The following is a 1,093,237-nucleotide window of genomic DNA, read 5'->3' on the forward strand; positions in this document are numbered from 1 at the left end:
CATTACCTCTCTTGACACCAAGTCCCTTAAAAAGAATGTTTGAGGGCTTTCTGCCAGTATGTGGAGGTTCTTCTCAAGCTTAGTGGCAAGGTTCAGAAAATTACATGCATTGGAGAAGCCACTGCCCGCAATAAAAAATGGTTCCACAAGAACCAAGAGAACATGGAGTTACTTTGCAGAGAGGTAGTAAGCACTCAAGCAATTTGGGAGGGAGGGAAGACCAAAGGATCTGTGTCATAGGATTATTTGGATTATTTAATATATTAACACATGATATGTGCTTAAAACGCTGTACAGACGAACACACAATATTAGCTATTAATACTATTGTGTTCTCACAAGGATCCACTTGACCAATGAGGAAACTCAGACATTAAGAAGACAAACAAATGAAATTTTATCTCTTAGATTTTGTCTCCTTTATGAACTTCTTGAGAACTCAGACCTTCAGCTCTGAGTCCCGATGGCTAGCACAATCCCTCTGTCTTCGAGCAGCTACTAAGAGAATAAAGAACAGAACCACAACTGTTCTCAGCACTTCCACTTATATTGACTAATATGTAGCTGTAGGTTCTCTGGTCTTTTAGGATTTATAAAATTGTTTTCCTGAAATCTATCTCAGAGGTTATAAAGAAAAATCTAACCAGTAAATTCGAGATCTGATGCTCTACTCAAGTCTTGAGCCTTGTTTTGATATTTGAAATCATATTGTAGGTTGAAAATTAACTAGAAAAAGGAATTTATGGGATATATAGAAAAATTCTATAGCTATATATTTTTTTTTCATATAAAAGTTAAGTAAAAACAGTTCATAGGAAAGGTTTGTAAAGTACTTGAATGGTGCTTTTCTTTTCCTTTTTAAAAATAAAAGACAGGAGTAGAATACCAAAATAAGATTTGATCTCTGAGAAATTCCTAACTAATCAGTATCCACAAAACCGGAACAACCCTGGCTTAACAGGCAATGACTGTGATTTTTCCAAAATTTGAAAAAACAGTCCCACTCTGACACAATGTAGAAGCCTGCAGGTCCCAGGCTTCTTTGGGGAATCCTGTGGAAATGTCACCAAATAATGCAAAGGCTGCCTTTGGCAGAATATTAACATTCCATTTATATCACAAAAAGCCACAACATAATCCCAATCCTACAAGCAAACTACTTTCAACCCCAGGAAAGCCAGAAAACAAAAGCATTTGAAAAAGCCAATGAATGTCTAGGCATCATTTCCTAGGAAAACTGCAAAGATTAAAAGCTTTCAATACTTTGAAAGCTAGCCTGTTCCCAGATTTCATCTCTTTGGCTACATTTTTTTTTATTGTCAGCCTTTTAAAGCAATACATGAAACCCAAAATATGCAAAAGAAAATATTAAATAATCCAACTCTATGAAAATTTAAATTTATTGGAAGTTAAAGAGCAAAAGTCAAAAGCAAAAGTCAAATTATACAGAAATATTCGCAGTGCAAATTACAAGCAAAAACCCTCTTAGCAAAAAAAGATAACCTGTTATAAAAATGGACAAAGAACACAATTGGAAGTTCATCAAGGAAAAATTTAGATGATTAATAAGCATATGAAAATATTTATAACCTGAACCACAATTAAATATCTACAGATTAAATAAATAGTAAATTTATTTTTCATATTCTAAAATTGGCAAGTGTAAAAAAGGATAATATCCAGTATGCTGTAAAAAAATAACAATAGAAACACATACACTGCTAATGTGACAAAACTGGCATAAATTTTTCACAGATCAACTTGGAATTGTTTCTCAAACTTCAAATTAGAATATTATTTGGCCATCTAAAAATGTGTCTTACTAAAATGGAGCGTGCACAAAATTTGTCCGTATGAAGACATTTATTGCAATACTGTTTACAAAGCAAATCTGGAAAAGATGAAATGTTCATCACCAGGGGAATTGTTGAATAAAATTTAATCAATTTAAGACACAGATTAGTACATCATTACTAAAAAGAATGAAGCACACAAATATGTTTCTTCAAAGAAATATTTTTAAATTAAAAGGCATGATGCAGAAGAATAAATGTAGCATGGTTCCATTTATATTAAAATACATGTATGTGTATGTGCTATGGATTGAACTATATCTCCCCAGAAGTCCTATGTGGAAGTCCCTAACCCCAGTGTGTCGTATTTAGAGCTGGAGCCTTGGGGAGGTAATTAGGGTTAGATAAGTTTATAAGGGTCAAGCTCTCATGATGGGATTAGTGCCTCATGAGAAGAGACACCAGAGAGCTTGCTCAAAATAGAGAAATCTAGAGTATTTCATCTTTGTTTAGAGTTAAATAACATAATAAACCTCAACAGGTTTCTGAAGACATTACTACATTACAGCAAAATATAATCTATGTTGCTTATATAATAATGATCCAGAGTCATAAAGGAAAGGTGAAATGAAGATCAGTATTTTTATTTAAGGGTATACATACATTTATCAGAAATGTACATCAAATTTAGTAAAATTATATTTTTTCATTTGATGGTGATATAAGCTTTGGTTATCTGGAAAATTCATTTTTGTAGAATAGTACATATCCTGACTACCAGATTAAAAAAGCATTACTAAGGGATCCTGGGTAGCTCAGTTTGTTAAGCAACCAGCTCTTGATTTCAGCTCTATCATGATCTTACTGTTCATGAGTTCCAGTCCTGCGTGGGGTTCTGTGTTATGAGTAAAGAACCTGGTTGGGATTCTCTCCCTCCCTCTCTCTCTGCCCCTCCCCCATGTGCATTCTCTCTCTATTCTCTCTCTCTCTCTCTCTCTCTCTCTCACACACACACACACACACACACACATAAAATAAACTTTTAAAATTTTTTAAAAAATTTAAAAGTATTACTGTATTAAAATTAGAACATTTTCAAGAAAGCTACATGTCAACTTCTGGTTTGAAGCTACTTTTTAAATCATTATAAATAAATAAGTAAATAGCACTCACACATAATTGCTGTTATATGATCTCTTCAATCCTCATAAAAATCCAGATCACAGGACACTACCTCAGAACCTGTCCCAACCACTCCAGTCTGAAGGTAACAGAGTAAAAACCCGTTTCTCCATATTGCCTTGGCCATGTTACATAAAAGCTGAATTGGATAGAAAGTTCTTTCCTCTATTACTTTTCACTCCTCTGATCTACCTTTTACTTCTCTCTCTATACCTTTCTGTGATTCTTTTCTCTCCCTGCTTAACTTTCCATTTATTTATTTATTTATTTATAGTTTGATCTTTGGCTACATTTTTTATTTATTTTTTTTTTTAAATTTTTTTTTCAACGTTTTTTATTTATTTTTGGGACAGAGAGAGACAGAGCATGAACGGGGGAGGGGCAGAGAGAGAGGGAGACACAGAATCGGAAACAGGCTCCAGGCTCCGAGCCATCAGCCCAGAGCCTGACGCGGGGCTCGAACTCACGGACCGCGAGATCGTGACCTGGCTGAAGTCGGACGCTTAACCGACTGCGCCACCCAGGCGCCCCCTGGCTACATTTTTTAAATTACCATGTATGTATCCTTCTTCAGGTCAGGAGTTTGCTTTAATTTTCTGCAGTCTTGAACTTGATTTGGTGAGAAAAAGCGATTAATTAGGATTTTTAAAATAAGAATATTTTTATCTTTCCTCTAGGAATATGGTCCTTAGGGCCCTTGGGACAGTCTCATCTTTCTAGCTCAAGGAACATGAACCCCTACTACCATTAAAAATAAATAAATACCGGCACTCAGATTGGCCACAGCAGGAAAATTACAGAGTTTAAAGACCATTTTTGGATGAAAGAGGTTTTCTAGGTGGGAAATGAATCCACTGGTGATTTATACCCAAATAAGGCAAAGAGGTGCTAATCTAGAAATTCTGTTCTGTCATTAGTAACTGTCCACAGTTATTTGCTCTGCTGCTTGCCAATGTGGTGTAGGCAGAAACTGTGCCATGATGTTAAAGACCCTCCAGTGATACCAGGTTAAAATCGAGGCTCATCCAAGTGGCAGCTTATTCCTCTTTTTACTACTCCTGTACTTAGGTACAGTTCATTTCCTTCCATGGGCCAGAGTGCCAAAGTCAATTTTCCCAGCTCATCTCCACCAGACCACAAGCTGTCCTTTGTCTCTTTTCTGGCTCCACTGAGTTCAGTAAGAGAAATCGATTCTCAAATTACTCCAATGATAAAATCTTTTTGCTGCTAGTAATTCTGGTGAGGTCTCACATTTATTTTCAGTGTTTTTGCACGTGTTGTTTTTAGTAACCCATTCCTGTATTTCTTTCTTAGAATATTAATTTTTCTCTGTTTTTCATTTCTCCTTCAAACGGCAACCCCCCTTCTTTATATCTTTATTTCTGTGGTTGTCCTTATGTCACATATTTCAAACAAGGGCAATGTAACAAAAGAAACTGGTTTATTCAGTGATGGAATAGTTTAAAAGCCAACTAGAGATGGGTGAGGCAACCCAGAGATTAGTAACACAGAAAACCACTACCACCACAAGTAGATACGGAAAAGCTTAGAAATCAGTAAAGCTGGAACCACAGCAGGCTTTCCAGTAGGATAGGGGGGCATGGAGGAGACAGAGCCACAGCTAAGAACATTAGCCAAAGCAGAGCCAGGGCAAAATATTGTGGTTCTTTTCTCCCATTCTCCAATCCCTCATTGACCTCTCCTTGGCTGAACTTAGCTGGAAGCCTGGGAAACACAATCTACTGGGTCAGCCTCCTGATCATTCACAGACGACAAGGAATGAATGTGAGGGCAGAAGCCAATGACTGACTGTCACCATTCCTAAGCTACCACCTACTTACTCCACATAACATATAATGCTGCAAATCCCTGCTCACATGTTCACTCTGAACAGTTAACTCAAGTCAGAAATGGGCCCTGGAGTTTGACTAGGCTCCTCCCAGCTCTAAAATTCTATGGTTGTTTGTTTCTAAGACAAAGAAGTAGCCCCTTTTGGCATGTTTACTGCCCTGTGCTAATAAAATATCTTTCCAAAATATATTTTATATTTTATATATTTTATATATATCCTTCGAGAATATAAATATATTTTATATTACTAACCACAATACTAGGTACTGTGGGAAATAGATAAGATGACAAGGCCCTTAAAATGTTACTGGTGAAATTAGATAATGCAACTATATTACTAGTGCGGGATAATGGTTCACAAGGTATCAAAAGTAGTAGATGAAAAAAAGCCAAATGAGCAGTGGGCAAACCTGAAGGAGAAATTCTGGAGAAGTAGGGTTTATACTGCTTGTGAAGGAAGGGTAGGATCTCCTGGAGAACTGAAGCTCAGGAAAAAAATGTGGGGGCAGATGACACTGACTGACATTTTAGAAAATTCTGCCTGAAATTTTGACAGAAATTTATTTTGTCTGCTTTGATTTTATTTTCTCCTTTCTTTAGAAATCAGTAAGCTACCAGATATTAACATCTCTACCATACCTAGAGTTGTGCTAGGCTGTTGACTGGTGACAAATACCTGACAATATAACCACAATTTAAGTTCAAATTTTAGAAAAGCATGGCTGGAGTAACATCCTATGAGTTTTGTGTCACTTCTTTCCTTACACATTCTCTTTATCCCTGCTGTTCAACACATAGTCACTCAAGGATATTTACTGACCAGCTTAAACCAATGTGGAATACTGCCAAATCCAATGGACACTATCCCATAAGTATTTTATTTGATAATTCTGCAACATTTGACACTGTTGACCTTTCTTCCCTAAAGATACTTTCCTTTTGGTTTCCTTGACACCATATTGTCAGGATTTCTCCCCCACTCTCTAGCATTCATTCTCAGGCTCCTTCAAGAGCTCCTTTCTCTACCTGTATTTAAAAATAATAGGGGCGCCTGGGTGGCTCAGTCGGTTGAGTGCCGACTTCGGCTCAGGTCACGATCTCGCGGTCCATGAGTTCGAGCCCCGCATCGGGCCCCTGTGCTGACAGCTCAGAGCCCGGAGCCTGTTTCAATTCTGTGTCTCCCTCTCTCTGACCCTCCCCCATTCATGCTCTGTCTCTCTCTGTCTCAAAAATAAATAAACGTTAAAAATAATAATAAGAATGTTTATTTAATTTTGAGAAAGAGAAAGAGAGAGAGAGTGCAAGTGTGAGTGGGGGAAGGGAAGGGAAGGGAAGGGAAGGGAAGGGAAGGGAAGGGAAGAGAGAGAGAGAGGAAGACACAAAAACCAAAGCAGCTTCAGGCTCTGAGTTGTCAGCACAGAGCCCAACACAGGGCTCGGACTCACAAACCATGAGATCATGACCTAAGCTGAAGCGGGTCACTTAACGAATTGAGCCATCCAAGTGCCCCTCTCTACCTGTATTTTAAATGCTGCTCCCTGGGCATTTAGTGTCAGGACTCTTTTCACATATTGCTACTTACCTCTCAAGTGACCTCATCCCCCACCATGACTTCAGCTACCCCTATACACAACTACAACCTCCAAATTCATAGAGAGCCCCAACTTCTTTCTTGAGATCCTGGCCCAAATATGAAACTGGTTAATTGCATGTCTTCCTTAATGTATCTGAATGTCACAAATAAGCCCAGGGGATTGTACATTTTAAATGTTTCTCTAACCCACCCTTCCTTTTATTCCCACTGATAATCAATTATCATTGAATTATCAATGACTTTGCATTTCTTATCTGGATTCCCTGCTGTTGCTTCCCTTCCTACAACCTTACCCTTTGATAATCTCACTGCTATCTGATCCTCAAGCCCTTAACCTTTCCATCCAAACAATATCAGGACCTGTAGGAGTAGAAAACTACATACTGGGGGGCCTGGGTGACTCAGTAGGTTAAGCATCCAATTTCAGCTCAGGTCATAATCTCATGGTCCGTGAGTTCAAGCCCTCCATCAGGCTCTGTGCTGAGAACTCAGAGCCTGAAGTTACTTCAGATTCTGTGTCTCTTTCTCTCTTTGCCCTGCCCCTGTTTGCGCTCTGTCTCTCTCTCTCTTTCTCAAAAATAAACATTAAAAATTTTTAAACAAAGAAAACTGTATACTTAACTATTTGAAATCTATAAATCAAGCTAACAAATTATTAAATATATTCTATTTTCTTCTTGACAAACATACTTTCATAATTTGGAATGCCTGGTTCAGATTTGTACTTCTCTGCCAGCACTTAACCTGCACAGGAAGATCCTTCCCCCTACCCAGTTTCCTCCTCCCTTCTTGTCTCATCCCTAGCTCCTGCTAGCATAGCAGGTGTCTCATAGACACTCCACCCCACAATCTCAACTTCTGCCCACATTTCTCTTACATAGCTACCCCTCACCGACCCCTCAGGCCTAGCAGATGCACACAAGTGTCCTCAGGGTATCAAACCCAGGGAAGAGGCTGTGCAGCCCTGGATTTCTAAATCCCAGTGATCCTGAAAGGTCATGTGGTCTACTGGGAGAGGGCCATATGCTTTGGATGAATATACCCCCTTGGCCTTGCAAACTTCTCACCCCACATCAAAGGAAACTGACTGGGCTCTACACCATGATTTACACCATATTCTAGTTTTCTACTTTCTTATCTATCTTCTCTCATTACACTGTGGGTCACTTAAAGGGACTAGTGTTATTATTCTGTTTAATACTGTATCTTTCCATTCGTGCTCTTCAAATTAGATTATACATACCACTGAGAGTACACAAAGATTGTCCAAGAAAAATATAGGCATCTGGACCATAATTTCATGGGAATCAATTTCCAGGTCTTCAGCTTCCATTTATGTTTTCTCTAAAATTGATTTGCCTGAGGGCTCACCTGTGTTTTTCTTTTCCATTTTCCCTTTCACAGATGCCTTTTTCTCTCTTTACCACATAACGGTAAACCTCTCTCTCCATCCCAAGCTTTACTATTATGCATCACCTCCAAGGAAAGGTGGTAAACTACTCCAGAAAACCGAACAATGTTTGGTAATTTCTGAAATATAAATACTCTCACAATTTCAAGCCATCAACATGGTGGCTTGACTCAGAGTTGGGAACAGATGATCAAAATTAACCCTGCAACTTAGCACACTATAGTGCTATGAATATGAACAATTTTAATAGTCCTCTCAAGTATCCCATAATACATGAGGAGGCAGATTCTGTGCAACCCCAGATCCAGTACTTGAGTGCCCTTAGCAACCTACTTAAACTTTCAAGATTTCCACAACAGTATTTTCTGTTTAATAGTATTTACACTGCAGTATTATTTTGTAGAATAAAAAAAAGGTTAAGTATATGAAAATATGTATCACAGTATCTGACACAGGAAATTAGTAAATATCGGTGACCTTTTCCTTCTGTTTTTTCCCCTTCAAATGACTGTCATCAATGCCAGACCAAGCTAATCATGAAAGAAAATGTAAATGTTCCCTTTTCTCCTGTCCTTCCTCCTTCACTCCCTACTGTCCCACCTTTCGGCAGGGCATCCTTTCCATGATATTCCCCAACAGGCCCAGGCTTTGCATATTCCTATCTCCCTTCTCTCATTCAAAAGTCTGAAATTTTGTTACCATTTCTTCACTAAGCTCTGTGCTTAAGAGATATTGTGAAAGATGAAACCATTCCTTGATATTCGCCAACGCATGAAGGCATGGGTTCATGCAAGAGAATTTGGACACCCATACACCACAATTTCCTTTCTGGCCTTGGTAGTCTCGCTGCACGAGAGGAAAGTACAAGAAAGAGCAGACATTGGACTTCCCTTAAATAATGAACATGATCATGGCAAAATGTTACAATATAATCTGTCCTACTGATTTACTATTGAGCCACAGATTGGCAAAATTAGAGAGCTATGTGTAAAAAGAGCTGATAACAAAGTTGGAAATGGGTTATACATTCCATAAATCATAAGAGTTTAAATTATAAGGGTATATCAGTGTCCAGAGATTTTTAACTTTTCTTCCAGATTAGGTAACAGTTGGCCCTCTCAAATTGGAGATAAAATTTTTCCCCAGAGTACTGTAACTGGAGAAAGACAACTCCTTTCATCACTGCTTACTAGGCTTATAAACTTATGCAAGCTTTTGAATATCTCAAAAGCCTCAATTCTATTTCAAGTAGTAGCACTTATATAAAATTAAGATAATAATGGCAGTTACAATAAAAGTTAATATTTATGAGGTATCAGGCATGGTTCAAAAGAATTTATATGAATTGAGTAATTTATCCTCATAATAATTCAGTGAGGTAGATGACTATTATTAGCCCAATTATTTTTATTTTTTATCTTATTTTTATTTTAATTTTTTTCAATGTTTATTTATTTTTGAGAGACAGATGAGTATGGAAGGGGCAGAGAGAGAGGGAAACACAAAATCCAAAGCAGGCTTTAGGCTTCAAGCTGGTCAGCATAGAGCCCAATGCGGGGCTCAAACCCACGAACCATGAGATCATGACCTGAGCCAAAGTCGGACACTTAACCTACAGAACCAACCAGGCACCCCGAGCCCAATTTTTTTTTAGATGAAGAAACTGAGGCACTTAGAGTTTAAGCAACTTTATAAAGATTACACTATTGGTTAAGTAACAGAGCCAAGATTTTGACACAAACTTTACACCTCCAAAATTAACTTTATTATTCAGCCCTACTACATCTCCTAAACCTACTGCAGGTTTACTAAAGGATTTAATGAGACAATCCACATGAAGTATTTAGCAATGTCTGTAACCTTATTACCCAGGGTCTCTACTTTGAAAACTCAAAGGGACATCATTCACACATTGTGTTCTCAGGAGTGCCATACATACAAAATAGGAATTCAGAATGGTGTTGTGTAAAGCAGCCACCAGCTGTTCTCCCAGAGATAATTCTAAGTGATGATGATTTAACAGATAACATACTCCTGTTATTGTGTTTACTCAAGTGTCATCCTCCCCAGCAAGGCCTGTTATATGTGTAAACCAACCAGAAGAGCTTTTTAGGACACATGCAACCAAGGTAGGAAAGCTGTCAAATGGTGTCCTGCTTCAGGGCACCACAGCAAACTCAGAGGAGCTGGGGGGTAGGGGAGGACGTATTTTGCAGTATGAGGGAAACCATGATACTCTCCATGTATAGAATACCACAAGACCTACTAAATCGAAGTGGTTCATACTCTCAACAAGAAATCACAATATATTCCTTTCAGTAGCATTAAATCTTTGTGAAGCTGGGTTTTCTGTAAGCACTGTGATAAAAACAAGTACCACAGGAAAAACAAAGTAGAACAGGAAATGAAAGTGCAGTGTCTAATCTGATTTCAAAGTGTGTGAAGTTGAGCAGTTCCCAACAGGAACATACATCCTGGTAGGATCCTTGGTAGGAAACTCTGGTTAAGAATGAAAACACTGGGGGCGCCTGGGTGGCGCAGTCGGTTAAGCGTCCGACTTCAGCCAGGTCACGATCTCGCAGTCCGTGAGTTCGAGCCCCGCGTCAGGCTCTGGGCTGATGGCTCGGAGCCTGGAGCCTGTTTCCGATTCTGTGTCTCCCTCTCTCTCTGCCCCTCCCCCGTTCATGCTCTGTCTCTCTCTGTCCCAAAAATAAATTAAAAACGTTGAAAAAAAAAAAAAATTTAAAAAAAAAAAAGAATGAAAACACTTTTTATTTCAATGTATGTGTATTACCTTTTCAAGCAGCCACTAAGTTGTTGGGACAGAAACATGTATTATGGTATTTGGACCTAACTACTTAATAAATGGAAGGTTCTCGTCATGTACTTCCATAATGAGACATACCTGAGATACCCTTGTGTATCCTTACTGTGCCACTGGGTATTTCTTTTGGCTGTGGATAACATGAAAAATTACTGAGACTCTGAGGACCCTATAAACTGAGAAAGTTTGGGAACATCTAGTATTATCCCTTTACATATTTTGTCTTTTATAATCTTTACAGTAACCTAAGGAGTCAAACGCTATTAATGTTCCCAATTTACAAATATGGAACTGAGGACTTGAGCAATAACAGGACTACACTGAGATTATAAAATGTCTAAATGCTAGATCCAGGGTTTAAACCCAGTCTTGTGCTCTGAAGCTACCACACTTAATCACTATATCAAACCTAAGGCCAAATACACAGATAATTTTGTCCAGACAGACCTTTGGGCAAAGATGGCTACTTCCTAAGAGAGCTGAATCCCAACAAACAACAACCAGCATTTTTTCCTCAGATCTTGTCATAGGACATTAGCTCAGGTTCTCAAAGTTATTTGCTGAAATACCATTTTGCTAAAATTGGAGTCTCTTAAGCTCCTGAAAACCGTGTGTGTGCTCTAGATGAAAGTGACCGTGTATCCAAACAAAGAAAATCAAAGACTGTCTGAAGTGGCAGCTTGAGTTCATCAGCTCCATCAACTTGCTCAACAGACATTACCAAGTACACAGGCCCCTCTCTGAAGGAATTTCTATGGAAATCCCAGATAAAATAGCAGAACTTGGTAAACTGTTCCAAAAGAAACATGACCCATACTTTTTTGACAAGCTTTTAAAATCTGAAATATAGTCAACTCATTGCAAGCTAATGCAGAATAGGAGCTACAGCCATAAAAAGTCTCTAGAAAGCTAACAAATGAAGCAGGGGTCAGCAACCTGCAGAGCATATGATTTAGAATTAGACCTCTGCCAGTCTTGGAGAGCTCTAGAGGGACAGACCCAGATTTGAGGTCCTCTAGTGGTCTTAGGTTGGAAGGGGTCCTTGTTAATCTATCTGAGTCACTACAGTCACTATCTGAGTCACTACGGTTATAACTTATTCTAGAGGTGAGCAAAAGTAGTCAAAGCACTAAGGAACTGACCAATGATGAACTAGTGCCATCCATATCTTTCTACCTTCATCACCCCTGTCTGACATCAGTTCTGATCTCAGCCCATCATGCCGAAGTCCTTCTTGGACAGTCTTTAATTGCAGATATGTGCAAAAGCCAAGTGCACAATGCAAGTATGGCAAATTATTCTCCAAGTAAAACTGCAAAGCTTTTATTTTTTTTTTCAATATATGAAATTTATTGGCAAATTGGTTTCCATACAACACCCAGTGCTCATCCCAAAAGGTGCCCTCCTCAATACCCATCACCCACCCTCTCCTCCCTCCCACCCCCCATCAACCCTCAGTTCTCAGTTGTTTTTTTTTATTTTAAATTTTTTTTTTCAACGTTTTTTATTTATTTTTGGGACAGAGAGAGACAGAGCATGAACGGGGGAGGGGCAGAGAGAGAGGGAGACACAGAATCGGAAACAGGCTCCAGGCTCCGAGCCATCAGCCCAGAGCCTGACGCGGGGCTCGAACTCACGGACCGCGAGATCGTGACCTGGCTGAAGTCGGACGCTTAACCGACTGCGCCACCCAGGCGCCCCTCAGTTCTCAGTTTTTAAGAGAAAACTGCAAAGCTTTTAAAAGACAAGTTGGATGAAGCCATTGAACATGATCTTGGGGAAACATTCAAATATTACACAAGACTTTGACAAATGAGGATCTGGCAATTAAACTGGTTAGCAATTGAAGCACAGGAAATCAGTAAGGGTTAAAACAATGTAAGTTTTCAAAAGAAAATGGTTTGAATGTCAAAAGACTGAAAAGCTCTTTGAGAAAATTGATGACAGTGTCAAAGTTTTTTTGTTGATTGTGTTGTTGTTGTTTTTGCCAAAATGTCTATACTAATCTTTATGCTGCCAAAATCAACATAAAGTCTGTCATATTTCTGTTACAAGTTTAGTCAGATGTATTATGCAAAAAATTCAACACAATATGTCCTTTGTCCTAATAGTGCACAGTTGCAATTATATTTCATTTTTATTTCATATAATTAAAATTGATTTTTCATAATTTTAGATGAGTTCTCTTTAGGATAAATGTCAATCAAACTTTTTTTTTTTTTAACCTCTTCTATGAAGCTCCGGTTCTGTATGAAATAGATCAGTTTAAGTGGCATTTTACCACAAATAATTATGAGGTACTAACAAAGACCTCTAGGCAACAGGCTATCCAGTCACTTTGAGATCCCCCTACCCACCAGGTTCTCCAGAGATACAGAACCAATAGGATGTGTATCTATAGAGGAAGAAATGTATTTTAAGAAATTGGCTCATTGCAACTGTGGAGGCTTGGCAACTCCAATATCTGACGCGGGAGCCTGGAGGGCTGAGTCCAAAAGCAGTCTGCTATAGAACCAGGAAGAGCAGATGTCACAGATGAAGTCTGTAAACAATCTGCTGGAAAGTTTCCTCTTGCTCATTAAAGAGGTTAGCCTTTTGTTCTACTCAGATGTTCAGATGATTAGATGAGGCACACCCACATTATGGGGGGCAATCTGATTTACTCAAAGTTCACTGATTTAAATGTAAATCTCTTCCAAAACACCCTCATAGACACATCCAAAATGATATTTGACTAAATATCTGGGTACCATGGCCCACACAAGTTGACACATAAAATTAATCATCACAGCTATTATAGACTGGAAGTGACAAGACCAAATTAATAACCTTAAGTAGATTCTGGGAATCCCAGGGAAGGGCCTGCAAAGAAGTTCTGAGAACCTGATCCAGGCATAACCCCTCCCTCAGACTATGCTTCCTGGCAAATACACCAACTGTAGGTGAAAGAGTGAGGGAGATTGCTAACGATGTCAGGAGGCAGGTTGTTGGCTTTATGTTAATTCATTAGAAAAATGTACAGTAGTAGACAGCCGGTATGCCACACACTCTTGAGCACCACTTCAAAGTCTTCCTGATCCACCTTACTTCCTACTCCAGCTGCTGCTATAAAGAACAAGGCAGCACAGCCTTTGGACAGCTTCGACCAGGACAACTGCACAGAGACTCTTCCTGCGCCCATAGACTACACCTCTCCTTCTTGCCTGCAGTTTCTAAAAGTGGACATCTAAGATTGGGCTTAGATCGAAAACCAACTGAGAACTCATGCATGTCCACGTCAAAAGTGAGAGAAAATTATGGGGCGCCTGGGTGGTTCAGTGGGTTAAGTGTCCAACTTCAGTCAGGTTATATTCGAGCCCTGTGTCGGGCTCTATGCTGTGCTCAGTGTCTGGGGCCTACTTTGAATTGTGTCTCCTTCTCTCTGCCTCTCTCTCTCTCTCTCTCTCTCAAAAATAAACAAACATTAAAATTCTTTTTTTTTAAGTGACAGAAAATTAATGTCCCTGGGGCCAGCCTTGGTCAGTGGGAAATGGGCTTCCAGACATATTTCATGAGGGTCCCTAGAAGGGAGAGCCACTCGTAGCAGTGGCCAACCTCATAAAAAAATTGCCTCATTTGCTATTTCACTTATCCTTCCCCACACTCCTGTTCCCCAGGATTGCATTCCCAAATGAACCACCTGCTCTGCAATTCTTAATCTCAGTCTCTATTCTTGTATTTAAATCAGGGTGAACATCTTTCCTCTGCATTTGTAAGGGAGGAATTCAGTAAAGTATTATAGTCTATTGATTACTAAATAAAAGTTTGAACACTATTTTATCCCATGCCACAAAAAATATATTTGAACAAGAAGTACATAGAGAAACTGGCAGAACTGAAACATGAACAATTTCAAAAGTCCATGAAAAACAATAAACACATTCCATTTTATAAGTCTCTTAGTCCTCCTAGTCTGAGTAACTGTTTTAATAGTCTCCACTTAATTACTAATGCTTATACTGCTACACTCTTTCCATTATTCCTAAATTACATTGGCTTCTCCTGGCTTTTTATCTGGCCAAATTGCTCCCTGATTTAGGAGATTTCCAGGAACCCAATGATGCTCCTAATTATTAATCATTTACTACAAGCCATATGAGAAACAGCTTGTTGTGTTTTTTTCTACAAATGCCCCCAAAGATATAATTATGATCATTTATTAAGGACCCAGAAAAACAGAATTTAAAACACATTTAAAAATTTTTTAATGTTTATTTATTTTTGAGAGAGAGAGAGAGAAACAGTGCAAGTGGGAGAGGGGCAGAGAGAGGGAAACACAATCCAAAGCAGGTTTCAGGCTGTCAGCACAGAGCCTGACGCAGGGCTTGAACCCACAAACCTTAAGATCATGACCTGGAATTTCTGAGGAGGAGCCAAGATGGCGGAACAGCATGGAAGCTTTTTGTGGGGCTCGCGTCCATGAAATACAGCCAGACCAACACTAAACCATCCTACACACCTAGAAAACCGATTGGAAGATTAACACAACAATCTGCACAACCTGAACCACAGAAGATCATGACCTGAGCCAAAGTCATATCTTTAACCAACTGAGCCACCCAGGTGTCCCTTAAAACACATTTTAAAGGCTAGCCTAAAATATCAAAACTACTGGGAAAGTCACAGATGGCCCAATTCAATCATTCATTCATTCATTCATTCATCATTCATTCATTTATTCATTCAACATTGTGCCAGCCGCTATGCAAGCAAATGAGAGAACCTAGGATCCTCCTAGGAACTCAGGAAAAAGATAAGGGACCTCCATGACATGGAGCTGCCTATCATAAAGCCCTATATCTAACCACAGGGGACAGTAGGTGACACAGCCTGACCATTCCTCCGGCCAAAGAACTGGTTGGGAGGTAGGCATGTGACAAGATGACCAATCAGAGCATCTCCTCATGGTGTTTAGTTGAAAGGTAAAAGAGAGGGGGTTGGGACATCACAGTATGAAGCAAGGCCTGCTTGTGGCTTTTTTTGCCACATGGAGAGAATTTGTGGGCAGTAGAAGAATCTGAATCAGAACAGAATCAATCAGGGATGAGAAACAGAGGCAGATAATTGTTGTTTTAAAAATATCTACACCTTTCACACCTGAGGACTGCTCCATTCAATTCATTTCAGTTATAGGAGTTTGAGATTCTGTTTTATATTTATGCTAACATTGGATGTCACTGTCAATTGGAGAACCCTCACAGTGTCCTATGAGAAAGTCAATTGTGAAGAACACCTCTATAGTCCTTGTTTTCTACGAGGGAGGGTTTTCCCTAAATACTCCTGGCTCCTCGCTCTGCCTTTTATTCACTTCATCTCAGAGGATGTAAATCAACTCATCGCATTTGTAAATCTGATAAGAGTGAATAGGGCAAGCTGAGCTTAGCTACCTTTTTTTGTCTTCTTTGAGGCAAGCTACCTGCAGTGAGGAAATTCTCCTCCAAGCCTCTCTACTGCCTGTGTTACTTGAATAGGCCTCTACTGGTAAGACCTACCTGATCCAGGCCTACCATGACTCATGGGGGAAAGTGTAAAATATCCTTAATTCTAGGGTTCAGTAACAGTAGGCCCACTCCTCTACCAAGGTAACCATGTCCTCCAATCGGCACTTTGAAATAATAAGAATAACAATGATAATAGCTAATACTTAGACAATGATTACTATGTCTCAGGTACTTTTTTTTTTACCTCAGTACTTTCTTAAATCATATACATTTAAGAATAAGAAACAGAGATAGTATAAACAACTTTCCCTAGGTTATACCACCAGGAAGTGGCAGACTTGGAACTCAAATGCAGTCCATGTGTCTGGAGTCCTTGATATAAACACTATCCCATATATCATATGTACTAAAGGAGATACATTTGTCACACTCTTTTGTCTTCTATTTGCCTTCCTTTTTTGTCTTAACTCTCAATTTGTTCAAAGTATACTCTTTACAGGGTCTCTTAAAATTTCCAACACCGGGGTGCCTAGGTGGCTCAGTTGGTTAAGCTTTTGACTCTTGATTTGGGTTCAGGTCATGATCTCATAATTTGTGGGTTTGAGTCCTGCATCAGGCTCTGCACTGACAGCACAGAGCTTGCTTGAGATTTTTCCTCTCCCTCTCCCTCAAAAATAAATAAACAAACTTTAAATAAACAAACTTTAAAAATTCTCAACACTGATTTGGATGGTCCCTACATTGAAGCCATACATAAAAAAAGAACTACGCCTCAAATTAAAATTCAACAAATACTGGTCAGCTTCCATTTAATGTATGCCATAATTATAGTATAGTATACCTACACTAGCTAGAAAAATTAAACTTCACAGGGCACAAATTCTTTTCTCTTGATCAACAAAAAAGGAAACTCTGCAATTTTCTTTAGTGGGCTTTAAAATTTTCACTACTGGGCACCTGGTGGCTCAGTCGGTTAAGCATCCAGCTCTTGGTTTTGGCTCAGGTCATGATCTCACATTTTGTGAGTTCGAACCCCACATCAGGCTCCATGCTGACAGTGGGGAGCCTGCTTGAGATTCTCTCTTTCCCTCGCTCTCTAACCCTCCCCCGCTCATTCTCTCTCTTCTTCTCTCTCCCTCTCTCTTCCTCTCTCTCTCTCCCTCTCTCAAAAATAAATAAACTTAAAAAAAATTAAAAAAAATTTTTTTTCACTGCTGGCTTTTATGATGCCTGCCATGAAGTGTCAAAAACTTCAACATATACAATATGATACTATTCATGTACCAGTTAATTGAGCTTCATTCTGAAGCAGTCAGCTGCCTTGAAGGAGAACAAACAGTCTAGAAATGGTGAGCTAGGAATATATGGAAAGGCTAGACTTCAGAGGTAGTTACTACAAGGGTTTCAGCCAATCCAACCTTCAGCAATACCTCTGTCATTGATAATTAACATAGTGAATATAAGAAACAAATTTCTCCTGAGGGAAAAGGGCCTTTTTGGGGGGGGGGGGTAGCATAATAAATGTTGGAAATAGTTTTTCCTTGATGAAATTAAAGTTATTCAAGATATGTCAATTGACTAAAACAATTTAAAGCAAGATATAAGAACCTAGCACCAGTTTATGGTCTCCACCCTTCAGAATGAACCCTGGGGCTTGATATTTTAACAGGCTCGCTGACTGATAAGAATTTTGCCTCTAGAATGCTGCTATAGCCACCTTAAGCGAACGGTCCTTACACTGTGTTTCACTTAGAAGAACACAGGCCTACCATTTTATCATGTTAGCTTATTAATGAATGCTGACATAGTAAATATCCATTATACAAAATATAATTTATACATGGATATTTTTAATTGATATTTATACATAATAAATATCCATTATAACAAAACTTAGGGTCTTGTTTTGATTATAACCTGGTAGCAAGGTTTTAGAAAACCTGTCACTGGCTACTATAACCTATCCAAAAAAGGTTAAGAACTGAACATAACCAAATCAGTTTAGGTCAGCCATAATACAGATAATGGGAGAAAATGGACATTTTATTTGGTCCTCAAATGAACAAAACACTAATATGATTTCCCTCCCTCACTGAGAAAGAGACGCATGACCCACTACATAGGTTGGTCTTCTTTTTACTGAAACACCTATTGAAAAGAATTGTCTTACGTGATTTTTTTCTCAAGGCCAGAACCTGAGACATCCTGAAACATCACAAGGAGTTCCAATGAGGGAACAGTTGATAAATTTGAATTCAAAACTGTGTTCAAATGGAATCCTTGTATATCTGTGACAATTTATACACTACTAGTGATATCTTCATGATTTATTCAGTAACAAATACCAAGAGAGGGAATGCACGAGAATCCTATAAGTATAGTTAGTTGGACTTTTGGTCATTATTTCATCCCCTATACTCTGAGGCAAAACAAGAGTCATAATATTCCTAAGAAATTTCTTTGAACTAACTAATATGTGATAGATAGAATAATGGTTCCCCAAAGACGTCCACAACTTAACCCCAGGAATCCGTGACTGTGTTAGGCTACATGGCAAATGGGAATTAAAGCTGTTAATCCAGTGACATTCCAATGGGAAAATCATCCTGGACTATCTGGGTGGATCCCATGTAATCTCAAGAGTCCTTATAAGTAGAAGAGGTAGACAAAAGAGTGAGAACCAGGGATATGGTCATGTAAGAAGGACTTAGTCTGATATTGCTGGCTTTGAAGATGGGGGGGAAGAGGTCATGAGTCAGGGAATGCAGACAGCCTCCAGAAGTTGGAAAAGAGATGGAAATGGCTTCTCCCCTTGAGCCTGCAGAAGGAAAGCAGACTCATCATGAATTTAGTCCTGTGAAACTCATTTCAGATTTTTGAACTCAAGAACTGTAATAAAGTTATGTTGCTCTAAGCCACCAAGTTTATAGTAATTTGCTACAGCACCTGTGTTTTAGTTTACCGAAACTAAATAAGAAAAGAAATAAGGTGAAAAGAAATAAGGAAATATGCCCACCTACCCCCAAGAGCCATATACCACATTCTCTACACTGTTATGTACTATGAGGAGCTGACCACCATGACTAAATCAGGCAGGTTCCCATGTCTTCTGGCTTCTGGGATATCAGACAGTGAGTGAAAAAAGATGTTAGGATATTTCTTCCCCTACTTTCTTTCTACTTCAGTACCATGATCTTTGCAGTGGCTGTACCCCATGAAGACAATAGTTCCTAAGAGCAGTGCTCATCCACAGTGAAATGTGAATTAATTAATAATATGATTAAAAGTCAAATAAAACATTCGAATGATAAACTGGAAAACCTTAGACACAGGGCTATTTGTTTTCTATCTATGATAGCAGAACATTTGGAAGCAGTAGCCATGTATATAAATGGCCTAACTATATGCAGAATCAAGTACCACAAATGAATGAATAATGGAAGTAGCAGAAGGCATGGGTCACAGCCACTTCTGCTCTACTGGTGTTCGCACTGAGCAGTAATATGAATAATACTAAAGACAATTCTATGATGAAAGGACCTTTTATTTGTACAACCTCTTGTTGGGTTCTGGAAGGAACCTACAAATTTATTCATATGGTCACCCGTGTCCTGTAATTCACAAAAGTAAGATATCTTAACTGCAGCCAGTTAAGACCATTGTCTTATTTTAACTGTAGCCCAGTGTGGAGTGCCAAAACCCAAGCAAGGGCTCCCCAGAGCAGGAACAGCCTGGTAAGGGTGTCAGAGCACAATCAGGGTAGAAGGGCATCTATGTACATGGGGTGCCTGAGTGGCTCAGTCGGTGGAGTGTCCAACTCTTGATTTCAGCTCAGGTCATGATCTCACAGTTTCGAGAGAGTAAGTCCCATGTTAGCACAACGTCTGCTTGGGATCCCCCCCGTGCCCCTCTCCCATTCACTCACTGTCTCTGAAAAATAAACATTTAAAAAAATATTTTAAAAAAGAAGAGCATCTATGTAAGAGGTGTCTAGGCAGAAAGTCAGAGCCTGAGCAAGGTGAAGTGGATCTTATACAGGAGGACTGCCAATTATGAGGTGTTAGAGCGCCAGCAGGGAGAGGAGGGTGACACAGAGGGCAGGAGGCAGCATTAACAATGGGAGATAGGTTACATACAAAGAAATGAATTACTTACCAAATAATTCATTGTTTTAAGGATAATGGGAGCCAGTTTCCTACTGTCAGTGACTCATGAAGAATGCCAGAGCATCTTCACTCATCACAGATGCAATAGATTGTATATTCCATAAATGGCTATGACAGGATTTCTGGACTCACATGCTTGCCAGAACCTCGCCACTTCCACCAAAAAATAAAATATTTCCCCTTTCATGACCCTAGGCAGCACTTTGTGACTGAAATATTCTAGGAAGTGCTGCTATTTGATTTTCAAGGATAGATCACAAAAGGCAAAGTGATTTGTCCCTGGCTTTATTTCTTGGGACACCAGCACTTGAAATCCAGTCACCAGGTTGAAAGGATCCCAAGCTACATGAGGCTCTATAGGTTGTCTGGTTGACAACGATAGCTAAGGACTCAGCCGACAGACAGTGTCAGGGCCCAGGCACATGAGTGCATAAGCATTCAGATGACTTTAGGTGCCAGGGTGAGCCATTCCAGCCGATGCTGAGTAGAGCCAGATGGGCCATCCCCACTGAGTCCTGCCCAAATTGCAGATTTACGAGCAAAACAAATGCTGTTATTTCAAACCATTAAGTTGTGTGTCCAGCCACACACAGTACCTATAACAACACTCCAAACTAGAAACAACCCAAATCTCTGTCAGCAGGAAAACAAATAAACAAATGGTGCTATATTGATGCAATGGAATAATACACGACAATAAAAGGAAATGAATTACTGCTGCTCACAGTAATATGGACAAAATCTCTAAATATTCTGCTGAGTAAAAGAATTCAGACACATCAGAATATATACCCTATGATTCCACTTACAGGAATTTCTAGAACAGGTAAAAATAGTCTGTGGTGAAAGACATCAAATAATGGTGACTTTTACTTTTGTGGGAGGAGTGAGGAGGGTCTTATGATTGACTGAGAAAGAGCACAAGGAACTTTCTGGAATGTTGGAAATGTTCTATATCTTGATGATATATTGATTTGATTAGTTTACACATTTCTCAACATTAATATAAATATATATATAATATGCATGTTTCACTGTACATAAACTATTTAATTTAAAAATATTTACATGACATTACCAGTGACAATTTGTAAGGCAGAACAAAATTTCCTAAACTATAAATAGTAAAAACAGATTTCACGTAACCATGTTAGAACCTGAGATAGCTTTCTCTTTTGTATATACAAAATTTTGTCATATGAAAATGTGATCAAAGTGTATACAGTTAAAAAAATGTAGATTAAAAAATTCTCATACAAGTATAATAGGCAGTTAACTTAAATATGTTATTTTTCTTTTTTCTTTTTTTAATTTTTTTGACATCTATTTATTATTGAGAGACAGAGAGAGACAGAGCATGAGCATGGGGGGTGGGGGGGGGCCAGAGAGAGGGGGAGACACAGAATCCGAAGCAAGCTACAGCACAGAACCCGATGCGGGGCTCTAACTCACAGACAGTGAGATCATGACCTGGGCCGAAGTCAGACGCCCAACCCACTGAGCCACCCAGGCGCCCCAAATGTTACTTTTCTAGATTGGATCTGATGTTTGGTTTCTTCTCAGCTTTTTAAAATTTGCCTTTTGTTATTTCTCATTGTAAATGAATATTAATTTTCTTATCTAATTTTGAATTTATAATTTTGAATTGTTTTTTCTTAAAGATGTGTTCCACATTATAAAAGCTTTAGATTCCAAAAACCAGAATCTACTTCTGCTTCTGTTAAATATGTCTCTTGTCAACAGTGTCCTAGATTTGACTATTTAATTGCTTGTGGAAACAATTTTCCATCTCAAAGAAGGCTGCTGTTCTAGGAATCTCAGATTCAGGTCATGAAGTAGCAGGCAATTGCAGATCAAACTTTAAATAAAGACAAGGTTTACTTTCTGACTTCACTGTCGTTCTCCAAGCAGAATACTTATATTCCATTCCTTTTTCTTTTCTACAGTTAGAGACCAAGAGACTTAGCTCAGGAAATGGTTTTGAGAGATAGAAATGTCTTAAAGTTTGCATCAAATATGAAAAATAAAGTGAAAAGGTGCAGATGGAGGTGAAAGAAGGGAGGGAGGAATGGAAGGGGAGAGATAGATTGAGAGAGAGGAGGAATGGGGAAGAAAGGAGAGAAAAAGAAGGGAAGGATGGAAGAGAGGGAGGGAAAGAGGAAAGGGATAAATTTTACCTAGGAACAATAATTGAAACTTATTTCAGTGACAAATCTGACCATGCAGGCGATCTGAAATTCTGAACTCCTGACTTACTTCTATCATCACATGAAATCCTCTCCCAAACAAAAAAAAAAAAAAAAAAAAAAATTAAGCCTTTCCTGGAAAATGCTACAACTTTATATAAATTTGAGACAATCCCCATCTGTCTGATTAGCCTTAAGGCAGAGTGATTAGTTAATACTAAATCTTTTCTCCTGTTTCTCTTTTAAAAAATTAGCTTAACACCCCCACTAGTAAAACTCCACATGCTGCAGAAATAAAAACAGCGAGGGATTATGCCTTCTTTATTGCCAACACAATGCCAGGGCAGATTCTATTTAAGAGCAACTAATGTGATTGTGAGAATTATTATCAAAGAAAGCCCTACTGCTTTAAAATTTTTCTCTTCTTTTAATTATTTTCTAGCTGTTCTGCTTTGGTTAAACTTCACCACATAAGTGTTCACAATGTAACTAATAGAAAAGGGCACCCAGATTGTTGTGTATTTTAGTAAACCAATTAGAGAATTTATGGAGAGAAGAAATCAAGTTAACTACCATAGGAAAGAAGAAAGAAAACAAAGTCTTTTGTACTTGAGCCAACTTCTGCATAGTTTTACAGGTGCCCCACAAATGTGATGTCATTTTGATTGGGGCAACCTCTCTCCCACAAAGACAAATGAAAGAGCTCCTTTTAAAATAACCCTCACACCTCACACAGGTGGTCACATCTAAAATAAACCTACAGACTGTGCCTCAGAAACAGTTTTCTAAAGAAACATTCTTTTAGGGCTGCCCAAAGGGCAAAAAAATGATGCCGAATGTGCTGACTGCTCTATTGAAGAAAAATGAAGAACACGGTTTTTCTGCTCTGATCAGAGTGAAAGGCATGTTCCTCAACTAGTAGTTTTATAGTCTACCAAACATGGAGAAACCTTTTCTTGCCTTTTTCAAAATTAATTTCCAATGGGTTTTGAGTACAAAAATTGGCTCATGTCCAGAAGCTGGGCAACAGATCATGATTTTTTTTTTGGGTGACTGACATCAGACTCCTGACTGTCCATCCTTAGTTTCCTTTGATGGTACAGATTCAGTAATGTCCTTTTGGTTGCCCTTTGATTTAGCCTTTAGGGACACCATGTTCTATTAACCATGAGAGTCTAAAGGACTCTCTGTAGGTCTTTTATGGGTCTCCTGTAGCTGCCTCTCTAACTGTGCCACTCATTACAATATGAGCCCACAAAAATATATACTATCACCCTGCCTCTGTTGTTTTGAGGTCCTGTCATAGGAAATCAGCTTCAGCAGTGCACTTAACCCACTTTGGCGTGCTACCACTTTTGTGGCTGTGTTGTGCTTTCCCTGCTCCTCCATTATAAGAGGTGAGCTTTGTTTCATAGGCTACCAAGGACATCCTCTGGCTTTCACATTTAGCTTTTAATTGTCAGTTAAATGTTTATAGCTTCTCATGTTTTTCCAGAGCATCACTTGAGGTTAACAATGGCCATCCAATTCCATTGTTCTCACACTTACTATTTTTTCCATAGTTTTCAAATGCTGGAAATAGCACACAGACTAATACATTTCCTTCCAGTGGTATCATTCCAATTCACCTCCAGGGAAAGTTCTAGCAATTGCACTGCTTGCTATCGCATGCCAAGGACTATCTTTGTTTCGCCTACCATCAGGTTTGAAATCTCCAGGACAAACTGAGGGTGGGTGAGACTGCTCCCAAATCTCACCCCCGAACTTGCTTTTCTTGGGTCTTTCTGGTACCATTTGTTGCAGTCTCGGTTTTCCAGGAACCAATGCTGAGACAGAAATGAGTATGTAGGAGATTCATTAGGAAGTGCTTTTGCCTTCAACACCTGTGGAAGGGAAGGAAACAGGACTGGCCAGAGAGAGGAGTCAAAATGTGATGTGGTCTCAATGGAATGTCTAAGCTGACCATGTGAGGAGTTCCAAAGATGGACTGACCCTTCAGGGTGTCCCCTGTTGGTCTATCATTTGTTTTGAGGTGCTGGGGGAAAAGAGTGTGAACTTGGTTAAGGAGGTTCCAATCTTCCTTGTGGACTGATGGCTGAGAGTTACATGCAGATGACATTCTCAGCAGATGAAGTGATAAATCCTTAAATCCTGAAACGGACTCTATGTAGCACATCACAATCTTCCTCCCAGTGATTTAAAACTTCCATCATTATGTAATGACCCTATAACTCTAGTAATGTTTTTCCCTTAAATTTAAGTCTATTTTATCTACTATAAAAATACCAACTTTCTTTTGGTTTATATTTGGTTGGTATATCATCTCTATTGTTTTACTTAAAACATTTCTGGTCCTTATATTTTAGATGTGATCTTGTAAACAGCACATGGTTGGATTTTTTTAATCCCGTCTTAATGACATATACTTTTTACTGGAGAGATGAGTAATTCACTATTATTGTTGTTGTTGTTGTTGATATATTCAGAGTTATTTCTACCAATTTAGTTGTTTTTTGTTCCATTCTTGTGATGTTTCTACATTCATTTTTCTCTCCTCTCTTGGCTTTCTGTCTTGGTTTCTTGCCTTTTAAAAAAAAATATTTCAGGGCGCCTGGGTGGCGCAGTCGGTTAAGCGTCCGACTTCAGCCAGGTCACGATCTCGCGGTCCGTGAGTTCGAGCCCCGCGTCAGGCTCTGGGCTGATGGCTCGGAGCCTGGAGCCTGTTTCCGATTCTGTGTCTCCCTCTCTCTCTGGCCCTCCCCCGTTCATGCTCTGTCTCTCTCTGTCCCAAAAATAAATTAAAAAAAAATAAATAAAAATTAAAAAAAATAATAAAAATAAAAATAAAAATAAAAAAAATATTTCTTCCTATCGTTTAGAAAATATATATCATTTATATTCATTTAGTTGACATTCATGCAAATTTTAATATACATACTTAATACAATCTAAATGCAGTAAATTACTTTTCCTTTCTCCCAAATAATACAAGAAATTTAGTATGTTTTAAACCTACTCCCTCCTCCTAGTTTACATGATTTATTTTCTTTACTATTTTATCTCTCATTTGTTGTAGGGATGTTGACAATACTGACTGTATCTCTGGCACTCCACTTTATTCATTTTATTTCTATGACGTCTCTTGGATCTATGTCTTCTGGGCCCCTTGGAGATTAATATATTTACCTTAGAAATGCCTTCCAAGGCTGGGATGCAGGAGACTTGTTTTGGCCTCCCATGTTATCTGTTAAAGATAACCTAGCCTTACCCTTTCCTGATGTACAGGTCGTACCACAAGACCTAATTCAAGGTTAGCTGCCAATTAGCTGCATGGAACCCTTCGACCTTAGTACAGAACCCTCCTACACGTCCCCTCACTCAGTAAAATCTGGAACAAGGTCGAGACTTTAAAGAGAATATTGTGCAGCTGTATCATTATTGCCTGATTCCTCTATCAGTAAGTTACCCCGAATAAACCTTCGTGGAAACTTTATGGAGTGGTCTGCTTCATTCTCTGGTCTCAAATTACCTTCTCATTTTGAGGGACATTTGCCTGTCCCTCCCTCCAGCTTCTAGTATTTTTTAATTACACAAATTAAATCTTAAAATTACTGTTTTATATACTCAATGTAGGTCATTTGTCTTTCATATTTTTTGAGATCTTTGTCTATTATTCAGCTTTACTAAATAATGTCTAGATGAATATGACATTTTACATTTCTTGAATTAGTAGGCTCACATCTTTCATCAATTTTAAAAAGATTACCAGGTGCATTTCTGCATATTTTCTCTTAGTAGTTTTCTCTGTCTTCCTTTTGAAGTGCCACTTAGGTATATGGCAGCCATCTCTTTTTTTTTAACATTTATTCATATTTTTGAGAGACAGAGAGAGAGCACAAGCAGAGGAGGCGCAGAGAGAAGAGGAGACACAAAATCCAAAGCAGGCCCCAGGCTCTGAGCTGTCAGCACAGAGCCCAGGGCGGACATATCCATGGGGCTTCTGAGTGGCTCAGTCAGTTCAGCATCCAAGTCTTGGTTTTGGCTCAGGTCATGATCTCATGTTTTATGTGTTCGCCCCCCACATCGGGCTCTGCACTGAAAGCACAGAGCCTGCTTGGGATTTTCTCCCTCTCTCTCTCTCTCTCTCTCTCTCAAAATTAATAATATATATATATATGTATACACACACACACACACACACACACACACACACATATATATATATATATATATATATATATATATATATATACACACACATATCTCCAGGCTTCATCATCTGACCTGCAAGGCCTTGAGTGATCAGCCTCTAGCCTTGCCTTATAGCACTTTCTGTCTCAGTTACTTGCTCCAAACTCTCTTTCAGTTCCTCAAGGACACAAAATTTTCCTGCATCAGATTCTCTGTTCAGACTGTCCTTCTTTAGGATCCATGCCCCCAGTTCTTTCCCTTTGTAATAGTTACCACAATTTATAATTATGAATTTGTCTCTCTGTTTACCTGTTTGTTGTGTGTTAGCCCAGAATCTCAGTGAAAGTGGAAAAAAGTTTGCTTCCCATTATATATATCTAGTCCTTAGATTTTGATCCTCAGAGGAAATATTTTTGGTTGAATGAACAAGGCAGAGAAAAGATTTTAAGAGATGTCGAGTTTGGAAAAACAAAAGAAGAAGGTACAGGAAATGGTGACATAGAAAGGTAGAGTGTTAACCAGGACAGCCTCAATAAAATACCCTGAGAAGAGACTGGGGGGGGGGGCAGAGAGGGGAAGGCAGGGGAAAGAATCTGGGTTGAAATGATCTGAGGAAAGTGAAATTGTTTTGGGAATTCCACAGATAGTAGAAGCAATAGATTTTTACATTGCTAATGAAGATATCATTTACCTGATTTAAAAAAAAAAATGAAGGCAGAGAGAATATGTAGTACTCAGATACAAACTGAAATTTGAAAACTTTGAAGGGGCGCCTGGTAGCTCAGTCAGTCGAGCATCAGACTTCGGCTCAGGTCATGATCTCGCAGTTTGTGAGTTCAAGCCCCGCATCCAGCTCTGTGGAGCCTGGAGCCTGCTTCAGATTCTGTGTCTCCCCCTTCCTGTCCCTCCCCAGCTTGCACTCTGTCTTTATCTCTCTCAGATATAAATAAACTTTAAAAAATTAGAAAAAATGAAAACTATCCAAAGTTCACTATTCCTCCACAAACAAGTCTAGAATGAGACATCAAGATAATGACAAATTTCCACCAGCCTAGCCTGCTGACAACCTAGCAGACCAGACTGGGTGCCATTATCCTGACTTGAGCACCTAACATACTTGGCAGAGGCAGCTGGAATCCTTAATGCTGATGCATTCCTCACTTCCACAGCAGACCACCTCCAGCTGACTCAAGCTGGCCAGGCTTATCTAAGCCCAGGTAGCTCCAACCAGTCACCAAAACTCTCAGGCCTTGCTGTCCTACTGTGGGAGAGAAAGGGTGGTCTTTTGGCTTTGAAGGGCCTGTTGCCATTTCCCTACGTCAGCCTTATCCCAGGGGTCAGCCTGTACTTGGGCTGCATCAGGCTCCCCAGCCTCCTCCCAGGGGCCATCCTCTAACTGGGCTGCATCAGGCTCCCCATTTGGCAGAAGAATATCCTATTTAGAGCTCCAACTCTGGTCTCTACTCTTCATTTTTTTCTTTGACAATAATATTCTTTAAAAGGAAGTGAAATGCAGCTCTTATTCTTACTTTGCCTTCTCGTTCCTATACCCTTTCCCAGTCTCCTTTGAAGCTGAGGGTTTCTTTTAGCCTCTATGAAAATAATTAAGAAGTTTGAACATTATAAATACTTCAGAAAGTGATTCAACTCATTGGCTAATAATAAAAGTGGTGTAAAATCTACTAAACTAGTGTTTGGGAGTTTAAATGCTTTTATTAGCATCTTTGTTTAAATTTAATGTAGTTTAGGTGTTGGGTTTTGATTTTGGTTTAGTTTTGATTATCTGCAATTAGCCATGAGGTTTATTATTTAAAACCAAATTAGTTTGGTAAGATTTGCCTTGCTTTAGTCTATGGCAATAAGGAATGTAACACTAGTCACAACAACTTATTTTTTCTTTTCTTTTTTCATGTGCAAAGTTTCTGCAAATCCATACACAGCAAAATGAGGTACAAACCACAGAAGTATTCATTTCTCCATTAAAATTTATTTTTCTTTTGGAGTGCCAGGCTGGCTCAGTCGGTTAAGCGCCTGACTTCAGCTCGGTCATGATCTCGCAGTTTGTGAGTTCGAGCCCTGTGTTGGGCTCTGCGCTGACAGCTGGGAGCCGGGAGCCTGGAGCCTGCTTCGGATTCTAGGTTGCCCTCTCTCTCTCTGTCCCTCCCATACTCATGCTCTGTCTCTGTCTCTCAATAATAAGTAAACGCTAAAAAAATTTTTTAATGTATTTTTCTTTCATTCAAATAGTAAATAGTAGAATATCTGAACCAATAAAAGGCCCTAAATACTCTAAGGATCTAAAAATACTTTAAAGATATTTCAGGAAAAAAAAGATATTTCAGTAATCAAATTTTCATTTTTTAATGACTCATACTCCATGAAATAAATTTTTTTTAGAATTTAGTACTGTCAATTTTTAGTAATATTTTAATATTTAGTACCGTTTCATTAATTAGTTTTCCTTTTTGTAGTATCAACTAGATTCTAGTATGTTAAAAGAAGATTTTTTAAAGACACTTTAAATAAAGTCCAGTTTGAAAGAAATCTTGTTTGAAACAAAACGCTTAATCAATGAAGAGGCATTTGCTAAGTAGACAACATGACATTAGTCCAGTGCTAAGTAATATCAGGCACAAAAGGACAGGTGTCTGACAGGCCATCCCCACTGGCCATCCCCACTGCCACTGCCTGTCTCACCCTTTACCCCTTTACCTCTGCAGGACTGACATAGTCTGATCCTTCTTCCTCCCAGCTCCCGCTGTCACCTTCCAGCTACATCGCATGTGGCAATCTGCATATACTGCCAAACCAATCTTCCTGAAATATTTTTTTTCATTACCTTTTCTTCTCCCTAAAAATGTTTAAGCCAAACTCCCAACTCCTCAGCCTTACATAGAGGGGGAAAGCATTGGTTTTAGAATCAGACCCAGGTTGATACATCTGTTTGGATACGTATGTGAATGACTTGAGTAAGTTGCTTGATGTCATGTGTAAAATGGCTATGATTATGATTACCTCACCAGGGTGGGAAAAGGAATCAGTAAATACAGGATGCAAAGCCCTGAGCAAATACCAAACGCTTCTCTAAATTGACTGGCTTCAGACTGGCTTTGCTATGTGACCCTATCTTCTTAATTTATCTCTTTCCATTTGTCTGCACCAACACTCTTTGCCATATTATGTCACCGACACACAGTCTCTTCAAGTGCTTTTTGTTTTCCAATTTTCATGCTTTGGTTCATGACTTGAAAAAAAAACTAACATTTATTTATGTGCTAGTACTGTATTAAGCTGATATATTAGCTCCTTTAATCTTGATAAATAATGTATCATTATACATGAGGAAAAAGTTTCAAAAGGTTGAGAAACTTGAACTTATTTTTAAATTCAGCCCTTTATTTTTATTTGAGAGAGTGAGAGAGGGTGCATGCACGCAGGTGAGAGGCAGAGAGAGAGGGAGAAAGAGAATCTCAAACAGGATCCATGCTTAGTGCAGAGCCCTACATGGGGCTTGATCCCATGACTCTGGGATGGGTCATGGGATCACGACCCAAGCGGAAATCAAAGAGTCAGAGGCTCAACAGAGTGAGCCACCCAGGGGCTCCAAGAAACTTTAACTGCATTGGTATCCATCATATGGGATGGTACTTTTACTTTTCCCATTTACAGATAAGAAATTTTAAAGAGGTCAGTAAAAAGAGAGAGAGAGAGAGAGAGAGACAGAGAGAGAGAGAGAGAGAGAGAGAGAAAGAAAGAAAGAAAGAAAGAAAGAAAGAAAGAAAGAAAGAAAGAATAAAGAGGTTAAAAAAAAGTGATGAGTAGTAGTTTCAAACAATTTTAGTCAGCTTGCTTCAATAACGACAGGATGATTAACCTTTAATTTACATGAAAAAACTAGAAGATATAATTTATAAATGAAACAGACAACACAATTTTGAAGACAAAGAACAAAATGAGGGTCTTATCCTGCCAAATAACAAGATAGTATAAAACTATAATAATTTGGATGAAGTAGAATTGACAGAGTGATGGGAAATGAGTCAGTGGAACAGAATACAGAGCTCAGAAAATGGGTCCATGCATTCAGAAGAATGTAGTATATGGTTGACATATCTGAATCACTGGGGAAAATGATGGACCCTATAATAAATGGTGTCAGGAGAAAAGTGAAATTAAACTTCTACGTGATACTACATGTAAAATAAAAAAAAATTCAAGTGTTTTGAAAATCTAAATGTGAAAAACAATACTGTAAAAATGTGTGTAAGAATATCTCTTTGATTTTGGAGTAGAAAATGATTTCTGAACACCAAAAAGCACAAACGATTTAGGAAAAAAATGTGTTATAAATTTGTCTGAATCAGTATCCAAGTCTGCAAAATTACCTACTTAAAATAAAATATCCAACCCAATTTTTTACCTATCTTAAAATCTTTCAAGCAAATAATTCATCATGTTTTGTGATAGGTATATTAGGAGACTATCATTGTTTCCTCTCAAATGAAGGAATATATAGAGCAAGAAAAACAGTAAGATGATTCTTGGATGTCTTATGACTTGGAAACTTTACTCTTCTTTCTGTGAAGTGAACATGTGAAAGGGCATTTCTTTCCAAAAGAGAGCATCTCCTTTCACAAAAATCTTCTGAACTCAGAAAGGAGTTTGCAGCCAAGGAATCAACTCAACACCAGGCCTAAGGCTGGGAAAATAATAATTCAAATCTCTAGAATTTGTAATGGCTGCTCTTGAATTCCCTCCCTTTGGCTCCTTTTAATCCCTCTTCAGAAACACCTGTTTTCTTACCCACACCAAGTAAGATCCAGGCCCATTCGCTGGCTCCCAGTTCTGGCCACCACTGTTAACAGTTAGCAGTGGCTTGCTATGAGTCCTCCTCTGTGCCACCTTGGGTTCTAAAACTATTTTTAATAATATAAAATATTTAATTAAATTAAATGTGATATTTATCAATAGGAAAAAAAAGATACAAATAGCATGATCCATGAAATATCAGGCTTTCAATCCTCAGAGTCAGCTTGGAGTTAGTTCTTCTCCACATCTCCAAAGAAGGGCTGATCTTAGTCTCACTTCACTTCAGTCCATAGTACCAATACTGTTAATTATCAATTTCACGTCTAACCAAATGAGTAATCAAAACTTTAAAAAAAAATTTTTTTCTGGCATCCAGGATCAAGAAAAGGATCAAGAAAACATCTTCGTCCTAGAACTAAAGGCTGTGCATAATACTATTTGTCTCTATCAACTTTATTCCTTTCCTTATTCATAACCTGCCCTCTTGAGTTCCATATTTTCCCTGATGCTTCACCTGCTATCCAACACGCACTAGTCTTCCAACTTTTCCAAATGCTTTTTGTGTATACCACAATCTTCATTCTTCACCATTCGTAATTATTTTCTAATACATCCTTAACATTGTGGCCTCCACCACAGGTAAAAATTAGCTGGTAACTATTACCATGGTTATCACAAGCTGGAATGCTTAACATGATATGAATTTAAGTCAAATCAGATCAGAGGATTCTCAAAAAATGGCATCCTAAATACAACTCATTTATTCCCACTGCCCAGTGTGATCTATCTCTTCTGAGTCAGAGGATTGTTTGGTGGCTCCACAAGCAACAAGAGCCAGTCAGAATGGATGGAACTCCCATTCATGGAAGTGGCTAAAGTACAGCAAAGGAAAACAGCAATTGAGAGAGCTCCTTATGGGGACTTAAACAAGCTTACATACAGCACAAACATTTTCTGGAAATAAAGAAAATTATCATGAAAATTACTCAGCGGATGAATTGAAAGAGAAGTTAGTCACTTTTGAGACCCATATTAGTGATCTGGAAGAGCATATGGAAGACAGATTTTAAAGCATGGCACAAAAATACAAAAAGATGAAACTGGAAAGAATAAGAGGAAACAAAGCATAACTCCTGGAAATCTGTACTCTTTTTCTAATTTCTTATGGTATACATTATGGGTTTTTAAAATTTTTTATCTCTTTAAAAATGAAAGCATATAAAAGCTTAAAATGTTTCTCAAGTCCATTTATCACTGTGTCCCACAGATTTTTTTGTGTAAAGTGCTTTCCTTTTCTTTCCTTTTTTTTTTTATAGAGAAAGAGAGAACGTGTGAGCTGGGGAGAGGGGCAGCTTGAGAATGAGAGAGAGAATGAATCTTAAGCAGGCTCTACGCTCAGCACAGAGCCTTGGCATGGATCACCAACTAAGGATCATGACCTGAGCTGAAATCAAGGGTCGGACACTCAACCCAGGCACCGCTCCTTTTCTTTGCGTCACAGAAAGTTTTGATTTGACAATTCAATCAAGGGTTGTCTGGGAGTGTGACTCTTATCTTCCAAATAGATAACTTTTTATCATGCTTAATTATTTATTTTAATTTCATTATCTAATGAAGTAAAACAGTTGCCTATAAAGTGTAAACTTCTGGAATTTGTAGCCAGATTTTCAATCAGTTTTTATAAATGTTCAAATGTTGTATTTATGAAAATTTGTATTATGTTTGAGGGTTGTAAGTTTCTTTCTACATACAGCTTATAGGATATATTCAAAATTTTTAAATATAAAAGTTCTTTATGTACTTATTAATTTTTAATTTCCATATATGCCTTTATGTATATTTGTCCCATCTGCCTTGTCCTACTACATATAAATGCTTAATACAGTATTAGCAAGTAGCATTCAGCAATATATTGAAAATTAATAAACTGCAACTAAGAAATTCTGATTTTAGGAAAGCAAGATGTTTTATCAACATAATCTATATTATCAACATAATCAGAAATGTTATCAACATAATCTATTATACCAACAAAACAAAAAATGTCATATCAATAAATGTTGAAACTATATTTGATAAAATTCAACAACCATTCTTGATAAAAAAATACTCAGTAAAATAAAATTTATGAGAATCAAGATATTTATTGAAAATCAAGAATATTATCCATAATGGTAAGCCACTAAAATAACCTTCATTAAAATAACCAAATTATTATTTAAAATTATTTCATGGGGCGCCTGGGTGGCGCAGTCGGTTAGGCGTCCGACTTCAGCCAGGTCACGATCTCGCAGTCCGTGAGTTCAAGCCCCGCGTCAGGCTCTGGGCTGATGGCTTGGAGCCTGTTTCCGATTCTGTGTCTCCCTCTCTCTCTGCCCCTCCCCCGTTCATGCTCTGTCTCTCTCTGTCCCAAAAATAAATAAAAAAAATAAATAAATAAAAAAAATAAAATAAATAAATAAAATAAAATAAAATTATTTCATAACCTCTATTAATATAAGAAAAGTAAATAAATATATAAGCATTAGAACAGAAGAAATAAAAATGTCTCTTGTTGAAATAATTGAATGACTAGAAAATCTAAGATGCTCTTGGAAAAATATAATCGCATTAATAAGAGAATTTAGTAGGGTGTAGAATACAATATAAACACAAATAAAGCACTAGTTTTTCCCTACTTTAGCTATAAGTCACCTAAAGAAAGAAAATGGTATTCAGAAAGACACTTAAAATAGCATCAAATAATAAAAGTACTTAACAATAAATTTAACAAGAAAAGCTCAAGACCTATATGAAATTATAAAATTTTATGAACATATGGAAAGTTACACCATATTCATGAATTGGAAGACAACATATTAAAAAGATTAAATTTTCCACAATTAATAAAATAACTTCACTGTCACTCTAATTGAATTTTCAATGGAGGTTGCCATTTCATGTTGTTGGGCAGGGAGCAAGAGGTAGTTGGATGAAATGATCTTAAAGTTTATAGGAAGAATAAAACAGCTGACAATAGTCAATAAATTTAAAATTTTTTAAGTTTATTTACTTATTTTTGAGAGAGACAGAGACAGCATGACTGGAGAGGGACAGAGAGAGGGAGAAAGAGAGAATCCCAAGCAGGCTCTATGCTGACAGTGCAGGGCTAGGTGCAGGACTTCAACTCATGAACCACGAGATCATGACCTAAGCCAAACCCAAGAGTCAGATGCTTAACCGAGTGAGCTACCCAGGTGTCCCTTAAATTATTTTTAAAATAATTGATAAGGAACAATTCTAAAAATGAAAGTTCACGATGTTTAAAAATGTTCAACTTTAAGGCAGGATATGGAGAATATCTTCAGTAAAAACAAACAAAAAACATAAACCCATATTTCCACTTCCTTCCTCCTCTTTCCCTCAACCTACTCACTTTGACTTCTGCAGCTTAAAGATACTACCGGCCACCCAAACATAACCCAGTTGAACCCAAATCCATGACCTTTCAGACTTCAGTGGCACTACCCTAGTCTAATTCATTCTCATCTCCCCACTAGACTATTACAATAATCTTCTACATGTCCTCTAGCTTCTGCTTTTGCTCCCTGCAAACCATTCTCCATAGAGCAAACAAAATGGTATTTCAAAATCTTCGAGAGATTTCCCACAGCACTTACATCAGAGCTGAACTCTTCACTTCTCCAAAGTCCTAAAAAATCTTATTCCAGCTATACCGCTTAACTTCTCATTTTAGACCACTCTCTCTTCCACCCTCTGTGCTCCAGCAATAAAGGCCTTCTTTCAGTTCTTACAGCACACTAAGCTTGTTGTTCAGCTGTGGAAACTTTTGACCTGCTGGCCTCTTTGTTTGCCATGGCTTTGCTCTGGTGGGTGCGTGGCTGGCACCTTAAGCATTTCCTCATTGAATAGACATCCCTTTGCCACCTTTCACATTACCCTATTTTGATTATCTGCATAGCACTGTTATTGGACCTTTCTTTTGTCTATTTGTTTGTTCAATGTTTATTCCTACATGAGAATGTAAGCTCCAAGTGTAAGCAATTTATCTAATTCTCAAAAGCACAGTGCCTGACAAAGAGCAAGCACTCAATAAATATTTGTTAAATCAAAGAATGAATTCTTAACCAAAATTTTATTTCAAATAGTGTTTTTCTTAAAAAAAAAAAAAAGTTGAATCTCCAGAATTAGGTTTGCTTCAAAAGGCCATTGAAGGAATATGCTGTATATATCATATACACAGGGCTTTATTATTTCAAAAGGAGGCAATTTTACAGCCTAATTTCAGGAATATTTTAAAAATCTAAATGAAAACACAAAAGCCCTGCCTTAAACCTGAAGTAATCATCATCAAATATAAATTGACTGCCTTCATCTCTCAAATGTCAAAAGAATGATTAGCACCATCTAACATCTTGACTGTAGGAGACCTTGACGTATATGCTCAGTGGGCTATAATGATTCAAATAAATTAGCTGCCACAAATTGTAAAGACGACATTAATTTCCCACCACCTATTTTAAAATGAACTACTGAATCCTAAATTCATCCTCAATGAGGTGATCAGTCACCCACAAAACTTGATGTCAATGAAAGACTTCATTTGATATTAACATATGTCCTGGCTGAGGACAAACAGGAGAGAAGCCATGATGAACTGGAGGAATGGTTTATCACACTGTGGAATGCTCACCTCCACCAAGATGGCTACTTGGTAAGGTTCCCTGTCTTCCTTCTGACTTACAGGTATCAGGAAATGAGTAAGGATTTCTAATTCAAACAGGATTTCTTCAGCCCTAAAGATTTCCCTGAACCTTCCAGGGGCTGACTGACCTCAGTCCCCCAGATAAGTAAGATTATATTCCAAGGCTTGGTTTTTCAACACAATAAGAAAGTCTAGTTGTTACTCCTGAATCAGGTTACAATTGATTGACAAAGTCATGACAACTGTGAAGAAAGGTTGCCTGTGTAGATCTCCGTTAGGGACTGAACTATGCCCCACCCCCAAATCCATATGATGGAAACCCTAATCCACAGAATGACTCTATTTGGAGACAGACCCTATAAGGAGGTAATTAAAGTTAAATGACGTCATAAAGGTGGGGCTCCAATCCAATATGATTAATGTCCATATATGAAGAGAGAGACATACCAGGAATGTGTATATACAGAGAAAAGGCCACCTGAGGACACAGCAAGTAGGCATCTGTCTGCAAGCCAGGAATAAAGGCCTCACCAGAAACCACTATGCCAGGACCATGATCTTGGACTTCCAGTCTGCAGAACTTCGAGAAAATCAATGTCTCTTGTTTAAGCCATACGCATCCATTCTGGGCCTGGGACTCTAACATTTACCCCCATCATCTCCCCATATCTCTCTTGCCCAAGGCATATCTGACTTTATTTGGACTGCCACTGCTAGGAAATAGATGCCAGCTTCGGAAAGGGAGGCACAAATAGCTTAAATGGAATTCTTTTTAATGCCATCCTAGAAGTGAAACTGAAATGACAGAATGTACTCAAAAGCTGTGCAAAGCTGTTTTCTTCCAATAACATCTGCTTTAGAGCAATGTTGCAGTTTCTACATACATAACTTCAAATCAAAATTATAGAATACCTTTCCAGTGCCTTTCTTAGACTAAAAACAAAACCTGTTCTAATTAAGTGCTAACAATATGCCTGAAAACACTCTTCTTTCTCCAACTATCAGTTATTTAAGTTCTAGCAATATGAAATGTATAAACCAGGGGGCTATGACACCAAGTTTGTCTGTCTGCTAAACTACACCTGGAGAAAGGAAGAAGCCAAAACAACAAAAGACATTAGCTGTGGGAAAAACAATGAGAGAAAAATACAAATGCACAGTTAAAAAAATAACTTGTTCTTCCCTTAAATTTAGCTTTAAAATTTACTTTTGAGGATAATGTAAAATCCTAATCATAACCCTGGGGAATAGGAAAACATGTTCAACTTATATTTCTACCTCTATCATGTAACTCAACGATTAAACTAAAAAAGAAAATGTATTTACTTTTTTGGGATATAAGGGTAAAAAGACAACGACAACTTCTACTATTTGGAATCTTACGGACTAAGAAATTGAGATATCAGAGAAAGCCATTCTCCAAAGAACCAATGGGATCAGAATATCCTCCTTCCCAGGAAGGCCCAGGAAATGTGGATGCCAGCTATTCACAGGTTACTATACTCCAGGACTCAGAATCACAGCATCCGGATGTTTGGGGTCTAGACCCTGCCTACATGTCTTCCTGGAATGAGCTGGGTCTTTCAATGAGTCAGAGAACCCTGGAATGTCAGTATTGTTGCCCTATTTAATTGATGAGAAACTAGTACAAGGTTAGGCAGTAAGCAGAATGAGAAACTGTGCCCAGTCTACTACTCCCTTCCTAGTAATGTCAGACCACCTCAATCACTAACTGATACCCAGAAAGAGAGGCTGAAAGCCATTAATAAATCTATTAAAAAGAAGTTCTTTTGTTCTTCATGAATTAAATTTCAATTGAAAAAAATGAAAATCCCCAGCATTGGCATTGGAAACTAAATAGAGAAAATAATATATATACAGCGACTACATCTGACTGAAAAGTCTCTCAAAGAGCCAAACACTGTCATATTTTTTTGGTTTCTTCTACTGGGTTCATCCAGAATTTACCTGATTAATCTATATTCTGAAATGTATTTTCAAAGCTAAGAGGAAGCCAATTCCATAGAAAGATGAAAAGGCCTGTCATCAAGTTCTGAAAAAGAAAACCCAGTAACTCAGGCTAAATGACAATCATTCGCTTCAACTTCTACACCCCTATGGAATAAAATGACTATTCTCTAAAGGTTCACCCAGTTGTACCTGAGTGCTCTCCAGCTTGTAAAAAGCTAGCAATTCACTGTTTACAATTAAAGTTTATTGAAGATTCACTTTATAATTAAGGTAATAAATTATTAAGCAATCGTGCATGGCCGCTGTATTTACAAACCATTAGTATCAGCTTTATCTGCCCCATGAGGTACAATGATGAAGGTCAAGTGACCCTAGGGACCCTCAACACACAGTAATAATTTGGTCTGATAAATGGCCTTGAGGTCTTCCTGGCACTCATAGCTGGAACATTATTAACAAAGAGATATTAATGGATCTCAAATTGTTTTCCATTAACTATACATTCCTTCTTGTAAAATAAGAATTTGTTTAAAAAATTAAAAACAGTAAAATGTAGTGTTAAAAATAAAAACACTTACATGGAAGTCAGTACCCTTTTATTCCATGTTATTTCTGCTCTTCTCACTAATTCTATGATCTATGTCAAGGCACTTCTCTGGGTGTCAGACTCCTCAACTGTTAAATGACAGGGCTAGACCAGAGGACCTCAGGTTTTACTAACCTAAAAATCTTCCACTTGAGTCTCATAATTTGACTTTTTCCCTTTGCTAAAATGCTCCAGGAAAGATCTTTGTATGTTTTCTCCTCTGTGCTCTTTGTAAGAGAACTATAAATGGCATGCTATGCTATAAATGATAGGATGTACTGGGAGAAAGGAGGCTTTTACATGAATAAAGTTGATGTCGGTCACTTTCAGGCAATTTTTATTTTTTAAGATGCACCTAGTCATTTTTTATAGATTGGTTTTTGAAATTCAAAAGTCAGGGGCACCTGGGTGGCTCAGTCGGTTGAGTGTCCGGCTTCGGCTCAGGTCATGATCTCACAGCTCATGAGTTCGAGGCCCGTGTCGGGCTCTGTGCTGACAGCTTAGGGCCTGGAGCCTGCTTCGGATCCTGTGTCTCCCTCCCTCTCTCTCTGCCCCTAGCCCACTTGCATTCTGTCTCTGTCTCTCTCAAAAATAAACATTAAAAAAAATTGAAATTCAAAAGTCAAAGGTTATGTTTAAAATGTTTCATTTTCATTCACTTGACTTTCTCCTCAATTCCATTCTAACTCTCCTTCCTTTCTTGTTCTACTCTTGGGAAAACAAGGACCATGCTTTTTCAGGTTACCACATACATGGGGGGAGCAACATGCCATCTTAGGTCACACCTTTCAGAACAGTTTCTTAAAGATCTCCCACCAGCTTCAAAGGAATTAGCAAGTGATCAGGATGTATTTACCAAGCACCTTATATGTGCTCAACCCTGTGGACAATAGGAAGGAGGATGTGAGAAACATCATCACTGTTTTAATATCATCAAAGTGCCTGTAATCCAATGTGTGAGATACAAGTAACACATGAGACCAACATGTCAACATTGGCTCCCATAAGATCCTAGTGAAATATATTCATTTTCCAGAGAAGAAAATTTTCTTTTGTCTATTAGAAATATAGTTACTACATTAAATACGCTATATAAATTGTGAAAGACAGATGACAAACCTATTTGTTCTCTCATAGTGGGTGTATAACACTTGCCATAAAGATAACAATATAAAACAACAAAACCTAAACACACTACTGCATAGATCACATTTGACCTGTCACCCCCTCCACACACTCTTACCCATTTTAGTTAACCCAAGGCTCTGGGAGAGAAGTTATGAGTGAGCCAACATTAGAGTGTTAAAGTGGAAAGTGGGAATGTTATCAATTAAGAATATTCATCTCTTTTTTAGAGATCCTAAGTCCCAAATCTAACATTTTATCACTGGAAGTGCTATCTTGCTCCAGGTGATTGCAAGAGAAGAGAGAAGTCAGGAGAGTGAAATCAGGGTAGTCATCATTATCTAGGACTTTATGGATATAAAAGGAATTGGAAAAGAAAGGAAGGAATTTACTTCACTTAAATCAAGTGAAACAAGGAGTGCCTGGATGGCTTAGTCAGTTGTCTGACTCTTGATTTGGGCTCAGGTCATGATCTCACAGTTGGTGGGACTGAGCCCCTCTTTGGACTCTGTGATGACAGTGTGGAACCTGCTTGGGCTTGTCTCTCTCCCTCTTTCTCTGTCTGCTCCTACCCCCAATTCGTGCTCTCTTTTTCTCTCTCTTTGTCAAAAATAAATAAACTTTAAAAAAATTAACTGAAATAAGACTGCAGGGGTGCCTGGGTGGCTTAGTCAGTTAAGCATTCGACTTAGGCACAGGTCATGATCTCACGTCTTGTGAGTTCCATCCCTTTGTCAGGCTCTGTGCTGACAGCTCAGAGCGTGGAGCCTGCTTTAGACTCTGTGTCTCCATCTCTCTCTTCCCTTCCTCCATTCATGCTCTGTTTCTCTCTCTCTCTCTCACTCTCTCTAAACAAACAAACATTAAATTTTTTTAAAAAAAGAAACAAGATTGCAAAAGTCACAGCAGTATGAATAAACATCAACCTGTCCATCACATCACCTGATAAAAGTGAGTCAACAAAGCTGAGCTGATGAGTGGTTTGGGGGCACAATGGGGGAAAGACAGAAGCAGACAAATATGGCAAAAACTGAGTTCAAGAAGGGGTTAATATAAATATAAACACCAAGACCTTTATTAATAAATAGACAAAAGGTGTGAACACTGAATTCACACAAGGGAAAATACAAATAAGAAGCAAATATATGGAAACACATTAAACCTTATAACTTGCAATAAGATATAAAACTTCAAATGAAAACAATAAGAAAACAGTTAAATTAATGAAAAATTTACAAAGGAAGAAACCTAATCCATGCAAATTTCAGAAAAAATAATATTTACACATGGCTTATGGCACTGAAAATTTGTACAAGCTTTTTAGAGGAGAATTTAGGACTTAGTAACACACATAGACACACACACACACACACACACACACACACACACACACACACACTGATCATAACCTTTGGCCCATTAATTCTATTATTTGAAATTTCTCCAAAAGAAATAACTGAAAAAAGTCATTTTTGCAATAATATTAGTGGCTGTTACATTAACAAAAAACTGGAACTAGTCCAGCCACTCTTCTGTTATTAGACAGTTAATTACAACACATAATCAATGGAACATTATGTGACCATTAGAAACAAAATAGGAAAACTATGGAATAACATGAAACTGTTTATGAAATATGAAATAAAAATGCATAACACAGAGAAGTGTACACACTTATTATGGCCATGTAAGAATATTCCATGTGTGACTAGATTGGAACATGAATGTTGAGAAAGGAAAAACAATCCCTATTAGGATCCTGGTTAAGTGTGATTTCTTTTCTTAGTTCTTTTAAAATGTTGTTTTAACATTTTTAATAGTATTTTAATAAATTCCCTTTTCTTAAAGACTTGGGAAATGTTAAAAGTTTTTTACATAGGGAATACATATAATGAAAGCAAGGTTGATTGAAGGATTAAGAGTTTAATGTCATATAGTCCAAGCAGGAGGCTGGTGACATGCCTTAGACTGGAAGGGGCAAGGGGGTGGATCAGAGTACAGAGTGAGAACAGAAAATAAAGGATGATAATGGAGTTTTATTTTGTCTTGTTTTGTTTTAAGCAATAACAGGGTTGTGTGGTTCTGGCAGAAAAATGAGGAAACTCGTCTTTTCTAGCCTTGATGACTAATAACTAGCCTAGATGCTATAAGTTTATTCATTTATTCAACAAACATTTCTTGAGCACATACTGTGTGCCAAGCTCATAGTACTAGGCACTAAAACTTAAAGACAGATTCATGATTTCATGGAGCTTACAATCCATTCCAGTGGAGGAAGAAAGACAAAAAGTAGATTCCTGATAGAGAGAGAGAATAAAATGGTATTAACTGCTACTCAAAAGATTAGTATAGAATGATTTGTCTGAGAGTGACCTGATGGTTACTTTAGATTGGATGGTCAGAGAGAAAGACATTTGAGGATGTATCATTTGACACAGATCTGAATGGCAAGAAGGGGCTAGCTATGCAATATCTGGTGGGGAGTGGGGTGGAAGTAAAGGGATATTCCTTGGCACAGAGAAAGCCGAGTACACAGGTCTAGACTTAAGTTTAGTGCTTTTGAGGAGTCAAAAACAAAAACAAAAACAAAAACAAAAAACCAGAGTGCCTACAGCACAGTGGTCTAGGAGGAAAGGGGCACAGGTTGATATAAGATGTAAATCATGAAGGATTAAGAAATTTGAATTTTAAGCTTAGTGGGATGGGAAAAAAAAAGAGAGCCATAATTTGATGTACACTCTTTAAAAAGTTGACTACTGCCAAATGAAGAAAAGATTGCAAAGGATAAGAATGGAAGCAGAAATTCCAGTGAGGAAGCTTAGCAATGATTCAGGGGAGGGAAAATCGTGGCCTGAACAAGGCTGATGATAATGGAAACAGAGATAATTAACCAGTCAGGATCCATACTGTAGATAGAGTCTATAGAACTTCAGATGGATCGGATAGCAGGGCCACTGGAGGGAGATGAGTCCTTGAGAGTGGGAGAAGTAGAGAAAATAGACTCAAGGATGAATCTAATTGGATGGAACGCTGCCATAAAGGAAACCCTGCCACAATTGAAGCTGTGAGCAAGCATTGGTAGCAGCACATGAAGGACAGACCAGATTGGGGAGAGTTATTGTTCAGTGTATCTACCCAAGTTAATAATTCCTGAATGCTTTCTCACTAAAAAAAGGAAGAGCTCAATTTTCCACCAGAAAGACTGTTGGGTCATGAATTAATTACAGAGACCTTGAATTGTAACCAGACTACAGCTCCTGGGGAAGAATATGGTCTAGTTTACATAATGCTTAAAGCAACAAGGTCTAGGAATTCATCAGCTTTTTACGCATGACCTCATTGATCCCCACAAAAATCAATCAAGCTTCAGATATCCATATTGACAAGCCATAGAAAATAAGTCTTCCTGTGTTTGTTTTTTCTTTATTCCTATGGGAAATGCTCAGACCAAAGGGTAAATGCTTAAAGACCACCATCATACTATTTTTCCCTTATTTCAATTTTTAAAGGACATTGAGATTTCACAGTGGCCTGAAATTCTCAGTAAATTTTATTGTTTAGAGCTACTCCATGCTGCATTTGGGAACCTTAGTTCCCTGCAAAATAAACTTGTGATTGTTTATGGAGAACAGCACTTGGATAAAATATCTAGACCAAAAGAATCTATCCCTCCTACCAAATAAAAGGCACTTTACATAACATTTGGAAAGTTATACTTGCCAATTTCTTGACTCCTACCCTAAAACTTGCTTTTAAAAAAATGTCCTAAAACATGAAGGGTAAAAAGACACTTTCAAGCAGAATTGTTTTATAAATTAATTTTGTATTTGGACATACCAATGCGATGATCAAGACAACCCACAGAATTATTTTTAAGACATTTTTTCAACTTTGAGATTGTAACCAGGCAAATGGATAGATCAAGAGACTGAAAAAAGAGCTTTTTACCACATAAGTCATTGGTTCAAACCCAACCCAACTCACCCAGAAAGCAATTACAATCTGCAGATCTTTATGAAATATACTGGTGGGCTAAATTCAATTTCTAACAGGAAAAATAAACAACTACAATTGTTGGGAGCCTTAGACAGGGCCAGGGATTAATTTAGTTGTTTCATGTCAGAATTGGTACATAACAGAAATTGCAGGACTGAGATTTTTCATCAACAATACACAAGAGTACAAAAAAAAAATCAAGGAAATTCACATGCATTTATTTATGTGTATATATGTATATCCATGTGTGTTTGTATATATACATATATACGTTAAGTATATACATATATAATGTATGCATGGATATATACATGCATACTTCAAAATATCATAGATCTTGATATTTGTAAGCAACCTTAAAAATTCATGACAGGGTTCTATAGACCCTTACCATTCACAAGGAATATATCCCTGAACATTCAAGAATCCCATATTTACCAATGCACCTCTTGCATAGAATTTCTCCCCTAAAAGCACTATGATACAAATGAAAAAACTGGAGCTAACTCCATTAGCCCTTCAAAGAAATATCTGTACGCACTCCTGGATTTTTCCACATCCCATTTCCATTTATGTTTCCTATGCATATCCTTGCACCACAAGTTAACTGTCTTTTCCACTTTCACTGAAGTTTAATCCTTCCCTTGTTGACCAGTTCGTATGCTGGCTGGAGTGCCGGCTGGAGTACTGGCTGGAGTCATTTCATGAAATGTTTTTGTCTTGCTGGCCTACCAAAATTAATAAATTTCATGGACCTTCAGGGCCATAGTACTTAGCCAAGCCCAGAAAGTTAAATCTGTAAGGGTTCCCTGTAATGTACCATCTTGCTAAGTTGGTAACTTAACACATGCACATTTTGTTGGAAGGAGTAGTTTAGCCAGTGAGTGAGACCAGCTGACTGCCCATGTTTTCCCCTCTGATGCAGCTTTTTATTTTCTCATCTTTAGTAGCATAAAGTTAAATTTGTCTATATTTTATGGGACAATAATATTTGTAGTTGAAGAGTATTTGAAAACTTACAGGTTATGGAAGTCTAAGGAATCTATCCCAAACAGGTCAATTATCTGCAGATGCAGTACATCATACTCTCCTAACAACTGGCTGAAAGTTGGACAAAAAGGAGATGGCTGGGTGAATGCCTAGATTTCCAAACTGAGCTATTGGAATAATTAAGATGCTATTACCAATAAGACGTAAACTTGTAGGTGGAAATTGAAATTTCAGTTTTAGACATCTTGACCTTTTTTTTAACAATATGAAGTTACAAAACTTTATTTTTTTATTTTTTATATTAAATAGAATTTATTGTCAAGTTGGTTTCCATACAACACCCAGTGCTCATCCCAACAGGTGCCCTCCTCAATGCCCATCACCCACTTTCCCCTCTCCCCCACCCCCCCCCACCAACCCTCAGTTTGTTCTCAGTATTTAAGAGTCTCTTATGGTTTGCCTCCTTCCCTCTCTGTAACTTCCCCCACTTCCCCTCCCCCATGGTCTTCTGTTAAGTTTCTCAGCATCCACATTAGTGAAAACATCTGTCTTTCTCTGCCTGACTTATTTCACTTAGCATAGTACCCTCTAGTTCCATCCACATTGCTACAAATGGCCAGATTTCATTCTTTCTCATTGCCAAGTACTACTCCGTTATATATATAAACCACATCTTTATCCATTCGTCAGTTGATGGACATTTAGGCTCTTTCCATAATTTGGCTATTGTTGAAAGTGCTGCTATAAACACCGGGGTATAAGTGCCCCTATGCATCAGCACTCTTGTATCCCTTGGGTAAATTCCTAGCAGTGCTATTGCTGGGTCATAGGATAGATCTATTTTTAATTTTTTGAGGAAACTCCACACTGTTTTCCAGAGCAGCTGCCCCAGTTTGCATTCCCACCAACAGTGCATTTCTCCACATCCTCTCCAGCATCTATAGTCTCCTGATTTGTTCATTTTAGCCACTCTGACCGGTGTGAGATCGTATCTCAGTGTGGTTTTGATTTGTATTTCCCTGATGAGGAGCGACGTTGAGCATCTTTTCATGTGCCTGCTGGCCATCTGGATGTCTTCTTTAGAGAAGTGTCTATTCATGTTTTCTGCCCATTTCTTCACTGGATTATTTGTTTTTTGGGTGTGGAGTTTGGTGACTACTTTATAGATTTTGTGTACTAGCCCTTTATCTGATATAGACATCTTGATTTTAAAGTCTGTTGTGACACCTAGATAAAAGACATGCACTAGGAAGATGAATCTTGAGAAAAAGACTAAAAGATGACTATAACTATAAAAAAGACTAAAAAATGACTGTAACTATAAATCTGGATGTCTTCAGGACAGTGACAAAGGTTGAAATTGGGGTGAAGAGTGTTGAAAATGGCTTTCCCTAAGACAGTGCATGTGAACTCAGCTCTTCATGACTGTCATGTGCATTGACGGTCAGAATTCACAGGCTTAGTCACACACAGTTCAAGATATCAATTTTGCATTCACTGTTTGTCTTTGTGTTACGCATTTTTTTTTTTGAGGATATGTGAACTGCATTTTCACACACTAAAGTGACCATTCAATTCAGTAATTTTTTTTTAAAAGGCAAAAAAGAGGGGCGCCTGGGTGGTGCAGTCGGTTAAGCGTCCGACTTCAGCCAGGTCACGATCTCGCGGTCCGTGAGTTCAAGCCCCGCGTCAGGCTCTGGGCTGATGGCTCGGAGCCTGGAGCCTGTTTCCGATTCTGTGTCTCCCTCTCTCTCTGCCCCTCCCCCGTTCATGCTCTGTCTCTCTCTGTCCCAAAAATAAATTAAAAATGTTGAAAAAAAAATTTTTTTTAAATAAAAAAAATAAAATAAAAAAAATAAAAGGCAAAAAAGAGGAAAACACCTTTAGGTGACCATCTAGCCATCTGAAAGCTAAGGCTGAAAGAGAACCCTCTACGAAGGTGCCACAGTCAGTGTCTCTCATCAGTTATGTGTCCACACCTCCATTTAGCTGCCATAGCTGCCATTAAATGGACCTTCATTTTGTTCCAGAGTTGAGGAGAATTTGATTTAACTGCCAAAATACACAAACCAGTTTCTGAAAGCAAAATGTTAATTCATCAAGTCGCGTCCTGTTTCCTTTTCTTTATGGGAAGGTTTTTCATTACAAATTCAATTTCTTTAATAGACATAGGGCTATTTAGATTTTCTATTCTGTTTTCTTTTTATTAAGGGTGGTAGTACAATGATACCAACTTGAGGAAAAGCTTATATTTTTACAATATTTAACAATAAAGGAGAAAAAGGCTCTCCTTACAAGAAATCTTTTGTTTAAATCTTCCCTTTCTGTTGAAAATTAAGCCACCATGAATGTGAAGCCAAAAAATGTTGGTCTTTCCTTCTAATACAACACAGATGGACAATGTGCCACTCTGAGGCCATGCAGGGGAGCAGCATTTCAGCACTGGAAAGGTCACATTAGAATTACGTTGGTTTCAGTAAAATGAAACCAAATGAAAACTTTGTGTCCACCTCCAAAACTCAGTTTTTTAAGTTCTTCCATAAAGGCACAGGGAAGTATAGAGTTGCTATAGTGTTACTTACCACAGGCTCCTTATTCATAATCTGGAAGGATGCAACTGGTTAACTGCCCAGAAAATTTCATCACTAAGCACCTTTAGTTCTTTCATTAGACACTCTGTGTCTCACCCTCAAGAAAGTGCTGAGTGTTGATGAAGCAAACTAATGAATTAAACTACTATTATGCTTTTCCTTCTTGCTGAACCTCCCAAAAAGATGTAAAGAAGCTTAGTTTCAAAGTTTTAGTAATTAATATGAGCTCTTTGGTCTGTATCTAATTTAACAAAAGACACCTCATGATCCTTCACACTTGTGTAAGGGTTAGGAGAAACAACTTTTGCGGTAAGAAATTATTATGGATCTAACCTCATGATATGGCTGTCAAACAAAAGATTTTAAGAGAATTAATTTTGCTCTCAAAGTTTTTGATGTCATTTGTGGTATTTACTCCAGAATTTATCCTTTGAGGAAATTATTTATAAATTCAGCACCTTCCACTTTTATAGGTAAGCAAATAGTAAAACTCCCTATTATTTATCCTAAAATTACCTCTCCCTTTTATTCAATTATTCCAGAATTTGTATAAATCCACTCATATTCAGCTTACCTAGACTCTGATTCTGTATTGTAATCAACTGTTATAAATTTTTTTTAATGTTTATTTATTTTTGAGAGAGAGAGAGAGAGAGAGAGAGAGAGAGAGAGCGACTGAGCGTGAGCAGGGAAGGGGCAGAGAGAGGAGGAGACACAGAATCTGATGCAGGCTCCAGGCTCCGAGCTGTCAGCACAGAGCCCGATGCGGGGCTCAAACTCGTGAACTGTGAGATCATGACCTGAGCCGAAGTCAGATACTTAATCGACTGAGCCACCCAGGCACCCTTGTAATCAACTGTTATAATAAAAAAAGAAGACTTAAGTCAAGACCTAGCTCTTCCACTTAGTGACTATGGATTCTTGTTCAGCCACTTCCTAACTCTAAGCCTCAGTTTTCTTATCTATCAGATAGAACTAACATGACCTATGCCTCACAGACATAATGTGTGGCAGTGGGAAGGGGTTGAGTACCAATATCAAGGACTTTGTAAACTGTGAAGCCCTTCACAAATACAAAATATTATGATTCTGTCTCCATCAGTCTATCCCCATATCTTGTTATTTGAGAGGTTTCCCTCTGCACTTCCCATGGCTCTAGTAGTCCTTTCCTGGATTTATCTATCAGAACCAGGCACTCTGAGAAATTCACAACTTGTTTACAGTTCCCATTTGATGTTATTAATAACAGTAATGGCTAATATTTATATAGTGTTTACTATGTGTCAGACGACATTCTAAGCACATTACAGAAATTAGCTCATTTAAACGTCATAATAATTTTACAAGCATTTCACAGATAAGGAAACGGAGGGACATGGAGGTTAGTAACTTACTCAAAGTTACACAGAGAGGGATGGAGCCAGGAAGAGGACACAGGCAGCCTGGCTTCAGCACTATTCAACATGTTTTAACATAGGCTCATATTGGGCAAATGTAAAGGAATGAATCACATTCTGTTTTCCAAGTTTCATTTCTTGGATCATAATGTTCTATGCTTTAAGCCAGTAATTCACATCTCGGAAGCCACACTAAAGACATAATCCAAAACATAAAAACTTCTTTATAGCCTAAGATGTTTATTATAATATTAATAATAATGGTGGATACTTTATAAAAACTAAATGTTTTAATAAAAAAAATGTTTAATGTAATTAAAAAAAAGTGCCACTCACAAAATCTCAATGGCCAGTTATATATTCATTTAAAATTATGTTTAGGGATGCCTGGGTGGCTCAGTCAGTTAAGTGTCTGACTCTCGGTTTCAACTTGGATCAAGATCTTGGGGTTTCATGGATTTGAGCCCCACATCAGGCTGTGCACTGACAGCACGGAGCCTGCTTGGGATTCTCTCTCTCCTTCTCTCTCTGCCTCTGCCCCACTTGCACTGTCTCTCTCTCTCTCAAAATAAACTTTAAAAAAAATTTAATAACAATAAAAAAATAAAATTATGCTTAATACATAAAAACATAAACAATTCTGTTGTCATGTTAAGTGAAAACAGCAATATACAAAGTTTATTATCATAATTATATAAAATACACATGTATACAAAACCATAAAAAATAATGAGAAATGTGAAATATTTGCTGTCTTTAAGTGATTTTTAAAAATTCCTCTACATTTCCTGTCTATAGGAGACAGGATATATATATATATATACACACATACACACTTTCATAATGGAAGTGTGATAAACTTTATTTTTTAATTTTCTGGTGATTTTTTTCCCTAAAATTATTTATGTTTTCTGTCCCACTTGGGAACTTAATCTGCTATTCTGTACCTACCCTATCAGTGATTAGGAAGGGCAGACTAAGGTATACTTAGTCCTCTGGTCCAAGCTGACACATGGAATCAGGTAAAATGCCTGAAAATTCTTTATTCTAAGTAAAGCATGCAAGCATATGAGACATAACAATGACACAAGTATTAGGAATCTATGAAGAAGAGGAAGGAAGGAAGCAAGGAAAGGAGGGAGGAAAAAAGAGAGAAAAATAAAAGAGAAAAGAGGGGCACTTGGGTGGCTCAGTCAGTTGAGCATCTGACTCTATTTCTGCTCAGGTCAGGATCCCAGGGTCATGGGATCAAGTCCCATGTCAGGCTCCATGCTGAGCGTGGAGGCTGCTTGGAATTCTCTCTCTCTGCCCCCACCCGACTCTCTCTCTCTCTTTCTGTCTCTCTCTAAAATAAAATTTAAAAAAAGAAAAGAAAAAACAACATAGGAGAATTCTTAGCCGAACTATGTAACAAACGTCTCTCCAAGCTAGGGTCCCATAAGCAGCAAAATGTTACCACTAACAGCAAGGTTCAGAGGACAGGGTCCAAGGATAGACAAGCAAATGACTTGAAAAGACTTGGGTGGGAAATTCCAATAAGTGAAAGCAAAAGGTGCTGGGCGGGGCGGGGGCGGGGGGGGTGGAGAGGAGTATAAACTTCATTATTGTGGGTCTGAAGATCTGTTTTAGTTCAAAGTACAGTCAGAAAATGGAAGCCACTATGGATGTCAAGCCAAAGAAATTTACTGCAGGAATTAAACTGTGAGTTTATTACATGCTTTGTTTTGTTTATTAAACAATAAATGGAAGGGAGTAGTTTAGATTGGCCTCAATATTTCTAATGTCTACTATGGTGATAAATGTTTTAAGAATGCTATCATGATGCAATTATAGATATATAAACAAATGGTTTAGTTTTAAAATCAGTTTTTGGGATGAGATAATGAGAATTTGAGGCAAATAATTACTGAGCCAATTTTACAGGTGAAAAAAGCTGTAACACACACACACACACACACACACACACACACAATTATAACAAAAATAGCTTAAAGTCCAACTCTGCATCCCCAGAGGATCTGCTTCAAGACACTTGGAGAGGCATTTCCCCTAGGCCCTTCAGAACAACCTTCAGAATCCCAAGAGTCACTATACCTGGAGACAAGGAGTGATTTTACGATGTTTTCATATACTGGTCAGGCTGGAAGTGCCCTCTGGAGATCAAGTTGCTCAGTACTTCCCAGCTGTTTTCTTTGTGGGACTCACTGGAGAACTCTCCTGAATATATTTATGGAAGAAACACTCCATCCCCCAACCCTCACCCAATACAGACCTATAGCAGCCAGCCACTGTCCTTCTGAGTCTTCAGCAGGTCTCAAACTCATGAGGAAACACGAGCTAATATAATAAAACATACTAATAGCCATGGAATCTGCTCAACTTTAACTCCAATGCCTCAAGTTTTCTCAACCTATAGATTGGGATAATTGAGAAAAACCCAATACTCTGTATTTCCCTAGTATTTCAGTGTTCTTTTACACATCTGTATCCCTCCCCTCACACATGCACACCTAAAAACTCCAAGCCATGAGCTCTTAGAGGGTCATGTCAGTGTCCCAAATACCATGCACAGTCCCTGGTACATGACCATCTCCCAGTAGATATTTGTTGAATAAATAAATGAGAGAAAATAAAACATGTCAGGTATGGGAGAACACTTTGAGAAATGTAATTCCTTAAATGGGACTTTACAGTATCTAAAGTAGATAGAGAGATAAATAGATATGTAATGTCTATATATCTATAAAGTAATATGTATATATTGATTCTCAAAACATAAGCTGGGTAGATATTATTATTCTCATTTTATCAAATGGAAAATAAAGTTCAAAGGAATTGAGTAATTTGCCTAAGCCCCCACTGAGTAACCTATGCTTCACAAACGTAAGGTGTTTTCATTTTTCACATGTGAACATTTTCCTTTCTGGACATTCTCATTGTTTTCCAAAGCAAAGTGAGGAAATGGGAAGATCCCCTACCTCACATTTTCAAAAATGCACTTTACCCAGTGTTATCTACTACATTAACTCCTTTGCAGCCCAGGTTTTCCTTCTGAAGAACTAGAATTTCTAGAATCTGTCTGGAAGAGAGGGAGGCACAGTCTATCACCCTTCCTTGGTAAAATGGTCCATTATACTTCTGGGTGGTTTTGACTCTAGGAAGAAAGGCTCCGTTGCCTCTCACTAACCGCCTAAGTAATTCTTAATACACTAAAGTCAATGCGCCCAAAGGAATACAGTGTTTTAAGAAGTAACAGTTAAAAGTGCCAAAATACATGGTTGGCACTTAAGGACCACTAATCAGTCACAATCAGTGAGTGGAGGATTTTATCTGCCAGCCTAACTCTAATTGTGCTATAGGAAATAATCTTTGTCTTTTACCTACAAAATAGAGCTCTGGAAATACTGGCAGGGCTGCCTTCTGAACTCATTTATTAGGCTGGGGCATTGTAAAAATGGTAAGAGGACAAAAAGGGAGAGGAGGGGGAAGGACAGGATGGGGAGGAATACAAGTCAACAATGTGTGGCTTCATAGGTGAATGGAGTTTATTGCCTATAAGCTTAGAGGTGGGACACTGAAAGGACAATTGCTCTATGATCCTGGAAAGGAAGGCAGAGACCACTGCCAATCATCTGCAGGAGGGAATGAGGTCATTCAAACACAAGATGCAGTGATCTGGAGCAAAGAACGGGGAAAATCCATGACTGAACTGGTGGAAATTCTGAGCAAAAGGAAGCCTTTGTGAAATGTCCATTGTGACCCGAATGAGAAAAAAGAGTTACCCAACATATCTGCCTACAAATAATTCTAGTAGCTATCCTGTATTGAACACTCCTATGTGAAAATCATTTTAATAACAATCCCATCTTACGATGAGTCAGTTTTCTAAGTACTCTGCTTCTATTATCTCATTTATTCCTAACAAGTCTGTGCAGTAGGAACTATTGTCAGCACTTTACAGATGCAAAGGGGAGACAGGAAAGGAATAGGTGATTTGGCCGAGGTTCCCCAGCTTGCAGGTAATAGGGTCAGGACACAGTCCCTGTCCCCAACCCTTTACTATCCAGTCTCTCTCTTGCTCTCATTATCTTATTTAATCCTCACAATGACATGGCTAAGAGGGTATCATAACCTTTATTTTACAGATGAGCAAGCTGAGGCTGAGAGGCACTCAAGTGGGCTCCTCAGACCACGATTCAGATGAGGCCTATGGTAATCCACAGCCCACAAACTTGCTTTCCTCCACATCACCTGCCGGGGAAGAAGTGTCCTTTCCAGAACTAGCGATCTCATAAAGGAAATGGGATCATTCTTAGGTTTTTATGTCTCGGGCTTTTCAGAGCCAGGTTTGATGTGATCCTTTGGCTGAAAAAAGGTGTCTACGTTCCCAAATCCCTGCTCAAAAATTACACTTTTTCCATGTGGAATGTCTATCAGGATTCCCAGGACTAATCAGGAATCAAAGACAAATTGACAAACTCCCCCCTCTTAAAAGGGCTAAGAAAGGGAAGTTAAGGGCTTCTAAGCAGCTGGGGAGAAAAATCTGTTGAAGAAAAGATTCTGTTTTCCATAAAGGCAAACATGGTTGGATTTATTTCAACAGAACAACATTCCCAGAAGTCCCCTTTTTAATATGTTGCAAAACTACTGTTCCCCAAGCTCACTCTTGGATATTTCCTACCTCATCTTTCCTTATATCTCAACTCAGAAGAATTTAGTTGGAGAATGACAAGAGTAAAATACAGAAATGAATAAAGGCCCACTTGGGAAAAAATGTCTTTAACAATACAGGCTTATTTGCCTTGGGACTTTACTTTCTCATTCAGGAAGCTCTGACCCCCAATGGTCAGAGCTAGCCCAGACAAAACTATAAATTAGAAAAACTCTTTCTGCCCTTATATCGTACCCTTCCCTTCCCTACCTCCCATTTCCAATACCCACAGCCTCCTTCTATTATCCTCAGATACTGGGTATCTTCATGCTGCTTGCAACTCCTACAGGCTCTTCATAGACTGGTAACCCAGATACCCCTATAAGCGTGCGCATGTGCACACACACACATCAACAAAGCAGCACCAGACAGATGAGTGGGGAATGTACTTTTAATTATATGAGATCATATGATATACACTGCCTAGCTGATGGACTCCTGATCACTGAGTTACCCATTTACACCCTGCAAAGATCAGCCCTGCAAAGACCACATCTCACAGGAAGCCAATAACTATCTCAGCCTCTAGCCATCTACAGTGGTGAGTTCAGCTTACCTATCAAAGAAGCTGCAAATCTATAGCCAAAATATATAAGGAATCTGACAGTAACTGTGACCCAGTCCCCCATCATCCCATCCTCCCAGCGACCTTTTCTTCCTCCAAGTTTACTTCCTCCTGTACCCTCCTATCTTCAAGCATGTTCCTTTTGTCCAGGAACATGATTCTCTGGACTTTGGAGATAAATGAGCAGCAAACTCTCCCCATGGCCTGTGATCATGCCCCAAATACTATCAATAGTAGCCTTTGCTCTCCTCTCTCAGAAGAGGGCCCTGCGTTATGCTCCTCTTCTACTGCCTATCTTTCTTCTCAGAGTGGCCCATGAGATCCTTTGTGTGTGTGAGCCAGCCAATGGACAGTGAGGGAAGTCCTGGAGTGATTAATGTTTCCCGACACTCTGCATGGACTCATTCACATACAGCAAATCTCCCTGACCGAAGTGCTAAGTTGTCATCTTGGAAAGCTTAGAATATAGCAGACACAGAAAGCCAAGGGTAAGTTCATGAGAAGCCAATGCTTATTTGACATGGAAACTCCTCAAGCATTGTTCCAGAGCATCAAATTCACTGGGTTTAAAGCCAAAACTGTTCCAATTAACTGTGTCTTGTACAAAACTACTGACTACAAGGAAGATATTTTTTACCTATTTAATTCAAGGGGCTCTGCCTTCATGGAAGGGGGGGTGGGGTGTGTGATTATTTTAATGATTTTGGCTTGTATATATATAAATTCGAGAAAATTGCCATTCTTCAATTCCTAATATGTGTTTAATCTATACCAAACCATGGTCTCAAGGAACATCAGTAAATCCTGAGGACCCCCTTGGTGCAAGTCTCTAGACTTGCAGGAAGATGGGAAGGTGTTTATTTAATGTAAATAGTCAAGGAAAGAATTCAGACAAGTGTTGATAATTCTGATCCAAAACTAAAACTTCCAGACAATTGGAGGAAGAGTGAGGAACTGCTTAATGTTAAAAAAAATATTCAGATAAAAACGCCAGTTCTATATCTACAAAGCCAAAACTAAAGTGTTAGTTATTCAATTGTTTTGGCTCATGCAGATAATAAATCCAGGCTCCAGGAAACCATACAAGTAGAATGGACCAAAATAAGTAGAAGTGAATGGAAAAGCTGAAAAAATCAGCCTCACCCTACCCACACCCTACCTCCCAAGTACATGCAGTCATCAGTCTATTCTTTCCCCTAGAAAACCTCTCTCCTTTACCCCAACAGTAATATCTTAGTGCGATTACCTAAATAATTATTTCTATAAGTCATTTTTACATTGGTTTTATCTACCCACGCTAAATGAAGAGGAAAAATAATTAAACTTCAAAGCCATCTGGCTAGGGAACTACATGAAGGTGACATTCTGTGCCTGCCTGTATTTGCTATGAAGACCTTGTTTTTGTACTGCAGCCCATCTGGGTAAGGAAACCCCTGTCAGAAAAAGGGGGGGGGGGGTCTGCCATCATGGCTGGAGAAAATCTCTATTGGAAAGCATGCAACACAGAGAATCAAGAATGTCAACATGCCAACTCTATAACCCCCAAGGACTTTTGGTGTGAGCTCCTTTTCTATCTACACTCACTCCTAGATGACCTCATCTAGTTTCATGACTTTTAATAACAAACTATTTCCAAAATTGTGTCTCTAGCAAGGGCCACCCCTAGGGCATTTGGGACCTGCGCAAATGTTTTTTGCCAATCTCTGTCTCTATAAACAATTTGAGTCACCCAAAGTCATGCTGTCAGCACCAATCTGGTGGCCCAGTTACACACAATCTGGAAAAGGAAAGAGGCAATAGAGTGATCCTCTTGGGATGATCCCATCCTTGGTGCACTGACATTTCTAGCTGTTCCAAGCACCACAGAGGCACTCAGAAAAGCTGGAGAAAGTCCATGCAAAGTCTAGGGCCACTGAGGCACAGGGCTTGACTAGCCCCAACCTTGTTCCAAATCTCCAACTTGTCATAAGTCACTCACTTTCCAGCGTACATCCATCCACCAGTTCAACCATTGGCACATTTATATGTTTTCATTATTCAATGATATATATTCATACATATTTGCATATTGTATGTCTGTCTATCTCTATCCTTTCTCCAATCAGTTACCACTACAAAACTCTACGACAAAGCCCTCATGATGGCAAGACCATCATTATCATGATGGGGACAAGGAGAGTAGTGGTGATGGGGTGGCCACCAAGTACCATTTGATCAATAATCCCTTCCAAAAATAAAAATTTCACAAATCTACTTTTACCCAAAATCATTGCTTGGAGGAGGGACATTAGCCATGAGCTCTAGGTGGTAGGAGGAAAATTTCCTTTCCTCTGTGCCCTGAATGAGGACACAGCTAATGTTCTCCTGAAACAAATGAGCAAATCAACCTTCTCTTTCAAGATGGTCATACAGAAGTATTAAAAAAAACATAAACCTGAAGAAAGGCTGTTTTCTTTCTCTCCCCCCTCCTGCTCTCCCAACTCTACACCATTTACCAGGAAAATTACTGATAGGAAGGACTCACAGCTAAAAGTTATACCTAAGACATCTGGGGGCCACATCTATTGGAACCCAGCAGGTTAAAGAGGGTTGGCACAGTGCTAAATGAAGCATCTGGGGTTGCACTTCCCCATAAATTAGCATGGAGCTCTTCCAGGAATATTTGATGACTTGGAAGCCCCCCAAAAGAGAAAAACAGTTGTCACAAGTTGTAATCAATGGAACTACATAGCATGTATTCAGTTAAAACCTCAACTAAAAAAAAAGGACCCCTAATATTTTACTCTCTTGAACAAATATTGTGACCCTTCTGCAGTCTTCAATTCTGCATTCACCTCTTCTGTTTGATGGAGCACAAATAGGCTCCTTTTATTTTACTCAATAAATACTATGACATTTTGCAAATATATGTTATCACTTTCCCCCTTCTTTTTTTTTTTATTTGAGATGGGGGACACTAGAAGGGGAGAGGAGCAGAGGGAGAGAGAGAGGGAGAGAGAGAGAGGGAGAGAAGGGAGGCAGAGGGAGACAGAATCTTAAGCAGGCTCCATGTTCAGTGCAGAGCCTAATGCAGGGCTCAATCCAATGACTCTGAAATAATGACCTGAGCCAAAATCAAGAGTGAGATGCTTAACTGACTGAGCCACCCAGGTACCCTCACTTTTCCCTTTTTAAAAAAATTTTTTTAATGTTTATTTATTTTTGAGAGAGTGAGAGACAGAGTGCAAGTGGGGGAGGGGAATAGAGAGAGGGAGACACAGAATCTGAAGCAGGTTCCAGGCTCCAAGCTGCCAGCACAGAGCCCGACATGGGGCTTCAACTCACAAACTGTGAGATCATGAAGTCAGGCACTTAACTGACTGAGCCACCCAGATGCCCCCACTTTCCCCTTTCTAATGGCCTTTAAAATTGCCAATTTGTGACTCTAGGCCTAGCTTACACACCCCTGTTGAATGCCCTAAGTTTGCCATACCTAAATCCCTAAGTTATAAGGTCCCTCCTCATCTGCTGACTACAGAATAATACTGGGGTGGGAGTAAGCATTCTTAGGTTGTCCATGTGTATAAAAACAGTCTGTGACTTGCTATGTGAAAAACAGAGGCGTGATCATTCAACTCAACTTTCTCCTGAGTGCAGATGTTCAGAAAACAACCAAAGCCATGCTAAAAATTGAGTCTAGGGACTTCCTTTTCTGAAAAAAAAAAAAAAATCCAATTGTGTTCCCTTACTAATGACAGCTAATATGCACCAAAAATGTTGTTGACTCACCTTGTACTCCTACCACAGACATATCACAAAAAGAGTTTTACCTGAATATACTCTCAACAGACTTGCATGACCAGTGACCAGACTTGCAGACTTGCATGACCACTGGACACATTTCTGTTGCTTAATGCTGCACATCCTACATTCCTGTTCATTGATTTTCATATTAACTGTAGAGAGCAATTTGGCAACAGGCCCAGGTTATATCTGTCTAACAGAGTTCTCGGCTCCCTTATAAAATTCTGACATTCAATAAATAAGAGTAATATCACTGCTCATGAAACACCAACTAATATTCTAAAAAGTGTCCACCTTTCACACCCTCAAAGTCTTTCTTATTTAAAGAAAACATATTCAGCAAATTATCACACTATGTGCAGACCGTGACTTCATTTATTTTCAAACCAAAGTAAGATAACTGACCTATCCTTGGAGGAATAGGGGACAATCTTGTTCATACTTGTATTATAGACCTTATCACACTATAATCATCTACTTATGGAAAATGAAAATTATACAGAACTTCTTTCACATAGAATTATATAAAAGAAAATCCGATCTAAAGCATATAAAAATATTTAAAAGTATAAAACAAAAGACTGTAAAGCCCTTTTCTTTCTCCAATAGCCCATGAGTCTTTCTTCTTTTTCCCTGTGGTTTCTTGCAAGACCTTTGGGTAACCTTTGGCTGATCAGATTTATGAAACAGAGACCAACGTGGCTGTCTAGCCCCTATTCCCACCCCAAGATCCTGAACCAGAAGGTACCTGCATCACCGTTGCTCACATCCCATTAGCCACACCTAGCTGCAGAGGGGAGAAATGGAGTCTCCAGTTCTATGGCCACAGGCCAAGGTAAACTCAGGGGTTCTCATTCCAAAAGAAGAAGATGAAGATTAAAAAGGATGAAGATAAAGAAGAAGAAGAAGAGCAAGAATAAGGGGAGAAAGAGTAGGGAGGAGGGGAGGAAGAAAAAATATATGCTGGAGGATATCTAGTGAGTAACTTAAATAGTGAGAAAAACTAAGGGAACAAATACAGAAGTTTACAAACACTTAATTCCAGAAATATTTTGAGCAAAGTTTCCCATCACCTATTACAGGAAGAAGTGACTGTAGAATTCATGGAGAAATGGAGGAAGAAAATAGAATCAGAACTTGACTATGTTGAATACACTCCTATTTTATAGGAACTGATAACTTATCTCTCAAATGTAAAACATGAGCTTTAGACATAACAGTCTCTGAACTTTTTAACCTCTGGGCTATAATTTAGTAGATATGCATCTACCCTGCTTGTGAAACTTTTCTGTTGGCAGACAGAAGAAGAGCTCAGCATATACAAAGTAGTTTCCTGAGGTTTAACTTAGTAAAAGTAAAGATCGTAACAAGACTACATATGCTGCCAAAACTTAGGGAATTCACTAATTTCCCCAATGGCTTCTGTACTTGCTCAGTTTCTGACCAGCATGATCCTAAAAGAAACAACTTACTACCTAAAAATAAACCTTGAGTTTCACAGATAAATACATTTTGCAATAACTACCCTAAACTTTGATTTCTAAAGTACATACGCAGTTTTTTTCTTTTACTGTTGAATATCACAACCATGTCAGAAAGCATTTCCTTTGTACCCTATGTGCTGTTTACTGACCTGGCTCCAAATTGGGCGCAGTCACTATCCTCTAGGAATTAGAGGCAGATCATTACTAGGGACTATACTTGACTTACCTTTAGGAATCACAGAAAAGACTAAGAACAGGAGAAAGGCTGCTATGGCAGAAATCAACTTTAAGATCTACTAGGAGACTCTGATATCCTGGTTGAAATCCCTGTATTAACTTTTTGAGGTGGAAAAAATACATAAATAATAAGTTAAAAAAAATAAATGGCCTGGACAAGATGAGAAAGAAAGTCAGCCACTTACTGGAGAATACAATGACTTATTGAAAACAACAAGAAAGAGAGAGAAAAGCAGAAAGAAAAAGACACGCAGATAGGCATCTTTGTGGGAAGCTTAGATACAAGAAAAGGTAAACCTCCAGAGCATGGGCATAATCTTGCTCTGTTGGCCAATAAAAAGTCTTTTTTTAGAAAAAAAAAATTTAATGTTTATTTATTTTTAAGAGACAGAGAGGGAGAGAGAGAAAGAGAGAGACAGGGCTGACACAGTTTTAAGAGACAGAGAGGGAGACACAGAATCCAAAGCAGGCTCCAGGCTCTGAGCTGTCAGCACTGAGCCAGGCACGGGGCTCGAACCCACGGACTGTGAGATCATGACCTGAGCCGAAGTTGGATGCTTAAATGGCTGACCCACCCAGGCGCCTCCCAATAAAAATTCTTGGTAGTAGCTTTACAAAATAATTTATAATTTTGTTTCTAGCAATATCATGAACTAAATACCCACAGAAACTTCCTGCTTTAGAACACACACACACATTCCCCTTTTAAATGTGTATCTGATTTCACAGACATGTAACAGAAATCTCTAGGGGCCAAAAGTGAAGGAGAAAGTAAAAAATCAGAGTGGTAATCCTTGGGATGATTTGCTGGCCTCAGGAACCCAAAGGGCTTATGTTCTGACAGCTATGCAGGAACAGGAGGGAGACAGAATTAAGACCTTCACATAAAGTTAGAATCTTTAAAGATCTACACCTGCATTGCAAGAGAAAAAAAAAAAAAAACCCTTCTACTAGCTAGGGAAATGACAAGCAAGCTTGTCTGTTTGGGCCTAGGATCTGGGTGGTTGAAACAGTCTTCCCTGAAATGCATAACCATAGGCATGCCACACATGGATTTGGGGTTCAAATTTATACTTTCTGTTGGGTTCAGAATCCCCTAAGTCAGAAACAACCTAGACCCAAGGTTAATGATACCCCTGAGGTAATTGGCTAGAAACAGACACAAAACCATTCCTGAGGGACATACTTCCAACACAGAGAAGACAAAAGTCTTTAAGTGAAGCCCCGCTTAAGATTTACTACAATCCAAAATTACGACACACTCAAGAAACTATTCAGAATGAACTACAGAAGCAGATACAAGAAATATCACTACTAAACATGAAAAACTCCAGATCACAGAACTATTAGAAAGAAACTACAGAATCAGTGTGTTTTTAAATATTTTTTTAATGTTTTTAATTTTTTTTTGAAAGAGAGAGAGAGAGCACATCAGCACGCACAAGCAGAGGATGGTCAGAGAGAGAGAGGGGGACAAAGGATCCAAAGAGGGCTCTGTGCTAACCGCAGAGAGCCCAATGCGGGGTTGAACTCACAAACTGTGAGATCGTGACCTGAGCTGAAATCAGACAATCAACCAACTGAGCCACCCAGGTGACCCCAGAATCAGTATGCCTTTGAAAGGATATATAAAAATAGAGATATAAAAGAAAAATTAAAATCAAGAAAAACATATAAAACAATATCTAAAAGGAATGGGTAGGTTTGAAAAAAAAATTAAAATGTACAGAATTTAAAAGTAAAGGCATTGAAATTAAAAGCCCAATTGTTGGTTCAAACTGTATCCAGAAAAAGAATTTGTGAACTAAAATAAGATGTGAGGACTTAATCCCAATTGCAGCACAGAAGGATAGAGAGATAAAAAACATGAAAGAGAGGCTAAGAATCATGAAGGGAAGAGAGAGAAGTTTCAACATAACCAATAATCACATCAGAAGAGAATCAGCGGAAAGACAGCAATTGAAATAACATATGAAAGTTTTCGGAATTTTTGAGAATTGATTAAAAAAATATAATCCTTGGATACAGCAAGTATAATGAGTTTAAAACACTGATAAATGAAATGTCCCTATGTAGATTTATTATAATGAAACTGTAGAACACCAAAACACATATTTTTTTTTTAATTTTTTTAAGTTTATTTATTTTGAGAGAGAGAGCAAGAGGGAGAGGGGCAGGGACAGAGGGAGAGAAAGAATCCCAAGCAGGCTCCAAACTGTCAGCACAGAGCCCTACATGGGGCCTGAACTCATGAACCATGAGATCACGACATGAGCTGAAACCAAGAGTCGGACGCTTAACTGGCGCCCCACAAATGTAGTGATTTTAAGTAACAATCTGAGACTAGAATCACCTGAAGTCTCAACTGGACTACACATCCAAGATGATGTTTTCAATCACATGTATGACAACTTAATTCAAATGGCTGGAACAGGTGAGACTGGGAGAACATCTCTTTCTCTCTACATGGCTAGCTTGAGCTTCCTGTAGCATGGATGTTTTAGGACAGTTAGACTTTTTCACTGGTGGCCTTCTTTCCCAGAACACATAGTCCAAGAAACCGAAATGGCACGTGAGGGGCTTCTTACAACCTTAACCTTGGAAATCATACAGTATCACTTTTTCCACATTGTCTTAGTCAGAAATGAGTCTCAGTCCACCTAGCTTCAAAGGCAGGAAACCACACAGAAGCCTGTATACACTCACAAGACATGGTATTTTTTGGGTGAGATTAAGGTATTTTTTGGATGTGATTAATACTTAAATCAGTACACTGTGAGTAAAGCAAACTGCCCTCCATAATGTGAATGGGACTTATCCAATCAGTTAAAGGCCTTACAGGAAGAAAGTGACCCCCCCCTCTACAGAAGAGGGAATCCTGCCAATAGTCCACCTGCAGATTCCATATGTATATTCATGTATATATTCATTTATATACATACATACACACACACACACACACACACACACACACACACACACACACAGTCGGCTCTATATCTCTGGAGAACCCTAACTAATACTATAGCAAGTAATATGAAAACTATAGTACACTACTAAAAAATAATAACTTACAATAAGGAAGGGCCAGACTGGGGGTAAATTGTTATACAGTGGCGTAACATTCATCAGAAATGTAGATACACTGAACAACTTTTGATTTTATTGCATGAATGCAGGTTAGATTTTTTTTCAACCATTAAAAAGAATAGGACTATAATGTGTAACTTCTAAGCTAAGAGAAATAATAAGTTGATCAGTATAAAGGATGACAGGAAGAAAAAACACAGAAAATACAGGAAAAAGCAAAAACAAAAATGACAAAAATAAATACATAAATATATCTGTAATAAGTGGACTAAACTTGCCAATTAAAAAGGATTTCTAGGCTAGATTTAAAAATGAAAAAGAGTGAAATTGTTCCTTATACTCTTTAGAATAGACACATGTAAAACATTAGAAGAAAGAAATGTTGAAATTAAAGGCTAAAGAAAAATGTACTGGGCAAATACAAATCAAAAGAAAACTGATATAGCTATAGTAATATTGAACTAATCGGAGTTTGAGTTAAAAAAAAAATTACTGTTCACGGTAAAGATGGTTCTTACATTATGACAAAAGAAACATACACCAAACAGATATAACAATTCTAAGCATACATGCACAGTGACATAGTCTCAGACTATAGAAAGCAGTGAGACTCATACAGATGTCATAGCCACACAGCTAATAATAGAGTTTGAAACATTCTAACATTGAGATTCTTGAGGGAAAGTGGCTAGTCTAACCACAAGAAGACTGAATACAAATGTGTAGAACCAAACAGTTTAACATGGGAATCATGTAGATCCATCTGTATCGACCCAAGAACCACACGAAGACAAGCTTCCACTGGCTCTGTGAAAAAGCAAACCTTCCTTTTTATTAGCGTTCTGAGGCAGGAGTAAGAAACTTGGAACACAAAGGTCTCCCATCTCCCCAGTCTCACACTTCCTCCCTGGCAATAAATCAGACACAAATGTAGGTATTACATTCCTTCAGCAGCTCAAGATAGTCCCATGAGGCACCTGATTCATTTATGGGATGTAGTCTCCACTCAGGGGGACTCTGCTTCAATACTTCTTTCTTTCCTTTTTTTAGTTTTAACTTTTATCTATCTATCTATCTATCTATCTATCTATCTATCTATCTATCTATCTATCTATTTTAGAAAGAGAAAGTGTGCATGATGGGGGAGGGGCGCAGAGAGAGCGAGACAGAGACAAAGAGACAGAGAGAGAATCTTTTTTTTTCAATATATGAAATTTATTGTCAAATTGGTTTTCATACAACACCCAGTGCTCATCCCAAAAGGTGCCCTCCTCAATACCCATCACCCACCCTCCCCTCCTTCCCACCCCCCATCAACCCTCAGTTTGTTCTCAGTTTTTAAGAGTCTCTTGTGCTTTGGCTCTCTCCCACTCTTACCTCTGAGACAGAGAGAGAATCTTAAGTAGGCTCCACGCTCAGTGCAGAGTTTGACATAGGACTCAATCTCATGACCCTGGGACCATGACCTGACCCAAAATCAAGAGTCAGATGCTTAACCGACTGAGCCACTCAGGTATCCCTTAAGTTTTTGTTTTAATTCCAGTTAGTTAACATATAGTATGCAATATATGTGGTATGCAATATAGTGGATTCCACAATTCCATACATTACCTGGTGCTCATCGTGACAAATGCCCTCCTTAATCCCCATCACCTATTTTACCCATCAGCCCACCCACCTCCCCTCTGGTAACCACAAATTTGTTCTCTATAGTTAAGAGTCTGTTTCTTAGTTTGTCTCTCTCTCTTTTTTCCCCTCTGCAATGAAAGAAAATCATCGCAGAAACTGAAAGACATTCCATGCTCATGGATTGGAAGAACAATTATTGTTAAAATGTCTATACTACCCAAAGCAATCTACACATTCAGTGCAATCCCTATCAAAATTTCAACATCATTTTCCAAAGAACCAGAATAAACAATCCTAAACTTTGTATGGAACCACAAAAGACCTCACATAGCCAAAGAAAGCAATTTTGAAAATGAAAAGCAAAGTTGGAGGCATCACAATTCCAAACTTCAAGTTATGTTACAAAGCTGTAGTGATCAAAACAGTATGGTATAGGCCCAGAAGTAGACACATAGATCAATGGAACAGAATAGAAAATCCAGAAATAAACCCACAATTACATGGTCAATTACTCTTCGACAAAGTAGGAAAGAATATCCAATGGGCAAAAGACAGTCTCTTCAACAAATGATGTTGGGAAAAACTGGAAAGCTACATGCAAAAGAATGAAACTGTACCACTTCCTTACACCATACACAAAAATAAATTCAAAATGGATTAAAAACCTAAATGTGAGACTTGAAACCATAAAAATCCTAGGAGAGAACAGAGTCAGTAACTTCTCTAACATCGGCCATAGCAAATTTTTTCTAGATAGGTCCCCCCGAGGCAAGGAAAACAAAAGCAAGAATAAACAATTAGGACTACATCAAAAGCAAAAGCTTCTGCACAGTGAAGGAAACAACCAACAAAACTAAAAACCAACCTACAGAATGGGAGAAGATATTTGCAAATGAAATATCCAATAAAGGGTTAGTATCCAAACGATAGAACTAAAAAACACTTCAGTACTTCTTAAGATAAAATATAATCAAATGATTTGAAAAAGGCCAAGATCCATTCCAAAGGAAGCTTCTTGGTTCCTTCCTTCAGTTAAGATTATACAATCTGGCTTTTGAGGTAGAATATCATGGTGGCGAAAAGCCCAGGCCTGGCCATCAAGTGGTCATGGGTTCAAATTCTAACTGCAACAAATGAGCTATATAACTATAACTTTGTACTGGAATTTTCCATGCCTCAGTTTCTACATTTTTCAAAAGTAAAGTAATACTTATAAAATACTTAGGACAGTATTTGTCACAGAACATAGAGAGCTATTTTTGCAAAGATTGATTGTAATGATGATGACAATGCTAATGATGATAATTTGACAAGTAGTCTCAGTCTCACTAACATACTCCTTTCCAATTATTCGGATCCAGATGGAATTCTGTAGTCTTACACAAGCTGGGAATATACTTTCTAACGACACCATCCTCCTTTACATACAACTAGTGTGAGTGTTTTATACCAAATCCACTCGTTCTCCCGTTCTCATGCTTTCTCCGTTCAGCACTTGGCACTGCCTTCTGCCCCTGACTGAAGAGAAGGAAGGTCATATTATGATAGCAGAAGTTGCCACTGTGCCCCTTTGCCAGCTAACAGCTTCTGCCCTACAGAAACCAAGCAGTCCTGAGTACTATGCTGTCCCTTTGCCAATAGCAGTGCCTGAAACTTCTCTGCTTTTATCCCTATATTTAGGTCATTCTATAAGAAGAAAAAAATGATCTTCCATTTATCTCTCTTTTGCAGGAAGATCTAGGAAGAACAAGCTGTCCTTGGGAAATGCTCCTGGTTCTGGTCAGCTTTTCCTGTGTCTATCTCTTGTCAGCAGAGAAAAGTTGGCTCTTTGAGTCACAACTGCATGGACACCAACTCTTATTCTGATTCACAGCCTTCTGTGAAGGAAACACAGTCAATACAAGAAGATAGGGACATGCCATAAAGTCTGCAGATACTTCTCAGTATCTAAATCCCTTGCCACTCCCTTTCTGTGCTCCAAGAATAGCCCTCTAGTAGGGATGGAGGAAATCAGTTTTCCTCTACAGTACCCCAGGGCCTGTGATTACAGCTCCCCGTGACATATGCAGTCTGTTGACAGAGGCAATAAGTCAAGCTTCCCCATGCCTTGAGTACCCTCAAACTTAAATTCCCTCTGAAGAGTCTCTAGTGCAGGGAGGCCAAGGGGAAGAACAAAGACCAAGTCTCCTGCTAAAAGAGAAGATCAAATAAATTTCTTCAACAGAATCATTTCTAAATGTATCAAGAAAGAACATTCATTCCGTAGGAGGAAGAAGAATCTATCTTGGTGTGACTACCTCAAGTTCCTTTGTGGATTTGCAATAAACCTGAAATTTTTTAGCTCCTGCTTCCTGCCTTTCTTCCCATTACTTTTTGTTGTTTGTTTGTTTTCTTCATTTATTATTCAAGGTATTTACTTAGTTGACTAGAGAGCAAATCATACCAGAGACATAACCAACTGCAGGCAATTGATCGGCTTCCTGTAAACACTATTCATTCTGGCTGCACAATTCATAGCACAGTCTGTAAGCACAAAAGCCAATTCAGTCTCAATCATTCTGATATTTTTTATCCCAGCCTTCACTATGATATGAGAACAAGAGAACCTACTTTCATTTTTCTCCTATTTGAAATCATATAAATGCATTCTATTCCCATCTATCTTTGGGAAATGTCCATTTCTGCTTCTGCATTTCTGACTTTCTTTTACTTGGGCATGGCCCATGAATCAATTAATATGATGACTAGCTTATGAACAGTTGTCTTGAGGCCCTGCAATGGGAATATCTCCCCTGAAACTGCTGCAGCTTCTCAGATTTCAACATGTAGACAAATAATGGTTTGGTTTTTTAACTGGCTGGAGCTGCGCCCTCTGGGAATTCTATGGGGCTAAACAGATGGAAAGATGGAACAGGCAGTTTTCTTGCAGCACTTTGCCTCTCATATCTGAAAGCAAGGTTATCCATTTGCAGCCCTAACAAGCTAGAACTGCTATTCGGCATACTTCAAATCCCAAAACAGCCAAGACAGGTGAAAGGGAAAATCAGCAAGAGCAGCAATCTTGAGCTTTCTGCCCAGCTCACTGACAATATCAATAGTGAAGCCTCGGGTGATTCTGGGAAGAAGAGGCATGGACCAGAGGAACAAGAAGATCCTGCTCAGTGCTTCACTGCTCATGCAGGCCTCAGTGTCTTCTCAGGGCACACACAGAACTCCCAAGTTAAGTGTTCCACAGGGGTGATGGAAAAACATGGAAGCCCACACGTATGCAACTTTCTGAGGTTTCTCCAGACATTTTGAATCTGATTCTCTATTTTGTGTCCATCCAGATATCAGGCAAGGTCCAAAGGGCTTTGGCCAATTACTCTGGCAGAAGAGCTTCAACCCAAGCAGTTGATGCCAAATATCACATTGTTTCTAACTGTCAGCTGGGCAACCCTCTCAGAACCCAACTCCAAACCTCTGGTTGTACAAGTTGCTGAAATGGGGCAGTTCTGGAATATGCTGGCCTACCCAGCTCTGATACAGAGAGCCGAAGAGCAGACGGGACTTGCAGGGGTGTCCCACCTGCTTTCTCCTCTGCCCAATGTGGATTAAAAATGCTAGAGGTGAGTCTTGAGAGTCTAATGTCCTATAAATATGAGATTTATCAGGACGATAACAACCACACTTTTTAATTAACAAAAACTAAACCAGTTAATCAGCTTGAGAATAGCAAGGCACCAGATGAATCACTATTTTAATTAACATTTGTATAGCACCGTATAGTGGATAACCTCATACAGTATCTCACCTAAACTGTTCAACACTTCTGAGGCTTTAACGGTCATTATGCACCCCTGAGGCATCAGATCCCCAGCTAGACTAAAGGCCCAAGATCGAACAGTTAGTAAGTGGCAAAGCATAGACTAAAACCCCAGTTTTTGAGCTCGTCAGTCATTATTTCTCTACTTGATCTCAGCTCCCTCACCCAGGAAGTTGCTAAATTTACTTCCAATGCTCCTCACACATTTTACCCCCTTTCATTCTCACACAACTCTGTAAGACATGCACTATTATTATGCTTACTTTTTATAGATGGGAAATTTATGCACAGAAGGATTAAGGGATTTTCCTGAAATCCTCCAACTAATTAATGGCCATGATCCAAGTCTCCTGAGGTGCCAATCCAATGTTCTTTGGGCATTCTGACAACAGCCATCAAATTATTACCCCTCCCCCCTGATAGAATGGGCAATAAAATCGAGCCCTGGCTGGAGCCAGTTAATCCAGAGAGACCACGATACCATCTTTGGCATCAACACATTTGACTTGGAGCAATGGTATTAATACAGTGCTGGATGCATTTTTCAATTCCCAATGGTTCTCGTGCTTCAGATTAAGCTTATTGGCCTGCAAGCTCCACTGCTGGAAACTGCCACCCTGCCAGGCCTGGCCTGTGGTTCATATTTCACACCACCTTGTCTCCTCTTCTGTAGATTCAAGAGCTCATAGTATTTCAAAGCTATGGTGATCGGAAGAAGGGGCTTTGAGATTCTACTTCTTGAACCTGGGAGCTGGGCAGAGTGACACATTAATTAGGAAGTACAGATTTCCAGGATCTGTTTCATGTATCATACACATCTAAAATAGTGACCATAACTTTAAAGAATGATAAAGGTTCATTATTTCTAACTAGAAAACTCCTTCTCCAGTGACATATTTAGCATTAGCCCCTCCATGATCAGGAAAAGGAAAATCTTCTTGGCATCAGGCAAGATCCAACCTCTAAGGTCCAAACAAAATGGCAACCAGTTGCTCCAAATCCCAGACAACCCCAGCTCTGGGTGGATGGAAGGTGCATATGCAGGCTGAAAAAGGAGCCTGTTCACTGGGGACTGGCTGAGAAGAAATCAGCCATGTAGCATCTCACTTCTTTCTCTAGCCTGAGTTATTTCCTTTTCAACAGAACACCTGTGTCACTTCAAGCCAGATGGCAAGTTCTCCAAGTCAGCATCCTGTAGTAGAGTGGTCTAAACACCAGGGACCTTGGCCTTGGGAAGGAAATGCATTTCTTTCTTCACTGGGCTTTTATTATATATTTTTTTCCTGCTGGATGATATCCCAGGTATTAACTATAACTAAAGAAATCTGGGTAGGTGACAGGATAATATGAGAAAGATTTGAGGCAGGGGATAGTTGAGAGTAGACAGTGAAAGTTAGCTTCTACTTTATGACCCTCATGGGCCCCAGGAACTTTCAACTCTGGAAACCACACCCAACCTACATAACAACAAATGTTTTAGAATTCAGCCATGTTTCACATTAATGTTTCACATTGTATGTAACTATTAAAGGAGGTCTTATTCAAGATTTATTTGAGAATGTATTATTCAATTCAAGATTTATTAATTTTAATTTTGAAGGTATTTATTTATGTTATATTTTATAAACAATAAAATTTTTTCAGGACTTAATTTCCTTGTAAGCCTGTGAAAATCTCCAGGTCCTTGATACTGTGCCCAAGGTGCCCAATGGGTTCACAGCCCTGGCTGGAAGAAGGTGGCATGAGATAGGCCATGAGGCAGAAGTGGGTGATGGGCTGGAGGGGCAGGGAGCAGCTGCAGTGGAGACGTGGCTGGTGGCAGCCATGAAGTCTGACAGTAGCCAAATTATGACACCCATGGAGAAAGAGTTCTGGAGTGGGTCTAAGAATCAGTGGAATCCTCAGTGATCATAACTCCACAGAGCTAGAAGACAGAGACTTCAGTGGAAGGCAAATAAGATATTAACGTGCTTTCTCCTCTGTGCATTCCCTCCGTTTTGAAATCTGTTATTTTTCTCCTGTCTATGCAGGTAGAGCCAAAAGAAGGGTTAGGCCAGGCCTCCTTCCACAAAAGAGAGCCCCTCATCCCTTGGAAGACCTAAGAAATCCAGGAGGAAACTCCAAATCGAGAGATAGATGCAACCTAATAACTGGTTACCAGCCCATGACTAGGAAATGAGATTGCACTGCCTTTTTATTCCCAAATCACTATGCTATAAGTTCCCATGATTCCAGTTCCTGGCACCTAGGCCTAGATCTACTTAACAGTGTCCAAGAATGCTCACTAATTTCTGACCTAGCAAAAGTCCTCAGCTTCCTGCACTGGAGACTCCTTGTCAGCTTGCAAAGTTGCTGCCTTTCCTAATCACCCTCAGAGGCTCCTCTACTGGATTCAGCTGTTCTTTGCCAGTGTCCTTAGCCAGAAGTCCCATTCTGGCCTTGTGGAGGAAACAGTGCTCTCCCTTTTGTTAGTCCTTTTGAAAAATGGATCAGGAATCCTCAGTCCCAGAAATTAGCTTGTAACTTTTAATAATACTTTACTGAAGGTTAGGAGATAACAGAAGAATAACAGAGGATGATTCACAATTCTTGCTCAAACTAGCTTCTCCAGGAGTATGGACCTCAGACACTCTTACTAAGCCAGTTCCCTATCTGGCTCCTGCCCTGTCTCCACACACATCAGTCTCCATGCCTCAGAGTTAGGGCCCAACCTGCCACTGGCCTTACAAAGAAAACAGCATCCTTTCCCACTCAATCTAAGGCTGTCTCATTTTTATTCCAGAAGTAACGTTTTCCTAGAGTGTTTGGCTTTGGGAGTAGACATTCCCTTGGGGTTGTATATCAATCCAAGTGTTTGGTCTGACACCAAAAACTAGGCCAGAAACTCAACAAGAATCTTTAAGTTGGAGAACATATTTTTTAAAGTGTGGCTTAATCAAACTAAGTTAAGACCATGTGGGACAATCTAGTGCAGTACATCTCATACCACTTAGTGAATCTCTTGATCTTACCTTTAATAGGAGGTAAGAAAATCAAGTTTCTATGTAACCTTTGTAATAATCAGTTTCCTACTTCCAATTTCTTTTAAGCAAGTGGCTGAATAATGTATATATACAATGTAACACAAACTCACACACACACACACAATACAAATTATAATTTCAAATATAGGGTAGTCTTCATCCAAATATAGGAGGAAAAATATCTAATTTTACAGAAGTGAAATTCTTCCAAATGATAAACATAGCATATAAGGGCTGAAGTATCTGTTTTCGGTTATAGGAAGGCATTTGGGTTTTGCACCAAAAATTAGGAAAAAAGGTATTTGCCTGAATAAAAGGCTAACTCAAGTTGCTTTGCCCAAACCAAAAGGTCAGGTTGCTTTGAAAATAAATTATAGTCTGTACTTGAAGAGACATACATGTTCATAAATTTTTAGATGATATTTTTCTATCTTGAGAGGGTAAAAATTTTGATGTCAATTTTTCATTAAAATTTTTATTATAAAAAGAGAAAGACAAATCAAGAAACAGACTCTTACCTATCAAGAACAAACTGATGGTTATCAGAGGGGAGGTGGGTGGACCAATGGGTAAAATAGGTGATGGAGATTAAGGAGGGCACTTACCTCATGATGAGCACCAGGTAATGTATGGAATTGCTGAATCACTGTGCTGTACTCCTGAAACTATATAACACTGTATGCTAACAATACTGGAATTAAAATTAAAAACTTAAAAAAAAAACCCTCCATTATCATATAGTAGAGCACTTAATCCACCTCTATTTTAGGCCTTATGGGGAAATTTTCTATGTGAACTCACTTTTCTACACTTCCTCTTCCTGAAAAAGGTAAGGTCCACAGGGCTAAGATAAGTAGTGAACCTAGATGAGATGGACCAAGGAGAGACCTTAGTCAAGAGAGGCAAAAAGAGGGACACCTGGGTGGCTCAGTAGGTTGAGCGTCTGACTTCAGCTCAGGTCATGATCTCACTGTTCCTGAGTTCCTGAGTTCAGGCCCCACATCGGGCTCTGTGCTGACAGCTCAGAGCTTGGAGCCTGCTTCGGAATCTGTGTCTCCCTCTCTCTCTGCCCCTCCCCCACTCGTGCTCTGTCTCTCTCTGCCTCTCAAAAATAAAAGAAAACTAATAAAATTTTTTTTAAACAGAGGCAAAAAGAATCCTCTCAACCCACATGTGGTCCTGCCTAGAACCCCAGTGTAACAGGTCCTAGAATTTTCTGGGAACAAAGCTCTCTTGGAACAAAACTCACTGTATAGAAATTGCACCTGGAAAGCATTTTGTGTACATGCCTCCTAGGAAAAAGAAACAATGACTGGTGATGGAATGGTGATTTAGAATCTTGGTCAAATATCTTCCTTCAGAGACTCAGTTAACAGGTGGGTAGCATTAAAGCAGGGAATGGTGGTAAGCACACATTCAACAACCAGCTCTTTATTGAGGTGGTCGGGACTGCTTCCCACTTTAAGTCAGTCTTGTGGCCAATCACAACAACTGAGAAGTCACATCATTCCTTTCAATCCAATAGCATGGATAACACTCCTACCACTGCCTCCTTAGTTAAGCTACGCAGTAGTTGGTCAGCTATAGGAAGTTGTTTCCCTGTATCAGTTGGCCCAGACAAAGCTGTTAACACCAGTATAACACTTCTACTAATTAGTGCAGTCTATTTCTGTTATCTTATACATCTGGTTAATGTTCAGGCAGTAAAACCACAGAATCAGAGTCAGAAGATTTCTCTCATCAAATGTACCTTCAAGGAAATGATTCTTTGTGTATCTACAGTAACATCCTGAAAGGCATGCTACAGATAAGTTGTAAATAAGGTCTTATAAGATGCTTTTCCCTGCAAGAACAGTAAGTAGCTGATGGCTAATGGGAGACACTCTTTAAGCAGTCCCTTTCAGGTCTCACCTTGCTATCAGAATACAAGGTTGATATTGTGAGCGGTAGACTAGCGTGCAAAAAAACCCACTGTGAGGCAGTAAAGGACCTAAGTGAATCTTTCTTTCAGTTCTTGAATGTGGAGGCTGTTAGCTTAGGATTAGCTTTCTTTATATGCTTTGGAATTTTGGTTTCTAGACTCACCTTCAGTGAAAGGTAAAAACTCTCTCTTGGAGTTCCTGGGTGGCTTCGGTTAAGCCGAAGTCTAACCTGGGATCAGGTCATGATCTCGCGGTTCATGGGTTCGACTCCTGCATTGGGCTCCATGCTGACAGCTCAGAGCCTGGAGCCTGCTTCAGACTCTGTGTGTGTCTCTCTCTACTCCTTCCCCACTCACGCTGTCTCTGTCTCTCAAAAATAAAGAAAATGTTTTAAAAAATAAAAACTCTCTCTCTGTCTCTCTCTCTCTCCCCCCTCTCTTCCTCCTCTAGAGCAGTTTTGCATTGGCCTCCACCCAGCTCCTCAGACCTCCTAGTCTACAACTAGGAAACTTGAGGACTTAAGGCTTTGAATGAAGTTCTTGTCCCTCAAAGACATTAGAGATCTCATAGATTTAATCAGAACATTTTGGCTTAATTGCTAATCACAAGGTGGTGTCCACATCCTTACATCGCCCACTCATTGCACATGCAGTAATTAGCACAAATCAATACCTGGGAACAGCTTCCATTACCGGTCTCCATTCACGAGTGGGTGAATGACTTTCACCCTGGTTTCAAGCACTGAGGTGGCTCTGGTCCTGCCTGGGCAAGTTGTAAGAGGCACTTTTATTCTGTTACCACTTTAAATATATTCATGGCTTGCCTGCTACCCAACTTGACGTTCAGCAGACACGTGGCTTTAGTCCCTCAGACTATTTTGCAAATCTCATCCACTGGGATGTTAAAGAGATGGCTAATTTTAAGACATGGCTAAATATTTTCAGTTTATCCCCGTTCTTTTTTTATTTATCATTTTATGTGTTTGGATATATATATATGTGAATGGGGGATGTATTAGTCAGCTAGTGCTGCTATAACAAAGTACCACAGAATGAATGGCTTCAACAACAAAAATTTATTTTCTCACAATATTAGGGGCTAGAAATTCAAGATCAAGGTGTTAGCAGGACACTCTTCCTCTTTTTTTAAAAATTATTTATTTATTTATTTATTTATTTATTTATTTATTTATTTATTAAAAGGTAGAAATGAAAGGGTGAGAAGATGCTGAGAAGGGTATGTGGGGGTTACAATTTTATTTTTTTTTAATTTTTTTGTAATGTTTGTTTATTCTTGAGAGAGAAAGAGCGTGACTGGGGAGGGGCACAGAGTGAGGGAAACACAGAATCTGAAGCAGGCTCCAGGCTCCAAGCTGTCAGCAGAGCCCAATACGGGGCTCAAACCCACAAATTGAGATTCTGACCTGAGACATAGTCGGATGTTTAACCGACTCAGCCACTCAAGCACCCCTAACAGGGTGTTCTTCTGAGGCCTCTCTCTTTGGCTTGTACATGCTATCTTTTCCCTGTGTCTTCGTGTGGTCTTCCCTCTGTACCTGTCTGTGTTCATATTTCTTCTTCTTAAAAGAACACAAATCATATGGAATTAGAGCTTACCCCAGTGACTTTATTTTAACATAATGACCTCTTTGAAGACCCTGTCTCTAAATTCAGTTACATTCTGAGGTACTGGGAGTTAGGAATTCAACACACAACACTAAGTAGGGATGCAATTCAGCCCTTAAGAGGGGGTGAGGGACAGGATTAAATTGTAAGCTCAGAATGCCTTCTCTACAAGCCTTCCTGGCAAAAGGTTTTACACCACCCCCTAACTATGAAGAGCAGAGGTCTCTCCGCAAAGTAGTTCCATCTAGCTCACAACCCAGATGTCCTCCAGGAGTAGCCATGCATGCCCTTGGAGATACATAGTCACCTTAGTGATGCTGACATAGGACCTTGTAAGAAAATGTTGCCAACATCTGCTTAGGCAGCCTCTGTCACAGCAAGAGCCAACCTTCCTTTGACATGAAGGGCCCACAGAGGACTGACTGATGACAAATACTGCATTCATCTAATACTCAGAACAGGGCACCTGGACTAGGTTATGAATTCTAAGTTTGCTTGTCATTTCAGATCGTTACTGTGACTGTATTTGAAGATAAGATCTTTAAAGAGATAAGTAAATTAAACTGAGGCCCATGGGTTGTTGGTGAGCTAATCTGACTAGAGCCTTTAGAGAAGAAAAGGAGATTGGGACACAGATACGCATGCTTTTGGACACAGGGAACACGATGTGAAGATACCAGGAAAAGATGGCCATCTACAAGCCAAAAAGAGAGGCTTCTAAGGAGAACAACCCTTCTGAAAGCTGGATCTTGAACTTCTAGCTTCCAGGACTGTGATAAAATAAATTTCTGTTTAACCCATCCAGGCTGTGGTACCTTGTTGTGGCAGCCCTAGAAAATGAAGACAAACACTAAGGAGGAATCCACTACTTACAGCATGCCTACTATTCGCCCCAGAGGGAGACATTGCCTCTTCTCTTCAAGTTGCTCTCTGCAAATATAACCTTGAGAAATAGCCCAGGTAGAAAGCACTCAGGGGCTTGAAGTAGGTTCAGAGTGGAGGGGCTCATATAGGACTCCCAACAAGGTGGTGAGCATGCACCTTCCAACATCTCATCTGAAAAATCTCAAAGACTACATTGTTGAGCTAGAAAATTGAATTATATAAATATCCTCATTAGCCTATGGAACCCAACTATAAAATTTAGATCTCTCAATCATAAAGGACTGCCATAGGTGAGCAGTTGTATGTCTTCAAAAATGTTACATCAAAAGTTGTGGTCCTTGGGGAAATAGGAGTTGAGAAATACTGGTGGCAGTGCCATAGTGAGGTATGTGCATGTGTCTGGCAGATTGTCAGAAAAATAACAAGGCTAGGTTTATAGCCTTCTATCTTGTTTCAATACATAATGATAGCTCTTTGGGAAAAAAGTACAGGAAGTAGGCAGAGTAAATGGTGCAGTGGACTTGTAATATATCTCCTTGGCTAGGCTAAACTACACTCCCCAGAACTGCCTTTCCTGTAAGCAGGACAAGCTTGATGAACATGCAAACAGTGCAAATACACAGAGACATGTGTTTAGAAGGAGAATTGATGTTGGGGTTTAAGGCTTCATGTTGAAATTCTCACTAGTTTTATCTTTGAATTTGTGTTTTATAAGTGAAATCCACTGGGATAGTGAAACATATTCTAGAGCCTTGGAGCCTTGGTTCACATGTGTTATCACCTCTTACTGCCTCCCTGCCTCCCTGGGAATACCTTCCCATATAGACTATTGCTACCCCTGGTGGGGTCCAGGGCATGGGACAAGGAGGCTTGGAAGCAGGCATACACTCTCTGAAGGCCAAGTCATGGGACAGGGCCCAGGGTGCCTGTGAAGTCTGTATACACCCAGTGAGCATCCCATAAGTTAGGGAATGCAGCATTAAATTGCAAATAATGAACACCATGACATAACCAAAAAAAGACTTTGAAAGAAAGGAAAAATCAGTTTTCTTGCTCTTTTGAACAGGGGGCTGCACATTTTCAGTTTGTACTGCCCCACAAATGTTATAGCTGACCCTGCCTGTATATTTCATGTACATGATAAAAAGGATGTACCATGAGAGACATATCGTCCCCCACCCCCATGAGAGACATAGCGGCACACGATTCAGAGCATGGAACAGAAGCAGCAGCCACAATGATTTTCACTTTTGAAAGATAGAAGCAGATGCTTTTGTAGCTCTTGTACATTATCTTCGACCAGCTGGCATCAACGCATTAGCATGTGGCAGCAGGTGGGCTTCCAACTGCTCCACCTCCCCCTAAATTATCATTCATCGTATCCACTTTCTGGACTCCATGATGAGAGACGGCACTTTTCCTACATGACATACACATCATAGCTGGAGACATGAAGAACTGACATGAGCCCCAGTATACGCTTAAAGCTTCCTGTTTGTCCTTGCTTTTCTCCACTCTATATCCATCTTCCCTCCTAGACTGCCCACCTTGGAGACTTTGGGCTCCAGCATCCAACACAAAGACTACTACTTAACCAGCTACTATAACCATAAAAAGTTAAATGCCTGTAATGACAAGTCTCACATATTATATCTCCTAGTGGTCCTGCTTGTCTAACTGAACTGTGACTAGTAAGTACAGCAAATTTAAAAAAAAAAAATTCATGTTTATTTATTTTTGACAGAGAGAGGGGGAGAGAGACAGAGTGCTAGTGGGAGAGGAGCAGAGAGAGAGGGAGACATAGAATCTGAGGCAGGCTCCAGGCTCTGAACTGTCAGCACAGAGCCCAACATGGGGCTCAAACCCACGAACTGTGAGATCATGCCTGAGCTGAAGTCGGTCACTTAACCAACTGAGCCACTCAGATGCCCCTAGTATAGCAAATTTTTTAAACCTTAGAATAGGTTGGGGAAATAGGACTACATATGTAAAAATGAAAACAGAAAACAACATGATGTCATGAAATTATATCTTACATTTGTACAATCCGTTGCAATTGACCTACATTATCTTATTTGGTCATCACCATAAGCCCTATGAGGTAGGTTAGGACAGCTATTACAATTTCCATTTTACAGATGGAAGTGAGACATCAGGGATTAAATGTCTTGGCCAGTGTCACATAATTAGGAAGTGGCAGAGTAGCAAATGGTCCTTTTTTTTTTTTTAATATTTATTTATTTTGGAGAGAGTGCAAGTGGGGGAGGGGATAGTGAGAGCAGGGCAGAGGATCTGAAGCAGGCTCTGTGCTGACAGGCTGACAACAGCAAGCCTGATGCAGGGTCCGAACTCAGGAACCATAGGATTATGAACTGAGCCGAAGTCAGATACTCAAGTGACTGAGCCACCCAGGTGCCCCTGGAACTGGTCTTCTAATGCCTTTCCCAGTGCATTTCCATTGACCTAGAGGGCCTCTTCTAAATATGAAGCAGTAAGATTGACTATGAAGCTCACATCTTTGGTGGAATGAGATCCAATTCAAACAGGAGATAAGGTCTCTAGTTCTCAGTTATGTAATTATATTTTTGCTCCCTGCATATTAGATAAGCAGACTGTGCACCATTCAGTTCACATCTTTACAAACTGTCACTCAACACTCAACAGTCTAGCTTCCAATCTCAGAAAATGGAAAGGACATTCCAAATAATTGCAAGTGTTTCTAAAACTCACTGGTACCTTTTAATGCTCACAGACAGAAGTTTTGTAGATAACAGATGTAAGCAGTTCTCATCATTGTAATTCATGTATCTGATACATCATAGTGAGGTTTGGCAAATGTTTTATGGTTGTGAAAAAAAATGAGCTTTATTTCAAACAAATCATCAAAATTCCACAATAGACTACAAAACTAAGTGAGACTTTGTTTTTCTATTTTTACTAACCACCAAAATGAGAACTAAGTCATTCTATTAAAGGCTTTGAGCTACATCCATACAATGAATACACCAGCACTGTGCAAAATCCAGAGAAAATGCAAATTTGTATTATTTGTCAACAATTGCAAAACCCAGCCCTAATAAGGCTTTTGTTATTATAGTCTTCCCCTGTGAGAGAAAGCAACAGTTGAAATTATAAGGGAAAGAACCAAATTGCCTCTAATGAATTCTGTTCCCCTAGAAGGATCTTATAAACCCATAGATCATGACTCTGTTCTCCATAACCACCAGCAAGCACCTCCTATAGAGAACCAGCCCCAGTGCACCCCACCACCCATGCTACACCTGTCCATATCAAATGTTCCCAAGATGGACAGGCATAGGAGCCACCCGGGCCAGAGCTCTGACACTGCTTAGACTCATCCTCTGAATTACTCCAGTTCATGTTCACCTCCTGGTCTCATGAGAAGGTGAAAAGATGGCTTTATTCTTTGGATATCAAGCAGAGGAAGCACAGTAGGCTTCAAGTGGCCCTCATTTATTCATTAGTTAACTCTTCATATTTATCAAGAGTTTACTTCAGGCTAGACATCGTACTTGGCCTGAGGACACAATGGTGAGAAAGACAGATGCAAATTCCCTCGAGCAGTTTGCAGTGCAGCATAGGATGCAGATGTTAGTCAACATTCTTTCAAATAAATGGACCACTGCCAACTGAGGTAAGCGCTGGGAAGTATAGGTTTATACTGCCAGGAGATATGAATACATAAGCCTAACCACATTCAAGGGCTGAGACAGGCCTCCCTTGTGAGAGACATTTGTGTTGATGCTGAAGGAGAAATAGATGAAGGGGTGAAGATGTGCTAAGCATTTCTAGAAGAGGGAACATATGCCTGATGTGGGGTATCAGTGGAAGCCCTGACCTTGGCCAGTTAAAGAATAAGCAATAGATTCTGGACTGAGGAGATTATAGGCCTGGGCAAGAAATAGGGGTGAAGGATAAAATATGAGGCTTGAGGAGGGCAACGTTCATCTATCTTAGTGCTGTAACTCAGGCTAGCTCTGCATGCATAACTAAGTATTGTGTGTGTTGAAAGGAGGGCTGAGGCAGGGAATGGAGAAACTCTGTCCCCATTTCGGCAACAACAAGAGCCCAGAATGATACTTGATGCAGCATAAGTCTAGCCTGCTGTTCCTTTTTTAATACTCCCTTCCAGTTCTCAGGGCTCTTTCTCTTTCCCCACAGCCTTCTATAGTCTCTAGCATCTTCCTGCTGCTCAGGCCTGCCCTTCCTACCTCAAGTACCTGAGTTCACACACCACATACCTCCTGCTTAGTATCAGGAGGAGAAATGTGATTACCAATAAGCTTAGAGGTGTCAGTGGGTAAGAGGTATTTTTCCCTTACAGCTTACTAACTCTAATGGATTTCCTGAAGGAGGACTAATTTTCTGAGTAGAGGAAGCTTCCATGTATGTTTGAAGAACCGGGACCAGCAAGCTTTTATTGCCCTTTGGAAAATGACCTCCTTCAATTTCACATTAATAAACTGGAGACTTCAGGAAACAAGGGGCAAGAAAGAAAAAAAAAAGGGACCAAGTGTCAGTCCCCAGGAGTGGTCCCTGCCTCTCCCTGCAGTGATGGAGTCCAGATGGAGAGCAGTGGAAAGGCTTGTATCTTTTTGAAGGATCAGAAGCTCTCTCTTGAAAGCAAGCCATTCAGAATGCTAACAAGGAATGAAAAATATACCACCACTTCTGAGAGTAGGTACTCATATCTTGAAAGATTTCCTTTTGCCCTGGTACTGACACTAATATATAAGAAAAAAGTATGCATGTGTGAGTGTGTGTGTGTGTCGGGGGGGGGGGTATTTGTGTACATTTTTTGTGAGTTGCTAAATGTTTAGAAAATCAATAATTTTCTCAAAAAATTTTATCAAATAAAACTCATGTGTAAAGATTATTGTAAGTAATGGGGCACCTGGGTGGCTCAGTCGGTTGAACGTCCGACTTCGGCTCAGGTCATGATCTCACAGTCCGTGAGTTTGAGCCCCATGTCAGGTTCTGTGCTGACAGCTCAGAGCCTGGAGCCTGCTTCAGATTCTGTGTCTCCCTCTCTCTGCTAAATATCTAAAGGAAGACATTTTTCCTTTCATTCTAAAAGTTCAACAATATATATATTTGATACATTTTATATGATAGCCTATTTTGGAGAAAATCAGGTAGGAGCACCTGGGTGGCTCACTTGGTTAAGCATCTGACCTCAGCTTAGTCCTAATCTCACAGTTTATGGGTTTGAACCCCATAGTGAGCCGTCTGCTGTCAGCACAGAGCCTCCCTTGGATCCTCTGTCCCCCTCTCTTTCTGCCCCTCCCTCCCTCACTCACTCTCAAAAATAAATAAACATTAAAAATCAAAAAATCAGGGGCGCCTGGGTGGCGCAGTCGGTTAAGCGTCCGACTTCAGCCAGGTCACAATCTCGCGGTCCGTGAGTTTGAGCCCCGCGTCAGGCTCTGGGCTGATGGCTCGGAGCCTGGAGCCTGTTTCCAATTCTGTGTCTCCCTCTCTCTCTGCCCCTCCCCCGTTCATGCTCTGTCTCTCTCTGTCCCAAAAATAAATAAAAAACGTTGAAAAAAAAATTTTTTTTTAAAGTCAGGTTTAAAAAAAAAAAAAAAAATCAAAAAATCAGGTAGAATTCAGGAGATATATATTAGTTCAAATTTATGTCATATTTTAAAGCTATCAAATAAACTACAATTATTTTATTCAAAAAATACTAAATAAGATAAAAAAGAGAAGTGACTGTTATAACTGTTCTGAGCCTTTGAGTAATATATGTGCTACCATTTAGCCCAGTCTCTGCCACAACCTAATAAACTTAATATTTACAGTGCTGGAGTGATGATCCATTAAAGGCTTGATTTTGTTGGTTAGGGCTGCCATAACAAAGAACCACAGATGGAATGGCTTAAACAACAGAAATGTATTTCCTCACAGTCCTGGTAGCTACAAGTTTGAGATCAAGGTGTTAGCAGAGTTGGTGTCATCTTAGGCCTCTCTCTTTGGCTTATATGTGACATCTTCTCCTTGTGTCTTCACATAGTTCTCTCTCTCTCTCTGCACCTATCTGTGTTCAAAACTCCTCTTCTAGTAAGAACTCCAGTTATGAGGGCCCACCTTAATGATCTCATTTTAACTTAATTACTTCTTGAAAAACCCTATTTCCAAGGACAGTCACATTCTGAGGTGCAAGCGGTTAGGGTTCAACAAATGAATTCTGAGGTGATATAGCTCAGTCCAGACAAGAAGCAATGATGCATGAATTAAGAAGAAGCCACTCAAATACATACAGGAATATGGCTAAGAAGCTGTGAGACCAACCTGGGCAGAAACCCACCATTATGTGCCCTGTCCCTGAAGAGACTAAACCCAAAGGATGGAAGAGAAAGCTCAGAATAGCTGTCCAACTTTACTACTTTCTGAATGGGAAAAAAAATACTTTATGGTTACAGGTAGTTTATACTTGAGAGGATAAAACTGGCTGAAACTCCTGTTTCCCTCCCCTAATTGTGGCCTTAAGTTATTTGATCCTCTTGAATTAGCTGAGAATTCAGACAGGAAGGTCTATCCAGCCGTGCTGATGGTGGATATTAACAAGCCCAGTTCTACTTCTCAGGCTTTTAAAGGATATTGTTTGGCTATATAGGTAGGAGCCAATTCTAGTGATATCTCTGGCATTGTTAACACATTTCTCTTCAGAAACAAATACAGCATGGCTTGTCTAACTAAAGTAAAATAGGCATTAATCCTAAAAGTCAGAAACCTGTGGGGTTTTTTATTTGCTTTTTAAATTAACTATCCATTTTAACTTTCAGTGCTCTTTATAATATTTGCCAACTTACTTTTCATGAAATGTGTTTTACTTTTAAAATTAAAAAGAAAACTTTTAAACAATTACATCATTCTAAAAGTTCCTTTCTGAGGAAAAAAATAGTCTTCAGTTTTTGTTGTTTTAATTTGCTCAGTAATTTTTACTTCCCCTAATTAAATAAGTATGATCCTAAACCGGGTAAAATAAATTTTTGGTGAGTGAATCACATGTTCCAATTATAACTTCAGAGGAGTGTCTATAAGAGGAATAATTTGGGGGCCACAAGCAATGTAAACTTCATTCTGTAAATGTCCCTCCTCTTGTCAATTGCAAACATAGCCATTTTTGAAAGAGGAAGACATTACAACAAATACTATAATTAGCACGAGGCAGATACCAGAACTCCTCTCCTGAGGAAATTTTACTTTTAATGAACTGACTTTGTAGTTTTCCACACAGTGGGGAAAAAAATATTTGCTATACATGCTATACATCTGAGAAAGAAGATACTTGTGTCTCAACACAGATAGTTCCCAATTTATGATGGTTTGACGTAAAGATTTTTCTGACCTTTACGGTCAAAAGCAATATCCATTCAGTAGAAACCATACTCCTAATTTTGAATTTTGATCTTTTCCCAGGCTAGCAATATGTGATACGATACTCTTTCATGATGCTGGACAGCAGCAACAAGCCACAACTCTGGTCAGCCATTCCATCACGAGGGTAAACAACTCATCTGCTTACAACCATTCTGTACCCATACAACCATTCTGTTTTTTACTTTCAGTACAATATTCAATAAATCACATAAGATAGCCAATACTCTATTATAAAATAGGCTTGTGTTAGATGATTTTGCCCAACTGTAGGCTAAGTAAGTGTTCTGAGCACACTTAAAGCAGGCTGGGCTAAACTATGATGTTCAGTAAGTCAGGTGTATTAAATGCATTTTCAATGGTTTATTGGTACGTAACCTCCTTGTAAGTTGAGCAAGATTCACATATGAAGAACTTCTACAATCAATAATAAACAACCCAATTTAAAAAAATTAACAAAACTTTCAACAGTCAGTTTACAAAAGAAAATATGCTAATGCCAATAAGCCCATACTAATATACCTAACACCAGTAATTTTCAAATAAGTACAAATTAAAACCACAGCCATCTACCAATTCACACCCACTGGAATAGCTAAAACCAGCAGCTGATGGCAAGGATGTGGAACAACTAGAACTCTCAGATATTCACGATGTGAAATATATACAATTTTAAAAAACTATTTGGCAGTTTCTTTTTAAACTAAACATAGCTCATGACTTAGCAATTCCAATCCTAGGTATTTACTTGAGAGACATGAAAAAATTTGTCCACAAAAGACTTGTGCAATAACGTTTAGAGCAGCTCTATTCAATAACTCCAAACTGGAAGCATCCCCAAAGTCCAACAATAAAGGAATGGAATAATAAATTGTGGTGCATTCTGATAATATAATACTACACAGAATAATAAAGAATGAATTACTAATAAACGTAACAGCGAGAATACATCTCAAAAACAGTGCACTGTACAAAAAAAGCCAGACAAAGGACAGTGCATCCTGTTTGATTCCATTTTTATGACACTCAAGAACCAGCAAAACTAAATAATCTATGGAGAGAGAACTGAGAAAAATGGTGCCTATGGGATGAGGTTTGACAGGAAGGTGGTAAGGGTGGTAAGTACGTAGTGCATAATTCTTGTCAAAATTCATTGAATCAGGCATTTAAGATCTTTGATTTTTATTGTATACAAATTTTATTTCTATTTAAATATTACAAAGAGCTTTTAAGGGCCCCTGGGTTGCTCAGTAGGTTAGGCATCTGACTGTCCATTTCGGCTCAGGTCATGATCTCAAGGTTCTCGGATTCAAGCCCAACATCAGGCTCTATGCTGATAGCACAAAGCCTGCTTGGGATTCTATCTCTCCCTCTCTCTCTGCCCCTTCCCAGGTTATGCTCCCCTGCTCTCTCAAAAATAAATAAGCATTAAAAAAATGTTAAAAAAGATTTTTTAAACAAAAGTCACTTTGCACTTTTCCAACATTTCATGTACACCCCATTGCACTAATTTCATTTGCAACTTATAGGACTTGCCCAATGGCTGCTCATATGTCTGCTGCACACAGTGATACAACCAACCCTTCTAGGGAGGTAAAAGGGAACGGCACCAGTGAGCCCACTCCAGGGCAGGGCCTTTCCTGTTTGCAAGGCCAATACAACACAGGGCCTGTGACAAACAGATTAAAATCTAAAGACCCTCTTTAAGAGCCATTAGGCCCCACAATGAGAACAGAGGCCCTGGAGCCATTCAGACCAGGGTTTAAGTCCCAGCTCAAGCATTCTGCAGATTTGAGCAGGTTAGTTAGCATCTCTGAATCTCCATTCCTTCATTTATAAGAACTGACTATTCTGCAAAATAAAACACCATGTTAGTAACATGCCTAGATTGGGACTTTGCACATAGTAGGCCATTGATAAGGCACAACTGCCACTGGCCAATCAGCTCCTGAAAGGAAGGAACCATGACTGTGTGACACATAGTAGGTATTCAATAAATATTTAATAAATGAGTGAGTAGCCTGAGAAATTTCTATTTTAATTCCTACAAGAAAATGCCAAGAGATAAAACCAAGAAGCAGGAGGACAGATCAAACAGCAGTATTTTTGCCAATATACTGTCTTATCTCAGCATACATCCAGTACTTTATCTGAAATCCTTGGGATGAGATGTGTTTCAGAATTCAAAATTTTCTGATTTTGTAAATGTAATGGTGCCTACACCATATGTATGTAACCTATCCTATAGACTGGGCAGCACTCCACATCAAACATGTTAATACTTCCACAGCAAAACTTACAAATATTCACATTAAATGGCATAAATGAAGATAAAACTAGTCTCATATCAGTTTAGGTTCAGTGTTGTTTTTTTTTTTAAATGTTTATTTTCTTTTTTTTTTTTTTTCAACGTTTTTTATTTATTTTTTGGGGGACAGAGAGAGACAGAGCATGAACGGGGGAGGGGCAGAGAGAGAGGGAGACACAGAATCGGAAACAGGCTCCAGGCTCCGAGCCATCAGCCCAGAGCCTGACGCGGGGCTCGAACTCACGGACCGCGAGATCGTGACCTGGCTGAAGTCGGACGCTTAACCGACTGCGCCACCCAGGCGCCCCTTAAATGTTTATTTTCGAGAGAGAGAGAGACAGAGAGAGAGAATCAGAGTATGAGTAGGGGAGGGACAGAGAAAGACAGAGACGCAGAATCCAAAGCAGGCTCTAGGCTCTGAGCTGTCAGCTCAGAGCCCACCGCGAGGCTAGAACTCACGAATCATGAGATCATGACCTGAGTCGAAGTCAGATGCTTAACTGACTGAGCCACCCAGGCGCCCCAGCTTAGGTTCAGTTCTGACATCAAATAAATTTGTTTAAAAATAAAAAATTTTAAAAAGCTGTTAGGACTGTATAATTGTTGGGAACCCTCTAACAGCTAACATTCAGGTAGCACCAACAAAGTACCTTGCACTCCAGCCTAAGCACTTTGTGTGTATCAACCCATTTACTCTTCACAACAACGTTACAAAGTAAGTGTTAGTATTATTTCCATTTTAATGGCAAGAAAACTGAGGCACAAATGGGGTAGGTAATTTGCCCAAGGTCATATACTTCATCCTGGAATCTTTACTCTTCATCACTCTCCTAGAATACCCTCAACCTCTCCCTTTGTCAGTATGTGCAATATGGGCTTTGAGGAAGTATCCATCCTCACTCCACTGTCATGCCCCCAAATCAAAAAATACTAAAGAAAATCGGTACTCAGCTTTCCATCTTTTCCATCTTTTCCATCCTCCACTTGGAAAACTGAAGGTTACTGAAAGTAGTGACTTTAAAAGATCTGTTCTCCCTGAGAACATCTGTATCTCCCTGAGATAATCAAACTAAAGCAGAAGCAAGAAATCCAGCTTTTAAAAAAAATTATTTCAAGCAGATTACAAATAAAAGGACACATTCACAAAAGGTGAACTTTTTCAGCAATGTAAGCTGTAGAAGAAAAGCCAAAAAGCCTACAAAGCAGAATAACACTCTTTCAGCAGCCACCAGGTCATTAAAAAATACAAATTTATGGGTAGCCCAGCCACCTTATCAAGGGAAAACAATATAAAAACCTCACAGCTCTAAGGGGTAAAAAGTAGAGCCCACTTGCAGAAGAGAGGAAAGTTCCTGCATCAATCATGCAGCCCGCCCAGTGTTAACAACTTCTAAACAGTGAAGGTGAAAGAACATTTGTTTGCCAAAAGGTCACTTTCCCAATTCAAGGGGGGAAGGTTTAGGAGCACATGTTGGAAACTTTGCCTCAGCATGCCTGTTATTTTACCCTGGGGCACAGTTTGCCTATGAAACAAGGTTGGTGGTAGAGAGCAATTAGTCTGGCGGCTAATCAGTGTCATTTGGCTGTAACTTTTCAGTAAACCATCCCAACCTAAAGGAACTATGCTTCAACACTGGTTTTGTTTCTATGGAAAATCTCAACCACTGAGGATGCAGCCCCCGGAGTATACACATCCCCTCAGTCAGTCAATATTTACTGAGTCTTTAAGGTACTTAGACTATAATATGTGCTTGGGAACACTTGTTAAACCCAGTCTCCTCCCTACAAATGGTTTAAAATCTTATTTAGGGGAAATTAAAAAGGTACAGAAAATATACATGGATGCAAGAGTTGGCAAAATATTTTGAGTTGTATTTCTGTTTCATATTCTAACCTCACTGAACTCTCAGAAAATAGCCAAACATACTTAGGTCAAGTAGGTTCAATTTCCAAACAGTGATGTTTGTCAAAAACAATTTCTTTACTCCTCACACTACCTCAACACATAATAAAGAGCAATTCCTACATACAGGACAGGGCAAACAGAAATGCAGGTCTTACTCAACAAGTGGTTGTTGAATTAAATTGAAATCCTGCTACACTCAACGTACAGGGTTTTGTTCATGCATCTTGGAATGATTCACTAACAACCAGTGGCATGTGCTTTTATGATTTAGAAAAACATTCTCCTCGGGGCTCCTGGGTGGCTCAGTCGGTTGAGCGTCCGACTTCGGCTCAGGTCACGATCTCACGGTTTGTGAGTTCGAGCCCCGCGTCAGGCTCTGGGCTGATGGCTCAGAGCCTGGAGCCTGCTTCTGATTCTGTGTCTCCCTCTCTCTCTGACCCTCCCCCATTCATGCTCTGTCTCTCTCTGTCTCAAAAATAAATAAAAAAACATTTAAAAAAAATTTTAGAAAAACATTCTCCTCAATACAACCTACATTCATTCCAGTGGGAAAGCTTCTGAGTTCACAGCCATGACTTCTAAGTTAACCTTTCACGTCCACAAAATGCAAAGTTGCTACTGCTAAAGGTAACTTGTTTTTCAGTATTGGCCTGGCCTGATTTTTTAGTATTGTTTTCAGAATGCCACCCCAAGATTTTCTGTTGACTCGGGCATGTTTTGAAGTGGAGAGTGGAAAGACAGTGAGAGATGATGAGAAGAAAACCAGTTAAGGGATTAAGGTGACTTGGGCAGAGGAGAAAGAACCTGCCAGCCCCCTACCCCCAGTCCCACCTCATGCAGGGTGGGGGACAACTTTCACCCTAAGAAGTTCAGCTCCTTAACAGCTCAGGCTGACTGAAGCAAAGAAAGTTCCTTACCTTTTCTGAGGTGACCCAGCCTTTCTTAAAGCGAGCCAGGTATGAATATATTGATGTGAAATATCAGGCCATGAATTTCATGTTCTCACAATGTGGTAGAGTACTTCTTCAGTAATAACAAATTAATTAAGAAGAAAATTTTAAGCCAGATATGAGCTGAAGTCAGCCAAACTTTTAAGGGGTAAGTAAAAAGGACCTCAAATCTATCCTATGACCAGCAAAAATAAACAAACAAACAAACAAACAAACAAACAAATTCCTCTCATCCCCCTGCTTACCCTTTATGGAGTCTTTTCCCCTTAGGTTCCTCCTCTTTCCCAAATCAATTACTATCATAACAAATACTTACAAAGAGCCTAGTAGATGCCTCTTGGGCATTGGGGGATGTTATGTGAACAAAACAGGTGTAGTGTTCCCACTTTACAGTCTGGTGAGGACCACAGGCTTCAAACAGGGACATTCACAGCCTGTGGGGCTCACAGAACAAAAATGAAGTGACAGAGGCTTATATTCAGCCCCTGTAGGAAGAAAGAAAGCTACAGTAGATGATTTTTCCATGGAAAGGAATGATGCCATGCAGCTGAGAGTGCTAAAGTGGTTTCCAACAACAAAGACCAATGGACCACATCAAAGGCAGTTTGCCAAAAGCACTGCTATGGCCATGACAGCAACCAACGAAATTGTCACCAATATGGAAAGTACTTCAAATATGAATAACTGTATTTGAGAAGAGCTGCTAAATTATGGCCCTGTATCGCAAACCTTTTACAAACAGACCACTTACTCATGATAGATTGATACTGTTTTATACAGTATTCTAGGAAGTATGGTTATCTAGCACTGTTTTCTAACTTTTTTCACCACATGGACATAGTGATAATGACCATATTTATATACCACTCACTTAGGTCAGCTGACAAAACTGCCAATAAAAGCAATGCCTGAAGGCTCTGACTACCCAGCCCCTCCTATGTGCCCTGAGGAGCAGCTCCAACCTATAATTTACATGCCTCCCACCACACCCTGGTTGCCTGCTTCCTTCTGTTTCCCTCACTGTAACCAGAAAGTCTTGCAAAGGTGGCCATTTTCCGCACTCAACAACAACAACAAGTTGTTCCGTTTGTGTTAAATTTGCATATACCCTAGTCCCATTGGCATCTAGATGGTAGAGACCAAGGATGCTGCTAAAATAAACATCTTGCAAGGCATAGGACAGTCCTTGCTTCTTGTTATGACCTCTGGTTTATATCCCTTCCCCTCACTAAAGGAATTTTTGGCAGGTTATTACTATGCTCTTGTTTTAATTGTAATTAATCCAGATCATGCTCAGTTTAATATGAGAAGATCACCAACCAGTTGAGGAGGAGGCTACTACAGAGAAATTTACCTGGATATTCAGTGTATGAGTTCAGAATGACCAAGCATTAGGTGACTGACCTGGCTTAGGTGACAAAAAGCCTAGTAGCTTCTACAAAACCTGGGGGGGGGGGGGGGGGGGGGGGGCAGTGCGCAGAAGGAATACGGGAGTAGGAAAGAAAGAAGAGAAGGAAGATGAGGGCAGAGACTAAGTATAGATACAACTAGTAGGAAACAAAACTATTTTTAAACTAGTCCAGGGATGACTGACTTCGTTATGGGAGACTACAAACTATTCTAACATTATGCCTGTCTCCCCAGTAATTCACTAGCAATCTATCAATTCTTTCAGAATGCTTCCCTCCCTCCTTCCCATCTTGAGGCCTTGCACATACCATTCCTTTTTCACCTTCACCAGTGGTTCTAACGCAGGTGATTTTGCCCCCCCCCCCCGGGAACATTTAGCAATGTCTGAAGACAGTGATGGTTGTCACAGCTAGAGAAGGTACCATTGGCACTTAGCTGGTAGAAATCTCAGAACGGTACTAAATATCCTCTAATGCACAGGACAGCTCCAAACCAAAGAATTACCCGGTTCAAATGTCAGTAGTGCAGAGGCTGAGAAATCCTGCTCTACCTTCATGCTCTCTTCACCTACCACTTGGCAATTTACTCAGGAAAGACTTCTGATTCCTCTAAGACACAGCACTTATCCCAGCCTGGATGCCTCCTACACACTACTGCATGTCTCACAAATGTAATAAAAACCCAGTTTGTTCTATCTGTGTTCACTGCAAGGTTGAGAGTTCCATAAGAACCAGACTCATGCCTGTCTTTTTGGTCACCATACATTCAGTGATTGACACATGTCCTAACATTTGTTGGATGAAACAAAAGTGTCTAGGGATGCCACCTGGAGAGCAGTCTTCAGAACAGTTAACAGAGCAGACTGCTTCAGAGCAGTCTTCAGAACAGCAGACTTCAGTACCAGTCTCAACACTTACACTCATATCTCATTTTTCATTGACAATGGCCCTTGGTAACATGATTATCCATCTTCTTAACTGAATTGGCCTACAAATGCCTTTGGCTGCTTTAAAGTCAAATACTTTCTCCAAAAACAAAAAAGTTTCTGCATTACAGGCATTCAAGAGAATGGGACTCAGCCCTGTAGACAATGTGCTGAGTAATAGAAAGCACATCTTTACAAGACCAACACTTTGAAAGGGACAACACTAGTGTAGACGTGCAAGCTTGAACATGCTTGTTTAGATGTCAGTTTCATTACTTAATAACCATAACATCATTCTTTGTATCACTCTAGGGGAAATGCACAAAAATAGGATGCCTGACTATTTTGTGAATGAAAAGAACAAGAAACAAAAGTGTTGCAGGATTTTTTACCACAATACCCAAGATTCGTTGTCTCACCACTTCAAAGAATGAAGGGGTGGACACTAAATAAGCAGCAGGCAAAAGTTGTTAAGAGTATAAGATTAGAAAGAATAGTAGGAAATCTCTCTTTACAGAGGGGGGACACTTGAAAGTAAATGCCAGAGGACTACAGCCAAGGGGTCCTTGTTTTATAAGGTTCTGATCATCCCCCCTCTTCCCTTCCTCCTTGTTCCTTCTCAGGTTCTACCCTTAATGGCTGGACAACTTTAGGTGCTGGATTGTCCATTCCTGATTGGCTCCTTTCCATTGTATGAGGGGTGGCCTATGGCCAAACTGTTCCTTGTGGGTCATAGGTTTTATGGTCTACTACTTATTTTTAGTTAGGCCTTTTGTCCAATTCTTCGGGGATACCTGAGGGGGAGTAGGTGGTGTCTGTTACATTTTTAAGAGGAATCTTACACCTGGGGGGGGGGGGGTTGGTGTGGTCAGACACTCCCAGCATCGTTCCAAAATATGTCTTCTCTATTTTATTCTATCCTTTCCTATCGAAAAGGGTATGAAATACAGGCGATATTTTAGAGGTTTCCAAAGTCTACTGAAAAATACATCCTTTGAAAATCAGGTAGAGCTGGGTTCAAATACTGGCTCTGTCTCTTACTAAGTGTGTGACCTTAGGCAGTTTTCCTAAATTCTCTGACAGTTTACTAATCTAAAATGCAAATGAAAATCACTGTAAGGATTAGTTGAACAATACTCTTAAAGTACTAGCATAACACTTAACTCTATACTCTGAAGAAGCTGTCTATAAAGGTCTACTTCCCATAAAAGAATTAAAACACCATTGTAACTCCAAAATGATGTAAACAGAGAAGGCAGGCTGAGAATACTCTGCCATTAATTTGGCAAATGTTTATAGAGCCTGGGGTCTTCTACTACGTTACAGTAGTGAAGAAGAGTGAGGATCTTACCACAATGGAAGTTCTCTAAATAGTTGCTGCTCACTGATCCTGCTAGTAGGTAGGACAGCAGGTCCAAAAAATAATGCATACCACACCCCACCACAGTTTTCTAGCCTTGAAAAATTGGTCCTAATCATATTTATATTATTCATATATATATATTCATATATATATATTCATATTATTTTGCATTATTTGATTGTAAAAAAAAAAAAAACCCTACTCTGAGTAATTTTAACAAATGATAATTCAATGCAAAAATGTGTTGTGCCTCAGAGAACCAAAGGCCCTAAAGAACCAGGCTCAAGACTGGTAGAGAACAGAGCCTGAGTTTTCCCACCTCATCAAAGCTGCCACAGAATGAATCTGTTACAGGCATTGGTTAGTTTAATCTCTGTTCCTGAATCTTCAGGCATCAAGGTTTCAGAAGAGAGAGAGTAAACGATTTTAGGACACACACTAACCTCTTAGCTAGGGAAGGTTAAATTACCTTAAATTACAATCCCAGCAAGATTGCCCACAATAGCAGACAGGTCTTTCATCAAATGGAAATTGGGGTAGTGTTACCAAAAGAGAAAGAATGGATGCTGATGTCTAAAATGCAACAAATATCGCCATCAATGACAAAAATAGGAGCTAGCTTTTTATGAGTGCTTACCACGTACTAGATGCTCTATTAAACACCTTTATCTCCTATCTGATTGAATTATTACCACAATTCTATGAGATAGAAAGTATTATTACCGCCACTTTAAAGATTAACAAATTGAGCTCATATATGTTAAATAATGTGGCCTGGGTTACACAGCCAGAAACTGAAATATGATCTGATACCAAAAATGCACTTGACCACTATGGTTTCTACTTTTCCTTATCTCTGGGCAGTAGATGAGTGCTCAACACTCCAAATTTCAGTATTAAAAAGAAAACCCTAAAAACTTGTATGCTATGCTATGGTAAGTATATTTGGTGTTGGCCACAGTGAACAGTAATCTAGTTATAGGATAGCAGGCAACAGCACCCACAGAGCTAATAAGTGAAATGTAGAAAGCCAGAATATGGTATTCAAAATGGGGAGAATAGTAATTTATTGGCTACATATTCTTTCCTTATCTCTCAGTAGCTTAGAAACTGTTAACCTTGGCAATAAACAAACAACTTACTGCAAATTGGATTCCAACCACCAGCATGAGCAGGTTTTCAATGAAATGTCTATGGATTAGTCAAACTCAATAAAGAACTAAGAATACACAAATATCATCTATCATGATGTTAGTTTTACCTTTAAATCGAACTCTCTGATGCTGAATTGATGCACAGAAGTTGAGGTTTCCTGCAAAATGTGGAATAAAATAATAAGTATTTCTAATTATGTTATACTTTTCAAAATTTTAAATAATCTTATACAACTTCAACAATACTAATAAATAACAGTCAGTGTGCAGAATTGGACACCAGCCACCCCTCCCTAAGTGTCCATTCATGAAGGTCATGCTCACTGTCCTGTCAGCCAGATGCAGACCTGACCCTGGATGCAGTATGTGTGGTGGGGCAGAGCCTTGGCACAGATCAGACTGCCTCCATGTAAATCTCAGCACACAATGAGTTCTTGCATGTGCCAGGGGCCCCTCCTTTAAAATTATGCTGCCCAGCCCTGCTCCCCTCCCCAGCCCCAATCCCTTGTCTTTGCACTCTGGGCCTGTGATGGGAGTGGCAGTCCTGATTATCTCCCAAGGACTTCAGGGTCATTTTTCCACTGACTTGGAGAACAGCTCCTGGCTTCTGCTGAGATGGCTGATCCATACTAACTTCCTTATCAGGGGCACCTGGGTGACTCAGTCAGTTAAGTGTCCGACTTCACCTCAGGTCATGATCTCGCGGTCCGTGAGTTCAAGCCCCGCGTTGGGCACTGTGCTGACAGCTCAGAGCCTGGAGCCTGTTTCAGATTCTGTGTCTCCCTCTCTCTCTGACCCTCCCCCCCGTTAATGCTCTGTCCCTCTCTGTCTCAAAAATAAATAAACATTAAAAAAAAATAACTTCCTTATCAAATGGTCACTTGGTCACACCCTTAGTGTTCTCATTTTTTGCAATATGGATAAGCTGATAATTTTCAAATCTTTTAAGTTCTGTTTTCTTCTTGCTTAATTTTTTCATCTTTAAGTGATTTCTCTCTTCTAGAATTTTATTAGAAGAAGTCAGGAGTCAAGCCTCCCTTCAACACTTTGCTTAGAAATTATCCACTTTCACCACTTGCAAATTCTACCTTACACAAAACACCAGAAGATTAACATAATTCAACCAAATTCTTTGCCACGCAATAATAAGGATGGCCTTTCTTTGACTGTCTAATACCCTGTTCCTCACTTCCATCTAACACCTCAGCAGAAGATCTTTACTGTCCACATTCCTGCCACCATGCCAGTCAGGATTACTTAGGGATTGTCTAAGAAGACTGAGGCCTTTCTCTACAGCTCTCCCCTTTCTTTTTGAACCCTCAGCAGAATCATTTTTAAAGGTCAGTCTGTGTCCATGTTAGCCCTTTTCAGCATGTGCCTCAAACTCCACCCAGTATCCAGCTCCAAAGCTGCTTCCACATCTTTAGATATTTGTTACAGCAGTGCCCCAACTTCTTGGTACCAATTTTTGTCTTTTTTATAAGCCTCTTAGTCTGTGATACTCTGTTTTGGCAGCCTAAACTAAGACAATATCTAAGGAACAAAAGGAAGAAGACAATTTGGGGTGACCTAAAGGAAAACAATGTTAATATGCTGTAGGAAAATCTCAGATTTGAATAATGTTTACTTACACTGCACTTCTCTTTAATAACTTTTATTGAGGTATTTATATACAACAAGTTTCACCAGATTTTAGGTGTACAATGTGATGAGTTTTGATGAATGCATATAGTAGAGTAACCAACAACACAATCAATATAAAGTACACATTCCCCCTATAAACCAGCAATGAAGCAACAGAAACAGAAATCAAGGAATAAATCCCATTTACAGTTGCACAAAAAAACATAAAATACCTAGAATAAATCTAACCAAAGAGGTAAAAAATCTATATGCTGAAAACTATAGAAAGCTTATGAAAGAAATTGAAGAAGACACAAAAAAATGGAAAAAGATTCCATGCTCCTAGATAGGAAGAACAATTATTGTTAAAATGTCAATACTACCCAAAGCAATCTACATAGTCAATGCAATCCCTATCAAAATAGCACCAGCATTGTTCACAGAGCTAGAACAAATAATCTTAAAATTTGTATGGAACCAGAAAAGACCCCGAATAGCCAAAGCAATCTTGAAAAAGAAAACCAAAGCAGGAGGCATTACAATCCCAGACTTCAAGCTATACTACAAAGTTGTAACCACCAAGACAGTACGGTACTGCCACAAGAACAGACACTCAGATCAATGGAACAGAATAGAGAACCCAGAAATGGGCCCACAAACGCATGGCCAACTAATCTTTCACAAAGCAGGAAAGAATATCCAATGGAATAAAGACAGTCTCTTCAGCAAGTGGTGCTGGGAAAACTGGACAGCGACATGCAGAAGAATGAACCTGGACCACTTTCTTACACCATACACAATAAGAAACTCAAAATGGATGAAAGACCTCAACATAAGATAGGAAACCATCAAAATCCTCGAGGAGAAAGCAGGCAAAACCCTCTTTGATCTTGGTCGCAGATACTTCTTATTCAACATGTCTCCAGAGGCAAGGGAAACAAAAGCAAAAATGAACTACTGGGACCTCATCAAAATAAAAAGCCTCTGCACAGCAAAGGAAACAATCAGCAAAACTAAAAGGCAACCAACAGAATGGGAGAAGATATTTGCAAATGACATGTCAGATAAAGGGTTAGTATCCAAAATCTATAAAGAATTTATCAAACTCAACACCCAAAAAACAAATAATCCAGTGAAGAAATGGGCAAAAGATATGAATAGACACTTCTCCAAAGAAGACATCCAGATGGCCAACCAACACATGAAAAAAGGCTCAACATCACTCATCATCAGGGAAATACAAATCAAAACTACCATGAGATACCACCCTACACCTCTCAGAATGACTAACATTAACAACTCAGGCAACAACAGATGTTGGCGAGGATGCGGAGAAAGAGGATCTCTTTTGCATTGTTGGTGGCAATGAAAGCTGGTGCAGCCACTCTGGAAAACAGTATGGAGGTTCCTCAAAAAACTAAAAAGAGAACTACCCTACGACCCAGCAATTGCACTACTAGTCATTTATCCACGGGATACAGGTGTGCTGTTTCGAAGGGACGCATGCACATCCATGTTTATAGCAGCACTATCAACAATAGCCAAAGTATGGAAAGAGCCCAAATGTCCATCGACTGATGAATGGATGAAGGAGATGTGGTATAGATATATACAATGGAGTATTACTTGACAATCAAAAAGAATGAAATCTTGCCATTTGCAACTACGTAGATGGAACTGGAGGGTATTATGCTAAGTGAAATTAGTCAGTCAGAGAAAGACAAAAAACATATGACTTCACTCATAGGAGGACTTTAAGAGACAAAACAGATGAACAGAAGGGAAATAAAAATAATATAAAAACAGGGAGAGAGACAAAAGAGAAGAGACTCATAAATATGGAGAACAAACTGAGGGTTAACGGGAGGGGTTGTGGAAGGGGGGATGGGCTAAATGGGTAAGGGGCACTAAGGAATCTACTCCTGAAATCATTGTTGCACTATATGCTAACTAATTTGGATGTAAATTTTAAAAAATTAAAAATAAAATTAAAGAAAAAAACACCAGAAAATCAAAAAAATAAAGTACACATTCCCCACATCACAAAGTTCCACAAGTCCCTTTTATTTACCATTATGTTTTAAAGCAAGTATTGATGTTGATAGCATTAAGACTGATCAATTTAGCCACTGGTATTAAAACCAAGTAAGCTAAAGGCAAATGCTGTTACCTGGAATTGTGATCTCTTAAATTAATCTTTCAGTAAATGTACCCAAGATGAATGATAAAAAAATCAAGAGGTGATGCTTAACAACAAAATCACAGATTCAAAACGATAAACTTTCTCCAGAGAAGTAATAGAACAGTTCACTTATATAATACATCTTAATTTTATCCGTATCAGTTTGATCAGAATGCCTACACAGTGATATTCTCTTTGGAGACAGAGCTTTTTTTGAGGTGGGGGAGTGTTCTAATGACAAACTCTGTTCCCTGAGTAACTTCTTCTTTGAACCGGTACCAACCAGAGAGACCAAAGAAGAAAATGACCTGAACATCCTCGCAGCATCTACAAGTCACAGAAACTTGTATATAAGTTTCTATATAAGTAGTTCCATATAAGTAGTTATCACAGACTCCAGTTCCACACAAGAAGAGAAACCTTACTCTAAAAAACCAACTGGTCATGAGGATGACTATATAAGTTTCAGACAGATGTTTTAAAAAGACAGAGAGAAAGAAAGAAGCCAGATGGGAGTATTAAAGGCAGGAACCAAATTAAGCCCAAGATTACCCAGGAAGATCAAAAGATGACTAGGAGAATAACAGATAGTGCTGACCAGAGTCGGAGCACAGCCGGCCAGCCCATGCAGACAGACGTGGCTCAGACTTGGCTGGGACCCAAAGCAAGCACAATGCACCCATATCGAGAGCAGTCAGGGAATGAACTGTGTCCTAAGCAACTGAATCATCGCATGTTACAATAACGTCTACATTCTGAGGAAGAATCCTTCAAGAATAAGAAGAAATCTCATACTGTTGGGTAGATGAACCCCATATACGCTTGCCCAGAGGCAAGAGACAAGACAACAATGAATACAGCTTTGACACACACACCCCAGACTGTTTTCAATAAAATTTCAAAGGAAGTAAAATATGTAGAGAAAACACAATTTTAAATTTTCACACCCCTCCCCAAAATAACTAGATCAAAGGGTTTCTATTGTATAGTTTTAAAAATGTTACTCCCACTTAAACATTTTCTGGCCTGAATGAACCTATTCCATAATAATCAAAGTCCTAGAGGTCAAGCCTCTGATGTCTCAGGGTATATCAGCTATCAAAAATCCCTCAGCTGTGAATTTGAATGGTGTTTGTTTCCAGGTTGTTTTCTCATGGGACTGAGACTTAAAAATAAGTGCTAATTTACCTAGTTGGTTTGCTTGCTGTATGCAACGCATAGAAACACCACAAAATGCCACAGATCTTGCTAAACACTCACAAATCTGACTATGACCAGTATCTAATGTATTCCTCAGCAATGAACTAGGGAGGACCCAGCTAGAAAGGATCCCTCAGGTCCCTGCCAGCTGCTCTCCCCGTGAATATCCATCTTCACTCCTCCCAGCTTACCCATCATCCTGCAAGACGTCCTTCCTTTGATTCTATTTTTTTTTAATTTTTTAACATTCATTTATTTTTGAGAGATGGAGGGATACAGAGCACGAGTGAGGAAGGAGCAGAGAGAGAGAGAGACAGACAGACAGACAGACAGAATCCAAAGTCGGCTCCAGACTCAGCTGTCAGCACAGAGCCTGATGCTGGACTCAAACTCACAGACTGCGAGATCATGACCTGAGCCAAAGTCAGAAGTTTAACCAACTGAGCCACCCAGGCACCCCTCTCCTTCCTTTGATTCTAACTCAAGTTAAACTTGAAAAAGTGGTGAACACCCTCCTGAATGTCAGTGAAAATATTAAAGCCCCAAGGAGGAAGAGAAGAAAGGACAAGAGATGGTAGTGGAAGCTACCGCCACTGGCTCTGAGTGGATTGTTGTAATTAAGAGCAGCTAGATGGTGTTTTACCAAAAAAAATGGTCCCAGAAACAATTATAAGATCACCTAACCCAGTGATTCTTGAATCACCTGGAGATCTCATCTCTATGTGTATTGAGACTCAGGAGGTCTGAGGTGGGCCCGAGAGTCTTCATTTCTAGTAAGCTCTCAGGTGGTGTCTATGTTGCTGGTCCATGGGCTACACTGTAGTAGCAAGTTCTTAGAGTCCTTGTTTAAAAATTCAGATCTCTAGGCTCCACTCTGAACAATGGAGGCTATGGAAATCAGTACTTTTTGAACACCTCTGATGATACTTGTACTCTAAATTTTGAGAAGTGGTTCACTCTCACCCCCTGCCTGCTCTCTGCCACCACTGGGAAAATAACACCTGAGTCTACACCAGTCAGTTAACTCTGGTGACAGCCGCCTGCCAAAGCCAGAGTAGCAACGGTGGGATGGAGGAGGTATATTCCACATCCAGGAAGTTTGGATGGTGGCTCAGGAATACCATCAGCAAGCTAAGTTAATCTGCTTTACCCCTCTTGACTACCAATCTTTATCCAGCTGCTAGTAAGTGACTTTTACCTGGTGGTGGTAGTGAAGATGGGAGTTTATTTTATTTGGTACCTTAAGGAAGGAAGTAAAATTAGTGGGGGTGGTAAGGTGCCACATACTAATTAGGTTGGAGTTTCTTTATACTTTTCTATAATTTTCTAATTTTCTACAAGAACATCTATTACTTTTATAATCAGAAAAGGAAAAGAGAATTAAAGTCTTTAAACGGGGACCTACAACATTCTTAAGAAACTACCACAGATTTTAATACTTCCCAAATCAGGAAACTACCTGAAAATGTCCTTCCCTTGAAGTTTAGTTTTTATATACATTCTAACTCGATTTTCTGATTCTTGAAATTTACCTCAGGATTTTATTTACTAGAAATTTTTGTGCACTATGTTTTTCTTCACTCCTTGCCTACTAACCAGGCAGATTTCAGTCTTATAAAATAAATGTACCAATTTTTTTTTCATAAGAAATTTTTCAGACTTAGCTACCAGGGGATATTCCTGGTATTTTCTCTTTTGATTTTTAGGCGTTTAGTTTTACTAAACTATACATATTTTAACTAAACTGTCCCACATCATCTCTTCCCCAGAGGTAAGCACTTCTGACCAGTCTGATTCCCTCTGTTGTTTACCTCATTTTTTAACTCATCAAAGATAAGCTTATGAAAAATGAGCATTGAACTCACTTCTTTCATCCGTTCCCTCATCCTCCCTACATGTTGTTGCTGTTATTACCATTTATTAATTACTCTACTGGTCACATTTGAAATGTTAAAGAGTTTTAAATCTGTTTCTTATTCTGCCAACTTCTGACATGGTCTAGTAACTTCTCACTGTAGCAAGTGGTGAAGATATCAGCCCCCTACTATTTACTTCACTTTTCCCTCCTCCTGCTCTCTTCTAAATCCTGTTATCTAAACCTTTAATTTTGTCATTTATATTCCGTATGACCATCCTTGTCTTTAATGTTTTGGGTATAGATGCTAAAAATTAAAATCCATATTTATTTCATTGTAACTATCTAAATATTATTTACTGCAAAGCCAAGAAACATGCTAGCTTGTCTTTAGTTCTCAACAAGTCCTCTGTCACTTATGTTGGGTGACTCCAAAGACAGCATCACTGTCAAATGGACTCCTTTATCATGTGGCCTTGACTGCCCCAAATCCTGTCACATTTCTGTTTGCTTCATATTTGGAACATGACTCTCTTGTACTTTTTTTGCATTTGATTTGGTTTGGAGGGCAGAGAGGAGGAGATTTTTAATTGTCTTATTTTCACCTTGTAAATAGAAGATATATATGTCTCTACCATATCCTGAAATTTACTCTCAACCGTATAACAAAATCTGCTTTTCCCAAGGGACACTTCTATAGACCTGATGACTTGGAGGCCTCTCACCCTTCGCTCTCCTTTACTAAACGTGTGGCTGAGAACATCTCCTCTTTCTTGGTTCTCTCCCTCATTTTGCTTTCACTGAGAAAAATGCCTTCAAAAAGGATATACCTCGTAGGCAAATTTTCTGAATCCTTACATGTCTAAAAATGTCTTTATTCTACCTTAATACTTGATTCATAGATTGGCTATGAAACTTTGGTGTCATAGCCAATAACTTTTCCTCAGAATTTTGAAAGCATCACTCTATTATATTCAAACACCCTGTGTGACTGAGCAGATGTCTGATACCAGTGTGATTTGCCATTCTTTTTAGGGGAGCTTTTTTTTCTTTTTTAAAACTTCTTAGGATCTTGTCTGAATCCCAAATGTTCTGAAATTTCATAAGAATGTACCTATGTGGATATTTTTAGTCATCTTTTGAAGCACTTGATGAATTCTCTTAATCTGATATTCAGCTCTGGGAATTTTTCTTTGACTCCTCTTAATTTCTTCCTCTGTCTTTCCTCTGCGTTCCATTTCTGGTATTCCTACTAACCTGATTTTGGATCTTTCAGATTCATCATATCTTTTCTTTCATACTTTGGTGGCTCTGTCTGATTTTTTCTGATGTTCTTGGAGTTTTACTTTTCAGCAATCATTTGTAATTTGTAAGACTCATTTCTCATTTTGCTTATTCTTTTTTTCATGGAATTCTGCTTGTTTTATGGATGTAATATCTACATTACATCCATAATATAAAATATAATATAGTATAATATAATATAATATAATGTAATATCTAATTAGATATATGTAATATACATACATAATATGTAATATCTAATATTAAAGCTTTTAAGTTCTAATTTTTAAGTTTTAATTTTTAAGTTGTTTTCTATTGTCATAAGATCAAGGCCCGCATTGGGCTCTGCGCTGAGCAGGGAGCCTGCGTAGGATTCTCTTTCTCCCTCTCTCTTTGCCCCTCCCTCAAAATAAGTAAATAAACATTAAAAAAAAAGGTGTACACTTCCATTTATAAAATAAATAAGACAGGAATGCAAAGTACAGCATAGGGAATGTAGTTAATGTTGTAACAATCATGTATGGTGACAGATACTAACTAGATTATGATGATCACTTTGTAATTCACATAAATGTTGAATCAGTATGTTGCACACATGAAACTCATATAATATTGTGTGTTAAATAGACTTCAATTTTTTTAAAAAAAGCTTTCTTCTGTTCCCTAAATGACCTTTATTTCCTCCAGGGCCAATATATATTGTTATATATTTTATATATATTTAACATGTATTTTTATAAATATTTGCTATCTTGATTTTTTTTTCAAAACCACTCCTTTTCCTCTACTGCCTGGTATCTTGGATGTCCATTCATATTTAAGAATGAAGACCTGGGTATATTATTCTAGATAAGTGACTGAGGTTGCCTCTGCACCATTTCCACATATGGCTCTTCCCCTGAGTGGGAAGAATGATCACAAACTGTGTGTTCAGGGGCTGTGAGGGTTTTGAATGTTGAGTAGACAGGAAGGGAACCAGAGTGAGGACAGTGGTAGAAGCCTTAGTTATCTCCAGACAGTTTCAGTTCTGCAGAGCACTACTTGCTAAACTCTCACATCATCAAATATATGAGGAAAAAATTTTATTGGGGTATTTGGACTGCTCTCAGCTGGAGAGAACCAGCCTGTCTAGCTGCTCTGTACCCCTTGGGCCTCCTAGCTGCTTTACATGTGGAGGCAGGGGAGGTTGGACCTTTGGCATTGCATTGACCAACGTTCAAACCATCACTTCAGTTTTCTGCAGTCCATTAAGGCCAGCCTGAGCCCAGACTTCTTCCTTTTCATGTCTCACATGGCTACCAGTCAGCTATTTCCTCCATTCCATCTCCTTCTTCCCACTTCTCTGTGTTCTATCTTCCAGAAATTTGTTAAACTCTTATCTTTTTATGACCTCTGCATCCCTTTCTCCTGGTTGTTATGTATTTCTAGCCCAAATGCTTTGCTGTGATCTCGGTGGAATTAGAGATAGGGGGCAGGTAAGTAAACATGTATGGTTTGCTCTCTTGAAATCTCAGACCCAAATATACTAGACTTCAAGCAACCAGAATAACTCTTCCTATTTTGCTTTCTCCATGTTTTGCTTTGTTTTAAGAAAGATCTTATCCTTTAGTTAACAAAGACTTATATCATGAAATTATCCTTACTTCCTCCTGAACTTTGATCCCCATATCTGGTTAGTTCTTGAACTGACTATCCTTACACTTGGTGAGAAGTCTAAAACCTATCTCCTATTAAACATTCCCATTGCCCATGCAAGAATTGTAGACTGATAAGAGGCTAATTAAGAACTTAGTAGGAACTATGCAAGGTAAGGATGTGGTAACTAATCTTATTGTAACAATCATTTTGCAATATGTACATATATCAAATCATCTTAAACTTACACAATGCAATCTTCAATTATATCTCAATAAAGCTGAGGGGAGAAAAGAACTTACTAGTTCTGACCCTCATAGACCGCCCCCTTACACTACCATGACAGTTCCTAAGTGTTCTTCTCTTCTGTAACTTCCTCTTTCTAATTCACCCACCCAATCTTCTCCTGCCCTAGTAATTCCCCAGGGTACAGTTCTTTTTCTCTCTTCCTCATTTAAAAGTTTACTCATTTATTTTTGAAAGAGATAGATAGACAGAAACAGAGACAGACAGAGAGAGAGAATCCCAAGCAGGCTCTGCACAGTCAGCACAGAGCCCAAGGCGGGGCTCGATCCCAGGAACCGTGAGATCATGACCTGAGCAGAAATCAAGAGTCAGATGCTTAAGTAACTGAGCCACCCAGGCATGCCCCCCTACCCCCAAGGTTCAGTTCTTATCATTCACCATATGTATCAACTACCAGGACATGAACCCCTGGAGGTGCTTCTGAAAACTTAACTGGGGGGTGAGGTCTTTTTTAAGCTCCACCCTCTCCCCAACCATTCCTGGTGGAGAAGTAAGAGGCTATTAACGAAGTTGCTGCATATGTAAATGGTATGGAAGTATGAAAAAAAAACGAAGCAACATAGGGAATCCCTGGAAAGAATAAAGAGCAAGCTTCTTAACTTTGCATTAAAGCCCTTCCGTGTCCAGGCCTCATTCCACATTTCTGCCCTTACCTCTCACTCCTCCTCCTTATGCTCTTTGGATTCTAGCCAAGTTAAACTACTTTTTAGGCTTTAATTTGTTCTGCAATTTCCTACTCCTATGCCCTTGGTTTTCCTATTTAAAAAGCATTTTCCCCTCATGGAGGGAAGGTGTTGTCAAAATTTCCTCCATCTTTCAAGGACCAATTGAAATATTGGTCTCTCTCCTGAAATATTCCTTAATCCTCCCAGCTGGAAATAATTTCTCTTCCCCTGTTTTATCTTTATACTCGGTATACACTTCTCTTACTTGTAACTTCTGTCATATTCTGACTTAGTCAATGGCCATTTGTGTACATGTATTTTCTCCTCTATAATAGACTATAAACTGCTTGAGGGCAGAATTCATAATTGTTCATTTCTTACTTTCTTAAAAACACTTAGCACAGCACCTCTTACAAATAGCTGATGCTCAATAAATGCACTTTGTAATAAACCTTCTGATGAGAAATGGCCATTGTTACCCTTGATAAATTTTCACTGTTCAAGTTCATTACTCTAATATTCAAAGTTCTCCACAGTGTATCTCCAACTTAGCTTCCTGCTCTCCTCCTACAGGAATCTTGATTCAAGCCAAAAGATTCTTTTATTTCATTTTATTTTTTAATGTTTATTTATTTTTGAGAGAGAGACAGAGTGTGAGTGGGGGAGGAGCATAATGAGAGGGAGATACAGAATCCGAACCAGGCTCCAGGCTCCGAGCTGTCATCACAACGCCCAAAGCAGGGCTCGAACTCACGAACTGCGAGATCATGACCTGAGTCAAAGTCGGATGCTTACTGACTGAGCCTCCCAGGCACCCCTCAAGCCAAAAGATTCTATTCACAGACTGCCAAGCTGGTAAGCATGCTGTGACCCTCCCCTCTACCACACTGATCTTTATGAATCAGTTCAAGTGTTTCCCTATAAACCCAATTGACACCATTCAACCTACAATGCTCTTTCCATCTGCTGATTTTGGCAATGTTCCCATCAACTGTAATTTTTTTCTTGTGACTTAAATTTAATAATTATTAAATACCTCCCCTTTTTATTTGCACATGACAAAGCTTAAGAAATATTTGATTTATTGAAAACTTATCATTCATTCAAAATGATCAGTAATACTAGCATTCTAATATATCCAACAATGTTAATTCCATAATTTTAAAGTATGATTTAGTATTTTCAGCTATATTAGCATAAGCTATATTAATGAAAAATATACTAGTATATATGCTGATTATTTTAATGTATTTAAATAAGTCTTTTAAATAGGTTAAATTATATGTCATCATTTTGATACTATGTATGTGTTTTGCATATATGCCATAATTAATTCTAGATCCATGTAAGTTATTATCAGCCTCCAATCACTAGTCTATCATATAATTAAAGCTTGTTTGTAAAATAAATCATAGAGAAATCTCTTCTCAATATATTTCTATAATTTTTTCTGGAAATAATTTTATAGCTGATTTGAATTCACTCTAACAGAAAGATTTCATACATAGGAACAAAACTCACAACAAAATCAAGATATGTTGCTATATGATTTTCAGTATACTCAAGAATCTTGTCATCTCATCAAAAACAAGCTACTTATTCTTGCTTATTTATTTTCCAGAATTTTACTTCTATTTTACAAATGTATTTCTACCCTATCTTAATTATCTTTCTTTTATATCATCCTATCATATTGTGTAAGTCAGAAATCCTTTTTAAAATTACTTGAACTATCTTATAATAAAATAGTAGGGAGACAGCTTTGTAGAAAATAAATGTACTAGAGAACCTACAGTAAGGATGTTACTATTAGACCCCAGAGGAAGCTCTCAATGGCCAGAAAGGAAAATTGTGGGTCATGTAGTTTTTATCACATGATACAAGTTTTTCACAGAAGTATTAGTTTTTCACAGAGTGAGTCCTAAGAGAAAGATGGCATCATGTAAGAAAAAAAGTCCCAAAAAGAATTTGGTTTTGAAGGTTAACAACAAGGTCATTTCAAACAAGTCAAGTGTAAATGAATGGCGGGCAGAAGTGCACAGTATGGGAAATCTCTGGACTTTATGAGATTTACGATATCTTACTTTCACTTCTTTTTTACTCTGGAGTGTATATAACTCTTTGACTTATCTCCACAGGGAGAATGTGAGAGACCATTCCCTGAAGACAAGATGCTTGATGTCTCTGAATTTGGGATTCCTATTAGAAAAAACTAAGAGCTAGGGATGTGTGGGTGGCTCAGTCGGTTGAGCGTGGGACTCCTGATTTCCACCCAGGCCATGCATGATCTCATGGTCATGAGCTTGAGATGAGCCCCACATCACTCCATGCTCAGCTTGGAGCCTGCTTAGGACTCACTCACTCTCTCTTTCTCTCTCCCTCTCTCTCTCTTCTCCCTCTGTCCCCTCTCCCCAACTTGCATGCTCTCTCTAAAATAAAAAAAAAGTATGAGCTAAAATTAAAATGCACTATTTTTTTTACAAACACATGTTGTCTAATTATGCTACAGAAATAGAGGTTTTCTTAACAGGTAACAGCCCCTTCACAGTCTATATTCACTATTACATCAAGCACCAAGAAACAAGACAGAGAATGATCAGAGCCCATGTATATGAAGCTGACCACCAACCCAGCAACACTGAGAGGTGAACAGCTACCCATAGCCCCTCTGGTCAATAGGGGGGTTCTGCTCCCCAACCACAATCCACCCTTCTCCTTTCCTCCTATGCTTTCCACGCCCAGGCAGGAGAGCTTCAGCCAACTATAAACCCAAAATCTAATCCATAGGTCAGATAGTTTGGCCACATTTTTCCTTTGGGAATAAAAAAATAAATAAAGGAGGCAAAAGAAAAAATGATAGCTGTGTTACTGTCCCAGACAATGTTCTCAGGCAAAGAAATTGACTCACAGCTGAACAACTTCCTGAAAGAAATTTTTCCATAAGATAGCAGTGATGCCACAGAATCAAAAAATGAACAAGCAAAAAGTAATAAGAAAAAGTTGTGCCTTGGGGTTCCATAACTCCATCTTTTCTGCCTACCATCTCTATGAACCTGATGACTCATCATTTTACCGTCAGATCTAGTGTTTTAAGCACTTTGTTGAAGGAGCACATGAAGGGCAGAGCCTTGCCTGAAATTATGATTTCCCAAATAGCTTCACCAGAACATAACCAATATTTTCAATGCAAACAGATGAGCTTGTCCACACTGCCCTGGGATGAGAAGGATGATCTACAGAAGGCTACTATGTTGGGTCCTCAGATCTGGTGCAGGCAGCATCTCGTAAATATGTTAATGCTGAAGTCATAATGCAGGCTGAGAAAAAGCAAGAAAAACAGCCAAAATGATCCCAAAACATGACTGATAAAAGGAGGAGATAATAAGAAAACACCCAATAGGCATGCAAGTACATTAGATGGCATCAGTTAGGTTGAAAGGCTCCAACTGGAAAATGTCAGAGGTTAAGAGCTCTCGATTTGGTAACACGGGGTGTGTGGGAGCAAAGTGATCTTCTAAGAGAAGGGGGTCGGTACTCAGCTTGGTAGACCACAGGAGCTTTGAAGAAACTCTCAGGGAGACCGAGAAGGAGATCAGGGAAGGAGGCTGGCTTGGGGGTGACCACACACTCAGAGCCAGGAGGAGGTAATAAGACCTGGCACAGAAGTCTTGTATGAAGCCAAAGTGAGTCAAGGTCTGGAATATCACGTGGATGAGGTAAAGAGAGAGATACCATTGAATGAGAAAAGAATTTGAAAGATAAATGTGGTCAGAGAAGCAGATAACTTTCATAAGAGCATTCCAGAATGAGCAGATGAGAAAAGCAGTTTGAATAAGTAGGGAAATAATCTATTTATTTTCATGGGAAATTGTAGGCTTAAAAGGAAATGTTGGAGATTTTTAGCCTTAAATAGACAAACAGTATACTAGTTTCTACTCAACCACCAAATATAACCTGGTATCTGGAATACAATTCGACATGCAATTCCCAGAATAAATTATGTTGACCTAGCTATATTTTTGCAGCCTTAGGAAAGGCTATATGTATTTGTCGCTCCAGAAGTACACCAAATTTTTTACTAACTTTCAGCCTCCTGCTTCTCCCTTGCTATCCAGTGTTAGATGGGCAGTCCCCAAAATGAATCCCAAAGCTCCAGCATAGGGGCTCATCACTCTGCCTCCCACTGCAAGTGTGCCTTCCCACAGATAGGATTCTTTCCAGTCTGGCACTCTTCCTGGGAAGCCAAAGTTGCATGACCAGCTTTCTTGGCATGACCTAATGGCAACTAAACCATCCCAAAAGACAAATACAAATGGGTAGGACTCACATGTGCAGGATTTACACACTTGATACCATATCAAACATAGAAAATATCTCCCAGTTTCATAATTTTTGTTGAGTTTCATGCTATCACATACCTCAATTCTATTTGCAGGAAACATATTAATAAAAAATGTCCTACTTCAAAAACCAACAAATTACTTTGATGCTATTTCAAATTCTATTTTTTCGGTTCTCCCACATTTTTGCCTTGATCCTCGGATAAGAAACCAATATATCAGGGTGAATACCTTGTTGTGTTTATCATTGTTATCTTTATGAGAAGACATTAACCTTTGCCCTTTGAGATAGCAGAATCAGTCATCCTCAGATCAAACAAACTGAACTAAGAAACATCTGAGACACTGAAGATTCATCTCTCTGATGTTGGTTTTCGGTGGCCCTATCCAGCTTTGCAAAACTAACCCCCCCCACCCCCCAAGGCATTCAGAAATTATTTTATTTGCTCTCATTCACCAGCAAAGGAAAAGTAGCAAACTCCAGAGCCAATGACTGTTCATCCCAGCCTGTGATAACCCTGACCCTAGTAAAGCCAACATCTGTCTTGTGTTTGGGGTGGATGACGGCCAACTGGGGATCAGAAAACAACAATTTCCCTGGTCAGATGTAAACCTTGCCCAGCATGTTGACTTTATAAACCACCCTGTAAGCTCAGTAAATTTAATTGGTAGATAGGGTTGTCTTTCCTTGGCTCACTTCCCACTGATTAATATTACTGCTATGAGTACACGTATGATCAGACATACACTAACAAGACTCTGTCTAGACAGGCAGAGAAGGTTTTTCCTCTTCCCCGCCTCCTAGAATTAGGCATTAAAATATGCTACTTGTGAATGGGACAAATGTTTACATAAATCATACTGGCAAAATAAATACTGTTCTCAATTACTTCTAGTGGAGATACTGTAGACAGAATCAGTTAGGTATAGGAACTACCATGTCAGAGTGTTCCCTGTGTACCTCAAAGTTGTATGAGCCAACAAGAGGGAAAGCAGCAGTGTGTTAAGAAATCTGAGTATCAAGACTATAAATCAGTGCTTGTAACAGGTGGATTCCATCTAGCTTTGCTTCAACCAACATTCAACCTCAATTTATGGTTGTGAGGAGGTCTCAAGCATGGCTAATCGTGTTGAAAATGACACTGGCCATTCTTACAATGTGATATGAAAAATTATAAAGAATTACTTTGAAAATTACTTGGAAAAGCTCAAGTGAGGTATATCATGTAGGAAAATATGTTATTCCAAATCTAAGATTCTTATTTCCTTAAGAGAATTTTTTCAAAGCACCACCTCAAATAAACAAAAACAAAACAGACAAACCGTTAAATAACTCCTAACATATAAATAAAACTGCAAACTAACTTTCCCCTAACCACAAAGCCCGCTCACAACCTTACCCCACGCTTGTTTAACATTTTCTTATACAGAGCACATTATGAAACTAAATCTGCTAGAGAAGACCAAACCCATAAGGTTTCCTGTAAGTAACCCCAACATTATCCTTAATTATTATATTATGAATCCATCATCACAACTTATCAAACCAAGTCAATAGCACATTTTTAAAACTCTCCTTGCAAGAACAGAGGATACAGAAGTCTTATAAAATGTAATCCCTACCTTCAAGGAGTTTCTAATCAAATTATTCCAATTTAATTCTTAAAATTACTATTCTAGAAAACTGAAGTGTACCAGATCACTTTGCATTGAAAAGGAAGATTTTCATTAGTTGGATGGACAGTAGCAAAATACATTCTTATTTTGAAGGCAGGAACTTCTGCCTGGCTCTAAAATAAGGTTCAACTGGAGCTGCCACTCATAATATCCATTCCTTCCAGACCCAAACCGGGCCAATGGTAGTCCTGTCCTTGGATGTTGTTTACATGAAACTAAAGGGATCAGCCATACTCCTGCCCTTCCCATACTTGGATTATATTTGCCAGTAAATTCTCTTCTTGGTAAGCTAGTTGGAGTTGGCCTTCTGTCATTTGGAACAAAAACAAATCTTAGTTATGTTATCAATTGTTCTCTATCTCCAGAGCACCTAACAACAGAAGTGGTTTTGGACTTCAGCAAGAGTTACACTGATGAATATGACTACTATTTTATGTATAAATTTTGACTCTAAAGAAGCTCAAACACTAAACTTGCTATAAAGTATGTATGTGGAACCCATCCTGATCTTAAATTATCTGGAACAACTGTCTTATATAACCTAACACCCAAACACAGAATGTTACCTGTGTCACCTACAGGAGATGAGTGATTTTCAACCCACTTGTTCTACAAATTTTGGAACTGCTGTAATGATACAAAGGCCACGTATCCCCTTCAGCAATGAAAATTCCTCTTCCTACTTTCTCATCCCAAATGCCTTTCACTTATTGTCATCCTGCTACTTCTACACCTTCACACATAAAACACATTCTAGTGTCAACCACAAATATACATGATAATCATACCACGTTTAGCTTTTTCTTTTTTTTTTAATTTTTTTTTTTTACATGTATGTATTTATTTTTGAGAGACAGAGAGAGACAGCGTGAGCAGGGGAGGGGCAGAGAGAGAGGGAGACACAGAATCCGAAGCAGGCTCCAGGCTCTGAGCTGTCAGCACAGAGCCCGACACGGGGCTCGAACCCACGAACCGTGAGATCATGACCTGAGCCGAAGTCGGACGCTTAACCAACTGAGCCTCCCAGGCGCGCCCACATTTAACTTTTTCAAAGCAACCTAGTCAAACCCCTCTTCCCTCCTGGCCCAGCGGGGCATCCACATAGCTGGCCCTCCATCCATTCCTTCATAGGTTCCTCCCAACTCAGAATACCTGGTGTCACAATAAGGACCACATTTTGAGAACCATTAGACACTAAAACTTCTAATATTCCTAGAAACAGTATCATCTCTACAAAATAGGACAGGTTTTTGTGTGTGTGTGTGTTTTTTCCATGACATTTTGGGCATTTATAGGGTCAGATTTTGGAAGTTCTCTCCCTTTCCTATCCTAAAGTTACAGAAAACAAAAAATGGGCATTAACATGAACATCAACCAAGAATACTGTTTTTTCAGCTGCTTTTCCTTAACCTTGAGATTCCTGGATTGAAATGGGGAGAGGGAGAATAATTAGATATGATGCTGAGAAATTGATTCCTAATAGTTTGTGAGGTCGAGGGTATTCGTCACTTCACCCACTAGTCAAGTATTTCTTCATGGTTTGCTCCACAAAGAAAAGGGTTCTTGGGAGGGAAATCTGTTTGAAATTATTCAGCTCAAGACTGACACGTGAAATTAAAAGAAAGAGGTCAAATAACCTTACGGCGAAAGTATCAGTGGATTTCCAGAATAAAGTATGCTCTAGGATCATGTAGAGGTTTTAAGATGGCCACAGATGCTAAAGAGACAAAAAGAATTTAAAAAAATAGAGGGATATTCCTTACAGTAGAAGATATCCAAGTCCCACCCGCACCATTTTCTTTTCTTTTTTTTTTTTTTGCCTTGACCTTCAGCTGCTAACACGGCATCAAAATTAGTGCACACACAGAAGAGTTTGGAATCTCCCTTAGTATTTACATAATTTGCCACCCAGGCTATGACCCACCCTCCTGCTACGGAATGATAAATTCATCTGTCTCCACTGAGGACTGAGAAGTCTTATTTCACTGGGGAATAAGCATAATTTCTGCTCTACATGTGATATGATTACCGTGTCTAGTTTATTAGTCTGCCTATCTCTTGAGGCTACTTCATGGTAAAAATGTATTTAATAAAACTTTGGAATGACCAAGATTATGTAGCTTTCTCCAAAAGTCTTATTTCCTTAGTAACTGTTAATATCACTAAAATTCAAGTAGGCACAAGGCCAATAGGAAACAAGAAGTAACCATTCTACAACACAGGGCCCCCTCTAAATGAGGAATGCACTCAATAGCAGCTAGATGCAGAAATGCATTTCCTCCCAGTAGCTCGCCATTCCAACGATAGGTTATTTTGTCCTTCGTTGAAAAGAAAAATTGAAAACATTTGCTGTTTTGATCATTTTGTTTAAAAATAAACAAATTAGAATCCCTTAGTTTTAAGAACCAAAATCTGTAAGGAAGCTAAACCACATTATTTCTAAGGTCTCTTCCAGATATCAAATTCAAAATAACATGCAGTGAAATGATAAATCTCTATTCGGTATTGATGGGTGCAATGGGAATTCAGGAAAGGGAAGAAAAGTATGGCAAAGTGTTGCCAAATGTGGTAGATGTTGGGGCTGCCCACATATATTTTGTTTTTCCTTCTGGCAGAAGAGAGGCTTGCATATTCCCTCTTCCTGAAGTTAGGTGTAGCCAGGTGGCCAGTTTTAAGCAAAATGTCTTAAGCAAATGTGACTTATGTTACTTCTGGGCTACAGCACGTCATTGCCAGTGTTTGCTGTCCTTGTGCCCTCTTCCTCCGACACCATGACCAGCCATATTCCAGAGAGATGAACAGCTGCCAACCTAGATCCTGGAGTGAAGAAGCCAGAGAGCGGGTCCCCTGCATACTGTGGGATGACACACAGTGCCAAAAGAAATAAACCTTTGTTCTTTTCAGCCACTGAGACTTGGGAGCTGTAGAACTCCAGCTCTCCTAACTGAGAAATCAGGGATAGTTTGGTAGGACAGGTAAGAATTGATTAATTGGTTATGGAGTAGAAACAAGAGAGAACAAAAGGGTTGAGGTTTCTAGAATTGAGATTTAGTCCAGAGATTCTCAACAAATCAAATAAATATGAATATCCAGGGGGTAGGGCTCAGGTATCACAGGTTTTATTATTTTAGAATGTTTATTATTTTACTTCTATTTTTTTAATGTTTATTTTTTGAGAGAGAGAGAGACAGTGTGAGTGGGGGAGGGGCGGAGAGGGGAGACACAGAATCTGAAGCAGGTTCCAGGCTCTGACCTGTCAGCACAGAGTCCAACACGGGGCTCAAACTCATGAACGGTGAGATCATGATCTGAGCCGAAGTCGGACGCACAACCAACTGAGCCACCCAGGCACCCCTTTATTATTTTATGTTTAAATTGAAGTACAGTTGATGTATAACATTACATTAGTTTCAGGTGTACACCTTAATGATTCAATATCTATATATATTGGGAAATGATTGCTGCAAGTCTGGTTAACATCTGTCACCATACAAAGTTATAGAGTTTTTTTCTTGTAATAAGAACTTTTAAGATTTACTCTCTTAGCAATATTCAAATATGCAATACTATAATATTAACTTTAGTCACCATGCTGTACATGATATCCCCATGACTTATTTATTTTATAATTGGAAGTTTGTATCTTTTGACTCCCTTTACCCATTTCACCCCACTCCCCCTCACTTCTGGCAACCACAAATCTGTTCTCTGTTATCTATAAGCATGTTTTGTTATGGTTGTGGGAGTTGTCTCCTGTTTTTCGTATTCCACATATAAGTATGATCATATATTTGTCTTTCTCTGACTTATTTCACTTAGCATAATGCCTTCAAGGTCCATCTGTGCTGTCACAAATGATAAATTTTATCCTTTTTATGGATGAATAATATTCCACTATATATATATACCACATCTTCTTTATTCATGCATCCATTGATGGACATTTAGGCTTTTTCCATATCTTGGCTGTTGTACATAATGTTGCTATGAACATGTGGGTGCATATATCTTTTCAAGTTAGTGCTTTTGTTTTCTTCAGATATATACCCAAAACTGAAATTGCTGGATTATATCATAGTTCTATTTTTAATTTTTTGAGGATCCTCCATACTGTTTTCTATAGTGGCTGCACCAATTTACATTCTCACCAATAGTGCACAAGAGTTCCCATTTCTCTACATCTTCACCAATACTTGTTATTTATTGTCTTTTTGATAACAACCATTCTAAAAGGTGTGAAATGATATCTCATTGTGGTTTTGAGTTGCATTTCCCCAATGATTAGTAATGATGAGAATGTTTTCATGTACCTATTGGCCATCTGTATGTCTTTTTTGGAAAAATGTCTACTCAGCTCTTCCATTTTTAATCAGATTTCTTTTGCTACTGAGTTGTATGAATTCCTCATATAGTTTGGATATTAACCCCTTATCATACATGTGATTTGCAAATATTTTCTCCCAGGTGATACTAAAGTGCATCCAGAGTTGAAAACTGCTGGTCTAAATGGTAGGGATAAGAATAGAAGAAGGAAAGGACATAAATATGCAATTTCTATATGCTTAATAAGTCCCAGATTGGGTTTCCCAATAACTTCAACAAAGAAAGAAAATGTACTTGTTAAAATTTTGTACAACCAAAAGAAAAAAAAAATATTGCATGATGTTCAATAGGTTATAACTGTCATTTCTCTTTTATCACTTATATTATACATTATACAAATCAAGTGTAAGCTTTTCAAAAACAACCTTTTTTTTATTCAAAGAAAAAGGAAGATTTAAAACCCCACCAAAAGCTCCCCTCTAAGTGATTCAAATGTCAGTTTATCAGGTTCACATATCCATGGCACCAATAACACTATTACTAATAACATTAGCAGCTAACATTTATTGAGCATGTACTATGAGCAAGGCATTGTACTAATTTGTGATTATAACCTCACTTAATACAAACAATAACCTTGTCAGAGAGTTACTACTATTACCAACATTTTGCAGAAGGGGAAACTGACAAGATGAAGTAATTTACCCAGAATACACAATATCAGAAGAGTAGACTGTAACAGACAGACAAGATCACAAGACTGACAAACAGGTTAATGACACTACTACTAATTCACTTCAAACCCTTCACAGGTCTGCCACCAAATTTTAATGAATATATATGTAATCCATAAAAATCCAGAAGTCCTATGTGGTCCAAGCTTAGAGTAACATTATATTCAAGGAAATAAAACCCAATACCAAAAGTAATTTTAAAAGTAACTCAAATAATTTATTTGCATTTCCATTCATACTATGCAATGATACATTTTATTTTATTTTAAAGGTTATTTATTTATTTTTGAGAGAGATAGAGAGCATGAGCAGGGCAGGGGTAGAGAGAAAGAGGAAGAGAGAGAATCCCAAGCAGGCTCCGCACTGCGAGTGTACAGCCCTAGGCAGGGCTCAATCCCCCAAACCGTGAGATCATGACCTGAGCCAAAATCAAGAGTTGGACTCTCAACTGACTGAGCCATCCAGGCACACGGCACCAACAAATTTTACATTTTATTTCTCCTCTTTTCCAATTCTCTAGGGCCCAGGACTACTCCCAGAGTAGGCATCACTAAATTTTTGAAAGCTCTCTACTGAAACACAGCCATGAATGCTAGGTTGCATTCTTCATCCACTTTCTCCTTTCTGACTCTTACTCTGTGGGAAGAGTATACTTCCCCATCCCACTCACATTGGGCCTTGGCCCTATGATTTGCTTTGACTAATGGAATGAGAGCAGATACAATGTATCCTACATGCCACAACCAAGCAGCAGCTTTGAATGTACTTGTAAGGGGGGTGACTGTGCAGCTCAGTCCGTTAGGCTTCTCCCTTCAGCTCAGGTCATGCTCTCGGGTTCGTGAGTTTGAGCCCCATGTCAGGCTCTGTGCTGACAGCTGAGAGCCTGGAGACTGTTTCCGATTCTGTGTCTCCTCTCTCTGTCCTTCCCCTGCTGGCGTTCTGTCTCTCTCTCAAAAACAAACATTAAAAAAAAATTTTAATGTACTTGTATGGTTTGACTTGGTCTCTTGTGCTTACTTCTGTTTTCCTTCTGCCATGAGAAGAGAAAGCCCCAAGTAGCCTCAAAATGAGAGACACATGGAACAGACAGGAATTTGACCCGAAAGCTAGAACACAGCCATCAGAGCTGACCACAAACCTGTGTGTGAGAAATTAATGTTTGATTTTGTAGAACCCTGAGGTTTGGTATTGTTTGTTATACAACATATTACAGCAAAAGCTAATACATAATGTGGCTTTTCTACTTTCCTTGCTTCTTCTCCATGCCCAGTAAGCAAGCACCCTGTGTTTTGTTTTGTTTTGTTTTGTTTTTTCAGGAGGAAATAGGAGAGAGAAATTGGAATGGGCAATACAAGGTTAGTTTGGGATAAGGAAAAAGTATTACCTAGGTAAAGGCTGGAAAATGACATCACACAACATCTAAAAGGGCACTCTCTAAGACTGAGAGATACAACAAATATGGTCACCAGTGAGACCTGCAGTCAACAAAAACTTGGCACAGCCAATATCATCTAATGTCTAGATGGAGTACCATAATCATCTCAAGTAAAAATATAAGCCACCTTAGCTTACTTTCTTTTCAGGAAGAAGGGGCATTTAGGGCCTGGTATGAGGAATTACATGGCAGGAACATAAACAAGAGGTGTCTCTGACTACTGTCCATACCTACCTGATTGTAGTCTGTGTTAGCCTGAGAACCCTGTGTGGCCCACGGTCATGGCCTTAAAATGAAACGTTGATGTTATCTCTCATATGAAACTCATATGCAGCTAAATACATAATTAAGAAATTGTTGTCTATTAACTAGGCCAATGCATTTGTCACATCAATTGCCTTTGTGCTTCCATTCTGCTGTGTGGCCAAGGACTAGTATAGGTTTTGTCCCATAAGTAGTCTAGTTCTCAACACGTGAGATCCTTTCGTAACTAGTATGGGATGTTGGTGATTATTATTTAACTGAATTACCAATTAGAATGTTCTTAGAAATGACTGGAAGCTGGGAGCATCTCTGCCTCCACACAGACGGAGGATCATAAACCTTGACGAGCAAAGTAGCCACCTAAAGGTCCACAGCATCCTCACTGATCAGGAGTCACGGTGAGTTCTGAGAACAGACTGTCCCTTTGATCAGATCCAATGTTGATAAGCCGGAATTTCTTTCAGGTTCCGAAAGGTCAGAATCAATATGGGCCTGGGGTAAAGAACTTTCACTGTTGTTGCTTACACTGACCTGTCTTAGGAAAGTACAAAATCCTTTTGAGGCTTTTCTTTGCTAGTGTTCACCATGTTAATGCCACCACAGAACTCAAAGCAATAAAAAAATTAAACCATGTGCCATTGTTCAAGCACCATGTCCCCCTGCTGCTGTCTCAAGGAGGCCTGTGTAAATGCTTTTGCTTTGTTTTTTCTTAGTCCTTTCCTATTCAAAATACCACGCCTTTCTAACAAATTAATATAGCAAGTCATTTTCACCAATTTAAAATTACCAATATAGGACAACTCTTTGCAAGCAGCTGATGAGGCAATTGTAAGGAATGAGGGATGAATTCTAACATTTATACCCTCTCTGGATTGATTAAGATTTATAACTGTAAACCTGCAAGTCTGTGGCTTATGTATGCAAATGTGGGGCCAATTAGTGATTCACCTGCAAGTGCTAATTAAAGGGCCTGGGGTGATGGATTGCCACAAAGCCTGCAGACTGGGCCTGGCTGTCCAGCAACATCTATTCCCACACAAAGGACAGCCCAAGGAGAGAATATCTGAAGATTAGCTCCCTAAAGAGCCATCAGAATTTTATATCTACTAATTTGGAAGGAAAAAAAATAAGTTGTGTGGGAAAATGTAATTATAATGCAGCTAGAAAATAAAAACAGGCAAAGCAAACCAAGCATTGTTGCATCATTAAAGGAGAAAATAACCCTTCTGGGTAATTTTCCCATGGAATTCAGAACAGAAAAAAAAAAAAAATTGGAAAAAGGTTTGGAAGAAACCACATGTGATTCTTTCCCCTCCAATTACAACAAATTTCCACAGTTTTCAACTCAGCAAAATGCCTGAACCAAAGCTTGGCAAATAGCAGAGAATAAAGTTGTTAATAAAATAAAAAATTTGAGACCAAGTCTTCTAGACAGCTCTGTTGAATAGGTTCTCATATTACTTAAAATAAGTTAGGAGATATTTATTCAATTTCTGACTTCCAGTTCCAGCTGAAATGATCTAAGTAAAATTCAGATTCAAATAAACCAACAAATAAAAATGCCCTGCTTCTCAGAGTCCACAGGGTGCATGGACCTCCAGTTCCCTCTGATATCAAGTGCTAGGCTATCCCTTCCTTTTGTCACCCCTTTGGCTCCATCACAGACACACATTACCAAATCACTGCTGTGGCCACAGTGCTTTATGATCTACTGCCCCTCAAACCCACATCTCTTCATGATTCTCATGCCTCAGCCCAAAGCACAACCACAGGATCAGCTACTTGGACCAAGGACCAGGCCTGTGGCCACACAGACCTCACCTTCAAAGGGATGCTAAATGCAGGGTCTTATTTGGTCAGAAGCATTTATTCCAGGCAGCCCTAGAGGGTTTGGGATGTACCAGGGTTCCTGCTGAATGGCTTTCTGCATATGGCATCCCAGAGGTATCAAGAGCCTAATGAGGTGTCATATAAAAAATACACCTTAATGAGGTGACCTCAGAGGAGAAACAGCAGGTGGGCAATGTCAGTGCGCTCCTGGCAGAAAAATCTAGTAGATGCTCATTAGGTTTACCTCATCAGTAAATATCACTACCTTGGAGAAAGAAGAATAACACTTAGCCAAGGTATGTTGAAATTCTTGACTGTTAGCCTCACAGCTACATCACCCGGTCTCCTATTTGCTCAGCCTTATTTACGGTCCCTTATGTCCAACTTGTATACTATCGAGTCTTATTCTCATTAAGTACTTTTTATAGTAAAAGCATATCTTTACAGCAAAAATATATCTTCCCAGATTAAATGTATTTAAATATTTGCTGAGTGCCTACTCTGTGTCAGGTGTTTCTTGCTGCATTATTGCTCCATGAATCTTTCCAACAACAAGATAGGATTGTGCCTTGCTTTCAGTCATTAAATTTTCAAGTAGGAGAGCAGGCATTCAAGCTCCAAATCCAGTTCTTTCCATTCCATTGCAGTTGCCACCCACTATTTGGAGACCCATTTTCTCCCCTTGCTTTGTCTTCTATTACTTTTCATTTGAATGTGCTTCCGATGCGTTTTGAGATCATCGTTTTGTGGCTTGCTTCGTGCCTCTGTTTTTGCTCTTTTTCTCAGTTTTCTACACTTCTTTCTTTGTACTCTTGATTCTTTACCCACCCCCTTCCAATCACTTTCCCTTTGACACTAGGAACCCCAAATCCTCACATCAAGTGAAGATACACAGGCTTCCCGTACTGTCTATCATCCTCACCTATATTTAAAGAAACTGGGCAGCGGAGAAGTTACGCAACAAATCCAAAGACCTGCTAAGTCGAAAGTTGGACTCAGTCAAGAAACTAATGTGAATTATTACCTTGATATTATTTCTATCTCCGAATTTTTCTCACATGCTCCTTAATCATAATCACTCAGTTCAAGTCCACTGTTCATCACTGAAGTTTTCCTGCATATCTCTAACCCCACCTGTGCTGTATTGTCCAACACTTTTCAACACAGATGCTCCAGACTTGAGTCCTTGAGGCCAGGACCCTCAGTTTTTTGTCTTAGTTATCTCCAGTACTTGGCACTGAGCTGGAGTTCCATATATGATAATTAAACAAATGAATGGATACTGTTTGTTCTAGATGTCTTCACAGGTCCCAGCATACGCTTCCCTATTCCTACCTATTTTATCTTAAAGTCCTCCCTTACTGGAATACTTGCCCCCAAACCCACCATTCTCATGGTTTATTTTACCTGACTTTAAATAACAAGCTCAAAACTGTTCTCTTTCACAGAGCAGTCAGTTAACACTTCATTTCACCTGGATTTTTCTCATCCCTGGGCCCCTACATGAATGACATCTACATAACCCAATTTAGAATTCAATTACATGCCATTTTGCTTCATTCATGTTAGTTTTGTCATTAGATCTTCTGGAACAAGTGCCAATTGTTATGTTACGCTAACTAGAATTCTGTAGCTTTCAAAGTACTTTTCTCACCTGATAATACCCCTTTAATCCTCTCAGCAACCCCAGGAGATGGGTGAGTCTGCACCTACCTAGTTTTGTGTACCTGAGAACCAGTGCTCTTCCTTCATCTGCCCTTTGGTGGTCAGTACTAATACTCATGTCAAGGATGAAGAACTGATATATACATTCAGTAGCAGCTTACCTTTTCTCTTTAAGCATATGTTTTTGAAGGGTAGCAGAATATGCCACCCCGAAATATGCGTCTTTGGCATAAGGATTATTGTGAGTTACAGACAGAAGCTCTAAAACAGAATAAAATTTACCACTTTATAAGGGAAGTTTACCTTAGAAAGAGGACATGTACCAGAAAGAGAGCTATTACCAGAAATCACTTTTTCACCTGAGAGATTTATCTGCATGGCAAGGCAACATTTGTTTTTGTTTTTTTTGTTTATTTATACTGAGATATAATTGATTTATAATATGACACTAGTTGCACATGTACCACATAATAATTCAATATTTGTCTATATTGTGAAATGGTCACAGCGATTTATGTAGTTAACACCCATCACCTTACATAGTTACAATTTTTTTTTCTTCTGATAAGAACTTTTAAAATCTATTCAGGGAACCCTTTGTTTACCAAACATTTCTTCTTCTCACCACGATTTTCCTTGCCTTGCCAGGAATTGCCTTCCCCACTCTGAAGCTCAGACTCCTATCCCTTTCCTTGGCTCAAGATGGTATATGAGCCTCAATCTTCTGGCCGTCTTTCAAATATCATATCTTTTGGGGTTCCTTTATGTATGTAATTAACTTTTTTTCCTCCTGCTAATCTATTTTTACAAGGGGCAGAATAGTCTCAAGCAAGAACAATGAAGAGTAGAGATAAAATTATTTTTCCTCCCCTTCACTTGTGGCATTTATTGTCCTACCACTTTCCTAATCATTATTTTTCTATCCTTCATTTAATCTGAATCCTCTATTTCCCCTTTATCTCTGTCACAACAAATTAAATACATAAGGGGTCTAGATTTCCCAAATCTGGCCTTTAGGTCATCAATTCATTACACAGCTGGAATCTTAGGGTAACTAAGATGACTAACATGTATCCACTGTCAAGTAGACTTTTAGCATTTGGTCAATTAGGCTGCCTAAGATTATCCTAGCACCACTTGGAGAAATTAAAGGTACTGGTGCTTGTTCCACCATAAACTAAGATGAATCAGATTGACTAGAACTCATTCCAACGTGAGTATGTTTTGAAAGAGCCTGGGCGACAAAAGTTCAAAAGGAGCTCTTAAGAAATTCTTGTAAAAGCATTTCTGAAGCTGTTGCCTGGTGGCCTCTATTCAGATCAATAACCAATAATGGTCTTGAATTTAAGGAGCCCTCTACTTTGACTGAGCGCACACCAATATCCTCATTCTGTCAGTGGATTTTATTGTTTGGGAAAACAGCTTTACATTTCAAACTTCTTTTCCTCCTTATTCACTAAGCATATGCTCTAACAAAAATTTTTAGTCTAACTGCACTTTTTATAAAATGCACTTCTGTACATATTGTAACATGCAATCACCACGAACACTGCTTGGTTTGAAGACAAATCGGGGTAGCCTAAGAGAATAAAACTGATGCAAGAATTTAGGTTTTTAAAAATGAAATCCTGCAACTATCCTGTATGATACTATAATTGTAAATACATGTCATTACACATTTGTCAAAACCCACGGAATATACAATGCCAAAAATGAACCCTAATGTAAATTATAGACTTTGGGTGATAATGATGTATCAGTGTAGGTTCACTGATTGTAACAAATGTACCACTCTGATGCAGGATGTTGACAGTAGGGGAGTCTGTTCATATAGGGGGGTAAGGGCTATATGAGAAATCTTTGTGCCTTCCAATCAATATTTCTGTGCATCTAAAACTGCTCTAAAAAGTAAACTCCATTTAAAAATTAAATCAAACTTCTCTTAATATATATACACATAGGAACATGTTCTAGAAAACTTGTGTTTTTTAATAACATGTCAGAAATACTCACGCACATTGATTGCAGATTGTTTTTACATTGACATCATAACATTTCAATGAAAAAACAATGAAAATTCTGCTCCAATACAAAAAAAAAAAAAAAAAGCCAAGAAATCCACTGAAAGAATTAAGTCTGATTCCCAATAACAGTGGGGAAACCTAAATAAATTCAGCCAGCATATGGTCAATTTTAAATTTAACAAATACATCTTCAAGATTTACTGGCTTGAAGAGATGAGTTGTAGGAATTGATACTTGCACAGCCTTTTTCGATCTTCGGCTATAACCATCCTTTAGCAAAGAACACTTTCTTTTATTTTCTGCCTTTGATCCACATGGACCCAGGCTTACTACCTGTCAACAACCTCTTCCATGCAACCAGCAAGTGAAAACCCTCTGTTGATAAACAGCTCACAACCCTTGTCTACAGCCTCAGAGCAGCTCCTTTCTCAGGCTCTCCACAGGCATAAAGGACCAGGCTTTATCATGGGCAGTTCCAATAAAGTAGCTGCAACCAATTTATTATAAAACAGCTAGACAATAACCCAGACAGAGTTGTTTCTCTTCTGTTATTATATCTACTCCTCCCTCAGCACTGACTTTCTGAAGCTCCCAATGGTCTAATTTTTCAAGTTATTTGTCTACTTCCAACTAACCCTGGTAGAAGTTTCTAGTGATAAATATATAATGACTGAACTGAGTCTTTCCTAGCTTATTCATTCATCCTGAATTATTAATTTTCCAAACATGGTCTTCCTGGGGCTGCATTACTTATTCTTTCAGCTCCAGGTGGTCAAGACCTCACATCTGTATTATCTTTGGAATTACAACAGTAAGAAGGAACACACAATGGCTAGAAAGTAGAGAGAAGGAAACCTGCTATTCTCAGAAAAAGGTCAGAGGCCATCACTTATCCCAAATACCTAAAGACAGTAAAAGGGGGAAAAAAAGGAGAAAGAAAAAAAGTACATAGGCCATTAATCCATCACTGTAAACACAGTAAAACTATCAGAAGAAGGCCTAAGCTTATTTAAGGAAGTTTCTTTGCCCATCAAATAAGAGTCAAGACTGATTTTATTGGAGTAGTGACAAGCCTTTCTCTTAGTCTGGAAGATAATTTAGAATCTGTACCCACAATCATTCCTGTACCTCTGAACAGAAAGAAAAAGCCCAGGGGATAAGAAGTATTTAGGCAGCAAAGAATATTAAGCTCCTTTGATAGGAAACCTGTAACACTTCTCATCTTCTTGTTCCATCACCAGCTCTTCATTTTAGTAGTTGGAGATAAAAAGATCTTGGGATTAATTAGAATATAGATCCCATGTAATGCATTTCATGTGTCTTCAAATGACTCCTACTATTTCCTAACATGTTAGGGAAAGTGGTCACAGCTGCTGTGCCTTTTGTATGTCAGAAACCTTTTCCCCAGTCCCTGGTGAATTTGTTTGTTTGTTTGTTTCCTAGGCCACATTCAACATTTACCCAATTAGCTAAGTCTTTAAAACTTCCCCTACCTCTAGGGGGAAGGGAATGGGGATGCAAATGAAACAAGGTTGGCCATAATTTAATAATTGTTGACTCTGAGTGACGAGTACAAGAGTTTATTATACTACTCTCTCAACTTATATATATGTATATATACATATACATATATATTTGAAATTTTACCTAATAAGTTTTCCATAATAAAAGTTTAACCCTCCATCATCTTAGTGAAGTGCTATATTTTAAATAAGTTCTAAAAAGTATCTCCCAGAAAACATTATAGAATCATAGTTTTTCTAAGCAATACAGCAGAGTCCTTCTTTGTCCCTTACTGCAGGTAGTTCCGTTTACATGCTCTTTCCTCACCTCTGCTCTGACCTTCTTTTGCACTTAAAAAACATAACCAGCTGTTTTGACTGTTGGGTTGTGAATTATTAGTTCTCTGCCTCCCAATATTGTGCATTTTAAAAGAGGCTAGGAAAAGCAAACCCTACTTGCCAAGTGACAAGTTAGTTTGGGAGATCATCTGTGGGTAGGTCTTCTATAGCCCCAAAGTAGTAGATGCCATTGGTGCCCTGCCCAGATCTCCTTCACCAGCCAGGGCATCACCCCTTAGTTGCCACAAGTGTTATCCCAGAGGGATGCTGGTCAGTGTTTAACAACTGGCTCTTGGTGGGGGTATAAGAGCCCCCAGTTTGAGGCTTTTGTTGATTTTCCAGGTGCAAATGCTCTCATCAAAGCTATCAGGGTGAAGTCACTTAGTGGGGAGTTGGGACACAATGCACACAGTCCGCTCTTGTGAACTGTAGGAGCTGTGACTCCAGCACATCACTTGATGCACACAATTCACAACTGTTTTTTCCTCTGGAGAACTGTCCCCCTCTTTCCTTCCCACTCCCACTAAAGAGAGTCACCTCCCAGACTTTGTGCAGGAAGAGCCTACAGACGATGACTAACTGATATAGAGGTACAAACTCCCAGCCACCTTACCCCAAGGAGGAGGGTCAACTACATAATGTCATTTATTCATCTTATTTCTTGAGACCACATCATTCCCTTTCCTACCCAGTTCCCCTCACTTATTAGCAACATTTTTGTTTTCCTTAAAGAGCATGCCCTCAGTAAATTGCATGCAGCTGAATGCTTGTCTCCAATTCTGCTTCTAGGGAATTTAACCTAATACACATTCAAAACATACCTCAAGGGTTAAATTTCCCCAAACTTTCCTTCCAAAGGAGTCTTCCATTAGGGGTCTAGTGCAATGAAGAAATACTGTGAATCCCAGAAAATCTAGAAGTATAACTTAGAGCATCCAACTATAAACCCCACATTTTTGAAATATTATTTCACAATAAAAAAATGCATGCGAAAATTTAAATTATGTACCATAATATCTGTGTTTAACATAAAAATGTCTTTGTTTCCCCCTAAATTCTTAAGTAGAATCAATGCTCCAAAACAGTGGGCTATACTGGTCCCATGGTTGTTCCATCTCTGGGAGTAGGCATGGCCCAGTCTGGAAATCCTATACAAAGAAGTAGGGGAGGTCTACGCTCAAACCACAGGCACTCAGCTTCCCACTCTACAATGTGTAGTGTGCTTTGCACACTGTCTCTTCAGCACTACAAGCTCTTAACAGACCTACCCCAAACACAGTATTGGTAAAATCCTCATTTCTCCTTTAGTTTAATCAAAAAAGGAAAGGAGAGATGGAGATAGGTCAAAGGAAGGAATTCAATCACTTACTGGTAAAACTTAATCTGTCTAGTCTTCTGTTTTACAGATGACAAAAACTAAGATTGAGGACATGAAGTTTAGTTTGCTGAAACTCCAGAAATCAGTTAAAGCTGGAGCCAAATTCCACTTGTCTCTGGGTTTCCAGGCCAGGGGTCTTTCTGCCTGCCCAGCTTTTGAGAACAACATTGGTATCAGTACAGGAACAGAAAGATCTGAAGACATGGCCACTCAGTAAAATGTCTCTGCTGATTCCTCAAGGTTGGGTAGTGGTTTATTTAGCAAGGCAGTCTTCAGACTCCAAGTGTTTCCAAGTGAGTTAGAAACTGCCTCTTCATCCAAAAGGAGACCTAAATGAGAAGGGTCTGGTTCTTCCCAGCTGTAGTCCCTTGATAATAAATGGTCAGAGTATGCCCTCTAGTGACTGTCTGCTGCCTGTTCAGGCAATTTAGAGACAGGAGGTGGTTGTGGAAGAGGAGGAAGAGAAGCTGGACTCCTGGAAATGGTTTTCTCTTGCAACAAATGTGGTGTGGGTGTTCTGTCAGCAAACTGTGGCGGAAGTCGGGTGAAAACGAAATACAGGGCTACGCCTCTGTTGCATTTGTCTTTTGTTCTGTAACAGTGACTATAATTCTCTTTAATTGCACAATCATTTCAATACTTACTCAACTCCTATTATATTAATACAAGGCATAGAAACAAACAAATTGGTAGGCATAAAAATCTCTAACACAATTTTAATTTAGGCATATCCTTTCCTGGTTTACTGTATAATATGATTGCCATTTCCCAAGCAAATGGGCAAAAGCCCACCCAGAGGTCCTCAGAAAGGAAGCCCATCTTCTCAAGGCCACTGCCACTTTTTGGTGACACATATTTGAGAAAAAGAAAACCAACACTTGGGCTCCAGGATATACCCCTTAAAGAAACTGAAAGGAGCACTGAGTAGGAGAAATGGGAAGAAGAGAGACTCAAATGCAATTAAAGGTTTTCTAGGACTAGGGTCCAGATACGTTTGTCCCTTTTAAGCCGCATACAGATCAGAACTATAAAATGCTGGGTTTGGAAAGCAGAGCATCTCTTTCAACAGTCCCTCACACCAGGACTAGTAAGAGCAGTAACTGTCACTTGTTGAGTATTTGCTAGGTACTCGGTAACCTAGAGTGTACAGAACTTTACATGGATTATTTAACAAGTAAACATAGGAGAAAGGAACTACTATTCTACAGATGAGAAATCTGAGACATGGAGATATTAAAGAAATTGCCCAAGTTTCACACAGCCACTAGCAAAACCAGAACCACATATCAACCAGTTTGTCAACCCCCAAGCCCATATTTTTAGCCATCCTGACATACGGCCTGTACAACCTTCCTAGGCAGCCATCCTGTCCCTTCTTCTTGAATTTCTCCAATAATGAGCAAATCGTTCTATTCTCTAACAGCTCTCATTGCTTAAAGAAGTCCTCTTGTCCCATGTCTTGCACCGTTTGGTCCTATTCCACTTTTCTACTGGAACTATGCAGAAGGCCAATTCCTGTTCTGCTTGATATTCCTTTAAATACTTGAAACCAGGTGTCAGGTCACTAGCCCCATCTCCCTCCCAGCCCTCTTTTCTCCAAACAGCCCCAGATCCTCCAACTGTTTCTAGTTTCCCAGACTTTTCACTATCGGGGTTTGCTCTAGCTTGTCATCATCTCTCCCGACAAAATGAAAACACACTGTCTAGTGCTGAACCACACTCTCAGTGGTCTTACTATAGCAGAGCAGAGTGAGACTATTATTTACTTGCTTTCAAACCACATTTCTAATTAAAGGCGGCCGAAGATCACTTTAATTCACACAGCAGCTATGTCACATTGACAATCAGACAGAGCTCAGAGTCAACAAGAATCTTCACACAAAGTGAGATCTCCCCCAGACTATAAATGCATGCTGCATGTTTCACTGAAATGAGGATTTTAAACTTCATATTCTTATTTGTTCTCATTTCCAAATTTTCCTCTCTATTGAGATCATCCAAACCTCACATCAAGATGTGGAAAAGGCAGGGTAAAAAAATGGAGCCTGAAGACTCCTTCCTGAGTGCCCTTTCCATATCACCATCAACTAGCCATGAATCCTACTAGCTTAACTATCACTCAGCTCACATATCTTCATCTTTCCCACAAGGACGTCACAGAGACTCTGTCAAATGTCTTCCTGAAATCCAGACACATTTTGTCTGTGGCATTTCCCCTCCCCACCAGTCTCTCCTCTCTATCAAAAAAGGAAATGAGGTTAGTTGGGCATATCTTGTTTTTAAGCAAATCCACATTTAGTGAATCCATATTTATATGTACCAATAGGCTCAAGTGGGATATTTATTTCAGAAAATATGAAGTTCCTCCAAGAAACTGAATTTTAAACAGATTATAAAGAAACAGTATTTTAACTACATTTTTCATTTCATTTTTTAAAAAAGCACTTGATAAAAATGTATTTTCAGGACCATCAATATCATCATGGAACTTGGCACTGGTGAGAGTGAAAACACCACTTAAATACTACATTTCCAAACCACACTCACACTTTGACTACAACTGCCTTAACAGGGTTAGAGCATTTTCTGCATCATACCTCCACCAGAGAGAGAAATCTCACCAAAGCAATTTGCTACTTGGGTTGAAATCTGCATTTAGCACACTTAGTACTAAAAGTACATTTAGTACTTTTAGAACTGTCATTCTGGACACAGTGAAAGTTGACCTGGCACTGAAAAATTTCTGTATCATAGACAAAGATTCCATTGTGTAAGCATGCCATACACACCTTAAACCAAAAAACTGGATGAAGATGGTTTAAAAAGTATATTACTTATTAAAATAATATAGCACTTGGAATATATTAGGCATGTTCTGAGACCTTGACAAATGTTAACTCATTTAATCCCCATAACACCAACAACCCTTTATGATGGTTACTTTTATTTTCTTCATTTCAACAGAAGGGAGAACAAAGGCACAGAGAGGTTAAGTGACTTGACCAATGACACACAGCTAGGAAGTGGCCAGGAGCACCCATAGGCTGCCAAACTCAGACAAACAAAAAATCACAGACATTTCATTACCTCTCTGAGCATTGCCAAAAATGTCCTAATCACTTTTATATTTCTCTTTAAATCAAGTGGCAAGGTTATACTCATCTTCATAAAATAATAGGATTAAAAGGTAGAGAATAAAAAAATTAAGCAACTCATGGCTAGTTTTAGTTTTAAATTCTTGTATCATTTAGTTTCAATTCATTGACTTTATTTCAACTCGTGATCCCAATGTCTGCTACACTGCCTGGTCCTTGGTACGTACTAAATAAACCTTTACTGAATTCAACTGATTTCTTTTTGAGACATTTTCAAGCTGCCATACGTAAAGGTAGTAATAACAGCCAACATCAATCTCAAAATACTTCACAAGTCCTATTAGCTTGCCCTCTTGCTTACAAAATATTTAGACTTGTATTTCTGTAAGCAGGAGTTAGGATATTTGGCCTCACAAATTAGATTACACATTAAAAAATTAAAAGGGGTGCCAGACATAAACCCCAATAGAATACCTCAGTGTGGTTACATTTTACACAAATTTGAAATGGTGTAATACTAAAAAAAAATTAATAAAATCTCTTCATGGTCAAAATCTGAAGTAAGGTAAATCCCCCAAATGTAAGTTCTTTTCACGATAACATCATTTCAAAGCCAGCAGGCCAAATGAATTATAAAACTGAATTGAGGCTATTGCCTAAATATTGCAGGTTTTGAATTAGGTGAAGTTTTCAGGGCCATATCCTTTTCATTAAAGGCCACGGGCCTCTACCCATTACCAAGGGGCAACACAAATGAAGCACTACTTTACAGCTTGATGGTTGCAGTCTTGGAGGCGAAACAGACTCAGAAGCCTCAAGCCACAAAGCTGCCCTCCACTTCTCAAAAATCTATGGGGCTACAGAGAAGAATGCTGGAACCCATAATGTACAAGGAAAATTAAGCTGAAGAGCCTCATTACTGATTTGCACCTACGTGTCCAAATGTCAGTGGTGACGGCCCTGAGATGACAGGTCTCCGGGAACTCAGAGGACCAGTGATCCACCAAAATATCCAACATCCATAAAATCATAAGCTCTCATACTTCACATGGATGAGAAACCATGGCTCTTTCAGAAGACACACTGTCTGAGGGCAAGAACTGCCAACAGATAAACCAAGTACTAAATGACCAAGTGCACCAAGCCTGTTGTGCTCCACAGCAACGTCTGGAGATGCCCCCGACCAGCCCCACACCGCCAGGCAAACACACTCAGAGCCAGCTAGGGAATGGGGAGAACAACAGTCTGTCATGTCCCCTCCTTCATCATATGCTCACTGGAATTGTTCCTGGTCCCTATTTCATGGAGTCATGAGAAAGCAAGAACAGGAAAAGAAGCCTAAGAAAGGAACTGGGGTAAAGATTAGGGGTGGCAATGAAACTAATAGGGCTGGAAGTCTTTTACATGTATGTACAAATCTGAAATAACACATTGCTCCTTTTCTTTGGTTTTATCCTTCCAGTAGCCTTCCTAATTAGGAAAAAACTAAATCCAGTCACTTTTGGTGCCTGTATCAACCTTGTAAGACACACTAAATTTTCCCTGTAATGCATAACTGTCAGCCTTCCTCACTCATCTGAAGTGATTTTTCCAATTAACCATGACAGGCATTTCACTCAAGCCCCCTATTCTAACTCAGAGGCCTGGTCCTGAAGAATGAGACTTCAGGCAGCTGCTGACACTTCTTTTGTCATACAAGCTGCTCTAGACAAACAATATTGACTACAAATTTGTCAGGACTTTCTATGACCATCAATCATTCCTGCCCTTTTGCCTTCTTGTGTGCCCCTGAATTTCCTCTCAGTCCTACCCTTAAAACAAAACAAAATACAGCCAAAAAACTAAAATCCCTCAAAGTTTGAGTCAGTACACATCCCAGAATATCTGGAATTTGAAGATTCATTTGCTACAAGTAAATGTACCCCTTACTAGGAAAATCCAAAGTTTAAAATGTTATACTGACTCAGAGATGAACACTCTAAGGTCCACATCAGAATGCTTGGGGTGTTTTTCATTCTCATACAAGATCTCAGAAAGTACAAGAGAAGCAAAGGTTTAATTCACAGATCCCCAAACTGAACATCTTCAATGATCAGAATTATAGATTATAGGAAAATAAGGATCTATGGGAAACCAGAGTGTGCGTCCCCACTCAGTTTTTCTCCAAAAAATTCTGAAACACTGTACTGACCAAAGTTACAATGCATTAACCAAACAAAGTGCCCTGAGGGACCAAATCACTGACCGTCAGTTTGCAACCCCTGGCTTGGTATACACACACACACACACACACACATACACACACACATCACACACATCTAGTACTAAAACTCCTCTTTTCTCCCCTATGGACACGTGTAGATATTTTTTTCAAAGTTAGAATAAAGGAGAAAGAAGAGAAAAAATAATAGACTCTCAGTTTATATTTTGCTCATGCAGGCACGATTCAGAAACCTCAGTTTCTGCTAAAACAAAAACAAAACAAACAACAACAACAACAAAAAACCCCAAGCTCCTACACCTATATTCCTTAATATTAATCAGGATTCCCACAGCAGCAAAAACTTTAAACTCTGCCCCCATCTCTACTCTATGAGCAGTGAAGCAATGCCAGCGGCCAGAACCACAGCTCTTCCTACTTAATCCTTAAGCAGCCAGGGGTATAGTCACTCCTTCTTAGCAAAGGCAATGACCATTTCCCAGAGCTCCTCTGCAGGGCTCAGATTAAGACAAGGGCCTCCCCACGGCGGGCTCTTCGGAGGTCTGATTTGTGTCTACTGACAAAATGGCTAATACTAGCACTAGAACTTCCAAAGTTACAACTTCTCTCTTTTGATTCTTGAATGAGAAGCAATTTGGTTGTTTTTTTGTTTGTTTGTAATTAAAGTTTAACACTTTCTTCTTTCTCCAAGGTTTTCTCAGTTCACATGCTGGTTGTCTAGTGGCTCAGTTGACAGGTTAACAGGGATGGAACACAGATACCCTTTTACTTACTGCCCCCCTCCTGCACCTCTTCCACTTGTAGACACAAACCGCCTTTTTTTAAAAAATTTTTTAATGTTTATTTATTTTTGAGAGAGAGAGAAAGAGAGAGTACAAGTGGGGAGGGGCAGAGAGAGAGGGAGACACAGATCCGAAGCAGGCTCCAGGCTCTGAGCTGTCAGCACAGAGCCCAACATGGGGCTTGAACACATGAACCAGGAGATCATGACCTGAGCCAAGGTCGGACACTCAACCAACTGAGCCATCCAGGCGCCACAAACTGTTTTGATATGGTGAAATATCAGCTGCTTCCTCAGCACATTTGGCGGTATAAGCGCAACATCTGTTTCACAATAAAAGTTAAAATCAAAATATTTAAAGATAAAGCAGAAATTTCAAAGCACATCTAGTTAACATAGAAGCTAATTTCATCTTTTCCCCCCCTTATTTATGAAAACAACTTGTCTCAAACTGATGTAGATTCAAAGCAGGGGGTAGGTGTGGGGGTAATGGGTCTCAGGATTTGGCCCTTTGGGAGCTGGTGCCTGAACCACAAAGAAAAAGGATCTGGCCTGAAGCCAGTGGTAGAATTGTCATAAAAGACAATACAACCAATTTGTATAATGGGGGAGAAGTTAGGCAACCTACTAAAAACCACAGACCTAATCTACATTTTTAAAACTTATGACCATGCCTAGAAAAGGCATGCTGTGCTGTGTTCTTTTAAGTCTCAGAGGTCAATCTCTGCCCCTTGTCTACTTGAGATATAAGTGATGGTGCCCAAACTGACGCAACTATCAGAATAACACAGAAAGAAAAACTTTTTTAAAAAATGAAGATTCCCAGGTCTCACCCTTGGCCTACTAAGTCAGAAATCTGTAGCATGAGAAAATTTTACCAAGTTATCCCTATGAATCTGAAGAACAACCAGACTTACGAATCACTAGGCAAACATATGGCACAGAAGTCAATTCTCTTACTCCTCTATCCAAGGCAGACATTAATAATCAATACCAGTGCTCCTTACCACTGGGCCTAGCCAGAGACACAGAATCATTCTCCGTGTGGAGCTCCAGGTAGCCACCACCAGTCAGTGAAAGTTGGCTCACAAACTGAAATCTGTCTGCCATCCCCCAGTGAGAGTCAAGCACCCCACCCACATTTTGTGCTCAGTTGTACCTTTTAGCCCAGCATCTAGAACAGCTCATCGGAAAATTCTTTTAGGTTTACAAAATCTTTTGCAAATACCTGATTTCCTTTGAACCTCCCAAATACCATATGAGGTGAGATGGGCATGTACTATTACAGATTTGAGAGGTGATGAAACTGGATGTCACAAAGCTTTCTCTTACCCAGGATCAGAGCTGATGAAGAATAAAGACAAAAAAAAAAAAAAAAAAAAAAAATCAATCCTGATCTCTTGCCTCCCAAGCCAGCAATCTTCCTTCTAGATCAAGCTGGGCATGGGGTGTTAAGGGCAATATTACTACCTGAGCCTAGCAAGAAACAGACAATAGGGTGAATGGTGAAGAAAAAGATACATAAGGCCCAAGAGATTTAATCAATTGGCCAAGGTCACAAAGCTGGAGAGGCAGAACTCTAACCAGGTCTTACTCTAAATTCTGTGCTTTTTCTGCTTATAGTGTAGGGATCTCACACCAGCACATACTAGAGAAGGCCTCTCCTCTTCTCTCCCCTCCCCTCCCCCAAACTCCCTCATTCCTGTTCCTCCTGCCATCCTCTCAGTCTATTTCCCTCTCTTCCACTCTGACATGCTCTCAGCCACAAATACCTCTCCACAGCCTGCCCCTCCTGCCCCCGAAACTCCCTTCCAAATGCAGAAAGGAAACCGCCCAGCTTACTCAGAGCAGCCTCAGCCAACTGACTTAAGATAAGACAAGCACCTTGGCAGTGAGATGCAAATATAAAACTGCAAACAGCTTTTGAAGTTGCAGCTCCATAATCTTCTAAGCCAAAGAAGAGGGCTTTGTGTCCTCTCCCTCTCATCTAAATCAACACACCAAAGGACTGAAAGGAGTCCAGCCAGCATTCGGATGTGATCTCACAAGCCTGCCTGCCACACACATGCATTTCCAGCCTGTCGCCTGAGCAAAACTCACATGTGGCTTGTCACCACTTGATACAGGGGACATGTTTCTGTGGAAATCAAAGGGAAGGGATGTGATTTGCTGCTCTTTCATGTGTTCAAAATGCCCTACTGATATGGCTAGGACCTTATCTCTTTAAGAAACTAAGCACTGTCAAGTTTAGAAAAAGGTTGCTGAGGGTTTCAGAACACAGGTGCTGCTCAGAATCCCACCTACCACTTACTAGTGTGTAACCTTGGTCAAATTACTTAATACAATAGCGACCGCCCCCCTTTACCTGCAGGGGATGGTCCGAGACCTCCGGGGGATGCCTGAAACGGCAGATAGTACTGAACCCTGTATATACTGTGTTTTTTTTTTCCTATACATATCTATGACAAAGTTTATTTTATAAACTAGGCACAGTAAGAGATTAACAAAAATAAATAATAAAATAGAAAAATTGGGGCACCTGGGTGGCTCAGTCAGTTAAGCATCCAGTTCTTCATTTCAGCTCAGGTCATGATCTCAGGGCTCCTCAGTTCATGCCCTGTGTCGGGCTTCACTGACAGCACGCAGCCTGCTTGAGATTCTCTCTCCCGGTCTCCCTGCCCCTCCCCCCACGTGTGCTAGCTCGTTCTCTCTCAAATAAACTGAAAACAAAATAAAATAGAACAGCTGTAACAATTCATGTAATAAGAGTGACGTGAACGAGTTCTCTCTCTTTCTCAAAGTATCTTACACTGTCTTTCTCCTTGATGAGGATGTGAGATGACAAAAAGCCTATGCGGTGAGACGAGGCGGGGTAAATGACTTAGGCAACATAAGGTAGAGTTAGGATACTATTGACCTTCCAAAGATTCGACACGAGAATCACCCGCTTCCAGACTACTGTTGACGCAAGGCCGGCACCGAAACTGCGGAAAGCGAAACTGCCGATGAGGGGACTGCTGTATCTCTCAACTCTACTTTTCCACCTGTAGAATAGAAATCTACCAATAGTACTTTCATTATAAGGTTGTCGTAAGTATTAAAGTACTTAATCCACGTAAAGAATTTAGTACAGTGGCTGGTACAGAGTAAGGAATAAGTATTAACTATCACTTTTCAATTTTAAAGAAAAGGGGAAGATTCAGGACATATCACATAACCTTTGGACTTTATTTTTGAGAGAGAGAGGAGAGAGAAAATGAGAGAGTGCAAGCAGGGGGAGGGGCAGAGAGAGAGGGAGAAAAAGAATTCAATTCTTAGCAGGCTGCATACTGTCACGGCAGAGCCCATGGTGGAGCTCCGTCATGACCTGAGCCGAATTCAAGAGTCTGACGCTTAATCAACTGATCCACCCAGGTGCCCCATGGACTTTAGATGGTATCTCAACAGGTCCCTTTAGTATTTTAGGGTCATAAAAAATAGGTTTAGATGGTCAACCATAAAACTCATAAAAATGTGTGTGTTAGCATTTTCACTGAAATGATTGCACTGTGAAAATTAATAAAACTTATTTCAGAATTAAGTCAGCTTAAAATAACAGTGCTGAGATTGTGCATGATTTTTTAGCTTCTTTATACATTTCTATACTTTCCAAGTTTTCTACAAAAAGCATGTATTATTATTTTATAACCAGAAAAATTAAAACAAAAATGCATATATAGTGAAGTGAAGCAAAATATGTCTTACAGTATATAAACACAGGTATCTACAGGAAACAGCAATTAAAGAATAAATAAGAATAGGATGATTGCATCAGACTTCCCCTACTGGCCCAATTTCTTTTGGAAATTTTTAGAAACCTCAATCTCCAAATCCAAATGGAAATGGGACTCAGACATTGCTCAGATAATACCGGCAGTACTTTCAGCCCAGAGAAAGGCAAAACAAAAAATTTGTTGTAATTGGAGGCTACCACTTGAGCTAGTTCCGTTTGAGGATCAATAAAGCCTCAGCCACACAACTGTTGCACAAAGATACACAGACCAGCACACAGACAGATGCACATACACACACATACTCCTTCTCACACACAGACCAAACACTGTTTCATTTTCATTGCTTTGTTCATATGGAGTACTAGATGGATATTGGCAGAACTTATTTCACTTTTGTGCACTCTGGGAATTTCATCCCTCCCTTCCTCCTGCCACTTTCAGTAGTTAGAAATGTCCCCAACTGAGGCACTGTTTCAATGGGTAAAATATTAATTCTCATAAGTGAAAAAGGTGCTAGTGTCCTATAAGCATGCAGAGCAAAGTTTAAAAGCTGATGTAAAATAAAACATTTTGAAATACTCAAATAAGAAAGATCAAGGGGAGCCTGGATGACTCTGTGGATTAAGCACGCAGCTCTTGATTTCAGCTCAGGTCATGATCTCATGGTTGGTTCGTGAGTTCAAGCCCCACATTAGGTTCTGCACTGTCAGTGCTTAGGATTCTCTGTCCCCCCCTCTCTCTGCCCTTCCCCTACTTGGGTTCTCTTTCTCTCAAAAATAAATAAATAAACAATTTTTAAAAAAGAAAGAAAGATCAAGATGTGTAGTGAATTTAATCTGCTCTTTGGATCTATTAACAGAGGGACAAGCTGGGTCATTTGGCCCAGAACAAAAGTCCAGGGAACCTCAAATGTTGGTTGCTGTTTGGTGGTAAACTCAGAACCTCTGGTAAATTCAGAATCTCAGCCAATTCCAAAATTGGAAACTTAACATATTTTTAAAAATGAATAAATGCCAAAACACTGTTAACAAAAATTAGGATATGTTTCATATACTTACATTTAGCAAGTAAATGTTTTTGACCCAAGATTAATTTTAATAACCATATGTACACCTTCTTTTAGAGCTTCAGAAGTCAAATTTTGAGGCCCATCATTAATGTGAGGCTAAAGCCCAATGATCCCCTCTTCCCAACCCTGTGACAAAGCTGAGCAAATCTGAGCAAAGAATAGGGTGAGGGCTGTCCTTTAAACATTGATCTGCACTCAACTCCATTACTCTGGGTCCTGGATACATCAGAGGTATGGGAAACTGACAGGCAGGATAAGAGACCTTGAATCAAGGGCTGTGCAGACCTTATTTGGCCCCTGAGCCCGTCTTTCTAAAACTTGGACTGACATGACATTCAATATAAGAAAAACCTATCCTGAAAGAACTTTCTCTGCTCTTTGGTTACCAAGCTCCCAGTGGCCTCATTCTCTTCTCCCACCTCCCTCTAGATTTTCTAATTTCCATACACAACAGATTTGTTCTAAGGCCCCAGCATCTAAACACATCAAAGAGGGGAATTAGTTCCTCCAAGATGATGACGAGTGGTCTTAGAACCAGTGTCTCTCAAGTTGCACTGGGGTAGGAAAAACTAAAATGATCAGAGCAGCTTATGTAAATGTATGTCCACAGGATGCAGATATAATTACATACTCAGAGCTTTACTGGACATCAATGTGATGATTACCTGACACAAGGTACCCTGAAGCACAGAAGCAGAAAGACAAAGAAAAGGCCTCTGGAATTTCTAACTTGTGCTAGTAATGAAAGCGAGATAGGGAAGATGATGCACGGGCCTTCTGTGAATGGTCTCATGACAAACTCATCCCTTCCTCTGTTCAGCACATAAAAACAATAGCTCGGCAACTATTAATCTCAGATTCCCACATTCTCCGTAATATGGTCTCAAAATGCCTGGTGCATAGTACATGTGGTAAATGTTAGCTGACCTACAGTTGAAAATGAGTTCAAGCTTAGATTCAGAAATCCTTTTTAATTCTTGGTTGGTGAGTTACCCACTCAGGTCTCCATATGCATTCAGTTGTTTAATAGGCTGGTCTACATGTCATCAGAACATGAGGGTTATATTTATCCACTGCTCACCTCTCCCCTCACCCATGGCGCACGCTCGCACACACACACACACACACACACACACACACACACACACACACAATCTTCCCAGTTGTAAGAACGCTGTTTCCTGTTGTTTCACTTTGTGGTTTGGAGGTTTGGAAATATATTTTTTCCAGGAAAAGAATCGCAGGAAAGAAAATAGAGAATGATGGATCTATTTAATTTTAAAAGGAACAAAAGTGATTCTCCAAGGAAAAAGGGCGGTCTGGGATTAATAAAAGTCCATGCCCACCTAAAAGTAAAAAGTCAAAAGGACTACTTCATTGTAATCTACGTGTTTTTACAAAAATCAAAAAGAAGACATGAAATTTGCTCTCACATGAAGAGAGCTGAACACAATGCTATTTAGTTCAGAAATAAAACAAGTCCACACCACATCTCAGTAAATGATTTTAGCAGCAGAGACGGCCTACTGAGAAGACTGGTCCCAGAGTGGTGATAAGCATCCACCCCATCTCTCTGCTCAAAGGACAGGGTTTATTCTCTCCCCTTCTGTAGATTCACACTTCCAAATCTCAGACACTCACCTAATTGTCTGTTTTGTAAGCAAGTCTCCAAAAGGATAGGCTACTGAGAGATGGCCACATTCCTTGAAAAATTGCAGAACATAGGCACTTTATAACATTCCCTTCAGTAAGGAATTGTCTGTGTTCCAGCAATACTGACCCAGGATTTGCAGGATATCTATTGTGAAAGCCTGGGCAGCCCCACTGGTCGCTGGTCCCCCTCAAAATAGATGAGAGGTCACTGCTGCTCAATGAGTTACACCAGCAGGACTTGGCTAGATTGCTTCTCATATGCTCTCCCCTATCATGCTGTGATCACTGCCTTTTAAAGCAGCTTGGAGCAATTTAAAAATGTATCAAAGGCATCAAGTTTATCATTAGACTAGTGTTCTCTGATAAAAAAAAAATAGTAACAACAACAATAACAGATGGTTGCTTTCAAACAAGCTGAGAAAAAGAACTTTACTTTTTTAAAAGTTCTTTTTTCTTGGTCCCAAAGCACTTTGTACTTCTCTATTCATCATGCATTTTCTAACTGCCTTTCCGCATCTGTCTCTTCTACTGGTTGATAGACTTCATAAGAGCCCTGTCCCATGCTTATTCATCTTTATATCCATAGAGCTTTCAGGGTAGGTAGAAAGTAAAAGACTCTCAATAAATGTTTAATAGTTGGAAAAATGTATGAGAAATTAGTGTGCACCAGAGGACATACATCAGGAAACATCCAAAATTTTGAGATAAAAATGAGACGGCATCAAAATAAAATTTCCCACAGCATATAATCCAAAGATGATGAGAAAGGACTCCATTATTCCCTAGATTTCGGCACTGATTCATTCCAAATAATTATAGGAGTATTTAAAAGAATGTTAAAATGCATACCTGTCATCACCAACACTATCAAAAATGCCGGTCATGTCCAAAATAGCTACAGTCTGTGTGACCAGGAAGAGTCATACTAAGGACTCTGGAGGTGATATTGTCAATGTCCCTGGAAAGTCTGGAAATCATCCTCTCAAACAGGAGGGCTTAAGGAAACTGAGGGCAATTTGCTCTCTTGACCCCAGGGTTAGTATTTTCCTACGGGCAGGAAGTTGGAAGAGGACCCTGAGGGGGCCAGGCTTCTGCAATGGTGTGAAGTGAATGAAATTTGTCTTCACCTCTTAACTGTCCCCAGCTGACTCTGATCTGTCCTTAATAAGCACCCTGGGAAATTCCAATGAAAGAATAAGTCGTACTAAGTTATAAATAACTTATAATGATTGTATAAATTAGTGCTCCATGGTATTTGCCTTTGTGATAGGAAGCAGTATTGTTACTCCAAGAAATAATAGTGAAATCGTACAATTTCTACCCTCAATACAGCAAATATACTTGATCATCAATATATTTGAGGGATGACAGTGCCAGCTTGGAATTCAGTAAGTAGCTACCCACTGAAATAGCTACATACAGTTTTTTAACTTCAGGAATATACAATTCATGCATTGGATCTCCTGTGGCTAATCCTGTTGGAAAAACAAAACACCTCTACCTCTTCCAGGAACTGATAACCAAAAGGTTATCAGGCTTCAGACACTGATCAGTGATTCTCTAGAGACCCCAAGTGGTCAGAACAGGTACTCATCTTTGTAATGAACGGAAAGATGGCAGGACAAAATTAAGACCTATAACTTGATTATCTTTATTAGAGAAACATTTGAAACTTTCAATATTGGTAAATTTGAGTCATTTACTTTCATACTTTTGTTTCTTTCTCCTTTTTCTTCTTTTTCTATGCTATAATCCCATTTGGCCTAAATGCTTTAGAGGGCACTAGTCCTTGTTGGGCCCTCGTCCATTTTCCTCACTTTACCTGGGTGGTCCACACAACAAAAATCACCTTGCCCTTCAAGGGATCCAATCAAACCTGAATTTCTGCCATGCATTACAAGGTCTCCTACATCTTGTTTCATTCTGATAGTCACCTGGTTTTTTGTTAGCTGATTCTCATACCAGCATACACTTTCAGGTAAGTACAAGAATATGCTACTGCTGCTTGAGATTTCCACCCTTATTCTGAAATGGACTATCCCAGGAGATTAAGTTTTAAGGGCTGGATTCAAATTACTCTAGTTTGTTTGTTCATTGTGGAGCTCAGGAAATACAGTCATATATATATGGAAGATTCTAAAAGAGTAGAATAAACAATGCCAAAATTCACAGGAAATTTAGAGATGACCCTTCCCAACAAATAAAAAATCATTTCCACAGGGGTGCCTGGGTGGCTGAGTTGGTTAAGCATCTGACTTCAGCTCGGGTCATGATCTCACAGTTCGTGAGTTTGAGCCCCACATCGGGTTCTGTGCTGACAGCTTGGAGCCTGGGGCCTGCTTCAGATTCTGTGTCTCCCTCTCTCTCTCTCTGCCCATCCCCTGCTCATACTCTGTCTCTCAATGTCCCAAAAATAATAATTAAAAAATCATTTCCGCATATTTATAGTAAAAGCAATATAAGTACAGTACCTGTTTTAACATGTACCTTTATTATTTATACATTTTAGTTGGCAATTGTTTTCCTCTTGCAAATTTTCTTATGCAACTACTAAAGTACTAGGACATTTCTTTGGCATTATATTATAATTCCTCCCGGCTTTGAACTAATCACACTTCAGTCACAGAAAGAGGTGAATCACATCAATAGGAATAGGTGAGGGCTGCAAGCACATCATGTATAAATCTTATCTAAGCTCCCACTTCACCTTGAAGTTCTAGTCCAGGATCACAAACAGGTTTCTTTAATTCATCTTTAAAAATCTCCACTTCAGATGAAGCCCTTTCCATTTAATTCTGAGTGACCTAGATGTGAAACTGAGAGTCAGGCCAGTGATAGAAGCAGCAGGTCCAGAAGGAACTATTTAATTCGGACCCCCATTTGGGCAATCTGCTCTTAATCATAGAAGTATATGACGTCTCAGAAGACCTATCAAATTAATGGCTGGTCCATAAAAGAAATACATACATAGTTACAAGTGGCTAGTTAATGGATAGTTGTGTCCTAGATATGTATGGTATCAGAGAGCTTTTTAATCAAAGGCTCAAGGAAAGGGGGTAAAAAAGCATATTGCCTTTTGCTTTGGTTTGCTTCCTCAGATCAGTCCAACTTGGAAATAGCAGAGAGAACTGAATAATACTTAGTAATATCTTTGTGTAGTTCAAATCCAAGACGATAATCTTAGTGTAAAAGCAAGCTAGTTTTTCAGCCATTGTTATGGACTGTATTTTATTCCTCCACTTCATGCATTGAAGTTCTGCCCTCCAAGATGATGGTATTTAAAGATGGAGCTCTTAGGAGATAACGAAGCTTAGATGAGGTCATGAGCATGGAATCCTCATAAAGGGATTAGTGCCCATATAAGAAAAGACACCAGACAGTTTGCACTCTCTCCCCTCCATGTAAGGGCACAGCAAGGAGGTGATCATCAGAAAGATGGTTTTCACCAAAAACTGGCCGTATTGGCATCCTATCTCAGACTTCCAGAACTGTGATAAAGTTAATTTCTGTTTTTTAAGACAGCCATTCTATGGCATTTTGTCATGGTAGTCCAAGCAGACTAGATAGCCAATTGCATATACAATGCACATACCACCAGTCTAGAAGTTAATCCCACCAAGACCTGATTGACACTGACCAGAGACACTGATCTAGATCCCTCTCCATGTAGGCATTTTCTCACTATTAGGTATTTTGTCTTTGCTCTCAAAACCTAAGTGAATCCTTCAAATCCTATTATTTATATTTATATATAAATAATATATATAAATTATACATATCACAAGATAATTTTAAATCTGCAAGATAAGCCCTGATATCTAATATTCTCATCTTCTGTCCAAAGAACTTATAGCCTGGTGCCCCCCCAGTCCCAATTGCCACACTTGAGGATTTTGAGAAGTCAGGGAAGCCCAGACAAAAATCCTTATTTCCTAACAAGAGCTTCTGTGTCAGTCCCCTAATCTTATCTCCCAATCTGCTGGGCTCAGTTTTCTCCTCCTCTCCTAAGAGCTAGGGTAAAGCCAAGGTTAAGCAGTCTGCTATGACTTTAGAAGGAAGAGGGTAGAGAACTATCACATTATTTCATTACAAAACACAACCCCTTGTTAATTACTAAAATATTTGAGTGCTTCATATATGAAGGCTATCACATTGGATTTGCAAAAATTTGAAAGAAAAAATTTTTCCCCAAATTGTAAGAGTGTGCTTATGTGTAGAAAATTTATAATTATTATTACCTGAAGAATGGGTACCATAATTGCTGTTAGGGAAGGAACAATTTTTCCTTTGGATAGTCTTTTGTGGTAGAAGGTAGACTGAAAGTACAAGGATCATCAGAAACAAAAGCAATAAAAGAGACAGCTAAAGAGACTATTCTGCTAGTGCTCCGCAGGAGAAAATGAGAGAGATCTGGTGTTTCTCCAAAATGAGAGGGGAAAAGAGATGAAGAACCAAACAAATGACATGGTAGGAGGACAGGAACTGTGTTAGGTCAAGGTAGCCAGTGTAGAATACACCTTGGTGAGCCTTTAAACACAAGAATGGGAAAACGTAAGAAGTGGCTTAAAAACAAGAGTTGAATAGTCAGAACTGCTCTGCATTTCAGCAGTGAATGCTTGAGTAATTCCCCACCCATTTATCTAATGCACATCATAGTCTCGCCAGGGGCGCCCCCTAGAGGCTCCTGTGTGCTACCTGCAGGCCTGTTTCCGGGGACCATTGCCCTGGACTCCCCAGAGCTTTTTCAGGCCCAGCAGACCCAGCCTGTGCCAATTGTTCAAGTCTTTAGAACACATAAACACAATTTGATAAATTAGTACATTTGGTAAACTGAGCAAATTGGGTGTTCAACAATTGGCAAATTGGTTTTTGGCAAGTTGGACCAATCATCCTAGTACTAGGAGAAGGAAATCATCTCAGGCTTCAGCAAGTCAGACCACCAACGCATTCAGTACAGCACTTTGATGTTTACTCCTTCCATTCTCCTATTCTCCTCCGAAGTGTCTGAAACTGAAGAACCAGTCCTCATTCTCTGAGAGATGGTCAATGGTTTAGACTTAGGCCTGGAGAGATCACCTCTGACAAAAGATCATACCTACAGGTCTCCTTTAAGCAAAAAGTTAAGAGGAAATGATTAACTAGGATTTACCTATAAGAAGAAATATCCATACAAGAGAGTGGCTACTATCAACCTCGGTAAGAAGATCACATTCAGAAGTAGGGCACAGATCAGTGGTTAGAATTCACAAAACTTTGAGATTACAAGTGTGGCCCAGGGCATGATTGCAAAGTGGATATGTATACACGCCAAAGGAGGATAAAAATGGTGTGGTGTGCAGTGAGGGCTAGATGCTCAGCTCCACCTGTCGTCTCAAGCGCATCGTCTGGGGAATGAAGAAGAAGACATACTACAGAAGAATCAAGCTCATATATGTCTCCTTTTTTCCCCCATCATTCTCCCATTGCATCATTTAGGAATTCAGCTGCAGATGCCCTGAAGGAGGCAGGGTTCAAAATCATTTTTGGTGAAGGCATTCTTTGCCCTTCAGAGAGACTATCCCCTACTCTGTTCTCAATGGGAGACCACAATGCTCCTATGGGGGATTCTCTGCCCATGTATCCAGAGCTGAGCTCCAAAACAGAGCCCGGATGTGGCCAGCCATTTCCCAGGCTTGGACTGCTCAGAACAGAGCTGGTTCCTGCCAGGAAAAACACAGCAGAAGGCATGTTGGTTGGTGGGGGAAGGAGGTGAGAGAGTATCTGCTCTTCTTTCTTTCCTTATTCAGTTCTCTTATAACAATTATTTCCTTCATCAAGACAGAAAAAAGCTAAACATATACTGAAGAGACTCCTTATTGCAATCAGCATGAAAACTCCAGCTGGGAACATTAAAATCACACACACACACACACACACACACACACACACACACACACACACACACAATACACAGAACACATGACACCCCTGTTGGCAGCCCCCAGCACTGGACCAGCCAACACTCTGCATCTTGAGAGCCAAAGACACATCTGCAGAAATGCATGCTCTACAGCAGCCACAGTCGAGTCTGATGCTGGAGAAGAGGGCAGAGGTAAGTGTGTGTCTCCTCCAGCACTCCATCCACAGGTCCCAAAGGCTTTCCCAGCACCAAGCCAAGGAGGGGGCTGTCAGCCTGTATCCATCCAGGTAGGGGGCAGTGGAATGACCAATGGACACATCATCAAACCTGGGATCTTCCTGCTACAGGACACCTGAGAGGTAGGAATTTATCTTAAGGCTGGCTTCCAAATACAGAGTGGGGCTACATGAATGAGGGCTTGCAACTCTATTCTCAAGTTTAAAAAAAAAAAGCAGTGCTATCATAAAGAAACAAAGACTCTCTTGGGCCCTCTTACCAGATATAGGTAGGGGGTAGATTTGCATAACTAAACAAATATGGAATTTAAAACAAAGGCCAAAAGACTGGCTCATGACTAGCTCTCTCCAGCAACCCTTGGAGAGAAACAACCTAATATTAATAATACTCCTTAACCTGCTTGAGGGTATGGCCAGCACACCGGCTATAGAATCGAGTGCTCAGCACATAGCTATGATAGATACCCCTGGCATCATCTGCAGCTGTATGAGCACTTTTCAGAAACCACCCAATTCAATATCCCAAACAACTAAGGCTGAATCCTCAGGAAGAGGCTGATTCAGCCTGTGGTCATGTTTGATGAGTTGCTCTAATTTGGAAAAGAGGTTGACATTTCTGACACTGAACAGATTGGAGTGAGCCTGACAGTGGTCAGCAGAAAAAGTCCCATGGCCCTGTGGGGACCTTCCAGAAACAGCTTGCTCTACTATCTCCCAGACTTCAGCTCAATCCACTTCTTGGCTTTGGCAAGAACAAGGCAAGAAAACAGAAGTGGTTCATATTTCATCTTCTGGCCCTGGAGCTACAAATGCCCTCAGTCACACATCTTCCTCCTGGATTGGCGAAGAGTAGTGGCCCTGGATGGGCCTGAATCACCCCTCTGTCACCCCTGGCTAGGCCCTGGTATGGTGTGCAGTAAGGCCCTTCCCATGCAGACAGCTTCTGCCTAGAGTGCTCCCACCCTGATGGCACACTCAGTTTCAATGGTTTCAAATCAAGTCATAAAAGCTGAATGCATCCTCTTCCCCAGGAAACAAGAGTGTGAGTTTGAGAGGTTATCTGGCTTTCTAGGGGGGCCTTATCTCTCTGTACTGGGAGAGACTTCTAAGTATGAGAGATCATAAGCAAAACCTTTCTCAGGGATTCCTTCTTTGACCATCATACCCCCAAACCTCCTTGCTCTTCATCTGGGGATCTGCTGAGTTCCTGTCCCCAAGCACTAAGGACACTCCTGGGAGTAATGCTAGAGTGTGTCAGGGAAAGGAGAGTAAGAGCAGGATTCAGTTTTGGAATGCCCTTGGCTCTTCATGAGGCACCCTCTCACAGAACCTCAAAGACCAAAACCATAACAAGGACACACAGCAAGCTTGCAGATAAACTGGCTATCATTCTCCCCATGGCTGTGCAGGCAGCAGAAAGGGCAGGAGAGTGGGAGGCTTGAGATAGAAAAGAGTTCATCTTGAACCACCTTTTTCCTCTGGCCAAACAATGTCAGGTGGAGGCTAAGACTGAGAAGCTGGTCTCCTTCCACGGGAAGGTAAGTGCCATCCATTAGTGCCAACTCATATTTGTTGATCACCTCTGATGGCCCTCACTGAGGTCAGCCCTGGAAAGAAGACAGGACCACAAGGCATGGTCCTCAAAGGGATGGCATCCACAAGCGACCCAGCACAGGTAAGGCAAGATGGTGTAGGGGTGAGTGCATGGGCTCCAAATCTAGTTGGCTTGGGTTTAAATCCAGATTCCAGCACTTCAGCCAGAACTTAGGGCAGGTTTTTTAGGTTGCCATTTTCTCATTTGTAAAATAAAAATGGCATTGGGGGGTCAACCTTATGTACACAAGGGCACTAACTTATATAAATGTCAGCTATTCATGAGATAAGAAAAAAATATCAAATATAAAACAACAACAAAAAGATAATATGACAGCCATGGAACAGTCTACAAACGTAGGTGGGTAAGAGGGGACACTTCTCCCATTTTCTTTTATTCTATTATTTTTTAAATTTTTAAAAATGTTTTTATTTATTTTTGAGACAGAGAGAGACAGAGCATGAGCAGGGGAGGGGCAGAGAGAGAGGAAGACACAGAATCCAAAGCAGGGTCCAGGCTCTGAGCTGTCAGCACACAGCCTGACCCGGGGCTTGAACTCATGGACTGTGAGATCATGACCTGAGCTGAAGTCAGATGCTTAACCGACTGAGCCACCCAGGTACCCCTCTCCCATTTTCTATCAATCAATTTAAGTACAGCTCAAGCTCCCAGTAAATGTAACACAGTTGCTTTTGGACTCCCTACCACTCAGGGCTGAGCCTTACATAGCTTCAGGACACTGGGAGACCTTCTTCATCCACACTTGCCCTGCTCTGGCACTCTGGATTCTGCTCAGATGTTTCATTTATCAGCCCAAATGATTCCATCAGGCCAGAAGCTCTGCCACCTCCTGGCCTCTCTTGGGGATCATCAGACTTTGCCATGGTTGGAGACCTTGTGATAAACAACACACCATGCAGCCTCCTCTGAGGTGTTTCTGCTGGTCCAGGGCCTGCCCATATTTACCAGCCCCCTCCCCATATCCCCTTGTGAGAGTCTCTCTTTTCCCTTTCTACTTGTCCACAAAGGAGCCTCCACAACTTTCATTTTTATTACATCAGGATTTCCAGTTAAAAAGAAAAAATGAAGTGCATTTTTCAAAGTCATCCAGTAATACACACACACATTTCCAACAAAAGATTTGCATCACTTACCCTCTCTATGGGAGAATCATTGTTTTCTAGTCTATTCTATCCTAATGTATCCTATTTAACTTTCTTTAAAGCTCTGATCACAAATGACTAAATAGATTTCATAACCCACTGATGGGTTCCCACCCATGGTATGAACATTGCTGCCATAATTGGGGTAGAGCCAATGAAGAGACATCACAAAAAATTAGCCTGGTTGTATTTGTGTTTGTAATAAATCTCCTCTGGGCTATGTGGAGTTTGACTTTGAGAATGATAAATGGAAGGATGCAGATCAGACAGGTGGTTCTTTTATTACTCAAGGTGGTCTACAATAAAGGCATGGCACTAAAACAGAAATAATAGGGATAAAGAAGAGGTAATGATCACAAGTTAGGAATCAGAATCAGTAGAATTTAATACTGGATTGGACATGGACCTGAAAAAACTGGAAAAAGACTGGAATGGCTCCCAAGTTTCTGCCTCAGGACTGGGTCTACCATTAACTGAGGCACACACATCTAGATGGGCAACACCTTGGTTCACCTTAAATTTGAGGTTCTTGAGCCATACCTACATGGAGGGCCCAGAAGGCATTTTCATGCACAAGTCTGAAAAAAGAGAACTATAGACTAATATTTTGGAACCATCAGCATAAGGGTAGCATTTAAAGCTTTAAAAGTGTGTGTGCAATCCCCCAGGGAGACTTCTACGTGTGCCTGGCACATAGAAGATTGTTTCATTCTGTCTTTGTATATGTGATTACATGTACACAGTATTTTACACACAGAATTAATTGCTGTCATATTTCCCCCCGCTCCCACACATAACACTTGTTGAAAACAAAATTAGCAAGATAACCTCTGACCTCACAATGGAACTCAGAGTGGGCCAGTGTCATCTGGCCCATTAAACCAATGTACATCTCTCCTTTGGTACTTGGCTGTAGCCCCAGGAGACTAAGGGCACATCTGTTGGCTTATTGCTACATTCACACATCCAATCCTGTGCTCGGCATAGAAAACGGGTACATAGTCGGCACTCAGAAGGAATTACAGAGGAATGAGGCAGGTCATCCTGCCTCCACATTTAACCATCACATTATACATCTATCTAATATGAGGTCAGGATATGTGCATGGCTGACAAAGGGGAGATCTTTTTATAATAGAAAAAAAATGCTCAGAGTATGAATAATAATGCGATTGCTTAGAAATGTGGCCAATTTTTTTTGGCAAGATATGACAGAAATTAGTTTTGTATCTAAAAATCACATAATGACAGAATAAAAGAATCTTCTACTATGAAAATAGAATTACCATACTCTTAACAAATGTAACAGTCATGCTTGAATGAGTTAGATGAAATTTCCCTGCTGTGACTAAAACACATTGCCTTATACAAATACATGGTTTCACAAAGATGGCATTTTATATCATTTTAAAAACCATCAAAATAACTTTTCAAAAATATTTCATTTTAAGACTTTGAAAGTATCTAGGGTGCCTACGTGGCTCGGTTGGTTAAGCATCCAACTCTTGATTTCTGCTCAGGTCATGATTTCATGGTTTGTGGGATCAAACCCTGCATGTGGAATGTGGAGCCTGCTTGGGATTCTCTCTCTCCCTCTCTCTCTGCCCCTCTCCTGCTTGCGCATACTTTCCCTCTCTTACAAAATAAATGAATAAACTTCAAAAATTAAATCAAAATAAAATAAAATAAACACATAACAAACAGCACATGCCTGAGATCAGTGTGATATTGTTGGATTTTTTTTAATGTTTATTTTATTTTTGAGAGAGAGAGAGACAGAGTGTGAGCAGGAGAGGAGCAGAGAGAGAGGGAAATATGGAATCCAAAGCAGGTTCCAGGCTCTGAGCTGTCAGCACAGAGCCCGATGTGGGGCTCGAACCCACGACTGTGAGATCATGATCTGAGCCAAAGTTGGACACTTAACTGACTGAGCCACCAAGGTGCCCCAGATATTATTGGATGTTAAGTTAAGGAACTATGAAAAATCTTCTAGCCAGGGTTCAAAACTGTTGTAATTTATCATTTTAGTCTTTTACATATGTATAGAAGGAGCCTAATCACATCTTTATTGATAGGATCTTAAAAATTATCAGTTTGCAATGCTATGTTATAATGTCTAATTTATTCTAAACCCCTTGCACAAAATCAGGGCAATAGATTTGTATGAGAACTTTAACGTGAACTCCTCAAAGGGTGTTCATTTAATCAGGCATTCTCTGAGAAGCCTACTGTAAGCACCTTTCAATGTGGCTTTCCAAATCTGCACTAGAAGATATAGCCCATGTAAACATGTTAAATAATATTTTCATTGGTGAAATAACAGGTGTTCTAGATAATGGTCAGATGGAAATTGTATGCAGGCACCTTAAACTTTGCATGAACAAAGTATGAAAATTTGTCACATTCCCCCTCAATGTGAGACCCTAGACCTGGTCCAGTGTTCCACCACTTGAGGAAGGACATTTTTGTCTGTTCAAACTAGGCGGCTTTTTTTCCCTTTCAAGAATACTGTTTCATCTGCCTTGAAATGAATATTTATCCAAAGTGTTTGGCATGAGTGCCTAGAAAGACAAAGACCACCTCAAGCCAATTACATAACTGCTTGCTAATAAATGTTAAATTATGGTAGAATTCTGCCTGAGACTTGCTTTCACTATTCCTAACACCTGGTAACTAGGGTGAGGGAAAGAGCTATCCAGTTCCCAATTACCTATAACTGTTGGAAGTGACCAGTAATCACCAAAAAAGTCTGACATTGTCATTGGCTAACCTGACTTACATGAATTCCCAAAAATATAGTAGACACACAAGTAGGGATAGCCAGAAAAAGACTGTATCCCTCTCCCAAATAACCTGAAGCTGAATAATTTCTGAGGCCTGACTATCCTCAGAAAACGTGACATAAAATGAAAGGTGTAGATATAATGACTGAACTAGTCTAAATTTCCCATTACAGAGGTGAGAACTTCAACCCACGGATAAAAGACCAGAACCACACAGGAAACAAGTGGGGCCATACACACTGCTTCAGCACAAAGGCAAGCCAATCAGCAAAGAAAGGTCAGCCTCATTCTGTCCCAAGTGTAGGACATTTCCTACATTTCCCATACTCCCTGGGTGACTGGAGGGTAGTTGAAAGACTTCCACTCAAAAACAATAAAAGAGACATTTGTCATCTGTCACCTCATGTTGTCACCTGGCCTAGGGAAGTGGCATGTTCTCAGTAGGAACTTCATAGGATTTAATTTATCTCAAGTTTTTCTAGACCTGGCCTAGACATGGGCCAGTTTCTGAGCAGAGGGAAAGAGTTAAAGGTAAATGCCAAAGGGCAACAAGAAGGAGAAAGATACTAAAAGATGTTCCTTTTGGTGGCAGCCTTCCCTGCATCACTACATTACCCTAGAGCCAGCACTAACCCCCAATGAGGAAACCCCCAATGAGTGGCAGGTTAGCCCTTGTCTTGGAAACAACAGAAGCATAGTACTTCTCTGAACATTCATGCTCTTTAATGTGTTTATCCCAAATCCTTACAATGAAGAGAGGCTTCTTCCTTTCCATTTCCTTGACCAGATGAACTCACAGTCGTCCGGGGTTTGCATCACACAATGTCTCCAATGAAGCAGAGGTAGATGAAAGTAAAACACATCCTGTATCTCCTGCCAACTTAGAAAACAGGCCCAGATTGGGGCCAGATGTATAAATCATGCCAAATCATATTTTACCCTTCCAGAGATCCACTCCCCTGAGACACTTAGAAACAGGAGCAGGTAGATGCTGACTGCTAAAAAAAAAAAAAAAAAAAAAAAAAAAAAAAATCCCTGAGATGTAAGCAAGTGTTTTAGACTCAAGAAAAAAACCTGAATTTTCTGGTGCTGGGCATTAGATTTGCCCTTGGCAAAGCATTTAGGATGATTTGGAAAAAATCAAAAGACTTGTGAGACATCAAAAACTGTGAACAATGCTTTAATGATTTAAGTGTAAATGAATCTTAAACACATCTGGATTAAATTTCCCATACAAGGCACATGCTAAAACACTGAGGAAAAATGTTTCTGACAAGCCAAATGTTCCAAATGAGTCCAAACTATGTGATAGATCATCTGTGAAGACCAATGGTGTACCATCCTACAGGATATGAGCTGCCCATAGGTGGATGCATCTCAGGCCCTTACCCAATAAATGGTGGTGGGAAAAATGGATATCTATATGGAAAAGAATGAAACCTGGACCTTTACTTCACACCATACACAAATACACAAAAATCGAGTCAAATGGATTAGAAATTCAAACATAAGACCTAAAACTAAATACTAAATGCTATATAGAGAAAGCCCTAAAGACTCCACCAAAAAACTACTAGGATTGATAAATGAATTCAGTAAGGCAGCAGGATACAAAATCAATATTCAGAAATCTGTTGCAATTCTATATACTACTAATGAAGCAATGGAAAGAGAAATTAAGAAAACAATCCCATTTACAACTGCACCAAAAATAATAAAATACCTACTAATAAACTTAACCGGAGGTGAAAGACTTTGTACTCTAAACACTATAAAACACTGATGAAAGAAATTAAGGATGTCACAAACAAATGGAAAGATATTCCATGTTCATGGATTGGAAGAACAAATATTATTAAAATGTCTACACTAGCCAAAGCAATCTACATATTCAATGCAACAAAATACCAATAGCATTTTTCACAAAACTAGAATAAAAATTCTAAAATTTGTATGGAACCACAAAAGACTCTGAATAGCCAAAGCAATCTTGAAAAAGAAAAAAACAAAAGTGGAGGCATCACAATTCCAGATTAATTCAAGTTATATTACAAGGCTATAGTAATCAAGACAGCATGGAAACTTGCACAAAAATAGCCATATAGATCAATGGAACAGAATAGAAGGCCCAGAAATAAACCCACAATTATATGGTCAATTAATCTTCAACAAAGGAGACAAGAATATGCAATGGGAAAGAGGCAGGTCTCTTCAATAAACGGTGCTGAGAAAATTGGACAGCTACATGCAAAAAATGAAACTGGATCACTATCTTACACCAAACACAAAAACAAACTCAAAATGAATTAAGGATCTAAATATGAGACCTGAAACCATAAAAGTTTTGTAAGAGATCACAGGCAGTAATTTCTCTGACATCGGCCATAACATCTTTCTAGATATGTCTCCTGAGGAAAGGGAACCAAAAGCAAAAATAAACTACTGGGACTTCATCAAAATAAAAATCTCTGCACAGCAAAGGAAACAAGCAACAAAACCAAAGACAACCTACTGAATGGGAGAATAGATTTGCAAATGATATATCCAATAAAGGTTTAGAATCCAAAATATATTTTAAAAAAGTGATATGGCTCAAGACCAAAAAACAAATAACCCAATTTAAAAAATGAGCAAAATACATGAACTGACATTTCTCCAAAAAAGACATACACATGGCCAACAGACACATGAAAAGATGCTCAACATCACTCATCATTGGGGAAATGCAAACCAAAACCACAATGAGATACCGTCTCATACCTATCAGGATGACTGAAATAAAAAAACACAAGAAACAACAAGTGTTTGTGGGGATATGGAGAAATAGGAATTCTTGTGCACTGCTGGTGGGAATGCAAACTGGTACAGCCACTGTGGAAGACAGTATGGAGGTTCCTCAAAAAATTAAAAATAGAACTACCCTATGAACCAGTAATCACATTACTTGGTATTTACCCAAAGAATACAAAGACACTACTTCAAAAGGATATATGCACCCTTATGCTTATCACAACATTGTTTACAATAGCTAAATTATGGAAGCAACCAAGTGTCCATTGATAGATAAATAGATGAAGAAGATGTGATACACACACACACACACACACACACACACACACGCACATTCACACACACTGGGATATTATTCAGCCATAAAAAAGAATGGAATCTTGACATTTGCAACAACATGTATGGATCCAAGAGTATAATGCTGAAAGAAATAAGCCAGTCAGAGAAAAACAAATATCATATGATTTCACTCATATGTGGAATTTATGAACAAATGAACAATGGAAACAAATGAACAAATGAACAAAGGAAAAAAGAGATAAACCAAAAAAATAGATTCTTAACTATAGAGAACAGACTGATGGTTGCCAAAGGGGAGGTGGGAGTAGTGGATAGGGGAAACAGGTGGAGGGGATTACAAATACACTTATCTTGAAGAAAACTGAGCAATATAAGGAACTTTTGAATGACTATATAGTACACCCGAAACAAATATAATGCTGTATGTTAATGACAATGGAATTAAAATTTTAAAAATGGGTTAAAAATTTAAACATAAGACATAAAACCATAAAACTCTTAGAAAAAAGCATAGGGAAAAAGCTGATCAACATCAGTTTTGGTGATGATTTTCTGGATTTCAGATGAAAAGCACAAGCAACAAAAGCAAAAATAAACAATTGGAATTACATCAAACTAAAAAGCTTCTGCATAGCAAAAGAAACAATCAATAAAATGAAAAGGCAACCTATGCAATGGAAGAAAGTATTTACAAACCATATACCCATCAAGAGATTAGTATACAAAATATATAAAGAACTCATATAACTCAACAGCAAACATAAACAAAAAACAATAGCAACAACAAATAGCCAGAGTAAAAAGTGGGCAAAAAACCTAAATAGATATTTTTCCAAATAAGATATACAAATGGCCAAGAGGTATATGATAAAGTGCTCAACATCACTAATCATCAGGTAAATGCAAATCAAAACCATAATGAAATATCTCCTCACACTTAGTAGGATGATTATTATCAAAAAGTCAAAATATAACAAGTTTTGGCAAAGATGTGGTGGTGAAAAGGGAACACTTTCACACTTTAGTAGGAGTGTATTTCGGCATAGCCTTCATGGAAAGCAGTAAGGAGGTTCCTCAAAAAATTAAAAATAGAACTACCATATAATCTAGCAATTCCATTTCTGGGTATAAATCCAAAGGAAATAAAATCACTACTTCAAAGAGCTATCTGCACTCCCAGGACACAGGAATTGTTTACAATAGATAAGATATGAAAACAATCTAAGTGTCTGTCAACAGATGAATGAATAAATAAAATGTAACACACACACACACACACACACACACACACACACACACACACACACAGAGTGGAATATTATTAAACCTTAAAAAAGAAAGAAATGTTGTCATTTGCAACAACATGGTTGAACTGAGGACATTATGCTAAGTGAAATAAACCAGAGAGAGAAGGACAAATACTGCCTAGTACCACTTATAAGTTGAACAGAACTTTTTACAGAAGCAGAGAGAATGGTAATTATTCTAGGCTGGGGGGTGGAGAAACGGGGAAATGTTGGTTAAAGGGTACAAAGGCTCAGTTATGAGTACATGTGGAGACCTACTGTACAGCATGATGACTGTAGTTAATGGTAATGTAATGTATACTTGAAATTTGCTAAAAGAATAAATCTTAAGTATCTTGCCACACACACTTTGTGGTAATCATTTCACAGTATATAAAATTAACACATTCTACTTTAAATATATACTTTTTATTTGTCAATGATACCTGAATAAAGTTGAAAACAATAGGGGTCCAATAGGGCAAAACATGAAATAAAAAGTAAGGAAAGGAAAGAAAAGGAAATAGACCAAAAACCCCACCAAAAAAACTCCCCAAAAATATTAGCTATGAACCACAAACTTGTGAATCTTCCCTTTGGTTCAGTGGGTCCTACCATGGTCTCCTTGGCAAGGGAACACTCAACATTTTGAAAACTGATCAGTCTAGGTTCAGCCTGGAATGGAAGCTAAGACTGCCTTATTGAAAAAAATACAGAAACAGCCCAAGGGCTGCCATATTAAAAATCCATAATTTTGTGACATAATTTGTGCACATAAGAGAAAGTATGCCAGAAATAAGAGTCTCAAAGACCAAGAGAGAACAAAATTATTCTGGGTAAAAAATAATTAAATTTTGGGGCTTTTTAAAAATGTTTTATTTATTTTTGAGAAAGAGAGAGTGAGAGAGCAAGCAATGGAGGGGCAGAGACAGAGAGAGACACAGAATCCAAAGCAGCTCCAGGCTCTGAGCTGTCAGCACAGAGCCCAACATGGGGCTGGAACTCATAGGCCATGGGATCATGACCTCAGCCGAAGTGGGACACTTAACAAAGTGAGCCACCCAGGTGCCCCATTAAATTTTAAGTCTGTAAAAATCCACAATAATTCACAGTAGACTAAGATAGTCAACTTTAAAATAAAGAAACCATGGGTATTGAGGAGGGCACCTTTTGGGATGAGCACTGGGTGTTGTATGGAAACCAATTTGACAGTAAATTTCATATATTAAAAAATAAAAAAAATAATAAAATAAAAAAAAAGAACACAAATGACTACAAAAATAAAAAATAAAAAAATAAAATAAAATAAAATAAAATAAAGAAACCAAGGTCTCTTTTAAAGTACCAATAAGGCTGACACATTCCGAACCTGGCTGAGTGACTAAATCCATTAATCTAAATCTAAATCTGAGTCAGGGCAGGAAATGTGGTATCATGAGGTCTACAGACTATTGAAGAGCAAGAACAGCTGCAGAACTGCCCGCCTGTTCTCCAGATTGAGGTCCATAACACTCTTCAAACCACATATAAAAACTGTGAAAACAAGAAAATGCATTAAGAAAAAAAGTCAGCAATCATTATATATTAAATGGGTTTAGTGTATCATCTTTGGATTCAGCCTGACTTCTATTTCTACATCTTCTAGAAAAGGTAACAGTAACTATCACTAATCCCAAACAGCCTGCCCTAAGAATTTCTATGTTAGTTTGTGCACAAAAAGGAAGGAAGAAAGACAGGGAAGGAGGGAGGGAGGGAAGATAGGAGGGAGGGAGGGAGGGCGAGTATCACACCAGATTTGGAGCATTTGAAGAATTACAAATGATTGGACTGGCTATACAGGGCTTTATCATTAGACTGTGTACTTGAAAATCAGAAGATGAAAAACGTAGAGGAAAGCTGAGTAAAGACATAAAAGGCAACTAAGAATGGTTTATTTTAGGATATAATCATTCTTATGGAATGAACTGGAAGGAAGGCGGGGTTAGATGGAAGAAAGGGTGAAGAAATCCCAGCTAATTGATTTTGATATTTTAAAAAAATTTTTACAGTTTCACCACTAAATGTCAAAGAAATTTTAAACTGCCCACACTATTCCCAAACTATTTTATTCATGTTTCATCATTTGGTGAATTTAATCAGTTCCATAAAGGAAGCAGAAATGATGGTGAAATGAAAATATAAACTTCAAGAGCTTGGGAATCATCATTGAGGAGCCCTGCTTCTTCCCAGTAAGCCTGATCAGCTGTGGGCTTGGATAGAATGAGAATCTCTTCTGAACTTACATAACCTTAAGTCAGAAGATGAGAAGTGGCTAATAGGAGACAGATCGAAAAGGATGAGCTCTCAGTAATTACTCAGCCAAAGTTTTTATAGAAAGTAGCAAGAAAGGTTTCATGTATTTCACACTTTTCCCTAGAATAGGTTTTACCAAATTTTAGTAAAGACACATGGAAAGATTTCTTTCTGGGCATTAACTTAAATCTCATTTTCAATTCTTATTTTTAGACGTCAAGTCCTGCGGTTGGCATTACAGAAGTGTTTCTGGAGGGTGGCCATGTTGCTGATGATTTTTAATGGATGCCAAAGAAGAAAAAACATTCCAACTTGGAAGGAATAATTTAGGCCAGAGAAGAAAGCACAGGCAGTCTAAACACAAACCATCTATGTTAAACAAATGCAGCCATCCTGAAACAATAGTTTGTACTTCAGACAAAAGAAAAAAATATATATATATAGTGATACTCTCATGGGTTACATTGAATCATATAAGAAATATTATAGAAATGATCCTTTTTGGTACTAGGAAAAATTAGAACATTTGCCTCAAATATTGTGCTGTGGTTAGAGACCCATTCCTAGCCCCAAGGCCCTTTTCTCTTGCCAAACTAAAATGGATAGACACATGAGCAGGAGGAGGAGGGGGACCAGCCCTTGGACACTTAGGTATGTGGGAAAAAATTGGATTAAATAATGGGAATATCACACAAGGAATTCCAAAGACCTGGGGTCTAGTTCAAAATCTGCTATTTACTAAATACGAAGCATGAATAGGTATCTTATCTGAGCCTCCATTTCTCATTAATAGAAATGGGATGATAATTCTTTCTCTTTCAAAGTCCTTGGGAAGATCAAACGCTATATCAGGTGCAAGGTTATAATAAATTTGGGGACTAATCATAAGTCCTTGTAAACTGAAATTCCTAAGAAGAAAACATGCTTTTCTGGCTTAAAGAAGCAAGATGGAGCTTTAACTTTTCAACAAACTGTAGCAGAACAAGTAGGAGAGGTATCAGAGGACCAACTAATGTTTAAGAAATGCAAGATAGGGGCATGTGATGGCTCCATCAGTTGAGCGTCTAACTCTTGATTTTGGCTCAGGTCATGATTCCAGGGTTGTGGGATCAAGTCCCTCCACACTAAGCATGGAGCCTGCTTAAGATTCATATTCTCTCTCTCTCTCTCTCTCTCTCTCTCTCTCCCTTCCTCTGCCCCTCTCCCCCACTCATGTGCGCTCTCTTTATCTCCCTTTCTCTCTCTCTCAAATAAAAAAAAAAAAGTAAAAAAAAAAAGAAAAAGAAAGAAAAAAGACAAAAAAGAAATGCAAGATAGTAAAAATGAAACTTTAATTTGATTTTTGGACAGCTCATTAAAGTTGCTTTCATGCCCAAGGCACTGACAGGTAGTGAATTCAGCATTTAGGCATGCCCACAGTCACTTCTGGTCTCATATAGCATCACTCAATGCCATGTCACAGACTCCCAGTCAACCTGAGTCTTTCTCAGACTCCAACCTTCTCAGTGTCACTTGGACAAAGCTCTCAAAAAAAATGTCAGCTTATCTGACTCCAATAGGGTGTTAAGTTCCTCATGTCAGAGCTCTACAAGTAAGACACTATTCTTAGCAGGGCTTACTTGGGAAATATTTAGCAGTGGTTGTTAGCTATTCTAGGAATGACACTGAATTTGGATGGGATCAGGTTGGCATCTCCACTAGAAGAATGTCTATTCTGGTAAGGAATGGAGCATGGGGATTGTAATTTCAATTAGAATATTTTAAACCATCTTGTGGGTAAACAGAAGTTCTTGCAGCCCAATTCCTCAACATAATTCACCCATGGCTCTGAATTTTCTCATGAAAGGTGAGGGGTACTTCTAGTCAGTATTATCACCTTAACCATCATGGTAATTGGTTACATTCATATCTTCCATTGATAAAGACAGAAACTAGATGCAAGGAGAGTCAGTAGACCCCTTCTCAAAACACATCCAAGGTATCTCCCTGAATAGTTCACCATAATTTTTGGCACCCAATACTGGCATCATTGCATGGTCTAAGCTGGTGTTTCAGGTAGAAAAACTCAATCAGGAAACCAGAATGAGGCACTTGAGAAGGCAAAAAACAAACTTAGGCTAGTTGATATCTGAGGGCTGAATAACATGTGAACAAATGTTGCTTACCTGACAAATTTTCATAGAGTGGGCTCTGGACATGAAAAACAGTGTATCACAGTCCATTTCTAGGCTTTCGTGTGTTCACAGTATATATCCAACCTTTTGTATTCCCTCTGTTCAAGAAGGCTTATCTACAAAAGTTCTTCCTAAATGCACTTCCAGGGGCGCCTGGTGGCTCAGTTGGTAGAGCATCTGACTTCAGCTAAGGTTATGATCTTGCCTTTTGGGTTCAAGCCCTGCATCAGGCTCTGTGCTGACAGCTCAGAGCCTGGAGGCTGCTTTAGATTCTGTGTTTCTCTCTCTCTCTGCCCCTCTCCTACTCGTACTTTGTCTCTGTCTCTCAAAAAATAAAACGTTTAAAAAAATTAAACAAATAAGTAAATAAATGTACTTCCAATCACTGGGTCATTTAATCTAGATGAATATAGGAGCTAGTATCTATAAAGCACTTAGAAAAATCCCTGGCACATAGTATTATCTATATAAATGTTTGTTAAATAAAAAATTTAAGCGTTTAGTACGTCCATTTTTAAACAAGTCAACAAAATTATAAACTCCTTGGAAATTAAAAAAAAATTCCTTACAGTTCTATCAGAGTTTTGGGAACATACCAGACATGTAATAAACTGTCTCCTTTCTAATATTTATTATCTGTCAGGTTATCCAATAGGAATTGAACACTTTTAGAGACCTATTGTTCAGTATCTTGTATGTGAACATGCAGAGAAACCAATTTGTAAAGAAACCACTGCAGTTTCTTTACTCTTACAGATGCTCATTATGCATCCTGCATGTCACTTGGCAGGCCTCAAACCTGCATCTAATTCATTTCAGAAGCTGTGTAGCAGCACACCATCATTGGCAGCCTTGATGCAGTCCTTCATTGCCATCTGATTTGAGAGGATGAAGGGGTCAGAAGACAAGGTTCTTGACTTGCCCCCAAAAGAAGTCACATGGTGTGTGATCTAGGAGGTCAGGAGGCCACTGTTCCTGAGATGTGTACGGGGAAAGCTCTATATGTGGGACCACATGGTGGATTCCTTGATCCCTGATAGTGTTACCTATCATATGAGCTATAATAGCCCTCCTCTTGAAGGAACTTTACTCTGAGTCTTAAATGCTATTACTCTTTCTCCTTCTTCACATACTTACCCTATTTAAGGTACCCTATTCCTCCTGGGGGTAAAAAAAAAAAAAAAAAAAAAAAATATATATATATATATATATATATATATATATATATATATATATATATGTTTTTTTTCATAATTCACCCATGGCTCTGAATTTTCTCATGAAAGGTGAGGGGTACTTCTAGTCAGTATTATCACCTTAACCATCATGGTAATTGGTTACATTCATATCTTCCATTGATAAAGACAGAAACTAGATGCAAGGAGAGTCAGTAGACCCCTTCTCAAAACACATCCAAGGTATCTCCCTGAATATATATGTGTGTATATATATATATTATATATTATCCCCATATTATATATATATATATACACTAGATTGAGGCAGATAATGAATTCTTTATGCTCCTATTTTCACCTTTAATTCTTCCATTTACTTGTTTCTTTGAAACACTTCTCACTTTCCCCATTTGAATTGCTTCCTTCTGAAACTTCTCTCTGTCCATTTGCTCTTCTTGAGAATCAAGGTTCAGGTTAAAAGAGTCATTTTCCCAGTACATATAGTTTGCAATTCATCAGTGTCCACATAAGGAACAGCTTTGTTGTCCAATTAATTCATCAAATCTTATCCTGCCTTCCCTCTTCTTCAGATGAACTACATTTTCCAAAAATTATTTCCCAAGCTTCAGACTTTGTTGTCTCCCTGTGCTCACTGACACTAAAAGGCTTTCCTAATGTGACTCTTTACCCAGTATCAGTTATGTGTTATTGACTTCTTTCACCAAATATTTCCAAAGATGTTCAATAAGCCTGCACGTCAGAACCTCTTTAATGACTGAGACATCTCTCTACAATGGAGTGGACATCTATGTAGTCTCAGAACTCAATTCTCATGGTCTGTTTCCACCCATGGATCAGAAAGTCCATACAACTTAACATATCTGTAACTCACTTCATAGGTGATAGTTCATCAAATCCCAAAAAGAATGCTGCACTAAAATCTAATCAAATAATCTATCATTACTCTCTTTAGTCCTGTAACCTATCTTCTGTACCAAGGACGGTTCTCAGCATGTCCAAATAAGTTGCTCACTTAGAAACACAACTATGTGCAAGACTGTTACTCATTCCTTTAGTGGCAAGCCCAAGGAATTCCAGAGATGAGAGAGGGGTTACCACATGAATTCCCTTCAGAAAACTGACTTCCTTTATTTCATTGCCCTCAAGGAATCTCCTTTACTCCTCATTCCATGCAATAAAGAGATCTCAGAGGAAACACATTTTTTAGGCAAGGAAAGAAATGCAAAGATCTCAAAACAAAAAGACCTCAGAAGTGTTTTTCTGGAGTTGTTATTTTCCAAGCTGGTGCTGACTTTGCTTCAGTCACTGAAAGACAAGGATATTTGAGCTTTGCTTTTCATTAATCTAAATATGACCAGCACCTTCATAGTACCCCTCACACATATATAGCTACCTTCACCCTTCAACAAAAATAAACCCATTCCTACCACCAGCAGCTACCTACTCTTCCACTAACATTGTCATCATGTTCCCTTTCACAGCCCTCTGCTCTCCAGGTGAAAGGGTGTGGGCAAGAAATAGGAAGACTTTCATCACTCTGACTACCACCAGTATTACAGATTCCACATTATAACTGAATAGCTGTTAGATTCATGGATTAGCAAAATTCTCAAGGTAACTGGAGATTAGATGCTTAATAAATGTTACTTACTATTCCACCAGACTCTAGGCAAGGCCTGTATCTACATTTTCTCATTAATGTGTCTCAGCATCTACCAGAGTATTTGATGTATAATAAGTGCTTAATATCTATTTGTTGAATATATAAACAAATAAATGAGTAAATGAATGAATGAGTAAATGAGAGATCACTTATTACAAATAAGTAGTTTAAGGATGACAAATGCTATGTCGCATTAATAAGAGACATTTCATATTTACTTTGTCTTATAGCATTTGCAGTCTTAAATAATATAAAACTAATTTAAATGACTTGCTCAGTTTCTCATACTTCTAACACCAACTTTTTAGTGCTCTTAAGCTCAAAAAAATGTTCTATCTGGGAAATCAGGTCCAGCAACAAATTATTAAATATAATAAAAGGGCCATGTGAATCTATATGAGCTTATAAGCACAGATACTGAAATCAAAAATGTGTGTGATGTTAATAAAATATATGAATATTAATAAAATATGAGTATAATTTATGATATGAACTATAATTTAGATGCTATTTTCCTACTCAGGCATTTGATAATCCCTGACTGCATAATCAATATCACTTTGACATTAATAAGAGAATGCCAAGCTGATGACAATTTTGATGGTTGATCAATGTTTGCTGATGAAAATTTTGCTAGTTGTTCAATATTGATAGTTTCTTTCAAATTAGCTATAAAAGCAAGATGTCCTATGGGAAAAACACAAATTATGGGGAGACTAAAAAAACAGAAATAAGATATTTTTATATCAGAAAGTGAAACAGTTATATCTATTTCAAAATTGCAGGGTTAGGTTCTATATCCACTAAAGAAAAAAGTAGAGAATTTCACCAATTATCCAGGTATTTCAAAGGAGGAACTGTGTTTTGCTTAGTCTACTAAATATCTCATTTTAACTGAGGGCCGGTTTCGTTTCACATGATCTCAGAAATAGCCCCAGTTTTCTCCCAAAAAGCCAGTAGTTAGGTGTCATGGGCAATCTTTATGCCACGGGAAAACTTAGTTTTAGCATGATTCACTGGTCTCCTGTGCGTTGCATTTATTACAAATGGGTTGTATTTTATTATATTACTAATTAGAAATTAAGAAGCACATATAATGAATATGTTGATCTAGAGACAGGAAGGAAATAGCACTGCTTATTTACCCAAATATCACATAAGTATCATTTCCTTGACTCTAAATACAAATGAATCTGCCTTATTCTAGTCTTTGTTAATTGTCATGTGGACTTTAAGAAATCCACCATCCACACGATGGAGATAAGGTCTGCTTCATCCTGCTCTGAATCAAGTACTAGCTGATGGAAAAGCAATGCATCATTAACTTAGTTTTCTCTGAGTAAGGAAGAAACAGATTGTGTGTGTTAATCCATTTATTTAAAAGGGAAATATTCTGAAATTTTTTAAAACAAGGCTTGGATCCCAAAAACAAATAAATGCAAATTTGGGGGAATCATTTATAGGAAAAGACTGGGTGTGTCTACATTTTCTGTACTGATGACAACCACTTAAATGATTTAATTGGCAAAACTTGTTAGTAGGACAAAACTGGAAACAAATTTACTTATTCTGACAAGTTTTCTATTAGAAATATCAGGAAATAACTGATGTCTCTTGGAAAAGACTAAAGACACACGCCCTCTTTGGCAATCAATTGTGTCACCTTTTGTTTGATTTTCCCTGGTTTTTCCATGGCAAACAAAATTTGCTTAAAGACACCTCTCCCTAATCTGCCTCATAATCTCCATGGGAATCAGAGCTCCTTATTTGGTGATGGGTCTGGTTTCCCACAGCAAATTTGAATGACATCCTGAGACCTACTAGGCCTGTTCCTCCAGGGCAATGGGCACTTGAGTATAGGAACCATAGAAACAAGGTCTTCTATTCCCGAAAGCAAATACAGAAAACCAGAAGAAAGGAGAAACCCTTAGTTCTGTGGTTGTAGAGGTTTGTTGCAATAATATCTGCCTTGTAAAGAGCATATAATGGAGGACACGATCTTTTTGTCTCAATGGCCATCTCACAAGGCCTACACTGTAAGGTCCCAAAGAAACTGTGAGTATGAGAACACAGGGCAGAAACCTAATTCAGTTTCAGTTTTGACATTCAAACAAAGAAATGGGGCTGTCTGGGAGAACTTTCCTGACTACAAAGGAATCATCTGGGACTAATTATGACATCCAACCTTATTTAAAACCATCATTTCATTTTGATTTTGAATTCCTCTAATGTAGTAGGTTAAGGTTTCCCCTATCCCTACCATAATCATATACATATATTTCATAATCATATATATTTCATAATCACATATATATTATCTCTATCTATCTATATCTCCAAAGCATTTGTAGACCTGTGTCAAGATTCCCGCTATGAGTGGCAGAGAGTTGCAAAATTCTCTGTGATTTTTTAAAACTGTAAGTCATTTTCTAAGTCTTGTTTAACAGATAACAATAATAGTTCCAGAACAAATGAATGGGTTACATCATTGGAGCATCACATCTGGACACCACGAGTGCAATGCACTCTTATCCTGGCAAGCATGTGAGTTCTTTACATTCAGGAAATACTGCAGATCCAGATTAAGTGAGGCCCTGCCCCCCTCTCCCCCCGTCTACTGAAAACCTGTGCGGAAGCCAAGAGTCACTCCATAAAGAGCATGTTTATCATCTCCTCTCCCAAAGGGTCAGGGACTGAACCAGGTAAAATAAAAACCTTCTTCTTGCAGGCTACTAGCTAGAAGTAGATGGTTCTGTGGTGGCATTCTTCCCATTCAGCTATATTTCAAATCTTCCATTCTTTAGAGAATAGCTTTAAAAGGCTTCAGAATTATCTGAAAACTGTCTACTTCTTTTTTCAGTTATTAACTGAAAACTGAATTTGGAAAGAAGTTAACATGAATTTCGGTGGATGTTCATCTATTAAATCATAAGGTAGGACAAGACGCCTTACCAAAGGAGTAGAAAGCTCCCACATATGAGCTGTAGTCAACATGTTGAGAAAATCGAATGACCTTTAGATTTGTGAATAAGTCTTTTGATTCTACTCTTCTTTTCTGCTGGCCGTTTCTCCACCCCAGACTCTGGCTGAGCAAGCAGGGGAGAGAAGAACAACTGGACTACTTGTGGATCTCTGGCAGGTTTTGTGAAGAACAAGGTTCAACTTAACTTCTAAAATAACTTTTTCAAATATTATTTGGTACAAACTCAGTCTGTTCCCCATTACCACAGATACCAGGAATTAACTGTAATTTTGCTTCTATGTGATTCCCCGTAGGGACAAAACCACACTTTTAATGCCAACACATGCACATTCTAACATTACAGTAAACGTTTTTCTGACGCATTTGCAGATTCACAAAAAAAGAAAGATAAACTGAAACATTTGGCTGACGCTTAGTTACTTCAGAGAGAATCACTAATATTTCAGAAAATGGTGCAATGTAGAAATTACTAATTCTATTCTTTAAAAACCCTCAGGTTAGAGTTTGAATTACTAGAAAAAGAAAGAAATGCAAATTGTTTATTGTTTTCACATGTACAGTAAATTCAGAAACTCATACTTCTTTACAGAACCATATGGGAGAGAGACTTTCTTTTCATCAGGAGTGGTTTTGCTTGTTGTGCCAAGAGCTAAAAAGATGTTTTTAATAGCCAAAGGTAGTTTGTTATACAATCTGTCTGGACCTTGCTTATAAGAGACATGAAGATCCCTTGGGTAGGAAATAGAGGGTGATGAGGGAGTTGTCAGAGATGACAGAAAAGTTGTGCAAAAAAAAAAAAACAACAATAATCCAAAGGGAAGAATCTTTACCACAGAGTTGATAGAAAAATTGGTTTGCATATTTCATTGAGGAGCCATGGGAGGTTACGGAAACTCCTTTTGTAAATGTGACCATTTACTCTAAGAGGGGGAATGTGGCAATGAGCTCAGTGTTGCAAACATGTCTCCCAAATTCCCAAGGTTGGGATCCCAAGTGAAGGATTCACCCAACAGCCTGAGAAGATCTCAGAGAACATGACTGCTTCTTTGAGCATGACCTTGAAGCACGGGTAGGTCAGAACCCTACCTCAGAGTCTAGGAAAAAAGCATTCTGAGGAATGAAAGTGATGCAAGGGGATCACACAGACATATTTGACTAGACCAGGGTTTTAAAAACAGACATGGTGTTAACTAAGTGGACTTTAAATAAAAACTTATAATGAAATGAAATGAAATGAAATGAAATGAAATGAAATAAAAATTGTTTAAAGACACATCAAAAACTAGCACCATATATGAAGAAGTTTTCATGGTCCATCATGAAACAAGAAAATTAAGGAAAGTATAGTACATTCTTCATAAAGCTAAATAAATTCATTGTAAAGTCTAATCCTTTTTTCTAAGATTATATCCTTTGAATAGTTTTCAAGTTAAAATATGATTTCCTATATCACACTGAACCACAGGAAACTGCCAATATTCAACCATTTTTGACCTACAAAAATAGCAATTTCCTATGTTTCAATCCAACATTAAATGATGATGAGTGAATATGGGAGCTTGTAATGACCTTATGTGGCAAAATATAGACCTGGTAACCATATGTCAACACCCAGATTTATTTTTGAAAAATTTCTAGTCCATAAAATCTATGTAACTATAAACTGCCACTAGAGAGTATGTCAATCAGCAGCCTTTTAGATTTTGACTGTTATAAAACAAAACAAAACAAAAATAGAATAGAATAGAATAGAATAGAATAGAATAGAATAGAATAGAATAGAATAGAATAGAATAGAATAAAAAAAGAAAGAAAGAAAGACGCAGGTGCTGAATAGAACATTATAGGCACTAGAAGCTAGTTTTATACGAAGGAGAGGCTATAACTGCTGAATCTTGGGAGCACCAATAAATGCATATGAGGCAGGGTGCTGGGCTAATAAAAGTGTTCTAATCCCTGCCCCAGCCTGATTAAGAAAGGAAATTGTGGATCATTAGCATTCATATTCCACAAAGGAAGGATACAGAAGTTGATCTTCTACTCAAAGACAAAGGTAAAAATCTATTGGTGACTTGCAGAAAAGGAGTTCCAGAAACTCAGGGTGGTGACTCCTGCCAGCTGTAGACATTAAGTAAAGAAATCCAATCCTCTGGTTCTAACAAAAGATGCTTGCCTGCCCAGTGTCCAAAGAAGGGTATTGTTATTGGCCCTGCCAATTACTGTTTAAGCATATCTAACTGGACCACAGAGAACCAACTGGATTCTCTCTGATTGGGAATTTGAATTTATGGAAAGTGAGCTAAAAGGTCATGAAGACTTGAGGCTGAGGCTGCTATTTCAGAATAGGCATGTCAAAGCTACGTGCAAGCAGAGAACTGAAAAGAGAAAAAGTGAAACAAATGGGCAGAAGTGATGCAATATCTTCTACCAAAGAGAAAGAGATGGAAACACTGCAAAGCAGAGGAAGCAGCTTCCTTGATTCCAGACTATATGCCAGTCCCAGGTTTAGTCATTCAAGACAGCCTGGCTAGGTCTTGGGATCCAGACCCTTGAGATCCATGAGATACCCCTGAAACTAAGGTACTTAAGGCAGGGTGGGAGTTTCTGAGTCTTGTAAACAAAAGATTTCTCCTGCATTGTAAGGATTTAGTGGAAGAAGAAACTGAATTATAACCAGAACGGGCTGAGAGTAATAGCAGCATGACTATATGTTCTTTCTTTTATCTCTCTTCTCCTCCATATATGCTTCATCCTCTGTTCTTTCTTTCCTTTTATGTGGTAGGTATGATCATTCAGACATGGATTTAACTTCTAATTTGAGAGCACTTCTAGCCTTGATGACAAATTAGGAAGTTTTGGCTGCATAACAAACCACTCCAAGACATAGTGACTAAAACAACCATTTTCCAGCTCACAATTCCCCAGGTGGGCAATTAGACAGACTTCATTCAGCTTGGCACTTCTTCAAGTCTCAGTTAGTCTCACTTAGACATCTATGGTCAGCTTCTGGGTCAGCTGGAGGCTGGTTAGTCTAGCATGGCCTCAGCTCAGATGGCTCACCTCTCTTCCAGGTGGTCTCTCATTCTCTAGCAGGCTCTGCCCCATAATTGTTTACATGGACACTGAACAGGATTCCAGCAGAACAAGTGGGTGCTTAGGCTCAGAATCAGCCTGTATCACTTCTGCTGCTTTCTATTGGCCTAGGTAAATCATCAGGCCAGGCCAGATTCAAATGATGGGGAAATAAATATATTCCACTTTTTAAGGGAAGAGATATCACAAGGGATAGAGATGAAAAGAGGGGAATAAGAGTGGCAATTTTGCAAACAATCTACTACAGATAGCCTCCCCAGCCCAGGGTAGGGTCTATTAACAAAAGAGATGGGGAACAGCAGCTTAGTACATCTCTGCTCTAAGACCTAAGGATAAGATCTATTTTCCATTTCCCTACTGGCTTCCTGCTGTCACATACTGAGTCACAGGACACAGAGGACCAAAATCAGGGCATAGACTCACAAGGCTGACCTGTGTACTGGGAGGTTGTGAGACTGGAGGCTAAAAGCTGGAAAAATAGACACAGCTGGTTTTAATAGTCTAAGAGAAGACTTCACTCAAAGAGCGTGGGGACCTAATGTACATGTTTATTATAGCTAATAATACTATATTATATACTTGAAAGTTGCTAAGTGTTTTTATTCTATTTGTTCTCACCACAAAAAACAAATGGTAATTATGTGACGTGATGGAGGTGTTAGCTAACACTATGGTGATAATCATTCCGTAGTATGAAAGAGTACCAAATCAACACACTGTATACTTTAAACTCACAAAATGCTATATGTCAATTATATTTCAATAAAACTGAAATAAAAAAGAGAGTAAGTACAAAAAAAAAGTATCTCCTTTGTGTACTATTTCTCTTAAAATCCCTTGGCTATAAAGATGGAAGTTCATCTTCTTTAAGTACCTCTCCCATTCCTGCATAAACTCACAGTCCTTCTAGAGACATGATCACAAACTCTATTTATCCAGGATATCCAGTCTTGAGACCAGCAACACTGCTTTGAGAGATATAGAGCATGGAGCAGCTGAAAATGTCTCACTGTCATGTCTCCATATCTTCAGAGTCAAACAAACTACACAAGAAAACTTAGTCATTTCAATGGGTGGTGGATCCTAAATCATATCCCTAACACAAGTTTGTACTTGAATGACACAAACCTTTGAAGATTTTGTAATCTGCCAGACCCAACAGGAAACATTGGTGGGCATCAGGGATAAGCAATAAAGGTCAGATATTGTCCTGCACATAGACTAGCATCTACCTGATGTAATTTGATATCTTCAAAATTCCTAAGATTGGCCTGCCACAACACTGACATTTCTCCCATTAGAGTAATTCTTTATAAGGCTAAGACAATATGCAAAAGACAAACACTACAAAAACATAAATATGTTTTAAATATATTTTAAAATGTAAGTCACTGCTTCATTAATTAACAATCATTTTTTCATTAGAGTTCAAATCCTAAGCAATAAAAAAAATCAAAAAGGAAGCTTGATGAAAGAAGTTGATGGGACAAAGGGACCACTTAGTAAGGGACCTCAAGTAGCCAGGGGTTTATGTAAGGACACAGGGCACAGAAGAAGGGGTAGAAGGAAAAGACTTGCAATGAAGACCCACTCGCCATCCTTCATTAGTTTTCCTAGAGCCAATCTTACGGAGAATGATGGAGACTGGGGAGGGAAGGAAGCATTCACGGTGAGAGATTGAGAGAGAGAGAGAGAGAGAGGACTCTGCTTAGGCACTTCATTTTCTTTTGGGTCCAGTTTCACATCAGAGTTTCCTACTGACACTGTGACATAGTGCCACAAACTCAGTGGCTATAAGCAATACAAAGTTATTATCTGATCGTTCTGGAGGTCAGAAGTGCTAGAATCAAATGCATTTCTTCTGGAGGCTCTAGGGGAGAATTTGTTCCTTTGCATTTTCCTACTTCTAGAGTCCATCTACATTCTTGGTTTATAGTGCCTTTCTTGTATCACTCTAACTTCTACTTCTGTTGTCACGTCCATCTCTTCCCCTCTCTTTCCTGTCTCCCTTTTCCTCTTAAAAGAACTTTTATGGTTACATTAGGTCCACCTGGGATAATCCCCCCATCTTAAATCCCTTAATTACATCTGCAAAGCCCCTTTTGCCATGAAAGCTAACATACTCACAGGTTCTAGGAGTTAGAATTTGGACAGCCATGAGGGAGAGGCATTATTCTTCTTACCCCAGGGTCTACATCAAACATACACACACCGAGTGTTTAGGGATATGTACTCTTCCCCTAGAACTAAATATAATTAACAGTAACAAGGAGCAAAAGCGGCAGTTTTGTGATGTTGTGCATAAAGAATCTGCTCAAAGTGTCAGTGGTGGAGAGGCATGTTGTATGGAGCCTGTGACAGGCCCCTATTAGTGAATCACAATGAGGACCCTTAGAATTTTGCAGCAGAGCCATGCCATCCTATGAAGATAACTACTCTCCTTTTCAGAAACAGCTTTTGGCTTTTTTACTTTCTACTTGACCTTAGTACAGATTGAACATCTGACCATGGGCCACCAAGTTACTAAGTGGCCTGAGGTGCCTATCATGAAATAAATATCATCTGACTCACCAAGCCCACACAGCTAGACATTCACAACAGCAGCAATCCATCATCAAATGAAAGTTGTATATGGAAGGCAGGCTCAACCAAGTCTTTGAGGTACAAGTCAGCTGCATGAGGAAGCAGCCTAGATGCCCATGCCCCCACTCTTACTAACTGTTGTCTCTCTCTGTCAACTCATACCTATGGTCTAATGGGCATTCCTCTCTGAGAAGCTGCTAAGGAAGAAAAAAACTCAAGCTTGGGTTACAGATGGTTATACTTAATATATGCAGGCAAAACCTGAAAGTGGGAGGCTATAACACTAACAACCCATGCCAGGTTAGCCTTGATGGACAGGGTAAAAGGAAATGCTCCCTCTGGACAAGACTTTTAGCAAGGTACCTGCCTGCTCATTTTGCCTGGAAGGAAAATATAGCTAAGCTAAACTATGTTTCCCAGAATTAATTTCCCTGTGTGTTTCTGGTTAAGGTGGGCCACATTAGGAAGACCTATTTGCATGATTTAGAAGGTTGAAGTGAAGCAGCAGCCATATTGTTTTTAACCTTCAAATGGTGGAGTCAAGGTACGTTTGTAGCTCAAGCAAATTATCATTTACCTGCTGGCCCACCTTGGTGGCACACGTCAACACCCAGGCTGGCAGGTGCTCCAGCTTCTCGTGGATCTTTCTTCAACATCTTCAATCCCTGGGCTATTCATTCAGCTCTGGGCCATTTGTTTTGACAAAGGACACTACTTTATCAACACTGGAGGCAGTGAAAATGGACACAGGTTCCAGTTCATTCCTACAGTTCTAGCTCCTCTTCATGGATTCTAGCTTGTCCCTGCTCTCCACCACTTTATATCCATTTTCCCTTTCCAAGTGTCTGCTATGCAAGTTTTAGCATCCAAGTTGGTGACAACAAGCTCACACAGACTGGTTAGCCAGGGTCCACCATTGTGTATGAGGTCAAATCTCTGTAAAAATACACACACACACACACACACACACACACACACACACACACACTCATTTATATAGGTCTCTTCCATGGCCCTGGAAGGGTTCTTGGCATTACATTCTAATAACTATGCTTTTTTTTTTAAAGCTGTAAAAATAAGCTATTTTTCAAATGCAGTCAACTTTCCCTGTTTGCCTGTTACTGCTTGTCTTAGTTTGGATTTTCTGAGAAGCGGATCCTGAGACAAGGTTTTAAACACAAGTAGCTTATTCTGGAGGTAATGCCAACATCATTAGGAAATATCACTATGGGAGCAAGGAAGTAAGGCAAGGAAGAGAAGGGAGTTAATCAAGTGAACATTATCAAGCACGATATCACAATGGACAAAAGAGCTAAGTCCTGCTGTGGCGCTCTAGGAAATGGTGTAAAACACACCCTAGAATTATTCTAGTCAAGGGACAAATGAGCTGGGGTGTTTATTCACAATTCCTGAGAGTCAGTCCATAAGGGCTGCCCCAGGGAGAAATTAATTCTTCAGCACTTCCAGCCTGCCATGAACACAGGGAGAGTAGCCTCAGAGGGCGGTAACTAACAATGGAGATGGGTCAGGATGCAATACAGGAATATGGGTAGGACACTGAAAGCAACTGCTACATTTCCAAATTTCTAGTCCAGACCTCTTTATTTTGCCCCAGATTCATATGCCAAACTGCCTGCTTGGACCTCTATTGTAGGACCTTGCTTACAAGCATCTCCCATCTCAAACTCCTACCCTCTGCTCTTTCTCCCTGATTGCAGAAATTGGTATTACCATCCACTCAGCACCCAAATAAGATACCTAACGTCATTTGTGACTTTCCAATTGGTTCCCAAGCTTTATTGAACTAACTTCCTAAATACCTCTTCTTGTTCTTTCCTCTCACCCCATTGTCTTAGTTTAGGTTCTATTATTTTTCATCTGAATGATTCCATGATTCCAATTATCTCCTAAATGGTGTATGTGTCTCTATTCTACCCACATTTATATGCCACACAACCCTCTTGCTTCATATCTTCCGAAATCCCCTCAAGGGCCTCTCCATCGCCTCAAGATTGTAAGGCTTTAGTTGAGCACAATGACCTGTTCCCCCTCTTCATTTCCAGCTCCATCTCTCTTTCACTCCTTTAAATACATTCTATGTGCCTGCCCACAGAAATTTAGTCATAGTTCTCCACACATGATAAAGTCCAGTCTTTGCATATATGTTTCCTTCTGCCACATCTGTCCTTCCCACATTACCTTCCCAGTCAACTCCTACTCAGGTCAAACATTGCCATATTGTTCCAGACTTCCCAGAAAAACCAACATCTCTTAGGCTTACTCCTGCAGCACTAACAATTACATGGCAATAATCACATACCTGATGGGTTAATAATAAAGATATCTATGGAAACAGCATAAGTTCTTTACCTGAAGTGATACCAAAAAAAAAAAAAGGCACCTAATGGACAAGCATAAAATTATTCATGATAATGCTCAACATTAGATATGAAACCAAAAACCCTTTTTAAGGAGGTCTCTTCAGTTAAGAGCTGTCTAATTGAGTCATTACCAGACTCAACTTTGGGAATCCACCATGATGGGTGAAATAAGGCATTTTTATATGAGGATCGATTTTATTATGATTATACAGGTGAATGAGTACTGTATGGGCTGCCCTGCCACAGGTATTATAGATCACTTTACTATTAACAAACATGATCTAACCTGAGTAACATTCCTGCCCTACAGTCCCTTAAGGTTGCTATGTTGCTATCTGACCTCTGCCACTCCAGGATCTTAGCATCCCCACTGAGACTAAGGAATCACAAATAGTAAGTATCTCTTACCTTCATCCACAACCTGCAGAGGACAGCCACTAGAGCACTTTTCAAAAATGCTAGTGCTATGTTCCCAATGTATTTTTCAGTTCACTGCTATGACAACAGAAGTGTCCTCTGGGCCTTCACAGAAACTAGTTTTGGGGATGGAGAGAAGGACATGCATGATAAATCCATTCCCACATCCCAATTCTCTAAATTGCTAAATTTATTTTCTTCCTCTATATTATACTGATGAATTTCTGGTCTATTTCACGTAGTGCATGTCACTGTTGAGTCCAGATTTTAATCAACCAGATGAGTAAAATGTCAGAAATACTCCCAGCTGCTCAAACCAGAATATTTAACCCAAAATTCGGTAAGAGAACCTATTTAAAAAGTTCAGCCCAAACTAAAATTATACACTTCCCTCTCTGAGCTAGCACCTGCAGAATCCATTCCCCTCATGTATTCCTCCAACTCTTTCGTTGAATAAATTAGAAAAACCTTGTGATTTTTATTCTCCCATATTTGACTTTGCGATTGGTTCCCTGGGATATGCTAGAGTGTGACTCCTATTGCCTACAGACACTGAGGAAAACTGACATCCCCTGGCAAGGTAACTATCTTTGGTGAGGTCAGAATAGCTTCATTTCACATGATTGTTTCTGCTAGCAAGAAAAACTTAGTGGAATTTGGAATTCAATATCCTTAAAGATGTTTAAGTTCTCCCAAAGTTAGCATTCTTATTTCAATTTTCTTCTATTTTGTAATCGATGTGCTCATATTCATTAAGAGACCCAGCAAGGTGGCTGTGAATTCCACCCACAAGGCAGTTTACCAATGTGCAGAATCAGACCTGTGTGTCTGATCTGCAATATGTCAGTTCTTTGGTAAGAGGTAAGAGATCCTTGTAGATCAGTCACAGAAACTCTCTGGCTTTTTTTTTTTAACTATGCCTTGAGCTGTGAATGTTTTGTTTGTTTGTTTATTAGTAGGCTCCACACACAGCATGGAGCCCAACACAGGGCTTGCACTCACAACCCTAAGATCAAGACCTGAGGAGAGATCAAAAGACAGACACTGAATCAACTGAGCCACCCAAGTGCCCTGAGCCGTGAATTTTAAATCTTAAGCTATTATTTTCTTTCTGTAAGCCCTCCAGTACAGTTAGAAAGAGACAGCTTGGGTGCCGGGGTGACTCAGTAGGTTAAGCATCTGACTTCAACTCAGGTCATGATCTTGCAGTTTGTGAGTTCAAGCCCCACATGGGACTCTGTGCTGACGGTTCAGAGCCTGGAGCCTGCTTCCGATTCTGTGTCTCCTTTCTCTGCCCTTCCCCTGCTCATGCTCTCTCTCTCTCTCTCTCTCTCTCTCTCTCTCTCTCAAAATCAAATAAACATTAAAAAAATTTTAAAAAGAAAAAAAAAATAAAAGAAAGAGCCACCTTACCTTACAGGGTATCGCCCTGTATGGTATTATTATATCTAGGGTGACTATTTATCCCAGTTTGTCTAGCACCATCCTGCTTATATCTGTTACACTGGAATTGCTAATGACACTTTCACTTTTAAAAGTGTCTCAGTTGAACCATAAGTTATGTTTACCCTTCAAGTACTTTTGGCCTACCACAGCAATCATTTCTACTACCAATGGACACTCAAAGCGACCACAATGAAAATTTCATTACAGAATGACATGATCTTTCCTTTTCCCACTCTCTAATGCTAACAGAGTCCCCAATGGTTTTAGACTAAACAGATAAAATACAATCCTAGATTCCTATGTTCTTGAGGGTGTGTTCCCTATGATCAACTTTGGTATAAATAAGTACATGAATCAAGATTCTTAGTTATAGACCACAGAATTGACTGTAAACTCATTACCACAGCTGCCCAAAAGATTCAATTTCTCTGTGCATGACCTCTATCCCACATAGTTCCCATCAGCTTTCTAAGTTTTGCGCAGATCACGTATGGAACCCTATTTAGGGAAATGCAATTTACTCTTTACACATGATATCTCTTTAATATACAAGGCATGTTAGAGAAGCTTTGGGGAAAATCCAGAGCAAGTCAATCTTTAGTATCTGTCAAGAACTGGAAAAGACTATAGAGAAATCCATACAGAAAAAGGTGGTTGTAAGAAGAGTAGTGGTAACTGCAGAATTTCTATTAAAGAAGAGTTGGAGGAACACTATTTCATTGGAAGGGAGTTTATGGGGTTTGCCTTGAAGCTGTTTGCATAGCAAGCACCCTGTTCTTAGTTCAGTTGTTTATTTCAGGTGGTACCTAGGAGGGTTAATGCAGGTCTGCACCAGACAAACGAGACAAGCCTGGCCACCACAGCCAGAAGGAAAACGTAAGAAACTCCAAGACTATTACCCCTTCTTCACAAATTGAACCGGACTGCCTCTGAACAGCAAAGTAAAATGACAAGACAGCCTTTGAATAAAGCGTTCTACCATATTGACAATACTCTTCCCTAAACATCTCTGTAAAAGAGACTAATTTTTAAAACAAAATTGCGATATAATTTCTAAAAATACAAACTGTGATGGGGCACCTGGGTGACTCAGTCAGTTGAACATCTGACTTCGGCTCAGGTCATGATCTCACAGCTCATGGGTTTGAGCCCCGGTGGGACTCTGTGCTGACAGCTGGGAGCCTGGCGCCTGCTTCGGATTCTGTGTCTCCCTCTCTCTCTGTCCCTAACCCACTCGCATTCTGTCTCAAAAATAAACAGTAAAAAAATTAAAAATACAAACTGTTACAAAATACTTAAAATTCAGAACTTCCAGATAACCTTTGTTTTTATTATTTCTGTACTTAGCACATCCAAACTGGCACAGACAAGGAGGACCAAATTTGTTTTCCCTGCTCTAAATGGCATCATTGGTTTTGGGTTTTGTTGCTGTTGTTGTTGTTGTTGTTGTTGTTTGGGTTTTGGCATTTTTTTTTTGGTCTTAATTTGAAATACCCCTTTGCTTTCAAAGTACGTTTGGGGCAACAATCATATTTATTTCTGTGGGGTTCCTGGGATAACTTTTTCATTGCCTCAAGTAGTAGGCCAGCGGATGCTCCAAAATGTATTTTTTTTGCATGTATTTCCTTTTTTTTAAAATCAAGCCATAAGGTAAAAATTTTATATCATAAGTCTAAGAGGACACAACAGAAATCACTCCTTTCATTGGCCATTGTGGACTTCGTGAGGAAGAGGGGTCTGTGCTGTTACACATAAATTTTGCAGATCTGCTGGCTTCTCAGTTCATAGCACTCGACTCCCTGGCTCCTCAGCAGCTCCTTCTCTTCTGCGGCATCTCGAGGTTTCAAGTGGGGGAAGTGGGCCGGAGAGGTGATAAAATCATAGTGCCGCTCCAGATATCGCAGGTAGATGAGCATGTGCAGAGCGTAGGCTAGCACCAGCAGCAGGATCAGGGACATGGCCAGGCCAATCAGAATTGCTGGTGAGAAGGAAGAGGCACAATCTCGGGCCTTGGCAAACTGCTTCCCCTTGATGGTAAAGCCTTGGATCTGTCAAGGAGAAAAAGCTGAAGTGACATACTCTTTCTCTCCTAAGATCTACCTGTCAGTTGGGCTGAGGCTTCTGGGCTCCTAATTAATCAAATTTAAGGCAATGGAGCCATACTTCACTGAATGCTTTGAGCACATGATCCAACAAATGTGAGTGTGTTTATGGGCACAGTGAAACAATTTTTAATCAAAACTGACCCAGATACTCTGCGATGTATGTTTACCATAATTAAGAGGCTCAAGAAGTTCAAGGCTCTTAAATAAAACCTCTTGTCATCTGATCCTCATAAATACTCTAGTTCATCTAAAAACATAACTTAGTGGTGTCACTAAAATTTAAAGTGCACTCAAAATTTTATAAACATTAGTTATAATTTCACAAAGAATAATATGTCTCAGTTCCTCTGCCATTGATTCTGTTGACAGGATGTGGACAGGAAGAATCTCTTAAGAGTAGATATTGTGATTCCCAATGAGGCAAAATATAGCTAATAGTAAAGGCTAACAGTTACTGAAGATTTTTTATGCATTAGATATTGCCCTAACTCATTTAAAAACCACAAAAGCCTATGAATAAGTTACTGTTTCATGGATGAAGAAACTAAGGCACAGAAAATTTAAGTAACTTGCCCAGAGTCACTCGGCATTAAGTGAAGTTATTTTTTATTTATTTTATTTATGTATTGATTCTTTTAAGTGCAATGAAGTTATAATTCGAACCCAGGAAGTTTGACTTCAGAGTCACTTCTCAGTTTACAATTCCACAGCTCCTGGTATGTTCTGTCTCTTCTTCCTCCAGACGCTACCTCCCCCTCTTTATCAGTTGTACCATACAGACTTGGTATTGTTTTTGGAAGCGCTGTATACCAGCCCTTGTTTTACATCCTGCCCAGAGCATGGGAAGAAGAGCTTTCTCATATGTGCAGATGAAGTGGCTCAAATAGTTGGAACTACAAGAGGTTCAAATCGACAACTGGCTCTGTATCTAAATACTGTTGCAGTGAAACAAACTGGGCCACAGACTACTCTAAATAAGACTGATCTTTCGTGGAAGGCAGCTCCCACACTTAGCTGGCTTTTGAAAAAGAATCCTACATAGCATCACCTCGGTCACCTAGTTGGTTTTAAAGGGATACATCAAAAAACTGAATTATCCATGAAGGCTTTAAGTGACAACTCATTTTTATGACTTAAGTAGGTGCTCTTGCATATTTTCATGCTGAAATGACTGTAGCCGTAGACTTTAGAGGCCTTGCTTGCCCAGTTATCTGTGCACTGGACTGAATCTAAAACAGCTGCTGAAGGAGACTTTTGGCCTGGTTTCTGGGATCCCTGGCCCGCCTTTCTATGACGAGGCAAAGTGAGGGGCACCTGGGTGGCTCAGTAGGTTTAGGGTCTGACTTTGGCTCAGGTCATGGCCTCACAGTTTATGGGTTTAAGCCCCACATCTGGCTGTCTGCTGTCAGCATGGAGCCCACTCTGGATCCTCTGTCTCTCTCTCGCCCCAGGTGCGTGTTCCCTCTCTCTTCTCTCTCTCTCAAAAATTAATTAATTAATTAATTAACTTAAAAAAAAAGGAAAGAAAAGAAAGAGGCAAAGGGTCCTCAAAGGGCTAGTGCCTGAAGAGTCAAGCTCCTGACAAAATGACAAAAGATGGCAACACTGAGCCTGCATTCCAAAGAAGCAAAAATTAGCCCGTGTTGAATAAATACACTCCTTGTGATGCCGGCTACACTTTAGCAGTCCTTCAGTGTGCCATGCACGTGACATCACTCTGTACTTCTTAGAATAAGTCAGACGGGCAAAGCCATGTCTGTGGAATGCAGCCTTTTGTGTATGTACTTTAACCACTATGGACACCGCCACCTCTCGCCTACACTGAGCTCGCATTCCGCCATCTGCTTACATTCAGGATGGCCTAGAAAGGCCCACCTCTGACATCCACTGCTGTGTTCACCACAGGCTGCTGAAGACACTGGCACATGCGGCCCCAGACCAGGGATGAAAGTGCTCCTCGCAAGCACGTTTTCAGTAGTCTTACGGACCTCAAGAACATGTAACTGAGCGATTCTTTCATATACTAGATGCTCCAAAGCTTTAGAGCCAAGTCACTGTGCTGCTTCTAGCCAGGTCAAACAGACGGCCTCGCGGATTTGCGTAATGGCCTCACTGGTGGCTGTAACTAATCTTTTCTTCCTTTTTCTTAAGCCCCATGTCTTTAACCCCCTTTTTGTTTGTAAAATATAAAAAACATAAAATCTACCATCTTAACCATTTTTAGGTGTACAGTTCAGTGGTATTAAGTCCATTCAGATTATTGTGCAACTATCACCACCACCCATCTCCAGAACACTTTTTCATCTTGCAAAACTCAGCCATTAAACACTAATTCCCCATTCCCCTCTTCCCTCAGGCCCCTGCAAACACCATTTTATTTTTTTGTTTCCAAATATGACTACTGTAGATACTTCACTGAAGTGAAATCATACAAATATTTGTCCTTTTGTGTCTGCTTTATTTCACATAGCGTAATGTCAAGGTTCATTCATGCTGTTGCCCGTATCTGAATTTCCTCCCTTTGTAAGGTTAATATTCCATCGCACATATACACTAGGCTTTGTTTTTCATTCATCCATTGATGGACATTTGGGTTGTTTCCACCCATCTTTTGGCTTTTGTCAATGATGCTACTGTGAATACACAAATACCTGTCCAAGCTCCTGCTTCCAATTCTTTTAGTAAATACCCAGAAGTAGAATTGCTGAGTTACACGGTAATTCTGTTTATTTTCTGAGGGAATACCATACCATTTTCCAGAGAGGCTACACCATTTTCAATTCTTACTAGCAATGTACAAGTTTCTAATTTCTCCATATCCTTGCCAACATGTGTTATTTTCTGTTTGGGGTTTGCTTGTTTTTGTTTGCTTGTTTGTTTGTTTGTTTTTAAATAATAAGCATCCTAATAGGTATGAAGTGGTTTGTACATTTTTCAAAGTTAATTTCCGTACAGTGTTTCTGTAAGTCACCTTAAAAGTCACTTCTGAAACAAGGTAGAGGTATAAATCAGGCAATTCCTCTGTTCCAATCAGGCAGCATAATGTGTGAATTATTCCATGTGTTCATTATTACTTCCTGCCCTTTGTGCCTGCTTATCTTTCTAAAGGGCAAGTGAGAGAAATCTATATAATATATACTTTATAAACATTGATAAATACATCTGCATTATGTATGCTATAATGTGCCCTTGAAGTCAAATAGTCCAGAATTCAAACTCTGCCTCTAACGCTTACCAATTATATCACTTTGAGAAATTATGCAACCATCAGAGCTTCAGGCATCTCGTTTGTAAAACAGGGATAATGACAACAATCTTGTGACATTATGATGAGGTTTGAAATTAAAGTATGTAAAATAACCACAACAGTGCTGGCAGACACAGAGGACTCAAGAGTAGTAGTTACTGTTAATCCAGGCCTGACACAGTCCTGGGTGTTGTCACATATCTTAGGCCATGATTTCTTTACATCCGTAAAAGAGAGGTCAGAAATTAAGAGGGTGAAGTAGCTGACCCAGGTAGGTGACAAGCAATTTGAAACCAAGACTTTCTTTCAAATGTTAAAATGCAAGGTCCTTCCCTATCCCAAACTGCCTCTCAACACCACCAGTCTCCAAGCTGGGAGGAGAGGAAGTAAATCTATTTACTTTTGGAAAAGATTGGAAAGTGTCCACAAAAGGGCAAGCAAAACCCTGCCTATTTCAGTGAGTTGGAAGAACAAGGGAAGTTTTTTTTAAACAGGTAAACAGGACAGAGGAAGTTGACAGATGTCTCTAAGCCTTTCCCCAAGCCTTTCCCCAAGTACTTTCAAGAGGATCTTCTGGGATAGCTGTGACTCCCTGGCTGACAGTTCCATTCCTATGCTAACTGCCAAAGCTGTCACTCAGGCTACAAATGTACTTCTTATCTGTCTGGATAGGATCACTGTTCCACCCCCAGAAGGAAATAAAATCATTGTCCAGCAGCTCCTCTCCCCAGAAGGGCCTCTCCCTCCAGGAAGTGTCAGTCACGGGACTTCACACCACAGCTTCACTCCACTTTCAACTGCTGGTGTTCCTCATTGGTAGTTATTAGTGACTGCATGACTGCATAAATGTGAATGTAAAGGCAAATGGGGAGGAGGCATACGCGGTGGGTAGTGCACAGGGAGAGGAAACATTCTATCCGATTCCATTTCAAAACTTAGAAGATAAAGAAAAAAATACCAACATTATTTTAAAGGTATCCATTCCTCTCTTTTCCCTAAACATGTATATTACAGGTGTTTTCAAACACTGAGGTTTTTTGGCACCAAATATACAGGTGCACTGAGCACCTGTTTTAGTTTATTACCTGGAAATCAACAAAAGTGACCTCCCACAGGCTTGAAGTATCATCCACATAGCTGGGCAACAAGAGGGCATCATAACGCTGCAGGCTGCTGACATGCTGGCAGTGGTAGGAATAACTCGATGGAGCATATATGCCAGTGGCATTAAAAGTTGCTTGGATCGAATTATTGAAAATAATCTCAACTCTGTGCAAACTAAACCAGCTCTGGATGTACGACTTTTTGTAATTGGTAAGGGTGAATCTGAAAAAGATTACAACAGTATCACTCCTAAAGCACTTGATTTTTGCTACACAGGAAATCATCTATTAACAGAGCAATTGCACCCTCTTTTGTCAGGTAGCAGAACTGGCTCAGTGAGAGTTTACTTCTAGTTCTAGAGAAGAGTTTCCTGATGGGTAGGAATAAAAGTGAATGGTACAAACTCCTTCAAAAAGAAAAACACAAAGAAACTTGTTTTATTTTCTTTTGTAATCAAAACTTGATTTTACTTTGCAAAAGGTTGAGGAAAACTAAATGGACAATAACACAGAATTAGTTAAATAACTAAGGGTCAAAACTAATAATAAAAGCTTTTACTGTGTCAAGCACCCTTCTATTATTTAACATGAGATACACAATATTATTACCCTCATGTCATAGGTGATGAATCAAGGCACAGTGGAGTTAAGGAAAGAACCTGTGCAAATTTACTCAGAGATTAGGTATGGGAGCAGAGCTTTGAATCCAATTTGAGACCAGAGCCCTTACTCTTAGCCATTTTGGAATGGAATACTCTCTAGCAATAAAAAAGTTATAATATGTCATGATCATTTCTTCATTAAAAAAATGTATGACTACATAGAAAAAATTCTGGAAAGACAGAGATCAAAATATTAATGATTACAAATGGGAGGTTAAATTATGAATAATTTTCATGTTCTTTTCATAGATTAACATTTTCTGATTTTTCTGTTTTCTGGACATGTATTGGGCCCCTACAGAAGCAGACCCTGAGACAATGATGTGAATAGAAGTATTTGGGGAGGTGGTCCCAAACTTATTTGGCAATTTAGTCACTCAAAATATGTCAAACGGGAAAAAGAGAAATGACAGAGTAGAAGGCACCCCAAAAGGACACATTGTTAAGCAAGTTTCCACTATGGGCAAGTGGGGTTTGATGCCCATGGGGTACCCTGGGAGACAGGGTAGTTCACATGCCTGTTATCTGATCTGAGGGCGAGGGAGCTGGGCTGTTTATACACTTCTTTCAGTCACTGACTGAGAGTTGCTGAGGTAGGGATAAGAGGCAGTGGACCTCTCTGACTAAAGAAAGCTTTCAGGTAAGGAAGGGCTGACAATTCAAAGTTGAGCTGGTGGACTACAGTCCACCCAAATGGAAATGCCCAAAGTGACACAGCTAGGGTACTGACAGTGTCTGCCACATACCCTTATCATCAGAAAAAATAAGAATCATAAAGCTAATTTCCTTTTGGGGAAAAAAGGTGCTATTCGAATAAAAACTATTCCTCATTCCTATATGAAACAGATATGTGTATTTGGGTTTGTATATATGTTTACTCACCTTGTGGGATTCTATTTTCCTCATAAAGTTTCTCTGAAATATGATGATATGTATTTTTTAAATTATGATCAGTGAAACACTAGTGTTCCATGACATGTAGACAAATATTCTGAGGAAAGAGCTTTCCGAGATAAACACAGGAAACATGAGGTTAATCAAAGTTACCAAGTGCAGGAATCTTCCTTAAGAGCATGTCTTCATAGTAACTTTAATTTTATACATTAAATTTAATAAATTTAAGTTTAATACAAATTTATAGTGTCAATCTCCAAGAGGAGGACGTGGAGTGCAGTCTTTCTCAAACACATCTGGCCACAGAACCCCTTTCCTAGGAATCTTGTAAATATTTTTACAGAGCAGAAGTGTTCCATGGAACACAGCTTAGGAAAGACTACCCTACCACATCCTGCTGGTGTTTCAACTAATGTTAAAGACACGGCTATTTGTCTCCATGAAAAGGTTGGTCCTATAGAAATGGAAACATTTCATTATTATAAGAAAAAGTATATAATGCCTTCAAATTGTGCCCCACTCCTGGAGCAGTTCCTAACTGCTTGGCAGATATATTCTTCCATACATAAGCAGAGCAAAATGTAGGCCTGTGTTGTCTGCTGGGAAATTCAGCTAACAGAGACCTTTTTGCTATTATTAGATGACGTGTGATTCACTGTAAGGTATTATATAGAAAATAACTTCAAACCAGAGTCACAGCTTCGGAGCTTTACATATATTTTAGTCTTTGCTCAGAAGAAAAAGACTATTACATTCTCAGGTTCATGTGATTTCTAGGTCTTAACTGAGGAGGGAAAAACTACACAGATGCTTTGGTAGAAACTGAAGAAAGCATTATGATAGGATCCTACCATAAAATCACTGACTTTGTACAGTTAGTTAAGTGTGGCATTTCACGTGTCACAGTGCTTGGCACATAGGAGGTCCTTGATACTTACTACATGTTGAATGAGTAAATTATATGGAACTAAACTGGAGTGCTGAATTTATGACCTTTTAAAGTAGTATCCATACTTACCTTATATCAAGACCTTTGGGACTTTCAGCATCACCAAACTTCATAGATAAACTAAGAAAACAGAAAGAACATAATCCATCAAAATACAAATAACCTTTACATAACACTCTACTACAAACTTACCTCAAAATGGAACAACTAAAGCTATAAAACTTATAGAATAAACATATAGCAGTTTTGGAATCTTGGGGTAGCCAATGGTTTCTTGAAAAAAAAATAGAAGTATGAAATATAAAGAAAAATTGATAAATGTACTTTATTAAATTCAAAATTTTACTCTTCAGAAATACTCTTAACAGTGTTAAGAAACAAAAAAAGGCAAGCCACAGAACAAGAGAAAATATTCACAATACATATACACAAAGAACTAGTATCCAGAATATAATAAATAACACTAACAATTCAATAATAAGAAGGCAACCAACCTAACTTAAAAATGGGGAAAAGACAGGCACTTCACAAAGGAAAATACACAAATAGCTAATAGCACATGAAAAGATGCTCAGCACATCATTAGCTATCAGCAAAATATAAAATAAGACCACAATAAGATAAAAGCACCATGATACAGTAATTGAAATGGCTAAATTTTTTTTTAAGAACCTACTCTTAAGCTTTTAAAATCCATATTTATTCACACTTTTGTAAAAGTTAACAGGAGATTTCTGGGAGCAGAGACAGATTATTACTAACTCACAGCAATAACCATATTGGTTCCCCTTTTTTCTTAAAGAGTTTTTAAAAAATATTTACTTATTTTTGAGAGGGGAGGAGCAGAGAGAGGGAGACACAGAATCAGAAACAGTCTCCAGGCTCTGAGCTATCAGCACAGAGCCTGATGCGGGGCTTGAACTCTAGAGCTGTGAGATCATGACCTGAGCCAAAGTCGGACACTGAGCCACCCAGGTGCCCTGATTCCCCTTTTAACTGAATTCTTCTGCCTTAGAAACATGATGAGAGCCAGATATCATCCTGTACATACTGAGATTTTTAATACAGATGAGGAACACCAAAATTATGAATCTGGGAGTTTATATAAGAGGGAGACTGTGGTACCCCTTCACCTCCTGAGAGAGGAAGAAACCTTTTGCTTCCATAGTGTCAAAAACTGTCCTGGAAACATGAAAAGAGAAGGGTACTAGTTACCTACCTCACAATGTAAGCAGATGAGTTTTATTAGCCTTTGAATGGGAGAAATAGCTCATCTTAAAGGAGACAAACGGCTGCGTGTCTAATACCCATGAATGTAAATAATTATTTCTAAGAGGAAGACAAAGAAGTCTCTCTGGGTTTCCAAACCCTGCAATATGTCCATGGTCCTGAGGTTCAGTACTCCTGACAGGTAAACACTTTCTTCTAAGGAGATGAATCTAACTAAATTACTAACTAACTCCAAGGCTTATTTTTTAACCCAAGTCCCAGTAAAATTTGTCCAGAAATTGCTAACCATGCAGAAACAATAAAAATATTTTCTTTACAGTCTTACATTGACCATTCCAAGTGTTGGTGAGGATGTAAAGCAACCAGAACCTCCTCACACAAAGCTGGTGGGAAGGTAAATGGTACAAAAAACAATCCGGTGGTTTCTTAAAAAGCCAAACATACATATACCATATGATCTGACCATTCCCCTCCTAGATACTTATTTAAGAGAAATGAAAATATATGTTCGTATACAGACTTACACATGAACGTTTAACACGACTTTATTTGGAAAGCTATCTAAAAACTGGGGCAAAAACCAAATTTCCATCAAGAGGTGGATGGACAAATAAGTAGTGGTATATCCATACTATGGAGTACTTACTACTAAGCGGTAAAAAGGAACATAACTTTGACACATGCAACAAAGCAGAAGAATATCAAAATAATTAGGCTAAGTGAAAGAAGCCAGACTAAAAAAGAATATACACTGTATGAGTATATTTATATAAAATTCTAGAAAATTCAAACTCATCTATAATGATAGAGAGCAGATCAGTGGTTACCTGGAGGGGTGGGAGTGGCAGGAGAGAAAGATCACAAAAGGGCACGAAGAAGCTTTTCAGGGTGATGAAAATGTTTGCTGTTTTGATTATAGTAATGGTTTCATGCGTGTACAAACACATCAAAATTGATCAAAGTGTGTACTTTAAACATGTGCAGTTTAGTGTATTTTATTATATTTCAATAAGGTTGAAAAATAAAAATGAGAAAAAGCTAAATAACTGAAATGAGAAAATGTGAAAAATGTAAATACAGAAAGGATGGTGCTGCATCCTTTTATATATTATATATTATAAATATATGTTATATAAATATATATAAATATTATAATATATTATGTATTATATATTATCTATATAATAGACATTATAATGTCTAGAAGTTATAACACCTCAACATATGCCATAAAACCAAAAAAGCAAAAGTGGGTAGCCATAAAATGTAAAATTACAAACTTGAAAAAAAAACCCACAAATATAATCTCATTAATTTGGTCCTACTTATCAAGAAATAGAAATGTCAGTGATTGAGCTAAAGTTTATCTTCATACTATCTATGGGGTAAGGGATATTTATAAAATAAACCTGGTATATAAAGTCACTAAGAGAATTATCTTTATTTCCTAACATAATAAGCTCAGGCACCTTAAAAGCACTCATTTATAAATACTTTATAAGGTAATTTACTCAGTTAAGCAAGTCTCCAAAAGGCCTTTCTCTAATAATATTCTAATAGTTAACAAATTACTTAAAACTTCTAAGAAATAAATTGTACTCCTTGAATAGTATTTTATGAATTTGATTGGTCACTTACTCTAACAGACATTTCTCTACTTCTTCCTTCTATTCAAGGAATCAGAATAGCTTAGTTATCTATAAACTGGCTCTGTAGCTGATGAACTAAAATTCAAAGCAAGGCCACACTGAGCCCACCCTAACGGCTCCCCCCTTCTGATGGAGCAGCTCAATGGCCTCTATGCTTCTGACCCTGCAAGAGTTCTCTCCAGCAGTCCTGGTTTTGGTGAAAGCTGTTAACATGCTCTGCTGCAGAGTAAAGAACATACTTGATTTCAAGAAAGCAAATTCGACAATCATTCAGTGAGGCTCTTAACTGCCAGCCACGGCACCATTACCTGAGAACACGAAGGAGAAATACAATCTAGTAAGTCACTCAAAAAAGAGCTGCTTTTACTCTTCCAAGCGCCCTAACCTCCCACGTTTCAAACAGACTCTGAATTCTTCAGACTATAATTGCCTAAACTCAAAATACACACAGATGCTCAGATTATGCTCTATTTGTAGGGCTTTCACTATTTAAAAAGACTTCCGTAGCAAATCTGTCTGCCAACAATTCGCCTTTCCCTGAACATTTTGTTTCCAGGCACTAAAACAAGGTCATATTTTTTTAATCTGTGCTTTTGACCCTACATGGTTATGTCTTTACTTGGGTTTGTTCTTTCCATCACTCCCTTTCTGGTTCTTGAGAATAGAAGATTTCCTTGCCAGCACAGCAAATGTCCACTAATGTCCACAATTCACAGGAATGAGGGACGGACTCAATATCTGGTCCCTGCATGCTTAGTGTACTGGGAAGCCTCCCACTCATGCCCTTGGGTCGGCTGTCCTGGATGTGGGCACACTTGCCTGAGCAGTACTCCAGGAGGTGGGGGCTATTCACTCAGAACTTGTCCCAGTAGAATTATTACATTGGTGGCTAAGAAGAAAAGTCAGGTTCCACCCAATTATTCCTTTGTGCATTATGAAAACCAAAGCTTCCCTAGGTCCTTCCACCAGCAAACTAGGCACTATTTTACTCTAGTTTATCATTAGCATGTTAGGAAGGTAATACTACCACTTTGAGTAGCCCCTGACAAGTTCTCATGCATACAATTCCCCATTTGATTTTAATGGTTATTTTTTTTTGAGAGAGAGAGAGAAAGAAAGAGAACTCACATGCAATCAGGGTAGGAGGAGGAGGAGAGGGAGAGGGACAGAGAGAGAGAGAGAGGATCTGAAGCAGGCTCTGCACTGACAGCTCAGAGCTAAAAGCAGAGCTCGAACTCACAAACTGAGATCGTGACCTGAGCTGAAGTTGGACATTTAGCTGAATGAGCCGGTAACTGAGTCACCCAGGTGCCCCTCCCCATTTGATTTTCATGATGCTATGAAATAGTGCCAAGAGAGAGGAGGTAAAATGCCACTATTAAAAACATTGTAGACCTCAACTCTACTAGCAAACAAGCTGTATGGTCTTATCAAATTTCCTAACCTCTACGAAGTTTGATTTCAGATGGTAATGGTCTGTGACTCAGGGACTTTTTCACAATAGTATTGTAAGGAATAATAAATATTGTGCCCGTGAAGTCCTTGCTCTGTGCCTGATCCATGGCAAATGCTCCAGGCCTGTTACAATTAATAGATGCCATCACCTCCATTCACAGATATGATCCTATGGCAGCTCCTATTTGTAAAGTCACAAAGCTCACTGGCAGAACTGGGCCTAGAAGCCAAGTTGTCATTTTTTCTGTTTCTGGGTTCCCAGTGATCATTAAGATTTCTAAAGCCCAGCAAAAAAACTGTGGTGCTCTGATCTCCCCCACAAATATCCTGTGGTCAGAATAAATGGAATCAAGAAGGGCCAGTCAGCCACAGACAGGCAAGATGATCCCTAGGCAATCAGCCTCTCTCCAGGCAGCTGACCACAAATAAAGAGCCCTGGAGGGAATTAATTAGAGCCCAAGGAACAAGTCCTGAGCTCTCAGCAGTGCTGGAGTCTCTTTGGTAGTCTGTGCTGTAACAGAATAAACAAATCTGGGAGGACTCTGGATGCTTATACTTAGAATCCTCTAATTCTCTAATAAGAGACAATCATTCTGAATAGCAAGATGCTTACTAAAACTTGTAATATAACTTGTAATACTAATACAATCCATTTTCACCCATCATCAATAATTTTTAAATGAAATGTCAAGTTCTGGAGTAAAAATGCCACACACACACACACACACACACACACACACACACACACACACACACACAAATACACAGTATACATTAGCATTCTGCCCAACTCAACCAGGCCAGAACAAATGCAGACAATCTTCCAAAAGCCTTCATTATACCAGCAAATGTTGAAAGCAAGGAGATTTACCGAAAGCAAGTGGGACATGCCAGACTTACTCCTTCTTGACCAAAACAAATACAAGAAAAAATTTTTGCTCAGATGACTAAAAGCAGAGAAAGGTACTGGACATTGATTTCCTCCTTAAAAGGGATATTTGTTTAATCTGCTTATCTCAAATCAAAACCAATTATTATAATCATTTTGAAGAACTGTTCTAAAGAATTCTCTGAAATTTGGCCATTCAAAGATACCCCTGCAAACTGGCAACATTCCACAACTTCAGAACACTCTCTAGAATTGGGACTCTTCCTTGGCTAGAGTCAGCCTTCATGGTTTCCCCCAGTAGAAGACATAGGACTCGGCTTGCTGATACACGATTTCCTCCCTGCTGGCACAAAAGTAGGTGGACACCTCACATTTGGAGTTAATACCAAGCCTGGGGTCCTCTTCAGTTTTCAGAATGAGTTTGGAAAACCTCCTCATTCACAACTCTGATTTTCCTTGAGGTATTATAACAAGAAAATAGCTAGGAAAAATAGTTTTTAAATTAATTTCTGATTTTTCTTTCATTGTAGATGTTAAACATTTCCTCAGAGATGTGTTTCAAGTTAACTACAAACGAACCTACTTCCATCTTCTGAAATGTCAGAAAACTCGAACACCCAGTTAACAGACCACAATACCCTAATGGCAACTTACGTGGCACTTTCTTCACTGCAATTTGAGTTGCTAGTATCCACTGCTGCCTTCTGTCCAAAAGCTTCATCTGTAAAATCCAGCCAGGTCTGATTCTTAAATTTTATTGTTATTCTTTTGGCCCAGAAAAGAATGCAAGGAATTCCATCCATAGAGACATTAACTGGGCTATGATGGCTGAATGCATTCCAAGCTTCTTTTTCCAAATGTCCTTGTCTGCTCAGAGTGTAGTTGAGAGTCTAGTTAACCAAATAAACAAAATTTAAGAGATGGATTTGTTTCCATGGTACAAAAGGCTTCTCAGAAGTAAAAGGATTAATTCACAACCTATTGAGTCTCTGATCTCTCCAGCTCCAGAGTCCATACTACTGTGGGACAAAGGAGACAAGTAGACCCATCTTAATCATAACAAGCTAAAATGACAGGTATGTCTGAAAAGTATATGAAACTAGTTCCACAAAGCACCCAAACTGGAAAGGACCAAATTGTTAAAAAAAAAAAAAAAAGATCCAATTTTGCAAATGATAATATTAGCAATATAGACTTTAAAAAGTCACCAGGCTGGGAGAGAAAGTGGGGATGAATAGGTAGAGCATAGATTTTTAGAGCCATGAAATAATTATTCTGTAAAACACTATTAACAGTAATAGATAACATTATACATATGTCAAAACTCATAAAATGTACAACACAGAGAGTGAATCCTAGTGTAAACTATGGACTTTAGTTAATAATAATCTATCAATATTAGTTCATCAACTTTAACAAACATACCAAACTAACACAAAATGTTAAATAAAGGGGAAACTGGAGTGGGGAGTGATTGAGAAAGCAAGCATATAGGAAACTTATATTTTGTTCAGTTTTTTTCTGTAAACCTAAAGCTGCTCAAAAAAAAAAAGTCTAGTAATTAAAAACAAAAATTCAACATGCCATGAAAATCAGAACCTAAATAAAACAGGACTTTAAAATAAAGAAATTAACATGTTAAACAAAAAAACAAACCAACAAACAAGAGGCTTCTAGATACCAAGCATAATTCTCCAGACCATTAGTGCCCAATAGAACATTCTGCAATACTGGATATGTTTAATATCTGCAGTGTCCAGCGCAGCAGGCTCTAGCTATATGTAGCTCTTATGGCACCAAATGTGGCCAGTGCAACTGAGGACATTAATTCTTAATTTTACTTAACATTATTTCATTTGAGTTTAAATTTAAATAGCCACATATGGCTACTGGCTACTGCTTAGGACACTGCAGCTCCAGATCATTTAATATACATAAACTAACAGGGTATTCTAATATCATTCTTCATTTTATGAAACCCTTGCTGATTTCTAGGAAGCTCAAGACAACGCACTTTGGTACTTGACCCTGGAAGTCACAAAGGCAGGTCTATATCTGAAAGAAGATCTACTTATCTACATCAACCATTTCATACCAATTACTCCAGGATAAGTACAGATAAAAGAGAAATTAAAGAAGCAGCAGCAATCCAAGCTTACTAGTAACCAAAGATAAACCGTTACTATAGTGATCCTGCCTAGAAAGTAACAAAAGTAAAGCTGAATATTGTAATGAAAATATACAAGAGCAAGTAAAACTTTAGTTTTTTTCTTTACCATAAGACTATTGTAATGTATTCCCCCACCCAAAGCTTAAGCAAGAATGTTAGTTATTAACAGAATTATTATTTATGTTTTCACAGTGGCTCCGACCTGATTGAAACGTGTTTAATTTTTTTTTTTAAGATACAATCTAGTTTCCTAACATATCCATACCTGTGTGATTGGTACTGTTGTACAATTCTGGGTTTCTTTCATATCTCCATTACTCTGCTGATCTGTCAAATAAATGATACGAATACAAAGGCTAAATGTAACTTATTTATTAATATAACCGAATGACAATAAAATGCTAAGCAATGTGAAATATACCAGGCTTGAGCCTCTTCTGACTGATAATTTAGAATATACTAATTCAAGAGATTTTACATAAGAGACTGCTGTTCCAATCACCAGTGTTCAGGGAAGCCCATGACAGACAATAACCTTCTCCTCAACCCTTCAAGGAATCATAAGGACAAATACAGATCTTACCGTTTACAACCACTTCTTTATTTGAAGATGTCTGAGAGATGAAACTAGAAAAAAACAAAAAGATGCTGAATAGCTAAATTTCGGATTTTATAAGAAGTTTTAAGGAGGATATCTCAGTTTATGATACATCAAAGTAGAAGGCAAAGTACCTGTCAAAACTGTTTACTTTTCCATAGCAAATTTCTGATTTTAAAAAGTAATACATGTTCTTCAAAGAAAACATGAAAAATTCAGATTTTTTAAAATTTGTAAATATCAACCCTAATCCTTATCCAGTGAATATTATTATTGAAGGCCTACTATGTGCCAAGCAGTGCGCTAAACACTGAGGTTTAACCAAAGATAACCAAATAATAAACCAAATAGTCAAACAATAAAACATAATAAAATATTTTACCATGAAATTTTATACTCACTGTACTCTTAGTATATGAAAGCAAAAATATTCAATCATTTTTATTAAAAAAAAAAAAAAAAAAGATGGACTTGGAATGCCTGAGTGGGGTTTGGGCGTCAGACTCCTGATTTTGGCTCACATTATGATCTCACCATTCGTGAAACTGACCTCCATGTCAGGATCCACGCTGAGTGTGGAGCTCATTTGAGGTTCTCTCTCCCTCTCCCTCTCTCCCTCTTCCCCACTTGCGCATTCACTAGCTCTCTCAAATGAAATAAGCACTTCAAATAAATAAAAATTTAAAAAAGACCCCATTGCCAAAAAGCTATTTCTGAAAATTATGAGGATGTAAATTTTTTTAAGTTTATTTTATTTATTTTGAGAGACAGAGAGAGAGCGTGTGCATGCAAGAGAGGGGCAGAGAGAGAGGGAGAGAAGGAATCCCAAGCAGGCTCCACGCTATCAGCACAGAAGATCCAGATGTGGGCTGGATCCCACCAACCATGAGATCATGACTTGAGTCAAAATCAAGAGTAGAATGCTTAACTGACCGAGCCACCCAGGCACCCCTAGGATATAAATTATAATATATATCCTTCTGTTGTTTCACTGTACACACACACAAACACAGAGATGCACACACACACAACACATATAAGTTACTTTTTATAATACTTAAAAATAGTGCAAATTTTTTTCCACTTAAACGTATATCACAAATATTTTCTCATGTAATTATATATTTTTCTTATGTAATTTTTAAGTTTTTATTTTACTTCCCATTAGCTAACATATAGGGTCATATTAGTTTCAGATGTACTATATAGTGATTGAATAATTCTATATCACCCAGTGCTCATCATGATTTTCTGATATAATTTTGAATTCCATGTTAGTATTTATATCATACAAATGTATCAATTTATTTGACCAAATTCCTTTAAGTATTTAGATTGTTTCCAATTAATAAACAGTACTACACTGAGCATTATTGTAGATTGTTTGTTCATATCCCCAAGAAGTTCCTTAAGATAAATTCCTAGAAGTGAAATTGCTAACTTAGAAAATCTACACATCTTTCTAACATGGAATATTATAAACACACATAAATATAATCATGGAATATTGAGAGCACACACATACAAACAGAAAAACAGAAGTCCTCTTCCCACCTGCATGTACTTGTACCCAACATCCAGCTTTAGTAATTATCAAGTCATAAGCAATCTTTTTTCACTTAGGACTTCACCTACTTCTCCTCTGTGGTATTATTTTGAAGAAAATACCAGAAATTATTTGACTTAAGTATGGATGTCTAAAAGATAAGGACTTTTAAAAATAATAGGCCAGTTATATCTAGAAAATATCAATAATTCTTTAACATTAAATATGTCAATTGCTTAGATCTCTAATTGTGTCATAAATGTTATAAAAAATTTTAGTTTATTGTATATTTTAAATTTTTCATAACTTGAACCTATAGTATAGGAGAGTGCAGATTAAACTCTATACTTAAGAGACTGCTAAGACCTATATGTATATATGATATTACATAAACTTAATATATTTACAATTAGGGATATATTACATATAATTATCCATATGTAAAACATAATTTTAGCTAAAGAGTTACTAAATCTGTATCACAGTAAAGTGCTTTAAAATGAATTACACGGAACCAATTACAAACTGAATGTAACATTCTCTTGGTAATACAGTCTCTATTAACTAATGAGAATTTCTAAAGAGGACAAATAACTGACCATGATATGTACTCATAGCTATTAATAAATTCATGCATATATACAACTTTTTCTCACTTTATCAAGTTTACTGAGGTATAATTTAAGTACAATAAACTACATTCACTCAGTGTGTACAATCCGATAAGTTTGAGCATATGCATACCACCATAATAAAGGTACAGAATATTTACATCACACAAAAGTTTCCCTATGCACTTTTGCAGGAGAGAGATGTTCCCTCCATTCTCAGCCACAGGAAAACTAAAGACTTGGTGTCACTTTAGATTAGTTTGCATTTTCTAGAATTATAAATAGAATACTACATATTCTTTAGTGTTTGGCTTTTTTCGATCTTAACACAATGATAGGGATTCATTGATGTTACATATGTCAATATTTCCTTCCCTTTTATTACTGAGAAATATTTCATTGTATGGATATACCACATTTTGTTTGTCTAAACATCCACCAATGGACAGATTTAAATGAAAGTAATAATGTAAATAATAATATATTGGAGGGCTGGAGGGGATAAAGAAAGAAAGATGAGGGAAGTGTTGGAGACTAAAACTTTGTCAATAGTAATTGGAAGTTGTTAGATAATGTCTAAAATGTATTATTTGAGAAATCCGCTATGCATATTTTAATACTGTGGTAGTATGGTGGAGTGTATGATTGTTCCCAACTCCCTGGAAACAATCCCAGAGATGGATATATCCCTGCCCTTGGCCATATACCTTGCAGCACCTCCCTGTAGGTGGAGAAGATTCCCTGCCCCAGAGTTAAGTCTTGGCTATGCATCTTGGTTGAGACAATGGCATATGAATGGAAGCAATAGTGTGCCAGTTCTCTAGAAATTTTCAGAGGTATTGCATGTGTCTGCCACCTCTTGCCCTTTTCCCTCTGCCAAGACAATGGCATGCCCAAATAGGGGTGCTCTTTCAATCTAGGTCTTGGAATGACAAGACATGGGAAACAGCTAGAGCAGGGCTATGACAGCCCACCTGTAGCTATCAACATGTAATATGAGTGAGAAATAAATGTTTGAGATCATGAGATTCTGGAAAGCTGGAGTTGTTTGTTACTAAAGATAAACTGACTAAATTTGTCTAATTTAGTCTTTTTAAAAAGACGCCTTCCTTTAAAAATTTATAAACTTGTATTCTGATTTATAGTAACTCTCATTTGAGTAGGGTTAGCATGAATCAGTCCTCTGAGCCCAATTACACCTAGGACCATTAAGAAATTTAATTTCCTGTAAATTTACTTTAATTTTCCAATCAGTAATCATGTAACCACAATAGAGATGTGCTTTAGCTAAAAGATCTCTATCTTACCTAAACTCCAAACTCTGTAGTGAAAGTTACAAAGTAACTGAATATGTGAAAGAAACACTAATACCCAGGCAATACTGCTTAAAGAGCTTCAAGCTTTCCAATAACATCATCATACACAAACAGACTTTAAAATTTAACTTGAATCTCATTGATCAAAAAATCATATATCATGATACAGGGTTAAGTACTCAATCTTAAAATGTCTTAACGAACAAAAACTGAAAATTCTGAGATATAGTTTACCTAAATGAGATAAAAATGTATTAAGTCATTGTTACCAGGTCACTCGGTTCTCGTCCCAGATGCATCAAAGAACTGGAGACCCAAGACCAGACTGGGGAGATAGAGTTTACTGAGTAGATCCGTATAGTACACTTTCAAGAGTGAAAGCGGACCAGAGCTGGAGCAAGGCTGGCAATGGCACCAAGAAGCTCTAGCTGCATCCTTTTAAGCCTGCTTTCTGCACATGTAAGTTTGGCTTTGATTGACACTTTTTAAAAAATGTTTATTTTTGAGATAGAGAATGGGAGAGAGCAGGGGACGGGCAGAGAGCAGGGGGACAGAAGATCCCAAGCAGACCCCATGCTGACAGCAGTGAGCTGACGTGGGCTTCGAACTCACAAACCATGAGATCAGGACCTGAGCCGAAGTCCAAGGCTCAACAAACTGAGCCACTCAGGTACCCCTGATTGACATTTTTGATTGACAGCTGGTGGTTATATCGTATTTTGGCTTCTGCGCATGCACCTACCCATGATGCATTCTGTGATAATTGTACTTATTTATGTATTGTATATTTACGATTGTGTAACGAGTTTTTGTTCTGACCTTAAAGGTTCTAAGGGTCAAGTTACACCTTTTGTGCTCATTCTCAGCGCTTCAAAGTCCCCTTATGGCTTTTGAGCCAGCACTGTGGCTAGGCCTTTGCTGTTGTGTTTAGCCCTCAGACTTGGCTCTGAATTTGGTGTTAACCCTCAGGGGTGGCTCGGAAGGTGTGGCCAGCATCTGCTTTACCTCTCCTAGCTCATGCCTAACTAACTGCCTGACAATTTGTAAATACAGTATCTGGTTTGCAAAACAGTTTAATATTCCTGAATAAAAGTACATGAATGAAGGAAGGAAGGAATGCATGAATGGATGGATAGATGAATGGATAAGCTACCATACTGATAATATGCTTGGCTTGACACTTTGCTCTACTCATTAAGAATTTCCATGTGTTCGCAAATGAAAAACTTTTAGAAGACAACACAGGCTTATTTTCATTTCAATGAATCTATGGTCGTGAATATACAATAACACTGCTATGCTTCTTTTTTAAAATGACTGTAATTTAGATATGCCTTTCCCATACCCATAAGACTAAATTAATCAGGATTTATGGGATACCATAATCTCAACTAAAGATAAAATCTATATGCATTTTCACATCACTACATAATCTCTTAACTAAAATAAGAGCTAAAGAACTACTGGTTAAAGTTACCTATGTGAATAAATTGAGAAATGCTGGTTAAAAAGAAATTTAAAAAATAAAAAAAATAAAAAACCTACACTGTCTCTAAAATATTCAGATCCTTGTCCAGTAAAAGAGATCTCTGCAATACCTTTGAAAAGTAATCAAGAGCCCTAAGTTTGTGGTGAGTGGCTTGTGCCATATTTTTGATACAGCAGGTAGTCCATCATGAGGCTACCAAGAATGCCTTCATGAAAGTGAAGGTGAAGCAGCCCCATCATGGTTCTGTTCAGGATGAAGACCACATTCCCACCATGACCTCTAAGGCCCTGAAAGACCTGCTAACTGTGCTCCCCTCATTTGACCTATTCCCCTGACTGTTCTAGCCAGACTAGCTTTCTTTTGTTGAGTTCCTTGAATGCTTCATCTTCCTTTCTTCTCTCATAAAAGTTTTAGCCTTGTTATTCCCTCTACCTGAAATGTTCTCTATCCTCCCCTTCCCCCTACCTCCTGGTAGTATCCTCCAAATACTGCAGATCACAGCTTAAATGTCACTTCCTTAAGAACACCATTCTTACCATCTCAGAGCAGTTCAGATCCCCCTATTTATATGTGCTCATAGCCTCCCATACTTTTCTTTCACAATGTGACTCACATTTGATTAGTGAGAGAACCTCCCCCACTAGACTTAAAGCTCCATGAAGGCAGGGGCTCTATCTGTTTTAACCACCACTGTAGACCCAGAACCTGGCACAGTGCCTAGCTATTTAAAAGCACCAAGTGTTAAAAATATATGTGTTACATATATGAATAAACTAACAGATTGATGAATGAACAAAGTCTGACAGGGAAGGGGAAAATAGGAGATCACACAGGAAGCTGTGTGAAAAGAAAAATATTTCCTTTTTGTTCAAGGAATTGCTTAAACCCAATTTGAGGAAGCGATATGTAAGGGAAGAGTGGTGACTCCTAGTCTCTCTTAAGCCCAGGAAACAAGTACTAAGCTTAAAATACAATCAACCTTCCTAGAGATGTAAGAACCTTGAATTGACCCATAGGACTGAAAGGTATTTTAAATTTCAGATCCATGATTTGAAAGACATTCATAAAACAGCAAGTGTTGTTTCTTTCATAATGAATTAATATGCTATATTTTTAGATTCAAATGATCATTGATTAATGTGATTTCTAGGATCCCTTCTGAAGCTAAGATTATTATCTTCAGAAACAGAATTGGGACTTTATAGTACTTGCTGTACATTTTACCAGTGTAATATAGAAATCAGTAATTTCTGTATAAACAAGGTAAGGAAACATTACTAAGCTTTAACAATCTAAGGAGTACAGGTCACCTATTATTTGAAAATGAACTTAAAGCACTGATTTACAAACAATGGGGAAAACAAACAGAAAATGCCTGTACTTCTAGTTTTTATTAGCTGGTGACAAAGATTCTTTAACACAAGTTCTGGCAGACCACCCTGCGTGGCAGTTCACACTAAATTCCCTGATGTATTTGTTGGGATGGCACATAATAAGTAATTAGGAGATATGACATAAGTTAACTGCTATTCAGATTCTGAATATTCTCCCTTATATATAAATCTCTATAGTTTCCCTTATATGGTATGGAAAGAGCCAAAGGGACAAAGGAAACAGAAATAGAAATTTTGCTTGTTAATTTTAAACGGTATGTAATCTAAACAATTACCATCTCCTACCAGCTAAAATGATTCAACACCTTTTCTTTGAAGGACAGGTTATATATTTCTGAGGTTTTTAAATTCTTCCTTGTTCTATTCTCTCATAATAATGGCAGGAGAAAACCACAAAATCAACATTTACTTGTAAGTGTAAAAGAAACCTGAACACTGATTTGAGTCATTTTCTCATAGATACATACTTTGATACACAATACAAATATTTCTTGTGCATTTTGAATAACTCTTGCCTCTTATAATAAAGATTATATTTTCATCTCTTATTTATAAACTCTGGTTCAATGATTTTATTAGCTACTGAATGATCTAATCTAATATATCCAATTTGAATTATAAACAAATATAGCTATGCAACAATAAAAAGAAATTACAGAACCATCTAGTTCCACACTTGCATTGAAGTTAACAGATGCACTGAATTTAAAAATGTGCAATTACTCACCTTACATTCTTCCTGGCAAGTATCTGGTCAAAAGTTAGAGAAAATCCCATACAAAAAAAAATGAGTGAAAAACTAAACAAGATTTTTCTTCCCATCAAGAAATTAATCAGTTTCTTCTAACCAAGCACATCTCCTAATTCATAAATGCAAACAGGGCAGAGGCAGTACTTTCCCTGCCTTGTGACTGACAACATATTCAACCAATAAAAAAACCACGTTCCCAGGATGTATTATGTGGGGGAGAGGGTGGAGGGAGGGTCCTGATACTGCTTAATTTAGAGTATAGAGTGAAATCAGTGGGTCTATTTAAGATGTTTGCTTTTTCATGAAAAATTATTGGGGAGCAGATTTTCAATTAACCTCTTTTCAGAAACTGGCATTGTTGATACTCTAACTCTTAATAAGAATCTCATACTGCTTTTCAGGTAGCTATTAAATTGCCCTCAAAAATCTATAAGATCTACATTACTACATGTATTTTTCAGGTGTATAAGTGAGTAAAAATCTCTGAAACTTATCTAATTTTACACGTGTCCTAGTTCACAGTGTAGTGTTAAATTCATGATTCTCCATGTGCTGAGAGATATGGAAGGTAATGGTAAAGAGCACTGACTTTGGAGTCAGACAGCCCTCAAGTGCATTCCCAGCTCCAGTTTCCTCATCTGCTGAGTGGGGACAAAAGTACTTAACTCAAAGAATTGTTGTGAAGATATATTGAGGTCCTAAATAGCCAAATCTATCTTGGGAAAGAACAAAGCTGGATGTATCACACTTCCTATTTAAAAACACATTGCAAAGCTACAGTAATTAAAATGGTACAGTACTGCCATTAGAAACTGACATAAAGACCAACAGAACAGAATACAGCACCTAGAAACAGATTCACACATACAGTTAACTGCTCTTCAGCAAGGGTGCCAAGAACGCACAATGGGAAAAGGACAAATGGTGCTGGGAAAACTGGATATCCACATGCAAAAAATGAAATCAGAGCCTGATTTCACACCAGACAGAAAAATCAACTCAAAACAGATTAAAGACTTAAAACCTAGATGAAACCACAGGGCAAATCTTCATGACACTGGTCTTGGCAATGATTTCATGGATATGATACCAAAGCACAGACAATAAAAGCAAAAATAGACAAGCAGAACTACATCAGAATAAAAATCTTCTGTACAGCAAAGGAAACCATCAACAGAGTGAAAGGCAACCCACAGAATGGGAGAAGATATTTGCAAAACATATATCTGATAAATCATTACTTTCCAAAATATTTGAGGTACTCTTACAACTCAATAGAGGAAACAACACAAATAACCCAACCTAAAAATGGGCTTGAATAGACAGTTCTCCAAAGATGACATACAGATGGCCAACATCATATAAAAAGGTGCTCAATGTCACTAATCATCAGGGAAATGCAAATCAAAACCACAAAGAGATATGACTTAATGCCTGTCAGGATGTGGAAACAACCAAAGTATCTGCTGATGGCTGAATGGATAAAGAATATGGAGTATATACAAACAACAGAATATTATGCAGCCTTCAAAAAAAGGAAATTCTGTAATATGTGACAACATGGATGAACTTTGAGGACATTATTATAAGTGAAAGAAGCCAGTCACAAATACTACATGATTCCATTTTCATGAGGGTTCTAGAACAGGCAAATTCATAGAAAGCAAAGACTGAATGGTGGTTACCAGGGGCTGGAGGTTGAGGAGGAGGAAATAGGTAGTTGCTAATCAACAGGCATAAAGTTTCAGTTAAGCAAGATTAATAAATTCTAGAGATCTGCTGTATAAGATTATACCTATAGTTAACAATACTGTATTATACACTTTAAAAATTTGTTAAGAGGGTGGATCTCATGTTAAATGTTCTTACTACAATAAAATAAAATTTTAAATAAATAATACAATAGATGAAAGCCTTTTCTTACTTCAATGCCTGGCTAAATAGAGAATATCTAGAGGTGCCTGGGTGGCTCAGTCAGTTGAGCACCTAACTCTTGATTTCAGCTCAGGTCATGATCCCAGATTCATGGGATTGAGCCCCACCTAGGAGCTTGAGATTCTCTCTCTCTCTCTCTCTCTCTCTCTCTCTCTCTGTCCCTCTTCCCAACTTGCCCACTCTCTCCCTCTCTCTCTCTTTCTCTAAAATTAAAAAAAAAAAGAATATCTATAGTTATTCTTTCCTTGCCAGCCTCCACTTCCACTCCCTTGCCACCTAAAAAACATGCAAAAACACAAACCAAAGAACAAAATCCCTAAGAGTCGTTTTACATTTTAAAAAATACAATTAAAATCCCACAATAAAGAAAATCTTCCAAAATGAACATGTCAGCATTTTCGGCACTTAAGAACCGTGATCACTTTAATGGCAAAGTACTGGTAGCTGAAAGGCATCATATTTTAAGTGACACTTCAGGGATGATGGATTATAGGAAGGCTGGGGACTTGACCCTGAGGACATGTACTTTGTACACACACCATACTCTAACATGGCTCTAGGAAGCCCTATAGAGAAGTGAAGAGGAGATGAACACACAACTAGGGATGGGGGAGGGGGATGGAGAAATAAGGAAGATGCTAAGAAATACTATAAAACAGAAGAGGTCATCACCATCAATGTGTCCTTTCCATGCTCATCTTATTTCTACTTCCCATATTTCCTTTTCTTCTCTGTTCTTCCACTCTGCCCAACTTCCACTCCCTACCTCTCCTTTCACCTTCCTGTCTTTTTCCTGATTTTGTGGAATTTCTGGTAGTAAGATGGGCCTGGACAGGAGGAGTTTAGTCGTAGGCAGGCTGGCCAAATAATACATAGGACACCCGGTAACAGGTGAATTTCAAATAAACAATAAATAATTTTAATAAGTATGTTCCATGCAATATTTGGATATGCTGTATTAAAAAATCATTTGTTGTTTATATGAAATTAAATTTAACTGGACACCTTGTATTTTTATTTGCTAAATCAGGCAATCCTAGTCTTAGGGCTCTGCTACTCAACTCTGAACATGCATACAAATCACATGAGATTTTGTTAAAATGCAAATTCTGATCCAGTCTGGGGTGGGGCATGAGCTTCTTTGTTTCTAACAAGTTTCCACATGATGCTGATGCTGCTTGTCTGTGAGGAGCAAGGACCTAGAATAGCTGTTCAACAGAAATATAATGAGAGCTATGTATATAATTTAAAATTTTCTAGTAGCCACACTGAAAGAAGCACAAACAGGTGAGATTCATTTTAATAATATATTTTCTTTAGCCTAATATATCTATAATACTATTCCAAACATAAAAATTAATAAGATATTTTACCTTCCTTTTCTGCTCTAAGTCTGAAACCTGGTATACAATTTACATTTATACACATCTCAATTCGAACTAACCAAAATTACCAGTGGTTAGTAACCACATGTGGCTAACGGTGATCGTACTGGCCAGTGCAAATGTAGTACATCGCCTCCAGCTGCCAGAGCAATAGCTCATAGTCTCCCATGACAGCAGCAGTAGGGTCTTATCCCAGTGCTCCTCAAATCCCTGGTCAGGGGAAGGTAAGAGGCCAAGCCCATGAAGACCCCTGTACTGTGATAATAATGGTTCAGTTAACACTCAGAGACCATAGTGTTACCTCCTTGGTGCTTACCATGTAAGTTATATTTCCAGTTATATTTTCAGGTGCACAAATGTATACACAATTTTTATTTTTAAATCAAGTTTCATTTCAATATATTTTATGTCTTGATTCCTAAATTTTTAACACAGCATTCCTTCTGTTGTTGAAATTTTCCTCCACTTGGTGAAGACTATTTAAGGTAGAATAATTAGTAGCTAGTAGGTTTCACACATGTATTTTAAAATAGAAGTCACACTTAAGATGTGATTGTCAGAGAATAGCTCATCTGTAACTTTAGAAAAGCAATGATAAAAATGTTAATGTGATAATTTGCAGGCTGCAAGGCACTAAGATATCACCTGCTTGGCATTGTACCTCCCCGCTGATATGGCTGAAGGGTCCTTGTCCAGAACTGTGAAGGGTCTGACATTTTACCCAACTGATAAGCTAACAAGTCAGCTTGTTAGTTTCATGGATTCTGGCAGAAGACACAAGACTCCAGGGCCAGAGACAAAGAAGTTTATTACTCACCACATAGCAAGGAGCATAAGTATCAGTATATTGTGACAATACCCCTTGCCCATAGAGCAATACATCTAGGCCCACATGGACGTTTGTACACACAATGGGTTTCATTTCATGAGACAAATCCTGAGTTTCCAAGGCTGTAAGTAAACCTGCCCTTTGTAAGAGGAAGACACTATTTCTACCTTTCAAGGCTGTTCACTATACATACATCCTAAAGATAATCCAAAACAAAACGCAGTTAGTGACTCACACACAAGATATGCAAAAAATGCACAGGTGCATGGAAAATATCCCAACAGTTTTCATGAAAGAACAGGAAATTGTACACCCATGCTGCCTTCTTCTCAACTGAAAATACCTTGTCTTTGCTACATTTTCTGATTTACTATATATTACCAAATGTTACGTGAAAAATTGAATACCCTAATAACCATACAGAATTGTATTCCCATAAGAAAAAAAAATGGCTCTACCTTAATTCTAATATTTGCCTGAAGGAACATCGAGCATTTGCCAGACCACAGTTTCTATTCATCCAAATGCTCTTAAACCAAAAATCACTTTAGTCAAATGTTCAAATCAATTATAGTAGTCTTTGCTAAGTTTGCAAACTGATACAAAATCTAAATCCATCCACCTCCTACAGTCTTGCATGGCCTGGCCCTTGCTGGTCTCTCTTGCTTCATTTTATGCTAACCTTTCTCCCGACCATGCTCCAGGACACTGGCTTAGATTCAGCTTTTCTCAACACCCTCCACATGCCAACATTTTTACACCTCAGTGACTGTACATATTGTTCCTTCTGTGGAGATTACCTCATCCCCTCCTAACCCTCCCTGCATTCTGTTCACCCTCATCATAACATATATCACATTTGTACTGAGATATTTACTTACTTGCTACCTATTTATGGTGTGTTTCTTCACCAGAAGGCCTGCTCCATGGCAGCAGGGACTGCATCTAATTAACTGATACACCTAGAGTCTACGGTGCTGCTGGTCCAAGATGATGCTCAATAAGATGTATAGAGTAATGAGTAAGCCCAGCAAAATGTCACATAATTAATTCTCACTTTGTGCACATGGTTGTGACTCCCAGAGCCTGACTATCTAGGCAACCATAACTAGAAAATCAACTAATTCAAGTATTTCATCAAATTCAGTAGCTTGAAATGCAAATATACAAAACCCAAGTTACATCAGTTCATTAGCAAACTACCAGAGTAGTACTTCTTGCTCTGTATAGGGGAGTGTGACTCTCTAATGGTTAATACATGTCAACTTGACTGGGATACAACACACACACATATATATACACAAACATACACATATATATGAATTTCATATATGTACATACATATATATACATTCTATTCACATACATATATATGTACATATATATATGAAATTCATATATATATATGTGTGTGTTTGTGTGTGTGTGTGTATATATATGTACATATATACATATACATATACATATATATATGTACATATACATATACATATGTACATGTATACATATACATATACATATGTGTGTGTATATATATATATATAAAATTTTTCTGGAAAATCCAGACTAATGCATACTCTTTATTAAATTCAGAGTCCAACTGTTGCCATGATTTCTACTAATTTTCATCAAATCAACTTCTGAGTTGATTAGAATCAGATTAGTGAATGAAATACTTATAAGTGCTTTTGATTTAAAATGTTAATTTGTCTTACTTTTGATTCCCCATTGACTTCTTGGAACATAAGTGATATACCAAATTAGTGGCATATATTTCTGTTCTTGGATCTCAAGATTCACTGAAACAATAGTCCTGCTCTTTCATAAATTTGTCCATTAGACAAATATTGATTGCCATATGCTACCTGCCAGGAATACAAGATGAACAGGACACTGTCCTGATCCCCATGAGACTAGTAGCTCAGTGATGTGCAGAAATGTAAACAAATAATTGCTGGAGTAAACACCTTAGGGATGCTTCACGTAGCAAACCAATGACCTCCACTGATATTGGCCACAACTCCACTCCAGGCAATGGCTGATAAGGACTGGAGGAAGGCAGTTATTTAATAGACTAGAGACAAGAGATGAGACATAACTCTTTTGAAAAGCTGAAGCAGCTTTCCAGTTCTTGACTCTACTTTCTTATGAGGTCAGTGTGTATCTCTTGGTGCTGAAGTGTGTGAGTTATCCCAGTGTCCTCCCAATAACTTGGCTTTTGGTCTTAACACAGCTTGAAATGGGTTTCCGTTACTTATAGTGCAAAGTAAACTTTATTGGAAGGGTTTGCTAAGTACCAAATATACTGTGATAATTAGAGGCATGGACTAGGAAGGGAGGTCTAAGTGTTAAGAAGGACCTAACAGACCTGGGTTCTAAGGAGGAGAAGGCCTCCACCACTTGAAAAATGCTCTCACCAGGAAGACCCAGGATCCACCTCGACAGAGATAGGGTTTTAATTCACTAAGTAAAACTCATATTGAAAATATGTGCCATTTTGATGTTGCCATATACTTCAGGCCATCATTTATAATAGGCACAAAATAGATTCTTTGGACAAAAATTAACCAGCACACTTAGTTTCTAAGAGAGTATAGTATACAACCACCTGGTACAAATCCAAAATGTTGTCTGCTAAATTAGTTAATATAAATTTGGAAATTTTAACTGAAAACCTATCTGAGTAAATTTTAGATATTCACTGGTACACAAGCGCATTATTCCATACTATGAAAAATGATACCCATGGTGGGGTTCTCGTTTAAGATGGTGATATTCTAAGATCTTGAACTTCTTTCCTCCCACAGACATGCTGAGTGTACCACTACATATGAAACAATTTCCTATTAAAAAACCTAAAGCCTGGCTGAGTCATGGTTACACATCAGGCAAATGAAAAGAAAACCAAATCAAAGTGGGTAGGAAAAGCTGGGACACAATTTCACCATAAACCCTACCACAGGTGTGGCAACCCACAATCAGGAGGGAATTCAAACCCAGAGCTTCCTCCTGAGTGGTAAAGAGTTCAAAGTCCACATCAGACACCTCAACTTTTAAGATATGTACCTTAGAGATGAGCCCCCAAAACATCTAATTTTGAAAATCAACGGGGTTCCTGTTTGAGACCCACAAGACAGCAGCGATCTAAGAAATGTCTCTTAAACGGCCCTCTCACTTGGACTGACTCACTTCAGGGCCCCCAGCTCAGAGGCAGCTGATCACCTCCAAACTTAAAATGAAGGAGGCTCACCTGCTTATATTAAAACCTTGACGTGAGGGGCAGGCATCTGCCTTAATACACACATCTCTCTATGTTTATATATATTTGTTGATGGAAGGTTTTTAACTATGATGGATAAATGGATAAAGAAAATATGGTATATTTATATGGAATATTATATAGCCATAAAAAATAGTGAAATCTTTACATTTGCAGAAACAGGGATAGACCTCAAGGGCATTAAGCTAAGTGAAATAAGTCATAGAAAGACAAATGTATATGGAATCTAAAACACAAAACAACCAAGTTCATAGATACAGAGAACAGATTAGTGATTGCAAGGGGCAATGGGTAGTGGAGGATGGGGAAAATGGGTAAACTGTGTTGTTTGGGTTTTTTAGTTCCAATAAATTTAATAAAAAATCCTTTAAAAATGATAAAGACCATATCTATGAACTGGTTTCAGATTCATTCATTTGGGTTATCTTAATAATCAGTAATGGCTGTGGCACCCGGGTGGCTCAGTCAGTTAAGCATCTGACTTCTTGATTTCGGCTCAGGTCATGATCTCATGGTTTGTGAGATGGAGCTTCGAGGTGGGCTCCTTACTGTCAGCTTGAGATTCTCTCTCTCTATCTCTCTGCCTCTCCCCTGCTTGTGCTCGCTCTCTCTCTCTCTCTCTCTCTCTCTCTCAAAATAAATAAATAAATAATTGTCGTAGACTCTAAGTCTAAAGTTCTTTTTTGTCTAGCAAAAGAGTGGGACGCAGGATTTAAAGCAAGAGATGGCTAATGTCCGGGAAAAGACAAGAGCGCCGAATAAGGGTCCTTTGCCCGTTTTTATTAGGATCAGAAGGCTTACAAACATGGCGATGGACGTGCACAGAGGGACAATGAATCTGTGATCATTAATTTGCGGACATGAGGGAAAGGGAGTCTTGAGGATATTTGTGGTTAGGGGTTTGGGTTAATAGCAAACAAACTCCGGGAGCTGGGCAGTCAGGAGGAAGGTTGTTTACAGCAGACATGAGGCAGCAGCTCTGTTTATCTTAGCTAGCCTAGAGGATGAGACAGATAGGGGAGTAACCTCAGGGTTGACAAGGCACCTTTTCTTTTGTTAACCATCTCCACTCTGGGCTGCTTTGCCTGCAGCATAGTGGTCCATAGTCCAATTCACCAATTTACCTAACCTGGCCCTACCGTCCTGTGAAAGCAGCTTTTCTGCTATAGTACTAAATTGGGAGTGCTTCCACCCTGAATATCTAATCTTGTTTATTTCATATACCTATGTATTGGGCACCTTTGCATGGTTTCTGTTTCAGGCCTTTGCCTCTCCCTCTTTATTTTGGGGGCTCTGCACCCCCTCTCTATTTTGGGGTGCCTTTGCACCTCCCTATTCCTAGAACCTTTATGCCTCCCTATTCTCGGGGTGTCTTTACACCCCCCTATTCTTGGGGTGCCAACCTGATTTTCCCAAACTCGGGTGTGAGCATTTTATGGCTTTGTATTTCTTTATGTCTTGTTAAACCATTGGTGTAAGCCCTGGGGATTCCTAAGCTTATTCCCCACATAATACATACATACATACATACATACATACATACATACATACATATGAACAAACAAGCTCTTAACAATCAGTACAGACTGCTAGAACCAACAAAAAGTAGTATCAGTGGAAAAATTACTCTTCTCCTTTTCTTTTCTTCCCTCATTTCTTTTCTTCCTCCCTTCCTCTAGCTCCTCACTCCTTTTTCTCTCTTGTTATTTGTTCTTTCAGTTTAAGGGGTGGTGGGGGGGGGGGAATCCTGTTTTATCTTACTTAAAGTCCTTTAAGCAATAAAGTCTTAGTGATATAAAATGCACATTTACTTTTATAGGAGTTTTTATATTTATATTATAATAACTTATATATTACACTTAAGTAATCTAGAAATAGTCCTAATGAAATTTCATTTTACTGGGGAATGAGAAGCTGAAGAGTAATCTCTAATGACTCCCCATCACCAAAGATCAACTGGTCTTTACTGAACTCACAGAGAACACAGATCTGGCCCACCTGCCAGACTCTTTAAACCTCTCCAGGGAATGAGATTCTAAAACTTAATATTCTAATGAGTGAAAGAAATTATCTTTCTTTTCCTAGTGAGAGAAATGATCCTTTAACATTTCTTACAACTCAAAGGTCTCTGCTGAAATAAAAGTCTATTTTATTTTGTTTTGTTCTCAGCCAAGTTAGAGAATACCTGGGGAATAACTTCCAATATGCATAGTAAAATAACTCCCTTCCAGGAACTTCACAAAGGACATCAAAGAGCAGTGTTGTCAATTCCCCCTAGATCTTACCCAGAGGTTTAATTATAGTAACAAGATTTTAAAGACCAGTCCTGATTACTGTTAAGATTATATGATAACACACACATCTTTCTTTAGTTCCACCTTAAAAATAGATAGGAGAAGAAATATTCACTATTCACTATTCACAGAAATATTCAAAAGTAGTTAGAATGAGAGGATAAGAAATCTCATTCATTTTGGATAAGAGAAAAATTGCATTTAATAATTTAATCAGGAAAAATGAAGCACTCAACATTCATCACTAGTAGTTACACAGAGCAAGTAATCATTGGTCTTATTCTTACTGCTTCTTCTTTCTCACTTAAAGCTGTTATTTCAACTTGTCACATTTCCATAGCAACTAATACCTCAATTTTTATAGTTAAAACACTTGGAATCATTTCTAACTATTCTAAATGCTCCAATATATTGTTAAAACCCTCGGCTGCTCTTCCTAAAAAGCCAACTTCTCTCTCATATGGTACAAAGAATCAGCATCGCCCTTGACCTAAATAAACCTCATCAACTGATCTAATTTTTGAAGACCAATCTTTTTTCTTAGTTGGGAGGGTGGAGGGACTCTGAGATAAGTCAAATAATGATATCTTTCTGCCCCACCTGACTGCTACACCAGCTGAGAAATAAAACAAGGGGTAAGACAAATGGAGTCCAAAATGCCACCTTCATTACTGTGAAAGGCCAAGATGCCAAAATTTAGTGCAGGAGCAAAATTAACTGAAACTGAACCCCTCCCCACAGAAGCCAGATATGACTGCCTGTCACGTCAGCAGTGGGTTCTCAACAGGGAAGAGAGGGCTGGTGCAGAAGAAATGGGAAAGGTCTATTCCAAGGGGAGGCTAGGTCTCAAAAAGGAAAGAAGGGCTGAACATACCCAGACTATTTTTCCTAATTAACCACAGATGTCATCTTTAGCTGGCATGGAATGAGTAAACTGGCAGAGAAATAAGGAGTTACATTAACTTAACTCCTTCTACTTGGAAGGGAATACTAGAAAAGGGAAATACTTACTCTTTTTCTTGCCCTACTCCCCCAACATTTCAAGAACTACTAAACACCATTCTTTCACAACAAAGTGCCTATCAGTTTGCACATACCTCTGGTAACCTACAGATAGCAGGTTGCAATTTATAAGAATACTGTAATCTTAAGAATTGCACCTCTTATTTTTCCTGATATTTTGCTGGCTAGAAAATTGTTTTTCACCATTGTGTGTCTTATTTACTTAACATGCATTAAATTTTTTTCTGAACTACTTAAAAGTCAAAATTTTACTTTATAACTAATCTGAAAACCAACAAACATGCTATAGTTAACTTAAGTCTTAATTTCCTCTTTGTAAAATGATGTTAATTATAACACTTACCACACAGGTGTTGTTTTGAAGATTAAAACAAATTAGGCATGTGAAGTCCTATGCCTGGCACCTAAATAGTGCTCAATACCTATTAGAGATGGTGGTGGTGGTGATGTCATGATTTCACTCTTCCATCACGGTTTAAGTCCAAATTATATTCAGAATTTTATGAAATCTTCTCATCTCCAATGCTATTTCCTACAATCTCTTATCTGTGCTATTTCATCAGCCCCCTCCTTGGATAAACCGACTCCTCTCTTGCCCCTTCATAGTGCCCTTCCATAGCAAGCACAGTGATTTTTTAAAAATGTAGATCAGATCTTCTAACTCTCTTACTTGAAGCCCTCCAATGGCTTCTCACTGTACCCAGAATAAAGTCCAAACTCCTTATCAGGGCCTACAAGTTGGACTTGAGCTGGCCCTGTCCAACTCTCTAACCTCATCTTCCTCTGTTATCCTGCTGACTGTCTATGCTTCAGCCATGGTAGCCTTCTTTCTTTCGCTCTAATTCCTCAAGCTGATTCTTATTCAGGGGGCCTTTTTAAGAAATTTAGGCCCAAGGTTGAGGAAAATTCTTTCCATTTCCAGGCTTCAAATTAAGTAATAAGCTCTTTCTTTATCAGAAAATGAAAAACTCAAAGCTCCAAAAACAAAAATTAAATCATTTTTTTCTTCTCTTAGCTATAGTAATCAAAAGCTTTCATTCATAACACACTCTGACCATTGGTTCATGCCTTGTTATTTGCTTTTCATAATAATATAATAATTAAACACAATACCTAAAATAAACCATAACCCAACATCCAACTATGACCTTCCCACATCCGCCCTCACCTCTCATCACTATTATCACCCTGAATACAGAACACAGAAGACCTGAACAGCACTATCAACCACTTTGGGCCAATGAACATTTATAAAACATTTTTCCCAACATCAGCAGAAAATACTTTTTTTTCAAGGGTTTATGAAAAATTCACCAAGAGTGATTATATTCTGGGCTATAAAGCAAACTACAACAAAAATTTTGTTAAAGTTCTTAGACCATAATGGAATTAAACTGGAAATGAGCAATAAAGATATTTGGAAAATCTCCACATATCTGGAAATTAAGAAACATAATTCTAAATAATCCATTGTTCAAAATTAGTAAATGTTTTGAATTGAATTAAAACTAGAACGTAACCTATCAAAACTCAAGGCATGCATCAAGCAGTGCTTAGATATTTATACCATTAAATATATAGAAAAGAACAAAAGTCTCAAATCAATGACCTAAGCTTTCACTTTGAAAAAACTGGAAAAAGAAGAGCAAATTTAAATCCAAAGCAAGCAGAAGAAAGTAAACAATACAGACAAGACCAGAAATCAATGAAATTAAAAACAGAGAAACAGAAAATCAGTTAAAGCAAAAGCTGGTTCTTTGAACAGATTAACAAGATTAAAAAACTTTTAGCTGACCAAAAATGGAGCTGGAAGACACAGCTACCAGTGTCAGGAATGGAAGATGAGACATCACTACGCATCTACAGATATTAAAAGAATTATAAAGGAATATTACTAACAACTTTATGGCCATACATTAGACAACTAAGACAAAATGAACACTTTCCTTGAAAGGTACACAACCAAAACTCACTCAAAAAGAAATAAATAACCTGTATAGTATTATATTTCCTAATGAAAACCTCCCAACAACATATATTTTTATAACGTTCTTATGTTAATGCGTAATAGAAAGTCTGAACAGCTTTACGTAGTAATTATTAAAACTGAGATGAAATAGACAAACTCTTAGAAAACTGACTTACCAGATATGAATCAAGAAGAAAGTGCAGTTCTATGAATGTTTCATTAATTATTAAAGCAATTTAGTCTGTTTTTAATATCTTCCCACAAACGAAACACCACATCCAGATGACTTTGCAGCATGTTTTACTAAGCCTTCAGGTACAGAGCATCCCAACTTTAGATGAACACTTCCTGTAAATATCAATTCAATTTGTAACTTCTTTTTGCTTTCTTTCAGGTGTTTTTGTGGAGCACAGTTTCTTAATATGGTCAAATTAGCCATTCATTTCTTCTTATCCTGTGTAGTTCATGAAGATATTCACCTTTGTTACCTATTAAGAAATTTAAAAATTTGTTGTTGACATGTAGGCCCTCAATCTGTCTGGGGGTGATTTTTGTTTTCAGCCTGACATGGTGATCTAATTTCATGTAAATAACCAGTTTTTGTGCAAATCCACCAGTCCTTCCTTTATACATTGATCTGACATCTAGTTCTGTTATTTAATAATATTCTATATATAGGAGTCTCTTGCTGGCCTCTCTATTCTGTTCATTGGTCAATTTATCTACTTCTGTACTAAAACTGCACTATCTTATGTAACTTCATAGAAATTTCTCGTATCTGGTAGGGCCAGGTCTTCAGAAGTGTTCTCACTATTCCTAGCTCTTAACTCTTCCAGCTTCAATCTCATGGTTCACTATGATCCTTGCCTTGCAACCACTCTGAACTCCTTTGCCCTTCCTCTGTCACATTCACCTGACTAGACCACACTCCCAGTCCTATTACCCAGCTCTCAACCTACTAAGTCACCATATTGAGTGTGAAGAAAACACAAAACCTAATCCCCAGTGTGATGTTATTAGTAGATGGGTCGTTTGGGAGCTGATTAGGTCATAAGGGTGGAGTCTTCATGAATGAGATTAAGGCCCTTATAAAAGGACCCCAATATGTCAATTATATCTCAATAAAACTGGAAAAAATTATGCAAATAAATAAAACAGACCTCCCCGCCCCGAGAGCTACATTCGCCCTTCTGCTATTTGAGGTTATATTAAAAAGGGATGGATCAAGAAATGAGCTCTCACTAGATACCAAATCTGCCAGCACCTTGATCTTGGATTTCCCAATCTCCAAAACTGTAAGAAATAAATTTCTGTCATTTATAAATCACCCAGTCTATAGTATTTCTTTAGATACCAAATCTGCCAGCACCTTTATATTGAACTTCCCAATCTCCAGAACTGTAAGAAATAAATTTCTGTTATTTTATAAGTCACTCAGCCTATAGTATTTCATTATAGTAGCCTGAAACGACTAAGGCACTATCCCTCAGTATAACAGGTATAATAAAAGTGTTTACATTTTAGTGTTATTAGAATTAAGTAAGTTAATAAATATAAGTCACCTAAAACAGTATGTGGCACATAGTATTATTTAACACTAGTAGTGTTATTCTAGATGATGATTTCATACTCTATCCTCTCTCCTCTAATGTCTTTTCCCTACTCTTTCTCTGTACTGATGACCTTACTGGTTTCAGTAAGGAAACAGCAATCAAAAGAGAAGTTCCACATTTTCCCACCAACAAATCTTCCAATTTACTTGTAGTGGTACCCCTATAGTCTGCCTTCTCTATTTCTATAGATAAATTGTTATTATTCCTAAGGTCAATTCCTCAACTTGGGGACCCTTCTAGTTTCCCCAAGGACTTGTTCACGCAATTATCCCCTTTCTCTAATGAACTATCCATTTTTCTTCTCTATTGGAACAATCCCCTATAAAAATGTCATACAGTCTGCCATCTTAAAAAAACTCATCCTCACTCCACATCCTCCTCCAGACAGAACCCCTTTTCTCTGCACATTATAGAAATACGCTCTCCAAAAATATGTCAATAACTTCTGTCTACACTATTTTATTTCCCGTATTGTCTTGGCCCCAATCCAGATCAGGCTTACATCTTTGCAACTCCATGGGAACCCCACTTAACAAAATCACTAAAATCCTCCACATTGCAAAATGCATGATAATTCTCAGTGCTCATCTTACTTTCCTTTCACACTTGCTCACTTCTACTTAACTTGGCTTTGATGAGAGTACAGAATCGGCCACTCTTCAGGCTATTTTGCTTCACCTCCCTTTTGTATCCTAAGTTTTAGTGTGCCCAAGGCTCAGGTCTCCAACCTTTCTCTGTTCTAACTACAGTCATTCCCTAAGTGACATTACTTACGGCTATGGCTTTCAATATTTTCTATTCACTCACTGATAATTCCCTTGACCTCCCCCACATATATCCAACTACCTACCTCCCATACCTACCTAGAGGTCCAAAAGGCATCTCAAACTGACACATTGATAACTGAACTCGTAATTTCCCCTTCTAAATCTGTTCCTCTCCCAAAATATCCCACTTAATAAAGAACACCACAAATCACCCAGTTGCTCAGGTTGAAAATCATAATTCCTCTCTGATATCCTACAGTCTTCAGCAAATCTCGCCGGCTCAACCATCAGTGTATCTAATCCAACACTTTTTACCACCTTCACTGACAGTCCAAGCTATCATTACATGTCTCAACTGGACTATTATAACACCCTCCCAAATGGTCTCACAGATTCATCTCTTACAGTTTTTTTATAAGTGATCCTATATTTTTATAGGATCAAACCTGTAATATCCTATCATTACTCCCCTGCTCAAAACTTTTCAATGGCATTCAGTCACACAAAGAGTAAACAAAGCCTTTACCAGGACCTACAGGCTTCACAATTTCCTGTGCACCTTAGACCTCATCCAGTGCCGCACTAGTCCTCACTCACTGAGTTCCCCCTCCTTGATTCTTCAGTTCTGAAAAAGTGCCCCCTCTCATTCTCCTCATTGACAGCCCCTTTTCCTGAATACTCCACCCCATATACTTTGTCTAACTGGTTCCTTTTCTTTAGGATCTCATTTCACATGTAATATCCACAGAGATGGCTTCTTAAACCCCTTCCAGAGTAGCCACCCCCATCCCCAAGTCACCACCACCTGACGAACTTTATATCCTCTAGAACACTTACCAGTATTTAAAACTTTCCCACTTAGGAGTGCCTGGGTGGCTTAGTCGTTTAAGCACCTGACTATTTGGGCTCAGGCAATGATCTAAGGATTCCTAATATCATGATGGTGGTGGGGGCTTCCGGCTCACAGCACGGAGCCTGGTTGGGATTCACTCTCCCTCTGCTCCTCTCCCGCATCTCTCCCTCTCTCTCTCAAAAACTCTCTCAAAAAAATAATAAACTGCAAAAAAAAACTTTCCCATTTATCTTTAAATACTTATATATTATTTCTGCTTTCTTGCACCTAGAAAATAGTTTTTTTAAGAACAGGTAACTCTCCTGTACTAATGCCTAGCACGAAGAAAACAACTTTAAGAATAATTGTGTAATGAACCAACATCCCAGAGATCTCTCAAATCTATTTCATTCTACAGGAGAACCTTAAGTTTAAAAAGTTAAATATATCACCTAAAATGGCATCAGTTAAGTGACAGGTTTTGTTTTAAGGCTTGGTCTACTTCCAAATGTCGGTTTTACAATACATGGCTTCACTGATTTTTTTTTTTTTTTTTCCAATTTACGATGCTGCTTGAGTAGGGTTTAAAGCTCAGAGATCTAACTTTCCAAACTACAAGCGTTAAGGCCTCCACTCTACCACAAACAGCCACAAACCAGGTACCTCCCTTTAGTCCGACTCAACTCCACTAAATCCCGCCCCTTCCTGGGTTTGCCAAGAGCACCGGCGCCTCCAGGGAGTCTCAATGCAAAGAGTTCTGGGATTGGTAGTCCACTTTCCTTCTGTCTCCAGCCTTGACATAAAACGAAATAAACAGCAATGCAAGTTAGGTGGTTCAGAATTTCACACAAACTGAATAAAACTCAGATTCTGGAAAGTGGTGCAAACTTGTCATTTTCAAAGGGTGCCAGCTTCGGATCAGGCACTGCGCAGACAGTTGCTTGGGTCCTTGGCTGGGCGGAGCTTGTTCGCAGTGGCTTGTGGCTCCTTCCTGTACGCCTTCCCTCTTTTGCTCGGGCCCGTGGTGCTGCCAGGATGGGTGAGCTGTCCGGGTTTGGGCTGAGGGGCCTGCAAGCCGGACTCGGGGGCTCGGGGACGGGAGGGAGAGTAGAGACAGAACGGTGAGGACGCTACCGGAAGGCCCGCTGGGGAAGGCCGGGGAAGCGCTGCTGTGGGACGCACATGGCCGGGTGCGGAAGGAGCCCATGCGGCGCGGAGGCCGCGGAGCTCGCCTTACCGAACGGCGTTGGGTAGCCGGTGCCGCTCTGGAACTTGACAAGGGGCTCATTCCTTTGGGAAAACGCACCAATCGGAGTACTTGTGTTCACCCCTTTGTTGGTCCGAGAGATCCTTTGAGGTTGAGGTTTAGACCATGTGCTACATTGTAATGAAAGAGCCTGTTGGCTTGTAGTCCAGGTGAGGCTAGGGTTTTAGAAGATGTAAAATGACTGGATTGCTTGCGGAAGAACTCATAGGATTTTGAATTTTAGGCAAGTGTCGTGGTCTTCGTACTGCCAGGAAGCTCCGTAGCCACCGACGAGATCAGAAGTGGCATGATAAACAGTACAAGAAAGCCCATTTGGGCACAGCCCTGAAGGCCAACCCTTTTGGAGGCGCTTCCCATGCGAAAGGAATTGTGCTGGAAAAAGTGTAAGTGAAGGTCCACACTTTTTCTTCAAGGTTTCTTTTACTATGGTAACGCGAAACAAATACATCTGAAGTTGTTAATTTTAGATACAAATTCTAAAGTGTTTGGGTAGAATATTTGTCTGGAAGTTGGTAACGTGAGGGCTTAGGGGTTAGGTAACTAAGGGTTTTGAATCTCTTAGGGATGGCATTGGAGGGGGGTGGGTAGTAAAAATGAAGGGACGAGCTGTCTTAATTGCCACTCAACCATTTTATTCTTAGCAATCACATCTTTCTAGTTGGGACAATTAGGGTAAAGAGAAGTTTCTTGCCTGAGGTTGCAAATCTGAGGTTGAGTTGCATGAAGGTTGACTTTACAAAATGATAACTTTTAAGGCACTAATCAATGCACTGCCAGTCAGTAGTCTTTGTACCTCTTATTTTTGATTCATATTTTTTACAACTGGTAAGGGCCCAGAGATTTTCCCTGAGGAAAAGCTTGGTTGAAATCACAGGAGTTAACCAATTTAGGATTAGACCGACTAGGTGGAAAGAGCATAATGTCTAATGAATTCTCTGCCTAACAAACTAAAATGTATGCCTTCTCAGAAAGGTACCTCACTGTTGTGCTCTTTACGTTTTAGAGGGGTTGAAGCCAAACAGCCAAATTCTGCCATCAGGAAGTGTGTCAGGGTCCAGCTGATCAAGAATGGCAAGAAAATCACCGCCTTTGTACCCAATGATGGTTGTTTGAATTTTATTGAGGTAAGTGTGTTAGTCTGCTGTTGCTTCTGTTTCTGAGATGGTTTTGCCCGTTTTTTTATATGAAGAATGGGTATTTTTAGTGATTGCCACTCACACTGGAAGTAAACTGTTGATTTTATTCTAGGAAAACGATGAGGTTCTGGTTGCTGGATTTGGTCGCAAAGGTCATGCTGTTGGTGACATTCCTGGAGTTCGCTTTAAGGTCGTCAAAGTAGCCAATGTCTCTCTTTTGGCCTTATACAAAGGCAAGAAGGAAAGACCAAGATCTTAAGTTTTGATGATGAAAACGTGACAATAAATTTTCATATACCAAAAATATGTTTTGTGTCTTATTTTCCTTAGTATAGAGATGCAGTGTATACCTTTCCATTTAAGGAGAATGGGAATACCATTAATTCAGGATTCTCTACAGTAAATGGGATTCATAGTTTTTTCTACTCTCTATGGAATAAATGTTCAGTTCCTGTATAGAGAGAGGGCTTCAAAAACTAACTGCACTTAAAGCAGGAATCATGTCGGGAAACCCTAGCAGTGTACTTTCTGAGATCCATCTCCCTGGGGACCCAGTATGATAAATGCCCTCAAGTTGCTCCTTGCTCTGGTGTTTGAGTATCTAAAGGTTCGCAATCCATGTTGTAATTCTGTTTATGACAGCAAGAAAGGCACTAGATGATTGAGTGGAAGAGTATGCCTGGCAAATTGAGACAGAAGAAAAACTTGTTTGGGGCTCCTGGGTGGCTCAGTTGAGCATCTGACTCTTGATTTCAGCTCAGGTCATGGGATCGAGCCCCACATTGCATCAACCTCCACACTGAGCATGGAGCCTGCTTAAGATTTTCTCTCTCTAAAAATGATTGTAAAAATCAAAAGAAAAATAGTTAAAAGCAAGAATGTTGAACTATAGAATGATTAACCTAAATGTTCTTTGTACTGACTGTCAGTAACTGATAGTTTGACCTTGAGGTTTATTTCATGGTACAAAGTAGAAGTGCTCAGTTAGAAATGATCTAGAAGGAACGTAGCTTGATAATTGAGATTGGGTATTGGGTACGTGGGATTTTTTTGTCCATTCTTTCAGATTTTTATTCCGGTATAGTTAACATACAGTGTTCTCTTAATTTCAGGTGTACAGTCTAATGATTCAACACTTCCATACATTACCTGGTGCTCCTCACAAATGGACTCCTTAATCCCTATCACTTCACCTATTCTACCCCCTACTGCCTGTGGTAACCATTAATTTGTTTTCAGTAGTTAAGAGTTTTTTTGAGTTTTTTTCTTGCAGCATGGCGCAGTCTGTTAAGCAGCCAACTTCAGCTCAGGTCATGGATCTCACAGTTTATGGTTTGAGCCCCGGGTCAGACTCTGCTGACAGCTCAGCCTGGAGCCTGATTTGGATTCTGTATCTCCCTCTCTGTCCCTTCTCGTGCGCTCGCTCTTTTCTCTCAAAAGTTTGTTTCTTGGTAGTGTCCTTAACTCTTGTTTCAAAATTTCCACAGGAGAAAAATAATAAAATCTCCTGTCTAAAATGAAGCTTATTAGCTTTCTCAAATTTTATCGGAGGAACTGCTGTTGGCAGCATTAGTAAATGTGAATTAATTTGCTCTTTGAATATAGCCTAGTGTTAGGTTATGTTTAGGATCTTGGAAAATGAAAATTCTTTGGCTTTCAATTTCCCATAAGACCAAAACCATGGTCCTTTCCACAGTGTAGCAGATCGGTGTTTTGTCTGGTCCTTTCCTCCTCCAGCAGCAATGAACTCTGCCTTGCTCAAACTTGAATTTCCCAGGCAGTTTCAGGAGACCCCTCACATTCCACCTGCTGCTTCTCCCACCTCAGACCTCATTGATTCCCAAATACATCACACATCACACTTGTGTTTATGCTTGTCACAAATGATTGTGTGATTTGTCTTTCCACAAGAATGGGGAGTGGCTTTTTTTTTTTTTACTGAAACACAAAGTCTGACATTTAAATTGTGTAAATTGAATAAGTACACATATTAATTTGATACATTTATATGTGGTAATAAGACAAGATGGGCTATCCTTGATTTCTATTTCAGGGTTTACTAATGTGTGTAGTTGCATAGGTACCCACTAAGTCATTCTCAAAGGCTGACCAGATGCTTTCCAGTTGACATACCCAACCAGGGAGATCTCTGGGTCTTGTCTACCCGGCCTGAACCACAAGAAGCCACCAAGGGCCACAAGATCTCATCCCTGTGGTCAGGTGCAGTGTAGGGAGCTGGGAGGTGCTGCCTGGCAGTGCAGGAGGGAGGAGGCTTGGGGAAGGTGAGAAGGCGGGTGGCACTGACACCTACCCACCCCTCTGCAGTGTGTCCTTTTTTCTGCCATGTTGAGACCTCGGCCAAGTCTATAGAGAAGACACCTGGGAGTTAAGACATTCTGTGACAGTGGCTCACTCTTGTCTGTTGGGTGCACCAGGGATGCCTGTTCAATAGCTAAATGACTGACAGACACAAATCCACCTCATATACCTCAAACCCCAAGTGTTTGATCTGCTTCCTTCTTAACGGCTCCTTCTGCCTCCTGTGTATTTCTCTCACCCATCCCTCACCACCTTATGACCCACACTGCCCCTTCTTCAATCCAGCATGAAGTGTGTGCCTGGTCTGTGCCGCATGTGTAAGCTGTAGGGTGAGAGAAACAAAGCACTCACCTTGGGTGCAAAACTTAAGCAAAATCCCAGCAGATTTTTTTCCTGTAGAAATAGAAAAGCTAATTCTAAAATTTATATGAAAAGGTAAAGGAACTAGAATAGCTAAAACAATACTGAAATACTGAAATAAAGGGTGGAGGAATCACAAAACTTAGTTTTAAGATTTAGTTTATAGCTGCAGTAATGAAGAGGGTGTGGTATTACAGAAGAGGTAGACACAGATCACTAAAATAGAATCCATTAAAAGACACAGGTAAGACAAACATTTTTGACACAGATACAAAAGCAATTCAATGGAGGAAGGCTAGTTTTTACAGTATACAATATAGACTTTAATTTGCAAAAAAGAACAGACCTCAACTTAAATTGCACACCTTATACAGAAATTAATTCAAAATGGGTCATATATATGAGTGCAAAATATGAATGTAAAATATAAAACTAAAACTTGTAGAAGAAAAGCCTTAATGACTTACAGTTAGGTGAAGAGCTCTTAGACAATACATCAAAAGTACATTCCACCAAAAAAAAAAAATAATACACTGGCCTTTTTCAAAATTAAAAATTTTATTCTGCGAAAGATCTTGTTAAGAGGGTGGAAATATGGAAACACAGGGGCGCCTTGGTGGCTTAGTTAAATGTCCAACTCTTGATTTTGGCTTAGGTCATGATCTTGCGGTCATGAGATCGAGCCCTGTGTTGGACTCTGCATTGGGCATGGAGCCTACCTTAGATTTTCTCTCTCCTTCTCCATTGTCTGTCCCTCCCCCACTCCCCCTCTCCCTCCCTCTCCAAAAAAAGAGAAGAAAAGAAAAGGATGAAAATACATATCAGAGACAAGCCAAAAATATTTGCAAATCATATACCCAACAAAAGACTTGTATCTAAAGTATATAAAGAACTTTCTAATCTCAAAAGTGATGAAACAAGCAGTCCTATTACAAAATGTATGAATTCCTTTTGTTTCATTCTAGGAACATGTCTGGTGGCAGGATTTGGTCATAACAGTCATGCTGTACATAACGCTCCTGCAGTCTGTTTCAAGGTTGTCCCAGTAGCTAACGTTTCTTTATTAGCTTTGCACAGTCAAGAAAAGAGACTGACATCATAAATTACATATTATGATAAAATTTTCACTAACGGCAGCTTGTATAATCTTTATTTTAACCGATAAAATCTGTTTCAATGGATCATTCAAGTTTCAACTCACATTTCTTATGATATTACAGTTGAGGGATTGTCTTAGCAGGTTGTACTAAGCATTCTTACTTTCTAGCACTGTCCATATTATTTGGTTAAGTGATGTTATGTTTGTTAGTATGTAAGAAAGATGAGTGGATTTCTAAAGCTTATTGTCATGATAATATGACCACAGGAGTTCTAGACCAAAGCATTAAAACATTAAAGCCGCATGATTTTATGTCTCATTAGGAGAAAGTCATTTTTAGAGTGACACATTTGAAGGGACACATGACCACAGATAACCAACATTTCCAAATATGCACACACCCAGTGGCCACCTCATTCAGGTTGTCATTCAAGCCTTTCATGTGTGGTGTGTAACTTCAAAAATGAGGGGACCCCTCGCACACAGAACCTTGAAACTTTAGCCACACATGATGAGCACCATCAGAATCCCTTCCTTTTAACACATTCGGCTTCCCAGACAACCTGAAGCTTTGAACAGTAATTCTAGTGCTGAGTGCTGCTCCCTCAGAAGGGAGGAGGAAATGATGGCCCCATACCACTCTTTCAGATCTTCCAGTCAGAAAAGTACTTTCCACATGTCTACCAAGGATCTGCTTGGTTCCTTGTGATAATATTGACATGAATTCTGTTCTCTACTGATAGTGACGAGGTTTTTTGTTGTTTTGTTTTGTTTTTTAAAGTCTGGTTTTCTAAAATCTCTTTTGCTGTGGTTAATTAGAAACAAAACAAGGGGTCAAGTTACGTGTCTGGATTAAAAGTGTAGGACATATTGAGCATACCCAAATTTTCAAGTAAGTTTAGATGCTATGAATATATTATGCTTCCTTACCACTTTTAATCAGTCAGCTAATGTTTAAATCTGTACAATAGTGGGCAAAGTAAGCCACATGTTAAGTAATATTGCATTTTAATCACAGCTGAGAACAGTTGAGAGAAACACTACTTGCTGAAACATGTTTTGTCTATTAACACTTGCTTTGGAAACAGTGATAGGAAATAGGTGGTTTTGTCATCACTTTTTTCCCCATCAGTTTTGTGAATTTATCCAATCTTAATTATGTCTTTATATTTTTTCTATATAGTTTGATGCTCTGTTTTGTGTGTATTTGCAGGTAGTAAGACCCTTTCCTCTTCTTTAGGTTCTCCGTAAGTTCCATTTTTTTACCCAAAACTCTTAATTCCATATATAATAGTTGATCTTGTTCCTTCTGTATTTTATACATTTTCTTATTTATAATTAAGTAGGTTTTTTTTTTTTTCTGTCACTATACTCCTCTTTTTCTTGATCAGGACATAATACGGAAGCCATTGTGAATGCAATTTATTGATCAAGTTTCTTGATCTAGGATTTGTCTCATAGATTTTAGAGAGTCTAGGAATCTCCTGCAACTGTGTGCAGAATTTTCTGATATATATTAGGGGTGGGTGTGATTTATGTGGGTGTGTATATGCAAACACACACATACACACACACACACACACACATTTTTCTGAAAATGGGTTCTGCACATTCTTCAGACTTTTAAAGGGGTTCCTTCACAAGAAACCAGCTATTAAATCTGTATAATAATGAATAGATTTTGTCACATATTACAAAATTGTCCATTTTAATCACAGTTGAGAACAGTCACAAGAAGTTGTCTATGGTTTGATATCATTGATGAAATGTCTCCAATGTGGTGAGGATCTGTGGATGGATTGTCCAGTCTGCAGAAATTACAAAATGTACATTTCACCTTCTGCCTTGATGGTACCAGCTGACCTCATGGAACAATGGGCCATTTTAGAGAAAAGTTCTCCAATATCACTGGCAAAGGCATAATCAGAAAAAGGGTGCAAAGCCTCACCTCAGGAGTAAAAGCAGAGGATAAGAACCCAAAGGTGTTATAACATGTAAGACTGCAGTAAAACTTGATAGAATAGATCAAATAAAAAATGTTCAGTATGCACCTGTAAAAACAAATGACATAATATCTATAATTTTATTTAAACTATTTGAGCAAATATAAAGTTTAAAAAGGGTTAAATGAAGCAAATATGGCAAAAATATTGGTAATTACTGATTCTGCTCTATAAGTATGTGAGGGTTTATTATATATATATTTTTTGCAGCTTCTGCACAGCAAAGGAAACAATCAACAAAACTAAAAGGCAACCAACGGAATGGGAAAAGATATTTGCAAACAACATATCAGACAAAGGGCTAGTATCCAAAATCTATAAAGAGCTCACCAAACTCCACACCTGAAAAACAAATAATCCAATGAAGAAATGGGCAGAAAACATGAATAGACACTTCTCTAAAGAAGACATCCGGATGGCCAACAGGCACATGAAAAGATGCTCAATGTCGCTCCTCATCAGGGAAATACAAATCAAAACCACACTCAGATATCACCTCATGCCAGTCAGAGTGGCTAAAATGAACAAATCAGGAGACTATAGATGCTGGTGAGGATGTGGAGAAATGGGAACCCTCTTGCACTGTTGGTGGGAATGCAAACTGGTGCAGCTGCTCTGGAAAACAGTGTGGAGGTTCCTCAAAAAATTAAACATAGACCTGCCCTATGACCCAGCAGTAGCACTGCTTGGAATTTACCCAAGGGATACAGGAATGCTGATGCATAGGGGCACTTGTACCCCAATGTTTATAGCAGCACTCTCAACAATAGCCAAATTATGGAAAGAGCCTAAATGTCCATCAACTGATGAATGGATAAAGAAATTGTGGTTTATATACACAATGGAGTACTACGTGGCAATGAGAAAGAACGAAATATGGCCCTTTGTAGCAACGTGGATGGAACTGGAGAGTGTGATGCTAAGTGAAATAAGCCATACAGAGAAAGACAGACACCATATGTTTTCACTCTTATGTGGATCCTGAGAAACTTAACAGAAACCCATGGGGGCGGAGAAGGAAAAAAAAAAAGAGGTTAGAGTGGGAGAGAGTCAAAGCATAAGAGACTCTTAAAAACTGAGAACAAACTGAGGGTTGATGGGGGGTGGGAGGGAGGGGAGGGTGGGTGATGGGTATTGAAGAGGGCATCTTTTGGGATGAGCACTGGGTGTTATATGGAAACCAATTTGACAATAAATTTCATATATAAAATATATATATATATATATATATATATATATCCTAATTGTTTTTTTTTTTTTTAATTTATTTTTGGGACAGAGAGAGACAGAGCATGAACGGGGGAGGGGCAGAGAGAGAGGGAGACACAGAATCGGAAACAGGCTCCAGGCTCCGAGCCATCAGCCCAGAGCCTGACGCGGGGCTCGAACTCACGGACCGCGAGATCGTGACCTGGCTGAAGTCGGACGCTTAACCGACTGTGCCACCCAGGCGCCCCAATATCCTAATTGTTTAACTCCAGCTTTCTGGTTTTATTAGAACCAGTATATGGACAGTCAGCTCTGATGGAAGCAAAACAGAGATTTGGGGCAATTAAATGGACAATAAAAAAGCTGGAAAACTAACTCTAGCAACACTGAGAAATGCATAGCCTACTAGGACGAAGTAAGCGGAGAATCTATGCAAAATTTAGCAAGACATAAAGAAAAAAAGGGTCAGCTCAGTAATAAAAGCAAAGTAAAATAAAATTATTTTCAAAGATTTTAGGGAAAGTAAAGCACAGACTGCTGCTGGGAATGTAAATCATATAGCCTTAGTAGTGAACAATTTAGGGACATGAATCAAAAGTCTTAAGACATTTCATATCCTTTGATCTGTTCATTCCCTTAGTAACAGTATAACCTAAAGCAACTGCTTCTGCACACATTTCTTACTGCATTAGATCTCCGAGGGAGGGGCTTTGTCTACCTTACTGACCACTATATCCCTAGCACAGGTCCACGCAGGAAGTATGTGCTTAATGGATGTATGTTAAATAAACAGAGAAGAATTAGAAACAACCTAAACGTCCAATAGAATTATTTGGTACATTTTGATACAGAAGATATACTAGTCATTGTAAGTTGATTTTTCAAAGAATATCAAATGACATGGGATAATGCTGTCAATATAATGTTATATGGGAAAAATAAGAATGTAAAATTATATATGGAATGATCCTAATTAAATATGTCCAAACTAGTATGAGGAAATGCAGCAAAATTTTAATTGCAGTTATCCATGGGTGATTCCCACTTAAGCACATTTGAAATGTTCTCCTTCAAATGTTTCTGTGGCTTCCAAGTTATTTATTAGGACAAAAATCTTTTCCAAAAATGAATTTTAGGGGTGCCTGGGTGGTTCAGTCGGTTAAGTGCCTGACTTTGGCTCAGGTCATGATCCTGTGGTCTGTGAGTTCAAGCCCCATGTTGGGCTCTGTGCTGACAGCTCAGAGCCTGGAGCCTGCTTCAGATTCTGTGTCTCCCTTTCTTTCTGCTCCTCCCCCACTTGCATTCTGTCTCTATCTCTGTCTCTCTCTCTCTCAAAAATAAATAAACATTAAAAAAATTAAAAATAAATAAATAAAAATGGATTTTAGTCTTCTAGGCTAAGGCTAGATAAGTATAGCATTACAAAAAGAGCCAGTCTTTGATTTCTTCCAATCCAAGTTCCCACTCTCCAGTTTGAGGTAACCATTCTTACAGGTTTGGTGTGTGTCCTAGATCATTTTTAATGGTTTTACATACATATACTGTATATGTACTATAAAGAATATGTGGTATTGGTATATATTTTTTATAAGTTGTGTTAAGTTGCTTGCATATTTATCATCTAGTTTTTTTTTGTTTTTTTTTTTAATTTTTTTTTTCAACGTTTTTTATTTATTTTTGGGACAGAGAGAGACAGAGCATGAACAGGGGAGGGGCAGAGAGAGAGGGAGACACAGAATTGGAAACAGGCTCCAGGCTCCGAGCCATCAGCCCAGAGCCTGACGCGGGGCTCGAACTCACAGACCGCGAGATCGTGACCTGGCTGAAGTCGGACGCTTAACCGACTGCACCACCCAGGCGCCCCTATCATCTAGTTTTTGCTTTCTGTTTTAACTCAACAATCTATTTATGAGAACTGCCTATTTTGAGATTGGATGGAGATTCAATTCATTCCCCTTAACTGCTATCCAGCATCACATTCGATTTAGCCATTTCCCTATTAGTAAGTAGGTAAGGGCCTGGATATTCTCTCTCTTTGAATCTACTGAAGAAAGGGATGGAGGAGACCACATCCTACTCTGCTGCTGGTGTCAGGGGAAGAAGTCTTCTCAAGGCAAAGAGTGGGATGCAGTTCCCAAAAGAGGAAAGCAGGTCCAGGTCCTCGTGCCTGCAGAAAGACCATGGGAGCCTTCCCCCCTCAGTATTCGGCCACATATACAAATATTCCACAAAGATTTATTGAGTAATTATCATGTGTCAGGCACCATGCTAAACCCCAATCTGGCATGCATGTGTAAATAATAATGCACCAAAGGCTGTGGATATACTGAACTATGAATTCCCATTAACCTATCAGAGTATGCTTAGATTTCTGCCTTAGTTGTAACTGACTTCTGGGTACTGAAAAGCTTCAGGGGCACCTGGGTGGCTCAGGTGGTTAACCGTATGACTCTTGGTTTCAGCTGAGGTCATGATCTTGTGGTTTCCTGAGTCCAAGCCCTGCATCAGGGTCTGTACTGGCAGTGTAGAGCCTGCTTAGGAGTCTCTCTCTCTCTGCCCCTCCCCCACTTGTGCTGTCTCTCTCTCTCAAAATAAATAAATAAACTTAAAAAAAACAAAAAAAAGCATTGGGGCACCTGGGTGGCTCAGTCGGTTGAGCATCCGACTTTGGCTCAGGTCATGATCTCACAGTTTGTGAGTTCCAGCCCCGCGTCAGGCTCTGTGCTGACAGCTCAGAGCCTGGAGCCTGCTTCAGATTCTGTGTCTCCCTCTCTCTCGGCCCCTAACCCACTTGCATTCTGTCTCGATCTCTCTCAAAAATAAATAAACATTAAAAAAATTTTTTTTTAAAGCATCAAAGTAACGCAAGAAATCATAAGTCAGACATAGGATTTATTTATTCTCATGTAAAGTATATTTCAGGGTAGGAAAAAAATGTGAGTTTCCAGTTTGTTTTTTATAATTTATAAAATGGGACTTGGTGATCTGTAAAATCACTTTCAGTTTTAACAGCTTAGAATACAGGATACTTGCAATAGGGCTCTTTTACCACTAGGTGCCGCTATTGACAACACAAAAGTTAAAAGCAAGGGCTTTATACACTGCAGTACTGCTTGAAAGAACACTACAGCATTTAAGAATAAAAATGTGAAAGCACTTTTACAGACAAGCCCTATAAAAGGACGTATGTGCATATTTAAATAGCTCAGTTCCATGGGCACAATAGTAGTTAAGTACTGCCTATATCCTTCTGGAACAACCTTTAGCAACTTATTGGTCAGCAGTATAAGGGGGGAATCAGAGGGTCTTAGAATTGGAAGGGAGCTTCTTTGTCCATTAGTTTTCAAATCTCTGTTTCCTGGAGTTAGAAATATATTTCCATGCAGGCGCAGAAATACACACCCATATAAACAGATTATATGTATATATAGCTGAAGCCAAAGTTTCACCAAACAGTAATATCCTTACCATGTGCAACCTATTTTTTCCATATATTTGTAAAATAATAGAATATATAAATATTTAAATATATATATTTACTTATATATCTGCCCCCAGTTCTGGCACAGAGCTCCTAAACCCTTGTGATTTCTTAAGCGATGAGAACATGAGGAGCATTTCTTCTAATACTTGGTCTTTGATTCTGGCTCCCGACACTGACTTCCTAAATCCCTTGGAATTTCCTGGGTGATAGGAGTGTCTTTTTTTTTTTTTTTTTAATTTTTTTTTTAACGTTTTTATTTATTTTTGAGACAGAGAGAGACAGAGCATGAATGGGGGAGGGGCAGAGAGAGAGGGAGACACAGGATCAGAAGCAGGCTCCAGGCTCTGAGGCATCAGCCCAGAGCCCGACGCGGGGCTCGAACTCACAGACTGTGAGATCGTGACCTGAGCCAAAGTCGGACGCTTAACCGACTGAGCCACCCAGGCGCCCCAGATAGGAGTGTCTTTTGATATAAGGAGCTGACTCTTGGTGGGCTCTTGAACAGCTTCAGGATGGGGGCTGGTCACCAAAAAGACCAAGGTCTGATTCGAAGCTTGGGGCTTTCAGACCTGTTCTCCATCCTCTGGGAAGAGGGGAAGGGCTAGAAGTAGAGTTAGTGATCATTCATGCCTTCATGATGACATTTCCATCAAATCCCAAAAGTACGAGTTTGAGAGAGCTTCCAGGTGGACAGAAGCTCCTGCACCTGGGACTCTCCAGGCCTTGCCCTACGTAGCTCTTCATCTGGCTGTTCATCTGTATTCTGTATCATATCCTTTGTTACATAATCAACCAGTACACGTAAGTGTTTCCCTAAATGTTATGAGCCATTCTAGCAAATTACTGAACCCAAGGAGGAGGTCATGGCAACCTTGGTTTATAGTTGGTCAGTCAGAAATACAGGTGACAACCTGGGACTTGTGATAACCTGGGGTCTTACATGGGGAGGTCTTGTGGTGCTAATTCCAGGCAGATGGTATCAGAACTGAACTGAATTGCAGGACACCAGTTGCTACTGCAGGATCATTTGATGTGTGAAAAACTTACACATCTAGAATCCGAAGTGTGGTGAGTGTAGTAGTATGAGAGTAAAGAAGATAACACAGGGAATGTTTCCCAGACATATTCTATTTCATAAAAAATATACATATATACTAGTCATAAACTAATAACTAGTGATCTAATACACGTCCTTCCATTTAATACATTAGGAAAGAGAGGCTCAGAGAGGTGCAGTGACTTGCCCCAGGTAACACAGCCAGGAAACAGGCATTCCAGGCACTGGCAGGTTTGGTTTTGGAAGGTCCTGGGTAAAAACTGAAAAATATCCTTGGCATACCCCCAGTCCTTTATGCACTCCTACCTTCTAGAGCCTGTGGGCCAGTACCTGCTTGTGATAAAAACTGACAAAGTAGATGTGTGACTAGTTATACACAATCATCATTTAAAAAATACAGGATCTTTGCAAAATGCAAGAGTGATCATTTCAACTCTCCTACTTGCATTCCCTCAGTGGTTCTTTCTGTTTTTTAGGCCAGATACAAATTCTCAGTGTGGCAATAAATCTCCTCCAGACCTGGCCCCAGTCCTTTGAGCCAGCCTCACTCTTTGCCAGTTCCCCATGCATCTTCAAGGTCTTTCCTCCATTCTTGACCTGGCTAAATCTTAGATTTTTCGCAGCTCCACTCACATTCCTCTTCTGCAAACCTTCCCGGGCGCTGGCTTTCCACACCTTTGCCACAGCACACGTCCTACTGTCCCTGAGTCTTTTTCTTGTCTGTGTTTTTCACTGGACTGTGGCATTGTTATGAGCCAGGGTCATGTCTTTCTGTTTGTCATCCCTGGCCACTAACACGGGGCTAAGTACACAAGAGAAACTCAGTTGGTATCTGCTGGACTGAATAGTTGCATATTCTTATTCTCACATTTTAATCCTTAAAAAACCCAACTCACTGGAATATCAGCTGTTTGAATTATGTAAGAGCTGGTTCTGACAATGCAGATCTCCATTTTCTAATATCTTGAGAGTATGAATAAAAACTATACGTATCTCAGGAAAAATGGATGCAAAAACCCAGTTTTAAATTCCTTTACTTTAATACATCTTTATTTTAATACATCTGTGTTAGAAAGATGGTTAGTTTGGGTTTTTTATCCCCCAGTCTGTAGGCCATAGTATCAAATGATCAACACAGCTGCTGGCCCAATCCCCAGACTGAGAGCCTTCCCTGGATCACTTACAAAAGGCAGACAACAACTCTCATGTGCATGCTACCTTATAACATACCAAAGAAAGTGGGTAAGTTATTTTATTATCCATCATTAAGGAGGCGATCAGAGTGAAAGGGAGAAAATTAAATGCTACTATGACTAAGTGCAGTGAGTAATGAAGTGAGAGGTTGACCAGTGGGAGCTACGGTGGTCAGAGATGGCTTTGTAAGAGTGAATTATATAGACTAGGTTGAGAATTGAGTAGAGAGATGGAGAAGGAAGCATTTCCAGGTGGGAACCAGCAAGAACAACACTCAGATAAGGATGTGGGTGGAGACGACTTGCCTGATGGGGGGGTGGGGCCCATTTGTGTTGGGAAACAAGGTGGGAGGGAGGGAGGGAGGGAGAATGTATGCTGACACTGGATAGGAGCTGGGGCTAATTATCCCAGATCACCCTTACTCTTGTGGCACCCTTACTCTTGTGTTGGTTATGAAGCACATTCAGGTTGACTTAGCATTTTGATCTCCTTCCTGCTCTTGGTAGGTGAGTAGGATGGATGTTAATGGGCTTTTTAAAAATAGAAATGGCAAAAGCCTAAAGGAGATTAGGAAATTTAGCCCAAGTCACACAGCTGGCAGCTCACCAACCTCACAGTCTAGAATTCAACACTTCTATTTCACAGACCAAGAATTACAGTCGGTCTCACAAATCACATAGCTGAGGACCAAGGAGGTGAAGTAACTGTTCCAAGGCTACACAAAAGCAGTTTAGGATACTGTTTGGTAGCTTTAACCAGCACTATTTCTGATTGAAGGGGTTTTGCATTATATTAACTGGAGAAGAAACCCGGAGGAAAAATCCTCATATTGCAGAGAAAGAGCTGTTACTTTGACAAAACAAAATATTTTCTAATGTTTTATAACTGTTGGGATAACAGTCTGTTATGTAGCTGCATTCTTAAAAACGGAAATTTTTATCAATCAAAAATTAAGTTTTTTTAAAGCAAAAACTATTCTGAAAAGAAATGGAGCTGCCTGAGCAGAGATATCTTTCTGGGGGGAGTGGTCTCTACAACCTACAAGAGCTTTTCAGAATTATTTTCTGCCACTGATGAATTTTAAGGTCTTCATCAAGCAGACCAAAAAAAATTAACTTGAAAACAACACTGACACCAACAAAAACATTGTCCCTATGTGATTGATACTATCCCTCAGAATCTGATAGCAAAGGATAACTAATATTTCCAAACGAGTACATCATCCAGATGACACATTATTATAATTTATTTAGTTTTTTTACCCCAGAAATGACATGGTCTGAGAAATGACTTGCTGAGAAATCTGTGTTTACATTAGGGAGAGTGGATGGGGGGGGGGGGGGTGGGGGGTGGTGGGTGATGAAAATCCCTGCAGAAGTTGAAAAGATGTTAAGTGGTAAATACCAAAATGCCCAGCAAGCATGTAAGCAGGCTCTCATCCCAGCATGAATATGTGCAGCTCAGCATTTTAAAATTTACTTTTAGCTTTTCTAGCAGTTTGAATTAACCCATTCTCTACTTCCACTCCTGGTGTGAGAGCTCAGCCTTGAACCTACAGACTAAAAGTGCAGGCACAGTCTACTGTGATCGGCCAGTAGATAACCCCCTCACCCGATGGCTTCCTCCAAGTGGGCTGTCTCATGAACAAATGTCTCCTAGACGTTCTTAACAACCAGGAGGCCTGGAGCAAAGTCCAGACAAATGGTAGGAAGTAAGTCAGGCTTGCTGGAGCTCATACAGAACTGGAAAAGGCCTATTGGGAGACCAACACAATACAAATAAATGCCACACTAAAGGTACGTCCAGATCAGAGGTTCTCCAGAAGCAGGTGGGTCAGAACCACCCCAGTGAGGCTGTTTCAGAAGATAGCCCCAAGCATTCATAGTCATAAAAGATCCACAGGTGATTCTAAAGTACATTCCTCATTGATAGACACCGATCTAGACTGTCTAAAGAGACAATTACATTTTGTCTTAATTTCAACCCCTGGGCAAGTTAAAATGAAAAACAAAACGAGCAAATCCAAACCAAAAATTCTTCCAGATTAGGTATACAGTATATCAGTTACTACAGACATTTGCTTCCAATAGAAAAAATAATCCATGTCAAAGTCTTGGTGAGTCGAAATATTGCATGGTATTTGTCCTATTAAAACCGGGGCTGGCCAAGTATACTTTTGGTGTCCCTCATGCTACAATTTCCTAAGTTCTTTGGCCCAACAGAAGAAAGTTAAGAACAAAAACAAAACAAAATTCAAGAGAATAAAAGAAAGTTAACTGAGCAACAAAGAATTATTACAATTCTGAAATAAAGCCATCCACTCCTGTGTTTGGGTGAGTGTTATTGTAGCAAAGTCCAATGCTTCCTAAACGATGGGGCCCTGCCTGACTGAAAACCTAAACAAACAGTCCATGTTCAGCCTATTAAAGATGAAAGAAGACTTAACATTTGATGGGGCCAGTGAAGACCCTAAGTGTAACAGAGATAACAGGGTCTTTGTCATAGCAAACCATTCAATGCGGGCTTTCCTTTTTACCTTGTTGATGGACATTTCATTCATCCTCAGAAGCTGCTCTGGCATAACTCAGAGGTAGATTTAGCCCAACAACTGGCCCTACAACGCTCAGCCAAGATGTGATGTAGTTGACACTCCTAGGAAACAAGTGAAAAAACAGGAAACTCTCATGTTTCCATTGTAGTTGGGTGAGAGGTAGAAAATCAGTTACCAACAGAAGAGATGAGCTGTCTTCAAAGATATGTGCCCACCATGTGGAATTCTAGCATTTCCAAATATCAGCTCCATTACTTGACAGGAACTTGAGGTCCAAAGGGACTGAGGATCCCCAGTAAGGTAGTTAAAAGGGGAGTCAAGGCACTGGGACTCCTGACTCCCCTTGATGATTCCAATTTTACACTCAAAATTTACAGCATTTGCTAAGGTAGCATAGTGCAGTGGTTAAGAGCATGGCTCTGAGGCACAAATGCATGGGTTCAAATCCCAATTCTACCATCTAACTAGCAGTGTGAACTTGGCCAAGTCATTTAATTCCTCTGTGCTTTAGCTTCCTCTTCTGTAAACTGGGTAAAATAATGGAAATTAGCTCATGGGGTGTTATAAAAATCCAATGTCTTAATATATCTAAAATACTTAGAACAGTGCCTAGCACACAGTAAAAATCAATAAACATTAGCCATTATTATTATTACAAAAAATATTTCTTTTTTAGCTTGGCTTTTAGAGTCACATAAAAAGATTTACACTTTTAAAATAAGAGTAAAAGCCAATGTATCTTGATGGTGTTTCTTACCTATTGATTTTTTGAGAATTCTTTAACACAGGAGTCATGAATTCATCTGTCTTGCAGGGATGAAGTACAAAAAAAGGCTGCCCAAGTATTGGATGCTCCTGTAGGAATCAGAGTTGGTCCAGGATTGCCAGTGTGAGTTACTTTGAAAAAGTTAAAACGCACAATCTGGTTTGTTAAAATAAAAGTTTGCTTTAAATTCCAAGTTACTAAATTAAGATACAGATCAATTTCAGTTTTTGAAATATAATTCATAATCCACACATGAGAAGAAGTTATGAATTGATAAAGTATAGAAGGGTACACAGTTTTGTTTACACAATACCAACTGTAGACAAATTTTATCAGTTTCCTCTCTTTGTCAACTAATGTTACTCTATGGCCTGTAATTATTCTCCGGTTTTTCCTCAAGGCTGTCTGTGAAGCCCAGTAGCCTGACCACGTGAACAATGTATTTCATTCGCCTCATTGTAAGGGAACCAAAATCTTTCACACTTTTTTTTTTTTTTTTTTTACATAAACTTTGCCAATGTGTTGATTGTTTCAAGCATCACTGCGGTGCCAACAGGCACATGTTCAGTGGGTAGAATGGTAGGGGAGGGGAGAGGAAGCAGGAGAATGGCTTGCATTATTTAAATTGTTGTACTTCTGTCTGTCTCTTTCTGAGTTTCCTCTGTTTATCTGTTTCTATCCTTCTGTCTCTCCCAAGCTTATTGGGCCGTTTCTGTAAATCAAAACTCACTTGATGCAACGCCACTGCCTTCATAGGAGAATGACTGGATCCAAGATACGGGTCAGACCGCTGCCAGTGTAGCGATGTGGACATAATTTGGCCAACAATGGGGAGCCCTAGGAGATTTCTATGTAGTGAGTGATCCACGCACAAATTGTGCCAATGCAAAAACAATTATTAACAATAAATTTATTGATCGTTTACATTGTAGATTCACAACTACGCCAAAGACTGCAAACTCAAATACTGCTATGGTCTGAATGTTTGCATCTCCCCATATTCATATGTTGAAATCCTAAAGCCCGGTGTGAAGGTATTACAGGAGGTTGGGCCTTTAGGAAGTGATTAGGTCATGAGGGTAGAGCCCTCAGGAATGAGAATTTGGACTTTATAAAAGAGATCCTGCCCCCTGATTGCTAGTTCACCCCCTTCTGCCATGTGAGGACACAAGAAGTGTGTGACCCGAAAGAGCGTCCTTATGAGAACAGGCTGGTATACTGATCTCAGACTTCAGAATTGTAAAAAATAAATTTCCGTTGTGTGTAAACTACCCAATCTGTGGTATTTTGTTATAGCTGGCCAAGCAAACTGGGACAGATACCTACAAAGATCACACAGGTAGCGTGAAGGAGCGAGGTCAGTTAAATACACAAGCAGGTGACAGGGACTGTGGGGAAATGGAGAGTGTGCCCAGCCAAGGCTAGGCTTGCTACTCTGCTCCAGCCAATTGTGCCATGTGGGAATGTAGGTTCAGTGTGCCAGGTCTTCCCATTTGTCAAAATAACCTAGCAATCCAGATTTTTATGTAAAATCTCCTAAATTTAAATTTTGGCACTTTTTTTTTTTTTTTTAAACATAGAGTGGGCCAAATACAACAAGCCTGTTGGCTGGATTTGGACTAGGGGTCTAGCTTCTTCTCCTGGCTTCTTCTCCTCTTGTCAGCCAGTCCAAGGAGAAGCTGAACTCAGAGCATCCATGGAAAGAATTACGTGTGGTTGTTGCTGCTAACTCTACCCTCCAACCCCAAAACACTCATGTTGGTGTGCATGTGCACACACCTGCTCACAGGAAACAGAGGCACCATTCCACTGTGTATTGGAGACGCTGGGTATGGATATTTGGGGATGTATGTGTGTGCTGAGGGCTGGGGTATCCGCTGGGTATGGGGCAGTGTATGTCTCCTGAGCGCCACCTCCAGAGTCTGCCTAGTGGCCTGACTCTTACAGCAGAGCCTGGGCTCCCTCTTTCCTGCTCTCTTCCCACCCCTCCTTCCCATTCGAATCTAAGCAGAGCCTAGGGTCAGAGCCCCAATGTGTTATGCCTATAGCAAGTCTTCCCGTCCAGCTTGATTCATTCTGGCTCTCCTTATATGCCTTAAACTAGTATTTATTAATTCAACACATATCTACTGATCATGTCTTATGTGTCTGCCAGGAACAGTTCTGGATATAGTAATAGAGATCACTGTATTGCAAAGATAAACAAAGTCCCTGATCCCAGGGAACTTTCATGCCAGTGCAGGAGACAGCCAATAAATTTATAGAACAAATAAATAGACAAAATAATCCAGAAAATAATAAGCGTTATGAATAAAATAAAACAGGGTCCCTTGATTTTGAGAGCATTTAGAACCGAAAAGCTCCTTTTTGTTGTTAAATAAATCCCTTAAATATGTTGCTAATCATGGCCACTCTTCTAGCAGTGTGTCAAAAGCATCCATAATCACTTCCATGGTTAAACTGTATATGGCCAACACCCAATGCTTTCTCAAGTGTGTCAGCTTCTCTTAGTTGTGGCAAACTAACCAAACCATTAATTACTTTTCAGATACAGATGGAAAATTAATTTTTAAAATACTCAAAAATCCTGGTTTCTAAATATATAAGACTACTGAATATAGGCCTTAAGTCATTATGAGTATAATAATGATTATACAATATAGAAAAATAAAAAGTTTCCCCGATGTGATTAGAATTCATATCTTCCCTCATCGTTCACTTAGCAAATATTAAGTCTTCTTGTCTGACAATTTTATAATGATTTAACCCTAACTAACGGCAAATCTATAGTTTAAAAATGTGGCTAATCTTAGGGATATGTTAATGCTGCAGAAGTGACAGAATTCAAAGTGAGCCTTATGACCTGAGCTGATACTATTTTTTCAGTAACATTCAATCAGCTAATCCTGCAAGCCAAACAATTTATATTCAAAGTTACGGTAGAGAATTTACAAATAATTTGAGGTGTCTTATCAGTGTAGACAATCAATCTGGATAATATTCTCCAAAAGCCATTTTTCTGCACTGGAGATTTTTTAAGGTTCATGCCATCAGGAAACATTATCTGCATTTTCTACTTTCTCCTTCAGACAGCCAGAATCAGAGATGAAAGCCGTCTTTCATTTTTAGTTTAGGAATTATGAGCTAGAGTCAAAAAAATCTAAAACCCTACACCTTATTTGTTTAACATACCATTTTCAGAAATGGAAGAACATCAAAACTGTCAGGATCTTTTTAGTGACATTTCTTAGATCAATTCAGAAGGTAAATTTGTGTGAAAGTACTACCATCTGCTGTCAGTACTAATGAACTGATGCAAATCTGCACTGAGAAAAATGTCAGTGTGGAAATACATGCAGCCAGTGAACTGTGTTAGGCTTACAACTCAATAAACACTTCTACTGGAACAAAGTTCTGCTAAATGGTTTTCCGTGAAAATAGAAATGATGGGTCAGATTTCTATCTCTGTAACTCCAGAGGAGTTATATAGGCACATTCTCCTATGAAATTTAATTTAGCAATGGTTAAATGTCTCATAAAATAAGTCTGACATGAATACTGTGAATTGGTTTCAGAACTATTAGATATGACTATCACAAGGAAATGATAATACTGCACCTTCATTCTTCCATCTAATAAAGGAGATGAATTTCTTGGTTCATTTCTTAATTTTCTTGGCTCTCCAGGAGGGCACAAATATAATTTCACATATGAAGCTTTCATCCAGTTGCATATTCCAGACTGATCGAATTTGCCTTCCACTCAGGGTACATTCCTTAGAAATGGAGAGGGATATTTCCCTAAGCCTGCTTCCTCAAGCAGGGAAAGGAAAACGGCTATTGAACATCTGCAGTATGAGACACTGTACTAAGTGCTTTGCACGGGGTCACCTATCTGAGTAATTCTTTGAGGAAGGCTTTATTGTTGCCACTTGGAGAACGGGTTCAAAGGGATTACACTTAAAGTCATCCATGTAGTAGGGAGCGAAGCACCTCCGAAGTGTGGTCTTACATTGCACCTTTCCACCCCACTGACCAGAGGTGTTGTCAGGGACATTTAATCCTCTCTCTAGTCCATCTCTGGAAAAATCTACTTACTTTTATTTCAAAATAATGTGTTTTCATAAAATTGTAAGGGAAATACATACAGAGAGCTCAGAAAATACAGAAAAGAACAAAGAAAAAAAGCAGGATAACCTAAGACTGACCAACTCAGATTTAATCACTATTTGGTGAATTTCAAACCTTTTCATGTACACACGTTTATAGTCTTCTATTGCTTTTTATTCAATGAACAGAAAGATATGTACCAAGTACCCACTATATGCCAGTCCTGCCATATGTGTTTTTTGTTGGTGTTCTTGAAGTTTCTTTGTCTTTTGTTTTGCAGATTTCTATACTTATTTTTATTTTTTCCCTGTATATATTTTGTTCGGATTTATTTTGTTGTTCTTAATTTTTTAATTTTGCATGGGTACTTAAAAATATGCATAAAGAATATGTAATCTTGAGTTGTTGGCTAGAGCGCTCCCCATGTGCCACTAGATCTAGCCAGGTAATTGTGCTGTCCATGTTTTCTAGATTCTTATCTGTTTGATCTACGAATTTCTAAAAGAAGTTTAAATCTCTCATTAAAATAGTTGATTTGTCCATTTCTGCTTGAAGTCTGTCAATTTTCATTTTCTATGTCCTGAAGCTATGTTATTTGAAGGCATATATCCAGAGAATGAGGCTTTAATACAGTGATCATACTTATCTCTGATTATGCTTTCTTCCCCCAAAAGAACTTTTATCTGCTATAAATATAGCCACACCAACTTTCTACTTACCTAATGCATTTTAAAAATTATTTGCTTTTCAATCTGTGTCCTTATGTTGGATGTATTTCCTATAAAAATAACATAGATTCTTTAAGAAATCCACCTTAATAATCTATCTCTTACATGGAGTGTTTAGTTCACTTGCAGGCTTTGTGATTACTGATATAATTTAATTTTATTTTTTCTATTTTAGGCTTTTTTTACTTATTCTATTTTTAATGTTTCTTTTCCTTTTCATTTTTATTCCTCTGTTGCTTTCCTTTAGATTCAGTATAGGTTCAAATGTTTTTTCTCATTGTTTTTTTTTTTTTTTCTCTTTTTATTAACTTGAAAGTACAGGCTGTATTTCTAAACTTCTAATAGTTATCCCACAATCTTTAAGTAAATGTTTTACTTAATAAAATATAATTACTCAATCTATTTGCCTTTTCCCCAAATAATTCAAGTAACTTGGAATGTTTAACTCTGATCACTCCTTTCTGATTCCTGTACTACTGTTGTATTTCAGTTGTATCTTTGGCTTTTTTAATCCCATAAATTTTATATTATTAATTTTTGAACTCAGTGTTTGTTGAAATTTACTCACATTTGACTATTCTTTTTGCTTCCTATTTTTTTCCTAGATCTTCAGATATTCATTCTGGGATCATTTTCACTATCATTGAACTACATCCTTCAGAGCACCTCTTAGTGAAGATCTGTAGGTAGTAAATGTGCCACATTGTGAATGCTTTATCTTGTCTCCATTTTTGAAAAAATGAGCGTTTGTGGGTATAAAATTTTAGGTTACAATTATATGCTCTCAACACTTTGAATATATAATCCCATTTCCTTCTGGCTTCCATTTTCTTTTTTCTTTTCTGTTTGGAAGTGAACTATCAATTCTAATTGTCACTTCTTTTAAGATATTCTCTTTCCCTTTAGTGTTTTACGATAATGTGTCTATGTGTCGGTTCCTTTTCATTGATCCTGCTCAGATTCACTGAACCTTCTGAATCTGAATATCAGAGTCCTTGCAACAGTCCTGGAAAATTCTCACCAACAGCTTTGTGAATATTCACTCTTCATTCTCTCTAGGCCCTCTTTCTGGAACTACTATCAGACATGTGTTTCTCCTCCTCTCTCCCTAGTATCTCTTAACCTGTTATATTTACCATCTTCCTTTTAGTTTTTGCAACAATGTGTATAATTTCTTCAGAGTCTTCTCACACATTAATGCTTTCTTTAACTATATTTATCTGCTTTCTAGTTAGGCCTTCTAATTAGATGCTTTCCTTTCTGAAGTTTCTATTTGATTGTTTATTACATTTACCTGATTATTTTTGATAGTCTCTTCTTCCTACATTATACTGTCAGTATTTCCTTCCTTTTGAAGAATCATATTCAACATATTTATTTTATATTTTGCACCAAAATTTTTTAACATACGAATTTGAGCATCTGATACTACAGTTTGTGGTTTTTGCTACCTCTCACTTTTAATGGCTTCTTATGAATTCTGTACTTTTTAAACTGTGACTGGGGTGCCTGGGTGGCTCAGTTGGTTAAGCATCTGACTCTTGATATCGGCTTAAGTCATGATCCCAGGGTCATGGGATCGAGCCCCACATTGGGTTCCATGCTGAGCATACACCCTGCTTGAGATTCTCTCTCTCTCTCTCTCTCTCTCTCTCTCTCTCTCTCTCTCTCTCTCTCTCTCCCTTGCCATCTGCCCCCTCTCCCCTGCTCAGGCATGTACACTCCCTCTCTCTCTCTCCAATAAAACATTTTTTTTTAATAAAAAAAATAAATTGTGACCTGGTAGTAGAACTATAAATCTAGTATTTCTTTGATGCCTAGGATTAAAAACGCATCCTTCCAGAGAAGTTTACATATGCTTCTCTCTGGTGCCTAGGGATGGAAAGGGAATAAAAGGGATCCTAATTCCATACTCACATGTTTAGGAATTTTCTGGGTCTACATCTTTCACTCTTTTTATATGTTCTATACAGAGTAAAGCAGAAAGGGTCAAATGGTTAAGAGAAAAAAAAAAACTAATATATAGAGAATAATGGGGAGGCATGCTATTTTATGTAAGTTGGTGAGGGAAGGCTTCTTTGCAAAGGTAACGTTTCAGCAGAGAGCTGACCAAGTAAAGAGCAAAGCCATGTAATTCTTTGGGAAATGAGTATTTTTGGCTTGGGAAGAACAAATGCAAAGACACTAAGATTCTAGTGAGGGAGAGTGCTCGGAGTGTTCCAGAAACAGCATGAAGACCAGTGTGGCCAGATGAAATGTAGAGTAATATTGGCAGAAGTAAGACTGGAAAGGTAACCAAAAGGTAAGATCATGTAGGGCCTTGCAAAGCATATAAAAGATTTGGACTTTTATTCTGAGTATGATGGGGAGACATTGGGGGATTTTGGAAAAAGAAGCGACATATTCTGATTTACAGTTTAAAATATCAGTCTGGATATTGTAGAAGGAGAAGGAGAAGCAGAAGACCAGCTAGGAGGGGTTGTAGTAACTCAGATATGGTGGTGGCCTATACTAGGTGATGGTAGTGTGGATGGGGGAGAATGGTCAGGTTTGGGATTTACTTTGAATAGAGAGCCAACAAGATTTGCTAAAGGATTCAATACGCTGTGTAAGAAATAGGAAAGAACAAGGATGACTCCCAACTTGAAGTGTCTATTCATGTTTTCTTGACTATTTGTCTAGTGAGGTTTTGCAGGGGTTTATTATTAATATGTTTTAGCTCTTTTGTACCTTTTGAGGACACTGATCCTTTTCATTCACTCAACCATCACCATGAGTCATGCAATGGTTCAAATGTTAGAAATATAGTGGTCCATAAACAGGTAATACCTGCTCCCATAAAAGATGCTGAATTACTAAAAATAATTTAAATTTCCAGATTTCTCATTATCTTTAAATTTTATTCATGATGATTTATATGGGGAATATAACATTAGATAATTTAACATATAATTTTTCTTTCATTTCTTTTATCATTTTTGTGTTTAAAAATCCTATTCAGAATTAGAAAACTAGATATTTACTTATATTTATGTACAGTTTACCATTAAATTACTTGCTGTTCCCCAAACACTATTTTTCTTACCTCCAAACCTTTGTACATGAGGTTCTCTCTGTTAGGAATACCCTCCCACCCTTTCCTACCTACTAATGTCCATTTTTCTCCTACAGATCTCAGCTTTCTTTTAAAAAAATTTTTTTTATTTCTTTATTTTGAGAGAGAGAGAGAGAGAGCATGAGCAAGGGAATGGCAGAGAGAGAAGTGAGAGAGAATCCCAAGTAGACTCCATGCTATCAGTGCAGAGCCTGATTGGGGGCTCAAACTGATGAACTGTAGATCTCAGCTTTCTTTTACCCCAATCGTGCATCAGTTGCCCTCCCTCTGTGTCCCCACTGCACCCCATCCTTAAGCCTACTGCTCAATTCCACACCATTCTGCACAGGTAATCGACCATTTACAGGAGCCTTCTGTTACTATACTGTAATTTCTTGAGGACAGAGAAAGTACTCTCATTACTATTTCAATCTCAGCATCCATAGCAGTGCCTTTCACCTAGTAGACACTCAATAAATATTAATGGAATGAATGCATAGACAAATACATGCTACTGTACCAAGATAAATTATTGGCATATGCAACCTATTCTGTAAAGGGGAATGTTTGTGTGGAATGCACCAGTGGCCTCCAATGCCACTGTAGGGATGTTAAAGGAAAAGAAACATTCTTTCTCTTTGTCACAAAACCAGGGGCAGAATCTTCTGTACATTTATAGGAGTCTCCAGATAAGATAAAATCTTCACTATCTGTGTTCCCAAATATTTCTTCCAAAGTACATCTAAGAACAAAGGAGAGGGTCTGAAGGCATAGTCAGGAATAACTCTCCATAGAAACTTATGTAAACTATGCACTATATTCTAAAATCTATCTATTGGCTTCCACACAAAAGATAATATCCTATATTACTACTGAAAAGAACTGATGCACCAAGAGGCATATTTTAATTCTCCGAGTTAGCCTATGCCCTGCCACACAGTATCCCCCTAAGGTGTGTTATCCAGACACCTTAAGAAACTAAGAAACACTACTAAAATGTATAATAAACTCATCACTTTCTACTTAACTCAATCCCATATTAGTTCATGTGTTTTTCTTTTCTTTTCTTTTTTGCTTTACTAATGCATTCAATAAACATCACTGAATACCTCCTGTGGGTAAAACTTTTGCTAAGTATTCATCCATCTATCCATCTATTCACCATTCATTTATTCAACCAATATTTGAGGAGCATCATTCCATACGCCAAGCACTGTTCTAGGCACTAGAGATATCAGCAGACTCAAGACAGAAGCACAATCTACTCTCATGGGGTTAATAGTCTAGCTTTAGGTACTACAAAGATATCAAACAGCATCCCATTATCTCAACTCCTGGGGTTTACAGTCCAGCTGCACCCCTAGCACTAAAGTCCTGAGTTGCATCTCTAGGGGAGAGAATACCAAAGGTAAGTTTTTCACCACTCACTCCCCTCTACTTAGGATTTCTAAAGAGAATGGAAAGGCAGATCCCTAGGGAGAACAGAAATGTCATTTGGCCTGATGGTGGGGGGTGAATCATAGGACTTGTGAGCAGAAACCAGAAAAGCTGGCAGAGAGAGATGCGCTCTGTGGGATGGGTTTTGTTTCATTTCATTTTATTTATTTATTTTCATCATTTGGAGAAGAGGCATCACGAGGCTTCCCACCTCAGAGAAGATTGTGTGGGGTTCTCAATGACACTAGCAGAAAATGAGATGTTCCCCACTGTGAGATTGAGGGTATCCTGAGGAAGGCCTGCAAGTGCTGGAGGCCAGAGAGGAGGTCGCCAATAAATAAGAATGAAACCACGCTGCAGAGGCAGCCCAGGTGCGAGAACCCATGGATGGAAAGACTGTTTGTTCCCTGGAGTGATACTCATGGTGAGATCCCGATGCCTCCTCAACTCCTCTTGTCATCCTGCAGATCTAATGCTTGCTGTATTGTGAGGGGTTTCCATGACACTGTGTTGGGTGCTATGCAGTTGGAAACACCAGACTGTGCATGGGGTATGTATTTTCATGAGCTAAGAGGGGCCTTGAGTCAAACTGAATAGGACATCTTCTCTTCACTCCTCATCTCTCCCCATGCTCATTAGGGTATCCGCAATTCAAGGGTTACAGAAATCACTCTCATACACAACAGATTATGTACCACTCAAAAGGTACAAACCCAGGAATATGGGAACTCAGACAAAGGAGAGTTCAGTTCAGACTGGTGGAGGAGGGGCAGCGAAGATTTCCTGGCGATATGGCACTTATCTGTTCCAGGCCTTAAACAGTGAGCAGGACTTGGAGAAGCCTGTGGCGGTAGGCTCTAAGACAGAAAGAGATCACCCCAGGTTTAGCGGAAAGGAAGTTAAGTAAGGGACACACAGACTTCCATCTTTTAAGAAAGACTGACAAGTGTGGTTAGTTAGAGAATAAAAAAATATTTATTTTTGTTTGTTGTGTTGGTGACATTGTTAAATAAGTGAAGCGATCCCTATAAGATCCAAAGAATGCTCTGGAAGTAATCAACACCTAGACAAGGCAAAGAAGCAAGGTTTGAAGTACAAACAATCCCCTCTTATAGTTTTGAAAAGAGATAAAAAAAAAAAGGTGGCAGGGCAGGGGGGAAGAGGTGGGAAATATCCCAGGACAGACTTCTCCCCCCTGAGTGTGTGAGGATAAAGATACAAAGACAGTGAGAGAATATTTAAAAATAGATATACGTGGGAAAGAAATGAAAGTCTTGCCCAAGTACCCTAAAAGTCTCCTCAGTTCTTGGAGAGGCAGAGGGAGCCCAGAGAAGCTATGCTTTGTTCAAGTTGCACCTGTTGATATTTGTTGGCCAGTTAATTAGGAATAAAATTCTAATGATGTTTGGAAAGTCAGATTTAAAAAAAAATAGGAGGGTTCTTCAAATTCATATGCTGCACAGAAGCCACCAGGCTTCCCAGAATTTTTATTAAAAATTACAAACATCACAGCAATAGTTCTTAGACACCACCTCCTCCGCTAACAAAAAACTTTCCTTTCATGGCTCCAGAGGGAGTCCAGAAACTAATTCTCCCACTCCTGCCTACATCTACAAAGGGCTCCCTCCCTAAGCTGCTGACAGTCCCAACTCCAACTCCTGGATTAGAAAGCAGAGTTTGAATATATTTATAGACTCTATACGGGTTGTTGCTTTAAGCAACACTGTTAATATGCCAGAATTCTGAGCTCCCAAACTTATTCAGTTATCAATTTGTTGTACATTATTTAATCTCTCAGTATTTTGATATGCAAAATAGAAATAGCACTGCTGGTACTTCACAGGGTGAAAGGAGATAACCAACAAGACCATTATGAAGCTTGCTGGGGGAAAAAGAGCTTATGTAAATGTCTATTAATTAAATAGGAACGGCTGCACAACTAGGTCAGGCATGATGATAAGACTGAACAACCCATCCCAGCCACCAGCATCAAAAAGAAGAAATGAACATTTAATCTGGAAAGCACTTGTTGGTTGCATTTTATAAAGAATATTAAATTGTAATATTCTGTATCATAACACAGAGTAGAGTATTTCAGACCATCCTCAAAGAATTCTTTGATAGAACAGAAACTTATTAGAGACAACAGCCAAAAACAAAAACAAAAAAGCAAGCCAATTACTAATGAAGAACTTGTAAAAAGCTAATCAAAGCTCTCATCCAGAGAAAATGAGAAAATCTGAGGCTCAGAATGATTTTGTATATTGATGAGATTTTTATATAGCGTCACAGAAAGAAAAATAAAGCAGATTTGAATGAAGACAAAAAGGACTCTAAGTCTCTGTTTAAAAGCCTTGTTGTGTTCCCTATCAACGTTTTTATTAAAATGTCCTGTTCCGGTAGAAACATCCATTTTTTAAGAATACCTGATCGGTGATGGTGTCAGTAGAGGACACTGTCAGTGTGTCTCTCTCTAGTCAAACCCCTAAGTGTTGGAAGAATGTTTATTTGGCCTCCACCCATTTTTGTAGAAAATTACTCAGAGGGGTGGCTTATCCAAGGTCATGACACTCAGAAATGATGGAGCTGAGACTCATGTCCAGATTCCAGAATAGAACGTAGTCTCTTCCTGCCATTGCCAAGCCTGCTAAGGACTAAATGTAGCACTTCAGCATGAAACAACTTGCAGGCATTACATTTATTCTATTTTTGTCTTAAAGGAAAACAATTGGGAGCTTGTTCTTTCCAAGCATTAATTCTTTTTTTCCCACTTCCACTACATTACATAATGGTGACCATTTTTGGCTTACCGAGTCTATTTCTGAGATACTCACTAAAACAGTGACCATATTTTAGAGGTAGGTATGTTGGGGCATAATAGAGAGGTGAATCAGCAATCACAAAATTCAAGGATTTTCAAGAACAAACTTAAAAACAACCTAATTCATTGATAATCAGATATTAATGTATGGCAACTACCATCCAGGAAGATGTTTTATGAGCAATACAAAAGAAACTAGCAGTCTGTTAGTACAATCACTTTTTAGAATGGTGCCAAATAGAATTTTAAAGCAATGAAAAGGCATACAGATGAATCTTTAAGATGATTTCTTAATATCACAATGCTCTCTTCAGATAAATATAATCAATATAAATTCCTAATGAAAGCACCCTAGTTTACAGCTAACATTTATGTATTTCCTTCCTGCTTCTTACACAACTTTGGTAATAAAAAGATTCCCTTTACTCTCAGAAGCAGATTTCCCAGTGATTTAAGTTAAAATTAGTTTTTCTTTTTAGAAGATCTCTCAAAAGAGACTACCTGAAGAAAATTCCTAAGGAGGTGATAAACCCATTATAAATCTGTTATTACTTATCTAATAATGAAACATGTTAGGGGAAGATATGACCTACAAAAATTTAGCTACTACTGGGGTACCTGAATGGCTCAGTCAGTTGAGTGTCTGACTTCAGCTTAGGTCATGATCTTGCAGTCTGTGAGTTGGAGACCCATGTGGGGCTTGCTGCCGTCAGCACAAAGCCTGATCCGGATCTTCCATCCCTCCCTCTCTCCACCCCTTCCCTGCTTGCATGCACATTCTCAAAAATAATAAATAAATCTTTTTAAAAATTATAAAAAAAATTAGCTACTATGAGATATTTTTCCCACTTTTTAGACTACTAATAATTTGAAACTAGGTAACAAAAACAATGCTACTAACAGGCTATAGTATTAAGAAATTATACTCCTCTATATAAAACTGTAATCACAGATTTTCTTCAGACAATAATTGCATCCTGGTATTTGCAAACATATATTAAAGAGAGAAATAAACTGGTACATATGGGCAAGAATGGCAGTTTCTTATTTTTAAAGATATTTTATTAAAAATGTAAGCAATGTCAGGATAAAAAAATGTATATTTTAATCCAATTTCCCAACCAAATCCATTTTTTTACATTTCTCCATAGTAACTTCTGTTGGAATTTTAAGAACTGATTTTTATAGCTTGGATATAGTTCAGTATTTTCTAGACAAGAAAGTACAGGACACAAAAAAGAGAGTCTAAAACTGAAAAAGAAAACTGGTACTGGGAAATTCACAGGCTTTCCACAAGGACTTAAGGCAGAGCTCAGAAGTCACTGTTATTTTCCCACATGTCCTCTCACACCAGCAGTCAATGAATCTCATGATTGCTTCAGACTCAGTCATCCTTAAGTTTTTGTTCTTCCTTTTTCTTAAAGGCTGATTGCTTCCCAAATTTATTGATATCTATCCTTCTACCTATCTTTCATAGTTATGTACACCGTGTATATATAATTTTGTGATTCATTTTTTCTTCTTACCTTGTAACATTATTTCATATATACTTTCCCATATTTTGCATACTCCTTTTAACTTTCTTTTTAGGTATATAATATTCCATCTGGTTGATATAATAGACTTTACAATTATTCCACTGTTAAATATTTAGACCGTTTTCCAGTTTTATACTACAATACATTGTGCATGCATGCATGTGTATTATGGACTACAGATTATTTCCTTATAATAAAATTTTAGGAATGAGTAAAAACAGTGGGGATATCAATATAGCTGTTGATCTATATTATCACATTTCCCTCCAAAATTATAAAACTAATATAACTGCCACCAATACAAACTACTTGACTAATCCCTCAATGTTTTAAACAGCAATGTCTTAATGTTAGAATTAAATCCTCCTTGGGAATATTTCACAAAAACATCACACAGACTTTACAAAAACTCTAGGCAACTAGCTTAGGATTTATGCCATTTTGGACTTGGCCATAGGATGCAGCCCTTGGGAATTAGTGACTTGGTGAAGGACAGTAAATATATGGAGAAGGGTTAGGGCTCAGGGTGGGGTTTGGTGACTCTCTCAAATGCCTGTAAACACATTATGTTCCTGGATGCTGCTTTTCCAGATTGGCTGGGGCAGGGTCAGCAACTTTTCACAAGCGGCATGCCAAAGCTTCGATGTCTCAGACGAGGCCTGCATTATCTGACCTGAGTCTCCAACAATTGATACCTGGGTCTCAAATGGCCATTAAAATAGGCCATAACAAATTACATTAAGTAAAGTTCGTGCTCTCCTCGGATTTGGTGGCAGTTGGTATAAATATGACTACAGTATTATCAGATCACTCCTCTAAAAGCTCTGGGCTTTCCTTGGCAAGGGTCTGGAAAATAATGTTAAGTGTAAAAACCCAGCACACAGCATTGTATATTCATCATGATTACAACCATGGATATGCAGACACAAAACTTGCACACTAAGAAATTGGCATCCAAACTTCCATCTTGAGGCATGGCACGAAATAAGAATGTCAAACTGATGTAAATATAATCGTCAATAAACACACCTGAGGGAATGTGAATTTTCTTCAACACCTTTTTTTTTTTTTTACATTGAAAACACTCTATTTTTAGCATGTTCCTCATGAGGCCCATTCTTTTTTTTTTTTTTTTTGGTCTTAGCTGGTGGTCTTCCAGTAGTAGTAACAGCTGCTTTTCCAGCATGATGTAAAAGTCTCAAAGCATTCATCCAGCAGAAGAGTCTCCCCATTTTGGCCTCAGGACAAGATCCACTCTGAAAGGGCCCATTCTACAACTACAAACAGATCAAAGGACAAATCCAGCTCCCCCTTCAAAGGAAGAGCCCTCTCCCATGTGTCACATACTAATCAATTTGGGAGTGCATGTGTTGTCCATACACTGACCTTCTGTGTGAAGCACTGGAGATATTCAGCAGCGTTAGTCCACATAGAGTCAATTTGACTTTCTGCCAGGAAAGCCTCAGAATTCTAGAATTTTACTTAGTTTTCTAACTTGATAAAGGAGATGGTATTCTTTTTTTTTTTTTTTTTTTTGATGTTTTAGTATTTATTTTTGAGAGAGAGCATGAACAAGGGAGGGGCAGAGACAGAAGGAGACACAGAATCCAGAGCAGGCTTCAGGCTCTGACCTATCAGCACAGAGCCTGTCATGGGGCTCAAAGATATTATTCTTAATACCTATGTTCTTAATACCTAGTGTTCATAAAACAGAAATTAAAAAGATAATTTTATAACACTACTTTCACTTACATCTTTACTCCTACAAGTCAGTGTCTTATCCCAATGTCTGTGAACACTTTTGCTTATACACACCTACTCTTAAAAAATATATATATTGTAGGGGTGCCCGGGTGGCTCAGTTGGTTAAGTGTCCAACTCTTGATTTGGGCTCAGGTCATGGTCTTGCAGTTTGTGAGATTGAGCCAGGCATCAGGCTCCATGCTGATAGCACAGAGCCTGCTTAGGATTCTCTCTTTCCCTCTCTCTCTGCCCCTTCCTTGCTCGTGCTCTCGCTCTCGCTCTCTCTCTCAATGTAAAATAAATTGACTTCCAAAATTTTTCATTAAAAAGTTGCAAATGGTATAATTTCCAGTATATTGTAAATATTCACCATTTTAAATATATGCTATTATACATATACACAATTGTAAGGATTATCATGTCATTCTCTTAAATGTAATCAAACATAATTTTCCAAAATTTCCCATGACCATTCTCCTCTAAGTGCTAAATTAACTAAGATGTCTGAGTTTTAATTGTAATTATTAATATTATTTAGTTAATCAAAACTAAACATTTAAAATTTGGCAAAAAATAAAAAGTGAAATATTTTTGGAAATCATAATAGCACCACTTAGTATAAACTACAGGTCATACTTTTTTCATGCATGTATGAACCCACTTAATCCTCACAACACTCTACTATTGTTATCTCCATTTTATAGATGCCAAAACTAAGGTTGAGATAGCTTAGATGACTCTTCCAGGTCGCAGAGCCTGGATCCACACACAGACTTTCTGGCTCCATAGTCCAGTCACTTATACACTGTCCTATACTTCTTGGCTCATAAAAATAGAGATTGAGGGCAGAAGAGGGGGGCTAAAATAAAGGCATGGTCCAGTTGCTCCTTTTAGTGCCCCGGCTGAGCCATATGCCATGGTAAGGGATGCAATGGGTATGAGGCATGCCTTTGTTTTGTACAGTGGCAGAAAGGCAAAAAGGGAAAGTGGGAAAGGAAAATCTTGGCCACAAGTGCCTTTTCAGACAGATGGATTTTATGAGAGGGTGCATATGGAAGTAGAAGATCTGGAAATTAATTCCTTTAAAACTCTCCATAACCCTCCCCCACTACACACACACGCACGCACACACACACACCCGCTTTGGGAGGTCTTCGTATACACCCAGGGGTACATACGCTCCAGTGTGAATGCAACTGGTCTACTCAGTCTCTGATACAATAAAAATAAATTAGAGGTGGTGTTTTGTGAAACATTTTTAATGCTTTAGAAACAAAATTTAATTAAAATTTAAATTATTTTAACCCTTGAATTTTATTTTAAAATGGCAGTTAATTTTAATAATTTGGAAGGACACAAATGTTAAAATGTAACAGGATAGTAATAAGCATAACTATAATCTACATGGTAGTTTTATAATGATTAGATGTAATGCATGAAAAGATAGCAGGTCAGTAATAGAGCCATGCATAAAACCCTCCTCTCAAAATCTTTATTTGCATTTCTATTACTGAAATCATTTCCTAATAATGAAGTTGCCATGAGAGAAGCTCCATTACTGAGGAATCACTGTTACAGAAACAACATTATTAAAGCATTGCTAGGTACAGGAACTTTTATTAGAATGATACAAGTTGTATATCACTGTAATAAAGCTTCCATTATAATCCTAATTGCATAAAGCTGTGTTTGAGTATACCAATGCTAGAGCTATAGGACTTTTAATAAAGTATCAAAATAATGCTGTGGTAATAGGATTGTTTAGCATACTAATACTTCAGGGAAGGCTGAACTGACTAATGGATGATGTTTACGTCACTGATTACACACACTATACCAAGAATTAAAAAGAACCCTCGTGTACTTTAGTAACATGCACCACAGAAATGTATGTGTTGAGGTATACATACCAGCTCTCTTTGATATAACAACTCAGTATGTCTAATTCACCTTCTGGTACAAAAGCAAATTGCTAAAATGGACATTTGTAACTGTGATACTTAAGAGGTTTAATGTTCAGATCTACAGAGAGCTGCTTATCAAAAAGTTAATAATAAATTATATACACCCACAGACAGCCAAACAGGCATATCTTGAGAACTGCCTGTTAAAAGAACTATTGGAGAATTTGAGTTTTTGTTGGTGGAAGACGGAAGGCGGAAGGGGAGAGGGAGGGAGGGAGGGAAGAAGAGAGAGAGATTAAATATTATATGGATAATTCACTCTAAAATGCTACTCTATATCATACATAAATGATACTATGATCCTTCAGAGTTACAACTAGAAGTTACCATCAGACTTAGGTTCATACCAGAGAATTTTAGTTTATTTGTACAAATGTTTGTTTTTGTGTTTGCTGTAATGGAGTCAAGTATTCGGCGGTTCCCTCTAGAAGCATATATAATATTCACCACCAGAGACCACCAGAGAGCCATCCAATCACTCAGTACGCAGGGAGATGCTCCTTTATATACCTGCTGTGTGGATACCAGCAAGGAAGACACCAGGCCATCTGAAAAGGGCCTCAGTATAGGCTACAGCAGCAGAGGCCTGAAGGTGGCTCTGACAGTCGTATTCAGATAATGGGGCCAAAGCCATTTTGGTTTTGAGATCAATTTTGGCAGACAGATTGACCTGGAGTCTGCTTGGACAGCAAAGTACTTAAACTTTTGAACAGTGTCTCCTTTCCATAGTTGCCCCTTGACCTCTGCCTTACAGATGTGATAAACTGCAAACAGTTGGGTGAGGTTGACTCAAGGGCCCAGAAAGTTAATTTTCCCTACTGACTCAGGTGATGAAGCAAAATGTGAACATTCCCATAGTGTGATGCTTCCCATATCTTTGTACCACCTGAGAGGAAGGTACATGATTTTATTTTTTACTGTATGGTCAGCTGGGATATGTTATTTTTTAGGATTCTAATACTTTCTGATTAAATATGATCAACCCAAACTAATTTGCACTGAAACAATGAGACACTGTTTCTAAACATTTTTTTTTCAAAAAAAATTAAAATCTCTTGAGGCAGGAGTGTGTGACACAGACATAAAAGGGCTTAATTATCCAACTGGTCAACTAAACACTTGCAAAAACAGAAGTAACCTAAATATTTGAAGGTATTTCAACTTCCATGAATCTAACCAGAAATTTGAAATCAGATAACTTTGAACCAAAAAAAAAAAAAACCCAAAAACAAAAACAAACAAACAAACAAACAAAACCCCACAAACTTTGAATGTTGGCATTCATGCGAGTTTGCAGCTTTCAATTCACTGATGTCCTTATTTTTAACACATGGGGGGGCATCCCAATCTTTCCAATCAGGCCTTGCAAGGAAGAGCTAAACTCTCACTGAGAAAAGAATAGAACCTTACACAAAAGCCTTACATCAATGTGGTGAAGACTCAAGAGGCTTGAATAAATAAATACTGATTGATTGATTTCTTTGGAAACTGATTCTAACTTCACCACCTCCCATTTCCCAATCTTCTCCACAAACGTTTTGTTAGTATACCCCAGAGCATAGCTTTCCTTAAGCCAACCCCTCTCCCTGCCATTTCCTCTAACTCCTTGAAGACAATCCAGTCCCACATACCACCTGTCTCCCTCTAGCCTGCCGCAGCCTCCTATCTGGTTTCCTTTGCTCCAGTCTCTCCACTCTCTCACCTTGCACAGACACTTGATTCATCACTCCAATTACCAATTTTACGTCACTCTCTTGCTCAAAATTATTCCTCATTACTCACTGCCTATTAAGCAAAGTTAATCCTTTTGGGGGCATGAATCCCTTTCAATATCCTAAAAGGGCTGTGGACCTTAGAATAATGCATAATGCACACAGCTTTTTGTCTACAATTGAAGGGGTTCTCATACACTGGAAGCCTGGGGGGGTTGTGATCCTTAGATAAGAAATCCAAAACTATGAAGCTTGAACTATGTGGCCTTCTATTCGGTTTCCCTGCAAGCTGGCATCAAACTATCTTTAAAGCCTTCTATTTTATCAGAGAACCCCTAATCACAGACAAGTAGAGTGAGGTCTGCACTGAGCCCCCACCACATGCCAGGAACTCCTCTTAAGCCCCAAAGACATACAGCAAATGAAACAACAAAAGTTCTTCTGTTGCTCATACTCTAGAAACCCAGTTATCCTGATGTGTCTTGTCACACCTTGCTACTACTGCATATCCTCAAAGGTACAGAATTTCTAGTTTTAAAACCTGGCTCTTCATGTATCTTATACTCCTTTCAATCAGGTTTGTTCTCAACTCTCAGTATACCTTGTGTTTCCTTATCTCTGTGCTGATGCCCCTAGAATAATCCTTCATCTTCCTCCCCATCTACCAAATAATCACTGACAATTTCAGGCCCTTCTCTCTCTCTCTCTCTCTCTCTTTTTAGGAAGTTTTTCTAGAACCATTTCAGCTCACAATAAATCTGTCTTCTAATAATCTCTATCAGTAATCTTGTACTTTTTCATACACTGCCTATAGCACCTCTTTAGAGCTGTCTTATTATAGAACTTATTATTGATTAATTCTGCTGTGTAATCTGTGAATTATCACCCCATCTTTGGAAAGGGAGACCATGCTATAGATTTCTATTTCCTGGCCACTGCTGTCTATCACAGTGCTTCTCACACACACCACCACGAACTCTCTATTTGTTGGTTATTGCTGATTGATGGCAAGAGAAGACACCTCTGAGATGATAAAACTTCTAACTTTCAGGGGTGATCCAGAGAAATCTCAGAGAACCTTTATCTGCTTGGGGATGGATAATATAACCAGAGTGATGCACAACTTAGCAAACCAACCCAACCACTGTTATTCATCATTCTGACTGTGAGCCACCTATGTGCAGTCATCAGCATGCAGACAATATGTAATAAGGTTGTTTATATTCTAAATAATAATTTGCTTTTGCCATCTACATATGGCAGAGATTGGATGCATTCTTATCTGACCTAACCTTCATGTTAATACCTTAATCACAATCTTTGAAGGCAACAAAAGGGCATCTTCAAACAAACAAACAAACAAACAAACAAACAAAAAACCAGATAGCAGATGATAATGGTGTACTGAATGCAGCCTTGTTTGGTGCTATTAGTCACTGTAAATGCATTTGCTATCTCTGTCTGCATCTATAACTCTCACCATCATTTCCTCGCAGAGTAAACAAATGTTGCTTATAAACTTCACCGTACAGCCTGTCTTTGTAGGATTTTTAGCCTACCAATGTGCTTAACAGAATCAAATGCCTTGTTAAAACCAAGTATATGGCATACAAATTACAATGCTATTCTTAGGACTGTATCAGAGATGGTGTGACTAAATTTCTTAAGCATGATACTTGTTTTCTTTGAAACCTGAGAGAACAATATGTCTTGATTGTTATCCTGGGATGTACAGTTCTACTCATGCCCATGCAACTGCATGGCTGATGTGCCTCTGAAATCCTAAAGAGTATCTTCTACCTTCCAGAGCCCAGGGCTATCTCCATGTGGGGTGCTATTTACCCCAGTGGCAGATATCCACAAAGCTACAATCACCAAATGCTCCACCAAATGATGGCAAAAAAATATGAGTGTATCTCTCTATAAGTATAATGTTATTTGTGATTTGATCTTATGTCCTATACTAACCACATAGTAGTATTAATTTTGAATTTGCTAAAATTGTTAATGGAGACTGTTTATCATCAACTTGAGATAGGATAATTAACAACACTAACAACTAATATTTATTGTGTGGTTACATACTGTGTGCAAGGACCTATTCTTTTTTTTTTTTAATGTTTATTTATGTGTTTTGAGAGAGAGAAAGCACACAAGTGAGTGGGGTAGAGGGCAAAAGGGAGAGGGAGAAAGAGAATCCCAAACAGGCTCCACGTTTAGTGCAGAGCCCGATGTGAGGCTCAATCTCACAACCATGAGATCATGTCCTGAGCCTAAATCAAGGGTCGGACACTTAACTGACTGAGTCACCCAGGCACCCACTGGGACCTATTCTAAATATTTTATATTTATTATTTTATTTAATCCATGCAACAACTCCATGAAGTATTGTCACTATTTTCCAGATGAGGAAACTGAGGCCTACAGAGGATCTGTCCCTTGCTTCACGACTAGTTTGGAAAAGCCAGCATTTGAATACAAGCAGTTTGGCACTAAATCAATGTTCTTAGCCACTATGTTTGTTATACTATGTTAGTGCACTTGACATCTGGCCTCTCATTTCCTTGGTTACACAATTGGTTCCAAATTGGGAAGCAGAGGTAACACTAACTCTACCTGTTTTTGCCATGTCAAAGGAAAAATGGTGCTAGATATTTATCATGATTCCAAACATATTGTGTTCAATGGGCTGGTCTATAGATGGGTGTCTAGTACTAATAATTCTGATTTTTCCTCCAAGAAACCTTTACCTTGACAACAAAACATGTTCCATGCAAGTGTTTTTATTATTGACTTTATGATGACCAATACTTTGACTAGATGATTCCAGCTAAAAGAAGCACAAAATCACCATGAATGTTTCTGTTCCTTCTGTAACACTGGGGAGAGGGTACTAGTCAAACCATCACAGACGTTTTCCCTGATAGCCTCTGCTTCTCTAGCACAGGAAGAGATACACTAATCAATACCACATTCTGGTCTACTTCAAGCATGACTTTTCATGCAACTCTGATACAAGCTTCTTTGTTAACACATTTACTAGAAGAGTAGCTAAACATTTATCTGGTGAATATTCTGATTGGAGTGCAAAATCAGGGTTTCGGGATAGGAAATAATGCTGAATTTGCTGACTACATACTCAAGGACTATTGGCCTTCTGTACTGCCTCTATATTCCTCTAGCATATATTAGTCTGAATCATTTATTTGACACTTAGTATTTACTTGCTGCTATTATTAATTTTACTCACTTGCATCTATATTTTTGCGTGCCTGCATCTTATATTGTCAGCATCAGGTCCATGAACCTTCTCCACAATGTGGATTCAGTCCAGTCAAATGGCCCAATCAATGTTGCCTTGGCTCTGGCTTCTTTGTTGGAAGAGCCTCAAAGTGAACAGACACTAAGACAAGTTGCCGGTGTTGCCCCATCCCTGTGATAATCAGACATCTGGGTGGTTTCTAAATTATTAGTGCACTTGGCATCTGATCTACAATCTGAAGGTAAAAAAATGTACGTACATAATTAAAAAAAAAAAAAACCTCTATCACATCATTTCATGTTAACGAACATTTATTAGCCCTCAGTTATACAAAAGTTACACGCTGCTTATGCATGCTACAAAATAAAGTAAAATATAGCCACTGCTGTGGAAGCGGTTGCACTTAAGTAGGGAGCGTATATCTTTGAACAGTCTCCAGTTGGTATTGTAAACAGAAATGCAGCAGCATCAGAGGGCTAGGCATGAAAACTCAGAAAGGATCGCTAGGCCAGGTGGGAAAGTGCTCCAACTAGAGGGGAACAAAGGCCCGGAGTTGCAAAAACAGCCTGGTGTAGAGCAGACCACAGAAAGATGGAGAACATGAGAGAAAGAAGTCACGTGTGTGGGGAAAAGCTGGATCATGTATCTCCTCAACCAGCACTCTCAGCCTCAGCCCCTTCACCGATTCTTACAAACTTTCCCTCCTAATATTTCCCTCTAACATTATTTCCCTCCTAATATTATTACTTCTCCATCCCTACGAATATTAGTCCCCTTGAGTAACCTTCTAATCAAAAACACAGGAATGCTAGCATTTCAAAATGAAGCTGGAGAATCACTGCATACATGTTGAAAGAACAAGCCTTCCATGATAGAGCGTCTGTTCACTTGTCCTGCCCCATCTCTGACTTTCTCCCCTGTCCTGCACACATTAAGGAATGATTAGAGCCTGTTCCTGGTCATGGCTTTGGGATTCTGCACACACTGCTTACTTCCTTTTACCCTGCCCCCCTTCCCCATGTGTGTGACTAGTGAACTCCTATTCAGCTCCATCTAGGAGGCCTTCGCTCATCCTCACAGACAGGAAAACTGCACTTGTTCCTTCCCCGTCTCTTTACACACTATCATGACGACTCTTAACCTACTGTTTTGCAACTGCTGTTTGCAAAGTCATCTCTCCACCAGAATAGAAGTTCTTCGAGGGCAAAGACTATGTGTTAACTGTGTCCTAACCTCAGCACTAACCATAGCTCCTTGCTCATAATAGGTGCTCATTTAGTATCTGTGAGTGAATGAAAGAAAGAGAAAAAATGAATTACTGCTACTCTCTCCTCAGATTCTAATATTAAGCCCAGAAGTAATAAAGCATGTAGATCAAATCATGTAATTTAAATCAGCTGTCTAGAAGTAATGTTCCCATGTGAATTAAGCCTTCTCTATGTGGCCAGGTAGACTCCAGCTAATAGGATGTTGGACTGTTTTAAGTGATTAGCTCCACAGTCCACATGGGATAGTGCACTGACTTGATATTAGACTGGTAGCCTGACCCCCGAGGAACATAAGGCTCAGTGAAGGTGACTGGTGAAAATCTCTTCACTATCTACAATGACACAGTTGATCAGAGAGAACTATTTGGATTATAAAACCATTACACATCAACAACTGTAGAATCTAGTAAACAGTCAGTGCCTATTAAATGTTGACTACTAGTACAGTCCTTTCACTAAAAAGTAAGAGAATCAGTGGAATCACGGTTCTACCATGCTAATTAATTCTCTGTGTGAAAAGAAATGCTAATCTCCATTTTAAAACATCAATCATGGAAAATAAACTGAAATGTGACCAGATTTTAAAATGCTACTTGTTCTAAAATCAGATGTAAATTAAAGCTTCCAGGATTCTGTAAGAGGCGATTATATGGTGCTAAGAAACTCCATTTAAACTCAATCTTCTAGGAAACTTTAAAATACTTTTTCCAGTTTGAAACTGTTCTCTAATATCACCCTTTATATGCTTTCCTTGTCTAAGAAGCTTTGCTCTATAAAAATTTCTCCCAATTTCTAAGTGAAATATTACAGGATTTCCCAGAAGCATTAGCGACGGTTTCTTAGCAACTGTTGATATGTCTCAAAACAACCTGAGACAATCTTCTCTGAGACATATAGTCTCTCCCTCTCTCTGCTAACAGAATTCTACAATATGGCACAAAAGATTCGTGTGGCTAAAAATAACTGCCGACACACATTTTTAAAGTTGACGGAGTTTTAATGATTTAAGTCTTCCATATCACAGCTTTGGATAGGTGTGCCTCAACAACAGTATATCAAAGGGTTCTGTGCAGAGATATTTTAGAATCTTTTTCTTTTTTAATCACACCATTAACACCCTTGACATTTCAGAAATAATGTTTATCGATTTTGGTGTTAGCACTCCCATAAATTAAGTGATGTAATGGACGGAATTATTGTGGTACTATAAAGAATGTGTCATTCAGATTGTTAACTACATATTAGAAAAAGCACACAGTCTAGATTCATGTAAAAATAGCCCCAGATCTGGGTAGTAAATAGGAGATGAAGGAAACTGACACATTCCAATGACTGATGGGTCTATCTTCACCATTCCCTCCTGGCTGTTGTACCAAAAACAACTGAATTTGTTTAATAAAAGCAAGCTATAATAGCAATGATCATTCTGCACACACATACACAAACACACACACACAGATAAAAATAAGACACATAAATTCAAGGTTATTCACCCCAAAGAAGTCACTATAATGAAAAGTATTAGGAATGGAGAAAAAAAGCATTTAGAACCAGTAGCAGAAAAGAACCACATGGTACAGAAAACAAAAATGCCCCCTAATAATCTGTGAGACTACAAGCTTTCACAAGGAATTTGTGTCTTTCACTAGAAGAAAGAGTCTAACCAAATTCTGTGATTATGGTTCTGAGGTAGAGGTAGGTAAAGTTGAAAATGGTAAAATCACCATGTAATGGGCATATTGAAAGAATTTCACTGTGAGTATGTGTATGTGAGTGTGTATGATATGACATATATAGGATATGAATTGCATTTACACCTCCTGGGATTATTATGTGGAGTAAACAAAGTAATGCACAGAAAAATAACATAGTGCAGTATATAACAAGTGTTTAACAAATGTTAGCTGTGATCATCATCATCATCATTACCACCACCAACACCATCATTTGTCCCATTTTATATAGGAGGACACTGAGTTTCCAAGGAAGTTAAGTAACTTACTCAAGGTCACACAATTATCAAGGAACTAGGAAGAGACTGATGTCTGCCTAATTGCAAAGCCCGTGATCTTTCCATCTTCACCACAGGTCTAAATATTTTGCTTCTATGAAATGGGTTGCAAATGAAAACAGACCATAAGTTGCTGCTATGATCTTTATTCTTATAGTTGTAAACTCAAATAAATCTAGTAAAAACTCTTAAAAGCATGAGTTTTATTGGCTAGGCATATTAGAATAATCTATTGCTAGGCTAAGACATTTCCTGGTCATAGGTTAAGTATCTAGAAGTGGCTTGGGCTGAAGTATTGCCAGGCTGTCATTGATCCCCCCATTCTATACATATCCAATTAGCATTCTTGAAGTCATACGAGCTGCTGAGGTGACTAATTTGATTGCGTTATTTCAAAACAATAACAGTACTGTGGATATAACGAATAATTTTATCAAAATCCATTCACTCAGGAGTCCATCAAATAAGTCTGGATATAAGTTAATAATATCTGTCTATGTTCTAGTTTGAATATAGAGAGTGAAAAGTATTTGAAAATAAAAGGGCAGAAGGTTTATTTTTAGCCCAGGATATACTGAAGAGTTAATAGTCCTAAACCAGTGTGGCTCAGGGCCAGAGCAAAATTCACTAATTTGAATCTCTTTTTGTTGCCCTTCCTCTCTGCTCTCAAACAGACAAGCTAATAAGCATTGAGGACATATCTAGGAACTACAGAATATTTCTGTAGTTTCTATTTTCTAAATCATCAAGCTGTTCTTTAGTTTTATGGAGCAGTTTTTCAATTGTTGAGGATCTTTCTGCAGAAAGGCGATTTGATTTCTATCCTTGGCTTTTCGATTTTACATTCCATCATCACTAAACATTGATTAAGCTTGCTGCAATACACTCCCTTGTATTTGGGTCTTCAAATACTCTGAAAGTCATTATTTATTACAATGTAACAATCTGGAATTATTTTTAAAGTATGCTTACTGCAGGTGCTGTATTTATCAGTGATAACCTTTGTTTTTTGTTGTTGTTGTTTTAGGAAAAAATGAACTGCTGTTTCTTAACAAATATGGCACATTTAACTCAAATGTTTTTAAAAAAGGATATATAAAAATTAAAATTCTTTTACTGGGAATATCATTTAAAAAAAATCTCAAGGTCTGGTAGGCAGCTTTCTAAAATGGCTCAATAATCCTTATCTCCTGGTATTCATTCTCTTGTGCAATCCCCTCTCCCCACATGTGGGCTGGACCCCATTACTTGCTTCTAATGAGCAGAATATGGCCAAAATGATGGGATGTCACTTCCACAATTAGGCTGCAAAAGGCTGTGGCTTCTGCAGCACTAGCACTCTCTCTCTTGATAACACTAACTCTTGTCCTCTCACTTCCTTACTCTGATGGAGCAAACTGCCATGTTGTGAGGTGCTCTGTGGAGACTCACGTGGCAAGGAACCAAGGGAGGCCTCAGTCCAATAGCCAACAACCACGTGAGTGAGCCAGAAAGTGGATCCTTCCCAGTTAAGCTTTGACATGACTGCGGCACAGTGAGAGACCCAGGGCTAGAGGACCCAGCTAAGCCATGCCTGTTTTCCTTACCCACAGAAAATGGAAGCAATAAATATTTTAAGACACTAATTTTGGGGGTAATTTGGTATACAGCAATAAATAACAAATAAAATCTCTAAAATGCATAATGACATCACTCATACTATTTATACATTTATACTTATACATTTATAAGAGCCCCTCATGTGCCAGGCACTTGACTAGGTTCTAGGAATGCTGTGGAGAATGAAATACATGTGGTCCTTGTCCTCTATGCCTGGGAGAAGACTGCCCCATTAGCCTTTCCTGACTGTCAGTTGCATTTGGCTCTCCATAGGTACTCTGATGAGTGTTCACCGCATGTGATGAGAGAGGCCCCCTGCCTCAGAGATGCACTCTCCTGCAAAAGGCTGCCTGGTCTGAACAACCACCCCCTGCACCGAGGGGCTGGCAGTCCTCTTCTCAGGTACAACAAGAGCCCTTAATAGGCACGTAGTGACACTTTCTTACTCAGATTCTTTTACACATGAAAGGTAAGAACAAGCCTTGAATAAATTTTTCTCACACTAAAAAAAAAAAACAAAAAACAAACAAAAAAAACTTAACCCATTAGTCTAATCATAATAGTAATTATAAAGAGAACCCAATTATAATTGTTGCAACAACAATGCGACTTCAAATCTTTTGTAAATGAATAGTCTTCATCTGCTTCTACTAAATTATTCCTATCAGGCTTATGGAATTTCATACACTTAGCTCATTATCATGTCTATTTTGTTGTTGTTGTTCTAGTTTTACCTATCAAAAAAGCCAACTATATTCACATTGCTTTCAGATTTTGTGGCACAGTTTTTTGGTGGTAAATCTGTATTCCTGAAGATCAATTACATTTTTAGAAACATCTGAAGTCATTCATATTTAAGTATGTGTGGATTATGAAGTAGTGTTCAAAGATTACCATATGGAAGTCCATAGGTATGAGCAGACATCTTACTCTTCTAGCTTTGGGAAGTACAATTAGGACAATGAGTAGGTTAGGAAGTACGTGGAAGTGACAGTGAGGCAGAGCCTCATAATCAAACTGTGAAATCAGCCCCAAATGTTTGGGATCAAACGTTTTCAAAAGTTACCTTAAAAGACAATATCTAAGGCCCAAAGTGGAGAGAACGCACTCTAGTGCGAATAATTCATAAGAACATGTCAACATAAAAGAGAGAATTAGCAGAGATCAGAGAAGAGGGGAGTCAGAGAGCAGACTTTGGCAGTGTTCATATAGTACTGTCCAGGACAGAAAATTCTGGGAGGATTAATCCATGAGCTAGGCACTAGCCCTAAAGGGGAGCACAAAAGATCTGGACTCTGCTATCACAAACTCTACATTTTAGAAGGGCAGATGACTAAGTGACTATTCTAACTGTTGGAGAAATGCATAAAGTACTGCGCCAAAGATGGCCAACGGGACTAAAACAAGCTCTGGTCTCTGGCTTAGAGACCTCACTTCTGGGTTCTTCTTGCCCTGTTTGCCATGCCCACGAATACACCCACAAACATGGAAGCCGACAACTATAAATTACCCTTCCCACTTGCATTTGGGGCTCAGATCTTTGGAGAAACAGTCTCCTCTGAGCCTGCCGGTGTTAAATAAATCTCCAATCCACCAAGATCTCCGAGTGCCACTTGGTTTTTCTGCCAGTGTTCCAGTGTGGTTCCGTAACATATTTGGTTCCCTGACCAGGAAATCCAACTGCACTGGCCCATTGTTGCCACCAGTTTGGGAAAACGGCAAGGCGGTGATGGAACGAGGGATTGTAAAGGAAAAGGCACGCCCTGCCTGAATTTTGGCAGTCTCCCGCTCGGTTGCCTCGGGCCGGCCCTGCTCCATCATTCCCGCCGGACTCCAAGAGACCTGGTAGGTGAGGACCTGGACTTGATGTTGGAACTGGTAAGGCCGGGGACCCAAAGTTGTCAGGCCCACCCAAGAGGGTGGAAGGGGGACCTGATCACTCCCCAGAGACTTTAATGGTCTCACAGGTAGAAAATTTTGCGGGAGGGAATGTAATAGACTCTGGTATGTGTGTGTTTGTGTGTGTGTGTGTGTGTGTGTGTGTGTGTGTGTGAATGTGCAGCTTGGCCAGGCTTGCTAGTCGAGTTTGAGTTTGTGGCTCCATAGACAGGCACCCTGTCCCCAAAAGTCTATGGAGTCTGAGTGGGCTCACCTGCGTCATGGTGACAGGCATATGGTCCAGAGCAGCATCAGATTAGACTCCGATTGCAAGTCACAAAGCTGAGGCCACTACTGCTAAACCTCACCTAAAGTTCCCCTCCAGAATGCAACCAGAGGAGTATCTGATTGATCCTCTCATCCGAGGGGATACCCTCCCTTTGTCTGTCTCTGCCACACTGAACATGAGAAAGTAATTAATAATGGGATCAAAACAGAGTAAGTCTATGATTTTAGAGGTCATGCTCAAAAATTTTAAAAAGGGATTTTCAGGTGATTATGGGGTGAAATGATACCCAGGAAGTTAAGGACCTTTTGCGAACCAGATGGCCCATATTCAATGTAGGATGGCCTCCAGAAGGGACATTAGATGCTCAAGTGGCACAGCAGGTTTGGCTGATAGTCACTGGGAACCCAGGTCACCCTGATCAATTTCCATACATCAACTCCTGGCTTGAAATTGCCCAAAATCCTTCACCTTGGGTGCGATTCATCCATAGCAAGCAGAGTCAGGCAAAGGTTTTAGCCGCCTTATTCAGAGCCTCACACAGGGAACCAAAGAAGCAACCCACTGCTCCCCTAGTGTTTACAGGAGACCCGGAGGAAGATCCTATCTTTCCGTCACCTTATGACTCACCGGGCTCCTTACCCCCTGCCCCTGAGCTTGAAACTCCTCCCCATCTGTCTCTCCTCCAGCCCCGGATGTCCTCCCCTCCCGGACCCGGAGAACCCTCCCCGACAAGGGCCAGCAGCCAGACTGCACCCGAGACTCAGACCTAATGCTTTCCAAATGCCTGTAAGGGAGATGAGAGAACCTGAAAGACAGAATGAGTATGGAACAGTCCAGCCCAGATGTTCCATGATGTATTATCAACCTTTCTCTACAATCAACCTCCTCAATTGGACACACAACATTCCATCATACTCTGAAAAGTCAAAAGCAATGGTCGACTTGATGGAGTCCGTCTTCCAGACCCACCAACCGACTTGGGAAGATTGTCAACAGTTACTCCGTACTCTGTTTAATACAGAAGAAAGAAGAAGAATGAGAGAAACACGACAGTATCTAGAAGATCACGCACCTCCAGGGATCAATGACGCTGCTGTCAGGGCTCAAGATGCCGTGCCTGAAGAATGCCCAACATAGGATTTCACCACAGAAGAAGGACAAGCCCACATCCGACAATACCAGGAAGCCCTCTCTCAGGGAATCCGAGCTGGAGCTAAAAGGCCCATGAACATGACTAAACTATCGTCAGTCACACAGCAGCCTGGGGAGTCTCCCGGAGACCATGAAAGACTATGTGAAGAATACCGTGTATACACCCCGTTTGACCCCGAGGCACCAGAAAGTCAACAAATGGTAAATACCTCCTTTGTGGCACAGGCTGCCCCAGGTATAAGAGGAAAACTCCAGAAATTGGAGGGCTTTGCCAGGATGAATATCACTCAGCTGATAGAGGTCGTCAATAAAGTTTTCATGAACAGAGAAGTCGCAGCCAAAAGAGAAGTGGAGAGAAGACTAAAAAAGAAAGCCACCCTTCTCGCAGCAGCACTAAAAGAAACAGACACTGCAAAGATGGGAAGACCCCAACTACCAAAAGGGGGGAAGCCCAGAGCTCCCTTAGCAAAGGACCAATGTGCATACTGCAAAGAGAAGGGACACTGGAAGAATGAATGTCCCAATCGGAAGGAGCCCTCAAAACCCAGCCGATATTGGGAGGAAGCTCGAGGCAAGAAACTTGTTGGTCTAGCTGAGATAGAATCGGACTGAGGGGGACCAGGCTCTTTCTCTCTTGGCCCCCATGAGCCCACGGTCGCAATGAAAGTAGGGGGCCAAACAATAGCTTTCATGGTTGACACTGGGGCTGAACACTCGGTTGTTACTGCTCCAGTGGCCCCTTTCAGCCAAAAGATGGCAACCCTACTTGGGGCTATTGGGACACAGGTGATGCAACAGCCCTTCTGTCAAGCTTGACAATGTTAACTTGGGGGTCACAAGGTCTGGTATGAGTTCCTCTACTTACCTGACTGCCCAATTCCTCTCCTGGGATGAGATCTGCTCTCCAAACTTGGGGCCCAGATAACTTTTGAACCCACTGGACACACAGGCCTCCAATTAAACCCAAGGCAGAACGAAACCCTGGTCTTGGTGACTACCCTGCCAAGGGAAGAAGAATGGGAACTATTCTGCACCCAGGCCTTACCCTGTAGCCCCTCAGAATTCAGGCTTACATTCCCCTCCTTTTAGGCTGAAGATAACCCACCTGGACTATCTTGGAGTCAGGCCCCCATCATTGTTGACCTGGTCCCTGCAGCCCAGCCTCAGAGACAAAGGGGTACTCGCCTTTCCACTCGAGGCTAGAATGGGTATACAAGAGCACCTGACCAAGCTCAGAGAAGCAGGTATTCTAATTGAGTGCCAATCGGCTTGGAATACCTCGCTCTTGCCAATCAAGAAGCCAGGAGGAGGATACCGACCATACAGGATTTGAAGGGCATTAACAAAGTGACTGTTTCTTTATACCCTGTGATTCTGAACCCGTATACCCTCCTCAGCCAAATTCTAGGGTCAGCCAGATGGTTCACATGCATTGACCTAAAGGATGCTTTCTTCTGCATTTGCCTGGTTCCTCAAAGTCAACCACTGTTTGCCTTTGAACGGACTGAGCCCATTACAGGGCGCCAGATGCATCTGACCTGGACACGACTTCCCCAAGGCTCCAAGAACTTGCACACTCTTTTTGGGGAAGCACTAGTTGCAGACCTTGCCAACTTTCCGAGGGAAACCACAGGGTGTGTCCTCCTCCAATACATAGACGACCTCCTCCTTGCCAGCGACACCGAAGAAGACTGCATGAAAGGTACCAAGGCCCTCCTGCAGCTCCTGTCCTACTCAGGGTACCAGGCCTCTTGGAAAAAGGCACAGATTTGTCAGCAGCAGGTCCAATACTTAGGTTTTCCTTACAAAAGGAAAAAGAGAACTAGGACCGGAAAGGAAGAAGGTTATCACTGCACTGCCACAGCCCCAAACAAAACGAGGCTTGCATGAATTTTTAGGGGCCATAGGGTTCTGTTGTATTTGGATTCTCAGATTCTCAGCCATACTGAGGCTGCTCTATGACCTGTTGGGAGGGCCAGACCGGGAGCGCCTCACATGGACTAAGGAGGCAAGGGCTGCTTTCACAGAAATAAAGTTGGCTCTGGGACAAGCCCCAGCCCTGGGTTTGCCTAACATAGATAGGCCCTTTAGCCTCTTTGTACATGAAAAGGACAAACTAGCCCTTGGAGTGCTCACTCAGAGCATGGAGCCTTGGCAACAGCCAGTAGCCTACCTGTCAAAAAAACTTGATCCTGTGGCTGCAGGATGGCCACCTTGCCTCAGAGCACTGGCAGCCACAGTGCTGCTCATCAAGGAGGCAGACAAACTCACACTGGGACAAACACTTAATGTTAAGGTCCCACACATGGTCATGTCCTTCATGAGCACCCAAGGATATCGTTTTCTCTCCATTTCTTGGTTGACACAATACCAATGCCTTCTCTATGAAAACCCAAGGGTCACTCTTGAAACAGTAAGGACACTAAACCTGGCCACCTTCCTTCCCATGGAGGAGGGAGAACCCGACCATGACTGTTCCGAAGTGGTGGATGAAATCTATGCCAGCTGCCCGGACATCCAAGATCAGGCTATAACAAGCCCGGAGATCACCCTGTGCAGCGATGGGAGCAGGTATTTACAAGAGGGTAGCTGAAGAGCAGGATATGCGGTAACCACAACCACCAAAGTTCTGGAAGCCAAGGCATTGCCAGAAGGATGGTCGGCACAACGAGCTGAACTGTACGCCTTAACCCGAGCCCTCATCCTTAGCAAAGGTAAACAAGTTAACATCTCTACTGAATCTTGGTATGCCTTCGCTACTGTGCATGTACATGGGGCCATCTATAAAGAAAGAGGCCTCCTTGCTGCTGCAGGGAAAACTACCAAAAACAAGGAAGAAATACTAAAGCTTCCTGAGGCCGTATGGCTGCCAGACAAGATAGCTATCCTACACTGTAAGGGACATCAGAAAGGAGACAACCCCATAACCCAAGGAAATCGCCTGGCCAACAAAACTGCCAGAGTGGCCACCTGTGGTGACCCAGGTGAAGCTCCTACCTACACTATGACTCTTGTGCCCCAGAGGGAACCCTCCCCACCCCTGTACACAAACAAGGGAAGAAGCTGGGCCTCAACAGAAGGAGGCACACTAAGCAAAGAGGGATGGTGGGTCATGCCAAATGGGTACATCTTTGTCCCGTCGTCTATGGGAAAGCACCCAGTGAAGGAATATCACTCACCAACTCACACACCTAGGGAAAACTGCACTAGGGGCCCTCCTCAAAAAGAACTACTATATCAGCCAGATGCTGGCATTACACTGAGCTGTCAGTGAACAATGTGTAACGTGTGACAAAAACAATGCTTGGTCTGCCCCGTGGCCCCCGCCTGGCACACAAAGGATGGGGGCCGCCCCTTTCGAAGACAGAGGTGGACTTTACCGACATACAACCAACTAAAGGATTCAGGTACCTTCTTGTAATTATCTGCACATATTCAGGAGGGGTCAAAGCATTCCCGACCAGAATGGAACGAAATCGCGAGGTGGCCAAAGCTCTTCTACAGGAAATTGTGCCTCAGTTTGGTCAACCCTTAACCATACATAGTGACAATGGACCTGTATTTGTGGCAGACATTATGTAAACCCTAACAAAGTCCCTCAACATTACCTGGAAACTGCACACTGCTTATTGACCCCAGAGCTCAGGGAAAGTAGAGCAGATGAATCGTACCCTCAAGGAAACCCTGGATCAGTTTCACCAAGAGACTAATCTCCCATGGCCAGATTTACCACCACTGGCCCTCGTGCATGCCCGATGCGTGCCTGGGGCACTAGGATTCTCCCCTTTTGAGGTATTATATGGGCAACCCTCCCCCTCCCCACCCCCCATGTTTAGGAAAACTCCCAGGAGACCTACAGCAGATTGGAGACAAGGGAATAAGAGAACAGCTCCAGACCTTGGGGGCAGTCCTAAACAAATTACAGGGATACACCATAGAGAGGGCTCCAATTTCCCTAGGGACCCCCATTCACCCCTTTCAGCCAGGAGACTCTGTGTGGGTCAAAGACTGGAAGAGGGAACCTCTTAGACCATGGTGGACTGGGCCTCATACTGTTATTCTAAAAACTCCTACAACCTTTAAAGTTTCAGGTATCACCCCATGGGTCCATCACTCCAGAGTTAAGAAGACCAACTCAGAAGAACCCGCAACCTGGCAAAGTGATCCAGATCCAGTCAACCCGCTTAAACTGACCCTCAAAAGGGACACTGGCGCCTGAGACCTCCAGCCCTGCTCCAGCCACACTCCGGAAGCTAGCTGGCCTGTGCAGGGCAGAAGCTTGAGGAACCAACGCATGGACCAAGCCCAAGGGTTCGGATGCAACTCTGCCAGCCCTTGCCCTTTACTGGTATCATAGCCCTGATCTTACTTCTTACTGTTGGGCTGATAGAGACTGTACCAACAAGCTGGACATGGGATAAAAGATACATGCTGGGTCTCACATACCTCCTCTGGATGGGAAGATTATTAAGTATTGCTTGTATATTATGATAACCTCTCTCACCTTCACAACTGCCACTTATCCACTTTGCCCCCAGGATTGTTATATGACAATAAGGGGGTCAAGGGCATTCAGCACCTTCTCCTCCCTCCACAAAGATTGCTACAAGGGAAAAACACCCACTCTCTGTCAGTCACCTGGTGCCCCAAGGACTAAGTATTAGACCGTAGAGATAACCCAAAATATTAGGAACCTATGTCACAACAAGGGCCTCCAGAAAGGGAAGTGGGCTTGCTATACTTACCTTCCTCAATGGGGGATCTCTGACGGGGGATGGATGCAAGACAGAGCCCTTCAAAAAGTTATAAAGGATACCCATAATAGGGTAATACAAGCCATAAAGGCGACTACTCCCCTGGCAGCCTAACAGGGTTTGAACCTTTCAGCCCTCAATCAGATACTTACCAATTCTCCACTCCAGCATTGGGCCAACACTACTCTACAAGTCCTCCATAAAATAGATAATCACACCCAAACCTGCTGGATGTGCTTTCCCCTCAGCCAAAGGCCTTACTTAGCCACTCCCATCCCTTTGACCTGGGAAGCTCCTGAAAATCTCAAAACCAAAACTTCTGTCTTAATTGGACCCCTGGCCACTGGGGTCTGTCTCACAAATGCTGACAATCTAATCTGTACAGTCCCTGAAGGTATGAATGGTACCTCTCTATGCGGAAGAAATATAACCTTAAAGAGGAGTACAACCCTATGTTCAACCCCTGGGGTGTTCCACCTGTGTTCTAGTTTGGCCTACCAATGCTTAGAGGCCAGCTGGATTCAAATATGTTATTCTGTCTTCCTAACCCCAGAGATATCCATATACACTGAAGATCAGTTCCTAACAGCCTCTAGCCCCAAGTCCCTGGCTAAACGGGCAATACTGCTACCTGTTCCAATAGGAGTAGGAATTGCAACAGGAATAGGAACTGGAATAGGGGGCATAGGTTCATCTGTAGGACTATACCATGGACTATCTCAAGAGCTAAATGAAGACATGGAACAGGTGGCAGATTCTCTGATAACCTTACAAAGCCAAATAAACTCTCTGGCAGCAGTGACCCTTCAAAATAGGCGAGCCCTCACCTCCTCACTTCAGAAAAAGGAGGGACTTGTATCTTTCTGGGGGAGGAATGTTGCTATTTTGTAAACAGTCAGGAATAGTTACAACTAAGGTTAAGGAACTCAAGGAAAGAATTGCAGGTAGACAACAGGAAAGTATCAATCAATGGAAAGGATGGGATCTCACAGATTGGGCATCCTAGATTCCTGCCCTGGTGGGGCCCCTCCTCTCCATAATTTTACTGGTATCCATTGGACCCTGTATACTGAATGCCGTAGTATGTTTTATTGAAAACACTGTTGCTTGCCAAACTACAGCACGTATCTTAGCCTTCTGAGGGTACCAACTTGTAAAACTAAAAAGTGATGCCTACTAAAAGTTTTTTTTAAGGGCATCAAAGGGGGGGAATGTTGGAGAAATGAATAAAGGACTGTGCCAAAGTTGGCCAACGGGACTAAAACAAACTCTGGTCTCTGGCTTAGAGACCCCTCTTCCGAGTTCTTCTTGCCCTGTTTGCCTCGCGTAAAAACCCGCCATGGATATGGAAGCTGACAACTATAAATTACCCTTCCCACTTGCATCTGGGGCTCAGATCTTTGTAGAAACAGTCTCCTCTGAGCCTGCTGGTGTTAAATAAATCTCTGATCCACCAAGATCTCCAAGTGCTGCTTGGTTTTTCCGCCAGCGTTCCAGCCTGGTTCCATAACATAACCAGCGGGAATGTGCATGGTGGAGTTGGCCACACCAGGTAGATGTGGCCTTTAAAATCATCAAACTCTGCTTGCTGTGCTTCTAGGCTCACTAGGTTATACACTCATTAAAAGATGGCTTCCAAGAATCTTCCTCAATGCTGATCAGCTAAGATGAGCTTTCTCATTCATCTACCACAGTTCTAACTTATTATATTGACATCCTAAGCTTTCCCTATCAGACACTTAAATGATTAGCATTCTCTGAGTTTTTCCCAAAGAACTTAAGGAAGGTGGTGGCCAGAGGTAAAAAGGTCACCAAGTAGGACTGGGAGAACCACTTAGAAGCAGCCAAGGTGGGGAGAGATGACAAGCCAAGACCATGGTCAGGAAGAACCAAACTCCTAGCCTGTAAGATGATAACTTGTTTCAAGTCCAAAGGAAAAGGTTGAAATAGAAATTGGAGAGTGAGAAGCAAATTCAATGTCTTTGAGTTAAGATAAGCTACAAATAGAAAAAAAAGCCAAAGAATAAATAAAGGCAAAAAGTTCAGATCTAAATGTAACAAAATATGTTACTAGTTATTTCTTTGTTTGTTTGTTTGTTTGCCTGAGAAACTGAGAGAATAGTGGAATCATTTACTGAAATGAAAAATGTTTGGTGAGGTGAGGAGTGGACTGGGGAGGAGGAAGGAACATCAATCCTATTTGGGCCGCTTCAAGTTTGAGATGTCATCAAACTATCACATAGACTGTTTAAATAAGTTAGTCTGGAATGAACAGGAATCTCTGGGCTAGACTTAACTTGAACCTCTGTCACATAAAAGATACTTAAAGACACAGAACTGGATAAAACTCACTTAGGAAGAGAATGCAGACACAGAATGTCTCCTAAGCCCTGGGGGGCACTCTAGCACTTATAGGTCTAATACAGGATTAACCCCACAAGAGGGAATGATGGGTCAAAGGGTATATAAATTTAGTAATTTTTCTAGATGTCATCAAATTGACCTCTAGTGCAGTTGTACTTATTTGCTCTCAATAGCACAGTATGAAAATACCCTTTTTTCATATTTGCAAATAACATATTGGACAAAGGGCTAGTATCTAAAATCTATAAAGAGCTCACCAAACTCCATGCCCAAAAAACAAATAATCCAGTGAAGAAATGGGCAGAAAACATGAATAGACACTTCTCTAAAGAAGACATCTGGATGGCCAACAGGCACATGAAAAGATGCTCAATGTCGCTCCTCATCAGGGAAATACAAATCAAAAACACACTCAGATATCACCTCATGCCAGTCAGAGTGGCCAAAATGAACAAATCGGGAGACTATAGATGCTGGAGAGGATGTGGAGAAACGGGAACCCTCTTGCACTGTTGGTGGGAATGCAAACTGGTGCAGCCACTCTGGAAAACAGTGTGGAGGTTCCTCAAAAAATTAAAAATAGACCTACCCTATGACCCAGCAATAGCACTGCTAGGAATTTACCCAAGGGATACAGGAGTACTGATGCACAGGGGCACTTGTACCCCAATGTTTATAGCAGCACTCTCAACAATAGCCAAATTGTGGAAAGAGCCTAAATGTCCATCAACTGATGAATGGATAAAGAAATTGTGGTTTATATACACAATGGAGTACTACGTGGCAATGAGAAAGAATGAAATATGGCCTTTTGTAGCAACGTGGATGGAACTGGAGAGTGTGATGCTAAGTGAAATAAGCCATACAGAGAAAGACAGATGTCATAGGTTTTCACTCTTATGTGGATCCTGAGAAACTTAACAGGAACCCATGGGGGAGGGGAAGGAAAAAAAAAAGAGAGAGAGGTTAGAGTGGGAGAGAGCCAAAGCATAAGAGACTCTTAAAAACAGAACCAACTGAGGGTTGATGGGGGATGGGAGGGAGGGGAAGGTAGGTGATGGGCATTGAAGAGGGCATCTTTTGGGATGAGCACTGGTGTTGTGTGGAAACTAATTTGACAATAAATTTCATATAATAATAAAAAAAAAGCTACCACTATCAACTTAAAAAAAAGAAAATACCCTTTTTTCCCTGTATTCTACTCAAAACCATGTGTTTTCAAACTTGTATATCTTTGCTAATATAGTAGGTTAAAAATGGCATTTCAGTATAGTTTTAATTTTCATTATTCTTTACATAAGTAGGCTTGAATATCTTTTCAAATATTTAAGATGCTTGTTTATACCTGTCTATGAACTTTCTGTTCATAATCCCCGTGGCAGGAAGACAGGATGATGTAAGAAAGGAAGGGCATTACTGTGGGAGCCACATCCCTGAGAAGGAAGAGGATCCAGGGCACAAGAAGGGGCTGGTGGTTAGAAAGGGGCAGGTCCACTTTTCCCACAGTAACAGTAGTAAAAGTGGAGTGTGTGGGTACAGATGTCAGTAGGCTGGAGCACAGGTGCTGAGAAAATGAGGTGGCTCTCTCCTGTTAAGTTTATTTTCACTACAAGGTAAGGGGGTGGTGTAGGGAAGAGGAGCTTGAGCCATGAGAGAAGAAGTTGTGAAATAGGGGAGTAGGAAGGTGAATTTAGTAGAGGAAGGGCATCATATGATGTGGTCACCTTGCATGCTGTGGTCATAAGTTTGAAGTGGGCTTCAACAACATGGCTGTGTGACTTTTTCTCCAGAGATGTTCAGATTACTTGGAGATGGGCACAACATGAGAGAAATACAGGATATTAAAGGGTTTGGAACAGATGATTGATGACTTGGGTCATAGACTGTACACCAGGTACGGAGAGGTGTAAGAACATTGAGGTAAGGGTGGTGAGTATAAAAAGTAAAGGGGTAAAAGGACTGAAGCACTCAGTGCAGCCAAGGTCTGCTGGAGTGCGAATACAGGAGTACATGAGAGGCAGTACATGAAAGCAATCAGGATAGTGGGCAGTGAGCCAGTCGTGGCCACAAGGTGCTGTAGATTTTACAAAAGGCTTAAGGGGTCATGAGCCTCACGTGGCCATTTGAGATGTTCGGGAAAGAGAAGCCTACAGGGAAAGAGAGAGCCAGATTCAGTTAAAGACAACAGTGGAAAGGCTTGGAATAAATGAAACTTTCTCCCCCATGGAAGAGGAATTCTGACAGCATGGTGGAAAGTATGGCATGGAGACAGAAGTGGGAAACAGAGTCGGGGCACAGAAGGGACAGAAGCGAATGAGTCTGAGGATCCAGGAGAAGTTAGATGAGTGGAGGCACTTACATCATGGGTGAGAATAATCCAGAATCTGTAAGTTACATATAAGAAATAATAAAATCATAACACATTGATAAGATATGAAGAAATGAGCCAGGTTCCATAAATGTACTCTATGTAATGATCCACAACAGATAATATTTCAACTGGTTCCCTTTAGACTTAAGATTTTAGAATCCCATTGTGCACTATGGAAAGAAGCCGGTTCAATGTTTTACAACTGGAAGCTATTGTGCTGAAATTAAAACCTGGAAGTTTTCTTTATGATGATATCCTTATCTCTACAGGAGAAATTTTAAATTCTAATTAAACTTATAAATTAACCTAAATGGAAGCCCAGCTCATTTAATAGAATCCTAGAATTTCAAATTATATGGAAACTTAGATGTCATCAAGTTCAACCAACTCATCCTACAGAAAAAACATTTATATTGACCCTCCCCCTCCTCCAAACTTTCCAACTTTCTCAGCCTCTTCTCAGCCTATATCCTTTAACTTTTGTCCTCACTAAAATCTGACAGCCCCTTAAGACTCTGTTTGCCTTGCAGCGCCTCTCAAATAGAAACTCAGTGCCAGGGCCGGGGCGGGAGTGGGGGGCTCTTTCCTGATGCCAGTTCCAAACAGCCCCCACCTAACCTTCTACAAAAAGTCCCAGTTCAAACAAATTCCCTGTCCAGCATGGTTCCCACTAGGAACTAGACAAGTTGGAAAAAATTTAACACCTGTTTGAAGGCATTTAAAAATTACAAAAACATGGGATTATAGGACAAAGAATCAGGAGAAGAAGGAAGCCCAGCAAAGTGAAGTTGGAATTTGGAACTGCCTTTTGCCTTTGTGACTCTTGATTCTGAAAGTTCAGAGTCTACCAATGAAGAGGGCTCCTGGTAAAAACATAGATTTTGGATGGGATTTAGAAGGACTACACTTCAAAAGTAAGGGTTCTGGAAACAGATCAGTCTTTACAGCAACTGAAACCCAGCTTCGATACATCTCAATCTTTAACTGTATCAATGTGGTCAGAAATTGCTAGTGCCCCTAAACTAGCTGCCTGCTTGAAGCAGAAATAAGTCCTCTCTGGAGATAAATAATATTTTAAAGAGCCTTACATTATCTCTGTAAGTTTTATACCTACAACATCTGGATCCTAATAAAAAGAAGCAATTAAATATATAGATATATGAAAAGACTTGACCAAAACCCAAGAGAAAAAACAGACAATAGAAACAACCCTATGATCTAGATAAGAATTTTGCAGACATGGACTTCAAACTTCTGTTAATATATTCAGGACAAGCTTGAGCATTTTGGTAGGAAACTGGACTTTTTTTTAATGAGCTAAATTAAAACGCTAGACCCGAAAATACTATAACTCAAATTTAGATCTCAATGAAAGGCTTTCATAGCATATTTACACAGATGAAACTGGAAGATAGGTCAGGAAAAAAAAAAAAAAAACTAGAATGAAGCATAGAGAAACAAAAATGGAAAGGAAAAGAGCATGAAAGATATATGATGTATGGTAAAGAGGTCTAAATACCTGTAACTGGAGTCACCAAAGAGAGCATAGAGAGCCTGGAGCAGAAACAAAATATTTAAAGAGAAAATGGCAACAATTTTCAAAAACCAGTGGAAAACAACAAGCCAAATATTCAAAAGGAACCAGAATTTCAAGAAGGATGGATATAAATATGATAGAGAAAAAGAGGATAAAATAGGCAGAGAGGGAAAGGTTAAGACCTGAGGTCCCTGGGTGGGGAAAAACACATATTTTGGAACAATGCTAGGAGTGTCTGACCACAGCAAATTCCCTCAGGCTTAAGGTTCCTCTTAAAATGTAACAGACACACCCACTACCCCTCAGGTTCCCCTCAGGAATTTGACAATCAAAATCCCTAACCAAAATAAGTAACCCATAAAACTTATGTTATATAAGGGACAGTATGACCATAGTCTGATTCCTCACACAATGGAATCCAGGCAATCGGGAATGGACAACCCAGCACCTAGAGTTATCAAGCCAATAACGATAGAACCTGAGAAGAAACAGGGGGAAGGGGAGGGGAGCGCCAACCAAAACCTTATAAAAGAAAGTCCCTTGCTTTTGTCATAGACATTTACTTTCAAATGCCCCCTCTATGGAAAGAGAGCTTTCACACAATTCTTACTTTCTAATCTTATACTCTAAATAAACTTTTGCCTGCTGCTTATTTTATTTTGTGTCCACCTCTTCATTCTTTGAAGCGGCAAAACAACAAATCCTGGGTACTGAGGTTAAAAAAAAAAAAAAAAAAAAAAAAGAAAAGAAATCCTGCAACATAAAGACTAGAAAACATACATAAAATGGCTAAAAAGCAGGAAGTTAATCCTGAAGACAGCCAAAGAAAAATGAAGGATTATATTCAAAGAAGCCATAATTAGACTGATAGCTAGATAGTACTATATCTAGAGAAGAAATCCTATCTTTTGTTAAAAACCTTCCCATGAAGGAAATTCCAGATCCACTTGGCTTCATTAATTCTCCCAGATATTTAAGGAAGAAATAATATGGGGCACCTGGGTGGCTCAGTCAGTTGGGTGTCTGACTTTGGCTCAGGTATTGATCTCACGGTTCATGTGTTTGAGCCCCAAGTTGGGCTCTGTGATGACACCTCAGAGCCTGGAGCCTGCTTTAGATTCGGTGCCTCCCTTTCTCTCTCTGTTCCTCCCCCACTTGCACTCTCTCTCTCTGTCTCTCTCTCAAAGGTAAATAAAGACTAAAAAAAATATTTTTTTTAATAAAGAAGAAATAACACAAACATAACATAAGCTCCTTCAGAGAATGGAAAAAAAAAGATCCATTCTCAACCCATTTTGTAAAGGTAACGTAGCCTTGATACCTAAAACTTACAAGAAAGAAAAGAAAGAAAAATTACAGGCCAATTTCTCTTATAAATATGAATGAAAATGTCCTATGAAAAATATCAGCAAACAAAATCCAGAAATATAGTGAAGGAGTAGTATATTTAAATCAAGTTGGATTTTTTCCCCAAGAATGTAAGGTTAATTTAACATTTGAAAATCAATGTAATTTACCATATTAAGAGAGCAAAAGAGAAAAATCATTGATTATCTTCAAAGATGCAGATAAAGCATTTAATTTAAAAAATCAACATCTCAAAAATACCAAGTAAACTAGGAATAGGAGGAAATTTCCTTAATGAGATAAAGGATATCTACAATAAAACCTAACATAAACCTCATACCTAAAGTATTGAAAGATTTCCCTTAAACTGGGAATGAGATGCCCACATCACCACTTCTATTCAATAGCGTACTAGAAGCCGTAGACAAAGCACGAAGCTAAGAAAATTCAACAAAAGATATGTGTGATCTATAAGTAGAATACTCTAAAATGATAATAAAGGAAAAACTTAACTAAATTAATGGAGGGATATACCATATTCAGATTGGAAGAGTCAATATTGTAAACATTTCCACTAACTCCAAGTTGATCTCTAGATCCAACTTAATACCCAAATCCCAGAATGATTTAGTGGAAATTGATAAGCTGCTTATAAAATTTAAGTGAAAATTATGAGACAAGACTAGCTAAGAAAAAGAAGAATGAAATTGTTCAGTTTTTTCTAATGGATATCAAGACTTACTATAAACCTATAGTAATAAAGACAGTATGGTGATGACACAAGGACAGACAAACTGAATAAACAGAGAATCCTGAAACAGACCTACTCACATGTGGAAATTTAACATGCAACAAAGGTGACAGAACAGTGTATAAAGGGCGATCTTCTTGATAAATGATGCTGTGCTGCCAATTGGCTATTCATATGGAAAAAAATGAAATTTGACCTATACCTCATACCATAAACAAACACCAGTTCCCAGTGGCTCACAGAAAATAATCTGAAAGGTAAATTAATAAAGCATCTAGGTAATACAGCTGCCCAACAGCACAATGAACAGGCACATGTGACTATTTAAATTTATTAAAGTTAAATAAAATTTAAAATCCAGTTCTTCAGTCATACTAACCACATTTCTAGGGCTCAAGAGCCACATATGTCTAATGACGATTGCATTGGACAGTACAGATATAAGCATCTGCATTTTGGATTACATTTCTATTGAACAGCACTGGACACAGACTACCTTCATGACCTTAGGGTACACAATTATCTCAAACAGTCTAAAAAAATCACAAAGCATGAAGAGTCATAGGTTAGACTACATTAAAACAAAAACCTCTGATTATCAAAAGACACCAGCAAGGAAATCAGAAATCAGACTACCACATAGGATAAGCTATGTGCTACACATACATCCACCAATGAACTCATATCCAAAATACACGAAAAATTCCTACAAGTCAGGAAGAGAAAGACAGGTGCCCAAAAGAAAAACAAAATGGCAAAAGATCTGAACAGACACTTCATAAAAGAACGTATCGTCCTCATTATCAGGGAAATAAAATTTAAACCACAATGAAATACTGAAACAACATCCACCAGAATGGTTAAATTTTAAAAGAATGATAATGTCAAACAGAGATCAGAAGATGGTGCAACCAAAACTCCTTTGCCACTTACAGGAGTGTTTATTGATACAATAGTTTCGAAAACTGGTATTACCTCCTAAAGTTGAACATATTCATACTCTATGACCCAGCAATTCTATTCTTGGTATATAACTCAGAGAAGTATATATGCATCAAAAGACATGATCATAGAATGATCATAGATAAAACTTGGTGGTGGGGGAGTCATATGTCTATTGACAGTACAAAGACAAATAAATTGTGGTGAAGTCATATAATGAAACACTGTACTACCTGGCCATAAAAGTCAATAAATTCCTGCTATATGCAACAACATGGATGAATCTCATGAACATAATATTGTGCCTAGGTAACCAGAATTAAAAGAATACAATACACAGTATATGATTCCATTTGTATTTCAAAAAACAGGCAAAACTAATAAAAGATTTTAGAAATCAGATAATGGTTTTATTTATAGAAAAGGGAAAGAAAACGATTGGGAACAGGTATGAGAAGGGGGTTTCTGAGATTTCAGAAATATATTTCTTGACTGAATCGTGGCTACATAAGTAGAAACACTATGTGACAATTAATATCTGTATATATCAGATTTGTATACTTTTGTTAATGTATGTGGTACTTCAATAAGAAAATGTTAAAAAAAAAATCAGCTCCTTTGATGTATATGCCATCAGATTCCAATACTTTCCACCTCCTCTTCATTGTTCTTATGTATTAATCTGGGCTCTAAAATTTTAGGATTTTATTCAGTCTTCCCTTCTGCCTCAAGTCCCACTCTCATCTTAGGTGACTCCACATCCATATAGATGCCCCAAGTAACACTCTGGCCTCTTTCTTGAATTCCACTTCAGCTAAGTACTCCAACAGCCTCACCGAGGAATGTATCCACACCAAGAGTCACTCCTCCTCTAAAACCATTGCCAGACCAACAAAATCCTATCTTTTCAGATCTCTTAGAAGATCCCCAAGACTTCAGTTCTTTAACTTAATGGGAACCTCTGGTCCACATTTTCCATGAACTCGCCTCCTCTCTTCCTACTTAAACTTAGATTCTATTCTTTAGTCATTTCAATCACTTTCTTACCAATAGTCTCAATTTCTTTGCCTACTGTCTCTCCATTTTAACACCTGGCAAAATCCCACTTTGGCCTGATTCTTTTGCACTTGCACCCAGGTTGCCGAGCACTGCTAGAGAAGATCATGTAACTTGGCTTGCCTCAAGTGGACCCTCCATGCCTTCTCCTTGTCCTGACATGTTTCTCTAGTCTACTCTTCCATCCCCCATGGAAGGAAGTCAAATCTTCTCCATTCTTTCTAAAGCTATGAAATCCCTCTCTGTCAGCAGAGGAGTTTGCTTCCAACTTCACAGAAAATATAGAAACCATAAAATATCCTTTTCTTGCCAAACTAAAAATACATCTGAATCCATAACCATATCTTGTTCTTTATAACTTCTGTTAAAAAGGAAGAGCCGTCTCTTATCCCTCCATCGCCCCCAGCTTTTCTGGGACTTTGTTCCTTCGATTCTCTTCTTCCTGTATCTTCTCTTTCCTTTGGCTCTTCCCTATAAGTTTCTAAAATATCCAAGTCCTTTCCATCTTAAAAAGAAATCAATTACAGTGAAAAATAAAATCCTCCTTCCCTTCCATTTCTCTCTCTAAGAATCATCCTATCTTCCTTTCCCAATTGACAAGATTATTAATTTTGTGTGTACTCCCTCAACCCCCTTTCAGGCATCACACAACACTCTGTTTACTCACCATAGCTACACAAATGGCCTGGCTGTTGCTGACCCAATGGGCACACTTCAGTGTTTCTTACATGGCTTCTCCGATCAATTTGTATGTTCACAGTGCTGAAACCCACCCCTCCCTAGGCTCCAGGGCCTCAGAGTTCCCTGAGTTTCCTCCTATACTTCTGGATCCCCTTTCTTAGTGCTTTCAATAGACAGTGTTCTTCTCCCCTCTTAAATGATGGAATGCTTCAAAATCCTCTTTTAGGCCATTTTCTCTTTTCTTTTTATATATGCTTGGATGACCTCATCTACTCCCATGGCTTCAGTTACTATTTACTGCTGATAACTTCCAAATCCATGTTTCTATTTCTGGCATGTCTCATGAGGTTCAGAGACATGACACTTGGATGTCTTGCATTCTCTGCTCTCTAAACTTAGGATCTTGAAAACTGAACTCAACCCATCCCTCCTTTGTGAGTGGTGTCATCCATCACCCATGTTCCCCAGCACTGTAAATCTACCTCCTAAAATATAGTTTCTCTCTCTCTCTCGTATCATCCTTTATTTCCACATGCCTCTACCCCAATCTAGGCCATCGTCACATTTTGCTGAGGTTACTTCTTCTTGCTCCTAATTGGCCTCGTTCCTCCAGTCCTGTCCCTTACAATCACCTCCTTATAAGAGCCAGAGTAGGTAACTGCTTGTTTAAACATTTGTCTTCTCATTAAATTGCAAGATTCATAAGAAGAGAGACCATGTCTATCTTGCTAACCTATCAATTACTGTAGTGTGTGGTGCAGTGTAAAAGTCAAGAAATATTTGTGAAAGAGATAAACAAATTGGTATCATGGACTTCAATAATATGGAAATAAGGTAGAAATAGCCCTAAAGACTTCATAGGGATGCCACACCTGTTTTTATTCTCCACTATACCCCAGAGTCTAAGGCAAGTCTGGCCCACATTTGTTGAATCAATGAATAAGAAAAAAAATATGAGAAATTAACTTGCTTTTCAAAATGATATATAAAGTGCTAAACAAATGAAACATACAAAGAATAAAGCCGTAGTAGTTCTCATGCAGAAAAAAACTCTCCAGTTTACAACTGCTACCTCTACCCTACGACTGTTCTACCTAGCCCATTCCCTGCTTTATTTTTCCCATAGCAGACTATGTAGTTTACTTATTTATTTAGCTTATTAGTATCTTGCCCAGTACAATGTAAACTCCATTAGAGCAGTAATTTACATCTGTTCTGTTATGGAACACATACTAGGTACTCAATGAATAGTATTAAATTAACTGTATCTGGGAATGTGCTAATTATGTTAAATATCTTATCTTATTAATCTTTATAGTAACACTCTAGTTAGATTCCTTTATCTCCATTTTAGAGATTTAAAGAAGAGTCTCATAGATGTTATATCATTCCTTAAGATGTACAAGAATACTACAGGAAGAAACAAAAAGGTAAGATAAACAGGCACAAAAACAATGTAGGAAAAAATGGAAATGTATCAGTCATCAAAATAAAAGTAAACAGATTAAACTCTCTGGTTGAAAGACAAAAATTATGGACTAGACTTTTAAAGTACAGTAATATTGGAAAACACACATAAGGTACTTAAACACACGAATGCTCTAGTTTTGGTGCCAGTCAACATGAAGTAAGCCCACTAAGGCTATGTCTCTCATCAATTAAAACTAAAAAAACAAAATTTAAAAAGCAACTATCCTAGGATTCTGAAAACTTAACAAATAGTAGCATATTAGAAAGAGTAGCAAACTTGAAGAAAAACTTCTGTGGGAGTAAGTTTCCTAGTTTCTCTTCTTCTATCTCCTAGCTTTGTCCCAAGGGTTGTCCCACTGTGGAATTGAGTAAGAAGCACAGACAACAAAAAACACTGGGGTCAGACCCTGTTTAGTCAGACAACCAGGAAAAGGGGTCTCTGTGAGTTAAAGAAGATGGGGAAAGATCCTCTGCTTTTTTTTTTCTCTTTCCTTCTTTTTTTTCTTCATAGTCCTGCCCCAAGGATGGTCCCAGTCATGGACCTGCACTGCAGTGGCAGCCTAAAACTTTGAGGAAAACAAACAATAAAATCCAAAACACACGTTTCTGGTCAGCGCAACTGGAAAAAGGACACACTGTGATTTGAAGCCTGTGGAGGAATATATGTTCATTTGTTTGTTTGTCTGTCTGTTTTTCTTCTCGCTTTTCTTCCACTGCTTTGTCTCAAGGGTAGTCCCAGTCACATGGAACTATGTGCACAGCAAGAGGTTAAAACTCCAAGAGAAGCCCTGTCTTTCTAGGAAGAAGACCAGGAAAAGGAGCCTCTGAGATCCAGAGAGCATGCGAGAACTCCTGGATCATAGAGAGTTGGAGAAATGGATCCCTTCCTTCTATATACAAACAGATACAAGTCCAGGCTAACCCCTAAGCTGTGAATGTCCAGACAGATCCAAACCAGCCTAGCAAAAACTCTGAGAACTGCAATTTAAAATATTGCCCAAATCTCAGAGTAACCCCTGAGAAGTGCAAGCAAAGGAAAGATGCAAAGCAACAAAGCAAATGCTTAGAAAATTAAACTGACATTGGAAACACCACATACAGAAGATGAGACAGAATGTGCAGTCTGAACCTCGTGAGTTGACAGCCTGCTAAGATACACAAACAACAAAATCAACGTTGTCTTCAGAATTTTAACAGGACCCAGAATTTCATGACTTAATAGTCAAATGACCAGGATATAATTTAAAATCATTTGGCAAACCAAGAGCCAGGAAAATTTGACCAATTCTCAAGGGAAAAGACAGATGCCAATCTCAGAATGTCCCAAATATTGGATTATTAGACAAAGATATTAAAGCAGTTATTATAAACATGCTATGTTTATGGAGGTAAAGTTAAGTACTCTTGAAATTAATGAAAAAATAGAAGTTCTCTACAGATACACATAAAAAAAAAAAAAGAACCAAGTAGAAACTCTAAAAAATACAATTATTTGAAATGAGAAATTCATTGGATGGGCTCTCTGAAAGAATGAATAAGACAAAGGAACACATTAGAAAACCTGAATATAGGGGCCCCTGGATGGCTCAGTCAGTTAAGCATCTAACTCTTGATTTCAAATCAGGTCAAATCAGCCCTGAATAAGGCTTTACCTGACAGTGTGGAGCCTGCTTGGGATTCTCTCTCTCCCTTTCTCTCTGCTTCTCCCCTGCTCTCTCTCTCTCAAGAAGTAAACAAAAAACTAAAGAAATTTCAATAAAGAAAACCTGAATATAGACCAATAAAAAATTACCCAATCTGAAGAAGGGAGGGAAAAAAGATATAAAAAAATTGAAGATCTATATAAAAAGGTCCAAGACTATTCATGTTCCCAGAAAAATATAAAGGAAAAAAACTGTAGATTAATACCCTTCATGAAAATGAATATAAAATTAAAGCAAAAATATATTAAAACGATAATATATCATGACCAAGTGCAATTTATCCCTGGATTGCAGACTTGGTCCACACTTGAAAATTAATCATTGGGGAAGAGAAGATGGTGGCTTAGGAGGACGCTGGGCTCACCGCGCATCCTGCTGATCACTTAGATTCCACCTACACCTGCCTAACTAACCCAGAAAACCACCAGAAACTAGCAGAATGGAGTCTCCGGAGCCAAGCGCAGACGAGAGGCCCACGGAAGAGGGTAGGAAGGGCGCACAGGCAGTGTGTGCTCCACGGACTGGCGGGAGGGAGCCGGGGTGGAGGGGCGGCCCGCCAGCCAGGCAGAGACCCTGAGTCTGGCTCGCAAAAGCGGAGGGGCCGGATGGAGTGTGTTCTTACAGCAAGTGGGACTTGCTTAGCATTTGAGAGGTCATAAGTTAACAGCTCTGCTCGGAAAGCGGGAAGCCTGGAGGACAAAGGGAGGGAGAGTTGCTGAGCCCCGGGACCACAGAGCTCAGTTTGGTGGGGAACAAAGGCACTCGCCAGCGCCACCTCCCTCGCCCATCCCCCAGCCAAAATCCCAAAGGGAACCAGTTCCTTCCAGGGAACTTGCTTGCTCCGCGCAAATACCCAATGCTGTGCTTCTGCGGAGCCACCCCTCCGGCAGCGGGTCTGACTCCCTCCCGCTGCCACAGGGCCCCTCCTGAAGTGGATCACCTAAGGAGAAGCGAGCTAAGCCTGCCCCTCCTGCCCCCAGGCACCTTGCCTACCCACCCCAGCTAATATGCCAGATCCCCAGCACCACAAGCCTGGCAGTGTGCAAGTAGCCCAGACGGGCCACGCCACCCCACAGCGAATCCCACCCCTAGGAGAGGGGAAGAGAAGGCACACACCAGTCTGACTGTGGCCCCAGCGGTGGGCCGGGAGCAGACAACAGGTCTGACTGCGACTCCGCCCACCAGCTCCAGTTATACACCATAGCACAGGGGAAGTGCCCTGCGGGTCCACACCACTCCAGGGACTATCCAAAATGACCAAATGCAAGAATTCCCCTCAGAAGAATCTCTAGGAAATAACAACAGCTAATGAACTGATCAAAAAGGATTTAAATAATATAAAAGAAAGTGAATTTAGGATAATAGTCATAAAATTAATCGCTGGGCTTGAAAACAGTATAGAGGACAGCAGAGAATCTCTTGCTACAGAGATCAAGGGACTAAGGAACAGTCAGGAGGAGCTGAAAAACGCTTTAAACGAAATGCAAAACAAAATGGAAACGACGACGGCTTGGATTGAAGAGGCAGAGGAGAGAATAGGTGAACTAGAATATAAAGTTATGGAAAAAGAGGAAGCTGAGAAAAAGAGAGATAAAAAAATCCAGGAGTATGAGGGGAAAATTAGAGAACTAAGTGACACACTAAAAAGAAATAATATACGCATAATTGGTATCCCAGAGGAAGAAGAGAGAGGGAAAGGTGCTGAAGGTGTACTTGAAGAAATAATAGCTGAGAACTTCCCTGAACTGGGGAAGGAAAAAGGCATTGAAATCCAAGAGGCACCGAGAACTCCCTTCAGACGTAACTTGAATCGATCTTCTGCACGACATATCATAGTCAAACTGGCAAAATACAAGGATAAAGAGAAAATTCTGAAAGCAGCAAGGGATAAACGCGCCCTAACTTATAAAGGGAGACCTATAAGACTCGTGACTGATCTCTCTTTTGAAACTTGGCAGGCCAGAAAGGATTGGCACGAGATCTTCAATGTATTGAACAGAAAAATATGCAGCCGAGAATCCTTTATCCAGCAAGTCTGTCATTTAGAATAGAAGGAGAGATAAAGGTCTTCCTAAACAAACAAAAACTGAAGGAATTTGTCACCACTAAACCGGCCCTACAAGAGATCCTAAGGGGGATCCTGTGAGACAAAGTACCAGAGACATAAAACATACAGACATCACAATGACTCTAAACCCATATCTTTCTATAATAACACTGAATGTAAATGGATTAAATGCGCCAACCAAAAGACATAGGGTATCAGAATGGATAAAAAACCAAGACCCATCTATTTGCTGTCTACAAGAGACTCATTTTAGATCTGAGGACACCTTTAGATTGAGAGTGAGGGAATGGAGAACTATTTATCATGCTACTGGAAGCCAAAAGAAAGCTGGAGTAGCCATACTTATATCAGACAAACTAGACTTTCAATTAAAGGCTGTAACAAGAGATGAAGAAGGGCATTATATAATAATTACAGGGTCTATCCATCAGGAAGAGCTAACAGTTATAAATGTCTATGCGCCGAATACCGGAGCCCCCAAATATATAAACAATTACTCACAAACATAAGCAACCTTATTGATAAGAATGTGGTAATTGCAGGGGACTTTAACACTCCACTTACAGAAATGGATAGATCATCTAGACACACGGTCAATAAAGAAACAAGGGCCCTGAATGACACATTGGATCAGATGGACTTGACAGATATATTTAGAACTCTGCATCCCAAAGCAACAGAATATACTTTCTTCTCGAGTGCACATGGAACATTCTCCAAGATAGACCATATACTGGGTCACAAAACAGCCCTTCATAAGTATACAAGAATTGAAATTATACCATGCATACTTTCAGACCACAATGCCATGAAGCTTGAAATCAACCACAGGAAAAAGGCTGGAAAACCTCCAAAAGCATGGAGGTTAAAGAACACCCTACTAATGAATGAGTGGGTCAACCAGGCAATTAGAGAAGAAATTAAAAAATAGATGGAAACAAACGAAAATGAAAATACAACAATCCAAACGCTTTGGGACGCAGCGAAGGCAGTCCTGAGAGGAAAATACATCGCAATCCAGGCCTATCTCAAGAAACAAGAAAAATATCAAATACAAAATCTAACAGCACATCTAAAGGAAATAGAAGCAGAGCAGCAAAGACCCCAAACCCAGCAGAAGAAGAGAAATAATAAAGATCAGAGCAGAAATGAACAATATAGAATCTAAAAAAACGGTAGAGCAGATCAACGAAACCAAGAGTTGGTTTTTTGAAAAAGTAAACAAAATTGACAAACCTCTAGCCAGGCTTCTCAAAAAGAAAAGGGAGATGACCCAAATAGATAAAATCATGAATGAAAATGGAATGATTACAACCAATCCCTCAGAGATACAAACAATTATCAGGGAATACTATGAAAAATTATATGCCAACAAATTGGACAACCTGGAAGAAATGGACAAATTCCTAAACACCCACACTCTTCCAAAACTCAATCAGGAGGAAATAGAAAGCTTGAACAGACCCATAACCAGCGAAGAAATTGAATCGGTTATCAAAAATCTCCCAACAAATAAGAGTCCAGGACCAGATGGCTTCCCAGGGGAGTTCTACCAGACGTTTAAAGCAGAGATAATACCTATCCTTCTCAAGCTATTCCAAGAAATAGAAAGGCAAGGAAAACTTCCAGACTCATTCTATGAAGCCAATATTACTTTAATTCCTAAACCAGACAGAGACCCAGTAAAAAAAGAGAACTACAGGCCAATATCCCTGATGAATATGGATGCAAAAATTCTCAATAAGATACTAGCAAATCGAATTCAACAGCATATTAAAAGAATTATTCACCATGATCAAGTGGGATTCATTCCTGGGATGCAGGGCTGGTTCAACATTTGCAAATCAATCAACGTGATACATCACATTAATAAAAGAAAAGATAAGGACCATATGATCCTGTCAATCGATGCAGAAAAGGCCTTTGACAAAATCCAGCACCCTTTCTTAATAAAAACCCTTGAGAAAGTCGGGATAGAAGGAACATACTTAAAGATCATAAAAGCCATTTATGAAAAGCCCACAGCTAACATCATCCTCAATGGGGAAAAACTGAGAGCTTTTTCCCTGAGATCAGGACTACGACAGGGATGCCCACTCTCACCGCTGTTGTTTAACATAGTGTTGGAAGTTCTAGCATCAGCAATCAGACAACAAAAGGAAATCAAAGGCATCCAAATTGGCAAAGATGAAGTCAAGCTTTCGCTTTTTGCAGATGCCATGATATTATACATGGAAAATCCGATAGACTCCACCAACAGTCTGCTAGAACTGATACATGAATTCAGCAAAGTTGCAGGATACAAAATCAATGTACAGAAATCAGTTGCATTCTTATACACTAACAATGAAGCAACAGAAAGACAAATAAAGAAACTGATCCCATTCACAATTGCACCAAGAAGCATAAAATACCTAGGAATAAATCTAACCAAAGATGTAAAAGATCTGTATGCTGAAAACTATAGAAAGCTTATGCAGCTAATTGAAGAGGATATAAAGAAATGGAAAGACATTCCCTGCTCATGGATTGGAAGAATAAATATTGTCAAAATGTCAATACTACCCAAAGCTATCTACACATTCAATGCAATCCCAATCAAAATTGCACCAGCATTCTTCTTGAAGCTAGAACAAGCAATTCTAAAATTCATATGGAAACACAGAAGGCCCCGAATAGCCAAAGTAATTTTGAAGAAGAAGACCAAAGCAGGAGGCATCACAATCCCAGACTTTAGCCTCTACTACAAAGCTGTCATCATCAAGACAGCATGGTATTGGCACAAAAACAGACACATAGACCAATGGAATAGAATAGAAACCCCAGAACTAGACCCACAAACGTATGCCCAACTCATCTTTGACAAAGCAGGAAAGAACATCCAATGGGAAAAAGACAGTCTCTTTAACAAATGGTGCTAGGAGAACTGGACAGCAACATGCAGAAGGTTGAAACTAGACCACTTTCTCACACCATTCACAAAAATAAACTCAAAATGGATAAAGGACCTGAATGTAAGACAGGAAACCATCAAAACCCTAGAGGAGAAAGCAGGAAAAGACCTCTCTGACCTCAGCCGTAGTAATCTCTTACTTGACACATCCCCAAAGGCAAGGGAATTAAAAGCAAAAATGAATTACTGGGACCTTATGAAGGTAAAAAGCTTCTGCACAGCAAAGGAAACAACCAACAAAACTAAAAGGCAACCAACGGAATGGGAAAAGATATTTGCAAATGACATATCAGACAAAGGGCTAGTATCCAAAATCTATAAAGAGCTCACCAAACTCCACACCCGAAAAACAAATAACCCAGTGAAGAAATGGGCAGAAAACATGAATAGACACTTCTCTAAAGAAGACATCTGGATGGCCAACAGGCACATGAAAAGATGCTCAACGTCGCTCCTCATCAGGGAAATACAAATCAAAACCACACTCAGATATCACCTCACGCCAGTCAGAGTGGCCAAAATGAACAAATCAGGAGACTATAGATGCTGGAGAGGATGTGGAGAAACGGGAACCCTCTTGCACTGTTGGTGGGAATGCAAACTGGTGCAGCCACTCTGGAAAACAGTGTGGAGGTTCCTCAGAAAATTAAAAATGGACCTACCCTACGACCCAGCAATAGCACTGCTAGGAATTTACCCAAGGGATACAGGAGTACTGATGCATAGGGGCACTTGTACCCCAATGTTTATAGCAGCACTCTCAACAATAGCCAAATTATGGAAAGAGCCTAAATGTCCATCAACTGATGAATGGATAAAGAAATTGTGGTTTATATACACAATGGAGTACTACGTGGCAATGAGAAAGAACGAAATATGGCCCTTTGTAGCAACGTGGATGGAACTGGAGAGTGTGATGCTAAGTGAAATAAGCCATACAGAGAAAGACAGATACCATATGTTTTCACTCTTATGTGGATCCTGAGAAACTTAACAGAAACCCATGGGGGCGGGGAAGGAAAAAAAAAAAAAGAGGTTAGAGTGGGAGAGAGTCAAAGCATAAGAGACACTTAAAAACTGAGAACAAACTGAGGGTTGATGGGGGGTGGGAGGGCAGGGAGGGTGGGTGATGGGTATTGAGGAGGGCACCTTTTGGGATGAGCACTGGGTGTTGTATGGAAACCAATTTGACAATAAATTTCATATATTGAAAAAAATAAATAAATAAAAATGAAAATTAATCAATGTAATTCACCATATTAATGGAGTAAAGAAGAACAATCCTATGACCATTTCCATAGATGCATAGAAAGCATTTGACAAAATTAAACATCCATTCATGATTTTTAAAAAATTCTCATCAAGCTAACAAAGGAGGGAATTTCCTTAAGAAGCATCTAGTAAAGGGCATGCACAGCTAACCTTTTATTGACTAGAAAATACAATTAGTTACATTTAATAGAAAAATATTGAATGATTTTCTTCTAAGATCAGGGAAAAGGCAAGGGTGTTGTCTGCTGTACTAATTAAGGTTCTCCAGAGAAACAAAACCAACAGGATGTGTGTGTGTGTGTGTGTGTGTGTGTGTGTGTGTGTGTGCATTGAGATAGAAAGACAGATAGATAGGTAGATAGATAGATAGATAGATAGATAGATAGATAGATAGAGAAAAATTTATTTTAAGGAATTGGCTTACATGATTGTAGCAGGTTTGGCAAGTCCAAAATATGCAGAGCACACTATCAGCTTAGAGACCCATGGAAGAGTTGCATTTAGAATTCACAAGCAGTCTGTTGGCAGAACTTCATCTTGCTTGGGAAAGTCAGTCTTATCCTATTAAGTCCTTCAACTGATTGAATGTGGCACATGCACATTATGGCCAGTAACCTGCTTTACTCAAAGTCTACTGATCTGTATGTGAAACTCATCTAAAAAGTATCATCACAGAAATATCTAGAATAATGTTTGACAAATACCCTGGTACCATGACCTAGTCAATTTCACATACAAAATTAGCCACCACAACTCTCATCATGCCTATTCAACGTTATTCTGGAAGTCTTAGCCAGTGTAATATGGCAAGAGAAAGAAGAAAAAAGCATACAGGTTAGAAAGGAAAAAATAAAACCGTCTTTTTTCACAGATGACACAATTGTCAACACAGAAAAGCCTCAAAATTACAACAAAGTTCTTAGAACTAATAAGTGAATTTAGCAAGGTCTCAGGATATATGGCCAATGTATAAAAATCAACCATATTTCTATTTCTCTATAATAGCCATGAAATTTTTAAAAATACTAATTATAATAGCATCAAAACCTGAAACATTTAGGTAAAAATTTAATAACTATATAGAAGATCTGTATGCTTAAAAGTATAAAAAACACTGATGAAAGAAAGCAAAAAAGACATACAAAAGTAGAGAGTTACACCTTTTCACATATTGGAAGATTCATTAAGATGCTACTTCTCCCCAAACTGAACTATATAGATCCAAAAGAATGCCAATTAAAATTCCAACTTTTGTGGGTATTGACAAGCTGGTTCTAAAATTTATATGGAAAGGCAGAGAAATGGCTGACACAGTTTTGAAAAAGAACAATGTTGAGAGACTTACACTCTGATTTTAAGACTTAATATAAAGCTACAATAAGCACGACAGTGTGGTATTGGTGAAAGGACAGAAAAATAGATCAATGGAAAAGAAAAGAAAGCCCAAAAATAGATCCACTCATATATGGCCAATTGATTTTTTACAAAGGTACAAGGTAACTCCATCAAAAAAAAATAACCTCTTAACAAATTTTGCTGGATGAACTGGACATCCACATGCAAAAAATAAAATAAAATAAAATAAACCTGAACCCATACTCATACCTTACACAAAAATTAACTGAAAATGTATCACAGATAAATGTGTAAAAATTAAAGCTTTAAAATATCTAGGAAGAATCTTTGTGATCTTGGGCTAGGCAGAGTTCTTTGATACAATACTAAAAGTACAGTACAAAAATATTTTTTGATAAACTGGATTTCTTATTATTTAAAAACTTTTGCTCTTTGCGAAACACTATTAAAAGAATAAAAAGAGAAGTCCCATACTGAGGAAAAGTGTCTGTACATCACATATCTGGTAAAGGACTTGTATCTAGAATATATAAAGAACTTTCAAAAACCAACAATGAGAATACAAAGCATCCACTTAAAAAACGGGCAAAGGTTTGAAAAGATATTTCACCAAAGAAAATACAGGAATGGCAAACAAGCACATCAAAAAGATATTCAAGGGGCACCTGGGTGGCTCAGTTGGTTAAGCATCTGACTCTGAATTTTGGCTCAGGTCATGATCTTATGGTTATCGAGCCCCACATCAAGCTCCAGGCTCTGCACTGACAGCATGGAGCCTGCTTGGGATTCTCTCTCTCCTTTTCTCTCTGCTCTTTCCCCACTCATGTTCTCTTTCTCCCTCAAAATAAGCTTTAACTTTTTTTTTAAATTAAAAACAAAACAAAAAGATACTCAATACCATTAGTCATTAAGTACATGCAAAATAAAACCACACTGCGATATTATTCTACACTAACTGATATAGCTAAAATCAATTTTAAAACCGACAATGCCAAATGCAAGTGAAGATGTGGAACAAGTGGAACATTCAGATTGCTAGTGAAATGCAAAATCGATCTGATACTTCAGAAAACAGCCTAGTGTTTTGTTTCTTTTTGTAAACACTCACCATATACACTAGTAATCCTACTCCTAAGTTTTATTCAAAAGAAATGAAAACTTATGTCAACAAACAAACCATGTTAATGAATGTTTACAGCAGGGTTATTCTTTTTAGAAAATTTATTATTGGAGTATAGTTGACATACAGTAGCGTTATTCTTAAATGATAAAAAGTAAAACAACCCACGACCCTTCAGCTGGTAAATTAATAAATAAAATGTTGTACTTTCATACAATGGAATACTATTCAGCAATAAAAAGTTAAAACGATCAATATATACATCAACATGAACGAATGTCAAAGTTGTGCTAAGTGAAAGAAACCAGACTCAAAACCCTGTACAGTATTCCCCCTCCCTTATCTGTGGGGGATACACTCCAAGACCCCCAGGGGATGCCTGAAACTACAGATAGTGTCAAACTGTATATGTCATATTTTTTCCTGTACATATATATCAATTATAAAGTTTAATTTATAAATTAGGCACGGTAAGAGATTAGCAACAATAATTAGTAATAAAATGGAATAATTATAATAATATTAAAAAGTATGATTGTGATCTCTCTCAAAGCAGAATTTTGTACTGTACTTACCTTTTTTTTTTTTTTTTTTTTTTTTTTAGTATAGTTGACACGCAACATTACATTAGTTTCAGGTGCACAACATAGTCATTTGCCAGGTTTATGCTGTATGCCATGCTAACCACAAGTATGCTATGCTACCATCTATCAACATACAAGCCTATTACAGTGTCATTGACTATATATCCTATGCTGTGCCTTTTATTCTCGTGATTTTTTCGTTCTGTAAGTGGAAACCTGTATCTCCCTCTTACCTTCACTCATTTTGCCCATCAGCTCTCTCCTTCTCCCTTCTGGAAACCAGCAATTTGTTCTTTCTATTTACATATCTGTCTGCTTTTTGTTTCTTTATTCAATTTTTTTTTTTTTTTTAGATTCCACATATGAGTGATATCATATGGTGCTGGGAAAACTGGACAGCTACATGTAAAAGAATGAAAGTGGACCACTTTCTAACTACCATACACAAAAACAAATTCAAAATGGATTAAAGACCTAAATGTTAGACCTGAAACTAAAAATTCTAGAAGGGAACACAGCCATAGCAACTTCTTTCTAGATAGGTCTCCTCAGGCAAGGGAAACAAAAGCAAAAACTATTGGGACTACATCAAAATAAAAAGCTTTTGCACAGCAAAGTAAACTATTAGCAAAACAAAAAGGTGACCTATTGAATCAAAGATGTTTGCAAATGATGTATCCTATAAGGGGTTAATATCTAAAATATACAAATAACTTGTACAACTCAATACCAACAAAATAAAAAATTTTAAAAAATTAAGAAAATAATAATATGATTAAAAGTGAGAAGAGGATCTGAATAGATTTTTTTTCCAAAGAAGACATACAGATGGTCAACAGACACATGAAAAGATGCTCAACACACTAATCATCAGGGAAATGCAAATTGAAACTACAATGAGATATCACCTCACACCTGTCAGAATGGCTAAAATCAAAAAGACAAGAAATAAGTGTTGGCAAAGATGTGGAGAAAAAGGAATCCTCGCACACTGGTGGTAGGAATGCAAATTAGTACAGCCATTATGAAAACATTAGGGAGGTTCCTCAGAAAATTAACAATAGAAATATCACACTTCTGATGATACAATGCTTATGTGATGAGATGAACTGAGGTGAAAGACATGGGCACTGTGATGTACTGTCAGGTTACTATGACCTTCTGAGGACCTGTCAGAAGGAAGATCATCTGCTTCCAGACAAAGTTGACCCGAGATAACTGAAACCTCAGAAAGCAAGACTATGGACAAAGAGGGACTACTGTATATTGTATAAATCTATAAATGACATTCTGGGAAAGGCAAAACATAGGCACAGAGAACAAGGGTTGGGAGGGTAAAAGGGTTGACTACACAGAGAGGTGCCTGGAAGTCTGGGGCAGGAGAAGGAACTGTCGAGTATTCTGATTGCAGCAAGAGATACACATCTCCAAGCATTTGTCAAAACTCACAAAACTGTACACCAAAAAAAGTCCATTTTACTATACATAAAATTTTAAAATAATTTTCCATTAGAAAAAAATAAACCAGAGAAAGATGAATAATTAAAAAGGTAGAAAAAGAGGGGCGCCTGGGTGACTCAATCGGTAAGCGTCCGATTTCGGCTCCGGTCACGATCTCACGGTCTGTGAGTTCGAGCCCCGCGTCTGGCTCTGTGCTGACAGCTCAGAGCCTGGAGCCTGCTTCCGATTCTGTGTCTCATTCTCTCTCTGCCCCTCCCCCACTTGTGCTCTGTCTCACTGTCTCTCAAAAATAAATAAAAATGTAAAAAAAAAAATTTTTTTTAAAAAGGTAGCAAAAGATTTATCAGACAAATACTGCCCAAAAGAAAGTTGGTGTAGGGATATTAATGCCAGGCAAAATAATTTTTGGGTGACTTTTACCTGAAGACATACAGCTTGTAAGGGGCATATCCAGTCTTCAGTCCAACTCTTTCTTGCTATAAAGCCTATGCTCTTTCAGTTTATCTTAATGTCTCAGATTCTTGAGTTATTAAGACTCAGTTATTAAGACTTAGGAAGTTTATTCATTAAAAAGAAAGTTGGAGATAATCCTTCACAAGCACAAAAATTTCACCATCAAATAAATGCAGTTTTCATATTTTGAGAAGAATCAGTAAATATTTTTCCAGAAAAATATTTATTTAACTAATATTGGTGATACTGTTTTTGTTTGACGTGGAAAAGTTTCACTTTGTTTTCTTTTAATGATAATAGAAACTATCTATCTCTCCCACCCAAAATTTCAAAAATTTTACCAAGTTCTTTCTTAAAATTTTTTTTTCCTGAAGTTGACTTTTTTAAAAGTTTATTTATATTATATTTATTTTGAGAGAGAGAGAGAGAGAGAGATTGAGAGAGAATGCCAAGCAGTCTCTGTACCATTAGTAGAGAGCCCAATGTAGGCTTAAACACCCAAACTGTGAAATCATGATCTGAGCTGAAATCAAGAGTCAGACGCATAGCTGACTGAGCCACCCAGGCAGCCCTCTGAAATTGACTTCTAAAAAATAAATCAATATTAGCATTTAGAATTGAAAAATCCCTGTGGCTGAGATAAATGATCAAACGAACCTGCCTGCTTTTAATTGAAACATATGCAAGAGGGGCGCCTGGGTGGCGCAGTCGGTTAAGCGTCCGACTTCAGCCAGGTCACGATCTCACGGTCCGTGAGTTCGAGCCCCGCGTCGGGCTCTGGGCTGATGGCTCGGAGCCTGGAGCCTGTTTCCGATTCTGTGTCTCCCTCTCTCTCTGCCCCTCCCCCGTTCATGCTCTGTCTCTCTCTGTCCCAAAAATAAATAAAAAATGTTAAAAAAAAAAAAAAAAAAAAAAAGAAACATATGCAAGAAAAACTAGGGGAAATTAGCTATGTAATATATCCATGTGAGAGCTGAATGGGCATATGTACCTGATAATGTTTGGGGCACATCATGCTCCTTACCAGAAACTAAGGTAAATTGCCATATTAAGTAAACACTTCCACTAACAAAATTAGGATGCTCAGTGTTTGGAACATTCAATATGAAAAGTCATGCAAAACAGCAATTAAATAAAGTTTCAAGCAAGTCCCCAAATCCCAGGAACCTATTCTAGTACTGTTCTCTTCTGGGATTTTTTTTTCAATTAAAATACAATAGCTGCCCATCCTTAGAATATTGCAAAGTGAGACCAATAACCTCTCAGACCACAGAATCAGGTTGTGGAATCTCTGCTTTTGAAAGAGAATTTAAAGTTGAGGTCAAAACTATGGAAAACATGTAGAAAATGTGCGTCCTAATCCTAGCCTTCTATTTTGGTTATTAAATGCAAACCTGGTTTATTTTGATCACCTATAAGTGGTCTAATTATACTTAGAATGTCTCTGAATAAAATCTAGAATTGGGCAGGTGAATTAAATGAAAACCCCAAGGGAAATACACTGTATTATCAGCTGAATCCCCTTAATCAACCTTTCCTAGGCCCATTCTTTCCCTGTCTCCCAATTTCCCTCATGTTTTCATTCTAAAAAGTGAAGTCTTCTCTTTTCCATGGGCAGGGCATGTAACATCACACAGTTATCAGGACCTGGACAAAACACTCATAGATCAGGAAACAGACCTTATTTCCTGCTAAACACCACCCCTTTGCAAGAGTTCACAGGGCACTCAGACTCAGCTGAGGTCAATCACCTGAGCCCCTGAATGTGAACTTGGTATGGGTGCAAAAATAATTTTATTTATAGAGACAGACAGATAGACATAAAATAAGGGGACTTTGGGGTGCCTGGGTGGCTCAGCTGGTTGAGTGTCCAACTGTTGATTTCAGCTCAAGTCATGATCCCAGGGTCGTGGGATCCAACCCCACATCTGGGTGTGGAGCCTGCTTAACATTCTCTCTCTCTCTCTCTCTCTCTCTCTCTCTCTCTCCCTCCCTCCCTCCCTCTCTGTCTCCCTCTCCCCTCCCCCCCTCTGCCCCTCTACCCCCTCGTTCTCTTTTTCTTTTTAAAAAGATAAAAATAAATCCATAAATAAATAAAATAAAGGGCCCTTAAAATTTCCAAACTATCAAACCATCACCTGGAAAGTTATCAGTGATTTTAGACAAACCTCCCATCTCAGAATGACTGGTTGGTTATGCTACACTTCAGATTTCTTTATTCTTCATCCAATCCTGGTTGAAAAGAGTTTGGGATGGTTAGGAAGATCCTGACACATTTGTTGTTTGTGGGCCAGAAGAAGAGAGAAATTTTCTTAAGTAGCATAGGGAGCCAAGCCCAAAGCCAATGATGGCAAGAGAGAGCTAAGGTTTGTACACCAGGAAGATCACTCTCAAATACCAAAGTCGTGGGACCAGAGGGTGTCATCATTACAGTTACACAACAAAATACTTGAAAACAGGCAGGAATGAGACAAAAGTAAAAGCAGACTTTGCACAAGACAAGAAGAAAGGGCATCCTGGGTGATTTTCCTGAGCTATGTTGGTCTGCAGATTGGCCATCGTATCTAAAGTACACGTGAGCTGAGTTAGCTGAAAGAAAAAAGGAGACACTACTGGCAGCTATAGAAACTGAAGATCCTCCATTTCCAAAGTTAACTGGATACATTTTTTTCCCATTATTCTAAGGGAGCTCCACACATACCCAAGGGGCCAAAAGTCTGTGCATTGTGAAGTGGCAGGATGGACAATTAATTCAAACACCCTGATCATCTTCCTTCTGAGTCATATCATTAGATGCTAGAAGTCATTTGTTTGATAGAATGAACTCTGTAACATCCAAGGCTATGGAATCTAAGAATGATTTTTATTCAATCACTCCACAAAATAACTTTAGCAGATGCAAAGGTAGGCCTGGCCACACTGATTTCAGTTAAGACGAAAAGGCTTTTATTTTCTGAGCAACCTGCTAGAAACAATATAGGCTTACATATTCCTGACTTGACTCTCTCAAAAGATAGACCTGGCATGTCTCAAAACTAAAATTCCCCTTGTCAAGGAACAGGGCAAGGTTAGTTGCCTAGCTTTAACTTGACAATTGTTTGAATTATATCTATGCAAAATATCCTCTAGCTCAGACGTTTTTGAAAATTTTAAAGCACCAGAACACTTTTTGGAAATAAAACCTGACAATGACCCAAAAAAACCCAGAAGGTGGCATACTTTGACTGAAGTCAGGTGGCAGGTTCCAAAGATCTATCTTGTTTACTTGGCCTCTTCCACATATGGCCTCTCTTCCCCCATGCATTCTCACAAATACTGTAATATACACAGAGAATAGCCCTGAGATAACCCCACTCACACAAGGGAATTTCCAGAAGCCAGTATGAAACACAAATTAGCTGACACAATAATTTCTGGAGATCAGAGTACACAAAATGATCATGATTTGATTAAAGCTTCATCAGTAGGAGAAAGATTTGTTTTGAGATTGTTCTATAAGGTTCACACCTGTAGGGACAGCTGCTTTGATCAATGGTCAAATTTGCGTCAAGTTATAGCTTAATTCTTCTAAATCGAAGTCCATGAGGAAACATCACCCACATATTCAAGAGACCAGCACTAATGATCATTTAGCCTTTCCTGGTGGCAACGTAGATGTCAAACATGCCTGTGAAGAATTTAAATAAAATGTGGAAAAGAAGTGCATTTTGTTGATCTTTTCTATGTAGGAGATGGACTTTGAAGGATCAAAAGTGATCATTTTACAGGACTCTTAAATATATTTTCTCCTTTATCAGCTGTTTGAAATTAATTTGATAGTGGGACAACCTGCAAATCAAGTTGGGGGGAGGAAGGCTTTAGGAACCTTTTAAATGGGTTATGTAAGCACACTTCTGTGATCTAAGGTGTATACTGTTCTGACTGCCCTTTCATGGACTTCCCCACAGGCTGCGTATTAACAAATCTAAATTTGAAAAACCTGCCTTACTGCCGTTTGAGGATTTGAGGGACAGGCCACTACATTCTTGGTTATTAACGACTAATTGAATAAGGCTGGAGATGAGCAAGTGGGTAGGGAGAAAGCCTGACAGAAAGGGTCATATTGATTAGAGGAAGCTACTTAGACATGTATTCAATTCACCTCCTTTTACCAGCAAGTGGTTTAAAAAATTGACGACAGTATCTATAGTATTCAATTTTAGATGTATTGCAGGGTATGCTAAGATATATCTATGTCTCAATAGGAAGCTGTAGGCTTAGCCACAGGTCCAATAACAACTACAGATTTTAGAATGAAGCTGCTCACGTCATGGCTCAGGGAGAAGCGCCGTGGAGATGAGTTCTCACAGGCCCAGATGGGCTACTTCTGCTCTCACAGCCTTGGGACACTGCTCCCATGATGTATCAATCCCATCACATAAAATACAGCACACTGAAATAGCTGAAGTTCTCTCCTGAGGAAGGAGAACTCTTTGAATGCTGTTTTGAATGAGAACTACAAAACTATTTAGTTGACTAAGTAAGTAAATACAACTCCTAAGTACTCTATGCAGCTCCTTCCTCAATAAACTATCAGTTTGTGCCTGTGAATATACTGCTGTGGGAAACTTGACAACAATTATCCTACTGACTATTGCAGTGCTATATTTTACACAAATCAGAAATTATGTCCACTACTTTTCTTTTTCACAGTATTAATGGATTAATGGTAATAAGAACTCACACCCTTAGTATCAACTATATGCCAAACATTATGCTAAACAGATCACATGCATGAATTCACATAATTCTCACAACAACCCAACAAGGTAGTCCTTATAATGGTCCCCATATACAAATAATCTCCCATTCTGAAAATGAGGAAGGGGAAAAGTCTAATAATTTGTTCTTGGTCCAATGTTAATAAGTAGAACTTAAATAAGAACCCAAGTATTTCTGACTTCAGAGCCAAACTTCCAACCTGTTGAAAAAAACTATCCTCGGGTCCAGCTATACATTACTGTAGCAATCAAGGTTCAGTTGCAACAAACATCTGACTAGCTGAAACCCCCATTGGGAGGGTTGAAAAAACAAATTCTAAAGGACTTTCCAAGAATAATTTCCAAATCCATACTGGAGAATTGGACACCACGGGACCTACTGCTTCTTTTCAGATCAGGAATCCATCATTCTAGAATCACACCTCCACTCCCATGATCAGAAACTTGCCTCTACTGTGGCCATTTCCAGGGCCACACCACACCTGTTGCAATTCACACCAGCAAAAAGATTGCCCATCCTCTCCCTCTTGACACACCCAAAGTTAGTGACCAACGCTGGAGGCATACAGAAAACCTCTGCAACCTGCAGTGTTTCCAGCAAAGTGCAGCCTCCAACACCTCTACCTTCCAAATCCTGCACAAATGCATCTAATATGATGAACCTAAATCAAATTCAGACACCTCTCCAAAATGGAGATGGAGAATCATGTTTCAGCTTTCCAATGTCTGCAGTACAGGAAGGGGAGAAGAGAAGCAGGATAGGGTGAATGTTGAATTCTAATCCACAATGGCCACTACAAGTTCCAAGGATTTGGATGTCTTGTTGAGCGGTTTGCTGATTAGGGTTGCAAAATACTATATGCCTAGGAAAAGCCTCCAGAGTTTTCATCAGATTCTCACAGAGGCCCATGACCCAGAAAGGGTTCAGATCTACTTTAACATATCTTCAATACGATAACATCTTGAGAACAAGATTAGCATTGTGGGAGAAACAAAATAGTGATTAACACATGACCTCTCTAGGTCATTAGCTCAAATTCTGATTCTGTCATTCAGTAGATGTTTGACCTTTAGCAGGTTATCTTATGACTTTGTGCCTCAGTTTTTCCTTCTCTAAAATTTGGAGAATAGATTCAGCCTGTTAGGAGAGTTCAGAAGATTAAGTAAAATAATATGTGTATTCAGAAGAATGCCTGGTACTTGAGAAACTCCCCTTAATGTTAGTTATTATTACTAGAATAATCTTTAGGCAAGATAAATTCTAATCTTAAAAGGTTGTATAATAGAGTTCCATTCATGCCCCACACATAAATTTATTTCCACTTTCATATGACTTTTAGAAGAATTGAATACTTGATTTCCTGTGGCAGGAAACAGAGACAAGCACCCGTATATGTGGTGATGACCTTGTTCTATTTAAAGAATACATTAATCTAGCAGCTAATTATTGCCAGGAGGAACAGTTTAAGCACAACTGTGCCAAAATCAAAATTTTCAGTTTGGAAGATGTTCTTTGGAACCTAAATGGATACTACTTTCAAAGTATTCAAAATGCTAACTTTTAATTGTTTGCAGGGCAGTGTATTGATAATTACATCACTTGGCAGGCCCCTTCAGATATAGTTTTACTCAATTACATACAATCTTGTTAAATGGGTACAGTGGGTAACTGATAATTCTTGCTGGCAAAAATCTTGCTCTCTAAGATCCTACCTTCCATACTTAAAGGAGCAAGACTTACAAGTTTCCATGAATTCTGTTCAATCATTTGTGCAAATCTAATAAGGCTTACATAAAAATAGAAGCCTCAGCCTTGCTGGCAGGTACTCCTGTGAGCTGCCTCTGGACAGCAGAAACAGTGATCAGTGTTGGCAAGAATGGAAGTCAGACCCTTTAGTTACGACCTTATGTCAACTTACCTACTGTCTAAAATGTATGTGCCAGTGAATTGCAAGAAAAATTCACATTTCAGCTATTCATCAGTAACTCAGGGTTCAAGTACAAGACTCCTGTCGGAAGCCTGGTTGACATCAGATTGTACCACTTTAAGAAGAACAATTGTGGCCAGTGTCAGTGAGTACTTAGGACAATTAGTTCTCTAATATACTACGGGTAGTAAGAATGAGTACACATGGGAATATTTAACAAAATCTTTAAATGTGAATACTTATTGACTCACCAATTTGACTTCTAAGGATTTATTCCAAAGGAATAATCTGACAACCACATAGATTATAAATACAAGGATGTTCACTTAGGAATTGTTTATAAGACAAACAATTGGAAAATAACTCAGTTCAAAATATAAAATAGGTTAAAATGATTATGGCATTGGCCTTAGAAAGGAATTCTACATAGTTATTAAAAGGAAAATTTAGGGGTACCTGGGTTGCTCAGTTGGTTATGAGTCTGACTCTTTTTTTTTTTTTAATTTTTTTTTTTTAACGTTTATTTATTTTTGAGACAGAGAGACAGAGCATGAACGGGGGAGGGTCAGAGAGAGGGAGACACAGAATCTGAAACAGGCTCCAGGCTCTGAGCTGTCAGCACAGAGCCCGACGCGGGGCTCGAACTCACTGACCGCGAGATCATGACCTGAGCTGAAGTCGGCCGCTCAACCGACTGAGCCACCCAGGCGCCCCATGAGTCTGACTCTTGATATTGGCTCTGGTCATGATCTCACAGTTTGTGAGATTGAGCCCCATTTCGGGCTCTGTGCTGACAGGGCAGAGCCTGCTTGGGGTTCTCTCTATCTTCCCCTCCCCTGCTCACACATGCATGTTCTATCTCAAAATAAACAAAATCAAGTTAAAAAAAGGGAAAACTTAGATGTATTTAAGTATTGACATAAAAAGATGTCTGTGATGTAAATTTCAAACACCAGGTGCATAGTATAATCTCATTTGTATTTGTGTATATTTACATATAATATATACATATATGTGAATATATGTATTACATATGTATATATTTAAATTTTTTAAAATGATTATTTATTTTTCAGAGAGAGAGAAACAGAGCGCAAGCAGCAGAGGGGCAGAGAGAGATGGAGACACAGAATCCGAAGTAGGCTCCAGGCTCTGAGCTGTCAGCACAGAGCCTGACGCAGGGCTCAAAGTCAAGAACTGCGAGATCATGACCTGAGGTGAAGTCAGTCACTTAACCAACTGAGCACCCAGGTGCCCCCATATATATATATTAGAAAGCTATGAACTGAAAGGTTAACAATGGTACCACTGAATGTTTGAGATTATAAGTAATTTTTCATTTCTTCTTGCTATTTTGTATTTTGTTAAACATTATCAGTATGTATCACTTTTGTTAATCAGACAAAAACAGCAATTATTAAAAATGCAAGCCCAGGTGATAGCACTTTATCTGAGGACAATCCAAAATACCTACCATGTTTCACAAACTCAGAATCATACAGAATCTCTAAGATCTTTCTTTGCATCTTGTATCAATGTAGGAATAGGCAAACACAAATGCCTTTAGAAAACAGGTAGGCAAAGTAAATAAGCATAGACAAGGTATGAAGCAATAGGGAGGGGAAGTGACCATGGTTAACTACAGAGCACATATCCAGTCCAAAGGCATTCAAATTCAAAGAAATTTCAAAGCACTCAAAAAAACATCTGCAGGCTGACTCTGAACAGTAAGCTGCTAATAATAAGGGCCTTGCCATATATATCCAAATGTGCAATATATATTACTGTAACTCTCAGAATACCTCAACTGGACTTCATTCTCTCCCCATCTCCTGAAGTTGGTTTATGTGGTATCTATAAAGGAGACTAGTTTTTCATATTTGTAAAATTATCTTACTAAAATTTAACACAAGAGAATTTTGTTTCTCCTGATAAACTTGTCTGCATCCTTCCATAACAGAATAAAAGCAATGGATTTAATTGGCTTTCCTTTTTGTTACTTGTTGTTCTAGAAAACTCGGAAATAACCCTTGGCTTAGATGTTTCTGTTCCAAGCGTCTTTCCCCCTCCATCAGTGAGTTCTTATTCACTTGCTTTGATGTCTATAGTATATGCATTATTATATTAGACTATATGTGTATATACCACTTGAAATACTTCTGAAATTCAGATTGGATAGAAGGAAGTAGAAATGAGTTAATATACTGAAAAGATAATATTGGCATACAATATAATAATTGTAATGATTTGTACACCTGCTTTATATACTTTGGTATTATCCCTATTTATTGGCCAAGTTTTAAACTATAAAATATACACTGCAAATAAAATATGGAGAATATAACAGCTCACATGGAAAAGAATCAGGAAAACAACAGGTGAAAAAAGAATCTGTAAAGGGTAGGAAGTGGAATAAAAAATGTGCAATTATTACATGGTAGAATATGTGTGTGCAGGCACCATGGTGTCAAAAATAAGATAAAACATGGGGCGCCTGAGTGGCTCAGTTGGTTGAGTGTCCAACTTCGTCTCATCATGATCTAACGGTTTGTGAGTTCAAGCCTCACGTCGGGCTCTCTGCTGACAGCTCAGAGCCTGGAGCCTGCTTCGGATTCTGTCTCCTCTCTCTGCCCCTCCCCACTTGTGCTCTGTCTCTCAAAAATAAATAAATGTAAAAAAAAAAATTTTTTTTTAAGATGAAACAAATAGCATGTTTCTTAGGAAGCTTATACCCTTACAGGGGACTCAAAACCTACCTGTGAATATGTGTGTCTGCACAGTCTACCTTCCGTCCCCCCTCCAGGTCTTGTGCCTGCCTTTCTGCTCCCCCAGGCTTCTCTACCTACCTCTAGCTGCTTCTTCCTGCCTACCCACCATTAACCTCTTTCTCAAAAACTGGAAATGAGAATACAAATGTTCCTCAAACATAAAGTTTTAGAACTAAGATGTTTATTAAAAATTAAAAATTGATGGTAATTATCAAAATGAAATGTGCTAAGATTAGTATTAAAATTAATTATAAATATTTTAAATGGCATTTTGTTTTTACATTTATGAGCTGCTCCTTTTTTAGAAAGAGAAATTTCAAGGATCAGTGAAATGCTGGCAAATTCCTTAAACAAAGTCTTATATAAAGTCAAGGCATGTGCTGAGTCAAAAGTGCAACTGTGATGGTAAAAAGCCAAGCAATATTCTGCTTAATCAGATATACATATGACAAAGTACGTTAACCAGTCTCTTGTTTTCATTGCCTAGCAAAATAAATTTCAACTTAAAGAAATAAAACCCAAATATACCAATATAAGCTGGTTATTTATATAAAAAAAAAAGCTTTCCTTGCTTATTTATGTGAACTCTCATTTAAATGGAATAAAACAAAACATCTTAGAAATTAATTTAGTAAGACAAGGGTCTTACATAATAAATCACACCTCCCCCAATTCTACTTAGACTATTCTGAACACTTAATTAGTGGTTAATGGCCAGAAAACTTTAAAAAGTAAAAGTTGGATGAGAAAATAATATTATACCAGTGCCTAAATAGCATCTAGGATAAAGTTAAGGCTTTCTAAAAACATTTCAGGGTGTAAAATCAAAGAAAATTGTGAGAGAAATTAATTATTTAGTAAAAGATAAAGAGAACAAGGTTTCATATACTTCTTAATATAAGGAACAAGCAAAACTTATGAAAATGTGTTTTTTACCCCACAAGAAGAAAAGCACAGTGGAGTGTAAGTGACAATGGATATTTCTGAATTGATTAAAAAAATGAATATGGAAAGTGAAGTACAGCATCAGCATTCAATAAATATTAAAAGTCACAATGCATGTGCAGACTGACAATCTAGAAATAATTACTAATAGAGACAGAGAAAAATAGCACTGTCATCATTATCTTAAGATACCAAAGAAAATGAGATACAGTGATGAAAGCATATTCTACTCTCGTAAGATAGTACAGTGTGGTAGAATCATTGAGTACTGTGAAAACACTGGAAAGTTTCTACAAAAAGTCTGCAAGCTAGATGCATTTACTACGGCACTATAAAACCTACCCGCTAAAGTTACTTATGAATGTCCAGAATGAATACCTAAAAACCCAGAATCAACAAATTAGCAGCAAATTACAGAGAAAACAATCACATGGTGTCTGCAGTGCCATTTAAATAAAACTGCACCATGAAAGAGTCTGCAATGGTGCTGGCAGTGATTTTGAAGCAGCAGCAACAATCCATAAAAGACTTCTTAATTTTCTTGTCATTTAAGAATTAAGCCACTTCCAGTGCACACAGATCCTACCAGGTGCACTAAATTGATGTCATTATGAGCCATCAGGAAATACCCACAGAGACCTGTACCAACATCGAGAAGTTTTGTTAAACAGCTGTGTGTTTTAATTGATTTGTATTATTTAAAATAGGAACAGTTAAAAGTCAGTTATCGGATGTTGTGTAAAAGAGATGCCTAAAGACTCCAGGGAGACTGAGTTCAGAAGAAAGCCAATCACTGGAACTTCACTTGAGCACTTAAGATTATTACTAGAGGAAGCACAATTAAATCATCAGTTTATCAGCCATCATTATAAATCACGAGGCAACACATCAAGCTTCATTATTTAAGACTCCTTAACCAGTGACTTCCTGCATCACCGAGAGTCAAAAGCAATCTCTTCACCAAAAGGTGTCTAAGGAGTTTTGTTTTTTGTTGTGTTTTCTTTTTTTTTTTTTTTTTTACCCTGAGAGATTATCATGGAAATACGATGAAAACTCACTGAAATTAATTACCATATTTTTGCATGTTTTAGACACGATGAAGTCTTCAAAATGAAATTAATGGTATTTGGGATATGTAAAATGTGCATTGCCCAGGTTCCTCTTAACTCTGTTTCCTGCCAATATTTAATCCAGTTCTCATATACTTATAAGGGATCACACAAGGAAACATAACGAGTTTCTTTCCAACTTTATCTACCCAATCCCATTCATTTATTTGTACTCAGCCTTCCCCAGACATGTGGGATCAAAAAACAAAATACCTCAAAAGTTTTGGTTTCCAAACTTAAAGTACACAGTTCAGATGTTAGAAAATATGTGCAAGGAGATATGGCACAGGATGAGTTTTGTATGCAACCCTCTTTCTTAGTCTTCCCAACAACTCTTGGTAGATGCTGTCATTATCTTTAATGGAAAAATAAGACACAGAGAGTTTCTGTAACTTGCCCAAATTCATACAGCTAGTAAGCAGTGGTGTTCACCCTGTCTGGCTCCAGCACCTTGATAAAGGCTCTACAAGAAAGCAAGCCTCCTTTGCAGATGGAGGGGTAAGTCTGGGCATGAACTGCACGACATGAATGGGCAACCAGCAACAACTTTTCAAACCAAAAAGCTACTTGGGTTATATCAAAATAACTCAGGGGCCAACTTAAAGAGACTTTCAGTGGCCAAACATGAGGCAAATCAAGCAACCATAAAGATGATTACTATAATGAATTAAAATGCATAAAACATTTACATCCACAAGTCCACAAAGATACATAAGAAAAGTTTCTTGGTCACCTTATGATGCTAGAGAACCAGCTCATTATCTTAAATGCTAGAACATTTACCCTGCATTTTCTATATGAAACATACCTCAAGTAACTAAGCTGGTGAAGGAAACTGCTGTTATAAAGCAGTCCAGCTCATAAATAATGGATGATAGAATTAGAACATCACTATTTTGCAACCCCTAATGAGTTAATGGATCTAGGCAATAATCATGAATGGCTTCTAACAACACAAAAAAGAAAGATAACCAAACATTATGTGCCTCTTGATAGAAGTATCCAGAATCATCTATTAAGTATTCATGCCCCCAAAAACAAACCTGAATCTGATCAAGCCGCCAGGTCTAAATACAAGTTTAAGGAAAACACAGGAAGGAACACACCAAACAACATCACAGAGATACAATCAGAAACAAAACCAAACCAAAACAAAACAAAACAAAACAAAACAAAACAATAACAAAACAACAGACTACAAATACTATAGGACCAAAAACCTTGTTTCTCCAACAAAAATTTGTGAGGAAAAAAAGAGAGAGAGGGGAATGAGAATCTTAGTTTCGAAAGTCTTAAGGGTTGTTAACCATTTTAATGTATAAGCCTTATTTGAATCCTGATTCAAAGAAACTATAAAAAAACAAATATGAAAATTTAAGCATCAATTGCTTACTTAATATTAAGAAATTATTAATTTATTTGTGATAATAGAAATGTGGTTATATTATTTTTAAGAGTTCTTACCTTTTTTTAAACTTTTTATTTTGAGATAACTGTAGAATCACATGTAGTCATAAGAAATGATACAAAAAGATCATTCATGGGGCACCTGGGTGGCTCAGTTGGTTAAGTGTCTGACTTCAGCTGAGGTCATGATCTCACAGTTCATGGGTTCAAGCCCCACGTTGGGCTCTGCACTGACAGTTCAGAGTCTGGAGCCTGCTTCAGATTCTGTCTTCCTCTCTCTCTGCACCTCCCTAACTTGTTCTCCCTCTCTCTCTCAAAAATAAATAAACATTAAAAAAAAAAAAAAAGATCATTCATACCCTTCACCCAGTTCCCCAGTGGTAACATCTTGCAAAACTATAGTACAATATCACAACCAAGATACTAACATTGATGCACTCAGTGACAGGACATTTCCATTGATACAAGGCTCCCTCGTGTTGCCTTTTATAGCCATACCCTCTTCTTTCCCAGGAACACCTTCTTCTCTAACACCCAACAACCACAGATTCATTCTCTAATCTATAATTTTGTCACTTAAAAAATGTTAGATTAAATGGAATCATATACTATGCAACCTTTTGAGGTTGGCTTTTTGTACTCAGAATAATTCTCTGGACACTCATCCAGGTTGGTCAGCATATCAGTAGTTGGTTCCTTTGTATTACCTAGTAGTATTCCTTAGTAAGGATGTACCACGTTGTTTAATCTCCATGCTCTGAAGGACATCAGAGTTGTTTCCATTTGGGCTACTATGGATATAGCTTCTATAAACACTGGTGTAAAGCCCTTATATTTTACAGATACATACTTAAATTTTTATGGATGAGATATCATATCTAGGATTTGCTTTAAAAAATTCCAGATTGGGTAAGACACTAAAATAAATAAGATTGACCATTAGTTTTTAAATGTATTATACTATTACCTCTACTTTTATATATGTTTATAATTTTCCATAATATAAAGTTGACAAACAAGAAAATAGTACAAACCAATTACTTATCTGACCACATACACACACACACATACATAAACACACACATCTTCAAGTAAAATTGAAAGTATACTTTCTTATATTATGACTTTTAGTCTGTACCAAGATCACAGGAGTTCTTTACCTAAAACAGCCCACACCTATGAGTGATCATTATTGTAACATTCATTGTACCAATTTGGGCAGATCCAACCTAGGCATCTGTTAACTTACTTTCAGAAGTTCTTTATTAAGCTACAGGGTTGAGATAATAGGTAATTCGTAATATTGGACAAAAGCAGGTAAGTAATCACCATAATCAAATGTATGAGATTCATTAGTGGCTTGTCGTCAAAAGAGAGCATTCATGTCTGACATGAACAGGTCCTTATCATCAAGACAAATGCTGAGAGAACAGAAATGTGATTACTAAAGATGAAGAGCAACAAACTATATGAGCACAATCAAGCCTTAAAATGAAGTGAAATGCATTTTATATTATGTGAGGGCTGCTTTTGTCTTTAAGCCACTCTGGAGGACAGGATATTATTATCACGTTCAGTCTGCAAGCTAATGGCTCTTTAGTATAATTCTGCAAAACGCTATCTACTGTTCAGTGTCGCCAATATTCTATCAGCTCATTCTCCCCTAGTGCTGCATCACACCATCCCCATTACCCCACTGAGGACACCCTACTTTTTCTCCCGATGGGCTTTACAAAAATGAAGACCCACTCTCTCAAAGATCTCAAGCAAAAAAGAGCATGCAAATACCAACTCATTAACGAATCTAGGATTAAAAGTCAAGACCTCCAAAGGAGATATTCATGATGAGTTTCACATGTCAGGAATGCAAAGGCAACAACAGAGTTTCCCTGGCAAGGTCTTTAAACACTGGACATGCACCGTGACAAGCAATTCTAAAGCTTAAACAAAGTTTGTTGTCAAAAGTGGGATACCTGTCCACAGATCAATCCCCATAAGACAAGTTCCAAAGGAACAACTAAATATTACAGTTGTGCCGTACTTTGGTGATACCAACCATCCCTCCCATTAAGTGAGCCCCACGCTTGGGTGCTAACAATCAGCGCTTACTGTGATTTCATCATTACTACTATACTATGACAGGTAGGAAAAAGATGGTCTGTTACTAAGCTGTCTATCTGCCACTTAAGTATCCACAAATGAAAAGATATTAGTCAATTTCTTTAAAAACAATCCATGTACAGATTGGTTCATTTGGCTGGTTTAGCAACTTAGGATTCTATCAATAGAAAGAAATCTGTTGGTAACATGGTATTAGGAAACTAAGAAAATACAGTTGAGTCCAAAGTCTTGTTCATAGGTCACAAGTCAGAACAGAGACACATAGAATTAAAACCCAAAATGACACAGATCACCAGGAATTGTGCTATGGTCTTGCACTGAGATTAATAACAGGGCTGCTAGTGGCAGAAAAAGGAAAAGGATAAGAATTGGGCTCAGGAACAAAATGCAAAATGGAAATTAAAAGGAACAGACAAAAAAGGCACTAAAGTGAAATACATGTGTGTTTCGGGATCTTTGTCATCTATCTTTTGCCTCTACTTTTTGCCATCTTCCTGGACTCTTGTAACCAAACATTTTCTGGGTCCTGTGGATTCTGACACTACAGTATACATTTGGAGACAGTCTGTGGTCACTAGCAGAACAATGGAAGTTGAAACTCGTAGCACTCAATACTTAAAGGCTAATCTAAAACGCTTTGCATAGGGGCATTTTGTGGATCAGTCAGTTAAGTGTCTGACTCTTGGTTTTGACTCAGGTCATGATCTCATGGTTCGTGAGATCAAGCCCCATGTCTGGCTCCAGGCTGGCAGTGTGGAGCCTGCTTAGGGGATTCTCTCTCTCTCTCTCTCTCTCTCTCTCTCTCAATCTCTCTCTCTCTCTCTCTCTCTCTCTCTCTCCCTCTCTCTCTCTGCCCCTCCCCCACTTGTCCACACACTCTCTCTCCCTCAAAATAACCTTTAAAAAATAAAAAAAAATCAGGGCGCCTGGGTGGTTCAGTCGGTTAAGCATTCTGACTTCAGCTCAGGACATGATCTCACAGTTCGTGGGTTCGAGCCTGGCATCAGGCTCTGTGTTGACAGCTCAGAGCCTGGAGCCTGCTTTGGATTCTGTGTCCCCCTCTTTCTCTGCCCCTCCCTTGCTCATGCTCTGTCTGTCTCTATCTCTCAACAATAAATAAATGGTAAAAGAAAAAAAAATTAAGTAAATAAATAAAATGCTTTGCATAAAATAAAACACTCTTGCCAAAAATCTTTATGATTGGATTTGCTTATATAACTCTTTATCCTTCTTCATAGCAACCACCCATGCCTGCTCTACACTGCTGGAATTTCAGAGGGGGTCACTTTTGTGAGCTGAAGTGGTTTCAAGAAAGAAACATGAGAGAACAAAAAGGAAATATAAAGATAGAACAAAGGCAATAGGGAAGTCTTTAAGTCTGGAAAGAATTCTAAGAACAAAGTGCACAGAATAGCTTCTGGAAAATGGAAAGCCTTGTTCAGAAGGAGCTGAGACTATATAGAGTGGAGTAGGAGTATAAGATCAGCTCAAAAGGGCAGGTTGGAGCCAGGGGATGGCAGCCATAGAGCCCCAGTCAGGCGTTTAGACCACATGGCATAGGCTTTTGGAAGCTACTGCAGGTTTACACATAGGCAAGATAAGTGCACCATGGTTAGGAGGATGTGACTAATGGTATGAGCAGGGAGTGAAGGAGCAGACCTGAGGTGCAAGGGCTTACTAATTGTTCCAGGTGAGGCCACAGGACTAGATCTATGTGTGAGTGCAATGATGGGAAGGGAAAGGAAAGGATTAATTTCAGGGGCTGTGTACTTAAACCTAGTTTTGTCCCTAATTAAAATCTACAAAATGGTCCTTTGGAGTCACTGTCAAAGAACTACTTATAAGATACTAAGGATTCTTATGCTGATTGGGAGGTAAACTGTCATTATTATGATCAAACACATAAGAGAGCATAAAAATTTTAATGGCTGATACGGTCATTTTTAAAGGAGGCTTTGATTAAGCTTAACAGAGGCTGGGAAAAAATAAGATTTTTGATATAAGTAAAAATTATTTTTAAGGAGACCATGATTGGTTGCAAGGTGATGAGTATTTTTAAATTTCTAAAATAATTAACTGCTGATTTTAGCAAGGCAGTAATAATGACTTATATGATTGACAGATCTATTTTTCTCTACTTTTACAAATCTACTTTTTATATCTACTTTTGCAGATGCATTTTCTCTATTTTTTTCAGATCACTTATTGCAAACCTATTATTAATCAAAAGTTAATTTTTTGGCAAACGTACCTATGAGTAAAACTCTGAAGCACTGTAGATGACACAGGCTAAATCATGTATTTCTTAGTGAATATGCCAACTTAGTTTCTATTCTCATTTCCTTCATACATTTTTATTGACCGCTCACTATATGATAAGTACCGTATCAGTGCTAGGTGTACCATAAAGAGAAAGAAAACAGGGTCTGCCCACATGGGAGCACACGGTATAATGACAAAGAAAGACGTTAATATGTTTTTTAAAAACTATCCAAATATATAATTTAAAGTTGTGATAAGCACTATAACGGAAAATTACAGGGTGCTTTGAGAGTTTATAACAGGAAGGCTAAACCAACTCTGGATCTGAGAAGGTGTTTTAAAGGAAACTGTTTCTGAACTGAAATTTGTAAGGATATAGGGAAATGAAATGGGCAAAAAGAGTAGGGGAGAGAATACGAGAAGAAAATACGAGCAGAGTGAAAGAATGACATATAATAAAATAAAAATATTCTCTAACCTGTTGGGTAATAGTGTCCCATGGCTCCTGCAGCAGCCTTGTCTTATAGCACTCGTGGATTCCTTCCCATATGTCCTTCAGAGCTAAAGGTCTTCCATCTGCAAAAGTGCATGGTAAAGACTGTCAGTAATCCATTTGACACAATGGTGCTTGGTGTCTACCTAAAACTACTAGAAGAATATTATATTTAAAAAAAAATCTTTGCTAGTACACATATTACTTATGTATCAAAAGAGTGCTATAGGAATTACTATTTTCTTCCTGAGGGAAATTTAAACAGTCAAGCTTCTCTCCTTTGTAAGCATCTAGCAGTTAAATTATCTGCTCATTCATTGCCTATAGGAATTCTGAAAAATAAATAAAATCCAAATGTATTTTAGAGATGACTAATAGATACAAGCATAGGAAAAAGACCAGGTAGACAGACTTCCATATTCACAAGGGTGCACTACAAATACCTCTGAAATCTTAATATTCCCTCTAGTTCTTAAATCAAAGACCGTACACATGCTTCATTCACTCTCTCATTGACTAAATATTCAGTCAATGAGTCAATTGACTCAGTCAATATCATTGACTGTAATGTTCAAATCACACTGCTGAGTACCATGGGGAATAGAGAAAAGGAAAGCACACAGTTTCTCCCAGTAAGAAGCGTACCATTTGCTAGTGAAACTATGACAAGTATATCGAGAGTATATTGATACTGAAACACTAGGTAGAAAGCGGTCACTGCCAAGATGAAAACTGCAATTCTCAGACAGTCCAGAGGAGGGAGCCATTAACACCCAGTGTTTGTGACAGGTGGAGAAGGAATAGTTAAGGCTGGAGGGACATGAGAAGGAATCAGTATGAAGAGATTAAGACAATGTCTAGTGAACAAGAGTTCTCTCTTCCTTTCTTTAAACAGCTTTGACAATTCACCTATATTCGTAACAATCCAAATAATTTATTTTATGAAGGCCACCATGGCATAAGGTTAGTAGAGAAATAGGTGTCTAAATTGGCAAAATAAAGTAGTAAGAGAAAATTACCTAAAGACCTTGAAAGCACAAACTGCCGGCAGAAGGTGGTCTTACTACTAGAATTTAATGCTACTGTCCCACTCAGAGCTATCAAGTTCTCAGAACTTATGAGTGTGCTCCCTTCTTTAGGCAAGTGGAAAATAACACTTAAAGAAAGCTCATCAGTACGTCAAATCATTAGACCCGAAGAAGTATTTGGTCATCAGGTTACAATAAAACTCAGAGAAATAATCTACTCAAACCACACCCCCAAAAGCAAAAGGTATTTCATTCAGACTTATGGAGTTTAAGTAGAGATGGCGAAGTGTAAGAGAAGATCTCTGGACTTGGTGGGAGTCCAGGCTGAGTTTGAATTCTGCTGTTGAATTCTGAGTTTGAATTCTGCTGTTTGAATTCAGCACTCTCTATGGACTGCAAGCTATCTGGCTTTCAACCTTACCTGTAAATGAGGATAATTATCCTTTTCAAATTCTGTTCACGTGAACAGGTGTGCATCAGTGAACACACCTGGGACTGGGTCAGGCACACAGTCAGAGCTTAATACATAGTAGGTATCTCCTCCTAGCTCCCACTGAACGGCTCCGGTAACTTTCACACTACAAAGCTAAGGGATTCACTTAAGGGCCATTATTTCTTAGAATTTTCTCATGTTCCTACACCATGCACATTGTGTTTGATGATATAATACATTAATACCACAGGCAGGGCATTTCTCATGTTTGACCTGAAAAGTTGAACTTTTCCTCAACCTTTATTTTCAATAAATAGCAATAGAATATTTTGATACATTTTCAATAAGTATCTTCATCTTGGCATTTATCTGGCGGCAGGAGACCATTATCTTGTGATAAATAGTTTTATTCCATTGACATTTCCATGTCTGTAAAATGAACAAGATTTATTCATCCAATTAACATTTGAATGTCATGTTTAGCTACAAGTTAAAAACAAGCTGCCTTCAGTATCTGTGTTATATTGTTTTCTGAACACATTTACAGAGCAGGGCCAAACTTTGCCCTTAAGATAAGCACTACACATCTTCAAAATATGTATGTGCACACGTGTGTGTGTGTGTGTGTGTGTGTGTGTGTGCACTGATGTTCAAAGAGGGGAATAGGATCTTAAGTACTTCAATGTTAAAAAGTAAACCAAATAATAAAATTATAAACAGAAGACATGCTTTTAAAATAATTTTCAGATGTCAAAGTTAGAAGAAATCAAGTCGTAGGAGAATAAAATGTTAGAGCTGGTATAATTACTTAATTTATCAATAAGGCAACCAAGGTCTTGGGAACCATACATCAGCCAAAATTATGCAGCCAGTTCATGACTGCACTGGAGGTGGAATTGCCCTTCCTGCTGGAAGTGCCCTTCCTGCTGTTCCCTCGGCCTGTGAGGGGTGTCTCAGTGCCCTTCCTGCTGTTCCCTCAGCCTCTGAGGGCGGAGACCATGTTTATCCTTTCCCCACTACAGTCCCACAGTGCAGTTCCAAGCCCCATCACTCACACATTGCAAATGCTTTATAAATATTTACTGAATAAATGATAAATGAAAGGACACCCTACTTAATCTTATTTCCTCTAAGACAGAGAAAGGCTTTGCAGACCTAGAGAAGAATGCTGGGTTTAATATCAATAATGATTTTAATTTTACTCCTTAAAATATTCCACCCAACAACCTAAGTATGGGGTAAGTGGTTCAGATATTACCACTGACAAAAACCCACATATTCTGCTGTAACCATTCATACAAAATGCAATAATCAGCAGCTAGCAACAATGTGGAAAGACCCAGAACAAATGGTATAAAATATTTTCATCAGATTTGATGCTAGAATTGAGGGTATGTGACATAAATTTTCAGACAACACCAAATTTACAGGGAAAAAAGCTAACATATTACAACAGAGGAATTAAAAAAATGATCTGCTCAACTTAGAATAACAGATAATTAGAGTTAAAAATAATAAGTTCAAAGCATAAAAGGATGCATGATAGTCCTACATGCATGTTTATAACAGTGCTACCTACCTGCTAGAAAGAAAACAGTGTTTTTTTAAGTGAATAGATGTGATTAAATTCTCTAACGCATTTACAGACTGTTTAAAAACACACGTATTAAGTCGCCTGGCTGGCTCAGTCATTTGAGCATCCGACTCTTGATTTCAGCTCAGCTCGTGATCGTGAGGGTATGAGCTGTGACTGGGCACATGGTAAAGGCTTAGAGAAAAGAACCCACATCATATTTCATTAACTCATTATTGTCTTATGTGTATGTGGGAGGCTTGTGGGATCAAGCTCTGTGTCAGGCTGCACGCTGAGCATGCAGCCTGCTTGAGATTCTCTCTGTGTGTATCTCTCTCTCTTTCTCCCTCTCTCTCTCCATGACTCATGCCATCTCTCTCTAAAATAAAAAATATATTAATAATATGCTTCAAAAAAAACATGGGTTGGGTGCCTGGGTGGCTCAGTCGGTTGAGCATAGGACTTTGGCTCAGGTCATGATCTCATGGCTCGTGAGTTCAAGGCCTATGTCGGGCTCTGTGCTGACAGCTCAGAGCCTGGAGCCTGCTTCAGATTTTGTGTCTCCCTCTCTCTCTGCCACTCCCTTGATCATGCTCTCTCTCTCTCTCAAAATAAATAAATATTAAAAAAAAAAAGGATTAATGATACTTAAATGAGTGCTTATACTAGCTACTCTGACAAGAGTGCCAATCTCTCCAGCTTCTGCTGACCATTTCCACTGCAGATGATTTGGGAAATATAGCTTTGCCTCCCACATACACATATGACAATAATAACTTAATGAATTATGATGTGGGTTCTTTTCCCTAACCCTTTATCATCAATGTGCCCAGTCACAGCTCTTACCCTCATGATCAAAGACATACAAAAGTTAGTTTTATGATCTTTTATGCAAAAACAAAAATTTTTGACATAATCATAAAATATATTCAAAATATTATTGTGACTCTACTTATTTCAAAACCAAATGGAAACTTCAGAAATTCCAGTGAAACCATTAAACTGAGATCATCGAATAGATTTCAAAAATCATGTCATAGAAGTAGAGCTTAAATGTTACAGTTAAAGAACTTTGTGATTTTTTTTTTTTTAATTTTAGACAGAGCATGCACAAGCTGGGGAGAGGGAGGGAGAGAGAGAGAGAGAGAGAGAGAGAGAGAGAGAGAGAGAGAGAGAATCCCAAGCAAGCTCCATGCTCAGTGCAGAGCCCAACGTGGGGCTCGATCCCATGACCCTGAGATCATGACCTGAGCTGAAATCAAGGGTAGGACGTTCAAATGACTGAGCCACCCAGGTACCCCTGGACTTTGTGATTTTGAATCTATCTATTTATGAAAACCAAAGACCTGGGGCGCCTGGGTGGCTCAGTCAGTTAAGCGTCGGACTTCAGCTCAGGTCATGATCTTGTGGTCCATGAGTTCGAGCCCCGCGTCGGGCTCTGGGCTGATGGCTCAGAGCCTAGAGCCTGCTTCCGGTTCTGTGTCTCCCTCTCTCTCTGCCCCTCCCCCGTTCATGCTCTGTCTCTCTCTGTCTCAAAAATAAATAAACGTTAAAAAAAAAATTAAAAAAAAAAAAAAAAAAAAGAAAACCAAAGACCTGAAACTTTAACTTAACATAAAATCGTGGGCATAAGTAAATATTTAGTTAAGCTCATGAAACACATTATAATGTGCCTTCATGTTCAGTTGAAGGTATCTTCAATCAGAAACTTTAAATCATGCTAAGAGGGTCTATTTTTTCTGTCTGGCCTCAGTCAGATATGACATAAGCATACTCAATCAACAACTCCCTAGTTTTAGACCTAAGATATTCGATAGCACCAATTTTAACATGCTTAGAAATCTCATTAATCACACTGAGGCTGAGAAGCTCAGTAAAATCCCTTGCATACTTGAAAAATTGAAGTAGAAGCTGGAATAATTTCAGCAGCAACCTACAAAGTAAGCATGGTAAATTAAGGTCATTTATTTAACAAGTGTTTATAGAGTGCCTACTGTGTGCCTCTATCTCCTGGAATGACAATACACATCTGAGCTAAAGGAATATTCTGTCCGCAACCTAGAATGTCAATGACAAAAGAAGAAGAGACATTGGATGAAAAATAGAATAATTAAAAAGTACAATCTTTAGCAACTGCCAGTAGCATTTAATTTAACAATTTTCATATAAAATCTCTCAATTGAATAATAACCTACATGTCAAGTAATCTATATATTACTCAAAATGTGCGGCTCTCTAAATTAAATTTCTCAGGGCTATTAGTTTTCATGAATCAAATAACAGCATGAGATATTTCATCGGCACCACCTAACTCTAGCACAAGCACGCAGAAGTCACCTTTATCCTATTGTGCATGGTTTCACTAAAATTTCATAACTCCTAAAATGAAGATTACAGAGAGTATACATTATTTACAGTAAGTTGAATAATAATGTTCTGAACGTGGTCACTAGAAATAAAAAGGAAAGGGTGTATTATTCACAATGAAATCTGTCATTATTCAATATACTGTCTTCAAGAGAGGTTTGAAGGATATAAAATTCATGTCATACTCCACAGTAAGGCAGAGATGATGCTCCACCAAAGGGGAAAATTCATTTTTGCTTCAGTGAGAAAATTATATTGTGATATGAAATGAGTGTTAATTGTTCATGTACATTCATACCAGAAACTATGCTGCCTAATTCTGTAATTTTTATTTATTCCTATGTACATTTCTATCATTTTGTGTCTTTACTAATCTCAGGAAATCTGAAAAAATATTCCAAAAATACAGATTATGGAAACTTCTCTTTACTTACATACGACATCAGTTAACCTACATGTTTCCTAAATTTTGGTTACTGCATCATACAGTAAAAAATGAGCTACAGAGTTTGAGTCTCAACCCCATAATTTTCTGTGTACCTTTGAATAAATCATTTAACCCCTCCGAGCACTCAGTTTTTATGAATGTGCACAAGGATAATACCAGCTCCTATTTTACAATGTTATTGTGAGGATCAAGATACACAACACACCTAGCATTTTTTTTTAATGTTTATATTTATTTATTTATTTATTTATTTATTTATTTATTGCCCAATGCAGGGCTCAATCTCACTAACCACCACGAGATCATGACCTGAGCGGAAATCAAGAGTCAGAAGCTTAACCAACTAAGCCACCCAGGTGCCCCAACACAGCTAGTGTTATTGAAAGGTACTACATGCCAAGCCCCATTTCATATATCAGCTTACAAACCTCAAAACTCTATGAAGTAGGTATTACTACTATGATTATTATTATCTCAAAAAAATTTTTTTTGGATGACAGAAAAAAAAAAAAGTTAGATAACTGCAGTTTTTTAGTAGCAGAGCTAGGAATCAGAACCAATGCTTTCTGGCTCCAGACCCTGCACTTTTACCACTACACTCTGTCGCTACCCAGGAGCTCTGTGCAAACCATAAAGCAATGCACACATGTTGGTTATGCTGTTGTAGTTGTCACTAGTGGTCTCCACTAACACTGCCTAACCTAGGAGTATCTAGAATTTTGCCTTTCCTGGGTTTCTTACTAGGCTGTCCTGCTCTTTCACTCATCACTGCATGGACAAATCCCAAGTCCAGCCAAGATCTCTCTTAATCACTCCAGCTCAAGATAATCTCTGCTCTCTGAGCCCTGGTAGCAGTTTTCCCCCAGCTTTACTGAGGTATAATGGACATATAAAATTGTGTGACTTTAAGGTATACAACATGACTTAATATATGTATATATTAGGAAATGTTTACCACAAAAGGTTAGTTATCACATCCATCACCTCGCATAGTTAACCATTTGTATGTGTGTGGTTAGAACATTTAGAATGTACTCTCTTGGTTAACTTTCAGGTGTACAATAAAATATTGTTAATGATAGACACCATGCTGTATATTAGATCCCCAGAAATACTTATCTTATAAATGAAAATCTGTACCCTTGAGCCAACATATCCTCATTTCCCCTACTGCCCAGCCCCCGGCAACCACCGATCTACTCTTCGTGGTGGCAACTTTTACCTCTATTATGGCTATTAACATATTGTCCTTGTTAGTGAATTTCAGACCTGTCTTGTTTCCCTCACTAGACCATATGCTCCTTGAGGGCATCATCCATCTCTGATTTCCTTTATTCATCTCTGTATTCCACAGACACCTTCATGCCTTGTGCACAAATATTTTTGAATGGTTGGATAGATGAACATTCAACATTATTTCTATAGCAATTAGCACAATTACTACTAAGAATAAAGACTGAACAATCATGATTAAAAATCACAATTATATTAAAAAAAAAACATGCTTGGGGGCACCTGGCCGGCTCAGTCAGTTCAGCGTCCAACTCATGATTTCCACTCAGGTCATGATCTCACGGTCATGAAATTGAGCCTTGCATGGGGCTCTGCACTGAGTATGGGGCCTGTTTGGGATTCTCTCTTTCTCTCTCTGCCCCTCCCCCATGTGCCTCTCTCTTTCTCTCTCAAATAAATAAATAAATAAATAAACAAATAAATTAAAAAAACATGATTATATAAATCTATAGTATTAAGTAGATGCAGATAGAGTGGATATTTTATTTTTCAGTATCCAAACATACTTCCAACTTGGGAGAGAAATTCCAAAATAAGTAGAAGGCAGAGCCCCACTTCTCACCACTAAAGCCAAAGGAAGGCAGACATTCCTGTCATTCTAATGCATTCAGATGACTCTAAGTTCTACCTTTCCAATAAATCCTTTTTTGTTTATCGTGGTCAGCTCCAATTATTTGCAACCAAGTATACCTAACAAATATAGCCCAAATGGTTTAAAAGACCTGCTTAATCATTATGTATTTTTAAAATTACCGGTGCAAATTTTTTAAATGTTATATATTTGTCTAGTAATTTGAGTAGAAAACAAATATAAGATATCTTTCAATTACATGAGAAAGTGTATGTATGTTGCAATCTATTTTTATGAGAAATATGGCCAACAGGACAAAAAGGAGTAATTTTTTTAATGTTTGTTTGTTTATTTATTTATTTATTTATTTATTTATTTATTTTTATGTAGTTTTTTTAATGTTTACTTTTGAGAGACAGAGAGAGAGACACACACACACAGGGCGAGCAAGGGAGGGGCAGAGAGAGAGGGAGACACAGAATCTGAAGCAGGCTCCAGGCTTCGAGCTGTCAGCTCAGAGCCTGACACGGCGCTCGAACCCACGAACCACAAGATCATGACCTGAGCTGAAGTTGGATGCTCAACCAAAGGAGCCACTGAGGCACCCCTAATGTTTATTTATTTTTGAGAGACAGAGAGAGAGAGGGAGAGGGAGAGAGAGAGAGAGGGAGACATAGAATCCGAAACAGGCACCAGGCTCTAAGCTGTCAGCACAGAGCTTCACACAGGGCTCGAACTCATTAACCGTTAAATGGTGCCCTGACCTGAAGTAGGACACTTACTGAGGTAGGACACTATTGAGCCACTCAGAAGCCCCCAAAAGTACTGATTTTGAGTCACCATAAACAGTCCACATATTGTGTTAAAAACTAGTAATAATGCAAGTGATGCTATAATCTCTCATTTAAATTAAGTTAAATACTTACCTAGTGGAAGTACATACAAAACCTTCTTGAGGAATCTCTTAATCAAAAAATGTCCCAAGGGAAGCAACGTTGGGTCCACAACATACCCAAGATACCAATTTTGAATTGATACCTACCTATTCATCAGCACTCCAAGGACCAAATCACCAGATGAATATCTACGAGGTTAGGTCTACTAGTTCTGAAACAGAAGGCACTCTACCCAAAGTGTTCTGAGGCTTTGATTCCAACCTCATGGTCCAGCATCCCAGTACTCAGCATTTTGGACTCCTGGCTCTCTTCAAACCTCGGTACCTCCAGCACTTGGACCTACTATGCCATATAGAAGTACCTTGAGTATCCATCTAACTTGATCCTCTCCCTACAGAAAAGGCAGTCTCCACCTTCTTAGCATAGCACCTAATATATGGATTTAAAGAACTCTGCTTTGATGACTTTAAAGAAGGAGGAAAGCAATAACCTAGCTTCAAATTGAACAGTGGTATTTTTTCACCAGATTTAGAAAATAGGCAAATGAGTTTTTGTGCTGTGCATACAGTATGCACTCATGTATGTTTTTAAAGGCTGTTTCACATAGGACCCATTTGCCAAGAGTAAGCAAAGAAATGTTTCTTCTTTATGGAGCACAACACAAGCATCCACCTGTCTAGGAAAGCTAAAACATAGTGTCTCACAGGTAAGAAAATAAACTTACCTTTTCATGTCTTCTTCTTCATCTCTGGATCCACTTAAAATCTGTTGCTTTTTGCGAATGTGGTGTTTTGTACTAACACAAGTTAGAATGAACCTTTTGGCTAATTAGCTCTCCCTGTAGTTTTGTTTCACATTTCTCTCACATTTTTTTCTTTAATACATTCTTAAACCAGGGCTTGATTTTTCAATGGGATTCTATTCCCATCATAGGTCCTAAGCCAGCATCTTAACTCCCCATATTGTTTCAAGCATTTACATGGTTCAACAAATAATTCTTGTTAAACATCCTCTATTGTTTGGATTTTTCAATTTGAATATCTTTGTATGAGTTAAATAGTTTTTCATTATTTCTTAATAACTTTCACTGTTTGCTCTTTAAATTTCATTTCATTCCCTAGAATCCCTTTTCAACTTACCAAAATTCATGTTCCATTCCATTATCATGGCTGTGGCTAGATTTACTAACTTATATAAATACATGAACTTCCTTAAAGATTCTCTGCAATCAAATAAGACTCTAAATTATCTGTCAAATCATTTTCTAGTTTCTGCTTATTGTAAATAATTAACTAGAATCATTTTTGCCTCTATCTTTAAATACCTCTCTAATCCAACTTTTCTTTACTGTTCAACAAGCTGCCTTAGCTCTCACTGTGCTGGCAACCCCTTCCAACTCATTATCTCTGTCATAATTTGACCTCAACATATCTTTAAAAACATTTCTTCCACAGCTCATCCTAAGGAAACCTGTACTTCAAACTGGCCTCTCACTGTTCCCCAAATATGCCATCCTCTCTCCAGCTCTATAGCTTGGCACTCACCCTCCTCATCTTCTCCAATGTTTTTCCCAGCCTCTTCAGAAAAACCAACCTGTTACCTTCCCTTCCAAGCTGTTGGATGGAGCTGTGGATATTTTACTTTTATTCCCCAACGTCCTCCAACTCCATCTTTCTGTTTTCCTGCTATTCTCTTCTATGGAATGCATAGAAGGCTATTCTCTTCTGTGGAATGCATTCCAAAGATGACTTCTTGTTCCAGACCATGAACAAGCCTCTTACTCTTCTTCTTTGATGATTTACACACTGCTCTAAGTCCAAACTTTCCATTATTCTCCCTTTATTCTGGCCTTTATCATGGTTTGGTTCATACTGCCTTTGAGAGTGAATCATTCTTTGGCTATTCCTTTCTCCCTGTTTCTCAATAAGCATCCTTTAGGCGTATAACAAGTAGACAAATCTTCCACATGAAATATCTGGGTTACATTTTTAATTCTATACACTTACTCCCTGGGCCAATAATAGAATGGATCTCCAGAAAGAACAGACATTCAGTTGCTGAATGGAAGAAATGTTTCCTTCGCTATTCAAAAGCAGCCCTACTGACTAATTAAAGAAATATGTCAAAACAGTTCCCAAGAAGAACCCATATGTCAGCCAAAGAATTAAATATTTTGAAAATGAGAAGAACCACTTGGTCTATTTTTCAATAGAGATTGAGAACAAAGGAAAAGAAGAAAGACAGAGCAGGAATAAATCAGAATTCAAGCTGAAATAAATATAGAAATCTCTAGTTGTAATGAAAAGGAAAACTATGTAAACTTAGGACTCTGGTGAAGCCCTAAGACATTATGTACATGCCTAAGGTTTTCACTATATTTCTAACACTTGCCATAAGCTTTTGACCAAAACCAAGCCCTCCAAAAGGAAAAATGGGACACAAAAAGGTCCTGAAATAATGGGCAATAGACAAAGCCTTCTGCATGATACAAATACTTCTCTACCACAACGTGCTTCAAAAATAGTGGTGGAGGGGGGAGGGGAGCGCCTGGGTGGCTCAGTCGGTTAAGCATCTGACATCATGGCTCAGGTCATGATCTCATGGTTTGTGAGTTTGAGCCCCACGTCGGGCTCTGTGCTGACAGCTTGGAGCCTGGAGCCTGCTTCAGATTCTGTGTCTCCTTCTCTCTCTGCCCCTCCCCAACTTGTGCTCTGTCTCTCTATGTCTCTCAAAAAATAAATAAACATTAAAAAAAATAGTGGTTGGGGGGCCATTAGTGAGCACTTGAAAATGTCAGTGTTTTTCTAAGAAGGGATTTCATAAACTGCCAAGCACTATTTGAATGTAGAGTATTTATTATTATTACACAGAAGGGCAGTTACCTCTCACCCACTGCTGGGTAACAAATGTATTAAGTGTGTTCCACTGCCCCCTCCAAACTTAAAATTGGAAAAGGAGTTAGAAAAAGAAGAATACTGGGAAGGACTTAGTTCTTCTCTTAAACCCATGTTACCCCCTAGGGAACTGGGATCCTAAATGCCCAAGTAGTAGGAATGAGAGGTGCTCACTCAGCAGCAGAATGTGTCATAATTTGGCTGTCTGCCTTCAAGGAGCAAATAAAAAATATGTGTTTAAAGAAGCAGGGCAGCTGCCCAGCGAGTTTGGATGCCCACCCCTTGAGTTCTCAGGACTCTTTTTTCCTTAGTCAACCACTCATGCAGTCTCTGAGAAGCATCAGACTAAAGAGTAACGATACGTAGTTGCTTTGGGTCCTGAAGTTCCTGGAGACAACAGCATCACTCTCTTCCTTATAACCCTCCAGAGCAGTTCAAATAAGACCCCATCACAAGGTTTCCATCTTTGGGTTGTATGCAGAAATGGTTAGAAATTCTTCATCATTGGTTCATTCAATAATACTTACTGATACTGTATCACAGTTGATACTGTGGGTATCAAAATGAGTAAGAGAAATAACAAATGTCATATATGTATTACACACATGCATACACACACACGCACACACACCACACTGCTATGAATAAAGCTTATCACTTTGTAGGTTGTAGATACTCACTATCAATTTCCTTCCTCCCTCTTTTTACCTTACAGCTCCACCTTCTAACTTATTATTTTATAGGGGACAAGCAAATAAATAGTTCTGTTACAGTGAAACCTGTGATACTATATATGATATGATGTGAAATGATATGACAATAAGTGACAAGAGCAAGTGCCATGTTAGCTGAGTCCTAGGCAATTGTTGGCATGGTGGTCATTGGCCAGTACAGAGGAATAAGAAGTATTCCCATTCACAATTCAATGTGTCTGCATTTCAAGAAACACAATAAATATTTCTTCTGGAATCTAAACCATAAAAGAAAAGGTCCTATCAATTTAAATGGGAACCATTACTACAAACTGCTTTACCTAAAAAACAAAACAAAACAAAACAAAAAACAAAAAGAAATATCAGAAGAAAATTCAGATCAGAGCAGAGAAACCAATTCTTACTAACAATCAAATGGAAAAGAAATTCTAAATATCTGTGAAAAACAAGGCTAAGTGAACTATTTCTGAAGCAACAAAAAGACCCCTGAGCAAGAAATTTTATAATCATCCTCTTTCTAGGTCGGAACTCTCTCAGAATGAGACAAAGAAAAATCTGGACCTGGAATATGAGGAATACGTTAGGAATCCATTCACCACACTAACAGACATTTGTTTAACAAACAGATGGAGGGCCAGAGTAATCAGATATAACAGGAAATGGGAATGGAATAAAGGGAATACATGAAAAATTATGACTCTAGAATAAAGGGCGCAACATTTTTAGAATGTCCATTAGGTTACGTTAGCAGAAAAGAGAAAAGAAATTCCTAGAATATGATAAAGGAAAGAACCATTTTTCATGTTTCTCTACAGGAAAAAATCCAGTATGCTTTGAAAAATTAAATTTGATACTTTAATGTACCTGAATAAACACTAAATAAATTCTGGAATTTAAAAATTCCTAGGGCTCATTCCACACAACACAGAATGGGGAGGAAGGAACAAGGAATCCTGCTGTATAAAACAGATGACTTGTTTTGGCTTTCTTTCATTAAGCATAAATAAAGGGTGTCTTAAAAGTAGATAGGTAGGATCCAAGAGAGTTAGTGGGGTTTTTGTTTGTCTGTTTGTTTGTTTTTGAAGAAAAAGCAAACCATCATAAAGAAAAGATCTTGGGAAGTACACAAATTTCATTAAAATATAATCGGACTTGCAGGAACAATTACTGTGCTGTACTGTAAGGGGAGCTGTTGGCACATAAGAGCAAAGTGCACATATGAGCTCATCCACCGGCCTCGGCAAGACCCACTTCCAGCTAGAAGCAGTCATGTTTCAACACCTCCGATTCCCTAATGCTGACAAGCTAAACAACTTGTTTTGTCTCTGGGAGCTCTTCTCTGGTGATTAACTGCTTATGGTGAATACTAATTATATGAAAGTACAGTATTGAAGAAGTGGTGTCCTATTTCCTCTACCTGCAGCCTTGATATGTCTTTGAATCTAGAAAGGTACTGGGTAGACACACTGCAAACCAAAAACAAGAAAAATATTTCCCTCCCCCGTGGTAAATAAATGTATCCCCTTCTACTTTTTAGTATAACAGAGTTCACTGGCAAGAACCCTACTTTAATGTTTGGACTCCAAACCAAATAGAATTACAACATAATAAAGTGGGTGTTTTCAAGGCCTTTAATAATCATATGGATAAACCTGCAGCAAGAGTTCACAAATTAGTAACTATCAGTGTCCTCAATTCCCCATGTCCCATGTTGAAAATTTACCCCAAATTGTCACTTCTTAGGAAGTGCACCTCAGATTAAAATCTTCTCACCAGGGAGTCTATGAGAATTTGTTCTTGTGTTTTAAATCCTAAGTGCTTGTTAAACCGCCAACACTGCAAAATTAGAGACCATTAAACAATATAAGGCAGCAAGTGATTAAATCTACCAAATACACATTCAAAGCAGCTTAAGCTACTTTTTAATTAAAAATAAAATATCACTGGCTAAATTCAGATGTCTTAGCTATCCAGAAAAAGTTAGAAGGCTGTTCAAAATGCAAAATGCTGCAGATAGGCCATATAGAAAAGGAGAAATAGGGGAAAGGGTAGGCTGGGGAGGCAGAGCCTTGCAATGCAGATCCGGTTTAGGCAGAAGACAAGAAGGGGGGAGTCCTCATGGCACTATGGGGTGAGGACTTCATGTGGCTGCTGATTAAATAAGCTTTATTAGCCAAGTCCTCAGAGGAGACAGGGTGTTTCACCTTCTTTGGCAAGGAGAACAAGTTGAGTAACAGCATCTCAGAAAGCTTAGGCACTGGAGATGTATAGATGGTCGAAGGAAATGTTAGTGCTATTTTTAAACATAGCTTGAACTAACTGATAAACAGTTCCTGAAATAATTATTAGCAATTGGGAAAGGAGGCGTGGGGGCTTTTGAGTTAATGGAATCGCTTACATTGAAAGAAATTTTTACTGTAAAGTTAGAAGTATATAAACATTGTAGCTTTAAGTTGTTCCTACTTGTTTAAAGAAAAGAAAAAGGGCCAGGGGGGCTTAGTCAACGTTGGGCAAGAGGCCAAGAATCTGAAGATCAGACTTAAGGCTGGGATGATATCATTCACTCTGAAGTCTTGATACTCCTTCTAAAGCATGAGAAAATTTACTGGTAAAACCTTACCTCACCCACACTTTCTTATTTTTAACTCTATTTTTTTTTCCTCTCAGGAATAATTTTCTAAATCTGCTTTCTGCCTTACATGTAAATGTTATGAATTTACATTTAGCTTCCGACATGGTCTTACCTAAAAAGCTTGCCCTAAAGTAAAGCACAGGCACTTGGTAGCTACAGGAGTATAAAACATGATATTCATATTTAATCACTTGGCTTCCCGTTGTGGTCTCAGTCACTTCAGAATCATCCAGGGGTAGTTCTAAAGCCTCCTGAAAAAAAGAGAGAGAGAGAGAGAGAGAGAAACAAAATGTGTTTGTCATTTAAAGAAAAAAAAAGTACATTGACATAGAAAGGGAAAAGAGGAGGTTTTCTTCTGGCAAAATAACAGTTAAACAAATATAGGACTATGAGGTAAGGAAAAGGGAGTTTCCAACATTAATGTTTAACATTTGAGTCGTGGGTAAATAGTAAAACCAGAAAACATTAGCATTAAGTAATTCCAGATTGTTTTTGAGAGACAAAGCACCTCTGGGTAAAGAAACAGGAAGGGGGGAAAAAAGGCAAAAAGATCTATTGCAACAGCAACTCTGAAAAATCTTTACTGTACAATTTTAGCAACAAGATGATGGCTATACAAGCTACCTTCTTCCCTACCTGTGAAAGCTAAAAACATCCTAACAATTGAACAAGAGGCTGTGAAATGTCCCTAAAGATTCTATTGTACTTGCCAAAAAATGATTCATTGTGTGCTGAACAATTCCCAGTTCCATTTTGAATAAGAAAGTTATTTTGCAAGAGGTTGAGTTTGTTAGGTACATTTCAAAACCTGAGATGAGTCTGTTTTCTTTATTATTGTGCTATCGGTGGTATATTTCTACAACAAATCTTGATATTTATAACAGAATAGATGGCAAATATTAATGTCAACTTAAATACAGTTTTTATAAGCATAGATGGCTCTAGCCAGCTCACTTCTCACTAATCATTCCTTACTGGTGGATTTTTTATTATTTGTGAGTGTTTCTGAGGAATTTATCTTAATGTTTGGAAGCAATTAATTGGACATGTTGAGTCAGAATCTGGTTCCATCCACACTCACTTATTTATTTGGACTGAAGAATTTCCTTTCAAATTAAATTAGTAAAAGGAAAGAAGCAGGTTGGTTTGGCTCATTTCTACCTCTCATTAAAACAGTAACAACAATGAACAATTGGAAAGAGTTACAGGAAAGATTTCAAACTTTATCAATAAGAAATAAGGTTTCCTGTGGAGATAAGTAAAGCCACAGACTGCTCTCCAGATCCGTATCTGCTTTACTAATTCCCCACTCACAGTCAATGCATTGGGGGAGATATTACACTGGATAAATCACAACCTAAGATACGTACAAAATAGTTTTCACTATACTCCAGTAAACACTATCAATTAAACACAATGAATTAAATAACCAGAGACAAATCACTGAAATATATATTCCAGATACAGAGAGTTAATCCAGTAGCAAGAAAGAGGTTTTTCTGTTTGTTTATTTGAACTGTCATTAGGCAATGTTACCTGTACCTCCTTTTAAAGCAGTTCTTCAAACCAAATTCTTTCTTTTTGGTCAAAGATTAGGTTGGTTAGCATTTATTTATAATTTCTTTTCTTTTTTAACATTATAAAGCATCATGTCTTTGTGACAAAAAAAATAATTGCAAACACTGCACAAGTACATAAAAAAAAAAAAAGGGGAAATCTCCGTCACCCTAGCACTTCTATACCCCAGGTATGTAATAATTTTTAACAGATTAGTGTATACTTTTAGAATTTTTTCGCCTACAAACACATTCACACACATACACCCACTCACCCACCCCTGATTTAATCACAACACATACACATATTCGTTGATTAAATCATGGGCATCCTAGCATGTCTGCCATGTCAGTACTATAGATTTTGCTCTTTCTTTTGATGGCTTCACTGTATTCCAATACATGACTGTGCCATAGTTTGTTCAGTCATTTTAGTATGTCCATATTGCTAGATATTTTAGGCTGATTATAATTTTCTGCTACTACAACTAATAATTCAATACATATCTTAGCACATATATCCTTTTATACCTCTTTTTTCTGTGGTACAGATTCCAAAAGGGGGCATTATTTTAAGAAAGGGTATGTGCATTTTAAGTTTCAATACATACTGCCAATCTAGCCCCAGAAAAAAAGGCTGTATCAATTTATATTCCCAACAAGAATGTAGGAGAATGTCTTTTCCATATCCCATAAGTACTTGAACATTATTTGTTATTAATTTTGCCTATGTGCAAAATTAATGAATTTTTTTTTATTTTTTCATTATTTTAATTTTTTTTCATTATTTTAATAAAAATAATGAATTTTTATTTTTTTTTATTTTGTGAGAGAGAGAGAACGTGTGAAAGCAAGCAGAGAGAATCTTAAGCAGGCTCTCCACACCCAGTGCAGAGCCTGACGTGGGGCTCGATCTCACAAACCATGAGATCATGACCTGAGCCGAAATCAAGAGTCAGACACTCCACTGACTTAGCCACCCAGGGGCCCCTGATGAATTTTTAAACATCATTTTTTGGTTGTAAATTCTAGTTTCTTGATTACTAGTGAAAGTGAACATCTATTCATATGGTTATTGGCAATTTGCATTCTTCTTTGATTGCCCTGCTCTTATCCTTTTGCCTATTTTTCTAATATCTGGTTTGCATCTGTCTTATAAAATTATATATACTCTTTGTATATTAGAAATAACATTACTGGATATAGATAGATCTCTCTGCATCATAGAAAAAACAAAGGTGTGCAAGGATACGTGTGATATGTATATGTACGTATATAAATATGTACATGTAACATTTTCATTCAGCTTTCTTTTTAACCTTGTTTCTTATATATTTTATCCTGAAGATTTTTTTTTTTTTTTACTTTTATGTAGTAGGATCTGTACATTTTCTCTTTGCAGCTTCTGAGTTATCTGTCTTCATTAAAAGGCCTCCTACTTAGGCAAACCATAAGAGCCTCTTAAATACAGAGAACAAATTGAGGGTTGATAAGGGTGGGGAGGAAGGTGGGTTAAACAGGTGATGGGCATTAAGGAGGGCACTCTTTAGGATGAGCACTGGGTATCATATGTAAGAGATGAATCACTGGGTTCTACTCCTAAAACCAAGGCTACACTGTTAACTAACTTGACAATTAAAAAAGAAAGGCCTCCTACTTCACCCCCACCTCACTCCCAAAAATTATAAAAATGTTAAATTTTATTCTGCATACAAATACATGTTTTTAAATTTCATTTAGATCATTAATCCATCTGAATTGTATTTTCGTGTATGGTGTGAGGTAAGGATTTTTTCCAGATGATTTCTAATAGTGCATTCTTTCCCCCATTGTTTTTTAATGCTACCTTTACTATAAATTAAAGTGTGTGTGTGTGTGTGTGTGTGTGTGTGTGTGTGTGTGTTTATTCCCTATTCTTCTGTATTGAACTATTTCTCATCTTAGACCATCATTGTCCAATTCTTAAACAAATACTGAATTGGGTTACTAATTTCTACATAAAACTTCAGATACAGACTGTCTGAGACTCAGTCCTGCTAGGGAGGATGAAATTCCTAGAAAGAAGTTTCCTTCACCTAAATTCAAATTCAACACTCAGGTATGTGCTGGGGCTGATGCCAGATACATGCCAGTAGTAATCAATTGGGCATAAATCCAGTTTCTCTAACAGGAACCCTCTTGCACTGTTGGTGGGAATGCAAATTGGTGCAGCCACTCTGGAAAGCAGTGTGGAGGTTCCTTAGAAAATTAAAAATAGACCTACCCTATGACCCAGCAATAGCACTGCTAGGAATTTATCCAAGGGATACAGGAGTACTGATGCATAGGGGCACTTGTACCCCAATGTTTATAGCAGCACTCTCAACAATAGTCAAAATATGGAAAGAGCCTAAATGTCCATCAACTGATGAATGGATAAAGAAATTGTGGTTTATATACACAATGGAATACTACGTGGCAATGAGAAAGAATGAAATATGGCCTTTTGTAGCAACGTGGATGGAACTGGAGAGTGTGATGCTAAGTGAAATAAGCCATACAGAGAAAGACAGATACCATATGGTTTCACTCTTATGTGGATCCTGAGAAACGTAACAGAAACCCATGGGGGAGGGGAAGGAAAAAAAAAAAAAGAGGTTAGAGTGGGAGAGAGCCAAAGCATAAGAGACTGTTAAAAACTGAGAACAAACTGAGGGTTGATGGGGGGTGGGAGGGAGGGGAGGGTGGGTGATGGGTATTGAGGAGGGCACCTTTTGGGATGAGCACTGGGTGTTGTATGGAAACCAATTTGACAGTAAATTTCATATATTAAAAAATAAAAAAAAAAAAAATAAAATAAATAAATAAATCCAGTTTCTCTGGAACAGTTAGGAGACCCAAGGAATAAGAGAGAGGGGACAGAACACACTTTCTGAAGAGCCATGAGAATTCTCACTGTAACCACTATTCTCATCAGCAGGATACCTCTGTGGGGATTGAAAGCTTGAGCACTCTCCTCATTGGGAGTGCTGCTATGTCTCCCAGTGCTGCTCTAGCTGCTCTGGGCAGCTAGCTATGGGCAAAGACATTTTTGCGTCCTTAACTCATATTAAATGAATTTCAATCCTTGACCTGTGTCTGCTAGGATCCTTACATCGTTCACAGTCACTGTTATGACGCCCATGCAAGTGTCATGCAATGTGGAAATCTCAGACTTCTACATCTTTTCTGCTTTCCCTTCCAAAAGTACCAAATGGTTGTAGACTATGGTTCTTGCCTTATTCATCTTTGTATTCCCAGAGACTCTAACACTGAGTTGAGAACCACAGTAAACAGTACTTTCTAATTCAGTAGCAGATCTGTTTCTTCCCATCTAAGTATTCTACAACACACTTCGTAGATAATTCACCAGCAACACTATCCCCACAACAAAGTCTGAAAAGAAGTAAATGGAGGAGTAAAAATGCAAAAGATCACCAAAAAAATAATAAACAAATGGCAAATAAAGATGTTTAACATCATTAGCCATCAGGGAAATGCAAATTAAAACTACAATGAGATATCACTGTGTATCTATCAGAATGCCTAAAATAACAAATAGTGATACCGTCTAATGATGGTGGAGATGCAGAGAAACTAGATCTTTCATACACTGCTGCTTAGAGCATAAAATCATATGGCAATTTCTTATAAAACTAAACATATAACTACCATACGACCCACCAATGTACTCATGAGCATTTATCTCAGAGCAATAAAAAACCTGTACACGAATGTTCATAGCAGTTTTACTCACAACCGCCCAAAAATTGAAATATTTCAAAGGTCTTTCAATAGGTGATGGTTAAACAAACTGTGATACATCACACTACTCAGCAATTAAAAGAGCAAACTATTTTGTTTTTGCTTTCACTTTTTTTAAGTTTTTAAATTTTAATTCCAGTATAGTTAACATACAGTATTATATCAGTTTCGTGTGTACAAAATAGTGATTCAACAATTCTATACATTACTCACTGCTCTACATAATAAGTGTATTCTTTAATCCCATCACCTATTTCCCCTACCTCCCTCCTGGTAACCATCAGTTTGTTCTCTACAGTTAAAAGTCTATTTCTTGGTTTGCCTCTCTTTCTCTTTTTTTCCCCCCACTTTGCTCATTTGTTTTGTTTCTTAAATTCCATATATGAATGAAACCATATGGTATTTGTCTTTCTCAAACAGCCTTATTTCACTTAGCATAGAACTCTCTAGCTCTATCCATGTTGGTACAAATGGCAAGATTTCATTCTTATGCAATCCCTATCAAACTACCAACAGCATTCTTCACAGAGCTAGAACAAACAATCCTAAAAATTTTATGCTATTACAAAAGATCCCAGAAAGCCAAGGCAACATTGAAAAAGAAAAGTAAAGATGGAGGCATCACAATTCTGGACTTCAAGTTATATTACAAAGCTGTAGGTTCAAAACAGTATGGCACCAGACAAAAATAGTAACACAGATCAATAGAACAAAAACCCAGAAATGAATACACAACTACATGACCAGTTAATCTTCAACAAAGCAAGAAATAATATCTAATGAAAAAAAGACAGTCTCTTCAACAAATGGTGCTGGGAAACGAGGACAGTCACATGCAAAATAATGAAATTGGACCACTTTCTGACATCACACACAAAAATAAACTCAAAATGGATTAAAGACCTAAATGTGAGACATGAAACCATAAAAATCCTAGAAGAAAATAGAGGTAGTAACCTTTTTGACATCAGCCATAGCAACTTCTTTCTAGGTATGTCTCCTGAGGTAAGGGTAACAAAAGTAAAAATAAACTAATGGACCTGCATCAAAATAAAAAGCTTCTGCAAAGTGATGGAAACAATCAGCAAAACCAAAAGGCAACCTACTGAATGGGAGAAGATATTTGCAAATGTTGTATCTCGTAAAGGGTTAGTATCCAAAATACATAAAATACTTATAAAATTCAACACCCAAAAACAATCTAATTAATAAATGGGCAAAAGACATGAGTAGATGTTTTTTTCAAAGAAGACATACAGATGGCAGACACATGAAAAGATGCTCAACATTACTCACCGTCATGGAAACACAAATCAAAATTACAATGAGATATCACCTCATACTTGTCAGAATGGCTAAAATCAACAACACAAGAAACAGCAGGTTTAGGGAGGAGGTGGAGAAAGTAGCATCCTCTTGTACTATTGGTGGGAATGCAGACTGGTGTAGCCATTCTGGAAAACAGTATGGAGGTTCCTCAAATAGTTAAAAATAGAACTACCCTACAAGCCAGTAATCACATTACTGGGTATTTACCCAAAGAATACAAAAACACGAATTCAAAGGGATCCATGCACCCGGATGCTTATAGCAGCCTTATTTACAATAGTCAAATTATGGAAGCAGACCAAGTGTCCATTGACTGATGAATGGATAAAGGAAGATGCAATGTGTGTGTAGTACACAATGGGTACTGCAAACATTTTAACAATATTTACTCTTCCAACCCATGAGCTGGAATGTTTTTCCATTTCTTTGTGTCCTCTTCAATTTCTTTCAACAATGTTTTATAATTTTCAGAGTACAGGTCTTTCACCTTTTTGGTAAAATTTATTCCTAGAAACTTTATTTTTGGTGCATTTGTAAATGGAATCATTTTCTTAATTTCTTTCTTCAACTTTGCTATTAATGTATAGAAATGCAACAGATTTCTGTACATTGATCTAATATCCTATGACTTTATTGAATTCATTTATCAGTTCTAATAGTTTTTTGGTGGAATCTTTAGGGTTTTCTACATATATATCACATCGTATAGAAATAGTGAAAGTTTTACTTCTTCCTTACCAATTTGGATCCCTTTTATTTCTCTTTGTTATGTAATTGCTGTGGCTAATATTTCCAATACTATGTTGAATAAAAGTGGAGAGAGTAGACATCCTTGCCTTGTTCCTGACCTTAGGGGAAAAGATCTCAGGTGTTCCCCACTGAGCATGATGTTAGCTATGGGTTTTCCATATAAGGCCTTTATTATATTGAGGTATGTTCCCTCTAGACGTATTTTCTTAAGGGTTTCTATCACGAATGGATGTTGTACTTTGTCAAGTGCTTTTTCTGCATCTATTGAAATAATCATATAGTTTTTATCCTTTCTCTTATTTTTTTTAAATTTTTTTTAACGTTTTTTTATTTATTTTTGAGACAGAGAGAGACAGAGCATGAACGGGGAAGGGGCAGAGAGAGAGGGAGACACAGAATCGGAAGCAGGCTCCAGGCTCTGAGCCATCAGCCCAGAGCCCGACACGGGGCTCGAACTCACGGACCGTGAGATCGTGACCTGAGCCAAAGTCGGACGCCCAACCGACTGAGCCACCCAGGCGCCCCATATCCTTTCTCTTATTGATGTGATGTATCATGTTGATTGATGTGCAAATACTGAACCATTCTTGCATCCTGGGGATAAATCCCACCCACTTGATCATGGTGAATGATTTTTCTATATACTGTTGGATCTGCTTTGTTAGTATTTTGTTGAGGATTTTTCCATCTGTGTTCATCAGAGATATTGGCCTGTAGTTCTTTTTTTTTTTTTTTTTTTGTGGTGTCTTTATCCAACTTTGGTATCAAGGTAATGCTGGCCTCATAAAATTCCTCTTCTGTTTTTTATAACAGTTTGGAATAATAGGTATTAAATCTTCTTTAAATGTTTGGTAGGATTCACTTGTGAAGCCATCTGGCTCTGGACTTTTGTTTGTTGGGAGTTTTTTGATTATTGACTCAATTTCATTGCTGGTAATTGGTCTGTTCAAATTTTCTATTTCTTCCTGCTTCTGCTTTGGTAGGCTATATGTTTCTTAGAATTTATCTATTTCTTCTAGGCTGTCCAATTTGTTGGCATAAAATTTTTCATAATATTCTTTTACAATTGTTTGTATTTCTGTGGTATTGGTGGTTACTTTTTCAAAAGAGCAAACTATTGATACACACAACTACCTGGGTGACTCTCCCTGGAATCATGCAAGTGATAAAGCCAATCCAGAAAGGTTACAGACTATTTAGTTCCATTTATAGAACATTTTTGAAATGGTAAAATTTTAGAAATGAACAGAGAACAGATTAGTGTTGGGGGGTGGGCGGAGGGAGGTGAGCTATTGTTACAAAAGGGCAACATGAGGAATCCTTATGGTGATGGAAGCGTTCTTGACTCTGGTAGTGGATACATGAACCTACATATGATAAATGTATAGGACCAAAAATATACACACACAAACACAAAAAAACAAGTAAAACTGGGAATTTCAAATAAGATTAATGGATTGTATCAATGCCAATATCCTGGTTGAGATATTATATAATAGATTCACAAGATATCACAAGATTACCCACAGGAAAGTGGGTATAATGTACACGGGATCATTCTGATTATTTCTGCATGTGTATCTATAATTAACTAAAATGTTTCTATTAAGAAATGAAAAGATAGTGAGGCAATTTGAGTCTTGCTAAAAATAACCCCAAATTTCTAAGACCTCAGGTGCTAACAGTACAGATGGCAGAGGGATCAGGTTAATAAAAACAGGCTAATGTCTGGGATTTGCTTTACAATAACACAGGAAAGGGGTCAGTGGACAAAGGTATGAAAAGGGTATCACTGGCCATAAGGTGGTAACCACTGAGGTTGCTTATTGAGTTCATTGGTATTTATTAGTATATCATTCTGTCTACTTTTGTTAATATTTTAAATTCTCCAAAATAAAAAACAAAATAACAAAGGTTTTTGATACCATGTCGCAATATAATGAATCACAGAACTCTAACAGTGAAAGAAACAAGAATCATTTCATATAGCCTAACACTCTTCTTGCAGATGGAAACAACAAATCCCAGAAAGGTTGGTAGTTTACCCAATGTCACCCCCAGTTAGAGGCACAGTTAGTTATAACCTATGTGGAAACACTGAAACCACTGCTCTTTGTACTGTAGTACGCCATTTCTTAACTATTAGCATACTTAAATTGGACTGATGTTCTGGGGAACATCAGAATAATATTAACATTTGAGTAAATTTGTTAAAATTTTATTATTTTCTTTTATTATGTTTTTAAAAAGGGATTTGGGTATATTTATTTTTTATTTTTTTTTAATTTTTTAACGTTTATTTATTTTTGAGACAAAGACAGAGCATGAACGGGGGAGGGGCAGAGAGAGAGGGAGACACAGAATCGGAAGCAGGCTCCAGGCTCTGAGCCATCAGCCCAGAGCCCGACGCGAGGCTCGAACCCACGGACCAGACCGTGAGATCGTGACCTGAGCTGAAGTCGGACGCCCAACCGACTGAGCCACCCAGGCGCCCCGATTTGGGTATATTTAATTTGATTTAAGAGTTACTAGAAAAAGAAGTCACATGCACTTTTATTTTCTTCAAAATGTTGCTATGTCATTATATTAGAAGATACCTGTGTTTAGAAAATTACATTCATTCAAGGAGCAAAAAGATTAAGTGGTTCACGTTAATTATAGAAACCTTGATTTTACTGAATTCAATTAACAGTAAGTTTACAGTGATCTCTCATTTAGAAAATCTGATATGAATTAAGCTTTACAACTAAATCCCATTAAAGAGGGATCATGGTGAAGACACTTCATAGATATTTTATTGAAAGCAAACCCAAATAGTGTGTTGGGCTTAAGAAATGAGATCCATATCTCTATTTAGCCTACAGGAAAAAGTAATTGAAGGAAGAAAAACTTTCTTCTATCACTAAAAATATCTATTACTATTACTGAGCAAACCTAAGTAACGAGCTTTATTCATAATGTCCCCTTGAGGAAAAGAGAGTCTATTTGTTTATCTTCTACCAGTCAAGTTTTTTATTCAAACCTAACATTAACAAGCCAGAATCATAGCCAAGAAGCCAAAGAGTGACAAGGGGGCAGTGCTGGTTCAGAGGCAGTCTGTAGCTGTATCCATCAGTGGACACATAAGCCATCTACAATGGCTATGTAACAAACTTCATTTAGTTTCCTTCCTTCTTCCTTCCTTCCCTCCTTCCCTCCCTCCCTCCCTCCTTCTTTCCTTCCTTCCTTCCTTCCTTCCTTCCTTCCTTCCTTCCTTCCTTCCTACCTTCCTTCCTTTCGGAGAAAGCACACATGCAAGCTAGCAGGGGAGAGGGGCAGAGGGAGAGGGAGAGAGAGCATCTTAAGCAGGTTCCACATGGAGCCGTGAGGCAGGGCTCCATCTCACAACCACAAGATCATGACCTGAGCCAAAATCAATAGTCAGACTCATAACTGACTGAACAACCCAGGCACCCCTCATTTGATTTTCTTGAGCCAACAGCTTTTAATGTCATCAGAAGTGATAAAAGCTAATGAAAGCTTTTTAACAAACCACTGAAAAGTCAATTCCTTAAAAAAGAAAGAATTTCAACTATTAAAACATTTAAAGTGAATTATAAAAATAATCTAGGTGGAACTCTAAGTAAAAGCAGGCCTTTTTTCCGTTTCACTTTAGATTGGGGTGATCTTTTCACTATCTTCACTCCTAGAATGACTTTTTTCATGATCTCTGTGGCTTTTGAGTGACTCACAACAACCCTTCCAAGTGATGGCATTTTTTCAACAATTGTAAATGTAGTTAAGTGGTGTGCAAGAGAGGGTTAAACACAAGGCAGACATCTATCTTACAGTACCCAGGGTGAACAACAAAGGGTGGTCACCAAGATGATCCCAAGAATAGCATCTCAGTGATGCTCCCCTTGTTTCTAGGTATATTATCACTGCTACTCCTGATTTTTTTTTAAATGAAAAAAAAATACATGACTCTTTGCTCTTCCAGCTTCCACATAGGGGAGAGAATTAGCATCAGCATGGCCAATGTGGGTTCCTACTGAGATAAAGAATCTGTCTCCTGTGTGGGATGAAATCCTCCTCTGCAGCCTGGCAAGCTAAAGGGCAAGGCAGGAGGGAGGGGACCCAGAAACCCACCAAAGCACATCTGGCAGCTTTCTGCATGCTTACAGTTGTCTCCATAGTGCTTCTTAGGCCCTATTTCCTTTAGGACTGTGCAGGAGATAGCAAGGCAGCTTGAGCCTGAAGCTGGACAGCTAGCAAATCGGATGAGTTCAAGGCTGTCTCTTAGACTCCATGCCAGAGAACAGAGCTCCCCTAGGGGGAGGGAAGAGTAATAATGTTTAATAGCACCTATCATATGCCAATGACAATTAGCCCTTACATCAGAACAATATATAAATAACATTGTTTTCTGAAGAAAAAAAATCAGAAGGGCTTACAAGGACTTCTTTAAAGAAAAGGATGGTTCTCCTCATCTACGTTTTAGGATTGCTGAGCAGCTACAAGCAAGAAGAGTTAGCAGGATAAGGGATTTTAAAATCAGAAATCCCTAATGGCAATCATGACTAAACGGAGAAAGGGAAAGACTTTCACCAGTATTCTAAGCTTTGGATCAGTCTAACATGTTCAGAGTTTCCCCTTTGCATGTTACATAAGAAAGACCAGCATAAGAGGCACCTGGGTGGCTCAGACAGTTGGTTAAGCGTCCGACTTCAGCTCAGGTCGTATCTCACGGTTTTTGAGTTGGAGCCCTGCATCGGTCTCTGTGCTGACCACTCAGAGCCTGGAGCCTGCTTCGGATTCTGTGTCTCCCTTTCTCTCTGTCCCTCGCCCGTTCTCTCTCTCTTTTTCTCTCTCTCAAAAGTAAATAAACATGACCAGCATCAGTTTTTCTGCTTCACTCTTCAAGGACCATCAGATCTGGGGCGTAGGGAATGTTATTAAACATTTGTGTTCTCAGGAGCCATCCCCACACTGTGCCTTTGAACTCAGCACTTCTGGGATGGTACTTAATAATCTACCTTGTTTACAACATTCCAGGTGATGCTAAAGCAAGTGGTCAGCAAACCACCCCAGTGGTTGCCTCACATATACATGAAGTGCCTACTTTGGGATTCTTTACTTTTAGAGTCTATGGGATTACAGTGCCAAGAAAGCCCAATCACCAAGACTCAAAACTGCAATAAACCAGCTTGGCTTCACTGGCTGCTCATCTATGTCTTAGGGAATATCACTAGCTCATTGGTCTCCTTTCAGTGGGATCCTATGCACCTCTGTTAAACTAAGACATCAGTTCATCACCCCCACTCAAGGTACAGAGTCTCTGGCCTTTTCCTTTATCTCCTCCTATCCAAAAAAAAATCCTTCAGTTTTTCCTTTTTCTTTGAATTAATTCTTGCTAAAAATATCAATGGCCATTAATGGCTTAGTATGGTACTCCTTTATTAATTATTACATTCAGTTGCAGATCTGTGGCTGATAGCCTTAATCACAAGGAATCTTTACTAGTGGAATTTGGGGTGCCAAAAGGAAGTAAGTTTTGCACCATGCATGTAACCACCAATGTGTAAGATGTGCCTTAAAAGCCACTCTATGTTTTAAATCCAGAGTCAGAAAATTCTTCCCTGTGCTACAGGGTAAATCAGTTTCAACTAGATTTACCCTTGCAGAGAATTAAGAAATAAGAATCATCTTTTATATAATATACTCTCAAAATTATGAACCAATGTATTGTCTTCAGAATTCTCTTTCCCATATTAAACAATCCTAGTTCTTTTCCTTTTTTTTTATATCCCTGATTCCAGAGGTCTGCAAAAGCTTTCTTAAAGAGTCACAGAGCAAATATTTTAGGTTTTGTGGGCCATAGGTCTCTGCCATTGTAGCGTAAAAGCAGCATGTAAACAAAAGGACTGCAGTGAAAACTTTATTTACAAAAACAAGGTATGGCCCATAGACCTTAGTTTGCCTACCCCTATGAGTCCCATCTTAAGGCCTTCTTTAACTTCATTTTATTATACTTTTATAAGTAGTAAGCAGAACCTTATTAAAGGAGGTATATCTCCATTTGGTGAACTTCCTCCCCCCTTTTCTACCTTCTTTTCCTATCTTAGGATGTTACATTAGATGTCCTGTGGGGATAAATTCTGAGCCTTAAAAGAATGATGATAATTGAATCCAATAGGCTGAAGTTTGGCTGAGGCCATTTTCTAAAGCAGAGATAGCACTACTCTAATTTAAAGAAGTGAGATTTTTAAATGTCTTGATGAATAAACTGCAAATTCCTTCAGCATAAGAATGAACTTCTATACTCAAATCCAGAAATGGGTAAATTTCACTGCCAAAGGGTGAAAATGATAAGGTCTTGATAAAGAGTCCCAAAGGCAAGCATTGTAGTAATTTCAGAGGGCTGTGCAGGCTCTCTCACCATGTGCACAAGCAACAGCACATGTAGGAACAAGCAAAGATCTAGTCTGCAGGACCTCCTAGTAAGCCAACAGCTCATTCCACTTCTTCAAGACCGTGTCTGGGTTATGTGGATGTGAATACGGCTCTATTTGTTTGCTTGTTATTTTTTGTTTTTGTTTTTGTTTTTGTTTAACCAGGACAATCCTTAAAAAGTTCTACAGGTATCTGCACCATGTGCCAAGTCCTGTGATTGTGCCAGGACAAGTCGTGGGGTCCCTTGTAAATAATATTATTTCAGTAGCAATGAGGGCACAATGAAAGTTCTCATCTTTCTACTGGGGTGTAAGAATACATTCAAAATCAAAGATAAAAACACCAGATATTATGGAAACATAGTATAGTCAAATGTGGAAAAGGGTACGGAATTTAAAATTAGATCTGGATTCAGCTCCTGGCCCTGCCACTCAAAGGATAGACAGGTCCCTTAATCCCTCTGAGCCCCAGGTTCCTTACTTGATAAATGAAGGCACTTTCCTCCCACTTGTCCCTTGTTTGAAGTACATTAAACAAGACAGAATGTAAAAATCTGACACATAGTAGGTGTAGGGATTAACTTATTCATTCATTCATCACCAAATGTTAGAGAGTATCTTCTGTGTTCTAGATCAAAAGTCAGGAAATATTTTCTTAAAGGGCCAGTTGGTAAATATTTTAAGCTTCGTGCGCCACATGTCTCTGTCAAAATCACTCAATTTCGCATTGTAGCATGAAAGCAGCCTAGACAATATGTAAATTAAGCGTGGCTTTGTTCCAATAAAACGTTATTTATGGCCACTAAAATTTAAATTTCATATAATTTTAATGTGTCATGAAACACTATTCTTTTTTCTTTTTCAACCATATAAAAATGTAGAAACCAATCTTAGCTTGTGAGCTGTACAAAAATAGGCAGCAGGCCATAGTTTGCCAACCCTTGTTCCCATACTGTCCTAGGATCCAGGAAGAGAGAGAAGAACAACAGATACTGTGCCCTAAAGGGAAGAAACATGTTAAACAGTCACACAAATAATAATAAAATTATCGTCATAATAAATACTACTAGAGAAAATGCTCATAGTCCCCAGAGTGCATATAATTTTACCACATCTATAAATTCAGTGTGTAAGATTTTAACCTTTTTTTGTTTCAGCTCTTTAAAGTATAAACCAATTTATGTAGCACAGACTTTTTAAAATTCCTAATCACTATTTCCCAAGGTTTACTTTTAGTTCAATGACCATACCATCCACCTAGATAGATTTTTTAACCTTTTTTAAATGTTTATTATTTATCTTTGAGAGAGAGACAGAGTGAGATCAGGGGAGGGATAGAGAGAGAGATAGAGACACAGAATCTGAAGCAGGCTCCAGGCTCTGAGCTATTAGCACAGCCCGATGTGGGGCTCAAACCCACAAACTGCGAGATCGTGACCTGAGCCAAAGTTGGATGCTCAACTGACTGAGCCATCCAGGCACCCCTAGAGAGTAGATTTTTGTCCCCACATTCACCAGATTGCCTTATCACCTAGAATGTGTCACCTCTAACCATCCAATCTTCTTCCTGACAAATTCTTCTTGGAGCCCACTAAAAAATCTCCTTTGCTCAGTCGGTTGAGCATCCAGCTCTTGATGTGGACACAGGTCATGTACTCAGGGTCATGGGATTGAGCCCCGAATCAGGCTCTGCACTGATAATGTGGAGCCTGCTTGGGATTCTCTCTCTCCCCCTCTATCTCTGCCCTGCTCACATACACACAAATGCTCTCTTTCTCAAAAAAAAAAAAAAAAATCTCCTTTCACACTTCATTCTGCACTTCCTCCTGCCCTCAGCAATAGTTTTGACAATGTCCTGCACATTTTTTTTCTCAGCTTTACATATACTCACATATATGTGCACACGTGCACAATGTGTGCGAACAGAGCACATACACATTCACTCACTAGTGATTACTAAGCAACTACTATGTGTTAGGCATGGTGCTGCCACTGGAAAGATGTTGGTGAACAAAACAGACAAGGTCTTTGCTCTCAAAAGAGTTTATAACTACAGGAATTATAATTATTTCATTAAAGTCTTGCAAATATTGTAAGAATGTAAGAAACCATCTTGGGGCCTTATCTGGTCTAGGGTCAGGGAAAGGTTTCTCCTGCCATGGCACGCACACATCCTTTGGAATGTGAGTGCTTCATTGAAGGCAGGGCTTATGCCTATCTTGTTCACTCAGGTATCCCAGGCATCCTGAACAACACCTGGCAAATAAGAGACTTCCAATAAATATCTGTTAAGTGAAACAAATGAATGAAATGAGTAAAAATGTTCTGTTGTCATTTCCATCGTATAAATCAGAGGGGTCTACACTTTTTTTGAATGTGACTCCAGCACTCAAAAAATGTAAGCACTCATCTTTAAGATGTGCATATTTACCTTGTGATCAATTATGAACATTTGTTTCTGTATAATATATTACATGTATTATAAAACACGTTAAAATTGAAAACCTCAGAAGACAAATATGAAGGAGAACTATTTTTCTAATAATTATTTTACTTAGGGGGTGATCTGGGCACTGGCAAAAGCAGCCTTCCCACTCTGTGCTTCACTCTGAGCATCAGAGAACTTTCACTGGCACCCTGGTCTCACCTCCTCTTTGGACTGCTTGACCATTTGGCACTCAGCTTTCTGGGCCAGTGGCTGCGGCTGAATGAAATTGCAGAAATGTTGATTTTAAGGTACCAGTTGCAAAAGTTAGCACCTCATAATGGTCACACACATAAACAGCAGGCAAATGAGCACACTGTTCCTTGCCTTTCATTGGGCTGCCAGCTCCAGAACCAGTGCTGTCAAAAAGCCAGGAACCAATCTTGACAGTCCTGGACAATCAGACAGCTGGACACCAAATGGCCAGATCTCACCTGCCCAGCAGTCCTGCCTCTCTCTCCAGCACTGGGGGCACTGCCTCAACTCAAAACTGACTCTGAAGGACCTTTCTCTTCATAAAGAATCCCATTCTAGTCTGCACATAAACAAAGAGCCCTGGGTTCCAAAAGTATAATCAATACAATAAATAAAATGTTCTAGAAAAATATAGTTATTTTATTTATTAATGGTGCAAACACCTTTTTTGCCAGTAATATTTTGATAAAACCAATTTGATTGAATTTGTTGCAGTTGTTTTATTTTGTTTTGTTTTAAATCTTAATTGTGATATGGCATTCTAAAGTTCTGGCTTCAGTTCTTTTTCCATTTTTTTTTGATAGGTGATTTTAATAACTGCAATAGCTGAGGAAGATGTACAAATCCATGTGTAAGAAGTTCAGTAGGCCCCCCTCATCCACAGGGGATATGTTCCAAGACCCCCAGTGGATGCCTGAAACCTAGATAGTACTTAAACCATATGCATACTACAGAGTTTTCTCCTATAAATACATAACTATGGTAAAGTCTGTTTTATAAATTAGGCACAGAGATTAACAATAATAACTAATAATAAGTAGAATAATTATAACAGTCTACTGTAATAAAAGTTATGTTAATGTGGTCTCTCTCTCTTAAAACATCATGTTGTACTGTTATCACCCTTCTTGTGATGACAGGAGATGAAGCGAGGTGAATGACATAGGAACTGTGACATAACATTAGGCTACTATTGACCTTCTGAGGATCTGTCAAGAGGATCATCTGCTTCTGGACTGTGGTTGAAGGAAACCAGACAAAGCAAACACCAGATAAGTGCAGCTTATCCTTAATGACTGGATGTACTTCATCCATGACACTGACATTTCAATCTCCTCTAGCTTTAAAAGGTTTGTCTTCATGTTGTAGATGTTTTTCCGTGAGTTGCTAATCAACACAAATAGCTTCATACTATTGGCAAGCACAGCATACAGATGGGTTGAGGGTCATCTTTTTTTTTTTTTTTTTTTTTTTTAATGTTTTTTATTTATTTTTGGGACAGAGAGAGACAGAGCATGAACGGGGGAGGGGCAGAGAGAGAGGGAGACACAGAATCGGAAACAGGCTCCAGGCTCCGAGCCATCAGCCCAGAGCCTGACGCGGGGCTCGAACTCACGGACCGCGAGATCGTGACCTGGCTGAAGTCGGACGCTTAACCGACTGCGCCACCCAGGCGCCCCGAGGGTCATCTTTAACAACAGTAAATATAAACCCTATCTCAAGTAATCTTAATTTCAAATTTGGACAGCTAATTTGGATCTGATATAAGATCTGATCATATATTTTTTTACATACTGCCGGGGTTTTTTTTGTATGTTTGTTTGTTTGTTCATTACAGTTTCTTTGCAGGAATCTGTAGAGCCCCTAGTCTAACAAGTAGGAGATGTGTTAACTGAAACTGGACAGCATCATCCTGGTAAATCCAGGGCACAGAAAACTGAAATGTATAACAGACACCTGAAGGAGTGAAGGCAACCACTATCAGCTCTTTCCTATCGTCTGGCTCCCACTATGCCTTTTAGTGTCTTGAGAAACATACAATATCGAGTCTTCTGACACATAAATTGTATGAAGACTCAGCATGAGGCCATGCTCAAGTATTATAAAGCTTCATTTAAAAAATAAGTAAGTAAAAGTAAATATAAATAGCAGTTCAAACGTTATTTCCTACATCTCAATGAACTGTTTTTGCACACTCTCTGGGGTGCATGCCTCCACTTAAAAAACTCTATGCTGGTGACCTAACCCAAAGTTAAAGAAAATATAAAGAAGACAAATTTTATCCTTGGCATCCTCTACATCTAGTTTTTCATGGCTTTGTTTTCCTCTTTCAGCACAAAGCTCCCAAATTCAGCCCTTCTGATTGGATCTTCAGAGCAAAAGAATCTACTAAATTTACCAGTAAATGTTTCAAGCAAGACTTGTTAATCCAACCAAGAGGCTTTGCCTTTGAAGAAAAGTTTCCCTCAACAGGGGAATCTTAATGAATCACCATTCACCATGCAGTTTCGGTAACAGAGAACATGACACGGGGTGGGGGGCAATGATGGCTTCCCTGGCACCTTTCAGAACACAGCCTGTGAATGACTGCCTACTGACTGAGAACACCAGCCCTGCCAAGGACCATGCAAAGGGGCATGTGGGCATCACTAGTGAGTGATCTGTCTCTCAGGCAACAGAAACTGCTCTGGGAAGGAACTATATACATTTGACTTCTAATTGCTGTATCCCCATTTCTCCCTGTTATCAAGCCTGGGCATTCAACCACTTTTTCCATTTGCAATGGTAATAATAAATCAACATTCAACAGAAGTTTCCAAAGAAGAAAATAAAAGAAGCTTAAGCTGGTAATACTGAATTAATGTATTTTCCTGGTTACTTACAATGGTAAAGCATTATTTGCATAGTAAGAAAAATGCTAATTTTATTAAAGTGCTATTCGATAAGGCTTTCAGACTAACTTGCAGAACCCTAAAAAATTATACAGGGTGACTTGATTTGTCAATTCTAACCTCTTTGGAATCATTTGCCTGCACAGTTGCCACACTTGGAAGAAAAACCAAATCCAGAACTGACTTGTTTCCTAAATGAATTGGGAAGTTGTCGTTAAAAAGCATCTGCTACTTTACTGCATTCATGTAAAAGCATTCTTGTGCGGCTATAACGGACTATTGAGCAGATGTTTTAGAGCACTCTACTCACAGCAATACGTGTATCATAAAAAAGATAAGGAGCTACAACGTAATTAATGATTTTGGTTCCTCTATAAATGCATTTCACTTTTTTAAAAAAAAATGGATTTAAAGTTGTGTCAAGAACCTCAACTTTTTACTCAAGCAATTCACTTGCAAGAAAGTGAACACAAAATCATTTACAACAATAAATAACGAATGGTCAGACTCGGCCTGATACCCAACGTGATGAAATCTGAGGTTATAAGAAAGGCTTCTCTAGACCAAATCACCCTACGACCTCCCTGGGGATCAGCCAGATAATTAGCCACTGGGTATCAACTTCTTTGTGTTTTAAATGTCTTCAAGTCAGGAGAATATGTTTCTTCAAGCCAGAAGAATATGCAACACTTAAAATCATTATGAGCTAATTTTTTAATCTTAGCCAAAACTTTCAAACTGGCTGTTGGCTCACAGCATGGCCTGTAGAAGCAGAAAACTACAGTATCAGGAAGGCCAGGGCTGTGTATAAACTTCAGCCATGGCAGTTATAAATTGGTAACCTGTTCCTCTTACTCCGATAAGATCCTCTAAGTTATGAAATTTAAAAACATGAGAAACAGTGGTTAACAACTACATCAAAGTCTGTAAGAATATTCTTCTTCAATCCAAGCTCCAGGCTCTATTTGGAGTCCATGTCTTAGAGTGGATTATTCCCAGAGTAGACCTTGAGAGGAAAATTTGAGTGCAAGTAATCTATTTGATGAATGATTTGAGGAGCACCAGTAAGGGAGTAAGGAAATGAGGCAGGATGGGAAAGAAAGCAATACAAATGTGGGCACTGGGGCTCATTCGAAATGGAAACATCTGGGGGGCTGTATGGAACACACTGCACACTTGTCCCACCTAAGAGGTTTCAGAAGTTGGGACGTGTATTCACCAATGCCTACCTGTTACTGATTGAGGACTGCTTTAGGGTGCTAACTGCTGGAGATGCAGGGCTACCTCACATTGGAGCCGAACATGCTCCTGCTGCCACAGAATGCCCTCAGGCAGAGTTACAGGTGCATTCAATTAGACAGTGAGCACACAGCAACAGTAAGTGGCATGGGGATATGGACAGGGCTGGTGGCCACCACTGTAGATCTGGGCAAAAGCCCAACAACAAGTGCCCAATCTCTTATCCACAATTCTGAAATTGAAAAAGTTCCAAAAGATTTTAAAATACATTTTTTTCATAAATTTGGCACCCAAACTCATTCGGTGGCAAATTCTTACCTGAGTGATATTCTTATATTGTTTATTCATTGCACTTTGTATGAATATTGTTTCACTAAAGGAATACTAATACCACTGCACATGGTGTGCTGCTCAGACACCAATGGGAATGTAACATAATACAGAACTTACTTTTATCAAATTATATTACTTTTCTAAAATTCCCAAAATCTGAATTCCAAAACACTTTGGAGCTCAAGGATTGTGGGAATATAGCTTTTTGGTTGCCTTCCACCTTACTGTTAGATTTGTCTAGAAGATTAACAAAACAGTACAGACAGAAGCATGTTGACCTCCTTAAAAGTCATTGAATAAATTCCTAGTCAATTACCACATTAAGAAATCTGAAAAACAGGGGCACCTGGGTGGCTCAGATGGTTGAGCGTCCAACTCTTGGTTTCAGCTTGGGTCGTGATCTCGCAGTTTCATTAAGTTCGAGCTCCACGTCAGACTCTGCGGTGATAGCATGGAGCCTTCTTAGGATCCTCTCTTTCTCCCTCTCCACCCCTCCCCAACTCATGCTACCTCTGTCTCTCTCAAAATAAATAAGTAAACTTTAAAAAAAGAAATCTGAAAAATAAAAAAAAAAGAGAAAAGGAAATGAAGGGGAAAAGCATAGGAAGAGGAAGGAGGATAGAGGAAAAGAAATAGAGAAGCATACTATGATAAAAAGCTAAAGGCAGCAATAAAAAGTGAGAGCTATACTAAGACTGAACATAACAACAACACAAGCAAGTTTCATGCTGTTATTCTCCACTTATGTTATTGCCAAAATATAGTCTCCAAAACTGTGATATAAAAAGATAAAGGAGAAATAGACAACAGAGAATATATACATGGATGAAATACAGAAGAACTGCTTGAGGGAGGAATTTGATTATAGACAGCTATCAATATTCAAAAGAAAATCACAACCCTCACATCCAGTAGAAATAACTCAACTCTCTGTTCCATAACCACCACTGCATTCATCAGCTGAAACTTTGCCTAACCCAGGTCTGCAAGAATGGTCTCCCTTCACCATGAGAACACAAGCTTCCTCCTTATGAAATTTTGTCTTAAAGTTCCTCTGTCCTAGAACATCTGCATTGATTAACTCTATCAGTCTAACGCTGACAAAATCTCCTTAACAGTGAAATTTTGCAATTATTATATTTGTATGTGCAAGTCTCTGTGACCTGGACTTATGGAATGGCAGTTATGGTTCCTAGCAAAGCTTTTCAGCTATATGAGTATTTTTATTCAGCAGGATTCTTGTAACTTTCTCTTTACCACGGTCCACTGTGTTGAATAGTCTTAAACTTCTCATTTCAAATATTAAAGCTTTACACCTTCAAAACCTATCCCAGGAAAATAAAAACCCAACACAAAGGTAAAGATTTCAAAATATGAATATCAATAAAGATCTCAGTATTTTTAAAAAGGTGATCTAAATGAAAAACTCCATGTAAAACATTTAGGACATTCCTTAGCAAGTAAGAAAATAATGTTAGATTATTGTTATCATTATTAGTTGGGTGGTGCAGTAATATGAAGCTTGGCTTTAAAAAGAATAATCTGGAAATGAACTAAAACATGGATAGAAACTTAGAGAAAACATGGTAAGATATGTTAGAACTAAATTTAAATTCTATTCAAATTCTATTCAAATAGAATGATCTTCAATAGAGGTCATATGAAACTTAAAAAAAAAAGTTGGTGGGGGCACCTAGATGGCTGAGTCCATTAAGTGTCCAACTTCAGCTCAGGTCATGATCTCACAATTCGTAAGTTCAAGCCCCGCATGGGGCTCTCTACTGTCAGCACAGAGCCTCTTCAGATCCTCTGTCCTCCTCTCTCTCTCTGTCCATCCCCCTCTTGCATGTGTTCTCTCTCTCAAAAATAAATTAAAATTTAAAAAAAATAGTTGGGAACCATATTGGGAAAGAGAGAACAAATGAGAAAGATGTTCCAAGAGAGTAGTATTTATTTGTGTAAGCAAATTACAGTTGAATGTAAAGGGCACAAAACAAGCCCATTCATTTAATACCAAGGTTTTGAGCCCGGATAACTGGGAAGATGATGGTGTCATTAACAGTAAAAGAGACATTAGCAGAAAATACTATTTTGGAAATGCCTATTTAACATATCTAGGTCCTATGGGCCACTGAGTTTGTAGGCAAAAGTCGAAAGAGAGATGGGGACTGCAGAAATGGCTTTCATAATAGTTATCACTATTTGATCATTAACTACATTATATGTATATGTTATATGCATACTATATGCATACTATAAGCATAGTTATGTGTATAGTTATATGTATACTATATGCATGCCAATGTGCTAAGCAACATTATGAAATAAGGCATTTTTATTTTATCCAAATTAACAAATCCAATTTAAAAATCTTAGCTATATAATATGATCAATTATTAAGAGGTAGAACTAGAATTCTGCCTATGTATACAATTTAAAGCTTGGTTATATTTTGAATTTGAGTCATCAGTGTAAAAACAATAGCTGGAACAATTGTAGTAGATGAAATTTCTAATGAAAACAACAACAACAAAAAAAAAATAAGGCCAAGGAAAGATCTTGAGGAATGCCATCTGTCAGAAAGAGGAAGAGCAGGGAAGCTAGCAATGCGAATAACTTTACAAAAAAGAAAAAGATAAAAATTACATGGAGATTATAGAAGGAAAAGCTTCCAGCAGATCATGGCCAATAATCTTGGATGTTGCAGAAAAATAAAGGATAGTCTGAATAGGCAATTTGAACTGATGTTACAGTTGTCACCGCAGTCTTTTAAGAGAGTAATTTCAAAAACATACTGGGAAAAAATGCAAAACTGGAAAGAATGGCACGAACCTGTGATGAGGAACTATAAGTATTGATAATACATAACCCTTATAAGAAAATACATAAAAAATAGAAAGATAACATATAGGTAGCTTGAGGGGATATCAATGTCAAAGTAAGAGCTTTAAAAAATATATATGCTTATCTAGGCTTATCTGTAGGCTAAATGGAATAAGTCATTGGAGAAGAAGAAAGTTAGGATGCTAAGAGAGCTGAAAACTTAGTGACAGAACCAGAAGATGCCTCAGCAATAAGTAAGGAGTAAGTGCCTAACAGAGTGATCATCCTACAAATAACATGCATACATTCTAGGTGGAAAAACCTATAGGAGACTCTGGAGAGTTAACAAAAGTAGATTTCGGACAGGAGTCAATATCTGGAGCAAGCAACTTGGTTTTTGCAGTGTTTTTCCTGGAGGCAACTTCATTGGCAGTGGTGGTGGCAGAAGAGATGAAGGAGGGCAGTTAGCTAAAGTTCTGCCACCTTTCTGACTGAAGAGATCCACTGCTGGTAGAGAATAAAGAGATGCCCCAGAAAAAAGGGAGCTAGAGAAGGAGAAACCCCAAATTCTATGTTTAAACTTAGGTTAAGTCTCTGGCTGACTCCAGAATCAGGCATGTGTGAAACAGACTGAAAGCAGCTTACAGTTAAAACTTAAAGAACTGAACTGAGATATAAGCCACTGCCCACTACACACATGACAGTTGGCATTTCAGATCTGACCAAGTTAACTAAATGATGAAAGGAAAACATCAACACTCTTTGGAAGAGTACCAGAAGTCAGTTGAGAGAGAGAATGGAGAAGAAAAATAATATATAAAGAAATAGTGGCAGAAAATGTCTCAAATTTGGTGAGAGAAATAAACTTACTGACTCAAGTTTAGAAAACCACAATCTAACACATGCAAATAAACCCACACACATAGGCACATTATAACTAAACTGATGAAAATCAAAAATAAAGAGAAAATATTAAAAGGAGCTAAAGAAAAACAACACGTTACATACAGTGAAATCATGATGACAATACAATACTACATATTTCTCATCAGAAACAATGTAAGCCAAAAGGCAATAAGACAATATTTTTAAAGAAACCTAGTCTGGTGAAAATACCCTTCAAGAATATGGATGAAATAAAGATATTTTCTGATAAAGAAACACTAAGGCAATTTATTATCACCAGAACCACACTACAGAAATGACAAAGAAGTTCTTCAAGATGAAGAGAAATGATACCATAGGGAAATTCAGATTTTGAGGAATGATTGAAAGCACTGGAAAAGGTAAATATTTGGGTACATATTAAACACTGTAATTTTATCTTAAATTTTAAAATAATACACATATTGGAGTGCCTAGCAGGCTCAGTTGGTGGAACCTGCAACTCTTGATCTCGAGGTTATGAGCTCACCACATTAGGTGGAGATTACTTTTAAAAAAATCTTTAAAAAAAATAATAATACATGTGACAGTTTAAAGCAAAAACTATAACAGTGTCACGTGAGGTTTATAAAGTAGATATAATATATATGACAACCATAAAATAAACATTGGTGAGAGGGAGCAGCCAAGATGGTGGAACAGCATGGAAGTTTTTTTTGCATCTCACATTCGTGAAATACAGCCAAATCAACATTAAACCATCCTGCACACCTAGAAAACTGATTTAAGGATTAACACAACAATCTGCACAACCTGAACCACAGAGCTCAGCAGGTATGAGGAACAGAAAGGTGAAATGGAGGAGAGAGAAGCCAAGTAGGGCAGAGAGCTGTTTTTGCTTACAGATAGAGGACAGAGACGGGGGGGGACTATGGGAAAAGCACCCCCCCCCCAAAAGCAGGTGGAGAGAAAGTGGAAAGTGGAAACAGCTGCAGAGACTGAACTAAAAAGGAGTAAAGGAGAGAGGAGAGGGTTTCCCACTAAGACTCTATAAATAGGGGGAGCGCAGAGCCTGAAGTTCTGCACCTCAGTACCCGGAGATGCTAAGGTGGGAAGGACAAATCCCCAGGAGCGGACCAAGAGGTCCTCAGGCCCCACGGGAGGAAACAGTTCCACTGCTGGAAGGACATTTGGTAGAGGCTGTGCGGCCACCTGGTCCCATCAGACACCAGAGAATAACCACATTCACTGGTGCTGGAACAAGGAAGTTAAGGGTAAAGCCTGGTGCCAGATGTGTGTTGTGATTTTCCATAATCCATGAAATGCTGCTGCTACAGGATCGTGTGAACTTTTTCTGGGGTGGGCTGGCACCAGACACAGTCTCTGGGCATTGGCAGCAGCACAGTCCCATGAACGTTGTTGGGTGCACTTGTCACCCAGGCTTTGCTCAGTGAGACCCTACCCCAGAGGATCTAAGCAGGTCAAAGCCGAAGTACCTCAGAAGTGAGGGGTCTGGAAACACAGCCGCATCTGAGATAAAACTCAGGAGGGAGGTGCCACCTGGCAACATGATGGCTTGGTCACAGACACTGTAAAAGCAGGGAGTGGACAGAAAGCACAGACAAAGAATGGGTGTGCAATTGCTGGTTGGAGAGAGCACAGTTCTTATACTAGAGAATGGGTAGATGGGAGACTCCATTTATACTCCTCCTGCGCATATGCATACACACCTACAAGTGCCACAACAATCCACCCCAGTAAGCAAGGCAGCACCATCTAGTGGAGAACAGAGCCGTTACACTAAGCCCCACCCAACTGGGCCAACCTCATTCTTCAGGAACACCACAAATCTTTCCGACTGCCTAGTGTGCGGACTATAAAGTGCTTCATAGTATCACTTCTAGGGGAAAATGATGTAATTTCAATTGTATTCCAGTCTGTTCACAGGTCCATCTATTCAATTTTCTTTTTTTTTAATCTTTTTTGTTTCTTTTCTTTTTCTTCAATACAGAAAGAGAAAACATTTTCATTTTCAGTTTTTATTAAAAATATTTTTATTTTTTTCTATTATATATTTATTTTTTGGTAAAATTTTCAAATTCTATTTTACTTCCATCATTTCATTTTATTCTATTTCATTGTATTCATTTTCTCAAATTTTCAAACATTTTCCTTTTTTTCTTGTTTTTCTTCCCCCCGCCCCTTTTTTTCTATAATCTGTCAAACTCCTTTCAATAACCAGACCAAAACACACCTAGGATCTAGCATCATTTATTTTATTTCTGTGTGTGTGCATTGTTTTTAATTTTTTAATTTTAATTTTTTTACCCTAATTCCTTTTCTTCTTTCACAATGATGAAACGAAGCAATTCACCCCACAGGAAAGAGCAGGAAGAAATGACAGCCAGGGGCTTATTCAACACAGATACAAGCAAGATGTCTGAATCAGAATTTAGAATCACGATAATAAGAATACTAGCTGGGATCGAAAATAGATTAGAATCCCTCTCTGCAGAGATAAAAGAAGTAAAAGCTAGTCAGGATGAAATAAAAAATGCTATAGCTGAGCTGCAATCTCAAATAGATGCCACGATGGCAAGGATGTATGAGGCAGAGCAGCGAATCAGCAATATAGATGACAAACTTATGGAGAATAACAAGGCAGAAAAAAAGAGGGAGACTAAGGCAAAAAAGCACGATTTAAGGATTAGAGAAATCAGTGACTCATTAAAAAGGAACAACATCAGAATCACAGGCGTCCCAGAAGATGAAGAGAGAGAAAAGGAGGTAGAAGGGTTATGTGAGCAAATCATAGAGGAAAACTTTCCTAACCTGGAGAAAGACACAGACATCAAAATCCAGGAAGCACAGAGGACTCCCATAAGATTCCACAAAACCCAACCATCAACAAGGCATACCATAGTCAAATTCACAAAATACTCAGGCAAGGAAAGAATCATGAAAGCAACAAGGGAAAAACAGTCCTTATCCTACAAGGGAAGACAGATCAGGTTTGCAGCAGACCTATCCACAGAAACTTGGCAGGCCAGGAAGGAGTGGCAGGATATAGTCAATGTGCTAAATCAGAAACATATGCAACCAAGAATTCTTTATCCAGAAAGGCTGTCATTCAAAATTGAAAGGAAGAATAAAGTTTCCCAGACATAAAAAAGGAAAGAAGTTTGTGACCACTAAACCAGCCCTCAAGAAATTCTAAGAGGGACTCTCTGAGGGGAGAAAAGGCAAAAAAAAAAAAAAAAAAAAAAAGACCAAAAGCAACAAAAACTAGAAAGGACCAGAAACTCCAACTCCCCAAGAAACATAATGGCAATAAACTCATATCTTTCAGTAGTCACTGTAAATGTCCATGGACTAAATGCTGCAATCAAAAGACATAGGGTAACAGAATGGATAAGAAAATAAGATCCATCTATATGCTGTTTACAAGAGACCAACTAGACCTAAAGACACCTTCAGATTGAAAGAAGGGTGGAAAAAAAGAAAGAAAAGAAAGGAAAAAAAGAAAAAGAAAAAAAGAAAGGGGATGGAAAACCAAGCTAATGGGCGACAAAAAAAGGCCCGAGTAGCCATAATTATGTCAGATAATCTAGACTTCAAAATAAAGACTGTAACAAGAGATGAAGAAGAACATTAGATCATAATTCAGGGGTCTATCCACCAAGAAGACCTGACAATTGTAAACATTTATGCTCCAAATGTGACAGCACACAAATATATAAATCAATAAATCACAATCATAAAGAAACTCATTGATAAAATACCATAATAGTAAGGGACTTCCACATCCCACTTACAACAGTGGACACATCATCCAAACGGAAAATCAACAAGGAAACAATGTCTTCGAATGACACACTGGACCAGATGGACTTAACAGATATATTCAAAACATTTCATCCCAGAGCAGTGGAATATATATTCTTCTCTAGTACACATGGAACGTTCTCCAGAATAGATCACAAACTAGGGCACAAACCAGCTCTCAACAAGTACAAAAAGATCGAGATCATACTGTGCATATTTTCAGACCACAACACTATGAAACTCAAAATCAACCACAAGAAAAAATTTGCAAAGATAACAAATACTTGGAGACTAAAGAACATCCTACTAGAGAATGAATGGGCTAACCAAGAAGTTAAAGAGGAAATTAAAAAGTTCATGGAAGCCAATGAAAATGATAACACCACAGCCCCAAACCTCTGGGATGCAGCAAAGGCGGTCCTAAGAGGGAAGTATATAGCAATCCAGGCCTTCCTAAAGAAGGAAGAAAGATCTCAGATACATAACCTAACCTTACACCTTAAAGAGCTGGAAAAAGAACAGCAAATAAAACCAAAAACCAGCAGAAGACAGGAAATAATGAAGATTAGAGCAGAAATCAATGCTATCAAAACCAAAAAAAGAGTAGAACAGATCAATGAAACCAGAAGCTGGTTCTTTGAAAGAATTAAGAAAATTGATAAACTACTAGCCAGTTTGATCAAAAAGAAAAGGGAAAGGAACCAAATAAATAAAATCAGGAATGAAAGAGGAGCGATCATAACCAACACAGCAGAAATAAAAACAATAATAAGAGAATATTATGAGCAATTATATGCCAATAAAATGGGCAATCTGGAAGAAATGGACAATTTCCTAGAAACATATATACTACCAAAACTGAAACAGGAAGAAATAGAAAATTTGAACAGACCCATAACCAGTAAGGAAATCGAATTAGTAATCAAAAATCTCCCAAAAAACAAGAGACCAGGGCCAGATGGCTTTCCAGGGGAAGTCTACCAAACATTTAAGGAAGAGTTAACACCTATTCTCTTGAAGCTGTTCCAAAAAATTGAAATGGAAGGAAAAATTCCAAACTCTTTCTATGAAGCCAGCATTACTTTGATTACAAAAGCAGACAGAGACCCCACTAAAAAGGAGAACCATAGACCAATTTCCCTGATGAACATGGACACAAAAATCCTCAACAAGATATTAGCCAACTGGATCCAACAATACGTTAAAAAAAATTATTCACCACGACCAAGTGGGATTTATACCTGGGATGTAGGGCTAGTTCAATATCCACAAAACAATCAATGTGATTCATCACATCAATAAAAGAAAGGACAAGAACCACATGATCCTCTCAATAGATGTAGAGAAAGTATTTGACAAAATACAGCATCCTTTCTTGATAAAAACCCTTAAGAAAGTAGGGATAGAAGGATCATACCTCAAGATCATAAAAGCCATATAGGAAAGACCCAATGCTGATATCATCCTCAATGAGGAAAAACTGGGAGCTTTCCCCCTAAGGTCAGGAACAAGACAGGGATGTCCACTCTTGCCACTAGTATTCAACATAGTATTGGAAGTCTTAGCCTCAGCAATCAGACAACACACAGAAATAAAAGGCAACCAAATCGTCCAGGAAGAAGTCAAACTTTCACTCTTCACAGATGACATGATACTCTATATGGAAAACCCAAAAGATTCCACCAAAAAAACCCAGCAAGAACTGATCCCTGTATTTAGCAAAGTGGCAGAATATAAAATCAACGCACAGAAATCGGTTGCATTCCTATATACCAACAATGAAGCAACAGAAAGAGAAGTCAAGGAATCAATCCCATTGACAATTGCACCAAAAACCATAAAATACCTAGGAATGAATCTAACCAAAGAGGTGAAAAATCTATACACTGAAAACTACAGAAAGCTTATGAATGAAATTGAAGAAGACACAAAAAAATGGAAAAAATATTCCATGCTCCTGGATGGGAAGAACAAATAGTGTTGAAATGTCAATACTACCCAAAGCAATCTACATATTCAATGCAATACCTACCAAAATAGCACCAGCAATCTTCACAGAGCTAGAACACACAATCCTAAAATTTGTATGGAACCAGAAAAGACCCCGAATAGCCAAAGCAATCCTGAAAAAGAAAACCAAAGCAGGAGGCATCACAATCCCAGACTTCAAGCTGTATTACAAAGCGGTAATCATCAAGATAATATGGTACTGGCACAAGAACAGACACTTGGCTCAATGGAACAGAATAGAGAACCCAGAAATGGACCCACAAATGTATGGCCAACTGATCTTTGACAAAGCAGGAAAGAATATCCAGCGGAATAAAGACAGTCACTTCAGCAAGTGGTGCTGGGAAAACTGGACAGCGACATGCAGAAAAAATGAACCTGGACCTCTTTCTTACACCATACACAAAAAGAAACTCAAAATGGATGAAAGATCTAAATGTAAGGTAGGAAGTCATCAAAATCCTTGAGGAGAAAGCAGACAAAAACCTCTTTGACCTTGGTCACAGCAACTTCTTATTCAACACATCTCTGAAGGCAAGGGAAACAAAAGCAAACATGAACTACTGGGACCTCATCAAAATAAAAAGCTTCTGCACAGCAACGGAAATAATCAGCAAAACTAAAAGGCAACTGAGGGAATGGGAGAAGATATTTGCAAATGACATATCAGATAAAGGGTTAGTATCCAAAATCTATAAAGAACTTATCAAACTCAACACCCAAAAAACAAATAATCCACTGAAGAAATGGGCAAAAGACATAAATAGACACTTCTCCAAAGAAGACATCCAGATGGCCAACCGACACATGAAAATATGCTCAACATCACTCATCATCAGGGAAATACAAATCAAAACCACAATGAGATACCACCTCACGCCCATCAGAACATTAACAACTCAGGCAACAACAGATGTTGGCAAGGATGCAGAGAAAGAGGATCTCTTTTGCACTATTGGTGGGAATGCAAACTGGTGCAGCCACTCTGCAAACAGTATGGAGGTTCTTCAAAAAATTAAAAATAGAACTCCCCTACAACCCAGCAATTGCAGTACTAGGTATTTATCCAAGGGATACAGGTATGCTGTTTCAAAGGGGCACATGCACCCCAATGTTTATAGCAACACCATCAGCAATAGCCAAACTATGGAAACGTCCAAATGTCCACTGACAGATGAATGGATAAAGAAGATGTGGTATATATATACAATGGGGTAATACCGGCAATCAAAAAAAAAAAAAAAAATGAATTCTTGCCATTTGCAACTATGTGTATAGAACTAGAGGGTATTATGCTAAGCGAAACTAGTCAATCAGACAAAGACAAATATCATATGACTTCACTCATATGAGGACTTTAAGAGACAAAACAGAGGAGCATAAGGGAAGGGAAGCAAAAATAAAATAAAAACAGGTAGGGGAACAAAAACATAAGAGACTTAAATATGGAGAACAGAGGGTTACTGGAGGGGTTGTAGAAGGGGGGATGGGCTAAATGGGTAAGGGGCATTAAGGAATCTACTCCTGAAATCATTGTTGTACTATATGCTAACTAACTTGGATGTAAATTAAAAAATAAATTAAATAAAAATAAAAATAAAAAGTTGGTGAGGGATGTGGTAAATAGATGTCTATATCCGCAAAGTTTCTACATTTTATGTGAAGTGGTATAACATTAACTTTAAATAGTTTGCAAAAAGTTAAGGATGTATACTGTAACATAATCTTTCATAAAATAATGCAAAGAGATATCAAAAAAGTCAATAGATAAAATGGGATTCTAAACATTCATCTAAAAGAAGGCAAGGAAGAAGAAACAGATGATCAACAACGACAACAAAAAAGGAGGGGGTAACAGAAAAAAGTTAGATTTAATCAATCATATTATCATGTTAAATATTAATGCACTAAACACTTCAATTTAAAAGCAGCGATTATCTGAATGGATTTTTTAAAAAAAGGTAGCTTTTGCCAACAAGAGAAAACTAAGTAGGTTGAAAAAGATCATATGAACAATAAACATGAAGTCTGCTGTAGATACATAGTACATATATTAATTCAGATAAAAGATACGCTAAGTTAAAGAGTATCACTGATGACAAAGAGGGATACTTTATATTGATGAATCTATTTTTCAGACAGACATCAGTCATAAATGTATATGTACCTAATAACAATCCTTTGACAGGATTAAAAGGAGAAATAGAGAAACAATCATAGTTAGAAACCTTAGCTCTTCTTTCTCAGCAACTGATAGAAAAACTAAACAAAAATTTAGTCAAGATATAAAAGTTTATTTAACTTACATTTATAGAATAATATACCCCCATAAGAGCAAAACATCAATTATTTTTAAGTACACACAGTACATTAACCATAATAGGCCATATGCTTGGCCATGGAAGAAATCTCAATAAATCTAAAAGGACTGAAATCATAGAGTAACTCTGACCACAATGAGATTAAATTAGAAATCACTGAGATGAGAGATTTAGGAAAACCCCAAATATTTTCAAATTAAACAACACATTTCTAAATAATCCATGGGTCAAATTAAAACATCAGAAAGGTTATTATAAAATATTTCATACTTAAAGATAAAAATACGACAAAATAATATCTGTGGAATGCAGCTAAATCAGTGCTTAGAGGAAAAACCGAAGCTTTTGTAGCTTAAAAAAGAAGAAAGGTCTAAAATCAGTGACCTAAGTTTCAACATTTAGAAGAGCAAAGTAAATCCCAAGCAAATAAAAGGAAGGAAATAACAAAGATCTGAGCAAAATCAGCAAAATAGCAAACAGAAAAACCGGAGAAAAAATAAGCCAAAAATTAATTCTTTGAAAAGACTGATAAAATTGATATACTTCTAGAGAGACTGATCCAGAGAAACACAATAAAAACAATCGAAACCACAAATTAAAAAGCAGTTATCATTAAAGATCCTAAAGACATTAAAAGGATAATAAGAAAATGTTATGAACAACTATATATCAAAAATTTTATAATCAGATAAAATGGATAATATCCATGAAAGAGCTGTTACCAAAGTTCACTTAAAAAATAATACTTTATCTAAAGAGCTCTACATCTTTATACAAACTGGCCATCATTTAAAATCTCACAAAGGAGAGGTGCCTGGGTGGGTCAGTCGGTTAAGCATCTGACTTCAGATCAGGTCATGATCTCGCGGTTTGTGAGTTTGAGCCCCGCCTCAGGCTCTGTGCTGACAGCTTGGAGCCTGGAGCCTGCTTCGGATTCTGTGTCTCCTCTCTCTGCCCCTCCCCTGCTCACACTCTGTCTCTCTGTCCCTCAATAATAAATAAATGTTAAAAAAATTAAAAATAAAATAAAATCTCACAAAAGAACTCTTTATATTTTCTTAAATATGTATATTGACTGTGTAATTACCCCATAATAAGAATTTTGGATTATAAAAATATATATGAGAATGATCCTTAAGAGAGAAGAGACTAGCCTGAGATAAGGAAGGAAATTCCTGACTCTTAGGCACAAATTTTATATAGTCATTATTATTCTCCTTTTTTTTTTTTTTTCTTTAGCCTCAAGTAAGCTACATTTGCTGGAATCTCTGGGCATTTTGCCCATTTTAGCTTTTTTTTTTCTCATCTGTTCAATATTTTTCTGCGTATATTGTGACTAATACTTTTAAATGAAAATTTAGCATTACTTCTTCATTTTTATGCCCCCTTACAAACTAGAATTATGACTGAGATTAAAAGAGGGCATTAAGAAAGAACCATTTTCTGCACAGTCCACATATATTTTATGTAAAGGACACATCAAAGTTGAACCCTCAAAAGCAATTTTCTTAATTAGCTTAATTAGTAATGATTGTGCTGAAATCAAGTGTATCAGTTCAAGAAACACTGTACAGCATAATAGGCTTCAATAACAAAAAAATTTTAATTACAGGTTATTAATTCCTATACCCTACTCTAATTTCAATCCTCATTAGATGGCTTCAACTTTTGTTCTCACCAAAATAAATCCCAAAATTCAAATAGTAGCATTCTTATTGATAATACTTTCTACAAACATGCCAAAAAATTTATCTGCTGGATATACTAAAAAGCATCCATGGGTATAAAGGGAATAAAACAAGAATTAGATAGTTTATTTTTAACCCAACCATTTCCTTTCATTTTAACAAGTGATTTGGGTTGGATTAGGTTCTACAAGCTCCACCTCCAACTCCTAAGTATAAAAAGCAGTCTCCATAAATCAAGCAAAGATATCCAAAGGAAACTTGGTGTAATTCACAGCTTTGCAAAAGGCCCACTCTATGCTTCAGGTTTAACTGTGTGCAGACAAATTAGAAAATGTGTGAAGAGGGCATTTGTGTTCTATGTCACTCTCTCAGTGGCTCCTGTTGGCAGGAACACAGTACTGAAGTAATCTACAACCACGTTAGGAATTTCCAAGATCTCTCCCCTGCCAAGTTACAATTCCTTTTACCAAGCTGAAGAATTATCTATTAAAGAACTGGGGGCATGACCTCTTCAGGAAAAGTCCTCAGGAAAAGGTATAACCCTTACTCTTAGGTCCACATTAGGGTTATTGAACTCTATTTTGCTGAATGCAATTTTATCATTTCACTCATTTAACAAATATTTTGAAGACTTGTGAGCATAGTTCATAAGATTTTCAAACAAATTCAGGGTAATAAATATGGATCTTCCTACCAGAAATATCGTAACCTTTTAAACCTAAATGGGCAGATAACACTTACACTCTCAAGCCTGGTTCAGGCCACTTGACCTCCACACAATCTTACTGACTCTTGTCCTAAATCTTGACTGAGTTTCAGTCATTTCTCTCAGCCAAGTACTTAGTTTTCTGTTCAGCCTTGGGAGATAAAAATGTTGCCTAGAAAAGAGTATACTATCAACAAAGAGTGAAATTTGTTAGAAGAAAGAGGTGGGACTAATAAAAACAAAACAAAGAGAAAACGTGAAAGCAAAGAGTCCCTTTCATCTCTTTTATCCACCACCAAAATCAACCTCCATCAAGAGACCCTGGTAAAGGTGATTAGATGAATTCCCCTTAATTGAGTCATTTCCATCATATTCAAGATTTGCCTAAATTGAAAACACAAATACTCTTTCTACACTTTTCCCAAACCTAAGTCCTAGATATGTATTTAGTGATTTTGTGACTATTTTGTGACTTTTTCCTCATGCCTCAGCTTTTTCCACAGGCTCCAAAAGTTCCTGCTGGGCTAATGCTCCCTGGGAAGACTGCGGCATTGAACACATTCCCACAACCTGGCCAAAAAACATCAGTGGATCCAACCTGACTACCAATTATCCAGGTTAGCTTCTACTATATAAAACAACGAATGGAGAATCACTAGGCTCTAGATTTTGTGTAAATTGCAATGAGTCAAACATTTCTGAAACATTAGGTAATTTCTAAGTCTTGTCAACAATCAATCTTTCCACCTAAACTTACTGATCATCTAGTGGGTGCACAGTACAATCCTGGTGGAGTCTATTTACAAGGAAATCTGTCATACTACAGGAGTAGCAGCCCCTCCAATCTATGAATTCAGAGCTATCAAACAGCTCTTCATGAGGACACACACACACACACACACACACACACACACACACACATAATAAGCAGTAAATTCCTGAAGCCAAATAATTCAAGTGTTTCTGTTTCCAAGGAATTTTTTTTTCTTTTTCTTTTTTGGTCTGTTAGTTCTCTCTGACTACTTGAATGTTAAGGAACTATTCTATTGTAAAATAATTGTTTTTCCAAAGAAAATCATGGGAATAAAATAGTGATCTTTATTGTTTAAAAAAGTCACAGTAACTCGGAAAGCCTTACAAATCAAAGAATCACAGCAACCCCATTCTACCACACACCGTAGTATATGCACAAACATTATAATAATATTCTTATGCATTAACAATAATTTATAATGGCTAAAAATTCATTTTTCTTTTAATTGTTTTAAAAGTATTATCATAATTGAAAAGTAAAATTTATTCAAGTGAAAGGAGCACTGGTCCATGAAAATCTGAAGAGAAAATTAGTTTAGGACATATATTTCATCTAAAATAGAAAGCTCCTTCCAAATTTTGGTCTTCTCTTCTTGCAGTTTATAGTCAGGTGACAATCTTAAGGCTTTATTAACTGAACAATACCAGTATTGAAGGAATTTTATTTGAATTTCATATGCATAAGGTAGCTCAAAGTCTCCACAGTTTAGAGTCAGTAATATGATTATCAATTAAAGAGTTCAGACCTGAATTCTAAGGCGAAACAAAAGATAGAATACTTTAGGAATCCATGGCCTTCCTAGAACTCTTCCAGGGATTCAAATTTCACTAATACTGCATCCCAAGACATATGCCTCCTTGAAACTCTCCCCTCTCTTCCCTTTTTTTTTAATTTTTTTTTTTAACGTTTATTTATTTTTGAGACAGAGAGAGACACAGCATGAACGGGGGAGGGGCAGAGAGAGAGGGAGACACAGAATCGGAAGCAGGCTCCAGGCTCTGAGCCATCAGCCCAGAGCCTGACGCGGGGCCCGAACTCGCGGACCGCGAGATCGTGACCTGAGCTGAAGTCGGACGCTTAACCGACTGAGCCACCCAGGCGCCCCTCCCCTCTCTTCCCTTTAATGACAACCCTACCCCCTGGCTTTTCTCCTAAAACTATGGACATCCTTCTCACTTGCTTTAGTTAACTCTTTTTTTCTCTACTTATATTTTAAATATTTCTTTCCCCCAGATTTCTGTCTCCAGACATTAGTATGCTTCACTTTACTTACTCTTTCTATTAATCTCAAACATTCCATGACTTCAGGTTTTTTTTATATCCAGATATGAATCTCCTACCAAGATCACTCTTTTGAAGTTTAGATAAATGCGCATCTCCAACTGGATGTCCCATGGCATCTCATTTCAGTGTGTCCAAAATATAACCCATTATCTTTTCACTGAAACTGCTCATCCTCATATCTTTCATGTCTTAGTTAAAGGTGTTAAAATTCATCTACAAGCATGTCTGGCATTCAGAAGAATTTAAATTTGAAAATAAAAATTTACTGAATTCATGAAACTGGTCAGCTGGTCAACAACTATTAATTGAGTCTATTACTATAACCAGACACTATGCCAGGTGCTGGGGAATATAGATATAAGCATGAAAGACAAAGTCCCTGCCCTCATGGAGATTAGTCTAATGGAGAAAACAGCCATTAAATAATTACAAGTATAATTATTTTTTTCCATTAATTATACTTGTAATTACAAGGAAAAAAATAACCTGCCCAATCACCCAAAGCAGAAAACTCAAAAATTTCTTCAATAGTTTTCTTTCCTTCAAACTCAATTTCTAATTAGCACCCAGATCTTATTAGTTCCCTCCCTGAAATCCATCTGATTTATGCCTTCCTCTCCATCATTACTATCTTGCTCAATTCAAGGCTTCATCATCTCTTTCCTTTAACTGGTCTTCCTGCCTGCAACCTCTCCCCTTTCTGTTCTAGTAATGACACTGTTATCTTTACACATTATAACTATGATGGTGTCACAATCCTCCTGAAAACCATTTATGGGTCCTATTTAGCATGAAGATTAAAGCCCCAGATCCGTGGTTTTCGTGATTCTCAATGTCCAGCCTTCACCTGCCTTTCCAAACTTATTACATCTTTCTCAATCCCTCATACCCTGGTCTCTAGCCATATCGCACCTGCATTCTCTCAGAACTTCTTTTTCAAATACTCGATCTTTGAAAAATGAAATCGGCTGGAAGACACTGGATTCCTGCCTTTAGAATCCTGGCAAAATCATGTGAGTAAAATTCCCTTTTCTTGATGCAAGAGGCCAAGGAGGGAGATAGTTACCAAAAGTCATGTACTTTGAGAGTACCAGGCCAGATTAAGAGTAGACAGCTCAATGGGGCACCTGGGTGGCTCAGTCAGTTGAGCACCTGACTCTTGACATCAGCTCAGGTCATGATCTCATGGTTTCATGATTTTGAGCCCTGCACCGGGCTCTGCGCTGACAGGGTGGAGCCTGCTTGGGATTCTCTATCTCCCTTACTCTTTACCCCTCTCCCACTCATGCTGACTCAGTCTGTCTCAAAATAAATAAATAAATAGCCTTAAAAAAAAGACTCAAAGCTCAAAGTCAGGTCAGTTATCTAAAATGAATATTATGTCAACCAGGATATGAACAATAAAACCAGACTGGACAGACATCAAACATTGTAGAAGAAAAAGTATCTAAGGCAGACAATGGGAAAATGAAACCAAAAGTAGTAAGTTCAAAGCCAAAGGTAGATTAATCAATGGATTTTGTAAAATGTGATTCACACAGTTGCCAATATTAGTATTGGCAATTTATTTTTTTAATGTTTATTTATTTTGAGAAGAGAGCACACACACACGTGAGCAGGGCGGGCGGTGGGGGTAGGCAGAGAGACAGGGACAGAGAGAATAGGCTCTGCAGTCACCAACTGCGAGACTGTGAGGCTCGACCTCACCAAACAAAAGATCATGACCTGAGCCGAAATCAAGAGTGGGACACTTAACCGACTGGACCCCCCAGGCACCACACTATTGGCAATTTGTTCTTCAAGATTCCTCTCCATGAAAACCATCTGCCACCCAACCACATTCTGTTCCCTAGCTAATCCTTTTCTCCACAAGGTTCCCAGATTCCTTTGTATTTGCTGCCATTATGACAATCAGCACACTCGATCACAATTACTTGCTTACAGGTCTGTTAACTCAGGTAAAATATTAGCAACATGAGGGAAGGGGCTATGTCTTATTCATCCTTTCATCCTCAATGGGAAGACACAGTAAGTTTGTTAAATTAATGAATATATATAATGAAGTTATTAGTAAACAAATAAATGAGTACAGTAGTCCTAATTTAATGGTACCTAATAAGTACAAATATCTATTAAACTTAGAAATTGACTTTAGAAGTTTGTTGCTCTTGATTATAGAATAGTGTGGATAGAGGAGAGAAAAAATACTTTCTCTTGGCTTTAACTAAAGAATTCAGAAGTGAGACTCAAAAAGAAATGTTCACATAACTCAAGAAAGGTGCAAGTAAATACAGTTAGAAAATTATCACAATGTCAATATGAAGCGCAAGAAAGGTGCAAGTAAATACAGTTAGAAAATTATCACAATGTCAATACGCTGCCGTTCAATAATGCCTTGTTTTGCTTTGCTTTTAAATAGTTATATCCTAGTGAGGCAATGATATAACACACATTCCACTCACTGGTTTATTCCTAAGCATTAATGGCTTAGTTGCTGAAGCCACCCTCCCCCTGAACATTCCTGGCATGAAATATAAAACACAAACACTTGCAATATACATATAAAATTTATACTATGTGGCTATTCATTTACTGATAAGAGAAATCCTTGCTTACCATTAGCCCTGAGACTAGAAGCATAAGTGTAAATACAATTCATAAATTATATTTCATAAAACAAATTTTATTTTATAAATGAATAAAATTATTCTTCTCTACTTTAACCAATAACCAATTTTAACCAAATATCCGCATCACTTGAATAATCATAACTACTATTTACTTATCTCAAAATCTTCTTGCAAACATACACAACTGAAATTTTATAATCCTTATGGCACATAATTCAATGCCAACTACCCTTTAGAAATGCAATATGAATTTGAAATAAATGGGTTGGATTAGATGACCTCAACAGTACCTTCTAGATAGATTCCATATTATTTTTTTTTTAATTTTTTTAATGTTTATTTATTTTAGAGACAGAGAGAGCACAAGCCGGGGAGGGAAGAGAGAGCCAGAGACAGAATCTGAAGCAGGCTGCAGGCTCTGAGCTGTCAGCACAGAGCCCGACGTGGGGCTCAAAACCACAAACCGTGAGATCATGACCTGAGCCAAAGTCGGACACTTAACAGACTGAGCCACCCAGGCACCGCTGATGGATTCCATACTAGTACAATTATTTTATATTAAATAAATAGAGACTATCAGGTAGAGTGGAACAGGCATTTTACAATGCAGAAGATCAATCTGGCTGTATGCCAAGTTAGCAAACCTGCCTTTAAACTACACAGCCGTGTACCAGCAAGAATTATCAGTCAGCACCCTTACTTTTTGTACATGTTATGCTCTCAGTCTTTTGCCTGGTCCCATCTTGTACCCATTCCAAGTCTCTTAGGGAGTCTGACCTTGCTTATTCCTCTCCTGGATCTGCAACTGCTACTGCTCCTCTGATTTCCCTCCCAAACTAGTGTCTATACTTGGCCTTCAGATCTGGATCCAGTAACATCCCAACCTGATCCAATTTGCCATGAAAGACTCTACCCTCTCCTGATCTATGTGACCAGCTCTATGACTAAATTTGGCCTTACCTACCCAAGAGGGAAATGTGCAATATAACTTGTCAAGGGTCACAGAGTAGGTGGGATGGAGAACCATGTATCTAAAATATGATGCAGTGTGATGTAATAGAAAAATCAATAGAACTCAGAGCTGAAGGACAGATTTGAATCCTTACTCTGCCTTTAATGGCTGAGGACATGAACCTGGACAAAATGTTGAACTATATGACATACAAAGAGTTCTCCCTATTCAATACAACTTACTATGAAAACTTTTTATCAGATACAAAAGTATAAAACCAGCAAAATGTCCTTGAGCCATCTGTAGAACTATGAACACTGGCCAATCTTGTCTCATCTACTCCCCCAACAATACTTTTTTCCCCTAAAGCAAACTCTACGTCTCATTGTTTATCTGAAAATTTCATTTTTGTATATTAATAACACAAATCAATTGTTATTATCACATCTAACAAAGTTAACACTAATTCCATAAAATCACCTAATGCCAAGCTACGTTTAAATTTCCTAAATTGACAACAAAACTAAAAGGCAGCCTATGGAATGGGAGAAGATATTTGTAAATGACATATCGGATAAAGGGTTAGTATCCAAAATCTATAAAGAACTTACCAAACTCAACAGCCTCCAAAAAACAAATAATCTAGTGAAGTAATAAGCAGAAGACATGAATAGACATTTTTGCAAAGAAGACATTCAGATGGCTAATAGACACATGAAAAGATGTTCAACATCACTTATCATCAGAGAAATGCAAATCAAAACTAGGATGAGATACCAGCTCACACCTGTCAGAATGGCTAAAAATTAACAACACAAGAACAAAGAGGTGTTGGCAAGGATGTGGAGAAAGGGGAATCCCCTTGTACTGTTGGTGAGAATGCAAACTGGTGCAGCCACTCTGGAAAACAGTGTGGAGCTTCCTCAAGAAACTAAAAATAGAACTACCCTACAACCCAGCAATTGCACTACTCGGTATTTACCCAAAGGATAAAAAATATACATTCAAAGGGATACATGCACCCCAATGTTTATAGCAGCATTATCAACAATAGCCAAACTATGGAAAGAGCCGAAGTGTCCACTGACTGATAAATGAATAAAGAAGATGTGTTATATATATATAATGGAGTATTACTCAGCGATCCAAAAGAATGAAATCTTGCCATTGCAATGATGTGGATGGAGCTAGAGTGTGTTATGCTAAGTGAAATAAGTCAGTCAGAGAAAGATAAATACCATATGATTTCACTAATATGTAGAATTTAGGAAACAAAACAGATAAACATTTGGGAGGGGGGAAGAAAAAAAGAGAGAGGGAAACAAACCATAAGAGACTTTTTAAATATTTTTTAATGTTTATTTATTTTTGGGAGAGAGAGAGAGAGAGAGAGACAGACAGAGAGACAGAGAGACACAAAGCACAAACGTGGGAGGGGCAGAGAGAAATGGAGACAGAATCCGGAGCAGACTTCAGGCTTGAACTGTCAGCACAGAGCCTGACGCAGGGCTCGAACCCATGAGCCATGAGATCATGACCTGAGCCAAAGTCGGACGCCAAACCAACTGAGCCACCCAGGAATCCCTAGAGACTCTTAAAGACAGAAGACAAACAGCATTGATGGAAGGAGGCGGGTAGGGGATGGGCTAGATAAGTGATGGGTATTAGGAAAGCACTTGTTATGATGAGCAATGGGTCTTGTTTGTAAGTGATGAATCACTGAATTCTACTCCTGAAACCAATATTGCACTGTTTGTTAACTAACTAGAACTTAAATAAAAATTTTTAAAAAAATTCCTAGATTGAACACCAAAAATTCAAACAATTCAATTAAAAAATGGTCAGAGGGCCTGAACAGACATTTTTCCAAAGATGGCCAACAGACACATGAAAAGGTATTCAACATCATTAATCATCAGGGAAATGCAAATCAAAACCACAATGAGATACCACTTTACACCTGTCAGAATGGCTAAAACAAAAAAGACAAGAAATAACAAGTGTTGGTGAGATGTGGAGAAAAAGGAGCCCTTGTACACTATTGGTGGGAATGTAAACTGGTACTGCCTCTGTGAAAATAGTATGGAGGTTCCTCAAAAAATTAAAAAATAGAAATACCACATGATATAATAATTACACTGCTGGGTATTTATCCCCCCAAAAATGAAAACACACATTTGAAAAGATAAATGCACTCCCATGTTTATTGCAGCATTATTTATGATAGCCAAGACAAGGAAATAACCCAAGTGTCCATCAATAGACAAATGGATAAGAAAGATGTTAGGCACACGTGCGTGCACGCATGTGCACGCGCGCACACACACACACACACACACACACACACACACACACACTGGCATATTAGACAGCCATACAAAAGGATGAGATCGTGCTAGGTACAATAACAAGGAAGAACCTAAAGGGTATTATGCTAAGTGAAATAAGTCAGCCTGAAGAAGACAAATACTGTATAATTTCATCCATATGTGGAATCTAATAAAACAAATGAACAAACAAACAAAAAGCAGAATTAGATTGATGGTTACCAGAGAGGAGGGGGTTAGTGGGCAAAATGGATGCAGGGGAGATGGAGATACAGATTTCCACTTTCCAAATGAATAAGTAACAGGAATAAAAGGTACAGCATAGGGTATACATCAATGACACTGTAATAGGCTTATATGGTGATAGATGGTAGCTACTACTGAGGCAGGCACAGCACAATGTATGAACTTGTCAAATTGCTATGTTGTACACCTAAAACTAATGCAATATTGTGTATCAACCATAGTCAATTTAAAAATGAAATCATGGATTGTCTGAAACTTTTCTTTTAAATTTTTTATAGTTTGTTTTTCCTAAATAGGATCCAACTAAGAGCTACACATTCTATAACATTTTCTATTAGACAGTAAGGGAGAAAGCCTCTAATAGGCATTAACTTGACTTGTTAAATCTGTGATTTGTCATGAAATTGAGGACTTCACTCATCAAAAATCTCTAGATCTATGCTGTTCAAAATAATAGCACTAACTACCCGTGGTTACTTAAATCAACTAAAATCATGTAATATTAAAAATTCAGTTTCTCAGTCATACTAGCCACATTTCAAATGCTCAATAGCCACATGTAGCTAGTAGCTACCATACTGAATGACCAAGCTACAGAATATTTCCCCCATTAGTAAGTGAATAGTCATATGATATCCATTTTACATCACTGCAGGAAATTCGATTGGGTTATGCTGCACTAGTATCTAAAGAGAAGACATACCTATGCACCAATCATACTTTCACTTCACAGAACTTAGAAAACAAGTCTCAATATAAACCTAATGTGCAGAATTATTGAGGGCTCATTAGAGTCATTTAAGACCAACTAGACCATTTCTGGTCCAGGGTCCTTAGATGTGACTTCTCAAAAAGACTGACCACCACAAAATAACCTACAATTGGGCTATGCCTCCAAAGTTTACTTGTAACTTCTTTTGAACTTTAAATTATTTTGTTCAGGTTCCAAGCTACTGTTAAAATCTCAATTAACTCAAAACATGGTTGGGACACCTGGGTGGTGCAGTCAGTTAAGTGTCTGATTCTTGATTACTAGTCAGGTCGTGATGTTGCAGTTCGTGGGATTGAGCCCCATGTGGGGCTATGCACTGACAGCACAAAGCCTGCTTGGAATTCTCTCTCTCTCTCTCTCTCTCTCTCTCTCTCTCTCTCTCTCTCTCCTCCTCCTCCTCCTCCTCCTCCTCCTCCTCCTCCTCCCCTGCTTGCTTCTGCACTCTGTCTCAAAATAAAAAAAATTAACTTTAAAAAATGGTTGAGGGGCACCTAGGTGGCTCAGTGGGTTGGGCATCCACCTTCAGCTGAGGTCATGATCTCACAGTCCGTGGGTTCAAGCCTCACGTCAGGCTCTGTGCTGATAGCTCAGAGCCTGGAGCCTGCTTCGGATTCTGTGTGTCCCTCTCTCTCTCTCTGTCCTTCCCCCACTCATGCTCTGTCACTCTCTGTCTCTCAAAAATTAATGTTAAATTTTTATTTTTAATGGCTTAAATTTTATACAATGAACAGGAGGAAAAAAACTACTATTGATTGCTATTGTGGACTAGCCTGGAAACCTAATAATTGTGTATAATGTAATTTCAGTTTGTAAAAGTGCCCTGCAAGGGGGAGAAAAGACAGTGTCATTGGAAACATGTATCCCTCTCCTTTTTCCCCTTCTTCCACAGTGAAAAAGTAGAAACAAGGAAAGCAGAATGTTGGAAGACGTTTTATTTGGGAAAAGCCCTCCCCAGGCTGAGGTAAAATGGCTTGTCATATACATGGGGTATATGTAAATTAGGCATTATAAATAAAAATCACAATTTCTAACAAAGGTAATCCCTTATAATTTATTTAAACTAAGGAATATAAAAGCTTTGCCTGATTATTCCCTCCTACATCACGGTCTCAAAAGAAAATTTCTTATTATGTAGGGTTAGTATAGGTCTTTCAAATCTTAAAAAAGATAGAAATCTTAGACTAAAAAGATTACTAGATTTGACTATACTTTTTCAATTATCTATGCCAGGGGTGCCTGGATGGCTGAGTCCGTTAAGCGTCTGACTTCAGCCCAGGTCAAGATCTCATGGTTCATGAGTTCGAGCCCCATGTCGGGCTCTGTGCTGACAGCTCAGAGCCTGGAGCCTGCTTCGGATTCTGTGTCTTCCTCTCTTTCTCTGCCCCTCCCCACTCACACTCTGTCTCTCTGCCTCTCTCAAAAATAAAGTAAACATCAAAATAAATTTTAAATTATCTATGCCAAAAAAACATTGCAAACCAAGTTAAAATACAAAACCCAGGCAAAATATTTGTAACGTACACAACAAAGTGCTAACTAACATCCTTAGCAAATAAAGAATCTCAAACCAGCCACAAGTGAGTACCTTCATAGCAAAATGGATGAAGAACAAGAATAAGCAATTTATAAAGCAAAAAATACAAATGGCTAAAAAAACAGAAAAATTGTCTAACTTCACTGATAAACCAAGAAATACAATGAAAAACAAAGAGATACTTCTTTTTCTTATTGAACACACAAAAAGAAAAACTTGATTTTAGTTGGTAATCTCTAGCACTCACTAGAAGAGAGAGAGCTGCTAGAGACAGCAGAACTACTGGCACCTCTAAGGTACAACTAGTGTCTTTCTCAGCCCCTAAGAGAGTATAATACACTTGGAAGTAAGTCTTCACCCCAGTAAAAATGCAAAATCCATCACATAAATGTAAGCATCATTCTCAATAGTTATGGTGGAGAATTTTATTAAGGGAAGGGGAATGAAAAACTTAAAAACTTTACTTTTTATGTAATATTACTTTATCTCTATTATATTTCACATTAAGGCACTTGAAAGCCCTTTTAGTCTGCTAGTCGGCATCTTCTCTGCAATGCTTCTTGGCACTGACTCATTAAGTATTCTTCATCTGGTTCAAGGCAAAATATGCTTCTGATCAAATATGCACTCACATGCTCTTTGGCAAGCTACAAACCAAATTAGAAAAATCATAAATCTGGTGCTAAATGTTCTGGAGGGATGGTATATGCTATACCTTCCTTATCAGAAAAGCACACATATGGATTGCAATATGTCAACAAACCCCGTCTGTGACTTTTCTCACTCCTAATTTTAAAAATCATAGATCGATAAAATAAACTATATTACTATATTTGGGTTAATAATTAACAAACCTAACTCCTTACTTCTCAAATGGAAATCATTCAAAATTACTTTGGAAGACACTTGAAATGTACTTGAAATGTACATTTCAATAACTAGATCTGCATAAAAGTTAAAAATAAATACATTTGATATCCCAATGCTGGTACCAATTTTAATATCACTAACCACTTATACATATGGTTCTCCAAAGAAAGTTTGCTGTTAAATAGTCTATAAAATCATTCTATCACTGTGAATATGCCCTTTCATTTAAGAAAACCTTCAGTTTCCCAATTTACATCAATAAAAGAACATAACAAAAATGAACATCACTAACCTTTAGCCATATATGCAAATGTGCATTTTCATGCCAGTTTTGTCATGCCAGTTTCATTTCACATGAAAATCATTTTAAAGGTTTTTCAATAATTAAAGCATTAGTGTCCAATAAACCATGTACATGGTAAACAAAATTCTTTGCAATTCATAAGGAATCAGGCAGGGTCTAAAAATACAATTCTGTAAATGATCATCTGGTAAAATGAACAAAGACTGAATTTTGCAAAATGAGACTTAGGTATATACTTATACTGCAAAAGAATGAATCTTTCAATTAAAGTAATAAAATGCATTAATCAAAATTCTGCAAATAAGACTATCAAAAATTACTTTAAAAATATATATAATAATCTATGATCATTAAAGTGTCTATACAAAAGATTCTAAAACCTCTCAAATATATTTCATAAAATAATGGTTATCATCAATTTTAGAAAACTCATTACAATTATCATTCAGTAAATATTCACTTCAGGACCTATACATGCAAAGTTCTGAGCTATGGACCATGAAGAGCAGAGAGATGTGTAAGACATCTTTCTGAGACTTGCCAAGGAGAAAACAATCTAACAGTAAGGATACGACATAAATATCCTAGACCCATGGAATTCACAGCTTAAGAGAGATGTTCAAGTTTATTTAACCCAATATATGTAACTACTCATGAAAAATCTTGTGTTCCAAACAGGAAAATTTCTTTCTGATTTGTTAAAAGTTCACTTTATGCCTACGTAAAATAATCAGAAGCCTTCTCTTCTCTTGAATCAATTATTCCACTTATAAAATATTCTACATACCCTTTACATGCTTACCTTTTATTATGTTGATTTTATCTTGAACAAAACACACATACACATACGGCAAATATTTATCATCCATTACTTGTTGTGAATATTTTACCTGCTACAATTTTTCCTTTAACATTATCCATATTTTGCTATTGTTTTTTGTTTTGTTTTGTTTTCTCTTTTTGATGCAGGAAAATCTACAGATCATTTCTTCATGGTTTCTATCTTGAGGCCATTCTTAGAAAAATTACAGTGTCACCAGTGTTTTCATCTACTAGTTATATGGGTTCATTTAAAAACTGTGTAACTATTCAGTCCATCTGGGGCTTTATTCTCAGGCATACTGTGATATAAAGGGTTCAATTTAATTATTTTCCACATGCTTATAACATTAACACTGAATAGAAGATAACAAAAATGTTTTTTAAGGGAAAGAGAAAAGAGAAGAAAAGAAACAATGAGAATCATGTCCAAAAAACAAGAACAATTAAGCTAGCATCAGATTTCTCCACAGCAACTTTCAACAACAGAGGACAAGTGACCAGTGTTCGCAGAGTTCTGAAGAAAAGAAATTATGTCCCAAGAGCAGTCTGCCTAACCAAGATGACTACACAGGATAAATACAACAAAAGACATTCTCAACATGAAACAGCCACCACTGAGACCTTCATAAAGAATTCTGCTTAAAGGGGTGGCTCAGTTGGTTGAACGTCCAAGTCTTGATTTTGGCTCAGGTCATGATCTCACAGTTCATGGGTTTGAGCCCCATGTCAGGATATGCCCTGACAGCATGGAGCCTGCTTGAGATTCTCTGTCTCCCTCTCTCTCTGCCCCTGCCCCACTCTCTCTCTTTCAAAAATAAATAAAATATTTAAACAATTTTAATATAATTTATTGTCAAGTTAGCTAACATACAATGTATACAGTGTGCTCTTGGCTTCAGGAGTAGATTCCCATGATTCCTCACTTACATACAACACCCAGTGCTCATCCCAAAAAGTGCCCTCCTCAATACCTATCACCCATTTTCCCCTCTCCCAGCCTCCCCATCAACACTCAGTTTGTTCTCTGTATTTAAGAGTCTCTAAATGGTTTGCCTCCCTCTCTGTTTGAAACTACTTTTCCCCCTTCCCTTCCCACATCGTCTTCTGTTAAGTTTCTCAACTTCCACATATGAGTGAAAACATGATATCTTTCTCTGACTTATTTCTCTTAGCATAATACCCTCCATTTCCATCCAAGTTGTTGCAAATGGCAAGATTTTATTCTTTCTCATTGCCAAGTAGTATTCCATTGTATATATAAACCACATCCTCTTTATCCATTCATGAGTTGGTGGACATTTGGGCTCTTTCCATAATTTGCCTATTGTTCATAGCACTGCTATAAACATCACGGTACATGTGTTCCTATGAATCAGCACTCACTCCTATATAACCTTGGGTAAATTTCTAGTAATGCTATTGCTGGTTCATAGGGTACTTTTATTTTTAATTTTCTGAGGAACCTCCACACTGTTTTCCAGAGTGGCTGCACCAGTTTGCATTCCCACCAACAGTGCAAGTGGGTGTCCATTTCTCCACATCCTTACCACATCTGTTGTTGCCTGAGTTGTAAATTTTAGCCATTCTGACCTGTGTGGTGTGGTATCTCACTGTAGTTTTGATTTATATTCCCCTGATGATGAGTCATGAGTATCTTTTCATGTATCTGTTGGCCACCTGGATGTCTTCTTTGGAAAAGTGTCGATTCATGTCTTCTGCCCATTTCTTCACTAGATTATTTTCTTTTTGGGTGTTGAGTTTGGTAAATTCTTTATAGATTTTGGATACTAACCCTTTATCTGATATGTCATTTGCAAATATCTTCTCCCATTCCATCAGTTGCCTTTTAGTTTTGTTGATTGTTTCCTTTGCAGTGCAGAAGCTTTTTATCTTGATGAGGTCCCAAAAGTTCATTTTTTGCTTTTATTTCCCTTGCCTTCAGAGACGTGTCAAGTAAGAAGTTGCTGTGGCTAAGGTTAAAGAGGTTGTGGCCTGTTTTCTCCTCTAGGGTTTTAATGGTTTCCTGTCTCACATTTAGGTCTTTCATCCATTTTGAGTTTAGTTTTGTGTATGGTGTAAGAAAGTGGTCTAGTTTCATTCTTCTGCATGTTGCTGTCCAGTTCTCCCAGCATCATTTGCTAGAGACTGTCTTTATTCCATTGGATACTCTTTCCTGCTTTCTCAAAGATTAGTAGATCATACATTTGTGGGTCTGATTCTGGGTTCTCTATTCTATTCCATTGGTCTATGTGTCTGGTTTTATGCCAATACCATACTGTCTTGATGATTACAGCTTGGTAGTAGAGGCTAAAGTCTGGACTAAAAAATGTTTTTTATTAAAAATTTTTTTAATAATTCTATTAACAGAAACTAAAATATAAATCAAATGTAAAATTCAAGGGTTAAAACGTCAAGGAAAAAAAATCATAGTGAGTACTGAATTCTAGTTAATTATATTCCAGTTAAATACAGAACTAGAATTAAACAACTATAAACCTTAATTACAAAACAGAATGTAAATGTTGTAAAGCTCAAATAAGTAAAAATAATGTATAACAACCAAAAATAGGGAGAAGACAGGAAGGTAGAATATATATGCACATCTTTCAAAACAGATCACATATAAAGTCTAAACAGAAATTTGCATCTTAAAATCATGGCTCTAACCTCATGTATCCATAATCTCTTTACAGATATTCCAAAATATATACTACCTCTTACAGTGAAGTACATATTTGGAAGTTCAACAATTGTTTAAGTACTTTTAGTATCCTTTCGTTTTTATAAATTAAAGTGAAAATACATTTAATCCTTTTTATTTACAGTAACAGACATAGTATGATCAACAGATCAATGGGTTACCCTTTTTTTTTTAAGATTTTAGTTTTAAATAATGCCTATACCCAACATGAAACTTGAATTCAACAGATCAACGGAAAGGAAAGAAAGAGGGAAGGACGAGGAAGCAGAGAGGGAGGAAACTGTATTTCTCGCTATCTAATGTATTATGGTGGGTATCTGAGGAGTGATTTTTGAATTTCTTCTTTGTATTTTAATTTTTTATAATGAACTTACATCATTATACAAGGATAACAGTGATTTTTTTCTCTGTTATAAAAAATCAAATTAAAAGTAGACATAAAATAAAGATAAATAATCAAGGTTACAAGGGTATTACAATCTTCTGGAAGCTACAAAATTGTGTTTGATACACAAACAACAAACCTGGATATCAAGATTATAGTTCATACATTTGAGCCAAGAACCTCTCAGATTTTTTAACTTCTTATATACAGAGTTGTGAGGTAGAAGTCCACTTTATGGGGTGCCTAGGTGGCTCAGTCAGTTAAGCCTCGGACTCTTGATTTGGGCTCAGGTCATGATCCCAGGGTCATGGGATCAAGCCCTGCCTGGGGCTCAGCACTGAACATGGAGCCTGCTTGGGATTTTCTCTCCCTCTCTCTCTCTCTCTCTCTCTCTAGGCCCCTCCCTAGCCTCAAATTAAAAAAAAAAAAAAAAGTTTTTTTAATCCTTTGTATTTTAGGACACTGCTAAAGCTCTGTGCATATTTAGGAAGTTTGATCGCCTGAGTAAACAAACCCAGTGACCTCTGCTCAGTCCCATCTTCAACCATCCTCTGCAACAGTGGACTCTGCAAAGACACCCTCCTTTACATTCTGGACAGTGCCTTGCACACAGCAGCCACACAAACATTGTTAAGTGACGAATGGGGCATTCTCCTGACTGCTCTGATCTCTGTCAGTGTCTCTGCAGGCTTCTGCCCACACTTCTTTCTCTCCTTGCCCGCCTACACAGAGGCGTCCCCCAAGGGTGGCTCTCACTTCACTCCTCTTCTCAGTCTAGTTTCCCTGAATTATCGCATCCACTCTCAAACTCTAGGTCTGGCTCCTCTTCTGAGCTCCAAAACTAAAATGGGAAGTTTGTGCTAGACATCTCGACAAAGATGCTGTCCAGCATCCTGAATTTGACACGCTGAGGTTGAATTACCTTTCACCTACCCGCCCCTCCCCCTGTCTATCTCTCATCCCATTGCCAACCAGCGTCTCCCCTTAAGTCTCAAATGGGGGCAGTGGCAACACATTCAGCTTCCTGGTCACAGAGAATGAGAACCTGGTGGCTGTCTTCAACCCATCCTTGTCCTGTGTCCACTCCTTTTATACCTCCATAATGTCTCTCACACACATTCCATCCTTCCTGCCCACACTGACATCATCTAACAAAAGCAGCACCCTATGATGAAAACACTACCAGGTCTGGACTCAAAAGACAAAGCGTTTGAGTACAAGCTTTGCCCTGAATTTGCTTTGAGACCTTGCATACACTGACTAACATATTTTTAGTACAAATCTTTAAATCACAGGATAACTCTGAAATATCAAGTTATCTCCAACCTTAGGAACAGTACTATTGTATATACTATATGTGTGTGAATACACACACACATATATACATAGATGGCTATAGAAACACATGTGCACACACACAAACATGTATGATATCTATACAAACACATGAAAAGCATTATTATTATCTAAGCTGGTATAATATCTCATCTGATCTTGCACAAAAATGTTAAATTTTAATCTCTCAGTTCTCCAGGCAACCTTTTACCCTGAATGAAGGATTATTTTATTAAAACATCATTTGCTTCCTTTTAATGGTCTGCAATTTGTTCTCCTATGCCAAAAGAATAAACCCAAAACTCTATATAGATTTCATAGTGCTCCTTTATCTGATCCCACCTTAGCTTTCTGACCTTATCTCCCAGTACACCCCCTCTTCACCCATGTTCTATCAAGACACAACACTATAACTTCCTTTCCCCAAATACACCCTGCGTTTATACTGTTCCCTCCAGTCTAGAATTTCCATTTTAGGAAACCTCTCCTTCAAGGTCCAATTCAGATATCACCTTCTCAATAATATCTCCACTGATCTTCATCAAGATAAGTGGCCCATATTTTTAACCTTGTAAATATAGAAAGATCTTTATAATTCTGTCTTCAACTAGGTTATAAATTCCTGAAGGACCGAGACTATGGCATATTCGCCTTTGACTCCGTTGCTTGTCGAGTCTAATACAGTTTATTATGCATTTAATGAACGTGTGTAGAATGGAAATGCACAAATAAGGCTCCTTTAAGTCTTTTAAATTCAAAGAATTAGAAGCATGGAGAAAGTTAAAACTATATTATATAGTGAAAATGTGTAATCAGTAAATGATTAGGTGTACATATCTTTTTTAATGAAAATGGCGAAAAAAATTTAAAAATACATCATTAAACCTTCAAGCTAAACAAAAAGATTGTTTGGTGCTCCCTCTGCTGGCTTTGCAGCAAGCTAAGAATGTTGAACAATAACACTACAAAGAAGTAAACACAGATTCAGCTCATCTGCTCCCAGTATATACCTCCTACAAATAACCACAGTTGAAATTTTTAATTGAGTTCATTTGGAAATAACCCTATCTGCCAAAAAGTTGGTCTAAGAAAATTGTTTAAAAAGAGACCAAACCGATTTTACGATTTGAGTGGTAATAATTACTGCCAGAATTCCTGTTCATACCTTTGTTTTTTAACTAAACAACCTACTTTATGTATAAACAATTTCCAAATTTAGCTGAAACTACTGAGAAACAAAGTAATTAATATATAGTTTTTAAGAACCGATGAGGAGCATAAAAGGTTAAATTCTCCCTGTGTTTCTAAACAGAGTTATTCTGAGTACCCTGAAGGCATTTAATTCCAAAACAGGAAGCCACATAGAGGAACACTTGGTTACACTAATGTTATGCAGATCTTTTGGAACATACTTTTCTAAACACTTGCTGAAAGAACCTTTTCTATACTGCACGCTATCACATGAAGTTGGAGAAGGGTCCCACGGATACTGTAGTGCACATACTGCTCAAATTGCCCTTTGTTACTTCTCTATTTTCCTCCACTTTTCTTACTTTAAATGGTCTTCTGCTTGCTCATAGAAAGAGTGGTAAGAAAATCAGGTTGGGGTCAAGGCATGTTTATTCACATATCACAGTTCAGTTGTTTTGGCATACACGTGGCATAAGAGCTGTGATACGGCTTATGGCGGTCAACCGTTTTAAAAAATGATTTAGAACTGGTGTCCCAGAAAGATTAACCTGAAACTAGCAGAGACATCTCTGCTAAAGGCTAGTGTCTTTTCTAATAAATTCGTGTTTCCTGTGCTTCAGGTTACTATAAAATCTCTTTAATCTAAAACATGTTAAATGAGACCTCATCCTTGTTGTTGAACAAAGGATAATAGTAAACCATAGGTGAGGGACACAGCAGTGGATTTATGTAATTGAGTCGCATCAATGCTGGAGCTACCTCTGTTACAAAGCAAGCCACTTAACATGGTAGGCTCCACTTCCCAACCTTTCAAGTAAGGGTTAGACTACTAGTGACCAGAAAGATACTACTGGTGATTCTGTGACTAAACAAATGAACTAGATCCTAGGTCCGCTTTAAGTTACAGGTATAAGGCAGAAAAAAAAAAAAAAAAAAAAAAGGTGAGTGCATTTTTCATATGCCATTTGATCTCACACACCATTTCAATGCCATCCATGTTTAAAAATAGCTCTTTTTCTTAGTTTGTATCCTAGTTTATATTCAGTTATGTTTTAAAGAAAGTAAATGATCACTGAGCAATTATCCTTCTGTGTTGGAAATTAAGGTTTCATGCACATTCTTGATTATCCATAAAAGTGAAATGAAGTTAATATTAAAAGCAGCAATATTAAAAGTCTAGTCAGAAGAAGCCCAATAGAAAAAAATAGTCAATATATTTCGATCTGCTTATACTTACTTTCAATGAATTTATGAAAATATTTATTCCATTCATAACATTTAGGCAGTAAGAATTTTGTTGAAATCAGCTATGAGAATGTCAAAATAGTATTTTTAAGCTATTTTACAGAGCTTGGAAATTATTTTTCCTTAAGAAATCTCCATGTGAACAAGAACAAGGGTTTTGGCCATGACAGTGTACTACTGACAGCATTCTTGTACTGGGATACACAACATTTACCCCCACCCTCACTGGGATTGCAGAGATAAGAGACTGGTTGGTGAGTGGGTACCATCCTGTTAGTGCCTCAGGACAACAGCAGCCAGGCCTAGAGGAAGAAGCAGAAGGTCAGAGCACAGAGGATATTCCCAGGCTCACTGTGACTCTGTCATCCAATGCATGGCAAGTTCTAAAATGCTGAGCTGCTGTCTTTTGAGCAGGGCTGTCAAATCATTAGATTTGTTTTTGGAAATTCAGCTCATGAATATGTCCTCTAATGTTCAGAGGGCATCCCTGCTAAAATGTACAATTACATATAAGGCTATAGCAAAGAAACCCTTACAACCCAAAAGATTTATCAGCAATTCATCATACGGTGATTTATTTCACTTTAAATTATTGAATGCTCTATTCAGAAATGATACAACAAGGTTTCAGAGCTGTAAATTAGCTGGCAGTTAGACAATATCTAAAAAAGCATTCTGAAGTGTAGAAGAAAAATATTCAGAATATGTGATTCATTTTCATTTAACATAATATATATTCAATGTTGAATGAACAGAGGAAACATGATGTGGTTTGTTGTAAACTGGAAACAGTAATATCCAATAAACATTACGCTTCTTTCATTCCTTATGGTAATCCATTTACCCTATTAGTCAATAGCAGTGCAGTAAACTACTGAACAACTTGTGAACATTTCTGTAGAGAAAATTTCATTCCTGAATGAAATTACTGACATTTTCTGCAGAGAAAATGTCAAGGAAGGCCATTTATCAGGCTCCAGCTGTGTTGATGTCATTATGTGCAAGTGTGTGACATCAAACACTGATATTATAAGGTGTTCATCATAATAATTCAGTCCCTTCTAGACTCCATGGACGCAGTATAAACTGTTAACAATCAACTCATGTTATGTCACATTTATTTCATAACACCTACATCAATAAATACTACATATTTTGAAATAAAAATACACATAAACAAATATAACTTTATATCCTAAATGTTTTTCCTATGGAAAATAATAACAAAAGATTTTATTAATGATGATTCACTATAATTTCACATAGAACTTCAGTGATAAAACTTAAGTTCTATCTCCCGTTTAAGACCAGCAGGCCTCTAAAAGTATACTTCCTTAGACTCTTGCTTAAAAGTGAATTTAAGAAAATAATGGTGTTTAAGAAAAAAACATCAGTTTTTTTTTTTAAGTAGGCTCCAAGCCCAATGTGGGGCTTGAACTCACAACCCTGGGATCAAAGAGTTGGATGCTCTACCAGCTGAGCCACCCAGGCATCCCAAAAACTATTAGTTTTAAATTGTAACTCTATTCTATTGCCTTTAGCTAATCTCAATATGGCAGCCAAAACTAGTATAGTAACTGGTCAATTTACATCACTATTTAGTTTGGCTGCAAAATCAAATGTTAAATCAGTTTCCTGAATATTATACAGCAAAACAGGTTACTTTTATTTAATTTTTTATATTGATATTTTGTAAATGTACAAAGTTAGATCCAAAACCAATAGAAAATATTTTAGTATTATCTAAAAACATGTTGTTGAACAAAATAAGACAGATACAATATGCACTATGTGATATATTTATATAATGGTAAGAAAAAAGAGACAAGGGCACCTGGCTGTCTCAGTCAGTGGAGCATGAGACTCATGACCTCAGAGTTGTAAGTTTAGGTCCCATGTTGGGTGTAGAGACTATGTAAAAATAAAATCCTTAGAAGAACAAACAAACAAAGAGGCAAAATGAGTCTAGTGTAGAAGTCAGATTAGTGTAACGATTAGACAGCAAGTAGTGAATGAAAGTGTCAAGAGGGGGGGTCCTGTGTTCTGTTTCTTTATCTGGGTATTGGATACATAGGTATGATCACTTTGTGATGAACACTCATTGAGCTTTAAACAAAACAAACCAAAACCTGTAGGCAGAAGCAACTGGGGAGTCATTGAAGCCCACCCAGGCATACATACATGCACTGTAGTTTAGTATGGATTTCTAAAAGAAAGATGAATCTTTTAGGAGGAAGCAGGACAAGAGAGACAAGCTGAGGAATGGACCTATTAACAAGCCACAGATATGTGGTAGAAAAAGAAAAAGAAAGGGGCAGGCACATTTATGTAAGACTCAATCCCAATCCCCTAAACACAGCATGCGATAGATAAACTGAGAGGTTCATGGGATAAGGGCTGGGACTATGGACTCAATGGGGTCCCTGTTATATTAGGACCTCATTTTAGAATGCAAAGGGAATCATACTTGTTGATCTCCATGTACCAGATACTGTGTAAAAGGTTTACAAAGAAATTATGTTAACATTTACTAGACCAAGGATACAGAAAGAGCTCAGAAGATGTTTACTAAATTTAATTGCCATAATCCTTACATAACAGATATTATTATCCTTGTCTGCAGATAAAGGACTTGAGGACTGATGAGTTAGTTATTTGTGCAAGCTTTTAGAAAAAACAAGTGGTGGAAAAGCTCCATCCTTTTTTCTTTGGGAGGAGTTGGGAAGAAACAAGGAAAGTGGCAAAAGTAATCAATCCCTCCATTTTAATTTAATCTTTCTCCCTGCAACACAAGTCATGATCTTTAGAAGGCATGGCGCAAGTCAGTTCAACACAGTGCCTATCATATGAGTTAAGGATTTCATCTAAGGATCAAATTAGGATCCCTCAAATGAAAAGTTTTCAAATTGAGCGTGAGATAAGGCCTAGAAGCCAAGAAATAGGAGGACCAAACAGCTGGGATCCAATAGTTGCTTTCCTGAAGCAGAGCTGAGCTGTACACCATCTAACACATATCATGAAAGGGCATCAGTTAGGCACTGTGGAGGACCGTCTCCCTAAGAGCTCCCCGCAACCCTGTCCTATGCCTTGAACCATATGAACTCTAGGTTGAAGCAAAATGCTTTCCAAAATTATTCACTATAACTAAAATGAATAGGTACAGATACAGACACAGATATAAATAATCAAAACTATGCCTTGAAAATATGTGTAGATAGGCCAAGTGTGGGCAGTGTGTTTATATTCCGGAAAATCCATTTAAGTCTCTAAAAGACCACAATCTAACAATGTCTACCAGAGTACTGTTAATAACATTTGATTAACCTGTTTGGAATCTTGGAAACAAAGTTTCTTTCTTTTTTTCTTTTCTTTTCTTTTCTTTTCTTTTCTTTTCTTTTCTTTTCTTTTCTTTCTTTCTTTTTTTTGCTAGGCAGAGAACTTTACTAACCTTGTTTCAAACTTTATTCTCAGGCTTCTTCAGTTTACTGCAAAGAATGATTTGTGTATAAGCAAAAACTGAAAAGAGCTGCAGTGTCCAAGAGACTTGGGCTTAAAAATATTAGAGATCTAGATTTTATCAGATCCATGAACAATAGTTTTAAAAAGCAGTCAAAATATAAAATAGCTCCCAGTAACTCCTTCAAGTTTTATCTTCTTCAGAAGGTGCCTCTATTCATTTGCTTCATTCTTGGAAGCTTCATCCAAGTTTTCCACAAGATCTGGAACATCATCATCACCCTCCTCTCCGGTAGCAAGCGGTACCTTTCCATCCACACACTGTGTGGGCAGAGCTTCAGCCAGTCTTAAACTAGTCAGACCGTCTGCACCAAGTTGGTTCAAGAAACTGGGTAGCATTTCTGTCAGCTGCTTTGTCTCAGCGTGACCTGTAATGGTGAAAGTTTTCGCTGCCAGGGATGCCTGAACTTTAGGGTTTTTAAAGCGGACCCCTGTTCCTTGGTTTGTGAACAGATTCACTTCTTCAATACCAGAGATATTGTTTACCCCCAACTTCTTTAAGGAGAACTGAATTTTTTTTTTTTTTTATCATCTGCTGTAGCTGTTCTAGGAGCCACCTTCTTCTTTGCGTGAGCAGTTCCCTTCCCACCAATGCGCACTTGTGCTTGCAGTTCAGTGAGTTTCTTCTACTTCATGACAGCTTCTTTCACCTTGTTGGAACAGAAATGGGACCGCGTGCAGGGGATGTTTGCACTCGGGGTGCAGGGGGGATTCTCAGGTGGACCAGCTGAGATTAGATACACACATATGGGGACAAAAGAGGATACTAGAGCCAGAGTTTCTTTTTTATATGACATTTTTCTAATCTGGCAAGCAATAGATTTTCTCCTTCTGTTTCTAATGGAGTAGGCATCCAATAACTATTGTGTCTAACTTCTCAATATTATCTGTGTCAGCGAGAATGAGCATGGGCCTAGACATACTAGTAGAGTGTTTTCAGTCTACCTCCCACAGACTTATGGTGCAGACAGGGTAGTATTGTTTAAAATTACAAAACTCATAACTTTAATATGTTAGATCTCTTAATTATACAATTGTGAATACAAATCCAAAACACCTACCACATTAATATCTTAATATTTTCTAAAGAAATTCAAATACCAAAGGAAAATAAAAATCCACCACAAAATGAAAGATACTATACATTTCATGTGTTACAAATCTTATATCTTGTATCTTGTGATACAAATGTATCTGTCCTATAGCTATATTGAATGAAGTCTGCTTTAATCAATTGATCAATACTTCCTATAGCAAACAAATCAGTAAGAAAATTCATAAGGCATAAAACTTCAAGCATCAGAAAGATTGCTAAGTGTGTGGGGTCATTATGTGTCCACAGAATACTATTTCACTAGTGCTTTCCATTAAAAGAAAATGCTGGCTTCTGAAAAACATGAAAACAAGACTTGTGTAGTATTTACTTTAAGGAATATTTGTCATTATTGAGATGTAGTAAGTAAAAATCTAATTTTATCAAAATCTCTCATAAGAAAAGTTAAACTAAAAGTCAGTATGGCCTGTGCACACATATATTGAAATAATCCTGGCACATCGTATCAGAAGGAACTGTACCTATCATGTGTCTCCCTAAAACATCCCTGATAGGCAATTTTCTAGTTTGTTTTTGAATGTTCAACAACAGTTACATTGGTATCTCTAAAAAAGCCCATTCAATTTGGGGCACACAAAACTATTAGGAAATTCTTCTCTATATTTAGTAAAATTTGTCCTTTTTAAGCCTCCTACTGCTACCTACTGCTTTTATTCTGCCTCCATGGCAGCCAGGTGTGGCCATAAGACTAAGTTGCCAAAAAAATGTCAGTGCAAATTCTGAGAGGGTTTCTTAAAAGAAAGAAGGTGTGGCTTTCCCCCACACCATACTCATCATCTTCTTGCTGTCTGGAATAGGGATGTGACTGCAGGAGTTCCCGTGATTTACCATAAGGTGATCCTGAAGATGGAAATAATCATTCAGTGAAGATATCAGAGTCATAGTCCTCAATGACTTTGTGGAAGGGTTGCTCTAGCCCTGGACTATCCATCCCCAGACTTCACTTACACAAGGGAATAACCCTGTGTGTGTATACTCATAACCCAGAACTTAGTTAGGAACTTAATTCCTACTCACATACTGAGTCTGCAGATATGTTTTCAGTATTTGAAGAGCAACATCACATTCTACCTACATTCTCCCTACTTTAAACTTTTAACACTTTCAGCTTCCTCATCATCTAAGTTACCCTCTTCTATAAAGGTTCAAGTTTTTCAGACTTATTCTTAAAAGTTTCAGAACAGAACTCAATGCATCCACCAGATGTGAGCTGACCAACAGAAAACAGATGGATTATTAACTTCCTTTGTTGTCTTTATAAGACATAAGATGCATTAGCTTCTTCAGCAGTCCTCAAGACTAAAGATTCATACCGTGGTTATAGGTAGTCAAAAAAAGATCTAGTTTTTACTTTGTTTTGTTTTTCTTTTTTTTTTTTTTTTTTAACGTTTTATTTATTTTTGAGAGAGGGAGAGACAGAGCATGAACAGGGGAGGGTCAGAGAGAGGGAGACACAGAATCTGAAACAGGCTCCAGGCTCTGAGCTGTCAGCACAGAGCCTGACGCGGGGCTCGAACTCACAGACCGTGAGATCATGACCTGAGCCGAAGTCGGCCGCTTAACCGACTGAGCCACCCAGGCACCCTTACTTTGTTTTGTTTTTCACTGCAAGTACTATTAACCAGACTTTCCCTACTTTGTATATGTTTAGTAATTTGTTTTTTCTCTTTAATCTAAGTGTAAAACTTCAGATTTCTCCTTATTACATTTCTTCTTACAGTCCATTACTCCATGCAATGCAAATAAACCTTGAACCCCAATTTTGAAATTCCACCCAATTAACTATCCTTCTCAGTTTCCATCTTCTGCTTATTTAGTTAGCAAGGTTTCTATGTCCCCACCAAGTCCTTGGCAAGAACTTGACATAATCAAGGTGAAAGAAAGAGCCCTGCAGTGATCCACTGAAGACTTCTCTGCCAGTGGACAAGCAGCAAATGATCAATACTCTAGGGAGGCTGGTCCAACCAGCTGAGTCCCAAAGGTCCATTCCTTCTTTCAAGAACTCAGACTCAAAGACAGGGCCATAGGAGGCCACAGGTGGCGCTCAGGAAGCCTGGAGCCTGACCACCACCACATAGAAAGAGACTGGCAGCATGGGCTGACTCACTGTGCTGGCAGGTAAGTATGAAGAGGTAGAGGCAGGAAAAGCTGTAGCACTTGTTTATATAACAAATAAAAGGAAGTCTCTTTCTTTAAAAAGAAAAAAAGTTTTCTCCTTAAAAAAGAAAAAAATCTATGAGTATATTGAGTGTAGGGGGGGACTTGACTAGTGATTGATTGACAAAGCAGTGTAAATTCCATAACTACCCCATTTGCATAGATATTGATTGCAGTGGGCTTCAAAAGACTGATTATGCGGCTTCTTAGATTTGAAATGAGTGTCTTATACCTTAGCCCTACAGAAAAACCAAGAAGCAAACATTAAAAAACTTAAATATGCACATGTGAAAAAGTATTTATGATTAATGATAATTTATTAAGTGCAATACTGTGCTAAATTAATATATGCAGAGTAAGACTGACTTGTGCTGATGGAATTATCTTGTTTATGATTACCGTTATTGACTTTAAAAGAGATACACCACTATTTTCTGAATAAGAGGTATAGTCCAACACACACAATGTAAAACATTACATATTTACTCTACTGTCACTAATCATTAATTTGATGTAGTCTCAGTCATTGTAAATTAAAGGTTCCTATATCTATAAATGTCATTCCACTTATAGAAAAAGAATATACATAAATGATATTTAAATATACACTTATTATTTCTGATTAAAAGAGAAACATACATAGTGAATTATAATACTTTATCAATTAATAATTACACCACTATCCCTTAAATACATTTCATCTTAACTGAAATTACTCAATATATGTAAGCACTTACTGTTTTTAAAGTAATTATTAAATATTGGTAGCAATTAAAATACTTTTTAAATTTATAACACTACCATGAAATAGAGGACAAACTGCATCCACTCTTTTCTCTGGGAAGTTATACTTTTTTTTCCAATTAAATAACATATTGAGGTTGGCTGATAAATCATTTCGATTTTTCTTGTTTTTATGGTGTTTTTCCAATGAGTAATCTAAGAAAATATAAATCTAGGTAGGTTGCAGTTTGAACCACTACTCAGATAGCTTTTTATTTTCCTTTTGGTGAGGGAAAGAAGATCTACAAATTAGTATTGTTTTGTCTAGTTTTTGGTCATGGTTCAGGTCAGTTTTAAGTCCCTACTTAAATCTAAATTAAATTAAATTCAAAATGTAATGCTGCTTTATTGCTCTTATAGATTCATTTTTCTGTTTTATTTCAATGCTGTCAACAAGTCTATGTGTTATGGGTAGGCTGAGCAAAGTTCCATGCAATTTGGTCAGGGTGGCTTATTGGGGACCATTTAAAAGAGAACTATCTATTCAGTTCTTGTTAACTCATATTGTTCTTGCAGCTGACTAGGACTGTTTCAATAAATCTTATTCAATTCTTAAAGGACCTGAAAACTTTTCATTGATCCCATTAGCTAACAGCTTTGTCTTTAGGTAATCAAGTATGGAAGTCTAGAAACAATGATCTCTTGATCTGCACAATGTTAAAACTAACATTAACAAATAATTAAAAAGAAAAGGCTGAGCTCAATAAAAATAAATTAAGTTCACTATTACCATATATTCTATTTAATATCTATTAAATAGATATTAAATAAATTAAATAAATAGAATAAATTCTATTCTATTTAATATCTATTAGATATTAAAATACTAAACCTAAGGAGAGACTAAATGTTTCATTCTTCTGTCTCAAAACTAATTAATTAACCTAAACTAAAAGTATTTAATGCCTTTACCTGATGAAGTTCTGGAGTGATGGGGTTCATGGGGTAAAGAGCTGATGGCCAAGAAAGAATTCTTGAAGATGTCTTTGGTGCAAAAAAGTGATTTTATTAAAGCAGGGGGATAGGACCTGTGGGCAGGAAGAGCTGCAGTGGGGTCATGATGGGTAACTCATTACAAACCTCAGGTTGGGAGGGGGTCAGGGATAGAGTTAAGTCTCTAAGGAATTTTGGAAGCAAGGTTTCCAGGACCTTGAGGGGCTAACTGTTGCTAGGGAAACACCATTTTTTACCATTTGATAAAACCTCAGTCGTGAAACCCTTTAGATGTATATGGGGGGGGGGGGGCATAAGCTTAGAGTATGATTGCTAGCATATATCCTGGGGCAGCTGAGATAAAGGAAGTAGACTTACAGGATCCTCAAGGTTGGGATAATGTTAAGCTAAGGTTCTCTTTTGCCCCTAGCAAACTGTCATCATTGAGGCAGCTGATCTCCTAGAGGGAGGTCACTCTGCTGGGTTTCAAGGACTTATCAGTGGGCTGTAGGCAGTAAGGGAATTTAATTTTTCATTTGTCTTTGTTTCTACATTACCATGGCAAGCACTTAAACCCCTTTCCTTTATTCTTGGGTAGCCAGGAGTGTTTGAGGAATATCACACATATTCCACCTGAGGGGGTGCTGGTGGCAGTGGCTGTGCCAGCCTGTATTTTGCCCCTCAGCCTGCCTCACGCTCCTTCATCATACCTGGACTTAGCTTCTGAGAGCCTGGGCTGAAAGACAACTTTCCTGAACATCTTGAATGAGACAATAAAACTACTGCAGAATCTACACTGAATGTCACAGTGGGAAACAAGATTTCTTTAGAGGAACAATTGATTCATTTCCATATGGTAACCTTATGGGTTTTTGTTTTGTTTTTTTAAACCAGTGTTAAAATGTCAATTCTCTTCCTTCTAGTTCTCCAGATCCATACACCAATTTTCTCCTAGGCCCACACTACTGTGAACAGGGTATAATAAACACCATCCCAATTTTACAAGATTGGTTTGTTTGGTTTTGTGAGCAACATGAATGATAGTTAAGGAAAAATAAATCTACTAGAGTAGAAATATGCCTATTATTTTACACCATATAAGTCTGGCATCTTCAACTATTAAAATAGAGCCACTATCATGGGAAATTATTTGAAATGTATTTTTAAATTAAATGAAGAAAATGATTCAAGTTTCTAGTTTGGGTTTAGGTTTTAAAGATGGCTACCTTGTTGCTGAGGTTAAAATTCTTGCAGAATGAATCTGTTGTAAGTTCTCTTGAGACTTCTTTGGGCAAATATTTTGTTGTAATTGGAGATGGTCCTAGATCTTTCGATAAATCTTTTCACCTAATTTAAGCAACTGTAAAAAAGACTTTCTAAATACTTTGATATTTTACTACTGAATCATCACAGCTCTGTGACCTTTGATCTTTTTTGAGGAATGTATGGGTTTGGCAAAAGGTGTTTTTAAATTTTAATACTAATATTTGGAGGGATAAAGGTCATTAGCACCCATAACAACAATAAAAATGTTTTCTATTTACATGATATTTTTTCCTCAAGAAAGAAAAGAAAATTCCTTCTTCAAAAAAAAAACAATGTTGGGGCGCCTGGGTGGCGCAGTCGGTTAAGCGTCCGACTTCAGCCAGATCACGATCTCGCGGTCCGTGAATTCGAGCCCCGCGTCAGGCTCTGGGCTGATGGCTCAGAGCCTAGAGCCTGTTTCCGATTCTGTGTCTCCCTCTCTCTCTGCCCCTCCCCCGTTCATGTTCTGTCTCTCTCTGTCCCAAAAATAAATAAAAAACGTTGAAAAAAAAATTAAAAAAAAAAAAACCACCAATGTTGACTGGAAATTCTGTTTTACAAATTTATAACAACTTTAAGATATTTTAAATATAACTGGCTGTAATTTTGCAGGGGATCTAATTTTGCTATATGCAAAAATAAAATATATTATTGCTTCAAAAACTGTACACAACTACCAAGCAAATGGAGAGAATTTACCTTAATCTTGAGGTAATGCATAAGATTTCTTTGTATGTAATTCATAGGTCTCTTTGTATGTATTTTCTAAGTATAGTTGAAGGCATATATATATATATATATATATATATATATATATATATATATAAATAAAATAGTATGAATATTAAAGACAGTAGTTAGAAGACAGAAGATATTATTTGATCTGATTATTTTACACCAAAAATTGGGGCAGTGGGGTGTGGCAGAGCACAGTTATAAAAGGATATGGAATTACTAATTGGTTATTTCTTTTGCTAAGGAAGTCCATTAGTCTATGTAATGTGTTCATAGAAACCTTCACTTTAGAATGAAATGCTAAATTACCAGGCCAGCTCACAATTCTCACTAGGATGCTAACATCAGCTAACAAACTTTGTCATATTTTAGATAGATGAGTCTCATTATGAGCTCTCAAGACTTCAGTAATAAAGTTGGCCTAGTGAGCCCACAACCTATAGACCCCTCCCTTCGATGCCTCAGAACCTGGCACAGGCACCCACCAAGGAAATACAATAATGGAAAGGAGAGCCAAAGGGCTAGAGGGCAGCAAAACAAATTGCAAAGCAGTGTCGATACCACGAACTGGAAAAGACTGTGAGGTATTAAAACAGCAATATTCCAACAGGGGAAGGGTTCCATTTTGAGCTAATTTTGGATTTAAGTTATTCCACAAAAAACATACCAGAGAGAAAATAGGCTACAAGGTTTAAGCTGTTCTAAAATAAATATGAAGTTAGACTTATAAGAGCTACCTTTTAAGCTCCTCTACTAATAGCAAAAATGGCTGAGATTGACATCTGCAGAAATTTAAACCCAAATCATATGACAAAATAGACAAATCTTAGAAATAAATGTGCAAGTGCACCTGCTTTTCTCACAGCAGAGCATAAAAATATTCCAAACCCAGACAGACTGTAGAAGTGAAGCTTTAGGAGTCTTTATTGGACTATAGAAATGATATCCATGTGAACGCTAATGTGCCAGTGTTTTCATTTGAAAGGTCAGTAATATCTTTGATAATAAACCCCGGTTCCTATTGTACAATATTAGTGGCAAGCCAACTACATGTAAGGCAAAGGAAAGAAGCTGACAGAATGCTTGTCTCTGCAAAGTTTCAAGAGTTGGTCTGTCATAAGGGTGCACAGAGATAAAGAAATGTAAGAGTTCAAGTTCATTAATGTCTGTTAATTTTCCCGCTAAAGTAATACACCTTATTGTAAGAAACACAAGATTTTTTCTTTAGAAGACAGGTTATATCTAGGAGTAAAGAAGTGGTTTAGAAACTGAGAGAAAGCTGAGAGACTCTTATGGGGAAAGGCACCAAAACACTGGCCCAACTTCTTCAGCAGTGATATAAACCTTGGCACTTCCTGTCTAATGCCATCCCTCCCCAGCCAAGAGGAGCCAAGCGGGAGCCACAGTGGGCTGTGACGTGCTGGGGGAAAAAGAAAATACTGGCTGCAAGTATATATACCACTCCTGGTTAAAATAAAACAAAATAATCTGCAATTCTTTATTTTTTCTTTTTTCTTTTTTCTTAACGTTTTTATTTATTTTTGAGACAGAGAGAGACAGAGCATGAACGGGGGAAGGTCAGAGAGAGAGGGAGACACAGAATCTGAAACAGGCTCCAGGCTCTGAGCTGTCAGCACACAGCCTGATGCGGGGCTCAAACTCACGAACCGCAAGATCATCACCTGAGCTGAAGTTGGACGCTCAACCAACTGAGCCAACCCAGGCACCCCTGCAATTCTTTTAATCAAAGATCACATTATAGACAAAAATGGAGTTAAAATGAAATCAAAGACGGCTCTCATACAGAGATAATTAGTATCTCCTAATTTTATCATAATAATAATAATAAACTCATCCCATTGTCCAAGTAAATTTGATGTCTGGTAAAAACTATTCTTAGTCTCTTATTTTACTTTTAAAAAATAATTTTAAAAATCAAACTACTCTTTGTTGATGTTTATTACCTGTGACATAAATATTGTTAGGTGATATGTTAAAAATAATGACTTTAAAAATTATTAAAGTCAAAGATGTTTGGGCACCTGGGTGGCTCAGTCAGTTAAGGAGACAATTCTGGATTCCAGCGCAGGTCATGATCTCACCATCTGTGAGATTAAGCCCCCCATCCCCACCCTGCCAGTCCACCAACAACATCAAGCTCTGCAGTGACAGCCTGAAGCCTGCTTGAGATTCTCTCTCCCTCTCTCTGCTCCTCTCCACCTCTCAAAATAAATAAATAAACATTTTATTATTTTTTTTAAGTTCACTTATTTATTTTGAGAGAGAGAGAGAGAGACAGAGAGAGAGCACACAATCAAGGAAGGGGCAAAGACAGAGAGAGGGAGAGAAAGAATCCCAAGCAAGCTCTACACTGTCATCATGGAGCCTGATGCAGAGCTTGATTTCATAAACCATGAGATCATGACCTGAGCTGAAATCAAGAGTTGGATGCTTAACCAACTGAGCCTCTCAGGAGCCCTCATTTTCATTTTATAAAACCTAGTGTCTCAGAACTTTATAAGGCTTCTCTGTGAGGGTTTCCTTTCTGGTTTATTTGTCTGTCTCTGACTGTAGAAGTTATACATGCTCATTATTTTTAAAATTTTTTAAATATGAGAAGAGAAACTAGAAAATAAAAATCAGGGGCACCTGGGTGGCTCATTCACATCTGACTTTGGCACAGGTCATGACCTCACAGTTTGTGGGTTCAAGACCCGCATAGGACTCTGTGCTGACAGCTTAAAGTCTGAAGCCTGCAGCCTACTTCAATTTCTGACCCCCTTGCTCTCTGCTCCTCCCCCAGTCACACTCTGTCTCTCTCTGTCTCTCAAAAATGAATAAACATTAAAAAAATGTTTTAAAAAGAAAAATCACCTGTAATTCTATCTTCCAGAGAACTACTGTATGTGTATGTATATGTGTGTATTTGTATGTATGTATATTTCCCATGGTATCATCTATACATAATAGTTTATAACTTGTCTTCCTCACTTAATATGTTGAAGACATTTTTTTGTGTTAATAAATATCTATCTACCTCATTGTTTTCAATAGACTAGTCATAATCTGAATGTATATACATACCTATATTTAACAACTGAGGAAAATAACTGTAAAAAATTATAAAAATAATTACTGTAGGATTTAAAATAAATAATTGCATATATAAAGATTAATCACTTGACTAATAACTAATACTCAAGTTATTTCCAGTTTTTATCAGTAATTCTACAATAAAATTTTTTGCTTATAAATTTATGGGATTATTCATTAGGACAAATTTCGAGAATTAGAATTGCTAAGAAAAGTAACTATTTTAATTTTCATACATATTACCAGATTGCATTCCAGAAAGGCTGTACCTGTTTTGTCACCAATGCGTATCACCATTTGTTTTCTTCCTTGGCAATATGATAGATGAAAGTGGCATTTCTGTGTCATTTCTGTTAGTATCTCTTTGATATTATTAGAACAGAAAATCTTTTCACATATTTACTGCTCATTTTAATTTGTTCTTTTGCCAACTGCTCACTAATAAAAGCAAATAAACAAATAAAAATATCTTTTTCATTTTTCTATTGGGATTGTTCATCTTTTTCTTATTGATTGACAAGGCCTGCTTATATATTAGAGCTATTAATCCTTAGCAGGGTATGATAATTGCAAATGCTTTTCCCAGTTTGTCATTTGTCTTTCAACTTTGTTTACAGCATGTTCTATAGCATTGTTATTTACTTTTAATGTAGTGAAACACAAATATCACTAGGCAAGAGGAAGTAACAGAGAAGAGATTTATCTTGCCACCTGAAACAACTAAAACACTTAACAAAATATATGAAAGAATGATTTTTCAAGACATTGGACATCAGGCAGCAAAGACATGGGATCCATGAGATGTGGGAAAACAAGAAAGTAAGTCCTAAGATTGTTCCAGCTTATTGCCTAGAGAGAGTTTTCAGGCCACAGTGCAGGGAGGCATAACTCAGGCCGAGCCAACCAGGCTTCCTGACTGTAGGAGATGGAACTGAGAAGCCAGGGAGGCCATGACTGGTAAGAGCTTTCAGGGCAAACAATCAGAGAGGAATCCCTCACATCTTCAGCTGAGTATGGATTAGCTCATATGTTTGAGGAAAAAACTCAGGTCAAGAAAAGAGCCATCCAAAAGAATTAGAGAAAACTGATACCTGCATAGGGCTGAGAGTAATTTGGGGTCCTCCTAGCCATCATTCATAGGGCACTGGATAAAGTCCTCTGAAGAGATTTATCTCATTAATGAGCAAAATCAACCCCACACAAAAGGCTGCTCTGGTCCCATCTAACAAAGCTTAACTTTCAGATTTGAAAAGGATCAAACTGTTTCCAGATAACCTAACTGTATCCCAGAACAAGGTTAAAAAATATTTAGAATAAAACAAAAATAGGGGTGCCTGGGTGGCTCAGTCAGTTAAGTTTCCAACTCTTGGTTTCGGTTCAAGTCATAATCTCACAGTTTTGTGAGTTCGAGCCCCATGTCAGGCTCTGTGCTGGCAGTGCAGAGCCTGTTTGGGATTCTCTCACCCTCTCTCTCTGCCCCTTCTCAGCTTGTGTTGTCTCTGTCTCTATCAAATAAATAAATGTAAAAAAAAAGAAAGAAAACAAAAATACCCAGCACATACTAAGTAAAATCCACCAAGTCTGCCATCTAATTAAAAAAAAAAAAAAGCATGTAAAAAAGCAGAAAACTACAAGTCAAATGAAGCAAAAAAAAAAAAAAAAAAAATCAATTGAAAGTAACCCAGAAATGATATCACTGATAGAATTAGTAAACATAGCAAAACAGTTATTATATGTATTCCACCATTATGTTCAAGAAGCCCAGGGGTCAGATTTTTTTTTTCTTTGTAAAGGGCAGGATAGTACATAATTTAGGTTTTGCAGGCCATACAGTCTCTGTAACAACTACTCAACTCAGCCACTGTAATGCAAAAAGCAGCCACAAACAATATGTTAATGAATGGACATGGCTGTGCTTCAATAAAACTTTATTTACAAAACAAATCTTGTGGGCCAGATTTAGTGTATGGATATCAATTGTCATCCCCTAAACCAGAGGAAACATTAAACATGTTTAGTAGATTTTCAAAAAAAGACCTTTGGAACATGAAACTCATAGAAGAAAGCATAGGAATAAAGCTCCTTGACATGGGTTTTGGTAATTATTTTTTGGATATGACATCTAAGCACAGGCAACAAAATTAAAAAAAAAAAAAAAAAAGAAACAACAGATAGGACTCCATCAAACTAAAAAGCTTCTGCACAACACAAGAAACCAACAACAAAGTGTTAAGACAACCTACAGAATAGGAAAACAGTATTTGCAAACCATATATCCAGTAAGGGGTTAATATCCAAAATATATAAAGAAGTGATACAATTCAACAGCAAAATATCAATAATAATAACAACCCAATTTAAAAATCGGCAAAAACCTAAAGAGACATTTTTCCAAAGAATATACACAAAACATGAGATGATACAAGAAAAGATGCTCAGAATATATTCATTAGGGCAATGCAAATTAAAACCATAATGACATATCACCTCACACCTGTTAGAATAGCCATCATCAAAAATACAAATGATAACAAATGCTGGTATTGATGTAAGGAAAGAGAACTCTTGTGCACTGTTGGTGGAACTGTAAATTGGTACTGTGGAAAAAAACATAGAGGATACTCAAAAAATTAAAAATATAACTATCATATGACCCAGCAATTCCAATTCTGGGAATATGTCTACAGGAAACAAAAACATTGAAACAAAAACTTTCTGCACCCGCATGTTCACAGCAGCATTATTTACAATAGCCAAGACATGGAAACAACTTAAGTGTCCATCAGTGGATCAATGAATAAAAGTTGTAGTATATATAATGGAATATTATTTAGCCATTAAAAATTAAATCCTGGGGTGCCTGGGTGGCTCAGTCAGTTAAACGTCCGATTTCGGCTCAGCTTATGATCTCACAAAGTATGGGTTTGAGCCCTGCGTCGGGCTCTGTGCTGACAACTCAGAGCCTGGAGCCTGCTTCGGATTCTGTGTCTCCCTCTTTCTCTGCCCCTGACCTGCTCACACTCTGTCTCTCTCTCTTAAAAATAAATAAATGTTGGTTGCCTTTTAGTTTTGTTGGTTGTTTCCTTTGCTGTGCAGAAGCTTTTTATCTTCATAAGGTCCCAGTAATTCACTTTTGCTTTTAATTCCCTTGCCTTTGGGGATGTGCCGATGGGTATTGAGGAGGGCACCTTTTGGGATGAGCACTGGGTGTTGTATGGAAACCAATTTGACAGTAAATTTCATATATTAAAAAATAAATAAAAAAAAATAAATAAAAAAAAAAATAAAATAAATAAATAAATAAATGTTAAAACAAAATGAGGAAATCCTACCACTTGCAACAACACAAACAGACTTTGATGGCATTATGTTAAGTGAAATAAGCCCAAGACAAATACTATATGATCTCACTTAAATGTGTCATTTTTTAAAACTCATAGAAAAAGATCAGACTTGTGATTACCAGAGGTGGAGGGTGGGAGAAGGAGGAATTAGAGGAAGGTGGCCAAGAGGTAAAACTCTAGTTATAAGGTAAATACGTACTGTGGGTGTAATGTACAACATGCTTACCAGAACTAACACTGCTATATGATATACAAGAAAGTTGTTAAGAAAGTAAATTCTGAGGTTCCGGAAGATGGCGGCGTAGGAGGACGCTGGGCTCACCGCGCATCCTGCTGATCACTTAGATTCCACCTACACCTGCCTAAAGAACCCAGAAAACCGCCAGAGGATTAGCAGAACGGAGTCTCCTGAGCCAAGCGCAGACGAGAGGCCCACGGAAGAGGATAGGAAGGGCGGCCAGGCGGTGCGCGCTCCACGGACTGGCGGGAGGGAGCCGGGGCGGAGGGGCGGCTCGCCGGCCAAGCAGAGCCCCAGAGTCGGGCTGGCAAAAGCTGAGGGGCCAGACGGACTGTGTTCCGACAGCAAGCACGACTTAGCGTCTGGGAGGTCATAAGTTAACAGCTCTGCTCAGAAAGCGGGAAGGCTGGAGGACAAAGGGAGGGAGAGCTGCTGAGCCCCCGGACGGCAGAGCTCAGCTTGGCGGGGAACAAAGGCGCTCGCCAGCGCCATCTCCCCCGCCCATCCCCCAGCCAAAATCCCAAAGAGAACCAGTTCCTGCCAGGGAACTTGCTCGCTCCGCTCAAACACCCAACTCTGTGCTTCTGTGGAGCCAAACCTCCGGCAGCGGATCTGACTCCCTCCCGCTGCCACAGGGCCCCTCCTGAAGTGGATCACCTAAGGAGAAGCGAGCCAAGCCTGCCCCTCCTGCCCCCGTGCACCTTGCCTACCCACCCCAGCTAATATGCCAGATCCCCAGCACCACAAGCCTGGCAGTGTGCAAGTAGCCCAGACCGGCCACGCCACCCCACAGTGAATCCCGCCCCTAGGAGAGGGGAAGAGAAGGCACACACCAGTCTGACTGTGGCCCCAGCAGTGGGCTGGGGGCAGACATCAGGTCGGACTGCGGCCCCGCCCACCAACTCCAGTTATACACCACAGCACGGGGGAAGTGCCCTGCGGGTCCTCACCACTCCAGGGACTATCCAAAATGACCAAACGGAAGAATTCCCCTCAGAAGAATCTCCAGGAAATAACAACAGCTAATGAACTGATCAAAAAGGATTTAAATAATATAACAGAAAGTGAATTTAGAATAATAGTCATAAAATTAATCGCTGGGCTTGAAAACAGTATACAGGACAGCAGAGAATCTCTTGCCACAGAGATCAAGGGACTAAGGAACAGTCACGAGGAGCTGAAAAACGCTTTAAACGAAATGCAAAACAAAATGGAAACCACGACGGCTCGGATTGAAGAGGCAGAGGAGAGAATAGGTGAACTAGAAGATAAAGTTATGGAGAAAGAGGAAGCTAAGAAAGAGAGATAAAAAAATCCAGGAGTATGAGGGGAAAATTAGAGAACTAAGTGATACACTAAAAAGAAATAATATACGCATAATTGGTATCCCAGAGGAGGAAGAGAGAGGGAAAGGTGCTGAAGGTGTACTTGAAGAAATAATAGCTGAGAACTTCCCTGAACTGGGGAAGGAAAAAGGCATTGAAATCCAAGAGGCACAGAGAACTCCCTTCAGACGTAACTTGAATCGGTCTTCTGCACGACATATCATAGTGAAACTGGCAAAATACAAGGATAAAGAGAAAATTCTGAAAGCAGCAAGGGATAAACATGCCCTCACATATAAAGGGAGACCTATAAGACTCGTGACTGATCTCTCCTTTGAAACTTGGCAGGCCAGAAAGGCTTGGCACGATAGCTTCAGTGTCCTAAACAGAAAAAATATGCAGCCGAGAATCCTTTATCCAGCAAGTCTGTCATTTAGAATAGAAGGAGAGATAAAGGTCTTCCCAAACAAACAAAAACTGAAGGAATTTGTCACCACGAAACCAGCCCTACAAGAGATCCTAAGGGGGATCCTGTGAGACAAAGTACCAGAGACATCACTACAAGCATAAAACATACAGACATCACAATGACTCTAAACCCGTATCTTTCTATAATAACACTGAATGTAAATGGATTAAATGCGCCAACCAAAAGACATAGGGTATCAGAATGGATAAAAAAACAAGACCCATCTATTTGCTGTCTACAAGAGACTCATTTTAGATCTGAGGACACCTTTAGATTGAGAGTGAGGGGATGGAGAACTATTTATCATGCTACTGGAAGCCAAAAGAAAGCTGGAGTAGCCATACTTATATCAGACAAACTAGACTTTAAATTAAAGGCTGTAACAAGAGATGCAGAAGGGCATTATATAATAATTACAGGGTCTATCCATCAGGAAGAGCTAACAATTATAAATGTCTATGCGCCAAATACCGGAGCCCCCAGATATATAAAACAGTTACTCATAAACATAAGCAACCTTATTGATAAGAATGTGGTCATTGCAGGGGACTTTAACACCCCACTTACAGAAATGGATAGATCATCTAGACACACAGTCAATAAAGAAACAAGGGCCCTGAATGATACATTGGATCAGATGGACTTGACAGATATATTTAGAACTCTGCATCCCAAAGCAACAGAATATACTTTCTTCTCGAGTGCACATGGAACATTCTCCAAGATAGATCATATACTGGGTCACAAAACAGCCCTTCATAAGTTTACAAGAATTGAAATTATACCATGCATACTTTCAGACCACAATGCTATGAAGCTTGAAATCAACCACAGGAAAAAGTCTGGAAAACCTCCAAAAGCATGGAGGTTAAAGAACACCCTACTAACGAATGAGTGGGTCAACCAGGCAATTAGAGAAGAAATTAAAAAATACATGGAAACAAACGAAAATGAAAATACAACAATCCAAACGCTTTGGGACGCAGCGAAGGCAGTCCTGAGAGGAAAATACATCGCAATCCAGGCCTATCTCAAGAAACAAGAAAAATCCCAAATACAAAATCTAACAGCACACCTAAAGGAAATAGAAGCAGAACAGCAAAGGCAGCCTAAACCCAGCAGAAGAAGAGAAATCATAAAGATCAGAGCAGAAATAAACAATATAGAATCTAAAAAAACTGTAGAGCAGATCAACGAAACCAAGAGTTGGTTTTTTGAAAAAATAAACAAAATTGACAAACCTCTAGCCAGGCTTCTCAAAAAGAAAAGGGAGATGACCCAAATGGATAAAATCATGAATGAAAATGGAATGATTACAACCAATCCCTCAGAGATACAAACAATTATCAGGGAATACTATGAAAAATTATATGCCAACAAATTGGACAACCTGGAGGAAATGGACAAATTCCTAAAGACCCACACTCTTCCAAAACTCAATCAGGAGGAAATAGAAAGCTTGAACAGACCCATAACCAGCGAAGAAATTGAATCGGTTATCAAAAATCTCCCAACAAATAAGAGTCCAGGACCAGATGGCTTCCCAGGGGAGTTCTACCAGACGTTTAAAGCAGAGATAATACCTATCCTTCTCAAGCTATTCCAAGAAATAGAAAGGCAAGGAAAACTTCCAGACTCATTCTATGAAGCCAGTATTACTTTGATTCCTAAACCAGACAGAGACCCAGTAAAAAAAGAGAACTACAGGCCAATATCTCTGATGAATATGGATGCAAAAATTCTCAATAAGATACTAGCAAATCGAATTCAACGGCATATAAAAAGAATTATTCACCATGATCAAGTGGGATTCATTCCTGGGATGCAGGGCTGGTTCAACATTCGCAAATCGATCAACGTGATACATCACGTTAACAAAAAAAAAGAGAAGAACCATATGATCCTGTCAATCGATGCAGAAAAGGCCTTTGACAAAATCCAGCACCCTTTCTTAATAAAAACCCTGGAGAAAGTCGGGATAGAAGGAACATACTTAAAGATCATAAAAGCCATTTATGAATAGCCCACAGCTAACATCATCCTCAACGGGGAAAAACTGAGAGCTTTTTCCCTGAGATCACGAACACGACAGGGATGCCCACTCTCACCGCTGTTGTTTAATATAGTGCTGGAAGTTCTAGCATCAGCAATCAGACAACAAAAGGAAATCAAAGGCATCCAAATTGGCAAAGATGAAGTCAAGCTTTCGCTTTTTGCAGATGACATGATATTATACATGGAAAATCCGATAGAATCCACCAAAAGTCTGCTAGAACTGATACATGAATTCAGCAAAGTTGCAGGATACAAAATCAATGTACAGAAATCAGTTGCATTCTTATACACTAACAATGAAGCAACAGAAAGACAAATAAAGAAACTGATCCCATTCACAATTGCACCAAGAAGCATAAAATACCTAGGAATAAATCTAACCAAAGATGTAAAAGATCTGTATGCTGAAAACTACAGAAAGCTTATGCAGCTAATTGAAGAAGATATAAAGAAATGGAAAGACATTCCCTGCTCATGGATTGGAAGAATAAATATTGTCAAAATGTCAATACTACCCAAAGCTATCTACACATTCAATGCAATCCCAATCAAAATTGCACCAGCATTCTTCTCAAAACTAGAACAAGCAATCCTGAAATTCATATGGAACCACAAAAGGCCCCGAATAGCCAAGTAATTTTGAAGAAGAAGACCAAAGCAGGAGGCATCACAATCCCAGACTTTAGCCTCTACTACAAAGCTGTCATCATCAAGACAGCATGGTATTGGCATAAAAACAGACACATAGACCAATGGAATAGAATAGAAACCCCAGAACTAGACCCACAAACGTATGGCCAACTCATCTTTGACAAAGCAGGAAAGAACATCCAGTGGAAAAAAGACAGTCTCTTTAACAAATGGTGCTGGGAGAACTGGACAGCAACATGCAGAAGGTTGAAACTAGACCACTTTCTCACACCATTCACCAAAATAAACTCAAAATGGATAAAGGACCTGAATGTGAGACAGGAAACCATCAAAACCTTAGAGGAGAAAGCAGGAAAAGACCTCTCTGACCTCAGCCGTAGCAATCTCTTACTCGGCACATCCCCAAAGGCAAGGGAATTAAAAGCAAAAGTGAATTACTGGGACCTTATGAAGATAAAAAGCTTCTGCACAGCAAAGGAAACAACCAACAAAACTAAAAGGCAACCAACGGAATGGGAAAAGATATTTGCAAATGACACATCGGACAAAGGGCTAGTATCCAAAATCTATAAAGAGCTCATCAAACTCCACACCTGAAAAACAAATAACCCAGTGAAGAAATGGGCAGAAAACATGAATAGACACTTCTCTAAAGAAGACATCCGGATGGCCAACAGGCACATGAAAAGATGTTCAACGTCGCTCCTTATCAGGGAAATACAAATCAAAACCACACTCAGATACCACCTCACGCCAGTCAGAGTGGCCAAAATGAAGAAATCAGGAGACTATAGATGCTGGAGAGGATGTGGAGAAACGGGAACCCTCTTGCACTGTTGGTGGGAATGCAAATTGGTGCAGCCGCTCTGGAAAGCAGTGTGGAGGTTCCTCAGAAAATTAAAAATAGACCTACCCTATGACCCAGCAATAGCACTGCTAGGAATTTATCCAAGGGATACAGGAGTACTGATGCATAGGGGCACCTGTACCCCAATGTTTATAGCAGCACTCTCAACAATAGCCAAATTATGGAAAGAGCCTAAATGTCCATCAACTGATGAATGGATAAAGAAATTGTGGTTTATATACACAATGGAATACTACGTGGCAATGAGAAAAAATGAAATATGGCCTTTTGTAGCAACGTGGATGGAACTGGAGAGTGTGATGCTAAGTGAAATAAGCCATACAGAGAAAGACAGATACCATATGTTTTCACTCTTATGTGGATCCTGAGAAACGTAACAGAAACCCATGGGGGAGGGGAAGGAAAAAAAAAAAAAGAGGTTAGAGTGGGAGAGAGCCAAAGCATAAGAGACTGTTAAAAACTGAGAACAAACTGAGGGTTGATGGGGGGTGGGAGGGAGGGGAGGGTGGGTGATGGGTATTGAGGAGGGCACCTTTTGGGATGAGCACTGGGTGTTGTATGGAAACCAATTTGACAGTAAATTTCATATATTAAAAAATAAAAAAAAAAAGAAAGTAAATTCTAAGAGTTCACATCAGAAGAACAATTTCTTTTTTTGTTTTTTCTTTCTTTTCTTTTTATTTTATCTATATGAGAAGATGGATGCTAGCTGAACCTATCATGGTAATCATTTCACAATATATGTAAACCAAACCATCATGCTATACACCTTAAACTTATACACTGATATATGTCAATTATATCTCAATAAAACTGGGGATGAGGGAAGGGAGCAGGAAGACCCAAACCAAATTTATCGAGATGAAAAACACATCTGAGAAAGATCAGTGCAGAAGAACAGATCGGTAAACATGAAGACAAAGCAATGAAACTACCCAAAATAAAACAGAAAAAAAAGACCAAATAAAGAAATGAACAGTGCACCAATGAGCTGGGGCAACTTCAAGTAATCCAATATGTGTGTAAATGAAGTCCCCAAAGGAAAAGAATGGGGTTGGGGGAGATAAGTAAATACTTAAAAAGCTATAAACGCACATGTATAAGAAGCCCAATGAATCCCAATCACAAGAAACATGAAGAAAACTATACCAAGGCACATCATAATCAAACTGCTTAAAGTCACTGAAAAAGTTATTTCAATTATGAATAAGGGTAGTACAGATATGGTTGGCAAGTTCAAAGAATAAGGCTACCAAATAATCCAAACCTATTTAGACCTTAAATTGTAGAAAGTAAGCAGTCAATGTTCAGAGGGTAAGGGATATATCTAAAATTTTACCCAAATCTACTTGGTTCCTGTTTTCAGGCAGTGTCTAGATAGCAAGAGATACACTGGGGGAGATCATTATAGTAATGGATGCCAAAAAATTATGCCTCATTATGGCCATGTTATTTTGTAATGAGATACTGCTACTCAGGAAATGGAATCTATTTACTTACCCCCTTATATCTGGTTGACCTTGCAACTTGTGACCAATACAATGTGGCAGAAGTGTGACTTCTGGAGCTTAGGCATCCTAGGCCACCTAGGATGGGTTCTGCCCCGTACCTTCTGATTTACTTCCTCAGGACCCAGCCACCATGTAAAGAAGCTTGGGCCAGACAACTGAATAAGACACAACAAAGAGGGAGATATTGCAGCCTCTTAGACCCTTCAGCTCCAGCCAATCCACCAGATAAAAGCAGCCTCATAAATGAGTCCAGGTGAGACCCTGGAGGAACAACCTAACCAATCTACAGATCTTAAGAGAGATACAATCACACCATTGTTTTCAGTCACTAAGTTTCAGCATGGTTTGTTACATACCAATAGAGATCAGTAACATATTTTTTTTTGTTATCAGGGTCATGTTTAGAAAGCCCCTGCCACTTCATATTATAAAAATATAAACCTATAGTTTCCCTTTAGCACTTTTATATTTGAATTTGTACATTTAGCATATGATGTTTTGGCATATGATATGAAGATGGAACACAATCTTGTTTTTCCAAGTAGTTATTTGGCTATTCTAATAACATTTAATACATAACCATTCTTTCCCTCCATTGGTTTGATAATTACTTTTACCATATACTACATTTAGAAGATAACTTAATGGGACAACCCAAAATAAAAATGTTCAAACTGATATTCAAATATAAAAGCTATTTAACCAAATTTGTAGCATTTCTATAAAAATTCCATATTTCCATTTTAAGTATGTAGATGCATCTATTATAAATACAATTATTTTTACATTCCAAGAAGAAAATCAGACACATGTGTTTCAAACATTTTGTTATGGAAATAGTCTTATTATTCAGAAAGCTTTTTAGTATTACATTCTCTATAATATGATTTCACTGGTACTAATTAACCCTGGCCTTATAATGTGGTTTCTACAGCTCCCTGACTATGTATTAACCAAATGACCTTAAGTCAGTATTAATACAACTGAAAACACTTCTTGAAAAGCCTTCACTGCAATCTATAAATAAGAGATATAATTCAAGTCAATTTTGTCCACATTACAAAAATATGGGAAAAATAGATCTTGTTAAATTTTAGGTAGAAGTTTGTCAACATGCAGGTATCCTGAGAATTTCTTAGTTCACACTAAGGTGTGAAATCTGTAAGAAGACATTTTATGGAAATTATTGTAATAGCAAGATTAAATCCTATCTCCCTACCAATAAAGCATGCTAATAATATTAAAGGAGAAATCCAATTCCTAACTTCAAGTGAAAAAGTATACATTCAAATGATCACTCCTGAGTTGCATCCTTCTAGTGCTACTCCACTGTCAAATTCTTCCTTGAATGTCATGGAAGGCAGAGAATTGAAGGAAGGAAAAAAAAAGCTTAAAAAGGCATGGAGCCCCTGGGTGGCTCAGTCGGTTCAGTGTCTGACCCTTGGTTTCAGCTCACGTCATAATCTCATGGTTCAAAGAATCGAGCCCCATGCTGGGCTCAGCACTGAGAGCAAGGAGCCTGCTTGGAATTCTCTCTCCCTCTCTCTGCCTCTCCACTGCTTGTTCTCTCTCTCTCTCTCTGTCTCTCTCTCTCTCTCTCTCTCTCAAAATGGATAAATAAGCTTTTTTTCTTTAAGCCTTAAAAAGGCAGTCTGCGAAAACAGTATGGAGGTTCCTCAAAAAACTAAAAACTAGAACTACCCTATGACCCAGCAATTGCACTACTAGGCATTTATCCAAGGGACACGGGTGTGCTGTTTCAAAGGGACACATGCACCCCCATGTTTATAGCAGCACTATCAGCAATAGCCAAAGTATGGAAAGAGCCCAAATGTCCATCAATGGATGGATGGATAAAGAAGATGTGGTATCTATATACAATGGAGTATTACTAGGCAATCAAAAAGAATGAAATCTTGGCATTTGCAACTACGTGGATGGAACTGGAGGGTATTATGCTAAGTGAAATTAGTCAGAGAAAGACAAAAATCATGACTCTACTCATTTGAGGACTTTAAGAGACAAAACAGATGAACATAAGGGAAGGGAAACAAAAATAATATAAAAACAGGGAGGGGGACAAAACAGAAGAGACTCATAAATATGGAGAACAAACTGAGGGTTACAGGAGGAGTTGTGGGAGGTGGAATGGGCTAAATGGGTAAGGGGCACTAAGGAGTCTACTCCTGAAATCATTCTTGCACGATATGTTAACTAATTTGGATGTAAATTTAAAAAAAATAAAAAATAAAACAAGTTAATTAAAAAAAAAAGGCAGTCATAGCAGAAAAGCTGATTTCTAAATGAGGTCCCTAGAAAGAACACCTGCCTATATATTACTCCCTCCCCAAAAAATGTCCTACATTACTAAGATTGCTCCACTTGACCTGGTCATGTTGCCTGAAATCACATCAATTAGAGATCCGTTTCAGTCAACAAGTTTTCTCTTACTACAATATAAAAAAATTCTAAGATGTTAAAGTGCCTATTAAACATCATCATATTTGTGTTAATTTATTTTCATTGGATTTTTCAAATAAGTTCTGGAAACCACCCACATTAAAGGAATGGGATTTTCCCAGTTATATTAAAAAGCACCTTCATTCTCCTTTTTATTAACTTTGAAACTAAAATCATTTTTTAACTAAACTTTTAATCTTAAAATGATTATAAAAACACATCAGATATACATGGATTATAAAAATTAATACAAAAAGTCTATCCTTTACTCAATTGCCATCAACTGTTACATCTTGCAAAAATAATGCAAAATTAAAACAAGGATATGAACACTGATACAGGGAGGATACAGAGCATTTCCATCATCACAAAGATCCCTTGTGTTGTACTTCCATAGCCACACTTCTCTCCTTGCCTTCTCTCTTGCCTTAACTGGCAATCTGTATTCCAATCTATAATTTTATCATTTTAAGAATGATATATAAATGGAATCATACATTACATAACCTTGGGGGACTGGTTTTATCTACTTGGCATATTTCTCTGGTGATTCATCTATGTTGTGCATATCAGTACTTTGTTCCTTTTTATGGCTGTATAGTGTTCCATAGTATGGCTGTGCCACGGTTGTTGTTGTTGTTGTTTTCTAACTATATACCCATCAAAGGGTTGTTTCCAGTTTTCCATTATTACCAATAAAACTGCTATAAAAATGTGTGTGCAGGTTTTTGGATGAACATATGTTTTCATTTCTCTAGTATAAATGCCTAGGAGGTAACTGCTGCATTAAATGACAGTTGAATGCTTAGTTTTTTAAGAAACCACATATCATTTTACATTTCAACCAGCAGTTGTATCAGTGATTCTCTTTCTCTGTATTCTTGTCAGCTTTGACGTTGAAACTGTTTTTCTATTTAAAATTTTGTTTTAGCCATTTTGATAGGTGTGTACTGATATCTCATCATGGTTTTAATTTGCATCGTTATATCCTCTCCGATGTCCCTTCATGTCTTTTGCCTATTTTCTATTGGACTGTTTAAGTTTTGAGAACTCTTTATATATTCTCAATAAAGGTCCTTTGCTGGATATGTGGTTTGTAAATAATTTCCCAGACTCTGTGACTTTTCTTTTCATCCTCTTTTAAAAAAAATTTTTTTAACATTATTCATTTTTGAGAGACAGAGACAGAGTGCAAGCACAGGAGGGGCACAGAGAGAGAGAGCAAGAGAGAGAGGCAGAATCCGAAGCAAGTCCAGGCTCTGAGCTGTCAGCACAGAGCCCAGTGCGGGGCTCGAATCCATGAACCATGAGATTATGGCCTGAGCCGAACTCAGATGCTTAACCGACTGAGCCACCCAGGCGTCCCTCTTTTTATTCTCTTAACTGGGTCATCTGCACAGCAAGAGCTTTTAAGTTTGAGAAAGTCCAAGTTACCAATTTTTCTTTTTATGGAGAATGCTTTTGGTCTCAAGTCAAAGAATTTTTTGCCTGGTCCTAGATCCCCCCAAAAATCTCTATTTTCTTCCTAAAAGCTTTACAGTTTTATATTGTAGTTTTAAGTCCATGATTTATTTTGGGTTAATTTCTGTATGAAGTGTAAGATGTAGGTCAGGGTTGGTTTCTTACCTCTGGGAGTCCAATTGCTCCAGCTACATTTGTTGCAATAGCTATCTTTCTTCAACTGAATTGTTTTTGTATTTTTGCCAAAAATCAGGTGAACATATTTATATGGGTCTATTTCTGGAGTCTCTATTCTATTTCACTGAGAACAATGTGTCTATCCTTCCACTAATACCACAAAATCTTTACTATTGTGGCTACATTAAGTCTTAAAATCGGGTAGGCTGATTCTTCCCATTCTAGTTCATTTGATTTTTCAAAAAAAACTATAGGACAATATTGTCTATATCTACAATAAATCTTACTGGAATTTTGATAGGAATTGTGTCAATCTATATGTCTAGTTATGGAGAATTGTTATCATCTCTGTCTCCAATCTTCCAATTTATGAATACTTTCTATCTCTCCATTTTATGTAATTTTCTGTTATTTCTTTTATCAGCATTTTATGGTTCTCAGCATATAAGTCCTATTAACATTTTATTAGATTTATACCTAAGTATTTTCCAATTCTTTAGAGCAATTATAAGGGATATTTTTAAAGTCATTTCCACACGTTCATTGCTAGTATACAGAAATACAATTGACTTCTGTATGTTTTCTTGTATCCAGTGAGCTTGATAAACTAACTTATTAATTCTAGGTTTGCTGCATTTTTAAAAATAAACTTCTTAGGGGGCACCTGGATGGCTCAGTCAATTGAGCATCCAGCTGCAGCTCAGGTCATGATCTCATGGCTCGTGAGTTTGAGCCCCATGTCAGGCTCTGCACTGAAATCTCAGAGCCTAGAGCCTGCTTTGGATTCTGGGTTTCCCTCTCTCTCTCTTTGTCCCTCCTCACCACCCCATCTCAAATATAAACATTAAAACATTTTTAATAGATTTCTTAGAATTTGCTACATAAAAAATAATGTCATGTCATCTGCAAATTGACACAGTTTTATTTCTTCCTTTCCAATCTGTATCTTTTATTTCCTCTTCTTGCCTTATTGCACAGGCTGGACTTCTATCACTATTTGAATAAGAATGGTGAGAAGAGATAATCTTGACTTGTTCCCAGACTGAAGACAATAGCATTCAGCCTTTCACCATTAAATAGAATACTAACTATACATTTTATCAAATAAAGGAAGTTTCCTTCTGTTTCTATTTTTCAGTTCGTATCAAGAACAGGTGCTGAAATTTATCAAATGCTTTTTCAGTGTTGATTAATTTGATATCATTTTTCTTCTTTAACCAGTTAACATAGTGGGTTGTATTAATTTATTTTTCAAATATACAAACTAGTCTTGCATCTCTAAGATGAACCACATGTGGTCATGCTGTATAATTTTTATATTGCTGAATTCTATTTGTTAATATTGGTTAAAGATTTTTCCATCTGTATTCAGAAGGGATATAGATCTATAGTTTTATTTTTTGTACTATCTTTGATTTTAGTATCAGTATAATAATGCTAACTTCATAAAATGAACTGAGAAGTGTCCCTCTTCTTACATTTTCTAAAAGAGCTTGTATACAACTGGCACTAATTCTTCTTCATATGTTTGGTAGAATTCTCATATTTAAATCCCTTTTTCTTACACTTCAGCTCTTTCCCTTATGACCTAGGTAACCTAGACACATTACTCAACAGTAAAATGAAGACAGTAAAATTTACCCTACACAGTATTTTTCAGTTAAAGGTAAAGAGCTTAGAACAATATCTGCACAGTGACAGGTGTAATTATGATTATGATTATTTCCCGTATCTAATCAGTCACTAAGCCCTTCAATTTTCCCTTTAAATATCATCTCCAGAGTGAAATCTAGGATGAGATAAGACAGGCACCTAGAGCACAAAATTTAAGGAGGTACTCATCCTAGGTGAGTATGCCTCTCTTGCCTCACCCTAGTACCAACCCTGCTCTTCTCCATCACTTCTTTCTACTCCTGCAATCAGTCTAATTTGCGCCTTTATTCACCTCTGTGCTTGGACATTTTAACAGCCTTCTAATGGTGAATCTAATTCAATCTCTCCTTGTTCTAATCTAATAAGACATCTCCAAATCTTCTTAAAAATAAAGCTCTCTGTTCAAAAATTGCCAAGAGTGCCTTACTGATTACACAATATAGTTCAAATCCTTTAGGAACCGACATAGGTATACAATACTGTCTTAAAGTTCACTGGCTGCAAGCAATAGAAACTGATTCTGGAGCTAAACTAAACAAAAAGCAATTTATTGAAAGGATAGGTGCTAGTTCCTAGAATTGAAGGAAAAATTTATCTCTGCCTGGGGAAAGACAGGAACCATGTTAGCTCTGGGGATGTAGATAAAAAGATCTAATAGACTCCTCAGGGCATCACATTCAGAATGAGTCTACTCCATCCATTTTCCATCCTTGGGCCTCTATTAGGTTAGTCATATGCTCACCCTAGGCCGGGGGAGGACAGGACACTTTGATTAACTGTCTTAACAAAACAATTCCCAGTTGGGGAACGTAGGGGAAGATACCTAAGGGCTAGGTTTTGACAGTGAGATTCACCACTATATCTCTAGCATATAGAACAGTGTCTGAAATACAGTATGAGCTCAGTAAATATTCGCCAAATGAATCAGTTGGGAGAAAATAAAAGTACCTAATCAGAGAAGTGAAAAATGAGTGGTGAACAGGGGAAAACAACAGATATCAATATAAAAGCTCTCTGCAATCTAGCCATACCTTACGTGGATGTCTTCCATTCATTTGGGAATGGATCTCCTAAGTCCCATTAATAACAATTGCTATTATTACATAGCACTTTTCAAGATATTGAGTGATTCTACATACTTGAGTTTACATCATCCTTGGACTGTTCATTTACCCAAAATTTCACCTAGTCTTCAGTCTTTAGCTTAGTTTCAATTCTGTAATGAAGCCTTTGTAAATAATTTCAGACCATATTTATCTCTCTCTTCCTTGAAAACTTATGTCACTGCTGTGGGTTACTATTTTACTCTTGATGTGTTGCCCTTGCCTCAAAAGCTAATATTTGTTTGAGTTCTGGGTCTTGTAAAGTAGGATCTTACAATTCCCTGTATTTTTCCCCTAATGAATTGGGTAATACTCTGCCCCCAGAATATATTCAATATATATTAAAATGAAAACATCTGGCAAATATTTTGGTATAAGATTTATTTTTCTCAATGCAATTAAAACCCTTACTAACCTACAGATGAATATATAATTCAGCCATAAAATATTGTTCTTTATAAAATTAGCATGAATTTTAATTTTGGAAGTACGCTGATATAAATTTTATCAAAGATATGATGATTATAAAGCACTTATGAATGAATACTACACATTGTAGTAGCTCCTCCTTCCTCTTTCTCCTCCTCCACCTCACAATAAGCCATGTCTTCTGAGTACATACAGGCTCCTGAGTGGTTTCCTGCCTTTGAAACTGGGAGATCTGAGACTCATTTCTGACTAAGACAATGTGAAAAAAGTGATGTTGCATGATATATAAGGTTAAGGTTGTAAGAAGTCCTTGAGGTGCCATGTGGGTTTCTTGGACTCTGTGTCCTAGGAGAGAAGGCCACCAGCTAAAAAGTCTACCTACTCTAAAACATCCATACTAGAGGAAGCCCAAGCTAGCCATGTAGAGAGAAAGAGATGTCTTGTCAGCTTCAACTATTCCAGCCATTTGAATTAAGTTGTCATACATGTGATTGAAAAAGGCATCTTGGGTGTGTAGTCCACTTGAGACTTCAAGTGACACTAGTCTCAGATTGTTACTTAAAATCGTTACATTTTGCAGGGCACATGGGTGGTTCAAGTAAGTGTCCCCTTCTTGGTTTCGGCTCAGGTCATGATCTCACAGTTCACGATACTGAGTTCCACATAGGGCTTCTCACTGACAGCATGGGGCCTACTTGGGATTCTCTCACTCCCTCTCTCTCTGCCCCTCCCCTGCTCACACTCATGTGTGTGCACTCTCTCTTTCAAAATAAAGAAACTTTAAATAAATAAATAAAATAAGTAAATAAAGTCACTATATTTTGTAGGTATTTTTAGGCAGAACATATAATCAAAATACATACTTAAAACATAATCACTCAGGCACATGCAAAACAGTATTATAATATACATATATTTTGTATTTCAGTTATATCCCTAAAGCTATTACTATTTTGTCTATTGTTGTTTTTCATGGTTTTATTTGTTAATTCTATTGCCACTTTTAGTTTTATTCCATTATTTAACATTATGAATTATAATTGGCTTATTAATAACAGTAACATAGTAACAGAAAATATTTTCTCTTTGTAGAATCCACTCAAATGTTTATTAAAATATGTAGCTTTTAAATAATTTTTGAAAGTAGGAATAACGTCTTGATTTTTCTTTATACTAAGTAGTACAAAGTAGTTATCCAATAAAAGTTGAGAACTGAATTGATGAGTAATGGGAATGGATCCTTTGGTGAAAAATTCCTTCAAACGCCTTGTAATGAATCCACCACTGACCCTGTTAATTTTTTTTAAAGACTTTTTATGTGACATCCATAGTCACATCTGTTTAAAATTCTTAAGTTTTTATTCTAATTCAGCAGTACCCATTCTAATTCATTATTACTCCAAAATGCATATTGTAATTAACCAACAATCAATTCACAAGTAAAAATAAAATATTTTGACATTTTAAATGCACTTGAGGGCCTAATATGAAATAATTAGAAATAAACACAATAGTCTTTTAACATAGCTTTTGAACAAAGCTAGAAAAACTTTTCTAAAAGCCTTTCTTAAACTTTTTACCAAAGTTTTGCAAATGTCCATTGTTATTTTATAAACTTAATAGAGCAATAGTTTCTTAGAAATTAAGTGAGTACCTATTGCGATTCTCTTTTCTATATGTACCATTAATAAGTTTGAATTTTCTGCTATAACTGTTTATATATCTACTTTACAAAATCAGTCTCTAAGAAAACCTTGATTTTGACTATCTGGAAATATTACAAATATATCTCTATTTACTAAAACCTCAGTCTTCCATACTTACTGATTTACTTTCTAGTTCATGAAAGTAAATAGATTTCTAACCATTTCAGTAGTTTAGTTAAGAAAAGAAAGAAAAATCACTAACAGTTGTATAAAAGGCTGAGAACTTATTTATCTCAATGCATTCACAGTGTACTTTTAAAAGAGAAAAATCTAGATGTCCATCAGCCGGAAAATATATTATATAAGGGACTGAGAATAAATTAAACATGTGCAAAGATTCTCAAGAGGGTCTTCAAAATGAAGCTGCCCATGAGACATGATGTTAATCAAGTAATTGAAGGAAAATTAAAAAAAAAAAAAACAGGCTGGCTAAGTACCTATTTACTGAGCTATTTCTGGGTTCAACAAATTGGGAAGATCTAAGAGATAAGTATTTAGGTATTCCTAAATTACACCTCTCATATTTTTACTACCGTCTTTAAAATTTCTCACACAGTCGCTTTACAGAATTCCTGGAGATATGGATTGCTACGGCCAAGGGGCCTGGGGGGCGGGAAAGTCTGTTCCACCCTTTCTTATCTTCATAAGACAGAAGTTTAATGATTAGGACTGGAAGTCCATCAAAAAACCTGACTGATTGGCTTAGTTCGGATAGAACCATACAGCATATCAAACTGCAAAACAAAGGAAGAAACACCAGGAATTTGAATCAAACTACAAGGGCAAGGTCAAAAATAAATGGAGATTCATACAGGACCAAGTGTAAGGAAAAGCAGAATGGTGGGCCAATCAAGATGCAAAATTCAGTGTCAGGTTAGGAGAAGTAGGTCAGGAATAGCAAATTCAGATCCCAAAGTGGGAAAGTGAGGCACTGAGGTTTGGAGTCCTGGGCTAAACCAGGCTCCCTGGTAGAGAGAAGGTTCCAAATTATCTCTTCAATACACCAGATTGTACTTGATATGAGTTACACCTCTACCTATCCGTAATGTTAATTCCTAAACACCTAGCCCCAAGGGTCCCAATATAGCCTTTACACACTTTCCACAGCCAAATGTTAAAGAATTTTCTCCTGGCGTTCCTACAGCAGTGGTCACAGCAGACAAATGAATGATTACACCTTTGCATGATCCTTACTTATAACTGCTTATGTAGGAGATGACCAAGTAACTCTGAAGAGGTAAAATAATCATTTTATCATCTAAGATTTCTAGTGTTCTCTTCTTAGGATATAAAAACGTATACTAAAAACCTACACTGGACATTAAGGTAAAAACTAAAAGGAGGGAAGCTATCAATCTAAGAAAGTACAGTGGATAGTGGCTAGACAGAAATATATATCCTTTGAATAATATAAATCATAAAACCTCAGTATTAAAGACCCTTCAGCCAACTGAGATGCATGGAAAGATTATGATGGAAGAAAAATTATTGTATTACACTCAAGGTAGAAAGTCAGTATTCTTCCATTCGTAAAAACTATGATCCCAATGCACCAAGACCTCACTCCCTAATAATAATTGATCAAAGGAGAGTGATTTCACTGCTTACTTGCACTGTAGTCAGTGAAAGATCAGAACCTATAAGAACCTGCCAACAAAATACTCCAGACAAGTGCAAAAATCTATGAAGTGTAAGGAGTATAGCCCCCACACTATAAAGAAAAGAAAATCTTACAGCTTTTTCTAAAGCATCAATCAAATCAGAACGAAGTGCCACAGAGAGGATTTTGCTTTATGAAGTGCTGGTTTCCTTCAAGGTCATTCATGACTGTGATGCAAAGATGTCTGCAATACTGTGCTTTCAGTCTCCGCACCAGAGGAGTGCCTAGGGTCCTTACTTAATGAGTTTACTAGCTGGGCTTCATCTTAATAGAAGCAGTTGAGTTCTAAAAAAAAAAATGTTTAATCTCAGCTCAGTGCAGTCTCTCTAACAGCTACAAAAAAAATAAACAATGCTCTTATTATAAAATAATGCAGAGTAAAATAAATGTGACATCCAAAGGGTCACTAAATATTGTCATTACTAACCTCCGTTTCTCTCATTGTGCTCTCTCATTATTCATCACTGTGCTCAAAATCTACAAAATATTTACCTTTTAACATCAAGCTTCATAACTGTTGCTCTCCTTTCTCCTGAAGACACTGTTCATTTACTAAACTTCAAATCTTTAAAAGATAATCCAAGTTGCAAAGGATATAAAATGTCTAAACCAATAGATTGTGAAGTAAGATTAGAATTAGGGAGCAGATAAATCTGAAAGTGTGTGGACCTAGCATGCAAATTTTTTTAACTATCAGAATGTACTCGTACCTCCACATTAAAAAGGAAGGAGGAGCGACTGGGTGACTTAGTCCATTAAGCAACCAATTCTTGATTTCAGCTTAACTTATTCTTGACCTCACAGTTGTGGCACTCAAGCCCTGAGTCCCACTCTACACTGACAGTGTAGAGCCTGCCTGGGATTCTCTCTCTCCCTCTCTCTCTCTCTGTTCCTCTACCACTCACACATGTGCAAATGTGTACTCTGTCTCAAAAAAATAAACCTAAAAAAAAAAAAAAAAAAAGGAAGGAGACCAGTGAGTACTCTCCATACATTTAATATATTATTCTATCCCTATCTTATTGAAGGTGTCCAATTTAGTCTATTATTCTATTAATGTGTTTTACTTGATAATGCCATCTGGCCTTGTAGTGTTAGAGTCATCACTGATTACCACCCATATATTTACTAAGTCCTCTGGTTATACTTAAGTAATTCCATGGTAAACTAGCTTCTCTGAGAATATTATTATAATCAGAGGCCTTCAAAAGGATCACCAAATTTTGCTTCTCCGCTGAGATCCTCCTATCACACTCAGCATATAAGAACTGAATGGCCAGGAAAACCAGGTAAATTCCAGACAGGTTATCAATGAGGACCCTATCCAGGGTCATAAGAGGAGCCACAAAATTCTAGCTGTATTTTTAAGTCTATGTCTATTAAAAACAATCCAAATAACAGTGCTGAAAAGAATTTTATAATTTAAAAGTGCCATAAAAACTAAAGACAACAAATAATACAGTGATCAGTACAACAAATAATAATATTCAATGCTAACAAAGAAGAAAACCTAGAAAATCTAACATAGACCATAAAATGCCAGCAAAACTATTTTCACTTTCCAAATTCTCCTAAGAAGTGCATCACTACCTCCTAGGAGTGCTTTATTTCTTTTGGTACCCTTTAACACAATGCCTGGTGCTCAACAGATATTCAAAAAAATATTTGTTGAACAAAGCAGTGAATGAAAAAAAAATGAAATTAAGTAAACTATAGGCACTAACTCCCTGAGGTTAGTCAAGTACCATTTAGTACGTGGAAATAATCTTTCACAAATTACTTAAAGATAACCAGAGAACTTAGCATACATGGATTAGTCAATATTCAAAGACATTTTTGTTTTGAAAGAAAAGTATTTCACTGGAAAAATTTTAATTTATTAACTTCAAAGTCACTTCTATTACACTAAACAATAAAACATCTAACATAAAGCAATATGTGTAACTAAACATTCTTTATTAAAATATAGATTAACAAATTCTAAATCTACCAAATTTCATATATAATAGAGAATAAAACCTTCCAAATGTAAAGTAAATACAAGCTAAATAACTTCTCTTAATAACCTCAACCATGTTGAAAACATGTAATCCTATTATTTGACATGGTTGTTGGATATCCATTCACAACGTCCTTTAATTTCTCTCACCTGCAATGTTTTCAGGGACTGAAAAAACCCTAGTCCAACCTCTCTATGTTCTCCCATGCAAGTTCTTTATATCTTGCCCTCATGGTATTTCCAACTGTCTGCCTTAAACAGAGTCCTTGCTGGCGTTGGCTTGTTGCTAGTCAGTATTTAGCTCTCTTTCTGTAGCTAAGAGAGAACAACCATCTGCTTCCCACAGCTTTTCATCCCTATGATAGCTTTCTGCTCTTTCCTCTTCCAACTCAGAAACAGAAAGCAAGAGATAAAACAAAGCTTCTTAGGTCCACAACAAGATGCAGAACACCCAGGAGAGTTCCCTCCCAATCAGGAAAATGCTTCCTTAGCAACCAAGTTACTAAGGCTAATTAACCTCCTTTCTCTATCAATATTCAATTTACATTAAAGCCCTTTTTGGGTAAGCCCTTCAGTTTTACAATGAGCTTTCTGGCTGAGAAAAAGGTGTTTCTGTCTTAAAGGAGCCGGGCCTTTTCTTCTGAATGCCTGTAAGGGTGATTTGAACTTAACACAAGCATTAGGGTATTTCTTAATGTGATGGAAGCGTCTGAAAACAGAAATGTCAGAGAAATTAAGTACAATCAACCAACATATGCCTAACGTGAGACTGAGACATTTCAGAGCAAGTAGAGACTGGACACCATGGAAAATAAGACATAAAGATGCTTTGTAGCTGCCATTGCTTCATACTTGCCTTGGCTGATTTATATCCCTTTCCATGACCAACAAAGCCCAGGTTACCACTAAATAATCACAATATCAGTACAACTTCAGAGAAAAAAATGCATGGAAGAGAGGAGTACAGACAGTATAGAGACCAAGAAATTTCATTTCAGGTGAGAAAGTTAAAAATTGGAACTAGCGAGGAAACAGCACTTCGAAGTCATGAACTATTTCAGAAGTAGTAAAAACTATAACACATTTAAACAAAAGGAGGTGGTTTTAGAACCATGTACAATTGTACAATGAAAATTCTCCCCTCTCCAAGATTTCATGCAGTGAGATGAAGGTTAATTTTTTTTTTTACCCTCACAATTACAGTAATATACTGTATTCCGGTTAAGGTAAAGAAAATTTCACAAATATTATACAAGAGGTAATTAGTTGTCTTCTGATATTCATTTTCCAGGTCTTGATGAAGTAAAATCTTTTGTTGACTAATTTTAAAGTTTCTTTAAATTCCACATATGATGTAATATGGAACAACTTGTATATAGCAATTTATAATGGGCTCTGTTATAAATCATCCTTTGGCAGCTTTGGTAGCAGCTCTCCAATATCAACACACGATACTACTGTATTTCAAAATAATCCTTGCTGCTAACAGTCACAACACAACACTGAAATTCAGCACCAGTTTTGTTTCCCAGTGTTGTCAATTAACCTTGTAGAAGTCTATCCACTTGCACACATTTACTCTGAAACAGTAAAACTGCCTTAAGTTGCATTAATAAAAATTAACATTTGTTAATCCTTGCACCCATTATCCTATTTGATCCTCATAAACCACCCCTTGAGGAAGGGACTGTTACAGTACCCTTCGACTGTTGATATGTTTGATGTTGAGAAAGAGTGGAGAAAGGAATATAAACTTTATGAAGCACTGTGTTTTATTTTCACAGCGCTGGCCAGTTGTTTCTTCCATATCATTTAATGCACACATCAACCCCACTTATGCTCAGCCCCCAATTCCCCACCTCCTGACTCCCTTAAGTATTTGGGGCCCAGGTTTACAGATGAGGGATTTGAGGCTCAAAAAGGTTCAGTAACATGTTCAAAGTACACAGCTAAAATGAGGGAAGGTCGGGATTTAAAACCAAATTTGCCCAACTCCAAAGCCCTTGCTCTCTCAACCATGCCATGCCACCTGCTACCCAAAGCCCACGGCGGCCCCATTACACTACTCTCAGAATCCTTTCAACTAACATTAGCAATCACCAAAAGTCTAGGCAGTACTTCCAAATAAGAGTCATAAGCCATTAGCAGGTTCTGAAATCAAGTGGTGGGCCTCAACGAGCATTTTTTAAAAAATTAAATAGAGCAGAATAACTAGTAAAACAGGCTATATTTTTAAAAAAATTGTTTCATAAGCCTTGGTTTCAGGTATGTGCATATGCAATATACTGGGTCCTACTATAAAATCCATTTCTTATTGTGGGTTTATATCAAAAAGTATGAAAGCCACTGGTCTCAAAGGATGCACTCACATAGACACAGGACAGGGAAAGACTTACCAAGGGACTGGAAACTATTCAATGCTCAGTTCTGTTCACTTAAATAACATCAGGAAACACAAGACAGGAAGCCCCTTCTCAGACAAGGCAGAAAAAGGATTACCTAGAATCAGCATAGGAGGAGGATGCTGATTGTATAATTACACACCTCCTTCACAGCAGCTCCAGTCCATCAAGTAGATAGTATGGTTTATTTTTTATAGCACTAATTATGCAATTATCCATAACATTAAATCAGTTCCACCTGATTCAGTCTAGCACAGGTTTCCTGAAACATTCATTTGTTTATTATTTTTAAAAAGAGCACTAAACTACCAATCATACGTACAAGTATGGAAGCTGTATAAACTTTTTTCAAAAAAGATCTTCTGTCGAATATGATATTTTTGGTCTTTTTGGAAAAATCGAAATTTCATGTTAATATACTTTGGAGCTTCTATAAACAACAGATTTCAGACAAGTATATTCTCACTTTTTTTTACCTTTTTATTTCACAAAATACCTATCATAGAGCAATAATGCCACATTGGATATTTTCACAAGAAAAGCCTTTCTATAGAATAAAACTTTCTATTGGTAGTTCTTTATAATATTTTTTCTGGTAGACCCCTCATTCAAAATGATTCTCTGAGAAAATGCTACAAGGTAAGTTTAAGCTATGAATCCTATGCTCAAGGATTTGAGCAGTTGAGTAGGGGGATAACACTAGAGACTACAGCTTCCACTAAGTTGCTTCCTATCACCTCTAAGCAAAGATATAAATAACCCCCAGCTACCAACCAATATCGGCAACAGCTGTAGAACATCCAGAAAGACTCACCAGATACCCTCAAACAAACAATAGACTAAAACAGGGAACACAGACAAGGACCAGAGCTAGGAGAAAGCACATTCAAATTATAGAACTCATTTGATTCTCCTACCCACATATTCACACTGCCTGTTGACTCCTCCTAACTCTTTAAACTTGTCTGACACACTCCAATACTATTCATTTGTGAAATGCAAAGAAGATCCAGCACACTCTAGAATGGCTGGGGCAATCACTCATGTCCTCTTTATTCCCCACCTAACCTTACTGCAGTTTCATATCTGCCTAACTTCAAACCTGTGACACCATCATTCCCTCTAATTTGGGGGGAAATGTTTGTACTACTCTTCTTGGTGTTTGAATCTCAGCTTTCATTAATAGATTCTGACTTGGTCTGTCTCTCTGTTTCTCAGTCCTCCTCATTAACTTGCATGGAGATCCCAGATTCAGGAACCTAACAACGTACCAACAATCTAGTCAAGGCCCTAACACAGACAGCCTATTGCTCCTCAGAAGGGGAGATTTAGTCAAACCATATTAAAAACTCTAACTACTTCTCAAATCAGTCTAAAGTCTCAACACTCACATGTGCAGCCCCAAATTACTTTTTTTTAATTTTTTTTTTCAACGTTTTTTATTTATTTTTGGGACAGAGAGAGACATAGCATGAACGGGGGAGGGGCAGAGAGAGAGGGAGACACAGAATCGGAAGCAGGCTCCAGGCTCCGAGCCATCAGCCCAGAGCCTGACGCGGGGCTCGAACTCACGGACCGCGAGATCGTGACCTGGCTGAAGTCGGACGCTTAACCGACTGCGCCACCCAGGCGCCCCTTCAAATTACTTTTAATGCAGAGCCACTCTTGCTTACCAACATTCCCTTCTACACTCACCACCATGTAGATCTCCGACAGCCATTCCCCAGAGCCTGAGATGTAATAAGTGGTTAAGAAAGAAAGAAAGAAAGAAAGAAAGAAAGAAAGAAAGAAAGAAAGAAAGAAAGAAAGAAAGAAAGAAAGAAAGAAAGAAAGACAAAACAATCAAAAACAAAAACAAAAAAAATCCCCAAGATACTAGACTTCCTGCCAGGTCAATTCCAACACCTTGTGTCACCAAATAAGTATGATTTGGAAAAACATTTTGGAAGTTAGAATCACATTTCAAGAATGTCCAGCATGTGCTACAGCCTCTTCCCTAAATATTGAAAGTCAGTGTAGAAACAAAGATTGGTCAATGGGTTCATAAGGCAGCCAAAGGGACAGAGGAACAGATGGAATCCCAGCCCTCAAGTTTCTTGTTGCCAGATTCCACCCATGTGTTTTTAAGTCAGTCTGATTTGTCAAAATGCCAGCTGTCAAACTGAAAAGCTATGGGCACTTCAGCTTTATTCGAGGTAGTTGCCCAAGATCCTCTGATTATTTCTGTAGTCATGACTCTTGACTTGGCTTCTCATTTTCACCTCCACCCTGCCCTCTGGATTCATCTTTGTTGGTATGAGTTGACCTTCAGCACTCCCCAAGGATTCTGACTTCGGGAAGATAATAGCCACAGAATAATAGTGATAATAAACTGTTAGAAAGAGAGAATAAAAAGAATACTTTGTCACCAGTGTCACAAAGTCAAAAAGGAGAGAGAATTTATGAAGAAAGGTCTTAGTCGATAGCGTCAAACGTTGCAGTGTGGTCAAGGAGGAAAAGAACACTAGATGTGATGATTACAAGGTAACTAGTAACTTAGAAGAAATCAATTTCCATAGCTTGATTTTGATAGAAGTCAATAGAAAAAGACTTGAAGTTGAAATGAGTGACAAGAGTGAAGGTATTACAGATTGCTTATTCAAGAAATCAGGTAGTGAAGGAAAGAGGTGAGACAGGATTATAGAACAGAGAAGTGGAAACATAAGTGTGGCATAAAAATGTGGGACCATGGAACTTAGGTGTTGTGGGCATTACTGAGACGGCAAGGTCAAGACTAAGTAAGAAAGCAAGAGAAATAAAAAAGGGACTGATATCATGGAGGGTCTTGAGATAAAAACACTGTACAGAGCACATTCAGAGGGAGAAAAGTAGAAATATAGTTAAAAATAAGTTTATAAACAGGAGAATTACATAGTTTGAGATCATCATTATATTTTTTCTCTTTTGTTTCACATCTAACAAACCCAAAGTGATGCTGACGGTGAACTACTTATTTCAAAAATAGTTACTGGAAAGAAAGCATTAATAATAGAACTTCAAGATTAGTCAATGGTCATTTTAACTCTCTCATCCAAGAGTCTTACAACTTTCAGATTACAACTTCTCTTCCTTCAAAATATGCTGGGGATGAGCAACAAGAGAAGAGAGACCACATTTAATTACCCAGGCTGCTGTACCCTCTGACCCACCAGCCAAAGAAGGCATTCTTTTAGGCATCCATCTAGACATTCTTTATGTAGTACTTCCAGCTTGATAGTCTTCCTACTCTTTCCAATCCATTCTAAACTACAGCTGAGACAAACCTGTACTCTGCAACTAAGACTCCTTTGAGGTCAGCTAGAACTAGATATAACTTCTCAATGCTTATCACAAATACAAAAGCAAACAATGTGCTAAGAGCAAAGAATACCTCTAAAATAGCAAATTTGCAAGCACCATATGGAAAAACATTATTGAAGTTCCCATGTCCCATTTATGCAATCAGAAGCAATATTGTTAAAAACACTTTGATGCCTTATTCTTAGTTTTTCCTCTTAGCTTTTCACTTTGAAAAACTGTAACAAAGTCCAATACTTCATTTTTTCCACAGTCTACTACCTTAGGCACATAAATCCAGAAATAAACTTTAATAAATATTCCCCAAAACTTTGTAAGTTAATAATGATAAAATATTTATTCTAACAGTGCGGACTTTTAGTTAAGTTAGCAGTATATTAGATGGGAAATTCTAGATAGTTCAATCTACAAAAATTAAAATACAGGCTATATTAGTTTCCAGCATTTATATGCCAGACACTGGGCTAGATTGTAAGGACACAATGGTGATCAGAGTAATCTAACCAGATCAGTGCTCAGACTTCAGCAGTAGGGTTTGGAACCACTAACCCAATTTGAAAATGTTTTGCTCTCTCCCTGCAAAAAAAAAAAAAATCTATCTGTGTTTTTAATAAAGCTCTTTAATAGTGGGCACTTCAGGTACTAGTGGGAGAAATATGGGGAGCTATAGAGTCCTACTATGTAAGTAGCCATCTATATGCATAACTGTCCCTAGTTCTGAGCAATGGTTCCACAGTAAAATAATATTCTGTACAACAGTTAATCTTTATCTGACAGTTAAAAAAAAATCCCAACAAGTAACTAATTTCACTCAAGCTACCAAGAAAACAACCCTCTAAACATCTAGAAGATTACAGTTCACCATGAGATCACACATTTCCATTGTAACATTCAATTTCTTTAGAGTATATGACAACATTGTTTTTGAGCCCTGCATAGAAAATTATGCTAATGGATATTTCTTTTCCTCCAGAAAATAATCTTTTAATTAAAATTTTCAATTTAACTAAGGGAAAAAAAGGATTTTAAATATAATTAATAATTCTGAAAACTCAAATATTTTAGATTCTATTTAATCTTTTGTAAGATCAAATCTCATTGTAATATATTCCAAGCAATGTATCCTATCCCCAACCATACACTGAGTTTCCACTGGCTTAAAAAAAAAAAATTCTGGGGTCCCTGAGTGGCTCAGTCAATTGAGCATCCAACATTTTTTTTTTTAATTTTTAATGTTTATTTATTTTTGAGAAAGAGAGAGAGAGAGACAGAGTCTGAATGTGGAAGGGGCAGAGAGAGAGGGAGACACAGAATTCAAAGCAGGCTCCAGGCTCCAAGCCATCGCAGACACTGATGCAGCAGGGCTCAAACTCACAAATTGTGAGATCATGACCTGAGCCAAAGTCCAGGTGTCCTGAGTGTCTGACTCTTGATTTCAGCTCAGGTCATGATCTCAAGGTCATGGGATCAAGCCCCTAAAGAGGCTCCAGGCTAGGCATGGAGCCTGCTGAAGATTCTCTCTCCCTCTCCCTCTCCCCCTCCCCTGCTTGCACTCATGTGCACTCTTTCTCTTGTTTAAAAAATGAAATTAAGTAAAAATTTTTTTAAATCAAAGGGGGAGAAAGAAGTGCAAAATAATGGTTTCACTTTCATTTATTTTAGATTTGATTGTAAAATCAAGATATCCTGCTCAGAAATTCTCCATGAGAAAGTACCCAAATAAAGTTTGAAACCCTCAATCAATCCATTAAGTATATTTCTTAAAGTATTTCGTGGAAAGCATCTCAAACTCATTATAAGAAACAGTAGGAACATACAATTAGAACAACTAAAGTAATACATTAAGTGTCCTTCTCAGAAACAATTGGTTCCTGTTAGACCTTTATAACTGGACATAAACATTCCACATTGAAAGCTTGTCAGATTTTGATACAGAAATACCAGTTCAGGGGTGCCTGGGTGGCTCAGTCAGTTAAGTGTCTGACTTTGGCTTAGGTCATGATCTCATGGTTTGTGAGACTGAGCCCCACGTGGGGCTTGCTGCTGTCAGCTGAGAGCTTGGGGCCTGCTTCGGATTCTCTCTCTCTCTCTCTCTCTCTCTCTCTCTCTCTCTCTGCCCAACCCACAACCCCCACCCCTGCTCGCACTCTATCTCTCTCTCTTAAAAACAAACATTAAAAAATTAAAAAAATATATATCAGTCCAGTATTCTCTCAAGTACACATCTATGGCTAGAAATAACCTTACTTTTGATTTTTAAAAAGCCTCAATATTAGAGCTATACATAAAGGAAACTTTCCAATATAACTTGCTGCTGAGATAAAATACAATGGCCATGCCAGGTACCTTTACAAAAGCTTTTCTACTGACTTGATAAATAGAAAAAAAATTAGTTATCTACCTGAATTGACTCATCTTGATTTCTCTCAAAAAATAGATTCTCTCTTTGCCAAGGAAAAAAGAGTACAGAGAATTTCCAGCGTAGAACTAACCTTAGGAAGCCATTTAGGGGAGCAGCTGGGTGGATCAGTTGGATGACCATCTAACTTCAGCACAGGTCATCATCTTATGGTTAATGGGTTCAAGCCCCACATGGGGCTCACTGCTGTCAGTGCAGAGCCTGCTTCAGATCCTCTGTCTCCCTGTCTCTCTCCCCCTCCCTCAGTCTCTCTCTCTTTCTCTCTCTCTCTCTCAAAAATAAATCATTTTTTTAAAAAGACATTAAGGCTATAGGTTCTCAATTAACCTAACACACTCTGAATTTTGCAAAGTAATATTCATTCAGGTACATAGGGCCTAGAGAAGAAGGAAGATTCAGGAAAGTGAAACATTTCCCTGTACGACTCCCTGGCTTCACAAGAAAACGCTAAGTTGCTTTAACACCCCTAAGATTTCATTAGATCAGGCAGTTCTAGTGCCACATCTTTATATGCACTTTCTGGCGAGTATTAAGAATAACTTAACAAACACTTCTGTCATAGAGTACAGAAATATAATTTTATAATAAATACTATATTTAGTGTAATAATCCACAGTTTAATTACAGCTGCAAATCCTAATCGGACCTGGTTGGTTTTGAGCATATCCTATACTCCCCACTTTCAAATACCACATCACTCTATGGCATATTTGCACTCTAAATAAAATAAAAATTTGCTTTGTCTTTTAATTTTATCAAAATACCTCAAGAAAAACACAAGAGTGCAATTGGATCTGCTGTATTAATAGTTATTTTCTTTAACAACCCATTTATCTATCAGTGTTAAATTCATCATATCAATAAATAAAAACTGACTACTACACATGTGTCCATTTGTATCAATGCACATTAAATATAAAAGGCTTTCTGGTATTCTAACATTGCTTTAATAATTACATCTTCAAATACTAGGGGTAATCATGCTTATTACTCATTAGTTACATTTACCAACAGGTCTATACTTTAGTCTAAAAATAGCAGTTGCTTTACAAAGAAATTGTTAACACTGAGAGCCGTTGCTTGTCACTTGTTCCATTATTAAACACACATACACACAACATTATGACATAGGAGTCTATTTTGGACATACAAAATGGAACTCATCCTAGAAGCCACTTAATAAAACCCTTAGGGCAAATGAGTATGTTTGAAGATCTGGTTACCTCAGAAGATCATCATTCTCTTGAATATGTTCTTTTGGCAATTGAGATCATCTCCAGTTACTGATTCTCGGCTTTATGCTTCAGGGAATTTATGATAGGTTGTTTTTGTTGAGGGCTTTCTATAATATTCTACCTGCCCTGGACTAAGGAAAGTCCCAGTTAGTGAACTACAAGGCCCTAGGACAAAAATCCTTTCTCCAGTAGCATGCTATTGCTATCTTTATGACTCTATCATTTTCATAGTTTTAAAAAATGTAATCTGAAGGTACAACCTGAGGCTCTAAAGTAATGAAGATAGTAAATGAATAAATAAAATATGCTCCACACCTATCTCTGACACCATTTCAAGAGGAAAAATTCATTTATATCAACGATTTTAAGTTGAGGCAATAGATTTCTTTTGGTGACTGCTAAGGAAAATACCTTGCTTAAAAATCTCCAAAGTCTTTGTTGTTATTTCACAAACTCAGAAATGTCACAAGCAAATCATATTAACTACTCTCAACAACAAATGTCCTTTTTTTTAAAAAAAGAGAGAGAGAGCACAAGGGATGTGCAGAGGAAGGAGAGAAATCTTAAGCAGGCTCCACACTCAGAGTGGAGCCAAAGCAGGGCTCGATCCCACAACCCTGAGATCATGACCTGAGCTGAAATCAAGAGTTGGACGCTCAACCAAATGAGCCACCCAGGCACCCACAACAATAACTGTCTTATCTAATATGACTAATCTATAAGAATTCCTATTCCTCAAAGCCAACACTAAACAGCACGCCATTATATTTCAGAGAATTGTGTATACCCTCTCATTCTCTTAACTACCATTTTGAATTACATTTTAAAAATTTCAAAAAGGATATAGATTGTGATTTTCTCAAATTACTTCACTTATACATTCCATTATATTTCACTTTGATTTTTAAAATCCTATGATTATATACATACCATTGGAGATAATTTTGTAGTCATAAAAATCATGAATCCAGCTATCTTTCTACAATCAAGAATGCTGGTTCTGGTTAGGACAAGGAAGTGAGTAGATTTCCCACATCATACATGGCCAAAATAAAAACAAAACAAAACAAAACAAAACAAAACTGAAGCAACTATTAGCAAAGCCATTCCTTTAAAAACTTTTAAGTCAGAAATGTACAGATTTGGAACTTTTGGGCTTTAAAATCTAAAGAGAACTTAGCAGTCCCCTAGCTTAGTCTTCTATACAATAAAGGACTTCTTTCTATAATAGAGGCTAGGTTACATGCTGGTGGCCTGAGGACCATGTGCAGCCCATAGGTATAGTCTGTGTGACCTGCACAATTTTGTTTTGTTTTGTTTTCTTTTGTTTTAATTAAGCCAACACACAAAAATCCAGATCTTTGCCTTGTCTTGAAAATCCACCTGGAGCTGTATGTCTGCTGCCCCTATTGGATGAGTCATGCCATGTCCACTTCTCCACAGTCCTGCCACTTTTGATACACCCACTTCACTCATTCATCATCTGCCTGGTGCTTTAAGCATCTCAACATTTCAGTCAATGACCACTCACTATTCCAGACAGAGGGTTATCCACTCTGTTGCTGAATATCTCCACAAAAGGAGAGGGAGTATACAACTCTGCAAGTTGACCGATTTCACTGTAGGCAACACTAAACATTAGAGAGAATTATCTAGAATATTTTACAAACACAAACTAGTTCTATCCTCAGAAGCAGAGTAAATTTACTCTTTCTTCCACAGAAGAGGCTTCTAGGTATCTGAAGACAACTAACTTGCTTAGGCCTTCATTTGCAGTTTAATGTCTCCAAAGCCCCAGATACTCCTCATAGTAATCTTTGCAAGCTCACCTGTGGCCCCTGAGATGCTTCTCTGCATGGATGAATTCTATTTATGATTCATTTGTTTTAACTCTTACTTGTGTATTCATTTATTATACATTTTAGTTATCAGTGTTCTTCACATGTAATAACGTAATAGTTCCTTGATCTAGATGAGTGGTTCTCAAGCTTTTTGGTCTCAGGATCCCTTTTCATGTTTAAAATTAATTGGAGATCCCAATGAGCTTTAAAGAAAGTTGTATCTATTGGCATTCACTGTATTAGCAACTAACACTAACATTATTAAAAAATATTATATGTATTAGTTCATTTCAAATATATGTTAACATAATGGCATATTTCTATGAAAAATAAACACATTTTCCAAAATAATATCATCTCCCTGCTTTCATCTAAATACAGAACTTATATAAATATTTCGCTGTAGATCCCATTTTGTTGGTTTCAGGTTACTCTGTGGCAGTGGACACTGCTGAGGCCCCACCCACCTCCCCTTAAGGCCAGTGTACCCATCCCCACTTAGCTGTTTTGATTGTTGGCTGATAACACAAAGCAGAATACCTAGTAACACCAGAGACACCCTGCTTGGGAAGCTATGTCTACCTCTATTTCATCCAATGAATGACCGACAAGCCAATAATTGTCACAGAGTACAAAAAGACCCATCCCAATGACACAAAGCAGAAGTAAATCTAGGCGTAGTTTGTGCTCCAGAGCTTCCCATGGGGTCAGACCCAAGCTAGTTTCTACCTGAGAGCACATTCTTCCTTAGCTTTTATCCCTTGTCCTATCCTGCTTCTGTCACTCACTCCCTTCTAAAAGTTATCCCTAACAAATTAGTGAATAAGCACCTCCATCTCAAGCTCTGCTTCTGGTGAACCCAACCTAAGATATCTCTCATCTCACCAAGATTACTGCAATATCGATGCTGTCATACATCAGTTCAACTAACCATCTCAGCTGCGCAGCATCTCAAATATGCTAGGCATTCTATTATAGAGCAGTGCAGTGGTTCTCAAAATGTGATTGCTGGCCCAGCAGCAGTAGCAGCATTCAGGAACTTTTTAGAACTGCAAACTCTCAGGCCCATTCCAGGCCTACTGAATCACAACTGCCATCACAGAGATGTGCCATAATTAACCAATCCATTATTGTTCTGTATTTCCGCAGTTTCCATTTTTTGCTAGTATAAATAATGGTGAAATGAATGTACTTGCAGTTAAATCTCTGTGTACATTTCCAATAATTCTATGAATATTTGTCTTCAATTTACTTTGAGGTAAAAGTATTAAATTAAAAAATAAAATGTACTGATAGATGAATAGAGGGACAGACATGTAATAAAGCAAGCACAGCAAATGTCAATGAAAGACTCTAGGTGAGGAATATATGGATGTTGACTGCTAAATTCTTGCAACCTTTTCATGTTTGAAATTTGTTAGAAAATGTTGAAAAGATTTCTATTTTATGAGGTTAATTCCTAGAATTGGAATAGATTTTTTGTAGTATGTGCCCGTCTTTAAACTCTGTGAAGTTAAAACATCAACCAGAAAGTGTCAGTTCCCTCACACTGTCAACACTGCTTTTTAGTTCTTTTCAAATCTCTGCCAACTTGTTAGGCATAAACTGGTAATTCATCTTTTAAATCACCATTTCTGTGTGCATTTTTTAAGTTAATATATAATGAATTGAAAAGCTTCCTAATGCGATGTTGGTTATTTGAACTACGAAGCAGTAATCAGGATTTGAGCGCCTACCCAGGGGCACTTAGCTTATTACCAAGCACAATACCCTCAAGAATAACTTGCAAACTGAATTATATTGGCAAGAGTTACTTCTAGGCCAGTGTCATACACAGGCAGTGGGGAAAGAGAGGTGGGAGTCTAATGCCAGATTGCCAAATGAGTCTGACTTAACAGGTCCTAGGAAATGGTTCTTTCTTCCTTCACAAGAAATTCGTAATCTCGCATTTTACCAGAATGCTCAGAATTCCAAGCATTAGTATTTTCTTCCTTTGTGTTGAGGCAATTAGATCCCCATCAATTCTATTTTAGAATTCAAGTACTTTACTTCAGAATGGGCTCTACAAAATTATGGTGTATCCAAAGGATGAAATGCAATGAAGCCATTTAAAGAAGTATGGAATTCTACATTTACTGACATGTAAAGAAGTCTATGATATATTACTTGTGCATTAAAAAAAAAAGTATGTACATGTCTGTACAACAGAAAATTTGTGGAAAGATATTTATTATAATAGTGGCTACATCCAGTTAAAGGACATATGGCAGTTTTTGTACTCTTTACATATTTCTTGTTTACTTTTGCCATAGATATATAAAAATTTCTTTATTAACAACAATATAAGAAGGCTATTTGCATTTTGATAAAAATAAAATTGAAAGTATCCCAGAAAACCACTAAGCCATCAGCACCTTATTAAAATTTAATTTAGGAAGATTTTTAAGTCAAGGTTAAAGTCCCCTAAGGAATGAGACCCAGATCCAGCATAGTTTAAAAGGCATAGAGTTTTAAAGGGAAAAGAGTTAAAGGCAGACTAGGCAAAGAAGTCTCCAGCTATGTATTAATCAGCTAAGGGACATGTCTGTGTTGTCCTGGGAGGATTTTACTGGAGAAAAATCAATAGGCAATGGAAATCATCTGTGGTCTTCAGATCCAAGAGAAACCAAAAGGGTGAAGGCTCAGAGTCTGTAAGGACTCAGTAGATCTTTACACTACCACAATTCCTGCTTTCGATATTATAGAAGAAAATACTTCCTGACCAATGATATTCAATTTTTGCCTTACAGCAGGCCCAGGATCCAATGCCAGTTAATGTTTTCAAATATATGTTTAAGATTTAAATTTTTTCCTTTATACTTCAAAAAGACTGAAAAGGAGAATAAGACATATTAAACCACTTACCTCAATGGGAAGACATGTCTGTACACAGGCAGATGTTCCCGAATGTGACATCAGAGTCTCGGGTTTAATTTGAAAGTGTGTTTTGCACATGTAGCCTTCAGAACAGTCCTGTGTTGCATCACCAAAGAATACATAAGAAAATGCCAATTATTTTAAGAATTCATCATTTTAAGTACTATAGTTTTCCATAAGTTTCAAACTGAGCAATAAAAAACTAAATACATTCAAAGAAATGAGATAATATGGATAAAGAAATTCATCCAATAAACCCTGGACATAGTAGCTACTCATTGAATAGAAGTTTTAATCCTCTACCATTCTCACTTATTAATGATGTTTCCCCATTCTCTTAGATCTCCCTGCTCCTTCCTAAGCAGTCCATAGCACATAAGTCATAGAGCAAAACTTCTCGTTGGCAGCTGTTAAAAAGCATTTAAACTTAAAGAAATATTTCATCACATATTAATATTGATTTCATGGCCTATATAAAAAGAGAAATTTAAGGAGAACTTGCAACAGATCTTGAAGTTAGAAGGGACCTTCCATTTTGACTTCTTGTTTAAGGCAAGATCTCCATTAAACGTCACAGGGAAATAATTATGCAGCACTTGCCTGAGCACTTCCAGGAACCCACGCTTTACTCCCTTATATGACTACCGCCTCCATTTTCATACATAGTACATTGTTCATTGAGAAAGTATTATACTGCATTGAAATGTTTATCTTTAACCTTAACTCAATGGTTTCAATTCTGCTCTCCAGAGTCTAAACTCTTTTCTACAAAGCCATTCATTCTTTAAAACCTTGATGACAATACCACCATTTTCAAATGTTCCATGGGGAACATGGGATTTCCAAGCCCTTTACCAATTTGTACTGCTAGCCTCTTTCTTATATTTGCTCTTAAATACAGTAATGGATAATGTTTATCTAATTGTGGTCAGTTCCATTTTTTTAAGCAAAATTTGGTTGAATTCAATAAGGTCCTGTATATGGGGCGCCTGGGTGGCTCAGTCGGTTGAGCATCTGACTTCGGCTCAGGTCATGATCTCGTGGTCTGTGAGTTCAAGCCCCGCCTCGGGCTCTGTGCTGACAGCTCAGAGCCTGGAGCCTGCTTCGGATTCTGTGTCTCCCTCTCTCTCTGCCCCTCCCCTGCTAATGCTCTGTCTCTCTCTGTCTCAAAAATAAATAAACATTTAAAAAAATTAAAAAAAAAAAAGGTCCTGTATAAAAATGTAATACCTCATGTACAAACATACCTACGTATCAATGAATATTATTAATTCTCCACCAAACTATCATACTAACATTCACATTTTAACAGAAATAGTTATAATTAATGAAGATGAGATTACTGACTCTGACGCAGCAGTTAAAATACAGAATAGCATTCCAACTAAAACAATTCATAATTCACTTAAATACTTTTACTAAGATTCAAAAATCCAGTTTTTATCTATAAAATAAGAAAAGAAAAATTTTATAGTACATTTTAACATTGCTTCTTTTTTTTTAAATTTTGTGTCATGCCAACAATGTAAGAGCATTGGATTTTAGGTACCTGAGCTAGTTTGAATAATGTCCCTTCTAAATTCATGTCCACCTGGAACCTGTAAATGTGACTTTATTTGGGAAACAGGGTCTATGCAAATGTAATAAAGTTAAGAGGAGGTCATACTGGAATAGGGTAGACCCTGAATCCAATGCAAATGGCATCCTTACAAGAAGAGGGAAATTTGGTTACAGAGACACAGATACATAGTGGAGAAGGCCACAGAAAAACAGAGGCACAAACTGAAGTGGTACATCTACAAACCAAAGAATGCCAACAGTTGCCACCAATCATCAGAAGCAAGAAGAGGCAAGGAAAGATTTTTCTCTAGAACTTTTAGAGGGAGTGCTGCCCTGCCGACATATTGCTTTTCAACTCCCAACCTCCAGAACTATAAGAGAATGTACTTGTTTTAAACCATTCTGTTCATAGTACTTTCTTATGGTAGCCCTAGGAAACTAATACAGGAACTATATTTTCTGAGAAATCTGGCAGCACCTTTACAATGCCTCCTGGTTGCCTGGGCTGACACTTTACCAGCACTCACAAAAGAATGCTGCCGTTTGGTCCTGATCAGCACCAGTTCTAATTGGCTGGATCCAACTTATTATGATTGGTTGATACCACTGCCACAGGTTGTTAAACATTTTGAATATCATTCTTCCCTGTAAAGTAAGCTATTAGGTATCCAATATAATCACCTTTTATTATTTCATTCAAGTTATACATTTTGTAGAATTAATCATTTTTTTAAATTCTAGTTCTGCATCATCTAAACACAAAGTACATCCCCGATGTCCTTCTACCACTGAAATCTCTGTATTTAGACAACATAAATGACATTTAATATTGGTTTAAATGGAGAAAGATATATGTAGTGAGTGTAGTTCTTGTTACTGCTTTTTACATCAGGTATTTATTGCCCCATCTTCTGGAAGAGTAGTCAATTATCTTCTATGGAAGCATTCCCTACTTCCCTGTCAGTGTGGACATGGCCTCCCCACTATGAGAATGATCAAAGAACTCTGATCTGGCCAATAAGGACATCAGTCCTGCTGACCTCAGAAACTCAGACGGGCAGTCTACTCAGGGCCAATGAAAACAGTTCAGGACTTCAGTTAGGGGACGGGGAACGGTATTCTCTTTTCGACTGGATTTCAACCAGGAAGACGGGCAGCCTTGGCAGTGTTGGCAGCCATCAAGTAATTAAATGGAGCCTGAGAACGAAGCCAATGCAGAGGAAAGCAAAGCCATGAGATGCAGAAAGACCAGATCCTGATTACACTATTTACACCACCCATACTTAAAGTTAGTTCTACCCTCAAATTTTGCGATTACCCAGCTTCAAAAAGCCCCTTCTTGGCTTCACCCAACTTGGATTGGGCTTTCTGTCACTTGCAACTAAAATAATCTTTCTATACAATGACCTATATTGTGTTTATTATGTTAAAACTAGATGAGTTTTCCTGCTGTTGAGAATGGGCCTCCTATAACCACAGAAAGAGGCTCCTAAATCATGAAATAGTTTGACTTGAATGACTAAACTAGATGGTTTTCTACTATATTGTATGATCACCCTCATTATACTAGATAATCAATAGTTGATTATATAAAAGATTTACCAAATACAGTAAAACCATAATGATACATGTTTGTGAGACAGAAAGTACTGGCAGTCTGCAATTTGAAAATAATCTAGCTATAGAGGGAACAAAAAAACCCGTTTAGACATTCAGAGAAGAGTTAGAACTGAACTGTGTGTACTGAATCTGATTCATCAAATGAAGGTAACTATTCTGTTTCATGAGGGCTGATCATACAACCTCTTCTTACGGCAAATTCTAATACAAGGCAAAATACATCTCCTTTGACACCAAGAGGTTAAGTCAAAAATTCCTATACACCTGTGTTATAAAATCTAAATGTATTATCTGATCTCTTATCCAATGAATTAAGATAGAGAGATGTGTCATTTTTAATATTACTTGTAATTTAAGGGATGTTGTTTCTATTGTGGGTACTTTCTGATACTACTTATTGGTGTGTCTGTAAGGAGATACATGGGATTTTTGACACAGCCTATATATACGGTAAATTTCTTTTCAGTATCAATCTCTTAACAGTCAACATTAGCCTTGAAAAATTAAATATAGAAAAAAAAGAGTTTATAGAATATTAGCTTCCTTTCAAACATTTACTTTCACAGAAGTAGGCCTTCTCCTATGCTGTTTTAAGGCAGAAAAATATGTTCTCCTCTTCACTGTTGAAGGTTGCTTTTGTAGAGACAAGCAAACATAAAAGCATTAGGAACTGCCCCCTGAGCTAGTACTACAGTCTGTCTGGCCCAATAAATGAAAATTAACTCAAATCTCAACTGACTTTCCTGGTAGACACTCAACTCTATCTTCCCTGCATTCGTTCTGTAGTTATGATAGCTTACAATTCAATGTCAAGTTTTCTTTAATTTTTTAACATGTGTTAGTTTTATTTTCCCCAAGCAATCCAAAGTTAAGACTAGTCCCCAGCCCCTGGGGAAGAAAGGGTCCTAACTACAGAGTCTGCTTGCACATAAAACACTCGTTCCTTGTCTCCACGGAGTCTGAAAACACTCTGGACCAGAACAGGAGAAGGCAGGAACAAAGGAAACCTTGCAGTTTATCCAACTCAACCCTATCGTGTTAGAGATTAGAGGGTGAAGGACTTAAGTACTTTTAAGAGATTTGTCTTACAACTAATTGGGGGAGCCAGTGGAACTGGAAAACAGGCCATATGACCCCAGTGCTCTCCATACCACACTAAGCAATTCTGCCAGAGATCAGCATCATGGTAGAAACATGCTTACTGACTGTTGTGGAGTGGTGAAAGCCCAAACTTTGCACACTGAGTAACAAGCTGAAGCATTCAAGGGTGATCTGGAAACCAGGAGCCTCCTTGTCATCTGGGAGCTTGTTAGACACACAGAATCTCAAGCTTTGCTCGGGAACCTCTGATTCAGAATCTGTATGTAACAGGATCCCAGATAATTTGTGTGCACTTTTGGAGGCACTGAGGCAACATGTACTGCAATCCCTGATTCAAAGGGATTGCAGACTGATTACATTAAACAATGGTTCTCAACCTTAGCTGGGGTTCCCAGTCACAACTTTCCTGTTGTCTGTAATGCAGCATCCAGGATTGAGAATTACTTCACTTAATTCATTCAAGTTCCCATTTGGAACTCTAAGAACAGAGTCAACCAAGTAATCTGTAGCTGTCTCAGGGGAAATGGCCACAAACAACTCCCAACCTTTAGGAATAGTATGCTCACTTGGAGCTCTCCATATACTAAACTGGCCTTTGTGAACACTCATCTTGAGCTGTGACAGTGCTGAGACTGCTTTTTAAGTGGTCTTTACTACTACCTCAAACCTTACTTTCTGGCAATTTGCCCAGCCTTAACCTAGGCCTCTGTAACTGCCATTAATCTCATAACTTAAAACTGTCACTGTCCTGTATCTAACTACACTTCAGCCATCAGAACTCCGTGCTGCCCATCTGCCACAAAGCAGGTTGCTTCATTCCATCACTGCAGAAGAGAAACTAATAGAATGTGTCCAGGTGCTGTAAGCCAAACACCAATTAAAAAGAGAACACTTCCTCCGCACAGTCAAAACTCAAGTTATCTCCACAGAATGTCCTTCACTTTATACCAAAATAAGGAATAAAGACTTAAATGAGAAAAAACAATGCCATAAATGTGCTAGATGAAAACACTAGAAAATATATGTAAATGATTTTATATTTGTATGTTTATATATATATGTATATATGTATATATAAAGATATTTTAAAAATAGATAAAAACTTCACAGTCATAATAAAATATTGATAATTTCCACTCCACAGGAAAAAAAAACCCTTAACACCATAAAGTCAAAAGACAAACATCAAAATATGAAAAATAGATTTGCAGCCATATCATAGAAAAGGACTAATTATGTCAATATATAAATAGCTTTAATTTCTACAATGTATTGACAGTTCCAATAAACCAATAAGAAAAAGACCAGCAACTCAATAGGAAAATGAGTAAAGGATATAAACAGTTCACTGCAGAGGAAGTACATAGGGATATTAACCATATAAAAATAGGTTTAATGTTTCCCATAAGATAAATGCAAATTAAAACTGTGTGATACCATTTTTTTACCTATCAGATTGGCAAAGATAAAAAAAAGCATGACAATATAGCGGGTAGATAAAGATATAAATAAAATGGTAGACACTGTCCTATGTTGCCAGGGCAGGATAAATTAGTATAATCTCCTCAGGAACAAGTTGGCAATACCTATACACATTAATAATGCACGTGTCTTCCCCCAGAAATGCATCTTACAAATACAGTTGCACATGTAGGAAACAGAATTCATGGAATGATATGTATAAAGTATTGCTTCAACAGCATAAAATTGGATATAACCTAAGTGCCTATCAGTGAAGTTAAATAACATTATGGTATATCTAAATTATGGAATGTTATGTAGCCATAAAAATTGAGTAAGTTCTACAAGTAGTGATATGGAGTAATAACTAAAATAGATCATTAAGGGAAAAAATGTGCAGAACAGTATGCGTGTGTGTATATTATGTCATCATTTGTTTAAATACAAATGCATACGCTTTTGTGTGTACTGAATATATCTGGAAGGACACCCAAGACACTGGTATCAGTGGTGACCTCTGAAAGTGTAGGTGAAGAGGGTAGTAGGGTTAGGAAGGAAACTTACTCTTTTAGTGTACAAAGCCTTCTGTGCCTATAAGTAACAAATACTTCATTGATTGTTAAACAAATCCTTCATTGATTGTCCTTTGAACATATGTCTCCAGGCTATCACACTGCTGTAATAAATTCCAATCTTGAACTTCTAGGGAGAAAATGTCTTGGAAGCTGTATAGAAAGCTATAGAGACAAGTTTTCTAGTGTGGTTCTGATTGTGTATTGGAAGGGGATCTAAAGATTTCTTAACAGAACATGTTTGTGTCTGCTTTCTCACAAGTTGCCATGGGCTATGCCACCCAGAGAGCTGTTATGCCTTTTGGAATCCAGCTATCCAAATAATTATAGGGCTTCTGTTGCTGAATTTTAATAAGGTTTTAATGGTCTCTAGAAAAACACTGCTATCTAAAAAAAAAAAAGAAAAAGAAAAAAAAAAGGTGGTTATCTAAGGACTTCAGCTCTGCTTTGTAGTAGTCTTGCACATAGGACTCAAACTCAAGTTAACAGCCCAGAATGGCAAGGTTGCTGGGGAGGAATTAAGGGATGCAGAAGTTTCTAGGTCACTGCCAACACTGATCAAACAGTCCCTTCAGGGTCAGTGGAACCCTGAGTAACAGGCCAAACCTAGGCCACAAATCTCAGGTGGTTATTCTTTCCTTCTGTAAGAGATCAAATCAATACTACCAGTAGCTGCCCATAGCTGATTAATCTAAGGGGTGAAAAAAGAAAGTAAAAACTGCCTCTGGAAAGCAAAGATTATACTGGGTAGATCAGATATTAAACTAGTATCTGTCCATTTTTTAAAAAGCCAAAGTTGGTGTAGGAAAGTAGTTAAGGATTTAGAGATCCTCCAGAACACAATTCTAAAAATGTTAATGTGTCCCCACTTCGTGCCCACCCCTCACACCCACCCAATCTGACTAACTTTGGTTCCAATTTCTGATATCATCATACCTTCCAAATGCATTTGGAATGCATTTCCAAAAATTTCAAAAGACCAAAAACTCAAGAAACCAAAACCCAAAAGTAAAAATGAGGATATAACATATTTCAGCTTTGAAAAAAAGCTTTGTACATCTCTAATTTTCCCTGGTCTTTTAGTATTTTGGAGTTTATTCAACATAACACAGTAATTTATTAAATAATCTACCCTTACCTCAAAACTTTCTAGGGCAGAGGATTGGAGATGTACCTCAGCTCCAGCTAAGGAAGCTGGGGCTGTCCTTGTGGGGGAAAAAAAAATTCTGGCTGGGTCCCATCCAATATAGGCTGATACCCCCTTGCTTCACCATTTTCACAACACAACCCATAATTATTGCTTTTTTCTGTTTGACCTAACGTGTGAATGCCTACTGAACATATTTGTTCATTCGCTGGAAATCAAACAACAAAACACATGTGACCACAGGCCCTTGACTGGAGACTCTCTGATTCTTCCCAATTAAAAGAGCCTTCTTAAGCAAGGCCAAGGTATGAAAAGAAAAGATAATCTGTAGGAGTTTGACTGAAATATTCTCTCCAAGGCAGCAGCATATCAGTGGGTTATACTGCCTTCTATCACAATACCTAGTTCAGCAGTGAATCTTGCCTACATTAGCACACTCACTATATACTTTTATTAGATTTAAATTCTAATCCATCTATAAACAAGACAAAGAGAAATAATTACATTATTATTAAATATAATAAACAAAATCTAAATATTATAAATCTTGATGATGTAAAAATAATAATATAATTTAAAAAACAGAAGTAGAACAGGAAGGAATGTGGGAGATAGTATAAGCACATTTAATTCCTCATCTATCACAACAGGAATCAATTTTTATTGTCCAAAGATGAGAAATCAGGAAGCAGACGTACATTATTTAAGGTTAAAGGGATAACTATGAAAATAACACAGATGTTCAATAACTCACAACAAAAGATGCCATGATGTAATATTAGGTGGAAAAAGTAAGTTACAGAACAATGATCCCACTTATATAAATATATTATTAGTGTGCATTCATATATTTATATTTACATAGAAAACAAATTACGTATCTGAAACAGAGGAAAGAAAATATTTTCTTCTGTATTTTATATATCTATGTATTATAAAAGTTTTTACAATGACCATGTACTGTTTTTCCTTGTAAAAATTAAAACAAAGTAAAATAAAGATCCAACCCATGTAAAAAAACACTATTCTAGGAAGACTAAATAAGGAAAGTTTTAAGCTTTCCTTCCACTCTGAAATCAAAATTATTCTAAAAACCACAAATGTTTTTACATATACTAATTTTTGTTTTTCTCTCCTTTTTAAACTAACCCTCTAGTTGGTAAACCAAAACAAGGTCAACACTTCTTTCCTAGAATTCTAGCATATCTTTGGCAAACATCTTTTTGGCTACTTAAAATTCCAATTTTAAGGGTCTTCAATTCTTTGTTTCATTCATTGAAGACATACCGAGAGGCCTGTCACTGTGCTCATTTGCCTAAGAAGTTGGTTTTCTAACAACAGCTCTGCTCCCTTTTCCTGGCAGGACTCTCAGACCTGCCAAGTCCCCCCTCTTTTCACCTCCAGCCCATTCCTGACTTCGTAGATGAGCAGGAGAACACACTACCCTCCCCTTCCCCAAATGCAGGTCAAACACAGAAAAGCACACTGGCCCCAAGAAAAAAAAGGCAAAAGAAAACCAGCTACTTGTCAGACCAGAAAAGGTTACTGAACCAATTTAGTGACCTTATCTGACGGAAGCATGCATTTCTGTGTTTACACAGACCTACACAGCCTGCTTATTTCACACACGTTTTTAGACAATGATTACAGTTTAAGGGATGCTAAATCCCTTCTCTTTCTTGGAGCCAAAGCACCAAAAAGTAACTTTAAATCACATCAGTTCCATTTTCCTTATTAACACTTTCAACAGGTATCTGTACAATGTTGTTTCACTATAAAGCATTTTGTGGGATTTCAGTCTCTTTTTCTTCTTTTGTTTTCTTAATAATGTTTGCAGGTTTTCCAACTTAGCCATTTGGAGTTTTCAATTTTCAGTTCATAGATATGGGACCTCCATCTGTGCCTCATACTTTTTTTATATTAAACAATTTGGTTTTGCCTCCTAGAGCATTCGGCTTATCTGTGCCCAAGGAATGGCCAACAGCTACTATAAGTGATTAGAGGGGATGTGGGAAACCTGGTGCAGAAAATTTTTTTTTTTCCCTTTGCTTCTACTTCCAATTTAACTTATAGAGATTTACCATATTTTGTTCGCTCTAGTTGAAATCTTCTTAAAGTTTTGTCATTGCTTTTCTAATATCATAGAATAAAAAACAAACATATAAATGACACAGGTTCTGACTTTCCCTGTCTTGATTTCTAGATTTAAAATTTACTCCAAATCTGATTTCTTTCATAAATAATTTCTGTTTTATAACATTATCTCTTCTAAGCAAACCATTCAAGAGAATTAAGAGTACTGAAGTTATTTTATACTGAAAAGTAAACTGAAAGAAATGTGATAGTCTGACAGTAGAAAATTATCAGGGTAGCAAGTTGTCACTTTGATTTCAAAGCATTATTCTTGCAAAGCAGTACAAACAATTTGTTAACTTTACTAGTTTCTCACAAAATAAAATGTGCCTGACCTTAAGCAGTTTAACTCAGAGAAGGCTCCTGCTGTGAGGGTGGGAGGAAGAGAAAGGGAAAGTGAGAAAGGTCTTCCTTTTGTATAGGTGCCATACAAAGTACCGCAAAATGGGTAGCTTAAAACTAGAGATATGTATTATTCTCTCACCATTCTGAAACTGGGGGCTTGACGTCCAAAATCAAGGTGTTGGCACAGCCATGCTCTCTCTTTAGGCTCTAGGGGGAGAATCCTCCCTTGCCTTTTCCTAGGTTTTGATTGTTGCCAACCTGCAGATGCATCATCCCAACCTCTGCTTCTGTTTTCATGAGGTCTTCTCCCTGGTGTGTCTGTATCTGTATGTCCAAATTTCCCTGTTCTTATAAGGACACCAGTCATAATGTACTTAGCACTCTAATCCAGTATAGCCTCATCTTAACTTGATTACAACTGCAAAGACCCTATTTCCAAATAAAGTCACATGCACAGGTTCTGGGTGGACATGAATTTGGGGGGACACTATTCAACTCAGTATAGATAGCAAAGCAGAAAGAGGTGAGTGAAAGGCAGTCACACAGCTGCTGCACAGAACACAGAGGCAGCTTGCCCAGAAGAACAGCCAAGGTAGGACAGAGTCAATGGTTAGTACTTCAGAAGCTGTTCCAGCCTGAGCACAAGAAGCCAGATTCTCACGGCTACTGCTGAAAACCAAAAGGGTTTTGACCAATCATAGGGAAGAAGATACTGACAGCTTTTAGAGAAGGCTGCACAGTACTAGTACAATCACTGCTTTTTATCCATGAGGCCTGAATACTGTGAGATTGAAGACTTTACTAAAATCATTCTACTTGCCAAAAAGAGCATTCAATATCCACTAATTGGATCAATATCAGGAATGTGGCAAACTCACACTGACAGAAAAGAGGGAAGAGGATGAAAAAGGGGGAAGATGTTATCCTCTCAGTCTTTTTTATTAATGTAACGAAAGTTTCCTGACATATTTCCCAGAATGAGTCACAATCTCTGCCCTCATAGTCATCTCCATTCCAAGCCTGTGCATGTTTAAAGCTTTTCTACTGAATGCCCTCTCCTTTGTATCTTCTATCAGAACTCCTGCTTCCCAGAGCATGACATGAGCAAATCTCAGAAGAAGAAGGAAGTCTGTTGCCTCTGTATCAAGGCAAGAGCTATGTGAAAGCTGGGCCAACACAATAGCCCACAATGCTACAAATCTTAGGGAGACATCCTTTAATACCTCTTCTTCATTTCCATGAGTTAATCATGTTCTCCCACTGCTCTGCTGCCAATCTTGGTTTGGAAACAGAACAGTTGAACTGATGATCATATATATCTGATAATATCTTAGGTTAAAATCTATATTTATTAAATTTAAATGTTTCATATAATGGCAATACACACTAGTATCCTTCAAGAAGTTTTGCATTCTTCTAAGTGTTTCTTTAGTAGTTCTATAGAATGGAGACTAGATTTACCCTCCCATCTTAAGCAACTAGAAAGCTAAACAAAAAAACATGAAACCAGAATTTTCAGATATGGGGACACAGGCAGTGCAGGACAGTAATCTCTAAGAGATTGGAAATATACAAGGTGAGGTCTACAAGTGTCCCATCTCATTGTCTGGAGAAAGTTCTTATAAAAGAAAAGATAAAATGGCAGATGGTTCCATGGTGTGCTTAAATAATCTAAAGAATCAACAGAAAAAGTAATAAAAATAAATAAGAGAGTTTCAGAGAGTGTCCAGGAAGAAGATCAACATATAAAAACAATAATTTTAGGGGCACCTGGGTGGCTCAGTTGGTTAAGTGTCCTGCTTAGGTCACTTGCACTGACAACAAGGAGCCTGCTTGGGATTCTCTCTTTCTCTTTCTCTCTCTGCCCCTCCTCACTTATTCTCTCCCTCTCTCACTCTCTGTCTCTCTCCCCCTCCCTCCCTCTCAAAATAACTAAACTTAAAAGAAAATTTTAAAAACCAATAATTTTACAAATATAGTAGTAATCAATTAAAATCATGAAGATAAAATACACCATTCCCAATATGAACAAAAATATGTCAAATATCCAGGAATATATGTATCATGTCAGGAAAACTCTACAACTTTACTGTAGACCATGAAAAAAATCCCGACAAGTTTTTTATGAAACTTGTAAAATGATTCTAAAATTTATGTTTAGGGGGGCGCCTGGGTGGCTCAGTCGGTTAAGCGGCCGACTTCAGCTCACGTCACGATCTCGCGGTCCATGAGTTTGAGCCCCACGTCAGGCTCTGGGCTGATGGCTCAGAGCCTGGAGCCTGCTTCTGATTCTGTGTCTCCCTCTCTCTCTGCCCCTCCCCCGTTCATGCTCTGTCTCTGTCTCAAAAATAAATAAAACGTTAAAAAAAATTTTTTTTTAATTTATGTTTAGGGGCGCCTGGGTGGCGCAGTCGGTTAAGCGTCCCACTTCAGCTCAGGTCACGATCTCGCGGTCCGTGAGTCCGAGCCCCGCTCGGGCTCTGGGCTGATGGCTCAGAGCCTGGAGCCTGCTTCCGATTCTGTGTCTCCTTCTCTCTCTGCCCCTCCCCCCTTCATGCTCTGTCTCTCTCTGTCTCAAAAATAAATAAAAACGTTAAAAAAAAAATTTTTTTTAAATAAAATTTATGTTTAAAAAATGCACAGGGTAGTTGATTTTTTTTTTAAAAGAACAATGAATGGTATATTTATCAGTTATCAAAATCAACTAAAGGACACTAGTAATAATTAAAATCTATGTTATTGTGACAGACAAGTAAAATAGATCAAGGATTAGAATATGGAGTGCAGAAGTAGACTCATATGTTGGAATTTAATATATAAGAAAAAAATTGGATCATAGATGGAAGAATGGATGAGTCAATAATAAACATGAAGTCATCTGGTTCACCATTAAATAAAGTAAACCACATTACTATCTCACACAATCTCCAAAATAAATTCCAGATGGATTAAAGCTCTAAATATAAAAATAATAATAATAATAAAGGTCTAGAGGAAAATATAAGAGAATATTTTCATAATTTGAAGTTAGGAAGGATTTCCTGAGCAAAACACCAACCCAGAAGCCATAAAGCAAAAGAAGGCAGATTTGTTAAAAATTTAAAACTCCTATATGACAAATGACACTATTAACAAAGTTAAAAGAGAAGTGGCAGTCTAGGAAAAAATATTTGCAATACATATAAGAAATGAAGGATTGATAGTCATAATATATAAGTTACTCCTACAAATCGATATTACAAAGATAAACAACTCTACAGTAAAACAGACAAAGGACATAAACAAAAAATTCCTGGAAGAAATACCAGTGACCAATAACCATATAAAAATATGCTCAACATCAGTGTAATAAGGAAAATGCAAATTAAAACAATATATCATTTTTTACTTTTTAGAATGAAAAACTTAAAAAGATCAGTAATATCTAATTTTATAGAGTATGAGATAATGGGGATACTGATATACTTTTTGATAGGAAAATTAATTGCTACAGTATATTTGGAGAGAAATTTTGTCCATGTTTTCGTTCATTCAACAAATACTATTAGCACCTACTTCATGCAATATATTGTACTAAGCCTCAGGGTTACAGTAGTGAACAGAAAGTGAACAGGTTCTTTTCCTCATGAAGCTTGCATTCTGGAAAACAGGGAGCAGGATAGAGGAGATAACAAATAACTAAATATGTAAAGTAGGTGGGATTAAGTGCAATAAAAGTAAATTAGAGTAGGGATGCCTGGGTGTCTCAGTTGGACCACTGACCATCTCTTGATTTCGGCTCAGGTCATGATCTGACAGTTGGGATGGAGCCCCCTGAGGAGTCCTATGTGGGATCAGGCCCCTGCTTGAGATTCTCTCTCCCTCTCTCTCTCTCTCTCTCTGCCCTTCTCCCTTCCTTGCTTTCTCTCTCTAAAAATAAGTACTAAGGGGGTGCCTGGGTGGCTCAGGCAGTTAAGTGTCTGACTCTTGATTTTGGCTCAGGTCATGATGTCACAATTTGTGAGTTTGAACCCCACGTTGGACTCTGCTCTGATTCATGGAATCTGCTTGGGATTCTCTCTCCCTCTCTCTCTGCCTCTCCCCTGCTCCAGTGCTCTCTCTAAATAAATAAATACACTAAAAAATTTTTTTCTGTTAAAAAATAAAAATAATTAAGTAAATAAATAAATTTTAAAAAGGGGTAAGGGGGATTGAGTACTAGGATTAGGAAGATGCTATTTTACATTAGGTAGGCAAGTAGTAGCTCCTCACTGATATGGTGAGCACTGATCTAACAAAATAAGGGAATAAGTCATAAAGCTATCTAAGAGAAGAACACAACAGACAGTAGGAATGGGAAGTGCCAAGGCCCCATGGTGTAAATGGCAGGGATATTAGTATGGCTGGAGCAGAATGAAAGAGTGGGGGAATGACAGAACTTGAGACTAGAGAGTAAAGGGTGTAAGAACTGATTAGACCTTAGAAGTCATGAACAAAGCTTTGGATTTTATTCTAAAACTGAAAGTCATTGGAGGGTTGTGAGCCACAGACTTATATGACCAGACTCACATTCTTACAAGACCACTCTAGCTGGTGTTTAACGACTAGATTCTAAATGGGCATTAATTAGGAAGCCACTGCAACAAGCCAGGTGAGAAATGATGCAGCCTGGGCTAACGTGGTGCAGTCAAGGTGGTGAGAAGTGGTAGATTATGGATATATTTTGAAGATGGAGTTAGGATTTACTAAAGGACTAAACATAGATGTAAGAGAAAGAGAGGAGTCAAAGGTAACTTCAGGCTCTTCTCCTGAACATTTGGAAGCTAATATTTATTGAGATAGGGAAGTATGTAGAAGAAGAAGGTTGGGGTGGAGAGGGAGAAGCTTTAATAAAAATGAATTAAATGTCCAATACCTTGTACACATTCAAATGGAATGTCAATTAGGTTGCTGGAAATAAAAGCCAGAAATTCAGGGACATGATAGGCACTAAAAATACAATTTTTAAGAGGTATCAGTGAATGTATAGTATTTACAGCCAAGGAGCTGGGTAAGATATCCTAGAGAGGGAGTCTAAATGGAGAAGAAAAGAAGTCCAAAGAATGAGCCCTGGGGCACTCCATTGTTCAGCTGTTGATAGATGAGAAGGAACCAGCAGAAGAAGCCAAGAAGAAACAGTCTCAAGGTAGAAGTTAACTGACAGGTTTATGTCCCAGATGCTAAGCAAAGAGTATTTCAAGAAGAAAGTGATAATTGTGCTAATTTTGCAGTATCTGTCAAAATGCAAAGTGAGCACACTCTCTCATTCAGCAATTCCATTTTGAACTATTAATTCTACAGATATGTAAGTATGTATAAAAGTTGTTCTGCATGGGTATTTATTAAAGTATCATTTGTTATAGCAAATTAAATGCTCATCAATAGGGGACTGTTTAAATTATGGTGTATTGGACCTAATGGTGCAATAGGGGACTGCTTAAATTATCTTGCATTGAACAGGAGAATGAAATGCAATAATTTGAAAAAATGGAAGAAGTAAGTTACTGAGATGGAATGACCTCTGAATATTAAGTTAAAAAACTACCTGAAGAATAATCATATGGAGTAATTGATTCTAGACACAGGGAAAAGAAAACATATATGTGTATGTTACCTGAAGAATAGGAAGAATAATGTGATGAGAGAAAACATGAGTTCCAAATCACACTTCCTGGGATATAAATTTGGCTTGTCACCTTGGACAAGTTTCTTAACTTTTCTTGGCCTTCCTTCCTCTTTCTATAAAATCCCTCAAGGGGAGGTTATCTAAAGGTTAAATGAATTAATATACAAAAAGGATCAGTGTCTGATACATGGCATTCAGTCAATAAGTGTTAGATATTAATAATATCTTAATAATGTACATTATTAAATATAATAACCACACATATAAATTCATAGAAAGAGATTTTATATTTAAGATTTATTTATTAAAAAAAGATTTTTTTAATTTTTTTTTAATGTTTATTTATTTTTGGGACAGAGAGAGACAGAGCATGAACGGGGGAGGGGCAGAGAGAGAGGGAGACACAGAATCAGAAGCAGGCTCCAGGCTCTGAGCCATCAGCCCAGAGCCCAACGCGGGGCTCGAACTCACGAACCGCGAGATCGTGACCTGAGCCAAAGTCGGACGCTCAACCGACTGAGCCACCCAGGCGCCCCAGAAAGAGATTTTAAAGTTTACTCTCCACACTGGTTTTCTCTGAAGTTTGGGACTGGGAGTTGGCAGAGAAGGTGAGAAGTGGCCAAAAACACTTTATCATATATATGTTATATTACTTGAACTGTTAATAATAGACTAATGCAAATTTTTACAAAAGTAGATATGCACTCCTTGTGAAAATTTTTAACTTTTTTTTATTTAAAGAGGAAAAAAATAGTAGGAATTTATGAATCTTAATGGCTATTTTTGGTGACTTTCATTCAATAATTTATGGTTCAGCTGACACTAATAAGATAAATCAAAGAATTAGGATAATGTGAAGCAGGCACCTTAACATTTTCTAGTCATTTCCAAGAAATATACACAAATAAAAGATAAACAACAGTGGCAATAAAAATAGAAAAGACAGAGAAAGAGCCTGAATAAAATGAAATAAAGGGAAGAGAATGAAATTGAGCACAAATTCATAGACTCTGAGTCTAACCATTCAGGCAAATCAAAAACCCTATCTATCACATTTGAGAGAGGCAGTCACGCAGCATCTCTGACACATTTCCAGTGGCATGTATTATTAGTCAGTTATACTCTATATTAACCAAATGTAGTCTTCTGTTGGTCCTACTTATCCCACCTGAAACAACACAGAATTAAGACTCTCTCTTCACCAAGACCGACTTTTGGCTACATATTCTGGCTCCACTACTTCGGATGGGACCAGTCCTGTCCAATGTGAGCAGAGAGGGCATTCCAAACAGCAGGTTGCTACAGTTGCTCCAAATCTAAGGCAAATACAACAAAGATTCTTTCCATTCATTGATACCAACAGATAGAACTGTTAAGACAATGTGGACGTACAACTGCATGACTTCTGATTTTGACTAAGTTCTGCTTGGAGAAAAGACAGGTATTTGCAGGAGGCAAATGTTAGAGTATGCTCTGTGCAGACTCAACCCTTTTATACATAGCTCAAAGTCTTTATTTCATTACCTCTTTCTTTGTCTTCAATACAAACCCTTCACCAGTTCTTCCCCAGACCTTCCCAAGGTGGAGCTCACCACTCCATGTATGGCTCTGCCTCTAATTACTATTTACTGCATTTGCATGTGTTTTTTTTCTCATTATAATGTCATTAGCATGCGAGGGAGCCTGGTTGCCAGGGCAACCAGGAGTGGTGAATGCACTGCACAGCCTTTAATGAAAACTTAACCCTACTTCATTTAATTCCCACTGTGTTTTTTGGCTCACTTCACTTTTGTGGTTGCAAGAATGAAAATACCCTGTAGTTACCCCTGCTTATGTAGAGCTGCCCCAAGGTCTGGGGAACTTCATGTGTTCCCCTGAACATACTAACAACACTTTATATTTATCGTAAGTAACCTTGATAGCCTCCTCTGATAACAATAAATTATCATTCTGATCAACACTGCTCACTCAACACAGTCCTTTGAATTTCTTGAACAGTCTATTTTTCTCAGATTAAATAGGTTTTTCAAATTTGATATGATTTTTGCAGTCCTTATTCACCAAACTGCCAGCCCCTGAAAACATTCTAAATGATTTGGTTGAGATCAAACTCACTACTTCCATAGCATCCTGCCCATCTGGTAACCGTCTCAAAAGAAAACAAGAGATTAGTTTGACATGACTTTTTTCAGCCAACCTACAAAGGTATGCTTATCAAAGCTGGGTATAATAATAATAATGATGGTTTCTCAGCTGATCAAATCCACATTTAATTTAAAAACAAAGCAAAACCTCCATTACAACAGGCAAAAATGAGATTATACTCAGTATGAATAATAATCAAATCCTAAAATTGGGTTCAAAAATCCAACTACACACCCATAAGAGCTCTTGCTTATTAACAGTAATGCACAATTTTAAGCCACAAGAGCTAAAATGCCTTCAAGTTCATCAGAAGCCAAAGTGTGACAGGCTGTCATGTACGGATTTCTTGGAACACAGTTTGTAATTGTTATACTTGCAAAGTAAGGTAAGAACAGCAAGGTCAAGGTCAGTATTGTAGCACTGTTTTAAGAAAGCATATCTTGTATGAACCAGCAACTAATGACCATAAAAATCTTTTATTTTCTGGTATCGCTGTCTTTTATAATATGAGGAAAGACAGTGGAGCCAATCACTGAAGTAAGGCAGACTGAGGAGTAAGAAGCCAATAGGAAATGAGCTCTCACTTCTTAGGTAGCTGACCTGGAGAAGAGGAATGCTACTGTCCAATGAAACCAGCTGTGATGACAGAAAACTTTCTTGTGCTGTGCAAAATGGTAGGCAGTAGCCACTTAAAGTGTGGCTTGTGCAACTTTAAGGGAACGAAGTTTTTGATCTGAGTTGATTTTACTTATTAATTAAAATTTCAATTTGAATTGCCACACGTAGCTAGTGGCCACCATATTCTAAAGGATAGCTACTTAATAAAATGATGGGGTACTGCAAAGTAAATGTTCTGATGACATCTTAATTTTGGACTATATTCATCAACTTTCCCCAAAACAAGCAACTGAGTCATAACGTTAAGAGGAAGTCCTAGTATAGCATCCGTTGTAGGCCACTTCCTCCACAGGAGAAGGTCCAGGACATGAGAACAGTCTGTGTTGAGATCAAAGGGGGAAATTTAGGAGGAGAAAGGTAGTTAGATATACTACAGATTTGAGAGGCAGTGTAGCATAGAGACAGGTACAGAGATTCTACAGCCAGACTGCCTGAGTTCATGTACCAGCTCTACCATGAACAGGAGTGACCTTAGTTTCCTCACCTCTAAAATGAGAATCATAATGGTACTATTACCAGCCAGTGTAAAATTAAACTGAATTAGTACATAGAAAACACTAAAAATAGAACCTGACACAAAGTAATTACTAGTATTTTTTTCCAAAAAGTAGGTTTCTCCTTCAAAAGTTGACTTGTTTTGATCAATCCCCATGAGTGAGTTATAGAAGGCTAAGAAACCTATTTCTCTACCCAAGCCTTTATTCTTCCACATAATTCAGAGACCACCAGAACAGCTATTTGGCTTTAGTTCAGATGAGTCTGGTTCATCATCTTCTTGCCACCTACTCATCCCACTACTGCTGGTCCTTATTCCCCACCTCAGTAAGACATAGGAGACAGCAGGCTCTCCCCCATCACACTTGCCCAGTTAGTAAATGTATTTCCTGAAATCTTACCCTCTCCCAGTCTTTGCTTTGTACTCTATTCTCTGAAATCATTTAATGACTGAATTTGAGACCTGTCACAGTTAACATTCTTGCCTCAGCTTTCCAGACTGTTACAGGTTTCAGTCCAGTGCTTCCTAACCCTTTCAAATCATGACACACATAAAAATTCATATTTGAACAGTATAATGGAGTAAACTTGATGGGATTTGGTGGTATCTATAAGGAACTCAGTGAAAAAAATCTTAAATACATTTTCTTTATATTACAAAATTATTAGTCAATCTCCACCCCTACCAGCAGCCCAAGCTACTTTCCACCTCTACACAGACAAATGATAGAAACTCCTTTCTCATCACTAACTAGAATTTGGATAATTCAAAGCTAAATTGTACTTCAAAATTGTCATCATTCAGTAAATCAAACAACTCTTCCTTTACTTTCATCAACAAGTGTAATGTGAAAATTTCTTAGGATAGCATAAATAAATTGTGAATACAACTGAAATCATACACTTAAATCCATGATGCAGCTTTTCCTTAAGTATGCAAGATGTTGCTCTACTCGTCTTAATGATCGTTCTTTACTATTGAAACCATGCAACAAACTAAACGCCACAAATGAATCGTTTTTAACCCCACGTTTCTGAGGCCAAATTTTTGCACTAACTCCATAAATTTTATCAGCATACATGGAGACATTATCATGAGATTCTGGCAATATTCTATTAGGTTTATTCACTCAGCTAATGAAGCTATTTTTTCAAGCCAATAACTACTTTTTAACAAACCTTCAAACGAGAACTGTTTATAGAGCAAGTCTGAATTCTCCTTCTAGCTCATAAACTTTTGACAGAACTCTTCTTTGGACATATACCACCCAGAGTATGAAACAGTGGAAAGCTTATTCCAATCCCATTTCTCCTCATGCAGCTAAAAACAGATGTGAATAAAGCAGTTTCAGGTATATTGTATTCTCCATTTAGAATACACCAGACTATGTGAAATTCATATGGAGGCAGACTTTTACAACAGAGCTTCTATGAAAAGAAAATATCGTATTATTTGAAGCTCAGTATTTTCCCAACTTTTGGTGTGCAGCCATTACATCTTCCTGTCCCTGCACTCACTCCATCAGTATACAAACCCAAGCATGTTTCCATAATACCTTATTTGTTTCAAAGTATGAATTCACAACCTTCAATATTTCACCCCCAGTAATTTCTTTTGGTATTTCTTTATAGAGAACTGATATTCTTCCCAGCATTTCTCTTCAGGAATTCTAACTGTTCCAGAATTTGGCAGTTTCTTAACAGGTGTTTATTTTAATAATAATCTGCATTAATAATTTCTTTGTACCATCTGACATATCATCAACATATTTACAAGTGTTACTTGAGAGTACCACTGTTTCCATCTCTTTTGCTTTCCTGGCCTCAATTTCTAGACTGATGGGTAAAATGAGGGCTTCTATCCATCCTACGTTGAGGCAGTTGGCTTAAGCTTCGAATGGTGTGATCTTGTAACTGGTTTATTTAGCTTTATCCTAATAAACTGTAAAAGCTTACTGTTCAAACCAATCTCAAAAAGTTTTGGTTTTTTGTATTACTTGTGCAACACTTAAAGATGGTCCAGTCTCTTCCTGCCCGGGATTTTCTGCAGTGAGGTGCCAGTGCAGTTTGCTGTGTACCTTGTCTTTGCAATCATTTTCCTGCCAGTAAGGCATTTAGGCTGAGGGGGGAAAGTTACTAAGCACACATATCCAAGTTTGAGATAATTTTCATTTCATTACCTAACTAGTAACTTCAATTTATTTTTTGTGTGAAACTGAAGGCTTTTTTGCTTTAATGAAAAGTTATCCATTAAACTGATACGTTTATATCAATAAATATATATTTATAGATATAGATATTGACAGTATCTGTGAAATTTAAATATTTTTCAAATATGAAAAACTAACGTGGCCTATGTAGACTTTTACGACTACATGAAATCTATTTACAGGAATCGGGAATTTTCTGTGTTCATTAAATTTTTTTTAAAACAAATTTAATAAAAGTTCAAACAATTCATCATTGATTTTTGTTTATTCCAAAAATTAAAACTTTGACATATTCACATAACATATATAATATGTAAACTGATGTGGGATTAAAAATATTTTCACAAGGTATTTTATTTTTGAAAGCTAGAAAGCTTTTTAATGAATAAACTTAATTAAATTACATTCAATCATTACTTGATTTTTTAAAAAAATATTTTTTAATTTCTAAAAACAAATAATAATTACTAAATTCTATCAAGAGTGTGACTTTGGCTAACTATTAACACCAAAAGCAAACACTAAGTAAGTAAATTAATAAATCAAGAAGTAATAAAATCAATGTTTTATTTAGCAACACTCACTATGAGAAAATGGTAATAAAAGTAATAAAAATAATCATATATAAATTCAAAGTCAGCAAAACTAAAATAATGCCAATGGTGATAAACTAAACTGAAATTAAAATACAAATATTTTACATAGAGTGAAAGACAAAATTTTTAACGATAAAAGCAATCCAAATATCCATCAACAGATGAATGGATAAATAAAACATCATATCATCATATATACATATATACACACACATACAATGAATTATTATTCAGCCTTAAAAAGAAAAAAAGAATTTGAAATGTACTATAATATGGATGGACCCTGAAGATGTTATGCTAAGTAAAATAAACCAGTTACAAAAGGACAAATACTATGTAATTCCATTTACATAAGGTACCTAGAGATATCAAAGTCACAGAACAAAGGAAAGGGGTGGTTGTCTAAAGATGGGTGGAAGGGGGAATGAAGAGTTGTTTCATGGGTACAGAGTTTCAGTTTACTAAGATAAAAAGTCCTGGAGAATGATGGTGGTAATGGCTGTATAACAATGTGAAGGTACTTAGTACTATTAAAATGTTTTACTGAATTGAACCACTTAAAGAGGAATTAAGATGGTAAATTTTGTCATGCGTTTTTTACCATAATTTTTAAAAAATTAATTTAAGTGGTTAAAATGGTACATTTTATGTTATATATACATACATATTTAGCATAATTTTAAAAACTAAAAAAAATACTGATGACAAGTATATCATAAATATGTAATCAGACATACTGGGATGATTCAAGGTCCAATGTCATGGGTATATGCTATATGACAAGGCTACTACAGAGAACTTGCTGGCCACAGGTGCCACACCTGAAGTTTTTTGGTCCAAAATAACTGCTTAATTTAGGGAGTTTACATATGGAGTCATTTAAATAGCACTCAAATATAATTTCAACTACTATAAATTTCTGAATGGTTATAAAAGACATTGTTAATGAATTATGACCATCAGTATCTTAAGCCCGCTTGTAGCTGTTCAAGTATTCAACTTCCAACTTTCTCCCTGATCAGCCTTTAGTCTCTCTCCCAAGCTCAACATATTATTGGATAATCCAATGGGTAAGTCTCATTTTAGCTCAAACAGGGCTTGGGATCTCTAATTCCTGAATGCTATCTCAGGATATCTCCCTCCCAGCATCATGGGCATGAACTCATACCTCGAGTGACTACAAAAAAGCTGCCTTACGAGAAGCAGTATCTGGAACAAGGTGAATTATACGACCTTCTACTCTAAACTTCTATTTCTATGACTTATGAACATTTTTATGACTCAAGGTTATATAATACATAAATCTCAACTTTATATTCTGATTGCTTGTCCAGGTATCAGCAATGGAGAAAATGCACACCAAAGAAGCATCCCTTATCATGATTTTCAGTAGCATTAAAATCAACTGGGTAAAACTGAAAAGTAAATGAAACTTGCTATGGATGCTTTCCCGTTTCTACCACCATTCTGTTGTCAAGGCCCACATATTATCCCATGGTGGTTCAAAGTTCCTAACCCTTCAAAAGTACCACAAAGTACATAACTCAGCTTTCTCTGTTTTTCCCTATCCTCCACCTAAAACTTTGCCCTAATTTTTTAAAATCTCAATTTGGCATTAGCCCACCTCCATTTGGACACAAATCCTGGTCAGGCTTTCTGATTTTCTTAAGAGAATGTCAACACCAATTCCCACTCAGTGGTCACTAGAGCATATGAACCTGTCCTTAATGGGGAACACAGAATATCTCCACTTCAGGTTCTACATCCAACCCTTGGCTCATTGACCATTCAATGTCATCAGGCGGTTTGGTTAGGGTACTGAAATTATAAATGATAGCCTTTGATTTTTATTCAAATTTTAATATGTAATGGTATGTAACGGGGCAAAGGAACATAAATCAACATTTGAAAATCTCATCCTAGACCAAATGCTTTTCAAACCATCTGTGGTAAAAGATCAGGAATTTTATTTCCAATCTGTCATAGACATGCTTTTGAGAAAAACACTAAAACGAATTACTAGGAAAAAAAATGAAATAAAAAAATCCAAAACATATAAAATAGAAGTCTCAATTTAGAAGAAGGAGGAGGAGGAGGAAGAGGAGGAGGAGGGTGGGGGAAGGAGAAGAAGGGGAATTATTTTATTCTTTTAGAGCAGTTTTAAGTCCACAGCAAATCTGAAAGAAAGGTACAGAGTTTCTCCCATATGCTCCCTGCCCCCACACATGCATAGTGCCCCCCACTACCAGTTTCAAATTTCAAAAATTAGGGGCGCCTGGGTGGCGCAGTCGGTTAAGCGTCCGACTTCAGCCAGGTCACGATCTCGCGGTCCGTGAGTTCGAGCCCCGCGTCAGGCTCTGGGCTGATGGCTCAGAGCCTGGAGCCTGTTTCCGATTCTGTGTCTCCCTCTCTCTCTGCCCCTCCCCCGTTCATGCTATGTCTCTCTCTGTCCCAAAAATAAATAAAAAACGTTGAAAAAAAAATTAAAAAAAAAATTATATTTCACAGATATAATATTACTCATTCACATTATTTACAAGTTTCTAAGCACTCATTTTCAATTTCTGCACTTACCTGCCTGCACTGGTACCAATCTAGGACCACACTTTGGAGTAGCATGGCCTCTCACATCCCAACCCAAATATCTACCTCTACCCTATCACCAGAGTCAAAAACAACCCTCTCCATAAAAGAACCGGGAAGACACAGAATGGCATATGCTATGGTTAGTGAAAAAGCCACTGGGGTACATACCCATCTGCCATCTATATATTTCCAATTCATGGAAGCTGATCCTTTTTCATAAGCTATGCACCAATCTAATGCATGTTCAGGTTTATGAGAGTTACAGTGTACAGGAGTCTCATACATGCCTTTCACTTGGAAACCTCTCATTTTTTTAGGGTAATTAAACCCCTATTCTGGTTCTTGAGTATTTACATAATAAAGATCTATTTGAATGCACACGCACTACACCCTCCTGAAGCCAGCAGGAGGTGGACATGAAGATCTGAGACCAAACTTCTCTGTATGTGTGCAAAGCATGTTTCCATTGTGCAATCACTTTACAAATAAGAAATAAATACTGGGTTTATAAGACTTGGAAGAAAAGGTTTATAGCTTTGACTGTTTTCCATTACTGGAAAATTTACATGCTGAAAAGTAGCAAAAACCAGTGCAAAAGAATAAACAGTGGGTGCACTTCAAGGGCTTGTTTCTTTCAAGGATCAGGAGTAAAACTGGGTTTTATTAGCTGTTTCATTAAGTTTTACTTTGAAGAAAAACAAACAGTGAAGGCATATGTGCAACATCTGATGAAAAAGGATTTTATTCTAAACAGTCTCTGTACAAAACTCATTAATGTAACATTAAATGTGAAGACTTGTCTAGCAATTTTAGGATAATTTTACTCATTTTAGTTTATTTATAATTTCTGACACAGTTTATTTAACATACTCTAATCTGTAAATCACCATGTGTACTAAACTAATATATTAAATCTGTCTTTTCAATGACATTTGCAATAAATATCTACAGCAGCTGTTAAAAGCAATTAGTATATGAAGTTTGTTTCAAATTTAACACCTAAAAGTAAGATAATACAGCTGGATATTGATAACTTGGAAAAGTAATGAAAACAGATCAGTTCTTCTTAATCAAACTCCTAATTATAAATACTTTCCTTATACGACAAGATGCTACAAGTATACTTTTTAAGAAACATCTAAATTTATGTGCTATTATAATCCAGTATCTGGAATCTAAGCATCTAATGTATCAATGTATTAAGTAAAAGTAAATGTTTTTTCCTCAGAGTAAATTTGGTGGTAATTTATTCCTCAGAGTAAACATGGTGGATATTCATCATATTCCCACTGGAAGAATTTACTCAATCGCTATTTTTCCTTCTCAAGACTAAATGTTAAGAAGCAACTAAAGTTTGTTAGTAGGAAAAAAATACATATATCCTAGTTCCATTGTGGGGGTTATATAATAGTGTGAGCCTCTGGTATGGAGAAGATTAAACTTCAGCTTCAAACTGAAGTGAATGAATTAAATATTAAACTACAGGTTAGGAGTTAAGATCATAATCTTTGGAAGCAGACACACCTTGGTTCCAATCGTGACCCTGCCTCTTACATAAAAGACTATGTTAACACTGGCTGGACAAGTCACTTAAATTCTCTAAGCCTACACATCTCATCTGAAGTAGAAACAATAATAGCTAACTCATAGGGATATTGTGGGGATTAAATGAAATCAAGTATATGTAAATAACAGGACGGTGACGATGCTATGAAAAAGAACTTTTCTTTTTAAAAAAATGATTACTCATTTTAATCAAAGTAATATAACACACTGTTTTAAAAGTCAAACAGCACTAAAATGCATCCATAACACAAAAATCAGCAGTGTCTTTCTTAGCCGCCCCCCCCCCCCCCCCCCCACACACACACACTGTGGTCAGTCGACCCAGAGGCAACCGCAACTTTCCTTGTTATATCTTCTGGCATCCAAATTCCATACATTTTATGTATACAGCTTTCTGCTGATAAATCAAATTTAGATATTATCTGTTGACTTATTATGTAGACTATATATATTCAAATCCAGGGTAACCCTCAGACTAAAAAACCATAATCATTAAAAAAAGATTTCTGTTAATTTATACATTGGAAAGAACATATAGAAGAAACAGTCTGTATCTTAGGAGCCTATGTAGTCCAAATCAATTGTATCCTGTGATTAAAAGGTCTCTACTCCTCAGAGTACAGATATGAAAAATTTTCCCCCATAACTGCTCATAACTCTCTTGTGTGGAATCTCCTCTCGCATCTGGTAAGTGTAGCAGACTGACTGCATTAATGACCCCAATTTTTCAAGGCTCCCTATATTCTAACCCCTTGGTAGTGCCTTCCCACAATGACTCTGAGCTTGGCTTCCCAAGGGAAGTTTAATTAGAGGTCTTAAAGAGAGCTTGAGTGTTTCTTTTTTCTGTGTTTGGACCCTTACCACCACCATGAGAACAAGAACAGGCTACTAGCCTGCTAGAACATAGAACCAAGTTGAATCATCCCAACTGAGGCCATCTTAGACAAGCCAGCTCCCAGCCAACCCTCAGCTGAGTGTAGATACATACACAAGCCCTGCAGACATCAACTAAGCCTGTCACAGAATCGCAGAATGGTCTAGGTAATTATAAGCTTCTCAGGGATAATAAATGGTTGTTTTAAACCACTAAGTTTTGTAATGATTTATTACGCATCAAATACCTAACGGATATATCAAGGATCCTTAAACAACTACTGGGTGCCACACCATAACTTCTTAGGTGCTTTCAGTTATTAGAACTGTATCTTTCAGATAATCAGAACTCAAACATTATTATTTTTATGATTTTGAAGACTTCAGACTCAAAATCTATTTGAAGCTCTTTTCTCTCTAGTTCGATTCACACTCTCTGCAGCTTGCAATGTAAAAGTGAAGCAGAGTCTTGCTTAGAGGAACCTGTTGTCCCTCACTACTTCTTCCAGGAGCCCATGGCTTAAGAACTGGAAGTAGGAAGGACTGTCATCCCCTGGCTTAAGTAGATGGAGTCACAGTACCCTCTTTGTTATTTGCTCTTGCTTCTCTAGCTGATACTGACCTTGTATATGACAGGCAAGCAGCTGCTAGCTCCCTCAGAGGGTGACTGTATGGGCTCTTCAGAAGACCCTGCAGAGAAACCACCTCCTGGACACTTACCTAATACGGGCAATGACCTTGTACCCTCTACCACTGCAAAGGTCCTTTTACTTCCTGGCTTGAGGAGGACAATAGGAAAACAGGCCAAACCTAGCTACTCTCTGAAGTGACTATATTAAATAGATTAAATAGTGTCCTCCACCTTTGTAGTATCATCCTCAACTCTATTTAGCACTGTTCTAACAGAAAACGGAAGACTAGCCAGTCCATAGCTAAGCAAATGCTCAATGAGACAATGAAATGACCTTCCTCTTGACTTGAAGGCATCCCGTACTCTTTATAAGCAGTTCCTTGGACAAGGAAACGAGGGGAGGGGATTGTTTCTCATTACAGACTCTGCATTTCTCCTCTGCTAAATCTTATTCTCATACTCGGATGGGGTTCTTCAGGAATGGTCTCTGAGAACAGTCTCTACAGGCAGCATTCTGGTCCCAGTGGCTAGTAGATTATTCATAACAATCCAAATACAGAAAATTAGTTACTCAGGGTATTTTGTCTTCAGCTTAGGGCCTTAGCTGCAATTCTGGAACAAGATAAAAAGGTCCCACTCAACACACTGTTACACGGTTATTTTTAAATCTAAAGTATGCATTAAATTCCACTATACTGCATATCATTATAGAAAAATTCCATTTTTACAGAAATGCCAGTTTTATTAAAAAGACTGCCCTGAAGAGGTTATTTGAATGATACTTATTAACTTTTTATGTAAATTTTATGGTGTTTTCATGGATCCTAATTCACCAATTAAGGGATAAAAGAACATCGGCATTTTTAAAAATTTCTCATAATTTTTCAAATAACTTTTCATCTAATTAAGTTCTTCAGAGAAATTGTGAATTTTTATTTTTTAAAGAAAACCAGATATTCAATCATTAATTTAACATTATTTGTTTGTGTACCTACTTTATATTTGGTGATATCCTAGTGGCATTGGGCATATTAGCAAACAAAACAAAGATCTCTGTCCTCATAGACTAAGCTGGGAAAGAGAGACTTTAAACAATAAACATAATAAAAAAGTAAATTACAGAGCATGTTAGAAGGTAAATAGTGTGAGAAAAAGAAAACAGCAGAATAAGGGAAGTCAAGAGTGAGGGTGGCAGGTAGGGGCCCAAGTGTCTCAACATGTTGAAAATGTGGTCAGAAAGGCTTTATTAAGAAGATGAAAAGTGAGCGAACACATGAAGGATGGGAGGGATGGCAAGAGGAGGGTGGTCAGCCATATCTGGAAGAGGAATGGTCTAGACAGAGGGGCCAGCCAATTTAGAGGCCCCAGGCAGGAGTGCCTGTCTAGTGTTTCTCTAGTGTGTCTGAGGAACAGCAAGGAAGTCAGTTTGCCTGGATAGTTGTGAATGAAAGGAAGGGAATTAGGAGGGGAAGCTAGAAGAGTAAGAAGTGAGGAAGGAGCATATCACACAGTTTACAGTCTATTATAAATGTTTTGGCTTTTACTTAGAGTTGAGAAGTGACACAATATGACTCGCATTTTAAAAGGGTTACACCACAGAAAGGCAACGGTGGAAGCAGGCAGATAGTTAGGAAGGTAACCCTAGCAAGAGTAAATGATTGTTTATAGCAGAGTGGTAGCAGAGGAGATGATGAGAAATGGTCTGATCCTAGATATTATGAAGGTGGAGGCAAGAGAATGATGTAATGGATTGGACACAGGGTATGAGAGAAATAGAGAAATTAATGTAAACTCCAGTAGCTTGAACAACTGGAAAAAATGGGGTTGCCATCAATTGAGAGAAGGTCAGTTTGGGTGGTACTAGGTAAGTTTGGGAGGAAGAAGACTCAGAGTTTAATTCTGGACATGTTGACTTTAGGATCTGAGAGGAGACATTCAAGCAGAAATGTCAAATAAGAAGTTGCCCTTATGGGGCGTCTGGGTGGCTCAGGAGGTTGAGCATCTGACTTTGGCTCAGGTCATGATCTCGCAGTCCATGAGTTCAAGCCCCGGGTCGGGGTCTGTGCTGACAGCTCAGAGCCTGGAGCCTGCTTCAGATTCTGGGTCTCCCTGTCTTTCTGCCCCTGCCCCCCATCTCTCTCTCTCAAAAATAAATAAACATTTAAAAAGTTAAAAAAAAGAAGTTGGCCTTATGAATCGAGAATTCAAGAGGGAAGTGTGGGCAGGGAATATACATCGGGGAGTAACTAGCATTTGATGCAATCTAAAATGATGACATCCAGGTTCATAGACAGCACAGTCACTAATATTATGAGGCTGTAAAAAAGGAGACTGAAAAAGAGTGAAGAGTAATATAGGAGGTAAAGCAAGAAAGTGAGAACACCAAATGAAGAAAGTATATCAAGAACACAATGATAAATCCTGTTAAAAGCTACTAAAAAATTAAATAATTTACCAATGAGCTTGGAAGTAATGAACTCAGAGTTCACTGATGTCATTACATAATAACATTGTATCCAATGGTTCACTCCACTAAAAAGGAGTTTTGCTATTTAATGAAAATTCTTCTCAAACAAATAGGTTTTTAAACACTACTCAATGACCCACTTATTTCAAATAATTCATTTTACAATGAAATGAAACACAATGACATATATATATATATATATATATATATATATATATATATCTGGCCAAACTCCTTGCAATTTATAACATTTTAACTCAATTAAACAAATGCATATGGAGTGTTTACTATGCTAATCACCAAGGATAGAGAAGCGAGGATATAAAAACAAACTCCTGGCAGTCAAGCTTTCAGACTACTTTTGGGGAATCAGGCAAGTAAGTACACAGATAATCACCACACAGAATTGTGCATCAATTATACGGAAATACAGAGAAGTGGGAATCTAAGTCAAACTTACGGGTGACAGGTGCCTATCTGAAGAAGGTGATGCTTAAATTTAATCGCAAAAAAATATGTAGCAACTATGTACAAAAGTCACAAAAAAGGTATCAACTAATAAACATATGAAAATATGTTCAAATAAACTAGCTTTTAGGAAAATGCAAATTAAAGTTACCACGTGGCCTCCAGAGGAAGGAATTCAAATACTCTTCCCCAAAAAAATGACTTTGAAACTGTTCAAAATTGCTAAAAACAACCATTTCAGGAATCTGGCAATTAACCAAACTTAAATAACATATTAAGAGGCACTTATTCATGAAACACTGTTGAAATTCGTTCACGAACGGTAGAAATCTGTGGCACTCCTGCTTGTGGCTACTGCCATCCCTTCCTAGTAGTGGTCAGGGTGAGCGTTCTCCCTGGACCACAGCTAGGATAGCTTTAAGGACAGAGAGGCTCAACTGATCCAGAGCCGAAGGTGAAAGAAAATATGCCATTCAGTGGTGTCTCCACTGAAAAAGCCCTCCCACCAGTAAGACTGAGGTAGCCATCCCATTTAGGACAAGCAACCAACCAGCAACATAATGAGAAAGGTAACAGAATGATCCTGGTAATAAGAGACCCACAGAGGGACCTGAACTCTGCAAACAACCTTCTGCCTTCCACCCACATGCCTTAAGGAAACCAAGCTGTCTTCGTGTCCTGAGCTGATGGTGAGGCTGCACACATGCACAGAGGACACAGGAGAAACAAGAAGGCAGGTCAGATTAGGAACCTGCCTGAACTATGAAAGAGTTCCTTAACTCTCATATAGATCCTTCAGACAGGTGGAAATCTTACTCCACCCTTTGTGGTCTGGGTGTTTGAGCATAACTCTGATCAATTATAGACCATGAAACTATGCATAATGTAATGTTGAGAGAAAGAAGCAAGACTCAAAAGAGTACATCTTTTTTAGGCATGAGCCATGTATGCTTAGCTAAGGAGCCTGAACTGTACCCTGAAATAATGAAGAATCACTAAATGATTTAACCAGGGAGTGGTGAACTGGAATTGCATTTTATAAGATCACTTTGGCAGGGTAGAAGGCAGTTTGGCAGAGGGCAAGATTAGACACAGAGAGCAAAAATAACAACTTGAATCAAGACAATGGCAAAGGAAAGGAGAGCAAACGACGCACAGGTAAGCCAGTATGAACGATTTTTAAAGGAGGACTAAACTGGTATAATGATACATTAGGTCTAGGTATTGAGGAGACAGAGGAAGGATGGTGAACTATCTACTGAAACAAAGCATTCGAATGATGAGGGGCTGAAAGATGATGAGCTCAGTTTTGATTACACAGAGCTCAAGGTTCACAGAACTCTCATATGTGAGACTGCTTATGTAATTAAACTTTGTGTAAAATCTATGCTTAGGAAAAGATAGCTACTATATGGAAGTATGGAACTGTAGTGGTCTAACACCTCAGGGTCTTGCTCCAGTTCTAGCTCAAACTTGGGCATATCAATTGCTTTCTTGGTTCTGAAGTCTATCATTTATTCAAGTTTGATACAAAATGAAGAAAATAAGACTGCCCCATATACTTACAAGAGTGCCAAGAGCATAAAAAGAATGCTGCAAAACAAGAATACATTTGATTGCTGCTATAACACACAATTTGTTCTGGAAATTGTAACTAATAATATGACCAAAATAAAGTCATAATAAATACTGGAAAAGAAACGATATTTTCACTATGTCAGATGACCTGAAAGCACCATGTAATTATTTTTAAAAGTACTAGAAGTAGGGGGCACCTGGATGGCTCAGTCGGTTGAGTGTCTGAATTCGGCTCAGGTCATAATCTCACAGTCATGAGTTCGAGCCCTGCATCAGGCTCACTGCTATCAGTGTAGAGCCCACTTCCTCTTCTATATCCCCCTCTCTCCCTGCCCCTCCCATGTGCTCACACACTCTCTCTCTCTCTCTCAAAAATAAACAAACATTTTTAAAAAAATAAAAGTACTAGAAGTAGAAGACAGTTCATTTAGGTAACCAATTCCAGAAGATACCTAGCAATATCAATCTTTAAAGTGAAAACTTACTGTTTTCCTAAAAGGTAAGACAATGTTACAGATATGTAAGTTCACTCCAAATTTATAAACTTAAAAGAACACTCATTAAAGTCTCAAATGGGAAATATACATATGAGGGAAATTCACCAAAACAATCACAACTGTACTAGGGTAGTATGATTTTTTATTATTTCTTTCACTATATTTTTACAAACATCCATTGATCATAATAATATTGTCTGTAGTTGAAGGCCTTTTCCAAGGCTTTGGAAATAAGCATTTTTCAAATTCAGACATGAAATTAACTCATAATAGGTCAGAGTACAGATATCTAAAAAGACAGAATGTCGGGGCGCCTGGGTGGCTCGGTCGGTTAAGTGGCCGACTTCGGCTCAGGTCACGATCTCGCGGTCCGTGAGTTCGAGCCCCGCGTCGGGCTCTGTGCTGACAGCTCGGAGCCTGGAGCCTGTTTCAGATTCTGTATCTCCCTCCCTCTGACCCTCCCCCGTTCATGCTCTGTCTCTCTCTTCTCAAAAAAAAAAAATAAACGTTAAAAAAAATTAAAAAAATAAATAAATAAAAAGACAGAATGTCTCCTCAGCCAGCAAGATTTGACTATAATCCTATGACAACCAAAAGAGAGTGGTCAATCATTACAACTTAAAAAAAAAAAAAAATGAAATCAGTGAAGGAAACGTCAGCAGTGTCATTACACTGTTCAAGAGAAAGATTCTTACTCTACAAACCTGAAATTACAACTTGTCCTCAATGCTCTTGCAGAGCAACATGTGTGCCACTCTTAGATTATGCCATTAAATATCTCACTTATACAACTACACATGAGAATTTGTACTCATTCTGTGCTCATACAATTGTGATTGGCCCACCCACAAAACAAAAATGAATCGTCATGATGACAGGAGCAGTCTAGTTCACTTGATAATTCTATTTATTATAAATTAATAAATTAAACTCTAATCTATATATGTTTTTGAACCTCAGGGTAAGATTCTGGGCTTTATAAACTGAATACTGTAAAGATAACTCCCCACAAGGATTTTTGAAATACAGCCTGACACCCTGCCCAGTGAATCCAAACATCACTGTTAGCTGAGAATGTACTTTAAATTGTTAAGTGTGCATAATTACTATCACAACTTAAATTTTAATTTATAAATTTGTAAAGTATTATAGTTTTCCTTTCTCTGACACTCTTGATAATCTTTAGAAATGATGTTCGAAAATATTTAATTCATAAGTGATACAACCTGTTCTTCTTGAAATGATTGCTTAAGATTTGCATATGCTTAAGTGAGAAATCATATCATAACACACAATAAATTATGAATGAAAAATCTAGTGTAACTGACTATGATTCAATGTTTATTACAAAAACACAGCATGCTGCTCCAAGTGCATTTTTCTCCTAATTGTCAAAGATAAACTTAAAAAAAAAAAAAATCTACTTTAGTCTAATCAAGAGACTGCACCAATACAATGTATTTAATCTTTATCTAGTGACATTCAGGCCCATAAATAATATTTCATTAATGTACACTGGATGGCTTAAGTAAATATAGCATTACACCAATTTAATAGAAGTAATATGCTCATAACTTCCCTAAAAAACAAGTATTAATACAGGGATATATATATATATTTTTTTTAAATAAGCTGGAGAAAAAGAAGAAAAGTTAAGCAAAAATTAAGTATTTCAAACCAACAAATGTATTTTTTACTGACATAAAGCAACATATCTAAGAAACTAGTGAAAAATGTCTTTTAGTAAACATTAAAATTGTCATTTAACTTTAGCAAAGAATCGATCGAAGCATATTCTGTACACAGAGATCAAAAAAGTAGGTATTTAATATTTTCCTTTTGAAATAAAAATAATTACTTCCAACAACTCAATGTATAAATATCACAAAAGTGAATGGGTAAGCAAAGTAACAGTAATTAAGATACTAATTCCATTATTTACTCTCTAATTTGATTATGTTTCTGATAGAAATATCTAGTTAAGCTTATATATTATCAGCAAATTTGAGACATAGTGAAGAACTAGTCTTGTCAAATATACATGGAAAGCATTTTTAACCTCTTTTTTTTTTTTAAGTTTATTTATTTATTTTGAGAGAGAGAGAGCACAAGTTGGGTAGGGGCTGAGAGAGAGAGGAGGGAGAATCCCAAGCAGGTTCTGCACTGTCAACACAGAGCCCAATCCAGGGCTTGAATTTACAAACCATGAGAGCATGACCTGAGCTGAAGCCAGATTCTTAACCGACTGAGCCACCCAGGTGCCCCTAATCCTCTTTAATAATGATGCACCTCAGAAATAATAGAAGTGAAATCTCTTTAACAGAATGAGGCTCTGCAATTCAAGATGTCATCATCTAATAGAAATTCACTCCCAATTGTCTGTTTAGTTCTCCACTTCATAAAACTCTAAATCAAAATTTGTAGAAATAATGGATAAACTTGGAAGACATTATGCTAAGTGAGAAAAGCCAGACACTAAAAGACAAATACTGTGTGATTCCAAATTCACAGTAGCCAAATTCACAGGGATATAAAGTAGAAGAGAAAGTATTCCAGAGGCTGAGGGAAGGGGGCAATAGGAAATTAGTATTTATTGGGTACAAAGTCTCAATTTTGCAATATGAAGAGTTCTGGAACTTAGTTGCAAAACAATATGAATGTACTTTACTGAGTTGTAGCCTTCAAAATGGTTAAGATGGTATATATTATATATATTATATACTTCATAATTTTAAAAATAAATTTAAAAATTGTAGAAATAGGAGCGCCTGGGTGGATGAGTTGTTTAAGCATCCAACTCTTAATTTTTCTCAGGTCGGGATCAGAACCTAAACCCCCTCACACCAGGCTCTTCTGTGCTGACAGTGTGGAGCCTGCTTGGGATTCGCTTTCTCCCCCTCTCTCTCTGCCCCTCCCCTGCTTGCTTGCTGTCTCTCTCTCTCTCAAAATAAATAAAATTAACTTTTAAAATATTATAGAAATAATATTTTATGTCTCTAGAATCTTTTCCTGAGTTCATTCATTAATTTTTAATATATAATGATAAATAAATTTAGAGTGGACTTGAAGTACTGATAATTTGAAGACAGATGGGGAAAAAAGAAAGCCAAGTTAATCATTTTTTTTTTTACTTTTTTTTTTTTTAAACCTACTGTTATATTTGATTCTCATTTAGTGAGCATAGGTTATGTTTCTTTTCTTTTTATGAAATTTATTGTCAAACTGGTTTCCATACAACACCCAGTGCTCATCCCAACAGGTGCCCTCCTCAATGCCCATCACCCACTTTCCCCTCCCCCCCACCCCTCATCAACCCTCAGTTTGTTCTCAGTATTTAAGAGTCTCTTATGGTTTGCCTCCTTCCCTCTCTGTAACTTTTTTCCCCCCTTCCCCTCCCCCCCTGGTCTTCTGTTGAGTTTCTCAGGATCCACATACGAGTGAAAACATATGGTATCTGTCTTTCTCTGCCTGACTTATATTACTTACCATTAACACCCTCCAGTTCCATCCACGTTGCTACAAATGGCCAGATTTCATTCTTTCTCATTGCCAAATAGTATTCCATTGTATATATAAACCACATCTTCTTTATCCATTGATCAGTCGATGGACATTTAGGCTCTTTCCATAATTTGGCTATTGTTGAAAGTGCTGCTATAAACATTGGGGTACAAGTGCCCCTATGAACCAGCACTCCTGTATCCCTTGGGTAAATTCCTAGCAGTGCTATTGCTGGGTCATAGGGTACATCTATTTTTAATTTTTTGAGGAACCTCCACCCTGTTTTCCAGAGCGGCTGCACCAGTTTGCATTCCCACCAACAGTGCAACAGGGTTCCCGTTTCTCTACATCCTCGCCAGCATTTATAGTCTCCTGATTTGTTCATTTTAGCCACTCTGACCAGCGTGGTATCTCAGTGTGGTTTTGATTTGTATTTCCCTGATGAGGAGTGACATTGAGCATCTTTTCATGTGCCTGTTGGCCATCTGGATGTCTTCTTTAGAAAAGTGTCTATTCATGTCTTCTGCCCATTTCTTCACTGGATTATTTGTTTTTCAGGGGTGGAGTTTGGTGAGTTGTTTATAGATTTTGGATACTAGCCCTTTATCCAATATGTCATTTGCAAGTATCTTCTCCCATTCCATCGGTTGCCTTTTAGTTTTGTTGATTGTTTCCTTTGCAGTGCAGAAGCTTTTTATCTTCATGAGGTCCCAATAGTTCATTTTTGCTTTTAATTCCCTTGCCTTTGGGGATGTGTCAAGTAAGAAATTGCTGTGGCTAAGGTCAGAGAGGTGTTTTCCTGCTTTCTCCTCTAGGGTTTTCATGGTTTCCTGTCCATTATCCATTTTGAGTTTATTTTTGTGAATTATGTAAGAAAGTGGTCTAGTTTCATCCTTCTGCATGTTGCTGTCCAGTTCTCCCAGCACCATTTGTTAAAGAGACTGTCTGTTTCCCATTGGATATTCTTTCCTCCTTTGTCAAAGATTAGCTTGCCATACTTTTGTGGGTCCAATTCTAGAGTCTCTACTCTATTCCATTGGTCTGTGTCTGTTTTTGTGCCAATACCATGCTGTCTTGATGGTTACAGCTTGGTAGAGGTTAAAGTCTGGGATTGTGATGCCTCCCGCTTTGGTTTTCTCCTTCAATATTACTTTAGCTATTTGGGGTCTTTTGGGGTTCCATACAAATTTTAGGACTGCTTGTTCTAGCTTCGAGAAGAATGCTAGTGAAATTTTGATTGGGATTGCATCGAATGTGTAGATTGCTTTGGGTAGTATTGACATTTTAACAATATTTATTCTTCTAGTCCGTGAGCACAGAATGTTTTTCCATTTCTTTGTATCTTCTTCAATTTCCTTCATAAGCTGTCTATAGTTTTAAGCATACAGATCTTTTACATCTTTGGCTAGTTTTATTCCTAAGTATTTTATGATTCTTGGTGCAACTGTGAATGGGATCAGTTTCTTTATTTGTCTTTTGGTTGCTTCATTATTAGTGCATAAGAATGCAACTGATTTCTGTACATTGATTTTGTATCCTACGACTTTGCTGAATTCATGTATCAGTTCTAGCAGACTTGTGGTGGAGTCTATCGGGTTATACATGTATAGTATCATGTCATCTGTAAAAAGTGAAAGCTTGACTTCATCTTTGCCAATTTGGATGCCTTTGATTTCCTTTTGTTGTCTGATTGCTGATGCTAGCACTTCCAACACTATGTTAAACAACAGCGGTGAGAGTGGACATCGCTGTCGTGTTCCTGATCTCAGGGGGAAAGCTCTGAGTTTTTCCCCATTGAGGATGGTATTAGCTTTTCATAAATGGAAAGCCAAGTTAATTAAATTGAGATATGTTACATCATTTTATATATGCTAGAGGTGCTTTAAAACAATCTGTACCTGGCTGTGACTTGTTAATTGTGGGAGCTAGGTGATAGGTACATGCAAATTCATTACACTATTCTCTTTACTTTTACACCTTGAAATTTTGTTATGATAAGACATTAAAAATAAAAACAGCTGTGCAAATAAGAAACGTGTAAAATTCAGGAGGGCAACAGGATTGATGGGAAGAGCAAGGTAGATTTTCTACCAAGATAGTGTTAAAGTATGGAATCAAGTAAAATGTAGAAATACTTTACAATCAATTTTTTAAAATACGAATTTTGTATAATTAGCCTAATGGTAAAGGATTTTTAAGAAAAGCAATGTGAATTAACCAGAAAGACGAGTAAAGAGAAAGAATTAAAAAATCAGTTTAGGGGAGCCTAGGTGGTTCAGTCTGTTAAATGTCCGACTTTTTATTTCAGCTCAGTTCGTGATCCCTTGGCTCAAAGGATCGAGCACCTCATCAGCTCTGGGCTGACAGCACAGAGCCTGCTTGGGATTCTCTTTCTCCCCCTCTCTCTGCCCCCCCCCCACTCTCTCTCTCTCTTTCTCTCTCTCTCTCTCAAAATAAGTAAATAAACTTTATTTTAAAAATCAGTTTAAAATTTTTAAAAATTTTTTAATGTTTATTTATTTATTTTTGAGAGATAGACAGAGCATGAGTGGGGGAGGGGCAGAGAGAGAGGGAGACACAGAATCCAAAGCAGGCTCCAGGCTCTGAGCTGTTAGCACAGAGCCTCATGAGGGGCTCAAACCCACAGAACTGCAAGATCATGACCTGAGCTGAAGTTCGACACTTCACCAACTGAGCCAACCAGGTGTCCCAAAAATCAGTTTAAATTTCTAAGAAGAAAATGAAATTGCAAACTTTTACTCTATCTAAATTAGGAAATAAGCTCTTTCAATCAACTATTCCTGAGCTGTAAAGAAAGTAATTAAAATATTTCTAGTGTGTTGCTATGTAAATTTCAAAATATAATCAAGCAGGTTTAACAAGAGATGGGAATTAATGTTGGTGGGGAGGCCCTTTAGTTCTTCTTGAACAATAACATATAAAATAGTATTAACTGTATAAAATCCAATCTCAAGATTAGGTAGAATGGTATTTTGTCTGCAGTATCTGAATATCTCTCTTGCTATTTTTGTTATACAAAAGTGAGAGAAGAAAGTTGGAAACCCACAGGAAATTATTTTATCAATAACCTGTGAAAGGTCAAATCACAGAACTGAGGTCCTAAACTAATGTATTTCTCTCTAGCAGGTAAAAACAGAAAAACAAAAAATTTAGAAGGTAAGTTGCTTTGAAGTTTTAAACTCTGCACAAATCCCCAAAGGGGGTCTAAATCTAAGATAAGGCTAAGAACATCAGTAATTACTAACAAAGTTTAGGGTAAAGAGTAAATTATGACAAGATAGAAGAAAAGGAAGCATATATGGAACGTACCTAAAAGTAGACAAAATAGTACCAAATTCAAAGCTATATATACATTACCCATACTCAATACATATTAAGATTTTGCCTCATTTGTTTCATCTATCCCTGGTTTGTTTTTTATTTTGCTAAGCTAAACTGGTATCATTTTATACTTTATTCCATAATCAAATATCCCTAACTATCTTTAAAAAGGCCCTTTTACAGTTGATTTGTCTGAGTCAGGATCACAAATTACATTAGGTTATGTGTCTTGAATTTTTGAATTCTAGAGTAGTGCTGCTCCAAGTGTGATCTGAACTGGTGTCTGTTCACGTACTGATTGTTGTTAGTCCAAAAACTATTATCAAAATCCTCACACTCTTTCCCATAGGTCAAAACGATAAATTCAGAAAAGAAAAGTAAAGACTTAGAAACTTTCATAGCAAGTTGACACTGTCAAAACATCCAAGTGCATGGTCATTGGACCTGTGACCCTGAACCAGGCTGGTGGTCATCACTGTCCCATAGTGACTCACATATGACCTAAGCTACATACTAGTCTTGCACATGGGGACCACTTACTGGTCACTGCCCAGAAAGGATATTTTAATAACAAACTTGCTAGATAGAGATGCAATCCTCTCTTCACTTCTTTATCCAACCATTAAATTTTTAAGGAAATTGGATCAGCTGTCCTTTAGATTTCTGTGTTTCCCTATTTGTTTCCTGTGATATCAATTAACTTGGTTCTCGATCAACTGACTTCTTTAATTGATTTCTATTCAGGCTCAACATTTTGAGCAAGAATATTTCATGGACTTTACTCTGTGATTCAAGTTATAAAACTTCAGCAAGTATGGGGCGCCTGGGTGGCTCAGTTGGTTGGGCAGCCAACTTCAGCTCAGGTCATGATCTCACAGCTCGAAGCCTCGTGAGTTCGAGCCCTGTGTCACGCTCTGTGCTGACAGCTGAGAGCCTGAAGTGTGCTTCCAATTCTGGTCTCCCCCTCTCTTTTTCCCTCCCCTGCTTGCTCTCTCTCTCTCTCAAAAATAAATAAACATTAAAAAAAAATAACTTCAGCAAGTATATCATATCTGGATGCACTATTTTTAGTAATGTCATAATTAATCACTAGGTTCACGTGATGATAGCTCAATCCCTCCTTTCTAAATTCCCCATCAACTTTTCACCTAATAGTTTCATCCAGTGATAACTATCACTTAATTCATTTCATTAGACATTGAAAAGTAATGATTTTCTAATTCTACCATCATTTCTATGTTTATTAGATGGAATTTTGAAAAAATAAAAGTTCCCTTATCACATTAGTCTATTTAGTTACCATGAAATATAGATCATACAGAAAAAGTAAGATAAATGTTTATCTCTTTCCTTTTGACTAATAATTTTCTAACAAAAATCTTGATGTCCTAGATTCTCCCAATAATGTTCAATGGAGACTCTTCTACTCTATTCTCTCCTGTGTCTGTTCATTCTATCATTTTCTCTCTCTGTCTCTCTTTCTCTTTTATGAACTCTTGGATTTTGAAAATACTTGTCTTTCAAGCGGTTGCATTCGTTGTTATTTGCCATCTTTTGCTCTTCCTTATCCTACAAGACTCAGAATAATATACCAAGACCAGTACAGTTGGTGCTAAATACACTTAAACAGAACTTTGTGAAAAGTTAACTGCAATTTCATTTATAGCATTATTTCTGTAATAAAAGACACTGAAAATTTCAAACAACTAGCTAAAAATTATAACCATAATTTGGCTTTCCATGTGCCAGAAACAGTGCTAAACTCTTTGAATGTAAATCTCATTTAATCTACACAACTACGAGGTTGTATGGTGGGTATTATTTTTATTCCTATCTTACAAAAAAAGAAAATAAAGGGTGCGTAGGTGGCTCAGTTGGTTAAGCATCTGACTTCGGCTCAGGTCATGATCTCACAGTTTGTGGGTTTGAGCCCTGCATCGGGCTCTGTGCTGACAGCTCAGAGCCTGGAGCCTACCTCAGATTCTGTGTCTCCCTCTCTCTCTGTTCCTCCCCCACTCACACTCTTTGTCTCTGAAAAATGAATAAACATTAAAAAAAATTTTTTTTTAAAGAAAAGAAGTTTGGAGACGTTAACTAACTTGGCCAAAATCCAGCTAGTAAAGGGTAAAGGAAGGATTTATAGCCATGTTAAAGTCTAAAGCTAATGCTCTTAAACTGTATCTTTAATATCTGACAAACCATTCTGTTAAACAATGGCTTTCAACAAGAGTGTACCACCTCCCTGACAGGTTTGTAAATGTTGGGGGTACGGAAACAAGAACAGTCCTGTCCAGATGCCAAGAGCATGCAGTCCACTGAAAAATAATGACTTAGAACTATTCTCCATATTCCACATACCTTTAAAATATAAAAATTGAAACTATTTTGATGACTTTAAGAAACTGTTTTATTTTTAAATTTTTAAATTATTTATATGTTTCATTAATTCACACTGCCCTTCTCATTAACTTTTCAGGGGAAGTAATGTTTTGCCTTATCTGTAAAGTTGAATTTAACCAATTCTCTAAATATTGTCATGATTCTTTTAAATTTAAGAAATAAAATGGATGGTGCCAAATCTATTTATAAACAGTCCTGAAGGTATGAGTGACAATATGGGTACTCCTTAAAGGAGGCACTCTATATAGGGATAAACAGGATTCTTCTTAAAAAAGATTTTTTTTTAATATTTTTTTTTTTTGAGAAGGAGAGACAGAGAGCATGAGCAGGGGAGGGGCAGAGAGAAGGAGAGACAGAATGAAGCAGGCTCCATACTCTCAGCTTTCAGCACAGGGCCCGACACAGGGCTCGAACTCACGAACCTCAAGATCATGACCTGAACTGAACGAAGTAGGACACTTATCCAACTGAGCCACTCAGGCACCCCACCAAGATTCTTCTTAAATATAACTTGCAGGAAAAAAAATAATGGTTTTTAGGGGTGGAGGGAAGCATTACGAAGGTATACAAGGATATACAAGGTGATGTATATGTTCACTCTCTTCAATGTATTGAGGGCTCATAGGTTTATATACACATCAAAACATCAAACTGTGTACTTTAAATATGTTCAGCTTGTTGTTTCCCACCTATACTTAAAGACAACTATGTTTTAACAAAATAAAAATAAACTTCTGGAGCCTATAAAGTAAAACAACAGTATAAGTATTCTCCTCAACAGTCCCACAAAAAAAATGAGATATAATACATATGTAAGGTTTGAAAGAAATAACCAAGTGACTGATTCATAATCTACTTCATAAAACTAACACAAAACTGCAGAAATTAAGTGGCAAAAATACTAACATCCCAAAATTCAGAAGAAAGGTATGTGCTTTGCCTAGAGCCCCCTTTACTAAGATCAACACCATGCACTGAGGCAGGGCGAGGTAAGAAACCACAGTCCTACCACACACACACCCAATCCCAGAAGTCATCAACTGGCCACACATATCCTACATACTATACATCACCGGCATGTTAGATTTGGTCCTGACTTTGAAAAATCTTTTTTAATTAGTTACCAATATTTGAAAATTTAGAGATTTCTCCCCCCTAGATCTTTTTCACTTTTCTTGGAAAATCTGGTAACCCCTGGGTCCATGTTCCCAACCTGGCAATAAGACAAGCACTCTGGTCAGCTACAGGCCATAGGATTCAGTGTCCATATTGTCTTGTACCTAGCAGCTTGACCCTTTTATGTTACCATGCCCAGATTCCAAGGTTTTTGAGTTTGCAGTTCTTGCCCTAAGGCTATAAAGATCTTCTCTAAACAGTGTTTTGTTTTCTTTTGGTACTATCTATGGGCTCACCCCCACATTAAAGAAAACTGCCCTTAATTAGAGGTGCAATTCTCATTCCAAGGGTAGGGAACTTTCCTAACTCAGCAGGCAGTGGCAACAAACAAGGAGCCAAACACAGCCATCCCTATCTATCCCTGAAGCAGAGGCGAGACAAGAATAAAAACAAATCCTGGAACCTAGTTTTTGATGCACTAGTTTCAACAAATTCAATGAGGAAATTTCGAACAGGTATTTAAGGATTATTTTAGGAATCTCCCTCCTAGAGACCTACCCCAGCACCCCCCAACATGTGCATGCATGCAAGCAAACACACACACACACACACACACACACACACACACACACACACATAAACACAGTCCCAGCTCCCTCCCTAACCCATTCAGGTCCTTGAAATGGTAACTGGAGTATCTATTATTCTACCTCCAGCTTAAGACAAAAGAAAATTTCTTTTTTTTTTTTTTTTTTAATTTTTTTTTAATGTTTATTTATTTTTGAGACAGAGAGAGACAGAGCATGAACAGGGGAGGGGCAGAGAGAGAGGGAGACACAGAATCTGAAACAGGCTCCAGGCTCTGAGCTGTCAGCACAGAGCCCAACGCGGGGCTCGAACTCACGGACCGTGAGATCATGACCTGAGCCGAAGTCGGACACTTAACCGACCGAGCCACCCAGGCGCCCCAAGAAAATTTCTTTTTTAAAAAATCTGGTGAGGGACACCTGGGTGCCTCAGTGGGTTAAGCATTGACCTCTTGATTTGGGCTCTGATCATGATCTTGCTGTTGGTGACTTCAGGCCCCACGTTAGGCTCTGAGCTGACAGTGTGGAGCCTGCTTGGGATGCTCTCTCTCCCTCTCTCTTTCTGCCCCTCTCCTGCTCATTCTCTCTCTCTCAAAATAAATAAATAAACTTTTTTAAAAAATCTGGTAAAAAGAAAAACTTTCAAAGAAATAACCATCAAATTATTACAGGTCAAAAGAGGTCAGAAAGCTATACTCATTCAATGAATAAACAACCAGCACTTTCTAAAATCATTATATATCAGAAACAATGATATTAAAGTTAATGAAGGAGATATGTTATTACTATTACTTATTTTTCTACTCAATTCATAAAATAAGAGAAATATTACAAAGAAGGCAACAAAAATTCCTCATTTGCAGATGACCTCACTCTACCTTAGAAGTCACAAGAGAAATCACTGAGACTAAAAGGAGAACTCAGGTGATGGTATGGTCACAAAGTTGACATACAAAACAGCAACTCTTTAATATGTCAATAATCACAGAAGAAATAAGATGAATAAACTCAAAAAGAATAGCAAACAAAATTATAAAATACTCAGGAAAAAGATTAATAATAGGTGCTAATAATAAGGTCATGTTATCCTGGAGCAGGAGATGCCACAGAGGCTTAAGAACTGTCCAATAGGGCTGGAGTCTCCCCTGACACTCCCCACCCCAACCCCCATGAAAGCTTAGCTGGCATATGACCCAAAGGAAATCATGGTTTCTCTCTCCAGTGGCACTCTAGACTGAATCAAGACCTGGATTTCCCTGGCCTAGTTCTGAATCATAGGAATCAGTTCAAAACTATTCACATTTCTCAGAATTCATACAGAAAACAGCCAATAAGCAAAAAAACAGGAATCACCACTTTTTTAGGAACGAGATTAAGACATCAAACAAAGGAAACATCCTCTCTGAAAATTATCTCAATGAACTCTTTAAAAGCTTGTGGCAGAGAATCTTAACTAAATGTCTGTGTGGAAATAGATAAGTACATAGACCTTTCACACTGTTATTACCAAATAGAATCAAAAGAAAGAATGTTTTGGAATGTGTTTACGATATTAAGAAATTCCCAATTAATTCAGTTCTCAGTATTTCAGAATTTGTGATTGTTTGACTATGATTTGGTTTCAGGATTATCTTTCCACTCTCTGGACAAAAGTACTTTCCTAAGAAAATTAATAGTGTAAATAAATGGTTTGAAGCACCACAGAAGCATCTGTTTACATTCAGATAGTTAATATGCTAAGCATTCTTATCTATTAAATTAAAGAAGGTCACCTAAGGACTTTTCTAGATAATACTTCATTAGCTTAATTATAATGAGTATATATCATTGAAGCAATAAAATGGACATCTGTTTTAAAACATCTTCAATTCAAGCCTTTTACTAAATCAAACTATCTTTCACATATTAGTTTCAATTACTGAGGTTTACATGGTCAAAAAAAAACAAACCTTCATTTATATAGAATATAAAAATTTCTGTTCTTACCTTCAAAGTTCTCCATTCCCAGCCATCACCTATCTGCTGTGAATGTCTAATGAACTCTGCACAACAATGCTGGAATGTTTTTTCTCCAAAGAACTCATCTTCTTCCATACTAAATGATAACTGCAATATAAAAACTAAGTATAAGCATCAGCTGTGGAATGAATGCTAAAAGTAATTCTGCTAAATCACTTATTTCTTCAAACCAAAATTTGGGACACTGAACGGAAAATATTCTCAGAGCCATTCCAAAAAAGTGTCACATTTCCATCTTTCTCAGTCTATCCCCATTTTTTAATCAGGAAGAAAATGTGATCAACATGAAAACTGAAAACCTAGATTTATGGGGCGCCTGGGTGGCTCAGTTGGTTATGCATCCAAAAGCGTCCAACTTCAGCTCAGTCATGATCTCTCAGGTTCATGAGTTCCAGCCCGGTATCAGGCTTTGTGCTGACACCTCAGAGCCTGGAGCCTGCTTTGGATTCTGTGTCTCCCTCTCTCTCTGCCACTCCCCCACTTGTGCTCTATTTCAAAAATAAACATTTAAAAAAAAATTTTTTTAACCTAAATTTATAACAAATGTGTATCTAGGGTTCAAAAAGTTAATCTGTCCATAAATTTAGTTTCCAGAGCTTAATTTTATCTCACTTCTTCTAAGCTAATGTTTCCAAACAATCTCTTCAGAGCTTCCTTCTCTACTTCCTACCTTACTTAGCCCTTACGTAGATAGCATGGCAGTGCTTAGTAGAGCTGAGCTGGTCTTCACACTTATTAGAGTTCACCTCTCTAACAAATGATGTTCTAAAGCCTGAAAGTATTAGTTCTTCAAGGTGTAAAGTTAGGATCACCTTAGTAATTACCTACTTTATAGAATCTACAAATGTGACAAATCAAGGAATAGCCACATATTTGTTACATAAGTATGTCCGAAACATAAAGTATTTATAAAAAGAGAATTTTAAAGATAGAAAGAAACTGATACATTATGTAATTTAAGTCCCTTAATGAGAAAAATTAGACCAAGTGAATTCCCATGGTCTCCTCTTTGGTGAAAAGCACCATCAAGAAAATTAGCACTTGTTGACTGCTTACTTTGTCAAGCACAATGCTAAATACTTTAGATTCCCATTTAACCCTCACACAACCCAAAGACTATTGTTATCCTCATTCCCCAAATGAAAAGGAGAAAGTAACCTGCTCAAGAAATGCAAATGAGAAAGGATTCAAACCCCAGGAGGGCTCCAGGGCCAATGATCTGTCTATACTAGCTGATTCTCAGTGCAGTATTCTTTCTGATTATTCAAATTTAGTATGACCTATACAAGCATTTGTTCACTCATACAACAAATATATACTTAATATCTATGGTAGGTACTGTGTGTGGTGAAGGTTAGATATACAAAATGAAAAATATGTATATATATACAGCCCCTGCCTTGTATGAGCTCACACTGTAATAAAGGGAGATAAGCAATAAAAATCGTTACAGTAGAAACTCCCTTAACCAACTTCCATTCAACCAACTTGCCAGGTTAATCAAAATAGTATCCATCCCCTCAGTAAAACACTGACTGGTGTCTACAACATTCTGATCATGAAGCACCTCCTTCCCATCAGTTGAGTTTATGTTAACAAACCACATGTGTATATTATAAATACTACTTTAATTAAATACTCCACAAACCAAACCAATAAAATATAAGTAAAAAAAAATAATAACTCTTATTTCTATGATTTAATGCCTCAGAAAGACTTTATAACAGTAAGTCTCCATAAGAAAAAGAAACTATCATTGAAGTAGGTATGGACAATGTAACCGAAAAAATCGGTGGGGGAAAAACCAAAAAAAATGGTGGGGGGAAAACCATACAAATCTAGGATTCCATGCTCAGACTGCTACATGAATGGCTTGAATTCTTTCTTTTAAACCAACATTGGAGGGGCTCCTGGGTGGCTCAGTCGGTTGAGCATCCAACTCTTGATTTCAGCTCAGGTCATGATCCCAGTGCTGCAGGATTGAGCCCTGCACTGGGCTCTGCACTGAGCTTGGAGCCTGCTTAAAATTCTCCCTCTCTCTCTCTCTCCCTCTCCCCTGCTTGTGCTGAAAAGAAAAAAATAAAATGGAAATATAGAGGATGCATTCTGGGTTCCAAATTAATGAAGGAAGAATGAATTCCAACCAATTACCCATACTCAAAGAAAATCCCTTAGTCATACATGAGACAACTGGCAAATGAATGTATTTCTGTTCTAAGTATTTTTCTTAAGTATTTTAACTCTAGCTTTAATCAACGTCTTCAATTAATTGCTCAACTCTTAATTCTCACAGCACTGGAAAACAGGACTTCTATTTAAAGTACACACAAATGATGGAGTCCCTTATAAAGAGGGGATAGTGTGGGAGGGTGTGTGGGTGGGCATGAAGATGAATCTTTAAGGTATATAAGAGTTTTTGTAGAGCAGATTGTCAGTGGGTGAAGCACAAGGGTTAGAACAGTAGTCTAAGCAGGAAAAATGGTATGAACAAAGGCAAGTTAGGGTGTAGAGAACACTAAGACTGATCTCAGAAACATGATGCAGGAAGTATAGAAGGTATAGGGAGATAGAGATAGTCTAGTCATATGCAAATTAAACTTGGCTGCCCTCTACTGGAGCTGAAAGACAGAGTGAAGGCCTCAAAGATACTAGATGGAAGAGTTCTAAACTTCTTGAAGGGAGGTTTGTGTGCCATGCAAGAGTTTGGACTACAAGGTAGTTGTGATTACCTTCAGCAATAATCAGTTCACCACATATGGGAACCAGCAGGGAGCTGCATTGGGCACACATGCAAAGCTAAGGTTTTGCTGGGTGGATTCAGTGTATGGATACATATAGAAGAAGGAATAGAATATGCTAGTGAGAATAGTTCAGAGTTTAGGTAGGAAACATACCAAAAGAAGACTGAAGGGGCTATGAAAATATGGTAGTATCAAAGAGTATTAAATACCAAAAGGGCTAACAACAACCATAGTGAAAGGAAGGAAAAGGAAGCCTAGGAAGACTATGAGACTTTAGAACTTCAGGAGAGCTTACCAAGTTTATAAAGTAACTTAGAGAAGAAGGTCACTGGAACTCAGTAAGTTTAGATAATTATGAGACTTGAAGTGCCTGGGTGGCTCAGTTGGTTATGCATCCGACTCTTGATTTTGGCTCAGGTCATGACTCTGTGAGGTCGGGCTCTATGCTGACAGCACAGAGCCTGCTTGGGATTCTCTCTCTCCTTCTCTCTCTCTGTCCCTCCCCTGCATGCTCACTCTCTCTCTCTCTTTCTCTCACTCTCTCAAAATAAATTAATAAACATTTAAAAAAAGAAAACTATGAGGCTTAAGTTTGCTGTTTTCCACATGGATACTGAAGTTACTTAGAATTATTTGGAGCGCCTGTGGGGGTGGAGAGCTCTTTAAATAAGGTGGAAGATCAAATGAAAAATTTGTAAATGACAAGGGACAAATGGTAGGAAATGGAAGAGCACAGAGATGATAAGTGATACATGGTGTATAATCCTGAGTTCATCAAGAATAAGCACTAATAAACATACATGTGATCCTGATGAGTTAGAACACAGCCTTGGATTCCTCCTCAAGATGGTGGTAAAAGTAGCCAGTAGGGACAGTATGTAAGGAAAAAAACAAAAACAAACAAACAAAAAACCTAGCTTGCTATGTCTGGTGGAGCTGAATTTCATAGGATACGAAAGTCCTCAAAAAGAGCTTCCAAGGAGCCGCAAAGGAGCAACGATATTGACAAGAGGCTAGAGAAGCAGTGACCTAAAATTGGCTCTGGGGTAGGTAGTGGAGGCTACCAGCAGTCTCCATACCCTGAAATTTATAGGGTGGAGGAAGCAGCAGCTTCCACTCAAAGAACTTCAGTTTTTGTTTGTTGTTCTTTGTTTCAAAGCCAAGTTTCCTTTAAAACTAGTTAGTGGAAGCAATGACCTGTGAAGATGTTAACGTCATGTGATATGTAAGTGTGAAAACTGATCCACACTACATCCACTCAGCACCCCCACCCTAGAAATTCACAATACACACTGTGGTGGGGAAACTACTAACTTGGGGTTTCCTGATGCTTTTAACCATAAAATTCTTTTTCTGGGAATACTTAATTTACTTCACAGAATGTAGTAAAGACAATAATGGGTTTAGGATTTATATGTTTGTTTATTGCAGATGTGTGCTCCTGAAATCACAACGGAAAATCTGAGAGGGTAAGAAAACAGTGGGAGAATAGGTTTGGGAAAAGAAAGCAGCAAGCACAGGAATGGAAGTACATAAGAGACAATAAAGTACCAGTACTCAGTACTTCTACTGAGGCAGTCATCAAATGTTTCAGGTATGGATGAGAGATCTCCGGGTTACATACCAAATCCCGGTTAAGCAGCTTCAGTGCATACACAAGTTGAGAAAGTGATACCTAAGAAAGAAGACACTAAAAGGAAGAACGGAAGCCAACTTAGCAAAGGAGGGAGGCAAAGGAACAGGATGCACAAAAATCTGAACGTAAGGGAAAGTCTGGTAATTGAAGAACTCTTGCTTAACTGAAATACAGAGGTAGAAGAGAGGTACTGAGAGAACTACTGCTGATGAAGACAAAAGAGCCTGGTACCCTGAGGGCTCAAAAGGGTGTTGAAAGTGGGGGGAATCTGATCATATTTGCATTCTGGCTTCCAGGAGGGACTACAGGCTTTGCCTGACTAAATGAAGACCAGTTGATAGTCTCTAGCAATAATCCAGGAAAGACAAAATGACGCTAAACAGAGCCAAACACTGGAGGTACGGTAGAAGAGGGAGGGATTCAAAAGACATTTTGCTGGTATACTCATTACAACTGGTGATCTTGATATGTGAGGGATAGATGAGAGAAAAGATTTAAGAGAGATTCCCAGCTCTTCACCCTAGGTAGTGGTGTACTGAGCAAGAGCAGGTTTGGGGACTGAGATGGGCTTAATTTAACCACACTGAGCTTGAGTTTAAAAAGCCTGTGGAATAACCACATGAAGGGAATCTAGCAGGCATTTGGAGATGAATCTGGAATTCAGAAGGAAAGAGAGCTGGGCCAGAAATATTGATTGTAAATCAACATTACGTAAACAAGAGAACACATATGATGACTCAGAGAGAGGATACAGAACTAGAATAGGGAGACCAAAAAGGAGCAGTCAGAAAATTAGGGGTTTTTTTAACTATATAATGACCCTGACATATATTGAGATACTAAATCAAACAAAAATTGAATGTAATTCATTTAAAAAAATACTAATATATTTTGGCATATTTTATAAATTCCAAACAAGCCCTTATTTAACAACAAAATTGAACTAAAGTAAAAACACTCCATTCCCTAAGCCCCCCCCAGTTACTTGAGGTTTACCTAACTATTCAAAATGTTAGTTGAAACATAAAATTTCACTCAATAGCCATAGTTTATCTAATTAACAGCTCTGTGCCAGTAGCAAGATGACAGCACATCAAAGCACCAATTAATATTTGGTTGAATACTTTTAAAATTATCTAAGGACTGGGCTTTGCTGAAGGATGTTACATATAATAATACATACACTTATGGCTTGATTACAAAATTAAGAACTATATTATATTAAAATGATATCCATCTCAATTTGAATCATTATATCATAATGAAATATCACTGAATAATTATTGTCTCTTTGCTCAAGTAAGAATATTTCAACTTTCTAAAAATGAAAACATAATACAATCAACTTTTTTTTTTAATTTTTTTTTTAACATTTATCTATTTTTGAGACAGAGAGAGACAGAGCATGAACGGGGGAGGGGCAGAGAGAGAGGGAGACACAGAATCTGAAACAGGGTCCAGGCTCTGAGCTGTCAGCACAGAGCCCGACGCGGGGCTGGAACTCACGGACCATGAGATCATGACCTGAGCCGAAGTCGGACGCTCAACCGACTGAGCCACCCAGGCACCCCTACAATCAACATTTTTATATACACTTTTCAAGCTGTAATACACTGGTCTCTACCAAGTTTATAGACTAGTAGAGGCAGAAATGGGAATATTAGAACTTCCTACTATGAGATGCCTCAAATTATGGCCAAAAATGGAAATAACCACAACTGCAGCTTAATAAGCAAAAATGGCAAGAATTTATTTTGCAAATATAAAACCTTAGACATGTGAACTTCCTCGGTTTCCAGACATAAGCTTAAAAATAAATTCAGACTTGGGGCGCTTGGGTGGCTCAGACGGTTAAGCATCCGAGTTCGGCTCAGGTCATGATCTCACAGTTTGTGGGTTCAGGCCACGCATCAGGCTCTGTGCTGACAGCTCAGAGCCTGGATCCTGCTTCAGATTCTGTGTCTCCCTCTCTCTCTGTCCCTCCCCCACTCACACTCTGTCTCTCTCTGTCTCTCAAGAATAAATGTTTTAAAAAAATTAAAAAGATAAATAAATAAATTCAGACTAGAGGTGACAACAGAACACAAGTGAACTCTCTCTCAGTAAAAAGACTAATTCCAATTCTCATCTCATCCTAAACAATGAACCTCTCATTTCTTACTATAAATAAAAGTTAGAAGGGAGTCAGAGCTCTTTCGTGCCATAAAATGTAGGTTGTTAATACATCTATTTTGCTGGAGTCTTACTCCTGCTGGAAAGCTATTTGATTTTTTTTTTTTAAGCTCAAATAATCAAAACCTTTTTTTTTAACTGCTTCAGCAGAGGCTAAAGATTGGGAAGGTAGAATAATTTTTCTCCCCATCAAGTGAAAGCAGTCTTTCTAAACTAGAGGTTAGCCCTAAGACTAGACAGTGTGAAGAAGCTTATTCTGCTGCTATTAAATATCTTTTCAGAAAAACAGCCCCTGTGAATTCTAATACTGTGTATAATCATTGCTCAAATGATCCTTTTTAGTTAGAAACAATTTTTTTCACTACCATTTTCCACTTTTTTCATGTGCTTTTTAATCTAATGTGCGGGGAACTGATTGGTTTTAATTTATTTTATTTTAGTTTTAGTTTATGTCAAAGACATTTCTTTTGATGAACCTATAAATCAATGTACATTAGAATCAAAGTGAGACTAAAACACTTAAAGAAATATAACTAAGTTTCCCCAGAACACAAGATCATTTACAAAAAACGTGATTATAACAGAATATACCATGAATACCTTTAAACATTAAAGGTAATTTTTAACTAATACTAGGAAACTTCCTCTGTATTTCTCCCTCCCTGCAGCAATACCACATTATTATAAATTTATATTTAGGGGCGCCTGGGTGGCGCAGTCGGTTAAGCGGCCCACTTCGGCTCAGGTCACGATCTCGCGGTCCGTGAGTTCGAGCCCCGCGTCGGGCTCTGTGCTGACAGCTCGGAGCCTGGAGCCTGTTTCCGATTCTGTCTCCCTCTCTCTCTGCCCCTCCCCTGTTCATGCTCTGTCTCTCTCTGTCCCAAAAAAAAAAAAAAAAAAAAAAAAAAGTTGAAAAAAAAAATTTATATTTAGACTCTTTCCAAAAACAAAACAAACAAAACAAACAAAAAATACATGTAATTACTAGATAGGGGTGTTAAACTGAACCCAATACCATTATAAGAATTTGGTTTGAATTCATTTAGCTAATCACTTACCTAGCAAGGCTCTTGGGCAGTGGTCCTCAAATTTCAGAGAGCAAAGAAGCAGTCAGGGTACAAATTTAAATGTGGAATCTAAGGCCCAGATCAGGGAGATTACCTGATTCTGAAGGCCTCCAAACACACATTTGTAGTTAGCACCAGAGATAGTTTCCAGGAAGAAGTATGTTAGGAAATTGAGACAAAAGACGGATTGTTTTGATATGGCTAGCGAATGACCTGGATTTCAAGGCATTTGACAGCCTGGCTGGAGCACAGCAGGGATAGCCCTGGTTATCCAATAAATAGCATGGGGAAGCAGCAAAAGGGAGAAAGTTTGGTTCAGTCTTGACAGCCACTGACCAGTGAGCCCAGCACTCCCTTCCTGCCATCCCACTAAAATATGTATCCCAAATGAAGTTCAAACGGGATACAACATTATACCTGGAATGTAACTGAAGGATGTTAATCGGTATCTGATGCTGGCTGTGGCCTCTAGCAGCAGGAAGTCCAGTTAGGAAGAATATAAAAAAGCATCTCACTCTACCTCATTCTGTATTTCCTCAAAAAAAAAAAAAAAAAAAAAAAAAGGGAGCGTGAGGTGCTTCTTCCACTACTGGCTTCCAAGCCCATTGGTGATTCTCTCTCAAGGCAGTTTTCTCTCAACAATATAATGCTCATGACCAGAGCTGGAAGGTAAAGCCAAGTGGAGCACTGCATGCTACAGTGTAAAGTCAGCCCTAGGTAGCTGTGGGGACAGGAGGAGCACTCAGAAGAGTGCGACCTTACCACTACCACTTCCTCTGCAAAAACTCAAAAAACAGTAAACCATTTCAAATCACACAAAATCACTCCCCTTGTTATACACACAGGACAGAAAAATGAAAGAGTAGGAAAGGAAGGCCTCTTCTGAGTACACAAAGATCTGTCATTCATTAATTTGACTGTATCTTTGAACACTCTCCTACCTCACACGTAGAGGAAGAGCACTGCCTTACCTAGATGTAGGGAGAGTAGTGCAGAGAGCTTGCTCACTCTGACCACAGTCAGACAGTCCCTACACAAGTCCCTCTTCTGTCAAGGTAAGAAAATCAAAAAAATCAGTAACAGTATGGGACCAAGGTGACGCTCTTGCACCGTAAGAAAAAAGAACACTGCCATAAAGAGAAAGAGAGAAGGGCACCTGAGTGGTTCAGTCAGTTGAGCATCTGACTTCAGCTCAGGTCATGATCTCATAATTTGTGGGTTCGAGCCCCACATCAAGCTCTGTGCTGACAGCTCAGAGCCTGGAGCCTGCTTCAGTCTGTGTCTCTCTGTCTCCGCCCCTGCCCCACTCATACTCTGTCTCTCTGTGTCTCAAAAATAAAATAAAAACATTTTAAATAATCAAGATGATTGTTAAAAAAAAAAGAGGAAGAGAGAAAGCTTGCTTCTGTGTTGGGCTTACACTGGGAATCAGGAGAAAACTTGGAAATTATCTACTTTACATTCCCAATTGAAAAAGAAAAAGGGAAAAGAAAAATACAGCCTCCAAAAGCAAGAGATGAGGGAGGGGAACCATAGCTGAGAGTGTAAAAGAAAGTGGATAAGAAAAAAACTGGGAGTTCAAATATATAATAATAGTAGAGATTTAAAATCTATATGAGAGGCAATACAGAGAAGTACAGAAGCTGGCAAAAATCTAATTAGTATTTTATTTTATTTTATTTTTTTTTTTTTCAACATTTTTTATTTATTTTTGGGACAGAGAGAGACAGAGCATGAACGGGGGAGGGGCAGAGAGAGAGGGAGACACAGAATCGGAAACAGGCTCCAGGCTCCGAGCCATCAGCCCAGAGCCTGACGCGGGGCTCGAACTCACGGACCGCGAGATCGTGACCTGGCTGAAGTCCGACGCTTAACCGACTGCGCCACCCAGGCGCCCCTAATTAGTATTTTAACATATACATGTGAGTTGATCTCCTAACACAGAAGGAAAAGGACCAAGATGTAAACAAAGCATATTGATAGATTAGAGGACAAAGACCACAAATCCAACCTACAATTAACTGGCATTTCTGAACTGAAATCATAGGCAAACATACCACTGAAAAATTACTCCTGAGCTAGAAAAAAAAAAAAAAAATCAAACATATTTACTTTTATAAATTGAGAGGATTCACTGTTTTTCTGAGAAAACTGTTGGGGGAAAATATCTATGCCTAGAGGTAGCAGAGTGGAATATCTTATTTTAAAAAAATAAAAAGGAGGGGAACCTAAGGGCCTCAGTCGGTTGAGGGTCCGACTTTGGCTAAGGTCATGATCTCACAACTTGTGGGTTCGAGCCCCGCGTCGGGTTCTGTGCTGACAGCTCAGAGCCTGGAGCCTGCTTTGGATTCTGTGTCTCCCTCTCTCTCTGCCCCTAACCCACTCGCATTCTGTCTCTGTCTCTCAAAAATAAATAAACATTAAAATAAATAAATAAATAAATAAATAAATAAATAAATAAATAAATAAAGGAAAAAAACAAAGATGCAGAAAAAAGAGTTTATCTACACGGGAACAAAAATTAAAGTAGCCTCAGCCATCTCCTCCACAGCAGGGAACACCAAAAGTCGATAGAGCAATGTCTAAACATCTGAAAATTTCTGACTTACAAGTTTGCATCTTAGCACCTATAACACAGTCAGGCACACTGTAAACAAATAAAAGTTGCAATGAAGAAAAGAAAATTAAAAATTTAAATGAATTTATTTTATATATCTCTACCTATTGTTTCCTTCTTCTACTTTCAAGTTTATTCACCAATTGGTCTTTTCCCATTCAAACAACAGATTTATATGACATCTAATCTTTCTGATACCAGTGTCATTATTTTTATAAGAAGATTATCATATTTTTATATAAAACAAGACTTTTCTGTAAGCACACAAGAGAAATTGATCCACCATTGGTGATGATTTGAGCTCTTTGTGCTTTTGAATACTGAGTGGGACTTGTAGAGACTAACTTGTCTGCATGTATGCTAATTAGGCCAGAACCAGGAACTAATGGTATATGAGTTTGACCAAAGTTATTCCACAAATAAGGAGATACAGAAAAAGTCGGTATCAGAAACTACAGACTCTGCTATTCTGAAAATAGATGATAAAGCCATATATTTTTAAAATATACTACCAAGTGCCATTAAAAAAATAATTGGTGGGGCACCTGTGTGGCTCAATTGGTTGAGCATCTGACTCTTGATTTCTTTCCATTCAGGTCATGATCCCAGTGTCACGGGATGGAGCTCCATGTGGGGCTCCACAGTGAGCATTGAGTCTATTTGGGATTCTCTCTCTCTTAAAAAGAAAAGAATTAGTGTTCAACATTTTTTAATGAAAGAAACATTCCCTTTTTCTTCACAAAGTCTTCATTAAAAACTAGATGGGGTAGCTGGGTGGCTCAGTCAATTAAATGCCCAACTCTTGATTTCGGCTCAGATCATGATCTCACACTTAGTGAGATGGAGCCCTGCATGGGCTACTAGACAGTGTGGAGCTTGCTTGAGATTCTCTCTCTACCTCTCTCTGTCTGCCCCGCCCCCGCTCACGCATGCTCATTCAAACGCTCTTTCTCTCAAAATAAATATTAAAAAAAAAAAAACAACTAGGGGGCACTATGTGGCTCAGTTGGTTAAGCATCTATCAATTTTGTCTTGGGTCATGATCTCACGGAAGGTTCATGAGTTTGACCCCATGTGAGGCTCTGTGTTAACACTGCAGAGCCTGCTTGAGATTCTCTTACTCCCTCTCTCTGCCTCTCCCCCACTTGCATGGGCTCTCTCTCTCCCAAAATAAACTTAAGACAAAAAACTAGATTAGCATACCTTCTTACTTCCACAAGCTTTCACTCATTCACCTGGCATCTGCAATATCCCAGCACTTTGCTGTGTGTGTCCTCATAGAAAGGAATGTCAAATGTTTCCTGGGAAAATCAAAGACTCTAAAAGAAGGAGTCTAGAAGACTTGAATCCAGTTCTTGAAGAATTGAATTTTGACACATGAATGAGGGCTTACCAAGTAGAGACAAAGTCATGTCAAAGAAATGGAAGAGCTCTTCAACAAAGGGCCTGAAAAGTTTGCTAAGTTTTAAAAATAAAGTGCCAATACATGTGCATAGATTGGGTAAAGCATAGGCTGACATGGTCCAATGGTTCCCAACATTGGGAGGGACCATTCTCAAAGAAGTTGTTTGGAAATGAGTGAGAACATAGTTGTCACAAATAGGAGGGTGTGTAGTTTGCTATTGCAATTTAATGCTCAGGGAACAGATACAAAGAGCATCTACAAGGTATGAGGCAGCTCCATAAAAATGCCAGATGAGCCCCCATTAAGAAACACTAGGAAGTGGGTTAAAAGTAAACAAAGCCTTGAGGTGCCTGGGTGGTTCAGTCAGTTAAGCGTCAAACTTCAGCTCAGGTCATGATCTCATAGCTGGTGAGTTTGAGCCCTGCAGTGGGCTCTTCACTGACAGTGCAGAGTCTGCTTGGGATTCTCTCTCTCTCTCTCTCTCTCTCTCTCTCTCTCTCTCTCTCTCCTTTAGCCTCTTCCCCTCCCCTACCTCTCAAAATACATAAATAAACTTGAAAAAAAAAATTTAACGAAGTCTAGAAAACTAACCATAGTGTTTCTTAGCATATTTTTGAAATCTGAGATCACAACCTGCATTTCTGTCAATAAATATTTACCTCTAAGAAAGCTGTGTTTTTCCTGAGAAGTGGTATGCTTCTTTCTTTCCTTTGACCACCATGAAGCTGAGAACTTAGTCTATAGGAAGGTCAGGCAGTAGGGGAGTGGGGGGGAGGGAGGAAGGGAAGGAAAGCAGTTTACAGATAACTCCAAAATTCTATGAAGAAATTCCATTTAAAACAGTGAGCAATAAGAAACCACTGTAAGTTCTTGAGCTAGCATAGAGATTATTTTAAAAGTTTTCTCTGAAGGCTATTACATGACAGTGATATGAGACAACCCTAATCTTAAAGATAAACTTGTATTAGTAAGTATGTTCCTGGGTTCTGCAAGCCTATAAGATCAGCACTTCAAGGACTGAAGTACCAAGCTCTTTAGAGGTACCTCTGGTTTTACAGTTTTCAGCAACCTTTCCCTATTCTGGATGCTTTTAGGTAGGATTTATTCTCATTCCCCTACTTTCCAATCCTTTTATACCCAGTCTGCTTGGCCCCTGAAGACATTTGTTTTCAACACATAATCACTAAATAATCTCAATGGCACTTTGTTGTTGTTATAGTTCCTGACTGTGTTTATGATTCAAACACTGCCTCTAGGGTCCCAAACATCTCTAGGCTTCAAAGATATTAAGAATCAAATCAAACTCATACTCGAACAATCTACTTATATAAAGCAGACATATTTTTCCTTAAAGAGTTGCTTATCTTTCTCAGAAATGTATAAGCATTAAGACATGCTATCAATTTAGAATTTGTCATAAAACGTTATGGCCATCTTGATTGTCTCATCATGTAGCAGTGTCTCATTTAATCCTAAATAAACAGGGAAAGGAACTGGCAAAGGGAGAAGAATGTAAGGAGAAACAATCTTGTAAGTCTACCTATATCCAAATGAAACCAGGGTAGAACCAGAAACTGTTTCCACTAACTTCCTCAATTAAAATATCAATAACAATGTTTAATTTTTGTAATTGCAATCCCTTAATTTGCATTTCTCAATATTCAACATTTCTTTTTAGATCAAATTTTCATTTTGTAAATGTTTCCTCTCATCCATATTCAACTCTTCAGAAGCAAGAAGTAAGGATTCTACTTGGGGTCCAATAATGTTGTTGAGGGACTATGTTTTTCAATTCTGAAAGTATAAACTTAAGCTTTTGTCACTAAAGAGTGAGGCCACTGTTGAGGTGCCTGGGTGGCTCAGTTGGTTAAGCCTCCACCTTTGGCTCAGGTCATCTCAAGGTTCACATTAGGGCCCCATCACAGGCTGGGTGCTGACCGCTCAGTCTGCAGCCTGCTTCAGATTCTGTGTCTCCTTCGCTCTTGCTCTCCCTCTCTGCCTCTCCCTCACTCGCACTGTCTCTCACAAAAATAAAAACATTAAAAAATAAAATTTAAATTTAAAAAATCGTGAGGCCACCATTAAATTGTAACTTTTTAAAGTTATAAACATGATTCACACAAAGTGAGCCTGTGGCAAAGATTTATTGAACTCCTGATGAAGGAGCAAGCTGAATGGGAAAAATTATAAAAATCTTGGAAATAGGGCAATAAAATCACAACTTTCAGGAGTACTTTTTCTACCAGTCAAAAATAATTTGCATCTCCATTAGACAAAAAAAAAAAAAAAAAAAGTAACTGCTGAGCCTGAGCCCTAATCAATAACGGTCAAACAACGGTATAGTCCGCTAGATAATTAATTCATCCTCAGGTGGGCTTCTTAGACAAGGTTTCATTCTGAGCTATCCTTTTGCTTTTGCTAGATGTTTATTATTTTTGCCATCATAAACGTGTATCTATAAACCAGTTAACTACCCCGTTCATGATTTGATATTATAAGCAGATAATTTGGGAAAAGAAAAATTGTTGGCTATAAATATTAACTTATTCCTCCTGATCCTCAATGAATATGAAACCCCTTCAAGTTAAGTGGAACTTGGACACTGAAATCACTGGTAATTTAAGACCCTTTGTTTCAAGGTCACACGGACAAAGACTTGCCATGCCTGCGTTAAGCCGCGCAGGCTTAAACACATGGTAGTAACCACCCACGTTGTCCGTGAAGGCTCTGTAGTGGCCAAAGAGAGCAGGTCACACTGGGTGCGCCCCCTCCTTCCTACTGCGACTCCCCACGCCCAAACAGAAGCTCGTTCCACCACCGCTGGGACGCGGCCTGCATTTCACTAGCAAGCGCCCCGCTTCCCAGTCTTTTGTTCAGGGCTGGGCTGTTAGCCGCCCACCCGCACCCGCCCTTCCACCCCATCCCAGAGTACGATGAGGACCCTACGGTAAGCAGAGCCGGGAAGAGGCGGCCAGCCAAATGCTGTGGGAATACTCACCCAGCTCCGCTCGGCCCCTGACCCCGTCGCCCAGCCCAGGGCGGGCGGGGCAACGGGCATGGGGGAGGGGAGCCGGGGTGAGGTGCCCATCGCTCTGCCCGCTGCCGCCCAACCGGCGGCCTCAAGGAAGAGAATAATGGGCTCCCGAGGGCTACGGAGACCGTAGCAGACGAGCAGAGCCCACGCGCACAGAGGAACACCAAAAGAAAGGCCCAACCCTCCCTCGGCCACCGCTACCGAGGCAACCGAGTCAGAGCATGCGCACCAGCACCTCCCGCGCACCATGGGGCCAAGCTCGCGCCCGTGCCTGACGTCGCCAGCCGCGCGCGCAGGGCCCGGGCCAGGGGGCGTGACCTCCCGGTTGCCCACTGCCACTGGAACCGAGGCCCCGCCCCTCATCTCACCGGCCGGGGGAACCGAACGGCTGCTTTGCGCTCCGCGTCCACAGAGGCTGCCCACTGGGGAGGTGCGGCAGGCAAACCCAAACCTGAGAGACGGGTGCCACATGTTTTAAGGGTCGTTCCACCCGTTCTTCCAACAAATAGTCAAATATCTGGAAAATAAAAGGGTAACGGAGAAAGGGTCGAGCAAGAACCTTCACGGAGGTTGGGGAATCAAACCGGCTAACACCCTAACATACATACACACACTGTAAAACTACTGTAAGCGCCACAATTAAGCACAGGCAGGACTACCTCCTTTAAAACGGAAGACCAAAGTAGAAGTTAGCAATTCGAAAATTGACAATAGTACCATCTGTGATACATATCTCAGGGAAAAAAAAAAAAATCTAGCAGCAGAATTAAATTGGGGGTTGGGGACGGTGGGATAAAGAAAAGACCACAGAAAGATGTAGGAGTAACAGGGGTGATCGAACTGAAATACTGAAAATGCAACAGAAGACATCTGAGGGAAAACTAGCATCTGCTCCTTTTAACACAACAGTATTAAATTTGTGTGAAAAGAAGAGAGTAAACACAAGAAGTGAAAGGAAAATCTGCCTTCAAACGTACAGGGAATGGTTATGATCTTGTACCACAGTTATGTAATATATCACCATTGGAGAAAGCTAGGTGATAGGTACATGAGATTCTGTACTATTTTTGCAGTTTCTTGTTACTCTATAATCATTTCAAAATAAAAAGTTCTTAAAAAGGGACAGAACACCCATCAATAGCGATCAGGAAAAGGAGTTGACTAAAAAGGACCTTGAGGAAATTTTGGGGGGTAATGGAACTGTTCTATACCTTAATTGTGTTGGTGATTACACCTGTCGTTTTGTTTGCCAAAACGCATAAATGGGATAGATTTTACTATATGTAAAATAAAACTCAATGTAAAAAAAGATACTGCCAAAAAAAAAAAAAAGATACTGCTCGTAAATGAATTTCCTAACATACTTGAGCAACTGTGGGTATAAATGAATAAGATAGCTGCCAATTAAAAGTATTCACTGGCTTTTTTTTTTTTTTTAAGTATAGGGCAGTGAGTTCTGAGTGAGAACTTTAGTGGATGGGTGTCTCCTTCAGCTTTAAGCAGTTATTTGAAAAACATAAAACTTTCACATACAAAAATAAGAATGCATTGCTTGGCACTGTATTCAATAATCTAGAAACACTTTCATGCATCAACAATACCATGTTAAAAATTATGCATTTGAGATTTTTTAGACTACTTTTAAGTGTTTATTTATTTTGAGAGAGAGTGGGTGCACAAGAGTGGGGAAAGGCAGAGGGAGAAAGAAAGAGAGAATCTTAATCAAGTTCCATGCTCAGATGGGAGCCCCACTTGGTGCTTGATCCCCTGCCCATGAGATCACAACCTGAGCCAAAATCACAAGATGGACACATAACCAACTGAGCCACCCATGCGCCCCTGCATTTGACATGTTTTTAAGTTTCATAGTTCATCTGCCAAAAACAAAAACACAAAGCAAAGTAAATCAGCTAACTTTGATATACTTCCTTTCATCTTGTCACTCTTGGTAAGGAATAGTACTGGCCTGTTTGTGTTTACCCTACAACACTACAGAGTGCTTTAGGGTGGAGTGTGTCATTGCATAGCCAGCCTCTAACAGGGTTCCTCACTAGTAATAAGTATTTGCTGAATAAAACAATGAATTAATCACAAAGAGAAGGAAACTAAAATTCATAAACCAGAAACATAGTTAACTGTATGATAACTACACGAAGATACCCATTTTATAGACATGAAAACTGAGACTAATGATCAAATCCCTTTCATTCCTTGTTTCATTGGATTTCTCCACTTCATTTGGACATGTTGATCACATCTAGAAAGTCTTGTTTCCCTTAGCTTCCATAAAACTACAATCCCCTGAATCTCCTCCGGCTCCCTTGACCTTCCTTTACTTACCTTCACAGGCTTCTGGTTGTCCACTACATTTTAAACCCATGTTTCCCACAGGGCCTCATAGAAGTTAAGCCTTCTGGCTTTTTATTTGTTTTGTTTTATTGAGACACTGTAAAGTAAAAAAAAAAAAAGAATTCAAAATAAGTTTATCGAAGCTTTGCATTTAGCGTTTTCCTTTAACCAATGAATATTTTTATTACCAAAAATTACAATGCAGTATAATTGTGCCTTTCACATTATGGGAATTATCTTGTAATATTAATTCACAATATCCTTAAGGTAGTATGGCCCAAGAATGAGACACAAGTATAAAATTGCATGGGAAATGTCTTATTTTCTCAATCTTATAAGAAAGTACAATCATATCACTTGTACATAGTCTTTCGGCTCATATCCCACAGGCCACACCAAGATACAAGGAAGGTAGAAAATGCAGTCTCTCGCTAGGTAGCCAAGGGCTCAGTCAAAGCTCGACAGAGTGAGATTGTTTTATTATTAGAAGAAAGAAGGGCAGAATGGATACTGGGGAGCATAGCTCTTTCTGCCACCGCTTGTAGTAGGCAGATCTCTTCCACCACCCTCCAGGAGGTCCTCAGGAAAAGATAAATTATATAAAAGAAAGAGTTAGGAGAGGTAATCTGATTGGATGGCAGAGATAAGAAACATAAACCTGTGTGTACATAGCACTTACCCAAAAGAGTGAGAGAAAAAAAACTGTAGTTGGCAAAACTATAGAGACAGTAAAAAGATCAGTGTTTGCCAGAGTTTGGGGGAAGAGGGCAAAAAGAGAAGGGATGAATATGTGGAGCATACAGCATTTTTAGGACAACAAAATTATCATTTTGACACTAATGGTGGCTATATGACATTATGCTCTTGTCAAAACCTATAAATCTATACAACACAAAGAATTCTAATATAAACTATGGACTTTAGTTAACAACAATCTATCAATATTGGTTCATCAGTTATAACATATGTACCACACTAATGCAAGATGTTAATAAAAGGGGAAACTGTGAGTGGCATACATAAGAATTCTCTATTATCTGCTCAGTTTTCTGTAAACAATATTTTCTAAGAAATAAAGTCTATTAATTTTTTTTAATGATACTGAAAAAAACCCACAATAGTCAATATTAAAGAATGGGGTTTCAGGGGCGCCTGGGTGGCTCAGTCGGTTAAGCGTCCGACTTCGGCTCAGGGCATGATCTCACGGTCCGTGAGTTCGAGCCCCGCGTCGGGCTCTGTGCTGACAGCTCAGAGCCTGGAGCCTGTTTCAGATTCTGTGTCTGCCTCTCTCTCTGACCCTCCCCCATTCATGCTCTGTCTCTCTCTGTCTCAAAAATAAATAAACGTTAAAAAAAAAAATTAAAAAAAAAAGAATGGGGTTTCAGAGAATTGATAATAATTACAGCAGGGTGATTCAAACTGTCCATCATGCCACTTCTTATTTGTTACCTTTTGTATACCCACAGCACATACATATTTGGGGGGGGGGTCTGTGTTTTATTTTTATTATCAACCTTTTTGAATGTAATTTATATAAAATAAAATGCTCCCATTTTAACTCTACAGGTTAGTACATTTTGACAAACAGATACATCTATGTAACCATTACTACAATCAAAATATAGAACACTTTCATCATCCCAAAGAGTGAACTACTACTCCTTTGCAGTTAATCACTTCCTTGACTCTCAAAGCCTTAGTAACCACTCATTTCCTCTAGATTAGTCACTCTAGTTTCGCCAATTCTAGCAAATGGCATCATACAGTACATACAGTACCTATGTGTCTGGCTTCTCTTACTTGGCATCTATCTGAGATTCATTGATGCATTTATCAGTAATCAGTTCTTTTTTATTACTAATCAGTATTCCACTGCATGACTATACCACAGTTTGTATATCTAGTCATCTGGGAAGGACATTTAAGTTGTTTTCAGCTTCTGGCTATTATAAATAAAGCTGCTATAAATAATCATGTACAAGTATTTTTGTGGACATATATTTTCATTTCTCTTGGGTAAATACCTGGTAGACATATATTTTGGGCTCAGTATAGAAATACAAATTGTGTTCTTTGACTATAATTCTGTATTGATGACATTCCTTAGCTTAGGGCTTGCCTTATTTCATATTCTGATTTAGAGAAAGTTTTGTTGCTGAACTTAAGTTACTGTATGTTTCATTTGATTTTTAGTAGTAGGCATATGTACTCAGAGTACCTAAAGTTGGGGACTGTGGCATGATACTCATGGATTCAATCATTTGTATGGAAATAGCAATGGAAAATTGTCATTTTTTTAATGACAATCTGTAATTATATCTGTGTTTCCTAAGAAAACTTTGTTAGAAAATTTCTGAAGGTTACTGAAAATTAATTGTAAAAGTCTTAACGATAGCAAAGCATAAAGTTAACACAGAATCACAGCAACAAGGTACTACAGCTAACAATGGATAGCAGTAGGATTGGATAGCTGTGCTCATATTTTGAGGATCTTATCTTTGAGGGTCTAGTTTGTATTATGAAAGGTATATATAACACATTTCAGGAAATAAGCCAATTTGAACTGTCTGAACAAAGGTTGGAATACTGTAGTGCATTTTGTTATTTGTCTGTCTTTGTTTTATAATATTCTTATTTGGACATTTCTATCTTTCAAAATACTTGAGGACATTTCAGAACTATACATTTGTTTCAAATTTGTCAGAGGAATTCAGAGTTCTAAAAGCATCACTCTGGCAGTGATCTGATATTACTCAGGTTGCTGGTTTTTTCCCACTGAAATTGGTTGACAACGCCTTTTGTTCTTTTATTTGGGGAGGGGGTCAGAAAAAACTCTGCATATCTCTAGCATATCCTTCTGGGTTATCAGATTCTAGCCTTGTTCATTGTAAGCAATTTTGCTGTTCTTTGTAAATTGTAGGTTATATAGATATAGATAGATATATAACTTCTGTCCTGCCTGGTAGTGATTTTAATTGCTTCCCCATGTTACTCATGGAAAAATCAGTTCTATCCCATTTTGCCTGGTTCCCTGATATCATATGAGTAAAATGAATTCTTTAACATATATTCATTTTTATATCTGCATGAAAGGCATGATTTTATCTTTCTCTAAATGTTATATTTTAATAGAGGCCTAGCAATTTGTACCTACGAACCCCATAGGAATAAATTCTTACTGTACACTTTCAGTCCCAAGTCTCACTGAAATGCTCAGTAACTTTGAAGGGAAAAGCGGTCCAGAGTCCATAACAGGGCAGCTGCCCAAGCAAACCAAAACCTTGACCAAGATAATATGAGGCCCAAGAAGAAATAAATGAGGGGCGCCTGGGTGGCTCAGTCAGCTAAGCATCCTGCTCTTGATTTTGGCTCAGATCATGATCTCAAGGTTTGAGATAGGATTGAGTCCTGCCTTGGAGCTCCATGCTGACAGTGCAGAACCTGCTTGGGATTCTCTCTTTCCCTCTCCTTCGGACTCTCTGGTTCTCTCTCTCTCCCTCTCTCTCTCTCTCTCTCTCTCTCTTTCAAAATAAATAAATAAACTTACAAAGAAGAAGAAGAAAGAAATGAGAAAGTAGATCAGTAGCAAACCATGAATGTGCCACACCTTTAGACTACATGGGGAAAAAAGATTCAAACACAGTATTTGCAGCACTCTGTATCCAGAATGCATTGATTTGTAAAGCAATGGGTAGAGAATAAAGAAGCAACTACAAAATCTCAAATTCTTCAGAATTTTTGGTTCAAATTCCTTCTACCTTCTAGGCCATAGGTTAGATTCCTTTGAACTACACAGCAAGATATTCTCCCTTGCTAGACTTTCCTCACATCACCCAGCAAAGAACATACCAGGAGGGTAATGAGACAAGATCAATGTACATACATAGGGTCTGCCTTTTTGCTCACAAGGACTTGAATGTCCTGGTTCAATAATGACCTGTCTCTTTTAATGTTCTATGGCTATGTTTACAGATCAGGAATGTATTCTGATTGTAGTATTCAATTGCATATTGATATATTGGTGTGTTATAATGATGTTTTGCATTAAGACAAGTTCAGCCTGCAGCCCTGGAAGCCTTTGTGCAGTTTTAATTCACGAAGCTGCCCTAGATTCAGACCAAATCAGAAGTTGCTCCCAAGGCAATAATTCTCTTTAGACTGCCTCTTAAAATAAATAACAGTAATGTGTGTTTCCTCGGCCCCTTCATCTGCATTATCTTATTAGAGAGATGACAGGCACACTGTGGAAAGGGTACCAATGTGGCATCAAGAAGTCATAGAGCAAGCTTTATTTCTGCACTCACTTGGTATGTAGATTTCGAGCAGTCACTTATCCTCTCTGAACCTTAGGATCTATGTATCTACAAAATGGAATTAGCAATAATCCCACCTTTGCAGGGGTGTGAAGAACAAAAAGATATACATTTTCAAACTTATGAGATTGATACATAAGAGTAATAGAATAATACAATAATTAATATAATCATGTTTTCTAACATAGAAAGAAGGCCAGGTACAAAACAATATGTTAAAGTATAACTTCATTTATAGTCCTATAGAAAAATGATAAAAGGTTACAACCAAAAATTAACAATGGCCATCCCTAGGTAAGGGAATTATGAATGATTTTTCTTCATCATACATTTTTGGTATTTCAGATTTAGAAAAAATAATGTATCATCAATGTGTTACTTTTTATAATAAAAATAAAGAATGCTACCTCCAATAAAAAAATTAAAATTGATGTCTGTGATTTTTAGATGAGAGCAAATGACATTAACTTTACTGAATATATATATGACACACAAAAAAAGAATGTTATTGATATAAATTATATCCTGTTGTTCTGTAAAGGAAATAACACTAGAGGCAAAAAGGTCAAATTTAAAGGGACAAAAAGCCAAAAGGTGGTGACCAGCAAAAGACGATAATGGGACATTCCAAATGTATAATTTCTTACCTTCTGCAACCCAGAGTTGGCCACAGAGAATGTCCCTTCATCGTTCAGTGTTCCTCAAATCAAGGAGCTGATGGAATAAATACATAAGCAGAGATAGTAGAAGGATATAAAAAGGCATCCTTATTCTATATGTACTCAAGACATGTCAAGAAGCATATTACAAAACATGAATAATGACAAAAAGAAAGAGGAAAAATGTTAAATGTCGAATGAAATAGGCCACAGTTGAGTAGTGTTGCCACATCTTTGATGTAATGTTTGACTGCTTTGTATTATGATGCTTTTAATTATTTATGCTGTTTGGTATGTGTGATAAAGAGGAGGTAAAGCTTACTGCCATACAGATTTGTCTCTGATATTGGTTCACACAGCACACACCCTACTTATAATAGTCAAATGTTCATTATGGTCAATGAGGAAATTTCACTTGGCTGATTGGTCATGATAGCCTCATGAGGATGGTCTGTAGGGTGATGTAACAGCCACCGGGTGAATTACAGCACTTTAAAAGGCCAGTAAAGAATTGCAATGCCTTCCTAGATGCTTATGAATTCTACTAGTTTCAATAAAGCTGTTTAGCTGGAGGTTACTGGCTTGTGTGATACTTGGCTTGGAGATTCCACCAATTGGCAGCTGCCTAGGGCTCTAGCGAGGCTGTATAATGCTAGAAGACATCTGCCTGGAATAAGAACATCAACCCAGAGGATGAAAACACTCTGCCTGTGAGCTATAGCCCTGCCACATCACTATATCCTTCTAATAGGTGCCTTTGCTAAGCAGCATATGAGTATGTCACATATCTTCAGCTCTCGGAAATCTAACTAAAACAATCTGGATTGGTGGTATATCCAAAAGGGGATATTTGATAGAGAGGTCGGGCTGAAAATATATATAATGGAGTTATCGCCTACATCTACTTAACTTATATTAACTCTGCTATATGTGTTTGGCAAAAAAAACAAAAACAAAAACAAAAACAAAAACCACACTTTTCTTATAACATGGACCCTAAATGCAAGCCAACAACTTCAACTGGTGTTCAACTCAAGAAACAACCTTCTGTTCCAATAACAGAGGAAAACTGGCTGTGTACGATTTCTTGACTGATAGTATACACACTCAAAATCATGTATACAGTGTTCTAGAGGTGTTTTTAATGTAATTTTAACTCTATTTCTGCCTTTCACACTGATTTTAGATCCTAACCCCTTTAGAAAAAATCACCTCCAAAGTGGTATTTGGGTGTCACTGATAGTTACAGCTATGGTCACAGAAGACACACTATTCAAGGGAGACTAGATACCGTGAAAAGAAAGTTCTGAGGGTGGAATCCTAGAGAACATGAATATTTTAGAAACAGGTAGGAGAGTCCATGAGGATTCTAAGAGAATTAGGAGGAAGACAAGAAAGAATAGATAATAAAACACCAAGAAGAGAGTTTCCAAGGAGTGCTTAACAGTATCAAATAAAAAGCAAAGAAATTAAGGAATATAAATACTGAAAAGTGACTATTGGATTTGGAAATCAAGCTCAGTGGAAGAAGACACTGATAACTTAGCAAAAGCAGGTTTCATGTTATGGTAGTGGTCTCTTTCTGATGGATTACAAAGTGGATGGGTCTTTAAAAAAATAAATAAGGGAATCAAGGAAGTAAGGACTCCAGCTTTTCTATGAAGAAAAGAAAAAAGATAGAGTGGCCGGTAGCAGAGACTCAGAGGCAAGGGAGGGTACCTTAGTATTTCACTTTTAAGTGTGTGTGACTTGATCCAGTCTGTAGGCCAAGCAACAAGAACCAAAAGGAAAGAGGAGACAATTGAGGTACCACAGTGCCTAAGGAAAAAATAAGTTGAATCCCAAGTACTAATCTGTATTATCTGGAAGGAGGACAAAGGAGACAATGTAATGGTAGGAGTAAAAACATACATCTTTTTTATTTAGGAGAGAAGAAGTGCAGTGGAGTAGGACTTGAGGAAAGTTCATTTCTGATAGCTTCTGCATTCTCTGTGAAATGGGAAATTAGCAGAGCCATTTCTGAAAGTGAGGAGAGGGGCTTAAAAACACAAGTAAAATTTTGTAATTGTCTTTAAAATAAATAAGAGAAGGTGAGAAAGAATATATATGATTTGAGGGTCTAACTGAGACTGGATTCTACATTTGTGGAGGTACTACTTTCTACACTTTGTGTGATTGTTTTTTTGTTTTTTGTGTTCCTTCAGTACCATTCATCCTGCTTGTGTGAAGAAGTATAAAAAGTAGCCGAGTGAAGAGTGAATGAATTGCAGGCTTGCAGGGTGCTGAAGAGATCTATTAGGGTAGAATCAATTAAGGCTGCTGGTACAAGAGTAGCAGAAGTGAGAACCATGAGGTCTGATCAGGATGATAAGGAAATGATGATAAGGGGACATCAATAGAGTTGGAATAAGGAAAGAAATCAAGGGACTAAAGATTATCATGGTGTCATTAAGAGAGTAGGCTTGTGGAGACAGAAGATGACTAGCAGAATAGGAGGGCATGTGTGGAGAAGAAGAGATGGATGTGCAAGGTTTCAGGTGTATGTATCAGTGAGTCCCAGGTAAGGACAAGGCCCCTGAGGTCAATCAAAGGTAGGCTGCTGAAGTAGAATGGAAGTGAAGCCTTAAGCATTGAATAGACCATAGTAGTTAATGGGTCATTCATGAAGGCCTGGAAATTTCTGCAGGAGTTGTGTTGGAGAGAAAGATAGTGAGCCTGGTACCAAAAATCTAAATAAATGTGGACCATTAAGAAAAAGATGGTGATGAGGAGCATAAGAAATGGTACAGATGGGTGGGTATAGAACCAACTCAAGAAAAATTTTGCTTTATAGGAAAGTAAAATGATCTGGATTTGGCACTTTGGAGCTAGGATAATACTACATTACTTGCAGGCTATGGGTAAAGGAGCCAGGCTAAAGAAAAGTCGAGGGCTCAAAGAGATACGTGTTTCAAATAGGTGAATGTATTAGTCAGGATTCTCTAGAGAAGCAGAACCCATAGGATACATATAGATATGCAGAAGGAGAATCTTTATGAAGGATTGACTTACAGGATTATGAAGGCTGAGATGTTCAATGATCTACCACCTGTCAGCGAGACGCTCAGGAAGTAGTTGAAGTTCAAACCCAAAGCCTGAGAACCAGGAGAACCAATGATGTTAGTACCTGTCTGAGTCCAAAGGCCCAAGAACTGAGGGCTGATGACCAAGATAAAGATGAATGCCCCAGCTCAAGCAGAGAGGGCACATCACCCTTCTTTGACTGTTTTGTTCTATTCAGGCCCTCGATTGTATGAAGCCCACCCACATAGATGAGGGTGACCTTTTTACGCAGCCTATGGATTCAAATGCTAATCTTTTCTGGAAATACCCTTACAGAACCACCCAGAAATAATTTTTTTTTTTTAATTTTTTTTCAACGTGTTTTATTTATTTTTGGGACAGAGAGAGACAGAGCATGAACGGGGGAGGGGCAGAGAGAGAGGGAGACACAGAATCGGAAACAGGCTCCAGGCTCCGAGCCATCAGCCCAGAGCCTGATGCGGGGCTCGAACTCACGGACCGCGAGATCGTGACCTGGCTGAAGTCGGACGCTTAACCGACTGCGCCACCCAGGCGCCCCCACCCAGAAATAATTTTTATCAGTTATCTGGGCATCTCTTAGATCAGTCAAGATGACATATAAAATTAATCATCCCTGTAGGTCTACATTCATACTGGCTCTCTCTCTGTGGAAAATAGAAACTGTTAAGCCTATTAACATTCATCCATTCTTTTCACAAACTTATAGAGAATCTAGTGTATGCCAGGCACTGTGCTAGGTGCTATAGAAATACAAGAACAAGACAAGCAGTGCCCCTGCCTTAAAGGAGTTTAGAGTTTTTAATTCGTAAGATCTCAGTCAAATAAGCAGAAAAACTTCTCAGCCTGACCATGTTATGAGGCTCTGTAGATCTGGTGGAGGAATGTTAAAAGCTAAATCAACCAAAGAATTCCTGAGAAAAAAGATATGCTCACAATCTGTCAGGCACTGACATCGATAATATTGATAAGCCCGCCCACATCTTTGAAAAAGTTACTGATAGAGCTGTTTACTAAAGAGCAAACACTAGTTTGCTGTATCTTTAGGGGTTATTTACATTACAGCAAGGCATAGAATCAATTGATATGGAAGTCAGTTAAGAATGTTTTAATAGCAAAACAACCACAGAACTGTATAATCTTATTCGAAAACATAATACCTAAGAATCACATGAAAGCTAAATTTAAATGTTTTATGCATGCAAGATGGAACATTTCTTAGATGCTTTTAGAAACATCTAAAAGCATGCTGATAGATTGCTATTCTGAGTACCAAATGATAAGAGCTGTGAAAAGAACTACATATGAATTATAGGTAGATAATATGTGGCTTATATGTATATTACATGTAAAATCATTATTCCTTTGACATTGGCAAGCTTTACCCAATAATAATACTTCAATTACAATCAGCAAATTTCAGAAATACTCAACCATTTTAGATCCACTTTGAATAAATTTTCTTATATCACCAAATCTACAAATATAATCAATATATGAATAATTTTTGATTAAAATAAAACCAATAATGGGGCACGAGGGTGGATCAGTCGGTTAAGCGTCTGACTCTTGATTTCAGCTCAGGTCATGATCGCACAGTTTGTGAGCTTGGGCCCTATATCAGGCTCCTCACTGGCAGCATGAAGCCTAGTTGGGTCTTCTCTCTCCCTCTGTCTTTGCCCCTCCCCTGCTTGGCTCGTGCTTTCTCTCTCTCTCTCTCAAAATAAATAAATAAACTTAAAAAAAAAAAACCAGTAGTGTCTTGAAGATAAAAAGTAAACTAACAATGTCAAGCTATCAGAGACAAAACTTTCCTTTAAATAAATGTAGTAAAAGGATAAGATATAAAATTAAAAACAAAAAAAAATCATCAGAACATTTAAAAACAGATGACTTGTGCTGTGGAAAAGGGGAGAGAATACAAAGGAAGAAGAACGAACATAAAGCAACAAAAACTTTTCACAATACACCCGTATTCCTAGAGTACAAAAATGTTCAAGCCTCAAATCCTGAAGCCAATAGCACTCTTTAGCCTTCTCAGCACACCCTCACAACCTGAGGCTTGAGCATAAGCTTTTAGGGCTGAGTAAAGCCTTTGGGAGGCTTGCCATCTCAGGTTTCACTGTGGATAAGGCTCAGTGAACAAATACCAGACTGAAACACAAGCTGACCTTCCCTTAGGAGGAGGGATTTGGCTTAGGATGGGTTTAGGGATTTCAATCTTGTGTTTGCTTTCCCAACCTCCACGTGATCGCGCCAGAGGCCCTCTACCTTTCTGCCACACTACAAATCTTTCACTGGTATCACTTGTCTCATAGAACACATACATTCCAGAAAATGTTCCTTAATATTTAATAAAATAACTGTTCTTCTGCCATATGTTAAATAAAATCAGGATATGGTCAAACAGAAAACATGCTTGGGCAAGGTGTAAAACATGAGAGTCACCTGGTCATTCAACTACTGATTCAGTAAGCACAAAACACTCTGAACAAAGCGTAAAAAGAAGCTCTTGATCACAAGCAATAGAAACTGACTGTCTAATTTTAGCAGGAACTTATGGGCAGAATATCAAACAGCTCATAGAATCAACAGGAGGACTGAAGAACCAGGCTGGGGGGAAAAAACAAGCAGGAACTAACAAGGGCAATCAGATAGTAAGAACCACAAGGTCACATGCAACTTTGGTTAGGATATTTCTGCTAACCCCACCATAGGTAGACACTACTAGATACCATGCCAGAACCATTGGCCACTGGGAACATACTTTAACCATCCTTATCCATTTAAATGATTCACTTGAGATTCAAATTCCCAAATCTGCTTGGCCAAACCCTGGTTTCATGATCATGCCCTCTCTGCTGGGGTTGGGAAGAAGGGAGATCTCACTAATTGGGCTGTTAGAGAGCGAGTCAGGGCCCTAATGCTCACCAAGACCCACAGAGGGGAATTTCCCTCAAATAGGAAGAGAGTCTAGATGCTCCATGCCCAAAGGAGTTGTAAATACTCACTTCAATCCACAACTTTGACCATTCAACATATACTTTTGCCCCTGTACTTCCCCAAAAAGATGCTGTGGGCATCACTGCTACAAATTGTCAGTATGCCATATTTTTCAAGGGAAGTAGGGATGATCTACCAGACAATATCTCATTATTGCCTCCCCTGACCCTCAGAAATTAATTTGTTCTCCATAGAGACAACTACTGAGCCTGATTTTGAGGTAATATTAAAGTACATTTTCTATAGAAGCATCACTATTGAGGGGGAGGGGATTATAATGAGTTCATGTTCCTAGTAATAAAACGATCAATTTTAAAAAATCATTTTTGGGGCACCTGGGTGGCTCAGTCAGTTGAGTGTCCGATGTCGGCCCAGGTCAGGATCTCATGGTCCGTGAGTTCGAGCCCCGCATCGGGCTCTGTGCTGACAGCTCAGAGCCTGGAGCCTGTTTCAGATCCTATGTCTCCCTCTCTCTCTGACCCTCCCCGTTCATGCTGTCTCTCTCTGTTTCAAAAATAAATAAATGTTTAAAAAAAATTTTTTAATGCGTTTTTTGGAGCTCCTGGATGGCCAAATCGGTTAAGTGTCTGACTTCAGCTCAGGTCATGATCTCAAGGTTTGTGGGTTCCAGCCCCGCGTCAGGCTCTGGGCTAACAGCTCAGAGCCTGGAGCCTGCTTTGGATTCTGTGTCCCCCTCTCTCTCTGCCCTTCTCCCACTCGCATTCTGTTTCTCTCTCTCAAAAATAAACATTATTTTTTTAATAAAAATATAAAAATAAAAAGTGCATTTTTTCAAGGTGTTGATCCATAGTGGACAGGCAAACCCAAAATCATACAATAAAAAGAGTATCAAAGGATACTGGTACTAGCATTGTGTTAGAATTGCAAAAACAAACAAGAGACCCACTGTCCTCCAAAAGCTTAGAGTAGAGCAGAGTGACAGACATTTGAAAAGACCTTTGGAATGTAATGTGAAAAGTACTATAATAGAAATATGTGCAGAATTTGATGGAAGAATGTAGGAATGACCCTAATCTCAAATGTGGGGAACAGGGTGGTAAGGGTGGCAGGGAAGACTCCCTGGAGGATGCGAGGACATGACAACTTGAGCTATCTCCTGAAGAATGAGTAGGAGTTAGCTTCTATCTTGTGAGCGTATTTTATAATCAGGAGCAATAAATCACTCAGACAGCAGTTATGGTGCATTTTTATTGAGAGCACTTCCAATAGTGCCCTTTATTTCACCTATCATAATACTTATCATGCTGTATTGTAACCACCTGTGCTCTTGTCTGTCTCTCCACCAACCTTTAAGTGCTGTGGTGACAGGGACCATGCTGGTCCTGGGCATAGCTGTATTTTGGGCTTCCAGCACAGTGCCTGGCCCAGGGAGATAAATATATGTTTGCCAAAGGAAAGAACAACATCAAAACATTTTACATAGAGAGATAATTCCTGAAGAAACACTCTTGACAATTAGTTAAGATACTATTAAACTTTAGATGCAACTTGAATATAGCTTACTTTTAGTCAGTACTTATGACAGCAAAGTCATAAATCCAGGGTTATATCTTTGATCTGCTGTAAAAGATCCAAAGATTCAACTACTGCTCACTAAATAAAAATGCAAAAGAGATTAAGAGTAATGGTGTTCATCTTTTTTTACATAAAAAAGAAGGGTTAACTTCCAAACTCTTTCCTTTGCCATTAAATTAAATGACAGGGGTTCTTTAAAAAACAAACAAAAAACAACCCAGATCTTTAAAGGGAAGTAATACTACATACTGCAGCATAATAGGAAGTTGAAGTTGCAAGGGAATCTAATATTCCTGTCCTAGCTGGAGAGGCAATAAATTTAAGCTTGAGGGTTAATGCTTTACGACGCATGAAAACTTACTATGGTCACATGGAAAACAACACCCCACTCCGTAAAAAACATTGGTGTTTGCAGTAAATTGAATCCTAAATAGTTGATACCAATGATTCTCAGTTAGGGTGCATCAGAATTACCCAGATTATTAAAACAGAGATTACTGGGCTCCATCCCCAGAGTTTCTGATTCAGTAAAGACAAAATAAGGCAAAGAATCTGTAAAAATATGATCATACTAAAGATATTAAAAATCCAAATCATATTTTCAGGAATGAGAAATTATAGAAAAGAAGAGGTTGATTTGAAAAATAGTATTTTAAGAAGTGAGAAATACTCACTATGATTTTTAACAATGATGGCTAAAGAGAGAATTAGTAAACCAGAAGAAAGATACCAAACAATTACAGAGAATGCAGCTACTATAGAGACAGAAAGTATGAGAAGTTACGAGTAGGGTGACAAACTATCCTGTTGTGCCCTGGGACTTTCCTGGTTTCAGTACTGAAAATTCCACATCCTCAGAAACCACTCAGTTGTGAGCAAACTGAGTGCCTGGCCACTCTAGTTATCAGATATAAAGAAATAAATGAGAAGGACCAAACACAGGAATTCCAAGACGAAAGATATTCCAAGATATTAAGGGTCACCTGGGTGGCTCAGTTCTGTTAAGCATCCAACTCTTGGTTTCGGTTCAGGTCACGATCTCACCATTCGTGGGTTTGACCCTGTGTCAGGCTCTCTGCTGACAGTGTGGAATCTGCCGGGGATTCTCTCTCTCTCCCTCTCTCTCCTCCTCCATCTCTCTTAAAATAAATAAATAAACTAAAAAAAAAAAAAAAAAAAGAACATTAAGAGTGGGAAAGAGGAAGTACATAAAGAGGAGGTGAATGTGAGTTTTCCATAATTTATGAATATGAGTTTTAAGAATAGAGGAATAATGGGGCGCCTGGGTGGCGCAGTCGGTTAAGCGTCCGACTTCAGCCAGGTCACGATCTCGCGGTCCGTGAGTTCGAGCCCCGCGTCAGGCTCTGGGCTGATGGCTCGGAGCCTGGAGCCTGTTTCCAATTCTGTGTCTCCCTCTCTCTCTGCCCCTCCCCCGTTCATGCTCTGTCTCTCTCTGTCCCAAAAATAAATAAAAAACGTTGAAAAAAAAATTAAAAAAAAAAAAAAAAAAAAAAAAAAGAATAGAGGAATAAGAATCTAAGATCCAGGGATCACAGATACCAAGAAAGATTTAAAAAAAAAAAAAAAAGGGTGGGGGGGCACCTGGGTGGCTCAGTCGGTTGAGCGGCCGACTTGGGCTCAGGTCATGATCTCTCAGTCCGTGAATTCGAGCCCCGCGTCCGGCTCTGTGCTGACAGCTCAGAGCCTGGAGCCTGCTTCAGATTCTGTGTCTCCCTCTGTCTCTGACCCTCCCTCGTTCATGCTCTGTCTCTCTCTGTCTCAAAAAAAAATAAACATTAAAAAAAATTTTTAAAAAAAAGAAAGAAAAAGAAATATAACCAGATGAATCATAGTTAAATCTCAGAACATAAAAGACAAAGAGCAACTATTCAGAGTTACCACAGAGAAAAAACAGATTACCTACAATGGGATAAAATGTAGACTGACAGGACAAAATAAGAATATTATATAGAAGTCCATATGATAATAGTTTTAAAAGCCTGAGATGAAATACCTTGCCATCAAGGAGTCAGTACCCAGCTAAAAAATAAGACAATACCTGCATTCCCACCCCATGAAAGTCTAGTCTCACACTCAACTATCATAAAGGGAGGGTTAGGAGTGCCTCAATGGCTCAATCAGTAAAGCATGTGACTCTTGATCTCAGAGTTGTGAGTTAAAGCCCCACAATGGGCAAAGAGTTTACTAAAAATAAAAAATAAAAAAAAAATAGAATAAATAAATAAATAAATAAATAAATAAATAAAGGGAGGTCTAGCCCCACAGTGTATCCTTCTACACCCCAGACTAACCTTGGCTCTTCACCAGATAGTAAGAGATTGGGGACCTATATACCTGCTGAAAGCCTTTGCCAAGTACTATTGGTGTTCACCTTGAGACTCTTTGTACGACATAGAGAAATTCACACTTGATCTTAGCCAAAAGGCCAGGAAGCAACTGTACAAAATAGGGAAATCCAAAGTAACCAAAAGTGCAAAGAAAGCTGAAACCAGAATGATAAGGAAATCACCATTGGCTAATCTGAGAGATCTGTCAAGAAAAGGAACCTAAACCTTCACAGTGAATAGTAGTGTAGGAGACAGGAGAGGATACCTCGAACTACTGGGTGGAGAGTCAGGATTGAGGCCTTTACAAACATTAGCCAAGATCTTGGAAAGGCTACAGTGAGAGGATGAGAGAAAAAAAAATCTCTTGTTGGGAAGAAGACCCATTAAAGGAAAACTGTCTTGCACAGTCCTCATCATGCAGTGAGGTGGGGGGATTTACCTGGTGAATTCATAAGCACATACCTGCCCATACTGGGTTTGGTATGCACATTAATTTGTGTGGTCTAGGAAAGTTTGTTCCAAATGCTTCTGGCTCAGTAATGCCCCAAGGCATCCGGCAGAAGCAAAGGCAATTCCTCACTAGAAAAAATGTACCTTCAATTTGGGTTTTGCCATATTCAGTTCCACCACAAAAAATATAAATGTGACTGTGTGTGTGTGTGTGTGTGTGTGTGCGCGTGCGTGTGTGTGTTTTATTGATGTAAGTTAATAGCTCTTCTGATGTGTATTATGGAACTTTGTTATTCAAGCAGCTCAATATATCATTTAGTGCTAAAATTGAACTCCTTTTAGAATTCAATAGTTGCCAGCCTATTTGTTCAGGTATACATTCCTGAAATCTCTTGCTCCACATTTTATAAAGGCATTATATGATGTTCAATGAACTCCCTCATTTGTGATAATCAGTGTTTGACATTCTAAAAGTTTAAGTCGTTTGATCTATAGTTAGACTTTAATAAAATTATACAATTCCCTGGATCTTTAATTATATACTTACCAAGCCATATATAGCCAATCCTTCTAAAAGGCTTCTTTTATTCAAAATAATAGCCTTCTTTTTAGTGTTTCCTCAACAACTACTAGCCTCTAATAAAAGTTGTCATGACTGTTAGGGTTCTTAAAAAAATTATAATCTGATCCCCCTTTTAATACCTGGCATAGTATGAATTATGTGATGAATTATTTAATGTCTATGTGATTAGAAAAAGAGAAGGGAAGAGGAATTCAGGATATGAATGCAAGTAGAGAGAGGTGGTTGTTTTGAGTATTAAGCATTAGCTTAGCTACTGAAATTTTTTGGAAATGTAAACCAAATGTCCCAGGCCTCATCTATGTGCCTTTTATAACTGTGGGACTTCAACATCTTGCCAATACCTCCCTCTGCCTGAAGTCCTTCTGATAGCCCCTGGGGTGGTGGGGGGGTGGTGGTGGTGTTTCCAATATATTCAAGAGCCTGTGCTCTCCTACTTTTACATCCAATCTTCTCTGTGCAATCACCATGTCTGCAAACCCCTGTGGGTCCCACAACCTGCACTGGGATGCTTCTTTTGCTCCTTGGGAAAGAAGGTGACCTGCCTAGAGTGCCATCTCCTTCAGCAAAGCCTTCAAGGTGTCACAGTAACACCTTCAATCCTCCCTATATTGGAGCCAAGCTCCTTACATGCCCTTTAGATGTAGAAATGGGGAGAATGAGAATTCCACAGGGATTAGTCCTGGCCTCTGGGCAGGTCTGGATGATCAGATGCCATCTTATACCCTCCATCTCATTGTTGCTTTGGCCCCTGGCCCCGAACACACAAAAAACTTCTCTACTCTCCACTCCAATCACTTAATAAATTGATGTACACACTCCAGTTTAGGCTCAACTGGGACATCTAGCTACAAAACAGTTTCTTATTCATTCATAAAACATCTATGGAGTACCTATTATGTTCAGGGTGCTATGCTAGAAGCTGTGGTAGACACAAAGAGGAAGTAGAGGCAGCTACTTGGGCATGAGACTGACATGTTTCCATCTAAAACAGATGGCCAAGTAGTCCAGTTGTAATGTCTCCTCTTAAAGAATCTCACCAATCCTAATATCAACCATGCTACATTTTGAAATTTGACATTTAAAAATCTGACTTAGGACAATGGGAGTTGAAGTCAAATAAAGAAAAGCCTACATTGCTCCCAAAGAGTAATGAAAGATGGTGAATTTTATTATTCAGAAAATGAATAAAACTTCAAAGCAATTTAAATCAAATACATACCTGATTATAAAGAGCCATTATCTCCTGGTACCGAAGCTCCCACCAAGTCATTAGATATTTTTGGAAGCTGTACTAATTCTTTGGACAGTGAAGGGCTAGGGTTGAAAAACATGGCTCCTCTAATTAGCATATGCCTTATCACCTTGTCCTGTAATGGCAGATGGCAGCAGTTCTGCATCACTGTGGAAAAACAAATGATTCCTATCAAAAAAGACATCTAACTAACTAATTGTCAGGAGGACATCTAAGAGATGCTTACTACCACAGGGAGAAAAAATATAACAGAAGTAGTTTCCTGCTATGTGAAAATGTATGGATGTATTTAATATGATAAAAAAAAAAATCTACATCCTGGATTTCTCTTCTCTCTGAAACTGGGACTTATAGCCAGATATGAATATTTTAGACCTGTGCTATCTAATACACTAGCCACCAGCCACATGTAGCTTTTGAGCATTGGAAAGGTGGCAAGTCTGATTTGAGATGTGCTGTAAGTGTAAAATATATGCCATATTTCAAAGACCTATTAAAAATAAACAATGTAAAATATGTCATCAATATTTTAAAATATTTATCACATGTTGAAATAAATATTTTAATTTAAGTAAAGTATATTAAAGTAATTTAGGGACGCCTGGTTGGCTCAGTCGGTAGGGGATCCAACTTTGGTTCAGATCATGATCTCAGAGTTTGTGAGTTCAAGCCCCACATCAGGCTCTGTTTTGACAGCTCAGAGTATGGAGCCTGCTTCGGATTCTGTGTCTCCCTCTCTCTCTGTCCTTCCCTCTCACATTGTCTCTCTCTGTCTCTCAAAAAAATGAATAAATGTTAAAAAAATTTTTAATAATTTAAATTGTTTCTTTTTCATTTTTAAGTGTGATCACTAGAAAACTGTAAATTACATTATAGCTTGCATTATAATTCCATTGGATAACGCTGCTTTTGACATAGCTGTATTTACTGTATGGAGATAATAACTTAGAGCTGGCCCTTTGGTGTTTAGATAAAATGTCCACTAATACCACTTCCGACGGGGTTATTCTCATAAGCAAATGTCACTGCTCCGTATTCTCTGAGACAGATGAACAGTAACTTGTGCCTTAGATAAGATCAACGTTATCTCACTGAATTCAAAAGAAGGCTCACCATGAAGAAGCCTACAAAACAGGACCTTTTCATATCATGGCTTCAGCTACATGAGCTAGCATAAAAAAAATTAGATAAAACTAGAGATGATCCCAATAAGACCTTATGGCCACTAAGAACTCATATTATTTGGCCCAATTTGAAAGAAAACTTCTGCGGAAATTAATAGAATTTATTTGTGCTTCCCAAAGCTGGGGGACTGAAAAGTCAATGGCACTGAAAGCACCCTTGTATAGACTAAATTATGTCCGGCTCCATTCAAATATTGAAACCCTTACCCTTGGCGTGACTGTATTTGAAGATAAGGCCTTTGTGGGGTAATTAAGGTTAAATGAGGTCATAAGGATGGGCCCTAATCAGATAGACTGGTGTCCTCAAAAGAAGCAGATGGGACACTAGACCAGACCTCTCTCTTCCCACCATGATCCTCAAGTGAGTACAGAAGAAAGGCCATGTGAAGATACAGTGAGAAAGTGTCAATCCACAGGCCAGGAAGAGAGTCCTCACCAGAAACTGAATTTGCCAACACCTTGATTATGGACAAGCTTTCGGAACAGGGAGAAAAAAAATGTCTGTTGTTTAAACCAGACTGTGAAATACCACAGTCTGTGGTATTTCATTATGGCAGTCAGAGCAGACTAACACAACCCTTAATGGGAATTCTGGAGAAAAAGTTTATAAAACCACTTTAGTGGGCCTTTTACTGCCTTCCTTTGTTGCTGGTGTGACGCCACATAATGTAGATTGGGTCCTGATGCCTTAACAGTGACACATCATTACTGAAGAAGTCAGCAACACGGTCAAAGGTTCAAGAGTGGTAACTTTCCCATCCCTGAGAGTATATTTTGAAAATTTTAAATTCTGCAGAAAGACGGCTGAAATATCTGTATGTTCCATGGGACCTTTCTAAAAAGTTTCTCGCTGAGAAAGTACCTCAGAAATTTCAAGAGAAGCATAAAATCCTTGCCGTAGATGTCATGCTAATGAATACCAAAGAGATTTTTATCTTGTTCTTTTATCCTGTATTCAAACTAGCCCTTAATTTAAGACATCTTCACCTAAGTAGTTCTCATTAATAAGAATATGCTCTAAAATCAGGCCATTATCTATACTAAATTAATGCAATGGAACATTTATTTTAATTCTAGACAGGTGCGTATCAAACTTTTCGGGCGTTAAGAATCATGTGTGAAGTTTGTTAAAAATACAGATTCTGGGTTTCCATTCTCTGGAGATTTTCACCAGGGAGGTTTTGAGGGTGTGGCCAGACATTCACGTTTACATTTAAAATACACCCCAGGGGATACTGACTTAGGTAGTCCCTAGAGGACACTTTGAGAAACACCATTCTAGGTGTCAAGCAAATTTGAACAACTTACCCTAAATTTAAATGGAAATACACATAATGTTTTCTGCATGCTTGCCATGAGTATAATTATACTTTGAAATGCATATGGGTCCTCATTGTTTCACTCTCAGTTATATCCTCAACAATGGCAATTTTAATGAAAGGATTTTGTGCATTAGTTTCACTTACACAAACTGTTTCACACACAAACTATGAGCTAAAAATCATGTCAACACTCCCATCTGAAGGGGCATTTTTAAAAAGGTGTAAAGAATATTTGCATTCCACAATAAAGTTTTGATCTAAAATGAACAATGAAAGGAAAAGAAATATATTTATTCATACAAGTATATATTGGTGACAATATCAGTAATATGTATCCATTTAGGCCACAAATACATGTGTGCTTTGTGCTAGCACTGGGGGAGAGGCAAAGATGCATCGGAGAGAGATCTGTCCTCAACGGGCTTACAGTCTAGTAGGAGAGCTCAGGCGTGGGCACAGGTACCGACACGGAAGATAAGTACTATCACATAAGAAGTACAAATGAAACACTATGGGAATTTAGGGGAAGGGGTATTCAGTATGATTGCAACAAAAGCTGATGTTGAGAAATGGTGAAAGATGAAGCAAGAGAGTGATGGGCAAGAGACAGATCATGAAGAGTCTTGTGTGCTAAATTAAGGGCTGATATTTATCCTAAGAGATATGAGGAGCCATCAGTAGATTTAAAGGAAAGGAATAACGTGTTCACTTCTCCAGTAATTACTGAACACCTGTTACATATCCAGCACTGAGTGAAACTGCCAACCAGAGTCGCCTGTGAAGTTTTAACCCATCTGTGGGCCCAGACCACATTCAGACCCACCCAGTTGGAACCCCCAGGGCTGGTGAACAGTATTGTGCTATTGAAAATCTCTCTCAATGATTCTGATGCATAGCCAAGTTAGGCAACCACCATTAAAGTGGGTATTTAAATACATGTATGAAAAACTCTTTGCCCTAAGGTGTCTTCACAGGAAGAGCATTTGAGCAAAGGAACTGAACTAGTGATAAAATCACTTACGTGGCAGATGTTGCTGAAATCAACAGGAGGCAGCGAGAGGGAAGCTGGGCAGGTAAGGTAGAGGTCAATTGATTGGGTCACTTACTTCTTGAACAAGGAAAAGACAGTCTGAAAAAGTTATTTTAGGAAATTGTTTTGTCTGTGATGTCCAGAATAGATTAGAAGAAGAAACTGGAGGCAGAGACCCAAGAACTGCTGATCCCAGTAATCTAAGCATAGGATTATGGCAGATGGCTAAGGTAACAACAGAAGTGATAAAGAAAAGTGGATGAAATGAGTGACAGTGCTTGGAAACTGCCACATGATTTGTAATATGTCACTAGTGAGAAACGAAGAAAACACAAAAAAGTGGGAGAAGGAAATAAGCCTGATCAAAAGAAAGTGGGCCAGATAGTGATGAAACTTGCATTGCAGAAAAGATATTTGGGTCTAGAGATGTAAACTGCTAGCTGTTTGTACACAACCTTTAATGTAAGGTATCTGAAACTTTACTGAAAGTTGCCACTTCGCAGATGGAAAACTGAAGCATAAAATGACAAATATTCCAAAATGTCAAGTAAAGGTGGCAACTTCTTTTGAGACTCAGACTTGAGGTGTATTATTGTTATTACTTTAAAAATAAATACTATACCTGCAATCTTGCTACTGTTTTAAAATTATTAATATAAATGACTACTATTTATAGATTAATTTTTTTTCACTAAAAACCAAAAACTACCTCTCTGTTCCTCTATCCCTTGCCTTGTCGAGGTATCTCTCCTCATGCCCACGCTTTGGTTGGAAGTCAATTATGATAACAAGGGTGAAAAGGGAGTAAGAAGCGTCTTGCCAGGGCCTCCTGCCAGGAACAGATGCACTCATTCTCTGTTGCTTCCTGTGCACAAAGGATGCTTAAGCTTTAAACCGAAAGCTTGAAAGAAAACAAGGCCACATACATGTGTGCAGGCTGTGCACTGCACAGCTCTGGAGCGCTGTTCACCTCTGAAGATTTGTATATTTAATTTCCAGCAGATGGAAATCAAATGTTTGAGGGAGGGCTGTCTTTATCCAATTCTCACAAAGGCACTATAGGCGAGAAACAATGCTAAAGAAATCCTCTTTTTCAATGTTTCTCAAACCATGATCTTAGGACTAACTGCATTAGAATCCTTCAGGAACTGACTTAAAAATAAAGATTTCTGGATCTCACTTCAGACTACTGAGAAGGGCCTTGGAATCAGCATTTTAAACAAACTCCCATCAGGCAATCCTCACATTTAAACACAGCTTTTCACTTACATTTCAGTGGCCTCATCTTCCTTCAACAAATCATAATGACATAAAGAACTATATATATTTTAAACCATTTTACTATAAAAGAAAAGAGCCAGCACACCAGTTCCTAACTGCTTTTCTGTTTTAGAATCAAAATGTGAGAATGAAAATACAGAAGAAAGGTCACAACTTCAAGTCAGAGATAAAAAGAGGTGCCTCAAAATGATGTAGGAAATGCCATACTAGGTCATATGTCTGATCTGTTCAACCCAAAATGTCAGATTTATCTCCCTCTATGATCCTAAAAGTCAATATCAAGAGTATCCCTAATTTGTCCATTATGGATCATTGATCAATGTTTATAAACTCTCATCAAACATATTTATGTTCTAAGTCTATACGACCCATGAAACAATACAGGTATTGTTTATTACTTAATGTGTACATTTTCACCTACTTTTCTGTGTGCTGAGAGGAGCTTTGTCAAGCTCTAAGTAGCACTCTTAGTGGCTATGCCACGGGACACGAGGGACAAAATAGTACTTGCCCTAGCCTTCCCATTGCTTCTTGATTTACAGGCTGCAGTGAGCCCCTTGCAGAAAGAAGAGCCGTAATCTTTTCAGTCTATTCTTGTAATAAAAACCACCGTTGCCTTTTGGTCATTTTCATTATCCTTACAAGGATATTCTTTTGTTTTAACCGTACTGTCTTTTTTAAGCTTTGGTGACCTGAAGTATACACAGTTGTCTGTGTATCTATATATACACCAACATTTTCTCATAAGCATAAATCATGCATGTGTTGCTTCTAATATAATTCCTCATCATGACATCACTTTCTGACCTTTTGAGCTACTGTTTGAGATCTAAAAAAGCCATCCCAGATATTGAAATATCAGATATTGAAATTTGATAAAAATGGAAAATTACCCAGGTAGAAGAGCCAGGATGAACTGAACAACATTAGCCACCTGTTTTCCCATGAGCAACATCACCTTCCATCTTACCTAGACTCACCCTCAGCTGCTTGGCTTCCGCCCAAGACCACAGTTGGGCCAGGAACGTCCAAGGCAGGAAACTGTGCTGCAGGGACATGGTGAAAGGGAAACATCCAACAAAGCATTACCTGGACAGTGATGATACTGTTTCTTTCATATGCCTCATGATTACTTAAAAGATTTCAGATCCTGACCTCCACGAGCATTCATCCTGTGGCATGCAGGTATTGATAAGTCGTGCTTTGGGGGAGAAATGGCCTAAAGAACAGCACAAAAAGCTCAAAGCTGAGCACAGACTTATGTGCCATTCATGTTGAAGGTCACTGCGTGTTTTGCAGTGATCGTGCAAGCCAGCTAAGACAGCAGCAGTGGCATCCTGAAATCCATCACTGGGGTACCAGATCTTTCTGTCCCACTTTTGATCACCCACTGTTCTGATCTTGGATATCAGTTCTTCAGACTGGCTTCTCTTTAAATAAACCCTCTGGTTCTTTATTTGGTTTCCCCTTTCAGACCCCCATCTGGGATGACTTAGGAGACCTTCTTACATGAATACCCACCCAGGCCCCCACTGTTTGCCTCAGCTGGTGATACCCAATTCTCAAACATAGCTTCAAGAGGAAAAACATACTACCTTCATCCACTCAGCGGGCTTCATTTCTTCTGGGTTTATTTGCTCCTGGATATGACATCTATATGCTATCTATGAACCAGGAAGCTTGCTCTTACCAGACACCAAATCTGCCGGCACCTTGATCTTGGACTTCACAGCCTCCAAAACTATAAGAAATAAATGTTATTTTTAAGCTACCACAGACTAAGATGGATGCTCAAGGCAGAGGATTCAGAAAATTAACCTAATGTTGGGGGAGAGGTAGAATCAGAAGTAAGGAGATTCAACAGTAGATAAAAGCACCAAGGCAGTGAATTAAGATAAGGGCAGTGGGAATTGTAGGCACATTTTAAAAAGAGACCCTAGGGATGAGTCCCATGCTACAAAAGCAGTACCTTTCAGGGTTAGACCTCAACTTTCTTACAGTCTGAGTTTTCAATCAGCCTTGCACACTGTGTTCTCACTTATTCCTGATGTCTTCAGCAACAACTCCTTGCCTCATTGTCTTTGTATACCTCTTTCTCACATTTTGCTCTGATCCTAATATCTGACTCTCTCCATCAGTTCACATTGGTCCCCATGCCTTACTCAGCTGAGCATCTTCTCCAGAACAGCGAGGCTACTGCTGAACAGCCTCAGCTCAGGCTACTGTGACAAGCATTCTCTCTGGGTCTGTGCTGACTTCAAAACCAGAACTCAGTTGTCTGACAAACTGGTCGGGCATGAGTGATAAGACATTAGTAGGGAGGCTATAATCCTGGAATTTAGGATCTGAGGCGGAGGATTGGTTGAATGGAATTTCTTTATATAGAAGTAGAAAGGGAAGGAAAAGCCTGTCCTGGAGATAAAGTGAGGCAATCATTTTTCACACACAAATTAGAGGTGATAATGGGACATTCAAATGGAAATGTATGACAAGCAATCTGACTTACTGGGTAGTCACTAAGGAGAGAAGTCAGGACTGGAGCCATAGCATACACTCAGGCTCCGCATTGCCTACTCCAAGGAGTGGCATTCACAAAGACTAGGATGTACATGGCACCCCCTAGAGTTGTACAAAGCCACGATCTTGGTCATGGCAAGGAATTACCACATGGACGAAATTGATGAAGCCAGGACATAATAACACTAAAGGGAGAGAGCAAACCAAGAGAAAAGCACAACACAAGGATTGCATTTTGGGAAAAAATGTAGGAGGCAAAAGAGAAACTGTGTAAAAGGATATAGAAAAATGAAGTAGTATCATGAGTTAGGAGGATTCCAAGGAGGAAATAATAATTGCAAACGCCACAGGAAGGTTGCAGAAAAGAAAACATAGAAAAGAATTTAAGAAAAAGTATACAGTAGTCCCCATCTGCCAGGATATGTCCAAGATCCTCAGTGAATGCCGGAAATGGCCAATAGTACTGAACTCTATATAGACAATGTTTTTCCTATACATGTATACCTATGACAAAGTTGAACTTACAAATTAGGCAAAGAGATGAACAACATGGGGTGCCTGGATGGCTCAGTGGTTAAGTGTCTGGCTTCCGCCCAGGTCATGATCTCATGGTTCGTTAGTTTGAGCCCTCTGCTGTCATCACAGAGCCTGCTTTGGATCCTCTATCCCTGCTCTGTCTGATGCTTCCCTGCTCACATGCTCTCTCTCTCTCTCAAAAATAGTAAATAAACAAACAAACAAAAATAACTAGCAATAGAACAATTATAACAAGATACTATAAGGTAAGTGACGTCAATGTGGTCTCTCTCTCACACACAAAATATCTTGTCATATTGTACTGTAATCACCTCCTTGTGATGAGTGAGATGATAAAATGCCTGCCTGATAAAATGACACGAGGTGAATGACAAAGGCACTGTAACATAGCGGTAGGCTGCTATTTACCTTCCAACTAGTCAGAAGGAGGAGCATCTGCTTCCACACAGGTGTTCGCCATAAGTAACTACCCTGTGGAAGGTGAAACTGCAGGCAGGTGGGGAAGACTGCAATGTGGTGAAGAGGACTGACCTGGAAGTGAGGAATCAGGCTTCCAGTCTTGGCACGTCGTGCCTTAGGTAGGGATCCTCACATCAGTGAGAACTTTTCTTGTCTGTGGGTTGTTATGGATAAAATAATAATATTCTGGGGCTCCTGGGTGGCTCAGTAGGTTAAGCATGGGGCTCTTGATTTTGGCTCCGGTCATGATCTCACCATTGAGTGAGTTTGGGCCCCACATTGGTGTCTGTGCTGACAATGCGGAGCCTGCCTGGGATTCTCTGTCTCTCTCTCTCTGTCTCTCTGTCTCGCAAAATAAATAAGTAAACATTAAAAAAACTACTTAAATTTTTTTTTGTTATAAAAATAATAATAGGGGCAGGGCAGAGAGAGGAGAGAATCTCCCAAAATAAATAAATAAACATTTTAAAAACCCAACAATCTTCAATTGAATGTATCTATGTGCCAGGAACTGCTATAAGCAGTGTCCATATTAACGCATTTATTCCCCACAACACTTTGTCGTAGGTTTCTGATATTACCCCCATTTTGCAAGTAAAAAACCTGATGCACAGAGAGCACTGAAATAAAGCCTAAAGTAACACAGCCAGAAAATGGCAGTGCCATAATCGGAAAAATAAGATGGCTTGGCCAGGTGGAGGAGGATCTTCTATCTAATATATACAAACTAGAAGGTTCCTAGTGACCTTCCAGGATGTGTTCTGAACAGAGGTGAGAGAGAGAGAGAAAAAAAAAAGCACAATGATAATGAAATAAAGGATGTGTGGTGATAAAAAGGAGAGAAAAAGGATTTCGAGCATTAAAAGCAACAGGGTCAAGTAACAATTGTTTCAAGAAAGATGAGACCTGTGTACAGTGTTGCTTGAGGGAAAGGAACTAATGAAGAGGAAGAGATTGAAAATGCTGGAGACTGAAGAAGAATGACAGAGCAGCAGTCTAGAGAAGACAAGTTAGCCTTGAAAAGGGAGAGAACATCCAAGATGGCATAGAGAGACCAGCATTTAGAGGCAGGGAATGGGAAAGATGGGAAATTTCAAATCTGATGTCCTTGCCTTAAGGAAATAAGGATTAAAAGAACAATCAGCTGAAAGTAGACATAGGCTCTGCTGGATTTTTTTTCATATTTTATTATTATAGAAGTAAAATGTACTCACTGTAGAAAATTTATGAAAATTGCAGAAAAAATAGAAAGAAATATCACCTAAGTCCTAGGAAACAAAGATATCACTAGAGTATATTTCCAGACAACTGGGTGCTTTTTTCTCTTCCACATATTAACATTAGCAATTCTAGTTAGTATTTAGCTTTCATAAAGCTCACATTTAAAGGTCATTTAATATTTTACCAAGTGGATGTACTATAAAATCCTTAATCATTTCCCCCATGTTAGCTGCTTCCAATATGTTATTATTTTATAAATAAAGCTGCACTGAACACCTTTGCACATAAAATGTATTCTATGTTTAAAATCATTTACAAAAGATAGAACCCTAAAAGTATAGCTACTAAATCAATGACATTCATATAAATGCAAACATCTTTAAGGCATCTGACACTTCTTATACCATTTTACATTTTGCCAACATTGGGTAAGAATACTCAATTTTCCTAATCCCTTGCCAGAATTAACCATTTACAAAACAAAAACAAAAACAAAAACAAAACACTCTGTTAATTTGATAGATGAAAAAGTAGTACTTATTATATGACATTTCTTTACTAATAGTGAAGCTGATTAATTTTTCATATCTGTGGGGTTTTTTCCTACTTTGTGAAGTGTTTATTTTTGTCCTTTTTACATTTATCTTTTAGGTTCATAGTGTTTTAAAATTTTAGGAGTTATTTGTATAATAAAGATATTAATAGGTTTCCATTTTAAACATCTTAACTACTAGATTTTAACTTTAATCATTAGTTTTATAAAATTTATTAATTAAAATACCTTTTCTTCTCATTATAAAAAGTTGTATTCTGAGCCTGGTTCATCAATCTCCCTTTAATCAAATGAATTCCCCCATTTACTTCTATTCAGTTCCCTTTTGGCTCAAGTTGGTCAGAGTTGGTGTCTGTGGGTTACAACAAAGAACTCTAATAAACCCAGCAATAATCAATTAAGGACTGCAAAGAAAGAAGCTGATATATGTTAGCAACCAGAACCATAAAATATCCAGGAATAAATTTACGAGCAAGCATGTTAGACCTCCAGGAAGAAAACCATAAATCTTTGCTGAGGACATAGGAAAAAATCTGAATGGAAGAGGAGCAAATTCTTTTCCTGGTGAGAACTGATTGTTATGAAGACATCAATATTCCCCCAAAAGGTTGTGTAAATTCAGTGCCATTCCAATGGGATTATTTGGAATATGACAAGTTATGTAGATCTTAAAAAACTAATATGTGAGAGTATCCAGAAACTTTTTGAAAATTACAACCTAATATAAGGCAATGGTTAATACAGCACCTTGTTTGTGCTTAGGGCAGAATAGGCAGGTAGAGTAGAAGACTCTGGAGATAAACCTGGCTAAACATTTCTTTTTTTAATATGATAAAAGTGGAATTTCAGATCAGTGGGGAAAGGGATGGGTTATTCAATAAACTGTATTTTGGAATTGGTGCCTCATGACTTCCAAGACACCACGCTCTCGAAGCTTTCCCTGTACATAATTGGCTGGTCCTTTCTGTCTCATTTCCTGGCTTCTCCTTCTCCAACTTTGTACACCAGAACTTGAACACGGACCTCATTATTTTCTTTTTTAGATCTACCTTACCTGAAAATCTGAGTTTAAATACCAACTCTGTACCTATGAGTCATAAATTAGTCTCTCTAGCCCTTACCTAACTCCTAAACTGCCTATTTGACATTCCACTTAGGATATCTAAAATTTAATATTTCTAAACTACCCCCTTCCCCACCACCATTACCAAACATATAAACACAGATTATAGTATAGGTTATAGTTCCCCTAATATTTCCTATCTTAATAAAGAAACCACTATCTACCAAGGTCATCAGTGCAAAAGCCTGAACCATCTCTGATTTCTGCTTTTCTTTCAACCTCCAACATTCATTCTACCACCACATTCAATGGTTTCTGCTTGAGAGAGAATAAAAATATTGCTTAAGCACATGAGCCCTGGAACCAAGCTATCTGGGTTCAGATCCTGGCTCTATCATTGACCAATTCTATAACCTTGGGCAACGTACCTACACTTGATCAAGTTATCATCTGTAAAACAAGGATAACACCATTACCTAAGTCATTGGGTAATGGTTGGGATAATAAATTCTTAGGAGATTAGCACAGTAGCTAATGCATTGTATGTGTTCAATAAATGTCCGTTATTATTATTGTCTCCAAAATATACCTTAAATCTGTACAATTCTCTCCATATTCATGTGTACCTCCTGAGTTCAAGCCACTATTATCCTTTATCTACTGCCCTACTATAATCTGTTCTCCACATCATAGTCATATAGTCACAGCTTACATATTTTCAAATATACATTGGACCAGATGTTCTATTACTTAATAACTTTCACTGCTTTCTTTAATGTGGCCTGAAAGTCCCTGCATGAACTAGCCCTAATCTAACTCTCTGCCTCATTTGGTGAAATTCTATATCTCACTCACTTCACTCCATCCATAGGGGAGTTTCATTCTGTTGCCTGAATACACTAAGCTTACTCCAGCCTCAGAACCCTTGTCTGTGCTTGCTTGCTCCTCTACCTAGAACACTTTTCTTGGATCTTCCAATGGCTGGATCTTCAACACAAATGTACTATCTTAGAGGAGCCTTCCCTTACCATAGCATCTAACAAAGCTCTATTATTCTCCATTATATCAGCCTGCTTTATTTCCTTCATTGCACTTCTAGCTATCTGAAATTACCTTATTTATTGTATTATTTAATTTTTTGTTAACTTTTTCTTTCACATAAGTTAGAACAGGGACCTTGTCTGTTTTTTAAAAGTTACATTTATAATGCTTGGAATGGTGTTTAGCATTTTGCAGATGTTTAGTAATTTGGTTGAATGAATTTTAATAAATTGTTGAATTACTAAATGACTTTCAAAAAACAGACCATTGGGTCTTTACCTTATAGCTTGTATAAAGATAAATTCCCAATTGATTAACTCTCTATGCATAAAAAAAATTATTATTATATTAAAGAAAACTATAGGCAAAGAGTTTTATGTTCTTGGAGTAGGAATGATCTTTCCCAACAAGAAAAAAAATACTATGAATCCATAAGGAAGTACTGACCAGTTCAGTTGCATAAAAGCTAGAAAACTTTGCACTGCTAAAGACATAATTGGCAAAGTTAAACAGACAAAAAAGGCTGAGAGAAACCAAAATATAAGAGGCCTTAAGATGTAGATGCAATAATCCTCAAAATACTAACAAACCAAATCTAGCAATATATAAAAAAGATTATAGGGGCGCCTGGGTGGCGCAGTCGATTAAGCGTCCGACTTCAGCCAGGTCACCATCTCGCGGTCCGTGAGTTCGAGCCCCGCGTCAGGCTCTGGGCTGATGGCTCGGAGCCTGGAGCCTGTTTCCAATTCTGTGTCTCCCTCTCTCTCTGCCCCTCCCCCGTTCATGCTCTGTCTCTCTCTGTCCCAAAAATAAATAAAAAACGTTGAAAAAGAAAAAAAAATTTAAAAAAGATTATATACCATGACCAAATGGAATATACCCTAGGAATACAAGATTGGTTTAACATATGAAAATCATTCAGTATAACATGCAATATTAAGAGGATAAAAAACAATAAACATGCATTCAACTAATTAGACATTTGACAAAATTCTATACATATTCATGATTTTAGAAAATACAAAATCTATTAACCATCTTGGAATAGAAGAAAATTACTGCAACCTGACAAAGGGCCTCTACAAAAAATCTACAGCAAAATCATTCTTTATGATAAAAGACTGAACACTTTTCCCTATAATGAGGAATAAGACAAAGATGACTGCGTTCACTTCTTCTGTTCAGCATAGTATGGGAGGTCCTAGCCAGTGAAATCAGGCAAAAAAAATTAATCAATCAATCAAAGTCATCCAGATTGAAAAGAAGTAAAATTAGCTCTGTTATAGCTGAAACATCTGATCTACAGAAAATCCTAAGGAATCCACTAAAAGACCAATAAACAAAAAATGTTCAGCAAATTTTCAGGATATAAGATCAATATAAAAATCAATTTTATGTCTATACACTGACAATGAACTGCCCCAAATAAAATTGGCCTAGGCAACCACAAATCTACTTACTGTCTCTATGGATTTACCTATTCTGGACATTTCATATAAATGGAATTATACTGTATATGGTGCTTTGTGACTGATTTCTTTGACTTGGGATAATGTTTTCAAGTTTTTCCAGTTTTGTAGCATGAATCAGTTCTTCAATTCTTTTTATTCCTGAATAATATTATATTGTATGGATATAGCACATTTTGTTTAATAGTTCATGAGCTGATAGACTTTGGGTTTTTTCTACTTTTTGGCTACTATGAGTGATACTGTTATGAAAATCCCTATACAAGTTTTTGAGTAGAGACACATTTTCAACTCTTTTGTGTTTATACCTGGAAGTGGACTTTCTGAGTGATATGGTAACTTTATGCTTAACTTGTGAAGAACTGCCAAATTGTTTTCCAAAGTGGCTACACCATTTTACATTTCTAGCAGCAGTGTGTGAGGTTTCCAGTGAGGTAACCAAAACTTGCTATTATCTTTTTTATTAAACCCATCTTAGTGGGTGTGACATGGATCTCACTGTGGTTTTAATTGTATTTCCTAATGGCTCATGATGTTGATCCCCTTTTCACCTGCTTATTGGCCATTTGAATATCTTCTTTGAAGAAACACTTATTTAGAAACTTTGTTCACTTTTAGGTTGTCTTTTTTTGTCGTTGTCAGTTCTCTATTTTATCACCTATATAATCTACTAACATTTTCTCCCCTTCTGTGGGTTGTCTTTTCACTTCCTTTTTTTTTTTTTTTTTGTCTTCTGATAAAGAACTTTATTTATCTGATGTGATAGTTATTTTTTTTACCATTTTTTAAAAAATTCAAGTATAATTAACATACAGTGTTATATTAGTTTCAGGTGTCACTTTTCACTTTCTTGATATCCTTTGATGAGCCAATTTTTTAAAATTTTGATTAAATCTAACTGATCAATTTTTCTTTGGTAGCTTGTGCTTTTGGTGTCATACCTAAGAAACCATTACCTAATCTAAGGTCACAAAGATTTGTTCCTATGTTTTCTTCTAAGACATTTTGCTCTTACTCTTATATTTAGATCTATAACCCATTTTAAGTTAATTTTTGCACATGATGTGAATTAGTTATTTATTTTGCATGTGGATACCTAGTTGTCTAAACACCTTTTGCTGAAAAGACTTCTTTTCCCATTGAAGTGCCTTGGCACTCTTGTTAAAAATCTCCACTTTAAAAAATATGATATTTTGTTTTAATAAAAAGTAGTAGGATAACAAATGGGTGTTCTTTGGCCTCTTGGTGACTTGTGACATTCAGTTGAACACTTGTCACAGGTGTCATCAATATCTGTAGATGGTTTTCATCTAGAGAGACTGCCAATCCTACAACTCATCTAACTAAAAAGGGGATTTTAAATGGGACTCTATCTCAGTTTCAACCAGGGCTACAAGACAATAGGTGCCTGTGCAAATCAGCAAAAAAGCAATCCCAGTGGGCAGGTGAATTATAATAAAGTGCTCCTTCTGGTATCCTGTGTTGCTAGAGGAGCAAGAGCTGAAATTCCGCATTTACTTATCCTCTTAACTTAATACCTTTGTGTAGGATACAAACTGCATAATCACTTGCAGTTGTCTTGGATTTTATCTACAGCAACTTTCCAAAGTGAGTTTCAAGACCATCTAAGCAGGACTTACAGAAGAGTTCATCAAAACTGCTAACTCCACCCTCAAAAAAGAGGTTAGAGAGGACAACAGACAAGGTATCTTTGGAGACAGTTGTGCTGAGACTCTAACTCCCTTAAAGGTTAGGTGGGGTGGGAGATACCTCCTCACTTCAAATGTGAGAGGGCCCCTTCTGGGACCACCCAGAAAGTATCCCATGTATTCTTAATAGTATGGGAACTGCATGTCTGACACAGACTGGAAAAATATGTACTGGCCCAAGATTCTGTTAGCTACAGAGTAGAGGGGAATCACTATAGTAGTATAACTGACATCAGATCAGCATTTTGTAGACCAGATTAAGCCACGAATGAAGTCAGGCCAGAGCTGTCTAAGGATCTTCCCAGAAGGACCACCTGGAAAGGTGAGGACAAGCATAAAGGGGTAAAGGTTTTTTCTAGATACTCCAGAGCTAATGGATGCACCATAAAAGACCAACTGGAGAAGACATGTTTCTATTGTTAAAAAGTCCCTTCCAAGTAAGAGATTCCCAATGATTTGGGAGAAATCAATCAATCAATCAATCAACCAGTAGATTTGCCCATGAGAGAAAAAGTTGGGCTTAAACATTCACCAATTCTGAAGAGGGCCAACACTAGCTCAGGAGGATACCAGTCAAGTAAACCTTTGCCTGTTTCCTTACCTCTTATTTTCTCCCTCACTCACATCCCAACCCTGGAGGGGTCAGAAGTCATAGTGTGTGGCAGAAAAGAAAAGGCAGAATAAAGAGAGAAGTCAACTTGTCCCCATTTCCCACTGGTGGCTCAAAGTAGGAAAAGATACTTAACTTCAAGTCAATGTTTTAACTATTACATGGGATTAGAATTAATTATTAACATAAGGCTTGCTTTAGGTTAAAAGTGTCCAAAAGACATTTTGTTAGCTAAATGTGTATGTATGTATGTATTTATGTGTGTGTGTGTGTGTGTGTGTATATATATATATATATATATATATAACCCATCCCTTATGGTCCCTCTCCAAAGGCAAGGGGAAAACTACTTTCACAGAGTGGATTTGAATAGGCAGTGTGGGAGGAGGGAGGAGAAGTAAAATTGTATTTGTGTGCACTCTAACAGTGCCACTCATTCAATGTATTCATTCCTGAACTTTCAGAATCAATAAACTACAATATGAAAAGTAGCCATGTCTCTTTAAATCAGATAATGTCATTTTAAGAATCTCTGTAAAAACAAACAAACAAACAAACAAACAAACAAAACCTTGTTTCCATTCAAACAATACTTTAAGTAGTTCCCTAAAGAAATAACTGTACTGTAATTTGGGCATTGATAGCTGTAACACGATTTAAACACGGCTTTACTTTTTTGTCTTAATACGATTCCACCCACTGCATCCTTCTGTGCGTTGTTTTGATGATCCTGTCACTTAAGGCTCTTTGAGCTAAGTCTTAAGGAGTCAACAATGAATGAAATGAATTCAGCATTGGGATACATTTTTAAGAATTCTCCACATAGTTTGAAACCTTCCTATATAATTCCATCATACTTGATTATAACATGAATGGAAATAAAAAAGCTAATCATGACATAGAAGCAACTTCATGTCAAATAATATCCATGAATGAGCCAATTTAGTAAACTCCGAATTTACTTAGCCTATTTGAACATCCATAAAGAGGACTTAGCAACAACAGTATTTGCATATGCCAGGTGAAACCCTCAGAGGGAATAGGCCTCAGTTTAATAATGAAAGAGAAGGGAAAGGGCTGATAATTATTCTGTCTAAACAGTGTTTTGCGGCCTAACATTGATTGTGTCTTGAAATCTCCTTTGGGAATGGAACAGGCAGCTTTTCCTTTGCTTTCACAAACCTCATGCAAATTATTTAAACATTTTTGCAATTATTTTCCTGAAACTGAGTTTTGGCCCAAAGCCTAGAAACACTGAAAAGTGACATCACACTGTACCCAGAGATGTAGGTTCCAAACAATTCTCTGGGGATCCTCACAACTAACTGTTTTGGAGGCCTATTTCCATATCACCATGTAAACATGGGAGTCTATTGGTACTTCTGCCTTTAGAGAGTCTCCAGATAAGGATACCACAAGTAAGCAAATGTTTAGGCAATTTAATTCTAGTTATCTTGTGATAACTTGACTGTATGTGCAGTTTCTTTTAATGTCCTTTCTAACTCTGTGTGAAAAAAATATTTCTGTTGGCACTTTCTTAAATCCTTGATGTGTCTATGACTCCCCTTTTAAATGTTAACCACAGAAAGAAGCCTGCTCCCCCTTTTCTCTATCCCAGACCTTATATCTGGTTATTCATAAGGATAATTTTATAATTAATGCAGATGACTGGCCTAAAAATGATTGACCCTCTTTTGTACTATTACTTCATGCTGAGGACAAAGAGGATACAGGAAAATTACTCCTTGGCCCAGGAAGTTTATTAAAATGCTAAATGAAGGTCTGGCGGCAGCTCAAAGAACTTTAAATAACCTTGTGGTGGAAAACCTCCAAAACCTCTTTTTACCGTCAGCTTAAACTAGGCTGGCTGTGACAAAGAGTAAGAAAATAAGTAGTTTCAAGAGTGCAAAAACACATCTATTTTTAAAAGGTAGGTTCATCCAATGGTTGTGGGCAAATGTGACACAGTCTTCTGAGGAATGATGACGATAATTTATCGTACTGTGGTTTTACAGGGTTCACAACCAGTCCTGGGAAGATTCCACGTGTCAGTCGTGAATGAAGTCATGCAGAAGGAAGTCTAATTACGTCGTGGTCAATGCAGTGTTCTCTCTTGGTAGTCAGTGCAAAACATGCCACAAACACACTCTGAGCAACGTTCTTGTGGATAAAATTCCATGAAGTGAAAACAAAGCTACATGAAGTAGAATGACAAATGCTACTCCAATGAACTCCACTCTAGTACCTGGGGGCTCTAACTCCACATGTACTTTTGTTCTGTGTTGCTGTGCTGGATCCTTCAAACATTCAACAAGTTGCACACCATCTAAAGGATAAGAATCTGCAGCAAAGTCATTGAGACATGGTATCTGTAAATTATTACTTGGGCATGTAAAAACTGTATTAGAATTTTCAAAAAACCCATGGGGATCAAGACACCTTATATAGGGGTGCCTGGATGGCTCAGTCAGTTGAGTGTCCGACTCTTGATTTCAGATTAGGTCATGATCTCATGGGTTGTGGGCTCCAGCCCTGTGTAAGGTTCTGCGCTGACAGCGTGGAGCCTGCTTGGGATTCTCTCTCCCTCTCCCTTTGTCTCTCCCCCACTCATGCTCCCTCTCTCTAAAAAAAAAAAAAAAAAAAAAAAAAGACACTGTATACAAATATACAAATTGAACAGGAAGAGAATCTGACTTTTTAATGTGGTCACAGGGAGAACAAAAGAGGTAAGCTTCCACAGCCTCTGAAGAGCCAACAATGACAGAGAGAAGGCAAGTTTTTCTCAGAGCCTCCATATGGAATACCTGTGTGCTTTCTTTCCAGTCTGACTTCCTGACACACAGATGCACAACCTCAACTAACAGGGCTTGTCTTCCATGGCCTTGTTCTGAGCCCCTGAAGCTGTTCTTACTGGGAATCCCCGGGCTCTGTCTGTGACTTAAGGTAACTGAGCCCAGAATTCGATATCATGCTGCTGGCCAGCTAGCACAGGATGTCTGCTTTAGTTCTGATACCCAGGCTTGTAAGACCTGGTCCTACCCTATTCACCGGTCTTGTAACTGGGCCCTGCTATGTTTCTTGTCCCCCTTTTGGTCACTTATCTATTATGAGTTTTTCTAGAACTAAAACCCATCTTGCTTGCAGCCCCAGGCTGCTCCTGAATCTCAGGCCAAAGGCTAGAATTCTTAATCCAAGACTATCAACAGCTTCCAGATGGATTCTTCCTTCCCAACATGCTCCAAAGCTGGCAGTCTCCTGACTGAACTACCACCAGGTCAGATATAGAGTTCTCTTCCTTTTGGACTGAACTCCCATCCAGCTCCTGCTGTTGGGCCTGTGCCCCCACTGCCTGCCCCAGCCTAGCAAGGCAGAGGCAGCCTCTGAACCTGTCCCTTCCAGTCAGTCCTGCCTCATTCAGGTTAACTAGGTCATTTCAGGCAGTGCCCCAAGATATGAAGTCAGCTCAAGAGGCTGACTTCTCCCTGCAGAGTGCTAACTAAAGGTAGAAAAATAATTCAGGTAGCTCTGTACTAAGATTGATGCTTCTACCTTTGTAACTGCCATGCTTTTCAAGCCTTATTTAGGATAGCTAATATCACATATGCTATTTACTGATCAAATCAAGACTGTTATTATAGAGTCACTGGAAAGTCTTAATTTTGGAAAATACTTCATGTTTTAGGAAAATAGTCATGATTTAATGTTTGAGAGAAAAGCAGGATACAGAGCTATATAAAGCTGTATGAGCTCATTGTGGCAGACATCATGTGTGATTTTGGCTGCTCAGCATCTAAACTCCCATCCCAAGTTTGGGGAATTTCCCACCATGTGATTCTTCTTGTGAAGAAGAAGATGCCTTCAGTGAAGGCCTCTTACCTTTACAGAAGCAAAGGATTAAGAACCTACATGTCATTATTCCCTGATAGCTGGAGTAGGCATATAACCTGAACTTGATCAAGCACCCAGACTGACCCAGACTTGGAATTGGGGGCCCCCAGGAGCAAGGATGGCAAAAACTCCATTCCATCAGTGAGACAAAACACTTTCTGGGGAAGGAGGGACAGCAGGACCCCCATCAGTGTCTCGACTAGCAGTAACAGAAATATTGGCTTCAGGAAAAGATCTTTATCATGGCAGCATGAGAGCCTCCCCAGAATAATTCTATGGTATTTTCTGGTTATCAGTGGAATGGCACTGAATTTACACAACCTTTTGGGGGAATATTGATGTCTTCATAACAATCAGTTATCAACCTCCCTTGGTCACTTCTCCTCCTACTCTTTTCCAGGACTGGTCCTCCAGGCTTTCTTGTGAATTTCTGAGCTACCAAATATCTTTTCAATAAATTCCTTTCTACTTAAAGGAGTGACCACTCTTTCTGTTGCTTACCCCTCACACTAGAGACTGCCTGCTTTTGACCATGAGTAAAAGATCAGAATTACATGGGATAAGGGTCTCTTGCCCTTCAATCAACATTACTGAGAAACGAGTCAAGAGAACTCTGTGAATCTGAACAAGTTAGGGTCAGATGTACTGATCATGTCAACTGAAGCAGCAGCACACAGTAGAGTGAAAGGGATAAAATTTAGTCCAACAGACTTGGCATTAGATCTCAGGCCAAACTTCCATTAGTTGATTGCATGAGTTATTTGACCTCTCTCAGCCTCAGTTTCACCACAGAATACAGATAGGAGAAATATCTCGTGGTGTTAAAGGAAATAATGTACATTAAACTTCCAGCACAGTTTCTGGCTTATAATTGGTACCAGCAAATATAAGTTCTCTTCTATCTAAGAACTTGCCGTCCTTATTTTTCTGGGAAAATCTTTACCTTTTTACAAATTTACAAAGACTGAGTTCAGATGTAATTTTTGCATTAAGAAAGTTATTTTCTTTAAATCTCCCAAATGTGGTAAAGGCTATGGTTACTTTTTAATTATTCCTTGGAAGCAGATACCTTGCCAAACCATTAAAAGTTATTGGTAAAGGGAAACATTCTCAATTAGCTGAGTAAATTACCTATGCCAATATCACATGTGACAAATGGATCATCATTTAGCATGTAGGAATCAGAACAAAAATTCAGGAAAAAGGTATTAGAGCACACAAGGTTAAATAGTGTAACAAAAGAAGAATTGAATTTGCGTGGCAAGCATGCCAAGCTTCAATAGATAATCAACATGTTCTTCTGCTTATTGAAGAAGATAAATACTCCATATTGAGCAAAATGCCTTCATAAATTGTTTAGGTGTGGCTAATTAGCTTGGGACATTAAGATACAGCTTCCCATACTCTTCCAAACAGGATTTTCTTGCCAACATGTAAATGGGACTCCATTCTCTGAGAAGGTGACTCAAGAATAGAAGTGCATAAAACAACAGAAAACCAAACTAGAAAAGAAGCTCTGTACAAAAAAAAAAAAAAATCAATAATTTTGCTACTGAGAAATTGCTACCATCCTTATCCAAGAAGGAGTGGAAAGGTCAGACTAAGCTAACTTGCATGATAAATGAGTTTATAAAGTAGCCTATATCAAGAGACTAATTTAATTGGCTGCTTTAAGTGTGGTAATATACCATACTTCCTATTGATATTTTCATTTATTAAAATCTTAAAATTAAACTAAGTATAAGGCATCAACTGCTGCTGGGGCATAAGTATTCATTATTATTATTATTATTATTATTAGCAATACCTACCCAAAATATTTTTTAAATGAGATATTTTTTTTCTTCTTGACATTTTAGACAATTGCAAGTCATACAGAGACAAAGAAAATATATTTTTGCTCTATCCCCCTGGGATATCACTAAATGCCCACTGTTGTTACTCCCAAAATACAAATTAGAGACTTAAATTAAGGAGTTTTGACTGTATATACTTACAAACACCTACATATGCATTCTCAGGTTTAAAACTCAATTTCCCTCGGGGCACCTGGGTGGCTCAGTCGGTTAACCATCCGACTTTGGCTCAGGTCATGATCTCGTAGTCCGTGAGTTCGAGCCCCACGTGGGTCTCTGTGCTGACAGCTCAGAGCCTGGAGCCTGCTTTGGATTCTGTGTCTCCCTCTCACTTTGTCCCCTCCCCCACTCGTCCTCTGTCTCACTCTCTCAAAAATAAATAAATGTTAAAAAAAAAATTTTTTAAAACTCGGTTTCCCTCATCTCTACTAGTTGTATGTTATCAACATAATTCATATTCCACTGGTTGTCACCCTCAATGTTGAGAGAAAGATAAGGTATTTGGGAGACGTAATTTTAAACATAATTTTACACAAGTTCCCCACCTTTTTTTTTTTTTTATAAGAATAACTGGTAGATAGAACAGCTCTGGATTAGGAAAACCATTAAAAACACTATAGAACAATGTAATCTAGGCAATATTTGCCTCCTAGAATGATAACAGAAGGGATAAAAGACAGTGTTAGGTTAAGTCCTCATGAAGTCCTCATGAAGAACTGTGTTGGTGCACTCAGTAAATGATCTGGGCTTAGAACCTGAAAATCTAATTTTTATGTGTAAGGGAAATAGGAATGAGAGGGAAAGATCTAATATAGTATTAGATCATGTTTTCTGGGGATAAGTGATAGAGATGGTAATAGATATTATACAAAAGAACCATCAAAAAGGAAGAAGCTCAGGGGTGCCTGGGTGGCTCAGTCAACTGAGCATCTGACTTTGGCTCAGGTCATGATCTCATCGTTCATGAGTTTGAGCCTTGCATCAGGGCCTCTGCTGTCAAGACAGACCCTGGAGCCTGCTTCAGATCCTCTGTCCCCCTCTGTCTCTGCCCCTCCCCTGCTCACTCGCTTTCTCTCAAAAGTAAACATACATTTAAAAAAAAAGAGGAAAAGGTCAACTACAACTAAGGTTAGGAAACTGTTAAATAGGGTGCAGCAGGTTTTTCCTCTCCTGTTTTTTGTTTGTTTCTAATTTCAATAATCTTCTAAGCTTCTAATAAGTAAAGATGCACTGAAATTTTCAAAAGGGTAGCAACAATACTCAATAATGGTAAAGTTCTCCTTGTGCAAGAAAAAGCTAGGTTAACATATTAAATGTAAATCATATTACAAAATAAAGCAGGTAGCCTGCTGAACATTTCCCTGAATTTCCCAAGCTTTCTATAGTGAACATGTATTAAAGTTTTCATTAGGGCAAACTAAAAAACTCTCTCCTTTCCTCACTCTGATATTCAATCCAACAGTAAGTCCTGTCAGCTCTACCTCCAAAGTGTATCCTGACTCCAACTACTGCTTACTAGCTCACAAGAGCACAACCCTAGTCAAACCCCATCTTCTTTCTCCTCGATTGATGGAGCATCCCCCTGATGTGGTCACTGCCACCACTTTGTCAACCTTCATTCCATCTGATTCCTCCACAGAGCAGCCAGCTAGAGGAGTATTCCTGAAGCATAAATCAGACTACTTTTCTCCTGCTTACACCCCTCCAAAGACCTCTCCCTGAACCAGAATAAAATCCAAACTGGGTCCACAAAGCCTTACCGATCTGGCACCAGTCTGTCTTTCTGTTCTCACAGCTCACCCTGCTCCCTTGCTCCTGTACTATAGTCACAAGGGATTCTCCCTGTCTTCATACAAACCAAGCCCATTCCACTCTTGAAGCCTTTGTTCCTGCAGTGCCTTTTTACTAAGAATATGTTTTTGGGGGGCGCCCTGTGTGGCTTAGTCGGTTATGAGCCTAATTCTTGGTTTCAGCTCAGGTCATGATCTCATGGTTTGTGAGTTTGAGCCCCACATCAGGCTCCATACTACTGGTGCAGAGCCTGCTTTGGATTCTCTCTTTGTCTCTCTCTCTCTCTCTCTCTCTCCCCCTCTCCCTCTCCCTCTTCCTGCCCCCCAACCTGGGCACTCTCTCTCAAAATAAATAAATAAACATTTTTAAAAGCAATATGTTTCTCTGGGAGGAGCCTGGGGGCTTAGTTGGTTAAGCATCCAGCTCTTGATTTGGGCTCAGGTCATGATCTCAGTTCCTGAGTTCAAGCCCCACATCAGGCTCTGCATTGGCAGAGTGAAGCCTCTCCCTCTCTCCGCCTCCCCTGCTTGTGATCTCTCTCTCTCTCTCACTCTCTCAAAATAAGTAAATAAACATTAAAAAAAGAAAGAATAGTTTTCTCTGGATCCTCACCTAACTTCCTCATGTTCATCATTCAGATATCAACTTACAAGTCAGCTACTCAGAAAGCCTCCCCCTGACAACTCTACCCATTTAATCCTCTTCATTTGCATCTATTGCAGCCTGAAGTGATCATATTTACCCTAGCGGGTTTATCATCTCTCTTTCTTTACAAGAGTATAATCTTCTTGAGAACAAGGACCCTTACTCAACAATGTGTCCATAGTGCTTAGAATGAAGCACAGCACATTGTAGGTCCTCAATACATCTCTGAAAGGGAAGATTCAGAGAAAAGGATATTTACTGTACCTCCTATGATACAGTGCTAAAAATCTGATCCTTTGCATAGAGGATTCTCATTTTATAGAAAGGAAAACTAAGATTAAGAGAGGTTAAGCAACTTGTCTAATGGCCCACAGTGAGTTCCTGTGTGTTATACCCATAATAACTGGGGAGAAGATACAGCTATTTCAAAAGTTTTACTTCCTAGCCCCCCCAAGCCTTAGCAGTGTAAACTCTCCAACTCCTAACAACTACTACCACAACAAAGCCTGCAGTTTCACTCTTTATTGCTATTGCAAAATATATTGATATTTCACTTACAAGGCTCTTGACTGTTCTAAACAAGTGAATTTGTCAGATAACTAAAGCTTACCTTTTAAATATCAAAATCTCATTTATTTACATCAGGTTTGGCAAGATGTTTCTAAAGGTACTGTATATTTCTCAGTCTTCTTAGAGAATATTTAGCAAGATTTAATGTTTTCTGAATAACACATAGTAATTTTTAGAAATATCAGTTATTATTCTGAACAAAAAGAATTTTCTAGTCATCAGAACAGAATTGGCTACATAATGTGCAGAGCCCAGTGCAAAATACAAATGCAGAGCCTCTTGTTTAAGACTTAATAAGTATTTGAAAACGACGGCAACAGAACATTAAATACAGGGCCCTGTACGACTGCACAGGATGCACACCACGAAGCTGGTCCTGCATCATACCCCACATAGTATCTTATACATAATAGGGATTCATAAGCATCTACTGAATAATGAATAATACCTTTAGGGTCTACTGAGTGGTATAGGGCTCATTGCTCTAAATGAATCCAAATGTGATAAAATAGTAATAACATTAATTGAGGTATGTGTCAAGCATCATGCTAAGTGTTTTACATTTCTTTTTCTATCTGATCCCCAGAAAACCTTGAGATTCATTTAGGATTTTATGGCTGCATGTAACGAACACAACTGGAGTGGCTTAACAAAATTAGTTCTATTTTCATATATTTAATAAGGATCTAGTATCCAGAATATATAAATATACAAAGAACTTTAACAATTTATATAAGTCACGGTTCTCCAGAGAAACAAAATCAATAGAATATATATGTGTGTATATATATATATATACATATATGTGTGTACATATATACATATACATATATATATACACACACACACATACACAGTGTATGTGTATAATGTATATACATATGTGCTTGTATGTAATATACAAACGTACTTACATATATACACATGTGTTATATATATAATATGTATATATAATACATGTATATACATATATACAAACACACACATACATATAAAGAGATTTATTTTAAGGAACTGGCTCACATGATTATGGGTCTGGCCTACAGGCTAGAAACTTAAGCAGTACTTCTAGCCTTGAGGCAGAATTCTTTCTTCTTCAGGAAACCTCAGCTTTTGCTCTTAGGACCTTCAACTGATGGGATTGAAGTCCACCACTACTATTATCAAGGGTAGTCTCCTACTTAAAGTCACCTGTAAATGGGGGGCTCCTGGGTGGCTCAGTAGGCTAAGCATCTGATTCTTGATTTCAGCTCAGGTCATGATCTCATGGTTCAGTTTGTGGGATTAAGCACCTCGTCAGACTCCATGTTCATAATGTGAGGTCTGCTTAGGATTCTCTCTCTCTGCCCCTCACCTATTCATGCACATATTCTCTCTCTCTCTCTCTCTCTCTCTCTCTCTCTCTCTCTCAAAATAAATACATAAACTTAAAAAAAGTCAACTATAAATGGTAATTATGTCTACAAAATTTCTTTACAGCAATATGTAGACAAGTGTTTGAGTGAACAATTGGGCACCATAGCCTGTCCATGTTGGCATATATAATTCACGATCCACAACTCAATAACAAAAAGACAACCCAATTTAAAAAATGACAGATGACTTGGCAATAGACATTTCTCCAAAGAATGTTTACCATGTAAAAAAGATGCTTAATATTGTTAGCCATCAGGGAATGCAAATCAAAACTACAATGAGGTACCAAGTCACAACCACTAGGACAGCCATACTTGTTTTGTTGTTGTTGTTGTTGTTGTTGTTTAAGGAAAATAGCAAGTACTGTAGACGATGTGAATAAATTGGAACCCTCATACAATGGTGATGGGAATGTTAAATCATGCCACCACTTTGGAAAACAGTTTGGCAATTTCTCAACAAGCTAGCTATATATAGAAAAACCATATGATCCAGCAATTTCACTTCTAGGCATATACCTACAAGAAGTGAAAACAGATGTTCAAATAAAAACTTGTACACAAATGTTCAGAGCAGCTCTATTCACAATAGCCAATAGGTGGAAATGACCCAACTGTCCATCAACAGATGATCAGATAAACAAAATGCAATATACTCAGACAATGGAAGATTATTTATCTATTTTAAAAAATGATGTACTGATGCACGGTACAACATGGGGAAACCTTGAAAACATTATGCTAAGTGAAACAAACCTGACACAAAAGGTCACATATTGTTTGATTCCATTTATATGAAATATCCACAATAGGCAAATTCATAGAGACAGAAAGTAGATTAGTAGCTGCCTAGAGATGAAGGGAGGGAGTAAGGAGAGTAACAGCTAATGACTTTGGGATTTATTTTTGGGGTGATGAAAATGCTCTGGAATTACATAGTGCTGATGGGTGCACAACAATGTATATAAACTAAAATTCACTGCATTGTACACTTGAAAGATCAGATTTTATGATATGTGAATTATATTTCAGTAAAGCTGCTATAAAGAAGAGTCAAGGGCCTAAACATTTTGATAAATTTGGGAGTTTAGAAGCCTTTTTATTGCTCAACTTCTGAGTACAACAAATAAGCCAATTAATTGATTGATGTAACCACGTAAGGGGGCTCCAGATAAACAAATTCTTTCAGAATAAAAGCAGGAAATTCAGACAGAAGGGGCAAGGGAAGAGGAGAACAGTTCCTTATGCTGGAGTCCTTGTCTCTGCTCCTCTGATTTCTCTAATGACCTTTCCAAGTCCTAAATTCAATTTGAGAAGCACTAGTCAAAGCTCTTTGGTAAAGCCAAGATAATGCGTATCAGTGCCTCATATTTAATCCGAAGGACTGTAACGGGTCATCTGAAAGTATTAGAAAGGGTCTGGAGTGCTTTGACACTCTTGTTAGAAGCCTAGTGATACAGAAAGACACGTTGAAGAAATCTAGTTGCCTAGAGGTGTTAAATGCTTTTGTAGATAAGTATCTTGGTTCTACACTTTAAAAATAAAACAACTTGCAGTCATTCACAAGCTTTACAGAGAAACCTGAATGAACTGAAGCCCAGTGATATTGCTAGAGACTCATAGCAAGTGAGGAAACAGAAAAGCTCTTTTTTCATTCCATAAAAAAGCTCAGAAAAGCTTGTAATAAGCAAAATCTTCTACACTAAACCAAGGTCAAGGAGAGAGACTTGTGTCATCAAGAAGGGAGGAGGGGAAGAAAAAAAAAAGTTAGAGAGGGAGAGAGCCAAACCATAAGAGACTCTTAAAAACTGAGAATAAACTGGGGGTTGATGGGGGGGGTGGTGGGAGGGAGAGGAGGGTGGGTGATGGGTGTTGAGGAGGGCACCTGTTGGGATGATCACTGGGTGTTGTATGGAAACCAATTTGACAATAAATTTCATATTAAAATAAATAAATACATAAATAAATAAATAGATTGAAACTAAAAAAAAAAAAAAAAAAAAAGAAGAGAGATGTTTAAAGGTCTTTTTCTGGATGCTTGCTTCTACTGCCCCAGCAGTAGAGACTTACTTCTGATATAGGGCAATCTTGATTTTTTACAAATTAGAATTAAGGCAATTTGAAATTATGTGATATAAAATAAGCAAGCTTTCATGCCCCAAATGGAGAGAATACAAATTCTGAAACTGCTTGTACATTTATCAAGAACCTCAATTTTTCTTTTTCTTTCTTTTCTTTTTTTTTTTTTTTTTAAGAATCTCATTTGCAAAGCTAGTATGTATGAGATTTATAAACTGGGTTTAGGCTATCACTATAGTGGTGCTACCTTGAGCTGATAAGTAGGAATACCTGTCCCTTTTTGTCATAATTAGGCTAGAATTAAAGGAGCATTGGATTATACAAGATCTTTAGAAGTTCTTCCTTCCTGAAATGCTACTGCCTGATACCTCAAACAAGAGACTAATCATGGGAATTCTAAACTCTTGGATCTCAACAGAATAATGATGAAAGAGGAAGTTCCACAGAGACCCTTTTATCAAATGCAATAAGGACAGGGAATTGGTTGGCTAATGGAAGACATTGGTTAAAGAAATGAATCATAAAAAAAATTGTAGACACATACATTGAAATTTTTATTTTAAATTAAAGTAACTGCATTCTTTTGCCGAGTTTTTGATATAAAACCCAGGCTTTTTCTTTGAAAGTTGGTCAGTTGATTGGAGTTTGGCCTAATCTTTCTGTCATGAACCATGCCCATTATACATCCTTTACTATTTCCAATGATAATTTCTTTAAAAGGAAGCAAAAACATTTTGTTAGGCAAACTGAGTGCAGAGTCCTTCTAGATTTTTATAATTGCTTTTCTACTTTAACCATTGCTCAGCAACTTATTTTCATTGAATCTTTTCAAAATATTCAACCAAATTCATAGAAAAAACTCCTTTTTGCACTCACATGTTGTATGTTTATGTAACATTTAATTTAGACTATTAATAATAATGACAAGTTTAACTGGCACAAGGCAGGCTGAGGAACCAATAACTTGGGTCTGACAAATGGTAGCTGAAGGGCATGGGGGTTCTAGAGAATGGCCTTCTGGCTGTGGCAGCTATCAGTTGGTATGTTTCCCTGCAATATGGGGAACACTCAGTAATATGTCTCAGGGACAAGTGGAGCTGCTCTACACCACCACCTCTGCCCTGCCCCACTACCTCCCTCTTCCTCACTACTTAAAGTTCATCTGCAAGCTCAGGGACCTCCTCAAATGCCTTAGTGATGGCCAGACCTGCCATGCTCAGTGCCTCCTCAAGATCAAGGCCTACGGAGTATATGACAGCATGTGTCCATTTGCTGGTCATCATCATGGTGTTGTGGTATGACAGTTCACGTACATACCCAGATGTTAATATATTATCTGTGGATGGTTTGGCCACATAGCTCTATAACAGAAGAAACTGTTTCTGAAATCTGAATGGTCCCGCAAGCCCAGAGCAGGTTTAGCCACCATATAAAGTAATTTGGTTGGAGTCTCAAGAGGACATGGTAGAGGGTACAAAATGCAATGAAAGCCTTCTTTTGATGCTCCCCCTGCCTAGCAGATTCACATCCTGTAGAGCTGACCCTCATCAGCACCCTAATACATCTTCTGTGGTGGAACTAGGGAAAATAGATGCACATTCATTGAATCATGACAAACCTGATATCATCTCTTATCTTCGTTGACAACTGTATCATTTAAATTTGGAAGGGTAAAGTCAATTTGCATAGTGTTATGTGACAGAGTGTATGGCCTCAACCACCCTGAAACCCTGGAATAACCAATTCCACAGAATACTAATTTCTTTTTCCTTCCTTTCCTAATCATCTTGCTGGTCAGCTATCCTAGATTTTTTTTAGGGGTGGAGGTAGTAGGGTAAAAGATGGGAATACAGTTTTTTAAAGGTTTAATGTGAACACTAAGGGAAATGGGAAATCAAAGGATGTGTTGGGCCAGAAAATTCTTGAAAATCACTAATACTAAAAATGGAATCAAAATTCAAAGTGATGTGTGTATAGTAGAAAAGAGGTTACACATACATAGGAGTTATCCATTTCAGAATTTCAGAGAAGAAATAACAGACTTTGAGAAAGTAACATTTGGAAAATGTCTATGAAATAATTAAACCAAAAAAGGAAGGGTTACTAGGCAGATAACCAAGTCAATGGATCCTGAGGGCCCCATCCTCCATGGTGACATAAAGAGAACAGCTTCCAGGTTATAGGTTAGGGTGATGCTTCTTTTAAGGCTTCAGGTCCTCTTTCTATGTTTTCCCTTTGTCAACTTTATCAAACCCTTTTCAAATTACAGCATGATTTCTATATTGTCCCCAAAAAGGTAACACTACATTGGATTTGTACTCATACACATCTCTTATGTTCCCAGAGAATACTCCCCCCAAATGTTCAGGTACTTGTCCTTCTAAGGGCAACCATTTCTTCCTCTGGATCGTTTTGATACTAATAAGCTACAACCTCCCTAGCCCTAATGTTCCTAAAGGTTTTACCTTTGTCCCTGAGTGAAATCCCTCCAAAAATGTTCCTTCACACAATATTTCCCTTCTAGCCTACCTTGAGCTGGACTAGACTCCTTGGGCCTCATCTGGTGTCTTTTGAGGACTCTCCTAAACCTGCATTGCCAGCATACCTCTGTGACATGTTTGAACAAAGTAATTTCCATTCTCTATCCCAGTCTTACATACCTACAAATTCCCCACTAATTGCATAATCCATATAGCAACTGTCCCTTTCTGTGCATGGGATAATTTAGCACAGATTACACTGATGCAATGGTCAACCCTTCCCCCAGTAGCTTCCAGGAGTCTGGAAGCCAGCATAGAGTTCCCTCCTCATACACTGCCTCTACACCCAGGCCTTTACTAGCTCTATCCTCTAGTTATTTTCTCCAGCTTGCAACCAGGAGCTATTTTCCCCAGCTTACAACCAGGCCTTGAGGCTGCTTTCTACCCTACTGTGGTCTTAAAACATCTTCTCAACAAAGGCTGGTCTCTTTCTACAAGGCAATCCTCTCCTGGCAGCTACTATGGGAGAAACAAAATTGAAAACTTCATACCTCTGATTCTCACTGGCTGCCCAACTTCTGCTTTGCCCACAACTCTTGATGGATGCCTGAAATGAGGTTCTGTTGCTCCCTCTGCTGCAGCAACCCATCTTCTTTTCAGACTTCTGATTTTTGGCAGCTGTCTTTATAGGCCTACCGTGACCTCAACCCAACCTATCACATACTGCTACTTTAACACATTCTGCTACAGGAGTTATCAGCATTAAGAACTATCACTCAAACAGGACAGCAAAGCAATTCTCCAGGGGTGTCATTCTTGGTAACAAAAGAAACTGTTTCATTTATTTTGCAATAATTAGCTTTTCCACTCCACCATCATCCAGGTTATCTCTAATGTTCTCCTTAAGCTATCTTCTGGGGTGGTCTGGTATAGTTCTAGATTTCATCCTGGTTATCTGGTTAGATTCTTTAATTACCTCAGATTCAACTGAATCCTTGACCATTATACATCCTAAGAAACCACAGTGCGATTGTTCTAAAACATTAGGCTGCACAAGAATTTCCTGGAGAGTGTGTTTAAAAGGCAGGTGTCCAGGCCCCTCTGCAATTCTGCTTGAGTAGATCCAGGAAGCTGCCTCTTCCTCTACTACACCTAAGTGATTGTGAAGCCAGTATAGGAGGAACATATTCTTTCCCAAAGTGGGCCATTCATACTGTGGTGGCCCAAGACATTTTAATAGTTATGTGTTTAATTTACATTTTTAAAAATCCATAGAATAGTAAAAACATGATTTCATAGACACTACCTAGGAGGCTAAGTAAAAACAATGAGTTAATTTAAAGGATTATTAGTAAATAATGAGTAGAACTCATGTGGCAAGAAATGTGGAAGTGGCACATGATGAAGCCAGAGAAACACTGTGTCAAGGATTAGGACTGCTTCTCTGAACCCTCAACATGGTTATTTTTTAAACTTCCAGGATATTTCTTTGATATATAGCATGTACCTTTTTTTTTTATTATAAAAGCTACATTTTCACTACAGAAAGTTTGAAAACTTCACAAAAATAGGCAGAAGAAAGTAACAATTACTGCCATTGAGAGATTACCACTTACATCTTGAAACTGCCTTCCTGTCTTTCCTCTCTCGGGCTTGCTCATGCTTGCTTTCTCTCTCTCAGTCTTGCTCAGTCTCTCTTTCTCAATCTTTTATTCTTCAAGCTTTTAAAATTGGGGACATGCTGCACATACAGATTTGCCACTCTTCTTAATTTTTTTTAACTCTTTGCTGTGCCATTAAATAGTCTCCAAAAAGATTATTGTAATGGTTTAATAACATTCCAGCATGGAGTAGTCAAGAGCACGTGGGCCAACCTGCCTGGCTTCAAACTCTGGTTCTACCTTGGGTACACCATTCAACGGTTCTATGCCTTTGTTTTGCCATTAATGATAAGGGAATAATAGCACACCTAACTCACAGAATTGAAGTAAATGAGATAGAATACTTAGAACACAACAATACTTGAACAGTTTAGATATTATTAACCTACGTGTATTACCATATTTAAAGCATTTCTGTATTTTTTTTTGATGTTTTATATCCTTTAGAATGTTTGTGATTCTTATAGGCCTTAATCCTAGGGTCACAAAACCAATATATACTAATGTAGGTGGAGCAACAGCTCATATGCTCATGAATTTCCATGGCCTGTCTACTTTGGCTCTTTGGTTTTTATACTTCTCCTAACACTGACTTTTTCTGCATATTCAAAATGTCTTCCCCTTCTAGGTTTAAGCAAATATGACCATTCTTTCACACCACAGGTAGGTGGCTCTGTTGCCATCATATACAGTTCTTATTACTTTGATCCTGTGACTACAGGATAAACCAACATGGGGGGATTATTGTCTCGAATATAATTTGTTTCTGCATTTTCTCTTTGACTAACAGCAAAGAAAGCTATGTGTTTGAAGAAGAGACTTACCACACACAAACCTAGTCAATCTCTAAAACAGTCATTCTCAGTTATTCTGCTTAAGAGCTGGATGTGTCTCAATCAACCTTGTAAACAGAAAATCAGCCTTAGCCTCTGTGTTATACCTTCTCTCCTTTGTGAATGTTCTGGCTTGTGGTTTGGACTGTACCTTAATGGTTAGTGGGGATTCTAGCAAGCACCCTTCAGGCCCTGTCAAAATTCTGCTCTTCTCCATGTCCTCCCGCCATGACCAAGTTTCATTACAATCTAATTTACTTAAAGATATTGTGGCTGCTTCTGCTTTATTTTGCAAGAGAAAATCCTTAGATACCATTATGTATTACACAAAAAATTTTAGTGTTTTGCTATAGGTAGTGGCTTTGTGAGAGAACGAAAATCACAAAGCAAACTTATTTCTAGATGACAGAAGACAATTGTGCAGTCCGCACTGAATGGTCCTATATTGCATAGATCTGTGTAACGGCAAATTAGGAAGAGCAATACCTAGAGCTCTGGATATACCTTTACTTCCCTCAGCTTTTATCTAAAAAAATTACAAACCTGCAGAGAGTTTCTAAGAAGAGTACAATGAACACACATATAACATTTATCTAGGTTCCCTGATTATTAATATTTTACCACATTTGCTTTGTCTGTCAGGATATGTGTGTATTTGTTTATATATGTGAGTTAAATAAATATATATGTGTTTATATATATATACACACATAAATATATTATTTTTACCATTAGTATTTTGCTGACATCGTACCCCTCCTAATAAAGATATACTCTTACATAACCGTAAGACTGAAAACATTTAATATCGATAAAATACCATTAAGTGTTACACAGGCCAAATTCCCCAAATATCTCTGTAGCGTGTTTTAACCTAAATTAGTTCCCAGCCCTTCTTTCTCTTTTGCAATATTGATAGGCATATTTTGTTGTTGATGATGATGTTTTGTTTTACAGAATGTTTTTCAATTTGGATTACTTTGATTGCTTTCTTATAATTAGATTCAGGTTAAACTGGGATTTGGGGAGGTGGGACAGAAATACTACACACATGACCTGGTGTACATCAAATAAAAACCTCATGATGTCAGTTTGGTATCTCATTGGTGGTGCTAAGTGTGGTCTCTTGGTTAAGGTGATATTCATGAGATTTCTGTATTGTTAAAAGTGTATTTTCCTTTTTTTAAAATTTTTTTAACATGTATTCAATATTTTTTGAGAGACAGAGTGCAAGCAGGGGAGGGGCAGAGAGAGGGAGATACAGAATCTGAAGCAGGCTCCAGTCTCTGAACTGTCAGCACAGATCCAGACATGGGGCTCGAAGCCACAAACCGTGAGATCATGAACTGAGCCAAAGTCGGCCACTTAACCGACTGAGCCACCCAGGTGCCCCAAAAGTGTATTTACCTTTTGTGGTAAATATGAATGCATGGGATTAAATTATTTGAATATCATATTCCCCAATGTTCTTTCATCCAATGGTTTTAGTATCCGTCGATAATTATTGACTAAATAATTATAATTACTATGGTGGCTGTAAAATGATAATTTCCTATGTATATTATACGTTATACATATATTAATTGGCATCTTTCCCAAAGAAGAGCTTTCCCTTCTCCTCTTCTTAAATTTATTTCCTAACCTGTATGAATTCATAGATATTTTAAAAATTCAATGTTCACTCAATTCCTGTCGTTGTTCATTCTGATGTATGGGTTATTCCAAATTTGGCCAGAGGGAACCCCTTCAAGTTGGTCAATATGTTTTTTATGAAGACTCTGTATTCAAAGTCTGAATTTTGGACAATTATACTCAGGAGCACAAGGGATAGAGGGGACTAAAACTAATCAGCTCTATGGTAAACACTCTACACATATTGTTTCACTAATTCTTACAAAAGCCTATGAAGTAAGTACTATCTATAATTTACTGAGATATTTTAAAGTTCTATAATTAACATAAAAGTCCTGATACATAGATATTACAGCACAGATGGACATTCAGGATAAAACTCAAGGATATAAACAGGTAAACAAATGGAAACTCTCAACAGAGCCAGAACAATGCCTTTATCCACAACTGATGGAAATATTTTTGCTTTTAGGTATGTGTTTGTGTGTGTGTAACCAGTTCTCCAGTGATATTAATTCAGAATCACATAGCATATTCTGGGTAGTTAAAAACACATAATCTAACTCCTTAGCTAACTTTATACAGTACAAGCTCTTAACTACTTACACTTAACTAACTTGCCAGATCCACAGATGCTCTTCCATTCCCTGCAAACTGAATTTTCTGCTACACACAACATGTTGAGCACTTGAGGGCAGTAACTACTCTTCAATATACCAAGGATTTCTTTCCTTTTTTAAGTTTATTTATTTTGAAAGAGAGAGAACACACATGTGCATGCATTGGAGTAGGGCAAAGAGAAAGGAAGAGAAAGAATCCCAAGCAGACTCCAAGCTGTCAGTTCAATGCCCAGCATGGGTCTCGATCCCACAACTGTGAGATCATCACCTGATCCAAAACCAAGAGTCTGACACTTCACTGACTGAACCACCCAGGCACCCCTATACCAAGGATTTCTGTTCCCACTCTGCTGTAGTTTACTACCCCAGAGTTAGTTGTATTTGTTCCCAAGCCTGCTTGGGTTCATTAGACTTGTGATTGTAATATTTTAATTAAATTAAGCATATTTTAATTAAATATTATGAAAATTGACAAACAAGGAGAGCAAAGAAGAGAGTACTTGTTATTCTGAAAATGAAGCTGAGTGCTTGGGACTCAATGATTCCAAGTCACTTTTAAAACAAATTACTAGCACCATGGGTATGAGCAAGAAAAGTTTCGGGCGCCTGAGTGGCTCAGTCGGGTAAGCGTCTGACTTCGGCTCAGGTCATGATCTCACAGTTTGTGAGTTCGAGCCCAGCATCGGACTCAACGCTGACAGCTCGGAGCCTGGAGCCCGCTTCAGATTCTGTGTCTCCCTCTGTCTGCCCCTTGCACTCTGTCTCTCGCATTGTCTCAAAAGTAAATAAACATTAAAAAAAAAGAGAGAAAAGTTTCAAAGACTACAGTAGGAATCATGAAAGGCCTATCAGGTTCCAGATTTAGGTTGCCTCAGAAATGTCTGCTTTAGCTTAAATAAATTGAAACTAGAAATAGATGCAGTATAAATATGATTTATGCAAGAAAGTCTCCAAAATACAGATCTACACTGGGGGGTGGGGGGGGAAGATCTGGACTCTACATCAAAATATTGTCAAATGAGGAATCATGCTTTATTATTGCATTTTTTAGGATTTCAGGCTTTAACTGAATTTTTTGATTAATTGACTCATTACTGCTTTTGGTCTTACCAAATAAGAGTTTCTACATTCTACAAGGGTTTCAGTCATTTTTATTTAAGATTTCTATGTCCTTAAAAAGTCTCTAGTTAAAGAACCATTTTAGGTTCTGTTAAAAATCAGTATTTGGTCAGGGTGCCTGGCTGACTCCGTCAGAAGAGTATGCAACTCTTGATCTAAGGATTGTGAGTTTAAGCTCCATGTCAGGTACAGCGATTACTTAAGTTGAAAAGGAAAGAAGAGAAGAGAAGAGAAGAGAAGAGGAGAGGAGAGGAGAGGAGAGGAGAGGAGAGGAGAGGAAAGAAAGAAAGAAAGAAAGAAAGAAAGAAAGAAAGAAAGAAAGAAAGAAAGAAAGAAAGAAAGAAAGAAAGAAAGAGAGAAAGAAATCTATTAGGACTACAGGGACCCAAATGACCACTGCAGCCTAGCCTCTGATGCTCAGAATGGATCCCCCAGTAAGGTGGCGTCTAAACAACATTTATGTCTACTGAACATAACCAAGCAGAAAACCTATGGAGTCTTTATATACTATCTAAATACCACATTATATGTTGTATATTTTTTATAGGTTAAAGTTTCTACTGAACATCTGTCTTTCAGGAATGGCTATCACTTCTTTTGAATCTCCCTAAACACCTAAGGCTGTTCCTCCTTTTCCTAAATCAGATCTTCAGAAAAATTAGCTGAGAATATAATGTCTAAAGGGGGTGTCTCTTGATCAGATGGGAGCCTCCAAATGTGGGGCAACAATTGCATGGAACTCAAAGGCATGGGAGGTGAAAGAATTCATCTGATGCAGAACAGAGGAGAGAAGTTTATAGAATACACTGCAAGGGAGTGGCAGGCAGGATAGCAGAGAAGAGGCTGTGTGCCATGAGGTAGTGGGAGAGGGCTGTTTTTAAAGGGGGAACATGAGGAGGTATGGCAGTGTTCCCTTTTTTGGTAACCATGCCTAGTTGTCAGTAGCCCATTGGTTAGTTAGGGCCTATGGATATTTTGAGGTGGGTCACCTGATGGGCCTGTTTATATTCAGCCAGGTGGTTGCTGTGGCCCTTTCTATGTTCCATTGTTCAAGCCTATTTGCCTAAAAGCAGCCTCTACAGAGAAGATATTATATAATAGTACAGCATTTAAAGGCAGTACTGGAAATGGCCTATCTACTGGATGGACCATCATTAAAATTAGCCCTTTCCTATTTTGATGTGAGTTCAAGATTTTATTTGACTTCTGGCTTTGATTGCTAATTTATTACCAATCTAGAGCAGGGCAAAACTACTGCTGGTCATGTAGGAGGCCCTTAACAAATATTTATGAAAGATAGTGTTTCTGTCTTTCACATCTGAAAATATTCAGGAGCTCAAATGATGCCTAAATAGCCAGGACACAAAGGCCACACTCAGCAGCTACACTATCCCTGGGGGGAAGGAGGAAGACACCCAAATGACCCTTACTGTGCTCTGCCCTCTAAATAAATCTGTAGTACAGAACCAATCTCTCCCACAAGGGCTGGAGAACCAGCCTCACCCTTTCAGAAACAGAATGAGATGAATACAAAAGCATGGGCATTAGAGCATAAACAGAGCAGTGTCATGTCACATCATGTCACATTGATTTGGATAGAGCCCCACTGCTGACTGAGTCTAGTCCAGACTCCTCAGGCTGACATCCCACCTTCCCAACTAAAGTCCCTCAACTCCCATGGTGTACATACACCATGTTCCAGCAAAACAGGAAACTCTCTTCTCAAATGAGCCCTGTCTTTACTTGAATTGCTTTCCCCACCCTATTCAAACCAACCCATTTCTGCCTATTGAAATCCCACCCATCCATCAAGATCCCTGGTCGCAAGTCACTTTTCCTTGAAGCCTTCCTTGATTTCTCTACTCATGGTTATCTGTCTCCTTTGAACCTTTAGGCCACTGAGCATATTTTGCATCATCTTATGATCATTTTTTTTACTTTACCTGCTATGCTCCTTGGGAGAAGACACTAGGTTTTACAAGCTTGCATTTCCTGCAGGACGTTGCCCAATCGGAGTCTTGCACATAGAGTTGTTTAACCTCTAAATAAATGTTTGATAGCTGTTAGTTGAATTGTATAAGTTCTTGACTCTATACCCAAGCAGTGTGGTGCTGGAAAAGTTTAGGACATATTTTTAGGAGGTAAAAGGCACATAGATTTGGAATGAAAATAGTCTACTCAAACCATGAAATCCTCTGAGCTGAAAAATAATACTTAGAATTCAGATAGAATATTTGACTTCCAGAGATGTTCCTTTACCTATGCTATAAATAGATTGTGTTTATTCTAAGGCAATTTTTATTTATTGAACACTAGGAAAAATATTACTTCTATTTTCTTGACACTTCTAAGTTCTTGTCTTCAATATTTTTTACAAGTTTGATTATTAATTATCAAAATATCAATAGCCTTAAAAAATGATTTAAGACTGTCTACTTTTTTTTGGCATTGAGTGGTCAAATATACAATCCTAAAGACTGATACTTCAAATAAATACAGGGAACTGCTTCATATATATATATATATATATATATATATATATATATATATGTCATCTTTATAATTTATTATTGATATATTCTATAATGACATATCTGTTTCCTCCCTGCTTTTCTGCCACAGAGTTGGGTGGCAGGCAGCTGAACAAGCACTAAAGAACTTTCCTTATTAACTTTATTCTGCTGTTCAGGATGGATTGTGACATTGACAGCATTATGGATCACTCAGCATCCTCTCCTCCCCTTTATTTTTTTCTAGTACTTTGTTCTCTTGGGGCTGTGGGGCATTTCAAGGTGGGTTCAGTGCATTAAATATGTGTGTGGTCTTATACAGTACCAGGATGGTATACACTAATGATTTCATTCCAGATTCTGGCTTCTTTTTTATCTCTCTGTGTGCAATGCACTCAGCTAGATCATGATCAGCCAGACACAGTCCCAATTCCACTCATCTTGCTTATTTGCTAAAGGGTTTCCACATGTGTCATCCACACCACTGTATTTCTTAGATTTGGGGGCAAGTTCCCTTAAATGTGGTCACCAAGTACAGATTTGGAGCATCTGAAAATGAAATAAATGGATTAAAACTACAAAAGAGAAAAAGAATTATATTCTCTTGGCTTTAGCATGATGACTAGGCTTCATTGCATAAATGCAAAACTGCCAGTCTCTGAGTGATAGCAGAAAATAGTTTAGTAACCTCTGTCCAAAATTCTGGCCCCACAATGATCTATAAAAGGAGATCATGTTTTGGTCAAACTCAATACTTATAGATAAACGACTAGAGGTTCTGAATGATGTATAAGAGATGATCAGTCATTTTTTGGCTAAGTGCCCCTTTTCATATAAATATGGGAGTTTAAGTCTTAAACCCCTCTCTTTTGTCATCTCAGGGTTTCCAGAGCTTTCATATAAGACAGAAGGCTTTGTATTTGCTGTTCCTTTTGCCTAAAAGTCTCTTCCTGCAAACATGCACATGTCTTGTTCTCTCATCTCCTTCACGTCTGTACTCAAATGTTCTATTCCTTCTCAGTGGGAGCTTATGTTATATATTGCAAAGATTATATCTCTCTTCCTTCCCTGTTGTACTTTCTCCATATAGCACTTACCACCACCTGAATGATTATACACAATTTTGTTTATAGGCTGTCTGTCTCCCTCCACCATTGGAAGGGCAAGAATTTTTGACTACTGCAGTGTCGTATCCCCAGTCCCAAGAAAAAGCCTGGCATATAATAAGTACGCAATAAATATTTGCAAAGTAACAGTGAGTAAATTTAGTCTTTTCTCCCTTTCATTATTTTAATATCACCTTGCCAGAACATAAATCCAATCATGTTACTCCCATTCTTATAAACTTTCAATAGTTCCTCATTATCTACAGAATACAATTCCAATGCCTTTCCTTGGCATAAAGAATTCCAACCCAACTCTCCAATTTTTCCTCTTAGCACTTAACCACTCAAGATTCCCCAAACCTGCCTTGACCCTTATATCTCCAAGCTTTTGTACACACTGTTCTTTTCATCTACAATGCCTTTCCCACTTTCCTATTTGGACAACTCTTAATCATTCATCAGGATCCAGTTGAAATTGGGGCTCCTCTAGGAAGCTTCCCTCATCTATTCCAGGCAGAATCAGCTTGTCTCTTACCTGGTTTCCTACATTTATTATAGCACCAATGACATGAGGTTACAATTATTTATACATCTGTGTTCTTCTATTAAAGTGTGATATTAGCTTTTGTCTTTCTTAGTCTCAGTCATTAATAAGATTATATATGTAAAGCTTTGCAGACTAGTTAAAATGCAGTTGGTGTTTAATCTCTCTTCATTTCTTTCTTCCCGACCATGCCTCAAAACTGAGTCTGCTTAACATGACATATAGAGTCTTCAAGAACTGTAAACATTGTATAATAATCTTTGAACCCTAGTGAGTTCTACAGAAACTGGCATTTTACAAGATTTTTGAATGGAATAATGGATGGAAGGACGGATGGATGGAAGGATGGATGGAAGGAAGGATGGATAAATTGATAATGGATTGATGGATAAACAAATGGGCCTCCAGAGGCCAAAGTTTCAGGTCCTTTCTATGACCTCATAGTTTTTGTTTTTGTTTTTTGCAATACTACTTTTCTTCATAACCACTTCATTACCATTCTTTTCATATGTGCCCAATCAGATGATTCCACATATTGCAGGGATATAAATGATTAATTGCAATCTCAAATAATTCACTTTGGAGACCTAAAATATATGTTAAAAAAAAAAAAAAAAAGGGGGCGCCTGGGTGGCGCAGTCGGTTAAGCGTCCGACTTCAGCCAGGTCACGATCTCGCGGTCTGTGAGTTCGAGCCCCGCGTCAGGCTCTGGGCTGATGGCTCGGAGCCTGGAGCCTGTTTCCGATTCTGTGTCTCCCTCTCTCTCTGCCCCTCCCCCGTTCATGCTCTGTCTCTCTCTGTCCCAAAATAAATAAAAAAACGTTGAAAAAAAAAAAAAAAGGTTCATCTGAGGCCAGGCCGAAAACCTGGACAAAAAAGTTAAAGGTACTGTGTACAAAACAGCAGCTTGCAATTTTTCAACTTCTAAACGTATTATTCAGTCTTTGGGGAATAAACAATGAGCAAAGAAAGTTAGAGTTGAATGCATTGGAAATTGTTTTATACTTGATTCCAAAAAAGGATTAAAAGGACTTGACATAGAATAGAGCGATTTTATCAAGGCAGAGGACACTGTGGAAGAAAGGTCATAGAATGTAGCTGAATACGGCCATAAATCACGTTAGCAATCAACACACCCAGTGTTCTATGCCCACCAGCAGTGGCCTGTATTTGAAAGAAAAGTGTAAATCCCTCACCCAGCACTAAGTTTTGCAATCCTAAACTGTAAAAAACACTCTTTCTAAACCCATCCAGGGATCAGAATATGACCTGATAAACAGCTTCATTTTATTTTAGTTATAAAATACATGGGATGGGAAAAGCAATAGCATCTACGGTGCAGGATCAGGTGACAACAGCCTTCTGTACCAGTGGTTTCTACATATAGGACTTATAGCCCTGTGTTTTCTATGTCTCTTTTATTCTGGGAATCTCATCTATCATTACTCGACTCACCAAGCCAATTCCTGCCCAAATCCTACAATAATACCTTGAACATCAAAATCACTCTCTCTAACCACAGAGTTCTATCTCTTTTCTTCTATCATGCCTTCCCTCCTACTGAACCCATCCTCTTCAGGACCTCTTGAACCTCACTTTGGAAAGACAATAAGAATGCCAGTTTTCCTCCAATACTCCCTCCTCTACCCTCAAAATAATAGAAGCCCCAAATTTTATCAGGGCACATAATTGTTCACAATAAAGGCTACCTTTTCTTGCTTTCCTTGCAATTAGATGTAGCCTTGTGACTAAGTGCTGGTCAAGAGAATGGTAACAGAAGTGACAGGGGCAATCTCTAAGTTGTTCCTTAAAAGGAAGAGAGCGTGCCATCTTGCTAACTAGAATATGGACATAATGGTGAGTTATTCTGAAGCATGTGAATGAGAGCAAAGCAACAGGATAAAAGGACCTTGGGATTCTGACAACTTTTCAGAGCAAAGATGCCATAAGCTCAGTGTATAATATAAAATAGAAATAACTTTTACTGTGTTTAAGCCATTGGTATTTGGGACCTCTGTCATAGCAGTCAACTTATAGCCCAACTAGTACAATCCTTCACAAACTGACCTGTCCACCAAACACATTTTTCCACCCTTGTTTTACAAAGTTTTCCATAACCATTGGTAGTTCTCAATGTTGGCTGCATATTGTAATTACCTGGGACATTTTTCAAAAGTCTTGATACCCAGGGCTTACTTCTAGATCAATGACATCAGAATTTCTGGGAAAGACTCAAGCATCAGTATTTTTGATGTTATCCAGGTGATTCTAATGTACAACCAAGGTTTAGATACTGTAGATGATCTACTGGTATCTTGAGAAGTTGGAAGCTGGTATCTTTGAAGTTGGAAAAAGTAAAGAAGGTAGTAGAAAGTATATAGAATGAGGATTCATCTTATTTTTTTAAATGTTTATTTATTTATTTTAAGAGAGAGAGTGGGTGGGGAGAATCCCAAGCAAGATCTGTGCTGTCAGTGCAGAGTCCTATGTGGGGCTCAATTGCACAAACTGTGAGATCATGACCTGAGCTGAAATCAAGAGTCTGATACTTAACCAACTGACCCACTCAGGCACCCCTCCTTATATCTTTTGCTGAAAAACTTGATAGAGCTACCCATTATCTTGCTGGAAGTTTTGAAAACTCTCAGTTTACCACAATGGGAACTAAGTAGGAAATACAATCCAATTAAAAATAGATCTACTCTATGACCCAGCAATAGCACTGCTAGGAATTTACCCAAGGGATACAGGAGTGCTGATTCATAGGGGGACTTGTGCCCCCATGTTCATAGCAACACTTTCAACAATAGCCAAATTATGGAAAGAGCCTAAATGTCCATCAACTGATGAATGGATAAAGAAGATGTGGTTTATATATACAATGTAATACTACTTGGCAATGAGAAAGAATGAAATCTGGCCATTTGTAGCAACGTGGATGGAACTGGAGAGTATCATGCTAAGTGAAATAAGTCAGGCAGAGAAAGACAGATACCATATGTTTTCACTCATATGTGGAGCTTGAGAAACTTAACAGAAGACCAGGAGGGAGGGAAAGGGAGAAAAAAAAGTTACAGAGAGGGAAGGAGGCAAACCATAAGAGACTCTTAAAAACTGAGAACAAACTGGGGGTTGGCGGGATGGGGGAGAGGGGAAAGTGGGTGATGGACATTGAGGAAGGCACCTGTTGGGATGAGCACTGGGTGTTGTACGGAAACAAATTTGACAAAAAATTATATGTTAAAAAAAATCATTCAGTTCAATAAAAAAAGGAAATACATTCCAAAGCAGTGTTTTGATAACTCTTTTATTTACTAACCTTGATTTTTTTCCATTTTTTTCTTTCATTAGTAATATAGAATTGAACCTCAAATTAACATCTTGCAGAAAAGTTCACAGAGAGAAAACAGGGGCCACAGGGGAGCACCAATCAGCAAACACCCCACTGTATAAAAAAAGAAAAGTTTAGCCCAAGGAATGACTTAGGTACTTGGGAGAATTTTTCATTCAATGTTTAAAATACACAGACCACTTACTATATTGTACACCTGAAATTATATAAACACAGCACTGTATGTTAACTATACTGAAATTAAAATAAAAAACTTAATAAAAATTAAAAATAAAAACTAAATTTACAAAATACACAGACCCAACAGTCACCAGGCCTGAGAGATTTGTAATCAGAAAGACAGACAGAGAGAGAGAGAGAGAGAGAGAGAGAGAGAGAGAGAAGAGAAGAGAAGGGGAATGTGGTGAGGGGAGAGAGACTGAGAAAGATGGGGTGGGAGGGAGAGAAAAGACAGAGATAGTGGCAGAGAGACAGACAGTTATAGCTCTTGAGGGGCCATTAAGGTTCAATTCCCTTGCCACACACCTCTCCCTCCATTCACTCAGCTCCTGTAAATGACTTTTCTGATTTACAGGGCAGGGAAGGGGTTATTCATTTCCTGTGTATTATTCCATTACTTACTAATATCTGAAACCAGACTGCAAGATGGTATAAGCTGAATGGGAAGAGAGGGTGGGGGAGAAGTCATAATTGTATGAATTATTCTTTTGGATTTCTTTTCTTTCTTTCTTTCTTTCTTTCTTTCTTTCTTTCTTTCTTTCTTTCTTTCTCTTTCTTTCTTTCTTTTGCTAATGGGGCTCATTTAATCTGATATTTGGTATGGCAAAAATACCATTGTAATTTACTTAAACTATGAAGGAGGGAAAGGCAAAATTTTTTATTTTAAGTGCCAAGGAAATAGCCCGTAGGACTTGATCACTTTTTAAAATTTAGTGGAGATCCAAAGTCTGAACTAATACACATTGTCATCACCTTTCTAGACTGTCCTTGGCTAATGTTCCTTTTGAAACTAATGTTCCTTCTAAGAGGATATTCAGTGGGAACATGAAATAGTGTGTCTCTGCCTAGATCTAGTGGGGGCTCAAAAGATGTCATTTATAAAAAAGCAATTTGTCACAACTTAGACCTAGTTTTAATGAAACAGAGAATGACATAAAGTCAGCTATCAATGAGATATAACATGGAAAGAAGGCAATTTGCAATAGCCTTCATTTGAGTTAGAAAGTAGGAGTTGGTTCTTAACTGTCTCTGTTTGTATCATCAAAGCCCAGCTTAGGTTAGGAAACTAATTTTTAAGTGGCTTAAGAGAAAAGGCTGATAACTTGACAAGAGTTGTATACCTTGCAATTAATCACAGAATTTATACTTGGGTGGATAAGAACTTGTTGACTAAAACATTAAAATAATCATTTCAGAGGATCAGTACTTCACAAAAGAGAAAACAACCACTGAGTCATAGATTGGACATTCTTCAGAGGGGATAGAGGCAATTGGCTTTTAATGTGACATTTTTTTTTTTGCTATACTATATAATAGTTTATTTGCTGACCTACTGGGTTTTTTGGTTTGTTTGTTTTACCATAACCTTACAATTCAGACTATAGTTTTTAGAATCTCTCTTTTAAAAATCAAGGATAATATTTCTTTTGTATAAAGTCTAGCTCGTGAACTATTTTTTTAATGTTTTAATTATTTTTGAGAGAACACATGTGGGGTAGGGGCAGACAGAGAGGGAAATAGAAGATCCAAAGCGGCTCTGTGCTGACAGCAATGAGCCTGATATGGGGCTTGAACCTATGAACCATGAGATCATGACCCAAGCCAAAGTCAGACAGACTGAGCCACACAAGTGCCTCTCATTAACATTTGTATATATACATTCGAATATCTCAGAGCGATACCATCAGGGAATTTTCCAACAGTCTTCCCATTCTCCTTTATTCTAATTTTTAAAATGCTGATTTTGTTTGGCCACATGAAATGAACCATGATTGGTCTAAGATTCTTATGGTACAGCAAGGACCTCTTTTGTTGGCTATTTATTTTCTCAGCAGTAGGTGGTGACCATGTGATCCAACTCTTGTCAATCAGATGTAAGAGGGAATCTCCAGGGGCCTTCCGGGTAATATTTTGCTTTCTGACAAAAGGGATGGATATTTAAGGAGATTTTCTTGGAATGTTGCTATTCTTCCTGTCTGCGATATAGATGTAAAGGCCTAATGCTTGGCACTGAAACATACATCTAATTACTGACTGCCCACGAGGCAAGAGCATGACAGAAGATGAAGATAATGTCAAAGATACTGAACCAAGCCCTAACACTGCTTTATTGTTACTGTTGTTGTTGTTTTTTGAACTTTAATATTGTTGAGCCACTGAATAAACTCTGGAATTGCCTAAAACTAGGCTCTTATTAAATAAACAATAAATATCCCTTTGATAAACCCATGTGTATTGGGTCTTTTGATATTTGCAATCAAAAACATCCCAACCAACACAGTTCTTCTTCTTTCAGGTCATGAGGTTTTATTACTTTGTCATATAGTTATGGAGATGATTCTTCATTAGTTTCCCTTTTTGGTTTATTAATCCAAATTTCATATAACCAGTAACCTCAAGAAAAGAAAGAGAATCGTTCTTTCCCTGAAATCAAATAATTATTACTTAAAAATATTAACTAGCTATATGGTAATATTAACCATTAATACACAGAATTGCAATCATTTTCTGTTGAGAATTCTGACAAATTTGACAAGCATTCATCTGAAAGGTTAGTACTATGACTACAATAGTACTGTTTCCATGTTGAATGGACATTGTTGTGTATTTGCCATAAAGAAGCAATTTTTTAACTTTATTTTTCATTTGAGAGAGAGTGCACATGAGCTGGGGAGAGGAGCAGAGGGAGAGAAAGAGAATCTCAAGCAGACTCCATGCTCAACACAGAGCCCAATGCAGGGCTCAATCCCATGAGCCTGGGATCATGACCTGAGACAAAATCAAGAGTTGGACACTAAAATGACGGAGCCACTCAAGCATTTCAAAAAGTAATTTTTGGTTAGATTTCAAAGTTTACAGACTAGTTCATATTTCACATATAAGCTCAATTGATTTTCACAAAAACCTCCCAAGGCAGGCATTATTTTTAGCTTAGTTTTACACATAAGGACACCAAGACAGAAAAACTAAGAGAACTGTTCCTGCTAACTCAACTAATACCTGGAAGAACTTGGATTTAGAGCAAAGACTATGTTTTCCACAATACCATGCCATGGGGAACAGTCACTTGGACAGTTCTGGGGCTCTCAGCCATCAGCCCAAATATTCCCAGATCTCATGATGTGCTATTAGTATTTATATTGAACTTTATAGAACTTAAGAATAGATATATATCTGCCATACCCATATAATTGCTAGTCTAATGTAAGTTTTGGTAGAACTTACCAAAGTTGGCTTAAAACAAATTTTGCAAAGTCCCAAGAGGGTACCAGGGTGATATCTTCTTCGGTTCACAATGGGGTTACATCCAATAAACTCATTTTAAGTTGAAAACATCATAAGTGAAAATGCATTTAATATGCCCAACTACTAAACATCATAGCTTAGACTAATGTACCTTAAACATGCTCAGAACACTTACATTAGCCTACAGTTGGGCAAAGTCATGTAACACAAAGCCCATTTTATTATAAAGTGTTGAATAGCTCATGTAATTTATTGAATACTGTACTGAAAGCGAAAACCAGAATGACTGTATGGGTACAGATGGTTGTAAGTGTATTGGTTGTTTACTCTCCTGATTGCATGGCTGATGGGAAGCTGTGGCTCCCTGCCACTGCCCAGCATCGTGAGAGAGCAAGTATTGTGTCACCTATTGCCAGCCCAGGAAAAGATTAAAATTCAAAATTCAAAGTATGGTTTCTACTGATACTGAGTATCCTATCCTAGAGTTGAAAAATTATAAGCTGAACCATTGTAAGTCAGGGACCATCTGTATTTACAGGCATTCCTTCTCCTGACACTTTCATAGTAATTTTTCTTGCTATTATAATCTTAGGTCAAATTACAATTAATATGTAAGCCCATCCAGGGCAAAGACTCTCGACTGGTTGTTTTTGTCTAGCATAGTGCCTGCCACATAATAAGAACTCCATAATATTTATTTTTTAATGTTTATTTATTTTTTTTAATGCTTATTGAGAGAGAGAAATTGCATACACATAGGGGAGGGGCACAGAAACAGGGAAATAGAGGATCTAAAGCAGGCTTCACATTGTCAGGCAGAGCCCAATGCGAGGCTGGAACCCACAAACCGTGAGATCATGACCTGAGCTGAAGTTGGACGTGTAACTGACTGAGCCACACACGCACCCCCTCCATAATATTTATTTAATCAACAATGAATTACTAATCTAATTATGCATAGACAGTGAAATACTTTCATCTTTTCTTTCTTAAGCATGTTAGTGTATTGTCTCAGAAATTTACTTTGGAAATACAAAGCTCTCAGCAGTTTCAGGAAAGAAACCATTATAAATAGAAGCAAGGTGAAGTTTCTTCACACTTTGTCCTTCTTGAACTGGTGCAAATATCCAAAAACAAGAGGAAAGCAATTAGTTTTTTCCAGTAGTAATGGTAGTTTCTAGAAATAGCTTATCCATCTTCCATTGGGACCTGTCTTCTTTCTAATCACTTTCTTCTCATGCTGGATTAGTTTAGAAACGTCATTGCCAGAGTTTAGTCCACGCCTTTGGTTTTTAATATTGCAACCACATCACCACAGGTAGTGAAGTAAAACAGCTGGATTGAGGAAAGTTATACATCTCTTAAAGTGTCAATGGAGCGCATTTATAGCTCCAGAAAATCTCAATTCTCTGTGAAAGTTAAAAAAATTTTAAGGAATGGGGCACCTGAGTTGCTCAGTCTGTTGAGCGTCTGACTTTGGCACAGGTCATGATCTTGTGGTTCACGAATTCGAGCCCCACATCGGACTCTGTGCTGACAGCTCAGAACCTGGAGCCTGCTTCGGATTCTGTGTCACCTCCCTCTGCCCCTTCCCTGCCTGTGCTCAGTCTCTTTCTCTCAAAAATAAATAAAAACACTTAAATTTTCTTTTTTTAAGTTTTAAGGGAAATGAATGGTATTTTTGAAATGCGCTTCTGTTTTCATAGAACTTAATTGCTCTAATAAAGGGAAGTTCATAACTGGAATTCAAAATGTTTGTGAATTATCACTGTGCAAACTGAGTTTGTCCCAATGGGGAGAACAACCACTCCAAGAAATATTCACACTTGGATTTTGTTATTTGTTTTTTAATTTTTTTTAATGTTTATTTATTTTTGAGACAGAGAGAGACAGAGCATGAACAGGGGAGGGGCAGAGAGAGAGGGAGACACAGAATCTGAAATGGGCTCCAGGCTCTGAGCTGTCAGCACAGAGCCCGACGCGGGGCTGGAACTCACGGACCGTGAGATCATGACCTGAGCCGAAGTCGGACGCTTAACTGACTGAGCCACCCAGGTGCCCCAGGATTTTGTTTTTTTAATAGTCTACTCAAATTTATCTTGGCAATCAAAGTCTTTTTAGAATTAAGGACAAAGTTGCCATTATTATTCTATATGAACAGCATATGATTTGGTCAGTGGTATTTTCTTGATTGGTCACCAAGGTAATCACATATTTTTATTCAAAAAGTCTACACTCACCTTATAGCTTTCTTCACAAGTTGATTTTTTGTTTCTCTGCACAGCTGTTCTATATTATGCAACTATGTTGTGCAGTATTTCACATATAAATAAATGTTCAAGTACACCTGGTAAAATTAGAAATGCTGTGGGTGTCGAGGAAGTTGTAAGGGCAATGCTGAAGTGATTGCCCAGGCTGGGTAGAAGATAAATATAGTCATAAGGAATTGGTAGGCTAGATAGAGAGGAAGGAAAGTATCAAGGGATTTTACATCCTAGTGTTATTCAAGAGCAAGGAGGAGGGTAGAAGGGATGGTCAAAGGAGAGAAAACCAAATGTCTGGTTCTCAAAGGCAGAGAAGAGCTGAGCTATGAGTTCCAAGTATAGATTCACAGGTGCATTGTTGAAAGGGAGAGAAGGAAGAGATATCTGAGGTCAAGAGAAGGTGAATGCTAGAGACTGAATATTTGTATCCCTCCTTTCCCTCCAAATGCATATGTTGAAATCCGAATGCCCAATGTGGTGGTATTAAGAGGTGGGCTTTTGGGGTGATTAGGTCATGATGGTGGAGCTTTATGTATTGAATGTGATTAATGCCCTCATAAAAGAGACCCTTCCTTCCCCCATGTGAAGATACAGTGCCGGCTCAAGCTATGAACAGGAAAGAGAGCTCATATCAGGCCACAACCACCCTGATCTTGGTGCCTGATCTTGGACTTCCCAGCCTCCCAAAGTGTGAGGAATAAATGTCTATTGTTTATAAGCCACCCAGCCTATGGTATTTTGATGTAGCAGCCTCAACAGACTAAGATAGTGAGTCTGGGGGTGTCATAGATCATCAGGAAGGATCTAAAATGGTTGAGGCATAACCTCAGAGTCCATACATGGAAACATTGCCTCAATAGTTACTACCACATCACCCAAAGTGTTCAAGCACGTCCAGATGGCCACCAATAGGATGTGTTTTTCACATCATGTGGGAGGTTGAAAGGATAATTCCCATAGCTCTTTCTTAGCCCTAATATTCCATTATTTCCACCAGCAAAATAAATAAATAAATAAATAAATAAATAAATAAATAAATAAATAAAATAATAAGTTAACCTGATCTTGCTCAAAGATAAGCATTTATGAGTCAAATTATTCAGCATATATGGCAGTTAACTAGAGATATAAATAAACCTTTAACCTTTGATAGAAGCTGAGACATCCTAAAGTCCTGTTTCTCCATTACACAGAAGAGAATACTGAGGTCCAGGAAGAACACATGATTTGCTTAAGGTCATTAGACAGGTTTGATGACTCTAGACTCTGGATTAATCTCTTTTTTTCCACTATATCATGTTGCTTTTAAGCCATTTAAATTTTGTGCTGATTTGTGAATTGAAGATAATAGATGCCATTAGCTGGCCAGATCTCTTTGAAGAAAGAGAATTGAAGATTTGAGACAACTATGCAGATAATTTTGTTTCCCAAGATGTTATAAATGTTTTAATGAAAATATCCAGATAATTGAAACCTGACCATTTTATTTTAAAAGTATTTTTAAAAATAAATACCCTATTGTCCATTTCACTTTACTAAATGCTCAATGAATGGAGATATTGGTCTCATCTCTCTGAAATTCCCATAATAAATGATTCACTTGAGAAGTGCACTAAAAGGGAGGTAGATAGAGACAGAAAGAGAGAGAGGAAGAGGGAGAGAATTGATCAAATTTAGCATCACCATTAATGGAACAAGTTTTTCATGTTCTGTACTAGGAAAATATCTCATGTAGTATTCTTGCCAAAAATGTTTAACCTGAATCCAACCATAAGGCAACTATCAGATATATACTGTGGGACATTTTACAAAATGATGGGTCTGGATTCTTCAGAAACACCAATGTCATGAAAGTTTTTAAAAAGCAAAGGGACTGTTTTAGAGAAAAGAAGACTAGAGAGACATAACTAAGTACAATGCACGATTCTTGATAAGATCCCAGTGAGAAAAAAAAAAAAAAAAGCTAAATTAGACTTAGGACAATTAGGGAAATTTGAATATAGACTTTATATTAGATACTTTTATTGTATCAATGCTAAATTCCTTGAATATGACAATGATATTGTGGCTGTGTAGGAGAATGTCTCTATTCTTAGGAGATACATGTGGAAGGATGAAGGGATGAAGGGATGATGTCTGCAACTTACTTTCAAACTGTGCAGCTATAAAAAAGTGTGTGTGTCTGTGTGTGTGCGTGTGTTCATGTTGGGGAAAGACAGAGAGCATATGTGGCAGAATGTTAATGATTGGTGATCTTAGGTGAAGGGTATGGTGAGTTTTCACTGTACTTGAAAATTTTCAAAATAAAAAAGTTGGGGGGGGGAATTGAAGGCTCTGTAAGTTGTTTTCCTTTATACAAAATATATAGTAGGAAATGAATAAAATTAGAACCTTTATACCTTGTCCAGTAAATTATTACTTGCCCTGGGCAAGCATCTATTAACAAGGCTATGATGAAGCACTTTATAATACTTGATAACATGCTAAATAAATGACAGATCTAGTTGTGTATATTTCCTTAAGAGAGTCTCTCTCCAGTTATAGGAGTTCAAATTTAGTAACCATGCATTTCAGAAATGATGTAGATAAGAAAATCCAACTTCTGGAATTGCAGATCACCAACATTCCTCAGTCACAACTAATCAGAGGCAATGAATATGGCCTTTTCTTCCCTTTTAAAAAAATCCCACCATACCCAAATAGGTCTACATTTAGCATGTAACAAGTATTTCTCCCCCTAAACTGTACAAATAACTATAGAAAGCATCATCTAGTACCCAAATATTTTTGAGTTATTCTTTGACAAGAATTATAATGGTTAGCGTAGAACAGACAAATCAAGACTCATCCTTTGGAACTGGAACAAAGATGGATGCCAGCTTTCCTTCAAGCATATATCTTTACAGAATCATGTGGATACCTGAACAAAATTGGAATTCTGTTACTAAGGAAGAAGACGGGGAGAACATTTGTTGGACAGGTGGCCATCAGTGTCTACTTACAAGGAGCAAATCAATTCGGTAAATATTTTGGAAGACCAACAAAGTGTTGGGAGGTGAAGGTCAGAAGACAAAAATGGTACTCAAGACTTTAGGCTTGCATCTCTGGAAAATCATGGCACTATGAACTGAGAGAATATAGCAGGGAAAGCAGACTTAGGAGTAAGATAATAGGTTCTGTTTTTGTTAAGTTGAATTTGAGATGCCCTTAGAACATCAAGATGTAAATATATAGCAAATATTTGAAATTCATTTCAGTGTCATCAGTATATGGTAAAAATGAAAATCATGAAGCAGTTAGATTACCCAAGAGAGTATGTAGCATGAAAAAAGCAGTGGACCGAAGAATAACTTATAAGAGAATAGAAAAGGAGTGGCTAGGAAGGTTTTAGGGGGACTAGGAGAGAGCAGTGTCTCATCTCAGAACCTAGGCCAGAGAGACGGTTTTGAGAAGTAAAGTGAGAGACATTGTCAAATGTAAAAGAGAGGTCCAAAGATGTTAATGGACTTGCCAATATGAAACCACTAGTGACCTAAAGTGACTGGAATATGAAAACAGTATGCAGAGAAGGGAATGGAAGTGGAAGTAGAGAAAGTGATGTAAACTAACCCTTTGAAAAGTTTTGGTGAAAAAGGAAACATAAAGATGGAACATGTTAGAGAAGAGTTGGAAATTAGTGCATTTTAGGCTAAGAGTAAAGAACAGAAGGAAGAGAGCAGTTGGGGATATAGGAGGGGGGCAAAAGGGTAGGGAGTGAGCCTTGAACCAGGGGGTGGCATTCATTTTCTGGGCCAAGAAGAAATGACATAATATTGAGAAATGTACTGATGAAGAAAATATCAAGGAAAGAAGTTCACTGTCCTTCATTTTATCAGTGATTAGGAAGTATCGTAGTCAGGACCTTTTCAACTGCAAGTGATACAAACCAATCTCAAAGAATTTAAGAAAAGAAGGACATACATTAGTTCACATAACTTAAAAGGAATATACGATCATCACATGTAGTTAGAACTAGATACTCAAGTAGTAGAATCAAGATCTGTCTTTTTCTTGGCTCCCTTGTCCTCTGTTGATTATATTTCATTTCCAGGCAGGCTATGTCTACTTAGCACTACTTAGCAGCAATAACATCAAGAAAAGAAAATGTCTCTTTTACATTCATGCTTCTGAGGTCTTAGGAAAATTTTGATTGGCTTATATTGGGTAAAATGCCTACCCTTGAAACAATCACCATGGCTAAGAGGATATGGCCATCCACATAAACCAGACATGAGAATGGTGAATGGGGGGGATGGGGAGTGGTAATTAGCAGAGTAAAAGGGGCTTGGACAGTGAGCAAGCAACAAAAGATGTCCACTATCAAGGTCATTTGCCAATGATAAGGGTATTAGGAGTTGAGCAGAACACTTCTAAAGAATAGAGATTTGGAATAGTCCTAAAAAAATAGATGTGGGCTTAACTTTGCCAAGTAATAAGACTGACAGGCAGGAAACATTGAGGATCCACCTGAAGTTGATTAAGTCAGTACAGACAAGATTTTCTCCAATAGTGCTTAGCTCTCAGGGATAAACAAAAACAATAATACTATGTATGTGTGAGGCATTTCTCAGAAAGTGCATGTACTGACTTATTAAATCTTTATAACAACTCTCTGAGAGTGATGTAGGAATCAGGTTGTATGTGAGTAGAGGAGGCTGATCATAACACTGAGATTTCACTGATGGATGCAGTGAAAGTAGAAGGCTCTGAGGGAATCAATCCTTTGTGAAAGCTAAGGACAGAAGTGGGGCTGGAAGGAGGCCAGTGGATAAAGAGAGTAAGAAGTTGACAGTCTCTGTGAGGCTGATTGGGATTGGGAGTGAGAGAAAGACAGACTTGGAAGAACAAGAAATTGTGGTCAGAGAGCAGAACATTAGAGTTTGAGATTTTAGGGGGATTTCAGATTCATTTCTGCCTTTCATTTATATCTCTAATCTACAAAAGGAGAGGCTTAAAAATCATCTATACCTATGTCTGATTGAGTCCTGGCTTTAAATGAGTAAGCTTGAACAAGAAATTTAACTTTTCTACACAAAAAGTAAAGAGAAAGGAATACAAACATAATACTAAAGAAAGCCACCAAATAAAAAGAGAGAAATAGAAGAAGAAAGGAACAAAGAAGAACTACAAAAACAACTGAAAACAAGAAATAAAGTGGCAATAAATACATATCTATCAATAATTACTTTAAATGTAAAAGGACCAAATGCTCCAATTAAGGTATAGGATGAATGAATGGATAAAAAAACAAGATCCATCTGTATGCTGCCAACAGACTCACTTCAGACCCAACGGTACATGTAGACTGAAAGTGAAGAGATGGAAAAACATACACCATGCAAATAGAAGTGGAAAAAAAGCCAAGGTAGCAATACTTATATCAGACAAAATAGACTTTAAATAAGACTGTTGCAAGAGATAAAAAAGAGCATCACATAATGATAAAGGAACAATCCAACAAGAGGATATAACAATTGTAAACATCTATGCACATAACACAGGAGCATATAACTGCATAAAGCAATTATTAACAGACATAAAGGGAGAAATTTACAGTAATATAATAAGAGTAGGGGACTTAAACACCCCACTTACATTAATGGATAGAATACCCAGACAGAAAATCAATAAGGAAACAGTGGCTTTGAATGATACAACAGACCAGAAAGATCTAACTGATATATACAGAAATTCCATCCCTAAACAGAGGAATCCACATTCTTTTCAAGTACAGATGGAATATTCTCCAGTAAAGTTCACATGTTAGGCCACAAAAAAGTCTCAAAACATTCAAGAAGACTGAAATCATATCAGGTATCTTTTCTGACAATAGTATGAAACTGAAAATCAACTACAAGAAAAATTCTGCAAAGAACACAAATACATAAAGGGTAAACAATATGCTAGTAAAAAATGAGTGAGTAAACCAAGAAATCAAGGAGGAAACCAAAAAAATATATGAGGACAAATGAAAACAAAAACACAATGGTCCAAAATCTTTAGGTTGCGACAAAAGCAGTTCTAAGAGGCAAGTTTATAGCAATACAGGCCTACCTCAAGAAACAAAACAAATCTCAAATATAACAACCTAACCTTACACCTAAAGGAGCTAGAAAAAGAAGGGGGAAAAATCCCAAAGTTAGTAGAAAGAAGGAAATAATAAAGATTAGAGTCAAAATAAATGTGAAATAGAGACCAAACACACACACACACACACACACACACACACACACACACACACACACACTCACACTAGAAAAGATCAATGAAACCAGGAGCTGGTTCTTTGAAAAGATCAACAAAATGGATAAACCTTTAGCCAGATTCAAGAAAGAAACAGAGGACTCAAAAAAAAAAAAAACAAACAAACAAAAAAAACAACAGAGAGAAGAAAAAGAAAAGAAATTTAAATTTTCTGAAACTCCCATTTTTCAACCATAAACCAGAGGTGATAAAATTCTTACCTCATAAGTTGTGTGAAAGTCAAGTGAACTGATAAATATACCTACATTTTATTGTATCTGATTTGCCATAGATGCTAAATCTACTCTGAACATTTACTATCCCTTTTACATTATCATCATTGTCATCAGCTTATACATAGTTAAGAGAAGCTTTAAAGAATTCACAAGAGCAACAGTCAGTGTCTTATTCATCATGTATTCTTAAGACTTAGCACAGTGTCTGACACACAGGAGGGACTCAATGAATGGATATGGAACCCAAGTTATCTGCTGCCTTCCATTTCAAGGATCACCTACCTCTAATGCCTTTGAAGAAAAATAGTTTATTCTCATATCTGCTTCTGATTCAGTCCACACCAAAACTTGCTTTCTGCCTGATTTTATTGAACAATTATTTGTTGAAACCCACTTTGCATCTGGCACTAGGAATATGATGCTGCAAAACAGCTCTCATAAAGTTTCTGACCACAGGGGAGGCAGACATTACTGAGATAATCTTACATATAAATGTAAAATTATAACTATGATATGTGCTCTTAAGGGGAGGCTATCGATAGCCTAGGAGATTGACCTAGTCAGGGAGGTTGGGGAAAGTTTCCCAATGTAAGTGAAACTCGAGTTGAAGATGAGAAAGAATTTGATGAAAGGGAATGGAAGAGCTCCTTTACACAAAGAAAACAGCGTAATTTCTGTAATAAGGAGGAGATGAAGAATAAGCCCTGTGTGATTGGAGCAGAGAGAAACAGAGGATATGTTGTGTTAGATAATGCTGGAAAGGAAAAGTGGTATTTCCATTCATTCTCCCACTGGTGACCACATGGAATTATAGGACGCCATTTAAAAATGAAGAAAATGTCTTACTTCACTATACTCTTTCCCTTAATTTTCCATTCACCACTAGCCCAAGACTCCTCTGAAGAGTAGAATTTTTATACAAAGTTTGGAAGTAAAGGAGGGGGTAACATGATATAGCTTAGAATAGAGGACAACTGAAAACTGGATAGACATTATTAGTTTTAAAGTGTTCCAAGGCCATCTTTCACTTCAAACTCAGCTAGGATGGTAATTCAAGGCCATCTACTCTGGGTTCCTACTCCTAGCAATGCAATTTCGGCCATTGTTTCTGCTGGTGTTTGTTCTCTTCAACCTCTCCAAAGTCAGGCTCTTAAGCCTGACTTCCACCACTATAGATGAGAAGAGACAGTATGTACAGTCGTGAAGGAAGGTTCATTTCTTTGAGTTTATTTCTTCCATCACAGTGAATAACCAAGAACTCCTAGGTTAGCACACTGAAAACCAGTCAGATGACTTTGTACAAGCAAATTCCCTTTAACAAAACAAAAAACAAAACACAAAACAAAACACACCAAAAAAACTCCAACCTGCTCCACTTACGACTTTCCATTCATTTAACAAGCATTTATACAGCACCTAAAATGTGCCACCAAATGTGCCAGTTTCTGACATACACAAAGATGCATAAATCGTGGTCCTTGGCCTGGAAGTGGTCACAAGACAAATCATTTCAATATAATATCTTACGATGGTGCTATAATGGAGGTTCAACTCTGTGTTGTGTAAGCACCCAGGAGAATGATTATCTCTGGGGAAGTGGGATGGGGGGACTTCATGCAGACAGCAACATTTGAGATGTGGCCTTGAAAAATGCATTGGAGCATTCCAGGAAGAGAGAGAAGGTATATTCCATCACAAAGAACATGTGGGAAGGCGTACTGGATGTGTTGGAAAGTCTGTCTAGGGAGATGAACCAGGCGAGGTAGACAGACTTTATGGCCTTAATAAAGCAATGATGTAACCAAATCAATTTCTTAAAATGGACTTCAAAGCTCTGGAAATGCCATGTGGCATCATAGCTGCTTTAAGAAATTTTCCTTAGATGTTGTATACATTAGTCAAGAAAAATTCAGCCAGTTATCCTGGGTGTTTAGAAAATATTTTTAGATTCTATCCAGATTGGCATTAGAAAAGCCAGCAATAGATTTCTAGCCTCTCTGTGGTTTGTTCACCTCCCATTTACTGTAGTCCCAAATCAGAGCACTGGACAGACTAGGAAATAACTTTCTTGTACAAAATAAGGATGCAGTAGGTATGCAGGTGAAATTAAATGTAATCATGAAGCTGATTCAGAAAGTCCAGTCAATTACTGGTTATCTCTGTGTGGATTATCCATTATTAGATTTACTCCATTACTTGGTAATAGTAAAAGTGATAATTTATTGAGTGACTATTAATGTGTCAGGAGCTTTATTTATGTTAATATGTAACACACATACCTTCTTGAGGTAGGTTTTGTCCCCACGATAGACACAAGAAAACTAAAATTTATAAAGATTATATAGCTTGCTCAGAGCAGAATGATTAGGAGGAGGGACTCTAATGCCACAAGTTTGTGTTTTAAACCTGGCCCTGCCACTCATCTTGACCTTGGGAAAGTTGCCTGACCTCTCTATGGCCAAGTTTCCTCATCTGTAAAATGGGGATACTTACCTAAGCACTTAGAAAAGTTAACGTCTTCATTTACCTTCATGACGGAGGATAATGGAAGGATGACATTATTCTTGAGCTATGTGACTGTAGCTCTCAAAATTCAGCATGTATAAAAATCACTAGTGAAACTTGCTGAAGCTTCAGATTCCCAAACACACTCTCCCCTCCCCACCTAAAGATGCTGGTTCAGGAGGTCTGAAGTGACTAGTGCATTTCACTGTCATGTCTTACTTAAGGAGAGAAAAAAAATATGCTTTTGTATTTTTGTGTTTTTCTTTCTGTTAATTATATAAGCCACTAGCTGAAATCCCCTGTTATTAACCTGAAGCCCATTTGGATTTCTGCAAATCCAAGGCTTCATTCTCTTTCTTGTTCTTTTGGCCCCAACACAATGCCTGGACTCCCCAGCGTCCAGAATTCTTTAATAAAGCTCAGAACTATTTTGCCTTCCTCTAGGAGTATGGAAGTGGCACTAATTTACCAACTTTCAGCCCTTAAGAAATAGCTGTCGTGGTTTAACACATCAAAATATGAGTCTACTATCGTAACAGGATGGGAATTGATCACAGTCCTCAATGTTTATTTTTCTTATAAACACGGTAAGCACTAAATAGAAGGAATGAAATAAGAGGCTAAGAAAATTTTGCTCTTCACCTTACCCTTTCAAAGAAACTTCTTGAAATAAATCCCGGGGCAAGGAAGTTCTAATATTTTACAGAAATTATAAAGTGTTAGGACTCACTCTCACAGCCAAGACAAAGCTGGCCTGGGAATTTAAGTTGATGAAGGGTTTCTCTCCAGCGGGGATATGCCAGACCTCGCCTCTGTGCCTTCCTGAGCTGGGTCCTTGTGCACTGCATACTCCCTGGACTCAGTCCCACCTCCACCAGCCCCCCAGGCAGGAGGAAAGCCAGAATCTGCTCTATCCTGGGTTGCCACTGACAACTAGAAACTGTAGGCCTGGGAGACAGCCTCCTGGGCAGCCTGTTTTTGCTCTTTCCCAATCTGTTCAACTCAGTTTCCTGCCGGCAGGAGTGTTCTTTTTGTGCCAGCTTTAAACCACTGAGTGCCCTGGGCATGGGCCCGGCCTCTGGAGCCTCGCCCAGTGCTTGGCCCAGCGCTTGGCCCTCTGCCCAGGAGTTGTCAAGTGTCTGCACCGGTTATCTGTCCCTTCAGTCGCCTGTCCTCCAATCTTCTCCTTGGAACAGTGGGATGAGAAACATCCATTCTTGTCATTTTTCCAAGCCTACCCAAAAGCTACTTCATGCCCTTGTTAAGGGAATGGGCCCAGTGTGGTTGCAAGCACTGGCTAAATGAGAAGGGAGGGTGCTGGATTTTTAAAGGCATTTGGGGATTCCTCCACAGACCCCAGGGATCACAAAACATTTTAAAGGGCCTTTGGGCCCTGGACTGTGGATTCTTCAGGAACCAGAACCTGAACGCAGCCTCAGCTTACAGGTCTCTTGTAGAACTTCTCCATCCTTCAGATCCTTGGGCTAAACATAGCCTTTTAGAAGAAGGGAGGGGGGAGTGGACCTTGGCTAATTTTAGCCTTGTATGTGAGGTTAAACCTGTCAAGCTATACCCCTAGGATGTTATAAAGCCATTCAACAGCTGCCTTCTGGGTGCCCCAGACAGGCCCAGTGGGTGCACACTGGGAGGGGATGGCCTAGAGGGAGAGAAGAGTCAAGTGTGTGGGATGGAGAACAAAACATGGACTTGGAACAAAGACTGACATGAACTGGAGTCAAGGCTGGAGGCTCTTGTGCCTTCAGAGTTTCCACACCAGGTTCCTGAGCACAGAGATTTATGCCATATTTAAATCTCCAAAGTCATATGGGTTCAGGAAATTGTAGGAAAGTAAACATATTATTTAACCACTAGGTGGGTGGTCATCACATATGTTACATATCTGAAAATTTAAGTCAGAACAGCTTGAACCTTTCCATATCTAATTCCCAATAGTAGTTTAGCTGAGTTAGTCTTGTTTATTAACACAACCAAGGCTTCTTTCCTCCTACAAAAGGCAGCCCTTTGATATAAATCTATATATAAAAAAAATAACCCTCGGTTTCCAGAATCGTAAGGAAGAGAGCCAATTTTTTTTTTCTAATTCAAGATTCTTTGTTTCCACGTGTAAACAGAAAAAGATGACTATCTTGATTTTTAGAAAGCAAGTTGAGTTTGCAGAAAAGGCAGTTGGAAAAATCTCATTTGTACCTTTATATACAGAAAATTTGGAAAGAAAAGCACCGGTGGACCAAAATTCATATTGAATGCTAAATGTGATTGTCATGATGACCCTGACTATACCCACAATCGAAAGATATTCTAAACTTTAAGCTCACAGTTTAGTTGATCGCTTCTTTTTCATATCTACCCATTATATAACAAGTCATAGAGTAAATGGTCATTTCAAGCACTATTTATCAAATTCCCACATTCACAATAGCTGGACCTACTTTCTACATTCCACTTTTAAAAAGTCACTAAAAATTCTTTGGCTCACAGGAGTAAAACTAAACATCCTGCCATGGATAATGGCAAGTGAAATTGCAATCTGTAGTCTTAGGTGTAAAGATTAGCTTCACTCCAAAGCATTTCCAGGTAAAATAACTTCAAATGATAAATTTTTCTTTAATATTCCTTATGGATAAAGAAATTCCATAATAACTTTAGAAAAAAATTATACTTCCATGCAGTATTAAAATATTAAAAATATTTTTATCCATGAAACTACAATTATTATCAGGGGTTTACTAAACCATTAGAATTTTAGAGTCTTTACTGTCTAATTTAGCATAACTTTTTGGCTAACCACATAACTTCATAATATCAACACAGAATTTTTACAGCAGTAACAACAACACTCCTAAACATGTAAAAACATGTTACAGGTTATAAAACAGCAAAAGATTTCAAGTGTAGTCAAAGTAATCTTAGATTAAAACTGGCATTAAGTTCTTAGAAGCACATTCACTTACCATATAACACTAGAGATTGGACTGGCTATTAAAAACAACGAAGGAAAAGAGAAGTAGGACACTTGAGTATAGTGTGTGTGTGTGCATTTAAACATGCATATATGTATATTTATACATGTATATGTGTGTTCATATATATGTGTGTGTATATATATGTATGTGTATATATATGTATGTGTGTGTACATATATATGTGTGTATATATATATACATACACACATATATATGCATATATATATATATATATATTTTATTTTTTATTTATTTATTTTTTTTTTAGTAGAAAATTCCAACCAGCCCTATGGGGAAGCAGGAACATCTCTCTCTCTCTCTCTCTCTGTCTCTCTCTCAGAACTGCTTTCATTTTGACCCAAATTTGCTGGCTTGCTTGAAATGATTCTACCTTTTGCATTACAAATTTATTTGAAGTAAAACTGTTGAATCTTAGAAATTTAGAGCATCAAAAATCATTTATCTTATTGAATGGATGCCATCATTATTTAATTTTTATATACTATTTCTTTTCTTTTTGTCATTCATTTGTTAAATTTTGTAATTTTAGTCTAATGCCAATCAGTAATCTGCCTGGGCACTTGCCTTAGTAGGCACATGTCCAGATCAAAAAATAGCCTATCTTATGGAAGAAATGTATGCAAACATTTACACATCATACAAAATAAGGTTGAAATGGGTAGGGCCACTGGACTGACACCCATTTGTCACTTTCATTGCAAAATGCTGTGAGCAGCTTTCAATATGCTTGGACAAATTTAGATGAATGGAAGTGCTGACTAATGATGCCATTTTCTATATACCAAATATATATGAAGGCCTGAAAATCCTGAGTCATTCATGTGAACTACTAAAATGATAGAGGAGGGGAACTTAGAAAAATGATAACAAAATATCATGAGATGGCAAATTAATAAAAAGAAATAGCATTCAGACATGTAAAAAGATAAAATATGTTTAGTTTTGGGGAAGAGATCTAAGTCTAGTAAACAAGGCCAAGTCTTATTAATTGCAAAAATTGCATTATGTACAAGCTTTTTAGCAACAAAACTATTTTAACCATCAGAAACTAAGGGCTGTTATTTTAGGAAAATGGAGTCAATACATTTGTTTTTCCTAAGGCAGGCAGGGGCAGTATTGTGCTATTCATGAACTTCATTAATATTCATTAATTTTTAAAGCAGTTTGGTTAGCTTTGGCCATTATCTATGCAGATAGTTTGCCTTTAAATAAAAATAATTTCAAGAACATCATTATTTAAAAATGTAATTAGCATGAAATTTGAAACCTATGTTTTCATTGGCATATATTATTTATTGAAGGGAATATATTTTTCAGAAGGATATGTTTTAAATGAATTCCTGGGGTAAATTCTAAAAATCATAGTGAACAAAATAACCTAAATGTAACCAAAAGTAAACTGGAAATACTTTTTAAAATTATTTAAATTAATTCCCTCTTTAAAGAATACCATAGTTGACCCAATTAGCTCTGCAAACCAATTCAAAATCAGTTGTTTGACATTCTTTAGCATTTCACAGTAGAGTATTTTCACCCGTCCAGCACCTTAGATCCCCAAAGATCCCAGTGCACATTTAGTGATATTTACCTTATGAAGTAACTAAATCCAGATGAGCATAGCGCTCACATCACTGTAAAAAGAAATTGTTTCCTCATGCTTACGGCTCCCATTGGGGAACTAGAATCTGAAAACTCTGAAAATTATCTTTGTGCAACCAGGAAATTATGGACAGAAATGGAAAATAGTTTTATTTGTAAAGAAGTCCAACCATAGAAACCATATACTACCTTGTTCTGCAAAAGTCCTCTAGCCTTTGTAAATCAGGTTTTTTACACTATGACAGATTAACAACCAGGGCAAATAATTCATGCATGTGGAGTTGGAAATGGAATCCTCCACGTGTCCTTGTTGATTCATGTCCACACAGAGGTATAACAATGTTGAGGAGCACTTTGTGGATTACAAAAAAATGAATAAATTAAAATTAAAATGCCACTGGAAGAAAAGAAGTCTAAATAATGCAGGGGAAATTTTGAGGCATGGCCAACAGGAAAATTCACTGTAGGGAATAAACTTTCAAGAAAACACATTTCTTTGTGTGGGTTTTTATTACATTTTATTTTATTTTATTTTTAAGAACTGCCTGCTTCATAAGTGTATTTGAATCAGTTTGATTTGTGTTTGTCAAAAGTATCTTCCAGTCCCTGAGAAACACCTGAATTGCATTTTCTTTAGATTTTGTTTTTGGCCTTCTGTTTTTGTTTTGTGTTTAAGGTAAGCTGGTCCCTTGGGAAGGGTACAATTTTTTTTTTTTTTCCCCCATTAAGGACATTTTGAAAAAAAAGAAAACTGCCTTCCTTCTTGTTATCATAGGTACATGACTGTAGATATAATTTTTCTAAAAACATGGTTAATAACAGCCAACGAACAAGAAGAGTAAATCAAGTGTTTAGCTTCCTAAATGGATCTAACTTGCCTCCCCACTCCCCCACAATATCCTAGTGGGATAATGGGTAATAATCTCTTCAGAGGCATTCACTTTGACTTATTTTTGAAGAGTAGAAAAGAATTGTCCTGCACCCATAAATGGACAGATTTCCAATTCAAGGGAGCAAGGTTGGGGTTGCCTACTTTGGGTATACCGAACCCTCTCAGCCACCCATTGCAGACTTTAGGTTAGGTCGGGGATACAGCAATTCTCTTTCTGATCTCTCAGCACTGAATGCCCCTTATGTGATCTTTCAAACCAGATACAAAGTTACTATCACTGCCTGAGGTTCCAGCTCCTCCTCGAAAACCTGTGGTCCTCAAGTAGCACTGCTTCGTGAATGCGTAGGGTCACAACTCTGCAAGTCAGGCCTTGTCCTCTCCAGCAGTCTGTGAAGGATTGATCAGTCCAGATAAAAGTATGGAATGGAAAGGGTTAATCAGCATCCCCTTCTTCCCCTCCTCCCCAAAGCTGGGCTGGGGGGGGTGGGGGACACACGCGCCAGGAACACCTCAGCGCCAGGAACACCTCAGCGGGGAGCAACTGGAAACCACAAACACCCAAACTGGGTAGCAGCAACTTGAACTAAACCTGGAGACCTGGCTTAGGGAAAGGAGTTAGTTTAGACCGAATGGTTTAATCAAGATATCAGAAGAGACCTATTAAAGACAGAAAAGGTAGTACACCCCTGCTCTCAAATCTCAAGGATTTCTTTTATGTAGCAGTTGAAGCCTCAAAATACATTTTATGACCCTAATGCCCTTTATTCTGAAAGATCCCAAGAGGTGTCTACAAAAATGTCCTACAGGAGTGTAGAAAGAGCAGTGAGAGTGTAGAAAGCTCCCCTCCCCCGGCGTCTTTACTTGTCCAGAGATTCCAGGTAACCTTTGTTGCCGGGTCTGGGGACGCAATGCAACAACCTTGGCCCCAGTCGGTGTAATCTCCAAAACAACGGCAGTCGAGAGACTGCAGGACCAGTTCTCCAGCCCCAGCCCCAGCCCTCCACCGACCTACACAGCGCTCAGCTCCAACCGTCCCGCAAGCCCCTCCGCAGCCCCTTCCCCACTCCCCACCCTGGGGGCCGCCCCTTATCTCCCCCAGAAATCCGCAAGCGCTCTTAGCACCCACCAGCAAATTTCTAACAGCCCCAGCCTTCCAGGAAGGGGGAAAAAAAAAAAAAAGACCATGACATCACGGGCAGGTTTATTTGGGTTTGTTTGTTTGCCTGTTGGCTCGATTAAATACTCGTGGAAGGTGAACGTACCCCACACAGGAGAAGTTTGATGTTGACAAACTTCTGGTGGCAGCGAGACTGTGTCAGCACAACTTCCGGGATAATGAGAGCTGCTTTGCAGGGAGCACGGCAGCGGCGGCGGGAGGCGGCCGCAGGACGGAACAGCAAATGCTATTCAGCCCGAGCAGTTTCAAGCCGCCCGAGCTGGGGAATTACTGTAGTCGAGCTACGGCTCTTACCACCGGCGCTGGATCTGGGCGCGCGTTAGGGGGGGAAGCTGCAGGCACAGGGCGCCGAGAGGGGAGCTTTCAAGTTACTTTGCTCCATCCCTGCACCCGGCAGAGGCTTGCAGGCTGCGTAGTAACTGCGAACATCTTGTTCCCTGCTTCTTTGGGCGGCCTCCCTGGAACCAACCAACTTTTCTCTCCTCAAAAACTCCCTCTTTGTTTCAAATAGGACTCTCCAAAATTTATTCTTGGGAAGACTGACAGCCGGGGTCAAGAAACAGCTGTTGAAGTTAATGTTTCTTCCTCCCACTTCGTCTGATGGTTGTGCCCTGCCAAGACAAAGTGAGAGGCACTGCCTGGTGGCTCTTTAAACAGACATGCATTTAGCCAAAAAAGGGTGGGGGGAAGTTGTTGAGGGGGTATATTTTCCTGCTTAACATACAATCTGATCAGAAATGCGACAGCATGTGCCTTTCAACTTGTGCTGATTACTTGCTGAAAAGATGTTGCAGCTTGTAGTTTTGAACACTTTGAGCAGTGGGGGCAGGGATGGCGGGAGATGGGGCTGACACTTGCCATGTTTTGATAAAGGGGTAAAAATTTTAAACCTTCCTGAAACCCACCTCGCACCCCCTAAGAATAGTAGAATGGCCTGCGGGAGGGAGAAAGAGTTGCATTCCTTTGCAGGGTTTAATTCACATTTCAGAATTCAAGTCATTATGCAGAACAAGGGCTTGCCTAGAGCTAGGCAAATTGTTTTTATTTGGGGACCTAGGCCAAACCTGGCTGGTGCTACTAGCTTGGTGTCTTTCTCCAGATTTGGCCTGCCTCCTCTCCCTTTCTCCAACCCAAATGCTGTGCCTTTGCCCAGAGGACTTACTCTGGGGAAAGCTACCTTCTTTCTGCTGCTTGCTTCATGAAGATTGGTTAGCACAGCCCTTTCCCTGCTTGCTCTGCTTTTTAGAATGCCCTGTGGACTGCTGAGGGGCCCCTTGGGGCTGTCCTCCCGAGACTTCAGCCCCTGACTGAGCCCTCCCCAGGTATCCAGGCTCTGCAGTGGGAGTGGGTGGATGGGAACTCTGTTCTTCCACATCAGAAAGCTTAACCACTGTTCCAGCTGACCCATCTTCCTTTGGGAATGCTCCGATCACCTGGCCTCTCTCAGACACAATCCTATGAAGACATAAAAGACCCTCCTTCCTCACCATCAGGTTATCCTGTCACCACATCGCAATGCAATGCCATCACAAAGTAATATTGCATCAGGCCCGTGGATATTTTAGGAAGCTCTCAAGCTAAGTCTAACAAGCCTTCCATGCAGGCATCAGGGCCACACTGCCAAAATCAGGGCTGTGGAGCTGTCGGACAGGTGGCAGTGATGCCCTCTCTATTCTAAGCTCCATTACCCACTTGCTCCTCCATCCTCCAAACCAATCAGATCCACTTGGTGGCTTCCTCACCCCTCTCTTTGCCTAAGTCCCAAATGCCGCCACCTTTGTTTTCCCTCATCTCTCTTTACAAAGTATTCAGGTCCACTTTCTGATGCATTTCCTGTTTTTCTGCCTATCATCGTCATTCACTGAGATCTTAATTTGTATCTGTTCTTACTCTCTATAGATCAACTGAATTACACATGGAGTGGCACTGGCTGCTACACACACAGCCTCCGACTTGGGGGTCTGCAATCCTTCCTGTAGCTTGTTTGACTTGGGTGAACTTTTCTCATTTTCTCAGACTCTGGATACCCCAGCTGGGTTGGCACAATGGCAGCAGCCAAGAGTCAGTGCACCACCCTCAGCAAGTGCCCCCTTCTCTAGTCCTGCTAATGCAATCCAGCAGCCAATTGACTTAAATTCCTTCTGCTTTATTGTTCTCTGTCCTCAGAGAGGCCAACTCTCAGCATAGAGCAAGGCTGTGAGGCAGACCTCCGCTGATCCTGGAGTTGTAATTCCCCACTGCTGGCTCCTGCAGTTTTATTACGGCCTCCTTTTTTCTGAGATTGACAGACGTAAACCTCCAGTGTAGAGGCCTGCAACAGCACCCTTAAAGACTTCTTTGTGTGGAAATGTAACCTTAGGGCAAAGTCTGCCCAACTCCAGGAAAGGCACATTATCCTGCTACAGGGCAGCACTGTGCTGGGAAAATGCCAGATTTCTCCTTCTGGATGGCTACCGGCAGCCTCTCAGGGACAATTTTTTTTTTTTTTTTTAAGTTGGGGTTGGGGTGTGGGGATTGGAAGTACTGTAAGTGGAGACCTGTAGTGGCTGTCCAGGGAACTCTACATGCAATCAGAGAAGTCAGATGTCTTTCCTTCAGTCAGTGGGTCTCTAAATACAACCACTCCTCAAGGACCCACACACTATCCAGGTCAGGATGTCCTCTGGTGGGGTGGCAGATAGCACCATTTGCTCTACCTTGCCTAAATGGAATGCCTTTGGATTGCTTAGAGAATCTGATCTATTTATGCAGGTGCTGGGTTAGACAAATTACTCCAAAAAGCAAGGGTGAAAAGATACAGAATCTTAATTTATCATGCAGGATTAAAGTCAGATTTAAATCAAGTAGAATTATTAAGGGATTTAGAGCCCCAGTCTTTTTCCAAAGAGGCAAAAGGAGTAAAGAATCCTCTTTGTTGAAGTAAAGTCAGGAATGTAGCATCTTATTTTTGGAGGTTTTTTTTTTTTAATCTACCTTTTAAATGTTCACTTATATTTTCAGTCAACTTGATTATCAAATGCATATGATTAGGCATTAACTATTCCATATAGACAAGTACTAAAAAGGTGAGATGAAGGTGTGTGCTTGTCATTACAGAGGGTTCCCTGTAGGAACTGGGACAGTGCTTGGATTAAGGGACAGGTAAGATATAGCTAGTTAGAGAAGATGAATTTGGAATCAGGGAGAGGTTGGAAAAATACCAGTATAGTTCATATGGAATCTAGTTGAGATGTTCAGACCTGTAGCCCCAGGAGCTGGAGTTATTAGGATTGAGAGTTTAACACAATGGTTTTAGTCAATGTTTTTGAAAAATATATTCTCACAGAGTCAAAAACATGGATAGTGAAGGAAATGGAAAAAAAGAGATGTCCTTAGATAGTGTCTGAGATTACAGAATGTGGACAGAAATAAAAATACACAATGCAGTTATTTTCCCCTTTCCATTTTCCTCCTAAATTTAGGCAGTATTTTAATTTAGAATTAAAAGCTTAACTGATCTAGCTTCTCCTCTAGTTATCCCATCCACACTCCAGTTCTGGTTTTGGGCAGAACTACAATTGTCCTTTGTAAGGAATTGTATGATCTCCTGTGCTGGGTTTCTAATGTGGGAAAATGTCTACTAGGGAGGCTAAGACCACCAAACTAGTTTCATTATGACCCAAGGTACCCTTAAATCCAGCCTTTCAGTGGCGGGCAACTGGCCCAGCCCAGTCTTCCTCTATAGGGCTCATTAAAATGCTATTTACATTTTACAGTATGGTCCTAAGCCATAAGTTGGGATTTTATCTTGGCAAATAGAAAAAGAATACTCTTGTGATATCTGGGCCTGCAAAGTTTTAACTTCTACTATGGGCCTGCTGGTGATTTGCAAAACAAGGTGGTAGCATATGAAAAAGGGATCTTCCATTTTAGTTCAAAGGAGTTGGCAGGGAAGTGAAGAACAAAAGAAAAACCCATGATCACAAAATTAAACTTATTAGCCAAATAAATTTTAACTTTTGCCTTCCTCTTAAAAGTGAATTTAATGTTTTCCAAAAGTATGCAATCAACAACTCTGAAGAAAGCAAACTTTATACTTTAGTCCTGAACCTACTGCAAAGGTGGTGAGTACATCTTCATAACTAACCTCCATCTCCTTGCCTTGGAACTCTCATTCATGTGACCAGAATTATTCTAGATCAAAAACAGTATCATTAATCCCACTCACTTTTAGGTGAACCAAACTGTCTGGATTCTTACCTCAACATGCCAAATTAAATTAACATTTTAATGATGTGTTTCTGGCATTGTTTAGGCTTCATAAAGAGTAACTCACTTTATCTAACTCAAGGCAATAAGACTAAACAAGTGATTCAAAGATATGAATCTTTTCCAGGTTTGGAAATTACATTTCCTTGAGTTCTTCTGAGACAACAAAGATTCTTCAGAATCTACAAGTCCAACTATATGATGCTACCACCTTTCCACAACAACCATTAGGAATTACAGTTAAATAAAAACTTAAAAAAAAAAAAAAAGAATTACAGCTAAAACCAGTTATGAGAATAATGTTTTGCAACATCCTCATGAAGGCCAAATGAAAATCAGAGGTCATCTCTCAAATGGCATTAGGCCAGAAATCTAAGACCTCTGAAGATGCTTGACATCTTGCCATGTATCATCATAATCAAATCCTGGACAGGGTATTCTCATCTGAGTTTCACCGACTACCAGTAAGGGGCATGTGCAGAATAATAAGTGATTCAACTTCAGTCTCCAGTTAGAACCTAACATACCTAATAACATTCTGGGGAAGAGGGGCCTAGGTATATATATCAAGGATGGCATAAAATATAAGCTCTTCACCTATCAACAGCCTAGTGATATCTGCTTGGAGAGCCATCTTAATTCTGTGGTTTATAAAATTCTAGGATTATTGTGATTGCTATGTGGAACTCTCAGTTAAAAACAATGAGCCCTTTCTCAGCTGCAGAATGGTGAACAAGGTCAATTACAGAGGGTTTTTTAAAAGCAAAATTTAGAGGAAAGAAAGCAACTACTTCATGGACCTAAGAGAGCTTTTGTTGACAAACAGCAATCTCAGACCCTGGCAGTTACATAGTACATTTAGGTTCTCAAGGAGCTTATCCCCCAAAAGATCACAGTAATATAATATTTTCTTTTTTTTCTAACCAACAGGTGAAACCAGAAGGTGTCTTCCCATCTCTATTTACAGAAGTCATGTGCCAGTCTGCAGAGAAATGCCTGTATACGCAGGGAGACTTCAAATTTATACGTATATCAAGAGGCCTCCAATGTCATGCATCTAATTACAATATAATCTAAATATAAATATATTTTTAAATATAAAAAATATGATAATGAAAATTAATAAATGCCATCATTTTTTAGCACTGCACTGGCAGTTGACTTTCTTTTCAGGGCCATTTTTACAAAGAAACAAAGTTATTATCTCTTCTCAGGATTTATTGCAGATGTGGCGATTATAGAGAACCATAAGATCTTGCTTAAGATGTGAATACCAGGTGGATGGCTGAGCCCACTCACTAATCAAGTGATTTGTTCTCAGACAATAATGTTTGGGATTCTGATGCTTGCCTCAGCAAAACTGCAGATTGTTTTTTTTTTCATAGACCTTTGAGGTTGTCCATAAGTCATTGCTATGTTCAATGCCAACTCCTCACATTCTCAGAGATAAAGAGGGCAAAGAAGAAGAGAATGTGTAGCTCATTATACACAAGTTATTTTCCTATTGTTTAGGATGTTGAGTACTTTTTAGAAATTTTTCAAGGCAGTGACTCCCAGACATTTTCCATTAGAAGGGGGTATTTTTGCATTTCACATACTAGTTTGTTTTCACTCTGCAACAAGGGAAGCGACCTATATAATTTGTCTTCTATTTTATAATGATCACAGTAGTGAACTAAAACCTTTTTTTTCTATATCCAATTCTTCTATGATACTATTTTGCAAGGTAATACATATAATAAACTTTTCCTAAAAGATCAAATGATTTTTAAAATTTTTTTAAAGTTTATTTATTTATTTACTTATTTATTTTTGAGTGAGAGAGAGAGAGAGAGAGGCAGAGAGAGAGTGAGGGAGACAATCCAAAGCAGTCCCCACTCTGTCATCAGAGTGCCTGATGCTGGGGTCCATCTCACAAACCATGAGATCATGACCTGAGTTGAAATCAAGAGTCAGACACTTAACTGACAGAGACACCCAGGCGCCCCACAAAGGATTTTTTTTTTAAATATACAGTTTTTTAAAGTTTTTAACTCTCACTCTAATAAGGTCATACTTTCCCTGTATTTTGAAGAGCTGTAAAGACCAAGTTGGTACAATTAAGTGGTAAATACTACAGCACACTACATTATCGCTATTGTTATATAGCACATATAAAGCACTTTTATCCTATATATTGAATATGCCATACAAAGTGAGTCTGTAATTGAAGTGTCTCAACAGCATATTTTTCAAAGTGAATTTTGTTGCAACTAAGTTGAGAATCCAAAGAACTGCTGATTGTCTACTGCTTAAGCAGAAGAGAGGCAGAAGAGAAAGTATTACTCTGTTTATGTGCTTCAACTCTGCCCTAAATGGATTATTTCCAGGAGTGAAAAGGAAGACCAAGTCTACAGAAATCTTGCCAACTTCTGATCCAGGAAGACTATAGAGATTTCATGGATCTTGTTGTTGTTTACAAGGAGGTTTTACCTTTCTCCAAATTCCATTCACACAGCTGGTTTTCTCTTTTCTCCTGGGGTAAACTTCCCAGTAAATATACACATTGATCAGTGCCATGCCAAACATCTCTTCCTTCCACAAGTAGCAGGTGACAATTAGACTATAACCTGCAATGAGAAAGGAATGGATTATAAAAATTAAGACAGCAGGCTCTAGAGTCACAAGTGCTAGGCTCAAATCCTGATTCTGTCTTTAGCAGCAGTGTAACCTTGAGTCAGCCTCAGGTTTCTCATTCATAAAATAGGGCAGAAGAGTAAAAAAATAAATCCCCCGCCCCTGTTTACCACCTCATTTCAGTATCCCCATCAAAAGCCCCCTGAAGCCTTCACAAGATCTGAATGGAGCTCTAACTGGTCTTTAACAAATCTATGAATTTCTCTTCCCATGGAGAATGAAGAAACTGCATTCTTCTCTGAAGATGAATATCTATGCTCAGTTCTGACACTCACCCAATGCTTGGGCGCCCAGAATTTTAGGCAGCAGCACAGGCTCTGAAAACTCAACTAATCACTGTCTCCACCTTGGCACAGGTGTACCATCTTGCTGAGACCTTGGGTCCTGGTGATCAGGTGCTGTTGCCTACTTTGTTCAGTCAGGAGCCTCTTACCAAAAAGCTGTTAGCTTTTTGAGGACAGGCTCCTGTAGTCTTAAAGATCTTTGTATTCCTCTGAGCGGTTAAGTGCAACGCAGTATCATGAAAATAACAGATTCTCAGTAAATGTTTGTGGCTTGACTATTGTGAGAATGAGTTCTGGGGTGTTTATAACAAAACAGGTTTATATTGAAGAATCCCATTATGCCCCTTCAAAATGGGTCCGTAAAAGCTCTTTCTAAGACTATACTCTTTGGACATTAATGTAGTGGCAGCCCATCTTTCTTTTCTTTTCGTTTTTTCTTTTTTAACCTCTGGACATTTCTAAGCTGTATTAGTTAAAAATATTTTTAGTTGGCTTTTATCAGATTTAAAAGTGTAATAAATTACTCATTAAAAATAAGGCCACCAAGATGAGCTTTCCTCCCTGCCCCACACCTCTTGGAAATGACTGCTAATACAGTATACTTTTCTAAGTTGTTTTATTTATTTATATTTTTGATGCATACGCTAACCTTTACTATTACTATTTCATGGAAACATTGTTATGCTATTCGTATCCTTGGAACTTGCTCTTTTCATTTAACCATGCATTGTGAAACATTTTTCCATGTCAACACACAACTCATTCCTTTTTAGTGCTGCATAGTAATTTCTTGTTATCCAGCTATTCATTATCATTATCTGAATCACTAGTTGCTAAGTTGTGTAGGAAAGCAAAAATTGGTCATAACAGAAAATTTCCATTAATAAACTGACCACTTACTAAATTAGTCTCTACTTAAATAGTCCTCCTGACTTAATACCAGCATCTATCCCCACCCAGTCAGTCATTTTACTGATGGTAGATGTTATAAACATCTAACAATACAATGTAAATAAAATGCATTTCAGTGGCCATGTAAGATTGCTAATCTTGCAAAAGATGCAGAATTTTACGAAGTCATTGAAAGTGATTTTGGAGAACTGTTCCATAAGCAAATGAGTATCTGGCAGTGTTAGACCAGTTAACAATTAAAGATGAGAAAAACAACAAGGATGATAAGAGGATAAATTCTTCAAAAGGAGAATTATTTGAATATCAAAGGATTAAGAGAAGCTCTCAGGAAAACTGATGAAGACTTCACATCTTTTTTCAAAATGACCTTTGTATGATTCTGCTCTAAAAGTCAGCATGAAGTGAAGAGTGTCAAAATTTGCTATCATACAATTTTGCTGGAAAAATTATGCCCCTAACCAAATCAATACTTGATTCATTTTTTTGTTTATTCTAAAAATTAGAGCATTGTTGCAATTAGAGTTGTTATCTGTATATCTTCAAAGATAAATCACATTTAAAGATAAGATAATCTTTACTTTTACTTTTTTAAAACAAGTCTCAATCAAACCTTTTTTTTTTAATCTTTATTTTACAATGCTAGACCCTATTTATTACTTTTGCAGCTTTCAACAGTCATATTATGGCAAACAGAAGCAACAGAAGCTGAAAATAAGGCTTGTAATAAACTAATCAGATTCCCTAGTTCTCTCTCCATGAGGCATTTAGAAGCAGGACTGGCCACTTTGCAAAGAGTAAAGCCTCAGGGTGGTTGTATAATTAAGGGGAGGGAAGAGGCCTTAAGAAAGGAGACAGGCAGTGGACTTCCTCTGGCACTAATCGGGCACATAGATGTTCAGGCCTAATAAAATTTGAAAAAAAGAGAAACGATGTAACCTTATTTGTGTCCAAGCTGTTAAAGCAAATTACACCAGTTAAACGTGGGTATATCAGGAATTATTTTTACCAGTTACCCACTGACTGTTATTCGGGTTGTATCCAGTTTTTTTCTACTATAAGCCATGTAGCAGTGCACAACAGTGTACAAATATATATCTTGGTGCACTTGTACAAGCAACTCTGTAAAAAAAATCCCTAGAAGTGAAACTCCTGAGGTTGGAAAAAGGTATATTAAAAATGTTAACAAGCAGTAAGTAAAACCCTCCTATCATGCCACCTACAGTATCTGAGAATGCCTATTTTCCCACATCCTTCACAATGAGACTACTACCTTACCAATCTGATTGCTGTATACATTGTTGTTTTCATTTTCAATAACATAAATTCTTGATACACAAGATAAATATTGTTCACTGCCTGCTTAGAATCTTTAGGAAGAGCCTCATTACAGACTCTGGAAAATCTGCATGATAGATACAGGGGGAGATCATCTCATCCCCTGTAACGGGTAGGGTAAGAATGCAACTTAGCTCAACATGCATTCTTCTGCTTAAAAATCCCTCTTTGAAACAACTATAGTCATTGCTTACACAAGCTTAAGTGTTTATAGTTGGTAGTGGAAGATGGAGATAATTGTTTTTGCAAATTCCTAATTTCAGGACTGTGAGATCTTTTACAGATTTCAAAATATGAGAATTAGTAAGGTCAGTAGATCCTGAAAATGAATGCCTGGTGTCATATAACACCACACTCTTTCCATCAGGATTCTGGTCACAGAAAATGTCAGCATTCTAACTGAAAAACTCTTACATATATTAAGGACCTAAAAAAGAAACAAAAAAATATCCACTAGAGTATGCATTTGCCGCAACCCATCAAACTGTAGATTAAGATGTGTGTATTTCACTGTGTGTAAATTTTACATAAAAAAGAAACCATACAGTCCTCAAAAAATTATATATAGAATTACCATATGATCTAGCAATTCCACTTCTGGGAATATACCCAAAAGAAGTGAAAGCAGGGACTTGAAAAGACATGTGTACACCCATGTTCATAAGAGCATTATTCACAATAGGTAAAAGGTGGAAGCAACTCAAGTGTCCATCAGTGGATGAATGGATAAACAACATATACTATGCACATACAAGGGAATACTATTTGGCCTGAAAAAGGAAGGCAATTTTGACATACGCTACAATGTGGATGAACCTTGAAGACATTATGCTAAATGAAATTAGCCAGTCACAAAAGAATAAGTATTGTATGATCTCATTTATATGGGTACCTTGAGTGGTCAGATTCACAGGGACAGAAAGGAGAATGGTGGTTGCCAGGGGCTGAGGTGAGAGGGGAGTGGGGGGTTCTTGTTTAATAGATACAGAGTTTCAGTGAAGGAAAATGGCAAGTTCTGGAGATGGACAGTGGTGATGGTTGTACAACAATGTGAATGTACTTAATGCCACAGAACCGCATATTTACAAATGATTCGAATGTAATTTTTTTATGTTACACATATTGTACCACACTAAAAACATTTTTAAACCCATAAGCAAATATTGAACTCTAATGATATGCATGCTGAAGTGTTTGGGGTGGTCGGATGCACTGATGTCTGCAACTTCTTTTGAAATGTATCAAAAAATGAATGTGAAGTGATAGGTTGATAGAGGAATAAATGTGTATGTGTTAAGTAAATATAGCAAATGTAAATCATATAATCTGGATGGTAAAGGTACGGGTATTCATTGTGTCATTCTTTCAACTTTTCTGTATGTTTTCTTGGGCACCTGGCTGGCTTGGTCAGTACAGCATGTGACTCTTGATCTCCCCATGTTGGGTGTAGAGATTACTTAAAAGTAAAATCTTTAAAAAAGAAAAGATAAGAAAAGAAAAGAAAATTTCCTTAATAAAATGTTGGGGGGAAATGCCCCAGGCTAAAAATATTACTAGCAAATGAGAGACTCTTTTTACCACAAATTCATCTTTTAGCTTTTGTTAATTATGGGGAATAATTGTGCTGTGAAGAGATTTTCAAGCACAGTTAAGGAAATAGGACTGATTTTTTGTTTGTTTTTAATAATGACCAGATAAGAACATTGATTTCACAAGTATCGAATAGGTATTAATTTACAAGTGACTCCATGATATTAAAAATGAACTCAGTATCACCAAAGTTGATAAGTATCTCTCATATATATCAAAGGCCAGTGTCATGGTTCAGCCTTTTCTTCCATTGGTAGGATTGGAGCATGTGTAGAGGGGAAGAGTCCCAGCCTACTCAATCCAATGAAAAAACGACACAAATAGACCGGCTATGATGACATATAACTTTAGAGCACTGGAGAGACGGGAGATCCTCCTAATAAATATCACCTCATTGCAGAAGTAGACTATAAATAGCAGCTCTTCATGTCCTCATAGAAACATTTCAGAGAGCTTTACATTTTTTCCTTCAGTTCATTAAAAGGTAAACAGAAAGAGATGGCCTTCATTTCTGGGATCTCTACATTGTAGGCATGCTTAGGCAGTTTTTTATAATTGTCAAAGCACATGATCATCCTATACCAATAACACTCTTATTGCACTGGAATAAACATCCAGAGTTTCAGAGGTGCAAACTGAATGCACCCAGGGGCAAGGAAGTAGCCCTAGTGAGTAACACAGGCAAGTCCAAGTAGGAATTGTGGCCTCTTGGAAAACCCTTATCCTGACAGAAAAAGGAGTCCATAACACTGTCCAAGCCAAATGACATGAGATAGCCAGATATGTCAATTTTCTAAGAGCAGTCTGAGACCTGTATTTTTATATAAAATCTTCCAAGTTTAAATATGGGCAACAAATTCAAATGTTTTTCAAAAACACTGTATGGGTTAAAGGAAATACCTTTGTTGATATTCTGGGGTCTATAGGATCCCTATGTGTGACCTCTAATGTCTGTGTGCAGGATGCAATGGTCCAGCTTTCTTTGATGTTAACGTCCAGTACAAATCAGATTTAGCGTTGTTTCAACTCTTTGGGATTATGTGCGCATCTCCACTGTCCCCAGTTTCTCCCCTGTAAGTATGAAATATGTTCAGGTCTTTATCACTTTAAACAAAAACCAAATATTTGATCACTGCAATGTTTGCAATATTCATGCACTAAGTGTGTTTTAAAAGTCTGTTTTGGGTTGTGGACCTTTTGCAAAGAAAAGGTAAAACAACAAAAACATAGAATTCATGGAGCCCTCAATTTATTTACATTGTAATAATCCCAAAATATATATGTTTGGAACTAGGAACATATTTTTCCATACAATGACAGTTAATGAGTGCCACCTCTGGATCATGCACTGTGTAAAGCCCTGTTTAATTCTCTATCATTATCTTGACTGTACAGATGAGGAAAACAGGCTGGGAACAGGTGCACGACTTGCCAAGCTAGTGACTGTCAGAGATGGAAATCACACACACGTGCGGGTCAAGCTCCAAGGCCTGTTTTCGTTCATTCATCAGTACAGCGCCCGCAATGCAGTGCTGGGCCTGATGTTAAGGCTGTCAGGACAGACTATGAAATACTGTTGTATCCATAATGTACTTGTAGAACTATATTCCTAATACTCTGCTTCAAAAGAACCCACACTCAGGTACAATTATGCTTCTTTTTTACCCCTCTTGCTTTTACGTGGGAAAATACGTTTAATTACCCAGGTGATACATAGATACGTTCTCAGTGTGAAATATCCTAACAACACAGTAGTCTACAGGGCAGGAAGGAAAATTCCCCTAGGCTTCCTCCCCCACTCCTAATCCCACTCCCTCTCCTATTTCTGGTTCTACCACTATCAACAGTATGGCTTCTTCCTTCCAGACTTTTCCTATGCATTTACATACATATATGTACATACATAAATATGCATGGAACTATGTTTCTATGGTAAATACATTCAAAATTCCACCTTGGGATGTCAGAACAACTTTTCTGTTGCAGCCCTGGCAACTTCCCCAGCTCCAAGCCAATGTGGGAGGGTGGGGATGAAGGCAGCTTTATTAGTTATCTGTTGCTACATGACAAACTACCCCACAATTTATCGGTGTAAAACAATGAACATTTATTAGCTCACATGGTTTCTGAGGGTCAGGAATCTGGGATCAGCTTAGGAGGATGGCTTGAGGTCAGGATCTCTCATGAAGTGGCATTCAAGACATCAGCTGGGACTGTAGTCGTCATTTTGAGGATTCACTGGGGCTGGAAGATTCACTCCCAGTTTGGCTCCCTCGGTCATTACTTGCTGGAAGGCCTTAGTTCTTCACTGGCTGTTGGCAGGAAACCACATTTCCTTGCCATGAGATCTTCCCCATAGGGCTGTTGGAGTGTTCTTATGGCATAGCAGCTAGTTTCCCCCAGAGCGGGCAAGTCCATGATTCACAAGACAGGACAGGGAGGAAGCTGCAAGCTCTTTTAGGACCTAGTCTTGGAAGTCCCAGACCATCTCTTCCACCAAATTCTATTTAATAGGAGCAAGTCACTACATCCGGCCCACATCCCAAGGGTGGGGGCAGTTAGGCTTCACCTTTTGAAGAGAGGAGTGTCACAGGATTTGTGGACATATTTTAACACCACTACTAGAGCCATTTTGTGTGGGAAGAAAAATGAGCATGGCAGAGTCTAAGATCAGAGTAAAATAGTCTCAGTAACAGGGCGGAGGGGAGAGGTGCAGAGATAATGAGTTAACAGGATAGTGAGAGGTAGAAGAGCTGGGTTGGCAATCCTGGCTGCACATTAGAATCACCTGGGGAAATTTAAAAAGTACTCCTGCCCCCAGGCCCCACTACAGATCAATTAAATCAGTGTTTCTGGGATTGAGGCCCAGGTATCAATATTGCTTAACAGCTCTCCAAATGATTCTAATGTGCAGCCTAAGTTGTGAACCATATAAGAGCAGAGGTGCTGGAGTCCAGCCGTGCCTGGGCTCAAGTCCCAACTATGTCAATTAAGTAGCTGTGTGATCTTAGGCAACTTAATTAGCTTTTCTGTGCTTCATCTGTAAAATGGGGGTATTAATAGTACTTCCTTATAGGGTTGTTGGGAGAGTCACCTGAGTTAATAGCCCATGTAAACTGCTTTGAACAGTTCTCTGCACAGTAAGTGCTGCGTAAATGTTACTGTTGTGATGATGAGCGGCACTGCTGGACTTTTCCTCCCTCCTGCTGCCCCTTTCCAAGTGCCTAAGCCAGGATAGGAGTGTGGCTTCCTGTGCTCCACCTCCCTCCCTTTTCCCTTGAGAAGGGTACTCTTCAACACTCTTAGTCTCCACAAGCCTTGCCAGCCTTAAGGCAGATAAACTGAGAAGCTGAGCTGTTGCCACTGACACAATGGGTATAGCTGCAGAAGGATCTTCTGCATCTTTAGAGGTGGTGAGACAGAATAGCACCTGGGGGTAGTGACAGGAAGGGAAATCCCCCTTCAGCCTCAGAGAGAAATGAGAGACAACCTCGTATATATCAAAGGAGCAAAATCTGCACATACGCGTTGCAATTCCTTCAAGAAGCCTTTCCTTATCTATTTCTCCGAACTCCTATACTATGAACATGGTCCCTAAATAACCTGCTGCCTTGTATATTTATTTATTTACCCTCTATGTTTCCTCTCCTTCAGATAGTAAGTTCTTTTAGCGGCCAGGACTGTATCTTCTGGGAGAAGTATCAGTAAAAGCAAGGAGAGGAAAATGAAGGAATAAGGGATATCTTGTTTGGATTATAGATACCACTTTAATCCTTAAAAATGTATATATGTGTAGTGGAAAATGACTCTGCTTCTTTAACTGCCTCCCCCTCTCCCCCAGATTACTTTCTCCCTAAAACACCCCTAACCCTAACCACCATTTTCATGAAAGAAGAGCATGAGTGTTACTTCTGCTTTTACAGCAGAGGTTAATAAACTGCCACTATTACAGGGTATTCCAGTTGATATTGGTGATGCAGGTACAGAAATAAGTTAATGAGTTAGTTCCTATAAAGAAATGTGTTTCCTGCCACCCCCCAGACTTTTAAATACGGAGAACAAACTGGTGGCTGCCAGAGGGGAGATGGGTGAGGGGACGGGTGAAATAAAGATTAAGAGTACACTTATCTTGATAAGCACTGAGAAATGTATAAAATTGTTGAATCATGATGTTATACACTTGGAACTAATATAACACTATGTGTTAATTATACTTGAATAAAAAAGAAAACCTCAGTAAAAAAAAAAAAAAAAAATGTGTTCCCCAAGCATAAATGTACAACTCTGTAGATTTAGCTTTTTTAAGCTTACTAGGATAGACGGGATGGGGAGGGGGCATGCAATAAATAAAATAATTAAACTATAAAACAATTGCTGACAAAATTTCTACAAAGTTTTCTCCCTGTTTTCCAACATTAAAATAATAATGATGTGGGGCACCCAGGTGGCTCAGTCACGTAAGAAGCTGACTCTTGATTTCAGCTCAGGGTTCGTCAGCCGTGCTGACAGCTCAGAGCCTGCTTGGGATTCTCTCTCTCTCTCTCTCTCTCTCTCTCTCTCTGCTTCTTCCCCACTAGAGACGAGACAGAGACAGAGAGAGAGAACCACGCAAACTTCAAAAAAGTCACAATGATCTGAACAGACTATCTTTTTTCTTTTTACCCATATTTTCTGCAAGTTTATAATTTGCATCCCAAAAGTTAAAGATCTTTTTAATAAAATGTATTAAGAAAAAACATATTTGGGGCTCAGCTGCTTAAGCATCTGACTTTGGCTTGGGTCATGATGTCACGGTTTGTGAGTTCAAGCCCTGTGTCAGGCTCTGTGCTGACAGCTCAGAGTCTGGAGCCTGCTTCGGATTCTGGGTCTCCCTCTCTCTCTGCCCCTCCGCCACTCATGCTCTGTCTCTCTCTCTGTCAAAAATAATAAACATTAAAAAGTTTTTTTTAAGCATATTAAAAGCTCCTGCTGTTTATTAAGTTAGATAACATGGTTTTAACAGTTAAAATTATGACAATAAAGGGCCTAATTTCAATAGCACTTGAGCTTAGTTTTAAAATACAGAAATGAACATCATGGCTAAAAATTCCATGTAGGTGGGGCCTGATCTCATGTACATCAGTGGTGTCAAAACATGAAGCTATCTTGTTAGCAAGTATGTAGATGCCAGAAAGGGGTCATTCTAGATTCTGATTTCTCCTGGCTGAGTTCATTCATTTCTGCCAAAGAAGGGAATCCTGAATTTTAAGCCTTATAAGCTAGAAATAAAATTATCCTTAAACCTAAAAATTATTGTAGGGAAATATGGCCTTGGTGGTTGAGGTTACTATAACTGTTATATACATAAATAGCTTATTTTATTGGTCTGATTAAATGATTCCCATGCGTCCTTCTGAAACTTTCTGCAGTCATTCCTCATTGACTGCCATCTCAGCCAGAAGAAAAGAAAAAGTGAAAAACTCAAGGCTTCTTCATCAAAGAGCTCAGCCAGTAAGCCAATAGAGAGTTCAGTAGGCAACACTGACCTTCCCAGGAAAGCTACCAGCATGAAAACTGAAGAAACATGGCACAGAAACACAGCAGTAAAATTCAAGAGACTAAAATAAACTCAGTGAGCCTGCCTGGTCGCTAAACACTGAATACATTTAAGTGCTATTTTGACAAGAGAGCATGGCGGCTTTTTAAGAATTTCATTTTTAAAACTCTAATACGATTTTGTTCTTCTAACAGCATCATCCTGTGTCTGTGTTTGTTCCCAGTGAGGTCATTATTAACTGAATTGAATTATTGTTCTGTTCAAATGACCTGTGCATTCAACGTGTGCCGAGCTCTAGCAAGAAATGTTTTATGTATTATTGGGAGATGGCCATCTGGGGCACAAGCCGGGCCTCCTAACATGCAGAAATGTGGGGAGACAGTTTATGTTCAGTCTTATCTATGATCAGAATTCCATTTATAAGCTTTTTTCATCCACTTGTCAACACTGTTCACTATAGCAACACTGAAAATGGCCAGAAATGAACAGATTTATCAGAACAATGTGAGGTCAGACTGTATGTTTCAATTACTGTATATTGGATTTTTATCATACATTTTAAATTTTGTCCATAAAAATAGTAACAATGTAATAAAAAGTAAAAAGGGAAATAGTTTTCTTTGATCAACTTCCAGTCAGTGTAAGTTACAAAGTGAATAAGATAGATTTCATGACTTTTATTAGATAATGGGTCTCACATTATATATGTATATTTTAAATATAACATTGGTTGTCCATGCCAAGAAACATGGATTAATTTTTTCAAGTCTGAAAAATACTACTCTTCCCTCTCCTGCATATTTAATGAAACAGCATGGCAGTATGTAAAATTAAATTTTAAACTTGAAGATTATATTTAAGCCACATCCTCCCAACCTTTTCATATATTTTTCAAGTGAACTTTTGATAATGCTAGAGGCATGCTGGACCAAATGAATGATTTTACATTATCTTACATAAGGTCTCTGCAAGATATGATTTTATACTATCTTGCATAAAGTATGTATCTTACATAAATATACCCAGATATTCTGTATTACAAAATGAAAAGATTTTTAGGTATCTTTTTCTGGCTTTTTGTTGTTGTTATTGCACTGATACATCAATTAACAATAGGAATCAATGTCTTTTATAACAAAGTATAAAATCTTAAAAGGAAAAGACTTTTACAAGTCCTTCCTTCTTCCCTTCCTCCCTCCCTCCATACCCCTTTTTGCTTTCCTTCCTTTCCTCCTTCCTCTCTTTCTTTTTTAAAATAAAAATCTTCTAAATTGTGTAAAGTAGTATTCACTTGGCACATATAACTGTATAGTTTAAATATATTAGGATTTTAATTTTACTTCTAAGTGGGAGATGTTTGTTAGAAAATGACTAGTATCAGTAAACAGGTAGAGAGATAAGCTTTGTTCACAAATGTATCCCTGGAGTCATATTACACTCATTCACCTTGAAAATATTGTAATGAAAATGATAATGATGATGATGATGATATAGCAATGATAACTAGCATCCAATGAACACTTTGTGCCTGCAACTAGGCTAAGTGTTTCACAGGCATTGTCTTATTTGTTCTTCATAAAAACCCTTTGAAAGCCAATAATGTCATCTTTAGATGAGGAAACTAAGGTTTCAGAATCTGAGAAACTTGCCCACGGTCAATTCCTAGAACCCCACTCTAGATCGGTATGACTCCCCCACCTCCCCGCCACAACGCCAGTCTTTTGGAGAGACAGGGGAAAGGGAAGAACATGTGGAGGCTATCCCCATTTTCCACCAGTCAGAGAGTAGAAGTCAAGCCAAGTAGAGGCCAGAGACTTTGCTGTGGCTGTGAGCAGTCTCAGCCTTCTGCGCTTAGAAGTGTCCACCCTGGTCTTGCTTTTTCTAGGACCTGAAGCCTTTGGCTCTGACCCAGATCACTTTAGCAAGTCCTTGACCTGTATCTTCCCCATACCCACCTCTCTGGTGCACTTTCAATGTTCAGTTGCAAATGTGTTTATTTAATATTTGCTTGATGTTGCATGCCATGATTCTTCATTCCTCCTGTTCTGGAACACACATCTCCTACAATGGACAAAATGGAGTGTCTGCCTCCTCCTAAATTCCCCAGCTTTTTTATTATTGTTCAGAGGAAGGTTCTGATGGGACTAGAGGTTGTGCCTCACCCAGAGAGGTTGGCTGGCCACCCACAAGTGGTCAGGAACAAGGGGCCCTGCGCAATACGAATAGCAGTGTCATTAGCCGACCTCCTGGGATTTGGACTGGAAAACTGGCACAGTACGGCTCAAGAGGAGTAAATGGAGAATGGAACAGACACTCTGAGAAGCAGCAATGACATGCAGGAAAGGCTAGAAGAAAGAGACCTAGAGAGTAGCTGGCCCTAAACCTGTCTCAGCTTTTTGGTGGCATTCCTCTTTCAGTCTCTGCATATGTGTCAGTGGACTTTCTCTTAAGGAGACCTTGGTGAGGCTCTGCTCCTTGTAGCTGCAAGAGCCTGGCAGTCTGTGTGAGCATCCTATCACTAACACCCTTCTGTGCCTCTTACACCTCTGTCCTTCAGAGTTTAATTAAGAGGGATAATAGTCAGGATTCTCCCCTTTGCAAGTGACAGAAAACCAATTAAAATCACTCTCAGAAAGAAACAGACAATAAACCAGGGTGACAGTAAGGAGATGAGAGTTAGAGAGACACTGATGAAGAAATTGTTGCAGAACCCAAATAGCTCTGAGCCCTTAGTGACTGACTAGGTGCAGAGATTTAATGCTGACATGGTTCACTTCTCTTCTTTCTTTTTGACTTTTGTCTTTTTCATTCTTTTGAATATTCTCCATGGTGGGCCATATGGCTAACACATTTGAACATATTTGCAGAGTTCTGCGCGGAAATCGAGTTAGAACTTTCCTGACTAGTAAAATGTACAAATTCCTGAGGAAGAACTCTGATTGGCTAGGCTTTGGTCATGTCCCACAGGAATATTTACTAAGGGAAGAAGGTTATGCACCCATATTTATGGCCCAAGAGCCTAATGCTCTGATTCTAAGCCCACCAGAAATGAGTGACTGGAGTGGAGGAAGAATGGATCTGCAAGGCAGCAGGAATGCTGCTTGTGCGGACAAAACAAACAGGATGTATGAAAAGAAAAGAGGGGTAGCTATACAACTTTACTGTACCATTTACAAAGAAGGAGGAGAGTACACTGCTCTCTTTGTCTAATTTCCCAAGGTCTTCGTGCAGACCTATTCCACACTCCCTGCCCCATCTCAGATCGCTGGCTCATCTTCATTACTTGAAGGCATTCACTCATCTCCACCTTGCAGTCAAACTCACCACTGGGCCCAGCAACTTGAATGAATTTGAGGACCTCAGAAGAGAACAGTGAAGGGTCTCTTTCCTTTAGGCTCTTAGCGTGTGATCCCTGGACTAGCAGTAGTACCTGGGAATTTGTTAGAAATGCAGATTTTCAGACTTCACCCCAGGCATGCCAAATCAGAAACTCTGGGGATGGGGTCCAGGAATCTGTGTTTTAATAAGCCCTTAAGTGATCCTGAAACAGGCTGAAGTTTGAGGATTTCTGCTTTAAGCTATCCTTTCAACAGCCCCTTGTTCAGACGGTTTATCCAAAGCATTCCTGAGTGAAGACTGTTGGGTCCAAAAATGTTGGCCTATCATCCATCACCACATGTATTTCAGCAGATCTCTGTGTGTCCACTGTGTGGTGCCACTAGGCACTAAGCTACTACTATTCATCCATTCATTGCCACCTGGGTCATCCACATAGATCCCAAAGAGAATTTGAAGGAAACAGGGAGGGCATATAATAACATTCTATAGGGTTCTCTCATATGGCTCATTCGTGGAAAGGTACACTTGCAGTGAGGATGTGCACTTTCCTGTGTGGATACAAACACATACATCTAAAGTATACTTGGGGGCACTACTTTGTGTCAGCTACACAGGCTCATTATGGGCCCCGAGACTTTAAGGGTGGTTTCTTGGAGAAACGTCATCATCATCTCATGCATCTAATAGGACTTGCTTAAGAAACCTCACAGGCTTAAAGAAGAAAACTGAACACCAACAGTCTTCCTGCCCTATTTTCCTTTTCATATTATTAGAAACCTGAGAGAATGTTTTTTCTGCACTGTGAACATCATTATAGTATCTTGTAAGTGCTATGCATACAATGAGTGTGAAGGAGATAAACTCTGGTGGCCCCCACTGCTCTTGCTTCAAACCAATTCTGCTGGTTTCTGGCCTCTTCATTTGGAAATAGCTATTTGCACATTTTATTTTTAAAATTTTTTTTTTTTCAACGTTTTTTATTTATTTTTGGGACAGAGAGAGACAGAGCATGAACGGGGGAGGGGCAGAGAGAGAGGGAGACACAGCATCGGAAACAGGCTCCAGGCTCCGAGCCATCAGCCCAGAGCCTGACGCGGGGCTCGAACTCACGGACCGCGAGATCGTGACCTGGCTGAAGTCGGACGCTTAACCGACTGCGCCACCCAGGCGCCCCAGCTATTTGCACATTTTAAAGTTCCTAACATTATGGGGCGCCTGGGTGGCGCAGTCGGTTAAGCGTCCGACTTCAGCCAGGTCACGATCTCGCGGTCCGTGAGTTCGAGCCCCGCGTCAGGCTCTGGGCTGATGGCTCGGAGCCTGGAGCCTGTTTCCGATGCTGTGTCTCCCTCTCTCTCTGCCCCTCCCCCGTTCATGCTCTGTCTCTCTCTGTCCCAAAAATAAATAAAAAACGTTGAAAAAAAAAAATTTAAAAAAAAAAAAAAAAATAAAGTTCCTAACATTAAAATGTCCCTACTTACTACTTAACTAGAAGATATTGCTAAGATTTAAAACAGTTTTATATTTAGAACATGACGTTATCAATATGTACAATATAGACCCATGTTTTGAGCAAGTAAAATTATTCAAAAACCCGATGATCGTAAGTACAAAAAACAAATGAGTTTTAATTTTTGTCCTTAGGGTGCAAGAATTCTTGTACAAACATCTAATCCACAATTTCACCTTTAAGCCGAAACTGCTTCTGCCAGGAAGGAGTTCTCATCCCAGAGTAAAAGGATTTGCAAGCAAGGATTCATAACCGAAGTGCCATTTCAGCCTTATTGGTGGGACTGCAAAGTGATAATTTAATTTAATTACATGATAATTTAATATCCCCCGTGTTTCCCTGTGAGTACTTTGAGGACAGTGTTTGGAGTGGCAGCTAGGTCTCTGACAGCATAGTTACATGAGTCGAAGGTGAGATTGTACCCACAATTCCTAGCTAGGTTTTTTTTTTTTTTTAATCTCAATCTCTGAAAACATCTAGCTCATGTTAACTAATTTTTTTAACATAAAATAACAACATTATTTTTCAAGGTCATTCATTTTCATTCTTATAAACAGAGTTAGACTTCCAGAAAATAGTTGAGAATTTATTTGCCTGACGACCACTGACTCAACCTTTCTTCTCTAAAAGAGAAAAAAAAAAAAAACCCAGCACCTCCTCATTCCTTAGTTATATCACCAGTTTCCAAACTGCCTAGAAATCTGTTGTCTTGGCTTCTTTAGTTAATTCAGGGAGTAAAAGACAGATAGGATTTATGCCAGATTTCATTTTGTAGTGAATTATTTAAAATTGTTTAAAAGGATAAATATGCTGGAAATTAAATGTGACAGACTGTTAAAAATCGCCCAAGGCAATTTTTAGAAATCTTCAGATTTCTACTCTACTACCTTGGGTAAGGAAAAATGGTGATGCTGATTACAAAGAGAGGAAAGTCAGAAGAAAAATTTAACTTGTTAAGAAGAGACTGAGTTTAACTCCCACGTGGTGAATTTGTGGTATAATTCAGGGTAGTGGGCTCTATGGTGTGCCACCTAAATTCCACCTTCAGGACCTAGGCACTTATTCTCCCAGCTATTAGGATGTTACCTGTTGATGACTCAGAGCTGAGTCCCTCTCTAGAAATGGCCCTCAGCCAAAAAGAACTGTCTTGCCCAATGTTATGTTTCTTTCTGCAGAGGTAGCCCACATCCCATGACTGGTCAATGACAGGCAGCAAGTCCAGGCTCCCTTGCCTCAATCTGGGGATCTCTCTCAGGGGCAGTCCACATTCAGACTTCAGGGATTGGCTGCAGGCTTGTCGCAACAGAATCACAGTTCAACTTTGCCTTCTGCTCCATCCTGCTTCCCTCACCCACTTATAAGTGTTGTTTTCCAAAGCACATCCTGATAAAAATTCTCGCACACTTATTTTCATTTGTATCTCCTGAGGAATCAAATCTATGATACCCAAGAACTAAACAAAGATGTTAATATAGGAGGAGGGGGCAAGTATAAGGAGTTACTCCTTCAATTTTAATAAAGTAAAGTTCTTTTAAGTTATAAGCTTTCAATTTGTAGCATCCCTTAGGACTGATTTGATGTATTAATGTGAATAACACCAGTGTAAATCAGTCAAGTGTTTACTAACCACCCATAAGATAAGTAGTTTCTGACTGGCAATCTCCATTAACACTGTAATATAGCAGTGTAATTTGTCTATAATACAATATAATATAATTGGTACTATTCAGATGATTTTTCAGTTTTGATTATAAGCTCATTTTATTTTTTATTTTATTATTATTTTTTAACATAATTTATTATCAAGTTGGCTAACAGTATATACAGTGTGCTCTTGGTTTTGGGGGTACATTCCCATGATTCATCGCTTACATACAACATCCAGTGCTCATCCCAACAAGTGCCCTCCTCAATGCCCACCACCACCCATTTTCCCTTCTCTCTGACCCCCACCCCTATCAACCCTCAGTTTGTTCTCTATATTTAAGAGTCTCTTATGGTTTACCTCCCTCCCACTCTGTTTATTTTTTCCCCTTTCCCTTCCCCCATGGTCTTCTGCTAAGTTTCTCAAGTTCCACATATGAGTGAAAACATATCATATCTGTCTTTCTCTGACTGACTTATTTCACTTAGCAAAATACCCTCCAGTTCCATCCACATTGCTACAAATGGCAGGATTTCATTCTTTCTCATTGCCAAGTAGTATTCCATTGTATATATAAACCACATCTTCTTTATCTATTCATCAGTTAATGTAATTTGGACTCTTCCCATAATTTGGCTATTGTTTGTTGAAAGCAAGTAAGCTCATTAAAAAAAAAAAAACTGCATAGATTATAAGACCTTGTGATTCAAAGAGCATAAATGTAAATTGCTGACCCAGTGTGGACCTCATCTGATAGTTCCCCATAAGCAATCAAAGCTATGCACAATTAGCTCCTCATGAAATCTATTAAAAATATATATATTTTTTGCTTTTTAACAATATAATGGGACAAAGTCCAAGGTCAAAGTCCTCCGTGTAATGATTACATCCAGTGTGATGAAGACATGTAGTTCAGTTTTATAGATAATATTGTGAGAACCAAGTTGGATTCATTGAAAGGCAAGTGTCTGAATACAGTACCCCTCATCCCCATGCTTCTTCATCATTAACACTCATTCCAGGGCAACAAGAGCTGCCCTACTGTTCTACTGTTACCTTTGCCAGTGAGAACCCAATGCAGGTGGCCCAGCAGGTCTAGGGGAGACCACAACATTGACGCCCACAGCATACAATGTACAGAATGGCTTCTGTGATTCATTTCATTTTTGTAAGCCCAGATGTTCAGGATTTGCTCACTTTCCAGTGATGTCCTGCAGGCGTGGGTTTAGGAACCCAGAAAAATAGCTAATTATCCCAACTTTTTAAAGTGATGAAGACGTACATATTTCCTAGAACTTGTCATTATTTCAACTCTGGGACCTTCAAAATCTGTGGTGTTTCCTGTATAATGCAGCACCTCTCAACCAAGACAGATCACATGTACTAAAATGCTGAGAGAAATACACTGCACAGAAGACAAATTTTAGCATTTTCTATCTTTTTGTAATTTGATATTAAAATAGTGATTTAACATTTTAATGTGACATAGTTGACAACGCAGTTTTGTGCAATGAAAAGATAATTGCTATAACATTTTAAAATATTTCATTATTGCATTTTTAATAATAAAAACAGTAAAATGCTTTTGCATTTTAGTCTCAGACTAAACTTTAATAATCATTCTTATTCAAATGACAGGATGTGGAACTGTTGAATGTTGTATATATACCCATGAATGATTTAGGGGAACTATGAAATTATATTAAATTTGAAAAATACAGTTTTGTGTAGGGGGGGATAAAAACCCTAATGACTTCACAGGAGAAATATTTATTGGAATATCACGTTACCTTTGTTTGTAGCATAATGGTCTCAGAGGGGCCAAGTGAGATTATTTTGATGGTAAATTTATTACACGGTTTTTAGGGCCTGGGCCTGAGGGATCTTGTTGAAAAGGGTTTTGTGGTCTCAGAAGCTATAAGGAACTTTGGCCTCTGGCACAGTCTCCACAGAGTGAATCTGTGTCCTTGGAGAAACAAAATAGATGCCGCCCAGGGAGGGGAGCAAATGTTTCAGGTTGGTGTCAGCTCACCAAGGAAGGGAGCAAACAGCACATATTTCACTTCTGTCAAAAATGCTGTATTTCCTTCCAGATAGAAACTCCAAAGCATTCTTTGTCTCTTTACATTAATATCTCAGGCTCTAACACAGAGCTACTTGACCTGGAATTCTGGCTCTACCATTTGCTGGCTATTTGATCTTAGAAAGTTACTGGATGCTCTGGAGCCTATTTCCTCATCTGTAAAATACAAACGATAATAAGATGTGCCTCCACAGAGTTGTTATGAGGACTGAATGAGGCACTCACTATGTGGCACACAGGTATATACACAGAGCCTTGGCACATGATTAAACTCTCCAACAATGGTACTCATTATTATTATTATTATTATTATTATTGTAAATAAACTCTTCAAAAATTTTTCTAACGTTTATTTTTGAGAGACGGAGAGAGAAAGAGAGAGAGAGGGAGCGAGAGAGAGAGAGAGAGAGAATGAGCAGGGAAGAGGGGCAGAGAGAGAGGGAGACACAGAATCTGAAGCAGGCTCCAGGCTTTGAGCTGTCAGCACAGAGCATGACACAGGGCTCAAATCCACGAACTGCGAGATCACGACCTGAGCCAAATTCAGCAGCTTAACCAACTGAGCCACCCAGGCACCCCATAAACTTTTTTTTTTTTTTTAAATTTTTTTTTTTCAACGTTTTTTTAAATTTATTTTTGGGACAGAGAGAGACAGAGCATGAACGGGGGAGGGGCAGAGAGAGAGGGAGACACAGCATCGGAAACAGGCTCCAGGCTCCGAGCCATCAGCCCAGAGCCTGACGCGGGGCTCGAACTCACGGACCGCGAGATCGTGACCTGGCTGAAGTTGGACGCTTAACCGACTGCGCCATCCAGGCGCCCCCCATAAACTCTTTTTAAAGTCCTGTTTTGTTTGCATGTGTGAGGAACAGAACCATGAAGGCATGACTTGTGAAACAGGGTCTGTATTTTAATGTTCTAAGTTCCAGAATAGAGCCAGCATAAAGGCCAGAGGTGCACGACCTCTCTTGTAGCCACTGTACAACCTGGAGGTTTAGAGGAATCAGCCTATACCAGAGAGCTTTTCAGATTCATCTCTCACTATTCACATTTCTAGTATGGGTCCCAGGGAGCCCAGAGATTCTAGACTGGTTACAGGACACAATGACCATGTGTCAGAATTTGCCCCACCCCCACCCCCACACCCCATCCTCCAAAAAAAGTCATTCTCCCAACTGTACTTGCAAGAATTTGCCTACTTCCTTCCCTCTACTGCTCTTTTCCACACCAAGACCCCCATCCAGAACCTCAGCCTTACCCCAGATCTGTGACCAGTCCTTACTCAGAGGGAAGTGAAGAATAAGGATAACTTTGATGATTTGACATCAGGACCACCCTGTTGATTTGTGATTGATTTGTTTATTTGTGCCACTTCTAATAATAATAATAACAATAACTAACTTTTTTTTAACACTTAGTCTGTGCTAGCCCTGTTCTCATCACTTCACATATATCAGTTCATTTGCTTCGCACAAAAACCCTATGAGGTAGGCATAAGTAACTTGACCAAGGTCATACAGGTAGTAAGGGACAGAATGGAACTTTGAACCCAGGCAGGCTGGCTGTACAGCCCCACACTCAATCACTTCCTCCTTAACAAGCTTCCTTTTTATTCCATTACAAAGATCAAGTCTCCAGTTTGTTCTATCTGCCTAAGGGCTGTGGTGATGAGCCACCTGGGGTCTTAGGTCCTCACCACAAACGGCTGGGGGCTAAAGCCCTGCCCCTGAGCCCTAAGCCAGTAACTTTGCTCCTTCTACCCACTTTTAGGCCTCTCTGCCCTAGATCCCTGCTTGGGATTCTACCTCAAGCCTATCTCCAAACATCTGAGATGCCACCTTTCTGGCAGGGTTCTCTCTATCATCCACTGGGACTTTGGTCTCTAAGCCTCTGCTTATCTACATTGGATGTCTCACATCTGGGGCTGAAGCTCCTCCAGGCATAGATCTAAAGGGCCAAGCTCTGTGCCTGATGTGCCCCACTAGGGTAGTTTTGCAAGGAGTGCTGTGAAAGAAAGTGGCCACATCATTTGCACACCTGCTAATTCTTCTCCCTCCTTCCACAGCTGAGTCTGGAGAGGGCCTTATAAAGAGCCAGCATTTGAGCTTTCTTAAGATATACGGAATGAGGTGAGAATCCCCTAAAAGCTTCTCTGTACTAGCACATGTTAAGGTTATTGGTCTGTCCAACAGGTGTGGACAGGTTTCTAACTTTGTAGACAAGAAGAGCAAAGATGACTAAGCCCCTCAAAGATCAATAAAAAAAAATATTCAAGATGACCTGAAGACTGTACCATATTCCTCTGAGTAGGAAAGGGGAATTTAGGATTACCATATGAAAATGATCCACTAGATGCTTTTCAATTTAATACCTAAGATATCAAAATGTCAAGTATCCCACAACGTTTTGCTAGGCCAATTGAAACTAACTGAGCAATAAAATATACCAAAAGCAGTAGGAGAGTTAGGGGACTCCTGAGTCATGAAAGCACATATTTGATGAACAGGTCAAAAAATTCCCCTGTCTAAAAGGCAGAATGTTAAACATTTTGAGAGGTAATAGATTCCCAACCTAGAAGGTGAAAGGGTCACCACCTAAGATAATTAGCCTCCAGAGCAGAACCACACATGTCTCAGGGTCAAGCACATCTCTGACATGAGAGGAAGATCTGGGACATCAGAAGCTGCCTAAAAACTCAAAGGATAGTCTGTAAAACCCTTGGTAAAGGCACGGAAAGTCCTTAAAAAGAAAAAATGCAGGCCTAGTTCATTCAGCAGGGAGGTTGCAGGAAGGTAGAGAAGGTAAAGGTCATGGCAGAGTTGTTAAGATTGGAAATCATAAAAGAAGATATTTTTAGAAAATTATACTCACCAAAAAATTAAATTCTCTGTAAAGCTAAGAGCACTACAGAGAAAAAAAAAAAAAGTTAAACAACAAGCTAGTTATAAGGGCCTCTCTAAACTGCCCCCTCTCTCTGCCTGGCCTCTGACTTCCCCTTCCTATGTTAGCAGAACTGTCCACTGTATGACTCTAGATTAAACCAGGACCTCCTTACCACTGCAGGAGACAAAACGTCCCCATAGTCAACTTTTCAACTCCTAGGCAACTAGGATGCTGGCTGTGACAAAAGTTTGGCAACCAGACACTGGCCCAGGACTCTGAATCAGAGACACAGGACAATCCATTTTGGTGGTAGTAGCTACAAGTCTCCAGGGCCAGTGAGGGCAGAAGTGCTCAAAGTGGCTTTCAGTGTCTAGTGTCAGTGTCAGCAGGGTCCTTACCAGGCAATTCGTAAGTGTGGTTTGGGCCACAGTTCACCCTGCCTCCCTTGGTGCTGTTCTATTTTCAGAATCCACTTTCCTAGGTTTTCCAGTGATTCTGTGATCTACCAATTATCCTCTCAAAACATTCATTTTCTGCCAGAATAAGCTAGTTACCTTCTGTTGCACACCCTCCAGAACCCCTGACAATACAGTGGGAAACCTACCTGTAGTGTTTGAAGGGCAAGAGCAAAATATCCTGAAAATACACATGGTTCTATCAAGCCACTAAGGAAAGATGAGTATTCCAACAGAAAACAGGGCAAAGAGAATTCACCAGAAAGGAAATACGAGTGGCCAAAAAACATAGGAAAAGACATTTACCCTCCCATTTCCAAGATGAATATTTTCCAAATACTGTTGAGAAATCATTCTTCCCATATCATATTGGCAAAGATTAAGAGTGCCAATACTCAGCATGGTGAGCTTGTGGGTAACAAGTGGTTTGGGGTATATACTGACATAACTGTTCTGTGGGGAGAGGAGACATCTGATATTGTGTATCAAAATTTATTTTATTATTTTTATAATATTTATTTATTTATTTATTTATTTTAATATATGAAATTTACTGTCAAATTGGTTTCCATACAACACCCAGTGCTCATCCCAAAAGGTGCCCTCCTCAATACCCATCACCCACCCTACCCTCCCTCCCACCCCCCATCAACCCTCAGTTTGTTCTCAGTTTTTAACAGTCTCTTATGCAATATTTATTTATTTTTGACAGAGAGAGAAAGAGTGCACATCGGAGGGACAGAGAGAGAGGGAGACAGAAGATCCAATTGAGGGCTTGAACTCACAAATATGAGATCATAACCTAAGCCCAAATGACTGAGCCACCCAGCACCCCCTCACCACCACCCCTGCTCAGGTATCAAAATTTAAAGGGTTCCTTTTGGCCCAGCAATTTTGCTTGTAGGAATCTATTCTGAAAAAAGGGCTATGACCCATGAATCTCAGGTCCTAAATCTCAGGTGTATTAAAATATATAGTTCAGGTGTGCCTGGGTGCCTCAGTCGGTTAAGCCTCTGACTTTGGCTCAGGTCATGATCTTGAGGTTCGTGAGTTTGAGCCCTGCATCAGGCTCTTTGCTGACAACTCAGAGCCTGGAGTCTTTGAATTCTGTCTCTCTCTCTCTCTGCCCCTCCCCTGCTCTTGTTCTGTCCCTCTCTCTTTCTTTCTGTCTCTCTCTCAAAAATAAACATTAAAAAAAGTTTTTAATATATAGTTCATAAACTCAAAGTAAATTCATAGTTCAAAGTAATTTCAAAATAACTCACACTTGTTTACTTATTGGCGTCAAACACCATGGAAAGGATGGGCTCACAGAATTATATAGTAGATCCCTTTTCATCCTCTTCCCCAATCACTATCCCTGTGCTTTGAAGCTGCACTCCTCAAATACTCTGCCCTAAAGTACTCCTCCTGCCTCCACCCCAAGTAACTCTCCTCTCTTCCTCTGGACCTAGAAGACCAAGAATGTGTCTTCTTCCATGGCAAAGGACCAGGAGATATGGAAGGAAAGAGGTAAAGAATGGTAACATTCACAAATTGATAATCCTTGTTTTAACCCCACCTACCATTAAGTAGAGAAGAGTTTCAAGAACTGTATCTCAACCCCTATCATCCTCCCTCTCATTCCATGCTAGCCACCCTGACTGCTCACTGTTCTTCAGGCCTTTGCACTGCTGTTGTTCTGACCACACTGCAATTCTAGATAAATAAATAGGGCTTGCTTGACCTCCCGTCCCAGTCAGGTCTTTACTCAGATGTCACCGATCTGCCCTGGACACGGACATCCTATTTAAAATCGCAACACGTGTCTCCTCAGTACTTTCTATCCTCCTTCCTGGCTTTATTTTTCTCCGTGGCACTTATAAACTAACATTCTATACATTTTACTCATTCATTCATTGCCCATGTCCCTCCTTACCCACTAGAATATAATCTCCCTGAGGGAAATATTTTTGCCTGTTTTGTTCAGTGCTTTATCCCTAGTGCCTAGAAGAGAAGTTGACACACACATACCAGATGCTCGAAAAATATTTGTTAACATTTATACTAAAGAAAAACAGAACACCCTGAGAGTGTTCTGTAAATTGTAGATTAAGTATATTACACTAATGTTTACACAATGGGTTGCTTAGCACACTGTGGTAGGCAGAATAACGTTGTATTCTGATAATAAGATACCTGATAATAAGATATCTGGCCCTAATTTCTAGACTGTTAATGTAACCTCATTTGGAGAGGATCTTGAATGTGTGATAACCTTAAGGAATTTGAGAAGGAGAGATTATTCAGGATTACTCAGTGGGGCCTAAATGCTATCACACATAGTGGCTTTACAGGAGAGAGACAGAGGGGGAATAAACATACACACAGAGAAGAAGGTAACATGAAGGCAAAGCAGAGATCTGAAGATTGGAGTGGTGTGGCCACAAGCCAAGGAATGCCAGCAGCCACCAGAAACTGCTGACACCCTGATTTCCACCCAGTGATACTGATTTTGACTTTCTGGCCTCCAGAATTGTGAGAGCATGTATCGATGCTGCTTTGGGTTAGCCTGTTTGTGGTAACTTGTTAGAGTGACCACAGAAAACCAATACATACTCTTAACTTTTATTTTAATTTAATTTAATTTACTTTTTTAAGAGAGAGCATGCAAGAGGGGGAAGGAGTGAGAGAGAGAGAGAGAGAGAGAGAGAGAGAGAGAGAGAATCTTAAGCAGGCTCCATGCTGAGCATGGAGCCTGACATGCATGGGGCTCAATCCTAGGATTCTGGGATCATGACCTGAGCCAAAATCAAGAGCTAGACACTCAGCTGACTGAGCCAGCCAGGTGCCTCCCCTCAACGTTTAAATTACTATTTTGGATTGTCCAAGGAATGAAATTCTTTCTCCCAGTATAGACAACTCAAGTGTCAAAAATGCCTCAACTCCTTTAATTTTTTAAACTTTTTATTTTGAGATAATTGTAGCTTCATATGCAGCAGTACAAAATAATACAGAGAGATTTTGTGTATCTCTTACACAGCATATAGGGGAACATCTTATTCTATTTTCACAGTAAAGTCCAGCACTAATGAATATCCTGACTCCGTATTTTGCTTTCTTTAACACTGCTTTGGCTGTTGTTGGTGTGGGTATAGGTAGGCTACAGTTTTTTCTTCCGTGTTTGGCTAGAGTAGAACAGTTATTGTGTAAAAGTTTTGCTTTCCTGGCTGCCCCTTTCCTTGTCCTTTGGCTACAAAGAGTAGGCTTTTTGTGGAGTTCTCTTCATCTGTGCTCATTAGTGTTTGGGGGTTGCTGGCTTCTTCAGTTACAAGCCTAGGATACATGTGCATAAGAAACCCAAGGCACTCACCACATTGTTCCTCAGATCCTGAGGTCCCTATCAAGTCTACATTCTCTCTGTCTTTTAGAGTCTTCTTATTTTTATATATAATATCCGGTGTTTTCAACTGTATTTAGTTGGAGGAATAGGGAAAACTACATCTACTCCAGCTTCCCAGCAGTGGAAAATTCTCAGTATCTTTTTTTAAAATAGATTTTATTTTTAAATCTTTTTTTTTTTTAGAGAGAGAGACAAAGAGAGAGCTAGCAGGGTGGGGCAGACAAAGAGAGAGAGAATCTTAACCAGGTTCTATGCCCAGTGCAGAGCCCAACGCAGGGCTTGATCTCACAGTCATGAGATTATGACCTGAGCCAAAAGCAAGAGTCAGACGCTTAACCAGTTGAGCCAGCAAGGCACCCTAAATTCTCAGTATCTCTGAGTGTGAACAAGCTCTATTTTATTTGGGGTTTTCCATGTATAGAAAGAATGAAGGAATAAAACATTTGGAAAGCTCCAAAAAGCAGAGAAAGCTACTTCTTTTTAAGCTTTCCAGTCCTATAGTCATGCTGACCCTCTCTTAATACTTCATGCATAGTTTCCTTGTATAAAATTATGTTTGCACATATTTTTAGCTATTTCTTGTAAGCCTGATTTCACTGTTAAGTCTTTGGCAAAGAATACATCTTCTATTTCTTTTTTTCAACCTGGTTAACCACATAGGAGGTGTCTAATAATTGTTGATTGAATACATAATGAGTATCTACCACAGATCTAGCAATATGGGAGTCTTAGAGAAGTGTACAGGAAAAAAAATCACCATGTACTCAAGGACCTTACAGTCTAGCACAGAATGAATTACCCCTGGCATATCTTTTATGTCAGATCCACCAACTTAATTTTGTATGACAGAAATGAAAAGTTTGGTCACTGTACAGGACATGGAACCCAACCCCTATCATACCATGTGGTATTCTGGACTGTTTATAAGTTGACTGGTGCTTGAAAATGATCAAGTCTGGTAGATCTTATAGTTTCATTTGCTCACCCATTTCTTTTTTAGTTTTTGCTCTGGAAAAGGATCAGATACTCTGTGAAATCTGGAATAGGCAATCCTTACAAAGTTAGCTCTTTACCACACAGTGAGGTATATGTGTAGGCTAATCCAGATGTTAGTTCCATAGAATACTTCTGACTAGCCCTGAGAAAGACCAGGGCAGATGCACCTATATGAAAACTTTGCACTTGTATATTATCTAGAAGACTGAATTCTTTCAAGCAGTGACTAACAGCTTCAACAAGCTGTCTGAAGTGGACAGAGATGGTCGTAGGTCTCTGGAATCACGATTACTATTGGAACACAGCAGTGATTACGGCCTTCAAAGTTTCTTTCTTAATACCAATACTCCATGGACAATTTAAACTTAGTTTCTCTGAGTCTTTAAGACTGAAATATCTCATCCACCATAGGCTTTAACATGAATGGATAGAGAAACAAAATTATCTTTGCATCCAGAATACAGATAATGCCAGGGCTGAGGCCATCTTTTTCTAATTTTGACTCCTCCTTGACTTTTTTATAAATTGTTTAACCTCTTTTCACCTTCTCATTGCGATGTCATAAAGATTACCTCTTTACTTGAATGTGGTAAATGAGACGTATATATCAGCAGAGATTTTTTTGATGTGAGGTACACTCGTAAGAAAAAGTACTGTCCTTGGGTTTCTAAACTATAAAGTTTAATCTTCAGTCCCCAGTGTCTGAACTCTTGGTTGATTAATTCATATAAAATCTTCACACTTTCAACAGTTCTCTCCTTTTCATTCCCAATCCAAACCTCAAGGACAATATACAGAAATTAATTTTTGAGTTAGAATGGGAGAAATTGTGTTAAATTCCTTCAGAGAATTAATGTGAAGTTAAATGTAATATTTGCCGACTCTACAATGCTTTTTCTAGCAGTTGTCCTTGCCATTTTCATTTTAATTCTTTATGTGCTTTTACAGCAACTATTTTAATTTAGATTTTCAAGTATTTTACAGTAATGTTAAGTAGAGAGGGGGAAACGGCCAGTGTACAGGGACAATCCAGTTACCTACATTGGTTGAACATTGTTGAGTGGGTTGCATTGTCACCACTGCTACCTGGAATGTGGAGCTTCTAGGTGACTAATATTAAGAGACACTTTCTGTGATGGATAATTCATAGTCTTACAAAAATAATACGGTTGGGGCGCCTGGGTGGCGCAGTCGGTTAAGCGTCCGACTTCAGCCAGGTCACGATCTCGCAGTCCGTGAGTTCGAGCCCCGCGTCAGGCTCTGGGCTGATGGCTCAGAGCCATCTGTCCCAAAAATAAATAAAAAACGTTGAAAAAAAAAATTTAAAAAAATACGGTTAATTGTACTTTTTAATAGCAAAATCTTTGTTCCTCAGATATTTAAGTACATTTAAAGTTGTGATAATCTGAAAGAGTTTGGAAAATTGGTATTTGGCATCCTCTCTCCTCCCTTGGTTCTAATACTGACAGCTTTTTGAATGAATTGGGTTGTTGAGTTCTAATGATTTGTTTACCATCCCTATGTACCCCCAGAGTATTACAGGGAAAAAAAGTGAAAGGACGAAAATGAAAGTAATTTATAAGTTATGAGGGTAGTTTAACGTTATACTCTTTATAATCTTGGAAATCACTGTCATCATCACCAGTGTCAAGTTGCACCTTCCCTATTGCCAACTCATTTTCCTTCCTCTCTTTGCTTCAGTCAGTTCAAAATCCTCTGTGAGTAATCTTTCTCTCCCCTCACTCCAGTCTTATCTCCTCTTTCAAAGCCCTCCTCTGTCTTCCAGATTAAGCAACCTCACATCTTTCCAAAAGATTCATTTTCCCCATTATAAGGCTTTTTCCTTGACCATCACAACAATCTCAAAAATGCCCACTGTCAGCGATGACTGATGGCAGAAACTAATCTGTCGGCTTTGCCTTTCACACATCCCATTCTTCTCAGCACAAATGCTATTTGCATTGAGAATTCCAGAGGAGGACTGGCCTCCCTCATCTAATTCATTATCAGTAGTATCATTGCTACTTATGGGTGAGGCATGGTACTTGTCAACATGTCATGTTTTTGCTCTAGAAAGATGGTATTAAGGACCAGATTCCCTGGCTGCCCACTGGGGTTGTTTTCTCAGTTAAAGAGAAATGGTGATGAGCCATCACCCTCGCTCTATCTCCTCTCGCCCATAAGCACACATTTAAGAAACAGGAGTGTAGGTTCCCTCTGTCACTGTGGGATAGTTTCCCTTCGGCTTCTTTTCACACCCCTTTCCGTACCTCTCAGCTCCTGGAATGCCTATACTAAATACCCCGTTTTTCAGAAAGTGGCTGGCTCCAACTTTTGACCTCTGATAATCTAAACTGTAGGTGCTTAAAAGTTATTTGCAGAGTTGAAGCTTATTTAAATGTATTGCAATTCAGAATTTCCCCCAAGTCTTTTTAGCTATCTTTTCTTGCTGTCCGAATGATAACTACTATTTATTGCATAGTCACTACGTAAGAGGCTCTATGCCAGATGTTTTACATATATGTCTTTACAACAATCCTGTCATTTATTCAATCCCTATTTTATGGTACAGGAAATTTGGTATCTGAGAGGCTAAGAAATTTGCACTAGGAAGGGAAAAAAAGAAAGGCAAAGAATAGATTCATATCCAGGGTGCCTTTTCTACCAAACCACTTAGAGACCCCTCCTCTCCAACCAAATTTGGTGCCCCCAACCACAAAAACCTTTTTCCTCCTCCCTAGTTTTCCTATTCTTTATAGTTTTTATTGTAAGGAAAAAAGTAAGACAACTGCCCATCCAAATTAATTTATGCTAAGGTATTGATGACTCTTACCCTTAGAAGAATTTGTCAGGTAAGTTAATCATTAATTTGTGGAACATGTGAGAAAATTATCTTGGTGTAGTGCCTTTCCGTCCTACTTTACACAGCGCAAGTCACCAAAAGCACCTCCACCCAACATTTGCATATGCTCAAGAGCGCGCGCGCGCGCGCGCGCGCGCGAGCGCGCGCACACACACACACACACACACACACACACACCCGGAGAACAAGAGGTTAACAATTTGAAGCTTGTTTTGTGTTGACCCAAGATTTAGCCAATTGAGTTAAGTAGTTCCGTATGTATTGACAAACTAAGATCTGAGCCCTGGCTTATACATGGAATTCAAGGTTCATTTTAATATTAGTCTAACTCAAAAAGCTACTGGCATTTCCAATTAACCAGAGACTGTAAGACATTTTATGTTCGATACTACAATTTTAGCCACTAGAGAGAAATTATTTGAAAAGAGAACTGCTGAGCGACCTGGCAGAAGAGGTACCGCATCAATAGATGGTCTTTTTTTCCCATGTCTCTCTCTCCCTTTCTGTGACACTTGCCAGACCCCTCTGAAGCCCTTTGAAATTTTTGAAATCATATATGTTAAGGCTATATAATTAGAATCTGATCATATCCTATATCTCTTTGAAAACTTTTACTTTAAATTACACAAGCAATACATAAATACAGGCTCTGTTAAAAAAAAAAACCTAAAATACAGAAATATAGAGAATTAAAAATAAAAATTATTTGTCATCTTCATTCCTATTTCATTGCTTTCCCCCAAATAAATCAGTATGCATAGTTTGGTATATAGTCTGTCTGGACATTTTTCTATCATTTATGTGCAGTTAATTTATACACAGATGTATTTCTTTTTATGTGACTGAATTTATACTAAATATAATCTGAAATTTACTTTGTTTAGTGTATCAGTGTATTCATGCTTGTATGTTCTCAGTCAAGTCTTTTAATCTCTTAAGCCTCAGTTTCTTTCTTCTGTCTGCTGTAAAAAGGACAGGCTCACATTGGCAACGGCTCTTGAAAGCTAATTGTGTACATCTATTCCCAACTCCTTGTTCACATGTCAGGTTGGAAGCCTGAAGTTGACCTTGGCTGAAGCATTTACACCATGGATATCAGCAAATACTACAAATTAGGGTTCCCCTAGGCCAACATGCCAACCTTAACCTCCTGACGTTCTTGAGCATGGCTAACACTAATCCCTCCCTCTCACTTCTGATGAACACTACATTACTATTCAAATTCAAATTTGGTTCTTCCCCTTCCACTACATCTCTTCCCCTCCCCCACCTGCCCTTATCTCCTCAGATACCTGCTTTTTTCCCTCACCCTTCCCAAATGCCCTGGGGTAGGGGAAGAAGAGAAATGGAAACAGAAACCTGTAATGTAATGCCAACCACACTTGATCGAATATATTTTACAACGTGAATTGAGCAAAACCCTCTATTAATCCAATAGAGGTGTTTATGAGAAAAGCAGGTACCTGGATCATCAAATCACCATTCTTCATAGGAAAGAAGTAATTAGGGTGTACACTGGTTCGTACAGGCAGTAGATTAAAGTGGTGTAGTTATCCTGGGGCTTGATGTCCTGTTCTGCAATATAAGTCCCATCCATGTGACTCGCCTGGACGAATTCCTCTCTGGTTGTTAAGCATTTGCCATTGTGCAACTGCTTACGTTATAAGTTGTTAGGAAGATTCTATTAAATGCTATATACACCGTGCCTGACAACAATATGTTAATTTCTTTACCGTTTAGGTGAGGCACAGCTGGTTACTGACAAAGCAGAGATGAGGGTCTAGGGCCTCTGACTCACAGGTAGAAGTACTTCTATAAAACCAGTAGTTCTCAAAATGTGGTCCAAAGAGTCCTGTGCAAGTCTTCCCTTTTCCAGCTACATATTAGTGTGAGGTTAGGTTTTCTTTATATACTTTAATCAAAACATAGCACAGCAGGTCAAATGCAGAAGCAGATATGATAATCCTACCATCTTCTATTAACTCAAGCATTAAAGCGACTTGCAAAAATGTAAAGGAGTGCCACTCTTCTCACCAATTATTTTTGTTTTGGAAAACAGTTGTTTTTCATAATATGTTATCTATGGCTAACACATTTGTTAGCATTATTATTTTGAAATAAATTCAAAAATATATTTTTAATGTCTCATTTTCACTTCTAATATGATACACATATTTCTGTAAGGTATAGCACCAAGAGATATGGCCCTGCAAACAAGCTTTTTTACATTCTTAATTTTTAAGAGTGTAAACGGGTCCTGAATGCAAACAAATTGAGAACAACCATATGAAACTACCCTCTCCCCCCAAAATATTACAATGTTTCTGTGTGTCTAATAAGGGGAGGGAATTACAACCATGATCAATCTTTAAACACTTGAATAACTTGAAATGTGTTAGAATATAACATTTTGAATCTGGGAATTCTGGAAGAATGCCAGAATTGGGAAACAGTTGGATTAAGGTTGGTATGTTGGGGAAGGCCACCTCTGGCTGTATAGAAGATATGATGAATTAACCATGGCTGGGCCATAGCGTACCCAGATATTTACTCAAACGTTATTCAAGACGATTCTGTGAGGGTGTTTTTGGATGAAAATTACGTTTAGATTGCCGGACTTTGAGTAAAGCAATTGCCCTCCATAATATGGGTAGACCTCATCTGCATCGCACAACCCAACAATCAGTTGAAAGCCTGAACAGAATGAAAGACTGATCTCCCAAGAGCAAGAAGGAATTCTGCCAGCACACAGCCTTCAACTATAACATTGGCTGTTCCCCAGGTCTCCAGCCCAGTGGTCCACCTTACAGATTTTGGACATGCCTGCCTCCATAATCATGTAAACAAATTCCTTAAAATAAATCTCAATCTCAATCTCTCTTCTCTTCTCTTCTCTTCTCTTCTCTTCTCTTCTCTTCTCTTCTCTTCTCTCTCTTTCCTCTCTCTCTCCTATCAGTTCTATTTCTTTGGAGAACCTGATAAAAAGAAAACCTCAGGCTGCAAATGGCTTCATTTGGGCCAAGGCCCCAAACTGGGGCTTCATACCTAACCTAATTGCAGTTTCAACCTCCCCTAGAAATGTAGTCTTAACTGGTCAGTCAAGAATTTTCTGATCAGCAGGGCATAGTCAACCCCCCAAAGGAAATCTGCATGATAAGATTCCCCTCTTTCCTCTAAGGGAATGGGACCTGGCCTGGAACAATCCTTCTTGCCCCACCCTCCTTCTATAAAAACCTTCCATTTTATACAACTGCTCAGAGCTCCCTTCTACTTGCTAGATGGGGTGCCGCCAGATTCATAAATCATTTAATAAAGGCAGTGAGATCTTAAAATTTACTCAGTTGAATTTTTCTTTTTTTAATAACTCTGACCAATACAACAGTAAAGTGGGGGACAGATTGAAGCATAATGACCTAGTGGGTTGAGGCCTGTCAGTTCCTGTTAGGCAGGCAAGCTTCAGAGGATAGAGGCATCTTTATCTCAGTTGCTTCAGGGTCAGGTGTGCCCTGTAGGCAAGCCAGACTAAGGGTCCTTTACCCCTACCACTCCCCCACCAATTGCTATGCCACATTAAGGGATTAAATTAAGGTTCCTTGAAGTCCCTTGATCCTGTTGGAAATTTCTTAAAGAAAAAAATTACATTAAAAAATATTATACATTAAATATATATAATAAACTAAATTAAATTATGTATAATACATTTTATATATTGCATAATGTATATAATTTTATATATTATATATAATGTATATAATATGATATATATATATTATATATATATCCCCCACAGGAACACTTCTGTGAGAATGGGTTTATGTGCGGTGTCACTTATTTTACATGCTACCAGAATCTTGTCAGGGGGGTTGGGGGGTTGGGTTGAGAAAGGAACATAAGGACAACCACATGCTCAAAGAGAGGACTGTTACCAGGTTCTGACAAGGGAGCAGAGCAGGGAGGCAGGGGGCTTAGGAACAGACATTTTTTTTTTACCCTTTTCAATCATGCTTACAGTTGGTTAGCCCTGCCTGTGCCCATGCAGATTAATTTGGTACGGTATACTTGTGTTTTGTTTTGTTTTTCATCTGAATATGCTGGAGCTAGTTTCCTGGAGGATTCATCAGTTAAGTTATCTTAGACTCTTGGTCATGAGCCATAAAACACACTTGACCTGAGTATGATATAAATACCTTCCACCCCATTGATGTATTGATTTGTTTTCATTTTGCTGTCTCTATGTACCATATACATCCATAACCCAGCCTACGTTCCCAGAGACAAAGGGCTAGCTTAGAGCAATTCTTTGCGTAATATTAAGAACCCAAAATGGGAAAGACTTCATATTTATCCAGTACCTAAAATGTGGCAGACAATTTAAATATTAAGCATATTCAGCATGTTTAATAGATATGGAAACTGAGGCTCTGACAGATTACATGTTTAATGTAGAATGCTATTTTAAAAAGCATTTCCTGGGGCGTGTGGGTGGCTCACTTGGTTGAACATCCAACTCTTGATTTCTGCTGAGGTATGGTTTCGCTGTTTGTGAGATAGAGCCCTGTGCTGGCCTCTGTGCTGACAGCCTGGAGCCTGCTGGGGTTCTCTCTCTCTCCTGTCTCTCTGCCCCTCCGCAGTTCTCTCTCTCTCTCTCAAAATAAATAAATAAACGTTTAAAATAAGTACAAGAATAAAAAGCATTTCCTGCTGTCTCTATTTCTTGGTAAGTTAGGGGTTTACTGTTGCTTGGTCTGTCTTCTGGAAGCTCTAATGCCATCGAGAGATGAGAGATGAGACTGAGGATGTCCAGCCTAAGGAAGGCAGGAGGAGCACAAGAAAGGGAGAAGCAGGTAAAAGAGGAGGGAAGAGGGGACATAAACCCCCCCAAATAGACACTTTGAAACTGAAAATGCTGAGTAGGGTTTAATGTACTATTTTAACTTTTTCCCTACTTTTGAGTGGGAATGGGAGCTAGAAACTAAGTCATCAGTATTTTTCAAACTTCTTTGATTACTACACTACCCACAATAAGCAATATATTTGACATTGTGACAGTAAACCTATCTGAAACAAGTCTCATGCAACAACACTTAACCCTTACCATATGCAAAACAAAACAAAAAAACTGTTATTTTCTATTCAATTCTTTTTTAAAAAAATGATTGTCAAGCCTATAAATTGATTTCATGACCCATTAATGATCACCAATCTTAGAAAAACACAGTTATAGAAAAGTTATTTTTTGACCAACTTAAGCAATTTGCTCAAGGCCATGTAGTGTAAATGGTAGATCTGGGATATTCTCCACGTTTATTATGCTGAGTGTGAATGAGCCTCAGGGAGAAGTCCCACCTGGCATATCCAAGACACAACCAGTTCCTCATCTCACAGACTTTCCCAGTTCGTAGGGGTTATACACTTTATCCTCTCACTACTAGGATCCCATCTGCTTTTAGCTACAAAATGTTTCTTCCTAGACAAATTAGGGAACTACAGAGCTGCAAGCAAAATCTGAAGAACTTTAATCACGAATTATCAAACAGAATAAAATAAAAGGACATTTTCCCCATTGCAAAGGGAACTTCCCATATAGTTGTGCCTTTGCTGAGGAGTAAAATATAACATTAACCAAGTTGAAGGAGGATAGGAGGTAAACTCTTCCCTCTGAGCCACCAAATTCCACACCCAGCCAGTCCAGTCTCCATTAGGATAAGGATGATGGATGATGGGAAGCACTGACAAAAAAGGGGCAATCTTCCCTTCTAAGCTCTGTACCTTCTTGGCAGCTTTTTCCCCCTCTTTCTTTATTTCTTTCACATTTTTCAACTTGTAAATTTTACTTTGGGGTAGTCTATAATGTTGAAGGAAAAAATGAAAACCAAAAACCCTCTCTTTCCATGAGGCAGGTGAATGATACTTCTTAGGGAGAAAGCCTGGTTGCCCAGGAATGTGACTTCCCAAGCATCTCCTTTGCCCAAGTTGAAGTCTTTATTCTCAATGTACACATTCCTTTCCCTGTAGAGTATTTCTAGGCTATGGTGATTCCTTTGGGGAAGATCTAGAATAAACCTGATCTGAAATCCTCCTCATACTTTCAGTTCTCATCTGTTCTGCTACCTGTCTTAGATTCCTTTCATTCCTCCTGCTGGAATAGGGGCTGGGGCTGGCTGGACAAAGCTGTCAGCTCCTAATATGCCAAGCCCTGAGTGATCTGGCCCTGCCTGTTGCTTTCTTGCTCAGGCTTTGAGCTAGTCACTCTGGTCTTCCAGTAGTGTTTGGAACAAAATGAGCCCTTTTCTGCCTCAGAGGCTTTGCGTAAGTTCCACTTCTTGTAAAGCCCATACATTGGTTCTTCACATAGATAGCTCCTTATCCTCCTTTGGGGCTCAGCTTAAATATCACATTCTCAGAGTTTCTTCTATCATCTCCTCTAAAATAGGTCTCCTCACTTCTCTAAAGAAGACATCCAGATGGCCAACAGGCACATGAAAAGATGCTCAACATCGCTTCTCATCAGGGAAATACAAATCAAAACCACACTCAGATATCACCTCACACCAGTCAGAGTGGCCAAAATGAACAAATCAGGAGACTATAGATGCTGGAGAGGATGTGGAGAAACGGGAACCCTTTTGCACTGTTGATGGGAATGCAAATTGGTGCAGCCGCTCTGGAAAGCAGTGTGGAGGTTCCTCAGAAAATTAAAAATAGACCTACCTTATGACCCAGCAATAGCACTGCTAGGAATTTATCCAAGGGATACAGGAGTACTGATGCATAGGGGCACTTGTACCCCAATGTTTATAGCAACACTCTCAACAATAGCCAAATTGTGGAAAGAACCTAAATGTCCATCAACTGATGAATGGATAAAGAAATTGTGGTTTATATACACAATGGAGTACTACGTGGCAATGAGAAAGAACGAAATATGGCCCTTTGTAGCAACGTGGATGGAACTGGAGAGTGTGATGCTAAGTGAAATAAGCCATACAGAGAAAGACAGATACCATATGTTTTCACTCTTATGTGGATCCTGAGAAAATTAACAGAAACCCATGGGGGAGGGGAAAGAAAAAAAAAAAAAGGAGGTTAGAGTGGGAGAGAGCCAAAGCATAAGAGACTCTTAAAAACTGAGAACAAACTGAGGGTTGATGGGGGGTGGGAGGGAGGGGAGGGTGGGTGACGGGTACTGAGGAGGGCACCTTTTGGGATGAGCACTGGGTGTTGTATGGAAACCAATGTGACAATAAACTTCATATATTGAAAGAAAAAGTGATTTAAAAAAAATAAAGAAAAAAAATAAAATAAAATAGGTCTCCTTTGTTCTTCCCTATCCTGGCCCTTGGTTTCATGATACCAATCATAATTTGTTAATAGTTTACTTAATTGTCTTTGTGTCTTCCTCCTCCACTATAATAAAAGTGTCCAAAGACATAACCAATTCTATGAAGTAGACCCCATCCCCTCCTGCCCCACTCCCACACACATACATTAGGAAATCTCATTTGTCTTGCAGTGAAGATAGTGTTGGCAACCTTCAACAAAGTGAGCTCTTTGCCAGGCTCTTCTTTCTCCCCAACTAAACGCATCCATTCACTCATTCATTCACTCATCCAGTCAACAGATATTTACTGAGCTCCTACTTACTTTACTGCAGACACTGCGACAGTGATGGACAAGGCGGTTCTTGCTCATTTCTCCACGCTACACTAGCCACAATGCTCATTTTCAAGTGCATTTCTCTGCTAAAAATCTTCATCAGCTTCCACACGCCTTCTGGATGAAATCTGATCCAGCAGTTCAGGTCTTCTGTGACCTGACCTCTCTCTCCTCCCCAAATACATCTTTTGGTGTTGTCTCCTGCCCTAGGCTCGTGGTAAACTAACTACAGGAGCTCCTCTGGAAGGAAAACAGGTAGCAACAACAAAGATCCCCTGGGCTTGCTTTTTCTACTTCTCTCTTGCTCTTTCTCTAGCCACCCATCCCCTCACCCCTCCATGCACACAAGGCCTGGGACCTACAACAATGGGTTCTAGGTAGCTCATGGAGAATCTCAGCAGGTATATTTCTCTGCTTGTTGGGTCAGACAGCCTTTTGCTCCTACCTGCCAGGCTGTGAGATTTTTCTAATTGAGATCTCGGTCCCAGAGCAGCAGGTGAGGGGTTGAATTGGCCCTATAACTCTAGGGCAGATCTCCATAAAGGAATTCCACTTTGCCAGGTCACTCTGTGGCTGGTGGTATCAAAAATGGCATGAACTTCACTTGCTCCAAGGATACTAAATGTCTACCAAGTGCTAAAGAAGAGAATTCCAGGAGTTACAAACCTAAGAGCTTTGTTACAAAGAAGCTTTTCCTCTGGAAAAAATCAGCACCTTTAATTCATGCCTTATTAGAAGGGCCAGAGAAAAGGGGAATTTAAGTTTCTGCAAGTTAACATTTATTTCTTACTTTTCATCCCATGTCTCTTCTGGATTACCACTATAGACCATTATAACACTTTCCCCTTTTCATTTTGTGCTACTTGGGACTTGCTTTTATTTATTTTTCTTGTGGGAATATCATGAACAAAGGACTAAGAAGGAAGGATATTCTTCAGCTTTTCTGGAAACTTGCTATGGCTTGTCTTTTAAATACTTTATGCTTCAGTTTCTTCATCTATAAAATGGAGAATTAGCAAAATTAATGAACCTTTGTCTTTCATAAAATGTCTTATAGGATAGGTGCTGTGCAAGTAATATGCTATGGAATGATAGCATTTTGTTAGTGTTTATAAACATAATTTGAATTTTCCACTAATTGGAATTAATCCTGTTTATAAGGAAAGACCTTTCCAATTAAATCACTGGTGTGAGACTTTGGGTGGCTGAAGCCTTCATTCTGCTTTACTTCTAATAAAATGGGTTCCTACTCTATTTTGGGTAAATTCTTAATTTGGATCTTCCTTTGGTCACTTTCAATGAAGAAGTCTTACTTTTTATTTAGTCTCTCTAAACACTCTTATTTGTATTTGAAAATTTTCTTTGATATTATGCCTCATTATTGAAAATCATTTTACAGCTGAAGGTTAACAGCAAGTTTATTCAAGGTAATGCTACCATGTGCTTTAAGATTTTAAAATAAAAACAAATAACCTTTCATTAAGTCACTATTATAGTAAATTATATTTTATTTTTATACTGGACTTACGATGTTCCTTGTTCTTAATTAAAATTATTTTGAATACTATTAGCCAAAATGGTAATGAACTGCAAACCTATTCATGCTTTTAATTTTGTCATAAGTAAATAACCTGGTTTTAACGCTGACTTGTTTTAATGCTATTTCCCCAATTATAAGCCTTTTAACCCGTGTAGAGGCTTTTTTTCTCTTGAAAAGTAGAAGATTTTTCAACACTCCTTGAATCTAAATCTGTTACTTTCCAAATACTGTTAGTTGCTGAAGCCATACATATATTATATAACCTGGAGTATCAATTTGTCCATTTCTAAGTGCCAAAAAAAATTACCTACACAGTGGGTCAGAGTATGTCCTGAACTCCTGTGGCCTATTTACTAACTTTATGGCTTTGGGATACCTTGAATTTAAACCCATTTAGCTTTGGATCCAGGCAATTCATTGCAGATGGGAACCACCACTGATTTCTTTTGACTCGAGAAGATCATTGGGCCAAAAAAAAAAAAAAAAAAAAAGCGTTCTAGATTATCCCTCCCCCATCTTAAAATGAGAAGTTCCAAAGAACTCACGGAAAGGTACGAGCTCTCCTCTACGAAACTCTTCCTGTTTACCAGGTACCATGCTAAATTGATTAAAATCCTGGGAGTGTATTTTATAATGATATTTAAGGTATTTAGTCTACAACCGTCAATTAGTAAGGTCTTAATAAGTAATAGCCCCCTTCTCTGAATCTCTGGGATTGGTACAAACTTGAACTAGGTTCTCTAGGATATCTCTAAATCAAGATGGTAGTTCAAACTCAGTCTAAACAAAATTGATTTCATGCCTCAAATAATCTCCCTGTAAATCTTTATGGCTGGGATGCTATAGATTTAAGCAAAAGTCTGAATGGCCCATAACCAGGTAAGGTTCCTTGGTCCATTGTCTCTTAGCTAGATAACTATGGAAATGCATGTGTCTGAGGTTAACTAATATTAAGTATTTAGCATGATAGATGGCTTGAAAATGCTTAACACATATTAGTGTTTTCTTTTGTTCCTTCTTTTGAGAGGATTTGGAGTATAAGAAAGCTAGGGAATATGTGGCAGGAACATGGCCAATAGACCCCACATCAGGCAAAAGGTATTTAGCTTCATTTTCCCTCAGAGAGCAGAAGAATCCCAACATACATATCTGCTAGCTGTCACCCAACTGTGCTATACTAGATGTGGGAAGAAGAACAATACTGAATATAAAACTGCCCCAGTGCAAAGTCTGGGGTACTGAAGATCAGAAATCCTGCAAAACAACAACAAAAAAAGTCGGAAGTGTGTGATTCTGAACAGTAATTTTATGCAGTCTGAGAACAAAAGGAATTGAGGAATAAATACTGCTACAATTGCCCCTGCATAAAGCCTTCTGCATAGTCCTTACAGTTACTTTCAAGTCATTTATAAACATTGATGGTGTGAGATAAAATCCACTCAAAACAAATATATTAATCAGTCATATAGAATTTATTAGTTTGGAAGGGAGATCAAGGAAGGTTTTACACTGTACCTTGCACATTATACACTGTCATAAACCCTTTTTCCCAGAGGGCCTCTCTGCCTGCATCTGGGTGGCATGACCCATGATGCACTAGACCCACACCATAGCAGACCTCCTTTTCTTTTCTGACCTACTGTCCCAATGTAATATAATGCTCAGGCTTCCAAACTCCACCCTTCCTTTCCCAATCTCATAATTGCTTTAGAAATAGCCATTTCACCAAATTTTTCCACTTTCTCCAATCTTGCCTAGCCACATGCAGTACTTAGCACAACATAAGTCTTCAAAAAAACGCTGAGCTATGTATGGTTGTATGATAGGCTGGGTGGGTTTATCTCTCAAGATGTAATCAAGTGAGCCAGCTGATCCTTGCTGAATCCTGTCTCCTCAGGGAGGATAGATCTACATGATCTAAAGACAACTTTGGGTTATTAGTACCTTCAAATTACAGGCTCTTAGGAGCCTAACTTGCTTGGAAGTCAATAGAGAGACTCGGGAAGACGTATATTTTAAAAAAATGTATAATAACCATATGTTGATTTCCCTTTTGTTCTCTTTGAACTTCCTAAGTCACAAAACTCTTTACACAAAAGCACCACCTAGGAAACAACTTAATAAAGCCCCCATTATGCATTTTCTCCCAAAGTCCCTTTATGAGTGGACCATCAGCTGAAATCTTTTCTTTGACCCCTTCCTCAGGAAGCCCTGCATACTCTCCAGCAGGGACCTTGCACCGACCCCTTATCAGGCTTGAAGGAGTGTGTATAGCAAAGCAAACCTCTTCGTACAAAGGAACTCTTACCAGCTGGCAAGAAGATAGTGTTTTCTCCGTGTTTCACATCCTATATTATTTGAAAGGTAGTATCATGTTTATTGAAATTAAGCATGTAGATTCAGATTCATCTTTTCAACAGACAATTAGTAAGGGTCTCTTACCTACCAAGCAATGGGCTAGAAGCTGGGGCTTTAGCAATGAGCAAGTCACAGTACCTGCCCTCAATGAGATTATTGTCTATTATGGAAGAAGGAAAAGAAAATACATATTTCAACTCAGAGTGGTAAGTGTGATATTGGGGGATATATTGGTTGTTATGAGAACACTTTCAAGGTGCACCTGGGTTGCTCAGTTGGGCTTTACACTGGTTTGTGTGGGGCCTGTTTGGGATTCTCTCCCTCTCCCTCTCCCTCTGCCTCTCTCTCTCTCTCTCTCTCTCTCTCTCTCTCTCTCTCTCTCTCTCAAAATAAATAAATAAACATTAAAAACAAACAACAAAAAAAAAGAGAACACTTTCAAGAGTCCTACCACCCCATTTTGAGGGAGAAAGTCTAGGAAGGCTTTCCAGAAAAAGTGACATTAGCACCAACCAGCCAAATGAACAGTGTTTAGCGAAGAAAGAGGGTGAAGGCCGCATTCCATTAATCAAACAACAGGCCCAAAACCCAGGAAGAGAGGGAACACAGTCTGCCCCAGGCTGGGATAGTTCACTGTGGCTGCAGCTCAAAGGGCTAGCAGAGGAAGAGTGCAAAAAGATAAGTGTGCAAAAGGAAGTATGGCTGATCATAAATGGCCTGGGATGCCACATCAAAGAGTTTGTGCTTTTCTTTTTCTTTTTTCATTGCCTGAAGTTAGTGGGAGAGGTTCTGAGCAGACAAGGAAGCATATTTAGATTTCAATCCCTTAGAAAACAATCTCAGTGGATGAAATACAAGCCAAATGAAGCCAAGCCAAACCAAACCAAACCAAGGTATACGTGTGACAGCTGCTACCTCTGAATTGTGTACAATGTGCCATGAAAAAGCTGTGAGGGGCTAGGTAAATCCTGTGGCTGGGGCAGGGGGAGGGGGGCTCAGGAAGGCCTTCTGGAGCAGGTGGTCTGGTAGTGAGGGGGGATGTCAGCAGTGTAAATGCTCTGCCTCCAAAATGTATTGGTTTTATTCCAAAGCACATCCTTTCTTCTTGAGAACTTTGAAGACAGTATTACTCAAGCATCTCCTAAAGTCACAGTCCCATTTATTATTTATCTGAAGCTCCTGATGGCTTTCTTTCTTGTCAGGGGTATGAATCTGAAGGAATTTTAGAACCCAGATGATAACTTCCTTGAATAAATTATTATAAAAATTTCAACTCTGAGGAAAATTATCAACTATAGAAACAACGTTAGGAGCCTTAATCTAATTTTGGTGTTATTTCCTGAATGATCTACAAAATCCCCAAATCCTACAAAAACACTGAAGAATGAAGTTTGCATGATCATTAATTTATCTCTTTAAAAGAGAAAGTAGCTTCTCCCCTCTAATGAGAGAAATATAATAAAAAATTGAATCTATTAAGAGAGATTTGGGCATCTAAAAAAATAATTTTGAAGAAATGGATGTCAAATTTTAATTTGTCAACAAAGAGCTGTTAAAAGGAATAATAATGTTGAACATTACTTGGTGCCAAGTATGATGTTTGTATTTTGTCACTTAATCTTCAGAACAGTCCCATGAGCTACATACCAGTAGTACCAGCATCCCTGTTTTACTAACAAGGAACATTGGTTCAGAAAGGATATATAACTTGCCTAAAGTTATGCAGTTACTAACTAGAAGAGCTGGGATTTTGATGAAGTCTGTCTCCAGAGGTTACCTTTTGTTTGTTGCAGTGATTCTTGCGGTGGTGATTAAGGGGTTAGGTTCACTGTCTCAAGCTGTCATCTATAAAATGTGTCTATAAGAATCAAATGTCCACTTAGCTCTGTTTCATGCTGAAAACTAGGTGATTTTTTAGTAATATATCATTTGCTAGAACCCTCGACTCCGTCCATTCACTCTTCTGTTCACAGGTCTCACTGTGGGCTTGAACCTGTGCCATAGACTCAAAGGTTATATTTGCCTTTATAGCTCAGGAAATGGGTTGGTTTTTAGGCACAGTGCCAAAAGCTCTGAGTGTAATACACACTTGAACTCAGACAAATGACAAGTTTATCCCCTTGTTTGCAGGTTTATCTACTGATTGATTTTGAGAACACACGGCTTCTCTCAAAACCAGCCAGGCTCCCTCAGTGGCAGTCTGGAACGGGTGACTATTCCTGCCCATGCACAGTGTTGGGCCTATGTGTAAAAGACTCAGTGATTCCCTTCTTCTTTTACATATAACTCACATGCCATAAAACTAATTATTTTAAAAAATATAATTCAGTGGTTATTAGTATATCCTCAAGGTTGTGCAACTATTACCACTAGATCTGATGGAAAAACAACATTTTTGCTTACTATCTATTTACCTTTACATGCTGGTGCAAAAAAACCCCAAAAATCCAGATTTCTGACTACAGGGATTTGCTCTCAGGTCACTTTAGTTTGTATATTAAAGTTAAGTTCATTGATACAAATTACGGGCATATTCCTTTTTATTTAGATGTCTTCTCCACTTCCAACGATGAAAGGAATGATTTTGAAGTATAGAGTCTACACATTTCTTCTCTTTTCATACATTGAATTACTTTTCTTCCTGAGTATGTATAACATACACCCAGAAAAACATCCTTCCATAGGATAACACTCTAGTCCCCCATTTCCATTACCTGCTAATATTGTCTTTTCTTATCAAGTAGAGGTAGACACATTAAGACTCATATTGCTTCCTTATTTCAGTGATCCCACTCATATATGGTAAAAAACAAACAAACAAAAAAAGAAAAAAAAAGAATTTCTTTTTGCTTCTCTTATTTTTTCAAAATTAAATGACACTATCTTTTTTTAAGATGTGGATTTTTTTAAAGAATTTTTTAAAGTAATCTCTATACCTAATGTTGGGCTCGAACTTAAAACCTCAAGATCAAGAGTTCTAATCTCTACTGACTAAGCCAGCCCAGTGCCCCTAAAATGTGGATTTAAAAAAATTTTTTTTTTAATGTTTATTTTTGAGAGAGAGAGAGAGCACAAGTTGGGGAGGGGCAGAGAGAGAGGGAGACACAGAATCTGAAGCAGGCTCCAGGCTCTGAGCTGTCAGCACAGAGCCCGAGGCAGGGCTCGAACTCATGAACCGTGAGATCATGACCTGAGCCAAAGTCGTATGCTTAACCGACTGAGCTACCCAGGCGCCCCTAAAATGTGAATTTTTGAAAGAGTAGACAAATATATTCCATGTTTTACATATAAAAATGATACTATGGACCACTGGTATCCATGTAGAATTGTTTTCCACTTGTAATGGATTTGTATCAATGATACTTTTATAGGGAAACATAAATATCCCAGGCCAGAAGAGTATCAGCCAGTTATGCCATTGCAGTTAGCATCATGTTGGCACAAATAACCTTTCTGTTATTGGTTGATATTAAGTTGGTTGCTTTTTTAAAAAGTTTTATTTATTTACTTATTTTGAGAGAGAGAGAGAGAGAGAGCGAGCTCAAGTGGGGGAAGGGCAGAGAGAGGAGAGAGAATCCCAAGTAGGCTCCATACACTCAGCGTGGAGTCCAATGTGTGCTCCAACTTCATGCACCATGAGATCATGACCTGAGCCGAAATCAAGAGTAGGACACTTTACTGACTAAGCCACCTAGGCATCACTAAGCTGGTTGCTTTTTGAAGAAAGCATCAGGGATGAACAAAAGAGGCTAGAAGATTTCACAAGATAGGCTTCAGTTTCACACTTGATTCCCTCAAATGATGATAAAAAATGGTGATGAAGGATAAAGGCCATGTTAATTGCAGTTCAACAATTCTAATGGTGCCATTGCTATATACTAGGACAATTAGATTATATTCCACATCTAACTCTATTGCAAATTATTCACTTGTTCTAGTGTTTATTAAACATCTACTATGTATAAAGCTTTGTGTTGTAGACTATTTTGTTAAGGATCTGACATCCAGTGGAAGAGCCCATACACCTTTACACAACAGTTATAGTTATAAGGTCAAATTCCATTACTACAGAATTGAAGGAACCTCCAAATTATTTATTTCACTAGAATTGTATCGTATTGTGTATGCTTGAAATAAGTTACTGGCTAAGGCTGGGAAATCTTTTTATAATAGTGAGGTTTTCATTATGATGATATTTATTGTAAGGGGATCTGAACTGTAATATAATACAATTACAATCATAAATATAATTATGAGTGTGTAAGTGCTGAGGGAATACAGTAGAAAAGATTAATTAGAGACAGGTGGCTCTAGGACTCCTCAAAGGGCTTCTGATTGATTCAGGGGAGATCCTGGTTCTCTCTAGACTTCTCTTTGCTCCCAAGGGACCCTACTACACTGAGTGCTTATGATGAAGAATGTAAAGATCTTTGCATTTGCACCCAAATCAGAAGGATCTTTGGCTTGAGCTTTTAAGAGTCTCACCTTATTTCTTTAAAATAATATTATTAGAAAATATTCTATTAACCATTTAAAAACTTAACTTTGAGACCTCTGGTTACAGAAGTTTCCTCCAATGTTGAATAATAATAGCCATTTGAAATGAAGCTACATGCAGAAGACTGGGTTTAAATCCCCCAAATTCTGTTGAGGAAGGCATGCTTCATGATGGACCCTAAAGTTATGAAACATAAATAGATCCTGACATGGCCCTCACTCGGGCACCATGGTCACTCTCATGCATATTACTTAGAGTAGAGATATAATCACTCCACATCTTTTTATCTTCCCATACACCTAACACATTTCACAACCTTGCATTTTGATAAAGAGACTCTCCTAACATTGACCTATGGCTGAACTGTTGAGTATAAAATCTGTTTAGTAGTAAGTTATTCATGGGGTGCCTGGGTGGCTCAGTGGGTTAAGTGTCTGACTTCATCTCAGGTCATGATCTCACAGTTCAAGAGTTCGAGCCCTGCCTCGAGCCCTGCCTCGGGCCCTGTGCTGACAGCTCAGAGCCTGGAACCTGCTTCAGATTCTGTGTCTCCCTCTCTTTCTGCCCCTCCCCTGCTTACCCTCTGACACACACTCTCTGTTTCAAAAGTAAATAAACATTAAAAAAAATTGTTTAAAAAAGTAAGTTATTTGGGTGGCTGTAAATGTTTTGACCATCATTGTCATGAAAGATAATTTAACACCTAACTCAGGGAAATAAAGGTAACACTAGGTTTTGCTGGGTACTCAGCATTCAAAGCTTCAGAATGCTTATGCACAACGAGCAGCAATTAGAAGTTCCTGTATGACCTTACTTAAACTGCCCTTGGTCTTGGGATTGTTTTAATGTATCCATACAGGTTTAATCACCATCAATAAGAAGTTGAAACAGAACTAGTCAAAGCCCAAGTTAAACCAGAAAGGAGAATTTTGTGGAGTTCTAACTCTAAAGGAAATATAATCAAATGTATTGTGCTGACCATCAACTGTCAGGAGCAGAGTCCCAGCTTCAGCTCGGTGATGATCTCAGGTGAATCACTTAAACCCTCTGCTCCTCAGTCTCCCCACTCATCAACCTTTAACATGTATGCAAAGACCTTGCAGAAGACATTTTAAAAATGACCTGTTTTCAAGTATGTGAGTGGGAAATCATTTTACAGGAACAAAGAAAAGAAACTTTTCTTTCTTTCTTTCTTTCTTTTTTTTTTAAAGCAACTTCCAGCCGGGTAGATTTTACATCAGAACTAAATTACAGTCTGTTGCCATACAGGGTTAGAAATCAGTGGTCAAGCAAAAGTGAAGTTCCAAGAATCTGCATTGTTAAAGTGCCAGCAAGCAAAGGTAACTTGTCATGTTTCTAAACAGCCAGCAAGATGGGAGCAGGCTGAAGCAAGCAGCTAGGAAAACTAGGCAGGATGTAACAGAGCCCCAGGGTTAAAAAGAGGAGGTAAAGATGAATGCGATGTATGGTTTAACAAAGTGGTTAACTGTCATTATATGATTCAGGTATGTTTATTTCTTAAACTTTCACCCCAGACTGAAGTGGGTAAGAGAACTTTTTAGCTACAGACGACTATTAACAAAAAACAAGGGGGAAAGAAAGAAAACAATGAATGAAAAGAAGAAAAGGATTGCGATTATTTGCATTATCAAAAGTGACCAACAAGCGATTCTTTAAAGGCTGTCAGCACAACATTTTACCATTATTTTCCAGCTCCAGCGACCAGCATAAACTCAGTATAGAAGAAAGCTCACAGCAGCTACACAGACAACAGAGAAGGAAGCTGCTGGCTGCAGCTGGCACCTTCAGGACGACAGACAGCCAACAGGGCATTTCACCCCGAAGGTGTATGTGTGATTACACAAAACCTTCACTTGGTCATTTTTTAGATGTTTTAATAATGCTGATGCAAAATAAGAGTAAAATTACAGGTGCCAGTTCCCAGTGTAGAATGCTGATAAACAACTTACCATTTTGCAGTGGCTGGTCACATCTGGAGCCTTTTGGGATGCAAAAGTACTGGAAGGATTATTGCAAAACTTAAAGACACTTTTGCTGCCATTACTTTGTTTTTAACCTAAATTAGTGAGGGTTTTGGGGGGGGGGATGGAGAAGGAATGCTTTTTTAGAGAGTCATAATGCTTATATCATGAACTTATTTAGTTAAACACTGATCAAATAGCAAAATGGAAGGGGGGGGGGGTTAGGTTTAGAGTAGTTGCTTGAAAACTTTTCTAAATTGCCCTTAAATAGACAGAGGCTGGTATAAAACTATGGGCCAGGGGATTATGGTTTATTAATTTGGGTATGCTATCAAATTTCCCAATTTAAATAACCTGCTTAAACTTGATTTGTCATTGTTGATACCTTTCCTTACAATGCTGGATTAGCATGTAATGTACACAGTGTAGGAAAAATAATATAAATAAAAGGGCATTGTTCTTTTTCTTTATGGAGTTATGGTTTTCCATAAGCACAAAAGAACATTAACATAAGAATATATTAGAGTATTTTGACTCATTTTTAATAAAGTTCTTCTTTTAGGATATAAATGTCTATATTTTATTTTACTTCTTTAAGTTTACTTATTTTTATGAGAGACAGAAAAAGAGACAAAAAAATTCCCAAGCAGGTTCCATGCTGTCAGCGCAGAGCCCAATGTGGGGCTTGAACTCATGCAGTGTGAGATCATGACCTGAGCCGAAATCAAGAGTTGGACACTTACTGGACTGAGCCACCCAGGTGCCCCTCTATATTTTACACCCACTTTAAGATTATTTGAGCCTGACATCAGGACTACACATGAATGGAGAGAGTCTGGAGGGTACCCTTAGAAAAGTATTTCATCATTTTTGCATGTTTTCTATCAGGTTGTTTGAGGAATAATTATTAATGTATATATATAGCTAATAGTGCATGATCTTTTTGCCCTCTTTTCTTTTTGTGTCCTTCCATTGAAAACATGCAATCTGAATCTTAGGCAGCAAATTGGTCATAGCTTCTGAAGTCTTGCTTCTAGGAGATTATTTGCTATAGCTATCGCATAGGAAATCAGACATTTTAATGATCACACATGTTTTTCTATAGTGTTTCATGGACTGACAGGGCTGGAGATGTCTGAACTGATTCGGTTAGACTCATCACCATCCTCCAGAAATCATTTCCTGTGATATCATGTAGTACATTTCTCATAGGGCTTCCTTGTCAAAGAACATTCCTGTTTTAAGCTAAATAATAACTTATGGAGCTGAATAGATTTTATTACTGAACAATGAAGTAGTGTGCCCAGTATGTGAAGCATTCTAGCTTTCTTCATGCAAATGAGCAGGTATGCTTAACAAGTCAATCTTGAATTTATGTGATGAAAAAAAACCACTTTGTCGGCTGTGCCTTCTTAGTACATGTAGACACAAGCTCACGCCAGCTTGGACATGTATTAGCATCAGATGTATTGCAGTGAGAAAGTAATTTGTTGACCAAATACGCACTTCTGAATTCAAGGAGGTCTCTGTGGTTCTCTCTTCAGTTCCAGTCACTCTGCCTAAAATCTGATTTTAAGCCCTACATATTTCCTTTTTTACACAAATGTAAGAAACTTGCTGGCTAAGTAAAGAAGTCAAAAATAGGTTTTTTTTTTGCTTTCTAGTTTCCATACACTGCTTATTAATTTGCAGTAGTATTATGTGGTTGGTTGTGAAAAAAAAAAAAGACTCACATTGTGAATGAAGGGAAGGAGATGAACATTTGCTGAGGATCTGAAATATGTCAAGCTCTTTCCATAATTTATTTCATTTATTCTTTACAACAAACTGAAAGAAAAATATCATTATTCTCAATGTATAGATGAAGAAACTGAGGCTACGAGACATTAAATAATTTGATCAAATTCATGCAGCTCTAAAGGAGCCAGAACTGCCATCTGGATCTAACTCTAAAGTTTATGTTATTTCCACTATACTGTGCTGCCTTCTTTGGATTCTGAAACTTCATTTAAGGAAAACCAGTAGGAGAGACTTCATTTGGAGGGTAACTTCTCAGAATATGTGAAATGTATTTTCAAACCCAGTGGGTAAGTTGATGCTGCAAGTTAGGCCTGTTATTGAATCTTCTGCGGTCCAGTTTGCCTTTTACAATTGGAAAAGCATAATCTGGAAAGAGTTTCATGTTGGTAGCTACAAAGGACAGTTGGAAACTTTTGGTTTTCATACAATAAAATCTACAGTGTTCTTGGTAATGACCTTTTCAATTGTGGTATTAATGTTTTAGCCAAAGTTCTATTCATTGCCAGGAAGAGAAAGCCACTCCAGGGGAGTTTATTGTGAGGTGGCCATCCTAGAAAATAAAATCAATGCACAGTCCATGGATAGACTAAGAAATAGACCTAGATCCAAGGTACTTTCCTCTGCCTCTCCTGTTACCTCATAATTTCCTTTTTGCTTATCTCTGTACATCCACTCCATTCTCTAGCGTTCTCTGCCTACGTCAGCATGCTTGTGGTTGAAAATGGCCACCATAGATCCCAAATTCTCATGATCACCAGACTGCCATCTGGTATTAATGTGCCATTAAAGGACACATTTAAGTCTCTTTAATTTTAAGAGAAGATCTGATTTGTCATTGCCATTGGGTGTCCTTTGTCAGGTGTCCAACAGTGTCACCAGGGAAGGAAAGGCAAACATGTTTGCTCTTTAGTAAGGGTTATAAGTATGGGCATTTCCTAGAGAAGGGGACTCTGAGTGAAGCTGGCACTCCAAATACATCTCTACCTGTAAACAAAAAGTGTCACTACGACTTTACAGTTTTTGGAGTGTTTTCATATAGTCTCCTTTGATCTGAAATTATTTATCCTCATTTGATCCTTACCAAAACTATGGTTTTTGATCTGTTGAAGGTCGTTTAGCAAAGTAAATGGGGGTACCCAGGCTAGAGACCAAAGCCTGTGTCTTTCCACCAAATTCGGCTGCCTCTTTGTCCATGAAAATGAACACAATTTTCAGAAGAAAGGTGTGGTGTGGTTTTAAATCTACTGTTTAATTCATAATTAACATTCATAAATGAATCTGCTAATCTGAAACTACAATGGGTTTGAGCTTCCCTTTGTAGTACTACATTTTTTGTTGTACCTATGATTGGTACTGTACTCTATCAAAAGCTTATAAATGCATATTCTTATATTGGGATAGATGAACTTGCAGGAATTATGGAGACCATGAAAAGAATAAGGTGAATAGATAGTTTGGGGCTGTAGAGTAATTGTAGTTCAATATTTTACGGGAAATAGAAGATGTCTTTGAAATGTCATGTGACAGTTTTGTGGAGCTGGAACATTTTATGGAGGTGCAGGCTCCATAAAGGTGGGGATGCCTTTAAAGAGCATAGATAAATGAATCCTTAGTCAGATCTACACCCAGACACACTTGCAGTAGTTTTTATCAATGACTCCTGAAGCTCAAACCAGAAATCCAGGAAAAAAAAAAAAATGAAAGAAAATGCTTGGAGTTATCCTCTTGGCCACAGAGATAATACAATTTCCCTATGCTAAATTCAATTAATTTTTCCAAAATTTGAAGAAGGGATAACATTTTAAAGATGAAAGGAATTTATTCCTGTTCTCAAAAAAAAAAAATCTAGTGTAACAGACATATTGAAATGCATCAAAATATAAAACATTTCTTTATTTCATTGCTAATAGACATATCTGCTGGCAATGAACCAGGATGGCAAGAAATGGATGGTAATTTTTCATGCGAGAGTATTACAAATAAATGCCTGTAGTGCTTTAAATGTCTAGAAAAGTCTCTAGAAATGGACCTTAAATGGTTACACAGTTAACATTCAAATATCAAAGAATTCAGCAAAATAGAAACTGTTTAAATATTAAACACCAAATTTTCCTTCTTTCAAAGGACTAATAACTTAGCAATAAAAAATTGTCTTTGAATCTTGACATCACAAGGTCTCAGTCAGGCAGTGGATTTTTAAATAAAAATCTGCAAGCAGTTCCTATTTAAGCAAAATTAACAGCTGAGCAAAGAGGAGTGAATTAGGAGCCTGCCCCAAACTCACCTTGACCAGACAACAGTCCACCTCCTTTGCAGCATAAGCTCCTCCTCTGTGGAGCTGCCTGCAAAGCGAAACCGCCCAGGATCGATGCTGTCAGGGAAATGTGTCTGCACAGAGGCAAGGCACTAATCAAGTTCTCCTGCAGCTGCTGACCTAGCCCTCAACACTAAGTGAAGAAACAAGCAGCCATGAAAGAGAAGCAGATGGTGGACAAGGGATCAGAGGAAATGGAAATTATAAAGGAAGAATCTCTGGACTTGAAAATAATTGGGAACCCCAACAGCAAAATCCCTTTGTCCATAGTGATGAGGAAATAATTCCTTAAGATGTTCTCACCCATGTGGAGTAAGAAGCAAAGGGTAAGGTGACTTGCTAAGGGTGTTCCTGGTTATCAGTTCCCAAGTGGCAGCCCTGTCACTAAACCAAAGAGGGAAGGTAGGGCCCAGTCGAAAGCAGCAGGAGTCATAAACTGGGGACAGTGGAAAGTGAAAGAATGCCAACACAGGTTTTCTGTACTTGTGCTCCTCTGAAAATTATTGACTACACTCGATTCTCAAGAACACTCATAAAGAATCACAATGTCATAGAATCTTGAACCTGACAGTAAGCTAAGGCTTTCTAGATCAAATGCCTTTCTAGACAGGGAAAGGGAGATTCAGGAGGATTCAAGAGCTTCCTCAAGGTCACATACAAATCAGGGGCAGTGAGCTAGAAAGAACCAAAATCAATTTCTCCTAAAGCTTAGGACAGTGCTTTTGGAGTTCCAGTAAACCTCCCACACTTCTGAAGCCCTTTTAGCTATGGGCTCATGTTGGAACACTTCATTTCAATAAGTAGACTGAAATGAAACACTCTGGGATAGTTAACAATAAAACTCGTTTTTATAAATAATGACCTCTATAGGAAATATGACCCCTATCAATTAAGATATGACCTGCATTTTGGTTTTGCAAATGATGAGGTAATTGTGTCCCTGTTGGGTATCAGGGATCCTTTTCTAGTTCTTGTCACCAACTGGATTAGCACAGACTGACATTTGCACCTGTAAATTTCTAAAGTGAAACAAGGAATCCAGAGAATCCGAGCAGCAGTATAGACAGTACCATTGCTTCCAAAACCATCACTTTATTCCCCTTATTTATTTTATTAATGCATACAAAAACTGTAAGAGTTGTAAGATATCAGAAGAGTGGTTTGTCTGAAGTAGCTTGCATATTAAAAACTTTTGCTCTGGAGGTCTTTAGGCAAGTATCATGTTTTTATCCCTAAAAGAACAAATGGATCACTGTAGAGGCAACCACTTTTTTTTTTTTAACACATGTCAAAGATTTCATTTAATTTGTTAATTAATAAGGGAACCACAGGGCACCTGGGTGGCTTAGTTGGTTGAGTGTCTGACTTCGGCTCAGGTCATGATCTCACTGCTCGTGAGTTCAAGCCCTGTGATGAGCTCTGTGCTGACAGCTCAGAGCCTGGAGCCTGGCTCAGATTCTGCCTCTGTCTCTCTGCCCCTCCCCTGCTCACGCTTTCATTCTCTCTCTCAAATATAAAATAAAAAAAAACATTTAAAAATTTTTTAAAAATAAGGCAACCGCTAAGATGTTACAATGGATTCAAAGGAAATTCATAATACCACTTATATGTGGCCACATAAGGTATGGTGAAATGAAGTTTAAAATAGATGCAAAAAGAAGAAAACTGTACTAAGGTTCACAAGCAAATAATTGTTTTCATTCTACCAGATACAAGTTGAACTTTTGTCATCAAGAATTATATTTTTATCAGTTTTCTACAAGTTATAGAATTATAAAGTAGCTCAAAGACAATGAAAAGTGAGAGATTATAAATCAAATAATGTAGAAGAATATGCTAGACATATATGCCTTTTTTTCAACTGAAAACATTCAGTAATCTTTGGGCCTACCAAAATTCTTTGACAATTTTCCCTTCAACTCACATTTTACAGATTAAGTAACTGACCACAGAGAGGCAATAGCCTAACCTGGATCCCTGAGTGATAGAGCATGAATGGGAACCAAGATCAGGGACACTCTTTTAACCTACAGGGCAGTAGTTCTTACCCGATGGTGAGTATATGTCTCAGTATATCTGGCAATGCCTGAAGACATTTTTGGTAGTCACAATTTGAGAGTATTTCTAGCTTCTAATGGATAGAAGCTAGGGATCCTGCTGAACATCATACAATGCAAAGGACAGCCCCCACAACAAGGAAATCACCTATTTTTGAAAAGTTTCTGCTCTTAAAAGCTGATACTTCCTTTGGAAATGTATAGGATATAAACAACTGAGAACCCACATGCCAAAGCCACTCTAAAAAGCAAAAAGCACACTTTTCAGAGAAGAATCTTCCACTAGCATGTAAATCATTAAAGAATTGAAAGGACTAAGAACAACTGGTAAAATGCAGTGAGAACTTGTGATAATTGGCACAGCATTTTGACTAATATCATCACAGTAGTATTTATTCAACTTTCCCACAGGTACTACTTAGGGGATAGGAGGTCATGCCAAGGAAAGTATTCAATTGGCAACATTATTATGAAACTTACCAGCATTTGGCAATAAAGGTAGATGAGTAGTATATATTTCAGCATTAGAGACAGAATAAGTTAGATTCTGACATATATGTAACAAATTTTCTTGTAACAACTATTGTGTGCTAGATGTAATGCTAGGTGCTAGGGATATATGAAGATAGAAGTTTATGAACTAGTAGAGAAGATGAATATGCACATAACAGATTATAATGCAACATGATCATTCCATGATCCTAACAGAAAGCAAGCTTAAGACTGCAAAGAGGGGGCGCCTGGGTGGCTCAGTCAGTTAAGTGTCTGACTTTAGCTCAAGTCATGATCTCACAGTTTGTGGGTTCGAGCTGTCGTGCTGACAGCTCAGAGCCTGAAGCCTTCTTCAGATTCTCTCTCTCTCTCTCTCTCTCTGCCCCTCCCCCACTCACGCTCTGTCTCTGTCTCTCAAAAATGAATAAACGTTAAAAAAAATTAAAAAAAAAAAAAAGAAGACTGCAAAGAGGAGGGACAGAAGACAACTCAGCTGATCCTGAGGGAATAGACTAGGAAAACCAGAGTAGAGGGAGGGGGAATTCTGGGCAGATGGAATTGCACTTTCAGAAGCATAATGTGACAGAGACTAGTGTGTTCTGAGAGTATAAATTGAAGGATGGTAAGGGCAAGGTGATTCATGCAAGATGACATGACAACAGAGAGATCTCATCAGGAAGAGCTTCCCCTTTGAGTTGTTTCCACTTTTTTTTGGCTTTAATGAATAAAGCTGCTATGAATATAGCACAAGTCTTCTGTGAACATATTTAAAAAAAAAATTTCTCTTGGATAAACACACTCAGGAGTAGAACTGCTGTATCACAGAGTCGATATATATTTAACTTCATAAGAGATACCATACAATTTTTCAGAGTAGTTGTACCACTCTATACTCTTACCAGCACTCATGGCAATTCCTGCTACTCCCTATCATGGCTGAAACTGAATGTTGTCAATCTTTTAAATCTTAAGATATTTTAGTGGATCCATACCAGTATATCAGTGGATTTTACTTGGCATTTTATTAATGATGTTGACCATATTTTCATGTACTTATTGGCCATTTATAAGTCATCTTTGTGACATGTCCAAGTCTTTTGCCTATTCTTTAAGTGTGTTGTCTTTTTAAGTTGTAGATATGCTTTATGTATTATGCATGTAAGCCTTCAGCCAAATACATGTGTTGTGAATATTTTCTTTTATTCTGTAGACTATTTGTTTTCCTAACAGTGTTTTCTGATGAGCAGAGGGGTTTGTTTTTGACTTTGATAAAGTCAAACTTATTGATATTTCCCTTTAACAATTAGTGCTTTCCCTGGCCTATCTTTGCCCACCCATCATTGCAAAGATTTTCCCTTATATGTTTAGGTCTATGATGCATCTTGAATTAGTTTTTTGTGTATGATGTGAGATAGGGGTACAGGTTTTTTTGTTTTTTTGTTTTTTTGCATATACAGGTATCCAATTGTCTCAGAATTATTCGCTGAACAAAACCATCCTTTTAACCATACCACTGTATTTCTTTGGCACGCTTGTTGAAAATCATTTGACCCTATAATTGTGAGTCTATTTCTGAACTTCTCTATTGTCTTCTGAAGATTTATCTGTTTTACCTTTTGTCATTACTACTCCATTTTGATTATTATAACTTTAAAGTAAGTTTTGAAATAAAAATCCAGTAGATTAAGTCTTCCAACTTTGTTATTTTTCCTACCCAAAATTGCTTTGTCTATTCTAGGTCCTTTGGTTTTCTATATATATTTTAGAATTAGCATGCCAATTTCTACAAAAAAGCCCCATGGAATTTTGATTGGGGTTGCACTGAGTCTATAGATCACTTTGGTGAGAACTGACATCTTGACAATATTGAATGTAATCCCTAAACATGTTAATCTCTAGTTAGGTCTTTTTTTTTTTTTTTTTCAATTTTTTCAGCAGTATTGTATATTTTTTCAGCACAGAAATTTTGTACTTCTTTTATTAAATTATCTCCAAATGTTTACAATGTTTTTGGATGCTGTTATAAATTTTATTTTCCAATCCTATTTGCCTAAAAAATGAAAAAAATCCTCACTGTTTTCTCATTAGGGAAAAAAAATAAAGATATAGAGAAGAAACTACCAGTTATAATATGACCACCCAAAGATAATTATTATTAGCATCTTTGTGCATATTCAATAGTCTTATTTATATGCATATCTACATACGCATATTTAAAAAACTATAAATAGTAAGTCTGTTCTTTAGAAATAAAAATGAAGTCAAACCAACACCAGTATAACCCAAGAGGCATTAAAAGGCAGCCATAGACCTACATTGGGTTGTCTTTTAAAAATCTTTATATACATTCATTGTTTGGAAATGAGAACACATTTTTCCCATAGAAACAATGTATAAATGACAGATTACCAATTCAGGCCAAAAAGAAAAAAAAAGCAAACAAACTCCTACTTACTCCATAATGGCTTTTAGCCTCCTAAAAGGGCTTTAAAAAAGCCCTAAAAGGGCTTTATGAATCTCCTAAAACCCTATAAGGAAAGAGATGCAGGATGGAGCTGGTAGACAAGGGTGAAGAAGTTTTACCAAGAGCAGGAGATCAGAGTCATACAAGGAGTCCTGTATCAACAATGACGCTGGGGCTCCTGGATATAAGCTTCAGAAGTCAGTTGGGCTCTGGCAGCAGGAGAACTGTGTAGTAAGACAAATTTATCTGTATTCATCATCCCCAAAGTAATTGTACTGAGGCTGAAACTCAGGGGGTCCACTCTCAGGGTGTCATCTTGTCCAAGAAACCTGACCCAGTGACAAAGGTAATCTCAAAATAATTTAAATACTGCCTCTCTCAAACACCGTGCTATCAATACATAGCCTACAGAACTATTTTTGTTTAAATCTTTTGCATTCCTATTGGCATCATCCTGTAGGTTTTCCAGAATTCTCTTCTCCCACTTACGTAAAACTTTTTCCTAGCCACATCCCAGAAGACTTTTTTCTTCTCCAGTCCTCTTTCTCCCAGGTCTGTATTCCCTAAGCCCAAAGAAGCATCCTGGTAATGGCAGAATACTTTCTGAATAGACAGGGTTAAGGAAAATGCTGGAAAGGACTCCACATTACATCCTCTATTGCATCTCTCTGAACAGAAGTTTTCTAAGTCAGGAAGAGCCCATGTCACTGGGAAGATATCTGGAAAGTCCTGGAGGCTGGGAAAAGATAAGACATTCATAAGGATGGGTTTTTATTCTTACATGTAAAGATAACAGACACATAAGAAGGTACTCTAGAAGCAAGTCATTTTCAGAAACTTTTTATCCTATTCCCTTTGAGCCTCTATTGTTTAACCACCCAACACATTGGCTCAGGCTTGTTCTCAAGGAGGGCCTCTGTTTGGAATTCCTGAGGAGTCATGCAGACACAGGTCAGGAGGGAGCTGCTTTGGCAATGCAAAACAGGGAAGCTGACACAGTGGCCATCCACACTGTGTTGATCTTTGGTCTGATACTTGTTTTTAGTTTCACTTTCTTTTAATTATGGTCTCTCTATATCTGACCTGAACAGCACTATTCTTCTGGTTTGTTAGTTAATTTTAATGATAACAGCATATTACCATTAGAGTGGTTTCTCAGGTCACAGTGTATTGCAGAGAGCAGATTGTTAATTAAATGGTAATGTTTTCTGAATTTTGAAGTAATTCCTAAAGTTAATAGTTATTAGTTACCTTGAAATATAAAAAATTAAATCAGTATATAAAATCAGTACATAATTAGCAAGCTGCCCTCCAAGAAGCAGATCACATCACACTCTGTACAAAAGGAACAGCTTTGCTGACGAGGCACTGACATAGTTAAGAGAAACCATGAATCACGAGGGGCCAGGAAAATGGTGCTGCCCAGCTCACATTCAGAGGCAGCATAATTTATGAAGCACTGAGGACAGTGGGAGGTAGGCTGTCAGAAATGCTAAGTTCTCTGCGGAATTATTACATTCCCTTTGAAAGATTCGATGTCATTGAAACGAGGTAATCTGGGGAAGCTTGGAGGTTCTATGCAATTGGGAAAAGTGCAAAGATACTTGGAAATGAAGCCAAATTTCTTCAGCCTTTTTCCCACTGGAAATCAGACCCAAGGTCTTATGAAAACAGACTTTCTTTTCAAGCACGAGGAAGAAATAAAAAGATGCCCATGGCACTTGAAAACTTCCAGATTCACCAATACCAGAACAGTCAGAAATTGCAGCGACTCTGTGTTTTCTTTAATCCTCAGCACACTCTTTTTAATTACTTAAGATCAGATATTGTTATGGGTTCAAGGGAAAGAGAAAAATGTAAAAAAATAACAATATATGTTGATGACTTGAACACACTTATTATTAGTTATTACATTTATTATTCCTTTTGATAAGTAATAATTTCTACAATCACTTCAGTACTGAAGTTAAGTGCTTTGCATGGGTTATTTTATCTTGACATAAAAATAAACACCACCTTCAGTTTAGAAATGGAGAGACTAAGGCTGAGAGAGGCCAAGCAACTTTCCCAAGATCACACAATTTATCAGTGGTGGATCCTATATTCCAGCCATTTCCTTTAGCTTTTATAAAGGTATCAAGTTTTAATCTAATAAAAAGATTAAAATGACTAAATCTACTTGACATTTTGGAATGGAATACGATTCACCTTGAAGAAGAGCACTCTGGATTTTGGCATAGCAGACTGGCTATTTCTTTTTGTCAAATCATTTTTATACATCCCCGTCTGGTCCATAATGGCTCTGTAGCATGTACTCCCTGAATATAGATGAAATCACTCCAGTGTTAACACCTCAACGGAATGTTCCCTCAACAAGAGAGGAAGTTTATTTAACTTTGGAAAGTGGCATTTGCAAACTACTCCAAAAGCACCTCATACTACTTCAGACCCCTTTTTCTCCCTACCTGTCCATATACCTAGTTTGTCCAATTGGAAGGACTTGGATCATAAAGAGACTTCTTTTAATGGGTTGTATTATTTTCTGACAAGCAGCCATTTATTTCCTTGGGGGTCCATTATACCCACTATCTATGTCCATGGGAGTAGGTAGCCCTGTTTCTGAGGTATTTATATGAAATTTTATAACAGTTTCTATGGTGACAGAAGATGAGAACTTTACCTCAAACCATTTAAAATGATAATTCACCCAAACAAGTGCATACAATTTAGTTTACTACCTGGCCATTGAAAGGTCTAAGGTAACTTTGTTGGCAGTTTGAAGAAACCTTTTATTACACACTTTTTTGTACCAGGTAGCTACCTGGTCAGAAAATTGATTTCCAGAAACATGAATGGCCACAGACCAATTTTAGCAACAGTTTTAGCTGAACTTTTGCAGTAAACAATGCCATTTCCTAGGTGCAGAGTGATTGGATTTCAAAATGAACCATCAAGCCCACAGGCAAGCTTAGTACAGCAAGCAGGCCTGCTTTCCAGGCTAGAAGTTAAGCTTTTCTCTTTTGAATCAAATATCAGAAATAAGCCTTTCCCATTTATGTATGATACCAAAATAAATAGAGGTCCCTCACAAGGAAAGCCTTTTGAATGAGTTCAGTTCAACAGATGGTTATGGTTATGGTTCAGTTCAACATGATGGTTCAGTTCCAACATCATGGAAAGACAGCAGGCTGGGTGCCCACCAGAACTGGATTCAAATCCTAGCTTTAGTTGTGGAGCCCTGAGAGATTTAGTTATCTGCTTCATGGCTCTTACTTTACCTGGAAATTAAAGACAGTAATGCTTCCATGGGCAGGGTGGTCCAAGGATTAGAAATAATATATATGTAATCTGGGACCGCATGTTCCTATCTTGGGGACCAAAAAGAGGTTAGAAGCAGTAAGAAATAAATCATATCCTTTACTTGGGTTTCTCAGAGCACAACAAAGGCGGTCTCATTTGTAATTGACCACAGTATTCCCTAAATTAACCTCTCCCCCATTATCCTCCCCAAAGTCCTTCCTTCATAGGGCTATCCTTTCTTTCTCTCTCTCTTCCCCCTATCTCATTAGTTCTGTTTCTCTGACTCCCAGTCTCTCAATTCTTTATCATACATGTCCAGGAATCTGGCAACAAAGTCTGATTCTCCTCAGAGGGCAGATAATAGAAGCTATATAGAACAAAATCCAGAATTCTATTTAGAAGGTAGAAGGGGTGTGGCAAGGGCTGTGAGCACACACTATAAGGAAATTCACTCTTGTCATATACATATAACACTTAATTCAGTGTCTGGAACCCAGATGGTGCTCAATAAAAACTTCTAAATTAGTAAGCATCTACAATATGTCAAATACTTGTCTCATGACCTTGGGGGTTAGACCCCAATTTTAAGTAAGATAAGATCCCTGCTTCAAGGTGTTCACAGTGAAGAAGTTATTCTTGAATTTAGGTGTCTGTTTTAAGGATCTACTTCACCACTCAAGTAATGAACCTGTTGTACCCTGTGAACCCAGTTATTTCCATCTAATATTTTAGGCATAATAAAACATTTATATAGTAGAAATCACAAATTAGCATATTAGTTATATTCCAGGGAACTAATTGTAAAGTGACCAGACAACACTTCTTAAAAAACAAATAAACAAAAACCCAAAACAACCCAAGGAAAGCAAATTATTTAATAAATGCATTTACTAGTTTTAAAGTTAGCAACAAATGCTATTTGTGGGTTGCATGATAATTGAAGTTCTATCAATGTAAATAAATTGTGTCATTGCTTTTTATCAATTACTTCATCCACTCTTGGATTAAAATGATAAACACAGATATCTCATTCATTAATTCCTTGCTTCTTTCCTCTTTTATAACTGTTACTTTATTCTAGTCCTAAATGGATTGTGGGGTCTGAAATGAGCTACTTATTACCTGTATTTTGTGGCAAATTATTTAACATCTGAAAGTAAACCTCTGTTAAATGGGGTTAAATTTCAGAGTTTCTACCTCATGAGATTGTTGTAAAGATTAAATGAAATAATGTATCTTCAGCATCTAACATAAGTCTGGCACACTATGCCAATAATTAACAAATGGTTGTTATTATTATTGTCATTATCATCATTATTATTTATTATTGCTGTCATACTAATTTATTATAGGAGCTGGGCTCTATGAGTTGCAAACAGGAAAAAGCATTATTTTTAAATTTCATTGCCTTCAAACATGTTTGTCTTATCTTCCTTTTCTGCCCCTGGATGATATCTCAAGCAGATACTGTGTACTTTTTTGTTACTTTAGCATATTAGACAACAGTCTCATTTTCAGAATTTAAAAAGCCTAGTCCAATCTAAATCAAAACTTCCATTTCCAATCCAGTTTAAAGCTTCTCCCCTCACTCCAGCTTAGGCCTGGCAAGGGAGTCCCCAGATCACTGGTGGGAGTAAAACAGAGTCTGTTCCTTGGCCCTCCTTACTCTACTTTCCCCATCACCTGCTTCTACTGGATAGGGATGGAGGGGACTAGAGGAGATGGTACCTACCGCTTCTTGTACTTCCTTCCTGGTTCTCTCATGGTATACTCTCTCAAATGGTCTCAGTCCTAGCAGCTCTCCAATACTGGCCCTTTCTTTCATGGAGTATTTTTGTGTGTTCTTCAGCAACAGTCACCCCTCCACCTCCCTGCTGTCAAGAATGCCAAACACTGTTCTGTTCTTCAAAAAAAAGTGATATTCTGGCCCAGATTGCAACCCTGGAACCCAGCTCCCTCCCATGCTATATATTTGGCTTGGGGGGAAATTCATTCCCCTTTTCTGGTCAAATTCCAGAAGGTCAGACTCTCCATTGCTATTCTCTCTGTCCTTACCCACCATCAGGTAAGGGTCAGTTATCAGCCTCTCTGTTTCCCAAACTCTAGAGAACATGTATTTGAGAAGAGTGAAAAACCAATGTACTTCCAACTTTTGCAAATCCCCTTATTTCGCAGACTCTTCTCTTTAATGATTCAGTAACCTCTCTTATATACGATGGGGCCATGATAGAATGGGCAGTCAAAGAATCAGCAAATCATGCATGGATGTGTTTAGCAACTTTCTTTAGAACGTGTGAACTCTTATTGCCTATTGTCCTCAGCTGTGGAGCTTTGGCGGAAACCCTGAGACAACAGGAAAAGTCCCATCTAGCATCCTGTTACATTTTTATTATGCCTGAACTTTTACAACAATCTCTTAATTGGTTTTCCTGCTGCCCATCGTCTGCTATATCATTCCATCCCATACCTAACTGCTATATTAATCTTTCTCAAAACACACTGATTCCTGTCATGTTTTTCTTTTCGGTCCATCATTGTAGCTGGCATGGGTTGTCTACACCCCATCAGCCCTTTCAAAAAAAACCAAAAAACAAAAAAAACCAAAGCTTAAGGTCTCTAAACTGAATGTAATCCCGGATGTTTAACCCAGATACCACAGGAGTAAAATTTCTGGGAGTCCCAAAATCTCCTGTGACACTGGTTTGCTTTTAACTGTTTATTATGTCAAATAAGCTCCTAGGCCACAAACATAAACTCCACTAATTCAATGAGGTATTTACAGAATTTTGGAGAGAACATCTAACTCAACCTTCCTGTTTTATACTAACAAAATGGTGACTCAGAGAGGTTGTAACTTGCTCAAAGTCACCAGGTCATTTGAGAACCTAGAACGAGCACCCAGGTCTCCTGATTCCTAGAGTCAGGTTGATTGTGGCATCCCAGGTGACAGCTCGCCACTTTGTTTCATTTCTTTGTAAACCACTGGTCCAATGACTCCTTGTACTGCAGAAGGTAACCCACCAATAATGGAAAGGGAACATTCTTTCTAAAATTGGTATTAAAGCTTTCTCTAATAGCATGAAGGGGAAGATAATAATTACTATTAAAAATAACTAAAATGGACTGCAGACACAGAATCTGTCTCAAAAAAGATGCTGATGGATCTTTTTGGTAATGAAAGGGAAGGCCGAGGACATATCCTGGAGGGGAAAGGCTGAGCCAAACAAGCCAAATTGCTTTAAATAATAAAAGTAACAGGAATTTTCCATTTCCAGTGAGGATTCAGAGGGAGGTATTTTGGCAGGCCTGAGACTCATAGAAGAGAGGATAAGCGGGGAGAGGGTCCCTGGAGATGAGGAGAGTGGGCAGACCAAAGGAGAAAACAGCTAAAAAGAAACTCTCTATGGTCAAAAACATGAGAAGCAAAGAAATTTTATATTCAAATTTAAGTGCTTTTCTATACTGTACTGTGATCACCTGTTGCGATCCACAGATCTTCAGTAAAAGTCTGTTATGTACACAATGAGTATTAGAGCTGCTTTGAGAAATAAAGGATGACGCCATTCGCCTATGCCTGGGCAAAGGGGACTGGGGAGAATAAAAACATCATGGAAGGTCCTGTTACATTACTGTGCTAAGCACAATAATAACTCCCCAAACATGTCCATGTCCTAATCCCAGGAACCTGTATGTTACTTACATGGCAAAGGAGAATTAAACTGCTTGCTAACTAGTGTATCTGGGTGGCTCAGTTCATTGAGCATCTGACTCTTGATTTCAGCTCAGGTCATGATCCCAGGGTGGTGGGATTGGGCTCTGGGATGAGCATGGAGCCTGCTTAGGATAGTCTCTCTCTCTCTCTCTCTCTCTCTCTCTCTCTCTCTCTCAGAAAAAAAAAAGTAGTTGCTAATTAACAGATAGGGAGATCCTCCTGGATTATTCAGATGAGCCAAATATAATTACTAGTATCTTTAAAAGTGTAAAAAAGAGGCAGAGGAGGTAAAGTGATGCAGTGTTAGAAGGACTCCATCTACCATTGTTACTTTTGTGGACAGAGCAACGGGGCTATGAGCCAAGGAATGTGAATAGCCTCTAGAAGCTGGAGAAGACAAGGAAATGGGCCTTCCCCTCAACCCTCTAGAGAAGAATGTAGCCCTGCTGCCACCTTGATTTTAGCCCATTGAGACTTATGTTGGACCTCCAACCTACAGAACTGTCAGATAGTAAATTCTATTTTTTTTTAGGCCACTATATTTGTAGTAATGTTTTATAGCAGCAATGCAAAACTCATTATAATTGCCTACTTTGGATTTGATAAGAATCTTTTTTTTTTTTTAATTTTTTTTTTTAACGTTTATTTATTTTTGAGACAGAGAGAGACAGAGCATGAATGGGGGAGGGGCAGAGAGACAGGGAGGCACAGAAGCTGAAACAGGCTCCAGGCTCTGAGCTGTCAGCACAGAGCCCGACGCGGGGCTCGAACTCACGGACCGTGAGATCAAGACCTGAGCCAAAGTCAGACGCTTAACCGACCAAGCCACCCAGGCGCCCCTGATAAGAATCTTAATACATACTTATATTTAACCCAAATGTTTCCAAGTCCTTTAGCATTCTGGGTTCAACCTTATGATAGTGCAAAACTGGCCCCAACTTTTCCAAAGATTTCCAAAGTGGCAAGTGGTTGTGGTTGTACTTGTGGTTGTCTTAGGCTGCTACTATACAATCAAAGCTCTTGATTATTTCCTGAATTATTTCCACTTGATTTACATTGGCATTCAAGTCCCTATACAGGCTTGCCGCAACTTGCTTTTCCCACTTATCTGCCACAATTTCTCTTCACAAATCCTAAATTCCTGCCAAATGGGACCATGCTCCTCATGCTACCACAAACAGGCTTCTCTCTACTTTTGCTTGGTGCTGTCTTATCACCCAGAAAGCTCTATCTTCTTCTTCCTGCACTCCAGGCCTGATAATTAATCTTCTTTTTTTAATGTTTATTTATTTTGAAAGAGAGAAGGGGGCAGGGGCAGAGAGAGAGGGAGAGAGATACCCTAAGTAGAGAGAGAATATGCACTGAGAACATGGAGCCCAATGTGGGGCTTGATTTCATGAACTGTAAAATCATGCCCTGAGCCAAACCCGAGTCAGACACTCAACCACCTACTGAGCCACCCGGGCACTCCCTGATAATAATCTTTTTGTCCTTCCCACATTGCCAAATTTCCAGAGCCTCTCAGGTCAGCCCTCTTCAGAACTTCCCCAGCATATGTTCTTAGCTCTCTAGATGACCATCTGTGATAATTTACTTGCAGCTTTGGTCATTTGAATCTCTTAATTCATTGTTTTGACTGGAGGCTCCTTGAGGGCATTGATGTGTATTGCTTATCTACAACCTCCACAGTGTTGAGCACAGGGCTTTCCACACCACAGATGCTCAATACATGTTTGCTGAATGGGGTCATGAGAATATTTTGGTCTAAACAACTTATTTAAAGTAGAACCCATTATAGTTCACACTATTACCACAAACATACATATCTTTTATATCTTTTTTTCTCTTTTTTTCTAAATGCCATGGTTCATAGTTCAGAAAGGAACAGCATATAACTTATCGCAGGCACTAATTTTGTGTGCCTGGGATGCCCCAGTTTACATATGTTGTTCTCGCATGGTTATTATGCGACTTTCACTCCAAAAGTGTCCCAGTATGGATGATACATTGGATGCTCATCTGACTCTTGGAGGACATAGGCTATAAACGGAGTCTCTGGCTTTCTTCCTTTTCTTAACATGGTAACTGGAAAGTAGTTGCTTCTACTAGGTACCCTCTTTGCTCCACCTCTTTGGCATGTCTCTATTCTCTGTTTTTTCCTTCCATGGCAACCATTAATGTTTGGGTCCACCCCTCCTCTCAGCCTCATCCCTGCTTCCTACCCTTGGTTTGGTCTAGGAAAGTGTCTATAGCAGCAGGATTTGAGAAAGAAGAAAGAGGAAGGTAGGATAAATTTCCAAGTTAGCTACTCCCTTGTCACTCTCATCATTCATGTGTCCCCAGCCCCGTCATCTTGGTTTTATCTCAGTGTTCCCAGGCACCATTCCTATCCTTTATTGTTCTGCTCCTTATCCTTCAGTGTCTGACCCTGCTTTATGTCTCAACATCCATGGCTGATTTTAGCTCCAGACTGATATTACGGGAATGATCTACAGAACCTATCTTATATTCAAGGTAACCCCCAATTTCAGAGCAGCAGAGATGCTCCTAACATCTTAAATTGTGACAACATATTTTCCTACAGCAGTAATGTCCAAAATGTGTTTTGGGGAACTCTAGTTTTGGGTGTTAATATCTGTTACTCAGTGAAAGGGTTTCAAAGTCAAAGAAGGTTGATGAATTCTCAATGGAACAATTTTAAGCAGTTTTCTTTCCTGCAGAACTTCTTAAAGCCTTTAATATGCAAATGTACATTATGAATCTCTGAGTGGGATATATGATATGCTGTGTTTCCCAAACTTATTTGGCCTTAGAACTTTTTTTCCTTGAAACTTTCTTAAGGGAATATTGGTCTGTGAAACATACTTTGTCTTAAAGGAACATATTTAACTCTTGTGGGTTAGGCATAGGTTCTTATGAAATGACATAGGGGTCTATGGAAAATAGATATTACTGTTCTAGTGGGACAATGCATTCTAAGTTCTACAACTGCATTTTTGGAATACAGCAGGTTATGAAGTGGACAACAGCATGTAAGAGCCTTTCAGCTATGAACTTTTGTGACTGTTCCAAAAGCAGAGGCAGATGACCAAGTAGAAGGGATCTGGGATCATAGGTTAGAAGAGCCGGTATCTAGTTTCAACTTTACCACTATTGGCTGGGTATTCCTGAGCAACATTTAACATTGTGCCCTCAGTTTTTTCACCTATAAAATGGAGTGATTAATGATGGTGTTAAGATAAATAATACCTGTTTAACATCTCACAGGAATTTTAGGAGGATCTAGTGAGGTGGTAGCATAAAAGCATTCTGAAAACAGTAGACTTTTCCTAGTAAGTACATATTAAAACACCTTATTAGTGCTTAAGTAGCTTGGTTTTGCAATAGGAACAAGTATACAAACCCATAGATAACTTTCAAACCTTTTTTTCCCCCAAACACTTCAAATTATTCTCCTCAACCCTGGTAATAACAAGTAATTCATAAATTTGAATTTCATTTTTTTTCTTCTTTCTAGATCTTCTCTCTGGTGAAGGGAAGTGTAGTGGTCAGGACAAAAATAAAATCAAGGAAGGGAAGTAGAAGTCCTCCATTTAATAAACTACATAACCAGTATAAGATAGATCATTGTCACATTTGGGCTTCAAGTAAGACCTGACTGATTTGGAAACAATGCAAGTGGGGCAAAGTCCATCCTCAGATTTTCAGGCAACTTTGGATCCAAAGTTATTAGTTGTCACTTAACATTCCCACTGACAAAAACAGCATGCCTCAACTGACAAAGCCTAAAATATCACCTGTGATATACCATGAACGTATCATTTCACAAAAAAGCAGGAAATATTAGTTACCACACTTGTCCACTATCTCTCTCTAGTGGTGGGGCAAAACATATGTCACTGGGTCATGGGCAACAACAACATGGGTCTGTTTCTTGGTCTTCTCAGCTTTAGGACATAGAGTGATCTATTAAATTATCACACTGCATTCGGGTATTCTTGAGCAATATTCAACCTTCCTGCTTCAGAAACTTAGAGGAGGGGAGCTCTGAGTAACCTTTTAAAATATAATTTATCTGGAAGATTCTGGTATGTTAAGCCTGAGTTAGCAATTAAGTTTAATTCCTTGCTCTATGTGTTTGAAATGGAACCGGTTGCAAAAGTGAATGTGCTATGCTGACAAGTATGTCTTTTAAAGTAATCTCCATTGTTTATTACCCTAATGGTAGAACTCATAGATGATTCTAGGCAGGCGAATTATAAAGGCAAACATGCATCCAAGGAAGGGTGCTTCCTACCATAGTCACAAATGCATTTATGTTTAGTGGTTACTTGGGGAAAGGGAATTTCTCTGTAGATAACACAAATTAACATCCAATTTAGAGGCATTTTCATTAAATTATCTGGTTGCTTCCTCTTATCAGAAACTGTACTTTGAATACTCCCTTTTATTTTTTTTCACTTTTATCATTTGATGTGAAGAAAGTAACATTTTATGAGCAAGCATGGCTTACCTGGGACTCCTTCTAAATTGTTTTATTATATATTACTATCTTTACTTGTTGTCTTTCTTCTTAAACAAAGGATTTCCAAGAATATTATGCAAATTCATCATTAATATGAATAAATGGGGAACTATTTGTTTGCCATTTCATAGGTATAATTTACTCTTGGTTTTATCCACAGTGACTCAGTGTTAAAAAATGCTAACTAGAACCTAAGTACCCTTTACTTCTCTGCTTTAGGTTCTACTTTGGCCACTTCTTTATTTTAAAAAAAAATTTTTAAACATTAATTTTTTTGTTTTTATTGTTTCTGAGAGAGAGAGAAAGGGAGACAGAATGTGAGTGGGGGGGAAGGAGCAGACAGAGAAGGAGACACAGAATCCAAAGCTGACTCCAGACTCTGAGTTGTCAGCACAGAGCCCGATGCTGGACTTGAACTCATGAATCATGAGATCTATGACTTGAGGTGAAGTCAGACACTTGATGGACTGAGCCACCTATGCTCCCCCTGCTTTTCTTTAATAATTTTAAAAAATTTTTATTTCTTATTTAAAAAAATTTTTTTTAATGTTTATTTTTGAGAGAGAAAGACAAAGTGTGAGCAGGGAAGGGGCAGAGAGAGAGGAGACATAGAATCTGAAGCAGGCTCTGGGCTCTGTGCTGACAGCTCAACGTGGGGCTTGAACTCACCAGCCATGAGATCATGACCTGAGCCAAAGTCTGATGCTCAAGCAAATGAGCCACCCAGGCTAAAATTTTGTATTTTTTAAGTTTATTTGTCAATCTGTAGAGAGACAGAGACAGCATGAACAGGGAAGGGGAAGAGGGAGAGAGAAAAAAGAGAGAATCCCAAGCAGGCTCTGCACTGTCAGCACAGAGCCCAATGTGTGGTTTGAATCACAAAACCTGAAACAAAGAGTTGGATGCTTAACCAACTGAGCCACTCAGGTGCCCCCCACCTTTTTTTTTAAGTTCATTTATTTATTTTGAGAGAGAATGCATGTGTGAGCATGAATGGGAAAGGGGTAGAGACAGAGGGAAAGAGAGAATCCCAAGCAGCCTCCCCACTGTCTGCACAGAGCCTGATGCAGACTCGAACCCATGAACCGTGAGATTACAACCCGAGCCAAAACTAAGAGTCAGACACTTAACCTATCAAGCCACCCAGGTGCTTCCTACTTTGGCCACTTCTTAGCACATGCCACTAGTTCTAGGCATTAGGTTGAATTTTTCAAGAGTGAATTAAATAGCATACATTCCTTGTTGTGGTTAAGGATGGAGAGCAATTGAAACACAGAAATAAGATTGAGAAGAGGTGAGGGAAATAGGTTATTTCATCTTTCAAAGACAAAGTTCTGTGGAAGGAAGATTCTTGGTGCTCATCAGGAACACAAACCTCTATGTATGGAAGAATGGGGAGCAAAAGGAATTTCAATTATTTCTTCATGAAATCTGACCCAGAGTTGAACAAAGAGAATTTGAAAGCTCTTGCATATGCCATTTGTGGGGGGCTGGGAGGGGACATCATTATTTCCCCCATTTCTCTGGTATTGCTTGAACAAAAAGAATTATTGAAATTGAACTTGTTCAGGTTTTTTATAAATCAAAATGTCAACAAATACAAGCACTAGTCTAGTTACAACAAGAGACTGTAGTTTACAGAATAAAACTAACCCTGTTTCTTTCTTTTTTTTTTTAAGCTCTACAAAGAACACATTGTTTATTCTTGTGTAAAAACGTCACGTAAAGAAGCTCTCTGTCAGGTAGTCTATTTTTATTTAGTTGTTTCATAACTCAATTATCATGTTCCCCTCTGCCTAATAATTAGCATATGCATAGTAACAAGGCTTGAAAACCTGTTCTTTTCCCCACTGTGTGTCAGTTATATTTCCAGGGTGTTTGGAGAACGGGTTGTGCCTGTGTAGGTGAGTCGTCTTTCCCTGCTGCTCTGGCAGCTTGCCCCCGTGCAGTGTTGAGGGTCAGCTTTTGGAGAAAGTCCCAGCCAGAGGCCTGAGCAGGGACTTCCTGCCATCTGGAACAGTCTGGAGCACAACGAAAGATGTCAGCAAGAAGTGCTCAAATGACTCCTCTCCAGCTCCCTGGGGATGAGCAGTATTTCCCTCAGTTCCATGATTGGGGAAATTTAACCATCACTACCAGTAATTTGATGCACACATTTTGAGCTCTGTATTTGGTTGCCTTCCATGTTCTGGTTTTTCTGGCTGCTTATCACCTTTCGGATACTTTTTCTATGTTTGAGGAATTCCCCATAGCATGAGTCCTGCCTTCCCACCGCATAAGGCCCAAATGCGTTTTCCCAGCTTCTTTTATAGCAACGGCGCACAAGTTACGACCTAGGCTCAGGCAATCCACCTTGCGTGTAGGAGAAATTGTTTTGAAAGAGAACAATGAGAGGAAGTAGGTGTCTTACAGAATACACTTTCTGGCAAAAGTGGCAGTGGAGGCTTCTGGCTTTGGAGGGAGGACAGCAATGGAGGTTCTGGCATTCAATGTCCAGAGCTAACAGTGAACACTGAGATGATGGAGGTAGGGCCACAAGGGTCTTCTATGGCAATTGTGATGGATGCAGTGTTAAGATCTTCTCTGCAATAATTAAAAAGAATTAAAAAAAATTTTTTTTTAACGTTTATTTATTTTTGAGACAGAGAGAGACAGAGCATGAACAGGGGAGGAACAGACAGAGAGGGAGACACAGAATCTGAAACAGGCTCCAGGCTCTGAGCTGTCAGCACAGAGCCCGACGTGGGGCTTGAACTCACGGACCGTGAGATCATGACCTGAGCCGAAGTCGGACGCCTAACCGACCAAGCCACCCAGGCGCCCCAAGAATTTTCAAAGACATCTAATGTAATTGCTGATTAGACACATACATTCTGAAAATCAAAGCAGTTAATTTGATTAGTGGATTTTTTTAAAGCTATGACAACTTTTAGGAATGACAACTTTGAAGTGCATTATTTTCCATAGGCAAGTAATATAGTTCGTGAGGAATAAATTCCAAGACCAAGGTGTTTGTGAGAAACTAGTGAGGGGTAGTTACTCTTCACATGTTTTGGGAGGATATTCATTTAGTTTGCATATTGTCATTTACCCATTTCAGAGCTCCCTTCTCCCTCTTCTTCCACCTTCTTCTCACATGTATATTATTGCTCTAATCTGGTTTTATTTATCTTCTTCTCACATCTATATTATTGCTCTAATCTAGGGTTGGATGGACAGACATTCTCTGGTATATAAGAAGGAATGCAGAACCCCACTAGTTGGGGTAGATAGAGGGGTTACAATGAAAGAGGAAGACAAAGGGGTGCCTGGGTGGCCCAGTGAGTTGAGCGTCGACTTCGGCTCAGTTCATGATCTCAGTTCGTGGGTTCGAGCCTTGCAGCAGGCTCTCTGCTGACAGCTTGGAGACTGAAGCTTGCTTCAGATTCTGTGTCTCCCTCTCTCTCTGCCCCTCCCAAACTCACACTCTGTCTGTCTCAAAAATAAAGAAACATTAAAAAAATTTAGAAAAATAAAAAAAGAAGAGGAACAGAAAAACCCATCCAAATCAATAGAAATATATATATTTTGAAGTAAAGGCTATTTATTATTTATTTTCTAAATAGTTTGCATAATGTAAGAAAAAGTGGTATTTGTTAAGAATAGGTCAATTAGGTTTAAAAATGTAAGTCATTATTGGCCCATGGTAATGGGTCATGACCACAGCTGACATTATGGAAATAATAGGCAGACCCAAAGTTTGAAGACATGCTTGGACAATATTAGTAGGCTCCTTCTTTTCAGGGAAAAAAAAATCATTATAAAATATTTTCTCAGCCAGAATGACACACTACAACTGTATTACTACTGCAACATGACAAATTTATGGAATCTAAATCAGTAAGTTTTAACCATAGAGATAAATTCTGAGGGATGAGGAATTTATGAACTCAGTGCATAGTCCTAAATTATAGGAATTACAATGAAAGATCCTATTTTCTGCCCCTCACTCTGCCATAATGTTGAAAAAGACTGATATTCTAAACTCTGATGAGCCATTTTTTTCTTTAGTCATCCTATTGGCTTTTAAAATTATCTCCCCTTCCATCTTGTACCTTGTGGCATAATTTCAACATGATAGTATTCCTGTTATGAGTACTGTTCAATTATTAGTGACTCAAGCAAAGAGAATTTAAATGCCTTCATAAAGGTCCCTCAGGTAGGCTGTAACTGACTGGATGGAGAAAGGAAACCACAGTTGACTTGCATAGTTCAGGAGAGCTCTACGCCAGTTTCTAATGTGCTAGATTTCATGAAGTGATGTAATTGCTTAGTATATTTTATTAAATCTGTGATTTTCCACTGTATATGTAGAAAGGTAAGATAGCAATATCCTCACATCATTTTTTTTATTTTTTTTCTTTTAATTCCCACTGGTATTTTATTATTAATAAATAATTTTAAACTCAGCTTTCAATTCTTTTCTCATTTTCTCATTTTTCTATAATTCTGAAAATAGCACTTATAAGGGTAGGAGATCTAGAGACATGGTTGAGGTGATGTAGGTATGCAGACTTAGTTCTACCAAGGCCAGGAAGATGGCCTGGTCTGTCTTCAAGCTCTATCCAAACGTTGGTGTGCAGGTGTGGCATCCACAGAGGTCTCCTTTCAAAGAAGGACCTGATATCAAGGGGGAGTGCCAGCATCTTCAGGGGTTTCCTCAGCTGCTAAGAACCACCTCTCCAGAGATCATGTCCTCCCTAAGGCAGCTCTCCTCAGATGAGTGACACTAGGGCATAAAAGCCAGGCCATTTTGGCAGGGCCACAGGAGATCTCTCTAGAGATCTGCAGTATATTGGCTGAGGCTTTGTAAGGCCTGCACTGGGGCTGGCTTCTTCCTTTACACAATCCTACTTCTTCCCCTCTCCTTTCATAGAGTTGGTGCCTAGTAAACATGGTGTATTTCATACTCATCTTAGACTCTGTTTTTAGAGAACCTAACCTTCAACAGCAGGCAAGTTCTATAGGATCTGGAAGCTTTTCCAGTCAAGGTCTAAATGATCTAAGCCAGAATTTTGAAATGTTCCTTATCCTGAATCTATCAATGTATCTATGTAACTTTTTAAAAAAATGTTAGTTTATTTTGAGAGATAGAGCACCAGCAGGGGAGGCGCAGAGAGAGAAGGAGAGAGAATCCCAAGCAGGCTAGGCGCCCATCAGCACAGAGCCTGATGTAAGGTTTGATCTCAAGGACTATGAGATCATGACTTGAGCAAAATCAAGAGTCAGACACTTAACCAACTGAGCTAACCAGGTGCCCCCTGTGTATCTTTTTTTAAAAATAATTTTTCTTTTGGGGCCCCTGGGTGGCTCAGTTTGTTGGGCATCCAACTTTGGCTCAGGTCATGATCTCACAGTCCATGAGTTCGAGCCCCACATCAGGCCTGTGCTGACAGCTCCGAGCCTGGATCCTGCTTCAGATTCTGTCTCTCTTCTCTCTGCCCCTCCCCTGCTCATGCTTTGTTTCTCTCTGTCTCAAAATAAATAAATAAATAAATAAATAAATAAATAAATAAATAAATAAAAATTTTTCTTTGGTTTGGTTGTGGTTCTAATTTTTGGTTTATTTTTGTCTGTTTGGGAGTCTGTTGGGAGGAATTCTAGGAAGCTCTTTATACATTAGAAACCTGAAGAGAGGGGCACCTGAGTCATGCACATGCTCTCTCTCTCTCTCTCTCTCAAAATAAATAAACTTAAAAAAAAAAACCTGAAGAAAAGAAATAAAAATGCTGATTTCCCCGACAACTTCCATTGTTATTGAAAAGATGTATTCTCACTGAAAAATAAAGTTGGTTTTATCACATTAAGTAATTTATAGGACATATTTAAGTAAGTTAAAGGACTTGTACATGCAGTATATGGAGTAAACTGCCCTTGTCCAAGTGAAAGATATGTGAAGATGGTCAAATAGATAATCTTTGCCCGATCTAATGAAATGTATACACAGTAGTCCCAGTTCTCCTTTTTCTCCATCTCTATGTCATATGTGATTCTCTCTTCTCCATTCCTTACTGCACCTAGCTTGGGTCCTTTCTGCATCAGTTACCACCTGGATCCTTGTAATAACCCCTCCACTTCCCTGCCTCCATTGACTCTCCCATCTCTCCTTCACACAAAGGTCAGAGTGATTTTTCTAAATTACAAATCTGATCAGGTAATTCTTCTGCCTAAAATCCTCTAGTGGCTTCCCAAGGCTACTCAAGGATTTAAAGCCCAGTCTTTTTCATAGTGCTCATACAAAACTCTTCATGAATCAGTCTTTGCTGACTCGCCAGCTTTATCTCCACAACTGTCTCCAGTCTTCCCACTACAGGCAAATTCCTTGTAGCTTCTGGAATGTGCATGATCTCTCTTCCCTTTCTGCCTTAGTATATGTAGCTCCCATTGTTGAAATGCCCTTCCCTGTGTTATTTTTTAGGTTGTTGTTATTATTATTATTACTATTATTATTATTTTAATTTAGCTAAGCTTTATTCCTTAGTCCAGGCTCCTCTCACCTGTCAAGCAAACTCCAGGTAGAAGTAGTCCTCCATGACCCAGAATACCCAGTGCCACTAACATCCTTCATAACACTTAAAATGCCATATTGAAATATAAGGCTGGTATACTCCTCTCTAGATTATGAGCTCCTCAAAGAAACTTTATATGTGCATCCTCAGCACTTAGCGCAGTGCCTGGCTCATGGTAAGTATTAAGCAAAGCTTTGTGTCTTCCTTTTAAGTTCTTTACGGTGGCTACTGCTTCTAACAGATTCTTCCATCATCCCCACCTATTGCTTAGCAAAATACTATGTTGCTCTATACTACATATGGTAGGTGTTCAATGAATGCTTGTTGAGTGGATGACTATACTGCTACTGTTTTAAGTATTACCATTCTACCTTTAACAAATGCTTAAAAGATTCCAATTACCAGGAGTAGCTTAGAAAAACATTTTAAGTGTTGATTGACCAGTAGAAGTCTCTGAAGATTTTATTTCACTCTAGAGCAGTTGCCTAAACCATGAACTACAAGCTAATAGTATTCACAGGAGAGAGACTTTGTCTATTTGCCTAGACCGTCTGTGATATTAGCTATGCAAATAAATATTTTGATTGTTCATTTGGGAGAAGAGGATTACTTGATGACGGTCTTGAAGTATATGCAGGCTTATTATGAGGAGGAGGATGACTTAATTTTTTTCCCATTGCATTGCCGATTCAATGAGGAAAAGTACTTAACACTGTATTAACAGTTAAAGATAAGAGTTTCTTCACTGGGATTAAGGAACACTGTGGAACATCCTTCTTTGCAGATTTGACTAAATGACATCAAAATTCTTGTTTTCACCCTTGAATCCATGAAATTTGGAATGACGTCATCACAGTGACCAACTGCAACCAAGACAGAAGCTGTTGAATTTGGCATCACGTTTTCTAGTTACTAAATTCAGATAAGAGATAGCAGATGCATGCTATCAATATAGGACCATCTTGGGCTCTGCTAAAGAATCACAATTATTATCCTTACAGTTATACTCATTTCAGAGATGAGACCCAGGAACTGTTAAGTTCTAGTAAAAGGCCACTTATTATGTGTGATATAATTATAAGAGCAGAGAATGTCTTTCAAAGGAGTTAAGAATTGGATAGGACTAGGGAAAGTCATGTAAGGCAAGAGGAAATCATAGTACTCATGATATGATATGAAATAATACAGTGTTTGACAGATGTGCCAGGTATATTTGAAAAGTAACAGACCACATAGGGCATGCCCCAACTCTGAGGAAGAAAACATTCGCTAAGCACATATGATATGCCAAGCTCTTTGCTAGACCCAGTATGTGCATTTTCTCATTCACTCCTCATTATAACCCTAACATACAGTAGTAACATCTCAGTTTGCAACTGATAAAACTGAGACACTGGGAAGTTAAGCGACTTGGCTAAGATCACACAGCTAATAATGGGGCAGGGAATCCAAATCCAGGTTTTTAGACTGCAGCTACTGGAACTAAAATTTAATTCCAGAAACATTAGTAATCATTTCCCAAAGGCAAAGTAGAAACTGGGGTAGGAATTGTAGGGCTTGAAAGCAGGGAAACATCTTCTTCAACAATATATTCATATATTCATATAAGGCTCAACATGTAGGTATTCTATAAGCGACTGTGAATGAAGAGGCTGTTTTCAAGGAATATATACTCTGGTAGGGAAGACAGACATGCATAAATAACTACAACATAGTGAAGGCTGTAGGTACTGATGGATCAGATTAGATTAAAATCTGAGGGGAGAGAAAGTTATCCTATAGGCAGTGAGGAGGCATTGAGGTTTTTGAGTAGGAGAGTAACATAATGAAAGCTTATTACTGAAAACTAATCTGCTGACTATGTGCTACTTGTTTCCTTATTGTCAGCAACATTAAGCCACTTGGAACTCTAAGTAAGTTACATCTGTGGAGATACAAAAGAGGAGAAAATACTTCTCTCTCTCATGTCCTGCTCACCAAGATTCTGTTAAATTGATTTAGATGCTGGAACAATAAATTGGAGTAAGAGCAGAAGCCTAAAATCTGAAGGTGTGCTGGTACTCTCTGTCCAATCACTATTGTTTCTAAAAATATAAGGATCCCTGCATTGGAGCGGTAGGGCAGAGGGCTGGAAAGATTGCATGTTGCAAATATCTAAGTGAGCTAGGATCTGAGGTTACTCATGTATGACTGTTTTATTAGATTCATTCATTCATTCATTCATTCATCCATCCAGTCAGTCCATGAACATTTGTTTAGTGAGCGCTGCTGGGTATCTGGTACTGTTCCAGGTCTTAAGACATAGAGATCTAGTATGAGAAGAAGGATAAGACCACTGCCCACATGGACTATGCAAGCCAACAGAGTAATTCAAATCATGGACATTTTCAAATATGACATGTGATTAAAAAGAAAATAAAACAGAGCAGCAGGAGGAACAGTGACTGAGGATGGGGGAATAAGCACTTTAAAAAGGACTCTTATAGAAAACCTTTCTGTGGAAATGACATTCCAGCAGACTTAAGTATGAGAAAAAAAACCCAGCCATGCAAAGAACAGAAGGAAGAACGTTCCAGGCAGAGGAAACAGCCAGGGCAAGGGCCCTGAGGTTGAAAGTTAGAGGAAGAGATAGCAGAAGTTGTGGCCTTTTGTTATTAGCCACATTCAGAACTCTGAAAAGCATATCTGAAATACTTCCTTTTCAAATATTACACCACTAAAATATTTTAACAATTAATAATTTGATGATTCTCATTATTAGCTTTCTTCTTAATAACTAATTAAAAATTTCCATCTGAAAAAATAGATACTAAAAATATTAATTTGAGTGTAAAATGACAAACAACAAAAAGGAAATAGAGGTCATAGATAATAAGGATGAAGGATTTCAGAAGATCACCTTGAGGAGTGGGGTGGTGGTGACGGTTGGAAATGAAAGGCTGAAAATCATGTACTATTTATTAATTTAATAAATCTGTCTTGATGTCAATGTAATCGAATGTTGCCACAAAATAATGGTCTCCTGCTGCTACATAAATGTTGAGGCCAAGCTCTGATGTTTATTTTCAAGACAGGAGACATTGATCCTTCACTAATAGAATATTACAAGTTTATTTCTATTATGCTAAGTAACCAAAGTTGATTTCATTGTTTGATTTGATGGATGTTGGTGCTGTCAGAGTTCAGAATGGTCTGGGATTAGGAGGCCAAAAGGATGAATTTTTTTCCCCCTAATTAGGCATCCTTGGATTTCATTCTAACATAAAATCAATAAAAGAAAATTTTAGGGATACTTAGTCTCTAGGATCTTTCTTCTGATGCCCCAGGGATTCTAACTATTTGGCACAAGATTGTTTTCCCCTGGGACTGAAGATACTCTAGAGCCAGACAGTGAGTGAATTGGATGGGGGCCCCACCCAATTGGAAAGGCAACAGGAAAAGTGATGAGAGGAAAAAGACATCTACAACAATAGAAGGAGGAAGTGAAGCCAAAAAAACAAAACAAAACAAAACAAAACAAAACAAAGAAGCGAAGGAAAGGTAACATGAAATACAATAATCTACCAGGAAACAACCCACACTGGGGGGGGAAAAATCCCAAAACAACAACAAAAAACAACCCCCAAAGGAATCGCAATCTACTTATTTAGATGCAGGGAAACAGTTTGTGATCATTTCCAGAGGTAGGGCACATATTTATAGTGATCCAGTGACTGGATGGTGATGTGACCCAGTGATCCAGGTCTCCCTTAACCTAAGCAGAATGTGAATTAAAACAGATCTTGGTTTTCGGGTTTTATCCACTACAGATCTCAGAGCCACCTAGATCTGGGAAATGTGATTAACTGAAAGAGAAATGAACAAGGTGAAGATTGGAAAGAAGACATGAATTGAGCAATATAGTAGGAATACAGAGAATATGTATCTCTTTTAAATATCAAAAGAGAAATAGATTCATACCAAATCACTTCCTTTTAATATCCTACAATAAGCCAAGGTATTTACTTTACAATAGTCAAAATGGGAGGAAATGATGTACTTGATAAAGTCCAAGGCTGAAATAAAGCAGGGTGTGGCTTGGTGTTTCTGATTTTGCCTAATCAGGACGTTTAGGTGTAAGAACAGAATTCACTGCTGCTTACCATGCTGAAGTAAGATCCCATAAACCCTGCTTGAGTGGTCTTGCCTGTATTTAATCCAACCTGAATTCACAAAGAAGCTTGCATTTCTAGAATTGAGTACATGAAAGAGTAAATATTAAGGGGCAAGAGTGGTTGGAAGGATCTCTGTACTGGATTCTGAGAAGGCCTGAACAGATAGGCTGCATGGATGTGAATTACAATCCCATCATTCACTAGTTGTGTGAACCAGCAAAATATGTGAATAATAAAACCTACCTCTAAGGATTACAAAGATCACTGAGCGAGATACTCTGTGTAAAGCACTTGGTGCCCGGCATATCATAAAGCTTGATAAATATTAGTGTTGTTAATACCTAAGAAGTCTGTGATGTGGCTTGCAAGAACTGAAATTCTTGCATAGTTGAAGTTGAACCATGTAACACTGTTAAGCAGTCAAACATTTTTGACTTACAAAAATAGCAGTTTCATATATTTTCAATCTAATATGTTTCCATGAAACTTCCCTATTTCTCTCACCTTTGTCCTTTTGTCAGGGATTGGGGGGAAAAGAATGGGAAGAGGGAAGACAGAACAGGTAAAAGAAGGAATGGAAAGATGGGAGGTTATGTGGTAAAACCCTTTGGAGCAACCGACATAGGCTAGAAGCTGCAGAGATGTAGTTCTGTTGCCCATCTCTTCCCCCTCTCCTCCGCCTCCTCTCACAGCCCTTTAGTGAAGGTCTTTAGAAGGTTCCTGAGACATGTATGTGACATATGCCTCCTTGTGCCACAAATGACAAATGCTCCTTTAAAATGAAGAAAACAACCAAACTAGCCAACAGAGCTGGTACCTCCTAAAAGGACACAAGAGCCAAGGCAAGAACAACGGAAGCAGTGCAAGAAAGTTGGGATATGGGGATAACTCTTCCAGAGGGATGGGTGAAGGTATCCAGAACTGGATTCTTCCTTGGGCCACCCTTCTCTGCAGACTACCTACTTTCATTAACAGAGTGAGCTGTTTGTCTACCTCCTTCCTAGAAGAACCAGACAGAAAAGCCAGAGTAAACGTATACAGTATTGCTAAAGCCTCTAATTTCTGGGCACCTCAGCCTCAAACACCGTGCCAAAGAAGAATATTCCATGGGTCAGCGTCCTTGGCCACAATTCTCCTTAACTCAGAGCAACGAACTTAGCAAAGCAACAACTTTAGCCCTAAGTAGTGTTCATAGGACTATAGACAGTGATCAAGGTTATCCTCAAAGAAGTAAAACTCCCATGAGTGTTAGAGGGAAGACAAGGTAGAAGGTAAGCACAGAGTAGTAGCAGACCATATCACAAAAATGTATTCTTTCTTAACTTTCTTAACACTGGCCCCCAATACCGCAGACAACTTGGGTCTTAGAAGCTGAGTGAGGCTAATGGAGATTTGCCATGCAGTAGTCAAAAGCTCAGCACCATGTAGCAGGGAATCTGTCTATCCTCTGCTTCAAGAATATAGGTCCAAGGAAAAACACCTGGAGAGTTTGAAAAACTGATGATAACAAGATTATAGAATTATGTGTCTGACGAGGAATCTGGTTTATACATGTATAATCTAATGATGATGATGCTAACAGGTAGCAATTGCCACCACAGAATACTTACAAATCTCCAGATACTGGAATATATAGAAGGAGCCCAACTGGTTTCAAAGACATTTTGAGCACACCAAAATAAATAAAATATAAGTACCTTCTGTATCTTTGACAAGTATACATGACCCTGTTTATTATTGGCAATGGCTATATTCAGCACCTTTTTTTTTTTTAATGTTTGTTTACTTTTGAGAGAGAGAAAGAAAGAGCCTGAGTGTGTGCAAGTGGGGGAGGAGCAGAGAGAGGGAGAGAGAGAATCCTAAGCAGGCTCCTCGCTGCCAACACAGCCCAACACAGGGCTCAATCTCACAAACCGTGAGACCTTTACCTGAGCTGAAATCAAGAGTCACTTAAGTGACCAGGTACCCCAATTCAGTCCTTGTCTTAAACATATTTTTAATACAGCTAAAGAGGTTAAAATATGTATCTTAACCCCTTATAGTCAAACTATTTCAAGATAAATAAAATATAATAGTGGAATAATTTATCGCCTTCTTTTTTTGACATACTTCGTTGAGAGGACCCAATAATGTTGGAAAATAATGAAAAACAAATGAGTAGTTATTTTTCCCCCTATGTTTCCATTTCTAACAGGAGGAAATGACACTGCCTGGAATGTTCACAGCCTCCTTCATGAGACTGGGGCCTTTGTCAAATCCAAGAGTGCAAAGACATCATATTGGCATAATCTTAGTAGGTGAAAAACCATTGTGAAGATTTAGGAATGCACTGAAAAAATAGTAATACTTTTGAATAAAGAACACTCTTTGGCATACTTTCTATTACATAACTTTCAACATTTAATGACAAAAAGCCAGCCAGTGAATACTGCAACACTCGGGATTTGTTTTGCAAAATGTGCTAAAGTGTGTGAAATTGCAATACGTGGTAGCCCCACTTTTTTCATTTTTCATCATCTTCAGCTTATGTGCAATTTTTTATATCAGGATTATTTTTTTCTAAGTTATTAAATTTGAAATCTTGATGGTGCTAAAAAAGACTAGGCACTCTAGAGATGGAACGGTTTAGAACCAGTAGATCTGTACAGTCTCTCCTAACCCATTGGTAAATGTTTATGTATAGCTAAATTGGGATTTTAAAAATCTAGGGCAATAGGTTAAGAAAACAGTCATTGCCTCAGATTAACTGATGTTAAACCAATAACAGTGTGTCAAATAATGTTAATTTGAGGCCCCATTTCATTTATTATTCTGGTATAAGAGACCACGTTGCATAGTATTACAGTTGTAATGACTCTATTCATTCAATTACTTTGGTACATGGCATGTAAGCAGTTTGTGAATCTAAGCATGCTAGTCCGTTCTGCCTGGGAGTGAAGTTTCATACAGTAGTTTGAGTGACAAACATCTCAGAGCTTGCTCACATTCCTCTGTGGAATAGTCACTTCTGAGAGAAAGAGGTGTGGCTCCGTGGTCTGAGAACAGTACTGTCAGCCAGGAACACAGAGTTCTCATCCTGGAACGAGTTCTGTTCTCTTTATGGATCAGATCATGCTAATAAATCTTTCTAGGACTCAGTTTACCCAGTTAAAAAAGCTGGTTATGAAAATCTAATTAACAGGTATAATGACTATTCACGAACAGATATCTGTTAAATGATTTGAAATGAAAAGTGATATGAATGTAAGATATTTTTCATAAACTAGTTTATGAAACAAATTAATAATAGAAAATTTTCGGCCTTTGAAAAAATTACCCCAGAACAAGAAAATTAATTTTAATACATTTCAATGTTTATTTTAATTTTTCTAAACATTTTCTACTCTAAATGTTTTTTTTTTAAGTTAACATGCTAAGTATACTCTGTGATGCAAATAATTAAATTCACCATTAGTTTCTATTTAAACTTAAAGAGGTAGCCTCTTTGTTCTATATAGCAAAGGGAAATCTTTTCTAAAGTTCCATGCACTATAAGAATATGGACATTATTAACCTTAATGTTTTATAGAAAAAATGAGGATCAAAGAAATGCATAGTTAATCTAGAGCAGGGTGGTATACAAACTGCCTATTTTAAAATGATAAAGACTTCCAAGAATAAGATGCAATTTCCAAAAAGAGAAAATTGTGCATTTGTACACAAACAAAACCAGGGCAGGGGAGAAAGACCTAATGATTGAGTAATTGTGGTGTTCTATATCTGAAAGAATAAAGAAAAAAAAAACCCCTCAAATACATGTGTTTCATTCTGGTGGCTCAGCTAGTCAGCACTCTTTCTCTCTTCCAGCCCCCCCAGATTAATCAGCCTTATGTGTGAGGTTAAAAAGAACGATTAACTTCTAAAAAATATATTGTGGTTATTTACAGGAAGACTTAAATCTCCTGTCTTCCCCTTTCTTAAAAATGAAAACAAACAGACAATGGATCTTCAATTCTATGTCTGGGATCTCAAATTTGGCTGTGAATATGTGTTTCAAATCTCATTAATTACAATATTGGCCCCACGAGATACAGTTGCTGATGCAAAGAACACTCTTTGTACTCAAAATAATTTGAACAAGGGCAAAGAAGCATTTTATTTACATGTGTAAACATTAACAAGAAAATAAAATAGAGATGGTTCAGATAGCTGCTGAGATGTTTTAATGACAATTGATTTGATTACTACTGAAGCTTTAAGGTTACCGCGTATAGGGATAGTCATGTTTTCACTTAGTGTATTTGTTGGATAATAACGTTCTTGTAAAGTTAACTCTGACATTAACTTGGCAAGTTCTGAACTAAGACCTTTTCGCATTTTATTCTTTTTGGATACTAAGACCAACCATATTATTCTGAATTCCACGCCCTACTGTGCAGATTTACAATTTATTTATTTCTTAAATATCAGAAAATATGCCATTACTCAAAGGACTTTTCCATGTAATAAATGTGGGTGAAAACCAATCAAATGAATACATTGCAGCAGTAGACAGGAAACAGCTTCTCTTGTTTTCTTTTCTCTTTAGGAAATAGTAAATTAAACCATAGCTATTTGTGGTCTTGTGCTATAAGATCACATGTGGTCATACATTTTCATCCTATTAACAAATCTGTTGGCTCAGTGGGTAGAAAGTAAAGTCCACTGTAAAGATGTCTTAATGCCTTATGTAGGGAGGGTCATCTGCTGTGTATAGCCACAACCTAAAAATCTTGCTTTGAGATCTGATTGTGTTTATTGGCTGTCTTTAAATGGACATTGAAGAGCAGAGTTAAGCAGTCCTAATTACATATAAGAATCACTTGGAGCTTACAAAAAAATACAGAGGCCAGGGTCCATCCACAAAGTTTCTGAGTGAGTTAGTTGAGGGCGGTGGGGGGGGGGGGGGGGAGCGGGGGATGTCCCAGAAACTTGTATTTAAAACCAAACCAACAAAACCCAACAAAAAATAAATCCTCTTAGGGCAATTCTAATGTGCCATGACTGAGAACCATAGAGAATCCCAACTCTAGTGCAAGGATAATAACGAATTTGTTTTTAGATAACAGTACAAAGCCCACTCTTGATCTTTAATGGAAACCTTACCTTAGTCCAGGTGTGGGCATGGATTAGCAGCTGCCATAGCTCCGTCCTTGACATCATTCTCAAAGCAGTCCCTTATACAAAGTGTTCTATGGGTCATGGAGCTTTGAGATGCTAATTTTCTGGGTTAAAGCCAATGAAAGTTGATAACTGAACAACAAATTATATATGCTAACTCTGAAGGTAGACTCTGTAAAGAGTGGCAGCCTTACACACATGTGAGCACTTTGAGCAAAAGTTCATTAAAAGAGAGACTTACTCAGCATCACTCCTTCCTGTTCTTCTGAGTCCATGAATGTCATGTCTCCACCACCAAATCACTATAGTTCATTGTAAACAGAAAGGGGGATTTTGAATTAGAAATGGCAAATTACTTCTCTTGGAAATTAATCAACGTAAGCCTATGTGATTTCTCACTTTCTTCATTCTTCTATGGGATGCATTTTTGTCCTTTTAATAACAACACTTTTTTCTTGCATCCTTCAATAGTAACTTAGGTCCTTTATTGTTTTTGCCATCTTTTGCTATCATATTCTATGGTTTCATTTAATCCTATTTCTTTTATTCTTCTTTCCTACCTTTTTACACTTTACCTTTTCCAATTAAAAAAACAAAACAAAAAAACTTCTCTAACACTAGAATAGCGGGTCCTTCTTCATTTTCCCCAGTTTTTGTTTTGTTTGGTTGCCAATCTGTTTTCTGGGTCTCTTTCTTTATTACTAACTGCCCTTCCTTAACCTTCTGTTGATGTTTCATTCCTATCACTTGCTGATGTTGGTCATAAAGCCCATTTCTTTCCATTCCATTTATCTTTGTATCTCCATAAGCATTTTTAGGGTCCTACTACTAAAAGCTTAAAGCTCTATGTGAGAAACAGAAAGGTAGCTTTCCCCATTTAAATCCTATTTCCTCTCCCCTCCCATAGCCGTTCCATGTCTATTCACCCTTTCCTGATGTTTCCCCCAGTCTGACCCCCACCTGCACCCCTCTTCCTCTGTCACTCCCTATTTGATGCCCATGTCTTCTTTCTAACCCCATTTGCACTCTGATTTTGCATCCAAGGATCTCCACAAGATAAAGGATGGAGTTCTATCGGGAACCAGATTGTGCTACAGAAACTTTCTGCACATTTACTGAAATGGGATTAGGGGCTTTGATCCAGAAATATTCTCAGGCAGCCTTTCAGCTCTGGCACAATTTTGTACACCTTGAAGGAGGGTTGGGGCCTACTCTGATGGACAACGGCTGAGCTGTCTTTAAAGGCCTTCTGGGGCCCTTTCCACTTCAAAGGTTAGGATGAGAAGGCATCACCGACCAAGGCTGGAAAACCAGGCCAGGTGGGCCTGGGGCCCTTTTCTGCAGCATTTCTGGCACGGGAGCTGTTGCACGGCGTGCCACAGAGCTTCGAGGGTCCCGTGCAGGGGCCAGGGTAGGGGGCCAGTGAGTCCCCAGGAATCACTGGGCCATTTTGGGAGAGGGAGGCTCACCTCTAAAGAGGGGAGGCAGGCCTGAGGCAGGGTGTTCCCCAGGGAAGCAGGGTGCGGCCCCGGGGGCGAGGCGACGCCACCCCAGCGGCGCCCGCCGAGGGCGGGAGGGACAATCTCTATCCAGGAGGGAAGGCGAGACGCTCTGGGTCGCTCAAACATAAGGTCCAGGGAACTGCGCGTGTGTCCCCTGCCTGCGGCCCTCTGGGAGCAGGGCGTGGTGGGGGGACGGGGGGAGGGGGGTCGACACCCCAGGGAGAACGGCTGAGGGCTGTAGAGATCAATCCAGGGTACTGGCGCGGGGTCACAGACAGGAGAGGAGCAGGAGAGGGGGCTGGTGGGGGCTCCCACGAAAGCTGGGGCCGTATGTCTGTCTGTGTACTCGGCGGGCGCCCCAAAGTCTGGGGCTGCCACAGCTCCAGCTCCGCCGGCTCCTACCAGTGATTCCAGGCCGCACTTTCCCCTCCTCCCGGCGCCTTCTCTCCAGTGAGGAGCCGAGCGCGGGCGGCGCGGGGGGAGGGGCGGCGGCAGAGAGAACAGCCAGTTGTTTAAAATCCTTCTAGAGCAGTTTCTAATTCCCCCCTTGCGCCGGGGTTCGGAGGGGGGAGGGGGGAAAGAGAGCGGGAGGAGGGAGGAGAGCGGAGAGGGAAGGAGGGAGGGAACCCGGGAGGGAGGGAAGGAGGGAGGAGACTGCCGCTTAGGCTGTAGCCGCCACCGCGCGCTTCGGCAGGCCGGAGGGAGGAGGAGGCCTGTCAGTCTCGCGCGTTGCCTGGGCGAAGGGGGCGGAGCTTTAGCGTGGGGCCGCCAATAGTGGGGGTGGCTGCGTGGGTCGCCATGGGGACGGGGCTGTTCCCGGGGAGGCTGTGATGGGTTGACAGGTGCGTGACAGTGGGAGCTGCTCTCGGCACAAGCATGTACGGCAAAGGCAAGAGTAACAGCAGCGCCGTCCCGTCCGACAGCCAGGCCCGGGAGAAGTAAGTGTCTCCGCTTCTCACCCACCTCCGCCTTCACACGCGCGCACACACACGCACGCACTCGCACACTCTCTTGGAGACACACAGACCCAGACACTCTCCGCCCGGGGAGAGCCGGGGGTGGGCTGGCAGGGGGAGGGGTACGCGAGGTGGGGGCGTGCGGTGCGGGGAGCGGCTGTTTCCCAGGAGGTGCTCGCGCGGGGCGGGCGGCCTTGGGGGGCTGCCGGCGGGAGGGAACGAGTGTGCTGGGGGGCGGTGGCGGTGCTGGTGCCGAGGACGGAAACTTGTTTGGGTGATTGGGGGAAATAACCTACGGGTTCACCTCCTCACAAAGTAACTTTAGAGCTGGGGTCCGGGGCTGCGAGGACCCAGAGCGCTGCCGAGGGTCGCGGAGGGGGCGGGAGGGGGCAGCTGCGTGGAGGAGGGCTCGCGGTGGGAATGTGGGTGTTTGGAGCGGCGGGCTGGGGTCGGGGCAGGCAGCGCGAGGGGCGCTGCGGCCGGGGCTCCGGCGCCGGGATTTGGGGCCGGGATCGCCGGACGAGTCGAGGGCGGCGGTGCCGGGCGCGCGGCGGGCGGAAGCCGGGCGCGGAGCGACCGAGCGGGGCCCCGCGGGGCGCGGAGACGCGCGCTGGGCGCGGAGGGCGTGTGCGGGCGTGGGCTGGGTGGGCGTCCGGGCTTTTTCCAGCCCGCGGAGGGACTGGGCGTTCGTGGTGCCCCGTGCCTAGCGGAACCCGGGTGGTCGGGCGCCGCTGAAGTTTGGGAGACTAAGAAGGACCGAGTTCTTGGGGGAGGAAAAGTGTGCTGGCGAGGAGCGGGATCTGCTGGAGCAGGCTGGTGTTTCTGCCTGTCGCAGCAGACCCAAGTCCGTGGCGGCGGCTGGAGAACTTTTTTTGGAGACTTGCCGCCTCCCTCCCAAACGTCTGGGGGCCGCGGCTGCCTCGGCACCGGGCGGGGCGGCCCCCGAGGGGCGGTGGTCGTGGGGCGCGTAGAGTGGGAGTTGTGTGAGCTGCAGCGGCCGGCGGGAGGAGGTTTGTCTGGGGGTGCCCTAGGAGCAGTGGTCCGAAAAGGGATTTGCCGGAAGGGGAGAAGCGTTGAGTGGGGAGACACAGGTGTTAACTCCGGTGGGAGCCCAGGGGAGGCCTGCGAGAAGAGAGCCCCTCCCGTCCTGGGATGCCACCGTCACGGCACAGTGCGAAGCAGGGCTGTTTGCTGCTATTCTTACGTACTTGTAACGGTGATTTGGTTGTTACTAAAAATGAGAGCGAATAGTAACTGTGACCACTGAGGAAGAACCCCTCTTTTCTGTGCAGCAGATCGGTGACTCCCAGTAACCACCTCCACTCTGAGGTTTGAGGCTTATCTTTGCCATTGAACGCGCTCTGCCTTTCCGAGGGGGTTCAGACTGGGGGAAAAGTCTGAGAGCATCTTTCAAGAGCTACTTTGGTTACCTTGCGCTCGGAAGTAGCTGCCTGAATAAAAACCCAAAACTGAGACGACCGAGTTTCTCTCCTTGCTTTGGGGAGTTAGTAGGCTTCTGAAAGTTTCTTTTGCCCTAGGGATGGGAACGTTTCCTAATCTTCGTGTTGGCAGCAACACACACAATTCCCGTAGGATTTAGGGGTGGCAGGCCTTGATGTAGCAAAACAAACAAAATTAACGGAGCGATGCTGGTTTTGTTTTGTTTTCCAGAGGTATTTTCTGAGGAGATAGATTTAGAATTTAGTTGATGTGCCATGAAAAATACAGAAGACAGTATTATAGACTTGTTAAGAAATAGCAGTTACTAGAACTTAAGTTTTGAAATAACAGCCCAATTTATGTGCATTAATCATTTGGTTGTAATAGACCTGAAAAGATAAAAACAAGATGTTTTAATGATTACAGAGTATTGGGATCTCATATTACTGAGAGTGAAGGAATTGAACTGTATTGAGACCTTTCGGGGTGGTTGAATTTTAGAGTCAAAGTAATGTTGGATTTTAGTTAGATTTCCAGGAATAGTTGAATCTAATCTGTATCCTGATAACTTTGTAAAAAAAAAATTATCTGAGATAAAAATGAGAATGTGATGTATCTGTGGTCCTTTCTAGCCTAATTCTGTGATTCTGCCATGAAAAATAATTGCCACTTTTGCTGTCCAATCTACCAAACTGAACACCAAGTAACATCTACTCTTGTAAGCAAAGTGGTGAGGGTTCTGCTAGATGGTGCTATTTGATTTAAATATGTTTCTTCCATTCATTATAATTGGCAGCAGGAATCCTGGACTAGCTTGCCTTATGAACTATATATAGATGAAGAGGCCACTTTTGGGGAACTGACAATGACTGCTCTGAGTTAATTGTTGTTGCATTAATTTCTGGGTGAACGCTGTTTAAATCTAAGACAAACATTGAGGTAGATTCTATTTCATACAATAAACTTAGTTTCATTTTGATGAGAGCATTGATTTGATCTCTCAGTTTTCCCCTTTATTATTATTCACTTGGGACTTTAATGGCACTGTTCTACAACAGTGTGCTAACTTCTGAAGATAAGAATCTTGAAGTTGTCTTTAAAGTGGATATTACCAGATTAAAAATAAAACATAAGGTGGCATATTTAAAAGGTACCTGAGCAAAGAAGAGTTCTCTTTTAGTAAGGAAATTAGAATTGTTCTGATCTTAAAAATCACAGACATAATTTGTTTTTCAGTAATAAATATGTAAGTATTTTAATAAAAACATTCTAAAAAATGAGTTAAAATGAATAATGGGATGTATATGAAAATACTGGGTTTGTAATGTGTCAGGAAATGTATTTTCTAATGAGTTCATGGCCTGATAGCTGACAACTGCTTATTATATCTTTGCTTTCTCTTTCATTAAGAACCCACTATATGGAATACTTGAAATTAATTTGTAGGTTTTATATAGCAGGTGTAGTTTCAGTATATAGTTCTGAACATAAAAATGGCCAGAGTCAGGTTAATTATTTTGTTGTTTTAAAGATGGGACAGATCATGTCTGTACAAAGATTTTGCTTAGGTTTAATTGTAGATGGAGTGATTGAACACCCTTGGTGGGAGGTGGGATGTTTGTATAGAAATTTAAATTCTGATCCTGTTAGGTCATTTCCCACTTTAGCAGGCTTTCTTTGTAACACTGATCACAATTGTAATTAAGTAACTATGTAATTGCTTGCCTAATGTCTGGCTTCCTCTAAAATGTAAGTTTTTTGAGGGCAAGGGATGATGCTTCTAATTTCTTCTCTGAGGTATCCTTGACATTAAAAATAATGCTTTCATATGTCTGAAGCACCAAATAAATACTGTTGAATAAATGAAGACGTTAGACTCAAAGGAATTTCTTTCAGTGTGGAAAAAAAAATTATTTCAGTGACCTCCAAAATAGGGACTTTGAAAGTTTGAGTTCCACATTCTCTAGGTTAGTTGTATTTCAAACATAGCCAGTGGCAACAAAACAGTAATTATTATTTATTTCTTATTCTATGTGCCTGTCGCTGTGCTTGCGCTTTTTGTATATTTTCTCTAATTCTCCCAACAATTCTGCAACACAGTAGTGTTTTTTGTTTTGTTTTGTTTTTAATTAAATAAGAAGACCCAGGGACACATTGCTAGTTGGGTTTCCAACAACGATTTCTCTAACTTTAGAACCTGTGGTTAAAGCTGAAAGATACATTTTTCAGTGTACCAGATTGCCTTCCTGATCTAGGGTAGAATGCTATAGGTTTAGAGAACAGTATTACATAATCATATATAACACACTTTAGAAATTTAATCACATATGAATTCTCAACCTTAGGTGCACCTTGATGCTTATAACTTCCATTTTGACAGACTGTGGGCAAGGCATAGAAATTTTAAGAGTAAAAAGTCGGAAGCCTAAAATAATGAAAGATGCTTGTTCATTTTTTTTTCATCTAGGAATTTTGTTTTACCATTCAAGTTTTGAGATAAGACATTGTAGCTGTGAACAATTGGTGTATGAAATGTTACTGAGCTTTAAGCCCCACTGTATGCCACATTGCCACTAAAAGAATAACTGACACCTGTAAATAGATGAGTAGTGATACTACTCTCTTCGTAAACTAATTTTATCTTATAAAATTATATAATAGAACAGAGAGATGAATCTTCTATAAAGCAAAGTTGAACATAAGATGCACATACCAAACAATGACATCATATTAAGTAAACTTGTGAGAAACTACAGAAATCAAACTATGCATCTAACCTGAGTCTCTGTCTGAAAAGTAACTTTGGTTTTTCAATTATGAATCTTTTTTTAGTTGAATATACCAAGAAACAAATACCATATGCTCATTTTTAAGTGGTTAAAGTCTAATGAACATTTAAATACTGCTCCATATAGTGAAGTGTTTATAGGAGTTAGTCTCTGTCAGCATCATTTTATTCCCCTTTTTTTTTTTGTTACTCCCCTAAAAAAATTATAAACTTTTTTTTTCTTTCTTCCTTTCTGACAGAAATAAAGTTAAGACAAGTGAAGTTATACAAATCTCTTCTGAAACTTGATTGATGGGCAGTTAGCATAGTTCAATCAAGCCTTTTGGGGAATGACATTTTCTGTATTTTATTGACTCCCCCTTCCCAATCCTCAGGATGTTTCTTCCAGATACCTATGAGAGTTTTTCTTTTGATTGATCTCTTTTCCATTATTGTAGGAAAATCTAAAAACCAATTTTTGAAGGAACAAACCTAAAGAAAAAAAATATGTAAGATGTTGAGAGTTAAAATTTAGTATTGTTTATCCAGAAATTTATTTTGGCTCTTAGAAATAGTATTAATATTGTAATGTATGTTTTCACTGCAACGTGAAAAGTTTATTCTCAGTCTTTAGAACCAGTTGGCCATATAAAACCAAATCAGGATGAAAACATCGTTAAATTTTAGTTGCTCTGCAGTAGTGGACCAAATGTGTCTCACATTCTCAATTATTACTAGAAAAGAGACTTATGTTGTTTTAAAATTAAAACACATTCTGTGGGTAGGGGTTGAAATACCTAGGTTGCGGTTTATTAACATTTCAACCCAATAGGTTAGAGTTAAAAGTAAACTTTGGGAAAAAATAATTTTGAATTTAGAATCTTTTTTTTCCATAGAGATCACAACTGTTACATTAATGTTGGGGCTTAGGATTGAGGGTTAATGTACTGGATTTAGAAGACATGATCGTACTTCTCAGAATATATAGCTTAAAAATATGTAGTGAAGATAATTATAATTTTATTTTTGAAATATGTAGTGATATTCTCTACTAGGGTAATGTACATTATTGCTTTGACATCGGTATGGGAATGATGAAACATTTGCATGCTGGTGACGTTAGTTTGTAATTGTAATACGTGAACCTCTGTAAACATGCTAAAATACTAATTTTATTAATAACTTATTGTTTCCCTAGGGAAGGACTTAAAATAGCATTGGAGCCATAGAATAAGATATATTTGTTAATACCTGAAGAGAGTTTGGAATAAAAAATAAGTGCTTGGATTTAGATTTTAAAATTTGCTTATCCAATTTTGTATATATTTTACATATTTAACATCTATTCATGTAAGGTTTTGTTAACATCTGTGTATAACTTCATATGACTAGGACTGTGAAAGTTATTTGACTGTTATACCAAAATCCTGTGTGTACTACCAAAATGATCTGAAGAGTGGTCCATCAAAATTTATGTCTTGTTTTCAGTAATGGTAGAGTAATAGTAGAAGCTATTCTTACCTCCCCCAAACTGTTTATCTTATTCACTGTGTGAGGACATTGAAAAACAGGTGGAAAAATGGTCCAGCCAGGGAATAATAGGGTTTTTCCAGGTGACTTTTAATAGCTTTGCAGGCTGTCCAAATTTATGGTTGGTCATAATGGGTAACTGGTAATTTTTGTCAGAGTAAGTTAATAAAGATTTTTGAAAAGTGGAGCTAATAATGTTATTGGAATATTGACACAACTAAAAATTTATCTGGACTCAGAAGCACCTGGACAGTTCCAACGCAATGAAAGAATTAATATTCATTTCTTGTTCATCTTTAAAAGAGAAACTTCAGTTGGTGTCACTTTTAGTAGTCACGAAACTACTCTCACATTTTACTTTAAGAATTTTGATGATTCTATTTCATTTAGGACCTAAACAGCTTTCCAGCAGTAATGAGCCATCATAGCATTTCACATCACAATTCAGCTGGAGTGAGCTTGAACCAATGACCTGGCAATCTCCTGTTTTTGATCTGCATTAATTTTGCTTCATGGAATATCATATAAATAGTTCGGCACAGAAAAAATTGTAGAGACTGATGTATAATATTGTATCCTTTTTTCCCTATTTTTAAGGATTTTTTTGTAATTGTAAGTATAAGACAGTTTTAATACTTATTATAGTTTTAAAATAAAATTTGTTTATTGAGAGAGACAGAGAGGGACTGAGGGGGAGAGAGAGAGAGAGAGGGAGGGAGAGAGAATGAGTGGGGGAGGGACAGAGAGAGAGGGGGAGAGAGAGAATCCCAAGCAAGCTCCACACTGTTGGCACAGACCCCGATGTGGGGCTCCATCTCATGAATCGTGAGATAATGACCTGAGCTGAAATCTAGCAGATGCTTAACCTGCTGACCCACCTAGACCTCCCAATAACTAATATAGTTTAATTATTAATTAGTATAATCTAAACCATATTAAAATACTGATGAAATATTTGTGAAGGTAAGAACAGTAGATGAAAAGTTATATGTGGCTCTGTCCATGTAAGCTCAGAGAGGAGTTGGTGCTCAAAACAGGCTCTTGCCTGAAATTGATATGGTTATTTTTCTTTAGTGATCTGATATTTGGCTTGAATCTTCTTTTATTTACCTACTTCAGGCTTGAGAAAGAACCAAAGCTACTTCACTGATAGAAGAAAGCTAGGTAAATTCATTATTCTATTAAACTTGATTTTATTTAAACAGGATTAAAATAAATGTTTTCTGTAAAATAAAATCCTAAATACTTCATGAAGAGCTTGTGGAGTTTTGCCATAGAAAGTTATTTTTTTTAATATTAACAATGACAGCAGTGCTATCATTTGCGTATTTTGTTTGTTTTGGCCCTTTACTTGCATTGTCTCATTTAATCCCTCCAAGAATCCACTAGATTGTAGGTGCTATTTTCTGTTAATGTTACATAAGAAACAGAGGCTTAAGAGTTTGTCATGCTTTTGGCGGCAGGTATTAAGACAGGAGATAGAAAATGGTTTAATTGATCAGGGTTTAAAAATAAATCTCACATAACAGGATGTCTGGAAGAGGTAGTTTCAGAGTTGATTCAGTGCCTCAAGAATATCAGGGATCATTTTCTTTATCATTCCTCATCATTTCCCTCCAATCAACACAACATCCCTGCACCCCATTCCCAGTATCACTTCCTCGTGCAGCCAAGTCAAAGGCAGGAAGAAGGGTAAGGTTTTTCCTTGTGTCTAATTAATTAAGGAAGAAAACCTTGAAGTTACTTAGCAGATATCTTCTTAGGCCATATGGAAGAGAATTGCAACATTTCCTACCCCTACTTTAAACCAATTACTGGCAAAGGTAATGGGATTATTATAATTGGTTTAAATAGGTCATCTTCATCCTCTGAATCGGAAACCTTGTCTCCATTTTGCCTGAACTGCCTAAACAAAACTGGAGATCTTTGGCCAGGAAGATGTATCTTGAGGATATGGAGAAAATACAATGGGTCCCTCCTTTCATGGGTCTTACTTTCAAGGTTGAAGGAAAAACATATAATAATAAACAAGTAAATAAATGTGGTAGGCAACTTCAGGTAGTCAAAGGAGCTAAAAAAAAAAAAAAAGTAATAAAGTAATATAGACCGTGAGTGGGAGGTGATGGTAGACTTGGTAGTCAGGGGAAGGTTCTTAGAGAAGGAGACATTGAAATAGGGTCCTGAGTAATATTTAAAGTATCAGTCATCAGAAGTTTAAGGGTTAGAGCATTTCAGATAGGTCTAATAATTGAGGAAATCTTTTAGCATCAGCATAATTAATCAAAGATTTATAAAATATTAGTCAAATTTGGAAAAAGAACCGCTGCTTCCTAGAGCCTGGCTTTGTTTTTTACTGAGGAATTGGATGGTGGGTCTAGTTTTTGATTGACTGTCTTTCATTTCCTGAACGCAGGGATGTACTTGTTCTAATAAGAACAGTGGAGCATATGGCTTTTATAATAATGTTGATAGAAATAGCAAAGATTTATTAAACACTTAAAACCTATCGTTTTGGCAAAGGATGGTACAACTGGTGTAATTATTTCTCATAAATTTCCCAGGTTGGATTAGACCCTCTTATTTATGCAACCTCTCCTTTTCCTTTTCACATCCATCATAAATTAATGAATTATTTGTATGATGTTTTGTTTAATGTCTCCTCTCCAGGTTAGATTGGAACCTCTCTGAGGCCAAGAGCCACAGTGTCATCTTCTCAGGTGTATTCCTACTGCTTAGCATAGTGCTTGGAATTCTGATTAGGTATTTGTGGAATAAATGGATTCAGGATGTAACCAATTATAAAAATATCATAACAGGATGTCACTATATCTGGTTTATTTTCTTTTCAATATTCTAATATTTGGTACCAGTGTTGTGAGGTAATTTCTAAAGAAGAGTTTTCTATAATGTGGGAATTTAGTGGTTATTTTGTGAATTTCAGGACTATAGGAGACTACCTATTACTCAGAGAAATGTGTGTATTTTTAATATGAATTTTTAATATGAATTTTCAATTAATAAGGAGAATAATCTCCTTTTCTTGTTATTTCAACAAATTTAATAATATAAACAGAATTATACTTTATAGTTTCAAGGTATTTTAATATACATTGTTTTATTGAAGTCTCATAATAATTCTGTGAAATAGATGATAATTCTCATTGACTCTTGATATTTATAGGTAGAAATTCTTACTCAGGTAGGGTAATAGAGATGTGGGAGAAGTGAGGCATATTTAGATTTTCTTTTGGTTCCAGGGTCAGTGTTTCTTTTATTATACTATGGCTACCTCTTTTAAAATGAGAGATTAATGTATATTTTAAGAAGGCTTATGTATGGGTTTGATTAAACCTAGAATCATGGATTTGATAATAGTTAAAAGTATATGTCAGTAGTTTGGTTAAATGAAAAATATTGTTATAGTATGAGTTAAACACAATCTTACACAATTATTTAACTCCAAGAATGCTACATTACAAATAAAACCTGATTTTGGTTTGAATCCTTATGCTTTTGTTACAGAAGTTGGTTTGGAATTTGGGGTAGGTTGGATTTCTAATTTATGAACATTTAGGCTCTTTGATGAAGGAACTCTTCTCTATTCCTTTACCAGTTAGTTTTGATTTGGAGAGCTGGAATAGCAATAGGGAGAGGGAACCTCTGTAATAAGGAAGGGAAAGTCTTGATATGGATTAATGATAGACTATTCTCTTGTTTTTTTTTATCGTGATAAAATAGTACAACATAAAATTTACCGTTTTAACAAGTTTTAGGTGTACGTTTTAATGGCACGTTCACATTGTTATGCAACCATCACCACCATCCACCTCTAGAACTTTTTCATCGCCCCAAACTGAAACTCTGTACCTATTAAATAACTACCCACTTCCCCTTCCACCAGCCTCTGGCAACCACCATTCTATTTTTTGTCACATGAATTTGACTACTGTAGGTACGTGTATGAGTGGAACCATGCAATATTTGTCTTTTTGTGTCTGGCCTTTTTTTTGTTGTTGTTGTTTAAATCCTTAGCACCTTCATAAAGTAGGTATAATTTTCATTTTACATATGAACAGAGTCTCAGTGAAGTTATATACTTTGTCCAAGGCCTTAGTAAGTTGCATCGTCTGGATTCAAATTCAGGTTTCTTCCTTCAGTGCCAATTTTAACCATTTTGCCTGAGTGTTTCATTGCTTAATAATGGGAAAAATAATGGGAGTTGTGAGGGTGGGGAGTGGGAGGGAGTTTGGTTAGTTCTCTTCTCATATATCCATCATTTTTAGTTGGGGTGGGATGCAATAGAAAAGAGAGACGTTAAGGAAAGCGTTTTACATGTGCCAAAAAGGTGGGCAGAATTATATAGCTACCAAAAGTACTCCACAGATAGATCCAAATTCTTTATGTGGTATCTGAGATTTAACAACTTGAATGTAATGCTTGTCAGAGGAAGATGCCAATTAGGCGCTCAGGTTGTAATTTCAGGTAAAGCATTTTCTCCATTCTTGTTGTATGTAGAGGTGAAGTAATCTGGCATAAATTGCTGTCCTTAGTAAATTTTAGAGTCAGAAATAAACAGATGAGGAATATGTAATGTCTCAAAAAAAACTTTCTTCTCTAATTATGAGTCTTCCAACCAGCATATGACTTGTTGGTTTTTTGTTTGTTTTTTTGGCTAGGGCATCTGGAAAGTTCCATGTGCTCTAGGAGCAACAGTACAACCATACTGAGTCTAGTACTATAGTACTATAGTACATTTCTATAGTACTAAATATTAGAAAAATAGAAACATTTCCTTTGTTCAATTTTTACAGCATCATGAGCTGCTTGTCATTTATAACTGGATTAAAATTATGTGATGATTATGCTTTATTTAGTGCATTTAAGTAGTAGTAGTTATGAAGCTATTAAAAGTATTTCAATTAGCATTTTTAAAATCTTGATTTAAACTGAGAGACTGATATGGTTATTCTTTCATTTAGAAATACTGTAATGGAAAAAGTTAAGTGAAGTTTCTTACCATCGAATACATGCACACAATATATGTGTGTGTGTATGTGTATATAGTGGGAATAGTTTTTAGGTAGGAGTTCATCTTGGGAAATGACTTAATAATTCATTTTGAATTCAAATTGGTGCTGGGTCAATTATGTAAGTGAGTTGGATTTATGAATTCAGGACCAAAAAGATTTGAGTGTAGGCAAGTCTGTATTAAACATTAAAGGGTGCTGATGCTTTTCCATAGGATGAGTATATCATTAGCCAGAGAACTTATAGCAAGCATTGGCAAAAATGTTGTTAGTTGCCAAATATTTCTGTGTTTGTATTAGCTTGATCCCCAGCAGGATTGCTCCTTCAAAAGGAAAACCGGACAGAGTTTAATGCAAGTATGTTTAAGATTAAAACCCACCAGGGATGGAGGGACACCCAGGAGTTAGCAACAAGGGAAGATTTACCCCTCTTAGTTCTTTTTTAAAAAAAAATAATTTTTTTAACGTTTATTTATTTTTGACAGAGAGAGAGACAGAGCATGAATGGGGGAGGGGCAGAGAGAGAGGGAGACACAGAACCGGAAGCAGGCTCCAGGCTTTGAGCCATCAGCCCAGAGCCCGACGCGGGGCTCAAACTCATGGGCCGTGAGATTGTGACCTGAGCTGAAGTCGGACGCTTAACCGACTGAGCCACCCAGGCGCCCCTACCCCTCTTAGTTCTGAAGGGGAAAGGGGGCAGTCTACCACAATCTGGTGAGTGCTATGGTCATTGCAGAAAGACCACCCTCCTGGACCTGAGATTTTATGAAGAGGGCCACAGCCACTGTCAAACCCCCTGTAAATAGAGGCTGAAGGCCCAGCAGGGAAGAGATCTTCTTCCTATTCCTGCCATCTGATAAGCTGATGCCTCCTTTCTGTAGAACCCAACTGGAGTCCAGATGTCAAGGGAAATGAGATAATATACTCTTTAGAGATCAGCCTCTTAGGTCACAGCAGGACAGAAAGAGTAGAGAGTAGATCTGTTTGGGGTGCTTGAGTGGCTCAGTGGGTTAAGCGTCTGACTCTTGGTTTCATCTCAGGTCTTGATCTCATGGTTCATAAGATCCAGCCCCGCATTAGGCTCTGCACTGACAGTGTGGAACCTGCTTGGGATCCTTTCTCTCCCTTTCTGCCCCTAACCCCCTCAAGCTCACATGCTCTTGCTCTCCTTCTTTCTCAAAATAAATAAATAAACTTAAAAAAAAAATGAAAGAAATGTTAACTGTCTCTCTTTGTCAGCTTACCTTGATCCTCCTGAATCAGATCTGAATAACAATGCAGTCTCTGCCCACCAGGACTTTACTTTCCAGATGGGACTCAACTATTGGTCCCGTTTTTTTGTTGTTGTTTTTTTTTAAGTTTATGTGCAGCTGAAGCAATCACATGAGGGAACTCATGTTACCTTGCTAGGAAACAAGCACTATGCATATGTAGAAGGTGCATGGGAATTCTGAAAAGAGGCATGAATCCAGCATAGGGCTATGATATTCTCAGGAGATATTCCTAAGAGGATGTTTATTAAACAAGAAATAAGCATTAGCCACATTTGAGTTCGATGGGGGCACAGAGTAAAGAGTATTCTAGGAAGTGAGAGAAACATGTACAGAAGCAGGAAAGTATTGAGTATGCTATATTCGGTGAACTATAAGAAAGTTTGGTATGACTGGATATGCTGTAGAATAGGTGTAAGATAGGCTGCCAGATATGTCTGGCTAGTTAAACAGGAGCTATTTCAAGAATGACCTTGAATGACAGCTTGACCTGAGAGAGAAGCATTGTTAAGCAGAAAAGTGACATCATCTGATGTACATTTTAGAAGAATCATTCTGGAAGTAATATGGAAGGTGGGGTAAAGGGTGAGACAGAAATGTTAGAAAGCTATGGTAATAAGTAAGCTGTGGTAATAATACATCATGTTTCTACCCTAGTGGCAGTCCAGCAGATGTCTGAGGATAGAGAATACAGAGGACTTGGTGACTTAAATGTGAAAACATTAGAATTTTTAAGATGGCTGTAATTATGGATAGAAGTTTCATTCATAGCCTTGGAGGGACTACAGAAGGAACAACAGATAGGAGGTGTAAGGAAGAAGATGATGAGTTCAGTTTGAGGTACCATTCATACCTAGAGATGGAGCATGTTCAGAGGAAATCAGATGTGTCGTTCTTGAGCTGGGCTGGGAGTGTAGGGAGGTTTCTAGGCTGGAGGTACAAAATCAAGAAAGGATGGGGAAAGAGAAGTAACACTTGTAAGCATAAGGTACCTGTGTTTCAAGCATTGTGCCAGACACCTTTGTTTATATTTTATGTCATTCTTTAAACAGTGCTGTGAAATTGGTAGTATTATCTCCATTTTGATGAGGAAACGAAAGCTTTAATAAGATAAGTAAGTTAGCCAAGTCACACATGTCAAACCAGGAATCTGAACTCAGGTATAGCTCATTCTTTGTCTCTTAAAAAAAAAAACAAAAAACTTTAGGGGTGCTTGGGTGGCTTAGTGGGTTAAGCATCTGACTTTGGCTCAGGTCATGATCTCATGGTTCATGAGTTCAAGCCCCCCATGGGGTAAGCATGAGCCCTGCTTTGGGTGAGCCCCAGTTCTGTCTTTCTTCCTCTTCTTCTCTCTCTGTCCCTCATTCACTTGTGCCCCCCCCCCGAAAAAAAAACTTTATTGAAGTATGACATTCATGCAAGAAAAGTGCCCATATCATATGTGTATAGGTTGATGAATTTTCACTAACTGAACACAGCAGCATGACCAAATACCCACATCAAGAAAAAACTTCACCAGCACCCCAGAAGCTGCACACATACTGTGCACCCTCAGCCCCTCAACATTTAGCAGCAGAAATTGGTTTTCTTCCTTATACATGGCCTAATTTTCTTCACTAGTATAATCAGTTAAAGCTGTGGGATGGGAATGAAATCATCCTTCATGGGAATGTCCAGGGAGAAAGTGTGAAGAGACCACAGATGGAACTTTAGGGAATATTTAAGGGACAAGTGGAAGAGGAATTTGAGGCAGACTGAAAAGGAATACCAAGGAAATGAGAGGGAAACTCCTAAGGACTGGTGTCCCAGAGGTCAAGGAAGGGGCCTTTGGTGAATGGAGGCCTGAGTTACTGAGTTATGCCAGTTATATAGTAGAATGAATGAGGAGGTTAAACAAGGGTCCAATTTTTAGAATAAGAGATTATCTGCGAATTTAGGGAGAATAGTTTCACTGGAGTGGACCTAAGCTAACATGCAGTGTTTTAAGGAATTGAATATAAAGAAGGAAGGTGGAGACATCAAATGTGGACAGCCTCACTTGAGAAAGGAAGCAGAGAAAAGACTAAGTACAGAAAGATTGAGATTTTTTACTTGGCTAATTTTGTATGTGCAGGTGTTAGTAGGGGGACGCTATTTGATTCTGTCATCTTGTAAAGAAGTTTTCTAGAAACAAAGTTTCATTAGTACTTTAGTTGTGTGGGTGGGGAGGGGTGATTTTGGAGAGGTGGGGGAAGCTACATTGATCAGCTAAGGCAAGCTTCTGAAAGCTAGGCTAACAATTCTGTGTTCATCTTGATGCTATTTGGGATCCACTATAAGGTTTTTTACTTTATTTTTGAGGGGGGGGGGAGAGAGAGAGAGAGAGAGAGAGAGAGAACACGAACATGCGTGAGTGTAAATGAGTGGGAGAGGGGCAGAGAGAGGGAAAGGATCTGAAGCAGGCTCTGTGCTGACAGCAATGCAAGGCTGGAGCTCACTAACGGTGAGATCATAACCTGAGGTGAAGTCATGACCTGAGCTGAGGTCAGCTGCTTAACAGACAGAGCCACTCAGGTGCCCCTCACTCTAAGGTTTTTAAGCAGGGAAGTAACTTGAACAGAGTTTACTCTCTACCCTTGTGAAAACAGGAAATAAGTCGTCCCAGATGTTAAAAAATGTCAATTCCATCTTACCCAGATGTAATAACGCACAGATGAGTTGATAAATATGTTTTGTTAGTTTTAACAGGACAAACGTAAGCTCAGAGGAAAGCAATGGACATATTGAAATGATATGAAGTATGGTTTATTATTGATCTTCCATTTTTATGTAACATTTCACAATAAAATTTGTAACACTTTTGCACTGTCAACAGGCAGGTTTACAAAATATGTTGTGAAATATTTGTAAAACACTAATTCCATATTATTACTTATTTAAAAGTATATTTCAGTTAATTTTTATTTATTATTTTTATTTTGTTTTATTTTTCAATTTTTGATACAGAGGGAGACAGAGCGTGAGCGGGGGAGGGGCAGAGAGAGAGACACACACACAATCTGACAGGCTCCAGGCTCTGAGCTGTCAGCACAGAGCCCCATGCGGGGCCTGAACTCACAAACTGTGAGATCATGACCTGAACTGAAGTCAGACACTCAAGCGACTGAGCTACCCAGGCACACCTTCAGTTAATTTTTAAAATATAAGTTAGAATAAGTCCTGTGTAACATATCATTAATAGCATAATTGCCTTTTACATAAATCTCATTACTGTTTTATTAGAGGTTTGAAATGTAACTGATAGGATTAGGGTTGTTATTTATTTTTTTTGTTATATAGTTAAAAGATATATTAAGTTTTGTCAATATGTATTTTATATAATTCACCACATCCAGCATGAGATGAATTAAAGTTTACAACCATTGCTGTTCTAAGCAAAATCCCAAAGTACTTTCCCTTGGTCATTAATATAGCAATGCTTGCATTCAGGTAAAATCAACAATGAAGAGCATATGCAGGTCAATTTGATTTTTCTTGTGGGAACTTGAATAAAGTGGCATTTATTTGAAAGATCTTCCAGTAAGGGCAGTGGTCTTGATATGAATTAGAAAGTAACCAATTGTTGATTGGAGAGGCAATGATGGTCCTGGCTTAAAGATTGTATAGCCTACCATCTTTGAATGTTTTCTTTATAAGTGCTTATTAAATATAGAAAAATCTACTTAAATTCATGAGGCTCTGTATGTAGTAAGTCCATTTACCTTTGCTGGTTGGTTGCTTATATGGTGCATAGTAAGAATTTATACTATGGATATACTTCTCATTATCTGTTTTGCTTCTCCTCTTGCCAAGGCTAGGAACTTTGAAATATGTAAGTTACTTATGTTGTGTAGTAGTAGCCTGCTGTCATTTAAACTACAGTTGAGGGAGGGAGATGCTTGCATTGAACTAAACAAAAACCAAGGTGAAAAATATCTTATTTTAGGTTTACCAGGCCTTTAAATTATTAAAGATGGCTTTGAGATACTTTGCTATGTTGTCTATTTTATTACATTTTTTTCTTGCTTACGGTTATTGTGGAAGTAATACATAAATTAAACAATGATCTTTTTACCTATGTGTTGAAGAAATTATAAAGGCAAAGTAACAGGTACAGGTACAAAGTAACAGGATTTTGCTTCTCCGTGTTATCTACCAACTCATTTAAGTAGCTTTAGCCCAAATAAAATAGTCTAAATTATCAATTCTAATCAGAAAATATTCTTGGGTGGCTCAGTCAGTTGAGCATCTGACTTGATTTCTGCTCAGGCCCTATTCTGACAAAATGTAGCCACTGTCACATGCTTTGGGAGATCTTTCAGTTTCCTAAGCTATATTGCTTCTGGCAAATGCTGCCTAAAATTGTGACATTTGGGCAGATCAGAATGAGTTATATAGAGAGAGGAAAGGAATCATTAAAAATCTAGGGTTAATAATTAGATTTCTTAACAAATAAGATCCATTAGCAAAGTTGGAAGACACTATAAAGGACAGTTCTTGAACTTGTTTGATTTTAAATAAAATAGTCTACTTTAGGTAAATTCTAATAAACTGATATTATGTGAAATATATAGCTTATCAGTGAGAATATTTCAATTTTAAGTCTAATGAATTACTACTTGTGTGGCTGAATTGGGGGTTTCTGACCTTCTCTTCCAGCTGTTGATGTATTGATGGGGATCCCTATAATCATAATTTATTATGAGCAAAGGAGACTCATTTTTCTGATGTCTGAAAGTCATGGGAGCCCTCTCTATTCCCTCTGTGTCTACTACTATATGACTAGTTCTCCTCTGGCTAATTTCCAAGTTACATTTTTCATTCAATGGAATACTGAGATTGTTGCACACACACATACATATATACACATATATGTATGTGTGTATATATATGTGTGTGTATATATATATGTATATATACATATATATATATATATATATATATGTATATATACATATATATATATATACATATATATATATATACATATATATGTATATATACATATATATATATATATATATATATATATATATATATATATAGTGTTGGTGACTGATAGTATTTTATCTTGCTGATTGATAGTATCTTTATCTTGTTGTTTGACATTAAAATGAACTCAGGAAGACCTTTGTCTATTATTGGGAGATTCTAGATGTATTTATTTTGCTTGACAAAGAAGGCTACAGTTTTAACAAGTTTATTAGAATATTTAAAATTTTTTTTTCAACATTTTTTATTTATTTTTGGGACAGAGAGAGACAGAGCATGAAGGGGGGAGGGGCAGAGAGAGAGGGAGACACAGAATCGGAAACAGGCTCCAGGCTCCGAGCCATCAGCCCAGAGCCTGACGCGGGGTTCCAACTCACGGACCGAGAGATCGTGACCTGGCTGAAGACGGACGCTTAACCGACTGCGCCACCCAGGTGCCCCAAGAATATTTTAGAAATTTAAATATTTTGATCCAAATTGGAGGGTCTTGTAATTTAGAATTACTTTCTAAGACTTCTTTTCTTCCAGTGATGAGAGAATTATTCATTTAACTTTTTTAAAGGCAGAAGTTGAATGCTTTTTGAATGTGCTGTTTCCTAATTGTCTAAAATGACAAGAGATAACTTATAGCAATGTACTAGGCTGCTAAAATAGCTGACTGGAGGGAGTGCTTTTTTTTTTTTTTTTTAAAAACTACAAAGGGCATAAGATATTCTATTTTAGTGATAGGTGTATCTGCATAAAACTCAATTTTACCTGTAGTCAGGGTTTCTTATATATGAATCTTTCAAAGTAACCAGGCTGCAGAGCTTTATGCCAAAAGCAGCTTTGTGGTTTGACAGTGTTCAGATTGCTTGTTTTGCTTTTATTTATTTGCATATGTAATTTATTGTACCTGTAAAAAGGGAAGTTCTCATAAAAAGCAACAAAACAGGAAAAACAAGCAAGTTGTCATTTCTTCTGGTAGATTGTGATGTAGAGATTAGTTCAAAAAATTAAGTTTGAGAGATTCCATTTAATCTTGGTAGAGTTTTGATAGGAAGTTGAACATGTAAAAGTATTTTATTTAAAAATTAAATTAAAAATTAAGCACATTATTTACAAGATACTAAGAGTAAACTTACAGAGTACATTGGCATCAGTATTTATTGCATGTGTTGAATTCCAGAATATAAATTATAACTTTGTTCCATAAAGGCCAGTAATTTTTAATACATGTTTATATAGTATTTATCCATACTATGGCTCATGGATTACCACTTTATTTTGAAAAAAGAGAATTATGTTTTCATATTTACAAACTGAGAAAAAAGAATTAAGAAAAAATTGAAGAGCCAAATGGTTTAACATCATATATCATTGATTTTTTGGATGTTCTTGTTTAAAATCGTTTTATATTATGGTTCTGATTATGTTTTTCTGCTTTTGATGTAGCTTTGTAAGGATTACTATTAAGACTTTCTAATTCACATAAGTGAATGATATCAGAGATAATCTTGATTTGACATAAGATCAAATCAAAGACCATTTTTTAAAGTTTATTTATTTGTGGGGAGGAGGGTAGAAAGCTGGGGGGGCTGAATGTGAGCCAGTGAGAGACAGTGAGAGAGGGAGAGAGAGAGAATCCCAAGCAGGCTTGGTACTATCAGTGCAGAGCCCAAGCCTGACTCAGGGCTCGAACCCAGGAAGCATGAGATCATGACCTTGAAATCAAGAATCCGATGCTCACCCAGCACCCCTCAAAGACGATCTTTTGGAACCAGTTTTAAATCCTTGAAGATAGAACTTCTCATTTTTCTATTTAAATTAATGTTGTAATATAAGAAAATTCTGTTTTGGGTTTTATCTTATCATCTTCCCAAGTTACATAGAACCAACAGGGAGGAGAGAAACAAAGTCGTGGATATTATCCCTCCCAAGTAATCTACAAATAACTGGTTCATTGTTTCTAAAGGAAGGGGAAAGGATATGTTCTAACTTGGATGATGGTTTCTTCTATAGATGTGTTGAAACGTGGAAATGGAAAAAAATCACATTAACTGAACTGTGTTTGGATAAGGTAGATGACTTTCTATTTTTTAAAGTTCTTTACTGGGATGGTTACTGGAACACTTGAAATGGATAAGCATTACTGCCTGAAGCTTATTAAGGCAGCCAGGAAATCTTTCACCCTTGCTTGGCATAAGTAAAGATACTTTTCCATAGGATATTGCCAAAGATTCATTTGGCTTTGCAATCACCTGGACTGTTGTGATTACTTCTTTAAGGCAATAATTCTACTCTATGAAAATATCAATCATTACTTTTTAAATCTGGTCATCTAAAAAAGATAAAGGGTTAATGTATAATTTCTTAATAAACTATTAACATACTTGAATGACCTAAGGAAAATAAGATATTAAAGTAACGACTTCATCATCATCTTGCAGTCCAAATGAGGTAGATGTTATACTGTTTTATCCACAAAGAATCTGAGGATTAAGCAGTTAGAAACTTAAGGTCATACATTTCAGTATTTATAGAATATATGTGAACACTTTTTCCATCAAACATTTGTTTTTTAATGGATATAGAATTTCAGTGTTACTAGATGAAAAAATTCTGGAGATGTTTCACAACCATGTGAATATACTCAATACTACTTACTGTACACTTAAAGATGGTTAAGATGGTAAATTTTATGTTATGTATTTTTTTTACCACATGCAAAAATACTATTTAGAAGCGATTTCATTTTTGTTTATTAAATACATTTTCAGTGAAGAATAACATGATGTAAAATGTTCACTATTTTAGTTTGTCATCCAAAGTGAAACTACTGAAATTATTGCTTAACAGTAACCTGAGTTTCTACTAGTTTTGGCCTGAGCTATAAAAAATCTAGTTTTTTTTTCTTTACTATCAGAAGATTGTTTTTCTTTAAAAAATCTAGTCAATGATAGAAAGTTAAAAGATAAGATATAAATGAGAATTATGGTAGCACGGAATAAGTGTATTTCAGTTTGTCACTCTGAATGAGAAGTACACTTTTCAATAGAGATAAAATTCAAATAAGCTTGCGCACTTTTAGAATTACATGTTTTTGACTATGTGAAATGTCTTTTTTTCTTTTTAAGTTTATTTATTTTGAGAGAGAGAGAATGCACACATATATGGGAGAGGAGCAGAGAGGGAGAGAGAAAATCTTCAGAAGGCTCCTAGCTGTCAGTGCAGGGTGGGAAGGCTTGATCCCACAAACCTCTGAGATCAAGACCCGAGCCAAAACCAAGAGTTGGTTGCTTAACCCACTAAGCCACCCAGAAACCTCTGTAAAATGTCTTAAAATACAATTATTTGGGGGTGCCTGGGTGGCTCAGTCATTTAAGTAACCAACTCTTGATTTAAGCTCAGGTCATGATCTTACTTTTGTGAGATCCAGCCTGAGTTGGGCTCTGCACTGAGTGTGGAGCCTGTTTGAGATTTTCTCTCTCCCTCCCCCTCTGCTCCTCCCCCATGCACTGGTGTGCTCTCTCTCCCTCTCTTTCAAAAATATATAATTATTCTGTGGCTGTTTTTCAATAGTGAGAGTAAGGCATTTGTTTTCAAATACACTGAAAAGTGTGTACTTGATAGGAGTTGTATAGTTTGGTGATGCCAAGTTAATTTTGATGCCTTTTCATGTGACAGAACAGAAATACAACATCTCACTCAACTAAAAAACAACCAACCCATAGAAAAAGCCAGTCTTTTTTTCTTTTTTCTTTTTTTTTTTGGTGTCTCTCTCGTGACTATCAACATTTATTTTATGTACCTATATTTTCTAAAACTATTACCCTTTTAAAAAAATCTTTTAAAAAGAAAGATTGATAATATTGAGCCAATCATTCATTTAGAATTTGATATTTTAAATTATAACATTTGGTGCATTTGTCTCTGTAACTGTGCATTTATTTATTTTGGCCATAATTATAGAGGTCCAAGTTAATAATATTCCTCAGTTCGTGGCACAGTATCATCTTTGATCCATCTCAGGCCTTTCTGCTATTTAATTCACATTCATTCACTCATTCATTTGTTCTTATCTACTTTCATGCCCCATTTCTACAACTCCAGCCCCATAGGTCTATCCAACTTGCTATATATATATATATATATATATACACACACACACACACACACACACACACACACACACACACACACACACAGTCTCTATAACTACTGCATTGGAGATTTGTTATTTTGCATTGTCTAACTGCTTGAGAATGTCTATCTTTTTTTTTTTTTAAATTTTTTTTTTTTTTTTCAACGTTTTTTATTTATTTTTGGGACAGAGAGAGACAAAGCATGAACGGGGGAGGGGCAGAGAGAGAGGGAGACACAGAATCGGAAACAGGCTCCAGGCTCCGAGCCATCAGCCCAGAGCCTGACGCGGGGCTCGAACTCACAGACCGCGAGATCGTGACCTGGCTGAAGTCGGACGCTTAACCGACTGCGCCACCCAGGCGCCCCAGAGAATGTCTATCTTTGAGGTATTTCTTTTTTCCTTTTTTTTTTAAAGAATTATTTATTGTCAGATTGGTTTCCATACAACACCCAGTGCTCATCCCAACAGGTGCCCTCCTCAATGCCCATCACCTACTTTCTCCTCTTAAAAAGAGAGAATCTAACGTATCTGAAGCTAGGATAGTTCAGATGAAATATTTAAGGACAAATACAACCAAAAAAAAAAAAAATACAACCTAACTCAGTGATTTATAGGAAGTAAGTAAGTTTAATGTGTTGAAAGCATTGAGAAATCTAAGAGTATATTATTTACTCTTTTATTAACTCACGGACTTTTTGTAACTCACTAAGTAATTAAAAGATAAATAACATTTTCCATTAAAAACCAAATTTGGTTATTCTTTGCAATTGGTTATAACATTGCATGGGACCTCATAGGATTCAGTAAATGTATGGTTTCTGTTTAATGCCACACCTACCAATTTCCTTTCTTTTCTTTCTTTTTTTCTTCCTTCCTTCCTTCCTTCCTTCCTTCCTTCCTTCCTTCCTTCCTTCCTTCCTTCCTTCCAGATTTTATTAAGTGATCTCTATACCCAATGTGGGGTTCAAACTCACAACCCCAAGATCAAGAGTTGCATATTCTGCCAACTGAGCCAGCCAGGTACCCCCACATCTACCAGTTTATAAATTGCCTTGACCTTTTGCAAAACTTAATTCATGCTTGGGGGCCTTAATTGTTCAATATGATTTGGACATCAATCAAGCAAAAAGAATTTATTTCATAAGCAATAAAATATGTAGTTTCCAGTTGATAGTCTGGTTGGTGACAACCCTCCCCTTTCAACATTATCACTTTTTTTCTTTTTTTCTAATCTTTTATTTATTTTTGAGAGAGAGGGAGAGAGAGAGCAGGTACATGTGAGCTGGGGAGGGGCAGAAAGAGAGGGGAACAGAGGATGTGAAGCAGGCTCTGCATTGACAGCAACAAGCCCAATTCAGGACTTGAACTTATGAACCGTGAGATCATGACCTGAGATGAGATCATGACCTGAGCTGAAATCTGACACTCAACTGACTGAGCCACCTAGATGCCCCCAACACTATCACTTTTGATCCACACTACTATTGTGTGTGGTAAGCATGTCAGATTTATCTCTATTTTAATAAAGGAGAAGTTGAGACTGAAGACTTCAAATGACTTGCACAAAGTTACTTTGCTGTGAAGTCATTGTCAGGACTAGGACTGAAATCTTCTGATTTCTAGGCCAATGTTCTTAATTCTGTAGCTGTGTTTCCATACTCTTTTCCTGAAAGAACTGAAGGACATGACATAGTATGAAATCAGGCCATCTTAAAGTGGCTCCATTACTAATGTTTCTATTTAATGTGGCATAAGAAATGGTTTTTTAATGTTTATTTATTTTGAGAGAGAGAATGAGAGGGAGAGAGAGGGCACATGTGCAAATGGGGAAGGGCAGAGAAAGGGAGAGAGAGAATCCCAAGCAGGTCCCTGCTGTCAGCACAGAGCCTGACATGGGGCTCAAGCTCATGAACTGTGAGATCATGAACTCCTGAAATGAAGAGTCGGACGTTTGACTGAGCCACCCAGGTGTCCCAAGAAATGTTTTATTAAAAAAGAAAAGTGCTATTCCTTTTGACAAAACTTTGAAAATCGTTGCTGTGTATCATTGTTGCTGCTGCTTTTGTTTTGGGATGGAAGCTCTAAGTCTAATTAATCAATGTTAACTCTACAAAATAATTTAAAAAAGTCTGTGATTCCTGATATACTTGGTGCATTTAAATCATCTATCTTGTCGTGTCACACTCCTCATTACATTTAGATTAAACTCAAACTTTTTATTGTGGCCTGTAGGACCATGAATGATCTGATCCTTGCCTAAGTCTCTCTCCTATAAGACAGAGTGAAATTAATTAATAATTAGTAGACTTCAAACTCCAAGAATGCAGAGACTATGTTTATCTCATTTACTCTTGAGTCCTTAGTCACTTGCACATAGTTGGTCCTTGGTAAGTATGTATGTATGTATTTATTATTTTTAAAGTTTATTTATTTTGAGAGAGATAGAGCATGAGTGGGGAAGGGCCAGAGAGAGAGGGAGACAGAGAATCCCAAGCAGGCTCTTCACACTTGGCACACAGAGCTTGACATAGGACTAGAACTCATGAAACCTTGGGACCATGACCTGAGCAGAAATCAGGAGTCGGATGCTTAACTGACTGAGCCACCTAGATGCCCCTCTGTTTATTTTTACATGTCTTGTTATCCCAGCATAATTAGTATAGTTTTTCTCCTCAGCTTTATGGAGATATAATTGACATATAATATTGTGAAAGTTTAAAGTGTACAACATGCTGATTTTATATACTCATATATTGCAAAATGATTACCACCATAGTGTTAGCTAATACCTGTATCACTTCATATAATTACCATTTTGTGAGAACATTTAAGATCTCTCTAGTAACTTTCAAGTGTGTAATACAGTATTATTAACTATAATTACTGTGTTGTACATCAAGTTTCTATAACTTATTCATTTTTTTTAATTTAAATGAAGTTAGTTAACATACAGTATAGTATTGGTATCAGTAGAACCCAGTGATTCATAACTTCCATATAACACCCAGTGCTCATCTCAACAAGTGCACTCCTTAATGCCCATCACCCATTTAGCCCATACCCCCACCCATCTCCCTCCCAGCAACCCTTAGTTTATTCTCTGTGTTTAATAGTCTTTTATGGTTTGCCTCCCTCTCTTGTTTTTATCTTTTTCCCTTCCCTTCACTTATGTTCATCTGTTGTGTTTCTTAAATTCCACCTATGAGTGAAATCATGTATTTATCTTTCTCTGACTTCACTTAGTATAATACATTCTACTTCCATCCATGTTGTTGCACATAGCAAGATTTCATTCTTTTTGATTGCCAAGTAATATTCCATTGCCAAGTAACATTCCATATATGTATATATGTCTATACACACACACAATGCAATATATATATACGTATACATATACACGTATGTACATATATACGTATGTACATATATACATACATATATATATATATATATATATATATATACAACGGAATATATATATATACATACATACACACACACCACATCTTCTTTAACCATTGATCTGTTGATGGACATTTGGGCCCTTTCCATAATTTGGCTATTGTTGATAGCACTGCTATAACATGTGCCGCTTTAAATCAGCATTTTTGTATCCTTTGGATAAATACCTAGTAGTGCAATTTCTAGATCGTGGAGTAGTTCTATTTTTAATTTTTTGAGGGACCGGCATACTGTTTTCCAAAGTGGCTGTACCAGTCTTCATTCCCACCAACAGTGCAAAAGTGTTCTCCATTCTCTGCATCCTTACCAACATCTCTTGTGTCCTGAGTTGTTCATTTTAGCCCTTTTAACAGGTATAAGGTGGTATCTCATTGTGATTTTGATTTGTATTTCTCTGATGATGAGTGTTGAGCATCTTTTCATGTGTCTCTTAGCCATTTGGATGTCTTCTTTGGAAAAGTGTCTATTCATGTCTTCTGCCCATTTCTTCACTGGATTATTTATTTTTTGGGTGTTGAGTTTGAGAAGTTCTTCATAGATTTTGGATCCCAACCCTTTTTCTGATATGCCATTTGCAAATATCTTCTCCCATTCCATCAGTTGCCTTTTAGTTTTACTGATTGTTTCCTTCACTGTGCAGAAGCTTTTTATTTTGATGGGGTCCCAGTAGTTCATTTTTGCTTTTGTTTCCCTTGCCTCTGGAGATATGTCTAGTAAGAAGTTGCTGTGGCTGAGGTCAAAGAGATTGCTGCCCGTTTTCTCCTGTGGGATTTAGATGATTTCTTGTCTGACATTTAGGTCTTTCATCCGTTTTGAATTTATTTCTATGTATGGTGGTAAGAAAGTGTTCAGTTTCATTCTTCTGTATGTTGCTGTCCAGTTCTCCCAGCATCATTTGCTGAAGAGACCGTCTTTTTTCTATTGGATATTCTTTCCTGCTTTGTGGAAGATTAGTTTGGTATATAGGTTCTGGGTCCATTTCTGGGTTCTGTATTCTGTTCCATTGATCTATATGTCTGTTTTTGTACCAGTACCATGCTGTTTTGATGATTATAGCTTTGTAATACAGCTTGAAGTCCAGAATTGTGATGCCTCCAGCTTGGTTTTCTTTTCAACATTACTTTGGATATTTGAGGTCTTTTGTGGTTCCATATAAGTTATAGATGGTTTATTCTGGCTCTATGAAGAATGCTGGTGCTATTTTGATTGGGATTGCATTGAATGTACAGATTACTTTGGGTAGTATAGACATTTTAACAATATTTAATTTTCTAGTTCATGAGCGTGGAATGTTTCTCCATTTTCTTTGTGTTTTCTGTAGTTTCTTAAAATTTTTTTTAATGTTTATTTACTTTTGAGAGAGAGAGACAGACAGACAGACAGTGCGAGTGGGGAGGGGCAGAGAGAGAGAGGGAGACACAGAATCTGAAGCAGGCTCCAGGCTCTGAGCTGTCAGCACAGAGCCCGAGATGGGGCTCAAACTCACGAACCATGAGATCATGACTTGAGCCGAAGTCAGATGCTTAACCGATTGAGCCATCCAGGTGCCCTTCTTCAATTTCTTTTATAAGCTTTCTATAGTTTTCAGTTTTCAGATCTTTTACCTCTTTGGTTAGGTTTATTACTAGTTATCTTAGGGTTTTTGGTGCAGTTGTAAATGGGATCAGTTCCTTGATTTCTCTTTCTGCTGCTTAATTATTGGTATATAGAAATGCAACCAATTTCTGTATGTTGATTTTATATCCTATGAATTTACTAAATTCATGTATTAGTTTTAGCAGATTTTTGGTGGAGTCTTTTGGGACTTACGCGTCATCGAGTATTGTGTCATCTGCAAAGAATGAAAGTTTGACTTCTTCCTTGCCAAATTATATGCCTTTTATTTCTTTTTGTTGTCTGATTGCTGAGGCTAGGACTTCCAGTACTATTTTGAACAACAGTGTTTAGAGTGGACATCCCTGTCATGTTCCTGACCTTAGGGCCAAAGCTCTCATTTTTCCCCATTGAGGATGATATAAGCTATGGGTCTTTCCTACCTGGACTTTATGATGTTGATATATGTTCCTTCTGTTCCCACTATCTTGAGGGTTTTTATCAAGAAAGGATGCCGTACTTTGTCAAATGCTTTTTCTGCATCTGTTGAGAGGATTATATGGTTCTTATCCTTTCTTTTATTAATGTGATGTATCACGTTGATTGGTTTTTGGATATTAAACCAACTCTGCAGCCCAGGAATAAATCCCACTTGGTCCTGGTGAATAATTCTTTTAACGTACTATGGGATTCAATTTGCTAGTATCTTGTTGAGAAATTTTGCATCCAGTTTCATCAGTGATATTGGCCTGTAATTCTCCTTTTTAGTGGGGTCTTTGGTTTTGGAATCAAGGTGATGCTGACTTCATAGAATGAGCTTAGAAGCTTTCCTTCCATTTCTATTTTTGCAACAGTTTGAGAAGAATAGGTATTAACTCTTCTTTAAATCAATGGTAGAATGCCTCTGGGAAGCCATCTGGTCCAGGACTCTTATCTGTTTGGAGATTTTATTTTTTTTAATTTTTTTTTTTTTAACATTTATTTATTTTTGAGACAGAGAGGGACAGAGCATGAGCAGGGTAGGGGCAGAGAGAAAGGGAGACACAGAATCCGAAGCAGGCTCCAGGCTCTGAGCTGTCAGCACAGAGCCCAATGTGGGGCTAGAACTCACAAACTGTGAGATCATGACCTCAGCTGAAGTTGGATGCTTAACCGACTGAGCCATCCAGGCACCCCTGGATTGCATAAAATCTTAGATCACTTTGGGGGCGCCTGGGTGGCGCAGTCGGTTAAGCGTCCGACTTCAGCCAGGTCACGATCTCACGGTCCGTGAGTTCGAGCCCCGCGTCGGGCTCTGGGCTGATGGCTCGGAGCCTGGAGCCTGTTTCCGATTCTGTGTCTCCCTCTCTCTCTGCCCCTCCCCCGTTCATGCTCTGTCTCTCTCTGTCCCAAAAATAAATAAAAAATGTTGAAAAAAAAAAAATTAAAAAAAAAAAATCTTAGATCACTTTGGGTAGTTTGGACAGTTTAGCAATATTGATTCATCCAATCCATGGACATGGAATATCTTTGCATTTATTTGTGACCAGTTTTTTGAGTGATGTGTGATAGTTTTCATTGTAGAGATCTTTCACCTTCTTGGTTAAATTTAGTCATATGTATTTTATTCTTTTTGATGGTATTCTATTATTATTACTTTTATTTATTTTTAAGATTTTAAGTAATTTCTACACCCAATGTGGGGCTGGAACTTACAGCCCTGGTATCAAAAGTCACACTCTCTGCTACCTGAGCCAGCCAGTCACCCCTAAGTGGGATTACTTTTAAAAGTTTCTCTAACAGTTCATCGTTAGTGTATAGAAATTATTTTTATACATTGATTTTGTATCCTGTACCTCTACTGAATTGATAAATATTGGATGAATGAATGTTAAATGAATGAGTTTCTAAGTGGTGGTTTATTTACATTCACTGTCCTCTAATAAAAATCTCAAAGTATACATATTTGATGAATTTATTTTGTTTTAGTGCACAATAGCAGTTGGAGTTAATTTGTAGCCATTATTTAAAGAAGGTTGTACCAGATTTTTTCGTGTGATTTCTTTAATAATCCACAACAATTTTGTGAAGTTAGTATATCCCCTGTTTACAGGTGATGAAACAGTGTTGACACTTCCCCAAAGCCACTTAGCTAGTAAGTGGCAGAACTGAGATTTGAACCTACATCTATCTATAACTAAAGTCAACACTACTCAACTTTGCTGCTTCCTAAATTAATGATTAAGTTGTCTGGAAAATTTGCTTCTGATGAACACTTTCTTTTCCCAATGATGCTGGATAAATGAGGTGTTACTGTAATAGGTGTTAATTGAATGGCGCAGAGAGTAAGTGCAAAAGATATTAAAGAAGGGAAAGGTGTTTGCCGAAGTCATCAGGGAAGCTTCTTGGAGTAATTGTGGGACTTTAGTCACTCAATTAGTGTTGTGAAAGTGTTCTCAGTGCCAGAGCTTTTAGGATATATGGGATATAAATACGTATAGAGGAGAGTAGAGGTATTCAGTTTGGAGAAAGTTCTTAGGGGCTTGGAGGTGTTGTGGGTATTTTGAAAGAAGTAAGGAGGACTAGTGTGGCTAGAAAAGAGGACTTATATTGGAGAAAAGTAGGATATTGAAAAAGTGGGTGAGGATCATTGGGGATAGTATATAATCTATACAGAATTTAACTTGGGGGGAGATGCCAGTAACAGTGGCGTTGTGGCATAAAGTTATATTTTAGGAGGGTCAATCTGTTAGTAGTGTGCAGGTTTTAAATTAGAATAGTGCAGCATTGGATGCACAGTGACTGAAGTGTGGCACTTCTGGTCCTGGGCTTGAATTGCACCTTTCCTACTTGCTATTTTATGAGCTTACAATGTTATTTCACTCACTGTCCTTCCGTTTGTCCTCTGTGAAATGGGAATTGAACCTTTTGCCTTTTGCTTTTGCCTTTTGGGTCCTAGGTATGGGGAAGAATTACTCCCTTCTCTCAGTTCAGATTTGTATTTGTTTCGTATTTTCTTTTCTTTTTTTTTTCAATGTTTATTTTTGAGAGAGAGAGAGAGAGCGAGATTGGGCACATGCGCTAGCACGAAGGGGGGAGGGGCAGAAGAGGGCCTGAGACAGAATTAAAGCAGGCTCCAGGCTCTGAGCTGTCAGCACAGAACCCATTGAGGAGCTCAAACTCACAAACCATGAGATCCTGACCAGAGCCAAAGTCGGTTGTCCAACCCACTGAGGTGCCCCTGGTGTTTTCTTTTTAAACCTCAGGTGAAACAAATTCAGTTCATCAGATTTCTCAGATGATGGCACAGTATTAGCTTTGGCAAGTACAGGGCTTTCTTTTGTTTTATTTTATTTAAAGTAGTTTGCTTTTGGGTTGCCTGGCTGGCTTGATTGGTGGAGTGTGCAACTCTTGATCTCAGGGTTGTGAGTTCGAGCCCCATGTTGGGTACAGAGATTACTTGAAAATAAAACATCTAAAAAATAAAAAATAAATTAAAAAATGTAATACCCCTACCCCCACTCCCCTTAGGAAAAAAAAATTCTCGTATATCCACAATTTCTATTCTCATTCTTTGTCTCCATAGACATCCATACTAATGTTTTTGGGTATGTCTGTGTCTTTAAAAAAAATGTGGTGTTTTGTGCACATAAGTGTTTTTAATTTATATTAGTGATATTCTGGTATAGATCTGTTTCAATTTTCACTTAACCCTCTAAAAATGCCTTTTTGATGGAAAACTTCATACAAGTGTGCAGAAAGTACTATAACTCCCATGTATCCATCATCCATCATTAGCAATTAGCAATTCATAGCTAATCTGACTTAATAAATATTTCAAATTACTCCTCCCTTTGCCTCCCCAACCCCCACAACTTCACCTCTACATACTATATTATTTCAAGGAAAATCAGAGATTTTTTTCCCTGTATTTCAGTGTTCAATCCTTTAGAAAAATCTGTTTAAGTCTGTATGTATTTCACAACTTGTGCCTGCTGTAGCTATTTCAGAGTATATATCTACCATATATATCTTCCTCTGGTGATGATAACCTAGATTGCCTTTAATTTCCTCATACCACAAACAACTCTATGATTTCCATTTTCATACAAGTCTTCTTTCATACAAGAACTTCTGGGAGAACTCTGATTTTCTAGAGAAAGATCTCTGGATCACAGGGTAGAACATACTTCATTTCACTAAGTGCTGTCAGCTTGCTTTCCAGAATGGCTGTAGCACTTTACACTTTCACTAACAATTCATGAGAGTTCCCCTTTCCCTCTGCTTCCACTGATACTTGATATTATCTCACATTGTATTTTTGCTGGTCTGATATTTATAAAGTGGTATGTCATTACTTACTTTTTCATTTCTTTGGGGTTTTGGTTTTTTGTTTTTTGTTTTGTTTTTGTTTTTTTTGAGAGAAAGAGCGAGCAAGAGGCAGGGCAAGGATAGAGGGAAAGTGAGAGAGAGAATCTTAAGAAGGCCCCATGCTCAGCAGGAGCTGAGTTGTGCTGATGTGGGGCTCGATCTCACGACTCTGAGATCATGATTTGAGCCAAAATCAAGAGTCGGACCCATAATAAGACTGAGCCACCCAGGTACTCCCAAACTCTTTTTTCTTATTCACTTTGTTCACCCACTTTATTTGGATTTCTGCTTAAATATTATATCCTTGACCATCTTATTTAAAGGAGTACTCTTCATCATCTATCTTTGTTTTGCTTTATCTTTCTTTATACTGTTTATCATAAAAAACATCATATATTAATCTTATTATGTATATTTCTATAGGTATTTCCAGTGCTCAAGTGCCTTCCTTTGAAGGATGGGATCTTATCTATGTTTTATATACCTGTAACTCTTGCCCTTAAAATGTAGATGCTCAATAAATATTTGCTGGGTGAATAAATGTGAATTCACTGTTCATATCCTTTACCATTTTCCCTACTCAGCAGGATTTCCTTGAATATTCTAGACACTAACCTTGTTGATTTTAGACACTGTAATATAGTCTGTTAATTTTGTTTGTGGTGTCCTCCTTTGGTAAGGAATCCTTAATTTTCTCTCTTTTTTTTTTTTTTTTTTTTTGAAGTTTATTTATTTATTTTTGAGAGAGAGAAAATGCAAGTGGGGGAAGGGCAGAGAGAGAATCCCAAGCAGGGTCCATTCTATCAGGGCTGAACCCAATGCAGGGCTCAAACCCATAAGTGTGAGATCGTGACCTGAGCCAAAGTTGGACACTTAACTGACTGAGCTACCCAGGCACCCCAGGAATCCTTAACTTTCAAGTGGTTAAATTGTCTTATCACAACACGAAAATCAATACATTGTGATTCGTGTTGTTGTGGTCTGAAGAAATCCTTTTCTATCCTGATATCACACATTCCCCTATGTTTTCTTCTATTTGCTTTACAGTTATATTTTATATTATTTGTATTTTATATTTGTTGTATTTTACATTTGAGTCTCTAATCCCTAAGGAGTTTACTTTTGTGTAAAAGTAAACATGTAAAGTGTCGTGTTTGATTTTATTTTTCTTCCTGTAGAATACAAGCACTTTGTACTTTTCCTATTTACTTGTAGTACACCCTTACCATATATGAGTTCTTTCTCACATTTCATTGATCATTTGTCCGTTTCTGTCTAGTATCACAATGTTTTTATGACAGTGGCTCTTTGCACTATGTCCTAAAGTCTAGTGGAGCAATTGACCTAGCAATGTATACAACAATAGCAACCAATACAATCAAATAACTAAACTGAAAAAAATTGCATGAGACTATTATAGAGGAATTTTAAAGCTCTATTAAAGGATGTAAAAGAAGACATAACTAGTAGGAGAGAAATACCATGGGATGACTTAATGTAACAAAGATGTCATTTCCCCCAGATTAATCTATAAACTCAAATGCAACTGTAATAAAAATTTCAGTAATATATTTGAAGACCTCAGCATATTTATTCTAAAATTTACTTGGAATGTTTTATAAGTGTTGCTTTTTGAGATAAATGTATACTTTCATAGTACTTTGTATACTATGTTTTTTAGTGACTAGTTTTTGCATTCTTACAGATGGGCAGTTGATTGTAGACAGCATAGGAGAGAAGAAAGCAGCAGAGATAAGTGTTTGGATTAGCAGTGATAGAAATTGTGGTAGTGGTAGCAAGTAGCACTCTTAGCAGAGAAACAGAAAAGATAGAGAAAGAAAAGTGAGTTGGAGAAATACATAATCCTTCCTTGGCTCTGGGAAAATGAATGTGGTAAGACCAGAGGACAAACAGCCGTCTGTAATGCTCCTCAATTTTGTGCCTTATCTATGCCATGCTAATGACTCATATACCGCATCCAGTTCAACAGTCTGTATGGAATACTTAACTCTCTGGGGTATAGCGTCTGTAGCAGGTTTCTGTGAGATGTAGCTTTATAATAGATGCTCATAAATCATGGTGATTGTGTGTGTGTGGGGGGGGGAGTGTATTTATACGTATACACATATATATATACAAATATACATACACACACATATATATATAATTTTTTTAATATTTTATTTTCTTTTTAAGTAATATCTACAGCCAACGTGAGGCCTAAACTTACAACCCCGAGATCAAGAGTCACATACTATACTGAGTGAGCCATCCAGGCACCCCTCTTGATGTTGTATTTAGCATGTCAGGGAAATAGATGTTAGTTTCAATAAAAACTAGTTAAAGTAAAAATAATACCTGTACTAGGGTACAGGTTTCCATTTGGAAAACAAGGGCATCTAAAGCTATTCATTCCTTCAGTTTTCAGAGTCAGACTTTTACTTTGACTTACCTGTATTTTGTATACATACAATTGGATATACTCACAGCCTGAACATAGAATAAAAGCACTCTATATTTTTATGGAGACCATAAGTTGAAGAAGAACGGGGTTGAAGGAAATGAACCTTTATATTCTATTACCAACAATAATCAACCATATTGATAGCCTTCTATTAACTGGTCATTATGAATCTTTCCTCTTCCAGGAAACTGAGAACCTTCTTAAAGGACAAATTTATGTACACACACACACACACACACACACACACACAGAGTTACATATAACTCTTACTAACAGTGTGTAACAATTTGGGTAGTAGTAATGTAATCTCAGACAAGGTGCTAACTATTCATTTGTAACTCATATGAACCTTCTTTCCGTTATTCAGGATAGTTCTTTTTTTTCTAAATGAGTGAGTGTTAAAAGAGATTTGTTTTAGTTTATTTTTAAAAACTTCCTCATTTAGCAAAAGTAATAAAGGGTTTCTGATTTTTAAGTTGATTTTTCACATAGAGGACATAAAATTTGTGTACAAATAATCACAATGTTGGGGTGCCTGGTTGGCTCAGTCGATTAAGCACTGACTTCAGCTCAGGTTATGATCTCATGGTTCATGAGTTCAAGCCCTGTGTCCGGCTGTGTGCTCACAGCTCAGAGCTTGAAGCCTGCTTCAAATTCTGTCTCCCTCTCTCTCTGTCCCTCCTCCACTTGTGTTCTGTCTCTGTCTGTCTCTCAGAAACAAGTGAACAGTAAAAAAATTTTTTGATTAAAAAAACCATATAATCACAATGCTATTAGAGAGGGACTAGCAAAGCGTTACGAGATTTCAAAGGTGGAAGAAAACACTTGCTGGATATGCTGGGGAAGGATTCATTTGAGCTGAACATTTAAAAGTAAATAAACTTTTGATACTGTAATTGTGTATGCACTTGAGAAGGTAGGTGAGTGACAGTTTTTGTCCATTCTTCCATTTGGCACTTTTATGCTTTCTTAAAGGGAAGAGACCTACTGTGTATTTCTACCACATAGCACACATCATACCAGGTCCTTCACTTACACTGGTATACTTTACACTTAGAACAGCCATGTGAGGTACATCTTAGTAACATATGATAAGTAAACAAAGGTTTAAAGAAATAAAATACCTGCTCAAGGTCATGTAACTAGTGCTTAGAGTTGTTTCTATGTTACAGAAATCTTAGGATATCATTTGCTAGCTATTATCTCTGTGTTTCTGGTATAGTTAAAATGATTACTACTTGAAGAATAATACACAGACTCTGCCCCATTACTGCAGTTATTGTTAAGGCTGTTCCAAGTTTTAGTGTTTTAAAAGGTTCACCACTGGCTGATAAAAGCCCATTGTTTCCACCCTCCAGCCTCCCTTTTCCTCATTTCTCCACTGCCTCTCTTCAGCAGTGTGTTGCATTCTTGTGAAAGAGTGTTATAGTTACTAAATAGGAGAAAGGTAGGTCTTCTAGTTTGGAAATGAGAATTAAGTGGAAGGATTAGAATTATGCTCTTGGCTTTGATGTGAAGAGAATGAAACCGTACAGAGAAGAGGAAGAAAATGACCTTCAGCTGGAAAGCATGGAACTCTCACAATATACCTGTATAGTTAAATTACAGATTTGGTGTGCTGTAATATATTTATCTTAGCAATATTTCTGACAAGACCTTCATGTCATGGATATTTGCTAGCTCTAGTAAGATCCTAATGCTTAATTAGAATGTAAGCAAGGATATTTTATATATTTTTTGTTGTTTATTTCCCTTTTATTTTCTATTGATACCTGGTAAAGTCTTTTTGAAAATTCCAATGAATAATATAGTACTTGGCATTTAGTATTTGTGCAGTAAATATTTGTTGGATGAATACTTGAATGTGTCAGCTATGCTGATAACTGAAGAAAGGGAGGTATTTGTGTGTGTGTGTGTGTGTGTGTGTGTGTGTGTGTGTGTGTTGAGACCATAGTTAATTAATTAATTAAAAGTTTATTTATTTATTTTGAGAGAGCAAGAGAGAAGGAGCGGGGAGAAACAGAGAGGGAGAGAGAATCCAAAGCAGGGCTTGATCTCACAAACTGTGAGATCATGACCTAAGCTGAAATCAAGAGTCAGAGGCTTAATCGATTGGCCTACCCAGGTGCCCCAGACCATAAATGTAAATAAGGATCAGTATGCCCTGATGGATCAATGTAGGGGTAGAGCAGCAGGGAATATATAAAAACCCTAAAAAAGGAAGTGATATCTGTGGGCATAGAGTCCAATTTTGTTAGAACAACTGTCCAGTTTTCATCAGTGAATCTTGGCAATTTTTCATTTTAAGTTTTACTAAGGTATTTGATTCCTTATGATGATATTGATGAACTGGTTTAGGAAACCAAAATGTCGTATTTGTGATCTTGCACTCTATTAGAGAGTTCCATTGTTTGCTTGTCTGAGTTGTCTGAGTTCTCCAGAACTTAAGAAAGATATTTGGAAATGTTTTTTAGATACTGTGATCCTCAAGGCCGTTAGAAGGATTAAATAGCTGACTTATGATGAAGTGTAGGGATTGGATCGTCGTGTTCTGTTGCTGGTTGCTGTGACTAACCATCCCATCAAGTAGGAGTCACATTATTTTCTTATGGTACCCATCCAAACTGGATTAGTTGCTTTTTTTCCCCACTTACTTTTATTTCTAAACTAGTATTCTACCTAATATTTTTTTTTCATGACGATTATATTACCTAGCAAGCATGTCTGTGATTGTGAAAAAAAAAATAGCAAAAAGCAAATCCCTGGTAATTAATGTTAATTACTTTTACAACAATTAATGTTGTTGTATGTGTTGTAAGCAGATCTAGTTTTACTTTTATGTTGAATAATCAGGCAGTGTGTTCAACAGTGAAATCACAGTTCAATAGCAAAATGCATCTAACCAGTTAAATCAGTATAAAGATTGAAGTTTTCCTATGGTTAAACATCTGTACTGAACAATGGTTAAAGCTAAATTATGAATTCTTACAGTGCATGACTGATGGCTTTTTAAAGTAAGACAAAAATCTTGTTCAGAAGCTTAGCAGCAGAGGAGAGAGGGAGATGTCTTGATATTTATCTAGTCAACTTTCTTGCCTTTTTTTCTAGAAGATGATAAACATTAGTGGTGTCTTTGAAATCCTGAGGTATTATTTTTGTGTTCCTTTTGTTGAAATTTTATGCAAACATCTCAACAGTAGCTAAAGGTCTAGATCAAAAAGCTTAGTATGTATGCTTTTTTAGTACATGAAACTTTAGTGTTCTGAATGATTCTAACGGCAATAGTAGGACTTCTTCACAAGTTGTAGCAAAGACCATGCCATCATTTTGATGGATTGTAATACACATTTCAGATTGTGATGTAAACAATCAGTTTGAAACCAAGGGAAGACTATTTGGAGTAACTACTTTGATATATTTTCCATTAGTGCATGCTAGTGGTGACATAAGGGAGAGATGGGTTGGGGGTGCTTCGAGGAGGAAGTGCATTAGTTCAAGGAAATTCTGGAGCTTAGAACAGGCATTTATTTAAAAAATGCAATCTAGATGAACTCTGACCTCAGAAGTACATTCTGGGCTGTTAACCATATCTATATGTATATCTATAGATATTTTATTTTCTGTATTTTTTTTTTTTTTTTAAATTTTTTTTTTTTCAAAGTTTTTTTATTTATTTTTGGGACAGAGAGAGACAGAGCATGAACGGGGGAGGGGCAGAGAGAGAGAGGGAGACACAGAATCGGAAACAGGCTCCAGGCTCCGAGCCATCAGCCCAGAGCCTGACGCGGGGCTCGAACTCATGGACCGCGAGATCGTGACCTGGCTGAAGTCGGACGCTTAACCGACTGCGCCACCCAGGCGCCCCTTATTTTCTGTATTTTATGATGCTTTAGCAACTTGGGATCTTGCAGGCTGGCGATGGGTTGCCCCTCCCAGGGTTTGCTAACTGCTAAAGGTAGTTGGGATTCCTATAGATAGCACTCCCCCGGGTGTGTGCCTTTCATATGCAAACCGAGGAGTCCTGGGCCACTACACGCCAGCTTTGTTGCTTTCTCCCAGGCTGAGCCACCTGCCCTAGCAACACCTCAGGGCAACTAGCAGTCAACTAAGGGGCAGTCCCTACACCCCAGAGCCTGCTGAGATTATTCAAACTAGCCAATCCAGAACTAGTTACCCTATCCTTCCTTGCCTTTCCTGAGAAAATGACATTAAAGGCTGTGCCCATGTTTCCCCCTCATTCCTTGTGTGCAGACCAAACTGGTGCTTACCCATGTGGCCTTGTATGAAGTGGCTTGTCCTCTTCTCCTGGGAATTATCAATTATGAATAATAATAATAAACTCTTCTTTCCAAGTCTCTCTCACTATACCTAATGAAAACAAATCCTGGGTACGTTTTAAAACATGGGCCCAGCTCTCTTCTAGAGTCTCCTTAACTGTCTCTCAATTCTAGCTTCTAATCAAGATGGGTAGAAATAAGTTGGTCTCCTATGGTGGTTCCATTGTTTTTGTGGTAAGCCATGTTCTACACCTTTTTCCTTCACCTCCCCTCCTTGTGGATACTGAGGAGTCTATGAAAGGCATTTCTTTTGAGAAAAAGTAACAGAGTTTGTTGGATGAAGATAGTAATCTGCCCCCTTCTCTCTTGGGATTGGTTTTAACTCTTGGAGGATGAGGTAGGGAGTTACTGTGGGGGCAAGGAGGAGCAGTGGTGGCTGTAGTCCTGGAGAAAGGATGCTGAGTGACCTGCAACTGCTTACTGCTAAAGATGACACAGAGCAGACTTCCCATATTGCTGCTGCTTATGACCTGGAAACAGCCTATGGATTTCTGTGGCAGGAGGTTACTTTCATACTTTGTTTTGAAACCTGCGGTGACCTCATCTGGATCCTAATGTATAAACAAGGATGCTTCAGTAGAAAAACATTTACTCAATAAAGGATGATATTATATAATTGAGTCAAAGATATATTCATGTTTTTTAAAAAAGTTGAGGGAAAACGGAGAAAAATCATAGATCTAGTGTTCTTTATATATCAATTGTATTTTAAGTGAAAGATTTAAGTAAGGGGTTTATAGCAATGTCTAGATTAGAAATGGCCTTAGAAGTTTACATGAGAGTTTCTGTGGCCTCAAGTGCTTTTATGTGTTAAGGAAGCTACAGTCCTATTTGCTATGGCATTACTTGTAGCTGCCTATTAAGGAAGACCCTTGTGAAGGTCTTCTGTAGAGATTCCCCTAAGGATTTAGGGAAGATTGAATATTGACAAGTTGACATATTCTTTTTTCATGTGTGGCACTCCTGGGAATATCTGAAATGTAAAATTTTTATTCTTGAGATAGTTGTGTTAACATATAAAACTACTGTGAACGTCAGTGAGAGCTTGCTGGGTGAAGCTGGTGAAACCCTCAGCCTCCACCAATTTCCTGATCTCAAGTCTCAGTTGCTTCCTTTGCATGTGGGGAATTTTTTCACTTAAGTTTGCCACCAGTATGAGCTCTGCTTCCAGTAGAAGGCTTATTGGTAGTTGCTGGATGACCTCTGTTGTGAGCTAGCTAGCCTACTTTGCCTGTTTTCAAAGCTAATTAATGTCTCTGGGTTTGTTGTTTTTTCCTTATCACCGTTACCTTTTATATTTCTCAGCTTTGTATGGGTTTTTCTTTGCTAGTCAGCCACTTTGAATCTACTCATTCCAGTTAGTCCTCTGAATTCTATCTCTGTGTGTGGGACATAATTTATATTATAGCCACAATGAAAAGCCTTGATAGTTTCTTCCTCCATCCAACCTTTCTTATGTAAATTCCTAAAAAAAAATTTCCTTGTTGATAATATGTCACTATGAGTTTCCCTTGTCGCCTTTCCTTGTCTTTTTCAGAAATATAATTTCATAGTTAATTGCTTAATGTCTGGGAAGGTGGGAAGGTCTATTATCAAAAAGGAATACTTATAAATAAATGATGAAAAAAAGCCTCTTTCCATCCGGAGGGTGATGCAAAGAATTCTCAGGGGCTTATAAGATTAGAACTCAAATTAGAAGAGATACCAACATGCTTCAGCTATCTACTGACAACCTTTTATGTGGAAAGATGACAACCATGTATGTTCCATTAATTGGTTCTGGTAACTTTTCAGCAGGCTTTGTGAATTGTTTGGTTGTGGGTTTTATAATTTATGTTTAGAGAGACAATAGACTGGAAAACTCTTCTGCTTTAGGGAACATATAGAATAAAAGAGGAAAATGAAAACACAAGTAGAATTATGAAGTTTATTTGGGGAAAAATAATTGAAACAGTAAAAATAAGCTGGTAGAAAATCTTGCAATGTACAGTAAGTTGAATTTTGTGGGGAACCTGGATTTTCATATATTATTTAGTGTAACATGAAGAAGAAATGGTAGTATCATTCAGGTTTAAATGTATATGTGATTGTAGGGGTCTGTAAATTGCCAAGAGGCAAATTGGTACGTTTTGAATTTATTTTCACTCTACTTTTTAGTAGCCTATTAATGTTTCATAGGTGCTGGTAGAAGACATGAGACTCCTAGGTCAGAGATAAAGGACTCTATTTACTCCTGGCACAGCAAGCAGCATAAACATTAGCATATTTGTTTTAGTTCTCCTTGCTTCCATGTCCCATGGGAGTGACACAATATGGTCAGATAAATGTACATATAGTGGATTGCAGCGGAGGAGCAAGACTTTTCTTTACTTCATCCCTCAAGGTTGCTTACTGCACACACAACCCAGAGAAGTGGCCCTGCTAGAGCATGCTCAAGATCTTGAATTTGTCGCATACCCAGGAAGATGGAGAGGAGTGTGAAAGACCCATAGCAGATGGTCTACCTACTGGTGCTATGAAGAGTCAGAAAATATTCTTCTGTTTTTCTTCAATTTTGGAACTTTGAATATAGTATTTAAAGAACAATTAAAGGAGATCTTAAAATGGAAAAGTCTTCTAGTGAGGTTCAAGGTATATATTGCCTTAACTGTATAAAAATTACAAAATTTATACCAAACATGTCACCAATGATGTCATTACATTGACAGTCATGCTGCAAATTATTTTGGGGGCTTACTATTTAATAGATTTTGGCAATACAAAGATAAAACAACATGTAGCACTTCTGTGTAATTAGGATCAAATGGAGAGGCAGGTAAGTTATGTCATTGTGTAATAAATGCTGTGATACCCAGGATACTGTGGAAACACAGAGTAAGGGCACCCAAGTCAGCCTGGGGTGATGTGGTCAGGAAAAAGGTCAACATACCTTTAAGTTGAGTCTTAAAAAGTTAGCAAAATGAGTAAGAGAGGATGGGCATATTGACAGAGGCACTAGAAAAGACAAATGCACAAGCCATAACGGAGTTTATCGTATTCAGCAACCTGCCCATAGTATAGTAGTATTGCAGCAGCAGTAGTTCACATGTAGGGAAGAGATCATTGAAGAATTCTCAGTGTGGGAATGATAGGACCAAATTTGTTTTAGTTAAAAAAAAAAAAAAATCATTATGTTGGTCCTAAGGTTAGAAGACAGATGAGTTTGATGCTGGATGTGTGGAGACTCCGTATTAAGCTATGTAATAATTCAGATAAGAATTGGTAAGGGACTGAACTTACAGCTGTGACAAAATAGGTGGAAAAGAGGGGACTAATCTAAGCAGATTGGAGGAACAGAATTGACAGGGTGCCACTAATGAGAAGACAGCAGGGGAACTAGATATAGAGGAGGTAATATTTGACAAACTAGTTAAGGCCTGGATATGTTGAGTCTGAGAAAACTGTAGGAGATACAGGTGGAGATGGTAGTTGATTATATGGATTTACAATTTAGAAGAGTTTTGAACACCAAGATAGAGGTTTGGGAGTCATTGAACCATTCAGCAAATGAATCTACTGCCCAAAAGGTACTTTGGTTGGTGCAGGGGGGCCAACACTGAACAAGACTTGTTCTTGTCCAGTTTATATTCTCATGGGACGCAGACATTAAACAGAAATATTGCAAATTCTTTTATTAATGTACTCCCTATCTTAGATTTCAATGTTGCCCGGCTCCAGAGGCAGTGTTTCCATAGTATAAAACGAGCAACTTGAGGGTCTTGTTCAGGGTGAATAGGAGTTTGCCAAGAGGTGGAGAGGGAATTGTTTCAGGCGAAGTGAGCAGTATGTGCCAAGGCCTCCAGGCAAGAGAAATCTTGAGATGTTTGAAGAACAAAAAGACTAGTGTGGCTGGAGCATGGAGAACCAGAGGGAGAGTGGTGTGGAATAAAGCTGGAGAAGTTGGCACAGGCCAGATTATATAGGACCTTATAGGTAGGAAAACATTTTGGAATTTGTTCTAAAACAACAGTAAGCTACTGAAGGGTTTTAAGCAGGGTGCTATGAGATTAGGTTTCTGTTTTTAAAAGATCATTCTGACTGCTGATGTGGAGACTGCTTTGGAAGGGGGCAGAAGTGGAGTCCAGAGATGAGTTAGGAATGTAGGTTGGTGATAATGACGGTTTGAACTAGATGGAAATGACTGATAGAAGCTGGTAGGTTCAAGTTATTTAAGAGGGAGAATTAACAAAACTTGGCGATTATCATTTATCAGGATATAGTGTTGTTATTGGAGTCATCCAGGGTGAAGAGAGAAAATGGAGGATGAAATTGTGTGGGACACCAACATTTAAGGGGTAGGCCGAGGAGAAGGATTCCACAAAGGAGAAACAGAAGTGGCTAAAGAGAATCTGGGAAGACACCACAAGTCAAGGGATGGGAGTTTGAGAAAGGAAAACCTTATTAACTATATGCTAAGGAGTTAGTAGGAAAATGGTTAAATACGTGATGCCTGAGGATGAGGAGGAATGTGTTTTTAGAAAATATTTAAGGACATCAGAAATGTTAATGATATAATGTTAATTAAAAAAGGAGCATGTAAATTTGCATATTCAGCAAGAATCTGAAGCTTTGTTTTTTAAAAAAATTACATGAGTGTGTGTTTATGCAGTAAAAATATTCAAAGGCAATACAGCAATATATTAATAGTTTTATCTGGATGGCAGAATTCTTTTGTTATTAATTCCTGTGCAGTTTTCAAATTATATGAACATCTATTAATATTGTAATTAGGAAATTATATTTTGTTGTGATTAACTTTATCATTGTATGTATTCTATTAATATCTTAGAGTGTACAAACATATTGTTGAAAGAGTGCCAAATAGTTCTGTGAGGCTTGTAATGAGAAACTACATTGTCTGCTCTCACCCTTACCCCATTTCCTGTTTCTTAGGATCAACTGTGGTTAACTCTTTTAGTTGATTCTTTTGCTATTTATTTTCATATCTGCAAATAACAAACTTATATTGCTGCTACTTGATTTTTTTAGATACTGTCTATTGACTTCCCACAGTGGAAGATAAAAATTTTGTTATTCTAATTTTGGTTACAGTAGTATTTACTTAATGTTTACATTATTATAACTGTAAATGCTCTTCATAGCTCTGCCTGTAGTGGTATTCTGTGACTGCTTTTTCTTTCTTGTGTGGTTTTATTTTCCCCCAAATACATTTATTTGTTAAAAGGCAGCTTAATTTTCTATGTACTTATCATGAATTTACCCCCAAACTCCCTCTGGTTGTCTAAATATCTTCTTAATTATTTTATTAATCTCATTTTTTTAAAGATCTAGCTCTCAGACTCTTCTGACCTGTTCTAATCTACACTGGATATTCTTGTGGTCTTTGTCATAGGTATTTTAGACTTTACTTTTGCCACCATCCCTGTCATCCTAGGGATTCATTTTGCTTCTTTTTTTGTGTTGGATGCCCTATTACCTGATTTCCTCTTTGTTGGGCCCTCATTTCAGTGAAGCACGTTCTCAAGTAGCTTCTTCTGACATAGGAAATCATGTGCAGTTCTGGGCATTTTTTTGAGTTAGTTCTTTTATTTCTTTCCTTTAATTCTCTGTCTCCACTCACTCATTCACTCACTCACTCACTGTTTTTAGAATTCCTATTTTCTTTGGATGTTGTAGGAACTTTGTGGGCTGGTCCTCTAATTATCTTACTTTTTTCTTCCATTATTTCCCACATTTTGTTTTGTTTTACTTTATTGGAAGATTTTTTTCTGTTTTATTTTTCAATCTTCTGTAGATTCAAAATAATTCTCCTGTTAATAGACTTCTACTTTTATTTAATGACATTCTGTTTTTGTTTCATGCATTCTTATATTCTTTTATCGCTTTGAAGGTTATTAATGATAGTTTTGGAACATTTTCTTCTCTTTACGTGTCTCTTTCTTCTAAGTTACTCTTTTTGTTTGCTTGATTTGGTCTTTATCTTTCCTATTTCAGGTTCTCTTTAAATGTGTGACGGTTTCGGGGCGCCTGGGTGGCGCAGTCGGTTAAGCATCCGACTTCAGTCAGGTCACGATCTCGCGGTCTGTGAGTTCGAGCCCCGCGTCAGGCTCTGGGCTGATGGCTCGGAGCCTGGAGCCTGTTTCCGATTCTGTGTCTCCCTCTCTCTCTGCCCCTCCCCCGTTCATGCTCTGTCTCTCTCTGTCCCAAAAATAAATTAAAAAAAAAAAACGTTGAAAAAAAAAATTAAAAAAAAAAATAAATGTGTGACGGTTTCTGGCTAATCTGTTCACTTAAGCATTCTAAAAAGAGTTTTACAAAGCTGCAAATTAGTTCTTTGTGGATGAGGCTTGTAGATTTATGAAGTAAATTTTAGTCTCATTAATCTAACTTTCTGAATAATCTGACTGGACTGTCCGAATGAAGACTTTCTGATATCCATATTTTTAGGTGTTTTATTTTAGTGCTTAGATTCCCCTGAGAAGAATCTTTGTTACCTGCCTGGAGGGTGTAAGCCTGTCTTCAGTGTTTTGCAAACCAAATATGGGAAGAAGCACATAGACTTTCTTTTTATCCCTCTCTTTTTTTAGTGTGCGTTGTCTGCTCTAAACTTGCCTTATGTCATCCAGTAATAGTAAGACTATTTGAAAAATGAGAATAGGGGCACCTGGGGGGCTCAGTGGTTAAGCGTCTGACCTCAGCTCAGGTTATGATCTCTTGGTTGGTGAGTTTAGGTCCCATGTTGGGCTCTTTGCTCACAGCCTGGAGCCTGCTTTGGATTCTGTCTCTCTCTCTCTCTCTCTCTCTCTCTCTCTGTCTCTCTCTCTCTCTCTGACTCTCTCTGCCCCTCCCCTCCTCGCTCTCTCTCTCTCTCTCTCTCTCCCTCAAAAATAAACATTAAAAAAAATTTAAAAATGAGAATAAACCCCTGGTGTTCTGCAGGGGTGAGGAGGGGCGTTCGTCTTGAGTGAGGGAGAGAGAGGTAGAGTTGGGAATCTAACAGCTTTTCAAACAGATTTTTAATCGGTCCTTCTGTTCATCTTTCTCACTTCTGGAAGTACGTGGTACTACCAGTTTAGTCTTTCGGAGATTCCATCATATAAATTGAGTTGCTTTTACTTAATCTTTGCCTGGCTAGTATTCAGATTTCTGGGATCTGAGAAGTCATTTACCATGATTTTGTTAGTGTTGTCTCATCTTTGTCCTTGTGGATTTACACCTTAAATATCCTTTTACTGTCATATGGTGGGAGAATGTACCTATAAATATAAGATCAGATCATAACTTTTGGTATTTTGCATGAGGAGCTAGTGGTTAATAATAGCTACGGTAGGCAATCTCCAAAGAAATGTCTGAAGCTTCAGGATAGCTATTTAGTCTATAATAATAACAACAGTGATAATAAAAATAGTTTAAATAGCTTATAGTTGCATTCCAAATGCCGGGCACTAAGTTCTCCATTTATGTATTAACACATTTAAGCCTCATGCCAACTTAGCAGTTGGTCCTATTATTACCACCCCTTGTATAGATGAGTTAATTAAGGTATAGAAAGATTATAGAACTTTTATATAGACAACACAGCTAAACTAAGAAGCAGAGGAGTAAGAATATGAATCTAGGTAGTGTCGTGCTCCAGAACCCACACTCTTAACCAGTGTGCTGTACTACTTCTTTATGCTGCTGGAGTTATCTCTTTTGTTTGAGAATAAGATTTCAATTTTCTCCTATCAGGCAGAATGATCAAGTTTATTTGTCTCCTGCAGTTCATATATTTCTTTATATATCACAAATAGTCTACAGACGTAAAACTATTTTCCTTTTGGTGATTTATCTGAAGATAAATTACTTGTTACCTTGGATTTTTCTGGCATGTCTTAAAAGGCTTGACTTTTTCTCCCTTATGCAATGGATATATTTTTGATAATCCTTTTTATTGAACTTTCATTGATAATAACTTTTCCAAGACTACCTTCTGCTTCATTATACTGTTATCCAAGCATATGGTAAATTTCTGGCAAAGTGATAAGCTATAGAAAAATGTTTCCTTTTTAAATTATAAATATTAATTATCTTGAAGGAATTATTCATATTTTGGTGTATTTAGAACAGATATTTTCTTGAGAACTGACAGAGCAGAATCAATTATTTAGCTGAGTTTAGTCCTTTAAAAACATAATCAGGCTGTTTGTTTCCTTTGTTTTAGTAGGAGATATAAGAAAGGTGCTCTTAAAGACAAGCACCTAATTATTTAATTCTTTTCCTGTATCAAGATGTGAACACTTTATAGAGTTAAACTTGCTCTAGTTTAGGTTTTCACACCCTCTTAACTATTTTGATTTATGCCTGAAAGAAAGAAGAATCAAGTTAATTAATTTTTATTGTTATTCAATGAATTTTGACATCAGTGAATTTTGACAGCATTAGATGTAGTCATATTCAAATGTACGTATAAAAATATATATTCTTCTGCCTTCTTTAGGATTTATTTATTGGGGTGTGTTAAAGACATTAAAATTAATTATTTATTTACATAAAACAAATGCTAGAATCAAATTTAATTTTTTTACTTGATTTACAGATTTTTATTCTTGTTCTCATGACTATAATGTTCTCTCCTCCTTGCCCATTTTTGCGTGTTTCCTATATTAAAATATACCTGTCTCATTTCTTCTTAGAAATTTTTACTCATTCCTATTCCCTCTTGTAAGAGTGATGCTTGGGATCCCCTCATTGTTTATGTATTCATACTATATTTGAGACAGTGTTTTGTTTTTATGGAAGTGTGCTTTTTAGTTTCCTGTTGATAGGTTTGTATTCTTTAATTAAGAATGAGAGGCTGTTTTCTAATTGAGGTCTTTCAGTTCTTTTTTCCATTCATTAGTCCCTCATATTATAGTTTGGCTTCTAGAAGATGATCAATAAATGTTGATGTAGAAATTTTGGAAAAATTTGACTAAATCTCATAATTGTACAGGTCTTTATCATGTGTCATCATCATTTGTCTGGTTCTAACCAAGAGCAACACTAGCCAATGCTAGTCTTGATTACACAGGTCCTTGTTTGAGATTGACTTAGGACAAAACTGATGAAAGATGAAAAGGCATATCAAATTAGAGTAGAATACGGTAGTAAAGGCATATCAAATAAAAAAGCACTGCCTTGGGGCTCCTGAGTGGCCCAATAGGTTAAGCTCCAACTTCTGCTCAGGTCCTGATCTTCCTTTTCACAGTTTGTGGGTTTGAGCCCCCTAGTGGGCTATGTGCTCACAGCTCAGAGTCTGGAGCCTGCTTCGGATTCTATGTCACTGTCTCTTTCTCTGTCCTTCCCTACTCACGCTCTGTCTCTCTATCTCTCTCAAAAATAAATAACCACAAAACAAAAACAAAAACAAAAACAAAAAACAAAATAAAAGCACTCCCTTTGTGAGAAAGCCACATTTTCCCCTCAGGTTATCTAGTAGACAATCCTCATTTACCCACCTCCATTACTTAATTTACCTTTTACATTCCATTATAGTTGGGCCATAATTACCTTTGTATCTTATAATCTTACCAATTCATGGCAGGTAGGATCAAGGGGGTTTTGTCTGTCTTGTTTTTTAAAGTTTTATTTATTTAAGTAGTCTCTACACGTAATGTGGGGCTCGAACTCAGTGGGGCTCAAACTCACTACCCTCCCTCACAGATCAAGAGATGCATGATCTTCGCTCTTCCATTCTTCTGACTGAGCCAGCTGGGGTGCCTGTTTTGTTTTGTATTGTTTTTAAATCAACAGGGTATTCTCAGTTGGAATTCTTTTAATAGATTTTTTAAATTCTCTTGAATTTTTTTCCCTTCTAATTTAATAGAGTAGGTTTGCTGAATTTGAGGATACTGCAAGAACCAGCTATTAGTTGAATATTTGAATTAATAGTGTAAAATTAAAGGCATAACCAAAAAGTCTTGGTAAGAATTTATGTCTGCATATTTTCCTGTCTTGATGAATTTTTAATTTTTTAAATTAAAATTCTGAATTGAATGAAAACTACCCAAACTGACTCCTAACATATACAAAAGAATAAGTCTCTAAGTGTTTTACATCTGGTTATGATGGCTTTCATATATTTCTTTTCATTTGATTATTTTTTGCATTTTTTTTTTTTTTTTTACTTTTGGAAAGAAAGGTTTATAAAGAAACTGTTTAATATGAGAAAATGGCCATGGTTTTAAATTTTCAGGAAAAAATACATACGTTAAATTCGTGGAGATCACAGGTGATTTTGTATATATGTATTTTTTCCTTTCTACATTTATCATTGAATTGCTTAATTTTTTGGAGATCAAATTAGGCATAATATGGCAGATTTCTAGGGTTTCTCTTTTCCTTCTTTATTACATTTTCATATGTCTGTATTTTGTATGACATATGAGCTAGATTAAAATTTGATGGTATGAGTTCTGATTAAGATATTATTAAAGAATTGATAGTAACTGCATGCAGTGGTGAAGAAAATGAAGGAGACTATGTGTTTAAAAGGTATTTCCTTAACTACACTATAAAAGAGAAAGCAGGAAAGGGGAACGGGGTGTATGGAAAAGAAAGGTAAAGAGATCAAGAGAAAAAATGGGAAGAGAATTACCCATATAGCAATAGTTGATTATGTAATTGCTTCTGTTTCAATTTACGTATTTTACTTGTTCTTTTCTCATTGAATTTTAAACTTCCAGAAAATAGGGGCCATTACTTCTGTTTCCTTTGCAACTTCTAGATCCTAATAGTGTCAACTCAATTATCCATGGAGAGATTATCTGCTTTGTATTTTAGCCTTTGCAAATATAACTTTGAAGTTCTTACTGACATAAGTAAACAAAGAGGGTGATAAAGACTTTTTGAGTCCTTTCACTATTTCATGCTTGGGCTTGTTTACACTCTGGTATAGCTTGGCTCTTAGACCAAACTACTCATTGTCATTCTTTAACTGAGATTCACAATGGATCAGTTATCTCACATATTTTTCCTTAAAAAAAAAAAAAAAAAAAAAAAAAAACTATTTACAAGAAAAGTTTTTTTTTTTTTTCTTAGTAGATTTAATTGACTTTAAGTTGACTTTTAGCCCTAACCTTTCCTAGCTATCCTTCACCTGGGGCTAAAGATCAGCCCAATATACTGGTCTTTCATATTTAGTGTTGCAGAACCATGCCCAGATCACTGATATTCAGTTGACTCCTATAGACTTGAAAAATCTTTTGCCATCTAAGACAGCTTTAATTGGGATACACTATCCATATATGCAAACTAGAGAAGGATTTTAGAAGGATTTTCAGTAAGAGTTGAAACATTAATTTTTTGGTTTTCTCTTAAGAAAATAAATATCCAGTTAGTGAGGTGTAACTATAATTGTCTTCCTCAACACAAGAGAATAATAACACAAATGAGGCACATTTAAAGAAAAACAGTTTTTGTTTAAGCCTGCTTTATTTATTTATTTTTTAAGTTTATTTATTTTGAGAGAGAGACTGTGAGAGCCAGTGAGTGAGGGAGGGGCAGAGGGAGAAAGAGAATCCCAGGCAGGCTCCATGCTCAGTGTGTGATCATGACCTGAGCTGATATCAAGAGTCCGAGCTTAATCAACTGAGCCACCCAGGTGCCTATAAGGCTGCTTTAAAAAAATCTGAGAGATGATGTTCTCTGTCTCTAACAGGAAGCAACGATCAGCAAAGAGCTAAGGAGGAAAATTGAACAACTTCAGTTCATTAAGGTGTTGTTATATATGTTGTCTAAAGCATTGTCAAATTCAGAAAATTAAACATCCTATTCAAATGTAGGCACTAAAATATGTTTCTGTTCTGTTGTCTATGTACCTGTCATAGCTCATATGGATCTTTATGTAATCACTTCCTATTTCCTTTGTTATAGAGGGAACTCCTTGAAATTAGAACCCGTTTCTTTGAGTTCTGTATCTTGAAGATTTAATCCAGTTTCAGGAATATAGTAGATACTAAACAAGTGTTAGATGAACGAATCGTTTTGTGAGCTGCGAATGTTTCTGGGTGTTGTTTGTTTCTGGTTTTTTTTGGGGGGGGGGGTTGCAGGTTTGAAAATTAACAAATAAAGAAATGTTGACCAGGATGCGCTTTAACTTGTACTGTGCATTTGACATAGTTTTTGATTAAAATCTGAAGTCATTATTTTCTCATTTCTGAGGAAAAAAATGTGGGGATCACATACATACTTTGTAATTTTGCTGCTTTTCTCACCTAAAAGCTTAGTGTGTTAAGTAAATTTTAAATGTTGGATGATAACATCCTCTATTTGTTTAATACTTTGTACTTTTCCAAGGACATTCACACACATTATTAAGTCTTATCCTCGCAGCAACCTGAAAGAGGTAGAGATGAGAAAATAGAGGCAGAGATTTATGCCAAATTTTACAAATTTAAAACCTAGGATCTGAGACTTTTGGATTTCTAGTTCAGTGTTATTTTGCAATTACACTATAGATGCTTTTTTTAAAGTTTATTTATTTTGAGAGAGAGAGAGAGCACAAGTGGGGGAAGGGCAGAAAGAGAGGGGGAGAGAGAGAATCCCAAGCGGGCGCCTTGATGTCAGTGCAGAACCTGACGCGGGGCTCAGAGTCACAAACCATGAGATCATGACCTGAGCCGAAATCAAGAGTCGGACGCTTAACCAACTGAGCCACCCAGGCGCCCCACTTTATAGACACTTTTAAAATTATTTATTTTTTTTAAATAAAAAAAGTTTATTTATTTTTGAGAGAGAGTTCTTGCGTGCATGAGCAGGAGAGGGCCAGGGAGAGAGGGGGACAGAGGATCTGAAGGGGGCTCTGCCCTGACAGCACAGAGCCCAATGTGAGACTTGAAGTCACGAACCATGAGATCATGACCTGAGTTGAAGTCAGAGGCTTAACTGAATGAGCCACCAGGCACCCCTAAAATTATTTCTTGTTGCTTATTGTATTAGTTTGCTTGGGCTGCTGTAACAAAGTACCACAAAGTGGGTGGCTATAAGAAACTTTTTGTTTTCATTATTCTGGAGGCTAGAGTTTGAACTGGTAGTGTTGGTAGGGTAGGTTCCTTCTGAGGGCTGTGAGGGAAGGATCTGTTCAGGCCTCTCTTTTCGACTTCTACCTGTATTTCTTCACATCATCTTCCTTCTACATGTGCCTGTCTAGATTTCCTCTTTTTGTAAGGACACCAGTCATATTGGATTGGGGGCCCTCATTGTAACAAATTATATCTGCAACAAACTTGTTTTCAAATAAAGTCACATTCTGAGATACTGGGGCTAGGATTTCAACATATCTTTATTGGGGGGGGGTACTATTTAACCCAAACATTTACCTTTTAGTAAAAGAACTATGACTGGAGATATGGACTTTGTTTCCAGTAACTGAATAGAAACTCTCACTTGATCCTCACTGTTCTGTTACCTCTCAGATTAAATTAATTTAATACCCAGGAAGGCATTTTTGACAGAATCATCCCTGTTGTGCTTCTTAGAGCCATAGAATTAACTAATGATTGGTTTGTGGAAATACCCATATTGATGATTTTATTTCCCTGGAATTTTCTTATGTTGGAATACACAAAGTTAACTGAGAGCTAAGCACTTCTCTTGGGACTAATCTCTTAAAGTTAATCTATCTGTCACCTCATGCTACAGCTGTTCTCCTGTGCTTATAAATGGCCACACTTCCCTGGAGAACTTAGGCAGGTGATAGAAGAGTCTCTGAAGGAAAGTTTAGGTTAATCAAACTATCAAGTAGCTAGCCTTTTTTTACCCCTAAGATTATTCCATAAACAAATGGTGAGAAGACTTCTTGAACAGTAAGATTCAGAGGGAGTCAAGGAACTCTTTACAGTTATTTGGATAAATTCTTATTAACTAGAACTTGGGTAACTGGCTGTTTAGTTTGAGTACCACCCCCCCGCCCCCCCTCCCATCATGCTTTTAAAAGGAAGAAGTAAGTTACACAAAATAAAGGCTGTTTTGGGTCAGTAGACATTTAACCAAATCACTTATATATTATGTGTAATATAATATGTGTAATCATCATTACTGACATTTTCAGGATGGGCCAAGGATTAATATTGAAGTAAATGTTAATTTTTAGGCAATGCCAGGTTCTTGGTTACACACACAGGTTAGCTTTTTGTACTTACCCAAACTGGAGAGTGATCAAATATATTTTAGCACAATTTCTTTCTTTTAACATGGGCTAAAACAAAGAATACTAGGTAGATTCCTGCACTTGGATTCTTGCCCTGATTCAGTTCCCAACTGAATAACCTTGTGCAAGTGTTTTCACCTTTGTAGGCTTTCTCTTTTATTTGCAATGAGAGATTTGCAGATTCAGTTGTGAAACTTGATTATTCTGTGAAATAATTTGAGTGCTTACTCTATTGAAAGTTAGTGCAGCTTTCAAAGAAGGAAAGAATTATTCCTTGCCTTCAGAAAGATTACAGTATAGACAGATGGAAAGCTGTGATATGTAAAAAGTTAAACAGTAGTATAAAGTAATAATATGAGGTATAATATTAATACATGCTGTGAGTGATGTGGACTGTAAGCTATGCATTCTGAGGTGGGTGAGTATATATCTGTAGGGTACAGTCATCTGAAAATAATTGCACAGAACTGGGGATTGAACTGATTTCAGGAGGCTGTGTTGACCATGCATACATGAAGGGAAGAAGATAAGGGATTACGTCAAAGGTGTAGAGGCCCTAACTGTAAATAATACTGACTTGAAACAAGACAGTGTGTATCTAAATTCCAGCACAGACTCAACACGGGTATGTTTGGTTCCCAACATGTCCAATTTAGAATGTCTTACTACTTTAAGGTTTTACTTACTAGGAGCATTTATGGTCAAATAATTTAAAGATTTCCCCTATAGTTTTGCAGTATAGAAGTCAGGAATAAGATGAAGGAAATGAAAGAAGAACTTGACTTAAAAAATTCTGAAGTACAGGCAGTGGTTTTACATAATTGGTTTTGCAGAGTTGTTGATTAGTTGAATCTAATTAGGGTACATTTAATTGTCTTAATGTGTTTATGGTTTTTTAAATCCTAAAGTATATATTTAAGTGCCATTTAATTTTTAGACTGAAAAGGATCAGTTGTGATTTTTTAACTCGGTTGCTTTTGGAAAATTGTATCTAATAAAAATAATTTGAATATATTGGTGAAATTTAGTATTAAAGTGCTTTTGTAGAATAAATGTTTCTTTGGTTTACCACTTATAATTTCTTAAGGGGGACCAGATATGTTTTCTACGAACAGATTCTTTAAGAATTTTAATTTAGTGGCGTTTTTAACTCAAGTATTTTATAAGGAGAATAGTAAGAAAATAATAGGAAATGTTTTAAACATATTTCCAGATTTTTTATCTCCTCTAGCACCAAATACAGAACTGTTCACAAATATAATCACTCTATATAGCTGATTTCTTTTGGGTGGCTGGTGGGATGGGCACATAAATGGGTGAGTGAATAAATTAATCAGATTTGTTTTTATCCATATTTATATACATATTATATAGATATGCATATTTGTTTTATAAGTTAGAATTATAATGTTTTGAATAGTTTGGATAAGAGTGGATAAGATAACACTGTGATAGTGTTCCATTAAAAAGGTCTCTAGCTGAACAGATTTAGAAATGTGGCATATTATATTTATGTCAAGAAATTTTTAATATAGATGAGCATGTTAAAGGTTTTGAGTGGTCCAACAGTAAAGAAACTCATCCAAATTTAGCCCAAAATTTCTAAAACAAAATGGAGTATATTTAAAACGCTAAATTGTGTGTGTATATGTGTGTATACTTACAAAATCTGAAGAACAGCGGGTTTTTAATGTAATGGAAGTAGTAAAGCTGAATAGATGGTGGTAAGCTGGTGATGGCATTTCATAAGACCTATAGGTAACTAGGAAAGCATATGTAAGATTACAGTTTTCCCAGGAGTCAGTGAAATAGAGATAGTGAAAGCCTAACATACTTTTCACACATTGTAATCATGCCGTCATTAATTGTAAACCACAGTGGAAGGATTCAGAAAGGAAAACTAAGAGCACCAGATTACTATGGAGGAGAATCCCCAGCCCTCTACCTCATTGCTTAGGTAACACAAATACCAGTGCTACTTTGTGACAGTAGTGGTCATGTGACCATTCCACATGGCTCAGATTGCCTGGCTTTTGGCTTGGCTTGGATGTTCACTTCCTGCCTCAGCTCTCAGTTTTCTGTGTGAATGTTGAAGGAACTAAAGCAACAGGAAAGCTCCATAGCCAGTACTACTGGCATTTATTCATTTTAGGTAGCAAATATTTTCAGCTCTACCATGGTACATTTATTACACAGTAATATATAATAAAATATAATAAAGAAACACAATGTAGAATTTGTCAATGGGTACTGGAAAAATTTGAACCAAATTCTGGATCTGTGGATTAAATAAAAACGTATTTAAAATAAACTGAAAGAGGGGCGCCTGGGTGGCGCAGTCGGTTAAGCGTCCGACTTCAGCCAGGTCACGATCTCGCGGTCCGTGAGTTCGAGCCCCGCGTCGGGCTCTGGGCTGATGGCTCGGAGCCTGGAGCCTGTTTCAGATTCTGTGTCTCCCTCTCTCTCTCTGCCCCTCCCCCGTTCATGCTCTGTCTCTCTCTGTCCCAAAAAAATAAATTAAAAAAAAAAAAAAACGAAAAAAAAAATAAACTGAAAGATAATCTGAAATGAGATGACGTTATTAGGGTCCTTTTTAGGTTGTTTCCTTTAAGAGAAATCCAGTTTTCCATTACTGGGAAAATAAACACAAGGTTCAGACTCAGTATTTGACGATTAAGTGAAAGACGAATTGAATTGAAACAACTTAATTTAAAAATAATCATCTTGGGGCACCAGGGTGGCTCAGGCAGTTAAGCATCCGACTCTTGATTTTGACTCAGGTCATGATCTCACCATCTTTGGGATCGAGCCCTGTGTCTGGCTCCATGCTGGCAGTGTAGAGCCTGTTTGGGATTCTCTCTCTCCCTTTCTCTCTGCCCCTCCTTGATCGATCTCTCTCTCTCTCTCTCTCTCTCTCTCTCAAAATAAATAAATAAAAACTTAAAAAATAATAAAAATAAAAATAAATCGTCTTGACTTCTTTTCCTGGAAATACGTATGGTGAAATATTCCCTCTGGACCTTAGATAACCTGATGTGCTTTCCTGTCACAGGGAATCACTATATCAATGCCAAGTTTTGTGTGTTCATCTGATGGACACTGAAGATTATGGCTCAGGATGCCTGAGCTTTGGGAATCTCCCTTGGTTACTGGCACTATACGTATATTCTATCATTACCAGTGCATATATTTTGTCATGGCTTAATATCATCAGAATAACTTGTATGTTCTCAAAGCTCACTTTGAAATCTAGTTTTTAAACTTGCATTATGTTATTTAATTAATTTTTAAAAGTCTATGTAAACAGTGAAAGTTTTTATAATTTAATGGGCATACTGCTTTACCATTTAATCCTTAATCAAATATTGAACCACTTTAATAAAGTAGCCACCGCACAAAGAATACTGAATAAGAAATTTGGGGAATAAAAGGGGGAAGAAAGCCCCACAAATCTCTTATTAAAATGACCATCTTGGGGTGCCTGGGTGGCTCAGTTGGTTAAGCATCCAACTCTTGATTTCAGCTCAGGTCATGATACCAGGGCTGTATCCGGCTCTGTGCTGACAGCACTGAGCCTGCTTGGGATTCTGTCTCCCTCTCTGTCCCTCGCCTGTTTGCTCTCTCTCTCTCAAAATAAATTTAAAAAAGTTTAAAAATTACTTTAAAAAAAATGATCAGCTTGTCTGTTATAGTAAATAGTAGGGACTGTATATAAATATCTCATTCCCAGTTATTGGAGCCTGAGTACATTAAGGTTTAGCCATAGCACAAGAAATCAACATTCTTTAGTCGTTCAATATGAGATGTAAATGACAGCTTGGAGTGGGTCACAGGTAGCTCTTAGTTGGCTAAAGCCTATGAAGATATGTTGTAGCTCTTTAAGGGGACGTAATTGAATGAGACAAAAAATAATGATCTATCCTCCTATAATAAAATGACAGAAAAATGTAGTGACCCACCTTGAATAGGCATTTGGGTCAGGTGACATAAGGGGTACTTACTACTGGGACTGAACACCTGAGAGCTCATGCTTAAAAGACTGCATGAAAGAATAAAGTAATAAAAAAAAAAAAAAAAGAAGAAGAATAAAGTAATAAGCTCAGTTAAAAAAAATAGCCTTCCTGCATTTGTTCAGAACTTATTGGCATTGTGTTTCATATACTTTGTATTTTCAGATTCCTATTTTGGAACTTTCATTGCTTTGCTTCTATTGCTTTGCATGAAAGCCCTGTATATGAGTAACATTGCAGGAAGAATCTATCTATAGTTTTTCCTCTTCTAAATATTATAAAATCTTTCATTATTTTTTTTATTATTATTTATGAAACCTTTTATTATTAAAAATTTATGTTGATTTCTTTCAATGTATACCTTGTTAGTCTTATATATCTTTAGAATTAAGTAACAAAGATGTCTAATGCTTTAGTACTATTGTATTTTGGAGGGCTTGTTTTGATATGACTAAAATATAAGAGATTATGAGATTAGCCTAGTCAAAAAGTTCTTTTTCAGTTGGGGCATCTCTAGTAGAATCATTTAGCATAGTGCTCGGCACATAGTAGATGCTTAATAAAGAAAATAATTTTTGTCAAGATTGATCTGGGATAGACAGTGAAATACAAAGAGTTTAGAATTAGATTGGCTTCTTGTAGTGTTCAGTTTTGTTTTTTTTTTAGAGAAAGAGAGAGCACGAGTGAGGGAGAAGGGCAGAAGGAGAATCTTAAGCTTAAGTTCCATACCTAGTGCAGAGTCTAACATGAGCCTTGATCCCATGACCCTGTGATGAGGACCTGAACTGAAATCAAGAGTTGGATGCTTAACACACTGAGCCACCCAGGTGCCCTGTGTTCAGTATTTCTCTAGAATACCTCCTTTCTTGATTAATCCAGGAATTATTTTTTTTCTAAACTATCCCTCTGGCTTTGTCTGGTTTCATGTATAAGGTTGTGAGGCTGAGGGTAGGAGACTTAGCAGCGCGGAGACCCAGGAGCCGAGGAACTCTGAAATCCTGAACCCAGCTTTGCCTGGGACTATAGTAGAGCTTCATCTATGGAAGAATTTTCCTTTCTTCTCATGCATGAGGTATTTTGTTTGTGCCCTTATAGTTCCACAGCTGAAGGTGCTACTGGATTGAAGTAGGCAGGCCAATTGAATTTACCCCCATAATATTCCTAAACTTGAGAAATCTTGAAGGCTTTTACATTTGGTGGGTTATATTTCTGCCTTAAGTCTTCCTTGAAGGTGAATGAACTATATTTTCATAATGTGGTCACGTTTATCTATCAGTATATCCAAAGTACTTACCCACAATAATAATCGTTAGTATTTTAACCATAATGTACCAGGCACTGTGCTTTGCACTTTATGTAGATGATCTGCAATTGTCACAGCGACCCCAAGTGATAGTTACTAGATAGTTCAATTTTGTACACAAGATACGATCTCTGAGAAATTTATATTGTTTTTGTTGCAGTTCTTTCCATAAATTTGTCTGTAATTCATTTTTCTAAACTTGTTTTTAAGTCTTCAGTGAGGATCCAGTGGATTGGAAAGTAACAGTAGGGAAAAAAACCTACTTACTACTTTTCTTTTTAAACTCACTCTTATTTTTACTCATTTACGTATTCTCATTTTTTTACTGACCCATTGGATTAATCAGTTTTTGACTTCGTGTTTTGCACATATCTTGCCTAGAGGTAACCCAGTGCAACAGAAAGATGCTTGCTGAGGCCTGTTTTTCCCTTGCCTCTTCTTTCATGGAGAGGGAGTTAGGCATAGACAGGGCTGTGGGGGGTTGTTTCAAAGACCAAAGTTATTGAGGGAGTGTAAATCTGTGATGGTAGGATAATCATTTTAGGCAAAACTAGTGGCACCAGAGAGCTGCCTGGGAGTTCTTAGTGGTTTTTTTCAGTGGATTTTTTTTTTTTTTTTTTTTTTTTTACGATGTGGGAGTCAAAGAATGACTGTCCAGAGCAGTTTCATTGAACATGAAGTAAGAAGACCAACATTACATCTTACATCATTATACTAACCATTATTTATTTGCACTGTTGCGGTATTTTTCCTGTTTTGATCTTGAATCTTAGTCTCAATTTAATAATGTGTCATGAATAAGGACTCTGTAACTAACGAAGTGTTATGTTAGCTTAGTTAGTTAAACTAAGGGATGCCAATGTCAATCAAAGTACCTAAACCTATTTAAGCAGAATTCTTTTGCCAAATCCTAGAAGCTTAAATTATGTGCTGATGCTCTTTTTGCTATATTATTCATTGAACTTATTCCTGGCAGACTAAAGTTGGAAAGGTTTGTTAGATCCTCCTGTCAACCATTGGCTATTTCATTTTTTTACAAGTTGCACTATGGAGTTTGGCATTTATTAATTTACTGGAACTTGGCAAAAACCTGCGCAGTTAAAATTTTTTTTTAATGTTTATTTATTTTTGAGAGAGAGAGGGAGGAAGAGAAGGAAACAGAGCACGACCAGGGGAGGGGGCAGAGAGAGAGGGAGACACAGAATCTGAAGTAGGCTCCTGGCTGCTGGAGGGGCTGGAACTCATGAAATGTGGATGGAGATTGTGACCTGAGCTGAAGTTGGGTGCTTAACTGACTGAGCCACCCGGGTATCCCATGGTTGGTATTTTATATTTAAAACCTTTTACTTCATGTGTATTTATCTTTGTAGTTCATTCATAATACATTGCTAGTCATAGTCATTATTTTAAATAGACATATCAATTTCCTGGTATCATCTTAAACTTTTGAGGAGAGAATGGTGTCTGGAAAAAGAAATTTAAAGTAAATATCTGTTGGGATATAAAACACAGTGTGAAGAACTTCTTTTTCAGAAGAATATATAGATAATATTAAAAAAATTTTTTTAAACTTTATTCAGTTTTGAGAGACAGAGAGAGACAGAGCATGAGCGGGGAAGGGGCAGAGAGAGGGAGACAGAATCCGAAACAGGCTCCAGGCTCTGAGCTGTCAGCACAGAGCCCGACGCAGGGCTCGAACTCATGAACTGTGAGATCCTGACCTGAGCTGAAGTTGGACGTTCAACCGACTGAGCCACCCAGGCACCCCGTGTAGATAATATTTTTAGATAAATAATTTTACTTGTGGGGCAAATAATTATGGTTATATTTTTGTAATGTTAATATTTGTTCATTTGAAACATTCTAGCCTCTTACTATATCATTTGGATATTTGAGTAATTATTACTGGATATAAGGGATTTATACTTATAACAATATAATATTATAACTCAGTTTTTATCTTGCCTATTTTGAGAACTTTATTTTTTCTTAAAAAGTTTTTAGTGGTCAGAGAACCTGCGTGGCTCAGTCAGTTCAGTATCTGACTCTTGATTTTGGCTTGGGTAGTGATCTCCCAGTTTGTGGGTTCAAGCCCTGCATTGGGCTGTGTGCTGACAGTGGGAGCCTGCTTGGGATTCTCTCTACCTCTCTCTCTGCCCCTCCCCTGTTCACATGTGCTCTCACTGTCTCTCAAAATAAATTTAAAAAATAAAAAGTTTTTAATGGTCCTCAGAAAAAATAGATAGCAGCCCTGGGACCTTAGATCTTGCTTCGCTTTCTTCTTCAAAATCTTTTCCTAGGTCCTTTGAGAAACAATAAGATTAAAAATATTTGGGCCAGTAATCATGATTGTTAACTATCATATTTACCTTTTTTGCTTTATTTCTTGAAACTGGTTTTATTTCAAATGATGTTAATCTAATTAAAATAGAAGATCAGGCAAGCAATGTTAATGAAACATTCTATGTAAATAAACACTAGGTTGTAAATTCCAATAAAGCTGTCATAGTCTCTTATAATAAAAACACACCTAAGAATATAACTATTTGAGTGAATAAAGTAACAAGTGGAACCAAAAAACAATCAATCTGAATAATTTAATCTGAAAAAGTTTTCTACTATAGCTAGTCTTCTTTCTCCCTTGCTCCTAAATTTTATATAGAAAAATGTCATCAACCTTCCACTTTATTTTTCTGAGTGGTTAAAATTGAAAGCATTTATCACATTATTTTGTAGTGCTCCCAGTGAAAGATGACTTAACATCTCAAGTTTCAACTGGACAGATGTAATTTTTGACAGTCTGTCCTGGGAGGATAGGATTTTAACCCATGGATAAGTTAGGATTATTCAAAAAGGAGTCCTTACTTATGTCATGTAACCAGAAGGATGAAGAAGGTTCCTTTCTTCTAGATCTCTGAAATATCCTGCATTCTCCCTTACCTAATCATAGGCACAAGTTCATCATGGATGGGTTCTCTTGGGGATGTTGGGCTTTTCTTCATCCCCAACCTACCCCCACCTTTTTTCTCCAGATATTTGTTGAGTGCTTAAAGTGTGGCCAATGCTGAGTGCAGTATAAAATCTGAAACAAGGGGCGCCTGGGTGGCTCAGTCGGTTAAGCGGCTGACTTCGGCTCAGGTCACGATTTCGCGGTCTGCGAGTTTGAGCCCCCCATTGGGCTCTGTGCTGACAGCTCAGAGCCTGGAGCCTGTTTCAGATTCTGTATCTCCCTCTCTCTGACCCTCCCCCATTCATGCTCTGTCTCTCTCTGTCTCAAAAATAAATACACGTTAAAAAAAAAATCTGAAACAAGATATGTGAAGCTCCTGCTCTTCAGCCACTTACAGTTTTATCTCTCCATAGTTTTTATTTAGTAGTATAGGAAAATATGAATAAATAACTCAACATGCTGCTCCCAGTGTTTTAAGTAGGTTGTCTTTCAAAATGTGGTCTGTAAATTGTCTTGTTTGGTACAGAGAAATATCCCTAAAGAGAAAATTGTAATTACATTCCCAGTGGTTCCCATAATATGGCTGTGAATTACAGAACTAGCAACATTATGGTTTCCCATTGTCTTGGGGATATGAGTTCCAACTGTAAATCTAAAATTTAGAGAGTCTATTTAGGTATACAAGCAATTCTAATAACCAGAAGGATGCCCCCCACCCCTGCCTTTTTCCTGACTTCCATACCCCTAAATACAACAGGGAGTGTTTCCATTTCTTCTCCAAGCCCCATTGGCAGTGAGAGGATATTTTGTCACTCTTTGGTAGTGGCAATGAGAGAATGAGTGACCTCTGCAGCTGTGACAGGAAGGAGACAGGGGCTTATGCAAGTTAGGGAAATGGGTGAAGTAATTGTACCTGGAGACAGATATATGAAAGATCATTCTAGAGGTGGAAAACCTTGGCACCTAGAAAAGGAAGGATGGCAGTTAAGGAAGGTGGAATATTATTGGGATGGGGTCAAATTGGCCTTACAAGAGCAGGGTAGAATAAGTTGGAGACTAGATGGTTGAACAGGGAACTGTAGGGGAATGTTTAACAATAGCTGCACAAAAAGGACCTTGAATTTTGGCAGTTAGCCTAGCCATGGGCTTGCATTTCTCAGATGTGGTAGATTTGCCAGATCAACCTTTGCAAGTCAGGTTCTGCCTGACCCTTTCTTTCTTTCTTTCTTTCTTTCTTTCTTTCTTTCTTTCTTTCTTTCTTTCTTTCTTTCTTTCTTTCTTCTTCTTCTTCTTCTTCTTCTTCTTCTTCTTCTTCTTCTTCTTCTTCTTTTTTTTTTTTTTAGTTTATTTATTTATCTTGTGAGAGGCAGAGACAGCATGAGTGGGGGAGGGGTAGAGGGAGAGGGTGACAGATAATCCCCAGCAGGCACTGTCAGGGCAGAGCCTGATGCTGGGCTCAAACTCTTGAACCATGAGATCATGACCTGAGCCCAAACTGAGAGTCCCATGCCATTGGACTGGCTGGTTGAGCCATCCAGGTGCCCCTACACCATTTCCTTTTATAGACACTTTTTTTTTTTCTATAGTATCATTAGGAAATATTTAAATGTCCATAGAACACATGGGTTTGTTTTTAAAATGTTACTTTCACACACTTGAAATTCTTTATTAAATTTTCCTTTAAATTACATAACCTTTGGAATCTTTTCAAAGATAAGTATTATATTGTATAGCATAAACTAAAAACAGTGTAAAATAAATTCCATTAAAAGAAGAAAGTACTATTAAATAAGAAAATACACCAAATAAGCCTCTTTTAATCAAAGAGAGAAGTTTCTAGCAATAATAATCTGGTTAATTTACATTAATTATCCATTTCTGCATGTTGTCTACCATTCCATTAAAGCCCTCAGCAATAGTAATCCTATTTTTAAAAAAAATTCTGGCCTGTTAATTCCAATATTCTTGCCATATCAGACTTTGGTTCTCATGCTGTTCAGTTTCTTCAAATTGTGTTTTTTTTGCCTTTGGTATACCCTGTAACTTTCTGTTGAAAGGTGGACATGATGTGCTGGGTGTAAGGAACTATATTAAATAGGCGTTTGGTAACACAGTGGAAAGATGTATGAAGGGGGCAGGGAGGTGGAGATATTCATTCTGTAGTCCTAGGATTAGGTCTTGGTCTTTTGGTGATCCTGTGCCTCTGGACTCTGAATGTCCTAAGTGGTTCTCAGGATTATCCCCTCTTAGGTGGTGCAGGATGCCTAGAGGAGGCTGGAGTTCTGTGTTTCCCTTCCCCCACTTAGAAGGCTAGAGATGGTTGCTGGATATGTCACTTCGAGTTGGTTATGCTCTGATGAAACTCGAGCAGTTTAGGCTCTAGCAAAATAGTTTCTCCTGAGAGCAGCCTTTAAAGAAAAATAGGGGCACCTGACTGGGCTGAGTCGGGAAAGCATGTGACTCTTGATCTTGGGGTTGTGAGTTCAAGCCCCACGTTGAGTATTGAAGAGATTACTTAAAAATAAAATCTGAGAAGAAAAAAAGTAAAGGAAAAATAGAATGCTCTAGAGTATTTCAAAATGATTGCTTTTCCCCTTCTCATGCTTGAAGCATGAGGGGATTTTTTTCTCATACTTAATGTGAGACCAGGTTGGGCTCATGGAAATAAAACTCACCATCGTATGGACACTCCCTGTGATTGGATTCTCTGGAGTGTTTGTCTCTCAGACTTGCCCATGCTGAGCCTCTAGCAATTTGTCAGTTATAATTCAGGTTTCCTACCCACACATTGGTTCCTGAAAAGATTCCTACTCAGGGGTTTCTGCTCTGATTAGTTGTATTTTTGTATATCTGCCTGTCTATCTCTACAGTTTGGGGGCAGTAGTTTGCTCTGTGACCTCTTCTCTCTTAGAGATCTCAGCACGTTGTTGATTTTTCTCTTTGTTCAACTTGTTGTTAAGATGGAGCATGTGACTCTTGATCTTGATCTTAGAACACCTCTAAGTTTCTTACTTGCCAGAACAGAAGCCAGACGTTTGATAGGCAACTTTTTATGCTTTTAGGGCACATTAAATTTATGAATAAATTCCCTGCCACTTTTACAGAAAGTGGAAAGTATTGAAATATTGGGGAAAAAGAGTAGACTTGAAAGGAAGAGTATTGTACTGAGACTGAACTAAATTTGAGAGACAGATGGAATGTCATACTTTTTATCCAACATTTTATTTTTTAATTTTTATTTTTATTTTAAAGTTTACTTATTTATCCCCAGAGAGACAGAGACGGTGTGAGTAGGGGAAGAGCAAAGACAGAGGGAGACAGAGAATCCCAAGCAGGCTCTGCACTGTCAGCACAGAGCCCAGCATATGGCTCAGATTCACGAAACTGTGAGATCATGACCTGAGCTGAAACCAAGAGTCAGACGCTCAACTGACTGACCCACCCAGGCTATCGTACATTTTAATTATTGGGTTATCATGAATAAATCTTGAAATCTTCCTGGGCCTTAATTTTCCTCTTTTGAGTCGTTAGGAGGATTAACCAGATGGACTTTTCCCCTTTTTCTTTCTTTCCCTTCTCTTTTTTTCTCTTCCTTTCACATCCCTCCCTCCCTGCCTTCTTTCCTCCCTTTCTTCCTTCTACTAATACCTACCAGGTGTCAGAGATATACTAGGAATGCAAAGATGATTAATATTTTTTTCCAGTCTCAAATTCTAAAAGAGAAACTAGATTCAATATTCTGTGCTAATTATTTATTTGCATAATTTCTATAACAAAGATACAGTGGTGTCACAGAGGGAAGGAAAATTAAGAGAGAAGATGGTGGTCAGGAAAGGTTTCACAGTTAGGAAATATTGAATTAAACTTTTCAAGGAGGAGGAGCCATTTTCTTAGTTTAATAGGAGGGGAGAATTCCACACAGTAGAATTGTACAAAGGCAAGTAGTTGTGAAGCAATACCACCCATTTGGAAACTCTTCCATTTGGTTTCTATATAGGTGTGCTAAGTGGGTTGACATAGATGAGATTGTAGAAGAGGGTATTAACAAATCTGAACAGGCCACTTTTGCCATATTCAGGTATCTGGCTAGCGCTTATTCCCTGAGAATGCACTCATGACCAGGGAAGCAACTTTAATAGTTCAAAACTTTGTAATGATCTTTTTATTTCACTATGGAGAAGAGTGAGGATGGGTGGAAAAGAAGACCAGTTACAGTAATGTGGGAAAGTGGCTGTGAGGGGATTGCTGAGGGAGACAGATATGAGTCACAGCCTATAGCATCTAGAATATTTAGTGACTGCATATCAGGCAAGAGTAAGGAACTGAGGAATGACCATCATGTTTTTGGTTTGGACACAATGTATATATGTCATTGAAGAGGTGGAAGAGAGAGGAATATGGCATTTAAGTTACCAGGGGGAGAATCAGGTGGGTTTTCCCAGTAAACAGTTGAATAAATCCATCTGGAGCTTTTCCCAAATTGTGAATTGGAGATATAAGTTGGGTAGTGTAAAGCATTGACTCTTTTCTATTGACTGGCCTAGTCAGTCTGAGGAAAACCTGTAGAATGAGAAGAGGACTATGAAGTAAACTTAGGGAATGTCAGCAGTTGAAGGGTAGGTGGAGGAAGAAAAGCTTGTAGGAAAAAAGCAAATCAAGGATTTAAGATATGGAGGAGAATGAGTAGAAAGTGATTTGATGGTTTAGGTCTAAAGGAGGAGTTATCACCAGAATCACATACATTAAAGAAGTACACTAAGATAAAGATTGTGCAGTGACCACTTGTGACCCTGTGGTTTGGGTTGAGTTGTGAGGAAGTCAGTATGGTGGGAAGGCTAGACAGGAGGCCTGACTTGTCAGCACATTTACTCCTTAGGAATTGGTTAGGTTGTACATGATTGAAAACTCTAAATAATAATAAGATAAAATTTATTTCCTCTCAAAGAAAAGAAGTCTGAAGATTGAGAATTGAAGGCTGCAATGGCAGTTCCATGAAGTTGTCAAGGGATCTATGCCCCTTCTACCTCTTGACTGGTGTTTTAGTCAGCTCAGGCTGCTATGACAAAGTACCATAGACTGAGTAGCTTATGAAGAACAGAAATTTATTTCATACAGTTTTGGAGGCTAGAAATCCAAGATCAGAGTGCCAGCATGGTCTGGTTCTGATGAGGACCCTCTTGATGCCTGTAGATTGCCAACTTCTCTGTGTCCTCACACAATGAAAAGAAAGTAGCTAGCTTTCTGGTCTCTTCTGTCAGAGCACTAATGCCATTTATGAAGGCTCCACCCTCCTGTACTAACTCACCAAGGTCCTACCTCCAGATACTATCACATTGGAATTAGGGTTTCAACACATGTATTTTGGGGGTGGGGTACACAAACATTTAGTGCATTGCATCTGGTATTCCTAAAGTAGTCTCCTTTCCATGATCCAAGATGGAGGCTAAGAACCCTTGTATCCTCCTTACCAGCTGCGAGCAGGATAAAGGAACTAGAAGAATGGACCTCCTTGTATAAGTCTTCCAACTTCAGTCCATATCTCTTTGGTCAATCTTCAGGCAAGTGAACATACCCAGCTTCAAGGGAAATAGGGGAGCAAAAGCGTCCAACTAAAAATGTAGTTTCTTACTCTGATGAGAGAGCTTGAAGCAACTAATCTCTGCTATAGAAGAGGTTAAAATTATGTGTGTGTGTTTGGGGAAGGAGACTAGAAACTTCTGAAAGCTCTGTAAATTTGGTTAATTTGCTGTTTTGGAACTTTCATGGTATTTCTCTTGTACGCTCTGATAATCAGAAGGGAACTGTTTAAAGACAAGGAGAGGGGCGCCTGGGTGGCGCAGTCGGTTAAGCGTCCGACTTCAGCCAGGTCACGATCTCGCGGTCCGTGAGTTCGAGCCCCGCGTCAGGCTCTGGGCTGATGGCTCGGAGCCTGGAGCCTGTTTCCGATTCTGTGTCTCCCTCTCTCTCTGCCCCTCCCCCGTTCATGCTCTGTCTCTCTCTGTCCCAAAAATAAATAAAAAAAAAAAAAAAAAAAAAAAAAAAAAGACAAGGAGAGATTATGCATTTGACAGTGTTTGTATCTGCAGACCATTCTGCTCTCAAACACATTTAGTTTTGCAGACATTTAGGGAAACCAATTATGGAAGGCAGACCTTTGCTAAAATATTTTACTTATAATTTATAAATTATATTTTGATATGCCAAGAAAACATTGCAGTGGCATAGTAATCTGATTTATCACCATGAACCTATTATAACACATTTTCTATTTAGCAGGCTTTGTAATTGTCAATATTAGTGTAATTTATCCCCTTCAACTGTTTTGGAATAAAAAATATGGTTTCTCATTATAGGGTGGATTAGGTTAAAAGGATTAAACTAATATAGGATGTAACAATTCTCTAAGCTACCATCTGGGGGAATTTGGAAAGAGTAAATAGGTTTAGAAATTACATACTCTCTTAGAGTTGTCTGGTGATACACCTCTTTCTATTTATTGATTGGAACGCTACTTGCTCTGATTTTACCCACTGAACCAACGCACATGGAGTCAGTTGAGTAATTTTTGATTGGTAGGGCTAGATTTTTCTCATAGGCATATCTTTTATCTTACATTTTTGGTTTGGAAACAGGAGTATTGGTCCACGCTGATCTGTAGGAACCACACAGTAGTATATTATGGAAAAATAGAGTTTATCTTCTTAATGTTTGCACATAGGAGCCGGGTGGTGGGAGTGGTGGTTGTCCTGGAAGTTACCTTAGGTTCAACTTTGACAGGTGAGCTTGCCACTTTGTCCTTTACTTGGTCACAGAATGATATTTCCTGGATAATAAAATTTCTTTGAGAATGATGTTGAATCATATTATACAGTATTTTTCCTAGATATAGTAGTCTAAGCTTTAAGAGTGACACATCTTAATCTCAACTCTTCTAAATGGTTCTGTTGTTTTGGAAGTTGTTCAGTTGCTCTGGGCCATATTTTAGTAACAATAGGATTATATAATCTTGCACTTGGGAAGTAACTTGAAAGGTCATCGAGTCCAAACTTCTGTTCAATGAATAAACCCTCTTCAGTATCCCAATATTCTACCTGTTCCTTTACTTATTGGACACTTACATTTCCCATTCCCAAAATGGTTCTTTCCTAAACCATAACAGTTTTAGATAGCTCTAATGTTTACTTTGTTACATTGAGTTAGAATTTGCCTTCCTCTCACTTGAATCATTGGTTTTAGTTCCACCCTTTGTAGCGATATGAAATTAGACCAATCTCTCTAATAGTTAATAACATATTAAGTATTTGGGCCTTTTCTTTTTGCAGGCTAGGCATCACTGACACTTTCAGCCATTGTTTATTATTGTCTTTCTTTTTTTTTTTTTTTTCCTCATCTGTCTAGGAATATTACCTCTCCTCTCTAGTTCTATACTTTATTAAAACCTTTAGAGATAAAATTAGCTCTTTTGGCAGGGCAGTTAAATATGCTATTAATTCATAAACTTACAGTCAACTAAAATCTGTCTTTTTACATGAGCTATTCTTAAGTTATATTTGTCAATCCTGTACAAGTTTTTTGATTCAAGCACAGGATTTTACATTTATTTTTGTTGAACTAATCTTAAAAAAATTTTTTTTTATAATGTTTATTTTTGAGAGAGAGAGAGAGAGAGTGCGAGCAGGGGAGGAGCAGAGAGAGAGGGAGACATGGAATCCGAAGCAGGCTCCAGGCTCTGAACTGTCAGTATAGAGCCCACATTGGGGCTCGAACTCAAGAACTATGAGATTATTACCTGAGCTGAAGTTGGATTCTCAACTGACTGAGCCATCCAGGTGCTCCTTGTTAAACTAATCTTAATCAGATTTAGTGCAATGTTTCATAGTGTCTCTTCTTTAGGGATGTGAATTCAGGAATCTAAATATTTTAGTTATCTCCTAAATTTTATTTTCAAATTTGCTAATTATGCTATGATTGCTTATCTAAAATTAAGGAGTTAGTTTGCTTATTTCTATCTGGACTTAAGGAAGTCAGGATTTCTTAGCTCACTCTCTTTTCTTTGATTTAGGCACTCATGAATGCTAAATGCTTTCTTAGTGCAATTGATTAGAAATTGGCTATCTGGAGATGAATTTAATAGAGCTTCATGTTGTGTTTTATCTTGTTTTTTTTCCCTCCTGCCTGGTTTTCTTTTTTGGCTTCTTATGTAGAGATACTTTTAAATATTTGTCTTAGATACAAATATAGCTGAAGCATAAAAATAACATTATCTAAATTTTAAAAATATAGATTCTACTTTCTTATATTAAAAAAATAAAAAGTGGGTTTTTGCTCATGTTTTTGAATAGAAAGTAAATTTCTATATTCTAAAGCTTTTCATGATAACCTACATTTCATTTGGGAGATTCCATAGGTAAACATTCTTCTAGATAAACATTTTTTCAATTACAAATGTCATAATAAGGCTCATGTTAATATAAGCTGAAAAAATAATTAAAAGAGAATTATGTAAAAAAAATTCTTAATAAAATAAAATTACTATAAATGGCTAATAATAAATGACTTTCATATGTGAAAGCATTTTATAAGCTATAAAACACTATAAATATAAGTTGGTATTGTTACTATATTATATTCCATAATACTGGAGTAAAATCTTTCTATTGTATATTGAAATGTAGAAATCTGTCTCAGTAATAGAGTATCTTACAAAACCATTTTATTACTTTCAGGTACATAGAGAATTTTATTTTGACTACCAGTGTTGAGTATAATACAGATAATTCTTTCATACTATTACCCTTTCCTTTAAAATCTCCTTTTCTTCCTGCTTATCCCATTTTCCTTAATACCTAGATTAAGTGCTATTTCCTCTGTCAGTTGAAGCCCTTTTGTCAAGAGTCTCTTATAATGGTCTCTTCCTATTCTGGTTTCTTTATGTTTTGTTGCTTGCATACCCATCATATGCTCCTTTATATTACCAATCTTATTTTTAATTATATGTTTCATCCCATTAACAAGTCTGAAAATTACCTGAGAGCAAAATTTGTATCTCTCTCCCTCTCTCTCTTTTTTTTTTCTAACACCTAGAACAATAGTAGGAGCTTATTAACTGTTGATGGTGATTAGCATAAGTGTTCATTTGTAAAGTTTCTCAGGATGTTTGAAAATTGTTTTTGTTTCTAACATCAGATATTTAGAATTATTTTTGCTACTAGTTAAACTCTTTCTTGATGTAAAGATGCATTCTCTGACTCTATTGCTACAGATTCTACATTAATAGATCTTAATGATATTTCATTGCTTCTCAGTACTTTACACAAAATAGGTGCGTAAGAGTTGCCTAAGAAAGAGATTAATAAACAGTCTGAAAGACCAAATGCTGTAAGTGTCTAAATATTTCAAACCAATGCTAGGAAATAGATTAAGACCTGGGGGTGAGGGGGAAACATAAAGTTCTGATTATCTTACATGGATCTTTAAAAAACAGTAACTCAAAAAAATTAAAATAATTACCGTGCATTTATATCCACTGAAAATCATAGGGAAAGAATTATCCTGTGTCTTTCCTGAGTTGGAGTTTTTCCTTTGAACGCCTGCCCACTTCCTTCTGTAGTGTTAAGAGTTCTGGGTCCTTATGTCTGTGGCTGTATTCTTCTGAAGCCTTTCTTTCCTGTTCTGCCTATAACTTAAGGAGTGCAGATCAGAGACATTGCTGGAATTTGTTATGAGAAAAACTCTTCCAGAATTATTCTAGGGAAAGTGGAAAATGGATCATAAGCACTAGCCTCACTTAAGGGTGCATATTAATGTGTATGCTTTAAATATGACAATAATGAGTAGGTCCAAGTAAAGACATTACCAAGTGTGTTATAGCTAGATGATCATAGGGTTTGGCTGAGGATAAAGAAGTTGGAATATGGGGAAACATTAAAAAAGAAGGTGCAAAAAGTAGTGGGGAATGTAAAGTGAATGGGAAAAGAAAACAGTTATAAAGTAGAATAGGTCTCAATGCCAAAATGGCATGTGCAAATATAACAAAAGAGAATTAATAGGAAGAATTAAGAAAAATAAGAGTGGTAAACCCAGAAAAAAATTCTGAATAAGTTATTTTTGGTGCTTAGTAACCAGCAGGAAAACATTAGACATCTTTTAAATATTTTCTAGATATCTTAATTTCTTGGATATATAATTTAGAAGGAAGATTTTCTTTGTTATAATATATTGAAATAACATTATTAAGCTATTACTGTTAATCTTTACTTGAGGAAGTGTTACATGTAGATAATAAGCTTGGGGAAGGAGCTATGAGCTCATGACTAAGTTTTAAAATAATTTTTTCTTGATTATAGAAAATTTGCAAAATACCGAACAGTACAGGAGGAGTAAGGTACAGGAAAATGAAGTAAGAAACTGCATTATCCATCACATCCACCTTTTTGTTTTAAAGAGCAATTTTAGGTTCACGGCAAAATTGAATGAAGTACAAAGATTTCCCATATACTCCTTGCACCCACTGGCCAAGTCATTTACCAACCTTAAAGCTATCTTAATATCTCTGAGTTGATAACCAGTATCACTTTTTTTGTTTTTCGAACTTATCTTTACTTAAAGCTACTTTCTTTCTGGCCATATCAATCTGGCTAGACTTGTATACTGTTAAAACCTTGGTTTAGGTGGTTAAAATTACTCACCATTGTGAGGCTTCAGTCTCCTTTTACTCTAACACTAGTTTAGTCCTACCTCTGATGTGTGACCCGTGGTGTGACCCATGGTTCTCTAATGAATGTTCTTGAGCAGTGTTCTTTCCTTGGCCTGGTAAAGTTTCACCTCACGCATGGGCAACAAGATGGTTGGAGCTTTTTCCTGTGTAGCTCCCTCCTGTCTAATACTCTGCCCATAAATTCCAGCTGCCTAAATCCCTCTCAGATTTGATCAGATATTATATCCAGTTTTCTAGTTGTTTAAAGAAAGAGAACAAGTTCAGTTCTACTTACTCCTCCATGGCATAAGTTGAGGTCTGGTGTCTGTGTTAATTTTGATGTTAAAACATTGAAATAGAGTACGAGAAGATCTCCACAGTTAATCAGCAAGGATTAAGAAGCTACTAGTATTCTGGGTGAATGTAAAGGAAAATCTACTCTGTAAGGATAACACCAACAGATAGTAAAGACTTAAATTGTATATATCAAGATTCCGTAAGCAAGTGGGAGCCTGGGTATAAAGTATAAGATTTTCCAGCTGAATTGCAGTGGAATAAGTACTGTTATCAAGTACAGTCAGTACTGTATTTCTGGTGTTTATAGATTAGATAGAAGATTGGATGGAAAATTTTACTGTGAATTTTCAATGAGTAATTGTACTTCTACAAACTTGATTAATTATTTTTTTATTAATTCTCATTTTTACATCTTAGGCTTTTTAGTTCCCCCAAATTGATTGTAGTCACTTTAATCCTGAACTTGCCTGTCTATATAAGACAAGTGTGTTTTTTTTCTAAGTACACCATATCACTTAATTTCAAATCATATGCCCAAATATTACTTGCCTCATCAATGAGACATCAGCAGAGTTAAATATTTTTTGTACCCAGCTATTCATGTAATTGTTTAATCTTTCCTTCCTGTCCCTATCTTAACTGATTCATTTATCCCTGCCCTAGAACATTTAGTATCTTCAGTATCTGTATATATATCATGTATCTATTTCTTTATGACTGATATTGAGAATATTAAAAATAATAGGAATTTTAGTGTGCTAAAACAAAGACTGGGTGTTAGTCAAATGAAGTCTCATTGCATAGACAGTTTTGACACTCTAAATCAGTTTTTTAGCTTCGCTGTTAATGATGAAGAACTTTTAAAAGACAGTGTTAGAAAGAGATTTCTAATTTTTCACACCTCCTTAGCACTAGGTTGTAAACTCCGTTGAAAATTTGATCAGGCTGATCTAGTGTCACTGCTAAACTACTTACAGTCTCATGAGCAGCCTCTCAGTAGCTGTCAAATGCTCCTTGTTACTTGTTAGGTAGCTGTGATCCAGCTAACTACTGGCATTTTATCACCTAGGAGTCACATTTGGACACTGATACATGTCTTTGGTCAATACTGGAATTATACAGTGGCTCAGGAATAAGAGAGATCTCTTTTGTAGATCCAACGTGACTGGAAAAGACAGAACTTAATTTGCTTTTGGTCTGCTTTCAGTTCTCTATATCTAAGTCTTATGCTTACTGACATTGGGATTTAAGGACAAAAGATGGGGACTAAATTTTGGATGCAGCATTTTGGATACCTATAATTCACTGGTGTTAAATGGCCATAGCTAGACCATTCTTTACAAAATACCCCTCTTGTAGTCCTCTACCATCTTTTTGTTTTTTTATTTCCTAACCTTGACTTCTTTTCTTTTAAAAGAAAGTAAGGCAGAGAGAAGGAGGTTTTTGTCACTGGGGATTAATTTTATTAAAAAAAACACAAATTTACCACCCATAACTAAATGGACTAACTTATTTCTGTAAAAAAGTCTTTTTCTTTCTTTTTTTTTTTTTGCATATAGGGATTAAATCAGTGTGAAGGAATTGTTTTGGCAATGTTATGTTGTCAAACTGTAGTATTTTATTTGTTATTTATTTATTTATTTATTTTTAATGTTTATTTATTTATTTATTTATTTATTTTTTATTTATTTATTTTTTAACGTTTTTATTTATTTTTGAGACAGAGAGAGACAGAGCATGAATGGGGGAGGGGCAGAGAGAGAAGGAGACACAGAATCGGAAGCAGGCTCCAGGCTCTGAGCCATCAGCCCAGAGCCCGACGCGGGGCTCGAACTCACAGACCGCGAGATCGTGACCTGAACTGAAGTCGAATGCTTAACCGACTGCGCCACCCAGGCGCCCCAATGTTTATTTATTTTTGAGAGACAGAGTATGAGTGGGGAGGGACAGAGAGAGAGAGAAAGACACAGAATTTGAAGAGGCTCCAGGCTCTGAAAGCTGCCATTTAATATAAGAAAACATCCATCCATTCCAAACTTCAGTGATGAAAACTGTTCACATTTTCCCATCTTCTTACATTTAGCAAGGAAAAAAGAAAAAAAGATTCACATAAAGCCTTCATATTAATAGACTTCCATTTGTAATTTTAAAATTCATTCAGTTAGGCCCCGAAAAAAAAAAGAAAAAAAATTCTTATGGTTCTTATGGTTTGCAGAAAGTATTATCAGAGGTTTAATATTTTTATGTAGCCAAATATCTTAGATTTTTGTGTAGTGTGAGTGGCACCAAGTTTAAACTTTTGTTGGAGACCTAAAACCACCATTATGATTCTTAATTAGAGGACCATGCTATAAGAAAAGTTGCCCTCAGGCCTTCTGAAGGACGTATGGGCGTGTTTATTCCCACTCTAAGTAGGCCTTAGGTCTTAATGATTTCTTTAGGTTTTCTCTCCCCATCTGTACTAATAAGACTTAATTTGTTACTTCTTATTGTTATTAATGTTTCTACCAGTAGCTGTAACTCACGTTTCCTTCTATTCTTTTTCTATATACAGTATGTATACATATATGTATGTATATGTGTGTATAAACTATTATTGGATGATTCTTAATTTTTTTATGTATTTGGATCACACTATAATCCACTAGGTTAAATAGCCACTCTAAATCATCAAAAATAATAAATTTTTCAAGGATTCCCAAAAAGGAAAATGAAGTTAATTTGAGAGTATACATGGTTTAAATATTTGCATATTCAATATTTACTTTTAAATTTTTACTGTTCAGTAGAAATTGAATCAAAATGTCTTATGTTTGGTAATCTCATGCCACCAGGCAAGGGACCGTGCCATGATTTACCTGCATGGATGGGTAAGTGTTACTCTCCATTCTTGGAATCATCTGTGTTCAAATGTTATCTTTAACTGCAGGGCTTTCCCCCAGAACTTTCTGGAGTTTCTAGTGGCCCTGATGCCTCTACTAAGAGAGCTAATTGGATATACACAGTACCTGTATCTGAAGCTAGAGCAAATGATTCTGCTCTTGCTGTGGCTCCTAGTGGTTCCTCAGGGTTAGGCAGGGGGATAGAAAGAACTGGCAAATGTGGGAGAGATTGTGACATTAAGGTCCATTACATGACTTGGTAATATATTACTGGATGTGAGAGAATTATGTGAAATTTTAACAGTCATGGGAAAATATTCTTCCCATTTTACAAATGAGGAATTGAAGACTCACATTCTATTTCACTCAAGGTCAGCACGGGTACTATAAACAGATGGAGAAGATGAATTTAACTTTGGATGTGATCAATTTAAAGAGAAGTATCTTGTTAGGAACTTCAAACAGTAATTTAGAGCAGCAGGTTTGGAGTGTAGTAGAGAGGATAGGGCTAAAGAGATAGGTTTGGGAAGTCTTTTGCCCTGAGGTGATAGTTAAAATATTGGAGATTTGCTGGTGATGTATTATGGAGTGGTCATGGTAGCAGAACCACTCTTTCTGGAGCATAGATCTTGACTGCCTGGCAGCATTAATTTTGTTCAAGGGAGGTTATAGAACTTGGACATATGAGCTAACATTATGGATAGTTTTTTTTTTCTGCCCTATCCCACTGTATCACTCTGTTGGTGGTGATGTGCTTGTACTGCACACATTCCAAAGGTAGGAAGGAGGACAAGCATACCAGTTAGAAGATGCTTTGGAATTTTTAGTTATGTAGTTTGAGACACCTTTTCTCCATTGATTCTGTGACTCTTCCAATAGTTGGTTTTTTTGCTTGTTTGTTTGTTTTTGAAAGTGAGAGAGGAGAGGGGGAGTGGGAGGGGCAGAGAGAGAGAGAGAGAGAGAGAGAGAGAGAGAGAGAGAGAGAGAATCCCAAGCAGGCTCCATGCTCAGTGCAGAACCACATGAAAAGAGGCTTGATCTCAAGACCTCAAGAAATCAAGGATCAGATGCTTAACCGACTGAGCTACCCAGGCTCTCCAGCCAATACATTTTTTATAATCACTGTCTTAGATCCATAGAGAAAGAGTAGAGATTGTTGCTTTTAATTCCACTTGTAAAGAGATATCCATTTTATTACATAATTGAGAAAAACATAGTAGAAATATATTAGCCCCTTTAATATTACAAAGAAGAGATTACGAGGAAGTGATTTGCTTAACTTGGAATGAATGTTGTTCATTGCAAGGACGCAGCAACTCTCGTGCTGTTCTGGGGTCCATTCCCCTTCCTCCAAGGCCCACCTGCTGTCTCTGCTTCATGCTCTGCCTCTTGCTTCCTACTTTTCCAAGCTTGGTGGAACATCCTTATTGTTCAGCCTTTTCTTGTTTAGTGGGTAACACTGGTTTGGTGCCAGGCCCAAGATTTGACCAACTGTAAGAAATTGCTTTGGGGCCAGGTTTCTTCTCAGGCAGTAGGGTGACACTGTCACTAGCAAGCAATTTTGAGGCTTCATAGTCTCTCCAGGAAAAATTCACAATTCTTTTTTTGAGGTGAGATTTGCCACTGTGGTCAGAGAATCATGTGACAGGTTTGGGAGTAGTTAGTGGAAGGACAGGTTGTGTGGGATATGTGTATTTAAAGAACATGTAGTAAGAATCACTAGTAGGTGGGCGCGTGGGTGGCTCAGTCGGTTAAGCGTCGACTTCGGCTCAGCTCACGATCTCGCGGTTTGTGGGTTCGAGCCCTGTGTCGGGCTCTGTGCTGACAGTTCAGAGCCTGAAGCCTGTTTCAGATTCTGTGTCTCCCTCTCTCTCTGCCCCTCCCCTATTCACGCTCCATCTATGTCTCTCAATAATAAATAAACATTAAAAAAAAAAAAAAGAATCACTAGTAGGGATTGTTTGCAACTATAGGAATATTATTATTCCAATATTCATTATGTACTTTGGGGATGAGCCATGTTTCCACAGGAGATAAGGCAATCAAAAGGAAGATATCATGTTCCTCATGTGTGTTAGGGTAGAAAAAGTGTTGAGAAACATGATCTAAGAAGTGTCATTCAACTTGAAGAGTTTAGGAGATGTTTCTAATAACATACTTTTTATCTAAGTGTAATTTTAACAGATGTCTACTCTTGTGGTACTTGGTAACCACGGAGTAATTCTCATTTTGAGTGTTTGGCAATTCTGGAATGGGGAAAGAATTGAATGGACAGAGCAACTGAATTTCTACTAGCTTTCTCTTTTCATGACACGCATGATATTTTTCATGAAAATGAAGAAAATATTCATTTTTGCAAATGCTATCAATCTTTAACAATCAGAAATTCACTTGGCAAGAGAAATGGTGTAGCTCTACAGAATTGTGGTTATTATTACATTGTTTTGTTTACTGTAAACCTGGCTTAATATTGGTAAATATAGTGTAGCAGAAACTGAACTGTTGTGAGCTATCTGGGCATCAGTCCAAGATATCATTAAAAATACTGCCTCAGACTAATTTGAGTTTATGAATAATATTTTGTTAACAGCTCAACTGAAATTGAGCCACATGGTGTAGCTTAAAATTCTGAATCCACAAGATAATGAGAATAGTACAAGTGTATAGTGCATATTTAATATTCTATATTTAAATGATAAATTTATATGTAATTTTGTGTTAACCTGTAAACTATAAGCATCCAAATGCTTAATATGATTTGCTGTTTTTAAAGTTTGCTTAATGCTGTGGTTTGCTGATAATTTGAATTCTTACAAACTAATATACTATGTTATTGGTTTAATAATCATACCTAGGGGCGCCTGGGTGGCTCAGTCGGTTGGGCGGCTGACTTCGGCTCAGGTCATGATTTCGCGGTCCGTGAGTTCGTGCCCCGCGTCGGGCTATGTGCTGACAGCTCAGAGCCTGGAGCCTGTTTCAGATTCTGTGTCTCCCTCTCGCTGACCCTCCCCTGTTCATGCTCTGTCTCTCTCTGTCTCAAAAATAAATAAAACGTTAAAAAGAAAAAATCATACCTAAAGACTAAGGACAGGTTGCCTGAACAAATATTAAAATGGACTTTGAGTACCCATATTAGCATAGAGATGTGCAAATAGCTGGAGTTTATGTTAATATTCACCAAGAAGATTGAAGGATATAAAGTTGTTGGAAAGGTCCAATTACTTAATTCATTTATTTTAATAATGGAAGATAATAATTATAACAATAGGTTATGGAGATTATTAATATTGAGTTATAAATTATCAATTATATTAGGCATGACAAAGGGAACGAGGTTATGATAAGTGACATGATCAAAGACAAAATCCCCTTTTAGATGTTTCTTGTCAAGAAAAGCTATATTTGCTTTTTTTCTTTGTGTGCTATTTTAATTAGTTTAAGTTCTTTCTGAACAGACATATATAAACTCCCATTAAATAGCAATGGGAAGAGTTGATTTTCTGTCACTGTTAGTGTGTAAGATATTTTTGTAATGAAAATGTATGTGCATTAAAGAGTGAATTTTAAATTTACATCTTCTCAATACATATTTTATTTATTTTCCAGGTTAGCACTCTACGTATATGAATATCTGCTCCATGTAGGAGCTCAGAAATCGGCCCAAACATTTTTATCAGAGGTATGTTTTCTTTATTTTTTATATTTTATTTTAACATCTTATAGAAGTGGATGCAAATATTCTGTAACAATTATTTGGAAAAAACTGTCATTACCTACTATACAGAGAATGCTCAGTTATCAGTATGCCTCATACTCTTTGTAGATTATTTGTAAGCATTTTTAGTATTGCATTTTCATGCCAATAAGCTTCTACTCAACTTTTTAGCCATTTATCCCCCTGTAGAAATAGAAACTAATATTAGCCTTGGCAACAGTAATCAAGAAAGCAAATTTGCTTTAAAAAAAAAAAAAAAGACAAATGTCACCATATCTCTAGTTTTAGCAGTGTCTTATTTTGGCATTATTCATAATTTTGGAAAATATGAGTTTTGTTTGTTTTTATTTTGTATGGATAATAGTGGGTTTATGACTAAATTTAGTTAGAAAACATTTTGATAATCTTATTTCAGGTTTTTGTTTCTTTGTGTATTTTTCTCTTCACATTTTTCAGTTTAAATTTCAGCTTTCTTAACAATGGTACTTTTTCTTCTTCAATTTATATAATGATGAGGATGAGGAGGATTTTACTGACTTCTGTTCCATGTCAGGCACATAATATGCCAAGGTACTTTACATATATTATCTTGAATTCTTTTAAGAAATTTGTTAGGCAGATGGTATTATTCCTGTTTACTGATAAGAACAGCAGGGCTCAGAGAATTTATATAACTGGCTCATAGTCATGTAGCTGAGTGAATTGCAGAATTGGAATTCAAACTTAGATCTTCATTTATTCCAAAGCTTCTGGTGTTCCCCCCATATTGGTTCTGTCCAGTTTGCTATTCATTAGCTTTATGTGGCTTTTTCAACGCTTGAAATATGACTAATCCAGTACACACTGGATTATGAAGATTTAGTGTGAACAGAAGAATATAAAATATCAGTCATTTAAATTTTTTGATCGCACATTGAAATGATAGTATTGTAGATATATTGGGTAAAATAAATTACTAAAATTAATTTTACCATTTTCTTCTTTTTTAATGTGGTCACTAGAGAATTTAAAGGTACATATGCAGCACTTATCTGTGGCCTATGTTTGTATTTTTATGGGACAAGTCCTAGTCAAAATAATATTTCTAGTGATCTCGTTAGTTTGACCTCCACCAGATCAGGGACACGACAGGCTATTCCTTGACCAAAGTGCCTTGCTAGAGTACAACCTTCTTGAGAATCACTTATTCCTAAAACAAATACACAAGTAAACACATATAACCTCCAATCTTTTATCTAATTAATCAGTATATGTGAACTATTAGGGCCTATTTGCAAATAAGGAATTTGAGAGGTATGTCCAGAACATATAAGAAGTCAATTATTTTAACGTAGAATGAATATATAGAGTGTAATAAAATTGGATTTTAAAGTTTATTCAAATCAAAACAGAAGTTTAGTGTATTTATATCTTCTTAAATCATTAATTAGAAGACTTTGTGTATGACCTTTCTTGCCACATTGACTGCTGGTTTTTTCAGAGGCAGTGACTGAGATTGTAAAAAGGATGCTCCTAATATTTGTATGCTTAATCACTGCCAACTTCCGTATGTTTAAAAGAAACTAAAGACAGCCATGCAGATTTAAAATTATTATTTTAGGGGCTCCTGAGTGGCTCAGTAGGTTAAGTGTCCAACTTTGGCTCAGGTCATGATCTCAAGGTTTGTGAGTTCGAGCCCTGCCTCATGCTCTCTGCTATCAGCACAGAGCCTGCTTGGGATCCTCTCTCTTCCTCTCTTTTTCTCTCCCTCCCTCACTCACATGTGTGTGCTCTTTCCCTCAAAAATAAACATTAAAAAATTATTTATTAAAAAATAATTTTTAATATTTATTTTTGAGAGAGACAAAGAAAGAGTGAGAGAGGGGCAAAGAGAAAGGGAGACACAGAATCTGAAGCAGGCTCTAGGCTCTGGGCTGTCAACACAGAGCCTGACACCCAGGCAGCCCCCAGAAAAATTTTTTTAAATAAAATTTTAATTTTAATGCAGTTGAAAACATGATGAAACTTTAATGAAGAGATTTACTGATCTCTTTCCTTAGGTCAGGGAACATTTGGAATTGACTCATTTTGCTGAATCCTCAGGGGTTCCCATGACTATATTTTCTTACCAACTTTACAATATGTCAGATGCAGTGATTATTAAACTTCATCAAAAAAGAAAAATGTTGTTAATTTATTTAAGGAAGTTCAGTTGTTTTGACTCAAATGGATCATGTGGATTGAGCATAACTAGGTTGAGATAACTAAATAATGTACTGATACACCTTGAGCTCAATGGAAAATGGATATATAAATTTTCTAGGGCCATTTGGTAAAAATAAAATTACAATTTCAGAAGACATTCACACTTTTCTGACAAGTATTTATCAAGATTTTATTTTCTCTGGCTGCATTTGGAATACAAAACTGAAGTTTCTCTGAATTATCAGTCTGGTTCAGTTTCACAAGAGGAATCAATTAAACTGAAAACAAACTATTGTCACCAAGAAGATACATTATTTCTGGATTTTGGAGATGAGTGTGTGTGATTCCGAGAACCATTCTTTACTTTCTAGCTTGCCAAACTCTGAGTGGCACTGTGAAAATACATTCTCATTACCTAAATATCCAATATAGTGTTTGCCATATTGTAGGGAATGGCTAGATTAATTGAGTTGTAAGTTTGCCAAAATGTAAAAGAATAAGTTAGATCTATTTGGACTTAATATGGATAGACTTCCAAAACATTTTCAAATAAAAGAAGCAAGCTAAAGTATGCCATTTACATGGAAACCTTTGAACATCAAGGAACATGATGCAATACTGTGTATTTTTGTGTGTACATATTTATGAGTGTGAAGTATATTGAGAGGTCTGAAAGAATATACATGCCAGACTAGTTTCTGAGAGTAGGAATTTTAAAGTGATTAGAGGGGAATTTTATCCTTACTTGCATATACATATATGCCACATATGCCATACACACACACACACACACACACACACGCACGCACGCACACACACACATATAGTTTGTACAGTTATTTACAAGTAAAAATAATAGAAAATACAAAATTATCTCAATTTTAAAATGGAAGCCTGGAGGTTGATTTGTGGTAGGCCATTTGAGTGTACCCTAAAGTTCTAAATAATTTCATTTGGTTAAATTTCGGTACTTTTCCATCTCATACTAAGTACTAATTTCGGTACTAATCTCTCCCATACTAAGTTTTCACAATACCTAGCTGCTTGTATTTGCCTATACATACTATAGATTTCTATCTCTGGGCTTTACTCTACCTAATCCTCACCCTCCTCACCTGACTAGCTTAGAAGTAGCTTTTCCTAGGAATGCTTTCTTAGGCTTCACTTCTTTAAGTGGATAGTGCACTCCTACTGAAGACTTCTGATACTGTTTCAGGAAGCTTGGACTTGATCTTCTTGGAAAAGGGAGCTTTTGAAATGTTGTTGTTGTTGTTGTTTTTAATTTTTTTTAAACATGTATTCATTTTTGAGAGTGTGAGAGACAGAGTGTGAGTGGGAGAGGGGCAGAGAGAGAGGGAGACACAGAATCTGAAGCAGGCTCCAGGCTCCGAGCTGTCAGCACAGAGCCCCATGTGGGGCTCAAGCTCACGGACTGTGAGATTATTATGACCTGAGCTGAAGTTGGACGCTTAACCGACTGAGCGAGCCAGGTGCCCCAGGCTTTGGAAGGTTTTTAAGTAAAAGAAAAACATAGTTTGGTTTGTACTCTGGTATCTTTGTGAATGGTGGTACCCCTTCCCTCCCCTCCCAACTATGGTTTGTAAACAAAGGAGAATGTAATCTTTTAGAGCTTTGTACCCTAGTTAGCATTGCTTTCTCTCTTATTTTTACTTGGATCATATGGAAAATTTAAGTCGGCTTGTTGTAGAACCAGTTCTTAAGTAATTTGAGAAATAAAGGACCATCTTATCTAAATTCTGGTGAGTCTATCCCCAAGTATTTTTACATAATTCACAAGAGTTACACAAGGAACTTAAAGAAAAACTAGGGAGACCTGTTTATTTGGGTTGGGTATTGTGATAAAAAGGAAATGATTGAAATAGCACCAATTACTCAGATGTTCAATGTTCCTATATTGAAGAAGTTAGAATCATGAGGGTATGGATGACTATGATGTTAATGAGCCCTTTGGCACCAGGATTTGCTGTGCTGGGCCATCTCTTTCCTTAGTATGGGTTCACTTATGCATGAAGTTGTGAGAAAGTCAAATTGGAACTCTCCGTATCATCTGAACAAGTAAACTGTGTATCTCAGCAGCCCAGGCTGTCACGGGATTTGGCCTTTCTGATAATGCCCTTTGCCTGGTCTGTCAGAATCTGAACTGCTCTTGATAGTTTTTATTATCAGCCAGAAGAACAGGGCACTATTAACCCAGCATTTTTTTTTTTTTTACTAGTTAAAAGAGGTAGCATTGAACTAATGATAGAAATCAAAACATCTCTCTACCCAGGTTATGTTAACTAGTTCATTGTTAGATCTGATTCATGATAGATTCTAAATCATTACCTGAATGTTGTTTTCTACGACCTTAACGTTTCTATGACCTTATTTTTACCTTCAACAGGACAAAATTGAAAATTCTTTAGAAATGTTTTCAATGTAGAGCTCTTCTTCACCTTTATCTTTTATTATCCTTCAGTATTCAAAAATTACATACAGAATGTTAAGAAATCTTTACAATTTGGGGTGTGGAAAGAAAAGAAATCTTTACAATTCTGTATCAATTTTTTGTTACTTTGAGTTGATTGGAAACTATCCTTTCTTGGTTTTCTCATTTCATTATGCAAAGACAATTCCAACTCATACCTGAAATTTTGCATGGTATTTATCATGCCTCCACATAAGGCTTGGTGACCTCACCAAATAAAGTTAAGAATTAGAATGTTGCAGAGATCAAGATTTTTCCCCCTTCTTAAGAATTTTACATTGTTTAGATTTCTAGCCCTTATTTGCCATAAATTAGCCTGTAAGTTAGCCAGAAAGAGAAGTTTGAAAACATCCAGCAGATTGCTTCTTCAGATTTTATTAGGAATTCTCAGTTATTGAACATAATAGATTCTAAAATACTTTTCTTTCTGTTTACCTTTCACTGAGAAGAGAAAATAGCAACAATTTCCTAAACAGTTTCTTGAACTATAACTTGGAGGCAACATAGTATTGTGGGTGAGAGCAATTTCTTGGTGGCCAGACTGCTGAGTTTGAATTATGTTCTACATTTTATTTACTTACTCGGTTTTCTTTTCTTTTTCTTTCCTCCTTCCTTCCTTCCTTCTTGAGAGAAAGTGTAAGCAGGGGAGAGGGGCAGAGGGAGGGAGGGAGGGAGGGAGGGAGAGAGAGAGAGAGAGAGAGAGAGAGAGAGAGAGAGAGAGAGAGAGAGAGAGAATCTTAAGCAGGTTCCACATTCAGCACAATTCCTGTTGCAGGACTGGACCCTACAACCCTGGGATCATGACTTGAGTGGAAAGTAAGAGTCAGACGCTCACCTGACTAAGCCCCCCAGTGCCCCTACTGATTCAATTTTCTTAATTATAAGAAGAAGGTAATTGCAATAATACTTTAGAGTTGTGCTGAGGTTTAAATGAATTAGTATATATATATATATATATATATATATATATATATATATACTAAGTATATATATATACTAAGTATATATATATACTAAGTATATATATATATATATATATATATATATATATATATATACTTAGAAGGGTCTACTTATAGGTTTAAATGAATTAGTATATATATATACTAAGTATATATATATATATATATATATATATATATATATATACTTAGAAGGGTCTACTTATATATATATAAGTACTTAGAAGGGTCTAGCATGTAGTACACACTCAAAAGTGTTACTTTTAAAATTCTTGACCAATTCTTTTTTATCTTGTGTAGTTTCTCTACTACAGTACGAGTGTAAATATATGGCTCTGTACACCTGTGTGCTCCAGGTATCTCCATTTGAGTGGCCTGCAATCCTCCTGCCTTGTGTGGTTACCTTTCCTATCAAAATAGCTCCAGCTCTCGGGGCGCCTGGGTGGCTCAGTCGGTTGAGCGTCCGACTTCAGCCCGGGTCACGATCTCGCGGTCCGTGAGTTCGAGCCCCGCGTCGGGCTCTGGGCTGATGGCTCAGAGCCTGGAGCCTGCTTCCGATTCTGTGTCTCCTTCGCTCTCTGCCCCTCCCCCCTTCATGCTCTATCTCTCTCTGTCTCAAAAATAAATAAACGTTAAAAAAAAAATTCAAAATACCTCCAGCTCTCATCCCTAATTTATAGGTTCCCACAAGTCTTCTCTGACATCTCCAGGCCTTCCTAGGGGGAGAGGGGGCTTGAGGTTCTCTTTGCTATAATTTCTTGCCCCCACCATTACAGCCCCACTGCTTCTCCTTCTGTGACTGCTACCTTTTCTTTGCCTCAAGTTTCCTGTTTCTCTCATAGCCTCAGAGCTCCACTGATTTGTTGCTCTTGTGTATAAAAGATTCTTATTGAAGTTAGGGGAAAACTGAAGGGTATTCAGCCTTGTACTGTACAGGCAACAACATTGACTTGAATATCAGACACAACTATTCTTAAGCTTTTTGGTCTCCTTGCCACAGGGAATGTCTTACTCGCTGTTTTCCTGTGGACTCCATTTGCCTTACGTCTTGTTGATTCCTCACAACCTCTCCTGTTTTCTCCTTTTCTGAATCCTCCCAGACTCCTCAGACATCTTCTTCCTGAGAGACTGTCAGCAGCCTCTTAAACTCTTGTTACTTTATCATGTAGTATATTAGGTCTTCATTCTCTACTTTCAAACCATTCCCAGGGGCCTCTATCTTTCTAGGCCAAAAAATAAAAACAAAAGTTAGAAGGAATCCATCAGGGAGTTTTCCCAATAAAAGGCATCATCTTCGAAAATGGGATGTGTATCTCAGCAGCCCAGTCTCTCACCTGGGTGTAGCCTTTAAGACGACTTCTACCTTCTAGAATGGAGCACCACTATTCAATAAAACTTTATGTGATTAGGAGATGATCTCTAATCTGTGCTCTAATAATTTCTCCACTAGTATCATGTAACTATTGAGCACTTGAAAAGTGGCTAGAACAATTGAGGAACATTCAGTTAACATAATTTTCAATTTAAAGAACCACATATGGCTAGGGGATACCATGTTGAATAGCATGGTTTTGGATTATGTGCTTTAAAATATGAACAGATTTTGGGGTGCCTGGGTGGCTCAGTTGGTTGATCATCCGACTTTGGCTTAGGTCATGATCTCGCTGTCTGTGAATTCGAGCCCCGCATCAGGCTTGCTGCTGTCAGCCTGTCAGTGCAGAGCCTGCTTCGGATCCTCTGTCCTCCTCTCTCTGCCCCTTCCCTGCTTGTGCTTTCCCAAAACTAAATAAATATTAAAAAAATATATATATATATGGACAGGTTTTTCTTTCTGTCTTATGTCTATTTGGTTAATTTTTAAAATTAAAATGTCATTTTTTTTTCCTTTTTTTTTTTTACATTTAGCATATCGATGCATCTATACATGGAAGATTTTAGAAAATTAGTGTGAAAACTAGGTTATATCAAAATTAAAATACTCAGGAATTTTGTCTAGGAACAAACATATACATACATGTACAGGTTCTTTTTATTAAAGTTTATTTATTTTGAGAGAGAGAGAGAGAGCCTGCATGTGAGTGGGAGAGGGTCAGAGAGACAGGGAGAGAGAGAATCCGAAGCAGGCTCCACACTCTTAAGTGCAGAACCTGATGCGGGGCTTAAAACTCATGAACCGTGAGATCATGACCTGAGCCAAAATCAAGAGTCAGATGCTTAACTGACAGAGCCACCCAGGCACTCCTACAGGTTTTCTTTTTCTTTTTCTTTCTTTTTTTTTTTTTTTGTACCTTTCTGTTTTATTTGTTTATTTTGAGAGACACAGATAGCATGAGTGGGGGAGGGGCAGAGAGAGGGAGAGAGAGGATCCCAAGCACTCTATGCCTGTCAGCACAGAGCTTGATGTGGGACTTGAACTCATGAAACCCACAGATCATGACATGAGTTCTGGCCAAAAGTTGAATGCTTAATGCTTAGCTGACTAAGCCACACAGGTGTCCCACAAGTAGTTTTTACTTTTAATGAGAAATCCTGTGACTATTATCTCAGACTTTAAAGGCAAGGAATTAGGAAAAGTATATGACATGTTAAAAATGGCTAACACATTCTTTTATAACTGAATTTTTTTTCTCAAAGAAGATTTAAAAAGCACTACAGGTTCTTTTCTTAACACAGAAATTAGCTCTATCTGTTTATGGTATTAATAATTTTGAATATTGGTTCTCAAGAAGTATGAAAGGATTTAGGAATACTCTGTGAAGTTTGGAGCTCATAAGCTTCAAAACTACTGCTGTACTATTGGAGATGCTGTCGAAGTGGGTCTGGATGATTCAAAAAGGTCCCACATTGACAAGGCTAGAACCTCTGAAAAGGTGCTGCTGACATCCAGAATTGTCCCCTGCTGCTGCTGCTGCTGCTGCTGCTACAACAGCAACTACTTTACTTCTGGAGCCAGGGGCAGGAAGCTTCTCTTCTTCCCCCTGCTCTTTGGTCTCCAGCTACTGTTCTTCTGCTGGCAGAACTGAACAGGAAACTAGCTGGCAGGGAGCCTAAGAACTGTAATTTTCAGAGTCCCAGCACCTAGTGTAGAATGGAGTATAGAAGGGTAAGTGTGGGGCCTAGAGATAATAGGTGAATTACCAATATCCCTTGCCAGAAGCAAATAATGATGAAAAGTTAAGCGTGTGTGTGTGTGTGTGTGTGTGTGTGTGTGTTTGCATGTGTTTGTGTGTATCAGTTTTTATTTATACAAGTACTAATTTATTATATATACTGTTACATGCTTTGGTTTTTGTTTCGTTTGTTTGACTTCACTTTGGTTCATGAAACTTCATAATTTTTTTTTAAGTTTATTTATTTTGAGAGAGAGAGAGAGAGAGAGAGAGAGAGGCAGGGAGGGGCAGAGGGAGAGAGAGAATCCCAAGCATGCTTTGCACTATCAGCACAGAGCCCAGTGCAGGGCTTGATCACGCAACCCTGGGGTCATGACCTGAACTGAAATCAAGAGTTGGGCATTTAACTGACTGAGCCACCCAGGCATCCCACTTCTTCTTTCTTTTTATGATGCTAGGGTATTTCTTTCTATGAAATGTGCTGTGATATATTTTACCATCACATTTAGGTTGTTTTGCAATTACAAACAATGCTTCACTGAAAATTATTATATTTATGATTTTGCACACACGATCATAGGATACATTCCTAGAAGAAGAATTGCTCTTTCAGATAGTATGGGCACTTGTAAATTATAATTCTCATTTATAAACCATATGGCATGTCTTACCCCTACCAATTTACTTTTTGTTCATTCAGTATTTGGTGCTACACCTATATAGAAATGCTAAAAATCCCAGGTCATATAGTAGAGACACAGCATAACCACAGACAGGGCCTTTAAATGTAGAAAATGGCAGTGGGAATGGGCATCATGATTTATGCATAAGTTACCAGAGAATAGAGCTTTCAGCTGGGCAAATGATGGAAGGAAGGAAGGTGGATGATTCAACAACAAAAAGCCCTAGGACAAAGAATACATATTGGAGCTAGGATAATGGAAGAAGGAAAAATAGAATTAAGAGAGAAAAATTATTTGCATAGATGTCATTCAAACGCCAAAAAAGCCTGAAGCCTGTGAAACTCAATACAACAGAAAATGCCTTTTCATAAAAAGCAGAATTGTTTCTAAAATGACTATTGACATTTAGAAGTATTTTCTGGCCATTCCTCAACCATATCCATCATTAATACATGTTTGCTAAAAAAATTAAATTTCAGAGATGAATATGATATTAAAATAAAAGTCACCCTTTACCCTTTTCCAGAGGTAATAGTTGTAAGTTTGGTATGATTTCTTTAAATGTATACACCGAAATGCACATATACATATGCATACGTTTTTTTAAAAGAAAAGGTTTATATTATATATATTATTCTCCAATCTTCCACATCTCCCACTTGAAAAACCAATATAGCATGGCTCTCTTTCATGTAGGTATGTTGTATTCTTTTTAATGATTGCACACTCTTCTATAGTATGCAAGTATCAAAATATATTTTTATATTCACTATTGGTGAGTGTTTTCAGGTTGTTTCATTTTTTTAATGTTTATTTTTTTTGAGAGAGAGAGCACACATGTGTATGTGAGTGGGGGAGGGGCAGAGAGGAAGGGAGAAAGAGAATACCAGCAGATTCAGATCTGTAGATCAGCATCATCTCATGCTTCCTATAAGCAAATAATACCTGGAGTAGTAATTAGTTTGGAGGCAAAAAATAGCATTCACTATGGAAACCTATTCCTATGTAGAACCCTTTCTTCTTTAGAAATACCTAAAACATTGATTGTTTATTCAGTAGTTATCAAAGGATGGCTTTTGTGTTAATTTCAATACGATGGACCAAAGTTTTACCTGCTTCTGTCACATACTTGAAATTTAAAGTGAGAAAGATGAACTTTACGTAGTAAAGAATTTTATAAGGATGAAAAAAGATGATGTATGTGAAACATTTTGAGCTTCTCTGAGGAACAGTAAGATGTAATAACTGTTTAAAATATAAATGCATTAGTTTAGATTCCTTTCACAAAAGTGCCTATTGAGTGTAAACCATGTAGGTATTTTCCCCAACTACTTTATCTCGTGAAATTGCTGATGGTTGGTTGTGGAAGTCCAGGAAGGAAACTGCTGAGCACCAGATATGGAGCACTGGGACTCGTGTTAGACTGTGAGACTAATCCTGCTGCCAGCACAGTCTGGCATTGGAACCTAATCATGCCACTTTAATGTAAGTCATCACACCCTCTCCTTTAGTTGAGAATAGTGCTGTCTGCTTTTTTTTCATAGTCATGTCTGTAAGTCAGGATGACCTGAGATGAAATGTAAGGATGCTACTTTAAAAAGCTCGCTGTTCATCTCATTAGGATGATTCCAGGAATTAGGAATATTTGTGTGTCTGGGCACATCTGTGAGGGTCATTATTATGCCCTCTCAAGAAGACATCAAAAAGTGAACAAAAAGAGAAAAGATTGAGAGATATATGAGACACAGGTTTTTGACTAAATTATAACTTTAGTAGGACATCAGAGTTTTGTTATCCTAAAACTCATTATGTACTACCATTCCTTTTTTCATGAACTAAGAAGATACAATAAATGATTAATTGGAATTCAGATAAAAAGTAGTATTGATTTAAAAATTATTTGTGTTGGGGTGCCTGGGTGGCTCAGTCAGTTAAGTGTTTGACTCTTGATTTTGGCTCAGGTTATGATCTCACAGTCATGGGATTGAGCCCCATATCAGGCTCCATGCTGGGTGTGGAACGTACTTAAGATTCTCTCTCCCTCTCTCCCTGCCCCACCCCTGTGTGTATGTGTGTGTGAGAATTCAAGTTTGGATTTGGCTTTTATTTGTATAACATATTCTGGTTCATTGTTCATATATAGATAATTTCTTTGTTTTTTGAGAGCAAATTACTTCAAAGCTTACATTGGTTTACATTTTGTATATTTAAGAACTCTAAAAAAATGATGATTTCAGTGATTTTAATTATGTTTTTTCATCTTTAAGCAGTTACTTTTTTCTTTTTTTAATTTCAGGCCACTTTCTGAGTTCCTATCTTAAAACTTTTTTTTTTTTAAATCCTTTAGAACAAAAATTTCTAAGTTCTTCCATAGTAGGTGATAGAAAGAATTCCTTGTTTTTTTAAAACTCTATAATTATGTAGTTTTTTACTTCCTCTTTATATTAAGGTCCTATGGGCATATTTTGCTAATTGGGATATTGTTAAATAATTTTTAATTATTTAAACTAAAAAACTAAATCATACTTATACATAAAGATAGAACCATGGGTTTGTGACTCATGACCCCTGAAATCAAGAGCCCCTTCTCTGAATGAATCAGCCAGGCACTCCTACATAAAGATTGTTTACGAGACCTTTCTGGATCACCTTAGTTAAAATTATAGCTCACTTCTTACTTTTTTCTTTTTTTTTTCGTCCTTCTCTGCTTTGTTTTCCTCCTTAGCATTTGTTGCCTGCTACTTCTAATATAAATACAATCTCCTTTTTTTCTTTTTGCTTTGTTTATGGTCTGTCTTCTCTATAAAGTATAATCTCCCTGAATGCAAAGATTTTTATCTTTTGTTTACTCCTATCAGTGCTTAGAAAAGGCACTGTATAAATCCTACCCAGTTTTCAAATCTCTAAATTTAATTTGTAAACAGTATTTAGCGAGAAATTTTAATTTTTAAGAGATATTGACCTTGTTTTAAATTTTTGGTAGTGAATGCCAAGCCATCTGAAATATAAACATTGGGAAAGTTAATATCATCTTTTTTTAAACTGTTATTTTATGGAAGACATATGCCTTCTTACTCTCATCCCCTCAAATCAGGAATTTGTTTAAAATATCAATCCTCAAGGCATCATTTGGAGTCTGCACATATTAAGCCCAGACATTTGCAAATTTCTGGATTAGTGGTGATTAATTAAAATGCAGTTTTGATGTGCCTTAAGATCCTGAGATACCTCAAATGCCAGAAGTCTCTCTTAAAAATCGGGCACAGTGGGAAGCAAATTCAGGAAAATAATGCTGGCATCTTCTCTCATAAACCACCAAATCAACAAATAACTATGTAAAATGAGCTCTTGTAAAACTTGAGTAACGAATACTATCAAAATGATTAAAATCTCATATATTAACTTAGTATTTTTAATGGGGAAATATTGCTTTGTAATATGTGTGGGAAAAGGTACTATTAAGAAAGTATTTAATATCTCTTTTATTCATTTTAGATAAGATGGGAAAAAAACATCACATTGGGGGAACCACCAGGATTCTTACATTCTTGGTGGTGGTAAGTATCTTTTATTCCATTTTTATTAGATTGATGATTTATTCTTGTAGGCCTGCACTATACCTGTTTATTATTTCATGTTTATTTTTAATTTTTTTCATTTTCTATAATTATTTTCTGAAAGATAGCACTTAAAAAAAAGTCAAAGTCAAAACCAGATTAGTGTTCTTTAACTTAAAGACACTATTATTAAGTCAAACTGGAGTTGGGTTTGGTAAGGAATCTCCAACTGTAAGTATGATTCGGTATTAGCTTGGGCTGCCATAATAAATTACCATAGACTACTTGGCTTAAACAACAGAAATTTATTTTCTCACATTTCTAGAGGTTGGACATCCAAGATGAAGCTGTTAGAATGATTTCTTTTTGGCGAGGTCTCTCTTTCTGGCTTTTGGATGCTGGCCTTTTTACTGTGTCTTCCCATGGCAAAGAGAGAGAGAGAGCTCTCTGGTGTCTCTTCTTATAAGGGCACAAGGTCATCATCAGGGTCCCACCCACATAAGCACATCTAAGCTGGGGATACCGAAGGTGGAAGTGGTGGTGAATTTTTAGAACAGTGAGGAAAAGTCAAAAAAAAACTGAATTAGTTCAATATAGACTCAGGGATAGAACTGTGTAGGAACACAAAAAAGACTGTCAGACTTCCCTGAAGACCCAGTTGATACCAGAGCTTATCAATTTCATTGTACTACCAGTATGTCCAGATAAGTGATTTTTCTGCAGCAGCATTGGTAGTTCAGGTGTCTGCATGGACAAGTTAGGCTGTTTGTTTGTTTGCACTTCTTCAATTAGAAGTATTTCCTCTTGAGGGGCACCTGGATGACTCAGTTGGTTTAGCTTCCAACTCTCGATTTCGGCTTAGGTCATGATCTCTCAGTTTGTGGGATCGAGCCCCACATGGGGCTCTGTGCTGATGGTGCACTTGGAGCCTGCTTGGGATTCTGTCTCTCCTCTCTGCCCCTCACCTGCTTGTGCTCTCTCTCTCTCTCTCAAAATAAACAAATAAACTTAAAAAAAAAAAAAAGAAGCATTTCCTGTTCAGTGGTTCAGTTATTTAAAAGAAAAAACAAAAGCTGTCTTCTAGTGTCATGCACATGGTATCCTTGGTACACCTTTTAAACGTTGCTCCTGAAAGCATGCCTTACTAGAAGTTTTGTGGTGAATGGAAACGCACTTGATCAGTTGTGGTTTTGGGTTTCCCTTGTTTGTCTCACATATGTATAGCAGAAACAGGTGCGGTCCTTTGGCTCAGAGTTGTTCCTGTATTTGGAACAACGGTTTGTTGCAGTTAAGTGCTATCATTGTGCTGTTTTCCTGGAGATTAAGACTGAGCTCTTATAATGTATAATATTACAAAAGTCAACTTTTCGTTTTACATAGTATGCATTTATGATAGCTAGATCTAGATTGTAAATATTTAGCTGTTTGCTGAATGTAATTGAGTCCCCTCACCTGTTGACACCTTCTATTTTTTATGTTTCCAATTAGGTCTACAAGGTAGCCTAAGAAGCCATTTTAGGAGTCTGTGTCTATTGGATTAGTAGGCTGAGTGAGGATTTTGAAAAATTTCCATTAAAGAATTAATTTTATTTCTTGCACCTGTTTCTCATTTGCTCCATTTCTTATGAATGTAACCTGTTTTCATACAGTTGACAGTTGATAGTACCTTTAGCTTTTTTGGTCTTAACTGTCAGAAGATACAGCTCTTAAATCTGCCATTGCTCTTCCTTTTTCTTGGGCTTTTAGATTCAGGGAAGCTCTTCTTCTGTGGTTTTGGTATTTAATTTTAATTTATGCATAGTTGGAGAGATCAAAGAAATGATAAATGGACACATTTTTTTAGAGTATATTTGTTCGGTTTAAATCTAGCACATGCAAAATATATAGGTACAGTGTTTTCAGTTTTTAAAAATGTCCTCCCTTAAACTACTAATGTACCCTTTGAGGTCCCTATTTCATCTTCGTAAATAAGTGGTTCTAAATGATTTTGAGATTATGGGATCCTCTGAGAACTGATACAAAGCTGTGGATCCTCTCCTTCAGAAAGCTGCCCAGATCCTAAGCTTTCTTGACCTTTGTGTGTAACCAGCCATGACTGTGGGCCTTAAATCGAGCAGATGCTTGATCTTTTTTTGTTGTTGTTAACTGTTTCAGAGGTCTTTTTGATTTTCCTCCCCCCTCCTTTTTTTTTTGATAGGACTTTTTTTTTTTTTTTTTTTTAAGAGCAGTTTTTAGTAGTTCACAACATAGTTGACAGGAAGGTACAGATATTTCCCATATACCTTCTACCCCAACATAGGTATAACCTCCCCCATATTAACATCCCCCATCAAAGTGGTACATTTGTTATAGTTGATGAACCTACATTGATACATTTATAACTACCCAAAGTCCACAGTTTACATTATAGTTCTTGGTGTTGTACATTCTGTGTTTAAAAAAAATTTTTTTTTAACATTATTTATTACTGAGAGACAGAGACAGAGCATGAGCAGGGAAGGGCAGAGAGAGGGCGAGACACAGAACCCGAAGCAGGCTTCAGGCTCTGAGCTGTCAGCACAGAACCCAATGCGGGGCTTGAACTCACAAACTGCGAGATCATGACCTGAGCTGAGGTCGGATGCTCAACCGACTGAGCCACCCAGGCACCCCTTTTCTGTGGGTTTGAACACAATGTATAATGACATGGTCCATCATTATAGCATCATACAGAGTATTTTCACTGCCCTAAAAATCCTCTGTGCTTTGCCTTTTCATCTCTCCAACTCTGGCCCCCCTGGCCACCACTGATCCTTTTACTGTCTCCATAGTTTTGCATTTTCTGGATTCTTTTAGTTGGAGTCATACAGTATGTAGCCTTTTCATATTGGCTTCTTTCACTTAGCAAAATGCATTTAAAGTTTTTCTGTGTCTCTTCATGGCTTGACAGCTCATTTCTTTTTAGTGCTGAATTATATTCCATTGTCTGGTGGTACCATGGTTTGTTTACCTACTGAAGGACATTTTGGTTGCTTCCAAGTTTTTGCAATTATGAATAAAGCAGTTATGAACATCCATGTATAGGTTTTTATGTGGACATAAATTTTAAATTTCTTTGGGTAAATACCAAGAACCATGATTGCTAGGTCTTACAGTAAGAATATTTTTAGTTTGTTTTTTTTTTTTTTAAGTTTTTTAATGTTTATTTACTTTTGAGAAAGAGGGAGAGACACAGTACAAGCAGGGGAGGGGCAGAGAGAGAGCGGGACACAGAATCTGAAGAAGGCTCCAGGCTCTGAGCTCTGAGCTGTCAGCACAGAGCCCGACATGTGGCCCAAACTCATGAACCGTGAGATCACGACCTGAGCCAAAGTTGGATGCTCAACTGACTGAGCCACCCAGGAGCCCTATCCTTAACTCTTTAGAGCTATGCTTTATTATATGTGCTCTAGGTTAGGGATTCAGGGCTGTACTAATATATATATATTTTTAAACCAGGAAAGCAGTTACTGCTGTTGAATTCGAGATGATTAAGATAATAGGTATTCTTCTAAAACTTACTGCTTGCTAATTTGGTCAAATGCAAGGTCCCTGTTGGATGGACCAGTTGCAATTTTATGACTTCTTCTCACTTCTGTATTTTTATAGAATATTTGAAAATGGAGTTGTCCTGTTGTTTAAGCCTCTTGATCAAATATTTACAAAGTGTAAAACTATGCTGCCCTCAAGGAAATAAGTATAGGAGAGATAAACAATTAATAGTATTATAACTGAGGTATATATTAGTTACAATAGCAATTCAGGGGGAATGCTTACTTTAGTTGCGAGATTTAGGAAAGGCTTTATAGAAGAAAATCTGAGCTGAGCTAGAAGTTGAGTGAAGGAACGATGTTTTGGGCAAGGAATAGTTAGAATGAAGCCTCAAAAGGAATGATTGTGAATCCACGACATGACTGGTAGCTTGGATCAGTTGAATTGCAAGTGCAGTACTATGAAGCAATAGAATAAATGGATGAAGACAAAGGCAGTGGCCAAATTATAAAGTCCTAGAGTACATCAAGGATTTTGGATTAAAACTCAAAGATTTTAAACATGTTATATTACATGATTAGATTTGTCCTTTTAGACATTCACTTGGCATCAACAGAGATGGATTGAAGAGGGTTGAGAACAAAGATGGAGTCTAGTTACAAGGCAAGTTTAATCGTCCAGTTGAAAGGTGATAGGTGATTGATCACAGATAGGAAACAATGAGTAGAATAGTTGGCATGTGAAGGATGAGTTTCCTAGGTTTTAGATTTGGATGGTGGGATGAATAGTGATGTCATTGACTGAAAGAGGAAATATAGAAAGAGCAGCAGGCTTTGGGGAAAAAAATGCCATAATTTATGTTGTACAGGTTAAATTTTGAGATGCCTCTGTGACACTCAGATAGTGATGCCCTAACACAAAGTCAGAGGTCTGGGTGTATAGCTCAGAGACAAGTCCATAATGGTTTGGAAATAATGAGCACAGACCATACTGAAGGTGAAAAGTGCTTACAGATTCAACTGCCCAGTGTAACCAGTGAGACAGCACCTGGGGTTAGAACCCTGAGGAAAGTCAACATTTAAGCCTGGGTGGATGAAGAGCAGCCTCAAAGGAAAATAATTGGAAAGGGAGAAGGGTAATCAGGAGAGAATAATGCATGGGAACCAGGAAAGGCATTTAAGGCAGAGATTAAAGTTTATAACAATTGTAAGTAAGAGGACATAAAGATTTTCATGAATTGAGAAGTAAGGTGAATTTTGGTGGTCTTGAGGAAAATAGTTTTGGTAAAGTGGTGAAAGAAATTCAGAAAGCTTCTGTAATTTGTTTTTCTACCTCGAGGGTTACTGAGAGTAGTCGAAGTGTGTGGTGGCATATGTAGTTTTCAGATTAACAAGAGAACACGACCTAACATTTTAGTTTTAAAATTTTTTTTTAAATTTTTTTAAATGTTTATTTATTTTTGAGAGAGAGAGAGAGAGAGACAGCAGGGGAGAGGCAGAGAGAGAGGGAGACAGAATCCCAGGCAGGCTCCATGCTGTCAGCACAGAGCCTGACGTGGGGCTTGAACCCATGAACCATGAGATCATGACCTGAGCCGAAACCAAGAGTTGGACGCTTAACCAACTGAGCCACCCAGGTGCCCCTAAATTTATTTTTTTATTTTAAGTTTATTTATTTATTTTGAGAGAGAGACAGGGAGAGCAAGCAGGGGAGGGGCAGAGAGAGAGAGGGAGAGAGAGAATCCCAAGCAGGCTCTACGCTGTCAGTGTGGAGAAAGATGTGGGCATCTAACCCGTGAACCGTGAGATCATGACCTGAGCTGATACCAAGAGTCGGTCTCTTAACTGACTGAGTCACCCAGGTGCCCCAATAGCCTTGTCAATGTGTATAATTTATTTATTTACTTTTTAAAATACTGACTTTTTATTTTATTTTAGAGAGAGAGTGTGAATGCTGGCAGGGGGTGGGGGGGGAGAGAGAGAGAGATGGAGAGAGAGAGAGAGAGAGAGAGAGAGAGAGAGAATGAATGAATGAATGAATGAATATCTCCGCTGAGCTTGGAGCCTGACTCTGGGCTTCAACCCACAGCCCTGGAATCAATGACCTGAGCCCAAATCAGGAATGGGATGCTCAGCCAGCTCAGCCAACTGAGCCACCCAGGACCTCCTCAATTTGTGTAATTTAAATTTAAGTCTTCTTTATTTAATGTTTTAATGGCAGGAAGTATGCCTTATTCTTATTTAATTTTATATATAAAACACCTTTTGAAATAACTTTGTTTCCATGTATTTATATACTGAAATAACTATATATGATATCACAGAGAAAATAAACGAATAGCTAAGATTGTCATGAGAACTCAGTTTCTTTCACCTGGGAGTGAGAAGTCAAATCTTAACAGTATACTAACACTCTAATGATTTTAGAGTCTAATGGATGAATATCAGGTATAGCTAAGAATAACCAAGTACCCATGTGAAAACAGTAGCTTGAATTAGTCAACTGGTCACCTGAATGGTATAATAATTATCATTGGCAGACTAATTCTTACTCATGTCACATGTCTCTCCTGTAATAGGCATGGCATAACTTTTTGAATTGAGTTAACATAGGGTGGGGAATGGGTGAAATAGATGATGGGGATAAAGGAGGGCACTTGTGATGAGCACTGGGTATTGTATGGAAGTGTTGAATCACTATATTGTACACCTGAAATTAGTGTTACATTGTATGGTAACTAGCTGGAATTTAAATAAAAACTAAAAAAAGAAAAAAAGTTAAACAGCAATATAAGATAGTGCAGGTGACAATTAAAATAGGAGTATAATCTGGTGAGAAGGGAGTAAAAAGTATTACAAGAGAGAAATAAAACAGAGGTGATTAGGCTAAAAAGAAATAGCAAAATGTTCCTGGGAGCAAAAAAAATGTAAAAAAAATAGGAAAATTTGTTGGCGAGAAGATACTATAAATAAATGATGGAATTTTCCACTAAAAACAAAGGATTAGAAAGGAAACTGAGGCAAATTTTACTCTGTTAATAGGAAAACTTCTTCTCTTGCCATACTAGTTTTGAGACTTTTCTAGAATATGTATTTTTTAGTACCTTTATTCTTCTTTTAAAAGTACTTTTGCATATACCATCTCTTGTATCTGTACAAAAGCCTATAAAATACATTAACAGATACTGTTTTCTCTCTTTTTCCATAAAGAAGCTAATGGAAGGAAACTATTTTCTCAAGGTCAGATTTAGAATTAGAGCTGAAATTTCCTGAATTGTAACCAGTGCTCATCTCAGTAACAGATGATATTTCTTTTTTTTTTTTTTTATTTTAAATTTTTTTTTTTTTTTTCAACGTTTATTTTATTTTTTGGGACAGAGAGAGACAGAGCATGAACGGGGGAGGGACAGAGAGAGAGGGAGACACAGAATCGGAAACAGGCTCCAGGCTCTGAGCCATCAGCCCAGAGCCTGACGCGGGGCTCGAACTCACGGACCGTGAGATCGTGACCTGGCTGAAGTCGGACGCTTAACCGACTGCGCCACCCAGGCGCCCCAACAGATGATATTTCTTAAACACAGAGCAGATTTTAGTGGCCCACTATTAATAAGACATTAATTACAGTTCCCTTTTGAACATCCTGAGTGGCTAATTCTAGACAGTACATAATGGGACTCAGAAAAGTTGTCTCTTCTGAGTCTGGTCTATATTGAGGCATCTATACATCACTGGCAGCTGCATGTAGGGTGAGGGGGTGGTTGCCATAGGATACTCAGGAAATGAGTTGGAGTATGAGAGTCAAAGGTAGGATAACAAAGTGTTTGCTGTCTTATCTAGGACAGGTATCTACTACACTTGTAACAGCTGATGCTGCTTGGCCTGCCAGAGCTGCATAAACTTGCCCATAATCAGCATGAGCCATCTTGAAATGAAAACTCTTCATACCATACTCACATTAGAGGTAAAATAATGTAAGAATGAAAAAGTTCAAGCCCAGCTCTGCCACTAACCAACTGTGTGACCCCTAGGCAAATTATTTAACCTTTTTAAGCTTTGGCTCCCTCGTTGATAAAACAGGCATAATAATGGGAGGATTAAATGCTGAATGTGTGATGCTTAATATATGATGCTTGAATTTAGCACATAAGCTATTTTAATGATACTTTAAACTATTAATTTATAATTAACCCAAGAGTATTGTGAGAATGATGGCAGCGGGACAAAATGTAATTCTTGCGTTTTGTAAACTATTAAATAATGCTTTGGAATAAGACATTGCATGTATGTCTTCATGCTCTTCATCTAAGATGATTAGCAGGTACATGTATATTTTACATAAAACCCTCTTTAGTGTTATGAATAGTTTTCTTCAGTATAGATTATGAGGATCTAAGAGTCATTTAAAATACATTTTTGGGTCAAAGAGAAATAACTTCCTTAGCTATTAACAATTTGAAATTAAAGTAACATGGCATGCTCCTTAGAAAAAAAAAATTTCCCCTGTGTTCTTTTCTTCTTTTAATTTTTATTTTCAGGTAGTCCCGAATGTGGCCAGTGGATTAAGGTTATATAATTATGTTAGCATCCCATCTTCTGGACACTTCTGACATGATTATTCACCCTTGTAGACTTTTCTGACAACCATTTTGCGTTCCTTGTTCCTTACAGATACTGACAGCTAGTGAAGTCATCTCCACTCACATCCTCAGAATAGAAGAAAAACAGTTAATGTATTAGTGTTGAATCCTCAATTTGGAAATCTTATGTTTTCCTTCGATTTATGTGGGGAAAATTTTAATAATTACAAATGGTACAAGAACAAAGATTTTAATACTTTGCAGGTTTTGATTCCTGTAGTTGGTCTCTAACCTCTTCCTTTGTAAAATACTTATTTTTCACTTGTTTCTGCATAGGAACAAAGAGACTGTGTAAATCTCAACCATTACTCATGATGATGAATCCACCGCATTTCAAGGATAATATTTTCATGTCCAGCTTAATAGATGATCTGTAAAGATTTGAAAAGCTCCTTAGCTGCTAGCATTTATGGTTGTTAAGGGAAGTCTGTGTCTATAGAAGTTCAGAATTTTCTACCCTTGGCCCTCATGGGAAACAAGGAACCAGTTCTGTGGGTCATCAGAAAAGCTTACTAAAGTAATTAATGAAATTCCTCAAGCTAAGAACAAATCAAGTATTGCTATGACTCTTACCTACTTAAAAAGCCTAATTTTTCCTCTAGGACATACGTCCACATTTTCATATGGTAAATGTCATATTATAATATCAGCCAAAAGTCTTTGCCCAGAGTATTGTAAAATTTTAATAATATATGAGAAGTAACTTCCACATTGGGTTGTATTTGGGCGCTTTAGGAAATTGAGTCTCAATTTTCAATTCAACTCATCACTAGTTTTGGATCCACGGTCACATATATGCCATGAATTTTATATCTTCTTTTTTCCTCTGTGAAGCATATGACATAGCATATTGCATAGATTATGAGTTAATATACACTTGAAATATTAATAGGAGAAAATCGTAGTTTAAAATGTTAATTTATGAAGGGTTTATAGAGGTCTTCTCATTTTAAGCTTGTTATTTTCTAAATTAGGTAAGTGATTTATCTACTGTCCCACAAAACCAAGCATGGAATAATTGCAGAATGTGAACTCACATTTTGATCATCATGCAGCTTTGTTGTTGTTGTTATGATTATAACTAATTCTTCTCAAATATTGCAATGATATTGTAGCAGTCACAATATACTCTATGAATCAGATAAACTAGTGCAAAACATGGGTTGGATTTTCTAGAAAAGGTAAACTTTTGAAATATCTTTCCCATTTGTGATGACTTCTTAGGTAAGAACATATAAATACTTATAAAGTAGATGAAATGTGTTTAACATGAATATCATAACACTAAAAATAAATTTGTATTTAATTTTTAAATTCATCTTATACTTAGAATTTTGTAACGTATTTTACTTTAATTATGAAACTCCTAATGAATAGAGTTTATAAATTGAAAATTTACCTTATTTTTATGATGAGTATTCTTTATTATTAGTATCTCATAGGTTTCTCGTGGTCTCCTTAGCTGTATGGTCTTTGAAGTGATGGAATAGAGATTGCGAATACACAGAAAGAATTAATATTTGTTTTAATCACTGTAAAATGGTACCTAAAACAGGGCTGGCCAGGATACTTTTTTTTTCCTCATTTTTTTCAAATTGTGGCAAAATACACAAAACATAAAATTCATCATCTTAACCATTTTTAAGTGTACAGTTCAGTGGTATTAAATATATTCATAATGTTGTGTAGTCTTCACCACCATCTATCTCCATAACTCTTTTATTTTGTGAAATTGAAACTCTATATCCATTAAACAATAACTCTCCATTCATTCCCCATTCTTCCATCCCCTGTCAACCACCATTCTGCTTTCTTTCTTTATGATTTTTGGCTACTGTAAGTACCTCATATAAGTAAAATCATGTAGTATTTGTCTTTTAGAGACTAGCTTCACTTAGCACAGTGTCCTTGTGGTTCATCTGTATTGTAGCATATGTTAGAATTTCCTTCCTTTTAAAGGCTGAGTAATTTTCCATTGTATTTATATAGTATGTCTACTTAACCATCAGTGGGCACCTGGGTTGCTTCCATATTTTAGCTATTGTGAATAATGCTGCTATGAACCTACGTGTATAAATATCTCTTTGAGACTCTGCTTTCAATTAAAAAAATTTTTTTTAACATTTTATTTATTTTTGAGAGAGAATGACAGAGCGCAAGTTGGGGAGGGGCAGAGACAGAGAGGAAGACACAGAATCCGAAGTAGGCTCCAGGCTCTGAGCTCCACCACAAACTGTGAGATCATGACTTGAGCCAAAGTCAGCCACTTAACCAACAGAGCCACTCAGGCGCCCCTGCTTTCAATTTTTTTCTAAGTTTTTATTTTTATTTATTTATTTTGAGAGAGAGAAGGGGAGAGGCAGAAAGAGGGAGAGAGAGAAGAGGCACCAGGGTGGCTCAGTCAGTTAAGCCTCTGACTCTAGATTTTGGCTCAGGTCATTTATCTCCTGGTTTGTGAGTTTGAGCTCCACATTACACTCCATGCTGGCAGTGTGCATCCTGCTTGGTATTCTCTCTCTCTCTCTCTCTCTCTCTCTCTCTCTCTCTCTCTCTCTCTCTCTCTCTCTCTCTCTTCTGCCCCTCCCCAGATTGTTCTAAGTAAATAAATAAACTTAAAAAAAAAAAAAATGAAGAGGAAGAGCAAGAATCCCAAGCTGGCTCTGTGCTATTAGCATAGACCCTGACGGGGAGCAGGGCAGAAGGCTCGATCCCACAATCCCATGAGATCAAGACCTGAGCCGAAACCGAGATTCCAATGCTTAACCTACTGAGCCACCCAGCACCCTGTGCTTTCAGTTCTTGTGGGTATAAACCCAGAAGTAGAATTGCTAGATCATATGGTTAAATTTATTCCTGGGTATGTTACTTTTTTTGATACAATTGTGAATGGAATTGTTGTCTTGATTTTGCTGCCTGATAGTTCATTGTTACTTTATAGAAACACAGCTGATTTTTATGTATTGATTTTATATCCAGCAACTTTACTGAATCCATTTATTTAGTTCTAGCAGATATTTTGTTGATGGTGTCTTTAGTAATTTGAGTCTTCTATGTCTCTTCTATGTCTCTCTCCCTTTTTTTAAAGTTTATTTGTTGTGAGAGAGAATGTGTGTGTGTGATTAGGGCAGGGGCAGAGAGAAAGGGAGAGGGAGACTCCCAATCAGGCTCTGCACTGACAGCACAGAGCCTGACATGGGGCTTGAACTTAGAAAGCACGTGATCATAACCTGAGCCGAAATCAAGAGTTGGATGCTTAACCAACTGAGCCACCCAGGCACCCCTTTCCTCCTGTTACTGATCTCTAACTTCATCCCATTGTGGTCAGAGAAGATACTTTGTATGATATCTATCTTTTCAAATCTACTGAGACTTAATGTGTGCTTTAACATATGGCCTATTCTGGAAAATGTCCCATGTGCACTTGAGAGGAAGGTATATGCTGTTGTTGCTGGGTGGAGTGTTTTGCATATGTCTGTTAAATCTAGTTACTTTACTGTGTTGTTTAATTTCTGTTTCCTTGTTTATCTTTTGTCTGGTTGTTTTGTCCAGTATTGAGAGTGGAGTATTAATATCTGTAATTATTATTGTATAACTGTGTATTTCTCCCTTTGGTAAATGTCTTCAAAGTGTGTATTTCTTTAACTTTATTCAAGGAGATCATGTATGGGTAATGTATTATTGTCAGAAAAATACCATATAAAAAGTTATCTCATTTTAGTAAGTTGTTTTATTATCCCTCATCTTGATCTTGTAAACTTTTAACCTTACATTAAATCCATAAAGGGAAACTTAAAAATAGAAATAGAGCAGTGTTACTGTTCCAAGGTAAATATTTAATTTAATAATATGTGTATAAATAATTATTTATTGATAGTTATTTAATAACTTTTAGGACATAGTCTGATAAGAAATTATTAGTTTTTTTCCAGTCCATTTTGTAAGACAACATTTTAAAAGTAAAAATGTAATAATTTCCAAGAAGGTTCTTACAGCATTTGCTAGGAAATTAGTGAATAAGAAGAGATATTAAGATGTTTGTCATAATATTGCACATATTATTTTCTGTTTAAATACAATTTAAAGACGACCATTATAATTTTGTTTTTTAAGAGCTTTGAAGTTCCTTAATAACATGAACATAAGAAATAATAATTACAATATACTATAACTCATAACACACTTGATATAGGCAGAAAACTTTTACCTGTATCTTTGTATATCTATAATTTGTATACTTTTTGTCCCAAAAAGGACCTAAGAAGACCAAGTGCAACTTTTAATTGCGTTATTGTTTTCCTTATTTTCCTTGCTTATTGTGGAAACTTCAAAGGAAATTAAATGGCAGTACTCAATCATTCATATTTTTTACTGTTGAAGATAATCTTATTTTACTGAACTAGTTGTGTTATAAGGCCTACAGAATGTTTTCTCCTAGCTGTGGAGAGAGAGATTCAGGCTGTCTCCAAGGGTCAAACCAAAGAGGCCAGGTTTAATTTATCTTTCTTTTTTTTATGCCAATACTTATATGTTCTTTTTTCTTTTTTTAATTTTTATTTAATTATTTTTTAAAAATTATATCTAAGTTAGCATGTAGCAGCAACAATGATTTCAGGAGTAGATTCCTGAATGCCCCTTACTCATTTAATCCATCCCACAACCCCTCCAGTAACCCTCTGTTTGTTTTCCATATTTAAGAGTCTCTTGTGTTTTTGTCCCCCTCCCTGTTTTTATATTATTTTTGCTTCCCTTCCCTTATGTTCATCTGTTTTGTATCTTAAAGTCCTCTTATGAGTGAAGTCATATGATATTTGTCTTTCTCTGACTGACTAATTTCACTTAACATAATACCCTCTAGTTCCATCCACATAGTTGCGAATAGCAAGATTTCATTCTTTTTGATTGCTGAGTCATACTCCATTGTGTGTGTGTGTGTGTGTGTGTGTGTGTGTGTGTGTGTGTATATATATATATACCATATCTTCTTTATCCATTCATCCATCGATGGACATTTGGGCTCTTTCCATACTTTGACTATTGTTGATAGTCCTAACAATATGTATGCATTTTAAACTTTAATGCAAGCTAATCATAGTGTTGATTATATTATTGATAATATGCTTACTCTGTTAGATGCTGTATTTATGTTATATAATTTAATTTTCTCAACAATCCCATTTTATAGAAACAATTCCCTTAATAGAAAGGAGGAAATTGTGTTTCTGATCTGTTTAAGCAATTTGAGCTAGTAATTAATTTACAGAGCTGGCTTCTGAGAAGTGTCCTGTTCCAAAACCTGTGCTCTTAACCAATTGATTAGTCTATTTTCCATTTCTGTAGAGTGGGAAATGTATAATAAAAAAAGATTTCTGTTGATCAGTATAATTGCCTTTGTTGCCAGTGTTTCTAGATATTTGCTTTCCTGAATTTGAATCCTTTGCTCATGCTCATTGTTAATTTCATTGATGGAAGGATGATCAGAGACATAATTTTGTAAGCAGTATAATTATTTTTCCCAACGCTTCCACCTTACTTATTCCCATTGTTTTTGAATAGGAGGGGAAAAAAGAGACCATGGATTTTTTGAATTTTCAAAATTACTAACCTATTTTGGTAATTGCAAGGCCAAAAAAGAGAATATTTTAGGAAAATGTATTTGTTTGAACAGTGTGATTAAATGGTCAGGATATTGGCCTGGTAATTGGAAAACAAAATTACCTTGAAAAAAAATAATGTGTCACTTTATTCTTTAATGATTAAATTAGGGTATTATTTACTGTTGTTTTTATGGGGAAGCTGTGAAAGGCATTGTAATTATTTCAATCATGTGTTTAAGCTATATAAACAGATAATTTAAAATGACAGTTTAAAAGATGTTTTAATTTTTTTTAGAAAAAAAATCTTAGCATTTCTGAAACAGCTATTTCTGAAAGATGTTATTGCAGGAAGAACCCTGCTGGATTTAAATCTTTCATAGAAACATTTGTCCTGAAGAAGAAAACACATTTTGTATAAAGAGTAATACATGTCTTCTATTTTTGGAATTTTGATCTCTCATTTGGTGTTATCTGCTTTTCTTAATGTTACCATAATTACTTTTTTAGTGTATTTTGGGATCTCTACTGTGCAGCTCCAGAAAGACGGGAAACATGTGAGCATTCAAGTGAAGCAAAAGCCTTCCATGATTATGTGAGTTAATGTTTAATTGAACTAAATTATATTGTTAGTTTTCTTTTTAACCACTACTCTTGAAAAATTCATTGGACCATCTATTCTTTTTCTTTGGTTTTAAGAAACTGGGTGTTATTTTTTTCTTAAAAATTAGAGTTATAACTTTAAAGCGAAATACAAATGAGTGTTTGTCTTGTTGAAAAGCTTAAGATACAAGGTTAGTCTTAATTCCAAGTTGTTAAACGCATTTTTTTACCTTTAAGCATGCCTGATTTGTGAAATTTCAGATTTATAAAAATGAAGCAGTAATTCTTTATTCTACAAAAGGAGTCATGAGAATACTACAAATGATAAGTTTCTCTTTTGCACATAAGATTTAAAAAATACATAAAGATACTATTTTCTTCTTTTTTATACCTTTCGGTTACATATCAAAACTATCCTCTATACTGAATTAATTTCTACAACTAAAACTTATTGTGAATTAAGGGAAACAGCAAAAGATGCTATGCAAAAATGAAAATGTGATTTTTAAAACTTTTTTTCATTTTTTAATTCTGAGTGGAGGACAGTAGATTGTCCCTGGCTAAGTGACATATATTGAGAATTTTGTTAGAATAACTGCAAATGTGATTTTAGAGAGTTGATGGTATTAGGAAGTAGAATTGTAGAAAATAGGAGGGGAAAAAAACAAAATTTTTTTTTTTAGGGAAAAATTGCATTTAAGAATAAGATAGTATTGTGACGGGTCTGGGAAAATACTGTTTGTAGAATTGACCATAAAGGAAGGACATCTTGAGTTTGGGAGGAAGGAAACCCAATGTCCTTAGCTTGGAGGAGGTGGAAATGGGGCTGGAACCTGAGGAGATATCTGATGGTAACTACCTAAAACTTAACCAGAGGGTTATTTGTTATTTGTTTACTTGGTAGAAGGGGGACATCATTCTGTGTGAATAGCCTTAAGAACCAAAACCAGGACTCAAAAGGGAAAAAGACCTTGTTCTTCCAAATGACATACTTCAGTCTCAGACTAAAGAGTTGAAATAGCCAGGAGAATTACAGCCCTAAAAGTAGCAGTAGGAACAGTGTGCAGGCTGAAGAGAAGGGAAAGTTTGGGCATCTGGCAGGGACTGTGTAATACTTTAACTGTGTTAAGCTGATTAAAGTGACTGCTTGTGCTTGCCTCATCTGACATTGATTGTATTCATAAAGCTTGCTCCGTACCAAACAATAGCTTTTGGGTGAGTGAGTGAAACGGATGCTTTTGCATGGAAAGAAAATGTAGAGAAAATCCAGGTAAGGTAGAATCTAGGACACAGTATTTATGGCAGAAAGTAGAGCAGAGATCCAACCATGATGATGATAAGGAATCTGGCTAGAGTGGGATACTTGCATCTCATCTATCTCCTACACCAAAAAGACATGTCTAGCTTTGACCTGCCATTCATGGGAAACATTTTTGAAATACCCAATAATTTTGGCAACTAGATGGCATTCGATAGTGCCAGTATTGTACTCCAAAGGACAATAATATTTGTGAATCTACATTTTAAGGAATTAATTATGTAAATAATTTTTCAAAATTCCATTGTATAGAAAAATGCACCCTACTGTTTACCATAGAGATCTTACAGGGAATACTGAACTAATTTAGCATGTCTTAGAAGCATTAGATAAATCATCATTGTCATAGCCTCCTCCTCCACCTCTTCCTCATCATCATCCTCATCATCATTGTCCTATTCATTTTGCATTCATGAGGCATTTTCAGTATTTCAGAGAATATTCACACTTGTTAGCTTTAGAAACCCACTTAAAATTCCAAAGTTTTTGATCATGAGCATTGGCTAGAAGTACAATTGAAAGTAGAATAGATTTTCAATGAAGAATAATCCCTTAGCATGTAATTTGGTCCTAAAAAATGTAGTTTAGAAAAAAATTAAGTATTTGGATTTTATAATTCATTATGAATGTTAGCACATGCTTTATCAGATGTTTTCTAATTTTATCTTAAATATTAGTTTTAAGAGATTTGATTTATTTTAGGCAGCATTTTTATTATACCTTTAAGCCAGTTTAGTTTCAGTGATAATATGTCTCCAAAATTGTCTTTTAAATGAAGGTTTGTGAAGAGGTTGATTTACATAATTTTATGTTATAATTGGATTTTAGAAATACATTTTTTTGTAGCATAATTTTATGGTAATTTTCATGAGTAGGATTTCCTGACTTCTTAATAGTAGATAGTTTCTGAAAATAATCAACACAATTCATGTTTAATGTGCAGTATAGAAATTTGAAAGACGCAGGGAAGAAAATGGGAAACAGGAACAAACAATAAGATTGTGGCAAAATTCTAGAATTCTATATTTCTTTATTAGAGTTCATGATGGGACCATTTCTGTAATAGTAATTAATATGTGTACCTACTGCCTTTCAAGGTAGCTCTCAAAGGAGCATTCTGAAAATATTTTGTTCAAGAGCTTCATCTTTAGAATAAAAAAGTACTTGCATGCATAAATTCTCATATGTTTAAAAAATAGTCTTGTTACTTTATAGTCTTTGTTTATATGATTGATAATGGATAATGAAAAATAGACTACTTTTTTAAAAGAAATGATAGAGGCGTAATGAGGTGAATAATGAATAATCTTTTAAATTAAAAAATAGGCTAAAATGTTAAAAATGATTACCTTTTGATATTGGGATTATGCAAAATACTTTCTGTATTTTCCAAATACTTACAGTTAATTTTATATTCAGGAAATTTATTTTAAAACAGAGAAACTTTTACCTTTCAGTGACTACCTTACAATGTCTCTTCGAAATTAGAAAATAACTAATTTAGTAAAATATCACATATTTGAGGTGGTTCTGTGTTTTTATATGCTGTAAGCATTTATGAAAGACTTTGCTTTTTGTATGTGCACATATTGAGGGAGAGATCTATAAACTGAATAGATGTAACTTTTAGGCCATTGTATAACTTTTAATAAACTCTTTTTTGGTAATTATTATCCCAGAAACATTTTTGGCTTTTATTTTAATATTTTTTTTTGGGGGGGGTTGTTTTTTGACCTCTTTAGAATATGGATTTTTGTCACTCTATTATTTTATTTGCTAAGTGATCATTGATGCAATGTTCATACCCTTTCCCTCAAAAAATTACCTGTTCATACTTCCTGTGAGAAAAAGTGAAAACAAAATAAAACATTTAAGATGAGTAAAACCTTGATCTTCTTGGATTTATATTTAAAATGTATTAAATATATGCAGTGCTATTTGTAAAATAATGACACATTTGGAAATCAATAGTAAATAGTGTGCAGGCATGCACTTTTGGGTGACAAAGAGAAAACACAAGGAAATGATTATTATACAAGTTAGAATATGGGAAATGGGAAGAGGTTATGATTGGGATGGGGCTCATGGAAAAGGCTTTTGAGATATTTGGCAAAATTCTATTTTGCCTGACCATGGTGATCATTAATTTATAATAACCATGTGCTTGCTTTATAATATTTCATAAAAATGCCATACATTTATTTTGTATTTTTTCTATATTTGTAATTTTGAAAAATGTTAAAATAGCAAGATATTAAAATATAGTTAAGGTAATTAACTTTAGAAAGGAATAAACACAGTATTTTCCAATGTATTTACGGGTATTGCTAAGCTTCCTCTTTGAGAACTGATGGCAGGAAAATACAGTGATGATCTCCAAACAAATCTGTTTCTTCTCTGCTATGGTAGATAGTGTGAAGTTATGTCTACCTGTTGATTTTCTAGAGGGGAGTGGAAAATAAGATCAGAAATGCTGGAGGAAAGTTTAATAATTAGGAATTTATCGGGGCGCCTGGGTGGCTCGGTCAGTTAAGCATCTGACTTCGGCTCAGGTCATGATCTCGCCGTCCGTGAGTTCGAGCCCCGCGTCAGGTTCTGTGCTGACAGCTCAGAGCCTGGAGCCTGTTTCAGATTCTGTGTCTCCCTCTCTCTGACCCTCCCCCGTTCATGCTCTGTCTCTCTCTGTCTCAAAAATAAAATTAAAAAACGTTAAAAAAAATTTGAAAAAAAAATAATTAGGAATTTATCATATGAGAGGGTATAGAGATTTTACTATGGAGCCATTATTTTACCACATGACTGGGAGATAACTAACTTGGAACTGTAATTTTTATCCTGAGTGAAAACTAGGTTTATCTGAGCTGTAAAATTATTATTAGATGCTACAATATTATCATTAAAAGTAAGCCATCACCTCACATGATTAAAACTAATACATGCTAACTTGTAATGTTTATTGAACTAGCTTTTTTCTCCCCATTAGTATGTTTCTGTTTTACTCTGAAATCACAGGCAATGCTTTTACGTGGAGTTAATTAATATTTACTAGATTTTTTTTGTGCTTCAGATTAACATAGAGTTGTTTTATTTAACAATTCGTTTCTAATTTCATTCATTTCCTAAGAAAAGTATCAATATATACTATTAAACTTAATGAGAAATGTATACAGTGATTATAATTTTAGTTCTCTGGTATGAATGAAGATTCCTTAATTGTCCTAAAGCAGTGATAGAGCCAAAATATATCATTGCTTTAGTGTGGTGGTAATGAAATCACATTATTACAATGAGCTCTTGGAGAGCACAGTATTCGGTTTGTTTTTCCCTGGGGTCTGTCAAATAATAGTACGATAAATGTTAACAGAATATAGTAGTCTGTAAGTCTGGTAGACTGGAGAGGTTTTAAGTTGTTCAAATGTTCAGATAAAGTTGTAGGCTTAAGTTGTGATTGTTGATAACATGATGCTGATTTTTGTATTCTTGCCTAAGAGAATGTTTATAACTTCTAGAAAGGATTATGTTATAGGTTTGTCATGATAGGATACTTTTAAAAAATGATACACAACATGTAATATTATGTAAATAAAACAATAGGAGAATAATGTTTTTATTGATACCTTATGAAAATTGTTTTTGCAGATAATCATATTATATAGGAAAATACTTCTGTAGAAAGTATAACATAGTGAATATAGTCAATAATTTTATAATAACTTTGTGTGGTGACAGATAGTAACTACACTTATGGTAACCATTTTGTAATGTATATAAATGTCAAATCACCATTTTGCCCACCTGAAACTAATATATTATATATCAGTTATACTTCAATTAAAAAAATACATTTTTCTAAAAAGAAAAAAAACTATTGCAGAGAGTTAAGTACACCCTTTGCTATGATAACATCTTCTGTGTACCTCCCTGATATTCCTGTATATTAGATTTTTATAATGGAATGTTTTCTCTAATGATTGGTGAGCTTTCTCAGGGAGGAGGCTTTGTCTTGTCTTTTTCATCCCCTGTGCCCGGCATGGTGCCTGACATGAGATGTTCAAATAATGTGTGGTGTTTATATAAATGAATGGTTAAATAAAATATCTAAGAAGTTTTTGTTATTTTTTAGTTGAATGTAACTGGATATGTAATTTTAGGAAGGTCATTTAATACTACCTTTATTCATTTTGTATTTCAAAACAAATTTAGATAAGACAGTAATCTGTAAAGACATAACAAATGAATCAAAGCAGGTAGCAAAGCCTTTATATCTCAGGAGGCACGGCACTAGGGAATCTAGCTGTGAACAAAATAGATACAATCCCTATTCTCATGGGCTACCATCTAGTGAAAGAGATCTTTTCTCAAGAAGTTTGAAATGTCAAGTAGTAAATTACATGGAGAAACATATTATAGTCTTAGATTGTTAGATCAGTCAGAATGTATATTTAAGACTGGAGAGAGATGGCAAGTACACATAACATCGGATGGGGGTTGTTTTCAGTGTATAGTAGCTGTAATTAGTACCTGCTCAAATTAATGTATCACATTAGGCTATAATTCTCCTACACAGTGTAAAGTAGAGTTGTTGTTTTTTTAATGTTTATTCTTTTTTTTTTTTTTTTTTTTTTTTGAGAAAGAGAGAGTGTCAGAACATGGGTGGAGGAGGGGCAGGGAGAGAGGGAGGCGGAGGAGGGGCAGGGAGAGAGGGAGGCACAGAACCTGAAGCAGGCTCCAGGCTCTGAGCTGTCAGCACAGAGCCTAATGGGGTGCTTAAACTCACGAACCGTGAGATCATGACCTGAGCCACAGTCGGATGCTTAGCCACCTGAGCCACCCAGGCACCCCTAAACGAGAGTTCTCAATAGGATAAGAACACATAAACTTACCTTTAAAATCCATTAAGATAATAAAAACTGGGGGCGCCTGGGTGGCGCAGTCGGTTAAGCGTCCGACTTCAGCCAGGTCACGATCTCGCGGTGCGTGAGTTCGAGCCCCGCGTCAGGCTCTGGGCTGATGGCTCGGAGCCTGGAGCCTGTTTCCGATTCTGTGTCTCCCTCTCTCTCTGCCCCTCCCCCGTTCATGCTCTGTCTCTCTCTGTCCCAAAAATAAATAAAAAATGTTGAAAAAAAAAAAATTAAAAAAAAAAAAAAAAAAAAAAAAAGATAATAAAAACTGTCGTAGGTGTGTATTAATGTTTATCAGTCAGTATATATGCATTTGTTCACCTCAACAGGTTCACTTTTCACCTTATATGCTGTCTTCTTTCTACCATTGTTTTCATTTCTGATAGGATCTAGTTTAATTTCTTTTGCAATGTGTAAACTTTATAAACCACCTTATATTCTTTCTAGCATAAGGTAAGTTGTTTATTTTTTTGTGTGTGTTTTTGTGTAAGCTGTGTCCATTTGAAGAAGCACGTCTACCACTTTACATGTGGTATCTGTGTGTCTGTAATCCCAGCTTGTCACTGTGCCTAGGAATGCTTCTGGGTGGCTTCAAAGTGCTGCAGATAACTATATCAGCTATGTTTCTTATTTCTTTTGATCCTGGGGATTTCCTGTAGGGCAATATGTTATGTCAGCCATTTGATAGAAGACATGAATAATAGGAGACAAGCAAAAAAAGTATAGGCATTTTGGAAGAATTCTACTTAAAAATATTTTATAACATGGGTGGCTCAGTTGGTTAAGCGTCGGACTCTTGATTTCGGCTCAGGTAATGATCTCATGGTTCATGAGATTAAGCCCTGAGTCAAGCCTGGCATTGAGCTCAGTGCTGACAATGGGGAAGCTGCTTGGGATTCTCTCTCTCCCTCTCTGTCAGCCCCTACACCCCCTCAAAATAAATAAATAAACTTAAAAAAAATTTACACCATAATTTCTAGCATTAGATAGATACTACAAAATCCTTAAAGAAATAAATGGAGAAACTAATATGGAAAAGAGATAAACATAAGTATGACTTTATTGACAGCTTGTTTCATTGTGAAAAATATTTTTTCAAAGTATATGGTTTAAAGGAATTTCATCTTTTTTTTTTTAGATGTTTATTTATTTTGAAACAGAGAGCATAAGCAGGGAAGGGGCAGAGAGGGAGGGAGAGAGAGAGAGAGAGAGAGAGAGAGAGAGAGAGAGAGAGAGAAAGAAAGAAAGAAAGAAAATTCCAAGTACGCTCCATGCTGTCAGGACAGAGCCTGATTTGGGGCTTGAATCCACTAAGCAAGGGATCATGACCTGAGCTGAAGTCAGACACTTAACTGACTGAGCCACCCAGGTGCCCCTTCTTTACTATTTTTGATGCTGATATTATACTACCTGTGATTATGTTGCCATAGAGTAATAACATAAAAGCAAAACTGATAGAAATAGGATACTCTTTCAAAAATAATACATAATTCTAATGTATTATTAGAGATATGAAATTCATAAATTTAAAAGTCATATGAAATAAGTTATTTTAGAGGTTTTTAAAAGGAAAAAATGTGTCTAAATACTTTAGATTTGTAGTATAATATATTTCTGTAGCCACTTTGTTTTCTGTTTATATGTTACACAACTTGATTTAAAATTGGTATATTTTGGGGGGCATCTGGCCAACTCAGTTGGTAGAGTGTGTGACTCTTGGTCTTGGGATTGTGAGTTCCAGCCTTATGTTGGGTGTAGCAGTTACTTAAAAATTAAATCTTTACACAACAACAAAAAAAGTCCTCCCCAAAATTGCTGTATTTTGTAGACAACTTAATACAACTTTATGAAAGTCTTACCTTGTTTTTATTCCTTTTCCCTTTGATAAGAGGGCAAAAAATTAAAAATACTGGAAAAAATCATGTGTAATTTACCCCAATCTAGTTTTTAATTATTATTGTATTTCTTGGATTTTGTGGGCATAGGCATAGGTTAGGGGTCCACATCTCTTTTGTAAAAAAATAAGTGCCTCACAAATTTAGGTGTTGTATCTTTGAATATATACTAGAAATTAAAAAAAATTAGTTACTTAGCCAAGAATTAATGGGCAGGGCTATAATGATGTGACATGCTATTTTGTATGAATAAGAATGTGTTATCTATTTTCAGACTTCATGAAATATTTATAAATTTGATTCCATTTATTTTGAGTATAAAGGGCTTCCCCACCCCCCCCGCCCCCCCCCCCCCACACACATAAATATGACCTGATACTTTACTCTGTCTCTTGGGTTTAAAACCACAAACAACTACTATTATAACACAGGGAGTTATTTGCAGCCAGCCACAGTAGATAGATGTTGTCAGTTGTCAAAGTTTAGGTGCTAACTTCTGAATCTTTGAACTTTCTAAAAGGAAATTGTCACCATCTCTTCAAAAAGAAGGTACAGATATTTTTTAAGTGGTTTTTATGATTTTTCTTATGAAAGTCAAACTTTAACTTTAAAATGTGTGGTATTTTGGAATGCCTGGGTGGCTCAGTCAGTTGAGCATCTGACTCTTGATTTCAGCTTAGATCATGATCCCAGGGTTGTGGGACTGAGCCCTGCATCGGGCTCTGTGCTGTGCATGAAGTATACTTTGGGTTCTGTCTCTCTCCCTCTGCCCCTTTCCCCTGCTCGCTTGCTCTCTCTCAATAATAAATAGATAGATAGATAGATAGATAGATAGATAGATAGATAGATAGATAGATAGTGATACATTAAAATATCTAGATTTTTAAAGAAGAAAGGTGTACAACTATTCATCAGTGTAATTCTATGCAGAATTATCACTGAGACGAGTGATTTTGGTAGATATAACTTAGAATCATTCTGTCATTTCTTTATTAACTCTTTTTTGAGAACCCATTTATATACAAGTTACTTTGAGGCTGTGTAAGAGGCAGAGACATAAATATTTCTCTCTCTAGGGATTCATAATTTGGACAGGTATATGAAATGTATATCATGAGTTAGTTGTTATGAGTATAATATAGATAATACCTGTTATACTGTATGAGTTTAAATAATCTGAATGTGCACTGACTTTTGAATGACAACTAGGATTTGGATGAGAAGAGATGTGTGTGAGGGTATCTCAGAGAAACAGGTTGACATTGGAAAAATATAAGGTGTATTTAGGGAATAGTAAGCAGAGCTGTTTGACTATGGAGTAGAAAAACCAAACACAGGATTAATGCTTAGCTAACAGATAGTAAAATTTTAAAACTGTGAGAACACTATGAAATTATCCTGTCATTACTTTTATGTTGAGTTTCCCAGACTCTTGGCCTAGAGGTGAGAAGGAAGAGAACACCCTAGAGGAGAGGCTCTTGGCCTCTTCTGTTTTAACTGAAGCAGTTTAGTTCTCCTTTCCCATTTCTTTCAATTTTCTCTTTCTAATTAAATGGAATGAATCTCCATTTAAGTCATTACGCGTGCCATAAATGAATCTTTTTTTAATCCCGGTGATTGTTCTCCTTTGTCCTTGACTAGTCATCCAAACCAGTCAAATCTATTGCCTAAACATTCCTTATGCATGTCTTCTCCTCTCTAATCTCACTGCAGACACTTAAGTTCAAGTCTTTATCATGTCACAACAGCCTTTCACAGCTGTTTCTGCATCTGTCTTCCTTTACCCCCTGCAGGGTTCAAGAACTCTTCCTTATAGGTTCTTGGTAAGACTCTTAAATAAGCATCTCTGTCTCTCTGTCTCTGTGTCTCTTTATTTTTTATATATTGCCAGTGTCAGAACCCAAAACAGTCCAACAATTTAAAATAAAAGAGTTTCAAAATGCTTATTTGGTCCAACCTACTTATTTTACTAGATAGGGAATTTGGTACCCAGAGAAGTAAATGATATGCCATTGTTTAAAAGTTGAGCAAGGTTTTGTGAGGAAAACTCAGGTTTTCCAAATATTCACTGATAACTATTTCAACTATACTAGATGAAACTTTTGTTATGCCTGCAATGGAGAATCATTTTTTGAGCATATTCAAAAAATAGTAAATTATATTTTAGGACGATTAATATGAGGGCATTGTGTGAGAGGAACTGAAGAAAGGGAAAGGACTAAAGGTGAAAACTGGGGAGAGGCTTTCCTAACAGTCTTGGTAAGAGCTGAAAAGCCTTCGAATGAGGGTAGCAGCAATTGAAATTGAAAATGAAAGATGAAAATGAAGGATAATAAAGAAGAGTTGTAAGAATCAAGGAACACATAAAATTTTTTTTAATTTGTAGTCAACACTACCGATGGACTTTGTGATGCCATTAGCAGAAATCTGAAATTTGGAAGGAAGGACATAGAGAAAGTGTATTCAGCTATAAGAATGGGTTTAATAATGAGAGAAAAAAGGTGAGTTAAGAATTGAGGCATGGGCTCACAGTTTGTGAGCTTGAGCGCCACATCGAGCTCTCTTGCTTCGGATCCTCTGCCTCCCTCTGTCTGCCCTTTCCCATCTTGTTCTCTCTCTTTCTCTCAAACATAAATAAACATTAAAAAAAAGAAAAAGAATTGAGGCCTGGGGATGGAAATTTATTAAAAAAAAAAAAAAAGCTCACATTTAGGGGGTGATAGGAAGGAAGGAGCTAACATTAAGACAAGGGGAAAGTACAACTCAGTGAAAGGTAAACACTTAACACACTAAGGGTAGACTCACTTAGATAGCTTGCCTGGTGTGTTGTATATAGCCCAGGAAATTTCTCAAATCTGTTCACTAGTTCAGGTCCTTCTAATTTGAACTCTAGGGCAACTAATAAAATTTGTTTGGTATTAATGTACTATGTTGAGTTCCTAAGATATTCAAAAGCTGTTTATGGTTTTTGAAGCAAGACTTAAGACTCAAGCATTGTCAATGCCTGAATGATCTTTATAGGCCACAATTTCATTTTAGAAAGCAGTCATGTATTGTATAGGGGGAGAAGTAGATTCAGATTTAGGAGGAAAACTAAATGGACTTAAATGATCCATGACTTCTTCCAGAAGTTTTTGAAACTTAGATTAACAGGGAAATCTCTATATGTTAGCTCTCTTTCTTCATTACAACTTTGTTTTAGCGATCATGTATTGAATTGCTTATTAAGAGCAATGTAAAAGTTCTCATACCTAAGGGAAGTAAACATATAGGCTGTAAAAATATATCATGTTCAATTTTGTAGTCTAGTGTCTTATACTTAATTGGTACTCAATTAATATTTGATGAAGGAATCTACATTCTTGAGGCATGCTATTTCTAAACGAAGTGCCCTACTTCCATGGGAACATTATACTGCTCATATATGACCCATTCAGTATTCCTTTTTCTTGCTTTTCCTTGATCATTACCTTATCTTCCGTATCACCTTATCTTAGCCCTCCTATCATCATTATCCTTGGTTTGTCAGCTCTGAGATAGATATGAAAAGAGAAAATAAAGGAAAATATTTCAGAGCTGAATTCATATTATAATTTTTATTATGGACAAAAGCCCAAATACATAAGAGAAATGGAAAATCTTTAGATATCAAAAATGACTTCTGTATTGCTTACAATAGGACACTTTAATGTGTATTAGAAATTATGGGGATGTTTTCCTTGTGCAAATTGCATCAATAGATAGCCCCATACACTAGACTATCTTCTTTCCTTTTTTCTCTAACCTGAGATATTCTTGTGAAAGGACATTGGGAGCTTGCTATAAATTAAATCTGTAAACCTGTCCTATCACAGGTCACCTTCCTATGTACTCTTTTATCTTTTCCAGACGATAAACATAACCTTTGATCTTTATTCACTATTTTCCTTTCTCAGTTTTTCCTTCCACAAGGCCTACTCCTTTCTTTATGTCTAGGATTTTAATTTTATTCACTACAGAGACATACATAAAGTAACAATATGAACACTGGGAAGTTTGCAGAGAATTGGGAATCTCAGCAGGATTTTATGTTTGAAATATAAATAGAAGTTACTTGGTTTCATCTCCATGTCCACATTCCCAGTGAGATTACTTATTTACATTTACTTACTTGAGGGGCTGGTGGGGTGGGGGAGTGGAGTGGGTGGGGCATTTTAAGTCTCCTATTTGGGAATCATTCTTACCTAACTCCTGTCTTGATTGCTCGAGAGCTCAAGTTCAGACCAAGGTAGGTTTGAGCTGGCACCTCTGCCTGGTCCTTTAGAACTTGTGGTGTGCTTGGAAACCTCTCACTTTCTAAGTGGTCTCTCCTGGAGGGCGCAATGAATGAGGAGGGCACTTTGCTAGCTGACCGTCCCTCAAAGGTTCTTTTCCTGCCCCTTCAGCTGCCTAACATTTAGTTTTCCATCAGCTTGTTCACTTGCTGAGACTTCCAGGCTAATTCTGCTGGTGAGAGAAACTAGGCTTTTGTGTTTTCAATGAATGTTTGGTATTAGTTTCTTCAGTTTCTTGGCAGTGTTACTGAGGGAAACTTTCTGCTTTTTATTACCATCTTCACTTGCTCTTGACCAGCTCCTATACTTTTCTGTGTCAAAGTGGTTTGTCCAGTTAGATCATATACTGAGGCCTCTTTCTTATCTGAGAGATGCTTGTTTCTAGAACAAAAATGATTCCTCTTGCTTAGGGACCTTCCTGTTCCGATTGTTTCCCAGACATTCTCTGAATCAAACTCCTGGGCTTCTTTTCCAAATTTGAATTCTATTAAACATTGATAAACTTAAGCAGTTTCTACCCATGGAAAAAGATAGGCTATCCTCTTAAATCCTTTGCATAACAAATCGTACAAGTAAAATTCTGCTTGTTCAGTGAGGACTTTCCTAACTATTCCAACGTAGGTAAATTGTCCACATTATATATTTAAAATGTGAGATAGGCTGTCTGCGTTCTGATTTTCTTTTGAATCAGGTTATTAGCTTAAAATATTTTCCCTTTCTTATTCTTTTTAAAAACTTTTAGAGTTAAAGTCATAGCAAGGCTGAATTAAAACAAACAAAAAATTTATCTCAGTAATTTTCTTTGAAGTAAAAAAGAGCCAGTAGGATTTTTTTTCTTCTTTTACGAAATTTAAGAAGTGATAATTATATATAGTTTTCTGTAATTTAAATGTGTATGTCATTCTCATGGGCTTTTAATATCTATCTGGAACAAAAGCAGCTGTTGCTTACCTTACTCATATCAAAAGACTAAAATAGCAATAATCGGAGGTGTTTAGGGAAATAGAGTTGATTTACTTAATTTGGATTTTAAAAAAATTGAGGACTTTTTAAAGACTACAATTTCGCTAAAGCCCTTTTAATTAGTTAGTTAATTAATTAATTTTTACCCAATAATAGAAATTAATTAGAAATCCAAAGAAGGAATAATAGATCTTGTTATTAAATATTTGTAGAGAAAAAATTGTGCATATTTTTCCCTTGAGTAAAGTATAAGTAGATAGATACTTACTTTACTCTAGTGGTGCTGTCAAGAATAAAAATATAAGAGCTGTCTTTCTGTTTTGGAGAATCAATGAGTTGAGTCAGAGTTAATTCATAAGGTAATTCAATTTAAGGTTTTTATTTTTGTAATTTTTTATTTAAAAAGAGGAAGTTGTGTTTTTTTGGGGTTTTTTTTTTTTGTTGTTAAAGAATCTTCTGAGGGAGGATCACCTTTTAAAATAAATAACAAGAAATACAAATTCTACTTAATAAAATATTTTTTAGAAGATTTAATTCTACATAATGAAAATTAGAGAAAGAGTAAAAAAAGAGAACTACAGGCCAATATCCCTGATGAATATGGATGCAAAAATTCTCAATAAGATACTAGCAAATCGAATTCAACAGCATATAAAAAGAATTATTCACCATGATCAAGTGGGATTCATTCCTGGGATGCAGGGCTGGTTCAACATTCGCAAATCGATCAACGTGATACATCACATTAACAAAAAAAAAGAGAAGAACCATATGATCCTGTCAATCGATGCAGAAAAGGCCTTTGACAAAATCCAGCACCCTTTCTTAATAAAAACCCTTGAGAAAGTCGGGATAGAAGGAACATACTTAAAGATCATAAAAGCCATTTATGAAAAGCCCACAGCTAACATCATCCTCAATGGGGAAAAACTGAGAGCTTTTTCCCTGAGATCAGGAACACGACAAGGATGCCCACTCTCACCGCTGCTGTTTAATATAGTGCTGGAAGTTCTAGCATCAGCAATCAGACAACAAAAGGAAATCAAAGGCATCCAAATTGGCAAAGATGAAGTCAAGCTTTCGCTTTTTGCAGATGACATGATATTATACATGGAAAATCCGATAGACTCCACCAAAAGTCTGCTAGAACTGATACATGAATTCAGCAAAGTTGCCGGATACAAAATCAATGTACAGAAATCAGTTGCATTCTTATACACTAACAATGAAGCAACAGAAAGACAAATAAAGAAACTGATCCCATTCACAATTGCACCAAGAAGCATAAAATACCTAGGAATAAATCTAACCAAAGATGTAAAAGATCTGTATGCTGAAAACTATAGAAAGCTTATGCAGGTAATTGAAGAAGATATAAAGAAATGGAAAGACATTCCCTGCTCATGGATTGGAAGAATAAATATTGTCAAAATGTCAATACTACCCAAAGCTATCTACACATTCAATGCAATCCCAATCAAAATTGCACCAGCATTCTTCTCGAAACTAGAACAAGCAATCCTAAAATTCATATGGAACCACAAAAGGCCCCGAATAGCCAAAGTAATTTTGAAGAAGAAGACCAAAGCAGGAGGCATCACAATCCCAGACTTTAGCCTCTACTACAAAGCTGTCATCATCAAGACAGCATGGTATTGGCATAAAAACAGACACATAGACCAATGGAATCGAATAGAAACCCCAGAACTAGACCCACAAACGTATGGCCAACTCATTTTTGACAAAGCAGGAAAGAACATCCAATGGAAAAAAGACAGTCTCTTTAACAAATGGTGCTGGGAGAACTGGACAGCAACATGCAGAAGGTTGAAACTAGACCACTTTCTCACACCATTCACAAAAATAAACTCAAAATGGATAAAGAACCTGAATGTGAGACAGGAAACCATCAAAACCTTAGAGGAGAAAGCAGGAAAAGACCTCTCTGACCTCAGCCGTAGCAATCTCTTACTCGGCACATCCCCAAAGGCAAGGGAATTAAAAGCAAAAGTGAATTACTGGGACCTTATGAAGATAAAAAGCTTCTGCACAGCCAAGGAAACAACCAATAAAACTAAAAGGCAACCAACGGAATGGGAAAAGATATTTGCAAATGACACATCGGACAAAGGGCTAGTATCCAAAATCTATAAAGAGCTCATCAAACTCCACACCCGAAAAACAAATAACCCAGTGAAGAAATGGGCAGAAAACATGAATAGACACTTCTCTAAAGAAGACATCCGGATGGCCAACAGGCACATGAAAAGATGTTCAACGTCGCTCCTCATCAGGGAAATACAAATCAAAACCACACTCAGATACCACCTCACGCCAGTCAGAGTGGCCAAAATGAAGAAATCAGGAGACTATAGATGCTGGAGAGGATGTGGAGAGACGGGAACCCTCTTGCACTGTTGGTGGGAATGCAAATTGGTGCAGCCGCTCTGGAAAGCAGTGTGGAGGTTCCTCAGAAAATTAAAAATAGACCTACCCTATGACCCAGCAATAGCACTGCTAGGAATTTATCCAAGGGATACAGGAGTACTGATGCATAGGGGCACTTGTACCCCAATGTTTATAGCAGCACTCTCAACAATAGCCAAATTATGGAAAGAGCCTAAATGTCCATCAACTGATGAATGGATAAAGAAATTGTGGTTTATATACACAATGGAATACTACGTGGCAATGAGAAAGAATGAAATATGGCCTTTTGTAGCAACGTGGATGGAACTGGAGAGTTTGATGCTAAGTGAAATAAGCCATACAGAGAAAGACAGATACCATATGGTTTCACTCTTATGTGGATCCTGAGAAACGTAACAGAAACCCATGGGGGAGGGGAAGGGAAAAAAAAAAAAAAAAAAAGAGGTTAGAGTGGGAGAGAGCCAAAGCATAAGAGACTGTTAAAAACTGAGAACAAACTGAGGGTTGATGGGGGGTGGGAGGGAGGGCAGGGTGGGTGATGGGTATTGAGGAGGGCACCTTTTGGGATGAGCACTGGGTGTTGTATGGAAACCAATTTGACAGTAAATTTCATATATTAAAAAATAAATAAATAAATAAATTAATTAATTAATTAATTAAAAAAAAAAAAAAGAATCTTCTGAGGGAGGATCACCTTTTAAAATAAATAACAAGAAATACAAATTCTACTTAATAAAATATTTTTTAGAAGATTTAATTCTACATAATGAAAATTAGAGAAAGGAAGAGAATAGGAATCAAGGATAAGACCTTGATATTTAGGAAAGCTCTGAAAGTCAAAGGTTAATTTATATATTAAACTAATGTTCTAATGAGAAAAAAAAATTCAGCCCTTTAATTCAAATATATAGGTAAATATTGATCAGATTAATTTAAAATACTTAAAATTCTTATCACATGAGATCTTTGTATCTTTTCATTTTAAGTGGAGAAAAAAAATGCTCTTTTTTTTTTTTTTTTTAGTTTATTTATTTATTTTGACAGAGAGCATGGGAACAAGTTGGGGAGGGGCAGAAGGAGGAGGGATATTATTCCAAGTAGGCTCCTCACCGGCAGTGTGGAGCCCAGGTGGGGCCCAGGAATCGTGAAATCAGACCTGAGCTGAAACCAAGAGCTGGACATTCAACCGACTGAAACACCCAGGTACCCCAAAAATGCCCTTTAATTAACCTGGTCCAGAATATTAAAAGATAAGTAAAAAGTACATTTTTATCATTTTGAAAGATTGGAGGAGATACTGTTAGATTTCTCAGTTAATATTTTCATTTTCAATGAGAAATAATATATATATATATATTATTTACTATATGTATGTATATACATACATATACATATATTCTTGAGAGAGCGTGAGTGTGTGCACATGCTTAAGCAGGGGAGGGGCAGAGGGAGAGGGAGAATCCCAAGCAGGTTCCACACCCAGCATGGAGCCTGACATGAGGCTCGATCTCAGGACCATGAGATCATGACCTGAACTGAAAATCAAGAGTTGGATGCTTAACTGACTGAGCCACCCACATACCCCCACAATGTATTTTATAATATCTTGTATATTCAGTGATGTCATTAAAAAGATCTGATCATCAGTGCGTGTCTGTATGAAATATTTAAATTTTAAAGCTGTTGAGATATTTTGTTTTGTATTATGAATTAAAATATTTAGTGTTTAAGGCCTTTGTTACCACTTTACCTAGATTTGAAATTATGGTAGCCTTGTGGCCAAATTTATTTATTTGGCTTATTAAAAATATAAGCAAGACTATGCAAACTAATGTACCATGTTTATATTTGACATTTAGTTTATAGAGTTTAATTTACCATACCTATGCCCTGTGCTCAGAAAAAAAAAAAAAAATAGAAAAGATTTTGTCTTTGGAGCAACTAACAATTTTCAGAATGAAAAAGACAATCTGTAACTTCCTGCCTGCTAGTCATTTCCAATAATTTTAGAAAACTCCTCTCCCCTTTTAATTTTAAAGCTGTTTTTCTCGTGGATTTTCCTGATATTACTTTAATAAGATCAGTACAAACGATACCACATTTTATCAAACTTATTTGATGATGTATTAAGAATGTATCTAAAATTTAAGAATTTCTTCTCAGGTTATAAGTCAAGTGATTTACCAAGAAAAATCTTGTTTTTTGCTATATCAACACACTATGCAAAAACAAGTAGAGATATCACAACATTTATACTCATGATCAATTGAATTGTGAAGATTTTATATAATAGCATCCTTCCTATTTAGTCAATGAGCACCATATTTAAACATTAATGTCTTTAAAAAAAACACATGTGTTTTTAAACATCTCTGAAATGGATATGCATCTCATGAACAACTAAGAGAGTTTCATGCCATGATCTAATTATCTGGCAGTATTTTTCTCTCTTCCTAATGATACATAAAATAATTGTGATCATTGTGAGTATTAAGATAATGGCCACCTTACTGATGAATTGTGATTATGGTAGATATGTAGTGTTTCTGGACAGAGAAAATAGTAGTAAATTATATTTTTTCAATAGTCCACTCATCTTTTATACTTTACAGTACATGTTTTGGAGTGCCTGCCTCGCTCAGTCTGTAGAGCATGTGACTCTTGATCTCAAGGTTGTGAGTTCAAGCCCCACATTGGGTGTAGAGCTTACTTAAAAAAATAAACAAAAAAACCAGGCAAACAAAAAACCAAACATGTTTTTTTCCTCATGTGCAATGTGGTAAATTATTTTGAATGATGGGATATACATATTTTCATTACTAGGTTCAAATTTTGTGTAAATTGTTTAATAACATTAAGCTATTCAGAAGAACACTTAGAGCCTTATTTGTATATGTTCATTGTATATACTTTTTCAAAATGATAGTATAGAGGCCACAGAAGTGTTTTCATAAAATTTAACTAATAAAAACACAGTTTTATGTTAAATGGTGAACCCAATAACAAATAATTGTCATAATTTCTAGTTTTTAAGTTTTTTGAGAAATGATTGTAGTTTTGTTTTTATTATACATATTGTTATCATTTCAGGAGAGCTGTTACTGGTTGAAGCCTCAACTTTTTTCCTCTTGAGCCTGATCAATCTTTTCATATCCATTGTGACTTTTTACACTTTTCAAAGATGGTGACAGTATCTCCCATCCCCCATATTCTTCTGCTTGTGACCTTGCCACTCTTCCATCAAGAGGTGGAGTCCAATTTCCTTTCCCTTGAATCTGAGCTGACCTTAGTGACTTGCTTGTAATCAGTAAAATATGAGGGAAGTGATGCTATGTGACTTCTGAGGCTAGGTCAGAAGAAGTCTTGCATCTTTTGCTTTGGTATCTTGGAATGCTTGCTTTTCAGCCATTGCTTCTCAGGATGCTCCCTCTTAAAGCTGTATCACCATTCTATAAGAAATGCAGTCCCAAGATTAGCAGTGTCTCTACCTTCCAGTCGTCTGAGGAAGAGCCATTAGTGAAGAAGCCATTAATGAAGAAGTCCTTAGCCGTTTGAGTTTTCCCAGCTGAGGCACAGATATCCCAGAGTCTGTAGAGATGGCCATTTCTACTGTTCACTGTCCAAAGTTCTGAACTACATGACCCATGAGCATAATAAAAAAGTTGTTATTTTATCTGCTACTAACTTTGGGAAGGTTTGTTATACAGCAATAGATAATGAGAATAGTACTTAGTATCTGAAAGTGGGGTGCTACTGTAACAAAAAGAAAAGGACATAGTATCAGCTGGTGGGTGGACAAGAAATCATGAAACTTGAGATAAATTCATGGAGACTATGAGGGATTGAAAGAAAGTAATGCCAATATTATTTGAAACTGGAAATAATATCTTTGTTATCTAGTGGCAGAAAGTTTAGGAAAACTCCACCTATGGTAACATGGAAAATAGAAAGTGTACTTAGTGAACTGATGCATATGGCAAAGGGGGGTATGATAAAGAATGTCCAAAGTGTTTTCAACTTTTTCTTTTAGCTATACCTTATGAAATGTGGATGGGGAGAGAGGAGTTAATAAAGAAATTCTTGTTTTCAAGCAGAATTTGGCTGAAATGTAAAGGGCTCAAGAAAGTTTTTCCAGCCTGCAAAGGTTCTCAAAGGGCCTAAGAATGAAGATCAAACCCAGAGCAAAGTTTGGAAAATGTGGTCTCAAGGTAAAAATAAAACTAAGGTGTAACTATAAAACCTTTTTTAAGATCTCAGAAAAATTTGAGGCGGCCCTCATAGATTCTCTTAGACACACAAAAAAAACCTTTCAGGAATCTTAATGGCACAACTTCCAGTTTTTCTCTCGTAAACAAAAGGGCTTCCAAGAATCTTCAGGACCTTGTCCCACAGCAGCCTCACAGAGGGCCCAAGGTACAAAAGGACTTATTTCAGTGACATCTGTGGGCATAGCATTTGCCTGAATGAGTGGGCTTATAAAATATGTTTTTTGAAACATAAGAAACCTATAAAGCTTTTTAAAAGAATTCTATCAGCCTGGGGTGCCTGGGTGACTCAGTTGAGTGTCCAGCTCTTGATTTATGCTTAGGTCATGATCTCAAAGTTTGTGAGTTTGAGCCCCACGTGGGTCTCCATGCTGACAGCACAGAGCCTGCTTGGGATTCATTCTCTGTCTTCTCTCTCTGCCCCTCCCTTGCTCATGCCCCTCCCACCCCATTTAAGAAAAAAACACTGATATAAATACTTAATTTGTTGCGGTCAAGTTTGTAGAAAGACTCAATAATAGTGTAATGCCTTTTGCTTTTATATCTTAAATATGTATACCCTAAATGTTGATATTTTTTATTTTCTATTGTTTAGCATATTTAGCCAGAGTTTGAAAAGTTATAAGGAAAGCATTTCTGAAGGAGAGAATTGCCTTTCTGTACTAGTCTAATGTCTATTCTACTATACTATTTTGTTGCTATGGTAAGAAAAATAGGCAAAATAATTTGTAAGGAATTTAGTATTTTTCCTTTTTAAATTTGTGATTACTAGATTATATCTGGTTTCTCCCTTCCTTTTTCCTGTCTCATATACTCAGCTGTTCTTTACAATCTTTTCCTGTGATTCTGAATTATTTATAACAATGCCTAAATTGTTATAGAACATTGGTGTGGATTTTATTTTCTAACTAAGATACATGTAGGATCTTTAACTTTGTAGTTCCTTAGTATATGTTATGCATTATTTGTGATCCATGATAGAAATATCTAAAAATTATTACATGTGGTTTATCTTAGATTTCCAGCATCTAATCTATATCTTTTATTTTTAAAAAGGCAGACCATCTCAACACTTTTTAAAAAATTTGTTACTTCTTTAATTAAAAATATATTTATTGACCTTGCCAGACACAATCCTTAGTGATGAAGGTATGGAAATAAAACAGAGCCCCAGTGTTTAAAGAGCTTCTGTCTCATAGGGGACATAAGTCAAAAGATGATTGACAATAAAATGTGCTCTGGCAAAAAAAATAAACAGCATATTATGGAAACATTTGGGGGATGGGCTTAAAAACCTAGCCTGCACAGTTGACAGAAGGCTTTCAGGAGGAGCTTTGGAGGAGATTAGAACTGGCTAAGTTTCATGAGTGCAGAAAAATTGAGATCATATTCTCCTCTGTCTCCTCACTGCCTACTACAGTGCCTAGAATGTAGTGCATATTTGATGGTGATTAAAAAGCAGGGATATCTACCTGAATTTTGATAGAGCATTTTGGGATGAGTTGAGAGAATAAGTGAAAGACCCAGCCTGTAGAAAAGTTTTTATCCTTGGAAAAATCCTCTCCTGAACCAGAGGCAGGCCTATTCATTCTCTCTCCCTCTCTCTCTCTCTTTCCCTTTCCCTTTCTCTTTCCTTCCCCACCCTCCATGATATCTACAGGCTTTGACCATTCACTGTCTATTGTTTGTAAGCAAATTGCTATGACGTCTTGGTGACTTGTCCTAGAAGTTAGACAATAAAATTTAATATTTTCAGCATCCCTGTGAAAAGGCCCTTCTGGTCTAAAAATTATGTTCATTTGTTTTTGTTAAAAGTGTTTTTATTGAAGAATAGGGGGGAAATAGAAACTTACTCCTTTCAGTCTTGAATAAAGTAAAAATGATGTAACTGGACTCATCATAAAACCTTTAATGATATAACTGGCTAATAACATCATTAGCCTGGAATTTTTGGCCTGGGCAAAAAGAGGTTAGGCATCTTCCCCTTCTCCTAACAGTGGTCCCATTGGCAAAAGCTCACCTTCAGATGTCAGGTTATCAGGCACTCCCTTTGCCATACATTCCCAAATGGCAACCCCACTGTGGGGTCCTGGATCTTTCAGATGATTTAAGATTTATTCTCCTCAGAAGAGTAAGAGCAACGGTGTTAATACCAGGTTACTGCTTGGTACTATACATGTTTAGAGAATAAAGACAGTCAGATTTCTTTGCATTTCTCATGAAGGAGAGGTTACAGTTTTTGTGATTAAGGATCTAAGTAGGGTTTGACCAGACTCTTTTTTTTTTTTTTTTTAATTCATTTTTGAGAGACAGAGAGAGACAGAGCATTAGTGGGGAAGGGGCAGAGAGAGAGACACACACAGAATCTGAAGTAGGCTCCAGGCTCTGAGCTGTCAGCACAGAGCCCGACAAGGGGCTCGAACTCACAAACTGCGAGATCATGACCTGAGCTGAAGTCGGATGCTCAACCAACTGAGCCACCCAGACGCCCTAAGCACCTGACTTTTGATCTCAGCTTAGATCATGATCTCACGATTCCTGAGATAGAGCCCCCCATCAGACCCCATGCTGACTGCACGAAACCTGCTTAGATTCTCTCTCACCCTCTCTGCCTCTCCTGTGACTCGGGTGCACATGCACATGTACACTTACTTTCTTTCTCAAAATAAATAAATAAACCTTTTTTTTTTCTTTTTAAATTCTGAAACACACACACAAAAAGTCCACTCAGGTATCAGGGTGGGTTGGAGGAAACAAAACTAGAGGTAGGGATGTACAGACTGTTGTTTCACTTCCTGTGTCTGTGTAACAAAATTATATCAGGAACATAATGGTGTAGAGCTTTTGTTATGCTGCTGGCTTCCTTCGTTGAGGAATTTGGATAGGGTGTAGTGGGGATGGCTGGTCTCTACTCTGTGATATTTTATACCTCTGTAATAAAAGATATCACTCCATTATCTTCTGTATGGCAAATTATTATCAGAAGTTTGTTGTAATTCCTTTTTTTTCTAGATGCCATCTATATCTATCTATCTATCTATCTATCTATCTATCTATCTATATATATATTTATTTATTTATTTATTATGGGATTTGAATATAATACATCTATGTATGATACTTATCCTACTTGATGCTTGCTGAGCAAGTCGAATCTGTGTTTTGTTACATTTTACTAATTATGAAAAGTTGTCAGCTATTCAAATATCTTCAAATATTTTTTTCTGTAATCTTTTTTACCTCTTTTCCTTACAGGTGTGTTACACTTTTATATTGTCACATAGTACTTGAATGATCTGCCCTCTTTTTTATTCATACTTGTGTTTTTTTATTTTTTTAATTGTGTGGGGTTTTTTTTTGTTTGTTTTTTTTTTTTAGTTTTTGTGTTTCACGGTGAGTGATTTTTATTTACTTATTTTCAGGTTGACTGATGATTTCCTCACTGTGTTGAGCTTACTGATGAGTTTGTCAAAGGCAGCCTTTATCTCTGTTACCGTGTTTTTATTTCCATCTTTTGATTTGATTTGATTTGATTTTCTTTTATAGTTTCCATCTCTACTGAAATTTTCCATTTGTTCTGGCTTTTGGTCAACCTTTTTACACTGGAATATATTAACATATTAATCACAGATACTTTAAATTTCTTGCCTGATAATGCCACTAACTTTCTCATATCAATTTATTTCTTTGTTGGTTGACTATGTGCTTGTTTTTTTTTTTTCCTTCTTTTTTCATATGGCTTGTACTTTTTGACAGAAAGCTAAATATCTTGTCTAGGACAGTGGAGACTGAGATAAATTTTATTCTGCTTAAAAATTGACATGCCTCTTTTTTTCCTAGCCGTTTCATGTATGGGGAGAGCAGTTAATATAGTCAGGGGTTTTGCTGGGGTCGGGTTTTGTTGTTGCTTTGGTATCAGTGCACTGTGGGCTTCAGATTTCTCTAGCATTATTTTGTGTTCAGAATAGAGGCTGGTTAGCTCAAGGGTTTAACCCAGTATCTGGTCTGTCTTCACCCCAAAATCTTTAATTTGTTTCTGAGTCTTACACAGGGTCTCTTGTTGCTATCTGGAACCTCCCCTAGAAGTAGACTCTTTATTTGTTACTTGATAATTACTGGCCTGGTAGTATAGGACATGGGGTGACATTCTTTGTTCTGAGTCAGCCTCAGTGTTACTGGAAGGTTGTTTCCCTGAGTCTCTTGGGTGTCACATTGTGAGCAATCCTGTCTTATCCCAGTGGTGGAGGACCACTAGTAGTAAATTCCAGATGTTTTTTTCTTCCTTTCCTTCCAGGGATGGAGGGCGTTTTTTCTGTTCTTTTCCTTCAGCTTGACTTTTCACCTGTGCCCTGAGGGCTACAGGGGTTTTTGACCTTTCATCCTTAGTTTCAGGTTTTTTGTTTTTTGAGGGGAGAGGGACTAGGTGGGACTTTGTGCTTTTTTCACAGTAGCTGCTTTACCGGTCCTCCAGGCCTTCTATTTGAGGGAGGTCTCTCCAATCTCTTCTTCCCCCCCAACTTTTTTTGCTCTCTGAGGAATGTGAGAAGACTTATTGAGTAGATGAGCATTCATTCCCCTGATGTTTCTGGCTCCCAGGGATTCTCTATTCTCATGCTGGTTCACACTCAGCCTTTAGCAGTTTGTTAGAAATTTTAGCTGAGTCCTTATCAGCCTGTATGCCATCTGTCGTCTGCTTCAGGTAGCCAAGTGCTCACGTCCTGTTTCTCCTTGGAGGTGTCTGTCTTACTTAGATGAGCTCTCTTAGGGGCTCAAGAAAATTTGTAGATTAACTGCCTTTTTTGTTTGTGTGTGATGAGGTTGGAAACAATACTGTTTCCAGCTTTCTACATCTTATGTGGAAAGCATATGAGTAGGTCCCTCAATACATAATCACTATTAAACTGCATCACTTACAGTACTTACTGGATTACACATATGACCTGAAAGATCCACAGTTAATTACCACTTTGATTTTCCTTCTGTTACATTCCTTTTAAATCTCTGGCAAAAGCCTGATAATTCCTCTTTGTAACACTTCCCTCCTCATTCCAAACATATTAAGTCCTCTTCTGAGAGACACAGTTTGAAATACATTGGTGGGGAAAGGAAAATCTCATTTTTAAGAAGTAGAGAAATCCGGGCCCTAATATAAGCTCTTCTTTTATTGATTCATCTGACATCAATCACTTATCCAGATGAACCTCTTTTTTTACCTTTTAGAAGGGGATGTTAAAATGTTCACTCCTCTTACAGGATTGTTTTATGACTCAAATGACTATGGTGTGTAAATGATCTCTGAGAAATATAAAAGTCTATGCAAATTGTGATTTTTATTATTACCTTTTCCTATATAATTTCTACTCATGAGTGCGTTTATTTTTACCAAGATTAAGTGGACCAGCTATAATCTATCTGACTTCCTGTTTTTGATTTATTTAAAGAACTTTTTATTATTGGTTAAAGGCATGGTAAGGGCTTGAATTGTTTTTTTGTTTTAACTAACTTCTAATTTGAACCTCTCATGCTCTATTACATAGACTTCCCTGTTTTTCTTTGTGGTCAGAATTTTCTTATCTCAAATTATAACTTTTTACCGTTAAAGATCTTTTTCAACTGTTAGTTGTCCACGTAAAAGTTCATTTGCTACCATTTGATTTTTTGGAAGCTCTGAATTTTTGATATGTGATCTTATTTCTTTTTTGTTTCTAATAAGTTTGTTGTAAAGTTTCTAGGCATCTTGTCATTAGTTGTTTTTTAAAAACTTCTTTGAAAAGACTATCTCATTTATTCATAATTTTTTTGGAAAACTTGGTGACTCCATGGCTATTTTAGGAGAAGATTGACCTTGGTTAACAAGTATTTACTAAGTACTCATCTACTTGCACTTCAGATGTCAGTAATCGTCCTTCATAGGGACTTAACAACCAACATGTTCTGCACCAATATGGTGGCAAACACAGAGAATCACTGGACTCGGCATCTCCCTCTACCACTGCTTTCTTCTTCATAGAAAATGTTGTTTCAGGTTTCCTTCCTTTCCTTCCATTACCTTGAACCCTTTTTGCAACTCACTTTTCAGTTTATTCTATTTCAAGCAGTATTTTTCCCCTCATATGTACACACATCTTATTTAAATTTTCTTCTTTTCTAAATATGGTTTAGTTATTATACTAAAATATTTCTCTTTTGCTCATACTCTTACGAAGAACCTCAAACAACCTTAATCACAAATGAGAAGGATCAAAATGCAATTACTACTTTACTTGTATTAAGAATGAAATATTCATACATTTAATGGAAATGAGACAAAATATAGTAATAGCCTGGGGCAGGGGGCCCCAAGAACCCCCTGAAATACAGTGAGTTACTAGAAAGATTCACAGAACTCAGCATATAGCCACACTTGCTGATATAATTATTACAGCAAAACTTATAAAGAAAAAAAAAGGCAAGGGAAGGATGGAAGAAAAAGCAAAAGGCTCACAGGAGAAAGTCTGGAGGATTTCATATTTAAGCTTCCAAGAGCCCTTTCTTAGTAGGGTCACACAAGTTGCACTGAATTACTCCAGCAACTAGTTGTGGTCACAAATGTGAAACATCTACCAGGAAGCTCATTTGAGCTCAGTGTCAAAGGTTTTTATTGGGGGGGGGGGGGCTAGTCATGTAGACACCCTCTGCCTAGTATATACCAAAATTCAAACTCCTAGAAGGAAAGCAGATGTTTAGTATAAACCATATTGTTTGTGCAAGCAGTTTAGACATAGTGAGCCACCATTTTGTGAATGGTGTGAACCCTCCTGAAATCAAAATTCCCAGCAACCAGCCAAAGGCTGTCCTTACACCCAGGCCTTTCTAAGGATGTCAACCTAAAGCCTGCGATGTTAACTTTTCTCTCTCTCTCTCTCTTTTTTTTTTTTTTTTTTGTATACTGCAGTTAGACTTTGAAAGTCCGTCCAGAAAGCATCCAAAAGTTGTATTCAGAATCAGTACAGAACTCTGGTATGTTTCCTCATGTTCTGCTAATTGAATAAACACTAGCATTTATTATAAGCTATAATAATCTTAGGAAATAATTTTCTATTACTTTTCACCTCAAATAGTATTTCTATTATTGTAAATTTAAAAGGCTTTTTTATTGAAAGCCTGGACATTTTATAACATGTTTTCTTACATAAAAGAAATTCTAATTTTCAAACAACTGATTTGCAAATGAAATTTTATAATAAAACCTAGTTTTAGGATTTCTTAATTGTAGTTTACACAGAAGGAAAAAATTTGAGTAGATTGTATTCACTGGGGAAGGCTTTAAGAAGGAAATTGAAATTGAACTGAAGCAGGGTGGGGGGAAAGGACAAAGAATATGCCAGGGAAACTCAATAGCATGACTAAGGGAAGATTGAGGATGAGTAGCTTGAAGAGGAGAGGTACTCGTGTATTACTATTCAGAAGCAAACAGAAACTCACAATTACTTTTTGCATCCGTGCTCCTGAGGCACAGGATATATGTATTTTATGTTTTTGTTCATTCTAAAACTATAGGATGATCTACTTTTCTTATTTTTTTTAATGAAGCATATTATATATTTCTTTTGTTATGTTTCATAATCTTAAACTATTTAACTCACAGGGTTGTTTTGAAGATGCAGTAAGACGTGTGAAAAAGATATGTGAAAGTATTTATGGCCATCATTTAAAAAAATTTTAACTGTCTCATCCTAATGAGTTAAATTAGGCATATACTTCACATATAATTTTATTATGTATGGAATTTCTGGGCACAGCACTTTTATGTATCTCCCTCAGCTTGCTCTTACTTGTTCTCCTGCTACCTGACTGAATATTCATGCTGTTACAGAACCTAGTCTGGATCACCCAGCAGAAGAACCAAGCAGCACTCAGAGATCTTGGGAGGCGGCAAGTTTATTTCACACCAGCAGGCTCAGAGGAGATCACTCTCCAGAAGTCTGAGCCCTGAGTGTGTAAGCAGAGGGAACAATTTATAGTCTGTTACTTCTGCATTCCTCATTAGTAGTAATTTGGCGTGGGCAAGTGGGGTAGGAAGAAGAACCCGGAAGGGGAGTCTGGTCAGAGACTGGAATTTCCCTATCAGTCCTTTTGGCCATCTAATAACAGATTTTTTCCCTGTCAATGCCAGAAGGTCTTCTTGCTGCTAAACATTACAGTTCTTTAATTCTATAGTGTAGCGTAGGTGTCTAGTATTTATATACGTGTTGGTTTGGGTTTTCATGCTTCTTCATATCATATAGTTTCCTTATTTGGCCTTTGTTTCCTGTGTTTTCCTCTGGCACACCACTCAACTATTTGGAGAGCAACTTTTATAAGACCCAATCTTCGGTACTTTAGTTTCCTTGCAATATTTTTTATGGTTAAAATAGAATTTAAAAGTGTTGTCAATTCCAGGATAGCAAAGCTATATAACAAAAGTCCTTTCTTTGTGGTAATAAGAGAAGTAAAATATTTCATGAGTGCCTAGTGCCTAGCCTAAAGCTGTCTCACACATTGTTATTATGTATGACTATTTGACTCATTATGAAAAATTGAGTATATTATCTAATTCTTTCAAATGTAAGATATATTGCAAGAATTATTAGAAATTCAGCTAAATAATCATTGCCTGATAATACAATAAAACTCTTGGTAAATATCTAGATAAATCATTAAAAATTTTAGGCCAAATATTTGAATATGTCACTGATCACTCCAAAAAAACCCACGTGGTTGTTAACAATAGCTCAATAATTGGCTGATTTATTCTTTTCTCTCCAGATTTCTGATGTATGTAGAAATATCCTTAAAGTTCATTAAATAATACCTATTAATGAGCAGGGGAGGAGCAGACAGAGAGGTGGACACAGAATCTGAAGCCGGCTTCAGGCTCTGAGCTGTCAGCACAGAGCCAGGTGTAAGGCTTGAACTCACGGACTGCAAGATCATGACCTGAGCTGAAGTCTGATGCTTAACCGACTGAGCCACCCAGGTGCTGCCTCCCTGCCCCATTTATTCTGTTTAAAAGCCAAGAAGCTGTGACTTGGTAATAGTTTTTATAATTCTGTTCTCCTTAATCTAATAAATTCTAAAACTTATTGGGCAATGATAGGAAACCATATTTCAGATGGAAAATGTGTCAAGTGTCTACTTTTTAGGATGAAGTAGAAACATACATGAGGATAGCACCTATTTATGTGTTTGATTAACTAGTTTTCAGAGTAGTTCCTTTGTTATTTATATTTTGAAATGTTATCTATATGTTAAAACAGGATAGTAATACATCTGATCATGTGTTTACTATCAGATTTCAATAATCATTACAAAATTATCTTTACATTTGTGTCACTTGCATATATTCTATAAATGAGAAATATGTGTTAGAGAATTATACTGTGTAAAAGAAGTCTAATACAAAACTTGAGTACATATACATTAGGTTTAATATAAATTATTTTCAGAAGAATGCTTGCTTTTTGTGAATTTACAAGAATACTTATTGAACCAAATATTTTTAAATGAATAAAATGGAAGAAGTCTCATCTTTTGTACCATAAATTGTTTAAAGTATAATTCCATTAAAATAAAGAGAACTTAATTTTGTTAATTAGCTTATTTTATTTTGAATATTTTTTAAAGTTTGTAAAGAGAAAGAAGTAGCAACTCGTCATAGAGCTAACCCCTAAACTAAGGCAAATACTTTTGTCTTGTGAAGATGGCTTTTCTTAGACAAAACAACCAGAGCTTTAACTTAATACTTAAACAAACTGTGCTTATATTTCAAGGGAAAAGCTATTTACTTTGAGATTCAGTTTAAGAGCTCTTCACAAAACTGGGAAAAAGCAAAGCCTTAGCTGAGATAGAACTTGATTGCTACTGATAAGGACATTTCTGTTTCTGATCTAGTGAGCTTTACATCTAAATTTCTGAATAAAAAAAAATTAGTTAGAATTTATAGCTAGAATGAAGTTAAATTAATCAAGGTATTTGTTTTTGAAGCAATTATATAAGCTCATGTTTTAGATTGCTTTTCAGTACGTATTCTTGCTTGAAAGGAGCCAATCAAATGGGAAATATTGAGGAGACAAGGCACAGAAAGAGATTGTGTTATAAGAATAAGACTATTCTTTTTATAGTTTTCTACAAAACATAACATACACTTTATTTCCTTGTACTCATATACTTAAAAATCATTGTACTATGCTCAATTTTAGGCAACCAGTAGCTATAAGTAATAGATTTCCCAAGCAGAAACATTTTCCTCTCTGTCTTCTATGGGCCAAGTCATTTTTCTGTCTACTATCTTTTAAAAGGCCAAAATTGACTTTTTCAACTTAGTAGTTACTCTTACTCTCAGTGGATTCTTTCTTCTTGGTTCTGAAGGTTCCTATTAACATGGTACAGACTCCACAAAATTGTAAGGTATAAAGTAACTGATGTTTGGGGCTGAAGGTGACTTTTCAGATCATTTAGTCAAACACACAGTCATTTTACATTTAACCCAGGTGTCACTTGTAGCCTTCTACCAATCCTGTGGCCTCTGTAGTACTGCTGCATATATGCCCTCAGGGATTATATGCTCGTAGTTACTTCCAGCTTCAAATTTGGACTCAGGGGACTTTTCATCTTACTTGCACTTTATCTACTAATCATTTTCTCTGTGTTTGTTATAGACCTTGGCAATAAATGGTATGATTGAATTGTAATCAGTTGGTACTAGGTGCTAATACTAGTACATTAGGTACTAGACCATTCATGTACCTATGAGAACCAAAGTAGTGGACTGTGCATTTGACCTATAAAATTTGTGTTTTTATTTAATTTTCACCTGGACTTCTTGGTGTTCTAGGTAGAAAAGCAGAATATTTTGTATTTGGTTTATATGTTGTCCTTCATTTTTAGATCTGAGATATGAAGTGATAATTAAATTGAAGGTTACCTTTAATCATTTACGCCTTAAAAATAGGGTACGGGGATAAAAAATAGACCCAGAAGCTGATAGACCCAGAAGCTGAGCACTGTAAAATTACCATTGGATATTAATATATGGTGTCATCGTATGTCCTTGCCTTCTGACACAAAACATTTTTTATCCTCACACATGAAGTCTTTTTTTAAGGAGAATCCCAGTTAAAATATTTTGCATCATAAATGCCTTGACATGGAACACACTTGTACTTGATACAATATGCTTGCCTGAAAATGTACTTAAGATATCTGGGTTGTTATCGTAGCTGTCATCATCTCTGATAAGGTATCAGTCTTTCTCATCCAGAACCAATTTATCAGGGTTACATAGTATTTCTAATACAAATCAGAAATTTGTGGCTTTTGTATTTTTAATACAAATCAGAAAAACAATAAACTGTGGGGATATGAAAATCCCAGATTGGGACACTAGACACTGTGATGCCGTTTCCCCAACCAAAAATTAAAATTTGCAGTCTGAAATTAGAACTAATGTAGAAAACTGGTGTGTGTCTTGATTTTGCATTAGATATCTTTTGGTCAAATTGTCAACTTATTTATCCTTCCCTACACGCCTGGCTCAGTAGGTGCTCAGTAAATATTCATGAGCTTGAGTTGAATTTGGAGTTAATATGGCTGATGGTGTTTTACTGCCCACCTGAGCAAAGCCAAGAGTATGACCTAATATACTTTTCCACTGTTTAGGATATAGCACTCTGAATCTGTTTCTTCTCCTACCAGCACAGCTTCTTTTTCTTCTAATTGCTGTACAGTTAGATTTTTCTGAAAAAAAATTCAACAGTAGTAAACCATTTCTTTAGTTCTGCTTTAGTATCTTGATTTATAGAGACTATACTTTAAGGGAAATACAGGCATTTCTATTCTGTGAAAAGCCACTTAGCCCAACCTCATACCACTCCTTCCTTCCCCAAAATTCAAATTTTCAAAATGGAAGCCAGGAAGCAGTAATTTTTGTTTGTTTTACAGAAAATTTCTTCAAGGCCTTTGAAATAGTAAGCTTTCTTAAATACATTAAATGTTATTTCTAGAACATTAACTCCTTAACTGGGCTGGAGGGTAGATAAACTGAAAACTAAATTGTTCAATTACTATCAAATTAAGATCAGAAATTAAAATAAAGCATCTCTTAAATTAAAAAAGCATACCTACTGGCAAGTTCTTATGAATACATGGTGCAAAATATATAATTATAATTATATATTTATATATAACTTAAAATATATATAAAATATATATATATATAATTATAATTAATGTAAAAAATTGTTGCTGGCAGTTAATCATGACAGGAACTGGCAAAACTATTCACCAGGTAGTATCTAGGGGCTCTTTGACAGCTTCCTTTCCTTATTGTGAAAGCCTTTATCCAATTACTTAATATTGTGCATGTGTGTGTTTGTGTGCTTGCACATGCATGTGTGCGTCAGTGCGTGTGCATGCCTGCGCTGAAGGCCAGGTGCTATTTTTGCTGTTAGTTACTTGAAACTATAGGGTTGAACGCATATATTTTGTAACCAGAATATGTCCACTCCTATCTGTACAGTAGATGAGGACAGAAACAGCTAAGGTTAAAATGAAAAACATAGTGAAGTTACTCATCTTTAAATCATCCATAATGAGGTCTGTGCATATTAATGTAATGTGATCTCTTTTTCCTTTGTCAGTCCTCTTCTTGCACCTTAATACTCAGAACTGCTTCCATGCTAATTTTTCTCTTTTGCCCTCATCATTGATTTTGTTATCCTCAATAGGATGACTCTCCAGTCCCTCTCAAGCTTTAATCTTCTCTCTCCATTTGGTCTCTTGGACATTTACACTTGTATATCAGTCTGCCACTTTCAATTCAGGGTTTTAAAAGCAAAATCACCCCACCCCTAGCCAAACCTAAACAAAGAAAATGTGAAAAAACAATAAGAAACTTGTTTGTCCCTTCTAGATTTCACAATTCTTTTTCTGATGTAATCTTTCTTCTATCCTCCCAGGATTTGACATGAATGTTTGACTCCTTCCCCTCTCTGCCAACATCCTCCAAATGATTTTTGCCTTTTGCTACCTTCCCTGATACCAGACTAATAGTTCCAAAATTATTGCTTTAATCATGTAATTCCTGTGCTCAAAAATGTCTAATGATTTCTTAGTACTTTCAGGAAGAAATCCACATTTCTTTACCTGGCATTAAGTTTCATGATTATCTGCTTCTGTTAGTTCCATTAGTTTCTACTCCCATCTGCTTCAGTCATGTTTGCTAGAATGTTTTCCTGTGTATATACATTAAAGCTATGCTTAGGGGCGCCTGGGTGGCTCAGTCGGTTAAGCGTCCGACTTCAGCTCAGGTCATGATCTCACTGTTCAAGGGTTTGAGCCCCGCGTCGGGCTCTTTGTTGACAGCTCAGAACCTGGAGCCTGCTTCAGATTCTGTGTCCCTTTCCCTGCTCCTCCCCTGGTCACACTCTGTCACTCTCTCTCAAAAATAAATTAAAAAATTTAAAAAAATTAAAATTAAATAAAAATTTTAATAAAATTTTATTTTAATAAAATAAAATTAAAATAAAAATTAAAAAAATTAAAAATTTTTTTAATTTTTATTTAAATTTATTTATTTAAATTATTTATTCATTTATTTAAATTTGTATGTTTATATTTATATATTTACATATAAATTATATTTATGTAAGTAAAGGAATATTAGCTTGCAAAAAAGACCACACAGAAAAACGTCGTTTTTTAAAATAGAGGTATAATTGACATGTAACATTATATTAGTTTTAGTTATGCAGTGTAATGATTTGTACATAGTTACAATTTTTTTTTCCTTGTGATGAAAACTTTTAATATCTATACTCTTAGCAACTTTCAAATAAGAAAACATCATTCTTGGGGTGTCTGCTGGTTGGCTCAGGGGCTTAAGTGTCTGACTCTGGGTCTCAGCTCAGGTCATGATCTCACACACAGTTCATGAGTTTGAGCCCTGCATCCGGCTTTCTGCTGTCAGCTCGGAGCCCACTTTGGATCCTTTGCCCACCTCTCTCTGCTCCTCCCCCCACCTCAAAAAGAAACAAACATTAAAAAAAATAAAGACAGTATCATTCTTTTTTTGTTGTTTTATTATAACAAAGATATCATTGGCAGGTTGGAAAGAGCTTCTACCTTTGACAGTTGTAAGTAATATATTTAACTTTGAAAGGAGGTATGCTTTCTAATGTTATATTGTGGAAGAGTAATATAAAGTGATAGTATATTAAGAAAATACATTTAAGGATAAAATAAAATACTTTTAATATTTCATATAACCATTTAGGCTCTTGAATTTTAAGTCTGTGTAGTTAAAAAAAAAGTTAACAGAGAAAGGTAATGTGAGTAAATGAATAGGGTATCAAATTAGTATTTTCCTGACCTACAAAATAGTGAGCACTGTCTGAATAGCTACCAAAGAACAGAAATGTAAAAAAACAGTAATAAGACCTATAGTAAGTAGATGCTTACAAAAAAAAGAATGGTCATAGACACAGATTTTTCTCTTTTTTTTTTGTTTCTCATTTTTGCTATTAGTATGTTTTATGATTTACCTTTACTTGTGTAAATTACTTTTGTACATTTGCAGTTTACTTTTGTCACTTTTTGTAATCTTTCTCATTCTTAAATACTCTACTTTTCTCTTTATCTAGTTTCTTCTCTTTTCCTTTTTTGTACAGGTTCCCTTTCATGTTCTTTCTTTTACATTGTTTTCTGCACCTTTTTAAAAAGTTTGTTTATTTGTTTATTTTTACTAATCTCTGCACGTAATGTGGGGATCAAACTCATGATTCTGAGATCAAGAGTCCCACACTGTTCTGAGTCAGCCAGGTGCCCCACTTTTCACACCTTTTAGTACTTTTATCTTTGGCCCCTTCCTTTGTTCTTATTAAATTTGCACACATTAAAAAAAAAAAAAACTAGAAACAATGTAAATTCAATCATACAACTTCTCTTTATAAGTAAAATTTATTTTCTCAGTAACATACTAGGTCATTGTGGTTTTCATAATGCCACCCTGATCCTTTCCTAGCACTGAAATTCTTCAGGATGTTGGAGTGGCAAGGAAGAACAATACCAAGAGTACTTCACAGGGTGGCGTCAGTGTGGGTGGGGCTCTGTGGCTCTGTATTTCAGGCAGCATCTGATTGTTATTTGGAAGTAGTCACTGATGTGGTATCCTTAACCTGTTTTCTAGGCTATACATATGTAATTGCTGAATAAAGGAAAATTTAATTTAAATGAGTAATTATAAAATTACGACATGCTCTTATTATATTTTTGAAAAGTTTATAAGTGTACTCTTCACCTGTCTTCCTGGGTTTAAATCCCATTTGAATCATTTACAAGCTGTCTCATTATGGACATGTTTCTTAATTCCTCTAAAGCTTTTTCTCTATTAAATGGGGCTAATAATAATATGTATCTAATAGAGGTGTTAGGATTAAATATGGTAATTGATATGATGATGACTATGCGTATTGTGATGAGCATGAGGTAATGTATGGAATTGTTGAATCATTATATTATACATCTGAAACTAAAATAACACTCTATGTTAATTATACTTCAGTAAATATTTTTAAAATATGATAATTCATATAGCATTTTTAACACAATCTGGTGTGTAGTAAGCATTTAATAATGTTACCTGCTACCTCTGCTATTGGTATTATAACTAATACCCTACTATTAAGTTCTTGTATTGCATTTGAAAGTTACTCTCAACATGAGGCATAAAAGTTGGAAAAGGATATAATAATTTCTGTGGGGCTGCTGTTAAACTTTTTTTGGCTCAACAAGTTATGTGGAAATTGTAATTTTTATATGGGAGAATATGAATGAGTTTTACTGCAAGACAAATGACTTTGCCCTCCTAATTTTGTTATACTTTTTTCTTTTCTTTTTGCAAGCCACTACATTGGATATTTTAAGTTTATTCTTCTCAATTCTTACTTTAACTCTAAACTAGTCATTGATGGCCACTGTTAGGGTGAGAGCCATGTAAAAATAAATAGCATAGCATTTATGCTATACAATATTATTTTGAAGAAATCATATTGTGTTTTCTTTATAAATAATCTATAACTTTTAAATAATCCTTAAATGTTGAGAAGTTTTTCACTTAAAGGCATATGAATATATCATCTGATTTGATAAATATTTATCAGTATAAAAGATTTATGGTAAAAAAGGAAGGGAGGGGCTCCTGGGTGGCTCAGTCTGTTAAGCATCTGACTCTTAATTTCAGCTCAGGTCATTATGTCACATTTCATGAGTTCAGGCCCCTCATAGGGCTCGGCACTTGTGGTGTGGAGTCTGCTTGGGATTCTCTCTCTCTCTACCCCTCCACTGCCCTTTCAAAAATAAATAAATAAAACTAAAGAAAAAAAGAGAGAAAGAAGAGAGTCTCCTTAGGCCAGTGAGTCAGTGACAATGTTAAACAATACAAGAAAAGAACTCGGATTAATTTAGCATGACAGTATAACACTGGGAAACTGAACACCCTATTGATGAATGTAGCTCCAAATGAAGAATGACGTTTTGCCTTGCTCAGTAAAGGTAGGTGTTTCTCCTGCACAAATGCCAAGAGTCAGAGATAGATGAAAGGTAAGAAAACTTCCAGACTGAATTAAAAGTAGAAAACATTTCATACATTTCACAGTGGACTCATATAAGCGGAAAAGTTTGAGGGGAAGAGTTCTTAAAGTCAGTGTCCATCTAGACTTCTAGACGAGGGTGAAACCCACCGTGCATGGCTCAAAAGGGAGTCATATAAGGCCAGGTTAGGACGTTGCCTCTTTGCCTTAAAGTTTTCCTTTTTTCATTCTAGTGTGTAAGATTTGTGATTGGTTGCTAGATCACAGCTTGGAGATTTGGCAAGGAATTCTAAAGAATCGTTTTGGTTCCTCTCAGTTAATCTCGAGAAGAATTTTTTTTAAAACCTTCTTCAGGTGTTCATTAGAAACACACAAATCCAGGTGGACTCACCTACTTAGATTTAATGTAATTTCATTTAGAACTTTGGCTAGTATCCTGAATTAATTACCCATGGCACATCAAATTTGTCATCAAAATCCATACTAAAGGGTAGTAAAGAAGAAGTTCGGGATCCCTTTCCAAAGTACAGCTGTCTAGTCAATAAAATGATTGTATTCAGGAAAGTATTTGAGAGAGGTTTATAGGTTAAGCTTCCCTGGACTGATTTTTAAGAAAACCAAGGAATCTCACATTAAAAAAACAGAGAAACAAGAAAAACCCACATTAATTAAGTTCCAAGAGGGCAAGCAAACTTACTAATTAAATGTTTAGTCACATCAAACCTGACATGTTAATCTTAAGTCACATTTCTGATATGCCATGTATAATTGCAATACATGTATTTTTATGTTTACATATAAGCATGTATAATCAATGTGCAGAATGTATTTATATGTATTTTTTTTTAATTTTTTAATGTTTATTTATTTTTGAGACAGAGAGCATGAATGGGGGAGGGTCAGAGAGAGAGGGAGACACAGAATCTGAAGCAGGCTCCAGGCTCTGAGCTGTCAGCACAGAGCCTGATGCGGGGCTCGAACTCACAGACCGTGAGATCATGACCTGACCTGAAGTTGGAAGCTCAGCTGACTGAGCCACCCAGGCGCCCCTGTATTTTTATATTAAATGTATCATAGCTTTATATTGTAAGGGAGCTTAATGGTATTTCTTAAATTTTGTGGCTTTTTAATTTATATCGCATTGTACTTTTATATTTACTTTGAAGTTGACAATGGATAGGAACATGTTTTTTAATTATAGCTTTTTGTGTGAAAACATAATCCACTTTATGATAATTTACTTTCCAGTTCTAAGTTAGGTAGGATTCATGGTCAGTGTCTGAACTTGAGAGATCTATTGCCCCCACCTGCCCCAAGAAGATAGAAGTTCATTTTTCACTCATAAAAATGTCTGGGGTAATTTGAGGGCCCCACAAATGCAGAGAACCTGCCTTCTCCTTTCTTGTTGCTGTGCCAGCATCAACACAGTCTTTATCTAATGGCCCAGTTTTACTTGTATTCCAGTCAGCTAGAAAGAAAGAAGGGTTAGGAATGGGCATACCCTTTTCATTGAAAGGAATGACCTGGAAGTTGTATATACCGCCAGTGTTCAGATTTCTTTGGCCAGAACTTAGTCATATGCAATATCTAGCTACAGGAGAAGCTAGCAAATGTAGTCTTTAGCTATATGAACATGTGTTCAATTGAAAATTTCTATAATTTTATAAGAGGGGAAGGAATTTGGGGAGAAAACTAGAAATGACTATTAGAAGTATATTGAAGCCTAAAACAACTGCTTTTAACTATATGGAGAGGTCTGATAAAAACTCCTCATTTCTGTGTATTGGGAAGTAGACATAGAAATGGGAAATGTCTTGCCAAGGTCAGACAGAATTCTGGTTTGTGGTAAAGCCCACCTAAATCCCAGTCAAGAACTTCTTCTAGTTACTTAAAAGCACTGACTCTGAAGCCTAGGCTCCATTCCTAGTCTCTCTTTATCTGTGTAATCTTGTTAATTAATCTCTGTGTGCTTTATTGTCTACACTGATAAAATAGGGATATCAAAAATACTGATTTTGAGCATTTGATGAGTTAATATTTTTAAGATACATAAAATAGTGCCTTACATATCCTAAGCGCTATGTGTGAGTTATATGCTGTACTTGTTGATATTTTAGCAGATTAATCTTAAATATTTCACTTGAATATAAAAGTAGTCCAGAAAAAATGCATGAGAATTTTTAAGTTTTTGAGAGTAGTGGAGAATCAAAATTATTCTTTTAGAATCTCTTTTTTAAATTTTTTACATTTTTTTAACTTTATTTTTAAGAGACAAACAGAGCACAAGTGGGGGAGGGGCAGAGAGAGAATGAGACACAGAATAGGAAGCAGGCTCCAGGCTCTGAGCTGTCTGCACAGAGCCCGGCATGGCGCGGGGCTCAAACTCACAAACTGTGACATTGTGACCTAAGCCGAAGTCAGATGCTTAACTGACCAAGCCACCCAGGCATCCCTTTTTAATTTTTTTTAAATGTTTATTTATTTTTAAGAGACAGAAACAGAGTGTGAGTGGGGGAGGGTCAGAGAGAGAGGGAGACACAGAATCTGAAGCAGGCTGCAGGCTCTGAGCTTTCAGTGCAGAGCCCCATGTGGGGCTTGAACTCACAAACTGAGAATTCATGACCTGAGCGGAAGTCAGAGACTCAACCAACTGAGCCACCCAGGTGCCCCTCATAATTATCCTTTAATAACAAATGGCTGAGAAAGAAAGAGAGAGAAGGAAGACAAGGAAAGAAAGAAGGGAGAAAGAAAAGAAAAGAAAAGAAAAAAGAAAAGAAAAGAAAAGAAAAGAAAAGAAAAGAAAAGAAAAGAAAAGAAAAGAAAAGAAAAGAAAAGAAAGAAGAAAGGGAAACAAAGACCATGCAACTTGGCATTGGGGAGTTTGAATGCTAATATGAACTAAACTCTCCACTAATTAGTGATGTAACCAGAATCTGGGCATACTGTGATCTCTTTGGAGAGTTTTTAAAGAGAAAACCTCTGTTCCCTCTTTTTTTCTTTTTTCTTTCTTTTTTTTTTTCTTTTTTGAAGAAAAATCTCAGTGTCTTCTTTTTATTTCCATATGGAAAACTGAACTGAAGCATCTCTAGCATCTCAGGTCTGATGTTAAGGTATGTGGTATGTGCATTGAATTGACAAGAATGCAAAGAAGTAGAATTCTTGCACAAATTCTCCTTTTACCAGTGCTTTGTCTCCTATCAGCTTTTATATTTTGCCTTAAACTCTACTTTCTCTGGTATTACACCAGTTTTTTTTTTTTTTTGGTTAGCATCTACTTAATATATCTTTTTTCTTTTTACTTTCAAATTTTCTGTATCCTTATATTTAAGACTTGTTTCTTACTATTGACATTTACAGTTGACCCTTGAGTAACCCTCCCCCCCATAGTTGAAAATCTGCATGTAACTTTTGATCCCCCCAAAATTTGACTACTAATAGTTAGGACTAATAGTCTGCTGTTTACCAGAAGCCTTATAATAACATAAATTGTAAATTAACACAGATTTTGTATATGTATTATTTACTGTATTCTTATAACAAAGCTTAGAGAAAAAATATTAAAAATCGGGGCACCTGGGTGGCTCAGTCGGTTAAGCGTCCGACTTCGGCTCAGGTCATGATCTCACGGCTCGTGAGTTTGAGCCCCGCATCGGGCTCTGTGCTGACAGCTCAGAGCCTGGAGCCTGTTTCAGATTCTGTGTCTCCCTCTCTCTCTCTGACCCTCCCCCATTCATCCTCTCTCTCTGTCTCAAAAGTAAATAAACGTTAAAAAAAAAAAAAATTTAAAAAAAAAATATTAAAAATCATAAGGAAGAAGAAATACATTTACAGTACTGTACTGTAAAAATCTGCATATAAGTGGATCCATGCAGTTCAAACTTGTGTTATTCAAGGGTCAACTGTAGTTGGATCATTAAAAGATCTACTTTTATAATTTTTTTATTTTAATCAGAGTATTTATTTATATTTAATGTAATATTTGAGTTTAAATCTACCATGTTACTATTTTCTTTTCATTTTGGCCATTTTGTTACTTGTTCTTTGTTGGCTTGTTTTATTTCCGTTTGATTAGTTTTTCTTATGGCATTTCTTCTCCTCTTTCCTATCATTAGCTTGTTATATTTAAGTCTTTACCTTTTTCTTTTCATGGTTACCCAAAAGTCTACACTGTCTATCTTGGATTTATTAAAGTATGATATTAAGTAGTATTATTACAACTTCCTGGGCTGTGAAAGAATCTTCCACTTTACTACATTTAATAATCCCTTCCCCCAATTCAAATGTTGTTGTGTATTTTAATTTTATACATATTTTAGACTCCAGTAGGCATCACTATTATCACTGTTTTTATAGAAGACATTCTGTGGATATACTGGTGATATATTCTTTTAGTTTTTGTTTGCTTGAGAAATGTCTATTTTGGGACACCTGACTGGCTCAGTTGATTAAATGTCTGACTTTGGCTCAGGTCATGATTTTGCAGTTCATGATTTTGAGTGCCACCTTGGGCTCTATGCTGACAGTTTGGAGTCTGGAGCTTGCTTCAGATTCTGTGTCTCCCTTTCTCTCTGTCCCTCCCTTGCTTGCTTTTAGTCTCTCTTTCTCTCAAAAATACATGAAACATTAAAAAATATCTATTTCACCTTTTCTTATGAAGAGTGTTTTTGGTGGGTATGGATTTCTAGGTTGACAGTTTTCTTTCAGTGTGTTATAGATATCATTGTAGTATATTCTGGCTTTCTTTGTTCATCTTTAGATTTCTGCAGTCAGTATACTTGCACCTTGTTTTAAAGTGTTTTGCTTTTGTTTTCATCGTTTTTTATTCGTTTAATTGTTTTTATCTGTTTTTACTGTTAGCTATTGTTTATTATTAGCTGTTGTTTTCTTTGTATTTCTCCTGTTTGAAGTTTGTAGTGCTTTTTAAATCTGGGGCTTAATGTCTTTAATCACTTTTGGAACTTTTTCACCAATTGCATCCCCATATACTGCTTCTGCCTCTATTTTTTTAATCCTTTCATTCTGGGGCTCCACATTCCTGTATGCTAGATATTTTACCCTATACCAAATATCACTTTTACTCTTTTCTTTCTTCCATATTTTAGTTTGGATATTTTCTTCTCACCTAGTTTATGGTTCACTAATTTTTTTCAGCTGTTGCAAACTATTAAGCAAAATAGTTTGCTATTAAGCCCATCCACTATATTTTTAAAAATTTTTTAAATATTTATTTATTTTTGAGAGAGAGAGAGAGAGAGAGAGAGAGAGAAGATGAGCGGGGGAGGGGCAGAGAGAGGCAAAAGACACAGAATCCAAAGCAGGCTCCAGGCTCTGTGCTGGCACCACAGAGCTCAACGCAGGGCTCCAACTCATGAGTCATGAGATCATGACTTGAGCCAAAGTTGGACGCTCAACCAACTGAGCCACCTGGGTGCCCCTCCACTAATTTCTTTAAAAAAAAAAAAAGTTTATTTATTTATTTTGAGGGTAGGAGGGGTAGAGAGAGAGGGAGAGGGAGAGACAGAATTTCAAGCAGGCTCCACACTGTCAGTACAGAGCCTGATGCAGAGCTTGAACTCACAAACGGCAAGATCATGACCTGAGCCGAAGTCTGATGCTTACTTGACTGAGCTACTCAGGCACCTCATCCATAAATTCTTAAATTCAGTGATTGTATTTTTATTTTTTATTTTTTTTTAATATTTTTAAAAAATTTTTTTAACGTTTTATTTATTTTTGAGGCAGAGAGAGACAAAGCATGAATGGGGGAGGGTCAGAGAGAGAGGGAGACACAGAATCCGAAACAGGCTCCAGGCTCCAGGCTCTGAGCTGTCAGCACAGAGCCCGACGTGGGGCTCGAACCCACGGACCGTGAGATCATGACCTGAGCCGAAGTTGGATGCTTAACCGACTGAGCCACCCAGGTGCCCCAGTGATTGTATTTTTAGTCCTGTATTTTTTAGATGTTTTTATTCCTCCTTTTTGCTGATGTCCTCAATATTGTTGCTTAATTTATTGTTCACATTAAGCAAAATAGTTGTTTTTAATGTTTATTTATTCTGAGATACAGTGCAAGCCAGGGAGGGGCAGGAGGGTGGGTGGAAAGAAAGGGAATCCCAAGCAGCCTCTGTGGTGTCAGCACAGAGCCCAGTACTGGGCTTAAAGTCACAAACTTGAGATCATGACCTAAGCTGAAATGCAGAGTCAGATGCTTAACTGACTGAGCCACCTAGGCACCTGGAGCAAAATAGTTTTTAAGCTCACATCTGAAATCCTCATTTTCTGAATCCATAGTTGATCTGGTTTCTGTTTTGTTTTTCTTGGCTTTCAGATACTTAGTATTATTGTCTTCTTATATACTTGGTTATTTTTTTTTATTGTGTCCTATATGCTGTATATGAAAAATAGTATAGAAAACTTGAGAATCTTCAATGATATTTCAAAGAAGATTTATTTTTCCTTCTGGCAGGCAGCAAGTTTAGGGGCACTACCAATTCCAGATCATTGTAAACCAACCAATGGAGTGAAATGATTTCATATGGGTTTATCTCCTGTGAGTGATGATCTGTATCTAGATTTATACTTCTTGCTGCAGGGTATAATCCTTTGAGTTCCTAACCCATGCCAAGTTTTATATTCTCCTTGATAGGCTTTGAATGTTAATTTTTATGCCCCAGCACTATAAATTTATTAAAAACTCTGCTCTCCTTTTTGGCCTCTCAACCATGTTTTTGATGTTGACAGAAGCCTTGAGCACAAAATTGCCTTCAAGTGTCTCTCTGAGTTGACTTCCTTTCCTAATCATGATTTGTTTACTACCTCACTAGCCTCTGGTGCCTTAAAAGATTTTTTTTTTAATATTCTATCCAACTTTTTAAGGCATGCTTTTGGTAGGATTGGTCTAGAGTACCTAGTTTGTTAATCTGGAAGTGCAGCTCTCCAAAGAGTATATTTTAATAATGATGATGAGTGTGATAATGATAGCTAGTACTTTACTGAGCACATATGTGCCAGGTATGGTTTTCATGCATTATTTTATTTAACCTTTATAGTACTTAATATAAAGCAACTAATTGTTCTTCCCATTATTACATATGAGGGAATGGATTTAAAGAGCCAGTGTGCACGGTTAATATATGGCAAAATGGTTTTGAACCTAAGGCTGTTTAACTCTAGAAACCACAGTCTGAATCAGTGCTTTATATTACAAAGTACATATGCCACCTAACTAAATCCATGCTAATGGTGAGTCCATGATTTATAATTTCAGGCATATCTGTAATTGTGTATTATCCCTAATCCCATATGATTAGGGATTCTAGCTTTTTAAATTTTATTACCAAGTTTTTATGTAACCTTTAAGCCACTCAGTGTATATATATCTCCCTTTAACATTAACACAGAGGTTCTCAAACTGGCTCAGTTTACAGATCCAAGTATCTTGGTTATTTCTTTATGCAGCCCTTTGGCAAAAATAAACAAAACCATAACAGTTCTGTTATATAGTTAGGTCCAAACAACTAAATAAGTGTTTATGATCTAATAATTCAATAGCCATTAAAAAATAGACATAAATTAAAAGAAAAAAGGTATTTTAATTTCTTTTTAAAATAATCATAATTACTTACAGGATCTGAGCACCTGTTAGGCACTGTACAACTTTTCAAATCTTGGTATCAGATTGGATACCACCACCCTCATATCCTGTTTCACACTGATTTTCATACAGTCTAATGTCAGAAATGGGAACTGGCTTACGCTACTAGTTCACATAATATTTAACATACATTGAGTATTCCTGTGTTTCCCTCAAAAATGTAAGATATTCCATGGTGCAAGTTTGTGGGACGTGGCATTGACACATTTATGTTTAGAAGTTGTAAGTCTGAAAAAGCTCCTTAGCCCCCAGATTTTGGAGTCAGGGAATATGCCTTTATCTTCCAGATGAGAATCCAAGCATTGCAGGTATTAGTAAAGTATTCAGTCTAGTTTTTGGTAAAGGTAATTACATATTAAAACATTTAAGGGGTTCCTGGTTGGCTCAGTCAGTTAGGTGTCTGTCTTCAGCTTGGGTCATGATCTCACAGTTCATGAATTTGAGCCCCACGTTGGGCTCTGTGCTGACAGCTCAGAGCCTGGAGCCTGATTCAGATTCTGTCCCTCCCACTCTCTCTGCCCGTCCCGTTTGTGCTCTGTATCTCTCTCTTTCAAAAGTAAATAAACAGTAAAAAAATATTAAAACATTTATAAGAATGCTTTTGGAAGCAATCTTTTGATAATCTTACTAATGGCCTACAATAGAGTTGACTTGGGTGGCTCAGTCGGTTGAGCATCCAACTTCAGCTCAGGTCATGATCTCGTGGTTCATGGATTAAAGCCCTGCATTGGGCTCTGTGCTGACAGCTCGGAGCCTGGAGCCTGCTTCAGATTCTGTGTCACCCTCTCTCTCTCTGCTCCTCCCCGGCTCACACTCTGTCTCTCTCTCAAAAATAAATAAAGAATAAAAAAAGAATAATAATGGCCTCCAATACATTTGTTTATAATGTTTGGGAATAATGAGCAAAGGAATTCCTTAGGCTACTCAGAGCAGTCTGTTTTACATATGCCAGGTGGATGTCCATGAAGTACAAGACTGTACTTAAAAAAATTTTTTTTAATAATTAAATGATTGACCTTTGAAGGCGCCTTTATTTCTTGGGGAGTGGGAGGAAGAGGCTGTCATTATGGCTATTTGTCTTGTTCCTTATTCTTGGGGACACAGGCTACCAGGTCATAGAGGTGACAGGGATGATAATAGTGTATATGTTGCATTCATATACTGAAAAGCAACTATGTGACAGTCTGTGATGGTGGTATTGTCTTGTTAGGATGTTGTTTTATATTTACTAGAGATGAGGCAAATTAAAAGAGGAAAAGTGTAGAAGTCCAATTTCCACTTATGGCTATGATCTTGGACAAGTCACTGTACTTCTATAAAATGAAGGTATTTCTACGTACCTCTTATATGAACTCTGAAGTTCCTTTTCAGCTCTAAAATACATTGAGCCTACAGTTCATCTGAAGCTTTTGCTATATTCTTTACTATAATAGGCCATTCCTTTACTGCTAGGATTTATTTGTAAATTTGTAAATCTAATGTAAATAAGCTACCTTCTTAATGACCATTTAAATCTTCCTCCTAGATTCATCCATGGTACCATAATGTTTACTGACATGCCTTCCTGTGATGTGGTTTTTAATTGGAAAGCACATCTTATAAGAGAATTATAGTCTCCAAATGGGATAATTCCTGTGGTTTAAAAGTTGCCACAAAGGAATTCACTGGCATTAGAAACCAGAACAGATTTACTCCTCAATACTTGTTCTCGAGGCTCTAAAATGTTACTATAAACTCAAAACATGTCTATAGTTACCCAGATTTATTTTCAGGTTAATTGGTGATTCAGTATTTTCCTGAAAACCCATTAATTAATATCCTTTAGAAAGTACATATGTACTGAGCCATCAAAATGATGTGAGAAATTGAATACATTTTTCTTAAAATGTCTCAAGTGATATTATGTACAGAGATTTGTAGTTGGTTTTCCCAAATTGATGTTTTGCTATTATTTTTTTTAATTGAAAAAATTTATTTTTTATTATGCAACTCCTCAGTTTTATTGAGGTGGGGGAGTTAGAAAGCACAGAAAAGTGCAAAAGTTTACTTTAAATTAGAAAAATTGTCATGACCATTTAAAAACTAAGTTCACATTTTTTTTCTGAAGGCAATTTTCATTTGTTATGTTATTAAAATTTAAGTCCTTTTTAGTTTGTTAGAGCTCCAATAGGAAAAGACAGCCAGGAAAATAGGGAATATTCTACTTGTAGGACTTCCTTACAGATACTATTATTGAATATGTTAATTTATGGGGCGCCTGAATGACTCAGTCGGTTAAGTGTCGGACTTTGAGTCAGGTCATAGTCTCATGGTTCACAAGTTCGAGCCTGGCCTTGGGCTCTGTGCTGACAGCTCAGAACCTGGGACCTGCTTCAGATTCTGTTTTCCTCTCTGTCTCTCTGCCCCTCCTCCGCTGATGCTCTGTCTTTCTCTCTCCCTTTCACAAAAATAAAATAAAAACTTTAAAAAATTTTTAAAATATATTTTAGTTCACTTTACTTACCCTTAGAATCTTTAAAAAAGAAACTGAGTCTTTCATCTACCTAATTGAACTTGTATTTGACTTTTTAAAAAATACGTAATTCAACATTAGTTACATAAATAAAACCAAGTTTATATTTAAGTTAAAAAATGAAAGGTACACACATCTAGAGACGTAAGTAGACAGCAGCTTGTTAGGGAAAATATAACAGAGTTTTCAATCATTGTGAGTTAAATACAACATAGTAGGTCAGTGTTGTAAGAAGGATTAGTTCCACGCTAATTTGTTTTTGTTTGTTTTGATTTCTTTCTGGACATGGCCTTTTAAGGAAACTAGCCCAGATGCTATTAGACAGCTCCAAAATGTATTTTTGCTCCCTGCACTTCTACCCCAAAGCCTCACTAAAGCCATCCCTCACCAAAAAAAGAAATTAAAGAAAAAAATAAAATCAACAAAGTTTGTTTAAAATCCACAAGCCAATGCCTCAAAGCTTAATTTGTGGCAGAAACCAAGTGAATGCCATTATCTATCTTTGGTATAATTGGACAACTAATAAGAAGACAAAAATCGTGTTATATAAAAGCTAAGTAGAAACGGGTATGTTTGCTCTACAAAAGAAAACTAAGTCCTCTAGCTTGTTCTGTGTAGGAACTCTCCGGAGTAGCCACTGCATAGAAATATGTCATATAATAATGAATGAAAGGAACTGAACTTATTTGCAGTGAAGAAGAGGAGAAAAACATATAATAGCTGTCTTCACAAGTCCTTTAGGATTATCATGTATAAGAGCAATAACTGCAAAGGACAGAATTTTCAGGGTGATATAATTTGGCTTATAACATGGAACAACTTAATGGTCTGTTTATGGGCATGGATATGTCCAAATATGAGAGATTTCTTTAGGGGGAATTGGTAAGGCAATGACCTAAGATTAATTCTGACTTTAAGATTCTACCTGAGACTTTCCTCCAATAGTAGTACATTGAGATGCTTTAATGATGGGCAATGTAATATTTTTGAAAGATTTTTTAATAATATTTTACTTCACATTTTCTGTGGGTTACCCTGCGGGAAAACTAGTGAAGTGGGTACAGTTTCCAGGCTTTTCTGCTTTCTCAGCCAGGTGCCCTGTACAGGGAACAATGTACATACCTGTACATCCATACACAGCATCTCTTGAGTGGTCAATGTACTTAGGTCATTTCTTTGTAGACTGATTGCTGGTGTAATGTGATCTTGTTAATGTCTCTGATTGTTAGAGTAATTTACAAAAATAATTAAGTCTCATTACTCAAAGGTTTGCTTTCTCTGAATGAAAAGTTACAAAATTGGCCTGACTTTAGATAACTGGAAGATTTAATTTTAAAGAACTCTGGCATTAATTCATTTTACTAATGAACAAAAAAATATTAATTGAGCCACTATGTTTGATTATAATTATAACACTAATTATAGTATTAATATTAGAAGTAGTTGCAGGGACTTCCCTCTCCATATATGTGAGTGCAGGTATGTGTACATGAAAAAATATATATATTTAATATATAAATAAGCCTATAACTTCATTTAGGTAAAATGAATATACAAAAAACTGAACATATTTAATATATAAAATTTAATTAATTTGGACATATGCATACACCTTTGATCACTGCAGTTAAGGTAATAAACATATACCTCACCTTCACAAGTTTCCTTGTGTCCCTTTGTTAGTAAGAAAATTTAACATGAGATCTGCCTACTCTCAACAAATTGTTACATGCACAATACTGTATCAGTAACTATAGGGGCTATGTTATATAGCAGATCTCTAGATTTATTCGTCTTGCATGATGGTAACTTTTTTTTTTACATTATGAAATTTATTGTCAAATTGGTTTCCAGACAACACCCAGTGCTCATCCCAACAGGTGGCCTCCTCAGTACCCATCACCCACCCACCCCTCCCTCCCACCCCCCATAAACCCTCAGTTTGTTCTCAGTTTTTAGGAGTCTCTTATGTTTTGTCTCCATTCCTCTCTAACCATTTTTTTTTCTTCCCCTCCCCCATGGTCTTCTGTTAACTTTCTCAGGATCCACATAGGAGTGAAAACAAATGGAATCTGTCTTTCTCTGTATGACTTATTTTACTTAGCATAACACTCTCCAGTTCCATCCATGTTGCTACAAAAGGCCATATTTCATTCTTTCTCATTGCCATGTAGTATTCCATTGTGTATATAAACCACAATTTCTTTATCCATTCATCAGTTGATGGACATTTAGGCTTTTTCCATAATTTAGCTATTGTTGAGAGTGCTGCTATAAACATTGATGCACAAGTGCCCCTATGCATCAGCACTCCTGTATCCCTTGGGTAAATTCCTAGCAGTGCTACTGCTGGGTCATAGGGTAGGTCTATTTTTAATTTTTTGAGGAATCTCCACACTGTTTTCCAGAGTGGCTGCCCCAGTTTGCATTCCCACCAACAGTGCAAGAGGGTTTCCATTTCTCCACATCCTCTCCAGCATCTATAGTCTCCTGTTTTGTTCATTTTGGCCACTCTGACTGGCGTGAGGTGGTACCTGAGTGTGGTTTTGATTTGTATTTCCCTGATGAGGAGCGACGTTGAGCATCTTTTCATGTGTCTGTTGGCCAACATGATGGTAACTTTATAGAACATCTCCCCATTTCCTCCTCCCTCCATCACCTGACAACCATCATTCTGTTTTGTACTTCTATAAGTTTGGCTAGTTTAGATACTTCATTACATTAAGTATCCACTTACAGTGGAGTTGTGCAGTATATGTCATTCTGTGACTGACATTTCATTTCGTATAATTTCCTCTGCCTCTATCAATTTTATCACAAATAGTAGGTTTTCCTTTTTTTTTTTTTAAGGCTGATTGATATTTCAGTGTACATATATACCACATTTGTCTTTATCTTTACATCTGTCCGTGGACATGTGGGTTATTTCCATATCTTGGCTGTTTTGAATAATGCTGCAGTGAACCCAGGAGTACCTATTTTTTTCACATCCTGATTTCAATTCTTTTGGATGTGTACCCAGAAGTGGTATTGCTGTGTCGTATGAGTTTTAATATATTTAGAAACCACCGTATTGTTTTCCATAGGAGCTGCACCCTTTTACATTCCCACTAACAGTGTAAAATGGTTTCCGTTTCTCCACAACATTGTCAGCAATGTTTCGTTTTGTTTTGTTTGTTTCGTTTTGTTTTTTGATGATAGCCATCCTGACAGGTGTGAGGTGATATTTTATTAGTTTTGATTTGCATTTCTCTGATTACGAACACCTTTTCATATGTCCATTGACCACTGACTATGTCTTTGGAGAAATGTTTATTCAAGTCCTTTACACGTTGTTTTAGTCAGGGTTTTGGGCTATTGAGTTGTAGAAGTTACCTATTTTGGAATGTAACCCCTTATGATTTATGGCTTGCAAATACTTTATCCTGTTCCACAGGTTGCCTTGCCCCTCTTTTGATTATTTCTTTTGCTGAGAAGAAGCTTTTTAGTTTGATGTGGTCCCATTTGTCTATTTTTGCTTTTATTGCCTGAAATTTTGATGTTATATCTATGAAATCATTGTCAAGAACAATGTCATGAAGCTTTTCCTTTATGTTTTCTTCTGGGAGTCTTATAGTTTGACTTCTTTTGTATATGTTTTTAATCCATTTTGAGTTGATTTTTGTGTATGGTGGTCAATAGGGACCAACTTCATTCTTGAGCATATAAATACCCAGTTTTCCCAGCATCGTTTGTTGAAGAGACAGGTATTTCCCTGTGGTGTATTCTTGGCACCCTTGTTGAAGATCAGTTGACTGTATATAGATGAGTTTATTTCTGGGTTCTCTGTTGTGTTATATTGCTCTGTATATCTGTCTTTGTGTTAGTACTATACTGTTTTAATTACTCTAGTTTTGTAATATATTTTGATATCATGATATGTGATGCCTCCAGGTTTGCTATTTTTTGCTCAAGATTGCTTTGTCTATTTGGGGTCTTTTGTGGTTCCATATGCATTTTAAGATTATCTTTTCTATTTGTGTAAGAAATCTCATTGAAAATTGATGCGAATAGCATTGAATCTGTAAAACACTGGGCTTTTGTGGACATTTTAGTAACATTAACTCTTTGGGATATCTTCCAATTTATTTGTGTCTTTAATTTCTTTCACCAATATTTGTAGTTTAAATGTACAAGTCTTTTACCTACTTGTTAAGTTTATTTCTATATCTTTTATTCTTTATGAAGTCATCATAAATTAAATTCTTAATTTCCTTTCTGAATAAGTCATTGTTAGTATACAGAAATACAATTTAATTTTATATGTTGGTTTTGTATCCTGCAACTTTACTGACTTGTTTTATTAGTTCTAGCAGTTTTTTTTTGTGGAGTCTTTAAGGTTTGCCATATATGATCATGTCATTTACAAACAGATAATTTTACTTGATCATTCCCTATGTGTTTGACTTTTATTTATTGCCTCAATGCTCTAGCTGGGACTTCCAGTACTATGATGAATAAAAGTGGTGAGAGGGGCTATCTTTGTCTTGTTCCTGACCTTGAAGAAAAAAACTTCAATTTTTTCACCTTTGGGTATGATGTTAGTTGTGGGCTTGTCATATGTGGCATTTATTATGTTGAGGTCCATTTCTTCTTTACCTAGTTTGTTAAGCTTGCTTTTATCATGAAAGAGTACTGAATTTTGTTAATTGCTTTTATGTATCTATGGAGATGATCATGTGATTTTCTCTCCTTCATGACGTCAATATAGTATATCACACTTACTGATTTGCATATGTGAAACAATCCTTATACCCCATGGAATAATCCACTTGATCATGGTGTATGATTTTTTTAGTGTGCTGTTAAATTTGGTTTGCTACTATTTTGTTGAGGATTTTTGCACCTATGTTTATCAGGAATATTGGCCTGTGGTTTTCTTTTTTGTGGTGTCTTTGTGTGGCATTGGTATCAGGTTAATGCTGGCTTTGTAAACTGAGTTTGGAAGTGTTCCCTCCTCTTAAATATTTTGGAAAAATATGAGATATTAGCATCAATTCTTTAAATGTTTGGTAGAATTCACCAGTGAAGCCATCTGGTCCTGGGTTTTTCTTTGTTGAGAGAGTTTTAATTACTTAGATTCAAACTCCTTACAGACCTATTAGTCTATTCAGATTTTCTATTTCTTCATGATTCAGTTTTGATAGATTGTATGTTTCCAGGAATTTCTTCTAGATTATCCAATATATTGGCATATAATTGTTCATAGTAGCCTCTTATGATCATTTTATTTCTGTGACATTGGTTATAATGTCTCATCATTCATTTCTAATTTTATTTATATGAATCTTCTCTCTTTTTCTCTTAGTCTAGGTATAAGTTTGTCTATTTTGTTTATCTTTTCAAAAAACCAAGTCTTAATTTTGCTGATTTTTTAAATTGTCTTTCTAATCACTATTTCATTTATTTCTCCTCTAACCATTATTATTTCCTACTTTTGCTGATTTTTGGTTTGGTTTTTTCTTCTTTTTTAATTACTGTAAGGGTTATGTTAAGTTGTTTGAGTTGGTTTTTTTCTTAATGTAAGTACTTACTGCTATAGAATTCTCTCTTAGGACTGCTTGTCCCACATCCCATAAGTTTTGATATGTTTTATTTTCATTTTTGTCTCAAGATATTTATTTATTTTAGTTGTTTTTTTTAACATTTTTAATCTCTTTATTCCTTCATATAAAAGAAAATTAAGCAGTGACTAGAATAATAATATTCTAATATTTGACAGAGTTTCTGGCGTATGACTCAAAGGCTTCTGTAACAAATAAGGTGGCATATGGTAGTATACCATTTTTGTAGTGGGAGCATGTCAGTCTCCAGAATTAAAGTATTGCAAATAGCAAAAATTTCAAATGCTAGAAAAATTTGGGTAAGGTTGTAATGAGAGAAAATCAGGAAAGGCAATTATGATTGCTTCTGATCTGTGTTTTGTTCAAAGGCATTTTTTATCAGCCATTGAAGTTTTAAATATTTTATTTTAAAGTAATCTTTACACCCAATTTGGGACTCAAACAGACAACCCCAAGAGCAAGATTTGCATACTCCACTGAGTGAGCCAGCCAAGATATTTCTTGATTTCCCTTTGGATTCTTTGGTCGCTTAAGAGTGAATTTTTGAATTTTTTATATCTGTAAATTTTCCAGTTTTCCTCCTGTTTTGATTCTAGTTTCGTACCATTGTGGATGGAAATAATACTTGCTATGATTTCATTCTTTTAAATTTTGTTAATACTTGTTTTCTAGCCAGCATATGATCTCTCCTGGAGAATATTCCATGTGCATTTGAGAAGAATGTGTATTCTGATGCTGTTGGATAGATTGTTCTGTATATGTTTATTAGGTCTGTTTGATTTATAGTGTTATTCATGTCTGCTGTTTCCATATTGATTCTCTGTCTGCATGATCTATCCATTGATGAAAGTGGAGTATTCGAGTTCCTTTCTATTATTGTCTTGCTGTCTATTTCTCTTTTCACTTTTATTAATATTTGCTTTATATATTTTTGCTCCAGTATTCAGTGCATGTATATTTGCAATTGTTGTATTTTATTGATGAATCGACCCATCTGCATTATACAGTGACCTTCTTTGTTCTTTTTTTTTAATTGAAGTATAATTGACACAGACTATCCTGTTAGTTTTAGTTGTACATCATAGTGATTCGATATTTTTATATATCACAAATGATCCCCACAATAAGCCTAGCTACCTTCTGTCACCAGTTATTAAAATATTATTGACTATATTCCCTATGCTGTACATTACTTCCTCCTTGCTTATTTATTTTGTACCTGAAGTTTGTATGTCTTAATCTTTTTCATTTATTTTATTTATCCTCCCCGATACCTCCCCTCTCAGGTTAGTTGCCTGTAACCATGATTCTGTTTCTGTTTTGTTTAGTTTGCTTGTTTATTTTGTTTTTAGATTTCATATATAAGTGAAATCATATAGTATTTGCCTTTTTTTTCGTAACTTATTTCACTTAACATAATACCCTCTAGGTCCACCCCTATTGTCACAAATGGTAAGATTTCATTTTTTTTTTCTTATGGCTGAGTAATATTTCAGTGTGTGTGTGTGTGTGTGTGTGTATGTGTGTGTAGCACATCTTCTCTATTTATTCATCTATCAATGGATACAGATTGCTTCCATATCTTGGCTATTGTAAATAATGCTGCAATGGACATAGGGGTATATATATCTTTTTTAATTAGTGTTTTCATTTTCTTCAGATAAATACCCAAAAGTGGAATTGTTGGATTGTATAGCAGTTTGGTTGTTTGTTTTTTTTTAAATTTTTTAAGGACCCTTCATACTGTTTCCATAGTAGCTGTACCAATTTACATTCCTACCAACAGTGTATGAGAGTTCTCTTTTGTACATTCTTGCCAACACTTGTTATTTCTTGTCTTTTTTATTCTAGCCAATCTGATCGGTGTGAGATGGTAGCTTGTTGTGGTTTTGATTTGCATTTCTCTAATGATTAGTGATGTTGAGCACCTTTTCCTGTGCCCATTGGCCAACTGTATGTCTTCTTTGTAAAAAATGTCTATTCAAGTCCTCTTCCCATTTTTAATTGGCTTGTTTGTTTTTTTTAATATTAAGTTGTATAAGTTCTTTGGATATTTTGGATGCATGATTAGCAAATATCTTTCATTCAGTGGGTTGCCTTTTCGTTTTGTAGATGGCTTCCTTCTCTGTGCAGAAGTTTTTAGTTTGATGTAATCCCATTTGTTTACTTTAGCTCCATCTTTATTGTGACTTATTTTGACTGAAAGCTTATTTTGTCTGATATAGGTATTGCCAACTCTGTTCTATTTTGGCTACACTTAGCAAAATATCTTTCACCATCTCTTTGTTTTCAGTCTGTATGTGTGGTTTGTTTTGTTTGTTTGTCTGTCTGTGTTTTTAAAGCCAAAGGAAATCCATTGTAGGTGGCAAATGGTTTGATCCTGCTTGTTTTATCTGTTATTCCACACTCTGTGTTTTTGTTTGGAAAATTTAATCCATTTACACTTAAAGTAATTATTAATAAAAATTTACTATTGCCATTTAGTTCATTGTTTTCTGGCTATTTTGCCATTCTTTTGTTCCTTTGTTCCTCTCTTGCTGTCTTCCTTTGTGATTTGTTGATTTTTTGGTATAGTATGCTTTGATTCTTTTCTGTATCTTTTGTGTGTCCTCAAGAGGTTTCTTTGTGAATTTTTCAGTTCAGTTATTCTGTACTTCATTTCCAAAATTTGTTTGGTTCTTTTCTTTGGTTTCTGTTTTTGCTCATATTCTCTTTTTTTTTCCATGAATCATTTTTTTTTTCTGATTTTATTGTCTGTGTTTTCTTGTAGCTCACTAAGCTTCTTTAAGATGATCATCTTTTGGTCAGGCAATACCTAGATCTCCATTTCTTTATAGAGTTTGTTATTGGAGATATATTTTGTTCCTTTGTTAGTATTATATTTCCCTTATTCTTTGTGTTCTTTGTAAGCTTTACACTGGCATCTGCACATTTGAAGAAACAGCCACCTTTTTCAGTCTTTATGGAATGACTTTGGCTGGGAAATTCTGGGAGTTTCTCCAACCTTTATTATGAATGTGTATATTCCACTCTTCTTCCTCCCTCCTGGAGGGAATTCTCAGTATTGTACACTTTCTTTCAATGCCACAGAGTCATTATTGGTACAGAGAGCCACCTGCCCCTTCCTCCTAGGGCAGTACATGGAGATCCTGGGGTGTTAAGTGCAAGTTCCACATCTTTCTCTTCTCCCTTTTCCCTGAAGAAGCCTTAGGATTGTCTACCTCCTCTGAATTTCACAGGTCAGATCTACTCTGGATTTCTACCACCTGCTGAGACCACCTCTGGCTGCTGAGATCTCTGCTGGCTGCTGTGGTCCACACCAGTTGCTGAGGTCTGTGCTACCTGCTGTGATCCATGCCATCCCCTGGGGGCCTCAGAGTCTATTGCGAGCCAACTACCCCTCTTTGTTGTTCTTAGCTGCCCTGAGGCACTGTAACTATGCTGGGTCTTTCAGTAGTACTCTGAATGAGGCTAGATAGGAGCGGTTCTCTGGGACATTGCCTGAAGGGCTGGGGATGTTGAATTCACCCCTGACTTTCCCAGTGGAAGAAATTGCATGTTGAAGGGATCTTTTTTGGCATTGTCCTATGCTGACATGGGCTGGGGGAAGACACAGGTAAAGTGAAACTGCACTTTTTACCCATTTTCAGTGTACTTGTTCTTGTTTTGTTTTGTTTTGTTTTTTTACTTTTCTAGGATGTTGCATCTTCTTAACTGGATTCTGGGATTCTCATAAGGGTATTCCAGTCTGTACATGGTTGTTACTAAATCAGTGTTTCTGTGTGGGGAAGAGGACCGGAACTTCCTATTCCTCCATCTTGCTAATGTCACTCTTATATTATTTTTTAATTGTTGTGAATGTCAGAAAACCATAAAGTTAGGTACCCCATCCATTCCTCTGTTGTGAGATGAGTAGTGTATCATTTTAGTGGAAGGACTTATTGTTAATTTATTATGTTTATGGAATGTCTTTCTTTTTTAAAAAATCAAAATTTTAAACATTTTTAAGTCATTATAGTTTTATCTTAAAGTAAGATTTGAAACTAGCCAGAATCGACAGTGACATAATTGAAATCATATCTGAAGACTCAGATTTTGGGTTTTTCTAAACCACTTTACACTGTCATGATTATTACCATAACAAGCCTTAATTTGGTGTCACTTTGAATTTAGGCCATGATGTCAAAGTGTGCTAAAAGAAATTCTCCAGTGGCTAGAACTATTCAGTAACAGCTGTTGTTCTACCTGCGAGAGGATTTTTTAAAACTTGCCAGCAAAAGAGCAGTTTGATATGCCTTCTAAATTATTACTATACTAGTTGTTGCTTATATATGTAGAGGTTGACTTCAATTGTAGAATTTTTTTTAGGATATTAGTTCTTTAATTCTGTGGAACAAAGTAGATTTGGTATGACGGTATCAGCAGCGGGGGCTCTCAGTATTGGAGACCAATCAGATGTTTAGAGAAAATCATCAGTCTGATTTTGTATTTTATTTTTCTGTGTAACATCATGGAGACATGAAGGATTTCTTCTGGGATATAAACGTGTCTCCAATATAAGTGATTTATAAGAGTTTAACTAAAAGTAGTTATCTCCCCACTCCCCAGTCTTTGTTAAACTTTTGAAATAGTCATTAGAGGATGATAATCAACAGATGCTAACTTCTGATTAAGAGGCCAGTTTCAGATATAGTGCTCCATAATTGGACTGTTTGCAGAAAAAAAAAAATTCCAACTTTTTTATGTGGAAATATATTCCTAGAAGAAACTGAAGAGTTTAATAAATTGTTAATACTGTATAGTAAAGTATCATTAAACATCACATATGGAAAGGAATATTGAGAGGCATATGTATACAGAAAACTGAGACAATCAGCTGCATATAGTCTTTAGGGATGATGATCCCAGGAGAGAGTTTTTCTGAAAGTGGTTAAGGTTAGAACAAGCAATGAAACATGTTTAATACACCATTTTAAGAAAACGCAATTGCATTAAAGAACTCATAAACTGAATAAAGAACTGAAACTAGAAAACTGTTAGGTGCCAAGGCAGCTCTAGGTTCTAGCTAGCCTCTTTCTCATCACCCAGCCATTTCATGCAGACACTCTCATGACAAATACGTTCTCTCCTCACACACACCCCTTTCTCCTGCATGCCTACCATCATTCACATTACACTTGTCTTTTCCTTTTGCCACTGATTAGCCAGTTTTCTCTTGTTTATATCTGAGAATATTCAGTCTAACTGGCTAGACAAATTACCATCGCTTTTTCTATGCAGAGCTCTTCAAGCCTGCCTACTTCACAGATAACTGATTAGCGATTGGCTACCCCTGAGACAGTAACTACTCCTTGATAATAATGGATCAATGGTGCATCACCAATTGAGGGTTGTGGTAATATAAATGAGATGGGGAAGCTGGTGAAACTAATTCATGCAGATTTTCTAAATGAGAAGACTATTCTTTTGAGAAACAGTTACCTTATATTCTTAGATCTGGTACTTTTAGAAAAACTTTGGTTTTCAGGAAGGAGAAGAAGGAAGAAAGGAGGGAATATTCTTGGAACATTTAGAAGCCAGGTGATGATCTAGGTGCTTTTTTGTTACTTCTGTATAATCAGCTAAGGTAATTTAGTGACATTACCTAATTTAAGTGAGTAGCATAAATAAGATTTGAAGTTAGGCCTGTGTATCTGTCTGTCCCCAGAGTCCATGATTTTTTCCCCAGACACACTCTAGTGTCTTATTACTTTGACTATACATTGGTGACATATCTTGCTTTATGTCGTTACTTTAAGTAGATATGTGTTTAATGTATGAGATGAGATGGTTTTGAGAATAGGGAGCATACATGTTCTATTCACTCTTTTATAAAACCTGTATATACAGTAGTTTCTCAGTTTTTTAATTTTATTTTAAATGTTATTTTACCTACTGAATGATAGAATATTGCCTTATGGCCTTATGGTAATATAATAATAATAATATGCCTTATGGTAATAAAATCTTAGTATCCAAGACTAGTTGAAATGTGAGATGAGGTATTTAAACCTACATACATAATACTAGTTGATATTTGAGATCATGCTTTTAACTTATAATTATTAATCATAATTTATAACCTCGATTCAATGTGTAAAGTTAGTATTGAATATTTTTCATTGCCCCATTATAGAGGGTTTTTTTTCCTACTTTTTATATTAATGCATGATATAGTAAAATTCACCCTTTTTGGTGTACAACTCTGAGTTTTGATAAACACATGAAGTAACGCAATCACTCCTACAGTGAGTGATTGTAGTGATCACTCCCCCAGCCCTTTGTACTTAACTACTCCCCCATCTCCAGTCACCGATAACCACTGATTCATTTTCTGTTCCTATAATTTTGCTTTTCTAGAATATTATATAAATTGGACCATACATTATGTAGCCTTTTGAGTCTAGCTTCACTCACTTAGCATAACGTATTTGAGATTAATCCGTGGTGTTGCATCAGTTAGTAATCTGTTCTTTTTACTGCCGAGCAGTATTACATTGAGTGAGTATGCCACAATTTGTTTATCCATTCCTTACTTTGAGAGGCATTTGAGTTGTTCCAGTTTGGAGCGTTTATGAATATAAACATCCTCAAGAGTTTTCTTTTCTTTTTTTTTTAAGTTTATTTTTTTTTTTGAGAGAGAGAGTGGGCTAGCGAGCAGGGGAGTGGCAAGAGAGGGACAGAGAGAGTCCCAAGCAGTTCCACAATGGCAGCCAGACATGAGGCTTGAACCCACAAATCATGAGATCATGACCTGAACTGAAACCAAGAGTTGGACACTTAACTGACTAAGCCACCCAGGCACCTCCTCAAACAAGTTTTCATGTAAACATAGGATTGTTGTGGTGGGGTTTCGTTTTTGTGTGTTTGTTTCATTTGGATAAATACTTAGGAGTAGGATTTTTGTTTCAAATGGTGCTGTGTTTGACTTTACAAGAGACTAGCAAACTATTTGCCCAAGTGTTTGTATCATTTTACCTTCCCAAATGTATGAGAGTTCTAGTTGCTCTGAATCCTCACCAGTACTTGTTATTATCAGGTTTTTTTCTTTGTTTCTTTTAGCCATTCTAATAGACATGTAGTGATTTTTTCATTGCAGTTTTGTTTGCATTTCCCTATTGACTAATAATGGTGAGCATATTTTCATGTGCTTATTTGTCATCCCTATATGTATGGCAAGGAGTCTGTTGAGATCTTTTACTCATTTTTAAATTTGGGTTATTCATTTTCTTATGTTTTGAGAGTTCTTTATGTAGTCAGAATGTAAGAATTTTATCAGAAATGTGATTTTCGTATATTTTCTCCCTGCTGTGGTTTGTCTCTTCATTTTCTTAATAGTGCCCTCCAAAGAGTAGACTTAAAATTTTTAAGTGGTTTTATTTATTTTTATTATTGTTTTAAATCTGAATTTCTTACTTATGATGAAGTCCAAGTTATCAGGTTTTTCTTTTGGCGATATATGTAAGGAATGGTTTTTTCCTGTTTTCTCCTAGCAGTTTTTATAGTTCTGGGTTTTACATTTCATTCTATGATCCATTTTGAGTTGATTTCATATGTGCCTCCAAGGTTTGAATTAAGGTTCTTATTTTTATTTTTTGTTATATTGATATCTAGTTATTCCAGCACCATTTGTTAAAAACACTCCTTTCTCCACTGAATTGCATTTGCATCTTTGTCAAAATCATCATATATGTGTGGATCCTCTGTCCTTTCTCCATTACCATGTTGTCATTGCTGTGCTTTATAGTTAAGTCTTGAAATCAGGTAGGGTAGACTCCCATCTTTGCTCTCCATTTTCTTTTTTTTTTTTTTTTTTTTTTTTTTTTTTTTTTTTTTTTTCTCTCCATTTTCAAAATCGATTTGCCTATTTTAGTTCTTTTCCTTTCTATATAAATTTAACAGTCAGCTTTTGATTTCTGTAAAACAGTCCTGTTGGGATATTGGTTGGAATTGTGTTGAATTTATAGATAGTTTGAAGAGAATTGAAATAGTAACAATATTAAGTCTTCCCATTCGTGAGCACTGTATATCTTTCCATTTGTTTAAGTCTTTTTAAATTTCTTTTGTTACTGATTTATAGTTTTTGGTGTGGAAATGTTGGAGTTTGGTGGGAATAATCAAGAAAGAATTCTTGAGACATCTTTGGTGCAAAAAGGTAGTTTTATTAAAGCATGGGGACAGGACCCATGGGCAGAAAGAGGTGCCCTGGGGTTGTGACTGGTGACTGATTATATACTTTGAAGTTGGGAGGGGGTTAGGGATGGTGTAAGTCTCTAAGGAATTTTGGAAGCAAGGTTCCCAGGACCTTGAGGGGGCTAGCTCAGATCATTTATTACCGTCTAATAAACCTTAGTCATGAGACCCTTCAGATGTATATCAGTGGGCCATATGCTTGGAGGATGATTGCTAACATATATCTTGGGGGAGAGAGATAAAGGAAGTTTCCAAAGGAATTTTTATATGTTAAAGGAGACGTACAGGATCCTGGAGGTTGGGATAATGTTAAGCTAAGATTACCTTCTGCCATTAGCAAAGTGTCAACATGAAGGCAGCTGAGTTCTCAGAGGAATGTCACTCTGCCTGTGTCCAGGACTTATCAATGGGCTGTAAGTTGTAAGAAAATTTTTTTCTTTTCCCTTTTTTCACCACATCAGTTTCCAGTGCACATATTCTTGTTAAATTTAGGGCAAAATATTTTTATAATTTTAGTGGTATTGTAAATAGTACTAATATCTAATTGTTATTAGCCATATACAGAATAATGATTTTCTAGCTTGCTGCGCAACTAAATTTTAGTTTTAGTAACTTTTTTTTGTAGTTTCTTTTTAAGTTTGTATATAAGCAATGATACCTATTTAGGATTCCAAAAAAAGTACATTTTGTTTTGTTTTATTCATGATAACCTTAGCTTGTTCTGATATATATACCATATGGTTAGGTAATTTATATGGTTTGTTTTGCTTTTTTATGCTTGAATGTTTTTAGTGTCAATAATTTGGTATCAGAAACCAATTTAATCAATTATCTCATATAAAATACCATATTCTTATATAGTTAGCATATGTGTTTGCATGAAAGGTAACATAGGGAAGTGAATGTTTCTTACAGTCTTCCTGTTAATGGGTTTTGAAAGAATGTGTATCTTACTTGCTGTAGGCAACTTAGATAAAATAACAAAAATGGAAAAATACCTTCTTGCTACTTGGTACTTCTTTTTGCACGGTTTAGTCATTATTGTTCTATAAGTATAAAAAGGTATAAGCACTTTAATCATGTTAAAGACCACTTTCATATTTTACATGATTTTTTTTTTTTTCAACGTTTTTTATTTATTTTTGGGACAGAGAGAGACAGAGCATGAACGGGGGAGGGGCAGAGAGAGAGGGAGACACAGAATCGGAAACAGGCTCCAGGCTCCGAGCCATCAGCCCAGAGCCTGACGCGGGGCTCGAACTCACGGACCGCGAGATCGTGACCTGGCTGAAGTCGGACGCTTAACCGACTGCGCCACCCAGGCGCCCCAATATTTTACATGATTTTAAGAAAGAGTTGTGACATTGCTTTAGTGAGTCCTCAAGACCTTAAAAATGAATCTTTAATTTGGGTAGATTATGATGAACGAGAGATATTTACAGTGTACAGTGGCTATCTAGATGCAATTCTCCATAGTGTTTTGATTTCTTTCCTTCTGCATTGCTACAACGCAGGATTTCTTCTCAGTACTACTATAAGGTCATTGAAAACAAAATGCAGTTCATTCTAACTAGTTTTTCCCTCCCTCAATCCAAAGATTTTTTTATGTTTATTTATTTATTTATTTATTTATTTAATTTTTTTTTAACGTTTATTTATTTTTGAGACAGAGAGAGACAGAGCATGAATGGGGGAGGGTCAGAGGGAGAGGGAGACACAGAACTGAAGCAGGCTCCAGGCTCTGAGCTGTCAGCACAGAGCCCGACGCGAGGCTCAAACTCAGGGACCGCGAGATCATGACCTGAGCCGAAGTCAGCCGCTTAACCAACTGAGCCACCCAGGCGCCCCATATGTTTAGTGTTGAGTAGAAGAGTTTTATCTAATAACTTTGCTTGCTCATTCATTCATTCATTCATTCACGTACCTGCCTATTTATTTGTGGACATATATCCTAAGTCTACTGGTTTGGACTAAAAGTTATTAAATAGAATTATTTTTTTTAGAATTGATAAATGGAAAAGCATGAACTGTCTTTTTCAGAAAATTACATTGCTATCTCTTATTTCCCAAAATCAGAGACAAGATACTTTCAAGCCACATTTTAGAGATAATACTCATTGTTTTTTAGGCTTTAAGAGACTATTAGCAAAATTTCTGCTTTTATTTATTTATTTATTTATTTATTTATTTATTTATTTATTTATTCATTCTGTTCTCAATCTTATTTTCCTTGTCTGGTATTGTATGATGGTTCTGTACTAAAACAGAATAGAAACATTCTTGGGGAAGGATTTTTCACAGGATTTATATTATTTGGTGTGATATTTTTCTCTAGCACTTTTGGGTGTTTATCATTCAAGTAAAAGAGAAAACTAATTTCTGAAAACATTAATTGTAAAAAAATATTTCTGGGAATAGGAAAAATTATTTTGATCAAAGAACGCTGGTGTGAAGTCTGAGGAGTGGATACTGGAGGATTTGTTTATGTTTTTGTTTCTAGAGTGTTCTGTAGCAATTGTAGTGGTGCTTAAAAGTTTTAAAATTTCTTAAACACGTTCTTCTCTTTGGAGAACCCAAAGAGAACACGTTACTCTTTGGAATACCCAATAAAAATATAACTTAATTATGGAATATAACTTCATAGTCAAGTCTGCTAAAATGTATCTTCATGAAATCTAAGAATTCTTAGACTTTCTAACGCTACTTCTCTTCAGATGGAGTGTAATGAGACTAAGGAGTAGAAAAATATGTACCATGGTAGCTTTCCGTTCACATCTAGCAAGAGTAATACTTAGGCTACCTGCATAACCATAACACCCACTCTGTCTACAAGTGGATTTTGAAGTTCTTCGAAAGAGCTTTTCCTTTTTTTTTTTTTTTTTGTCAGGAAAAGATTAAACTCTGGCTGTGTCCCCCTCCCCCCACCCCCAAACCTTTTGGCAGTGAAGAGTTTATGGTCTCATCTTTTTCCCTATCTAAACAGGGAGCAGAGCAGTGAAATGTAAAGGTTTCCTCACTATTAATCTTGGGGCATGATGTTTTATAACCCAAGAAAATTATTGATGCTCTTGCAATGTAAATACAACCTTGAAAAAAAAAAAAAGGAAATGAAATAAGAATCTAGTAGCAATATGACTCTTGTTTGTAACTAAACAGGAAGTGTTAATTAACCATGGCACTTGATGTTCCATTGTATTGTTTTATTTAGTAAACTTTATTAAAGTTTTATTTTTCAGAGGAAACCATCTTTTATTCAGTTGCTGATTGTGGGAATTTTACGTGTTGAAATCACAAAATAATTCAAAGAAGTTGAACATTAGTATAATCAAGATAATTTTGCTTTCTTTCAAAAGCAAATTAAAAGCTTATTTAAGAATTTCAGGTTATCTGTGGACAAATGAAACTACACTTTGGATACCTGACACAATACTCTATCAGGATAGATTATTTTTTGTAAGTCAAGTATTTTTACAATCTTTTATTTGAGGAAACTTCAAGATTTTGATAAGTTGCTTTACATAAAGACATAAAAATATAGATGTACAGACTTAAATATGCAAAAGGTTTCATTATTACTACAGTGACATGTATTACAATGAAGGATCCATTTTAGAAATGTGGTTAAGTGAAATTTTGATAGGAAGGCAAGTTGATTATTTAAGGCAGAAATAATTACTAGTTTGCACTTCATTTCCATTGTTTCTTAGAACATTATAAATACATTTTTAAAAAACATCTTCCTAAGCATACTGAATTTCTGGGATGTTGTTCTGATCATTCTAGGCATCAGTACACTGTTTCAGAGACTAGAAGTCCAGTTCTGACAAGCTACAGTAAATGTAGATAGTACTACCACTTTGTAGAATAAATCTTTTTGCTTGACGATTATTTTGGTCTGAAGCCTGGTGTCAAAGGGATAAGACAGGAAGTAAAAGAGGTAGCAAGTAAAATACAAGTTGAGGCAGACTTTTACACTCAAGTATGCAGGTGGTTATAATTTCCTGAGGAATTAAAGTATATCACAATGTTTAGAAAGTCATGTGACTTAGAGAAAGGATAGTTCAATATTAAAGGATAGTTCAATATCAACAAACCATTGATTTGTTTTTTTTTGTTTATTTGTTTATTTTGAGAGAGAGAGAGAGTGAGCACTAGAGCAGGGGAGGAGCAGTGAAAGAGGAAGAGAGAATACCAAGCAGGCTCCATGCTATCAGTGCAGAGCCAATCCAGGGCTTGATATCACAAACTGTGGGATCATGACCTGAGCCAAAACCAAGAGGCGCTTAACTGACTGAACCACCCATGTGCCCCTAAACCATGGATTTCCGGTACAAATTTAGTTTACACATGTAAAATTTTGTATTTTGTCAATATACACATATGAATGTTCTTATATGTTTGACTAACATCTATGCCAGGATTATGCCAGGTATTAGAAACACAAAATATGCATTGCTTAAGTATGAGCTTAAAAAGCTACAGGGTAGAGAAAGAGCTACATAATGAAAGGACAATCAGATAAGTAATTTCAATGAAGTATGTAAGGGGTGTTTAAGAAAAAGTACAAGGTTCTATAAAAGTTCATATCAGAAAGAATGTAAAACCTCATAATTCATAGGCCATGGGGTAACTTACTCAGAAGAGCCTGGCTACAGTAGTAGAGAATAGACTATTTGCTACTTTACTCCCACTTAAAGTATCTTAAAAGTGAGAATGTAGCACTCTGTACTCAGTGAGACATATGAAAACTAAAAAATTCATCACTAGCAGACTTATCTAAGAGAAATATTAAAGGAGGTACTTTAGGAAGAAAGAAAATGAAAGCAAAAGGAAGTATGGATCTACACAAAGAAATGAAGAAAATCAGAAATTGTAACAATGTGAATAAATATATGATATTTTTATTCAAATATCATTAAAAGATAAATGACTTTCAACAAAATGATAACAGTACTGTCTGTGGTTTATAATATATACAGATATACAATGTATGACAAAATGTATAGCACAAAGGCTGGGGGGAGAAAAATGGAAGTAGACTGTTACAATCTTTTTTTATACCATACATGAAATGGTAAAGTATTCTTGAAGATAGGCTGTGAAAAGTAAAACATGTATACTATAAACCCTAGAGCAACCACTAAAGTAAGGAAACAGAGTTAGAGCTAATAACTCATCAAAGTAGATAAAAAAGGAATCAGTTAAGGGGCGCCTGGGTGGCGCAGTCGGTTAAGCGTCCGACTTCAGCCAGGTCACGATCTCGCGGTCCGTGAGTTCGAGCCCCGCGTCCGGCTCTGGGCTGATGGCTCAGAGCCTGGAGCCTGTTTCTGATTCTGTGTCTCCCTCTCTCTCTGCCCCTCCCCCGTTCATGCTCTGTCTCTCTCTGTCCCAAAAATAAATAAAAAACGTTGAAAAAAAATTAAAAAAAAAAAAAAAAAAAAAAAAGGAATCAGTTAAAAACTTTCAGTTAATCCAGAAGAGAGCATCAAAGAGGAAAAAAGGTGCGAAGAATAGATGTGACACATCATAAAGTGACAGAATTAAACCTAATCACGTTAAGGGTCACGTTAGATATAAAAAATCTAAACATCCCACTTTAAAAGCAGAGTTTGTCAGATTGGATGAAAAAGCAAGATCCAACTATATGCTGCCTACAAAATCCCACATTAGATATAAAGAAACAAATAGATTAAAAGTAAAAAGAATGGGGGGCACCTGGGTGGCTCAGTCGGTTAAGCGTCCAGCTCTTTTTCTCGGCTCAGTTCATGATCTGGTTCCTGAGATGGAGCCCCAGACCCGCATGGGGCTCTGCGTTGACTGCACGGGGCCTGCTTGGGATTCTCTCTCTTCTATCTCTGCCCCTCTCCTCGTGCACACATGTGAACGTTTCTAGATAGATAGATAGATAGATAGATAGATAGATAGATAAACAAACTTAAAAATTTTTAAAAGAGTGGAGAATACTATTCAAAACAAAGTTTCAGTGGCTACATTAATGTCAGAAAAGGATTTCAGAGCCAAAAAATAACCTGGGATATAGAAATTTATTTCATGATAATTAAAGGGGTGGCCTTTATCCCCTTTTTCCTGCCACCAAAATGAGACGGCATTCCAATAAAGAAAACTAAGGACCAGTGTCTCACATTAATATAGATGGAAAAAACTTTTAACAAAAATTGAACAAACAGAATCCAACAGAAAAAAAAAAAAAGAAAAAGAAAAAGATGATGTATAAACTGTGAGCAAGTGGGGTTTATCCAAGGCATTTTAAGATCAGTTTAACATTGATGGACGGTGGGAGGGAGGGGAAAGTGGGTGATGGGCATTGAGGAGGGCACCTGTTGGGATGAGCACTGGGTGTTGTGTGGAAACCAATTTGACAATAAATTAATAATAATTTAAAAAAGATCAGTTTAACACTTGAAAATTAATCAATGCAATGTGTCATTTCAGTAAACACAGAAAAGACATTTAATAAAATCTAACATTCATTCTTTAGAACTCGTAGCAAACTAGGAATAAAAGGAACTACCTCAGTTTGATAAAATCCTACCACTAACATATTATTTCATGGTAAAATACTGAATGTTTCCCCTCTACCATAAACAATAAAGCAAAAGTGTCAACTTTTACTACTTTTATTTATCATACTGGCACTTCTAGCCAGGGCACTCAGACAAGAAAAAGGGAAAAGCAAACAGAAAGGAAAAGGTAAAAATGTAGATGACATGATTATGTAGAAAACCTGAAGTGGGGAGAAGGTGGAGATGTGACACGAGACTGGAGGTAAATAAGGGCCAGGCCATGAGGGCTTTTTAAATCCACATTTAGGAGTGCCAGAGTTTTATAAGGACAGTGTGTAACCATTAAGCTTTTGTTCTGCATTAATCAGCTTGTAATTAGAGGGTATATTTTGATAGCATTATAGAGCATGTGTTGAAGAGGACTTTAAGACTCTGGGCAAAGACTTTAGGTAGAAGTTTATAGAAATAATGGAGTGAAAGATAATAGTTGCCTAGTCTAAGGTAGTAACAGTAGGGATAGAGAAATGTGAACAGATTTGATAACCACTTAAAAATGTTATTGACAGGACCCTTACTACATGTGGAAGATGGTGTGTGATGAGGAATCTAGGACACCTCACATGTTTCAGGCTTGGCGAACTTGTTGGATAGCAGTACTATTCACTGAGCTAGGTAACACTGGAGAGGGAATAAGGTTAGGGGTAGGAGCTGAGAAGGTGAGGTAGGTTTTAGATATGTGTAACATGAGTGCTTTTTGATAGCCAAGTAATGATGTACTAGAGCCACTTTATACAGGTATCTAGAAAAGGAGGGAAATTTTGATAGGAGATAATAGATTAGAAGACACCAGGTGGAAACTCAAGCAATGGGAATGGAAAAGATTGTCTGAGGAGAGGATAATGTGAGTAGGACAGTGGGCTTGGAAGAGAACTGCCTTATAAAGGAAGAGTAATATGAAAGGAAGATTAGGAAAAATGAATCCAAAGGGCAATGAAATAACATAGGTAATGTTTCAATAGAGATCCTTTCAGTAAGGGGAGAGAGGGTAATTGTATCAAATGCTGCTAACTAGCATCTATATAGAGTTTACTATGCACCAAGCACTGTTGTAAACAGTTTTGCACTCATTAAATTTTCACAGTAATCTTTTGATCTAGATATTACTGTATCCCAATTTTGCAGATGAGAAAAGTGAGGGTACAGAGAGGTTAAGTGACTTGCCCAAGAAAATGCATAGCTAGTAAGTGACACAATCAAGCTTTGAACTCATGCAGTTTGACTCTGTAATTTGCACTCTTGACCAGCAAGGTAAAAGGTGAGCTTAAAGGTAGATTTAACAATAAGATTGCACTGATAACATTAGTCAGTTTTAATGGTTGAATCGGGCAAAACCTGACTGAAGTGAAATTAGGAATAAATAAGAAAAGGGAAGTGTAGAATTCTTTCATGAAACTTGGGAATGAAAAGGAAGAGTAGAAACAGCAGGGACGGTACTATTTTAAATTTAGGAAGGGCTTTCTTAAGATAGGCAAATCCTACATAAGTTTAAATAGTGATGAGAGAGCAAGCGAGTAAAGACAGAGGGATGGGGCTTGAAGAGACATGAGAGAGAGAAGGATTAAAATGAGAGGTTCTGAACCATGGTGAAAAGGCAATAAGGAATAGACTCTATAGCAAAAAAAAAAAAAAAAAAAAAAAAATTGGAGCCCTAGGAGGAGAAAAACCTCTTTTGTTGTCGCAGTGGGGAAGGAAGACAGCATGGATATGGATGCATATAAACTTACAGGTGTCCTGCTATTCCAACTCCTTCAATATAAATTTCTCTCTCTTTCATAGATTTGAAACAGGGATGAAAATTCTCTGTGTCAGCAAGTTACTACCCACTTAACTTGGACCTCTGTTGGCTAAAGGGGAGAGGGAAGAGCACCCTTCTACTTTGCTTTTGAAATACAGGTTTCTAAGACACAGACTGGGGAAGTCTTTCTGGTACCGTTCCAGCATGGAGGATTTTTCTACCACTTTTGAAGAATCACATTTGCATGTTACCATAGGAAATGAACATATCCTTGGGATTGTGTGCTGGGGTAAATCTATACTAATAGAAAAAGTTGAGTATAAAGATAATCTGTAAAATACTCAGCTAGAGGTGATAGTAATCATGATGTGCAATATTTTTTATACACAATTGTCTAGAATATTGGGTCAGCAAACTATAGCCCACTGCCTGTTTTTGTAACTAAAGTTTTATTTGAAAAAAAATATTTGATTTTTAAATTTACTGGGACATAGCCACATCGATTCTTGATGTATGTTTGTGGCTCCTTTTACACTTCAATACTGGAATTAAATAATAGTAGCAGAGACCACATGGCCTGCAAAACCTAAAATATTTACTGTTTTGCTCATTACGGAAAAAGGTTTGCTGACCTTTCATTTAGAATTATCAAGTAGTAAAGACTTGGAAAAATTGTTTTGAGATAGAGAAAAATTAAAATACTAAAAATGTGAAGGGAATGAGACAAGTAGAAGATATTCAGGATATATTACTCAATGAAAATATCACTTAACAAACCCATAGAAATTATACCTTAATCTCATTTTTATTTTAAAAATTTGTCTTAAAATGTTAACAGTAGTTGTTTCTGAATAGTGAGATTACACTTGATTTTTATTTTCTTGTTGGTTCTTACTGTGTTTCCTGATTTTTTTCTACAATGCACCTGTGTTCCTGGGTTAATAATAAAACCAACTAGTAGTAGACTGGGATGAAAACATAGAATTCAAAGCAAATTAGAACATGAAGAATGGAGAATTTGGCAGGGTCAGGCAAAGATGAGGCATCTTGGAATAATGAAGAAAATCCTTCTTGCTGGTTACCAAGAAAGTTGGAGAAAGTTTTTGATGATGCCAGTGAGAACATTTTCAGGTCCTTTAGTTCCTTCGATTTAACCAGCATCTAATATGAGCCCTGTCTAGAAACATAGTTTGCCACAGAAAAACAAAAAAGAGAGTTATGGAAGTTATAACTTACCTGTACACTTTGTTTCTCATTCCCAAAGATACAGATTTTTGAAGTTTATGGAGATTTTCTTAACTTTTTGTGACTTGTAGATAGTGCTTTATAATGGACATTTATTTTTTAATCCAAAAAAATTAAATTCCATTATTTAGCTATAAAGCCAATACTTTATTTTTTTTTAATTTTTTTAACGTTTATTTATTTTTGAGACAGAGAGAGACAGAGCATGAATGGGGGAGGGATGGAGAGAGAGGGAGACACAGAATCGGAAGCAGGCTCCAGGCTCTGAGCCATCAGCCCAGAGCCCGACGCGGGGCTCGAACTCACGGACCGCGAGATCGTGACATGAGCTGAAGTCGGACGCTTAACCGACTGAGCCACCCAGGTGCCCCATAAAGCCAATACTTTAATATATGATAGAAGTTGCAGCTTTGTTTTGTTAGGTCCCAAATGTGCCTTAAAAAAAAATGGTGAAGAGCCTTTATTTGGGCAAAAATAAGTCAGAAATTGCAGAAAGTAATGTTTTCAATGAAGTAGTGTTATTAACCAGATGAATCTTGAAGTAGTTTTACTGTGGTATTCTATTCCAACATCTGTATTGTGCCACTACCCAGATGCTCGCTATAAAGTCAATGGATCTTGACAAGCATTAAGTTTATTTCAGTGGCTTTATTATATTAGGAGTCATTGAAACAGAAGAGAAACCAGTTTTTTACCAAATCTCATCTCTCAACTTGACATGTTTTTTTTAAATTTAAATTGTCACTGTGAATGATATTTATTATCTCTATAATGACCAAATCAGTTGTTAAAAATCCCAAGATTGAAGCTTAGGGTACAAATTACTTTGCCTATAAATTGCCATGTAGAAAACCCAGAAAACCAAATCAAAAAATAAGCCCAAAACCCTTGTTCTATTTGTCCTTTAAATATTTATTAAATAGGCTGATGTTTCATTGCCTATAAAATGTAATTTGTAAGAATAATTTTTATGTAACCTTGTTTAAAAGAAAAAGAATTAAATTAATAATGAACCTCAGAATAAGAATATATGTGAATATATGTAGCATTTTAATGTAAAATGTAAAATTTGAGCCCATGTGTCAATTAAATATGTAAATAATTATAAAAAATTAAATATATCCAGTTTATACTTATAATCAAACACATATGCAGATGTGCATATGTGTGTGTATACATATGTATGTATATGTGTGTATGTGTATAATTATATCCATCCAATACACTGACTAGTATGACAATGAATAATGGAATGATTTTGAATGAAAAATTTCAGTATTCAGTATATTTAAAAGAAATTTCCTCTTAATAGAATTTATAATGTTATGCAATTATCTTAAAGGGAAGTGGTAGAGGTCCCACTGCTTGTTATTTAACAATGCACTGAAAAAAATGCACACAATTGTTGGGAGCAAATGTCATTGGCCATAGATATGCAAGATGTCCTAATAGATCTTATCCATATCAGACATTTATTATTCAAATTGATTTAATCATAATGTAGACCGGAAACTGTTTTCATTGCTTATGCAAGTACCCTCTGGTTTTTTGTTTTTGTTTTTTTTAATTAATGTGTTTCTTATTTCTTCAGGAAGTTTCCACTGGCATTTGAGGGAGGAGAAACCTATTAGCTTCTGCCCTGAGTAATGCAGTTTTATTGTTGAGATTGTGGGCTCAGCCAAAAACCAATATTGAATGGATAGAAGGAGTAAGGAAAGGAGGATGGGAGACAGGGAGGGATGAAGGGAGGAAGGAATAGGAAAAAAGGAAAAAACAAAAAAGGGAAATAAAGTTAACTATATAAACACTTAGTTCACTTGTATAAAAATAATAAGAAATTGTGAAATGTTTTGCTAAAACAGCAAGATCCTGTCATTGTCTCATCTCTACTCCCTGCTGCCCTGACGATATAATTTTATTCATACATAAATAAATGAAGCAACAAGTATATTTTTGGTGATGATGTTGTTACTGAATTTCTAGGTAACTGAAACATAAAGGAGAGTTGTTCTGGTTATACTTTTTTCTGAGTTTTCATATGACTAGTGGAAAATAGCTAGGCATCACATAGAGCTCTCTAAGTTTATTTCAGTAATGATGTTTATTAATGTTATGAGTAGCAAAATATCCTGCCCAAATTTGGGATTTGAAGGACAGTTCATAGGACTGAGTGGAAAAGTATAGGGAGGAATGTATCAAAATCTGGTTGGGGAAAGAGTTTAGGCAGTTGAAAATACATGTTTGATATGACTGTTTTTATATTAAAAGCTATAGAAGATAAAATTTAACAAATAATCTTGATAGGGACAAACAAAAGATAGAGTGAAAAGGTCCTTCAGGAGATAGATTTTAGAAGGCTGACAAGCCCTACTCTGAGGTATTAAAGGGACACTTTCTAAATCATTTTTAGAGTTTTCATTTCAGTTTGTTTGTCAAAGAGCCAGTGTCTAGTCCCTTTTCACAGCTTTCAAGCTAGTCCCTTTTCTCTTTCAAGCTTTGTTTCACATGAGGTGAAGAAACAGTAAAACCAGTATTTTGGAGGGTTTCCTCCTCCTCTTTCTTCTAAAATAAACCTTTTTCTTGAAAGATTATTTTTATTTTAGAATTAATCTCTCAGCCTTTGTGGCTTATGTAAATATACAAGTTGTCATAAAGGGAACAAAACATAAAAAGTCTTTACAAAGACTAGGGTCATGAGTAAAGGAATATGTATTACATTCACATCTCATCAGGGCTTTATGTAAACTTACAGTAAATTTGCAAAGCAAGTAAACTCAATGTTATTTTTTAATCAAATCACTGAGAGTTTAAGTGACTCACCCAAGGCCACATAGAAAATGGGTGACTGGGGCTGGAGTGAGAATTAAGCCTTCTCTTCTGATTCTCAGCAGTAATGCAGTCTCATTATTATCATCATTTCTTGAACCCCTACTGTGCTAGTTTTCCTGGCAGTTTGTATCCTCCATCAGAAGCTGTGACCTATTTTTAAAGTTGCCTTTTCAAGTGAAGAGACAATATTGCATGCTGTGTTTTATACATTGTTGTGAAAAATGGATGAAGTCAATTTTATAAATTCCGAATATACTTGGCATTTTTATGCTGTTTATAATTACTAAAAGTCTATCGTCATTTGAGTCATAAGTTAACTAAAAAATTAAACCCCAAACTGTATTGTGTTCTACCCCTCCTCTCAACATGCACACCTTTACATTATTTTCTCTAAGTCTTGTTTTACTTTGTTTTGACTATGTAAATCTCTGGTTTCTTCGTATAGTTACTGATTATTATTATTATTATTTTAAAAAAATGTTTAGTTGTTTATTTTGAGAGAGAGGAAGCATGAGAGCCAGAGCAGGGGGCGAAAGGGGTGGTGGTGGTGGAGGGAGAGAAACTTAAGCAGGCTCCATACTCAGCACTCAATGTGGAGTCAAACATGGGGCTCGATCCCATGGAGCCCAACACCGGGCTCAATCCCATGACCCTGGGATCATGACCTGAACCAAAATAAAGAGTCAGACACTTAACTGACAAAGCCACCTAGATGCCCCCTTTGTTTTTTGCTTTGTTTTGTTTTGTTTTGCATGGAGCCCAACATGAGGCTTGAACTCATCACTGTGAGATCAAGACCTGGGCTGAAATCGAGTCGAATTTAACCAACTGAGCCAACATGGCACCCCTCTGATTATTATTAAATATGTGGTTTATCCTGCTTCTTAAATATGGATATCCTAAACAAAACTATGTGAAACCAATGGAGTCATAAGGAAGGAGGTGACAGCTAGCACTAAACATACTCTATAGACTCTTAGTAGCTTATGTATCTCTCAATACAGAATTAACACAAATATTCACACCTTCAAGGACTTACCCAGCTAATGTTATTAGCTTCATGCTACAAAACAAAATAAATCTGTATCCAAGTTTTCCCTAATCCCCAATGAATATAATTGGAAAAGGAATGTGAGAGTATTCATAAATATTTCTAATATGTACTTAGTAAAATGTGAGTTGACCACTTATATCTTTTAATATTAAATTGTTTCTGTAAAGTAGCCTGCTCCAAGTTCTTAGAGATTCTCTGAATTGTGTAACTAGCACAAAAAGCATAATTACTTTAGAAATATTTTATAGGTATCAGCATTTTAAAAGAATAATCTTGCAGGTATTTTTATAAGTACATTATCTTCAAAAGGAGAATGACATAAAAATAAGCATAAATTCTAATTGTTTCTAAATCTGATAAAATATATAGTTTTTAATTCTAGAAAATTCTATTTGATACTGTTTTCAGTAGTGAAATATAATTATTAGATTACTTCCTTGATTGTTAATCATCACAAAATTTAAGTAAGATTCAAGTTGAGAGCTTCACTGAAAGAAATTTATTACATTCCTTTATGTAAAAAATACTTTAAACAAATAGGTAAAAGTATATAGTAAGTGTAAGGTTTATAGGTAGGTATAAGTAGAAAATTTCCCTTAGAGGGTCATTTGTTATTCAAGCTTTCCCACTGAGAAAGAGTGATTCTAGACTTCCAGAATTTTATAGGTTAACTCTGTATCAAGCAAGCATTTGTATTTCTAAAAGTTTTTAAATTGTGACTATAATAAAACTGCAACAATGGGATTCTTCAGGTACCCATTCACTTCACTTAAAATATCATTTATTAGGAAGCCTATGCTTATGCACGTGTTAAATATCTTCTGAATACAGAATTGTCAAATTTATTGTTATGAAGCAAATGTGTACACTTAAGAAAAATAACATCTCATTTTTCTAATTCCTAAAACCAAATGTATTTTGTAATGAAATGGGATAATACAGAAGAAGAAGAATCGTAGAGGCTAGTTAATTAGCTGTTTTAACAATAAAAAGTAGATTCTTAATTACAATAATAATTAAGGTTTTCCCCCTATCCTTATTATACTTCTCTTATAGTAAAGTATGATGCTTGTGTTTTGGGAGCTCAGAACTAGCTTGATAAGTTTTTATTTATTTTTTTTTTAAGTTTTTTTTTTTTTTAACGTTTATTTATTTTTGAGACAGAGAGAGACAGAGCATGAACGGGGGAGGGTCAGAGAGAGGGAGACACAGAATCCGAAACAGGCTCCAGGCTCTGAGCTGTCAGCACAGAGCCCGACGCGGGGCTCGAACTCACGGACCGCGAGATCATGACCTGAGCTGAAGTCGGCCACTTAACCGACTGAGCCACCCAGGCGCCCCATAGCTTGATAAGTTTTTATCTATGATTCCATATAAACAAGAAGCCAATCCTGAAGTTCTGTCTATGTGGCTAAGTCAAGTAGAGATTGGTAGATCATGTTAGATTTATGTAGAGAATCAAATTATCTTATTCAGCTCCATTAAAAACAATGAAAGATTATTGTGAAGTTTTAGACCATTTGGGCAACTTGAAAATGAAGGCTAAATAATGAATCATTGTGATTTTTTCATCCCCCTCTTTTTTTCTTTTATTATTTATTCTGAGAGAGAGACAGAGACAGAGCGTGTACATGTGGGGGAAGGGGCAGAAGGAGAGGGAGAGAGAGAATCCCAAGCAGGGATTCTCCATTCTCTGCAGAGCCCAACTAGGGGCTCATTCTCACCAACTGGGAGATCATGACCTGAGCAGAAATAAAGTGTTGGGACACTCAACTGACTGAGCCACCCAGGCACCCCTCATCCCCCTCTTTTTAAAATCTTTAAATTCATTAATAAAATTATTTTGATAAAATTTTGGGATAATTTAATATGTTCTTATAATACTATTTACTGAACACCTATTAAATGTAAGGTGCTAATGGAGTTTTATTAGATAGAGAATATAAAGCATTATTGTAGTCTTCAAGGAATTTGCTATTTAATTTTTTACAGTCTCTTCATTTTGAGATAGGGAGTGGGGGAGGGGCAGAGAGAGAGAGGGAATGAGAAAATCCCAAGCAGGCTCCATGCTGTCAGTGTGGATCCCAATGAAGGGCTTGCTCTCATGGACTGTGAAATTAGGACCTGAGCTGACATCAAGCTCAATTATGACCTGAGCTTAACCTACTGAGACACCCATGTGCCCCACGGAATTTGCAATTTAGATAGAAAGTCAAGACCCAAATACATGGAAGTTTAAATACACACACACACAAAAATGAATGTTAGGTAATATCAGAGAGAAAAATAGTATCAGAAGCATAGTTGGGTTTTCCAAATATCAGAAAGAAGATTTGGAGTATAAAATATAGGTTAAGTACTACAAGTACTGCAACATAGGCTAAAATTCATTTACACTGAAGTTTAACCAGCTCACCAGCAAGCAGGAGTACATATATGAAAGTTTGAACTGTGAATCTGGACATCTGTCTTTAAGATGGGGAATGGGAAAGAGAGTATCACATAAAAAAAGAAGGGTATATGGTATCCTCTGGAGAGAAGATTGGTATTTAGGAAAGGAGGGCACAAAAAGAGAGGGTAGATATACCAAAACCCAACTGACCTTAAGATTATGACTTCTTATGATACTTAAATAATTATATTGCCATATTAGCAGTGAATCAATCAATATTCAGTAAAATTACTGTCATAACTCTTTAACTGAAATCATTTTTTGTATTAACCATTCATTCTCTCAAATGGATACTATCATATCCCATTGTATATGGAGAATATTGAGGTAGGCACAGTTGTTTCTTCCAAGGTGCCTACAGTTTTAGGTTGATGAAATAAATGCATTTAAGTACACAAAACTAACACGATGTAGGATACATGTAGGAAAGTAGTGGAAATAAGGCCTGGAAACCCAGTTCACTTTCAGAGAATGGAAGGTTTTATTATAAGGTTAAGAAATGTAGAATTAGTTTAGGTAAATGGGACTCATGGAAGGTATTTGAATATATCAATGACATAATTAGAGATATTTGACAGTGTGGCTTGACACTGTTAGAACAAAATGAAGCATTGATTGATGACACAGATAAAGGCAGCAAGGTAGATCAGATGCTATTTTCTTTCAGTGATATAGTTAAGGTATGATAATGGCTGAATTAGGCCTTAAATATTATAGATTAAAAGTAGAAAGATGATTGTGAAAAATTTGCAAATTTAGATTTTTTTTAAGCTTTGAAGCCAGGTAGTAGCTTATGAGTTAGAAGCTTACTTTGATAATTTAAAAAAAAAAAAAAAATGCTTATTAAGCATTTAGGTTGCTCTTCTGTAGATAAAAATAAATTCATATAATTAAGTGCATGAAATTTCAGTTTATAAAAGTTTAAACTGCCTAATAGTATATATTTTAATGTTTATTTATTTTAAATTTGTTAAAGTTTATTTGTTGAGAAAGAGAGAGCAGAGGAGGATCAGAGAGAGAGAGGGAGAGAGAGAATCCCAAGCAGGCTTTTCACTGTCAGCACAGAGCCTGATGCAGGGTTAGAACCCACGAAGTGAGCTGAAAACAAGAGTTGGACACTCAACCAACTAAGCACCCAGGAGCCCCAATGTTTATTTTTGAGTGAGGGAGAGAGAGGGTGAACAGGGCAGGGGCAGAGAGAGAGAGGGAGAGAGAGAGGATAAGAAGCATGCCCTGCACTGACAGCAGAGTGCCAACCAGGGGTTTGAACTCATGAACCATGAGATCATGACCTGAGGCAAAGCCGGATCCTCAACCGACTGAGCCACCCAGGTGCCCCAAATAGTATATATTTTAAAAACATTTCATGGACCCCCAGTAGTAAATCTAATGGAGGAAGAAACTGCAAGGACTATTTTTTACTCATTTCCCTTTAATTCATACAAATGTCATGAAGTATCATTTGGGCAAATTATTGTACATTACATCTATAGTTAGAACATCTCCTTCAGAACTCTAAGCCTCACGTAATGTTGTCTGAACATGTATTTTGTGACAGACCCCATGTACCTTTTTTGGTCAAGATTTGCCCTTTACTCTGAAAGCCCAAACTATGAGTGGTGGTTAGTGAGCTGAAATCTCCTGCCAATCGTTATCCCAAGAAATTCCAAGAGAATTTGTAAGTGGTTTTTGAGAAAATGTGTATATTCAGACTCCTGAATGTATTGTGACATTTAATATTTTATGTTCATAAAATTGGCATTGTGTTAGCAGGCAAATTGCTTTTGAAAAGTCATTTTTATGAAAATAGTTGATCAATAAATCTGCTGATTTTTCTCTTTGCCACTAGCCTACCCAGAAGTTAGCTACAATGGATTAGTAGTATATACTAAAATTAATGGAAAGGAGAAAAGGAAATGACACTTGTTCTAAGAAGATCAGGGCCTTTTTAACAAAGAGTAGCAGTTTTATCTTTAGACCTGTATGAAGAATTCTGTTAAGAATTTTATCCTTTAGACCTCAAAGACCTATTGTTATGAATGTAATTTAAGCATAAAAGGACTAAAGGTCTTGAAAGTTAAGGTTTATGACACTGAAAAAGTATTCATACATCTTATGGTGGCAACATTCTTTTCCTAGTTAATGCTCTTACATGGAAAAAAAAACATTTTTGAAATTTACCTAAATATTGACTTCTGTACCTGTATAATAACTTCACCTGTATAAATAACACGGATTAAAGGTTTGATTGGGTTGAGGAATAGATTAATCAGTCTGAAATGGATCATTATGCAGCATAGCTTAGAGATGAAGAACACAAGCTTTGAAATCAGAACTGAATTTAAAATTGTGGTTTTGTCTGAGGGCTGATGGGGGTTGGGGGGGGTGGGTGATGGGTATTGAAGAGGGCATCTTTTGGGATGAACACTGGATGTTGTATGGAAACCAACTTAACAATAAATTTCATATATTTAAAAAATAAAAATAAAAAAAATAAAATTGTGGTTTTGCTACCAACTACTAACGTGGCCTAGATAAGGTAGATAGTGTATTTGTGCCATAACAAGTGGAAAAGATAAATAATGATATTTATGGCTACTGTAATGATTAAATGAGATCACATAAAGTACTACGATGTCTATCACCCAGTAGAGGTGCTCGGAAAATGATAGACATTGTTTTGTTTTTAATAAGATCAGCTAGGCTTATACTTTCCCTTTAAAGTTAAAAACGTTAAAGGCAAAAGGAAGGAAAGGGAATTTCATTTGCTAGCTTGCCAAAAATGGAATGGGTATTAGATTCTGAGAACACAGATTTATGATAAATTAAAAAGAAAATATTCTCTCTGCCTTCTTGCAAATCAGTTTTTCTCTTCTTGACGCTTGGATAACACCTTTTATGGTGTCATAATTAAAGATTTTGCATTAATACTGTTTTCCCTCCTAATGTGGCATGTATTGCTTTTTGCATTATACAAGGGTTATTTTAACACTTGCATAAGCTGCCCTGTTATGCTCCTCAAAGCACAAAAATGTGTCTTATTATTATATATCCCTGAGTACATCACACCTAATATGTACTCAACAAGTATCATAAATAAATTCCCTGAATCTCGGTTATTTTGTATACTTGTGTGAGACTTAGGGATACTTGGTTATTTTAGCAGCTTAATCACAATAAACAATGTAGTGTTATTTTCAGACTTCATTCACAAATCTAATTAATTATATGACTGTAATTAGTGTTATTGATACTAATTATTTCTATTACAATTCCTTAAAGTATTTTTATGTTTTATACTAGTCAAGGTAGGCAAATAGTTGGAAAAATAATCTAAAATCTCAGTGCCTTAATACAAAGAAAGTTTCTTACTTTCTTTATTCCACCATCTAGTGCGGGTAGGATTGTCAGAAGAAGGATGCCCAGGGACATCGATATTAACATCATGGCAGCGTAAGACAACCCTTTTTTTGTCCCTCCACCCCTTCAACAACAAAAATTTGACATCTATCCACAAATAAAAGTGTCTTTGTGGCTGTTGTGGAACCTAGTGCTATATGCCAAGGGTTCTGAGAGGAGCCTCAACTACCAGTTTATTAGGTAATAGGCAAATGGACTTGGGCACTGGCTGTAGAACCTTATGTGAACTGATTCTGGCTCTCTCAGCTGTGTTCTTGGAGCACCTGCAGAACAGTGACTTGGGTAGTCACCTTTGGATGGAAGAGCCTTTGTGGAAGTACAATTTCCCAGAGAAGTTACAGCACTCTTTTAGAGAAAAGGGGGGAAAAACCAAGTTTGGACAGAGTGAAGTGGGTAAGAGGAGCAGCTCGGTCTTGCTGGCATCATCCCTCCCCTAAGATGGTACAGTTTAGGGCTAAAATAGAGAACCTCTGATTTCTTCTTCAGGGAAAAGGAAGAGTCCATGAGTGAATGCCTGGCTTCCCCAGCTGGGTGTGTGAAACAAACTCAGCATCCAGAGGATTAAAGAGGGAGTTCCATGACTAGGGGAAGGAAGTAGAAATTTTACTAAAATTTTATTTTGCAATGATTTGTTCACAGCATATTGAATTTAATCAGCTTGTGTGTGTTGTCCTTGTATCCCTTGATCATGTTAAATTCACTTATTCTAGGTACTTTTTTGAAGATTTCTACAAACATGATCGTGCTGTTTGTAAATAAAGACAGTTTTATTTCTTCCTTTCAATCTCTATGCCTTTAATTTCTTTTTCTTGCCTCACTGCACTGGCTAGGGCCACCAATAAAATGTCAAGTAGAAATGGTGACAGTGGACATCTTTGCTTTGTTCCTTACCATAAGGGGAAAGCATTTAGTCTATCATCATTAAATATGACTCTTACCTATAGGTTTTCATATATAGGACTTTACTGGATTCAGGAGGTTCCTTTCTGTTAAGTTTTTTTGTTTTTGTTTTTTCTGAGAGGTTTTTTTTTTTTTTTTAATCATAAACAGGTCTTGAATTTTGTCAAATGCAAATGCTTTTCTATACCACTGAATTGATCATGTGTTTTTATACCTTTATTCTGTTTAATATTAATTTTTAAATATTAAACCACCTTTGGATTTATGGGAAAAATCTCACTTGGTCATGATATATTATCCTTTTCATATGTCACTGCATAAGAGATATTAGTGTGTACATTTTTGGGAGATATTGATTTGTGTTTTCTGATACTTTGTTTTTGATATTAGAATGATACTGGCATCATAAAATGAGTTACAGAGTTTTATTCAGGCCTAAAATTTTCTTGGTGGGAAGATTTTTATTAACAATTGAATTTATTTATTATGTGTAGAGGTATTTAGATTTTCCATTTCCTTTAAGGCCAGCTCTGGTCATTACTTTTTCTCTCAAAGCATTTGTTCATTTCTTCTATGTTATCAAAGTTATTGGCATACTATTATTCAGGATACTTCCTTTTCACTTCAGTAGGATAGCTTTTGCCATCACCTTATAAAGGTGATTTATATCTTCTCTCTTTTCTTGAGTCTGGTTTATCAATTTTGTTGAATTTTCAAAGAGCCTGTTTTCTGGTTATACTTTTTCTTTACTTTTTTTCTACATTTTGATTTCTGCGTTTTGTTGTCTCCTTGCTGTACCATTAATTTGTTCTTTTTTTTAGTTTTTTAACATGGAAAAATTTGATTGTTGCTTTTAAATCTTTTCTTACATAAATTTAGTGCTATACATTTTCCATATAGCACTGCTTTAGCTACATCCCACAAATTTTGATATATTATTTTTTTATCTTCATTCAGTTTATACTTCCTAATTTCTCATGCAATCACTTCTTTTATTCATATATTATTTAGAAGATTATTGTTTAATTTCCAAATATATGCATGGAGATTTTTTAAATATATTTTTAATTACTAATTTAATTTTATTTTATTCAGGTAGTATATGTTGTATTTTATCTTTTAAATTTATTGAGACATTTTACAGCACAGCACATGGTCTCTTTTGGTGAATGCTTCAAAAATACACTTTGAAAAGAATGTATATTTTGCTGTTATTGTGTAGTGTTTCATAAATTCAACTAGATCTAGTTAATTTATAGACTTATTATAGTCTTTTATATCCCTATTGATTTTCTGTATACTTATTCTTTCAATTAATTGAGAAGTGTTAAAATCTCTACCTATAATTGTGAACTTGTCTATTTGTCTTTTCAGTTCTGACAATCTTTGTTTCATGTACTTTGAAGCTCATTAGGTGCATATACATTTAGGATTGTTTTGTGTTTTTGATCCATTAACCCTTTAGTTATTATAAAACTGTCCTTCTTTATCTTTGATATTCCTTGTCCTGAAGTCTAATTCATCTGATATTTATATAGGTACTCCAGCTTTCTTATGATAATATTTACAGGTATGTCCTTTTCTATGCCTTTGAATTTAACTCATATATATCTTTGTATATAAAATATGTTTTTTGAAGTAGCATGTTCTAGATCTTGTTTTTTTTATTATCTGAAATCTATGCCTTTTTATTGCAGTGTTTAGACTGTTTATATTTAGTGTAATCTGTATTTTGGGGTTGTCTTATATCTTATTTTCTGTTTATCTCATTTAATCTTTGTCCCTCTTCTTCTTTTAATTTGACCTTTTTTTCTGCTTTTTTAGTATTTAATTTTGATATGCCACTTTATCTCCACTATTCCACTATTAGCTGTACTTTTTTCTTTTTTCTTGTCATTTTTCCTTTCTTTTCTTTTTTCCTTTTTTTTTTTTGTTTCATTTCTTCTCTTTTCTTTTGATGCTATAGAGGTTACAGTATCTGCAATATACTCTTCCTTAGGAAAAAAATTCAAAGTTTTATTGCTGATGTGGTCTGTTTGAGAGAGAGAGAGAGAGAGAGAGAGAATTCCAAGAAGTTTCTGTACTGTCAGTATGGAGCCCAATATAGGCTCAGTCCCCCAAACTGTGGGATCATGACCTCAGCCAAAATCAAGGGTCAGATGCTCAACTGACTGAGCCACCCAGGTACCCTAAAGAATATCCTTTTTTATCAAAGAGACTTTGTTTTTCAGTTGTAATTTCCCAATAAAAAACTTGGCTCTGTATACACTTCGCAATACTACTCTTTACTCATTAGTTGATAGTTTTACTTTTCCTAGCAACTGTTTCAAATATCTCATTTCTAAATGCTGTCAATTTCAGTTCCTCTCAGTAACAGTGGATAAGGTCATATCCTTTTTGACAGAGAAGAATGAGGCCATCTGGAATGAGCTGCATGATAGACTGCTTTCACCTCAACCTATTTCTATGTTCTTTTTTTTTTTCCTTTAAAAAAAATTTTTTTTAATGTTTATTTATTATTGAGAGACCGAGAGAGAGCATGGGAGGGGCAGAGAGAGAGAGAGGGATACACAGAGTCTGAAGCAGGCGCCAGGCTCTGAGCTGTCAGCACAGAGCCTGAGGTGGGGCTCAAACTCACAAACCATGAGATCATGACCTGAGCCAAAGTCACATGCTTAACCGACTGAGCTACCCAAGTGCCCCTAATTTCTATTTTCTTTAACAGAAAGTGATGATAATCTCATCTTTACTTGCAATCTCAGAAGTGATGCCTTTTTCCCTTCCTAGATTGTGCTCTGAATTTAATTTCTTTGTCTCTTAGAGACCCAACTCTCAAAATGTATCGTCATATTGAACTCCTTCCCCAGCTGAAAAAAACCTCTACGTGACTGCCTTGTTATTTTTAACTACTTTTTGATTTCTGCTCTTTCTTAGCCAACACTTCTAAATGAGCAACTGTAGCTACTCCCTCTATTTCTTAGCAACTCACATCCTTCTTCGTATCTTGTAATCTAGCTTCTACACTACTACCTCACTGTAACTATATTTCTTGGCCTGGTGAATGCTTGCTTACTTCAACACTAAGTTGCAGAATAATCATTCAAGAAGCCTTCTCCAAATGGCCAAGATGGACTCCTTATGAATATTTTTTTTCTTATTACTCTGTGTGTGTAGTTCCCACTTTATATTATGTTTACTCCTTTAGATCTAAAATCATGTCTTATTTACATTCACATTTGCAATATCTGATATATAAGCTCATAATTAATTTTTTAATTGAATTGAAAGTATCTTTTGCTTTCCTAATGTTTTTTGATCAGTGTGTCATTCAGGATTTTTAATGATCTACTTAAAATTGTCTTCTCTCTCGCTTCTAAACCTTTCTGGTTTATTTCCTCAACATTCTTTTTTGAGAGCCTATTTGCAAATGTTTGCTTGGCCCTGTAAGTTATCATTATATATGTTTATGTAGCTTTGAGTGAATGTAACTTCAACATCTCTCATGCACCTAGGCACAGGAAATTCAGTGATTAATAAGGGAAACTCCTTCAGCTGAGAATTTTGTTGACTTCAAGGAGAGAAAAACACTCCAATAATCATAATAAGTTGCACAGTAACACCTTGGTTTGTGAGCATAATTCATATGGGAAACACCCTTGTAATCCAAAGCACTTGTATTATCAAAGCCAATTTTCCCACAAGAAATAATGGAAACTCAGATGATACGTTCCACAACCCAAAAGTATTCATATAAAAATGATTACAATATTGCAATATAATACAAAATAATAAAGAAAATACAAAATATAAAGAAAAACTGACAAATTCACCTACACTAACCTTTGAAAACCTTCATGGCTGGTGTGAGGGAGACAAGACAGAGGAGGGTTATTGTGTAGGATGACTTTCACTATCACTAGTGGAATCACTGCTATCTATTGGCTCAGTTGAATCTTTTTCTTTTCGTGCAACTTTAACAGGGAACCTATCCAATGATGTTGCTTTTGCCTCCTTTTGAAGATTTCATGGAAATATGACATTGCACTATTGTTAGATTCATTGCTCACACTGCTATAGCATAATTTGGGTGGTGCTTTTCTACAAAATTTTGCACTGTTTCCCACATCTTACACATCTCTCTAATCTCATTTGAAGTGAGGGGTTCCTCCGCCTTTTCCTCCTCCTCTTCCTCCTCCTCCTCTGCAGATGAGATACAGATGCAGACTTTATAAAATCTTGCAATTTCGGCCACTCGCGTACCTTGTTCATACTTCTCAGTGATTTCCTTCTTAACTTCCACCATAATCATCTCCTTCTTCTTACTGTCTTTCTTTTCAACTTTTGTCTGCAGTGGGCCATTGTATATGCTTGTATGGATGTTGACTACAGTACAGTATTAATAAGCTCTTGTCATATACTGTATTTAATGTAACTGGCAATAAGGCAGCAGAGGAAAGGGTCTATATCTGCAGGCACCCTGACCTAGAATGAAGCAAAGCATTCCCAAGCTTACTCTTACATGGAAAAGCAAGGGACTGTCCGTAGGAGCTTTGAAGTAACAAAAAATACATTAGTGCCAGTTGTGAACACCTTCCAATGTTCTGAAAAATCACTGATTTCTGCCAAACACTGTGGCCTGAGACCAAGCATCTGAGCATGGAAGATGATACTGGCAATCCTGCAGTGAGAGAAGAACCATTGGCTCAGTTGTGATCATGTGACATCTGGTGTCACGTACTACTCCTATTGCAAGATCTCACTCATTTATCAAGTTAAAATTTATTGGAAATGTTTGCTTGTCTTGCGGAACACTCACAGAACAAGTTACTTGCAATCCAAGGCTTTACTGTGCATTAGACTATGATGAGTAGTCTAGGCTTTCTCCTTAAAGTTTTCATGTGAAGCAGTGATGACCACATTTGTGCTTATAAAAGGTTAATTAGTGGGATGCCTGGATGGCTCAGTTAAGGGTCCGACTGTTGATCTCAGCTCAGGCCATGGTCTCACGTTTATGAGATCAAGGCTTGCATTGGGTTCTGTGCTGACAGTGTGGAGCCTACTTGGGATTCTCTCTCTCCCACTCCCTCTCTGCCCTTTCCCTACCTGTACTCTCTCAATCTTTCTCAAAATAAGTAAACTTTAAAAAAAAAAGTTAATTAATGCCTGCCTAAAATGTGGACCTGAATAGAAAGAGACGTGAGAGAAATGTTGTTGGGTGTTTTGTTGTTTTGTTTAATTTTTTTTTCACGTGTATTCATTTTTGAGAGACAAAGAACAAGTGTGACAGGGACAGAGAGAGGGAAATACAGAATCTGAAGCAGGCTTCAGGGTCCAGGCTGTCAGCACAGAGCCCGACACGGGGCTCGAACTCACAAACCTTGAGATCATGACCTGACCCAAAGTCAGATGCTTAACCGAATGAGTCACCCAGCCGCCCCTGTTGTAAGTCTTTTGTAAAAGATGATGAAAGACTTGATTATGACAATGGCAATAGGATGAAAATGGGAAAAATACCAAAGATATTTGTGCAGCTTTGTCGTTTCACCCATGTTTGATTTGTGAGTTTTCCCGCTGGACTCTCAGACACCTCTACTAGTATATCTACTAGTATTTCTAGTATGTTACTAGAAATAAGTAATGATAGTAATAATAGCTAATATTTACTGACTCCTTACTTTGTGCCAGATATTATTCTAATTGCTTTATCAAAGTTAACTCAATATTCCTTTGACAACTCTAAAAGGTAAGCAGTATTATTATATACATTTTCTGAAGAAGGAACCATTGTACAGAGTTTCAGTAACTGAATAATGTCACGGGATCCATATTCTTTTCTTTTGTTTTTTGGGGGTTTTTTTGTTTTGTTTTTTACCCATAGTCCTATATTGTCTGAAACCCAAATTATTTCTCTCTTAAGTTCTTTTCTATGTGCTTTCATTTCTCTGTATCGCTATTTCTACCATCCATTTTTCCAGCCTGAAAGACCGAATTATTTTAAGTGCTGATGTCTCTGCTTCCAGTTTTTCCTTGTGCTTCTTTCTTCTTCTTACTGTGGGAGAAATATCAATATCATCATATTATTAAGTTGTTTCATATCTTGGATACATATAATAACTTCTATCACTTGTTGAATCAAATATATCTTGGTGTTTAAGAATTCCCAGCAACTGTTCTTATGTTCTACATGCAGTTCTTTTGTACCCTGATCAAGGAGGGAATAGTTTCCTATCTTTTGTAGTTCTTTGTAATTCATTGTTTCCTTTGCATGTTTTCCCATGTTCTTATTCTGATCCAAATTATTTTTATTATTATTGTTCCTTTCCATACTATTAGCTTTTCTTTAAGATTCAGTTCAACCAATACTATCAAAGTGAAGACAACCCCAATGTTAGTTGGTTTCCTGTTAATGTGATTTCCTATAGTACTTATAATAAGCTGTGTTCTGAATTACCTGTGCTTTTGGTGGGGTGCTGGTCTCCTGAGTATTATAGAGATGAATGAGACTACTCTGGTGATCAATTTACATTAACTGCATCAGGGAGTTAGTGTCTGGAGAATAGGTGACAATGCCTCTGCTTTGGCAAAAATACCCAAATAACTCACAAACATGTAAGAAATAGGTAATATTTTGGGGCGCCTGGGTGGCGCAGTCGGTTAAGCGTCCGACTTCAGCCAGGTCACGATCTCGCGGTCCGTGAGTTCGAGCCCTGCGTCGGGCTCTGGGCTGATGGCTCGGAGCCTGGAGCCTGTTTCCGATTCTGTGTCTCCCTCTCTCTCTGCCCCTCCCCCGTTCATGCTCTGTCTCTCTCTGTCCCAAAAATAAATAAAAAACGTTGAAAAAAAAAATTTAAAAAAAAAAAAAGGTAATATTTTTACCAAAGCATGCAATGCATTACAATTTATGATAAATTTTCTCCCAAACTAAATGGTGTTTGTTTCCTTCTGGAACATTTCTCTTTACTATTCCCTTTCATGCAATTTCAGGGCTTAGAACACACAGAATGGTTGGCTTTACCCAATAGTTGTGTTTTTACTATTCTATATTATACTTGATTATATGTATTGCCTTACAGTATGTAATAATCATTTCTCTCTTTTTCTGTTCTGCAATAAACTTAAGAATAGATTCTTACATTCTACTTCACTCAACTGTATCTGGAAAGTACCACACCCAAGCTAGAAACATAATAAATATGTTTGTAAATTGAAATGGAGCACAAACAATAAGCTCCCTATATTTATTACTCTTCAGGGATAAATGTAGAATATCTAATTTTCTAACCTTTCTATACACATTTAAGCTATGCACTTTCTCTAAGTACTACTTTAGCTATACATTATAAATTTTGATATAGAGGGTTTCTGGAGTTGAGATCTAAATAATTGTCTATTGTGATTTTATATATTTAGAAAAATGTATTTTTACTTTCTAGAAGTATACAGGTTTGAAATAAGTTTTTTTTTAATTTAATTAACTTCTAATTAAGTTTCTAAATTAATTATTTTCTAATTAAGTTTCATAATTTTATAGCATTATACTCAAAGAATATCATCCATATATATATTCTTGGCTATTTTTTGTGCTCTTGTGGCCTAGTTTGATCTATTTTTTATGAAGATTCTAGAAGTGTTTTTAAAAAATGTATATTTTCTATTTATGGATGCTAGGTCTTATAAGTGTCCTTTATTTTTTTAATTTTTATATTTTAATGTTTATTTTTAAGAGAGAGACAGAGAAAGAGTGCAAGCAGGGGAGGGGCAGAGAGAAAGAAGGAGGCACAGAATTCAAAGCAGGCTCCAGGTTCTGAGCTGTCAGCACAGAGCCTGTTGTGGGGCTTGAACCCACAGACCACCAGATCATGACCTGAGCTGAAGTTAGATGCCCACGCAACTTGAGCATGTGCCTTTAAATGATAAGGCACCATGATAAGTGCCTTTAAATCAAGCTTATTAATTGTGGTCAAATCTAATTTTTAGCCTGTTTAATATACAAGTTTTTGAGAAGTCTATTGATCTCTCATTGTGATTATGGGTTTGTTCATTTCTCTCTGTAATTTTGTCAGTTTTGGTATATATATTTTAAAGTTACACTGTTAAATGCATTAAGGATGCATTATAACTTGCTTGTTGTAAATTGTCTCTTTTATTATTAAGTAAACATTTTTGTATCTCCTAATGCTTTTTGCCTTAAACTTTACTTTGTTAGACAAAACATCTAGTCTTATCTAGTTGAATAATCAGTAATAGTGATTTCACAGTGAAAGAAAGGGTTATTTTATGGCTCCATTTTCAAAAATGGTGTTTAAAATAAAGTTAACTTAATGGCATATGTGATTGGCCACCATATATTAGAATTTGATCTTGAAAATTAATTATGTGGTCATCTTTTAGTAGTCAAATGATTATTCAGATGAAATGATACTAAAAATAAGTTGACATTTCCTATGTAATAGCACCATTGATTCACCTACAGCAAGTGCTAACATGAAGATTGTATAACTTACTCTATTTTAGTGTCCTTTAAAACTATCTAAACTTATTTAAAAATAGTGAAGCAAGTATCAGCTACCTTGACTTCTGTCAGTTTTTCACCCAGGAAATTGATATGCTTACCTGATCTAAAATAAAACCGAGGGGCTCCTGGGTGGCACAGTCGGTTGAGCGACCGACTTCGGCTCAGGCCATGATCTCACGGTTTGTGAGTTCGAGCCCCGTGTCGAGCTCTGTGCTTACGGCTCAGAGCCTGGAGCCTGCTTCACATTCTGTGTCTCCCTCTCTCTCTGCCCCTCCCTCACTCATGCTCTATCTCAGAAATAAATAAACATTAAAATAAGTAAGTAAGTAAATAAATAAAACTGATTACTATAGATTTAAGATACCTACTAATTCTATTTTAGCCAGAAACAAAACATGTAATAATAGCAGTGATTCCGTCCAGCCGGTTTTTACTGACCACATGCCAGGCACTGCCAAATGCTGTATATACAAAGGAGGAAAAGAGACCTGGCCTTTAAGGCTAAGTATTTTCAGTCTGAACAGAGAAAATCTCAACATAATGTGGTTGGTCCTACGATAGAAGTTGTACAAGATTACAGAAACCGTAAATTCTTATTCATCTTTTGCTGATGAAGGTATATATTGCTAAAATTACATTCCTAAGGTGTGGTCATTGTTTTCTCTGTAATATAAGAAAAATAGAATAGAAGGGACTTAAGTGAAAAGAAATGGATTTAAAACAGAAGTTCAATAAGATTGTTAAATAAGTTAGGGGGTGTGGAATTTCCTTTCTGAAAATAGTAAGGATTGACTTGTTAGTAAACCTTTTTAATGTCTCATGCATTCTAAAGTGAACGTATGCTTCTCTCTTTTCCCTCCTTCCACACTTGATATAATCTCTGTACCCCCTCGTAGGACTTGGACTCAAAACCCTGAGATCAAGAGTCGCATACTCTACTGACTGAGCCAGCCAAGCGTCCCTGAAACATTTTTTATCCATCCACATATATTTTCTATTGCTGTCCAAGCAACTCAGCCTATCATTGTGCTACTTCAGAAGACATCATTTCTTACCCCCTTTATTTTAGTTTCTCAAGGGAGCTATCATAGTTATCTATTTAAAACAATGTATCTGATGATCATGTGCTTTTTCCTCAAAACTCTGTGATAACTTTATATTGATCCTCTGATAAAGTTAAAATCATGCCACACTTTGAAATCACTGTGACTTAGCCATATTGACCTTTCTTATTATTTCTTACATTCTGCCACTCTTGCTCACCATAGGGTCTTTACTTTTGAATTCTTTTAGTTTATAATATTTAAGTTGTAATGGCTCACTTTTTCTTTTTTGCCCCTTTGTCACCAACTCTTTCTTCAGCTTCTCTGTGTAAGTGTTATTTCTAGGAAACATTCTGTAGCCCTCCAAAGTACATTTTTCTCTCACTTTTTATATTTCTCTTAGCATTTGTCACATTGGTAAATGAATATGTGTGTAGTTATGTTTCTTCCTCTAAGCTGTAAGCTCTTGAGAACAAGAATAAGGTTTCCTTGGTGTAGTATCAGATATCTAGTAGGCACAAGTATTTGTTGGTTTAAAAAAAATGTACTCATGAATGAAAAATATTAAGTAAAAAAACTGATTTAAAAATATATAAAAACCTGGGGTGTCTGGCTTAGTCATTGGAGCATATGACTCTTAGTCTCAGAGTTGTAAATTCGAGCTCCACATTGGATACAGAGATTACATAAAAATGAAATCTTTAAAAAACATAAAATAAATTAAAAAAATGAAAATATATAAAAATCTAAGACATTTCAATCATGGTGTCATTTTTAAACTTCAGATTTTGACTTTTGAATTTCAAGCCATTTTATATTAAAAGGCTCTCCTGTTAAATTTTTTTAAAAGTTTATTTATTTTCAGAGAGGGAGATAGCCCTTAAGAGCGGGGGAGGGAGGGTCAAAGAGAGAGAGAGAGAAACCCCAGCAAGCTCCGCACTATCAGTGCAGAGCCTGATGTGGGGCTCAAATTCACGAGCTGTGAGATCACCCCCTGAGCAGAAGTCAGACGCTTAACTGACTGAGCCACCCAGGTGCCCTTCTGTTAATTTTTTTTTTTAATTTGAAATCTTTTTATCTTTCCTTACTATTCACTGTTACAAAACCCTAAACCAAATGAATTTTGCCTGCTTCCACAAAGCAAATTAACTGTTTAAAGATAAAGACTTCTTATCTTGAGAACACCCAAAAGAAGGTGGTACAATGTCTGCAGCCACATAGCTGCAAACAGGAATTCCAGGTGTTTTGAGGACTGCTGGCATATTCTAGAACCCAATACACCTTTGTACTATAAGATTTGGTATAGTTGTTTTTAAAAAATACACTCTTTTTGTTGAAACTATACCATCTTTCTCTGATGACTGAATATGTTACAGATATCAAAATGATGAACATCAGTGATTACTATAGAGCATTATAGTTGAAGGTTAGAAGAAATGATGGGTGAAGCTTGGTCAAATGGGTCTCCACCACTCTCTCATAAGATTGATTTATTTTTTTCTTTTAAAGTAACTTTCTAATATGATCGTCTTTACTTTTGCCTCTCTCTTCCAACAGAGAGTTATCTGCTGAATTTCTCATTTTTTTTAGTCTAATTAACTGTATTTTTATAGGTGTTATCTGTAGATCTGTGTTAGGACATTTTTTAGATGATCTCTCCACCAAAACATTACACAGATGGAAAAGCATCCTTTGCAGGTATTCCTTAATCTGTATGCGCCAATATATAGTAATGTTTTGTTTTGCCTTATGGCTGCAATTAAATAATTTCAAACCCAGTAACAGGATAAAGCATAGTTATATTCTATATTAATAACAAGATTTTGGGGCACCTGGACGGCTCAGTCGGTTAAGCATCCGACTTCGGCTCAGGTCACGATCTTGTGGTTCATGGGTTCAAGCTCCACATTGGGCTCTGTGCTGACATCTCAGAGCCTGGCACCTGCTTTGGATTCTGTGTCTCCCTCTCTCTGCCTCTCCCCGGCTCATGTTCTGTCTCTCTCTGTCTCTCAAAAATAAATAAAATGTTATAAAAAACAAACAAACAAGCTAGCCCCTGTTTGCAGTTTGCAGCCTTTGTAAACAAGTATTTTCATTTACTTTTTTATTTTCATTTTGTACTTTTTTATAATTAGTCTATTATACCACTTTTAAGAAAACAGTAACATCTTTTAAAACCAAACAATAGAATTTCTGCTCAAATCACTATCAAGTTCTTTTTGTTCATAATAACTTTGGGGGGATATGAGATATTTTAAATAACTAAAGACAATTAAAGATTGAAACTTTAAAAATTAATCTTAGTATGGAAATCATTCAAAAATATTGTGATGTCATGAAATAACTTGAAATTTATTTTGTTGATCCTATTAAAATTCTGAAGTATATTTAGTTATTTGTTCTAGTTGCAAATGGTGAGGACTCAGCTGTGGAAATGGAAGTTCAGTGACAGAACATACCCCCTCAGAATTAATATAAGGAAAGAACCCAGTAGAATGTTTTGCTCTAGTCTCTGAGACATTGAGCTGCTAGTTAGTTGGGAACTGAGGCTGGAAGCCCAGCAAATGGAAGTAAGAAATGGACCTTATGCCGCAGGGATTGAGGCTGGATCCTAGTTACTTTGAATCATCGTGCAGGGTCAGAACAGGGACCATTACTAACTCGGCATTATGGCACGCCCTAAACTCTGGTTTCAGTTGTTTTTATATTTTCTCCGCCAAAGAGCTAGCTTGGCTAGAGTCTAGATGGCTTTAGTGGGACCTGCAGTTAACATTTAAGGAACCATTTCTTTGTGGATAAGAGGAAAGGCAGAGTAGGAGACTGGCACGCAATTAGAGTTGAAGAGGAGATACTGCCTTTGCCATTCTTCTCCTTTCTTTGCTTCTCCACTGCGGAAGAGGAAAAACTGATTCACATGCGTCATGCTTCAAAGCCACTAAAAAAATTGCGGAACCAGGAAAACTACAATACCTAACCTAGGGGAGCTGTATGTGTGTGTGTGTGTGTGTGTGAAGTTTATTATTGAAGTATAGTTGATATACAATGTTCTGTTAGTTTCAGGTGTACAGCATAGTGATTTGACAATTCTATGCATTACTAAGTGCTTACCATGATAAATATAGTTACCATCTGTCATCAAAAAAATTATTACAATATTATTGACTATATTTCCTGTGTGTACTTTTCTTTTTTTTTTTTTTTTTTTTTTTTTTTAATTTTTTTTTTTCAACATTTTTTATTTATTTTTGGGACAGAGAGAGACAGAGCATGAACGGGGGAGGGGCAGAGAGAGAGGGAGACACAGAATCGGAAACAGGCTCCAGGCTCCGAGCCATCAGCCCAGAGCCTGACGCGGGGCTCGAACTCACGGACCGCGAGATCGTGACCTGGCTGAAGTCGGACGCTTAACCGACTGCGCCACCCAGGCGCCCCTCCTGTGTGTACTTTTCAACCCTATGACTTATTTACTTTATAACTGGAAGTTTGTACCTCATGATCCCCTTTACCTATTTTTCCCATGTTCCCACACACCTTCCCTCTGGCAGCCACCTGTTTTGTTCTGTTGTTTATTTTTCATCAGGACAGTTAATGTAATCAAAATGGTAGAATTAGCAAGTGCATATTATGCAACACGTCAGGTATAGTAACCTCTAAGGGTTGTTAGAGTTCCCTAATTTATAGATGCCCCATGAAAAATGTTCTTCAAAATGAAGTAGTCATTTTAGGGGACACTTGTATTATTTTTCCATTGCTGATGTGACAAATTGCCACAAATTTAGCATCTTAAAACAACATAAGTTTATCATCTCACAGGCCTGTAGGTCAGAGGTGGGAGTTGACTGGGCCAGTTTCTCTACTCCAGGTCTCACAAGGCTGAAATCAAGATGTGGGCCTGCTGGGCTCTCCTTAGGAGGCTCTGGGAAGCATCCACTTTCGAGCTTATGTAGGCTGTTTATAGAACTCAGTTTCTTGAGGTTGGTGAAGTCACCCAGGGCCTCCTTTCAGCTTATGGAGGCTACTACATTTACACGCCCTAGGGATTAGAGCATGGATATCTTCGTGGGGCCATTCTGTCTACTACAGAGAGAATTTTTTTTCCAAGGGATAACTCTGATAATTCAAATTCCCTTACTAGGTGCTAATAGGAATAGTTAAAATACCTAGATTCTCAGACAAGTAGAAGCCCAGGGATTTTTATATTGAATCAATAGTATAAAAACAAGACAAAGGCTTACATCTGTATTTTTTTAAAGTTTATTTTTATTTTTGATAGAGAGAGGGTGGGGGAGGGGCAGAGAGAGAGCGAAACAGAGACTCTGAAGCAGTCTCTAGGCTCTAAGGTGAAAAAGGAAAAGTAGGGCAGTCTACTAGAATCTATAATGGTTAAAAACTTGTGAAAGAGGTTACAACATTAATATTTTTAACATCTTTTTCTTGTGTTTTTCTTTAAACTATGTATGGTATTTTTAAATACTGGTGAAGGCTACATTATTAAGTGACTAAAATGTTTGTGGGTGGGGAGGAGGAGTATTAATGAAAAAGTTCAGATAGGTCTGTAGGTTGACCATGTAGTCATAATGCAGGCTTATTGCTTTAATAATAAGTTACCTAACTTCTGACATTCATATGAAGACAATACTTCTTGAGGGCTGAATGTATACAAATGCTAAAAATGCTGTCATAGATATCCCCATTACATTTTATTAAAAAAAATTTGTTTAATGCTTATTTTTGAAAGGGAGACAGAGTGTGAATGAGAGAGGGGCAGAGAGAGAGGGAGGCACAGAATCCGAAGTGGGCTCCAGGCTCTGAGCTGTCAGCACAGAGCCTGACGTGGGGCTCGAACTCACAAACCATGAGATCATGACCTGACCCAAAGTCAGATGCTTAACCAACTGAGACGCCCAGGTGCCCCTTTATTTTATTTTTAAACAAAAATTTTATATACTATTTGTATGTTTTCCTAGTTAATTCATAGTTATCATTTTGGGAGTAGTCACACCAAGTTCAAAATTTTGTGTCACAAAGAATCCGTGAGTCTTAAAACAGCTCCAAGCACAGTGAGCACCTAATATTTGGGTTACATATATAGATAGAAAGATATCACCTTGAACTTAATTGTCTCAAAACAGATCTCTTATGTGAGCTCTTTTTCCTTATAATCTACCCTTTCTAATAAAGCTGAATATAGAATTCAAGGAACAAGATCTCTGACCCATGGTTGATCTTGTGAAAATTAACAACTAAATTAAAGGCTGCCTCCTGAAAGTTTCCTTTAGGAATAAAATCATTTTTGTGTTTATCAGGATCCTTCTGCATTTCTCTTGCACTTAAAAACATTTTTTAGCACCAGTAGGTAATTCTCTTCTGTTGCCTATCCATGCTTCTTGGCCTTCATATGAAAAAGTTAGCTTTTTGTCGAAATTACCAGGCAGTCAGAGCACTCTTTTTCTTCTGTATGGCAAACACCAGCTATAATATTTATATCACCAACTCTTCATCACTTTCTATATTTCTAGGTGTCAGGGTCTCACTGAAGTTTGGTTTTTGTTACTTGATTTTGCTTTTAATGCTATTTCTGAGTCTGTCCCTCTTTTGGAAGCCCAAGAAATTATAATACTATTCTTTGGATAATTAAGGTTTTGCAAAAGCAACAAATAAAATATCTTTATAATTTAAAAACAGTCAGTGATCTTGGTTCTCCAGACTCTATGAGGGTGACTGAGGAAGGTAGACTGGGGTAGAACATATAGTGCTAAGTATGAACTTGTGTAATCAATGTAAACAAATGCCCAGTAATAATGTAAGTGATTTTAAGATTATAGCTAGGATCTAACTTTACAAAACAGAAAAACTTTTTCTTTGTAGTCTCAAATTTAAAATATTTTATATTTTATTTTACTGAAATAAGACTTCATGTTTAAGTTAGAAATATCTACCTGTTATTTAACCTTAAATTTTAGGGATTAGGTTTGTTTTAAGTAAAGTTATTACCATTTGGTCCTTTTTTTTAAAAAAAGTTTATTTTCTTTTGAGAGAGAGAGTGTGTGTGGATAGGAGAGGGGCATAGGAGAAAATCCTAAGCAGGCTCTGTCTAAGGGGAGACAGAACCACATGTGGGCTCAGTCTCACAAACCATGAGCTCATGACCTGAGCAGAAATCAAGAGTTGGATGCTTAACTGACTGAGCCATCCAGGCACTCAGCACTTGGTCCTATTATATAGCTATTGACAAAACTGGCAGTGTGTATATTTAACATATAAAAATTTTTTATGTTATAAATAGAAATAATATGACATTTCAGAAAGTTTGTAGGAATTTTATTCAAATATCACTTATATAATTCTAACAGTTAACTTTATGCATCCACCCACAGTATATCATGGGTTATTTTTTATCATTTGCGTAATTATAGTCATGCTATACTCAATTCTGTATTTGGCAGGTTTAACATAGCATTATATCATAAACAAATTCCTATGTTTCCCAAATAATTCCACTTGTAACCATTATTTTTAATAATTGAATCATGTTTCATCGCTTAGATGTACTACAATTTATTTAAGCATTACATTATTGCTGAATTTTTAGGTTACTTTGAATATTTCTTACTATAAATATATGACCATGAATGTATTTTATGCATACTATTTTTCTCATAGTTCAGAATTTAAAATTGAATAGTATCTGAAAGGAAGGATCACTTAGTCAAAATTTATTAATTTTTTATGGCACATGATATATAAACGTAAAGTGCTTTCTATAAGTGTACCAGTTTTCCATGCCACCAATAACTTGTGAAAATCCTTTCCTGGCAAGATTCCTCAACATATTTCCTTAGTTATTAATAATACCTTAACTGTTTACTTAGTAACTAATGACATTTGCAAAGAATGACCCTTTGAGGTTTGTCGGATCTTAAACCTGTTAACTGAAATGATTTCCCAACTTTCTAGCATTAGAAAAGAATAACCCAGGTAAATGATCACTGAAAAAGTTCACATAATTCTAGGCAAGTAACTTAGAAATAGAGTACCTAGATATGGAATTGAAACATTTGGGAATTATAAAAATCAAGAAAACATCCTCAAAATACCTGGAAGAGAAAAATAGATTACATCCCTAGGAACAAAAATCTGGACAGTATCAGACTTTTGCAACCCTATTCAGACAACAGTGGTATCTGTAGTTTTGATGAGAGTCAGCAAAGACATTTGCATATATAAGGATTTGGAAAATAATATTTATATATCCTCTAGTCACCCTTGAAATGTATAAGAATTAAAACTCATGAGTAGCAAATGTTTTGTTATTTTTAAGAGACTGATAGGGAAAACAATAGATAAAATTGGAGTTCTTTATTTTTAATGCTGAAAGTATGGTTGCAAAACTGAATGTAGAGGTCAAAAATTATTAGTGAAAAAAGAGGTGATGGAAACAAAAAGTTTATGCCTAAGACTCCAAGTGTTTATAACAAGAATTAGAAAGTGGAAGAGGGAGATGTAGAATAGGAAGATAAGCTAACTTCATTTTTCACTGAGAAAGGTAAATGATACTGTTTGTCTTAACTTTAATACCTTGAAAGCTTAGGATAAAGAGAATTTGTGGGGTTTTTAAAAATTTTATTTTAAAGGACATCTCATTAGATTCATATTACAGGGCTTTTCTTGCTCATGAGTGAGAAAATATAGCATAAAATTTAAAAATAAATGGATAGGAAATTTAAACACATAAAAAAAAACTTACAACATTAATTTCAGACAAAGTAGACTCAAGGCAATGATTATTAAACGTGAAAAATAAGTGAGAAATGGACAAACAACAATTGTAGGGTATTATATATATTTGAACGGGCAAGGGGACAAAAAATAGAGACAATATAAGGATATTATGCAAATGGATAATAATGTAGACTATGGATATTTTATTAAATATCCATGGGAAATTATGAAAATTGATCATTGGTTAGACCACAAAAAACTGTTCAACAATATCCTAAATATAAAAATTGTATAGTACATCTTACCTAGACATAGTTGGGAAAGCTAGACATTAAAAACAAAAATAAAGCCTCAAATTAAATAAAGCCTATAAATTAAAATATATCTTTGCTTACATCTATAAGATTTGATGTTGGTGTTCTCATTTTTTTTCTAAATCATCTAATCAGTATAATTTTGGTTTCCAGTTATATCCAGTAACTGTTTAGGAAATCAAAATTATACTGATTAGATGATTTAGGGAGAAAATCATAAGCATCAACATCAAACCTTACACATTTAATCAAAGGTAAATTCAGAGCCAAACTTTATAGTTTTATATTCTTTGCATTTAAAAAAAAAAAGAAAAAATTAGTTACTAATTTAATTGAGAAGTTTGAAAATAATAAAGCCTAAAAAAAAGGCATGAAAATAGAGATAATAAAAGAACAAAAGAAGTTAACAAATTAATAAAACAGAAAAAGAAGTAAGCAGTTTCTGGCAAAGATAATGATGATAATGCTAATTCAGTTTAGGAGAGAGAAAATGAATCCTCATCATCTGTTTTAGAGCCAACAGTTCAGTAAGACAGTCCATGGCAGGTGAAATCCACTCCACAAAGTCATCCAGACACTGAGGTTAGTGGCACTCTGCCATTGTACAGGGCATTGTTTTTGTCAGCGTGACAGCAATTAGATCTCTAATTAAAAATAAGTAGGATGGAGCGCCTGACTGACTCATTTGGTAGAGCATGTGACTATCGATCTGGGGTTTAAGTTCAAATCCCACATTGGGTGTAAAGATTACTTAAAAATAAAATCTTAAAAAAATAGAAGTAGAATGTGTTCCAAACTACTTAAGACCAAGGTCTGGATGTGGCACATACCTCTCCTGCTCACATTCAATTAGTAAGAACCTTAATTCTTGGTGAGAATAAGGGAAACAGAAGTATGATGTAGTTGGGCTGCTGCATGATTGGCTACATTTCTAATACCATGGAAAACGGAGAAAACAGATGTTTGTTGTCTGCTAGCAATCTCTCTCACAGCTGCTACAGAGGACTTTTTGTAAGTATGTGAAAGTAGTGTGTATGTGGATAAAATTAATAATCTCAATGCAATGAAGTGTTCTGAGAAAAATGTAAATGAACAGAATTGAAGCAAATAGAAGTTTTAGAAAATATAAAAAGAATAATGACCATAATTATTTCCAAAATTGCCTTTGTATTCAGGCAGTTTTACTGCTGAATATGTTTTTAACTTTCAAAAAGCAGATAAACACCATACTATAAAACTTCTCCAGAGCATTATAAAAGATAGTTTGCCATCCAGTTCATTTTGAGAAAGTAGAATAATCTGGATGTTCAAGTTTGAAAAATATAATACAGCAAGGAACATTCTCAACCTGTCTCATTTAGAATATAGATATAAAGATCCTGAATAAAATATTGGCAAATATAATTCATTAGCCTTATTAAAAGAAGGATCACCCATGATGATCATGCATGGCTTATCTCAGAAATATGATGATGCTTTAAGAAAACTATCAATATATGATTACTTATATCATGCTTCCCACAAAAACAAAACAAAAAAAATATCAAATATAAAAAGGCAAAGCATCTTTTTTTTAATTTCTGACTTCTTTAAAAATTGTTTTTAGAATACTAGGCATAGAAAGATTTCTTAGTATAATAAAGGATATGTTTTCAATCAACAGTCAAATATTTGACCGTGCTTTGCATTAAAATTCTGAAGACAAGATACCAATTATAACCATTTTATTTTTTTATTTTTTTATTTTTTTATATTTTTTATTTTATTTATTTATTTTTTTTTTCAACGTTTATTTTATTTTTTGGGACAGAGAGAGACAGAGCATGAATGGGGGAGGGACAGAGAGCAAGGGAGACACAGAATCGGAAACAGGCTCCAGGCTCTGAGCCATCAGCCCAGAGCCTGACGCGGGGCTCGAACTCACGGACCGTGAGATCGTGACCTGGCTGAAGTCCGACGCTTAACCGACTGCGCCACCCAGGCGCCCCAATTATAACCATTTTAAATGTTTCTCAAAAAAACTCCCGCATATGGCTTAAAAATAGTACAGATAGCTTAATAGTAAAAGTCAACAACTCCCTGACCAATCTCTTCCTACTCACGCCTCCTTTTTTTTTTTTTTAAGTATTGTTTTCATTTTAGGGACTCTTTTTTTTTTTTAAGTTTATATATTTTTGAGAGAGAGAGAGAGAACGAACACAAGTTGGGGAGGGACAGAGAGAGAGGGGGATACAGAATCTGAAGCAGGCTCCAGACTCTCAGTGGTCAACGCAGAGCCTGATGTGGGGCTTGAACCCATCAGCTGTGAGATCATGACCTGAGCTGAAGTCGGTGGCTTAACCAACTGAGCCACCCAGGCGTAACTACTCACTGTTTCCTTTAATCATCTTTCCAATTTCTAATAATTTTGTCACTAGTTTAGTTCTTATGTCATTACCTTAATAATTTTTCATATATTTAAATATTTTTTCTATTGTACCAAATACAGACTTCATATTTTGATTCCCTGATAGGCAACTGATTCTCTAACATCCTTATTAAATAAAACTATTAGTTATTTAATCTTGATAAATGCTAACTAATTTAGTAATCAATTATATCCTAATTTTATTTTTAAACAAAATTTTATTATATGCCTGTTGTGAAACCTCCATATCAAACTATATATAACTTTTTTTTTTCCTACCAGAGGCCACTAATGATAATAACTAAGATTAAAATAAGAAGTCTTTTGGCTTTAATTTCAGATTTTTATTTAAGAAGATAAAATATAAAATAACAGTATATCTCTCTATTCTCTAAATTCAGAAATAGGGAGTTAAAGAGAGAACAAAAATATTTTTTAAGTGCAGTTATACAACAGCATTTAAGAGAAAGCGGAAAATGGGAAATGGTGCTGGACATATATACAAGGGAAAAATAAACACCACAAAAAGAAGAAGGAAGGGGCACAAATTGACTTATGCCTTCTTAAAGGGTAGAATGATATAAGTATAGGAAGTCCAAGAGAGGAAAGTGGCCACACAGACTTAAACAAAGATAAATATATAATAACATGTAAAGATTTCATGGTAACTCTTTAAAGTTCATTTTTGTATGTCCTTGGGAAAGCAAGTAATTCCCCAAATTTAATACATTGGATACATAAAAAGTAGGTACAATTATATTAGTGATTTGGGAAAATATAAAAGGAAAAGTAAAGTTGTCACTTTCAAAAAAACCTTTGAAATTTAAGTCCTGTGACAAAATAAATGATTTAAGAGCAGTTAGAAAATATCTGGAAGTATATACTGAAAGCATATAAATAATCCAGTGAAGAGACAAAACACTTTTAATGATGATTTTTTTCACATTTGCCCTTAGTCTTATGTATTTAGTTTAGTAAAAAGAAATATTTTAAAACCATAATATTTTCATGTTTTTCTTTTTATGAGAGAGAGAAAATAAAAAGTCGAACCTAAATAATCATGCATATATTATATAATAAAGGATTTTCCATGTTATTCTAATGGGAATTCACACAAACCCAGTGAAACTAATACTTTCTAGTAGTTCTTAATATAGTTAAACTACTTGCACTTTTTCTGTGATTTAGTCACAACTGTCAAGAATAATACATACTTTATCAGTTAGAGCCAACAACTTTCTGTGGATCCTCAAGTCAAGAGATAAATTTTTTTTTTTAATTTTTAAATTTATTTTTGAAAGACAGAGTGCAAGTTGGGGAGGGGTAGAGAGAGAGAAAGAGGGAGACACAGAATTGAAAGCACACTCCAGGCTCTGAGCTATCAGCACAGGGCCAACATGAGGCTCAAACCCTCGAACTGTGAGATCATAAACTGAGCAGAAGTTGGCGCTTAATCTACTGAGCCACCCAGGTGCCCCAAGAGAGATAAATTTCTTACAAGTTGGAAGTAAACTTGAAATAAGTCTCAGAAATTGCATCAATGAAATGAAGAAATTTTGTATTTCTTTCTTCTACATAAATTACTAATTCTCAAAACTTGATTCTCATTTTGCTTACACTTTAAAAGCATATATTATTTATATTGCTATAAGTGAGCAAGTTAAGCAATTTGAGAAATATACTCTTTCACAATGCTTGAAGTGCCACTTAGTGTGTGTACCTCTAGTATTTATTATCAGATTAGTATTTGTTAATGATTTACATGGTGTACCAAATGGTACTCTAAGCTTGAGTCCACACAGTACAATAAACAGTGAATTATCCTTTGTCAATAAATCCCAGAAGACTGGATGCATAATTTAGCTCAAAAATGTGGTCCACAGAGTGAAGTTTGGGCTGAAATGCTCTGAACTAGTGCTTTCTATGAGGTAAACAAACTGGGTAATTATTAAGATTCTGTTCACATCACTTTGTATCCTTAAGCCAAGGATAGAAATTACTATCACACCAGAAAATGAAATCATGCTCTATACTATAAATCATCTACCTATAAAACTCTTCTGTTTTCACGACACTTCTATTATTACGCCCAAAGTATGATTATTTTTTTTTCAAAGTATGATTATTAAGAAAGAAAAAATTCCACAAAATTCTTGTGCCACTGTAAGGGAATAGGTACAAATGAAGAATTTGCACATCTTGAAATGTGGGAAGGCATCCTCAACAACAAAGCAAGAGTCATATTTAAATAAGTTGACGGGGCACCTGGGTGGCTCAGTGGGTTAAGCATCCAACTTTGGTTCAGGTCATGATCTTGCGGTTTGTGAGTGCGAGCCCTGTGTTGGGCTCTATGCTGACAACTCAGAGCCTGGAGTATGCTTAGGAATCAGTGACTCCCTCTCTCTCTGCCCCTCTCCCACCCAAGCTCTGTCTCTCTCTGTCTCTCAACAAATAAATAAATGTTTAAGTAAAAATTTTAAAAAAAATAAGTCACCATAACATGATCCATTCGTTTATGTGATTTATTCATTCATTCCTAAATATTCTATTTATTTTTTTAAGTGCTTATTTATTTTTGAGAGTGAGAGAGCACAAGCAGAGGAATGCAGAGAGAGTGATTGAGAAAAAGACACAGAATTTGAAGGCTCCAGGCTCCATGCTGTCGGTGCAGAGCCTGATAAGGCACTTGAACCCACCAACTGTGAGATCATGACCTGAGCTGAAGTCTGACACTTAACTGAGGAATCATCCAGGTCCCCCACCCCAACTATTCTATTTAAATTTATAATCCCTATCCCTTTATTGGGAATTCCCTATTCCTTGCTCTTTTTTTTTTCTACATAGCACTCACCATTATCTTTTTTCTTTCACTAGAATGTTAACTTCCAAATAGCAAGGATTTTTTTTTCCCTATAGCGTTAACTGCTGTGTTGCAGAACTTAAAAGACTTCTTGGCAATTTATATTTTGACTGAATTTATTCTATAATTTTGAAGTCATAAAATGAAAACTCAAAAGGCATTTTAAAGATTTAATTTGCTTAAATCTTCATCTGAATCATGTATTTTGTTTCACTTTTAAATAATAGCTGAAAAAAAAAACCAAAAGGGAACACATATAATGCAGAACATAGAAGGAAAAAAAACCTAGCATATTATATGCCCTTAAACAATATAGTCCCCAAAAAGAAAACAAATAAAGGAGCCAACGATGACCCAGTATTTTTACTTGTTGAATTTTAATTTAGATGCAGACAAACTTTTTCTTTTCCTTAAGGGAGGCAAAAGCTTCTTTTATGTACTTTCTAAGCAATTAGAACTGAGGGGAAAATAGCATCTTTGAATTACACTAAGACGTTGCAGTAACCCATTGAATTCTATTTTGTTTTTTGTAAACCTGCTCAAAGTTGTAATACACAACTACAGTAGTATTTTTTCTATATAATGTAGTATATTTTTTCTATAAAAATATAGGTGAGAATAGTTTACAAACTTGTCTCAAAAATATTTCTCTTCTGCAATTAATTAGAACAATAGTGACATCTTATCTCTAGCTCTTAGTACTGACAGCAATTTGCCCATGACAGTAATTCACTGTCAAAGGATCTAGATCAAATCTTTCTTCCTAGATCAAGCTGTAATCATATATTTTTTTTTAATTTTTAAAAAAAATTTTTTAATGTTTATTTTTGAGACAGAGAGAGACAGAGCATGAATGGGGGAGGGGCAGAGAGAGAGGGAGACATTGAATCGGAAGCACGCTCCAGGCTCTGAGCCATCAGCCCAGAGCCTGACGCGGGGCTCGAACTCACGAACCGTGAGATCGTGACCTGAGCCGAAGTCGGACGCTCAACCGACTGAGCCACCCAGGCGCCCCAAGTAATCATATATATTTAAACTGTCACTGTAACATTGTATATTAAAATTTTACACCAGTTTAGTTAAATGAAAAAAAAAAGATTTGCCTTTCATTTTTTAAAAATATGAATGTTGATACATAAAGCAAAATAGAACACTATCTGTCAAATAGTGGGTATTTAATGTACATTAATGAAATTGCATGCTTTTGCTTAAAATAGAATAACAGATAAATGTTTCATCTTAATATCTAAGATATATTATTTCTCCTTTTATACTTATCTGCTTTATCAGAAGCTTAGAATTTTGGCATTCATAGGTAAGCAACATTTTAGATAACCACATTTAAATCTACATTTTCTCAGGAAACACTCAAATCATTGGCCTTCATTATTAATAACTACTAGTATTATAGAATAAACACGTGTTAGTATTTTTACAAATTTATATACCAGGAAATGTAGGCTATAAATATATTGATATTGCATCTTCTAATGGAATATTAATGCATGAATGACTACCCTGATGTAGAGGCAAGGACAGTGGGACAGATATACTAGATCCATTATTTGTTTTGAGTTCTTTCATAGCAGAACTGTTGGATTCATACGGATCTTTCTTCAGCACATTTCTGATCTCTTGACTGTTCTTAGGATTTATAATATGTCTAACCAGGTAGAGGAATGAAAACCCATGATTATAGAATAGTGATATGTATTACTGTTCTGTGTAAGAATTAAATCTAAAACCTATATTTAATTACAAAGAGTCTAACTCAAAATTTTTCATTCTCCTATTTCATGAAGCTCTAGTGTGCCATGAAATAATTTGTAAGTGAAGTAGACTGAGTTTTTCAATCGTTTTTTTTTTCATAATCTGTTTATATGAGACTAATCTCTCTAAATCGAATTCTTTTCTTTTATTCAGTCTCCTAATTACTTTTTCATCCTCACCACTTTGTTTTTGCTAACAATTCTATTTTGGCTGCCAGTTATAGCATATCAGAAATTGAATAATGTGTTACCACCTATAAGCAGAAAATTAATTGTATTTGTCTGTGACAAAGCAAAGCGTAATCTTAAAAAAGTTCTTTTTTCCAACTTCTGTAACCACCATTTTCATACTTACTACCGACATATTTCCATATTTGTTATTAATGTTGTCATTTCAGATGCCTGTGCCTTAAATAAAGCATTTACTTAAACTTTTATCTTTTTGTCATATTATTATTTGCCTTCTATATATCATTGAAAGATACCATCTTCTTCAAATCCTGTGATTTCAGAAAGTTTTAAAACACTTGTTTAAACCAAATAACTTAGTCATATATAAACTAACTGTTGTATCTTTGTTTACCTCTGGAGTGGGGGAAATTACTAATATTTATTCCTGGGAATGAAAGCTTCCCTTCCTACAATCTGTTATCGTTAGTCTGGTTTTGTGCCTTCGTTGTAATGATATAGGTTTGTTTCTCCTTTATTCTTTGCAGAGTGCTGCAGCAGCTCCCAGCCCAGTGCTAGGAAACATTCCCCCAGGAGATGGCATGCCAGTAGGTCCTGTACCACCAGGGTTCTTTCAGGTACTCAGAGAAACTCTGACGAGGAATGTTAAGGCACAGGAACTCCTGTTTGTTTTTATTGAAAGATATGAAGGAGAATGAGGCTATTTTGATTCTTAAGGTAAACGTAATGTGTGCAGCCAACTCTTGATTGTTCAGAGACCGGTTATTTAGTGTATAGATTAGCCCTTCCTTCCTGTGTTTTTATTTGTTGTCAAATTTTTATTCATTTATTTATTTTGACATTTCCTTGTTCAAGTAAGAAAGAAAGAGAGTGGAAATGCAAACTGGCCCCTTAAGTTAACTGTGGTAAAGATGTGATGGGAAAAGAGGCTGAAGATAAAGTTCTGTAATCATATATAGATTTCAACTACTCCAGCCATCCAGATCTCCACAGACCAAAGATAATCAAGATTTGGCTGTAATTTCAAAATATGGCTAAATCATAACCTTTTCATTTATCAAATTACAGGCTATATCGAGATATTTTGATAATCATCTTTTTGGCTTTTAAGCTAGAATTGTTATTAATATTATTATGTGACATTTTAAAATCAGATTTTTAAAATACAAATGCTAGTATTTTAGAATTTCAACAAGACCACTTATTTTAGCAATGATGATAATGATTTTAGAATTATAATACATCCACGTTTAAATTTTATTTTATTTCAATTTAATTCTAACAGTTTTCTAACACAAACAAGTATAGATTCTGAAGTTTATTATTTTTTTACTACATAGTTAATTTTATAACATCCTTTGAGAAAATTAACAAGAACTTAGGAGTTAAGAACCAGAATTGAAAGGCATTATGGGAATTAGTGTAATGTGCTATATTGTTAATGAATTACATTAGGTACTTACAAACTAATCTGTCACTTTAGTGTTTTTATATTTTCACAGTCCTTGATAGTCATTTGCTACTTAATCCATACCATCATTACATTTCTTATAATCTAGGAGCATATTATAACTCTTGATTAGTAATTAAACAATCTCCATTTAAGATGATAATACTAGCTAACACTTATTAACCACATACTATACGTTATGCTTTGTTCTAAATGTTTTACATATATAAACTCTTAATTCTCACCGTAACCTTAGGTATGAAGTATGTATTATTACTGTTCCTATTGCACAGATGGAAAAACCAAGGCTTGGTAGATAAGTGGCTTGCACAAAGTCAGAAAGTGACAGGGTCAAGATTCAAATCAAGGCTTTGTGGACTTCTGCCACAGAATTTACCTTTTAAAGTTCATAACTGATCATTATTCATAAAATATTTTTAGCTCATTTAATTTTTTTTCCTCATGCTGTCTTTCTTTTGCCAAGGAGGAATTAGAGTTAGTGAGTAAATCAGAAGGGTTTATTTACATATAAGAGTTAATAGAAGCTCTCTAAATGGCACTTTTATTTTATTTTATTTTATTTTATTTTCAATATATGAAGTTTATTGTCAAATTGGTTTCCATATAGCATCCAGTGCTCATCCCAAAAGGTGCCCTCCTCAATACCCATCACCCACCCTCCCCTCCCTCCCACCCCCCATCAACCCTCAGTTTGTTCTCAGTTTTTAACAGTCTTTTATGCTTTGGCTCTCTCCCACTCTAACCTCTTTTTTTTTTTTTCCTTCCCCTCCCCCATGGGTTTCTGTTAAGTTTCTCAGGATCCACATAAGAGTGAAACCATATGGTATCTGTCTTTCTCTGTATGGCTTATTTCACTTAGCATCACACTCTCCAGTTCCATCCACGTTGCTACAAAAGGCCATATTTCATTCTTTCTCATTGCCACGTAGTATTCCATTGTGTATATAAACCACAATTTCTTTATCCATTCATCAGTTGATGGACATTTAGGCTCTTTCCATAATTTGGCTATTGTTGAGAGTGCTGCTATAAACGTTGGGGTACAAGTAAATGGCACTTTTAAAAAGAGGGGTGGGTTGGGAAGGAAGCCAAATACTTCTAGGGTAAAACAAACATGTATAAACCCATACATTTTAATTTTCACGTTTTGTTAAATGAACCATTCTTCTCTTACCTGTCTTGTGCCTGATTGTTGGTAAGAGGAGTTGAAACAGAGTTAACTTTGTTTTAATTATTCCAGTGTGATACATACTTAAGAACTACTACATGCCAGGCACTGTGGTAAGCATCTAAAAATGAGTATGGTAATATGTACCTTACCAAAGTTCATTGTCTAGCCAGAGGCATTATTAAAAATAAATAAATGTAATATAGCAAGGTATGTGCTGTAACAGACTCAAGTGTAAGGTTCTGTGATAACCTAGAAGAAGAGCTGTTAAGTCTGCCTGAATTGAACCTGGGAGTGGTTTAGAAAACATTTTCCAGGGGTAAAAAACAGAGGAATGATATTCCAGAAAGCGGAAACAATATAAGCAAAAGTATAAAGGCCTTCAAAAAAGCATATATTGTGGTTAAGGAGAGGGAGACAAGGCAATTAGAGTATAGAAAAAAATGGCTGTAGTAAATGAGTGGAGTGTACTCTTAGAGCAAATTAGGAAGCCACCAAACCCAATCTTGGGAGGGTCATTGTCAGGGAAGTATCCTCAAATTAGTAAATGAAATCCAAAGTGGCATCTAAGGATGAGTTAGGCAAAGAGACAAGGAGAGAGGGAAGGAATATCCCAGGAAGAGGGAGAAGAGTTTCCAAAGGCCCAGAGGGGAAAATAGAGAAACTAAATATTAAAAAACAACACAATGGAGCTTAATTGGCTAAAGGGAGAGTAGCTGGTGATGAGGCTCCAGAGGAACCTAGAGGAGCTTGTAGGTCTTGATTTTAAGGACAGTAATAAACTAATGGAGGATTTGAAGCAGGAGAGAGGCATGTTAATATTTGTACTTTTAGAAAAATCACTCCACTGTGGCCAGGATTTCTGAAGCCAGGTCTGAAGGTAGGAAGACTACTTAGGAGGCTAGTATAGTGATCCAGGTGGGATTTAATGATGGCCTGGACTAAGAGAGTGGCAATGGGTGTGGAGAGAGATGAACAGATTTAAGAGACAAATAAATACAAAGGGTATGAGTAAAAGAATTCAAAAATAATACCCTGGTTTCCTTCTCTAACCTGGGCAGATGGGGATTTTATTTTCTGACATAGAGCCCACAAAACAAGGAGTAGGCTTGAGGTGGGACAGATGAAGTTCCTGTGGGACCTCCAGATAGAGATATCCTTTAGACCAGTGAACGTACAGATTTGAAGCCTAAGGCAGTGATCCAGGCTAGAGATAGTCATATTAAGGGCACTTGAGTCCACAGAGGTAGATTAATTATCCAGCAAGAAAGTATAGAATGAGAGATTAACAGAGTATGCAACTGAAATCCCAGAACACTAACACTTAAAAGGTAAACAAAGGCAGCAGAATTCATTAAAAAGAATGGATGCAAAGGTACCACTTGGTTGACTAGTACAGTAGCCCAGGGAAGAGATCTTGTGACCCATCAAAGACTAGTGGCAATAAGATTGGAAAGGAAGAAGCAATTCATAGTTATGTTTGATAGGCTTTAGTTGATTAACAAAATTAGGGTTAGAGGAAAAAGAGATGGAAGATTCAAGGATCGTTCTGAGGTTCCTACTTTGGACCTCTGGAAAGTTTCAATGTCTTTATCTGAGTTAGGAAAGACAGAAGGTAGAAAAAGCTAGATACGTTTGAATTTGGTATATGTCATTCCCCTTTATCCAGGGAGACCATTCTACCTAATCCCAGATACTCTTTTACCCCATTCAATGGGCTTAATGTCCAGTCTCCCTAGGAATACCTCTTTGAAATAATGAATAACTCAAACCATCAAACTTTTAAAAAAGAAATGGGATGTTATCATCTTTTGGTACATATAATGATGGAGTTAGTCTACTCAAATGTTTCCTAAATATCAGCCTTGGTTTCCTGCAGTGATTAGTCAGTACTTCAATGTGATCCTGGCCATAATGCCTGTTGTTAATGAAAAGTACTACCTTATGTGAGTAGAAATAACAGCAGACAACCACAATTCAAGCCCAAATACCAGTTTCTAATTCAATTCCGAAGAGACATTCAACTCCAAGAATTATCCAGAGTAAGAGAAGAATAGTTTTGAATCCTCATTCTTAGTGAGGAAATGCAAAACTTATTTGGGGTCACCTGGAATGGGACTAGGTTAGGAAAGGATTGAGCCTATTAAATGTAATAAAAAAATGAAACTAAGGAAAGAAGAGGTTGTCATTAGCACATAAAGCACCTGCATCAGTAGTTTTGAGTTGTTCTCTATGTGATGATATTGTAAAATTTAGATTAGTGTTTATTTGTGACAGATATTAACATGGTTCATACTTCAACTTTGATATTTTTTTTTTTAATTTTTTTTTCAACGTTTTTTATTTATTTTTGGGACAGAGAGAGACAGAGCATGAACGGGGGAGGGGCAGAGAGAGAGGGAGACACAGAATCGGAAACAGGCTCCAGGCTCCGAGCCATCAGCCCAGAGCCTGACGCGGGGCTCGAACTCACGGACCGCGAGATCGTGACCTGGCTGAAGTCGGACGCTTAACCGACTGCGCCACCCAGGCGCCCCACAACTTTGATATTTTTATTGAAATGGGAGAGCTTCTGTTATTTTGTTGGAGGTCAGTTAAGTAAAATCTAATTGGAATAATAGGTCATGCAAAAGGAAGTATCAATTTAGTAAAATAAAACCATTTAAAGTAAGATACATATTTATTTAGAGTTTTTTCTCTAAGGAGTAATTGGTATACAGACCCCTATAAATTTTCAAAGTGACCTGCCATGGAACCGGTGAGTGACTTTAGAGCAGCTTTATTTATTTATTTATTTTTTTAATTATTAAAATTTTTTTCATGTTTATTTATTTTTGAGAGAGAGGAAGACAGAGCACAAGTAGGGGACGGGCAGAGAGGAAGACACAGAATCCAAATCAGGCTCCAGGCTCTGAGCTGTCAGCACAGAGCCTGACTCAGGGCTCAAACCCAAAAACTGTGAGCTCATGATCTGAGCCAAAGTCAGATGCTTAACCGACTGAGCCACCTAGGCACCCCTGCAGCAACTTTCTTAAATTGGCAAGTCTTGCTACTGGGTCAGAGGGAAGACCATAGAAGCAGCCATTGATCTAACTAGAATTTAGCAGTTTTAGAGGAAGAAAATGTGTTATTGTGGCATGGTATGGGTACAAATAGTAGGCACTCAGAATGAGTCTCTACTTTGAGTCTCCTATCCCTGTACTAGAATCTTACTCAAAGTTTTCATTGTATGCTAAGAAATGTTAATTACGTATTGACAGCATCAATCTGCTATTCATTCATTTTCATAGCATTCTTATGAAAAGACAGGCAAAGTTTGATTTCTGCAATTTATTGAATAGGTAGGATTGTTCCTTGAACCAATTAGATTTCCTTCTTCCTTAAATATAACAATCAAAATTGTTTAGTAAAATGCATAAAACAAAACAAAGTTCTTGTTCTTTTGTGTTTAAAAAATTGGACTCTTTTTCACCTTATGAAGTTCTGTAATTTTATAGATTTGAGTAACAAGAAAGCCTTTCTTGTGAATTTATTATAACTTGTGTACCACATTGAAGACAGGGGCATTTTATATTTCAACCAAGAAAATTTGAGGGGGGGGTGGTGAAAATTCTTTATTTTTCCCTCCTTTCTGGTCTTTACCACAAGAAAACTTTTAAGTAGGAAACTATATCTTGTTTTTTTGTCACTATAACTAAACATATCTTTATCTTTTATATAAAAACATAATCTTTTAATAAGTGCTAATGTAGATATCTTTAAGTATGCAGTTAATGTGGGATATGCTTGTAAATTTTGAACTCTGTAGCCTTTGGTTCATTTTTACCATGTGTGATGTTTTGTTTTGATTTTTATCTTGATAAATTTGCAGTACTGTACTCACTAGATCTTTAGTTTTCTTAACTGAAACAGTTGAAAACGAATAATATATTGATGTTGGGTTATAAATTTAAGACTGTGACATCAATAAGATTATAAATATTTGTTGAAGATAAAGGATACCAAGCAATTTATTTGCAGACTGAGGTGGTCGTCCATATTTTAAAATCTGAATTGATCGCAACTCTGATATGGTAGAAAACATGTTGCAGCAGGTTTGTAAGTTATATTTTGTTTGCCTGCATAATGTTAGCAATGGGAAAGCTGCTTTGCCATCTAGTGGTGGTTTGCAGATGTCTCTTCTGGTTCCGGGTATATTTTCCAAAGGTTCTATTTTTAGCAAGACTGCACTGTAGCAAGCTGACCTAATGCTTTGACATAGTAATAACGCAATAAGAAGAATGAAAAATAGAAAGAAATCTTCCCTTTTCTCCATGGTGTTGCTATTGACCTGAAAAAGCTGAATATAAATGACATTCATAAAGCAATGAAGACAAAAACAAAGCTCAGGGTAATACAATATTCTTGATATTTTAAAAGAAAAAGCTTCAAAATGAATAAAAAACTCAGAAAAAAAATATTTAATTTAACAATCTCATAGTCTTGAAACTGAAAAGAAAAGAAAAAGAAAAACGAAAAGAAAAACACATTTACAAGCCCTCGTTATATGTTTCTTGAGGTGGATATTTAATTTATTTCTGGAGATAAGTCGTGTATTTTGAAGATACCTTTTGGGGCGCCTGGGTGGCTCAGTCGGTTGAGCGCCTGACTTCAGCTCAGGTCATGATCTCACAACTCGTGAGTTCAAGCCCCTTGTCGGGCTCTGCGCTGACAGCTCAGAGACTGGAGCCTGCTTTGGATTTTGTGTCTCCCCCTCTCTCTGCCCCTCCTGCACTTGCACTCTCTCTCTCAAAAATAAACATTAAAAAATGCTTTTTTTCAAACTAAGTACACTCATCTGCTGTGCTGTTCCAAACTTCTATACAATTATTCTAACCAGTAGCACCCTTTTTACCCTGTTATTTATACAGAAAGTTAAATAGTCTACATGCTTTCTCAATTCCCTTTTATCATTAACCTTCATATTGTCTTTACTCCCAGTGATTTTCCTTTCCTCTTACCCTTCATGACCATGGCCATTTCAGAGTTAGTTTTAGGTAATAATCTAAACCAGGAGAAACTCCCCTTCCCTCTCCCTACGAGTTATAGATAGCATCTTAGATAATGAGCCAAAAATTAGTATATCTTTTCTTAGTTTGAATCAGTAGGGTACTGAAAATCTCAGGTAGACTTGACTTACTGAACTGCAACACCTAACATTTCCAGTATATATAGTTTAAAAATCCAAATATTAAAAATAGTATTTTTCATAACTAAATACACTGGGATTTGGAGCGTGGAAGTGGGAAGGTTGCTTATTTACCAAAAGTCAAGACATAAAAATTAAGTTTAATTTTATTTTTAAAACACAATTTTGAATCTTTAAAGAACAGAGATTCTAAACATCAAAACTAAAACAAGTCTTTCTCTAATACAAAGATAAAAGGAGCCCCAAAAAATAAAGGTGTCTAATAGCTGCTGGCTTTGATAATGCTTTCCTGCAGTTGTGGTAATAGACCAGGTAATGGCAACTTGTTCTGGCCTCAACTATTAGAACAAATTAAAACTGCTCAGCTTGGGGCGCCTGGGTGGCGCAGTCGGTTAAGCGTCCGACTTCAGCCAGGTCACGATCTCGCGGTCTGTGAGTTCGAGCCCCGCGTCAGGCTCTGAGCTGATGGCTCGGAGCCTGGAGCCTGTTTCCGATTCTGTGTCTCCCTCTCTCTCTGCCCCTCCCCCGTTCATGCTCTGTCTCTCTCTGTCCCAAAAATAAATTAAAAATGTTGAAAAAAAAAATTAAAAAAAAAAAACTGCTCAGCTTGAGTAACCAAGTAAGCTTTTTTTTTAAATCACAGTTTCAAACAACTAAGGATCCTATAGCAGTAACTAGATGAACAGAGAGCAAAGAGTGTATCAGGGCTTCAGAGTTAATCCATGGGTTTCTAGTTAGGAATGAAACTGTTTCCTGTTAGAAACCCTACTGTTTGGGTTTATTTACCAAAATGAATATTTAGGAAAAAGTTAACTTGGCTATCCTAGACCAGTGTTGGTTTTCCTTTCGCTTTAATGCTCCTTCTGCTGGCTAAAGGTGTCAGGATATTTTGTGTGAAGCAATAAAATATCATATTTTAAAGTTACATCTGTGATAGCTTATCTGTTTTTCAGCTAATTTGAGATGACAATTTTTCTTTTGAAAAGATCTCATTGGGGCGCCTGGGTGGCGCAGTCGGTTAAGCGTCCGACTTCAGCCAGGTCACGATCTCGCGGTCCGTGAGTTCGAGCCCCGCGTCAGGCTCTGGGCTGATAGCTCGGAGCCTGGAGCCTGTTTCCGATTCTGTGTCTCCCTCTCTCTGACCCTCCCCCGTTCATGCTCTGTCTCTCTCTGTCCCAAAAATAAATTAAAAAAAAAAAAAAAAAAAAAAAAAAAAAAAAAAAGAAAAGATCTCATTATTGAAAATCCTTCCTGGAGTGCTTCACTTTTTATTATAGCCACTTTGGTGTGTGTTGGGGGGTGGGTGGGGTGGGGCGAGGATATATAGCAAATTGCAAATATACAAAGGCAGTTTATAACAATTTTAGTTTTTTATTTAATGTTGGTTACAGAAACAAAATGGTCACCATTCTTTGGGGAATTAAAGATAAGAATAGGTTATTAAATATATTATAAATCCCCTCTATGGGTGGGATAGATTTGTCTTAACTATACATTAGGATGCCTTCAGCCTTTTTAAAAGGTAGCTTCTCACTAGGTGGTGTTCTGAAATAATGTATCGCTATATGAGGAGTTGAAAGATTTTTTCTGTAAAAAGCCAGATAGTAAATATTTTAGCCTTTGGAGGCCTCGAAGTCACAACTACTTAGCTCTGTTGTTGTAGTGTCCTTGTAACGTAAAAGCAGCCATGGACACTGTGTAGCGAAACTGTTCAGGGAAACTTTATCTAAAAAACAAGTGGTGGGCCACATTTAGTGGGTAAGCCAAAATTGCCCACTCCTATTCCATCTGAATATGGTCACCACTAGATAGCTTGTAAGAAACCTAAAAGGTAAAGACTAAGAACAATGTTCTTCCAAGTGTGTTCTTTGTAGTACTCACAAGAGAGTCCTGGAGCCTCCCCAGCTTCCAGTGTGTCAGAATCCTTGGGGATGGGGAGAAGTGGAGCTGGAAATCTTTTGTGGTTTTGTTGCTGTTTGTTTTGAACAGATGAGTCTTACAAACTAAAATTTGAGAACTACTGGCAAAGATGGCTGATGACATATAGCAGCAAACATTTACTACAACTCAAGGAAGTTGGTGGCAGGGGTGAAGGATGAGGGACTGAGGCTGCAGGTACACAGCTCAGTGAGAGGTGGGCTCCTAGAGACAGGACTGGGGTTTGTGAGGCTGAGTGCTGTACCAGGGCCAGCTGCAGAGCCCTGGCCATGGGCCACCTGCACCCTTATGAATTAAAAAAAAAAAAAAAAAAGAAAGAAAGAAAGAAAAGAAAAGATAAATAGAAATCCCAGTCCGCATAGAACTTAAAGTCTATTAAAGGAAACGGTAACAAAATAATTATTTTTTTTAAATATGATATATTAGATTGTGATAATGAGGGAGAAAAATGAAACCTAAAAGGAAAATGGGCATTATTGCCAAAGTTTTGGATAAGGTGGTCAGACATATAAGGTCATTATAGGAATTTTGGGCTTTACTCTGAGTGGAGGGTTTTAACAGTCTTATTCTGGCTGCTCTGTTGAGATTAGTCTATAGAAGGGAAGGGGGGAAATGGGGAGACTACAGGGAGACTGCTATGTTCTGGACTAAGGTAGTAAGAGTGGTGAGAAGTGGTTGGATTCCAGATATATTTTCAAGCTTGAGCCAACAGATACTGGTGATGGTTTGGATATGTGTTGTGAGAGAAAAAGACTACAAGGGTGACTACAAGGCTTTTGACCTACTCATATGGAAGAATGGAGTTGACATTTACTGATGTAAATCAAATTTCAAGAGGAGGTATGAGGGAGAATACCTGAAACTTAATTTTGAACTTGTTAAGACTAAGATGGCTATTAGGAGATTCAGGAGATGTTGAGTAGGGAACAGAATATCAGTCTGCAGTTTTATGGTTCAGGCTTGGGCTAGAGTCATTTAGGAGTTATTAGCATGTGGATAGTATTTAGAGCTCTGAGCCTGGAAGAGAACACCAAGATAGTATAGATGGAGACAAGAAGGTCTCCAATGGAACTAGTGCACTCTAATGTCAAGAAGCCGGGGAGATGAGGAGGGAGCAGTGAAGAAAGATGAGAAGGAGCAGTCCAAGAGATAAGAAAACCAGGTAATGTGGTATCCTGGAAGCCACATGGAGAAAATGTTTCAAGGGGAGGAATATTCAGCTGTGCCAAATGCTACTGATAGTTTAAATTAGTTGAAGACTGACAATTGACCATTGAATTTTAACAAGGAGATAATTTGTGGCCTTGATAAGGCCAGTTTCACTGTAGTGATGAGCATGAAAGCCTGATAAAAGTAGATTCAGGATAAAGTGGGAAGAGAGAAAGGAGAGACAGCAAGTGTGCCCAACATTGAGTTTTGCTCTAAAGGGAAAGGAAGAGATGATGCTGTAGTTAGAGCGAGAAGTCGGGAGGCCAAAGAAATGCTGCTGGGAGTGAAGTGTTGGCTATTATAAACTGTTCATCCCTGCCGAGGAACAAAGAAAACAGCTCTGCTGGTGCCTGTGAGAAGAGCATATAGGCTATTGCGAGGTATCATCCATTACCCCCAGCAAGCTGGTGTAATCTTGAGTTGAAGATAGAATGCCAGGGAATAGACTAATCGGAGCAGTAGGATGCTTTTCAGAGAAAGTAAAATAGAATTAATTGTTTGCAGTGCTTGCAAATGTGAATGCTACCTGTTATCTGTCATTTTAATATTCTATAATAGATTGTAGATACTTTGGCATCAGTAAATATATTTTCCAGTTGAATTTGTCTTATCAGTTTTGTGTACATATATCTATATAAGGGTTGTACATAAAAATGTATATTTTAAATTGGAGATGGAGAAAAAACTTTGTGTAGTTTGAATTTTCTCATAGTGCTTACTTCTATAGATTTTAGCATTAGTCAAATTAGTAAGCTCTAGTTTCAAAACAGACTTTCTGATGCATTAACAATTTCTGTAAAAACCTGTTGTGTAGAAAGACTATTTTAAATAGTTTAGACATGAATTGAGAATAGAGATTTTATGTTTATAAGTAAGTAACCAAGTGAATATGAGAGTATCATTTCATTTTTAAAGAAAGCAAATATATATATATAATTCGCCACTTGTATTAGAAGACCAAGGTTATAGGTCAGTTTGTTTAACAAACACTGTTATTGCTACTTGAGAATTTGAAAAGACTACTGCTTGATCAGTGGAAATGTCCCTACCATATTATCAGAAGAATAAGAACGAACTAGCTAATTTCTTTCCTCTTTCTTTCTTTCTTTCTTTTTCTTTCTTTCACAATGGTACATTAAGGTATATTAAAGTACCTCTCTCCTATACTGTCATGTGAAGCAAATTTACCTGTAAGTATGAATATAAAATAGGGGAAAGGAAGAAGGGAATCCTTTGGCATTCTTCAATGAAAAACTATGAGTGGTTTTGAAAAATGATTGCTTTAGCTTCTTTTTTGATGGAGTCAGTGTGATACTTTATCCTAAATTATAAATCCTAAATTTATATACATATAAATATGTATTTTCATACCCATAGTGTCATTTTTTAAATATACTAATATGGGTTGATCTGTCAGGGACTTTAGTTTGTAGCAGGAGGCAGTACAGAGCCAGATTTAGCTTATGGAGGACTCCAGCTACTTGCCTCACACACACACACACACACACACACACACACACACACACACACACATAAAAGTGTGTCTGTATGTATTTGTGAATATAAACTGATCTAAAACAAATTATTAAAGTTTTTTGAAAAATGTTGTCAAACTTTTATAGACCAGCAGACAGCATGGTCCCCTTTCAGAATCCAGAAGTCCATTGCCACACACCTCTAACATAGGTAATGAAGGGTTGAAAAATAGTCTCATCTTCTTGAAAAGGCCCATAATGTAAGTGAGCAATTTTTATGCTTAGACTAAATCCATATTAAAAGAATCAACCTGCTTATAATTCTGTGCTGAATTGGATTAGCCTTGCCAAAATAGCATCTAGAAAACTGGATCTGGTAATACTTTACAGTTATTTTATATGAGTTATTTTAATTAAGTGTTGATGATGATAGAATATCTAAGATGTATGGGAGATAAGCTACATATTTATGCTTATCAGCAGAATGCGCTAGCACAAGTATGTCATTTTGTGAGCTAAATTAGTTTAATACTGGTTGGAATTAAAATGTGTTAATCAAGAGTATCTTATCCACTGGGGTGTCAGTAATGTCTGATGGAGGTTTTTATGGAAAACAGAAAAGAAACTAAACAAATTAAGATATATGAATTGTAAAGTAACTTTGACGAAATTCATTTGATGTATAATTTATGCTTCATTACTTTTCTACAGAAAACTCATGAAGCATCTCATGGAATTATAAGAATTGAAATATGTGAACACTTTTACTATATGAAAGATGGCTGTAGTGAAATACAGAAGTCACAACCCTAATGGTTATTCAAAATAATAATCTCAGTATTATTTATTTTTGATAGCTCATGACTTTAGGAAAGTTAGAATTAAGATAAAAATTTACTTCTGAGTCAGTTAAGTGTCAGACCCTTAATATTGGCTCAGGTCATAATCTCATGGTTCCTGAGATCCATGAGATCATGAGTTCCAGCCCCACGCTGGGCTCCCGTGCAGATGGTGAGGATCCTGCTTGGGATTCTTTCTCTTTCTGCCCCTTCCGTGCTCTCTCGCTCTCTCTCTCTCAAAAATAAATAAACTTTAAAAAAAAAGATAGAGATTTACTTGTAAGTAAAATATGGAATAGCAAAGTAGAGAAATCTACGTAGGAAAGTTGTATACAGTAAAGAGAACTAAATTAATTAAAAAATAGACACAGAATGAGTAAAAAGTAATATTTAGTGTTTAAAAGAATGTTTATTCTTTGGATAAAATAGTATAGTGAACATGTTTTTTACTACCTTTCCAGAAGTATAAAAAATAATTATAACCTACTTTATTTATCATTTCTAAAAGTTTTGTTTCCGAGAAGTTTTTTCCTTGAAAGATTCTAGAATAATTTTCATGTCATAAAATTGTGTCTTATTCCCTTTGTCTGCTTAAAACAGTGCATTAAAAATAGAAGAAGAAAGATTAAATCTGTCTAAAGCCATATCTTCACAGGACCAAGTGAGCTACATATTTGGTCTTTATGTAATTAATATAATATTTTTTCTGTCTATATGTAACTTTGCGTCTTTTGTTATTGCCTAAAAATAGTGATAGAAGCAAATTACTCCTTGGCAAATAACCATTTTCTTACAGATTTTTGGACTAATGGTTATGTGCTAAAAACAATATGATATTAAGAAGGTAGAATGTTAAATGTTCTTACTCAAATGCTGAGCTTTTCCTTAGTGGGAAAAAAATCTGTATGCTTAACCATGTTGTTTCTGAGACCTGAGGATTATCACTCTTTGAATATATTTCAGTCTAGAAAGAGGAGGTAAGGTTCTCTGTATAAACACAGCACTGTATGAGACAGCTGAAAAATGAACTGCAAATGAATTGTTAGCAGTTCTCAAGGCTGGTCTGAACTTCAGGAAAAGTTCAATTAAGTCACCACAGTTTTGTTCTGTTTTGTTTGTTTTGCCAAATCATATGTAAATTAACCTGATATCCTTTTATACCAAAAACTGGCAACTAAATACTGCTAGCCTATAAAACTAAGAAACATTATTTTTAACCCTGACACCCAGAAACAGTAAAAGAAACCTGAAAGTGATAGGAGGGAGTAAAAGGCCTTATTAGTCATCTAAATTATAAATTCTCTTAGATGTTGATAGGGATATTGTAATTATAATGTAGTATCTTGTTCGGGTCAACACTTTGCTCCTTACCTGTCCTCTGGAAAATATAAATTATCCTATTTAATCAAGCAGAATTCTCCCCTCTAATTTATAACTATGTTCTCACTAGACAAAGCAGATATACTGTGCTAATACTGTGGCTTACTGTTTACATTGTCAATAGATATTGTGTATTTAAAAAATTTTTTTAACGTTTATTTATTTTTAAGAGAGAGAGAGAGAGAGAGCAGGGGAGGGGCAGAGAGAGAGGGAAACACAGAATGCAAAGCAGGCTCCAGGCTCTGAGCTGTCAGCACAGAGACCAACGTGGGGCTTGAACTCATGCACTGTGAGATCATGACCTGAGCCAAAGTTGGATGCTTAACCAACTGAGCCACCTAGGTGCCCCAATATTATCTATTTTTAACAAGACACATTGGTCAGGGGAGATTTTACACAAGGGAACAAAACTTTATTTTGTGCTGGTTTTTAGTCTTCCAGCAATGTTGTTCATTCTTTTAGTCAATGAACCAGCTATGGAACCAACCAAATATTTACTGAATGCAGCTCTGTGCGTTCTCTCTTAGAATGTGCTAACTGCTTCCTTTCCTTTCTCATGAACCTCACTATAAGTTATCATATTATAATGAACAGTTTGATTCTAATGGTGATACGCTTCTAATCATTCCACATCCATTTATCTCCATTCCCCACTCATCTTCTATTCCCTTTTGGCATGTGACTTAAAAACATTAATAAGTGCAGTCAAGACAACATATATTATCAAAACCCTACCAAAAGTATTTAAGAAAAGAGAGCTAGAGGTTACTAAATTTATTTTATTTCACTTGTTGCATTGCTTTTAGTTCAGTGAATCAAGAGCACATGCTAATTAGTGCTTTGTATGCAAATAAACTTACTTACCTGAAATACCACTGCCTTTTCAGCTTTTCCTGGTTGAGTGGTAACTAGCAAGGGTAAAGAATTCTGCATTAAGTGAATGGTAGCACCATTGCTGGGGGGCCAAGGAGAAAGTGCCAAGTCAGGCAGTTTATTTATGGTCACCCGGTTGTATGTGTACCTGCCTTCATTCTGTAAAGGTATTACTGGAACTGTTTTCTCTGTAAGAAAACTAAAATGGCAGGTAAAAAACTAGGTCTTTGGTTTTCTTTACAGAGTAAGGAGGCTGATCTAGTAAACTCTAAAAAGTACAACTTTGTGCTATAAAATGTGTCAAAAAGTTACATTCAAATAAAATTTGATAAGTCAGATTTTATTATAATTGTACAATAGAAAGCTTATAAAACTTCCATTGAGTAATTTTGTGAAGAAGTCACTGTTTGAGTATTCATTTTTTAAATATTTTTAAGTTCATATTTTCTTAAACTTGGTAATTGTTTCTTTGTATTTTAAAAAGATACTATTTCTTTCAAAATTATAAGCAAATCTTACATGAATAATTTTGTCCTAAAAATTTTCAGTTATTTTATGTTAGATAAGTCCTGTAAAATTGTATGTTTTAGAACAATCTTCAGAAGAGCAATCTAACTTCCAGGTAGTATGAGGAAAGAGAAAGAGCTGGTTTCTTCTAATTCTTGTTCTAAATGTTACATTTGTCCATTCTAAAGAAATCAGTATTATCTTCCCTTTGTCACTGATTTTTTGTAAATTGTGGTTTGAAAATAAAATAGAGTATACAGAAAAATTGTATAAAGAAAATAGTATGTAGTATATATAGTATATAAATGGTACACAGAGAATGCTTAAGTGGGATTTTAAAGACACTCATTTTTAATGATTTTAAATTTTCTTTATTATCAGTTTATTTTCAAAGACTAATATTTAAAGAGTTTCTAAAGCCATTCTGAAATATTTAAAATAAGATATAAGGTGATTTATGTATCAATTACACCTCAGTTTTAAGGATTCTTGTGAATACCAGTTTTATTTTATGGATTAATTTCCCTAGCATTAAGATAATGACTTGCTCTACTATGGTTTTGTGTTCTTTCCTCTGAAGTGGATTTCCTTCACACCAGGGCACACATTATACTACAGTGTACTGAATCCTCTATGATGATGGTGTGAACAAAGTGCTGAAGAAATAGAAGGAAAGTCTTGATTTTTAAACTGACCCTTGGGGGATTACTAGAAATTTACTTGACAGAGAAAGAATACATGGTAATCTCAAGAAGGAGAGAATATTCTGGTGTTGAAAAGTCATATGTATGTTTTCTAAAAACTATTAAAATATTAGAAAATATTATGGTGAGGGGTGCCTGGGTGGCTCAGTCGGTTAAACGTCCAACTTCGGCTCAGGTCATGATCTCACAGTTTGTGAGTTCAAGCACCATGTCGGGCTCTGTGCTGACAGCTCAGATTCTGTCTCTCTCTCTTTCTCTGTCCCTCCCCCACTCACACTCTGTCTCTCTCAAAATTAAACATTAAAAAAATTTTTTAAAGGAAATATTATACTAACAGATGGTAGTTGCACTTGTGAGCACAATATAATGTATAAGCGTGTTGAATCACTATGTTGTACACCTGAAACTAATGTAACATTGTATGTCAACTATGCTCAAATACGCTTAAAACTATACTCAAAAAATAAACAAATATTTTTAAGTGTTTGTGCTGAGAGAGAGAGAGAAAGAGAGCACATGTGCACAAGCGAGGAGGGGCAGAGAGATAGGGGAGAGAGAATCCTAGGCAGACTCCATTCTGTCAGCACAGAGCTTATTGCTAGGTTTAGTTTCACAAACTGTGAGATCATGACCTGAGCCCAAATCACGAGTTGGACGCTTAACCAACTGAGCCACCCAGACACCCCTTACCGTATATATATTAAAAGAACTGAGGGCTTAAGTGGTTCTTATCTTAGCACCTGTAATTTCAGGACAGGTAAATAAAACAATTCCATTGGGGACACTTGGCACCTTCAGAGAAGCAAAGAATCAGACTGAGCAATCTAACTTCCAGGTAGTACGAGGAAAGAGAAAGAGCTGGTTTCTTCTAATTCTTAGGGAATTGTGATAGAGCACTAGGGTTTATGAAAGATCAAATAAGAGAGGCAGACTACCCTCCACTAGCAGAAAGGGCAAAGAATAAAGGAAAATCTCTCTTTTAGGGAAGCAGAAGTTTAAAATTCCATGAATAATTCTTGATATAATGGATAATAGTAATCCTTTAAGATTGAGTGACATTCATTCTGAAATAAATTCTGATTCTCAATGGTATGATCTTTACTTAGGGGAAATGAACTGGACACTTGGTTGGTATTTCTATTGGAGGGTTGTTTTTGTTTTGTTTTGGTTTTTTCCTCTTCTCTTAGTCAACAAATTTTATTGATTTTTTGGATTTGTGCATGCGTGCTTTTATTCCTTTTACTTTGAGTTATTGCATTCTTTCTGGGAAGATAGCTGAAACATGTAGAAAGGAGAGTTTATGCCTTTATGGAAATGTAGTTTCCATATGTCAGAATACTAACAGTGGTAATCATTTTATCTTGTGTTATAAAGAACCTGACTGTGTGAGTTTTGCCTAATTTGGAAAACTTTTTAAAACATAGCCTTGACTTTGATTCACTCATAGCACTACATGTTCTATCAAGTAAGGATGATGTAATATGACTTCTGAGTGAAGGCACCAGATTGAAATACTATTTTTTTGTGGGTTTTCACTGGTACTTGCCATTTGGTGAAGAGAACATTCTATTTCTTTAAATTAGTGGACTAATAGAGAAAACAGTTTTTCCAGAAAATTGTTTTCCTACTAATTATAATAGTAGAACCTTAAAAATTCTAATCAGAGAGCAGTGATCGTCATCTGCTTTGTTCACTTATATGTCCAACGACTTAGTCCATTACTGCCTTTGTAGGTATTTAATATATATTTGTTGAATAAAAGAATCACTAGTATACTTTTTAATTGATAAGTTGAGTTTTTTTTTATTCTTCCAGTGGGCCTTTGATCGGAACCAAATGCATCCTTCTCTTTTGGAGTATTTTTTTTCTTTGTTTTCCTTTTCTCTGGAAAGCATAGGAATAAGTTTCTCCAGCTCCTTGATGAAGATGGTTTGTGAGTTGTGCCCATCCCACCCCTACACATTTCAAATATTTGTAGCTATTTGCAATATAGAAATCTGCATACTTAAGGGTAATGCTGGAAATAACAGAATAATGGAGTTTTGTTTTTCTTTTTAATTTTCTATGGGACTTTAGAGATTATCTAGTCCAACTCTCTCATTTAAGATGGAGAAAATTAAAGGCCGAAGAGTTTTTAGCTCAGGGCCCCTCTGCTAATTAGTGTTACTACAAAACTAGAACCCAGTCCCCTGACTCCCAAATGTTTTTTTTCACACACCTTATAAATAGCCTTTTGAAGGTGAAGACCTTTTCCATTTAAAATATTGATTCACCATCATGACATCTTCAAGCAAATATCTTAATGCCCAAACTATTAAAAAAAAAAAACAACTTTCTCCCCCAAGTAAAAGAGTATTTCATAGCCAAAAATTCTTTTCAAAAACCTGTTCTTCCCAGACTATTCATGCAGAGAGTACTAACATGTCTGTCAGTAGATATACTCTATAGTATCAGTAGGCAATCTCTTATATCAATAATTTAAACTTGTTTTCATATCTTGAATTGTATTTGCAAGGAAATTGGCTTCTGAATACTGGAGTACAAATATTATTACAATATTCTCAGTTGCTAATATGCAAACTCTTTGGGGTTCAGTTGCTGTGTCTCTGTCTCAACAAGCAGGCAAGTGAGGACCTGTGTGTTTAACTAGATAACTTAAGGTAAGGATCAATCTGAATATTAAGAGCTTATGTTATAACAGCACTAATTTGATATCAAAGGTACTCTACCCATAGCAGTCTTTGTATTTTAAGTAAAAGTAGTAGATTTTTATCTCAACTAGCTTTTTTGTCATTTTTGCTTTAAGTGGATTGTTATTGATTAGAATGTATAAATGGTTTTCTTTTCTTTTTTCCAAAAACACCTGTAAATTTGAACTTGGAGGAGGAGGGCATGCATAAGAACTAAATTAACTAAAGAGAGAATCTTTTTCTCTCCCAGTCTCATTCTGTAGAGATTTGTAGGTTCCTAGGTACCACATGCACTCCCTGTCCTCAGTAGTCTCTTGATGGGTCCTTACAGTCAGATAGGAGTGTTTGACAGTCCCATTAAAATACACTTTTTCATAGTACCATTGATGAGAGAAATTCCTCTTTTCAGATAGTCCATTAAATTAACACTATAACATCATTTTACATTTGGACCAATATGCAAATCTCAAATGCTCTATTTCAAGTAAGGTACATCTCAATTTTTTCCTCAGTATTTGATAGTTAGTAATATTTTTAACATAATTTCTACCTCGTATTCCATTTCAAAGTGAATGTAATAGACAGGAATCATCAGTAACCTATTTTTATTTCTCCATGTCTCAAAAAGTAAATTGATAAACTTTGGATTCATGAGTATGTCATAAAACATCACTTTGTGAAAGAAAGGCAAACATTCCAAAACCAATGACACAATACTTAATTTCCTAGTTTTTAAAATTAGTCCAGAATTTAAAAGGCAGTTCCATAAATGAAATTGGATGATTAGAAATATAGTAGAGGGTGTGTGAGTATTGGGATAAGCTTCTAGTTGGCAGTATAGTTAACTAACTAATTCAATTTAGAGTAGAGTTTAGAAAGGATTAAAGAGAAACAGCCTTGGGGCGCCTGGGTGGCTCAGTCGGTTAAGGGGCCGACTTCGGCCCAGGTCATGATCTCGCGGTCCGTGAGTTCGAGCCCCGTGTTGGTCTCTGTGCTAACAGCTCAGAGCCTGGAGCCTGTTTCAGATTCTGTGTCTCCCTCTGACCCTCCCCCATTCATGCTTTGTCTCTCTCTGTCTCAAAAATAAATAAACGCTAAAAAAAAAAAAAAAAAAAATTAAAAAAAATTAAAAAAAAAAGAGAAACAGCTTTGATCAAATATGTGAAAACTAACATTATTGAAATGTTAAAATTGGAATACCCGCTTTGTCACCAGAGGTGACAATAATACCTGAATAAACCAATATTTCTGTCCATTTAAAATAATCTCCTGATTAACATAGAAGATTAAGATGTAAGAATATATGATAATTGTATGATTAACATATAAGAACACAGTAATAAAAAAACTGAATTGCTTGTTTAACTCTAAAGTTCCTCTTGTTGGACATTATTATTTCCAACAATTACTATTTCTTGTCAAAATTATCTAAAATAAAATCTTCCAAGAGATATTATAGAAGTAGTCTATACATCATTAACTTGTTAGGATTTTATTTTTCAGATGCTGCTTTTTAAAATAACCTGCTTTTATTTTATTTTTTTTTCAATATGTGAAGTTTATTGTCAAATTGGTTTCCATACAACACCCAGTGCTCATCCCAAGAGGTGCCCTCCTCAATACCCATCGCCCACCCTCTCCTCCCTCCCACCCCCCATCAACCCTCAGTTTGTTCTCAGTTTTTAGGAGTCTCTTACGCTTTGGCTCTCTTCCACTCTAAACTCTTTTTTTTTTTTTTCCTTCCCCTCCCCCATGGGTTTCTGTTAAGTTTCTCAGGATCCACATAAGAGTGAAACCATATGGTATCTGTCTTTCTCTGTATGGCTTATTTCACTTAGCATCACACTCTCCAGTTCCATCCACGTTGCTACAAAGGGCCATATTTCATTTTTTCTCATTGCCACGTAGTATTCCATTGTGTATATAAACCACAATTTCTTTATCCATTCGTCAGTTGATGGACATTTAGGCTCTTTCCATAATTTGGCTATTGTTGAGAGTGCTGCTATAAACATTGGGGTACAGGTGCCCCTATGCATCAGTACTCCTGTATCCCTTGGGTAAATTCCTAGCAGTGCTATTGCTGGGTCATAGGGTAGGTCTTAAAATAACCCTGCTTTTAAAATGTAGCCAAGAACTGCAGGTTCAGTTTCTAAAATGTTTATAGAAAATACATTATAAATGTGGAATTTAATTATGTAAAATACTAAAGATTCGGCTTGCCCAAGCTTTTGTTACATTGATCCTTAATTTATATTACTTCATTCTTAATATATTACTTCATGATATGCAACCATTTAGAGTGGATAATTTACTTATGTTACATGAAGTAATAATCTTGAATTTAAATAAATTATATAGTGTGATGTAAGTAGACAAAATTATAGAATTTTTCTATAGAAATGAAATTTTGAATAATTTTAGGAATACACTGAAAAATTTGATACACATAAACTTTGAAAAATTTGGTGCCCATATCTGAGTGATCAAATATATTCATCCACTCATTGTTGGAATGATATTTTTAGGATATTTTTCAGACATTTTTTGAACTGGATGGAGTCAACATATCTTAGCAGAATCTGATTTATCTAACAAGATAAACTGCCTTGAGTTTTAATATAAGACCATTTTTTTCTTTCTTTTAAATACACAGCTCATAATCTGCTAAGCTTAAAATATGCAAATAAATTATTTCAACTTTAAAATTTATAATCTATTTTGAATTATAACAAACACTTGAGAAAGGAGAGGCAAAGCTCTTTTTAACCACAAAGGACATATGAAAAAGAAATTTCTTTACCATTTTAAAAAGCCACCAAAAAAAAAAAAAAAACGGTAAAAAATTTGGCAACTTTAAAATTATTAAAGGAAATTGATAACCAAACTGGATAATTCAGTCCAAACTATATGTTCAGAACCCAATTTACATAATGATATAGCCAATAAGTCTGTTCCTGAAGTCTTTGCTAAGATTCAGTTGCCTAAATCTCCTAATCTTTTTTTGCCAATTAAATGTCATTATCTTAATAAAATTCACATTAAAAAAATTTTTTTGCTTTAGTCATCTTTTTTTAATGTTTATTTCTGAGAGAAAGGGAGAGCGTTAGTGGAGCAGAGGCAGAGAGAGAGGGAGACAGAGACTTGGAATCAGACTTTGCGCTGAAAGCAGAGAGGGCCTCATAGGGGCTCGAACTCATAAATCATGAGGTCATTACCTGAGCCGAAATCAAGAGTAGGACACCTAACTGACCAAGCCGCCCAGGAGCCCCAGCTTTACTCATCTTTGATGTTTTTTTGTTTTTGTTTTTTTTTAAGTTTATTTATTTTTGAGACAGAGAGAGACAGAGCATGAATGGGGGAGGGTCAGAGAGAGAGGGAGACACAGAATCTGAAGCAGGCTCCAGGCTCTGAGCTGTAAGCACAGAGCCCGACGCGGGGCTCGAACTCACAGACCGTGAGATCATGACCTGAGCTGAAGTCGGAAGCTCAACCGACTGAACCACCCAGGCGTCCCTCATCTTTGATGTTTTTATATTTTCTTTAGGAAATGTTCTAGATATTCTACAAAATAAAAAAACAGGATGGTAATTTTTCTTAAAAGAGTTTATTCTACTGAAAGCAGCCACATAGGGAAATAAGTTGACTTACGTTTTGTATAATTCTCAAATTCTTTACAACAGTTTATTTTCAGATCTCTATTTTACATTGTGTCATTTATGTTTTGTTTTATTTATTTATTTGTTTTACTTCAATAGCCTTTTATGTCACCTCGGTACCCTGGAGGTCCAAGGCCCCCACTGAGGATACCTAACCAGGTAAGATTCGTGTGCTACTTAAGTTTCTGAGTTTTGTTGTTGTTGTTATTGTTATTGTTTTTAAGATTCAATAAAGATCTTGAAAATTTCGTGAATATTTCTTACCTATAAAAACATTAAATTATTCTTTCTCTATCCCATTTAATGCTACTTCTAGTAACATATAATCTATTTCAAAAATTGGCAAACTACTGTCCATATGTTGACTGACTGTTTTTGTAAATAAAGTTTTATTGAAAAATAGCCATGCTCTTTCATTCATGTATTGTCTGTGAATTCCTTTACACTGCAGTAACAGATTTTTAAGTGGTCAGATATTTACTATCTGGATCTTTACAGAAAAAAAGTTTGTTGAACCTTGGAGTCTACTCTATACCCTAAACTTAATTGTATATGTATGTGTGTGTGTTTGTGTGTATGTAATTTTGGTAAATGCTAAATACCTTTATTTAAAGATGGTAATAAAGTTTCCTATAGAATGAACATACTTTGGTTTATTTTTGTATAATATGCTCTCAACATCATGGTTGCAATACATCAGTTTTGCCCAAATATAGTGATCTCAGGTATATAAATACCTGCTTTCTGGAAGGGTTAGATCTATTAATAAATAAATTGTTAGCAATAGATCTTCCAACTTTTTTTACCTACTAGAGCTCTGCGATTTCATAAGCTTTTATCCTTACATAGTTCTTTTATCAATACCGTAAATACTTATTTGCTAAAGAGAATAATGCAGTTTTTACTTGAAAGGAGTTTATAGTTTAGTTTCAGGATACAGAACATGTGCATTTACATAACACAAGAAGAAATTAAATGCCTAATTTTATGGAATAGTTATGTCAAGATAATTGTTTTGTTACTTTCTTTAATTCTGTTATTGTATACCTCAGCATTTTCCGCAATCTAAAGTAAACCCTGTTATTCCAGAAAATTCTTTTTCATTCTTACTCTCTTTCTGTCTCCACTTCCTTTCTGACCAAAAATACAACAAAGTTGTGCTTACTAACATATTTCATAGCAACAAATTTCTGCTTCTCCTCTACTAACTCTTACTGAAATTATGCTGTGTCCTTGAAGTATCCCAGTTTGCTGTTTTTTTTCTGCTTTTAGTGCACAGCAAGGAGTGCCAGCACCCACATCCACCCCCGAGGGAGAATTTGAAGCAGGCAGTGGTGCTGGATGATCTCATGGTTATAGTGCTGGGAGGCCTCACATTAGCAGCTGGAGGAGTTTTTTCCTTCAGACTGAATCTGCATTCAGTACATAGGGCCAGGGAAACACAGCATGAAATAGGAAAAGGAAGTGCACAGATGCCAAGTGTTCTAACATATGGAGATTTTATTTTCTCTGTGGGTGAACCTATGTATATTGACAGTCAAATCCCCTTATATAGGTGCCCGAATCTTTTAAATTTCCTTCTAAAGGATGGAACGTTGTATCTTTCATTGGGGTCTTCATAATGTTTCAGACATCCCATCCATAGCTTTGTATGTTATATAGATCTAAGAGGTTCCTGAAAATGTGAATTAGGGAAACGTGAATTTCTTGTACCAAGTATGTTATCAGAAATTTTGACTTCATATATTCTGTATCAATGATGAAATTCTTAAGGGATTATTGCTTTCGCATCCATTTGACATTGTTGAAATGCCTGCCATGTCTAACATACAATGCTAGGTTCCATATGTACAGAGACTTATATAATGAAAAACATACTTTGTGAAAGAGGAATAAGTTGTGGAATTGTAAACCTAGACTGAATTTGTTTTTAAGAACAAGTATAGAATGCTTTTGGATTTATTAAAATGTTTTAAAAATTTAAAGATAATAAAGAATTATCATACAGGCTCTTTTTCCTCAAGAATCTTAAAGTCTTTACCTAAGTGTTTTTTAAAATAATTGTACTCATATCTGAGTGGCTCTTTTTTGTCTACTCATCCCCCCCCCACATTTATATAGTTAAACTTTATTAATTCAAACATCTATCTTCCAAATTTATGATTTTACATTTATACTATTTTAAAAAGAATTTTCTGAGCAAATTAATTGTGTCAATAGTGTAAACATAATGTTTTACAAAATGTTGAACCTAGTTAGGAGCATGACCTTTCCAAGCAACAGAATGTTTCTTCAATTTCTTTACATAGTCATTAACGTAGAATCAGAAAAACCATATTTGGTGATTAATTGGAATGTTGCATATAAAAACAACACAAATATGTTTTTTATTTCATCTTCATTTAAAATGATCATAAACTAATTAAAATTTGTTTTATTGATAGATTATATCTAAGAAAATAAAAAGTGAAATACTCTTCAATGGTGTTGGCTAGTCATTTTGAATATGTAAAAGATATTCCTTTAATAAACAGATTCTTCAGAATTTATAACTTCTAATGATTAGACTGTAGATTTTTTTTAAGATTTTATTTTTAAGCAATCTCTACACCTAACACGGGCCTCAAACCCACAAGCCCAAGATCAAGAGTCACACACCCCACCAAATGAGCCAGCCAGGTGCCTCTAGACTGTAGATTTTCACTTGAATTCTCCTAAGATGGTTTTAATGGTTCTCAAGTAACTTCACAACGGTTTATACTGTATATATATTTATAGCACAGGGTATTTGGAACTTGTTATAATATCACTCTGCCAAAAGAAAAAAAAATACAAGAAGGGGTAATGGTCTCTAAAATGATGGAAGAAAAGTGGGGCACCTGGTGGCTCAGTTGGTTAAGTGTCTAACTCTTGGTTTTGGCTCATGTCATGATCTTGCGGTTCATGAGTTCGAGCCCCTCATTAGACTCTGCACTGGCAGTGTGGACCCTGCTTGGTGTTCTGTCTCTTTTCCTCTCTAGCTGCCTCTCCCCTGCTCACTCTCTGGCTCTCTCAAACAAATAAACTTTAAGAAAAATTTTTTAAATAATAATAATAAAATGATGGTAGAAAAGTAAAATGATAAGCACATTCAATGTTGTAAAGAATAAATACATATTAAAACATATGAAACATAGAAATTAAGTCCAAAAGTATATTTGACTATACAGTTTTACATTGGAATTGGTTCAACCATCAGAAGAGATCATTGGTGTTGAAGCATCTGTAACCTGGAATAGAACAAGTCTTTATCCTTCTCTTAGGTAAAACATTTAACCAGAAAAATTCACAATGTTTATTGAACACTGTGCTGAGGAAACCAAGGCAGCCAGAATACAGAGACTGTTTATGAGTGATACCGAGCATAAACTATTGATTTATTGATCCTATAGAATTTTGAGTTTATACTCTATTTTTGACCATTCCTGAAACTCTGTAAACAGGTATGTGACATAGTTAATGCTGTTGACCATTTTATATTCCAAAGCTGATTTGGTATTCTAAAAACACAGTGCATCTGACTATTTATTCTACTGAAAGTCTCAAAGATATTTCTCCATTAGCAGATGAATAGTTAAATTATGGTATATCCAAATGGTAAAATAATATGCAGCTATTAAAAACCATATTATAGAATTACATTTATTGATATGATAAAATGTTAATGATCTGTTACCAACTGTAAAGAAGTCATAAAGGTCATGTAGTATATCACCTTTTCTTTATCACTATACAAACTCAGTTTCCCCCACTCATCACACACAGACACATACACACACACACACACACACACACACACACACACACACACATATTTGTCAAAGATTATCAAGATATGTCCTTTATTTCTGGATAATAGAATTATGACTGCTTTCTTTGTTTATTTCTGCATATTTTTATTTAAACAAATTTTTTTAATATTTATTTATTTTTGAGAGAGAGAGACAGACAGACAGAGAGTGAGCGGGGAAGGGGCAAAGGGAGACAGACAGAAACTAAAGCAGGCTCCAGGCTCTGAGCTGTCCACACAGAGCCCAACATGGGAGTTGAACTCACAGACTGCAAGATCATGACCTGAGCTGAAGTCAGATGCTTAACTGACTGAGCCACCCAGGTGCCCCTATTTCTTCATTTTTAAAGTTTGCATTGAAAAAGTATTTCATTTGTGATTAGAAGATATTACTAGTTAATTTTGTACATAGATAAAAGTATAGATGTTTTATTCTTTTAGTTATTCAATACATAAGATTATTCTCCATTAATATTGAATATATAGTTCTTACATGATGAAAAGAAAAACATAATATATGCTAAGGATAGGCAAATCTTTAAAAAAAAGACTTTTCTTCATCACTTTTCATAGAGAAACTATCAACAGGCATTTGAACAGAAAAAAATTGTTGGGATGTTTTCTCAGATACTGAAAATAAATTTTACGTTTCCTGTATAACAAGGTATCTATATTTTAAAATGCACTTTATGTTCTATTTTCAGGATAAATGCCATTTAGCATGGCTTTTTCCAATAGTTTTGTCTTGGTAAAATTTTCCATATACAAAATCCTACTTTTGTTTAATGATATTAGTGTAAGAACATAAGAAAGACCTCAGCTGCATTAAGGCAAAGTATGTTCTACCTTGAGTAAATAATAGTAGTCTTCTAGCTGCAATTGTAAGGATGGCCATAGTAAATCTTTAGCTATAAAAATTAAATGTTGCACCTGTATAATATAAATCAGTGATTAATAAAGTATACTTTTTTTGGCCAGTTCAAAATATTCCTTTCTGTCATTGAGATCTTATTTCTTTGTTGCTATGATAATTACACTATTAATGTATTTAAATTATTATTTGAAATCCATTGAAACACATTTAAAAACCTATTTTCCTTATAACTTAGAATTATGAGTGTATCCTGAGATATATACCCTTTCCAATTCCTATCTTTGTAAGACACAGGAAATTAACAAATTTAAAATGTCTGGAACAAAATAAACTTCATTCTCCTTCCCAAACCAAGAAAACTTTACATAGCAAATGCTGTGCAGTCTTACTTAATTTAAGTTACAGGTATATAGAGATTTTTGGTATAATAATTACTTCTTTTGCCAAAACATCTTATTATCTTATAACATTTTTATCACAGATACTCCCTTTTTAGACATAAACCAATACAAAAAGTGCATTGCCATGTATTTGATTAGAAACTTCTTTGGACTATATGACATCTCTCAGAAATATTCAGGGGCACCTGGGTGGCTCAGTCATTTAAGCACCCGACTTTTTTTTTTAAATTTTTTTAAATGTTTATTTGTTTGGTGAGAGAGAGAGAGAGAGAGAGAGAGCATGAACAGGGGAGGGGCAGAGAGAGGGAGACACAGAATCTGAAGCAGGCTCCAGGCTCTGAGCTGTCAGCACAGAGCCCGACATGGGGCTCGAACTCATGAACCATGAGATCATGACATGAGCCAAAGTTGGACACCCAACTGACTGAGCTGCCCAGGAGCCCCTAAGCGCCTGACTTGATTTTGGCTCAGGTCACAATCTCAGGATTGGTGAGATCGAGCCTGGCGTCAGGGTCTGCACTGACAGCTTGCAGCCTGCTGGGGTTTCTCTCTCTCTCCCTCTCTCTCTGCCCCTCCCCTGTTCTCTCTCTCTCTCAAAAGAAATAAACATTAAAAAAGATTCAGTCATTCAACAGATATTCGTTTAGGTTTAGTATGTGCCAGACACCATTTGACTTGTGGGCAAACATCAACAAACTAATGAGAATCCCTCTTACTGTGGAGTTGGCATCCTAATGCAGTGCTGCCCAATGGAACTTTTTAAAACTTTATTAATTTTAATTTAACTGGCTGCATGTAGCAAAGGGCTGTATATTGGATAGTGTATTTGCAGTGGTTAATACATAGAAAAAAGAGGGCACCTACATATCTCCAACTGATTTTGGCTCAAGTTGTGGGATCAAGCCCCACACTGAGCATGGAGATTCTCTATGTCTCTTGAGATTCTCTCTGTCTCTCTCTCTGCCCCTCTCTCCTACTTGCATGCACTCTATTTTTTCTCATTTATTTATTTATTGTGAGAGACAGAGTGAGCAGGGGAGGGCCAGGGAGAGAGAGACAGAATCCTTAGCAGGCTCTGCACTGCCAGGGTAGAGCGTGAGATGGGGCTCAAAGCCACAAACCATGAGATCATGACCTGAGCCGAAGTCAGATGCTTAACCAACTGAGGCACCCAGGTGCCCCATGAATTGTGCTTTGAAGACGAATATCTTTCTTTTTTTTTTTTTTTTTTTTTTTTTTTTTTAAATTTTTTTTTTCAACGTTTTTTATTTATTTTTGGGACAGAGAGAAACAGAGCATGAACGGGGGAGGGGCAGAGAGAGAGGGAGACACAGAATCGGAAACAGGCTCCAGGCTCCGAGCCATCAGCCCAGAGCCTGACGCGGGGCTCGAACTCACCGACCGCGATATCGTGACCTGGCTGAAGTCGGACGCTTAACCGACTGCGCCACCCAGGCGCCCCGACGAATATCTTTCTATACTGAATGTAACATTTCTTTATTTTGATATCTTTTCTACTGATAGTGCCTTTTTCCAGGAAAAAAAAATGACCATGGTGTTGTTGAAAGGACCTCAGTTGTGTCAATCATCTTAGGTCCAAATGCCACCAATGCCCAGAAACGCATGACTTCGAGCGAGTCATTTAACCTTTATGGGTCTTAATTTTCTTAGCAGTAAAATGAGAATAGACTCAAGTATTTTTAAAATCCTTTTTACTTTTAAACTTTCTTAATTATATGATTTTACTTCATTTCATATAATTGAGGGGGCCTATTAAAAATGTTGTAGTTCAGGGGCGCCTGGGTGGCGCAGTCGGTTAAGCGTCCGACTTCAGCCAGGTCACGATCTCGCGGTCCGTGAGTTCGAGCCCCGTGTCAGGCTCTGGGCTGATGGCTCGGAGCCTGGAGCCTGTTTCCGATTCTGTGTCTCCCTCTCTCTCTGCCCCTCCCCCGTTCATGCTCTGTCTCTCTCTGTCCCAAAAATAAATAAAAAACGTTGAAAAAAAAATTAAAAAAAAAATGTTGTAGTTCAAAATTATTAAGTAAATTATATCATAAAAGCCTTGATAAATTCACCGTTTTTAAAATCATCAGTGAGCATCTAGTCTCTATGAGTAGACAGTATATGTAATGATATTCAAGGAAATATGTACCAGAATCTTAAGTTCCTTGTGGGGTTTACCACTGGAATCATGTAATGAATCCTTTGTAAACTAATTTTTTTATGAAGCAAGAAATTCTTCCATTTAATTGTTTCTATTTAAGTGAAATTTCGTATTATTTCATTTATTTTAAATCCTAGGAGTTAAGGCCTATATTTAGAACTTTTGGAGTATGTTGACCTGATTTGAAGCCTTGGCTCTGCTACTTAACAGTAGTATAACCATCAACAAATTAACAAATTATTTACGCATAGTGGTGCTCCCTTATCTATAAAGGATATCTTCCAAGATCCCCAGTAGATGCGTGAGAACCACGGATAGTACCTAATTGTTTACATACTATGATTTCTTCCTATGCAAACATACCTATGATAAAGTTTAATTTATAAATTAAGTAGAGTTGTATAACAACAATAATAATAAAATGTAACAAGTATAAAAATGGTAAAAGTTTTATGCATGTGGTACACTCTCTCAAAATATCTTATTGTACTGTACTCACTTTTTTTATGATGATGTGAGATGATCACATGCCTACATGATGAGATGATGTGAGGTGAATGACGTGGTCACTGTGGCATAGCTTTTAGGCTGCTCTTCTGTTTCAGGACCAAGGTAGACCATGGTAACTAAAACTACAGAAAGTGAAACCATAGATAAGGGAAGACTCCTGTATTAAATCTGTTTCTTCTCATCAGGAAGGATTAATAATAATAACTTCATGAGATGTTGTAAGCATTGAGTTAAATAATAAATATAAAGAACCGCAAGTGTATATTGATACTGTTTGTTATTATTAAGCATCCTTATCATTAGTGTTATTTTCTCTATCAGAGTGAAGATCTTTTATAGAACAAAGACTGTGTGCCAAAATTTGTGACTAGTTAAACAAGTCCTAATAGAATGTAATTAGCATGGTAGAAAATATGAAAATAATATCAACCCCAAAATGTATAAATTTATTTTTCCTGATATTAAAGTTTTAAGAAATGTAACAATTATGGTCTTGTTTATACCCAAAACCATCATCTGGTAATCCCAGAACTGATAAAAATATTTTAAAAGTTAGAAATCTGACTTAACAAAAGACAAACACTGATGACTAAAGAGTTAAATTTAGGAAAAGGACACTCATTTTGAAAGACAACTTGATATTGATCGAAATTATCTGTATTTTTAAGTGATGAATAGAAACTAAAAGACTTGTCAACTATTCTGATATTCTAAGATAAACAACAAAAAGTAAAATTTTGAAGAAAATGGTTTCCAGGGCTAAAACATGATGCCTTTAATGAGATTTAGAAATTCAGAAATCAAAGTCCAGAGTATAACCATTTGGGGACCTAAAAAAAAGCAAGAATTCCAGACTCACAATTGAAGATAATGCTAATTAGTCACATATTTTCAGTGTTCCAAATTCATTTTTTACATAACTTTTGACAGTGTTGACTACTTCTGCCTTTTTAAAACTTACCTTGTGCATTCTGGAATTTTGGTCTTAGTCCACTTTCTAATTTCATACCTATTCAGTTTCAGTTTTCTTTCCTACCTCTCCTTGGTATTTTTTTAAAATTTTTTAAATGTTTATTTTTGAGAGAGAGAGAGGGAGAGACAGAGAGACAAAGTGTGAATGGGGGAGGGGCAGAGAGAGAGGGAGACACAGAATCTGAAGCAGGTTCCCGGCCCTGAGCTGTCAGCACAGAGCCCAATGCGGGGCTTGAACTTATCAGCCATGAGATCATGACCTGAGTTGAAGTGGGATGCTTAACCAATTGAGCCATCCAGGCCTCCCTCTCCTTAGTATTTTTAAAGAATTATATTGTTGATCTTCTTTCTTCTCTTTGAAATCAGTTTCATTCTTAGGATTTTATCACTGATGATTCCTAAAATTGCCCAATCTAAACTTTATTTCTTTTAGTCCTTCAGTAAATACTTCTCTGAACCAGAAGGCACAGATAGGTTCTACACTTCCTCAGAGTTTACAGTCTTTTGGAGATACAGAAAGAAAAATGAGCCATGATTGTATTTAAGTTCTATGAAAGTAAAGTATAAAATCCTATAAAGGCACATAAGGGGCGCCTGGGTGGCTCAGTCAGTTAAATGTCCAATTCTTGATTTCAGCTCAGGTCATGATCTCATGGTTTGTGGGTTCGAAACCCACATCAGGCTTTGAGCTGCCAGAGCGGAGCCTACTTGGAATTCTCTCTCTCCCTGTCTCTGTCCCTGTCTCTCACTCTCTCAAAAATAAATAAACATTAAAAAAAAAATTTTTTTACGCGTATAACAAGCCCTTACCTCCCCCATATGCTAAGACATTCAGGGAGGAAGGAAGGAGTGGCCCAGAGGTGACAAAAAAAGAAATGGTTGTTATAGTTGGGGGATCTGTTATACTGAGCAAATAAATACTTTGAGCAAAAAAAAAAAAAAAAAAAAAGATATTGAAGACAATGAAAGCCTGGTTTCCCACTGTTAGAGAAAACATTTGAACATAAAAATGAAGAAGATTAAATATAATCCTGAGGTTTTACATTGGAATTGGAGCTGTTGACTTGGTGTTGGAGAATATGAATTTATGGTATGTGTGTACCACATACACACAGATATGGAGTTAGAGATGTATATATGTGTGCATATAAATGTGTGTACATACACACATAGATTTTTGAGTGCAGCATCTACTGGCAGAGCCAAAAGGCAATGTACCAAAGTTACAACAAGCACTCTGAGATCTCAGATCTTGATGTCTACATGTTGTCCTCCACTAGAAAGAATCAGGGCCCTGGGCCCTTTGAAGTAAGGTCTGATTTCAGAGCTAGGCTAGAAAAAATATGAGATGAACTTGAACCATCTTGTGCCAGGAAGAAAATGCTCAAAATATGATGAGATTGTGTCAAAAGATCACCAGAGCCATCTTGAATATTTGAACACTGGGCAAATCTTGAATATTAAAATAAGTGATGATAGTAATATATTACAACCATTGAGTAAAATAGGAAGAAAAAGAAAAGAAAGAAAGAAAGACACAAAGAAAGAAAGAAAAGAAAGAGCTGTTCCTTACAGTATATGCCAATTAAACAGCATAGAAAGAATGATAGACATGGAATATCTCCATTTGGCAACTATCCTAGTACTTAGGAGTTGTCAGTGGATGCTGGTGGGTTGATAAACTATTGATGATGAATGGGATGCTGACAATCTTGGAATAGCTCTAACACTAAAATTAATCAATTACAAAGAGTAAAAGTAATGACCTTATGGTGTACAAACCTGGGAGACACTGACAAGATTAGATGAGAAAGGTTAACATCCCAGTAATGGGATGAGTAAGCATGATGTGCCTCTGATGAGTTTCACTGAGAAGAGCACAGCATCATTGCTGCAGTATTCCTTTTAAGAAAATAGGACCAAAGTCTGGAGCATGAAGAGGCATCAGAAGATCATCCCATAGAATTTAAGATCCATTCTCTAGAACTGTTAACATGACAGAGACTAAGGAATAATTCTTGCTTGGGAGAGGGTGAAGAAATATGACAGTTAAATGCAGCATGTGGTCCATGAGATCCTGGCCACAGAAAGTAAAAAGGAACATTGCTGAGACAAATGGCAAAATTTGATTGAGATCTGTGGCTTGGATGGTAGTGTTATATCAATGTGGATTTCCTGTCTTGGAAAGTTGTGTTATGGTTATGTACAGAAATATCCTTGTTTAGAGAACTATACTCAGCAGTACTTAGAGGTGATGAGGCATAATGTCTGTAGCTTACTCTCAACACAGTTCTGAAAAAGAGTGAGGATAACAAGTGTATAGAGAGAAAGAGAAAGGGTGATGGGGCAGATGTGGGGAAATGTTAACAGTTGGGCAATTGGTGTCAGAATATATGGGAATCCTTTGTACTGTTTCTGTAAATTTGAAAATTAAAAAAATACATATATGTTATCTTAAAGCAAATGGAGAACTTATACCATGATGGGGTTAAATGGAAGAATTTTGTTAGGAAGTGATCCCTAAACTGAGATCTGAAATATGTCAGCAAGGGTCACCCTTTATTGAGCTTCTTGAGAAGAGAGATTGTTTCGTTTTAGTTTACTTTTGTTTTGTTTTTAATGGTTGGCATTTAGGTATTATTGATTAAATGCATGAATTGAAAAAAACTGAAGGAAGTTTTCTATGGCTGGAAGTTAGCAAGTGTGGTAGTGGCAAGAAATTAGGCTAGTAAGGTAAGCAGAGAACAGGGTATATGGTAGCATATATATTCGGTACGCTTGTAAGAAAATAAAATTGAAAGAATTTCAAAAATGGCTTAAGAAATGGCAGCTCTCTACTGTATCCCAAGTGATAACAATTAAGAAAACAGTTCTGATCAGATATTTATTTTTTTTGATGTTGAATTTCTTTTGAAAATTTTAACTAATTAGACAAGATTTATTCTGCTCTAGGTTAAATTAGTGGACCTTTATAGAAATTCTTGCCAATTATCAGGCTTACGTGTACATATGAATGAATACACGTATACTTCATAGGATCAGAAAATTTGAATCATGTACAGTTTGGCCCAGCTCTAAGTGCTGCTCAGACAACTGTTATAAACTTTTGATTCAGTATATATCCAGTAGCACACCTTTCATAAAATAAACCCTGTCTGTTAATCTCTCCACATTTTTCAGTTCTAGTTCTCTTTTTTCCATTCGGCCAAATTATTTGAACTTAACTGTAGAGTATTATTTTTCTAAATAGCTTCTTAGGGAAAATGTACCCCCCCCCAAAAAAATTCATTGGCCCCTTGGTATTTTAGTCCTGCTGCTATTATAATTTCAAATGAGTAAAATAATCTGTAGAATGTAGAGAGATTACATTCAAGAAGCGAAATCAGTTATTTTCGTACCCTTAGTAAATTAATTTTGGGGAAAGGCATAATACTTCTCAGGAAGAAATAGGGCAATTTTTGCCTAGATATTTGTTCCCAAGAAGTACTTACTTTATTTACCACAAAATTGGGCAAGGTAGAATCTTTTTAGAACTAAGAACTTATATAGGGATATAGAGCTATAAAATTTATAAATTAATGTGAAATATAAGAAATCTTGCAAAATATTCAAATGGATTCTATAATTATAGGAATTTTAAAAAAGAATTGTTAAAGTGTGTATTTTATAATTATTTACAACATTTCTTTTTGTTTTCTTTTACAAAATATGCTAGGCACTTGGTGGTGTCCCAGGAAGTCAGCCATTACTTCCAAGTGGAATGGACCCAACTCGACAACAAGGTGATTACTTTAAAGTAAAAAAGTGAAATTGACATGCAGAATCTCAAAGGAAATCCTTTTTTTTTAAGGACAGTCTTATTTGTATATATGTTCTATAATTATCCCAGTTGCATTTTTGCAGGTAACATAGCCAAATGACTTGTATTTTCAGCTTACTCTCACAATTATGCATGATAGTGAGGGTAGTAATAATAAAAGAAATAGTAATTAAATATCCAAAATCCATATTTTAACTAATAACTTTTAAAACCTTTTATATAACTTCTAACAAATGGAAATTTAAATGATTACATCACATATGATATCTTCTGCCTTTTTCAGATAGGTTAGTCCATCTGAAAGATGAGCAGGAGGAAAGAAAATGCTAAGCAACAGTAGCTTGATTATTTTAACAAATCAATAATTCGGTCCTTCCAACAGAGATGTTTAGGTACCACAGATAGGTATGGCTCTAATACACTGTTCCAAGGTAAAAGGAGCAAATCATATGAGAGAGATGTATTTCAGTACAGACTAGGAAGAAGAATTTAATCTCAGTGAATGGAGTGTAGGCAAGCAGCAGTAAGAGGCAAAAAAGTAGCCATGGAAGCCAAGATGAGATGATGTCAATAACCCAGTCCCTTACTAAGTAAGATTTAATGTCAAGCAGAGAGGAGGCTACTGGCTCCTGGTTTAGCACTCATGCTCATTACTATGCTAGTATCTTCATACCTTTTTTTTTTTTTTTAAAGGACATCCAAATATGGGTGGGCCAATGCAGAGAATGACTCCTCCAAGAGGAATGGTGCCCTTAGGACCACAGGTAAATAATCAGCACAAAAAGCTAGATGCTGAGTTTTTTGCCTTAATCTTCTATAAACACACTATATCATTTGCTGGCTTTTATTATATGCATTAAAGGCTTGATATAATTATTAGGTTCTTGAGGAACAGAATATCTGTGACATGTCCAAAATGATGTGACAACAAACCATATTTTAAGAGTGCTATCACATATGCCTTTAGTACATTTGAAAAAATATGTAGAAATACAATAAAGTAATTATTATAAAAAATAACTATTAATTACCTTTTTGTTAACTATGCTGAGGAAATATAAAAATATTGTAATAATTATTATAAAAGATAAGCATATAAGTTAAATAAAATGCAATTGAGCTAAGCTATTAAATAGAATAAGCAGCATAAAATATATTTCTAGAAGTCTCTTAAAGAATGCCATTGGCAATTTATTATATTCATATTCATAGAAAATGAACATAATAGCTATTTAGAAATAAACATTAAAATGGGTGTTAGTGAACAAGTGTAATCCTATCAGTGTATATCAGATGTTAGCCTTCTTCTCTATCAAAATTTCTCTGAAGTACACAATATGAGTTTGAATCTGTCCTACCTGTTGGTGACATATATTTTTTTAAAATACGGTGTTATAGAATATCAGTTATTTTTGGTAAAACATCCTTTTGTCTCTCTTGGGAAAACTGCATGAAGTAGAAATTAATGTTATAATGTTATGTTTCAAGGAAGCTAGCCCTAAATCCAGAATTTTAAATTTCTATCTGATGGGTCAGAGGTTAGTATGTCATAATACTGGCTAAAAGAGTGAATTAATTTATTTTCTTTATTCTTTCCAAGAATAGCTTTATAAGTGACAGTTTTAGGAACTTGTTTTATGTATCTACTTTTTAAAAATTAATATTTTGTTGTGTGCCCAAAGGAGTCAGAAAATCAAGAATCTAACACTGAGATAATGAGTTAGACCTAGGAGTTTCCAACCAACATTATAATTATATAGGTATATATATATATACACACACACACACATATGTATATATATACATACAATTATATATATATGTATAAATATATATGTATATATATATACACACATATATACATACAATTATATATATATACACACAGTTATATATATACATGTATTATATGTATTATATGTATAATACATGTATATATATACATGTATTATATACATGTACATAATTATATATATATATATAATTATATATATATAAGTGTATTGAAACACAAAGACCATATAACCAAAATTTTCAAAGATACTATATTTCATTAAAAAAATAAAACCTAATATGTAAATTTTTGACACCCTCAGAAAGAAATTATTTATTTAGTCTCATTTATTTCCTAGTATTTTCTTAAGATCTTATAAAACTGATTTAGATATTTAAATCATTTTCCCCTATGTCTATTCATGTTAGGGTTGATGATGTATGTGATCAACCATCAGAAGCTATTAATATCAATTAGAATTCATAAGATCTACAGGATATTTCATTGACTCAATATATATTTTAGTTTTTAATGAACTAAGCCAGTTTAACTATACAGAAATTGAAGGATTTTCTCCCCAAAATTTCATAATAGATACATTTATTTTAATGTCTATTTATTTTTGAGAGAGAGACAGAGATAGAGAACAAGTAGGGGAGGGACAGAGAGAAGGAGACACAGAATCTGAAGCAGTTTCCAGGCTCTGCACTGTCAGCACAGAACCTGACAAGGGGCTCAAACTCATGAAGCATGAGATCATGACCTAAGCTGAAGTCGGACACTAAACCAACTGAGCCACCCAGGCGCCCCTAGATACATTTAAATATACATAAAAATGTGGTGCCTGTAATTTAGTTACCGTTCTTCATTCAGTTCACTGATTTTTAAACTAGCGGCTCTTTAAACTTTTGTCCTCCCAAACCAATATTTTCAATACTTTTAAAAACTAGAGTCTGATTTAAGGGTCAGTTTTGCAGTGTTTGAAAGATGAAACAATGGTTACTTAAGTTATATGCGCACTTAGATCTCATTTGGAAATGCAGAAATAGAAAGCATACTGGTCTTTATGTTTTATAAATACCTAGCTGTTTATGTGTTTTGTGTTATAAGTAAATTATAATAAAAAAGTAAATGAGTAGATTTCTGGTATGTAATCTCTTATTGATGAGTTTTAATACCCAAGTTTATCATGTAAGTGTGAATTCTTTCTTTGTATTTTCAAAATCAGAGTAGTTTATTTCTGCCATTTGGATTAATATCCTTGCTATTTATATCTTCATAGTTTGAGGTAGATAAAATGTTTTGCTTTGAATTTACTTCAGAAACAAGAACTACCTACATTAACGTCTTTAAATCACAGTATACAGAGTGTCAATGGTTAAAGGAAATTATTTATACATGCCATTACTTGAATGAAAAGGAATCCTATTAATATCAGTGGCAGAATAGGTAAAATGTGAGGTAACATAATTTGGAATGAAGGATTCTTTTGAGATACTTATCTATAACACCTGACATATGAAACATAGGCATTATAAACTATGAGGTTTGTAAAAGTTATCTGTGTTTCTTGAAAGATAATGAGAAAAACAATTCTCATAGCAGGTATTTAACCATACAGATGCTACCCAAGAACAGAATGCATCTGCTTTTTTCTAGTTGAATTATGAAAATAGTCTCTGTAATATTGTTTCTAGTCTTTTACACAAACATAAAATACAATTTTTTTTATTGTAGATCTCATTTCCATAATATTTTGAGCTTAAGATAAGTATAATGGAGAAGGACAGTAGTTATCTGTTAGAACAATTGAATTCCTAAAACAAAGAAATGTATATAATCTAAGGATTCTTAGATAAGGCTGATTTAGGCAGAACACACCTACATTATAGTAAACATGTGCTTAATGTTTATCACATGAATGAAGAAATAACATCAGCTCTAAATCTTGACATATTTTTCCCACCCCTTTACCTATTTTATTTTTTTAATTTTTTTATTTTTTTAGTGTTTTATTTTTATTTCTGAGATAGAGGGAGAGACAGAGCATGAACAGGGGAGGAGCAGAGAGACAGGGAGACAGAATCAGAAGCAGGCTCCAGGCTCCGAGCTGTCAGCACACAGCCTGATGCGGGGCTTGAACTCACAAGCCGTGAGATCATGACCTGAGCCGAAGTCAGATGCTTAACCGACTGAGTCACCCAGGCGCCCCCCCGCCCCCCGCCCTGACTTTACCTATTTTAAATTTAAGTTCAGGGATAATATATACAGTTAAGAAAAATATCTTAATACCATATCTGAAGACATTTTTCTACTTGCTTTTGTAATAAGATATACTTAGCTTGTCTGTGTTCTTATGCTCACCAGGTTCCATATGACTAACAGAAAAATTTGCCAAGACTGTATAGTTAGTTCTAGTTCCTCCAGAAATCTGAAGGATAAATGAGTTGTATACAGGTAGGAACATACCATGATTTCCAAATCAAATACCTGGCTGGAGTGGAGAAATAGTGAGATGGGAATACATAGTAAGTTGTCATGTAAAGAGAGTTAACTTTTTCTTTATTTTCAAATTTAAGATAGGAGGTAGAATTCAGCTCAGTAAAGGGAAGAACTTTCTAGAAAGTAAACTACCCAATCATGGAGAAACTCTTTATAAACTTTCCAAGCAGAATCTGAACAGCCATTTTGTCAGGAACATTGCATTGGGAAAGAGATTAAACCAGATGGAATTGTATAGCTGCCATCCGCTTTAAAATTCAGTGATTCTAAATTAGCTCTTACCATTCTGCCTTTGTTGATACCACTTGAAAAGCCAGTTGTTATTCTTTCTTATCTTCCTGTTTTCTTTTGCTTCAGATTATTCACAAAATGAAAATATTTTGTAAATCTATCAAATTATTTATTGGATAATTTCTTACTCATTTCCTGTGATACTTGAGCACTGGATAAACCAAGATGAATAAAACAGATTCTACCTTCAAGGTACTTATTGTTTACTAGGAGACACAAATACATAAAGAAAAACTATCATATAGTAGAAAAAAAATCTAGAAAAGAAATATGCATACTCTGTCAGGGAATCATTACACAAACAAGCATATAATTCTGTTACAGTTGAGGGCTCAAGAGAAGCTGATGAGAAGAGGGCTCATTTAAGTTGGTCCCTTATTAATGGCGACAAGCAAGAGCAGCTACAGTGTTTGAGCATGTGGTGTCATGCTTTTAATGTACCGAGCACTATGATAGCTGTTTTAGATGATTTTGTTTTGTCTTCCAACAAGCTTTTAGAAGACATGATAAGGAAATTAAGGCTGAGTGGACAATTGGGACAAGTATTGGCCCATGATCACACATATAGAAAGAGGGGCAGAGGAAATGGGGCAGTGGGAACAGACATTCAAACCAATATCTTTCTATATCCAGAGTGATAAAGAAAACTAATGTTTCCCTTGATAAAATGAAATAGATCTTCTAAGACCAAAAATGAAGGGATACTTTTCTTTTGAAGCATTTCTATTATACTTTACCATCCAGATTTTATTTCCAATGGCTAACTTTCTTCTCAGACTTCTTGCTAATATTGCTGGTGCCACGGCCATGCTTGGTCCAGAGGTTAAGGGAAATGACTATCATTTTAACTAATGACTCAAGTCTGGATAGAAACCTTTCTGTCCCATAGCACTTACAATTGGGATGTTTAAGTAAGATTTCTTGAAATTAAAAGGTAATAAACAATGAGAAGAACATGTAACTAGGTCATTTATACACTGTGGTTTACTCTCTGGAGTTAACAGTCTCATTGAGTATTTCCTTGTCATCTTAGTACCTATTACACAAAAGCCCATGCTAGGAGTTACCATGAGTGTAAAAGTGTATTGCGTGTTTCTGAACTACAAGAAATCCAGTAGGCTGGAGGGTATAGTTGGGAGTAGGGGAAGAAGGTGAAGATAATAGGAAATGAATACAGGAAATACAGGCTAGGGCTGATCTGCAAATACCATGATAGAGCCATGCTAAGGAATAAACATTTGATAGGCAGTGTGGGTCATCATGGCTCTTAAGTGACATAAATAGGAATGAGTTTTAATGTTTTTTAATGTTTATTTATTTTTGAGAGAAAGAGCGCATGCATGTGAGCAGGTGGGAGGTGGGGGGGGCGGGTTGGGCAGAGAGAGGGAGACACAGAATCTGAAGCAGGCTCCAGACTCTGAGCTGTCAGTACAGAGCCCGACGCGGGGCTTGAACTCACAGACCACGAGATCATGACCTGAGCTGAAGTTGGCCGCTTAACTGACTGAACCACCCAGGCACCCTTAGAAGCATAGTTCTGGAGGCAGCATGAAGAATAAATTGGGAGAGGGGAAAGGCTAAGTCAGAGAGACCAATGAAGACAGTACATTAGTCTCAGTAAATGACAAAGATTAGTGATATGAAGGAAAGCACTATTTCAAGAACTATTTCACAGGTGGATTCAATACACTTTGGTAACTGCCTGGATTCGGGAATTGAAATAAAAGGAAGAGACATAATTGAGCTCCCAGAGGTTCTTAGCCTAGACTGTTGTACAGCAGGTGATGCCACAGAACTGACTGAAGAAACAGTAGAAAGAATGCAGTTGTGAGAAGAGAACATTGAGTTTACTTTTAGATATGTTGAACATGAAGTGGTATCCAGTTAGAAACAGTCCAAATGAAGTTCAATATAGGAGTTTTCAGGAGTTTAGGAGAGATATCATGACAAAATTTAACACATTTGGGATTCCTAAATCATTGTTGAACTAATGGTACCAGATAAAATTACCTGTAAGTGTGTATTTATTTAAAGGAATGCTACGGCTAGAACTTGGAGAAAAGCAACTTTTAAATAGTGCAAAATAAAAGGAGCCAGAAAAGGAAATTGAAAAAGAGTAGTCAGAAAGGTTGGAGATAAAGTGCTGTGAGAAAGCCAAGCATGAAAGCAGTTGATAGTGTCAAAATATATTAATGTAAGAATGTTAAAATAAATCTTTTGGCCCTAATGGAAACTAAAGTAAGCTACTATGATATGCATGTTAAAACATTAAAATGTTTTTCTCCTTTGAATATACATAAGAGAAATTGACAGAAGCCTATTGAGTGATATGATTCATGTATACATACTTTAGTTTTCATATATTGTTGTACATGTTTGTATTAGTGCATTTCTCTATAGGATGTATTATTTTGTAAGCAGAAATAGTTTGCATTCAACTTTCTTGTTGGGTTCACCAGTCTGTTTTTTTTCCTTCAGATTTTATGTAATTGTTCTGGGTCTGACAATTTCAAACATGTTAACTAAGTCTTTTCTTCAAAAGTAGAGTTTTGGATTTATAAAATGTTTCATTTGTAAACATTCACTGCTATACAGATATTAGGACTTTAATAAAGATATGTTGAATGTTATAATTGCAGTTGTACCTTAATCATTTAACATGCCCCAATGATCTTACGTAGTCATGTAGTTTTTAAAAGACACAGAGCAAAGTAATTGTTAAAATAGAAGCAATAGTACAAGAGTGGACCCTTCAGAGAAAGAATTGCACAGGCCTTATCCAATCAGGAGTGATGTAGGGAAATCATTAACCTGCTCTCCTTTCTTTCCCCCCTCCTCTTTGGTTTTGTTTTTTTGTTTTGTGGTAGTCTGACCCTTGGTTATCATTACAGAACTATGGAGGTGCAATGAGACCCCCACTGAATGCTTTAGGTGGCCCTGGAATGCCCGGAATGAACATGTAAGCAAAATGCCATATTATCCTGTTTAGTATTCTATTTTCTGTCTTCTGAAATCACACTAATTTGTAACACACTTTCAGCTCCTCAATTTCTGTGTAGTATAAAATGGAACTGGTGTAAATGAACTAAACATGTAAAAAGTCTGCCTCATTTTCAACAACATACTCCCTTTTTCTTCCTTCCCTTGCAACCTTTAATTTTTTTTCCATTTTCAAATGCCAAATGCCAACTTTTAGCCTGGTTTTCATGGTTCATTTATTTAATTAAAAATGAGTCTTTTATGTATAAACACAGCCTCCAGATAGTCTACACAAAACTGTAAAGAGATGCGGACACGAGGACCAGGACTTCACTCCACAGAAGCAGACAATTAATACTAACTTCATTTTAACAGATACTAAATAATTCCCAAAAGATCTTAATTTTTATATATGAGTCTTTACTTTTGCTTTGTTGGGATCACTCTTAACCCAGGAAACATTCTTTCTGGTATTATCTTCTATATTAAAAAAACTTTCCATACTATAGGGTCATTTTTTTAATTTTCTTTTTAAGTTTATTTATTTTTGAGAGAGATACAGAGAGAGAGAGAGCAGGCAAGGGGCAAAGAGAGAGGAGAGAGAATCCCAAGTAGGCTTTGCACCATCAGCGCAGAGCCCAACTCACAGCTCAATCCCACGAACCATGAGACCATGATGTGAACCAACATCAAGAGTGAGACACTTAACCAACTGAGCTACCCCAGGAGCCCTGATAGGGTGAATTTTTGTTTGAAAATTAAGATGTGCAGATAAGGAGTAAACTAACAGTATTTTGGTTTGTTTTTTACTGAAAAGTCCTTTCAAGCCCAAAGAGCATGGTTGTTTCTGTTACACCAAATAACACCATCTATTAAGGAATTTTAACTTATTTTTCAATATCTAACTTGCCCTCAAAGTTCCATATACACCAGGTGTTTGTGACTTTCATTAATTCACTAAAGGGTCAATTCTATGATGTGGCCTAAAGAAAGCTTACCAGAAATAATGAAACGTTTCCATATAGAGTTGTGGGTAGTTTCCTCTAATATATTTTCCCATTAGTCCTTTGGTTACTTACATATCAAATTAGACAGCTCTGCCATCATTTAATGGCATTGAAGATATAATGAGACAAGTTCCTTTGATATAGATAGGGATTTTTTAAGTTTCTGAAACCATTTTCATGGAAAGCAATTTTGCCTAAAATAGAAAATAGGTTAATAAGTGGCTACCAGCCAGACTCAAAACTAACAGAACAAGGGGAAAAAAGTAGGTCAAATTTTCCTATCACGTCTTTTTACTTTTAAAGTAAAAATGGGTAGACATGAAGTCTGACTTTTCTTAAATCTCTCAAAGGCTTAGCCTTTATTAATGGTTGTTACAAAAAGGAGTGATATTTTATGCTTAAATCAAAAGCTGCAACTCTTACCAATAGGATTTAGATGTATATAAAATTTACCTACCTGAGATTCTGACTTTAAAATGCAATAGCTTTTAGGCAATATAATTTTAAATACTATGTATAGATGTAAGGAGTATACATTTTGAATATTATGATCAGTTAAAAATTAGCATTAAATGGTAAGATTGTACCTAATGTCATTTTGTGTACTACACTTCATTATAATTAGCCATGTGGTCAACTTTAGATCAACCTGGTTTTGTTAATATAAAGAAAAAAGTTATTTTTATGTGACCATTAAGAAACTCAGCTGCTTAAAACTGTCTGGTTCTTTTCTCACATACACTTAAATAAACACATATGGGTACATTAAATTCCCTAGACTATGGACACTAAAAATATGGTTGGAATTTTTAATATTATTTTTGCTGACATTTGCATTTGGGTTCCTCACTTAAATACACTCAGATCATTTAAAATATTTTTATTACCTAATATTGTATTATTCGTATAATTTCTGTTTTTTAAAGTAACTGAGCCTTAACAGACTCAGATTTCTATTATTTCTTACTATTGATTTATTTGTGGTCTTATATAATTTTCAGTTTTCTATAAATTAGTATATTCTTAAAGAACAATGAAAATGTAAATATTTCCTTTTAACAAGGAAGTTCTGAAGTATGTAAGATCCAAACAGACAGAATAATTCATGTGTTGATATTGGCCCCAACAAAGCAAAAGTGAATTTAAAGAGACATAAAAAAATAAAATGTATTATCTCCATTATACTCAACAGAGTAAACTTTTTTGAAATTCACTTCATAATTTAGTATCTTTAAAACATATACTAAATTCATGTTTTGGCAAATAAGTATTTCTAACTAGCATTTGTGGCTTTCTTCACGTCACTTTTTTACATGTTGGGTAATTTAAAAATTAAAGGTAAAGGCATTGGAATAGTGTTACTTTAAGCTATGTTTTTAACAGTCTTAGTTATTTGCATGTTGGAGTCAGGTGAGACCTGTCGGCGAATCATATCTGGATGAGTTTTCTTTAGCTTGTCACTTTTTCTTGTTTGCCATGAAAATATAATGACAGTGAAAAATAATACCCAACTGTGCTCACAAAAGTAATTAAATACTGTATACCAACTGGCAAACTATTTGGAACAAAATTTTGGTAGTTTTATTTTTACAATTATTGGTTGTCTCCATAGAACATAGTTATTCTGACATAATTTTTATATTTCAGTGCTCTGAACTCAAGTTATTTATAGTATCATCTAAAATTAAAGAGTATACTTTTAATGTTTCTCTAACTACTATTGTATTTTTACAAATAAAAGCCTAATATCAATTTCAGTACTTTAAAGTAGAATTTACAAACTACAGCCACAATGTAAATGTTTTCAAGTGCATTATGGATAAGTTTTTTAAAATAAACTATTTCTAAATTAACCACATTTTTATAAATTTCCAGAGAGTTTAGGATTCAGCATTATAGCATTTCTAATTCAACTTTGTATACGTTGGTATTTTGTAAAACTAAGAGGACAAAGAATTTCAAAGGATCTAGACCTTCTTGTTATCCTATAGAATGATAAATTTTCCGTAGTAATTGTCTTGAAATAAAATGACTGTACAGCAAAAAAGGGGATTTTTCTCTACAGTAGTCATAGTTGCTTTTATTTTATCAAGTCCATATACACTTACCAAAAAATACATGCCTCTTTTAAATTACATTTTTCTCTTTGTTTTTTAAATGAGGCTACCCTGATTCTACTTCAGACTATACCTATATAGAAATCTCCATTCAAAATAACTCCTGTATTATAGTGTGTAAATTACTTTCTTGATAATACTGATGGTCCTCAAAAGGAGTGGGTATTACTGAGCTTATGTGGTTGTTCTAATAGAACTTCTCGCTAATATAACCCCCATTTTATTTAGCACTATTTGTGAAACTTTGTTTTCAATCACAACGGCAGTGTTGGGAGAAATTTGACTTATCCACGTGAATTTTTGTTTTTAGTTTTTTTTAATGTTTATTTGTTTTTGAGAGTGAGAGAGAACATGAGCTGGGTAGGAGCAGAAAGACAGGGGGACAGAAGATCTGAAGCAGACTCTGTGCTGACAGCAGAGACCCCAGTGTGAGACTCGAGCTCACAAACTGTGAGATCATGACCTGAACCGAAGTCAGTTGCTCAACTAACAGAACCACCCATGGGCCCCCTCCATGTGAATTATTAATACTTAACCTATCATGTTAAAATGCAATGGGGGCACCTGGCTGACTCAGTCGGTTAAGTGCCTGACTCTTGACTTCAGCTTAGGTCATGATCTTATGGTTCTTGAGATAGAGCCCCATGCCAGGCTCTGTTCTGGCAGCTTGGAGCCTGGTTGGGATTCTCTCTCTCCCTCTCTATCTGCCTCTCCCCTGCTCATGCTCTCTCAGATGGGCTCTTTGTCTCTCAAAATAAATATATAAACACTTAAAAAAAATAAAATCCAATGTGATATGAAATACATAGTGTGCTGAGACTAGATTAGTATTTGTCAAATAACTGAAATGTGTAAAAGGTATTGTTATTGATAATGTAATATTTAACATTTAATTTAATGCTGTTATTTAAGTAAAATGTTTAGTTATTTAACATTTAATTTGGCATGTTAATTTAACATTAAACAATTTTTTAAATGATAAATAAATATGATATTTAATCTTATACAGTCCTATTTTTAAAATTATGAGATCATTATCAACTTAACATCATTGTATACAAATTTTTGCCATGATTTGTATATAGCATTTTTTTTAGATAGAAAGCATGAAGGTGGGGGAGAGGGAGAAAGGGGGGGAGAGAGAGAGAGAGAGAGAAAAAGAGAGAGAGAGAGAGAGAGAGAGAGAGAGAGAGAGAATCCCAAGAAGGCTCCATTCTCAGCACAGAGCCTGATGTGGGGCTCGATTCCATGACCCTGGGATCATGACCAAGCCGAAATCAAGAGTATGATACTCAACCAACTCAGCCACCCAGGCACCCCTGGATATAGCATATTTTTTATGCTGTTTTAAGATAAATATTTCCCAATTTCTTTACTATGTTTTATTTAACATCACACAAATTATGTGGATTAACATCAAACAAATAAAATGTTTCACTTGGTAAATACATACCATATGTTTTACCTCACTTTCTGTCCATTAGGACATTGAATCCTGTATGTAAGATCATCTTTCTAAAGTGTTCCTATAATTAAGTGTAAAATCATCATCATCAACCCTATCTTAATGAGGCAACAGGTTCCAGAGACAGTACAAGTACATGCCCCTAACCTTCTCCCTGTGCACAATACTTTGACCAACTCCTCTCTGGCATCTCATTTTCTCCTTTACTCCTCAAGCAGAATAGGAGAAAATTGTATTTGGGTACCCTAATAGAGCCCAGGGAAAGAATTTTCATGTACTTCCCTGCTGTTTACATCCCTGGGGAATTCCAAACAAAATGAAAAACAATTCTAAATAGTCCAAGCTAGCATGGGTAATATAGCTAACTTGGACAGCTTCTAACATATGAGAATTTCAGGGTTAAGGTCTCTGCAATAAGAATCAGGGAACATGTTTTTTTGTTGTTGTTTTTTTTTTTTAATTAAAAATTTCCTCTGTCTTTTTGCTGCAGTTAGAAGGAAAAGGGAATCTTGAGTGACCCTAATTACAGAGGACCTTCTAACAGTAGTCTACTTTTTATCAAGCAGTATTTATTTAGGTATACTTAATACTGAAGCATGAGTACAAGAGACTTTTTCACTTAATTTTGTTTTAAAAGATTCATGTCCTTTTAAGCTATAGAATACAAAACCTTATCAACCACCCTAAAGTGAAGTAATATACTGACGTACATTGGATTAGATTATTTCCTGTTTATCTCAAGATTTACTCAGGCCACTGTCTTGACCTACAATTATGAAAACAAAAAAAGTGATCCCTTTTTTAAAAAGAAAATTGTCTGGGCACCTGGGTGGCTCAGTCAGTTAAGTGTCTGACTGTTGATCTCAGCTCAGGGCTTGATCTCAAGGTCATGAGTTCAAGCCTTGCATTGGGCTCTGCACTAAGTGTGAAGCCTACTTTAAATAAATAAATAAATAAATAGATAGATAAATAAATAAATAGATAAATAAATAAATAGATAAATAAATAAATAAATAAATAAATAAATAAATGTAAATTGTCAGTGGCACTGAGAGATAGATTAATACATGTATAAAGTAAACTGATAGTCTGTGTTTTAAAAGAAGTCAAATTTAGTCATCTTTTATGTACATATATATTTGTAGTTTAGTAAAAGCAATCATTTTATAGATATTGATATTTTAAAAATAATTTCACTTTAATTTTTGTTGATATACAGGTGGCAGTTATCTTTGTGTCATAGGATTATACTTTATATTTATTTCGTAATTAGTAATTTTTACCCATGTTTTTACTGTTACAGGTGATTATCACTTTTAGTGGTTATTACAATAACTGAACTTAAAATAAAATTGGACCAACACAAAGTAGTTTGATTTGGGAAGAAAACTATATTGTGAAATGATCAAATTTTTTGATTTAAGAAATAAAAAATTTGTGAAAATACAGAGTAATTTCAGTGCCAACCTAGAACTGCATGGTAACTAAATTGTAAATGTTATATTTTATGATTTGTTATTGCTTATTGTGAAACATTCAAAACATAAGTTAAAATTTCATTGATCATATTGTCTTATAGGGGTCCAGGTGGTGGTAGACCTTGGCCAAACCCAACAAATGCCAATTCAGTGAGTATATATATATTTTAATTTTCTTTGCACTTTCTAGCATTGAACAACAAAAGTCCTGTTGCTTTTGAAAGCCCTGCAATTGGTTATATTAACTTTTTTAAAAAAAGTAATCATTCAAAAAATATATTTCGCATATATATTTTTAAAATATGTATAATTTTTGAAATGATGAAGTTTTTTACTTCACAGTCTAATGTAAACATGCATTCTACATGGATAAACAGACTTCAAAATTAAAATAGAAAATGTGATTTAGGTATACCACAGTAGCCTATATTTATTATAATATATATTTATCATAAAATGATTTGATCTTCTAAAATAATTATGGTAATCACTAAGTTGCCAGATAACCTCAGTCTCTATCAGAGTTATTATGATTGTATTTATTATACTAGTTACACCTAGGTTTGCTCTCTCACTATTCCTGGAGGCAAGTACGCATTTGCCCTGTCCCTATTGGCTGAATTGGTGTTCCTACACATCTATCTATGTATATGACATGCTGTGAATTTTCCTTACATGTTTTGTGATAGTGGTTTAACTGCACAAATATTTTTCTCTCTTAATAATAACACATGAATATATGCATAACATGAAAATTAAGCTTTCAGTCTTAAAATTAATATGATTTAATTTAATGATCCTGGTAATGTTTTCCCTTCTTGACTTTGAACCCTTGAGTTTCTTCAGTATAGAGAGAGTTCTGCAGTGTACCTTTGTGCAGTGTGTGCACTGCACAAAGGTTCCTGACTCAAGGAAGTTGGTAGGGTACTAAAATACAGATTGTGCTCCACTTGTAAAGTCTATGAGTATCTGACCCAGCAAGGATGCCTTTTGCTAATATGCACAGAGGTACTCCCATTGACTAGCAATGACCTTAATGCTAAATAAACATGAAACTGATCCAATGTTTAAGGTTAATTTAAATTTCAAGAAAATTTGAAGTGAGGTATAAGTGGTATAGAAAGAATTATCCTAAACTTATAGCTATTCTAAAGCTGAATCACTTTCTCCTCAAGTAAGCAATTATCATATTTTTAGAGAAAAAAATAATTTATGTTATCTTCCTGTCTCTTAGTTTTAATAGCTAATTGAAATAGAATTTGGAGTGGAGAGAGTGATAATCTTGCTTACATTTGGATCTTCAGTGTACTATTTAATCTTAACCAATCTTTCTTTTTTTTTTTAATTGAAATTTTAAAAAATATTTGAGAAAGTGAGTGTGAGCAGGGGAGGGGCAGAGAGAGGGAGAGAGAGAGAGAGAGAGCGCGCGCGAGAGAGAGAAAGAGAGAGAATCCCAAGCAGGCTCCATGCTCAACACGGAGCATGACGCGGGACTCAATCACATGACCGTGATTGACATCATGACCCAGGCCAAAATCAAGAGTAGGTCTTCCAGTCTACTGAGCCACCCAGGCGCCGTTTAGCAAATCTTTCTAAAATACTTTTTATCCAGATTATGCTATAATGTGAATGTGAATTCTTTCCTCTTCCAAAATTCTTTTAGTTTGCTTATATCCTTTTGGAGAGTTTACATTTCTATTTGCTTCTTGCTACATGCCTTTCAAATTCATTTAAGATTTCACTTTAAGATGGCAACTGGCTAGCAGCTCAACATACAGTTCTTTCAACTCCCTATTAAAATACCCATAAAGGTACAGGAAAAAACAATTTTTTGTAATACTGAAAACTGACTCTTCCTATTGCCAGAATCTGGAAAGACTTTCTATTCAGAATCTGCATTTCTGTCGAAACTGGATTAAAAAGCACAATTAATAGCACACCTTAACTATGTGAGCCTTCCCACCTAGAAGCAAGAAGACTCTTCTCTCCTTCCTCACTGTCAGCTCTATCAGTTATCCCTCTACTGCCCCTTGCAGACAGCCACGTGTAATTCACACCCGCCACAGCCTTCCTCCAGCATTACCTCCTTTTACACACTCATCTGGAGACTCTGTCCTCCAAAAACTACTTGGGAAGGTGAGCAGGATTTGATATTGAGGATGGTGCATTGTACCAAGCAGGCATATTATCCAAGTAAGAGTATTGGATAGAGGCAGAGATGAGGAGAGACTTCTGCATTCTGCTCATGTTTAGTTTTGATGCACTCCACCTCTTCAGAATTTTATGGAGTGAAGCACTGTGGATAGGAGAACATACTATATTGGGTCAGCAGGTCTGCATTACTTTAGACCCTGAGAAACACTAGGGTAGGAGGTATGCATATCAAACTACCATCCTATAGTCAGTATGAAATGGGCATTTGACTAGCATACATGCGAGAAATAGAGTTGAAAATAATCCCTTGTGTTAATATATATCACGTGTGGATACATCTCCCCCTCACTGAAAGAAATGTGAACAGGGAGGGGCGCTTGGATGGCTCTGTTAGTTAAGTGTCCAGTTTCAGCTCAGGTCACAATCTCATGGTTTATGAGTTTGAGCCCTGCGTCAGGCTCTGTGCTAAGAGCTCAGAACCTGGAGCCAGCTTCTGATTCTGTGTCTCACTCTCTCCCTGCCACTCCCCCACTCATGCTCTGTCTCTCTGTCTCTCTCTTTCTCTTTCTCTCTCTCAAAAATAAGTAAACATTTAAAAAAAAGTGAATGGGGAAAAAAAGTAGGGAGGGCCCAAAGCTTTCTTTTCAGAAACGGAAAGGGGGTCATCATCCTGAATACAGAAAGGCAAAGTGTTCCTCTGAGAAATGATTTATTATGAGAACAAGAAAAAAAATCGTAAAAAACTGATGACTTTTCTGGGAAAAACATAAGGCTTAAATGAAACAAAGCAAAAACAGTTTAAGAGGGATTTTTTCTCCCTAAATGCTATCGATTATATTCTAGTGACAACTTACCTATACTGTTTTGATTTTCAAGTTCCTTAGACTTCTTGTCCATGTGTGTAATTACAAATACTTTTTGTTTGTTATCAATACAATAAGTCTCTGACTCTTCAGGGTTGCATATTAAAGTGGTTAATTGTTTTGTTTTTTGCTGTTTTCAAATATGTCTTATATTTGTTTGATCTTATATGCTTTTTTTCCATTTTAAATGTTTGTATCAAAGTAACCTTAGATTTATAGAAAAGCTACAAGAATAATACAAAGAACTTCCATACAGGCTTCATCCAGATTCCCAAGTTATACCACTTTTGCTCTATGATTTCCTCTCTCTGCATGTACATATTTTTTTCTGAATCATTTGAGCTGTATTTGAGTTGCTGACATGATGACCCTTTATCCCTAAATATGTCAGTGCATGTTTACTAAAAACAAATACATTATCTTTCATAACTACAGTTAAGATCAAAATTAGAAAGTAAACATTAATGTAATGCTGTTCTCTAATCTGCAAACCTCACTCACATTTCCCCAATTGTCCCAATAATGTGTTTCATAACAAAAGAAAATCCCAGTTCACTTGTTACATTTAACTGTCAGGACTTTTTGTCTTTAATCTAGGACAGTTCCTCAACTTATCTTTTTCTTAACCTTGCAGTTGTGTTTAATGCAAATCAGTTATATTGTAGAATATGCCATAATTTGGTTTTATCTCATGTTTCCTCATGATTAGATCCAGGTAATACATATTTGGTAGGAATACCACAGAAGGAATGTTGTGATTTTCTCAGTGCATCGTTTCAGGAAGCATGTGATAGAGATTTGTCCCATTGCTTTTACTGTTAACTTTGGTCACTTAGTGAAGGGTGGTGCTTGTCAGGTTTCTCAACTATAAAATTACTGTTTTTCCTTTTGTAATTATTAATTTGTGGAGATATACTTTGAAACTACAGTAAATAAATATCCTCTTCTTCCTCATACTTTCATCTGCTACTTTCGGCATCCATTGGTGATTCTTGCCCCAAGTGTTTTTTTTTTTTTTGCTATGTTGGTTGCCAAATGGCTGTTTTCTGTCTTTCCTTCTTCATTTATTAATTGACTCTACTACAGAGTTTTTCTTTCTTCATTCATTCATTTATTCATTCACTGTATATCAAATATGTCTGTGGACTCATTTTATTCAGTAGGTTTTTGATGCTGAAGTCACTCCAGATTTAACCAATAGGAACCCCTTCAAGCTGGATCATGTGTCCTTTTGACATATTTCCATTATTTGAGCATTTTGAAACTCCTCTTGTATTTTCCCAGTGTTGGCTCTGAAACAGCCATTTCTTTAAGGAGCCATGGTTCCTTTAAATGGAGAGTGGTATTTAGAACCCATCAGAGTGATACAGATTCAAGAGCCTCCCCACAGAAATAACTAAGATACAGATGGATGTTCATACACATTCCCATACACATGTATGTCTTTCTGTATCTATCTATATGTACTAAAACCATTAGTACACACTATTGCTTCAATTTCAATAAAACAGAACAGGATATATTGTAGACTTTCTGCTTTTTTACTTCTTTGAAAGTAAGAAATATGTCTGCCATTATGTACAGTATATTCATTTATTTGCTTAATCTTTATAAATCCACAGTTTTCTGTTATAAAAGTATTTTAATCAAAAATGTTTTTTGTACCCTTTTACATGACAGTACAAAAAAATTTTTTAAGGAAATTTCATGTTTTTAATTCAGAATAGAAGTATGATTTTCACTTTTAACTTCCTTTGACCTGAGCATTACAGTATTAGCCTCAGATTCTTATTTGGAAGTTTATTTACAAATCCACCAATGAATTTTCCTTTTTTATATTTTTCAAAAGAGCTGTGCACTTGAGTTTAACTATGTACCACATTCTAATCATTAAGTAGCAAGCACTTTTATTGAAAATATCTTAATTATCTTTGTCTGGAGAGACTTTTAGTTATAAGGTACAGAAAAACAACCAAAGTACGCTCATATTGAGAGCATATCACTGGATTATGTATCTAAAAAGTACAGATATAAATTTATTTTGGGGCACATTTGATTCCAAGGGTCCAGATCATGCCATCAGCACCTGTTCTCTATCACTTGCCTTTGTTTTCCTTGCCGTGACAAGAAGGCTGTGTGGAGCTCCAGACATATCCTCAGAGCTCTCAGTTGAGTACAAAAAAGCACAACTCTTTATCAGGTAAATAGAGGTATTGGGAATAACCAGCCAAACTAGATTTGTGTAGCTTGGGTCATATGCTCATTCATGAATTATAACCTGAGGGTACAGTGCTCTTTCAGCTAGGTCAAGGTCAGACACATCCACTCCCCGAGCCCCACCCAAACCACATCGATAAATAAGAGGTATGGTTCACCAAAGAAAATTCAAGGAGTTGTCAGCAAAAGAGGATATAGGCAAAACAAATGTTCAGTATAGCATTGTAGTAATCAACTGTGTTAATGTGACAGGAAAAAGAAAGAAGAAACCCCTTGAAGGGAAAAAAATGACAATCTATCATAGTGATTAAACCCAAGGGAAATACAAATATCTTACTCCAGAAGGCTCTGCTCTAAACAAATGTATGCTCTTTTTTTTTTTTTTCAAAGCACTAAAGGGGCTCTTGGGTGACACAGTTGGCTGAGTGTCCAACTCTTGATTTCAGCTTAGGTCATGATCCCAGGGTCATGGGATTAAGCCCCACATTGGGCTCTGTGCTGAGCATGGAGCCTTCAGTTTCTCTCTCTCCCTCTGGTCCTCTGCCCTGCTCATACTCTCTCTCTCTCTCTCTCTCTCTCTCTCTGTCTGTCTGTCTAAAATAAATTAGGGGCACCTGGGTGGCTCAGTCGGTTAAGTGTCTGACTCTTGATTTCAGCTCGGGTCATTATCTCATGGTTCTTGGGATTGAGACCTACCTCAAGCTCTGTGCTGACTGCATGGAGCCCACTCTGGATTCTCTCTCTCCCTCTCCCTCTGCCCCTCTCCACTTGATGCATATGCATTCTCTCTCTCTCTCTCTCTCTCTCTCTCTCTCTCTCTCATCTCAAAATAAATAAATAAACTTTAAAATAAATTTCTTAAAAAGCACTAAAGAATAATAGAATATTTTCAACTTTACAGTGGCACAGATAATGTCTTAATGTTATCCTCTCTGGTTTCTAGTAAACCAGTTCTTCTAAGGTAGTTTTAAACTTCACAGTTGAAGAAAGTTACTTAACAAAAATGTTGCTAATCATTAAAAACAAACAAACAAACAAACAAACAAACAAAAACTCAGGGACACCTGAGTGGCTCAGTCCATTGAGCATCAAACTCTTGATTTCAGCACAAGTCATGATCCCATGGCTTGTGAGATTGAGCCAGCATCAGGCTCCACATGCAGTGTGGAGCCTGTGTGAGATTCTCTCTCTCCCTGTTCCCCTCCCCTGCTTGTGCTCTCTCTCTCTCTCTCTCTCTCTCTCCAAAATTAAAAACAAACAAACAACTCCAAATCTCTAGCTACTTTGCTCTTCCCCTGCTCCCACACCACTGTCATAGATATTAGGAGTCAGAATATTTCAGAATATCTGAATTATCAGTCACAGCTCTTGAATTATCAATCTCTTGAATTATCTGTCTAAAGGATTCTTCTAATTCTGTGATTCTGATCTTTAGCTCTCTGATCTTATCTTCTACATCTGCATTTCATCTTTCAATTCATGTTAATGGATATTTTGTATTGAGTCTAGAGAGGGGAAGGAGGTGATTAATTAGATTGGAAGAATTTGGACACTAGAGGTAGAGAAAATTTTGTAGAAAACTAAAAGAGGAAATACCAAAAATGTTTGAGGAAAAATTATTAGACTGTTAGCTGACAGGGAGAAAGATTGTTTGGGAAGGCATAGAAGGTGACAAAACTGAAAGGAGAAAAAGGGAGCCCTGGTGTGTACAGGGCTTTGGAATGGAGAAATCTGAAATTTATCACCTATATGGGAGGGAGCTATGTTTTAGGAAGATAGTTTATAAAATGGATGAAAAATAGGGAAATGAAGTTAGGAGATAATAGTAATGGGCTTTATAAAATGTTATCAGACCCTGAGGTAGAGTGGTGATCAAAGGAATAATGAGGATGCATTTCACACATAGAATAAAAAACACCTGATGACCTTGAATTTGGGAATAAAGAGAAAAACCTGAAGGTGATTTCAAGTCTTTGAATTCAGGCATCAGGGAGAATGGGAAAACACAAACTCAGCTAGAAATACAAGAGAAGGAAGTTTACAGGGTAGATGGTGAGCTTTGTTTTTGGAATATTAAATCTATCACTAAATATAATAGAATCCTAGATCAACTGTTATGTCCAGCACAGAATGGAAATGTATTCAATTGAAGCTTTATCTCTAGTTCTAATCTCTAGTAAATTCTTGATCTGTATTTCTAAAAATCTGTTGATCGGTCTACTTCACTGTGCACTAGTGCTTTAAAATTCAACATGTCAGATATTTCCCCAAACTTGCCCCCCTTCCTGAATTCCCTACACATGAATTAGTGGCACCATCATTCACCCACTCACCAAGTTGGAAACCTAGGTATTACCTTAACTTTTGCCTTCCCTTGTCCACCACACCTAGTTTGTCACTATGCCCTGCCAAGTACATTTGTGAAGTCTTTCAAACTTTCTTACTCCTACTTATCCTAATCAGTGCGTCCTAGAACACTCTATCATCTCTTGCCTAGACCTTTTGCAATAGACTCTTAACTTGTATTTGTATTCTGTGATACCTCTAGGGTTATCTTACTAAAATATAAGTTGGAATATGTCTCTCTAAAACCTGTGACTTCCTGTTTCATACAGTATAAATTCAACAGTCTGACTATATATGCTTATCATTTATTTCAGTTTCCTATAAGTACCACATTATAGCAGCTGGGTAAAATTATATGCCATTTCCCTAATAATCTATGTACTTTTATATTTTGTGTTTCTTTCTTTCTTTCTTTCTCTCTTTCTTTCTTTCTTTCTTTCTTTCTTTCTTTCTTTCTTTCCTTCTTTCCTTCCTTCCTTCCTTCCTTCCTTCCTTCCTTCCTTCCTTCCTTCCTTCTTTCGATCCTTCTCTTTGTCTTTCTGGTGATAATCTATTCTCTATAAGTCAGCTATCCAGCTCAAATATGTCTTCTGTACCCACATAGTTCTTCTACCTATATTGTCATATTTTATGTCACTCACACTAGACTGTCAGATGCTACTAGTAACTTTCAAGAGTGTATGTTCAATAAAGTGCTACCAGGAGTAGCAGTCCAAATGATCTTTTTCTTTTAATGAGGGCATCAAAAAATATGAAGTAGAAATAGTGACTATAAGCCAAAATTAAAGACTTTGTCAGGACAAACATGGAAAAAAATTGAACTACATGAAGTAACAATTTTTTTAAGTATTTTTAAATGTTTATTATATTTAACTGTGTTTGAAGGAACCATGAAGAAGGAGAAATTTAAAACTATAAAAGGAGCAAGGTGTTAGGAGGATGAGATGGGGCTAGCTTTGGAAGCAAATAGAAAGATTATCTTTTTTTCTACGTGGATGAATGGATGAAAATTTTAATCTATAAGTTTGGAGTGTTGAGTTGAAGATGAAGGTATAGTAAGAATTTGATAGCTTTAACATATGACACAAGGGCAGACTACCAACTCACCATGTTATAATCACCATGACAGCGAGCTCATGAAAGTCACTTGTTAAGTATTCAGGAATTTTTTGAGTTAATTGTTAAATCATTGGTAGCTTACAAATAATCCAGGGAAGAAATGGGCAAAAGACATGAATAGACACTTCTCCAAAGAAGACATCCAGATGGCGAACAGACACATGAAAAAATGCTCAACATCACTCATTATCAGGGAAATACAAATCAAAACCACAATGAGATAACCATCTCACACCTATCAGAATGGCTATCATTAACAACTCAAGCAACGAGAGATGTGGGCGAGGATGCAGAGAGAGAGGATCTCTTTTGCACTGCTGGTGGGAATGCAAACCAGTGCAGCTACTCTGGAAAACAGTATAGAGGTTCCTCAAAAAATTAAAAATAGAACTACTCTATGACCCAGCAATTGCACTACTAGGTATTTATCCAAGGGATACAGGTATGCTGTTTTGAAGAGGCACATGCACCCCAATGTTTATAGCAATGCTATCGACAATAGCCAAAGTATGGAAAGAGCCCAAATGTCCATCGATGGGTGAATGGATAAAGAAGAAGTGGTATATATATTCAATGAAATCTTGCCATTTGCAACTACGTGGATGGAACTTATTCTAAGTTACACTAAGCAAAATTAGAGAAAGACAAATATATGACTTCACTTACATGAGGAATTTAAGATACAAAATAGATGAACGTAAGAGAAGGGCAGCAAAAATAATATAAAAACAGGGAGGGGGATAAAACATAAGAGCCTCTTAAATATAGAGAGCAAACAGGGTTACTGGAGGGGTTGTGGGAGGGGGCGTTGGTCTAAATGGGGAAGGGGCATTAAGGAATCTACTCCTGAAATCATTGTTGCACCATGTGCTAACTAACTTGGATATAAATTAAACAATAAATAAATTTTTAAAATTAATAAATAAAAATTTTAAAAAAAGAATCATTGGTAGCTTGAAATATCTCATGTGGGAATATTCATACCACATAAATTGATAAATGCTACAGATTGGGACCTTTTTCTCCCCTGAATTTATTCGGTTTATTGGCACACCACAGAATGCTTCTGGGCTTCCATGAAGGCTGAGCCAAAATGCTTCCAGTTATTAGTGAAGACTAAGTTGAAATTGGAGAACATGATTATATTTTGGACCTTGTCCCTTATTTTGTGTTTCTCTCTGGTAGATCTCTACTGTGAAATAGAAAATGTGGCTAGGGGATGATCAAAGAGATGGAAACTAAGTAGGCTTTGAGATAATGAATTTAAAATATTGGAAAGAGAAACAAAATGCTGACGGTGGCATGGGGGAGTGGCAGAGACAATTTAGCAGGAAACTGATAAGGAAATAATGGACTTACAGGAAATAAATACAGAAATAATAGGGAAAACATGGAGGAATTGTAATGGAAGAAGATTCTTGTTGGAATATAGAATATATTTGTGAGTGTCATGAGGAATAAGAAAGATGTCAGGCAAAGGAGTTGTTTAGATCTCTGTGTAAAGAGTTCTAGGATGTGGTCATACTCACAAATGGAGGAGAAGGAAGTATATTGTGAAATGAAGGAAGGCAATAAAGTATAAATTCCAAAGATTTAAAGGGTGGTTAGCTCATATGTTAAAGTTGGTAAAGAATGATGGTAGACAATAGAGAGAGGCAGAAGAACATGAGCATGATGCTAAAGTTATAAGGAGATGAAAATCGGAGCCAACAGATAAGGTAGTGATTTGGAGAGAGTAAATGCGTATGTTTAAAATAATAAGAATCAGAAGATGGATGGTAGATCATGCACTAACAGCGGCCCAAGAGAGCAAAGTTGATTTCTAGCACCGAGTTTAGTGTGTACTGGCCATCAGATCTCACTGCTCATAGTGGAAATAATCCCCATCATTAGTGATACTGGGCAGCCTGGTAAGGACCCTCTGCAGGGATGAATTAGCCATAGGCAGACCAAGCAGTGGCCGCAGAGGCATGTGGTCTGTGCTTAAGGCAAAGCGTGGACACCAAACAACAAGGAGACAATTTTCAAATAACTTAGAGGAAAATCATAACTTTGTTATACTTCCTTCTTACTGTATAGTTTCATATTATTTTTATGTTTAATTATATGGAAGGCATTGGGCTAGAAGGAGGGTTTAGGGTAAAGGAACTATCATCTTTTCACTACTGTAATGGTCCTAATCTGGCTATGTACCTGCAAGAAGATAGTAGTTTATGGCTTTTTCTAGAACAAGACAAAAATATCTCCTCTGGATGTGCAGATTCTTCATGCAAGTGAGCTAATGAGCTTCTTTGAAAAAAAATAAAATATTCGGATTTAACTTTCTTTATTAATATCAACACTCAAGTGTTTAGTTTTTAAATATCTGTTTTCTACTTCTCATTTTTAAAATTATAATAGCAATGTTGTATTAATACTATGTAATCTCTAGAAAAGAGTTTGGTTAAGAGCTTGATTTGAAGGGAAGGAGAGAATTTGTTATCCATATCTGATCCCCACAAGTTAGTAGTCTTTGGAGACTTATATTAATGAAAACCTTTTGCATTTGTTATATTAGTTTCTAGTAGCTAATTAGAAAGGAAAGGGGGGAAACATGAGGTCTATAGATCAAGTACTGACCTGTACCACATGAATGTAGTAGCCTGAAACCCATCTTAAAAATAATAATAATGCATCCCAGAATGCACATAAATTGGAAGTTGTATCTGTAAAAGCTATTAATTTGAAAAACTCTGGTTTCTGGTTTTTCACTGCACAAATATATATCTTTCTAATTACAGAATAAGTGTCATTAGTATCAAGCAGTGAGTATAACTGCTCTAAAACCAGTATAACTTAAAGCTAGAAATCTGTCTAAATTTCTCTTGACCTAAATCCACTCTTTTTTATAAATTCAAGATAATGTTGCATTTATTCATTTTCCAGCACTCAGATATAAACGGCTTTATTCTTTATCATTCTTTGTGATACATTTTAAAACTTGATAAAAGTCAGAATATAGATTCATTGTAGGTAAGTTTCCGTATTGTCACATGAACCAAAATATATATTTCTTTGTCCTATTCGTGTTCCAGATACCATACTCCTCAGCATCTCCTGGGAATTATGTAGTAAGTACATTTGGGATTGTTTGCTCATAAGAATTGATGTTATGTTTTATTTGGGCAATGAAATAGTTGTCCAGATGTTAAGAAGAGCCCCTGTGTATTGGCCAAGAAGTGAACATCTGATATGTATTGAGTTTTTCGTCTGCCAACCTCAGTACATATGTTGATGTTCATTAGTGAGACAGTTATCAATCTGGCCAAAATTGCCCTGAGTACTGTGTTTTACTTTAGCATATGTTTCTGTAAACCAATACAATACACTCTGTCCAATCATGAAGAAAGCCATACCCAGTTACACAATGCCAAGCTTGAATTTGCAGTTCTCCAGGAGAATGAGGTACACCCCCTCCCTCATACCACTCACCACACACAAAGTTTAGGAAGACATTAAACTGTTTCCTGATCACAAAGGGAATCATATCACAGAATAATGACTAGTCATTTGGGGGCCGGGGGCTTTTTTATACTTTGATATTGAAAGCACTTATTTTTCTTCTTATTATTACTTAGTACATGTTAAAATTTTCCAATAATTCATTTACACCTAAAGTCAAATTAGTAGGTTTTACATGAGCTCTTGAACTTACATATGACCTTTTAACCCTCATAACATTATAATCCTTGCTACATCTCAAGGCCACCATGGAAGATAAATTGTTATAATATTTAGGAGTAAATGCCTAACAGAAGAGCAAAGATAAAATGGTAAAAAGGAAAATCTTTCCTAAAGAAATTTTCAGAGGTGGTGGCTAACTGGGGTAGGAAAAAAGGAGTGCTTAAGAAGATCAATGAGCATTTTACTCTCCGTAGAAATAGTGTTTTATGAACATAGTAAAAAGCACATGCTGTTTTGGACCTGTGAACTTAGTGCTCAATGTTCTCTTAAGCTATACAAACTAAGAGGCCTAACATTTTTCACATTCTCTATGAAACAAAAATGAAAGTAAGATGTGGGTAAAACCTATTTTTTTCTCAAATCACTTAAGAATAAGCCTAATACATAGTTTTATGAAATTACAGAATTTTATCTGAAAGGAAATTTAAGTTGCTTATTAAATAGCAAATATATATATATATAATCTGAAATAATTAGTGGGCTATGTCTACACCTTCAGAATGAAATACAAATTTATCCACTTAGTAATTTATACAGATTACTTTAGAGCTAAAAAATTCTAAAGCCCTTTACCTGAATTGGTTGTCTGAAATAACTGAGCTAACCTTAGAATCACCTAATTTCCATTTCCAGTTGATTAGTAACCCACAGCATTAGTCAATGTTGCCCCTCATTTCTAATTGATATGATAGCAGAAGGTTCCATGCTCTAGAAGTGTTACAGTTGATACCAATAGAAAAAGAAATAGCATCAATGTATTTTTTAAGCATATGAATATCTTTGAGTTTTTAGTTTCCTATAAAAAATGATGGTACAAAATATAAGAAAATTATAGTCACAGATACACATGAATGATTCTGTTTTATGGATTTGTAAAGGCCCCAATGAATGGTTTCTCCTTAACCTCATTATACCTGATATGATTAAGTCCTGAATAATACATCAGTGTTACAGGCTCATTGTTTTTGGAAATTTATTAAAACAATCTTAACATATTTAAGCTAAATCATATCTTGCATAATAGTGAAATGATTGTGCATTCAAAGAAAATAAATTATGGAGAAAATTCCTCTGTTATTTTCAAATTGGATTATTATAGATAAGCCTAACTTTTCTTCTGTTTTTCCTTACATTGTTTATGAAATGCCTTATTTTTACTGAAATTTTGTATAATTATTTAGGGTCCTCCAGGAGGTGGAGGGCCACCAGGAACACCCATCATGCCTAGTCCAGCAGGTATTGTAATCACACCAACCACACGGGCATTTGATTATTAGAATAAAACCACAAAATACAGAAATTGTTATGACAGAGAGTCAGTAGTATTCATTATCTCATTGATGGTAACAGGAAGTAGACTAGAGGTAGCAAGTAGGAAGAAGTAGTGTTCTTAAAAATAAGTGTTGTCCAGTTACTTTAAGTCTGTAGAAAATTCCTGTCGTGTGAGTAATAGATATAATCAGATTGCAAATGGTGTTGATCTATATGAATTGCCCAATAATTTATCTGACACAAAGATTCCTTGAGACTCTGAAAAAGAATCCAAATCTCACAACTTAGAAAAATTCTGCATAACACATGAAATACATGGATGGATCCGTGTAAAGCCAATGGATTAGCTTTAATCAGACCCACCATATCTATTATCTCACTAAGATATCAATAGATATCAATATGCTTACATGTCCATATGTACTTAGTAGCTAATAAATTCACTGTGTACTGGAGGAAGATTTTTTTCTTTTAATATTTTTAAACTCAGATGCCTCAGTATTTCTGTGATCTTTGAATATAATGATTTTAAATAGCTTTATCCTTTCTTTTCAAGACTTTAATATAGACTATTAAATGTGTTGCTTCTTGAGGACTGTAATGGTGGAAGTTTACATTGGTACACCCCTCCTAGAAACTGCTCTGGCAACATGTATCAAGAGCCATGAAAAAGTTCATATTCACTTTTTTCTATCATCCTGCTATGAGAATAATTAGAGATACAACCCGAGATTTATGTAGAGGGTGCTCATTTTTTTATAGTTAATAGTGAAATAGTAGGCACAAACCTAATCCAATTTTAGCAAAAGTAATAAATTAATTTTTAGGAATATAATGTAGCCATTAAAATTATTATCAAAGAATTGTTAATGACATGGAGAATAAATGTTCATGATTCAATATAATATGATTACAATTTTATTGTAAAATATATTTCATACAAAAATGTAGAAAGACAAAGAAATAGGCTCTAAGGCTTTATCAGTGTTAACCTCTGGGTAATGAAAGAGATGGGAGATTTTTGTAATAAAAAAAATACTGAATTATGTTACAATATTAAATTCATATGTTCTTAGCTGATTTGTTGAAATCTAAGATGTGTGGAAGCTTGAACTTAACTATCATTGATCATATCAATAAATAATTTTTAATTTTTGAATCTTCTTAATTTTGAAAAAGCATCAATCTGATAATTAACACAAAATTTTGCTTTGCTTCACTACTGCTTTGGAATATATCATAAATATTTCATGGATCTCTGTCCTCAGAGCATCTTCATTGAAGTGAAACAATTCATTCAAGATAGAATTAGGCGAATTGAACATCTTGCCCACATTTGCATTCTTATATGTGAAGTTAATGTTTAATTTATGAAGGTAGCATGTGATTAATAAACACTTCACTACAATATAAATGAAATTTTTTGGAGAAACCACTAAACTTTTCAGGTGATAAGTAATCTGATTACTTTCCATCCTTCCAAGCCAACAAATTGCCACCAGTATGTCTTCCTAGCCTTGTGCGTACTCCTGTGGGCTCATCTTTTGCATAGTCATTCCTAATTTGAAGCCAATGCTCTCCCCACCAAAAACAGGTTCCATAAGGTCTACTTTATTGTAAAGTTTTTCTGTATATAAAAAGAAGTCTAGAAAATACCAACCTTACTTCTCTTGGTGTTTCTATAGATGAAAGTATCTTTTTGATTGGTATTAAAAACAACAAATTTATTTTTCTTTCTATATATTTAAAATATACAGCCTATTTTCCTTCCATGTTAATTATTAAAATTAGTTAAGTAAAATTAGGCTAATAAAGATGAAAAACCATTTGAAGATCTCCTGTGTTTAGTCATTAGTAATGACTAATTTTCTGAAAGATACATTTTTATGGGATAAAGTGTATTCCATTAGTTAAATCTCAGCAGATATTTATTGTCTGTGGCACATAGTATAAGACATGATCTCTTTCCTTCTCTCAATGAACTTACTATAACAAAGACAAGAACAAGACAAAATGTTAACTAGAATGCAAAGCAGAATTCAATGATGAGGGGGCATGCATGAATTCAGAAGTTTCAGAAAACAAAATCTCATGAAAGAGGTAACATTTGCAGTGGGCCTGGGGTAGTGAGCAGAATTTCAGTAGATGGACACTGGGGAGAAGATACTTGGAGGAATTAAGAACAAAAATATGGAGATTTAAACAGTTGATCATACACAGGAAAGAACAAGCAGCCTGAGTTGACAGGAATATAATGTACATAAGGATGTAAAATAAATAATTAAGGCCACAAAAGTAGATCGGGACCTTACTTAGTATAAACAAATAGAGATCCATCTGAAGTGGGCATTTCTGCTTTTTCAGCAGTAGGATATATTAATGTAGATTTGAAACACTTTTTTTTTCAGAATAGAGAGGCCTGATACATTATATTTAAGAAAATTGTATAATTGTGGGAAAATAGAAAAACATATTCCTAAATGTAAAATATATGGCCTTTTACTCTAGATAATACATTATAAAAACATATGTACTCAGAGACTTTATTAGAATTAGCTAATAGACATGAAATGTAAATTTTTTAATATTATAATATGGTACTTATTTTATATGGATATACACTACAGTTATTTTTACTATAATGAATCAAGAATAAAATGAATAAAAAAATTTCATCAAAAGCTGTACTGGAAGAAGCTGACTTTTACTTCAAGCAAGAGAATTTTTCATTCTAATTGTATACTCTCTTTATGTTGGAATTAAGCCAGGATATCCCACCAGCTATTAATAATTATTAGATAAATAAATTGTTTTAAATTAGTATTTAAGAAGCCTAAGGAAACAATGAAAACTGAAAAACTACTGAATTTGAATTTTTGGAGATTTTTGTTATACACATTGCTTAATGAAGTCAAAAAGTATCCATGTTTTTTAGAAAAGAAAAACTTTACTGTAATATTTGAGATTTTTAAAGTAATGTTCCTTTTGACCAGAATTATTCAAGTGATTACCCCTTATATATTAGGTAAATATTCTCATTTAAAACCTCAGAATGGTAATTTCTGAGTTGGAAAATGACTTACAAGTATTTGTTTCTGAACATTAGTAATGACTATTTTAAGTGCTGCAGCTATTAATATGTATGTGTGTGCAGATCATCTCTGATTATTACTTTGTGATGACTTGGGTGTAAATTATAAAGAAAGATATTAATTAGGTAATGTTTTGTTTCAGATTCAACCAACTCTGGAGACAACATGTATACTTTAATGAATGCAGTACCTCCTGGACCTAACAGGCCCAATGTAAATATGAATTTTTTTTTTTAATTTTGGAATGTATTTCAAGGCTCAAACTCTAAGTGTAATGAATATTCCTAGATACTATTTAAGCTTTCTCTTTTACTATCCAGAAACTTACTAGATATCCAAAAATAATCAAATCCCTTCTATGTTCTGGATTGACAAAAAATATAAAATACAAAAATGTATAACAAAAGATTGCACATCATTATAACTTAAATGTAAAACTGAACCTAATCAATTATAAAATGTTGGTGTGTGGTTTTATCTAAAATCTCAAGTACTTAATAATTAACACTATTTGAAATGACAGTTAATGTGTAATCATTGACATTCGCCTCATTTTTAGCATCACTAAATTTTTCATTGTGATGTTTATTTCTTTTATCCTGATAAACTTGAAATAAATTAGGAAGTTGGATTTGCTTGTTTTTCTTTAGATTTTTGAAATCTGGAGTTTAAATATGGAAATGCAGCAGTTCTACATAAAGAATTTGGGTGTTCTTAATAATGCATCTGGTTGTTATTTTTCCATGAAAGCTTACAGAAAATTATTTATCTATAAGACCTACATATTAACAAAAATATTTATAACAAGGTATAGTTAATACACAGACATATATGAATATAAGGCTGCTTAGCTTAAATAAAAATCAGAAGACATAAAGGAATCTCCATAAGTATACCAAAAAACAGGAATGAAATAATTATTATAATTGAGCTTCTTAGCAGTAAAGACTTTAAAGGGAAACTTGAAATCCATCCAGTATAATATGATACTTGAAATATGGCCAGTCCAAATTGAAATGTGATGTATAAAATACACACTAGACTTTGAGGAGTTAATATGAAAAAAATAATGTAAAAGATTTTATTAAAATTTTTATACTGAATATATGCTGAAATAATTTTGGTACATAGGATAAATGAAATATATTATTAAAATTAACTTGACCCGTTTCTTCTTACTATTTAAACATGGCTGCTAGTAAATATAAGTTTACTTATGTAAGTTTGTGTTGTAGCTCGTATATTATTTCCCTTAAGCAGTACTGCCTTCAGTTATCACTATCCTCTTTATATAATCAAATAAATTGGTTTTCAGGAGAAAAGAAACAATTTCCTATCAGTAATGTCTAAAGGGTGTTTCCACAGTGATCTTAATGAACATTGAATATGATAATGAACAATGTTCATTTTAGAAATTTAGCAAAAATATAGAAAAGCTCTTCATAGTGCAGTTTCATATCTTAGAACTTGATATTTAAAATGGAGGGAGTGCGAGAGGAAACCCAGAGCATATGGCACTGAAGACATTTCTGTGGGCAGCTAAGCTGATAGCATCCAAGTATGTTCCATTCTGGTTCTCTAACTCAATACAAAGATAAGAGATCCAAGAAAAGTAGAAGCTGATCGTGTCACTTTTTCAAATGCCATTCATCTCAGCCAGAGGTAGTAAAAGCAAATGCCTGCTGAGGGCTAGAACTGCAGTTTTTTGTGCTTCAAGCATACATACCAATAGTCTTTGTGTCTTTTAAAACACTGTGGGGGCCAGATGAAGGGACCGAACCAAGTAAGTTCAGAGGGTGTTGGCCTTACCAGCACTAGTTTTTCAGCCCAGATCTATACTATGCTTTTGACAAAGGCTGAATAAAACAGTAAGTTCAAAGTTAATTTCTTTAAGCTATCATTCTTAAGCTACCTCAAATGATAGCTTAAAAAGTTAATATTTCTTTAATTGATTTATAAATTAAATTTCTAAAATTAATTCTAAGTAAACAACTTAGAATATATAGAATCTATATATAGAATCTATGTAGAGAGAATCTATAAAATATTTATAAACCAAATAGAATATATATAAATCAATCTGTATGCTTTAAGGCTACAAAATTTTAGGCAACAGAAATGACATTATCCTGGGAAAACGTATAAGCATGTGGCTGTATGATCCCAGTGATAGAAAGCCATCTTATTTCCAAACAATCATATATATATTATATACAGTTACAGGTTGTCTGTTGAGGGCAATTGTTTTTCTCCCAAAAGCCTATTTGATTAGTAAACATCACCACCCCATCTACACACGTAAATACACACACACCACATTCAGTATTCTGTACCATACAACATGGAAGAAATGCTTTTGGCATCAGAAATTTTAAGAACAAGTGGTTTTCAGTAGGCTATTTTAACTGTAAACATAAGATAATTATAGATAACTTGTCTTCAAACTGGGCTCTAGATTTCCTCAGGAATATTCCAGGGAGATAAGGAAAAGACTGAGTGGGCAGGCCATGGCTTCTCCACCACCTGCTCCACCATCGTATATCAGTTCACATCTGTTTTGTACTGGGCTTCCAACTTAAAATAAAATAATCCCACTACTTTAAAAAATGTTAAATATAACTGCTGTAGAACGTCCAATTGTCATTGAACTGACATGGTTGAGACTGCCAAGAATTAACTATATTGAGCTGTCCCCAAGGAGCTAAATGTATTTAAACTACAAGATGGAATTATTTATTATGTCCATTTGAACAAAGATAGATTGCCTGCTAAGAAAAATCTTCATGTTGGCATAATAATGTTGAATTATTCTTATTAATAAGTCAATACTTTTAGCAGCTTCCTAGAAATCATCTCTGGCTTATATAGCAAGATCTGTCAATAGCAGAGAAGAGAATGTTTATCCTCTAATTTGCACTGGAATGTATGTGCTTTGTAGTTGAGAATATCTGAAGAAAATATGGATGTAAATGAGGATTAACCTGAAGATCCAGAACATAAAGCAGATGGTATGAGGAAAGTAGGGCAGTCAGTTTCAGAATCTGTAAGGCTGAAAAAAATCTAGGAAAATAACCTCCATTATTTGGAAATGAAAATAATTTGTGGAAGTGTCTTACAATGTTAAAGATAGATATTGTAACGTTAGATAAATAATTGTTTTCAGTGTGATCATAGAAATTCTCTTCATTTTTTAAAGTTTCCAATGGGCCCTGGGTCAGATGGTCCCATGGGTGGATTAGGAGGAATGGAGTCACATCACATGAATGGCTCTTTAGGTAAGGATATGCAATTTGATGTTTAGAAATCAAAACAAAACTTTTATTCTACAGAGTGGATATTACAGTTTGCAAATTGCTTTTGTATACTTTATTTACTTTGAATTTATTTTAAAACGCTTCAACTTTCACTTCAGACTGAGACTTTACAGAATATTGGTTATGATAACTGGAGATCATTTGAAAATCAGAAATGTGAGGATTGTTCTAACCTAGCTCTTATTCACAGGTATTTACTTTCACCTATCAAAATCTGAGTGTTTTATGATAAAAGGAGATATTGCTGCTCTGAGCACATATTACATATCCCTCACCTGGAGAGCTACAGTATCTTCTGAGCTGGTTTGTCTACGAAGGTCTATAGATGCAGTCTCAGAGGAACTTATGTTCTCTGCAAGAATTTCTTAACTTTGTTTCTGTATTTTAATGTTTGTCTCTTTTAAAAATAAAATTTAATTATATTCTGGATTATCTGGATGATTTCCTTAAAAGAGAGCAGTGCCACATACTCATGGCAAAGCAGATTTCGAGTACTATGACTAATAGTTGAAAACATACCTCATAAATGATGCCTTCTTACCAAATGAAGCCCAGTGTCTTCAGGGAGAACAAAGAGTTTCACAACAGTGAGAAATAGAGATGAGTGGCACAAAACCGATTAGATCACACAGTGCACTGTACATATAGGCAGGCCAAATGCAAATCCAAAACAAAACCTATAAAACAACTACACTTATTTTATGTTTATATATGTTTTAAGTAACAGTAACATAAGCTAAAAGTTGACAATGGGGATAGACGCTTATGATCTTTTTTTTCTTTTGAAAAAGAACCATCTTTTACTTAAGTTGGAATAACTATGCCCATGAGTAACTTAGGTTGTACACAGATTCCACGACTCGGCCCAAACACCAGCCTCTAATACTTTGAAAAGCTCTGTAACTTCAATAATCAAGAAACTATTTGCAACCTGTTGCTAGACTTTTGAGCTTTTAAGGTCCATACTTGTTTTGTATACGTACATGTGTTGCCTAGATATCAAAGCCTTAATTTGCACTGATCAATTATGGTAGTGACTAGCCATGTGTGACTATTTAATTTTAAGTCAAAATTAAATAAAATGTAAAGTTTACTTCCTCAGCTGCACTGCCTCCTATCAAATGTACATGGCCATGTGTAGCTAATGGCTACCATAATGAAACATAGAGTAGAGAAACATCTCCATCATCACACAAAGCTCTACCTGTCAGCACTGTTCTAGAATTTTATTTTTTAATGTATTGCAACATAACTCACTTTCCAGTCTTTTAATTTGTAAAATTATTTTTAAAAATATGATATTTGGTCATAGAAAATTTTCAGTTATTCACTAGAATAGAATTTGAGGAAGAGTTTCACATATGCTTGGCATGTGGCTTATTACTTTTTATAATAAACATTATTACACATATTTATATCTACATAATTACATATGTGCATTCAATATGTATCAATGTATTATGTATGTTTATAAGCACTAACTTTATTTGTGACTATAACTGAATGTTTTACTATTAAAATAGTAGAATATGTTTATGCCAAAAAATTAATTGTTAAAATGGTTAAAAATAAAGCTAACATGTGGCAAAGATCTGATTATTGTTCCTTGTTACCTAATGTATGATTCCACTTCTTAAGTAAGAAATTAGTATTGATTTTTCATTTCTCCCAGGAATCTACTTAAAATTACAGTATTATAAAGACAGTCTTACTTTTGATGGATTGCCATGAATATTGATTGCTGTCAATTTTTTAATGTTATTAAAAATTCTTCACTTTGGTTATTATAGTAAAATATGGCTCATAATATTTTTAAATATTGCAGATGTCCATCTTATATTTTGTCAGATTTAGAAGCATCGTTTCAAATATATTTAATCTCTCGCTGTCTGTATATACATATATATACATACATACATACATACATACATTTTAAAAATTTGAATTGAATACGATTTATAAGTGATCTCTCTTACATTTCATTTTCAGGAATTTATGATAATGATACTTTTCTTAATTCTACCATTACAAAAATAAACAAAAAAGATGGTTCAGAGCGAGAGGTACAGCTCATCCTTGCATTGCCATCGATGATGCTTACTCATCAGACAGTATAAGAGAAAACGAATTTTCTTAAGTTTATTTATTTATTTTGAGATAGAGACCATGAGCAGGGGAGGGGCAGAGAGAGAGGGAGAGAGAGAGAGAATCCTAAGCAAGTTCTGCACTGTCAGCATGGAGCCTGATGCAGGGCTCAAACTCAGAAACCATAATATCATGACCTGAGCCAAAACCAAGAGTAGGATGCTTAACCAACTGAGTCACCCAGGCACTCTGAGTAAATAATTTTTTAAGATTAAAAAATTAAGGAGATACATACTGGAAAATACAAAGAGTGTACTGCATTCATTTATATTAAAGGAATACTTAATTTGTATATGAAATTATTATCTAATAAACATTTTCTTTTCATATTTTGTTTCAGGGTCGGGAGATATGGACAGTATTTCCAAGGTGAGTATTGTATAATCTCTTGGTTTTTTGTGTTTTGGGTTGTTAATGTTTGCTTTTTGAGAGAGAGAAAACAAGCACACATGAGCAAGGGAGGGGCAGAGAGAAGGAGAGAGAATCTTAAAAAGGCTCCATACCGAGAGAACAAATAGAGGGTTACTAGAGGCGTTTTGGGAGGGTGGATGGGCTAAATGGGTAAGAGGCATTAAGGAATCTACTCCTGAAATCATTTTTGGACTATATGCTAACTAACTTTGATGTAAATTAAAAAATAAAATTAAGTAAAAAAAAGGGGGGGGGGGTGGCACTCCATACCGAGCACAGAGCCCAGACACAGGGTTTGATCTCACAACCATGAGATCATGACCTGAGTCGAAATCAAGAGTCAACCAGGCAACCCTCTGTGTTGTTTTTTATTTGTATTTCATTCCACATGGGACTCTTGTTAAGATTATTAGAATAACCTTATAAATTTTGTTTTTGAACAAAGTGTTTTTTTAATATGAAATTTATTGTCAAATGGTTTCCATACAACACCAAGTGCTCATCCCAATAGGTGCCCTCCTCAATGCCCATCACCCCACTTTCCCATCCTCCCCAACCCTCAGTTTGTTCTCAGTATTTAACAGTCTCTTATGGTTTGCCTCCTTCCCTCTCTGTAATTTTTTTTTCCCCTTCCCCTCCCCCCCTGGTCTTCTGTTGAGTTTTTCAGGATCCACATATGAGTGAAAACATAAGATATCTGCCTTTCTCTGCCTGACTTATTTCTTTTAGCGTAACACTCTCCAGTTCCATCCATGTTGCTACAAATGGCCAGAATTCATTCATTCTCATTGCCAAGTAGTATTCCATTGTATATATAAACCACATCTTCTTTATCCATTCATCCGTTGATGGACATTTAGGCTCTTTCCATAATTTGGCTATTGTTGAAAGTGCTGCTATAAACATTGGGGTACAAGTGCCCCTATGAATCAGCACTCCTGTATCCCTTGGGTAAATTCCTAGCAGTGCTATTGCTGGGTCATAGGGTACATCTATTTTTAATTTTTTGAGGAACCTCCACACTGTTTTCCAGAGCGGCTGCACCAATTTGCATTCCCACCAACAGTGCAAGAGGGTTCCCATTTCTCCATATCCTCTCCAGCATTTATAGTATCCTGATTTATTCATTTTAACCACTCTGAACAGCATGAGATGGTATCTCAGTGTGGTTTTGACTTGTATTTCTCTGATGAGGAGCGACGTTGAGCATCTTTTCATGTGCCTGTTGGCCATTTGGATGTCTTCTTTAGAGAAGTGTCTATTCATGTCTTCTGCCCATTTCTTCACTGGATTATTTATTTTTCAGGGGTGGAGTTTGGTGAGTTGTTTATAGATTTTGGATGCTAGCCCTTTGTCTGATATGTCATTTGCAAATATCTTTTCCCATTCCATTGGTTGCCTTTTAGTTTTGTTGATTGTTTCCTTTGCTGTGCAGAAGCTTTTTATCTTCATGAGGTCCCAGTAGTTCATTTTTGCTTTTAATTCCCTTGCCTTTGGGGATGTGTCAAGTAAGAAATTGCTACAGCTGAGGTCACAGAGGTTTTTTCTTGCTTTTTCCTCTAGAGTTTTTATGGTTTCCTGTCTCACATTCAGGTCCTTCATCCATTTTGAGTTTATTTTTGTAAATGGTGTAAGAAAGTTGTCTGGTTTCATTCTTCTGCATGTTTCTGTCCAGTTCTCCCAGCACCATTTGTTAAAGAGACTGTCTTTTTTCCATTGGAAATTCTTTCCTGCTTTGTCAAAGTTTAGCTGGCCATACATTTGTGGGTCCAATTCTGGAGTCTCTATTCTATTCCATTGGTCTATGTGTCTTTTTTGTGCCAATAGCATGCTGTCTTGATGGTTACAGCTTGGTAGAGGCTAAAGTCTGGGATTGTGATGCCTCCCGCTTTGGTTTTCTCCTTCAAAATTACTTTGGCTATTTGGGGTCTTTTGGGGTTCCATACAAATTTTAGGATTGCTTGTTCTAGCTTCGAGAAGAATGCTGGTGCAATTTTGATTGGCATTGCATCGAACGTGTAGATTGCTTTGGTTGTATTGACATTTTGACAATATTTATTCTTCCAATCCATGAGCACAGAATGTTTTTCCATTTCTTTATATCTTCTTCAATTTCCTTCATAAGCTTTCTATAGTTTTCAGCATACAGATCTTTTACATCTTTGGTTAGGTTTATTCCTAGGTATTTTATGCTTCTTGATGCAGTTGTGAATAGGATCAGTTTCTTTATTTGTCTTTCACTTGCTTCATTATTAGTGTATAAGAATGCAACTGATTTCTTTACATTGATTTTGTATCCTGCGACTTTGCTGAATTCATGTATCAGTTCCAGCAGACTTTTGGTGGAGTCTATTTGGTTTTCCACGTATAGTATCATGTCATCTTCAAAAAGTGAAAGATTGACTTCATCTTTGCCAATTTTGATGCCTTTGATTTCCTTTTGTTGTTGGATTGCTGATGCTAACACTTCCAACACTATGTTAAACAACAGCGGTGAGAGTGGACATCGCTGTCGTGTTCCTGATCTCAGGGGGAAAGCTCTCAGTTTTTCCCCATTGAGGATGATATTAGCTGTGGGCTTTTCATAAATGGCTTTTATGATGTTTAAGTATGTTCCTTCTATCCCGACTCTCTCGAGGGTATTTATTAAGAAAGGATGCTGAATTTTGTCAAATGCTTTTTCTGCATCGATTGACAGGATCATATGGTTCTTATCTTTTCTTTTATTAATGTGATGTTTCAACATTGATTGATTTGCAAATGTTGAACCAGCCCTGCAGCCCAGGAATGAATCCCTCTTGATCATGGTGTATAATTCTTTTTATATGCTATTGAATTCGATTTGCTAGTATCTTGTTGAGAATGTTTGCATCCATATTCATCAGGGATATTAGCCTGTAGTTCTCTTTTTTTGCTGGGTCTCTGTCTGGTTTAGGCATCAAAGTAATACTGGCTTCATAGAATGAGTCTGGAAGTTTTCCTTCCCTTTCTATTTTTTGGAGCAGCTTGAGAAGGATAGGTATTATCTCTGCTTTAAATGTCTGGTAGAATTCCCTAGGGAAGCCATCTGGTCCTGGACTCTTATTTGTTGGGAGATTTTTGATAACTGATTCAATTTCTTCACTGATTATGGATCTGTCCAAATTTTGTATTTCTTCCTGTTTGAGTTTTGGAAGTGTCTGGGTGCTTAGCAATTTGTCCATTTCTTCCAGGTTGTCCAGTTTGTTGGCATATAATTTTTCATAGTATTCCCTGATAATTGTTTGTATTTCTGACGGATTGGTTGTAATTCCATTTTCATTCATGATTTTATCTATTTGGCTCATCTCCCTTTTCTTTTGGAGAAGGTTAAAAAAAACCTGGCTAGAGGTTTATCAATTATGTATTTTTTTCAAAAAACAACTCTTGGTTTCATTGATCAGCTCTACAGTTTTTTTAGATTCTATATTGTTTATTTCTGCTTTGATCTTTATTATTTCTCTTCTTATCCTGGGTTTGGGGTGTCTTTGCTGTTCTGCTTCTGTTTCCTTTAGGTGTGCTGTTAGATTTTGTATTCAGGATTTTTCTTGTCTCTTGAGATAGGCCTGGATTGCAATGTATTTTCCTCTCAGGACTGCCTTCGCTGCATCCCAAAGCGTTTGGATTGTTGTATGTTCATTTTCATTTGTTTCCATATATTTTTTAATTTCTTCTCTAATTGCCTGGTTGACCCATTCATTCTTTAGTAGGGTGTTCTTTAACCTCCATGCTCTTGGAGGTTTTTCAGACTTTTTCCTGTGGTTGATTTCAAGCTTCATAGCATTGTGGTCTGAAAATATGCATGGTATGATCTCAATTCTTGTATACTTATGAAGGGCTGTTTTGTGACCCAGTATGTGATCTATCTTGGAGAATGTTCCATGTGCACTCGAGAAGAAAGTATATTCTGTTGCTTTGGGATGCAGAGTTCTAAATATATCTGTCAAGTCCATCTGATCCAATGTATCATTCAGGGCCCTTGTTTCTTTATTGATCCTGTGTCTAGATGATCTATCCATTTCTGTAAGTGGAGTATTAAAGTCCCCTGCAATTACCACATTCTTATCAATAAGGTTGCTTATGTTTGTGATTAATTGTTTTATATATTTGGGGGCTCTTGTATTCGGTACATAGACATTTACAATTGTTAGCTCTTCCTGATGGATAGACCTTGTAATTATTATATAATGCCCTTCTTCATCTCTTGTTACAGCCTTTAATTTAAAGTCTAGTTTGTCTGATATAAGTATAGCTACTCCAGCTTTCTTTTGAGTTCCAGTAGCATGATAGATAGTTCTCCATCCCCTCACTTTCAATCTGAAGGTGTCCTCAGGTCTGAAATGAGTCTCTTGTAGACAGCAAATAGATGGGTCTTGTTTTTTATCCATTCTGATACCCTGTGTCTTTTGGCTGGAGCATTTAGTCCATTTACATTCAGTGTTATTATAGAAAGATATGGGTTTAGAGTCATTGTGATGTCTGTAGGTTTCATGCTTGTAGTGATGTCTCTGGTACTTTGTGGTCCTTGCAACATTTCACTCACAGAATCTCCCTTAGGATCTCTTGTAGGGCTGGTTTAGTGGTAATGAATTCCTTCAGTTTTTGTTTGTTTGGGAAGACCTTTATCTCTCCTTCTATTCTGAATGACAGACTTTTTGGTTAAAGGATTCTTGGCTGCATATTTTTCTGTTCATCACATTGAAGATATCCTGGCCTGCCAAGTTTCAGCAGATAGGTCTGCTACTACCCTTATGTTTCTACCTTTGTATGTTAAGGCCAGTTTATCCCTAGCTGCTTTCAGAATCCTCTTTTTATCCTTATATTTTGCCAGTTTCACTATGATATGTCATGCAGAAGATCAATTCAAGTTATGTCTGAAGGGAGTTCTCTGTGCCTTTTGGATTTCAATGCCTGTTTCCTTCCCCAGATCAAGGAAGTTCTCAGCTATTATTTGTTTAAGTATACCTTCAGCCCCTTTCTCTCTCTTCTTCTTCTGGATTTCCTATGATACAGATATTGTTCCATTTGATTGCATCACTTAGTTCTCTAATTCCTCCTTCATACTCCTGAATTTTATCTCTTTTTCTCAGCTTCCTCTTTTTCCATAATTTTATCTTCTAATTCACCTATTCTCTCCTCTGCCTCTTGAATCCATGCTGTGGCCACCTCCATTTTATTTTGTACCTCATTTATAGCATTTTTAATTCATCATGACTGTTTCTTAGTCCCTTGACCTCTGTAGCAATAGATTCTCTGCTGCCTTCTATGCTTTTTTCAAGCCCAGCGATTAATTTTATGACTATTATTCTAAATTCTTATTCCGTTATATTGCTTAAATAGGTTTTGATCAATTCGTTAGCTGTCTCTACTTTCTGGAATTTCTTTTGAGGAGAATTCTTCTGTTTCATCATTTTGGCTAGTTTTCTGTCCCTTATGCGTTTTAAAAGCTTGTTGTGTGCTCTGCACCTGTGAGCACTGCTATATTCAAGGAGGGTCATACACTGTCCAGGGCTTGGCTCTTCAGGAGGTGTTTTTTCAGGGGTTGTTACTTGCTCTCTATTGTTGTGACTTTGGTTACTTTATTATCCTACTTGTAGTAATGTTTTGGAACCTCCACCAGGTGTGCTTTGATTTGTTCCTTGGAGTAGCCCTGTAAAGGAAAAGAGATAGACAAACAGGAGACAAAAATGAGCAAACACACAAACAAATAACACGAACAAACAAATAAACAAAAACAAAAACCTAAAGAGTAAAAACAAAAAACACCAAAACCCCAACTACAAGTAAAGAAGAGGGTGGAGGCAGTGCTGATGGAAGAGCACATACAAAGAGTGAAATGACAGGAGGGGGTTGGGGGGGGACAAAAAATAAACATTGATTAGGCAGAGAGACTAAAAGGCTTAATCCAGAGAGAGAGGAAACTAAAGAAGGAGGCGGGGAAAACGAAATGAAGATGAAGTTACCCAGACAGAGAAACTATATGGCTCGATTATTCCAGAGAGAGAGAAAGGAGTGTAAAGCAGGAGGTGTAGAACATGTATCGAGAAAATGGATTAAATATGTCTGTTTAGACAGACCAATAACCAGAGTAACCAGCCTACAGGAGGGAAGAGATAAGGAGAAGAAATGGAGGGGTGGTGTGGGGGGAGAATATATCTGTATATCCAGAATTGACCTAGAGTTAATCTAGGCAATGCTGCATCACTTGTAGGTAGTAGCTGTCTGCAGGGTCTGTGCCGCTCCAGTGGATATGCATTTACCCAGTGCAAAGGGTCGTGGTTTGGCATATTCTGGACCCACCTCCACTATGGGCCCCGGGAGTGATCCCTGAGGCCCCACCTTGGTGGTGGTGGTGGTGGTGGTGGATGGAAATGGTGGTTCCCCAGTCTCTTCTCCATGGAGACGACCCACTGGACTCAGTTTGAGTCGTCCTCACTGTGCCTCGGCACAGACGGGGTGGTCCTTCTCTCTCCACCAATCCCCTGACCCTGCACTTGGCTAGGATTCAAAGTTCTGCTCCTTGCACTCTGGTGCTGGGGAAGCGCCTCTCAGTGCAGTGATATGTGGTCCGGCTGGCTTTGTCTGTGCCACAGCACTTCAGGGAGGACGGCCTTCTCCTACTGCAGACTGAGCCACCGCCCTTGCCTCAAGCCCCAGGGGTGGCAGACGCAGGCAGCCTTTGTCTTTTCCCACAGCACTCCAGGGAGACAGCTGCCTTTTCCTCCTGCAGACTGTGCCCTCAGCCCAGCCACTGCGCCCGGGGGATGGTGAAGGCAGGCAGGTTCTGTACTATTGCAGCCCTCCAGGGAGGGAACCACTTTCTCCAGCTGCAGACTTAGCCCCTGACCTACTACCGCACCCATGGCTGGCTCCCCTCTTCCCCAGGTGCACGAAGAGGGAGCCAGCCCCAGTCCGAAGAAAGCCCCGCAGTTAGAGATTGGATCCCTCTGTCTCAGTCCCAGGTCTTTCTCCTGTCCAGATATGGTCCTGCACTTCTCTAGCCACTCTTTCTCTTCCCTTTGTCTCTTTGCAGAAGGGGGTCCCTCCCCTCCGTGCCCACGTGGGCTTTTTTTTTATCTCCCCCAGTTCACAGTTAGGCACCTATCTTTTTTCCAGCTTTCCCATTTTCTTCCTAGTAGATTCGGTCTCTTTTCCTCCCAGGCTCTGGTGTTCAAAGTTATTTGGCTTCTACACTTATTTGTTTGAGAGATGCTGGAAGTATGGATTCCCCCTACTTCTCCACCATGTTGGCCCCTGAACAAGCGTTTGAAAATAGAGGTCCAGATATAATTAAGTGGAAGTTAAAAATGATCAATGCATATAACGGGAAAGGGTAAAATTAGTTTTTTAACATGGTAAGATTCATTTACAAGACATACTGTATACATGATTAATTGATACCCAAGTAATAACCAACTTAACCACCTTTATTATGTCACTCATTTATAAAGCAAATTGACATAGTGTAGATAATCTTTTGAAAATGTAAAGAAGTCTAGAGCAACTTAAGGAGAAAGGGACTTGGAAAGATGTTGTTATACGTTATATGTTATAAGGGCATTGCATTTATACATCTCATTTGTCTTTCAGACCTTTATTAGGCAATGCTGACATCCTCAATTATTATTCTAGTTCCCCAGAATAGAATAGGAAAGTAATTAGAAGAAAATTATATTAATACAAGTAGGAAAGAGAGGCTTCTAATAGCTTCTGTCTGTGTTTTTCCTCCTCCGATAGTTTAAGTGTTTAAAATTAATCCTTTGCTAAGATGCCTTACTTTTTTTTATGAAGAATACCTAAATACTTTTTAGGTCATGATAAATTTAAAATAGTTCTCTGTGGGTCAAAATATATTTAAAATGGCTGATAAGAAATAATTATTAACTACCATTAGAATGATTCTCTTAGAAGTCTGCTTTATATCAATAAATAACAAAATTCATTAAAGGGGAAATTCATTTTTAATCCTACTTCTAATTTATATTCATGTATAATAATTTGTGCCAAGAAAAATAAAGTAAGATTGATTGAGCTACAAAACCTTTTAAATGAAGACTTCAAGCTAAAAAGAAAAAAGAGAGAGAGACAAAGAGAGTGTAACTGGCATGCCAACATTACGTCTACATTGCCTGGCAGCTTGGCCTTACAAGTAGTATATACACTTTGCATATCTATGTTTAGGGACCATCAGGAAAGTCTTTTTCTTTTCTTAAAATAGATAAATATTTGTTGTCATAAATATCATTATAAAGAAGCACTAGCTTACTTATGTGATGAATGGGTAAAACTGTCAAAAGGCCTGTTTTCAAAATAAGATTCACTGTATAATTCCATTAGAACCATCTCTCTGGGAAACACCTTTACAAGTCACATGACCATGATTGTATTGTCTGTCTTCGATATCTAACAATTGGTATTAGCTGAATTATGCTTTGTGGTCACCAATAAAATTTCTAATTTTGTATTTGAGAAGTGTATTCTAGTGTCTAAAGATGATTTTTTTATTACATGAAGACGGGATCATCCAGAGTGCTTAACATCATCTTTCTGAAATTCCCACTAATGACCAGTATTTTTGTACACCAGACAGATGTAAACAAAATTCTATATGGGAAGGTACACTTGGCTAATACCAATTGTTAGATACCTAAGACAGCCAATACAATTTGTTTTTTCAGGTTTTTATTTAAATTCCAGTTAGTTAATACATAGTATAATATTAGTTTCAGGAGTACAGTTTAGTGATTCATCACTTACATACAACACCCAGGGCTCATCACAACAAGTGCCTTCCTTAATATCCATCACCCATTTAGCCCATCTCCCCGTCCACCTCCTGAAAAAGTACTTTGTAATTTATAAAGCACTTTGGAAATTTTAAAGATTCATAATGACAAATTAAATACCATCTTCTAATCTGCCCTCATCAGATCTATTGTGATTCCTTCCATGCTAATCTTTCCATTCCTATTTCCGGAGACAAGTTTTTCCACTATCCTGTGCCTACTGCTGATAACATTCTCTTGCTTGGTGATGTAGTGCTTATTCTTTTTTTTTTTTTTTTTAATTTATTTTTGGGACAGACAGAGACAGAGCATGAACGGGGGAGGGGCAGAGAGAGAGGGAGACACAGAATCGGAAACAGGCTCCAGGCTCCGAGCCATCAGCCCAGAGCCCGACGCGGGGCTCGAACTCACGGACCGCGAGATTGTGACCTGGCTGAAGTCGGACGCTTAACCGACTGCGCCACCCAGGCGCCCCTGTAGTGCTTATTCTTTAAGCATTAATTGACTACCAAGTGTGTACTTTTGTAGCCTTGTGCACTATGTGGAGATATAAGAGACTTCTTCAAATACAAACATAATTTCTGTCCTCAAGTGTTTAGGCAGGAGTTCCTTCACTCAGTAAACATTAATGTACCAAGGCATTATGTCAGCCAGGCTCTGAAAACCCGAAGTTAAACAAGGTATGATCTCTGCCCTCCAGGAGCTCAGTATAACTGAGCAGACCAAAGACAATAAGGAAAAACTTAAATAAAGCAAAGTTCAAATACATTTCACTTAATATAAGAGTTTGCCCCAAGTAATAAACATGTCATTTAACAATATTCTAGAAACGAGTAGTTGTGTCTGCCTTCCGATGAGCTCCTCTGCAGCTCATTTCTGCACTGCCCCTGTTCCAGGTTCGTGGGGTTCAGGGTTCTAACTGCATGATGATACCACTGGTGTCTCTTGTATGTCCACTACCCTTTTTTCTTTAATCAGCAGCATCATGTATATCTCCATCACCCCCAATTATTTCTCTCCCTACTTCTTTCCATTCACAGCCTAATTATTTCAGATTTTTATTCCATGCTATCCACATTATCACTAACTTCATTTCCCCACCTTCTTCCTTTTCCAGCAGAAGACCAGTTCTCTCAAGAAACTCTCCTCCCTTTTCTCTTGTTTCCTGGGTTCATTCCTTTTCATCCTATTCTTTTTCTAGCCATTTTTATTTGTGAATCATAAGACAGTTTGGGCCATTACTGCTTAACAGTTTTGTTCAAAATCCCTCTTAGGTTTCCAGCTACATCTTTTTTGTTCTCCAATTAGACCTGTATTTTGCTAAGTGCCAGTATTACATTTTTTAAAAATTTCTTACTCCTTTTTTAATGTTGTTTACTAGTACTACTTATATCCCTTTTCTACCTTTTTATTGTAAAATACTCTATATTATCCTTCTTATATGTAAGCTAATAAAGAGTATTGAACCTCTGAGAATCAGAAAATTTGGTTCTCCTACCTAAAAACTGGGGCAACATGTTATTTCATTTCTCTTAGGCTTAGTTTCCTTAGCTTTAAAATAGAGCTTGTAGTTCATCCCCTGTCTTCTTCATAAAACTGTTCAGAGTAAAGTGTGAACATATGCTAGGGCTCTAAAGCAATATACAGATATTAAATATCTTCCTCCTCACTAGTTATGCTGTCTTTTGTCAGCAAGGCTAGACACACTGTCACCTGCATTTTGATAGCACTGTTTCAGTGGCACAAGGAGCTCAGAACTCCAAATGGAGAGTTTTAAAATTATTTCTTGCTCGGTTGAGGATTACTAGTAAAACTCACATGCATCTCTCTCAAAATGCAGAATTCACCTTTAACTTAGGAGTCCAGAAGTCACCCATTTAATCAATAGGACAAAAATATTTTCCCTTGGAGTTCTTTTAGGAGTTGGGGATTGAGACGAGCATATGGTTTATTTTCTTAGAAGGAAATAATGTAAATAAATTCTGCAGTTCACATTAACATACCTAACACTTATATATTTAGTTTGAAAAAAAACATATCAGAGAAGGCCAGATCTGATCATATCACACTTAATGAATTATCCAAGAGGTCTTTTTAACCTAAAGGTTTCTGAGTCAAGAACCTCAGTTCCAGTTAAAGATCCCACGCCCTTCACAGGGGAGCTATTCAACACCATAGATCTCTGTCATCTTCTCAGTTTGGCTTGGGCTCTAGCTCCCTTTTATCCCCTGGGAGAACCATGACTGACATTTTGTTCCTTTGGGGGGCTGGCAGAGTCAAAACAACACTCCATAAAGCTTGTTATTGGCAGGCTCTGAGGAAGTGATTCAAATCCACCTCTAGAGGGCTTCAAATAATATCAATATTATTTTATTCCAGTTATGGGCAGAGTCAAAATTTATGTACATGTGCACTTTTTTTAATAGCTTGAAAAGGCTGGAACAATTTCTGAGGGTGGGTAAAAGAAAGGACAATAACTTACTAATTAAGAGATGATGTGGAAAAATACTTGTAAGATAAAATGAGAGAATAGAGGGTCTAAGAGAATTAAATGTGTTAGCCAGAGGAAATGTGTGTGTGTGTGTGTGTGTGTGTGTGTGTGTGTGTGTGTGCATCCTCCCTCATATAACATTCATATATGAAGTTATAGCTTAAAAGAAAAACATTCCAGTTTGAAGAAAGGGTAATTGAGAAAGTAATAAAATCCCTTGAAGATGGGATCAGTATAATACTAATTATACTTTTATAAGCTAAATTCTTAGAGTGTAAATAGGAAATACAGTACATTGTAACTGAAGTAAGAAATGTAAACAGAGTGCCTAATGTAGTTAAAAGTGATCTTTACTTGGATTTTCTTGTACTCCCTTCTCCCTATGTGCTCAAGCTATCAGAGTGCCTTTTTGATCTAAGCCCTTTTTGTGTGTATTATGTTCTTGCCTTGATGAAATCTACTGGAAACACTGCAAACAAACATAGCTATAGTTAAATATAACACACACACAGTTCATGGAGACCCACACTCATAACCTGTTTCGAGCTGGCGTTTGGAACCACTGTCTTGTTTCTTAGATACCAGTAATAAGTGTGTCTTTTAGCCTGTATCATTATCAGGTTATTCACTGATCATGGATAGTACAATTTTCATAAGACTCTGCGTTGAGAAATTTTTGTTGTTTTCACATTTTGCAGATTACTTTAGGTTAAAAAAATAATAACAAACAAAGGTTTGTCCTATCATTTGAAGATTTTCAAATATGCTCACTGAGCTGAATAAGTTTCAGAGATCTGATATTCGCTGTTTTGTATGTTGAATGTGTCCTTTTAATCTTCCTCTCAATGTTCTTATATATCTTCCTCCCACACCCAAAAAGCATATACTGGTGAGCCACCATGCGATGAATAGATTGCATGGAAAACAGAAACAATAAGAGAGGTGTTGTGTAAATATTTAAATAATAATGCAGTGTCATTTTCAAATTTTAAATATTTTGAAATCAGCATTTTGAGTCAAGAATTAGACTTGAAGTTAGCTAACTTTCAAAATTGTAAATCAAGAAGTGATGCATGGGACAGTATGGAAGAAACAGGGAGCACCCTAACTGCATCAGAGATGTGCTGTTCATTTCAGGGTACCTCGGGTACCACGGGGAACATGTTAGTTACACAGGAATGAAGAAGTTTGCAAGTGCACCTTTAAATACCCTTATATATAGAATTATTTTTTATTCTGGGATTACCAATTTCTTAATTATATATAAATTAACAGACATCTGCTTTCACCAAATAGATTTTGGCTAAGCCTTACAAAATTTGTATAAATTTAGTTTTCTTTTTGAACCAAATCAGCATTAACATTCCTGTTTTCAAGGAACAGTTGATTATTCAGTTAGTAATTTTAATAATTAATGAGATATGAAATAATAATACACTTATTTAAATTTTACTTAAATTTTTTTTCAGGAAATGAAGTTATCTATGTTCATTTGAAAGTAGTTACTTTTCTGTATACTTGGGGAACTAACATATTCAGAGAAAAATTTATCCAAAAAAAAAAAAAAAGAATCCTCTTTATGCTATTAACTGTGGTTCCCCAGCCCTTGGGGTTCATTGGCAAATCGAGCTCCTATGGACTTCAGAGGATCCTTGTTCTCAGATCTTCCCTGTAGGGTGCACAGCAGGACAAGATATAAGCTGTATTTCCACCAGTTCATCTACCTGTCTCTGCTTTACAGTTTAACTATATTCCAAAACAGCATATATTCTTCTGGGAATAACTCATTCATGAAATTTTAATTTTTATGACATAACTTTGTTTTAGTTAAGTCAAAATCTTCAGAGCAATTTTCTTTTAAAAATGTAGAACTTATTCAAAAACAGAATATAAAATAGAAATGGCTTAGAAAAACTCTAAAATCTGTCTTCCATTTGAAATAACAAATAAAAAATTTTAACCTTAAAGTTGATTTCTACAAGTCAATAAATTAGACCTTGAAAGAGTCCCTCAGTCACAGTTGCAGTGCTGTGTGAACATGCTTTATATGGCAGTGCCATTCTGTATTTCCTGTTTGTATGAAGTAGCAGATGACCTCCCACAGCTAACATTGCACAGTAATAACAAGACTAGCAAATTTAAGTAGAATATGAAGCAATATGCAGCTAACTTATTAGTGTTTGATTAGATTGCTCCTATCAGCCATTTTATCTTAAAAGAGCATTTCAAAGTAAATCTACTCAAACTAATGATAGGAAAAGATTCTAAAGCAGTTTACTTTGGGCCTTCTTTTCCTCTACAACTGCACATTGGATTCACAAGTCCTCAGGTAGTTCTCTTGTTCCTAACTATACTTGTCAACCATCTTCCTTTTTCCCTACAGTTCATATAAACAAAAATAGTTGAAATAGTGTTACTACATAAGCCACATGTAGAATTAAGGGGAAATATTCTCAAACAGTGACCTTTTGAAGTGTGATTAGTAAAATCACCAAGGCAAGTTACTGTTCCATCGTTCCTGATCAGTGGGTAGGCTCTCTTCATCATGCCCCTGCTGAGAATGTTTTTTAAACTCTATGGTTCTAGGAACTCTATAAGCTGAGGGTGGGAAATTGAATAAACATTGATTCTGAGACTAAGAAGAAAGTTGTGGTGGGTTATTTGGGGGTTTTGTTTGTTTGTTTTTTAATTTCCATTTGGGAAAGCATTAGTACTTGTCAAGGTGTAAAGAATGAACTAGGATGCACAGTAGAAGTCTAAGATTAGAATTATAAGTCTGCTTTGTCCTTAGAGATGCTGCTGTAGATTTCATGTTTGAAACACTACAATGCAAGAGGGAAATTAAAATCTTTAACAATGCCTTGTTTTCTAAATCTTGTTTACAGAATTCACCCAATAATATGAGCCTGAGTAATCAACCAGGCACTCCAAGGGATGATGGCGAAATGGGGGGAAATTTCTTAAATCCTTTTCAGAGTGAGAGTGTAAGTATTCCTTTGCCTACATTATTATGTCCAAAATTGATTTCTGAAGCTTTCCTTTTAGAATTATTCATAAAGCCATTATTATGATTATTTATCTAGAGCTCAGCAGGTTGATATTTTAAAAGTTAGAAAATTAAGTGAAATTTCTTTGGAATAATTAAAAAATAAACTTGTTCTTTTTTTGCTCCTATTCTGTGCACGTAGTTACAAAAACAAAAACTATAAAACAAATTTTCTTGTAGAGAACATCCACTATAAAGGAACAATGCTGGAAACAAGTTGCATATTAGATAGTTTTTACAAGTTTTCACATTACAGAAATGGCTTGAGTCACTGCAAAACCAGGTCTGTTCTCAGATCTAGACTCTGAATGTCCTCTGTAAGATATCTACTTCATGCACTAGACATCACTCAACAGAAGGCCAGTATTGGTGGTCATTTAGCCTGTTATTTCCTTGTAACCTGAGCTGGACACCAGAGTCATTTTTTGAATATGATTACTGCGTTAAGCAAAGGCAGTATTCCATATCTCCATAGAAGCAGACAGGAGCAAAAAGAGAAGTAATAAAATTCATTCACTCATTTAACAATTACTGAGCACTTAAAAACAGGCCAAAGCAGTATGCTACACACTGGAGAGACCAAAAAGACAATATGGTGTCTTTTCTCAAGGAGTTATTACATAAAACAGTGATTTTTTTAACCTAATATTTCACACTAAAAACACCTACAGAATTTTTAAAAAATACATTTTCCCAGAACTCTCCCTAGACCTAGTGAATCAGAATTTCTAGGAGTGGTACTGGGCATTCTTGAAAATGAAAAAGCTTTGTCAGTGATGCTAATGCACATTCTCTGCTAATAACTTCTGAATTGGAATATAGCATAAAGGATTTCAAAATCCAAACTAATTTCATCTTCATAGCATCAGTGCCCCCACATACGGATTTCCATCATTAAAATCAGAGGAGAAAACTTCCCTCATTTTGCCATAACACAACCTTCACTAGAGGTGATACTATTAGAATTTGAAACTGTGGCTAGTAACAAATATGGTTTTGCATGGAGTGGCTGCTTTGAACCTAAGCTTGGGTGTTCTGTGGGTTCTTTTACTTCTTCCTATCAACCTAACACCTCTGCGTGGGATAAGACTTTCCCTGTTTTTAGACTTTAGTTCTGTTAAAACTAGAAATAAAATTATACTAATCTTTATCTGTATAAATCTTATACTGATCTTTATCTGTACATGATTAGTGAGGACAAAGAATGTACACATAAAAATTCATATAAAAAATCAGAAGACTAGCTTGTCATAATGCTCAGGATTATAGGAACCATTTTTTAGATACTGGTTTTCACTAGTTTGCTTCAAGACTATGGACAAAAATTAAATGGACTACCATTTTAATTAGTTAATGTTGGCTTTATCTAATTAGAAACATTTATTTCTTTTCTTGCTAATTCTTTCAGCAATAAAATGGTATAATTCAGTGAGGTATGTGATACTTAGTTCAGTTCAACATTTCTTGAGCCTCTAATATGTAACGTGCTTGGTTAAGGACAAAGTATTCTGAGATAAATATAACACGTTACTAACCTCAAAGAATGCCATTTGATGGGAAGAACATGGTTAAAACTAATTAAACCCTAAGTCAGATTAATAGGTGTTATAATAGATATAAGCCAGTTTGTTTTTTAAGTATAAAGGAAATTATTAATTTGGGATTGGAGAAGAAAACTTTTTTAAAAGGTCCCACATGACTTGTTTCGGGGACAGGGACAACAGACCTCTCCCCTCTCCTTTTCTAGATTAGTCCTTGGTGACTGCTGCCTTGTTATACATTCAGCAGAGAGGTGCCACTTTAGAGCTGGCATCAGAGAGCTCTCCATGGGGATCAAAGAATCAGATATCACAGGACCTGAAAAACTTCTTTGCATGGAATAAAGAGCCTAACCCTTTAACCTTAACTGGACTATGCACATGCAAAACAGTCAATCTTTTTCTAAGTATGTGCATAGGAAAGAGAGCATCTGGAGCTGGGCTCCTCCCATCCCTGACTCCTGGCCCAGCCTCACTATTCCAGAAGCCAAGAAGAAGGTAAAATGCCAGACTGCTGTATGGAGTTAGCAGAAAACAAAAGCTCCCTCCCATCCCTTCCTTCCCTCTGTTCTGTCCCCAGTTGAAAAGCCCCCAAAGGAAAAACAATTGGATGATGATTGAGGAACTGTACCACCACCTAGAGACAGTGCAGCCTTGTAAGCATGTCCACACTAGCTGCTCCACTCTTTTGTCTTCCCGTTGAGGACTCTGCTGTATTATGAATGATGCAATTGTTGTCCATGGCTTTCTGCATCACATCACCACACATTTTTGTTTAGACCTTTTTAAAAGTTCAAGAAATGAGGAGCAGAGAGAAAGGAAGACAAAAGACAAATCTGAGGCATTAAAGTAAATTAAAGTAAAAATAGGCTAGGTATCCAATAAGTTAGCTTTCCCATAATCAAGGAAAAATAGAACTATATAAAGAATTCAAAAAGAAATCATTTTTGAATGAATGAACATGTACGTTCTAGTGTTTTTATAATGTATATAACTCTGAAAAGCACATACTTTGGAGTAGTCTGCCTTTTGAGGATTTGTCAGTCCTATCTTGAAGTCAAACCACATAAGGAGGCCTGGAAAGAGTGAACATCTACTGAGTGCTTTTTATGTAGCAGCCGCTATCCTAGTCACTTCACACATGCTACTTCATTTAATTAATATTTATAGAAACAAAATACCCAACCCAGAGTCAGAAACCTTGCAGTGCCAACATGCAACTCAGAAAAATCTGAATCAAATGTTTTACTACTCAGCCTTTTTTTGGAATCCTAAACAAGACCATTATTTCAAGAAACAAACATGCCCCCTAGTGTTCAAATTCTGTAAAATGTTTGTTTTTGAAAATCTAGAATGCAAAAAGGCTTATTTCAGAAAGTAGTTTTTCATGCTTCTCCTGTAAAGAAAGCAGTTAGTCTTATTTATTGAATTAATTTAGCAGAGTATTTTACTCCATGGCAATGAACGGTAATCAATTGAGTAAAAGTGATATTAAAAATCATGGTCTCTACTAGGAATTATAAACAAGATGATAGGTCGTCTCCTATTATTACCCTTACTCCCCTTAGTCATTTTCTGTTATAAAGTTATCATATACATCCAAATTTTCTTTTATACAGTCACATAAACACTGAATTTATTTCACTTCAGTTCAGAGTCGCTGCACTATTCTTTATTTATCTCTCATTAAGAAAACAAAATATATCTAGATGCTTAAAAATAGAAATGATGTAAGATCTGAAGTGTTCTTGAAGTGTGTAAACAGGAATTTATGCACACTGTGCAAAGACTGAATGGGTGTTTGGTGGGTTCCATGCTTTGTGAACTGTGTATAGTAAGGGGAAAATCACAAATTCGCTAGTTTATATCAAGGCATGCTGTTTCAAAATATATTTGTAAAATATATATATATTTTACATTTATATATACATATATATATATTTGTATATATATTGTATGTATATATATATGTATATACATTATATATACAGATATATATATTTATATATATATGTATATATATACAAATATATTTGTAAAAAGTAAAATCAATTAGTACACATTTGAAATTATATCTTTAGGGTTTTGTTTGTTTGTTTGTTTTTGTTAAACCAAACAGTTAATGACTTTGTAAGAGCCATTATATCATCTGATTAAGGAGAACCAGACTCACAGAATAGTTTGGAAGCAGGGCAACCTCATATCACAGCATTTTGGCACAAACATTACAATACATCATCCCATATTGATGCAGCAGTACAATAGAAACATTGTAGTGTCGTCTCAGGACAGTACACCATGAATATTTTATGTCTCTAGATACGAGACGCCATTTAACACCTACTCTTCCTTTACTTTAGGAAAACCGTAAGCCACTTCTCTTACATGTTGAAGAATAGTAATCAATACCCGAATTCCTTTTTGCTTGCACATTCTGTGAGTCTTCCTAGAAATTTGTAATTTCCCTTATTTTACTTGGATGAAGCAGTTTCAATAAAAGCAGTAGCAGATGAGCAGTTTACAACCTCAGCAGTGCAAACAGCACATTGCCCATATGGACGCTCACACATCTATACATATCCACCAAACCAAATACACTTTAGAGCATCACTTTACAGTTACTGGTACTATTCAAAAATTATATTAAATGCTTGGGACTTCTGAGTTGTATTGCGTGAAGCAGATGCTTCTATCTTTTCTGACTGAATCTAGCCCTTATTTTTTTTTTAATCCTGATCATTCAGAATGTGTATGAAAAGAGATAGTTTCTAGACTTAATTATGACTTATCTAGAAATTTTTTTTTCAGAAACTTCTTTTGAAGTGCTTTCTGAAATGCTTCAGTATCTTTTACTGTTTTTAGATGATTGCCACCATATACCCATAAAATCCTTTTTCTTAAAACAGTGATTGATGATCTTGCTATGGTTTTTAAATTTAAATTAATTAAAATAAAATTTTAATTTTAAAATTTTCAGCTCCTAAATTGCATTAGCTACAGTTTAAGAGTTCAGTAGCCATATGTGGCTAATGACTCTTACATTGAACAACAAACACAGAATAGAATGTATCCATCATCACAGAAAGTTCTTTTGAACAGCACTGATGGGATCACCACTTTTATTGTAATAGTAGCCATAGAAAGCATAGATTACACTTTCCCATGCCCACTTTGCCATATTCTCTAATTTCTTCTATTTAGTAAAAGCTTGCTATCCATGTATTTTCTTTTTTAATTCTTCCCCCTAAAGGTCATATATACAAATGTATATTTGAAAGGCTGTGAAAGGCTGTGGATAGTTCACTGAAGCTTGCTGTCATTATTTATAATGGGAGATTTGCATGGTATCTTCTGTTGAAATGAAGGCACATCCCCCTCTGGCACAGGGGCAAGGTGGGCTCCATTTCATCAGGTTTTGTCTGGTTGCTTTGGGATTTAGGTATTGCTTTGTTCTGATGTGCTTTTTTGCTGCCACTATCAAGGGTGAAGACGAAGAGGTTTTTCTGTCAAACTGCATCCCCTTCTCTTTGGAAGTCTCCCCCTTTTTATCACCCTACTCACAATCCAACATTAGAGTCAGTAACATATATAATTTAGCTTTCCTAAAAGGAAATTTGAGGCTATTAAGTGATTATCAAGTAGATTTTCCATGATTTGACCTGCATTTAAAGGATTAACAATCATCCCCCTATGATCCAGTGACCCGTTTTCAAGCCCACTCATCCACCTTTTCTCAGGATCAATGAGGGTTTTGGCTTGAGCCTAGATTTACCCCTAATGACTTTCTGTCCAGACTTCTACCAGCTGAGCCATTCCCCAGGGCATCCTGCTTTCCCTGTAAAATCCATCCTTCTCTCAGTACACACCTTACACCTCATTTCTGGTTCCTTCAGTACCTCAGCTCATCTAGAATTTACTTCATTCAGTTTGGCCTGCTCTCTTTTTTAAAAGTTCACACTCCCCTTTCCAAGATCATCACTTTTCCTTTGGAATGCCCTACTGCCTGGAACCAATGTCCTTGACTTCACCTGCCTCTTTCCATGAGGCACAATCCTTATTAACATGTTGAAAGGAATTCTCCTTTGGCCTGGTCCTCAGCAAATATTTTTTTAACAAAACATTTAGAATATTTAAGGGTTTACATTTACATTTTCATCTAGAAATGCTGTTCATCTGGAGATCATTGCCATTTGGGAGTGGATGCCCTCCCCACATCTCAGATAGTCTGGAACTATGCTGTCCAAGATGGAACCCACCAGCTACATGGGAATATTTAAGTTTAAATAAATTAAATAATATTAAAATTACAGTTTGTCAGCCAAACTAGCCCATTTCATGTGCTCAGTGGCCACCTGTGGCTAGTGTCTTCTGTGTTGAACAGCACAGAAGAAAGTGTTGAAGAAAGTTCTGTCAGACAGTATTGCTCTGGAGCTTTTCTGTCACACACAGTCCATTCCTCAAGAATACAAGTGTAGATAGGCATAATTATCACAATAATTGCCATCTGTTCCTCTCTCAATAATTTCTGAAAGCCTCACCTTTTACCAATTGTCAGCCTCATCAAACTGAAAAGTTATGTATAACAACAGTACCTCCTGCTCCCACCCTAAAAATATTGTGGACTGAAATTGGAACCACAGATTAGAGGAAGACACTTACATCCTTAAATGTAAATCAGACTCTTAAGTATTCTAAACACTTTATGAGAACGTCCTAGGGCCAGCTGGGAATTGTTTTTTGTTTTGCTTTATTCTGTTTCCCTTACACTATTAATTAAACTTTTACTGAACACTTTCTGTATATTCAGTAAATACATGGTTTTAAAGATTTTAGATTTAATACTCCCCAAGTTCCTTTAAGATAAATGCTATTATTAAACCCATTTCACCCATGAAGAAACTGAACCACAAAGAGGTCAGGTAATATAGTTACTAATTTTACATAGTTAGTAGGTAGTTAGGCTATCCCTCATACTTATTTCATTATGGATTGGATTTACCCAGATTGTTACAAATGCCCACAAAACATGAATCTGGCTAGAAGGAGACGACTGAGGGCCTGGGTAATTATCAGCCATCTGAGTGCAGAGAGAGAGGGAGACTGGTCGCTTTCCAGAGGAAATATTATAAATTTCAGGACTTAGTCAATTCTATATAAATTTACTCTTTTATAGCTTCTTATTTTTATGTTAAAGGCTTGAGCATAAAAGATTTCAAGATGTTAAAATCCATGGTTACTACTGTTTACCAAGAAGAACATTAGTGGTCTGTAAAAGAATTGTCGTTAAAATATGGATTCTTTTTTCTTTCTAGTACTCCCCTAGCATGACAATGAGTGTGTGATCCATTACCAAGTCTCCTCATGAAAACCACAGTGAGTCAGCCCTTCACAGAACTACTACGGAAGAAAATTATTCATCACAGTGTACAGTTAAACAAAGGAATCTCAGTCACACCAAACCAACCTTTTTATTTCCTGCTCTCTCCCCTATTTTTTGAAGAAAGCGGGTCCAAATGTGATTCAAACAACTGTACAGAGCGGCATATTAGAATTGCCCTAAACTGAACTGCAAATAATTATCTGTGTATGTATATGTGTGGGTCAGAGAATGTATTGTATATGTGTATGTTATACGGACATATGCACATACATACATTGACCCACAGGACATTGTAAAATATTATTACATGACATCTTAAGTAGAAGTAAGTAGGGACTTTTATTCCATCCTTTTTTTCACGTTTACATTTTAATTATTAAAAGTTGCTCCTGCCCCTCCCTGAACTATTTTGTGCTGTGTATATCACTGCTTTATATAAGTTATTTTTTAAGGTGAACTCAGATGTTATGGTTTTGTAAATGTCTGCAATCATGGATAGGAATAAAATTGCTTATTTGAGAGCTTTCATTAAATTGCGTCTGATGCAAGTTACCCTGTGAATCACAAAGTGTACTGTCTCAAAAAAAAAAAAAAAAAAAAGAAGAAGAAGAAGAAGAAGGTGTGTCCTCATCCTCTGTCAGATCAAACAATTTCTCAGTTACCTTTAGTGAAAAGTATTTTGTAGTTTTTATTTAGGAAAAATACTTCAACTGGGGCCCAACACCATATATTTCTGCAAGAATTGCTTTAGATGGAATTCTTGATTTGTCTTTGATGATACAGAAAATCATTAATTAGCCCCACCTGCTTAGACCATAGCAATAAAATGACAAGGGTCATCATATTTTTAGAAATATATTTTCTCTCTAACATGATGGAGCCCAGAAGTGATAACAAAACCATTTGCTTGAAATTGTCACCTCTCACCAGGAATAGTAGAGCTAAATTTTTAATAACATGCTAATGGAAAATGGTATCTGATTTTTACTCAGACTTCTTGTGAACATTTCCACATAGACACTGCAAAGAATATACATTCAAATGACTGAGACTTTCAGCAGAAGGGGAAAAGAGTTTTTACTGCACCCAAGGGGCTCTGAAGTGCTGCTTTTCTATCTGGGTAACTTGCCTACTAGCCGCAGAACTGACTGGTAACAGTCCCATCTGTGAATACCTCACTAGCAGCAAAGCCCCTGCTCTGTTCCCAGGATATAAGACTTTTGTTTAGAGGGAAATCATTTGTAGTAACTATATTCATCTGGCCATTGACTTCAGCAGGCTAAATCTGCATTGTGTAACTGTTCAGAAAAGAATGCATAAATGTTAAAAATTAAAGAAAAAAACAAAACACTTCCCTTATGCTAAAGCACATTGTTCTGTGGCGCTTTGCATATCTTTTGGGGGTTTTGTGTTCAATCTTACATACAGACACCGAAATCATAATAGAAAAATGTGAAGACTTTAATTTTAGACTCCACAAGATAAGTTGGCAATCCTTTCTGTTAAAATTGTGATACAAATAACCATTGGTAAACATCAACTACATATCCAAACTCCAGAGCAAAGAATTTGAAGAAGTATTGTTTAATCGCAGGTAAGAAGAATCCTCCTTCCTTTAGGCTTATGGTCTCCAAAGTGAAAATTTAGCAGTATATTTGCTAGTTCCTTGTCCCAGATGACTTATTTCTCTCAAATCCATAATGATTTATTCCCTCTGAAAATAAGATTTTGCCTGTGCATGACAGGGATGCTGGGCAGAACTGTTGAAGGGGGAAAAAGATGCTGAATTAAATTTATGTCCCAGATTTAAACTCTAATCAAATGAGTCACCATTAATCCAACAGTGTGGGGAGCCTAGGACTGCACACTGGAGAACAGCTTCAAGTTTTCAAGCTGCAGAGAACTTTCATGAAAAAGTCAAATTAGAAAGTCTTTAACTCAAGCCAAGGTAGTCTGAAGACACTTTGTATAGACATGTGAATTTACCAAGAATAATTTTAACTTTCACTTTTTATAATTGTGTGAACATTTTCAACCCTGTGATTATTAAGCTTAATCTTACAATGCTAGACATTTCAACGTTTTTTGACTATTCATTCCATTGTTACTGATCTTGAATTTCTTTTATTTGCCTTCTAAGAAGGTATTGTTTCTTACTATCACAAAGAATCATGAACCCAATTATACTTCTCCTTATTTCAGGGGTAATATTAGAATATAAATGGCAATATGGATTTCATTACTTCTAGCCCACTTGGTCAAGAAAAAGTAAAATTGGATTTTTCAGCATATAGCAATTTATCATAAGTATTTATTTCTTTTTCTTTCTTGGAGTCCAGATTACAAATAGCTATTGCAATTTTTTTTTAATTCCTGAAATAGTTGAAAATTTATTTTTGAAGAGAAAATTGTATTTAAGAAAACCATAAAATAAGAATACTTAATTTTAATATCAAATAACTTTCTCATGCACCAAATGGAGGATAGGAAGTCTGTACAGTAATTTTTGTTTAGGTTTTGAATTATCTAAACTTTATCTTTTTCTCTTGTAATAATACCATTTAACCCTGTTCTCTTACGTTGGTGCATCTCCATCGATGAATGTGTTGTTGGTCTTGATATATACTACCTGTTCCTCAGTTATTTTTACATATTTCACCTCACAGGAATAGCATCAGTAATTCTTGCCTACACTGAATACATAAAATACACATATGAAATGTGAAAATAAATAAGTGAAAACGTTAATTTTCATTACTCTGCCTTGCATTCTGGCAAACTCACTACGTTAAAAATACATGCCAAGTTTTATCTAGAGTCTTACAGCAAAATTGCCTGTGGGAACAAAGGCTATGGAGTGCCCTTGATCTGGTAACACCCCACACATTTGATGGGTGAATCCTAGCACTCTGTTACAAGTGTTCTAGTTTGGACTCAATTACTGATGTATAGGAATTGCACAACTGGGAATCTGAGGTTAATATTTCTCTGCTGTCCAAAATATTGACAAATCAGTTCTGCTCCCTGTGCCATGAAAAGTGCCCAAAACACCCTTTTCCTTCTAGGAATATAGAGAAAACTTTGATTTCCGTTCTTATGATTCTCTAGGACAGCTGAACTCTGGTGCATTTCATAGGATCATTCAGTTAACTTTCTTCCTATAGCTTAAAAGGTGATAAATAAAAATAAATGAGTTCACTTTGGGACATGAGGAAGCTCTACATCTGCCCACCCCTTTTCTTTATAGTATTCTGGGAATGTGCAGCAAAGCATTCAAAACTGCTCCCTGGCATAGAGTGTTACACAGTCCTTAATACCGTGAGGTCTTAATTGGCCTCTTCCATGTCTTCCTACATTGCCTCCTTCCCAATCCCTGCATCCTCCAAAAGAAATAAGGTACAGACTGCACATTTTTGCCTTTTCAGCCCCTACAGTTTTCTTCTTCGTGCATTGTATAGTTTTTCCAGGGGAAATAAGTACAATTTCCTCTTCTTGATTATCACTGTTAATTAGAAGCAGTGCCACAAATCATAGCTACTTTATTTTGGAATGCTTTATAGTATTTTAACACTGGTTTTGCCTTCATTTTTATTTTTTTTTGTACTATAATACTCTTTTCTTGAAAACACTAATTGATGCAAGTAGTGTATGAGTGTGTAGTGTGGTAGTGAGAATATGGGAGTGGGGGGAGAATTGCCACATATATTCCAAAAGGTAAACTAGTCTTTTTTTTTTTTTTTAACTCCCTGTCCTAGTGGTATAAGTTTCTTGTTGACAATGAGGAGCAGGAGTCTGCATTTGCTTAAAACAGTGGTGCCCAATCATAAGCGTGCGTTAGAGGCACCCTGGGCCTGTGAAGTATAACTTGAGAAATACTGGAAAAGTCCAAGAAAAAATGGTGAACCACCATTGATACCCTTCTGTTTTGCATACTAAACACTGGTGTGGGGGGGGTGTGCGTGTGCGCACATGTGTATATTGGACTGGTATGCAGTTTGCTCACAAAACACTCCCACTATGATTTACATTATGTTATACCATAACTGGTAACTATTAAACATAATTCTTTCCTCTGATTGCTTTTTATTTCATTGGTAAAGTAGCTGATAAAAGTGATTTGGGATGAAAAGAGAGTAGTACATACCTAAGCAGATGGAATCTCCCGTGCCCAGCTTTAACATACCCATGTTAGCTTTTCCACCTCAGACCTTCTTAGGAAGGCACTGCATCTAAAGGTAAGAGCATAAATGATCTTTTATTCCTTGGTTACCTTAATGCCAGGAATCATACAATAATTATAGTTTTTCTATGTAGATATTTGTTTATAAGAAATTGAATGAACATTATTATTTCACCAAAAGCATCAACTTTATCCTTGAACTCTAAGTCAGATTGAAAGAGATGACCTACAGATGAAAAACACCTTAGACCCTTTAATTACTTCTCTAAACTGTATTCTAAAGAGAAATTCTCAGTTGAATAAGTCTCCTAAGGAGAATTTCCTGTTAAGTTTCCTGTTAATGTAATTGGTCTTCCTGAAAGAAGAAAAATAATTTCTGTAAGTAGTTTAATGTGACTGGTCTTGCTAACTACATCCTTAAAAATGAAATGCAGTACTGTCCATAGATATTGCAAATTTTGAAGTGGGACTAAGTGTTTTCATGTATAGAATTACAGTTTGTCTCTTACCCCTTTGTGAATTTACTCTCCTCGGGATAAATTGCACTTGTTTTGATTATCCTAGTCATTGAAATATTATGTTCCTAGAAATATTTAGCACTTCATTTTTTAAATAAAATGTGCAATTAACATGAGAAAAGTATTAATATTCCTAGAAAAAAATGATATCGAGGATTTATTCCTAGTTAATATTAAAACTTTATCCCACATTGTCTTTTGCATCATATGACCTCAGGACATTGCCAAGGAAGTGAAATTTGGATTCCTCATAATGTTCTCAGAACACAATACAATATGTTGACAGCTAAATTTCCATCATGTCCTGGTAAAATCACTCAGTAACATTTAATTAACCATCTACTTATTAGGAAACAATTCAAATAATCTGTCCAATTTACATAATTTGAAAACAAATCAACTTTACATTTAGCAATACCTTAGAAATTTTCTTAATAAAAACTACTGATTAAAATGTGTATATTGCTTTCTGTCAGATCATATTTCAAGACGTTTTACTTTCCATGCATTGGGACAACTAAAATCTTCACAGAAACTGTATATTAGAATGATATATAAAGGACATGCTGTTGTTGTCAGCATGGAAAATGGAAAAGACTTTATTCATAGAATTCTTTATTTATGATAACTATCAGATTAGTGAGGTATTTAATTTATCTAATTATGATTTTAAGAACTTAATTTTTTTTTTTTTTACCACATGTATTAAATTGTTACCTATAATGTCATCCTGGGAAAATAGAATTATTTGTAAGGTTTTTACAAATGCATAATTAATGTATAAATACAATTGGAATCTGGGATGATTCTTAGTAATCTACTATCCTTAATTCAACCGTGGTCATCAGCTACCTGACCCATTCTGTAAATTTAGTGTACATGCATTTGCATGTGCGTGCATGCACACGTGTCTGTGATTACATTTATTCTCAAATGGACTTCTCACTTAACGTTTTTGTACAAATACTTGAGCTATTCATGTAATGGGAAAAGTTGTCATAAAAATGTACATAAATGGCCCTTGATTTGGTACCTGTTTTCACATTTAATTTTAAAAACACAACTTTTCATTTATAGTTTCTACCCTTTCATTTCTAGACTCTGCTTTATTGCCCATAGAAAAAGTAAAGAAAATTGTTTTGTATGAAGCTAGCCTTAAGTGTTTCTGAATTATAAATCAAAATATAGCTAATGTGGATCTGTGTATATGACTGAAGCAGACATTATGCCACATGTAAAAACCAGGAGTCTATACTATCAAAGAATTTATATGCCTTAAGAAACGGCTATGTGTAGCTGGTTCTATGTGGTCAGATAACTAAACCAAATACCAAAAATAACTAATATTGTTAGCAAATATCCGTTAATGGATAATAGTTTTATATTTTGTTCCAAATAGTTTTACACATGATGTGGAAATCTGAAGCAATTATGCAGATAATTCATGCAAAACTATGCTTCTCCTCAAGTGCATTTATCTTTCTGATGAATTGTACAGATGGTTGTCTCAGTTCACCGTTGCCCAAATAAAGATTCTGAAGTAGGTTCTGTATACTCCTCTGTAGATAAATTAAAACTTAGGAGGAGGAAGATCTATAATTGAAATTAAAAATTCATCCTAGATTTAAATTAAATATAGAAATCTGTTTTCAATAAATTCTTTAATACTGGTTACATAGTATTTAAGAGTATTTAAATTCCAAGTGTTTTGAGTATTATGGTTTTGATCCAAATGAGGTTTTCTAGTTCAGCGAGGCAGCACATTTGAACATAGTGATTAGAAAGAAAAATGTTATAAATTCTAATGGCCAGACACTTTCCTGAGCCAAGAGTTACCTAAAGTAACTTGTCAGGCAATTTTAGCAAGGTGTCTGGATTTCTGGGAGATGGAGGGTAGGTAGAAAGGCAACTGAATAGTACCTGAATTTAAGACAGGTAAAAGTCCTGTAACTAAGAACTTTTCTACTATTTTTAATTGTGCAAAAATGGTTTTTAGTGATAGCTGCATTATGTAGATTCGGGGCAAGATTGGCACAGAGAGATAAAAGCCAGCAGAATTAGTTCAGTTCCCCCTCAGCAACTCTTGGTGAATGAAACAACAGTGTAAGAGTCCAAAATGAAGGAAAAGAGGTTAGAATGTCTGCATATCCAGCCCCAAATAATATGAGTAATCAAATATTTGTTCTCATAGCTCAATGTGTTCTTTATGTATTTTAATAAAACTTTATTTACAAAGGTAGGCATGTGATTCACAATGAAATGAATTGTCAACTATAGGTTGCTGACTTCTATATAAATAACACTGTTATCACAACCAAAGTTAACAAAAATTCCCTAATATTATCTAACAACCAGTTGAAATTTTTACAGTAGTCCCCAAATGTCTGTGTTGCAGCTGTCAGGTTTTTCCCTACTTTTGCTGAGAAATAATTAAAATACATCACTAAGTTTATGGCATATATAGCATGACAGTTTGATTTACATATATTGTGAAATGATTACCACAATAGGTTCAGCTAACATATAGATATAATAAAAAGAAAACAAAGGGAAAAAAATGTTTTCCTTGTGATGAGAACACTTAGGATCTACTCTGATCATAACTTTTCTATGTATTATACAGCAGTGTTAGACACAGTCACCATGTTACACATCGCATCTCCAGTACTTAACTGATCTTATAACTGGAAGTTTGTACCTTTTGACCACCTTCCCCCAACTCCCCCTCCCCCCTAACTCTCAATATATTCTTAAAAGTAAAGAAACCCTATACGTCCAAAGAGGCATAAAGATTTATTTATTTATTTATTTATTTATTTATTTATTTATTTATTTATTTTAATCTTGTGTCACTGTACTTTAAAACTCATTTATTTCAATCCTTGCCGGTTCTGACCAGAGCCATGAAGATTTATAAGGAAATTCCAGAAGTCTTACTTCCTACGCAGATTGTCTGATAAGAAACATGGCATCCCTTTTTGGAAAGACCTAGAACCAACAGACATGCTACATATAAATGTTTAGCTGTCTCATTTAGTTTGCAAAGCTTCCCTCGCAGTGCGTATTGGCTCTGCTTCACTAAGCGGCCCTTCTCAATGTACGTTGATCTCAGATGAGAGAGGGAACTCTTGACGTCTAGTCATGTCACATGAAAAAAATTTGCATTTAAATGTGCTTACAATATAATCTCATTTATCACATATAATATATAAATTAGGATAGGTTGCATAAAAGAATTCAACATTGCTTATTTACGTAAATATTGTTTCAGAGAAAGAAATGACTTAAGAATTGTAAGTATCATATGTATTCTCTATATAGTCTTTTGTGGTGCTCGCTGTTTTGCCATCAAGTTGGTTATTATTCACTTGTGACTAAAGGGATATTACACATATGTAATGGTCTCAAAATTGGTTCAACAGAACATATTGTTAATCATTGAGAGTGATTTTAATTTTGAAATTAAAACTCAGCATGCTATTATGACAAGCAGTTACTAGTCAAAGATTTTATACATTTACTTCATCTTTATTTGAGAAGTATTTACCTAAGCATATTTTTTCATTCAATGAAAAACCCCCAGAGAGCTAAATTGATACCTATTGAAAAAAGAGAATCCAGTTAACACTTTAAAAAATATAAGGCATATATGAAAGTGTTAAATGAAAATTGGAGCATTAGCAATTGCAGGAGATCTGTCTCACCATAAAAGTTCTCATACTAATATCCAGATTCAAACCTGAAATGCTCAGTATAACAGTTACTAATAAGAAATTTGTTGGACCAAATAAATAACCAAATCAAAACCAACATAGAAGCCAAATCTAATTTACACCAAAGACCAATTTGTACATCCACTGCTGGTATTTCTAAGGTAATTACTCCGCAAAATCAGGCCATAACCAAATTCTCAGTATTGACTCATCAGAGTTTAAAATTCAATCCATTTAGCAAAAATACCATGTGAAATAGAGCCAGCACAATAATCTCGGGCTCTTCTCAAAAATAGTAATCTTGCTGAAAGATTTCTGGGTGCAAAATTACATGGTCCAGTAAAGCTCACTTTAGAATGTAAAGCATGCAAAGCCCAAGTGTCTACAGAACTTGTATGCCATGAGTATCTCTAAAATGAGCTTCTTAAATCATCTCAGAGGGGAAATGGTTCAGGGTGAAGAGAGGTCTGGCAAGCTGTCTGATTGCCTCACTTCCCAGATGATTTAAAACCTTGTTTGGAAAGGTATTTGCTACCATATTTTCAAATGCTAGAAAGATTTGCATAATGTTTCTGTGTAGGAGAGAGTTACTGAACTGTGTATTTGCAAAAATGAATAACTAATAGCGACAGTTTTTCCTTCAAGTAACCAGAAATATTGTGTTGTTTTGCTCTGGCAACAGGCACTTCAGAAAACATGAAATACAGATTGGAAAGGTATATGTTCTGAAAACATAAATGTTCATTTGAAATCTGTTTAAAATATCTTTCTGGTTTACTTGGCAGGACTGCTTCTCATCAAGTTTACCCTGGACCTCAAAAAGGAGGTTCTGTTCATCCTACTTATGCATTAGAGTGGCACTGGAAATGTATGAGTTTATCCAACTGAAGAGGAGTTTTGTAGCAGACAATGATTAAGTCAGATAGTCTTCCCTGTCGTTTCACAGATAGATGTTCTTACTCCTGTGAAAATTAATGAAAGGAAACTTCATTTAAGAAGGGGGAGCGGGGACACCAACAGGGGGAGCTCTCGTGTTTTACTGCTAGTGGTCGATTGTAGACCCTTCCTAGGTCTAGAATACCTTGCATTCCTGACAGAAAGAAGCCTATACTTCACTACCCCAGCTGAAGGCAGGAAGGTTTTCTTCTTGCTTAGCAACAGCCCAGCCAATGAAAGACTGTCACAATGCAGCCAGTGAAAAGCCACTACCCTTCTAACTCCCAGTCTATTCCAATGGATTTTTTGTTTATAAAGTCCCTCCCAACCACCCTCTTTCCTCTAGAAAAAAGAGCTTTCCTCTCCTCTGTTCTCCAGTCTTGCCTTTGGTTTCGCCATGACTTGCAGGTCCCAAACTGCAATTCTCTCCTATTCCCAAATAAACCATTTTTACTGGTAAAATAACTGATAGCTGTATTTTTATGGTTAACACTCCTAATGAGTAAAAAATTGGCATTTACTAAGATGAATAATTAATCATAAACTGCCACATAAACTTCAGTTCAGAAGTTAAAGGCATAGTGTCAATTCCTAACCTATTATGCAGCATTTCTTCCAGCTGTAGATGATAGTGTATACTCTAGGCTTTATATTATAGAACCCGTTGTGGTGATCTTGATTCCACTTGCCAAAAATAAGCTACATGGTTTCAACTGTTTTTAGATGTAAATGTCAATAATTAACACACTTCAAATCTATTTCTGGCATAAAAACCTATACACAAAAAATATACAGAATTCAGAAACTAGGAACTTGACCAAAAGAGATTTTAAAAAAAACACCTAAGTAATTTTGGCTTTGGAGAGAGTATATATGTGCAGTGACTTATTAACATATTTCAACTTCAAACTCTTCAGAGTAAATGCTTCCTTACTTTATAAGTTGAATTTATATTTTACCATTTGTTTAAAAGATGAAAATGAACTTAAATATTCAAAATGTGCTTAGAGTTCAAGACATTCCTTTCATAGCTACTTGGCTACTAATTTTTATTTTCAGTGATTATGTTAAAAGAGTATATAGAGGGGTGCCTGGTGGTTCAGTTGGTTGAGAATCTGACTCTTGGTTTTGGCTCGGTCATGATCCCAGATTTGTGGGATCAAGCCCCACATTGGGCTCTGTGCTGAGCGTGGAGCCTGCTTAAGATTCTCATTCTCCCTCTCTCTCTGTCTCTCTGTCTCTCTCTCTCTTTCTCTCTCTCCATCACCCCCCACTGTCTTCTTCCCCTTCTGCCCCTCTCCCCAGCTCATGCTCTCTCTCTCTCAAAAAGAAAACAAAAAGTATATAGAAAAAATTTTCAAACTCAAATATAAGACAAATCAGAGATGTGAAAACCTGTTTTCTGAGAATCTTTGTATGTAGAACTGTTTGAAATGGAAAATATAGTCTGCACAATTCTGGAATGCAAACAAAGAATTATAAGTTTAGTTTCTCATTAGGAATTCTTTATTCTCCTCAGATATTTAGCCAGTATCCTGAGATGTAAAGGTGACTGTGTGAAGTTTCCTTTGACCTTGATATTGCAGAAGAAATGAGGCCAGAGGAGGAGTCTTAACTGCAAAGGACCAAGGCGTTTATTTGCAGGGTTGGCTCCTCCATCCATCTTCCTTTGAAAGAATTCCATTCGCTTACCTGGCCTGAGCACAACACTCCTTTTCCTGTGGCTAAAAGTTGGACAGCCCCTACCTGCATCACAGGACTCATTTCTCAAGCCAAGTCTAAGGCAAAGGGTGTCATTAGGGTGGGAGTGGCAATAGAAACATCTAAAACATGACTAAAAAAGACATCTATTTTCCTTTCACAGTAGTAGAGTGCATAGAAAATACTCTTGCAGGTCAATGAAGAAATATAAGTTATCCAATCATGCATTATCTTGCAACTGAAGTCTAACTTGCTCAGGAAGAAATTCACATAAATTTCATGAGTAGAACTGCATTAAATCCTCTCTATGTATCTACTTCTCTCTCTCTAGTTATCACTAGTACCTACAGTTAGTCCTTGTAGTTAAGGTATTATTCAGAATTATTGAAAAGTTAATGCACCTTCATAAGTAACTATTAGTTTAAATGGATTAATGTGGCTCTTGAAAACACCTACTTTAGTCCTCAAGAAGTAACTTGGGCACTGGGGAAAAAAAAGTCCAGTCTTTTTTGAAATATTATAAGACAAAAAAAGACTCCAGGAAAACATAGTTAACTAAAAGCCAAGTTGATCAGATCTTAAACTACCATAGTAAGTGGTAATGGCCTCTCACACAATTACTGCATTTTTTTCCTGTGGTGAATGATTACATTTTGATAAAAGAATTCATTTCTCCATAAGCAATTTTTCAAGATGTTTTGCTTTGGCATAAACCAAACTCCCCATCTCTACCACAAGACCCACTGTTTACATCCAAGCCAGTTGACAATAATCTTTCTCAATCTCTTACTACTTGTGTCTCTCCCCATTGGTCCCTGGAGTCCTGTTATAGAAACAATGTTAGTAAACACTTACCAGGTTGTTCCTTCAGTCAATACAACACAAGTTAGCAGCTACTTAGCCTCGCTTAGCATCACTGCCTCGCTGGCACCAATGCCCCTCTGTTAGTTCTCACAGAAACCTACACAACCTGTTGTAAATCTTACCTTTGACTTCTAATTCCTTATTAAGACATTTTTAGGAATTTATAGTTTATATTGTATAAGCTTGGTTTTATTTCTTGGGGTTTTGTTTTGTTTTTACTTTTATTTGCCCACCTGGATTTGAGCAGTTTTTAGGGAAAGAAACAAGGGAAGTGTTCTGTGATTGGTAGAAAATGAGAGCTCAACAATGAGCTGGTTACATTTTGTTTTTCTTAAACAGGATTCCTGGTTTCTACAATAAATTTTAGGTATGTAATATTAGGGAGGCATATGATTTTCTGAAGGTCCTGAGTTCTCTCTGCCTTTTAATAGCATAGTACAACATTGAAACAAATGCCTATTAATATTTTATATCTTGTCTGTAATGGAATATTATGAAAGTGTGGTAACACTTATCAATGTTTTGAAACAATAGGAGAGACCAGAGGAGAGAGAGAGCATGCCCACTCATCTGTAATTATTGGTCTTTTACACGAATGAAGTATGACCTGATTGCTTTATAAAAAGCCACACTCGCCTCTTCAATCAACAGCTCCTAATTATGATTTACAGTAAATGTATCTAGGCTTCTAAGACTCACAAAAATCTGTACATATAAATAATCTAAATCTTTTTGAGATGCATGCTCATTTCACCTATGAACATTCTTTCTGTAAATCTATTTCATCAAATCATGCTATTACAGTATTTTCATGCAAACACATTCATTCAGTTACTTCAACACCTGACATAAGGGGAAGGGACAGCTGTTGGCAGTGAAGCAATCATACCTAGTTACAACTGATTAATTGTTTGGCTTTCAAAAATTAAAATAGTATGTTCTTAAGGAAAATAATTAAATCATATTCCTGAAACCTGATTATTTAATGGTTGTTTACAATAACGAACTCCTATGTCCATGAGATAAGACTTCCTCCTTTACAGATAGGCAAGTACAATTAACTAGGGAATATGCTGATTAAAATGGGATGAACTTATTGCGTCCCCAATGACTCACATGTACACTCAAAGGCTAAGGTTAAAGGGTGAGGGGTAGGCAAGGTAGAGAGTGCACGCAGACAGCACCTCTGGCTGGTATTGCAGACACAGCTGCTGGGCAGCAAATGAGTATGCACACACTCACTGCCAAAGTTAAGTTTCCTCTCCCTGAACATAAAAGGTATGTGAGAGCACAGAGGTCTCGAGACATAGCACCATTTGTATATTCCCAGTGGGTGACTGACATCAAAAAGCGGTAAAGTTCTTAAAACTTTTAAAGCTCACATGTTTTTTTTTTCTTTTTGTTTTGCTTGTTTTAAACCATTTTACTGAGGTATGCTTGACAGGTAAAAAGCTGTACATATCTAATATATACAACTAAGTGAATTTGGAGATAAGTATACACTCCTCCCACCCCTTGATTATTATTATTATTATTTGTGTGTGTGTGTGTGTGTGTGTGTGTGTGTGGTGGTAACAACAGTTAACAGAAGATATACCGTCTTAGAAATGTTTAAGTCTATAATACAGTATTGTTAGCTATAGGCACTATACTGTGTATCAGATCTCCAGAACTTACCTTGTACAATTACAACTTTCTACCCTTTGTACATCACCTCCCCATTTTCCCCTTACCCCAACTCCTGGTAATCACCATTCTATCCTCTGTTTCTATCAGTTTCACTATTTTAGTTTCCACCATAAGTAAGATCATGCAGTATTCGTTGTTGTTTATTTCACTTAGCATAAAATTCTCCAGATCAATCCGTGTTGTTGCAAATAGCAGTATTTCCTTCTTTGGTTTAGCATAAAATTCTCCAGATCAATCCGTGTTGTTGCAAATAGCAGTATTTCCTTCTTTGGTTAAGGCTGAATAATTTTCCATTGTATATATAAATAACATTTTTTAAATCTAGCCATCCATGGATGGGCATTTAGGTAGTTTTCATATCTTGACTATTGTGCATAATGCTGCAATGAACATGGGAACAAATGGATGTCTCTGGAATCCTGGTGTCAATTTCTTCAGATAAACAGAAATGGGATAACTGGATCATATGGTAGCTTTATTTTCAATTTTCTGAAAAACCTAAATAATGTTTTCCACAGTGGCTGCACCAATTTACGTTCTCACCAACAGTATACAAAGTGTCCCTTTTCTCCACATCCTTGTTAACACTTTTTAGCTTTTGTTGTTTTTTTAATAAGCTACATCCTAACAGGTGTGAGGTGATATTTCACTGTAGTTTTGATATGCATTTCCCTGATAATGAGTGATGTTGAGCACCTCTTGGCCATTTGTATGTCTTCTTCAAGTCTGCCCATTTTTTAATCAGGTTATCAGATTATTTTGCTATTGAATTATAGGAGTCCTTCTATATTTTGAATATTAAATCCTTATCAGATACAGTAAAACCTTGGTTTGCAAGCATAATTCATTCCAGAAGCATGTTTATAATCCAAAGCACTTGTATATCAAAGCGAATTTCAAGAACCATTGGCTCAGTTGTGACAATGTGATGTTCAGCCTCATGTACTACTCATATGGCAAGACATCACTCGTTTATCAAGTTAAAATTTGTTAGGAATGTTTGCTCATCTTGTGGAACACTCACAGAACAAGTTACTTGCAATCCAAGTTTTTACTGTATATGGCTTAAAACTATTTTCTCCCATTCTGTAGGTTACTTTGCCATGTTGCTGATTGTTTGCTTCGCTGTGCAGAGGTTTTTTAGTTTGATATAATCCCTCTTAATTATTTTGCTTTTGCTGCCTGTTCTTTTGGTGTCCTAACCAAAAAACACTGCCAAGACCACCGTCAAAGAGCTTTTACTCTGTTTCCTTCTAGGAATGTTATGATTTCAGGTTTTATGTTCAGGTGAAACAAAACATAAAAATTTGACTCCCCCCAAATAGGAAGAGGGAATATGTGTAACCTCTAGGAAAAAAAACAAAAACAAAAAAACCTTCAGATACTGACTTTCTATATTACTTTTGCTTATTAAGAATATCTTGATTACCTAAAAATTAAAAAAAAGGAAAGATCTCCTATTCTAGCACTGTAGGTAGTGTCACAGAGAGACAAACCATAGTCTCAGCAGAGAGAAAATGTGGGTTATACTCTGAACAGGTTATTTATGTTCCCTCCAAGCCTCAGTTTGTTCAGCTCTAAAATAAGAACACTGGTTTGAAAAATCTCTAAGCACCATCTCAAGGAATTAAAAGTGATAAAATACTTCTTAGTGCTATTACATTTTGATACTATAATAATGCTGTATCTAACATAATTAATGTGAAGATAAGATCTTATAAATAGCTAGAAAATTGTATTGATGTAGAAAAATAATCAGAAAAAAAGTTTTAATCTTTTTTTTTTATCTGCTAATAAGAGCAAGTTTGGGGGTCTGGTTTATTGAAAATTTACCACTTAATTTTAAATTTAAATTTACCACCTTAATTTTTTAAGGTCATTTTCCTGTATATAACAGTCAATTCTCATTGAAAATGCCAAGAAAATAGTCTAATAATACCAGTTTTTTCAGATAACTAGGTTTCTAAATAAAGAATCACTTAAGAAGGGATGAGCCGGAAGTGACATGATTAAATATGTCCTCTGCCCATTGCATTAAACCTAGTCACATATTTAACAAGAATGAAAAAAAAAAATGCCTCTGTCTGGACAAGGATTGTCCCCTTGACTACATTCTGAACTTTTATTGTGTCTAAGCTCTAAAACATTAACCTGGTGAAGTTGCTAATAATATTTCAAGAACTGAGGTATTAAAGCATAAAAATACATTTCTGTGATGTCATCTTGTTCTTGTGGAGATTGTCTATTCTTTTTCATTCATGTGAAGAGAACTTTAAATGTCCACTTCAGGGAAGAAAACTCCCTGAAGAATATACTGATGTAGTAATGAGATTTTAATACCTGAAATGTTTAGAATATGAAGAAGACATACTGATGAGAAAAAGATGTCACAGGAGAGTAATTTTAATGAAAAAGTCTTTAAAAAACCCAGTGTCTAAAAGGCATGCAAGTGGTTAACATCAGACTTGACAGAACTTGATTTTGTACATAGGGAAAGAGGAAGAGGGAGGCAGTTACCAGATCATGTAATCGTTGACAGTCATTTTATAAAATCTTTGATCTTTTGTGTATGATTTGTTACGGACATTTTTCCTTACTTCGTTGTGCAATTTGTTCTGAATTAGACTACAGTTAATTTGGTGCACTCTATATCTGCACAGATTCATTAAAGGTAGATATATACGGGGTTTTTTTGTACTTGAATTCACAGTTTTTGTATAGTTTTGGATTTTACTTTGACTATGTTTTGGGAATTACACAAGAATTAATGTACATAATTTAAACTGTTTTAAAGCAAAAATTTTTAATTGGGTTTTATTGATGAAGACTTCTTTAAAAGGCTAAAGTTATATTTTGTATGTTTAACCATCCTCTATTATACATTCACCTGTTTCAGTGATACTTGTGTCTTGCAATTTTGGATATGTTTTAGAATAAAGGTTCATTTTACAGAAAAAAATTGATAAATTATGCTGAATTTCTGAAGTTATAATAACTTAAAAAACCCAAACTCTTAGGGATGAAATAAGTTTCAAATTAATTATTAAAATAAGAATACAATCATGGCAATATTATAAAGAATAATAAATAAAATAGTACAAAATATCCAGAAAACTATTGTCATAATCTCAAGCACTAAATTGACTCTGAAGTCAGTTCAATTGCTGGCTCTACCATTTCCCATTATGTAACAAAGTATTAACTTGTGCTCATTTTCGATATATAAAATAGTAATTATTAACAGTACCTACAAAAATCCATGCAGGGCCTCATGACAATTATATGGAATCATGCATATAAATCACTTTGTATACTGTCTGGCACACACAACTATAAATATTGCTAAGATTACTAACAAAGTCTACTGATTCTTTATAATTAGAACATGGAAAATTCTTAGGTTGATTCAATTATATGAATTAATATTTATTGTTTATCAAAAACTAATTATACATGCATATTTTTCTTAAAATCAACTGGTAAATTTCCTTTTAATTTGAAAAAAAATAAGATTTTGCTTTATTTCAGCCTATAAGATAAACTGGCTAAGAACTTACAACTTCAAGTATCTTTAATTAAAAATCTCATGACATGTGTATAGGACTAAAGAATCACATTCTAAGTAGGTTTAGCTTTTTAAAAATTTACCTAGCTAAGCTGTTATAGACAATCAGTTATAGACAGAAGTCTCAAAGACATAATTTGCTATTAAATTGCTGCTTGAGAAAGAGAAGCAGAAAAGTAAGCTAATATAAAAAAATCTATTAGAGCTATGTATTTTGTAGGGTATGTTCTGGATTGGTCTCATCACAACATAATCTACATCTACATTCTATGCATTAATCAAGGTGGCACAACATCCATAAGAATAAAAGATTTTATATTTGCGATACTATAGACTATACCAAGAAAGTGGGCCAAAGTACTTAAGTTCAGCAAGTACTGAAGTTTAAAAAGTGGTTTTTCTTAACCCTCTAATATCAAGAAATCCAGTTACCTTATCTGCCCAATGTTTGCATTATTGCTTTCTGTTCTTATTCTGGGTCTCAGCCCAAAGGTCACCTCCCCCAGAGAGCTCCTCCCTGACCACACAGCCAAAGTTGTCTGTTCCCACCCCCATTTCATGCTTTATTTTCTTCTTAGCATTCATTTTGATGTTAAATTATCTTATTAGTTAATCTGTGTGTTTGTCTTTGGTCTTTTCTCATTAGCATGTGAGCTCTCTGAAAGCAGGAACTCTGACTGCCTCGCTCATTACTGTGCCTAGAAAAGCTTCTGGCACATAGTAAGGGTTCAATAAATGAAAACAGTGGCTGATTATCAATCACTAAACAGTAGGTTTGCATCCTCATCATTGTTCTCTACTGGGGTTTGGGGGTTGGAGGTGGATAAAACCCCACATAGATTCCCACCATTGTTTTCCAGATACCTGTCCCTATGTCATAGAACAATGAAGTGACAATGCCCTTACAGCAAAAGGGGCCTCTGCCTTAATCCTGCACTTAAAAAAAAAAAAAAAAGGTGTTAGTGTTTATTTTTGAGAGAGAGAGCAGCGGAGGGGCAGAGAGAGAGAGGGAGACAGAGGATCTGAAGCAGGCCCCGTGCTGAGAATGGAGAGCCCAGGGCGGGGCTCGAACCCACGCACCGTGAGATCATGACCTGAGCCAAGTAGGACGCTTAACCAACTGAACCACTGCACTTTAAAGGGCCCCACATATCACAAGTTCACTCACCTAAATTAGTATTAAAGTATATGAGATACTCTGCCTCGGGATCTGGCCTTCGGCACTGACATGGCATTATCCTTAAGCCTAAATATCCACTCTGATGGTAATACTCTTCAGGCTCTAGGAAAATGCCTCTCCACCTTGTTTGCCTTATGTTCTCAATCAAAGGGGGCTGTGTTTGAATTTAATAAAGGTTTGTTTTTTTTCAGTGTCAGCGATAAACACTGCTTTAGAGAGTATGAGAATCTGAGTGAGAGAATTTCTCAGGTAAGTGAAAAGAGAAATTAACTCACTTGCCAAAACTTTACTGTGGGATGGTTATGTATACAATAGACTCTATTGCATACCAAGATATTTCCCAAGAATGCTATCTCTGCCCTCCGTCCTCATGTTCTAATTCCTGACTCAGGAGACCCTTGGGAATTAAGGCAGTACTTATAACAGTGGCACATAGTAGCCGTGTAACTTTCTGTGACATGGAACAGTTATTCATCCAAACATCACCAGCCCATCAACAGAACAGACATGTATATCATTAATTAAATTCAGTTGTGTTTTACATTTTGCCAACTTTCTATTTTGTCATCATGAATGTATATTTTTAAAATGAGATGACAGCACAAATTTTATTTAACAATTCGCTCACTTGATGTATAGTCTTAAATATTTAGACATATGGTATATGGGGCTCCACTTGGACTTTTGCTCTAAGACCCACAATTTTTAGAGACAGGACTACAAATAAAGAGAGTATGCTCTGCCCTGGATCCCTGTTCTGGTTACTATTACTGCCTAACAAATTACCCCCAAACTCAGCAGCTTACAACCACCATTTTATTATGAAAATAATTGTGTGTATCAGCAATATAGGAACTCTTTGGCTGGGTAGTTTTTGCTTGGTGTCTCTGATGCATTTGTAAGAAGATGTCAACTGAGCAGTGTCATTCTCAAGGCTTGACAAGGTTGGTTATCCAAGAAGGCTCACTCAGTTGACTGGCAGTTAAAGCTGGCCATCAGCCTGGAGCTAAGCTGGGACTATTGACCAGAGGCCATTACATACCTCTTCAACATGGCAATTGAAAGGAACTTGGATTTTACAGGCTGGCTGCCTCCAGAAAGAGTCCCAAGAGAACCAGGCAGAAATGCATGGTCTTTTATGACCAAGCCTAGGAAGTCACACAATATCACGTAGTCACAAAGTATGTACCCTATCATAGGAAGCTGTCACAGTCCTGACAGATTTAAGGAGAATGGACAAAGACCCCATCTTTCAATGTGAGAAGTGTCAAGTCCCCATTCTGCTTAGGTTACTTTCTTAGTCTCCCATAGGGGCAGGAACTGATCTGGATCTGTTTGACACTGCTTTCCATACCCAGTAGCACCCATGTACAGCTGGTGAGGTAAAGCCCAGTGGAAACTGACCATTTGCCTGATTTGAGGACACACAGATGACTGTGTAGGTTCCTGCATCTCTAGCACGATTAGCTAGATGGTTGAAAAATTTATTTCAAAATTGATGTAAGAAAAAACGATTTCCAATATAATGTTTCCTTTGTTTTATTAGGATACTACACAGGGTACGATCCAACATCATTATACAAGTATATCACCTATCTGAGACAATTGACCTCAAATGAAAGTATGATATTATAAGCTAGATTGATCACTCACCTGATATGAGCTAACAATGAACAGCCTGATGTCACTCAGAGATTGAAAAATAGAAATGAATATTTTCATAGGAAATAAAAGAACAGTAATTATAAAAGCATTGTGGTGGTGTATCAGCTAGAAATCTTTTGGTGACACATGACAGATAACCAAAGGCAAATGGTCTTAAAGGACTAAGAGGGGGAGAGAGAGTAGACGGGAACATAGGAAAGATTTATTTGTTCATGTAACTGGAAAGTTCCAAAGTGATTTCAGGTGAGACTTGATCTAGCAGTTCAACAAAATTGTCAAGAACTTGCCTTTCCCTATAGTCTTCCACATGCTTGAATACCCCTGTATGGCTCATTGGTCATTTTAAAAATTTGTCTTGCTTCCACTCTCCATTCCCATTCAGAGCTCAATCTCCTTTTAAGAAATAATTGTTTAGGGGCGCCTGGGTGGCGCAGTCGGTTAGGCGTCCGACTTCAGCCAGGTCACGATCTCGCGGTCTGTGAGTTCGAGCCCTGCATCAGGCTCTGGGCTGATGGCTCGGAGCCTGGAGCCTGTTTCTGATTCTGTGTCTCCCTCTCTCTCTGCCCCTCCCCCGTTCATGCTCTGTCTCTCTCTGTCCCAAAAATAAATAAAAAACGTTGAAAAAAAAAATTAAAGAAATAATTGTTTAATCTTAGTGAAAAGGCAATTCTAGTTACTTGTCTCATCTCTACTGAAACTGAGAGAAACTGATGTCACCCCTTCCTATACTTTTTTCTTCCTAAGCCCTAGGGTCATGAATAGGCACATGACCTAAACTTGGTCAGGCAAATGTTCTCTCGGGTCTTTAGATCTTGACCAAGGTCTACCAGGAAGGAAAACAGGCAAGACCATACCAGAATCTTGTGGTATAATAAGCAACTTTGCTATGCTTCCCAGTCCTGAAGCACAGCCTTTGTTTCTGCCTGCTGTCAAGCCTGGTTTTCCAAATCTAGTCAATTCTGAGAGCAGCAAAAACATCTTCCTTGCTTAGGATGCTTAGGCCCTGCTGCTTGATTACCAAAGCAATGAAGACTTCTTGGACATGGCCATCCAGAGGAGAGCTTCCCATCTCTGTGTCCCCATGGCACCGTATATCCTATCCTTTGATATGCCCTCACCACATTACACTACTGACTTATCCACCTGTGTTCCCTACCAGACTGACAGCTCCCTGAGAACAGGGGCCTTGGCTTATGCTTAGCCCAGTGTGTGGTCAATATGAGGTATATAAAATAATGTATTTAATTAATTAATCTATTTGGAGAGAAAAGACATGTCGGTATTAAATGATTCTAAAATTTAAGGCAGTATATTGTTAAGCAGAAAGCATAAGGGCTCTTTACAAAGTGTGGAACTGCCAGAAAGAACATTTTTAGGCTGTTTTGTGAGAAGTCATTGCACACTCTTTGTTTCCCACTAAAAGGAACCAGTCTTCCTTAAAGAAATGCCTAGTTTCAGGGCTGGGGAAGCAAAAAATACAAGATGAGCCTGCAACATCTGTTTGTACTGGGAAATGAAGAATAACAAAAGGAGGAAAGAGGTATTTCAACAACAACAACAACAACAACAACAACAACAACACAGAAGCCAGCTTGGGGGGGTTCCCTCTGACCCAACTGAGGACAATTTGAGCTTCAAAATGAATAATGATAAGAGAGTATAGCCCACTGAATAAAATAGGAACCATGAGTCCACAGAGATATAAATAATGTATAAATAGAAATTTTAATGAAGAATGAGATATTTACATAGTTTCAAAGTACCTCCACACAAAATGCTTATAAATTACAAAGCCTGGAGATACCACCTCAATCAAATGACCAAAATGAACATCATTGGGGCACCTGGCTGGCTCAGTCAGTTGAGCAACCGACTCTCGATTTCGGCTCAGGTCATGATCTCACAGTTTGTGGGATCGAGCCCCATGTCAGGCTCTGCTCTGACAGCACGAACCTGCTTAGAATTCTCTCTCTCACCCTCTCGATGCACCTCCCTTTCTCTCTCTCTTTCTCAAAATAAATAAACTTTTAAAAAGTTATTTTTAGAAATGAAAATCATCAAAAATGGCACAGACTGAAACTGTGCATGGGCACCTGGGTGGCTCAGTCAGCTGAGCTTCCGACTTCAGCTCGGGTCATGATCTCATGGTTCGTGAGTTCAAGCCCCGCGTCCGGCTCTGTGCTGACAGCTTGGAGCCTGTAGCTGCTTCAGATTCTGTGCCTACCTCTCTCTCTGCCCCTCCCCTGCTCACACTCTGTCTCTCTCTCTCAAAAATAAATAATAAACATAAAAAAAAAAGAAATTGTGCATTACCTGATAAAATACACAAAGAATGCAGCATCGTTTTGTGCCATTCCTGCCGAAGATGCATAAACTCTATCTAGTTACAAGGGGACATCAGACAAACCCAAATTGAGGGTCATTTGACAAAAATTCTGGCCTGGAACCTTCAAAAGTGGCAAGGTCATGAAAGTCACAAAAAGATCGAAGACTCCTGGACTGAGGGAAGACGACAGAAATGACAACTGAATGTAACACAAAGCACTGTCTCCCTTGGGACCATTGGTGACACAGAAAGGAGCCCAAGGATCAGTGGTAATGAAGTGTAAATGTTAACTTCCTCACTTTGGCAGTGTATTCTGGTTAAACAGGAGAATGTCTGGCTTATAGGAAATTCAAACTATAGTATTTAGGAGTAATAGATCATCAAGTTGGCAACTTACTCTAATATGTTTTAGGGAAAACATTTGCGTGGGTACTTCAACTTTTCTGTAAGTTTGTGATTATTTAAAAGACATGGAAGCATGGGGCCCCTGGGTGGCTCAGTCGGTTAAGCGTCCGACTTCATCTCATGTCATGATCTCACAGTTTGTGAGTTCGAGCCCCATGTCGGGCTCTGTGCTAACAGCTTAGAGCCTGGAGCCTGATTTGGATTCTGTGTCTCCTTCTCTCTCTGCCCCTCTCCAACTTGTGCTCTGTCTCTCTATGTCTCTCAAAAAATAAATAAATGTAAAAAATAAATAAAAATTAAAAAAATTTTAAAACATGGACACAAATCAAGATTGATCTTTAGTCTAGTAAATGGTCAGTGGAAGGATACAATCTGAAGAGTTGCCCACAGCCAGCTTCCATCCATATTTATCATTCTGTCTCATCTTTATTAGAATGATTTGTGTTTATGTAGCACTTTCACATGTGCTGTAAACTCTATAAACTCTATAAACTATAAATTCTATAAAGTCAGAGATTCCATCTGTCTCACATACCATTTCATTTATCCAATGCCTAGAATAGTCTCCGGGTCACAGTAGGCACTCATGAATGTGCACCAGTTGAATGATGAATGAATGAGTGAATGAATGAATGAATGAATGAGCGAAGTAGCTTAGACTAGAAAAAGCATGACCTTTGGAGTAGCTGAGACAACAGCTAGACTAATGGGTTTGAATCTGGGATCTACTACTACCTTATATGGTCTCGGGCAAGTTGCTTCAGTTTCCTCATCTATGAAATGGCAACTATAATAGTTCCCACACTTCACAGGGCTGTGTAGCATGTTATGAGTATTGATGAAATTATCTGGGCTTGAGTTCTTAACTCAGATCAACTGAGTGACATATTCAAGGTCAACACCAGTAAGAGGAGAGTCCACCTCAGACACAAACACATCTCCCTGGACCAAGACTGTGTCTCTTTCTCCTGCATCACTGCTTCCTTTAGTGATTGTAAAGGGCTCTTGTTAAACTGAATACATGCTCGGGAAAAGATTGCGATGAAAGTTCTATCACATTCTATTAGTGTGCAACAGAATCACATGCAATTTTTGTTCAAACACAGGTTATTGCCCCACTCCATAGTTTCTAATTCATTATTCAGTATTGTATTCAGTATGTATTCAGCATGTCTGGGAAGGGCCAGAGAATTTTGCCAGAGAACAACTGCCAGGGAGGGAATTAGTTGAGAGTCAGCTTAGAAAGCAAGGAAATGCTGAGGGCAGGAGATTGAAGGATATGAGTGAACCTAGAGGCAAAGGAAGGTCAGCTTCAGGGGTTAAGAAGAGATGGGAGGGCTCTGCCATCAGATGTTAGCTCAGTCTCTACCTTTGTCTCTGAGACAAAACAGGCCAATTCCTCTAAAGCCACAAACTACCAAAACTCAACCCATACCAAATAACATTAAGTCGAGTAGCTTTAAAACTATTTATAAAATTTGAATTTATAGTTTAGAAACCTATCAAAAAAAATCTCCAGCATTCAGATGGTTTCACTGGAGAATTCTAGAAAACATATAAAGAACACCAAATCTGCACAATGTCTTCCAGAATATAGAGGGAATGCTTCCTGATTCACTTTATGAATGTAACATCAAAACCAGACAAAGACAGTAGCAAGCAAGCAAGTGAGAGAGAGTAAACAAACTATAGACCAGTATCAAAAATATAGATGCAAAAACCCTTAACAAAATGTTAGGAAATAGAATTCGGCAGTATATAAAAAGAACTATACACCATGACCAAGAGGGATTTATTCTAGGATGAGAGCCTGGTTCAATATTTGAAAACAATCACTGCAGTCCCCCATATTGACAAGTAGTGTTGGTGGCATCCAGGGGACTCCACTAAGCAGTGCCTAGGATGTAGGTGGGGCCCAGCAATTTTGGGGAAGTGAAAAAATTAGTCTGTATATACACGGCTTGTGTTCAAACAAAATAAAGTGCTACACTCCACATGCATAGGTGACTCCCAGGTTTCACACCTAATGCTTGTCTCTCTGAGAGCTGGGGCCACTGGAAGCACAGGGACAAACAGGAGAAAGGTTGGCTTGAGGCCCCAGGTGCTAAATGGGACAGTCCAATGTCCCCAAGGGGAGACTGATCCCAAGAGTAGAGTCCAGGAGTGAAGAAGAGGAAGAGACCCTGGAAAAAGTTGGCAACTGAAATATAAGAAAGCCCATTCTGGAATTTTTGCTTAGGAACTTAAACTTTGAACTGCATCCTTATAACTGAAATTTGAACTTGAAAACATTGGCCTGACACCATGCATAACATACCAAAGGTAGAATCGAGTCTGATAACTAATGAAGTTCATCTCTATATGAAATTCTTTGAGTTTCCAAACTTTCTGCCTGGGATTCGTCTCCTAAAATGAAAAGACTCCCAGCTGCCTCTGATATTCAGCACAGTGTAAGTATCATGGCTTTCTGTGCCTTGTGTGAATTCCCTCAGCAGCCACTATGCCAGTGCCCAGTACACACTGACAGTGTCTTAATGCCTACTGATGCAATGCTCTGAGCACCCTTGCCCTGCAGTCAGCATAAGTGCTGGGGAGTTAATGCTCCCCAGGGCAGCCCTTAGTCAATGAAGTCTTTATCCTCCAGCTCCCCTTTCTCCAGGAGGGGTAACTTAGGCTGTTCTTCACAAACTTTAATGTGCTTATGACTCACGTGAGAGTCTTAATAAATTTCAGATTCTGATTCAGCAGGTCTGGGATGAAGCCTAAGATTCTGCATTTCTAACAAGCTCCCAGGCAGTGCCCATGTGGTCTGGGGACCACACTTTGATTCCCCTATTAATGCCCTCTGCAGTTTCCTCCCAAATAAACTGTTTGCTTTCAAATTCTTGTTGGAGGGTGTGCTTCAGGGGAAGCACTTTGTTCCATCTCTCTTCTTATATTTTATGTCCCTTGTTCTCAGTTTTCTAAAAGGCTGACCTCTACCTCTAAAAGGCTGACCCAGGGCAAACACTTCATTTCCTCATCTCCAGAATGAGGGGGTTAGACTGTCTAGTTTCCTTCCTACTCCAACATTCTAAACAAGTTCTCTTTATTCTAGTTATTATCATACTTTCCACACTCCTCCCGATCTGCTTTCCTGCTCTTGTGCATGACCTTTTAAAATCAAGCTGGCTTCACATTCTGCTCATCTTCAAAAGATGGCTCTAAACAGAAATGGAAAATGGAAGCCTTTTCTTTAAACATAATAGCAAAACTCCTTGACAGATAAAGGATACAGCAAATGTTCACACATGCAGATGACATTTTCATTGTGTGGGAGAAAAAGAGACCATTCAGAAAAACATAAGAATAGTAGTTTCAGGCAGAGGCTGAAAACAAAAATCAGTGAGAAACCAACAAAAGATATGAAACCATAATCAAAGGACATCTAAATAGGAGATAATACACATAGAAAACACAATAGTGAGTGTGTGAACTTGTCTGCTTTTGGATCAAACATCCCTTCACATACATATGCAGATACAAGCTGCCTGCCTCCGATAGTCCCTTTGGAAAGCTACCTTCTTACACCTATGCTTAAAACAGTTTGAAATTCCTCTAGTTTACCAGAAACCAAAGAAATGAACACATATATAATATTACCACTGTAGTCGCCATTTTTTAATGCAAAATAAACCAACAGGACAAAAACCTTATTTTTGGTAACTTCAGGCATTTCCTAAAATATTAATACATGAAATTTATACATGTAACCATCAGTTATGGCTGTGCAACAAATAATCCCCAGATCACAAAACCTAACAACAATAAGTAGTTATGTCTCATTCATGAGTGTGTGTGCCTGCTGGGTAGCTCAGCTTCATGCTGCAAGTCTGTAGGTTGGGTGCCTGGCTCTGCAATAGGTGGATCCAGTATGGCACCCAGATGCTGATATGGAAAGCCGCTCAGGCATATGAACTTCCCATGGCAGAGGTAAGACATACCCAAGAACAGGTACATGTGGTGCTTTGAAGGCTAGGCTTGGAACTGGTACCCCCTTAACTCACTGTGTTCCATTCCAAAGCAAGTCATGTGGCCAAAGCCCAACATTAATAAGTGCCTCCCGTGAAGTTATCAGCCAACAGAATGAATATGTACTGAATACTGTGATCTGCCAAAATGGCATTAACAACTTTAGAGGCATTTTCCAAGAAGGAGTGATACGAGTAATAACACTGTTATTGAAATAAGTATGCAACTGCATATGAGGACCATCTTGGAGGCATGGGTTTGACTTTGTTTTAAAAAGTCATTTTTATCTGTCCAACTTCGGCTCAGGTCATGATCTCGCAGTTCACGAGTTCCAGCCCCGCGTCAGGCTCCATGCTGACAGTTCAGAGCCTAGAGTCTGCCTCTTGCTGTGCTCATGCTCTGTCTCTCCTTCTCTCAAAAATAAGTAAAAACATTAAAATAAACAATTAAAAGTCATTTTTATGCTTTATATAAAAGCCAAACTTAATTCTTGCCTAACAATGCATCCAGTTTGTATGTATGCTTATGTGGGACGGAAACCTCTTTCAAAACATATTTTTTTTAGATTTTTATAGCCCTGTTATTTTTTTTAATATAAAATTTATTGTCAAATTGGTTTCCATACAAGACCCAGTGCTCATCCCAACGGGTGCCCTCCTCAATGCCCATCCCCCACCCTCCCCCCCTCCCACCGCCCATCAATCCTCAGTTTATCCTCATTTTTAAGAGTCTCTTATGGTTTGGCTCTCTCCCTCAAAACATCTTTAAAAGGAAAAGCAATATATTGGAAAAAAAAAGAAATAAGGATCTTTGCCAAAAAAAAAAAAAAATGAAAAAAAAAAAAAAAAGCAAAAGCAAAATTGTCAGAATGTCCCATTCCAAAGTGTCTAGGCTGGGGCTTAGCAGGCTCTAAAGGAATGAGAAAGCATCACCAATTTGTTGAAAGCAATTAGGTTTTGTGGTAAGCTACTTTGGACAATCAGGAGCCCCAAGTTTAAGCCACATGCTCCTACTTTCTTAGCTGTTCCTATTATGTCTGACATGTTGCTTCATCTCTCCAGGCTTCCATTTCTTCACCTGCAAATGCTCTCCTGGGTGCAGCCACCCCTAACAATACAATAACTATGAATCTATTAGATGCTGGAGGTTTTCTGGTGTCTCTATTTCCTGAATGAGAACTGCTTTGTAAAGTCACTGATTTCAACTCTAGAAAGTAATGGCTGCTTTGTGTTAACAGCTGAGAATGAAAATTCTCATTTAATATTCTAGATTTTGTCTCCTGAATAGAGTCTCTTGGGATTTGCTGGCATCATTAATAGTGAGGCGACAGTTTCTAATCTTAAATTCTCTAGATTAAAACCAAAAGATTGCCTTTCTTTGTTGAGTGACTCTCATGTCCCTGCAAACATCAGCACTTTGTGTTTGCTTGGCGGTGGGGGTAATTTCACAACAAACTGATCAATAACAAAGGGTTTGGGGGAGCTATTTTAACATCCTAAGAATCAGAAGGTGTATTTTGAACTAGGGCTTGAGGAGTGAGGGTCCACTCTACCTGGCAGTGAACAGCCAGGGGAAAGAAAAGGTAGTCAAACACTCTAAAATCAGTTTCTAAACCAAAATGTTGTCCGCATTCTCTGGACAACATTTAACAAATCAATCCTTAACCTCCCACCGTCTGTCAAGTTCTTCAGATGGCTGTTATCCTCACTACTTATTTACTTAGCAAACACCTGTATTACCTCAGCCAGGCACACGCTCTGAGTTACGTACATTACTTCATTTAATTCTCTCTACAGTCTTCTGACCTGAGTACTGCTGTCCTCCCTTTACACTTGAGAAATTCGGGCTGCTTCCAGCTTTGCCAAGCTTGGTGGCCCCGGATTTGGCTTCTGACACCCAAGAGAGATCTCTTTCGCGCTCCTCGCGATATTCCCGGCACCTCGAATCCCACGTGCCAGTGCACCGGACGGGCCCTGGAGGCCCGCGGGGCGCGGGGTTCGGGCCCAGGGCTGCGGCGCCGGTGCCCTGCGGAGCGAGCGTGGTTTCCGCGCTGACCTGCTCGGCCCGCCGCCCTCAGCCCAGGGGCTTCGCGGCGGGCCCGGCTATGGAGCCCCCCGAGCCCGCCGAGGTGCGCATGAGCCAGGCCATCCAGCCCGCGCACGCCAACCCGCGCGGCGAGCTGAGCGCGGGGCAGCTTCTCAAGTGGATCGACGCCACCGCCTGCCTGGCTGGTAGGGGGCCGACGCGGAGGGCCGCTGTGGGGGGAGGGGGGGGGCGGAAGGGGAGCGCGGAAGGCCGGCGTGGCGGGGGTGGCGGGCTGGCTTGGATACCGGGATGTGGGGTGGTGGGGGTCGGGACATGAGAGGATCCCGAGGCCAGGGGTGCAGGCCGACCCACCCCAGTACGGAACCAGACGCTTGGCGCCCCAGTCCTCACCATTCCTGAACCCGGGGTCCGTGAGGAGAGAGAGGCAAGGAGAGGGTATTTCCAGTTGTGAGTAGTTGGGGACCCTAACGGTTGCGGTAGTTCATCCAACACCGGGAATAACCTAGACCAGTGATTCTCAAACCTTTCAGCCTCAGGACTCCTTTACCCCATTAGGTAAGTGAGGACCCCGCACTTTTGTTTATGTGGGTTATTTTGTTGATATTGACCATCACCGAAATCTTTTGTTATTTTTTAAAATATTTATTTTTTGAGAGGGCACAAGCTGGGTTGGGGCAGCAGAGAGAGGTGGGGGGTGGGGGGCAGAGGATCCCAAGCGGGCTCTGGGCTGACGGCAGTGAGCCTGATGATGGGCTCAAACTCAGCAACTCTGAGATCATGACCTGAGACGAACTTAGATGCACTACTGACTGAGCCACCCAGGAGACCCTCAAAATCTTCTAAAATGAATTCATTTAAAAAGAACAAGAATAAACCCATGACATAATTTTATTGAAAAATAACTATTTTCACCAGTAATAAAACTATGCTTAAAGGCATGCTCTTGGTTTACATTGTTGCAGATCTCTTTACTATCTAGTTTGATAGATTACTCCTTTCTTACATCTGCTTCTGCATTCAGTTTGTTGCTACCACACCTTATTTCGTCTCCTCTCAGGACCTTTGCACCTGCTTCTCATTTTACCATTATGACCTTCTTTTGCCCTTTCCATGCATTACATCTCAGCTTAAACAGCCTTTCCTCAGAGAAGTCTTTCTTGACCACTTGTTTACATTTGTACTCTTCCAGCAATTTTAGCAGAATGCCCTTATTTCCTTCCTACTGCTTAGCACAATCTGTAATTATTTTGTGTGTTGATCTCTTCACCTCTTTATTTTCTGCCTGGCCAATTCGCATGTAAGCTAAAGTTAGTTCTCTAGTGCTTAGTAAGCACTAAACAAAAACCTCTGCTTTCATGGATAGGTAGGTTGGTGATGAATGGGTCCAAAACTTGGAATCTCATTTCCGAAATGAAGTCAGGCTTTGCATAACGCAGGAACAGACCCGGCAAAGGTATATTGTGAAGGAAAATATGTTAAGATTAAAAACTAAAGCTGGAAGGAGCTTAAGATCATGTTTCTTAGGACTCTTATTTTACAAAGGACAAAAGTAAAGTTCAGATGATGACAGAACCCCGCTTTTCTCACTGAGTAGCAATAGAGTTTCTAATCCCCTGTGTGTTAACCGCCCCCAAAATTTAGTCATATATTCATGCCAATCTGTTTGTTTGTTTTATGTTTGTTGATAGGTCTGTTTGGTTTCTCTCTTAACAGTTTTTATCAGTATTTGAGGTTGATTATAATAACATAAATAATGGAAGAATAAATGTAAAATTAATTCCCATCTAAGGGAAACAAGTGTAAAAATCACTGAGGTTGCTGATAAAAATGATGCCTATTGCCAAGGCAACTGAATACATTATGTGAATAATGAAGTGATCATTTTGTGCTTCTGTCCTGTAAAGAATAAACAGTTGCTGTGCTGCAATTGTCATAAAAGTGTCTGCCTTTTTACATCTTTGGAAACTCAGGCCATAGACTGATTCAATTGATAACCAACTGCTTTGGATTAATAGCTCTGTTGCTAATAATAAATACAACATTAAAGAAACCTTTATGATAAAGTCAGTTTGGAAACATGGAAATACCTGTGTTAAACACTCTATGGTGAGAAGCACCACATAAGCAAGGGACGTTATTTAACCAAGGTGCAACAGAATCTGTGGCAGAGAAATGTTCCGCCATAGTGCTGTCCTTTCTATGATAAGAATAATACAAAAACTGGTTTTCCTGGCATTTTCCCAGCCAGAGTTCCTTGTTGACCAGCACTTTTCCACAGGCCCATTACTATGATAAATAATGATCCCAGCCATGGACCTAAGGCTCTTCTGTGACACCCAGACACTGCTAGACTCCAAAAGATCTTCTCAATATTTAAATAAAGATTAAACATGTTCACTATCATTTTGGCATTAAACCTCGTTTCTGTCAGTAGTCCCATTTTTCTAGTCGTTCCTTAAGCCTAGAGGAATGAAACCATATCTGAGTCATTCTCCACCCTCTGTATACATTTCTTATTTTGAAATATCACAAACTCACCCTTTTCTGTATTGCATTTCTGAATCTTGTCCAGGGTTCACTCTATTAGGAATGGGATGCAGTCCATACAGTAACACAAGTAAAAAATCTAGAAGTCATCCCTTCTTGATACCTCTCTCTACCTTGCTTCCCCCTCCACATACTCAACCCATGAACTAAGTCCTATCAGTGTTACCTTAAAGAAATCACTCAAACCCAACCACCTTGCTGTGGCTCCACTGCCACCACCTAGGCCAACCTATCATCATCCTTCATGTGAACTTCAGCAGTGGTTTCTAAACTGATCATCTCCATTAATTCTGGTGTCCTCTCCACACTACATCTAAAATATTTTTTGAAGGTGCTAATCTAATCATATCATTTGTTGTTTATCTTCCCCCACTGTCTTCTTTATCAAGAGTTACAAAGGTTCCTCTTCTGGCATAGTAAGTATCTATTAGGAAAAAAAAAGGCACATAGATAACTGCTATAAACTCTGGAAAAAACAGTAAATAAAACCTACTTATGGGCAACTGACAGGTGAAAAAAAGCAGATTTAAACACTTGGAAGTCAACACTTGGAAGAAGAGAATGGTACTAGCTAACTTTCTCTGTTTTGTTTTGGTTTTTTAATGCCTTTAAGCCTGAAGAAAGACCTTATTCTGCTCCCAGCTAAATTTTTGATGGAAAACCCACAGACTTGCTGATTTGAAGAGCTATAGGATTTGGGGAAAACACAGCTACTTAAATGTGAGGAGGAAGTTTCAAGAGAGGAGAGAACTGAAGAGGCAGAGCTGTATAATCTATCTATATTTTTGGCTCAAATCTCTGGTGAAGCTTGAATCATGTATGCATAGAAGAAACTCCAGCCTTGCTAGATGATGCCAAAAGAATTGGGAAAGGGCTGTTACAACCTCTAGGGAGATAGAGTTTTATAGTGGGAATTTAGTTAAGTACTTACTTGGAAAAACAAAACAAAACAAAACAATACTCTTTAGAGAAACATGTAAGAACCCATAATTTCTACAATGTATCACTCACAGTGGCTAGGATATAGTCCAAAATTACTTTATATACAAAGAAACAGGAAAATATGATGCATTCTTAAGTGAAAAGATAATGGTGATCAAGCCTCGATGATCCGAGTGTTAGAATTAAGCATCCATTATTCTATAGCAGCTATAATAAGTATGCTTGAGGATGTAATAAAAACTCATCATAAAATAAAAATCATCATAAAGAATGAAAAGATAGTAAGTCTCAAGAGAGAAGTAGAAACTAAAAAAAGAACCAAATGAAAATTCCCAAACTGAAAATTACAGTATCTGAAATTTAAAAATTCACTGGATAGGCTTAACAGCTGATTGGAGGAGAGTAAGTAAACATAAAGATGGACAATAAAAATTATTCAGTCTGAAGAAAAGGGAAAAGATGAATTTAAAAAATGAACAAGTGAACAGATATATCAAAACCACATCAAAAAGTATAACATACATGTAAAAGAAGCCCCAAAAGAAATGAGAGAAAGTCTGAGGCATAAAACAAACATTTAAAGAAATAGTAGCTGAAATTTTCCCATATGTGGTGAAAAACATACATTTACAGATTCGAGATCATAGGACGCCAAGCAAGATTAATACAAACACAAAACAAAACAAAACCTCACATCTATCACAGGCAAACTGTGATGAAAAGAAAATCTTAAAAGCTGGCAGAGAAAAACACTGTGCTATACATAGGAGAACACTGGTTAGAATTACTTATGACCTCATCAGAAACAATGGAATCCATAAGACAGTGAACCAATATCTTAAATAATAATTATAAAACTGTCAACCAAGAGCTTCAAGGCCCTGTGCATAGTCCATTCTCAGCCGACCCTTCAGCCTTACCAGCTCTCCTTCTTGCTTTCTGCATTTTATCCTTAAAGACTTTGATCAGGATCTTTGCAGTTCCTTTTGCTCAGTGTGCTCTCCTTTTCTCTCTTCTTCCTCCTCAACACATCTATTTTTATCCTACTCATCCCCTCCACTTGGACATCTGCCCTGACATCCTCCCTAGGTCTAGTTTCTCATGTTATGACTCCCATAAAATTGATGTTTTCTTCAGGGCACTTAATTCATTTTGTTATTTATTCCTTTAATTAATCCATGGCTTCCACTAGTCTCCAAGAGAACAGAGATCATGGCTGTTTTACATTTTCATCACCTTACATAGATGCTAACACAGTGCAGGTATTCAGTCAATATTAGTTAAAGGAATGAATGAATGGAGATGCCACCATTTTAATCAGTCATCATCTCATACCTGGATTACAACCACTTACCTAGTCTGCTACTGTTTCCAGCTTCTCTGTTTCCCCCGGGAAATCAGTAATAGCTTTAGAGTTTCTCCACTTTGATTAGCATACTGTATGAAAGACAATCAAAATCAAGAACCAGAGCAAGCTGGTCCTGTTAAATTAATATCTGACACACTTGTAAACAAAACAACTGCATATAATCACACATAAAAATTGTGATCATATGTTGGCTCCCCATATTTCTATTTTTAATTTCATGACCCTTAAAAGTCTATAGTGTAAACCATGGCTGTTGAGCATCTGAAGCCCATCTTTAGCTAAGCACTTCTCTGAAGAGTGTTCCTTGGTTGGTCTTTTCTGAGAGTTCCTATTGCTTCTGTAGTCAAAATCACTATTTAGAACATTGTATTCAATCTTTCCAAGCCTGGATTTCCTCGTTTGTAAAATGAAACTAGTAATAGTACCAACCTCATGTAATTGACATGCATAAATACTTAGTTCAGTGCCTGGTCAATAATAAATGCTTAATAAATGGCAACTATTATTATGATAATATTCGTTCATGATCCCTAATGCAATCTAGTATAGTGCTGTATATACATAATAGATACTCGATATATACAATCAAAATATATAAAAATAAAAAAAATTAGTCTTATTGATTATTGCACTTTAGTTATCATTTAAATCATTCAAAACTGGTTATTCATATTGGCATACATGGTAACATTTTATTAACAAGAATAGTTTAATAAACTCAACATCCTGTTCTCTCAGGTAACTGGAATGAATGTCTATTAGGTACTCCTTAGTGAATGTCTTATAGCCTGTATTTGCAAGGATCTGGCAGTTCTCTGGAAATCTTAAGCTCTAAAATGTCATCTACTATAGCTGGCTCTCTAATTGCCACTGAGCGGAGTTATTAAGAGATAACACTGACTTCTCAGTATTGGGAAATCAGTAGGAATTTAACAAATGTTTGATACACTGAATTCAACTGAGCCCATCTTGAATATTTCTAGAGTCTGGTACTTTTACATTCCCTTCCTCTCACTGAACTTTACACCTGGGAAGGCAGTCATTCCCTCTCCATCAATCACACACTAACTATGGTTAGTTTTCTGGTAACTCAGTTTGTATTATGTGCATGTTTGGAAGAACAGCTAGTTATTTCCAACTTATAAAACCAGAATGTGCAATTTTCTACAAATTAGATTATAGAGAGGAGTGTTCTAAATAGCTGCTCTCTGGAGTATTTCCCCATGTCTCTTTACCTGGCACTATCAAGTAATATTGTAGTTAAAGTAATCCACACAAAGAATACAGCTTTAGTATAATTCACTGTCTTTCTTTTTCATGTCTCTAAAAGTGTGAAGAATAAAGAGTGAAGTCTCCAAAATTAAAATGAGGTTCAAAGCACTTAAAAAGCCGGTGCAGTCTGTTTGGGTTTTAACTGAATGTTCGTCAAAATCAAATTCTGACAGAAGCACATGTCAACATTTTTCCTAAAGAGATTAAGTTATGATATTTTTATATAAAGCAAAATCAACAATCAAAAAATATCTCAACAAATTAAATGCAGGCATGGAATATGGATAGCTAGGGTTCTTCCCTAATCTCTTTATACCCTATTTAATATTCTCCTCTCCAACATAATTACTGCATACAGAATTTGGTAATAATGAACAATAAATATTGACTAAATACCTAATAGATGCTGAATATTTCTCTGCTACTCAAGAGAAGTTGCTCTCCAATTTGGGGTCTGATGTCAGTGTCTCCTATACTATTCAGTACTTACACTTGTTAAGTGGTCTAAATATAATCAGCTTCTGGTTATGTGGGATAATGGATACAGCTTTGATGAATTGTTTTTAAAGCAAAAGAAGGGTCATATCTAACAAAATATTTAAAGTTGGTACTAACTTAATAAAATTGCTATTTAAATAGCTAGATATACTAGGTATTGGTTTTGAATTTCAAATCAAAGACAGTACAATAATTTCCATTCAGTAGAAGTACAACTTACAGAGCAAAAGAACTGTCATTGATCCAGGTCATCTCTAAGTGTGGGCATAGTGGCACTTCACTGAACCAGAGGATGAGTTACTAGAATACATCCATTTAACTTTTATTCTTTTCCCTTATGCTGAAATATTTAAACATAACTATTAATTAACACATTTTTGCCTGTTTTTGAAGCTGAAAAGCATGCTGGGATTTCCTGTGTTACAGCCTCAGTGGATGACATACAATTTGAGGAGACAGCTAGGTAAGTGGTATTGCTCTATCACACCTTTCTCCTGGGCATTTTGGCTCATTTGCAGCATATATTTGCATTACCTATGCTTGTTTATTTGGAGTCAATGATCCAATTTGTTAATTAAATATTTGACCTAATATAAATCAATAAAATAGTAATTGCAGGACCTACTTTTAGTAAACACTTTGAAGTAGAAATTCATAGTCCTGGTTTTATTGAGAAATAGCTCTCCAAATAGATGGCATTCTGGTATGAGGCAGGGCTGGATTTCTAAAAGCTGATTCTTAATGGCTCCTTCCTCTACAAGAAGAATAATTAATGATAATAAGAGTATTTATGATGGTGAATTTCATCATTAAGTTGTTGAGTGAACATTAATTCATGTGAATACAAATGTTAAATTATGAAAAACATTTAATGTGTGAGAGCGTTTATGTGCTTTACCATCTCCTATTGTAGAAAATTTCAAGATTAACAAATGTTTCAAACATATACAAAAATAGAAGAGTACAGTATATCCCCAAGGACCATCACCTAACTACAATAATAATAAGCTCATGGAAACTCTTGTTTTATCACTACTTCTCCATACTTCCCCACACACCTAGATTATTGTGAAAGGAAATCCCAGGCATCATTTATGAATATTTCATTATATATTTCTATATGATAAGGACTCTTTTAGAAAACATAATAATATAATAACAATACCATTAACAGAAATCATTATTCCCAATGACCTCAAAAGATATTTTTTTAAAAATTAAACAGTTGGTTTCTTAAATCAGGATTGAATATGGTTGATAGGGCTTTTAACATAAAATTTCTCTTCTTTCTTTTCTCCTAGTTTTTTTTTTTTTTTTTTTAAAGAAACCTGGTCATTTGTTCTGTAGACTTTACATTTTGTATTTGCTCATTGTATCCCTGTTTAACCTGTTCACCCACCCTTTGTATTTCTTATACAATGATAGTTACATCTAAAAATTGGTCAGATGAAGGTTTGATATTTTGGTAAAATTAGTTCTTGTCAAGAGCACGTAATGTCTAATGATCATTACTTAGAACCATTATTTCATTACATATTGGCAGAATGGTAATGTGCTAATACTATCATTTGTTTTTCATTTATTTTCTGAAGTATTTGTGTAGAGAGACTTCTTATCTCATTAATTACTTGGTTACCCTTAAGTAAAGTTTGTCTAGGAAAGACAAGCTTAATTCTTTCTCTTTATTTAGTGTCATTGTAAACCCATGGATTTTAACATATTTGATGCATTTCAATTCTGACAAGATGGGCTCATCTTTTACATTTCCTTACAAAAACTTAGTCATAAATTTCTTCAAAAGAAATTGTAAGTAGAGATCACAATTTGGGCAGAAAATGTGCTCATTTATATAGGGTTGGTCATTGTTTCTAGATTTTTTTCCAGTGGACAGAATTAAGAATTATTTGTTTTTTAAAGAGTTTATACTAGGGGTGTCTGGGCGGCTCAGTTGGTTGAGTGTCTGACTCTAGATTTCGGTTCAGGTCATGATCTTCTCGTTTGTGGGGTCAAGCCCCACATGAGGCTCTATGCTGACAGCAGGGAGCCTGCTTGGGATTCTTTCTCTCTCTCTCTGCCCATCTGTCCCTCTCGTGCTGTCTCTCTCTCTGTCTCAAAATAAATAAATGTAAACATTTAAAAAATAAATAGTTTATACTAATAACCATAATAAATTCGCATTATATGTTTTTTTTAAGGAGGATTATATGTTTTTATGTTTGTATCTCTGGTTTTGTTTTTGTTTTTCCCTGAATATCTTGATCCTTGAAGACGTGAACATAACTTAAAAGGAAAAGGAAGAGAGAAAGTCATCTGTTTCTGGTCTTGGATGGTTCTCAAGGACCATGGGGGTAGTTGGCATTGTTTTCAGGCCCTAAGTAGTCTTGTCCAATGAGATACTCAGTTTATCTCCCCAACCTTACTGTTTACATTTACCTGTTTGGCATTTATTTATTTAGATACAAGGAAAATTAAGTTAAATGAAACCACATGCATAAAAAAATCACTTCTTCAAAGCTGATACAGAAGAAATTTTTGGTAGAAATTAGAATCATAGACATGGAGAGACCTTTATAGGTCAGCCCAGCTTTCTCTTTGTAACAACAAGAAACTGAGGCCTAATTCCCCAAGCAAGCCAGGAGACAGAGGGTGCTTAGAGTCTGGATTTCCTTATGCTTAATCCAGTGCTTTTCCCAACCCACTGTTTCTGCTTTTGTGATCAGCAACTTTTACTGAACACTTCTCAATGGTTGTTCTCACAGGCAGCTGCAGTGTCACTGAAAGAGCTCTTGACATTCTAGAGTCTTGCAGATGCAGATAGAGATCCACTGACTAAGCTCACATACTAGCTATGTGATTTTCCTTGAAGTAGAAAAAATTGATAGGAGTTTGTATATCAGCAAAATTACAAATTACTATAAACCCAAACTTAAGACTAGATGAAGCGCCATTATTAATTTAGGAGTTCCAAAAGTGTATTGTAATAAAGTATCTATCATGTACTTTCCAAACTTAAATTCTGTAATTTACACTTAACTAGCAATCTCATCACTGAAATATGGGTTAGTTTTTTTATGCCATTTTGTGTTGGTGTTATCAAAAAGGATTTGTGGCCACTAACATCATGGAAAGGGGCCTTCTTCTATTTTTTACATGGGACCTGGATCATAAAAAGAGAAAATTGAAAGCTACCTACAGAAAACCATATATTGATGGATTGGGAGAAGATGGTGGCGTACGAGGACACTGGGCTCACCACGTCCTGCTGATCACTTAGATTCCACCCACATCTGCCTAAATAACCCAGAAAACCGCCAGAAGACTAGGCGAACGGACTCTCTGGAGCCAAGCGTAGATAAGAGGCCCACGGAAGAGGGTAAGAAGGGCAGCGAGGCGGTGCCTGGTGGGATGGAGCCGGGGCAGTGGAGGGCAGCCCGCCTGGCAAGGCAGAGTCCCCGAGTCTGACTTGCAAAAGCGGAGGGGCCAGACTGCGTGAGTTCTGACAGCCAGCGGGACTTAACATCTGGAATGTTAAAAGTCAACAGCTCTGCTTGGAGAGCAGGAGGGCAAGAGGACACTGGGAGGGAGAGGTGTTGAGCCCTGGAAGACAGAGCTCAGCTTGGTGGGGAACAAAGTTGCTAGCCAGTGCCATCTCCCTCGCCCATCCCCCAGCCAAACTCCAAAGGGAACCAGTTCCCCTCACGGAACTTGTTTGCACTGCGCAAACACCCAACGCTGTGCTTCTGTGGATCCATCCCTCCGACAGATCTGCCTACCTCCCAGTGCCACAGGGCCCCTCCCGAAGCGGACCACCAAAGGCAAAGCGAGCTGAGTCTGCCCCTCCCACCCCTGTGTACCGTGAAGATCCACCCTGGCTAATACACCAGATCCCATCAAAGCAGCACCATAAGCCTGGAAGTGTGCAAGTAGCCCAGACAGATGCAGGGCTGGTTCAGCATTTGCAAATCAATCAATGTGATACATCACATTAATAAAAGAAAAGAACCATATGATCCTGTCAATCGATGCAGAAAAAGCATTTGACAAAATTCAGCATCCTTTCTTAATAATAACCCTCGAGAAAGTCAGGATAGAAGGAACATACTTAAACATCATAAAAGCCATTTATGAAAAGCCCACAGCTAATATCATCCTCAATGGGGAAAAACTGAGAGCTTTCCCCCTGAGATCAGGAACAGAACAGGGATGTCCACTCTCACCGCTGTTGTTTAACATAGTGTTGGAAGTGCTAGCATCAGCAATCAGACAACAAAAGGAAATCAAAGGCATCAAAATTGGCAATGATGATGTCAAGCGTTCACTTTTTGCAGATGTCATGATATTATGCATGGAGAACCCGATAGACTCCACCAAAAGTCTGCTAGAACTGATACATGACTTCAGCAAAGTTTCAGGATACAAAATCAATGTACAGAAATCAGTTGCATTCTTATACACTAATAATGAAGCAACAGAAAGACAAATAAAGAAACTGATCCCATTCACAATTGCACCAAGGAGCATAAAATACCTAGGAATAAATCTAGCCAAAGGTGTAAAAGATCCATATGCTGAAGACTATAGAAAGCTTATGAAGGAAATTGAAGAAGATGTAAAGAAATGGAAAAACATTCCGTGTTCATGTGTCGGAAAAATAAATATTGTCAAAATGTCAATACTACCCAAAGCTATCTACACATTCAATGCAATCCCAATCAAAATTGCACCAGCATTCTTCTCGAAGCTACAACAAGAAATCCTAAAATTTGTATGGAACCACAAAAGACCCCGATAGCCAAAGTAATTTTGAAGAAGACCAAAGCAGGAGGCATCACAATCCCAGACTTTAGCCTTTACTACAAAGCTGTAATCATCAAGACAGCATGGTATTGGCACAAAAACAGACACATAGACCAATGGAATAGAATAGAAACCCCAGAACTAGACCCACAAAAGTGTGGCCAACTAATGTTTGACAAAGCAGGAAAGAATATCCAAAGGAAAAAAGACAGTCTCTTTAACAAATGGTGCTGGGAGAACTGGACAGCAACGTGCAGAAGGATGAAACTAGACCACTTTCTTATACCATTCACAAAAATAAACTCAAAATGGATAAAGGACCTGAATGTGAGACAGGAAACCATCAAAACCCTAGAGGAGAAAGCAGGAAAAGACCTCTCTGACCTCAGCCGCAGCAATTTCTTACTTGACACATCTCCAAAGGCAAGGGAATTAAAAACAAAAATGAACTATCGGGACCTCATGAAGATAAAAAGCTTCTGCACTGCCAAGGAAACAACCAACAAAACTAAAAGGCAACCAACGGAATGGGAAAAGATATTTGCAAATGACATATCAGACAAAGGGCTAGTATCCAAAATCTATAAAGAGCTCATCAAACTCCACACCCGAAAAACAAATAACCCAGTGAAGAAATGGGCAGAAAACATGAATAGACACTTCTCTAAAGAAGACATCCGGATGGCCAACAGGCACATGAAAAGATGCTCAACGTCGCTCCTCATCAGGGAAATACAAATCAAAACCACACTCAGATACCACCTCACGCCAGTCAGAGTGGCCAAAATGAACAAATCAGGAGATTATAGATGCTGCAGAGGATGTGGAGAAGCAGGAACCCTCTTGCACTGTTGGTGGGAATGCAAATTGGTGCAGCCACTCTGGAAAGCAGTGTGGAGGTTCCTCAGAAAATTAAAAATAGACCTACCCTATGACCCAGCAATAGCACTGCTAGGAATTTATCCAAGGGATACAGGAGTACTGGTACATAGGGGCACTTGTACCCCAATGTTTATAGCAGCACTCTCAACAATAGCCAAATTATGGAAAGAGCCTAAATGTCTATCAACTGATGAATGGATAAAGAAATTGTGGTTTATATACACAATGGAGTACTACGTGGCAATGAGAAAAAATGAAATATGGCCTTTTGTAGCAACGTGGATGGAACTGGAGAGTGTGATGCTAAGTGAAATAAGCCATACAGAGAAAGACAGATACCATATGGTTTCACTCTTATGTGGATCCTGAGAAACTTAACAGGAACCCATGGGGGAGGGGAAGGAAAAAACAAAAAACAAAAAAAAACAGGAGGTTAGAGTGGGAGAGAGCCAAAGCATAAGAGACTCTTAAAAACTGAGAACAAACTGAGGGTTGATGGGGGGTGGGAGGGAGGGGAGGGTGGGTGATGGGTGTTGAGGAGGGCACCTGTTGGAATGAGCACTGGGTGTTGTATGGAAACCAATTTGACAATAAATTTCATATTAAAAAAAAATTAAACAAAACCATGTATTTGTTTATAAACCATATCATATATTAATTAATTAATTAATTAAATTAAATTCTTCAGTATTTATTGCCTATACAAAAAATACTGCAATGGACTCAGTAAGATACATAAATATTTGATTATGGCACAATTTTGAAGTGGAGCGGTCACTCAGTCTGGTGAGAGTCAGACAAACACATAATCATCAGAATAGAAAGCATGCTAGGATGCAGCCCTTGGGTGAGATACAAACTCCGTTCTGTGGGGTAGTTTAAAAGGTGCACATTTTGATTAGAAAATCAATGAGAATTTTACCATAGAGGAGTAGCATTTGATGTGTGCCTTAACTGAGGCATAGACTTTTTTCTGGTGAATAGGAAAACGACTTCACACAATGAGGCACTTGTAAGAACCTAAGCACCAAGATGGGAAGGAGCAGAGAGAGTTCAGGAAGAGTCTGGTCTGCAGAGAGGTGATGCCCAGCAGTGGACTGGAGCTACATAACAGAAGACCTTGAATGCCATGCTATGAAATTGGTTTTATTTAGTTGAGATTTCAGTTATTCCATTCATTTGACATTCAATATTGGGAGATTGGTGTGGAGAACCAGGTTCTTGGAATTCTCCTACTTTTAAAGGCAGGACAGGTTCACAAAACAAGAAAAATGGCTTCTGCTCTGCCCGCCCCCCCCCCCCCAACTCCAAGTCTGAGAGACAGAGAAGCATAACATTTTAGTAGTTGATGAGTACAAAGTATCATAGTAGCTTTGGAGAGGGACTCTTAACTCTGCCTCGCACTATTACTGCAAATCTCTTCTAGAAACTTTACCAAACAGAGCTAGGAACTTTAAAAGGAACAAATATAAAGAAAAAAGAAAATTGATTTGGTTGCATATGCTGGATGTAAAGATTAAGTTAAATTGGAATGTGTGTGGAGGTTGTTAACACTAAGTCTAGTAGAGCCTCCATAACTATTAGTTGAATCTGTTGAGAGAATTTGGAAATATGGCTCTGAGTTTCAAGAATGATGTCCAGGCTAAAGATGGAGATTAGAGAATCATTTTAATAGAGATGACGGAATCATGGACAAGAACAAGGTCTTCTAAGAAGAGGGTGTAGTGAGAAGAGAATAGGATAAAGGACAGAAATTTAGGAGATGTTGACCCTGAAGGGATGGATTAAAGAAGAGAAACCAGTGAAGGAAGCTGAGATAGAGAAGAGAACACTGGTCTGGAATCCAAGGGAAGAGAAAGCCTCCTGAAGAAAGACATTAAAGAGGTGAGATGTTGGATTTAGCTTTTAGGAAATGACAGGGACCGAAAGTGAGATGTGGGAGGCAATAGCCAGGTTCAAGTGGCTGAGAAGTAAATGGGAAACGAAGCCCTCAAACCTCTGCACCTGGCAAAATCCTCATCTTTGAAGACCCATCTCAAACGTCACCTCTTCTGTGACTCCTTTCCCAGCTTTCTGAATTAGCTTCTTCTTATGGTTATCTTTGTAATACTCGATCTTTTCTTTTGAAAAATATCATGGCACTGAACCTCATCTGTTTACATCCTGGTGACCTAAGTGAAGACTGGTCTCCTTGAAGTCAGGAGCCTCATCTTGTTCATCACGGTATCCTGAAGTCTTAGCTTAATGCCAGGACTAGTTGTAAACATTTCTTAAACATTTCAGTAAACATTTCTTTTTCTTTCCCTGATTTGTGTAAGCTTTATTTTTTTTACAGAGGATTGACTCTAATTTTATTATTTTATTTTATTTTAAATCTGTGAGTTAGAAAAAGAAATGAATATTTTAGGAAGTTTGAATATGGAGAAGAAGAGAAAAAATTTGAAATAGAATCGGTTGGAGAGAAACGTTTTTAGAAAGAAGTAGCCTTGGACATTTTCATAGACTAGTAAGGAGAGTCAGGGAAGGGGCAGAGGATGAGGGTACAAAAGAGGAAAGAGCTGACTAAGCCAGCCATGGTGGCTGAGAAGAGGTAACAAGGGCACAGGTACAGAAAGAGGTTCTGAAAGAGATCTAACATTCTTCCTCTGAAACAGAAAAGTAAGGAGGATATAGTTCAAGTTTGAAAGTCATTGAGAAAAATTGAAGAGGATTGCATTAGGAAGACCCTTACCTTCTGCTAAGGTTAAAGGATCAGTGGTAACTGAAGGGACTGAACACAGAAGGTTTGGAACAACTTCAGACTATATGACCAGAATCCCTATAATCATGAAGAGTGAATGGAGGGTCCATGTAAACCTGGTGAAGTTGATCAGTTTGCATGTTTCTCCCTGTATTTGTTAACAGACATTTAAAAAAGAAATGTCATTTGTATAGGTTTGCTTGTCTATTTTAACTTCTCTTAAGGAAACAGCTGTGAGACACTCAAAGTATCCTTTGCAGATTGTGGAAGTCCTTTTGCACACCAACTTTGCAAAGGCCTCTTTCTGTTTGAATAGGAGGCAACCAACATATGTGTGGTTTACAATGACTGGCATCTGTTTGTAGAACTGTCTTTTTCTGTTATCATTAACCTGAAGTTTCATGCATAATCATTATCAGCATGATAAGGAGTGATTGCACATGCATTTAAGTGAATCTTTAGGTCTGAAATGAGCGGTACTAGGATTACTAAGGTCCCTCCCTCTTTTTTTTAACTAGAGTTGGACAAGTGATAACCATCAAAGCGAAAGTTACCAGAGCGTTCAGCACAAGCATGGAGGTAAGAGACCTCTTTTCTTACTTCTGCCTACTGGTGCTCTCTTTTCATTGTGTACAGAGGGCAGAGCAGGAGGCCTGGCATAATTTGGAGTTCATGAGGTTCTGAATTTCAGAAGGTGCTTGAACCTGGAGTCAGTGTCACAGGTAAATAATAAGGACCTTGAGTTTCCTCGTCAACTCTGCTACTAAAATTAAATGTGATGCGACACATTATTTTTATATAGAAGGATACATAGGAAGTAAACATATAAGGGAGAAGGGCACTCTCTTGGTTCTTTACAAGCCATGGGTCTTATTTCTTAATTATAGTGACTCTGCTTTTTCTCCATCTCTGCACCCTCTAGTGGAAACTAGCCCCATAATTAACTAGTTTTTGAAAGGTAGAGTAACTGAAGTGAGAAAGGAAGCTTAGATTTTTCTTCTTCACCCACTCGGTTTTATTTTCTTTACCATAGTTGTGAATGCAGCATTCTCAGGGGCTTTTGAATTTTCTGTTCTGATTGAACCAGTAGCAAAGGGTTTACTGGATCCCATTTTGCAACTTCTAGGTTGGTTTGTAGCAGTCCCTTTGATCTTTGGGCACAAAAGATATATAGGGACTTATATTTGTTTGTTAGGGCATAGCAGAATACCACAGACCAGATGGCTTAAACAACAGATATTTATTGTCTCACATCTCTAGAGGATAGACGTGCTAAATCAAGGAGTCTGTAGGGTTGATTCTTTCTGGGGGCTGTGTGAGAGAGTGTGTCCCAGTGTTTTCTTCTGGTGATTTGCCTTGGCTTCTGCCACATCATCCTGATCTCTGCCTTCATGTTCACATAGTGTTCTGAGGGTCTGTGTCCAAATCCCTCCTTTTTAGAAAGACATCAGTCACATTGGACTAGGAGACCACCCTACTCTGGTATGACCCCACCTTAACCAATTACATCTGAACCACCCTATTTCCAAAATAAGGTCACATTATAAGGTACTGGATTCAACCCATATTCCTATTCAACAGAACTATTTGACAGTAACCATACCTAATGGTGATGGTTTTACCCTGAGTTAGTCACTTTCTCCCAGTATCCCTATGAACAGAATACAAAACACTTGAAATCAGAAAGGAAATATTTGTGTTAAAAGTCAGCTCTGTCAGCAACGATCGTGATGGTACTTTCTCAGCCTCCCTACTACAGGCTAGCACTCTACCTTATATTCAGCCCAAACACGGATAACAGCTCCTTTTCTTTTATCCTTTTCCTCCTATTCCATGAGAAAAGGTAGAATTTCCAAAGGAAATTTGATTAAAAGCTAAGAAAAGAAAAACCGGTGAGTTTAAAAGCACAGATTTCTTTTTTAAAAGTTTATTTTTTTGAGAGAAAGAAAAAGAGCATGCACGCATGCTCGAGAGGTGGGTGAGGACCAGAGAGAGTGGGGCGGGGTTGGGGGGGAGTGCGGAGAAACCTAAGCAGGCTCCATGCTGCATGCTGTCAGCACACAGCCCAACAAGGGGCTCTGTCTCATGAACCGTGAGATCATGACCTGAGCCAACATGAAGAGTCGGACGCTTAGCTGACTAAGCCACCCAGGCACCCCTAAAAGCACAGATTTCTGATCCCAAAGAAAGTAAATCCTAGCCTTGACTAGGGCTAATTTAGTCCCTCTTCCAAGTTGAAGTCTTCTGTGGTCTCTGCATATGTTGTGTATTCAATAAGGTCTGGCTGTTGGGAACACCAGACTCTCAGTTCTGCATAAGTTCTCGGGACTGCTCATGTTACACTCCCCAGGAATCATTTTTGCCTCGGAAGGTTCTCATGTCTGGCCTTGTAAACGTCCACCTTGTAAACGTCAGACTGGTATCATCCCAAACACTTAACAGGACTATGTGCAGATTTTTGGAATTCTTTCCTTTTGTAGTTACATTTTTTTCTGGGAATGCCCACAAATCCCAGGAGCATTGGTCTTCTTGATTTCTGCCTCCACATTTCAGGAAGGTTCAGTTTCCCCTCCTTGGCCATAGTCTGGGACTTACCTTCTGGCTGAGAGCCCAGAAATTCAAGTGTTCCTCTTATCTGTTTCCCTCTTCTTAGTGGTGACATTTCTACATTGTCTGCTATCCTAGTGTGAAAATAGTTGGTTCAGTTTTCTGGTTGTTTTTGCAGGGTGTAATTCCAATCTGACCTACTTTTTCATGACACAAAGTGGAAGTCCCCCTTACGTATGTTTTTGAGACATTTGGCCGTCATACATAACTAAGTTAACTGTTCTAACAGAAGACAGTGTTTGGAACTCGTTTAAACTCTCCAGAATTGTGGGCTTGAGAATGGATGGTTTAAATTTGGTTAACCACTGTCGAGTTAACTTGAGTGTTACTGTGAAAATACTCACTTGCATTCGTAAGGTAAGTGATGTAAAATGAATTATGGATTATTGATTATTTTTGCACATGAGGTAGTTGGTGAAGATGTAGAAACAGCTGTTCTCTATAGTTAATAATACAGTGCTAAACTAAGAGGCCTGAGGTTGCCCATGAGTCCAAGAAGATAGTGTTACATATCAGGGATATGTGGGGCAAGTGTTTATTAGCCAAAATCTAACAACAGATTCCTGAGTTTACCAATACTTGTACAAAGTGAAATCCTCAGGACATAAGCTTCAGATCTTTTCCCATAAGGAAATCCATTCCCTTGTAGTGTCACCAAAAAGTGCCTCAGCCACCTTCTTGCTCTTCCTGAAAAACAAAATTTCTGAAAAAGGCAACAAAGCTACTGATAACATGATGCAGTTTGTCCATGTTAACTCAGTTATAAAAGCCAGAGACTGAAGATTAAAAAAAGTTATGGGGTATCTCCTTAATGGTCTACAAGGCATTAATTAGTATCTTGTTTTCAAAAGCACATATAGTAATAATGGGATTAGAAAATACTTGTCAGATAATGCCAGTTTTTAAAATTATAACATGAAACTGTAAATACAGTGTGATAATTTTATGTAAATACATACACACACATAAAATGGGAATAAAATTCACCTAAACATTAGTGATTATTAATATGGGTAATGGGATTACTAATAATATTTACTCTGGGTAATCAGATTCCATTTTTATCATTTATGTATTTTTATGTTTACCAAATTTTCCATGTCAAATATCTATTTTTCTAATAAGAAAAAAGTTTTTTTTAAGTTTATTTATTTTGAGAGAGAGAGACAAAGCATAAGCAGGAGACAGGCAGAGAAAGAAGGAGAGAGAGACTCACAAGCAGGCTCCGTGCTGTCAGCACATGAACCGTGAGATCATGACCTGAGCCCAGATCAAAAGTTGGACGCTCAACCAACTGAGCCACCCAGGTGCCCCAGAAAAAAAGTTATATTTTAATTTTATGGAACATCACTGAAAGAATAGTATTGCTTAAAAATAAATTAAAATGCTGATTTAATTCAAAAACAAAAGAACATTGAAATGCATGACTGAATTTTGATTGCTGTGATCTCATCTGTTTTCTGGATGGCTGAACGTTTCCTTATTTATTTTTCTTTTCATTTTAGATCAGCATCAAGGTGATAGTACAGGACATGCTCACTGGTATTGAGAAACTTGTTAGTGTGGCTTTCTCTACATTTGTAGCCAAACCAGTTGGAAAAGAAAAGGTAAATTTTCTGTGTGAAGAAGTATCTATGATGTAATTCAGGGACATAGTAATGATTGCATCAGAATTATTATGGAGAAAAAGACATTTCTTGTTACTGTGCAGTATGCTTTCCCAAGATTTTTTATCCATCAATATTTTTGTAAAATTTGTCCTTCTGTGGTAATACAGTGTTAAGCACCTTAGAGGAAGGGAGATGTAGTCAGTTTGTTAAAGAGGAAAAAAACACTGTGTTTTAAATGATCCAAAGTGCCTATCAGTTTCTCAAAAATAGTGTTTACTGGGTTAGTTCTTTTCTTTTATGGTTATATAACTCAAAATTGAGTTAAAATAATTTTTTTTTAAAAAAGCAAGAACAGTTTAGTCAGAACTTGCATATTATAGTCCAATCATTTGTTTATACCTGAAGGAAGAATGTCAAAGAGGCTGAACTATTGAAGTTTAGAAATAAGCTTCAGGGCATATGGAGTAAAAACAACCTTAAAATATATGCATTATTCTGATATGTGTATGTGTGCCCAGCAGGCCTACCTGGCTATGGGCCCAGAGCAGCTTGTCTATAGTCTGCTGGGGGTTTACTCATTGTTTCTTGGCTTTCATTTTTAGGATCAGGGGGAGGGTCCCCATTTAGTCTAAAGGTAATAATCCAATTTAGAATTAAATCTCTCACTGCAAGGATCACTTCAAACATGGGCATAGTAGCTTCTCCTAGTTCCATATTGAAGCAACAAGGGGTACTTCTTACTCTGCAAAAGTGTTCTTCAGCCTGCATCCAACTTTAGAGCCGGGACAAAGCCATATTTTCTCTGTACCCAACAGAGATGACAGTAGGGTAGTGCTCACCAGCAACTCCTTACTTGGGCCAACAGGCAAAGATATAGATGGATCTGACTCAGTCCATCCTGATGCCTGGGTGGCAGGTGTCCCTGAAGAATTTTGTGCACCACGGCACTTCCCCCAGTCTCTGTCCAATATTAGACATTCAACAAGACATATTCATATTGCCCAAGGGCATTCTATTTGAAACTGAAGTTCATATCAGCTAATACTGAAAATGCAGCTTTCTGGGCTATGTCTCAGACCTACTGAATTAGAATCACTAGTATAGGAACTTGGAATCTGTACTTTGACAAAGCATCCCAGGATCCTATGTTCACTAAAATCTAAGACATTGAGATAGGTCTTGCAAACCATTGTTTTTTTTCCCAGAGTCCCCCCAAATCTACAAACCCTGAGAATGAGAGACTATGGGGGTGATTGCAGATTTTCCATATCTGAGAAAAAGTGACAGAAAGGAGTCCACATCACCATCCCATCCTGTTCCTTCCACGGAGAAGAACACAAGGACTATTGTTTTTCCTCTCAAGCGTGAGACTTCTCATTTTGGCTTCAGGGACTCATGAAATAAGAATACTATAGTAACACTTCAGTTAAACCTGTCCTGAGCCTGAAGAAACTTTTTCTGAGAGCATTTCTGGGAAGTCAGATGCCTTATGGTCCTGCCATTATAAGTTGGCTCAGATAACCTTTATTGTAAAACAGCTTTCCCAAATGAATTATTTTCCAGTTAGTAATGTTCTTGTTCAGGGGCACATCACAAAGAGAGCCACAAAAAGTCAGCGGTTTGGTATGAACCAACAGGCCTACCTGCATCTCTATCCAAAGTGAGTTTGTTCCAGGATGAGACGGGCAATGGTTAACTAGGCTTATTAGTTAGTTCATCAGTTTCATAGGCCGGATCATTGAAGGACTCACAGAACACCACAGGGTATGCTCGGGCAGGGCCTTACTAAACTAGAAGAGGTTGTTTGTAGGAGAAAGAAAGCACTGGCGAACAGCAGAGAAGTTTAAGACTTCAGGCATAGCTCTTGGGGTTCTTTTCCTTTATTATTATTATTATTATTATTATTATTATTATTATTATTATTATTATTTGTTTTTCATCATGATAGGTGTACTCTTTAATCCCTATCCCTTATTTCACCCATCCACCCACCCAGCTCCCTTGGGTGGAATTCTCTGTAATTAAGTCTGTTTCTTGGTTTGTCTTTCTCTCTCTCTTTCTCCTTTGCTCATGTGTTCTGTTTCTTAAATTCCACATATGAGTGAGATCATATGGCATCTGTCTTTTCTCTGACTGACTTACTTTGCTTAGCATAATACACTCTATATCCATCCACATAGTTGTAGGTGGCAAGATTTCATTCTTTTTGATGGCTGAATAATAGTCTATTGTATATGTATATACCACATCTTCTTCATCCATTCATCTATCAGTGAACACTTAGAATGCTTCCATAGTTTGGTTATTGTAAATAATGCTGCTATAAACATAGGGATGCTTGTATCCCTCTGTATTAGTGTTTCTGTATTTTGGTAATAAATACCCAGTAATGCTATTACTGGATCCTAGGGTAGTTTTATTTTTAATTTTTTGAGGAACCCCCTCTACTATTTTCCACAGTGGCTGCACCAGTTTGCATTCCCACCAGCAGTGCACAAGGTTTCCTTTTTCTCCACATCCTCTCCCAACACCTATTGTTTTTTGTGTTGTTGATATTAGCCATTCTGACAGGTGTGAAGTGATATCTCATTGTAGTTTTGATTTGCATTTCCCTAATGATGAGTGATGTTGACTATCTTTTCATTTGTCTGTTGGCCATCTGTATATCTTCTTTGGATAAATGTCTGTTTATGTCTTCTGTCCCTTTTTTATTGGATTATTTGTTTTTGGATGCTGAGTTGTATCAGTTCTTTATATATTTTGGATACGAATCCTTTATCAGGTATCTAATTTGCAAATATCTTCTCCCATTCAGTAGGTAGCCTTTTAGTTTTGTTGTTTTCTTTATTGTGCGGAAACTTTTTATTTTGATACAGTCCCAATAGCTTATTTTTGTTTTTATTTCCCTTGCCTCAGGAGACATATCTAGAAAAATGTTGCTATAGCCAATGTCAAAGAAATTACTGCCTGTGCTCTCTTTAAGGATTTTTTTTTTTAATTTTTTTTCAACGTTTTTTATTTATTTTTGGGACAGAGAGAGACAGAGCATGAATGGGGGAGGGGCAGAGAGAGAGGGAGACACAGAATCGGAAACAGTCTCCAGGCTCCGAGCCATCAGCCCAGAGCCTGACGCGGGGCTCGAACTCACGGACCGCGAGATCGTGAAGGATTTTTATGGTTTCAGGTCTTACATTTAGGCCTTTAATCCATTTACAGTTTATTTTTGTATATGGTGAAAGAAAGGGGTCCAGTTTCATTGTTTTGCATGTGTCTATCCAATTTTCCCAACACCATTTGTTGAAGACACTGTCTTTTTTTTCCATTGTATATTCATTCCTTCTTTGTTAAAGCTTAATTGACCATGTATTTGTGGGTTTATTTCTGAGTTTTCTGTTCTTTGCATGATCTTGAATTTCTTTCATCAGTGTTTTACAATTTTAGGAGTACAGGTTTTTCACCTCTTTGGTTAAGTTTTTTGATAGCTGTTTTATTGTTTGGAGTGCATTTGTAAATAGGATTGTTTTCTTAATTCCATTCTCTGCTGCTTTATCATTAGTGTATAGGAATGCAACAGATTTCTATACATTGTACACTGCAACTTTACTGAATTCATTTTTCAGTTCTAGTAATTTTTGGGTGGAGTTAAGATTTTATATATATAGTATCATTTCATCTACAAATAGTGAGAGTTTCACTTCTTCCTTACCAATTCAGATACCTTTTATTTCTTTTTGTTGTCTGATTGTTGTGGGTAGGACTTCCAGTACCATGTTGAATAGAAGTGGTGAGAGTGGACATCCTGGTCTTATTCCTGACCTTAGGGGGAAGCTCTCTGTTTTTCACTCTCACAGTCCTTTTCAGTTATACAAAATATGCTTCATCTGGATGAAGATTGGAGAGCCAAGGCACAAGTTTACTAGGTGGACTTTTACACCCTGCTGGTCACGTAACTAAAACAAGGTTGTATAGAGCTAAACCAGTGTAAGTTATCAAGTCTCTATATTCCTAAACAAATTAGACAAGGTACTCCAGGGGAATCTTAGACTTGAAAGCAGCATATTATGAATCCCTTAGCTGTTTTGTAGTCTTGGCTAAGGGTCAGTGCCAGCCTTTAGGTGTCCTGGAAACAAGCATGGAATTATTCCCATCCAGCTGCAGGGTGACTTTTTCATGCACGCAGGTTAGCAGACAGGCTTTTCTGGCAGAGCTTGAGCCCTTCGTTCTGCTGCACCATAGTTCCAGATTTCTGGAGGTCAATTAAAGCTTTGTTCTGACCTACTGATTCTTTCAATTTGCTTATTAGACAGTGTTTTCACTGTGTGATGAAATTTCCAAATTAGAAATCTCTCTCAGTACATGATACCTTTCTCGAGTACATCTTTATTCCCTTCCTTTGAGATTTTAATTTTGCAAAAAGTAGAAAACATTTCATAGTAAGAATTCAGCGGATTCAAAGTTCCTCTCCTCATTCATTAATTTGAAGAATTTTTTATTCTGTAGGCCTGTTGAAAATTTTAAAAAACAGGGAAAATTAATATTTGGAAAACTCTTTAAAGCATATATTATATGAAGAAATAATTATGCCTATATTGACTTTTTTAGTTTAAAGATATTTTAAGAAAAAAACTTAGTCAAATAATATGTGTGAAAACACCCAGGAATGGTCTATTTAAAAAATTTTTTTAACTTTGTTAACATTTTATTTATTTTTTGAGACACAGAGACAGAGCACAAGCAGGGGAGGGGCAGAGAGAGAGAGGGAGACACAGAATCCAAAGCAGGCTCCAGGCTCTGAACTGTCAGCACAGAGCTCAACACAGGGCTTGAATCCACGAACTGCGAGATCATGACCTGAGCCCAAGTCGGGCGCTTAACCGACTGAGCCACCCAGGAGCCCTCACGCATCATTGTTCTAATAGCAAAATATTGAAAACAATATAAATGTTCACACAGATGATTTTATAACAAAATAAGAAACGTTCATGATATTTAACCTTATAAATGCAATTTTCTAAAAACCTCCTGGTTATACCATACTGCCCCTGGGAGAATCAGAGTCTTATTTGGATAACTTCAGTCCCTCACACACTATAGGAAAACTGGGATGGCAAGGTCATGGTGAGAACAACCATCCTAACTATCTTGCTATTGATTCAGGAGATGAGCACCCCTGTATCTAGAGACTGGGAAAGGGCTGTCACTGGAATGACTGTTTGATTATGGCAGAGGAAGTGGCATCCCTCTGGACTCAGAGAAAAACTAAAATGTACATAAAAAATACACTGTAAGGGCACTTCATAATGACAACTATGATATAACAAGACTAGATCTTTCTACTGAAGAAAGAGATGTACACATAATGTATTTAAAGAAGATAATTACTGGTGGCTCAGTCAGTTAAACATCTGACTTCAGCTCAGGTCATGATCTCACAGTCAGTGAGTTCAAGCCCTGCATCGGGCTCTGTGCTGGCAGTTCAGAGCCTGGAGCCTGCTTTGGATTCTGTGTCTGCCTCTCTCTCTGCCCTCCCCTGCTCATGCACTGTCTGTCTGTCTGTCTGTCTGTCTGTCTCTCTCTCTCTCTCTCAAAAATAAATATTTAAAAAAATTTTTTTTAAGTTTATTTATTTATTTTTGAAAGAGAGAGAGTGAGCTCAAGCCGGAGAGGAGTAGAGAGAAAGGGAGAGAAAGAATCCCAAGCAGGCTCACTGTCAGCACAGAGCTCAACACAGGTGCCAATCCCACAACCATGAGATCATGACCTGACCTGATATCAAAAGTCAGATGCTTCATGGACTGAGCCATCCAGGTGCCCCCAGAAATACTCTATTTACTTGGAGTTAGAAAACAATGTAACATATCATTGGTTTTGCAAAATCCATGCTGTGCTTTTATAATTTAACAAGGCAATGAAAGATAAATGTTTTTCTTTCTCTAGATTCATTTAAAACCAGTCACACTTCTGACTGAGCAAGATCATGTGGAACATAATCTGGCTTCAGAGAGAAGGAAAGTTCGATTACATCATGAAGATACCTTTAAAAACTTGATGAAAGAAAATAACGAGTTTGATGGTCAGTAAATCTACTTATGGGAACTTTAATTATATGACTGTGACAAGCAGAGGGGTCCTTTCTTAGAGTACATTTATTTTCACCTTGTTATTACAGTTCAGCCCTGGCAATGGTAGGTGTCTTCCCCAACAAACTCAGTGGCTGGAGAAGGAAGGGCCTGGCCAATTCAAAATATAACTGCAGCTATCTAAGACCTCTTTAAATTGGAGGATCTACAGGGGAGGAGAGAGGAAAAGAAGGGTCACAGGGACCAGGCAGTCCTTATTGGTAAGTATGCACTCAGTAGTGACCAAAGAATGAAGGAACAACAGCACAGGGATATGTCCATCTGGTGCTTCACAGTTTACTAAGCAGGCTCTCTTTCATTACTTCATATGAATTGCTTATAATACCAACACAGGAGAAAACTGAAAGTGAGCCATGATGAGCCTTGCTAAAGATCACAGGAGCTATGAATGGAAGCGATAAGATTCTATTTCTGTTTCCTGGCTCTTCCCCCAGTAGCACTGTTTGATTAGCCAGAGTGTCTTAGTTCTCTGGCTGTGAACCCCCAGGCTCTTGGAGGCCTCATGGGGCCAGAATGGCATGGAAAAGAGGGCCACTTTGCCCCTCCCCTGCCCTTCCTTTACTTCTGACCCCATCTCCTTCAGCCCCAGGGGAGATGACCTTTCAGGGAGAGCAAAGTGGTGAAGGGGAGGAAGTGGAGTGGTCTAGCTTGAGCCACTCTGTTCCCAGTGGTGAGACAGGAAGTTCCCAGAAGATTCAACTTTCCTGGGCTCCAAGGCAGCTACTAGTAGAAGAGGAAGGAAAGGATCAGAATGAGAATATTAGAAGAGAGGAAGGAAGAAGAGGAGACACAGAGGCCAGAGGAGAGAGGAAAGGCAGAAGCAGGGGTGACCTGTGTGTGTGGGCTTTATTCTGCCCTGCATGACATCATCATGGCCTGGGGACAACCTTACAGAGGACCTTTTGGTTGGAAAAAAGTTTTTCAAAGGCCTCTATTGCAGACCTTTTAAAAGACAATGCCCGTTACCAAGCTACTTTTTTAAAATTTATTTATTTTGAGAGAGATACTGTGTGCTCATGGGAGCTAATGGGGGAAGGGGAGAAAGGGAGAGAGAGAATCCCAAGCAGGCTTTGTGCTGTCAGCCCAATGTGGGGCTCAAACTCATGAAGCATGAGATCATGACCTGAGCCCAAATCAAGAGTCCCGACGCTTAACTGACTGAGCCACCCGGGAGCCCTACAAAGCTACTTTAGAAGAAATGAAGACTTCATCATTAAATTACTATGCTGAGGGGCGCCTGGGTGGCGCAGTCGGTTAAGCGTCCGACTTCAGCCAGGTCACGATCTCGCGGTCCGTGAGTTCGAGCCCCGCGTCAGGCTCTGGGCTGATGGCTTGGAGCCTGGAGCCTGTTTCCGATTCTGTGTCTCCCTCTCTCTCTGCCCCTCCCCCGTTCATGCTCTGTCTCTCTCTGTCCCAAAAATAAATAAATTACTATGCTGAGAAGAGTCCATCCTTTTGTAAAGATGGTCTCTGTACCAAAATATATTTTAAATGCATTTTTGCTAAAGTAATAAAGTGGCCGAACCACGTGAACAAGGGCAAACTACAAAGAAAATTCAAGGTAGAAGGAGGCAGTACATGAAAAGATAGGACTGTATCATGGAGGCTCTCCTAGGTCAAGTTAAGAGGCTTAAACTTTATTCTCTCCTTAAAGAGAGCTGATACAGATTTGGGCACACTTGTTGCATGATTAGGCTGGCATTTAATATGGTCATTCTGTGTAGAGGAGAAGAGACTATATGCAGGGAGACTAGGCAAAGGATGAGGAGTGGCTACTCCAGGCAGTGGTAGTATAGAAAGGAGGAGAAAAGTCCAAAACTATACAAGGGGTAAAATCAGTAGAATAGGGTCACTGATGGGGAGATGGGTGAGGAAGAAGAAGTTCAGGAAAACTCTCAGGTTTCTGGTGTGAGCAACTAGCTAATTAATGGTAGTATCTTGAACTGAGGTCATGCATATGAGGGGCAGGAGAGGGGCAGTTTTGATGAGGTGGATGATGAGTTCAGTTTAGTCTCATGTGCTTGTGGAACAACCAAAAGGACAAAACCAGGCTGGGGAGATTTAGTTTGAGACACAGCAGCTTACAGATGGCAATTCAAATGAAGCCAGTACCTACAGTCACTCAGGGAGGGCTCATAGGGGCAAGAGGGTGGTGGGCCAAGAGTGGAACCTGCAGAACATGGCCATAAGAGATGATCAGAGGAGGAGGATGGATCTACAAAGAAGACCTAGAGGGACTAGTGGGAGGGATGCAGCGAGAACCAGAGAGACTAGCATCATAAGTCAAGGGAGTAGAGTTACATGAAGAAATGAGTGGTCAACTGTGTTCCAGGAAGTGAGAAATAAAAACTGTCCACTGAATTGGGAATAGAAAAGTCATTCTCACATGCTACAGCCATTCAAATGTAGAGGTAAAATGATTTCAATTGACTTCAGTTTCAGTGTGTTAGGAAGTTGAGCAAGATCTCCTCTATGGGTCTGGTTCAGTTTAGAATTATAGATTTTGAAGGGGTGCCTGGGTGGCTCAGTTGATTGAGTGTCCAACTCTTGATTTCACCTCAGGTCATGATCCCAGAAGTGCCACATCAGGCTATGTGCTGAGCGTGGAGCCTGCTTAGGATCCATTCTCTCTCTCTTTCCCTCTCTCCCTCTCTCCCCCTGTCCCTCTGTCCCTCTCTTCATCTCTCTCTCTCTCTCCTCCTCTATCTTTCCTTTTCTCCCTCTTTCCCTCTCTACCTCTCTCCCTCAGCCCTCTCCCCAGCTTACACTATCTCTTTCTCTCTTTAAAGTAAAAAAATACTTCAGAATTATAGATTTTTAGAAGTCTGTTTCTATCATGTTTCCTCTAATCTGCTGTGAAAGTGGATTATTCTACATTCCTTTGTACAATACAACTTTTAACTTAATTTTGTTGATTTTATCTTTTTAGAAATTTTACAAGCTTTCATGCCACCGAAGCAACCATAGAACCTAAAAGCAATTTCTCGTAATGTCAGAGCCAGACCCCAGAACTTTAAGTTGCCCTTGAGTGCGTGTTTTGTCCACCTGCTGCCCAGTGTATCTGATAGGGTTTGTCTTGAACTGGACAATACCTTCTGAAGGAAGACAGCTAGATCATCTCTGTTATTGAACAGTGTTTTTAGAAAACCCAGGGTTCTAACATTGATAGTAATATCAGAACTAATTGGAATCTCTTTTAAGATTTTGTGTGATTGAAATTCATATCATTGGAACAGTGAGAAATTTTAGTTAAAATCATATGCTTTCAGAAGAAAAGGGAAACAGATGAGATTAGATTACATAAAAGCAGGACTTCTTTGGAGTGTGTTCTTGTATCACTGAGTCACTGTTTGGAGGCTTGGTATATAGGAAAAGACTTCATATTTGGAGCATTAAATTATTTTTTTAGTGAGAAATCAAATCTTTATGAGCATTATCCTGTGTTAATTCTTTCTGGTTGTGAGAAGGAAAACAACAGTTAAAATGACCTCAATTCAGGTTAAAGTTCCTGACCTGAAATTGTAGAATGAATGCAAAATTGTCCAAACAGAATGATGACACAATACTTAACGAACATCCAAAGTACAAGTATTGTAATTGACCTCTGGACAGGTATGGTCTTATTTGGAAGTCTGTAGAAAGGGTGAGGTTTGTTTACCATACTTGAGTACACAGACAGAACTGTGACCTAACTTGGTCTCTGAGCCTAGGAGAGCTATATTTCTCCAATGATTGGCAGTTACCTGTAAATAAGCATGCTTCTATGCTGAGGTCACCTGTACTCAGTATATTTTTGCATCCATGTCGTAGGTCACCTGTATTCAGTATATTTCTGCATACATGCTTATGCATACATGACCTGCCCTAGTACCCACCTTTTTGTATCCCAGTGTATGCCATGTATGTCTTTATAAGAATCAAGTAGCTTTGTCTTTAAAGTTATCACTCAGAAAAGAAGGAATTGCCTTACATTTGTGTCTTTACAATGTTTTCCATAATATATTGCCTACTCAATTTTTTATTTTATTATTTTAAATTATTTAAAAATAGGTAGCACATGGGGCGCCTGGGTGACGCAGTCGGTTAAGCGTCCGACTTCAGCCAGGTCACGATCTCGCGGTCCGTGAGTTCGAGCCCCGCGTCAGGCTCTGGGCTGATGGCTCGGAGCCTGGAGCCTGTTTCAGATTCTGTGTCTCCCTCTCTCTCTGCCCCTGCCCCGTTCATGCTTTGTCTCTCTCTGTCCCAAAAATAAATAAAAAACGTTGAAAAAAAAAAAATAGGTAGCACACATGCACAGGGTGAAAGTTCAAAAGGTATGAGGGCATTCAGTTAAAAGATAAGACTTCCAGAGCGCTTTGGTGGCTCAGTTGGTTGAGTGTCCAATTTTGATTTTGGCTCAGGTCATGATCTCATGGTCATGGTATTGAGCCCTGCATTAGACTCTGCACTGATGATGTGGAGCCTGCTTGGGATTTTCTGTCTCCCTCTCTCTCTGCTCCTCCCCAATGCACACACATGTGCATGCTCTCTCTCAAAATAAATATTTTTTTTAAAAAAAAGCTATGACTTCCTGCCATCAGTATCTCCCAGTTAACCAGTTCCTATCTTGAAAGACAACCAATATTACACACACACACACACACACACACACACACACACAAACACACACTTAGAGCACAATATTCAAATAGCTATGTACTTTTCTTTTTTTTCATTTAACAGTGCATTTTAGAGGTAGTTTATATTTATTTTCAACAAAAAAGCAAGAGATATTAACCTAAAAAAATCAGTACAGTTTTAGGTATTAATAGGACATCATCTGACAATGTCAGTAATGGCAAAAAAAGAAAAAAGAAGTTGAAAGATTCAAGATTTCATGTGTGTTTAAATATCACTTTAGGAAGCAGTCCAATTCTGATTACAGCAATATGGTGGATTTGGTGTCTAGAACAAGCTAAAATTTCTGGATAAAATATTTACAAACATCTTTGCAAACACATCTCAGCAGGAAGAAGAATAAGAGAAAATCTTGAAGTCTGGCCATAATTGGAAAACACAAATTTGCTTGGGACTCTGTAGATACTAGAAGACCTAGAACTTGTGTTTTAATGGGCCTGCATAGGCTCAGGAAACAAAGCCAGTGGCCCATGATGGGTGGAAGGTTGAATCAGGGAACCTTAAATGGAGCTGCAAACCTAAAAAAATGATACTTTCAGTGAGTCAGTTGAAAAAAATCCTAATCCTCAATGAGCTTTGGTAGGGGTGCTTTCCTATCTCATTGAGACCTTAACCCTAGGTAAAACGGGTGGGGTTGGGGATGGGGGGACCTGTTTTCCTTTGAGAATTCAATCACAAGTACATTCTTAGGTAGATTTGGTATCAGAATCCACATCACTTGTTTGTACTGAAACAGACCAAGAGAAATTTATTATGAAGTGGCACTGTGTTACAGTACCCCCAGGTGACTGGCAGCCACAAATGCAAACCTCTGGAGACATAACTTTAAGCCCCACTCTAAAGAATTCCCACAGATACAGATCCAAGGCATATGAACTCCTAGTCAAAAGTCCTGAAAAATAAAAATAAATAAGTCACCAAAATCTAGAGGAATCACCTTCTGAAGGTGCTTTGGGGAGGTGGGCCCCCTTTGAGGAAGCCTACAAAGACGACAATTACTGCATTTATCACATAAAGAATGTTGAAGTAAAAACGTTAATATATTTTAAAGAAATAGAATCAAAAGTATTATCCAGGAATTAAAAAAATTACCTAGAAGGTTTGACAAAGAAAGAGAATTTCTGTACAAAAATATATATAATAATTTAAAACTGAACGAATGAATTAAACAGCAGATAAGACAGTAACTGGAAGATAGATCTGAAGGAGTCACCTAGAATGCAGATGGATGGGCAAAGAATTGGGAAATATATGAAAGATTTGGAGACATAGAGAAAGGAGTAAGAAGTCTAATATGCATCTAATCAGAGTTCCAGAAAGAAAGGATAGAAGAATGGGAGAAAAATAGCATTTGAAGCAAATGACATGGACATTTTATTCAGAGGTAACAAGAAAGTTTGGTATCCATATGAAAAGATGATGGACCACATTAATCAGGGAAATCCAAATTATAACCAATATAAGATATTTCACACCCACAAAACTGGAAAAATTTGAAGTCTACAGTATTGTTTAAGTGAAAATGCAAAGCAGTAGGAACTCTAGTAAACAACATACAAAAGTGTACATTGGTACGCTTTGTTACCTAGAAAATTCTGTTGAAAGCAAGGACTATGAATGTGGAATAAATCAGCAAAATTAAGTTCATTCATTCATTCATTCATTCAATAAATATTTACTGAGTGCTCATAATAAGGAATTATATTAGAATTTAAAAAGAAAATCAGTTCTTGTCCAAAGGAGCTTCGGATCTAGTGGGTCAAAGATCACACAAAGAAAAATAAAAGTATAATTATAAAAGAAAGATGCATGTGTGAGCTCATAAATGGGAATTAGCTGTTAGATCTGGAAGGCTTTCCTGAGGAAGTGTTGACTGAGATGAGCCAACATAGTGTTGAGGTGGAAAAGTTTTACTTTATAAGCTTCTTCTAGCTGGTCTGGGAATTAAATTGTCATGAGACAGATTAACAGGAGAAAATCAAACAAAAGTTTAATTACAGGATACTGCTTATATACATGGGAGAGATCCAGAAAAAAATGAGTAACTCATTGAAATGGCAAAGTCAAAGACAAAAGATGATATTGGGGGTGGTGGGTCAGTTATGGGAGGTTACCGAGGAAAGCACAGTAAACAAGGATAAGGTTATTTTGTAGATTTAAATCATTGTCTTCTCTGGTAAGTTTCTAGATTTACAGTCATCCCCCTCTCTCTGGTACAGCAAGGGAAATATGCTTACAAATAGAGATTTTTCTTATACACATAAATGTCACTTACCAAAGGGTAATTTCTACTGGGTTTTCAGAGCTTCTCTATGGTTTCTTAAAAATAATAAGCCTAAAAGAAGCAACATGCCAAAGAGGCATATCTTGAGGTGGCAAAATTTGCTCCCCTATAAAAATAGGGGATAAGAGATAAGTGGAAGAATGTGATAGTGCTGCTGATAGAGCAAACAATATGTGCAAATTCCCTGATGTTGAAGACAGTACTTAGTTACAGGACTGAAAAAAAGGCCCTCATAGCTAGAACAAAGAGAGAGAGTGAAAGAGAATATGATGGGAGGAGAGTGGTAGTAGTTGCAATCAGACTCGCTGGGACTGGAGAAGTAGACAGACCAGACAAGGAAGGAAGGACTTCCCTAGCCAAGGGAAGGATTTGGGCTTTTATTTATTTTTCATTTAGTTTTAACGTTTTAATTATTTTTGAGACAGAGACAGAGTGTGAGTGGGGGAGGAACTGAGAGAGGAGACACAGAATCTAAAGCAGAGGGGCGCCTGGGTGGCGCAGTCGGTTAAGCGTCCGACTTCAGCCAGGTCACGATCTCGTGGTCCGTGAGTTCGAGCCCCGCGTCAGGCTCTGGGCTGATGGCTCGGAGCCTGGAGCCTGTTTCCGATTCTGTGTCTCCCTCTCTCTCTGCCCCTCCCCCGTTCATGCTCTGTCTCTCTCTGTCCCAAAAATAAAAAAAAATAAAAATAAAAAAAATAAAAAAAAGAATCTAAAGCAGGCTCTAAGCTCTGAGTTGTCGGCACAGAGCCCAATGTGGGGCCTGAACTCAGAGCCTTTGAGATCATGACCTGAGCTGAAGCCAGCCACTTAACCAACTGAGCCACCCAAGCGCCCCTGGGCTTTTGTACTAGGGTGTTTTTGGAAGTTTCTGACATGTTTTCAAGTAGGAGACTGAAATGATCAGTGAAATGAAGGGGAAAAAAATTAAAAGACCATCAATTAATTATAAATCTAAAAAGTTCATGAGGAAATGCAGTTCAGGTCTTTGTAGCCACACTTCTCTGCTCACTTATGTGTGACTGTGCCAAGAATGGCCCCATTCCCAGTTCCCAACAGCTGCCTAATCTATGCTCTTGGGCTGCAAGCTCAGCTCTGCCTCTGACAGGACAACCGGGATGGTCCCCCTGATTTGTAAATCCTCCCTCTACTTCCTCAACAAAGGCACACAAGATTTAGGCCTAGCTGATGATTCACTAGATGATGCAAGACGCATAATTGAATACATTTTACTGCTTTGCAGCCAGAGTAAATGATTTCTCCATTGTTGAGAGTAAAAACCAATTTGTCAGTAAATGAACAGATATGATTCGAAGGAAGCAGAAGGACACTGAGAAGTACAACTCATTGTGCCATTTCTGTTGGTGACTGCATTCATTGCAAAACAGTAACTATGGAGGCCACATTCCCATTCTGAAGTTTATACTAGAGCAAACTATTCCAGATTTTCTGTATCTTTGGCCCTTTATAGCTTAAAGTCCTTTCATTTTAACAACTTTATTGAGGTATAATTGATGCACCATAAATAATATTATGCATACATAATGCAGTTATAAATAACATAATAATTATTTTAATTATAAATAATAACTGGTGTACCCTAAATTCATGTGCTCATATTTGAAGTATACAGTTTGTTTTGAGACGTGTACACCCAGAAAACCATCACCACAATCAAGATAGTAACATACCATCAACCCCCAAATTTCTTTCTGACTTTCCCGACACTGATCTGCCCCTTCTCCACTCCAAACAACTCAAGTTTAAATTTAATCATTATTTTAATCAAAATTCCAATGAACTTGTGTGATAGATTAGAATACAATCTCTAAAAGGGCCTTTCTAATCAGCTATCCAATTCCCTGGAATTCATGAAGGTCACTCTTTAGAATCAAACCTGTTTATTTCCTCAGGAGATTTAAGTCTTCAGGAATAATTTAATTTTTCTAAAAATCCCACGAGTTAAGGGTACAGCTAGGAAGGAAAAATAGTAGTCCCAGTTTGTGCAGTTAATTCCACCAATATTAATGTCTGTATCCCTCCTTCAGATCCCATTTGTGATGAAGAGGAAGGAATGGTTTCTACAGGTGGCACCGCTGTTCAGAGCATTGAACTTGTCCTCCCACCCCATGCAAACCATCATGGAAATACATTTGGTGGCCAAATTATGGCTTGGATGGAGAGTCTGGCTACTATTTCTGCAAGGTTCTTGGTTTTGACTTTTGGTGTGTGATGTTGTGTCCAGTGGGGAGAGATCAGAAAGGGTCTGAGTCCTGGTTATTGAGCTAGGAGAGAAGGAGAGGAGAGTGTTGCCATTTATTAAAATTAGAAAATAAGTCATTTATCTGTTTACCTTAGGATTAATCTGTCCTTTTTTTTCATTTTTTAAGTTTATTTATTTTGAGAGAGAGAGAGAGACAGAGCATGAGCAAAGAATGGGCAGAGAGAGGGAGGGAGAGAGAGAGAGAGAATGAAAGAGAGGGAATCCCAAGCGGGCTCTGCATGTGGAGCTGGGTGTGGGGCTCCAACTCAACAAACCACGAGATTATGACCTGAGCTGAAACCAAGAGTCGGACACTTAACCTGCTGAGCCAATCAGGAGCCCCTAATCTGCCCTTTTGTTTAAAGGTGAATGTTTATGTTCTTGGCTCAAAAATAAAAATGAAATGACAGTTCTAGTACTTTATTCTGAATTGTAAATGTTGATCTTGTAACGCTGCAGCTTCTTGTAATGATAGTTATGACATGGTGGATGCAGAATAGAAATGGAAGACGACCTTTACACTTAAAAATACTCAAATTGCAAACTTTTTTAAAGACACTTTACAATTTGGTTTGACCTTTGAAGGTGCTGGTTAGAATCACTATGGCCAAAGGATTAACTGAAAAATAAGATAACAAAGAGAGGAACTTGAAAGAATACTTTTAAGTACTCCTCAGTTTCAAAAAAAGGTATTTTATTATTAATGGAACCATGTAGGCAGTTGAGCAGTTTTAAGGAACACTGTGTATTCGGAAAATGCATTTGAACAGGAATTGCCCTACTGACAATCTTGCAACCATGGGACATTGTTAAGATTTTATTTTCCCAAAATGAAAAGAATTTTATGATGAGTATGTCTATAATTGTGACCATAGTTAGAAACCTGTAGTAATCCTTCCTATAAATTATGCGCAAATAAGACAGCTTGTTTTTAAAATGAGATTGTCGTTCTCAATGGCAATAAAGAATTTGAACCTGTTCTTTTGTAAGGCTTAAAATATAATTAACTATGGCAGAATCTGTTCACATAGTGTTGGCACAATTCCTTTGAGTAATTGAATGACTACCGTGGGGATCTAAAATGTAGAAAATTACCAAAGTAACTTTCTGAGATTAAATATACTTTACAAAATTTCAAAATTTCACACACACATACAAAATTGTAAAATGTGTACTTTGTAGCCTTTCAGGCTTTGTGTAGCAATCTAGGTAATTTTCCAATAGGGAAAAATATGAGTCTTTTGATATGTGAGTGAATTCAGTTGAAGCTAAGAAACTAGTGTGAATAGCACTAGCTGGTAGTTCCTTCACTGTGCTCCCCTCCAACCTGAGAGTTACAACTTCCTGTGATTGTGGCCATGAGCTGTCAGGATGAATAGAACCCTCAAATGAGGACAGAAGACCTTGGTTTGTTTTTCAGAGGGACTGAGATAGGGAACAAAACAAGAGCATGACTGTCACCACAAGAGCAGAAGCACCAAGCATCTCAGTAAAGACCCTCCAGCTTGGGGACATAGTATTTCCCAAAATGTTTGCAGGGATTGTACAGACCCACTCTCAACTTATGTAATCTAGTTACTTATTTCATTCTTACAAGAGTTAAAAGATGTTTATTTAGAAAACACACTGAGGAGCTCCTGGGTAGCTCAGTCAGTTAAGCGTCCAACTTCGACTCAGGTCGTGAACTCACAGCTTGTGAGTTCAAGCTCTGAGTCGGACTCTGTGCTGACAGCTCAGAGCCTGGAGCCTACTTCAGATTCTCTCTCTCCGTCTCTCTCTGTTCCTCTCCTGCTCTCTCTCTCTCTCTCAAAATATAAACAAACAATTAAAAAACATTAAAAAAAAAAGAACTATTTGTCGCATTTGTTACGCAAATTAGCAGTTCATGAAAATATTTTGAAGAGTGACCTCTTTCTCCTCTCTCTCTTCCCTTTGTTTCATCAGCCGCCTCTGTAGGGCACACCCCCTCCTAAAGTCCGTGGACATGTTTAAGTTTCGGGGACCATCTGCTGTTGGAGATCGTCTTGTTTTCAATGCCATTGTCAACAATACATTTCAGACCTGGTAAAGCATTTTTAGTGCCCTTAGGCTACTGTGGACAAATTCAAACTTGCAAATGAATAAATTTTCTTATTTCAGTGTAGAGGTAAGTGCAGGGACTACTTTAAAATAACCAAGTTCCTTCTAATTTTTTTTTTAACTTCACTCATCTTCAACATCTATAGACAACTCATTTTAACTCTGTTTTCTTCTTGGAGCCTCTTTGCACTTAGTAAATTGTGATGGGTTGGTTTTTGTCTCATAATAAGGGTGACTTCCAGTTAACCCAGTACCATCTTGGTGTGTACCTGTCATAATTATTACTCTTTTTTTCACTCTCAGAAGAGTCCCAGTGACTTTATGGTCAGCTGACTCCTAATGACCCTGTTATTAATCACCATGAAGCCCAAACCACTTCCCAGTTATTTTTATTATTCTTGATATACAATGAAAAGATTTAATTGCCTTAAATCTTTTAAAATGTGAAAAAGAGTATCTATGTTTCCTATCCAATTTTAGTGTTTGATGCTTTTAATATGGAACTTGACTTTGAGAAAACTTGACTTTGGCACTATTAACTCCCCCATTCCCCATTATCAAAATATGTTCATGAAGGTATAGAAAGTCCTTCCTAACTGGCCTTTTTCCCACTTGGTGGGAAAGTGAAGTGGGAGTTCTCCCAGGGGCTTCTGCATCAGATTCATCACTCTGATGAAATGGATTTTAACAGTTGCATACATTTGCGATGACAAAAAGAAAAGCCCAGAGCCCTCATTCTTTTCCTCCCTCAGAAGCGGTGGTGGCTGCGTGGGCAGAGGAGGCCTGGCAGGCTCTGGTTCTCTGCCCACAGCTCTGTGTCGCCCTCTGCAGTGTTGAAGTGGGAGTGCGCGTGGAAGCCTTTGACTGTCAGGAGTGGTCTAAGGGCCAAGGCCGTCACATCAACAGTGCTTTTCTCATTTATAATGCTGTCAATGATAAGGAAGAAATGGTCACATTTCCCAGAATCAAACCCATATCAAAGGTCAGTTATTAGCACGTGAGTTCATTAATCAGACCACTTATTCTGGGGGAAGTGGTGGGTTACAGAGCTCTCCCCAGAATCTCCCCACACCAGCAACAACTTCCAAGGCTATTCCTCTTTAGATTTTTTTTCTTTTTTACATTACGAAGTAAAATGGACTTTTTCTCCCCCTGCCCACCCCCGATCACTCTCATCATTTGTTAGAATGATAGAGGCCCTGGAGACCTCACTTCTGTTCCGCTGTGTGCTGCTGTGGGAAGAACATCATCTTCCATGTCCTATTTCTGACTCTCTTCTCCCACTTCTTTACTCCAGCTCTCCATGGTTCTCTACATGCAATGGAACTGTATCTTCTCCCTATCTGAGAGGGGCCTTGCTGCCCACCCTCACCTTTTCTAAAAACTGTATAGTGAGATAGATGTATAATTCTGATAACAGAAATGATAACAGTCACCACTTTAAAAAAGGGAAAAAGGGGCACCTGGGTGGCTCAGTCGGTTGAGCGTCCGACTTCGGCTCAGGTCATGATCTCACAGTCTGTGGGTTCAAGCCCCGCGTCAGGCTCTGTGCTGACAGCTCAGAGCCTGGAGCCTGCTTCCAATCCTGTGTCTCCCTCTCTCTCTGCCCCTCCCCCACTCTCACTTTGTCTCACTCTGTCTCTCAAAAATAAATAAATATAAAAAAAAATTAAAAAGAAAAGAATTTAAAAAAGGGAAAAAAAACGGGCTGCAAAGGTTGTCTTTATCCATGCACTTGCCCTTTGTGGGTGTTGAGTATAGTTCACACAGAGACACCATGTATGTTCCAACTAGCCCCTTCAACTGAATTCAGAGAGAGACACTTAAGGATTGTACCATTAAATTAGAAATGTATTGATTTTAATTTGTTTTTTATTAAAGGATGATTTTAGACGGTATCGTGGAGCTATTGCACGCAAGAGAATTCGCCTAGGCAGGTAAGGGATGTGGGCATAAGGATTTGAGGCTATATTCTCTTATCTAACAAATTATACAGCAAAGGGCCCCTCTCTAGGTGTCTGTTCCCACATAATGTAACATGAGACGGTCTGATATTTGCTGACTGGAGGCTGTGACAGATTTTTTTTTTTCTTGATTGTTCCACTAGTAAAAGTAGCTTTTAAAACTGCTGATTTCAGTTCAAGAAAGTGTCATGGTGACTGTTGTGTGCCAAATGCAGGGAAGAAAACTTTATTATTATAACATTATTATAACATGTTAAGTAACATTTTAATTTTTTTCCAGAAAATATGTTACTTCCCACAAAGAAGAAGTGCCAATTTGTGTACAATGGGACATAAGCAACCAGGTAGCAGTTTTATGATTTGGAGCTTTTCATGTAAAAAGGGAAAATGGTATCATTATAAACATCAAAGTTCCCATGTTTAACTGCTTCAGGTTGTGCCTATACAGGTTAGATGAAAAGGTAAATTATATCAACCAATCATCTCAAAATAAAACAAAACCAAACTATTAGTAAGTGGTTACCAACTAGTAGTTTCCGTGCCCTGTCTGAATTACATGTACAGTTTCCAAACTACAGACTCAGAATGATCTGCCATCAAATGCATTCAAGGAGCATGACACTGAGATACAGTGTCTCTCCATAATTTGTGCTGAAAAGACATGCCTTCCGGCTTGCATTTTTATAACACAACAACAAAGTATTAGTCATTTTAAGGTTTTTGACCATAAATTATAAAAGGAGATACAAGTTTACTGATTACATGTTGATTATAAGTCATACTGAAAGGTTATGTTGTCTTTGCTCAGGACACCAATTAAAATGATACTAATTTGCTAAGCATGCAGGCCTCATTTTATTTTGTCTCAATTCTGAATTAAGTGTTTGAGACAAATTATGTTACCGACAGCTTGGTTCTGAGCTTAGCATTATCACTTTGGCTCTAACAGTTCCCGTTTTCTAAGCAGAAACTGTTTGATCACATATCTGTGGACCGAATCAGCTTTTACGATATTTGTGTTTTAGGTATCCCTGAGTAATGCCAATGTGGAGGCTCTCAAAAATCTGGCAGCCAAGAGTGGCTGGGAGGTTACCAGTGCTGTGGAAAAGGTAGGAGGCATCCAGGTCTATGTACAACCTGCTGTCCATCACAAATGAAAGTTGTCATGCTGCTGGTGGTGGTTCTGCTTCTGCTGCTGCTTTTAAGAAGGTAAAAAGTCTTTCTGGGAAACTATTTCTAAGAGGCAGGTATCTTTCCAGGGCTGAATCTACTGCTCCATGCCGGTTGATTTGTGGTCCTCCAGGCTGCCCCACACATTCCTGCCTCTGAACTTAGTTGTCATATTCCACTTCTCTCTCTTTCTCCTCTCCATCTGCCTCAGTCCAACCTGGTCTTCAAGACCAGGACAAATGCTTTCTGCACAAAGCCAATTCCTATCATCCTGACTGAAGGAACTTCCCTGGAGGAACCCCCTTAGCAATTACTTTTTCAAAATTAATTTGTCAATTAATTATGCCCTGTCTTGTGACAGTGCTTCCACTGCTTCGTTGAATTGATGTTGATGTCTTACATAGTAATTTAACTTTTTACACATGGCCTTTTTCCCTAACAAGATTATGAACTTTTGAAGAAAGAAGCCTTGTCTTGACTTCTTTGTGTCTCTCTTAGCACCTTTTATACTATTTTGCAGGTCATCAAATTTAAGTAAACATATATAATTTGGATTCTAATTTTATCTCATTTCGGAAGTGGTTAGGAGACCCTTTGAAGCTGATGCCCACAACTAGACTAGACTGTAAGGTCTCTGTGGGCATTTAGCTCACCGCTGTAGATGGTCCCAGAACATAGCAGTGCCGGGCACTCAGGGGGGGCTCAGTAATGCCAGTTCTTTGTGCTCACATTTCAGTGTGTACTGTTGTTCAGCATCAGTGAAGCAGCAGCACCTACAAGAGGGGTGACCATATTCCTGGTTGTCCATCATAATTGGTGATTGTTCCATCATCATCTGATGTCTTGTCATAAATATTGATAATGCCTCAGTGCCCAGTTTGGACAATAAATTATATGGTCACTTACCCTAAAATTGAAGGAAACTGAGATGCTACTTCACTGATTGTTTTCACCTTGACCTTTTGTCAGTGTTTTGTTCTGGTTTGTTGGCTTTTAGTGTGTTTTTATCTTTTCTTCTGAATCCTATCAGGGTCTCTCTTACCCTGTTTGGATCCAGTTAGGTTTCCATGTATACCAAATTCAGTGATGCAGAAACACAGGTTAAACGTAATAAAATGATCTTCTTCTCTTTATCCCACATAAAAGATGCTTCAAGTCTTTGTTTTCTTTTACTAACATGCAGTCTGTTTCTTGCATCATTGCTGGCATCTAAGCAGTGTTGAAAAGGGCAGACTTGTGTCTGGAATGAAGGAAGAGCGCACATTTTGTGAAATCATATAATATATAAAAACTTGAGTTCTTTGGGAGTTTGGGGCCAGAAATAAATCTAAAGTAATAAATGGTGTATTGGCTCATATCTAAGGAGAGCCAACAATAATTAATTCTTAATTTTTGTGTGGATACTTTAAAAGATATTATATAATTAAAGCAACATTCTTATGTCATTTCTGTTGAATTTGAAGCCCTCCAGTTCTTTAGATTGTACTTATGATAAAAATTTGATTTTTTTTCCTTTCTGACTTACCCTCCTCTTCTCTCCTACTTTTTAAAGTGTTTGTATCCTTTTAATTTTAAAATACAGCTCTCTGACTTTTTTCTGTCACCTTTTAGTTGAATAATTCTTCCAGTTATGTGTTAGGAGTCATATTTATTTCAGGGCTTAAAGTCTATACTTATTTTTGATACAAATGAGTTAAATGGAAAAAGTAAGATTTTTGATATTTGTAATTGGGCACTACTTATTCTTTAACTCATGTTTCATTTTTATGTATGATCGTGGAATTAATCATAGTATAGTAATACAAGGAGCAAAATGTGTACTCTCACCTGAAAGGAGCTTGTAGTTGCAGTCTATTTGGGTAACATCACACATACACATGGAACAGCTGAAGAGTAACTTTAAGGTGGTTTATAAACAAGTGAGGGATTATAATATTTAAATCATAAAGGTCAGCTCTTAGGCACTTCAACAAAGTAAAGCAAGACAGTTATTTACAGAGGACTTTGGAGAGGGGGTGATTCTTTTCTCCTTGAAGATAGTGTAAGTAGATTGCTGGAGGGTGAAGGGGGCTCTCTAGGCAATGAGGAGTTTGATTCCAGTCCTTGTGGTAGAAATCAGCATGGGTAGGAGACTAATCTGACAGGAGTAGCCTTTTATTTAGGGGGCAGCTGAGAGTGTACTGGAAAGGCTGTGATGAAAGCCAGAATGGCAAGGACTACATGGCAACCTTTACGCAGAACAAAGCCGAGTACAGGAAACAGACCAGAGGAGCTATTCTGACTGAATCTGGGGAGAGTCTGGGTCTCACAGCTCCCCCTGACCAGTTCTCCTCCCCTTCACCCCTGGGGGTTCCCAGGGAAGGTCAGGTCACTTCCTCTCACCACGGAGGCCTCTGTAAAAACCAGTTTTGTTCTCCTTTCCACAATGTTGTCTCCATAGCATATTGGTCAACAGATAGTATAAAATTCTAAAATTATACTCTTTCCTCTTGTGCTGTTTGTATAAGATATCCAAATCCATTAAGTGGAATCTTATTAGAATGAAAAAGCAATATCATTATAAAATGTTAGCAATTTTGAGCTTATTTACTTTCAGCTTTGTTTCATAGAATAAAATTCGCCAGACGTCAAGTGATAAAATGTTTGAGTTGGTTCCAGATGGAATTTAACCTGTACTCTTCTGAGCATGAAAGAGAACATGTTTTCTTGAAGAGTTGGTCTTAGAGAATTTTTTCACTAAGCAGAAGTTGGCTTTTCTAAAATACTAGGGTTTAAAGAGATCAACATCAACAGCTGCCTTTACTCGTCTGCTCTGTCTACATCAGTGTCATGGGTTCCCACAGCACAGCAGTGAGCAGGACTTCCTGCTCCCTTCATCTTCTGGGAGAAGGATCAAAATATCATTCCCTCATCTGATAATGTACTCAGCACTGGATAAGCGTAGCAAGCTGTGTGAGGCAGTTTCATGGTGGCTATTCAGCTTGGTGTTTGCCTTGGCTCCAGGTTGGAAAGCAGCAGTATGTGTCTGTGACCTGGGGAGCAGCTTCCTGAAAAAGTACTGTGATCGTTTCCTAGGGCTCCTGTAACAGTACCGCAGAATGGGTGGCCTAAACAACAGAAATGTATTGTCTCGCAGTTATGGAAGCTGGAAGTTTGAGTTCAAGGTGCTGGCAGGATTAATTCCGTCTGAAGAAGTGAGAAAGAATCTGTTCCACGCCTCTCTTCTAGCTTCTGGTGGTTTGCTGGCAATCTTTGGTGTTCCTTGGCTTGTAAATGTGTCACCTGATTTCTGCCTTCATCTTCATATGGCGTTCTCCCAGTGTGCATGTCTGCATCCAAAATTCCCCTTCTTATAAGAACATCAGTCATTATTGGATTAGGGGCCATCCTACTGCAGTATAACCTCATCTTAACTAATTATATCTGCAATGACCCTGTTTCCAAATAAGGTCACATTCTAAAGTACTGGGAGAATTTTAACATATGAATTTGAGGAGACACAATTCAACCCTTGGCAAGTGCTTAGCCCAATATTACATCCTTTTCCATACTGCTTCCATCAGTGTAGACTATGGCTGCCCCAAGGTCTGATTCTGACAGAAGGTGAGGAATTTACCCTGGCCACCTACCCTTGCCCCCTCTGAGACTATAGAACCCAGAAACCTGGCTTAGAGCCACATGGCCACCAAGTTTTGATAAGATGACTTCCTTCTGGATTTACACCAGGGAACCTCCTTTTACTTCTTCTGTATAGGGAGTGAAGTTAGGCATGGCCATTTTGGGGTGAGTCTCAGCCCCCCACTGGAACTGCATTCATGGCTTTCTGTTTCACGTGTCTATGGCCCAGGCCATGGCCTCCTCTGTGGGCTTGATTTAAAGATGGTCTTTGCACAGAGGTTAACTAACTGGAGAGTTAACATGTGTAAACAAATTGATACTCCCTTTCTTTCTAATCTGCTTTTAGTCTGTTTCTTACTTCTTCATTCTCTTGAAGATATTTATGTTTAAATAAAGGTTTTCTCCCTCACAGCCTGACTTGTCCATCTGCTTGATTCTTGCAGTGAAGTCTTAACCCTCTGTTTGTTTGTCTTCTCACAGCTTGTTGCCATGGGGATGATTATAAGATGGCACATTTCAACACCAACTTCAAAGCACCCTGAAAGAGATGGAGAAAATGGGCAGGATAGAAATGTGCTCTTAGCTGAGCACGTATCTCTGATTATTATCAAAAGTGCAATGGCAGGAGAGTTTGGAGTAATAGGGGATATGTATTGTTTTAAGTATGTGTCAAATGGCTCCCCAAGACAGGCCTCCTCTTATCTAAGGGATAACAACGTTAGAAACCCAGGAATTGGCTCTCAGGAGGATGAGCTCTTGTGATTCACAATTGAAAGAATGCTTTGTGCTGAAGAAGCATGGTGCTTTCAACCCTTTGCAAGGTTGAGTTGGTTCTAGAAGTGGTGGCTTGCTTTCTGGGTCCCGTTGTCATGCCTGACAACCTGGGAAAGTGTCTAAGGTGTCTGGAGGGAGATGAAACACTGAGTTGCCTATCAGCCTGGTGATATTTTCTGTCGTTCTTTGAGTCAGGGAAATATCTCAAAGAGATAAAAAGAGAAATGCTTACATTCTTTATTTTTCTAGAGAAGACTGTGGCACAATAATTAACCTATGTCACATATTGTTTAGAGGGCACAGAGGATATCACCGTGGTCCAAGCTCCAGACATCCAAGTATTTGAAGGGAAATTGCCATCATTTGGCTTCATTGTTATTCAGGTGCCAAGATGCCTTAGCCAGCACAATCAGCCTGTGACTGTGTGTGGTTTTTAAAGTGAAAACATCCATTTTTATTTTGTAATTTATTTTCTCTTGTTATTATATTTTAGATAAAAATATATACCCTGGAAGAGCATGACCTTTTATCTGTTTGGGTTGAAAAGCATGTGGAAAGACCAGCACACTTGACTTACCATCTCCTGTCTGACTTTACCAAGAGACCTTTGTGGGACCCTCATTTCGTGTAAGAATACATTTAAAGTATTTTCTTAAGCAACTCTGACTTCATGTAAAAGATGACATCCATGTTGCAGTCCATCTCCATTGCCCAGTGTATGACCCATTGCATATTAATTAAAGAGTATGTTTTAAAACTTGCCCTGCACAGAAAACTGCATCAAGTGCTACTGAGAGACATAAAAACAAAAATTTTCTTAATACTTCGTTTAGCATTTATATTAATGTGCTTTACCCACATCTGTTGTACTCCTCCCAAAAAACTCTTCAAGTTTGTTATTATTCCCACTCAACAAGAGAGGTTCTGAGACTTGCCAAGATTGCACAGGCAGGAAAGCAACAGAACCCAAATTGGAACCCAGATCCATCAGGCTTTGAATTCCACACGCTTGCACACAGCTTCAGTGTACTTGAGAAAGTGATTACCTAATTGTCTTCCCACTTTCCACTCTGGATATTTAATTAGCGGTTCCTTCTTTTTCTGTGAAGCAGCACTCCCTGGTGAGAAGCTGAGACGAAGCTGTGTGAGTAACTGAAGTCAAAGGCATTCCTGCCAGCTTTTCCTGTCTGATCAGGGCCCACTGTCAGCCTCAGTCTCTTCCTTCTGTTACTTTCTGTCTCCTGCATCCCAATCCGGCCTCTTCCATTCTTACTCCTTTCCTGGATTGCAAGGCACCTGCACTGACTGGGTCTGATTACACTCAGGCCACACCCCCTCCTCCAAGAAGTTCCAGCTCCTGGGGCTACATATAGCACTCTAGGGCCTCACTGGGCGTCTTGCTGAAAGGGAAGGACTGGTGAGATGGGCTTCCTATTTATTAAACGTTACCATTTACTTCCTAATCTTGATGAAGTAGAAGCTCATTTTTAAAATGACTAAACCTTGGGGGCACTGGGGTGGTTCAGTCAGCTAAGCATCTGACTTTGGCTCAGGTCATGATTTCAGGGTTCATGAGTTCGAGCCCCACATCAAGCTCTCTGCTGTCAGCACAGAGCCTGCTTCAGATCCTCTGTTCCCTTCTCTTTCTGCCCCTCCCCCACTTGTTCTCTCTCTCTCTCTCTCTCTCTCTCTCTCTCTCTCAAAAACAAAGAAGACATTTAAAAATAAAATAAAATGGCTAAACCTGGGACACCTGGATGGCTCAGTCGGTTAAGTGTCCAGCTCTTGATCTTGGCTCAGGTCATGATCTCATGATTCTTGGGTTCAAGCCCCACATTGGGCTCTGCACTGACAGCATGGAACCTGCTTGGGATTCTCTCTCTCTCTTTCTCTTTCTCTGCTCCTCCCCTGCTTGCTCTCTCGGTCCCAAAAATAAACTTTAAAATAAAATAAAATGCCTAAACCTGATTATGATTAATACCATGTAAGAGGCAATATAATATCACTAAAGTTGAACACCTTTGGGGTCATGTGTTACATTTGCATAGATGCCAGAAAAATACTTCATGGTTAATGCTATCATGATAAAACATTCTGAGAGAAGAGGAAATATTTCATGATTTTCTTGCATCAATATTTGTAGATATTCTGTAGGTACAAAGCTTTTATCAAGAACAATGCCTAAATTTTGGTGTTACTATTTCCTATGTCACCTGACATTCCAGCCAAACTGAACTTGAATGAAGGGAGGAATGAATGAATGGATGCTTACTTGTCTTGTGTACCTACTGTGATTCAGGCCAGGTGTTTTCATTTAATCCTCACAATAACCCCATAGGTACAGGGTTTTAATTTTACAAATGAAAAAAACAAAGTGACTTACCTAACATAACATTGATATGAAGTGTGTGTATGGGATTCAAAGACAAAGATGTTTGGCTCTGAACTTAGTACTCTTTCCAGTGTACCATATTCATTTACCTGAGTCCTTCCTTGACATCCAAACAATTCACTAGTCTTCAAATATTGTTACCTGATTCTAGAGAAAAATTATTTTGTGTTAAACAATCATAAATGCTGTTCTCTGAAGTGTTGAGGGCAGTGACTTTAGAATCACACACCCACCAGTCTCTCCATCACACGCATAATTATTCCTGCTGACCAAACAGCTTTCTAAAGACAGACTTTGAGAAATAATGCTGGCTTTGGCAGGATAGTTATGTAAGCAGAAGAGTGAATGTGGACCTCAGTAATGAAGTTTTACAAATAAACAAAAGAAGTGAATGCCTTATTCAAGCAGGTAGAAAAGTGTGGCCTTTCTTTCACTGTTGTATTTACATAGGTCCTGTGAAGTCATAAACTGGGTGAGTGAAGGTGATCAGATATATTATATCACTTGTCCTATAGTGAATGGTGACAAACCCAAAGACTTGGTAGTACTTGTATCACGAAGAAGGCCTCTCAAAGATGGGTGAGTATATGCAATTCAAGTGCTGTATTGTTTTATAGAAGAGGGTAAAATGAAAAAGTTGATAAGAAAAGAAGGCAATATAGGCATTTCTGATCTTGAATGATGTGCATCTGAATTTTTTCTAGATGGACCTTTAGTTATCATTTAAAAACAACATCTATTAAATGCTGCCTGTGTGCAAAGCACCATGCAAGATTCCTAAAGCAGTTCCTTTCCTTTTGCTGTATGCACATATAAAATTGGTATTTAGCAAACCTTGGGAACCTTCCAGTATCAGTAAGAATGCAATGTGACTACCAAATAAAACATTAGGAATAGGTTTAGAATTTACAAAGGCTCAATTGTGCTAGACATGCAAAATGTCTGGCTGCTAGGTAGGGCTGTTGATCGGAGTGTTTGTCCATGACTTCTCTGTGGGCGTTGGACTTTTCATGGCACAATGTCTGTGTTCTAAAGAGAAGTGTCCTACGAGTCAGTGTTCAAATAAATAAGAGGTAGAAGCTTCCAGGACAGTTAAAGTCTACACCTGGAACTGGCCAGCATGATTTCCCATGTGAAAGCTGGCCTATAAGAATAATCGAACATGTGTGAATATTATTAATGCACACGGATGTTCAGTATAGTACCATTTATTATGGAAAAAGAAATGGACATAAACTGAGGGTCCATCTTATAAATTATGGTAGAGCCATATTGCAGAGTACTATGCCATCATTTTTTTAAAATGTTTATTTTTGAGAGACCAGAGCATGAGTGGGGGAGGGGGAGAGGGAGACAGAGGAGCCCAGGGGTAGAGAGGGAGACAGGGTATCCAAAACAGGCTGCAGGCTCTGAGCTGTCAGCACAGAGTGCAATGCAGGGCTGGAACTCTGGAAGGGCGAGTTCATGAACTGAGCCAAAGTCGCATGTTCAACCAATGGAGCCACCCAGGCATCCTGCCATCATTAAAAAAGATGAAGTAGCTATAGAGGTGCTGATACAGAAATACCTCCAAAGATTTATTGTTAGGTGAAAAATCAAACTATAGACCGATATTTATTAAATGATAATATTTATGCAAAAATCTATATTTGCATTTGCTTACATCAATGTTATATATTTATAAAAAGGTCCGGAAGGCTACAGAGCAAAATATTAACAGTGGTCATCTCCAGGATGAGAATGGACTGTGGCTAGGGTGGACTGAGGAAGACTGTTTTGTAGTCTATAAGGTTCTCTGTTGTGTGAAGTTTCTTTAAATCAATGGGTTTTGTTTTGTTTTGTTTTTTAATTAAAAAAAGAGAAGAGCCTGAAATTACAACTCATTAGGGCATACATAATAAAGCATGCTTGGAAGTTGATTCCACTTTGTAGAGTTACGCAAAGTATTAAGTAATTCTTACACAGGCAGAAAACACCTGTGGCCCTTATTACCTTTCCTACACTTGAATGTAGTCTACTTGAATGTAGATCCCTCATCTAGAAGATCTGGGTCTCTATAGTTTCACTTTTACCTATGTAAATAAGGTTAATTAACTCTAGAAATTTATTTTCTAACAATTGTTTTAATCTCTCACAATAACTTAGAAAACGTCCTTTCATTTTTCAGTAGCACTTACACGGTAGCAGTGAAATCGGTTCTTCTGCCTTCAGTCCCCCCTTGTCCACACTACATCAGAAGTGAAATCATATGTGCTGGATTTCTCATCCGTGCTATTGACAGCAGCTCCTGTACCGTAAGTTTGATGGAACATCTGCACATGAATTTGCTACTGCAGATATAGAGAGAAGGCTTTTACCCACATTCCCTAATTAATTGAAATTCTGTCATGTGTCCACATCAGGGGAATCCTGAGGTCATCCTTGTAGATCATTCCAGAAAGTCCCCAGAAGATTAGGGTCATAGCCTTCCCTATACCAACAAGATTCAGATCCCTGCTGAAAGAAGCTCCAAGTCAATAAATAATTAAAATAATGTATTTTCTTTTTGAAACAGGTATCATACTTCAACCAGATTTCTGCTAGCATCTCTCCTTACTTTGCTGGAAATCTTGGTGGCTGGTCAAAATCCATAGAAGAGACAGCAGCCTCTTGTATAAAATTCATAGAGAATGCTACTGATGGTGGGTTGATAAACACATTTTAAATGGTAAACTGTCACTTACTTCCAGTTTTATTTACCACTTTCAATTCCGCATACCCTTAGCCCTGACACTTTGGCAAGCTTTGGGGCCACAGTAATTTAATATTGGCTTAAGCAAAATGCAGTTAGGAAGGGGTTAAAAAATAAAATTCATCTCAGGTCAAACACCAGTGATTTGGATAGCATTATTTAAAGAGCTTTAAAACTGTTTTACATTGTCTGTGGCTCTGCTTCCTTCCAGGGACACAGGCAGTGGGAATTGCCCATATTCAATTTTGTGTGTCCTGTAAAATGGTACAAATATGGTTTAAAATGATCATAAGCATGTTTAGGCTACGGAGATGAAACATGTGTTCTGTTTAAAATTGTATAAAATTTTACAAAATAAAAAATGATAAGTTGGCTAGGTGATTAATAGTGTGGGATTGTTCCATATATGGCGGATATCTGTATGTCAGGAGCAACTGACAAGATGTATTACATAGTTTAGAGCTTTAAATTAGGAAGACATTAAAACATAATGGAATCCAATCAATTTTAGTAATAGAAACTACTTTACTAGTGTCATTTAACATATATTCAAGGTGGCTGGCCAATTTAGTATCTATTGCTATATATACACACAGAAAAGTACCTGCACAATGTGATGTCGCAGAGAAAGAATATTAACTGAGCTCTTCTTTCATAACCATTACATTAGCACTTTATTCCCTAGACTTCAGCATTCATTACTCTACTCTGTGATTTGTCTTAACTCGTAAGACAAACCAGCATATGTCAAGTTAGCCTCCTCTACAAGACAGCATTTAAAAGTTGAAGGACTTCATTAGAGTTTAGAGCACTTAAGAGGTTAGGTACATCCTGCTGTATGTCAGATCTCTACCTCTGCTTCCCCAGCCTACCCGCTTCCCCAACCCGTCCACTCACCCAGCCTAGGTCTGGTTGTTAATTAGTTTTATTCCGTGTCAGCAGGTTTTCATTTACATAAACTTTGGACTGTGCTCCAATTTTATGAATTAACACTTACATACATTAAGGGTGAATATGTAGATTTAAATGCCTATACATTTCAGAAGCAGAAAAATTTTGTAGAATATTTTTAGATTTTAAAAAGCAAAAAAAAAAATTAGCTATAATGGAGTTACTTAACTAAAATTTTGTATGGTAAAATTTCACACCTCTCCTACAATTGAGACACTTCCAACCTCTGCCTGTCGTAGGTCTTTGAATTTATATTGTTTTGAAAGTTACTGCAGTAATGACCTGAGGTATTGGTGGAACATCCAAGTAGGAACTGTAATTGAGGATATTAGGGCCAGATGGATTTAGGAGTCAGCCATAGAAAAGTGAATGATAAGCTTGTAAGAGGTGACATTTCCAAAGGACTGAAGGAAGAGTGACTAATGACCAAGTCTTAGGCGATTCAGTAGAATATTTTTAAAGTGTAATAAAATATCTGATATTTTTCTGATATACTGATATTTCTGATATGCATCTCTCCCCAAGTCTCCTCTCCATCCTAAAGCCTCATTAGAAAGCACGTGACCTTGTCTTCATCACTGTTACAATCCCTAGTGCCTAAGAGAGTACCAGGAATATAGCAGGTACTTGGGAAATATTTAATGCTTGCCTTCCTCACTGGAGACAGGTTTTGACTGGCCAGAGTCCTTGACACCTGATAGGATAGGTGAAATAAATCTGAGTGTGTTTGGGCTAAATGACTAAGGCAGCATTGCTATCCTTTTCCAGCTACATGACTTGTGTGGTTTCTTTTAAATGACACTCCTTTCCTTACATTCTGGGATGCTGAGTTGTATTCTGTCATGTTTTCCTCTCACACCAAAAGTAAAACAACAGCTCCTATTAAGACTAGAACTGTTGAGCTTTGCACACATTAAAACAGAGAAAAGTGTTTCTTATTTGGTAAATATTTTGCTTTTGAAGCTACAGTAACTAATCACAGCTGTTTCCTTTAGTTACAAATGTATCCAATCAGGTAAAATTCCAAATGAAACACACAATCCACTAGAGTCATTCCATTACAATATGAGCCCTAGCCTTGTGAAATACATGTATTAAGTATGCATGTATTCATAAAATCCAACAAAGAAGCTAATGGGTCTCTGATTAGCATTCTAACTCTATTATGGTGATACCTGCATCTCACCCAGACTCATCTAAAACACATGAACAAAATGCTATTAAGTGTGATATACAGTCTGTTAAGTAACATCATTCTGGTTAAATACCCCAAAATAATTTTGGCTAGAATTTCACTCTTGAAAATCCAGGACAAAGAAGGAGCTGTTGTTAACGTATTCTTCTATGTTACCTCAATAATTTGTACTTCTTTATGTCAAAACTAAAACAAAAATTAACCAAAATTAATCTCATCTAGAATTCATAAAAAGATTGTGTTCCCAAAGGGATTACCTGGACATAAACAGACAATGGCTAGTTCAATCCAGAATGAGGTATTCAGAAAAATAAGTACATAGCAAATGATTTTTGAATTAAATATTTTAAAAATACAGTATTGTGGCAACTTATAAATTCCTAATATAGTAATAAATTGATATTTTGAACCAAGAAAACAATATAACCAAAACTTCATTTCTAAACGCAAAAGTTATACTTTAAGGGTGGTTCACATTAATGCATAGTTTTTAAGAAAAAGATGATTGTTACAATCAAGTATGTAACCACTTAGTTATACCTAAGTTCTACCTGTTAAAAATATTCTTTTAGAGAATCCAATTTAAAAATCTTATACTTTTCTTCAGTGATTTTCTCCAGTGAGAGAGGCACTCTTTAATGGACAGCACTCAGGAAACTATCTGACCATATGCACATCATACTGATGTCTACAACACAGGTCTCCAAGGGAGCTCAGCTCCAGTGTGTGAGGTAGGCCCAGTTCAGAGTAGCTCACAATGAGGCGGTAACTAATGATAGTACTAATCATTATCAAAAATTAACAACTTTAGGTATCTTTGTTTTGGGTTTCTGTGGTTCAGGCACATCCAAAATTTCTTCATAGTCTGCACTCATTCCCATTGCCCAGCGACCAACTGTGACCATTCGATCTGTTAAGGAATGAAAGTTAGAATGTAAGAAAAATGGTAATCAAATACATCCACCCAGATTGGTACTAGCTGAGCAAAGGAATTAGTTTTGACATGAATAATCACAAGGAGGGAAGACTCCATCACTAAAGGAGAGTGAGCAATTCTGTAATTGATTATAACACTTGATTTTGGAGTACCACAGGCAATTTCTCATCCCAATTAGGGAAATGCAGCAACTGCCTTGCAATGCAGAAATTGATGAGAAAGCTCTTTCATTCTTTCCCAGAGTTCATCATTATAGAGTCAATGAATTCTAAGACTCTGTAAACAGTAAGACTTATGAAGCATCAGTTTTAAATGCACAAGATTCCACCTGTGAAATTATACAACATCTGCTTGTCAGTCTTGTCATTTGGGAATGGCAATCCTCCCAGGAGGGAGAATTCAAACTCCACTTCCATTATTTCAGTCTCACTGGCTACAATGTAGTGAAGACCATCTTCTTCTAGACAAGATCATAAACAAGAACTCTTGGTTTTCAAATTTAAGTGTTCAGGGAGGAAGAATGGGCAGACTTATTGGGTAGTACTGTGACTATCTGAAATAAAAAGAAATGTGTTTTTCCTTAAGAAGGACTACTGCTATCCTATCTTGCATTCTTTTGCTCAAGATTATCATCATTCTAATTTAGGTAAACTAATATAATAATGGTCTCCACTTCCCCCCAAATCTGCAATAGGTACAGCAAACATTTATGAAGTTTTTGGTGACAAAGGGTATTTCATTAGGAAGAAAATGTATCTGGCCAGATAGTGTACCTAACACAATTTTAATATTTTTGGCAGTTTTTACAACCAACTCTGAGTCCTTCAGGTATACACAAAGCAAAGCATATATGAGGATGGTAATCATAAAAATATTGAGTTATTTTCATATTTCTGATTTTCTGTTAGTGAATCAGTATTTTTCTTTTAGTAACAGAATTGCCTCCATTATTAAATTCATTAGTTGCCAAATATGAATGTTTATGAATACAATGCTGTATAAAATCAAGGTCTTCTAGGACTTAGTGGTCACTTTTTTTTTCCTCACCTAATAATACTAGCTAACGCTCAGCTAATACTATTGTGTCTACTCCTGACAGAGAAATGATTAAGTCATCACTGTAGTAGGAAACCAGGTTGCCTTAAAATCAGTGGTACCTCAATGAACTCTTCATAAAAAATTTCAAGAAAAACAAAGAATACTAATCCCACCCCTTCTAATGGAGGCCAAGAGATCTCACCTGAATTCTGACTCTCAGGGCAATCTTTCTTAAAATGTTCCACAGAGCCACAAAGTCTGCAGCAACCACCTATTAAAAGAACAAAGTCACTGAAAATCTCTCATACTTAGAAGGGGTTATAATGTCTCAAAACACTTTTCTTATTTGGTCCTCACAACTTTGTCAGTTGTAAAGGTAGTTGAAAACAGGAACATAGGTAGGTGCCACCATTCCAGTTAGTAAGTCCATTGTCCATTCCTTTTGATCTCACAGAGCACTGAACTGTACCTACCCACCACTTCTCGTACCTGGCCTTCAGGGGAGAAGGAGGAAAGAGAAGAGAGATATAATGGAAGAAGATACGTGTCCTCTGGAGTGTTCGAGAGCCACTGCACACAAGACTAGACCTTAAACCATGATTAGATAGGCAAAGTGTTGTGAACTGTTGAACCTGTAGGCAAAAGTTGTGTCCAGATGCATTTTTTGAGGAGGATGTCTGTAATTCTTATCAAATAAATGACCAATAACCTCAAAAAAGGTTAGGACCCACTGCTCATCTGTACAGGTCACACAAGGGTGAGCAGTTACAAAAGGAATGAAATTAACTTTTGTTTTAGGGCCTTCTGACTGCCAGGCAGCCTCATCCTAATAAAAATGCCTGTCTGCCTACTTTAAGCAACATTCCAGATTGTGAATTACAACGCATATGGTTTCTAAGATTAGCTTAATGGTCAAACATGTTACTTAATGGTCAAGCATTGTAAGTATGACATGCTTATAATGTTAAGTGACTTATCCAGAAAAATGACCCTACAGGATATAAACATAGCTGAATTCTCACTTCTGTGTGATCTGTTTTCTTTGCTGCACTTTTTAAAAATACCTAGTCATTTTGCGTAACCATCCAAAACCATCTTTGCCCATTACTCATGTCATCTGACCTGTGTCATAAGTTCAAAACTGAAAGACACCTTTGGGCATTTCCCAGGGTTAGGCTTCCTTACTGTTGTAGATGTAATAGTGAAATAGAAGAGGTAGTTTTGAACAATATATTTTAATTCTCATAGCTCTTCAAGGTAAATACCATAGTTCATCATATCGAATACACTATTGATTATAATTATTTTACATACCTCTCAGGAAAAAAAATCTGCCAATTACATGTCAGTCACCAATGGTAAGATACATTCTGAGTACAGGGACATGAAAATGTGAAATAATGTTCATCTTAGAGTCCATGAGATACAGTTTGTCTTCTCCATTTTACAGGCGAGGGAGGAAATTGAGATGAGAGAAATTAAATGACTCAGCCAGAGTCCCACAAGTAGTGAGTGGTGGTACTGGAGCTGTAACTGGTCAGCTTGATTCCAAAAGCTGTGCCTTTTCACTGGACTTGTCCCATGGAACCCAGGACATGACACACAAGAGATGTCTAGAATCTGATGGTACCAGCTATCACATGAGCACATTATTCACATTACCAGAAAATTTCCTCCTTAAAGCTTTAGAGATCACAGACTTTATTCAGGGACCTTAATATGTTAGCTGAGCTACAGATAAGAAAGTTACAGGATCCCATGCTAGACAACTGACTAAGGAAAACACTCAGAAATAAAAATTACTACAAATATTGAAGAATGTGTACCAGCCCATCTATCCAAAATGGTATGCTAGCCTGTGATTAAATTCACAACACTAATTTTTAAATCTTATATTAGCTTGAGATATAATCCCTTTACTTCTGTTATGTTTAAAAGTAGATATTTATAACCTACTCCCACAAATGATGCTGAAAGCACTATGCTTGAAATACACACTTTAGTTATTTCTGATTTGACTAATACATCCTCATATTACACATCAACTCCAGTACAAAGAATAGTTTGATAAAAATTAAAATTCTCAAGGTTTTGTTATTTGTTCAAGAATTTATTCAAGAACTGATTGAGTACAAATTAAATCACAACTCTACATAGTAACTCACCTTTTCTGACATATAAAGTTAACAGTACTCACCATCAGCATAAAGTCCTTTGGGATTATCAGGACAAGATCTGGACAGATGTCCCATTTCCCCACAAACAAAACATTTTGCGAAAGGAAATTCACCTGTAATGATCAACATTTCCTATTAAGTTGGCTAAGTATAGAACAAGTCATGTAATTCATATTATTTTAAATACCCTGAAAACCCCTATTTTTACTACAACTTAGAATTCAGTCTTGATTTCAAAATATTAAGTGGCATACTCATGATAAATTCTATCCAGAAAAAAAACCCAGTTGGTTACGTATTGGCCACTTCTGACATTAACCAAATCAAAAAACGATAGAAAACGTACCAAGAGCTGGGTCTACTTTGGCTTTGCACTTGGTTATTTCATGCTCTGTGGACCCACACCGGTAACATATTCCAGTGCCCATATCTTGATTCTCAAGGGCGGCTGGGCAATCTGCAATTCCATGGCCGGGTTTTCTACAATGGAAACATACCTGAGAAAACAAAATATGAGTTTCCATGTTGCAAAACTACAGTGGCTTTATCAATTCTTGTTATAAAAAATATCTTTAAAACATTTGTCATTTGTGGGGCACCAGGGTGGCTCAGAAGGTTGTGTGTCTGCCTCTTGATTTTGGCTCAGGTCATCATTTCTCAGTTCATGAGACTGAGCCCTGTGTAGGGCTCCGCTATAATAGCAAGGAGCCTGCTTGGGATTCTCTCTCCTCTCTCTGCCCCTCTCCCGCCTCACATTCTCTCTCTCAAAATAAACAAACAAACATTAAGGAAAAAAAAAAAAAAAGGGGGCGCCTGGGTGGATCAGTCAGTTAAGCGTCCAACTCTTGATTTTGGCTCAGGTCATCATCTCATGATTCATGAGACTGAACCCTGGTCAGGCTCTGTGCTAACAGTGCAAAACCTGCTTGGGATTCTCTCTCCTCTCTCTCTCTCTCCTCTGTCCCTGTCCCCTTGAGCACACGCACATGCGCACATGCTTTCTCTTAAAATAAACTTAAAAAAAGATGCTTTACAAATCTAGTACACAAGAGCAATCATACTCTGGCTAGTGTGTGTGTGTGTGTGTGTGTGTGTGTGTGTGTGTGTGTGAATGTATGAATAATAGTTTTGACTTACATAAAGTAACCGTTTGGTGGAAGCGATGATCTTACCATTGCATTTTTCTTTGCTGCTTGTCTTTTTAGTCTTCTTTCTTCCCGGCGACTATCTTTCTTTAAAGCAACTGCAATTTCTTCCCTTACCTCCTGACTGTCTGTTGCTATCCTCTCTCCATTATGAACCATCTGTGGGTTTTGCCTTAAGTATTCCAGGAATCCATTTACATCTTCATTTAAGTACTCCTTTTTCTTTTTGTTCTTTTTGTGTTTTGCTTGAGGAGTATCATTTTTAGCAGAGAGCCTATTGGCTTCAAGTTGTTTACTCTTTGGTAGGTTTTGGCCTTCTCCCTCAAGGGACCCCTTCTTCATGTCCTCCCATGATGTTGCAGCCAAAGGTCTCTTGTTACGTGTGGTAGTAACTCGTGCCCACCTGGTCATGATTTCATCAAAGTTACCTTATCAAACTTTAAGACAAGCATGGCTGGTTAATAACCATTTAAAAAAAACCCACTAAATATACATAGTGTATCACATTATGCCTATATGTTGACGCTTTAATTATTAAAACACTTTTTACTTCGTGTATATTTAATTCTGTAACATGCTGCATAGATATGCCTATGAAGTAAATCTAGCCCTTACCAGAGAAGCTACCACACCAGATAAAGAAACACACGTATATAAATGCTTAAAACTGTAAAACAATTCAAGAAAAAAATTACTTTGTAAAATATTATGTATCACATAGTAATACAAGTGAATGAAGTTACTCTTCCCAATTCTGAAGTTTTCCTGGCTGTTTCCCGTCTGTAAGTCCCAGGTCTACTTTCTCCCCATCATATTGCTTAGTCTGTCAGTTCAAAGCAATCAATTTGCATAGCAAATTAAGTATACAGAAATCCTGTCCTTGACGCAAAGTTTGTCATTACAAGTCTTCCCAACAGACTGACAAGTGTTTGCGGTCACGTGATAATGCTGGTCTTCTAATTAGAGAATAAACTGCTTCCAGCCCAGCGGTTTCAAATCATTTTCAATTAAGCCGCGCCCCTTTTAGGGCGGCACCCCGTGTACCAACCAGAGTTAAAACTTCAGCTCTCGTCTTCAGGAACATCCGCAACACAAGCCGAAGGGTGGAGTCAATGAATAGGTGAGACGTTGCACGCTACTCTACATGCCACGCGCGCACACTCATCATTGCAGAGCCTGCGACTACCACAGTAGGGGCTGGAGCTATTCAGGAGGTGGACTAGCATTACCCTGAGTACCCGTGAAGGGGAAAGCTTTGGGTAAGAAGGCCGAGGCGGCGGGACCCACTCCCACGGCGGGGGCCCCAGTGAGGCTAGACGCGCCAGCTCAAGCAGTGAGCACCCCACAGCTGAACGCGACCCCTGCGCCCGCGCCCTCAGCGGGCCGCGCAGCTCGGCATTCCAAACCCATGTGGCGCTGTGGGCTGTTGGGGGCCTAGCAGTCAGTCGCTGTGCCTTCCCATCACGTCCCTGGGAACGAACGGGAGGACTCCACAGCATCTGGCGGTCCCGGGGTCCTATCTCGCTCAGCCTTGCACAAATTCTTACCGCGCATGAATCCTCCAGGGCAGCCGAGTTAGCGAACCAGACAAGTCTCTCCCCCTGCGACCGAGTCGGCACTGGGGACCGGAAATGCGTTGTCGCTAAGAGCGCGTCACTTCCGGAGGGCCAAGCTAGTCCTGCAGGCGGGTGCTAGGGTCTCTTCCTGGGCGGGTAGATGAATATGAGTAAATATTTGTGGAGCGTCTAGCGTTTGACAGGTGCAGCGCTGCACAACGAGGACACAGAGATGAAGTGTGTCTGGAAACCACAACTAGTTGGAAGAGATGCACGGCAGGATTGGGGGGAGGTGGTGGAAAACACTGGGAAGACTTCCTTGAGAAGGTGACCTTTGAACTGTACTTTGAAAAGCAAAAATCTGGTGAAATTTGGGGCGGGAGTGAGTTAAGGGCTTTCCAGGCAGATGTAAGGTAAAGTCTTAGCATAGTGGTAGTGGGTCACTGTGATAGAAATATAAAAGAGACGTTTAGGGCCCTAGTTGGTGGAAGTCGGTGACTAATTGTCCTGCCACTGCTAGTTCAGTGGAAATAATTCTAGTTTGTAGTCAGACAAGTTCTCTTTAAGAGGAAAACCCTAGCCTCTTAATTCATTGTCTCAACAACCTCTCCCAAACAGCTACCATCACAAGTTGTACTTTGTGGGAAAAATGGCATTATTACACGAACTCAGTTCACTAGGTCTGCCACTTTGATGCCCAGCATTGTGATCAATCCATTTTACACCTTAAGTATCTGTCCACTTTATCTCAACTGCCACCGACTTTGTACCAGGCTTCATCTCATCTCACCTGGATTACTGGTAGCTGGTCTGGGCATCCACTGTTTTCACCACTTCTTGGAATCCCTTTCCATGCCTTAGCCAAGTGAACTTTTAAAGATGTAAATCAGATTGTTATTCTTCTGCTTTAAATCCTTTAATAGTTTCCTGTTGTTCTTAAGATGAATTCCAACCTTAACTTGGTATTAAATCCTTGACTACTTCTCTATCCTCAGCCTGCACAATTTCCTCTTCTTTGACCAGTTTCTCAGTTTCTCAAATGCTGCATGTACCTTGCTATCTCTAGGCCTTTACATATGCTGCTCTCTTTGTATGGTGCTTCTTTTCTTCTAGTTAAATATTTCACCTTCAGGGCTTTACACATTAGATTCTTAAGTAAGCTTTCCTGTACCCCTCCCTGCTCCCCCCCCACCCCCCGCCATTAGACCAATCCCCTATTGGAAGCTCATGGCAATCTTTGTTTACAATGCTTCAAATTAGTAATTACATAATTAATTGTGAATAAGTTGTTTATTGTCTTCCCACTGCCTAGTATATATAGTTGGTGCTCAGTACGTTTTTGTTAACTAAGTGAAGAGTAAGTACGTTTCAATGCTTGTTACAGCAAAGTCGAAAGTGACCTGGTTTTCTTTAGGAGGAAAGATGAAAGTCAGTGTTGTAGGAATACTAGGATTTGGTATGGTGAATATCAGAAATATCCTAGGTTTTACAGTGGGGGAAGATTTAAAAGGTAAAAAATTCCTCCAGCTCTTGAAGAGAGGGAGCTTCCTAAAAGTTGTATGATCATCCTCTTCATACCATGTTCTCAACCAGCTGGCTTCAAGGTCTAAGCACCAACCTAGTGACATTTCATAAAGAGGTTTTCTTTTGTAGAAGCCAGGTACTTGCATGTAATGTACACCACTAGAGGGTGCATTCAACTAAAACTTGTCTTTTTAGTATTATGTTGAATTTTAAACTCGAAAATTATTCATTTCCTGGCAGTGAAAGAACATGATCTCAAATTGTTTTTGTGGAAATATACCAAGTGAAGATTAGTAATTAAGTAAATAGGTCATAGAAATGCTGTGGGGTTCAGAAGAAAATATTACTGTCAATACTAATAATAGCTAACTTTCATTGAACATTTTATAGGTACCTAGCACTGTGTGCTGAATGCTTTACAATCATTGTTTCCTTCACCCAGTATCCTGAGAGGTAGGTACTATTCTCCATTTTTACAATGAAGAAACAAGCTCATAAAGATGAAGTAACTCACCCAATGTCACACATCTAGTAAGAAGTAGAGTCAGGACTTGATCCAAGATCCCTGTTCAAAAGTGTGACCTTCCCTACATTGCAGTACTGCAGGGGATTGCCTGCCTGCCTGCTTGACCCACTTTAAAACGGACTTAAGTTATCCATGCCCATATAATACTTTATTTTCTTAGGATGTATTCACTTTTAAAGTGGAAGGTATTATCTTTTTATTAAGTCTTATCTATTCAGATATTATTGAAATAGTACAAATATGCTATTTTCATAACACTATCATCCACAGGGTAAATGTTAAGTGAGCGGCTAAAGTTTCAGTTATGAAGTGCTGAAGTACCTCATTTTTAGAAAATTGTGAAGTGTATTATGCATACAGAAAGCAATATAAAACATCTGAAGTAATTACAAAACACAAGTTCATGTAAACACTACCCAGCTTAAGAAGCTGGCCATTGCCAGATTATGTTAATGTAATTTTTTACATGGGCAACACATTTTTATGTTTCAAACAAAATAGTTATGATATAAGATTTCTATAAACCAACTCTCATCCTGATAACTAGAAATTCTGGGAAAAATATAAAATTCACTGTGTGAGGTTCCTGAAGAGTAAATAAAAGCAGACCCTTGTGGGGGGGAGTCAAACTTTGAAGAAGCAACTAGCACATGGGTTAGTGTGTGTGTGTGTGTGTGTGTGTGTGTGTGTGTGTGTGTGTGTGTGTGTTTGCACTGAAAATGGGCCACAGTCAAAAAGTGCATGAGCAGTTAAAACTATAATAGAAAGCCTGCTGGGCGCCTCGCTGGCTCAGTCAGTTAAGTGTCTGACTTCAGCTCAGGTCATGGTCCCATGGCTCCTGAGTTCTATCCCCGTGTCGGGCTCTGTGGGGACAGCTCAGAGCCTGGTGCCTACTTCAGATTCTGTGTCTTCTCCTCTCTCTGCCCCAACCCCGCTCATGCTCTGTCTGTCTCTCAAAAATGAATACATGTTAAAAATTTTTTTAAAATTTTAAGAAAGCCTGCCATCATTTTTCTGGCTGCAGGAACCAGAGAAAAAAAGCAATTAACAGCCATACCGGGATAGTGAGGGGGAATTTTGAAAGGGAGAGAGCCATAAAAAGGATGCTTCTACTTCTATACATGAAGTGTTGAGCTAGGCTCTGACCCCACATGCACAAGACAAGCTCAGAGGCTTAAAGAAATGAACTGAGATTTGAATGGCCACTCACAAAAAATGAGACAAAGCCCATAATGCCAGTCTAAACAAGTTAATTGCCTTCTTAAATGTTTTTTTCATGAGGAATAAACCAATTCAGAGTATATACAAAATAACATCCACAATGTCCAGGATAAAAATCCAGAATGTAAACTTAGCCTTGGTTCAGTGATACTTTGAATTCTGGTCTTCCATAATTTGCCTGCTACTACTTATTTTTTAAGTCTTCAAATAGCTGATCTATGCTTTATAGATGCATTCAGTGGGCGACACAGGGTGGAGTGTGCTCAATTCATCTTACCTGAAATTGGAACCACTCCCATTAGAATTTTGAAGCTTCACTCTTTTTTTTTTTTTTTAAATTGTTTTGATGTTTATTTTTGAGAGAGACAGAGCTTGAGCCAGGGTTGGGGGGGGGGGGGCAGAGAAAGAGGGAGACACAGAATCTGAAGCAGGCTCCAGGCTCTGAGCTGTCAGCACAGAGCCCGATGCGGGGCTTGAACCCATGGACTGTGAGATCATGACCTGAGCCAAAGTTGGATGCCCAACCGACTGAGCCACCCAGGCGCCCCTTGAAGCTTCACTCTTGATTAGATTGTCTCAGAGTGAGAGGTGCTTGGATAAGCCTAGATGCTGCAGAACTAGGAGTGTCTAAGGCCCAGCCTCAGGGAGCTGGCCCTCTAACTGAGTCTCAAACGAGCGTGAGCAGCTTCAAAACAAGCTGTTTGGGGTAACTGGGTGGCTCATTCGGTTAAATGCCCGACTCTTAATCTCAGCACAGGTCATGATCTCACAGTTCATGGGTTTGGGTCCCACATTGGGCTCCACTGACAGCGTCAAGCCTGCTTGGGATTCTCTCTCTCTCTCTCAAAATAAATAAATGTAAAAAACAGGCTGTTTAACTGTAATTTGGAATGGAAGATAGTGAATCTAGAAAGGATGGGTGGGACCAGATTTTGTCAATTGAAGTGTTTTTTTAATGCTAAATCAAAGTGTTTGCATTTTGGGGCACCTGGGTGGCTCAGTCAGTTAAGTATCTGACTTTGGCTCAGGTCATGATCTATCTCAAGGTTCAGGAGTTCAAGCTTCACGTCAGCCTCTGTGCTGACAGCTCAGAGCCTGGAGCCTGCTTCTGGATTCTTTCTCTCCCTCTCTCTCTGCCCCTCCCCAACTTGCACTCTCTCCGTCTCTCTCTCAAAAATAAACATTAAAAAAAAACAAAAAACAAAATGTTTGCATTTTGTCCTTGACAGCTTAAGCAATGAAGAACTATACATATTTTTTTAGATTATACAGTGCATCTCCTAAGATAGATGTAGAGAAGAGGGTTACGTACAGTACAAATGTGTACCCAGTGCAGTGCTCAGAACACTGACACCTGCTGAACTTCTTTGGAATCTACAGAAAAATACATCTAGAGAGAGAGAGGAAAGAATTAATGACCCTACTGTTGAAAATAAAAAAGAGGTCCAGACCAGTGACATTCTAACAGCTGCTTTCTTCAAAATCTGTCAATCATTTAAGCTGCTTTAGAACCCTTACAATAAGGCTAATAGGTAAAGAAATTGAATTCCTTTTTTCTTCTTTCAGCATTTTACAAATGCTCTTTAATGAATATGCATTACATTTAGAATTATTTTTTTAGGTTTTTATTTTTTATTTTTATTTTTTTTAATATATGAAATTTATTGTCAAATTGGTTTCCATACAACACCCAGTGCTCATCCCAAAAGATGCCCTCTTCATTACCCATCACCCACCCTCCCCTCCCTCCCACCCCCCATCAACCCTCAGTTTGTTCTCAGTTTTAAAGAGTCTCTTATGCTTTGGCTGTCTCCCACTCCCTCTTTTTTTTTTTTTTCCTTCCCCTCCCCCATGGTCTTCTGTTAAGTTTCTCAGGATCCACATAAGAGTGAAAACATATGGTATCTGTCTTTCTCTCTATGACTTATTACACTTAGCAGAACACTCTCAAGTTCCATCCACATTGCTACAAAGGGCCATATTTCATTCTTTCTCATTGCCACGTAGTACTCCATTGTGTATATAAACCACAATTTCTTTATCCATTCATCAGTTAATGGACATTTAGGCTCTTTCCACAATTTGTCTGTCATTTAGAATAGAAGGAGAGATAAAGGTCTTCCCAAACAAACAAAAACTGAAGGAATTCATCACCACTAAACCAGCCCTACAAGAGATCCTAAGGGGGATCCTGTGAGACAAAGTACCTGAGACATCGCTACAAGCATGAAACCTACAGACATCACAATGACTCTAAACCCATATCTTTCTATAATAACACTGAATGTAAATGGACTAAATGCACCAACCAAAAGACATAGGGTATCAGAATGGATAAAAAAACAAGACCCATCTATTTGCTGTCTATAAGAGACTCATTTTAGACCTGACGACACTTTCAGATTGAGAGTGAGGGGATGGAGAACTATTTATCATACTACTGGAAGTCAAAAGAAAGCTGGAGTAGCCATACTTATATCAGACAAACTAGACTTTAAATTAAAGGCTGTAAGAAGAGATGAAGAAGGGCATTATATAGTAATTACAAGGTCTATCCATCAAGAAGAACTAAGAATTATAAATGTCTATGCACTGAATACGGGAGCTCCCAAATATATAAAACAATTACTCATAAACATAAGCAACCTTATTGATGAGAATGTGGTAATTGCAGGGGACTTTAACACCCCACTTACCGAAATGGATAGATCATCTAGACACACGGTCAATAAAGAAACAAGGGCTCTGAATGATACATTGGATCAGATGGACTTGACAGATATATTTAGAACTCTGCATCCCAAAGCAACAGAATATACTTTATTCTCTAGTGCACATGGAACATTCTCCAAGATAGATCACATACTGGGTCACAAAACAGCCTTTCATAAGTATACAAGAATTGAGATCATACCATGCATACTTTCAGACCACAATGCTATGAGGCTTGAAATCAACCATAGGAAAAAGTCTGGAAAACCTCCAAAAGCATGGAGGTTAAAGAACACCCTACTAAAGAATGAGTGGGTCAACCAGGCAATTAGAGAAGAAATTAAGAAATATATGGAAACAAACGAAAATGAAAATACAACAATCCAAACACTTTGGGATGCAGCGAAGGCAGTCCTGAGAGGAAAATACATTGCAATCCAGGCCTATCTCAACAAACCAGAAAAATCCCAAATACGAAATCTAACAGCACACCTAAAGGAAATAGAAGCAGAACAGCAAAGACACCCCAAACCCAGCAGAAGAAGAGAAATAATAAAGATCAGAGCAGAAATAAACAATATAGAATCTAAAAAAACTGTAGAGCAGATTAACGAAACCAAGAGTTGGTTTTTTGAAAAAATAAACAAAACTGATAAACCTCTAGCCAGGCTTCTCAAAAGGAAAAGGGAGATGACCCAAATAGATAAAATCATGAATGAAAATGGAATTATTATAACCAATCCCTCAGAAATACAATCAATTATCAGGGAATACTATGAAAAATTATATGCCAACAAACTGGACAACCTGGAAGAAATGGACAAATTCCTAAATACCCACACACTTCCAAAACTCAATCAGGAGGAAATAGAAAGCTTGAACAGACCCATAACAGGCGAAGAAATTGAATCAGTTACGGAGTTCTCTTTGCGTCTTGGATTGCATTGCCTTTTTCCTTCCCCATTTCAGGGAAGTTCTCAGCTATGATTTCTTCAAGTACACCTTCAGCACTTTTCCCTCTCTCTTCCTCCTCTGGAATACCAATTATGCATAGATTATTTCTCTTTAGTACATCACTTAGTTCCCTAATTTTCCCCTCAAACTCCTGGATTTTTTTATCTCTTTCTCAGCTTCTTTTTCCATAATTTTATCTTGTAGTTCACCTATTCTCTCCTCTGCCTCTTCAATCCGAGCTGTGGTTGTCTCCATTTTATTTTGCAGCTCATTAATAGCATTTTTAGCTCCTCCTGGCTGTTCCTTAGTCCCTTGATCTCTGTAGCAATAAATTCTCTGCTGTCCTTTATACTGTTTTCGAGCCCAGCGATTAATTTTATGACTATTACTCTAAATTCACTTTCTGTTATATTGTTTAAATAGTTTTTGATCAGTTCGTTAGCTGTCGTTATTTCCTGGAGGTTTTTTTGAGGGGAATTATTCCGTTTTGTCATTGTGGATAGTCCCTGGAGTGTTGCGGGACTGCAGGGCACTTCCCTGTGCTGTTTTGAATAACTTGCGTTGGTGGGCAGGGCGGCATTCAGACCCTATGTCTGCCCCCAGCTCACTGCTGGGGCCACAGTCAGACTGGTGTGTACCTTCTCTTCTCCTCTCCTAGGGGTGGGATTCACTGTGGAGGGGCATGGCCCATCTGGGCTCCTTGCACACTGCCAGGCTTGTGGTGCTGGGGATCTGGCGTATTAGCTGGGGTGGATCGGCAAGGTGTACAGGGGCGGGATGGGCAGTCTCAGCTTGCTTTTCCTTCGGAGATCCACTTAGGGAGGGGCCCTGCAGCACGGGGAAGGAGTCAGACCCGCTGAAGGGATGGATCTGAAGAAGCACAGTGTTGGGTGTTTGCACGGAGCAAGCAAGTTCCCTGACAGGAACTGGTTCCCTTTGGAATTTTGGCTGGGGGGATGGGCGAGGGAGATGGAGCTGGCGAGCGCCTTTGTTCCCCGCCAAGCTGAGCTCTGTTGTCCAGGGCTCAACAACTCTCCCTCCCGTCGTCCTCCAGCCTTCCCGCTCTCCGAGCAGAGCTGTTAGCTTATAACCTTCCAGATGTTAAGTCCTGCTTGCTGTCCGAACACACTCCGTCCGGCCCCTCTGCTTTTGCAAGCCAGACTTGGGGGCATCTGCTTTGCCGGCAGGCTGCCCCTCCACCCCGGCTCCCTCCCGCCAGTCCATGTAGCGTGCACCGTCTTTCCACCCTTCCTTCCCTCTTCCGTGGGCTTCTCGTCTACGCTTAACTCTGGAGAATCTGTTCTGCTAGTCTTCTGGTGGTTTTCTGGCTTATTTAGGCAGGTGTGGGTGGAACCTAAGTGATCCGCAGGACGTGGTGAGCCCAGTGTCCTTCGCTGCCATCTTCCTCCTGATCTTTTTAAGTTTTTAAATTAACTTTGAGAGCACGTGCACAAGAGAGAGCATGCACACGAGAGGGGGAGGAGCAGAGAGAGAGGGAGAGAGAATCCCAAGCAGATTCTGCACTCCATGCCACACTACACACAGGGCTGTATCTCATGACTGTGAAATAGTGACCTGAGCCAAAATCCAGAGTCAGATACCCAATTGAATGATCCACCCAGGCACCCCCTAGAATTTTTACTAAAGAGTTTTTTAATACATGAGAATTTTGAGACCACACATGAGAATTTCCAATATATACAGATTTATAGAAATACATACCTTTAAAAAATCTATTCTTGTTTTACAGGTCAGTAAATGAAATGACAGAGAAGTTAAGTGACTGTCACACTGACAGTTTTATTACCTGACATGCACATGGATATGGCCTTATTTTTTTATTTCTTCAATTGCAGTGTTGGTTTTCTCAGTAAGGAAGTTAAAAGCAGTACTGCTTTCTTTCAGAAGTGAGAGTGTCTGGGTGGCTCTAGTCAGTAGAGCGTCCAACTCCATTTCAGCACAGGTCATGATCCTAGGGTCATGGGATTGAGCCCTGCATCAGACTCCACACTGAGCATGGATCCTGCTTAAGATTCTCTCTCTATTCCTCTGCTCCTCTTCCTTGCTTATGCTCTCTCTTAAAAAAAAATGGAAAAAAATTGTATCTGAAGGGTTTAATAAGAGAAACCCATTAATGGAAGTTGCTTGAGGTGGCTAAGCAATAGGGAATAGGAATAATATGACGTTTATATTCTCCCCTGAAAAAGCTTGAATCTTTTCTTTATTCTTTGCTTAAACATGAGTAAGAATAGTATTGGGAGGCTCCTGGGTACCTCAGTCGGTTAAGCGTCCAACTTCGACTCAGGTCATGATCTCACAGTTCATGAGTTCGAGCCCCGTGTTGGGCTCTGTGCTGACGGCTTGAAGCTTGGAGCCAGCTTCACATTCTGTGTCTCCCTCTCTCTCTCTGCCCCTCCCCCACTCACACTCTCTCTCAAAAATAAAATAAAACATAAAAAATTAAAAAATAAAGAATAACATTGGAAATATTAATCACAAAAGTAACGTGGCGTTCTGACTCAACTCTAACCCTCTTCTGGTGTACCACTCAAGTTCAAGTTCCTAATCATGCTTTTTAGCGGTATGACATCTAGTGCTTCAAGTGAATACTTAAAGCTAAATTAGATGTAAGTGGTGAGATTTCCAGGCTCTCCTCTCTGAAATGAGTACTTACTTCTCTTCCTCTTATGTCTGAGGAAATGCTACCTGATTTGGGAGCTAGATGGTCCCTTCATAGGGAGCAGTGGGAGATCTGTAGTTACAAATCCTATAAAATGGGGTAAGTGAGGAAGAAGCATTTTTTTAAATAGGAAATTTATTGTCAAAGTGGTTTCCATACAATACCCAGTGCTCATCCCAACAGGTGCCTTCCTCAATGCCCATCGCCCACTTTTCCCTCCCTCCCACCCCCATCAACCCTCAGTTTATTCTCAGTTTTTAAGAGTCCTTTATGGTTTGGCTCCCTCCCTCTCTTTTTTTTTTCCCTTTCCCTCCCCCATGGTCTTCTGTTAAGTTTCTCAGGACCCACATAAGAGTGAAAACATATGTTATCTGTCTTTCTCTCTATGACTTATTACACTTAGCACAACACTCTCCAGTTCCATCCACGTTGCTACAAAAGGCCAGATTTCATTCGTTCTCATTGCCAAGTAGTGTTCTGTTGTATATATAAACCATAACTTCTTTATCCATTCATCAATTGATGGACATTTAGGCTCTTTCCATAATTTGGCTATTGTTGAAAGTGCTGCTATAAACATTGGGGTACAAGTGCCCCTATGCATCAGTACTCCTGTATCCCTTGGGTAAATTCCTAGCAGTGCTATTGCTGGGTCATAAGGTACATCTATTTTTAATTTCTTGAGGAACCTCCACACTGGTCTCCACACTGGCTGCACCAGTTGGCATTCCCACCGACAGTGCAAGAGGGTTCCCGTTTCTCCACATCCTCTCCAGCATCTATAGTCTCCCGATTTGTTCATTTTGGCCACTCTGAACTGGCGTGAGGTGATATCTGAGTGTGGTTTTGATTTGTATTTCCCTGATGAGGAGCGACATTGAGCATCTTTTCATGTGCCTGTTGGCTATCTGGATGTCTTCTTTGGAAAAGTGTCTTTTCATGTCTTCTGCCATTTCTTCACTGGATTATTTGTTTTTTGGGTGTGGAGTTTGGTGAGTTCTTTATAGATTTTGGATACTAGCCCTTTGTCCGATATGTCATTTGCAAATATCTTTTCCCATTCCGTTGGTTGCCTTTTAGTTTTGTTGATTGTTTCCTTTTTTTTTTTTTTTTTTGATCTCTACTGGATGTCAGTACCTTCTTGAATGCTAGATAGACAAAAACGACAGAGTCTACCCAATAGCCTTTGAGAGTAAGGCATGCAGACTCATAAACGACTCGTAAGGTGGTAAGTGAAGGAATTACACTGGTAGTAAAGATTACAGATGAATTCATACTTTCTGGGAGATTTTAGAAAACTTCACAGTAGAATGTGTTGCAGACAACTGGAGAGGAAGATAAGAGAGGTGATGGGAAGGAGTCAATAAAAAAGCCATAGTCAATTTAATCATTCTCTCCAGTAAGTTGAAATGCTTTGGTAAATGAGGTGTGTGCACAGAGGGAGGGAGAAAAATTTAAGCTAATGCTTTAGAAAGGATGAAAGTGAACATAACTAAGTGATCAAAATGTGTAGTACAGATTTAGTAACGACATAAGAAGTAATCTACCTTCAAGTCTCTGGGTAAAAAATCATAAATGACTTAGGATGAACTAATGTAAGAGCACCACATAGTAGGGAAAAAGTAGCCCTCCAAAAGGTTTGGCATAGAAAATAAATGGTCTTGGGAAAAAGGTCCTGCAAATATTTTAGGAAATATTTATGGACTCGGAATATGTATAAAATCATATTGTGTATATTCTGGAAGATGTGACCATACAATGGTGAGTTCTATGAAGACAAGTTGAGCAGTCCATACCTCCAGAAAAACAGTTAAGCCAGTAATACCCCAAGGCGTAAGTGGAGGGCAAATGTGTCCAGGTGTGCCCAAAGCAGCTCAATATGGTTATCTCTTGCTAGTTTTCAAATAGAACATTAGCTATATTGGGCATATGTTGCCTTTAGATATCTAAACACAGTGTGTTGGAGCAGGAAAGCAAACCAGATAGTGGGACTTCTTTTAAACCAGATTTTACAGTCTTCAATCTATAAGTGTTGCTGCTTTTCCTGTTATGGGGGATTTGTTTTAGGATAGTGGTGCCGGTTATGGAGCACTGTGAGTGTGCTTAGTACCACTTAATTGTACACTTAAAAATGGTTAAAATGGTAAATTTTATGTATATTTTACCACAATTTAAAAAATTGAAAAACTGATATTAACCCTTTAAAAGTAGTGTTTTCATTTTGATTCTCTTGAAGCTTGCTTTCACATCTTTTATTTACTGTTTAAGAAGCTGTTCTTTAAGAATCAAGTTGTTACCTATGTATAATTTCCCTTTCTTATAAAAAATCAGTTATCAATTTGAATTTAGAAAGTATTGGGGCGCCTGGGTGGCTTGGTCGGTTAAGCGTCTGACTTCGGCTCAGGTCATGATCTCACGGTCCGTGAGTTCGAGCCCCGCGTCGGGCTCTGTGCTGACAGCTCAGAGCCTGGAGCCTGCTTCCGATTCTGTGTCTCCCTCTCTCTCTGACCCTCCCCCATTCATGCTCTGTCTTTCTCTGTCTCAAAAATAAATAAACGTTAAAAAAAAAATTAAAAAAAAAAAGAAAGTATTATTTGTGGAGAACAAACCCCTTTTTGAAAATCCTATTTATTAAGCATTTTATGCTCTAAAGCTTCCCAGATAGTTATGAATGGTACTACTCATTATATACTAATACTTGTGCACAGTAATAGTTATTTACACTGGGGAAGAAAGGGGAGTGTAACTAACATTACATTTTTCAGAACTGGATCCAGGATTTAAAATCTGGTCCCTTTCCTGTGCTCAGAGATACGGCCATGTCACCTTCCTGTGGTTGCCTACTAATTCATTCTCTTATTTTTCAGGTACATGCTAAAGTACGTTCATACCTGAAAAATATTCACCAGTCCTCCCCAGTTTAATATTCTGCTGAATCTCATAGTGGAGTCCTATTTGGAGGTGGTTGGGCTCCCTTCCCCATCCCCCACCTCTGGCACACACACATACTCATGATGTGTCTACTTCTAGAAAAGACAAAAACAGGGCCTTATTGGCTTGAAAGGTACTAGGAGCTTAAAAGAGAAAAAACAACTCATCAGTATAATGAGAAAATTTGGGATCTGAGAGAGAACAGTTGTTTAGTTTCTTTTAAAAGGCAGACATGATGGCAAAAGACAAATTGATCTGTTTTAATTAAGTTAAAGCATTAGACCATTTAAGTGAATGTTCAGTTGTGCCAGGGAGTGTGTTGAATATAATGTGTTACTTAAAACTTTTAGTAACTAAAACTTCTTACCTGTTTACAAGAGGAATGTGATAGCACTGTCAACCAAATTGTTGTGAAATGAATAAAATGCATAAAAGACTTTAAAACCAACTCTCTTTTACTCATTAAAGTCTTGTGGTGCTTCATTAATTTTAATGGTATAATCTGGTTCTGATTGAAGTGCACCGGAATGTAGTTAGTGCCTCATCAGTACTGATGAGTTCCCAGTAATTCAGGCTATGATGGCAAATTACATGTCTCTGTTTACATCTACTCCATGCATGTTTGCCCATGTCTTCAGCACAGCTTTTACATTCCAGGAGCCCAGTGTCTTCTTTTTGAACCTCACCTATGTTACTTAAAATAGATTTCTATTTTCAGAGATGCTTTTATACAACCGAGTTCTGTACAAATATTTTGTGGAGATGCTAAAACAAAACATTTCTTCCCCTTATCTTCACATTCAATATACAGATAGCCTATATGAGTCCAATGCCTTTTTGAAAAGTAAGGAGTCTGATGTATATGTTAAAAAGCAAATAACAGGATCAGTTCATTGCATTTCCACTGTAGCCTTAAGATTCATAAAAGTAAAATTTTTAATTCAAGTATAATTAGTCTACAGTATTATATTAGCTTCAGGTGTGCAACATGATTTAGTCATCCTATACATCTCTCAGTGCTCATCATAAGTATACTCTTAATCCCATTCACCTATTTCACTTGTTTCCTTCCCTACCCTACCTACTTCCCCTCTGGCAACCACAAGTTCTATATTAAGAAACTGGTTTATTTCTTTTTTTTCTTTAATTCTATATATGAATGAAATCATAGAGCATTTGCCTTTTTGTGACTGATTTCATTTAACATTATACCCTCTAGATCCATCCATGTGGTCAAATAACAAGATTACATTCTTTTTAATGGCTGAGTAATACTCCATTGTATATATATACCACATCTTCTTAAATCCTGCTTTTACAATTCCTTAGTTATAGCTCTCAAACTGATTTACTCATTGTCAAATATAAGTTACTCTTACAGAAAGGATAGATAATTATGGTGCTACCTCTTTAATCTTTGACCTCTGTTGTGGGCATTTTTACAGCACTAGGATAAGTGACTCAATAAACATAGGGGTACAAAGCAGGTAATCAAATGGTCCAACGCCATCCCTACCAGAGGAGGAAACAAGAGTACTGAGACATAAGTAGCAACTGGGAAGGGCTTTCTTGTGATGTAAAAGGCCTATCCACCAGATGTGACCTTCCCTTTTCTAGATTCCATGATAACCATTCGCCTTCTCTTCACATAAGTTTTGTTGTTGTTATTGTTGTTCTTTTGTTTGTTTTTTTTGCAGAAAGGATAAAATATAGTTAATTTGGCTTCTTATTCTGAATCACCTGATTGTAGACTTGGAGTTCTTTGGTTTGGTCTTCCAGATGACTAGTATCCATTACGTGCAGATTTTTCTAGTTTAATTCTCAGATGACTATTTATTTACCTTTTTTTTTTCTTGAGGGTGTTGAGCCTCCCTCATATATGCTTTGTATCTCAATTAAATTATAAGCCCATGTATAATGACCTACCTATATTAAATAATTTTGGTTGACCTTTGAATAGTATGGGTTTGAACTGCATGGATCCACTTACATGTGGATTTTTTTAGTAGAATATTATAAATGTATTTTCTCTTTAGGATATTCTTGACTTTTTTTTCTAACTTTATTATAAGAATACGGTATATAGTACATATAACATACAAAATCTGTGTTGATTATACTCTCTATAAGGCTTCTGGTCAACAGTAGGCTACTAGTTAAGTTTTAGGGAGTCAAAAGTTATACATAGATTTTTGACTGTGCAGGGGATCGGCACCCCTAACCCCTACATTGTGTAAGGGTCAACTGTATTTTTAATGTGGAGAGATGGTGATTACTTCATTTCTACCTTGATTATTGAATTAAATACAATAGATAGTCCATAATTTATACCAAAATTATTCTATTATAATTAACAACAGCTACATATCTCTTCACATTAAAAAGTTAGACTTCATTCCATTTAAAATTTTAAAAAGTAGTTACGAAGTTTTTTTGACATTCAGAAATGAATAAGAAATTTATTTCTGGGTACAAGCAAGTGAGAAGTGGTCACGTTTGTGGAAGGGATAATCAGTCGTGACAGGAGAAGGAGGTACAGAGCTGCTTTTATACAAAGGGACAGGGAGAAATAGGTGTGGAATTCAGATGTCCACTTGGAGGTACTTGGAGTACCTCCTGGTACTCCCTTGTATTGTTGTAACACTGTAAAACAAGACCGATGCAAAAAGGGTGCAATTGCCAAGGCCTCAGGATTGAAGGTTTTGCTCACACAGAAGAAAAGGCCCTAACGTCAGCCAAGGTGATAGTTGAAAATGAGGAAAATTTAGAATGGATGAGGGATGCAGCTGAAGAGAAATACCAGTTGCAACAAGGGGGATTTAGTTCATACCACTAACCTGTCTTCTAAGATCTTCTGTAGGAAGTGAGATTCCTGGAAGCCACAGAGGAGCTTCTTCTAGAAGTAAGTGTATATGATACAAAGAGTAGATGGTAGTGGCCGTGAAAATGTATTACTGAGATCTTCTCTTGCAGGGGGCATAATTGACTGACAGCTCCAGGTACAGCCCCTCTGGATCAACCATAATGTTCGTACTGAGGCCAGTGTTGTCATGGTCTGCTTGCAGCCCATAAATGAGCAAGGCCCATTCTTGGCTTAGGAGATGCATGACTCTTCTAACAGGTGTGAAGACCCCCACTGGCCTGCATGAAACTTTCCTGGACCTGTGTTGTAGTCTGGGACTTCCTTTTTTCTCTCTGTCTAGTGTCATGATTCAAACACATCTGCTTCTCCTGCTCCTTCCCACAAATAGCACTTTCATGTTGAATCCTGCCATGGCATCTGCTTTCCCTGCAGATCCATACACAGTTGAGGTTTAAGTCCTTTGAATTCTTCCTGATACTTGGTCAGCTTGTCCTATGGAATACTGAGAAAGGAATGTTGGGTATTTGTTTATTTCCTCTTTAAGTTTTGTCAGTTTGGGCTTCATGTATTTTGAAACTTACTAAATGGATACATATTTAGAATTTTTAAGTTTTCTTAGTGGATTTACATGTGTATAATTATAAAATGTCCTCCCTGTATCTTTTTATGACTTAAAACAAGGACCATTTTATTATCTTTTATGATTATTTGGGTTGCCTGGGCTTAGCTGAATGGTTTTTTTTATGTTTTGGAGATTTATCAGTTTTTTTGCATGCATCTGTAGTTTTTTGTTGTTATTTTCACTGAGTAGGATTCAGACTATTATTAAAATCATCATTTTTAGGGGGTGCCTGGGTGGCTCAATCAGTTAAGTGACCAACTTTAGCTCAGGCATGATCTCATGTTTTGTGGGTTTGAGCCCCGTGTTGGGCTCTGTGCTGACAGCTCAGAGCCTGAAGCCTGCTTCAGATTCTGTTTCCTTTTTTCAGTCCCTTCCCTGCTCGCTCGCTCTCTCTCTCTCTTTCTTAAAAATAAACATTTTTTAAAAATCAGCATTTTTTGCATTTTCCAGTGTCTTCAGGGTATCAGTCTCCTGACTTACTATGTTTTTAAATTTTTAATTCCAGAAGAGTTAGTATATGGTGTTACATTCATTTCAGGTATACAATACAGTATACAATTCTATACATTACTCAGTATAGAACAATTCTATACATTACTCAGTGTTCATCAAGATAAGTGTACTCTTAATCCCCTTGATGTATTTCACTCATCCCCCTCACTCACCTCCCCTCTCATAACCGTCAGTTTGTTCTCTGTAGTTAAGTCTGTGTTTTGTTTTGGTTTTTTTTCTTTGTTTTGTTTTTTAAATTGTACATAAGAGTGAAATCATGTAGGATTTATCTTTCTCTGATTTCACTTAGCATTATGCTCTCTAGACCCATCTATTTTGTTGCAAATGGCAAGCTTTCATTCTTTTTTATGTCTGAGTAATATAATGTAGTATTTATATATTATGTCTTCTTTATCCATTCCTCTATCAGTGGACACTTGGGCTGCTTCCATAATTTGGCTATTGTAAATAATGCTGCAGTAAACAGAGAGGTGCATATGTCTTTTCAAATTAGTGTTTTTGTGTTCTTCAGATAAATAGTAGTGAATTTACTGGATCATATGGTAATTCTATTTTTAATTTTTTGAGGAGCCTCCATTCTGTATTCCATAGTGGATACACCAGTTTGCATTCCCACCAACAGTGCAACAGGGTTTCTTTGTCTCCACACCCTTACTACAGTTGTTTTTTGTGTTTTTTATGTTAGCCATTCTCAGAGGTGAGAGGTGCTACCTCATTGTGGTTTTGATTTATATTCCCTGATGATGAGCAATGATGAGAATCTTTTCATGTGTCTGTTGACCATCTGTATATCTACTTTGGAGAAATGTCTGTTCAAATGCCTATTTTTCAATTGGATTATTTGTATTTTTGTGTTGAATTGTATTAATTTCTTTATAGATTTTGAGTGCTAAACCTTTAGCAGATACATTATTGGCAAATATCTTCTCCCATTTGGTTGTTCATCTTTTAGTTTTGCTGATTCTTTCCTTTTCTGTGCAGAAACTTATTTTGATGTGGTCCCAGTAGTTTATTTTTGCTTTTGTTTCCTTTGCCTCAGAAGTGATGCCTAAAAAATGTTGCTATAGCCAATGTCAGAGAAACTGCCTGTGCTCTCTTCTAGGATTTTTATGGCTTCCGGTCTCACATTTATATCCTAAATTCTTTTTGGGCTTATTTTTGTGTATAGTGTAAGTGGTCCAGTTTTCCCAACACCATTTGTTGAAGAGACTTTTTCCCAGTGCATACTCTTGCCTCCTTAGTCAAAGAATAATCGACCTTAAAATTGTGGGTTTATTTCTGGGTTCTGTGTTCTATGCTATTGATCTGTGTGTCTGTTTTTGTGCCAGTACCATGCTATTTTGATTACTGCAGCTTTATAGTTTATCTTGAAATCTGAGTTTGTAATGCCTCCAGTTTTATTATTCTTTTTCAAGATTGCTTTGGCCATTTGGGGTTTTTTTTTTGTGGTTCCATACAAATTTTAGGATTATACCAGCTCTGTGAAAAATGCTGTTGGTATTTTGATAAGGATTGAATGAAATCTGTAGATTGCTTTGGATAGTATAGATACTTTAGCAATATTCTTCCAATCCATGAGCATAGACTATCTTTCTATTTGTTTGTGTCATCTTCAATTTCTTTCATCAGTGACTTAAGAGTTTTCAGAGTATAGGTCTTTGACCTCCTTGGTTAAGTTGATTCCTAGATATTTTATTATTGGGGGAGGGACAATTGTAAATGGGATTGTTTTCTTAATTTCTCTTTCTGCTGCGTCATTATTAGGGTATAGAAATGCAGTGGATTTCTGTATTTTGATTTTGTATCCTGCAACCTTACTGAATTCGTAGTAGTTTTTTCATGGAGTAGAGTTTTCTATGTATAGTATCATGTCATCTGTGAATAGTCACAGTTTGACTTCTTCCCTTCTAATTGGATGTTTTATTTCTTTTCCTTGACTGGTTGCTGTGGCTAGGATTTCCAGTACTTTTTGAATACAAGTGGTGAGAGTGGACATCTGGTCTTGTTCCTGATCATAAGGGGAAAACTCTGAGTTTCAAAAGGGATGAAAGACCTAAATGTGAGATGTGAAACCATAAAAATCCTAGAGGAGAATACAGGCAATAAAGTCTGATGTTGGCTGTAGCAACTTCCTACTAGATACATCTCTGGAGGCAAGGGAACAAAAGCAAAAATGAACTATTGGCACTTAAGATAAAAAACTTAAAAGGCAATCTTTGGAATGGGAGAAGATACTTGCAAATTACATATCTGATAAAGAGATAGTATCCAAAATGTACAAAAACTTATAAAATTCAACACCCCAAAAACAATCCAGTTAAAAAAAGGACAGAAGACATGAATAGACATTCCTCCAAATAAGACATACAGATGGCTAATAGATAAATGAAAAGATGCTCAACATCACTCACCATCAGGGAAATGTCAATCAAATGTACAATGAGATATCCCCTCATACCTGTCAGAATGGCTAAAATTAACAGCTCAGGAAATAACATGTTGATGAGGATGCAAAGAAAGGGGAACTCTTTTACACTGTTGGTGGGATTGCAAACTAGTAAAGTCACTCTGAAAAACAGTATGGAGGTTCCTCACAAAGTTAAAAGAACTATCCTATGATCTAGCAATTGCCCTACTAGGTATTTACCCAAAGGATACAAAAATACTGATTTGAAGTGATATATGCACCCTAATGTTGATAGCAGCATTATCAATAATAATCAAACTATGGACAAAGCCCAAGTGTCCATCAGCTGATGAATGGATAAAGAAGTTGAGGTATATTGGGGCACCTGGGTAGCTCAGTTGGTTAAGCATCTTACTCTTGGTTTTGGCTCAGGTCATGATCTTATGATTCATGAGCTCAAGCTCAACATCAGGCTCCATGCTGGCGGTGCAAAGCCTGCTTGTGATTCTCTTTGGACCTCTCTCTAGCTCCTCCCCCACTTGCTTTCTCCATCTTTCTCAAACTTAAAGTTGTTATATGTATACTGTATATACATGTATACATACATATGTAATATTGTATGAAATATTACTCAGCCATCAAAAGAATGAAATATTGACGTTTGCAATGATGTGGATGGAGCTAGAGAATATCATACTAAGCAAAATAGGTCATTCAAAAACAAATACCATAAGATTTCAGTCACATGTGGAATTTAAGATATAAAACAGATGAACATGCAGGGGAAAAAGAGAGGCAAACCATAAAACAGACTCTTAACTATAGAGAATAAACTGAGGATTGCTGGAGGAGAGGTGGGCAGGGGGGTGGGTTAAATGGGTGGTAGGTATTTAAGGAGGGCACTTGTAATGAGTACTGGATGTTGTAAGTAAGTGATGGATCACTAAATTCTACACCTGAAACTAATATTGCAGTGTATGTTAACTAAATGGAATTTAAATAAAAACCTGAAAAAGAAAAAAATAAAAGTATGGAAAAAATTTGCCCTTAGTCATATAGTCAATTAGTGGCAGAGCCTAAATTTAAAGCAAATCTTTTGACCTCAAAACAACGTCTTGTGGCTGCCTCCAAAACATGTTCTTGGGTGACTTTTGGCCTGAGAGAGAATAACCAATTCCCTTTGAGCCAACATACTTATGATGATGATGTGGCAGCACAGAAGTCAAGGAGAAGGACAACATTTCTCTTCCCCACTGAAGAGGGCCAGAATGATTTCTCAGCTGCCAAAGCTTATTCTTTCTGCATTCTGCTTCAGATACAAAGATCGTTTCAAATTAAAAAGGTCCTGTGATTCAGAACAATATTCTGTGCACATCATTGCTTCATGAATGTTGATTGAACTAGACCTTAGGAAATGGGAACTACTGGCATGCTATGACTACTTTGGCTGAAATAAGACATTCAACTAGAATTTTAATAGTTACAAGTCTCTTTATCTCTTTCAGGAGACTCATATAAAACATCTTTTATTTGCACTATAATTTTGCCAATGTGCTTGTTTTGTGTGCCAGAAGTATAACTTAGCACAACTTCTGCAAACAGGATTATATCTATCAAATATTTGGCAATGCTTGAGGAGAAAGAATGTTCTATCTAATTAAGATGCTGTTACATGATCTGAAAATTGTCTGAGGAGCAGTCAGGGAAGGATATTTAATGAATATGGAGATTTCAACAAAAATTGAGATGCCAGATTGAGCATTAGGAATTCATGGTAGACATGGTTATTAAATGCATGTCTTTAGATATGAATATCTTGTTCTTAAAAAGGAAAGTTACAGATGAATAATTCCTGGAAATACAATAAAGGTCAAATAGCCTTATAAATCAAGAATTTCAAATGTAGGTAAGATAATTAAAGTCTGTGGGCAAACTAATATTCAATGCGAATGTGGTTTTGATATTGATGAGTAGAATTAGTGGCAAAGGTGACAAATGAATTCAGTAAAAATACAACAAAAAGGAAGAGATACTCGCCATACATTCTGTGCTGTTAATTCTTCCTGTTAATTATGCTGTTGAGGATGATGTAATACAGATTTCAGAAATTGGTTTTTTTCCCCCTGTGACTATGTTTCCATTACTGTACTTTTCATGTTATTGTTTTTTTTTTTTTAATTTTAAAACGGGAAGTTTGTAAGTCTTAATCCACATCACTTATTTCAGTGATTGCACACGCACATTCTCACCTCTCCTCTGGCAAACAATAGTTTCTTTTCTGTATTTATGGATCTGTTAGTTTTTTATTCTTTTGTGTTTGTCATTCCGCATATAAGTGAAATCATGTGGTATTTGCTTGTTCTCTAACTTACTTCACTTAGCAAAATACTCTCTAGGTGCATCCATGCTGTTGCAAAGGGCAAGATCTCATTCTTTTTTATGGTTGAGTAATATTCTGTTGTATGCATAGATGAGCTCTTCTTAATCTGTTCACCTTCTCAGTGGACACTTACACTGTTGCTACATCATGTCTCTTGTAAATATTGCTGCAGTAAACATAGGGGTGAATATATCTTTTCAAATTTGTGTTTTGTTTTCTTTGGGTAAATAGCCAGTAGTGGAATTCTTAGATTTTATGGTGTTTACATTTTTAATGTTTTCAGGAACCTCCATAGTTTTCCACAGTGGCTATACCCATTTACATTGCTACCAACAGGGCACAAGGGCTCCTTTTCTTCCACATCCTCACCAACACTTGTCATTTCTTGTCTTTGTGATTCTGGTCATTATGACAGGTATGAGGTGCTATCTCATTATGATTTTGGTTTGCATTTCCTTGATGATAGTGATGTGGAGCATATTTTCATGTATCTGGCCATTTGTATGTCTTCTTGGGGCAAAATATCTATTCAGGTGCTCTGCCCATCTTTTCATGTGATGATTTGTTGTTTCTTTACTTGTGTGAGTATTTTGCTTTTTGGAAATGAACCCCTTATTGGAAATACCACTTGTACATATTCTCTCCCATTTGGTAGGTTGTCTTTTTGTTCTATTGGTGGTTTCCTTTACTGTGTAGAAGCTTGTTATTTTGTGGTGGTCCCAATGGCTTATTACTGCTTTTGTTTTACTTGCCTGAGGAGACCTATCCATAGATCTACTGCTGAGGCCAATGTCCAAGGATTTACTGCCTAGATTTTCTCTTAGGAGTTTTATGGTTCCATGCCTCACGTTTGGGTCTTTAATCCATCTTGAGTTTATTTTTGCATATGGCATAATAAAGTGGTACAGTTTCATTCTTTTGCATCTAGCAGTCCAATTTTCCCGGCACTATTTATTGACTGTCTTTCCCCCATTATATACTCTTGTCTCCTTTGCCTGTACATTTACTGATCACAGGATCATGGATTCATTTCTGAGCATTCTGTCTTGTTCCATGGACCTATGTGTCTCTTTTTCTGCTGGCATCATAGTGTTATGATGACTATAGCCTTGCAGTACATCTTGAAATCTGCAACTGTGATACCTCCAGCTTTGTTTTTCTCTCTCACGGCTGCCTTGGATGTTCAAGGTCTTTGTTGGCTTCGTGGAAATTTGGAGATTATTCATTCTAGTTTGGTGGAAAATACTAGTAGTGTTTTGATAGGTATTGCATTGAATCTGTAGGTTGTTTGAGCAGCACAGACATTCCAATGATATTCATTCTTCCAATTCATGAGCATGTTATATCTTTCCATTTGTGTAATCTTCAAATTTCTTTGATTAGTATCTTCCAGTTCTCAGAGTATAGATCTTTCACCTCCTTGGTTAAATTTATTCCGGTGTGTGCTCTTTTTGGGTGCAATTGTAAAAGGGATCGTTCTTAATTTCTCTCTCTGCTATTTCATTATTGGTGTGTAGAAATGCAACTGATTTCTGTATATTAATTTTGTATTCTGCAAATTGACTGATTTCACATATTCTGATACTTTCTTCCTGTTTTTTTTTTTATGGGAACTTTTGGGTTTTGTATGTATAGTATCATATCATCTGCAAGTAGTGACAGTTTTACCTGTTCATTACCACTTTAGATGCCTTTTATTTCTTTCCTTGTCTGACTGCTGTGGCTAGGATGTCCAGTACTGTGGTGAATAAAAGTAGTGAGAGTGGACATGCTCATCGTGTTCCTAATCTTAGAGGAAAAACTTTCCATTTTTCACCTATTAAGTAGTATGCAATTAGCTGTTGAGTTGTTCATATAAGGCCTTTATTATATTGATGTCTGTTTCTCCTGAACCCACTCTGGTGAGAATTTGTATCATGAATGGATAGTATATTTTGTCAGATGCTTCTTCCACATCTATTGAGATGATTATATGGTTTTTATCCTTCCTCTTATTAATGTGGTATATCTCATTGATTTGTGGATATCAAATCACTGTGCATCCCAGAAATAAATCCCACTTGATCATGATGAATGATCCTTTTCATGTATTGTTGAATTTAATTTGCTCATGTTTGTCCAGGGAGTTTTGCCTGTATTCATCATGGATGTTGGCCTGTGGTTTTTCTATCTTCTTTGTGTCTTTGGTGTTGGTATCAGGCTAATGGCTGATGTTGTGGAATGAATTTCACTTTTCCTTCCTCTTTGGGTTTTGGGAATAGTTTGAGAAGAATAGGTATTAACTCTTCTGTAAATGTTGTGGTGTAGGTTTAGATCACAAGGGTTGCTTCCTTTTTATATCAGTATCCCTATATTTTTATGCCAGTGCTTTTCAGCTCTTATTCAAAAAAAAAAAAAAAAAGGAATAATGTTGGCATATGCCCCTGTTGTTGGGTCTCTTCAACTCCTGTATGCTTATGTTTCTCTTTAGCTATATGTATTTGCCTTCATCCACCTATTTTCATGTAAGTCCTTTCAGAAGAGGGATGTTGATGTCTGTTGGTTTGCCCAAAGGACAGTTTAAGGGATATTCAGAGATCAGGTATCATAATAATACAATATTGGTTCTTAAGTTATTACGCCTTCTTCTACAAACCCCTTACGTTGTACATGCAATGTGATGAGCACTTCTCAATGCACTTCCCAATGATCACTGTTCTGCTCCCAGCAGCCCTATGAGGTGTTCATGACCATTGTGCTCATTTTATACAAAGGAAACTGAGGAACGCAGAAACTAAATCATTTGATGTCATATGGTAGGAAAGTTGGGACTTAGGCCTCGTCAGTCTGGCTATAGAGTCAACATGCTTGGCCAGGATACCTGTGTTCTCTACCCTTTATCTTTCTGTCCCTAGAATGCTCAGTACTACGCGAAGTTCTGATCTCTTATCTGTCTACAGGCCTTGGTTGGCAGAACAGCCCTCTACCCCATCCCATTCAGGGTACTTAACATAATATCCTCAATTATATTGGGTCCAGTTTCCTTGTCTAAATTTTTACCACATACCAATTTGCCATTCATAAATTAATGTGGTGCTTGTAAGCACTAGCATGAGCACATTGTTTTTTTACTCTAGCATCTGCAGTGTCACCTACAGAATGTAGAATTTGATCTCATTCCTGTCATTGAAGTTAACAACTTTTAATGTTGTGGTACAATTTCTTAACTTGCTACCGAGTTCTCAACTCTTCTGTCATGCCACTTCATGTTTCTGACATCACTTCATGAATGTAAAAGCATAACAAGATTTGAAGTGAGGCCATTCTGGCTTAGGGAATAATCCTCAATTTGGATTTGGTGACCTCAATCGTCCCTAATATTTTTACCCTTCTTCCACCTCAGGACCAACCAAAGGAAGCCATATATGCTTTTCAAACCAGTTCTGTTGGATACCCCATTTCCATGTATTCTGCCTTCAGTTTCTCCAGTGCCTACAACCCCAATCAGGGTATATCTGCAACTTTCCCATATTTGTCACCAGAATGCTTTTATATGCTTATCTTGAATTTGTCAGCAACTTAGTGATCGTGGCTGACTCCTTTTGTGTAGCCATCCCTAAGTAACCTCTGTTTGTCTTCATTTGTGTAGTTATAATTATTTCCACACTCTCAAGAAAATGAATTTCTTCTTGTTCTAGTTGCCAGAAACATGATTGGGAAATGAGGAATTAATCTACCAATGTTGTCCATAAAGTTGTTACAGTGCTGATATTGTAGCATCTAGATGAATGGAGGGTTTTTAGCTTGGCGTGTAAGTGGTCTTAGAAATATGTTTTATCAGTGACTTAAAACACTTTTGCCTGCTGCTACTTGTAATTTCATGCATTTGCCTTTCTTAGGATTTTAAAAAATCAGGGAAACTAAACAGATTAAGGAGAGTTTTATTGTAAAGATAGGACATACAGTGTTACATTTTTGCAAGTCTATAAAAACTCTCAGAGTAAAATATCTTCATGTCTGTCATACCAGCAGACAGATTATTTACAGTTTGGAAAAGAGAAAGTTCACTTTCTGCCAAACTGAGGCAGAGGTGGTGGGACCTTAATATCTTGGCCTCTCTCCAACTTCTTTTCACAATCCACCAGATAGTTGACTCCATCGATGACTATCTGAACAAGCTCAACCTTTGATAGTGAAAAAGACAAATGATTAATTTGCATAGAAGACACATGCAAGGCATTAATTAATAAGAACAATACTGGGACAAATAAAAAGTGCCATGTTAGATGGACTTGAGAGAAATAATCAGAAAGAAGAAATTGTTACTAAGTGTTGTAGAGGAAGGATATCTGATGGTCATTGCCAGAGATGAAGAGCAGAGATATTACAGGGCTACTCAGTCTTTTTTTATTATTTCAAAGATGGAGTTACTACATTTGAGAACTCTTTAAATATATGAAAACCATTAATGTGCCTCTCAAACCCTTTTTTCCCCATCAGTCTCTGCTATGAGTTTATCTAAAAGTAAAATTACACTGACACCTTGTTTTGTTCTTTGACCTGGATCTCTCTTAAGACCTGCGGCTAAGCTGAGCACTCGGTAATCTGTAGTTCAGATATTATTTACACAGTGGATAGCTCTCTGAAAAATTGTTTAAAATCAAATGTTTGGCAATTAAATCATGTTTTCACTGTATCAAGTAAGTTTGCTTTTTTTGAAAAATTTTTTTCAATGTTTATTTTTGAGAGAGAGACAGAATGCGAGTGGATTAGGGGCAGAGAGAGAGGGAGACACAGAATCTGAAGCAGGCTCCAGGCTCCAAGTTGTCAGCACAGAACCCTACACAGGGCTTGAACTCATGAGCTGTGAGATCATGACCTGAGCCGAAGTCAGACACTCAACTGACTGAGCCACCCAGGCGCCCCAAGATAAGTTTGCTTCTTAAAGGAAAGTTTGTAAGTTATATTATGATAAACTTTTAAAAATTCCTGGTTTTTATAAATTTTTGTTTTGAGAGAGAGAGTGTGTGTGTGTGTGTGTGTGTGTGAGCAGGGGAAGGGCAGAGAGAGAGGGAGACAGAGGACTGGAAGCAGGCTCTGCGCTGACAGCAGCAAGTCCTATGTGGGGCTCAAACTCGCAAATGGTAAGATCATGACCTGAACTGAAGTTGGATCCTTAACCGACTAATCAATCGGTGCCCACCCCCCCTTTTTATAATTCCTGCTTTAAAACAAAGTTAGAACTTTGATTCACAAATACTAGTTTTTATTAAATTCAAGCACATCTACCTACGAATTTCTTTTTCCTGTGATCCTCTACCTAATCAATTGTACTGTTCCTAAAGAAATGCAAACTCTGGGGCGCCTGGGTGGCTCAGATAGTTGAGCCTTCGACTTTGGCTCAGGTCATGATCTCACGGTCCGTGAGTTCGAGCCCCGCATCGGGCTTTGTGCTGAGTTCGAGCCCCGCGTCGGGCTTTGTGCTGACAGCTCGGAACCTGGAGCCTGCTTCTGCTTCTGTGTCTCCCTCTCTCTCTGCCCCTCCCCCATTCATGCTCTGTCTCTGTCTCAAAAATAAACATTAAAAAAAATTTTTTTTAAAGAAATGAAAACTCTGATAGTATGAAATTACTTAATTCCAGACAGCATTAAAATGCTTGATAAGAACTCAAGAATGAACAGCAAGGTTACAGCTGAACATACCTTAGGTAGGATTGACTGTAGTCCCTTCCCCACTCCTTTTCATGCATAAGGAAACTGAGCCCCAAAAGAGGATTCAGTCAGAAAATTAGTCATTGAAACACATATTTTTTTTTTACTTATCTCATTGACCTATCTTGGTGTTTTTGAGGGTTTGTAATGAGGTGATTCTCTCGTTGACTGCCACAAGGACTCCATCTTGATACAAATCTTCTTTGGTCTTAAGGTCCCTTCATCTTTAACCTAGGAATTCTTTTCTTAAAATTATATCCTAACTAATAATCAGAGTTGTGATTAGCATTATGTATAGATATGGTTATAGAATTATGTATAGATATGGTCAAATATCAAAAAATCAGATTAAAAAGATAATGGAGTGTCTTTACTGTCACTAAAAATGTTTTTAAATACTTATTATAAGAAAATGCTCATGATGGAATAGTTACAGTAACAAATATATGACTAAATTTTGTTTTTAAAAGAGGTGTTTGAATAACTGCAAAAAAAAAAAAAAAAAATAGAAGGTATGCTTTGTGCTTGGAGAGCCCCAGGGCAGCCCCAACACAGAGTGCCTTGGGAACCCCAGCCCATCCCAGCCACAGCTGCAGCCATCCAGTCGCCAGGCACACACACAGTCTACATATGGGAAAAATATACGTAAGACCATTCTTTCAAATTTAGAAGTAGCTGTTCCACCCAATTCAGAGAAATAAAAAGTTGAAAAAATTGGGAGACAGAAGAATATACTCCAAACAAAAGTACAAGATCAAACCTCAGAAAACTGAACTAAATGAAACAGATAACCAATCAACCTGATCAAGAGTTTAAAATAATGATCATAAAGATGCTCACTAGACTGGAGAGGAGGGTAGATGAACTCAACTTCAAGAAAGAGAAAATCTAAAGAAGAACCAGAATTGAAGAATGCAATAAATAAAAAATATATTAGGTGGAATCAACAGATTAGAGGATACAGAAGAACAGATAAGCAGTTTGGAAGACAGGGTACTAGCACCAGAGCTGAACAGCAAAAAGAAAAAATTTTAAAAAATAAGGATAGGTTAAAGGATCTCTTGAACATTATCAAGCAAAGAAACATTTGGATTATAGTGGTTCCAGAAGGATGAGAGAAAGAAAAAGGTGCAGAAAAATTTTAAGAAATAATAGCTGAAAACTTTCTTAGCTTGGGGAATGAAACAGCCATCCAGGTTCAGAAACCATAGTTCCCATTAGGATGAACCATAGATAGTTTCCATTAAGATGGACGTCCATACCACAACCATGATGCATGATGCATAACCAGAGATACAACCTGTTATGTATAAGGGAAACCCCATAAGGCTTTCAACCGATTTTTCAGCAGAAACTTTGCAGGCCAAAAGAGTATGGCATGAATATATTCAAAGTATGACAGGAAAAATCTCCAACAAGAAATACTTTATCCAGCAAGGTTATCATTCAGATTTGAAGAAAGAGTGTTTCCCAAACAAAAGTTAAAGGAGTTCATCACCACTAAACTGGCCTTACAATAAATGTTCAAAGGATTTCTTAAAGGGTAAAAGAAAAGGCCATAATTACAAGAAAATTAGGAAGGAAAAAATGTCATGAATTAAAGTAAACATGGAATAAATGCAGTAGAGCAGTCACTTATAAAGCAGGTATGAAAGTTTTATGACAAAAGTAACAAAATCAATTATATATTTAGAAAACTAAGGGGATACACAAAATAAAATGTTTTATGTCTATGTTACATTAACACAAAGGGGGCAGTATAAATCAAGTTCTTTTTAGAATGTGTTCGAACTTCTGTGGCCATCAATTTTATAGTCTCCTATGTACTTAGAATGTTACATAGGAACTTCATGGTAACCACAAACCAGAAACCAGTAAGAGATAGATGGAGACACACACACACACACACACACACACACACAAGAAAGTCATCAATGTTGAGGAAAGAGCAAGAGAAGAAAGGAACAGGTAAGAACTACCAAACTACCAGAAAATAGTTGACAAAATGGCAGTAAGTACATATCTATCAATAATTACTTTGATTGGAGCATTTATACCACTTAAAGGACAGTAGGTGGTGGAATGGATAAAAAACAAGACTCCCTTCAGACATAAAGACACATACAAAATAAAAGTGAAAGTGCAGAAAAAAAAGACATTCCATATAAATGGAAGCCAAAAAAACAAAACAAAACAAAACAAAACAAAAAAAAAACAACCAGGCAGTGATACTTCCATCAGATAAAACAGACTTTGAAACAAAGACTAAACAAAAGACAAAGGACATTATGTAATGTTCTAAGGATCAGTCCAACAGGATATACCAACTGTAAATATTTGTGCACCAAACATCACCGTTCCTAAATAAAGTGAATATTAGCAGACATAAATGTAGAAATTGATAATGCAATAATAAGGGACTTTAACACCCCACTCAGATCCATGGACAGATCATCCAGGCATAAAATCAATAAGGAAATAGTGGCTTTGAACAATATATCAGACCAGATGGACCCATTCCATCCAAAACCAGAATACACATTCTTTTCAAGTGCACAGAGAACATTCTCTAGGATAGATAACACGTTAGGCCACGAAACAAGTCTCTGTAAATTTAAAAAGACTGAAATCCTATCAAGCACCTCTTCAAACCACAACAGTATGAAACTAGAAATCAGTTACAAGAAAACTAGAAAAAACACAAGTGCAGGTTAAACAACATGCTATTAAACAACCAATGTTCCTCAACAAAGAAATTGAGGAAATTAAAAAATATATGAATACAAGTGAAAATGAAAACTCTGGGTCAAAAATCTCAGACTGCTTTCACTGTGTCCCAAAGAGGGAAGTTTATAGCAATACAAATCTAACTTCAAGTACTATAAAAAATATCAAATAAATGATCTAACCTTATATGTAAGGGAAGAACAACAAACAAAACCCAAAGTGAGTAGAAGGAAGAAAATCGTAAAGACCAGAGCAGGAAAAAGAGACTTAAAAACAAGAAAAAAAAATTTAAAAAGCAATGAAACCAAGAACTACCTCCTTAAAGATTTAAAAATTGATAAATCATAAGCCAGAATCATCAAAGAAAAATAGAGGATCCAAATAAAATCAGAAATCAAAAAGAAGTAACAATTGACACCATAGAAATACAAAGGATTTTACGAAACTACTATGAAAAATTATATGCCAACAAATTGGATAACTTTGAAGAAGTACATAAATTCCTAAAAACATATAATCTTCCAAAAGTGAACCATGAAGAAATAAAAAATTTGAACAGACTAATTACTAGTAACAAAGTTGAGCAGGTAACCAAAAACTGTCAACGTTCCTGGACCAGATGGGTTCACAGGCAAACTCTACCAAACATTTAAAGAAGAGTCTATACCAAAAAACAGAAGAGGAAGAAAACCATCACAATACATTCTATGAGGCCAGCATTACCCTTACACCAAAATCAGACGAAATCACTACAAGAAACCTACAGGCCAGTATCACTAATGAACATAGATGCAAAGATACTCAACAAAATACTAGCAAACCACATTCAACAGTACATTCAAAAGACGATTCACCATGATCAAGTGGGATTTATTCTAGGGATGCAAGATTGAATAAATATCCATAAATCAACCTGATATATAACACATTATAATGGTATATAACACATTAATAAAATGAGGATAAACACCCTAAGCAAACCAAAGCATCTAACAAAATACCATATCCATTCACAATAAAAACTCACCAAAGTGAGTTCAGGGAAAACAGACCTCAACATAATAAAGGCCCTATATGACAAACCCACAGAAAAACATCATCTTCATACTCAGTGGTGAAAAAATAGAGTTCTTCCTCAAAGATCAGGAAAAAGACAAGGATGCCTACTTGAAGGACTTTTATTTAACATAATACTGTACTGCACCTAGTCACAGAAATCAGACAAGAAAAAAAAATCCAAATTGGTAAGGAAGAAGTAAAGCTGGCACTACTTGCTTGCAGATGGCATAGTACTGTACATAGGAAACCATAGAAACTCCATCATAAAACTACTAGATTAAGTGAATTCAGTAAAGTTGCCCAATCTAATATTAATATACAGAAATCTTGTATTTTATACAATAACAAAGTAGCAGAAAGAAATTAAGAGAACAATGCCACTTAAAATTGCACCAAAAAGAATATAATATCTAGGAATAAATCTAACCAAGGAGGTGAAAGACCTATCCTCTGCAAACTAGAAGACACTGATGAAATTTGAAGATTACACAAAAGGAAAGGTATGCCATGCACATGGACTGGAAGAATGAATATCATTGGAATTTCCATACTGCCCAAATCACACTGTATATAGATCAATGGAATCCCTACCAAAGCACCACTAGAATTTCCCACTAAAGGAGAATAAATAATCTACAAATTTCCATGAAGGCAAAAAAGACCTTGAACAGCCAAGGCAGCCTTGAGAGAGAAGAACAAAGCTGCAGGTATCACAATTGCAAATTTCAAGATGTACTGCAAGGCTATAGTCATCATAACAGTATGGTGCCAGCATAAAAAGAGACACATAGATTCATGGAACAAGACAAAGTGCTCAGAAATGAAGAGGATGTGGAGAAACGGGAACCCTCTTGCACTGTTGATGGGAATGCAAACTGGTGCAGCTGCTCTGGAAAACTGTGGCGGTTCCTCAAAAAATTAAAAATAGATCTACCCTATGACCCAGCAGTAGCACTGCTAGGAATTTACCCAAGGGATACAGGAGTGCTGATGCATAGGGGCCCTTGTACCCCAATGTTTATAGCAGCACTCTCAACAATAGCCAAATTATGGAAAGAGCCTAAATGTCCATCAACTGATGAATGGATAAAGATGTGGTTTATATATACAATGAAATAGTACTTGGCAGTGAGAAAGAATGAAATCTGGCCATTTGCAGCAACATGGATGGACCTGGAGGGTATTATGCTAAATGAAATAAGTCAGGCAGAGAAACACAGATACCATATGTTTTCACTCATATGTGGATCCTGAGAAACTGAAGACCATGGGGGAGAGGAAGGGGGAAAAAAAAGTTACAGAGAGGGAAGGAGGCAAACCATAAGAGACTCTTAAAAACTGAGAACCGAGGGTTGATGGGGAGTGGGGGAGAAGGGAAAGTGGGTGATGGGCATTGAGGAGGGCACCTGTTGGGATGAACACTGGGTATTGTATGGAAACCAATTTAACAATAAATTTTATATATAACTACTAGATTTACTACAGTAAATCTAAAGACAAAGGAGACAAGAGTATACAATGGGGAAAGATTGTCAATAAATGGTGCTGGAGAAATTTGCTGGATGCAAAAGAATGAAACTGTACCACTTTATTACACCATATGCAAAGATAAACTCAAGATGGATTAAAGACCCAAATGTGACGGATGGAACCATAAAACTCCTAAGAGAAAACCTAAGCAGTAAATCCTTGGACACTAGCCTCAGCAATAGATCCATGGATAGGTCTCCTCTGGCAGATAAAACAAAAGCAGTAACAAATCTCTGAGACTATGCTAAAATAATGAAACAACAAATCAGATTAAAAGATGGGCAGAGCACCTGAATAGACATTTTCCCCAGCATGACATACAGGTGGCAACAAGACACATGAAAAGATGCTCCACATCACAAGTAGCAGGGAAATGCAAATGGAAACCAAAACGACACAATCATACGGTATATCTGTCAGAATAGCCAGCATCATGAAGACAAGAAATGACAAATGTTGTTGAGGATTTCAGAGGAAAAGAAGCCCTCATCCACTGTTGGTGGCAATGTAAACTGGTGCAGCCACTGTAGAAAATAGCTTGGAGGTTCCTTATAACATTAAAAATGGAAATACACACACAGACACACATACACAAAAGGAAGGAAGGAAGGAAGGAAGGAAGGAAGGAAGGAAGGAAGGAAGGAAGGAAGGAAGGAAGGAAGGAAGGAAGGAAGGAAAAGAAAAGACGGGCGCCTGGGTGGCTCAGTGGGTTAAGCATCCGACTTCGGCTCAGGTCACGATCTCATGGTCCTTGAGTTTGAGCCCCACGTCAGGCTCTGTGCTGACAGCTCAGAGCCTGGAGCCTGCTTCGGATTCTGTGTCTCCCTCTCTCTCTCTG

At 37.5% G+C, this 1,093,237-nt stretch overlaps 7 protein-coding genes, 2 long non-coding RNA genes and 1 pseudogene across 36 annotated transcripts in view; 5 read left to right on the forward strand and 5 right to left on the reverse strand.

Moving 5' to 3' along the window:
- Positions 1 to 175,470: 175,470 nt before the first annotated feature.
- Positions 175,471 to 214,910, reverse strand: LOC131510665 (V-type proton ATPase subunit S1-like protein). Of its 2 annotated transcripts, XM_058728104.1 has the most exons (8): positions 214,599 to 214,910; positions 211,111 to 211,422; positions 191,098 to 191,141; positions 190,780 to 190,841; positions 188,999 to 189,234; positions 183,191 to 183,241; positions 180,599 to 180,839; positions 175,471 to 176,209 (listed from the first exon to the last, which is right to left on the reverse strand). In XM_058728104.1, exons 4-8 carry the CDS (start codon positions 190,819 to 190,821, stop codon positions 175,907 to 175,909), a joined length of 873 nt encoding a protein of 290 aa, XP_058584087.1. In that variant the 5' UTR covers positions 190,822 to 190,841; positions 191,098 to 191,141; positions 211,111 to 211,422; positions 214,599 to 214,910; the 3' UTR covers positions 175,471 to 175,906. The 2 variants fall into 2 exon arrangements, with proteins under 2 accessions (XP_058584087.1, XP_058584079.1); XM_058728096.1 differs by lacking the exons at positions 211,111 to 211,422; positions 214,599 to 214,910 and adding an exon at positions 198,196 to 198,347.
- Positions 214,911 to 214,950: 40 nt separating this feature from the next.
- RPS23 (ribosomal protein S23) lies at positions 214,951 to 216,853 on the forward strand. The gene is made up of 4 exons (XM_058728235.1): positions 214,951 to 215,185; positions 215,637 to 215,796; positions 216,417 to 216,537; positions 216,662 to 216,853. Exons 1-4 carry the CDS (start codon positions 214,966 to 214,968, stop codon positions 216,806 to 216,808), a joined length of 648 nt encoding a protein of 215 aa, XP_058584218.1. The 5' UTR covers positions 214,951 to 214,965; the 3' UTR covers positions 216,809 to 216,853.
- Positions 216,854 to 219,370: 2,517 nt separating this feature from the next.
- On the reverse strand, positions 219,371 to 668,875 carry ATG10 (autophagy related 10). 15 transcript variants are annotated; one of them, XM_058728214.1, is made up of 11 exons: positions 668,266 to 668,875; positions 667,038 to 667,098; positions 583,244 to 583,380; positions 498,737 to 498,803; positions 493,768 to 493,873; positions 476,723 to 476,842; positions 431,406 to 431,513; positions 326,193 to 326,331; positions 311,218 to 311,315; positions 232,583 to 232,680; positions 228,134 to 231,926 (listed from the first exon to the last, which is right to left on the reverse strand). In XM_058728214.1, the coding sequence occupies exons 6-11, from the start codon at positions 476,828 to 476,830 to the stop codon at positions 231,827 to 231,829; spliced, it is 651 nt and encodes a 216-aa protein (XP_058584197.1). In that variant the 5' UTR covers positions 476,831 to 476,842; positions 493,768 to 493,873; positions 498,737 to 498,803; positions 583,244 to 583,380; positions 667,038 to 667,098; positions 668,266 to 668,875; the 3' UTR covers positions 228,134 to 231,826. The 15 variants fall into 15 exon arrangements, 14 of the variants coding, with proteins under 14 accessions (XP_058584137.1, XP_058584106.1, XP_058584197.1 ...); XM_058728204.1 differs by having other exon boundaries at positions 667,034 to 667,098; XR_009261140.1 differs by lacking the exons at positions 493,768 to 493,873; positions 498,737 to 498,803; positions 583,244 to 583,380; positions 667,038 to 667,098; positions 668,266 to 668,875 and adding exons at positions 219,371 to 222,135; positions 222,276 to 222,378; positions 491,392 to 491,603 and having other exon boundaries at positions 231,811 to 231,926.
- LOC131510746 (uncharacterized) lies at positions 343,621 to 345,203 on the forward strand. Its single transcript, XR_009261172.1, has 3 exons — positions 343,621 to 343,739; positions 344,239 to 344,514; positions 344,724 to 345,203. It is a non-coding gene; the product is annotated as an uncharacterized LOC131510746 (long non-coding RNA).
- LOC131510739 (transcription factor BTF3-like) lies at positions 383,911 to 386,509 on the reverse strand (annotated as a pseudogene).
- A 158-nt stretch (positions 668,876 to 669,033) lies between the features above and the next one.
- Positions 669,034 to 973,441, forward strand: SSBP2 (single stranded DNA binding protein 2). Of its 9 annotated transcripts, XM_058728082.1 has the most exons (19): positions 669,034 to 669,236; positions 746,546 to 746,618; positions 759,577 to 759,638; positions 773,886 to 773,970; positions 829,679 to 829,770; positions 829,983 to 830,055; positions 880,237 to 880,326; positions 902,910 to 902,969; positions 915,276 to 915,342; positions 916,074 to 916,144; positions 922,815 to 922,906; positions 929,095 to 929,143; positions 940,767 to 940,802; positions 942,597 to 942,651; positions 945,922 to 945,992; positions 948,976 to 949,054; positions 951,579 to 951,607; positions 965,830 to 965,928; positions 972,841 to 973,441. In XM_058728082.1, exons 1-19 carry the CDS (start codon positions 669,175 to 669,177, stop codon positions 972,868 to 972,870), a joined length of 1,275 nt encoding a protein of 424 aa, XP_058584065.1. In that variant the 5' UTR covers positions 669,034 to 669,174; the 3' UTR covers positions 972,871 to 973,441. The 9 variants fall into 9 exon arrangements, with proteins under 9 accessions (XP_058584065.1, XP_058584013.1, XP_058583994.1 ...); XM_058728011.1 differs by lacking the exons at positions 829,679 to 829,770; positions 829,983 to 830,055 and having other exon boundaries at positions 669,051 to 669,236; XM_058728019.1 differs by lacking the exons at positions 829,679 to 829,770; positions 829,983 to 830,055 and having other exon boundaries at positions 669,060 to 669,236; positions 922,839 to 922,906.
- A 27,982-nt stretch (positions 973,442 to 1,001,423) lies between these two features.
- Positions 1,001,424 to 1,056,356, forward strand: ACOT12 (acyl-CoA thioesterase 12). Of its 5 annotated transcripts, XM_058728284.1 has the most exons (16): positions 1,001,425 to 1,001,892; positions 1,008,729 to 1,008,798; positions 1,017,273 to 1,017,333; positions 1,020,867 to 1,020,968; positions 1,026,909 to 1,027,044; positions 1,036,118 to 1,036,274; positions 1,038,277 to 1,038,396; positions 1,039,243 to 1,039,393; positions 1,040,293 to 1,040,348; positions 1,040,656 to 1,040,719; positions 1,041,401 to 1,041,484; positions 1,046,431 to 1,046,564; positions 1,048,780 to 1,048,908; positions 1,050,497 to 1,050,623; positions 1,050,884 to 1,051,010; positions 1,055,636 to 1,056,356. In XM_058728284.1, the coding sequence occupies exons 1-16, from the start codon at positions 1,001,766 to 1,001,768 to the stop codon at positions 1,055,641 to 1,055,643; spliced, it is 1,653 nt and encodes a 550-aa protein (XP_058584267.1). In that variant the 5' UTR covers positions 1,001,425 to 1,001,765; the 3' UTR covers positions 1,055,644 to 1,056,356. The 5 variants fall into 5 exon arrangements, with proteins under 5 accessions (XP_058584275.1, XP_058584267.1, XP_058584259.1 ...); XM_058728276.1 differs by lacking the exon at positions 1,055,636 to 1,056,356 and having other exon boundaries at positions 1,050,500 to 1,050,623; positions 1,050,884 to 1,051,441; XM_058728267.1 differs by lacking the exon at positions 1,055,636 to 1,056,356 and having other exon boundaries at positions 1,001,426 to 1,001,892; positions 1,050,884 to 1,051,441.
- ZCCHC9 (zinc finger CCHC-type containing 9) lies at positions 1,051,968 to 1,060,163 on the reverse strand. The gene is made up of 6 exons (XM_058728324.1): positions 1,060,051 to 1,060,163; positions 1,058,531 to 1,058,940; positions 1,057,705 to 1,057,855; positions 1,057,379 to 1,057,471; positions 1,055,384 to 1,055,452; positions 1,051,968 to 1,054,116 (listed from the first exon to the last, which is right to left on the reverse strand). Exons 2-6 carry the CDS (start codon positions 1,058,912 to 1,058,914, stop codon positions 1,053,998 to 1,054,000), a joined length of 816 nt encoding a protein of 271 aa, XP_058584307.1. The 5' UTR covers positions 1,058,915 to 1,058,940; positions 1,060,051 to 1,060,163; the 3' UTR covers positions 1,051,968 to 1,053,997.
- LOC131510790 (uncharacterized) overlaps positions 1,060,139 to 1,093,237 on the forward strand; it is a 39,782-nt gene continuing 6,683 nt past the window's right edge. Inside the window, exons 1-2 of the long non-coding RNA XR_009261188.1 lie at positions 1,060,139 to 1,060,386; positions 1,061,974 to 1,062,036. This is a non-coding gene — a long non-coding RNA (uncharacterized LOC131510790). The remainder of the gene's footprint in view (positions 1,060,387 to 1,061,973; positions 1,062,037 to 1,093,237) is intronic.
- Positions 1,085,300 to 1,093,237, reverse strand: part of CKMT2 (creatine kinase, mitochondrial 2) — a 36,879-nt gene continuing 28,941 nt past the window's right edge. Inside the window, exon 10 of the mRNA XM_058728313.1 lies at positions 1,085,300 to 1,085,555. Within this exon, the coding sequence (XP_058584296.1) occupies positions 1,085,436 to 1,085,555 (120 nt within the window). The 3' untranslated portion in view covers positions 1,085,300 to 1,085,435. The remainder of the gene's footprint in view (positions 1,085,556 to 1,093,237) is intronic.

Source organism: Neofelis nebulosa, chromosome 1, assembly GCF_028018385.1.
Source record: "Neofelis nebulosa isolate mNeoNeb1 chromosome 1, mNeoNeb1.pri, whole genome shotgun sequence".
NCBI classification, from domain to species: Eukaryota; Metazoa; Chordata; class Mammalia; order Carnivora; family Felidae; genus Neofelis; species Neofelis nebulosa.

Coding starts and splice junctions, on each gene's coding strand:
- LOC131510665 (XM_058728096.1), bottom strand. CDS start 198,290: ATGGGAAGAAAAATCTTGTTTAGTTTTTCACTCATTTTTTTTTGTATG. Junction 191,142..198,195: donor CTTGCCAGGAAGAATGTAAG/GTGAGTAATTGC, acceptor GTTTTTTTCTAG/TTTCATCTCTCAGACATCTT. Junction 190,842..191,097: donor TAAAGAAGTGGTTGTAAACG/GTAAGATCTGTA, acceptor TTTATTTGACAG/ATCAGCAGAGTAATGGAGAT.
- RPS23 (XM_058728235.1), top strand. CDS start 214,966: ATGCAAGTTAGGTGGTTCAGAATTTCACACAAACTGAATAAAACTCAG. Junction 215,186..215,636: donor CCGTGGTGCTGCCAGGATGG/GTGAGCTGTCCG, acceptor TTTGAATTTTAG/GCAAGTGTCGTGGTCTTCGT. Junction 215,797..216,416: donor GGAATTGTGCTGGAAAAAGT/GTAAGTGAAGGT, acceptor TTTACGTTTTAG/AGGGGTTGAAGCCAAACAGC.
- ATG10 (XM_058728154.1), bottom strand. CDS start 491,481: ATGGGCACCTCACCCCGGCTCCCCTCCCCCATGCCCGTTGCCCCGCCC. Junction 431,514..476,722: donor GGGAATGGAGAACTTTGAAG/GTAAGAACAGAA, acceptor GATGCAACACAG/GACTGTTCTGAAGGCTACAT. Junction 232,681..311,217: donor GGGACACTATTACCCAACAG/GTTAGAGAATAT, acceptor TGATTCCTACAG/GAGCATCCAATACTTGGGCA.
- SSBP2 (XM_058728082.1), top strand. CDS start 669,175: ATGTACGGCAAAGGCAAGAGTAACAGCAGCGCCGTCCCGTCCGACAGC. Junction 922,907..929,094: donor GGAATGCCCGGAATGAACAT/GTAAGCAAAATG, acceptor ATTGTCTTATAG/GGGTCCAGGTGGTGGTAGAC. Junction 929,144..940,766: donor ACCCAACAAATGCCAATTCA/GTGAGTATATAT, acceptor TTCGTGTTCCAG/ATACCATACTCCTCAGCATC.
- ACOT12 (XM_058728267.1), top strand. CDS start 1,001,766: ATGGAGCCCCCCGAGCCCGCCGAGGTGCGCATGAGCCAGGCCATCCAG. Junction 1,001,893..1,008,728: donor CGCCACCGCCTGCCTGGCTG/GTAGGGGGCCGA, acceptor CTGTTTTTGAAG/CTGAAAAGCATGCTGGGATT. Junction 1,008,799..1,017,272: donor CAATTTGAGGAGACAGCTAG/GTAAGTGGTATT, acceptor TTTTTTAACTAG/AGTTGGACAAGTGATAACCA.
- ZCCHC9 (XM_058728324.1), bottom strand. CDS start 1,058,914: ATGACCAGGTGGGCACGAGTTACTACCACACGTAACAAGAGACCTTTG. Junction 1,055,453..1,057,378: donor CAAAGGACTTTATGCTGATG/GTGAGTACTGTT, acceptor TTCTTTTAATAG/GTGGTTGCTGCAGACTTTGT. Junction 1,054,117..1,055,383: donor CCCTGAGAGTCAGAATTCAG/GTGAGATCTCTT, acceptor ATTCCTTAACAG/ATCGAATGGTCACAGTTGGT.